This window comes from Scyliorhinus canicula, chromosome 12 (assembly GCF_902713615.1).
Source record: "Scyliorhinus canicula chromosome 12, sScyCan1.1, whole genome shotgun sequence".
In the NCBI taxonomy this organism is placed as follows: Eukaryota; Metazoa; Chordata; class Chondrichthyes; order Carcharhiniformes; family Scyliorhinidae; genus Scyliorhinus; species Scyliorhinus canicula.
In genome coordinates this window covers 148,766,935-149,823,693 of record NC_052157.1, presented here as the reverse complement: position 1 = coordinate 149,823,693, position 1,056,759 = coordinate 148,766,935, and the positions used below count along the sequence as shown (strand labels likewise).

The 1,056,759-nt window shown below is 46.5% G+C and overlaps 7 protein-coding genes and 1 long non-coding RNA gene across 18 annotated transcripts; 4 read left to right on the top strand and 4 right to left on the bottom strand.

Annotated features, from left to right (window-relative positions):
- The first annotated feature begins 150,799 nt into the window (after window positions 1-150,799).
- Window positions 150,800-333,514, top strand: nlk2 (nemo-like kinase, type 2). Of its 6 annotated transcripts, XM_038814483.1 has the most exons (13): window positions 150,804-151,352; window positions 151,392-151,703; window positions 217,099-217,228; window positions 249,082-249,137; window positions 275,067-275,173; window positions 291,009-291,094; window positions 293,994-294,098; window positions 302,261-302,470; window positions 311,331-311,432; window positions 326,296-326,382; window positions 326,819-327,017; window positions 329,624-329,720; window positions 331,764-333,514. In XM_038814483.1, exons 1-13 carry the CDS (start codon window positions 151,144-151,146, stop codon window positions 331,816-331,818), a joined length of 1,755 nt encoding a protein of 584 aa, XP_038670411.1. In that variant the 5' UTR covers window positions 150,804-151,143; the 3' UTR covers window positions 331,819-333,514. The 6 variants fall into 6 exon arrangements, 5 of the variants coding, with proteins under 5 accessions (XP_038670411.1, XP_038670409.1, XP_038670410.1 ...); XM_038814481.1 differs by having other exon boundaries at window positions 150,804-151,703; XM_038814482.1 differs by having other exon boundaries at window positions 150,805-151,703; window positions 329,627-329,720.
- Window positions 333,515-378,804: 45,290 nt separating this feature from the next.
- tmem97 (transmembrane protein 97) lies at window positions 378,805-387,663 on the top strand. The gene is made up of 3 exons (XM_038814479.1): window positions 378,805-379,054; window positions 385,073-385,217; window positions 387,280-387,663. Exons 1-3 carry the CDS (start codon window positions 378,935-378,937, stop codon window positions 387,528-387,530), a joined length of 516 nt encoding a protein of 171 aa, XP_038670407.1. The 5' UTR covers window positions 378,805-378,934; the 3' UTR covers window positions 387,531-387,663.
- A 236-nt stretch (window positions 387,664-387,899) lies between these two features.
- ift20 (intraflagellar transport 20 homolog (Chlamydomonas)) lies at window positions 387,900-416,079 on the bottom strand. Its single transcript, XM_038814480.1, has 4 exons — window positions 415,879-416,079; window positions 396,469-396,554; window positions 392,711-392,814; window positions 387,900-389,523 (listed from the first exon to the last, which is right to left on the bottom strand). Exons 1-4 carry the CDS (start codon window positions 416,003-416,005, stop codon window positions 389,442-389,444), a joined length of 399 nt encoding a protein of 132 aa, XP_038670408.1. The 5' UTR covers window positions 416,006-416,079; the 3' UTR covers window positions 387,900-389,441.
- Window positions 416,080-416,167: 88 nt separating this feature from the next.
- Window positions 416,168-432,696, top strand: tnfaip1 (tumor necrosis factor, alpha-induced protein 1 (endothelial)). Of its 2 annotated transcripts, XM_038814478.1 has the most exons (8): window positions 416,168-416,578; window positions 418,762-418,852; window positions 421,244-421,589; window positions 425,088-425,257; window positions 426,885-426,974; window positions 427,075-427,127; window positions 428,405-428,600; window positions 429,242-429,478. In XM_038814478.1, the coding sequence occupies exons 3-8, from the start codon at window positions 421,376-421,378 to the stop codon at window positions 429,476-429,478; spliced, it is 960 nt and encodes a 319-aa protein (XP_038670406.1). In that variant the 5' UTR covers window positions 416,168-416,578; window positions 418,762-418,852; window positions 421,244-421,375. The 2 variants fall into 2 exon arrangements, with proteins under 2 accessions (XP_038670406.1, XP_038670405.1); XM_038814477.1 differs by lacking the exon at window positions 418,762-418,852 and having other exon boundaries at window positions 416,169-416,578; window positions 429,242-432,696.
- LOC119975025 lies at window positions 424,358-454,215 on the bottom strand. Its single transcript, XR_005462636.1, has 3 exons — window positions 454,123-454,215; window positions 444,526-444,675; window positions 424,358-424,713 (listed from the first exon to the last, which is right to left on the bottom strand). It is a non-coding gene; the product is annotated as an uncharacterized LOC119975025 (long non-coding RNA).
- Window positions 453,660-736,891, top strand: sgsm2 (small G protein signaling modulator 2). Of its 5 annotated transcripts, XM_038814470.1 has the most exons (26): window positions 453,660-453,915; window positions 460,759-460,857; window positions 507,660-507,735; window positions 629,841-630,003; window positions 631,087-631,245; window positions 633,643-633,710; window positions 635,309-635,454; window positions 638,324-638,458; window positions 643,416-643,540; window positions 643,891-643,958; window positions 644,580-644,743; window positions 647,865-647,997; window positions 655,443-655,577; window positions 662,422-662,575; window positions 665,681-665,745; window positions 666,446-666,591; window positions 668,111-668,239; window positions 670,174-670,356; window positions 671,272-671,709; window positions 675,098-675,222; window positions 675,334-675,416; window positions 676,566-676,675; window positions 681,405-681,501; window positions 682,770-682,937; window positions 684,485-684,595; window positions 736,873-736,891. In XM_038814470.1, exons 1-25 carry the CDS (start codon window positions 453,889-453,891, stop codon window positions 684,571-684,573), a joined length of 3,285 nt encoding a protein of 1,094 aa, XP_038670398.1. In that variant the 5' UTR covers window positions 453,660-453,888; the 3' UTR covers window positions 684,574-684,595; window positions 736,873-736,891. The 5 variants fall into 5 exon arrangements, with proteins under 5 accessions (XP_038670398.1, XP_038670397.1, XP_038670401.1 ...); XM_038814469.1 differs by lacking the exon at window positions 736,873-736,891 and having other exon boundaries at window positions 684,485-685,260; XM_038814471.1 differs by lacking the exons at window positions 453,660-453,915; window positions 736,873-736,891 and adding an exon at window positions 454,370-454,443 and having other exon boundaries at window positions 684,485-685,260.
- A 221-nt stretch (window positions 736,892-737,112) lies between these two features.
- On the bottom strand, window positions 737,113-882,383 carry mnta (MAX network transcriptional repressor a). Its single transcript, XM_038814476.1, has 6 exons — window positions 882,102-882,383; window positions 863,673-864,186; window positions 858,491-858,532; window positions 858,267-858,378; window positions 746,238-746,430; window positions 737,113-742,689 (listed from the first exon to the last, which is right to left on the bottom strand). Exons 1-6 carry the CDS (start codon window positions 882,169-882,171, stop codon window positions 741,968-741,970), a joined length of 1,653 nt encoding a protein of 550 aa, XP_038670404.1. The 5' UTR covers window positions 882,172-882,383; the 3' UTR covers window positions 737,113-741,967.
- Window positions 882,384-934,275: 51,892 nt separating this feature from the next.
- Window positions 934,276-1,056,541, bottom strand: mettl16 (methyltransferase like 16). Its single transcript, XM_038814474.1, is given in 10 exon segments — window positions 934,276-934,991; window positions 942,368-942,541; window positions 960,196-960,285; window positions 961,223-961,292; window positions 980,287-980,429; window positions 984,982-985,097; window positions 990,940-991,080; window positions 996,727-996,923; window positions 1,056,414-1,056,486; window positions 1,056,489-1,056,541. Coding segments are annotated over 10 exon segments (1,692 nt in total). The 5' UTR covers window position 1,056,541; the 3' UTR covers window positions 934,276-934,355.
- Between the last annotated feature and the right edge of the window lie 218 nt (window positions 1,056,542-1,056,759).

The window sequence follows — 1,056,759 nt, the reverse complement described above, 5'->3', positions numbered from 1 at the left end:
CCCTGGATGGTGAGGAGCAGAGGCGTGACATCCTCTACCCGCAATCGTGTGGTCACCCATCAAGCAAGATGCCCCCCTCCACCTCCCCCCAGGAGGCAATGACTGCGATAGTGAGTGCCAGCTCACTCCATAAGAGCACAGGGCAACAGAGCCGGAAGAAGTTGAATGACCTTCCTTGTGTAGCCAGGATATGTCTGCCTCCAATTAACCGTTCTACTGCACCCATCTTTGCACACCCATCACACCTCCACAGCGACCTCTCACCCAGCCACCTCACAGATTGGCAACACTTGTCATGGCACCCCCTGAATTACCCACGGTCACCACCCCACCTCCCCCCATCACCCCCCCCCCCCCAAGCAAATAATCTGCTCCTCACATCCCCGCCCCATTCACAACCCACGCATGCCAGCCTTCGTCACCATCTGACCCAGCAGGACTCCCGCCTACTCTCCGTCCCAGGACAATTGCAGGACTAACTCAAGCACAACCAGCGTGAGCGGGTACAGCCTGCCGTGCCAAGGCTGGGTCGAGAAGCCTAATGTCCTCTGAGGGAGATCCCTCGAGGACCAGGCCCGCACCTGGGCTAAGATGGACTCAAATTGGTCCCAGTGTTTGCTTGATACTCCTCTGAAGGCTGGCTATCTTAACTAAGTCGAACTAAAATGGGAGGGTTGATCTCTGCTTTGGAACTCCCACCCTAAACCTCTCCACCTCCCTACCCATCTCTCTTTCTCCTCCTTTCAGATACTCCATACCTCCTTGACTAAGCTTTCAGGTCATCTGTTCTTACAAGTCCCTCGGTAGCTCAGTGTCAAATTTTGTTTGGCAATGCTCCTGGGAAGCACCTTGGAAAGTTTTACTGTGTTAAATCTGCTCTATAAACGCAAGTTGTTTTTGTCTGTGTGTCAATGTAAAATAAGTGACAGTGATTTGACAGCTGGCTTTATGTCGTTCCTCAACAGGTCAATGGGTCGCCATCTAATCGTCAAAGAAATGCTTGAACACTTTTCTGATCAAGATAAACATTCCTTTCTTTTTACCCTTTATCCTCTTCTTGGGTTTATTTAGACATTACCATACTGCTGTTTGTGGGATCGTGCTGTGCAAATGGCGGCTGCGTTTCTTAATTACAACCATTATCATCCTTCAAAAGTATGTCATTGGCTATAAAATGCTTTGAGACGTCTAGTGGGGTTGTGAAAGGTGCTATTTGAATCCAAACTTTTTCTTTTGCCTTTTTCTTCCTTGACTGTTGTCATAATATCCAGTCATGTATATAATGAGATGCAGATAGGCAGTGATTGAAAACATAGGATGACCAGTAAGCATACAACACAGTACAGCCAATCACCAGACAGGACACTACCACTATAAAGCCAGAGGGCACTAGGTTTCCCGTTCTCTCGGGACCCAGCTATTGAGACAGTCAGAGTCCACGAGCTAGTAAGTGCAAACACCATGAGGTAGCTAGTAAGTCTGCTCAGGCTACTACAAGGTCACCAATCAGATCAGTATGGTGTCAACCCACAGCTGAATATGTGTAGCAGATCTATAGTTGAATAAAACAGTGTTGGATTTTCTCCAGTGTTAGACGTCTGTTTCGAACTTCCCTGCATCGAGTGCAGTCCACATCAAACCAACCTGCCTAACACATCAACTGTATCTGCAGATCCCTTGCTAAAAAGCTTATCTATAACCTTGCTTTTCAGCGCCGGTACACATATGTTTTACATCAACAGAAGCACCTAATATAGAATGCGGAGTCTACTATTGAATCGCAATAAGTTTTCCTTCAGCCTTACCATCTACTGACTTTCCAATGCTGTGCAGATGGGTGATGCCTGAGCGATTGGTTCTGATTTCCTGAAGGAAACTCTGCAGCTGATGAGCATTATGGTAGGTGAAGTCCAGGGCAGTGTAGGAACCCAGGAACAAGGCAAAGACTGAATAGGAGCACAACATCCAAGAGAGAACCATGTTGGAACAGATCCTTCACACCATGCAACACTGGGGTCCTGCAAATAAATATTCATCATTAATACCACTTTTAAATTGTGATTTGGATATGCAACCATTTGGCCCACTCTCAGGTAAAGTCCGTAAAAGCCATTAATTCATAACTCCCCAAACTTAGGCGGCATTGATTGCGGCTATTACCTTGCTGACAGCATTGCACATGGACTGCAATGGTTCAATAAGGCAGCAATGCATCATCTGCTCAAAGGCATTTAGAGATGGGCAACAGGAATAATGGCCTTGATGGTGAGGCCCATGCCCCATGACGGAAACACATATAGAATGATGTGAGTTGAGAGAATAGAAAGTTCTTTTACCCGAGCGGAGCAGATGAGATCATTCATCCATTCCCTGCACTGCAGGGCAGTCCTCCTCTGGGCCCCACTGGTGACCTCCTTGCAGGCTGTCATGATTAGTCAGCTGACTCTCCTACTGCAATCCCTTGGAAACAGGTCCCCCTTTTCCTCAACAGCCTAGAAGAGATGCTCCAAGGAGGCATCGCTAAGCCTCGGGGCCAGAGTTTGCTGCCTTCTGCTGCTAAGCTTTGTTTCCAGGCACTGTTAATAATTGGCTGTCCAGGTGCCTTTTAGATATGGCGGTGGGTCAGCCCACTTCCTGCATGCTCCACTGTGAGACCCGCCATGAACAGCACATATATATAAATAATGAGGTGGAGGGGGTGGGGGGAGGGCGCAGGACTGGGAATAACAGTTCATCCACATTTCCGCATCAGGAATCACTCCGTCTTTCTGGTCCCACTATGGAATTTAAGGTAGAAGGGGTGATTCCGCCAGGATTAATGTCGCAGGTTGCGATGACCTTTTTTTATTATAAACGTAGAGTACCCAATTTGTTTTTTCCAATTAAGGGGCAATTTAGCGTGGCCAATCCACCTAACCTGCACATCTTTGGGTTGTGGAGGTGAAACCCATGCAAACACGGGGAGAATGTGCCAACTCCACACGGACAGTGACCCAGAGCCGGGATCGAACCTGAGACCTGAGCGCCGTGAGGCAGCAGAGCTAAGCACTGTGCCACCGTGCTGCCCTAGGTTGAGATGACCTTTTATGAAAACTTTCTCTCCATATGCTGCCCAACCTGGAGACAATTTTCAGTATTTATGTTTTCATTACAGTATTTCAGGGGGCAGCACGGTGGAGCAGTGGTTAGCACTGCTGCATCACAGTTCGATCCCAGCCCTGGATCACTTTCTGTGTGGAGTTTGCACATTCCCCTCATGTCTGCGTGGGTCTCACCCCGACAACCCAAAGATGTGCAGGGTAGGTGGATTGGCCTCGCTAAATTGCCCCTTAATCGGAAAAAAAGAAATGGGTACTCAAAATTGATTTTGTTTTAAACTACAGCAATTTTATGATTTTCTTTTGACTCAGTGACAATTTGGGCAGCACAGTAGCACAGTGGTTAGCACTATTGCTTCACAGCCTCAGGGACCCGGGTTCTATTCCCGGCTTGGGTCACTGCCTGGGTGGAGTCTGCACGTTCTTCCCGTGTCTGCGTGGGTTTCCTCTGGGTGCTCCGATTTCCTCCCACAAGTTCCAAAACTCCTGGTTGTTAGGTGAAATGGACATTCTGAATTCCCCCCGTGAATGGTTATTCATGAATGGACATTTAAAAGAAGCAATGACCAAATATTTTGGCCTTTAAAGGTCACTGGTTCATCTTCACTTCTTGTGTCTATTAGGTCAGCTGTCACTCCTAAAGTTCACTCATGGGCTACTGTGCATGTTAACCACAGGAAAACCTTTAATTTTCAGCAGGAGGTCTAAGCGCACACTCTCACATATTAGTACCCAACCAGATTCTGGCAGATTTCCAGGGGTGTTATTGTTGAATGACCTTGACTTTTATAGAGAAATTTGTTTTGTTGGTGTTGTGTTCCTGTTGAATTATGTATATCATAAATTAAATCAGCCTTGTATTTTCATTTAGTCTGGTGATTTAAATCATCTGTGAGTTGCATTCTCTTTTGACCTTTTCAAAATCAAATCATGCTGTTCATTACCAAGCATTTTCCCCCAAATAGTCTCCAGAATAAAACAAGCTAATTAGGAGAGAGGTCACATGGTGTGCTGATGGAGGAGCAGGCGGTGCTGTGGAGCTCCTGGGGCAATTTGGCTCTTTTACTGTTTCCGTGGAGTCAAGGCAAGATAAGAGCCGCATTCTTCTGCTGAAAGTGTTTAGCAACACATGCTGTGAGGATGGGGACTGTATCCTGCAGACCACGGGATAATTAATGGAAATCGGGAAAGCCTGAGCAAAGAAATATGACCTGCTGTCAGCCAGTTTTTACACGGGCTACAAAGCTGAGGACCCAGTTGAAAGAATGCAGTCAAAATTCTCCTATGCCTCGTGTGGTAGCGAGCGGAATTGCCGCGAGCTTCCCGGCGCTCGGCCCAGCGAGGCCGGCAACGCAATTCAACCTTAATTGGTCCACTTAATGAGGCCTCTCGGGCCTCTCACCGCAAAGGAGCGCTCACCCGCTGATTCGCCGCAACCGCGCTCATCAGCCCCCCCCCCCCCCCCCCCCCCCCGCTAACAAGGTCGAGCAACACTTAAGCTGCACTTGCTCGGCCGACCCCAGCCAGCTCACAACAGTGGCGCCGAGGAGACCAGCCCCAAGATTCGGGGATGCTGACCTGGGAAGGCTCCTTGATGCAGTGGAGGCCAGGAGGAATATCCTGTTCCCCCGAGGGTACCGGAGGGTCAGCCACAGGGCAGCCAGTGCTGTCTGGGATGAGGTAGCGGCAGCTGTGAGCTCGGGGAGTGTGACCACGAGGGCTGGCCTCCAGTGCAGGAGGTAGGTCAATGACCTGCACCGGGCAGCACAAGTGAATAGACACTTGTCTATTCCACACCCCAAGAGTGTATCCACCCCACAAATCCCCATGAGACTCCCAACCCTCCCTTCACACCCCTCCCCCTTCAACCCCCAACCTTCCCTCCACCGCCCCCTTCCCACCACTGTGAACCACGTGTGTGCCTAACGATGCCCCCTCTGTGTCTCCTCAGGAAAAGCTCTCCCATAATCATCGGGAGAGAGCCCAGACTGGTGGAGGGGTGCCAGATCCACCTCCTTCAAGGAGCGTACCCTGGAGGTGACTGGTGTGGCCAAGGACAGGGCGGTCACCCACGTGGGGGTTGGTGGAAGCCACAGAGGTGAGCAGCCAAAGAGAGTTAAGTGAATCCCAATCACCCCCTTCATGCTTAAATGACTTTGAAGTGCTGAGCTGGAAATTGAGAGCACTTAACTCTCTTTGAAGTGGTTGATGTTTGTAAACATTGAGGTCACAGCACTCAAGAGTTGCTCATCCATGAAGGAAGATGAATGAAGCAAGGCTTAGAGAAATGAATGGTTTGCAGCTGAAGGGTTTAAACACAGGTCAATGCTTTTCTCTTTCTAGGAATGGACAAATTATGCTTCCTCTGCCTGTGCCAGCAGGAGTACGCCCAGGTGAGTGTTAGAACTGTATTTTTTTTCACTGCCCCTGTATGGGCTGCTCTCTTGTTTTACATATAGGGGTCTCTTTTCTGGGGTAACTGTATTCGGGGGTCGCTGAAGGGTGGGCATGTCACCCCTGCAGATGGTGACAAGCTTTGGAGAGTAAAGAGGTGAATTACTCTCTGCAGGGCTCTCAGTCTCTGACCTGCTCTTGCAACCACAGTATTTACATGACAGGTCCAGTTCCTGATCAATGATAATCTTCAGGGTGTTGACAGTTGCGGATTCAGAAATGGTAATGCCATTGAAAGCAAGGGGTGATGGTTAGATTCTCTCTTGTTGGAGATGGCCATTGCGCGGCATTTATATGGTGTGAAAATTACTTGCCACTCAACAGCTCAAGCCTGGATATTGTCCAGGTTTTGCTACATAGAGATATGGTTCAGTGTCTGAGAAATCGGGCTAAGATTATGCAATCATCAGCGAAGGTCCCCACTTCTGACCTTCTGATGGAGAGAAGGTCATTGATGAAGAAGCTGTAGATAGTTGGGCCTAGAAGACTACCCTGAATGATGTTCTGGGGCTGAGATGATTGACCTTCAACCGCCATAACCGTCTTCCTTTGTGCAAGGCATGACTCCAACCGGCAGAGATTATCCCCACTGATTCTGGTCAAATGCCGCCTTGACGTCCAGGGAAGTCACTCTCACCTCACCTCTTGAGTTCAAATCTTTTGTCCATGTTTGGACCAAGGCTGCAATGAAGTCAGTAGCTGGCGGAACAAATCTGAGTGTCAGAGGAGCAGGTTACTGCTGAGCAGGTACCTCGTGATAGCACTGTGACTACAAGAGCAGGTCAGGGATTAGGAATCATGGAACATAGAACATACAGTGCAGAAGGAGGTCATTTGGCCCATCGAGTCTGCACTGACCCAGTTAAGCCCTTACTTCCACCCTATCCCCGTAACCCAATAACTCCTCCCAACCTTTTTGGTCACTAAGGGCATATCATGGCCAATCCACCTGCACGTCTTTGGATTATGGGAGGAAACCGGAGCACCCGGAGGAAACCCACGCAGACACGGGGAGAATGTGCAGACTCCGCACAGACAGTGACCCAGCCGGGAATCGAACCTGGGTTCCGGGAGCTGTGAAGCCACAGTGCTATCCACTTGTGCTACCGTGCTGCCTAATCCTGAAATGATTAACTCACCTGACTTCCCAAAGCCTGTTCACCGTCTGGAAGGCACAAGTCAGGATGGAAAACTCTCCACTTGCCTGAGTAAGTGCAAGAAGCTGACACCATCCCGGAAAAAGCAGCCTGCTTCATTGGTACCCCATCTACAAGCATTTACTCCTCCACCACCAACGTACAGTGGTAGCAGTATCCCATACCTAAGCCTGAGAGTAGAGCCAAGGACCCGGGTGCAAACCCAGCCCCAGGTCATTGTCCATGTGGAGTTTGCATGTTCTCCCCGTGCCTGCGTGGGTTTTACCTCCACAACCTAAAGATGCGCAGGATAGAGGGATTGGCCACGCTAAATTGCCCCTCAATTTAAAAAAAAAATGAATTGGGTACTTTCAATTTATTTAAAAAACTAAGCCTGAGAGTTAAGCCTGATGTCCTCGACCCAGAGTACATCCTGTGCATTTGCCGCCCTCAGTGTTTTCTCCAAATTGTGTTCAACATGAGGGAGTACCGATTCCTCAGCTGGAGAAGGGGGCCGGGGTACATGGTAACCAGCAGAGGGTTTCCTTGACCTAAAGTGATGAGACTTCATGTGGTCCAGAGTTGATATTGAGAATTCCCAGGGAAACTCCCTCCTGCCTGTCTGTATATCACAGTACCGCCTCCTCTGGGATGGCGATGTCTGTAATGTATGATTCCGGGTGTATGACTGTGTAAGGCTGATGTTGGTTTCATTCCTTTTTGTAGAATTCATAGCGGTTTGATACAACTGAGTGGCTTGTGAGGCCATTTCAGAGGGCAGTTAAGAGCCAACCACATTGCCGTGATATCTGGAGTCGCGTGTAGGCCAGACCTGGAAAAGACGGCAGATTTCCTTCCCTAAAGAGCATGAGTGAACCAGATGGGCTTTTACAATAATCAGCAATGGTTTCATAGTCATTATTTAGCTCACTGGGCTAAATCGCTGGCTTTTAAAGCAGACCAAGCAGGCCAGCAGCACGGTTCGATTCCCGTACCAGCCTCCCCGGACAGGCGCCGGAATGTGGCGACTAGGGGCTTTTCACAGTAACTTCATTGAAGCCTACTCCTGACAATAAGCTGTTTTCATTTCATTTCATTTTTCATTGCTGAGACAAATTTTTAAAAAATATTTAGTATATCCAATTTATTTTTTTTAATGAAGGGGCAATTTAGCATGGCCAATCCACCTACCCTGCACATCTTTGGGCTGTAGGGGCGAAACACACGCAAACACGGGGAGAATGTGCAAACTCCACACGGACAGTGACCCAGAGCCGGGATCGAACCTGGGACCTCAGCGCCGTGAGGCAACAGGGCTAACCCACTGCGCCACCGTGCTGCCCCCTGAGACTATTTTTTTTTAATTCCAGATTTATTGACCAGATTTAAATTCCACTAGCTGCCAAGGTGGGATTTGAAACCTGATCTGAATTACTAGTCAGGTGACATTGCCACTAAGACACTGCCTCACCTTGGGAGATGCAGACAAATTATACATCACTCTGAGGAGTGGGATAAATTTGGTAGTTCTTTCAAAGCACCAGCAGCGGTGTGATGGGCTGAATGGACACCTCTGTGCTGTGCAATTCAGGGCATTCTTCATCTCTCCTTAATAAGATATGCTATATAAGGTATACTAACAGGATAGAAAAGGTAAAACCAAAAGAACGTTTGCAGAAACGCCTAGCGGGCACAGGGCTCAGATTGTGAAAGGCAAATTTAGGGGAAATGAGAATGAATTTTTCGACATAAGCGAGGGAAGCATGCCCCAGGATGGCGGACGTACCTACAAACCAGCTAATGAAAAGATGAGGGTTAGTGTTCTGGAAGGCTGGGATCAAACTCGCTATCTGAGAGCTATATGTACAACTGGGCTCCAGCCAGAGTCAGCACCTTCAGGAGAGCAGGAAAGGACAGAATAATCCTGTTTTCAGACAAATCAATGCTCACATCATTAATGTCTTCATTGCTAGATAGTAACGGGAGGAAGGAAAATGGTGGGAGGGTATGGTGGGTGCGGACAGAGATTCTGCATTTACTCTTGGTCCCCTGTAGTTCCTACAACTGTTGCTATTTTTTGTGATGTGGAGATGCCGGCGTTGGACTGGGGTGAGCACAGTAAGAAGTCTTACAACACCAGGTTAAAGTCCAACAGGTTTGTTTCAAACACGAGCTTTCGGAGCACGGCTCCTTCTTCAGGTGAATGGAAAGGCTTGTTCCAGAAATGTTTATATAGACACAGTCAGAGATGCCCCGGAATGCGAGCACCTGCAGGCAATCAAATCATCAAAGATGCAGAGAGAGAGGTAACTCCAGGTTAAAGAGGTGTGAATTGTCCCAAGCCAGTTCAGTCGGTAGGCCTCTGCAAGTCCAGGCTTGTTGGTGGGGGCCGAATGTAATGCGACATGAATCCCAGATCCCGGTTGAGTCCGCATTCATGCGTGCGGAACTTAGCTATAAGTTTTTGCTCAGCAATTTTGCGTTGTCGCGTCTCCTGAAGGCCTCCTTGTAGAATGCTGACCCGGAGATCAGAGGCTGAATGTCCTTGACTGCTGAAGTGTTCCCCAACTGGAAGGGAACAGTCCTGCCTGTTGATAGTCGCACGATGCCCGTTTATTCGTTGTCGCAGTGTCTGCATGGTCTCGCCAATGTACCACGCTTCGGGACATCCTTTCCTGCAGCGTATGAGGTAGACTACATTGGTCGAGTCGCACGAGTATGCGCCGCGTACCTGGTGGGTGGTGTTTCCACGTGTAATGGTGGTGTCCATGTCGATGATCTGGCATGTCTTGCAGAGATTACCCTGGCAGGGTTTTGTGGTGTTGTGGTTGCTGTTCTGAAGGCTGGGTAATTTGCTGCAAACAATGGTTTGTTTGAGGTTGCGCGGTTGTTTGAAGGCCAGTAGTGGGGGTGTGGGGATGACCTTGGCAAGATGTCCATCCTCGCTGATGATGTGTTGGAGGCTGCGAAGAAGATGTCGTAGTTTCTCCGCCCCAGGAAAGTACTGGACGACGAAGGGTACTCTGTCAGTGGTGTCCCGTGTTTGTCTTCTGAGGAGGTCGGTGCGGTTTTTTGCTGTGGCGCGGTGGAACTGTCGATCAATGAGTCGAGCGCCATATCCCGTTCGTACGAGGGCATCTTTCAGCATCTGTAGGTGTCTGTTGCGCTCCTCCTTGTCTGAGCAGATCCTGTGTATACGGAGGGCTTGTCCATAGGGGATGGCTTCTTTAATGTGTTTCGGGTGAAAGCTGGAGAAGTGGAGCATCGTGAGATTATCTGTGGGCTTGCGGTAAAGTGAGGTGCTGAGGTGACCGTCCTTGATGGAGACGAGTGTGTCCAAGAATGGAACTGAATTTGGAGAATAGTCCATGGTGAGTTTGATGGTGGGATGGAACTTATTGATGTCATCGTGTAGTCGTTTCAGTGATGTCTCGCCGTGGGTCCAAAGGAAAAAAATGTCATCGATGTATCTGGTGTATAGCATCGGTTGAAAGTCCTGTGTGGTGAGGAAGTCCTGTTCAAACTTGTGCATGAAGATGTTGGCATATTGAGGTGCAAATTTGGTCCCCATGGCTGTTCCGTGCGTCTGGATGAAGAATTTGTTGTCGAAGGTGAAGACGTTGTGGTCTAGAATGAAACGGATGAGTTGCAGAATTGCGTCTGGAGATTGGCAGTTGTCGGTGTTGAGGACTGAGGCTGTTGCAGCAATGCCGTCGTCATGGGGGATGCTGGTGTAGAGTGCCGAGACATCCATTGTGACGAGGAATGTTCCTGGTTCAACTGGTCCATGGGTGCTGAGTTTCTGTAGGAAGTCCGTCGTGTCGCGACAGAAGCTGGGTGTACCTTGTACGATGGGTTTCAAGATGCCCTCGATGTGGCCAGAGAGGTTCTCACACAGGGTCCCATTGCCTGAAACGATAGGACGGCCTGGTGTGTTGGCCTTGTGTATTTTCGGGAGGCAGTAGAGATCTCCAATGCGGGGATTACGTGGGATGAGAGCACGTAGGGTGTTCTGAAGGTCTGGATCTAAGGTCTTGATCAGTCTGCTGAGTTGGCGGATGTGTTCCTTGGTTGGATCTGCGGGTAACTGCCTGTAGTGTTCCTGGTTGTCGAGTTGTCGGTATACTTCTTTGCAGTAGTCTGTTCTGTTCAGTATGACGGTGGCCCCTCCTTTGTCTGCTGGTTTGATGACGATGTTGCGGTTGGTCTTGAGAGTGCGGATGGCGTTGCGTTGTGCTTGGGTGACGTTTGAGGCTGCCTTGTGATTGCGAGTGATGAATCTGGCATTGACACGACTTCTGACGGCTTGAGCATACATGTCGAGTCTAGGGCAGCGGCCTTCCGGAGGGGTCCAATTTGACTCTTTCCTTTTCGGTTGCTGCACTGCAGATCTCGCAGTCTGCTGTTCCGGTTCATTGGTCGTGTCCCTGGGTTCGCTGTCGGCCTCTTGGGGTCTGTGGAAGAATTCCCGGAGCCTCATTCGCCTGATGATTCCTCCGTATCTGCCGCGAGACTGATGGGGTCCATTTTGGTGGTGGTGCAGAAATTGAGCCCTCTGCTGAGGACTTCGATTTCGTCTGGTTGAAGGGTGTAGTCTGACAAGTTGACAATGGATTTCCCTGTATTGTTTTCGACTGTTGTACCGGGAGAAGCTTGATTGCTGCTGGTGGTGATGCCAAGTTTCTCAAGCTTCCTGTTCTTGGTGTGCATGTAGGTGGCATAGTATTGCTGTCTCATCTGTTTGGCGGTGTTCCGCAGCTGGTCTGCTGTGTCCTGAGCGCAAGTTGAGAATATGGCCTCTCTCTTGGTTTCCAGGTTGCGTCGACTGCTGTAGAGTTGGTGTACGAGGTGTTTGAGGAGTGTGACAGAGGTGCGGTGGCAGAGTCTTTCAGCGTAGTCTGTGTTGTAAGTCGACTTGAGTGGGTTTTTGATCTGTAGTCCTTTCGGGATCTTGTCTGCTTTTTTGCATCTTTGTAGAAACTGAATGTCAGTGTCTATATGCGCGATCTTCCTGGAGATCCTCTCCACTTTGAGCCGGCAGTTTGCGGTGTCAATGGTAGCCATGATGTGGAGATGCCGGCGTTGGACTGGGGTGAGCACAGTAAGAAGTCTTACAACACCAGGTTAAAGTCCAACAGGTTTGTTTCAAACACGAGCTTTCGGAGCACGGCTCCTTCTTCAGGTGAATGGAAAGGCTTGTTCCAGAAATGTTTATATAGACACAGTCAGAGATGCCCCGGAATGCGAGCACCTGCAGGCAATCAAATCATCAAAGATGCAGAGAGAGAGGTAACTCCAGGTTAAAGAGGTGTGAATTGTCCCAAGCCAGTTCAGTCGGTAGGCCTCTGCAAGTCCAGGCTTGTTGGTGGGGCCGAATGTAATGCGACATGAATCCCAGATCCCGGTTGAGTCCGCATTCATGCGTGCGGAACTTAGCTATAAGTTTTTGCTCAGCAATTTTGCGTTGTCGCGTCTCCTGAAGGCCTCCTTGTAGAATGCTGACCCGGAGATCAGAGGCTGAATGTCCTTGACTGCTGAAGTGTTCCCCAACTGGAAGGGAACAGTCCTGCCTGTTGATAGTCGCACGATGCCCGTTTATTCGTTGTCGCAGTGTCTGCATGGTCTCGCCAATGTACCACGCTTCGGGACATCCTTTCCTGCAGCGTATGAGGTAGACTACATTGGTCGAGTCGCACGAGTATGCGCCGCGTACCTGGTGGGTGGTGTTTCCACGTGTAATGGTGGTGTCCATGTCGATGATCTGGCATGTCTTGCAGAGATTACCCTGGCAGGGTTTTGTGGTGTTGTGGTTGCTGTTCTGAAGGCTGGGTAATTTGCTGCAAACAATGGTTTGTTTGAGGTTGCGCGGTTGTTTGAAGGCCAGTAGTGGGGGTGTGAGGATGGCCTTGGCAAGATGTCCATCCTCGCTGATGATGTGTTGGAGGCTGCGAAGAAGATGTCGTAGTTTTCTCCGCCCCAGGAAAGTACTGGACGACGAAGGGTACTCTGTCAGTGGTGTCCCGTGTTTGTCTTCTGAGGAGGTCGGTGCGGTTTTTTGCTGTGGCGCGGTGGAACTGTCGATCAATGAGTCGAGCGCCATATCCCGTTCGTACGAGGGCATCTTTCAGCATCTGTAGGTGTCTGTTGCGCTCCTCCTTGTCTGAGCAGATCCTGTGTATACGGAGGGCTTGTCCATAGGGGATGGCTTCTTTAATGTGTTTCGGGTGAAAGCTGGAGAAGTGGAGCATCGTGAGATTATCTGTGGGCTTGCGGTAAAGTGAGGTGCTGAGGTGACCGTCCTTGATGGAGACGAGTGTGTCCAAGAATGGAACTGAATTTGGAGAATAGTCCATGGTGAGTTTGATGGTGGGATGGAACTTATTGATGTCATCGTGTAGTCGTTTCAGTGATGTCTCGCCGTGGGTCCAAAGGAAAAAAATGTCATCGATGTATCTGGTGTATAGCATCGGTTGAAAGTCCTGTGTGGTGAGGAAGTCCTGTTCAAACTTGTGCATGAAGATGTTGGCATATTGAGGTGCAAATTTGGTCCCCATGGCTGTTCCGTGCGTCTGGATGAAGAATTTGTTGTCGAAGGTGAAGACGTTGTGGTCTAGAATGAAACGGATGAGTTGCAGAATTGCGTCTGGAGATTGGCAGTTGTCGGTGTTGAGGACTGAGGCTGTTGCAGCAATGCCGTCGTCATGGGGGATGCTGGTGTAGAGTGCCGAGACATCCATTGTGACGAGGAATGTTCCTGGTTCAACTGGTCCATGGGTGCTGAGTTTCTGTAGGAAGTCCGTCGTGTCGCGACAGAAGCTGGGTGTACCTTGTACGATGGGTTTCAAGATGCCCTCGATGTGGCCAGAGAGGTTCTCACACAGGGTCCCATTGCCTGAAACGATAGGACGGCCTGGTGTGTTGGCCTTGTGTATTTTCGGGAGGCAGTAGAGATCTCCAATGCGGGGATTACGTGGGATGAGAGCACGTAGGGTGTTCTGAAGGTCTGGATCTAAGGTCTTGATCAGTCTGCTGAGTTGGCGGATGTGTTCCTTGGTTGGATCTGCGGGTAACTGCCTGTAGTGTTCCTGGTTGTCGAGTTGTCGGTATACTTCTTTGCAGTAGTCTGTTCTGTTCAGTATGACGGTGGCCCCTCCTTTGTCTGCTGGTTTGATGACGATGTTGCGGTTGGTCTTGAGAGTGCGGATGGCGTTGCGTTGTGCTTGGGTGACGTTTGAGGCTGCCTTGTGATTGCGAGTGATGAATCTGGCATTGACACGACTTCTGACGGCTTGAGCATACATGTCGAGTCTAGGGCAGCGGCCTTCCGGAGGGGTCCAATTTGACTCTTTCCTTTTCGGTTGCTGCACTGCAGATCTCGCAGTCTGCTGTTCCGGTTCATTGGTCGTGTCCCTGGGTTCGCTGTCGGCCTCTTGGGGTCTGTGGAAGAATTCCCGTATATGCCAGACATGCCAGATCATCGACATGGACACCACCATTACACGTGGAAACACCACCCACCAGGTACGCGGCGCATACTCGTGCGACTCGACCAATGTAGTCTACCTCATACGCTGCAGGAAAGGATGTCCCGAAGCGTGGTACATTGGCGAGACCATGCAGACACTGCGACAACGAATAAACGGGCATCGTGCGACTATCAACAGGCAGGACTGTTCCCTTCCAGTTGGGGAACACTTCAGCAGTCAAGGACATTCAGCCTCTGATCTCCGGTCAGCATTCTACAAGGAGGCCTTCAGGAGACGCGACAACGCAAAATTGCTGAGCAAAAACTTATAGCTAAGTTCCGCACAGCATGAATGCGGACTCAACCGGGATCTGGGATTCATGTCGCATTACATTCGGCCCCCACCAACAAGCCTGGACTTGCAGAGGCCTACCGACTGAACTGGCTTGGGACAATTCACACCTCTTTAACCTGGAGTTACCTCTCTCTCTGCATCTTTGATGATTTGATTGCCTGCAGGTGCTCGCATTCCGGGGCATCTCTGACTGTGTCTATATAAACATTTCTGGAACAAGCCTTTCCATTCACCTGAAGAAGGAGCCGTGCTCCGAAAGCTCGTGTTTGAAACAAACCTGTTGGACTTTAACCTGGTGTTGTAAGACTTCTTACTGTGCTCACCCCAGTCCAACGCCGGCATCTCCACATCATGGCTACCATTGACACCGCAAACTGCCGGCTCAAAGTGGAGAGGATCTCCAGGAAGATCGCGCATATAGACACTGACATTCAGTTTCTACAAGATGCAAAAAGCAGACAAGATCCCGAAAGGACTACAGATCAAAAACCCACTCAAGTCGACTTACAACACAGACTACGCTGAAAGACTCTGCCACCGCACCTCTGTCACACTCCTCAAACACCTCGTACACCAACTCTACAGCAGTCGACGCAACCTGGAAACCAAGAGAGAGGCCATATTCTCAACTTGCGCTCAGGACACAGCAGACCAGCTGCGGAACACCGCCAAACAGATGAGACAGCAATACTATGCCACCTACATGCACACCAAGAACAGGAAGCTTGAGAAACTTGGCATCACCACCAGCAGCAATCAAGCTTCTCCCGGTACAACAGTCGAAAACAATACAGGGAAATCCATTGTCAACTTGTCAGACTACACCCTTCAACCAGACGAAATCGAAGTCCTCAGCAGAGGGCTCAATTTCTGCACCACCACCAAAATGGACCCCATCAGTCTCGCGGCAGATACGGAGGAATTCATCAGGCGAATGAGGCTCCGGGAATTCTTCCACAGACCCCAAGAGGCCGACAGCGAACCCAGGGACACGACCAATGAACCGGAACAGCAGACTGCGAGATCTGCAGTGCAGCAACCGAAAAGGAAAGAGTCAAATTGGACCCCTCCGGAAGGCCGCTGCCCTAGACTCGACATGTATGCTCAAGCCGTCAGAAGTCGTGTCAATGCCAGATTCATCACTCGCAATCACAAGGCAGCCTCAAACGTCACCCAAGCACAACGCAACGCCATCCGCACTCTCAAGACCAACCGCAACATCGTCATCAAACCAGCAGACAAAGGAGGGGCCACCGTCATACTGAACAGAACAGACTACTGCAAAGAAGTATACCTACAACTCGACAACCAGGAACACTACAGGCAGTTACCCGCAGATCCAACCAAGGAACACATCCGCCAACTCAGCAGACTGATCAAGACCTTAGATCCAGACCTTCAGAACACCCTACGTGCTCTCATCCCACGTAATCCCCGCATTGGAGATCTCTACTGCCTCCCGAAAATACACAAGGCCAACACACCAGGCCGTCCTATCGTTTCAGGCAATGGGACCCTGTGTGAGAACCTCTCTGGCCACATCGAGGGCATCTTGAAACCCATCGTACAAGGTACACCCAGCTTCTGTCGCGACACGACGGACTTCCTACAGAAACTCAGCACCCATGGACCAGTTGAACCAGGAACATTCCTCGTCACAATGGATGTCTCGGCACTCTACACCAGCATCCCCCATGACGACGGCATTGCTGCAACAGCCTCAGTCCTCAACACCGACAACTGCCAATCTCCAGACGCAATTCTGCAACTCATCCGTTTCATTCTAGACCACAACGTCTTCACCTTCGACAACAAATTCTTCATCCAGACGCACGGAACAGCCATGGGGACCAAATTTGCACCTCAATATGCCAACATCTTCATGCACAAGTTTGAACAGGACTTCCTCACCACACAGGACTTTCAACCGATGCTATACACCAGATACATCGATGACATTTTTTTCCTTTGGACCCACGGCGAGACATCACTGAAACGACTACACGATGACATCAATAAGTTCCATCCCACCATCAAACTCACCATGGACTATTCTCCAAATTCAGTTCCATTCTTGGACACACTCGTCTCCATCAAGGACGGTCACCTCAGCACCTCACTTTACCGCAAGCCCACAGATAATCTCACGATGCTCCACTTCTCCAGCTTTCACCCGAAACACATTAAAGAAGCCATCCCCTATGGACAAGCCCTCCGTATACACAGGATCTGCTCAGACAAGGAGGAGCGCAACAGACACCTACAGATGCTGAAAGATGCCCTCGTACGAACGGGATATGGCGCTCGACTCATTGATCGACAGTTCCACCGCGCCACAGCAAAAAACCCGCACCGACCTCCTCAGAAGACAAACACGGGACACCACTGACAGAGTACCCTTCGTCGTCCAGTACTTTCCTGGGGCGGAGAAACTACGACATCTTCTTCGCAGCCTCCAACACATCTCAGCGAGGATGGACATCTTGCCAAGGTCATCCCCACACCCCCACTACTGGCCTTCAAACAACCGCGCAAACCTCAAACAAACCATTGTTTGCAGCAAATTACCCAGCCTTCAGAACAGCAACCACAACACCACAAAACCCTGCCAGGGTAATCTCTGCAAGACATGCCAGATCATCGACATGGACACCACCATTACACGTGGAAACACCACCCACCAGGTACGCGGCGCATACTCGTGCGACTCGACCAATGTAGTCTACCTCATACGCTGCAGGAAAGGATGTCCCGAAGCGTGGTACATTGGCGAGACCATGCAGACACTGCGACAACGAATAAACGGGCATCGTGCGACTATCAACAGGCAGGACTGTTCCCTTCCAGTTGGGGAACACTTCAGCAGTCAAGGACATTCAGCCTCTGATCTCCGGGTCAGCATTCTACAAGGAGGCCTTCAGGAGACGCGACAACGCAAAATTGCTGAGCAAAAACTTATAGCTAAGTTCCGCACGCATGAATGCGGACTCAACCGGGATCTGGGATTCATGTCGCATTACATTCGGCCCCCACCAACAAGCCTGGACTTGCAGAGGCCTACCGACTGAACTGGCTTGGGACAATTCACACCTCTTTAACCTGGAGTTACCTCTCTCTCTGCATCTTTGATGATTTGATTGCCTGCAGGTGCTCGCATTCCGGGGCATCTCTGACTGTGTCTATATAAACATTTCTGGAACAAGCCTTTCCATTCACCTGAAGAAGGAGCCGTGCTCCGAAAGCTCGTGTTTGAAACAAACCTGTTGGACTTTAACCTGGTGTTGTAAGACTTCTTACTGTGCTATTTTTTGTAAATTAAAATCAAAGTCAGAGCACGACAGAATGTCACCAGCTGGAAATCCAGACTGAACCCGTGGGTTTCAAGTACACGGTTCAGCAATTGAAGCAAGTGAAAAATCATTAGGGAGGAAGCTTCCAAATTGTATGAGGTGAAATCCTGAAGTTACTGCCTATCTCTCTGCAAAGCGACACAGGAATAAATCCTCCCTGTTTGCTGAGCATACAAAATCCCATCACAACCACCGCTGACAAATCCACTTAACATCAGCGTCCTCGCTGCTGTCCCAGGCTTGGGCCAAGAGCTGTTAAAATGATTTCGTTTCAGATCTTGCACTTGTCAGAATGTAATGGCTCATAATACAACTGGCAGATTTGAGCTTTATTGTAAGAGCGCTTTGTCAGTCTGGTTATTTTAATATGGCTTCATTCCTTGTCTTGTCAACTTAATAATACTTAGTCTTGGCAAAGAGAATATCCACTGCTATTTCAGATGACAGTCTTCAACATTTTACAATGTAAGTCTCTTTTATCGTACAAAATCCAGCCGTCAAAAAATCTGTAAGAAGTTAAACTTTAGTTTGAGATTTCCTGTAAGAATTACCTTTCAAAAGTAGAGGGCGTGAGATTCATAAATCTTTAATTTGTTGAGGTCTTCAATGTAGATGTGTCCCCTCGCATTACCCCCCCCCCCCCCCCCCCCCCCCCCCCCAACCACCACCACCAACCCCTGACCATCTTAAATGTTGTACAGCTCCTCAAAATATCCCTTTGAGCTCTGGAGTTTAATTTTATTCTTTCTGAGCAACGGTAAGCCCCCAAAAGCCCTAGTTGTCAAAGTACATTCAGAGCGATTCTTGAAGGTAGATGTTCTGCTAGATGCAGTGTGAACATCAAACTGAATGAAAGGCGAGGTTTAATTGAGGAGCTTCACTCCCAGGCGGTGTCTCCACAGACCCCTGAACAGGTACACAAGCCAGTGCCTTCAGGAAGGGAGGGAACAAAATCAGAGAGATTTTATATTGCTCCAGTGCAGGGCTGATCCAGCTAAACAGATTAAAATGCTGGATAGCCTTTAACTGTGTGGTGAAAGGGTTAATGGTGTGAAATAAAAGTCGTTGACTATCTGGGTGAGCATCTCTGGCAACTTACTCAAGACTCTAAGGTCAACATGACATATTCCCGCTGACAGAACCTGCAGACTCTTTCAAAGATTCACTTTCAAAGCTTGCTCCCAATGGCATTCTTTTCATATTCCACAATGTAGGCTTGTGATTGCTGGACTTTTCAATGCCAGGTGTACTACATTGGCTACACTTGGGGATAAATTGTCCAGCCTTTACTATCACAGGTGGTGCTGTCGCCTAAAACTACCAACTAGACCTTGAGTTCCACTTACAGCTTTTCCTCATGGAAGTTCTCCTCACCTCACCCCTCCTCAATTCCACACATTCCCAATGCCACTTCTTGCCCCCATGCCAACAATACACTGGTATGGCACTCCACCCACCAGCTATGGCCCCTCATCCCCTCTGTGCCAGGCTATGGCATCGATACCCCCAGAGTCTCTATGCTCAACAAGTGTAATTGATATAAGTGCATGAGGGGCAATGGGGGTTGGGTGAAGGGCATAGCATGACGTTGGGAGTATTAGGGGAAATTGGTGAGGATTTCTCCTTTCCCAGTCCACTCCAACCAACTCTGCCCTCATTCCTTTAAAATCACACTTATTTATGTGTAGCGCAGTTGTTACTGGCCCACGTTTCTCACTTTCAAATTAAATATTAAATTCTGGCATGTTATGGTCAGATAAAATATGACGGGTGCCTCGCCCACTACTAAAATCGCTGGCCCGCCCACAATGATTTAAAAATAATTTTAAATAATTTTAAATAATAATAATTGTTAACAAGCTAATTGGCCAAAACATTACATTGCCCTCGTCATAATACAACTGATGTGGGCAGGCAAACAGGGGTCAGAAGGCTGTTCATTGAACCACATTATTGAAACAGAGATAGAAGGAGGCAACATCATTCAGAGGGCAACCTGTGCACATCGTGGGGCACGCTCCATTAAGGATGTTACTTCCCCCTTTGGTCCTCTGCTCTTGGGCTCCAAAAGCCACCCTACACATGCCCCCTCTCCACCTCAAACCCACCCTCCCGAGGCACCCTGATCCCTCCCCGGCCAAAACCCAGTGTTTACCTGGGCCTAGATGCCATGGCTGTCTTAATTCCGAAGCCCTGGCAGCGTCCACTACTTGGCTCTGGCACTGTAGGGTCTGCTAGAGCTGTTGGCCCATCAGATTGTTGTCTGACCCTCGACTCTTCAAGGTAGCCCAGGTTTGTGTTATGACTGCGGAGCCACCTTGTTGAATACCGATCGGGGCGGCACCGACATTTCTTCACGGGAAACGAGCAAGATGCCCCTTGAGGCTCCTTGCAGATCGGGCTGCCGTTTTGTCTGCCTACTCTCATCTTTACCCCCCACTTTCAGGCCCCCCATTTTTGAGCCCCACCTCACCCCTCCCCCCCCCCCCCCCCCCAACCTTGGGGAGGCCCCTAAATACCCGCTCATTTTGCCTCTATCTGGTAAGGTCCCCCTGGGCCTCATGCCTGGCAGTGCCAACCTAGCACCCAGGCACCCTGGCAGTGCCATGCCCTGCCAGCCTGGCAATGCCACCTAGGCACTGCCAGGGTGCCAAGCTGGCAGTGTCAAGGTGCCTGGGTGCCAGAGGGAGAGCCAGGGTTCCACACTGCTCTGTCGTCAACCACCCAGAGGTCTCCTATGGCCCGGGAGAGCCTTCAGGTTTTGTTCCGACTGGTCCACGTTATTGGGCCCCATCAATGAAAATGAAAATGAAAATCGCTTATTGTCACGAGTAGGCTTCGATGAAGTTACTGTGAAAAGCCCCTAGTCGCCACATTCCAGCGCCTGTCCGGGGTCAAGGTCCGGGATCAAGGTCTCGCAGGCACGGTCATTGAGTGCCGGTGGACTAATGGCTCAATTAAATATGCTGATCTGGATCACGCCCAGTAAGGACAAGATCCAGAATGCAACATGTTGTGAAATCCCATTGAATTTCACAAGACGTTTTGAACTTGACGAATCTCACGAGAGGCCTATCGCGAGATTCAACTGCGTCATCCCAAGACCAATTCAGGCGTGCCAAGGCCTCTGAATCACACCTTACACTTCAAAAGTGCTTAATTAGCTGTAAGCTTGGTGATTGTGAAAATAACTTTTTAATTCAAGTTTTTCTTTTGTTCAACAGGTCTGTGCAAGTGTTTATGCCCCACATGAACCTCTTCCTATCTTAAATCTCACCGTATCAGTAATTACACTGATGCGGGAATACCATGAGGAGAAGGCACAAGAAGGTTGGAGGGCAAAAAAAAAATTCTTCGGCATAAAAAAGAAAGACTTGCACTTTTTACGCTAACAGAATGGTCCAAATGTTTACAGTCAATAAAGTACTTTTGAAGTGTAGTCACTGTTGACATGTAGGAAATATAGCAGTCAATTTGTGCACACAAGCTCCCACAAAACAGCAATCTGACAATGACCAGAGGATCTGTTTTTGTGATGTTGAGAGATAGAAATTGGCTAGGACACCAGGAATAACCATCCCCACCGTCCCCACACACCTCCTGCCACACCACACCCCTCCAGCCCACCCGTTCGCCAAACAGTGCTGTGAAGTTCCCTGTGTATGTAAACGGGGGAGCAAGGAGCCTCAGCTTACCATCTCAACCGAGACACAGCAACTCCGACAGTGTAGCACTCCCTCAGCACCAAACTGAAATGCCAGCCTTCATTTATTGCACTCAAATTCTGGAGTGGAACATTAATCTGGAATTTTCTGACTCAGAGGTGAGAGAGCTACCAATCAAGCCACAACTACCACACAGCCAAATAAAATTCAGTAGCACATTCCCAATACATTTCCAAAAAATAGAGGGCGAAATTCACCGACCCCCACGACGGGTCGGAGAATAGCGGGAGGGCCTTCCCGACATTTTTCCCGCCCTCCCGCTATTCTCCCCCACCCGCCCAACTCCCGACACGAATCGCTGCCGCCGTTTCTTTACGGCCAGCAGCGATTCACAGCTGTTCGATGGGCCGAAGTCCCAGCCCTTTACACTGTTTTTACGAACGGCAAACAGACCTGGTCTGGCCATTCGTAAAAACGGCGGGAACAACTCGCTTTTTATAACCATGGCACCGATTGGCACGGCAGTACCACGGCCGTGCCAAGGGTGCCATGGGCCCGCGATCGGTGGGCACCGATCGCGGGTAGCGGGCCCGATGCCCGCGCACTATTTGTCCTTCCGCCGCCCCGCAGTATCCATTCGCGGGGCGGCTGAGGGGCATCCCGGCCCGCGCATGCGCGGGTTTCGCGCAAATACGCGATGACGTCATCCGCGCATGCGCGGGTTGGAGTCTTCCAATCCGCGCATGCGCGGCTGACGTCATATGACGCGTCAGCCGGCGCTAACTCCGGCAAGCGGGCTTAACGAAATTCGTTAAGCCTGTGATGCCGGAGCTTGCGGCGTCGGGCTGCTAGCCCCGACCGGGGACCAGAATCGGTTCCCGGTCGGGAAGGGGCGCGCTGGCGTCAAACCCGCCCGGGTTTGACGCCAGCCTTACGATTTCTCCCGTTTTGGGAGAATCGCGCCCAGAGAATCTAAAATAGTCAAAATGTGGACGTACTCTCACACAGGAAGAACAGACGGTCGCCTAAATTCCCAATTCTCCGTCTTCAATATTCATCATTGCACTTTGTTCTTACACTGCACTTTCACAGAAAGACTGTTGATTTATGACTGAGGTAATAGTGCAGGAGAAATGCAAATAATCATCTTCTGAAACACAAGGTTAGAAAGTTTAATCAGTTACTTTTATCGCTTTAGACAAGGTGTATGTAAACAGGGGAGCAAGGAGTCTCATCATAGATATCATAGAATTTACAGTGCAGAAGGAGGCCATTCGGCCCATCGAGTCTGCACTGGCTCTTGGAAAGAGCACCCTACCCAAGGTCAACACCTCCACCTTATCCCCATAACCCAGTAACCCCACCCAACACTAAGGGCAATTTTGGACACTAAGGGCAATTTATCATGGCCAATCCACCTAACCTGCACATCTTTGGACTGTGGGAGGAAACCGGAGCACCTGGAGGAAACCCACGCACACACGGGGAGGATGTGCAGACTCCACACAGACGGTGACCCAAGTCGGAATCGAACCTGGGACCCTGGAGCTGTGAAGCAATTGTGCTATCCACAAGGCTACCGTGCTGCCCATAGGAGACTGTTAAATAAGTTGAGAGCCCATGGTGTTGAGGGTAAGATCCTGGCATGGATAGAGGATTGGCTGACTGGCATAAGGCAGAGAATGGGGATAAAGGGGTCTTTTTCAGGATGGCAGCTGGTGAATAGTGGAGTGCCTCAGGGGTCTGTAGATCTTTAGAGGGAAAGGTAGTATTGAGGAACGGGGGGGGGGGGGGGGGGGAGCTGCAGAAGGATTTGGGCAGGCTAGGAGAGTGGGCAAAGTAATGACAGATGGAATACAATGTGGAAAAGTGTGAGGTTATGCACTTTGGAAGGAGAAATGGAGACATAGGCTATTTTCTAAATGAGGAAATGCTTAGGAAATCAGAAGCTCAAAGAGACTTGGGAGTCCTTGTTCAATATCCTCTTAAGGTTAATGTGCAGATTCAGTTGGCAGTTAGGAAGGCAAATGCATTGCTAGCATTCATGTTGAGAGGGCTAGAATCCAACACCAGGGATGTTGTTCTGAGGCTGTATAAGGCTTTGGTCAGACCCCATTTGCAATATTGTGAGCAATTTTGGGCCCCGTATCTAAGGAAGGATGTGCTGGTCTTGGAAAGGGTCCAGAGGAGGTTCACAAGAATGATCGCTGGAATGAAGAGCTTGTCATTTGAGGAACGGTTAAGGGCTCTAGGTCTGTACCCGTTGGAGTTTAGAAGGATGAGGGGGGATCTTATTGAAACTTACAGGATACTGCGAGGCCTAGATAGAGTGGGAATGGAGAGGATGGTTCTACTTGTAGGAAGAACTAGAACCAGAGGACACCATCTCAGACTAAAGGTACGAGTAGGTCTTACGAGGAAAGGTTGAGGGTGCTAGGCCTTTTCTTATTAGAACGGAGAAGGATGAGGGGCGACTTGATAGAGGTTTATAAGATGATCAGGGGAATAGATAGAGTAGACAGTCAGAGACTTTTCCCCCGGGTGGAACAAACCATTACAAGGGGACATAAATTTAAGGTAAATGGTGGAAGATATAGGGGGATGTCAGAGGTAGGTTCTTTACCCAGAGTAGTGGAGGCATGGAATGCACCGCCTGTGGAAGTAGTTGAGTCGGAAACGCTAGGGACCTTCAAGCAGCTATTGGATAGGTACATGGATTAGGGTAGAATAATGGAGTGTAGATTAATTTCTTCTTAAGGGCATTGTGTAGCATTGTGGATAGCACAATTGCTTCACAGCTCCAGGGTCCCAAGTTCGATTTCGACTTGGGTCACTGTCTGTGTGGAGTCTGCACATCCTCCCCGTGTGTGCGTGGGTTTCCTCCGGGTGCTCCGATTTCCTCCCACAGTCCAAAGATGTGCAGGTTGGGTGGATTGGTCATGATAAATTGCCCTTAGTGTCCAAAATTCTATGATTAACCTAGGACAAAAGTTCGGCACAACATCGTGGGCCAAAGGGTCTGTTCTGTGCTGTATTTCTCTATCTATCTATCTCTTTAAAACAGAGATCAGGAGAATTTCTTCAGCCAGAGGGTGATGAATCTGTGGAATTCTTTGCCGCAGGAGGCTGTAGAGGCCAAATCACTGAGTGTTTAAGACAGATATAGATAGGTTCTTGATTAATAAGGGGATCGGGGTTAATGGGGAGAAGGCAGGAGAATGAGGATGAGAAAAATATCAGCCATGATTGAATGCGGAGCAGACTCGATCGGCCGAGTGGCCTAATTCTGCTCTTATGTCTTAAGATCTTATGGTTTTACTCCTCCAGGGGTATATGTTACATTTTCTAAGGGACTTTCGGTGTTTAATTTATAATTATAGATGAGGGCAATGAGACTAAATTGGCTCATGCTCTCGTGGGCAAAATGTGTTTTCTTCGCCTCAGGCTCCTGAACTCAACACTAGCTCACCATATTTGTGGTGATGTGCATCACTGTAAATACACAAGGGGTTAATGTAAATACATGTAGACTAACTAGACACTAGAGGGAGCATCAGAGACATCACACACACACACTCAATCAATAGATCAGTTAATAGGACACAACCAATGGGCATTCACGATACACACAGAGGTCACACGACCACAGGAGGGCATTACACCAACCCATATATAAAGGACACCACACACATGATCTGCCTCTTTCCAGTGGAGGCAGTCAGTGAGTACAGTCACAGGGTTGATTCAATATCACTCCCACCACGTGGATTGTAGCAGACTGGTTAGTCAGTCTGGGTAGCTATAGTAGGATTAACAGTAGTGTCAAACCTGAGTAATAGAAGTGTATATAGTTTAATAAACGTGTTGAAGTTATCTCCACGTCTGAACCTTCCTTTGTCAAGTGCACCACAAGGAAGCCGCTTATGCCACACTTAGAGCATAATGAGACAATATTGGGATAGAGATTTCTTCCTCCTTTCTGCTGTAAGGGCCCTATGTGCAATGATATTGAGTGGTACCGTGCAAAATGACTTCTAGTTAGGTACAAACTGACAGGAAATAGATGAGCTCATTGAAACAAGCCACAAAGATGGATGCTGTCAACATAACTCTTCCTAATAGAGTTCTCCCATTGAGAGCAAAGTTTAGGTACCAGTGCTTAGTGACTGTCATAATATACATCCATGTATATGATGGAGTGCAGACAGGCAGTAATTGACACACAGGATGACCAGTGAGCACACAGAACACAGCAGCCAATCGCCAGACAGGACACGACCACTATAAAGCCAGAGGGCACCAGTTTTCCCGCTCTCTTGGGATCCAGCCTCTGAGACAGTCAGAGCTCGTGAGCTAGCCAGTACAAACACCATGTGGTAGTCAGTTAGTCTGGTCAGGCTAGCCTCAGGTCTCCAGTCAAGTCAGCATAGTGTCAACCCACAGTTAAGCATGTAATATAGTTAGATGTTCAATAAAATCATGTTGCATCTCATCAAGTGTTGGAAGCCTGTCTCTCTCTACACTGCATCAAACGCAGTCCACATAGACCCAGCCTTCCCAACACATCAGTGACTGTGTTCATCAGCGAGGATGGACATCTTGCCAAGGTCATCCCCACACCCCCACTACTGGCCTTCAAACAACCGCGCAACCTCAAACAAACCATTGTTTGCAGCAAATTACCCAGCCTTCAGAACAGCAACCACAACACCACAAAACCCTGCCAGGGTAATCTCTGCAAGACATGCCAGATCATCGACATGGACACCACCATTACACGTGGAAACACCACCCACCAGGTACGCGGCGCATACTCGTGCGACTCGACCAATGTAGTCTACCTCATACGCTGCAGGAAAGGATGTCCCGAAGCGTGGTACATTGGCGAGACCATGCAGACACTGCGACAACGAATAAACGGGCATCGTGCGACTATCAACAGGCAGGACTGTTCCCTTCCAGTTGGGGAACACTTCAGCAGTCAAGGACATTCAGCCTCTGATCTCCGGGTCAGCATTCTACAAGGAGGCCTTCAGGAGACGCGACAACGCAAAATTGCTGAGCAAAAACTTATAGCTAAGTTCCGCACGCATGAATGCGGACTTAACCGGGATCTGGGATTCATGTCGCATTACATTCGGCCCCCACCAACAAGCCTGGACTTGCAGAGGCCTACCGACTGAACTGGCTTGGGACAATTCACACCTCTTTAACCTGGAGTTACCTCTCTCTCTGCATCTTTGATGATTTGATTGCCTGCAGGTGCTCGCATTCCGGGGCATCTCTGACTGTGTCTATATAAACATTTCTGGAACAAGCCTTTCCATTCACCTGAAGAAGGAGCCGTGCTCCGAAAGCTCGTGTTTGAAACAAACCTGTTGGACTTTAACCTGGTGTTGTAAAACTTCTTACTGTGCTCACCCCAGTCCAACGCCGGCATCTCCACATCATGTGTTCTATTTGTTAGACCATATTAACCTAGTTTTCTCTTAAGTAGGATTATGCTTTAGTGAAACAAAAGGTATTCCAACGGGTGTCCGGCCACTGAACTAGTCAGCAGAAATTTCCAGATTGTTACATTCAGCTGAATTTCCTAATTTAATTTCCAACTTTTCATAGCAATAATTTGCATTTATAGAGCAGATTTAATGCAGTAAAATGTCCAAAGGTACTTCCTGTCATTGTTATCAGGCAAAGTTTGACATTGAGCCACACAAGGAGGTATTAGGAAAGCATAAGAACATAAGAACTAGGATCAGGATTAGGCAATGCAGCCCCTCGAGCCTGCTCCGTAATTCATTATGATCATGGCTGATCTTGACTGGGCCTCAACTCCAACTTCCTGCCCGTTCTCCATAACCTTACAGCCCAGCACTAATTAAAAATCTGCCTATCTTCTCCTTAAATTTACTCAGTGTCCCAGCATCCACCACATTCTGGGGTAGTGAGTTCCACAGATTCACCCACCCTTTGAGAGAAGATTTCTCCTCATCTATGTTTTAAATCTGCTACCCCTTATTCTAAAGCTATAAGGCTAGATCCTCCGTTCCTGAGACTTAAGTGTTGATGCTGAGGCAGGGTCCGTGGACTTCCATGACAGCAAAACTGACACCACACCTGGACTGATTCCGCGACTGTTGAGCAGCGGCGCCACGGGGAAAACAATCGATTCCAATGAGTAACAGTGCGGGATTCGCCGGGTCCGTGATTGGCACTCGGGAGGCTGACAAGCTGCAGCCGCATATACACACTTAACTCCCCACACACTCATCCCAGCCAATAAGATGGCCCTGGTTGTGCTGGAGTGCGCCCATCCCACTGATGGGTCATCTGGGGCCAGAGGGCACCTCGGGGGGGTGGCCTGGAGGGACACCCAGACGACCTGTGGCCCTAAGTTCGCAGTGGGCAATCAGCGGCAAGCGCAGTTGCATGGCTGCCTTGCCGGCTGCGGCAATTATGTTCCATACCCGTCCACCCCGGCTCCACAGCCCACCTCCTGGGCACACCCCACTACTCCCCCCAGCCCTGGCAGAAGCCCATCCAGCCAGCGGCACAACTGTCGGCAAACTATGGCAATGTCGGACACTTTCCGTGCCCCCTCTCTCTCCCTCAACACCCACGGCGCCTGTTTCCCGATTTTTAAAACCCCAAGTGAACCGCACCATCGGGAACTCGGCCCATCGGAGGCGGAGAATCGTGGAGGCCCCGGAGAATACTGGGTCGGGTCCGCTAATGATGTGCCAAGGGTGTTTACTGTACATGCATTCTGGAATGCATTGACGCCGCTGTTGAGGTGATGAACTTCAATTTGACGTGAAACCGGCGGCCGCTACGATTTCGGCATCGGAACCAATTCTCTGCCTAATCGCATTTCCTGATTCCAGCGTCAGCCGACGGAGAATCCCAGCCATGACCACTTGTTCTAGATTGCCTCACAAGAGGAAACATCCTCTCGTCATCTACTTTGTCAATGCCTTTTATCATCTTATATACCTCAATTAAATCTCTCGTTCTTCTAAACCTGAGAGAGTATAGACTTAAACTATTCAATCTCTCTTCATAAGACAAGCCCCTCATCTCTGGAATCAATCTCCAGCATCTTCCTCACGTACGGGTCAGCTTCGGCTCCTTCGCACCCCTCCGGCAGACCCACGAATATTCTACCTGCGTGACCGGTTCTCCAAGTCCTTTATCTTCTCCTGCAACTGCCAGAACAGGTTAGGATGGCAGATGTCCTGAAGGACATTCATGGCTGAGAAAATGTCAAATGTAAGTTGTTACGTTCCCTGTAGAGACTGAAAAGAATCCCCATAAAGCCAAAGGAAAGAAACCACTGGACAGGATTTCACATCTTAAAACCTTTACTGTAACAAACCAACAAAAATCAGCACTATTCAAACATTAATGAACAGGGGAAGGATATTTCAAATACAAAAGGCAAGTTTCATGTTAAATAATCAATTCAACAAAAATATGCCTCAGATAGTTACAAGGAGTCACATAATTCCCTGTACAAACGTGGCATGCCACGCAATCTCACAGTCTTTCCAACTTGGCCTCCGCTATGTGGGATCACTCACTTCACAGCCAATAATTCCGACCCTTATTGTTTAGAGGCGGTGGGACTTGTGAGGGAGGGAGGTGGTCTTTGCACTATGTTTATATTTGTATTTGTACTGTCTACTGTTAATATTATAAAATTATAAATGCCTTAATGAAATGTTATTTTTTTTAAATAATAATTCCGACCCATGAGTCACATTCACCAGCAGTCATATTCCATCTGAAGTCTCTGGCATGGTTGCCATCAAAAAGGTACATGGCTAAAAAACCTCCTTCGACTCAGGTTATAGCAGTCCTGATGACAAAGGATCCTCAGAGACTCCTTTCGCCAAGTTTGTTAAATTGTCTGGTATGTTCTGACTGCAATGAAAGCATAGAAAAGGGTCTTGTCCAATCTACAATCCCTCTTCTGATCGTTCCTAGCATAACGCATATAGTAGAACAGTCTCTGCTCTATTCTCAGAATGGTACTTCAACACCAAGATCTGTTCTAAATCTGCTGTGCAATGTGTTCTGAACAGCCAAATAGAAAACTGTTCCATTTGCAGAGACCCTTGCTCTTTACACAAGTTCTCAGTGTGTTCTGAACTGTCTGTGGTGACTGTGATTCACACTATATATAGTTGCCAATATCACTCCATGCATATATGTTCGTTATCTAACCGTTGTAAGATCAATGCTGTATATAGTTGCCAATATAACTCCGTGTATATATGTTCACTATCCACCATTGTAAGTGCAGTTGCACTATCCGACCACCAGGGGGAGTTGCTCTGGGAGTACGTGAGAGTTTGTACTGGGCTCCTCCCTTGGCTCCGCCCAGGACTCCTCCCCCTGGGACCGATGTATAAAGATCAGTGCCTTAGAGCCAGCCTGCAGTCATCTGGAGTTCAAAGACGAATAGGCTGGCTCTGTTATAAGTGTATTAAAGCCTCTGTTCAGATCCAACTACACGTGTTCGATGAATTGATGGTTCCATCACTGTCAAACACAGGCTGATCCAACCTCACTGCCATTAGCCATTTATTTACCCTTTGCTTCTCAGCTGTTCAGCCCCATGGCAACTGCAAGTCACATGGAACACATTTCTTGGAACCTAATGATGTCATAATCTGGAAACCCTCTTCCCGGATACTCCCCAGCCCACTTTGGTCTTAAAGGGGCATCATGCAAAAAAAAAATGCCTGCTTCCGAAGACCATGAGTCATCGTAAGGTTCAGAACTCTAAGCGTTGAGCACTTGAATTTGATTTGGGGACCTGCTTGCTTTTCAGAATTTTGTTATTCTTGTTAGTTGGGGGTGAGAGGAGTTCATCAGTCAGTCGTGCTAAGGTGGAGCCACTTGCAAAATACTACAGCCGATTGTGAAAAGTGAAATGTGTTAATGTGTCAGGCAGCTGGCAGTTGCCACCTGGCTGAGAAAATCCTCAGCATCTCCAGAATTTCAGTCCCCGGAGCTGAACAGGATCCGGTGGCCACTTCTCACCTTCCAAAGCCATGATGTGGAGATGCCGGCGTTGGACTGGGGTGAGCACAGTAAGACATCTTACAACACCAGGTTCATTCTCAGCCAAGTAGCAGGTAACCTTTGTCCATTATCCATCCATTACAACTAACATTAATTCATCCGTCTTGCGCTTTAATTGTCCAAGCTACAGGAATTTCAGATTGCTGAAGAACTGTCTTCTGAAGGAATTCTTCCTTTTGTTCTGCGCTCTGTGGTGTCAGCTGTAGCTGATTTGGAAGCACTCTTGACTTGGTAGCAAAACATTGTGGACTAAATTCTGCACTGTATGATTCTATGAAATTGTATGAAATTCTCACTCCACCACACCCCAGTATAGGACTGAGGGAATGCTACACTGCTAAAGGTGCTGTCTTTTGAATGAGATATTGAAATGGAGGCCCTGATAGCTCTCTTAAGGTGGGTCTAAACAATTCCCTGGCACCATTTAAAGAAGAGTATGGGAGTTATCCACAATGACTTGGCCAATATTTACTTTGCAATCAATAAAGCAAAACCGATTATCCTGTCATCAGCACGTTGCTGTGTGTGGGAGCTTGCTGTGCGCAAATTGGCTGCCACATTTCCTACATTTACAGCAGTGACAGCACTTCACAAAGTGCTGCATTTGTTGTAAGGCACATTGAGACATTAGGAGGTACTGAATGGCACAATTTAAATGCAAGTGTTTTATTTTCATTTTGGCTTCAGGTGAGACTCCAGTTGTCTAATGGAGCTGTATTTGTCTCCCACTTTGAGATTCTGGGGGGGAAAAACTATTCATTTATCTAGTTTCTTTGAAATAAAAATGATAAGTGCTGGTGCTAATGGGTCTGTGAATGAAAGCATTTCACTGTCTCCTCTTGAACCTAGGCTGGTATTTAACCTAGATGAATGGGATGAAAGCGCTTCTCTGGCAGTGGATGAGGGCCTGCAGTGAAATTAATTGCTGGGGAATTACCGAACAAAATTGTTCATTTTGGAGCAATGTTTGACCCCAGTTAGGCGATGTCACACGGACAGATGACAGGATTGGCTGATTTGAACATAGAAACGATACAGTACAAAGTATAACACAATGTTAGGCCATCGACGGAGTAGATGTGAGAGGCTTGTGCTGCACTTAACTCCAATCAGTTTAATCCCACTTTAAGTTTATCCTTTAATTATCTGAAGTTTCAAAGCTAAAAAGAGATGTAGAATGCCTTGAATGATCTGCATCACTTCTATCAGTCATCAAACTAAATTAATTTACTATGAAGTCAGAGGAACCAGCATTCTGTAAGTGCGGGATTTGTGGGAAAAAAAGCATGCGGGAATTTTTTATTTTTGGTGCCAGACCATTTATTGTATCCGGCATACAGTAGATCTTTGCACCAATGTATTAGAATTTATACAATTCCAAATCTTGGGATTTGGTACAAACCAGTTGAAAGAGACAGTCAGCTTGTTGTAGTCCCTCTGATGATGAGCAATTTAATTTTAAAACTTTCCCCAGAATATTTCACTCTTCCAAACAGCAGGTTATTTTTTGGGTGATGACCATGCAAGCCTGTGGCCAGTCATACACAGTGAGGTTCTGTGCGTTCCCAAAAAAGATAGATAAAGCAGAACTCCAGTTCCATGTCTGTTGCACTCGATCTGCTTGACCAGTTGTCTTCTTAGTCATGAATAGCTCTTCTCTTTGGGAAATCAAAGTCTCAAACTTGTTTCTCTGAATCTTACATTCAGATAATTTCTTCATCTTTAGTGTTCCTCCATTAGAGTCAGATGTTGGGCAAGCACGGTTCTGGAGATTTAAGATGTCTACTTAGTATTGTCAATGTTCAAAAGACATGAGGAGGATTCTCCGTCCCGCCGTGCCCGTCTTCTGGTGTGACGCGCCCCCGCCGGCAGCAGGATACTCCATCCCAGCAGCCGGCCAATGGGGTTTCCCATTGCGGGCACCCCCACGCCGTCGGGAAATCCACGGGTGTGCACGTGCTGCCTCCAAAATGGAGTATCCCGCCGACGGAGAATCCAGCCAATGCTTTTACGCACTATCTTAGACACCAATCCAATAGGTGTTGCTCAACACCAAACTGCTGCTGCAAATAATGCAAGTGATAACAAGTTGAATGTTAATGGCCAATTCATTCCAATGTGTCACCTCAGATTTATGCCAACTGAGGAAAAGTGTACAGACAATCCTCGACTTTACAACGTTCGAGTAATGATAAATCAACACCGTTTCAAATTTACAACATCGGTTTTGACTTTACAACGTTGTGCTAGTGAACAAGTTCAAGCATTCATATGTGTACATTGATGTTGCCCATTGACATTCTGAAATGCCCATCTCCCTGACTCAAGACACTCAAGGCGTGATCTTCCCAGAAGGGAACAAAGTTGCCGAGCGAGTGCGTTTAGCCACGTGTTTCGCGGCACACGCAGTGTCGAGAGACACAAGGTTATTTAGCGCGACGCCATTTGAATAATGTGCGTCCGAGGCTGCGTATAGCCCTGTTTTTTACAATGGGGATCCCTGCTCACCGGAACTCCCCATTGTAGCGAGAGACCCATTAAAAATAATGCCCAACCTCCCCCAAGCCCAAATTCAACATCCACCCCCCGCGCACCCACCCCAACACCCACACTGGGCAAGCCAGGCCTGGTCGCAAGCACGCAACAAATGCCAGTTTGGCACCTTGGCAGTGCCAACCTGACACCCTAGTAGTGCCCCTGCCAGCTGGCAATGCCACTTTGGCACCTTGGCAGTGCCAGGCTGGCATCCAGATTGCACTGCCAGTGCCAGGCTGGCATCCAGATTGCACTGCCAGTGCCAGGGTGCCAGGCTGGCACTACCAGGGTGCCCAGGTAGCACCAGCAGTACCAGGGCACCACCCTGCCCTAAAGGCATGCAGCTGGAAACCTCCAATCAGCTGGGAGTCCCGCATGAGTGCCGTTCCGACTGGTCCCTGTGTGTTGAACCTCATTGTCATTTTCTTTAATGTACACCAGAGGTGGCAGGAGGAGGGTTCAATTGCAATGTCTAAGTAGAATGAAGGTCAGCAACTTCCCTTACTCTTCCCGCCTCTTCCACATGGTTCAGTAGTAGAGTCACAAGATTTATCTGTCTTATAGACTTAGAGAGAATACCATGAGCTCCCAGGCCCTTAAACAAAGACAATGAGGCAGTTGTACAGATAATTTCCATTTTCCTAACAACAGATCTTCTGACATAGCCTTTATACTTTAAGAGCTTTAGGAAATGTTATCTTAACACTGAAAGGGCCGAGAGCCTCTTTTATAGGAACTCTCAACCCTACTGAACTGCATAAGAATGCCAAAAATGCTTCACGAGTCTTGCAAATGTTTAGTGTCACCTTTCCATCCTTTCACATTTTACTCTTCACTCTATGGTTTTCTTGACTTCCTCCTGCCTCAGCTGGTTGTGAGCCACTTTACAACGTGACTGATCTCCTAGTTCCCTCGATCTTCTGTATATGTTTGAAAACTAAAGAATCTCGGAGTGTATCCTTTTCATCCCAAAGTCAACACATAAAGTCCTTTCTTTACTTTCATTATTAAGTTTTTGGCTGTCTGTACTATTTTGATGGCAGTTTGATTGATGCATCTGTTGGTGGGCGATGCCTGGGTACACTCCGTACCCAAATGTTAAGGTTTTATAATGTCTAATTAATCAAATGTCAACAATGCCAAATCCCACAGATGTGGAACAGAGTTCTGCAGAACCATCTCACCAGATATAAAAGCAGAAAAGCATGGGAGAAGGCATGGGAGGGATAGAATGGGCAATGGGATGACATAGGAAGAAGGGGTAGAATGGGGGAAGGGGTCAGGAAAATATGGAAAGATTGAAATGAGTAGGACACCGGAGGGATGATATGGAAAGGATGGAATGGCATGGGATGGAGATTTAAAGAAATACCGTTGCAATAAAGATATTCATCTCACCACAAGTATTTTGCAGGTTCAAAGATAAGGGGAGACCAACATTGCTTAGAGGAGGGGGTGTGGCATGGGAGAGGGGATGGGAGTGGCACGGGAGATGGAATGGAATGGAATGGGAATGGGTAATGCATAGGAGGTGTGGAACGACAGGAGGGGTGATGGGATGGGGATGATATAAGGGGGTTGGAATTCATGGATATGGCATGAGAGGGGTAGCTTGCAAAGTATGGAGATTTAAAGGAGTGAAGATATTGGGCACGATTTAATGGGACACAAACAGAGTCCCGTTTTGGGCGCGTTTAACAGGGTAGTTCCCGGCGCATGTAGAGCCGAGAGCAACACTGCTACTTCATGCACTTTGCTGGGCTTTATTGGCCTCAGTGAGGAACAGCCTGCCAACGCCACACTTTAGTAATTTGCTGCATTGGTGAGCTCAGTTTGCCAGGGCAGGAAGAGTATTTACGGAATGGGGCGCGTTTTTAAATGCCACCCTGATATTTCGACACCCTCAGCCACCATGTACCTGGCACCTTGGAACTGCCAGCCTGGCACCCTGACAGTGCTCCTGTTAGCTTGACAGTGCCACATACGCACCCTGACAGTGCTCCTGTTAGCTTGACAGTGCCACATGCGCACCCTGACAGTGGTAGGGTGGCACTGCCAGGATGGCTGGGTGGCACTGCAAAGATGCCAAACGGCGTCCTGGGTCTCCAGTGGCTTGGGAGACCTCCCAGGTGCATTGGGCAGGATTCTCTCGGCCCAAGCCGGGTCAGAGAATCGCGGGCCGAGTGCGAATTGTGTGACGCCGGTCCACCGATTCTCTGGTGACCGGAGACATTGGCGCCAGCGCAGACAGTGCAGTGGCGCTGGTCGGGGGGTGCTCAACACGCCCCCTCCCCCGGCGATTCTCCACCCAGGATGGGCCGAGTGGCCACCCAAGAAAGCCCAAGTCCCGCCGGTGCCATTCATATCTGGTCTTATCCGGTGGGACCTCGGCATCCATCCTGCTAGGGTGGCCTGGTGGGCAGGGGCGAGGGGGTCCGACCCCAGGGGGGGGCCACCACCATGGCCTGGCCCACGGTCAGGGCCTACCGATCGGCGGGCCGGCCTCTCATGGTGAGGGCCTCTTTTGCTCCACGCCGGCCCCTGTAGCCCTACGCCATGCTGCGTCGGGGCCGGTACAGCGAAGGATGCTACCGCGCATGCGCACATTTGTGCCGATCGCGATGCACATGTGCGCACATTTGCGCCAGTCGCAGTGCGCATACGCAGAACTGCGGTGCCCGTTTTATGCCGGTATCGGCAGCTGGAATGGTGTGGGTCGCTCCAGTGCCGTGCTGGCCTGTAGGATTGCTACACGTAACGGTCTGGTGACGCCGTTGTTAAACTCTCCAATTTTTACGGTGCCGTCAACACTCTGCCTTCAGATGGGAGAATCCCGCCCATTATGTCTGGTCCACATTTGTGGAAACCAGTATGAAAGGTTACCATGGTGAGGTCCCCCAATCTAATGGCTCATTTAAATATGTTAATCTGGATCTTGCCCGTCTCGCGGGAATGCTGTCGTGAATCCCATGAAACGCCACTCGCAAGATTCACGGACCTTGCTGCATCTCCAAGTCATTAATTATACCAAAAAGGTCTTTTAAGAGCATAAAGGCCCAATAGGAACCACATGTGTTCCTGAGTTACTGGGCAGAAATTGTGATTGGGGCCCATGCTTGGTCAGGGTACGAAAAGTCAAAATTCATGAGGAATTAAAATGATCAGATCTGCTGATCCGTAAGGCTAGTGAAAGAGATCAGCAGTCCTTCACAGAGAGACAGAATTGTGGAAGTCTTGGTTCCGGAATGGGAAACTGAGGAGAAACAAAGTGAATTGCTGAGAGCTGTGGCACACCATGATTGGTTCTCAGGAGATGTGAAAGGGCTCTCAAGAATCTGTAAAGAATGGTGTATCTCTTGGGTGGAATTAAAAACAGAATAGGAAGTCGCCTGTTAAGATGTTCAGGTTTATGGGTAAAAATTAAGAGTTTATGAAATACAGTGTTAAGTTACTTGCTTTGTTTCATTCTTGGACAGTAAAAATTTTGCTTAAAACATGAAACTTTGTGGCATAGTTCTTTCAGGTAATTACTGGTAGTTTAAAGTTAATTTTTAAAAGTTAATTACCTCCCTTGAGAGCATAAAACGATTTGATGAAATATCCTTGTCCATATGAACAAAATGCATCGGAAGGTGGGTGCTCCTCCATCTCTACCAGACTGGAGTGGATCCCTATCATTAACATGCTGATTTTAAGAATCCAATCACAGTCCTGGAAAATCTCCGAAACCAAATAAAATCAGGAGAATCTTGCTAATTTCAATTTTTTGTGTGTGAATTGAATTCTTTGAGTGTGCACGTGCTTTCTGAACCCGGAGGTACTTGTTAGCTGGAAAGTCATTCATTATAGCGCGGTGTTAACATGCAGGAAGAGCAATTTACTCGCAATCAATTTGTAATTGACCCTCATTAAATTCAGAGTATTACTCATGTCCTCTGCAATGTAAAGGTAAGTAAATGTAAACGTGAAGTAAATAGTGATGCCTGAACTCTGCACAGAGCTGTGTCTCGTAAAGACTCTGCAATACTCACTGCAGCTCCCGTTGCTGTGGAAACCACCACCCTTATTTTGTGGGGTGATTTCTACAGCATAGGCTTTACGTTCAAACAAACATGCATTGATTGCTATTTCAAATTTGTGACAGTGTCACCAGATCAGCAGCCTCCCAAGTGGCTGGAGAAGGTCTGCATGTGCAAGATAGCAGGGGTGAAAGCACTTCACTGGGTTGATTAGAGCAAGTATAAGCACAACAGCCACCACCTCCCACCATCCCTGACCATAAAAATAATAGTCGCCTTTGATAGCAATCTGCCTTATTTCTGTTGCACTGAAGCTATGGTCCACAAACCGCTGCTTGGTGTTGGCCATCACTTCTAACGCACTATGACTGCCTCGTTTATTTCAACTTTCGAGCTGTTTTTCGTGACAGATGTAAACATGTCATCATTTGCCCCATTAAAACTTGTTTAATGAACTGAAAATAAATTCCAGTTTTTCCATGAATACTGGATCTCAGTTGGGCTTGTTTTAAGTATAATCTAAAAGCATCAACTTTGCTTTTCACTTAGACCCTCTCCCGCACTTTCACATGGTCCATTGCCATTTTCCCTTCCCTTCCTCAATTTATCCGTCTCCGTTCCTGGGGATAGTCTGTCCATCAGTGTTTCCACAAACGCACCAACCTGAGTAGCTACCTTGATTAAATCTCACATACTGCTTCATGTAAGTACTGTATTCCATTTCCCAGTTTTTCCATCTCTATCATATCTGTTCCAGCGATGTCTCCTTCCACACCAGATATTTTGATATGTCTTGGCATGTCCTCAGTCAAGGATTTGTACTTACACCAGGTTTGACCAAGCCTTGGATCATGCCCATCCCATTTCCTGCATTGAACCATGATAGGCTTCCCCTTGCCCTTTCCTTCCATCCCACCAGTCTCTGCATTTAATGTATCTTCCTCCTCCATTTCTGCAATCTCCAGCACAATGTCACAACTAAATGCATCAACATTGTGAAGGGACCTTTCCCTCTGTAAAACCCTGGTTCACTCTTTAATCATCACCAAATCCTGTTCCCTTTCCTACACTCCATCCCACGCAAGGGCAGGAGATGCAACATGTGTCCTTCCAATTCCTCTATTCTCATTGTCCAGGATCCCAAACAGTGACTTAATTATCTTCTTCCAACTTAGTAGACTGTATGCTTTGCTCACAAAGTAGTATCCTTTATACCGGTGTAACCAAACACAAAATCCACCATAAGATCGGAAATGGGGTGTTCGCTAATGACTGCACAACAGATGGCAATATTCGCTACTCCTCAGTTACTGAAGCAGCCTGTGTCCAAAAATTCCAAAATCTGGACAAAATCCAGGCTTAAGCTGACAAGTGGCAAGTAACATTCATGCCACGTAAGTGTAGTCATTGACCATCTCCAACAAGAGAGAATCTAACCATCTCCCCTTGACATTCAATGGCACCACCATGGCTGAATTTGCCATAATCAACATCCTGGGGGTTACTATTAACCAGAAACTGAACTGGACAAGCCAGATAAATACTGTAGCAACAAGAGCAGGTCAGAGGCTGGGAACCCTACGCAGATTAACTCACCTCCTGACTCCCCAAAGTCTGTCCACCCTTGGTCTCTTTGTCTGCGTCAGTAATCCAACTGGTGAACAGCATAGATCCCAGAAGTGATCCTTGTGACACTCCATTAATCACAGTCTGCGAACTAGAAAATGCCTCAATTAGGATCATAGAATCACAGCGTTGACACATTTAGTGCATACACCAACACGCAGTGAAAAAATAAAGTTACGTGAGGCTACATCAGTACACGACAATTTCTCAATTCTGCCACAGTCCTTCTGCCTTTGCAAACTCCTCCCCCACTTTCGCCGTCCCAAAATAAAAGTCCTTGGATTTGTAGGTCACCCTCAACTTAGCTGGATACACTATGGTGCACTGCACCTTGCTGATGTACAGTGCCTTCTTCACCCGGCTGAAGGCAGCCCGCCTCCTCGCCAGCTCCACCGTAAAGTCCTGGTATATACATATACCAGCTCCAACCCACTGCACCACCCGCTTCTGCATTGCCCAGCACAGGACTTTCTCCTTCACGCTATACCTACGGAAACACAGAGTTACTACTCTTGGCTGCTCACTCGCCTTTGGTATAGGCCACGACCGATGAGCCCGATCCAGTTCATATCGGATGGGATCGTCCCCCTCCCCCAATTGCTTCGCCAACATCGTGGCAAAATACTCCGTCGGCCTCGGGCCTTCCACCCCTTCGGGCTGACCTACAATCCTCAGATTCTGTCGCCTGGATCTTTTTTCCAGGTCTTCCATTTTGGCATGCAGACCCTTGTTGATCTCTATCACCCTCCACAACCCCTTCCCCATCGAGGTGAGTTAATCACTGTGCTGCGGATAATGGCTCTTTCACTTCCTTCAGTGTCTCACCTTGCTCCCGCACCTCCGCCGCTGCGCTTGATACCGCCACCCTCACCGTGGCAATCGCCTCCTCCACTAGCACTTTCAATACCGCCCCCATCTCCTTCTTCATCGCTTCCATGTGTTTTGTGAACTGTTTTTCAAGTTCCACAGCCATCACCTTGGTCATTTCTTCTGCTGTGAGCAATGCGGCCTCCTCTGGTGCCCCAGCCTCCGCTGTCCTTATAGTTCCTGCGCTGACTTTTCCACTCACCGGCGGATTTTTATTAACCCCCTTTTTCACAGCCGTTTTTCTCCCAAAGTTGGACATTTCTCCTCCCTGTGCCTTCTTACAGCTTTTTCAGCCTCCGTTGACCCGGGACCGGGGGTTAAAACTCCGGAATTTCTATTCCCGAGCGGGAGCCCTCCAGTGTGCGGCTGCCTCCCGCCTGCCATCATCGGAAGTCCCAGGCCTCCAGTAATTAACCATATCTCCCCCTCAGCCCACGTGACAGCTGTGGCCTCCACCCTGTATCTTCCTTGGACAATTCAACGGAAATCAGGAACATGGATGGGTAGGATTCGCCCATCGAGCAGCTAAATGTTGACGCCGGCGTAAAAACGGGAGTGCTTTACTCCGGCATTGGCGCTCGTTTCAGGACCCCATTCTCACGGTGCTGGAACAGCCCATGCCACTTGAGCTGCTGATCCTGACGTGAACCAGGCGACTCGGGATCCGCGCATACGCAGTTGGGCCGGCGCCAACTAGCACATGCGCAGTGGTCTTCTTACCCATGCCAGCCCTGACGCCAAATGACGCAGGGCAACAGGAGCCGGCGCAGTGAAAGGGAGGCCCCAGCCAGAGAGGCTGGCCCACCAATCAGTGGGCCCCGGTCGTGGGCCAGGCCACTACGGGGGCCACCCCCCCTCCCCCCCGGGCTTCAGACCTCCTTCCACCCCCACAGACCGCCCCCGCACCCTTCATCGCCGAAGTCCCACCGGCTCAGAGGATGGACTCAGATTTTTTGTGATGCAGCGAGCAGGTTTGCACCGAGAAGCAAAGTTATATTTTGACACTCGTGTCACAATTAGTGGTTAGGATTCCAGATGGAATTCCAAATGCACCATGCACATCGAAACTTGCTGACAAATGAGCAGCATGCCATGAGGTAACAGCCTATGGCTTTCAGTTCTGTGTTTTTACAGTGGGTTGTCAGAGACTGAATCAGCTTCTTTCATATTAGACCAGAAAACACATGTCCACTTGGACAAGAGACCCTCTAAGTGACTACAGCCTTGATTAAAATAAGTTGGAAGTACACGCATCAAACATACACACAGTGAACCATAAGATTGTACAAGATTGGATCAATTTAATCTAATTTTACCTGAAATACTGAAGCCATGCTGGTTTTGAAGTCCGCTGGAGATTAATAAAGACTTCTTTGTGCTAAGAATTGCACCTGGTTTCAAGTTTACCCCACACAAACACTTCCCTGTTCAAGTGGCATCAGATTTGCAAGATTTCTTCCAGCAGCTGACGTTTTTGCCAGGGTGAGTTATATCAGCCCAAATTGCTGAAGTTTCAGCTCTTCGGAAATTGTCATTCGATCATAGAACATAGAACAGTACAACACAGAACAGGCCCTTCGGCCCCTGGTGTTGTGCCGAGCATTATCCGAAACCAAGATCAAGCTATCCCACTCCCTGTCATTCTGGTGTGCTCCATGTGCCTCTCCAATAACCGCTTGAAAGTTCCTAAAGGGTCCGACTCCACTATCACAGCAGGCAGTCCATTCCACACCCTAACCACTCTCTGAGTAAAGAACCTCCCTCGGACATCCCTCCTCTATCTCCCACCCTGAACCTTATAGTTGTGTCCCTTTGTAACAGCTACATCCACTCGAGGAAATAGTCTCCACAGAACGTCCATTCTATCTATCCACCTCATCATCTTATAAACCTCTATTAAGTCGCCTCCTATCCTCCTCCGCTCCAAAGAGAAAAGCCCTAGCTCCCTCAACCTTAGGGGCTGGTTTAGCACCGTGGGCTAAACAGCTGACTTGTAATGCAGAACCAGGCCAGCAGCGCAGGTTCAATTCCCGTACCAGCCGCCCCGAACAAGCCCAGGAATGTGGCGACTAGGGGCTTTTCACAGTAACTTCATTGAAGCCTACTTGTGACAATAAGCGATTATCATTATTAGGTGCTCATGCTCTTGGACATTTCAAGAATCAGCGCCTCTCACCACTATCCTTGCGGACGTCCACAGGCTTCTGAGCCCCTGACAAATTACATTTTCAATCCTTTTTTCCATCAACAATTTTTTACACTGTCTCAATTTTACTCACCTCTGCAACATGCTCCAGCTCCCATCTCCTTCCCAAGACCTCGAGTCCTATGAACAAGGCTTGCTGTGTGTTGCACCAACCCTCCGCTGCATGCTTAACGGCAGAACTTTTAATTGCTATTTGCCCTCCCTCAGAAGATTCTCAAAGCATCTTTCACAGTGGTTAGCATTGTTGCTTCACAGCTACCGGATTCCAGGTTTGATTCCCGGCTTGGGTCACTGCCTGTGCAGAGTCTGCATGTTCTCCCAGTGTCTGCATGGGTTTCCTCTGGGTGCTTCGGTTTCCTCCCACAGTCCAAAGATGTGCAGGTTAGGTGGATTGGCCATGCTAAATTGCCCTTAGTGACCAAAAAGGTTGGGGTTACGGGGTTACAGGGATAGGGTGGAGGTGTGGGCTTAAGTAGGTGCTCTTTCCAAGGACCGGTGCAGACTCGATGGGCCGAATGGCCTCCTTCTGCACTGTAAATTCCATGATTCTATGATTCAAGCTTTGCATCGCCTCCCCTAACTCCCCAGTAAAGGCTCAATGCCTACTCTGAGGAACACTTGGATTAATTTTGTCTGCATTAAACGTGTACAGATAGTCATTTGTTGGTACAGAACTATCGCTGAACAAAGGGACATATTGCCTAACCTTTTCATTTGACACTCATCAGGGTAGTTTGCAAGACAACCAATTGTCAAGGGAACAACAATTTATACTACAAGAGAAGAGTATTGATTGGTTGGCAAGTGAGCTCTGATTGGTAAAGGTATTGCCATGGAGAATGCACCACGGAACAATTAACTGCCAAGCTTCTGTTCAAAATCAAACGAGGTAGGCCAACTCTAATTGGCCAAGGCATTGCCATGGGAAATGAACAAGGGAATTGCTGTCCCCCAAGCTGAAAAAGGCACAATGCATGGACATGCTGCTTCTGTCTGCAAAGGACAGAATTGTTCCCTTTACTACTGGCTACCTTGCAAACTGTCCTGATGGGTGCAAGACAAAAAGCTTTGACAACATGCCCCTTTTTTTCAGAAATACATAAAAGATGGGACATAAATACAAGCTGTTGTGATTATATTTGTTTGGACTTTCAGCAGAGTATTGTTGATAATTCTTCCACTGGGTTTCCTTTTATAGATTACATATTATTTGGGGAATTACTGTCCTGATGTTGCTGACAGGCATATGCCCCTTCCACTGGTGCTAGCAATCATTCAGCACCTTACCCAAACAGCCACCAATGGATGTGAAGGTCAACAGACAATCCAAACATGGAGGACATCATCCCCAAGCCTAATCCTGTCTCCACTGAACATCCATACTTGCATTTCTGTGTGTGTGTGCGCGCTCGTGTGTGTGTGTGTGTGCGTATGCATGTGCGTGTGTGTGTGTGTGTGTGCATGTGTGTGCGTATGTGTGTGTGTCTGTGTTGGTGCGGAGGCAGGGGGGGTGAAACAGTACAGGGCGGGGTTGAGCTGGACAGACGGAAGGATAGTGAGAGATATCGCGGAATAATGATCAAGAACAGGAAACCTGGCCTTTTTCCTTTTTCAGTTCCCAGAGGCCCTGAAGAAAAGCGTTGATCCTCCTTAACCAGAGATTTACTAGAGATTTACTAGATTTAAGAAGCTTAGATTGAGGTTGTGAAAGGGTGCAAAGGTGATTCACCAGGATGACACCTCGGCCGGAGGGTTTCACCTCTGAAGGGAGGCTGGTTAGGTTGGGGTTGTTCTCCTTCGAGCAGAGAAGGCTGAGGGGGGACCTCATTGAGGTGGACAAAATTATGAAGGGCATAGCTAGAGTCAATAGCCAGGGGGCGTAGATTTAAGGGAAGGGCGGGAGATTGAGAGGGGTTTGAGGCATAACATTTTCACCCAGAGGGTGGTGGGAATGTGGAGCTCGCTGCCTGAAAGAGTGGTAGAGGTGGGAGACCTCACAACCTTTAAGAAGCATTCAGACGAGCATACCAGGCTACAGGCCAAGTGCTGGAAAATGGGATTAGAATAGATAGGTGCTTGATGACTGGCACAGACATGATGGACTGAAGGGCTCTGTGCTGTAAAGCTCTATGATTCTATACAGTATAATAACAACAATGTCCCTTTGTGTTTGCAGTGAGTCAGTTGGGGGCACTCTTACCTCTGAATCAGAAAGTTGTGAGCACATGCTTCACAACTGAGACTCCACTGCGGTACTGAGGGAGCGCTACACTGCCAGTTGTACTGTCTTTTGGGAGAGACCTTAAATCGAGAACTCATCTAACTCCTCCCCATATTTTCCACGGAGACGCGAACAATCCCATGGCACTATATCAAGAAGAGCCTCAGAATTCTCCTCATTAGGCAGCACGGTGGCGCAGTGGTTAGCACTGCTGTCACACGGCGCCGAGGTCCCTGGTTCGATCCCGGCTCTGGGTTACTGTCCGTGTTGAGTTTGCACGTTCTCCCCGTGTTTGCGTGGGTTTCACCCCCACAACCCAAAGATGTGCAGGGTAGGTGGATTGGCCATGCTAAATTGCCCCATTAATTGGAAAAATAAATTGGGTACTCTAAATTTAAAAAAAAAAAGAATTCTTCTCATTGCCCTCCCGAATATTTATTCCTCAGTCAGTGTCACTCAAGCAGATGATCTGGTCAACATCACTTTGCAGCTTGACGGAAGTTACTGTGTGAAACGTGGCCGCATAGTTTCCTCCATTACAAAAGTGGTCACACTTGAAAAGTACTTAATGGACTAAAAAGCATTTTGGGATGGTTTGAGGTTGTGAAAGTTGCAAGTCATTCTTTTTAAAATAGAGGCCGACTGAAAAAAAATGATCCCCCACCCAACAATACTAAATTCAATGCGACGCTGTGCCAATCAAGTACCACATCAGCTTCATAAGGGAAAGGATTATACAACTGGGCTCTCCACACAAGCTGTGGACAAATTCCAAGTGCTAACAGGGTGGTGGGACATGTTGAGCACATTAGGTAGAGGAGGCCATAGGGTTGCCAACCATCCAAATCTCTGAGAAAATAAAGATTTTTCTCCAGGACACTGCCGTGAGCGATCTGGGAGAAGAGTCATAAGGGCATTAGAAAAACCTTGCTTTCTTCACTTTCTTTGAATACACTGGAAGATGGGGGAAGGTGTGAGGTAGAACTGTCATTAAACAAATGTTGGCAACCACTAGGCCTGAGGCCTAGACCCAATGCACAGCAGCAGGAGTCATCGCATTATTGGTCCCAGAATCATTTTTTCAAATTATTCTGAGATCCAAAACAATGGGACAAAGCGAAGTAATTAAAGCACCATCTTAATGTCTCGGCTGAGCCTGGTTAAAAATTGGCAGGTTCACTGGTTAATATAAAGCTAATGACAACTGTTGAGATGCGTCAATCATTCACATGTTTTATCAGCTAAATTAACAATTCTTATTTCAGCCCAAGACAATTTACAGTGTTGTTATTGGTTTATGGATCCTCCAGTCCAGAACACTGCAATGATACAAAACGAGTTTAAGGCAAATGCTCCGAGGATTTCTCCAAGGATATTTGAACAGGACATATGCAAGTTAGGATATGGGCAGCAAAGTTTATGATGACCTCAGATGAGAATGCGGCAGGCAGCCGGAAGTGAGCTCGAATTGTCAAGTCCGGAGGAAACAAAGGCGTGAGCCGCTGAGCTGTGCAAGGGCGAAGTCAATCAATGAGGTGGAAATAAATTCCCCTTTCATTAGCTTTCGGCATAGCTCATTGAAGGACCCAAGATGCTGCACCATCCTGCAACCCATGGTCTAAACAATGTAATGGGCTGCGATTCTCTGGCCTCCCCATGGCGTGTTTCTCGGCAGCAGGATCAGGCCCACCATTGGCCACCGGTCCTGGTCCCGCCGCTGTCAATGGGATTTTCCATTGAATCCACCCCGCATCACCGGGAATCCCTCGTTGGGGATGTGCTGTCAGTGGCACCGGAAGATCCCGCCGGCGAGATCAGCCTGAGTCACTTATTTGTATTTTTCCTACTTCAATATTTTCTACCGTCATTTTGACTGAATTACTCAACAATTTTATGGTTCATTGCCCTGGACGGGGTTGGAAGGGTGCGGGCTCGGTTGTGCAGGAGGTCTGGGGGCATACTGCTGGTGTGTTAGGCAGTGCTGGGCTTGGCCAACCCAGGTACCGTGGCTGTTATCCTGTTGCCCCTTAGGATTTTGGATACCCCCTTTTTGTGGGTGGCCTCAGGGGTCTCGTGAGAGGTTGGGATCTGCTGGGGGACCTGAGGTTGGGCCGTGCTCCGTACCTCGGTGGATATCCTGCTATTCTCCTGGGTGATGGGATGCGTCCTGTTGATTGAGCTCCTTGCTCTCCTCTTTGTTGCCGGGTGCCTGGCAGATGCTGAGGAAGTATGGGATCGGGGTTGGGCCCTGATCCTCTCTTATCTGACGGGTCAGGTCTGGGTTTTCTTGTTCTCTTCTCCTTTTCTCTTTTGGAAGGCCCTGATGGTTAAATCCTCCACTGGGTCTCTCTTTCCTCTTTTCTTTTCCTCTTTGGGAGATCCTGTCGGTTTGATCGTAACCTGAACATGTTGCTGCCGATCCTTTCTTTACATTTTTGTGGAATGACTTGGGTTCTGCTTGGGGCCTGGATCAGGGTTTAGTTGCGTTGTGTGGCATGTATGTGCACTTCCTTTTATTTTGGTAGGATGAATGGCAATGTATTTACTGTAACTTTGTTGTACTATTTTGTTAAAAAATGTAAAATCTCAATAAATATACATAAAAAAATAAAAGGAGGGAAGGAAAAAACAGGAATCTGTGACACCTGGGGCGGGATTCTTCGGAAACCAGCGGGGCGGGCAACTCCGGCGGGAAGGAGTGGCGTGAACCACTCTGGTGTCGGGCCGCCCCAAAGGTGTGGAATCGTCCGCAACTTCAGGGGCTAGGCCGGCAGCGGAGTGGTTTGCACCGCATCAGCCGGCGTGGAAGGGGGTTGCTGCCACGGCAACCGGTGCCAAAGGGCCTCCACCGACCGGCGCGAGTTGGCGCATGCATGGGAGCGCCAGCGTGTGCTTCTCCGCACCGGCCATCGCGGACCGGTACACCAGCAGGCACGGAGGAATAGAGTACCCCCATGGCACAGGCCCACCCACAGATTGGGCCCCCCGGGGCCAGATCCCACCGCGCCCACCCCGAAGACCCCGTGGGCCGCCAGCGCAGCCAGGTCCCGCTGGTAAGTACCTGTCGTAACATACGGCGGCGGGACCAGACAAAGAACGGGCAGCCACTCGGCCCATCGCGCGCCGGAGAATCGCCGGGGGAGGGGGCAGCTACCAACGGCCGCCGACCAGCGCGGTGCGATTCCCGCCCCCACCATATCCCCGGTGCCAGAGAATTTGGCAGCCGGCGGGAGTGGGATTCACACCGCCCCCCGGCCATTCTCCGACCTGGTGGGGGGTCGGAGAATCCTGCCCCAGATCTGAGAGGAGATATCTATCAGGAAAGATTGAACAGACTGGGACTCTGTTCTCCAGATGAGGGAAGGCTGAGCAGCTAGCTGATATAGGTTATTAAAAAAGCATTGTCAGGTTAGACATAGAGAAGATAATTCCACTCAGGGGCAAAATATTCACCAATAAATCAAATGAGGAATTGAGGAGAAGCATCTTTACCCAAAGAATGGTCAGGATGTGGAACTTGACATAGAATCATTGAATCATCAACACGGTAGCACACTGGTTAGCACAGTTGCTTCACAGCTCCAGGGTCCCAGGTTCGATTCCCTGCTTGGGTCACTGTCTGTGCGGAGTCTGCACGTTCTCCCCATGTCTGCGTGGGTTTCCTCCGGGTGCTCCGGTTTCCTCCCACAGTCCAAAGATGTGCAGGTTAGGTGGATTGGCCATGCTACATTGCCCTTAGTGTCCAAAATAGGTTAGTTGGGGTTAAGGGGATAGGATGGAGGTGTGTGCTTGGCACGGGTGTGCTCTTTCCAAGGGTTGATGTAGACTCGATGGGCCGAATGGCTTCCTTCTGCACTGTAAATTCTATGATTCTGTACATTCTTTATAATTCTATGCAGAATGAGAGTGGCAAAACGGAAGACAGACACAAGCCTAGATTTTTGCAGAATTGGGAAGTTGAACTTATTTCTATTTTTGTGCCATTTATGCTCACCTAAGTGTGCCAGAAGTAACTTTTTCAGCTGTCTGTAGTGCCGAATTTGTGGCCAAATACACAAGTTCTGCAAGACACACCCAGATTTTATGGATGTCTGGCAGTTAACTATTAAAGATTGTGGCTCCCATTCCATGTGGGATAATACCCGCCTCCATGAGCTACCAGCAAATCAGAGCGTTGGCAGCTCCCCGGTCACAGCAGCTCACCCGGGACAGAGGGCTCCTGTTGGGGCTACAGTCACTTACCAGTGAGGAGCCATGGAGGTGGCTGGATCAGGGGTAAGTTGAGTTGCAGTAACTTTTCTGGTTTGAATCAGGCAGGTCCTGGGTCAGGGTGCTGTCTACCATCGGGAAGTCGTATGGATGGGACATGTGAGGTTGGGCAATTCCATTGGATGATGTCTTCATTGGGCACAGGTTGCCCAATAGCAGGAATACCCTCCCCAAACCACCCTCCGCCACCCTCCAACCATCCCTCCCCCCCACAACTAGTCCCCCCACCCTGAGCCAGAAGACACTGGCAATCTCGCCAGGCCACATGAGCACCACATGCCGCTGGGCAATATACGAGTGGATATGGGAGGAGGCCCTTAAGTGTCCATTAATTAGAAACCTAAGGGCTTCAATTGGTCCAATGTTCGAGTGGTAGGCTGGCTTCCTGCCACTTACCTCCCCACTGGTAAATTTCAAGTGGAAGCAGGTAGGTGTCAGGCACAGTGCCCCCACCATGCCAGCTGATTTAACATCTCCCTCTGCCTGCCAGCCCACTCCTGAGGAAGGTGGGACTGTAAAATTCTGGCTTGAGTACTTGCAATAATAACGACTTTAGTCTGTAGTGCTGGGTCTAAAAGCGAAGACTGCAACAGCATACCTTATGGAGGAGCAGGGCTTCTCGGATAGACATTTTCTGGATTTCCGTGTTTAACTGTGCATTTGCAGTTGCGAAAAGTTGCTGTCAAGTTTTCCCTATAATAATGGCTCATTGTAATTATTACAGCAAAATTAAGCTAATTAAATTTGTTAGGCTTGTCATACACTCCTTATTGGAACTGTGAATGTTTGACAACAATGAACTCCACAAGGCAACAAATGTCCTAGGGTACAGAGTTGACGCCACCACACTCCCCTACTGCAGTGAGGCCTGGACTGTGTATAGACCTGGACAGCAACACCAAAGAGCGCTCGAAGGTTCCACCGACAATGTCTCCACTACAGCCTTCAGATTCAATGGAAGGACCATCGAGCAAATGCTAGTACCCCAGCTCCACAAAGGCTTCAGGCAAAACTGTTACAAAGTCAAGTTTGATGGTTTCGGGCAGTGTGTCCAGATAGTCAAAAGCTGCCTCCCCTGCCAGATCCTGCTCTTAGCAATTCTCAAATGGCTGACATTCCAGGAGAGGACAAAAAAACACTTCAAAGACACTTTGTCGCTTCACCTGAAGTGCAGCAGCATTGACCACTGGAACGAGCTTGCTACCAATCGTTCACAATGGCAACAGCATACCCATGGAGCTGCATCACACTTCATATCCCTACGTCTTAATGATGAGACAGAATGGCGGCGGAGAACAAAAGAAAAGGAAAGTAAATCCTGCTCTCCGGATCCCACTACCCCGTGGGACATCCTGCCTCATGTGCCCAAAGATATGCAGGTCAGGAATCTGCCTGTTCAGTTACATGAAGACCTCTGGTAGAAACATGCAACCCTGAGTAGATGTCATCCTAGGATCGAGGGTTAAGCCAATGGTGATGATTTGAGTCTCGTCATCTTGTCACACAGTTATAAACAAAAACAAACACACGCAGACATATTATAGAAAACACACACATACCAGTGCATGCACATACAGGCACATACAAATGTGCACATGCCAGAAAGAGAAGCCTACATAGATAGGCATGCACAGAAATGCATAGACTGGTGGAATGCACACGCACAAACACACTTGCAAATGCTTAAATAAACATTTAAAAGTGCAGCCTCAGGGTGTGAATCACACTGGCAATGCAGCATTTGCTGCACATATCTCCTCGATTGCCTGAAGGAAGCTTTCTTGATCAAAAGTTGTGCGACAAAATAAATCACTTCAGAGGGCAGTAGGAATCAACACCATCGAGAGTCATACGTAAACCAGGAAGGGATAATGGTGGCATATACCCTTCCCTGGTGGATATTAATGAACTAGCCAGGATTTTAGGACAATCTGGTAACTTTCAAGGTCAGATTTATCGGTGTGATGCCATTTGCAGTCATGGGCGTGGCGGATTCTGGATTATCTTTTTATAAAATCGGCGACTGATTCACTATCGCCTGTTTTGTACCTCTGTAGAGATGTATTTCACCCCCATGACCTTAGGATTGTTGGCCTGGTGCCATAGCCAATACACTACCATCCCCAAAAAACAGCCACAGAAAACATCTGATGGACATTGCAATTAAAAATGAACAATAAAAATTGTGCAATGCAGCAGAAAGAATTATTACACTTAAAAGTGCCACTTCCTGGGACATTAAGATGTAGGATCAAATGGTTGTTGATATAAATGATCTTGAAATGTTTTGCTTCCCTTAATGTCGTCGCAAAATATTGAGGGTGTTCGACTGCTAACTTTCATCTTTCTGTACTGCAGTATTGCGGGATTACATTGATTTTGATTTTTCTGATGCACAAAACGAAAAGAGAAGCTTAGGCCGCCAACTAAGGAAAACTTATTTTCCTCATTGCCTTTCTGAACCGGAACTTTCTTGTTGTCTATGTTACTGGTCAGTTCATTCAGATGCAAGTCACCCTGACAAGTGGGGAAACAATTCCCTCAGCTACCCCAACATTTTCTCCATTCTCGGACTGCCACACTGAAGTTCTATCTGCATGTCAATTGGAGAGTTGCTGCTTGACACATCTCGAGGATTTGAGTTTGTATAGAGTAGACTCAGAGATGGTGTGCAGGAAGTATTCCCACTAGGATAATCCACTTGGGATACAGCAGGATTAGATGGAAATATTTGCACTTTGTCACTTCACTCTTTGTTTTGTCACTCAGCACTCTTTCTGCTTTGTGTTTTATACTGGTGGCCTTTCAGATTCCACACAATGCAAAGTTTTACATCAGAAAATCCCACACGGTGCAGTCATACACCCTACCGCAAGGATTAGCGTCAAAGTGCCATGGTCACACAAAACGTCAAGTGCAGAGGAAGACTAAATAAATAACAATTTATAAGAGTGAATATTTTTCTTTCAGTTTTTTTTTACAAAGGGCAAGATTAAACAAGAAAGGGCTTCTGTAAAATGCAGACCTGCACGATGGCAGCATCAAAGTGCAGGAGGCGTCACATCAGGTTTGGTCACAAGATCTGACACATTTCATAGATATATGCTATAGTTAGTCCTTGTATTTACTATAAATCTCATGCTTGTTTCGCTCCAGTAGTTACAATATTGTTAAGGGAGCCTGGCAGTGATTTCAAAGCTCACACTGCGCCAGTTATGACACAGAGGATAACAACTTGTGGATGGTGTTGAGATCGTGACTGTCGATGTATCCTCCACATAGGTGGGAGGCAATTTTTCAGGAGACTCAACAAGGAGCAAGTTAGTACTGATCTCTCATGTCACAAAAACATCTTTATTATCTTCGGGATGTGGAAATGCAAGGGTCCTATAATTTGCAGTCAATGTTAAAACTCCTATTGTCAACGTTTACTGAGGAACATAAAAACTAAATTTATACAGGAATTTTAAATTCCAGCTTTCATTGAAGTCTTATGCCCTATAGAATCATAGAATTTACAGTGCAGAAGAAGGCCATTCAGCCCATCGAGTCTGCACCAGCCCTTGGAAAGAGCATCCTACCCAAGGCCACACCTCCACCCTACTCCCGTAACCCAACCCAAACTTTTTGGTCACAAAGGGCAATTTAGCACGGCCAATCCACTTAACCTGCACATCTTTGGGCTGTTGAAGGAAACCGGAGCACCAGGAGGAAACCCTCGCAGACATGGGGAAAACGTGCAGACTCCGCACAGACATAATAATAATCTTTTTATTGTCACAAGTAGGCTTACATTAACATTGCAATACAGTTACTGTGAAAAGCCCCGAGACGCCACATTCCGGGGCCTGCATGGGACATTCAGGGGATACGGGAATTGAACCCGCGCTGCCGGCCTTGTTCTGCATTACAAACCTGCTGTCTAGCCCACTGAGCTAAACCAGCCCTCTGATGACCCAAGCCAGGAAACGAACCTGGAACCCTGGAGCTGTGAAGCAACTGTGCTAACCACTGTGCTACCATGCTGCCTTTGTATTTATTATAAATCTCACGTATAAGATCACATGGAATTGTAATACTTCTGACTAAATTACATAGGTTTTGATTAACAAGGAATATGTTGCCTGCACAGAAGCTGGCGTGGAGGAGGGATGTGGGGCTGCTGAGGATCTGGGTTTTTGTGTGAGGGTGGCAAAGGTGATTGACGATGATGTGGGATCAATAAAAACGGGGATGTCTCACCGTCGGTGGTATGGGAGGTGCTGAAGGCAGTGGTAAGAGGCGGGATAATCTCGTATAACACGCAGGTGGACAGGGAGGCAAGAGAGGAGCGGCAGTGGCTTGTAGACAAAATTTTGCAAGTTGATGTGGAAGATCCCACTCTGGAACTTTTGGCTGATTGCAGACGCAGTATGACCTTCTGTCCACAGGGAAAGCGGTATGCCAGTTGGGGCAGGCAAAGGGTGCGGTGTGTGAGTACGGGTAGAAGGCCAGTCGCCTGCTGGTGGGACAGTTCCAGCGGCAGGTGGCCTCCCGCTAGATTGTTCAGGTCTGGGATGGGGTGAGGGGGCTAATGACTGCAAGTAGCAGGTGAACAGGGCATTTGAAGAGTTTTATAAGAGTTTGTATAGGTCGGACCCCCAGGGGATCAGTGGGATATGAGGCAGATTCTGGAAGGGCTGGAGTGTCCCACAGTGGAATGTGATGGAGATCACACTCTCCGCAGAATTCGGTTTAGAATAAGGACAAGTATAAGCAGCAGAAATTATACATCAAGTATTTTAATTCAAAGTAGAATAAAATCACTTCAGCGAAAGGTCTTTCAAAAATCACCATTTGCTGCAGGAAACTTTAGCTCACCCCAAGGATCATTAAACCATTCCAGACAAATGCGGGATGAGGAAAATCCTTGAATTGACAGCCCATATTAAATTACCTTCCTGCAATTATAACCAAAAGCTAGACCACGGGAAGGACATCCTGAGATAGCAAAGAAAAATAAATTAACAAATTTCTTCCTTAGCTACATAACTTTTGACACTTAAGATAACACCATTCGGAATAGTGTCTATCTGAACATCTATATATCTAAGAAACTTGACACATTGAAAATAGACAGAAGTAGAAATATGTCTCAAACAACTCCCTGTCCAACCACATATCTTAGACACCCGACATTCAAGCAGACACTGAGATCATTGATGCACATATTGTTGATAAAACAACAAACCTGACCATTTGGCTATAGAAAATTAGCCAACACTAAGAGACAAGATAACAGGAAAGCCCTTCACTAAATAGGATAAATTATGTATAAAAAGAGAGGCATTTTCGCAGAACTAGTATCTCACTCTTTCCTGCTGGAGTGGGTCAAAATTCTGTTTTTGCAGCTTGCCTCGTCAAACATAGACCATCGTGGTTTTTGTAAGTATGTTTCTATAAAACTTCTTCTAAATGTATTAGAAATTGATATGAGATACTTTAGGATTTTCCATGTTTAGATATATTCTTTTCTCAGGAAGTTAGCTTGTTAGCAGATAACAAAGGACTGTTAACTGATTTATATTCTTAACAGATAACAAAGAACTGTTAACCAATTTGTATTTTTAACTCTGCAATTCGGTATGTATCAATTGAGAGTATTTTATAATAAAAATACTATTATTAGAAATTAAACTGTGGAGTCTTACTCTCTATACGTTTTAGATCCTTGACACTCATTTAGGAAGTCTTAAATGACAAGGATCCACGACCGGTACAGATAGGAGGCGGGATTCTGTGATCCTGAGTCCATGTGTTGACGCCGCCGGAAACGCCGTCGCATTTCTCGACGGCGTCGACACAGCCTCAGGATCAGCAATTCTGGCCCCTACAGGGGGCCAGCACGGCACTGGAGCGGTTCACACACCCCCCCTCCCCCAGGACCCCTGCGCCTGCCCGCGCCACCAATCCCACCGGTAAGAGAGGTGTTTTAATCCACGCCGGCGGGAGAGGCTAGTCAGCAGCGGGACTTCGGACCATCGCAGGCTGGAGAATCGCCGCGGGGGGCCCGCCGACTGGCGCGGCGCAATTCTCGCCCCCGCCGAATCTCAGGGGGCGGAGAATTTGGGACATGGCGGGGGCGGGATTGACGTCGGCCCCGGGCAATTCTCCGACCCGGCGGGGGATTGGAGAATCCCGCCCCAGGTATCTGGGGGTGCAGGTGGCTTGGGATTGGGTCCAGCTCTGTAAATTAAATTTTACAAGCCTGGTGGGCGGGGTCTACTTGTTGAGGTAGGACAACCTCCCCCTATCATTGGCAAGCCCGGTACAGGAGGTAAAGTTGAATATTTTGCCACGGTTTCTGTTTTTATTCCAGGGTTTACCAGTTTTCTTGCCGAAAGAATATTCATGGAGGTGGACCGGTTGATTTTGTCATTTGTCTGGGCAGATAAGGCAGTGAGGATTCAGAAACAGTGCTTCAGAGATGGCAACAGTCAGGGGGTTTGGCTCTGCCAAATCTGATACATTATTATGAGGCGTCGAAGTCCGAGAAGGTGAAAGGCTGGGGTATGGAGCTGGAGACAATGTGGGTGAGGGTGGAGGCAGACTCTTGTAGAGGGTCTGGGTTGTGGGCCAAGGCAACGACACCACTCCCGATTGCCCCAGGAAATATTCGATAGTCCGGTAGTGGTGGCCACACTAAAATATGGAGGCAATTTCGGCAGCATTGTAAGTTAGGGGCAGGGTCGAAGCTGATGCCTATCCGAGAGAATCATTCGTTTGAGCCGGCAAGATTGGACGCAAGGTTTCTGGGCTGGGAGGAGGGAGGGGGGACGGGGGAAATAAAGGACTTATTTCTGAAAAGGTGGTTTGCGAGCTTGGAGACGTTGGGGAGAAGTTTGAGATTCCACGGGGGCGGGGGAGCCCTTTAGGTATATGCAAGTGCGGGATTTTGGAAGAAAGCTTTTCTCGACGTTTCCGGTGCCACCACCCTCCTCGTTGTTGGGGGGGGGGGGTGTCGGTGATGGGGTGAGTTGGTGGGAGGAGGCCAACCCAGCGATTTCTGGGAGGATTCATGAGGAGGAAATGGCATCATTGGAGAAGGTTAAGGCCAAGTGTGAGGAGGAGCTGGGGGCGATGTTGGAGGCGGGGTTGTGGTGTGAGGTGTTGTGGAGGGTGGACGCCTCAGCCTTGTGCGCAAGACTAGAGTTAATACAATTAAACATGGTGCACAGGATATACCTGACAAGATCAAGGATGAGACGATTGTTTCAGGAGGTGGAGGACACTTGTGAGCGGTGTGGGAGGGGCCCAGCCAACCATGTACATATATTGTGGTCCTGGCCGAAGTTGGAGAAGTTTTGGGGTTTGTTCTTCAACAACGTGTCGGCGATCTTGCACTTGGACTTGGAGCCCAGTTCCCTGGGGGCCGTATTTGGAGTGTCAGACCAGCCGGAGCTGCTGATGGTGGCAGGGGCAGATGTTTTAGCCTTTGCCTCACTGATTGCTCACATGCGGAGGTCAGCTGGAAGTCAGCTTCGCCGCCCTGTGCCTCAGTGCAGCTGAGGGACCTGTATCTTGAGAAGGTTAAGTTCACCTCGAGGGGGGCGATTGAGGGGCTCCATAAGAGATGGGGTCTGTTTATTCTTCACTTTAAAGAATTGGTCACCGTCAGCTGCTAATGGGAAATTTGGGAGGGGGGCAGGGATGGGGGGGGGGTGTGGTTTGGAGTCATGCAAATATTAGTTGGTAGAGTGGAGGGGGCTTCTTCTGTTATTCTTTTTGCTTTTTGTTGTTTTGTTTTATATATAAAATGTTAAAAACCGAATAAAAATATGTTTTTAAAAAACAAGGAATATGTTGATCCAATGTGGTTCTGAATGGCAGATGGCAAATTCCATTAACTTTTTTTTAGTGGGGTAGGAGGCCTAGCAGTATTTATTGAGAGGCTTGTTTGACACATGACAGATCCCTTGCATCAAGATTGATTGGTGTAGATTGATAGCTTTTGATATCCTGATATAAAAAATGCAATAAAGAAATGCTTTTTGAAGATTTTCATTAGCACCTTAATTTGCACTTTCTGCTGATGCCATTTTTCCCAGCTTTTCAAGATTAATGAACTGTCAAAATGTTATGAAATATATAAAGCGTAATCAAATTATTCATCACACTCCCCATTGCCAAACGCAAGAGAAGATTATTTAGAAAGCAGTTTTGCTGAACTGGACGAGACCACATTTAAAATAAATAAAATGGAAATAATTATTTACAGGGGAGTATGTGGAGAGGAAAGTGGGATGTTCATTGTGGCATTTTTTACGTTGAAGAAGCAATTGAACCCAGAAACAGGTCAAGAGTAAAATCAATGATGACAAAGAATGTTATTGAAAGCAGAAGAGTGAAAATGTGTATATAAAATGCAAGAAGGGGACAAAATAATTAACTGTACTGTGAATCAAGGGAATGCCAAAAATCTAGTAAGAGACAAAGAATTAACATTAGTGAATAGCACAGAGGAATATTGGACAGTTTTCCATAGTTACGAAGGAAAGGAAGTAACTGAATTACTAACTCATTACTTTGTGACCATCTTTACTATTAAGAGGAGGAGTGTCTCAGTTGAGAGAGGTGTATAAGGGAAAGATTAAACTAGAACTTTGGTATCACAAGAAAATATAATGTAGACTTTACAAGAAGCTGAAGGTAAACAAGGCTCCTAGCACTAACAATTTCATCAAAAGGTGTTGATAGAGTTGTTGAAGAATAACACAGATCACCAATTAGGAAATAACCCACAGGGATCACTGTTGATTATAATTTACAAGGACAGAATCTTGTTCATGATCTCAAAATTTGCACGTGACAGTTTCCAAATGCAGACTATGTCCAAATGCAACAATATCCAGAGAAATGGCAAATGACATTCATGCCACACGAGTGCCAGGCAACAGGAGAAAATCTAACCATCGCCCCTTGATATTACCACCGCTGAATCACCCACTCCAATATTTTGGAGGTAGCTATTGACCAGAAGCTGAACAGGACCAGTCATATAAATACTGCAGATGCAAGAACAGGTCCGAGGCTAGGAATCCTGCAGCGAGTAACTCACCTCCTGACTCCTCAAAGCTGTCCACCATCAACAAGGCACAAGTCAGAAATGTGATGGAATATTCTCCACTTGTCTGGACGAGTGCAGCTCCAACAACATTCAAGAAGCTCAACACTATCCAGGACAAAGCAGCCCAATTAATTGGCACCCCATTCACCACCTTCCACATTCACTCCCTTCACCACTGATGCACAGCTGTGTGTATCATGAAAAAGTGACATCACAGGAAAATCAACAGAGCCAGGGAAAGAGCGCAGGAAAGCAAAAAGTGCAGAGGACACTGGAAGTCTGCAGAGGGATTTGGATAGTTTAAGTGAACGGGCTAGGGTTTGGCAGATGGAATACAATGTTGACAAATGTGAGGTTATCCATTTCGGTAAGAATAACGGCAAAAGGGATTATTATTTAAATGATAAAATATCAAAACATGCTGCTGTGCAGAGGGACCTGGGTGTCCTAGTGCATAAGTCGCAAAAAGTTGGTTTACAGGTGATTAAGGAAGCAAATGGAGTTTTGTCCTTCATTGCTATAGGGATGGAGTTTAAGACTAGGGAGGTTATGCTGCAACTATATAAGGTAGAACTTACAGTTCAGAGGAGGCCATACGGCCCATTGAATCTGCACCAACCCACTGAACGAACACCCTACTTAAGCCCGCACCTCCACTCTATCCCCATAACCCAGTAACCCCACCTAACCTTGGACACTAAGGGGCAATTTAGCACGGCCAATCCACCTAACCTGCACATCTTTAGACTGTGGGAGGAAACTGGAGCACCTGGAGGAAACCCAGGCAGACACGGGGAGAATGTACAAACTCTACACAGACAGTCACCCGAGGCCAGAATTGAACCCAGGTCCCTGGAGCTGTGAGAACATAGAGAACATAAAACATACAGTGCAGAAGGAGGCCATTCAGCCCATCGAGTCTGCACCAACCAACTTAAGCCCTCACTACCACCCTATCCCTGTCACCCAATAACCCCTCTTTTGTGAGGGCCATGAAAAATCCAGCACAAGTTGAAGGATAGAAAGAAATAACATTTATTTACAATAACATGTAGATACAACAGCTGCAGTAACTCCCTTGCTGCTCACTCCTCCCTAGCTGGTTCCAAACTGGCCAGCTTTATTTATGCAGGGAATCTGCTCATGATTTCTCCGCCCCCCTCATTGGGGAAGATCATACTCTCCAAGGATTGTGGGATCGCCATTAGTCCCCAGCCAGTGGTAAGCAGGCAGGTTATAACACCCTCCTAATCTTTTTGGACACTAAGGGCAATTTATCATGGCCAATCCACCTCACCTGCACATCTTTGGAATGTGGGAGGAAACCGGAGCACCCGGAGGAACCCCACACAAACACGGGGAGAACGTGCAGACTCCACACAGGCAGTGACCCAGCGGGGAATCGAACCTGGGACACTGACGCTGTGAATCCACAGTGCTATCCGCTGTGCTACCGTGCTGCCTACCATAAGGCAGCAGTGCTAACTACTGTGCCACCATGCCGCGCCATTGAGGAACCAACTAGAGAACAGGCCATCCTAGACTGGATATTGCGGAATGAGGAAGGTATGATTGGCAATATAGTTGTGTGAAGCTCCTGGGGATGAGCGATCAAAATATGATAGAATTCTTCATCAAGGTGGAGAGTGATGTCGTTGATTCTGAGACTAGGGTCCTGAATGGTAATGCAGGAACCTGCAATGGTATGAGTTGCGGACTGGCTATGATGGATCAGGGAATGCTACTTAAAGGAATGACGGTGGATAGACTATGGCAAACATTCAAGGAGCGCATGAATGAACTTCAACAATTGTTCATTTCTGTCTGGCGCAAAAATAAAATGGGCAAGCTAGCCAAGCCATGGCTTACAAGGCAAATTAGAGATAGTATTAGATCCGAGGCAGAGGCATACAAATTGGTCATAAAAAGCAGCATACCTGAGGATTGGGAGCAGGTTAGATTTCAGTAAAGGGGGAAAAAGGGATTGATTAAAAAAGGGAAATAGAGTTTGAGAGTAAGCGTTTGGGGAACATAAAAATTGTCTGTTAAAGCTTCTATAGGTATGTGAAGAGAAGAAATTTGGTGAAGGCAAATGTAATTTCCTTACAGTCAGAAACAGGGGAATTTATAATGGGGAACAGAGATGTGGCTGACCAACTAAATACAGTTTGGTTCTGTTTTCACTCAGGACACAAATATACCAGAAATGTTGGGAAGCACAGGATTTAGTTTTGGGAGGGAAATGTGTTGGGACAAATGATGGGATTGAAGGCTGATAAATCCACAGGTCTGATAATTGACAAACCAGAATATTAAGGAAATTACCCCAGAAATGTGGATGCATTGGTGCTTATATTGCAAGGTACTATAGACTCTGGAACAATTCCTACAGATTGGAGGGAAATCATGCTTGAGAAATTTACTGGAATTCTTCAAGATGTAACCAGTAGAGTTGATGAGGGGGAGTTAGTGGATGTAGATTTTTTGGACTTTCAGAAGGGTTTTGACAAAGTCCCACATAAGAGATTAGTGTGTAAAATTAAAGCACATGGTATTGAGATGGGTAGAAAACTGTTTGGCAGACAGGAAACAAAGATTGGGAATAAACTGGTCTTTTTCCAAATGGCAGACTAGTGGGGTACCTCAGTATTAGGACCACAGCTATTTACAATATATATTAATGATTTAGATGATGGAACTAAATGTAATATCTCTAAATTTGTAGATGACACAAAGCTGGGTGGGAGGGTGAGATATAAAGAGGATGCAGAAATGCTTCAGTGTAATTTGGACAAGGCAAGTGAGTGAGCAAATGCATGTCAGATGCCAGAAGGAGTATAATTTGGTAAAATGGAGATTATCCACTTTGGTAGCGCAAACAGAAAGGCCGATTATTATCTGAATGACTATAGGTTGAGAGAGGAGAGTGTGTAACAAGAACTGGTGTCCTTGTACACCAGTCACTGAAAGTAAGCGCGCAGGTACAGCACGCGGTAAAGAAGGCAAATGGTATGTTGGCCTTCATTGCAAAGGATTCGAGTACAGGAGTAGGGATGTCTGGCTGAAATTATACAGGACCTTGGTTCGGCCCCATCCGGAATATTGGACACGGTTTTATGGCCACGCTATGCCTGGAAAGCAGCTAGCCGCTGTGCAGTGTGGCCGATAGAAGCCGGGAGCCTCGCTCCTGGGATCTACCTGGCTCGCAACGCCTCGCAAGATGTAACGTGATCGCAAGAGATGTTGCGATGTAAATACCACTTTTAGCAAATCTGCATGTTAAAGCGAGACAGCTGGTCTCACTTTAATGTGCAGATTCCTGAGTTTGGCCGCTGCACCTTTTATCATGCCGCGGTCTTCGACGAAGACTCCAGGAAATTTTGATAGCATTCCTTTCGGGCTCTGGGGATACATGTGGCAGATGCGTTGCCAATTCAATTTTAAATGGCGTAGCCAGTCGCGGCCCAGTCTGATGTCCGGGGCTGGACGCATAGCCCAACTTATTGCCTGTGGCCACCATCTAGATGCTCTGGCTCAGGGGAATCGTCTCGGTTGCACTCAGGTGCGTCATGGCGACGACCTTAGGTCCCGCCGTCGGTCCTGCTTTGCAGAAGCTCGCGTCTATCGGGTCTGGCCACGATTGGTTGGTGGTCTCTTCACTGACTGAGGTTCAGGACCGCCAAGCCCTACAACTCTTGCCGCCCCACCACCCCACCCTCCCCCACCCCCGACCTCGTTCCAAGCACTCCCGGGAAATGGCGATGTCTAACGCCCGTTGGATAGTTAAGTGGGTCTCTGTAAAGGTTTCCCCAGGTGTCGGCATCTCGGAGTCCACAGACAAAATGGTCCCGTAAAGATTTGGACAATACGGCCCTGAACTGACATGAGGAGGCAAGTCATCGGACTGAAACGTTAGCTCTTTTCTCTCCCTACAGATGCTGCCAGACCTGCTGAGATTTTCCAGCATTTTCTCTTTCGGCTGTAATTATTGGGCAGCCAAAGGACAAAGACTTTGGGTATTTTTATAAGAATGAAAGAATGATTAGTTAATTCACCTGTGACTCCAGGTGAAGTGGGACTGGAATTGACCGAGCACTAGCCCAGGGTGTCATAACGCACGCCAAACTCTCACACAACCCCCCAACTCATCTCAACATTCCTTCCTTATTTCACATTCCACATACGTGACTTTACATTCACCTCCCAATCCTCATTCTATTTTGCTTCTTCTCCAACATTAAACACATGCATTCTATCCACAAGGCCAACAAAACTGCATTTACCTCTTCAACTACAACTCACCAACTCGCACCCTCTCTTGTGCTCTTGTGTTGTGCAGAAAAAGCAAAAGACAAAGAAGCGAGGCCAGGAGAGGAGTGCTTAACCCCCAACTAAATGGTGCATGAAGCCTTTGGCGATTAATGGCCAGGCCAAGCATCAGGGAAGGTACGGCTGGGCAGCTTTCTGATCCTGTTGTTGCATTTTCCGTGTAAACCTCAGCAAATATTGAACAAGCTTCACAACTTCAAGTTGTGCTCCTGAAATTGTCATGTGATTCTCAGTACCATCCTAACTCTTTTCTCTTTCCTCTAGATCTGTTTCCGCACCTGGACCTTGCAGAAGAAGACAGCTGAGAGGAATTCCACACCAGTCATCCTGCTCCACTCCTGAAAGGGGTGATTATTAGGTAGATATTACAGTGTTCCAGGATACATGCTGTCGTAATAATGAAGGAAAAACACCGAATTATGTCTGGAAATATTGAACTTTAATTAAGCCTGTGGGTTTTTAAAAATGGACACACAAGCCAAAGATGGCTGAGTATGTAAAGTCAGTCACTGGTTGAATTTCTGCTGGGTGATACTCTGAGAGACAATGGAACCACACCCTGTTTCCAGACAAAGATACTTCTAAACCTTGCATAAATTAATTGCCATCTCCGTTGGAGACAATGGAACATAATGGGAGATGAGCATCACCTTATCAGAAAAATTTTTGAAAATGTCCAGATGGATTTATGGATTTTGTCTTCCAGGAATATACAAAAACTAGGATGAAAAGATTGTGGAAACAATATAAGTCGGCAAAGACCACAGTCGCAAAGAAAGAAGGGAAACTTCTCAGTAAACTGCAGGACACTGGTATTTTGAAATCAACTGTTCGCTTGCTGAAATTAGCGCTAATGGTATTGAATTGCATTGGCCACAATACTCAATGATCTACTTTTAAAAATGAATCCCTGCTCTTGTTGTCCTTGAACTGAATAGGTTGCTGGGCCATTTCAGAGGGTGTTTAAGAGTCAACCACATTGCTGTGGGTCTGGAGTCACGTGTAGATCAGGTCAGGATGGCAGATTTCCTTCCCTACAAGACATTAGTGAACCAGAAGGGTTTTTACAATAATTGACAATGGTTTCATGATCATCGGGCAGCACGGTAGCATGGTGGTTAGCATAAATGCTTCACAGCTCCAGGGTCCCAGGTTCGATTCCCGGCTGGGTCACTGTCTGTGCGGAGTCTGCACGTCCTCTCAGTGTGTGCGTGGGTTTCCTCCGGGTGCTCCGGTTTCCTCCCACAGTCCAAAGATGTGCGGGTTAGGTGGATTGGCCATGCTAAATTGCCCGTAGTGTCCTAAAAAGTAAGGTTAAGGGGGGGTTGTTGGGTTACGGATATGGATACGTGGGTTTGAGTAGGGTGATCATGGCTCGGCACAACATCGAGGGCCGAAGGGCCTGTTCTGTGCTGTACTGTTCTATGTTCTATGTTCTATCATTAAACTTTTAATTCCGGAATTTTAATCCCGGTCCCCAGCACCTTACCCTGGATTTGCGGATTACAAGTCCAGTGGCAATACCATTGTGCCACTGCTTGCCCTGGTCCTCATCAGTCAAGGACCATTTCATATACTTTTCTTTTATTTACTTTGGACCCAATTCACACTTCTAATCTGTATGAATGTATATGCATGTGTTTTATCACTTTCTTGCCTTTAGTAGTTAGTTAATAAATTCACTCTATCTTTAACCCAAGAAAGCCTGGTTAAATTGGCTCCTTTTGAAACTGATTATTGGGACTGGGAAAAGGGATCTGCAAAGGGACCACTTGTTGTGACCACCAGTGAGGGTTGAATAAAGAAGGGGAGCCAGTTCATCCCTTCTCACCCAGGGCAAAACAATTTGGGGTATCTCAACTCGACGGTAACAAATTGAGGGAACCTCACCTGGGGATCAGTCATAACAATGTATCATGAAATCTACCTGGGTACCATAGAAGAATAGAATCCCTAGAATCCATTGAATCCCTGCAGTGAAGGGCAGCATGATGGCGCAGTGGGTTAGCCCTGCTGCCTCACACCGCCAAGGTCCCCGGTTCGATCCCGGCTCTGGATCACTGTCCGTGTGGAGTTTTCACATTCTCCCCATGTTTGCATGGGTTTTGCCCCCACAACCCAAGTGGATTAGCTACACTAAATTGCTCCTTAATTGGATAAAATGAATTGGATACTCTAAATTTAGTTTTAAAAAAATAATCCCTATAGTGCAGGAGGAGGCCATTCAGCCCATCAGATCTGCACCAACCCTCGGAAAGAGCTCCCTATCTGGGGCCACTCCCTTGCTATTCCCTGTAACCCCATCTGACCTGCACATCTTTGGACTGTGGGAGGAAACCAGAGCATCCGAAGGATCAAAGAACAAAGAAAAGTACAGCACAGTAACAGGCCCTTCGGCCCTCCAAGCTGACCATGCTGTCCATCTAAACTAAAATCTTCTAAAAGAACAAATAGAAACCCACGCAACCATGGGAAGAACGTGTAAACAGTCACCCAAAGCAGGAATCGATCCCAGTTCCCTGGCGCTCTAAGACAACAGTGCTAACAACCGTCCCACCGTACCTGCCATAATTCTGTTCCAGTCAACAGCTATTATCTAGATATTAACCAGAGGGTAGCCTTTTCTTTTGACTAAATCCGCTGGCTGGTGTTTTGGTGTCCTGGTGGCAACATGTGTACACGTTAAGATACCGTGAACATGGGGAACGTTAGCCACTGCTGCAAAATCTCTGAGCTCTTTCACATTGACTGCTGATGCCAAAGGAGAGGGTGATTTAATCATTAACCCAGGCAAAAAAAATTGGTGACTTCCCTCAGGAAGGTGTGTTCTGAAGCCCAGGAATTGCAGGTGATGTCCATGGTTGCAGATAAAAAATAGCCCATGACACAAAAGTTTTTTTTTCTTTTTTTATAAATTTAGATTAGCCAATTATTTTTTTCAATTAAGGGGCAATTTAGCGTGGCCAATCCACCTACTCTGCACATTTTTGGGTTGTGGGGTTGAAACCCACGCAGACACGGGGAGAATGTGCAAACTCCACACGGACAGTGACCCAGAGCCGGGATCGAACCTGGGACCTCAGCGCCGTGAGGCGGTTGTGCTAACCACTAGGCCACCGTGCTGCCCTCCATGACACAAAGGTTAAAGACTGTGGTGACTTTAATAGTCACTGGCCCAGCAGGCAATGGGTTCCACTGCAAGAGGGTGAAGAGGACGGCAAAAGACTATCTAGAGTAGCACAGCCTCCTAATGCGCTGCTCTTCAGCTAGACCAAATAAATGACTCTTGATCTGTCCACCCTATTTTCTGGGTATGGCCTCCTATGAGGAGCACCCCTCTCATCGGCTGCCCTCTAATAAACCCAGCTGCTGCAGCTGGTTTCTGAAACTGCTGCACTTCCCACATCCTCCATCCAAATGGAACTGATGAAAGTAGCATCCATTATAAGCAGATAAAACTCACCAAAGGGCCTGGATTCTCCGATTTTATGGCTATGTCCGGAGAATGTGTCTAGTTCTATGATTAAAAAATCGACGAGTCCCGAGCACCGATCCTCCGACCGGTGAGGAGCTAGCAGCCACGCCGCATAAAACACACGGCCTTCCCGAAATAAATGGCCGCAGAATTGCCGGGTCCGTGGCAGTGCATGCGCACGGTGACGACCTGCAGCAGTCGCGCCGTACAACATGGTGCCGGCCGCACGTGGACCCGACCTGCCAGATAGTGCCCCCCTGGACCCCCCCCCCCCCCAATTGCCACCACCGGGCCAACCTCCACCAGTCCCTCCTGCTCTCACCGAAGCCTCCCCAGCCTGCGGCACGGCTCCCCCTCCCACACTATGGCAGCGCTGGACACAGTCCGCAGCCGCCACGCCAGGTTCCCGAAAACTGAGAACGCAAGTGAACCCGGCCGTCATGAACCCGGGGCATCGGGGACCGAGCATCCAGGGAGGGCCTTCAGGTAATGTCCTGAAGCCATCCCAACGGCGTGCGGCGTACTCCACGCTGATGGGGAGGGGGCGCAGCCATCCAGAAACAGGCGCCGCCCCCGATACGGTCGTAAAAAGGGATTCTCCGCTCGATCGCCAATTAGGAAACCTGCATCCCGCCCTCAAAGTATCTGAAAGAAGTGATCTCAAAGCTAAGCACCTGGCAATCCAAACAGCACACAGGTGCGGTGATCCACTCGCCTACACAAGAGTGGCATTTAAATAGCGCCTGGTGGTCCTGACGTATCAGTAGCTCCAACTTACTGGGGAGTTCGGTTGAGGATGTTCACTGACAGAGCTCAAGTTACCAATTAGAAGGGAAGGGAAGGGGGGGGGGCAGGTGGCAGCAGGTTGGGACACTCAAGGCCAACTCAAGAATAGATAATACAATATTTTTTTTAAATATAAACAAAACCACCGATTAATCATAAATAAATGATTTTGGAAGATTGCAGTGTTGGGTTACAGATAGGTCAGTGAGTGTTTTGATTTTCCACATTTTGAATATTTTGAGGGCTTCAAGGGGATTGGACATTGAGATGTGTGCGGTTGGAGTCAAAAGCTGCAAACCTAAAACAAGTTTTTAGCACAGTGGTGTTTTTTAAAATGTTCCATCCCATAGCTTACTGGCAGTTGCTTCAATGCAATTAAATCAATCCACTGTAAAATCCTTTATAAAGGTGTTTTTTCTTTAAATTCAGGGAAGAAAGGAATGCATCTGTTTTACCAATGGAGATACTTAGCGATAGTGTTGTTCGATTAGACGGCCCTAATATGGTGCCTTCTTTACCATGGGACTGGATTCTCAGTCGACGGGTTCCTCCGTTTCGCCGGCAGGGCACTCACGCCCACGGATTTCCCGACGGCGTGGGGCTGCCCACAGTGGGGGGGGGGGGGGGGGGGGGGGGGGGGGGGGGGGAGGCCTCACCAGAAAACGGGTGCGGCGGAACGGAGAGACCCGCCCATGGCGTCTCACTGCAGTGGTATCTCATTGATGAGATCTCGAGACTTGCATGTTTAAACGTGAATGCTTTATTAGTAGTCTTTAACTATTTACAGTTCCAAGGTATGGTCATGCAGGGTGCTGCTCCACCAGGCAGGCTGGCTGCTTGCTTCACGTTCTGTTTCTCAACTGTTCTCGGAGCGTCTGTTAGTGTGTGATTATATACGTCATACTGTGGGTGGTGCTATTCTTCAATCCCACGATAACCCTTGCCGAGTACCTTTACATTACAATGACATGCAGGCACATATCACAACATGGACCATTCATAGGCTCCGGCAGCACTGACTGTCGCAGGTGAGAGGGGTACATGACAGGGAACAGACCAAATGAAAACCGGATGTATGGCCACCCAAGTTAGGCACTGGAAAGGCCTTCTCCAATTTAATGTTAAATGACATCAAGGCCTCAACTGCATCATTGTTCTCCAACTTATAGTTGTCTGTCTCTGACAGGAGCCTCAGCTGACTCAGAGATCGGTGTGGTTAATTTGGCAGTAGGGTGGATCGTATCAGAAACACAGTGTTAAGTATGATACTGTACATTTAACCACCTGCCCATAGATGTGATGGGTTAAAATTGGCTGTTTAGCATAGACAAATATAATTTGAAAATGTTATATCTAAAATCCAAACCACATGAAGGTTTGACCTGAAATTAATGAAGACTTTTCCCCTCCCTATATTACTGAATAAACAAGAACCCATTCAAGCTAGTGCTCCAACCAACAGGGTGGAGAACTATTTCCCTTTCTGCATTGTGTCAGCTTGACAACATTTCCCAGGTGTTTAGCTTCTGTTGTTCGCTACAAAGCCACCGTTTAAACAAATTGGGCAGTTATAAACCTGATCTGATGTTCCTTTAACTTTATTTATTTCCACTCACTGCTGCACCTGTTAAACCGCTGCGCCAGGAGCTGATCAAAAGTTTCTCAAAATCAGGGCAAGAATAAAGCAGGGATCACCACCCATGTCAGTTATTTTAATGAAAGCCAGCTGTATGGATTTTATTGCTGGAGCTCTGTGTATGTGCACTAATGTATATTGAAGGATCCATCTCTGACAGAAGTTGAAGGTTCAAGCGGTTTCAGTCATGAAAGTTCCCCCAAAAGTGGCAGGTTGCGAGGGCAAGCCTGTTTAGAGGAGGAGTTGTCACATATGAGTGCCACAGCCACTCAGTTGGAGCTGGGGTTCCCGGTTTCAATCGGAGTCGTTAGCAAAGTGCAGTCGTCCACAATGTTTCCCGAATGAGCATCTGCTGAATCTCTGTGGATAGATCACATATAAATCTGTGGTTTCGCAGAAATGCCTCCTGAGCTATTTTTCCCATGTCTCTGGAGGTTACTTGCTTCAATGGTAAAACTCTTGTCTGTGGGTCAGCTGGTTAGGGGTTCATGGCGTGCTTCAAGTTCGAGCACATTATCTGGGGCAGGGCATCAGTTCATAATAATAATAATCTATGTGGTCACAAGTAGGCTTATATTAACACTGCTATGAAGTTACTGTGAAAAGCCCCCAGTCGCCACACTCCGGCCCCTGTTCGGGTACACTGAGGGAGAATTCAGAACGTCCAATTCATCTAACGAGCCTGTCTTTCGCGACTTGTGAGAGGAAACCGGAGCACCCGGAGGAAACCCACGCAGACACGGGGACAACATGCACAGTGACCCAAGCCGGGAATTGAACCTGGGGCCCTAGCGCTATGAAGCAACAGTGCTAACGATTGTGCTACCGTGTTAAAAAGCAAGATTTTAATATTATATATTGAGGGGCTACTAAGGGAGTAGTATTGGGGGTACTGTCTTTCCATTGAGAAATTGCTGAATTTCTATAGCATCTTTAACAGAATAAAATGTCCCAAGGTCACAGGAGTCGGAAAAAGCAAATTTTGACACTGCTCTGCATAAGGTCATAATAGGGCAGATGGCTGTAAAACTCTGGATAAAAACACGCAGGACTACATTTTCGATTCCCTCTGTAACATGAGTATTTATTCCTGTATGATGCACTGGTACATTGTGTATGCTCCATCAAGCAAGTATAGCAGAGGGCAGCATGGTGGTGTAGTGCGTTAGCCCTGCTGCCTCACGGTGCTGAGGTTCCAGGTTTAATCCCGGCTCTGGGTCACTGTCCGTGTGGAGTTTGCACATTCTCCCCCTGTTAGCGTGGGTTTCACCCCACAACCCAAAGATGTGCCGGGTTGGTGGATTGGCCATGCTAAATTGCCCCTTAATTGGAAAAAATGAATTGGATACTCTAAATTTATTTAAAAAAACAAATATAACAGGCTCAAATGAATAATACGCTACAGCTGACAAAAGCTTAGTAGTATAAGGTCTATGTTTTAAGGAACATCTGAAACGAGGCAAAAGGGTTGGAGAGTTTGAAGGCAGGAATGATCTCGGGACCCAGGTACCTGAAGGCGCAGCCATCAAAGGTGATGCGATTAAAATCAGGGTGCTCAAGATGCCAGAGCGGAGCAACACAGATATCGCCAAAGTTTGTGGGGTACAGAGATATGGAGAGGTAAGGCCATGACAGGATTTGAATATAAGAATGAGAATTTTAACATCAAGGCACTGCTGAAGTGGGGGGCCATATAGCTCAGCAAACATTCTGGCGATGATTGAATGGAACTAGGTAGAAAGAAAGAAAGAAAATCGCTTATTGTCACGAGTAGGCTTCAATGAAGTTACTGTGAAAAGCCCCTAGTCGCCACATTCCGGCACCTGTTCGGGGAGGCTGGTACGGGAATCAAACCGTGCTGCTGGCCTGCTTGGTCTGCTTTAAAAGCCAGCGATTTAGCCAAGTGAGCTAAACCAGGTGAGAGCAAGAAACAGGCAGCAGAGTACAATTAGTTCCCGAGGCTGGAACTAGTAAAAGAAAAGACCAGGGGCTGGATTCTCTGCCCCGCCACGCCACATTTCTGCCTCAACCTGCCGGCAGGATTCTTCATGATGCCGGCCGGTCAATGGGGTTTCCCATTGTGGGGCAGCCCCACGCCATCGGGAAACCTCCAGGTGCCGGCAAAACGGAGAATCTCGCCGGCGAAGAATCCCAAAGCAGATATATGAGGAATAAGTGACAAGCCTGAGTAATATAACAACATATGAATAATTAAGTGACAACAGCCTTGTGTACTAAAGGTCTGAAGATTGCAGGAGGCAAAGAAAGACAGGGGTGATTAACGACTTGCATAGTTCGAAGTTGCTGAAGAAAAACAGATTCAATTGTAGATAATGCAATTGATCTTGATTTGAGCACAGACTGCATAGCAGAAAGACGAACAGTCATTAGCACAGCATACTTGCAACCTAGGAAGAGGAAGTTCAGAAGAGAGATTGCATATTTTTAAGTTTACAAGGGTAGACAGCTGAAAATAGCTAAGATATGCTCCTGCATTCATGCCTGGGAATTTAACTTAACTTATATTTTTGTGTTAACTTTTATTTACGTTAGGGAAGGGTGGTTTTGCAAATATTTCCTGTTTGGGTTCCGCTTGTTGAAGGCCTATCTGTAGCTTGCATTTACATTATCTATTTATTTCGGAAAATATAGTCAGAAATCTCAATGCACAATCTGTGCGATTGTCCTTTACATCTTATCTACTTTTGAGCTGTTGGCTTCAATAGTTTCTTCCCAAGCCATAATAAAATTGAGATCTAAAGCAAAGGTTGTTTGTGCACAGCATAAAGAATTATTTTCAGGCTTCATCATGTTTGAATTGAGTTCAGTGTTTTATTTGTTAACTTGGTTCTTTGACCTTCACATTCAGTGCAAATCTTTTCCTCCTCTCCCCCAATTAACAGCCAAAGTGTCACCCTGGAGAAGACTGTCAGTGGTGGCCATCTTGCCCCAGGCAGGAAAGGACAATGAACCCAACCAACTACTGGTGGGCAGGATGCTCCCTGCCCTTCAACAATAAACAAATTGCTTCACCACTTACGTGGCTTCAAACTTAAGAATGGACATACCATGTAACCAAAACATATAACAGCTTCTTTTCATAGAATTTACAGTGCAGAAGGAGGCCATTCGGCCCATCGAGTCTGCACTGGCTCTTGGAAAGAGCACCCGGCCCAAGCCCACACCCCCACCCTATCCCCATAACCCAGTAACCCCACCCAACACTAAGGGCAATTTTGGATACTAAGAGCAATTTAGCATGGCCAATCCACCTAACCTGCACATCTTTGGACTGTGGGAGGAAACCGGAGCACCCGGAGGAAACCCACGCAGACACTGGGAGGATGTGCAGACTCCGCACAGACAGTGACCCAAGCCGGGAATCGAACCTGGGACCCTGGAGCTGTGAAGCAATTGTGCTAACCACCATGTTACCGTGCTGCCTTTCTGTGTAAGATATAAATGTGGAATGAAGGAGGGGTGAATTATGCAATCTGTCCAGCTGACATGTTTTCTGAGATTCAGATAGTTCCAGCTTATTTGCAAAATGGTTCCAAATTTGTGGTCACCGTTGAAATGAATGGAGTTGTTCTCGGATAAAAGTAATTGCTCATCGTCAGTGACATCAGTAGAGCAGTAAAGATATTTGGAGTGGTAGTTCCCTTCACAAAGGAAGCCAGAAGATTTTTTTTTCAAATGGTGATTAATATTCTTATGATTATTCCCTGCTGGTTGATCTCCCATTGCATTGCAGATAGTCTAGCTTTAGAAGCACAATTGTGATGTTTAGTGTGCTCCTTTTCTGAGCTGGTGACAGCGGGGGTATAGCAGATAAGGAATGGAATGCACAGCCTGAGAGTATGGTGGGGGCAAGTTCAATTGAAACATTCAAAAGGGTGTTATCAGAAGAGGAAGACTGTGCAGGATCACGGGGAGAAGGCAAGGGAAAAGTGCCAAATTAATTCCCCTTTTGGAAATCAGGTAGAGACATGTGGGCTGCACGGTAGCACAGTGGTTGGCACTGTTGCTTCACAGCTCCAGAATCCCAGATTCGCTTCCCGCTTGGGTCACTGTCTGTACAGATCTGTGTCTCCGTTGGTTTCCTCCGGGTGCTCCGGTTTCCTCCCACAGTCTAAAGATGTGGATTGGCCGTGATCAATTGCCCCTCAATGTTCAAAAAGGTTTGGTCGACGGGCAGCACGGTGGCCTAGCGGTTAGCACAGCTGCCTCACGGCGCTGAGGTCCCAGGTTCGATCCCGGCTCTGGGTCACTGTCCGTGTGGAGTTTGCGCATTCTCCCCATGTTTGTGTGGGTTTCGCCCCCACAACCCAAAGATGTGCAGAGTAGGTGGATTGGCCACGCTAAATTGCCCCTTAATTGGAAAAAATAATTGGGTAATCTAAATTTTTAAAACAAGGTTTGCTGGGGTTACGGGGATAGGGTGGAGGTGTGGCTTTAAGTAGGGTGCTCTATCCAAGGGCCGAATGGCCTCTTTCTGCCCTGTAAATTCTATGATGGGCCAAATGCCCCCCTTCTGTGCTGTAATAAGTTTGTGATTCTGTGAGCAGATGGCTGGGTAGTGGACCAAGGTGCAAAGAGCAGAGAGGGAACAGAACAAAGCAGATAGAGGGAACAGAGAAGAAAGGGAACAGAGCAGAATGGAGGAGGTAGCTGAGTAGAAGAAGTGTGTTAATTTGGAGCAGATTTTTTTTTTAGATGATGCACCTGGAATCGAGTTTACGTGTTCAACAGCACCACGGATTCTGTTTACTGTGACTGCATCTATTTGGAGAGAATTTGCATGTCCAGTTTCAACCCATCCCTACCCTGGATACGTAAGGAAATAAATTGTTTGTCCAACGCAAAAATTGGGAGCATTCAAAGCATCATGATATCTGTCCAACAGAGTGACGCACACAATGATACGGGTGAAGACATGTGGAGAATGGTGCCTCTGTGTCACTGAGGTAACCAAATGAACAGTTTCACATTTGGAAACACAATGTACTAATACATAGTCACAACATTTAAAAAGAACATTTTCCGACAGTTTTATCACCTGTACAAGCAGTGTTTCAGATATGGCAAGATCATACCTGACTTTTAATGTAAACAATGTCATAGTCCTTTGATTGTGTCTGCTTTTGAGTTGCCAGTTTTATTTTTCATTCGGGACTGAAGTGGCCTTTTGATGTATTTCGTCAGGTTTTTCTAGGTTTGATCAGTATAATTCCAGACAGGCCCAAAGGCAAACATGGGGCGAAATTCTCCCCTACCCGGGGGGGCGGGGGGTCCCGGCGTTGCGGAGTGGCGCCGACCACTCCGGCGTCAGGCCTCCCCAAAGGTGCGGAATTCTCCGCACCTTTAGGGGCTAGGCCCGCGCCGGAGTGGCTGCCGCTCCGCCGACTGGCGCCAATGGCCTTTGGCGCTACGCCAGCCGGCGTCGGGGCTGGCCGAAAGGCCTTCGCCAGCCGGCATGAGTCTGCGCATGCGCCGGGGGGTCAGCGGCCTCTGACGTCACCACCAGCACATGCGCGATAGGGGGCGTCTCTTCCGCCTCCGCCATGGTGGAGGCCATGGCGGCGGTGGAAGAAAAAGATTGCCCCCACGGTGGGCCCCGATCGCGGGCCAGGCCACCGTGGGGGCAACCCCCCCGGGGTCCGATCGCCCCGCGCCCCCCCCCCCCCCCCCCAGGACCCGCTCGCACCGTCAATACCGCCGGCACAGAGGTGGTTTAAACCACATCGGCGGGATTGGCCTGTCAGCGGCGGGACATCGGCCCATTGTGGGCCAGAGAATCGCCGCGGGGGGCCCGCCGACTGGCGGGGCGTGATTCCCGCTCCCGCCGATTCCCGGGTGGTGGAGACTTCCGGCCACGGCGGGGGCGGGATTTACGCCAGCCCCGGGCGATTCCCCGACCCTGCCGGGGATCGGAGAATTCCACCCATAAATTTCCAATGCATAACGCATGGCCTCATGGAGAAGCTTAATATTTTTCAGAATTCTTTACTCTATGTCATAGCTGTTACTTATGAAGTAAGATCCTGAACTTGTCACCAATTCCACTTTCAAAAACTTGTAATGAGTGAATTTATTGACCAGATTTACAAATAATTAGCAATTCCTTTGAATAGAATATCCTTGCTGTTGACTGGAGGGAATAAAGTTACAATTTATACTGCGAGAGCACCTGTCACATCCTCAGGATGCTCTCCCTCCCTAAACCTCTCCACCTCTCTAGTATGGTGGGGGAATGACAAGCAGATGACAAGGGAAAGAGAAATAAGGGCAGTAATAAAAGAAAGAACAGTAAAATGCAAAAACGGTAGACAGGGCGGGAGGCAATCTGGGCCACAGTATGAAGAAAAGTTGGAATGACCAAGAATGGTAAAATGGCAAGCCTAAAGACTTTGTATCTTAATGCACAAAGTATTCAGAATGAGGTAGACGAACTGACGGCGCAAATCGCGATAAGTGGATATTTATCTCATAACCATTAGAGACATGGGCCTGGATTCTCCGATCCCACGCCGGTCAGAGAATCGCTGGGGGAGCGCGAGAATCGCGGCACGCCGCTCTGACGCTGGGCCGCCGATTTTCTAGCGACCGGAGAATCAGCGGCAATCGCGCCCGCGGGGTCGCCGCCGCGTCGGTCGGGGGCCGTTCAAAGCGCCCCCCCTCCCCCGGTGATTCTCTGCGCCGAGTACCCATCGAGTCCCGTCGGCGTGGTTTACGTATGGTACTACCTGGAGGGACCTCAGAGTTCTGGCTGCGGGGACTTCCTGGTAGGGGTGCGGGGGGATCCGACTCTGGGGGGGGGCCTCCACGGTGGCCAGGCCCGCGATCGGGGCCTACCGATCGGCGGGTGGGCTAAGTCCGGGCTATGTTCCTCCGTGCTCGGCTCCTGTAGGGCTCCACTATATTGCCCGGGAGCTGGCGTGGAGACGGCAATCCACGCGCATGCGCAGACCCGCGCAGGCTGTGGCGTGCATGCGCGGACCCACGCAGGCCGTGTCGTGCCGGTGTTTGAGCGCACTGCACTCCGGCGCCATACCAGCTCCCTTCGGAAGGGGTGCATGCCTTTGCCTGGAGGCCCGTTGACGCCGGCATTGCTCTTGCCGGTTTTGACGCCGGCGTCAACACTTGGCCGGGATTTCGGAGAATCCCAGCCATGGTTACAAGGTGATCAAAACTGGGAATTTAACATTCAAGGTTATTTAACTTTTCAAAAGGACATGGGTTGAAGGAAAAGGTGGTGGTATAATGGGGGCGACACGATAGCACAGTGGTTAGCACTGTTGCTTCTCAGCGCCAGGGTCCCAGGTTCGATTCCCGGCTTGGGTCACTGTCTGTGTGGAGTCTGCAAGTTCTCCCCGTTTCTGCGTGGGTTTCCTCCGGGCGTTCCGGTTTCCAACCACAAGTCCCGAAAGACATGCTGTTAGGTGAATTGGACATTCTGAATTCTCCCTCTGTGTACTTGAACAGGCGCCGGAGTGTGGCGACTAGGAGCTTTTCACAGTAACTTCATTGCAGTGTTAATGTAAGCCTCCTTGTGACAAAAGTAAAGATTATTATTATTATTATAACACTGTTAATAAGAGATGAAATGAGGACAGTTGTGAGAGATGATCTAGACTTGGATGATGTAGAGTCCATCTGGGTGGAGGTAAAAAACAGCAAGGGAAAGAAGACATTGTTCGGAGTATTGTACAGACCCCCAAACAGTAGCCACGCTGTAGGAAAGGATATAAATCAACAAATAATAGGAGCATGTAAAAAGAATAGAGAAATAATTATGGGTGACTTTAATCTTCATGTTGATTGGGTTAATCAAGTTGAAAAGGATAGCTATGCATTAGGGATAGATTCCTAGAGCAATATAACATGGAGCCAACAGGGAATAAGGTATCTTGGATCTGGTAATGGGTAATGAGGCAGTTTAATAAATGACCTCAGAATAAAAGATTCCCGAGCTAATAGTGATCATAACATGATCGAATTTAATATTCAGTTTGAGAGTGAGAAACTTGGATCGGAAACAACCGTGTTTCACTTAAATAAAGAGAATTACACTGAAATCAGCATAGAGTTAGCTAAAGTGGACTGGGCGGATATATTAGCAGGAAATTCAGTAAACAAGCAGTGGCAGACATTTAAGGAAGTAATTTGTGACTCTCAGCAAAAATATATCCTAGTAAGAAGGAAAGATTCTAAGAGAGGGATAAACCAACCGTAGCTAATCAAGGAAGTTAAAGAAAGTACTAATAGAAACATAGATTTCCTATAGTGTCGAAGGAGGACATTCGGCCCATCGAGTCTGCACCGAGCCTTTGAAAGAGCACCCTACCCAGGCCCACTCTCCAATTCACGTAACCCCATCTAACTTGCACACTAAGGGACACATTAGCATGACCAATCCACCTAACCTGCACACCTTTGAACTGTGGAGGAAAACTGGAGCACCCGGAAGAAACCCACGCAGACACGGGGAGAACGTGCAGACTCTGCACAGACAGTGTGGAGGCAGCAGTGCTAAGCACTGTGCTGCCGTGCTGACCATAAATTGAAAGAGAAAGCATATATGGAGGCAAAAGTCAGTGAGAGCCCCGAAGATTGGGATAAATTCAGAATCCAGCAAAGAAGGACTAAAGAGAGAGAAAATAAACTACGAAGGCAACCTAAAGAGGAATATAAAAACTGACAATAAGAGCTTCTTTAAATACATAAAAAGAAAGTGAACATAGGTCCCTTAAAAAATGAATCTGGAAGGTGATCTCATTGAAACATAAAAGGTTCTTCAGGGGCTTGACAGAGTAAATGCTGAAAGGATGTTTCCCTCTATGGGAGAGTCTCAGACCAGAGGGCGTAGTCTCAGAATAAAGAGATGCCCATTTAAGACTGAGATGAGGAGGAATGTCTTCTCTTAGAGGGTTGTGAGTCTTTGAAACTCCTTGTCACCGAGAGCTGTGGGGGCAGAGTCCTTTTGTATATTTAAGGCTGAGATAGATTCTTGATCAGTCAGGGAATCAAGGCATACAGGAAAAGGGCGGGAAAGTGGAAGTGAGGAATTTTGGATCAGCCATGATCCCATTGAATGCCGGGGCAGGCTCGAGGGGCCAAATGGCCTACTCCTGTTCCTCTTTCTTAAGCTCTTATGGTCTTTTGGCCTCACTTTCATTTGTTAACACAATTGTTAAAACGTACCTCTTTGACCAAATTTTCCAACACTGCCTTAAATCTCCTTATTTGGCCCAGTGTCATATCTTATGTTATAATTCCCCTGTAAACTCAGCTCTACTGCTAAAGCCCTCATTCAGACTTTTGGTTCATCGCAACTTGCCTATTTTAATGCACCCTTGGCATATCGCCCACTTGCTTCCCACTGTAAATGTGAGATCATTCAAAACTCTGCTACCCATGTCTTAACTCACACCAAGTCCCATTCAACCTCTTTGCCCGCTGACTTACATTGAAAAATGAAATGAAATGAAAATCGCTTATTGTCACGAGTAGGCTTCAATGAAGTTACTGTGAAAAGCCCCTAGTCGCCACATTCCGGCGCCTGTCCGGAGAGGCTGGTACGGGAATCGAACCGTGCTGCTGGCCTGCTCGGTCTGCTTTCAAAGCCAGCGATTTAGCTCAGTGAGCTAAACCAGTCCCATTGGCTCCTGGTCAAGCAACATCTTGATTTTGAAATTCTCATCATTGATTTCAAATTCTTCCATAGCCTTGCTCCCCCCCCTACCCCCATATTTTTGTAATCTCCTCCAACCCCACTCCAAGATTTCTGGGTTCCTCTAATTCCGGCCTCTTGTGCTGTAATAGCCCGAATGGGGCCTATAGGTTGGAAATGATTATCTTTCCCATGGTTCTTGCAGAGTACAAGCTCCCCCACAAGAGTTGGAGGATCTCTATTAACCTCTGTATAAGAGCGGCAAGGTGGCACAGTGGTTAGCACTGCTGTCTCACGGCGCCGAGGACCCGGGTTCGATCCCGGCCCCCGGTCATTGTCCGTGTGGAGTTTTCACATTCTCCCCATGTCTGCGTGGGTCTCACCCCCACAACCGAAAGATGTGCTGGGTAGGTATGTAGGCCACATTAAATTTCCCCTCAATTGGAAAACAAATTGGTCACCTGACCTATCATCTCCTTATCTGGCTCGGTGACATATGTTGCTTATAATGCTCCTTCGATGCAACATGGGGGGTTTATATAAACCCTGCAATGCAGAAGGAGGCCATTCGGCCCACCAGGTCTGCAGCAACCCTCTGAAAGAGCACCCTATCCAGGCCCACTCCCTCGCAATCCCCCTTAAGCTTTGGACACTAAGGGCAATTTAGCATGGCCAGTCCACCTAATCTGCACATCTTTGGACTGTGGAGGAAACCCACGCACACAGACACAGGGAGAATGTGTAAACTGCACACAGACAGTCACCTGAGGCCGGAATTGAACGGTGTCCCCGTGTCGCCCGTTAAGTTAAAGGTGTTAAATAAATACTGGTTGTTGAATCATTTGGGACATTTTGTTACATTAAAGGTGCTATATAAATAGAGGTTGTTGTTGGTGGTCTGAAGTACTTCACAGACAAACAATGACTTTTGGAGTGACTGTTATGTTGACAAATGTGGGAGTAATTTTCCCATATTGAGGTCCCAAAAAAATAACGACCAGTTACAATACAATACAAAATTTGTGTTTTTTATATTAGTTATGGAATAAACATTGGGCAGGATCCAACTGGTAGTTTTAGCTGTTCTTAGTTCTCTACCTACTTCAGTTAACTGAACCGATCCTAGTTATTCAAACCAATCAGTGAAGTATGACATTCAGACTGAAGCCTGAACTGTTTCCATCTCCGGGCAAAGTCCTCCACAGTCCCCCTCAAGGCGAACTTGATCTTTTCCCTGCTGAGGAATTCCACGAGGTCGCTCACCCACACCCCCGCTTTCGGCTGCCCCGAGTCCCTCCATTCCAGCAAGATCCGTCTCCGTGTTACCAGGGAGGAAATGGCCAGCACATCGGCCTCTCTCACCTCCTGGACTTCCGGGTCCTTCAACACTCCAAAGATTGCCACTTCTGGACTCGGGACCACCTTCACCCTCAACACCTCTGACATAACGTCAGCGAACCCCCACCAGAATCCCTCCAGCTTCGGACAGGCCCAAAACAAGTAGACATAGTTCGCAGGTTCACCCACACAGCGCCCACACCTATCCTCCACAACCTCAAAAAACCTACTCACCCTGATCACCGTCATATGTGCCCTGTGGACTACCTTGAATTGAATAAGGGACAGAATTCTCTGACCCCCCGCAGGGTCGGGAAATCGCCCGGGGCCGGCGTAAATCCCGCCCCCGCCGTGGCTGGAATTCTCTGCCACCCAGGAATCGGCGGGGGCGGGAATCGCCCCGCGCCGGTCAGCAAGCCCCCCGCGGCGATTCTCCGGCCTGCGAAAGGCCGAAGTCCCGCCGCTGTCAGGCCTCTCCCGCCGACGTGGTTTAAACCAACTCTGGTGCCGGCGGGAGCAGGCGGCGCGAGCGGGCCCCGGGGTCCTGGGTGGGGGCGGGGGGTGATCTGACCCTGGGGGGTGCCCCCACGATGGCCTGGCCCGCGATCGGGGCCCACCGATCGGGGGGCGGGCCTGTGCCGTGGGGGGAACTCTTTTTCTTCCGCCGTCATCACGGCCTCCACCATGGCGGAGGCGGAAGAGACCCTCTCCACCGCGCATACGCCGGGGTGATGTCAGCGGCCGCTGACGCTCCTGCGCATGCGCGGACTCACGCCGACCGGTGAAGGCCTTTCGGTCAGCCGTTCGCGCCGGCTGGCGGGGCGCCAAAGGCCATTTGCGTCGGTCGGCGGAGCGGGAGCCACTCCGCCGCGGGCCTAGCCCCTAAAGGTGCGGAGAATTCCGCACCTTTGGGGAGGCCCGACACCGGAGGGGTTCTCGCCACTCCGGTACGCCGGGACCCCCCGCCCCGCCGGGTAGGGGAGAATCCCGGCCAAGGTTCCCTCCCACAGCTCATCCACCAATTCCCTCCCCAGCTCTTCCTCCCACTTGCGCTTGACTTTTCCTATCTGAGGGAGTTCTGACTATATAATGCCCTCCTAGTCCACTGTTTTTGTAGATCTCCGGCACTCTGAAATGGCTATTTTCTAAGCAGTGCTTATTGGGTTTGCATCAGTAACATTTTTTACCTAGCTATAATGAATTCATTGGAAAATTTAAATGCTCTCCAAATTCATGTAGCAAGCTGCAATATGCTGAAAAATGTTCTGGCTCTTAAACAATTTGAACTCCCTAACTTTTTATAATTATCTCTAACTCCGACCACAGGGCAAGGAAGACTATATTTCATACTAATGAAGACATCATTACTGTTTAGCAAGAGGAAAACTGCTCTATAATTCATATGATAATTACAATTTAAGTATTTTTCAAAGTCATTTTTGTACAGCCCATGAACAGATTCCATAAAACGACCACTACCCTTGATATTAAAAGCTGCACAGTTCACTTTCTGCTGTTGCAGAGATGACACGTCTCAATTATTCTTTGCTAAAGGCATTTGCATGCTGGACTTAAGAGTTTCACTGCAGCTTTAGTCTAGCAGAGTTATAGAGTGAGAACTCGCTCAGAACTCCGGTTAAAAAAAAGGTGTGAATTTCCATGGGAGGTTTCTCCTCATCCCGTTCTGTAACTTGGAGAGCCAAGGAAATGCTGAGAAAATAGCAGGAACACTGGTTTCCATTGGGTTTTCAGATTTTTCTGTTCCCTATGGACCAAAGTTACAGTGGGTTAAAATAACACCATGGAAATAGAATAGAATGGAAAAGAAATAAGGTGCAGGGGTATGGAGAAAAGGCAGGGAAAGGGCACGAAGCCATGTTGTTTGTTTGGAGAGCTGGTGCAGACACAATGGGCCTCCTTCTGCCCCATAATAATTCTGTGATGCTGTGAATTCACCCTAATTGAAGAAACACTGAAAAGTGATACAGAACCCAGTCATCCTTTTACCAGTGAAACCCAACCCAAACTGGAGGAGCCGCACCTCATCTTCCAATTAAGCACATTACAGCCCTCAAGACTCAACGTGAGTTCAGCAACTTTAGACTGTGACCTTTCTTCCCCATCCTGACCCCTCCTTTGTTATATCCAAAGCATTTGTTGTTCCAATGCAGAACCCTCCTGATCCCCCCCCCTCCTCCCCCCCCCCCCCCCGCCATCTGTCACTTGTTCTATAGTTTTGTTTTCACTGAATACTGACCTTTATTCTCCCATCCACGCATTCTGATACTTTACCTTTATGCCACTACTAGCACCTTCTGTAGCCATTAATAATAATAATATAATAATAATCATCGCTTATTGTCACGAGTAGGCTTCAATTAAGTTACTGTGAAAGCCCCTAGTCGCCACATTCCGGCGCCTGTTCGGGGAGGCTGGTACGGGAATATTTTCTCTGTCATGTGCCCTACACATCTTTGTTGACATTTTGCTTAGCTCCCACCAGTCACTGCCCTTCAGCTCTGCTCCAGCCAACTTTGATATGAAAAAAATACACCTTTATTTGTTGAAAAAAATGCTATTTTACTATGCATTAAAAATAGAACGGAACATAAATGATATGATTTTCAACAATCATTAATGAGTTGGTCTCACTTTCACAAAGGAGCATAGACATGCTTCATTGTCATCCCCAAGATCGCATTTTTGAAGAGACTGGAATGGTCCTTCTGAGCAAATTCCCCTGGAAGCTCAAACTAAACCTTTACACTGTTTTCCTGGTTGATAGCAACTAACCCAACACCCACCACGAGTGAACTTCGGAAAGTCATGGACTGGATGGTTTAGTAGCAGACTACCAGATTTATTGATCCTTTGTCAAGACCGGGTGAGGGGGAATGAGCTGGTTCCCATTTTTTTCCAACCCCCTTGGTCGGTCGCAACAAAGGGTTTATTTAAAATTCTTTCCCCTATAGATATCTTTCCAAGTCTGCATGTATTTATTTTTTAATTAGGAGCCAATCAAACAAAGTATTTTTTCTTGAGACAAAGCAAGAAGAAGTTTATTGGTCACAAAAGCCCAAGAGAAAAAACTACGGAACACGCATTCACACTGATCAAAAACGAAAGTTAATAATCCAAATAAAAGTTAAAATGATATACAAATAAGTCCCTGACTTGTCAGTGAGGTGGCATGTTGTGACTATTAATTAGGAGGCTTCGTTAGTACTCTGAAGATAACTTTGACAGTTTCTCAGTCTGTTGGGGACACTTGTTACCTTGTTCCCAGAAGGAGAGATGCCCGCTTGTCTCTGAAGGAGTCACCATCCTTTTCTTGATGTTGTTGGTTTCAGGTTGGTAAAACACTAGCCTCCAGTGATAGAGAGAGAGAGATGGTCTAAGTTAGAAGACTGATGTGTCTTCTTATTTCTGTCTCTGCCACATTTAACGCTGGGCTTCATCCAGTTTTATCTCATTTCTGTGTATTCCCAGAAGGGAATTCAATTGGCAGGTCTTGCATCCAAAGTCCATTTTGCTTTCAACTCAGAAACTTTCCGACACATACTGAGATATAAATCTACATTTGCTCCCAGTCGAGCAACATCTTGATTTTAGAACTTGCATCCTTCATCCAGGAACTCACCCCATCCTACACCTTTAATGTTCTCTGTTTCCATGACCCTCCACGATATCTGTGCTACTCTAATTCTGGTCTTGTGAGCATCTCTGGCCTTCCGCGGCATGTTTCTTGGTGGCGGGATGTGGCCCGCCATTGGCCAGTGGTGGGAGCTTCTGGTCCCGCTGTTGTCAATGGGATTTCCCATTGAATCCACCCCACGCTGCCGGGAAACTTGCTGCGGGACTGAAAGATCCGGCCAGCGTGAGCAGCCAGAAGATCTCGCCCAATATCTCTTCCTCAATTTTGTTAGCTTCCATTCTCTGAGGAGGTGGTATTCTCAATAATTCCCCAATAATATATATGGGTGATATGACAAACATCCATTCCTGTGTAAAGTGTTACAATCCCAGACTAGACCCCAACAATTGCTAGGATACTGGACAGAAACCCTAATATCTCATTTTAATTTTGTGAGGAAAGGAAACCTCGTTCCAGAAGTGATTTCAAGCAAAATAGTGATATGGTATATTGAAACAAACTTTATTACTAATACAGTATTAAAATATCTTTAACAACACACAAGAAAATAGCTTACAATTTCCCCCTAAACAATGCGATATATCCAGTGACACAATAACCTTTAACTGCTATCTTTATTTCCACTCAAACAACAAAACCATCTCATGTCCCAATCCACTTTTAAATGCAGTTAGCACTCAGGAATACTTTCTGTATAGAGATGTCTGGAAAATCCACTTTTGGAAAGAAAAATCTTTTGAGAGTGCTTGAAAGAAAGAGACCAGACATCCTGTCAGAATAATGTAGAATCACCAGCTGTATCTCTTCAGAAAACTTCTCAACTCACCTTCCAGCCAAAAACTAAAACTCTGGACCCCAACACCTGCCTGCTTCAATCTCTGGCTCATTCCATTAGCTACATCATCTCATTCAACTGAACTCAATGCATCTAATTAACTATTCTGCAGGAAGGGAAGGGGAATAGAAGTTTTCGGAGATGGGAGGAGAAAGGAATTAGGGACTAAAAGATTTGTTTCTTGGGGGTCAGTTTGCAGGATTGAAGGAGCTGGGAGCAAAGTATGGGCTGGAGCAAGGGGAAATATTTAGATACATGCCAGTTCGAGTCTTTGCCAGAAAGGAGGTACAGAGCTTCCCAGAAGAGCCGGCTTCCACGTTGCTGGAAGAGGCGCTGATGACAAGGGGACTGGAGAAGGGGAAGTATCGGCGGTTTACGGGCTATTTTGGAAGAGGAAAAGGCACAACTGGAAGGGATCCAAGGCAAAGTGGAGGAAGAGTTGGGAGAGGATATGGAGGAGGGGTTCTGGTGTGAGGTGCTCCAGAGGGTGAACGCCTCCACCTTGTGTGCGAGATTGTGGCTGATACAGCTGAAGGTGGTATATGGAGCACACCTTACAAGGGCAAGGATGAGGCAGTTCTTTGAGGTGGTAAAAGATGTGTTTGAACGTTGCGGAGGGGGCCCCGCAAATCACGTTCATATGTATTGGTCCTGTCCAAAGCTGGAGGATTACCGGAAGGAGGTTTTTAGGGTAATCTCTAACGTGGTGCACATGAAACTGGACCCAGGCCCTCGGGAGGCAGTATTCGGGGTGTCGGACCAGCCGGGTTTGGAAATAGGTGCGTTGGCAGATGTTGTAGCCTTTGTCTCGTTGATCGCCCGAAGGCGGATCCTGTCAGGGTGGAGATCAACCTCTCCACCCTGTGCCCTGGCGTGGCGGGGGGATCTGCTGGAATTCTTGACTCTTGAGAAGGTCAAATTTGAACTGAGGGGAAGTATGGAGAGGTTCTACAATTCATGGCCATTATTCATTATCATTTTCGAGAATTGGATTACATTGAACACTGGGGGGGGAGGGGGGGGGGAGGTGGAGCTGGGAGGGTTGGGGGAGAAGGACTTAATGGTGACTATGGGTGAATCCTGATTTTTGTCATTTGTTTATGCTAACATGCGGACTAATGTCTGGGGGTTTGGCGGGAGGGTAGGATCGTTGTTATTGATATGGGGATTGACATTGCATTCCTAACTGATTGTTCTTTATTGTTGGGTGTAAATTTGGGAGAAAATGTGAAAAAGGAGGAGAACCAAAATATATATTTTTTTAAACTATTCTGCAGGAAACCTTAATATAAACAAAAATTTATTAGAACAAACTTTTGCAATGCTTTAATTGCACTCTAGCTCCCAAAAAGCCTAGCTGTCTTGCAACCCAGGATTTTAAAAAATACTACTGCAGCAGTTATACACACATTAACCTAGGCTTTGAACTCTTATTGCACCAAATACATATAATACAATAGATCTGAAATTCTTACATTCCTCACAAAGGGTCCTTCTTGTTTATTTCTTTTGTTTCAATTTATTTATTATTGTTTTTGGTCCATGGATCCATAATCAAAATGTGCCTTTAAGCAGAAGAGTGCTTGCCAGGACAGATTTGTTACTTTGGAGATGAGCAACCAGACTCGTCGGCACTGAGTGAATCTTAAGGACTGGTTTCGGAGGCAGTTAGTTCAATTGGCCAACATGTTGGTCATGTCCACTTTAAGGATGTGGAGACAAGTAAGGCACCCTCTTAACTGACCAGAATGTTGCTTGGGATGGAATATTTAAGTTACGAAGAGAGATTGGATAGGCTTGATTTGTTTTCGCTGGAGCGGAGACGACTGAGGGGCAACCTGATCGAGGTGTACAGGATTATGAGGGGCATGGACAGGGTGGATAGGGAGGAGCTGTTCCCCTTAGTTGAAGGGTCAGTTAGGAGGGGACATAAGTCCAAGGTGAGGGGCAGGAGGTTTAAGGTGAAGTTGAGGAAAAACCTTTTTACCTGGAGGGTGTTGACATTCTGGAATGCACTGCCTGGGAGGGTGGTAGAGGCAGGCTACCTCACATCCTATAAAAAGTATCTGGATGAACACTTGGCATGTCATAACATTCAAGGCTATTGGCCATGTGCTGGCAAATGGAATTAGGTAGACTGGTCAGGTGTTTTTTGTGCGTCGGTGCAGACTCGTTGGGCTGAATGGCCTCTTCTGCACTGCATTGTTCTGTGATTCTGTGAACTGGCAACCGGTGGGTTGGCCAGGGACAGTGTTCTGCTGACAAAAGTCAGCAATTGGTTCCTGCCAGGTATTTTTTTCAGAGAGAACCTGCAAAACGCCTCTAGATCCTTGAAGGAAGAAGCGCTATGTTTCTCCCTCTCGCTGCCTGGCGCCTGTTGTCTCTGTGAGTCTGCAGTGAAGATCATTGTAAACTGAAGGAAAACAAAGTACCCAACTGAAGGACTAACCTTGAGAAAGAAACTATCTGGAAGACATCCATCTGCATCAAAGAACCTTATCCTTTTAGTTTATTATATTTTCTTTCCCTCTTTTCCCTCTGTGTTGTTTGTAGTGTGTGTAGAGAGAGTAGAGGAGGGGGGGATGGAGTTAGAAAAGAGAGGGTTTGAGAATCAGATAGTAGATAGCCAGTTGTACTTTTTGCCTATTTGATTATAATTACTGTTATTAATAAAAGGTTATTTTTGTGTTTAAATTGACAAACCTGGGCCGGGATTCTCCCCTACCCGGCGGGGCGGGGGTCCCTGGGGTGATGGAGTGGGGTGAACCACTCCAGAGTCAGGCTGCCCCAAAGGTGCGGAGGTCGCCGCACCTTTAGGGGCCAAGCCCTCACCTTGAGGGGCTAGGCCCGCGCCGGAGTGGTTGGCGCTCCACCGGCTGGCGTGAACGGCCTTTGGCGCCACGCCAGCTGGGGCCGAAAGGACTTCGCCGGCCGACGTAAGTCCACGCATGCGCCGGAGCGTCAGCGGCTGCTGACATCATCCCAGCGCATGCGCAGGGGAGGGGGTCACTTCCGCCTCCGCCATGGTGAAGACCATGGTGAAGGCGGAAGGAAAAGAGTGCCCCCACGGCACAGGCCCGCCCGCCAATTGGTGGGCCCCGATTGCGGGTCAGGCCACCGTGGGGGCAACCCCCGGGGCCAGATCGCCCCGCGCCCCCCCAGGACCCCACCCGCGCGGCCAGTCCCGCCGGTCAGGTAGGTGTTTTGATTCCCGCCGGCAGGAGAGGCTTGACAGCGGCGGGACTTCGGCCCATTATGGGCCGGAGAATCGCCAGGGGGGGCCCGCCAACCGGCGCGGCGCGATTCCCGTCCCCGCCGAATCTCTGGTGGCGGAGTATTCGGGATACGGCGGGGGCGGGATTGACACCGGCCCTCGGTGATTCTCCGACCCGGCGGGGGGTCAGAGAATCCCGGCCCTGGTGTCTGTGGTCGATTTAACTCAACCAAAGCCACAGGTATTAATATAAAATGTAATTTCACCAGTGTTGCAACTCCAGGTGAAGTCGGGCTGGAATTGACCATGCACCAACCCAGGGTGGCATAACACTTGTGCATGGGTGATATTACATAACCGCTATTGTTGTAACTGCCCTGAAAATGCTTAGGGCCGAGCAAAGTAAAGCAATTTGGATAGGGCTCCTAAGTAAATAAGGAAATTGGGTCTTCTGGGATTGGTTGTATGCTTTCAATTAATACATCAAGCGTGACACTGGTTTAAATACATTTTTTCATTTACATGCACCTGGGGACAGCTGAAAAGCCCAGAACATCTGTCTCCTGTTCTGCAAGCAAACAGGTGATCTGCATATTAAAAATTATGGCACTTGGAAATGTGCTTAAAATAATTGAAACATAACTTAGCCAAAATGCTTGAGTACAGCCACTGTGGTTCCTGCATTTTATGATCATGCAAATTTTATCACTGCCCACCCCCTGGGGTCCTTTTTTGAAAATACAGATAACATCAAATCAAAGAAAGTTAAAACCAGGCTGCCAACACCCAATTTATGACTGGAGGAGTAGTGAAGTAGGGGAGGTGAAATATGATACAATTATGGAATTCTAGGTTCCCGGATTGCAACCATGAACCAGGGGTGAATCCTCACACCTCAATTCATGCAAGCACCTTGTTTTTGTTGCAGGAGGATAATCTTTAGGCTTTTCATAGCTCCCCGTGAAGCAGCGGATATCTAACATATCGTCCGGGATTTTACTGCCCTCTCCCACCATGGGTTTCCTAGCAGCAGAGGCAATGTAACATTGGCTGCTGGTGGCATTTTTCAGTCCCGCCCAAGTCAATGGCCATTTGGGATGCTCATCAGCTGTGCCACGGAAAACCTACCGCGGTGGGGGAGGGAGGCAAAACTACAAGGAGGGGGAAGAAGTGCGGGGAGCAGTAGTTCATGTCCTATTACCTTACACTCCAGTAACTTCCGACATGACTGTCCACCCATTTTAATTTAAACATCGCAGACACGACCATGCAACTCGTGTGATGCAACACCTGGTGTTGTGTTATGCTTCTTCATGTAGCATAAGCTGCTTCCTTGATGTATACTCTGACAAAGGAAGGTTCAGACTTGGAGATAGGTTTAACACATTTATTGAACAGTTAACAATTCTCCTACTTGAGTTTGACTCTCCTGCTAATCTACTATAGTAACTCAGTCTAACTAACCAGTCTGCTCTAATCCATGCGGTGGGTGTGATGCTTCCTGATCTGCCCCTGATTCTCTAAGTGTCACCTATGGAAAGAGAAAGAGCATGTGTGCCCTGTCCTTTTATATGGGTAGCCCCCTTGTGGTAGTGTCACCTCTGGGTGTGTCTTGACTGCCCATTGGTCGTGTCCTATCTTACTGGCCTATTGGTTGAATGTCTGTGTGTCATGATGTCTCTGGTGCTCCCTCTAGTGTTTATTTAGTCCCAGTATATCTACATTAACCCCTTGTGTTTTTACAGTGATGCATATCACCACACCTGGAAGACATTCTGCTTTGATTATAGCTCATTGATTAAGTTTAAAAAGAATTCCGACTCTTACTCAAGTTCTGGAAAGCGTTGTTGCAAAATCCCTAATTGAAATTTTTGCACTGCCATTCGAATGGCAACTTTTGACGCTGAGGAAGCATAAAACAAAAATGCCACAGATGCTTCCAGGCTAATGTCCTTGTGCAGTTAAATGACGGGAACAGAACCAATCTCCTGAGACTCAAAGCCTCTTGAGATTTCACAAAGTCGTGGAAGTTGGTAAGAATGTGGTTTCAGATCAGGTGTTAACTTGTAATACTATGAGCATGAGTATTAGCTACATAACTTCCATCGTTAAAAGGGATAAAACAGGGAGAGTAAATGGAGAAGAGGGATATCTCTGTGCTGAAATCATGGCAGTTAATGATGCATCTTTATAATAGTCAGTGTGAAAGAGAAGTCATCCATCTAATCTAAAGGAGAAAAAAATTGTCAATTAATATAATAGGGGCTAATTTACTTCTAAGATATCCCACTGAAAAATGACTTACATGCCAAATATGTATAATAGATATGCAACACTTTAAACTATTACAGAGTAACTCTAATCAATTTATATGAGAAAATACCAGTTTATTCATAAAACCATGTACCTCTTCATTGTGCTGAAATCATTTCGATAATATTGAATTCTTTCATCACTGAAAGGGTCATGATGCTGTTTCTTCTTGCACTACAGGGTTGTACCCTGTCAATGTGACGTACAAGGTTAGATTTATTTTCAAGATAATTTTTCTGCTGGAGGAAACTGAAGGTGGGACTTCCGCCCAGTTACCTGACCCCACCACGACCCTGGGTCATTTTCTTGGGGTGGAGGGTCAGTAAATTTGCAAGACAGGCTCGGAATTCGATCCCTGCCACACAGCAGAAGTCGTCAATACTGAAGGAAGAGGCGCATTTCAACAGGGCAGATGTTTCCTTTAGGCTTCTAATGAAATACAAGCCCGTTACAGCTAAACAGACCCAAAGTGATAGAGCCCATTAGAAGGCCCTCACCTTCCAACACTACAACCTCAAGGTGAACCAGCATTCCTCTCTTGGTAATCTCAAGGTCGTTCATGTGTGAAGCAGAGAGGTTACCTGGTTACCTGGGCCCTGCTCCCCAACAATCACTTCAATATGGCAGACCGGTCAAAAAAATGGCCTGGTTCCTATGCTGCATGAGAAAGGAGTGGGCGGGGGGTGGGGGGGGGGGGGGGGGGGGGGGGGGGGGGATGAAAATACTTGGTGGAGTCTGCTGGGGGTGGGGAATCAGTGGTAAACGTCACCTCATCATTTCCCATTGCTATACCTTCTATTTTCAGGCAGTACCCAGGGAAAATTCTAAAAATAATAAGAAATATTTTAACTATTTTTTTCAAAGAAAGGGGATCAAGGATAATAACATCAGTCACAGGAGTTGATCAAACATTTTGCAAGAAAAATCAATCTACGGTTATATGATTTTAAAAATTAGATTAGTTCCTGCAATGTATGCAATAAAGACAAGTCAGTACATATTGCCCATCCTTGGCTACTCAGGGAACATTAATAGTCAACCACAAGGTGTGGGACTGGAGTCACATGCAGGTTTGACCAGGTAAGAGTGGTGAGTCCTGATGTGAAGGACATTGCTTACCAAGTAGTTTTTTTTAACAAGCCAAAGGTTTTCACGGTCAATTTCTGGTGCCAACCCAAGGAGGACTGAATTCAGTTTCACACCATGCCACAGTGACCCGACCTGCAAAGTGCCCTGGAAGTTCAGTTTGGTGAGGTGAAAATGGGAATCATGGCGGGTCGCCCCGAAAAGAGTTTGCAGGCAGCCAGGTGCAGAGGCAGCTGGACAGAGTGGCAACCTTTCTCAAAGATATTAATTTCACAAAGAACATCATAAGACCATAAAATATAGCAGCAGAATTAGGCTATTCGGCCCATCAGGTCTGCTCCACCATTCGATCATGGCCGATATTTTTTTCATCCCCATTCTCCTGCATTATCCCCGTAACCCCTGATCCCTTCAATCAAGAACCTATCTATTTCTGTCTTATAGTCACTCAGTGACTTGGCCTCCACCGCCTTCTGTGTCAATGAGTTCCACTGATTAACTATCCTTTGGCTGAAGAATTCATTCTCATCGCAGTTTTAAAGAATCGTCTCTTCAGTCTGAGGCTGTGCCCTCGGGTTCTAGTCTCTCCTAATAATGGAAACATCTTCCCCACATTCACTCTATCCAGGCCTCTCAGTATTCTGTAAGTTTCAATGAGATCACCCTCATCCTTCTAAACCTAATTGAATACAGACACAGAATCCTCATCCGCTCCTCATATGACAAGCCCTTCATTCCCGGGATCATTCTTGTGAACCTCCTCTGGACCCCCTCCAAGTCCACACTCTTGGGTGTGGCACAGTGGAACAGTGGCTAGCACTGCTACCTCCCAGCGCATGTCTATGTGGAATTTGAACATTCTCCCCATGTCTGTGTGGGTTTCCTCCGGGTGCTCCAGTTTCCTCCCACAGTCCAAAGATGTGCAGGTTAGGTGGATTGGCCATGATCAATTACCCGTTAGTGTCCAAAGGTTAGGTGGGGTCATGGGGATAGGCCGGGAAATTGGGCCAAGGTGAGGTGCTCTTTTGGAGGGTCAGTGCAGACTCGATGGGCTGAATGACTCCTTCTGCACTCTAGGGATTCTATGCTTCTATGAGATACGGGGCCCAAAATTACTCACAATATTCCAAATGGGGTCTGACACAGTCTCAGCAGTACATCCCTGCTCTTGTATTCTAGCCCTCTTGAAATGAATGCTAACATTGTCCTCTGGCCTTCATCTCCCACTCTCCTACACGCACTTCCCATGTCCCATATATGCCTACCCATGCCACCTCATGCCTGCCCCATATCCTCCATGCCAACCTATGCCTCTCCACCCATCCCCATCACCCCTATACCCTCCATGCCAACATATGCCCTTCCATCCACCTCAACTGGTCTCTCACCCTCCATGTCAACCTATGCCCCCACCCACCTATGGTCCCTCATACCCTCTCCATGCTATGCTGCAGATCTCTACCTACTCTCATGGTTCTTTAGAGCCTACCTCACTTTGCTCTTACACTTACCATGCCAACACACCCAGTATCTTGAGGAAAGTCCAGAGTGAAATGCTCGCGTTTTGACGCTGGCGTGGAGACATAGCCCCATTATTGGAGAATCCCGCCCCCTACATTCCCAAATGAGCTCAGGTAGCATTAGACCTTTTCCTTCCTTCCAGGTTTAATGTGCCTAAGTCATCTTTTGGACATCGCACTAGCCAAAATTAGATCTGACTGAGTGATGTACCATCAATTGGACTCGAGTCGTGAAGAAGTTCCATATATCAGGCTTTAATCAACTAGTTGTGTGCCCGGCAGTCGGCTTACAGACAAAGGCCGACTGCCGGGTCCTACGGGTTCTTATACCCCGCCTCGTAGGCGGGACTACTTGCCTCTCGGCCAATGGGCGAGCAGTCACATGACTAGCCACAATGAATCAGCAGAGGCACATGACTGACCTGAGCCAATGGGCAGCGAGTGCTCTGCACCAATGGCAGATAGGTACCGTAAACCTCCTAGTTACACCACCACATTCACCCCTTGTGGAGAAAGAAGCTGGGGGGGGGGGGGGGGGGCAGGAGTAAGAAGGGGGGGACGTTGGACTGGTGGTATGACTAGAAAGAACGAGGTGTACCGTAGTAAATGGCGGCTGCCCACTGGCTCGCGACGACTGTGCAGATACAATGAACGGCAATGAACAGTACACAAATAGAAAAGAAACAAAAAAAATGTGCAACCTGTACATTGGAACTCTGAATGACACAAGGAGTCCGATAAAAGTCCAGTGGCACATCAGATCGACGCGATCAGTCTGTCGGGCGCCCTCTATGTTCTGCTGGACCGTCGCAGCGGTGCCGGTGACGTCGGGCCGGTGGCCGTCCTTGACTCCGGGAGCGGCGGTCATGATCCTGCGTCCGTACCCCTGGTCGGTGCTAGCGAAGCTCTGGCCGGGGGAGGGGGTTCCTGTGCGCTGGGTTGCGGGGGCGCCGGGGGGGTGGGACTGGGCGGAGGGGGTTGATGTGGGGGATTGGGGCCGCACGCCGGCGGGTGCCAGGTCTCGAAGGGAGATCGTGTCCTGCCGACCATAGGGATACTCCACGTACGCGTACTGCGTGTTAGCGTGGAGTAACTGGACTCGTTCCACCAACGGGTCGGACTTGTGCACCCGCACGCGCTTCCGGAGCAAGATGGGCCCGGGTGTGGCCAGCCAAGTCGGGAGTGGGGATCCGGAGGACGACTTCCTAGGGAAAACAAGAAGACGTTCATGAGGCGTTTGGTTTGTGGCAGTGCAGAGGAGAGACCGAATTGAATGGAGGGCGTCGGGGATGACCTCTTGCCAGTGGGAGATAGGGATATCTCTGGACCGTAAGGCCAGTAGGACGGTCTTCCAGACTGTGCCATTCTCCCGCTCGATCTGCCCGTTACCCCGAGGGTTATAACTGGTCGTCCTGCTAGAGGCGATGCCCCTGCTGAGCAGGAATTGACGCAGTTCGTCGCTCATAAAGGAGGACCCCCGGTCGCTGTGGATGTACGCGGGGTAACCGAACAGGGAGAAAATGGAGAGGAGGGCCTTGATGACGGTTGTCGTGGTCATGTCGGGGCAGGGGACGGCGAAAGGGAAGTGGGAGTACTCATCAATCACACTTAAGAAGTAGGTGTTGCGGTTGTTGGAGGGGAGGGGACCCTTGAAGTCCATACTAAGACGTTCAAAAGGGCGGGCCGCCTTTACCAGATGCGCTTGCTCGGGGCGGTAGAAGTGCAGTTCGCATTCTGTGCAAATATGGCAATCCCTGGTCATGGTCCTGACCTCCTCAATGGAGTAGGGCAGGTTGCGGGTCTTGATAAAGTGATAGAAGCGGGCTACCCCTGGATGGCAGAGGTCCGCGTGGAGTGTGCGGAGGCGGTCAATCTGCGCGCTGCCGCAGGTACCGTGGGACAGGGCATCAGGAGGCTCGTTGAGCTTCCCAGGACGATACAAGATATCGTAGTTGTACGTGGACAACTCGATCCGCCATTGCAAGATCTTGTCGTTCTTGATCTTGCCCCTCTGTGCATTGTCAAACATGAAGGCCACTGACCGCTGGTCTGTGAGGAGGGTGAACCTCCTGCCGGCCAGATAGTGCCTCCAGTATCGCACAGCTTCAACTATGGCCTGTGCCTCCTTTTCCACCGAGGAATGGCGGAGTTCGGAAGCTTGGAGGGTCCGGGAGAAGAAGGCCATGGGTCTGCCTGCTTGGTTGAGGGTGGCCTCCAGAGCTACGTCAGACGCATCGCTCTCGACCTGGAATGGGAGGGACTCGTCGATAGCACGCATCGTGGCCTTCACGATATCCGCTTTGATGCGGCTAAAGGCCTGGCGGGCCTCCATCGACAGTGGAAAAGTGTTGGATTGGATGAGGGGGTGGGCTTTGTCGGCGTAGTTCGGGACCCACTGGGCATAATAAGAGAAGAAGCCCAGACAGCGTTTAAGGGATTTGAGGGAGTTGGGGAGAGGGAGTTCCATCAGGGGGCGCATGCGTTCGGGATCCGGGCCGATCACTCCGTTACGCACTACGTAGCCGAGGATGGCTAGACGGTCATCTATTATATGTGAGGTTAAGGAGTTTTGCGGTACGGAGGAATTTTTGGAGGTTGATGTCATGGTCCTGCTGGTCGAAGGTGACGTTATCAAGATACGGGAAGGTCGCCCGTAAACCGTATTGGTCAACCATTCGGTCCATCTCCCGTTGGGAGACCAAGACCCCATTTGTGACACCGAATGGAACCCTTAGAAAGTGATAAGAATGGAATGGAACCGAATGGAACCCTTAGAAAGGCCCATCTGCCTCGAACACGGTGTACTTGCAGTCACCCACGCGAATGGGAAGCTGGTGATAGGCGGACTTAAGGTCCACCGTGGAGAAGACTTTGTACTTAGCGATCCTGTTAACCAGGTCGGAAATACGAGGAAGAGGGTATGCGTCCAGCTGCGTAAACCTGTTGATGGTCTGACTGTAGTCAATGACCATTCGGTTTTTCTCCCCAGTCCAAACTACCAGCACTTGGGCTCGCCAGGGACTGTTGTTGGCATCGATGACTCCTTCCTTTAGTAGCCTCTGGGCCTTGGACCTGATGAAGGTCCGGTCCTGGGCACTGTTTCGTCTGCTCCTAGTGGCGACGGGTTTGCAATCCGGGGTGAGGTTCGCAAACAAGGAAAGGGGGTCCACTTTGAGGGACGCGAGGCTGCAGATAGTAAGGGGTGGAATAGGGCTGCCGAATTTAAAGGTCAAGCTCTGCAGGTTGCACTGGAAATCCAGTCCTAAGAGTGCCGGTGCGCAGAGGCGGGGGAGGACGAGGAGTTTGTAATTTTAAAAAACCCTCCCCTGGACCGTGAGGTCCGCTACGCAGCACCTGGTGATGTGGACGGAGTGCGAACCTGAGTCTAGAGCTATCTTACGCTTGACCGGGTGAACGGGGAGCGCGCAGCATCTTACCGTATCGGGGTGGACAAAACTCTCTGTGCTCCCGGAGTCTAGTAGGCAGCTCATTTCGTGTCCATTGAGAAGGATCTGTGTCGTCGCCGTGGGAAGCGTGCGTGGTCGCAACTGGTCGAGAGTCACTGCAGCGAGTCGTGGCAGGAGATCTGGGTCGTCTTCGCTTGCGGAGTAGTCGCTGGTGGGGTCCACTGTATTGGTCCAAAATGGCGGCGCCCGTTGGCTGCACGTGGAGTCGGGGCCCCAAGATGGCGGCGTCCGGGACCCACACGTGGCATCCGGGACCCAAAATGGCAGCACCCGTGGGTCACTCGTGGTGGCTAGTGGCAGAGGCAAAGAGGTCCGTGGGTCGCTCGTGGTGGCCGGGAGCGGGGGCAGAGAGGCCTGTGTGCCGCGCAGGACCTTGGAGGAGCGCGGGGGGGGGGGGCGTGGAACAGCAGCGACCGACTTTGATTGGCAGGCCACTGAATAGTGACCTTTCTTACCGCAGCTCTCAAATACTGCGGAGCATATCGGGTTGCTGCTGGAATGGCCAGGAAGGAGCTGGCGTGGGCCGGGGGGGTGGAGGAGAGGCGTTATCGCCATGGGGAACGGGTCGGACAGGGCGAGCTAGCCTGGGACGAGCAGTCGATAAGCTATAGCTAGCCGGCGGGGGAGGGGGGGCGGATTGCCCTCTGATCCAGCTGATTACCTGGAACGTGAGGGGGCTGAATGGGCCGGTTAAGAGAACTAGGGTATTTTCTCATCTGAAGGGGTTGAAGGCGGAGGTGGCTATGCTCCAGGAGACCCACTTGAATGTGGCGGACCAGGTTCGTCTGAGGAAGGGGTGGGTGGGGCAGGTTTTTCACTCAGGATTGGACGCGAAGAACCGGTGGGTGGCGATTCTGGTGGGGAAGAGGGTGGCGTTCGAGGCGCCTGAGGTGGTGTCGGACAAGGAGGGCAGATATATTATGGTGAAGGGTAGGCTGCAGGGAGAGAAGGTGGTGCTGGTTAATGTATATGCCCCGAATTGGGATGATGCTGGCTTTATGAGGCGCTTGTTGGGCCGCATTCCGGACCTGGAGGCAGGGGGCCTGATCGTGGGGTGGAGACTGTAACACAGTGCTAGATCCTCCACTGGACCGGTCCAGTTCAAGGACGGGTAGGAGACCGGCGGCGGCCAAAGTACTGAGGGGATTCATGGACCAGATGGGAGGGGTGGATCCCTGGAGGTTTGGGAGACCGAGAGCGCGGGAGTATTCCTTTTTCTCTCATGTCCATAGGGTTTATTCCCGAATAGATTTTTTCGTCATGAGCAGGAGATTGATCCCGAGGGTGCAGGATGCCGAGTATTCGGCCACAGCGATTTCAGACCATGCTCCGCACTGGGTTGATCTGGAGATGGGGTAGGCGCGGGACCAGCGCCCGCTCTGGCGCCTGGATGTGGGGCTGCTGGCTGATGAGGAGGTGTGTAGGAGGGTCCGGGGAAGTATTGAGGAGTATCTTGATACCAACGACACGGGGGAGGTCCGGGTGGGGATGGTCTGGGAGGCTCTGAAAGCAGTGATCCGGGGGGAGGTGATCTCCATCCGGGCCCATAGGGAAAGGAGCGAGAGGAAGGAGGAGAGGCTGGTGGGGGAGCTCCTGGATGTGGACAGGAGATACGCGGAGGCACCGGAGGAGGGGTTGCTGGGGGAACGGCGTAGTTTGCAGGCCAAATTTGACTTGTTGACCACCAGAAAGGCGGAGACACAGTGGAGGAGGGCGCAGGGCGCGGTATATGAGTATGGGGAGAAGGCGAGCAGGATATTGGCGTATCAGCTCCGTAGGCGAGATGCGGCTAGGGAAATTGGTGGAGTGACGGATGGGGGTGGGAATGTAGTGCAGAAGGGGACAGAAGTAAATGGGGTCTTTAGGGACTTCTACGAGGAACTGTTCCGGTCGGAACCTCCGATGGGGAGAGGGGGGATGAAGAGCTTCATGAACAGGCTATGTTTCCCAAGGGTACAAGAGGAGCTTGTAGAGGGGCTGGGGGCGCTGATAGAGCTGGAGGAGCTAGTCAGGGGGATTGGACAAATGCAGTCAGGTAAGGCCCCGGGGCCGGACGGGTTCCCGGTGGAATTTTATAAAAAGTATGCGGATCTGGTGGGCCCCCTGTTGGTGCGAGCCTTCAATGAGGCATGGGAGGGGGGGCTTTGCCCCCGACGATGTCGCGGGCACTGATCTCTCTGATCCTAAAGCGGGATAAGGACCCCTTGCAGTGTGGATCATACAGGCCTATCTCGCTCCTCAACGTTGACGCCAAGTTGCTGGCGAAGATCCTGGCCACTAGGATAGAGGATTGTGTGCCAGGGGTGATACACGAAGATCAGACAGGATTTGTCAAGGGACAGCACCTCAACACGAATGTGCGGAGACTGCTAAATGTTATCATGATGCCGGCAGTGGAGGGGGAGGCGGAGATAGTGGTGGCGCTGGACGCAGAGAAAGCGTTTGATAGAGTTGAGTGGGGTACCTGTGGGAGGTGCTGGAGCGGTTCGGATTTGGGGAGGGATTCATCAAATGGGTGAGACTGCTCTACGCGGCTCCGATGGCGAGTGTAGTTACAATGGAAGGAGATCGGAGTACTTTAGGCTCTACCGTGGGACCAGGCAGGGGTGCCCCCTGTCCCCCTTGCTCTTTGCACTGGCGATTGAACCTCTGGCTATGGCGTTGAGGGAGTCAGGGAGATGGAGGGGCCTGGTGCGGGGTGGAGAGGAACATCGGGTATCTCTGTATGCGGACGACCTGCTGTTGTATGTGGCGGACCCAGAGGGGGGAATGCCGGGGGTGATGGAGCTGTTAGCGGAATTTGGGGGCTTCTCGGGCTATAAGTTAAATTTAGGCAAGAGCGAGGTATTTGTAGTACACCCGGGAGATCAGGAGGAGGGAACTGGGAGGCTCCCGTTTAAGAGGGCAGTGAAGAGTTTCAGATACCTGGGGGTGCAGGTGGCCAGGAGTTGGGGGACTCTCCATAAGCTTAATTTTACCAGGCTGGTGGAGCAGATGGAGGAGGAATTTAAAAGGTGCGACATGGTGCCGCTATCGCTGGCGGGTAGAGTGCAGTCCGTCAAAATGACGGTTCTCCCGAGGTTCTTGTTTCTCTTCCAGTGTTTGCCCATCTTTATCCCTAGGGCCTTTTTTAGAAGGGTGACCAGCAGCATCATGAGCTTTGTTTGGGCGCATGGGACCCCGAGGGTGAAGAGGGTCTTCTTGGAGCGGGGTAGAGATGGGGGGGGGCTGGCGTTACCCAATCTCTCGGGGTACTACTGGGCGGCCAATGTGTCGATGGTGCGCAAGTGGGTGATGGAGGGGGAGGGGGCAGCATGGAAACGGATGGAGAGGGCGTCCTGTGTAGATACAAGCCTGGGGGCCCTGGTAACGGCGCCATGGCCGCTCCCTCCTACGAGGTATACCACGAGTCCGGTGGTGACGGCTACCCTCAAGATTTGGGGGCAGTGGAGGCGACATAGGGGAGAAGTGGGGGGCTCGATGGAGGCTCCGTTAAGGGGGAACCATAGGTTCGTCCCGGGGAACATTGATGGGGGATTTCAGGGTTGGTACAGAGCGGGCATCAGACAGCTCAGGGACTGTTTATTGATGGGAGGTTTGCGAGCCTGGGGGAGTTGGAGGAGAAATTTGGGCTCCCCCCGGGAAACATGTTCAGGTATCTGCAGGTAAAGGCATTTGCTAGACGGCAGGTGGAGGGATTCCCTTCGCTTCCCGTGAGGGGGGTGAGTGACAGGGTGCTTTCGGGGGTTTGGGTCGGAGAGGGGAAGATATCTGATATCTACAAGGTTATGCAGGAGGTGGAGGAGGCGTCAGTAGAGGAGCTGAAAACTAAGTGGGAGGGGGAACTGGGGGAACAGATCGAAGACGGGACATGGGCTGATGCCCTGGAGAGGGTTAATTCTTCCTCCTCGTGTGCGCGGCTTAGCCTCATCCAATTCAAGGTGCTGCATCGGGCCCACATGACTGGGACGAGGATGAGTAGGTTCTTTGGGGGTGAAGACAGGTGTGTCAGGTGCTCGGGGAGTCCAGCGAACCATGCCCATATGTTCTGGGCATGCCCGGCACTGGAGGAGTTCTGGAAGGGGGTGGCGAGGACGGTGTCAAGGGTGGTGGGATCCAGGGTCAAGCCAGGCTGGGGACTAGCGATTTTTGGGGTTGGGGTGGAGCCAGGAGTGCAGGAGGCGAAAGACTCCGGTGTGCTGGCCTTTGCGTCCCTAGTAGCCCGGCGAAGGATTTTGCTACAGTGGAAGGACGCGAGGCCCCCAAGCGTGGCGACCTGGATCAATGGCATGGCGGGGTTTATTAAGCTAGAGAAGGTCAAATTCGCCCTGAGAGGATCGGTGCAAGGTTTCTTTAGGCGGTGGCAACCTTTCCTCGACTTTCTGGCTCAACGAGAGGGTACTGGGAAAGTAGCAGCAGCAACCCGGGGGGAGGGGGGGAAGGGGGAGGGGAAAGGGAGGGGAAAGGGAGGGGAAAGGGAGGGGAAAGGGAGGGGAAAGGGAGGGGAAAGGGAGGGGAAAGGGAGGGGGAGGGGAAAGGGAGGGGAAAGGGAGGGGGAGGGGAAAGGGAGGGGAAGGGGAGGGGGGAGGGGCAAGGGAGGGGAAAGGGAGGGGGAGGGGAAAGGGAGGGGGAAGGGGAGGGGAAAGGGAGGGGAAGGGGAGGGGAAAGGGAGGGGGAAGGGGAGGGGAAAGGGAGGGGGAAGGGGGAGGGGAAAGGGAGGGGGAAGGGGGGACGGGGGACGATGACTATGTTTGTTTATTTAATTTTAATTTATTTTTAAGTTCTTTTGTTGGGGTTGGGGGGGATGTGATACATGCGCTGATACGGTCTGGGGGGTGTTACAGTTGTTATGGGTTATTTTGTTGCAATTCATTGTTTGTTGTTATATTTTATATTTTCTGTAAAAAATTCCAATAAAAATTATTTTTTTAAAAATACTGCGGAGCGGGCCGGACAGCGCAGGCGGGGGTGCTTGGCCAGGCCACAGAAGTAACAGAGGGGCCCCATGAGCTTATCGGGGCACCCTGCAGCGCAGGCCTGGGGGGGTCGGAGTCGGCGGGGGACAGGGGGGTTGCATGCCATGTTGCCCAAGGGGCTGCCACGCAGCCGGGGGCATATGCGCGGGCGTTTTGGTCGGCAACCTCCACAGAGAATGCGAGGGTCCATGCCTCAGCGAGGCTTAAAGTGTCTTTTTCTAATAGTCGCTGGCGTATTGCAGAAGGTTGCATGCCTGCAACGAAGGCATCCCGAATTAACAGTTCCGTATGTTCTGCCGCAGTAACTTGCAGGCAGGCGCAATTTCTCCCCAAGACAACAAGGACCCGATAAAATTCATCAAGGGACTCACCGGGGAACTGCTGCCATGTAGCCAGGAGATGCCGTGCATAGACTTGGTGAACAGGCCTGAGAAAATGTCCTTTCAGAAGGTCCATGGCCGCGTCATAGTCTTGTTCATCCTCAATCATCGAGTAGACGGTGGTGCCCACGCACGAGTGGAGGATGTAGAGTTTCTGCTCCTTGGTGGGTTGGCTGCCTGTGGTGGAGAGGTAGTTGTTGAAGCACGCCAGCCAATGTTTAAAAGTTGCTGACGTGTTTGTAGCATGCGGGCTGATGCGGAGGCAGTCTGGTTTGATCCGAAGCTCCATCTTCGGATGTACCATCAATTGGACTCGAGTCGTGAAGAAGTTCCATATATCAGGCTTTAATCAACTAGTTGTGTGCCCGGCAGTCGGCTTACAGAGAAAGGCCGACTGCCGGGTCCTATGGGTTCTTATACCCTGCCTCGTAGGCGGGACTACTTGCCTCTTGGCCAATGGGTGAGCAGTCACATGACTAGCCTCAACGAATCAGCAGAGTGGCACATGACCGACCTGAGCCAATGGGCAGCGAGTGCTCTGCACCAATGGCAGATAGGTACCGTAAACCTCCTAGTTATACCACCACACTGAGGCAACTGCTCTTTAACATGTGTAGTTGCCTCTGTGAGCCATGGATATGCACATTAGAACCCATCCCCATTGACGCCTGCGAAACAACAGAAACCAGGTTCAGGAGCTAGACTTCTGGATCCGAGTAACCACCACCATTTTCGTTCAGAAGGACCTCCCTGTCTGTCTGCACAATGTCCTGGCCACAATTTCTAAGTTACAAGTCTCTTACCATAGAAACTAGGCCACCACACACTTCAGGCAAAGAACAATATATTCAGATGCTGTTTTTGAGGCCAGTCAGACGGACTAAAACAATGTTGGCCGATCCTAAATATTCACATGTTCACACATATTCTGGCACTATTGGACTTTATCAACCATAATATTCAGGAACTATTTATAACAGAGTCCTCAATTGTGTCACACTTCCCTATTCTCTGGATACACCATTTTTCAACAGATTTCATTGATTAATTATAATCAATATGTTCAACTCTCAAATATTGTAAAAATAAAAGCAAAATGATATGCAAATGTTGAACACTGTTGCTTCACAGTGCCAGAGTCCCAGGTTCGATTCCCGCTTGGGTCACTGCCTGTGCGGAGTTTGCATGTTCTCCCAGTGTCTGCGTGGGTTTCCTCCGGGCACTCCAGCTTCCTCCCATAAGTCCCGAAAGACGTGCTTGTTAGATGAATTGGACATTCTGAATTCTCCCTCCGTGTACTCGAACAGGCGCTGGAGTGTGGCGACGAGGGGATTTTAACAGTAACTTCATTGCAGTGTTAATGTAAGACCACTTGTGACAATAATAGCGATTATTATTATTAAGAGAAACAGAAATGCAGCAAATGACAATAAATGATGACCCTGACAATAGCGTGTCTCACAAAAAAAACAAGGTTATATTTCAGGTAAACTGCTTTCATCTGGTGTACAGAGGGTTCCTGGTCAATGAAGAATAATTCATTTTGAAAGTAAAAATAGGTATCATAATTGCAAAATTGTGAAACAGGAGAAAGAACTTTTTGGCTTTTTTTTTAAAGAGGGAATGGAATTCTCGAGGGGTAAGTGGTATGATTGGCAAGAATTCAAATTAGATTACTTTGAAGATTTTGTATTTATTCCTCTGTGGAAAAATTATGGTTTTCTAAATGATTCCAAATCACAGGGCTCCCCTGTTGCATTCTCCATTCATGCTTCTCAATGCTGTTAATGTGAGAAAAAAATATAAACCAAGGGATCATTTCTCAATATTTCCTTTCCTTATTATTGATAACGATAAATACAACATGTTTAGATATTTGCCATTTGCCATTTATATAAACAATAATCTTGGTTTGATTTTTTCTCTTTCCTTCTCTTACTCAATCCCTCCCCAGAGATACCCGGGCCGGGATTCTCCCCTACCCGGCGGGGCGGGGGGTCCCGGCGTACCGGAGTGGCGCCAACCACTCCGGAGTCGGGCCTCCTCAAAGGTGCGTAATTCTCCGCACCTTTAGGGGCTAGGCCTGCGCCGGAGTGGTTTCCGCCACGCCGATGGCGCCAAAACCGGCGGCAATGGTCTTTGGCCCGGCGTCGGGGCTGGCCGAAAGGCCTTCATCGGTCCGCACATGCGCCAGTGCGTCAGCGGCCGCTGACGTCACCACCGACGCATGCGCGGTAGGGGGGGGTCTCTTCCGCCTCCGCCATGGTGGAGGCCATGGTGGCGGTGGAAGAAAAAGAGTGCCCCCGTGGCACTGGCCCGCCCGCCGATCGGTTGGCCCTGATCGCGGCCTGGCCACCGTGGGGGCACCCCCCGGGATCCGATCGCCCCGCGCCCCCCCCAGGACCCCGGGGGCCCGCTCGCGCCGCCAATCCCGCCGGCACCAGAAGTGCTCCAATTCCCGCCGGCGGGATTGGCCTGTCAGCGGCGGGACTTCGGCCCATTGCGGGCCGAAGAATCGCCACGGCGGGCATGCCGATCGGCGGGGCGTGATTCCCGCTCCTGCGATTCCCGGGTGGCGGAGAATTCCGCCCCCGGGCGATTCCGCGACCCTTCGGGGGTCGGAGAATTCCGCCCCCAGTAACTAAAAAGGTCTAAAAAGCTCACTTACACAAGAGATATAATTGAACATGTACATTTTTGTTGCAATCTCGCCCAGCTCTCACTAATCACTGTTCCATCTGTTCCACCCCCTCTTATACATCATCACCTTCTTCCCTCTCTTCCGTTCTGAAGAAGGGCAATGCGGACTCAAAACATTACCTCCGTTTTCTCTCCATACGGATGCTGCCAGACCTGCTGGGTTTTTCCAGCTTCACCTGTTTTTGCTTCTGTTTTCCAGCATCCGCAATATTTTGCTATTTATTATTTCTTTGCCCAGGCCAGCACACTTGTCTCACTGATAAAGGTAATACTGAGGAATCTTTTTTTTTCTGCTAAATACGCCATTGGGCACGATTCTCCGCAAAGACTTCTAGGTGTAGTAACCATTGGTGTGGTAGTGAGCGGAAACCGTCGCAAGCTTCCCGGCGCTCGGCCCGGCAATGCTGGCAATGCAATACAATGTTAATTGGTTCACATAACGAGATCCCTCGGGCTTCACGCCGCAAATGAAGGCTCGCCAGCTGATTCGCAGGGACCACGCTCGCCAGCTCCCCCCCACACTAACAAAGTCGAGCAGCACTTAAACAGCACTTGCATAGCCAACCCCACTCAGCTCACAGCCATGGCACTGAGACATCCGGCCCCAAGGTTTAGCGACATGGACCTGGGAGGCTCCTCGATGCACTCAAGGCCAAAAGGGATGTCCTGTTCTCCCAAGGGTCCCAGAGGGTAAGCCATAGAGCAGCCAGTGCCGCATGGGTTGAAGTGGCAGTGGTCGACAGCTCAGGAAGCGTGACCACGAGGACTGGCTTCCAGTGCCGCAAGGAGGTCAACGACCTCCACCGGGCTGCATGGGTGAGTTGACATCACCCCCCCCCCCCCCCCCAGATCTTCCTGCCCCCATGTGAGCAACCCCCCCAACTCTCCCTTCACCTCCCCCTTCTCTTCAACCCCCAACTCTTCCTTCACCACAACTCCCTCCCACCACTGTGAACCACACATGCGGTTAACAATGCCCTCTCTGTGTCTTCGCAGGAGAAACTCTCCCACAATTGCCTGGCGAGGGCCCAGACTGGCGGACGGGTGAAACATAAGAATCCTCACGTTTCGAGGAACGGGCCCTGGAGGTTATGGGCATGGCCGAGGACAGAGCGGTCACCAATGCAGAGGTTGGCGCACGCTGCAGAGGTGAGGGCCCCACCCAGGAGACCTGTCAAATGTGAGTTGTTAATGACATACAGACTGACCCATCCTTCCCACTGACCGGGTGGGATTCTCCGACCCCCCCCCTCCCCCCGCCGGGTTGGAGAATCCCCGGGGGGCGGCATGAATCCCACCCCGCCACTCTGACGCCGGCTGCCGTATTCTCCGGCGCCGGTTTTCGGGCGGGGGTCACGGCATGCTGGTCGGGGGCCGCTGGCAGCGCCCCCCCCCTAGCAATTCTCTGGGCCCCGATGGGCCGAGCAGCCGTCAGTTTCTGACCAGTCCCGCCGGCGTGAATTGGACATGGTCCCACACGGCGGGACCTGGCAGGTAAGTTGGCTGGTGCGGTCCTCGGGGGGGCACGGGGGGATCCAACCCTTGGGGGGGGGCCCACACTGGCACTTCTTCCTTCTGCACCGGCCCCTGTAGGGCTCCACCATGGCCAGTGTGGAGAAGACACCCCCCTGCGCATGCGCCAGAATACGTCGGCCGGTCTGCGCATGTGCTAACTCGCGCCAACCCCTCCGGTGCTGGCCTAGAGAATTCTGCTACTTCCGGTCGGCCTGACGCCGGAGTGGTTCGTGCCAGTGTCGGGCCTTCGTGCCGATTCGGGAGAATCCCGCCTACCATGATTTTATTCTACTGCAGGGCCTCCAGCCGGCGGCGCGGGCCTATCTGGGATGGCCCCCTCCCCTGCCTCCCATGAGACCCCCTCAGAACATTAAAGACCCTTCACCACAACCAGCACAATGCCTCTGTCACTTTCTTCCGCAATGCGGGCCAACCTTTGAACCCTTGGCCCATCTCTCCAGGCATGCAAACCCCCCCATCCCCCCAGGCACACACCATATTCAGGTTATGGGTGTGAACGAGCATTCAGCAGCCATCCAGGGGGCAGAATATGGAATAGATTGAGGAGCACCAACGCTCAGCTCTCACCCCCCCCCCCCCCCCGCCACCCCCCCCCCCCCCCCCCCGCCACCCCCACCACCACCACCACCGCACCCCCCATCTTCCTCCTCCACCTCCAGAATGTTGCCCCTCTGCTGTGCCATGTTGTGGAGGACACAGCAGACCACCAAGAAGTGGACGGTCCTCCGGCGAGTGTACTGCTGGAACAGTCAAGGCATCGGAAGTGCATTTTAAACAGTCCGGTGCAACGCTCAATGGCAGACCCAGTGGCCATATGGGCCTTGTTGTATCAGTCCCGGCCTCCATACCTGCATCATTAGCCAGGTCCTCAAGAGAAAACCGGCCATCCTGGGGTGGTCCTTGAAGAGGCCGGGGATGTTGGACTGCCCCAGGATGTAGCTGTCGTGCGTACTTCCTGGGAAGCGTGCACACACGTACATGATCTGCATGTGGTGATCACACACAAGTTGGATGTTCAGGGTATGGAACCCCTTCCTGTTGGTGTAGCTGGCCTGTTGCGAGCAAGGCGACATGCGTGCAGTCTATCAGCCTCTGGACCTGGGGCATGCCGATGATTGGGGAGAATTCTGCTGGCCAGGCACCTTGTTGGGCTTGGTCTGTGTCAAAGTTTATATCGTTTTCTGCCTGAGCAAGCTGGGCATCCATGATCCGTCGGACGCACCTGTGGGCTGAAGCCTGCAAGGTGCCACACAGGTCCCTGCTCAAGCCCTGGAAGGATCCCGAGGGGTAAAAGTTCAGGGCTGCGGTGACCTTGACGGTCACAGAGAATGTCCTCCTTCTCCACATGGTGCCAAGTCCACTGTCTCTTTGTTGAGGTGGAGCCTCCTGCGGCATGTGCTGCCTGTCATCTGCTTGAATGCTTGTACACCCTGGGTCGTCACGGGCCTGCCCTCTGGGTCTCACCCTGACCTGATGGGTGGACGGGTCCTCAGGATGTGGGGTAGGGTCCGGCACATGGGCTGCTGCCTGGCGCCTCTGAAGACGCTGCTGCTGCCGCTGTCTGTGGCATCCGGCTGCTCGGCCTACCAGCAGCACTAGGGCCTGTTCTGCGGGGTCCAAAATACCGTCCGTACTGTTCAAGGTTTGTAAGGAATTGGGAGAGGGTGTTAGGTTGACAAACAGCAGTGGCCCCCGGGACCCTCCATTACCCATTGATCTCCTCTCCCCTTCCCACACCCAGAACATCCTGCACTCCCGGTTGCAGCAGCCCCCCCCCCCCCTCACCAGACCCCAGACCCTGTACCCCTGACACCCACACATAATGTTACCTGGACCGGCGCTGGTCCCCTTCTCTTGCACTCACCCACCCTTCGGCCATGGACATGTTCCCGGTGCTGGCGCCCATCCCCTGGGTGTTCAGATCTCGGCTGCTGCGTGTGTGGTGTTGCCTCCCTCAGTGTTCAGGCGGAGTGATCAGGCATTGCGGTCTGATTTGGATTCTAGGCAATGACTCCCACATGCTACATGGCCTGCCCACCCACAGGAATCCACTTGGGTTGTGTGAACTGCTCACTTAACTACGATAGCTAATTTAGCAGTAACCTTCGACGCAGTCTCTGGGATTTTGGGGTGGTCGGTGGGGCAGTCGGGCAGGGACAAGGGTTGGCCCCGGAATGGGTACGCATGTTCCAGGGGTTGGCATGGAGGAGCCGCGTGCGGTTGCCCCCCTAGTAGACCAACTCGCCCCCCCTCACCCCCCCTGCACAACTCCGACCCCCCCTTCCCATTGTGACCCAGCCCATCCAAGGGTGCCCCCCCCCCCCCCCCACCACCACCAGTATCCCCCCCACCCCACTCCAAGCACTGATGTGGCAAGCACAGTACCTCTGGGCTTTTGCCTGTGAGCAAAGATGATTACTCACCTTCTCAGCTCCCTGCAGAAGCCCTTCCTCCAGGTTCACGTTTTTCAAAGGGAGTACTAATCGGTGCCAGTGTGACCACTTGCTGGAGGTGGCTGGAGCACGGGAGGCCGTTGGATATGGGGTGGCTCCCGTTAATTGTATGGAGATGGGGCTTAAGTAAGTTTATTGGCTTCTCGCCACCCTAGGGCAGGATCCTGATTTTGCCTACGAGAGCCGGCCGGTTGCATCGCAAACGGTTTGGCGACCGGTACAGTTCTAATTTTTGGCCTCTCCCGCTAATCACCGGCCTTGTCGCGCTCTCGCTTGAGAGAAACGAGGGCAGAGAATTGCTACCATAATCTCTTTGAGACAATGTTTAAGTACAAAAAGGAAATATAGTAAACGCAAGTATCGTTTGAGGACTCTTTGGTCAGCGTGACACTTGCTTTGTGTGCTTGCCACATGTGAGATTGTACATCGTGTTAGCACAAAGCCATTTATTTTATGCAACCCTGGATTTAAAGATTGAGTGACTTTGTTCTATTTAAGAAGGTGAACAGTACTAACAAAAACATCTTTAAATGTATAGATGTGTGTGCTGTATGTGGGAAAGACATATCTCCTTGCGCATGTGTACATAAACCACAGAAAGCAATCATTATTTTTTTAAATGAAAGCTTCATGAAAGAATATTGACTGGGAGGGAAAGCTTATAAAATGGGAGACAACCTTCTTCAAAGTGACCAAATAAATACGAGAAATTGACACTGCAATTTCAACCTGAGCGCCTTTATATCCATTCTGCCTTTTATATTCCCCCAAACTCCAAGTGGGCCTTCTTGTAAAGATTCAAGATGGGTTTGTCGCCCTGCATGGTCCAGAGGGCCTAGCAGTTTAGTTCTGTTTGATGATACAAGATCTGTGATAACATTTTTTTTAATTGTTGAAAAGCACCGCAGACGGGTACGGGAGCAGAGAGCTGCAACAGACATTCAAAATGATTCAGCTGAACAGGATGCTGTAAGTGTATTGCTAATTTGGTTTTATATATTTTTTTAAAAATACCTTCCTGTTGACAGGCCCTCCCTCCACAAACCCCCATCCCCCCCATAACTGTATCCTTTATGCTTCTAATTTTTGTTATGGCATTTTATATTTGTGCATTTGTTCCAAAAAAATCTGTTTACTTCTTATTTTGATATTGCATATCCCATGCGATCAGAATATCAAAACTCTTGCAAATGCCTGATTTAAAAATAATGGCTGAGAAATACAGACAGCAACTGCACACTTGTCCTGACAGTGTCAATTCTGTCATCAACTGAATTCCCCCAGGACATAATTGCAAGTTGCTGTAATCACTCAGTCTCTTTCTCGCAATTCAGGCCTAACATGTCAAACTCTAACATAGGGAGGGGGCCTGACGTCACTCATATCATTTTTAAAATGCCATAAAACATGTTTGTAAGATGTTTAACAAACTTGTCTTTTAACAGAACATTAACAACTTATTTACAACTAAATGTTTCACTTTTTCCTCAAAATTTATAAATGCTCTGTTATATTAAGTGATCGTAATACGTCGTTACTCTTTCCTTTACTCCCAAAATGGTCTGATGGTTAGATTTCAATGAAACTAACAATCTTCAACTTAAAGCAAATAACATTTAATGAATAATGAATATAAATACTAATGAGTTTGTTCACTCTACAGAACTATAACTGATGATAAAGTAAATCAGAAGAAGTATTTACCATGTTTAACTACACGTGGCAACTAAGCTATATCTCTCTAACACTCTGCTGTCTACTCACTCCTGGTTCGAAGAGAGGGAGGATCTTCCAGGTTCAGGTTTATATACTTGAATCTAGTGCTGCCATCTGGAAGGTGTCTAACACTATGATGCAGTTGTTAATCCTTCATATATCATCAGATATACAGATCGCTACATGTTCTTGAAATTCTGCTGTTGCATATTCATTGTTAACCAGACAGATCATACAATGGCACATAGATATACACTTAAATTATAACACATCCAATCATATCTGGTGATTGGAACTCAAATACATTGGGCAGGATATCCTGCACCCGCCGCCGTGAGTTTCACAGTGACGCAGTCGGCCCTCTATTGGCCGGCGGCGGGATCTCCTGGTCCTGCCATTGGGGTTTCCCGTTCTATGCATGCCCCACCCCCACCCCCGCCACAGGGAATCCCAGTGGGAGCAGAAGATCCCGTCGGCGGTAACGGCCGTAAAATTCCCGCCATTATCTGAGCTCAGCACGGTAGCACAGGGCAGCACGGTAGCACAGTAGTTAGCACTGTTGCTTCACAGCTCCAGGGTCCCAGGTTCCATTCCCGGCTTGGGTCACTGTCTGTGTGGAGTCTGCACGTTCTCCCGATGCGTAGAATGTGCAGAATCCACACAGGCAGTGACCCAAGCGTTCCGTGTTTAAACTATAGTAGCTAATGGGTAATTTTACAATCCTTCCATTGATTGGGTTGGGTGAAGATATAAACATCTTGCTTTTCACTTTGTCGGCCTTCTTGTTTCTTACCCCTACTATGTGACAGAACATAAGAAATAGGAACAGGAGTAGGCCATATGGTCCATTAAGCCTGCTCCACCATTCAGTATGATCATGGCTGATCTTTGGTTTCAACTCCACTTTACTGCCCATATCCCTTAATTCCCTGAGAGACCAAAAGTCTGTCCGTCTCAATGATTTTTTTATACATTTAGAGTACCCAATTATTTTTTTTCCAATTAAGGGGCAATTTTAGCGTGATCAATCTACCTAACCTGCACATCTTTGGGTTGTGGGGGTGAAACTCTCCGACACGGGGAGAACGTGCAAACTCCACACGGACAGTGACCAGGATCGAACCTGGGTTCTCAGCGCATAGGCAGCAGTGCTAACCACTGCGCCACCGTGCCGCCCCCCATCTCAATCTTAAATATATTCATCAGAGGAGCACTCTCGGTCTTTGTGGAAACTTTTCTTCATCTCAGGCGTAAATGATCGGTTCTTTATTCTGTGACTGTGCCCTCATGTTCCAGATTCCCTAGCCAAGGGAAACAACCTTGCAGTGCTGACCCTATCAAGTCACCTCTGAACCTTATGGGTGGGATTCTCTGTTTCACCAGCTGGTCAATGGGGTTTCTAGGAGTACGCCGCGCCACGTATCGACGGCCTCAGGATATTGCCTGAGGCCTGTCCCGCGATGCTTCGCCCCCGACTGGCTGAGTTCCCAACAGCGTGGGTCTCTCATGGTCCCACCCGTCGGGAACTCGGCGTGGCGGCTGCGGACTCAGTCCAGTGGCGCCACAGTCGGGGGAGGGCCAATCCGCGGGCAAGGGGGACATTATTCGGGGTTGGGGGCACTATGTGGGGGTGGTCCGGGGGCACTCATGCCAGCCGATGGGGGCACAATTTAGCGGTCTGGGTCTGTGGGCGGCCTCAGTCATGTAGCACAGCATGGCCGCTGCAGGCCACCGCCATGCACATGCGTGGCCACGGACCCGCCAATTCTCCAGGGCGTGTCGGCAACTAGAATCGGGTGCTCTACACTGCCGTCTTGCTAGCCCCCATCAAAACGGGGAATCGGTGGCCGTTTTGCACCATTTTATCCGGGCGTAAAATGCCACAGTTCCCAGGCCGGCGTGGGGACATCGCCGCAGAATCGGAGAATCCAGCACATTGTGTCTTACTATTCCTACCACCAAAGTGCTTTCCTTGCTACTGATTGATTTTTACATTGGGATAATGAAATCCATACAACTGCTTATTTTGTTCTCTTATCAGAATTTCCTCTCCTCTTACATTCAATTGCTTTTCCACCATGAAACCTTTCATTCATGTATATATAATATACCTCTCAGCACGAGCTTATTCCCCATTTTACAAAAATCTTAATTTAAAAACTGAAAATGTTAAATCCAGATGTTTACCTTCTGTAGGACAGACTCTTTTCCATGTGCCCATGTTACTGACTACAATCTTCCTGAAAGTTGGAGGCCAGTGGTGCATTTCTAGCTAACTTCTGTCCGAACCCCATTTAAAAATGGCATCCTGATCTCTCACTGCAGGAACCTTTGTGGGGTCAAAAAGAGGAGAAATGTTCCTCCTTGCCTCATCGAAAGAGCACAACCCACTGCCAGCAACTGGATAGGCCCCACACAGTGAGACTCCGTTCTTTTCCTGTGCCAAATTCCAAAGCACCGCTACCGTCATGCACTATGTTTAAGATGCACCTCTTGTTTCTCTATTGCTCAGAGATGGAACTAGACTGGCATTTCTAACTTTGCTGCATTAACTTGATTCTAATGGAGTGAACCTTTGATTTAATAATAACCTTTATTAGTGTCACAAGTAGGCTTATATTAACACTGCAGTGAAGTTACTGTGAAAATCCCCTCGTTGCCACACTCCGGCGCCTCGTCGGGTACACAGAGGGAGAATTCAGAATGCCCAATTCACCTAACAAGCACGTCTTTCGGTACTTGTGGGGGAAACCGGAGCGCCCGGAGGAAACCCATGCAGACATGGGGAGAACGTGTAGACTCCGCACAGACAGTGACCCAAGCCTGGAATCAAACCTGGGACACTGGCGCTGTGCAGCAACAGTGCTAACCACAGTGCTACCATGTCGCCTAGTGATAGCAATCGCTAATTCAGAAAATCCAGGGTTCAAACTCTGGATTTCTGGATCTGAATTGTGGGTTACTGGCCAGCAGAGTACAGCACCTGGTGCATATGGGTGACCAGTCCCTCACAATATGGGTCGTGGAAGGTCATAAAACCCTCTGCTGTAGAGGAATAAGCACCCTATTGGCTGAGATAAAGATGGTTACAATCATGAAACTCTGGGTGTGATTCTCCCAAAAGGGAACAAAGTCCCCTAGCGAACGCAGTTAGTCACTGTTTCCTGGCACTTGCAGTGCTGAGAAACACATGGCTATCCAATGTGGCTCGCGTTGAATATGGGCGTGAATGGGGAATGTGCACCTAACCCCCATGACGAACAGCTCCTCAAACACGGTCACAAACATCCCCCACATTTTCTCAAACCCCTTAACTCATACTTTGTCTTCCCTATTCGCAGGTAGTCGTACAGGTCACCCAACCAAGCCGCTACCCCCGATGGCGATGCCGACCACCACTCCAATAAAATTTGCCACTGGGAAATCAGAGAGGCGAAGGCCAAGACATTGGCCTTCCTCCTCTCCATGAGCTCCGGCTTCTCTGAAACCCCAAATATCGCCATCAAAGGGTCCGGGTCCGCCTCCTCCTCCACTATCCTGGCTAAGACCGCAAACACTCTCGCCCAGAATCTTCCCAATTTTTCGCAACCCCAAAACATGTGCCCATGATTCGTTGGCCCCCGCCCACACTCATCTGCTACCCCCTGAAACAACCCACTTATTCTTGCCTGAGTCATATGCACCCTGTGCGCCACCTTAAACTGTATCAGACTTATCCTTGCACAGGAAGAGGTCCCGTTTACCCTACACAGTGCCTCACTCCATACTCTCCAACTGAGCTCCCCTCGCAACTCCCCTTCCCATTTCTCCTTGATCTTGAATACCCGTTGGTACACGATACCTTTGGTTAAAAAAATCCATGTAATGTTAGTGCTAAGTGGTGATTTCAATAAATATTTATCATTAATTTAAGAGTATATTTCAGAACTTCTATTAAGAGGCACACCAGCACATTTCCCTTTAAATAGTCTTCATGCAAAACCTGCAGAAAGTCCTTTCGATGCGAATCTTTAATGCATTTAGCTTGTTATTTGTTCTTACATTGTTTGACTTTGCCGTCACCAGGAATCCACAGGAGGAGATGAGATTTTCCCCCCATTATCCAAGTCACCAGACTCAAGGCTCATCTCCCTTGTAATATGCGGGTCTTATGTGTTAAACAGAAAGCATCCTCCAGTCCTGTGATTTTCTGTGATTCATGTGTCTCTTTTGGCTGATGCTGATTCTTTGTTCTCCACCGCAGCTAGAGAACTAAGTTTGTGCCCAAAGCTACATCTTTTGGCATTCCACATGGTTCTACAAATTCACTGCATTTTAATAACCCGTAGCAAACAGTGCACATTACTGACACTTGATTAATGCTTGCTGGGATTAGCCTGAAAACATGCATTTAGGATGATCTAAAAACAGAAAATGCTGGAAACATACAGCAGGTCACTCTGCATTTGAAAAGAGGAAATGCAGGTTAATGCTCAGGATGTAGATTATTGAGAGATCAACAGCCGAAAGATTGATTTGTCCTTTCGCTCTTTAAAGCTATGTTTGTGTATTTGCTGCTTGTATTTCAAATTCACAGCCTTTTCCTTTCCATCTTCACGTAGAAATAAGTCTCTCTTGTATATTTATCTCCTGTAAAGTTTCCCTTAAACAAATACCCCATCATAGTAGTTTCCCGACTTGTCTCCCTTTCTCCAACTCTTTCTGTCCTCCCCTCTCATTCAGTTTTTGTGGGGGGAAGGTAGCACAGTGTTTAGCACAGTTGCTTCACAGCTCCAGGGTCCCAGGTTCGATTCCTGGCTTGGGTCACTGTCTGTGCGGAGTTTGCGCTTTCTCTCCGTGTCTGCGTGGGTTTCCTCCGGTATCCTCCCGCAGTCCAAACATGTGCCGGTTAGGTGGATTGGCCATGCTAAATTGCCATTGGTGTTCAAAAAGGTTGGGTGGGTTACTGGGTTACGGGGATAGGGTGGAGGTGTGGGCTTAGGTAGGGTGCTCTTTCAAAGGGCCGGTGCAGACTCGATGGGCCGAATGGCCTCCTTCTGCACTGTAAATTCTGTGATTCTCTTTACTCTTTCACATTTTCTCTCGTGAGCATACCTCTGTTGCCTGCGACTGTGTTCCTCACTATTTTTCTCATTTTCTTCTCCTGAAACTGGGCAATGTCGGAGAAGGCCGTGAAAATATGTCGCTGAAGGTAGCTGGAGGCCGTTAGCTGCAGAGCAATTGCAGGAAGGTTGGCTAGGATAGGTATAAGTATGTTGTCCGGGTTTGTGGGGGAAAGGGCATATAATATGCTGAGTTTCTGGTGGGCTGGTCTTGCTCTTGCCAGTCCCAGAAATTTGTGGCATCAAGTTTGATTGCCAGGTTCGGAGATCAAAAACTGCCTAACTGCAGGCTGAAATCAGAAATCAAAGCCAATTAAACTCATTAGTTAACTAACCTCATGTCACAAATCATTCTACTCCCAGAACTACCCAGAAGTAAAATAATTTTAGAATGTTGTGCCACGGATCTTAGCTTTAGCAGTTCAGTCGCACAAAGTCAATCCTCTTCTGCATCAAGTACAATGATACAATTATTTTCTGAATCTGAATTAACCATTGGGATTACTGTAGTATCAGGCTGTGCATCTCTCTACACTTAAGAATCACTTGATAACTCTCATTACTATCAAATGCACATTCAAAGCAAGTAGTGGAACTTTGCATAACTAAAGGGCAATTTAAAGAAAATTATATCAGCATGAAAGAGCTATTAGTACTATGAAAATAGAATTTACTGGAAAAAGACAGATTCTTGCAAGCAGAATATTAAAAAGTTGAATGACTCACTCCACCAAAAGAAAAGACTTGCATTTATAAAAATCTCACCATGTCTCTCGGATGCAGCTCATAGCTTGACATGCATTGCACTATTTTGAAATGCAGTGACTATTAGGAAAACAAACACAGCAGGTCTTTTGTGTACAGCATGTTCCAACAAATAGCAACGAGCTGAATGACCAGATAATCTGTTTCTGATGCTGTTAGTTGCCAGGTGAATAGTGCAAAGGATCTAAATCACTGGATCAGGTAGGATTCAACCCCTGACAGTACAATGTAGCTCTTCCTCAGTTCTAGACTAGAGTTTGGCCTATGTGCTTGTATCCGTCAAGGAATCGTGAATCTGGGGATTTTATTTTACTGTGATTGTTTTACAACAGGGTATGTTGCTGGTCCACTTCAAAGAGTATTAAGAATAATCTTTATTGAAAACAAATTTAGAGTACCCATTTTTTTTCCCAATTAAGGGGCAATTTAGCATAGCCAATTTACCTACCCTGCACATCTTTTTGGGTTGTGGGGGTGAGACTCACACAGACACGGAGAGAATGTGAAAACTCCATACAGACAGTGACCCGGGGCTGGGATCGAACCCGGGTCCTCGGCACCATGAGGCAACAGTGCTAACCACTGTGCTGCCCCAAGAATAATCATATACTGTAGTGTGATACAGATCATGTGGAAATACCAGGTTCCCTTCCCTCAAGAACTAGCAATCCAGCAATTTTTACAGTCATTGCCCCCTGGTACCAGCTCAAAACATGACCAAATCTATTGAATTCAATTTCAAAATTTTTTACGGTAGGATTTTAACATATAACTACTGGCTTATTTGCCCGATTACTTGTTACACTATCTTACCCAGGCTGATGCCCCTCAGTTCAAAATACCCTGCCTTTTGAACGTCATGACAGATGGACTAATTGCCTACCTTTGTCACTCATTAGTGCTGTCAGACATACTTTATTATAAGCCAGTTGAGAAAAGCCTGTCACCATTAGCTGTAAATGTATCCTGGTAAAATTAATTTGTACTCTAATATTTTAAGCCAAGGCACTGGGATTTCGCACCAAGGAATTAAACTAGGTGCTTGGTCCTGTACCTGCCCATAATTTAAACTTTAATCCCTACTAATGAGATTTTCAAGCCAGCAGATATAATTTAATAGGGAGATGAAAGAAAGTCTCTTTACATAATACCACGGGACATAGCAAAGTGCCTTCTCCATTTACAATCGCACAGCCTGCATTATTTGGGAGCGGTGGTTTGGTTAAAGTTGTACAAATGTAGAAGACACCGCCCTAGAGGGTCAGAGGGCCAATTGAGGTGATTAAAAAAGATAAACATAAATATGGATAGTTAGAACTGCTGACAAAATGTCAAATCCAGCTCAATTAACTGATTGGCTTACTCCCATTCTTGTGTTAGTCATAGAGTCATCGAGGTCTACAGCACAAAAAAGGCCCTTCAGCCCATCATGTCTGAGTCATAAACAGCCACCTAAGAATTCCAATACATTCTCCAGCACTTGGCCCATAGCTTTGTCTGCCCTGGCATCACAAATGCATATCTAAATGCTTCTTAAATATTATGAGGGTCTCTGCCTCCACCACCTTTTCAGGCAGCAAGTTCCAGACTCCCATCACCCTCTGGGTTAAAACTTTTTTCCTCACATCCCCGCTAAGCTTCCAACCCTTTACCTTAAAACTATGCCCCCTGGTCATTGATCCTTCCACCGAAGGGAAAAGCTTCTTCCTGACTACTCTATCATTGCCCCATATAATTTAGTACATCTCAATCATGTCCCCCTTAGTCTCCTCTGCTCCAGGGAAAACAACCCCAATCTATCCAATCTCTCTTCATAGCTAAAACTCTCCAGCCCAGACAACATCCTGGCAAATCTCCTCTGCACCCTTTCCAGTGCTATCATGTCCCTCCTATAATGCGGATTCCAGAACTGCACACAATTCTTTAGCTGTGGCCTAATCAACAGTTTATACAGTTCCAGCATAACCTCCTGCTCTTAAACTCTGTGCCTCGGCTAATAAAGTCTTTTAGGAGGGAGTGTTGATTGGTTCTGAACTCTGCCTGTACATAGATTCATCCAGACTCTCTGCCAGTTAAAAAACTGGGATTCTCCGATGCCGCGGCCCAGCGTAGAGGAACTTAGGCCCCCCACGGAACTAGCCCGCCCGCCGATTGGTAGGACACGATCGCAGGCCAGGCCACCGTGGAGGCCCCCCCCAGAGTCGGATCCCCCTGCCCCCCCATCAGGTCAGCCCCCACAGCCAGAACTCCGAAGTCCCGCCAGGTGGGACCATACATAACCCTCGCCGGTGGGACTCGGCTAAACTCGGCGGGCACCTGGCCCATCGAAGCACGGAGAATCGGCGGGGTGGGGCACTTTCAACGGCCCCCAACCGGCACGGCGGTGATCCCGCGGGTGCCCGAGAATCGGCGCCGGAGAATTAGCGGGCCAACGTCGGAGCGGCGTGGCGTGATTCCCGCGCACCCCTGGCCGTTTCTCTGACCTGCCACTGGGTTGGAGAATCCCGGCCTTGGTGTTTGGACGGCACGGTGGCACAGTGGTTAGCACTGCTGCCTCACAGCGCCAGAGACCCAGGTTCAATTCCAGCCTTGGGTGATTGTGTGTAGAGTTTGCACTTTCCCCCTGTGTCTGCGTGGAACCAACCAACCCTCTCACCAGAAAGATCGAGGTCTGAATGCGAAGCTCGTCATGAAGTCCCAGGTTGATGAGAAATAAAATGTCTCTCCAGAAAGCGTGCTGCCTGGAAGTACCACATTTTTACAAATTACAGGGACCCTGAATGAATCACTCCACAAAGAAGATCATTACTGGCTGTAATCAAGAGACTTTAATCAGCAAGCTTGCTGTGAAGAAAGTGTGCAAAAGAACTACCATCTGAAGCAAAGACTCTTATCTTTTGACCTTCATCCTTATTTTAATCCCTTTCCATCCCTCTATGTTTGTCTGTCTTGTGTGTGTGGGTAGAGGGTGGGACAGTTAAAGTGGGTAGTAGGTATTAGCTTGTCATTAACAAGTTGTATTTACTGCATATTTCATGATATCCTTGTTATAAATAAACAGTAATTGTGTTTAACCTTATAAACCTGGTGATTGTAATTATTGGGCAGCCAAGGGCCAAACACTTTGGCCATTTTTATAAGAACTATTGGTTCAGGCAGTGGAGAAACGGCATTGAGGACCCGCCCTGTCTGAGGACCCCCCTTTGGTCAGCTAAGTTCGGGTACAGCACAGCACGCCCTACCCGGGGATCCCATACAAATCTTACCCGTAGCGGCCCACACGCAACCCATTCGGATATCTCATTTCTAAACTTTGGTTTCATTTTTGTTTAAGGTAGCCCTTCGGCAGCCATCCCATATGCTATTTACATCCAGGAACATTTGGATGGTAAATCGCAAAACCTGCGAGACGGCTCGCAGTGGCAAAGTTGTTAGGTGTATGTCTGATCCTAAATTCACTTTTGAAAAAAAAAATGAGGGGAATCACAGGGTGTGACTTGGCCATTCATTTAAGGGAATGAGAGGACAGATACACTAACATTACAGGTATTAAACAAATTATTGACAGATACTGTGCTTGATCCCATAGCTTTCGAACGGTCGAAGGAAGTATCAGAGCCAGATCAGCAATACAAAAGGACAGAAGGAAGAGAAGGAAGAAGACCACGAAGAAAAACTACATGCTTTTAGTTACTGTTTTTGTATTTTTGCGCGCGGACGCAAACCATTTCCCCCCTATGACCCCCGCCGTTAATGTTTCCCACACACCGACTTCTCAAAGCCCAGTAATGAACAGCAAGGACCAGACCTTGTGCACAAAATTCATGAACTGGTACTCACTTTCGTATGTCATTGAATCACTTTTGGTGATTGCAGTTCTCTGCATCATAGTGCAGACCCTCAGGATGAGGAAATGGAGAAGGAGGCTCCCGCTCTTGCGCCTCAACCATTTACAGAGTACAATCCCCTATTTTCGGATTCCACCAATCCCCCCAACCCCTTGATGTATAATAAAAGATTTAATTTAATACGATCTGTAAATAAAGATTATTGCGGATGTATTATAATGTTCTGCGCTCGACTGCCGAGTCAGAAAACGAAATGTAAAGACACTGTGGTATGAATGAGTAAGGTTTAGAATGTTATAGGATGTTTTAAATGTGAGATGAGAATAGTTTATTGCGATAGTTAGAGGTTCCCGATTCGAATTGGTAATGCATGTCCCCTTTGACATAGCGCCAATCAGAAAATGTTAGTTAAAATTTTTTGCCATAGTTGAGGAAAGAATAGAGGCCATGGAACTCGCTGAGGTCAGGGAACACAAAGACACTGAACTTGGGTGATCCTTCATGATTTCTCATGAGGATCACAAGGAAGGAGTGTAGCCACCTGGGGTGGCCACTGCCCAACACAAAATGGAAGATTGCAAGGAATGCAGGGAAAATGGACATGTTGTAAAGCAAACAGCTTGCAAAACGATTGTATATTGGGACGACTGCAGAAACCAGTTTTGACTGTTGCAGAAACCAGACAGCACTGTGAAAAGAAACCAGTTAACATACTAATGAGGCGATACCGGGCGATCCCCAGATACAATTGAAAAAAGTTAAACACAGATCGATACATTCTTTGGAGCCAGAGAAGCCCAAAACAATAAGTCCCAAGAACCGCCCCAGCGACCGAGGAACTGCCCCATGATTGGGGGGTTCAAACATAATCGATTGGGAAGAGACCCAATCGATTCCAAGCAGGTAAGGGAGTCCGCCCAAAGGGGCGCGGACCCCCTGGCACCTATAAAAGAAAGGTCCCACACATGGTTCACTCTCCTGTCTCCGGGCTCCTGTCTTCTACTCCAGCCGAGCAGCAGCCACCAACAAGTACGTGCCTAACGACGACCGCTACCAGAAATAGGCACTCCTGACACCCTTTGCAATTGATAACAATCCGAAGTCTGCAGACCAGAGCAGAGCAAGAGGCCTTGTTCCCTGACCTCGCAGTTCCTTCGAGATAAGTATTAGTTGTTTAGCGGTAGGAGTAAGTTTAATCCTTTAGCGTGTGCATGGGTAGTTATTATAATTGTATTATAATAAACTCTAGTTGTTTGGACTTACTAATTGGTGTACGGTTTTATTGCTTTGAACTTCACCTTGAAGCTTGTGGCGGTGTCTTAACGGCATCTGGCGACTCCAGAGCTTAGAACGAGAAACAGAGCCAAAGTGAGTGTTAAGCACACTCACCCAGAACGAGCAACAGGGGCGCCCCAATGATGCACTTGGGAATCCCTATTGGAAGTTCCCATATATGGGTTCACCTGGAAATTGTCCAGAAGGGCTAACATCCCCTGGATAATTGTGCTGGGCTGGAAACCATCTGACAAAGCGATGGTTCTGCCAGTTTTAACCTGATAGTTATTCTGAATGAGTTTGAAGGAAAGAATGCACTTCTAACTTCAGAGTATCAATTTTAAAGACTCAGACCAAGATCATTCATGGGAAACAACCCCACCTCGAACCTCACAAGGGACCTCCACATCACCCACACTCCTGACCCCCGCAGAGAACCCCCACACTGCACCCCCCCCCCCCATCCAACCCAAGGCTGGTTCGGGCCCGACCTTGACCCCCCTCCAAACCCCCAATTCTAAGTCCAGATCTGACCCCAACCGCTAGACCAAGTAAGAATCTGACCCCCTCCCAGCCCAATAACATTCTGATCTGGGTCCGACCCCAACCCACCCCCCAGGTCTGACACCTCCTCCTCCTCCACCCCCCTCAGGCCTGGTTCTGAATCTGATTGCTACTCCTCCTGGCCTGGTTGCATACTGCATACTGCCCCCCCCCCCCCCCCCCCCCGTCCCCACCTTTGAAACTTATCTTCACCCTTTCAATAGACCCTTTAAATGCCTGCTTAATGGCAGTGGGTGCTATAAAAAGGGGACATTTGCACCACGCCAATGCAGCCAGGGGTCCACTTTGCTGCTCCTGTTTCACCCGGCCTGGCTGAGGAAGGTCGGTTGAGACAGGGGCTTTGGAATTTCAACTAAGGTAAGTCCCTTCGGAGTGACAACCCGCCAGTGATGAGGGCGGGGTTGGAGCTGAGAAGCACGGACCTTGTTTTTCCCGCGTGAGAGCGGGAGGGGGAGGAGGAGAGCCTGCTAGTGGGCACTGGGGAGGAGGGGTAGCCCCACGCTGGGAGGGGTCGGAGGAGTGGCGGGAGTTGCCGGGGTCAGCAGGAGTCAGCTGGCTTACGGGAGTACTATGGAGGGAGTAACGCGGCTAGGAATTGTCCTAGCTTGTGGGGGGGGGGGTGTGTGTGGAGCGGGTGGGGCACCGGGTTGCTGCTGGAATGGCCAGGAAGGAGCTGGAGTATGCAGGGGGGTCAGGATGGGGGTTTTCCGCCGTGGGGAACTGGCCGAGCGGGGGGCGCTGGCCAGTGGCGGGCAGGGCAAGGGTTATGGCTAGTCGGCGGGGGAGGGGGACAGGGAGCCCCCTGATCCGGCTGATAACTTGGAATGTGAGGGGACTGAATGGGCCGGTCAAACGGGCTTGTGTGTGTACGCACCTGAAGGGGCTGAAGGCGGACGTGGCCATGCTTCAGGAGACGCACCTGAAGGTGGCGGACCAGGTTAGACTGAGGAAGGGATGGGTAGGCCAAGTGTTTCATTCGGGGCTGGATGCAAAAAATCGGGGGGTGGCAATCCTGGTGGGAAAGAGGGTGTCATTTGATGCGTCAAATATGGTGGCTGACAGTGGAGGGAGGTATGTGATGGTGAGCGGCAAGCTGCAGGGTGAGCAGGTGGTGCTGGTGAACGTATACGCCCCGAACTGGGATGATGCGGGTTTTATGCGGGGGGCCTGATAATGGGGGGCGACTTCAATACAGTGCTGGATCCCGCATTGGATCGATCCAAGTCCCGGACGGGTAGGAGGCCGGCGGCAGCTAAGGTTTTGAGGGGGTTTATGGACCAGATGGGAGGGGTGGATCCTTGGAGGTTTGCGAGGCAGAGGGCCAGGGAGTTTTCATTCTTCTCCCATGTGCATAAGGCCTATTCCCGGATCGATTTTTTAATTATGAGCAGGGGGCTGGTTTCGAGGGTGGAGGATGCCGAATATTCGGCGATAGTCATTTCGGATCATGCCCCGCACTGGGTGGACCTAGAGCTGGAGGAGGAGAGAGACCAGCGCGCGCTCTGGTGCTTGGAGGTGGGGCTGCTGGCAGATGAGGAGGTGGACGGGCGGGTTCGAGGATGTATCAAGAGGTACCTGGAGGCCAATGATAATGGGGAGGTTCGAGTGGGGACGGTCTGGGAGGCATTGAAGGCGGTGATTAGAGGGGAGTTGATCTCCATCCTAGCCCATAGGGGGAGGAGAGAGCAGAGAGAGAGAGGGAGAGGCTGGTGGGGGAGTTGGTGAAGGTGTATAGGAGACACGCGGAGGCTCCGGAGGAGGGATTGCTGGGGGAGCGGCGTAGTCTTCAGGCCAAGTTCGACTTACTGACCACCAGAAAGGCGGAAGCTCAGTGGAGGAAGGCACAGGGAGCGGTTTATGAATATGGGGAGAAGGTGAGTAGGATGCTGGCGCATCAGCTTCGTAAGCGGGATGCGGCCAGGGAGATTGGTGGAGTTAAGGATAGGGGAGGGAATGTGGTGCGAAGGGGGGCAGACATCAATGGGGTCTTCAGGGACTTTTACGGGGAATTGTATCGGTCTGAACCCCCAGCGGAGGGGGGGGAATGGGGCACTTCTTGGACCGGCTGAGATTCCCAAGGTGGAGGAGGGGCAGGTGGAGGGATTGGGGGTGCTGATTGAGCTGGAGGAGCTGGTCAAAGGGCTAGGGAGCATGCAGTCGGGGAAGGCGCCAGGGCCGGATGGGTTCCCGGTCGAATTCTATAAAATGTATGCAGACCTGCTGGGTCCCCTGTTGGTTAGGACCTTTAACGAGGCAAGGGAGGGGGGGCTTTGCCCCCGAATATGTCCCGGGCGCTGATTTCCTTGATCCTTAAACGGGACAAGGACCCCCTGCAGTGTGGATCATACAGGCCGATCTCGCTGTTAAATGTAGACGCCAAGCTGCTGCCGAAGATCTTGGCCACAAGGATAGAGGACTGTGTGCCGTGGGTCATCCAGGAGGACCAGACGGGGTTCGTGAAGGGAAGGCAGCTGAACACCAACATACGGAGGCTCTTGAATGTTATTATGATGCCGGCGGTAGCGGGGGAAGTGGAGATAGTGGTGGCGCTAGACGCGGAGAAGGCCTTTGATAGGGTTGAGTGGGGATACTTGTGGGAGGTGCTGGAAAGGTTTGGGTTTGGGGAGGGGTTTGTCAGGTGGGTGAGGTTGTTATATGAGGCCCCGATGGCGAGCGTGGCCACGAATAGGAGGAAATCGGAGTACTTTCGGTTATACCGAGGGACGAGACAGGGGTGTCCCTTGTCCCCCCTTGCTCTTTGCGTTGGCAAGGAGCTGGGGGGCCCTACACAAACGTAACCTTATAAGGCTGGTGGAGCAAATGGAGGAGTAGTTTAAAAGATGGGACATGTTGCCTCTGTCGCTGGCGGGCAGGGTGCAGTCAATCAAGATGATGGTGCTCCCGAGGTTTTTGTTCCTGTTCCAGTGCCTCCCCATCCTTATCCCGAAGGCCTTTTTTAGGAGGGTCAACAGGAGTATTGCAGGATTTGTATGGGCGCACGGGACCCCGATGGTGAGAAGGGTGTTTTTGGAGCAGGGCAGGGATGGGGGGGGGGGGGGGGGCTGGCGCTGCCCAACCTCTGTAGGTACTATTGGGCTGCCAACACAGCGATGGTGCGTAAGTGGGTAATGGACGGGGAAGGGGCAGCATGGAAGAGGATGGAGATGACGTCCTGTGTGGACACGAGCCTGGAGCCGCTTGTAACGGTGCCGTTGACGCTCCCTCCAATGAGGTATACCACGAGCCCGGTGGTGGCGGCTACCCTCAAAATTTGGGGGCAATCTGCTGTGTTGTGCATGGGGGTGGGGTGAATGTTTATGATTGTTAATATTATTGTTATTTTTGGTATTTTACTATGGTGCGTTATTGTTGTATAAATTCAAAATTTTTCAATAAAAATTATTTAAAAAAAAAAAATTTGGGGGCAATGGAGACGACACAGGGGGGAGGAGGGGGTCTCGATGGGGTCCCCGATACAGGGGAACCACTGGTTTGTTCCAGGGAGAATCGATAGCGGGTTCCATAGTTGGCACAGGGCAGGTGTTAGGAGGTTGAGGGACCTGTTTGTAGATGGGAAGTTTGCGAGCCTAGGTGAGTTAGAGGAGAATTTCGGGCTCCCCCCGGGGACCATTTTTAGGTATATGCAGGTAAGGGCTTTTGCCAGGCGGCAGGTGGCGGGGTTCCCTCCGCTGCCCCCACGTGGGGTCCAGGACAGGGTGCTCTCGGGGGTATGGGTTGGAGGGGGGAGGATTTCGGACATGTACCAAGTGATGCAGGAGATAGACGAGGCCTCGGTGGAGGAGCTGAAGGGTAAATGGGAAGAGGAGCTGGGTGAGGAGATTGAGGAGGGGACGTGGGCGGATGCTCTGGAAAGAGTGAACTCCTCCTCTTCATGTGCGAGGTTTAGCCTCATACAGTTCAAGGTGCTACATAGGGCTCATATGACCGGGGCGAGGATGAGTAGGTTCTTTGGGGGCGAAGACAGGTGTACTAGGTGCTCGGGTAGCCCAGCGAACCATGCCCATATGTTCTGGGCATGCCCAGCGCTGGGGCAATTTTGGAAGGGGGTAGCAAGCACGGTGTCGAGGGTGGTAGGATCCAGGGTCAAGCCAGGCTGGGGACTCGCAATATTTGGGGTTGCAGTGGAGCCGGGAGTGCAGGAGGCGAAAGAGGCTGGTGTTCTGGCCTAGTAGCCTGGCGGAGGATTCTTCTTCAGTGGAAGGATGCGAGGCCCCCAAGCGTGGAGGCCTGGATCAACGATATGGCGGGGTTCATCAAATTGGAGGGTGAAATTTGCCCTGAGGGGTTCAGTACAGGGGTTTTTCAGGCGGTGGCAGCCTTTCCGAGATTTCCTGGCAGAACGGTAGGGAAAAAAAGGCCAGCAGCAGCAGGGGCGGGGGGGGGGGGGGGGGGGGGGGGGGGGGGTCGTTTCAGTGGGTTGGGTTGAAGGGGCGTGTACACGTGTTCTTTGGTTATGGCGGGTGTTAATCTCTTTCTTCTTTTTGTATTTAATGTGGGGGGGGGAGGTTTGTTCTTATTTGTACTTCTTAGTTGTTAATATTTTTTTCTGTTAATATTTTCTGCTATTGATATTTTGTGAAAATCTGAATAAAAATTATTTTTTAATAAAAGATTTGGAATGCTGTAGCTGATGGGTTGTTGGACACAGATTCTATAGCAGCTTTCAAAAGGGAATTGAATGAATACATGAAGGACAAAAATGTATAGGGATATGACAAGCTGGGCTGTTTTGTGAAATTGCAAACAGACTCAAGGGGCTGAATGGCGTCTTTCTGTTCTGTATTATTCTTTGATTCCTATTAGCATTCACTTATGAAAGTGGGGACAAAAATAAATCTTTTCAGGAGGTTTAATCAGCTTTAGCTGCTAATGGCGTTAAAGACGCTCCCAGTCTCAATTTAATCTTCTCTACATTGATGGAGGTGAAACATTTATTCAGCATCTTTTGTTATTCCTTCACTCGAAAAAGTAAATTATGGTCTTTTTGCTTTGACTATTTCCTCCATCTTCTATTTATAAAAGTCTTTGCTATCTGCCTTCACTGTGTGCACGAGTTTTCATTCATATGTTTTATTTGCCTCCCTTCCATATCTTTTACATTCCTCTTTATTTTCTTCTGCAGTAATCCCCCTACGATTATCAGCATCTTTTCTGAACCTTAATTTTATTTTAACCTCGACTTCTCAATGGAATTTTAACCTTTGCTCCTAATCAGAAGGTATTTAAACATCTCCCACTGTTAAACCTGACATTTTTCTTATTGTTTTATCTGCATTAGATTCCCTTACAGCCCAGTTAAAATTTCTCCTTTCAAGTGCAAGAGTTTTGTTACGAATCCGACTGGCTTCTTTCTTTCTTGAGGCAGCGGTGGTTCCGTGTCCAACGTTTGCTGTTCAGTATCCTGTACATGTATAATTTTAAATCATTCCAAAATTTGCTTGGATCTACGACTGCATTCAAAGTTAATTCTTCCTGTGATAAGGCTAAGTAAGAAGCAGCATTTGAAGTGACTGTTGTCACTGCCGTTCAATAACTTCTTTTGTGGCCTATGCTTACCACCCACGCGGCAAAGCTGCTGTCAGCTGACAGGCACTGACCCTGCAATAGCCGCCAACAAAGGTTTGATGCTGTTGCCTCTTAAATTACTTGCCACTTATCTCAATACAGACAGCAGTGCAACCGAGGTGGTCCACGACCACGGACTAATAGGAAATCTACTATTATGATTGGCTTATCCAACTTCCTGGCGAGAGGTCAAATCCTATCACAGAATGAATGGGGGGAAAAGTTTGAAAGAAGTTTGCAGTTACAGTTCACTTAACATTTAATACATCTCCTGATCAACTTTTAGAAGCAAAGCATACATATAAAAATGACTGAACAAAAGCCATAATATGTCCCGAAATAAATAGCTGGAGAAATGTTGTGTGGTCCACCCACCTACATTAGACTCAGACAGAGGGAAAGGAAACAGAGACTGGCAGTGAAATCCAACCAAATACATGGATATTAACGGAAGCTAACTGGCCAACCAAATGAGGGATATCTTGGGTGCAGTTATACGATCAAATTAGTTTGGATGAGAAGTCGCCATTAATTCTGTATCAGCAGAAAAAAATAGATCTCAGATTTCAGGACATGAGTATGCTGAAGGCAATGTAGGCCACACTATGGGCGGCACGGTAGCATAGTGGTTAGAACTATGACTTCACAGGGCCAGGGTCCCAGGTTCGATTCCCAGCTTGGGTCACTGTCTGTGCGGAGTCTGCATGTTCTCCCCGTGTCTGCGTGGGTTTCCTCTCGTTTCTTCCCACAAGTCCCGAAAGACGTGCTGTTAGGTGAATTGGACATTCTGAATTCTCCCTCTGTGTCCGAGAACAGGCGCCGGAATGTGGCGACTAGGGGTTTTTCACAGTAACTTCATTGCAGTGTTAATGTTAGCCTACTTGTGACAATAAAGATTATTATGTAGCGCTAAACTCATCCAAAGGATTCTCTCATGCACTGACCTGAGTTCACATCGGCTGTCGACCACTGGGGCTATCTGCCGATTTTCAAAATGTATTTAGCGTTAGAAAAACAGTGAATGCTGCTGCTCTTTTCCAACATTAGAGATGTGCAGCAAATGGAGCTGAATCCCGTGTGCTGAAGCACATGTTTACAATTGCAAATGTAGCAACACAGCTGCCATCACAGCACCCAGGTTGCGTTATAGATAGGTGGCTGCAGGAGAACTGCAACAAGGCAATAAGTTGGAGTACCTGCTTCACTATTTAAGGAAATTAAACTAATGTGGGTACAATAGGAGTCTTTAGGCCACAATTACACTGTTGTGATGGATCTCGTTAACGTGGGTACACAGGTACCAGTAAGCACCCAACATTATAGAAGCTATAAAATCACCTTGATTCAGTGGTAGCACTCATGCTTCTGAATCAGAAAGATGCAGATTCAAGCTCCAGCACTTAATCTAAACTGATCTTTCAATGGCCTTGCCTTTTGGGTGAGATATTAAATGGAGGCCCCATCCACCCCTGTTCAGGGGCTACCAGATTCCAGGGTACTGTTTAAAGGAAAGCAGGGGAATTATTCTGATGTCCAAAACCGGTGAAAACAGGTTTATGGGTCAATTATTTACTGTTTGAGGTACCACGCTGTCTTTTGAAGGGTTGGTGCAGACTCGATGGCTGAATGGCCTCCTTCTACACTGTAGGGATTTTATGGTTCTGTGGAAGAGGGGCTGGCGGTGGAGATGGGTGATATTGCAGGAGTAGCCTTGGTGACAGTTTGGGTGGGGAGAAGGAGGCAGAGTTTGGTGTTGAAAAATATACCATGCTTCCATTCCTTTAGACAAACCCTGAGGTGCCAGTCACGGAAGGAGATGGAGCCTAGCCTGAAAGTGCTGAAGAGGATATCTGTGGTTTTGCTGACATTAATCAACAGAATATTTTGGTTTGTCCAGATCCCAATGTAATTGGAGATGTTAACATCAATTATGGGATTAAATGAGGAGCTGTTTGTCATTGTTCTACATGTGAATGCTGGTCTCTTACTTCATAATTATGTCCCAATTATCTACTTACATCCAACCTTCATCAGAATAGTCTTCTGTGTATATGCACAAAGAAAGATAACGTAATGTATTGTTAAGAATGTGTTGTGATGAAAAACATTTATAGATAAAGAACCAGTGAATATACTCCATCCATCACCCTCATTTGACCTTCCTAGTTTTGAGGTTCACTGATATAAGAATAACACAGTTGTATTAGTATTGAAAGAGCTCTATGTTTCTTCTGTGTTATTCGCAATGGACACCATTTTTCAAACTTACTGTGACCAGTATCCGTAGCTAGTGTAACACAAGAAACAGCCCTGAACTTCCATCGGATTTCTGCTGCAACCATATTATTCCGTGCCCCAACTCTGCTCTGCATTTCTGGCTGGGTCTTCTGAATGTGGCTTCTCCAGAAGTGTACAGTCCCACAAAGAAATCCATGGCGGTGGAGTAGCATCGGGAGAAGGCTGGAAACATCATTTTTTTACGGGATTAGCTGCTGTAAGTTTAAACGCCCAGTTTGCATGTTAGTGAATTGGTTGATAGTGAATCCAGAGATTGGAAGATTTGGGTTTACTAAGAGCTTTGCTGGAGCCAGCCCACAAAGATTTCAGAACAATTCAAATAGATCATAGATTAGGTTTTATAGTGCAGAAGGAGTCTATTCGGCCATCGAGTCTGCACTGGCCCTTGGAAAGAGCATCCTATCTAAGCCCACAGCTACACTCTATCCCCAATAACCCCACCTAACCCTTTGGGCACTAAGGGCAATTTATCATGGCCAATCCACCTAACCCGCACATCTTTGGACTGTGGGAGGAAACTGGAGCACCCGGAGGAAACCCAGGCAGACACGGGGAGAACATGCAGACTTCGCAGACAGTGACCCAAGCCGGGAATCAAACCTGGAACCCTGGAGCTGTGAAGCAACTGTGCTAACCACTGTGCTACCGTGGATAGTGTATGAAATGGGGATAATTAATTTTTCATGAAAGGTATTAATGATTTTATACATTTGGAAAAAGCAGACAAATTCAATAGCTAAGTTAAAATGCAAATTTATTTCTTGCAGTTGGGAGAAATGTGTAGCCAATCAAAAGTGAGTATGCCACAATTAACTATTTCCAATGTATAGGTACAAGATAATTATATCTAGCTGTTAAAGCTTTCTTCTGAATAATTTCATTTTGAAGCTATGAAAGCTTCTGCTCGGAATTCGCCTGAATTTTCACACAAACAGAAGTTTCTTTGTCTTGGCGAAATAGCGGCGGCAGCCTTGATCCGGAAGTATCGTCCTCGAATCTGCTCCCCCACCATTTTTGCAGGCGGGGGAATAGGAATAGGTTCTAATTTACACATTTGTGGTTCATGGAGGTATCTGCACATATTAAAGTGCAATGGCCTCATTCAGGCCAGTAGTATGTCTAAAACATGATGTGCGCGATCTTACTACCATGCTGCACCGGGAAAGCATCTCACCGCAGTGGAGCATGGCCATTGAAAGCCAGGAGACCTTGCTCCCGGGATCTACCCAGCTTACAATGCCTTGCGCGATTCAACGCAATCTCGCGAGACGTTGCAAGGGAAATCCTGTCCACAATGGGTGGGATAATTTTTTGGCAAATCTGCATACTATCGCGAAGCAATAAGCCTTGCTCTAATGTGCAGATTCCCAAGGTACCTGAGGATTTGAGATTCAATCTCTTCGCCTAGGAGTCCTCGGGCAAGCGCCATTTGGTACTGACCGAATGGTACTCGTGGGGGTCTCCAACAGGATCAGTTGCATGCCCTTTGGGGAGGGTGGTGCCCTGGCACTGCTGGTGCCACCTGTGTACCCTGGCAGTGAAACCCAGACACCTTGGCAAGTGCCGATAAACATGCAGCTAAATATGCTTGCTCGGGAACTTTGTTCCCTTTTAGGAAGATCGCGCCCGATGTGAGTACTTTAGACCAGGTAGTAGAAGATCTGAAACTGACAGAATTATTTAGGAATGTAGGGACCCTTTTAGAGAGGTAGGGATTTTGGATGTTGTCCTGGGACATATTTGAGAGGTAAAGTATTCTTCAAAAGTGGGACCGTTAAAGATAGACATGAGTGGGAAGAAAAAGTGCATGGGCCTTTTGGAACTGTTGATCTCATACTGGAAAGGAAGTACCAAGGTGTTTAAATCTCCTGCCCTTTAAATTTTCATAAAAGATCGGCGGGCGGGCCTGTGCCATGGGGGCACTCTTTTTCTTCTGCCTCCGCCACAGTCTCCACCATGGCGGAGGCAGAAGAGACCCCCTCCCCCGCGCATACGCCGAGATGACGTCAGCAGCCGCTGATGCTCCGGCGCATGCGCGGACTTCCACCAGCCGGCGAAGGCCTTTCGGCCCCGGCTGGCGGGGCGCCAAAGGCCATTCGCGCGAGCCGGCGGAGCGGAAACCACTCCGGCGCGGGCCTAGCCCCTCAATGTGAGGGCTTGGCCCCTAAAGGTGCGGAGACTTCCGCACCTTTGGGGAGGCCCGACGCCGGAGTGGTTCTCACCACTCCACAATGCCGGGACCCCACGCCCCGCCAGGTAGGGGAGAATCCCAGCCATGATTACAAATGCTGGTTTTCATTAGGGTTGAAAGGAATTTATTAATAAATCATTTTTGATCCATAATTATAGATTTTCATGAAATAGTGAATTCATCAACAGGCACTTAAGAATATTATTTACTCTCAGCATGGTGAATTCTGGGTGATGGCATAGGAGATGCACAGACAAAGGGTGGAGGGTGGGGGTCATGGGTTGGTACTAAGTTGGAATAGGGGCTACAAAGGGTCATTGTGGTGGGTAGTGAAGGTAGGTTAGCATAGAGGGTATGAGGCAACATGGGTTGGTATGAACAGGGCATGGGGAGTGGATGAGGGGGTGACAGGAGCGAGAGCTTGAGGGCTATTTTGTGTTTCAATGTTCCATTTCAGAGCTTTGGCAAATTACCAGTGCACCAAAACGGGCTTTTTGCCCAGTCTGCCTTCACACCCGGCAGACTCTTATCTCTTTCCAGGGTCACCCACTGCAACTCATTGATGGAACCATCAATTCACGAGACACGTGCTTTCAGATATGAACAATGGTTTTAATCTACTTACTTCAGAGCCAGCCTGTTACCCGTTGAACTCTCGAAGAACTCAGGCTGGCTCTGGACACGGTTATTTACAGCAGTCTAGGGGGAGGAGTCATGGGCAGAGCCAAGGGTGGAGCCCTGTACAAACTCCTGAGCATTCCCAGAGCTACTCCCCCTAGTGGTTGGATAACGCTACTGCGCTTACAATAGTATTGGTAAATACAGTGTGAATTACTTAGTGACATTCACCACATTCACCCCCTGCAAAAAATTCAAGTCAGGTGGGGGTGGCGGTCTACAAAGTAAGTCTGTCCGTTGGTCGAACTGTCCGCTGTGATCTGCGGAGCACCGGGGTTGCAGCCTCTTGCGGTGGCTGGATGGGTGTTGTGTGCTGTGGTATAATGGCGGACTCCAGGAAGGGTTGTGTCCGAGCTTCATATTCTTCTGGTTTGACCGGGGACGCTGGGGGCTGGCCGGCGCGGGTGCACGGAACTGGTGGAGCGAGCTCGTGGGCTCAGGAGCGCGAGGGGGCGGCAGCATGGGGTGAAGGGTGAGGGGTCCTTCTGTGGGGGTAGAGGGGGCGCTGGATCCGGCGGGTGCCAGATCCCAGAGGGATACTGTGTCCTGGCGGCCGTCAGGGAACTCGACGAAGGCGTACTGGGGGTTGGAGTGGAGCAGGCGCATCTTTTCAACAAGGGGGTCGGTTTTGTATGCCCTGACTTGTTTCCTCAGGAGTACAGGGCCCAGTGTCCTCAGCAATGCCGGAAGTGAGACCCCCATGGTAGTGCCCCTGGAAAAGATGAAGAGCCACTCGTGAGGGGTCTGATTGGTCGCTGTGCATAGGAGGGACCTAATAGCATGGAGCGCGTCTGGGAGGACTTCCTGCCACTGGGAGACTTGGAGCTTTCTAGACCGGAGGGTCAGTAGGACGGTCTTCCAGACCGTCGCGGTCTCCCTCTCCACCTGCCCGTTCCCCCTGGGGTTGTAGCTGGTAGTCCTGCTCGAGGCAATGCCCTTGTCGAGCAGGTACTGACGCAGCTCGTTGCTCATGAAGGATGAACCCCGGTCGCTGTGTACGTAGCTTGGGAAACCAAATAGGGTGAAGATACTATGCAGGGCCCTAATGACTCTGTGGGAGGTCATGTCGGGGCACTCATCTACGACGTTCAGAAAGTAAACTTTCTTGTTAGTTGAGGGGAGTGGCCTTTTGAAATCAGGCGTTCAAAGGGCCTAGAAGCCTTGACCAGGTGGGCCCTGTCTGGTCTATAGAAGTGCGGTTTGCACGCCGCACAGATTGGGCAGTCCCTGGTGACCGCTTTTACCTCCTCGTTGGAGAAAGACAGGTTTCGGGCTCTGATGTAGTGGGTGAGCCGGGTGACCCACGAGTGGCAGAGGTCGTTGTGGATGACTTTCAGTCGGTCAATCTGCGCGCTGGCGCATGTCCCGCGGGATAGGGCATCCGGAGGCTCATTGAGCTTCCCGGGTCGATACTTAATATCGTTAATTATAGGTGGAGAGTTTGATCCTCCACCGAAGAATTTTATCATTTTTTATTTTGCCCCTTAGCGAGTTATCAAACATAAAGGCAACCGATCGTTGGTCGGTGATGAGGGTGAACCTCCTACCTGCGAGGTAGTGCCTCCAGTAACGAATAGCCTCCACAATGGCTTGTGCTTCTTTCTCGACTGAGGAGTGTCGGAGTTCTGAAGCGGAGAGGGTACGGGAGAAAAATGCGACTGGTCTCCCTGCCTGATTTAGTGTGGCTGCTAGAGCTACCTCTGAGGCGTCGCTCTCAACCTGGAATGGAGTGGATTCATCCACCGCCCGCATGGCCGCTTTGGCGATGTCCTCCTTGATGTAGTTGAAGGCCTGGCGTGCCTCAGCTGACAGGGGAAATCGTGTGGCCTTAAAGAGTGGGCGGGCTTTGTCCGCATATCGAGGGACCCACTGGGCGTTGTAGGAGAAGAAGCCCAAGCACCGTTTGAGGGCATTGGGGCAATGGGGGACAGGGAGTTCTAAGCATACGGTCCGGGTCTGGGCCCAGGACTCCGTTTTCCACGACGTAGCCGAGGATGGCCAGTCTGTTTGTGCGGAAAACGCATTTCTCTTTGTTGTAGGTGATGTTTAATTTCTGTGCCGTCTGGAAAAAACGGTGGAGGTTGGCGTTGTGGTCCTGCTGGTCATAGCCGCAGATGGTGACATTGTCCAAGTACGGAAATGTGGCCCGCAGCCCGTACTGGTCCACCATTCGGTCCATTGCTCGTTGGAACACCGAGACCCCATTAGTGATGCCGAAGGGGACCCGGAGGAAATGGAAGAGGCGGCCATCGGCCTCGAATGCCGTGTAGTGGCGGTCCTCCGGGCGGATTGGAAGCTGGTGGTATGCAGACTTCAGATCTACCGTGGAAAAGAGTAGATACTGGGCGATCTGATTTACCACGTCTGCAATCCTGGGGAGGGGATACGTGTCGAGGAGCGTAAATCTATTTATGGTCTGACTAAAGTCGACAACCATGCGGAATTTTTCCCCGGTCTTAACGACCACCACCTGAGCTCTCCAGGGACTATTGCTGGCCTCTATAATCCCCTCACTGAGAAGCCTTCGGACCTCTGATCTGATAAATACCCTATCCTGCAGGCTGTATCGCCTGCTACGAGTGGCTACGGGTTTACAGTCCTTTGTGAGATTGGCGAAGAGAGGAGGGGGGGCAGATTCGCAGTGTAGCGAGGTTGCAGATAGTGAGTGGGGGCAGGGGCCCGCTGAAGCTGAGGGTGAGGCTCTTAAGATTACATTGAAAATCTAGGCGTAATAAGAGTGGCGCGCAGAGTTCGGGCAAGACGTAGAGTTGAAATTTTGCATAGCTAGCGCCTCGGATTGTGAGTGTCGCGGCGGTGCGTCCCTGGATCTGGACAGAGTGGGAGCCTGAAGCGAGAGAGATAGTTTGCCGCATGGGGAAAACGGGGAGCGAACAGCGTCTTACCAGATCTGGGTGTATGAAGCTCGCAGTACTCCCGGAGTCGAAAAGGCATGGCGTGCTGTACCCGTTGATTTGGACCTCTGCCATCGAGTTTCGCAGATGCTTCGGGCGCGATTGGTCCAGGGTGACTGCGCTCAGTTGCGGGTAGTTGGCGGCTCGGTCAGCTGTGCTGGAGTGGCCCCGTGATGACTGCCCTCTGAGTTCGTATTCGTACTCTTCCGATGAGTTGTCCGAGCGTGGAGATGCAGGTCGGGCCCGTGGCTCGCACGTGGCGGGCGGCGAGGAAGATGGTGTCCAAGATGCCGGCCCCAATGAGTCGCACGTGGCCGGCCGCATTGTGGAGGTTTTCCAAGATGGTTGTCCCCATGGATCGCACGTGGCGGGAGGGGGCGGGTTGGGGCATAGGCCGCAGCGTTTCGGGCCCTGCGGGTGTGGGGAGCGATTACTTTGTGCCGCTGGGGAGTTGGAAGCTGGAGCCCTTTTTGCGAGGCACACTCTCGCAGCTGCTGCAGGTCGCGTTGCGGGCCGGGCAGTGCTGCCGTGGGTGCTGATTCTGGCCGCAGAAATGGCAGGCTGGGGCAGCATAGTGGCTGGCTGGGGCAGCATGGTGGCTGGGCGGCCGCATGGCACAGGCCTGGGGGTGTCGCTGGTCGGGGGCCCATGATTGGGTCGCGGGGTCCGCGGGGAACGAGGTGAGGCTGCGGAAAGAGACCTCCATCGTGGTAGCAATTTCCGCAGTTGTTTCTAAGTCTTGGGCCCCCTTTTCCAGCAGTCTTTGGCGCACATAATTAGACCTGAGGCCCGCTACAAAAACGTCGTGTACAGCAAGTTCTCTATGTTCAGCCGCGGTAACTGCTTGATAGTTACAGTCATTTGATAAATTATTGAGCTCTCTTAGAAATTCGGCGAGTGATTCTGTAGGCCGCTGGCGGCGAGTCGTGAACACATGGTGTGCGTAAACTTCGTTAATGGGCCTTACATACATCTTATCGAGTATCGCTAGCGCTGCAGTATATGAACCGGCCGAGTTTAGTTGCGTTGAGATTCTGTGGCTCACCCTCGCGTGCAGTACACTTAACTTCTGTTCCTCTGTTGTTTTGGCTGTGCTCGCTTCTGCCATGTAGGTCTTAAAGCACCGCAGCCAGTGGGAGAAGATTTCTTTTGCCTCTGCATCCTGTGGGTCGAGTTCTAGGCGTCCAGGCTTGAGGGCTGATTCCATGATCGATCCTGACTGTTCTTAAGTAGATTAAATTGATGGAACCATCAATTCACGAGACACGTGCTTTCAGATATGAACAGTGGTTTTAATCTACTTACTTCAGAGCCAGCCTGTTACCCGTTGAACTCTTGAAGAACTCAGGCTGGCTCTGGACACGGTTATTTACACAGCAGTCTAGGGGGAGGAGTCGTGGGCGGAGCCCTGTACAAACTCCTGAGCATTCCCAGAGCTACTCCCCCTAGTGGTCGGATTACGCTACTGCGCTTACAATAGTATTGGTAAATACAGTGTGAATTACTAAGTGACATTCACCACACTCCCATTTTCACCCACATCCTGGACTGAAATCTGGCCGGGGTTGGGTTTTTAAAAAAATATTTTTATTCAAGGCATTTAACAAATATACATAGAATACAGCGAGAATGGCAAAGACGCCAACACAAAGCCCTGAAACCCGTTCCCCTACATGATACCGCCTTCACCCACCCCCAGACCGACCTCTCCTCAGCAGCCCATTTGCCGCCCAATAGTAATTTATCAAATTTGGCAATGCCAAACACCACCCCTGCCCCTATTCCAAAAAAGCCCGCTGAACTCGTGGGGCCTTCTGCACCCACACAAACCCCGAGATCAACCCATTGACTTTCTTAAAAAAAGACTTGGGACAAAGATAGAGAGGTTCTGAAACACGATGAGGAACCTAGGCAGCAGCTTCATTTTCACTATCTGCACCTGCCCAACAACCAGCAATAGCAGTAAAATGTCCCACCTCTTAAAATCCGCCTTCCTCCCCTCCACCAAATGATCCAAGTTCAATCTATGCAGCTGGACCCAGCTCTGCACCACTTGAATACTGAGGTACCTGAAGCTCGTCCCCACCACCCAAAACGGTAACTCCCCTAATTGACCCGGTTGGGTTTGCAGAGCCCGGAATTGTCCTGAGCCAAGAGGGATAACTCAGGCCTATGCCACAAATGTGGGATTCATGTAATTGCGTTACCAACAGCTGCGATCTACTTTGAATTCCTGCCAAGCACAGAGCAAGAGAACAGGTGAAGAGCAAAAGTCAATAACACGAACAAACAAAGTTTGAAGGGTTGAAATTGATCTCCATTGTGGAAGGAATGGTACATTTCCAAAAGGAATGATTCCCAGAAGAAGACATTTGCATTCATCCATTTTCCCGTGTCATAAAAACTTCATTGCAGCGCATTTCATTGAAAGGTAGTAATTAAGTTAATCTAATCAACAATTTATTATTTTAAAAGTAGTGAATGAACGCATGTGCCAAAGTCTTTAGGATCAAGGTTCAAGTTTTCAAGAAGAAAGCAATTTATTTCAGAGGGATAGAAAGGAAATAAAAGCTGACATTAACAGTGCTTGTCACAGCACATTATTAAAATATAGCGTGGGAGTAGGACTCAGCCTGCTTCCGACCTAAAAAGACTTGTTGAAAGTTAAGTACAAAACAAGAATTTTAAGTTATTGGTCAAAATAAAGCTCAAAGTCCATAAAAAGTCCCAACATGGAGATTGATCATCTCCCCACCTCAGATATTCCTGTACAGTAAATAGCATCAATACATGCTCAGGAAGAAGACATACATATTAGTGATTATTTGGAAAAAAAAACCTCAATTGCCAACCTCATCAGAGCTCAGTCCTTTATCATTCTTTGGTATGGGTTGCCACTTTCTGGCAAATTAACAGACAGGGCACTGAATAAAAGGGAGTAAGACATGTTTCTATGATTTGAGTTCTGACGTTTATTTTACAGATGATGAATTAGAACATAGAACATAGAACAGTACAGCACAGAACAGGCCTTTCGGCCCTTGATGTTGTGCCGAGCAATGATCACCCTACTCAAACCCACGTATCCACCCTATACCCGTAACCCAACAACCCCCCCCCCCCAACCTTACTTTTTAGGACACTACGGGCAATTTAGCATGGCCAATCCACCTAACCCGCACATCTTTGGACTGTGGGAGGAAACCGGAGCACCCGGAGGAAACCCACGCACACACGGGGAGGACGTGCAGACTCCGCACAGACAGTGACCCAGCCGGGAATCGAACCTGGGACCCTGGAGCTGTGAAGCATTTATGCTAACCACCATGCTACCGTGCTGCCCTTTCTTTAATTCTTTAATAAACATTTCCAATTTTGTAATTCTATTTCAAAAGAACTCAAAATAATGAAAATTGAAAAATGAAATTAGAGTTAGTGCCATTGTTACTGTGGCACCCCACTCAAAGAAACTGGCAGCCCCAGCAGGAATGGAGGTAAATCACAGAATCCTCCAGTGGAAAAGAGGATATTTGGTCCATCACGTCTGTACCAACGCATGAAAGGCCCTGAGCTGCCCATCCAATCCCACTTGCCAGCTCTTGGCCCAAAGTCTTGAATGTTATGGCATGTCAAGTACCATCCGGGTACATTTTGAAGGGTGTGATGCAACCCGCCTCTACCACCCTCCCAGGCAGTGCATTTCAGACTATCACCACTCTCTGGGTAAAACTTTTTTTCCTCAAATCCCCTCTAAACCTCCCACCCCTCACTTTGAACTTGAGTCCTCTCCTAACTGGCCCCTCAACTAAGGGGAACAGCTGCTCCCTATCCACCCTGTCCATGCCCCTCATAATCTTGTACACCTCAATCAGGCCACCCCTCAGTCTTCTCTGCTCCAGAGAAAACAACTCAAGCCTATTCAACCTCTCTTTATAGCTTAAATGTTCCATCCCAGGCAACATTCTGGTGAATTTTCTCTGCAACCCCTCCAGTGCAATTACATCCTTCCTATAATATTGCGACCCAGAATTGCATACAGTACTCTAGCTGTGGCCTCACCAAGGTTCTTATACACTTTTTGTAATCTATACCCCGGTTGATAAAAACGAGTGTCCCATATGCCTTTTTCACCACCTTATTAATCTGCCCTACTGCCTTCAGAGATCTATGGACAAATACGCCAAGGTCCCTTTGTTCTTCGGAACTTCCCAGTGTCAGACATTTCATAGTATACTTTCTTGTTAAATTATTCCTTCCAAAGTGCATGAACTCACACTTTTCAGGGTTAAATTCCATCTGCCACGTATTTGCCCATTTGACCATCCCGTCTATATCGTCCTGTAACCCGAGACACTCAACCTCATTGTTAACCATCCGGTCATCTGCAAACTTACTGATCCCACCCCCCACATAGTCATCTATGTAATTTATACAAATGACAAACCATAGGGGGCCCAGCACGGATCCATGTGGTACGTCACTGGTCACTGGCTTCCAGACACTAAAGCAGTGGTCTATCATCACCCTCAGCCTTACTGCTAAGCCACTTATGAATCCGCCTTATCAAATCACCCTGTATCCCATGTGTATTTGCCTTCTTAATAAGTCTCCCATGTGGGACCTTGCCAAAGGCTTTGCTGAAATCTGCGTAAACTACATCGACTGCACTACCCTCATCTATGCACTTGATTGCATGCTCAAAAAATTCAATCAAATTTGTTAGGCATGACCTCCCTCTGATGGAGCTATGCTGACTATCCCTGATCAAATCTTGCCTCTCCAAGTGGAGATAGATTCTCTCCGTCAGAATCTTCTCCCAACTACTGACGTGAGACTCACTGGCCTGGCTTTCTCTACAACCCTTCTTAAATAGTAGGACCACATTAGCTGCTCTCCATTCCTCTGGCACCTCCCCCGTGGCCAGAGAGGAATTAAAGGTTTGTGTCAGAGCCCCAGCAATCTCCTCCCATAGCAGCCTGGGACACAATTCATCCGGACCTGGAGATTTGTCCACTTTTAAGCGCGCCAATACCTCCAATACCTTGTCGCTCCCTATGACAATGTGCTTAAGATCCTCACAATCTCTCTCCCCGAGTTCCATAGCTACCTCCTCATTCTCTTGGATGAAGACAGATGTGAAATATTCGTTCAACACCCGACTCTAAATGTTTCATTTAAGTGTGATTCTCTGGAGGATTCTATACACATGGCTCAGAGTCTTGCTAGTGGCTTCAGCATGATGCACCTCTCCAAATCACGGACGATTTAGATCTTCGTAGCGTTTTGCAAATAAAATGCTTTTATTTTTGGAGCTGCAATGCAGCCAGAGAGTATCTGAGCATCGCTATTTTTGTCAGGTTTAATTACATCTTTCACTATGACAGGCAGTTCAGAAAGGTGAGATTTCTTGGAATTCAATCTAGTAAGCTACTTGATCAAAAGGTTTGAGAAAGCATTAACAAAATAATAAAATAAAAAAATCAATTTGCTATCTAACTTGTGAATGGTTAACATTAGTGTCTTCATTGTGCAATATTTCATTGGAAAAATATTCTTAAACTTGTGATGACAATCTGCAAATGGAGGATAGTTATAAATATAAACGTTTTAAAATAATCTTTATTGTCACAAGTAGGTTTACATTAACATTGCAATGAAGTTACTGTGAAAATCCCCTGGTCACCACATTCCGGCACCTGTTAAGGTACACTAAGAGAGAATTCAGAATGTCCAAATTACCTAACAGCACATCTTTCGGGACTTGTTTGGGGGAAATCGGAGCACGGGGAGAACATGCAGACTCCACACAGACAGTGACCCAAGCTGGGAATCGAACCTGGGACCCTGAAGCTGTGAAGCAACAGTGCTACCCACTGTGCTAGTGTGTGCCGCCCAGACTGAAAGCAGAAGCAAATTTAAACATGACAGTACTCTTATGTATTTTAATTGTTCTCAAAGTGAAGATGCTTTTCACAATTACATTTCTTTGTTTTTAACATTAAAGGCACGATGTAAATGTGAATTGTGGTTTCAAAGTTTATACTTCTGTATCAATGATCTAGCAGTAGTTTGTTTCAGTATTCCTTTATCACTTAGGATTTGAAAGTTGCATTTTTTCTATACTCTGTCCTCATAGGAATGTGAGCTGAAAGGCCAGCAATTAATTTGGTGACCCAGAATTTGTGTTCAATGGCAAAGTGTCAAAGAAGTGACAAAGTGGGCAGCACGGTAGCACAAGGGCAGCACGGGAGCACAAGTGGACAGCACTGTGGCTTCACATCGCCAGAATCCCAGGTTCGATTCCCCACTGGGTCACTGTCTGTGTGGAGTCTGCATGCTCTCCCCTTTTCTGCGTGGGTTTCCTCCGGATGCTCTGGTTTCCTCCCACAGTCCAAAGACGTGCAGGTTAGGTGGATTGGCCATGTTAAATTGCCCTTAGTGACCAAAAAGGTTAGGAGGGGTTAATGGGCTACGGGGATAGGGTGGAAGTGAGGGCTTAAGTGGGTTGGTGCAGACTCGATGGGCTGAATGGCCTCCTTCTGCACTGTATGTTCTATATGAAAAAACAGAACGTTTCCCTCAAAAATGTGCAGAAATCTCCATGGCCTGGATTCCTCCTTTCCCCGAGATCAGTGCAAATCTTCTGCAGGTCAGCTGCGCAGCAACAGTGAAGTCTACAGGCAGGATAAGCAGCCAAAGGTATTCTCAAAGGCAGCAAACCAGGAAGAAAAATGTACCGATTATCCTTTATTTTTCATTAATTTTTATGAAAATCAAAATAAATATGAGTCGAACATACTGATGAGATCAAGGGAGGAGCTGAAATATCTCAAACCAGCTTCTGGTTTAAAAAGTTAGTTTTTAAAAAATGGGGAAATATTTCTTATAAATGAAGATTCCGCAAATAGAAATGTAATTTTCCTGGGTCAGAGAGCTTTTTCAGGAGGAATTTTAAGTTCAGTATGCGAGTAAAATCCCAGTTACAGTTCAATTCAATAAGGCATAGCTTGTTCAAGCAGCAAGATTAAGAGTAAAATGGAAAGTCTCATCAGATCACTGATTTCCACTTGGTCGCAGTCTTAGGGGACTTTTAACAGTGTAGTCTATGGGAAAGCTTTGAATCACTGGTAGCAATTTCTGGATTTTCCTTTTTAACTGCGCTATGTGGGACTCGAGAGGATGCTGTCAATTTAAAGGAGTAATGACAGCAAATGCTGACAGTTTTGCTGTTATTACTGCCACAAAATCCTGCTCAACATATTTCCATACTATGCTACCAAACTCTCTTTGAATTGGCAGCTGTTACCTCACAGACCAGAGGTTGTAGTGAGAGACAATCTACAATACACACCAGGGATTTACAGACCAAAGCAAATGTTAACTAGCTTTAGAACCCAAACAGCAATATTAAGCACGCCAAATGGCAAATACTGAAAGTTAAATAAGAAAATACAAAGAGAATATCTCCAATAGGTTAGTTACCCTTAGTAACCAAAAACCTATAATTCATAGAAATCATAGAATGTTACAGTGCAGAAGGAGATCATTAGGCCCATCTTGTGAGTACTGACCCTTGGAAAGACCACCCGACCTAGGGCCATGCTCCCACCCTATCCCCTTAACGCCACCTAACCTTTTCATAGAATTTACAGTGCAGAAGGAGGCCATTCAGCCCATCGAGTCTGCACCGGCTCTTGGAAAGAGCACCCTACCGAAGGTCAACACCTCCACCCTATCCCCATAACCCAGTAACCCCACCCAACACTAAGGGCAATTTTGGACACTAAGGGCAATTTATCATGGCCAATCCACCTAAGCTGCACATCTTTGGACTGTGGGAGGAAACCGGAGCACCCGGAGGAAACCCACGCACACACGGGGAGGATGTGCAGACTCCGCACAGACAGAGACCCAAGCCGGAATCGAACCTGGGACCCTGGAGCTGTGAAGCGATTGTGCTATCCACAATGCTACCGTGCTGGAGATGTCGGCATTGGACTGGGGTAAGCACAGTAAAAAGTCTTACAACACCAGGTTAAAGTCCAACAGGTATGTTTCAAACACTAGCTTTCAGAGCACTGCTCCTTCCTCAGGTAAATGAAGAGGTATGTTCCAGAAACATAGACAAATTCAAAGATGCCAGATAATGCTTAGAATGCGAGCATTTGCAGGTAATTAAATCTTTACAGATCCAAAGATAGGGGTAACCCCAGGGTAAAGAGGTGTGAATTGTCTCTAGCCAGGACAGTTGGTAGGATTTTGCAAGCCCAGGCCAGATGGTGGGGGATGAATGTAATCCTATATGAATCCCAGGTCCTAGTTGAGGCCGCACTCATGTGTGCGGAACTTGGCTATAAGTTTCTGCTCGGCGATTCTGCGTTGTCGCGCGTCCTGAAGGCCGCCTTGGAGAACGCTTACCCGGAGATCAGAGGCTGAATGCCCTTGACTGCTGAAGTGTTCCCCGACTGGAAGGGAACATTCCTGCCTGGTGATTGTCGCACAATGTCCATTCATTCGTTGTCGCAGCGTCTGCATGGTCTCGCCAATGTACCACGCTTCGGGACATCCTTTCCTGCAGCGTATGAGGTCGACAACATTGGCCGAGTCGCACGAGTATGTACCGCGTACCTGGTGGGTGGTGTTCTCACGTGTAATGGTGGTATCTATGTCGATGATCTGGCACGTCTTGCTGCTGGATATGGGGAGGCTCTCGTTAATTGTATGGAAATGTGGCTTAAGTGGTGATAATTGGTTTCTCGCCATGTTATGGCGCGATCCTGATTTTGCCTAGGGCAGCGGCCCGGTTCATCGCAAACAGTTTGGCGCCTGTGCAGATCTCGCTTTTGGCCTCTTCTGCTGTTTACCGGCCTCATTACGCTTGAGCGAGTGCTCAACGAGGCCAGAGAATCACACCCTTAATTTTTTTGATATCAACAGAGTTTAAAAATTAACCCCACTTTCTTTCACAATCTTTTTTTAAACTATGTGTGAGATGAATATTTCCTAAAGATTTCAATAACATTTTCTAGATTAAAACATAATCAATTTCTCTGCTAAATCTCCAACTAACCTGAGAAACTACTTGTAGATTGCTTCCAAAACAAATTAAACAATATTCTATGCATAAAACTAAAGACATCTCATCATTTGCAAAGGTGAATATCCGTCGATGAGAGACAAACAAGTTTAATGTACAAATTAAATTTGTTTGTTAGATAACTAATCAAATATTTTTACTCATTTATGTCACAGGAAATCCTTGCTAATTAAATCATCGAGGCCATCTGCTATTTAGAAACAGGCACTGTTTGAATAATACAGACAAAGAGACAAACAATTCAAATTCTATCAATCATAGTAAAATTCATATCACATAAAAAGCAATCTTTCCTGACTCTAAAGATAGGAATAGATTAGGTAATCTGCATAGTTAATGTCAGCAGTTGAGGAAGATAGATCATCTTTAGACCTAGCTTTTCCTGCAACCTTTTCGTTGTCTTCATTTCCCCTGAACCCAAAGATATCTCACATCTAGTATCCTAAGCAGAAGCATGCAATACTGTCAATTCAAAGAAAGAATTCAGCTGACAGCCAAGACCGCTACTCACCTCCTTGCAAGTGAAATAAACTATAACAAGGAATATGGGGATAGTGTGTGAAGGTGACGTTAAGCAATCTGATTGAATGAGGGAGCAGGCTCGAAAGGCTATATGGCCTATTCCCGCTTCTATTTCCAAGATTCTTTATAACTCATTAAAATGGCCTTGGACTAGCCTAAAATGTTTGAATCTGGCATGCAAATGGAGGGAGGTTCAAAGTCTTATGTGGCTTCATATAAAATCCAACAATGTCGGTTTTGCAGAATTTGTGTTGCTGAGGAAAACGGTGGAGATGTGGTTAAAACACAAGTTATTTCTGTGGTGCTTCTCTTGCAGAGGACCTTGTGATGTCAGAGGCAGTAGATTATCCAATGGTTACAATCCTATTGAACCAAAATTCGTTATTTTCTCTGCAGTCTGAAAAAGCCCATATCTAGCAGGTGCAAAATTTGAGGAACACTGTCGCAGCATCCTTTTTTAAAAATGCTGAGACCTCTTGGGAAATCAAGGTGCACCAAATATTTCCAGCTGTTAATCCCAGCACAGCTAGATGTAATTATTAATGCGAGTGACTGCAGACCATTCTGTAGACATTAGAAGAAATGCAAGTTCCAGTACAGCTTCCTTGATTGTTAATGCCTTGGCATTCTTAGTACTGTTGCTACCACAGTGTGTCTTTAACTCATATGCGTTGGACAAATGATGCAAGTAGACTTGATTTCAATCAAATAGTATTTATTCACTCATACAATGTTATAGTTAAACAATCACACCATCAACACAAGTTCTTCTACAGAGTACTACAAGTTCAAACTAGCCCTTAACTTAACTTTAGAGTAACCAGCAAGTAACAGACAGATATTGCCCTTTATCTGTGTGCTGAATCCTGTAGTCCTCAATGTCTGGTCCTTGGTCTGGTCTGTCCCTGGCTCTGGCCTTCCTTCTATTGGTAGCATGATGGTCCTCCTTGTGGTGACCAGTGAAGATCACTGTTGTTTTGTTGCTGCTGCAGAGAGAGATTCCAAGGTGGTGCAGCACCTTTTAACCTGCTTGGATTTCAAGCTCCTTTTGGGCGGTCTCTGGGACATTGCCAATCATTGCTCGATCACCCTGATCGATCAAGTCCAATCAGGGGCTGCCACATCGATTTCGGGATGGACACTCAGCTGCCATGCCTGCAAGTGTTGGGGGCAGGTAGGGAACTTCCAAATAAGGAGTTTAGGTACCGCTGTATCTGGTAAACAAGTGTGATTGACAGGATAGTTCTATTTTTCCTGGGATGGCCTGGAGTTGTCCTTTTTCCTGTGTATTGTAAGGTCTAGACTGCAGCTTGCTCATCAATGTTTATTTAAACAGCCTGCTTGTCCTTAAACTTGGCTACATTTCCCAGCGTCCTTTGCAGGACACCATTTTAGGTGGCCGTTCGACCACAGTACTGAAGGCAACACAATTTGTTAAGTACATGTCAAGTTATTTTTAGTTTGTCAGCAGTGTGTCAGTTGCTGTTGACCATTCAGCAGCCATTTTGTATCTGCTATTATCTTGAGGAAATCAAACAAAACCTTTGTGGACATCCGTCACATAATAGCAGAGGAACAAAGTGGTCCCGACTATATTCCCCTCAAGTAATGCTGTGTAGACATTGCAATAGAAAATGCTCATTACCCACACACTTAAGAGTGCAGTGTCCAATTTACAAGGTCAGGAAAGAGGCAGCATCCTGGCTTCAAAATCTTATAGAAATGACGAAGCCCAGTTTTCCACCATGCTAGTTATACATGAGGATGCAGGTGGTGGGCATTAACTGGGAATTCACTCGAGTCCCTATAAATAAGCACAGATTTAATCCCAAAATAGTATAAATAGGCACAGATTAAAAACCGTGGTTTATCGGTTAGTTGTATAATCTGTAAATAAATTCAGATGTAAAGACTAGCCTCATTTCTATCCTTCACCAATTGAAATAGACCACACCGTGTCTCCCATTATTCTGATGACAGAAGAGTAATTCCAAATCATAATCTTCATATTCTGTGGAGTTGTTTTGTATTTGTGAACCAGGAGGATAAGATAAATAATTAGAACATACAGTACAGAAGGAGGCCATTCAGCTCATTGAGTCTGCACCGACCCACTTAAGCCCTCACTTCCACCTGATCCCTGTAACCCAATAACCCCTCCTAACCTTTTTTTGGACACTAAGGGCAATTTAGCATGGCCAATCCACCTAACCTGCACATCTTTGGACTGTGGGAGGAAACCGGAGCACCCGGAGGAAACCCACGCAGACGCAAAGAGAACGTGCAGACTCCGCACAGACAGTGACCCAGCGGGGAATCGAACCTTGGACCCTGGCGCTGTGAAGCCACAATGCTATCCACTGTGCTACCGTGCACAATTGTGAAATGGCAACAATAATCAACATTAACAATTGATTACAAAACCTTACATTTGCTGCTGCTAAAATTGTTTGAGGTTCTTACCTCACAGCTTTTAGTTTAATGGTAATATTCCCATGTTTCAGCCAGAAGAAGGTCTTCAGCCAGTGGACACTATAATGTTGTCTTGAAACGCTAGGTTGATGTGTCGTGGAATACATCAGTTCAGACTGAATGCCTACTGGTTCAGTGGTATTCTTCTCATCTGAGACAGGGTTGGGTTTGGGCCCAATATCAGACAATCCTGGCAAGCAAAGACCTAACCACATACCACCCCATATGATAAAGGGTAGGTAGGCCTCTTCAGTATTGGTTATAGCCCATATGACAGAAAGTACTCCCCAAAGATATTAAGGAAAACACTTCAGCAACCCTGTCTGGGTAAGTGAATCAAGAATCTCCAGTATGAGACTTAAATTTAGATATTCCCTGCAAATCATAATGGAGAAACTTGCTCTGTGGATCATAAACATCTTCCCATTTTCAATGTAATGTGATATGGAATGACAGGGTTCTAGCTCACACTGATGGTTCCTACCTTTTAGAATTCCAAGATTCAGCAGTGGCTTCCCAGGGTGACCATAGATTCTTTGATAATAAATGCAGCACACCTAGTTACCAAATTGAATGAGGTTGCTGCAAAATAAGTTAAATGAAACATATGAATGTAGGATATCAACTTGCCAATCAGAACTGGGAGAGGTTGGGAAAAATAAGAGAAATAAATGAAGATTTAACTCTGTGAATATGATTACAATTTAGAAGAATAATCAATATACTGTAATAAACTGCATTAGAAATGCTAAATGCTATCCTGAGAATTTGAGTAGGAGGCTAATTTTAGAATCTCTTCTGTTATATGGTATAACAGAGATGGTCCTTCACCAAGGTGTCTTGAACCAACAGGATAGCTTCCTTCCAATAGAACTCTAGCTTGTTCAGAATTGAGCAACTTAACATCCAATATGACAGTCAGGTATGGTAACCTGAGTGTGAAAAGCAAAAGCAAACTGGCCTGAATTGTCAACACTGCAGATAAATTAATTGGTGGACAGCAGACACAGCTTGATAACTTACTTAATAGTGGTTACGAGGAAAGATTAGACCATTATTAGTGATCCTCTCACTCTTTTATATTCTTAAATTGAAAGGCTTCCTTCGGGCTGGTGTTTCAGAATGCTGATTGTCAGGAAAAATCTGTTCCCAGTGCGATAAGCTTACTGAATAACATGTAAACTCAACCCATTGTTTTTTACTTATTCAACTGTAGGTAAGTGCTTTAATAGCAGAGTGCAATGCATTATGTTTGTATTGCATGGATGTATGTTATTCACTATTTTTAAACCAATGACTATGATTACATGATTTATTGGAGGTGAAGCCAAAGACGAATTTCCACTTAGCATGGACAATAAAGTTCTAATATTATTAATTCAGCTTACATTCTTTGTCCTAAAAATATTCCCTGCAAAGGTTAACTTCTTTTTAATGGTGGCACCTTTACAATATTTGAGCGCTAATGATTTTTTTGGAGGAATTATTTCCTTAATGGCTCTTCACTGAACTTGGTATGTTAACATATCTAATAATGTGGCTATCTTTTGGAACTAGGCAGCTCACTTAATAGTTAAGGTAACTGTCTATGATATTCTAGTTCTAATTTAATAGCTTAAGCAACACCCATAGATTTTCAGCAAGTTAAACATCAATAGCCTTCCTATTCAATGGTTTGATTCACTTTGACAAAGGGTTGCATGCATAAGTAACACTTATATTTTTCTGTCAACTCACTGACTTGGGAAATAACAGATTTCTTGTAGATTTAATATGTAGTCTGTCTCATTATTGTGTTGATCATTTTTAAAAGCCAAGTTTCTATCCTGAAATTATAGGTGCCACATCTTCAAAACCATTTTGTGCATTTCTTCAATAAATTGACAATTTTTTAATTCAAACCTACTTTTCCTCCCTTTTCAAAACTTAAGACCATGATGGGTCATTATCTCGTCTCCAAACAGAAGGAAAATGATACTGATCTGGAGGATCTCTTCAGTGGTTTTTCCCCTTTTGAAATCTTAAAGCCTATCTCCACCCTCTGAGCAAATCACTTGGTATAATCAGATCCACACATTCCTCTCTGCAATTAGGATGTACATTACGCTAAATGCCACCTTTCAAACTTCTCACATTTAGCAGATGCTTCATTCAAATGTTTTGTTGCCAAATTATTTTTGTGGTGTGTGTTCAGTTCTTAACCTCAGTGCTACCCTCTGAGCTTGGAAAGATGTTGATTTAGAAAGTACAATTTACAGCATTATTCCAAGTTAGAGCTTAAACTGCAAGCTGTTGCAGTTTTCATTTTCCATTTTTATAAGTATGGGCAGATATTATATCACATTGCACCCACTGCCTGACTCCAACTTAAAATCTAAAAGTTTATATCAAGGCATCTTTGAGAGAATGTTCTTATGTGTACATTTTCAAATACTGTATTATATTTAATAATAGTCTTTGAAAGTTGGAAATGGGATGGTGGTACACATTTAAAATTTAACAATTTGGCACAATAATTTTGGATGGCTGGGTGCCTTTTCAAAAATCAACAAAGCTAATATTCACTGATGACCTCCCCCAGCGTTCTGTTCCAGCTATGCACCTCAATGTTCTATTAGTGTAAATGTCTTCATCATCAAATGATTGGTCATTAATGTTTAATTTATGTGGGTCAAAGTAGTGATTAAAGGTGAAAAAACATAATTGGTCTCCAACCACATGTCTACACCTTGCCCTTTTAAAGGAAGGAAAGCAAATTTAAATTAGGTAGGAACTTCTTTAAAAACAAAACTTTAGGGAATCAGTTATCACTTATCATTAGGAGCTGCTGTACAAAAGTAGAGGCGATGTGGTGGCACGGTGGTTAGCACTGCTGCCTCACAGCACCAGGGACCTGGGTTTGATTCTGGCCTCTGTCTGTGTAAAGTTTGTACGTTCTCCCTGTCTCTGCATGGGTTTCCTCCTAAAGTTCAAAGATATGCCGGTTAGGTGGATTGGCAATGTTGAATTGCCCCTTAATGTCTAGGGATGTGCAGATTCGGAGTGTAAATCGGTAGAGTGCTCATTCGAAGGGTCGGTGCAGACTCGATGGGCTGAATGGCCTCCTTCTGCACTGTCGGGATTCTATGATATCATCATTCTATGAAAAGACAATTTAGTAGAAAAGACAAAGTACACTTGTGCAACATATTGTTTTCAGAAATTTCCATAGTGTTTTAACTCAATGGTGGGAGGAGGGGTGTGGGGGTGGTGGAAAACAGGTTTTGGTGGAGGGAAAGGAACCACATAGCTGTGCATCATTTTTATTATGACTATGTTGAATTCAAATGACATGAGGGTATTGCTTTGTACATTTTTAAAGGGGTGGAAAAAGGTGTGCCAAACATTTTAAATTGGATATTGTTGCCTTTTATGAGCTGACAATTAGTAACCCTACCACATTAATCATCTTTCTTATTTACTATGAATGCAAAGCATTATTTACTGAAGAATTATATTTCCATATGTCTTCAAACCATATCATGAGGTAATCCATTTTCTATTTCTATAAAATTTAATTGTATGAAAAAGTGAATTTTGCAGCCATTACAAAAGCATATTATGATAGTAACTGACCTGTTGTTACCGCCTTTTTGAAAAAATCTTAGTTTTTACCACCTTTTTCAAAATACAAATCTTTTTGAATGTGTATTTATTGAAAGTTTCCATGCCACTTAGTATCCGGCATAATTTGGATTGTGGCTGTATTCCTGTCTTCAACATTACATAGCAATTCTTCAATGATGAGGCTATAAAGTGGTAATGTCTGGATTCTGATCCCTTTTCCTAAATCCATAATTATGAAGATATATTTCAAACTTTCCCTGGTATCTGTGTATCATACACACAAGATTGTGACACAGTTCCTTTTATGGCATGAAATTAGGTATAATCCTTTTCATTTGACACTTTTTGGTACGCTCTCAAATGTGGTGATTAGTACAACTCACAGAAGAAAAAAAACTGTGATGTTGACACGGCTGTCATTTTACACAAAGACAATTCAAACACTATAAATGTGCATTTCTGCCCATCTGTATCCTGACCCACTTTCCCCAGACCCTATATATGGTACAGTAACAGGTGCAATAGGCAGCTGACCTGGATATGGATCTACTCATCTAATGTCTCTCTTTTTTTTAATGTAGAAAATGGGCTACGAAAAAACGTCCAGGTTCAACTTTCGGTTGATTGAGAAATTACGAGATACAGCATTGTTCCAGATTAGATCTTTGCAGCTTGCTGTAAAGATTGGACATGCTTAGTGAGGTGAGCTGAAGGCAATCTACCTGCACAGGTGCGACAATTAGATTACTTCATGGACAATATAAAAACTGTGCTTTCAGAAATGAACGTCTGTTTTTTAAATAAACGGTTTTTGGATCCCGCAAGAAGGAAAGCACGTTCACTGTTCAGATGAATGCCCTCTGTGGTGATTCCCTCCATTTGCCAGTTGGGGGGTCCCACTCCACACAGGAGGAGTTGACCTCTTTCTGGCACTGCCGGGGGTGTTTGTGGGAGAAGATCTGGATCACGTGCCCTTTTGTGCTCCCTCAACCGAACTTGCTGCTCTCCATCCGGCCCGAGCCCCCGCGCGACCCGCCCCTTGCGGCACGCTCGGCACCTGGGGCGCCGCAGGTGCGTGGAGCGGCGTGCATCCCGATTGGACGGAGGGCATGCCAATCAGGCCGGGGGGTGGGCGGGAACTGTCAGCGGAGGGGGCTGACCCGGCCCCGTTTGTCGACCATCGGGTTCGGATGCGCGCGGTCGGGCTGCCGAGCGAGAGGGGCGGGGGCAATCCGTGGTGGGGGGGACGGGGAGGGAGGGACTCTCGGGCTGAAGGGTTCCGCGTTGAGTTTCTCTCCCTCCTTTGGTGGCTTTTTTTTTGGGGGGGGAGGGGAACCGGGGGGGGGGGGGAATGTGAAGGAAGAAGAAAATGTTTTCCAAAAGATAAAATTAGGTTTTAAATTTGCTTTTGGTGATGGGAAACTGACGGGGTTTCCCGTCAGAGGGGGAAAAAATATGTACGAAGTGGAAGCCAAAGTCTTTTGAAGAATTTCTCCTCCCCGAGGAGTTACCCCGCCGGATTATTGAATTTCCTGAGGAAAACCGGGTGTGGAATTTGCTGGAAGATGGTTTAGGAAGGACGGAGCGAGGAGAGTGCGGCCGAGGCGGAGCTCGAGCGGCGAGGCGGCGGCGGCGGCCGGTGGAGTGCGGGCTGGGCGCGCGGCGCGGCCGTTGGTCATGGCGCTGTGCGGCACCACGGCGGCGGCGGGCCAGCAGCGCCAGAGCGTGGCCAAGCTGATGGCTTATAACGGCGCCGGGGCCGCCCATCACCATCACCACCACCACCATCATCACCATCACAACAACCACCATCACCAACAGCCGCCTCACCACCCGCCGCCTCCTCACCATCACCACCACCATCTCCACCCCGGTGCTGTTACTGCCGGCGGCGCCGCCGCCGCCGCTGGTGGTGGTGGAGGCGGCGGCGGCATCGGCACGGCAGTACACCCGGTCCAGCATCACCATCACCCCGCCGCCGCCGCCCCCCCGAGCTCGGCCGCCGTCTCGTCCTCCTCGTCTTCGTCGTCCTCCTCGTCCGCCGCCGCCTCGGCCGCCGCGGCGGCGGCAGCAGCGGCGGCGATGCTGAACCCGGGCCAGGCGCCGTACTTCCCGTCCCCGGCGCCGGCCGCCGCCGCCGCCTCGGTACAGATTCACGCCGCGGCCGCCACCAAGGCGCATCAGCTGGACATCGAACCGGACAGACCCATCGGATACGGAGCCTTCGGAGTTGTCTGGTAGGTCCCCGAGCAAGTGTCCGCCGAAATGTGTGGGCGAGAGTCCGAACAGGTTGAAAACTGTGCGATATCAATTTTTAAACAATCTTTATTGTCGTAAGTAGGCCTACATTAACACTGCAATGAAGTTACTGAGAGAAACCATCGCTTAAAAAAATATAAGATATTAATAGCCATAATATTTCCCATTAACTTTGTGCGGTTCAGGTGTCTCCTCAAAATGCGCTGACACTGCTGAACTTGCTGGGAGTTTGCAAATGTTTTGTTTGCCCCAAATGTGCCTTTTGTGGGTGAGGTGAGCTCAACATCTAACACAGGAAGCGCATTTGTAACGTCCGGAATCTAAATCATTTATAAAGTGGCATTGCTTGGCGGGTGGCGGAAATTAGCCATCATTAGTTTGTTGCATTTTCGCACGACACTGGAAGTTGGTGCTCTTGTCACGACACTAATGAGGGAGGAGAAAGAAACGCTGGGTGAGATTTCTTCCTGCCGTTTCGGGTCAACTATTACCGGGCGTATATTTTTTCTTTTTTGTCGCCTGAAATGAAGGGAAACAGACTATTCCAAAAGCAAAAGTTCACATTCTGTTCTCAATGTAAAATAATGCGAGCGTTTGGGCGCATGTACGCCTTTAACAGCAATAAAATCGTGCTTCATCTTGCTGTGCTGTATACTGCCAAAAACCGAGATCAGATTTAACTCTGAAATAAAAGCCAGAAAATGCCGGATAAACTTCGGTCTGGCGGTATCTGAGGAGAGAGAGACACACAGACCTGGTCGGTTCGACTCGAAACGTTAATTCTCTGCCTCCCCCACGGATGTTGCCAGACCTACTGAGTCTGTCCAATATTTTCTGTTATTCTATCCTACCTCCTGTTTTGAAGAACCGGAGGATGAAGAACGATGGGTTACCTGAAATTGGTTTTGAAATTTTGATGGTTTTGTTTTAAATTATGCAGTATTTTACGATTAACTTTGTTGCAGTGTTAATTAAAGCCTGCTTGTGTCACTAATAAAGATTATTATTACTTGTAAGCAAAAGTGGAGGTAGCAGCACTTGGTTGTTTTAAAGGACTTCATTTTTAGTGGTCTCAAATTATTGATTATAATACAATTTAGTGCACTATAATTGGTAGCAGCATATTTAACTTTGAAGGACCAGATCTCTCATTCTGCATGTGACTGCAACTGAGTTTACCTTAGTGAAGGTGAAATAACTAATGGCCTGATTTTCCCTACCTTCCTTTGATGACCATCCCAATTAATATTCATACTTTCTAGTCTTCTCTATATATTGTCACTCTGAGTTTCTAGAATTTCAAAAAGTTGGGGCTTATATAACATAGAATGGAAGATTATTTTATATTTGTTTTTTTTATAATGGTGGCTATGCTTGTTATAGGTAGTTAGCAAGTTCACGAGGAATGGTACTGACACTCGTGCTGCTTGGGATAATAGATATAGAGGTGTTAAAATACAGTAATTTGGTTGAGTGGCTCTGATAGCACAATTTGCCAGCTGTTGTATATTACGAATATCAATAGATTTCTGTACCTGGAATGATGCTTGAGTTCTTGTTCCTTTTTTTATATGCCCACTACATCATCTTGCTGTATTGAACACAACTAAGTGATCTGGGTGAAAGGATAATAGTTACGATTATGGAACTCTTTTGCTGTTTGCTTCCTAGGAAATTTGCATTATGTTTGTACATAGAATAAAAGCTGGGGTTGGCTTTGCTAGAAAGCTGTGTAAATTCCTTGATTTAATATTGTAGATATTTATAATCCAAATTGGTCAAATGTTAAATTCCTGACTAATTCGTAATTTATTGCAGTTTTGGGAAATTGATGTAAGATTGTGAGAATGGGTTGCATTTATAATTTTTTAAAATGGGGATGAAAAATAATTTCCTGGATTAGTAGAATCTATTACCAATGAATGAAGAGATGGCAGAACAAGTTAAAGGTGCGAAATAGCCTGTGTTCGTAAGATGCAAATACATTGGATCAAAAGACTTTTGCATTTTATTTAAACAAAATCGGAAAATTTTAGCAGAGTAGAAATGCAAAGGAAACGGAATAGAGAAAATGTTTTGGAAAAATGGGGGAGGGTAAGGAAGCTTCTAAAAGCATAGTGCGGGTGCATATTAGACACAATGAATTGCAGATTTTTTAATGAAAGATCCAAGTGCTATAACTGAGTTGTGGATGTGAAATATTTCACCTTGTACAGATATTGAATTTGAATGTTAAATGTAGAATCCTATTTTTTTCAATTCGGAGGTGCCAGTTAAAATAAAACATTTTTGGGATTATTTTCAATGTGCTTTAAAAAAAATTTAGAGTGTCCAATATTAATTTTTTCCAATAAAGGGGCAATTCAGCATTGCCAATCCACGTACCTGCTCATCTTGGGTTGTGGGGGTGAAACTCACAGACGGGGAGAATGCGCAAACACACACACTGACCTGGGGCCAGGATCGAACCCAGGTCCTCAGAGCAGTGCCACCGTGCCACCCTTTTTCAATGTGCTTTTGATGGCATAATATTGCCCATCATTTTGGAATTAAGTTCTTCACACCTTAATATTTAAGGCTCACTGATCGAGAGTCAATATGAAGTAAAATTAGACTTTCTTGCATCCAGTGGCAACAGTTTTGCTTTGCTTAATTCATAAATATATTAATCTTATTTTTGGGTGGACCTCCTGGCTTGTATGGTCGTATCACTTGTGATATTAAACTGCAGGAAGTCTTGAGTTAACTACTCTCAGCTGAGACAAATGTTGCACATTTAATGTTGTAATCTTGATCATTAATCTTGCTGGAAACTACTACTGTAGTGTTAACTTTGAGCAACAATAGGTTGTATTATCCCCATCTTTAAATGTCAGTATTTTTGGTCTCTAATTCAGTGACATAGCAGTGAATTGGGAACTGTGAGGACCCAGAATGAATCAGTCTCTTCAGCAAGAGAACAGAAATGTGATGTTGCAGCATAGAAATGGACTATTTAACTTTCCTTCATGTTCATTTTAATGTAATATTTTTCCATATTATCCAGCTACAAGTAGCTATCAACAGACTCTACGAATGTTTGGCAGAGAATTTCATTCTGAACACCCCATGAAATAATTTTTTTTCTAATCTCCCCTTTTAATCAGTTTTGTGATAATTAGATTGATGTGTCTCGTTTTTGTCCCATTGAATAATGGGAATTACTTATCACTGTATTTCATCATTATCATTTGTAATTTTCAACATTTATCTTGGGTCATGGTTTTAACTTCTCTTGGCGAGTTAAAACACTTCTGCATAACTGATATGTTCCTCTGAATCTATGGTGTATCTTTTTCTAGTCATATTTAGATTCACATGTACCCAAATCTTTTATAGTATATCCAAATGTATTGTAAGACTTCCAAGTTCAACATTGCTTCTTTGCTTTTTTATTCTACTTCTAGATGTATGACTAATTGTTCATTTAGTTGTGGTCTTGTACATTTGCTCTGTCTTTAATGACTTTTGCATCTATTGTTGCTCGTTCTGGGTGAGTGTGCTTGACACTCGATTTGGCTCTGTTTCGTTACTTAGCTTTGAAGTCGCCAGGTATCGTTAAGATACCGCCACAAGTTTCAAGGTCAAGTTCAAAGCACTAAAACCATACATCAATTAGTAAGTTCAAACAAATGAGTTTATTATAATACAATTATAAACTACTCATGCACACGCTAAGATGACTAAACTATTCCTACCACTAAATAGACCAATTCTTATCTGAATAAGGAACTGCCGGATCAGGGGGACAGTGGCCTCTTGCTCTGCACTGGGTCCGCAGACTTCAGGTTCGTACTGGTTAAAAGGGATCAGGAGTATCTATCTCTGGTAGCGATCGTTGTGAGACACTTACTTGATGGCGGCCGCTGTCCGAACCAAACCTCTCTCTCGGTCAAGGTCTTCTTCGGTAAAGGCTGGTCGAGAGGGCTGGTCAAGAGAGGAGGGCTGGTCAAGAAGAACAAACTGAGTTTGGGGCCTGGCTTTTATAGGTCCCAGGGCTTTGCGCCCTTTTGAGGCCCATCTATCTGCTGGGGATCGATTGGGTCTCTTCCCAATCGATTTGTTTGAATCCCCCCAATACTGAGGCTGTCCCTCGACTACTGGGCGGGCCTTCAGGTGCTTTGTCTTCGAACCTTCTGGTGCCGGAGTGTCTGGCTTCCCGTACAATGTTGCAATCACTTCCCTATTTGTGTCCTTTGTCCCTGGGATCGTTCCATCACTATGCTAACTGTCCCGGAGATTGCTTAATTAGTATGCGGAATGTTCGTTTCGGTGCTGTCTGCTCTCTTAGCAGACAGAATACACAGTGGCTTGTTGCAGCCTGCTTGTGCTGCAAACTTTGTCCATTTTACCCTGCAAGCTTTGCGTTCCTCCATTTTGTATTGAGGGGATGGCCAACTTCGGTGGCTACACTATTCATCAAGAACCCTCTGCTCCCCTGTTTGTTCACTTCAGGTGCATTATTTTCCCTATTCTTTCAAAACATGCTTGAGTGTTAGCTTGGTTCAGTGTTGGCACTCTGTCTCAGTCTCCACTCTTGGACAGAATATAAGCATGTAAGTGAGGCTGACATCCTTGTGAAGTACTGAGTGGCATATTGTTGGCAGTTCTGTTTTTCAGTTGAAACCGTAAACTGATAGTGTTCAAGTAGACCAAAAGATCCCATGATGCAACTTGAAGAGGACTTTGGCAGATATTTAACACGTAACCAACAACAGCAAAGCAAATGAACTGATTTGTGTTGTAGTTATTTGTGAGAATTGTTGTATGCTTTGGATAATAATCGCTTATTGTCACAAGTAGGCTTCAATGAAGTTACTGTGAAAAGCCCCTAGTTGCCACATTCCGGCGCCTGTTCAGGGAGGCTGGAACGGGAATTGAACCTGCGCTGCTGGCATTGTTCTGCATTACAAGCCAGCTGTCGTAGCCCATTGTGCTAAACCAGCCCCAGCTACATTTATCTATAAAAAGTCTACCATTGAATAAATGGTTTGAGGTTGCGGCCGACGCTATTATGCATACTTTTATATGTACGATCGTTGACTTTCTGGCTGCTCTCTTTCTCCGTTTGCTTTAGCTACTTTTCACACAAAGGGTTAATATGCAAAATAACGGCTCATGGAATTGGAGGTGATATATTAGCATGGATGGGGGATTAGGTAATAGACAGGAAGTAGAGTTAGCTGTCATTGTGGAACGCCGGAAGGATTAGTGCTGGGGCCTTTGATATCTGCAATCCATATCGCACTTGATCTTTTCATCCAATTCAGTAACATATTCAAGTTTGCTGACTATGCAAATCTAGGTAGGTGTGTAAACGGAATGGAAAGACTGCAGAGAGATAATGACAGGTGGGTGAGTTGGGCAGTAAGGTTGCAGATGGAGTATAATATGGGGAAGTGAGTAGAACACGAGAATATATATTAGAAGGTATGAAATTTCTAAATATTTTTTCTTAGAGAAACTTGCTTTTTGTCTAAGACCAATCTAGTCCTACCTAGATTTGCATAGTGCAATATCTGTTCTTGTCAGCTTTGATCCTGTATGTCCCTTTCAAAGGGACCATGAATTGGATTCCATTTGAATTTTTTTGGAGCAAGCAAGGAGATAGATTAAGAGCCTGCCCTATCCACTCGGCATTGGCTTTGCAGCAGAAAGGAATAAAATGTTACATTTAGAAATTTGTGCAAAAAACACTTGGTTAGCATTGTTGGTACAGCAAGCAATTAGTAAGGCAAATGGCATTGCAAGACCACTGGAGAACTGTGTGCAGTTTTGGTCTCCATATCCAAGGAAGGATATAGTACCTTGGAGATCATGCAGTGAAAGTTTGTTCCTAGGATGAGTGGGTTGTCTCATGATGAGAGGTTGAATAAATTGGGCCCAAACGCTCGAGTTAGAAGAATAGAAAAGCGATCTCATTGAAACAGTCGATATTATACCTCATGGTGCAGAGGACCCGGGTTCAATCCCAGCCCCGGGTCACTGTCCCTGTAGAGTTTGCACATTCTCCCGTTTCTGTGTGGGTCTTACCCCCATGACCTAAAGATGTGCCGGATAGGTGGATTGGCCATGCTAAATTGCCCCTTAATTGGAGAAAAAAAAATTGGGTACTCTAAATTTATATTTAAAAAGCAGTCAATATTATGACAGGGATGGACAGTGTAGATGGAAGTTGTTTCCTGTAGTTAGGGAACCTAGCACATAGAGGGTACAGCCTCGGGCAAAACACAGATGGAGACATTTTTTCACTCTTGAGCTGGGAATCTTTGGATTGTCTACCTCAAAGGGTAGCGAATGTTCCATGATTTAAGTATATTCCAGAATGGGTTATATAGATTTTTGATCTCTGGGAATTGGGGGATATGGTGAGCAGGCAGGAGAAAGTGGAGTCAAGTCAGAAAACCAACTATGATCATATTGCACGCAAAGTACTCCATTTGAAAATGCGTCTTAGCAGTCAAGTGTGCTCACTGCCCTCAAAGGATGGGTCATGTGTTTCATTTAGTGTTTAAAATATTGTCAACCTCCCATTCATCACATTTCTTCAAGCATTGCCGTTGTATTTCTCAATTTTCTCTACTCGAATTGGGAGTTGATAATTTGCATTCTACTGTGGATGTGTTGAGTAGAGTCAATGCGTCCACAACATGTGCCAGGCTCAGCCTGATAGTTTAAGGTCGTTCACCGGGCCCACATGACAGTGGCCCGGATGAGCAGGTTCTTTGGGGTAGATGATAGATGCGCAAGGTGTGGGGGGGGGGGACAGCAGTGAACCATGTCCACATGTTTTGGACATGCCCAAAGCTCAGGGGATTCTGGCAAGGGTTTGCAGACTTCATGTCCACGGTGTTAAAAGCAAGGGTGGCACCGAGTCCGGAGGTGGCGATTTTCAGGGTCTCGGAAGATCTGGGAATCCAGGAGGAGAAAGAGGCAGACGTTCTGGCCTTTGCTTCCCTGGTAGCCCAGAGACGGATATTTTTAGCTTGGAGGGACTCAAAACCCCCAAAGTCGGAGACCTGGCTATCTGACATGGCTAGTTTTCTCTGTTTGGAGAAAATCAAATTCGCCTTGAGAGGGTCACTGTTAGCGTTCGCCTGGAGGTGGCAACCGTTCGTCGACTTCTTTGCAGAAAATTAATCATCAGCAGAATGGGGGGGGGGGGGTTAGTTTAGCTGAGAGTAGGGGGTTAATAAAGGTGGGACCTATAAGGGAGGAAGCAGGCTTTTTGCACTATGTTTATAGACTCATGCACATTCTTTATCTTGTCGTTGTAAAACCAAAAATACCTCAGTAAAATATTCATTAAAAAAATTGCATTCTACTGTTGATTTTTGTAGTTTGAGAACACAGTATGAAATTTCCACATGCCCTTTTACTGAAATTCCAGTGAAGGCACAGGAATTGGTCATTTCTATTCCTGATAAATGGTGTACTGTTTTAAAAATAATTGCATTCCGTCTTTGTGCCAGAATGTACTGGAAATAATGGCATTTTCTCATCCTCTGACTTGATCTTAATTGCAAATTTGTGCACAGTTATTAAGCCATGTATACATCATCATAATGGATAAAAAAATTGTAAGTGCGTGATGTCTCTTAAGCAGGTGGATCAAAAAATTGTTTCGCCTATCTTTTCACAATGTTACCTTTTGTACATTTGCAATATGCCTGAAGGATTCTTAATACATTTTCTGGTTCTGAAATGTTATCTTAATCAGTCAAGTTGTTGCCAACTTGGAAATTGCTAGAAACTTTTAAAACTCCTTACACCTTCTAGGTTTCTTATTGAAAGTATCAGGTCATGTTGAAAGAAGAACTGATAAATATTTGTAAATCATTCTGATACCTTACTTTTCTTACTAATATGGGCGGCATTGTGGCTCAGTGGTTAGCACTGCTGCCTCTCAGCCTCCGAGACCGGGGTTCGTTCTGACCATGGGTGACTAATTGTGTGGAATTTGCACGTTTTACAGGTGTTCAGGTTTCCTCCCACAGTCCAAAGATATGCAGGTTAGATGCATTGGCCAAGCTAAATTGCCCCTTGGGTTATGGGGAAAGGGCCTGGGTGGGGCACTCCTTCGGAGGGTCAGTGCAGACCTGATGGTACAAACGGCCTCCTTTGCTCCTGTCGGGATTCTGGGTCGAGAAGATGTGTAAAGTAATTCAGTGAATTTTGTTCATAAATAATGTCTATACTGAATGCATACGTATTAACAGTTTGCGTACGTCTTGTATTAAATGCTCAGACTTCTAATTTACACCCCCTTTCATTTAGATTAATTTGGTGTACAGTCCAGGCAGATCATTCCATACATGAAAAACATAGGACATATGATAAATACACAATACAAAGACATTGAAGCCTACGGAGTATAGTGCTACAACAGTAGAGAAGATGCGTAGATAGATCAGTCCATAAGGGAGCCTTTCAGGAGTCTGGTATGTTCATGACTCTACGTACTGTATTATGATTTTTGGCTAAGCAGTTGCCGTACCAAGCTGTGGGATGCTTTCTATGGTGCATCTGTAAAAAAAAAAAAATTGGTAATAATCCATGTGGACATGCCGAATTTCTTTAGTCTCCTGAGGAAGTATAGGCGTTGTTGTGCTTTCTTTTTTTAAAATTTAGATTACCCAATTATTTTTTCCAATTAAGGGGCAATTTAGCATGGCCAATCCACCTACTCTGCACATTTTTGGGTTGTGGGGGCGAAACCTACGCAGACACGGGGAGAATGTGCAAACTCCACACGGGCAATGATCCAGAGCCAGGATCGAACCTGGGACCTCAGCGCCGTGAGGCAGCTGTGCTAACCACCAGGCCACCATTCCGCCCTTGTTGTGCTTTCTTGGTCGCAGCATCTACGATTGTTGATGTTTACACCTAGGAATTTGAAGCTGTCAACCATCTCCACCGCGTACCATTGATGCGGACAGGGATGTGTGCAACACTTTGTTCCCTGAAGTCGATGACCAGTTCCTCAGTTTTGCTGATATTGAGGGAGAGATCGTTGTTGTTGCACCATGCCACTAGGTTCTCTATCTTCCTCCTGTACTTTGACTCATCGTTGTTTGAGATCCGACCCACTACGGTCGTGTTATCAGCAAACCTGTTGATGGAGTTGGAGCCGAATTTTGCGTCTAACGAGTATAGTCGGGGGACTAAATACACAGCCATGTGGGGCCCCGATATCAAGGACTATCGTGGAGGAAGTGTTGTTTATCTTTACCGACTGTGGTCTATGGATCAGGAAGTTGAGGATCCAGTTGCAGAGGGAGGAGCCAAGTCCCTAGGTTTTGGAGTTTGGATACGAGCTTGGCTGGGAATATGGTGTTGAAGGCGGAGCCAGTAAATGAATAGGCATTTGACGTAGGAGTCCTTGTTGTCGAGATGCTCCAGGGGTGAGTGAAGGGCTAGGAGATGGCGTCTGCTGCGGACTGGTTGTGGCGATTTGCGAATTGCAGTGGATCAAAGCAGTCTAAGTATGGAGTAGATGTGTCTCGTGACCAACCTCTCAAAGCACTTCATATTGATGTTAGGTCCACCGGACGAACGGTAGTTGCTGAGGCACAGTTCTACATATTTTATTGCAGTGTAATTTGGATGTATGGTTTTCAGATGACATCACTGTCCTGTAGCCTCAATGCTCAAGCAATGCATGTTTTATATAAAACACAACACATGTGTTAAAGGCATGTATGTATACATTCTTTGAACATGATTCTGATTTATCTTTGTATTTTGGACATATTCAGATTATGAATGTTAATGTGAAGGCAATTGTTCCAATGATATCAGGCACTTGAGTTTTATGCATCTTAACTGAAAATTACCATTTCCTAATGCCCCCGTTGTATAATTTGTTCTTGTATTGCGTACAGTTTGAAAAAAATGAATAGACTCATTATCAAATATTTCTCATCCAGTAATTTACAAAAGGCATTGCTCAAAGAATCAGAAGTTTTCTTAGTTACTGTTTAGAATGACCTTGCTTTATGTTTGTCAGCCAGTATCCTTAACATTGAAAAGATTCCTCTGGCATGATTGCAATTAATTGTGAAGAATAAGAAACATTTAACTAAATTTGCATGCTTAATCCAGAAAAGGATAAAATAGACTTTTTAAAAATCAGCTGCATGTGCAAACATTATTTGGGTATTATTGTATCAATAAGTGTTATAGATATGACCTGTATTGTAGCTGTGTGAGATCCAAAAGTAACTACATTTTGTATTTATCATGCCATTGCTGTGGAGCAGCAATCAACAAAGTAAACAGGCGCTGAGCTGCATTATCTTCAGTTGAGGATACATGAGGCTGGCATGCTTGATCTGTGCAGTGCTTTGAATTGGTCCTGAAGCTCCACATTGCTTTGCAGAAGTGTGATGAAAAATTAATATGCAAGCTCCAGAAGTGATGCATGAAAGCATCGTGAACCTTCACCCCACCCCAATGCAGCCAAGGATTGGGTTATGGAGGAATTTAAAATGTGCACACTCTAATCTTGAAAGGAAATGCATATGAGCGGACCCAAACGTTAATGATGGATTGAATAGTTAATGAAATGAAAATCGCTTATTGTTACGAGTAGGCTTCAATGAAGTTACTGTGAAAAGCCCCTAGTCACCACATTCCGGCGCCTGTTCGGGGAGGCTGGTACGGGAATTGAACCGTGCTGCTGGCCTGCCTTGGTCTGCTTTAAAAGCCAGCGATTTAGCCCAGTGTGCTAAACCAGCCCCTGCATTGATCTCGAGCATTGTAAACTACCAGGCATAAACTTGTCTTTAATAGTTTGTACTTGACTGATGTCAAATTCAAGTGGTGGTTAAATTTGTGATAGTGAGATGTTCGCCGTTGACCTTAACTTTCCACTTTGCCTTATTCAAAGCTACTTCTGATGTTCAGAATAAAAGCACAATGGTTTGCTGAGAGCCAGTGAAGTACTTTGTCTCTTTTGATAAAGTATATTATTTAGAAACTTTGTTCTTTTGAGGTTTTAATTTACATGTAAAATTAAATGTTAGCAGGCAGACTCTGCTCCTGGTCCTTTCAAAGCAACAGGCTAAATAATCTCAAAAAATAACAAAGGATTGATGAAATTTTCCAGTATTTACAAAAAGTAGAATTAACATTGCAAGAATTCAGAAATAGTCAAAATATACGTTCAAACTTCAATTAGTATTTTTACCAACCTTGTACGCGTATCTGTTCTCGTGTGATATAAACAAGAGATTTTTTTTTATTCGTGCAACGTACAGTAAACACAATAGGATATTTGGTTTGCAGAAATTCCGATGTGAGTTTGATTTAAACAAATATTCCTATATTTGGGGCGGCACGGTAGCAGTGATTAGCACTGTGGCTTCACTGTAGGTTCGCTTCCCGGCTGGGTCACTGTGCAGAATCTGCACTTTCTCCTGTGTCTGCGTGAGTTTCATTCAGGTGCTCCGGTTTCCTCCCACTAGTCCTGAAAGACGTGCAATAAGGTAATTCTCCCTGTGTACCCGAACAGGCGCTGGAATGTGGCGACTAGGGGCTTTTCACAGTAACTTTATTGCAATGTAAATCTACTTGTGACAATAAAGATTATTATAATCCTGAAATTATAGTTTTTAATAGTTTGCCTCAATTTTAGCAGATTTTCATTAAAATAGGTGATTGTCTAGCTTGATATAAGTTTTATTTCGACAATAAGATGCAGAGAGCCACAAAGCAAAGGCTTTTATTTGTATTGTCTTTGTTTTCTTGCTTCAAATGTTTGGGTGCAATAACTGAAGTAAGTGATTTACAAATTACGAATTTCTGCTCGATAAAAATTTTAAGTAAGTGTACCAAAAATGGAGAAAATGTAACCATGTTAAGCACAAACATTCTCTAGAATCATGGCTATAAAGGTGAACAGTTTAGTTGTTGTGTTTTACATATTTTAATATGTTGAAATACATATGTTTGATGTTTGAAGGGCTTTTCTTCTGACAGAAAGGTTTAGAATTAGGGGGCATAATCTCAGGAAAGGATTAATTTAAGATTGAGATCAAGAATTATTTCATTCCGGGTTGTGAATCTTTGCAATTCTGTACTCTTGAAGGCTGTGGGTGCTCAGTCATTTAGTATAATCATGTCTGAGAGATTTCGAGATTATAGAGAGATTCAAGGGATTTAGGGGTTGGGTAGAAAAGTGGAGCTATGGTTGAAGATGAGCCATGTTTTAACTGAATGGTAGCACAAACTTGAACCAGATGGTCTCAACACTTTGGCACATCAATTGACCATAGGATGTTGTGTGCAAGGTGCTGTGCTTTTGGTTTTGCTTACCCTGCAATTTTTTTTGAGACTAGTAATCTGGCTTGACATTTTAGTGCAATAGTGGTATTGACAGTCTTGTGTTGGACATGATTTCTGCACCCCTATCCCCTCATTGTGTATTTGAATGGAATCATTTGAATAAAAGCTAGGGTTAGATGGATTGGCCATGCTAAATTGCCCGTAGTGTAAGGTTAATGGGGGGATTGTTGGGTTACGGGTATACGGGTTACGTGGGTTTAAGTAAGCTGATCATTGCTCGGCACAACATCGAGGGCCGAAGGGCCTGTTCTGTGCTGTACTGTTCTATGTTCTATAAGTTAGCCTGTCATGACTGACATCTATCCCTCAAAAAACACCAGGAGAATCATAACTGGTCGTTTTATTTCGGTGCAATTTGTAGGATCTTGTGTGCAAATTGATTATGGGGCATGCCTAATTTCAAAAATAACTTATTGGTTATAAAACTCTATAGAGGATTCCCCAAGGACATGAAGATTGCCATACACTAAAATAAATCTGGTTTTGCGAGAACTACAAATGAAAACTGCTTTGTATGACTACTTTCCTAGACCTGTGATGAGACCTTAATAAATTGCCTTGTGTATCATATTCGCCCATCTTGGTTCTAGCTTTTCATTTTATATTTTTACTGTGTTTCTTTATATTTGATAACCTACCCTCTACTTTTTTTGAGCAGACATTGGCCAATTTTAACAAATAGCTAAGGGGTTAGGTGATTTGAGCATGGGAGCAGCTGCATTTTTGCAGGTTCCGGCTGTGCTTCTCTTTTAATCTCTTTTCATCCTGTTGCACATTTCGCATTTGTCTTTTCTGGAGTGCATGGTTTGTGCTATGTCCTGAGAAGTGTTTGGTTCTTGTAAGAAAGAGCAAGATAAAATGCTAAAATCCTCACTTGTTCATGACAGCTGGCTGTGCTGGGCACTGCTTTCAGTGACGCACTTGCTATTGAGTGGGCTCCCGCCTTGACGGTGCTGTGTTCATCGGATGATGGCTGCCAACAGAGAAGTCCTGGCTGAAAGTCACGGCTCTGAGATGTTGGTAGTCAGGGTTCACTTACAATAATTGCAGGATACTTCTATGGATGTGCACAAGGAGGTTCTTGTACTTGAAAGAGTATTTTCCCTGGTGAAGGCCCACCACTGTACTGCTGCGATTCTGCTACATTGCTTGACCCCAATCCTGATTGTTCCTGGAGAGAGAGAGACAGATCGAGGGGTGGGTCACATCACTGAGCCCAGTCCCTAATGAGGGCTGTTCGAAGAGTTCCCGAGTGAGTTTGAAAATTGGTTGCCATATTTCAGCAATCTCGATTATTTGGAGTTACTGGCTGTTCTAGATTCAAAGGATACAATGTGCTCCAGTCTTCAAGGCCGAGGTCATTTTGGCCAACTGATCCCTGGTCTTGTATTGTCCTATTTATTCATGAAGGCCCAAATTCTCTACCTTGCCCCTCGCCTAAGGTGTGATGACCTTCCAGGTTAAAACATCACCAGTCAGCTCTGTCCCTCAAAGGGAAAAGCAGCCTGTGGTCACCTTGGACTAACTGGAGGTGGCTGTATTGGTTGGGTCATTATTTCTAAACCCCCCCCCGATGAGTGCTTGTCCCCCCTGTCTCGTTGGGAAGGTAAGTGGAGCCAGAGCTGGAAGAGGGTTGGTAGGATGAGTTTGGTCTGGTGAGTTCGTCCTGGCTGCATTTGAGGATGCCTCCCACACCACTTCCTTTTCTTTTTGATTTGCACCTAAGAATTCAAGCTTTTTGTTATCACGGGGAGGACTCTATTCTGTCTGACTTTTCCTTTTGGGTCAAGTTTCTTTTCTCCTTACATGGACCTCTCCCTCCAGCTGTTTCTAGGGGCTGGTTTAGCACAGTGGGCTAAACAGCTGGCTTGTAAAGCAGAACAATGCCATCAGCACGGGTTCAATTCCCGTAACAGTCTCCCCGAACAGGGGGCAGAATATGGCGACTAGGAGCTTTTCACAGTAACTTCATTTGAAGCCTTCTTGTGACAATAAGCGATTTTCATTTCATTTTCATTTTGGTACTATAAGCTCATAGCATCTTGTCTGTTATTAGAGCAGATTGTAAGTGAAGTTGGTATCTGTGATTGAGAATGGGGGGCGGGGGATGAGCGGGGATGGTTTCAGCAAATTAGCCTAGGTGTTCCCTCATTTTTTTCTCTCAGCTGGGTGAGCTGGTCCGGGAGGGGGACGAGTCAGCGGTTCCCTGGGCTAGGTGAGATGCCCCCTTGTTGACAGGGTGGCTGGCTTTCCTCATTGGCATAGGTTGGGCAGTTGCCCGAGAGATGTGGGGTTCGGGTTGAATGCTGTTTCCCTGTTACCCGTGTGATTTAGTTCTGATGGTTCTTGCTTCTCTTCCTCCTTTTTCTCTTCTGGGATGCTGCTGAGGCCTCTGCGTCTCTTACTTGCCTTTACCTCCAAGTAGTTCAGAGAAAAGGTAATGTTTAATCCTGGCTTTGTTTTAAAAAAAAATATATTTTTATTCTCCATTTTCTTCAAGATTTACACCCCACCAGTAAACGGTAACAGATACAATGTCAATCCCCTTATTAACTAACAACAACAATCCCATCCTCCCACCACCGCCCAAGCAACAGCCCGCATGATAATATAAGCCTCAAATAAAACAAAACCTCCCAAGGAGAAAAAAAGAAAAAGGAATCCGGAATCGCCTATGGTCACCATTGACATATATAGCCCCCCCCAATATAAAACGCCATCCAATCCCTGAAAGAGTACTGTGAATGACACCCATGAATTGTAGACCCCCCCCCACCACACACACATTCCTCCCCTCCACTTCCTCTTGTATGTAAACTCCTCCCCCAGCATTGGTTCCTTCCCCCAACTTTTCACCCCGGCTAGACTCATTGAAACCTGTTCTTCCAGGCTCCATTGGCCGCAGCCCCTCCCCACACCTTACTCCTGTTCCCTGGCCGTCTTAAACCGGCCAGCGTGGAGGCTCCAGCCCGGGTCTCCTTCCCCCTGGCCCGGTCCCAGGAAAGCCAAGAAATCCCCTTTAGCACACAACCCCCGCATACCCATCCAAGCCCCAAAGAACCATCATTACAAATGGAAGTCGCAACTCTTCCCTTGTCCAAATATACAGCTGTCGACTCATTTCGCACATACACCAAAATGCAGTGAAAAAATAAAGCCACATGAGGCTACATAGGTACAAGACTCGCTCTCAGTCCCAGTTCTCAATTCTGCCACAGTCCTTCTGCCTTCGCAAACCCCTCCGCTGCTTCCGCCGTCCCAAAATAAAAGTCCGTGGATTTGTAGATCACCCTCAACTTAGCTGGACACACTATGCTGCACTGTATCTTGCTGTTGTATATGCCTTCTTCACCCGGCTGAAGGCCGCCCGCCTCCTCGCCAGCTCCACCGTAAAGTACATACGTATACCAGATCCAGCCCACTGCACCTCCCGCTTCTGCTTTGCACAGCACAGGACCTTCTCTTTCATGCTGTACCTACGGAAACAAACAGTTACTACTCTTGGCGGCTCACTCACCTTTGGTATAGACCTCCACGACCTATGAGCCTGATCCAGTTCGCATCGAGAGGGTTCATCCCCCTTCCCAATAGCTCCGACAACATCGTGGCAGCACGGTAGCATTGTGGATAGCACAATTGCTTCACAGCTCCAGGGTCCCAGGTTCGATTCCGGCTTGGGTCTCTGTCTGTGCGGAGTCTGCACATCCTCCCCGTGTGTGCATGGGTTTCCTCCGGGTGCTCCGGTTTCCTCCCACAGTCCAAAGATGTGCAGGTTGGGTGGATTGGCCATGATAAATTGCCTTTAATGTCCAAAATTGCCCTTAGTGTTGGGTGGGGTTACTCTGTTATGGGGATAGGGTGGAGGTGTTACACCTTGGGTAGGGTGCTCTTTCCAAGAGCCGCTGCAGACTCGATGGGCCGAATGGCTTCCTTCTGCACCGTAAATTCTATGGTAAATACTCCGCCGGCCTCGGGCCTTCCACCCCTTCGGGCAGACCCACAACCCTCAGATTCTGCCGCTTGGATCTGTTTTCCAGGTCTTCCATTTTGGCTGGCAGACCCTTGTTGGTCTTTATCACCCTTCGCAGCTCCTTCCCCATCGAGGGGAGTTGATCACTGTGCTGCGATAATGCCTCTTCCACTTCCTTCAGTGTCTCACCTTGCTCACGCACCTCTGCCGCTGCGCTTGATACCACCACACTCACCAGGGCAATTGCCTCCTCCACCAGCACTTTCAATACCGCCCCCCCTCCTTCATCATTTCCTAGTGCTTTGTGAACTGTTTTTCAAGTTCCACGGCCATCACCTTGGTCATTTCTTCTGCTGTGAGCAATGCCGCCTTCCCTGGTGCCCTAGTCTCCGCTTTCCTTGCAGTCCCCGCGCTGCCTTTTCCACTCCCCAGCGGACTTTCATTAACCACTTTTTTCAAGGCCATTTTTTCCCCCAGCTTGGACATTTCTCCTCACTGTGCCTTCTTACAGCTTTTGCAGCCTCCGTTGCCCCTGGGACCGGGCGTTAAGACCCCGAAAATTCTGTCCCCGAACCAGAGCCCTCGAGTGTGCGGCTCCCTACGCCTGCTGTCACCGGACGTCCCCTAATCCTGGCTTTGTTGAGGCCAGTTGGGTTTTGGTGTTCAGGCTGTTTCGAAGTGGGTCCACTTTTGAGTGTTTGTTTACGGTGGTGTTGGCCTTTCTCCTGGGCGGTATTGTTGGCCGTGTTGGTTGTGCCTGGTGCTGGAGGGGTCAGTCCCTCCCAGTGTGTCCTTTCGTGGGGCGTATTGATGCCCTCCCTCCCTTGTTTGGGAATGATTATCCTTTCAAGCTTTGGTCGTTGCGTGTATTCTGTCGTATGGAGTCGTGTTGTGCTGTTTCCTTGTCGGTTGAGTGATCTATTACCCTTTGGTTTATGGACCCTCCATAAGTGTTATGATGAGTCAGGACCTGGGCTGCGTCCTGAGCTCTTATTGTCTGGAGGGTCCATTCTAGTAGCTTTGGGCTTTTCTCTCTTTGTCTTATGTCTTATTCAATGGAATGCTCTATGTCTGAGAACAACTTGGACTTGTTGCTGTTGGTCCTTTGTTCACTCTTTTTGGCTTTATGATCACTATTGGTTTTGTTTTGGGCTGGATGAGGGTTTGATTGCGTTTTAGGGTGCATATGAGGCATACAAAATGATCAGAGGGTTAGATAGGGTGGACAGCGAGAGCCTTCTCCCGCGGATGGAGGTGGCTAGCACGAGGGGACATAGCCTTAAATTGAGGGGTAATAGATAGAGGTCAGAGGTGGGTTTTTTACGCAAAGAGTGGTGAGGCCGTGGAATGCCCTACCTGCAACAGTAGTGAAGTCGCCAACATTGAGGGCATTTAAAAGTTTATTGGATAAGCATATGGATGATAAGGGCATAGTGTAGGTTAGATGGCCTTTAGTTTTTTTCCATGTCGGTGCAACATCGAGGGCCGAAGGGCCTGTACTGCGCTGTATTGTTCTATGTTCTATATGTAACTTCTGCATAGAGCTGGCATTTCTCTGGCTTTTTGTAGTGCTGCGTATGGTCTATCCATTTTTGGCTTTTGCATGGGTGCAGTTGGGTCTGATATTTGTAAGCGAAAGCTGTGTTGATGATTGCTGACAAGTGCCAGGCAATGACAAGGCAACGATAGAGAATCTAACCATCGCCCCATGACATACAATGACCATTACAATTTCCATCTCTGAATCCCCCACTATGAACATTCTGGAGGCTGCCATTGACCAGAAACTGATCTGGACTAGCCCCATAAATACCATAGATACAAGGGCAGATCAGAGGCTGGGGGTCCTGTGGCGCATAACAGTACTTCCTCAAAGCCTATCCACCCTCTACAAGGCGCAAGACAGGAGTGAGGTGATAGAATGCCCTTCCATTTGCCTGGATGAGTGCCGCTCCCAACAACTCGAGAAGCTTGACACCATCCAGGACAAAGCCCACTTGATGGGCACCCCATCCACAAACATTTACTCCACCACTGAAGCACAGCGTGTACCATCTGCAAGATGCACTATAGGAACTCACCAAGGCTCTTTCAGTAGCATCTTAGAAGTCCATGACCACTACCACGTAGAGCAGCATACACGTGGGAATGCCACCTCCTGGAAGTTCCCCTCCAAGCCACACACCGTCCTAACTTGGAACTATGTCACCGTTCCTTCACTCTTGCTGAGTAAAAATCCTGGAATTCCCTCCCTTACAGCACTATCGATGTATTTGCACCACATAGACGGCGGTTTAAGAAGGCACCTCACTACCATCTTTGAGGGCAATTTGGGACAGGCAATAAATGCTGGTTCAGCCAGCGATGCCCAACTCTATGAATTAAAAAAAATACTCTAGCTGCCATGTTTGCCAACATTATATTTTGAAGGATAGTCTCTGATGTCATTCATTGGCTGTAAAGTGTCTTGGGAGGCCGTGATGCTTGTAAATGCAAATTCATTCTTATTAGTTGCTTCATGACAAACAATCAGGCGTTCAAACTTTGATTTATTACGTTCACTGAAGGAGTCACAGTTGCTGGACTTTATCCATAGCTCATTACTACACGATGCGTAGAGGCCTAACTTTCTTCCTTTTTATCACATGGCTGATCAGTAATCTCTCATTGGCTTGCATGGAAGTATTTACAGTTTGATACTCAAACAGATTTGGCTGCATTTGAATGCACCTTCCTTGGCCATCAAGTCCTGGTATGGGACTCACGTCCAGAACTTATGGTTCGGAGTGCTACCCCACTGACATGCAACCTACTTTCCAATGTACTGATGATTATTCAAGGTATTAATATCTGTTTGAATAGGAATTGTGAATTAAAGAATGATTGATGTTTAAGGAAAAGCATTGTGCAGAGATGTTTGCTCTAGTTCTGGCTACTTTGATCTATCCATAGTTTAATTTGGTTGCAACATTCAAATGGAACACCTTTTGTGGCATTTTCAGTATGATCTGTCATTTTTTTTTCACACTCTTCTGCCATTTCTCTCTCTGGGTGCTCTTTTAAAAATAATTTAGAGTACGCAATTATTATTTTTTTCCAATTAAGGGGCAATTAATTTAGCGTGGGCAATCCACCTAGCTTGCACATTTTTGGGTTGTGGGGGAGAAACCCACGCAAACACAGGGAGAATGTGCAAACTCCACGCGGACAGTGACCCAGAGCCGGGATCGAACCTGGGACCTCGGCGCCGGGAGGCCTCAGTGTAACCTGCACATCTTTGGGTTGTGAGGGTGAAACCCATGCAGACATGGGGAGAGTGTGCAAACTCCACACAGACAGTGACCCAGGGCCGGGATTCAAACCTGGGTCCTCAGCCAGCGCCACAGCCCCAGTGCTAACCACTGCACAACATGCCACCCCCTCTGGTTGCCCTTCTACCTTGAATACTGCATTTGGGCATTGGTGAAGAAAATACTGGCTTCAAAATAAAGTATGGCAAATACTTGTTTGGAATTAGCTTCTTCAGATCGTGTGTTATTGTTAGCTATTTGTAATACAAATGTGAGAACTGAACTCGCATGCCATACAAATCGTTCATGTTTTGGGATAACAAACCTATGTAGGTTCTTGAAATACCTCTGAAATATTTATAGCTGTTTGACATATTACATATGCACGGTACCACAGTCGTTAGCACTGTTGTTTCGCAGCGCCAGGGTCACGGGTTCGATTCCCAGCTTGGGTCACTGCGGAGTCTGCACAGTCTCCCTGTATCTGCTTGGGTTTCCTCCGGGTGCTCCGGTTTCCTCCCGCAAGTCCCGAAAGATGTGCTGTTATGTGAATTGGACATTCTGAATTCCCCCTTATATTTGGTAAGTGATATATACTGATACTAGTTGCTGGTGTTGGAGCAATGAATATTTTAAGGTAGTGAGTGTTGTGCCTGTTAAGCAGGCTGCTTTTTTCCTAGTTGGTGTCGTGCTTCTTGAGTGCTGATAGAGCTGTACTCCTCCATGGACAGTATTCCATCATTCCATCACATTTCTGACGTGCCTGTGTGCTTGTCAATGGTGGGCAGGTTTGGGGAGTTGATGTGGGGGGTGGCTGCAAGTTACTTGCTGCAGAACTATCAGCCTCTGTGTCGCCACAGTATTTATTTGATTAATAACGGGCCAGCCAGTGGTAACCCTCAGTATCTTGATGGTGGAGCAATTCAGTGATTGGAATGCTTTTCAATGTCAAGTGGAGATGATTGATTCTTTCTTTTTCTTTAGAATTTACTGTGCAGAAGGAAGCCATTCGACCCTGCACCGGCCCTTAGAAAGAGCACCCTACCTAAGCCCATACCTCCACCCTGTGCCCACATTTCACCCTATCTCCGTAACCCCAACCTAAACATTTTTGGACACTAAGGGTCAATTTAGCACAGCCAATCCACCTAACCTGTACACCTTTGGGCTGTGGGAGGAAACTGGAGCACCTGGAGGAAACCCACACAAACACTGGGAGAACATGCAGGCTCTGCACAGACAGAGACCCAAGCCGGGAATCAAACCTGGGCCCCCTGGAGCTGTGAAGCAACTGTGCTAACCACTGTGCTACCATATGTGCTGGGTTGGTCATTGTCTGGCACTTGTCTGACACATCATTTGCCACCTGAACGTTGTCCTGGTCTTGCCACATGTGGGTACAAATTGTTTCATTATTTGAGTTTGCAAGTGGGACTGAGTACTGCAACCATTGGACACCCCCATATTTGATCTTAATATGATGATGGAAAGGCCATTGATGAAGCTGGGGATAGGACAGTGTCCTGAGGAACTCCTTCAAATACATGGATCGATTAAGTACAGCGGAATACGGCACTAGGAAGTGCTGAGGGTTTTGGCCAAGGGTGATATCATGGCCGGTACAGGCTTGGAGGGTCGCAGAGCCTGTTCCTTGCTGTATTGTTATTTGTTCTGCAAAAATGCCCTGTCACTGATGATCGGCCTCCAACAACCACTTTCCATTGTAATTGGTATAATACCAGCCATTGGGGTTTTTTTTCCTTCTGATTCCCATTGACTTCAATTCTGTCATGGCTTGTTGGTGTCAAGGGCAGTTACAGTCATCTAATTTCTCCAATTCTTCTCTTTTTGCCCATTTTTGGACCAAGGCTGAAATGAACAATGGAACCAAATGGTCCTGGCAGAACCTAAACTGTGCCAGTGGGGAAAGTGCCACAATACGTCTCTATCACTTTTCTGATGTAGATTGATGGGGCGGGATTGGATTTGTCCTGCTTTTTGTTGACAGGACATATCTGGCAAGGTTTCCACATTTTTGAGTAAAAATTATGTTACAGCTGTACTGGAACAAGAGGTACGGCCAATTCTGGAGCACAAATTTTCAGTTGTGCAGGCAGGATGTTATGGAGCCCAGAGCTCTTGCTATATCCAGTGTCCTCCAGCCATCATTTGGTTGGTCTGTGCTGCTGGTGATGCAGAACACACCCAAGGATGTTGATGGACTCCTGGCTTGTTAGAAAATCCTGTGTCAGGCTGTCACTTGACTAGTCTGTGGGGCAACTCCCCCAGTTTTTGGCATAAGTTTCCAAATATCAAAATGGAAGCCGTTGCAGGGGCAACAGGGTTGGATGTGCCTTTGTTGAATCCTGGGTCCAGTCCAAAGATGTGCGGGTTAGGTGGATTGGCCATGCTAAATTGCCCGTAGTGTCCTAATAAAAGTAAGGTAAGGGGGGGGTTGTTGGGTTACGGGTATAGGGTGGATGCGTGGGTTTGAGTAGGGTGATCATGGCTCGGCACAACATTGAGGGCCGAAGGGCCTGTTCTGTGCTGTACTGTTCTATGTTCTATGGGTTGATGCTGAGTGGTGTCCTTTTTATTCTTGTGAATTTCGTAGCAGTTTGATTCAATAACGTGGTTTTCTAGCCTATTTCAGAGGGCAGTTGAGAATCAAATACGTTGCTGTGTCTGAAGTGGCATATAGACCACACACAGGTTAAGGACAACCGATTTGCTTCCTAGATATTTATTATTTTGTTGTCAAACACTGCTGGTTTTCAGCTTCAAATAAAGCTCGATAGGAAGTTTCTACTGGAGTAAGTTGATTTAAAATTTCAGCAGTAGGCACCTTCATAAACTGAAAGACAAAAGTTGATTTTGATTTTAACATGTTTTAAACATATTAAAACCGCTTGAAAATAGCGTTGCATTTCGCAGCTGGATAAAGTAAAATGCACAAATATTTTTACTGGATCAGTTCAGTCAAACCCATCCTCAAGCTTTCAGGTCTTGAACATATGTCCTTGTGGGAAATCCTGCTTAATTGCTAATAGTGTCAGGTTGCCATATGGTTGTTGTCTTGATCCTATTTGAAAAAGTTCACCGTGGGAGTTGACACCTTGGGAGATTATTCCTTATTAACAACAAACTAATAATGCTCTACTGTCTTGAGTTTAAAGTGTAAAAATGATCATTTTAAATACAAAATATTCGGCGGGTTTTGGGGTCTGGCCTAAATGTAACAGTGCTGTGAAACATTTTAGAAACAGCTGTGAGATTTCAAGCAGAGCTTTGAAAACAGTCGTATGATTACCAGAGTTAACTATACTATCCTGTCATAATGTACCTTTCGCCGAGAAGATTGAAAAACTTCTGTTACAATTCCAAACTTTTAAAAAGAGAGGATTTTCCAAATTGCTAATGACCAAAGGGCGAGATTTGTCTTGAGCCTTTTGCTGAAACAAACCAACTGAATCAATGATTTAAAAATCGCATGTAACAAGTTTCACGTGCTAATACAGCTGTATATGTCTTGTGAAATGTTTCTGGCAGAAATATGTAGCTTCAAAGGAACTTTTTCAAAGTTACTCGCAGATCACCAGTGGGGGAGTGGTCATCTTTCCCTCGATCGAAACTTCCGGTGTTCTTTGGCAGCCGTTCCACTCTATCTGCTTTCCTGGATACAGTTATTGCCAGCAATGCACCTTGCACCATTAAATGCTCAACAGCTGTTCTGTTCCTTTTTTCTTTTGAGCAGGAATCAAAGAGTGATTGCAAAAACATTTTCTTCAGCTTAAAATATTCTTGTAGAGAGAGCATTTGATTCACGTAAATTACTTATCATAGATTTTTACTCTTAATTGTTTTTAGAAAATCTGCTATCTATCCAATTTGGGATGTTGAGTGATCCATTAATACTATGTTCAGAAAGAAGAATTCCCCATCCTGACAGAAGTGAAATAAATGTTGAAGCAAGAATGTTATAATCATGTTCGTTAGAATCATAGTTGAGAAGTTCGTAGAATCATAGAATTTATAGTGCAGAAGGAGGCCATTCTCGAATCTGCACGGTCTCTTGGAAAGAGCACCCCACTTAAGCCCACGCTTCCACCCTATCCGCGTAACCCAGTATACCACCTAACCTTTTTGGACACCATGACAATTTATCATAGTCAATCCACCTAACCTGCACATCTTTGGACCTCGCCTCCTTGAAGTAGTATTTCAGATCTTTATAATTGGAACAGTATACATGCGAGTTGTTTCACGAAGGTGGAGGAATTGTTCCAGGGCTGAAAAGGAGTACTATTTTAAATACTAATATTCAGGGAGACTGGGAGGGCATTCCATCTCTGTAGGACTTTTTATCTTCCTCCGCTACACCGGTCAGATTCCATTTGTGGATCCGTGTCCAGTCGTGGGCTATCTGAATCCCCAGGTAGTGGAATTTGCTTTGGGCTAATTTGAATGGTAGACCCTCCAGCTCCAACCCTCCCCATTTGGGTTCACCGGGAATACCTCGATCTTGCCCAGGTTGAATTTGTAGCCTGGGAAGGCCCCGAACTCTTCCAGGAGCCTCATGATTTCCTTCAAGCCGTTCCGCGGGTCCGAGATGTAAAGGAGCAGGTCATCTGCATAGAATATATGAAGGGAATAGATAGGATAGATGCGGGCAGGTTGTTTCCACTGGCGGGTGAAAGCAGAACTAGGGGACATAGCCTCAAAATAAGGGGAAGTAGATTTAGGACTGAGTTTAGGAGGAACTTCTTCACCCAAAGGGTTGTGAATCTATGGAATTCCTTGCCCAGTGAAGCAGTTGAGGCTCCTTCATTACATATTTTTAAGGTAAAGATAGATAGTTTTTTGAAGAATAAAGGAATTGAGGGTTATGGTGTTCGGGCCGGAAAGTGGAGCTGAGTCCACAAAAGATCAGCCATGATCTCATTGAATGGCGGAGCAGGCTCGAGGGGCCAGATGGCCTACTCCTGCTCCTAGTTCTTATGTTCTTATGAGTCAGACTCTGTTTTCTGCCTCCTCTTCAGATACCCTTCCAGCCTTTTGTGTCTCGCAGCATGATCACCAGGGGTTCAATTGCTAGGGTGAACAGGAGCGGGGATAGTGGGCATCCCCGCCTAGCACCTCTGTGCAACTGGAGGTATTCCGAGCTGGTGGTGTTGGACTGAATGCTCGCCTTGCGGGCATTGTACAGGTGTTTCACCGACGAGGTAACCCTGCCCCTAGCCCAAATCGTGCTCAGTACCTCTTGAGGTACTACCATTCGACTTTGTTCAAGGCCTTTTTTGCGTCCAGGGAAACAATCTCTCCCTAGATGGGGTTAATATCACATTCAGCAACCGTCTGGTGTTTGCAGTTAGCTGTCTACCCTTGACAAAGCCCGTTTGATCCCTTGCGACCACTTCTGATACGCAGTCTTCCAGTCTTTTGGCCAGGACTTTGAGTGTTTTGCATCTATGTTAAGCATCAAAATGGGTTTATATGATCCGCATTCCGTCGAGTCTTTGTCTTTCTTGGGTATCAGTGATATGGTGGCCTGTGTTAGCGTAGGAGGCAGGGAGCCCCGTGCTAGTGAGTCTGTGAACATCCCTCGTAGGTTCGGGGCCAGTGGTGGTGCGAATATTTTGTAGAAGTCCGCTGGGAACCCATCAGGTCCCAGCACCTTCCCTGCCTGTTTTCCAGGACCTCTCCCTGTCGTATTGGTGCTTTCAGCTCCCTCCACCTATTGTTCCCTGACTGGTATGTCCAGTCCATCGACGAACTGTTTCATCCCCTAGTCCCAATCAGGGGGCTCAGAGGTGTACATTTCTAGGTATAAGGCCTCAAATGCTTGGTTGGCCTTTTTGTGGTTCGGCTGCCAGTCCACCTCTGCTGTCATTTACCTCGTGGCTGCCTGCTTTCTCAGCTGGTGAGCCAACAGGCAGCTAGTCTTCACTCCATGTCTGGCGAAGTTGGTGCACTGCCTTCCTGGTGGATAGCAGGTTAAAATCCATTTGTGGTATTTTCCTCTCCGCCAAAAGCTCTATGCTCAGGGCTTCGGAGTACCTTCTGTCGACCTCCAGGATGGAGTCGATCACTGTTGCCTAGCCGCACTTTTTTTTTCCTGGCAGAAGACCTGGTCAGCCAAGAGGCCCGTGTAAAACCTCCATGCGGGGTGTTGGGCATGGCCCGTCTCCAACGTCAGATCCATATGGAGCGGGGTCGGAGATGACTATTGTGGAGTATTCTGTTCTTACTATTTCTGGAAACACTGATTTCACCACTGCAAAAAAGTCAATATAGGTATATACCTTGTGCACTGGTGACGAGAGCGAGAATTCCTTCTCACTGGGGTGTAGGAACTGCCATGGATCCACTGCCCCCATCTGTTCCATTAATCCTCTCAGTTCCCTAACCATGCCTGTTTTTTTCTCTGTTGTGGGGTTTGATTGGTCCGTCAATGGGTCCTGTACACAGTTAAAAGTTCCCTCCCATGATCAGTCGATGTCTCGATGTTGGGGACTTCCGCCATGGTCTTGTTTGTGTAATCCGTGTCACCCCAGTTGGATGAGTACATGTTTACCAGGAGTACCGGTGTCCAGTCCAAGCACCGCTGACCATGTCTACCTCCAGGGGCTGATTAAAAGCCCTCTTCCCCCATCAGTTTCTCCAGCATCCTTGCCACTCACATCGTGGCCTTTGCACCTTCAATGACTTCAGGCATCCCAACGATCCTTGGGTTTTGCCTTCTGGAGCGATTCTCCAAATCTTCCACCTTCTCCCTCAGATGTTTCTGGCTCTCCCACATCACTCCCATCTCAGTCACCAAGGAGGCCAACTGCTCCTCGTGCTCTCCCACTGCCTCCTCCACTTTCTCGGTTTCCAGCCTCTGCCCAACTCGCTTGATCCTAGAACTCAGCGGTTGCACCACCTAGGCTAGGTCTTCCAGGGCCTTTTTCCTCGGCTGCCGAAACAAATCATTCATGAACTTCTCCAACTGCTCCGTTGACCACTAGGCAGGCAACACAGTCCCCTTGCCCTCCGCCATCTTTTCCTGTGGCGCACCACGAAAACTCTCCTGCTCCAACTGCACTTTCTTTCTCGCGGCTCTCATCTGCTGATCCATGCGCTAGCTACACCAGAGGAGTATTGCCTTTCCCAGGCACTCCTGCTGTACCCTTTGCCCACAAATATTTTGCCCTTTGAGCGGGGAAAAGACCAAAAACATCCGCCTTGAGCTGGAGCCACGAAGTGTGAGACCACTCATTCCATGGCCACCACTGGAAATCTTCTGTGATATTAATGACCGTGGGTTCTGCACTCTTGGTTACCCTCTACCTTTAGTATGAAATTAGTGTCTTCTACAGTGTAGATACACAATAAATATTTGTTGAACATCTCTGCCATTTCCTCATTCCCCAATTCTCATGTCTTGAACTCTAAGGGATCTATTTACTTAAACTCCTACAATTGTTTTTATATTCCTGGCACAACTGTTTTTATATTCCTGGCTAAGCTTGCAGTCATTTTTTTCCCCTTTAACTTTTTGGCTGCCTTTTTGGTTTTAAAAAATCTCCCAATTCTGACACTTACTACTGTTCTTGGTAACTTTTATAAACCTCTTCTTTGAATAGATCTTTCTTGCTGGGTTTTTTAATAGAATGCATTTTTTTGAACATTTTGAATTATTTTTATTTATGGATCAGTATACTTTTTTTAAGTCTATTTACCCAATTAACTGTGGTCAACTTTACTGTGTAATTGACATGTTTAAATGCAGGATTCTTGGTTGGGACTGGAGTATGTCACGTTCAAATTTGATGCGGAACTCAATTGCATTATGATTACTTTTTCCCCCAGCAGATCTCTTACTATAAGATTGTTCATTAACCATGCCTTGTTGCACAATACTGGATTTAAAATAACTTCCACAGCATATATGTATTGTTTCCGGAAACTGGCAAGTATTCTACAAACTCCTCTCCAGACTACCTTTGCCAATTGGGTTGGTCCCACCTATATTAGGATTATATAATTATTACTGAAATAAAAGCAAAATACTGCGAATCTGAAATAAAAACAGAAAATGCTGGATAAACTCAGCAGGTCTGGGAGCATCTGTGGAGCGAAATAAGTTAAATTTTCAGATCTAATTGGCCCTTCTACTGAACTGTGTACTATGTTTAATTGTATGCCCACTGCTGGAGGGCCTATAAACTACTGCCTGCAGCGTTTTCTGACCCTTGTCATTTCTAATTTCCACTCATACTAATTATACTCACTTGACAAGCCAAGATTCCTTTCTCCTGATGGTCCTTATGTCATCCTTTCGTGGGGCTGCTGCTCATTTTCCTTTTGTCTTTTAAATGTGTTACAGGAATAATTATTTCTTGTTATCTTGTAACTGTGACTCTGTAATGCTGATTTGGTCCGCACTATTTATCTCTCTTTGTGCCGCTAGTTCATATTCAACTGTCTTATTAAGAATGCTTCATGCATTCGGATAGAAAGCCTTTCAATTATTTAACTATTTTTGATTTGACTTCATTTGCTATGTCATTCTATTCTCCTTTTTCCTTTGGATTTCTAAATCCCCTTCCACTTGGCTTGCTTGGGCATTTCAAAGTTTCGTTAAGAGTTAGCCCCATTGCTGTGATCTGGAGTCACCAGATAAAGATGGCAGATTTCCATCTTTTAAAAAAAATTTAGTGTACCCAATTCTTCTTTTTTCCCAATTAAGGGCAATTTAGTGTGGCCAATCCACCTACCTTGCACATCTTTGGGTTGTGGGGGTGAAACCCAAGCAGACCCAGGGAGAATGTGCAAACTCCACATGGACAGTGACCCAGAGCCGGGATCGAACCTGGGACCTCGGCGCCATGAGGCAGCAATGCTAACCCACTGCTCCACCGTGCTGCCCGTGATTTCCATCTCTAAAGCACATTAGTGAACCTGGTTGGTTTTTAAAACAATCGATGATAGTTGTCATGGTTACTATTACTGAGAATAGCTTTATATTCCAGATTCATTAATTGAATTTAAATTCCAGCCTTTGCTGCGGTAGGATTTGAACTCGTCCCCAGGGCATTTGCTTGAACCTCATACCAGTCCAGTAACATTGCCACCACATCACAGCCGCCACCAGCAGCATCCACTCTCTGCCCCATCCTCCATACAAAAATGAGCAACTGATGCTTCAGTTGTATAGAACAGTTACAATCACGGACCAGACCCCAACAGTGGCTAGGATACTGGCCAGTGCCCCAATATTTTATCTTAATTTTGTAAGGTTGTGAGGAAAGGATACCTTGCCCCAGGAGTGATTTTATGCAAAAATATATTTAAACAAAATTTATTACTTGCGTAGTATTAAAATCTTAACATCACATAAGCAAGTAGCTTACAATTACCCTTAAGCAATGCTAGGGGCTGGTTTAGCACAGTGGGCTAAACAGCTGGCTTGTAATGCAGAACAAGGCCGTTTCGATCAGAAATTGGCTAGCTGATAGAAGACAAAGAGTAGTGGTAGATGGGAAATGTTCTGACTGGTGTCCAGTTACTAGTGATGTGCCACAAGGATCTGTTTTGGGACCACCGTTGCTGTTTGTCATTTTTATAAATGACCTGGAGGAGGGCGTAGAAGGATGGGTGAGTAAATTTGCAGATGAGGACCGTGAGAGGATTGTTATCACTAAGGAGGGAGTGATGGGCAAGCTAATGGGGATAAAGGTAGACAAGTCTCCTGGCCCTGATGGAATGCATCCCAGAGTGCTAAAAGAGATGGCTAGGGAAATTGCAGATGCACTAGTGATAATTTACTGAAATTCACTAGACTCTGGGGTGGTCCCGGTGGATTGGAAATTAGCAAACGTGACGCCACTGTTTAAAAAAGGAGGTAGGCAGAAAGCAGGAAATTATAGGCCAGTGAGCTTAACTTCGGTAATAGGGAAGATGCTGGAATCTATCATCAAGGAAGAAATAGCGAGGCATCTGGATAGAAATTGTCCCATTGGGCAGACACAGCATGGGTTCGTAAAAGGCAGGTCATGCCTAACTAATTTAGTGGAATTTTTTGAGGACATTACCAGTGCAGTAGATAACGGGGAGCCGATGGATGTGGTATATCTGGATTTCCAGAAAGCCTTTGACAAGGTGCCACACAAAAGGTTGCTGCATAAGATAAAGATGCATGGCATTAAGGGTAAAGTAGTAGCATGGATAGAGGATTGGTTAATTAATAGAAAGCAAAGAGTTGGGATAAATGGGTGTTTCTCTGGTTGGCAATCAGTAGCTAGTGGTGTCCCTCAGGGATCCGTGTTGGGCCCACAATTGTTCACAATTTACATTGATGATTTGGAGTTGGGGACCAAGGGCAATGTGTCCAAGTTTGCAGATGACACTAAGATGAGTGGTAAAGCGAAAAGTGCAGAGGATACTGGAAGTCTGCAGAGGGATTTGGATAGGTTAAGTGAATGGGCTCGGGTCTGGCAGATGGAATACAATGTTGACAAATGTGAGGTTATCCATTTTGGTAGGAATAACAGCAAACGGGATTATTATTTAAACAATAAAATATTAAAGCATGCCGCTGTTCAGAGAGACTTGGGTGTGCTAGTGCATGAGTCACAGAAGGTTGGTTTACAAGTGCAACAGGTGATTAAGAAGGCAAATGGCATGTTGTCCTTCATTGCTAGAGGGATGGAGTTTAAGACTAGGGAGGTTATGTTGCAATTGTATAAGGTGTTAGTGCGGCCACACCTGGAGTATTGTGTTCAGTTTTGGTCTCCTTACTTGAGAAAGGATGTACTGGCGCTGGAGGGTGTGCAGAGGAGATTCACTAGGTTAATCCCAGAGCTGAAGGGATTGGATTATGAGGAGAGGTTGAGTAGACTGGGACTGTACTCGTTAGAATTTAGAAGGATGAGGGGGGATCTTATAGAAACATTTAAAATTATGAAGGGAATAGATAGGATAGATGCGGGCAGGTTGTTTCCACTGGCGGGTGACAGCAGAACTAGGGGACATAGCCTCAAAATAAGGGGAAGTAGATTTAGGACTGAGTTTAGGAGGAACTTCTTCACCCAAAGGGTTGTGCATCTATGGAATTTCTTGCCCAGTGAAGCAGTTGAGGCTCCTTCATTACATGTTTTTAAGGTAAAGATAGATAGTTGTTTGAAGAATAAAGGGATTAAGGGTTATAGTGTTCGGGCCGGAAAGTGGAGCTGAGTCCACAAAAGATCAGCCATGATCTAATTGAATGGCGGAGCAGGCTCGAGGGGCCAGATGGCCTACTCCTGCTCCTAGTTCTTATGTTCTTATGACACTAAAGTCGGTGGGGTTGTGGACAGTGCAGAAGGATGTTACAAGTTACAGAGGGACATAGATAAGCTGCAGAGCTGGGCTGACAGGTGGCAAATGGAGTTTAATGCAGAAAAGGGTGAGGTGATTAATTTTGGAAGGAATAACAGGAAGGCAGAGCACTGGGCTAATGGTAAGATTCTTGGTAGTGTGGACGAGCAGAGAGATCTCGGTGTCCATGTCCATAGATCCCTGAAAGTTGCCACCCAGGTTGAGAGGGTTGTTAAGAAGGCGTACGGCGTGTTAGCTTTTATTGGTAGAGGAATTGAGTGTCGGAGCCATGAGGTCATGTTGCAGTTGTACAAAACTCTGGTGCGGCCGCGTTTGGAGTATTGTGTGCAGTTCTGGTCGCCACATTATAGGAAGGATGTGGAAGCATTGGAAAGGGTACAGAGGAGATTTACAAGAATGTTGCCTGGTATGGAGCGAAGATCGTATGAGGAAAGGCTGAAGGACTTGAGGCTGTTTTCGTTAGAGAGAAGAAGGTTAAGAGGGGACTTAATTGAGGCATACAAGATGATCAGAGGATTAGATAGGGTGGACATCGAGAGTCTTTTTCCTCGGATGGTGATGTCCAGCACGAGGGGACATAGCTTTAAATTGAGGGGAGATAGATATAGGACAGATGTCAGAGGTAGGTTCTTTACTCAGAGAGTAGTAAGGGCGTGGAATGCCCTGCCTGCAACAGTAGTGGACTCGCCAACACTAAACGCATTCAAATGGTCATTGGATAGGCATATGGACGATAAGGGAATATTGTAGAGGGACTTTAGAAGGGTATCACAGGACGGTGCAACATTGTGGGCCGAAGGGCCTGTACTGCGCTGTAATGTTCTATGTTCTAAGGCCGGCAGTGCGGGTTCAATTCCCGTACCGGCCTCCCCGAACAGGTGCCAGAATGTGGCGACTAGCAGCTTTTCACAGTAAATTCATTGAAGCCTACTTGTGACAATAAGCGATTATTATAAAAATCACAGTGACACAATAACCCTTAACTGCTATCTTTACTTAAGCAACAGACCCATCTCGGATCCCAATCCACTTTTAAATACAATTAGCACTCAGAAATGGGTTACAACTAACGAGAGATCTTTTGAGAGTGCTTTTAAAAAGAGGTCTGACCCTGTCAGAACAATGCAGACCTCTCGCTGAAGTTTTCAGAAACTGCCTTCATTGCTTGACTTCCAGCTCCCAACTTAAAACTCTGAGCTGTTTGGAAAGTAACAGCCAGATCTTTAACTGAACTCTTAATTGAGAGTACATCAGCCCTTTGCTCTCCCGCTTCTTCCATTAACTACATTATCCTACTAACTGAACACTATGTGTCTAATTGAATACTCCACAGGGAACCCTCTTAATATAAACCAAAATCCATTAGCCCAATCTTTTATAATGCTTTAAGTGAACCTCTGGCTCTCAAAAAGCATAGATGTCATGCAAACCAGGATTTTAAACAACATTGCTGCAGCAGTCATACACAGAACAACCCAGGCTTTTAACCCTTACTGCACTAGATATGTATAATACAATATATTTGAAATTCCTACATACATCACAAGAACTGTGGCCAGACTTCATCTGAACTACTGTGTTTAGGGCATAGAATGCATTCCATGCTCGGTTTGAGCAGGAAACCAACGATCCGCTGTTGAGTGCCCCAACAGCCCAGAACACACCCATACCCACCATCACAGCTTCCGAAGTCAGATCAGCCTTCCTAAAAGTGAATCCTCGGAATGCGACAGGTCCGGACGGGATCCATGGTTGGGCACTCAGAGCCTGCGCGGACCTGCTGGCAGATGTGTTCACGGACATCTTTAACCTGTCCCTCCGCCGCTCCGAGGTCCCTACCTTTTTCAAGAAGACTACCATCATATCGGTGCCAAAGAAGAACTAGGCAACGTGGTTCAGTGACTACCATCCGGTGGCCTGACGTCAGTCGTAATGAAGTGCTTCGAGAGGTTGGTCAAGACTCCATACTCGCAGAACACCTTGATCTGCAATTTGCATACCGACGCAACCGGTCCACAGCAGATGCCATCTCCCTGGCCTACACTCATCCCGAGAGCATCTTGCCAACAAGGACTCCTACATCAGGCTCCTATTTATTGACTACAGCTCCACCTTCAACATCATAATCCCAGCCAAGCTCATATCAAAGCTCCAAAACCTAAGACTTGGCTCTTCCCTCTGCAACTGGATCTTTGACTTTCTGACCAACAGACCACAATCAGTAAGAATAAACAACACCACCTCCTCCACAGTAATCGTCAATACCTGTAAGGCTGCATACTTAGCCCCCTACTATACTCCCTATACATACACGACTGCGGGGCAAAATTTGGTTCCAACTCCATCTACAAGTTTGCTGAAGATATGGCCATACTGGGCTGGATCTTGAATAACGCGAGTCAGAATACAGGAGGGAGATAGAGAACCTAGTGGAGTGGTGCAGTGACAACAATCTCTCCCTCAATGCCAGCAAAACTAAAGAGCTGGCCATTGACTTCAGGAAGCAAAGTACTGTACACAACCCCTGTCAGCATCAACGGCGCCAAGGTGGAGATGGTTAGCAGCTTCAAATTCCTAGGAGTACACAACTCCAAAAATCTGTCCTGGTCCACCCACGTCGACACTACCACCAAGAAAACACAACAGCGCCTATACTTCCTCAGGAAACTAAGGAAATTCGGCATGTCCACATTAACAGGGCAGCACGGTAGCATAGTGGTTAGCACACTTGCTTCACAGCTCCAGGGTCCCAGGTTCAATTCCCGGCTTGGGTCACTGCATGTGTGCAGTGTGTGTATTCTCCCTGTGTGTGCGTGGCTTTCCTCTGGGTGCTCCGGTTTCCTCCCACAGTCCAAAGATGTGCAGGTTAGGTTAGGTTGATTGGCCACACTAAATTGCCCTTAGTGTTGGGTGGTGTTACTGGGTTATGGGAATGTGGTGGAGGTGTGGGCTTGGGTAGGCATGCTCTTTCCAAGAGCGGGTACAGACTCGATGGGCCGAATGGCCTTCTTCTGCACTGTAAATTCTATGAAAAAAACTCTGCCAACATTTACAGATGCACCATAGAAAGCATCCTATCTGGCTGCATCACAGCCTGGTATGGCAACTGCTCGGCCCAAGACTGCAAGAAAGTTCAGAGAGCCGTGAACACAGCCCAGTCCATCACACAAACCTGCCTTCCATCCATTGACTCCATCTACACCTCCCGCTGCCTGGGGAAAGCGGACAGCATAATCAAAGACCCCTCCCTGGCGACTAGGGGCTTATCACAGTAACTTCATACTTGTGACAATAAAAGATTATTATTATTACTCTTCCCACTTCTTCCATCGGACAGGAGATATAAAAGTCGGAGAACACGCATAAACAGACTCAAAAACTGCTTGATTGAATGACCCGATAGGCTGAATGGCCTAATTCGGCTCCTATGTCTCATGGTCTTAAGGACAACATTCCCTGCTGTTACCAGACTCCTAAACGACCCTCTTATGGACTGACCTGATTCACACTACACCTGTATGCGCCACCCGATGCCTGTGTTTATGTAGTTACATTGTGTACCTTGTGTTGCCCTATTATGTATTTTTTTTCTTCCCTTTTCTTCCCATGTACTTACTGATCTGTTGAACTGCTCGAAGAAAAATACTTTTCACTGTACTTCGGAACACGTGGCAATAAACAAAATCAATCAATCAGAAACATAGGAAAGAGATGCAGGGGATGTACCTTGGATTCACATGACTGATACTGACACTTAACATGTTTGAAGACAAATTGCATAATCCTGATTTTATTTCCTCCTCCTTTGAACAATCTAATCAAGGTCTTTAAAATGATAATGGTCGGGTTTCCACTTGACATAAAACAGAAGTGAGGGATATTAGGAGTGATGTCAGGAAGGACATTTCAGTTCAATGGTGGTAGAAATCTGTAATATTGTCCATAAGATCATGGGACATAAGAGCAGAATTAGACCATTCGGCCCATCGAGTGTGCTCCACCATTCAATCATGGCTGATATTTTTCTCGTCCCTTCAAAAGCCTATGGATGTTGGGCAAGTTTAAATTGTTGATTTCTGTCAATTTGTGTTGGGATGGGTATAGAGGGATATGAAGGTGGGTAAATAAAGTTGATACAGATCAGCCATGATTGAATTGAATGGTGAACATCTTGCTTGATGACCTATTTCTGTTTCTATCTTTCTATCCTGTCTTGCACGTCGCAGCGATAATTGAATTGTGTACCATTTTTTGAACCACTCTGACTTACCTTGATATAATACCCAGCTCTGTTGACTTGGTTTTTAGAGCTTTTATTTTGACTGTTACATTGAATGCGTTTATGACTGCTGATGACTACTGTAGGAGTTCAAATTATGAGTGTGTTTTTTTTTGGCAGAGTATCCTGTCATCTTTCAAAGTGAAAACATTCTGATGTAATGGCTTATAGCAGGCTGCCAAACCTTTTTGCTCTGGGCCCACAATTGCATAACTAAGAGATCAATAATAAAACTTCGGAAAAGTAAGGTTTTGAATTTGAATTTGAGGTTTTAAGGAAAGAAACAATTGCTGAACAAATGTTAAGCAACGTCATATCAAAGAACTGTTGAGTTAAAAAAAGAGTAAACCTGACCAGTGTTGGAGGGTCAGTGTGTGTGTTGGTGTGTGGTGGTGAGAGTGAGGGAGATTGGGCATAAGGCAGACTTACACTCACCACCCCCACACACCACCACAGTCATACATGCGCACACACTCTCTCGGTCTCTCTGCGTGCGCAGTCTTTCATTTGCATGCTCTGTCTGCCACGTTCTCGCTCTGGTGCATGCGCTCACTGTCTGACTAACTCCTCTTGCATGCACTCAAATCAGCCAATCAGCAGCAAATGGCCTCTGATGGAGAAGCAACTCCAAGCAGAATTTTTTTTAAATTTAGAGTACCCAATTAATTTTTTCCAATTAATGGGCAATTTAGCATGGTCAATCCACCTACCTTGCACATCTTTGGGTTGTTGGGGCGAAACCCGCGTAAACACGGGGAGAATGTGCAAACTCCACACGGACAGTGACCCAGAGCCGGGATCAAACCTGGGACCGTGGCGCCATGAGGCAGCAGTGCTGCTCACTGCGCCACCGTGCTGCCCCTCCAAGCAGAATCTTGCATTGAAACTCTCTGTGCATCCTCCGGATGCTGCATTTAGGGGCTTCATGGGCCGTACCGTGGACAAACCAGGTTTATAGGCTAGTTTGGAGTGAGAAAAATTCTTGATTAGCCATTAACTAACATTTATTTGTATATTGTGCCATAATGCTGACTTTAAAAAAAAAGTATTTTATTGCAAATATGTATCAAAACAGTTTACAGCAAATAAACACCCCAGGAAACATACTTCCCAGCAATCAACGCTAGTCTGTACAGATTCTCCCCGTCCCATGGCAAACACCTTAAACACGGTCACAAACATCCCCCATCTTTTCTCAAACCCCCCTGCAGAGCTCATCTTCTCCAACCGCAGGAAGTCGTACAGGTCACCCAACCGAGCCACTATCCCTGGCAGCAATGCCGACCGCCACTCCAGTAAAATTCGCCGCTGTGCAATCAGAGAGGCGGAGGCTATGACATCAGCCTTCCTCCTCTCCATGAGCTCCGTCTTCTCCAAAACCCCAAATATCGCCACCAAAGGGTCCGGGCCCACCTCCTCCCCCACTACCCTCACTAGACTGCGAACACCCCCGCCCAGAATCTTCCCAATTTTTTGCAGCCCCAAAAAATGTGTGCGTGTGTCGCTGGCTCCCGCCCACACCCCTCACACTCATCTGCTACCCCCTGAAAGAACCCACTCGGTCTTGCCCAAGTCATATGCACCCTGTGCACCACAATAATAATCTTTATTGTCACAAGTGGCTTACATTAACACTGCAAAGAAGTTACTGTGAAAATCCCCTAGTCGCCACATTCCAGCACCTATTCGGGTACATGGAGGGAGAATTCAGAATGTCCAAATTACCTAACAGCACGTCTTTCAGGACTTCTGGGAGGAAACCGGAGCACTCTGAGGAAACCCATGCAAACACGGGGAGAATGTGCAAACTCTGCACAGACAGTGACCCAAGTTGGGAATCAAAATCAATCCTGGAGCTCTGAACTGTGCCACTGTGCTGCCCCTTTAGACTCATACTTGCAGAAGAGGTCCCGTTTACCCTACGCAGTGCCTCACTCCATACTCCCCAATTGATCTCCCTTCCTAACTTCACTTCCCATTTCTCCTTGATCTTCACCACCCGCTCGCCTCCCTGCTCTCCCAGCCATTTGTATATATCCCCAATTCTTCCCTCCTCTCCCACATCGGGAAGCAGCAGTCGCTCCAGGGTGTATCCCGGCAACCTAAGGAACCCTCTCCAGATCTTTGGCGTAAAGTTCCTAACCTGCTGATACCTGAACTTACTCCCCCTTGGCAGCTTTACCCTCTCCTTAACTCCTCCAGACTGGCGAACCATTCCTACAAATACTGATCCCTCACCTTGACCAGCCCCACTTCTCTCCACCTCCTATATACACTAATCACCCCCCCCCCCCCTCCCAAACCCCCCGGTGGTGGGAAGGAGGGGGCAAAGTGGGTTAGGATGGAGGAGGAATCTTGTAAGGGGTCTAGTTTTGAGGGCTGTGGTGACGGCAGCGTTGCAATGGCTCCAAATAGATATTCAGGGAGCCCAGTGGTGCAATCCACGGTGAAGATATGAAATCAGTTGAGGCATTTTAGGGTAGAAGGGATGTTGCACCTTGTCCCCATTTGCTGCCCAATAATAATGAAGCAAAAGCAAGTTTGGCAACGCTAGTCTGTCTCCTCCCAGGCCTCCTCCACCAGCTTTGTTAAATTCCACTTACGGAGCCCCATTCCATTCCCTCACTACCTGAATCCCCAAATACCTAAACCTATCTGTTTCTACCATAAATTGCACCCCCTCCCCCTGAATTAGCCCGCTGTACCAGCTCATTCACCGGGAAAATCTCACTTTTCCCTACATTCAGCTTGTATCCCAAAAACCCTCCAAACCTCCACAGCAGGCCCCATAATCCTTCCCATATAATCCAACGGATCCGAAACATGCAGCGAGGCCATCGGCACAGAGCGACACCCAGCTCTCCCTCTCCCCTTATAATCCACCGCCACTCCGCCGACCTCCTATGAGCCATTGGCAACGACTCTATGGCCAGCGCAAACAAAAATGGCGACTGTGGGCACCCCTGCCTCGTACCCCTCTGTAAGTCAAAGCTTCATGAGCTTATATAATTCGTCCTCGCCCTTTGTGCCACATACCACACCCATGTCATAAATCACGGCCAACACCTCGAACAAGTACTGCCACTCCACCTGATCAAATGCCTTCTCCACGTCCATGGACGACACCACCTCTGGCGCCAGAGCCTCCGACGGATTCATCACCGCATTCAACAGACGTCTTATATTACTCGCGGGCTGCCTGGTCTTCACAAAGTCTGTTTGATCTTCTGCAACCACCCCTGGGGCACAATCCTCCATCCTCCCCGCCAACAACTTAACCAAACTTAAACAACTTTCTCATCCGTGTTCAATAGTGATATGGGCCAAATGACCCACATTCCACTGGGTCCTTCCCCTTTTCGGGATTAGTGTGTTTACTGCCTGCATCATTGTCTCCGGCAATTCCCCCTTCTCCAGTGTTTTATTAACCTCCCCTAATAGTTGTGGTGCCAAGTTCCTCGCAAATTCTATATAAAATTCCACCGGGGACCCATCCGGCCAGGGGCCTCCCCGACTTCCTACCCCTGATACTATCCAGCACATCCCTCAGTCCCAGGGGCTCCTCCAATAGCCTGCCTCTTTGCTTCCTCCACCTGGGGAAATTCCAGCTCGCCCAGAAACTGCCCCATGTTCCCCCCCCCCCCCCCGGTCTGCCTCGTAAAGTCCCTGGTATAACTCCCTAAACTCCTCGTTTATCTTCCCTGGCACCGACACCACATCCCCTGCCCCAGTCCGTAACTCCAATATTTCCCTGGACATGGCCTCCCTCCGCAAGCATCCGGCTTGCCTTCTCCCCATACTCGTATTGCACCCCTCTTCCCCTACACAGTTGCCCTACCGGCATCCCCGTTGTCAGTCTGTCAAACTGCCCCTGCAACATTTTCTTCCTCGCTAATCCTTCCGCGGAGGGCACCCTCGGATATTCCCTGTCCACCTCCATTATCTCGCTCATTAGACTGTTATGTCCTCCCTCCGTTCCCTATCCACACGAGCCTTAAACAAAATAATTACTCTCTGGATCACTGCATTCAGTGCTTCCCAAAAAATGGCTGCCGACACCTCCCCATTCTGATTCAACTCTACATATTCCTTAATCGCCACCCGGACTTTATCACAAAAACCTCCATCTGCCAACAACCCCGAGTCAAATCTCCACCCCAGCATCTGCTCTCGTCCTGACCTAGACCTAATCTCCAGCCAGTGGGGCACATGGCCTGAGATAACTATCCCTGCATACTCAGTCCCTTCCACTCCAACCAAAATCTCCCGACTCACTACAAAGTATTCAATCCTTGAATACACCTAATAGACGTGTGAAAAGGAATACACCCTCCCCCCTGTGTTCTGAGAGCGCTATGGATCCACCATACCCATTCTCTTGTTAGCTCCCCCAGCTCCCTACCCTCAGCCTTAAATATATTCAACAACATAGCATCGACAACCCCCTGGGATAGAGAATCAAAAAAAATAAACACACGCCTTTGAATTTCTCCTCGTCTCAGTCCTAAACAATCATCCCCTTATCCTGAGACTGTGTCCCAGTGTTCTAGATATCACGGCCAGGATGAACAACAGTAGTGTCTACCCTGTTGAGCTCCTTCAGAATCTTTAAAGTTTCAATTAGATCAATTCTTATTCTTCTAAAGAGTATAGACCCAGCTTACTCAGTCCCTCGCATCATTGGACCAACCTCCTCAAAGGACCAATCTATTGAAATTTGTTCCACCACCTTCAAGATACGTATATTGTAGCTCTGGTCTCTGCAAAGCTTCATACAACTATAGCAAGACTTATTTATTGTTTTGCTCCAATTGCCTTCAATAAACGGTAAGGGGCAGGAGATTTGGAGGGAATTTGAGGAAAATCTTTTTCGTCCAGAGGGCAGTGGGAATCTGGAACTCACTGCCTGAAAAGATATGAGAGACTGTAAACCTCAACATTTAAGAAGTATTTAGATGACCACGAAACGCCATAGCATACAAGTCAATGGACCAAGTTCTGGCAAATGGGATTAAAATAGATAGGTGCTTCGTGGTTGGTGCAGACATGATGGATTGAAGGGCGTCCTTGTATGCTGTCAACTCTGATATACCAAGTCAGGATGGTGAGTGACTTTGAGGCGAACCTCCAGGTGGTGGGGTCCCAAAGATCATCTGCTCTTGTCCTTCTAGATGGTAGTGGTCGTGGGTTTGAAAGATGTTGTCTAAGGCACCTTGAGTTACTGCAGTGCATTTTGTAGATGGTACACGGCTACCATTGTTCGTTGGTGGTGGAGGGTTTGAATATTTGTGGAAGGGGGAGCAATCAACTGGGTTGCTTTGTCCTGGTTGGTGTCGAGTTTCGAGTGTTGTTGGAGCTGCGCTAACCAGGCAAGTGGAGAGTATTCCATTACACATCTGACTTGGAGGGAATCTATGTATGGAACCAGAGGAAATGGGAGAGATACTAAATTAATATTTTCCCTCGGTATTCACCAAAGGGCAGGACTTGGTGGGTGAGGAGTGTAGGGTTCAGTGTGTAGATATTCTGAGTCATGTTGATATTCACAGGGGTGATAGAGCTCCTCTTCTGAAAAGCTCATTCATGCCATTTTCAAGATTGGAGGTACCGTTCAAACAGTCCTAGTTGATTTCTCACCAAACTGGTGTCATTCAAGATTTTAATGCCAATATCTTAATTTGCACCAAGTCTCGTTCACCTATCACCCCTGCACTTGCTAGCCTACCTGGCTCCCAGTTAAGCAATGTCTTGATTTTAAAATTCTCATCCTTGGTTTCAAATTCGTCCCTCTTCTCTAATTTTTCCAGCCCCACAACACTCCCAACATTTATGCACTCCTCCTAATTATGACCTCTTGTGCATCCCAGTAGTGGCAGTGCCTTCTGCTGCCTAGGCTCTCTGCACTGGAATTCCCTCCTTGCAATTCTCTAGTTTGCTTTCCTCTTTTAAGATGCTACTTAAAACCTGTGACCAATCTTGATCAAGATTTTGGTCATGACCTAATCTCGTTGTGGTTCTGTCATGTTTTATTTCATCATGTTCCTGAGAAGTGTGGTGGGACATTTTATGATAAAAATGCTACATATAATATGTTAGTAAACTGTTGTGATCTTCATGGAAACCAACAACACGAAAGAACCAAACTTCATAAATGACCCTAACAAGAGAACCAATGGACAAGATTTCACTTTTTTTTAGTAACCTTAAATGAACCAAAGTCAACATAAGTTAAACATGAATTAACAGACAACTTGTGGTGAATATAAGCAATAAATTACATGTTAAATAGCAGCTACAACAAAGATCAAGCTCTCCTATTCTGGGCAGTCCACTTCAGTAAAGTTCCTCAGAACTTTGAGTGGAATTCCAGCTCCTTTTTTCTGAAGATTTAGCATCTGCTCCCTAGCTGACAACCATACTCAACCAACTCAAGTTCCTCAATTCTGCTCAGTGGTCTTGATGGCATGAATCCACCAATGCAGCTTTCAATTAACAGAAAAAGCTTCAGCAATTAGTATTTCTCTATGCCCTACCTATATTTCAGGGAGGTATCTCTGAGCATGAATGACTGGCTGTCTTTTTAACTGGTTTCAACCAGTTTCTGTTTGTTTTTTAGTTTTCCAAAAACCGAAAGTTCTTTCCCTTTCAGCTGAAGTTTCTATTTCAGTTCCGTTTTAGAATCGCTTTCCAAAAATACAAACTTTGGAAATAGTCAGTGCAAACAACAGCTTGCAAACTGTAGATTTGATCAACATTCCTCAAGTGGAGTCTGTAAATACATGTTTTTCCTTTGTTTCAGTAACTGTATGTTGACTCCTTCCTGGTCTATTTAATTCTGTATGGCGTCTGACTCATGTAATTTTGAGTTATGCCAATATCTTTGTGCTTTGTCAGCATTGCTGGAAATATTGTTCACCGTGTTTAAATGTATTGGAATATGAAGTATAACAGCTTGGCAATGATATTTTAATATATTGCAGTTCATGTGTTCTTCTGACATTGTGAATGTTTTCTATTTATAAACAGTAAATTCGCTTTGGAGGTCCTATGATTTGAGCTCCAAAATGAACACAACTATTAGAGTTTAAATACCTGAACTCCATCCTAAACTCTATTATCGCGTAAAAGCCCCAGAGATGTTTTTTCAAAAGTTGCAGAAGAAATCTAAAATCCCAGTTATTTACTGAAAGAATGAAGCCACATGATTCTACGGTTTAAACAGAAGAATTTTACTCTACAAGTAGAGTCAAACAAAGCAAACACTTATACAATCTTGGATACTCTCCTATAATCTCAAGCCCAGAATCAATACACATCCTATACTCTCAAACCCAGAATCAACACACTTTAAACATGAAGTAATGGGTAGATTGTGGTCAGTTATAAATTGCACATTAAATGGCAGAAACAACAACTAAGGCAGATCCTGCAAATGAGCTCAGTAGTGTACTCAGCATAAAGTTTATCAAACTCGGCCACAAAGTGCTACAAAGCACTTGTCTTCCCACAAAGAATTTCAGCTCCTCTCCTAGGAACTAGCCTCCAGCCAACAGCTGTGCACAATAAACTCTAGTTCAGTTATGGTCTTAACCAAAATGGCGCACATCTGCAGATTCATCTCAGCTCTGATCTGAATGGCGTAGATCCATCAATGCTATTTTCAAGTAACAGCTGCACAACTGTGTATTTGCATATTTTCAGCTTCTGGATCTAACCTCTTGTCGTCTTCAGCTAACCTGTACTGCACCACTGGGCTCACCAACTTCTACTGAACTTTGATTGATCTGCGTCCTTTTTATATCTTTCAACCATGTTCAGTCTCGCTCGAAGCTTTGGTTTCCAATCACAGTTTCAGTTTTTGTTTATGTTTCAGTTATTGATGATCTCATTTGACCATTGGTTTCATCACACACAATCTATTCATTTTGGATGTTTTAATTTATCCCGTGTTGTGGTGATGAGCAGCTTTATAACTCTGGGTTAAACAACTGAATTGTGAAATGGTTTGTTTCTAGTTGTAGGTACTAACAGTTATTTATCTGATAAAGTTACCTTGCAGAAAGTTAAACTTAGGTTGGGGGGCGGGTGGGAGGAGAAATAAATTATTCCAGATTCACTGCCCAATAAAGATAATTTTTGAAAAATTAGCAGTAATTCTTCTGCAAAAATAACTTGTATTAAAATTTGGTCTCCTTTTGCAATGGGAAATTTGTTGCTCTCAGATTTTGAATTAGCTTAGCTATCATGTGAAATTTCTAACTCCAGCCAAATATAGTAGTTAAGCTGTAATTTGCAGCAAATCAGATTTTCACCTGCTGTGGCTATACAGTGGTTACTGTGGTTAAAAAAGTAGTCTACACCATTGATGGCCTTCTTGGGTGGGCCGCATGAGTGGCCCGTCATCTCCATGGGCTGCAAGACTGAAATCGGGTCAGTTCACTAACCATGATTGCATGAATAAGATTGAATACATTTACTACACGTCAATTATTTTGTAACCATTATAGAAAATGCTCCTCTGCACATGGGTACCAGTCAACAAAATGTTTAGTGGGAGCCACATTCAGAGCCCTGATGGGCCACTTGCGGCCCCCAAGCTACCGATTTGCCCACTAGTTTTCTACACTAAACTGGATACTAGAATAAAGTCCATATTTCTGAAATAGCCATCCTCAATTTGTCTTCTATATCCACATTTGAAATCTTTAGCTCAATCTTGAGACATCTATATATTTCACTAGTGAGAAAGATCAGAATTGAAACACTACAATTTGCTCAATCAATTGCGAGATGTTTACAGATTCCTTTTTTAAAATCTTAGTTTAATGCCTATTTAATAAACCTGGAACATTAATTTAGATTTGATTTTCTTCACTGGGTGGCAGGCTGTCCGTTCATCACAGTTCTTCTTTGAAATCTGGCACTCATGCAATTTCAGTAGGTGTGAACTCGTACAAGAAACAAATGGCCAGTTTTGCACCTTCTGTGACGAATTCTGATAAATGAAATGGAAGCATTTTTAGGACATAGTAATATTTGCTTGTACTGGGGTAAAAAGACTTGTGCTGTGTTCCATGGAAGGTAATCCTTAATGCAAAACTTTATTTGTGCGTAGAATTAAAGAAAAGTGATGTACAGGTAAAACACACATCTCACTGAAATGCAGCATATGCCAAATAGTACTATGGGTCAGTGGAAATCAAAAAGAACTATGTTAAATTTGCGTTTTTTATTAAATCCTCAAATCCATTTAGTGACATCTTTCCCCACTTCAAAATATTCTGATCTATCTTGTCAAACCCAATGAAGCATGGAAGTACATACTAATTTAGTAAGTCAGTGACAACTTAATGAACCGTCATATTTACAAGAGTTCATTCAGTGCAGTAATTAAATCTAGACAACAAATCTTTTTTTTTTACTCCGGATATATGTAACCCAACTTAATATGGCAAGCTTTCATTGGTCCATATGCTTCTGGGTTTTTTTCTGAGACTGTAGGTGCATGTACATTTGCTGATCTTGGCATTACAGCAATTCCATTTCGACTGCATGGAAGTATGTACTAATTTAATGACCATGCAACATAATTGGCAATTGAGATCAATAATTTGCATAATATTCAGATGGTCACTGTCAATTTTGTACTCCATGTTTAGTGAAGGAGATTATAAATAGAGTAAATAGGGTGGTCAATAGGACTTTAAACTAGAGATTGGGGGGGAAGGGAAAGTCAGGGAACCAAGAGGTGAAGGAATCAGTGGGAAGTGTAGCTGCTCAGGATTACAAAAAATCACGAAAAGACAGAGCTCAGGAGAGGTTACGATAGTCCCCATCTCACAAAATATGACAGTGTATGGAAAGGCTCAGTAAACCAAGGTCCACCACACTAAGAAAACAAAAAGGGACAGTCAATAGGGAATTAAAGGTGCTATATTTAAATGCCCGCAGTGTACGGAACAAGGTAGATGAGCTTGTGGCCCAGATTGTGACTGGCAGGTATGATGTGGTAGGCATCTCAGAGACGTGGTTGCAGGGGGTTCAGGACTGGCAGTTAAACATCCAGGGATTTACAACCTATCGAAAAGACAGAGAGGTGGGTAGAGGGGGCGGGGTTGCCTTGTTAATTAGAAATGAAATTAAATCAATAGCACTAAACGACATAGGGTCAGACGATGTGGAGTCTGTGTGGGTAGAGTTGAGGAACCACAAAGGCAAAAAAACCATAATGGGAGTTATGTACAGGCCTCCTGACAGTGGTCAGGACCAGGGGCACAAAATGCACCACGAAATAGAAAGGGCATGTCAGAAAGGCAAGGTCACAGTGATCATGGGGGACTTCAATATGCAGGTGGACTGGGTAAATAATGTTGCCAGTGGACCCAAAGAAAGGGAATTCATTGAATGTTTACAGGATGGCTTTTTGGAACAGCTTGTGATGGAGCCCACGAGGGAACAGGCTATTCTGGACTTAGTGTTATGTAATGAGCCAGAATTGATAAAAGATCTTAAAGTAAGGGAACACTTAGGAAGCAGTGATCATAATATGGTAGAATTCAGTCTGCAATTTGAAAGAAAGAAGGTAGAATCAGATGTAAAGGTTTTACAGTTAAATAAAGGTAATTACAGGCGCATGAGGGAGGAACTGACGAAAATCGACTGGAAGCAGAGCCTAGTGGGAAAGACAGTAGAACAGCAATGGCAGGAGTTTCTGGGAGTAATTGAGGACACAGTGCAGAGGTTCATCCCAAAGAAAAGAAAGGTTATCAGAGGGAGGATTAGGCAGCCATGGCTGACAAAGGAAGAGAGAGCCTATAATGTGGCAGAGAGATTGGGAAGGCTACAAAAACAAACAGAGGATAACAAAGAGAGAAATAAGGAAGGAGAGGATCAAATATGAAGGTAGGCTAGCCAGTAACATTAGGAATGATAGTAAAAGTTTCTTTAAATACATTAAAAACAAACGGGAGGCAAAAGTAGACATTGGGCCGCTCCAAAATGACGCTGGTAATCTAGTGATGGGAGACAAGGAAATAGCTGAGGAACTTAATAAGTACTTTGCGTCAGTCTTCACAGTAGAAGACATGAGTAATATCCCAACAATTCAGGAAAGTCAGGGGGCAGAGTTGAATATGGTTGCCATCACAAAGGAGAAGGTGCTAGAGAAACTAAAAGGTCTGAAAATTGATAAATCTCCGGGCCCAGATGGGCTACATCCTAGAGTTCTAAAGGAGATAGCTGAAGAAATAGTGGAGGCGTTAGTTATGATCTTTCAAAAGTCACTGGAATCAGGGAAAGTCCCAGAGGATTGGAAAATCGCTGTTGTAACCCCCCTGTTCAAGAAGGGAACAAGAAAAAAGATGGAAAATTATAGGCCAATTAGCCTAACCTCGGTTGTTGGCAAAATTCTAGAATCCATCGTTAAGGATGAGATTTCTAAATTCTTGGAAGTGCAGGGTCGGATTAGGACAAGTCAGCATGGATTTAGTAAGGGGAGGTCGTGCCTGACAAACCTGTTAGAGTTCTTTGAAGAGATAACAAATAGGTTAGACCAGGGGTGGGCAAACTACGGCCCGCGGGCCGCATGCGGCCCGCCAAAGGTATTTCTGCGGCCCACCAAGTCATTAAAAAAAAAAAAAATTAAAATTTTTTTTTTTTTTTTTTTTTAATTTTTTTTTAAGGTTAATGGGGGGGGGCTGTTGGGTTACTTACTGGTATAGGGTGGATACGTTGACTTGAGTAGGGTGATCATTGCTCGGCACAACATCGAGGGCCGAAGGGCCTGTTCTGTGCTGTACTGTTCTATGTTCTATATGAGGCGCCCAGAATCATAACCGGGTGAAGTAATTATTTTACTTAATATACTATGCGGCCCTTTGTGAATTGTGAATTTCTGAATGTGGCCCTTGCACGGAAAAGTTTGCCCACCCCTGGGTTAGACCAAGGAGAGCCAATGGATGTTATCTATCTTGACTTCCAAAAGGCCTTTGACAAGGTGCCTCACGGGAGACTGCTGAGTAAAATAAGGGCCCATGGTATTCGAGGCAAGGTACTAACATGGATTGACGATTGGCTGTCAGACAGAAGGCAGAGAGTTGGGATAAAAGGTTCTTTTTCGGAATGGCAACCGGTGACAAGTGGTGTCCCGCAGGGTTCAGTGTTGGGGCCACAGCGGTTCTCTTTATATATTAACGATCTAGATGACGGGACTGGGGGCATTCTGGCCAAGTTTGCCGATGATACAAAGATAGGTGGAGGGGCAGGTAGTATTGAGGAGGTGGGGAGGCTGCAGAAAGATTTAGACAGTTTAGGAGAATGGTCCAAGAAGTGGCTGATGAAATTCAACGTGGGCAAGTGCAAGGTCTTGCACTTTGGAAAAAAGAATAGAGGCATGGACTATTTTCAACGGTGATAAAATTCATAATGCTAAAGTGCAAAGGGACTTGGGAATCCTAGTCCAGGATTCTCTAAAGGTAAACTTGCAGGTTGAGTCCGTAATTAAGAAAGCAAATGTAATGTTGTCATTTATCTCAAGAGGCTTGGAATATAAAAGCAGGGATGTACTTCTGAGGCTTTATAAAGCACTAGTTAGGCCCCATTTAGAATACTGTGAGCAATTTTGGGCCCCATACCTCAGGAAGGACATACTGGCACTGGAGCGGGTCCAGCGGAGATTCACACGGATGATCCCAGGAATGGTAGGCCTAACATACGATGAACGTCTGAGGATCGTGGGATTATATTCATTGGAGTTTAGGAGGTTGAGGGGAGATCTAATAGAAACATACAAGATAATGAATGGCTTGGATAGGATGGACGTGGGGAAGTTGTTTCCATTAGCAGGGGAGACTAGGACGCGGGGGCACAGCCTTAGAATAAAAGGGAGTCACTTTAGAACAGAGATGAGGAGAAATTTCTTCAGCCAGAGAGTGGTAGGTCTGTGGAATTCATTGCCACAGAGGGCGGTGGAGGCCGGGACATTGAGTGTCTTTAAGACAGAAATTGATAAATTCTTGATTTCTCGAGGAATTAAGGGCTATGGGGAGAGAGCGGGTAAATGGAGTTGAAATCAACCATGATTGAATGGTGGAGTGGACTCAATGGGCCGAATGGCCTTACTTCCACTCCTATGTCTTATGGTCTTATAACTCAAAAGGCTGAATTTTTGAAGCTTGGATCTTTTAGATTCTAACATTTGTGCGAGATGCCTTTTAAATGTTAGAATTGTGTGCTGAATCGTACAATGCTGTTAGTGGGCCTTTTACTTTGAGACTTTCAAATTTTCAGTGCACAAAACCGGTGCAGACCTGAATGTGTGTTCTCCAAGATTCATTTACCTCTACAGCAGAGGTAATTAGTTGTCTTGGATTTGTCAATCTTTCACTCAAATTAATGGGCAACTACTTGGCATAGTTTGCCCCATTTCAGAACAGTCTATACTTGAATGTTACACAGGAGCTGAAGTTACTTTAACTTTGGTTAATTGCACAGTACTTTCTTAATTTAAACACCTATATTTAGTACCATGCAGACAATATAAGTTTACCCAGTACCTGAATCAAAACTTGTAGTCATCATGTTTGTAAATGATCAAAGGTCGAATTGAAACCCCCTCAAAGTTATATCAAGTAATGCAGGAAGTGCAGCCAGCTCCAGCTCCTACAAGACCGAGTTATGGTACTGGAGCTGGAGTTGGATGAACTTCGGATCATTCGGGAGGCAGAGGTGGTCATAGATAGGAGCTTCAGGGAAGTAGTTACACCAAAGACTGGAGATAGATGGGTAACTGTAAGAGGGACTGGGAAGAAGCAGTCAGTGCAGGGACCCCCTGCGGTCGTTCCTCTGAGTAACAAGTGTACCGTTTTGGATACTTGTGGGGGGGGGGGGGGGGGGGGGGGAGGACTTACCAGGGGTAAGCCATGGGGTGCGGGACTCTAGCACGGAGTCTGTCCCTGTTGCTCAGAAGGGAAGGGGGGAGAGGACCAGAGCATTAGTAATTGGGGACTCAATAGTCAGGGGCACAGATAGGAGATTTTGTGGGAGCGAGAGAGACTCACGTTTGGTATGTTGCCTCCCAGGTGCAAGGGTAAGTGATGTCTCGGATCGTGTTTTTCGGGTCCTTAAGGGGGAGGGGGAGCAGCCCCAAGTCGTAGTCCACATTGGCACTAACGACATAGGTAGGAAAGGGGACAAGGATGTCAGGCAGGCCTTTAGGGAGCTAGGATGGAAGCTCAGAGCGAGAACAAACAGAGTTGTTATCTCTGGGTTGTTGCCCGTGCCACGTGATAGTGAGACGAGGAATAGGGAGAGAGCAATTAAACACGTGGCTATAGGGATGGTGCAGGCGGGAGGGATTCAGATTTCTGGATAACTGGGGCTCTTTCTGGGGAAGGTGGGACCTCTATAGACAGGATGGTCTACATCTGAACCTAAGGGCACCAATATCCTGGGGGGGAGATTTGTTAGTACTCTTTGGGGGGGTTTAAACTAATTCAGCAGGGGCATGGGAACCTGGATTGTAGTTTTGGGGTGCGAGAGATTGAGAGTAGAGAGGTCAGGAACACAGATTTGACTTCGCAGGAGGGCGGCAGTGTTCAGGTCGGTGGTATGAAGTGTGTCTATTTCAATGCCAGGAGTATACGAAATAAGGTAGGGGAACTGGCAGCATGGGTTGGTACCTGGGACTTCGATGTTGTGGCCATTTCAGAGACATGGATAGAGCAGGGACAGGAATGGTTGTTGCAGGTTCCGGGGTTTAGGTGCTTTAGTAAGGTCAGAGAAGGGGGCAAAAGAGGGGGAGGTCTGGCGCTGCTAGTCAAGGACAGTATTACGGTGGCAGAAAGGATGCAAGATGGGGACTCTTCTTCCGAGGTAGTATGGGCTGAGGTTAGAAACAGGAAAGGAGAGGTCACACTGCTGGGAGTTTTCTATAGGCCACCTAATAGTTCTAGAGATGTAGAGGAAAGGATGGCGAAGATGATTCTGGAAAAGAGCGAAAGTAACAGGGTAGTTGTTATGGGAGACTTTAACTTTCGTAATATTGACTGGAAAAGATATAGTTCGAGTACATTGGATGGGTCGTTCTTTGTACAATGTGTGCAGGAGGGTTTTCTGACACAATATGTTGACAGGCCAACAAGAGGTGAGGCCACTTTGGATTTGGTTTTGGGTAATGAACCAGGCCAGGTGTTAGATCTGGAGGTAGGTGAACACTTTGGAGACAGTGACCACAATTCGGTGACCTTTACATTAGTGATGGAAAGGGATAAGAATACCCCGCAGGGCAAGAGTTATAGCTGGGGGAAGGGCAATTATGATGCCATTAGACATGACTTAGGATGTGTAGGTTGGAGAAGTAGGCTGCAAGGGTTGGGCACACTGGATATGTAGAGCTTGTTCAAGGAACAGCTATTGCGTGTTCTTGATCAGTACGTACCAGTCAGACAGGGAGGAAAGGGTAGAGCGAGGGAACCGTGGTTTACCAAAGAAGTGGAATCTCTTGTTAAGAGGAAAAAGGAGGCCTATGTGAAGATGAGGCGTGAAGTCTCAGTTGGGGCGCTTGATAGTTACAGGGAAGCGAGGAAGGATCTAAAGAAAGAGCTAAGACGAGCAAGGAGGGGACATGAGAAGTCTTTGGCAGGTAGGATCAAGGAAAACCTAAAAGCTTTCTATAGGTATGTCAGGAATAAAAGAATGACTAGGGTAAGAGTAGGGCCAGTCAAGGACAGTGGTGGGAAGTTGTGTGTGGAGGCTGAGGAGATAAGCGAGTTACTAAATGAATACTTTCCGTCAGTATTCACTCAGGAAAAAGATAATATTGTGGAGGAGAATGCTGAGACCCAGGCTATTAGAATAGATGGCATTGAGGTGCGTAGGGAAGAAGTGTTGGCAATTCTGGACAAGGTGAAAATAGATAAGTCCCCGGGGCCTGATGGGATTTATCCTAGGATTCTCTGGGAAGCCAGGGAAGAGATTGCTGAGCCTTTGGCTTTGATTTTTAGGTCATCATTGGCTACAGGAATAGTGCCAGAGGACTGGAGGATAGCAAATGTGGTCCCTTTGTTCAAGAAGGGGAGTAGAGATAACCCCGGTAACTATAGGCCGGTGAGCCTCACGTCTGTTGTGGGTAAAGTCTTGGAGAGGATTATAAGAGATACGATTTATAATCATCTAGATAGGAATAATATGATTAGGGATAGTCAGCATGGTTTTGTGAAGGGTAGGTCATGCCTCACAAACCTTATCGAGTTCTTTGAGAAGGTGACTGAACAGGTGGACGAGGGTAAAGCAGTTGATGTGGTGTATATGGATTTCAGTAAAGCGTTTGATAAGGTTCCCCACGGTCGGCTATTGCAGAAAATACGGAGGCTGGGGATTGAGGGTGATTTAGAGATGTGGATCAGAAATTGGCTAGTTGAAAGAAGACAGAGAGTGGTGGTTGATGGGAAATGTTCAGAATGGAGTTCAGTTACGAGTGGCGTACCACAAGGATCTGTTCTGGGGCCGTTGCTGTTTGTCATTTTTATAAATGACCTAGAGGAGGGCGCAGAAGGATGGGTAAGTAAATTTGCAGACGACACTAAAGTCGGTGGAGTTGTAGACAGTGCGGAAGGATGTTGCAGGTTACAGAGGGACATAGATAAGCTGCAGAGCTGGGCTGAGAGGTGGCAAATGGAGTTTAATGTGGAGAAGTGTGAGGTGGTTCACTTTGGAAAGAATAACAGGAATAAGGAATATTTGGCTAATGGTAAAATTCTTGGTAGTGTGGATGAGCAGAGGGATCTCGGTGTCCATGTACATAGATACCTGAAAGTTGCCACCCAGGTTGATAGGGTTGTGAAGAAGGCCTATGGCAGGGGTGGGCAAACTTTTCCGTGCAAGGGCCACATTCAGAAATTCACAATTCACAAAGGGCCGCATAGTATATTAAGTAAAATAATTACTTCACCCGGTTATGATTCTGGGCGCCTCATATAGAACATAGAACAGTACAGCACAGAACAGGCCCTTCGGCCCTCGATGTTCTGCCGAGCAATGATCACCCTACTCAAGTCAACGTATCCACCCTATACCAGTAAGTAACCCAACAGCCCCCCCCCATTAACCTTAAAAAAAATTAAAAAAAAAAAAAAAAAAAAATTTTTTTTTTCTTTTTTTTTTTTTTAATGACTTGGTGGGCCGCAGAAATACCTTTGGCGGGCCGCATGCGGCCCGCGGGCCGTAGTTTGCCCACCCCTGGCCTATGGTGTGATGGCCTTTATTGGTAGAGGGATTGAGTTCCGGAGCCATGAGGTCATGCTGCAGTTGTACAAAACTCTAGTACGGCCGCATTTGGAGTATTGCGTATAGTTCTGGTCGCCTCATTATAGGAAGGACATGGAAGCTTTGGAACCGGTGCAGAGGAGATTTACCAGGATGTTGCCTGGTATGGAGGGAAAATCTTATGAGGAAAGGCTGATGGACTTGAGGTTGTTTTCGTTAGAGAGAAGAAGGTTAAGAGGTGACCTAATAGAGGCATACAAAATGATCAGAGGGTTAGATAGGGTGGACAGCGAGAGCCTTCTCACGCGGATGGAGGTGGCTAGCACGAGGGGACATAGTCTTGAATTGAGGGGTAATAGATATAGGACAGAGGTCAGAGGTGGGTTTTTTACGCAAAGAGTGGTGAGGCCGTGGAATGCCCTACCTGCAACAGTAGTGAACTCGCCAACATTGAGGGCATTTAAAAGTTTATTGGATAAGCATATGGATGATAAGGGCATAGTGTAGGTTAGATGGCCTTTAGTTTTTTTTCCATGCGGTGCAACATTGAGGGCCGAAGGGCCTGTACTGCGCTGTATCGTTCTATGTTGTCATTAATTCCAAAATCCACCTTGCTGATGAGTTTTTGAATAAAATATTTTCCCATAGGCAGTCAGATTAAAGTAAAGGTTTAACTAACATGCCTTGAAAGAAATTAAATAACTTGTTAAATGGCTAAAAACACCCATTAATCTAGATGACACATTTTTCTTTAATTTTGAGGTAGAAAATCTTATTTTACTTGTTTAATAGTGGAGTTTTCTCACTGTGTTAGTGGAGCATTTGTTTGCAGATAAAGTCTGCCGTTATTGGGAAAATGCCAAGACACATCAAAGTCATTTCAATGTAGATAACAGCAGCTGTGTGTTATCAGCAAAGGCCTGAGATTCATTAGCTAGTGTAGATGAGATAACTAACTTGTCATGACAACAGGAGAGCTCAATACAATAAGCTTTTTAGCAACAAAGAAAATGAAAGCATTCCTGAATTCTTGGCATCGGCCCTTATCACTGGTCACTGGTACTGTTTTTGCAGAATTAAAGCAGCTGCTGCCATGAGTTATTGACAAATAAACTCTATAGACCATTAAATTACAGCCATGTTTTTACTGATATTGTACTAAAACATTGCAGAAGACAAGTGGATGTCAGTAATTGCTTCTATTTTAAATATCAAATGCAGGATGTAGTTCAGCTGTCAAGAAAATGGAATATAAAGTGAAGTGCAGATTTGCTTTTGAAAGTTTTTAATTTTTTTCTTCATTAAATTGCACAAAAAAAATTGTATTCATCATTTTAAATTTAGTTCATCTTTTTAAAGTAGTAGTACAGCTAACTGGCTGGTAACTTCATTTAGAAATGTAAGTCCAGGACAACACCAAATCAATAATCTTTATTGGCACAAGTAGACTTACATTAACACTGCACTGAAGTTACCCTAGTCGCCACATTCCGGCGTCTGTTCGGATAGAATTCAGAGGGAGAATTCAGAATGTCAAAATTACCTAACAGCACGTCTTTCGGGACTCGTGAGACGAAACCCATGCAGACATGGAGAATGTGCAGACTCCACACAGACAGTGACCTAAGCCGGGAATCGAACCTGGGACCCTGGAGCTGTGAAGCAACAGTGTTACCCACTGTGTTACTGTGCAGCTCCAGTCAGCATTGTATGGAGTGGATTCTCTATTGCCTGATGTCTGTAGCAGGATTCCCGATCAGGCACAGAATAGAACATCGAGGGAAAAACTGGTTCAAACTGAAATGTTTGCCTTTCAGATGTCTATCTATGCAAGTAAAATGATCCAATTAACCATCTTGGTTACAAATTGCATTTATGGCTTTGGCCAACTGACCAACATTCATTTAATGTTGTAACTTTATTGGTGTAGATGTTGTGGAACAAGGGTGATGTAACAGTATATAATTTCTATAACTTAAGTTTTGTATAGAGAGAAGAAAGTAAGAAAACTTGGTTTAAATTATAATTTCAACTAGTTCAGATAAGATGATCACCTTTGCAAACTGTTTAATTTTCTAATATAAATCATACTTTATCTGTAAGTATGAGGCAGGCTGGTGACCTGTTGCATGTCTTAAATTGCATCTAGATTTTAAACAAGCCTTTCATACTGGAAACAATATATCAATGATTAATGGAGCTGTATCTTAGTTATAGTTCTGATGTCTTAGATTAATATGCTGGTACAGAAAGCAATTAGGAAGGCAAATGGCATGTTGAGCCTTTATTGCAAGGAATTGGAATACAGCAATGAAGAGGTCTTGCTACAATTGTACAGGGTTTTGGTGAGACCACGTCTGGAATACTGTGTACAGTTTTGGTTGCCATATTTAAGGAAGGATATACTTGCATTGCATGTGGTACAGTGAAGGTTCATTAAATTGCTCCCTGGGCTGAGGGGGTTATTCTTGAATGAGAGGCTGAGAAAACTGGGGTTATATCATAGAATCCCTACAGTGCAAAAGGAGGCCATTCAGCCTATTGAATCTGCACTGACCCTTCAAAAGACCACCCTACCTAGGCCCAACCCCCCATCCTATTCCTGTAGCCCCACTTTAAGGGCAATTTAGCATGGCCAATCCACCTAACCTGCAAATCTTTGGACTGTGGGAGGAAACAGGAACACCCGGAGGCAACCCACGCAGACGCTGCGGGAATGTGCAAACTGTCACCTGGTCTTGATAGAGTGGGCGCTAAGATTATTTCTACTGGTTGGGCAATCTAAAACGCAAGCATAGCCTCTGGGTAAGGCGATAATCATTTAGGATGTAGATTGTCTTCCCCATACCTGTAACATTTTCTTCCTGAATACAAGTGTCAAGTAAACCCTGATTGGGGCCCACAGAAGGGGCTGGTTTAGCTCTAAGGGGCTGGTTTAGCTCACTGGGCTAAATCACTGGCTTTTAAAGCAGACCAAGCAGGCCAGCAGCACGGTTCGATTTCCGTACCAGCCTCCCTGGACAGGCGCCGGAATGTAACGACTAGGGGCTTTTCACAGTAACTTCATTGAAGCCTACTCGTGATAATAAGCGATTTTCATTTTGTTTCACATCTCTGCCCTGATCACACTAAACAACAACCTGTTGGAAGTAGTTGCCAAATTCTGCTACCTTGGGTACACTTACAGGCAGTCTGCCATTTGATGCAAACTCAGTGATGCATAGGGAAAGCAACTCCCATCTTTGGCTGACTCATAAAACATGGATCAAATAACATCATGCTGACTCTTGGGCTTCTGTTTGCAACATCTTGTTCTATGGCCATGAAGCATGGGCACCATACAGCTGTCAAGAAAGAAAGCTCAACAGTTTTATATTCACTGTTTGGGACACATTCTGGCATCTCATGGAAGGACAAAATCACACATGCAGCAGTCCTTTCAAAGGCAAAGCTCCTTAACTATATTGGAACTTGGGCAGAGAGGATTTTGCTAGCTTGGGCATGTTTGCACGACGGTAATCGCATATCTCAGGATTTTCTCTATGGTGACATTGCGGAACCGAATGACCAGTAGGTCGCAAGCATCTTTGAAGTGGAACTTTAGGTAAGGGTGACACAAAGGCCCTATACAATAGCCAATGACCGCACCATATGGGCTGCTGTGGCAACAGGCGCCAACACCGAAAGCATTAACTCACCATGCCACCTGATAAACCTCTTCATATGTGACACGTGACAGAATCTGCTTCTCATGTATTGGTCTCTTCAGCCATCACCAGTGTGCCATAGGAAATTATCCCATCCCCAATGGGTGTGTTACATGTCCATTATATGTAGATGAAATGCTGCAACAGGTCCTAACTTCCACCAAGTCTTGTTCACCCACCATCTTCCGTGTTTGCTGACTTGAATTGGCTCCTGGTTAAATAATATCACAATTTTAAAATTCTCATCTTTTTCAAATCCCTCCATAGCCTTGCCCATCCCTATTTCTTTCTACCAGCTGTACAACTTTTGTACATCCAATTTCCTCCAATTGTCGCCTCATGCACTCCACCATTGTGCCTTTGGTTGCCAGACACTAAACGTGGGAAATTCCTACCTAATCCCCTCTGCTTTTCCTACCTCTAAGATGTCTCTCAAAATCCTGGGCAGGGACTGCATCATTATTGGAGGAATTGAATACAGAATCTTCCCTGTTTCTGCCCTTATGATGGGGTTGAGACTAGAACACCGGCCTGAGGAACTTCTGCAGTCATGTCTTGGGACCGAGTTAATTAACCACCAGCAGCTACAATTCTTTCTACTAGGTGTATGACTTCAGTTAGTAGTAAAATTTTCCCAATTCCCTCTTGACTATGGGTCCTTTTGGCCATCTACTGCCTCACTCTTGCTTTTGATCCAGATATGGATCAATGCTGTAGTGAGATCTTGCTCCGACTGGTTCTGGCAGAACCCAAACTGAGCATATGTGAGGAAGTTACTGGGGAGTAGATGCTGAGGATGGGACAACACCTTCCATCAATTGCTGCTGATTGAGTAGACTATTGGGGTGGTAATTGCCAAATTGAATTTCTTTTTTTTTTGCAGATTGGACACAATTGAGCAATTATTGGGAAATTGCCCATTTTACTTTTGTACTAGAATATTTTAGCTAGAGGCATGACCAGTTTTAACACAAATTTTCACTACAGCCAGAATTGTCAAGGACTATAGCTTTGCAGTATCCAATGGGCACAGCCATTTCTTAGTATCATGTGGGATTAACTGGTAACTGTGATGCTGGGGAAATAAGAGGAGGTGGGTTGTATGCAAGCTGAAAATTGTTGCAAATGCCATGTCTTTTTTTTTGTTGCCCTGACATATTGACCTCTGCCATCATTTGAGGATGTGGATATTCCTGGGGCTGCCCTTCCCATTAATAATCTACCATCATTCACGAGTGCATGTGGCAGAGCTTTGAGCTGATCTGTTAGTTGTGAAATTACGTAGCTCTGTGCATAGAATACTACTTTGTTGTTCATCATGCACATCATTTTCTGGTATGCCTGTCGTGGCTCCTGGCATGCTCTTTTACACTTTGCCCCTTTGTTAACTGGCTGGCTCGATGGTAAAAGTGAAGGATGTGCTGCACCATGCAGTCATGGATAGTGTGGGATACAATTCTGTTACTGATGCCCAGTGTTGAGTTGCTAGATCTGTTATCAACATATCCCATTTAGCATGGTGGTAGTGTCTCATAACTTGCAGGAGGGTGTCCTCTGTGTGAAGTTTGGACTTTACCATCATAAAACTATAGAGTGATCACTCCTGTCGTGGACAAATGCATCTGCAGCAGGCAGGTTAGTGAGGACCTGTTTAGTGGGTTTTTCTCTCATGTTATCTCCATACCTGTTGCAGGCTCAAGTCTGGCAGTTGCATTCTTCAGGATTCGGCCAGCTAAGTCTATGGTGCTAGCATGCAACTGAAGTCCCCACCCAGAGTATGTTGTTTGCCCTCTGCTGCTTCTAAGCGTTCAACGTCGCTAGGTGGCAGTTGGCTGTTAGTTTCCTTGCCCAACTTTGACTTTGTATGGTCTACTGGATTTTGTGTGTGTGTTTTATTATTCAAAGTTGATGCTGGGTGGTCTATCCTGTTTAGTCTTGACACTTTTTTCCATAGCATTTAAAAAAAACTGGCTTGAAAGCACTTCAAGTCAACCGCTTTGGTTTGGTCTGAACTTTCATATAGTCAGACTTGGTCCCTTTATAGGCGTGGGCTCCACGGACTACATGACCGCTTCAGGGCAAATCGTGCGGGTGTGCAGACCCCAGCTAATGGAGAGTTTGTGTGGGGCCCTGGGCCCAGGACCCCAGGCAGTGTGACCCAGGGTGCTGCAGTGTAAAGATCTGATGTATAGTTCTGTGCCTGTAATCTAACTGCCTTTGCCTTTCATCAATAAACGTGTTTATTACTGGATGCCTCCAGTGTATGTCTCAAGCCACCACATTGGTGACGTGAATTTTTCGATTATGGCTTATAGTCGTCGTGAACCGGAGGCACCCAACTAGAAGACTTTTTACCAGATAGTGAAATTGATTATTAAAGAACATTACAACCCAAGGCCCTCGCTTATCCTCCACAGTTATGAGTCTGCCTCAGCCCTCGCAGTCAGGCTTGGGCAGCTTGCTGAGTACTCTAGTTCAGGGCCATGCTTAGCGACATGTTGTGCGACTGGCTGGTTTGTGGGATTAATAACCAGAAGAAACTTTTGGCGGAGACCACAATTACATTGGAAAAAGTGATTGTGATAGCTCAGGAGACGATGTACCGAAAAAGGTGCCACTGAGCTTCAAAGCATGGTGAAATGGGGAGGTTAACCAACTATGGGGTGGTAAGGCCACAAGATCTGTAGCAGGATCAACAGGCACAACTCTGATCCAGACACGGGCCTCGGTACTGGTCCAGAAGCCAAGGAGTGGGAAGGAATCGGGCGTCAACACAAATCTGAGGTGGACTGCTATCATTGCAGGGTGGACCATCCCCAGGAGACCTACCATGTTCATGTGCTTCAGTTGCAACCAAAGGGGGCACATTGAAACATGTTGCCACGCATGGCAAAGCGTGCCAGTGCAAAAGAAAAAGTCTACAACGTTACTGGACATAGTGGAGAAAAGCTCTCAAGAACAGCATGTAATGTAGGCTGATTGTAATCCAATTGAATAAGACGGCTCCAATTTGAAATAAAATTGTCTTGAGGGTAAATGGTAAACCCGTTAAAATGGAAGTTCACATTGGTGCTTCGATGACGTAGTGGGTGAGCAGACCTTCCAATATGATCATGCAGGAACTCAGTCTGTAAGTGTGAAGAATACTACAGCCAAGCTTTTGACATATACCGGGGAGATTTTGAAGATCCTCAGAACAGTTAAGACCTACAGATGGCGGGAGGTCAATCTGCTTGTGGTTGTCGTGGAAGGGCTGTTGGGAAGAGATTGGTTACAGAAGATTAGGCTCAACTGGCTGGAAATCTTCAAAATATCTAATGGCGCCCTCCAAGGTGTCTTAAGGAGGCATGACAACGTCTTCCAAAAGTAATTGGGCAATGTTAAGAGCATAAAAGCCAAGATGTATCTCAATCTGGATTCAACATCCAAGTTCTTCAGAGCCAGACCAGTGCCATATACATTGCATCAGAAGGTTGAAGAAGAGCTTACGAGATTGGAAGAGTTGGGTATAATCAAGCGGTTTCAGTTTGCAGAGTGGGTGTGCCGATAGTAATCAGTCAATAAGGATTTGTGGGTACTGTAAGCTGCCCAGTCGATCAGTATCCAATTCCCCAATTTGAAGATCCCTATGCCAGGCTGGCTGGGGGCCTCGCCTATTCAAAATTGGACCTCCAATCAAGTATGCCTACAAGTAAAGTCCGATGAAGAGTCTGGGCTACAACCAATACCCATAAAGGCCTCTTCCTCTGTACCAGACTGCCATTCAGCATCCCTTCAATCTGCGCTATCTTCAGCACACAGTGGAAAATCTCCTTCAGGGAAATTCCCATGGTGATGGCTTACCGTAACTATGTGCTAGTCACTGGCGCTACACCATAAGAACATATGGCCAGCCTAGAGGATGTTTTGAAGAGGTTTGATGATGCAGCGGTCTGCCTTAAACGCAGAAAAAGTACTTTTCAGGCATCTGAAGTGTTGTGTCTAGGATTTCGCATAGATACAACAGTGTTGCATCCATTGGAAGAAAAGATCAAGGACATACGAGATGTCACTGCACTCAAAAATGTCTTTCAGTCCTTCCTTGGTATGGTCAATCTTCTGCGGAAGATATATTTTAAATCTAACCAAAACATTGGCACCATTAAACCAGCTATTAAGGAATTAGTGGCAGTGAAAGGAGCCGCGAGGAAGCCTTCTGAGTTATGAAGCTAACATTACAATCTTCAAACCTCTTGGTGCATTTTGATCCGGCGAAACCAATTGTGCTGACGTGACGTGTCCCCTTGCAGGATAGGTGTCATTTTATCCCACAAAATGGGAGATGATTAGGAACACTATCACTTTTGCCGCAAGGATCTTTCTGAAGCAGAACAAACCTACACCCAGATAGAGAAGGAGGGCTTAGCAGTTATATTCAGTGTGAAGAAATTCCACCAGTATGAGTGCGGTCAATGGTTCTACATAGTAACTGAGGTAAGCCCATACTGCCCATAGCCTCGGCAGTGGGACAGCATTGGACCCTACTGTTAGCGGCTTACAGCCATGATTTTCAGCACAGGCCAGGAACGCAGATTGCTATTGCAGATGCATTAAGCCGCCCGCCCCTACCCAAGAGCATTGCGTCGCCAACACCAGCACCCCAGGAGATCATTCTGGCCCTAAACTTCATAGACTTGTTGGATCGGGGGATAATGTCCTAGCAGTCAGTGTCACAGCAAAGAAATCTGGAAATGGTGTTCACACTGTCAGTGAAGCAGTCTGGCAGTTGTATCCTCGCAGTCAGTGTAAAAGTGAAGCGGCCTGGAAAATGTCCTCGCAGTCCACATTGCAGTGAAGCGGTCTGGGAGCAGGGTTCTCACAGTCAGTGTCACCGAGAAGCAGCTGTGATTTTTTTTGGAAGAAGGGATTAACTGAAGAACAGCATACAAGTGAAAGTCAGGGTCATTATCATAAAGTAATATAAGCGCGGCGCCGCGGTCCCAGTTTCGATCCCAGCTCCGGGTCACTGTCCATGTGGATTTTGTACATTTTCCCCATGTCTGCGTGGGTCTCACCCCACAACACAGTTGTTCACGGTAGGTGAACTGGCCATGATAAATTGCCCCTTAATTGGAAAATGAAAAAAATTATAATAAAGTAATATAAGTTTACAAAGTAGTGTAATGGAAGTAAAATTAGCGTAAGGGGGGTAGGTTAATAGTATCTTTCTCCAAGCATAATTTTTTGTTAATAACAGGAGTAAATAAGGGACATAAGGGAGTGCTTGCATCCATGATATGCTGCTCCTGTGCTATGTGGCAAATCCTGGAAGCTTCAGTTGCCCCTGGTGACCAGTTGTGCAGGAAACGTGTCCAACTGCGGCTTCTGGCTAACCACATTTCAGCTGAGGGGTGAATCACTGAGGAGCATCCACGATGCTGAGCACATTGTGGATAGCACATTAAGTGGGGTGGTCACACCGCTGGTAAAGATTGAACAGGCAGAAAGGGCATGGGTGATCACCATGCAGAGGCGAAGAAGAAGGCAAGTAATGCAGAAGTCCGCTATGGCCATCCCCCTTTCTAACCCACACTGTTTTGGATACTGTTGGGGAGTTGACAGTACATGAAAAGCAGAGGCAGCCAACTTAGGGCACTGTGGGTGGGTCTGCTACTCAAGAGGGTAGGAGGAAGAACGTCAGGGCTATTGTGGTAGGACATTCAATTGTATGAGGAATATATGGCGTTTCTGCGGCCACAAAAGAGAATCGAGAATGGTATGTTGTCTCCCTGGTACCAGGGCCAGTCATTATTGATTGCTGGACATACTGAAGGAGGAGGGCAAACAGACAGATATCATGGTACGCATTGGTACTGTTACTGACACCTAAAGAGCTCTCGACAATGGCTAAGATACTAACCAGACATGTAACATTTTTAAGTTTTAAGACTGCAGAAAGATTGACTTGTTCCGGGAGTGATAATGTAAGAAATAGGACTTGGTTATTTTATAAACAAACGTAATTAAAACAAAATAAAAGAAAACATATTTAAACTTTTACTTCAGCTAACATTATTATTAACAGATTACATGCAGTTTCTTAACCAGTTTCCATTAAACAACACTGTACACGAAATTGCAGCTCTTGTTTAACTATCACAGACAGACAAATACTTGCACTTATGAAGCACTTTTCTTCTGTTAAGGACATTTGTTCAGAATCTGCTTTAGTGACAACTTTAATGACCACCCTGGCCGATTCCACAGCCTTCTCTGTTCTAAACCACATTTCATATCTGTCCTTCTAAGCTCCGCCCAGCTCCTCAAACAAAGATTCCCCCTGAGGTGGTCAGACTTGAATCTATTCTCATTATCTTGACAAATTGCCCACTGCGGTTTATATGAAAGAACAGAGCTATGCCATTTATATGCTTCTAACCTTCCATTGACTGACAAATAGGTCATCAGACTCAAGTGATGGGTTCATGGCAGGTCAAACAAACTATGCATCTTGAGTGGATCATCCTGGCTGAACGCCTCCTGTGTATTCCCACTAATGCGGTTAAGTCTAAATGGGACAGGGTAACTTGGGCTGTGGGCGCATCCCTCAAACTCTGCTGCTAGCCATCTTTTTAACCCCTACATTGCCCGCTACATCTTAGACCCCATTTCTGAACCCAAGTTCCTAATATCTCCTTATCATGACCGTACCAATGATATAGACAACGGGATAAGTTCTTGCAAGCAGAATTTAAGGAGCTAGGAACTAGAAAATTAACCCCAGAAGATAGTAATCTCTGGATTGCTTCTGGCCAGTGAGTATAGAAATAGGAGGTTAGTCCAGGTGAATGCAAGGCTGGAGAGATGATGCAGGAGGGAGGGCTGTAGATTTCTGGGCCATTGGGACCGTTTTTGGGGATGGTAGGACCTGTACGAGGCAGGCAGGTTATGCCTGAACCAAAATTTGATTCTTACAAGGATATTTGGGATTTGGTGCGGGAATTGACACGGGTCATAATGCTGTTTTGGTATAATTCCATGAATATTGGACACACTTTTTTAACTGGCAAAATGGGAAGTATTTACATTGTAGGGATCTTGATCCGGATCCTGTCTTCATTATCTATTCCTGATTCTCTCCACCGCTAACTAACACTGAAACCTGTTGTAACTGCTTGCCAACTACCCTGAAAATAAAATGAAATGAAAATCGCTTATTGTCACAAGTAGGCTTCAAATGAAGTTATTGTGAAAAGCCCCAAGTCGCCACAAAGCAATCAGGATGCGAGTTATATGAGCCATCGACGGGAATGGATTTCTGCTTCAATTATGAATATATTGTGGATTAATAGTATAAGAAATAAACCCTCATAGAGATCAACTAACTGGAGGCCAGGAATCTAACCATAACATTTGGCAAAAATCAGTAAATAGTTACGGACTGGAGGGGGTTTAATTTAAAGCAGTCCTGATTTCTCCCTTTCCCACCCATCCGTAAACGGAAGGTCTTTTTGATGGTGTGTATATCCCCAGTTTTGGAGTGATCCAATGCTTTGTTAATAACCTCTCAGCAAATTCCAGGTAGGATGAAATCAGAGGATTAGTTTATTTTAGACACTCAAAATGCAGGAAGTAAGTTTTTTTTTTTGCATTGATACAATAAAAGGGGATCAGGAAAAGAAAGAGGTAGAGGGCAAAAACCACAGACAAAATAAGAATTATTGTTTGACATGAGTTTGGAATCAAAGTCCAATGGTGTATTAATTCAGAGCAGTTGGCAGGTTGAAGCTGATGTGGGGTAATCTACTTTCCTCCACTTTCCCACGATGGAGGGGGAAGCCCCTTTGATCTGAGGGGGTTCATGTGACTCATCTGATGGAGGAGCTGTGCTCTGAAAGCTAGTGACTCTAAACAAACCTGTTGAATGTGTTGTAAAACTTCTTACTTTTTTAATACGATCGATAAAATGATCATGGCGTGTCTCTGTTTCTTGTTTGTTTATGCTTTGTTATTCCCGCTCCTTGATGGCTTTTGTTTGATATTATGTATGATTATGACACTTGTAAATTAATGTACAAACTGAAATGTGTAACATAAAAATGTGAAAAGCAATAAAAGCATTTATAAAGAAAGAAATCTAATGGGGCCACGCTGCATTTCTGTGGTATTTGCACATCTTTAAAGATAACAAGTTTGCTGTGATTTCCTGAAGGCTACAGATTCCTTTTTGTGAGTCATAGCCAGTCATTAAAGCAATCGGGATGCGAGATATATGAGCCATCGGCGGGAATGGATTTCTGTTTCCATTATGAATATGTTGTGGATTAATAGTATAAGAAATAAAGTGCAATTTGTTTACACTTATCTATATTCTTGATTTAGAAGAAAATTGGTTTTGTATTTACTCTCATTTAATGTAGTAAATCTTTACTTTTGACCAAAGATACTTGGTCCGTTAGAATGAGTTATCCTTGAGCTGTAAGTGCCAAAAGTAATCTTTTTTTAAAGATTTCAGTTTTGGAGTATAGTTGTTTTCTAGCTGAAGTTCGATAGGTGTGTTATTAAATTTCTTTGCCTCGAGTGCTGGAATATTTTCAGTGACCATATTTCATATCTGAAAGCTATAGCCAGATATATGTTGCAGTTATCAATAGATATAAGCATTCTGGAATAATTAATGTCTGCCTGAACTATTGTAGCAGATACATAGGGCCAATTGAGCCAGGTTCTATCCAATGGACCTGAGTAATCTGTATACGGCTATCTTAATGCTATTCTGTTGACTGTAGATAATGAATTGTTAAAATTTAATAATGGTAGAGCTAAAACATTATTTTAGCAGTTGGTGATCATCCTCAGACAGATACAAACCTGCAGAGAAAAGTTGGCAATTAGAGATCTTAGTTTGCAGAACAAGTGCAGAAAATTAAATCACGGTGATTGAAAAGATCAAGTATACAAAGCTGAATTCAAAATCTTTTTCATATGGAGGTAGTTTGGTACAATTAACATTTTGTTTAAGACAGTTTACATTAATCTGTCCTTGTTGGGTTAACAAACAATTTTGGTGTGCTTCTGAAATACTTACTATTTCTGTGCTTTCAGGATATTTATGTAGCTTGTACTTTTATAATGCAGGTCAGTAACGGATCCTAGGGATGGAAAGCGAGTTGCACTCAAAAAGATGCCCAACGTCTTCCAGAATCTAGTTTCCTGCAAGAGGGTCTTCCGTGAACTGAAGATGCTCTGCTTCTTCAAACATGACAATGTAAGTAAATTTAAAATTCAATAGTGGATGGGGAGGAAGGACAAAATCACAAACTATTTATTCCATGCATCTGATTAAACTAAATTATTCAGGAGCACTTAAGTAGCAAACTTTTTTGAGACCCATTCTCAAATGATCAAACTGCAAAATTCACTGAATTTAAAAAAAAAAATGGGGACAGTTCTGTCTAAGAATTTCAATTAATGTGTTTTCTGTCCTTTAGTGGTAAGGTGTGTCATTGGCTGTTGATGCAACCATTATTTAGTTATGTGGAAATCCACATCTGTTTTTCATTGCGTTTAGGGAATCCTTAATTCCATGATACATGCATTTTTGTTAATCCCCTAATCGCCACATTCCGGCCCCTGTTCGGATACACTCGGGAACAATTCAGAATGTCCAATTCACCTAACAAGCACGTCTTTTGCGACTTGTGGGAGGAAACCGGAGCACCCATAGGAAACCCATGCAGACACGGGGAAAACGTGCAGACCGCACAGACAGTGACCCAAGCCATGAATCGAACCCAAGTCCCTGGCACTGTGATTCAACTGTGCTAACCAATGTAATTATTGCTGACATGTCCATGTTTATAGTAAGAAGTCTTGCAACACAAGGTTAAAGTCCAATAGGTTTGTTTTAAATCACTAGCCTTCGGAGCGCAGTTCCAACCTCCGGTGGGAGGAGGGAGGAGCTGCGCTCTGAAAGCTAGTGATTCAAAACAAACTTGTTGGACTTTAACCTGGTGTTATAAGACTTCTTCCTGTGCCCACCCCAGTCCAATGCCAGCATAGTACATAGAACCGTACAGCACAGTACAGGCCCTTCGGCCCACGATGATGTGTCGAACTAGCCTGAAACTAAGATCAAATCAACCTACTCCTAATCATTCTAGTGCACTCCATATGCCTATCCAATAACCGCTTGAAAGTTCCTAAAGTGTCTGACTCCACTACCATAGCTGGGAGTGCATTCCACACCCCACCCACTCTGAGTAAACAACCTACCTCTGACATCCCTCCTATATCTTCCACCATGAACTTTATGGTTATGCCCCCTTGTAACAGCTACATCCACCCTGGAAAAAGTCGCTGAACGTCCATTCTATCTATCCCTCTCATCATCTTATACACCTCAATTAAGTCACCTCTCATCCTCCTTCGCTCCAATGAGAAAAGCCCTAGCCACCTCAACCTTTCCTCATAAGACCTACACTCCAATCCAGGCAGCATCCTGGTAAATTTCCTTTGCACCCGTTCCAATGATTCCACATCCTTCCTATAATGAGGTGACCAGAACTGCACACAATACTCCAAATGTGGTCTAACCAAGGTCTTGTACAGTTGCAGCATAACCTCACGGCTCTTAAACTCAATCCCCCTGTTAATAAATGCTAACACACTATAGCACCATGTTTATAGTGTAGTCACAAATAAAAATAGAAAATGCTGGAAGTAATTAGCAGTCCTGATAGCACCTGTGGAAAGAGAAGTGGTTAAATTGTCAAGGTCAATGATCTATCATCAGTGTTGAAAGTTTTCTTTGGAAGGTGTTGATTCTTTCTAAAGCAAATGACGGCTTGATAGGAATTAAAAATTGTTACATTAAGAATTATTTAGATGCAAGATTGCTCTACCATGCATGAATAAGGATCCTTAAGCCCAAATTGATCCTTACATGAAATTTTCCCTCTCTAGTGTCAGTTACCTTTGTGATCTGAGAGAAATACATCAGTGATGAACTATGAATAGGCTTTTACGCTGGAAGTGAGTTGACAGTGACGGATGTTGAAGACGATGTTTCCACAGCATTACTGCTGTTGTCTTTCAGTGATAGAGGGGCAAGCTCAACTGGCAGGGTTACGTCTGAAAGGCAGCACAACGTCACGCGACCAGTAGATGCTGGGTGATCCCTCTTCCGGGATCTAACCGGCTCTCCACGCCTCGCCAGGACAAAGCAGCCTGCTTGATTGCTCCCCCTTCCACAAACATTCAAACCCTCCACCACTGGCCAACTGTGGCAGCTGTGTGTACCATCTACGAGATGCACTGCAGCAATTCACCAAGGTTCCTTAGACAGCACCTTCCAAACCCTTGACCACTACCAAATAGAAGAACAAGAACAGAACCACACCATCTGAAGGTTCCCCTCCCAAGCCACTCACCACCCTGACTTGGAAATATAACGCCGTTCCTTCATTGTCGCTGGGGCAACATCCTGGAACACCCTCCCTAAGAACAGTGGATGTTCCTGCACCTCAAGGACTGCAGCGGTTCAAGAAGGCAGATCACCATCTTCTGAAGGGCAACTAGGATGGGCAATAAATGCTGGCCTAAGCAGCGATGCCCCTATCCTATAATTGATGTAACAAAAAAAATTCCCTAGTCACCTGAATCCCCAAATACCTGAACCTTTCCCTAGCCATCTTGAATGGCAACACCCCCAAATTGGCCCCGCCGCATTCACCAGAAACACCTCACTCTTCGTGACATTTAACTTGTACCCAGAGAAGGCCCCAAACCTCACCAACATTCCCATAATCCTACCCACACTCTCCAGTAGGTCCGACACAAACAACATCACATCGTCCGCACACAATGACACTTGGTGTTCCTTGCTCCCCCCCACAAACCCCTGCCACACCATTGACCCCGAAGGGCCATCGCCAAGGACTTAATTGCCAGAGCAGCAACAAAGATGGCAGCGGACATCCCTGTCTCGATCCCCTCTGCAGTCCAAAACTCCGTGAACTCATCTCGTTTGTACGTACACTTACCAGTGGAGCTACATACAGTTGAAGCATCCACCCCCCAACCTTTGGGCCAAACCCAAACCTACCCAGGATCTCAAATAAATTCCTCCAACCCACCCGATCAAAAGCCTTCCCTGCATCCACCGAGACAATAACCTCCAGCATACACGCCACTGACTGGGTCATTGCCACATTTAACAGTCGATGTGAATCTAGGTCTGGGATATTCTCCAATACCCGTCTAACAAACTCAACGTCATCCCAGTTCGGGGCATATATATTTACCAATACCGCAGCCATTCCCTCTAGCTTTCCACTAACCATAACATATCTACCCCCTGGGTCCGCTTCTATATTCCCCAACTCGAATGCCATGTGCTTATTAACCAAGATCGCCATCCCCCTCGTTTTAAAGTCTAACCCTGAATGGAACACTGTCCAACCCATCCCTTCTTTAACCTAACCTGCTCCCCCACCTTCAGATGTGTCGCCTGCAAAATGGCCACGTCCGCCTTCAGTTGCCTCAAGTGCGTGAACACAAGGGCCCTTTTGACTGGCACATTCAGTCCCCGAATGTTCCACATGACCAGCCTGGTCGGGGGGGGGCACCCCACCCTCCCTACCCTACCCTCCCTCCCCTTCCGATCAACCACCCCCTCCTTCGGCTTGTCTGTGGGTCATGTCCCGCACCTCCCCTGGCCCGCCCTCGGGCAACTACCATCAACCCCCCTCCCTCCTCCACTTTGAAAGTCCCCCCCCCGGTCAGCAGTATAAACCCACGCCCCTGCCGAACCCTCCCACTCCTTCCTCATCGATCTTCAGCTCACCCCCCACTTTGCTCCGTGAACTAACCCGTCCAGCTATTTGGCAACCCCCGCCCTTGGCGCCTAGCATCCTACCCCTACTGATTCCCCTCCCCCGGCTCTTGGTGAAAACAATCAAAACAAAAGGCGAGAAGTAAAAACAAAGGAACAATCCCTCCCAAGGTCCGAACATATAGGGCCACCCCTCACCCCTTAACAAAGCACAGTATACCAGCCGAACCCCAACCAGAACCGAAAAATGGAGAAAAAAAACTTTAAAATATCCAAACAACATAAACCCAAAGTTTTTCATAATATAGCTCAGATCTCCTCAATCAGAGTTCAAGGTCATCGTTATCCTGCCAATCCATTCTTGTTCATAAAGTTCACTGCCTCCTCCGCCGAACCAAAGTGCAACTCCCGACCCCCTTGGGTCCTCATAAGCAGGCTGGGTATAGTAGTCCAATCTTTACGCCCTTCTTGTGTGGCCGACTTGACCTTATTAAAGCTCGCCCTCCGCTTCACCAACTCTGACCCCAGGTCCTGGTGCAAGCAAATCTCGATGTCTTCCCAACTGCATCACCTCGTCTGCCTAGCCCACCTCATGATGCGTTCCTTGTCCAGGAACCGATACAATCACACCCCCATCATCCTCTGCAGCTCGCCTCCCTGGGTTTGCACATCAGCGCCCTGTGGGCCTGATCCACCTCCAAAGGTGGGTCGAACGGACCAGCCCCAAACAGCTTCTCCAGCCTCTTCCCGACGTACGTACCCGCATCCAATCCTTCAATTCCCTTCGGCAGACCCACGATCCGAATGTTCTGCATCCACGAACCATTCTCCAGGTCCTTCACCTTCTCCATCAGTCGCTTCTGCTGGACACTCATCAGCCCAATCTCTGCTGCCATCGAGGTGGACTGGTCCTCATTCTCCCCCCCCCCGCCTGTTCTTCCAGCCTCTGGATCGCCTGTCCCTGGGCCTCCAGTCTCGCGGTCAACCACCGCCTGATTGAGTCCGCCACCAGGAGCAGGTCCTCTGGACTTTCCTTCCGCAGTTGGGTGAACTTCTCATTCAGGAAGCTCACCAACTGGTCCATCGACCACTGAGCCGACAGGACCAGACCCTGCATATCCGCCATCTCCACGTGCACTGTAGGCTTCTCGTTCACCTCAACCAACAGGTTCGCTTTTTTCCGGGCACTTCTGGACCACAGCTCCATAAACTGGGGGTCATTCTCTTCTCTTCTCTACTGCACAGTTTCTTACAAAATTCCTGCACCCCCCTCGCCCTCCTTAGTTACCCCATTGTCCTTCCTGACGTCAACCTATTAAACCTATTAAACTGCCCCTGCAATCTCTTCCTCTCTGCCAAGAACTCCTTAGTGGGAGCCCCCGAGTATCTCCTATCCACCTTGACTATCGCGTCCAACAGCCATCCATGCTCCCCCCTTCTCCTATCTCTCTGCATTGAGTGAGATAATATCCCCTCGGACCACCGCCTTCAACCCCTCTCAGAATGTGGTCGCCGACACCTCCCCGTTCTGATTCAGCTCCACATAATCCCCAATCGCAAACCTCACCCTCTCTCAAAACTCCTTTACTGCCAAAAGACCCGAATCCAGTCTCCATCCCGGCCTCTGTATTTGCCCTGAGCTAAGTCTCATCTCCAGCCGAGTCACAGACATATGGGCCTGATGCAGCACCTTAAATTGGATGAGACTAAGCCTCGCACATGAAGAGGAAGAGTTAACACTCTCCAAGGCATCCGCCCAAGTCCCATCCTCTATCTGCTCCCCTAGTTCCCCCTCCCATTTAGCCTTCAGCTCCTCCACTGACGACTCTTCCACCTCCTGCATTACCGTATAAATGTCAGACACCTTCCCCTCTCCGACCCACACCCCCCGAAAGCACTCTGTCCATCGCCCCCCGCGAGGGCAGCAAAGGAAATTCCTCCACCTGTAGCCTAGCAAACCCCTTTACCTTCAAGTATCTGAACATGTTCCCTTGGGGGAGCCCAAATTTATCTTCCAATTCCCCCAGGCCCGCAAACCTCCCGTCAATAAACAGGTCCCTCAATTTACTGATGCCTACCCTATACCACCCCCTAAATCCCCCATCAGTGTTCCCCGGGATGAACCGATGATTTCCATCTAATGGAGCCTCCACCGAGCCCCCCGTTTCCCCCCTATGCCTTCTCCACTGTCCCCAGACTCTTCGGGTTGCCGCCACCACCGGGCTCGTGGTATACATCTTTGGAGAGCGCGGCAACGGCGCAGTTACCAAGGCACCCAGGTTTGTGCCTCTACAAGACGCCATCTCCATTCTTTTCCATACCCCCCCCCCCAATCACCCATTTACGCACCATTGACACATTGGCCGCCCAATAGTACCCCAAAAGGTTGGGCAGCGCCAGCCCGCCTCTATCCCTCCCTCGCTCCAGGAAAACCCTCTTCACTCTCGGAGTCCCATGCGCCCACACAAAGCTCAAAATACTGCTAGTCACCCTCCTAAAGAAGGCCCTGGGGATGAAGATGGGCAGGCACTGAAAGAGGAACAAGAACCTTGGAAGCACCGTCATTTTGACGGACTGCACCCTCCCCGCCAACGACAATGGCAACATATCCCACCTTTTGAACTCCTCCTCCATCTGATCCACAAGCCTGGTGAAATTACACTTGTGAAGAGTCCCCCGGTCCCTGGCCACTTGCACCCCCAGGTACCTAAAACTCTCCCCTGCCCTCTTAAGCGGGAGCCTACCAATTCCATCCTCCTGGTCCCCAGGGTGCACCACAAACACCTCACTCTTGCCTAGATTTAGTTTATAGCCTGAAAAGGTCCCAAACTCAACTAGCAGCACCATCACCCCCGGCATCCCTCCCACTGGGTCCGCCACATACAGTAGAAGGTCATCGGCATACAACGACACCCTATGTTCCTCCCCACCCCGCACCAAACCCCTCCACTTTCCTGAATCCCTCAACGCCATCGCCAACGGTTCGATTGCCAATGCAAACAACAAGGGGGACAGGGGGCACCCCTGCCTGGTCCCTCGGTAACACCTCCCATATGTACCCCCACTCCACTCTATCGAAGGCCTTCTCCGCATCCAGCGACACCACTATCTCAGCCTCCCCCTCAATCGCCGGCATCATGATGACATTCAACAACCTCCGCACATTCGTGTTCAGCTGCCTTCCCTTAACAAAACCTGTCTGGTCCTCGTGTACAACCCCTGGCACACAGTCCTCTATCCTGGTGGCCAGGATCTTTGCCAGCACCTTGGCATCCACATTAAGGAGAGATATGGGCCTGTACGAACCACACTGCTGGGGGTCCTTGTCCCTCTTTAAGATTAAAGAAATCAGCGCCCGCGACATCGTAGGGGGCAAAGTCCCCCCATCCCATGCCTCATTAAGTGTCCGCACCAACAGTGGGCCCACTAGGTCCACAAACATTTTATAAAACTCCGGCGGGAACCCATCTGGCCCCGGCACCTTCCCTGACTGCATCTGCCCAACCCCTCCACCTGCTCCTCCTGCACCTTCGTGAAAGATAGCCCGTCAAGAAAACTCTCCAATCCCCTCCTCTCCACCGTTGGCTCCGACCGGTACAGTTCCCCGTAAAAGTCCTTGAAGACCTCATTCACCTCTACCCCCTTCCGCACCACATTTCCACTCTTATCGCTCACTCCAGCAATTTCACTAGCCGCATCCCGCTTGCGGAGCTGATGAGCCAGCATCCTACTCGCCTTTTCACCATGTTCATACACTGTCCCTTGTGCCTTCCTCCACTGTGCCTCCGCCTTTCTAGTGGTCAACAAATCAAATTTAGCCTGTAGGCTGCGCCTCTCCCCCAACAATCCCTCCTCTGTTGCCTCCGCGTACCTCCTATCTACCTCCAGGATCTTCCCCTCCAGTCTATCCCTCTCACTCCTCTCCCTGTGTGCCCGGATGGATATTAGCTCCCCACGAAGCCTTCAGGGCTTCCCAGACCATCCCCACCCGGACCTCCCCCGTATCATTCGCCTCGAGGTACCCCCCAATACTTGCCCGGACCCTCCTACACACCTCCTCCGCCAACAACCCCACATCCAACCGCCACAACAGGCGCTGATCCCGCAGCTCCCCCATCTCCAAATCCATCCAATGCGGAGCGTGGTCGGAGATTACAATGGCCGAATACTCGACGACCTCCACTCTCGGAATCAGTCTCCTACTCACCACGAAGAAGTCTATCCGAGAATAAACCCTATGTACATGGGAGAAAAAGGAATACTCCCGTGCCCTCGGCCTCACAAACCACCATGGATCCACCCCTCCCATCTGGTCCATAAACCCCCTCAGCAGCTTGGCCGCCGCCGGCCTCCTACCCGTCCTTGAACTGGACCGATCCAGTGAAGGATCCAACACCGTATTGAAGTACCCCCCCCCATAATCAGACCTCCCACCTCTAGATCCGGGACACGTCCTAGCATACGCATCATAAAGCCCGCATCATCCCAATTTGGGGCATACACATTAACAAGTACCACCTTCTCTCCCTGTAGCCTGCCCCTTACCATAACAAACCTACCCCCCTTATCCGCCACCACCTCAGATGCCTCAAACGACACATTTTTCCCCCCCAGAATCGCCACCCCCCGGTTCTTCACATCCAACCCGGAGTGGAAAACCTGCCCCACCCACCCCTTCCTCAGACGGACCTGGTCCGCCACCTTCAGGTGGGTCTCCTGAAGCAGTGCCACATCTGCCTTTAGCCCCCTCAGATGAGCAAGTACCCTAGACCGCTTCACCGGCCCATTCAGTCCTCTCACATTCCAGGTGACCAACCGGATCAGAGGGAATCTCGCCCCCCCCCCCCCCCCGCCGACTAGCAATAGTCCGTCAACTGCCCGTCCCAGGCCAGCACCTCCCGCCCGACCCAGTCCCCACGGCGACAGCACCTCACCTAGGAACCCTCCTAGCCGCGACCCGTCCTCCATTGTACTTCCGTGGGTCAGCTAACTTCTGCTGACCCCAGAAACTCCTTCCAAAACCCGACCCCTCCCAAAGTGGGATCGTCCCCCCTCCTGTCACTCCTCAAGGCACCGCTCCAGCGCAGGAAGGAGCCAGTAAAGGCCCCCCCCCCCCCGCCATCTCCAGCCCCGCCAACGCGGGAAACCAGAGGAAAGCCCGCACTTTCTCACTGCCCCACCACACCCTACTGACGCAGCTCCCAAATACCAGCCCCACCCCATACCCCCAACCCCATACAGAATACAACAAACCCCCAACCCCCCCGCAAAATACAAAACTCAAACCACGTCCCCCAACAGAAAACAGAACAAAACCCAAATAAATAACCATATCACAATTACAAAAGTACAGAAAAAAAAACACAGCAACAGCAGAAACCAGCAATAAAACATTACAACCGACCCCCCAACCCCTAGTTCGAGTCCAGCTTCTCCGTCCGCACAAAGGCCCACGCCTTCTCCGGGGAATCAAAATAGTAATGCCGCTCCAAATAAGTTACCCACAAGCACGCAGGCTGCAACATTCCGAATTTTATTTTCTGCTTATGGAGCACCTCCTTCGTCCGATTAAACCCGGACCGCCGCTTAGCCACCTCTGCACTCCAAGCCTGGTAGATCCTTACTACCGCATTCTCCCAATTGCTGCTCTTTACCCTCTTCCCAATTGCTGCTCTTTACCCTCTTGTTTATGGTCCTTTATAAAGTCAATGGTCTCTTCTGGCGTCTCGAAATAATATTCCCGACCTTCAAATTTGATCCACAATTTCGCCGGGTACAAACCGAATAATTCTTTGAACAAGCGCTGCCTTGGACATGTTGAATCCAGCACACCTCTTTGCCAGCTCCGCTCCAACACTCTGGTATATCCGGACACGATTCCCCTCCCATTCACAGTCTCACTTCTCCCTGGCCCATCACAAGATCTTCTCCTTTTCCACAACCGTGCTATCACAGCCCACGGTGGTTCACCCGCTCTTTGCTTCTGCCTTAGAGACCTCTGGGCCCTGTTCATCTGTGAGGCCTTGTCCAGCATCCTCTCCTCCACAAACCCGGCCAGCATCCATGACATGTATTTCGTGGCACTTGTTTCTTCCACACACTCTGGCTGACCCACAATTCGAAGTTCTGCCGTCTGGACCTGTTCTTCTGCTCCTTGACCTTCACTCTCAACAACTTGCATAGGTCGTCCAAGATCCCCACCTCTGCCTCCAGGGCCACAATCTGATCACCCTGGTCGGAGACCACCGTCTCCAACTCGTGTATCGTCACCCTTGTGCCTCAAGGTATTTCTCTACCCTGTCCATTGGGCCTTGCCGAGGTGGTACTGCTCCCTTCGACCAGATACCATGCATCAGGGTACAAAATCTGCCCTTGAAGGCCATCAACTGCTCCATCTGGGGCTGTCCCACGAGCGATGACCCTTCCCCCTCCGCTATTCTCTCAATTGCTGCTGAGCAAACAGGTCCCCTCCAATCCCTTAGCCAGGTCTTGGGTCTGGTAGCCAGTAGACAGGACTATCTGTGGGGGGGGAACCTCTTCGACACCACTTTCCTGCCGGAGCTACCCTACTAACGAGTATGCAGTGCTTAAACCAACGCCTTTGAGCCGGAGATGCCCTGTGTGCAACCACTCACTTCCACGGAAGTCTCCGTTCCACTTTTAACAGCGAATCCAGACCAGGATTTCACACCAATCCCGTTAAGGTTTCTTTGTCTTAACTGCCGTGCAAATCACTCACAATTGCTTTAACTCACAAATCCTGTATTAAAATGGCATCTAACATTTGTTTTACTTTAGAAGGCTGTTACCCCACTTTAAATCTGGTCACTACAATTATAACTACAATGGGCAGCTCATAGCACAGTTGCTTCACAGCTTCAGGGTCTCTGGTTCGATTCCGGCTTGGGTCACTGTGTGGAGTCTGCATATTCTCTCTGTGCCTGCGTGGGTTTCCTCCGGGTGCTCCGGTTTCCTCCCACAGTCCAAAGATGTGCAAGTTGGGTGGATTGGCCATGATGAATTGCCCTTAGTGCTCAAAAGAAAAAGGTTGGGTGGGGTTACTGGGATATGGTAGAGTGCTCTTTCCAAGGGTTGGTGCAGACTTGATGGGCCGAATGGCCTCCTTCTGCACTGTAAATTCTATGATTTAACTCAAGAACATTTTGTTTCCTCTTCTTTGAATTCTTCTGAACAACACCTTGCTCTCTTCACTTAAATCCAGACTTATGAAAAATTGCTTCTTATTACCAGTAGGCTTCAATGAAGTTACTGTGAAAAGCCCCTAGTCGCTATATTCCAGCACCTGTTCGGGGAGGCTGGTACGGGAATTGAACTGTGCTGCTGGCCTGCCTGGGTCTGCTTTAAAAGCCAGTTATTTAGCCCAGTGTGCTAAACCAGCATCTTATTGAACACTTCTGTTCATTTCTCGAGTTTCCATGACTATCTGGACTTTAGATTTCCGGCATCTGTTTTCTTAACCATTACTCCATAGTATGATTTTAATTCTAGTGAGGCTGAGAGAGAGGTCCCCTCTTTAGCCTTCCAAAACTAACCGCTTCTGGCAGAGCTGTGAGAGCTGCCTTCTCTTAATTATCTATCTCTAAGTGCCCTCAAATTAGCTGAACTAAAACTTAAAAAGCTTCAGTACCGTAAAAGGTCCCAGTTGCAAAGAAACACTTCATACTCCTGATGGCCTATTTATTTACTCTTCATGCCATAGCCTAAGAACTTAACCAATCCCCACAGAAACAAACACTTTTCAAGCTTGAATTTAAGTATCGGTTTTACCGTTCCAGGCACAGAAACATTAAATTAAACCACTTAAAACTATACCGAATTTCCAATGTGTTTTTTTAAAAAAGTATTTTTATTCAAATTTTTTGTCAAAAACATAATTTTTGCATGACCGTGCGTAACCATTAACATAACAAAATGAAATAAAAGTTTTTTTTAATATAATTTTTATTGGAATTTTTTACAGAAAATATAAAACATAACGACAAACAATGAAATGCAACAAAATAACCCATAATAACTGTGACACCCCCAGACCGTATCGGCGCATGTATCACATCCCCCCACCCCCCCAACCCTAATGAACAACAAAAGAACTTAAAATATATTAAAATTAAATAAACAAACATAGTCATTGTCGGCCCCCTCCCCTTTTCCCTCCCCTTTTCCCTCCCCTTTTCCCTCCCCGGGTTGCTGCTGCTGCTGTCCCCGTACCCTATCGTTGAGCCAGAAAGTCGAGAAAAGGCTGCCACCGCCTAAAGAACCCTTGTACCGACCCTCTCAGGGCGAATTTGACCTTCTCTAGCTTAATGAAACCCGCCATGTCATTGATCCAGGTCTCCACGCTTGGGGGCCTCGCATCCTTCCATTGTAGCAAGATCCTTCGCCGGGCTACTAGGGACGCAAAGGCCAGCACACCGGCCTCTTTCGCCTCCTGCACTCCCGGCTCCACCCAACCCCAAAAATCGCGAGTCCCCATCCTGGCTTGACCCTGGATCCCACCACCCTCGACACCGTCCTCGCCACCCCCTTCCAGAACTCCTCCAGTGCCGGGCATGCCCAGAACATATGGGCATGGTTCGCTGGACTCCCCGAGCACCTGACACACCTGTCCTCACCCCCAAAGAACCTACTCATCCTCGTCCCAGTCATGTGGGCCCGGTGCAGCACCTTGAATTGGATGAGGCTAAGCCGCGCAAAAAAGAAATAAAAGTTAACCATATATACAAAGAAAAGGACAATACAATGTCCCCCGGATGCTGCCGCTGCTACTGAATATTACTGCTCTCCTAGAAAGTCGAGGAATGGCTGTCACCTCCGAGAGAACCCCGCCATGGACTCTCTCAAGGCAAACTTTATTTTCTCGAGACTGAGAAACCCAGCCATGTCACTAACCCAGGTCACTACACTCGGGGGCTTCGAGTCCCTCCACATTAAAAGGATCCGGCTCCAGGCTACCAGGGAGGCAAAGGCCAAGACGCGGCCTCTTTCGCTTCCTGAACTCCCGGATCATCTGACACACCAAAGATCTCTATCTCTGGACTCAGCACCACCCGCTTGGACAATGCCTCAGCAAACCCCTGCCAGAATCCCTTAAGAGCAAGGCATGCCCAGAACATATGGACATGGTCTGCCGGGCTTCCCGCACACCTCACACATTTATCCTCGACCACAAAGAATTTGTTCATCCTGGCTGCCATCATGTGTACCCAGTGGACCACCTTAAACTGGATTAAGCTAAGCCTGGCACATGATGAGGAGGAATTGATCCTGTTTCGGGCATCCGTCCACAGGCCCGCATCTAGCTCTCCGCCTAGCTCCTCCTCCCATTTGCCCTTAAGTTCCTCCACTGGGGCTTCCTCCCCCTCCTGAAATTCCTGGTAGATGTCCTAATTTACAGTGTTCACCAATACAAATATAAATCCCTTAAAACTAACATTGTCATTGCTTTTCTATCATCATGCTTTTTTAACCTAATTTCCCAGTCAAGTTTAGCCAACGCCGCCTTCATACCCTGGTAATTGCCTCTATTTCAGTTTAAGATGCTGTATTTTAGACCCACATTTATTCCCCTAAAACTGTACTGTGGCACAGTGGTTAGCACTGCTGCCTCACAGTGTCAGGGACCCAGCTTCGATTCAGACCTCGGATGTGAAGTTTGCGCATTCTCCATGTGTCTGCATGGCTTTTCTCCGGGTGCTCCAGTTTCCCCACACAGTCTGAAGATGTGCAGGTTAGTTGGATTGGCCATGATAAATTGCCCCTTTGTCCAACGGCTAAGTGGCATGCTCTTTTGGAGGGTTGGTATTACAAACCCCATTATTTCTTGATTTCTACTCTGTTCTACAGTGTCAATACTGTTAGGGAGTCTCATTTTAAAAATAAATTTAGAGTACCAATTCATTTTTTCCAAATAAGGGACAATTTAGTGTGGCCAATCCACCTACCCTGCACATCTTTGGGTTGTGGGGGCGAAACCCACGCAAACACGGAGAATGTGCATAACACAGACAGTTGCACAGGGCCGGGATCTAACCTGGGACCTTGTTGCCTTGAGGCAGCAGTGCTAACCACTGTGCTGCCCCTTGTTAGAGCGTCTCTAAACTACTACCAACAGTGACTTCCTTTCTTTGCTATTTCTCATCTCTAACCAAACTGATTCTACGTCATGGTCTTCCGAACAAAGGCCTTTTCTTGCTCCCGACCTCTTGCTTTATTAACAGAGCTAAACACCTCCCTTTCCTTTCTTCCTCATGAAATGTCTCTAATCTCTAACTCAGAATGGCTGAACGTGTCAGTGAAATTTTCTATTCTTCTCACTATCCTGTAACCTTGCATCTTAAGTTCTGATAAAGATCTGGGCTTGGAACGTGCCAAATTTCAGAGAAAATGCTGGACTTCTCTGAATATCAAGACTTTTTGTGCTGGAAGAGGTTGAAATAAATACGAGGCTCTACTTTTTCGGGTTATAAGCTACTACTGTTTGACATGTGAGCTCTTTAAAAGGTATTATCTCAAACTTGGCTTCATATTGATCAGTTTACCTTGTTTGCTCCACAATTGTTGTGAGTTAAGACATTTTGGTATCCTGCTGAGCCTGAGTGGCCACTAGTTGTATTGGTTGTTCAGCTTTAGTCTGTTCCTGACCTGGCAAACCAGGCAGCCTTCCATGATAGTTTGTGCTTGAGTGGTTATTACTTGTTGAATGTGGCTCAGGAACACTGACCTCATGGCAGTCTATCCTGCACTTGCTGGAAATAAAGATGTGAACTGAGATTTTGGGATTCATCAATCTGTTTTTCCTTTGCTCTCTTCACAACCAGCTGAACTTTCCATTTATTTGCATGCTTCCAATGCTCCTCCAAATAGTCAGCCTTCAGAGGTCCGTATCTCACATATGCATGTAGTGGAGGAATGGGCATCCAACAGGTTATATCCCAGTGTTCAATTTGCCATATAGTAGCTCATTGGCTGTCAGTCGGTCATTGATCCATTGATCATGGGTGAGTCATTGCAGGTGTTAGCTGAGTAATTAATGTCTGCTGATGGGATTAACATGCTCCATGAACAGTTTCCACCTCTGAGTGAACCCTTCTCCCGACCGCTGCAGAGTGAACTTGATCTTCTCTAACTGCAGGAATTCTGCCACGTCGCTCACCCCACAGTCCTACCTTCAGCGGCTCCAAGTCTCTCCAACATAACAAAATCTGTATCTGGGCTATCAGGGAGGCAAAGGCCAAAACATCCCAGAACCTCGGGCATCACATCTGAGAACCCCTGCCGGATGCCCATCAATCTTGGACATGCTCAAAAGGTATGGATGTGATTCGTGCCACCTGCCCCCCGGTGCGCACGCCGACACCTATCCACCACCCTCTCAAAAAAACCCGCTCCTCCTTGCGGTATTACAAACTGGCGCCCACAACAACACACCCTCTAAACTAAGTGCTGCCTACATTACCCCCACACCGTCAAAGCCGGCACCACCTACTGGACTAACGGAATACCTGGCCGACAAGAACGGCAGAAGTGTCAATAACAAAGTCCTCAAGCTCGTTCCCCTACATGGTGCCGCCTCACCCCGTCCCCAAACCAACCTTGCCGCCACGGCCCATTTTCTCACCATCAAAACGTTTGCAGCCCAATAATTTATCAAATTTCGCAACACAAGTCCCCCTCCTCGCACCCGCTCCAGAAAAGCCCGGCGGACCTGCGGCACCTTCCCCACCCACACAAACCCTGAGATCAACCCATTCACTTTCCTGCAAAACGACTTGGGGACAAAGGTACCCAAGTTCTGAAACACGAACAGAATAGGCAGCAGCGTCCTTTTTACTGCCTGCACCTGCCCAGCCAGCAACAACAGCAAAACATCCCACCTCATAAAATCTGCCTTCATCCCCTCCACCAATCGGGCCATGTTCAACCTATGCAGCTGGGCCCAGCTCCGCGCCACCTGATAGAGGTATCTAAAGCTTGTCCCAACCACCCTAAACAGCAACTCCCCTAACTGGTAACTGTCTTTCCATTTTTTAATTTAAAAATTATTTAATTATTTTCTTCAAATTAAGGGCCAATTTAGCATGGCCAATCCACCCACCTGCGCACCTTGGGTTGTGGGGTGAGGACCCATGCCGACATGGGAGAATGTGCAAACTTTACACGGACAGTGACCCGGGGCCGGGATTCCAACCCGGGTCCTCAGCGCCATAGACAACAGCGCTAACCACTGTTCGCCTTCCTAACCTCCTTTCCTGCCCCTTAGACGATAGAAGCTTGTGACAAAGTAGGGGGAGTGCCTCCTATAGAAGGGCTCAAATACCGCATTCGTCCTTTCCAGATCCATCACAACCATAGCCCCTTCATCCCTCACTCTACTAATCTCCTCTGCCTGCACCCTCAACTGATGGGCCAGCATCCTACTTGCCTTCTCCCCATGCTCATACACTGGCCCCTCCACAACCACCCCACTGCCTTCCCTTTCGACACTAACCCACTGCCTTCCCTGTCGACACTAACCCAAATTCATCTGGAGCCTCTATCTCTCCTCAACAACCCCTCCTCCCGCGCCACTGAGTACCTCTTCTGCCATCCTCAAATCTCTTCAACCAACCTTGCTCTCTCCTCCCACTCCACCCTCTCTCTTTTCGCCTGAATCGAGATACACTCCCCTCTAACTATAGCCTTGAGTGCCTCCCACAACATGGCAGCTGTGACCTCCCCCCTATCATTCACCTCCAAGTAGCCCCTAATGGCAGCCCTCGCCCGCTCGCGCACACCCTCATCCGCCAACAGCCCCACATCCACTGTGGTCGTTACACCTCCCCTCGAACCACTCAGTGTGTGTATAGGGAGTATAGTAGAGGGCTAAGTACGAGCCTTGCGGGGTCCCGGTATTGAGGACTATCGTGGAGGAGGTGTTGTTTATCCTTACAGATTCGTTGCCTATGGGTCAGGAAGTCGAGGATCCAGTTTCAGAGGGAGGAGCCAAATCCTAGGTTTTGGAGCTTTGTTATGAGCTTGGCTGGGATTATGATGTTGAAGGCAGAACTGTAGTCAATAAATAGGAGTCTGACGTATGAGTCCTTGTTGTCGAGATGATCCAAGAATGAGTATAAGGGCAGGAAGATGGCATCTGCTGTAGACCGGTTGTGGCAGTATGTGAATTGCAGTGGATCTAGGCATTCTGGGAATATGGAGTTGATGTGCCTCATTACCAACCTCTCAAAGAACTTATTACGATCAATGTCAAGGCTCCCAGATGATAGTTGTTGAGGCAAGTTGACTGGTTCTTCTTTGGCACCCGGTATGATGGTGGTCTTCTTGAAGCAGGTGGGGACCTCGGAACGGAGTAGGAAGAGGTTGAAGATCTCTGCGAACATATCTGCCAGCTGATCGTGCAGGATCTGAGTGCATGACCGGGGGCTCCGTCAGGACCTGTCGCTTTCCGAGGGTTGACTTTCAAGAAGGCTGATCTGACTTCGGGAGCTGTGATGGTGGGTATGGGTTGACAGCGGTTTGATGGTTTCCTGCTCGAACCCAACATAGATTGCATTGAGTACATCAGGGATGGGTGTGCTGCTGCCGGAGATTCTACTCTGCTTCGCTTTGTAGCCCGTTATGTGGTTTAAGCCTCTCCACAACTGACGAGATTCCGTGACAGTCTGTGACTCTAGCTTGATCTGATATTACCTCCTGATGACTATGCGGAGGTCGTACCTGGATTTCTTGTATAGTTCGGGGTCACCTGACTTAAATGCCTCAGACCTGGCCTTCAGTAGGGAGTCAATCTCATGATTGGGGAACGTATGTACAACTTACTTTGACACACAGTCTTCCACACACTTGCTGATAATGTCTGTGACAGTGATGGCATACTCGTTTAGGTTGGTCACTGAGTTCCTGAATATGGACCACTCCACTGACTCCAAGCAGTCACATAGGAGCTCTTCGGTTGCCTCGGACCAGCACTGCACAACCTTCTTTTTTTTTTTATATAAATGTTTTTTATTGAGTTTTCATATTTTATATATGACAAATTACAAATTATTAGAGAGAAAAAAAAAACACAAAAATTTAACATGAATATTTACAGGTAAGCATCTTCATAACAACAATTGTGGCCGCCCCCTTTAGCCAGCATACATATTTTACATTCCCCAATATGGCCGAGGCACATGTTTATAGGCATTTATTTATAGTTTGGTTTTGGGCCTTGGCTTGCCAGCAAACCCCCATAACGAGCTTGTAAACCCCCCCCCCCCCCCCCCCCGGCTACCCTCCCCCAATTCCCGTCCATTTTCCCCTGATTCTTGGCCACCCGATTATTCTTCCTCTTGTACGTTGGCCACAAACAGGTCCCGGAACAGTTGCAATGAATGGCTTCCCACGTTCTGTGGAAGCCGTCGTCCGACCCTCGGATGGCAAAATTGATTTTCTCCATTGGAGAGATTCCGAGAGGTACGGACAGCCAGTCTGCAGCTTTGGGCGGTGCTGCTGACCGCCAGCCAAACAGGATTCTACGGCGGGCGATCAGGGAGGCAAAGGCAAGGGCATCCGCCCTCCTCCCCAGGAATAGATCATGCTGGTCTGAAACCCCGAAGACCGCCACTATCGGGCATGGCTCTACCCTCGCCCCCACCACTTTGGACATAGCCTCGAAGAAGGCTGTCCAGTACTCCACTAGTCTGGGGCAAGACCAGAACATGTGGGCGTGGTTGGCCGGGCCTCTTTGGCACCGCTCACATCTGTCCTCCACCTCCGGGAAGAACCTACTCATACGGTTTCCTCGTTAAAGTGGGCTCTATGTACCACATTTAGTTGCGTCAGGCTGAGCCTTGCGCACGTGGAGGTGGAGTTGACCCTATGCAGTGCTTCGCTCCAGAGTCCCCACCCTATCTCCATCCCCAGGTCGTCCTCCCATTTCCTTCTTGTTGCGTCCAGTACGGTGTCGTCCCTATCTACCAGTCGGCCATACATGTCACTACAGTTCCCTTTCTCTAGGATACTTGCGTCCTAGGTCTGTCGTGGCGGTTGTGGGTACGTCCTTGTCTCCTTTCGTAGGAAGTTTTGAGGCTGCAGGTACCGTAGCTCGTTCCCCCCAGCTAGCTGAAATTTCTCTGTCAGTTCGTCCAGTGTTGCGATCCTGTCGTCCGTGTATAGGTCCCTGACTGTCAGTGTCCCCCGTCCTGTCCTCCACCTTTTGAAGGTGGCGTCAGTCAGTGCTGGTTGAAACCTATGGTTGTTGCAGATGAGAGCCTTGTCCGACATTTTGTACAGGCCAAATTGCTGCCGCAGTTGGTTCCAGGATTGGAGGGTGGCTGTCACCACTGGGCTGCTGGAGTGTTTTTTGGGTGGGGATGGGGAGTGCTGCCGTGGCGAGGGCCCGGAGGAGGTTCACCATGCAGGAGGCCTCCTCCGCACGCGCCCATCGGCTTCTGCTCCTGGATCCATCCCCTTACTCGCCTCGGCTGTTGCCGGCCCAGTGGTAGAATTGTAGATTCGGGAGGGCTAGCCCCCCCCTGGATTTTGTTTTTTGTAGGACCGTCGTTGGGATCCTAGCATTTTTAACCCCCCCCCCCCCCCCCCCCCCCCCCCCCATACGAACGCCATGATAAGTTGTCCAGCGCTTTGAAAAAGGCCTTGGGGATGTAGATCGGAATGGATTCTAAACAGGAAGAGGAACCTGGGCAGTACGTTCATTTTGATCGCTGGACTCTCCCCGCGAGGGAGAGCGGGAGTGTGTTCCATCTTTGCAGGTCCTTTTTAACTTCCTCCGTCAGGCTGGTGAGGTTCCATTTGTGGAGCCCTTTCCAGTCATGGGCTATTGGATCCCCAGGTAGCGGAATTTATGTCGGGCTTGTTGAACGGCAGCCCCTTTAGTGCTGCCCCCCCCCCCCATTTGCGGGTGTACTGGGAAGATCTCGCTTTTGCTCATGTTGAGTTTGTAGCCTGAAGAAGGCCTCCAAACTCTTTCAGGAGCGCAATGATTCCGTCCATGCTGCTTTGTGGGTCCGAGATATAGAGGAGGCAGATCATCGGCATAGAGTGAGACTCTGTGCTCTCTACCTCCCCTTCGGATCCCCCTCCAATTTTTTTTGCACAACCTTCTTAACCGGATACAAGTCTCTGCATGTTTGCCGGGAGAAGGAGCACCGTCTTCTGGTCCGATTTCCAGAACGCGGTCAGGCGATGGATCGGTAGGCGCCCTTGATTTTTGTGTAGCTGTAGTCAAAGAGTGTTGGCTCCCTGGTGGGACAGGAGATGTGTTGGTGGAATTATGGCAGCACACTCTTGAGGTTGGCCTGGTTCAAGTCCCCGGCCACGGGGCTATTGAGAACTTTTATAAAGCGGAAACAAGCAGGGTTCTGTCTGAATGGAACAGTTTTGTTTGGCAGTCTTTGAACAGATCTTGGTGTTGATGCAGGTCTCTTGAGAATAGAGCAGAGACTGTGTTATTGTGTATTATGCACTTGGAAAGAGCAGAATACTAAAGACGGAAGGGAAACATTGTGCATTGGGCAATACCCACAGGTGCTGTTTTGTGTTGCTAGAACTCAACAACTGTTTGAAGGGGGTCTCTGGACTGTTGACTTGAAGAGGGGGTTCTGGGACATGCGCCTTGTCAATGGTGATTGTTTCCACAGACTTTAGCAGGGCAGCATGGTAGCACAGTGGTTAGCACTGTTGCTTCACAACATCAGTGTCCCAGGTTCAATTCCCGGCTTGGGTCATTGTGCATGTTCTCCCTGTGCCTGGGTGGGTTTCCTCCGGGTGCTTTGGGCTCCTCAAACAAGTCCCAAAAGATGTGCTGTTAGGTAATTTGGATATTCTGAATTCTCCCTCGGTGTACCCGAACAGGCGCCGGAATGTGGGGACTAGGGGATTTTCAAAAGAACTTAATTGCAGTGTAATGTAAGCCTAGTAGTGACAATAATAAAGATTATATAAAGATGGGATACAGCTGCTGCTGAATGCAACTTCAGGATTCAAATTATTGATTGTGAGAAATGCTATATCCCGGAGACAGAGTTAGAAAGATTGAAATAACATGTGGCCTCACTGGTGCTGGGAGCAATGAGAGTATTGGTAGTCGTGAGATTTTTCTTTGTGGTATTGAAAGTGAAATTTACCTTCTTTGCATGTTCATTAATATTCAAATTGTTATTAGTTTGTTTGCTTTGTTAATATCATTCTTAAGAAAACGAAATCTTGTGCATGCTTTAAGGATTCTAAATGAATAGGTTCTCCTAGTCATGAAAGCTGACAGATACCTTGTATTCTCATGCAGGGTATATGAGGTGGGCCTGTCCCTAATTCAACTTAAAATTTAGCATTCTAACTTAATGCTACTCAAGTTAAAATAGAAGCTATATTTGGGGAGGTGGTGGCATTGTGGTATTGTCATTGGACTGGTAATCCAGAGACCCAGTGTAATGCTCTGGAGACCTGCGTTTGAATCCCACCATGGTAGATGGTGAAATTTACCTTCAATAAAAATCTAGAATAAAAAAAATGTAATGATGACCATGAAACCATTGTCAATTGTCATTAAGGTAGCACAGTAGTTAGCACTGTTGCTTCACAGCGCCCTGGTCCCAGATTCGATTCCCACTTGGGTCACTGTCTGTGCGGAGCCTGCACGTTCTCCCTGTGTCTGCGTGGGTTTCCTCCGGGCACTCCGGTTTCCTCCCACAATCCAAAGATGTGCAGGTTAGGGGGATTGGCCATGCTAAATTGCCCTTGGTGTCCAAAAAAAGGTTAGGTGGGGTTACAGGGAAAGGATGGAGGTGTGGGCTTATGTAGTGTGCCCCTGCCAAGGGCCAGTGCAGACTCGATGGGCTGAATGGCCTCTTTCTGCACTGTAAATTCTATGATCTATGATTTGGGAGAATGGATTTGATAATGCAGCTCAAAGCAGAAGCTTCCCTGTAGGTAACTATCCAGGGTAGTGATCCATGCAACCTTAGAAAATCTACCATTTTAACTGGGGACTCAATTAGCTCATTTCAGCTAGGGATGCAATGCATTGCTATAAATTGGGTTCAGTATCTTTGACTGAGGTGTAGTATGAACTAGGTTTCCTGCTCTTGATTTCTGTCCATAAAACCTGTCCATGGGCTCAATTTCATCTCTTTTACTCCCACTGTTTTTGAGTGCATTGGAGAGTCAGTGAGATCAAAATTGCTTTAAAAAGTCTTGACATTGTGTTGCTCTTAATGTCCATAGTGCGAAATGGGCATAATCGTGCAAGTGTTTCATTAATTTGAGAAATCTGGGATTTTATGATGTACGTAAGGAAGTTTGAGATTCCATTGGGTACTGCAGAAGCCCTGTCGGCCTTACTAGCAGTCCTTGAAGGGACTGCTGGAGGTCGCTCTGAAAGCATATTAAATGTAGGTTTATTTGTTTGTTTTTGTGGGGCCAACACCTATTGATTGTAGGCCCAGCTCCTGGTTTCTGCTCAAACCTATGGAACTGTGCTCGACTAAATAACCATCTTCAAGAAAACAAGGAAAGAAGAAAGTTACGGAGGAAGGCAGAATCTAGATTAAAAGAAAAATGTTTGCATCCTGACATTAAAAAGTTCGGTGTGTGCTTTTGAGAAATGAGAGTTTGAACCCTGGTCCCCTGGTCTGTCTGGTGCTAAAATAAACTGTAGTTTGTCCTTTCTGTGAATATAATGGCATGGAATTTTCATTCTTCTGCAGATTTTCTTTGGGTCTTTGCTCTTGAACTTACAGTAGTTTTGACAGCTAAAAGAGTACAGCACCCTCTAAAGGGGATCTATATGAACATGGCAAAGAATTGTGTACCTCCTTAGCTAGTTAGAATGAAGAATCTACGGAGGCCTGCAGAATCTGAACCAAGAAACAGAAGTTTGAGTAGCAAATTCACTGTTCGGAGGGAAACCGAAATTGGGATGGAGAGATTTAAAAAAACTAAGAAAAAGTTTGGAAAAAAAAAAAATTCTGAAATCTTCAATAGTTAAGATCTGAAGGAATGTGGCTCCACACTTTTAAATTAATTTTCATTGGCAGAAGAGTTGTTTGGCAGTCATTAAGGCTTGGGATGTGCTGTTAAAAAGTTTACTTACACTGGAATGGTTATCCCTAATTGTGACTGGGGAGGTTTGGACATCTACCACCATGCCCTTCCTTGTGTCGTGTCTTGATTTTAAATGTCTTTGTGTAATACAAGTATGACAAAGCAATCTAGAGGAGCAGGGCAACTCTGTCAGCATCTTTCTGATTTCTGAGTATGTGTGGTTTTCAAAAGTTGCTCCGTTGTATTCTAAACAGTCCGTGCTGATAACTTCACAGTTTATTTGTATTACAAAATCCAGGCCAATGTCTATATGAGTTAATTGGTTTGAACATGGGAAGCAAGTAGTTGTTGCAGTTGTGTTCATAAATTGCAGTGAACGTGTTTGGGGAAACTTTCCCAGCTAACTGCCAAAAGTACAAAAATTGAGAAAGTCAGACCTTTCTTTTAATTGTAGTTGGTTCAAACGATTCAACTCCTGTACTGATGAGAGCAAGAATTTTGGGTGTGAAAAGTAATTATGCTAATCTATAATAAAGAAATTCTGTGGCAAATATTTGCAATATTAAATGATGAATCGAAATTGCTGGAATGTATTAACCAAAAAAATGAGGCTTTTGTTGTCTTTGGTTGGAAAGCTGTTTTGCCTGTTATGGATTTTACAAAAATACATCTTTTGGAAGATGCAAAGAGCATTATATGACTAGTGGAATAAATGTACAATAGATGTATTTGCAGATTTAGACACAACCTACCAAACTTTTAAATCCACTTTGAAACAGGCTTTATTTTCCATTGTTTTAGGGTGTAACAGTTAATCTGGGGCTATTAAAACATGCATTTCAGTGATCATTAATTATTGCAAGCATTGTGGTCAGTGCCACGAATTTTAAACTTTGATCTGTGCAGCATTGAAAGCTACTGCTTCTACTTTTCCAAAAAGATGTTTTTAACCAATTGAAATAACTTGACTTGATATTTTTTTAAACTTTGTGTAGTTTAAACGTAATTTTAAGACTTTGACCTCAATTTTCTAGGTGTTTTAAAACCCTTTAAGCAGCACTGTTTGCCGCCAACAGGAGGCCAGCTAACTCTACCCAAAGGAGATGCGTCAGGTATAGCTGTGACATAAATTATAGTTGAGATCTAGAAAATTAAGCATTAGTCTTAGTTTCTTACAATTTTCCAGTTGTCTTTTGCTATCTTTATAGCACTAGTTGTATGTAAATTAAACTTGTAAAGTCCCAAACTGAGAAAATACTCATTTATCTTGACATTGCTTCGCCATATGAGAATTGTGTTGGATTTTCAAATTATTACTGAATGTCACACAGACTAATGTCTGCTCAAAACCACTAAATTCAGATTGTCCAAGTTCATGGCTTTTGCAACTAAGTGTGAACAAACTCTCATCTTGGTCTGAATCAGTCCCAAACCTGAAATTTGAGAGGACAATTTGAAACCCCCAAGTTCGGTACTTCAGGCAAAAATTATACAATGGAGACAGCGAGTTTCATTCAAGTCCAGTTTGAAAATGGATAAAAGAAACATCCTCATTTGTACTCGGGCAGTTTTGATTAATACTGTGTTAGGACAAGCCCTGGGTGAAACTCCACAAAGGTGAGACTCCCCAAACGTTGTTGGATCTGGATGAGATCCCTCAATTTGTCACTGTCCAGCTGGAATACACCAAATTGTACAAATCCGGTTGAGTCATAGAATCATAGAGTTTACAGCATGGAAACAGACCCTTCGACCCAACTTGTCCATGCAGCCCATTTTTTATCACTGAGTTGGTCCCAATTGCCCGCATTTGGCCCATATCCCACTGTATCCATCTTTTTAATTTTAAAATAATTTTTATTAAAATTTTCATAAAATATCAATAACAAAATACAAAAAGAAAAGACAAAACAAACCCCCCCCCCCACATATACAAAAAAGAAATAAATTAACACCTGTCATCAACAATGAACAAATATACACGCCCCTTCAACACAAAACAAAAAGACGAACCCAGGAAATCTAGGAATGGTTGCCACCTCCTGAAGAACCCCTGCACCGATCCCCTGCGGGCAAATTTCACCCTCTCCAATTTAATGAACCCCGCCATATCATTGATCCAGGCCTCCACGCCCAGGGGCCGCGCATCCTTCCACTGAAGAAGAATCCTCCGCCTGGCTACCAGGGACGCAAAGGCCAGAGTACCGGCCTCCTTCGCCTCCTGCACTCCTGGCTCCTCTGCAACCCCAAATATTGCGAGCCCCCAGCGCGGTTTGACCCTGGATCCGACCACCCTCGACACCATCCTCGCTACGCCCTTCCAAAATTCCTCCAGTGCTGGGCAGGCCCAGAACATACGGGCGTGGTTTGCTGGGCTCCCTGAGCACCTAACACACCTGTCCTCACTCCCAAAAAACCAGCTCATCCTTGTCCCGGTCATGTGAGCCCTATGCAGCACCTTAAATTGTATGAGGCTGAGCCTCGCGCAAGAAGAGGAGGAGTTCACCCTTCCTAGGGTGCCCGCCCACGTCCCCTCCTCGATCTCCTCACCAAGAGCCTCCTCCCACTTACCCTTCAGCTCCTCCACCGAGGCCTCGTCCTCCTCCTGCATCACTTGGTACTTTGCCGAGATCCTCCCCTCTCCAACCCACACCCCCGAGAGCACCCTGTCCTGGACCCCGCGCGGCGGCAACAGTGGGAACTCCGCCACTTGCCGCCTGACAAACGCCCTTGCCTGCATATCACTGAAGGTGTTCCCCGGGTGGAGCCCGAACTTCTCCTCCAAATCACCCAGGCTCGCGAACTTCCCATCCACAAACAGGTCCCCCATCCTCCTAATATCTGCCCTGTGCCAACTCAGGAACCCGCTGCCAATTCTCCCCAGGACAAACCGGTGGTTCCCCCGTATCGGGGACCCCACCGAGGCCCCCCCTCCCCCCTGTGCCGTCTCCATTGCCCCCAAATTTTGAGGGTAGCCGCCACCACCTCGTTGGAGGCAGCGGCGCCGTCACCAGCGCCTGCAGGCTTGTTCCCACACAGGACGCCATCTCCATCCTCTTCCATGCTGCCCCTTCCCCCTCCATCACCCACTTGCGCACCATCGCTGCGTTGGCAGCCCAGTAATACCCACAGAGGTTGGGCAGCGTCAGCCCCCCCCCCCCCCCCCCCCCCCCCCCCCCAAAATCCCTACCCCGCTCCAGGAACACCCTTCTCACCCTCAGGGTCTCCTGTGCCCACACAGAGCCCATAATGCTCCTATCAACCCGCCTGAAGAAGGCCATCGGGATAAGGATGGGGAAGCACTGTAACAGGAACAGAAATCTTGGGAGCACCGTCATCTTCACTGACTGCACCCTACCCGCCAAAGACAGCGGCAGCATGTCCCACCTCTTAAACTCCTCCTCCATTTGCTCCACCAGCCTCGGGAGGTTAAGCTTATGCAAGGCCCCCCAGCTCCTGGCCACCTGGACCCCCAAGTACCTGAAGCTCCTCTCCGCCCTTTTTAATGGGAGTTTACCAATCCCCCCCTCCTGGTCCCCTGGGTGAACAACGAACAGCTCGCTCTTCCCCATGTTGAGCTTGTACCCTGAGAAATCCCCAAACTCCCTGAGAATCCTCATTACCTCTGGCATCCCCCCCACCGGGTCCGCCACATACAACAACAAGTCATCCGCATAGAGCGACACTCGGTGTTCCTCCCCACCTCGCACCAGCCCCCTCCAGTTCCTCGACTCCCTCAGCGCCATGGCCAGGGGTTCAATTGCCAGCGCAAAAAGCAGGGGGGACGAGGGACACCCTTGCCTCGTCCCTCGTTATAGCCGAAAATACTCCGATCTCCTCCTATTCGTGGCCACACTCGCCACCGGGGCCTCATATAACAGCCTCACCCACCTGACAAAACCCTCCCCAAACCCGAACCTTTTCAGCACCTCTCACAAGTACCCCCACTCTACCCTATCGAAGGCCTTCTCCGCGTCCATCGCCACCACTATCTCCGCCTCCCCTTCTACCGCCGGCATCATTATAACATTCAAGAGCCTCCGTATGTTAGTATTCAACTGCCTCCCTTTCACGAACCCTGTTTGATCCTCGTGAATAACCTGCGGCACACAGTCCTCTATCCTCGTGGCTAAAATCTTCGCCAGCAACTTGACGTCTACATTTAAAAGTGAGATCGGCCTGTATGACCCACACTGCAGGGGATCCTTGTCCCGCTTAAGGATCAAGGAAATCAGCACCCGAGACATCGTCGGAGGCAAAGCCCCTCCTTCCCTTGCCTCGTTGAAGGTCCTAACCAACAGAGGGTCCAGCAGGTCTGCGTACGTCCTATAAAATTCGACCGGGAACCCATCCGGCCCGGCGCCTTCCCCGGCTGCATGCCCCCTATCCCTTTGACCAACTCCTCCAGCCCAACCGGCGTCCCCAGTCCCTCCACCTGTCCCTCCTCCACCCTCTGGAATCTCAGCCGGTCCAGAAAACGCCCCATCCCCCCCCTCCTCCAGTGGGGGTTCGGACCGACAGTTCCTCGTAGAAGTCCCTGAAGACCCCATTGATGCCTACCCACTTTGCACCACATTCCCTCCCCATCCTTAACTCCACCGATCTCGCTTCCGAAGCTGGTGCGCCAGCATCTGGCTCGCCTTTTCCCCATATTCTTACACCGTCCCCTGTGCCTTCCTCCACTGAACTTCCGCCTTCCTGGTGGTCAACAGGTCGAGTTCGGCCTGGAGACTACGCCGCTTCCTCAGCAATCCCTCCTCCGGAGCCTCCGCGTACCTCCTGTCCACCCTCACCATCTCCCCCACCAACCTCTCCCTCTCTCTCTGCTCTCTCCTCTCCTTGTGGGCCCGAATGGAGATCAACTCTCCCCTAACCACCGCCTTCAGCGCCTCCCAGACCGTCCCCACTCGGACCTCCCCATTGTCATTGGCCTCCAGGTACCTCTCAATACATCCTCGGACCCGCCCGCCCACCTCCTCGTTCGCCAGCAACCCTACCTCTAAGCGTGAAAGCGGGCGCTGGTCTCTCTCCTCCCCCAGCTCGAGGTCCACCCAATGCGGGGCATGATCAGAAATGGCTATCGCCGAGTACTCAGTATCCTCCACTCTCGCAATCAGCGCCCTACTCATAACAAAAAAATCAATCCGGGAATAGGCCTTATGCACATGGGAGAAGAATGAAAATTCCCTGGCCCTCGGTCTCGCAAACCTCCATGGGTCAACCCCTCCCATCTGGTCCATAAACCCCCTCAGCACCTCAGCTGGCCTCCTACCCGTCCTGGATCTGGATCGATCTAGTGCCGGATCCAGCACCGTGTTGAAATCACCCCCATTATCAGGCCCTCCACCTCCACAAGTCTGGAATCCGGCCCAATATGCGGCGCATGAAACCCGCATTGTCCCAATTCGGGGCGTATACATTGACCAGCACCACCCGCTCCCCCTGCAGCTTGCCACTTACCATTACATACCTCCCGCCACTGTCTGCCACAACGTTCGACGCCTCGAACAACACCCTCTTTCCCACCAGGATCGCCACCCCCCGATTTTTTGCACCCAGCCCCGAATGAAACACCTGGCCTACCCATCCCTTCCGCAATCTAACCTGATCCGCCACCTTCAGGTGCGTCTCCTGAAGAATGACCACATCCGCCTTAGCCCCTTCAGGTGCGCAAACACGCGGGCCCGTTTGACCGGCCCATTCAGTCCCCTCACATTCCAGGTTACCAGCCGGATCAGGGGGCTACCTGCCCCCCTCCCCCACCGACTAACCATTACCCTTCCTCAGCCCGCCACGTGCCCGCGCTCCCCACTCGGCCCGTTTCCTCCCCCCCCACAAGCTGCATTGTTCCCTCCATTGCACTCCCGTAAGTCAGCTGACTCCTGCTGACCACGGCCACTCCCGCCACTCCTTCGACCCCTCCCAGCGTGGGGCTTCCCCTCCTCCCCATTGCCCACCAACAGGTTCTCCTCCTCCCCTACCGCTCTCAGCGCGGGAATAAGCCTGCGCTTCCCAGATCCGGCCCCGCCCCCTTCAGCCCTCAGCGCGGGAAGAAGCCCGCGCTTTCCACCTGCCCGTCCCCGCCTCCTCTGACGCCGCTCCCTTTACCGGCCCGGTCCACTCGTGGGACCCCACCCCCCCCCTTCCCGCCATCAGCCCCCCACACTGCAGGTCTGCTCCCCTCCCCGAGCCCATCCGACAGACCCAAGCAAAAACAGTACCCCACCCACCTAAAAGCATAGAACATAGAACAGTACAGCACAGAACAGGCCCTTCGGCCCTCAATGTTGTGCCGAGCCATGATCACCCTACTCAAACCCACATATCCACCCTATACCCGTAACCCAACAACCCCCCCCTTAACCTTACATTTATTAGGACACTACGGGCAATTTAGCATGGCCAATCCACCTAACCCGCACATCTTTGGACTGTGGGAGGAAACCGGAGCACCCGGAGGAAACCCACGCACACGGGGAGGACGTGCAGACTCCACACAGACAGTGACCCAGCCGGGAATCGAACCTGGGACCCTGGAGCTGTGAAGCATTTATGCTAACCACCATGCTACCCTGCTGCCCCAACGCAACAAAGAACCAACAATAAACAGAGAACCCCCCCCCCCCCATCAAAATGTAACACAGCTACACGCAAACCCCCGTACCCAAATCTCAGTTTGAGTCCAATTTTTCGGCCTGTACGAAGGCCCACACCTCCTTCGGGGACTCGAAGTAAAAGTATCGGTCCTTGTAGGTGGCCCACAGACACGCCGGCTGCAGCATTCTGAACTTCACTCCCTTCCTGTGTAGCACCGCCTTTGTTCGGTTGTACCCGGCCCCCTTCTTTGCCACCTCCGCACTCCAGTCCTGGTAGATCTGACCTCCGCCTTCTCCCACCTGCTGCTCCGCTCCTTCTTGGCCCACCTGAGCACACACTCCCGGTCAACGAACCGGTGGAACCGCACCAGCACCGCCCGTGGCAACTCATTCGGCTTGGGCCTTCTCGCCAATACCCTGTGGGCCCCCTCCAGCTCCAGGGGCCCCTGAAAGGACCCAGCTCCCATCAGCGAATTTAGCATGGTGACCACATAGTCCCCCACGTCCGACCCCTCCGGAAGGCCCAGGATCAGCAGATTTTTACGCCTCGAACGGTTCTCCATCTCTTCGAACCTCTCCTGCCATTTTTTATGGAGCGCCTCGTGGGCCTCCACCTTCACCAGCCTAAGATCTTGTCCTCGTTTTCGGAGACCTTTTGTCGGACCTCTCGGATCGCCACCCCCTGGGCCGTCTGGGTCTCCAGCAGCTTATCAATTGAAGCCTTCATCGGCTCCAGCAGCTCCGCTTTAAGCTCCCTGAAGCAGCGCTGAAGAGCCTCCTGCTGCTCCTGCGCCCACTGCATCCATGCCGCCTGGCCACCGCCCGCCGCCATCTTGTGCTTCTTCCCTCGCACCTGCTTTGGCTTTGCTACCACTTTTTTTACTCGCCCCACTCCTGGTCCAGGCCATACACTGCTGGGGAAATGTTGCTGACTCCTTCCCATGTCGGGAAACGTCAAAAAAGTACCGCTGGGGGCGCTAAAAAGAGCCCAAAAGACCGTTCCTAGCAGGAGCTGCCGAACATGCGACTTAGCTCCGCATAGCCGCAACCGGAGGTCCCACTGTATCCGTCTTACCCATATAACTGTCTATAAATGCTATTTAAAAGAAAAAATTGTACCTGCCTCTCATTTGGGCAATGTGCTCACCAGCTGAACAATGGAACCACTTCTTTTAATTGGAAGATTTTCTGGTAGTCTAAACAGTACCAAACTGTTAACTGATTGCTGTTGAGATGCAACACAAGGAAGTGTCTTTTAACTGCTGTCACCTTCCTACTTGCAGCATCCAGCTGGTTCTTAAGTAATTCCAGCCTCTCGTTGGCAGCTCATTCCAGACACCCACCACCCATCTGTGTGAAAAAACTGCCCTTCTGGACTCTTGAGGAAGATGGCTGGCTCTGTGCCTTTTCTTCAACCCACCCTCTGCCAAGTGCAACAAAGAGTTAATCTAACAAGATTCCCTTTCCCTTGGGATAACTTTTCCAGACCCAGTGGTTATGTTAAAAAGGAGCTAATTTAACCAGGCTTTCTTGAGTTAAGATAGTAAGATTATTAACTACTAAAAAGGTAATGAGAAATGACAAAACAGATGCATATACATTAATACAGAAGTAAGAATTGAGTCCCATCATAAGTAAATATAAATAAAAGGTTATGCTGACAGTCCTTGCGTTGCGAGGAGTAGATGGAGTGTTGTGGCTGGTACAGTTTGATTGCATTAGTTGACTTTTGCTGACAGTTGATTCTTTGGTTCAGGTGTTCTGTGGTTTGGTAGAGAGATTTTTGTTCTTTATCCAGCTGCAGTCCTTCTACTGGCTGATCGACTTTCACAGTCAGAGTTTTAGATGTTTGTGCCAAAGCAGGCTTTTTCCAGGGGCCCTGTCTCAGTTATAGTATCTCTTTCAGCTTTTCACTCTGCATGCACACTCATTCTCAGCTAGCTTTTAAACCTCCATCTCTGTGTATTCGAACTGGAGACGCAGGATACGCCCTCTGGTCTAGGAAATTATACCCAAATTATTGAGATGAGAAAGCCGTTATGTTCCTTTGTCTTTACCGGAGACAGCAATCAACCTTTGGATGGTTTATAAAGTACTTTAGCTAGAAGCGCAGGTAGGGGTTCCTTGGAGAAACCCTTGTAGCCATTCCTGTCAGTGGCTGAGATCTGTATCCTTATCTATAAATATAAAACTCAGCTTGATTCTTAAAGTCCAATGTTTCCATGTGTAATTCTAGGTTTTGTTTCTCCACTGTGACAATTGGGGGAGACAAAAAGAAGTTCCATTGCAATCACAATCTGACAATTGCATGATTGACTCAAACGTATTTGTATCACTTAAGTGCTGGGTGAAAATATGTATTATGTTCTTATGCCATGATACACTTAAAACGTGGAGTAACCAAATTATTTGTATTTTTAATGCCAGATTTTAAAAAGTGAAGCCTGAGGACTTCAAACTATTAGAATCCTGTTCTGTTTAGATGTTTTTGATTACCAAATTTGTAGAAACCTATCATTTCAGTACCTGTTTGTAAAAGATCTTTTATTGTTTATTTTCAATCAATAACCTTTAAATTGGACATCCATGCAATAATAAACACCAATTTCCTTTTCTGTTTTGTTTCAGGTGCTCTCTGCGCTTGATATACTCCAACCTCCACACATTGACTATTTTGAGGAAATGTATCCTACCAGTCAAATTTTATATTTCTGAAATTACTGTAAGTCTCTTAGATGGTTGCCATTAATATACAGTTAGAATTTTGTTGGAAAACATTGCTAGAAAACTGATGCATCTATTTTGTAAGCCATAAAATTGGGAAAAGATGCATGCTCTATTCCGTGAGCTATAATATTGGGAAAGATATTTGGTACCAATCATTATTTCCCTGACCACTTGTTCATAACTAGAACATAGAACAGTACAGCACAGAACAGGCCCTTCGGCCCTCAATGTTGTGCCGAACAATGATCACCCTACTTAAACCCACGTAACCCGTATACCCGTAACCCAACAATCCCCCCATTAGCCTTACACTACGGGCAATTTATCATGGCCAATCCACCTAACCCGCACATCTTTGGACTGTGGGAGGAAACCGGAGCACCCGGAGGAAACCCACGCACACACAGGGAGGACGTGCAGACTCCACACAGACAGTGACCCAGCCGGGAATCGAACCTGGGACCCTGGAGCTGTGAAGCATTGATGCTAACCACCATGCTACCATGAGGCCTGGTATGTTGCTTCATAATTCTTACAAGCCATGAGACCCAAAAGACCATTGGCAAACTTATCAATTCCTACTGTGATCTTGAATTCAAGGTGAATTGTGACTAATAATTTTTTTATGCAGACAGCTAACCCAAACGTATTTTGCATGGGACAAGGTCGATGGTATGTTTTTATGCCCACATTTTACCGAATTTGGGAGGGAAGTCGTCAGTTACACAATCCCCCAGAATTGGGGACACAGATGTGAAAGGTTATAAATTGTGAAAGTTATAAAAATTATTCCACAGGTTTTGATTTTGATCATTGTAAAATATAAGACAGCTGCAAAATAGAAATGTCAAAGCATATAAACAGCATACACCGACTCCCTTAACATGGAATTAGATATAGCATGTTTCAATAAATACCAGTGTGCAAATGCCACATGGTGGTGCACCTGTTGAAGCTTTTTGTCTTGCACTCATCAGGACAGATTTACAAGAATACCAAATCTCAAAGGGGACAATAATTTATACTGCCATGAGAAGAAGGTGATTGGTTGGCAAATCTGATTACTAGTGTTGCCATGGGGAACGCAGCAGGCAATAGTTATCTGCCAAGCTTTTGTTTAAATCTATTTAGTTTAAATCAATGCTATACTTGTGACAATAAGCGATTTCCTTTTCATTTCATTTCATTTCATTTCTTGCGGGACAATGGTTACTCCAATTAGATCATTGTTCACTGTATCAGGTGTAAACTCATAGGCCTAAGGCTTCCACTTTCAGTCCTAAAAAGTTCCCAGTCAAATTATCCTGGGAAGCTAGGTGTCTTAAAAAATTGAACAACAAGTGAAGCTACTCAGTAGAAACACGCTGGCCTTTTCCACTAACAGGATGCTGCCATCAATCCAAAAAGACACTCTTCCTACCACGCAAACAAGTGATATGGTGTAAATGAGTTTTGACGTTGGTGTGACCATACGTTCCAATGACTGGGGGGATAGTTTATTGAACAGCATGTCCCTTTAGCTATTCTCAGCAGGCAAATTACTGATACTAAACCAGTTCTTGCAAAACTCAGAACATGATGTGATTCTGCAATTAGACAACACTTGCTATACAATCCTGACAGTGTAATTCTTAGCACAAACAACCAATTTCAAATTATCAGTTGAGCTCACAGTGTGGTACACATGTACATACTAGAAGCTTAACATTTTCATACACCGAGCCCTGTCCTTTGCAAATAGAACATGTCCATGCGTTGTAACTTATTGAATTAAATAAAAGCTTAGGAGACAACCATTCTGTGGTTCATTCCCTTTAGTAATGCCTTAACCAACCACAGTTAGCCTGCCTGGCTGAATTTGTTTAAGATTGGCAGTTAATTGTTCCTTAGTGCGTTCTCCACGGCAAGGCCTTGAACAAGCAGAATCCACTTCCAACCGCACCCTCTTCTCATAACAGTATCCTGATAGTGCAAGAATAAGTACTTGTGAAGAAAGTACCAGTTGTTCCCATGACCGCTTTGCTAGTACATTTAGCGCACAGGAACATTACAGCTATGCAACAATGTTAGAAATGTTGGTCCCTTTAAGAGTAAATAAGAATTAGATTCAGTGAATTGAGAGCAGGTGTTGCTCATTGCAGTCTGTGCTTAAGAGCTGGGATTTCCTCCAGTGGGGAATGCTTCTGGACAGGGAGAGGATCCAGAAGGGTAGAGTGCAAACCAGTACTGCCTAATTTGATAAAGGGATATTCGCCTATTTTTAAAAAAATAATATTTTATTAAGGTATTTGAAATTTTTTATAACAGTAACATAAACAATGACATCAACATGGTAACCCCCCCCCCCCCCCCCCCCCCCCCCCCCCCCGCCCGGAATACTGCATCTGCTGACATTTTAATTTTCCCCGAGAAAGTCGACGAAGGGCTGCCACCTCCGGGAGAACCCTAACATTAACCCTCTTAAGGCAAACTTTATTTTCTCGAGACTGAGAAACCCAGCCATGTCACTAACCCAGGTCTCTACACTCGGGGGCTTCGAGTCCCTCCACATCAACAAGATCCGTCTCCAGGCTACCAGGGAGGCAAAGGCCAGGACGTCTGCCTCTTTTGTCCCCTGAACTCCCAGATCTTCCGACACTCCAAAGATCGCTACCTCCGGACTCGGCACCATCCGTGTTTTTAGTACCGTGGACATTGCCTTAGCAAAATCCTGCCAAAACCCTCTAAGCTTCGGCCATGCCCAAAAATGTGGACATGATTTGCTGGACTTGATATTCACCTATTTAACATGGTAGCAGAAGATTGACCTCGATCTCTTCAGGTGTGAAGATAAAGAATCAGAAGGCAATCCCTGTTTCTGACAAAAGTAAACCTCCTGGCGGCTTTTAGGCGAAATTGCTGAGTTACGCTGCAAGATCACAAACTAAAATTACCCACCAGTCATTTCGAAATTGGAACCTTCTGAACAATGGAAAAATGAGGAAGCGATCTGGATTCGGGTTACTTCTCTAGTCAAGAGGAAGCAAGGTATGGCTTTGGCCTTGTCTTTACCCGGAAAAAGTAGTCGAGAGGAAGCAAGGTTTGACTTTGGCCTTGTCTTTAAAGACGAGATTGGAAATAAAGTATTTTCGGAACTGAATGTAACTGACTCCAATACCAAAAAGGAATTGCCATCTCTACTACAATTTATTGACAACATTTTTTTACAAAAATGATGACCTGTTAGAAGCCGATGAGACATGATTGACATTTGATAAATTTAAGGTGAACAATTGGTCCATGGAATTTTTTTTTTTTTAAAGTATTTTTATTGAAGTTCTAACACAATGTCAAACTTAACACAAGACAGAACAAGCAGAGAAAAAAAACAACATTCAAAATGGCACATCATTTACAGGTTGTCACAGTGTCTGACCCTACTCACCATGGTCGTGTTTCTTTATTTACAATGGTATGCGTACAAGGAATGTTGTATTTACATTTATAGAGATGGGAGAGTCATGCTGAACCCTACATTTTCAAGGGTGGGTTGGGTGCCGATTCTCTGGTTTCTTACATGGGTGAGGCATCTGTGTCCCTCCCAGCGTGGCCCCCCCATTACTACAAACAGGTCATTGACGAGGTTAACTAAATTTCACATTGTGTTGTGCAATCTCTTCCCAGCTTTCGCTGATCCCATAACGTGAAATTAAGCATTTTTATTGATGCCTTGCATGCAAATGGCAATGGACTTTCCAGTTCAGGAGGATTTGTGATATTTCTTCTGGGAGAGAATGAGAAATGTTGTTCCTTGGCATGGAAGAGTGGTGACGAGCACACTAGCTGTTGAAACTCTTGCTCTCGTTAATGGTGTTGATACATTCGGTCTAGAAGGGTGGGAACAGTCAAAACCCTTGAGTATAAAGAAAGTAGGAAGGTACTGAAGAGTGAAAAGCTAGGAGGGGTCATAAAAAGTCCTTGGCAAGTAGGATTAAGGTGAATCCCGAAGCTTTTTATTCATATGTAAAAAGCAAGAGGGTGGCTAGGGAAAGGATAGGACCACTTAAAGACAGTGGGGGGAATCCATGTGTTGAACCAGAGGAAATGGGCGAGATACTAAATGAATACTTTGCATCAGTGTTCACTAAAGAAAGGGACTTTGTGGAAGCTGATTCCTGGCTAGGGTGTGTGGATCATGTTAACATCAAAAAGGATGTATTGGGTCTTCTAAAAAATATTAAGGTCGATGAGTCTCCTGGGCCGGATGGGATTTATTCCAGAATACTGAGGGAAGCAAGGGAAGAAATTGCTGGGGCCTTGACTGACATCTTTGTATCCTCATTGGCTACAGGTGAGATCCCAGAGGACTGGAGAATAGCTAATGTGGTACTGCTGTTTAAGAAAGGTGGCAGGGATGCTCCTGGAAACTATAGGCCAGTGGGCCTCACGTCGGTAGTAGGTAAATTACTGGAGAGAATTCTCAGGGACAGGATTTATACACATTTGGAAACAAATGGACTCATAAGCGATAGACAGCATGGTTTTGGGAAGGGGAGGTCGTGCCTCACTAACTTGATCGTGTTTTCTGAGGAGATGACAAAGATGATTGATGAGGGGAGGGCAGTTGTTGTTTACATGACTTCAGTAAATCCTTTGACAAGGTGCCTCACGGCAGACTGGTACAAAAGGTGAAGTCACACGGGATGAAAGGTGAGGTGGTAAGATGGATACAGAACTGGCTCGGTCACAGAAGGCAAAGGGTAGCAGCAGAAGCGTGTTTTTCTGAATGGAAGATTGTTGACTCGTGGTGTTCCACAGGGATTGGTGCTGGGGCCTCTGTTGTTTGTGGTGCACATAAACGATTTGGAGGAAAATGTAGCCGGTCTGATTAGTAAGTTCGTGGATGACACCAACGTTGGTGGAGTGGCAGATAGTGTTGAGGATTGTCAGAAGATACAGCAGGACATAGGTCGGAGACTAGGGCAGAAAAATGGCAAATGGAGTTTAATCCGGAAAAATGTGAGGTAATGCATTTTGGTAGGTCTAACATAGAGGAGAAATATACCGGAAATGTTAAAACTGTTAAGAGTATAGAAAGTCGGAGAGATCTGGGTGTGCAGATCCACAGATCTTTGAAGGTGGCAACACAAGTGGACAAGTAGTCAATTGGACGGGGCATCGAGTATAAAAACCGGCAAGTCTCATGTTACAGTTGTATAGAACCTTGGTACAGCCGCACTTGGAATATTGCGCACAATTCTGGTCGCCACACTACCAGTAGGATGTGGAGGCTTTGGAGAGGGTGCAAAGGAGGTTTACTGGGATGTTGCCTAGTCTGGAGGGTGTTCGCTATGTGGAGAGGCTGCATAGACTGACTGTTTTCATTAAAAAGATGGAGGGTGAGGTGTGACCTGATAGAGGTCTACAAGATTGAGGGGTATGGATAGAGTGGATGGGCAGGCAGTCTTTCCCAGGGTGGAGGGGTCAGTCACCAGTGGACATAGGTTTAAGGTCCATGGGGCAAAGTTTAGAGGAGATGTGCGAGGCAGGTTTTTTTACGCGGAGGGTGGTCAGTGCCTGGAACACACGGGAGGGGAGATTGTGGAAGCAGATAAATTAACGGCGTTCATTAGGCATCTTGACAAAAACATGGATAGGATGGGTATAGAGGGATACGGCACAAGGAAGTGCTGAGGGTTTTGGCAAAGGTTGGTATCATGACCGGTACAGGCTTGGAGGGCCGAAGGGCCTGTTCCTGTGCTGTATTGTTCTTTGTATTCTATTTATCTCAAATTTAGCAAATGCTATATAAAAAAAGACTGAAATAAAATGCCAATAGAATGTTACATAGATATGCAATCTTTGTGAGATAATGTACATTCTGCAAAAAGTTTAAACAGAAAAAGTATGGGCATAGCCAGTTTAAAGCAGATGTTGAAAAGGAAATAAATCTCTAAGCGAAGGTAGATTGATACTGGTCATCAACTGTCGGATTGTTTCATTTAAGAGGAATGCCTCTACAGAAAAATTGCTGAAGGTTCTAAAAGCAGGAAGTTTTGCAATGTAATGGTATGAAATTATTAATTTTTTCTCTATCTTTGTCTAAAGATTATTGCTTTTTTTTCTTAAAAGAAAATGAATCTGACAATGTTAGAAATCTAAGAGTAAACCAGGAGTAGCCTGAGAATGAATTGAGAGCAGATGTTACTCACTGAAGCCTGTACTTAAGATTGGATTTTTTTTCCCAATGTGAGATGCTTCTCAACAGGGAGAGGATCCAGAAGGGAAGAGTGGAAATCCAGTATTTGTACTGAACTATATTATCACAATGAAACAATTGTGAATCATCAGAATGTCTTCTGCCTAATTTGGTAGATGGATATTGACCTATAAAAGAGTGTATTTGTTATTAAAATCAAGAAACGCCAGTACATAACAAAGAACAAAGAAAAGTACAGCACAGGAACAGGCCCTTCAGCCCTCCAAGCCTGGGCCGACCATGCTGCCCGTCTAAACTAAAATCTTCTACACTTCTTGGGTCCGTATCCCTCTATTCCCATCCTATTCATGTATTTTATAACTATTTGCGCACCCTTAGTGTAGCACACAACACATTGTTCAAATTAAATTGGATGATTGGAGGAGAGCTTTCAGTTTCTGTTTCAAATTCATACAACCATTTTTATATAAATGTTTCGAATTACAGAGCAAACCTTGTCGGACTTTAGAAAGCAAATAACTGAAGTTGGAACAGAGGACTTTTATACAAAAATACAAGTTACAACACCGCAAAAGGCCATTCAGCCACTCGGCAATGTTCGCCTTTGTGAGAAATTCATATTTATCCTCCCTGCTCCCATAGCACGATAGCACAGTGGTTAGTTGGCACAGTTGCTTCACAGGGCCAGCAACCCGGGTTTGATTCCCGGCTTGGGTCACTGTCTGTGCAGAGTCTGCACGTTTTCCCCGTGTCTGCGTTGGTTTTCTCCATGGCTCTGGTTTCCTCCCACAAGTCCTGAAAGATGTGCTTGTTAAGTGAATTAGACATGATTTCTCCCTCGGTGTACCCGAACAGGTGCCGGAATGTGGCAACTAGGAGATTTTCACAGTATCACGGTGTTAATGTAAGCCTACTTATGACACTAATAAAGATTATTATCTCCTTAACTCACTTTCTCCTTCTACCCCTAATTTAAGTCAAAAAGACTCAAAATTTTAAGTCTGTGTCTTCATGCTTGTATTTTCTTGTTACTTGCAGCATCCTAGTGAATCTGCTCTCTACAAAACCTCCAAATCCTCCTTGTATTCTAGAGGCCCAACTGGACAAATTACTTACTGTGGTTTTTAAGACTTTATCCAACTCATTATCTCTTGTCTTTTATATTCTGTACCTCCTGAGATATGTCACAACTTAGATAGACATGCAATGAAGAGGTGATAGTGGGGTGGTGGGGGCAATGTCCTTGAATTGTTTTGTCTAAGCACTTCAACCAATTTTTAGTGCAATCTGTTATCCTCCTTTAATCTTTTCAAATAATCTTCCATCGAACAGTCCATGTTACTTATGCACTACATCGACTGTACCCCCATCTTTGTTGTCAAGAATTTTGAAGTTTGTCGAGCATGATGCTGCTTTCAATCCATGCTACTTCCATTTCTCTTTATCTAGATTATAATGTTGTCCTCTAGATGAATGATAATTTTGTCCTTCAAGATTTTAAAATATTCCCTGCGACAGATGCTAAGCTAACTAGCTTTAATCAGATTAGTTCAATCTCCATTTTCCAAGTAGTGCAATTGCAGCTCTCCAGTCGTGCAGCACACACCCAATCGTGATATTGTGTACAATTTTTAGGGCATTTGCAGTTTCAATTTCCAGATCCGTAGAATGTAGAATGCCTATGGTACAGGAGGAGGCCATTTGGCCCATTGAGTTTGCACTAACCCTCCTAAAGGGCACTCTACATAGGCCCTATTCCCAGAACCTCATCTAACCGTTGGACACTAAGGGAAAATTTAGCATGGCTGATCCACCTAACCAGCAAATCTTTGAACTGTGGGAGGGAACCGGAGCACCCGGAACAAACCCACGCAGACACTGGGAGAACGTGCAAACTCCACACAGTCACCCAAGTCCGTAATAGTACTTGGGTCCCTGGCATTGAGGCTGTCTGATGCATCCATCATGATGCAAGGAGATCTTGTATCTTGTGTCTTCCCTTTCATTAATTTGCTTAATTTGTTACATTTTATCCATCACTGTATCCCTTCACCACTTCAGGAGTCAATTCCCCTCTGGTAAAGGCCAGTGCAAAGTACAAGAAGTCCACACTTAATGTTGTTGATTGTATCCTGGAAAATGTGGGGTTATGCAAAACAGTCTGCCTGAGGCTCATAATCCTCTCCCAAGATTGCTTGTTCCACACTTGAGGCACATGACTCAATTTTCCCAGGCTCAATGTGGAAGTTATGTCTAGATGTGTGGCGACATTATTGTAAAACATTCGCAACACCATGAGAGTGCAGGAGTCTGATTGAGAGCGATGTTCTTCTGGACTATGTTAAGCGAGGACCACCTTAGTACACATGAACTACTTTTTGATAAATCTGCAAGTTGGCAGTTCGGTAATGTTTGGGGGTCCTATCTCATTTTTAATTGTACAATTTTAGAATATATTTGAGAAACCTTAGTTCTTTTTGATTTCATTTTCGGTAGTTTTTAACTTTTCATATCACTGAACATGTTTTCTTTTAAATCTTCCTTTTTTAAAATTCCTTTGTACTGGACCCTCTTTTTATTTCAAGACATCTTAAAACTAATAGTTTTCTTTTCCAGAAAACCTTTGTTATCTACCTTTTGCAATCTCTTTTGAAAAACATTCTGGTACTGGTTCTGACTGTGTGCCATTTGTCCTAACACCTTACTTTTGCTGGCTTGCCCTTTATCTTTCAAAACTCTATCCCAATTCAATATAGTGTTTCAGTTTTTCAGCTGAACCTTTTGGTTGTAACCCTTGCCATATAAATGTGAACCTAGAAGTTTTAAATATGAAAATGTTGATGAGATGAATGTGAGATCCAGAATTATGTGCCGATAGAATCTTGTGTCCGGATATAACCCTGGACAACAATACCCTTGAGAAGCTGGGACTTTCTTGTAAAACCAAGATATTCATTCACTTGATACATTAATTTATCACGTTGAAATGTCATTATTTAAATTGTTTAAATCTTCGTTTTGAAAACGTCAAACTTTTGTAAATGGAAAACAAGTTTTGAAAAAGCGTTCTGAATGATGGAAATGCATTGACCAGATTAAATGATGTCCTGATAATGTATTACAATTGTAAAATAACTATTGACGTCTTTTTAGCATTGAAGATATATCATACTATGCCTGAAGGAATAGCAGGTATTGCAGGTGCTTGGGAGTATTCATTGAAACATGTGCTGATGTATCGCATTTTAACATGCAACAAATTGATATCCTGAAAAATTACAGATGGGTAGACAATATCAATTGGACTGTTTGGGATTAAGCAATATTGGAGAATGGAAGGGAGAACGATATTGTGGGGGAGCAACGATGAATGGGAAGAGTAAAGAAACACGAGGAAGAGGGAATTCAAGTCAGTAGGATTAATGCTTGCAATATAGCAGGAGAAAGTTTGGGTAGGGGTACCATGGATAGCAAGTGCAACTATAAGATATTCGGCATCACCTGGAGTAACGTGTCCTGTTTATGGTGCTGCATTTTGGGAAACATAAAGGCATTGGAGAAAGTACATCAGGCATGATGAACTTCAGTTATGAACATAAATTGCAGAAGTTAAGACTGTTTTCCTTGGAGAAAAGGCTGAGAAGAGACTTGAAGGAAGTATTAAAAATTATGAAGGGCCAGACAGAGTTCACTCATGAAAGGATCATGAACAAGAGGGCACAGATTTAAAGCTGGGCTAGCTGGTTTAGCACGTGGGCTAAACAGCTGGCTTGTAATGCAGCAGCGCGGGTTCCCGTATCGGCCTCCCCGAACAGGTGCTGGGGCTTTTCACAGTAACTTCATTGAAGCCTACTTGTGACAGTAAGCGATTATTATTATTGTTGCTAAAGCAATTGGCAACAGAAGCAAAAGTGATGCAAGAAAAAGCTTTTTCACTGATTTTGGAATGCACTGCCTGAGTGAAGTGGAGGCAAGTTCAATCGATGCATTCAAAAAAGGAATTTGACTCCTATCTGAAAAAGAAGGGTGCACGGGTTTATTGGGTAATGGCAGAAGAATTACACTAAGGGGATTACTCATTCGGAGAACCGGTACAGACGAGGTTTATCCTTTCATTGAATATACCATCACTAACAAAGCCAGCATTTGTTGCCCATTCCAAATTGCTCTCGAGGGTGGTAGTGGGCTGCTGCCATCTCACACAATCACAGAGCCCTTCACAGTGCAGAAGGGGACTTTGGCCCATCAGCTACCTAATGCCACTCCCCTGCTTTACCCTTGTAACCTTGCACATTCTTTCTTTTCCGATAACAATTAAAGTCTCTCTCTAATACCTCGATCAACCCTGTCTCCTCAACCCCCTTAAAAGTTTGTTCCAGATCCAGACTCCACCTACTCTCGAGTGAAACTGGTCACCAAAAACAATTCCTAAACTTTTGTTCAGTGGGGAGGAAAGTCCAAACTAAAAAGCCTTAACCATTGTTATGGACTGGAGAAGAGTTAATTTTAGGAGCACTAATTTTTCCTCTCACCACCTGTCTGTACACAAAGATGTTTTGATTTGTTTTCCTCTTTACAAGCGGTGTTGTATTTCTCAACCCTTCAGTTTTTGTGATCCGATTTCCTATTAATAGCCCACATAAACTTGATAAGATAAACTGAAACGGTTAGCTTAGTGTCCGCATTCAAAATATGAAAGGAGGGTTGCAATGTTGCCTCCACATTCAAATAGTAAAGACAGGGATAGAGAAAATAAGGTTTTGCAGAACAGAGCCCACATAGAAAATAAATACTGTTCATGTAGGTTCCAGGGTCCAGAATCAAAGTCCAATGTGGTATTACTTTACTGAGGTCGGAGGGTTGAAACTTAATGCTGGACAACTCGCATTTTTGGTGGTGACTTCACATGATGAGAAAAGCATGTACAGATGAATCAGTCTTGTAGGTGATGGAACTGAATTTCCAGCAAAAGCAATGTAGATGGGGCCAGATATTCCACCTGAGCAGATTTCCTCAGTTAGATGATAAACAGCCGGCTGAACTATTGCGTTCAGCAAGGCAGCATTACTTGTTCCAAAAGCCAGAGGCCCATGTCACATGACTCCCACTTCTCCACCAGATCTTTGACAAAGGATATGTATCCATTATCTGGATTCCAAAGACTGTTAAACGTCTCAGCCATTAGAAATTGAAAGGAAGGTTGCAGAGCCTTTGTTTTCACAGACAATGCATCTCCTTCTGGCCAGCCTGGGTTATCAAATGTAGATGGCCTTTGCAAGGCTCTTTTTTGAAGTTGGGCTGTACAATCCACAGATGGCCGTTGTCTCCATGAGACTATAAGACATAGGAGAAGAATTAGGCCACTCGCCCATTGAGTCTGCTCCACCATTCAATCATGGCTGATGTTTTTCTCATCCCCATTCTCCTGCCATCTCCTCATAAGCCCTGATCCCTTTATTAATTACGAATCTATCTATTTCTGTCTTAAAGACTCTCAGTGATTTGGCCTCCACAGCCTTCTGCAGCAAAGAGTTCCATAGATTCACCACTCTTTGGCTGAAGAAATTCCACCATCTCTGTTTTGAAGTTTTGTCCCTTTAGTCTGAGATTGTGTCCTCTGGTTCTAGTTTTTCCTACAAGTGGAAACATCCTCTCCACGTCCACTCTATCCAGGCCTCGCAGTATCCTGTAAGTTTCAATAAGATCCGCCCTCTTCCTTCTAAACTCCAAAGAGTACAGACTCAGACAAGCACTTCATTCCAGGGATCATTCTTGTGAATCTCCTCTGGACATTTTCCAAGGCCAGCACATCCTTCCTTTGATACGTTGCCTAAAACTGCTCACAATACTCCAAGTGGGGTCTGACCAGAGCCTTATACAGCCTCAGGAGTACATCCCTGGTCTTGTATTCTAGCCCTCTCGACATGAATGCTAACATTGCATTTGCCTTCCTAATTGCTGACTGAACCTGCACGTTAACCTTAAGAGAATATTGAACAAGACTCCCAAGTCCCTTTGTTCTTCTGATTTCCTAAGCAAATAGAAATGAATGATCTGATAGCTATTACAGAGACCTGCTACATGATGAAAAATATGGAAGTTGAATATTGAAGGGTTAGGGTTGGTCATGGCTGGTCTGATTTTAATCTCAAACACAGATTCTTGCCAACCCTCTAATCTTTCACCCCCTTGTTATCAAGAATTTATCTAGCTCAGCTTTAAAAATATTCGAAGATTCTGCTTCCACTGCCTTTTGAGGAAGAGTTCCAGAGACCCAGGGATTTGTCAGCCTGTTGTCCCAATAATTTTCTCAATACCACTTCTCTGGTGATTGCAATCACTCAGGTTATCCATTAAGCCTTTCTTACTGCACAATACCAATCTAGTCTAGCCTGCCTTCTTGTTGAACCCAGAACCTGCCAGTCAAAGAAACTATCTGAAATACATTCCATGAACTCATCTATGCGACAATGTGGAATGACAGGAAGTTGAGAAAAGATGGAGGGATGGCTCTGTTAATTAATGATATGCACACATTAGTGAGGGATGACCTAATTTCAGGAAGCAGAATGTGGAAGCAGTTTGGGTTGAAATGAGAAATGGCAAAGGCAGGAAGTCACTTCTGGGAATGGTATACGGGTCCCCTAATTGTAACTACATTATAGGACTAAGTATAAAAGAAGAGATAATGGGAACTTGTCAGAACATTACAACGATAATCGTGGGGAGCGAGAAGAGAGTGTTTAATTTACATGGACTTTATTAATAGGGACATAGAGTACAAAAGCAAGAAGGTTATGCTGAACGTGTACAAAACTCTAGTTAGACCCAATTGGGCGCTATACTAGAGAAAGGATGTGAATGCATTTGAGAGAGTGCAAAAGAGGTTGACAAGAATTGTTCCAGGGATGAGAAACTTCAGTTATGAGGATAGATTGGAAAGAAGAAGGCTAAGAGAAGATGTGATGGAGATGTTCAAAATCATGAAAGGGGATGGACAGATGAAGAGAAACTGTTTGCGCTCATAAAAGGATCAATGAGAGGATACAGATTCAAAGCAAATGTGAGCAAAAAACCTTTTCACACAAGTGGCTCAGCTTCATTTGAGGCATTCAAGAGGGCATTAGATGATTACTTGAATCAAAACAATATGCAGGTGTATGGGAAAAAGACAGGGAATGGCACTAACCAATAATGCTTGTTTAGAAACCTGGTGCAGTCACAATGGGCGGGGGTGGGGGGGCTCCTGCGCTGTAACAGTACTGTGATTAAGTCTGCAAAAGCCAATGGTAATGATTCCGTCAGAAAAATCCAATGGGAAAAGGTAGCATAGATGAGTTCATGGAATGTATTTCAGATAGTTTCTTTGACTGGCAGGTTCTGGGTTCAACAAGAAGGCAGGCTAGACTAGATTGGTATTGTGCAGTAAGAAAGGCTTAATGGATAACCTCAGTGATTGCAATCACCAGAGAAGTTGTATTGAGCAAATTATTGGGACAACAGGCTGACAAATCCCTGGGTCTCTGGAACTCTTCCTCAAAAGGCAGTGGAAGCAGAATCTTCGAATATTTTTAAGGCTGAGCTAGATAAATTTTTGATAACAAGGGGGTGAAAGATTAGAGGGTTGGCAAGAATCTGTGTTTGAGATTAAAATCAGACCAGCCATGATCTTATTGAATAGTGGAGCAAGCTTGAGGCGCTGAGTGGCCTCCTGCTCCTCATTTGTATGATCAGATGTTAATCTTCTAAATTGTATTAATACTCTCAACTAAAGCCTAAATTGCCCGTAGTGTCCTTAAAAGTAAGGTTAATGGGGGGGGGGGGGGGGGGGGGGGGGGTTGTTGGGTCACGGGTATAGGGTGGATACGTGGGGTTGAGTAGGGTGATCATTGCTCGGCACAACATCGAGGGCCGAAGGGCCTGTTCTGTGCTGTACTGTTCTATGTTCTAATGTTCCACATCGCTTCCTTGCTTTCTATATTGAGTGCCCCTCTTATAAAACCTAGAACCTCACCTTAGGTTTGAAAGATTTTAATTTAGTTCCCCATCAACAATCTTTAAAAGAACTGTATTTCATTTATGGTTATGCAGGAGCTGGCAATTTAGCCTCCCGAGCCTAACACCCTCAATGTGATCATGGCTGATCCCATCCTGGCCTTAACTCAGCTGTCCTGCTCGTTCTTCCATAACTCTTCAACCCACTACCCATTAAACATCTGTCTAACTCCTCAGATTTACTTACTGTCCCTGCACTCTGGGGTAGTGAATTCCACAGATTCACAACCCTTTGGGAGAAGTAGCTTTTCCTCAAATCTGTTTTTAATTTGCCAACTCTTATTCTAAGATTATGACCTCTCGTTTTAGAATGCCCCACAAGAGGAAGCATCAGCTCCGCGTCAACTTTATCCATACCTTTTAGCATCTTGTATATCTCAATTTGATCTCCCCTCATTCGTCTAAACTCTAGAGAGTATAGGCCTAAGCTGTTCAATCTCTCCTGATACGACAAACCCTTCATCTCTGGAATCAACCGAGTAAACCTCCAATGCCACTACATATTTCCTCAAATAAGGGGACCAAAACTGTGCACAATACACCAGATGCAGTCTTGCCAATGCCTTGTATAGTTGTAACAACACTTCCTTACCTTTATACTCATTTCCTTTTGCTATAAATGCCAACATTCCATTTGCTTTCCTTATCATCTGTTGCACCTTCATACTTGTTTTCTTTGACTCATGCATGAGTGCACCCAGATCCCTCTGCGTAGGAGCACCCTGACGTCTCTCCCCATTTAGATAAAAAGTTGCCTTTCCATTTTTTTCGACCAAATGTATGACCTCACACTTATCATCGTTAAACTCCATCTGCCACATTTTGGCCCACTCTCCTAACCTCCGAACCGTTGGCCGCATTCAGAAGCCTGCAGAGAAAATCCTTCCTAAAATGTCAATTTAGTCCTCCTCTTAAACAATTAGTGAGGACAGATTTGACAGTTAGGAATTCTGGCTTATTGCACCAGATTCATATTTATCAATATTTCTCCTTTGTTTTAAAGAAGTACAGTGCACTGTAATTGGTTTCAGGGACATAGGAGCTGATGGATGTACATTTATCAGGAAGATCATGATAGAATGAATGCAACTCAGAGTAAGTAACCGAGTGTGAACTGCTGTAGGTCAGATCAGAACTCTGCTCCATATCTTAAAATCCTTCCCTAATTTGTGCTCCGCATTTCTGCCTGAAAATGTGATAAAACCTTCCCTGATGAGTGAAGGGTGTTTAAGGTGACACTTGATTAACCTACCAAGCTGTTAAAGCACGGAGGCAACTTCTCTATTGAAGGGCAGGATTGGTAAAATCATAATATCGTAGTTAATCTGTTTATCTGTCTATTAAGGGAGGGAGTCATCTACTCTCATTAAATGATTGTGGTTAAATTACACATTGGTTCGAAGGCAAATTTATATGGCCCTATCGGAAGTTCCATTCTAATTGCTGAATATAATTGAACATTGGGCCCGCTTAGAAAGATCTGTAAATGGGATTCAGACTGTTTTGTGACTCTGAAAATATGTTTTTAACCTTTTTACACCACTGACCATGAAAACTGTTAGTCCATTCTCTCTCTATTTTAATTAAATGCCAGCTCACTTGTGCTGATTTTGCGTGTTGATTTCACGTGTCTGTGTGTGTATTCAATCCCACAACAAATCCAATTAACGTAAATCTCAGCGGAAGACACCATGCTGAGATAGGGAGACAGGATGTCTGAAAAAGGATACCTTCCCTTCCCCTTCATTTTAGCTTTAAGCTGAGTTTCAAAGTTCTGTGATTTAAAAACTAAATGGCTAAACGTTTCGGATCGATGGCTTTCCATCACAGCCATCAGGTGCTGCCTGATCTGACTATTTCCAGTATTATCTATTTTAAATTCCGGTACTTCACATTCTGGGAGTCAGTTGGTTCAATTATCCTGCCTTCACTGAATGTTGACACTATCCAGGGGCTACTGGATAATGATTAAGAACAGGAAAACTAGATTATTTTCTTTGTCTCCCTTGCCTTGGGCAAGAAAACTTTAATGTTCCAAACACTGCCTTGACTGAGGATGAACTGGGGAAGGTCGACCGACGAAGGTTGACCAGTTGGCAAAAGTTTGTCCCGGCAAAAAAAGTTTGAAAAACACTGGTATATTCTCTAACATTCACATCTCGTACTGTACATTTTTATTTCCATTGGCAGGTTTTCGGTTAATGGTCTTGAAGTGAAGTCTGTGATATTGAGCAAAACGCTATTGAAAAATTGAAACTCTTCTCCCAATTATGATAGCTATAGATAATAAAGCACATGGGAGCAGGAGTAGACCATTCATGATGGGATAAAAAACCATACATCGTTTGCTGATGCCAGGCAGGATCATAAACACTGTAGATAGAAACATAAAATACAAAGATATTAATAAATGAATGAGGTCTTCTGGTGGCGGCTATGAAGGAGTAAGTCGCACGTTTGGTGGCTCCTGCTCGGGTCGGACTTTTGGACCTTCCCCCCCCCCCCCCCCCCCAATTTTTTACCGGACTTGAACTTGGAAATCGATGATAGAGGCAATTGTGTACTGGATTCCCACATTGGTGCATGGAGAGGTGGATGAGAAGTGCTCGCAAAAGCAGAAACAGATGAACGGAGAAGGTTTGGGCTGAAGCTGCAGCGAGAGAGAGCATGACGGATGACCGGAGCTCTGGCTTGTCGACCCAGCGGTCAACAGAGCAGCTGATGCAAGTTATCCAGGAGGGCCTCGTCAAACAGAAGCAGGACTGCTTGGACCCGATTAAAGAGTCAATTGTGCGGCTGTAGCTTCGATTAGATGCCCAAGATTGGGTGATCCAGAAAGTAGAGAAGGTGCTGGCTGACCAGGAGGAACATCAAACTGTGGTGGAGCTGGAAGTGGGGCTGTTGAGAGACCAGCAGAAAAGGCTCCTGGAGAAGGTGGAGGACCTAGAGAATAGGTCCTGCCGGCAGAACTTGAGAATCGTTGGGCTCCCAGAGGGGTCCGAAGGAGCAGAAGCTGGGGCATACATAGTGGGTATGTTCGAGAAGCTGCTGGGGCATTCCCCGGACCCTTGGAGGTGGACAGGGCTCAGCACTAGCGAGGAAGCCGTGAATGGGAGACCCCCCCGAGGGCAATGGTGGTGAGATTCCACAGGTATTTGGACAAAGAGCGTATTTTACAATGGGCTAAGCAGACACGGAGTAAATGGGAGAACAATATCCTGCGGATCTATCAGAACCCGAGTGCGGAGGTGGCCAGAAGAGCGGGGTTCAACCAGATAAGGTCGACCCTTTTTAAGAAAGGTGAAGTTCGGACTGCTGTATCCGGCCCATTTCTGGGTCATCTACGAGGAGCAACATTTTTATTTTGAGTCGCCTGAGGAAGCGCTGGACTTCGCGAGAAGGAAAGGACTGGTGGCGGACTGAGAACTTTGCCGCAACGTTAAAAAAGTTTTTTGTTTTGTGGATGTTAATTTGTAATGCCTTCTGTATTGATTTGGGGCCAGTTGCAGAGCTGAGTGAGTTAAAGTTTACATTTGCACTGTTGGGGGATAGAACATAGAACTGGAGGTGTGTTAGATGCTGGATCTTTTGCCTGATCTTTTCTTTGTTAGCGTCTTTTTCTGTCGGGCAATTGTGTTGAGATTGTTTTTCATTTGAATGTGTGTGTATGAGTGGGGAGGGAACAATGGGGGGGGGGAAATGTTCTGCTGATGAGGGAGGGACTTTTGCTGAGGGACAGAGAGGAGGTCAGGGGCAGAGGCTGCGGAGGTGTGGGGCGCGGGCTGGAGACTGGCCCAAGAAAGTGGATGGCTGATCGGCGGGGGGGGGGGGGGGGGGGGTGATGATGATGAGCCCCCCAACTAGGCTGATCACCTGGAATGTACGAGGGATAAATGGGCCGATCAAGAGGGCACGAATGTTGGCGCATCTGAGAGGTCTGAAGGCGGGACGTGGTAATGCTACAGGAGACGCACCTTCGAGTAGCTGACCAGATTAGATTAAGAAGGGATGGGTCGGACAGGTTTTTCACTCGGGACTGGACTCAAAGACTAGAGGGGTCGCGATCGTGATCAACAAGCGAGTGGTGTTTGAGGTAGGAAGAATAGTTTCGGATGTGGGAGGCTGTTACATTACGGTCAGTGGGAAATTGGAGGGGGTGCAGGTGGTACTAGTAAATGTGAATGCATCAAATTGGGATGATGTGGAGTTTAAAGAGGATGCTGGGGAAGATACCGGACCTGGATTCTCATAAGTTGGTCATGGTGGAAACATCCTCTCCAAGTCCACTCTATCTGGACCTCGCAGTATTCTGTAAGTTTCAATAAGATACCCCCCCCTCTCATCCTTCTAAACTCCCAACGAGTACAGACCTAGAATCCTCAACTGTTCCTCATACGACAATCTCTTCATTCCAGGGATCATTCTTGTGTACCTCTGGACCCTTTCCAAGGCCAGCACATCCTTCAGTAGATACGGGGTCCAAAACTGCTCACAATACTCCAAATGGGGTCTGTCCAGAGCCTTATACAGCCTCAGAAGTACATCCCTGGACGTGTATTCTAGCCGGCTTGACGTAAATGTGAACATTGCATTTGCCTTCCTAACTGCCAACTGAACCTGCACGTTAACCGTAAGAGACTATTGAACAAGGACTCCCAAGTCCCTTTGTTCTTCTGATTTCCTAAGCATTTCCCCATTTAGAAAATAGTCTATGCCTCCATTCCTTCTTACAAAGTGCATAACCTCACAGGACCCTCTTTGTGAATATATGTACGGCTGGATTATGTGCTCCTCGATGCCGAAATCAAATTCAGCGACGGGGCGGAGAATCTGTTTTGACGCCAATATCGGGAGTGGCGCCGGTTTTTGTGTTCTCCATCCCCTGAAAAGCGCCGTGCTCTAGGAGTACGCCACGCTAATTGTCCACAACCTCAGGCCATTGCCTGAGGTCTGCCCGCGAAGTTCCGTCCCCAACTGGCTGAGTTCCTGATGGCGTGGGTTACGTGTGCTCACACCGTCCGGGATCCTCGCGTGGAGGCTGTGGACAGAGTTTGGTGCCACCACGGTCAGGGAGGGCTGATCCGCGGGCAGGGGAGCTTCATGCGGGGCTGGGGGCACTGTGGGCAGGCAGTCTGGGGCACGTGAGCAGCCAGAGGGGGCTGAGTCCGCCAAGGAGCACGGCACGGATGCTGCAGGTCGCCGCCGTGCCATGGAACCGGAAGTGCTCAGGGATCATATCGGCAGCTAGAGCTGTGGACTCTACGCTGCCTCCCTGCTAGCCGGCAGCAAAATTATGAATCGGTGGCCATTTTGCGCCGGTTTTCCTGGTGTAAAAGACCATCGTTTTCATGCTGGTGTGGAAACTTAGTCTCCAAAATGGAGAAACCAGCCCGTGGTTTCTAGCATGTGTAAGTGATCCACTCTGAGCCCGACTGCCAATCTTAAATTGATTCCACGCTATTAGATTGGCCTTATTGGCAACCTCATAAATAAGGCGTGAGCCATTTGTTTACCGTGCCTGATGCTAAAATAGGAAGCATCATAGCCACCCTGTGGGATAATGGCTTTCTGATCCGGTCATCACTCACTGTAAATCAGGCAAACTACTGAATGGGACGCCACGTTTGGTCCTGAAAAGTGCCCGTTCTACCTCCAATTTCTGTGAAAGGGTAAGGTGTCTCAAAGATTACAATGAAGCTAGATGTTCCACACTGTAACGATGCATGAATATGTAATATTCTCTACTGTCTGGCTGGTGCTATCAAGCCAAAAAGATATTCTGCCTATCCCACAAATAAGCACTATGGAGATAAATTTCAGTGCTGGTGAGATGCCAGGCATATAGGCCAATACTTCCCAACGATTGATGGATTACAGCATAAATGTATCTGCTTAAATAAATACAGAAGAGGACAGGAGAACAACAATAGTTGTTCAGTAAAAACCATCAAGCTTGGTGCCTGCCTCTGTATGTTCCAACAGATATACGACAACAAGGGAGAGGAGGAGAAATAAAAGACTCAAAGATGAGCAGCACTGGAACTCGTGATCATGTGACCCCATCTGAAAGTTTATTTAATGAGATGAACATGTGACCCCAGAGACTAGTACTGTAGCATTGTTTTATAATTCCTAAGCATAAGGGGGGTGGTAATGATTTGGAGAGTTTCTAAAAGCTCCGTAGATGAATTAGTACTGCAACAAATCCAACATGTGTGAGCATTTTGTTGTGGAAAGGGAGCTCACTGTGCAGAATGTAGTTGAAAAAACAATCTTCCTTGCTTTAGTTGCTACAAGAGGTGTTCGCTTTAGAAAGCTAGCTAATCTATATCAAGATCCTTACACTTGTAACCAGAATACAATGGTTTTTTTACTATAGTTTATTCTTAGGGCTATTGGTGTTTGCTTCCTGATTCTTCTTGCAAGTTTTTAATGCATTTTAATTTTTCTTGTACTATCTGCCTGCTAGTTTGTTTATTACTTCCTCTTTAGTACCTCTTTCCATATGCTACAGGTCTTGTGAGGTAGGCAGGCAACCTGCTCCAACACTCAGGTACCATTAAGTGATTAAAATACCGTACTTATCTGTTTCCTGCCCCCACCCTTGGATATTGAGAAAAAGGTTGCTACAAGTGCCCAAATTTATTAACAGGTGATGTCAAGTAAAGATTATGTTTGCGTTGGGATCAGTTTCTTGTTTGAAGAACAATGCTAAAATGGATTATTGGAACAAATCAGTCAGTGTTTGCAAAGACTTTCTTTGAGGTTGCTTTTTTCACAGTTTTGAACAGTTGGATATGTGAATTGTTGTATAGTACGGTATTTGTTTTGCAATTGGAGTTGCACACATGGAACACAACTTGAACTCCTCTTTACATAGTGGTAATGCAGCTGGCTTCTTGCACAGTTGATGATGAAACAATTTTAAAATAAAATGCCACATATGGTATGGTGGTGGAGTAATGGTATTGCCATTAGAATGATAATCCAGAAACCCAGGGTAATAATCTGGAGACCCGGACTCAAATCTCACCATGGCAGGTGGTGAAATTTAAATCCAATAAAAAATTGAAATTAAATATCTAACGATGCCCATAAAACCATTGTTGATCATTGCAAAAACCCATCAGATTCACTAATGTCCTTTTGGGAAGGAAATCAGACATCCTTGCCTGGTCTGGAACAGATCTTAAATGCCATCAGGAATAGACAATAAATGCTGGCCTAGCGCTGCCCACATCCAGTGATTTTAAAAACAAAAATCCTAGTAGGAGAATTATAAACAGATATTACACTTGTTTTGAAACTTGTTACAGAAATATTCAAATAAATGGTATAGAGTGGAATTCAAACAGGTGGTTAATGGCATCTAGAATTCAAACGGATGGTTGTTGATGCCTCGCTATCAGCATTAGTGTATGTATGAAAACCAGAAAAGGTTTAGGTTGTGACCTTAAACCTGTGTGGAATAAAAAAGCATAAGATGTGAGTAAGGGAAATATTTTTTAAGGAATTCTTAAAATCAAACATACACAAATATTAAGTCCATAACTTGCTAGCATTGTTACCAAAACAGAGGAGAATAAATTTACATTTGTGGAGTTATGTGGGTATTAATTAACAGCATAGCAACATTGTCATTGCAGCTGTATGTCATTTCAAATTCCTTTGTGTTGCCTCCAAGCCCAATCATGATGCAATCAGCTCTCGCTTTAACAAATCAATAAATAAGTAAAAATCTAAGACAATAATTAGTTTTGCATTAATTTTCTTTAAACATGTACTGATGCCGCTTATCTTCTGAATATACTCCAGCAATGTTTTGCTAAATCTGAAAAATATTCCATGTAGTAATGTGCAGTGACAGTTAGTGATGTGCCTACAGGGATGAAATTTAGTAACTGCATCATAGGGTTAGAAAACATTTACAATTTAATTTGCATCCATAGGAATATTAACAAAAAGTTGACTATCCAGCTGGAAACTACTCCCAAGATTACATTCAGTCTTTTTTGCCTATTGTTTCTGTTTTTAAACCAGCTTGATAAAAAGCAGGAGAGAGAAAATGCTGGAAAATCTCAGCAGGTCTGGCAGCATCTGTGGGGAGAGAAAAGAGCTAACGTTTTGAGTCTGATGACTCTTTGTCCCAGCTTTGAGGAAATTAATTTGAGGTTTTCTTTATGTTCACAAGGTGTGGTGATTCTGGTACTCGACTAGCAACCCAGAGTTTGAAAGTTCACATTTCCCCATATGAAATTCAATTACACAAATCTGGCAATTGTGGGCTAGCTGATTTTGAGCATGAACCCTGCCAGATTCAACTCAGCTTATTCACTAAGGTCCTTTGAGGAATGGGGCCTTTACCCCCAACCTTATCTGACCTGCAGGTTATTCCAATCCCACATAGTTGATATTTCATGCTCTTGGGGCTATATTGCCAGCATTATCCCACATTCCAAGAACAAAAAGCAGATTTGTGGTTAGTGTGACTAGTTGGCTGGAATAGTCAATTATAATATGATGACATTGATGCGTTAATGTTACAGATTTAAATGCTGCTGCTTGCATCCATTGCATCTTGAGTTTGTCTGCGTTCCATCTCTTGTCGATTTATGCTGATTGCTGGCAGGTGGTGATTTTTTCACTTAGGGAACCAATACATATTGCCATAAATGTTTCAATAACCTATTAATCAATGTTCATTTGAGAATATTTTATACTTGTATAGCTCAGCAAAAAGCACTAAACTGTTAGTTATAACACTAAACAATATGATCAACCTGTGTTTTTTGACCATATATTCAATCATATTTCCTATTTCGTGAAATTGTTTACTGAAGAGGTTGTTTGGTCTGATAAAAACGTTACTAAACACAAGTGTACTTTTTGGCTGATGAAGAGCTAACATTTATTTTTCAACTCTCAGATTAACGGTTCACGTGAAACAAAAAAAATAATAAAATATGCTTCTATGTAAAGTATTGCGAAGCATTTCTTATTTATGTTAGATTTTAATCTAAAAATGAGTTGCACGAAGTTTATGTTTTGAAGTCGGCTGAACCCCGATACAAAGCAGTTTGAAATTTTGGAAACCACTGAATCCAAGTCTAGTTGGTCTTATTAAACTATGTAGCACAAAAAAGGACCCTGTCAGCCACCATCTGTTCAAGGCTGGCAAATTCAAACACAGGGAAATTAGGAGGACTACACAAACACTGGCTCTTATTCCCTGCTCCAATCACTCATTAAATTATCTGGAGGCGTGAGCAGAAATCTGCTGTTCAAATTAATGGCATCTTAGAGCTCATGTCAAGAGTTTGTTAATGTGTAGCAGTTTCGTGATTAGGCCACAAGTACTGCAGGTGTCTTCCAGCTCTCAAAGTTAAGTAGCTTTGTTGTCATGACAATTAGTTGAGGCGCCGGGGATGGGAATGTTTAGAATTTTCAGCTATTGTTAAAGTAACAGCAAATTGACATTTTCATCAGTAAATTTTTTAAACAGGTAAAAATTCTAGATGAGTGACTTGGGGAATTTTGGAGTTGTGCCATTGTATAACTTCCAAAAATGTGATTTCAGTACAGACATCATCTGCAAAGATTTTGACTTTGTTCAAACATCAGTCTGACCCTTACAGATGAAATTTGTAGAATAGATGTGAACATGTGCAAATGGGCTCCTGTGCCCAGTGTGTCTCATAAACAATTTGCATATTTAGAATGTCACAGCCAATGTTCCCTCTAAACTGTACAGTAGCCTAAACGATACCATGTCGACCTTGTGCTGTGATAAATATTGCAAATGTACAGAGGTGCATATAATTTCAAAGAGCTGCGCACTGCTGCGATCATTAGACTTGGCTGTCTACAATTATAGTTTTTCAGCTGGCACAGTGTCAAGGTGACCGCCTTCGTTTGGAAGACCAAAAGTATTGTAGTTTTGTTTTTATTTATTTATTTAGAAATAATCCAGCACCATTGGCAATAATCAGATCATCCAGAATGACGAGAGCAATTCAAAACTGATGGAGCATTCAGACTGATCTGTTTTAATATTTTTTGAGTGTAAAAATTGTTTTTAATGATTATTTTCTATTCTCTCATGGACTTTCTATCTAAACCTGGATTATCATGTGACAAACTCCACAGCAGAATTAAGCTGATTTACTGCTGTGCCAGTTGGCTTCAATTATGAAGTAAAGCAAATGACCTTAATATCTGAAGTTTGCATCTAAATATCTAAAATATTTTAATGAAAATATACATTGGTATGGTTGAAAACTACCATAAGTTATGCAGCACAAATGGTTTTTAAGTTGTCAGTTACTTATAGCATTGCTGATAGTTTTCTTTTTGCCTGAAGCTGACCATTCAAACAAAATTCATCATACCTTGCTTAAACATTGAAACAAGCTCACATGTAATGAAGTAACTCACTATGTGCCACACACATTAGCTTGTTTATGTGAACACTTTTAAAAGTATGTTTCTTTATCTAAGCAGCTATCCAAAAACAATGAGCTTGTAGATCTGTTCCTTTTGACGCAAACAATATTTAGATTTTATTGGTATTGGTCAGAATTTGATCTTGTTCAGTGATACCAATTATCGACTGCTGCAGATCTGCTAAAAGTACACATTTCTCCAGATCATCATTTGCAGGAAAAAGTATCAGCTGTTTGCAAATAAACACAAGTTTGGGCATTGATCTATCTATTTGTCATATGGTTTGATTCAAAGGATTTTAATTATGCCCGAATTCCACTGAAGATTCTCCATCTAAGGGATTCCAGGTGAAATGACTTCCTAAATAATTTGATTTGTTTTATTAAATCTCGATGTGACCCTCTGTCATGGAATATATTGCATTTTAATTGTTGCATTTTCTAAGAGTGTCTTCTCACATTAAGGTACTGATTCATGCTTTCAGTTTACCCACATGACAATGCCAGCCTTAATATGAATAGTGATGTTTTTGACCTTGACCGATATCATTCCTATCCTTAGTTGACATCCATATGCACATCTTTCTGTAGGGAACGTGGTTGGTTATGTAGTTTTTGTATTGACTTAGCTAAATTGAGACTTCGTCAGAGATTGTGGATCAAACGTGGAACCTGTGCAAATCATTTTTTTTAGAGTCTTAAAAAAATAAAGATTAGAACATGTTATCTAAATGCATTTTCAGAGGAATTGTTGGAAAGCCCAAACTCATGTTCAAGTAAAACGAGGTTAATCAAGGGGTTGTTGATAAAGCTAAAGATAAGTTGCTTATTTAATTTTTTTCCAACATTTTTCTCTTTAATAGGTGACTTAAGTTAAATATTGATAAATATTTACATCAAAATGATAAATGTTCTGAAAGTCAGAATTCAAATGAAAGCAGACCATCATACCATCCTGGGAAATAATCTCATACCTTGTTAGCCGCAAAGCAGTTTTGAGCATTCTGAAGTTGTCAAAGGTACTGTGTAAGTCTTGACTTTCGATCTGTCCTTATTCCAATTTAGTCTGCTAACTTTCAGCTCGAATAACAGAAGTTAGAGTGTTCTAATGCTAATGGTTGCAACTAGTAAAACCTAGGGATTGATTTACAGAAATTGGTGTGTTTTCCTTGACTATTTCCCTTCCTCAGCTATGTCGTCACAGAGCTAATGCAAAGTGACCTTCACAAGATCATCGTGTCTCCACAACCATTGAGTTCAGACCATGTCAAGGTTTTCCTCTACCAGATTTTGAGAGGTGGGTAAATGGTCACTGTCATCTGAAATATATGCCAGCATTTATCCTCAATGTGACAGTTTAATTTTACCAATGTGGTAACCCCTGTAAAACTATATCAATTGTGGATCAGGGATAACATTCATACCCGAGTCTCAGATTGTGGGTTAAAGCCCTGTTCCAAGACTTGACTGCATAATCTAAGTTTATGTTCAAGTACAGAACTGAGGGAGTGCTATACTGTCAATCTATTACACAAGATGTTCAACTTGGGGATCCATCTGTTCTTGGGTGAGTGCAAAATATCTCATGGTATTTTTCGAACCAGAGGTATTCCGCCTGTGTCATGGCCACTAATTATCTGTTTAAAAAAAATAATCTGGTCATTATTTAATTGCTGTTTGTGGGACCTTGGATGCAAATTGGCTGCTATGTTACCCCACAATACATGTGACCACATTTCAAAAATACTTAATTGAATGTTATGTTTTCGGACATCTTGAGATCATGAAAGGGAATATATAAATGGTTGGTCTTTCTATATAGAATTTTCAGTGCTAGAATTAGGACAGTCACTAATAGCACAGATCAATCCGGTTCACCATAGGCAGCATATGCCTATGCCTACAATATATTTACTGAATGCTGGATATTAGTTGGTTTTTGAAGGGCTATTGAATGGCGCGTTATTGCTGCTTCTTGTGCATGTAACTTTAACAAAAGCCAGGGATGGCTTTCGCTTGTCTGGATGGTGATGGGAAGGAGGATTGGAAGACATGGAGCGGAAATAGCGAGTGAAGAGAAGGAATTATAAAAATCTCTGCTTTCTCCCTTTCTTTTTTCGACAAATCAGTCTATTCCGAAATTGCAGTCAAGGCCATCTCATGACTTGCAGATAGTTCTGTATATTTTCAGTTTCAATCTTGTATGTAGGAATAATTTGTATAAATATATCTGCAGTGTTGAAATTGTTCATTTTTCACCCTCTAAATTCTTATACTTTTTGCAGAGATCACACTGAAATTGCTTGATAATCTTTTTTTACCCAAAAGTTTGAGTAGGGTGATCATTGCTCGGCACAACATCGAGGGCCGAAGGGCCTGTTCTGTGCTGTACTGTTCTAAATTCTAAATTCTAAAGTATTTTTTTCTTTACAAAAAATTGCAATGATAGCTCTGTTATGGAGAAGAAAAAGATGCTAAATAAGAAGGAAAGGAAAAATTAAAGACTGAGCTAAACAGTCTCTCGGTTACTGCACGAGTCACCTCCCATGTAATTGTGACAACGGTATAATTTTGTTTTCCTTCTCAATCAGTCTGCAGGTCTTGACACATTTCACCACACCATCCTCCTCCCTTCTCTGTCATCCATCTGGGTGGCATTGCGCTAACTTGGTTCCATTCTTATCTAATTGTAGCGAGGCAATCACACGCAATGGCTTCTATTGCATACATAAACCGTTACCTCTGGTGCCCCTGAGGATCTATCCTTGACTTTCTCCTACTTCTCATCTATATGCTGCCTCTTGCTGACACCCCTCAAAGGCACAACATTAGTTTTAATTTGTACACTGATGATATCCAAGCTTTCCCTCACCAACTCCAGCGAAGATGGCCTGGATTCTCTATCCTCGGTATTGCTCAAACCTTTACCCCCACTGCTATTTATTCGGGACTTCCTTTTTTGGGAAATGGTCCACATTCACCTCTTCTATTGTAGGGTGAAAATCGCCCCACCTTTGCAAACCCTGCTTTATGGGTCATGAACTGAGACCAAGCTCTATCTCTTACTTTCTTAGACCCCAGAGGTTTATGTTTCATTACAAACCAATGGCACATATCATCCAACACAGAACAGGCACAAACTAAGTCATATTCTCTTGTCGACATATTTTAACCCAAGCCTCACACTAAAGATAGAAGATCAACAGTTGAGAACACTTCCTTTTCATAATATCAAAAATAAAGATTTTCTTCTGGTACAGATCAATTAAAGCAATGATTAGTTTATTTAAACACGATGTGTCATCCTAAATTGAAACTATTGAACTCAATGCCATTAATTTCAAAGCAGAATAATCCTTGAATTCTGATTTACCGGCACTATCAAAGTAATAACTTAATCATGTGTTGTTTCTCACAAACAATGGCCTTCCTGTTCTGCAATTACTTTGATTGTTTATTGTCCAACAGAAATTCAAACTGACCGCTTAGAAGTGGCCGACTTAAAAGTTTATAAACATTAGTCCATTTTATACAAAATCCCCAGGAATACAATACTATTATCAAAATCTTGCAACTGATGCACCTTTTGCACAACTAGATTTGTGCAATTCTCCAGGTGCAGTGTTACTTGAGTGCAACGTGTCTGTACGTTTCTTCAGGTGCAGCCGAGCCGGAGGTGTTACCTGAGTACAGCTTCCACAAAGTTGAATACTTGTCATTTCATTTCATGTTACCTAGAACTTTGTCTGTTTTGATGTTTCTTTAGTCTGGTGTTTTAACTTGGCCTTGAGTCCTGTTCCACCTAAGAGTGCAAATGTTTTATTTTTACTTCCAACATAAATATGGTGGAGAAAGATCATTTTGGACAGCTTGGGATATCCATACTACAGTATCTTGCAGCTTTCTGTTCACAACGTGGATTGTTTTCATCTCAAGAACACCACCATGCCATATGTTGTCCGACTTGGATTGACAAATCTTTTCAAATCAGGTCTTTATTTGTGTTTTACTGATTTGAACCCATGTCTTTAAGTACCCTGTGTAGTTTGAAGTAAATTTGTACATCTGCCTTTCCAAGCCATTCGTTATCTAAAGGTGGCACAGTGGTTAGCACTGCTGCCTCTCAGCTCCAGGGACCTGGGTTCAATTCCAGCTTCGGGTGACTGTCTGTGTGGATTTTGCATTTCCTTCTCGTGTTTGCCTGGGTTTCCGCTGGGTGCTCCAGTTTCCTCCCACAGTCGAGAGATGTGCAAGTTAGGTAGATTGGCCTTGATAAATTCCCCCTTAATGTCCAAAAAGTTAGGTGGGAATACTGGGTTATGGGTACAGGGTGGAGGCGTGGGTTTAAGTAGGATGCTCTTTCCAAGGACCAGTGCAGACACGATGGGCCGAATGGCCTCCTTCTGCTCTATGAATTCTATCTTCAAATACTTAAAACTCTTTTCAAGGTGAAATCAAGATTTTTTAACATTATCTATCAAGCAGATTACCCTTCGACTCACTGAAGAGCATCGAGGTCTTGAATCTGTCTGTTTCAACATCCAACTAAAAAGTAAAACTGCAGGTTATATTAGGATAAGCTTTATGGTACTATATCATAGGGAGGAATCCATCGGAGCTTATTAAAGTCTCTCATGCAACTCTTGCCGATTGTGCGCTCCCTATCTCTTGTGTGCAGTGATCCCATCCTACACAAGTACGGCAGTCTTCGCTCTGATATACATCAGTAGATGAAAGTGGCTACAACAAGGTGCACCCAGGAGGTTGAAGTGGACCTCAATTCACATGGTTTAACTGCCCAGTTACTCTCAATGAATGCAAACCGACAAAAATTGTAAATATAACCTTCCTACAACCGGATAAATAATTTGGATAATCAAACTATCTTGTTGAAAAGATCATGGAAAATTAATGGCAGCTAACTTTCTCGCGATTTCTTTCTTTCCCATTGTTATGGTCACGAGGGGTAGTTGATTCCATTAATTTGCCACTCTAGGTCTGGCTGTAAGTATTTAATTGTGAATTTAGTGAGGATGTACTTTGCCAATGCTACACGATTCCACTACTTACGCTTTCGTATTATATTGAATTAATCAGACAGATTTTCTCAGTTTAAATCAAAGATCTAGATAAGTTTATTGACTCGTACATCACACTTTCCTTATGTGCCACACACACACACACACACACACACACACCAGAACAGATGGTACAATATGCAGTCTGTGAAAAAGAAATATAGAGTTGTCCTGTAGCTGATCTCGATACAGTGATTCCACATTGCCCTTTTTGTTCAGCTGTCTTCCTGGGTGTAGCAGTACAGAGCAGATTTCCACATTTTATCCCCATAAAATCTATGTTTGCAGAAACCACATGATAGTTTCTCTTCAATATCAGTGCATAATACTTGTGCACAATACTTCCTCGTGAGACCTGGCTCTTGCAGTCTTTCGGTATATCCTTATGATCTCTGTTCTGACTGAGTAAAAACAATTTTTCAAAAGCCTTCCTGGCTGTATATTCTAGAGGAATTTGATTGCCATGCCTACTGTAGTCATTGTATTGTAGAACAGGTAATTACATATATTAATGTCTCATCTCAAACTTCTGAAGAGTAATAGTGTAAAAGTCAACAGGAAATGGGGTTTTTAAAGCTACACCTGGTGGGATGGGAGAGTTGAGAGTTTGTTCCTTTGCATCCCTCTCAGAGGTGCAATGCAAGTTGTACATAGTATTTGGCTGGCTGGCAGACGTTGCACTGTTTTTATGGGATCACAACAAAGTCCAGCCTGCAAAAAAGGCATTAGGAATTGTAACTTTTTCTTTAAAAAAAAATATAACACACCCTTGTAACACTTCCCAACAGTGACATTAAGTGGGGTTAGTGGGTTACAAGGATGGGGTGGAGGTGTGGGCTTAAGTAGGGAGCTCTGAGTTCTTTCTAAGGGCCGGTGCAGACTCGATGGGCCAAACGGCCTCCTTCTGCACTGCAAATTCTATGATTCAATTACAATCCCAGACCAGACCATAACAATTGCTAGATTACTGGACAGAAACCCTAATATTTCATTTAAGTTATAAGACTGAGAGGAACAGATACTCTGCTCCAGGAGTGATTCAATGCGCAGATAGGGAATTATCATGTAATTTATGGTACAGAAGGAGGCCATCGGGTAACATGTGCGCGGGAGTAGTTTTGTTTCACGAGTTCCAGTGCTGCTCATCTTTTAGTCTTTTTTTTTATTACTTCTCTCCCATGTTCTCTAGTATACACGTTGGTACGTGCAGAAGTAGGCACCAAGCTTGATGATTTTACTGAACAACTATTGTTGTTCTTCTGTCCTCTTCTGTATTTATGCATGAAGAGACAGTTATTGGTGTATGAAAACAAACTTTATTATTAACAGTCTTAAAAATAACTTTCAAATCATAAAGAAAATGGCTTATAATTACCAGTTTAAACTATGCTGAACAATGAAATTAAACACCTAATTCATAACTGCTATCTTTTATCTCCACTCAAGAAAAACCCATCTCGGGTCAAAATCCACTTTTAAATACAGTTGGTAGACCCAGGAATACTTGTTGGAAAAGAGATGTCTTGGATAAACTGTTTTGAGAGAGCAATCCTTCAGGAACCAGCTTGTAAATTCTTGCATGTGTCAAACTACTGTTCAACGTGCTAGCCTTTTCAGAAACTGCTGTTATGTTCGCAGGCAAAATCTTTACAACTAAACTGCTTTGAGAGAAACTGCTAGTTTGTTCAGAGTAAAACTGAACTCCACAACTCAACACCTGACAGCTTCATTCTCTGGCTCCTCCCATTAATTACATCATCTTGCTAAAGCTAAACATAATAATAATCGCTTATTGTCACAAGTAGGCTTCAATGAAGTTACTGTGAAAAGCCCATCATCGCTACATTCCGACGCCTGTTCGAGGAGGCCGGTACAGGAATTGAACCCGCGCTGCTGACATTTTTCTGCATTACAAGTCAGCTGATTAGCCTACTGTGCTAAACCAGCCCCTGGTTTACTAAAACGAAAGAGAAAATGCTGGAAATCTCAGCAAGTCTGGCAGCATCTGTAGGGAGAGAAAAGAGCTAACGTTTCGAGTCCGATTTGACAAAGAGTCATTGGACTCGTAACGTTAGCTCTTTCTCTCCCTTCAGATGCTGCCAGACTTGCTGAGATTTTCCAGCATTTTCTCTTTCGTTTCAGATTCCAGCATCCGCAGTGATTTGCTTTAACCCTGGTTTACTAATGTCACTAATTATCTATATCCCAGGGAACCAGCTTTCATACAAATACCCCTGACTGGGTGATCGCTTTGCTGAGCATCTTTGGTCTATGTGCATTCAGGACCCTGACCTTCCTGTTCCCTGCCACTTTCACAAAAGACCCTACTCCCATGCCCACATGTCTGTTCTTGGCCTGCTGCAATGTTCCAGTGAAGCGCAACACAAACTGGAGGAACAACATCTCATCTTCCAGTTAGGCACGCTACAGCCTTCCGGCCTGAACACGAATTCAACAACTTCAGATGATCAGCTCTACCCCACCTTGACCCATTTGTTTTCATTTCATTTTAACTGTCTTTTACCATTTCTTTCTTTCTTAATATATATTTAATTCCCCCCCCCCCCCCCAATCTTATCCACCTTTCTCCTTCACCTTTCTCCTCTTTGCTTCCCCTTCCCCTCCCCCCACATCTACAGTTCATCCTCTGATTTAACTTTCCCTGCTGTTTGACCTTTCACATTTTTTGTCCTCTCTGGGGACTGCCATTAACATTCTTTCCCCTTGGTTTCTGTGGCCATTAGCACCCGGTTACCCTGGGTTTCTGTGGCGATGACTCATCTTTCATTGTCTCTCCCTAATATTTCCCACTTTCTCTGTCAGCTTTGACAGAGTAAGAAGTCTTACAACACCAGGTTAAAGTCCAACAGGTTTGTTTCAAACACGAGCTTTCGGAGCACGGCTCCTTCTTCACCGAGTCATCGGACTCGAAACGTTAGCTCTTTTCTTTCCCTACAGATGCTGCCATTGCCAGACTTGCTGAGATTTTCCAGCATTTTCTCTTTCGTTTCAGGTTCCAGCATCCGCAGTAATTTGATTGATATAAACAAAATTCCATTAGCCCTCTTTCAGGTAAACAATATACGTGGTTGGGACGAATGATAATTTCATTTTTTAAGATGCTTTAATTGCACCTCCATAACCAAAGTGTCTGCTGGTCTTGCAAACCAGGATTTAGTAAAAAAAAGTCATACACGCATGATGCTCGATCAATGACTCCAGAAGCGAGATTGGATGACAATTGAAGGCTTTATTGGACTAGATGTTTCCCACAGCAGCGCAGGTACAGAATGCATCAGCTGGGGAGACACAGACTCTTATACTCCATCTTACTGGGCGGAACCAGCAGGCAGGCTTCACCAATGATCTTGCTGTCTCAGGTACCTCCCACACCAATGGTCTTACAGCCTCAACCTGGGTACCATAATACCCCTGATACCGACTACCACATTCACCCCCTGTTTAAAAACAAAGTCCGGCGGGGGTGGTGGTCTTGCGTTATACAGTGGTAGAGGTTGAGATTATGGTGGTACCCATCGGTGGTACAGTGTTTTTGCCTTGTTACATGTCACAACTATTTACAGTATTTATTTACATGTACAGATCAAAATTAAGCAATTAGTCGATCGGGGGCCCTGGTCGTCTTCTGTGAACGTCGCAGTTTCGGCGGTGATGCAGGCGCCGGCTCGGGCATCCGTGACTCCGGGAGCATGACTTTGGTTTCTTCGGTAGCTTCATCACCCCTAGATGGGACCAGTGGGAGAACTGATTCACCTGGGAAGGGGTCGGCCGTGGGGTGCGCTGGTGGGAGGGAGGGTGAGGGGAAGGGGGGGGGGGGGGGGGAATCCAGCGGGCACCAGGTCCCGCAGGGAGACCTATCCTGTCGGCCGTTGAGGTACGCCATGTAGGCGTTACTGAGGGTTAGCGTGAAGGAGGTGGACCCCTTCGACCAATAGGTCCGACTTGTGCTCCCGCACGTGCTTGCGGAGCAGGATGGGTCCAGGGGCTGCCAGCCAGGTTGGGAGTGAGGTCCAGGAGGAGGACTTCCTTGGGAAGACAAGGAAACGTTCATGAGGTGTTTCATTTGTCGTGGTACACAGCAGTGATCGGATGGAGTGGAGTGCATCGGGGAGGACCTCCTGCCAGCGGGTGACTGGGAGATTTCTGGACCGCAGGGCCAGTAGGGACGGTCTTCCAGACGGTTCCGTTCTCCCTCTCTACCTGCCCGTATCCCCGGGGGTTATAACTGGTCGTTCTGTTCGAGGCAATGCCCATGCTGAGCAGGAATTGACGCAGTTCGCCGCTCGGGAAGGAGGACCCCCGATCGCTCTGTATGCAGGCGGGGAAACCGAACAGTGTAAAGATACTGTGGAGGGCTTTTATGACGGTGGCTGCGGTCATGTCGGGGCAGGGGATGGCGAATGGGAGCCGGGAGTACTCGTCAATCATATTCAGGAAATACGTGTTGCGGTCGGTGGATGGGAGGGGCCCTTTGAAGTCCATACTGAGGCGTTCAAAGGGACGGGAAGCCTTTACCAAGTGCGCTTTCTCTGGCATGTAGAAGTTCAGCTTGCACTCCGCGCAGATTTGGCAGTTCCTGGTGGCGGTCCTGACCTCATCGATGGAGTAGGGCAGGTTGCGGGTCTTGATGAAATGGAAGAATCGAGTGACCCCCGGGTGGCAGAGGCCCTCATGGAGGACCCGGATTCGGTCCACTTGTGCGTTGGCACGTGCCGTGGGATAGGGCATCAGGAGGCTCGTTTAGCTTCCCGGTACGATACAAGATCTCATAGTTGTAGGTGGAGAGCTTGATCCTCCACCGTAAGATCTTATCGTTCTTTATCTTGCCCCGCTGTGCATTATCAAACATGAAAGCAACCGACCGTTGGTCAGTGAGGAGCGTGAATCGCCTGCCGGCCAGGTAATGCCTCCAGTGCCTCACAGCTTCTACTATGGCCTGGGTCTCCTTTTCAATGGAGGAATGACAGATTTCTGAAGCATGGAGGATGCGTGCGAAGAAAGCCACGGGACTGCCCGCTTGGTTGAGGCTGGCCGCCAGAGCTACGTCGAGCGCGTCGCTCTCAACTTGGAATGGAAGGGATTCGTTGATTGCGTGCATCGTGGCCTTTGCGATGTCCGCTTTTATGCGGCTGAAGGCCTGGCGGGCCTCTGCCGACAGGGAAAAAACTGTGGATTGGATTAGTGGGCGGGCCTTGTCCGCATAATTGGGGACCCACTAGGTGTAATATGAAAAAAATCCCAGGCAGCGTTTCAGGGCCTTGGAGCAATGGGGGGAGGGGAAACTCCACGAGGGGGCACATGCGTTCAGGATCTGGGCCTATACTCTTATCATGCACTACGTAGCCGAGGATGGCTAGATGGTCGGTGCTGAACACGCATTTGTCCTTGTTGTGGTGAGATTAAGGATTTTTGCGGTATGGAGGAGTTTTTGACGGTTGGTGTCGTGGTCCTGCTGGTCGTGGCCGCAGATGGTGACATTGTCGAGGTACGGAAACGTGGCCCGCAAACCGTACCGGTCAACCATTCGGTAAAGCTCCCGTTGGAAGACCGAAACTCCATTTGCAGCACCGAAGAGAACCCTCAGGAAGTGGTAGAGCTGCCCATCTGCTTTGAATGCAGTGTATTTGCGGTCGCCCGGGCGGATGGGGAGCTGGTGGTAGGCGGATTTGAGGTCCACTGTGGAAAAGACCTTGTATTGTGCAATCTGATTGACCAAATCAGATATGCGGGGTAGAGGGTACGTGTCGAGCTGCATATACCTGTTGATGGTCTGACTATAATCTATAACCATCCTGTGCTTCTCCCCGGTCTTTACAACCACTACTTGAGTTCTGCAGGGGCTGTTGCTAGTGTCGATAATAGCTTATTTCAGTAGCCGCTGGACTTCCGACCTAATGAAGGTCCGGTCCTGAGCACTGTACCGTCTGTTCCTGGTGGAGACGGGTTTGCAATCCGGGGTGAGGTTCGCAAAAAGGGAAGGTGGGTCGACCTTGAGGGTCGCGAGGCTGCAGACAGTGATGGGGGGGTTATAGGGCCCCCGAATTTAAAGGTTAAGCTCTGGAGGTTGTATTAGAAGTCTAACCCGAGGAACGTGGCAGCGCAGAGGTGAGGAAGGACATAGTCGGAAATTTTTTAATTCCCTTCCCTGGACCGTTAAGTTAGCTACGCAGAACACCTTGATCTCTACAGAGTGAGACCCGGAGGCCAGGGAGATTCTTTGGTTAACTGGATGTATGGGAAGAGAACAGCGCCTTACTGTGTTGGGGTGTATGAAGCTCTCTGTGCTCCCGGAGTCGATCAGGCAGGATGTTTTGCGCCCGTTGATGAGCACGGTCGTCGTCGCAGTCGAGAGCGTTCGGGGCCGAGACTGGTCCAGGGTCACCGAGGCAAGTAGTGGTAAAAGTTGAAGATTTTCCTCGGGCGGTGTGTGGTCATCTAAATCGGGGTCCTGAGACTCCAGCCAAGATGGCGGCGCCCACAGGTCGCACATGGCTGGGGGTGTGCAAGATGGCGGCGCCCACGCGTCGCACGTGGTCCCTGGGGAACGAGATGGCGGCGCCCAGGGCCCGCATGTGGCTTGGCAAAACAAAGATGGCGGCGCCCGCTGCCCGCACGTGGCCCATGGAGAGAGTTGTGGTGGCGGCCCCGGTTCATCCCCGGAGACAGCAGCGACCGCCCGGGCCTGGCATACCGCCACAAAATGGCCCTTTTTGCCGCACCCTTTGCAGGTGGAGGAGTGGGCCGGGCAGCACTTTCTCATCAATATCTGGTTTTAAAATAATGACACCCGGCACCTCCCTCTGCTTCAGCTTCCATTTATGAAGTCTGTGCTAACTTATTGGATCTGGGTTGGCATGTTAAGCTGCAACAAAGGAAGGTCTGTACATTATATCCTTAGGGTCTTCAATGAGGTTTTGGATAACCAAACAGGCAGGATCATCCATCTGCAATGCTGGTTTGGCCTCTTCTGAGGGATGTGTTTGGTCATAGACCAGGTTACCACACTCCAGGAAAAATGCTATGGTCTATCTCCAGCAGCTGCTCTCTCATAGAATAGAATCATAGAATTTACAGTGCAGAAAGAGGCTTGTCGGCTCATCGAACCGGCCCTTGGAAAGAGCACCCTACTTAAAGCCACGCCTCCACCCTATCCCATAACCTCTCCAACCTTTTGGACACTAAGGGGCAATTTAGCATGTCCAATCCACCTAACCTGCACATCTTTGGACTGTGGGAGAAAACCCACGCAGAAACGGGGAGAAAGTACAAACTCCACACAGTCGCCCCGAGACCGCAATTGAACCCAGGACCTTGGAGCTGTGAAACAGCAGTGCTAACCACTGAGCGGCCTTGCTGCCGACTGACTTTGTTCGGCTTTACTAAAACTGTGTAGGACGATGTCACCGTTTGATCCTGCCAGGTCATTTCCAAGGAGCAGATTAACTCCGTCCACAGATAAATTAAGGATGACTCTCATGGTCATTGACCCTGAAATAAGGCCACACTCCAAGTAAACCCTGTGTAAAGGTATGAGCAGTATCCTCCCTTGATAGCCTTTACCTGCACTTTGACCTGTACTGTACTCACCAGGGGATAGTCATGCCTCTCCCAACAGTAGAGCTTGCTGACCCTGGTATCCCTCAACGTGACTGCTGGCTTTGTTGCCTCAATCTGGAAAAATGGGCACATCTTTCCTTTTGACACACAATCCTTGTAACTCTCAGGGACTTTGCTAAATTCACCTGTAACCATGGGGGCGTGCTTACAAGGACTTGCTGCTAGTGGCCAGAGCCACAGCCTGGTCAGCTATGTTCTCCATCTGACATTCAGTACCTTTGTGCCCCAATAAATCGCTGGGGTTTACCTGTAGCTTCCAACAGTCAACACAAAGATGTCTGGCCTTGTGGCATTTGAAACTCGTGACCTTCAGAGTCTCGCTCCTTTTTTTCAGCCCCATCCTTTCTGGTCTGAGGTGGGGGGGAGGGAGTCCTGTGTTTCAGGCTGTCCCTTCTCTCCCATGAATGTTTAGTTTCCTATCACTCTTCCATCTAGTATCCTTTCCAAGTTGCTGGGGGTGACAGAGGAAGAGATTTCTTTGAGACTAGGGCTCTGGACAACCTCCTAGATCATCAGCCAGAATTGCTACCTGCCTGACCTTTGCCACCTTCTGTTCCTCTACGTGCACTTTTATAGGTAGAAGGAATGTTTGAACTCTTCAAAAGGCACTATTTTATTTGAAGGTTTTAATATGTGGCCTCAACCTTCAGCAGCCATATCCACCAATCAAACACAAACTGCTTAAGCTGTTCACATTTGATGTACGTCTGATCCTGTCATTTTCAAAGCGTGTGGACTTTTTGAAGGTGCATCTCTGGCAACAACTTATATGCACTTCAAATAGTCTTTGCCACATCATAGTTTGCTGAATTCTCATCAGGCAATAGGGAGTAAACTGCACGCCTTGCCTGCTGGCTTACTTTGCAGGAGCAGGGCCTAGCTTTCTGCTGGTTACCTCACTTGCTAAGCTCTCTCAAAACTCATCATCAAACTTGGGAATTAATTGCGCTCAGATCTGCTCTAGGGGTGCCTTCAGTAGCCATAGTTGGTTTAGCTCAGTGGGCTAGATAGCTGGTTTGTGATGCAAAACAAGGCCAGCAACACGGGTTTAATTCCCGTTCCAGCTTACCCGAACAGGTGCCAGAATGTGGCGACTAGGGGCTTTTCACAGTAACTTCATACTTATGACAATAAAAGGTTATTATTATTTGGGGTCCTGACCTGATGCAATTCACGTCTCCTTTTCTTACTGTGTTTCTCTCTCTCTCTCTCTCTCTCTCTCTCACCCTCTTTCCCCCCCTCCCTCTCTCTCCTCCCCCCTCTCTCTCTCTCCCTCTCTCTCTCTCCCTCTCTCTCGCCCCCCCTCCCCCTCTCTCTCCTCCTCTCTCTCTCCCCTCTCTCTCTCCCCCTCTCTCTCTCCCCTCTCTCTCTCCCTCTCCTCTCTCCCCTCTCCCTCTCTCCCCTCTCCCTCTCTCCCCTCTCCCCTCTCCCTCTCTCTCCCTCATCCCTCTCTCTCCCCACTCTATTCTCTATCCCTCTCTCTATCTCCCTCCCCTCCCCTCTCCCCCCCCCCCCCCCCGCTCTCTCCTCTTTCTCTATCCCCCCCCCTCTCTCTCTCCCCCCCTCGCCCTGATCACAATCTAATTCTCTAGACACTTTTTTTTTAATTTCAGATTTCCTGAATTTCAGAGAAAAGTCTAGCACAAACTCCTTTTCTACACTTTTTCAGCTCTTCAAGGGACCAAACTTTTCAATTAATAAAAGTAATTTACATCTGACCTAGAAAGATGCTGGCGTTAAATGTAGATATTTTTGCACTTCAGTATTGCAAACCCAAGAAACCTGTGGCAGTTTTTTCAAAACAAAATTGTGATTCCAGGGAATTCCCTTGTCTGTGTGTCCTAATCCAGGATGTTAGCGCAAATTTTTGTTATGATCACATGAGGAATGTTAAGAATCCCCCAATTTACCACTGCAGGTCTGGCTGTAACGGGATTTTGTTGTGAATTTAACAGGGTGGCACAGTGGTTATTAGCACTGCTGCCTCACTGCCAGGGACCCGAGTCTGATTCCAGCCTTGGGTGACTGTGTGGAGTTTCTCCGTGTTTATGTGGTGTTTTTAGTCTTCTGCCCACAGGTCCAGATATTTCCTTTTTCCCTATAGTTTAGTTTATGATTTGTTACATCAAACATTTAGTAGCAGAAAAAGTTATTGCAAAAATGTGTATCTCCTAACCATTGTGGTTGCCATTTTGTCCTCTTTTAAATGCTAGCTGAGCAGCAGATGCTAACTATTATTTCACTCCTGCTCCCCTGTAAACAACCACCAGAAGGCATGCAAGAGCAGACCAGGGTTATTTCTATTTGATGTAAGGAAGTTCAAGAGAATGGATTTTCTACTCTTTAGACCATGTTGGTACATTTATTATTAGGCCATTTTTAGTTAGATTTTATTGTGCCAATATTAAAACCTGTTTCTAACTGTAAATTAGGTTCAACGGTTTAGGCCAGGAGGAATGCAACATTCAAACAATCAAGAAGTAACAGATTCACAGAGACTAAGGAGGCCAATCAGTCTCTTTCTTTATAGCTTTGCCGAGTCCAGGCACCTAACTTGGTTACTGAAGGGAAAACTTGAAAACCTATTTGGACTCTTGTTTTATTGTACTCCATTCCCATCTTGGCAGAATTGCTTGGATTGTAATCAGGGTTTAATTAAAACTAAATATTCTTCATGTCTAAATTACACTTTAAGGCACACGGGAAATGTTTGAAGTAAGTTTTTATATATATGATATTGAAGCAATGAATAGTTTAAATCTTTTACTTGGCTCTTTTATTCGAGCTTACTCTTGTCACAAAGAAACCATGAACATTGGGTCTACAACAATGCTCCTCTAATTGTGAATTATATAAATTTTGATTTGCAAATTTTCTTAGTAGTCGTACTTGTTGGAAATTCATTCTAATTTTTATACAATAATTACTGATTATCTTAAATGTTAACTTGCAGGAACTTTTAAGTATGAATGCTAATAATTTGACCACGATCCTCCTTCTGTAAATATTATGTTATTGTCTATTACTTAGACTAATTCAGCTCTGTCTTTTATCGTCCCTTTCCTGTTCTTTCTCCCACCTCGTCCGTTCCCAGAGAAGGAAATTTTGTATGATGAAGCCTGGTTCATTATTTATTCATTTATTTTTTAAATTTAGAGTACCCAATTCATTTTTTTTTCAATTGAGGGGCAATTTAGCGTGGCCAATTCACCTACTCTGCCCATCTTTTGGGATGTGGGGGCGAAACCCACGCAAACACGGGGAAAATATGCAAACTCCACACATACAGTGACCCAGAGCCGGGATCGAACCTGGGACCTCGGCGCCGTGAGGCAACAGGGCTAATCCACTGTGCCACCGTGCTGCCCAAGCCTGGTTCATTATTGTCAGTTTTTCAAAAATTAGATAAGAAAATGCCTAGGGATTGCACGAGTGGAGTTTGTATCTATCCATAAAATCATGGCTTTAGCGGTAGTTCACTTATCTGAGTTATGTAATGAATTAAAAATTCATTTAGAGACTTGAACACAGTTCAGACTGACATGAGTAATGTTTTGAAGGAGTGTCCCACTGTCAGATGCTACCTTAAAGAGATGTTAAGCAGAGGCTCTCAGCTGTGCTCACAGGTAGATGTAAAAGATCCAGTGTTTATTCCTTAACCATCGTGCACGGTAGCACAGTGGTTAGCACTGTTGCTTCACAGTGCCAGGGTCCCAAGTTCAATTCCCGGCTTGGGTCACTGACTGTGCGGAGTCTGCACGTTCTCCCTGTGTCTGCGTGGGCTTCCTCCCACAAGTGCCAAAAGACGTGCTTGTTAGGTGAATTGGACGTTCTGAATTCTCCCTCAGGTGCCGGAATGTGGCGATTAGGGGATTTTCACAGTAACATCATTGCAGTGTTAACGTAAGCGTTCTTGTGACACTAATAAAGATTATTATAAATACAGAGTTTGTCCAGCTATTTATCTTGTTGCTGTGTGGGACCTTGCGATGCACAACTTGATGGCTGCATTTCTGTGCAATAGTGACCACAGAAATGTTCAATTAGTTTGTCAAATGCTTTGTAAAGTGCTTTGCAATGTTCTGAGGGCATTAAAGCTGCTCTAAATGCAATTTCATTTTGATCTCAACCATCCTGTTAAAAGATGTGTAGATACCAGGTAAAATGTCACAAGGAAGGAGGGAATTAGCACATGATGCAAGTGTATACAAATAGGAATTAGGATATATTTTAGTAAGTAGATGAAATGTTATAGATTTTTAATATAGCCCAATATGGCAAAATCCAATGAATTGGGGTACTTATTCACCAGAATATGGCGAGAGACCACTGGAAATGCTTTTGAGTGGATACTATTAGACAAACCAACAATGTTGTACTTAGCTGCTTTAAAAATGTAATTACTTTTAATTTTAGGACTGAAGTATCTACATTCAGCCGGCATATTACACAGAGACATTAAACCAGGGAACCTTCTTGTGAACAGCAACTGTGTCCTTAAGGTTAGTTTGGTCTATTTTTCTATAATAAATGAATTTGTGTACCAGTAAGAGGTAATTAAAATACGTATTGTTTTTCTGGTTTATTTAGCAAAGCTTATGCTCCTTCCAATGCATCCCAAATACACATGGTGTATTACTAGCTTTCAGTAATATCAAGCAAGGCCCAATTTTACGTTATGTTGTAGCATAGTTTATGCACAAAACAACAATGAACATTTTAAGTTCTAGAAAATCATTGCTAATACTGTTATGATCTCAGTTGATATATGGGAAGATCCCAAAATGGAAGCTTGGATCAAAAACCATAACTTTTGCTTTTTTAAATAAAACTTGGAAGAACAGAGTCACAGGACCGCTAATTAGTTTTAACAAGGAAAAATATTTATTAAATATGAAAAGTGCATTGTTATACATACTCCTTTGCTCCCTTCTTAGCTTAACAAATACACACATTTTAAGATTAACGCTGATTACAAAGTACATCTTAATCTACAATGGCCTCATTAACACAGTCCCTTTTAAGCACACAAGCTAACTATGGGCAAATACACTCTCCACTCTGAACTCCAAAGTGAATGTTTGTGGATGTCTCCTTTGAATTACCCCAGATGATTGTCACGTGTGAGGTTTCAAACTTCACATCCAAAAACGCACTTTTAAAATCTTCTCTCGTAAGTATGCTTTTCCTTAGTGGCTTGTATTCTGGTATTGAGATCAGATTTTCAAAATGGCACCTTTAAAGCTTCTGCTCCACTTTGAACAGTGAATCCAGTCTAGGATTTTACATCAACACCTTTAGGATTTCTTTAGCTGTACAAACTGTTCACAATTGCTTTAGCACTTAATTCCCAGACTGTATTAAAATGACATGAAATGTTTCATCTACCTCTGTAGCCTGCTGTCTCACTATAAATCTAGTTACTGCAATTGTCTCTCTAACTCAGAACACTTTGTTTACTCTTCCTTGAATTCTTCTGTACAATATCTTGGTCTCTATTCTTTTAACTTCAGTTGTCTTGAACGTTATTTCTGTTCAATTCCCTGGTTAAGTGGCGTGTATCCTGTTCCTTAGGCAGCTTGCACCTTTCCAGTTCCCTTGTCCTGTCCAGCTTCTCCTTCCTGACAGAGTTGAGAGCTGTTCACTCACCAATGTCCTGTCTCCAACTGCCCACAAATTCAGCTAAAACTTAATAACTTCTCTACCATACAAGGCCCCAGTTGTTAAGCAACATCCACATGCTTATGCCATGTATTTATTCATAAAGCTGTAGCCCTCTCTAAGCACAATAGAAACACAGTTGAACTTAAACAATCCCCACACATACAAAACACCTTTGTCCAGCATGAACTTAATTGTAGGTTTTATCCTTCCAGGCACAGAAACATTAAATTAAACCCACTTAAACTATACCTTAGTCTAACATTTACCAATACAAATATAAATTCCTTAAAACTACCTTTGTTTTCCTAACGATTCTAAATGTTTTGTTTTTAAAAGATGCTGCTTCTCGTCACTAGTTGTCCTTGATTTTTATGGACCAGCAGGATTCAAAACTTTGCAACTTCACATCTTTTGGTAGCAAGGTGTTTTTCTTGATTTGTGCAAGAAGTTATCCTCTCAGGCATTTATTTAACAGAAATTAAAGCAAACTCCTAAAACAATTGTTAGCTTGATTTTAATAACCTTTGGAATAAGCTACCTGATACTTCAGTGGATTTGGCTGAACCATTCAACTAGGAAGATCCCAGCCTTGATCCTCAAACTTGAGTCAGCCAATAACCTATCTAAGTTGATTTCAGTGCAGTTGATTTGAGAAGGTCAAAATTCGGGTTGCCTTGTTGCTTCTGCTCAACCAATGTTTTTACATAATCAGGCCATGCCATGTTATACAACGTGCATGCACACGCGTATATACACACATACACCCCAAGGCTTACCTGTGAATAATTGCTTGAAGATTCTGGAAGTTGCCTGCCTCAAAGAGGAGCTAAACCTGAAAGATTATAATTTCCCAAGAGGAATCAAAAATTTAAATGTAAACGGCTTTAAGTTAATTTTACCATTGTTGCCCTATTTGAACATAAATTTTCATCCATTTTTGTAGACGCTACTATAAATTACATTTTTATATAAACATGAGTTTATCTTTTAAGTGACACCCAGGCAGAATCTTTACATATAGCAGTGTAGATGGTAATTATATCCAAAATGCATGTGCCACTTACAACATTGATCTGGGTCTAGGTTCTGTCCACGTTTTTGAAACTCAATTCTGTCAATCAATTAAGCCAACTTTTAGAAAACTTCCTATGAAAAAGCAAACTTTTTTTGGTTAGTAAGGTTTGGATTGATACTGATAGTGGAATGTGAAACTCAACTGGCGCATGCCTATTTAGGTGAGTTTTATTTTCTCTGTACATAAAATATGTTTATTTCTGCAGTCGCATTCAACAGCATGGGTAAATGGCAGAAATAATCGACAATGAGGAATCTAATTATTTGTTTTAAAAACTTGACTGTAGCTTTCAGATCAAATGTACAGCACAATTACCTACAATAAACTTTATTGTAATTCCTATTCATTTGTTTTAAGTGTGATAGTGGTCAGCATAATTTATTAATTGAAAGCCACCTATCCACACAGTTTACATGAAATCCAATTGGAAAGTAGTTGTTCCTTTATCCCTACTTAAAAAAAAACGTCTTTTGTAATTAGTAGGTTTTGGTGTTTGAAATCACCAAATTATGTTAATCGCATGACCAATGAAATTAGTTTTTTATTTTAACAAAAATACCTGCTTTACATAGTAAAGTAAACATCTGTACAGCTGTTACTGGAAATTAAACATATGTTTAATGCAAAATAGATCTCAGATTGCATTTTTTATATATTCACAGCAATTTCTTCCAGTTCATTTACGTGAGTTGGGATTTGGTGGAATTGTTATAATGGACGTAAGCAGTCATAGATGTGGCTATGGGCTATTCTTTTCTGCTTTGAGGGTATGCAGCTTTGCATCATATCTACACAAGCTAGTTCTTTTTCGAATTGTGTACATTTCTTTAACTTGGGTTTGACCTTTGCTTTCATCCTCACGGCGATTTAGTTAGGGTTTGATAAAAATAAAATACTGCAGATTCTGGAAATCTGGTATAGAAAATGCTGGAAATACTTGGCAGATCAGGCAGCATCTTTGAAGCGAGAAACAGAGTTAATGTTTCAGGTCGGTGACCTTTCATCAGATTAGCTTTTTATTGCACCTTATCTAGACAGATCCTCTGTTTCTTTACTTGCCCTTTTTGACTTTTGTACCATAAAATCTTTTGTCCTTTTATCGCATCTTTCCTGCACTCCTCCATAACACAGACCTTCTTTCCCCATCCTCATCCGCCAATCCCTTCTCTTGCTCTCAACCAATCACGTTTCAACACCTCAGTTCTGATGAAAAGTCGCAGATATGAAACGTTAACTCTGTCTTTTCCCTCCACAGATGCTGCCTGTCCATCTGAGTATTTACAGGGTTTGATAAAATGCTTGTAACAAGATATTAAAATAAACACTGATCTACTGTGAAGTTCATGCTGCAAGTCTTTCTAATCTGTTGTCCCGTTTACATGTTGGAGGATGCTGTTTGATACAAAATTGGCATAATGCTAGGAAACTTGCTTCTGCCACTTGCAGTTTTAATACTCCAGGTCACTGCTTAAAGAATACTGGAGCTGCTTGTGCCCTTCTGGGAAATTATGAAAATGGATTATTTTCCAACCTCCCACCTCATTCGTTTCGCTCTACTTCATTCCCACTCCACCTTATGCCAATTTTACATATGCTGAGTAGCCCAATATATTACGTTATACGGGATGAAAGAGTACATCATACTGACACAATGAGTAGTATCACAGAATATCCTGTTTCTTAAAGCAATCCTCAACTACACAAGATGGCTCAATGCATTAACAAAATAGTAACAAACCATAATGTCTTAACATCTCGGTGAGAAACTTTATTTTGATGGGTTTCAAACTTGTAACTAGCTGCCAATCCAAACACATTCCCTTAAAGAAAACAACTTCAGGATGTAAATCTTAAGAGCACTTGATTGCATTGTACTGCCTCAAGACAGAACAAATAAAATGCAGCACTGCTGTAGCAATGGATGTTTTTTGAGGCCAATCCTGTAAACCTGCTAAAAGATGTCCATTTAGTTTATTTAATGTATAAAAATAAATATTGCATATGTGTCTAGGTCCTGTCTATATGTAACCTTATCTGTGCTATCATATTTTGATTGTACCTCTCAATTTCTCCACTAAACTGCTGTTGCCACACTACAATGCAACTGCCAAAGTATAATGGTCGTACTCTAATCACGACTTTCCACCATTGTAATCTTAGTTTTACCTCTTCCAGCTCCTTAAATTGTACTGCTGCGAAACACGTGTTCCAATGCTTGTGATTTCCCTATAATACAAAATCAAATCAAATATAGTAATGAGGGAATGTATGACCTAAAAAAGGATTGAATATGTCTGCATGCTTGGGTCCAATTATACTGTAACCCTGCTTCATGCAAAAATTATCCTTGGGCCGTGACAATTTGTGAGATGCCACAGGAAAGCAGCAAGTAATGCATTATATAATGCACAAAGTACTGCATAATACAATGGGAACCTTTACATTTTGATAGAACTTTTCTAATGAGTGTAAATGAACTGTCTTGTGAAAGCTAGTTGCAAGACATTGTATGCTCTAAGCAATGCCACAGGAGATAAAGTATTGAATATTATAGGAAATATCAGTGTAACCAGATTTGGGAGATATTTGGTCATCCTTTCAATCAATGGCCTATGTAATTCAATCAGAGAATATTTACTTTGGAAACAAAATGAGTGAGTAATGTAAATGGAGCAGAAGAGCAGCAGGTAAGTATAATGGATAAGTACAAATTATCAGCACAGCATGACCTGCAGTAAATGGTAAACAAGTTACTAAATTCCATCAGCAGAAGGATGAAGTAGAAATTATATTGTTGCTATATAAAGCATTGGTCAAACCTTACCTTTATGTTTGTGTACAGTTCTAGCTATCTAATATGTAAGGTATTACCCTAAAGAGGGTGCCCAATGAGCAACAAAGCCAAGTCTGGACATTTGGAATTTAGGTTGGAGATATTTCTTGACTTGTTTTAGAATTCAATTTTTCAATGATATCAAATAAATTTCAGGCAAGTATTTTGTAAGTAGTTCACAAGTTTAGAGTTTGGTGCAAGAAAGGACCACGGCAGTCCATAAAGCAGACTATCATGAGATAATTGGATGCAGTTCAGGAAAGAAAACACATTGATGAGTATAATATGTAGATATAGTTAATCATTTTTACCATAAGAAATATTTCCTTATTTTGTTTTGGTATTCTTCCCCATTCTGAAAGTTTTTTATGTTCTTAAAATTTAGGTACTGAATTAATGATAATGCTGCTAGCCAGTGATAAGTGACTTTTTTTAAGAAGTTCTACCTTTTGGCTACTCATTAGATTCACTATATTGGACTCGTAACCATGTTGTTTTTTTGCTCTTTTCCTACCTCCACTCCCAATCATTTTCTCATGGCGTGTAGTCTGACACAAAGGAAACGTCTTTGTGACCTAGAATAGCATAAAATGGCTCTTCTTCCTCTCCCTTTTGAGAAGGAATCTATCACTTCCTATTCTGGAGTGCCACTTTATTCTCTGCAGCTTGTTGCTCTAGTACATAATTTGGTAGAAAAAGTTGAAATATCATGAACTTACTGCACTCGGCGCATGATCCAATTTATAGTGCAGTTGTAGTGCAAGAGTTTCAGCTTCTATTGCAATTTTTTGAAAATCAGACTTGTATTTAAATATATATAGTAAAGCCCTTAAATCTTTTTTAAAAATTATTTTTATGAAAACTTTTTTCAACCAGGATTTTTACATAAAAAGAGAAACAGTAAACAAAAAATATTTAACAAAACAAGGTGGCTGCTATCATTATACAAAACGAAAATACATGTCATATCAACAAGTCCCCGCACCAAATTCGCTCCATGCTGAGAAACCCAGCCATATCGCTAACCCAGGTCTCCACGCTCGGGGGTTTCAAGTCCCTCCACATGAACAAGATCCACCTCCAGGCTACCACGGAGGCAAAGGCCAACACCTTGGCCTCTTTAGCTTCCTGCACTCCCAGATCTTCCGGCATCCCAAATATCGCTGGACTCTACTTCACCCGCGTGTCCAAAATTCTGGACATAGCCCTCACAAAGCCCTGCCAGAATTCTTTAAGCGCTGGGCATGCCCAGAACATTGGGACATGGTTCGTTGGACTCCCTGCACATCTCGCGCACCTGTCCTCTACCCCAAAAAACTTGCACATTCTTGCCGTCGTCATGTGAGCCCGATGCACCACCTTAAATTGAATCAAACTGAGCCTGACGCATGATGCGGACGAATTCACCCTGCACAGGGCATCAGCCCACAGGCCCTCATCCAGCTCCTCGCCCAGCTCCTCCTCCCACTTGCCCTTCATCTCCTCCACTGAGGCTCCCTCCACCTCCTGCAACTCCTGATATATCCGACACCTTCCCCTCTCCTACCCAGATGCCAGACACAACCCTGTCCTGTATCCTTTGAGGGATAAAAAAAAAAAGGTCCCCACCTGTTTCTTGAGAAAGTTCTGAACCTGGAGGTATCTGAAAGCATTTCCTGCGGGCAGGTCGAACTTGTGCTCCAGCTCCTGCACGCTGGGGAAAGTCCCATCTATAAACAGGTCCCCCATCCTTCTAATGCCTGCCCTATACCAGCCTTGAAACCCCCCATCTATCCTGCCCGGAGCAAATCTATGGTTGTTCTGTATCGAGGTCCAAACTGAGGCCTCCTCCTCCTTCCTGTCCGTCCTCCGCTGACCCCAGACCCTCAGTGCCGCCGTCACCACCGGGCTTGTGGTGTATCGTGCTGGTGAGAACGGCAGCGGTGCCGTTACTAGTGCCCCTAGGCTGGTGCCTTTGCATGACGCCGACCCCTCCTCCATTACCCACTTCCTAACCATGGCCACATTCGCCGCCCAATAGTAGCTGCAGACGTTCGGCAGTGCCAACACCCCCCCCCCCCCCCCAACCTTTTAAAGTCTCCATCCATCTGCTCTGCCAGCCGAGCTAGATTGAGCCTGTGTAGGGCATCCCAATTCATAGCCACCTGTATACCTAAATATCGAAAGCTCCTCTCCACTATCTTGAGCGGGGAGCTCCCCCAGTCGCTCCTCTGGTCCCTAGCGTTGATTAGAAACAGCTCACTTTTCCCCAATTTCAACTTGTACCCTGAGAAGCTCCCAAAGTCCCCCAGTATCCGCATGACCTCCCCATCCCCTCTAGTATGTCCGAGATATACAACAGCAGGTCATCCGCGTAGAGGGAAACCCGGTGCGTGGACATGCTCGCTACGGGGGCCTGATACAGTAGCTTGACCCACCCTATGAATCCCTCCCTGAATCCAAACCTACCTAACACTTCCCACAGGTACTCCCACACCACCCTGTCAAAGGCCTTCTCCGCATCCATTGCAGCCACTATTTCTACGTTCTCCTCTCCCCCCCCCCCCCCCCCCCCCCCCCCCCCCCGGAGGGTATCATAATAATATTCAGGAGCCTCCTCACATTTGTGTTCAGTTGCCTGCCCTTATCAAAACCCGTCTGGTCCTCCTCGATCACTCCCGGGACACAGTCCTCTATTCTGGTGGCCAGAATTCTTTGCCAACAATTTGGCATCTACATTCAGGAGCGATATCAGCCTGTAGGACCCACACTGGAGCGGATCCTCTGAGAACTTCTTATAAAATTCAACAGGGAAGCCATCCGGACCCGGGGCCTTGCCCGACTGCATGCTTGCCAGCCCCTTAACTACCTCCTCCAACTCAATCGGGACCCCCAGTCCCTCCACCCGCTCCTCATCCACCCTTGGGAACCTCAGTCAATCCATAAATTGCTTCATCCCTTCCCCTCCCCTTGGGGGTTCTGACTTCTATAGCTTCCCACAAAACTCCTTGAAGACTTCGTTGATCCTCTCTGGGCTCAACACCGTGTTACCTTCCTTATCCTGCACTCCCCCGATCTCCCTGGCCTCCTCCCTCCTGCGCAGTTGGTGCGCAAGCATCCTACTTGCCTTCTCCCCATACTTGTAGACTGCCCCTTTCACTTTCCTCAACTGTGCCTCCGCCTTCCCCGTGGTCAGCAAATCGAACTCTGCCTATAATCTCCGACGCTCCTATAGCAGCCCCTCCCTCGGGTGGCCTCCGTGTACTTCCTGTCCACCCTAAGTATCTCTCCCACCAGCCACTCCCTCTTCTCTCTGTGGGACCTAATAGAGATTAACTACCCCCTGATGACTGCCTTCATAGCCTCCCAAACCGCTACCGCTGATACCTCCCCTGTCATTCATTGTCACATAGTCCTGAATGCTCCTCCTTATCCGCCCACACACCTCTTCATCCGCCAGCAGCCTCATGAACTCCGCATCATCCCAGTTCGGGGCATACATGTTCACCAACACCACCCGGGCCCTCTGTAACTTGCCACTCACCATTATGTACCTACCCCCCTTGTCCATCACAATGCTTCCTGCTTCAGACGCCACCGTTTACTCACCAAAATTGCCACCACTCTGGTCTTTGAGTCTAGCCCCCAGTAGAACACCTGGCCCACCCATCCTCTCCTTAACCTCGTCTGGTCAGCGAATTTTAAGTGCGTCTCCTGCAGCATAGCCATGTCCGCCTTCAACCCCTTTAGATGCGAGAACATCGGAACCCCTTGACCGGCCCGTTCAGGCCCCTCACATTCCACGTGATCAGCCTGGATGGGGGGTTGACTCCTCCCTGCCGACTAGCCATCTCCCTTTTTCGGCCAGCCACGTGCCCGCGCCCCCGCTCGCTCCAGACCTCCCGCTGGAGGCCCCCCAACAACTGGCTCCCCTTCAGTCAGCAAAGCAGCACCCCTTCCTCCTCCCCCCTGCCAAGCACCCGCTCAGCACTGATTTCTCCCGTCCCCCATTGCGCTTCCGTAAGTTAGCTGACCCATGCTGACCTCGGCCGCTCAGACCTATATCTCCAAACTTACTATTGTCTCCTCTTTTGGGCCCCCCAATCCCCCCTCCCCCACAGGGTAAGAGGGCAAGTGCCATCCGGATGCTTCCCGAACACCGGGCAACACAACCCGGGCGGCACCGCGCCCCCTGAAACAAAAAACAAGAACAGAAAAGCAAACAACCTTAATTTCTACAAATAGTCTTACACCAGGCCAACCCCCGATTACACATCCCTGCCAACGTGTTTCACCCACGTGCAGCTGCCCCTTCGTTCAAGTCCAGCTTTTCCTGCCTGATGAATGTCCACGCCCCATCCGGCGTATCAAATTAATGATGCCTGTCCTGGTACGTTACCCAAAGTCTCGCCGGATGCAGTAGCCCGAACTTCACCCCTTTGCTGTGGAGGACCGCCTTGGCCCGGTTGAAACCCGCATGCCTCCTCGCCAGCTCAGCTCCGAAGTCCAGGTAAATTCGCCTTCGGCTTCCTGGCGCGGACCCTATGCACCCCATCCAGCTCCAAGGGCCGCGGGAAGGACCCCGTGCCCATCAGCATTGCAGTCACATTCGCGCCCGCCCCCTCCGCACCTTCAGGAAGGCCCAGGATCCGCAGATTGTGACTCCGAGACCTGCATTCGAGGTCATCCAGCCTCTCCTGCCATCTCTTGTGTAAGGCCTCGTGCGACTCCACCCTGACCGCCAGGCTCAGGATCTCGTCCTCGTTCTCAGGCACCTTCCTCTCCACCTCTTTGATCGCCTTCTCCTGTACCTTCTGGACCTCCACCATCTTTTCCATGGCGGCCTTCATAGGGGCCAGCATCTCCGATTTTAGTTCCGCAAAACAGCTCCTCAAGAAGTCCTGCTGCTCTCTGGCCCACTGGGCCCATGCTTCCCGATCCGCGCCGGACCCGTTCTGTCTTCCTCCCTGCAATTGATCGTTTGACGGCCCCGCTCCTGGTTCCCTCCATACAGCACCAGGGGGAACCTCTCCAGCATCCATTCCCACGCCGGTACCCGCCCTTCAAGTGCCGCCGCCACCCCATTTAACGGCCCAAAATCCCGATCCCGGCGGGAGCTGCCGTGTATGCGACCTAGCTGATCATGGCCGCTACCGGAAGTGTCGCCATTTAATGATCTTGAGGGTGGAAAACCAGATATGGTGCAGTTGAGCTAAATTACAGTGCAAAATGTAATTTTCTATTAATTTTGCTCCTCTGTTCTGAAGCAAGGCAGCATTGTTCCATAAGCATTCCCTCTTACCTTGTCCATTTGAACATTCCTGATGGGTGCACATAAGCAATGAGTCTTGGTGGGCTGCTCATCTAGAGGAAGCATCTCAACCTTGCTGAACCTGATTCTCTTTCTGCCTAACAAAAATACATCTTTAAGGCATGGCAATCGACAGGGGAAGCCTGCTCCAATTTTCTCTCTGTCCAAAGGGTGGGAAAAATAATTATAATGCTCCTTCCTTAAGATAATCCAACTTCTTTCAGATAATCCAATCAGTACTGATGAAGCATTGTACTTGGAATCTTTTGGGACTATGTAGCTCTTTGCCAGCTGAGTCAGTGAAGCAAAATGTCAGCATGTCACCACCCATGGTTGAGGGATGAGCAAACAATACTGACCTTGCCAGTAAAGCTCACATCCCATGAATGAATACAAAAGTCTTCTGAATGTGCATTTCAATTTTGCTCACCTGAAGTTCAATAATAATGTAATGTTTGCAATATATTCTGCAAAAATGTTGATTCCTATATCAGTAACTCTTAACCATTTTCTTTTACCTGTAGATTGTTTAAGTGGATGTGCCATTATTTTGTAATCTATAAAGTATTATTTTGGTCACCTTTGTTGCTCATCAGCAAGTTCCTTAAAGTACAGAGTAATTTTGTTTTTTAGACGTAAATATGCAAAGCTTGTTGCATTGTGAGGTCAGTTGCTGTTTTTTAATCCTCTTTAAGTTTGATGAGCATTACTCATATAGGAAGTAAGTATTTTAACCATTTTTGCTTTGAGATGGCAGATTTAAGAAATTTATTGCTGACATTTCAAACCATTTTGTTTTCTTCCAGATTTGTGACTTTGGTCTTGCCAGAGTGGAAGAACTTGATGAGTCCCGTCACATGACCCAGGAAGTTGTCACTCAGTATTACCGAGCACCAGAGATCCTGATGGGTAGTCGTCATTACACTAATGCCATCGATATCTGGTCCGTAGGGTGCATCTTTGCAGAACTTTTAGGCCGTAGAATATTATTTCAAGCTCAAAGTCCCATTCAACAGGTAATCCCACTGACTGAAGGGCATTTTTATCGCAAGATAAGGACATGAAATCCCTATGTACTGATTTGTTAGCCCTCGCTTAGAGATGCACTGAAAAACCTTAATCTACCATATCATCACAGAAACCCTAAGATCTAGCAGGCTTTCTAAATTTTATGTATAAGACATAGTACAGTAAATTCCCAGAGTCGAATCCCAGGCGATCCACTCAGAAATTGGAATGAAGTGGAGCTTTGTGATAGCTGAGGAGGCACCATTCCAAAATTAAGTAATCTCTATGTAACCTGATATGCCTACGAACATGGTCAATATCAAAAGCAGCAGACACAAATGCCAATTGAAAACACAGTAAAGCAGTAAATTTGAGAAAAAGTTATTCAATTTGTTCACATATTACAATGGTTGACCTTGTAAAAGACCAGAGTTTTACATCGCAAACTGTCGGGAGTTATCTTCGGAAAGCTCCATAGCGGCAGTTTTTTGATGATATCCATGTTGGCGCAGACCATAGCAGTGACACTTTCCTTGCTCCACTTTCCACCATTACATGTTTCACCTTCCGAATGCCTGTTTGTTGAACTGTTCCAAGTTTTCCATCATCTTTATCCGTTAGTGTGTGCTTGTTGGACATGCGCGACATAGTCGACCATGATGTCAATGCAATCAAACATGCTTTCGTGCTGCATTGTGAAATCCCAGGGCATCTCTACGGCCTTTGTGACATCAGCTAGGGACACGGGCTGGGCATTCATTGGACTCTTCTGGGTCATCTGGCACCTTAGTTGAAGAATGTACTGCATCTAGTGCATCAAGTCAATTCTGGCATGCAGCATTATCCATCGCACAAGTTTCCATGGTTATCTCTGCTGGAATTCCCATGCCAGCTTCCCGCAGACAAGCTAGGAGTGCCTTGTCATTGGCTTGTTTGGCTTCGCCCTCCTTCATTTTGAACATTCATGCAATCGTAACCCAAACCCAACTTGGTGGAAACAGTTACCAATTGTGGCTTCTGCCAACATCATTGACATTGCCTTCATTATGAACAGGGCCTCTAAAATATTGGATTGTACTCTTGTCAATGGCCTCAATAACCTGAAAGATTAGCTCCCTGCAGTAGTGGCTTTTCGGGTTCCTAATCACCCCGAACCACTGGCTGAAGCTTAGACATGGTGTTGAGAGGTAAAAATATCATCAGCTTGACAATTGAGGCCAGTGATGGTCGGTGTGTGGGATAGTTGTCTGAAATAATTGATAATCTTCCTTTCCTTTTGCTGATATGTTTTCTCCTCTTTGCTGATCCACATCTCAAAAATGTGTTTTCATTTGCCAAAATTCTTGGACTTTTACAAGAAGCGGCAGTTTTTTGGTGCTATCCATGTGGCGCAGATCGTAGCAGTGACATGTTCCTTGCTCCACTTTCCACCATTACATGTTTCACCTTCCGAATGCCTGTTTGTTGAACTGTTCCAAGATATTCATCTTGTGTTTCACAGTCATTGGAAAACAAAATGATGGGACTTCCCACTCTCTACTTTGTGCTGCGGTATTCCACTTGTTGCATCAGCTTCACCTCTCCAATCGACAACACTTTTCACTTTCTCACAAGTTTAGCCATACTTATCGGCTTTGTACGTCCATTCATGGAGATTTTTTAATGTATAAATTTAAAGTACCCAATCATTTTTATTTCCCAATTAAGGGGCAATTTAGCATTGCCAATCAACCTAACCTGTACATCTTTGGGTTGTAGGGGTGATACCCACGTAGACACGGGAGAATGCGCAAACTCCACACGGACCGTGACCAGGGCCGGGATTCGAACTCGGGTCCTCAGCGCTGTAGTCCCAGTGCTAACCACTGTGCCACGTGCCACCCTATTTCATGGAGATTTTGAAGTCATCTGTTGACTTGCCCAACGCTGCTCGATTTTGTGCTGTTGTCTAACTCTGCTTTGATTTGGTCAGTGCAGTCACATGGCGACCTTGGGCAAGTTCAATTAATCCGAGTTAACAGTGTGGAATTTTATCTTATCAATTCTAAGGACTGTTCTAGATTTTCATTACCCATTGAGTCAAAAGATGCTTCCTGATTTTACTCTTAAATGTCTGCTCTAATGTTATGATTATATCCCCTTGTTCTGGATCCTCCCATCAAAGATTTTCTGTCTACCCTTTGATTCCCTTTATCATTTGTTTCACCTGGAGCTTTGTGATAGCTGTGGAGGCACCATTCCAAAATTAAGTAATTAAGAGGGGCTGGTTTAGCTCATTGGGCGAAATCGCTGGCCAGCAGCACGGTTCAATTCCCGTACCAGCCTCCCCGGACAGGCACCGGAATGTGGCGACGAGGGGCGTTTCACAGTAACTTAATTGAAGCCGACTCGTGACAATCAGCGATTTACAATTACATTACATTTCAAAGGATGTAGATTGGATTATCTTTCAATCTCCTAAACTCGGAATTTAAATTGCATTTTTAAACCCTGTTCTAGCTTTGTGATTTGTGTCCATGGACATGGACCACCTCCTGGACGCCACCCCCCGCCAAAAATCCCCCAAAAGCCTGTCCACCATCTACAAGATACAAGTTAAGTGTGTAATGGAATATTCTCCACTTGCCTGGATGAGTGCAACTCCAACAGCACTCGAGAAGCCTGACACCATCCAGGACAAAGCCTGCTTGATTGCTCCCTCCCCTTCCTCAAACATTCAATCCCTCCATTACCAATGCACAGTAGCAGCAGTGTGTACCATCTGCAAAATGCACTGTAGGAACTCGCCACCATTCCTTAGGCAGTGCCTCCCAAACCAATGACCACTACCATCTAGAAGGACAAGAACAGCAGATACCTGGGAATGTCACCACATGGAGGCTCCACTCCCAAGTCGCTCCTGTCTTGGAAATAGATCACCTTTCCTTCAATGTTGCTGGGTCTAAATTTTGGAATTCCCTAGGGGTGTACCTGGGACTGCAATGGTTCAAGAAGGCAGCTCACCATCACCTTCTGAAGGGCAACTAGAGATGAGCAATAAATACTGGCCATCCAGTGATGCCCACATCCTGTAAATGAACAAAAAAACATTGCTTTGGTCCTCCACAGCTCTTAGTCTCTCACTACGATGAAAATATTCTGATAGAGCTTCCTCTAGTCCGGAGTGGATGACTTCACTTTTTGAACTGTTAGCTGCCAGAAGTTTTTCCCACTCGGCCTGCGCATGACCCTTTACAATTTCATGCTCAATCTATCTAATTTTCTGTGTTTCATTTATGATGCAATTATTGTACAAAACTGCTGACCCATGAGTTTTGTACTGACTTCAGCTGGCAAGTGTACATTGATGAGCAGCTCATATTGTTTTTGATATTGTAGCAGGCAGTGTGGTCCCAGGTTGCTACTTTTATAGAATCCTACCATATCTCAAATGGTGGTGTTCTAGAGCTAAAGGAGCACAAATTCATAAGTTATAGAACAGCTGTTAGTATTTGTGTTTCCACTTTTCTGAACAGATCATAAGATGGCTGCTGTCATAGTCACCTTACTACAATGTTCTAAAGTGCGTAATGTAAAATAAATATATAGGCAATCCCCAAAACATGTCTCCTTTATATTTTTTAAATTTACAGTACCCAATTCTTTTTTTTACCAATTAAGGGGCAATTTAGTGTGACCAATCCATCTATCCTGCCCATCTTTGGGTTTGTGGGGGTGGGACCCATGCAGACATGGGGAGAATGTAGAAACTTCACATGGACAGTGGCCCAGGCCGGGATCAAACCCAGGTCCTCAGCACAGTGAGGCAGCAGTGCTAACCACCTGTTCCGCCCATTTCTCTCCTATATTTAAAATAATTATTTATAGAGCTTAGCCATCATTTCTCAGCTCAGCAGTCCTGAATTTGCCTTCCACCCCAGCAACCCCCTCCGCCTGCACCAGATCCCCCGCCACCCCACCAAACATATCCCAGCCTGCACTATCTCTATCTGATCTGTCCCCTAAATAAGCTGATTCAAGGAAATAAACCAGTCCCGCTGTGTGCCAGAAATGTCATCAGATCAACTGGTCCTATGTCAGCTGATTTTGCCAGATGTCTCTTTGTTTTGAGGACTGAATTGGGTGCAAAATCAAAAGCTTTTTTAAAAAAAATTACCAGCATGAAATGAGTAACTGAATAAATATCAGGGATGTCTAGAATGTCATGGCTTATTTCTGAAAGACGGGATGGTTACATTGTGTGTAGATATGCACAATAATCAGCAACATCAAACAATACAAATTGAATGTGCAATGATAGCAAGAAATATAGACTAATGTAAAATGGGCTTGCATATAGTAAAGTGCAATTGTTACAGATTTCAGACAAAAAAAACATTGTATACCTGACGTTTGTTATACCAAATTAAATGTAATTAATATGACAATAATATATATGTCTTGCCATTGCAGGTATAACATTTGCACTCATGCAATTTTTAAAATTTCATTTATGAGATGTGTGCAACACTGGCTGGGCCAGTATTTATTGGCCATTCCTAATTGCCCTTGAGAAGGTGGTGTTGAGCTGCCTCCTTGAACCACTGCAGACTAGGTGGTGTAGGTACATTCACAGTACTGTTAGGGAGGGTGTTTCAGGATTTTGACCCAATGAGACTGGAGGAATGGCGATACATTTCCAAGTCCAGATGGTGAGTGGCTCTGAGGGGAACATGTGGATGATGGTGTTTCCACATGTGCCCTTGTCCTTCTAGGTGGTAATGGTCATGAGTTTAGATGGTGCTGTCTGAGGAACCTTAGTGAGTTCCTGCAGTACACCTTGTAGATGGTTCACACTGCTGTTGCTTTGCGTCTGTGGTGTAGAGAGTGAATATACAAAGATAATATACAAAGAAAAGTACAGCAGAGGAAACAGGCCCTTCGCCCCTCCAAGCCTGTGCCAATCATGATGCCCCAATTTAAAAAAAAACATCTGCCTGTACTTGGGCCTCTATTTTCTCCCTATTCATGTACCAATCTGCATGTCTCTTAAATGTTGCTAATGTGCATCCTTCCACCACATCCTCTGGCAGCACGTTCCAGGCACCCACCAGTGGATGGGGTGTCAGTCAAGCAGGCTGCTTTGTCCTGGGTGTTTTTTTATCTTCAGTGTTGTTGGAGCTGCATTCAGTCAGGCAAGTGGAGAGTATTCCAACACACTCTTGGCTTTTGCCTTGCAGTTACTGGACAGGTGTTTTAGAGTAGGTGGGTTACTTGCTGCAGGATTCCTAGCCTCTAACTTCTTGTAGCCACTATATTTATATGGGTTGTCCGATTCAGTTTCTGGTCAATGGTAACCCCCAGGATGTTGATAGTGAGAGATTGCATTATGGTAATGCTAAAGAATGTTGTTGCAATCCCAGATGAAAATCTAACTATTTTCAATTTGTAAAACTGAGAGGAAATGTTACTGCACCATAGGAGTGATAACACTGACTCATTGGTATCTTTTATGTTAAAATAAAATTTTATTTAAACAACCACATTCGTAACAAAAAAATAGCTTTACAGTTAACTGTTACATCAGCTCTTGAGTAATAGAGAACTTTTAACTAACTTCCTAAACCTGCCACTATACTCCAATTAAGCAAACCAATGTATTTCAAATACGACTCCTGAATATAGTTAACAACCAGGTTTTTACTTTTCTCTGTGCAAAATATCTGGAGAGAGAACCTTTCAGGACCAAACTGAAACACCTTTGTTCAGATGAGAGTTCTTGGACAAACTGCCTTTTCAGACAAACCTGGTTCCTCCATTAATACATCATCTGTACCCATAAAGCATAAGGCATTCTTTGTCTCTTCTTACGAGCTGTCCCTTGTTTAGCCAGGACCAAACACAATACCGCTCTACACCCCAGCAGCCCTTCAAGAGTAAACAATATTCCATTAGCTACCTATCTAAGCAAGTAAATGGTTCTCAAGATCTATTAGCAGAACACTTCACCTACCAGTCAATGATTATCTCACTTTTATGACACCTTAATCACAGCTCTAGCAGTCAAACTGTTTGTATGCATCTTAACCCAGGTTTTAATAACATTACGGCAAAAACAAAATCACCTTGTCATGGGTTGATAATTAGATTGCCTTGTTGGAGATGATCGTTGCTTAGTAGTTGTGTGTTGCCAATGTTACTTGCCATTTGCCATTCCAAGCCTGCTTATTGTCTGGGTCTTGCTGCTTTAATGTAGAAAAAGTAATTTAACTTGTAGTTACTGTTGTATTCTATATATTCTAACACTCAAGTAAACAATTGATTGATGTACATAGCTGGCAGGGGTAACAAAGAAGATTTATTTATGCAGCTGTTGTGAATAATTGGCATATTGTTTTGTAAGCACCTTGGCTGGTTTGCTACTTCTGTATCTATTGCTTCAAGATATCGGAGGAGACGGACAACTTTATTAACAAGCATGGACTTGGGTCTAACTGAATGGAATGTGTTGTGTGGCCGTTTTTTGTTTTGTTGTCTTTTTGGCTGTCACAAGCTGGGTGGGTGTGGGGGAAAGTCTGAATATAAGTGTTGGTATTTGGTGGATAAAAGTTTTTTTTTCTGTTTATTGGGGCTATGGGGAATTTTCTAAGATTTATGGCATGATTGGTGGGATATGAGGAATAGTTTATCCTCTGGCTGGGCAACATCGTCTTTTTCTTTGCCCTGATTGGGAACGGGGGGGGGGGGGGCTGCCTCGTTAGCAATACACAATTCGAAAGGATGGCAACTATTGGCAAATACACAGAGGGTTTTGAACGTCCTCTCCCCTTCTCCATCCCCTGAGCCAGAGGTGATTATTCCTATGGATGTGGAGAAAGCATTCAACAGGGTGGAGGGGGAATATCTCTGAGGTGCTGGGGAGATTTGGATTTAGGCAGAGGTTCATCTCATAGGTGTGGCTATTGTATAGGACCCCTACGGCTAGTGTACACACTAACGCGTTGAGCTTGGTGTTTTCGACTGAGTAGGGGTACAAGACAGCGGTGCCCATTGTCGCCGCTCCTGTTCGCCTTGGTGATAGAGCCTTTAGATGTACCACTCGGATCTTGAGGGTGATGGAGGGGGTTAAGTTGTGGGGGGGGGGGGGGGGGGAGAGAGAATAAGGTGTTGCTATATACTGAAGACTTGCTGTTATACGTTATGTACACAGTCTCCGCTATGGTTGAGATAATGAAACTGCTGAGGAGCTTTAGCTCCATTTTGGGCTATAAGTGAATATTTTCCAGTTCATCACCCAGGGAAGGGAGCCAATTTAGGAGTGCCTTGCCAGAGGTAGTTTCTGGTATTTGGGTATCCGAGTGGCCTCCATTGGCCTAGACTTCATAAGATAAACTATACAAGTCTGGTGATCAGGGTGAGGTCCGATTTGCAGAGGTGGGGTAGCCTTCCATTGTCGTTGATGGTGAGTCCAAACGATTAAAATGAATATTCTGCCAATGTTCTGTTCCAATGCCTCCCTAGTTTCCTTGCTAAATCGTTCTTTGGTAGCGTGAACAAGTTAGTGAATTATTTTATTTGGGCGGGTAAGTCACCAAGAATTCACAGGATGTAGCTTCAGAGGAACCTTGGGGCAGCACGGTAGCACACGTGGCTAGCACTGTGGCTTCACAGCAACAGGTTTGATTCCCTGCTGGGTCACTGTCTGTGCGGAGTCTGCTAGTTCTCCCTGTGTGTGCGTGGGTTTCCTCCAGGTGTTCCGGTTTACTCCCACAGTCCAAAGACGTGCAGGTTAGGTGGATTGGCCATGTTAGATTGCCCTTAGTGTCCAAAAAAGGTTAGGAGGGGTTATTGGGTTATGGGAATAGTGTGGAAGTGAGGACTTAAGTGGGTTGGTGCAGACTCGATGAGCCGAATGGCCTCCTTCTGCACTGTATGTTCTGTGTACACCGGCAGTCCAGTGGCTTGACGTTACCAATTTTCTCCTTGATAAGGTGCTGGAATGGTTGGGGGAGTCCGATTACCATATGGGGGAGGATAGAAGCAAGTTTGTGTAGGGGGTCGAGTTTACAACGCTCCTGTTCTCCCCAGCGAAATATATCTCGAAAGCAGTGATGATTTCTACTTTGAAGATATGTAATATATACCAGGGTAATTTATGTCGTTTCTCAGCAGCGAGTAAACTCCTGTAACTCAGTTTCTAGAAATCCTAGCATGGTACTTAGCACAATTTCAACTTTGCCAAAGCAGTCCAGTCTGCATATTTGCTACGATATGAATGTTGTGGATAAATTTCAGGACCCTTTTATAATAGATACATTTGCTATAATTGATGTCACTGATGTGCAGGAAAATACATCTTTAATTTCAATTATAAATCAGTAAAACAAAGTTTATTATTAAAATTCGATACATAGTTTAAAAATGGTGTAATTTGAATTTCTTTGCAAATGAAATGAATGAAATGAAATGAAAATCGCTTATTGTCACGAGTAGGCTTCAATGAAGTTACTGTGAAAAGGCCCTAGTCGCCACATTCCGGCGCCTGTTCGGGGAGGCTGTTACGGGAACAGCCTCCCCGAATGTGCAAACTCCACGAGGACTGTGACCCGGGGCTAGGATCGAACCGGGTCCTCGGCGCCGTGAGGCAGCAGTATGCCAGCGTGCCACTGTGCTGCCCCAAATCAAAAACATCTTAATCCCAACTAGCCTCGTGTACAAGTGAATTTGTTTCTCTCACTTGTAATAAAAGGCAAATTGTTACACCTATTAATAGCTCCTCTTGCAGTGATTTATGCACATTATTTTCTAATCAGAATTTTTCAATAGAAACTTAGATTTCAAAAGTGAAACTTTGACGATCTTAAACAGTTAATTATTTACCTCTGGCAGTTGGACTTGATCACAGACCTATTGGGAACTCCATCACTAGAAGCCATGAGGACAGCATGTGAAGGTGCCAAGGCTCACATACTCAGGGGTCCTCATAAACAGGTAAGATTTTGCAATCATTAAGCTGTTGGTTTGTCTGTAAGCAGGACTGCTTGGTGAAAGGAAATCATCAAAAATATCCTGTTTATGTATTTTTGTTGATGTACTTGACAAAAAAAACCTACAGTATTGTTGTTTGTATGTTGACTTTCTTATACAAAATTTCACAAAAGAATCCCAGTTTACCCGTGCGGGATGTAGGAGGAGATCATGCACTAGCTAGCTCCCGCCAGGGCACTTGTTTTTTTGTTTGGTTCCTGGAGTTTTTTGATGGATAAATTCTACCCATATGAAAGTCAAAAGGAGCCTATTGTTGAAGAATGTGAAAAAAGGCTGGAACTAAGAAGTCTGCGGGGGGGGGGGGAATTCTTCGACTGACTCTTGAGGTTTCACATGATGCCTCAGCAGAGAAGGTGGAGGCAGTGGTTGTCCGCTCCTATAATGGCAGACATGCTAATTGGGGTACTGACTATGCATTTGGCAAGTATTTCAAGAGGCAATGGAGAGTGATGTTTGCAACCCTCAGTAAATCGAATGGGGCACTTGGCCCTAGAAACGTTGGGGGAACTTACTGTGAAAAATCATGTTGAGGTTTGTTGAAGGGGCGGAGACGGCTCTGTCGAGGCACAGTGAGCAAATTGCCTCGCTGGAGGCTGAGATCTCGATGGCAGAGAAAAATAAGAATCCGAGGGCAAAGAATTGGATGAAGAATGGAGAATTGGTCGAGGAGACAACCTCAGTCGTTGGGTTGCTGGCGGGTGTGGAGGGCCCGAATCCTACTGTGTATTTCTAGCAGATGTTCAGTAACGTGATGGGGGAAGATGAACTGGTGTCTCCGCCAGAGTGGGACAGGGCACATTAGAACACTCCGGCAGCAGCCTTGTGTGAATGAGCCACCGCAAGCAGTTATCGGTAAGAATCCATAGCTTCCAGGAGAAGGAACAGGTCCCGCAGTGAGCCAAAGAGATCCATGATTCGACGTGGGAAGGGAGCCTCGTTTAAGATGTCAGAACGGAGCTTGCAAGGAGGCAGAGTGCAGTTTGGAGTGGTGTACCTGGCAAGGCTGCGGGTTACTTTTGAGTCCAAGGAGTACTACGTCAACACTCTGGAGGAGGCTGAGGCCTTTGTTAAAAAGCATGGACTGGGATCATATTGAATGGGCTCTGTGGGGACTTTTATGGTTGTTGAGGGGAAAGGATTCCGTTTTTTTTGTATATATTCATTGTCAGTTCTTTGGTTGCATAAGTTGTATGGTGGGAAATAGGGGGTTCTGTGGGGTATTGTTTACAGTAGTATTTTTGGAAATATATGTCTCCTGGTGAGATTTTACAGTTGCCCCTTCTCGAGCACAGTGCATAGCTGAAGATTATATTTAAATTATTAAATTATTTGTGAAAAACCACTACCCTCAGAGTAATCTTGTGAAAAAAATAATTATGGGTGAATTTAAATGAAAGAAATTGGATTGATATTGCAGACACTGATTTTTAGAAGTTAGTTGACAAGATTCATTTATTGAACATTTATGATCAAATTACAGGCTCATGGTAAAGTATGAAATTAGATTGAAATTGCATTGTGTAACTACTGGTTTTCTAATTGGTTATGTTATTAAAACAAGTTCACCTTGTTAAATCCCAAATGACTTGTTGATTCCCAATTTTAATTATGAAATACTAGCAGCATAACGTTTTCTGTGAAATAAAAATCATCTGGAGTAGTCATTGTATATGTGAGTTTGCTATTACACACAATTCAATGTTCCATATTTAGGTGTACTGTAACGTTATTAAGTACTGAGCTCCCACAAATGTTTAAGCAAGCAGTACATATATCTTCCCATTGGCAAGATAAAAGTTGCAAATCCATCCCCAGGTTTGTGATACCATTGGGAGAATCTGCATTACTCCAATAGCATTGGAGTCCACGTAATGGCTCCTCGGTGCTACTAAAACGTTGTCAAACATTGTGGTGTTTAAAGTCCCTGATCTTGCAGATTTGACTAGAATTTTTGCTGAAAGATTTTATTTTGCTCTTTTGCAAAAGTTGCACCATTCTAACTGGTGATTGGATGACTTTTTCATGGGTCTGTGTGGTAGATAGAGTTTTGCCCTGTTGGCACTACAATACAACAGAATCCCAACCAACCATTGTAATTAATGGTCCCAAAGCAGTTATATACTAAATGGTAGCATTAGAAACTATCAAAATAATTCCTGTTTTTATGTTAGGTTACTTTGCATATACTAATTTGCATTTTAAAGTTTATCTAGTTTTTTGATTTTAGATGCAGTTCTACCACAGTCATCAATACTTCATTATTGCACTCTAAATTGTTAAATTGAGCTAGCTGTAAACATATTCTAATCACCTTTTTTAAGGTAATTATTTTGTGCGTATATAGTTCCTCATTATATTGTGTGCAAAAAGTTTGTGTTTTGGTAGGTTCTTAATAAGAACATCCCCTTGGTAGAATGTTTTGTGCATACGAATTTGGTGCAATCAGGGAACGTGATCCATCCTCCACTTCTACCAGGCAAATATTTATTGTACAATTGTTTGGAAGCATTTGTATTTATTCAATATTTTTGTTTGTTTTGAAAAAGTGCATAGATATCTTGGAACATCCTGACACATGGCTTTCAGCTTCTTCCAGCTTCTGCATTCAACTTCTTGTGGGTGGCATAGTGGTTAGCACTGCTGCCTCATAGTGCCAGTGATCCAGGCTCGATTCCGACCTCGGGTGGCTACCTGTGTGGAGTTGCACATTCTCCCCGTATCTGCATGCAGGTTAGGTGGATTGGCCATGCTAAATTCCCCCTTAGGGTGGGGGATTGGGCCTAGGTAGGATGGTCTTTCGAAGGGTCGGTGCAGACTTGATGGACTCGATAGAATCTACAGTGTGGAAGGAGGACATTCGGCCCATCGAGTCTGCACCAGCCCTTGGAAAGATCACCCTATCCCGTAACCCAGTAACCCCACCTACCTTTGTGGGCACGTAGGGCAATTTATAGCCAATCCACCTAACCTGCACATCTTTGGAAACCGGAGCACCGGGAGGAAACCCACGCAGACACTGGGAGAACCTGCAGACTCTGCATAGATAGTGACCCAAGCTGGGAATCGAACCTGGGATCCTGGATCTGTGAAACAACTGTGCTAAACACTGTGCCACCATGCACTGTAGGATTCTATGATTCTAATTTTGTGATTCACATGTTTGAAACTTGGATAAATGATGGGGAAAATAATGCACAAGCTTAATGGCATCTTCACTGATCTAAATGGCAGGGTAGACCAATTATAAATCAATACTTGACAAGGTCTGCAAAGCTACGGCTGAGATTTTGGTTTTATTCAATCTAAAGAAATCTTTGCCCAGAGCTGATGGGAAATACTGTATTTAGAAAAAGCTGATCTAATGTATGAGAATCATATAATCATTTACAGCACAGAAGGAAATCATTTGGCTCATCGAGTATCTTTTATTTATATTAAGGGGGTTCGTTGTGGAGTAGTTAACTGGAGACTTTGGGTTCACCTTAGTACAATGGTGAAGTTAATGGGAGGAGCCAGGGGTTGAAGCAGTCAGGTATTGAGGGTTTCAGTTATTCTTTTGCTGGAAGATAAGCTGAGAAGGTTTCTGAGAAAATACAGGCAACGATTCTGAATTATTCTGACAGGATGTCAGGTCTCTTTCTTTCAAGCTGTCTCAAAAGATTTCTCTTTCTCAAAGTGGAGTATCCAAGACATCTCAATACGTAAGTATTCCTGAGTGCTAACTAACTATTTAAAAGTGAATGGGGACCTGAGATTGGTTTTGTTATTTGAGTGGAAATAAAGATAACAGTTAAGGGTTATTGTGTATTGAAAGCATTATTTAAGGGGTAATTGTAAGCTATTCTCTTGTGTGATGTTAAAGATATTTTAATACTGGGTTGTTAATAAAATTTGTTTTAATATACCGTTTCTCTATTTTGCACAAAATTACTCCTGGAGCGAGGTATCGTTTCCTCCCAGTCCTACAATATTAAAATAAACTATTGGGGTTTCTGTCCAGTATCCGAGCCACTGTTGTGATCTGGCCCAGGATCGTAATACACCTCCAACAGTACGGTAGTCCCTCAGTACTGCACTGGAACTTCAGCCTTAATTTTTAGCTGAAGTTCTAGATTGGAACACAAACTTGCAACCATGCTTTATTGACGTTTGTGCTTACTCAAGCCTCCTTTTTTCTCATCTAACTCTGTTGGCATACAACTCTATGCCCTTGTCCTTCTTATGATTATCTACCAGTACACCACTCTATTCCCTTCTTCCTCCTTGGTTATCTACCCTCCTTTAAATTAATGTATATGCAACTTACTTTGGGTGGCACAGTGGTTAGCACTGTTGCATCACAGTGCCAGGGACCCGGATTCAATTCCAACGTTGGGTGACAATGTGGAGTTTGTACAATCTCCCCATCTCTGCGTGGGTTTCCTCTGGGTGCACCGGTTTCCTCCCACAGTCCAAAGATGTGCAGGTTAGGTGGATTGACCATGCTAAAATTGCCCCTTGATATTCAAAGATGTGCAAGCTAGGTGGGGTTTTAGACATGGGGCGAGGGAAGTGGGCCTAGGTGAGTTGCTCTTTCGGAGGGCCCGTGCAGACCCAATGGGCTGAATGGCCTCCTTCTGCACTGTCGGGAGTCTATGGATTACCTGAAGTCATTGGCACTCTTTCGTCTGCATAAGATAGTGGTCATGCAGAAAATCTAATATATTGCGGAAGCGGTAGCTTCACATAAAATGTTGCTGATGATTGAAGAGACTAATCCTTGAGAAGCAGGTTGTGAGGTCATCAGGTATTATGGATTGTTTTCAGTAATGGCTCCTGTTGCCTAGCTGCTAAAGCTGATTATCATGGTGATAATCCACCAGCCCACAGCTGGTGTCTCCATTTTCTGCCAGTGTCTGCCAGAATCCATGTTTAGGGCTTCATGTCACACTTGCAGGCATTCTTGAAGCAATACTTTGTATGTCCTACTCATCGCCTGGCTCTGGTTTCCTCGCCAAACAGAATATGATTAGTTGTGCAACTATCTTCCATCCTGTGAATGTACCTTGCCATCAAAGTCCTCTCTGATTGTTAAGTGCCAACATTCTTGGATGCTTGTCTTTTAGAGTACTGCTTTTGTGGAAGAGATGAAGCTCAACAACTTTGCTTGGGGCTGTTTGTAATGCATTCTTGGCATCTTGTGGAAGGACAAAACCTTTCCCGGAAAACAAGATCTTGATTATGTTGTGGAAAGAAGTGCTTTCTGACCTAGTTCATAGATCATAGAATTTACAGTGCGGAAGGAGGCCATTTGGTCCATTGAGTCTGCAAAGCCCTTGGAAAGAGCACGCTACTTAAACCCACGCCTCCACCTTACCCCCATAACCCCACCCAACCTTTTGGACACTGGGGCAATTTAGCATGGCCAATCCACCTAACCTGGACTGTGGGAGGAAACTGGAGCACCCGGAGAAAACCCACGGGGGGAAAGTGCAAACCCGAGGCTGGAATTGAACCCAGTCCCTGGAGCTGTGAGGTAGCAGTGCTAACCACAGTGCCATCATGGCGCCCGACGCTTATTGACCAGCAATCATAGTCATAGTGCTCTGGATTACCCCTTGCTATTCCACTTGTATGGCTGCATAAAGTAAATTCACATTTGCCTTTCAAGACTGAATAACTTTTTCCAGCCTGTCCTCGTAACTTAGTCCCCCTGCATCAGGAACGAACCTTAAAAGGGACTATTTTGAGTGCTTGAATGTATCCTTTGTGCAATTTCAAGCTAACCTACCATGAACACTATGCAGCTTCAGTGCAGTGACCTCTGTTGCTAGTCCACTCGCAACAAGAATGAGAAATTTGGCTTTTAAGACCTGCTCAAGCTCATAATTTATGCTAAGTAAGGAACAACTTTCGATTGAAACATTGGTCTGGATTTTATAGTAATAATTGCGCAAATAATGGCATTCATAGTTGGAGCATGAATAGGCCATTTGAGCCTTCGAGCCTACTCCATCATTCAACACGATCATCTACCTCAACTCCACCTTCCTGCACTGTCCTCTTACCCCTTAATTCTCTTTAGTACCCAAAGATTTATCAACCTCTGTTTTGCATATACTGGATGACCGGGTACCTACATTTCATTGGGTTAGAAGGTTCCAAAGATTCTCAACCCCTTGAGTGAAGGAATACCTCCGTCCAAAATGACCAACCTCTTATTCTGATTCTGTGACTTTGTGTTCTAGATTCCCTCGCCAAGGAAACATTTTTTTCAGCATCTACCCTGTCAAACCCATAAGAATTTTTCAATCAGATCACTTCTCATTCTTTACTCAATTTCTCCTCTTAGAACAATCTCTTCATCCCAAGAATCAGCCTAGTAAACCTTTGTTCTACTTGGACAACTACACCCTTCCTTGGGTAAGGATACCGGAACTGCAAACAGGATTCCAGGTGTGACCTCATCAATTTCCTGTTAATCATAGTGCCATTTACTTAATCTTATAATCTAATCCCTTTGTAACAAAAGCTAATATATTATTTGACTTCCTAGTTGCTTGTATCTGCAAGTTAACTTGCTGTGATTCATGCACATGGACAGCCAGGTCCCTCTGCACCATTATCACCATTCAAAAAATATTCTGCTTTTAATTTCATACTTTTCTATATTGGACAAAAATGTGACAGGTGGAATATATTCCCAACTTGTCTGCAGCATCCTCCACACAGTTTGCTTTCCCATCTATCTTCAGCAAACTTTGATAAGCCTACTGATGTTAGGCTACCTGGCCTATTGTTCCCTACTTTCTCCTTTCTTAAATAGTGGAATTTATGTTACCTTCCAATCCTTGAACTGATCTAGAATCAGGAATTCTGGAAGATCAAAACCAATTCATCCTCTCGCTGCATCAACTTCTTTTTAAAACCCTGGGATGCCAGTTGCCAAGTCCAGGGGATTTGTTATAATTTAGTTCCATGAATAACCAGCATAATTTCTTTATTTTTACTGGTGTCTTTTGGTTCTTCATTCTTGCTGGGACCTTTGGATCCCCATTATTTCCAAAATGTGTTTGTGTTGTCCACCATGAAGGCAAACACAAAATGGCCCATGCGCTACTCGCATTACTAATTTCATTACTCCACTGAAACTGACAACAACTTTGAATCTGCACATATGCAGATAATGTGGAAATCCAGAAGTTCCTGTTGGCGATTCTACACTTCTTCAAAGGTGTGCCTTTGAGATTCTCCCCATCCCAAAGTACAATCCTAAGTAATCAGTGAATTGATGAAAACTTTCATTCTTAGGCTCTTAGTTACGTTGTAAAAACCCTTATAGTTTGAACCATCTTGAATGAAGTCTAACTTATTTTTAACGGTGTACTGTTTATTATTATTTCTAAACTCTCTCATTAGCCTTGAAAAGTAAATTCTGTCTGTGAATATAAAATTTCTCCATTATGATAAAAATACACTTTTTTGTTTTTAAATTATTTTTATTCTCTTCATTTTCCACTTTTTCATCAAATAAATACCCAACAAAAGATAACAACAACAACAGATACAACAGCAATCCCCCAACCAGCATATCCTTCAACATACAAACCCAAACCTCCCCCCTACATCCCAAATACAAAACAAGAAAGACCAAAAGAGAATCCCACACCCCGAATATGGCTTCTAGGAGTCCTGGTTCGAACCTCACATGCACCACCCCTGAGATGACCTTAAAGACCTCCCTCTAATACCCCTCCAGTTTCGGACAGAACCAAAACAAATGAACATGGTTTGAGGGGCTCCTCCCACTGCGCTCTCACACATCCTCCAAGTCCACAGAGTCTGCTCATCCTTGCTCTCGTTTGGTGTGCCCTGTATACCACCTTCAACTGTACCACGTTTACCCTCCGGAGCACCTCACACCACAGCCCACCCTTCATACCCTCTCCCAACTCTTCCTCCCACTTTGCTTTAATCCCCTCCAATGATACCTTGTCCTTCCCAGAATCTTCCCATAAATCGCCGACACCACTACCTTCTCCATTCCCCCTGTCGTCAAAAGCTCTGAACCACCTTCCTGGCAAAATCCCAGACCTGCAGATATCTAAATACCTCCCCCCTGCCCCAGTCCATATTTCTCCTCCAACTCCTCCAGCCTCGCAGAATGGCCCCCCAGAAACAAATATTTTAATATCCTAATCCCCTCTCCTCCCATCTCCGAAATACCCATCCCACTTCCCTGGCTCAAACCCATGGTTCCCCCCTAATCGGCATCTCTCTTGACCCCGCCCACAACTTAAAATGCTGACTCCAGATCTTCAACGTCGCCGCCACCACCGGACTCCCCAAATATTTACCTGGGGCCATTGGGAGCAGCGCTGTTGCCAACGCCCTCGGCCCTGACCCTCCCTGCACAGACTCTCCTCCATTCTAACCCACTGGAACTCTTTCTCTCTCTCTCTCTCTCTCTCTCTCTCTCTCTCTCTCTCTCTCTCTCTCTCTCGCTCTCGCTCTCGCTCTTCCCCCCCCCCCATCACCTTTTCAGCATTCGCCGCCCAGTAATAATACAATAGATTCGAGAGACCCAACCTCCCTGCCTACCGTCCTCTCTGCAGAAGTACCTTCCTAATCCTAGCTACCTTTTCCGCCCCCCAAATAAACAAGGTAATCATCATCTCCATCTCCTGAAAAAATGCCTTTGATAAAAAGATCGGCAGGCACTGAAATATAAAACAAAAACCGCAGCAACATATTAAATTTTAATCGCCTTCACCCAACCTGCCAGTGACAGAGGAAGACCATCTCACCTTGCCAAGACTGCCTTCACCCTCCCCACGAAACTAGTAAGATTGTACTTACGGAGCCACACCAGTCCCGCAACACCTGCACCCCCAGATATTTAAAGTTGGTCACCACCTATGGAATGGTAGCCCACCCCCCCCAACCCCCGGCCGGGACACCGCCAAGTATTTACTTTTGTCCAAATTTAACTTCTACCCCGAAAAGGACTCAAACGCTCGGAGCAGCTCCAGTATACCCCCCATCGACACATACGGCTCTGACACATGCAATAATAAATCATCCGCGTATAAAGACACCCTATGTTCCACCTTCCCTACACTATTCCCTTCTACTCCCCCGAACTCCTCCACTCAATGGCCAAAGGTCCCGCAACGCGATGGCCAAAGACTACTTTTTTTAAAGTTGATTTAAATATTTTCATTTCTACCCTGTGCTAATCATTTATTTTGCTCCCTGAAAATTTCAATAAAGAGCAGCATTCAATGCTTTTAATTTTCTGCTTTTCCAACTGTGAGAGTACTTCAATGTGTTTGCCTGCTTAATTGTTTGCTAACATCACTGCTGCTGGCTGCCTGGAGGATCCCTTTGGCTTGGCACCAGATTTTAACTGCTGTTGGGAAAGGGAAAATCCATGCCACAGAAGTTGCTAGATCTTTGTGGGCAGTTTTCTTTCAGTCAGTGGTGAGCTCTGTTGTTTCACAACTGACTGTAGAATCCAGTCTATTAAAGTCGTTCCAGACCATTGAAGTAGTTGTGGAAGTTTAAAAAATCCCATGGTGTTAATTTCATGTCCGTTTTCTCACCCAACATTCATTAACCAAAAAATAAAATTAGCCTTTCAACTCATTTGCAGTTTGTAAGCCGATTATCTGTTGTAATCTGTTGCTAATTTAACAGTTATTGGCTGCAAAGCATTTTGGAATAAAAAGCAAAATACTGGAAATTGTAAGCAAATCGGGCAGCATCTGTGAAGAAGAGCAAATGTTAATGAGTGCCATTTACTGGCCTAGTCACACCCGACTTGGTGGCGCAACGAGGGCGTTGAATCTCACAAGAGGCCTCTCATGAGATTCCTGATGCTTGAGACATCTCGCAAGATCAACCAAACCTCGTGAGACATCGCGATCCGGATTTCGCCCGCACTGGGTGAGATCCAAATCAGCATATTTAAATGAGGCATAGGTTTATTTAAATATGCATGCTCCGTATTCTCCCGGCACCCAAGAACTAATGGTCTGCCCCCCGCAAGGCTGGACCAGGCGCCGTTCAGTGCAGGTCCACACAAATGTGGACCAGGCATAATGGCACCTGGAGGGTTTCCCAGGCTATTGGAGACCCCTGGGTGGTCAAGGACAAGGCAGGATGGCTTCCTGACTCTCCCTATTGCACCTTGGCACTGGCACCCTTCAGAGGCATTGATAGGGTGCCTGTGTGGCAGTGCCAGCATAGCACTGCCAAGGGTCTGAGCTTGAGGGGCACCATGCCCTTGAAAGGGGGTTGATGTGGGTATGAAGGGTGGGGGGAGAGGGGTGAAAGGTGGGTACAAAGGGGTCTCAAAAAGGTTGGGGGAGTTTAAAGTTGGGGTCTGAAAAGGGGAGGACCAAAAGTGGGGTGGGCTGGCCTGAAAAGAGGAGGCCCTCAGCGCCCCAGCGGGGTGTCCTCAAAGCTCGCATAGAGATTGGGACACCCTTTCAAAATGACAGCCCAATCTTTTGAGGAGCCAGTCTTGCTGGAAAGTTCTGATCCCCAGTGATAAATGTTTTCAAAACTCGGTGAAATACCTAATCAAAAGATGAGATGCTGTTTCTTGAGATTGCATTGAGCTTCACTGGATCACTACAGCAGCCTGAGGATGGAGAAGTCAGTGTGAAAACGAGACGGGAATTAAAATTGGCAAGCCACTAAGTTCATACATAATCATGCTTGCGGACTGAGCGGAGGTGTCGCCAAAGTGGTCACCTAATCTGCATTTGGTCTCCACGATGTAGAGGTGACAGCATTGTGAGTGAGCAGCCCATTTTGTATACTAAATTGAAAGAAGCACATAAATCGCTACTTTGTCTGAAATAAATGTTTAGGGCCTTGGACAATGAGGCATGAGGAGCTAAAAAGGCAAATGTTTGCATGGAAAGGGGTTGGGGGTGACTGAAGAGAGGGCCAGGGTGTTGAGGAGGGAATGATCTGTTCGGAACAGGAGGGGAAGATGTACATGGTGGTGGCATCAATGGTGGTGGGAATGGCAGAGCATGATCTATTTTTGATTCTATGCACCAAATGAAAGTTGAAAATAATACTTGGATGTATTTTATAACTGAATTTGTCTTGCACTTATAATTTGTAGTTAATATCTTCTATGACTTAGACAAAACGTAATTAGACATAAGGTGATTCCAGTGCTGATTTGCAAGTTAGTTAATGTCCTCACTCATCCAATTATTTCAACTGAACATATAACAAAAAAAAACAATTTCAAGACTTGTTTGTGCTGTATATGTTCACCTGCTTTGTGCACCTGTCAAACCTATGGAACAGTTTGCAGTTATGATTTTTCAACTTATACAAATTAAACTCTTCAGTATAGTTATTTTGTGGACTTGATTAGGGTCATAGGACCTGTAAACTTGCATGTTATTAGTGCACGTCTTGAAATCTGTTAAATTTTCCCTGGTGGCATTGCCTGGTGTCTTATCAATGATTAAGCAGTCCTGGTCTGTGCTTTTCGCCATTGCCAATCTTCATTGGGCAACAGTGAGAAATAGCACAGTCACTGTAGGATTGGAAAGGTTTAAGATTGGCTAAGATTCTGGTTCTCTGTTGTGTATATTTCATGGAATTAAGCTTTGTGGCGCTGTCAGTTAAGTAGTATGAAGAACGGCTACTTGAATGAGTACAAAAATGATGCTCCATTTGTGGAATTGTGTCCCGACATGAGTTGAACTTAGCCTGCTTGCACCGTAGTTTCCAATTACAGATTTGATTAGATTTTAAGAGCAAGATATAAGACAAGATTAGCCACTTCCAAACTCCTGCACTTAGTTTCCTTGCTGCACTCCGTTTTCTTAGGCTGCACTAAATGAACTGGATTTAAAGAATGTGGTAATAATTTTAAATGCTGAAATGACTTGGAGAACAATTTGGTGAAATGACAAATCTTTTTTTAGTTGCATTGTGCCAGTAATTCCTGGCATAAAATGGATAAATTGATAAACAGCCACATACTCAGGATCTGTGGTTTACAGAGTGCTCTGCTCCTGTCTAAAATTACTAGCTATGATGTATTGAAATTATTACTGGCTTTACATGAGAATGAAGATGTTTTGCTAGTATTTTTCATAGCAACTCAGAGCCTAAAGAAGTGAAGACAGATTACCCTAATCAAAGGAATAGTGTGTCTGGCAAGGTTCATTTCTCTTTTACTGCCTCTGTTGTGTCCCTGGGCCTCATTTAATTATTCCCTGACAGAAGATGAGCGAAGCAGCTTTCCCTTGTCTCCACCAACCCTGAACAAGCATGGAATTATTAGAAGATTGCCTTACCTCTCAGCTAAGCAATTAGTCTGTGCATCTATTGCAGAGATACTCATGTTGAACTTACTGCATGAAAAAATGACCTAACTTGATTGGTGCAGGAATCTGAATTTATATTTTTCAAGCTAGACAAAAGCCTATTTGTACAAAGTAAGATGTCTTGCAACACCAGGTTAAAGTCCAACAGGTTTGTTTCAAATCACCAGCTTTCGGAGCACTGCTCCTTCCTCAGGTGAATGAAGTGGTAGGTTCTAGAAACATATATATAGACAAAGTCAAAGATGCAAGACAATGCTTTGAATGCGAGCATTTGCAGGTAATTAAGTCTTTACAGATCCAGAGAGAGGAGTAATCCCAGGTTAAAGAGGTGTGAATTGTCTCAAGACAGGACAGTTGGTAGGATTTCGCAAGCCCAGGCCAGATGGTGGAGGGTGAAAGTAATGCAGCATGAATCCAAGGTCCCGGTTGAGGTCGTACTCGTGTGGAACTTGGCTACAAGTTTCTGTTCGGTGATTCTGCGTTGTTGTGTGTCCTGGAGGCCGCCTTGGAGAATATTTACCCAGAGATCAGAGGCTGAATGCCCTTGACTGCTGAAGTGTCCCTGACTGGAACCACCCCCACTACTTGCCTTCAAACAACCGCGCAACCTCAAACAAACCATTGTTTGCAGCAAACTACCCAGCCTTCAGAATAGCGACCATGACACCACACAACCCTGCCATGGCAATCTCTGCAAAGCGTGCCAGATCACCGACAGGGGTACCACCATTACATGTGAGAACACCACCCACCAGGTATACTGTACATACACGTGCGACTTGGCCAACGTTGTATACCTCATACGCTGCAGGAAAGGATGTCCCGAAGCGTGGTACATTGGTGAGACCATGCAGACGCTGCGACAACGCATGAACGGACATCGCACAACAATAGCCAGGCAGGAATGTTCCCGTCCAGTCGGGGAACACTTCAGCAGTCAAGGGCATTCAGCTTCTGATCTCCAGGTAAGCGTTTTCCAAGGCGGTCTTCAGGACGCTCGACAACGCAGAATCGCCGAACAGAAACTTATACCAAGTTCTGCACACATGCGTATGGCCTCAACCGGGACCTTAGATTCATGTCACATTACATTCACGCGCATACACACACACACACACACACACACACACACACACCCCCCCCGCCCAACCACCATCTGGCCTGGGCTTGCGAAATCCTACCAAGTCTCCTGGCTTGAGACAATTCACACCTCTTTAACCTGGGATTACCCCTCTTTCTGGATCTGTAAAGACTTATTTACCTGCAAATGCTCGCATTCAAAGCATTATCTTGCATCTTTGACTTTGTCTGTATATAATATATATATATGTTTCTGGAACCTACCTCTTCATTCACCTGAGGAAGGAGCAGTGCTCCGAAAGCTAGTGATTTGAAACAAACCTGTTGGACTTTAACCTGGTGTTGTAAGACTTCTTACTGTGCTTACCCCAGTCCAACGGCGGTATCTCTACATCAATCTATCAATTCTACAAGCACATCCCTCTACAAAAATGTCTCGGCTAATGGACAGCACGGTAGAACGGTGGTTAGCACAGTTGCTTCACAGTTCCAGGCTCCCAGGTTCGATTTCCGGCTTGGGTCACTGTCTGTGCGGAGTCTGCACCACACTGCGGTGTCAGCGTGGGTTTCCTCTGGATGCTCCGGTTTCCTCCCACAGTCCAAAGATGTGCAGGTTAGGTGGATTGGCCATGCTAAATTGCCCTTGGTGTCCAAAAACGGTTAGGTGGATTACTGGGTTATCGGGATAGGGTGGAGGTGTGGGCTTAGGTAGGGTGCCCTTTCCAAGGGTCGGTGCAGACTCGCTGAGCCGAATGGCCGCCTTCTGCACTGTAAATTCTGTGATTCTATGAATATTTAAATTTGCACCAAAATTACCATTATTCAGTTCAACTAAGTTTCACACAATACAAGATCAACTGTGGGGCTTAAAATGCCGTGGCAGATTACCCTTACATAGTGTTACATTGGTTTATAAACATGGTTTCACTTGGGTTTTCTGTTTTGCAAATGGCAAGTCATCATATCTGCAAATTAAATGTCTATAAACTTGTGCTGCTTTCACACTCCAACTTTTGTATTGATAAGAAGCAATTTAACTTGGAATGTGAATTGGGTGTAAAGTCAAGAACTGACTCTTTTTCTACTTCAATCTGGTCTCGGGTCAGGCTCTGGCACCAGATTACGGTTACATATAAAGTAATAAACAAAACCATTTGGTACCAATGTTGGAGTTAAGACAAAATGCAGTTTTAGTTCTTTCACACACTGTTTTAAAAGCTGCTTCAGTTCTTCAGAGGACCATGGAAGTAGCCACATGACTTTTTAAATTAGACTTTTTTTGATTGATCAAATGATTAAAGCAGAAGACTAGACTAATTTGGGAATATTTTGATAAAGTTATTGTCCTGTTTTCAAAGTTTTATTTCCTCTCCCTACAGCCATCACTTCCTGTCCTTTACACATTATCCAGCCAGGCTACCCATGAAGCTGTCCATCTCCTTTGCAGGATGTTAGTTTTTGATCCTGTAAGTATGCTATTTTTCAAATTGTACTGTAAAGTCCCTCTTCATATGTGAAAATATAACAAGTCTGTATTCTCTATTACCCTACATTGATGATATAATCTCAATCAGAAAAAATTCTACAGTAGCTGTTAGTTCTTGAATAATGGCGTTCTGTTACTGAATTTTGAGATTACTGCCCGAGTCTCCTGTAAGCTTGCAATTAAATCTCTTCAGCAATTTTATTTCACTAATGAACCTGCTGTACAAAAAGCACTTGAGTACCTTTTCTTAAAAATCCCCTGTCCAAACCATTATTTTCTATAAGATAGTAAAGGTTTTAACTGAAATTAATGACATTTTCTTAGCTTCCTGAAAGCAATGTAATGTTTCACAAAATTCTCCGGACAAATCATTATAAAATTATCAAATTGTTGGATGATGTTCCTTTATACCATAGTCAAAAAGAATCTCTGCAAAGGATGCCCTGGCCCATCCGTACTTGGATGAAGGACGGCTCCGGTACCACACTTGTATGTGCAAATGCTGTTATACCACCTCTACAGGACGAGTTTACACCAATGATTTTGAGCCCATCACCAATCCCAAATTTGATGACAGCTTTGAAAAAAATCTAACATCTGTTCGGCAGGTTAAAGGTTAGTGCAATTTTGAATACTGTCTTATAGTTGCGGCTTTCTGATCTGAAGTTTAACAGTATACTAGCTATTTTTAACCAAAAACATTCTACAATTGATGGAAGACAATATATTGCTCTTGATGCCTTTGCTTTAGGACTGATAATCATAGAATTTACAGAGCCGAAGGAGGCTATTCGGTCCATCGGGTCTGCACCGGCTCTTGGAAAGAGCACCCTACCCAAGCCCACATCTCCACCCTACTCCCGTAACCCAGTAACCCACCCCCCCAACACTAAGGGCAATTTTCGACACTAAGGGCAATGCAGCATCGTCAATCCACCTAACCTGCACATCTTTAGACTGTGGGAGGAAACCGGAGCACCCGGAGGAAACGCACGGGGAGAACATGCAGACTCCGAACAGACAGTAACCCCGCACAGACAATGACCCAAGCCGGGAATCAAACCTGGGATCCTGGAGCTGTGAAGCAATTGTGCTGACCACCATGCTACCGTACTGCATCACTGAAGTAAACCATGTCATGCAAAGCAGGTCCCATGTTCAGCCTTAGTCTTTACTAAGTTAGATTCTTACTAGAATCTGCAATTGGTCAATGTTCCCATCCTAATTCTAACTAAGGGCGGATTCTCCCAACGGGAGTCTGTGCCGATGCCGGAGTAAAAACTGGAATGTTTTACTCCGGCGTCGGCGCCCGTTCCCAGACCCCTATTCTCCCCCCTCCGTGGGGCTAGTAGGGGCGTTGTGCGGTTTACGAGGGTGGGGCCTCGGTGTGGCATCAGAGACCCGGTGTCACATAAAAGACGCGACGCCTTGGGTCCCGCGCATGCGCAGTTGGGCCAGCGCCAACTAGCGCATGCGCGGTTACCTCGCAGAGCACTCCGGCCCATCACCAACATGGCGTCGGGGCTCTGGGGCCAGCCACGGAAGGAAGTAGGCCCTGAGGGAGAGAGACCGGCCCCCCAATCGGTGAGCCCCGACCACGGGCCAGACCCCATCAGAGGCCCCCCAAGCCTTCGTGCCGAGTACCTGCCGGCAGCGACCAGGTGTGGACGGCGCCGGCGGGACTTGGCCGTTTATGTGCCGTTGCTTGGCCCTTTTGGGCCGGAGAATCGTTGCTCGCCATTTGCGGCGATTATACGAGCAGCCCAGCGCGATTCGCACGCCGCTGGTTTCGGGGGTGTGGGAGAATCATGTGCGGGTGTCGGGGCGGCGTGGCGCAATTCGCGCAGCGCCCTGGCGATTCTCCCACCCGAGGGGGTAGTGAAGAGAGAATACCGCCCTAACTCTTGCTGGGACTGCTTACTGGGAAGTAACAATATTAGGGTCAGTCTTTGCCTCAGCATGCTGAATAGCATGCCAACTCTAACTGTCCAGATTTAACTGAAAATGACTGCACCCGCAAAGCACTAATGAGTATGTGAGGGGGATGTTGCCGTCACTACTTGTGTAACTGTATTGTGGCATTAGCACGAGTTGTCATCTTCATCAAGAGAAACGGTTAATGACTGAAACCTAGAGCTGGGTCAAGACTGTTGTCTTCCAGGTGAACATTGGGAAGAAAAAAACTTTTACTTTTGATCACCAACCCTAATTCTGCTCCCTGTTACTAACTCCATCTTCCTCCCTTGCCACTTAAAAGGCTGATCCAGTCCTTGCAAATCATTGGCATACTGCTTAATTAAGGCTAGCTTTCAAATACCCATCTTTCCATCACCAGAACCACATGCTTCCACCACTGCATTATTTTTCACTTCTTTCCCCAAACTCAGCTTCACACCATTGAATTTTCTTTGCTTTGTTAGCACCTCTTTTAAAAACTCATGTCATCCTTTCTATCCCCCTATTCTCCACCCTCCATAAAGTACATTTCCAAATTTGTACAGCCAATACCCAGTCCTGCAATCAATCTTTTCTTCTCCATCACCCCTACCCTAACCTGGATGATCTGGTTCCCTGTCCACTACTAGCACATTAAGTTTAAAATCATCGTCCTCATCTTCAAATCACCATGGCATTGCTGTACCCCGTGTCTGCACTATTCTCCAGTCTTCAGCTCCTCGTGAACCCTTCAGTCTTCTGACTCTGGCTTTTTGTGCACATCCCTTACCTTCGTCCCACGAGTATTGGCAGTCATTGACTGCCTCTGCTCAAATCTCTGAAAGCTCCCCTCAAGCCTCCACGCCTGACTGCTTCTCCCTCCCCCTTCAAAAAGCCCTCTTAAAAAGTCATCTTTGTAACTAAGCACCTCTTGATTTCTTTCTTCGTGGTTTGGCATGTGTTCCTTTTTAGCTATCTTCATTTCTCTCTTTGTAAAGTGGCCTGGAACATGCTCATTATTAAGATAATTGATATTGCAAGTTTGTGGGGAAATTGCAGGCATTATTCCATATCATTTGTTGACATTCCAGTGCACTGTTGCTATTTGAGTATTAAAATTGCTGAATTTTACACACAGCTATGTGGTTGTTATTCACATCTTCAACTGATTTCACTGCTCAAAATAAAACTTTTTAATGGGAGGAATTCTAAAAGAACAGATCAGAATTTAACAATAATTTAAACAGCTGTATTGTTATGACTGAATATAATTCATTTCTGTCTAGCAGAGCTCATTCATCAATTCATTCTGGAACAGCAGAAAGGGAACAGGGTTCCACTATGCATCAACCCACAGTCTGCTGCATTTAAAAGCTTTATCAGGTATATTGATGCCGATGTCTTGTCAACAACATTTTTCATTTTAAAGTATTAATAACAGCTTATATCAGCTTAGTGTAGAATAATCACTTGAAAAGGGTAGAAATACAAATAGGTATTGAATTCAAGTCGAGCCTGAAAGGTCTTGTATGCTTAAAGTTTATGCTTAAAGTTTAAGTGAATTAATCAGGAAGCTAGTATTCTTTTATTTAAAAGAAACATTGAATTATGTATTTATCTTTATCCTAAATAATAGAAATTGCATATCCTTGTGAAATTAAATAATTTGTAGAGGTTTTAATTTGTAAAACAAACCACAATCTTTTAGAAAGGATGATTAGACAAAATTGCAAACAAGATCTGAATCCATATTGTGTTCCAAATCTATTACCTAGACTTCTACTAGAAAACTGACTGTTTCAATTTGTTTCTGATTTTTAATTTTTGCAGTGTTTCAAAATGTTCAAAGTATGGATCAAGTATTGTTCATTTATAGAAATTCCACTCTTGGGAGGAGAAAAGTATTTTTTAACTTCTGTTATTGCATGAATATGTGTACCAAATATATTCTCTGAAAGCTGCCTCAGTGACTATAATTTATATCTGATCATGAATGTTAACTAGCTGTTTGGCTGTGGGAAGGCATCATACTTGAGCGCTGGCCTTTCCTTGCCCTGTCTTCACTATTGGACACTTCCAGTGGGGATCAGGGATCTGCGAATAGTGACCTGGAGAAGGAACCCTCCCCCAAAACCCACAGAACTATGGCATTTGTATACTTGCTACATAGCCCTCGCTGAGTTCAGTGCATAGTGAACGCTTATTCCGCTGTTTAATGTTCAGCATTGGAGTCTTGCAAACCAATTTCCAGCTTTGCATGTGGTATTAAATGATTTATTTTGAAATTTGACATCAGTACTTAAAGTTGACAACCAACCTGTACTGGATTTAAAATACTTATCCTTTGCAGAGTATAGGATATATTGCAAGTCTAGTTATGGATAAGTGTGTGTTTTCTTCAAACGGTTAGGTGATTGGACACGCTAAATTATCCCTTCGTGTCCAAAGATGTGCAGATTAGGTGGGGGTACGGGATTAGGACAGGGAAGTGGGCCTAGGAAGAGTGCTTTTCGAAGGATGGGCGCAGATTCAATGGGCCGAATGGCCGCCTTCTGCACTGTATGGATTCTAAAGTTGCATGATTGATGGGGCTAAAAGGCCTACCGTTCTTCAATTTGAAGGTTCAGCAAAATTCTGGGTATGCACCTCAATTTCATCAGACATTTTTATGGTTATTTTTCAGTTTTTAATACACTACTGCGTCCTTGGTACTGTTCATGATTCCATTAAATATATTTTCAATCAATCCAGTGATTACTGATTTTCCATTAAATATATTTTCAATCAATCCAGAGATAACTGATTTTCAATCAGCTTGATTTTCATTATTCAAATGAAGTAGAACATTTTGGAATGGGTTCAGTTATTGACTTGCTCATTAGCCACTGAAAATGCGATAAAACTGACGCTTGGAATTGATTGTCAATGTGAGACATTTTACAGCAATACTCTATTTGAATCAGTTTCAAACATTTTTGATTGAAGGACCTCTTTTCAAATGAATTAGTAATCACCATCCACCCATCGAGATTATACTATATATTGCTCAAAATAAGCATATGAAGTGTTTTAATGTTTTTAAGAAAACAGGTATTTACTTCAAAATATTGGTGAATTTGGTGGAATTGGTTTGATGTTTGCTGCGCTCTACTCTTGGCTCATACAAAGCTCGCCTCCAGCTACCACTTGGTCATCTAACCTTGGCCACTGCACCCAGCAGTAATTGTGTCATCCATCCATAAAGCTGATCGGCTCACTGAATCCTGAGGTGACTGCAGCCCCCTGTTTGAGAGCTATTCTGTTTGAAGGGAAGTTGGAAATGAGCAATTTGGAACACGTTTAAAATTTCTATAATGTTTAATTTTCATTGTAAAGCCTGAAATGGTTTATATTATTCTGATTATGTTTTTATTTTCCCTCTAACAGCTCCACAGTAGCTCAGCCCTCTGAGATGCCCCCATCTCCACTGGTATGGGAGTAAGTGGAAGAAACTACTGATGACAAACATTTTAGGTTCTCAGAGTCTAAAATTTGCAGTACCATTTATGTCGGGACAAGTGTGTAATTTTACTTATAAAATTTTTAAAAAGTTAAAATAAACCACTGATAATTGTAAAGTATATACTTTTAGGAATATGCTGGACTTGTATTTTTTAGGGATAAAATTGGTGGTTGTGCTTTGAAATAAAGCAGCTTTAGCAAGAGCTGCACAGTTTGTATGTATTTATGGAACCCCGTGCAGCCTTCGCTTTTTGGCTTTGGAAAAAACAAAAGCTGCACTAAAATGAACTAGGTGTCTTGACGTTGAAGTGGGACATGGAACAGGCATGTACAGGATCTCTAAGGAATCAACGCTGACCCATTACTGAAGACACTTGGAATGGAGGCTGGCTCAGAATACAACGTTTATGCCGACCAATCATGAAGTCATGTCAGTTGATAAGGCTATTTAATGAAATGGGCGTGTCACCTGACAGATCAATTCTTTAGCTTCTCTTCAGAGCTGTGACAGTGGTTTGCTGTTGTTTGTAAAACATTGTGATTAGAAAGAGATGGAGTGAGTGTGGATTTATCACTCAAAGTAATTTATGTTTTCCCAGTCCCTTAATTATATTTAACCAATTTTTAGAAACATTTTGTTTTATTTCTGCAGTCAAACCTTGAGCATGCATCACCCCACATCACTTGTGTATATAAGTCCAGTGTTGGGTAGATTTTAAAAGTCTTGACATTACTGTATAGAGGAATTAGCTTGCACATTTTAGGTCTGTGAAATATTCCGTGAAAGTTATTTTCTGCACTGGACAGTGTAACAGGGAAAAAAAGCAGCACATAGGCGATTATGTTAATTGTGTCTTGTGTCTTTAGGCAGAACTGTGTGGAAGTGTTGATCTGAAACGTCACAGTAGTGCAGTTTTAATATCCTTTCTGACAAATCCTTATCTACTGGAACACTGAACTATTCTGTGTATATGTATATATGAACAGAAATTGAAGGCTCTACCTCCAGGAGTATGCAACTTGGTTTGTTTACCTCCACGTTTTTTAAAAAACAATTCAGCGTGGGGATTTAAAACTTGAATGTCCCTTCCAGCTTTTATATTTAAGAAAAAAAGTTTTTCACATGTACGAAGGAACCTTTATGGATTGTCTTAAATACGCAATTGTGTTCAAAGCTGAGAATATGACCCCAGGCTCGGTCATTAGCACTTGACTGTTAAATAACTGTAGTTCATATCTGTATTTAGCATTGGACTCTTGCTGCTGCGAGTGACCCAGAGCAAAGGTGTGTACAGATTTCAGTTAGATCCCTAATATTGTTTTCCTTTTAAAATTTTAACTTAAATGAAGTAATAGCTTGCTGTGACAAGGACTGTCATGCTGGAAATTGCATTATTTACAATTAGGAACAATGAAGAGGTTTATGAATTTTAAAAATGCAATGTTAAGCCTCCAGAGCTTTAATAGCAAATGAAGATTTTAAAGGCTTGTATTTGAAGATTTCTGTTTTCAGTAAACTGGGGCACAGAAAAAGTCCTGGGAGCCTGCTGAGAAACCAGTTTCAAGACTTCACCTGAGGTTCATCGTCCTATGTGACACATTTGCCGGTCACTTTGTACAATGTAGATTTGAAGTACAGTGGTGGAAATTCATTAAATGTGACATTTAAAAGAAAATTGGTGTGGTATTAGTGAGTTTGTCATCACATATTTAGACACTAGTCTTAATTTATTAAGTTTCCGTTTCTGATTTGTGATTTCTGTACCCAGCCATTGATCCTCACATAACATCTTTGAGGGAATACATATTTCTTGAGCTTAGTTATCATATGTCATTAGTTATGTGGTGAAAGGGCACACATCATTTATCTTGATTTATTTTAATATTTTAAACGTTTTCTGTGAATAGGGACATTCCTGAATTAGATCTTTGTCCACAAAAGCATCATTGTATAACTTCTCTTTGTCTGGAAATCCAAGAACATCAGTTGTCAAGAAATATTTTGAACAGACCCAAGCAACATATGGTTTGCCACTCAACTGGTTGGGCCTTGCAACAGATCAAGGCAGCATGGGCTCACCAGATCTTGGGATCAAGGGTAGAAAATGGGTGATGGGGAGATGCAGACAGTGCATGACCACAGAAGCCTGATGTTCAAGCCGGCGCCAGGTGGTGACAGCCACTCTTCAGTCCTGGAACCAACCACGGCAGAAATTTGGCCTGACCAAAATGTCGGACAAAGCGCCCATCTGCAACAACCATAGGTCCACGCCAGCACTGACTGATGCCACCTTTAAAAAGTGGGGACAGGACGGAGGGACACTGTCAGTCAGGGACCTATACACGGACGGCAGGATCGCAACAATGGACGAACTGACAGAAATTCCAGCTAGCCAGGGGGAACGAGCTACGGTACCTGCAACTCAAAACTTCCTATGAAAGGAGACAAGGGCGTATCCACAACTGCCACGACAGACATTACCGGAAGAGTTACTGGACGCAAGTATCCTAGATAAAGGGAACTGCAGCGACATGCATGAACAACTGGTAGAAAGGGCTGACACCGTACTGGATGCAACAAGAAAGAAACGGGAGGAGGACCTGGGGATTGAAATAGGGTGGGGACTCTGGAGCGAAGCACTGCATAGGGTCAACTCCGCCTCCACATGTGCAAAACTCAGCCTGACAGAATTAAAAGTGGTACAAGAACTCGTATGAGTAGGTTCTTCCCGGAGGTGGAGGATAGATGTGAACGGTGCCAAGGAGGCCTGGCCAACCATGCCCACATGTTCTGGTCTTGCCCCAGACTTGCGGGATACTGGACAGACTTCTTCAAAGTAATGTCCAAAGTGGTGGGGATGAGGGTGGAGCCATGCCCAAAACTGGCGGTCTTCGGGGTATCAGACCAGCCAGACCTATTCCTGGGGAGGAGGGCGGACATCCTTGCCTTTGCCTCCCTGATCAACCGCCGTAGAATCCTGTTCGGCTGGCGGTCAGCAGCACCACCCAGAGCTGCAGACTGGCTGTCCAACCTCTCAGAATCTCTCCAAATGGAGAAAATCAAATTCGCCATCTGAGGATCAGACGACGGCTTTCACAGAACATGGGAGCCATTCACCCAATTGTTCCGGGACCTGTTTGTGGCCAACGAACAAGCAGAAGAATAGCCAGGTAGCCAAGAATCAGGTGAAAGTAGCCGAGGCGGGGGAGGGAGGGATAGACCGGGGGGGGGGGAGATAGCAGCTAAACCTAAGAGAAAGGAAAGGCGAATCACAGGAGAGGGGTCAGGGGGTGGAAGAGGGAGGAGACGGAGAACAGTAGAGGGGAACCAGTGAAGTGGGGGTGGCAAGGGAATGCCAGCCGGAAGGAGGGCACGGGAAACGATAACAAACTTGGCATCTACAGGAGCAGAGAACAAGGAAAATCCGGGCGAAAGACGGGATGAACGGCTGAAGCTGAGGTGATCATGAGGCGATAACGGCAGTGAAAACCGTCCGGGAGAAGCAAGTTAAAACACCACACCAGATCCATTCGCATATTGCCCTCTGTAATTGTTCTGTATTTGTTTCCTTAGCGCCCAGATGTATATGTACCACCCCCCCCCCCCCCCCCCCATCCCCACAAACAGACGCCTACTTATGTGCTAAAAACAATACTGCCAATTCCTCAGAGCTGCTGTTGTTGAGCTAGCACATAATACCCTACCAGTTATTTTATTCTAAGTTCTTTTGTTTGTTTTGTTTTTTGTGTGTTCCCTTCTCACATATATACATATATGTATTCTATTTTGTGTACATAACGGTACATATACTTAATTCAAAAACCCAATTAAAAACATTTATAAAAAAAAGTCTGCACTGACCCTCTGAAAGAGCACCCCACTCCCTTGCCCTATCCTTTGGACATTTTTAAAAATAAATTTAGAGTACCCAATTAATTTTTTTCAACTAAGGGGCAATTTAGCGTGGCCAGTCCACCTAGCCTGCACATCTTTGGGTTGAGGGGGTGAAACCCACGCAAACGCAGGGAGAATGTGCAAACTCCACACGGACAGTGACCCAGAACTGGGATCGCACCTGGGACCTCGGCGCCATGAGGCAGCAGAGCTAACCCACTGTGCCACCGTGCTGCCCATCCTTTGGACACTTAAGGGGCAATTTAGCATGGCCAATCCATATAACCTGCACATCTTTGGACTGTGGGGGGGAAACAGAGCACCCGGAGGCAACGCACGGAGAGAAAATACAAACTGCATACAGACAGTCATCCATGGGCAGAATTGAACTTAGGTCCCTGGCGCTGTGAGGCAACAGTGCTAGTCACGATGGTATCATGCCTCCCCTACAACTGAAGGGTTTAAAAGAAAAATAAATGATCTTTAAATTTATTTCCTGAAGTCACTTCTGCACAGAGTTAGTTTTCAGTAGTGTTTCATGCTCTTTTGCCAGGCTTGCATCTCCCATCCAAAACCAAATGATTTTTTACTGGAATATGTTTCAACAAGAACCTTAGTCAGCAACCCATAGCCAGAAGGCTCTCGTATGCCAGATTTAGCAGATAATTCCGGTCTATCATGTGGGGTTCTCCCTTTCAATTGGTCCATTTGTTACAAAGCTAATTCATGTTTGCCCCATTCTGAACTCGGCTCTGGGGGGGATGGGTATGGGTATTCTGTCCTTCCCAGTCAGGGCAAAAATGCATCTATGCAAGTACAGATCATAGGAGGTGCGGAGTCAACAATCTCACAGACCGACTTTAGGGTTAACGTTCTGAATCAGATGCATGTTTCATGTCCACCACTGTTAACACTGTCAGTGAATCTTGAATTTCTGTTACTATTAACATTGTCAGTGTTGGTTGAATTTTTGCTGCAGTTAATGTTGTGATGTCTGTTGAATTTCTGTTACTCTTAACTTTGTCAATCAGCTCTATCTTAAAAGTTATGCTACGCGTGTGTAAGGAGTTTGATGTATATTTAAAATGTGGAGCTACTCTGCTTATTTTGAGATCAGCGAGACTGACTTTGATCAATGGTGAGCTGCATTCATTCTCCATCAGCCCCAAATCCAGGTGTATTTCCAAGAATTCGCTCATTCCTCCTTAAAACAACAGGCATCTGCAATCAAAAGTCTCGCACACTGATCTGTTCAGAGATTTGTTTTGCAATTATTTAGATCTCCAAATAACGGCAAACAATAGAAAATATATTTTTATTTACAATTTTTATATTTAATACAGAAGTGCCTGTGGTGATCACAAGTTAACCAGATGCAACACAACTGAGCGACCACTAGAGGGAGCACGGGAGAGCCAGATAAATAGATCAGGACAGGAAGTGAGGACACACTCTTCACAGCAGGGGCTGGTAAGCAGGACACACAGCAAGCAAAGCTGGTAGTTAGCACTGGAAGGTAGTTCTAGGTCGAGCTCTGGAAACTGAACGAACCCACAATAAAGCATCTTCTCCACACTTGAGACTGCGAGCTTTATTAAGACACGAGGAACAACACATGGTACCAGCAGTGATTTCAGGACGCTTACGACAGGACAACTCAGCTGCAGATACAGAAAGCACAAAATGGCATGGAAATCTCCTACTGGACATTTGACTGGGGAAGACATCGCTAATTCGAGGATGTGGCATGGATACCCACCTCAGCTGGACACGACTGGTAATGTAAGAAATGTCTGGAAAAGGTTTAAACAAATGTTCGATTTTTATCTCATAGCTAATGATGTTGCAGAAGCCTCAGACAAAATTAAAATAGCAATTCTCATCGAAGGGCCTGTCAATAGGAAAGTGTATAATGGATTTAAACACTCAAAAGGTGAAGACAGGAACAGCTTACAAACGTTACTAAACAAATTTGAAGAGTACTGTGAGAAATTTGAACAGCAAGGCATGCTCACAGTCCAACCTGCACAGAGACTGAGTGATGCAAGACTTAAAAAATCACAAAAAGATCAGGAAATCGCGAATGCACAGTACAGATCAAAAAGAAGAAATAACATGAATTTTTCACAAAGCCAAAACGCTGAAATCCAGTCCAGATCGGAAAGAAAAGGTAACTTACAACTTTTAGAAAGAAAAAACGCTGAAATCCGCGATAAAATGGCGTCGGAGCACATTTTGCAGTCTCTGGTAAGCAAAGAACTACAAATCGCGTCTGCGCATGCGCCGGAACCGGAAGTTGCGCATGCGCCGGAACCGGAAGTCGCGCGTGCGCCGGAACCGGAAGTCGCGCATGCGCAGTTTACAAAAGATCGCGGCGCCAATCGTTATGCGCATGCGCAAGCCGCGCATGCGCAGTCAAAAAAAGTCTTCGTCGCGGACCGTCATGCGCATGCGCAAGCCGCGCATGCGCAATGGACACCGAACCGCACAAGGAAAGAAAGCCGATTTGCGCATGTGCAAGTCGTTCCTACGCGTGACGTCATGACGTCTTGAGAATCCTGACCACGCCCACTTAAAAGGGAAATGCCCGAAAATTGAAAACAAGACACTTAAAGTGGTAAAACCAAATTTTCTTGCCTCAGAACACAAAAAAACGCCTGAACTTAAACCAACAGTGAAAAACAACTTGCACAAAACCTTGGAAAAAGCTGCCTTCACCACACACAGTGAAGCGAACAAAAAGAATTCCGAAACAACAAAAGATGATTTGTTTTTCGACGATTACCTCTCAGACCTGACTGGGTCAGTCGGATATGCTTATCACAGCATCAGCGACACGGTCGCAAAGTACAACACGAACCAACTCGTGGTAGATGAATCCAACCAAAATGCTTTGGTTTTCGAAGAATACTACTCAGACATAGCTGAGTCAGTCGGATATGCTTATCACAGCATCAGCGACACGGTCGCAAAGCACAACACGAACCAACTCGTGGTAGAAGAATCCAACCAGGATGATTTGGTTTTTGGAGAATACTACTCAGACACAGCTGAGTCAGTCGGATATGCTTATCACAGCATCAGCGACACGGTCGCAAACTTCAACACGAATCAACTCGTGGTAGAAGAAGCCAACGAAGGTGAAATGGGTTTCAAAGAATACTACTCAGACGTGGAGTTATTTGGACATGCTGATCACAGCATCAGCGACACCGTTGCAAAGCTCAACACGACTCTACTCATGGTGGATGAATCCAACACCATGGTGCCATGGCAGCTCGTCGATACATTGGATGACAGCAATACCCAAGACGAAGACGACGCCACACAGAGAGCACAGGAAGACTCCACGGAGCGAGCGATGACAGGCTCCACAGTGCGAGTGATGAAAGACGCCAACAGGGATGCAAGCAAACACTCCCGGGCGGACACCAAGCATGAACAAGACCATGAAGGTAAACCCGCTGTACCTGAGCAACCGCAAGCAGACTATGAAAGTCTACCAAGCTCACAGGAACAAGAAGAAAGAGCGGACTATGAAAGTCCAACACGCTCACAGGAACAAGAAGAAAAAGCAGACTATGAAAGTCCAACACGCTCACAGGAACAAGAAGAAAGAGCGGACTATGAAAGTCCAACACGCTCACAGGAACAAGAAGAAGACAATGCACCTCTGCCCACTGCATGCGAAGACAGTGACAAGGTGATCACACTCAACGTACAGGATCACAGTGAGACTGACAGTTCTCAGCTTGTCTGTACCGAAGCACAGAGCGAAAACAGTGACAAGGTGCTCGCACTCGACGTACAGGATCAGTGAGACTGACAGTTCTCAGCTTGTCTGTACCGAAGCACAGAGCGAAAACAGTGACAAGGTGCTCGCACTCGACGTACAGGATCACAGTGAGACTGACAGTTCTCAGCTTGTCTGTACCGAAGCACAGAGTCGGGCCACCCAACAGTCCAGAGAGACAACGCCAAAAGAAAACATGCAGATTTTGACTCCAGAAGAGGAGCACCTGGAGTCCACAGAGACAATGCCGAAAGAAACCATGCAGATTCTGACTCCAGAAGAGGAGCACCTGGAGTCCAGAGACATCAAACAAAAAGAAACCATGCAGATTTTGACTCCAGAAGAGGAGCACCTGGAGTCCACAGAGACAATGCCGAAAGAAACCATGCAGATTCTGACTCCAGAAGAGGAGCACCTGGAGTCCAGAGACATCAAACAAAAAGAAAGCATGCAGATTTTAACTCCAGAAGCGGAGCACCAAGAGTCTAGAGAAACCACGTTAACTGAAATCATGCAGATTTGGACTCCAGAAGAGGAGCGCCGAGAGTCCACAGACACCGCGTCAAATGTGATCAAGAAGACTTTGACTCCGGAAGACGAGCACCAAGAAAGCAAAGATGCGGAATCCAATTCTCCACAACTGATTGATGTCACCTGCACCGATGCAACATCAGATCATTCGCACCACTCGCGAGACGGAATGCTCAATGACTCAAATTATCCACTCGGGACACTCATAGAGTATAACAAGAAAAACAAAAGTCAAAAGAAACACAGCAAGAACAAAAACAACATGAAGCGCGACAAGACCAACAACAATAGCAAGAAGCACAGCAGAAACGAGAACGACAACAGCAAGAAGAAAAGCAACATGAAGCGCGACAAGACAAACAACAATAGCAAGAAGCACAGCAGAAACGAGAACGACAACAGCAAGAATAAAAGCAACATGAAGCGCAACAAGACAAACAACAACGTCAGGCACAAAGATAGCGACAACGACAGAGGCAGAAACAACAAGAATGGCAACAAACACAACAAAGTCAGGAGCAAAGATAGCGACAACAACAAAGACGGAAACGACAACAACAGCGACAAGTACGGCAACGGAAACAACAAAAACAGGAACGACAGAAACAACAGCAATGAAACAACGACTTGTACACAATGGCACTACTTGGCACATGATGGACGATGCCACAGCACACTGCAAAACGATAACAAGACTACAAACATGTCATGGGATGACAACGAATCGCACAAACTCACGTCTGCTCCAGAACAAGCAAGCACACCAGCATCCAAGGCGGATGAGACAATAAATCAACACCACAAGCACAAAAAAAAAAGTCCATGCCAGTCAACATCAGTGATGTGACCATGCAAACACCTCGGGATGACGCATTGGGTACTTAAGATAACAAGGAACACCAACAACATTCACAGCGGACTTGCAATATCAATATCACCACGTCATCAACAACAAAAAGAAAAAAAAAAAAGCTCTGAACAAATTCATCAAGTTTGGACTCATAAATGTGTTTATTAAGTTTGGACATATAAATACATTGGCTTTGTTAACCAAGGCAATAGCATCATCACTTGTATAGATACGCATATCATAAGTTACTGTTTTGTATAATTTTCCTTAATGATGTACAGAAACTATGTAATGAGAAAGAGGGGGATGTGGTGATCGTAGATTGACCAGATACAAAAACAACAGAGCAAACACGAGCGGGAGAGCTATAAATACACTGGGACAGGATGTACAATTTTCTTTAACGATGTTCAGAAAATATGTTAAGAGAAAAAGGGGGATGTGGTGATCACAAGTTAACCAGATGCAACACAACTGAGCGACCACTAGAGGGAGCACGGGAGAGCCAGATAAATAGATCAGGACAGGAAGTGAGGACACACTCTTCACAGCAGGGGCTGGTAAGCAGGACACACAGCAAGCAAAGCTGGTAGTTAGCACTGGAAGGTAGTTCTAGGTCGAGCTCTGGAAACTGAACGAACCCACAATAAAGCATCTTCTCCACACTTGAGACTGCGAGCTTTATTAAGACACGAGGAACAACACAGTGCCAACAATGAATGTGGCATTTTTAAACGTAACTATGAAAAATCTATCATGAACGTGGCGTGGGCTACGAGAGTCAGCCATTTTGCAAATGTGAGATGCTGAAAAAAAAGTTTGAAAAAAACTTCCCTAATTTAGGCCCACTTCCCCGCCCTACCCCCATAACCCCACCTAACCTTTGGACTCTAAGGGGCAATTTAGCATGGCCAATCCACCTAACCTGCACATCTTTGGACTGTGAAAGGAAACCAACACAAACACTAGCAGAATGTGCAAACTCCACACACAGTCATCCAAGGTCAGAATTAAACCCGGACCTTTGGTGCTGTGAGGCAGCAGTGCTAACCACTGCACTAACCACAAGCATGGGAAAACGCAGTGTGTGTAGTTAGCCAGTCTACTTCTCCCTATATCTGTGTCTCTCAATCACTTCCTCCATCTAACCCTAACCCTACTACACAAATATCAAACATGCCTACTGCTCTATCGCCTGCCCACACTGTGGCAAACCTGACCACAAGGCTGTGCTGCTCCCCGCTTATAAGCAAAAACTGAAGCGGGAGAAACCGTCAAAGAAAGTCATGCATTGTTGGTCTGAGGAATCTGATGATCTCCTATGGGACTGCTTAGAGTCAGTGGACTGGTCAGTATTTTAAAACCTCTGCGACCAGCCTGAACGAATACGCCGCTACAGTAACTGACTTCATTAGTAAGTTTGTAGAAGACTGTCTGCCAAAGAAGCAAATCTGCATGTTTCCCAACCAGAAACCCTGGATGAACAGGGATATTCATTGCTTGCTGAAGTCTGTGCCTGAGGCATTCATGTCAGGCAACCCTGACCTCTACAAGAAAGCGAGGTATGATCTAAAGAAATCCATCAAAGATGCCAAAAGACAGTACTGGACGAAGCTCGAGTCCCAGGCTAGCCACACTAATCCCCGCCGTCTGTGGCAAAGTCTGCAAGACATAACAGGCTACAAGATGAAGGCATGTAAAATCATTGGCTCTAATGCACCCCTCCCTGATGAGCTCAATGCATTCTATGCCCGCTTTGAGCAAGAGGTCAGCGAGAGCAAGCCCTCCACCCCAGAAACCGCGGATGAACTTGTATCTGAGATCGCCACTGCAGACGTCAAAGCAGCCTTCTCGAAGGTCAACCCACGGAAAGCCACTGGCCCGGATGAATACTCGGGTCTTGCGCGGATCAGCTGCGGTTATTCGCAGACCTCTTCAACCTCTCTTTACAATCTGAAGTCCCTATCTGCTTCAAGAAGACGACCATCATCCCTTTTTTTTTAAACAAACAATTTTATTGCGGTAGTTTTTTGGCATTGTAAACAGTTACAAACATCATCAGAAAGAAAGCAAAAAAGTGCAAACATCCACGTACATTCAATACTTCAGTCATAACATACTGCACAAGCCCACTCCTCTCCCACTGGTATTACCTGCCAATTTATCCCTACTACTCTACTCCCCCCCCCCCCCCCCCCGCTGATGCTCACTCTCCCGCAAAGAAGTCAATGAATGGTTGCCACCTTCGGGCGAGCCCCTGTACAGATCCACTCAAGGCGAACTTAATTTTTTCCATACCCAGGAAACTTGACATGTCCATAAGCCACAACTCGGTCTTCGGGGGCTTTGAGTCTCTCCTTGCCAATAATATTCGTCGCCGGACTATCAGGGAAGCAAAGGCCAAAACATCGGCCTCTTTCTCACCCTGGACTCCCGGGTCTTCCGAAATCCCAAAAATTGCCACCCCTGGACCCATCGCCACCCTTGTTTTTAGCACCCGGGACATGATCCCCGCAAATCCCTCCCAGTATCCCCTAAGCATTGGGCATGCCCAAAACGTGTATGTGGTTCGCTGGTCCTCCTGCGCACCTAGCGCATTTGTCCTCTACCCTCAAAGAATTTGCTCATCTGAGCCACCGTCATGTGGGCCCGGTGAACAACCTTAAATTGAACAAGCCTGGCACATGTTGCGGTCGAATTTACCCTAGGCTTCTGCCCACGGCCCGTCCTCCATTTCCCCGCCTAGCTCCTCCTCCCATTTGAGTTTCAGTTCCTCTGTCAGGTACCCTTCCTCTTTCATGAGCACCTTATAAATATCAGAGACTCTACCCTCCCCTCCTTCCCCCCTAGAGACTATTCTGTCCTGGATCCCCAATGGTGGGAGGCGTGGGAAGGATGGGTAGGTACCTAAAATCATTTCCCCTTACCAGACCAAATTTCTCCTCCAAGCTCCTCAAACTCGCAAAGCTCCCTTCCAGGAACATATCGCCCACCCTCCCCACCCCCATGCCCGAAACCCCCCCATCCATACTCCTGGGGGCAAACTGATGGTTGTCGCAGATTGGCGCCCAGACACACGCCCCCATCTCCCCTACATGCCTCCTCCACTGGCCCCATATCTGCAGGGTCGCCACCTCTACCGGGCTGGTGGAGCGGTAGAGGAGCCGTGACCAGGGCTGCCAAGCTGGAGCCTCTGCACAAAGCCGCCTCCACCCGCTCCCAGATAAACCCCGTACCCACCATCCACTTCCTTATCATAGCGATATTGGCCGCCCAGTAATAATTAATCAGACTCGGCAAAGCCAGCCCTCCCTCACTGCGGTTCCTCTCAAGCATCGTTTCTTCACCCGCGGGGATTTTCCCGCCCAGACAAAGCTCATGATCATCTTGTTAACCCTTTTGAAAAAGGACTGTGGGATAAAGATCGGGAGGCACTGAAAAATAAACAGAAATCTAGGGAAGATTGTCATCTTTACAGTCTGCACCCTCCCTGACAGCGGGAGTGCATCCCATCTCCGAACTCTCCCTTCATTTACTCCACCACCCTGGCCAAATTTAACTTGTGCAGCCTGCCCCAGTCTCGCGCCACCTGGATCCCCAAGTAACGGAAATTTTCCTCAACCAGCCAAAATGGTAGCCCCCTCAATCTGTTCTCCTGGCCCCTTGCCTGTACCACAAACATTTCACTCTTTGCCATATTTAATTTGTATCCTGAGAACTGGCCGAACATCCTCAACATTTCCAGTATACTTCCCATCCCGGCCACTGGGTCCAACACGTACAGGAGCAGGTCGTCCGCATAAAGAGAGACCCTATGTTCTACCCCGCCCCTAACCATCCCCTTCCATCCCTTTGCGGCTCTCGGCGCAATCGCCAGCGGCTCTATGGCCAGCGCAAACTGCGGGGAGAGCGGGCAGCCCTGTCTGGTCCCACGGTACAGCTTAAAGTGCTCTGACACTTCTCTGTTTGTCCTGACGCTGGTCTTTGGGGCCTGATATAATAACTTGATCCAATTCACCTGTCGCTCCCCGAACCCAAACCGTCCCAGCACCTCCCATAGATAGCCCCACTCCACTCGGCGTCCATCGCCACTACTACCTCCACCTCCCTGCCCGCCAGGGGCATCATTATCACATTAAGTAATCTTCTCAAGTTGGCCGACAGCTGCCTACCTTTCACGAACCCAGTTTGGTCCTCCCCAATCACCTCCGGTACGCAGTCCTCAATTCTAATCGCCAGTACCTTTGCCAGGAGCTTGGCATCTACATTAATCAGGGAGATTGGCTTGTAGGACCCACACGCCTCCGGGTCTTTACCCCGCTTCACTATCAGTGATATAGTGGCTTGCGACATCGGCGGCGGCAGGGTCCCTCTGTCCCTAGCCTCATTAAAAACCCTCGCCAAGACCGGGCCCACCAACTCCGAGAACTTCCTATAAAACTCTACCGGGTATCCATCCGGCCCTGGGGCTTTCCCCGACTGCATGGCCTTTAGGCCCCCCAATACCTCCTCCACTCTAAGCGGGGCCCCCAGCTCATCCACTCGAGCCCCCCCACCTACTGTTGGGAATGTCAACCCGTCCAGAAACCTTTTCATCTCCTCCGGTTCTTCCGGAGGCTCCGAAGTGTACAGCTTGCGATAGAAGTCCTGGAATACCTTATTCAATCCTGCCGGGTCCTCCACTCTGCACCCCTCCCCATCCATCACTCTACTTATTTCCCTGGCCGCCTCCCTCTTCCTGAGTTGCTGCGCTAACAATCTGCTAGCCTTTTCCCCATGCTCGTACACCATGCCCCTCGCCTTCCTAAGCTGTTCCACGGCCCTACTCGTGGATAGCGCCGCCAGTTCCGTCTGTAGTCTATGCCTCTCCCTGAGTAAAACCTCCCCCGGGGACTCCGTGTGTTCCTCATCTATCCTACCCGTTTCCCTAACCAATCTGTCCATCTTTGCCCTGTCTGCCTTGGCTCTGTGGGCCCCAATTGAGATCAACTCTCCCCGCACTACTGCCTTTAGCGCCTCCCACAGGGTCGCCGCTGAGACCTCCCCCGTATCATTCACTTGAACGTAATTTTTCATACACTTCCAAAGCCTCTCACAGATCCCCTCCTCCGACAGCAGTCCCATGTCTAGCCTCCACTGCGGGCGTTAATAGTTCGCCCCCCCCCCCCCCCCCCCCCCCGACCTGCAGGTCTACCCAGTGCAGGGCATGGTCCGAGATAGTGATTGCTGAATATTCTGTGTTCTTTACCTCCCCTATACAATCCCTGCTTAGAACAAAGAAGTCTATCCTAGAATATACTTTATGGACGTGCGAGTAAAATGAGTAGCCGAGTAGCCCCTTCCTGTCGGCTGTCTGGCTCTCCAGGGGTCCACTGCCCCCATTTGCTCCATAAACCCTTTCAGCTCCAGCCTCTCGGATTGCCTTAATCCACGACAGTTCGCCTACCGCTGCAACAGAACCACAGCAGACACCATCTCCATGGCCCTGCACTCTACCCTGGAACACCTAGATAACAAAGACACCTATGTCAGACTCCTATTTATCGACTACAGCTCAGCCTTTAACACCATCATTCCTACGAAACCCGTCTCCAAACTCTGTGGCGTTGGCCTCGGCTCCTCCCTCTGCGACTGGATCCTGAACTTTCTAACCCACAGGCCAGAATCAGTAAAGATAGGCAACAGCACCTCCTCCACGATCATCCTCAACATCGGTGCCCCACAAGGCTGTGTCCTCAGCCCCCTACTATACTCACTTATACACCTATGACTGTGTGGCAAATTCCCCTCCAACTGGATTTCCAAATTTGCTGATGACACCACCATAGTGGGTCGGATTTCAAACAATGACGAGACACAGGAATGAGGTAGAGAATCTGGTGAACTGGTGCGACGACAATAATCTCTCCCTCAATGTCAACAAAATGAAGGAGATTGTCATCAACTTCAGGAAGCGTAGTGGAGAACATGCCCCTGTCTACATCATTGGGAACGAAGTAGAAAGGGTCGAGAGCTTCAAGTTTTTAGGTGTCCAGATCACCAACAACCTGTCCTTGTCCCAGCATGCCAACACTATAGTTAAGAAAGCCCACCAACGACTCTACTTTCTCAGACTACAGAAATTTGGCATGTCAGCTACGACCCTCACCAACTTCTACAGATGCACCATGGAAAGCATTCTTTCTGGTTGTATCACAGCTTGGTATGGAACCTGCTCTGCCCAAGACCGCAGGAAACTACAAAAGGCCGTGAATGTAGCCCAGTCCATTACACAAACCAGCCTCCCGTCCATTGACTCTATCTATAATTCCCCCTGCCTCCGAAAGGCAGCCAGCATAATTAAGGACCCCACTCACCCCGGACATACTCTCTTCCACCTTCCATCAGGAAAAATATACCAAAGTTTGAGGTCACGTACCAACCGACTCAAGAACAGCTTCTTCCCGACTGCCATCAGACTTTTGAATGGACCTACCTCGTATTAAGTTGATCTTTTCTCTACACCTTGCTATAACTGTAACATTATATTCAGAACTCTCTCCTTCCTTCCCTATGTACGGTATGCATTGTTTGTACAGCATGCAAGTAACAATACTTTTCACTGTATACTAATATATGTGACATTAATAAATCAAATCACAGCCCATCTGTCATTCTTTATCTCCATCTCTTGATTTCTCTCTCTGGTTCTTGGAGCAGAAACATAAAAGGTACAAAAGTTGGATAAGAACCATTTTTATTACTGCATTATGATGCTTTAGTACTGTTTTATGTTTCAGATAAATATTTATCTCTGTGTTTACCACTTCACACACTTGTGGTTAACATTCTAAAATACAGAAATTTGCGTGTTCCAGACTGGAGAGTCAAGATATACTAATATTTACTGAATGTTTTTCTCCACAGGTCTTTGAAAAAAATGTGATCTAAAAACTGCCTTTGCAATTCAGTCAGTTAACTGCATTTTCATTTAGTGATTGACATTAGAAGGGAAAATCCACTCAATGGCTAAAATTGTTTTAGGTACTGTGTTCAACTTGCTTTAGAATTGTATATTGGGCTTTAATTGGTATTGGTCGTTTTGCCTTGAATCTACACCATTCACAAACAAGACAAGTAATAAAGTGAAGATATTTTTAAAGAAAGATTGGACCTTAGTCCAGTAAATGAACATGGCCTGATGTGCTAAATGTAATCTGAGCATGAAGGTTACTACACAGTGCTATGGATTCAAGTATCAACAAATGCTGAGATGGGTATGAATATGTACGTAGAGCAGTGTGGATTGGTATTTCTGTACTTGGGCTTCATTTCTCTAAATAGATAATGATGTTAGTTACAGTGACTAACTTACAGTCTACTTGCATTGGACATGGCCACATTCTGTATGATGAGGCTGCTTGATTGGTGCATATCAAAGCATTTTGACTGTCACCAGAATTGGAATTCCCACTGTTGATAGTCACAAGCGCACTTATCCATAGAACTGTTACATATATTAAGTTTAGAGAGATGAAAAATAACTAGGTAGGAGAAGAAGTGTTCATGTAGTGAGATCTCTGTGCATTGATTTGCTAACAGAAGAAAAAACAATAGAGAGGAAAAGGCCGTTCAAACTGTCAATCTCCCTTCTTTCATTGGTCAATGGATTCTGCCCATATGGGGAAGGTTCTACAATTTTCTTTCCGATATCCAAGGTCATTGAGATCTGACCAGTGACTTTTCACAGATGAAAATTCCAAAGTGCTAAGATCTTATAGCTAAATACTATTCTCTATTGTATTTATCTCTATCATTGCTCATCATTGTTACCATCAATCAGTTCCTAATTGGATGTTAAATCGGGCAACAAAAGAGTTGACGATCACATTTACTACTTTTGAAAGCGATCAATTCCTTCACTATTTTGGGGGCAGGATTGAGAGTGATACTTTCTAAATCCTCAACATTTTGTACTTCTACCTCTTCCAAGATAAAACACATGTATCCACATAATGAATGTTTCTTGAGCACTAGTTCTTGTGAAACTACCCTGCCCTCAATTATTTCTCCAATTAAAATATATTAACTTTACATAATACTCCATTGGTGTGCTGGTAGGTGAAATGTTGCTTCTTTACCAGATTTGAAAATACCTGATCCCAATCATGGCCAACTACTTGGTGGATTTTATGAATGAACACTCGTATCTATCTTAAGCGTTCCTTTTTTCAAAGCCTCTCCAACCCCTCAAACCAATCATTTGCACATGAGCAACTGCTGATGTGAAAGAATTACTCATATTTCCCTTTCTTTTCCTGCAATTTTGTTTTTCATTCAAAAGCCTTGGCTAAGATAAGAGCTTGACATTAACATTTGTCGATCCTAATTAACCGTGGATCCTACCTAAAATAATTCAATTCCCATGCCAGCATATGTTGAATTCAGTAATTTCCCCCAAGCCAAATCTCAGAAGTCGCCCACTATTAAAACAAATAAAACAACATTTATTAATCTGAAATCTGTTTCAAATGGGCAATGCAGCCTCGCAAAGAGCTGCCACAAATTGTGCCAGATGATGGTGAGTGCACCACCCAAAAAGAATTGTCTTAATTATGTACCAGTTCTTTGGATCAGTTTGTAACAATGGAAAAGTAAAGTACTAATGATCTATTTGTTGGGGGGGATTGAAAATTCCAATTAAGGAATTTCTCCATTGGCTCTAAGTTTATTTGGTGATCACCTCAGCTAAATAATGCAAATGATTCTTGTGTTTGATCCTAATTTAGGTGCTGTTGGATGGCAGGGGTGTTGCAATTGAACAATGTACTCCTAGAGAGTGGAAAATTGCCTTTCCAGTATTCTTCATTCTGCTCTAGCCTTCATTAATTGTTTGGGTTTTTTGTTTTTGGCCAGGTTTGATAATGGAGCATGTCCTCGGACCTAGTACTGGATGATGATTAGAAGCCTAACCCCAAATCTGATCTAAAGGATTACCTTTACTGTGGCAAGTGGATGAATACAGATAAAAGTTAATTTGTGAAAATCTAGCCACTCAAGTTACATAATCCTTTTTTGATTTCATAAATATATGTCCATTTCAAACCTTAGCTTGCACCTTGGTGGGGAAAAAGTAGTAGTGGCAGCTTAATACATTTGATAAGATTTAATTTATTTTTCACTGAAAAGTCTGTCTTGTACTACTATAATGAGAACCTTGGTAATTTTGAACCATTGCTATTATTGTGTAATGAATGATGCATGAATGTATAATTAAATTTAGTGATGCATGTCACAGCTGGCCTGGTTCAGATGAATGGCCTGTGTTGGGTTTAACCGTGCACCTATCCTCCCAAAATTTGAAATGGCATTGAATCCTTAAGCCATTAATTTGTAAAAGTGTACCAAAGGTTTTTCTGTGGAAGTAAATTGTATGATGGGAAAGAATAGTGGTGTTGCTGAACCAGAGACCCAGAGTAATACTTTGGGGACCCAGGTTTGAATCCCACCACAGCAGATGGTGAAATTTAAATTCAATAAAAATCAGGATTGAAAGCCTAACGAGGTACCACTGCCCAACGGAAAGAAATCTGTCATCCTTACCTGCCCTGACCGACATGTGACCCCAGATCCACAGCAATGTGGTTGACATTCTTTAAAAACTTCCCTCTGAAATGCACTCCGTTCAAGGGCAATTAGCGATGGGCAATAAATGCTGGCCCAACCAGCGATGCTCACATGAATTATTTTTTTTAAAATACAGGCCATTCAGCCCCTAGAGACTTCTGTCTTTCCAAGGGTTGATGCAGATTCGATTGGCTGAATGGCCTGCTTCCGCACTGTAGGGATTCTATGATTCTGTAAGGGACAAGATCAACCAGACCCCAGCGCGAATTGAAGTCTCGGAAGTCAACACCTTCACTTCAACTTAATGTTGCACAGAAGGGTCTTGTTTATTTGTTCACATTCCAGAGTAGCACTCCATTCAGTCTTTCTCCTATGACTGCGTGGCAGGAGTGCGATTAACTGCAGAAGCAAACACAAACCCCAGCTGATGCTGGAAATATTCAGCAGGGAAGAGGGAGAATTGGAGTTTACATTTCAAGTCCAGGACTTTTCTTCAGGACTGACCTGTCGAACATTGTTGCGGTGCAGTTTTACCTTTTAAGGAATACAGAACACAATTTAAAATCGAAGTTATAAAACCAGCATTGCATATTTGAATAGATTATTCTTATCCTAGTCATTTTTTTTCTCTTTCAAAAAGTCTCCCAACAGTGATAGATGAATTCTGTCGTCCGGTTTTTAAGAATAATTTTATAGTGAAGCTGTTGAATTTAGTTATTTTCTGACTATCAATAATTTACATCAAGAAACCTGGGCTTGTTTTTGCTCATAGCATAGCTGGTCTATACTCTTGTGTCATTAGCTTTTACTTTTAAGATGTAATAGTGTGGGTAACACTAAGTCGTTTTGAACAATATCAGTTAAATGCAAGTGGGAACTGGCCATTTCTCTGCAACGTTTAAGCTAACGGTTCAAATAATTGCTTTTCAAATGCAGCACGTATGTCTGATTCTCCATCGCGCCAACTGTGTCTCCGATCTCAAGGGCACTGCAGAGAGGGCAGAGCAGAGATTGGTTGGTGTGAGGGTAACCGGTTCAGGGAAGGCCACACACCTCCAGCTACTGGTGCCCAGAGCCTTGGACAGGGAAAGTTTGTGCCCGAGAGCTGGAGCTGAGGGAAAAGGTAAAGGAAGAAACTGCAACCCCCAATCGGATATTTATATATTTTTTAAACGCACGGGCGAGGAGGGGGGTATTTTTCCAAAGACCACATTGATTCTGGTGCGCATTCGTAAGATACCACACGAGTCCAACACATGCCCAGTGAAACTAGGTGTGAAGAAATCCCAATTTCCAACCAGCGTTAGCTGCCATTGAATTTGTCCAAACTCAGCTGTGAACGATTCAGGCGAATAGACGAAGGTCTATCTGCACAGGAACAGTCTGCCAATCTGATATCTCGTGCTTAATTTAATTGTATGCTATTAGAAGGAGCGATTTACTTTGTGATCTGAGCGATTTCCGTTGAAATAAATGCCTGTCTGAGACTATTAATTTGTGGTTCTTGGCTTTCATTAGGACTAGAAAGCAGGATGTGGTAAATTATTAAAATGATGGCCTCTAGTTTGAAATCCGCCTTAACACATAGTGATGAGATTAGATTAATCAAACGGGAATTAATCTTGTGCCAATGGCGGAAACCAATCGAGCAAAATATGGAGAGAGAAAAAATGCACATGTGCAGATTGCATCCAGCATAGGAACGGGGCAGGAGAGAGGGATTCATGTCAAATACTCCCCTTTTGGGGGCGTGCTGGCAAACTGCTCTTTCTGCATTTACTGCTGGCTATTCGCACAGATCACCGCTGGAAATATTGTACCCTTCCCATCAGGGTCAGTATTGAGAAAACGCATGCGGACCCCTCCTGCCCCCCCATCCGGAATCCCGTCTTTTGATCCTGTTTATGCTGCAGAACCCCAAACCACTGTTGGGGAAGCACTCAGCAGCCCAGGATGTGTGTGAGAGAGACCCCGGAAGTACGACGGAGCTCTGACCTGCATTTCAGAAACATCAAGCAGCAGCCACCTTGTCTCTGTCACGTTTGACTCGATATTTTAACAATAATAAACTGTTACGTTTTTTTAAGGGGGGGGGGGGGGGGGGAGAAGAGAACCAGGAACAAAAACGATCCCAACCATCTTCCCCGTGTTCTAATTTTTCAACAAAGTAACATTTATCCTCAACCCAAAGGCAAAGGCAATGAATTAATAGTCGAGTCATTGAAGCTTGTGGAAAGTCCAACTAATTTCCCCGGATTCTTGAATTGTTAGTCCTTTGATACTGTAGAATAAACTCCCCTGCTGATGTGTTTATCTACAAGGTTGGCTCTTTAGTGCGCAGTTTTACTAATCAATCTTCCTGTGCCGTGCTGGAAGATTTCTTTAAATGGTTCGAGCCTCGGCTGTAGTTTGCATCACACCTGTAATTGCAGGCTTGAATTTTGTAAACGAGCAAGAATGAAAGGGTAGTTAATTATACCTGCCTGCGTGCTGGGACTATCTAGAACTGTTAAAACGGAGAACTAGGCACAGCCGCTTGACGTGTAACGAGTGCCCCCTATTGGAAACTTTGAATGAATTAGCCTTTGATTTCCTCTTAAATTGTGAATCGGAACTATCTGCCAAATCCCGTTTCCATTTGAAGTCATAAACGGGGCTGATAAAGCAATGCCTCTATCCCAGAATAAGCTAGAATTTGCATCTCTAATTGATCTGCAATCAGTTAACCTTACTTTCTCTCTCTCCCCCCCCCCCCCCCCCCCTCTCCCCACCCAGATCAAAATACTTTGAGTCTACAGAGGGGAGGCGGTGACAGAGACCCAGAATAATGCTCTGGGTTCAATTCCCGCTACTACAGGTGGAATTTGAATTCAAATTAGATTTGAAATCTGGAATTAAAATTCTAATGGTGAGTCCATTGTCATAAAAAAACATCTGGTTCACTTGGATTCCATGATGTGGAGATGCCGGCGTTGCACTGGGGTGAGCACAATAAGAAGTCTTACAACACCAGGTTAAAGTCCAACAGGTTTGTTTCAAATCACTAGCTTTCGGAGCACTGCTCCTTAGGTGAATGAAGAGGTAGATTCAAGACACATAGACAAAGTCAAAGATGCAAGATGATGCTTTGTGAGCATTCCAGACATAGGAATAGCGTCTTCCTCAAAGTTACTAGACTCCTCAATGACTCCCCCGCCGATGATTGGTTCCCTGCAAGGACACTATTCACAACGCCCTATGCTGCTCTTGCTCATGTATTTGCTTTATTTGGCCCCTTGCTCCGCACTGTAACCAATCACTGTCGATGTACCATTTGTCAATGTACTCTGTTGATTTTGTTTTGTCTACTATGTACGCACTGTGAACGTTCCCTTGGCCGCAGAAAAATACTTTTCACTGTACTTCGGTATATGTGACAATAAATCAAATCTAATAATCTAATAACCAATCTCTATAATCTTGGACTTGACCCCTCCCTGTGCAGCTGGATCCTTGAGGGCGATAAATCACTTGGTTGCGCGGTGTACCAAAAACAACCTCTCTCTTCTTTCTGATGATGTCTGTAACTGTTTATAAAGCCAAAAACTACCTCAATAAAATTGTTTATTAAAAAAAAACAAAAAAAAAACAACCTCTCTCTAAATATCAGAAAGACCAAGGAATCTTCGACTTCAGGAAGCGTAGCATGACACACACTCCCGTCTGCATCAATGGCTCCGAAGTGGAAATGGTCAATAGCTTTAAGTTCCTGGGGGTCACCATCACCAACAGTCTGCCCTAGTCCACTCACGTTGACGCAACAGTCAAGAAAACCCAATAACGTCTCTACTTCCTACAAAAGATTAAGAAATTTGGCATGTGTGCATCGACTCTCACACACTTCTACAGATGTGCGATAGAGAGCATACTATCCGGCTGCACCACAGCTTGGTATGGCAACTGCTCAGCCTATTATTGCAAGGAACTGCAGAGTGTGGTGAACTCAGCCCAGTGCATCACACAATCTTGCCACCCCCACATTAATTCTGTATACATCTCCTGCTGCCTCAGGAAGGCAGTCAGCATTATCAGAGACCCCTCCCACCCAGGCATTGCCTTCGTCCAGACCCTTTCATCAGGCAGAAGGTACAGTAGTCTGAAGACCCGCACATCCAGACATAGGAACAGCTTCTTCCCCACAGCTACAAGACTCCTCAATGACTCCTCCTCAGACTGATTGTTCCCTGTAAGGACACTATTCACAACGTCCTATGCTGCTCTTGCTCATGTATTTACTTTGTTTGGCCCCTTGTTCCGCACTATAACCAATCGCTGTTTACCGATGTACCATTTGTCACTGTTCTCTGTTGATTATTCCCTTTGTCTACTATGTACGTACTGTGTACATTCCCTCGGTTGCAGAAAAATACTTTTCACTGTACTTCAGTACATGTGACAATAAAACAAATAAAATTAAATGTCCTTTAGGGAAAGAAATCTGTTGTCCTTACCTGGTCTGGCCTTCATCAATGTGACTCTCAACTGCTCCCTCAAGGCCAATTAGGGATGGGCAATAAATGCTGGCACAGCCTGCGACGCCCATGTCCAATGAATTAAAAAAATGATGTTGCAAGTTTGAGCTGAACGTGTCAAAGCGAAGGAAATGGAGATCTTGGACATTCAGTGAACAGGACAACTTAAGTGACTTACGATAGCACAGAAATAAAGAAGTAGGGTGAAGTAAAAATAGGAACCAACTACAGAGAGCAATTGGGGGGGGAAGAGGCTAGATTAAGAGAGTGAAAAGGAAAGTCAAATTTGACATTTTTAAGTCTCCCTGAAAAATTCAAACCCTGGAGAAATGAGACTCCACCTTTATAATAACTAGATATTACATTAATCACATAATTAAAAGGGTATACTTGCACTTCTGATTACAATATTTAATCTTCTGTGACTAGTTAATGAATTTTTAAAAAGAGTTACCAAACATGATAGGGAGGCTAAGGGTGAAATGCCATTTTCATGAAACTCGCTGTTAAGTAAATGTATCTCTAAACAGCAGCTTTTGGATATTCTGAGTTAATCTCGCATCTGCTCATCTGTAGTCCTGTGTGTCATTGCAGTGTATTCCTAATGGCCCAGGCATTTGTTGTCCTTTGGTTTGGTGCCCAGTCATTGATCAAACTGGGACCAGGAACATGCGGCAGTCAACCTGGTTCAAAACGATAGCTGTAAACTCACTGATTTTATGTGCTTTTCTGATCAGAAAAAATGATCAATAAAATAAACAAATTGGAGTGGGTGACAGGCTCTGATGGGGCACTAACTAAACCAGAGTGTCAAGTCCCCAATGGAGGGGGGGGGGGGGGGGGGGGGGGGCATTTTATATGGCATTGAAACCAATATGGAAAGTGGAACATCCAGATACTAGGGTGATCTTGAAGACTTGGTCACTGCCCTGTGCTGTTTGACAATGGACATTGGAACATGAGGAGCAAAAGTAGGCCATTCAGCCCCTGGGGCCTCTGCCACCTCAATGGTTTAGATCTGCACCTCAATGGTTTTTTCCCTCAGCCCTCTATCGCTCTCAATCCTGAATGCTCAAATAGACCTGGGAGAATGGTTAAGGATGCAAATTTTTACCACCCTTTATGTGAAAAATTATTTCTTGTAAATAATTTTCAACAAAAGGGAACAGGTAATTTGTTCAAGATATTGCTGACTGACACTGTTAAGTCCATATTTATGGCACACCACTTGTTGCCTTTAGAAGGTGAGATTGGCCTCCTGGAATACTAAAGTCCTTGTAGTGACTGCTGATCATTGCAGGGTCAGGCATATGCTAATCAGTGATGTCAGTGTTCTGGGGGCCCCCCTTTTGCACATTATTTGTATAGTTTGTTCTGTTTTTTTTTGGTTTTGCAAGTCCAAGAAGCACAAGCCAGCAAGGAGTGGATGTAATGTTGCATATACATTGCAATGGCTGGCCTCCTGGGTGCATTGCAACCACAGAATGCTCTATGCCCTCTCCCTGACTGGGACTTGGATTTTTGAGCTTATGAAATATTTGGACAGTTAAATTACATGCATGTGTGTGGACTGCACTTCCGTGTTGTGTAAACATTTAAATTTCAGTAGGTAGATTTAGAAAGTGACCAGGTGGTCTCGGGGAACCCAGGGCACTTGTTACACTTCGCTGGGGTTAAGTTCTTGTACGGTGTTCTACCAGAGGGAATGACATTAATTGACCCCCAAACTAAGCCAAGGTTAAACTCTAAACTCAGGCATTACACTAATCCAAAACCAAACCAGCTGGCAAGTACGCAAAAGCTGCAGTGTTAAAGCCATTATAGAAATTGCCATCACACAGGGCTGCAACTTGCTAGCATCCCAGATCCTCACTTTGACTTTCAGTGCTAATAAAAATGATTATAACTGAAAGTAAGAGAATTACACCCAAGTCACACTCGAGATGAACAGCTTCATACCAGAAGATTATACAAGCAAGCCACTCAGTAACTATCCACTCGAGTCCTGCATTCGTTAGATAATTAGAATAATAATGCTTCTCAGCATTTTAAAGGACATTGCACTTCAATTGCAATACTTCATCTTCTGTCTTCATCTTCGCTTCAAGTGGGTTGCATGGTAGCACAGTGGTTAGCACTGCGGCTTCACAGTTCCCAGGTTCAATTCCCGGCTTGGGTGACTGTCTGTGCAGAGTCTGCACGTTCTCCCCGTGTCTGCGTGGGTTTTCTCCGGGTGCTTCAGTTTCCTCCCACAAGTGCCGAAAGACTTGCTGTTAGGACATACTGAATTCTGCCTCTGCGTACCCGAGCAGGTGCCGGAATGTGACCACTAGGGGCTTTTCACATAACTCCATTACAAGCCTACTTGTGACAATAACGATTATTATGGGGATAGGGTGGAGGGTAGGGTACTCTTTCCAAGGGCTGGTGCAGACACAAATGGCCTCCTGCACTTTAAAAGCCATGAGGTGGACACACCATACTGAAATAATCATCCTCCAATTTTTTTCCTGTAATTTTCTTTGCTTTTGCTTTGATTTAGGCTTGAATTCAAATCTTGCAAATATGTTAGGTTATGGAGACCAGTGCAATGAGCTATTATTTGTGTTAAAATGTTAAAACCCCTAAAAACGCCTGAGTGACTTATGAATGCCCAATCCTTTCCAGTTTCTCTCCCATCCCCTCCAAGTGTTGGTACCTCCTGCATTCACCTAATCATTGATTATGAGGGTAGGACGGTGCAACTTGTAAATGCTCCCATAAACTCACTCAATGTACTATAAAATGATCATATTTATATCTTCAGGAAGCTTGTCAAACCAGGGGAAGGCATTGTTGAATATTTTAGAAAGAAGAACATAGAACAGCACAGAACAGGCCCTTCGGCCCTCGATGTTGTGCAGAGCAATGATCACCCTACTCAAACCCACGTATCCACCCTATACCCGTAACCCAACCCCCCCCCCCCCCCCCCCCCCCAACCTTACTTTTAAGACACTATGGGCAATTTTAGCATGGCCAATCCACCTAACCCACACATCTTTGGACTGTGGGAGGAAACCGGAGCACCCAGAGGAAACCGACGCACACACGGGGAGGTCGTGCAGACTCCGCACAGACAGTGACCAAGCCGGGAACTGAACCTGGGACCCTGGAGCTGTGAAGCATTTATGCTAACCACCATGCTACCGTGCTGCCTTAAGGCAGAGATTTTGCTATTTTTGCTAATCCCAATTCTCTGGCAAAAGATTGATGAATTCTGCATTTTAAGGGACTGGACATTCACCTTGTCTCCAGTCTTGGAGGCAGGTGTTAGTTTTCTAGCATATTCTTTAATCTAATCTAATCATATGGGTATTTTGAGTACATTCAATATTCTGATACTTTTATTTGGTTCTACAATTAAAAATATATTGACAATAATTGTAAAATCAGCTGACTGTGAAGTGCCGCCCGTACTACCTTCCGTGGGAGTTCACTTCAGCCATTATCACAGCGGTCTATATCCCAGCCCAGATGGAAGGGAAGAAGGTGCTGGGCGAATTGTGCACAGTTATAAATAACAATGAAACAGAACACCCAGAGGTCTTGTTCATCGTGGCCGGGGACTTCAACCAGTCCAACCTTGCGTGTACTGCCAAAATTCCACCAACATTTTTTTTCTTTTTAAATTTAGAGTAGCCAATTCATTTTTTTCCAATTTAAGGGGCAATTTAGTGTAGCCAATCCACCTAGCCTGCACATCTTTGGGTTGTGGAACCCACGCAAACACGGGAAGAATGTGCAAACTCCACACGGACAGTGACCCAGAGCCGGGATCGAACCTGGGACCTCAGCGCCGTGAGGCTGCAGGGCTAACCCACTGCGCCACCGTGCTGCCCAAAATTCCACCAACATGTCTCCCAACAGGGGCGCCAACACCCTCAACCACTGCTACACAAAAATCAAGGGCGCCTACCGATCCATCCCCCAACTGCACTTCGGAAAATCAGAACATAAGACGGTGCTCCTTTTCCCGGCAAACAAGCAGAAACTTAATCCGGTTAAGAAGGTCGTGCAGTGCGGGACCTAGGCAACAGAAGAGCTCTTATGTGACTGTTTGGAGTCAGTGGACTGGTCCAGGGGCTGGTTTAGCACAGTGGGCTAAACAGCTGGCTTGTAAGGCAGAACAACGTCAGCAGTGCGGGTTCAATTCCCGGACCGGCCTCCCCGAACAGGCGCCGGAATGTGGCGACTAGGGGCTTTTCACAGTAACTTCATTTAAGCCTACTTGTAACAACAAGCGATTATTATTATTGTTGTTGTTAAATCCAGATACGACCTCCACAAAGTAATCAGGGATGCCAAGAAACAATATTAGACCACAATTCATCGGTTGTGGCAAGGCTTGAAGAACAACGGGCTACACAGTGAAGCCGAGCAGTATCTCTGGCAGCGCCGCACCCATTCCCGATGAACTTGATGCATTCAATGTTCGGTTCGAGCAGGAAACCATCAAACCGCTGTCGAGTGCCCCAGCAGCCCTGGACGCACCAATACCCATGTCACAGCTTCCAAAGGCAAATCAGCCTTCTTGAGTGAACCCTCGTAAGTCGACGGGTTCTGATAGGGTCCCTGATAATGCACTCAGATCCTGCATGGGCCAGCTGGCAGATGTGCTCGCGGACATCTTTGACCTCACCCTACTCCATTCCAAGGTCTCCACCTGCTTCAAGAGGACCACCATCATACCAGTGCCAAAGAAGAACCAGATAACTTGCCTCAACGACTATCCTCTGGGGGGCCTTGACATCGATCGAAATGAAGTGCTTTAAGAGGTTGATCATGAGGCACATCAACTCCATACTACCAGAATGCCTAGATCCACTGCAATTCGCATACTGACACAACCGGTCCACAGCAGATGCCATCTACCTGGCCCTACGCTCATCCCTGGAGCATCTCAACAACAAGGACTCCTACATCAGACTCCTGTTTATTGAGTACAGTTCCACTCTCAACACCATAATCCCAGCCAAGGTCACATCAAAGCTCCAAAACCTAAGACTTGGCTCTTCCCTCTGCAACTGGATCCTCGACTTTTTGACCAATAGGCCACAATCAATAAGGATAGACAACAACGCCTCCTCCATGATAGTCCTCAATACCAGGGCCCCGTAAGGCTGCGTACTTAGCCCCTACTATACTCCCTATACACACACGCCTGTGTGGCAAAATTTGGCTCCAACTCCATCTACAAGATGTTGACGACACGGCCATAGTGGGTTGGATCTCGAACAATAATGAGTCAGAATACAGGAGGGAGATAGAGAACCTAGTGGAGTGGGAACAAGAATAATCTCTCCCTCGGTGTCAGCAAAACTAAAGAGCTGGTCATTGACTTCAGGATGCAAAGTATCGTTCACACCCCTGTCTGCATCAATGGGGCCAAGGTGGAGATGGTTGACAGCATCAAATTCCTAACTGTGCACAGCACCAACAATCTGTCCTGGTCCACCCACGTCAGCGCTACAACCAAGAAAGCACAACAGCGTCAATGCTTTCTCAGGAAACTAAGGAAATTCAGCATGTCCACATTGACTTTTACAGATGCACTACAGAAAGCATCCTATCTGGCTGCATCACAGCCTGGTACGGCAACTGCTTGGCCCAAGACCGCAAGAAACTACAAAGAGTCGTGAACACAGCCCAGACCATCACACGAACCTGCCTCCCATCCATTGACTCTGTCTACACCTCCCGCCGCTTGGGAAAGTGGGCAGCACAATCAAAGACCCCTCCCACCCGGCTTATTCACTCTTCCAACTTCTTCCATCGGGAAGGAGATACAAAAGTCTGAGAGCACGCACTAACAGATTCAAAAACAGCTTCTTCCCCACTGTTACCAGACTCCTGAATGACCCTGTTTTATGGACTGAACTGACTTCTCCATGCATCTTCTCTACTGAGTAGTCCTACATTCCTGTATGCCTGTGTCTATGTATTTGCATTGCCTATTTATGTTTGCCCTATGCATTTTTCTCATGTATGGAATGATCTGTCCGAACTGTATGCAGAACAATTCTTTTCACTGTACCTCTATACACGTGACAATAAACAAATCCAATCCAATAATTTCATATGCGGCTGTGGTCTATTTATACCAGACATTTAACATATTATTCTAGTTAAAGAAAAGCATTAGGTCCCAAATGAACTTTCAAATTCACACTGCACTCCTTTGCTTTCTAGTTCCTGGTTCCCATTTTCATTTTGCTAACGAATTAAGCTACTTGCAACTCAGATGTAGGTTAAACTAACTACATTAGAGGTGCCAGTGATGAAAAGATTTTTGGAGCATTCATAGCCACGGGGGGAAATAAGTCCTCACAAAATGTTGGGTGGGTCTTGCCACCTGAGAAGAAGCTCAGGTTTTGGGACCGCACCCATGTCCTGACCCCACGGTCTGAGTTTCAAATGCCTGTGCAATCTTCCCACAGGTAACGAATTATGCACCCCATTCATTGGATTGGATTTGTTTATTGTCACGTGTACCGAGGTACAGTGAAAAGTATTTTTCTGCGAGCAGACATGGGAAGAAAAGGGAATAAAAGAAAATACATAATAGGGCAACACAAGATATACAATGTAATTACATAAGCACTGGCATTGGATGAAGCATACAGGGGTGTAGTGTTAATGAATTTGGAATAGTGGGCAGGCTCCACAGACAGGAGGGCCAATCAAAAGCACCCGAGGCCATGGATGGCTGGCAGATCCACTGTAGGAAATGGGATCTGCTGATACAGGAAGGTGATACAGCAGGGTGATGCACGATCAATTGCACAAAGACTCAGATTGGGTACAACTGTGGCTTTATTGCAGTCAGATGCATGGCCTCCTGCTGCAGCTGGTGAAATGGCAGATCAATGGAGAACACACATATTTATACTCCTCCTAGTGGGCGGAGCCAGCCAGCAGGGGCTACCGGCAAACCAGTAGTACAGGTCCTACCTTACATCCCCTAATACAGGTGTACACAGTGGTTCACCACATTCATCCCTTGTGTGTAACTATATAGTGTTGAGAATTATGTACAGTGTCTTAGAAAATGAGTGGGGGAGGAAACAAAATGTCCATTTTGATGGACCGGTGCCCGTTAGAGGTTCAGTCGATCCAGTGCTTTGACGATTCACTGGGAGCGACGTAACGGTGGTGGCGATGGCGGTGCTGGTGCTGGCCTGCTGTCAGATGACCCCGGGAGCGTGCCAAAATCTTCTTCGTCCTCTTGCGTGGGCAGCGGAAGGAGGGAAGGACTTGGTGAGGTTAATGTTGGGAGCGCCGGGGGAGGGGAGGGTGGGGCATGGGTGGGGAAGTGTGTTTGGTTGGAACCCGACGGGGCCAGGTCCCTGAGGGAGACAGTATCTTGGCAGCCGTCGGGGAACTCCACGTAGGCATACTGGGGGTTGGCGTGGAGTAAGTGTACCTGTTCACCAAGGGGTCCGCCTTGTGGAGTTGGACGTGCCTATGGAGCAGGACCAGTCCTGGTGCTGCGAGCCAAGTGGGGAGCGACACCGGACTTCCTGGGGAAGGTAAAAAGACGTTCATGGGGTGTGTTATTTGTAGCGGTGCACAGTAGGGACCGGATGGAGTGTAGTGCATCAGGGAGGACCTCCTGCCAGCGGGAGGCTGAGATGTTTCTGGACCGTAGGGCCAGCTGGACAGCCCTCCAAACCGTCCCGTTCTCCCTCTCTACCTGCCCGTTTCCCCGGGTGTTGTAGCTTGTCGTCCTGCTGGAGGCGATACCCCTGCTGAGCAGGAACTGACGCAGCTAATCGCTCATGAATGAGGATCCCTGTCACTGTGGATGTAGGCGGGGAAACCGAACCGAGCGAAGATTGTGTTGAGGGCCTTGATGACGGTGGCAGACGTCATATCGGCATGGGATGGCGAAGGGGAATCTGGAGTACTCATCGACCACACTGAGAATATACGTGTTGCGGTCGGTGGAGGGGAGGGGCCCTTTGAAATCCACGCTGAGGCGTTCAAAGGGGCGGGAGGCCTTCACCAGGCGCGCGCGGTCCGGCCGGTAGAAATGCGACTTGCACTCCGCACAGACCTGGCAGTCTCTGGTGACTGTCCATACTTCCTCGACAGAGTAGGGCAGGTTGCGAGCCTTGATGAGGTGGTACAGTCGTGTGACCCCCGGGTGACAAAGGCTGTCGTGCAGGGCCCGGAGTTGGTCTACTTGTGCCCTGACACATGTACCTCGGGAGAGGGCGTCTGGGGGCTCGTTGAGCTTGCCGGGGCGATACAAAATTTCGTAATTATAGGTGGACAGCTCGATTCTCCACTGCAATATTTTATTGGTTTTGATCTTGCCCCGCTGCGTGTTGTTAAACATGAAGGCTACCGACCGTTGGTCAGTGAGTAGAGTGAATCCCCTGCCGGCCAGGTAATGCCTCCAATGCCGCACCGCTTCAACGATGGCCTGGGCCTCTTTTTCGACGGATGAGTGCCGAATTTCAGAGGCATGAAGGGTGCGGGAAAAGAATTCCACGGGTCTGCCTGCCTGATTTAGAGTGGCCTTGGCTATGTCTGCTCTGATACGGGCGAAGGCCTGTTGTGCCTTGGCCGTGAGGGGAAATTGAGTGGACTGTATGAGTGGGCGGGCCTTGTCCGCATAGTTTGGGACCCACTGGGCGTAGTACGAAAAGAACCCCAGGCAGCATTTGAGGGCCTTGGGGCAGTGGGGAGGGGAAGCTCCATGAGGGGGCGCATGCGGTCGGGATCGGGCCCCAGAAGTCCGTTCTGGACTACATAGCCGAGGATGGCTAAGCGGGTCATGCTGAACACACACTTCTCTTTATTATACGTAAGGTTGAGAAGAGTGGCGGTGCGGAGGAATTTAGCGAGGTTGGCATCGTGGTCCTGCTGATCATGGCTTCAGATGGTGACATTATCTAAGTACGGAAACGTGGCCCGCAAACCGTACCGGTCGATCATTCGGTCCATCTCCCTTTGGAAGACCGAGACCCTGTTAGTGACGCCAAAGGGAACCCTAAAAAAGTGATAGAGCCGACCGTCCACCTCGAAGGCAGTGTATGGACGGTCCGATTTACGGATGGTGAGCTGGTGGTAGGCGGATTTCAGGTCAATTGTTGAGAAGACCCGGTACTGTGCAATCTGATTGACCATATCAGATATGCGAGGGAGGGGGTACGCGTCAAGCTGCGTGTACCGATCGATGGTCTGGCTGTAGTCCACGACCATTCTGTGTTTCTCCCCAGTTTTAACTACTACCACTTGGGCTCTCCAGGGGCTGTTGCTGGCCTCGATAATACCCTCCCGAAGCAGCCGCTAGACCTCGGACCTGATGAAGGCCTTGTCCTGGGCGCTGTACCATCTGGACCTGGTGGCAACGGGTTTGCAATCCAAAGTTAGATTGGTAAAGAGGGAGGGGGGGTCAACCTTGAGGGTCGCGAAGCCGCAAATGGTGAGTGGAGGTAGGGGCCCGCTGAATTTGAGGGTGAAGCTCTGGCGATTGCACTGGAAATCCAGGCCCAGCAAGTGCAGCACAGAGGTTAGGAAGGACGTAGAGATGGAAACCGCTGAATTCTACGCCCTGGACTGAGAGTGACCATGCAGAATCCTCGGATCGGGACAGAGTGGGATCCGGAGGTCAGGGAGATCGGTTGATTGGCGGGGTGGACTGCGAGGGAGCAGTGCCTTACCGTATCCGGGTGTATGAAGCTTTCAGTGCTCCCAGAGTCCAGCAGGCAAGAGGTCATGTGGCCGTTGATTTTCACCGTTGTCGAAGCGGTGGCCAGGTTGTGTGGACGAGACTGGTCCAGCGTATTCGAGGTGAGCTTCAGGTGATCGTCAGAGGTTTCAGACGGAGAGTGTTGGCGGCCCAGGTCGTGGGATGTCGTTGGCGTTCCTGCCCCGTGGGGAAGACAAGATGGCGGCATCCGGAGGTCCTGCAGGGAACAAAATGGTGGCACCCATGGGGTGCACATTGCGGGGGCGGGGCAAGATGGCGGCGCCCATGGGCCGCAATTGAACTGAGGGGTGAGGGAGATGGCGGCGCCCACTGGCCGCATGTGACCCCGGGAGGAGAAGATGGCAGTGCCCATTGTGCGTTTGGCAGGGGGAGGGGGCGATAGCGGCGACTGTGCGGACCTGGCACACTGCGTCGAAGTGGCCCTTTTTGCTACAAGACTTGCAAGTGGCGGCGCGGGCCGTGCCGCAGTGGCCGCAGAAGTAGCAGCGGGGACCCCCTGGGTGCGTGGATTGGCGTGGGGCACAGGCGTATTGGCTGGGCAGGGCCCCAGCTGGGGGGGGGGGGGTCGTTTGCGGGGTCTAGGAGGGGTGGGCCACGCGGCGAGGGGGTAGGCCTGAACATTACGGGAGGCGACCGTCATGGAGAGCGCTAAAGTGTTTGTCTCCGCTAGGTCGAGCATGGCCCCTTCCAGCAGTCGTCGGATGGGGTCCGACCCAATCCCCGTTACGAACGCATCGCACATGAGGAGATTAGAATGTTCGGTGGCCGTGACGGCCTGAGAGTCACAGTCCTGGACGAGTGGGATTAGCGCCCGCCAGAAGTCTTCGATGGACTCACAGGGAGTTGAGCGTGAGTGGCGAACACGTTCCTGGTGAAGAGCGTGTTCGCTTTCTGCAGGTAGTTCTCTTTTAGGAGTGTCATGGCTTCTGCGTAATTCGGGGCGTATGGATCAACAGGAACACGCTTGAGCTCAACCTGGAATACAAGACCTGTATCTTCTGAGCCTCCGTCGGCATGGGGGTCGCTGCGTTGATGTAAGCCTCGAAGCAAGCTAGCCAGTGATTAAAGTCCTTTCTGGCATCGGGCGAGTGCGGAACCAGCTGCAGGTGATCTGGTTTGATTCTGCCCGGCATCAGCCTCAATATGAGTTCAGTCCCAGTGGCGTCACCAATTTCCCCCCAAGTGGTCACTTGAGTGTCACTAATTGTCTATCCACTGCTGCTGGGCAGGCAGCCATAGTCAGTATGACCCTGCCTCCAGCAAAGATGGCTTGGTGACAGGATTATGTCATGTAAATGAGCCAATAGTAATAATCACTTATTGTCACAACTAGGCTTCAATGAAGTTACTGTGAAAAGCCGGCCCGAGTCACCACATTCCGCCGCCTGTTGGGGAGGCCGGTAGGGGAATTGAACCCGCGCTGCTGGCCTTGTTCTGCATTACAAGCCAGCTGTTCAGCCTGACTAATCCCACCACTTCTTACTGAAGTCCTCCTTGCCTCCAAAGCGACTTGCAGTTGGCTGATGGGATTCCACCCTTCGAGGATTGTGCACAAATTCAGTGAGCAGACCACGTTGCAGAAGTTACAGCAGAGAAGCAGGCCATTCAGCCCATCGAGTCTGTGCTAGCACCCTGAACAAGCAGTTCACTGAGTGCCACTCCTCCTGCCTTCTCCCCATAGCCCTGTACATTCTTCCTTTTCAGATAATAATCAAACTTCCTTTTGATTGTGTTCAATGAACCTGCCTCCACCACACCCTCAGGCCATGCATTCCAGATCCTAACCACTTGCTGTGTGAAAGTTCCTTGTCACCATTGATCTTTTGCCAATATCTTAAATGGTAAAGGTTTTTTCCCTGTTTATTCTGTCTAGGTGCCTCATACCACAATCAAATCTTCCCGTACCAGCCTCCCCGGACAGGCGCCGGAATGTGGCAACTAGGGGCTTTTCACAGTAACTTCATTGAAGCCTACTCGTGACAATAAGCGATTTTCATTTCATCTCCTTTTAACTTGCTCTTCTCTGGGGGGAAAAAAGCCCCAACTCCGTTCCATGAAACGGATGTTCCTGCTCCTTGGAACTGTTCTCATTCATCTTTTCCACATCCTCACTAATGGCTTCACTGTTGCTTCACAGCCAGGGTCCCAGGTTCGATTCCCGCTTGGGTCACTATCTGTGCGGAGTCTGAACGTTCTCCCCATGTCTAAGTTTCCTTCCGGGTGCTCCGGTTTCCTCCCACAAGTCCCAAAAGACGTGCTTGTTCGGTGAATTGGGCATTCTGAATTCTCCCTCTGTGTACCCGAATGTGGCGACTGGAGCTTTTCACAGTAACTTCATTGCCGTGTTAATGCAAGCCTACTTGTGACACTACCTGTATAAAGAATATTGTTATTATTCTCTGGTACTGTGTCCTGATTCTCACACCCCTGTCACGTGGGTTCAAATCCCACTAGGAAATTGGACCTGGCTCTAATTAGTTGCAACCCGTCCAACCTGTACAGATCCCATCTCGCCAAGAACTGGTCCCAACATCCCAGGAATCTAAAACCCCTCATCCTGCACCATCTTTCCAGCCAAGCATTCATGTGCTTTATTCTCCTATTTCTATATTCACTTGTATTCAGTATCACTATACTCACTTGCGTGTGGCATGTCTCTACTCACTTGCTTGTGGAGTCTCTTCCTGATGTGCCGAGGGACTGTTCCACTAATTCTATGCTTACACACATCCATTGGTTTTTGGAGCAAGTGGGGAGATGGATTAGGGACTCGCCCTGTCCGCTCTGCCTATTGGCTTTGTAACTCTGAGAAAGGAATAGCATTTTAAAAATAAATATAAATTCAAGGCGAGAAAGGCAGTGGCTCTGTATCAAGGTATCTTAATGCAGACATCTGCACAATTTCTCTTCTGCTTACGGTTTTTCAATTTTCATAGAATTGAATTGAATAAGAATCCATTTCCTAGCCTCTCCAAATCGGAAAGCATTCACCTTGAAATATATTTTTACTGTTCCTGTACAAAAGTGAATTGTTACTGGGAGTTGGAAGTTGACATGCTGTTCTGCAAACTAACAATTCAGAGTCTAAGGTTTACTTTATAGTAAAAGAAACAATGATTTTGTTAAGGTGGATATACTTTAATGTTCTTGGTCATATTGTGCATGAGATCCTTTCTTAATCGGTAAGTGCAGCTTTAAATGTTTAATTTGGGTCGCTCGCATGAATAGTGGGGGAAATGAAATGAAACATTTGGAGGGCTGCAGCCAAAGAACAGAGAAGTAGGACTAATTGGATAGTCCTTCATAGGATTGGAGCTGCATGGCCTCTGTCTGTGCTATATCACTCTAAAGAGAATCCCCACCTCCTCACCTGATACCTGCTGCGCTATTCGACCATGTGATGCAGGTGCTTTTCCGAAATATAGTTATCCACATTTGAAGGCTTAGCAAAAGCTTGAAAATGCCTGACGGTGCTGACTGGGATCGGTGGGTGCTGTGTGGGCGGTTTGCAATAATTTCCCCTGATTCCAGTTCCGTCATTTAGTTGGTAAACTTTTGATTTTAAACTAGTTTCAGTGGTTCAGGTCTCTTCTGAAAGAATATCTGAGGTGTTCCCTCACACCGTTAAGGGGAGATGCTTGATTCTGCTGTGACGCTGCAAAATTTACCTGGCTCAACTAGACTTTCTCCCTCCATATTGAGAATAAGGCCATCCTGCATTCAATGGGGCCTGTTTCTGTGCTATTAAAAATCTATCACTTGTTTCCCCTTCTGCTCTCCTCTGCCCCATCTCCCTCCACCATCCTCCCTTCCTCATCCATCCAACCCCCCCCCCCATGTTGATACCAATTGTGTCAACTCCACTGTTGCCCCAGTCACTGAGCTCAGCTAAGAAAAATGGAAACTATTTCACAGTCAGTGGCAGAACAATTGCGAATGTGGGCAGTATTACTCTCACACGATATGAATCAAGCTTTTATTCTCTGGAACCCACTGCTTGTAGCTTCCAGTCAATGTTTTCTGCATCTAAATTAACTAATGTACAATGTGATGTGGTGCTTAAGTCTTGGCTTAAGCATGTCTTCTATTAACCTTGACTCTGCCAATGGGCGGGTGTGACGAACAGGGCACCATCTACTTTCTAGAGAGTAGAGCTTAGTGTACGGTCATACGGGTGATGGGTCCTTGACGGACAAAATTGGTTCAACAAAGCAACCTTTTATTTGTAGCCAAATACATGTTTATAGGGAGTATTCATAAATTACAAAATGTAACCTGGAATAGTAGAGTCCACACAGAATCATAGAAGGAGACCATTCAGCCCATCGAGTCCATGTTGGCTCTCTGCAAAAGCAATTCAGGGTGGCAGGTTGCACAGTGGTTAGCACTGTTGCTTCACAGTGCCCGGTTTGGGTCGCTGTCTGTGCAGAGTCTGCATGCTCCCCTTGTGTCTGCATGGGTTTCCTCCGGGTGCTCCGGTTTCCTCCCACACGTCCTGAAAGACCTGTTTGTTAGGTGAATTGGACATTCTGAATTCTCCCTCTGTGTACCCGAACAGATGCCAGAGTATGGCGACTAGAGGCTTTACACAGTAACTCAATTGCAGTCTTAATGTAAGCCTACTTGTGACAATAATAAAGCTTATTGTTATTATTATTACTCCACTAGTTCCACTCCCTTCCCCTTTTCCCATGACCCTACACATTTTACTTCTACCTTAAGGCATTTATCCAATTTCCCTTTGAAAGCCCACAATTGTAATTGCCTTCAGCAACCTCTCTGGCAGTGCATCCCCGATCCTAAACAATTGCTGCGTCTTCGGTCCTTTTGCTAATCACCTTAAATGTGTGTCCTCTAGTTCTTGGCCAAGTTTCTATCTACACCATCAAGACCCCTCATGATGTTGAACACTTCTAACAAATCGATCAAAATAAAACATGGCAGTGGCCTTGTACCTCAGTGAAGAAAAACAGTCCCTTTATTAACCATTTTTAAAAGAGGGGACTTAATCATTTTAAAATGGACTCCGATTTCAAATAGATTTGTGTGGAATAATCTCAGGAAAGCCTATTTAAAAGAACAGTAAGAAATCTTACAATGCCAGGTTAAAGTTCAACATGTTTGTTTCAAACACTAGCTTTCGGAGCACTTGCTCCATCCTCAGGTGACCTGAGGACCTGAGGAAGGAGCAGTGCTCCGAAAGCTAGTGTTTGAAACAAACATGTTGGACTTTAACTTGGTGTTGTAAGACAGTCCAACGTCGGCACCTCCACATCATATTTAAAAGAGAGTAGATGTGCTGTGGAATACCAGCTCCACCTAGTGGCTAATGTTAGATTTTGAGGGGGCGATTTAACTAAATGGAAGTCCCGGCGTTCACAGTGCAGAGAAGCACATGGCTATAAAACGCCACTCGCGATAAATAAGTGGCCTCAGCAGGGAACGTGAAGCCGAGGCTCCTCTGCACCGAGGAGCTCCACTCGCCGGAACTCCTCAGTGTAGCAAGAGTTCGGGACGCCATTTGAAAGTGCCACCTGGATCTCCTAGGTCCCCGACATGACCCCCCAGCCCTTCCCCAACGCAGTAGAAGTGGGTCAACGCTCCCCCCCCAACACCCACACAGGGCACCCCCAGCCCATTCACCAGCATGTGAAAAATGCCAACCTGGTACCCTGGCAGTGCCTCTGCCAGTGTCACCTGAGAACATTGGCAGTGCCAGGGTACCACCTACCCATGGGCATGCATCTAGGGACATGCGACCCCCTGGGAGATGCCCAAGAGTGTCATTCTATCTGATCCCCATTTGTGACCAGCACTGAATGGCACTCGCCCGAGGTCTCTGAGGTAAAGGAGATTGATCCCAACGTCTCATGTAACCCGGCAATCTGCATATTAAAGTGAGACTAGCTGTGTGGTTTTAATATGCAGATTTGCCTAAAAGTGATCCTACCCACAATGGGCGGTCTCGCAAAGCATTGCGAGCTGGGTAGACCCGGGAGCGTGTTTACCTGGCTCCTATTGGCCACGCTGCACTGCGCGCCGCGAGCTGCTTTTTGGGCGCAGCGTGAACATTCAATCGTTGATCTATACGATGTATGTACTGGGCTGGATTCACCAGCGCCCGTCGCTGATAAGTGAGCTCCCAATGTGACGGAGAATCGTGCATCAGGGGAAATACGGGATCAGAGTTATTTCGGATGTTCCGCTCCCCTGTTGCCGGCGGCATCAAATATGTCCCAGCCGGCGGGAGGATGCAAATCGGCCAAAATGACCCATTTGCATCTTATTAACAGGCTGGACACCGGATTCTGCACACCTGTGATTCACCAGCACTATGGGCCTGGATTCACGCGGGCGAGGATTGGTGCGAGTATTTGCTGGCGTGGCCCTGACATTGTGGGCCTACATTGTGGACAAGGGGGGAAGTATTTAAGATAGGTGTCCCTAAAGGTCATCGGAGCCCCCCCCCCCCCCCCCCCCCCCCCCCCACAATGCTAATCCTGCCCCCGAGACCCAAAGCAGGCATGGGGGATCTCTGGTGGGGGGATGGGTCATTTGGTGTTTGGGGGGGGGGGGGATCGGGCCACACCTTAATGCATCTGTTCTGTAGGGGGTCTTGGTGACCCAGTGATTTCTGTGGTTGGAAGGGGTTGGGGGGGGTTAACCCCACTTGTCAGGGGAGGAAAGATTTGAGAGTCAGGGCCAGCTGCTGGACCTTGCTATCGGGCCACCTGCTCAAAATGGCAGCCCGACAGCGTGATTCACAACGGAATCTTTTATGATCCCCGCCATGCATAAATCTGCATGGCGAGGGATACTCAATCATTTCTGTGCACTGCTCCCGCTGCCAGCAGGAAACAGAAGCGATTCAGCTCCGGTGGGAGAACATAGTCTCCTGGACGGAGAATCCCACCCGCCGTCTCCTGGATGGAGAATCCCACCCGCCGTCTCCTGGACGGAGAATCCCACCCGCCGTCTCCTGGACGGAGAATCCCACCCGCCGTCTCCTGGACGGAGAATCCCACCCGCTGTCTCCTGGATGGAGAATCCCACCCGCTGTCTCCTGGATGGAGAATCCCGCCCGCCGTATCCTGGACGGAGAATGGAGAATCCCGCCCGCCGTCTCCTGGACGGAGAATCCCGCCCGCCGTCTCCTGGACGGAGAATCCCGCCCACCGTCTCCTGGACGGAGAATCCCGCCCGCCGTCTCCTGGACGGAGAATCCCACCCGCCGTCTCCTGGACGGAGAATCCCGCCCGCCGTCTCCTGGATGGAGAATCCCACCCGCCGTTTCCTGGGCGGAGAATCCCGGCCACCGTCTCCTGGACGGAGAATCCCGCCCGCCGTCTCCTGGCGGAGAATCCCGCCCGCTGTCTCCTGGACGGAGAATCCCGCCCGCCGTCTCCTGGACGGAGAATCCCGCCCGCCGTCTCCTGGCGGAGAATCCCGCCCGCCGTCTCTGGATGGAAAATCCCGCCCGCCGTCTCCTGGCGGAGAATCCCGCCCGCCGTCTCCTGGATGGAAAATCACGTCCGCTATGTTTTGTAACAAAGCTGTGAAAGACTATCGGGATTTCACATGTGTCCATGATGTCGCAACCTGGGAGAGGGGAACAATAAACTTGAAGCTTGTTCAGAAGGCCTGTCAAGCAAATCTGCTCCAATTCCTCACAGGCATTCTGTTAATATATAAACGACACAGAGCGATTCAGAATGTGTATTTTAAAACCTAGTTTTTTAAAAATGCAGTAAGAAGTCTTACAACACCAGGTTAAAGTCCAACAGGTTTGTTTGAAACACGAGCTTTCGGAGCGCAGCTCCTTCCTCAGGTGAATGAGGTTTAAAAAATGCAAATTCTTTAATTATGTGCAGGAAGATCGAGCACATTCATATGTTCACCTGAATCCTGAATGTAAATCACAGCCTCCTGATTCTGTATTAATGTCTTACACGTATTGTAGGAATATCAGCCGAGGTGAGTGTTTACAGGACTGAGACTCAGGAAAGTGAAATGACTCAAGCCTTTGTTGGAATTGCAACTTTTCGGAATTGCGACTTTTCGAAATACACTGCTTTTAATAATAATAATAATCATTATTGTCACCAGTAAGCTTACATTATCACAGCAATGAGGTTACTGTGAAAAGCCCCTAGACACGCCAACTGGGCGACATATCCTGCGATTGCAAATTACGTTATAGAACATAGAACATAGAACAGTACAGCACAGAACAGGCCCTTCAGCCCTCGATGTTGTGCCGAGCAATGTTCACCCTACTTAAACCCACGTAACCCGTATCCCAACAATCCCCCCATTAACCTTACACTACGGGAAATTTAGCATGGCCAATCCACCTAACCTGCACATCTTTGGACTGTGGGAGGAAACCGGAGCACCCGGAGGAAACCCACGCACACACGGGGAGGACGTGCAGACTCCACACAGACAGTGACCCAGCCGGGAATTGAACCTGGGACCCTGGAGCTGTGAAGCATTGATGCTAACCACCATGCTACCGTGAGGCCCCAAAGTTATATTTACATTATTATATTTTACGCCTACTCTCTGACTGATGTACAGCATAAACTCTTGTTATTAGCTGAAATATCATCTTCTACTACTTTTCAGTATTAAACTTATTGCAGCTTGATGTTAGGTTTGAGGTCAAGGTTCGCACCCTGTGCCAGCACGAGTATGCAAATTAGTCGTAATGACCGGCCCTTTACGGGTCTGGCACCGTATTCTCCGGGGCCGCATGATCTTCCGGCTCCTCTGGGCTGGGAATCACATGGGCGAGAATCACTACCGATCCTGACAAACATGGCTCTGGTGGGGTGGACCTCATGGTGGACCAAGGGGGGGTAACTCTTTAAGGGAGTTGCCCCCAAAGTCTATCCAAGGCCCAGGTGGCACTGCCAGGGTTCCCTGGTGGCAGTGCCAGGCTGCCAGTGCCAAGATGCCCAGGAGGCATTATTCCTGCTCTGGGGAGCGGGCCTTAGGGGTGCCCTGTCCGTAAGAGGTGGGGTGTGGGTGGCTCAAGGGTCCCCCAACAGCTGCGTTGGGAAACCCTCCAGAATATACTTTATGGATTATTATAAATCAAACATATCTGTGCTCACATGAGGTGGTTTGCTTTATCACAACGTGTGCTGTGCTGGAACATACTTCTACCTGTCGTCACTCGGTGTTCATGTTACTGGCATCCACCCATCTCTGGAGATCTCTGGATTGAACATGTGTTGAGGCCGATTTGTGACCTGATCAAGGTGTACAGAATCATGAGGGGCACGGAAAGAGTAGATAGGAAGGAATGTTTCCCCTTAGTAGAGGAGTCAATAATCAGGGGGCATAGATTTAAGGTAAGGGGCCGGAGATTTAAAGAGGATTTAAGGAAAAACCTTTTCACCCAGAGGGTGGTGGGAGTCTGGAACTCACTGCCTGAAAGGGTGGTGTAGGCAGTGACCCTCACAACATTGAAGAAGCATTTAGATGAGTTGAAATGCCATAGCACACAAGGCTAAGTGCTGGAAAATGGTATTAGAATAGATAGGGGTTTGATGGCACAGACCTGATGAGCTGAAGGGTTTTAAAACTATGGCTCTATGTCAGTCCCTTCTGCACCTACACAGGTGAATAGGTTTGGCCTGAGGTCAGTTGATGTTTTTTTTTCCTTCCAGCAAAATCTCTTCCAGCAGCTGGTCATTTCTGTTGTCTTCTGCTTTTTCCACTTCCTTCCTGACTGCTTGTCTCTAGGCGCTCCGGGTCAGCAGCGAGGACTCCATACACATCGACTCCAATCCCGCTCACAGACATCCTAGCATGGCGGACGTGGGCGAGCTGTTGGTCTCGTGCCGATAGCCTGCTCCTCGTGGTCTTTGCGGTCGGGGGCCGTCATCCATTTGGCTGACGCGAGACGGCCAATTGACTCAAGACGGCAAACAAGCTGTGGACCCCTTGGTAACGGTGTACTTCCATATTCATACTCTGTCCTGCAGGCAATGGCCAATATTCTGAGACGGCAGATGTGGAAAATTTCAGCTGCTTTTCTTGGTTTTCTTCATCAACTTGCATTGTCTGTGCCTTGTTACTGTAAAGGAGGGTGCTGAGTCTGCTACACACAGACCTTTCGGTTAGTTTGCTGTTGGAGTAGTAAGTGGACAAACGTAGCGTTGTTCATTTTGGAAGGGAGAACAAAAGAACAGTGTTACTTAAATGGAGAAATACTGCAGAAAGCGCAGCACAAAGGGACTTGGGGGTGGGGGGGGGGGCTTGTGCAAGAAGCACAGAAAGCTAGCACACAGGGGCAGCAGGTAATCAGGAATGTTGGACCTTATTTCAAGGGGGTTAGAGTATACGAGTCGGGAAGTCTGGCTGCAACGGTACAGGGTACAGGTGAAACTGCATCAATTTTGGTCCCCTTATTAAAGAAAGATAATTCATTGGATTGGAGTATACGAGTCGGGAAGTCTGGCTGCAACGGTACAGGGTACAGGTGAAACTGCATCAATTTTGGTCCCCTTATTAAAGAAAGATAATTCATTGGAGATGGTTCAGAGACGGTTTACTAGGATGATCCCGGTATGGAGTATTTGTTTTATGAGCAAAGGTTAAACAGGTTGGAACTCTACTCATTGGAATTTAGACGAATGAGAGATGATCTTATTGAAACGTATCGGATTCTACAGGTGCTTGACAGGGTAAATTCTGAGAGGATGTTTCCCCCTCATGGGAGAGTCTCGGACCGGAGGGCACAGTCTCAGAATAAAGAATTGCCAATTTAGCACTGAGATGAGGAGGAATGTCTTCTCTCAGAGGGTTGTGAGATTTTGGAGCTCCTTGTCACCGAGAGCTGTGGGGGAAGAGTCCTTTTGTATATTTAAGGCAGAGATAGATTATTGATGAGTCAGGGAATCAAGCGTTATGGGGCAAGGGCAGGGGCAGGAAAGTGCACACGAGAAATGTCAGATCAGCCATCCTCGTATTGAATGGCAGAACAGGCTCGAGGGGCCAAACGGCCTACTCCTGTTCCTATTTCTTATGGTTCACACTTGACTTCTCAACTTTGACCTGACAGTTAAGGCTTTGGAAATCCTGGTGCCGATTTTGGTAACAAGAGGCAGGTTTCTGGTAATTGTTGATCCAGGGACTGTGAAAGCTGTCAACAAACTCCAGAGTGAGGTTGTCAGTGCTGATGGAATTTCTGCGCCCTGGCCTGTAACTTTGGGCTTCCTGACGCTCGTCCTCAGTCCAAACCCCTTGACGGCCCAAAAGAACCAAGCTCCAAGTGGCCTTCAGTATGAGATGCCAATGAGGCGTCAGCAGCAAGCAGCAACCTATCGACCAGGACATTATGCACTTTAGACTTGGCATGCAGTTGAACAACTTAACAAATTAATTACTCCTTACCAAATGATTCCTGCAGTCTATTTTCAAAGGCTTTTTGTTGCTCCTTTATAACAGAGCCTTGTACACGGCCAATTTCTCCTCTAAAACAGCAACAACATTCTACTAATTTTCTGATGTAACCTTTAACAAGAACGTATTATAAATTCCAATTTAATATAGCAAACCATATAATTTTAACAGTAATGAACATTTCAGAGATTGTCCTTGAAATTCTTTGGGAGGTTTGACAGGAATCTCAGGATGGCAGCTGACAATGTCGATTGACAGGAGGGGGCAAAATAGAGCCAGCAGCTCATACTGACAGGAGGGGGCAATGTAGAGCTAGCAGCTCATACTGACAGGAGGGGGCAATGTAGAGCCAGCAGCTCATACTGACAGGAGGGGGCAATGTAGAGCCAGTACCTCATACTGATAGGAGGGGGCAATGTAGAGCTAGCAGCTCAAACTGACAGGAGGGGGCCAAATAGAGCCAGCAGCTCATACTGACAGGAGGGGGCAATGTAGCTCTAGCAGCTCATACTGACAGGAGGGGGCAAAATAGAGCCAGCAGCTCATACTGACAGGAGGGGGCAAAGTAGAGCCAGCAGCTCATACTGACAGGAGGGGGCAAAATAGAGCCAGCAGCTCATACTGACAGGAGGGGGCAATGTAGAGCTAGCAGCTCATACTGACAGGAGGGGGCAATGTAGAGCCAGCAGCTCATACTGACAGGAGGGGGCAATGTAGAGCCAGCAGCTCATACTGACAGGAGGGGGCAATGTAGAGCCAGTACCTCAAACTGACAGGAGGGGGCAATGTAGAGCCAGTACCTCATACTGACAGGAGGGGGCAATGTAGAGCCAATACCTCATACTGACAGGAGGGGGCAATGTAGAGCCAGCAGCTTCAGTGTAACAGACACACTGGTACTTGTGCTTTCAGTTCACATTTGTGTTTTAATGGCAGGGGAAAGCATTGTGGAGGTTTACAAATGTTAATGATGTCTAGATCCTCAAAGATTCTTAATCTGTTTCCCAGAGTGTGAGGTGTGAAGTTTGTGTTTGGAGGCTCCCTCCCGGAGGCAGACGGAGTGGGCTGTGGCCAATTCTGTTTTATGTTGATTGGGCGGCGCTGAGCAACATTGCCATGTATTTAGTAATTGTAGGGTCTTTAAAGCTAAGATTGAGTATAGTCTGGTTCAGTTTGAAGAGTGAGCAAAATAATAGGCTTGTGGTGGGGGTCAAAGGCCAATGTTCAACTGGAGAGAATTGTCATTTGCCCAGAAATTGATCCGGAGAATGTAAATATGGAAAATAACCCTGTGCCTGTGGATTATGTCGCCAAGATCACCCACCCATGGGTCAAATACGGTGGGGGAAACTGTCCCTCAGCACATCGTCTCCTCAGCTTGGGGCTAGAATAGGTCTGTTCTGATGAAAGATGATCAACCTGAAACAGTAACTCGGCTTCTCTCTCCACAGATGCTGCCAGACCTGTTGAGGATTTCCAGCATTTTGTGTTTTGATTTCAGATTTCTATCAGTGTTTTGCTATTGTAAGAAGGTCAGGGCCATCAACTCTGGCTGAATGTAGGGCAGCGCAGTGGGTTAGCCCTGCTGCCTCACAGTGCGGAGGTCCCAGGTTCAATCCCGGCTCGAGGTCACTGTCCATGTGGAATTTGCAACATTCTCTCCATGTTTTGCATGGGTTTCGCCCCCACAACCCAGAGATGTACAGGCCAGGTGGATTGTCCAAGCTAAATTGCCCCTTCATTGGAAAAAAATGAATTAGGTACACTAAAAATTAAAAAAGGAAAAGAAAAACTCTGGCTGAATGTGCCGGTTAGGTGGATTGGCCACCCTAAATTGCCCCTTCGTGTCCAAAGATGTGCAGGTTAGGTGGGTTTAGGGGGAGGGGGCAGGGGGGCGCGAGGTAGGGTCGGTGCAGACTCTGGCAAAATGAGAGCTGAGGGTCGGTGCAGACTCAGTGGGTCGAATGGCTTCTTCTGCACTGTTGGGATTCTATGAACAGTCTGAGCAATTTCATCGCATGCTCCCAGCAGCCTGGCCCAGTCAAATAGCTTCAATTTTGCTAACTGTCATGTTGGGTGGAAGCTGAGACTTCATGTTCACTTTTAAACAGAGTTCTGCAAAGGGCTCATTTGGACTCTTAACCTTAACTCTTGTCTTCTCTCTGCCGGACCTGCTGGGCGTATCCAGCATTTTCTGTTATTTATTAAAGAGTCACAAGGTTTACCGATCAAGTGAAAGCGGATCACTGCATTTCCCCGCCTGCATTACCGGAACCAATCACTTGCCCAGGCTGCGAGGAGCCGCTGGTGAGGAGACATTTGCTACACCAATCACAGGATCATAGAGGGAGGGAGAGAGAGAGGAGGGAAAGAGGGAAGAGGGAGGGAGAGAGAGAGGAGGGAAAGAGGGAGGGAGAGAGAGAGGAGGGAAAGAGGGAGGGAGAGAGGGAAGGAGAGAGAGAGGAGGGAAAGAGGGAGAAGAGGGGAAGGGAGAGAGGAGGGAAAGTGTGAGTGAGGGAGAGATAGGAGGGTGTGAGTGGGAGGGAGAAAAGGGGAGTGAGGCAGGGACAGAAGAGGAATGAGTGAGGAGAGGGAGAGATAGTGAGAAGGAAAGAGGGAGTGTGTGTGTGTGAGGGAGAAGAGGGAGTGAGTGTGTGAGGGAGAAGAGGGAGTGAGTGTGTGAGGGAGAAGAGGGAGTGAGTGAAGAAGGAGTGAGGAGGGAGTGAGTGACTATGGCTTCCTGCAGCCGTCTGCTGGAGTGGATTTTCTGCTTCTATTTCCTCTCGCACATTCCCATCACTTTAGGCATCGACCTGCAGGCCGTGTTACCCAGGGACTGGTACCCGGGCGCGGTGAGTGTTTACCCATTGACCCAGGGGTCTGTCTGTCTATCTGCTGCCAGCCGGGGGTCTGTCTGCTCCCAGCCCGGAGTCTGTCTGTCTGCTCCCAGCCCGGAGTCTGTCTGCTCCCAGTCCGGAGTCTGTCTGCTGCCAGCCGGGGGGGTCTGTCTGTCTGTCTGCTCCCAGTCCGGGGGTCTCTCTGCTCCCAGCCCGGAGTCTGTCTGCTCCCAGTCCGGGGGTCTGTCTGCTCCCAGTCCGGGGGTCTGTCTGCTCCCAGTCCGGGGGTCTGTCTGCTGCCAGCCCGGAGTCTGTCTGCTCCCAGCCCGGAGTCTGTCTGCTCCCAGTCCGGGGGTCTGTCTGCTGCCAGTCCGGGGGTCTCTCTGCTCCCAGCCCGGAGTCTGTCTGCTCCCAGTCCGGGGGTCTGTCTGCTCCCAGTCCGGGGGTCTGTCTGCTGCCAGCCCGGAGTCTGTCTGCTCCCAGTCCGGGGGTCTGTCTGCTCCCAGTCCGGGGGTCTCTCTGCTCCCAGTCCGGGGGTCTGTCTGCTCCCAGTCCGGAGTCTGTCTGCTCCCAGTCCGGGGGTCTCTCTGCTCCCAGTCCGGGGGTCTGTCTGCTCCCAGTCCGGGGGTCTGTCTGTCTGCTCCCAGCCCGGAGTCTGTCTGCTCCCAGTCCGGGGGTCTCTCTGCTCCCAGCCTGGAGTCTTTCTGCTCCCAGTCCGGGGGTCTATCTGTCTGCTCCCAGCCCGGAGTCTGTCTGCTCCCAGCCCGGAGTCTGTCTGCTCCCAGCCCGGAGTCTGTCTGCTCCCAGTCCGGGGGTCTGTCTGCTCCCCGCCCGGAGTCTGTCTGCTCCCAGTCCGGGGGTCTATCTGTCTGCTCCCAGCCCGGAGTCTGTCTGCTCCCAGGCCGGGTGTCTCTCTGCTCCCAGCCCGGAGTCTGTCTGCTCCCAGTCCGGGGGTCTGTCTGCTCCCAGTCCGGGGGTCTGTCTGCTCCCAGTCCGGGGGTCTGTCTGCTCCCAGTCCGGGGGTCTGTCTGCTGCCAGCCTGGGGGTCTGTCTGCTCCCAGTCCGGGTGTCTATCTGTCTGCTCCCAGCCCGGAGTCTGTCTGCTCCCAGCCCGGAGTCTGTCTGCTCCCAGCCCGGAGTCTGTCTGCTCCCAGCCCGGAGTCTGTCTGCTCCCAGCCCGGAGTCTGTCTGCTCCCAGCCCGGAGTCTGTCTGCTCCCAGTCCGGGGGTCTGTCTGCTCCCCGCCCGGAGTCTGTCTGCTCCCAGTCCGGGGGTCTATCTGTCTGCTCCCAGCCCGGAGTCTGTCTGCTCCCAGGCCGGGTGTCTCTCTGCTCCCAGCCCGGAGTCTGTCTGCTCCCAGTCCGGGGGTCTGTCTGCTCCCAGTCCGGGGGTCTGTCTGCTCCCAGTCCGGGGGTCTGTCTGCTCCCAGTCCGGGGGTCTGTCTGCTCCCAGTCCGGGGGTCTGTCTGCTGCCAGCCTGGGGGTCTGTCTGCTCCCAGTCCGGGGGTCTCTCTGCTCCCAGTCCGGGGGTCTCTCTGCTCCCAGTCCGGAGTCTGCCTGTTCCCAGTCCGGGGGTCTCTCTGCTCCCAGTCCGGGGGTCTGTCTGCTCCCAGTCCGGGGGTCTGTCTGTCTGCTCCCAGCCCGGAGTCTGTCTGCTCCCAGTCCGGGGGTCTCTCTGCTCCCAGCCTGGAGTCTGTCTGCTCCCAGTCCGGGGGTCTATCTGTCTGCTCCCAGCCCGGAGTCTGTCTGCTCCCAGCCCGGAGTCTGTCTGCTCCCAGTCCGGGGGTCTGTCTGCTCCCCGCCCGGAGTCTGTCTGCTCCCAGTCCGGGGGTCTATCTGTCTGCTCCCAGCCCGGAGTCTGTCTGCTCCCAGGCCGGGTGTCTGTCTGCTCCCAACCCGGGGGTCTGTCTGCTCACAGCCCGGGGGTCTGTCTGCTCCCAGCCCGGGGGTCTGTCTGCTCCCAGCCCGGAGTCTGTCTGCTCCCAGTCCGGGGGTCTATCTGTCTGCTCCCAGCCCGGAGTCTGTCTGCTCCCAGCCTGGGGGTCTGTCTGCTCCCAGTCCGGGGGTCTGTCTGTCTGCTCCCAGTCCGGGGGTCTGTCTGCTCCCAGCCCGGGGGTCTGTCTGCTCCCAGCCCGGAGTCTGTCTGCTCCCAGTCCGGGGGTCTGTCTGCTCCCAGTCCGGGGGTCTGTCTGCTCCCAGCCCGGAGTCTGTCTGCTCCCAGTCCGGGGGTCTGTCTGCTCCCAGCCCGGAGTCTGTCTGCTCCCAGTCCGGGGGTCTATCTGTCTGCTCCCAGCCCGGGGGTCTGTCTGCTCCCAGCCGGGGGTCTGTCTGTCTGCTCCCAGCCCGGAGTCTGTCTGCTCCCAGCCCGGGGGTCTGTCTGCTCCCAGTCCGGGGGTCTGTCTGTCTGCTCCCAGTCCGGGGGTCTGTCTGCTCCCAGCCCGGGGGTCTGTCTGCTCCCAGCCCGAGGGTCTGTCTGTCTGCTCCCAGCCTGGAGTCTGTCTGTCTGCTCCCAGCCCGGAGTCTGTCTGCTCCCAGCCCGGGGGTCTGTCTGCTCCCAGTCCGGGGGTCTGTCTGTCTGCTCCCAGTCCGGGGGTCTGTCTGCTCCCAGCCCGGGGGTCTGTCTGCTCCCAGCCCGAGGGTCTGTCTGTCTGCTCCCAGCCTGGAGTCTGTCTGTCTGCTCCCAGCCCGGAGTCTGTCTGCTCCCAGCCCGGAGTCTGTCTGCTCCCAGCCCTTGGGTCTGTCTGTTCCCAGCCCGGGGTCCGTCTGCTGCCAGCCCGGGGGTCTGTCTGCTCCCAACCCGGAGTCTGTCTGCTCCCAACCCGGAGTCTGTATGCTCCCAGCCCTTGGGTCTGTCTGCTCCCAGCCTGGGGGTCTGTCTGTCTGCTCCCAGCCCGGGGGTCTGTCTGTCTGTCTGGCTGCTCCCAGCTCGGAGGTCTGTCTGCTCCCAGCCCGGGGGTCTATCTGTCTGTCTGCTCCTAGCCCGGGGGTCTGTCTGTCTGTCTGCTCCCAGCCCGGGGGTCTGTCTGCCCCCAGCCCGGGTGTCTGCTCCCAGCCCAGAGTCTGTCTGCTCCCAGCCCGGGGGGTCTGCTCCTAGCCCGGGGGTCTGCTCCCAGCCCGGGGGTCTGTCTGCTCCCAGCTCGGAGTTCTGTCTGGTCCCAGCCCGGGGGTCTGTCTGTCTGTCTGCTCCTAGCCCAGGGGTCTGTCTGTCTGTCTGCTCCCAGCCCGGAGTCTGTCTGCTCCCAAAACGGAGTCTGTCTGCTCCCAGCCCGGAGTCTGTCTGCTCCCAGCCCGGGGGTCTGTCTGTCTGCTCCCAGCCTGGGGGTCTGTCTGCTCCCAGCCCGGAGTCTGTCTGCTCCCAGCCTGGTGTCTGTCTGTCTGCTCCCAGCCCGGGGGTCTGCTCCCAGTCCGGGGTCTGCTCCCAGCCCGGAGTCTGTCTGCTCCCAGCCCGGGGGTCTGTCTGCTCCCAGCCCGGGGGTCTGCTCCCAGTCCGGGGTCTGCTCCCAACCCGGAGTCTGTCTGCTCCCAGCCCGGGGGTCTGTCTGTCTTTCTGCTCCCAGCCCGGGGGTCTGTCTGTCTGGCTGCTCCCAGCCCGGAGTCTGTCTGCTCCCAGCCCGGAGTCTGTCTGCTCCCAGCCCGGGGGTCTGTCTGCTCCCAGCCCGGGGGTCTGCTCCCAGTCCGGGGTCTGCCTGCTCTGTGCTGCTGGGAAGCAGCAGGGTGAGGAGGCAGGATTTGTGTCTCGATACGAGCTTGTTGTCCTCAACAATAACTTGATGAATATGCATTTTTCAATCTCTAGGCGTCAATAATTTTGGGCAATAATAAAAAGAACGGACGGGTTAATGTTTTTAGTCCAATATGACCTTTCTACAGAAGTACCTAACTTTGGGGCTCTTCATGAAGTTATATTGGTCTCAGTGTTTAACTGCTTCGCTCTCCACAGAATCTGACGGACTTGCTGAGCTTTCTTTCAGCACATCATGTTTTTATCGCAGATTTCCAGCATCCTGAGTATTTTGATTTTATTAACCACAGGGGTACAATATTGGGTGGCACATTGGTTAGCACTGCTGCCTCTCAGCACCAGCGACCCTAGCTCGTTTCTGGCCTTGGGCGACCACGTGGAGTGTGCACGTTGTCCCCGTGTCTGCTTGGGGTTCCCTCCGGGTGCTCGGGTTCACTCCCAGTCCAAAGACATGCAGGTTAGGTGGATTGGCCACGCTAAGTTCCCCTTCGTGTCCAAAGATGTGTAGGTTAGGTTGAGGGGCCGTTGGGGTAGGACAGTGGAGTGCTCTTTTAAAGGATCATTGCAGTCTGGATTGGCTGAATGGCCTCCTTCTGCACAGTAGGGATTCTATGATAGAAAGACATGAAGTACAGGTGGGCCAGTTCCTATTGAACCTGTTTCTATTGCCTCCTCCACCCTTCCAGGCAGCTAGTTTCAGGCTCCCACCACCCTTTGGGTGTTGAAGCTTTTCCTCACATCCCCTCTAAACCTCCCGCCCCTTACCTTAAATCTCTGCCCCTGGTCATTGATCCCTCCACCAAGGGAAAAGGTTTCTTCCTGGCTATTCTATCTATGCCCCTCATAATTTTATACATCTCAATATTGGCCTCCCTGACTCTCCTCTGCTCCAAGGTAAATAATCCCAGTCTATCCAACCTCTCCACAACTAAAACTCTCCAGCCCAGGCAACATCTTGGTAAATCTCCTCTGCACCCTTTCCAGAGCTATCACATCTCTCTGCAGGCCTACCTCCAGAACTAAAACACCCCCCCAATGACTTTAAATGTACTGAGTCTGAGTTGGTTCAGGGGCGGCGTTGACCTGTGTCTATTGTGTTCCCCAGTGCGGGCTCAGGTAACCTTCGAGGACGATTGTGGTGACCACTGGATTTTCACATCGTGGCCAGTGGGCAGCAATGTTGAATACACAGACATTTTTTAGTTTGGCTGAGCCACTTATTTTTCCCTTCTGCGTCTAAAGAAGTTTCTTCATAGTCACATAGCTCATTATCTAAGATAACGTCTTCACAGTCAGACCGCACAATCTCCAAGGAAAGTCGAAAGATATGTGGATTAGGTGGGTTGGCCAGGATAAATTGCCCCTTAGTGGAGGTTAGGGGGTTATTGGGAAAGAGTACGGGAGTGGGCTTGGGTGGCACGCTCTTTCAGAGGGTCAGTGCAGACACGATGGGCCGAATGGCCTTCTTCTGCACTGTTGGATTCTATGAAACTCCATTACACTCTCACTGCACACAGTATCCAAGGAAACCCCACTACACCCTCACAGCCCAGTTTCTAAGGGAACTCCACTACACACAGTATCCAAGGAAACATCTCACTTTTTCACTACATTGTATTTAAGAAAACATCCAAATGCACACTAGACTCCACCAGTGTGCAGTAATGAAACTCCTTCACACTGCATGCTATCTAATGAAAATCTTTAACACGTTCACTGCTCAGTATCTAAGGAAATCTCAGTGAGATTTAATATGAACGGTTTAACATATGCCGGTGCTCAAGTTGGTGCAATTCTGAAACCCTAATTATGTACTGATCTTATCCGGTGGGCTAATTAGAGCTTTAGTTGTCACTCCGAAGACCGGGAGCTCATTGCATGATGTTTGGTCGCCAGGTTGATGGCATTTGTCATGATTTCCCCCATAATGGATAGAACCACATGAAGGCTGCCATCTTCCACTCTTATCCTGGCTTGGCCCCCTTGACGTAAAACTAGTTATTGCTCTATACCTAGCCATACGAAAGAAGATTAAGAGCCAGACCCTGCTTTTGGGAATCTTCAGGGCGTTGTTGCATTATTCTGATGCTTTTCCTAGCAGAATTGTGACTGAATGAAATGTGGAATTTATGCAGTACTCGGGTAGTGTGTAACAGTGACAATCATTGTACTATGGCACATTCATGGCTGATATGGACTCTGAACACATGGAATGCATAAGAAAGGCTTTAATTGCAGTTGAACAACTTCTAAAGATGTTAAATTTAGTTCTCAACACTATTTCTTTCCTCAGCTGCAAGGGTTATTAAAATGGTACGCAGCTCGATTCAAAGACCCAATGATTATAGACCCTCCATCGTGGTTCAAAGCATTAATTCTTTGTGAAGCTTTGTTGCAGCTGCCTTTCTTTCCTATCGCAGCTTTTGCTTTCTACAAAGGTCAGTAAGATAATATTTATGCTTGTAAGTGGTCTTGGTACTCCCCATTCCCCATCTACATCTGCACCATGAATGCAATGTTATGAGGATTGTGCCTTTATCATGGATTATATCCTGAATCCAAAACGTGTAAGGATTGTTTTGTTTTATTGTGGAATATTAATACCAGATGAAAAATATGGAACAATAAACAGGGTTTTCTTTCAGTGACACATTTATGGGGACCTTTCTATTGCAAGTTGTGATGTGTTTCTGTGTCCCATTACACATGTCCTTAATTTTAGATAGAAATTTCAATATTGATGGAGATCATAATGGCTAACCACCAGTTTTTTAAATATTTCAATTTAATTTCCCTCTCAAATGTTAAGATTGGCTTGTCTTTGTCAGGCACCTGTGGTCAAGAGTTCTGTATTAACATTCAACATGAAAAATCTTTCCCCGTGTTTGATTTTGAATTTGTGCATCCTTCCAATTCGCTGAACAGAACAAATACTTTTCCTATCTCAAACCCTTTCATAATTTTGAACTTTGATCTTGCCCTTCAGTGTCTCACTCCGATGAACAAGTCTCTCATCATAACTGTATTTTCTCATCTTTGGAAAGATCCAAGTGATTATGTTTTATCTGGGCTGTAAAATGCTTTCTTCACTATAATGTCTAAAACTGCACCTGTGCTCCCATCAAAGCCAGGTCTTGTATTGGTTCCCCCCTCCCTGTTTTTTCATTCCATGATCCTGTATTTGGGGGAAAAAAAGACACTTCATAGACTAATGTTTGAGGTTCAGCAACGTGAAAACCAAGAATCTGACTCCACTGTAAAATAGGAGTGAAATGTCAGTTTATAACCACAATGGGCAACCTAGGCTGGTGAGTGGGCCGCATGAGTGACTCTCCTTCATCTCAAAGATTAAATACATTTAATTTGCGCCAAATATTTTTTATAGGTTCTAGGAAATACTTAGTCATTCATATGTCATCAACTTCAAGAAATATCTGCTTGATTGACGCAGAGATAGCGCTCGCCACAGGGAGCGCTCTCTTGGGCAATGTTGCGGGCAATCCGCACGCACCTCACTTCACTTGCCCTTGCTTTACATGCAAATCACTTCAGTCACGGTAGCATTGTGGATAGAACAATTGCTTCACAGCTCCAGGGTCCCAGGTTCGATTCCAGCTTGGGTCACTGTCTGTCCGGTGTCTGCACATCCTCCCTGTGTGTGCGTGGGTTTCCTCCGGGTGCTCCGGTTTCCTCCCACAGTCCAAAGATGTGCAGGTTAGGTGGATTGGCTATGCTAAATTGCCCTTTGTGTCCAAAATTGCTCTTAGTGTTGGGTGGGGTTACTGGGTTATGGGGATAGGGTGGAGGTGTTGACCTTGGGTAGGGTGCTCTTTCCAAGAGCTGGTGCAGACTTGATGGGCCGAATGGCCTCCTTCTACACTGTTAATTCCATGATATTAATTCTATAATACCGGTAGGATTTCAGATTTTCCAGAGAATGAGGTTTTAATTTATGTGGAGATAGTTTACCAACCAATTAAATAAAGTTGGTGGGGGGCAGGAATGGTGAAGGGGGGCAGAATCCAGGCTGCTAGTTGTCCAGAGGGAGAGAGTTTGCCAAAGCCTGTCACTACACTATATGCAAGCACAATGTCACGGGGGAAGCTAAAGAACTGGCACCCATGAGGGAGAGGAGGTCAGTCCAACTTCCAGGAGAAGGACATCTCACCATCCAGCAGGGGTGCTATTGGAGGTTTGTAATATATGGGGCACAGAAGGGGTGGATTGGAAGGCACTTTTTCCAGAAGTCAATTACCAGGGGGAAGGTTTAAGGTAAGAGGTAGAAGGCTAAGAGGGGAGTTGAGGGGAAACTTTCATCCAGAGGGTGCTGAGAATCTGGAACTCACTGCCTTAAGCCCCTGTAAATCTTTGAAACAAATTCCAAAGAACTACTGTTTATAAAATTACATTTTGTTTTGCATCTTAACGGTTGTGCCTGGAATAATCTACAAAGTGAAGTATGAACAATAATATAACGCTTTGTATTACCTTTATATACAGGCAGTTGCTCGTGGATAAGGACACCTGCTATCATATACTCAACACATGTGGCAACAACAGTTATTTCCATCCTCGCACATATTCTGTTTAACGACTTTGCTGAATCAACATACCCAGGACCAAAATCCATGTCGGAACGTTTATCTCTCTTGGCCATTTACGCTCCCTATTTACTAATCCCAGTTATGATCCTGCTAACCATGCTTTTCAGCAAGAGGTACAATCCTGACGAGGGAAAGAAGAGACGTTGACCGCAGCCGCTTGAGAATCATTTCATTTTTCCCCCAGTCTCCATTTGGATTTAGTGTCTTATGATTTGACTACAATTTTATAATAAAATGCTGCATTTTAATGAAATAAAATGTTTAAAGATTACTATCACAAGAGGGCTGCTCTTTTTATTACAGGCGTATTGTCAGTTAAAATTGACAGGATCACAAAATTCAAGCTTTTGGCTTTGTGAGATAAGCAAGTGTGTACCTTGGAACCTCGGGAGTCACAGAGTTTAAATCCGTGTTCCCATTAATTTACATGTAACTTGTATTGCTAATTTCACGGTACAATTATACTCAACTACTCTTTATTTAATTTTTAAAAACATGAACATAGTAAGTGAAAAATTATACACAGATATTTTAATGGGCTGCAAGCTGTTGAACCACAAGTAAAGCTTCAGTGTGTAATACAATTGGTGAAATACTGAAAAATATAAATGTTGGTATTCATATTTATATCAAATATTATTGTAGTGTATAATCACAGCTAAATTAAATTCTGCTGAAATACTTTGGTCCCTAGATGAGGATTGTGTTGAGCTTTGGAGACCGCAGTATACCACCTTATTGGATTTATATAAATATCAATTGAAATGGTCACTTGGACTGTGTTTCCACGGAGTTAAACAGAAATAAATTTATTCAGTATTTTTTAGGTAGAGCAGCATTATAGTGTAATAAATATGCATTAGTGTAACGGTAATAAAAAGTGAACTTCGAGATCGCCATGAAATAGTTATCCTAATAACTTACAGCGGTAAAAGAGACTGAATTTTCATTCAGATTAACAATATGATCCTCGAACCTACATAGCTGTAATAATTGACAGAGGAGTTGATCAGATTCACTCGTGTTCTTTGTAAGTGTAACAGGGGCTGGTTTAGCACACTGAATTAAATCGCTGGCTTTTAAAGCGGGCCAGAAGCATGGTTCAATTCCCGTACAAGCCTCCCCGAACAGGCACCGGAATGTTCACTGAAGCCTACTTGTGACAAGTGATTTTCATTTAATTTCAAGTGGGATGTTTCCAAGAATTTGCCACACAGAGGCAGATCCAACACTTGGAGTCTACTACTTTGAATGGTTCAATAAAAAGGGGAAAGATGAGCAATGCTGGATTTCACGGTACCAAATCTGCTCTGTTTATACTGAGGATTCAGTAACAAGAGGCAGAACATGTGCATGCCTCACACATATGTGAAGTTATTGTAAAAATCACTTTCCCCACTTTGTGGATAAATTCACAAAACATTTGCAGTACTGAGGAATTGGGGGGGTTGCGGTGGGAAAAGGTAGCTTCAGATAAGCTAGCAATACTGAAACCGCATTACTCATTTAAACAGAGGCTATGGGACACAGCCCAGTGCCAAATGTTGTCTATTTCCTGTTAGGGGTAGCAGATCAAGCCACCATATTGGCTAGTTTGCTTTCCACTGCTTTCCTTATATCTAAGGCAACCACATAGTGCACAGTGACACCAGAATCAGCTGTAATGGGTAAGGCACAGCTTCAAATATCAATTTTATTAATGCTGACAAAAGGACACTCTGAAAAATGTATAGACCACGATCTCACAAGTTAAACAAACTATGAACGATAACAAAATATATAAAATAATTTGGGATAACAAAATATTTACATGTGAAATGATCGTGTTCTAATGCTTGTGGAAATGTCATCATTAAAATTGTGCACTGCAAATTGCTTATGTAGGTCAAGAAACACATAGAAACCTGCAATATAGAAATAACTGATTGATATATATTAAATAATTACACTTATGTGAAACCACTGTTTTGGTGGAATGTGTCACAATGGAATAATCACTGCAAACTTCACTGCATCCTTACAGCCAAAGCATTTTCATTCGTGTCTCTCCTTCCCATTTCATTTCTGGAGAATGAACTGATCAATGAACTCATTTTGTTCAGCTTCTACTTTTGACAGTGCATCATACTCTATCCGGTACCTACAGAGAGAACCATCATGTTACACATTGCACCCATTTTAGCATTTAGTGATTCTACATTTGTTATTATTCTATTCTGAAAGAAAAGTTGCACTCTTTACGCATTTCTGCAAGTTGATCCTTGCAATGAAAGACTGCGCAAATCATTGGCTGTGATAATCGAGGCAAAAATTAAGTGTAACAAACTCAAATCAGAATGTCTTTTTTAAAACCAAAACACGAGTTTATTTCTTTGAAGAATAAGAATGGAGAAAGTCTGAGTGAGAAAACATTGTGCATCAAATCAAAGAGCTTACAGGGCGGTTTGTAAATGAAGTGGCAACACAGCTGGCCCGAGATTTTCCCACTGTGGCAAGATAGATTTTAAAAAGGGCAGGGTGGTTACTGTGCCTGGCTCTTGTCCAGCTTAACAATCACTTGGCGTACTTGGAGTATCATTCAGGTCCTTTTTAAGAACTATTCTCAGGCTGATGACTTTTTAACCATTTGTTTATTGCACAGCCCTGGCACCTAGTCTAACAGACTAAACACAACAGTTCCACCTGTCTTAGAATTACCTTACAAAATGGGCAACTTGTTTAAAAATTCATATAAATATTGCTGGAAAGGCTAAAATTTAGTGTACATCCTTAATTGCCCTGGAGACAGTGATGGTGAGCCATCTTTAAAGTTGTGCAAAAGTATACACACACAGCTGTGGGTTCACACAAAAAAATCTGAAACAATAGTTTCATTTTTAAAACCACAGCCTCAAAGTGGCACACTGAAATTGATCTTAAAACAGTTTAGTCCGGTCAACTAAACTCTATATTCCATATATTCTATATTCCAGACACACCTCTTTGTACATTACCACCATTTTCTGTCCACAATGAAATTAATTCTCATCTTCAGGTTCAAATTTCTCAAACCTCTCCCTCCTATCTGTAAACTCCTCCACCCCGACAACCTCCAAGAACTTCAAGTGCCTGCAACTCTGGCATGCAGTGCACCTCCATCTCCTTCACGTCACCATTTCCTTCTGCTTTCTGGTACTAAACACTGGTATTCCCCTGTCAAACCTCTTTACATCTCCAGCTCCTTAAAACCCACCTCTGCGACCACCTCTGCCCTGCCATCAGTAGTGGGAAAGATTCTAGAGACTATTATAAATAACGTGATAACAGAACATTTGGGAAGCATTAACGGGATTCTAGAGACTATTATAAATAACGTGATAACAGAACATTTGGGAAGCATTAACGGGATTGGATAAAGCCAGTATAGGTTTATAAACCTAACAAATCTACAAGAGTTTTTTAAGGGTGTAAGTATTAGAATATAGAGAGGGAGAACCAGGTGCTGTGTATTTGGACTTTCAGAAAGCTTTTGATAAGGTCCCTCATAAAAGGCTAGTGGGCAAAATTAAAGCGCATGGGATAGGGAGTAATATATTGGCACGAATCAAGAATTGGTTGACAAATAGGACACCGAGGGTGGGAATCAATGGGTCTTTGAGTGTCGAGCAGTGGCTAGTGGGGTACTGCATGGATCAGTGCTTGGGCTAAATGACCTGGATAAGGGAACCAAATGTAACATTTCCAAGTTTACTGACAACACAAAACTGGGCGGCGTTATGAGGAGGATGCAAGGAGGCTTCAAGGTGATTTTGACAAGTTGCGCGAGTGGGCAAACACAGGGCAGATGCAAACAACACGGCTGAATGTGAAGTTTTACACTTTGACGTGAAAAACAGAAAGGAAGCGTTTTCTTTAAATGGTATTATATTAGGAAGTGTGGATGTACAAAGGTTTCCAGGTGTCCTTGTACACCAGTCAGTGAAAGTGGAGAGGCGGGTGCAGTAAGCAGTTAGGAAGGCAACTGGTATGTTGGCCTTCATTGCAAGAGGATTGGAGTTCAGAAATAGGGATGTCTCACTGCAGTTACACAGGGCTTTGGTGAGACTACACCTGGAACACTACATGAAGTTTTGGTCTTTCTACCGGAGAAAGGATATACTTGTCACAGAGGGAGTGCAGCAGAAGCTGATACCGGGGTTGGCGGGACTGCCTGTAAAGAGAGATTGGTTCAACTGGGCCCGTATTCAGAGTTTAGAAGAATGAGAGGAGATCTGATTGAAACACATAAAATTCTAACATGGCTGGAGAGACTAGATTCAGGGAGGATGTTTTCCCCGGGCTGGGGAATCTAGTCTCAGGACACAGGGTAGATCATTTAGGACTGAGGAGGAAGAAAACTCTTTTCACTCAAAGGGTAGTGAACCTGAGGAATTCTCTATGACAGGAGGCTGTAGAGGCCAAATCACAATGTGTTCAAAAAAGAGATTTAAAAAAAAGATATTAATGGCATCAAGGGTAAGGAGAGAAAGTGGGATTATGGCATTGAAGTAGAGGACCAGCCATGAGCATAATGAATGATTGAGCAGGCTCAACAGGCTGAATGACCTACTGCTGATCCTTGCTCATATGCCCTTGTGTTTCCTTTAGCTCTGTGGCAATTCTTATCTATCAACTCTGCTCTGAAGCACCTTGGAATGGTTTACCATGTTAATGGACTGTGTCATTTGCAAGTAGTTGTTGGGGATCTATTTATTATCACCTCTGTTGTTCGTTGCAAAAACTCGAATTTGAATCTAAAATGTTACATTTAGTCCTAAATTAGACAAAAGCTGAGAAAAGCCATTCAGCTTTGCTGTCTCCTCACAGCCTTTCAGACTGAAGGCAGCAAAAGAAAATTAGTCACATCCCAACTTCTGCTGGCACTTCATTGCAATCTGTTTGACAGGTGGCCAGAAACCGAGGAACGGCCACCCCACTAGTCCCGGAATTGTTTAGCAATTCTAAAAGGAAGGCGATTTTGATTTTAAAAAATACTATGGCCAGCCGCACATCTTTTGCTATCTTTGGCCCTGCAAGAGTACAAGAGTACCTGATGCAGATGCAGCTTTTTAGGCCAAGTCGAATATTGTTTGCACATGGCTTATGGTACAATGAACATTTTAACCTTATTCTCCTTAGTTGAACAATAATGTTACAAAATATAAAGTAGTAAGAATTAATGATAGTCAACAGCAAAATGATCTACCAGCAGAAAAATGGTTGCATTTAACAGTACCATTACAGTGGATTAATCCAAAGCACTTGCTCAATTCTCCTTTAGTATTATGAGATATAAGACTCTTACAGACCTTTCGAGCTGCATTTTCTTTTCAGCTATTAAAGCTTGGAGCTGCTGCTGTTGGGCTTCTCTTTGCTTAGCAACAGATTTCAGAAGATTTCGAGCACCTATGGCCTGCAAATGGTGAAATAATTAATTAACGACCCTATGAGACATTTAATAACCCACCAAGCCAGTTATTCTCTCTTACTCCATTAGATTCCTCCATGATGGAGAGCATTCGTATTTCCCACTACGTGGCACAAATTCTTTATATTTTTTGCTCAATTCCATTAGATTATTTAGAGGAATTTTATATCTTCATAGGATACTTCCATAGGACAAATTAGAATGAGACAAGGAGACTAAGTTAAGGTAAGAGGATTATCTTTTAAGACTAAATAATCTGAAAAGTTAGCATGTAACATTATGTGCATTTAAGACATGGCAGATGAGGTCAGCGGAGTGGAATGTGTGACCTGTCACATGTGGGATGTCATGGGCCATACCGCCATCCTGGATGACCACATGTTTCAGAACTCGAGCACCAGCTAGAGACACTAGCGCATCCACGAGGCAGGGTTATGTGGATAGCACATTTAGAAAGGTGGTCACTCCGCAGCTCAAGGGACTGGAGGAAAGAAGGGTGACCGCCAGGCAGTCCAGGAGAAATAGGCAGGTAGTGCAGGAGTCCCTCGGGGTCTCGCTCTCAAATTGGTTTTCTATTTTGGAAGCCGGCTCCTCAAGTCACAGCCAAGCTTCCTGCTCCACAAGCAGCTTGACTATACAGGAGGGGAAGAAGGAGGAGCATTAATAATAATAATCTTTATTGTCACAAGTAGGCTTACATTAATACTGCAATGAAGTTACTGTGAAAAGCCCCTAGTCGCCACATTCCGGCGCCTGTTCGGGTACACTGAGGGAGAATTCAGAATGTCCAATTCAACCAACAAGCACGTCTTTCGGGGCTTGTGGGAGGAAACCCACGCAGACACGGGGAGAATGTGAAGACTCCACACAGACAGTGATTAGTGTAATTGATTCATTAATTATGGGAACAGGCCGGTGTTTCTGCAGCTGCAGACATGACTCCAGTGTGATGTGATGTCTCCCTGGGTCAGTGATATCGCTGAATGGCTGCAGGACGTACTAAAGTGGGAGGATGACAAGTCAAAGAACGTGGTACACAGTGGTACAAACAATGTAGGCAGAATGAATTTTAAGGTGAGGGACAGGAGTTTTAGAGGGGATTTGAGGAAAAGCATTTCACCCAGAGGATAGTGGGAGTCTGGAATGTACGTTTTGGGGAATAGGTGAGGCAGGATATCTCATAACCTTTAAAAGGTGCGTAGATGAGCATTTGAAATGTCAGAACATTCAAGGCTATGGGCCAAGTGCTGGGAAGTAGGGTTAGTGTGGATTTAATGTTGTTTTATGCAGGCTCAATGGACAGGAGGGCCTCTTCTGTACTGTATGACTATGACTTGTAATTAGTGCAATTAATCAAAAGCACCACCTGGTCCCAGTTCCATTGTGTTTTGTTTAGCGTATGCATAGTGCACAGGCTTGTGCACTCCTAAAAGGGATATAGTTACCATAAGACATAGGAGCAGAAATAGACCACTTGTCCCATCAAGTCTGCACCACCATTCAATGAGATCATGGCTGATCTGATATAATCCTTAACTCTACTTTCCAGCATTATTCCCAAACCCATAACCCTCGATTCCCTTACTGATTAAATATCTGTCTATCTCAGCCTTGAACATACTTAACGAACTAGCCTCTACAGCTCTCTGCAGTAAAGAATTTCACAGATTCACTACCATAGAATCTATACAGTGCAGAAGGACACCATTCAGCTCACTAAGTCTTCACAAACCCTCTGAAAGAGCACACTACCTAGGCCCACTCCCCCACTATAAGCTCACCCAACCTGCACAACTGTGGATGTAGAGGTAATTTAGCATGTACATTCCACCTAATTTCTACATTTTTGGACTGTGGGAGGAAACCAGAACACCTGGAGGAAACCCACACAGACACGGGGACAACGTGCAGACTCCACACGGACCCAAGACCGGAATTGTATCCAGATCCCTGGCGCTGTGGGGCAGCAGTGCTAACCACCGTAATGTTGTTGAAATGGGAAAGATGGCCACACCATGGCTTACAAGGGAAATTAGAGATAGTATTAGATCCAAGGAAGAAGTTGAAATTTTTTTACATTGTTTAGAATAAAATATATTTTTTAAAATAATGGATTCTAGAATTTTCCCCACGTCCAACGTTTGGCTGACTGGTCTATAATTCCCTGTTATTTCTCTACTTCCCTCCATAAATGGTGGGGTTACATTCTAGAATCCATTATTTTTTTAAATATATTTTATTCCGAACAATGTAAAAAATTTCACAAACATATGAAAAATATTCAAGTCTATTACAGTTTGTAATTTTCTGTTTATACAAATTAACTATTATAACCCCAGAGCCCCAAGTCCCCCCCAATCTCTCCCCCTCGCCACCTTAATAGCTGGCCACAAACTGATCTTTAAAGAAAGCAATGAACAGCTTCCATCCTGAGTAAACTTTTCCCCTGTAGAATCCATTATCAAAGATTCTACAGCAGAGCACTTGGAAAACGGTGACAGGATTGAACAGAGTCAGCACGGATTTATGAAAGGGAAATCATGCTCAACAAATCTACTGGAATTCTTAGAGAATGCAAGTGGTAGAGCTGACGAGCTATAAAATTCTAACAGGACTAGATACAAGAAGGATGTTCCTGATGGTGGGGTGTCCAGAACCAGGGGTCACAGTCTGAGGATACGGGCTAGATTGTTTAATACAGAGATGAGGCAGAATTCCTTCACCCAGAGAGTGGTCAGCCCGTGAAATTTGCTGCCTGCCACATAAAGTAGCTGAGGCCAAAACATTGGGCAGCACGGTTGCACAGTGGCTAGCACAGGTGCCTCACAGCACCTGTGACCCTTGTTCAGTTCCGGCCTTAGATCGACTGTCTGTGTTGAGTTTGCAAGCTCTCCCCCGTCTGCATAGGTTTCCTCCTACAGTCCAAAGATGTGCAAGTTAGGACGATTGGCCATGCCAAATTGCCCCTTAGTATCCAAAAGCTTAGATCGGATCACTCATTTGCGACGATAGGGTGGGGCGTGGGCCTAGGTAGGGTACTCTTTCCAAGGGTCAGTGCAGACTCAATGGGCCGAATGGCTTACTTCTGCATTGTAGAGATTCTGTGACTCTATGTTTTCAAGAAACAGTTAGATATATCACTTGGGACGAAGGGGATCAAAACATATGGGGCAGCGACAAGGTAGGATCTGGCTATTGAGTTGGATGATCAGCCATGATCATGGTGAATGGCAGAGCAGGACTGAAAGATCAAATGTCCTCCTCTTACTCCTATTTTCTGTTTCTATGAAACATCCTCTCCACATCCATCCTGTCGAATATGTATCAATGAGGTCACATCTCATTCTTCTAAACTCCAATATATACAGGTCCAATCTACTCAACCTCTCCTCATAAGAAAATCCCTCCATATCTGGGATCAACCTCGTGAACCTTCGCTGTACTGCCTCCAATACCAGAATATCTTTCCTTTTGTAAGAGGACCGAAACTGTTCACATTATGTGATCACTTCCGCTGTCGGACTGTTCAAAGCTTCATATTAACGGTTTGAATTAATAGTGAAAAGCAGATATCACTGCCGCTTCTTTGCTGCAATGCAATATATTTAAATTTCAGTATTATATCCTGAGGAACATTACCTTCATCTTTTCATTCTCAGCTTCTTTGGCAAGTTGATCGACTATTTCAATTAAACCACCAACAATTTTCTGGAACTGGCCTATTTCTGAAGAAAAGATTAAAAATTGTTTTTAAAAATTGCATATTATAACCATACCACAATATAACTAGCTACAACATGCCAATACACAAACTGTTCTGGTAGATGTTTGGTTTCAGAGCTCAGTATACCTTATTGGCACTGGTAGAAACTTAAAGAGTGAGAATTCAACTTTTGCTTCTACAAGACAAACCTTTTTCGTTATCGTCTAAAAGTACATCTGACCTCCCCACCTTCCATGACACGTGCATTATCAAAGTCTAACACTGCTGTCCCAACCCTTATACTGCCTTCAGCATTCCTTTACATGCCCCACCTACCCACAGCATGATCTGGGCAGGTTGGGCAAATAAATGGCAGATTTAGTATAATTTGGATAAGTATGAGGTTATTCATTTTGGAAGCAAAAAACAGGAAGGCAGATTACTACCTGAATGGTTGTAAATTGGGAGAGGGGAGTGTGCAGCGGGACCTGGGTGTCCTCGTGCACTAGTCACTGAAGGTAAGCATGCAGGTGCAACAGGTGTAAAGAAGGCTAATGGTATGTTGGCCTTCATTGCGAGAAGGTTCGAGTACAGGAGCAGGGATATGTTGTTGCAATTATACAGGGCCTTGGTGAGGCCACACCTAGAATATTGTGTGCAGTTTTGGTCTCCTCTTCTGAGGAAGGATGTTCTTGCTCCCAAGGGATTGCAGTGAAGGTTTACCAGATTGATGCCAGTGATGGCGGGACTGTCATATGAGGAGAGATTGACTAGGTGATGTGACCATCAATTCACACGACACGTAGTTGGAAGTGAAAAGTGGTTTTAATGATCTTACAACGGAGCTTGCCTGCGACGAGATGAACTGGCAGGCAGGTTCTGACTGCCAGGCTTTATACTTCCGGTTAGTGGGAGGAGTCAAGGGCGGAGCCCAGTACAAACTCCTCATCTCCCCCTAGGGACAGAGCCGCGCAACTGCTCGTATACCGAGCTTACACAGACACAGTACATCATATATAAGTGTGAATAACACGGACTGTGATTCACCCCCTGTAAAAATTGAGTCCAGCGGGGGTGATGTGTCTACCAATTCCCAATTGCGAATTACAAGTTACAATTTACAGGTTATAAATTACAGGTTAAGTCGATCTGGCGGCCGAGTCGTCCTCTGGGATCGACAAAGCACTGGGGTTGCAGCCTCTTCTGGTGGCGGTCGGCGAGGGAATCATGCCGGACTCCGGGGGTGATTCGGCCAGAGCTTCGTGTCCGACTGGTTCGACTGGTGACAGGGAGCGCCGGAAACCCAATGGCGCGGGGCCGCAGAGCACGGGCAGCGGAACTGCAGGCGTGGGGGCGCCGGGGGTTGAGAGGGGTACCTCGGCGGTGGTGGTGTCGGAGTTGGATCCTGCAGGAGCCAGGTCCCGGAGGGAAACAGTGTCCTGACGGCCGTCAGGGTACTCTATAAATGCGTAGTGTGGGTTTGAATGGAGCAGGGGCACTCTCTCTACGAGTGGGTCAGTCTGAGTCCGGAAGTGCTTCCGGAGGAGAACCGGGCCCGGTGTCTTTAACCATGCTGGGAGCGAAACCCCCGTGGTAGTGCCCCTGGAAAAAACAAATAGCCGCTCGTGAGGGATCTGGTTGGTGGCAGTACATAGGAGGGACCTAATAGCATGGAGCGCGTCGGGGAGGACTTCCTGCCAATGGGAGGTCGGGAGCTTCCTGGACCGGAGGGTCAGTAGGACGGTCTTCCAGACCGTCACGTTCTCCCTCTCCACCTGCCCGTTCCCCCTGGGGTTGTAGCTGGTAGTCCTGCTCGAGGTAATGCCCTTTTCGAGCAGGTACTGACGCAGCTCGTCGCTCATAAAGGACGAACCCCTGTTGCTGTGTACGTAGCTGGGGAAACCAAACAGGGTGAAGATACTATGCAGGGCCCTAATGACTGTGTGGGAGGTCATATCGGGGCACGGGATAGCAAAGGGAAAAGGAGAGAACTCGTCGATGATGTTCAGGAAGTACACATTCCTATTGGTCGAGGGGAGTGGCCCTTTGAAATCGATAGCGAGGTGTTCAAAGGACCGAGAAGCCTTGACCAGATGGCCCTGTCTGGTCTATAGAAGTGCGGTTTGCACTCCGCACAGATCGGGCAGTCCCTGGTGATGGCTTTCACTTCCTCTGTGGAGAAAGGCAGATTTCGGGCTTTGACGTAGTGGGCGAGCCGGGTGACCCCCGGGTGGCAGAAGTCATCGTGAATAGCTTTCAGGCGGTCGTCTTGCGTGCTGGCGCACGTGCCGCGGGACAGGGCATCTGGGGGCTCGTTGAGCTTCCCCGGTCGGTACATAATATCGTACTTGTAGGTGGAGAGTTCGATCCTCCACCGTAAGATCTTATCATTTTTGATCTTGCCCCTTTGAGAGTTGTCGAACATAAAGGCAACCGATCTTTGGTCGGTGATGAGGGTGAACCTCTTACCTGCGAGGTAGTGCCTCCAGTGACGTATCGCTTTCACAATGGCTTGTGCTTTCTTTTCGACTGAGGAGTGTCAAAGTTCCGAAGCGGAGAGCGTTCGGGAGAAAAAGGCGACTGGTCTCCCTGCCTGGTTTAGTGTGGCTGCAAGAGCTACCTCTGAGGCATCGCTCTCTACCTGGAAAGGGACGGATTCATCCACCGCCCACATGGCCGCTTTGGCGATGTCCTCCTTGATACGAGTGAAGGCCTGACGAGCCTCATCTGATAGAGGGAAGAGTGTAGCCTTAAATAGTGGGCGGGCTTTGTCCGCATATTGAGGGACCCACTGGGCATAATACGAGAAGAATCCCAGGCACCTTTTGAGGGCCCTGGGACAATGAGGGAGAGGGAGTTCTAAGAGGGGGTGCAGGACTCCGTTCTCCATGACATAGCCGAGGATGGCTAGCCTGGTCGTGCGGAAAACGCATTTCTCCGTGTTATACGTGAGGTTAAGTTTCTGGGCAGTCTGGAGAAATCGATCGAGGTTAGCGTCGTGGTCCTGCTGATCGTGGCCGCAGATGGTGACGTTATCCAGGTACGGAAACGTGGCCCGCAGCCCGTACTAGTCCACCATTCGGTCCATTGCTCGTTGGAACACCGAGACCCCATTAGTGACGCCAAAGGGAACCCGGAGGAAGTGGAAGAGGCGGCCGTCAGCCTCAAACGCCGTGAAGTGGCGGTCCTCCGGGCGGATTGGGAGCTGATGGTATGCAGACTTCAGATCCACCGTGGAAAAGACTTTATAGTGGGCAATCTGATTCACCATGTCTGCAATTCTGGGGAGGGGATACGCATCAAGGAGCGTGAACCGATTAATGGTCTGGCTATAGTCCACTACCATTCGGAATTTTTCCCCGGTCTTGACGACCACCACCTGAGCTCTCCAGGGACTGTTACTGGCCTCTATGATCCCCTCACGTAGGAGCCTATAGACCTCGGTTCTGATAAATACCCTGTCCTGCAGGCTGTATCGCCTGCTGCGAGTGGATACGGGTTTGCAGTCCGGCGTTAGATTGGCAAAGAGTGGAGGGGGGGTCGATTTTTAGGGTGGCGAGGCTGCGAATAGTGAGTGGGGGCAAGTGCCCGCCCAAGCTGAGGGTGAGGCTTTTGAGGTTGCACTGGAAATCGAGTCCCAGTAGGAGTGGGGCGCAGAGTTCAGGGAGCACGTACAGCTGGAAGTTTGAGTAGCTAGTGCCCTGGATCGTTAGGGTCGTGACGGTGCGCCCTTGGAGGTGAACAGGGTGGGAGCCCGAAGCGAGGGAGATTGTTTGCCGTGCATGGAAAATAGGGAGTGAACAGCGTCTTACCAGTTCTGGGTGTACGAAGGTCTCGGCGTCCTGTATCCGTTGATTTCAACGGTCATCATGGAGTTGCGGAGGTGCTTTGGATGCGACTGGTCCAGTGTCACTGCGCTGAGTTGCGGGTAGTTGGCGGCTCGATCAGCTGTGCTGGAGTGGCCCCGTGATGACTGCCCTTGGAGTTTGTAATCTTCTAGTCGAATTTGGAAGAAGATGGCCGCCCCCGTGGATCGCACGTGGTGGGCGGCGAGGAAGATGGCACCCAAGATGGCGGCCCCCATGAGTCGCACGTGACCGGCCGCGTGGAGGGGGGTTGCCAAGATGGCGGCCCCCATGAGTCGCACGTGTCATTTGGGGGCGGAGTCGGAGTACAGGCCGCAGCATTTCGGGGCCTGCGGATTCTGGAAACGGGTGCTCTGGGCTGCGGGGGAGTTAGAAGAGGAGGCCTGTTTCGGCAGGCAGACACGGGCGTAGTGTCCCTTGCGACCGCAGTTGCTGCAGGTCGCGTTACGGGCCAGGTAGTACTGCCGTGGGTGCTGGGGCTGCCCGCAAAAGTGGCGCACTGGGGCTGCGTGATGGCTGGGTGGCCGCGTGGCGCAGGCCTGGGGCAGTCGCTGGCCGGGGGTCCAAGATGGGGTCGCTTGGTCTGCGGGGAACGAGGTGAGGCTGCGGAATGAGACCTCCATAGTGGTAGCTAGTTCTACTATGTCCTCTTAAGTTCTGGGCCCCTTTTTCTAACAACCGCTGGCGCACATAATTCGATCTGAGACCTGCCACGTACACATCCCTAAAGGCAAGTTCTATGTGCTGTTTGGCTGATACAGCCTGATAATTACAGTCCCGAGCTAAAATCTTTAACTCCCACAGGAATTCTTCTAACGACTCCGCGGGGCGCTGGCAGCGGGTCGTAAAAATATGGCGCGCGTAGACCTCTTTGATGGGCCTCACGTACATTCGATCTAGCATGGCTAGGGCCCCCGTATACGAGTTGGTACTATTTAGTTGAGAAGATATACGGTGGCTCACCCTTGCGTGCAGTAGACTGAGTTTCTGCTCCTCTGTAGTTTCTGGAGTACTTGATTCAGCCAGGTAGGCCTTAAAACATCTGAGCCAGTGCTGGAAGATTTCTCTTGCCTCTGCAGCCTGCGGGTCGAGTTCTAGTCGGTCAGGTTTGAGGGCTGATTCCATAGTTGTTTCTTGAGTTGTTTCTTCGATTTCTTATCGATTTCTTCTTGTTTCCTAAGATCATTAAATTGATGTGACCATCAATTCACACGACACGTAGTTGGAAGTGAACAATGGTTTTAATGATCTTACAACGGATTCTGCCTGCGACGAGATGAACTGGCAGGCAGGCTCAGACTGCCAGGCTTTATACTTCCGGTTAGTGGGAGGAGCCATGGGCGGAGCCAAGGGTGGAGCCCAGTAGAAACTCCTCATCTCCCCCTAGGGGCAGAGCCGCGCAACTGCTCGTATACCGAGTTTACACAGAAACAGTACATCATATATAATAAGTGTGAATAACACGGATTGTGATTCACCACACTAGGTTAGGATCGTTATCACTGGAGTTCAGAAGAATGAGGGGGAGGATCTCATAGAGACTTATAAAATTCTAACAGGACTAGACATGCAGGGAAGATGGTCCAGATGGTGGGTGTGTCCAGAACCATGGGCCACAGTCTGAGGATTCAGGGTAAACCATTTCGGACAGAAATGAGGAGACAGTTCTTCACCCAAAGAGTGGTGAGCCTGTGGAATTCATTACCACAGGAAGTAGTTAATGCTAAAACATTGAATATATTCAAGAGGTGGCTAGATCTAGCACTTGGGGCAAATGGGATCAAAGGTTTTGGGGATAAAGCAGGATTAGGCTACTGAGTTGGATGATCAGCCATGATGGGGATAAACAGCGGAGCAGGCTCGAAGGGCCAAAAGGCCTCCTCCTGCTCCTATCTTCTATGTATCCAAATCTCTGGATGCTATGCTGTGCCCAAAATATACTGCACCTGCAAAACATGATGATTTGGTACAGTATTACACAGTGGTTTCATCAATTCTCTTTAAGTTTGGGTCTTTTGCACTATGTTTCTGTTTTGGGTTGATATTTACACATTACTGTATACTGTAACTGTTTACAATGCTAAAAATACCTCAATAAAATTGTTTATTAAAAAAATTCTCTTTAAGTTGGAATCGAAGATGACAATAATCCATAATCTTGTGTTAAACAACTATTTTATGCTGTCACACTCAATGAAATGGAAGCACCGCCACTCCACAATCCAAATTGTGTGCCCTATTTCCCAATCAGCAATATGAATCTTAACATTGAACCAGGGCGAGGCATTTTCTTTGGGAACTGGGCTGACCGATTCCGTGTAGCCTTTACCCTGTTGGTCACACAGCCTGAAGGTGCTTGGGAATATGGTTTGGAGAGACTAGGGCAAGAGACAGAAACCAGAAGGAGCGAGTAGGTTTTAGGAAACAAAAACTGGGTATATTGGAGCGATGCTCCCTCCAAATTGCAGGTAAGAATGTGGTCATCAGGTGTGAAGCACTCTTGATGTTACTGTATATCTGGCCCACTCCTCCCTCCTGCACTTTGACTATCACCTGAGCCATTTTCCGCTTCATCTGGAGGCCAAAAATGGACTGTGTTCAGAGACACAATGCGCGAACCTCTAGATAAAGTGGAAACAATTTGCCCAACATCGTCCTAATCCTGATGAGCACCTTTGTATGTAGCTGCATCAAGCGGTGCACAGATCCTCAGTACGTCACGTGTCACTTCGTGCTGAGGTTGTACCTGTCTCCGGTGTTGCAAGAGAGAAAAAGGAGGTGGTTTTTATCAAGGCTAATCCCAAGCAGCTCCGTGACGCAGGACTCGGTGCTTCACAGGTTTTTCCCAGGGACAGACACCGAGACAAACATCAGCTGTTCCGGGAGGTTCATCGGTGAAAGGCACTCTTTCGTCTGCCCAAAACTTGTTAGTTTTCCAGTACAAGTTGTCCCCGACCGAGTGTTGCAGATTGGCACATTCCGATGTCCAGGACTACGTGTTGAGGGATGCACCAAAGTTTGGGGCAGTCACCACAGTCACAATGGGGGAATGTCGCTGTCCAAGACCTTTCAGCCATAGTGAACTGAGAGATGGAGAATTGTACAGAACCCTCTCGGGCTCAATGAGTCACATTGAATGTATATGGTGACTATTACATGTATCACAATTGTATGGAAGGATTTCAGTGCATCTTCATCCATGTAGACAACTTAAATACCATTGCATCATTTGCATCAGGCAGCATGGTAGCACAGTGGTTAGCACTGTTGCTTCACAGTGCCAGGGTCCCAGGTTCGATTCCCACTTGGGTCATTGTCTGTGCAGAGTCTGCACGTTCTCCCCGTGTCTGCGTGGGTTTCCTCCGGGTGCTCCGGTTTCCTCCCACAAGTCCCAAAAGACATGCTGTCAGGTGAATTGGACATTGAATTCTCCCTCTGTGTACCCGAACAGGCGCTAGAGTGTGGCAACTAGGGGATTTTCACAGTAACTTCATTGCAGTGTTAATGTAAGCCTACGTGTGACAATAATAAAAAAAGATTCTTTTAATGACCATTTTGAAATGTCTGTAATTTTCTTTGACTGCATTGAAGCACCTCAGAGCGCAGCATGATCTATGTAGACAACCGGAATATTATTGCACTCCCTGTGATGGTCATTTTTAAATATTTGTAATCTTCTTTATACATTTTATTAATAAAGTATATTTCTGCAAAAAAAATGGTATTCAATTCACCATGCATCTTCTTCATAATTCCAAAACTCGAGCTCTTACTGAAATTATTTCACAATTTTAAACAAGGTGCATTATTAAATGTTCTTCACTAATTAATACCTTGAATTCCCGATGAGTTACAGCAGGAAATAAATTACAATATTTCCACAGTATGGCAACATGGACATTTTGAATTCAGCTTCCCGGAGGTTCTGGTGGCATTCTTACCAGCTTGGTTTATGGTTCATAAATTCAACAGATTACAAAAGGTGTTTGTTTTTCACACACTGTTGGGAAATGAAGCGACTCTCAAGAGATGTTTATCTTGGGCCAATCACCTGCTAATGAGTGACAAGGTTTTCACCTAAACTGTCTAGACGACATTTAAATTCAGCCAAAACAATCAAACCACATCCTTCCTGTATTCAATCCCATCACAGATGGGAAACACAGGAAGGATGTGGTTTGAATGTCAATCTGCAATTGATCTTACTGTTAACATTAAGTGGTGTATAACACCTAATTTAGGTTACCAATTTACAATGTATTTTTCCTAATACACGAGGAGGACTGTTTAAAGCAAATAACCGTTATATGATATCCATGTTAGTTCTAATACGGCAAGCAAGAAAAGCTTTACAGAACATCATTTTCAACACTTTTAGGGAAGTCTACTTTGTTAGCTATTATTGTACATTTAATCCTTCTGTTAATAATCATTCATTCAATTATATTGCTTACATAGTAAACTTTTCTACAATTGTATTAGAAATTGTATTAGGGCGGCATGGTGGCACAGTGGTTAGCACTGTTAACCAGGTTCAATTCCTGCCTTGGGCTGTGTGGAGTGGCCTGATAAATTGCCCATTAAGTGTCCAAAAGATGAGGTAGGGCTACTAGGTCACGATTATAGGATGGGGGCCTGACCCTCGATAGGGTGCTCTTTCAGAGGGTCAGTGCTGACCCAATGGGCCGAATGGCCTCCTTCTGCACTGTAGGGGTTCTATGAAACCACAAGCCATATTGCAGTTTGATTTTTGTCTGTTTTCCCAGTTAATCCAATTATGGTTTATAGTTAACTATATTAGCATTGACTGGTATCTCTTCTCTCTCTGTTTAAAATAATTCAAGAAAGTTAACAGTTCAGATGCTGCATGAAAGCTGTCTGATTTAAATCCAGGAGTGGTTTTGTTTATTTTACACCAACAGCATTAGCTTGGACCAAAAGTTACAAAAGCAGTTTGTTTGCTTTTTAGTTTTATTAAGGCGATGAAACAGTGCTGGAAATATTAAGTGAAGGTAACTGGATCAATATCCTTGGTGAGGCTGAATCAAAGGAAAGGATCTCCCAGTTAGCCACTCAACCTGCACCCTAACAGACACCAACTTATTTTGAAACTCTACCACCTGTGTGTTATCCCATGCAGAGTCGTGCTCTTCTATTTCTCTCACCGATCTCCAGTTCCCAATGTACTGACTTCAAAAACATCAGCTCCATTTAAAAAAGCCCCAATGGTCTCATCCCATCTGTGACCTTCCCAAGCTTGATTTCCCAGCTCAAGAGTTCTAATGTTCCATCTTCCAAATCAGGATCTTTGTAAATTCGCCTTCCCTCCACTTCCAAACTTTAGCAACTCTTCAAGAATTCTGTGCTCCCCCAACTTTAGCCTCTTATGCATTTCCGACTCTCGCCATCCACCATTCGCTGAACCTGCAGTCACCTAGGCTCAGGAATTCTTGTCCTAAACCCCTCTACCGCTCTTGCAGCCCTTCTTAAAATATATTGCCAATCAAGTTTTAGAAACCCCTTCAAATCCTTCTTTGGTTCAGTTTTCTTTTATTCATTCATGAGCTGTGGGCATCATTTATTTTTAGAAATATTTTTATTCAAGGCTTTTTACAGATACGCACAACAATATCAGAAGACTAAAATCATCAACCTGAACAACCATAAATCCCCAACCTCCCCCGATGCTGTCGGCGTCATTGACAAGGCCAGCACTTATTACCAATCCCCAAATGCCCTCAAGAAGGTAGGGTGAACCGTCTCCTTGAACTGCTGCAGTTCAGTGGCGTAAGGAAGATTGCTGTTAGGAAGGGAGTTCCAAGGTTTTGACACAACAATGCAGGAACAATGGTGATACATTTCCAAGTCAGGAGTGTGACTTGGAGGGGAATTTGCATGTGGTGGTTAACATTAAAGAGAACCCAAAAATCTTCTACCAGCATGTAAATAGTATGAGGGCAATATATGCTTAGAGGCACAGGGCAGGCAAGATTAGAATACTTAATGCGTACTTTATATCTGTGTTTACTAAGGAAGAGGATGCTAACAAAATATTGGTGGAAGGAAATATGGCAGAGGTAACAGATGGGGTAAAAACTGAGAGGCAGGATGTACTGTAATGGCATGAGATGGATGATTCACTTGGACCGATGCCTTGCATTCCAGGTTACTGAGGGAAGTGGGACTGGAGATAGCAGAAGGGTTTGTTATAATCTTCCAATCTTCCCAATGGTGTCCAAGGATTGCCAGCAAATACGATGCCCTTGTTCAAGAAAGGGTGTAAAGACATTCCTAATAACTACAGGCTGGTCAGTTTAATATCAGTGGTGGGGAAGTTGTTAAAAACAATAAACAGGTTAAAAAGAATTAATAGGCACGTAGAGGTTTGCATTAATTAAGGACAGCCAATATGGATTTGTACCAGGTAGATCATTTTTGGCTAATCAAATTGAATTCTTTGAAGAAATGCAATGGATGGTGTCTGTCTGGATTTAAGAAAACTGTTGACCAAGTGTCATGTAAAAGGTTGGCTGTCGGGGGGGATCATGGCTAACAAATTTGATTGAATTTTTCAAGGAGGTGATGAGGTGTGTAAATGAGGGCAATGCAGTCTACATGGATTTAGTATGGCTTTGACAAGGGCCCACATTGAAGACTAAACAAGAAGGTAAGAGCCCATGGGATCCAGGGGAATTTGGCAAATTAGATCCCAAATTGGCTTAATGGCAGGAGACAGAGGGGTATTGGTCGAAGTTTGTTTTTGTGACTGGAAGCCTGTCCAGTGTCCAGTGGTGAACTGCAGGGATCAATGCTGGGTCCCTTGCTGTTTTTAGTGTACATTTATGATCTGGACGGGAATGTGGGCGGTATAATCAACAAGTTCACAGAAAATTGGTAGTGTGGCAAAAAGTGAGGCGGAAAGCCTTAGATTACAGGATGATATAGATGGGCTGATTAGATGGACTGAACAGTGGCAAATGGAATCTAATCCTGAAAAATGTGAGGTGTTGCAGTTTGGGAGGACTAACAAGGCAAGGGAATACACAACAAACAGTAGGATGCTAGGAAGTACAGAGGACCAGAAGGACCTTGAGGTGAGGTCCAAAGATTGCTGAAGTAGCAGGACGGGTAGATAAGATGGTTAAGAAGGCATATGGGACAGAACATACAGTGCAGGAGGCCATTCGACCCATCGAGTCTGCACCGACCGAGTCAAGCCCTCACTTCCACCTTATCCCCACAACCCAATAACCCCTCCTAACCTTTTGGGTCAGTAAGGGCAATTTATCATGGCCAATCCACCTAAGCTGCACGTCTTTGGACTGTGGGAGGAAACCGGAGCACCCGGACTGTAGCCACCTGGGGTGGCCACGTCCAGATTCCAAAATGGACACTCGCAAAGAGTGCAGGGAAAAATTGACAGCACTAGAAAAACAAGCAGGTGCAAGGTTTTCTGTGGATTAGGACTTGCAGAACCCAGACAGAACTGAAACTACTAGCCATTAGCACAGTAATGAGCTATCTCCGGGGACAAAAAGAAACATTGAAACAATCGGTACCAGGACAGACTTCCCGGCGCCAGTGGAAGCTAAAACAAAGGCAGACCAACGGTTACATAGGGCCCGCCCAACGATCAGGGAACAACTCCGTTATTGGAGAAAATCAATTCGAACGATTGGGACATGGTCCAATTAATTGGGACCAAGACCAGGGTCCGCCCAGAAGGGCACGAAACCCCTGGGGGCTATAAAACAGAGTCCCCAAGTTCAGTTCGCTCTCTTGGAAGATCTCTTACTCCGCTTCGTCACCTTCACCTTGGCATTTGACTCTCAGTGACGAGAGGCCGCCAAGCACCAGCCAAGTAAATCTAAGGTCAACGCACGCTACGAGATAGGCGCTCCTAGCTACTATTTTATACCAGTTCGAAGCCAGCAGTATCAGAACCGGACAACGGTCATTGTTCCTCTGACTGAGTGGGCCACTCGAAGCTAAGTATAGGCTTTTAGTAGTAGTTGTAGTTTAGCGAGTAGAGTTATTGCATGAGTAATAATTGACTGTGTGTGTAAATAAATGTGTATTGATTTCAAACTTACTAACTGGTGTATCGAGTCATTGATCAGTATTCGGCTTTGAACCCTGTGGTGGTATCAGAAAGATACCTGGCGACTCTTGAGCAAAGGTAATTAAAACAGAGCAAATTAAGGGAAAGCATAACGAGCAACAGGACGAAACACGCAGACACAGGGAGAACGTGCAGAGTCCGCACCGACAGTGACCCAAGCCGGGAATCGACCATGGAGCTGTGAAGCAACTGTGCTAACCACTGTGCTACCGTGCTGCCCATAGATAGGGTATTTAGAATCATTCTCAGCTTGAATAAAAATTGGCTCATGGACAGAAAATAAAATGAATTTACTTAGACATTGAAATATAGAATAAACTTCCAAAATTTGCCAATGATACCAAACTTGGAGGTATGGCAAACAGTGAAGATACCAGTCAACTACAACAGGACATAGAATGTTAAAAAAATGGGTAGACATGACAGACTAAATTTAATAGAGGAACAGCGAGGGGCAATGATAGTTCTAAAGAGTGTGCTGGGACAAAGGGTCTGTGATGGTTGGGGGGGGGGGGGGGGGGGGGATTTAAAAAGAATTGATCTTTCAAGGGGAAAGGACAGATCGAAAGGATAGTTATCGGAGCATATGGGATCATGGGCTTAATAAATAAAACTATTGGGTACAGAGACAGGGATGTTATGTTGAATCTTTCTTAAGCTCTGGTTAGGTCACCATTGGAATATCACATGCAGATCTGGTAAACAGACTTTGGGAAGAGTGTGACGGTCCTTGAGAATGCAGAGGAGATTTACCAGAATAGTTCCTGGGATGAGGGAATTTAGAACATAGAACATTACAGCGCAGTACAGGCCCTTCGGCCCTCGATGTTGCGCCGACCTGTGAAACCACTCTGAAGCCCATCTACACTATTCCCTTATCATCCATATGTTTATCTAATGACCATTTAAATGCCCGTAATGTCGGCGAGTCCACTACTGTTGCAGGCAGGGCGTTCCACACCCTTACTACTCTCGGAGTAAAGAAACTACCTCTGACATCTGTCCTATATCTATCCCCCTTCAATTTAAAGCTATGCCCCTTCGTGCTGGACATCACCATCCGAGGAAAAAGGCTCTCACTGTCCACCCTATCTAATCCTCTGATCATCTTGTATGCCTCAATTAAGTCACCTCTTAACCTTCTTCTCTCTAACGAAAAAAGCCTCAAGTCCCTCAGCCTTTCTTCAAAGGATCTTCCCTTCATACCAGGCAACATCCTGGTAAATCTTCTCTCCACCCTTTCCAATGCTTCCACGTCCTTCTTATTAATGCGGCGACCAGAACTGCATGCAATACTCCAAATGCAGCCACACCAGAGTTTTGTACAGCTGCAACATGACCTCATGGCTCCGAAACTCAATCACTCTGCCAATAAAAGCTAACACACCGTATGCCTTCTTAACAACCTTATGAACCTGGGTGGCAACTTTCAGGGATCTATGTACATGGACACCGAGATCTCTCTGCTTATCCACACTACCAAGAATCTTACCATTAGCCCAGTACTCTGTCTTCCTGTTACTCCTTCCAAAATTAATCACCTCCCACTTTTCTGCATTAAACTCCATTTGCCACCTCTCAGCTCAGCTCTGCAGCTTATTTATGTCCCTCTGTAACCTGCAACATCCTTCCGCACTGTCCACAACTCCACCGACTTTAGTGTCATCTGCAAATTTACTCACCCATCCTTCTACGCCCTCCTCCAGGTCATTTATAAAAATGACAAACAGCAGTGGCCCCAAAACAGATCCTTGTGGTACACCACTAGTAACTGAACTCCAGGCTGAACATTTCCCATCAGCCACCACCCTCTGGCTTCTTACAGCGAGCCAATTTCTGATCCAAACTGCTAAATCACCCTGAATCCCATGCCTCCGTATTTTCTGCAATAGCCTAACGTGGGGAACCTTATCAAACGCTTTACTGAAATCCATATACACCACATCAACTGCTTTACCCTCGTCCACCTGTTTGGTCACCTTCTCAAAGAACTCAATAAGGTTTGTGAGGCATGACCTACCATTCACAAAACAGTGTTAACTATCCATAATCAAATTATTCCTTACTAAATGATTATAAATTCTATCTCTTATAAACCTTTCCAAGACATTGCCCACAACAGAAGTTAAGGCTCACTGGTCTATAGTTACCGGGGTCGTCTCTACTCCCCTTCTTGAACAAGGGGACAACATTTGCTATCCTCCAGTCTTCTGGCACTATTCCTGTAGACAATGACAACATGAAGATCAAAGCCAAAGGCTCAGCAATCTCCTCCCTAGCTTCCCAGAGAATCCTAGGATAAATCCCATCCAGCCCAGGGGACTTATCTATTTTCACACTTTCCAGAATTGCTAACACCTCCTCCTTATGACCCTCAAGCCCTACTAGTCTAGTAGCCTGTATCTCAGTATTCTCCTCGACAACATTGTCTTTTTCCTGCGTGAATATAGACAAAAAATATTCATTTAGCACCTCTCCTATCTCCTCGGACTCCTCGCACAACTTCCCACTACTGTCCTTGACTGGCCCTACTCTTACCCTATTCATTCTTTTATTCCTGACATACCTATAGAAAGCTTTAGGGTTATCCTTGATCCTACCTGCCAAAGACTTCTCATGTTCCCTCCTGGCTCTTCTTGGCTCTCTCTTTAGGTCCTTCCTAGCTAACTTGTAACTCTCGAGCGCCCTAACTGAACCTTCACGTCTCATCTTTACATAAGCCTCCTTCTTCCTCTTGACAAGTGATTCAACTACTTTAGTAAACCACGGTTCTCTCGCTCGACAACTTCCTCCCTGCCTGACAGGTACATACTTATCAAGGACACGCAGTAGCTGTTCCTTGAACGAGCTCCACGCTTCAATTGTGCCCATCCCCTGCAGTTTCCTTCCCCATCTTATGCATCCTAAGTCTTGCTTCATCGCAACATAATTGTATTTCCCACAGCTATAACTCTTGCCCTGCAGTATATACCTATCCCTTTCCATCGCTAAAGTAAATGTAACTGAATTGTGGTCACTATCACCAAAGTGCTCACCTACATCCAAATCTAACACCTGTCCTGGTTCATTACCCAGTACCAAATCCAATGTGGCCTCGCCTCTTGTTGGCCTATCTACATACTGTGTCAGGAAACCCTCCTGCACACATTGGACAAAAAGGGACCCATCTAAAGTACTCAAACTATAGCGTTTCCAGTGAACATTTGGAAAGTTAGAAGTCCCCTATAACAACTACCCTGTTACTTTCTCTCCTATCCAGAATCACCTTTGCAAACCTTTCCTCTACATCTCTGGAACTTTTCGGAGGCCTATAGAAAACTCCCAACAGGATGACCTCTCCTTTCCTGTTTCTAACCTCAGCCCATAATACCTCAGTAGACGAGTCCTCATCAAACGTCCTTTCTGCCAACATAATGCTGTCCTTGACTAACAATGGTACCCCTCCCCCTCTTTTACCACCTTCTCTGAACTTACTGAAATATCTAAACCCAGGAACCTGCAACAACCATTCCTGTCCCTGCTCTATCCATGTCTCCCAAATGGCCACAACATCGAAGTCCCATGCTGCAAGTTCACCCACCTTATTCCGGATGCTCCTGGCGTTGAAGTAGATACACTTTAAACCACCTTCCTGCCTGCTGGTACACTCCTGCAACCTTGAAACCTTACTCATGACCTCTCTACTCTCAACCTCCTGTATACTGGAACTACAATTCAGTCTCCCTGCTGAATTAGTTGAAACCTTCCCAAAGAGCATTGGCAAATCCCCCCCCCCCCCCCCCAGGATATTGGTACCCCTCTGGTCCAGGTGTAGACCATCCCGTTTGTAGAGGTCCCTCCTACCCCAGAATGAGCCCCAATTATGCAGGTATCTGAAACTCTCCCTCCTGCACCATCCCTGTAGCCACGTGTTCAACTGCTCTCTCTCCCTATTCCTCATCTCACTAGCAAGTGGTACGGGTAACAACCCAGAGATAATATGTTTGTTCTAGCTCTAAGTTTCCACCCTAGCTCCCTGAATTCCTGCCTTACATCCCTATCCCTTTTCCTACCTATGTCGTTGGTGCCTATGTGGATCACAACTTGGGGCTGCTTCCCCTCCCCCTTAAGGATCCCGAAAACATGATCCGAGACATTACGGACCATAAGACCATAAGACCATAAGACATAGGAGTGGAAGTAAGGCCATTCGGCCCATCGAGTCCACTCCGCCATTCAATCATGGCTGATGGGCATTTCAACTCCACCTCCCAGCATTCTCCCCATAGCCCTTAATTCCTCGCGACATCAAGAATTTATCTATTTCTGCCTTGAAGCCATTTAGCGTCCCGGCCTCCACTGCACTCTGCGGCAATGAATTCCACAGGCCCACCACTCTCTGGCTGAAGAAATGTCTCCGCATTTCTGTTTTGAATTTACCCCCTCTAATTCTAAGGCTGTGCCCACGGGTCCTCGACTCCTCGCCTAACGGAAACAGTTTCTTTGCGTCCATCCTTTCTAAGCCATGTATTATCTTGTAAGTTTCTATTAGATCTCCCCTTAACCTTCTGAACTCCAATGAATACAATCCCAGGAACGCCAGCCGTTCCTCATATGCTAGACCCGCCATTCCAGGGATCATCCGTGTGAATCTCCGCTGGACACGCTCCAGTGCCAGTATGTCCTTCCTGAGATGTGGGGCCCAAAACTGGACACAGTACTCCAAATGGGGCCTAACCAGAGCCTTATAAAGGCTCAGTAGCACATCGCTGCTTTTATATTCCAACCCTCTTGAGATAAATGACAACATAGCATTCGCTTTCTTAATCACGGATTCAACCACGGACCCTGGCACCTGGGAGGCAACACACCAAACGCGAGTCTCTCTCGTTTCCACAGAATCTCCTATCTATCCCCCTAACTATGGAGTCTCCAATGACTAATGCTCTACTCCTCTCCCCCCTTCCCTTCTGAGCAACAGGGACAGACTCTGTGCCAGAGACCTGTACCCCATGGCTGACCCCTGGTAAGTCCCCCCCCCCAACAGTATCCAAAGCGGTATACCTGTTACTAAGGGGAATGACCACAGGGGATCCCTGTACTGACTGCTTCCTCCCAGCCCCTCTCACCGTCACCCAAAGTTTTAACTACAAAGTTCAGAAGTTGTGAATGTTCTATTATGCACAAAGGTGATTGAGGGGAAGTCTGATAGAGGTGTACAAGATTATGAAGGTTTAGAAAAGATGGACAAGAAAAACTATTCTCATTCAAGGACTAAGAAACACTGATCTCATGTTTTGAGCAAAAGATGCGAGAGGAGGACTGTTTAAATGTAAGGAACGGTAATGACCTGGAACTAGCTGCCAAGAGGGCAGTGGAGCAGAGGTGAATAATGATTTCAAAAGGAAATTAAATAGACACTTGAAGATAATATCAATGCCGGACAAATGGGTGGCTTGATCTACAGAGATCCAGCATGGGCCGAATGGCCTCATTCCATGCCATAATAACTATGACTCAATGATGGTGTTTCCATGCACCTGCTGCCTTGTTCTAGATGGAAGAAGTCACAGATTTGGGCGGTGCTGACGAAGGACTCTTGGGTGTGGCTGCTACGCATCTTGTAGGCAGCACACACGACAGTGTACCAATGGTGGAGGAAATGAATGTTTACGGTGGTAAATGATGTGAGAACAAAGCAGCCTTCTTTGTTCTGGATTGTTTCGAACTTCTTGGGTGTTGTTCAAGCTGCACTCATCCAAGCAACTGAGGAGTATTCCATCACACTTCGAACTGGTACTTCATAGATGGTGGACAAGCTTTGAGGGGCTGGGAGACAAGTTCCTTGCCACAGTGTTGATTTTAGTCAGAGTAAATTTTTCAAGTGCCTTGGGATATCTTACTGCGTTAAAGGACTATCAATCCTATAGATTTTTTTTTGGGCAGATAATAGAAGACAAGAGGGTGGAAACTCCATTCCAAATTTCTCAAACAGTGACACTGCATTTAATTAAATGAGAAGTCCACATTTGTACAGGTGGTTCAAAGAGATTCAGTGACTGAGGTGATCAGGACCTCATTCGCACAGGTGTAGTCCCAGGATCTGATTTCCTTTCTCCCGATCTGATAGATGGTTAGAGTTCTTTCAACCTAAGAAAAATCTTGAACTCCACAGAATACCTCATTATGTCTCTCAGAAGCATCTCAAAGTACTTTATATAGTGAATTATTTAAAAATATCTACATTCATAGGTAAACTGTCAATAAGATTCAGCAGCAAACATATTTACTGAGGTTTCAGCTGACTGCATTGGGCTTCCAGAAATCTTTAATCTATTCTGTTTAGCACAAAATGCACCAGCAAACCATGATACGAAATGTGAGAAGTTGTTCAAAAATGAAAAAAAAATTTTTTTAAATGAAGCTATGTCGGCAGAACTGGGGTATGTGATAAGTGAAGAAAATACATAGAGTCCATTTAGCCCAAGCTGTGTGCGACTATTGTAATGTAGGAAACGTAGAGCTAACTTGCACGCAGCAAACTGCCACAAAGAGCAAAGTGAAAATCGTCAGGTAATCTGTCTAGATGTCGGTTGAGGGTATCATTCTTAAATTTATCTTTGGTCTCAAGTTTTCATACTAGCGTCCCAAAATAAAAATTCTAGATATACCTATTTCGTTTGTACTTTAGCAAGATCACCTCAGAAAGGCTGATTTCTTCTGCGATCTGACCCACTAGTGCCCAGAGCAATGTATACTCTTAAGTATCAGCTCTGTGATGAACACACATCTCCAAATCAGAAAGTAATGATCCATGTCCCAGACACCTGAGCACATACTTCAGACCGACACTCCAGTGCAGTACATGAGGGAGAGCTGCACTGTCCGAGGTAGGGTCTTTTGAATGAGACCTTAAACGCAAGTTGGCAGCCCTCTGGGTTGTATGTAAAACATCCCATGGCAGTATTCCGAAGATGTGGAGATGCCGGCCTGGGGTGAGCACAGTATGCCTTCCTCATCTCTTGAAGGAGCTATGGTCCGAAAGCTAGTGATCCCAAATAAACCTGTTGGACTTTAACCTGCTATTGTAAGACTTCTCATGGTATTCCGAAGGTTAGGGAAAATCTCCCCAGTATTCTTGCCAATATTTATCCCTCACCCCAAACCCGTGCTGCTTGTGGGATCTTGCTGTGCACACACTTGATTGCCTCGTTTCCTACAAGCGACTTAACTTCGAAAAGAATACCACGGGCCGCGGAACGGGACATCTTGCGGTGGTGGACGGCGCTATACAAATGCCGTTTTTTCTCCGTTCCATTGAAGCTTGACCCTCTCCCCCCCCCCCCGGGGCGATGCCCGAGCTCCCTCCTGGTACCTACTTTCCACAAAGTCCTTGCACTCCTCCTTCAGCTCGGTCGTGTTTTGAGCCACTTCAGGATCCAGGACCCTCAGTTTGTTGAGATCGTCAAAGTGCAAACCGGCCTCCCCCAGGGCCTCCATTGCCATCCCAGCCCACAGGCCCGTCCGCCTCCCGCTGCCACGGCGACGGCTCTTCGCCGCGCATGCGCGAACAGAGGGGGCGGGCAGCGCGGCTGCTCTAACTGCGCATGCGGGACCAGAGTGGGTTCGGGGCAACTCTAACTGCGCATGCTTAGTGACACATTAGGTCGTTGCCTAAGGAACGTGCGCAATGTTTTTTTTGTCCCCCAGTCAGGAGCTTCAGTTCACCCGTCTGTCAAAAGTGTAAGACGAATAAAAAGAAATCGAAACTTACTCCTCGCTCTATTAAATTATAATTTATTGACGGCTCTTAATAATTTCCTACGCGGCACGTGTGCTTTTGTTTTGCATTTGCGGAGCACCATGTAATGGGAGAGACTTCGGGATATATCGCAAGTAAACAGGCGAGAGATGGACGCGCGTGCGCAGCAAGCCGGCCAGGGAAGGTGACGGAATCACGCGCACGTGCATGGGCTGGTGGGAGCCGTTGGGCGGAGCTGGCGGCGACGTGATGTAACTTCCGGAGGACCGGAAGGGGAGGAGCGGTGGTGTGGCTGGTCGGCACGGCAACTTAGGCAGGTACTGGACCCGTTGGACTAGATTTAAATTTTTAAAAAAGACTGTAGCTGCCCCATTCGGGCGAGGGGAGAGTGAGCAAAGTTTAGCAAACTGGGGTGGCAAAGCGAAGGGGAAAGTAAAGGTCAGGGGCCAGGCATCTCCTCAATAGAAGCAAGTTAGCGTTCTCCATGGGAGCTGGGAGGAATGGTTGGGGATGGTCAAACTCCCTTAAACCCTTCCTTCCAGAGCTGTAATTCAATTGGGAAAGGATAGTGGTCAGTATGGTATGGGTGGGTTTCTACCTCACTATTTCTGAGTTACCACACTGTGTACTCCATTAAAGGAAATGCCCTCGAGTTGTTGAGAAAACCGAAGCTATTTATTGTCTTCAGGCCCCTGTACCCTCTGCCCCTGATTCCATCCCTCTCCTCAGCAACTGTGTGTGTCTCTCTGAGGTTGGACCACACACACTTTGTAACTTTGATGTTGCATTTGTCTCCCCAGGTTTTAGATTCCCCACCACACATCCGTGCCACCGCCAGGATTGGCAATTTTCACCTCCTGTAACATCACCTGACTGCCTCTGGCTGAGCTCAATTGCTGAAACATGTCCATGACTTTGTTAGTTCTCGGCACGGCAATTTCAACGCACTCCTGGCCAGCCTTCCATGTTTTATTCATTTGCAAACCTGGAATCATGCAAAACTCTGCCTGCCTCCAAACTTGTGCCAAGTTGTATTCATTGTCAACCCTGCTCTCCTACCAACGTTAGCTCCTGGTTAAACCGTGCCTCTATTTTGAAATGTTCATCCTTCTTGCATCATTGCATGCCTGCAGTTTCCTTCACCCTCACAACCCTCCATGGTATCAGTGGTCCTCAAACCCTATGCTCCTTCTGTTCCTGAACCTTTCTGCCTCACTTTGTCTTTTTTTTCTTTTTCTAAATTTAAAGTGCCCAATTCTTTTTTTTTCAATTAGGGGGCAATGTAGTGTGGCCAATCCACCTACCATGCATATCTTTGTGTTGTCGGGGTGAGACCCACACAGACAAGGGGAGAATGTTTAAACTCCTTGAGCTTTGACAAAGAGTCATCGGACTCAAAACGTTAACTCTTTTCTCTCCTTACAGATGCTGCCAGACTTGCTGAGATTTTCCAGCATTTTCTCTTTCGTTTCAGATTCCAGCATCCGCAGTAATTTGCTTTTATCCAATGTTTAAACTCCACATGGACACTGACCCGGGGCCGGGATTGAACCCAGGTCCTCCGTGCCATGAGGCAGCAGTGCTAGTTATTGTAGCTTCATGCCCTGTGTTCCCTCTTTTAAGCTACTTAAAACCTACTGCTTTGTTTTGGTTATCTGCCCCCAAATCCTAATGTGGCTTTATGCCAAATTCTGTTAATTCTCTAGGGCATGGCCTTGAGACATCTTGCTATGTTAAAAGTGTGATATAAATGTAAATAAAGCAGGTATGTAAACTTTGGTCTGAGTTGACTTTAAATAGATAAATGGTTATTAATTTGAGTAGAATAGTGCCTGTTTGGGAATGGGAAATTATCAAATGGTGAGATGGCTGGAGTGAAATACTTGGCATTTCTTTTTTGTCTTTGCTTTATTTCCACCCGCTACAGAACAGATTCCACACATCAGCTGAATTTACAATAGTTTTAGATGTGTTATCAACAATGAACAGGTTCGTCATCAGATAACTTTTAAGAAAATTAAATCCTGTTGAGATTGATCAACCAATGTTGGAATATATTCCTGCAATTATTTTTTAATAATCCTTCTATTTCTCTTCAGTACTGACATAGAATTTTAAGAGTCCATTTGGCTTATACCTCTGCTGACTCATCCCACACCCCTGCCCTTTGTTTTCTCTCTCAATGCATTGACTCACCAAAGTAGTTCTTTGTAAACCAAAAGAGGAAATGCTGGAAAATCTCAGCCGGTCTGGCAGCATCTGTAAGGAGAGAAAAGAGCTAACGTTTTAGGTGACCCTTTGTCAAAGTTCTTTGTAAAGCATGACTGCAAGTGCTAGTATTTAGATGTACATTATGTGCTCATTTTCTCGCATTTTGGATTGAAATTTGAGACTAGTTATAACCTGTGCTATGGTGATCATTGAAAGTTTGCAGAGTGTTAATTCTATTTCAAATTGCACAGTTCTTTCAGTGAGCAGATTAATGTTTTAATACATACAGGAATAATATTTGAGTGTATGAGCCTGTGAATCTCAAATTTGAAAAGGACCTTCTGGACAATGAACATACTGAAACTTAATGTGGTGGACAGGTGTGGTGGTTTCTATTTACTCTTGCATGATTCATTCCAAGAGTGTTTCAACTCTTATTTATACGGCGTCTTTAGCATAGAGACCTGTCCTGAGATGCTGCACAGATGCATAATCCTACAAAGGTTAACACGCAGCCCACAGGAAGATGTTAGATGAGGTGGCCAAAAGCTTGGCCAAGAATGTGGGTCGTAAGAATTGGAGGAAGTTGGGAGATGAATAGCTTTGGGAGCATGGAGATGGGTTACTGCAAGCACGGTGTCAGGGAGGGAGTGGGGGGGGTCAACAAAAGGCAAAATCAGAAGAATGAAGAGTTCCAAGAGTGGAGGTTGGAGTCTAGAGGTGGAAAATGGAAAGGCCATAAATTCATGCAACTTTGATGTAGTTTTATCTGCATGACCATAAGGTGTCAGGCAAGAACATAAAATGTTGGACAGGAGTATTTAACCCTCTGCATCTGCTGCACTATTCAATACCATCTTAGATTGTCAACTTCAAATCCAGATTTCCACACTATCCCCAGAATCCTCAATTCCTTTAGAGTCCAAATCTACCCTTTTGATGGAATCTGCCCTTTTCTGTCTGAATGTACTCAACAACTGTAATTTGTCACCCTCTGGGTAGACAATTCAAAACCTTCACAACCTTGTGGGTGAAGACATTTTCTCATCTGCCATAAGTGGCTAACATCTGATTCTGAGACTATGCTCCCTTGTTCCAGACTCCCCATCCAGGGGAAACATCTGCCCAGCATCCACCCTATCAAGTCTGTTAATTTTATATGTTTCAATGAGATCGCCTATCATTCTTAATCCTAGAAGCTGTGTTGTAGGAGCTGAAATGCCTAGGGCTCCTTTGACAAAAGTGACTGCTGATCTAAACTGAGAAAACATTTATTTGTAGTATCTCTTCTGAAGTCTCTTGGACCTTGCCTTGAGCTTTAATCCAATGTTACATTATATCTTATAAAATTCAGCAAGTTCCCTTGTTTCTGCCAAATGCTGTTAACCGAGCCGAATAAAGTCTGAGCCGTTATATAATCTGTTTACTTCCAGTTTACAGAGCTGAGCTAAGAAGAGGTGTAATATTTTGCTGTACAATTGCTAATGTGAAAAGTGCATTTGTTTGTGTGAAGGAGCACATGCAGGGTTTCAAACTGTTCAAACCATTTGGGAATGTGATATGTTTGATCAGTGAACATTATCTTATTATGCCACATAATTTTTTTTAATCCACTCGTCTACTTGCATCTTTTTCAGACTTCTGATGCGTGGGTGTAATTGAACATTCATTTTTCAAAGTGTATGAGATAGTCATCAGCATAATTAAATATGTGTTCCAACCTTGAGAAACCTTGCTGAGCCGTCAGTCTGACTCACCCATTCATTTAACATTCATTATTCATTATGTAGTTTAAGAAGTTCACAAAAAAAATCTGTTTCTTCCCTTTATCCCCTTCACTTAACTCTTGCTGGGTTTTTTTCCTCCATGAGTAAGGCGGAGCCCTCTCGTATCCATATACAGATTCTGTTCCTCATACAAATGTTCACATTGTCAGACTTTGACTGTGGAGAGCATTACTGACCAGCCAAAATCTGTCCTCCACCCAAGAGACCATTCAACACTACACAGAATTAGTAATCCTACTTGCTTGTTCCATAGCCTAGAGATGCTTAGACCATTTGCACCACCTTGTGAAGAATTGAGATTAATTTGCTAACAAGATCTCAATCATTAGAAAGAACAAAAAGCTTGTATTAATGTGGTACCTTTCAAAACCTCCAATAATCCAAAGCACTTTATTGATCATGAAACACTTTTCAATTATAGGCACTGTTGTAGAGGTGACTGGTTTGGAAGCTGCTGTCAATGACATTTTGTTGAGATGGTGCTGTACATTTTGTAGATAGACGTGCATTGGCAGCAGTGTGTACTACGTTGGAAGGAGTAGATGATGAAGGGGTGCCAATCAATCAGACTGCTTTGTTCTGGATTTCTGTTTGCCCCGTGTCTTTATGTTGAAGAAGGTATTTTCTATACAAGAAGCCAATACTTAATTATTGAATGTCATCATGCGCAAAAAGAGAACTGAAATTCCAGGCTTAATATTAAAGAATAAATAAATCTAACCTAAGAAATCTGAAAGGCTTGTTTGGGAGCAAAATTGAACACCAAAAATGTTTCATAATCACTTGTGGGCTGAATTACCCACTTCCTCCCTTGGTTTATGGTTAGATTGTGGGTGTTTCATAAAGCACATTGACCAGACTAGGATTTTCCATATCCCTTGTATCTGTGGAGAAGATAAAATGTTAAATATCCGCTCATGGGTGGAAAGTGCCGTTTGTTTCTGCTTTCTTCATGTACAACTAATCAGTTTTCCTTGTTTTTAGTGGTGCAGATGTTATGAACATTTGTGAACGCAACCTGATCTTCGTTCATTTTTGTCCGGCTTGCACACACCAACCACGGCGGAACAGCTTAAGCCAACTGTGTGCAGAGTCACCATTTACCTGCAGAGAGACATGTCTGGAGACACCTGCTTAACATCACTGTACCAGTCTTCTGGAGCTAAACCTAAGGCAATCAGCTTTAAAAGAGGGAGCATGGGGAACAAGTACATCCGATTAAATGTTGGCGGATCTCTGTATTACACCACTGTTCAAATTTTAACCAGACATGATACTATGCTAAAGGCTATGTTTAGTGGAAGAATGGAAGTGCTCACTGACAAGGAAGGTGAATATAATCTAACTACTTGCACCAGAAGTAAACAAAACAGTTATTTTAGCTTTTCTAATAATCTTTATTGTCACAAGTAGGCTTACGTTAACATTGCAATTAAGTTACTATGAAAAGCCCCTAGTCACCACATTCCGGCCTTGTTCGGACACATTGAGGGAGAATTCAGAATGTCCAAAATACGTTTTTTAGAACTTGTGTGAGGAAACTGTAGCATCCGGAGGAAACCCACGCAGACACGGGGAGAACATGCAGACTCCACACAGACAGTGACCCGAGCCGGGAATTGAACTTGGGACTCTGGAGCTGTGAAACAACAGTGCTACCCACTGTGCTATCGTGCCGCCCACGGCATATGCGTATCCCAAACATGCATATCCCAAAAGATGTCCTGGCTGGACAATGTTGTGAATTAATGGAAAAGTGGCAATTTGGGCTTTTCTCCCCGAGCGCTTGCAATTGTTTCCAGTCTCAGATCATTGAAAAGAAAAAGTAAGTTTGTGTGGCAAACAAAAGTTCTTTAGAAATGATTGATGTAGGTGAAGAGTCCAGCCAGGGCCGTTTAACACCAGTGATATAGATATTGACCACTGATTTTATTGGGTGACACGATAACATAGTGATTAGCATTGTTGCTTTACAGCGCCAGGGTCCCAGGTTCGATTCCCGGTTTGGGTCACTGTGCAGAGTCTGCACGTGTCTGTGGGTTTCCTCCGGGTGTTCTGGTTTCCTCCCACAAGTCCCAAAAAGACGTGCGTGTTAAGTGACTTGGACATTCTGAATTCTCCCTCCGTGTACAAGAACAGGCGCCAGAATGTGGCGAAGAGGGGATTTTCACAGTAACTTCATTGCAGTGTTAATGTAAGCCTACTGGTGACAATAATAAAAATCAATAATAACGATTATTATTATATGCTATAAGGTAAATGCAGGATTTCCAGTTTAATTGTAAAGTAGTTTCTCAAATCAAATTGGATGGCCAGTGTAACCTGCAGTCATTTCAATTACTGAATTTTGATATTGATCTATTTTAAAAACTGGCCAGCACATGTGGGTGTGATGACAATCATGTCTTAAGTTTGATACGAGTAAACACAGCAAGATAAATGCACTGAATTTTGCATGTTTGTGTTTTAATAATCACAGGGATTAGCAGGTTACATACTTCAAATTAGTACCATGATGTTTTAATGAAATAATTTTTGCCTGTGTTTGACTCTGGAAAAATTATGCTTTGGCAATGAGCTCCGTAGAGAGCATTGCAGGCAAGAAAAGTTACAAAGTGAAGTTGTTAAATCATTGGTATATTAACCTACTGATATGCTGTGCCTGCAAGTGTACCAGTTACAGTGTTGCACTCTCCTGTTGTTATTTGAGGTCTGCAAAGTTGCATTATGACATACAAATATTAAATTCTTCAGTCTGCCTTGCACACCGGATTAGAACTTTCTGATCTATGATAGAGCATGGGAACAAAATAACATTTTGTTAAGTTGCAAAATCCAGCTCCACTACCAAAGTCCAAAGTATAGAACACCACCAAGTTTGAAGAAAAGATATCCCAAATGGTATTTAATGTTGGAAGTTTTAATTCTTGGAGGAAGGAGAGACTAATTTGAATTTTGTAAAAGACTAGAATACGAAATAGTTTCACCTTCCAGTTTTAGGATTGAATCTGCTGATTTTCTCCCCCACCCCCAAAAAGAAAATTGTAAATTAACCGAAAGCCAGGCCAGTATTGTTTTGCAGTTGCTTTTTTTAAAGGATGCCACACTGGATCAGTCAGATGGTGCAGCAAGTTTATTTACTTGCAGATGGTATGGTTACAAATTATTGGCACGAGCATAAAAAGGTTATTTCAAATTTCTTCATTTTGTCTAGTTAGCTGATTCGTAATGCGGAACGACGCCAACAGCACAGTTCCATTCCTGTACCTACTGAGGTTATTCATGGAGCAACATGGTGGCATAATGGTTATTTGGTTGTGCTGATTAACTTCAATGAAAAGTCCGTCAGTCTAACTGTATCAAGTTAGCTAAATTTGCATTGGGTTACATCTTGCGAATATGCAGTGACAACTGTATATTCAAATATCGCAGCTGTTTGCTGCGGAAATTTTACCTATACTCTGGAGTTTAAAAGAATGAGAGGTGATCGCCATTGAAATATAAATGATTCTGAAGGGACTTGACGATGCAGACACAGATTGTTTTCTCAAACTGCGAATGTAGAATAATACGGGGGAACAATCTGAAGAGGAGGGTCCAGTTTAGGGCTACAATTAGGTGAAATTTCTTCACTCAAAGACTTGACAATCTTTGGAATTGTATCTGTCTCTCTCTCTCTCTCTCTCTTTCCTCCCCCCCCCCCCCCCCCCCACCACACACACACACACACATTGGCCTTTGGATACTCCATGTTGAATATACTTAAGATTAAGGTAGACAGATTTTTGGTGTGTCAAAGAATTAAGAGGTAGGCTGAATAGTCAGGAAATATAGTTGAGATTGAGGATCAGTTAGGATTGTATTGAATAGCAGAGCAGGCTTGAGGGGCCACATGGTCTACTTCAGCTCCTATTTCTACTATTTTTGTGTTTTGCATACATTTATATTTCAATGGAGATCACGTCTCATTCTTTTAAACTCCAGAGAATTTAGGTCAAGTTTCCACAGCGAACAGCTGCACTATTTGACTATACAGTTGTCACTGCATATTCACAAAGATGCAGCCCAAATTTAACTAACTTGGTACAGTCACACTGACTGGACTTTTTAATCAAAGTTAATCAGCATGACCAAATTATTTTCTACTTCTCCGCAGTAACAAGATGAATAATCAACAAATAGGTTTTTGATGTAGCTTGAAGGAGGAATGTTTGCTATGGTACTCTAGAAATATTTGCTCTTCTTTGAATAGTTCCAGATGATCTTTTGATGTTTATCCAAACCACTGAGGTCTCTGTTCAACGGCTGATCCCAAGGATAACACATCCAGTCTTGGGAGTTTTCACTCAGCGATGCACTGGAGTGTCAACCTAGGTTGAGTCCTGAGATTGTGGAGTATGGGTTGAACCAGAACCTTCTGAACTGAGAGTACCACTAACTGAGCCAGGTTGTTTCTGTGAGGAACAAAGATAAATAAGTGATTGGAGGAACCATCCATAGAAATATCTTCTCTCTAAAGAGAGAGAAATAATTTTGTTTCTAAGCTTTGATATGCTGGAATCTTCCTCGTTGTGATTGAGGGATCCAAAGAAACCTTGGAGAACTTTTCTCCTGTTAAATAGTGAATTGATCGTGTATGACAAAGCAGATTCTATACCGAGATGGGCCAAATGGCCGGCTTATCCTGTATTCACTTAAGTAATTTAGGGGGTAGGGTGCTGAGAGTCCTTGGTTTTTACCTTTTGTATGGAATTAGGTTCTGGTTGTTGGTATCCTTGCCTTGAATCATACTCCTCTCCTGTAAAATATTTCATATTTTTCCAAACAGGTTGGATTCTTATTGACCGTTGTGGCAAACATTTTGGCACTGTTTTGAACTACCTGCGGGATGACTTGATTAACCTTCCAAAGAGTAGACGGGAAATAAAGGAGCTGTTGGCAGAGGCTAAATATTACCTCATTCAGGGCCTAGTAGATGTCTGTCAGACTGCTTTGCAGGTAATTTACAGCAGGTGCTGTCTTTCTGTTTTACGCAACAATAGTTTTTCTAAATAAAATGTAATTGTGTGTTAATTTGATTGTGGAAGATGGGTATAAAATGTAGTGCTAGGAGTTTACTCTCAATATCGTGGGGACATACTCTCCAGCCTCAGCACAAGCATCAAGCCCCAGTAACTATTGTGAAGCAAAACTACTCCTAACTCTGTCAGGATGCTACCACATACTTCCAATCATATGTACAATCACTATCAGTAGGAATATTTCTGCTCCACACTCCCACCATCCTAAAGCCTTATATAGATCACTAATTTAGTGATAGAACTGGGTTAATAGGTTGAAAGTAGCTGCACGCATAGGAACATACAAAATAGGAGCAGGAGTTGGCCATTCACTCCATCGAGCCTGCTCTGCCGTTCAAAAAGATCATGACTGATTTCTGAATTTCCAGTTCCACGGTCCCTTCTGGCCCGGTAATGTTTGATTCTCTTGACTAACAAGAATCTGTCTACCTCCACTTTAAAGATATTCAATGAAAATCGCTTATTGTCACAAGTAGGTTTCAAATGAAGTTACTTTGAAAAGCTCCTAGTCTCCACATTCCGGCGCCTGTTCGGGGAGGCTGGTATAGGAATTGAACCCGCGCTGCTGGCCTTCTGCTTTACAGGCCAGCTGTTTAGCCCTCAGTGCTAAACCAGCCCCTTCTAAATGAGTGATGAGTTCTAAAGTCTCAACACCTGAGAGAAAAAAATTTCTCCTCATCTCTGTCGTATCAGGGTGACCCCTAATTTTGAAACTCTGCACTGAATTTACTCATCACTTCGAGAGCTGATAGCAATGATTGGAGGTTTTCACACCATCAGTCTGGGTTGCATTCGACCTCGGGCCCACAGAATGCTAACTCGTGATAGCTAGTTGCCTTGTTATGGGATGCCACGGCGATGTATTTAAAATATATATTTTCAAATTGCTGTTGTAGATTTTTGTTCAGGAAACACAGAATACAAAATTATTCTAATTCATTCATTCAGCTTTGGGGAAGCTGCCCAAAACCCGATTCTATCTACTTTTGAAATTCAGAAACTTTACTGCAGGGGTGGAAATTCCACAGTGTGGGACGCAATCAAGGTTAGAAAAGTAACTTTAAAGAGGTGAGACCGCGAGTAGTGACCGCATACTTGGATACGCAAGCCTGTAGATTCTAGCAGTAAGTGTCTGATAGGAATTTTTAAAAGTTGTTCATAGACTTTCACTGGGAACAAAGAAAAGGATTGCTTTTGCTAAAAAATCTCCAGTAACATGATTAAAATTCTCCTCAGTGGTGGATGCGGAAGTAGCGAGTTGATGAGGCTATGCAGCTGGCATACCCTGCTGGTAGTGAAAGACTGAGCAATGCACCACACATGATCTAGGAATAAAACACAACAGTTCCCTCCACTGTCTCTTTTGTGCGGCCGAAATATTTTCCACATTTGCAATACTCGGCGCAAATTTGAATTGCGGTCACCGTAGCAACTGCATGTCATTCTCCTTAGCTGTTCCTAAAATACAGTTGTGTGAAGAAAAGTTTGTGTTTGTTTCCATTCATTGGTGACTTTTCATCTCTGCATTTTATAATCTGATTTAGGAAAAGAATGAATGCTGTCAAGTTGCGTGCACAATCCCCATGATCACCTCGCCTAAGGAGGAAGAACGACTAATTGAAACATGCGCTAAGGTCACAAGATTCTCTTTTTTTTGTAATGAAAAAACGTTTCTCTGTCTTCATACTCCATACCACTTAATACAAGCTAACTGCCTTTGTTCTTTACCAACAGCCAGTTGTGAAGCTGCTACATAACAGAAGTAACAACAAATATTCCTATACTAGGTATGATGCAGCTTCTAATTCGTGTGGCCTCTTATGTTTGATTCGTGTAGCATTACCAGCTTATGGAGATTTTTTTCATTATTGCTTTGAATCAGATCTAGCACACATGCATTGTAGTTTTCAGGAATGCTTCATGAAGAAAGTTGGGGGGGGGTAGTTGTTGTGGGGAGGGGTTTGAATGAACACGTATGCTCAATAAGGTTTACTGCTTTGAAACATTAAATTCTAACAACTTGGAAAGCGAGCAGAAAAGCTTTTCAATCGGCAGCTAACTTGTGCTTCTCTGGCACCCTGCTCTCCAGTGACTAGTTGTGATGCACTTTACCAGCCAACATGGGCCACATGGCAATGGGCTTTGATATTTGGTTCCAAATTAAATATTTAGAAATTGTTTCTTCTCTTATGTGGACACAAATATCCGAATGAATTCAAATATGACTTGGTAAAATACTTTGGAACATACACTATTGCTGAAGTCACAGAACTGCACCACAGTCATGATATTTTCCACAATTCCCTTTTCTCGTGTGTGAATGAAACATAAGTAAGATAAAAAATAGGCCATCTCCTTTAATAGAAGGGTGTCCAAACAAATTTATCTGTAAGCCACAAAAGCCTGTTGCCCTGACAATTGCATTTCCTTCATTTTCTGTTTGAATCTTACCGGGGGGGGGGGGGGGGGGGGGGGCTAGCAGGTTTGAGGACTATTCTTAGTGCCGTTCCCTTGTTGGTGTGTAAATCCTAAATCAGAACAAGTCTGTTTGTATTCACAGCTTGAGATGTGTCCACGCTGATTGAAATATTGATTTAAACTTTATACGTGGCCCGAGAGACACTGTGGTATGCATCTAAGCAACCCAAAAATAAAAGTCTTGCACAGCCTGCTGTTGTATTTGAACGCACGCAGCACACAATTTGAAAAGTCCTAATGTTCCTGTCCCTAAAACCGAATGCAGATAAGTTTAGGTAAATTATAATCAGGTGCATGGTGAATGTACAACAGTTTCTCCATTTGAACAAAACCAAATTTCAAGATTTAAACTAATCCCTAAGAGATGATGTTTAGCATCGGAAATGGCTGCAAAAATACTCACTTTGGCTTTTGTAACCTAATAAATAAACCACCTTCAAAAACCTTTAAAACCTAATAAATAAACCACCTTCAAAAACCTTTAAAACCTAATAAATAAACCACCTTCAAATTGCTATTGTAACAAAATCTTTCACTGCATCAGTGTTTCTGCACTGCTAACAGCAGATATTTTCTGTTTTCTCAGCAACTCTGATGACAATTTGTTGAAGAACATTGAACTATTCGACAAGCTATCCCTGCGATTTAACGGAAGAGTGCTTTTTATGAAGGACGTCTTGGGAGATGAGATCTGTTGCTGGTCATTTTATGGACAGGGCCGCAAGCTTGCTGAGGTTTGCTGTACTTCAATTGTGTATGCAACAGAAAAGAAACAAACTAAGGTATATAAAAGATGATCTCTGTATAAACAAACTGATACAGTAGTATAATACCCTCCGCAATACTTTGATGTAAAACAAAATAGATTTTTGTGTCTGGTCTCCTGGTAGTTATTTTTAAGCTGTGTTCAATGATACTTCCAACATGCTATACTGGAATTTGGCAAGTCCTTTCTCTTGTTCACAATCGGGATCAAAGGATTTCTTTCCATTGAGTTGCTGTGAGCAAGCTTATAAAAGGGAAAAGGTAATTAGCAGCAAATTACCTTGGAGATGTCCAAGTGTGTCCCCCTATGTGACTAGCCTAACCAGTAGTATTTTGCGGCTTGGTAGCAGAATCTTAGTCTTTCTCCTCATAAAAATTAGCTTTGGTTTGGCATATGATGGGAGATACATTAAAAGGATCTAGTAGCCACAAAGCATTTGGGTACTGTCCTTTTACCTCAACCTGGGTTCAGCTTGAGAATTGGCAACTAAGATAAAGGTCTCCTTGCCACTGACTGAGCATTCTGATTGCGATTGATTTGGGATGTCTCACCTCGTTACTCCTGAGCATGGAAGCAAATGTATGCAGGTGAAAATGTGCCAAATCCACCAGCTGGCACTTGCAACTTTATTGTCTTAATTTTCTTTTAATTTTAAAGGTTGAATTTCCAGAAGCACGAATTTATGAAGAGACGTTAAATGTCTTGCTTTATGAAACGCCACGTGTACCTGATAACTTGTTGTTGGAGGCTACTAGTCGATCATCCGGTCAGGCATCGCACAGCGAAGATGAAGAGGCTTTGGAAGTTAGAGATCGCGTGCGCAGAATACATGTGAAAAGATACAGCTCTTATGATGACAGACCTCTTGCACACCAGGCTGCCTACAGAGACTAAAACTATACACAGATTGTTAGGTGTGAACAATATTTACATTTTAAAACACTTTTTTTTTATGTACTAATGATCATCAGCATATGCATTATCGTGGAATATGAAGACAACTGACTAGAAAGAAAACCTGTCTGCCCTTTGAGGTTACTTTTCTTTAATTTGTTATAACGTTGATTCTCCGTTCCTTAGAGAAAAAGCCTTACGAATGGAGCTAAAATACTTGTCACGTTGTGAGTGATTTGCCTTAACTCCATTATAGGTTATCTTTCTACTTAAGCGTGGCTTTAGAAATTCAAAATCCAATTTGAGGTGGCTAGCCTGTGGCAGTGGAGCTGAAGTTTGATGACAGTGCAACTGGATTGACATTATGCCGTGACCATGCACAGAGGGAGTGAGGAATCACAGCAAGTCATTCCCACGTCATTGCTGTGAGTTTTCTAGCTCAGACTGCAGAAGTTTGGAATCAAGTGCCCCTTACTCTTTTTGCCACTGTTGCTTTACAACTTGAGGTTAATAGAGACATTCTCCCCTCAAATATCAAAGAAGTATAAGTCCGTGACTAAGCCTGAGCAACCACTAATTTCATAATTGTTTTGTCTATTTTTGTTTCATATGGATCAATATCATATTACAGTACAATTACTTCCTGAACAATTGAGGGTGCTTTAGTTTACACCCATCAGTTTGTCAGAGTATTTTTAGTCGTGCATTCAGTGTTTTGGGGATGCAGGAGAAGATAACAATAAGGGCAAATTTAATTTCATTTAATTTCACCCCTCCCCTCAAAAGTATTCTTCCAAGTCAATTACATTTCAGACACCTCGCGTGGTAATTGTAAATTGTGTATTATATGTTAGGGACCGAGATTCGTTCATAATCCATCCAAAATTCTAGTGCTTTAATATCTCACCTTTGTTATGAGTATTAATGAACCATGATTCCCAGCTCCTTCCTACAATATGTGACACTGGGTTCTTATTGTGCATGGTGGGATATATTTTATACATAGTGTTTTAATGAAACGTCCCACGGGAAGTTTTTAATGTGCAGCAGTGGCAGTGTGGGATGATCTTTTTATTTCTTTAAAATAATGGAATCAAATTTGCAGGTTAAAATTATGTTGACTGGACCAAAACATGAAATTTCTATTTTTGTATGTGTCCTGATCACTCTTTGTCTTCGTCTGAACCTGGGATAGTATATTTGACACTATTGTGCACTGTTTAGATAAGAATAATGATACATTGGCTGAAACTGACCGTAAGTTGTGTTTGTGCAACAGTTGAGCATAATTCATGTTTTATTACGATGTATATAAATAACACGAGTTTGACTTTCATTCAGAGAGCTTTTGTGACTGGAAGTGTCATCCTGACCTGCACCATGGCTGTTTTCAGGTCAGGGATGAAAAATCTAGTGTCATTCATCATCCTTTTTCCCCTGCCCTGGATAACGCCAGCTGCTGGAAAACCATAGACTGAATTGGACCAGAATTGAATAAGGTCCTAGCTGATGACTAGTTAAGAAGAAAGCCTGCACACTAAGTCTGGTCTCAAGCTCCTTTTCAAGTGGCGTGGGCAACTTTTCTTGCTTGAGTGTGACTTTCTGCTTCACCACGGACTGTTTGTAGGATGCACTTTCTCTTTTCAATGTGATGCTTTATGATGCACACATTGTGTCAGAAGAAAATATACCCACTCGGGGAATATCCTTCATATCACTAAGACATATAATGGCCTAGAAATTGGGTCACAACCGAATCAGGGAAGATGCAGGATGGATGGATCACTCTTGTTCCACAAGGCAGGTGACAACCTGCAGTGATCCCTCTTAAGGGTCGCTGGTTTGCCAGTTCATCACCTGAAATGCTGCTGTCAGTCACAAACCTGACTATCACCAGTTGGATGTGTGTGTGCACCTTGGATGTATACTGACCACCCCTAACGTTGTAGGTGGTGCAATTTGGCAGAGAAAGCGCCTGCCATTTTGAACTATTAGGCACACGCCTTGCAGCTTTTGAATGTCTCGGCCAGTGACATCTGTATCATCTCAATACTGTTTGAACAGCTACACTTTTAAAGCTGAGAGTGGGCTTTCCTGCCAGCCATTGTATCTGATGGATAATGCTGACTTTTAGTCCATAAGCTCAGTAAATCACCCCTATTAGCAAAATATCCAAAGTTGTAAGTGTTTCACTATAAAGAAAATTGCTTGTGTGAGAAGTGAAGAGATAAAGGCATAATCTCAATGACACAAATGGCACATGTGCCAAAGCATCTAATCTAAACAGTTTGACCACCAATCTTTTACCACCTCCAATGTAAATAAATCTTGAGTGCAGATCAGAGGTTGGGTGTTTCCATGGTATAAACGTTTGCTTCGAGGTGATTTTCCTCCGCTTCAACCATGAGTGGCTTAGCATTTTTTTTTTAAGAATTGGTTTTATAAATTTACATTTTGGTCCTCTGCTAATCAGACTATAGAAGGTTAGATGTGCCACCATCCAATAAACGAGTCCTGATTCTTTCGATGTAATTGATCTCTAACCTTTGTAGTTCACTGCTCCAAGACAGGAAATGTCCCAGAGCTTCACAGTTGCAGCCTAACACCAATTCTGCAGTAATTAATTAAGGAGGCTACACCAAAGATTGACATGAAGGATAAAATATAAGTAATTGAGGATGAGGGAAATCTTTTTTTTTGTTTAAACAATCCTAATATTAAATTCCTTTTGTTTCACCAAATATCACTTCTGGAAGTGTCTACTTACAATCAGAGCCTGTATGAATTTCTAAATCCATTTTTATTCATGAACTAATTTGCAAAAGCTATAAAAGCCTCATAAGTACTGCGGTGATTGAGGTGCTGCTTGCAACTGTTGACACTGTTGTACTGTTGAATATTGTAATTTAAGCTGTGAAATGGTTGGTTTAATTCTGGTTGTTGAAAAGCTTACCAGTGAGCCCAGTTGGTAAACTAACACTGGAATACTCGCTTGCGAAACCACTATCTGTAAACAAAACTGCTCAGAAATTTTTGACACTGTGATGGATTTTTCCCCCACAAAGTTGCTGTATCGCACATATTTAAATAAACTGTAGTAGTACTACCTGTAATGAATGACTTTCTAGATGTGTAACCTGTTTAGCATTGCTCCTTTTTAAATACAATACTAAAATTATGGATTATTTACTAGCTTCAAAATAAAATGTGTTCTTTGACTTGTCTGCCTTTTAATCACAAGTGTGATGGAAATTATATATTTACTGAATTTCAACAATCGGCACAATAAAGTTATATGCTTTATTTGGGGTTAAGTGAAATAAAAACATCAAGGTTATCTTTGATCTGTAGGAATGTGGCAATAATGTGTTATATTCATTTACAGCAGGGAATCTAATCTAAGCCTTTCAGACATTGGATGTTTCTCAATTCTGTTTTTCAACATGTGCTAGCCACCTCTGATGAGCTTTGTGTACCATTGTAAATATTTTCAAAATGGCGTTGTGGTTTCTGACCTTCAGGAGAGTAGGAGTTTAACCATCAGTGTTGGGAGCCTGCGAACACTTGGAACAAGACCAAAATGCTGGAATTATTCAGCAGGCCAAGCAGCAACTGAGGAGGGAGGAAGTAAAGTTCAATGTTTTCGACCCATGCCTTTGGACAAGACCTCCAGATCTTGGGAGCAGTTCTGACAAAGGCCACTAACCTGAAACATTGGGCTGGATTCCCCCACCACATCTGCCGCAGGAACGCCACGGACAAGCCACATACAGTGGAGGACTCTATTGACCTTGGGTGGGATTCTCTGGTCGCGGTGGTATTTTTGCTTTTGTGGGACTACATTGAGACAGTTTAACCTCATTTCGTTAAGAACACTTTTTTTCCACCCACCATTCCAAGATCTTTAGTGGAGGTAGATTTGAATTGTGGAAACTATTTTCTCTATTGACAATGAGATCATACATTTATGTAGCCCATTTAAAGTAGTAAAATGTTTCAAGCGTCTCCCAAGAGCGATTATTTTTTTAAAAACCAGGAGGAAATATTGGGACAGACGATCCAAGAGGAGAGCAAGATTGAGACGGAAAAGTTAGGGAGACAGTGATGAACAGATTAAAATTGGGGATGCTTAATGGGAAGAGTGCAGAGATTATTATTTTTCTAATAAATGGTGTGTGAGCTTTGCAGGCTAGGCCAGCATTGCCCATCCCCAATTGCCTTTGAGAAGGTGGTGATAAGCTGCCTTCTGAAATTGTTAGAGTCTGTGTGGTGTGGGCACACCCACAGATCTCAAAGGCTGGTCGTGCTTGAGGAGGTGAGTCCATGGAGGGATTTGAAAACCAGGGTGAGGATTTTAAAATTGATGTCGAACTGGCGAAGCACAACAAAATCGTGCATGAGATTTAGAGTGGATGATATGGCAAAAGCACAAGCTTTTGCAGGATGTTTATTTAAAATGGAAGACTGAACTAGCCAATGGCAAAAACCATAAAAGTAGGGCAAGAACATGAGATTCCTAGGTTTTATTATTTCTGTGCTACATTAGCCTTCCTTGAAATGTTTTGTTTTTACTCCAGGGTTGTGATAGCTGAAAATTTGGCCATTCCCTCCACTGATCACAAAGATTGTGCAATCTGTTAGGAAAGGCTTTAGTTACTTTGTACTGCATTAGCTTGAGAAAGGGCAAGATAATTTGAGAGAGAGAAACTGGGGAGCCCTTTTGAGTTGGATTAGTATTTCTTTTAAAGCTGCTCAATTAATACTTGAGGTGTGAGAATAAAATACTACACCATTTGAGTAGATGCAATGGTACATGGTTACAAGTAATTGTATGCCATTATTTATCCGAGAATCTTATATGTCTCAGTAAGGTCACCTCATACTAATTTAGAGGCCGATCATTTGAATATATTTTCTGCTCCACCCTTGGCATTCAGCAGATAAAAAATAATTAAAACAAATCCGGTAGATTAAGCAAACCTTTTTAAATTTATTCTGAAAATCTTGCATCTGAGAAGAGATCATTTCTTAGTAGTCTGCAAATATTTGTCCAATAATTTCAATATCTTTAAAACATTTGAGCAAATTATTTTAGCAAATCCAAGGCAACTTAAATGCATTTGGTATTTGTTTCAAGTTTGATGCTATTCAGTACTTAACCAGTAGAAGGTGTACTTTAACTGGTTGATCTGACTTTCCTCCAAATTTCCTTTGTTCTTGACTACCCACCCCTTGCCCCCTCACCACCAATGAATGCCCTCAGCACACTTTCGATGATACAGCACACCAAGGTTTACACCGTGTGGAGACTTAAAGCGTGAAACCGCATTTACCATGAGTTGCTTGTCATTTTACTGGAGAAGGCAACAGGAGTGTTGTTGTTCCCTTCCGAAATAATTTTTTTGGTCGTTTTGTAAGCGCTCTGCTGTTCGAGACATTGGGAGAAACAGACATTTAACATAACCAACTGACGAAAGATGATTGCCCTGACAAGCATAAAAGCTAGCTTTTAAAGCAGGCCAGCAGCACGGTTCGATTCCCTTACCAGCCTCCCCGGACAGGCGCTGGAATGTGGCGACTAGGGGCTTTTCACAGTAACTTCATTGAAGCCTACTCGTGACAAGCCATTTTCATTTCATTTCATTAGTGTAATCGATGATACAATTATGCAGATAATTCAGCAACAGCTAAGCTAATGAGGGATTTCGGGGGCCTCATGGATAAATCACAAAAAGCTAGCATGCACTTTCGGTGGGTAATAGCAGAAAAAATGGAATGCTGGCCTTTATTTCAAAGGGAATGGAGCATAAAAATTGAGAAGTCTGACTAAAGTTACACAAGGCACTAGTTAGACCACACCTGGAATATTATGAACAGTTCTGGTTCCCTTATCGAAGGAAAAATATATCTGCATTGCAGGCAGTCTTCCAATGAGATAGGTTGATCCTGGGTACGGAGGGATTTTCTTACAAAGGGAGGTTGAGTAGGTTGGGAATGAACTCATTGGGAGTTTAGAGAAATGAGAGGTGACCTTATTGAGACATAAGATTCTCGGATAACCTGACAGGGTAGAGAAATTGTCAGAGAAATTAGGAGGAATTTCTTCTCTTGGAGGGTAGGAATCTGGAATTATTTGCTGCAAGGCGCTGTGGGGGCTGGGTTGTTAAGTATGTTCAAGGTGGAGATAGGTCTTTGATCAGTAAGGGAATCAGAGGTTATGGGGATAAGGTAGGAAAGTGGAGTTGAGGATTATTATATCAGATCAGTCATGATCTCTTTGATTGGTGGAGCAGGCCGAATGGCCTACTTCTGCTCCTACGTCTTATGGTCTTGAATTGTTTTTCAATTTCAAGTTTTTGGAATGTGTACATTCTTGATTCAAGTATCCATAGGCTCCAAATTACAATTTTAAGAGTATGAGGTGGACTGGAACAGGATGCCTCAGAAGTAATTATTACTTGAAAGAACATAGAATATACAGTGCAGAAGGAGGCCATTCATAGATCATAGAATTTACAGTGCAGAAGGAGGCCATTTGGCCCATCGAGTCTGCACCGGCTCTTGGAAAGAGCACCCTACCCAAGGTCAACACCTCCACCCTATCCCCATAACCCAGTAACCCCACCCAACACTAAGGGCAATTTTGGACACTAAGGGCAATTTATCATGGCCAATCCACCTAACCTGCACATCTTTGGACTGTGGGAGGAAACCGGAGCACCCGGAGGAAACCCACGCAGACACGGGGAGAACGTGCAGACTGCGCACAGACAATGACCCAGCGGGGAATTGAACCTGGTACCCTGGCGCTGTGAAGCAACAGTGCTAGCCATTGTGCTGCCTTAGATTGTAAGATGTGACCATCACATCAGAAGACATAATATTAGCCACATAAAACACTGCTGGTTGTTAAATCTAACCTAATTTTCGTATACGCAGAAGAAGCAAGCAATATTGGTGAGATATTAAACATCACAATGTGGTATTAGAGGTTTGGAAACCGTTTGCAAGAGTTAAACAAACAAGAAAACCAACTAGTTGAACCAGTTTTTCTAACTAACTTCTTACTAACCCTGTCATAAAAGGGTTCTTAGGAAGGAGAATGCCATCTTACTCTTCAAAGGAATATTGGAAACGTTATTTTGAGAAGTTTGGTACACCTGTATGCTTCATTGGCAGGTTACTGAACTATTCAAGACATAAATTGTTCTATTTTGTTATACTAATAATTCTTTAGACTTAACATTCTCCCCATGTCTGTGTGGGTTTTGCCCCCACAACCCAGGGATGTGCAAGTTAGGTGGATTGGCCACATTAAATTGCCCCTGAATTGGGAAAAAAATAATTGGGCACTCTAAATTTATAAGAAAAAAAAAGAACCTTACTTGGGCCACACTTGGAGTACAGTGTTCAATTCTGGTCACCACACTACCAAAAGGATGTGGAGGCTTTAGAGAGGGTTCAGAAGAGATTTACCAGGATGTTGCCTGGTATGGAGGGCATTAGCTATGAAGAGCGGTTGAATAGAACATAGAACATAGAACAGTACAGCACAGAACAGGCCCTTCGGCCCTCAATGTTGTGCCGAGCCATGATCACCCTACTCAAACCCACGTATGCACCCTATACCCGTAATCCAACAACTCCCCCCCCTTAACCTTACTATTAGGACACTACGGGCAATTTAGCATGGCCAATCCACCTAACCCGCACATCTTTGGACTGGAATAAACTCGGTTTGTTCTCACTGGAACGACAAAGGTTGAGGGGCGACCTGTTAGAGATCTACAAAATTATGAGGGGCATAGACAGAGTGGATAGTCAGAGGCTTTTGTCCCAGGGTAGAGGGATCAATTACTAGGGGGCATAGGATTAAGGTGCGAGGGGCAAGGTTTAGAGGAGCTGTATGAGGCAAGTTTTTTTTACAACGAGGGTAGTGGGTGCCTGGAACTAGCAGCCGGAGGAGGTGGTGGAAGCAGGGACGATAGTGACATTTAAGGGGCATCTTGACAAATACATGAATAGGATGGGAATAGAGGGATACAGACCCCAGAAGTGTAGAAGATTTTAGTGTCGACGGGCAGCATGGTCGGCACAAGCTAGGAGGGCCGAAGGGCCTGTTCCTGTGCTGCACTTTTCTTTGTTCTTTTGTTCTTTAATTAACTTTAAAATTTGCCCTGTCAAGCAGGTGCTTGTCTGAACAATATATTATTACTTCTAACCTTTCAACACTACCATGCAGAAGGGCCCGTACTGCGCTGTAATGTTCTATGTTCTATGACCGCATAAGATGTTGATGAGGATTGTAAATATACAGAACATAGGTTGGGCATTTCAAAATTCTCAATTCCAACCTTTGATTTCTAATCAAATCCTTGTCCCTAAGGCTGAATCAACACCAAAAGCCATGATGCTGTGCCTCAGAACATCTTACTAGGGAGCATGGTGGCGCAGTGGTTAGCACCGCTGTCTCCAGGCGCCGAGGTCCCAGGTTCGATCCCAGCTCTGGGTCACTGTCCGTGTGGAGTTTGCATTCTCCCAGTGTTTGCATGGGTTCCGCCCCCCACAACCCAAAAATGTGCAGGTTAGGTGGATTGGCCACGCTAAATTGCCCCTTAATTGGAAAAAATGAATTGGGTACTCTAAATTTAAAAAAAAAAAGAACATCTTACTACCTTAAAGCCACTTTATAAATGCCAGTTGTTGTTCTTGCTGAAGGCTTTAAAAAGAGTGAATTCCTCTTCCCAATGTCTCTTTCCCATTTACACTCCCACCCTCTCCTGCCCCCTACCGTGTTGTCTCTTCTTTACATTCCCTTTGATGGGCCTGTCCATTAAACAATAGCTTAAAAACTCAGAAACTAATAGTACGACTCAGAAAAGAGGCTTTGAAAGAAAGCCATTTTGATTGGGAATAACTAGGGAAATGCTATCTCAGACACTTGCAAAAAAAAAAAAATTCACCCATTAGGAAGTTAGAATGTCCATTTCTGTTGAGGTTTACACGCAGTTTTTTTCCAAGCGGAGGAAAGCACATCCCCTTGACAATCCAGAACTTCTGTGGGACAGGAAATAAGTGGATGTTGGGTTATGTATGGAGAGAGAAACAATTTACATTTCATATTGATTGCATTTGTTTTGTTTTGCATTGGCTGTGTTTAATTAAATGCTATTTGAACAACTTTATGTGGAAATTGCATCACATGCTTATGTAAAGCCAAAACTACTCTTCATTGACACGAAAAATTAACTTTAACTGATATATTGGATGACAACTGAACTTCCCCAATGCTTACAAACGTACAAAGAAAGGACAGGAAAGGGCCATTCAGTCCATCCATGCTCCAACCGGCCTGTCTCATCCAATGTTTACCTATATGTGGTATCCCCACCTCATAACCTCCATCATGCAAACACTTAAAAAGAGGCAAAATGGAGGTCACGTGTCGTGAGTGTAGGAACTGCTGTGTTTTTACGAGCTCCAGCTCTACTCATTTTTTAATCCATCTTTTAATCCTTGTGCACATTTCTTTTTTGCCTTTTCTTGGTTTACGTATGTTCAGGGAATTGTTGGGTGGTGTTTCTGCATGATGGAGCTAAGTTAGAATGTTTAAACCCTCGCTTCTTCGCGGTGGCTGGAAGGAGTTGGGATGGGACCTTATCTTTAGTTGCGCAGTTGCTTTTGAGTGGGCTCCTGCCCTGACGGTGCTGTGTGCATCGACGGACAATGGCAGCCAATGAAGATGCTGTTCTGCCTGAAGATCTCAGCTCTGAGGTACAGGTCATCAAGGCCCAATTGCAAGAGTTGCGAGGTGTTTTTATGGAGGCAATGGAGGGGCACTAGGGGGTCCTTGCAATAGAGAGAGCATTGTCATTGGTGGGAGCCCACCTCCATATGGTCGAGTTCCTGCTGTATGGTCTGTCGTCCATCCTGGTTGGAGTTGGGAGAGGGAGGGGAAGAGGAGAGGAATGCTGCTGAGTCCGGTCTCTGAGGCGAAGAATTGGAGAAGCTCCCAGTTGAGTTTGAGAATTGGGCGCTATGTTTTTGGAATCTTCATCTTGAGGATGGGCAAATTTAATTTGATGGAGCACGTTTAATCCTGTCTTCTAGGCCTGGGGCTGGTATGGCCTTTCAACAACTGCTCCTGTGTTGGCCTGTTCGGATGTCAGTCATGAGGAATTGGGGGTGGCCAGACTGGATGTGGGGCTGCTGGCAGACAAAGAGGTTTGCGGGCGGATTAGCAGGAACATCCAGGATTACCTGGAAACAAACGATATGGGTGAGGTAGCAGCGGCAACGGTCTGGGAGGCTCTGAAGGCAGCTGTCAGAGGGGAACTCATCTCAATTTGATCCCATAGGGAAAAGAGAGAACGAGCGGAGAGGGAGAGACTGGTGGAGGACATACTCCGAGTGGACAGGGGATATGTGGAGGCCCGCAAGGCGGGGCTGCTGAGGGAGCGGGGAGTGAACGGAGTCTTTAAGGAGTTCTATGGTAAGCTATACGAGTCGGAGCCCCCGACGGGAGCGGAAGTGATGAGGCAATTTTTGGACCAGTTGAGGTTTCCAAAGATGGAAGAGGACCTGGTGGAGGGGCTGGGGGCCCCGATTGAAATGGAGGAGATTGTCAAGGGTATAGAGGACATGCAATTGGGTAAAGCCCCGGGGTAGGACGGTTACCAGGTAGAATTCTATAAGAAAGTTTTGGAAATATTGAGCCCACTCCTGATGAGGACCTTCAATGAGACTAGAGAGAAAGGAACCTCCCCCCAACAATGTCACAGACCTTGATCTCACTCATTCTTAAATGAGAGAAGATTGTAACATTGTGGGTCATACAGGCCGATTTTGCTTTTAAACATGGATGCCAAATTGCTAGCTAAGATTCTGGCCACAAGAATTGAGGATTGCGTCCCAGGGGTGATAGAGGAAGACCAGACTGGGTTTGTTAAAGGCAGGCAACTCAATGCCAATGTCCGGAGACTTTTGAATATTATTATGATCCCCTCAGAGGGAGGGGAGGCAGAGGTGGTAACAGCGATGGACGCTGATAAAGCCTTTGACCGGGTGGAGTCGGAGTACCTGTGGGAAACGCTCGGGAGGTTCAGGTTTGGTGAGGGCTTTATTGGTTGGGTGAAATTGCTGTACTTGGCGCCTGTAGCAAGTGTATGTACAAACCGGCTGAGGTCGGGGTACTTTGAGCTTCACCGGGGAACGAGGCAGGGGTGTCCCCTCTCCCCGTTACTATTTGCCCTAGCTATAGAACCACTAGCTATGGCGCTGAGAGCCTCGAGGAACTGGCGGGGACTGGTTCGGGGGCGGGGTGGAACATCGGGTCTCACTATATGCGGATGATTTGCTCCTGTACATTTCGCACCCCGTGGAGGGGATGGGGACGGTTCTGCGGATCCTGAGGGATTTTGGTAGTTTTTCAGGGTACAAACTAAACATGGGAAAGAGTGAGTTGTTTGTGATCCAGGCCAAGGGGCAGGAGGAGAGACTGAAAGAGCTGCTGCTCAGGACGTTAGAGGAAAGTTTTTGTTACCTGGGTATACAGGCGGCCAGGAAATGGGATGCCCTGCACAGGCTCAACCTGACCCGGTTGGTGGAGCAAATGGAAGGGGACTTTAAAAGGTGGGACATGCTCCCGCTGTCACTGGCAGGGAGGGTGCAGACTGTGAAAATTACGGTCCTCCCCAGATTTTTGTTTGTCTTTCAGCGCCTCCCCATCTTCATCCCGAAGACCTTTTTTAAGCGGGTGAGTAGGATCATTACGGGCTTTATGTGGGCGAATAAGAACCCACGGGTAAGGAGATCGCTGTTGGAGCGGGTGCGATTGGGGGAGGGGGGGCGGCGGGGGGAGCAGCTGGAGGCGGCATCATGTAAAGGTACTAGTCTGTGAGCTTTGATAACGGCTCCTTTGCCGTTCTCGCTGACCCGTTACTCCAAAAGCCCGGTGGTGGTGGCGACACTGTGGATCTGGGGACAGTGGAGGAGGTATAAGAAGGTGGAGGGAGCCTCGGTCTGGACCCCGATATGCAACAACCACAGGTTTGTCCCGGGTAGGATGGACGGATGGTTCCAGAGCTGGCAGAGGGCAGGCATCAGAAGGATGGGAGGTTTATAGACGGAAGCTTTCCCAGTTTGAAGGCGCTAGAGGACAAATTTAATCTGCTGCCAGGAAAAGTCTTTAAATATCTGCAAGTACGAGCCTTCCTGAAAAAACAGGTAGTGGCCTTTCCGACGCTGCCGCCACTGAGGATACAGGACAGGGTGGTCTCCGCCACCTGGGTGGGGGCAGCAGCGGCCCTAGGGTTGCTGGCGCCCCCGGCAAGCTGAACTTCGGCGCCCTTGGGGGAGGGGGGGGGGGCCGAGGGGGGGGGGGCCGAGGGGGGGGGCCCGAGGGTGGGGGGCCGAGGGGGGGGGGCGAGGGGGGGCCGAGGGGAGGAGCCGAGGGGAGGGGTCGAGGGGAGGGGCGGGGCCGAGGGGGGGGCGGACCCGAGGGGGGGAGGACCCGAGTGGGGGGAGGGGGGGGCGGACCCGAGGGGGGGTGGACCCGAGGGGGGGAGGGGGGGGCGGACCCGAGGGGGGGGAGGGGGGGGGGACCCGATGGGGGGGAGGGGGGGGCGGACCCGAGGGGGGGGTCGGACCCGAGAGGGGGGGCGGACCCGAGAGGGGGGGGCGGGGGGGCGGACCCGAGAGGGGGGGCGGACCCGAGAGGGGGGGCGGACCCGAGGGGGGGAGGGGGGGGCGGACCTGAGGGGGGGAGGGGGGCGGACCCGAGGGGGGAGGGGGGGCGGACCCACGGGGGGGGCGGACCCGAGGTGGGGGCGGACCCGAGGGGGGGGCGGGGGGGACCGAGGGGGGTGGGCAGGGGGAGCGGACCGAGCGGGGGGGCGGACCCCGGGGGGGCCGCCCTGGGGGAGGGCGGCCACCGCGCATGCACTGGTTGGCACCGGCCCAACTGCGCATGCGCGGGACCCAAGTCTCTGGCGCCCCCTAGCACATGGCGCCCCGGGCGACTGCCCGAGTTGCCGGTGCCTTGAGCCGGCCCTGGGTGGGGGAGGGGAGGGTGTCGGATATCTACCAGGAACTACAGGAGGTGGAGGAAACCCCGGTGGAGGAGCTCAAGGGCAAGTGGGAGGAGGAGCTAGGTGAGGTGTTGGAAGCGGGTCTGTGGGCAGAGGTCCTGGGCAGGGTTAATTCCTCCTCATCATGTGCCAGGCTCAGTCTAATTCAATTTAAGGTGGTCCACCGGGCACACATGACGGCAGCAAGAATGAGCAAGTTTTTTGGACAACTGTTTGAAGACAGTTGTATGAGGTGCAAGGACAGCCCTGTGAGGCACTCTCAATTACAACGCGAAAGTTAGGTCAGTAATCAAAGGCTTTAATAAGCATTGAACAATGGCAGCATCCAAAAGAAGTGTGCTCACAAAATGGAGTCTCATCTTAAATACTGTTTCCCAGGGGGCGTAGCCAGAGGCGGAGTCCCCCAGGGTTCCAAGCCTCTTAAAGGGGCAATGCCAAGCCTCTTAAAGGGGCACGGTATTCCGATCATCACACCCTGCAAACCATGTCCACATGTTTTGGGCATGCCCGGAGCTGAGAGTGTTCTGGCAAGGGTTCGCAAGGGCAATGTCCAAGGTGCTTAACACACGGGTGGTGCCGAGTCCAGAGACAGCGATCTTTGGAGTGTCGGCAGATCCGGGAGTGCAGGAAGCGAAAGCGGCTGACGTCTTGGCCTTTGCCTCCCTAGTAGCCCGGAGACGGGTTTTATTAATGTGGAGGGACTCGAAGCCCCCGAGTGTAGAGACTTGGGTTAACGACATGGCTGGGTTTCTCAGCCTCGAGAAAATAAAGTTTGCCTTAAGAGGGTCTACGCTAGGGTTCTCTCGGAGGTAGCAGCTGTTCTCGGGGAAAATTAAAATGTCAGCAGCAGCAGCAATCAGTGGGGGGTTAATGTTCACTCTAGTTTGTTTTGTTATTATGGTTACTACTGTTTTATTATGAAAAATTCTGCAAAACCTTAATAAAAATACTTTTATAAAAAAAAGGAATTGGGGGCGGCCGAACCATTCGAGTTATTTCCCCCTCCCCCCGGCCAGAGCCTTGATTCATCCTTGATAATTGGCCTTCTTCTGGTCGCCTCATTAGGAAAGATGTGGATGCTTTGGAGAGGGTACAGAGGAGATTTACCAGGATGCTGCCTCGACTGGAGGGCATGTCTTATGAAGAAAGGTTAAGGGAGCTGGGGCTTTTCTCACTGGAGCAGAGAAGGCAGAGAGGTGACTTGATAGAGGTGTACAAGGTGAGGAGAGGCATGGATAGAGTGGATAGCCAGAGACTTTTCCCCAGGGTGGAAATGGCTGTCACGAGGTGACATAATTTTAAGGTGATTGGAGAGAGGTATAGGGGAGATGTCAGAGGTAGGTTCTTTACACAGAGAGTGGTGGGTGTGTGGAATGCACTGCCAGCAGAGGTCGTGGAGTCAGAGTCATTAGGGACATTTAAGCAACTCTTAGACAAGCACATGGCCAGCAGTAAATTGAAGGGGTGTAGGATAGGCTGATGTTAGATTAGGATAAATGGTCAGCACAGCATCGTGGGCTGAAGGGCCTGTACAATGCTGTACTGTTCTATGTTCATGCGTCAGTAAAGACGTGTTTATCATGAGCATTGCATTGCATTTCTGAATCTCGGTTATTATTACCCTCGAATTTGATCCCTATTGATCATGTTCTGCTTAATGTTGTCAATTTTGTCTGTTTCGAGGCAATTGAATAATCTGGATGTGTTAGCCTGTACCGTTGATTATCCGGATTTAACAAGTTTATATCATGTTCAGCTGAATGTTGAATATGGGATTTGTGCACAGTCTTTATTCATCCTAAATGTATTTGGGTCTTGTATGGTCTGACAATCCTTGTGATGGAGGGATGGAGCCCCCCCCCCCCCCCCCCCCCCCCCCCCCCACCCCAGTTGAGCAAACCTGTTTCAGGGTATTATTCTATGAAAAGAAAATCAGTTTCAGGGCATCCGCACTTGTACCTTTCAGGCCCAGACAGACTGCTTGTTATCCAGAGGACTGGGTTATATTTGTCTCTTCCTTTGAGTTGAGTCAGTCTTTTCTTCTGATACGGGTCTCCCTCTCTGGCTGTTTTCGTTCCTGTAGAAGCTTTACTGAGGATGAGGGTGGTCCTTTAAGGGATTCAAAAGAACAAAGAAAATTAAAGCACAGGAACAGGCCCTTTGGCCCTCCCAGCCTGCGCCGATCCAGATCCTTTATCTAAACCTGTCGCCTATTTTCCAAGGATCTACTTCCCTCTGTTCCCCGCCCATTCATATATCTGTCTAGATGCATCTTAAATGATTCTATCGTGCCCGCCTCTACCACCTCCACTGGCAAAGCGTTCCTTTAAGTATTCCTTTAAGGGATGGTATTTCTGTGATCCAGCTTGGTGTCCTTCCCCTCTCCCATCTGGCAGGTTGTGGTGTTGGTTCTGGTGCTGGCTTGGCCTGGTGGTGGGGCCCCAAGATGCCGCCCTCCCAAGGCACCCGCAATATGGACATCCTGATGGTTCTTCTTCCTTGGTGCTGGGGTTCCCATTGGCTAGGACCAATTTGTATGTCCTTTGCCGCAGGGTGACTTGTCCTTGTTAGGTCTGGGCTGGTACAACCTCGGCCGGGTGTAAGGGTTGGGGTTGTGTGGAGGCTCCTGAGTCTTTTGTGATGGCACTGGGCTAGGCCAGGCCCGCTGCCATGGTCGATATCCTGCTGTCCCCAAGGAATGGGGGTGGCCTATCTCAGGGTGCTCGTGGGGAGCCCAGTGTGGCAGGGCCTAGCACCCAGGTGAGCAAAGACTTTGGGATGGACCGAGCGTTGTACCTAAGAGTTATCTTTTTGTTTCTGTTTCCCCAGGATAGGAGTGAGGTTCCCTTATGGTTCAGTTGGCAGGCCCTCCTCCATATTTGAAAGTGTTGAGCAGCAGCCCGGGCGGTTATGTTATCTGAACGGTTAGTTCTCAGTGCTCTTGCTCATTCTCTTTATCCTTTTCTTCCTTCTGAGAGACTCTGGGGGCATGGGCTCAGCTGAGTCCTTTGTTCTGGTCTTCTCCTGAGCCACTGTGGTGATGTTAAGATAGCTAGTCTCAGTGCTACGATTTAACGAGTGGGCCTTTTTGATAAGCGCTCGTGTGGTAGACCTTTCCTTTTTTCCGGAGTGGTCCTGGCAGTCGGGGTTTATTGACCCTCCCTCCGATGGTGCCCTCCCTGCTTTTACAGAGTACCCTGTCAGCCCCCTTTTCTCTGAGGTTGAGGCCCCCCTTTCTGGCTGGGCTCCAATGATAACCTTTGTGGCCTCGAGCCTCATGGCTAGCCTGATGTCCGCAGAGGGGATGTTATATGGTCCGGCCTGTTCCTCCCTTGGATCTGAGCCCCACTTGGTGGGGTTTGGTAACTAGGGTCTTGCTTGCTTGTTGCTGCTTGTTCCTTACTCTTTATTTAATTTTCCATGGGCACCCTGGGTTTAAGGGCTGAGGCCTGAGGTTCCTTTGGACTTGTGGTACCTGGGTCCTCTGTTTTTGAAGCTATGCGTATGATGCAAGTAACTGTGCTGTTGACTCGATCTTATTTGTTCCTATGTTGGCAACGACTTTTGGAATCTGCTGTTTTGCATTGATACCTACAGCTTTTTTTCCCTTTCTCTTCTGTTTTGATGCAATCACTGTAAAGAAAAACTTGAAAACTTCAATTTAAAAAATCATTTTTTAATAAAGAAGAGGCAAAATGAAAGAAAATAGGCAGTTTAGAAAAAGTCTTGGAAATTCCTCTCTGATCCTCAAAGACATTCTTTGCAAACTCCAGGAGACCGCAGTAATTCATATCAATAATTACAGCCACACGTCGCCTGCTTTCACAGCCTAGATGTTGCTGACTCTCAGGAACTCGTCCAGCTCCCTTTCGGAGGGTTGTGCGTAATCCATAGTTAGCGCATCTATCCTGGAGTTTGCTGATTCATCGTAAAACAATACACTCCCTAGCTTTGAACCTAATTTCCCATTTTGTTATTCCACGTGACTGCCCATTAATTCTCCATCGGCTATTGAGCTCAAAACGTACATCCTCCAAACCCCAATTATCTCGGTTTGAAGTCCCCCCCATTCCTCCGAAGTTCCTTTGAACCAGGCGGAAGCAGGGCAGGAAGTTATCATGCTGGTGGCCTTCCTCTGGACTTCATCCAGGGTTTATATCCGTCACTGAGCTGGTTTGTAATTATTGTTTTCCATGCACTGGGCCTGGGTTTTATACTCACTGTATCGAAGGTTGCTGTGATGCCATCTGCCTGGCGTCACCGGCAGCTGCAGCAAGGAGCCACAGGCTTTAACAGCCTGAAGCAGTGCCAAGAAAACAGTAAAAACAATAATTTGGAAGCGGGTCCGTCTTGGCTCCCAGACAGTGTGTTGTGTTTGGACCATGAATTAAATGTAATGGGGAATAATTGACAAATGATATGGTGCTTTGGAGGGTTGACTTGAATCTGGATAAATGGCATGCCAGTCATGTCAACCAAAGCCTTTTTGGTGAAGCCTTGTCCTTTTACTGCAGTGAACTTGCCACGTATGTGACCTTCATTGGAAGAGGATGAGAGGGGCCATTGAATAAGGAAATGTGCCTCAAGGAGCTGGGTCTCTGTGCCATTTCCTCCTCCACAATACATGCACAGTTTGAAATGCAGTTTACTTGTCCAGCTCCCCTTTTATAAGCACCCAAGGCATCAGGCATAGGTGGTGTCAACTGGGCCCCAAGTAATAAATGATCCATACCGAAATGATTGTTAGATTCACTATATCTATCGGACTATCCTTTATTTGTTGCACTCGAGGCTGGGGCATCAGCGTCACCCAGTGTGAAAATAAAATAGGAGTTAGTATTTTGAGCTGAGCCACCTCCCGCAAAATTAGGCCATTTGACGCTCATTGGTGTTATTCTTGCATTACTCACCCAGAAAGAGACTGTGTTAAAGACACATCAGTCAACAACTGGCTGATGAATTATTGTGCACCAGCTGCTGCTGCTTCGGGCAAATGTGATCGGCCAGATTAATCTATCCATTGGGAATGGAAGACACAGACTTATGAAAATGTTCTTAGGTCTCTTTAAAATCGAGGTTGGAAACCCGTGTAGACTCACGTCCAGGTGGCCCTGGGACTCCGATTCAGTGAACAATTTTTCTATTCGGGTTGTCAGAATTAATGGACCCTACTCAAAAAGGTTGTGGTAGTCACCACTGTTGTATATATCACATATGAGATGTAATACGGTCAGGCTCCTGTACTACAGGTACGGGGGTAGATCCCTGCCTGCTGGCTCCGCCCAGTAGGCGGAGTATAAATGTGTGTGCTCACCGAGCTGCAGCCATTTCGGCAGCAGATGCGGGAGGCTGCACATCTCTGCTTAATGAAGCCTCGATTACACTCTACTCTCGTCTCGTCGTAATTGATAGTGCATCAAAGGTTTAGACGGTTGTGTTTACTTTTGATCAAGAGCCCACCCCTTCCCCTCCCCCTCCAGATCTCCCTCCAGCTCAGCCTCTCCCAGTATTTTCTGGTTCAGATTCCCAGCAGCTGGAGGATTTTGTTTTTGTTTGTTTTGCTTTCCAACAACAATTTATATACCACCTTTCACGTAATAATCATCCTAAATTATCAGACAAAATCCCAGAGGGAGCCACATTAGGACAGATTGTTAGGTCCCAAAGGTAACACTGCAATAAGAACTAGAAAGTGAGTCTTGACCTCTTTGACTTCAGGTTTATTACATCCAACAGTCACTTCTCCATTTCACCACCACAGTGTCACTTGTATCCCCTATATATATACATATGTGTGCAGTCTTTCACATAATAAATGTGGTCTATTAAACAATTAAAGCTCCAATTTTAAATCAAGCACTGGGGAACATTAACTCTTACCTAACACAGATGGCACAAAGCTTGGTCAAGGGGGCACTGTGTGTTTCAGCAAATGTCTTAAAAGGGTGGTGCCTCGGAGACCAGAACAGTCTGAGCCACGTGGGTCTTTCCACTCCCAAAATTATATAATGCTAATTTCCCACATTTTCATGGAATCGTAGAAGGTTACAGCACGGAAGGAGGCCCTTTCGGGCTGTCAAACGTGTACAAGCTCTCCACAAGAACAATCCCCTGCCCTTTCATTCTGATTGCATTTTCTCTTCTCTTCAAGTGCTTATCCAATTCCCTTTTGAAAGATGGGTGCTGGATTCACCACCATATTGGGAGCTCTGTAACCGGCGGCGGGTGGTGGAGAATCCAGCATTGGGCAGAAAACAGGATGGGCACCTGTTCCGATGCTCTGTTCTCCCACTGGTGTCAGGATCAAGGTTCGCACCCCGTTCCAGCGGCCGACACCATAATCTCCGTGCCCTTGAGATTCTCCAGCCCTCTGGGCCGGGAATCATGTGGCAAGAATTAGAGCAGGTCTTAAAGGGTGTTGCCCCCAAAGTCCATCAGAGCGCCACCCTTCCCCCGACAAAGCAAGACCTGCCCACCCACCCCCACTAGACGCCCCACCAGAAAACCCTAATTAAGGAGACCCCCATTTGAGATCCACTAATTAAAGAGATTTCCCCCCAAAGATCCCCCTTATGAAAGAGACCCACCCCAGATACATCCCCCAAAGAGAGACCCCTGTTTAGAAGCCCCCCAGAACAGAAACTAAAAGAAAGTACTTAACTCTCTTTGATGTGGTCCAGGTGCTGTGAATCAAAGCTTGATGTTTATAAACATTGAGGTTAGTTTCCCAGTGGACTACTTCAAAGTCACTCAAGCCTTCAAATTCTTCCTGAAGTATGGTGGCCAGAATTGGACACAATATTCCCGCTGAGACTGAACCGTGTTTTATAAAGGCTTAGAGTGATATTATCTACTAGCAATCCACAGGCCCAGGCTACTGCTCTGAAACAGGTTTAAATCCCACCATGCAGCTGGCAGAATTTAAATTCAATTAATCAACCTGGTATTATAAAGTTAATTTCAGTAATGGTGATTGTAATGGCAGCATGGTAGCATAGCGGTTAGCACAACTGCTTCACAGCTCCAGGGTCCCAGGTTCGATTTCCGGCTTGGGTCACTGTCTGTGCGGAGTCTGCACATTCTCCCCGTGTCTGCGTGGGTTTCCTCCGGGTGCTCTGGTTTCCTCCCACAGTCCAAAGAGTGCAGGATGGGTGGATTGGCAATGCCAAATTGCCCTTAGTGTCCAAAATTGCCCTTAGTGTTGGGTGGGGTTACTGGGTTATGGGGATAGGGTGGAGGTGTGGGCTTGGGTAGGGTGCTCTTTCCAAGAGCCGGTACAGACTCGATGGGCCAAATGGCCTTCTTCTGCACTGTAAACTCTTTGAACTCTATGTGACAATGATCATTGATTGTTGCAAAAACCCATCTGATTCACGAATGCCCTTTAGGGAAGGAAATCTGCCATCCCTGTCTGGTCTGGCTGACATGTGACTACAGACCCACAGTAATGTGGTTGACTCTTAATTGCTATCTGAACTGGCCTAGCAAGCCACTTAAATCAAGGGAAATTAGAGATGGACAACAAATGTTGGCCCTGGCAATGACACAGACATTCCATAAAAGATATTTTTAAAAATCAACATATCCTTGTTTCTGTCCTTAATGCCTCAATATATAAAGTCCAGGATCCCCAGGATATTGATCCTGGCCTTTATATTTTCAAGAAGCTAACTGTTTAGATGTCTAGGGTACGTCTTAGTGAGTTGCTATGCACCTGCAGTGACATGATCTGATAAACCTTTCTACTTCAAGCCCCCCCCCCCCCAAAACAGTTGGTTATTCGTGGGAAGGAGAGTGGGGTGGGGGGTCATGGGTGGCTGAATGGAAGGTTTCCACTGTGAAAGCACTGGAAAATCTCAACAGGTTCGGAAGAAGAATCATATTGAACTTAAACGGTAATCAAAACGGTGTTCAACCAATTTAAGACAGAGACAATTGACGGTGACCATATTAATATGTAAATGAATTAACCTCGATTTACGCCGTTTATTCATCTTTTTTGTGCCAAACGCTACGTTTAGGTAAAGAGCCATTAATTTCAGATATAGGCCATCCCAATGGTACAGCCCCCCACTTTAACCAGGACTGATGCCAGTGCCCCACAAACCGATGCCCACACCAGTCTTTGAGCCACGTATTCATCTCTTTCATTTGATGTACCCCATGTTAATTTGCACATGGCTCAGGCAATAACCCAAAGATTATAACCTTGGAGGTTCTGTTTAATTTAGTGCCTAGCTCTTCAAACTCTCGATGCAGAACCTCTTTCCTCATTCTACCTATTACGTTGATACCTACATGGACTGCAACATCTCCCTCTGCCTCCCACTGCAAGTTCCTCTCCAACCTGGAGATGATGCCCTGAACCCTGGCAGCAAGCAGGCCACATAGCCGTCTGGACTCAGGTCCTTTGCTGCAGAGAAAAGTGTCAATCCCCCTTAGTGTACTGTACCCTGCAACCACCACATTCTTTTCCTCCCACTTGAACGGCTACCTGCACCACGGTGCCGTGGCCCGTCAACCCATCCACCATGCAGCCCCCTCTCATCCAAACAAGCTGAGAGAACTTCAAACCTGCAGTTTAATTGCAGAGGCTGATACTCTTGTGCTCTGGGTCCCCTTCCGTGTCTCAGCTGCAGTCACCCCGCCCCTGACCACTTTCCAAACCAGAAGGCACTATTTTAGGGTGTGAGACTGCTTCCTGAAACAAAGCATCCAGGTAATTCTCTCCCCCCCCCCCCCAGGGGTGGCTCTTGGCACAGTGGTCAACGCTGCTACCTATGACGCTGAGGACCCGGGTTCGAGTCCCGGCCCCGGGTCACTGTCCGTGTGGAATTTGTATGTTCTCCTCGTGTCTGTGTGGGTTTCACCCCCACAACCCAAAGATGTGCCGGGTAGGTGGATTGGCCACGCTAAATTGCCCCTTAATTGGATAAAAAAATAATTGGGTACTCTAAATTTATATTTTTTTTAAAAAACAACAGCACCACTCTTGTCGACAGGTTTGATCACAATTTCAAGATTGGACGTGGGGGAACAGAGTGCAGCAAGTTCAGAGGGAGACAGGTTGGAGTGGTTGAGAAGAGCAGAGAAATTGAGATGGCCGATGACTTGCCGATAATTCTCGAGCAGGTAGGAAGCCAGAGGGTGGGGTCCAGGTAGAGGGACAATATTGGAGGTGGGTGGAAGGATCAGTTGAATGGGGGGGGGGGGGGGGAAGAAGAGTTCAGTATCCTATCAAACCCAGAATTTATTGTGGTGGGGACATCAGGGGATGAAACTGGGTACTTTGCTGAGTACAGAACAGTTAGCATTAGAGAGGGGCAGGTCAGAGGGTATGGTGATTACATGGTAAGGGAGAGGATGGGAAGAAAGACGGTAGGTCAGAGAGACAGGAAGGTGTGGAGGGTCTTGAATGGGTGTTGGTGACCCCGACCCTGTTGCATGCCATTTCAACTCAGAATCTTGCTCTCATGTTTCATCTCATCTTCTGATTAGGCACATTACAGCCTTCAGGACTCGACATTGAGTTTAGTAACTTTAAACTGTGATTTTTCTCCTCCACCTTAATAATTTTTTCATATCCCAAACAATTTTTATATCCATGCAGAAACCCTCCCTCCCCCACTGGACCAGCTGTCACTTGTTCTTGCGTTTTGCTACTTCTTTGTTGCAATATCTCCTGACTGCCTCTGATCACTGACCTTCTACTCTGTTCAACCAGTTCTACAGTCTCTTACACAGTATGTAGCCCAACACACTTCTCCCTCTCTTCAACTCTGAAGAAGGGCCAAAAGGACACAAAACGTTAACTGTTTTCTCTCCCTATTGATGCTGCCAGACTAGCTGAGATTTTCCAGGGCTCTCTGTTCTTGTTTCAGATTCCAGTATCTACAGTATTTATTAACATGGTAAATGTGTTTCTTCTCGCTGCCCTGTCTTAGCAACATGGAAAACAGATGACCTCTTGTGGCTGAACAAACATTATCAGGCATGTATTTTCTCTGGTCGTTAGTTCCAGCGAGTTTGCAACAGTTGACGATTTTATCTCCAAACACGGAATAAGGGAAATGCAGCCAGGCCGAGAGATCAGAGGAATTTTTATCAAATGTTTTGTTTAAATGGGGCAGTCCTTCGCTGTCACGATTTTGCTCTGTAACATGTGCAGCCGTTTTGAAATAATTCACAGGGCGGTTTACAGGGAACAGATCATTTAAACAGGAGGGTGAGAAACGGCAGTGTGGTTTTGTAAGAGTGTACTCTATTTTTAAAATAAATTTAGAGTACCCAATTCGTTTTTTCCAATTAAGGGGCAATTTAGCGTGGCCAATCCACCTACCCTGCACATTTTTGGGTTGTGGGGGCGAAACCCACGCAAACCTGGGGAGAATGTGCAAACGCCACACAGACAGTGACCCGGAGCCGGGATCGAACCTGGGACCTCAGCGCCGTGAGGCAGCAGTGCTGCCCGTAAGAGTGTGCTCTTAATAATTGAATTCCTTCCATCAGCAAGCCAGACACATCCCCAGATAACAGCTCACAGCCTTTCTGTCCCCTTCTGCACTCTCTTCATCTCCAAGCTCACTGTATTGTTAGAGTCATTTCGACCCAAATCGTTTACTCTAGTTTCTCTCAGGGTCAGCACGGTGGCGCAGTGGTTAGTGCTGCTGCCTCACGGTGCTGAGCTCCCAGGTTCGATCCCAGCTCTGGATCACTGTCTGTGTGGAATTTGCACATTCTCCCTGTGTTTGTGTGGGTTTCGCCCCCCCCCCCCCCCCCCACAACCCAAAGATGTGCAGGGTAGGTGGATTGGCCACGCTAAATTGCCCCTTGATTGGAAAAAATGAATTGGGTACTCTACGTTTTTTTTTAAACCTTTAGTTTCTAGATAGTGCCAGACCTGCTGAGTTTATCCAACATTTTCTGTTTTCTTTTTAAAAAGTCAGATTTACAGAGCATGGGACAGTGTTTTGATTTTGAGTGTTTTGGTTGTTGTTGTCTTACACCACACACACACACATACCTCATGTCAACTGTGACGAGACCAAACAGCCTCCAGTTAACTCCAATTTGCCCCCCACCGCCCTGTTGATAGCTCCCCGGCAGGGAGCAGACAAACCACCGACCCTGCCCACTGCCACCTCGCTGAGATGCCCTGCTTCCGCAGACTGCCCACCCTCACCGGAGCCACTCTGTACCCTCCGGCATGGCGCAACCCCCAGCCAGCCCTGGGCAAGGTGGACCTCACTTTGGCTGCTGCTCCGGGCCGCTCTCGCTACACTTGACGGTGGGGCTCGGTTTGACGGTGGGAAGGAAGTGACCATGTTCCGGGTGGAACAGTTGCTGACGGTAATCGATGCAAGGGCTTCTTTAAACCCACCCCCTAGAAACTCTGCTGGATATTAATGTGTGTGTAAAGTGTGCTGCTGGGTGACGATGGAGGATAAACTCTTGATTCAATCATTAATCCCTCAGGAATGTGGCCCAGCCTGAGTATAAATGAGCTCCTTTCAATGGTGCCTGACGATGCGGGTGTTGGCCAATCTCGCCACAAACCTTCTGTTTGCCGCCTGTTGCTAGGCGCGTCAGCGCTGCCCATTCTTGCTCTCCCGCCGGGGTCTGTGCTGCTTCTGTGTGGTGTCCTCTCTCTCTTGTCTCTCTCTGTCTCACTGGTGGTCCCAGTGTTTGCCAGCTTCACATCCAGGGCTGATCCCTGATGCCTAGGGTTGGCTTGGGGGGGTTACCCAGTCTTTGAACTGTCCCAGTTTCAAGGTCCAGTTTTCCTCTCTCTCCCCCAGTTATGGGGCCCAATCTTTCTGTTCCTGTTGAAACATCAGTCTCGAGATCTTATTTGCACGGGTGTCCCCTCACTTTAAGGTGTTTTGTTGTTCTTCTTCTTAGCTGTTTCAGTAGAGCAAGCTCCCCTGTTTTAACGTTCTGATTTGTCTGCCTGTGGGAGTGTCAAACTGCCCTCCAGTTCTTGAACGATTCCTGCCGCCTCCTCTAAGTTGAAGCTGCTGCCCTCTTGCCTTGACCCTTAGGCCTCTCTCAATGTTCTTGGCTTCGAGGGTTTGGGCATCCAGAGTGAGGAGGAGGCGGTTAGGGTCAGGGAAGTGGAAATTGTTGATGTGAGGTAGAGCATCAGAGGAATCATGGATTTATTGGGAAGGGACAAGACAAGGGGAGAGAGGATGGAGTCAAGATAGGAGGAAATTAGTTCCCTGGGGCAGGAACAGGCCGATACAATGGGTCTACCAGGGCAGTCCAGTTTGTGGATCTTGGGAAGGAGGTAGAAGCGGGTTGTGAGGGCTTGAGGGACTATGAGCTTGAAAGCTGCGGAGGGAAGATCTCCAGAGGCAATGAGGTGACAGCCCTGGAAACGATGGCTTGATGTTTTGTGGTGGGGGTCATGGTCCAGGGGGAGGGAGGAGGAAGCATCTGAGAGCTGGGGCTTAACCTCTATGAAGTAGAGGTAACTACAGACAACAAAGGCACCCTCATCAGCAAGTTGGACCGAAAAGAACTGAATCCAGCATTTCCAGATTGGGGTGGGTGGGAGGAGCAGGGAAATTAAGACAGTTGATGCCACGCCGAGGGTTCTCCCTCAGAGTTGCCGCTCTGTGAGGTAGAGGCTGACAATAAGTGGCCACTTACAAGTGAACCACTTTGCCGTGGATCTGGAGTCACATGTAGGCCAGGTAAGGATGGCAGACTTCCATCCCTAAAGGGGATTAGGGAACCAGATGGGTTTTTAATGATGACAATTAACAATGTTGTCTGTAGCTGCCTCACTTCATAGAGATTGAGCCCCAACTCTCAGGCACTTCGTCCTACCTCCCCTGGACCATGACCCCGCCACCAAACAATGGTCATCATTAAACTTTTAATTCCAGATTTTATTGATTTCAAATTTGCTATGGTGAGATTCGATCCCGGGTCCACAGAGAAGTACCCTGAGGCCAGTGATAATACCACCACACCACCTCAACAGAGAGAAATCACTAGAGCCACATAGGCCTCCTTCTCCCTAGCATCACTCTTTTGGGCAGACTATAGGGATATATTTATCACAATCACTGACAAAGTATTTTAAATGACCTCTTTTTTGGAAACCTCTACATTATTGATGGTCTGGTGGCTTCTTGATTCCTCTCTTGGAGTATATATATAATTTCAAGGACTTGCCTGTTCCTTTCTCAAGTGATTTGTTTCTGGGAAGGTCAATGATTTCCCTTTGGGCATCATTGTGTCAATGTCCCTGGGAACCCCCTCCCCCACCTCTATTTCACAGAAGGTTACCCCTTTTGGACTCTGCCTCTCTCCCAGAGAATCTCCTCTTTCTCTGGCGATCTCTCAAAGGTTATCCCCTTCCTGGGGTATCCCGAAGGGTCACAGACTGGGATCTGGGAGAGTCTCTTGTTTATTTTTCAGAGGGCCAACACAGGTGGTGCTCTGTAAGATTTTTACTTCTCTCTGTGACATCCCCTCCGAGGCCCCTGCCCATTAGTTGATCTCTCTGAGAGTTCTCCTCTGTTTTTTTGCATCTCTTTTTCTTGACTTCCTCTGGAAATCTTTGGTTCTTTCTCACTCCAGAGGAGTTTATTCTCTCTCTCTCTCTCTCTGTCTTTCTCTCTCAAAAGAACCTCCTCTTTCCCACTTTCTGTCTCCGGGGAATCCTTCCCCCCATCACTCTGGGTAATCCTTTACCCTCTCTGAGAATTCAACCCTTTCTTACTGGGGTATCCTGATCTGGTTTTCTGTCTGAGTGCAGGGTGGGGGGGGGGGGGGGGGGGGATTGCAGTCTGTCTGGGGAGTCCCGCCTGTCTGTCTGAGCAGGAATCACTGGCTGTATGTTATCCCCATCTGTCTCTCTGGCAGGAATCCATATCTGTCTGCATGTTTATCTGGATGGGGAATCTCTGTCTGCCTGGGTGGGGGGAATCGCTGGCTTTCCGGATTGCAGAATCCCTTACTGACTCCAAGTGCGTGGGGTGGTGTCCCATTAGACCACAAGATATAGAAGCAGAATTAGGCCATTCGGCCTATCGAATCTGTTCTGCCATTCAACCATGCCTGATATGTTTCTCATCCCCATTCTCCTGCCTTCTCCCCATAACCCTTGATACCCTTATTAATCAAGAACCTATCTATCTCTTTCTTAAAGATACTCAGTGACTTGACCTCTACAGCCTTCTGCGACAATGAGTTGCATAGAGTCACCACCCTCTGGCTGAAGAAATTCCTCCTCATCTCAATTTTAAAGGATTGTCCCTTCAGTCTGAGACTGTGCCATCAGGTTCTAGTTTGTCCTAGTGGTCGAAACATTCTCTCTACGTCCACTCTGTATAGGCCCTTTTATACTCTATAAGTTTCAATTGGATCCCCCCTCATCCTTCTAAAGTCCATTGAGTACAGACCCAGAGTTCTCAACCGCTCCTCATATGGCATTCTTCTGAACCTCCTCTGGACCCTTTCCAAGGCCAGCGCATCCTTCCTTAGATACGGGGACCAAAACTGCTCACAATACTCCAAATGGGGTCTGACCAGAGTCTTGTACAGCCCCAACAGCACATCCTGCTCTTATATTCTGCGAACATTACTTTTGCCTTCCTAATTGCCACGTTAACCTTAACAGGATCCTGAACTAGGACTCCTAAGTCCCTTTGTGCTTCAGATTTCTGAAGCCTTTTACCATTTAGAAAATAGTCTATGCCCCTATTCCTCCTAACAAAGTACATAACCTCACACCTTTCCACTTTGTACTCCATCTGCAGTTTATTTGCTCACTCTCCTAGCCTGTCCAAGTCCTTCTGCAGCCTCCCTGCTTCCTCAACACAACCTAACCTGTCCCTCTACTTGCCTTTGTATCATCTGCAAACTTAGCAACAATGCCCTCAGTTCCTTTTCTAGATTGTTAATGTATATCATGAATAGTTATGGTCACAACACTGCCCCTGCGGAACACTAGTCACCGGCTGCCATCCTGAAAAGGACCCCTTTATTCCCATTCCCAGCCTTCTGGGAGGAGCTGGTTTAGCACAGTGGGCTAAAGAGCTGGCTTGTAATGCAGAACAAGGCAGCAGCTCCGGTTCAATTCCCGTACCGGCCTCCCTGAACAGGCTTCGGAATGTGGTGACTAAGGGCTTCTCACAGTAACTTCACTGAAGCCTACTTGTGACAATAAGCTATTATTACTATTATTATTTCTGCCAGTCAGCCAATCCTCTATCCATGCCAGTACCTTGCCCCTAACACCATGGGCTATTATCTCATTTAGCAGTCTCCTGTACGGCCCCCTTGTCAAAGGCCTTCTGGAAATTCAAATAGCTCACGTCCTTTGTCTAACTTCATTGTTCCCACTTCAATGAATTCTAACAGATTTATCAGGCATGGCCTCCCCTTGTCGAATCCGTGCTGACTCAGTCCTATTTTACCATGCACAATCTCATCCTTAATAATAGACTCTAAAATCTTACCAACAACCAAAGTCAGGCTAACCGGCCTATAATTTGCTGTCTTCTGGTCTCTCTTCCTTCTTATACAGCAGTATTACATTAGCCATTTTCCAATCCTCTGGGACCGTCCATGCCCCCAGTAATGCCTGAAAGATCACCATCAATGCCTCCACAATCTAATCAGCTATCTCTTTTAGAACCATGGGGTGTAGTCCATCCGGTCCAGGTGACTTACCACCTTCAGGCCTTTCAATTTCCCCAGAACCTTCTCCTTAGTGATTGCCATGACACTTACCTCTGCCCCTTGACTCTCTTGAAGTTCTGGTATGCCACTGGTGTCTTCCACTGTGAAGACTGATGCAAAGTACCTATTCCGTTCCTCTGCCATTTCTTTATTCCCTATTACTACTTCTCCAGCCTCATTTTCCAGTGGTCTAATGTCCATTCTTGCCTTTCTCTTACCTTTCATATATCGAAAAAACTCTTGCAATCTTATTTTATATTACTAGCTAGTTTGCACTCAAAGTTCATCTTCTTCCCCCTTATTACTTTTTTAGTTAACTTCTGCTTGCTTTTAAAGGCTTCCCAATCATTTGGCTTGCCACTAATCCTCACCACATTGTACGCTTTTTCCTTAGCCTTTATGCTGTCCTTGACTTCCTTTGTCAGCCATGGATGCCTCGTCCTCCCCTTAACATGTTTCCTCCCCCTTAGGATGAATTTCTGCAGTGCCTCCCGAATAACCCCCAAAACCTCATGCCATTGCTGTTCCACTGTCTTCCCTCCTAGGCGCCTCTTCCAATCAACTCTCACCAGCTCCTCCCTCCTGTCTTTGTAATTACATTTGCTTAATTGTAAAATCGTTACATCTGATTTCATCTCTCTCTCAAACTCAGGGTGAATTCTATTATATCGTGGTCACTGCCCCCTGAGAGTTCCTTCACCTTAAATTACCTAATCATGTTTGCCTCTTTCACATCTGTTTGTCCCTATGTCTGTCAGTGTGTGTGTGGGTGGGGGGTTTCCTGTCTGTCTGTGTGTGTGTGTGGGTGGGGGTTTCCTGTCTGTCTGTGTGTGTGGGGCGGGTGGGGGGCGAGGGGGTGGGTTCCCTGTCTATTTGTTTGAGGGATCCCTGTCCATCCGGTTGGGGGTGGATCCCTGTCTGGGGTTGGATCCCTGTCTGGGTGTGGGGAGGGGGACCCCTGTCTGTTGGGGGGATCTGTCTGTCTGGGTGGGGAAATCCCTGTCTGTCTGTCTGGGTGGGAGGGGAGAAACCCCTATCGGGGGGAATCTGTCTGGGTGGGGGGAAATTTCTGCCTGTCTGTCTCTCTGGGTGTGTGGGGGGGGGATCCTGTCTGTTGTCTGTCTGGATGGGTGGGAATCCCTGTCTGTTGGGGTGATCTGTCTGTCTGGGTGGGAGAATCCCCGTCTGTCTGTCACTGTGTGGGGGAATCCCTGTTTGCCTGTGTCTGGATGGGGTGGGATCCCAGTCTGCCTGTCTGGGTGGGGGGAAATCCCCATTTGTCTGCCTGTCTGTCTCTATCTGTCTGGGTGGGGGATCCCAGGCTGCCTGTCTGTCTGGGTGGGGGGAATTCCCGTCTATCTGTCCGTCTGGGTGGGGGGGAATCTCTGTTTGCCTATTTGCCTGTCTGTCTGGGTGGGGGGGGGGGGGGGGTCCCTATTTGCCTGTCTGTCTGGATGAGGGGAATCCTTTTCTGTCTGGGTGGGGGGTATCCCAGTCTGCCTGTCTGTCTGGGTGGGGGGATCTCTGTTGCCTGTGTCTGCCTGGGTGGGTGGTATCTTGGTCTGCCTGCCTGTCTGGGTGGGGGTATCCCAGTCTGCTGCCTGTCTGGGTGGGGGGGGGATCTCTCTCTGTCTGTCTGGGTGGGGGGGGGGGGGGGGGAGAGAGAATCCGAGTCTGTCTGGGTAGGGCGGGAATCCCAGTCTGTCTGTCTGGGTGGGGGGGAATCCCTGTTTGCCTTCCTGTATCTGTCTGGGTGGGGGGGATCCCAGTCTGCCTGTCTGGGTGGGGGGGGGGGGAGAATCCCAGTCTCTGTCTGGGTGGGGGGGTGGGGAATCTCTGCCTGTTTGTCTGGGTGGGGGGAAATCCCTGTCTGTCTGTCTGGGTTGGGGGAATCCCAGTCTGTCTGTTTGGGTGGGGGAATCCCTGTCTGTCTGTTTGGGTGGGGGAATCCCTGTCTGTCTGTTTGGGTGGGGGGGGGGGGATCTCTGTCTGACTGTCTGGGTGGGGGGAATCTGTCTGTCTGGGTTGGGGGAATCCCTGTCTGTCTGTTTGGGTGTGGGAAATCCCTGTCTGTCTGTCTGGGTGTGGGGAATCCCTGTCTGTCTGTCTGGGTGGGGGAATCCCTGTCTGTCTGTTTGGGTGGGGGAAATCCCTGTCTGTCTGTCTGGGTGTGGGGAATCCCTGTCTGTCTGTTTGGGTGGGGGAAATCCCTGTCTGTCTGGGTGTGGGGAATCCCTGTCTGGCTGTCTGGGTGGGGGAAATCCCTGTCTGTCTGTGTGTGTGTGTGGGGGGGGGGGGGGGGGGGGTGTCCCTGCTCCAGGTGAGCGCGCGAGTTGTCCCTGGCTTGCCGGTGACGTCAGGCGCGCTCGGCTCTGGCGCTCTGGGCGGCGGCGCGAGCTGGATCTGCAGGGGGAGCAGTGGCTGCAGAGAACCGGCACCGGCAGCGGCCTCTCATCCTCCCTCCTGCTCTCTCCGTCTCTGTCTCTATTGCAGTTGCTCATCTCAACCAGCGCCGAAATGTCAAGCTCCAAACCGCCGGGCTGCTCGGAGGAAGAAGCGAAGCAGAAGCTGCTGTGGAACGTCAAGAGAGAGGTAAGTGAACAGAGGCTGACATGATTGTGTTACAGGAAGGAACATGTTTCTAAAGAGCAGCTCCTGCTGCTAACAATTATTTTTCCCTGCTGGACGAACATTGTTCAAATCACCTCCTTGTAATTGCATGTGTTCAGATCGCGATATTCCCTTTATTGTAACTGTGATGCACTCTGATGCACGCCTTTGCTTTCAGGATGTGTTATGGTCACTGAAACAGCAGCAAAGCTCCCTGTCCAGCTGCACAGTGTTGCAAAAAAGCGCCCGGCTGGATGTGATGTGCTCAGTGACAGTGGAGGGTGGGTGGGTTGGTTTGGGGGGGGGGGGGGGGGGGGGTAGACATGCCCCCAACTGCAGCAGCCCTGGACAGGGTTAATGTTGCAACAAAAGAAAAAACAAGAGGTGCAGGTAGCTCCTGGCATTGAGTTCCAATTCTGGCTTCCCCCCTCCGGCATGTGCTGGGAAAAGGGGGCAATGGGCAAGTTCCTTCCCCATCGCTTCTCTCATTCCCAGCAAGGGTTTTATACCCTCCCTCTCTATCCACAGTCAGCCCGGCGAGAGGTTTCGGTTGTGGGAAAGGAATGTCACAATCTCCTTACCTGACAGGTTTCTGTCTGGGTGTGGGTGGGAGGGAGGGAGGGAGTGGCGTCTTCAGGTTACAAACACAAGAGAGTTGGTGTGTGGGTGGGGTGGAGGGAGGGAGGGTATCAAGCAGAGCCCTCAGCTTACCCTCGGCCACCTCACACAGAACACAGCGGCCCTTCCTCTCCCGTCTCATCTAATCTTTCTATTCTGGGGCTATTATTTATGATGTAACTATTGACGTTGTGAGAACGACGAAGTGATCAACTGGATTCGGTCACATGATTTCGGATATAAAAAGACCATTTTCAGGATGAGGTGCTTGCATCTTAATCAGTCCTGTGCAAACCGAACCAGCTACTCCCAGAGAATGTGCAATGTGGCCCTAATTTAGTGTTTTTTTTTCTTTGCACACCACCCACCCAACGCAGCGTTTCTGTCGGTTTATTTAACACCCCACACTCCCAACTTTGGCCAAGTAAGGGTGGACGCCGAGAACCGTGTGTGTGGTGCAGCTCTCTCTCTCTCTCTCTGACCCTCTGTGGGATTTGTGTGGTGAGGCAATGCACCGGAGGGCAGGATGAATGAACCAACGTGAGTCACACGATTACGTGGTGACAGATCCCAGCAGGCTGCAGGCACGGGTTTATGAATGAACATTTGTGATTGCATGTCTGCTGTAGTCGTGCTTTGCAACATGAACATTCTCCAAGGTTTCCAGCTGGCGTTGGGAACGGCTCCACGAATATGCCACGAATATGCTCCTAATTTCTACCTTGCCAGTGGGCAGTGCCAGCCCCGGTGCCAGTCCCGGTGAATTCGACATGTGTTGTTTTGCTCCTTTGTATTATTCGCCTGCCTGCTTCCTTTTTCATTTACCTCCCATTTATTCAGTTTGTTTTGTTTTATTTATACACACACACACACATATTTGAACAAAGCGACTTTGTATTAACAGAAGCTGACCGTAACCACTTCAAACACCCACTTTTAAACAAATAATTTTAAAGGTGAAGTAACTCCCCTCAGAAGGTTTTAACGGTTAAGCAGGGCCACCTGTGACCAAACCACCAGTCACTAGGCAACAATAGTGCTGGAGGCTAACTCACCAAATTTTCTTTAGTGGCACCTTCCAAATCTGCAACCTCTACCACCTAGAGGCACAAGGGCACGACACACCACCAGTTGAAAGTTCCCATCCAAGGTCTATTTCGCTCTATTTGCACCATTTTAAAAAATTTGTTCATGAGATGTGGGCGTCGTTGGCTGGGTCAGCATTTATTGCCCACCCGTGAAGGCATTTAAGAGTCAACCACACTGCTGTGTGTCTGGAGTCACATTTAGGCCAGACCTGGTAAGAATGGCAGATTTCCTTCCCTACAGGACACCATATGGGTTTTTACGACAATCGACAATGCTTTCATGGCCATCATCAGACTTCTAAGTCCAGATTTTTATTGAATTCAAATTCCACCCTAGTGGGATTTGAACCCGGGTCAACAGAGCAGTACCCTCGGTCTCTGGCTTACTAGTCCAGTGACAATACCACTACCTATGTCTGCATCAAAATCCTAGAACATCCTTCGTAATAGCACTGTGGTTATACCTATGTCACTCTGTTACAATTATGAGCTTTATCAGGCTTATGATTTGGAACTTTCTTTAAGTTAAAATGGAAGGAGTTATATGACATATTCTGAGATCTGCTTGACAACAGGCTTGGGGCAGTTAAAAAAAAATCAGAGAGAGACCCAGATTGTGGTTCTGAGGTGATGTTGTACGTTGTTCATGGTTTCAGACATGGAAGCAGTCTGAGTTCACAACGGATAGGCTCAAAAGTCACCAAAAGTTTCAGAAAGCTGCTGAACGTGTTGGGTTTTGAGCAGCTGTGTCGTAAACTGTCCATTTACTTCTAAGGTGAAATAGAGTTGAGGCCAAGAATAGCTAATCAGCATTTCCACCTGGTCGAAAGGGCAATGTGCTTCATGTTGCCAAAGAGGAAGGCGGTAAAGGAAGCCATTTCTGAGATCAGGTTACAGGCTTCCCTATGAATATCGCAGACAGCTGTTTTGAGGGAGAAGAGGCTGCTTGGTTTTGTGAACCACGGCAGCCAGATGTGGGAGGGAGAGAGTCTAGAGTTGAAGAGATGCAACCTGCATACATCTAAAGATGCTGGAAGATTCGTCCTGGTTTTGCCAATGAGGAAGAGGCTTTACTGCTGGTAGTGGATTTATGAAATTCTCTGACGCCTGAAGGAAGCGCTTGAATGTGGTCACTCAATTTCTAGATGAAACAGGAAATGGCAATAAATGCCAATTTTGCCAGTGACATCCATATTCCATGAACAAATAGAAGGAAAGCCAAAAAAAAAACACTCATCCTGTCATATCGCCGGAGCTGGAGATTGATTAGTCTGGCAGGATAGAGGCACTAGATACATTTCAGTTGGATAAATGAGGATATACTCATGTACCTTAAAAGAAATGGGCCTTTTTCAGAACCTGATTTAAAAAAAAAAAAATTTAGAGCATCCAATTAAGGGGCAATTTAACGTGGCCAATCCATCTACCCTGCACATCTTTGGATTGTGGGGGCGAAACCCACGTAAACACAGGGCGAATGTGCAAACTCCACATGGACAGTGACCCAGAGCCGGGATCGAACCTGGGAACTCGGTGCTGTGAGGCAGCAGTGCTAACCACTGCGCCACCGTGCTGCCGCGAACCTGATATTTTATACAACCTATAAGTTGCTTCTTTATGTTCATAAATGATGGGGTATATTAATCATTCTTCTCCCATTATGAAGAATTTGATTAATAATGGAACAGGTGAGACTTCCCAAGTGTTAAGCTGTTTGGAAATAATATTTTTTGCTGTTGCTGCATTTGTTAATGATAGATTAAAATAGCGAGCAAACCTGGGCAACTAAAACCACAGCCCATATCAATTTTAGGGTGAGTGAACAGAAAGTGGTAGTAATACCGTTACAATTTAGACTTACTTTGAGGTGTTACCCATTGGCATGGAAGTGTGGAACTAAACATGGCAAACCGGAAGGCTCAAGAAATCTATATACACAGAAGGGAGCCATTAACGTCCGGTGGCGGCTATGAAGGAATAAGTTGCACGTTTGGTGGCTCCCGCTTGGGTTGGACTTTTGGAACTTTCCCCCTGAATTTTTACCGGACTTGATCTGGAAAATCAATGATAGAGGCAATTGTGTACTGGATTCCCACATCGGTGCATGGAGAGGCGGACTAGAAGTGCTCGCAAAGGCTGAAACAGACGGACAGAGAAGGTGTGGGCTGAAGCTTCAGCGGGAGACAGCATGGGGGATGACCGGAGCTCTGGCTTGTCGACCCAGCGGTCAACGGAGTAGCTGATGCAAGTTATCCAGGAGGGCTTCGCCAAACAGAAGCAGGACTCCTTGGACCCCATGAGTCAATTGCGCGGCTGGTGCTTAAATTGGATGCCCAAGATCGGGCGATCCAGAAAGTAGAGAAGGCGCTGGCTGACCAGGAGGAACATCAAACTGCGGTGGAGTTGGAGGTGGGGATGCTGAGAGACCAGCAGAAAAGGCTCCTGGCCAAGGTGGAGGACCTTGAGGATCCGCTGGCAGAACTTGAGGATCGTTGGGCTCCCGGAGGGATCCGAAGGAGCGGACGCTGGGGCATACACAGCAGGCATGTTTGAGAAGCTGCTGGGGGATGGAGCATTCCCCCGACCCTTGGAGGTGGACAGGGCTTACAGAGCACTCGTGAAGAAGCTGCGAATGGGTGACCCCCCCCCCCCCCCCCCCCCGAGGGCAATGGTGGTGAGATTCCACAAGTATTTCCAGAGTGTGGGTGGGAGAAGGGAAGGTCTCCGACATCTACAGGGAACTCATGGGGTCAGAGGGGATGCAGACGAAGGAGCTGAAGCGCAAGTGGGAAGAGGGGTTGGGCGGAGAGATAGAGGATGGTCTCCGGGTGGAGGCGTTGAGTAGAGTCAATGCGTCCACGTCATGCGCCAGGCTCAGCCTGATACAGTTTAAGGTCGTTCATCAGGCTCACATGACAGTGGCCCGGATGGGCAGGTTCTTTGATGTAGAAGATAGGTGTGCAAGGTGAGCGGGAGGATCAGCGGAGACAGATTTTATTAGCTTGGAGGGACTCAAAACCCCGGAAGTCAGAGACCTGGCTATCGGACATGGCTAGCTTTCTCTGTTTGGAGAAAATCAAGTTCACCTTGAGAGGGTCACTGTTAGGGTTCGCCTGAAGGTGGCAACCGTTCGTCGACTTATTTGCTGAAAATTAATTGTCAGCAGAAGGGGGGGGGGGGGTTTAGTTTAGTGTAGGGGTTAATCAAGGTGGGACCTGTAAGGAAGGAAGCAGAATTTTTTGCAATATGTTTATAAACTCATGTACATTGTTTATTTTGTTGTTGTAAAACCTAAAATACCTCAATAAAATGTTTATTAAAAAAAAAGAAGGGAGCTATTAGACTACCTGACATGGATAGAGATTTGGCTGACTGGCAGAAGGCAGAGTGGGCATACAGGGGTCCTTTACAGAGTGGCAGCTGGTGGCTAGAGGTGTTCCACAGGGGTCAGTGTTGGGACCACAACTATTCACAATATACATTAACGATCTGGAAGAAGGAACTGAAAGCATTGTTGCTAAGTTTGCAGATGATACAAAGATCTGTAAAGGGAGAGGTTGTGTTGAGGAAGCAGAGAGGCTGCAGAAGGACTTGGACAGGCTAGGAGAGTGGGCAAAGAAGTGGCAGATGGAATACAATGTGGAAAGTGTGAGGTTATGCACTTTGGCAGGGAAAATAGAGGCATAGACTATTTTCGAAATGGTAAAAGGCTTCTGAAATCAGAAGCACAAAGGAACTTAGGAGTCCTAGTTCAGGATTCTCTTAAGGTTGACATGCGGGTTCAGTAGGCAGTTGGAAAGGAAAATTCAGTGCTGAGAAGATTAGAATACAAGAGCAGGGATGTACTGTTGAGGCTGTATAAGGCTCTGGGCAGACCCAATTTGGAGCATTGTGAGCCGTTTTGTGCCCCATATCTAAGGAAGGATGTGCTGGCCTTGGAGAGGGTCCAGAGGAGGTTCATTAGAATGATCCCTGGAATGAAGGAATTGTAATATGAGGAGTGGTTGAGATCTCTGGATCTGTATTCGATGGAGTTTAGAAGGATGAGGGGGTATGTAATTGAAACTTACAGAATACTGAGGCCTAGATGTGGAGTGGACATGGAGGGGCTGTTTCCACTAGTAGGAAAAACTAGAACCCAAGGGCACAGCTTCACATTGAAGGGACGATCATTTAAAACAGAAAGGAGGAGGAATTTCTTCAGCCAGAGTGTGGTGAATCTATAGAACTCATTGCCGCAGAAGGCGGTGGAGGCCAAGTCACTGAGTGTCTTTAAGTCAGAGATAGGTTCTTGATTAATATGGGATCAGGGGTTATGGGGAGAAGGCATTTGAATGGGGATGTGAAACATATCAGCCATGATTGAATGGCGGAGCAGACAGGCTGGGCCCAATGGTCTAATTCTGCTCCTATATCTTACAGTCGTACGGTGAAAGACACTGACGTGTTCTTGATGTTCTGTGCCATTGCTGTACAATTCTGTCATTTTTTTGCAAGCTGAACTGTATAAATTATTTACGTCTATCTTTCTTTGTGAAAACGCAGTCTGCAAAGTGAAACATTTCTGACACAATTTTGGATAAAATCATGTTGCACCTTATGATGGAACCATCAATTCACCAGACACGTGCTTTCAGATATGAACAGTGGTTTTAATCTACTTACTACAGAGCCAGCCTGTTACCCGTTGATGAACTCTCGATGAACTGCAGGCTGACTCTGGACAAGGGTATTTATACAGCAGCACAGGGGGGAGGAGGAGTGGGCGGAGCCAAGGGTGGAGCCCTGTACAAACCCCTGAGCATTCCCAGAGCTACTCCCCCTAGTGGTCGGATAACGCTACTTCGCTTACAAAGGTATTGGTAAATACAGTGTGAATTACCAAGTTACATTCACCACACCTTATAAAAGATACACTGAATAAACTACAGTGCTGGAAATCATCCTTTTTTAGAAAAATAAATCCCAATTAAGGGGCAATTTAGCATTGCCAATCCACCTACCCTGCACATTTTTGGGCTGTGGGGGTCAGACCCACGCAGACACGGGGATAATGTGCAAACTCCTCACGGACAGTGACCCAGAGCTGGGATCGAACCCGGGTCGCCTGGAAATCATCTTCGACTTACAAAACCGCTGAGTGAAGTATTAGGTGGATGTTTGCAATATGCTGAATGAAACCACATTCATCAGATTAAGTTTGAAAGTTGTAATTTGGCAGAGGCTAGAATTTAAGGGCAAAGTATCTTCTCCTGTCTCACCCTTTATAGACTCTGCAAAACAGCAACTCCAGGTGCTGATTAATTAAAAAAAACAAATCCTCTTCATTGTTGCATTGCCTACTTTCTGGGCAGCAATACGTGTTCTTGCAGCTCATTCATGTGTTGTGGTTACAGTTTCCATTCACTTGATTCTTGCTGGCAACTCATTGCAACACAAAACTGATTCATCAGCAACCCTACCCCTGCTTAGCCAGTGTATTTTATTTGAGCCTCCAGCCTGAACCCTGTATCTCATGTACTGGAGACAATGCTTTGCAGTCATGAGCTCAGGGAGGAGGATTCACGTTTGTGCTGACTGATCTTTTCTCTAGGCCATTCTTTCTATCTATTACAGTGAATCTACAGTACAATTGTTCCAGATATAAAGCTGCGTTCAGCCAAGGACTTAACACTATCAGTCAGAGCAGAATGTGTAGCGTTTTCCTACAGAAATGCGTCAACAGATGTTATCTTTGTGCACATTAAGTATTCTGTGGAACATACAATCATGCTCATTAGATTAAAAAATCTTTCCAGTTTTACATCATGGAAAAGCACATCAGGATAGATTAAGGAGTGCAATAATTCTAACAGCAATAAAATTTAAATATCTATTGTTCTTAAAGGCCAAGTAAAGTGCTTTGTAATCTTTTTGTTGATCAGGGAGGGAATCAAGGGTTATGGAGATAAGGCAGGAAAGTGGAATTGAGGATTATCCTATCGGACCAGTCGATGATCACATTGATTGTTGCCATTAGGGGCCCGATGGGCCGTATGGCTCACTTCTCCTACGTTTTGGTCTCCTATGTTCAAGGCTGAGATGGACAGATTTTTAAAAAATCATGTGATGTCTTTGTACTTTGTTGTAGTTTTTAGAGGATGTTAAAATTGCCTTGCGAGGAGTATTATCCAGGGTTTAATAAATAAACTAATTTAGCTACCTCTCTCAGCACAAAGATACAGTTCAAGCTTTGTCTCCTCCAAAGCACTGTTAATGAATCTAAAGATTGCTGATGACCGAGGTTTAAACTCTCTGACCAACCATTCAAGCCAGATATGTGACTTCAGCATTGCTGAATGAATGTTCCAGAACTTTCATGGGGAGGTCCCACTCCCAGAACAATATAGACGCAGTTACATTTTTTTTGGAAAATCTTTTTATTGGCTTTTCTCATATTTATAAACAGCTGTTACTTATATACATTACATTTTTCTTGCCCGCGCTAATTTGCTTTATTTTACAGAGGAGGTTTGTTTTGTCCTTCATTTGACTAACTGTAAAAAAGATTTGCTGGGCTACGGGCAAAAAGGCAGGGGAGTTAAAACTAGATGAATTGCCCCTTACGAAGACCAACACAGCCGAATGGCCCCCAGCCCGCCATAACCCCTCTACTATTCTAGTTTCAAATTATGTTGAGATTATTGCCACTTATTTCAAATAATAACTGGGTTGGAACTGCCTGAATCACACAGGATATTGTGACCAGTGTAAAAAAGTTGCATCCTATCACTCTGAACCAGAAGCCAGCCGTGAAATTTGAATCCATCAATCACCATCTAATGCCCTTACCGTAATTATATAATTGGTGATCCTTTCCCTTTATAATGTGTGTACAAAAGATGCAGGAGGAGGTCACCCGGCTTTATGCAATCAGCTACATCCAATTTGTATTGTACTCCACAATTTTAAATATTGTTGATGTGATCAAAAAAAGGAAGAGACGTGAACATGCAGCTCTGTTAAAAATATAACTGCGCCCAAACCCGTCTGACCCAGTGAGAAGGAGGAGGGGGGGGGGGAAGTAGAAGTAAATAAATAAATAAAGAGACAAGGAAAGAGAAAAAGGGAGGAAGGTAACCAACCACAACCCCCCCCCCCCCCACCCCCCCACCCCAAAAAAAAGGGAAACCCAAAGCCCGAGACAGACCCAGGGAGAGCAGAGGAGTGGGGGAAGTGAGAGCAACCCCAGGGGAAGGAACAGCAGCGGGGAAAGAAAGAGAGACAGGCAGATGGCTGGAGAAAGAAAAACACCAAGGTGAAGGGACAGCGAGACGCAAGCAGCAGCAGCGAGGGTAAGGCGCATGAGCGGCGGCCCCAGGAGACGAGATGGAGGTACAGGCGAGCCTGAAAGGGAAAACAATGGCCGACCATGCTGTGGAGCGTGAGCAGGACGCAGTGACCAGCATAAAGGAGGCCCTCTGGTCGGAGCTCCAAGCAATGATGAAGGAGGCGACGCACAAAATGCAGCAGACCATCGAAGGCCAGGAAAGGGAAGATTAGATGCAGAAAAAAAAAATTCTGGAGTTGGAGAGGGCCGCCTCGGACCAGAGCGACAGGGTGATAACCCTAGAAGCCGAGGTCAAAAGGTTAGTAACGGCCCAGGGGAGCCTAAGAGGGAAAGTGGAGGGCCAGGAAAGCAGGTGCAGATGGCAGACATTAAAATAGTGGGTCTGCCAGAGGGGATAGAGGGCAGAGACCTAAGAGGCTACATCACCCAAATGATGGGCAAGCGAGTGGGAAAGGAGGTATTCCCAAACCCACCGGAAATAGACAGGGTGCACAGGTCGCTCCGACCCAAGCCCAAATCCAGGGAGCAGCCCAGAGCAATTATTGCGAAGCTTCACCGGTTCCAAGACCTGGAGAGAATCCTAAAGTGGGCCCGGCAAACGAAACAGCACGTGGGAAGGGAAGACCATAAGGGTGTATCAGGACATTGGGGCGGACCTGGCCAAACAAAGGGCTGAATTCAACAACGCAAAATCAGCACTGCACAAAAGCAAGGTAAAATTTGGGATGTTATTCCCGGCCAAATTCTGGGTAACATTTGAAGGGAAAGAGCTGTATCTTAACACCCCAGCGGCGGCTGATGAGTTTGTTAGAGCGAACAAGCTGGGAAAGGAGCACACGCAACCGCAATGAAAGACATGAGGATGGAAAAGGAAGAGAAAAACAGAACAAAGAGCGGAGGACAGATCGCAAACAAGGACAATGGACTCATGGGGCGGCATTCTCCCCTACCCGGCGTGACGGAGGGTCCCGGAGTAGGGGAGTGGCGCCAACCACTCAGGGGTCGCGCCTCCCTAAAGGTGGGGAATTCTGCCACCTTTGGGGGCCAGCCCCGCGCCGGAGCGGTTGCCACCAGAAGACCGGCGCCCCCGGCAGCGGGGCTGGCCGAAAGGCTTTCGCCGGTCGGCGCATGCGCCGGCAGTGACGTCAGCGGCCAGGTGCCGCTGACGTCTCTGCCGGCGCATGCACGATGTGGGGTTCTCCTCCGCTTCCGCCATGGCGAAGGCCGTGGCGGGTGCGGAGGAAAATAGTGCAGCCAGGGCACTGGCCCGGAGTCTGAGTGGGGGGTCCCGATCGCGGGCCAGGCCACCGTGGGGGCACCCCCCGGGGTTCGATCGCCCCCCCCAGGACCCCGGGGCCCGCTCGCGCCGCTGATCCCGCCGTTCCAGAGGTGGTTTAAACCTCGGCGGCGGGAGAGGCCTCCCAGCGGCGGGACTTCGGCCCATCCGGGCCGGAGAATCAACGCAGGGGCCTCTCCGATCGGAGTGGCGAGATTCCGCCGCCGCCACTTCCCGGGTGACGGAGAATCTCTGCCACGGCAGGGGCGGGATTTTAGGCGCCGCCAGGCGATTCTCCGACCCTGCTGGGGGTCGGAGAATTTCGCCCCTGAACTGTGCACATGCCTTGCGCGGGACTGTGCTGTCTTGTCTCAGAGCTTGTCTCCTCTCTCAATGCAATGGGGGGGGGGGGGGGGGGGGGGAGTGGAGTGAGGGAAATGAGGCTGAGGAAAGCTAACAGGAGGGCGAGACAAGGGCCAGTAGGAGAAAGGTTAAACAGGGCCAGAACTGGGTGAATACTGGGAGGAAAGCCACCGTACTAGTGAGGAGGGCCAGCATGGGAGGGCAGGAAGGAGGGAGGGCCGCGGTGCCCTCTCACCTCAGGGGAGGGGGAGCACCTGGCACAAGGACGGGAGGGGGGTGGGAGACAAAGGAACAAGGGCTGGGGGGGCGGGGGGGGGGCGGAGAGGAGTCTAGGGGAGAATGCAGAAAAAAAGAGAAGCAAAGAGAAGGGTGGGATACTGAAGCAGTACAGACATAGGCCTCGGCGGACATGGAGCAGGGCGAGGAACCAAGAGGGCGTCGCAAACAGCCACGCAAGGGGGCCTCAGGACAGAGGGAGACCGCGGAGCGCAGGGGCACACCCGTGTGGCGTACACACAGCTGGTGGCTGCATTGGGTGCCCCCTGGGCAAAGGGAAACCCCTGAGCACTGGGGCCCGACCCCATGGTGAGGGTGGTGACCCTGGCCATTTTGGACGGCCCCCTAGCAAAGGGAAACCCCGGAGTGCAGGGGCGCGTCCACCAGGTAAGTATGGGTGATCCCACAGGAACCCCCACTAGGATTGTTACTGGAATGTAAGGGGACTCAATGGCCCAGTGAAAAGATCCAGAGTCTTTGCCCACCTAAGAAGCCTAAAAGCCAACATAATCTACCTATAAGAGATGCACCTGAGGGAGAAGGACTGACTGCTGGTAAGGAAGGGCTGGGTGGGAGAAACGTACCACGCATGCTGCGGGACAAGGGCACTGGGGGGGGGGGGGGGGGGGGGGCAGGGGGCAGCAATATTAATTGGCAAAAGGACGAGGTTTACGGGAACCAAGACAGTTACAGACCCAGGAGAAGGTACGTCATGGTCAGCGGTGTCCTGGAAGGGGCACCTGTCGTACTGGTAAATGTGTGCGCTCCCAACTGGGACGACTCAGAATTCATAAAGAAGACCATGGCGGAAATCCCCGACCTTGAGACACACCGACTGATCATGGGGAGCGACTTTAACTGCATGCTGGAGCCACTGTCCAACCGATCAAACCCCAGAACGGGCAAAATGTCTGGCATGGCTGGGGAGTTAGGGGCCTTCATGGAACAGATGGGGGCGGTGGACCCATGGAGGTTCCTGCACCCGGGAGAAAAGGAGTTCTCGTTCTTTTTGCAGGTGCACAAGGTATACACCCGTATCAACTTCTTTGCAATGGGGAAATCGGTGCTTCCAGGGATCACAGGAACAGACTACTCCGCGATCGTTACCTCTGACCACGCTCCACACTATATGGACGTGCAGTTTGAGTCAGGCCGGGCCCAGCGCCCCACGTGGAGGCTGGACACTGACCTCCTGGCCGATAAGGCTTTCTGCCAGAAAATATCGCAGGCCATGGCGATTACGTTAGTAACAACCAAAACGGAACGGTCTCACCCTCCATGTTTTGGGAGGTACTGAAGGCCGTGATCAGAGGAGAGATCATATCCTACAAGGCAAGTAGATATAGGGAAGAGAGGGCGGCCAGGCAACAACTAGTGGACTCCATTCTGGAAGTCGATGGAAAGTACTCCGAGGCTGCTGGCTGGGAGGAAAAAGCTGCAAATGGACTTTAACATCCACGGGGAAAGCAGTGTAGCAACTCCGCCAGACACGGGGGACCTTCTACGAACACGGAGACAAGGCTGGCCGCCTATTGGCTCACCAGCTGAGAAAGCAGGCAGCCACAAGGGAAATAGCGCAGGTTAAGGACAGCAAAGGCAGACTGGTAACAGAGCCAAAGGAGGTCAATCGGGCATTCGAGACCTTCTACCAGGGACTGTACGCCTCCGAGCCCCCCAACGGGGATGCAGAATGAAACAGTTCCTACACAGACTGGAACTACCAGTGTTGGGAGAAGACAGACAGGGGGAGCTGGAAGCACCAATAGACCTGGGAGAAATCATGGAGAGCATCAGCTCCATGCAGGCGGGGAAGGCACCGGGACCCGACGGGTTCCCGGCGAACGTCTACAGAAAATGCGCACCAGTCCTAGTCCTACACCGAAGGAACATGTTCGCGGACTCACTGGCAGAGGGCACCCTGCCCCCCATGCTAGCGCAGGCCACAATTTCACTGATACCCAAAAAAGATAAAGACCTGACGGAATGTGGATCATACAGATCCATTTCACTGCTGAACTTGGATGCGAAAATACTCGCCAAGGTCCTGGCCAAAAGTCTGGAGGGCTGCGTACCAGAGGTGGTCGCAGAGGACCAAACGGGCTTTGTCAAGGGTAGGCAGCTCACAGCGAACATCAGGCGGCTGCTGAATGTGATAATGACCCCCCTAAGTCCTAACTTCTCCGGAAGTTCTTTGTCCCTGGAACTATTTTCATGAATCATTTCAGCACCCTCTCGGACATTTGCCTTCACATTCTTCCTAAAGTGCGATGCCTTGAACTGGACGTAATACTCCTGTTGAGACTGAGCCAGTGTTTATACAGGTTTAACATAATTTCCAGGGGCAGCACGGTGACGAAGTGGTTAGCACTGCTGCCTCAAGGTGCTGAGGTCCCAGGTTCGATCCCGGCCCTGGGTAACTGACCGTGTGAAGTTTCCACATTCTCCCCGTGTCTGTGTAGGTTCCACCCCCATAACCCAAAGATGTGCAGGGTAGGTGGATTGGCCACGCTAAATTGCCCCGTAATTGGAAAAAATGAATTGGGTAATCTAAATTTTTTTTTTAAAAATTCATTTCCTTGCTTTGGCACTCTATGCCTCACTATTATTTCTTAATTTGCCCACATTTTCTCAAACAGCTTTTTTGTCCTGATTTATTGTTTCTAAAAGCTGTCCCACTATTGAGGTTAAACTGACTGGCTTGTAATTGCTGGATTATCTTTTCACTCCATTTTGAACAAGGGTGTAACATTTGCAATTTCCCCAGTCTTCTGTAGCTCCGGAGTCGAAGGAAGATTGGAAAATTATGGCCAATAATGCCTCCAATAACTTCCATTCCATTTCCCTCAGTATCCTTGGATGCAGCTCACCCATCCCTTGTGCCTTATCAACCGTTAGGTTGCTGACCGCCTATACAGTAAATCCTCTTTACCAATTGTTAAAACCTTTCAAGTGTCTGAGCTAGCTCCTCTTTCACTATGACCTGGGAAGCATCAATCGTCCTTGGTAAAGACCATGCAAGATATGAATGTATTACCTCAGGCATGCCTCCTACCGCCCTGTGCAAGTCCCCTTTTTGGTCCCAACTCAGCCTTGTTCCTCCTTTCCAAGATGGCGCCAGAGAGAGGCGACTCTCTGAGAGCTCTCCCCAACAGATCCACTTTTTACTTAACTTATACTCGTTCTAATCTTTTAATAATGAATTCTGAAACTAACATTATTACTATGTAGTTACCCTATTATGCCCTATTATATAGTTTATTTTATTCCCTTTTCTTCCCATGTACTTAATGATCTGCTGAGCTGCTTGCAGAAAAATACTTTTCACTGTACCACGGTACACGTGACAATAAACAAATCCAATCCAATCCAATCCTTTTGCCACCATTTTATTAGTCACATACCTATGGAAGACTTTGGGATTCCCTTTTATGTTCGCTGCCTGTCTCTTCTCTTATGCCCGCTTTGTTTCTCTTTGATTTTTTGAATTTCCTGTATTCAGCCTGGTTCTCAATTGTGTCACAAACACACTTTTTCTTCTTCACCGTAATTTCTATCTCTTTTGCCACCCAGGGAGCTCCGGATTTGCTTGCCTTACCATTTCCTTTTGTGGGAATGTGCCTTGACTGCACTTGGAGCTCTCCTTTAAAGGCAGCTCGTTGTTCAGTTTGAGTTTTGCCTGCTAATCATTGATTCCAATTTACCTGGATCAAATCCATTCTGACCCCATTTAAGTTGGCTTCCCCCCCCAGTTAATGGTTCCTACTCTTGATTTCTCCGTGTCCTTTTCCATAGCCATCCTAACTCACCAGTTATGATACAATGATTGCTATTCCCTAAATGTTCCGCTACTGACACTTGATCCACCTCATTCCCGAGAAACAGCTCCAGCAGTGCCTCCTTGCTCGTTGGACTGGAAACAGACCTACGTGGAAAATCCTCCTTGGCACACTCGAGGTACTCATGCTCCTCTCTTCCCTTTACACTGCTATAGCCCAGTCAATATTTGGATCATTAACGTCTCTGTTAACAGGGCAGATGGCGGGCGGCATGGTGGCGCAGTGTTAGCATTGTTGCCTCACAACGCCGAGGACCCAGGTTCGATTCCTTGCCCTGGGTCACTGTCCATATGGAGTTTGCACATTCTCTCCGTGTCTGTGTGGCTCTCACCCCCACAACCCAAAATGTGCAGCGTAGGTAGATTGGTCACACTAAATTGCCCCTTAATTGGGGAAAAAAGGAATTGGGTGCTCTATATGTATTTCTTTTTAAATCAGGGCAGATGATGGTTTAGTGGTAATGTTACTGGACTAGTAATACAGAGACTCAAGCCACTGCTCTGGAGACATGGGTTCAAGTTGAACCATAGCAGCTTGGTGGAATTTAGATTCATTTAATAAATTCGGAATATAACTGCTAGTCTCAATAATAATGACCATGACAACTATCATCGATTGTTGCAAAAACTCATCCGGTTCACGAATGTCCTTTAGGGAAGGAAATCTGCCGTCCTTACCTGGTCGGGTTTTACATATGACTCCAGATCCAGAGTAATGTTGTTGACTATTAACTGCCCTCTGAAATGGCCCAGCAAGCCTCTCTGTTCAAGGGAAATTAGGGATGGGCAACAAATGTTGGCCGTGCCAGCGATGTCCACGCTGGAGTAAAAACGGGAGTGTTTTACTCCGGCGTCGGTGCCCGTTCCGGGACCCCTTTCTGCGGCCCACAGGGGGCTAGGACAGCGCTGGAGTGGCCTCCGCTGCCCCAGCTGCCGATCCCGGCCTGAACCCGGCGCCACAGGGTCCGCACATGCGCAGTTGAGCCGGCACCAGTAGGAAGGGCCATAAACCTCTGCCCATAGAAATACATCAGAAACTGTAACACACCAACACATGCTATTCAACCCAACAACTGAATGTTTAAACTTCACACAAATAAATAATCCCAAACACATTTTTCCCTCCTTGTGTCCCATACTCCTCCTCCCTTTATTCACCTAGTTAATATAATTTTGAATGATAAGCATAGTTCTGCCTCAATCACTGCCCCTGGAAGTGATTTTCACAGCTTCATAATTCTGTGCTCTAAATCTAGCATGTATAATTTTATATATAAAGGAGATCTCATTCCAAACTCCTCAGTTACTGGAAAAGGCCTGCTCTTATCAACCATGTACATCCTTTCATAATGTTAAACTCTTCCCTCATCTGCATTGTTCCCACAAAATTAGCTCTAATGTTTTCAAGTCTGTCTTTGTCACCCTATAATGCCATGGTAAGTAGCATTGTAGTGAATGAAATTTGTGCTCTCTCCTTAGCAGTAATATCCTTCCTAAAGTGCGAAACTCAATCCTGCGTGTTAACACCCTTTACTAAAGTTGTTTTAGGTTTTATGTAGGCTCGACATTATCTCTTGGCTTTTACATTTGTAATGTGGCGTGAAAACTCCCAAGGGTAGTAAAATGTCAATTTCCGAGCGATTTTCAACGATGGGAAATTATTTGCCTAAAGAACTTAAACTGTGGAAGTCGCAGCATTTGCATCAGATGCTTGAAGAAAAACACTTAACATTTGTCACTGGTGCAGCTCTCATTGCAAGGCGAGTTGCAACAAATACCAAAATGATAAGAAATGGATTTGGCACCAAGTTTATTGCACTTTGTCAGAGCCTGAATTTGATCCATATGTGAATTAAAATGAGCTCAGTGGTTGATGTTGAAGATTTTGCTTTTGGATTCTGTGAAAATTGGATGCTCTTGTAATGCAAATTAACATTTGTTCCTAATTATACAGCAGCTCATCTGTTTCTAATTAAATCATTGCTTATCCGCCTTGACACCCTGACAGTTCACGACATTTGATTTTATGCATAATTAAGTATGTGGATAGACACTTGTGTGGCACTACAGCAGAAACAATCTCATAGATATTCAGTATTCTTTTCAGTTATTGTACTTTATTTGCAAAGTTGCAGCTCACAGTCAGTTCAAATGTACTTTCTAATTTTAAGAGGGCTGGTTGGAATTAGTTTTGTTTGAAGGCGGGTTGGTTTTGCTTATAAATGTGCTTGCTTTGATCTTGGTTTTAATGGATATCAAAGCCCTGATAACCGTACACTGAATTAAAGACCGACAACTGGAAGACCTATTTTTCTTTAACATTAGATGAAAAGGAAATTGAACTTAGCTAAAGTTTTGAAGGAGTTGCATTTCTCCTCTCAAGCCTCATAATGTCAAAGGAACAGGAGTAGGCCATTCAGCCCCTCAAGCCTGTTTTGTCATTCATTAAGATCAAAGCTGGTTAGGATGCAATTCCATTCATCCATCTTGACCCCATGTCCCTTCGAGTTTTGCTAGCCAAGAGTACTATCAGTCTCGGTTTTAAAATTATTAATTGAGCTAGTGTTGTGGGTCAGGTGAACTCCATTATAAACTTTGGGGTTCTCTAAACCCTGGCCCACAACACTAGCTCAATTAATAATTTTAAAACCGAGACTGATAGTACTCTTCGCTAGCAAAACTCGAAGGGACGTGGGGTCAAGATGGATGAATGGGTTTAGAGAACCCCAAAGTGTATAATAGAGTTCACCTGACCCACAACCTTTAATAGATTGTGGTATGGGGAGCACACGGCCCACTCTACAGGTGTGGTACAGCAGAAATGGAAAAGTATTTTTAAAAGCAAAACAGTGTTTATTCTATGAACTCAAGTTAACCTTTTTAAAACATACAGTGAACATCTTAGCAACCATTAATTCAAATACAACCCCCAAAGAGTACAACACCAAGCAATCCTTTAAGCTTTCCTTTTAACATCCATACGACTTAAAACACCTCTTACCAGAAGCACATCAGGTTAAAGTCACTACTGTTATTAGTTTTAAATCACTAGGATCGATTTACAGTCTTTAGATTACAGAGCGATTCATACACCTTCTGGCTGTGACTGCAGCTATCCAGCTCTGAAAACGAAACTAAAACACCCTGCAGCCTGCTCAAAAATGAAAGTAAAAAGCTGACAGACAGTCCAGCTCCACTGACTCTCTGACATCATTGCAGTAGTAAACACCCATTTCTTAAAGGTACTCTCACTACAGATTTTTATATACACACCCATTTATAAACACCAATTTCTTCACGGTACTCTCCCTACAGATTTTTATATACACACCCATTTCTTAAAGGTGCTCTCACATGACACCAGAACTTTGCTTTTTGTGGGATAAAATTCCACATATTTACTAACAAAAAACAGAAAATACTGGACAATCTCAGCAGGCCTGACAGCATCTGTGGAGAGAAAAGGGGGCTGACCTTTCGAGTCTGGATGACTCTTTGTCAAACCACATATTTACCACTCTTTGCATGAAGAAGTCATTTTGAACTCTCTCCTACTGGATAGTGATCAAGAACAGGAAAACTAGATGATTTTCTTTCCCTCCTTTTCCTGGGGCAAGAAAACTTTAGTGTCCCAAACACTGCCTGGATGCAGGATAGACTGGGTAAGTGAAAACCATGGTCCTGAAGGTTAGCCATTTGGTAAAAGTGGGTCCTTGGGGAAACAAAATTGAAAAACATTGTCCGAGATGGCCTGGCTCATCATGAACCATTTTCCCGGAGGACATTTGTTTTTCACCGTGATGGGGAAAAAAATTTGCTAATACAGGATCATTTGTGATCTTAGGATTAGTGTCTTTGCCCTTCTGTGAGTCTCTCCAAGCCTAGGTAAGGTCCCATGTTCAGGGTTACTGTTCATGGCCAATGGTGGAACCAGAGAATGATCAGTGGTGATGGCTAAAAGGCTAACCTGGGCTCCATATGCTGCCTTTCTATTAGCATTGTGCTGGTTTAATTACAGAAGACCAATATTTATGGACCTTCACCTCGCATGTGCACTATTAAATCCAACTTCTGTACCTCACGAAGGGCAGAACCGTTGACCCACAAATGACCACCCAGTGCCCCTTGATGGAATTGTGCAGAGGTAAGGAGAGCATTGTCAAGGGTAAAGACTTCCAAAGTCAGATTGTATACCGATGACTATTGATTGTGTTCACGTAGAAGGAAATACTGCTTGAGCAAGGTAGGAAGCTGTGACATGAATTTTCTCCTGTAGGCAGGAGGAGGGCAGAATAAATAGGAGGTGCATGTTGAAGGGAAGACTTTTATTTGCTGCTGGCTTTATTCATTTAATGGCTCCTTGTAGTTGCACCACAGAAAACTCCACCTCCCTCCACTAGCAAGCAGTAGAGTGACCCCCGGAGTGTGACAGTCCAGCTGGTTTTCAGTGCTGGATACTGCTGAGGTTGATGGTTTAAGTAGTCAGGAGGGCAGACGGGCGTTTTTGCAGCTATCTGGGGTACATTGCCACTCTAGTGCCCAGGTAAAGAACATCGCTCAGAGGGTACAGAACATTTTGAGGCGGGGGGGAAGGGGAACTGCCAGAAGTATTGGTCCAAATGGAAACCAATGACATTAGAAGGAAAAGCTCCTGCAGTCGGAGTTTCAGGAGCAAGTTAAAAGGCAGTACCTCCAAAGTAGTAACGCCTGCATTACTCCCAGTGCTAATGGTTGCGGGCACAGCAGAATACACCAGGTTAACGAGTGGCTGGAGGAATGGTGCAGGAGGGAGGGCTGCAGGTGCCTGGAGTACTGGACCAGTTCTAGGGCAAGACGTGGATGGGTTGCACCGCAACAGAGCTAGGACCAATCTCCTTGCGGGACAGATCACCAGTGCTATGTGATAAGGTTGAAACAAATTTGGCAGGGAGATGGGCACTAGATTGAAACTTTAGAGAGGAGAATTAATGTGCATTGGGAGAGACAAATAGCAATAGAGTTAAAATAGATCAGAATAGAAGGGATCGAACAGGAGGCAAATGTGAAACAGTGTAAGATGGTTTTGGAGTGAATGTAGATAAATGCAGGGAGTGTAGTCAATAAAGTTGGTCAGCTGCAGGCACAAAGTGCCACATGGGACTATGATATCGTGACAATAACAAAATCCTCACTCAAGAAGGAGAGGACAGTGCCGGTTATACGTTATCGTGACAATAACAAAATCCTCACTCAAGAAGGAGAGGACAGTGCCGGTTATACGTTATACAGGAAAGAAAGGGAAGGAAAAATGAGGTTGGTGGCAATATTGATCAAATAAACGATTATAGCATAAAGAGGGTTGATGTAGTTGGGAAATCAGGACAAAGTCTGTTTGGTTGGAACTAAACAATAGAGGAGCTGTTACACTATTGGGTGTATACTACCAATTAGTGAGAAGGACAGAGAGGAGCAAATTAGCAGGCAAGTTGCAGAAATTGCATGCAAGAGCTGCAGCGTGATGATAGTGGGGAACTTCAATGATCCTACTAGAGACTGAGACAGTAACCGGTGGGAGGAATTCCTGTCTGTCTCAATGTGTTACAGCCCAACAAGGAAGGAAGAAATGCTGGACCAGGTTATGAGGAATGGAATAGGGCAAGTGTAGCATGTTTCAAGGGGAGAGAATTTTGGCAACAGTGATCATAATATTATCAGGTTTAGGATTGTTATGGAAAAGGGGAAGGTACAACAAAACCTAAAAATACTTAACTGGAGGAGGGCAAACTTCAGGGAATTGTAAAGGAATCAGAAGACTGATTGGAATTAAAAATTGGGAGGCAAAACGGTAATTAAGAAATGTATTGCCTTCAAAGCAATGATGGTGTGGCACAGAGTAAGCACATTCCTATAAGGGGAAAAGGGAGGCTAGACATGGGTAAGACTGGATAGCTAAAGTTATGGAGGTTAAAATGAGACTGAAAAGGGAGGCACATAAAAATTTTTAGGTTCACAATATAGTAGAAAAGCAAGCAGAATATAGAAAGTACAGAAGTGTTCTATAAAAAAGAATATGATGAGTGGGAAAAGAGAGAGCTAGCATAAAATGGAACCCCAAAAGATTTTATAAACAGATGAACAGTGATGTGTTATCTGTGTTGGTCTAACATCGACTGCAATTGGATGCAGTAAAACGAGAAACAGGCTTCCGACACAGGAGATGGTCCAACACTGTTTTATTGAACCTGTTGATTGCTGGACATAATCTGCTGTGGGTTGACACTCTATTAACCTAACTAATAACCTCCTACTGGCTTGACCAGACTAGCTCTCTACCACATGGTGATGATGTTCATTGGCCTGTGCACCGTGACTATCTCCCTAGCCGTGTCCTGTGAGAGAGGGAGAGCCTTAATGCCCTGTCGGCTTTATAGTGGTGGTGTCCTGTCTGGTGATTGGTTGTTCTGTATCGTGTGTGTTCATTGGTTATCCTGTGTGTCAATCACTGCCTGTCTGCATCTCATGATATACATGAGTGGATATTATGACAAACAGTAAAAAAGGTGGGGTCAATTAGGGACCTTAAAGGAGGTGGTCTAGTGAAGGTAGAGGGCAGGGTTAAAGCAATAAATGAAACTCCAGCCGGAGAGTATTCTCTGTCCTGTCAATCCTAGCATTCTAGAATGTTGAGGGAAGTAAGGATGTAAACTGAGCCACTGACCACAATATTCTAATTCCCTTTGGATTTCAGGGTGGTTCCAGGGGACTGTAAAGTCTACACTCCCTTTTCAAGAACAGGGAGAGGATAAACAGTGGTTGGAACTGTTGCTTCACAGCGCCAGGGTCCCAGGTTCGATTCCCGGCTTGGCTCACTGTGCTGAGTCTGCACGTTCTCCCTGTGTCTGTGTGGGTTTTCTCCAGATGCTTCGGTTTCCTCCCACAAGTCCCGAAAGACGTGCTTGTTAGGTGAATTGGACATCCTGAATTCCCCCCTTAATATATCCGAACAGGCGCCGGAGTGTGGCGACTCGAGGATTTTCACGGTATCTTCATTGTGGTGTAAATGTAAGCCTACTTGTGACAATAATAAAGATTATTATTATTATAAACCCAGCAACAATAGGCCAGTCAGTCGACAGAGACCGGGAAACATTTTTAAGAGACCATAAACCGGGATAAAATGAGTTGCCGTGTGAAACTGCTTAGATTAATAAATGAAAATCACTATATGGATTTGTTCACGGCAAATTGCATTTCAGTACCTCGATTGAGTTATTTTGATGAAGTAATGGAGAGGTTTGATGGGGGTAATACAATTGATATTGTGAATATGGACATTAAAAAGGTGTTTGACAAATCACCGCATAATAGGCAAATTAGCTAAACTCAAGACAGAAATGTTAATGTTTTGCCGAAAAACTGATATGTATGGGAAGGGTAGTAGTACCAGATCTCGGGGTAGTTTCGGCAGGCAGGAGGCAAATTTAATTCAATACAAAAGAAGTAAGAAGTGATCTATTTTGGTCGGAAGATTAAGGAGATGCAAATGGGACCTTTGGCTTTACGTGGAAAGGAACATTGTAGAACAGAAAGGAAACGATGCTAAACGTGTATGAAGCACTCGGCACCAGCTAACGTGTAGTGTCTAATTCTGGGCATCTCGCTGTAGGAAGGAAGTCAAGGCCTCGGAGGAGGTGCAGAAGAGGAGTTACTAGAATGGTACCAACTACCAGGGTGAGAGACTTCACTTATGAGGACAGACTGGAGAAGCTGGAGTTGCTTTTCTCTGGGTAGTGTAAACAAGGTGAATCTATTTCCAATGACAAAGTGATCAGGAACCAAATGCCAGATTTAATGTGATTGGTAACGACCAGAGGTAACATGAAAAAACATTTACTTGTACAGTGAGTGAATTGTGATCTGGGGTGTAACTGTTCCAAAATGGTAGCAGATTTGAGAGTAACTTTCAGAAGTGAATTGGATAATTACTTCAATGGGCAAAATATTTGCGGGGCTATGGGGAAAGAGGAAGGGATTGAAATTAATTGGATAGCTCTACAGGTGTGTACAGTTGTGGGCGCCATTCTGCAGGAAGGATGGGAACTCACTGGAGAGAGTGCGGAAGATTTGTTGTGGTGTTGAAAATTCTGAGGGGGTGTACAGGGGGTAGAGAGTGATAAACTGTTCCCGCTTGTCCAAGGACAAGAGGGCGCAGATTTAAAGTGATTTGCAAAAGAAGCAAATGTGATGCGAGGAGAAACGTTTTCACCCAGTGAGTGGTTCGGTTGGAAACCACTGGAAGTGTGGTGGAGGCAGGTTCAATCGAGGCCTGCGAGAGGGCATTAGATGGTTATTTGAACCCAGCGAGTGGTTCGATTGGAATCCACTGGAAGTGTGGTGGAGGCAGGTTCAGTCGAGGAATTTGAGAGGGTGTTAGATGGTTATTTGAATAGAAACAATGTGCAGGGTTCCACGAAAAAAGCAGGAGAATGACAGCAGGAGAACGAGAGCTGGTGCAGACACGATGGGCCAAACGACTTCCTTCTGCACCGCTATGATTCTACGATTTTACCAAAATCTGGCAAAAGCACAGTGGGCCGAATGGTCTCCGTCTCTTCTGTTCTCAATAATATCAGGCGCATTGACGGTGATGATGGAGTACAGCTGGCTAAGTGACACCTGCATTGTGCGTGGATCACTGCAACACTTTTAGATTGAAGCAGTTAACTGGTATCAGGTGGGTTGAAACGAGTAGATTTGCATTATGGAATCAATCACTCTGTCACATCCAACGTGAAATGCATGCAAAACATCCAGAAATGTGCACCTTGTGGTCAAACTGCATTGAAAGGCTTCCGGTGATGACGGGCGAGAGACAGCCGGACACTGAAGGTCTCCCGCTCGGGAATAGAAATTTTGGGGTTTTAAAGTCCGGTCCCGGGGGCAACTGAGGCTGAAAAAGCTGTAAGAAGGCACAGGGAGGATAAATGTCCAAGTTTGGAAACAAAACAGCCGTGAAAAAGGGGGTTAGTGAAAGTCCACCGGTGAGTGGAAAAGTCAGTGCAGGAACTGTAAGGAAAGCGGAGGCTGGAGTACCAGGGGGAGGCCGTATTGCTCATGGCTGCAGAAATGACCAAGGTGATGACCGTGGAACCTGAAAAACAATTCACAAAGCACATGGAAGCGATGAAGAAGGAGATGGGGGCGGTATTGAAAGTGCTGGTGGAGGAGGCGATTGCCCCGGTGAGGGTGGCGGTATTGAGCGCAGTGGTGGAGGTGTGGGAGCAATGTGAGACACTGAATGTCAATGGTGACCATAGGCGATTCCTGATTCCTTTTTCTTTTTTACTTTTTTTCCACCTTGGGAGGTTTTGTTTTATTTGATGCTTATATTGTCAGGTGGGCCGTTGTTTGGGGGTTGGTGGGATGATGGGATCGTTGTTGTTAGTAAGGGGATTGACTTTGTATTCGTTACCATTTGCTGTTTGTTGGGGTGTAAATTCTGAAGAAAATGTGAAAATGGAGAATAAAAATATTTTTTAAAAAACTGCATTGAAAGGTCTAGAAACTAGACAGCATGAAACCAGTCATAAAAGCTCTCCGCAACTGATTGCTGGGTCATGGCCCTTGGTTTTTCTGAATATTGTGAGTGTGGCATTTTGTTCTAGCGCACTGTGCTGAGCTAATTCATCCAAGAGATCTGCTCCGAAGGGGCTTCCCAATGACTCACTGGTTAAAGATAATACGTAGCTGAGTTGTACAGATATACAGGTGCCAGGTTAAATCCCTCCAGTCTGTGTTCAGCTCGTTGACCGCACCCAGCATGGACATGGGTGTGCTGCAGTTGGCTTTAGAAAAGAAGAGATTGGGAAGGACATTCCTGATCCCTATCTAGTTGTCCCAGCAAGAAAATATAGGCAGCAGGTGAGGAGGGGAGCAGGTTTGGCTCGGGCATATAGCAGCTGCTACTGACAACCTGGGCCACTGGGAACTCGCTTTCCTCCAAGTCAAAAGGTTGAAGATTCAAGTCCCACTCTAGGGATTGAGCACATATCCTAGGGTGATACTTCAGCTACTACTGGGGACAGCTCTATTGTTGGAGATGACCTTTTCAGTTGAAAAATTAAACCAGGGTCCTCCGTCTGTTCATAGGGGACGTAAGAGATATCCCACTGTGTAGAATTTGGAGATGAGCAGATAGAGATGAATATAACATTGGTGGTATTACATAGTGGTTAGTAGCATTCGTGGTTTGACATTCAGTTCCGACGAAGACTCGCATGTGACTCAAAACATTAACTCTGCCATATATCTGTTGAGATATTCCAGCACTTCCTGTTTTGAAAACATTCAGACTTTTCCTTGCACATTGCACGCACAAAATGTTGACCTGTTGGAGTGAAGCATGCAGTACATATGCATTGCCAAGAGCAGAAATGCTATTGCACTGTTTACTTCCACATGTTGCTGCTTGTGGAGTAAATAAGGTTGATCCCAATTGAGAGGATTTGTATGAAATAGCATTTTTAGTGCACAGGGCAAGCTTAGTTCATTGTGGCCTGGAATGAGCAGAGGTCAACACACCACAGAGTAGATCTTTGGCTTTGATGGAATACTGAATCACAGATACATTGATTATCTCGCCCCATTTAAGTAAGATTTTTATAGTGCCACATTTGCTCTTTCTGCTTCTTGTAAACCGCACGGTGGCACCGTGGTTAGCACGGTGAATTGCCCTTAGTGTCCAAGGATGTGTAGGTTAGTTTAAGGGTTTATTGGGATAGGGTGCGGAAGTGGGCTTGGGTGGTGCTCTCTCAGAAGCTGGGTGCAGGTTTGATGGGCCGAATGGCCTCCTTCTGCACTGTAGGAATTCCATAAACCCTAGTTATGTTGCACAATGATCAAATTGGTATTTTGGTCTTCTGCTAATTATAAAATTATGAGTAGTACAATGCTGACTATTCTTGCCCCATTGACCAGTATTATTGCCTTGAAGTAACTCTAGAATCATAGAATTTATATAGAATCATAGAATTTGCAGTGCAGAAGGAGGCCATTCGGCCCATCGAGTCTGCACCGGCCCTTGCAAAGAGCACCCTACCTAAGCCCACACCTCTACTCTACTCCCCCATAACCCAATAACCCCACCCATCCTTTTTGGACTCTTAAGGGCAATTTAGCACGGCCAATCCTCCTAACCTGTACATATTTGGACTGTGGGCAGAAACAGGAGCACCCGGAGGAAACCCACGCACACACGGGGAGAACGAGCAGATTCCGTACAGACAGTGACCCAAGCCGAGAATTGAACCTAGGACCCTGGCGCTATGAAGCAGTTGTGCTAACCACTGTGCTACCGTGCTTCCACATGTTTCCACTTGTGGGGAAGGGCATAACTAGAGGCGTCAATAGAAGATAGTTACTGAGAAATCCTATTGGGAATTCGGAATAAATGTCTTTACCCAAAGAATGGTGAAAATGTGGAACTCGCTCCCACCGGGAGAGGTTGAAGTGAATAGTGTGGATTGATTGACGGGAAAGTATATCAGGAGGAAGGGAACAGAGGGTTACTGTGGTAGCACGGCCCATTTAAGGAGCAAGCCCTCATGATCCACGTGACTGCCTTGGGGCCAATCGCGCGGGAGCACGCTAACCCTGACCAATGGGTAAAACATGTGGCGCCCTGGGAGCAGGGGGGCGAGCAGAGTGGATCCAGGAGTCAGAGTGAAGACCTGTTTAGTGACTCTGTGCAGGGTTTAACGCTGAATGTTATCAATAAACCCTCGTTCGGTTATACTTGGAAATTTCACAGGATTTTCTGAAGCTGCTACAGTTACGATGGTAGATTGAGAGGAGGAAAAATAGGAGGAGGTTCGTGTGGAGCATATCACCAACACGGATTGGTTTCTATTCCATCTATCCTGCGTTAATCCGATATCAAAGTCTTATTTATACAGCACATTTGAAACATCCTTAGGTTCTGTACAGACCATAATCGACAGAAAGGAGACATGAGAGAAAGTGGCCAAAGATTTAGTCAAGGAACGAGACAGGAAGTGGATCCTAAAGGGGAGCGAGCAGTGAAGAGGCGTGGGAAGGTATTGTAGAGCATAGGGGCCTTGGCAGGTAAAGGCACAGCCACCAACTACGGGGAGAAGATAGTAGGAGATGCACAAGAGGGGTGTACAGTTGGAGGCAGTTATGGAAAAAGGAGTGGGGCCATGAAGGGATTTGGACACTAGGACGAGTATTTTAAAAGCAAGTTATTGAACTGGAAGTCAAGAGTCTGTGATCATGGGTGTTGGGTGACTGAGATGGTTCAAGTTGGGATAGAGGCAGTAGAATTTTGGATGAGCACAAGTTGAAGGAATGTGTGAGATGTGCTGCCTGGGAGAGAATTAGAATACTCGCAATCATAGCGCAGATGTAGCACAATGAGGCATTAAAGGTGGAGAACCGTGTACCTTACTATTGTCCTTTTTATGTTTGGAGGAAAATAAAATACAGGCTGATTGCGAGTCTTGAAGAGTTGAAAAGAAAATTGCCGGTAAACTGTGAAGGTCTGAGTAAATCATTAACAAATACAGATGCAGTACCAGAATATCATGAACGTTTATTTTGTTCATTCTTGGAATGTAAGCATTCCTGGCGAGGCCAGCGGTCATTCCTCATCCCTGGTTGCCCTGAACTGGGTGCGTTGCCAAGCCACTTCAAAGGGCAATTCAGTGTCAATCACGTTACCGTGTGTCGGGGGTCACATATGGGTCACACCAGGTATGGCCTCCTTCCCTAATTAGTGAACCATTTGTGCTTTCACAAAATCCAACAGCTTCATAAACACATTGTTAATTCCAACTTTTTGTTCCCAGACTATTTTGAACTGAATACAAAATGCTATGCTAGGATCTCATAGAATCATAGAATTTACAGTGCAGAAGGAGGCCATTCAGCCCATCTCGTCTGCACTGGCTCTTGGAAAGAGCACCCCCACTTACGCCCACATCTCCACCCTATCCCCATAACCCAGTAACCCCACCCAACCTTTTTGGACGCTGAGGGCAATTTATCATGGCCAATCCACCTTCACCTGCACATCTTTGGACTGTGGGAGGAAACCGGAGCACCCGGAGGAAACCCACGCAGACACTAGGAGAATGTGCAGGCTCCGCACAGGCAGTGAGCCAAGCCGGGAATCGAACCTGGGACCCTGGAGCTGTGAAGTAACTGCTAACTATTTTGCTACCGTGCTGCCCATTTGAACTCCCCTTCACTGGATTTTAGTCCAGGTCTCTGGGTTGACATACCTGCACATCTTTGGGTTGTGGGGGTGAAACCCACACAGACACGGGGAGAATGTGCAAACTCCACATGGACAGTGGACCCAGAGCCGGGATCGAACCCGGGTCCTCAGCTAACCACTGCACCACCCAATTACTGTTACTCATAACCCTTGGGGGGAGAGGTTAAATACCTTTCCTAGAAATAATTTTACAGTGATTGAGAAGCAACTGATGTACTTAATGAATGTCGATCTTAATTAAATGGCTTAAAACTGTAATCCGTGGAGTTCAGATGTGTAGATTGATCTAAAGATTACAGGAGGCATGCTCAGCTCTGGGTCTCCAAAGACGATACTGTCAATCATAAGAACATAAGAACATAAGAACAAGGAGCAGGAGTAGGCCATCTGGCCCCTCGAGCCTGCTCCGCCATTCAATTAGATCATGGCTGATCTTTTGTGGACTCAGCTCCACTTTCCGGCCTGGACACCATAAACCTTAATCCCTTTATTCTTCAAAAAACTATCTATCTTTACCTTAAAAACATGTAATGAAGGAGCCTCAACTGCTTCACTGGGCAAGGAATTCCATAGATTCACAACCCTTTGGGTGAAGAAGTTCCTCCTAAACTCAGTCCTAAATCTACTTCCCCTTATTTTGAGGCTATGTCCCCTATCGCCCAATATTAAAGACTAAATGATATTGTACAAAATATTATTGAGAAATTTGTTACACATCTCCCAGTCCCAAACTTGCCAAAGTTTAAAAAGATGTCTACTTTTGAATTACTTCAGTAACAAAGACCATTAATTTCCAGATGTTTTACAACGTTGACCTTGACTCTGAAATTTGGTAAGGAAAGACAGCTTTCATTTTAGCAAAAGTTGGAAAATTCCTCTGAAACGCCCCACTAAATTTGGTGCCACTGTGTTGGAAACTCCAGGTGCACATGAGCAACTCCAGTAAAGGGGTGGACGGGAGCATCTAGAATCATCGAATCCCTACAGTGCAGAAGGAGGCTATTTGGCCCATCGAGTCTGCACCGACCCTCTGCAATGCATCCTACTTAGGCCGACTCTTCCCCCCCCCCCCCCGGTCTTTTACCTGTAACCCCACCAAACCTTTGGACACTAAGGGGCAATTTAGCATGGGCAATCCACCTAACTTGCACATCTTTGGACTGTGGGAGGAAACCAGAGCACCCAGAGGAAACCCACGCAGACACGGGGAGAACGTGCAAACTATACACAAGGCTGGAATTGAAGCTGGGTCCCTGGTGTTGTGAGGCAACAGTGCCAATCACAGTGCCACCCCATGAGGAATTTCTTTGCCAAACTATTTTAAAACCAGATGAAAGAAAGACTGGCTCCTTCCCTGTTTGAGGCGGGTTGGATTTTAATTCGGGCTGCCTCCCTGTAAGCGGGGCAGTTGTGGTCCCGAAATCTCAAAGCGCCCCATTTTTGTCTGTACTCCAGTCCATGTCCTCATCACAGGAAACCTACCCCAGCCAGCTGTAGCATCCAGTCTGTTTTAAGCAGCAGACTCTTTCAACGTGCCAATGGGCAGAGGATACGCCATGCATGTGCTGTCCAGTTTTACTGAATAGAAAGAAATACATGCATTTATATAGCGCCATTCGCAGGATGTCTCAAAACACTTTACAGCCAGTCAATTTCTTTTGAAGTGCTGTAATTGTTATAATGTAGGGTTATACAGCAGCAGAGACACTAAAGGTTTTTTGCAGGGCCATGAGGCTTAATGAGCATAATCTGAGCTGCTTCCGTCACGGGTACCCACCCTCCGCAGACCTACTCCTCCTTCCTTAGGGACATGAAGGCTGGGAGATTTCACCAGCCTGGTAAGCTGCCTGTTTGCAGTTTGCAACTCAGTCGCATCATGGTGATGGGGTCTGACTCTTCAAAACGGACCTAGCCTCCCACTGACAGGATGGGAAAGGCAGGCACCTGACAGTTTAAATTTGCCGCACTGTTGAGAAGACAACAAAAGAAGGAGCTTGCATTTATATAGGGCCTTTCACATCCTCAGGATGTCCAAAAGCACTTTGCAGCCAATGGCGTACTTTTGAAATGTCACTATGTAAATTGAACGTAGAATATGGAATTTACAGTGCAGAATTAGGCCATTCGGGCCATCGAGTCTGCACTGTCCCTTTGGAAAGAGCACCCCACTTAAGCCCCTAATCTCCACCCTATCCCCTATAACCCAGTAACCCGACATAATCCTTTTGGACACTAAGGGGCAATTTATCATGGCCAATCCACCTAATCTGCACACCTTTGGACTGTGGGAGGAAACCGGAGCACCCGGAGGAAACCCACACAGACACGGGGAGAACGTGCCAACTCCGCACAGACAGTGACCCAAGCCGGGAACCGAACCTGGGACCCTGGAGCTGTGAAGCAACCATGCTAACCACTGTGTTGCCGTTCTGCATCCAGAATGTAGAGATGTGTCTTCGCTGTCGATTTGATTTTGATTTTCTTTCCTCATGTCCCACTGGCCACATATCTTCCTTTAACCAGCAGATGGTAGAATTACTCTCATAGTCCCACATAGATTCGGGAGTGACAAATCCAAATCCTCACTTCAGTCGCTCCTGCTGGAACGATATGGATGCCAGAGGGTTTGGCTGCGACTTCCCCCTAATTCCTGCAGCAGAATGGCCTCCGGCATTTAAGTCTCGAATGTTGAGCATGTTGGCATTTAATTCCTCCTTCCTCGACTTTGATGGACACATTTACCTGTTTAACTGAGATTGCAACTTCTATAATAAAATAGTAGACGAGGGAATTTGATATGATCGCATTAAGCATTTGTACTTAAATCATGCGATGCTGTGATTTCAACACCTTGCTTAGATTCACGCTTGAACATCCTATTCATGGGAAGCTTTGGAGTGCTGCACATGCCCTGAATCACACCCAGATCTCAGTGCTTACAAGAGCAGAGAAAATTGCACAGAGTTCAGCTCTGAGCTAATCCTTTCTCCTTGAATGCAACTTCACAACCATGCCAGAAAATGGTGCCTGATCTTGAGCACTCGGAAAATACCTTTTGTACCATATAAATACTGTGTCTGCAAGAGCAGGTATAAGGCTGGGTATTGAGGCTGTGGATGACTTGCCACCCGACGCTCCAGGGCTATTCTATTGTCTACAATAGCACAAATTGTGTGATGAAATTCTCTCATCCTGTCCTGGTGTGCCAAAGCTGGCCTGCAGGATAATGGCCACCCTGATCAGATCATCGCTCACTGTGTATCAGACATACTCCTCATGGATGGGCCTAAGACCACCATTTGTAGACTTGAAAAGTGCCCCGTCTACCTCAAATTACCCTGGAAGGGTTAAGTATCTGAAACATTTGGGCAACAGGTGTAACTAGCCATATCATGCTGTGGCAACATGGGCGGTGTTTTCCACTAACAGAATGTTGCCGTCAAACAAAAAGAGACATTCTGCCGAACACACACATGAGTGATGTGGTGCGTGAATTTCAATGACCGTGTGATGCCAGGTACCATGGGCCGCACTTTCTAACAACTGGCGTTTTGGATCAAACAGCACGTCCCTTTAGCTGTTCGCAATAGGCAGAGTACTGACTGCACTCAACCAACCGGTACTTGTAAAACTCAGAACATAATGTGTAATGTCAGATGTGATTCCACGAGTGGAAAGCACTTTCTGAACAATCCTGAAAATGCTAAGAATTATGCAAATTTACGCTTGCTAGAAGCTACACATATTCATTTACTTTTTATTCTTTTTATTTTAAAGTACCCAATTCATTTTTTCCAATTAAGGGGCAATTTAGCGTGGCCAATCCACCTAGCCTCCACATCTTTTTGGGTTGTGGGGGCGAAACCCGCGCAAACACGGGGAGAATGTGTCAACTCCACATGGACAGTGACCCAGAGCCGGGATCGAACCTGGCACCTCGGCGCCGTGAGGCAGCAGTGCTAACCACTGCGCCACCGTGCTGTCCCTTGAAATTACATATATTCATATACAGGAGCTTGTCCTCTGCAGGGAAAAGAAATATGATCAGCTAGTCCACCTTAAAAGCATAGGAGCCAATAGCTGCCTGGTGAATTTACCATAGTAATGTCTTGACCAATCAGAGCCAACTTGCCGACCAATCGGTATCCCCTGTTTTACGTGCAGTATAAATTGTTGTTCCCTTTGGAATTTGGCATTCTTACATCAGTCCTGATGGGTGCAAGATTAAAAGATTCAACAGCGTACCTCTTTTTTTCAGCAACACTCAAGTGATTTCGACAAATTGAGTGAGTGGGCGGTGGGCGGGAGGGGGTGGCACGGTGGTGCAGTGATTAGCACAGCTGGCCCATGCCGCCGAGGGCCTGAGTTCAATCCCGGCCCTGGGACACTGTCCGTGTGGAGTTTGCACATTCTCCCTGTATCTGTGTGGGCCTCACCCCCACAACCCAAAGATGTGCAGGGAAGGTGGATTGGCCACGCTAAATTGCCCCTTAATTGGGAAAAAAAATGAATTGGGTACTCTAAATTTTAGAAAAAAAATTAAATAAAGTTGAGTGAGTGGGCAAACACATGAAAAATGCAGCTCAATGTAAAAATATACACTTCGGTGTAAAGAACCGATAGAGAGGGTTTTATTTAAATGGTATTATATTGGGAAGTGTGGATGTACAAAGGTTTCCAGGTGTCCTTGTACACCAGTCAGTGAAAGTGGAGAGGCGGGTGCAGCAAGCAGTTAGGAAGGCGACTGGTATGTTGGCCTTCATTGCCAGAGGATTGGAGTTCGAAAATAGGGATGTCTCACTGCAGTTACACAAGGCCTTGGTGAGACTACACCTGGGCCGGGATTCTCCGAGCCTCCTCGCCGGGGCGGAGAATGGGGCGACTGGAGAATTGGCGCCAGTCGCGCGTGGTCGATGTGGCGCTGGTTGGGGGCCTTTGAAAGAGGCCCCCGCGTGATTCTGCGTCGGCAACTGGCCGAGTTCCCACCGGCGGGAGCTCGGAGCCGCGGCTGCGGTGGCTGTCCTGGTGCGTGGGGGGGGGGGGGGGGGTTGGCGGGGGGGATCCATCACCGGAGGGGCCTCCACGACGGCCAGGCCCGCGATCGGCGACGGGCGCGACCTGGTCAGGGGGGCCCTACTTCTTTGGCGCCGACCCGCTGTGCGGATCGACCATGTCGCGCGGACCCATGGCCGGCAGCGCAGGACCTCGTGTTGGCAGCTGGAGCTGCATGGAGCACTCTGGGGCCCTGCAAACCCCCTTAAAAACGGAGAATCACCCCGGACTTTCAAGAAAAAAAGACCGGAGTGATTCGCGCCCGTTTTCTCGCAGGCGTGGGAACATAGCCCCATTATTGGAGAATGCCGGCCCTGGAGTATTGAGTGCAGTTTTGGTCTCCTTAGAAAGGATACACCTGTCATAGAGAGAGTGCAGCGGAGGTCCACCAGGCTGATACTGGGGTTGGCGGGTCCGTCCTGTGAGGAGAGATTGGCTCGACTGGGCCTGTTTCACGAAGGATGGGAGGAGATCTGATTAAAATGTCTAAAATTCTAACAGGGCGGAACAGATTAGCTGCAGGGAGGATGTTTCCCCTGGTTGGGGAATATAGAACCGGAGGACACAGTCCCAGGATATGGCGTAGACCACTTAGGACTGAGATGAGGAAAATTATCTTCGCTAAAAGGGTAGTGAACCTGTGGAATTCTCTACCACAGGACGATGTCGAGGCAAAGTCACTGAATGTATTCAAGAAAGAGAGAGAGAATTTTTTTAAACAATTATTGGGATCAAGGGGTGTGGGGAGAAAGTGGGAATATGGCATTGAGATAGAGGGCCAGCCTTGGTCATATTGAATGGCCATAATCGAAGGGCCGAATGGCCTACTCCTGCTCCGAGTTTCAAAACTACCAAAAATTAGTTGCCAAACCGGTTTTTGTATCGGCAAATCAGTGGTGTAATAAGACATCTAAAGATGTCATTATTTTTCCCTTGAGGGAGATGAGTAAAGAACCACCTGATTCAGTCAGCCAGAGATGTCGGATTCATTCAACTAAATTGCCCTTGATGAGGACTTTTACGTAGCAGTTGAGTGGGAAACCATTTCAGCGCATCCATCCTGTTATGCTGCAGTTCTGGTCACACTTACTGAGCACGCAGATCTTTACAAGAATAATGATGTTTGTAGAAAAAGATTATGAAAACAGATATGAAAGACGGAAATTTGATTTGATTTCAGGTTGCAAATGTGTTTATCAAAGTAGATACAACCGCTGCTTCAAGAAAAACAGGTCGGATTATTAAACATTGAAAGCTCTGCACCCCATAACCAGTGATTTGCTGTAATTAATCTTTGTGTTTTTGACATCTGTATAATCGCAAAGACGTATGAACTGGCAGAAATGAGCTTGGTTCAGTGATTCAGATGGATCATCAAGCACCCGGGGCAGCATTCGGAGGAGAGCAGTGAGCTTTGCTGGAATCCTAGCCATTATTTCTCTTTGAACGAATATCATTAAAAGCCAGGTACTGGCCATCCATTTCCTTACTGTACATGGGGCCTATGTCTGCAAAAATGGATGCTGTATTTGCCCTGACTTGCACTTCAAGCTAATGTACTCTATGTTCAGCTCTTTAGACTCCCTTTTGAGATGCAATATGTAAGTTTTTCTTCTATGCTCTCCATTCTAGGCACATGCCTACCTAATGGGTTGGATTCTCCGCTGTCGGGATTCTCCGCTACTACTTCGTCCGTGGCAGCGCACCCACACCTGGGGATTTCCTGGCGGCATGAGGCTGCCCACATTGGGAAATCCCATTGGCCGGCTGGTGGGACGGAGAATCCCGCCCAATATATGGTGCGCGATTGAACGGCCACCCTGCACCCGAAAAGCAGCTCGCCGCGGAGCAGCATGACCGATGGAAGCCTGGAGACCCCTCTCCCGGGATCTGACGCGATCTCGCGAGACCTTGCGATGCAAATCCCGCACATTGTGGGTGGGGTCACTTTCAGGCAAGTCTACAGCGAGTCTCACTTCAATGTGCAGTTTCCTGAGGAACCCGAGGCACGGGATCTATCCCCCTTTGCCATGGAGATCTTGGGTGAGTGCCATCTAGTATTGGTCTTCACAAATGGGGACCAGATGAAATGGCACTTGTGGGGGTTCCAGGGGATTGGAGGCCCTCGGGTGCTTGCCCTCTGGTGTGGATTCCCTGCCTTTGAGATGGTCCACGTGCTTTTATATATTCCGTTCTCTATTTTTGACTGCATAGGAGACTCATCCTGTCTTCTCCACTATGGGCCCTGCTATCCACTGGGCGCGGTCTCCAAAATTCTGGACATGTACTGTGTCTCCTGGCTTGTACCATCTGTCCTGCCTCCGATGGTCATGATACCTCTCCTGGAGACATTGATTCTTCTCCAACTTCCTGCCAAGGTTGGAAAATGTCAAGCTTAAACAGGTCCAGAGCTGTCAACCCATCAGTAGCTCTGCCAGCACTACCCTAGTCGTAATATACGAGCACGATGCATTCGACCCTCTACGCCAGGCACAATCTGGATCATGGCCAGTGAGATCATCATATTTAAGGCTCATTTAAAATGCACAGCCTGTTTCAGGCCGCATTCATCCGGCTCCCAGTGGTCTCCGGCGACACCGGCCGGGACTCATGTTGGCACAAATTAAATCTAGTCTCCAAAAACAGACACAGGTGATGGCTGATGGAAAAGCAGTTTCAATACCTGTGTATTGAGTCAGCTTCCATGTGGGGTTATTCCCTGTGGCTCAGCTCAGTACACAGAGGAACAAACTCGACAACCTGGACAAGATGGCTATTTAATCAAGCTTGTTATGTGTACACGGAGAACAGACTGGATATCTGCCAAGATCTGTTCTGCTGAACAAAGACCAGAACACAATACTTGTACAACGTTCAAAAATCAATAGCCCACCCCAGTTGGACGCGATCCAATCCCTGAAGCTGCTATTTTTGAACTTGTCCAATAGAATTGCAAGCAGCGCATGATTGATCCTCATCCTGACAGCTGTGTACAGTCCCAGCAGCCTGTGCTGACTGTGAGAAACAGACCAACAGAACTAGCACCCTGAATTGTTTCAGAAAGACAAGGGCCGGGATTCTCCGGTATCCGGCAGGTGGGCCGCACCGGCGCCAAAGAGTGGCGTGAACCATTCCGGCGTTGGGCCGCACAGAAGATGCGGATTTCTCGGCACCTTCGAGGGCTAGGCCGGCGCTGGAATGATTGGCGGCGTGCCAACCGGCGGCGAAGGGCCTCCGCCGGCCGGCGTGAGTTGGCCCATGCACAGGAGCGCCAGCGGGTTCCCAGAATGCTGGCGTGATTCCTGCGCATGTGCAGGCGGTTTCTTCTCCGCGCCGGCCATGGCGGAGCTTTACACGGGCCGGCGCGGAGGGAAAAAGTGCCCCCACGGCACAGGCCCGCCCGCAGATCGGTGGGCCCCGATTGCGGGCCAGGCCACTGATTCCCCCCACGCCACCCCAAGGACTCTGCAGGCCGCCATCCGAGCCAGGTCCCGCCAGTACAGACCTTGTGTAATTCACACCGGCGGGAGTGGCCGAAAACAGGCGGCCGCTCGGCCCATCGGGGACTGGAGAAGTGCCCGGGGGGGGGGGGGGGGGCACTGCCAACGGCCCCCGACCGGCGCGGCGCGATCCCCACCCCCACCCCCCACCAAAAAACAGGCGCCGGCGTCGGAGCGGCGGGGCCGGATACCCCCCCCCCCCCCCCCCCCCAGTTGATTCTCCGACCCGGCAGCGGGAGTCAGAGAATCCCGCCCCAGATGTCAGAAGTAACGTCCTTTTGGTCAAGTTAGCTATCCTAAATCCCATTTGATTACTTATTACTGCTAGGTCCTAAAAATACACGTTTAATGGTTAATAATGATTACTCACTCCTATAATTCATCTCAATCCTTAACAAAATAACTTGCGTAAACCTACTTTCGTGGCATGCTAATTATTCAGTTTCAAGAGGTATCATCACTGAACCGCCCCCCCCCCCCCCCCCTTCAATGGCCACACAGGGGGCACATAGGCCATTTGAGACCTTTGGTGGTTGGGAACAGAGCCTGGCCCTGACCTGGCACTGCCAGGATGCTGGGGTAGCCTGGATGCCAGGGTGCCAGGTTGGCACAACCAAGGGTTGGGGCCTGTTTGGGGGGGGGGCGCATGCCCATGAAAGAGTGAAGGGGGGGGGTTATGAAAGGCGGAAGGGTGAAGAGGGGTGATCTGAAAGGCGGGGCAAAAAGTTGGGGGGGGGGCCTTCAGTGACCCCATAGTGGAGTATGCTCACTCGGGGCGGGAGGGTGATGCCTCGGTGCCCACGAGGATGGATGTATATGCGGCTGGGTCACCCTCATGCCTGGGGGTGGCTGCAGGGCGGGGGGGGGGGGGGAGGTCACGCGGACCGGAGGCCGGGGAAAGGTTGCCCTCCACGGTTGAGAGATGGGACTGTTGCCCGTCTCTGCAGGGAGGAGGGGTTTGTGATGTCCGTGGAGAGGGGGTATGGGGCACCCTCATCCTCACCTTGAGATTGGCGCCCTTTCAAAGCATCCCGATCTCTCAGGACCCGCCCGATCTCTCAGGACCCGCCCGATCTCTCAGGACCCGCTCTTGTCGGCGACTTTAGTTCCCCACTGTAGAAAAAAAATTCTAAGGGTGGCATTCCCGGCCGGGCTCACACGGCACCCATTTAATTCCCGCCCGAGGTCAATGAACCTTTACATGGTTTGCGGTCCGCCCCTTGCGATCTTGAAGCGGGCGAGGTGGAAGAATCCGGCCCTCAGTGTGACATGTTCCCGTGATGAGATGAGGACATTTTTCAGTTAACCCAATTAAATGATACTTTGACCATATTCACAAACTCGCTGCCTGTCCAAACATTTTCTCTTCTAATTGTTAGAAATATATTTTCTTTGTAAAACCTCAGTTTGTGATAATTCATCTGGAATAATTACATTCAGGCCTTTTCATTCATCACTGCAAAACATAAATAGAACTTGGATTGTAAAAAAATCTTCAATGCGGAGCAAAGTGGCACCTTCCCTGCACAGGCACATTAATGCCCAAAGCGAATATTTGCACAGCCTTATAAGTTTATTTCTATTTGAAGCTGCAGTGTGTTGTGTTCACCTTGCCTTTATTAAACCAAGATGTGGAGCGGTGCAGCCTTCTTTATAGATAGCAATAGTGTGTAATATTCAGGGAAGCACCTTCAAACTCTTCCTCTTCTCCAGACAGTACCCACAAATTCTCTTTATTCAGTATATGTATTTGGAAGTTATGCTTATTTGCGGGGGGGGGGGGGGGGGGGGATGTAAAATTGTATGGACGGGATTCCCCCATGGATCCTGCCCGCCCAATCCAGACGCAATTTCACAGTTGGACAGGCAGTGCTTCAGGTGGGAGACCCACCCTTTCACCTATTATGGCCCATAAATGGCCACTTACCAGACACTTACTGTCCTTTTCCCGCCCGGCCTCAATTTTTAGGCTGGTGGCACTGGATGCGAGGAGGGAAGGACACAGAGGAATAAACTTTTCTCCATCTCTCAGAGAGGAAAGGTGAAGGGGGTCGTCTCAATCTGAAGGCCTGGGTGACACTGCCAGGGTGCCAGGTTGGCAGTGCCAGGGTGCCCAGATGCTGGGGGAATGCCAGAGTACCACCCTGCCCTGTCCCCAAACGCGCAGGGGTCGCCAATGGTCTGTGGGACACCCCAATGTGCCGTTATGCTGTTAGTCTTACATTTGCGTGAACCAGTACTAAAAGGCGCCCTGGCGAGGTCCCGGGCGCCGGGTGAATGCGACGTCCGGGTATTTAAATGATTCATTCAGCTGATTTAAATACGCAGATCTGGATCTTGCCCAATGAGGGCGAGACCCAGATCACACCAGGCGGACCGAGTCAGGTGACTCGTGATCATCCCGGCGCAGAGCCCAATTTGGGGCTCTCCTGCGATTTACCCGTAGGTCCACGCCGGGCACAACGGGGTTGCTGAATCCCACCCATTATTTCATTGGAGGCAGTTCGGAGAGGTCACCAGGATGATCCCGGTATGGAGAGATTGTCTTATAAGCAGAGGTTAAACAGTTCGGAACTCTATTTATTGGAATTTAGACGAATGAGAGGTGATCTTATTGAAACGTATCGGATTCTAAAGGGGCTTGACAGAGGAATAGTGAGAGGATGTTTCCCCTTATGAGAGAGCCTAGGACCAGAGGACACAGTCTCAGAATAAAGGGGAGCCAATATAAGACTGAAGTGAGGAGGAATGTCTTCTCTCAGAGGGTTGAGAGTCTTTGGAACTCCTGTCACAGAGCGCTATAGGGACCTTGTGTGTATTTAAGACTGGGATAGATTCTTGATCAGTAAGGGAATCGAGGGCAGGAAAGTGGCCGCGAGGAATATCGGATCAGCCATGATCCTATTGCGTGGCAGAGTAGGCTTGAGGGGCCGAACGGCCTACTCCTGTTGCTAATTCTTACCGTCTTATGACTCTCCGTACGGTGAGCCCCCACCCCCCAGTGGGAGACAGGTTCGGAGGGGGAGGGTACAGGCAGGCCTGGTGCTGCATTTTCAAACCCTCCGCCTTCACACACACCTCTGTTGATCTGGAGTGGGAAACGCTGGCACAGCTGGCTCTGAATTGCCACATATACTCGTCTAGCAGAGACGCTTCTGTGGTCAGCTGCTGAGTTATAGTTCTCACCGAGCCAAAAGAAAAATACAGATTTTTCATGAATTATTCATCCAACACCACACACTGTGCAGCGATGTATTGTCTGAACACGCCAGTGGAGGGCTGTAAAATCCAGCCCGTGACTTCCGTGTTCTATCGTGCAGCACCTGGCCATCCAAGTGTTCGATGCTTGCTAATGACCCCTCCCCTTCTTGCCTAATTCTGCAACTTCCTGTTCACAATCAAATGAATGAGCCAACACTTTCTCCAGCTTGTTGTCGGCAAAATCGAAGCCACCCTCTTCATCGTCCATCAACCCCCCCCCCCCCCCCCCCCAAGCGCAGCCCCAGCTTTGAATCTGTCAATTTTCCCAGCTGACACCATGACAGACACAGATTCACCTGAGGAAGGAGCAGTGCTCCGAAAGCTAGTGTTTGAAACAAACCTGTTGGACTTTAACCTGGTGTTGTAAGACTTCTTACTGTGCCCACCCCAGTCCAACGCCGGCATTTGGGGCCTCACGGTAGCATGGTGGTTAGCATCAATGCTTCACAGCTCCAGGGTCCCAGGTTCGATTCCCGGCTGGGTCACTGTCTGTGTGGAGTCTGCACGTCCTCCCCGTGTGTGCGTGGGTTTCCTCCGGGTGCTCCGGTTTCCTCCCACAGTCCAAAGATGTGCGGGTTAGGTGGATTGGCCATGCTAAATTGCCCGTAGTGTAAGGTTAATTGTTGGGTTACGGGTATACGGGTTACGTGGGTTTAAGTAGGGTGATCATTGCTCGGCACAACATCGAGGGCCGAAGGGCCTGTTCTGTGCTGTACTGTTCTATGTTCTATGTTCTATCTCCACATCATGTCAGACACAGCACTGGGTGTACTGCTCAACTCACTCCCACTTGCTCCTTCACCTGATCAATGACTGCTTTCTTCATCTTCCTGACATTGATCCCTCCTTACCTAACTTTGCCCCACAGTAGCCTTACACCACGTGCTCTTCATCCAAAAGGGCAGCACGGTAGCACACGTGGGTAGCACTGTGGCTTCACAACGATAGGGTCCCAGGTTCGATTCCTGGCTTGGGATCACTGTCTGTGCGGAGTCTGCGCGCTCCCCCCCCGTGTCTGCGTGGGTTTCCTCCGGGTGCTCCGGTTTCCTCCCATGGTCCAAAGATGTGCAGGTTAGGTGGATTGGCCACACTAAATTGCCCTTGGTGTCCAAAAAGGTTAGGAGGGGTTATTGGGTTATGGGGATAGGGTGGAAGCGAGGGCTTACGTGGGTCCGTGCAGATGGCCTCCTTCTGCACTGCATGTTCTATGTTCTAAAAGTTAGATCCCTCTAATGGTCCTAGTCAGCCACACCACTCTCTCTGACAAGTCTATTAAAATACCATTGCCGCCGTCCCATCAGCCCATTCCCTTAACCGCTCCAAATCCCACTGTCCATTATTAAGGATGAGATTGCGGAGTACTTGGAAGAGCATGGTAAAATAGGGCTGAGTCAGCACGGATTCGTCAAGGGGAGGTCATGCCTGACAAATCTGTTAGAATCCCTCGAGGAGGTAACGAGGAAGTTAGACAAAGGAGAACCAGTGGACGTGATCTATTTGGATTTCCAGAAGGCCTTTGACAAGGTGCCATACAGGAGGCTGCTAAATACGATGAGAGGACATGGTGTTAGGGGCAAGGTACGGGCATGGATAAAGGATTGGCTGACTGGCAGAAGGCAGAGCGGGGATAAAGGGGTCCTTTTCAGGATGGCAGCCGGTGACTGGTGATATTCCGCAGGGGTCAGTGTTGGGACCACAACTATTCACGACAGACATTAACAACCCATAAGAAGGAACTGGGGGCATTGTTGCTAAGTTTGCAGATGATACGAAGATATGTAGAGGGGCAGGTGGTGTTGAGGAAGTAGGGAGGCTGCAGAGGACTCGGACAGGCTAGGAGAGTGGGCAAAGAATTGACAGATGGAATACAATGTGGAAAGTGTGAGGTTATACACTTTTATAGGAAGAATAGAGGCATAGATAATTTTCTAAATGGGAAATGCCTTTGTTAATCTGAAGCACATAGGGATTCAGGAGTCCTAGTTCAGGATTCTCTCAGGGTTAACATGTAGGAACCGTTGGTAGTTAAGGCAAATGCATTCATTTTGAGAAGGCTAGAATACAAGAGCAGGGATGTACTGCTGAGGCTTTGGTCAGACCCCATTTAGAATATTGTGAGCAGTTTTGGGCCCCATATCTAAGGAATGATGCACTGGCCTTGCAGAGGGTCGAGAGGAGGTTCAGAAGAATGATCCCTGGAATGAAAAGCTTGTCGTATGAGGATCGATGACAGATGGAGTTCAGAAGGATGAGGGGGGGATCTTATTGAAACTTATAGAATACTGAGAGACCTGGATAGAGTGGACGTGGAGGAGATGTTTCCACTAGTAAGAGGATCTAGAACCAGAGGGCTCAGCCTCAGACTAACGGGACGATCCTTTAAAACAGAGATGAGGAGGAATTTCTTCAGCCAGAGGGTGGTGAATCTGTGGAACTCTTTGCCGCAGAAGGCTGTGGAGGCCAAATCACTGAGTGTCTTTAAGACAGAGACAGATAGGTTCTTGATTAATTCGGGGATCAGGGGTTATGGGGAGAAGGCAGGAGAATGGGGATGAGAAAAATATCAGCCATGATTGAATGGCAGAGCAGACTCGATGGGCCGAGTGGCCTAATTCAGCTCCTATGTCTTATGGTCTCTCCGTGCTGCCCAGTCAGTTGCAACCAAAGTTCTTGCCCTCCGTTTAAGTATTTTTGTAGCCTTGCCCCACCCAACTTCCTTTTGTCCTCATGTGTGCTCTTAAATCCTTTGGCACTGCAATACAATTTATTCCAAATCCATTATTGAACTTCCGTCTTTGGAAATCCATCCCTGGCTTTCTCCACTTAGCCAAATCCCTCCCTGCTTTTGAAATTTAATTTTGAACCTTTCTGCTCAATCCTGCCTTTGGCTGCCCATTTCAATCACCCCCCCCCCCCCCCCCCCTCCTCCCCATCCACCTATTTCCCCTCTTTCGCTTCTGCTCATGGCCACTGATTTTTCATTCAGCCCCTCCCCCAAACTAAAGCACGTTGGGGCCACTTTCTGCAGCAAAGGACGGTGTTGCAATACGAGCCAATCGAATTGAACAGTTACTGAGAAGAGAAGCAAAATGCTGTGTGTTCTCCAAAGATTGCCTGGGATTTATCCCACGCTACCTGTGGAATACCTGAGTGAAAGTCCAGAGTGTAGTGTTGCGTTTATTGAACTTGTAGGTGCACATGGAAGCTGTGTTTTTCCTTTGTCGATGGGGATGAGTGTGGAGCTGCTTTCATCGTCAGGCATTGTCCACTCCTTCAGTAACAGGGCTGAAAATGCACAGTCTGCAAGCAGCAGAGTTGTATTTATCTCTTATTTTAATAGAGGAGCAAGAAATGCTAGAATGAGGGGGAGGGGAGGGGCGGGGAACACATGAAATTTCACATGAACGTATTAACATGATTGTTACTAATAACACACAATGAAATTTCAATCCCATGTCTTAAAAAACTGAAAGAAGGGTGGCACGATGGCGTAGTGGTTAGCACTACTGCCTCATGGTGCCGAGGATCCCGGCCCCGGGTTACTGTCCGTGTGGAGTTTGCACATTCTCCCCGTGTCTGCATGGATCTCACCCCCATAACCCAAAGATGTGCAGAGTAGGTGGATTGGCCACGCTAAATTGTACCTTAATTGGAATTTTGTTTTAAAAAAGAAAGAAAAGACATTTTAACTTTTGTTATTTTTGCAAATAAATGAAAAAGCACTTTTAAAAAACATAACCACCAACGTAAGTGAGAAAGAGTAAGCAATTCCTAATCGCTTGACAGTAGCTGGGTTTTACCTCTCTCCTTTGTGGGTCCCACCTACCTCTCTTTCAAACGATGCTGTTGGTTACCACAGAGAATTTTTTTAAATTTAGAGTACCCAATTCATTTTTTCCAATTAAGGGGCAATTTAGCGTGGCCAATCCACCTATCATGCACATCTTTGGGTTGTGGGGGCGAAACTTACGCAAACACAGGGAGAATGTGCAAATTCCACAAGGACAGTGACCCAGGGCTGGGATCGAACCTGGGACCTCGGCGCCGTGAGGCAGCAGTGCTAACCATTGCGCCACCATGCTGCCCAGGTTACCACAGAAATTATTTTAATTTTCTGTGTTTTCAGTTAACAATGCTATCTGGGGGCAGCACGGTGGCGCAGTGGATAACACTGCTGCCTCACGGCGCTGAGGACAGAGGTTCGATCCCGGCTCTGGGTCACTGTCCGTGTGGAGTTTGCACATTCTCCCCGTCTTTGCGTGGGTTTCGCCCCCACAACCCAAAGATGTGCAGGGTAAGTGGATTGAACAAGTTAAATTGCCCCTTAATTGGAAAAAATAAATTGGGTACTCTAAATTTATATTTTAAAAAAAACAATGCTATCTTGGACAGTGGCTGAAACATTCATTACATTGACAGACAGTCAGGGTAGAGGCCCCTCTTACATTGACTGGTCGTTTTATTTTGTATCGAGGTAGTACGGAGCGCCACGTACATCTACAGTTATGGACGATTTTAAGATGGAGTTTAAGGCATAATGCAGTGGTTCCTACTTTGTTGCGACATAGAAATGGCATTGCAGCAGTGGAGCCGGGTATCTATCAATGCTGAAAGAACTCCTGACGGGAGGCATTCTTGCACCCACCCCTTGAACCTGGCACAGCTTGTGGTACACCCTGGGGTTGAAAGGCGGGCATATGTGGACCTCTACCCTGACTGTCAGAATGTGACTCACAGCCGCAGTAAAATGGGTGCCTCTGGCTGTGAAACACACTGTAGTGTAGCCAGTGACTTCGCTACACCTGCAGTGAGAAAGTCAGATGTGACAACTGTACTTAAACTCACTTTCTCTACTCATTGGATGGTTTACATGAGCTTCATATTTTACTCCATGCGAATGTGCAGCCTGAACTATCCTGAACAACACAGTTCAAGGTCTATTGCAAGAGGATCAGAACAAACGACACCACTCATTCGAACCACAATTTAAAATAGGTGTCTAGCTATTTTGAAGAAGTGTTCTTATTGTTCCAAATTTGAAGGGGAAGAGAAGACGAGGAGAGGAATTTTCTGTTCAAAGAATTTCCACTCCATCCTTGGATGGCAAATCTTTGGAATTCTCTGCCCCAGAGGGCAATAGGGGGCTCAGCCATTGAATGGGTTCACGGTGGAGTTTGATAGTTTTCTACATATTAAAAACATCGAGGGATACAGGGGTAGTTCAGGGAAATGGTGTTGAAGTATTGAATCATTGAATCCTTACAGTGTAGAGGGAGGCCATTCAGCCCATTCACTGACCCTTGGAAAGAGCACCTACCTAGGTCCATGGCCCCACCCTTTCCCCGTTATCCCACCTAACCTTTGGGCATTAACGGACAATTTAGCATGGCCAATCCACCTAAACTGCACATCTTTGCATTGTAGGAGGAAACTGGAGCATCCAAAAGAAACCCTCACAGACACTGGGAGAATGTGTGGACTCCACGTAGACAGTCAGCTAAGGCTGGAATGTAACCCGGGGGATCCCTAGCGTTGGGATACAGCAGTGCTAACCACTGTCCCAACGTGCCATCCCCTCAGAAGATCAGCAATGATCTCATTGAATGGCAGGGCTGATTTGAAGGGCTGAATGGCCTGCTGCTCCTATTTTTTGGGCTGGATTCTCCATTTCGCGATGCCGGAAGGAGAATTTGGCTTCAGGCAGAAAATGGGATCGGGGTCTGATGCTCCGATCCCCAGCAGGCGTTGGGATCAAAGATCGCACCCCGTGCCACATGGGAGGATTCAAATGGGCCATTAAGACCCACTTGCATCCTATTAACGGACTGGACGCCATACTTTCCAGGCACACATGATTCTATGGTCTTTTGGGCCGGGAATCATGTGGGTGAGAATTGGTGCTGGTCTAGATAAGCATGGTCCTGATGCGGTGGGCCAAATGGGTAACCCTTTTTTAAAGGAGTTGCCCCCCAAATTTCATTGGAGGGCCACCATCCCCCCCCCCCCCACAATGCAAGACCTTCCCACCAGACCCCCCCCCCCCCACTAGTGACCCCCTAATTAGGGAGACCCCCAACTAACACCAGAGGCCCCATAAGAGAGACTCCTGCCTGGAAGCCCCCCCATTAGAGAGACCCCTGCCCAGATGATGCTAGAGAGACGTCTAGACAGAGGCAGTGAAAAAGATCTGCTTTAAAACTCACCTGGACAGTACACCTGTTGGCTCAGGCAGAGGAAGCAGCACCTGTCAATTTCTGGAAAGAGTAAAACCAATCAGCTGGATTTAAACTCCTCAAATCTTTAATCTGCAAGTCTTTCATTCGTATCTCTGTGAAACTGCTTTGACTAGGCTGTGATTGACAGCTTCCACTCACACCCAACTATCTGCATTGATTCATTCATCCCCCTTCAGGCTTGAGTGGCTTTGAAGTACCCAACTGTGAAACAAACGCAATCTTTACAAACATCTCGCTATGATTGACAGCACCTGGACCACATCAAAGATAGTTAAGTGCTTTCTACAGAGAAAAAGAGGAAGTGAGAGCACTTAAAGCACTAACTACTATCCTCCCACTTTCCCACTTCTGTGATGTATATTGTATGGATATGTTGCTCATGTTCTGACTCCATTCCCTGCATAGGAGAGCTTTTACTGGCCTCTGTTTATATGGACTGGGATGATGCCAGAAATGCAGAGACTTTTCTGTAGTCAGCTGCTCTGGGCCTGGTTAAGGGTAGCCTGATTTATAGTTCCTACTGCCGCAGGGCTTCCTCTCACGTTGTCCCTGAGCTGAAAGAAAAATACTGATTATTTCACAATTTTTTAATATAACACCACAAGTTTGTTCTCAAAAATGCTCTGCTGGGAAGTATTGACTGATGTTTTTCCTTTGCAATTTTGTGCTACAGGTGAAACAAATCATGGAAGAAGCCGTCACCAGGAAGTTTGTGCATGAGGACAGCAGCCATATCATTGCCTTGTGCAGTAAGTAGCACTAAACACAACTTGCTTGTGACCGGAAAGTGCAAGATAAACGTGGACAACAAAATATGTTGAGATGTATTACTAAGACATATACATGGTCCCATACATGTACACAAACACGCTTGTGTTATTTTATTTTCATTTGGATACAATTTATTTCCTTTTGAATCTAGTTATATTGGGTACGCAGTCAATTATTGTGTTGAAAAGAGAAATTGACACTTGAGAAGTGAGGATTGGAGATTAGGTGGATATAACCTCCATGGTTAACAAATTTGTGGAGTGGTTTTGCTGGGTCCAATGGCCGACTCTTGTACCCATGATTCTAACGTTCGAGAGTGGAGGTCCAGCAAGCATTTGGATGACATTTGTTCATTTCCCTATGTTACAACAGCAGCAGATCTCAGAGGGAAACCTGCCTTACTGATCATTATCCTTTGATTTGATTTGATTTATTATTGTCACAGGTATTAGTATGCAGTGAAAAGTATTGTTTCTTGCATGCTGTACAAACAATGCATACCGTACATAGGGAAGGAAGGAGAGACTGCAGAATATAATGTTACAGTTATAGCAAGATGTAGAGAAAAGATCAACTTAATACGTTGTAGGTCCATTCAAAAGTCTGATGGCAGCAGGGAAGAAGCTGTTCTTGAGTCGGTTGGTACATGACCTCAAACTTTGGTATCTTTTTCCTGACGGAAGGAGGTGGAAGAGAGTATGTCCAGGGTGCGTGGGGTCCTTAATTATGCAGGCTGCCTTTCTGAGGCAGCGGGAATTGTAGACAGAGTCAATGGATGGGAGGCTGGTTTGTGTAATGGACTGGGCTACATTCACGGCCTTTTGTAGTTTCCTGCGGTCTTGGGTAGAGCAGGCTCCATACCAAGCTGTGATACAACCAGAAAGAATGCTTTCTATGGTGCATCTGTAGAAATTGGTGAGGGTAGTAGCTGACATGCCAAATTTCCTTAGTCTTCTGAGAAAGTAGAGTAGTTGGTGGGCTTTCTTAACTATAGTGTTGGCATGGGGGGACCAGGACAGGCTGTTGGTGATCTGTACACCTAAAAACTTGAAGCTCTCGACCCTTTCTACTTCATTCCCATTGATGTAGACAGAGGCATGTTCTCCACTATGCTTCCTGAAGTCGATGACAATCTCCTTCGTTTTGTTGACATTGAGGGAGAGATTATTGTCGTCGCACCAGTTCACCAGATTCTCTATCTCATTCCTGTGTCTTGTCATTGTTTGAAATCCGACCTACTACGGCGGTGTCATCAGCAAATTGGAAAATCGAGTTGGAGGGGAATTTGGCCACACAGTCATAGGTATATAAGGAGTATAGTAGGGGGCTGATGACACAGCCTTGTGGGGCACCGATGTTGAGGCTGATCGATGAACCTTTTTGTATTTCAAAAACAAGAGGGGGAAAGCTAGCGACCCCAAGAGCATAGAACTCCAATAATTTTAGGATTTTAAATATTAAAAGATTCATTAGCAAGAAAATAATTAAGCACACAAGTTACACAGTTTAAACAGTCCGACAGAAAAATCCCCCAAAAACATCCTGCAAATTTTACATCCAACCACACCACGTTTCATTACAAATGCATGAACGTTAGACCGTTACCCCTTTTTATCTCTCAGCCCTTACAGACAAACTGTCTCTCTTAATCGTCCCCCCAGGTTAATTAATCATGGACACACACACACACATGGCTTTCTTTACACAATGCACCATAATCCCAAAATGTTTTTATAAATTACATCCATCATCATACCTAATAGTGTTATTTTATGTGAACTGCCTTTTTTCTTGAGGGGGCAGAATGACTGAATCTGAATCATGAGACTCAATTAGTAGTTATGAAACATATCACTTCTGGCCACTCAATGTGGCAGTACTTTACACTTTCAGCTTAATCCACTCGATTCGAACCCCAATTAAAATCTAGACAGTTCTTAAAAGTTTGCATTACAAATTCCCCTTTCTAACAGAATTGTTTAATGCGTCCGGTCGCAGCAGATCATGCTGGGCTTGAGGTTCCTATTTTTCTTCACTGTTGGTGTTTTGCTGATCAACTGGAAATGCACAACTCCAGAGAAAATAATTTTAGGTTACTTTGTTACTTTACGGAAAAGCAGTTTATAGTATTTCCCAGCCTCCAAGGCACTGCCATTGTGGTGTGTGCTCCACACCAAGAACCTGGCACATTTCTCAGCAGAAAGATATAGCACTCCCCTGGGTGTCCAGCTACTTACAAACACTGACGGTGAACGTTGCGTGCAAACCTGGTTTCCTGCAAGCGGTCATGATGCTTTCATCCCACACCGGTCCTCTGGGCTGTCTTTATTGCAACTGCAACCCATCCTACAACTGGCCAATGGTCTTTCCTTTCAGTCAAACCTTACCAACCTTGCCCTCACGTCACCACAAATAGAAACATCACCCCCAGGCCCAGAACAAAAAGACAAATGTATCCAACAGCTTAATTCCAATTAACAGTGCAATTTACTGAAATAATTATGAATCACCCGTATACAAGCCCTAGGTGTCTATATTTAACGCTATATAAACTATCCTCGTTCTCCTGCCAAGTGTTTCGCCATTGGCTGAAGTTCGGGTAAGGGGAAGGGTGCGGAAAGCTGCTGATATTCTATTGAGGACACTTTGGTTGGCCATGTTGGATTGGACATCCATGAGCTGAGATGGGTCTTGAAGGCTTTACTGTGGACTGCAGCATCTCTTAAGACCATAAGATATAGGAGCAGAATTTAGGCCACTCGGCCCATCGAGTCTGCTCCACCATTCAATCATGGCTGATATTTTTCTCATCCCCATCCTCCTGCCTTCTCCCCATTAACCCCTGATCCCCTTATTAATCACGAACCTATCTATCGCTGTCTTAAAGACACTCAATGATTTGGCCTCCACAGCCTTCTGCGATAAAGAGTTCCACAGATTCACCACCCTCTGGCTGAAGAAATTCCTCATCTCTGTTTTAAAGGAGCGGCTTTTTTGTCTGAGATTGTGCCCTCTGGTTCTAGTTTTTCCCACAAGTGGAGACATCCTCTCCACGTCCACTCTATCCAGGCCTCGCAGTATCCTGCAAGTTTCAATTAGATCCCCCCTCATCCTTCTAAACTCCAACGAGTACAGACCCAGAGTCCTCAACCATTCCTCATACGAGAAGCTCTTCATTCCAGGGATCATTCTTGAGCACCTCCAATGGCGGTCTGGCCCAGCTGGCTGCTTGCCAGCAGCAAGGGCACGGTTGGAGTCAGTGGAAGTTTTAATTTGATTAATACAATGCACCAGAATTATTGCAAAAACAGACATGGTTGCTGAATTATTTTCTCAGGGGTGGGTTGGGAAGAGTTCAATCTCCAATGATTGTTGAAGAATTTTCCAACTTACCCCGAACCGGCTTTCTTTTAATATTGGAGAAGACAGACGTACACAACGTGTGTCAGCTTTTCTACTGAAGACCAAGTTGTCTTTTTAATAATTCGCACTGTACGCAGGACACCTCCAGAGGTTGCCCGCATCTCGCTGGGGCTGCAGACTGCCATGTACACTAATACATTGTTATTGTGGAGCTGTCTCCAGTGCACTCAGAACTAATTAGATGGAAACTGCTGTACCGTGGCCAACTGTCCCCATGTAAAACAAAATGTATTAAAGATGATTAAAGGAGTTGATAAGGTAGACAGAGAGAAATTATTTCTCCTGGTGAGAGAGCACTGAACAAGGGGCTTGGAATATAAAGAGGTAGAAGCTTTGTTGCAGATGCACTGTTCGAGCTCTGGTTACACCCATTCAGTTCCAAGTGCCCCTCCCTAGGAAGGATATGTCGGCCCTTGGTGGGAGCGCAGGGGCAGATTCACCAGAATGATGATGGGGCTAAAGGTTAAGTCATGGAGGAGAGGTTGCATAGACTAGCTTTGTGTTCTCTTGAACATAGAATTTGAGGTCTTTAAGCTAATGAAACAATTTGAAAGGGTAGATATTAAAGAGAAACTATTTCCCCTGAATAATGGGAGCATTAACTTAAAATTAAAGGTAGGCTGCTCGGGGGTCATGTCAGGAAGCACTTCTGCACACACGGATTGTGAAATTCTGGAACTCTGTTCCCCCACCGCTCCGGCCCCTCCCTGCCAAAAACAAAAGGCTGTTGAGGCTTGAGGGTATCAATTGAATATTTCAGAACTGAGATTTATTTATTTTAGTTAGCCGAGGTTGTGAAAGTGAAAAAGTCAAAATCGCTTATTGTCACGAGTAGGCTTCAAATGAAGTTACTGTGAAAAGCCCCTAGTCGCCACATTCCGGCGCCTGTTCGGGGAGGCTGTTACGGGAATCGAACCGTGCTGCTGGCCTGCTTGGTCTGCTTTCAAAGCCAGCGATTTAGCCCAGTGTGCTAAACAGCCCCTTGATCGGATTGACTGCTGGACTCAGGGAAGAATGGGCGTGAGGCCACTGTAAAGCACATTTTATGGAACTGCAGAGATTAGAAGAGAAATCCAGCGCTGGCAGAGAGGAGAGGCTTTGCGGGCAGGGGGTGGGGAAGTAACAGTTAAGAGACTGTATCAGGAATGATCAGTAATTTGTTTGGAATTATATCTTAATACAACAATAATTAAGATAATAGATAGTTGACACCAGGATAGAAGGTTGCAGTTCAGTTCTTACTTCTAATGCTATCCTAAGCTAAGCAATGTTAAATCGCAGTGGCAGGTTAATAATGTGGAGGATTTATTTCTCAAGGGCTAGGAACAAAGTTTACAGTATTTTCTTGAAAGCTCACTCCTTCAGCCTGGAATAAGCAGGGGAAAGGCAACCGATGAGATGGAGAAAGAGCACCATAATGGAAGGAGTGAGCTTGATGATCCAAGTGGCCTTCACTTGCGCCTTTTCGCTTTATTTTCATCTTCTGGGAATTTCTGAATGTTATCAGGATTCAGGAACACCGCTTTTCCAAGCAAATAGATTTGAATGAAGTCCACTGTCTCACTCCAATTAAGTGGTTCATGTCCTTGTCAAAACGATTGGCAGAGGAATGTCTAAAGACATTATCTGATGGTACAAGGACTAAGGGGCATCAATTTGAGGTTTTTGGGCAAGAGATGTGGGGGGGGGGGGGGTGGAATGTGAGGACTAGCCTTTTTTGCACTGAGAGTTGTAATGGCTTATACGTTGCTGCCAACGAGGGTGGTAGAATGGAGACGAGCAATGATTTTCAAAGCAATTTAGGTTGGCATTTGAAGGAATTAAATTTGCAAGGCTATTGGAATGGTGCAAAGGACTGGGACTAACCGGATTGCCCAACAGTGAGCCAGGTCAAATGGCTGCTTCGGTGCTGCAATGACTCGATTAAATAGTATATTTTAGAGTGAGTGAAGTTTTTGTATGAAGCCGAAGTTTGCTTTTTAATTGTTACGTGTGGAAACTTTCAGCCCAAATTACAGGGCGAATTCTCCATTTGGGAGACTGTTCTCCCGTCGGAGAATTGCACCCGTTTTATGATCCCCTGGGAGTGCAAAGTGGGATGCAATCCCGTGACCCACAAATTTATGTATGGTGAGGAATACGATGATTCCCGAGGGAATCACTATCGGGTGCCCTTTCGAGCGGGCAACCCAATAGCGAAGTCCTGTGACCCCTCCCTCCACCCCCACGCACCATAAATCAGCCCCGAATCCCCCCCCCTCCACATTGTGAAGCAGCCCCCCCACCCCTGGATTGCCTGTTTGCCACCCTCTTCCACCAAGTATGGGGCTGACCGAACTCCTCCCCCCCCCCCCCCACCCCCCCACTCCCGGGACCCCCAAGAGGGAACCCCCCCCCCCCCGAGGACCCCGTGAACAGAACAGAACATACAGTGCAGAAGGAGGCCATTCAGCCCATCGTGTCTGCACCGACCCATTAAGCCCTCACTTCCACCCTATCCCCCTAACCCAATAACCCCACCTAGCCTTTTTGGTCAGGAAGACATCCCTGGGACCCCATGAATAAGGAGACCCTTCCAGGGGCCCGTAACTAAAGAAACCACTCCACAGGGACTTCTTGGCTAAAGAGACCAGCGCCCCCCCCCCCCCCCCCCCCCCCCCACCCCAGAAATGATACCCCTGGCTGGAAGCTCGAGAGCAGTTCTGACGGGGACAGTGAAAACAATTACAGCTGTAACACTTACCTGCAGGCTCCACGGCCGGGTTCTCCGCCACGCCACGTTTCCGCCCTGACCGTCCGGCGGGATTCTCCGTTACGCCAGCCGGACAATGGGCTTTCCCATTGTGGGCAGCCCCACGCCGTCGGGAAACCCCCGGGCGCCGGCATAGCGGCGAATCATGCCGGCATGCCGGTGGAGAATCCCGGCCCACGTGTCATTCCTCGAAGGAGAAAAGCTGTGTTTCAACCCCGCAGATCCATCAGCTGCTAGACATTCATAACTTTCTAGTAGTGGGCTGAGTTTGACAGCTTCCTTAAACCAGCTGCAGCCTTCATTCATTCATCTCCCTTCATGGATCAGTGACTCTAAATGGTGAAACCCCAATTTTTACAAACATTGAACACATCAAAGAGAGGTAGGTGCCGTCCAAGCACCAAGTGCATTCCAATCACTCAAGTGTGAGTGGAATTCCTCCCCTTAAAACCTCTTTTCCCCTCGCCCTTCCTTCTCTCTGCCTTTAAGGTGGTCCTTGAAGCCTACACCTTTGACCAAGCTTTGATCACCAACCTAATTCCCGATAATAATCTTGTGAAGCAATGATGTTTTACATTAAAGGTGCTAGTCGCTGTTCTTCGCACAGTGAACTCCTGATCACAACCATGTGCGAAGTTGCAGAATTTGTAGTTGGAAAGCTACATTGGCGGAGATCTTGGAGAAGATCATCTACCCACCTTGCTGAGTGGCAATAGTGTGTGGAACGGGAGACCGGTACGTGAGGGTGTTAATGGTGTGTTTATGCATGTGTGGGTGGTGTGTGAGGCTGTGTGTGATGGCATGAGAGTGTGTATGTGGGGGGGGGGGGGGGGGGTGTGAGGGTGTGTGTGTGAGGAGAGGGAAAAGGAGCTTCAAGTGTTTCCCTGTTTAATGCAGCAAGTAACTCAGCAAACAGAATAGGAAGGTTGTGGGTTCAATACTTCACCTCTCCCAATTCCAGCTTGAGTTGCTGCAATTGATCTCACTGCCCCCGGACTCTGGAAAAATGACCAGCTTCCTCCCCTGTTAGCTCTGTGCTGGAAATGGATTGTCCGTGATTGCACATGAGGAATGGAGAGGTACTGGAAGACAATTGATACCCTTGCAACTGTACACCAGCAGGAATCAATGCAATCAGGAAAGGAAAAGGGAGAAATTGACAATTAAAATTCCCGTACCAGCCTCCCCGAACAGGTGCCAGAATGTAGCCCTTTCACAGTAACTTCATTTGAAGCCTACTTGTGACAATAAGCAATTTTCATTTCATTTCATGATATATACACACACATAAAAACTGCAAATTGTATGGATTTTTTGAATTGGCGTTTGCCATGTGTGGTACAGTTGACATAGTACATTTGATCGTGGTTGATGAGTTAAGCATTGTCCAAAGGTCAGTCAAACCTACTGCAGTCAAATGTGGAATTGATTTCAGAGCAGCACACATACACTGAGAATTTGACAAGCCAGTGAGTTGGAAGCTTCCAGGCCTGTTGACTGAGATCCAGTATTCACTTTAATCCCCTACAATCCATGGATTTTTCTCATTTTAGCCCATCCACAGCTTAGTAATTTACCTTTCTTCTCTGATGCACATTTTACCCAAGGCGACTCTGGGCGTGCTACTCAATTTCTAAAAATGCACAAGAGGATGAGGGTAAGTCAAGAAGGTGTAGGTGGGGGAAGCCAAGTTTGTAATGTAAAAAAAACTGTAGACTGTAAGGATTAAAGTTAACATGGCATCTCATTCAAAATGTATACTGTGTGTGTGTGTGTGTCCACATTTATAATGAATTTTTAATGTAAATTTTGTGAGGGCCACAAAGAATCCAGCATGAGTTGAAGGATAGAAAGAAATAACATTTATTTACAATAACATATATATATACAACAGCAGCAGCAGCAACCTCCCTTGCTGCTCACTCTCCTCTAGCTGGTTCCAAACTGGCCAGCTCTATTTATGCAGGGAATCTGCTAATGATTTCTCCCCCCCCCCCCCCCCCCCCCACCCCCCCCCCCCCCACCACAATTGGGGAAGCTCATACTCCCAAAGGATTGTGGGATTGCCATTAGTCCCCAACCAATGGTAAGTAGGCAGGTTTTAACAGTAAATTAACCCTGATGGAACTAACCCCACTCTTTTGTCAGTAGAGATTTCTTAACCTCCTGTGGTATTGTGCACATTAAATTGGAGAATATATCCTTGCTGATTTTTTTTTGTCTTTTTGTTTCACTCCCACTTTTCTCATCCTCCTTCTCTCTATTTCGTTGCTTCTTTCTCTGCCCTTTTCTACACTGTACCCCCTTTTTCTTATTTCCTTTCAAATGGAAAGGGGTGGCTGACGTGACATGGTGTGATGGTGAAAGCAGCCATCAGTGACTGCAGGCTGTGTTTAGAGTGAGGGTTGCCACAATAATCTAGCCTTCAGTGCCTTTTTCTTGTTGTTCTCATCAGCAGCTACTTGTGATTTCGCTCACTGCGCTCATGTAGCCTTCACAGTTCCACCAGGCACTCCCTTGCCTATAGCTCCCATCACCACCCCAGCTACCTCACCAATGAGCTGGCTGCTGGTGTCCTTGCCCACACCCTTGCCTTGCTCCATTGTCACTTACCTCCGCTCTTCACACACTTCAAGGTGATAATTATTGGGGATGGGTTGGGCCTCGTTTGTATTGGAAATATTCCGGATCTGACAGGCCAGCTGACCATCCTGGGATCACAGCAACACCTTAAAGGGAACTGGGAGGAGAGACACATGGAACGGAGCAGGGCAACAGAGTTCAACAGCAGGGAAACGCTTATCTCACCCACATCAAGAAGCTCTTGTCTCGCCCGCATCAAGAAGGGATGGAACAATAGTGGCAGCCTTGAAGTCTCGAAACGTACACGAGACAAGTGAGTTCTCCCAGCCTTACCTGAGTGATGCAAATAATTCCTTGACAAGCCAATAGAAATGGCCTCCACTCACATGTACCATTTGTGGCAGGTTGAGGAAGTAGTGGTATGATGTAGGTAGAAACCTGATCATGTAATTTGACCTCTTTCCACATGCAATTACTGAGACACCAGGAGTGCTGGCTGCCTAAATATAAGTCGGACCGAGGATTGAACTGAGCGGCTTCCCAATGGTAAATCAGTGGGGGAAGGGGACCTGAAGTGAACCCTAGTTTTGTCCTGTTTTTAGGCACAACCGGGGCAATGACAAGATTGCTGAAACTTTCAGCACCATGGATAGCTCACAATGTGAGTTAATTCTCCCCTTCAGATGAACACATTCTGCAGGATTCTCCGTCGGCGATGCCTGGGATGGCCATAATGGGAAATACTGCCCTCCCCCCTCTCACCCCTGTGTTATTTATTTATTTTCCCTTTACAAGAAGGGTCCTGCCAATGGCTATAACCACCCCCCACTCCCGCCGCCATCATAAATGTCATGTCACCCTGGCACCAGTCTGCCCTTCCTGTCGCTGGTCAGTTAGCTTCCTTAGCCCTTCGAAGTTTCTGCCTATCTATTCCACCCTCTCCTGGGCTTCATTGTTCCTCTCCCCACTGCTTTGTCAAACCGCAGACTCTCCATATTCCCCAGCCCCTTGCCTCCTCCTGACAGGTTTGCCCACTATGGTTTGCCAATACATTCTGAAGGGAAGAGAACGGAACTGCCCGTTTGCCAGCAACTACTTTGAGTTTAATTCCGGGAAATAGCACACTCTGTCTCTATTATACTGTGTGACTTTTTATTTGGTATATTTTTCAGCAAAACAAGCTGTCTGTCACCATACAGCTGAACGTGTGTGATTTTGACTGTAAACATGGCAGAATGTGCAAAGAAGCGGAATTAACAGCTGAAGTGAAGCAGTTAACAGCAGTGAATACAGTTGCTGCTAATAGAAAGTGTTTCTTGCTATATTTGTGAATGCAGCAGCTTACAGTTCTGTAGGCCTTGACTACAGAAGGACGCCTTTAGAACACTTTACAAGGTTGAGGGAAATAGGTGGCGATAGGAGGTGAGAAAGGAAATGCAAACATGGTGGGATAGAGTATGGCGGGGAAAGATTGGTCACTAATCACAGGCTCAAAGGAGCAGGATAATCCAGAGGGGTGGAGTTTACATGTGACGTTGGTTAGAAATGATCAATTGATGATTAATGATGGCCGGCATCGAAGAACGTTGCCTTGGCTGAGAAGGGGGCCTGCCGGGGTGTACTCCTGAGACCGGTCACTGGGACATGGGAGATGAATGCTTTAGCGAGGTTGAGAATTGGCTGCCATTCTTTGGAGGCTGAGCGTATCAAATTCAATGTATCACAACATATCCTGGTCTTATTTCGTCTTGTTCTAAATGCTCGTCTTGAGGGGCTGGAGGTGGCTGAGTGGGTCGAGTCGTTGCCCCTGGCCGGGGCCTAGGTTGTGGACTGTCTGTGCATCGGAGACACGGCATGGTGGAAGTGATGGTGTCTTGTGCTTTGATTAATGGAATCTTTGAGCAATCCTGTAGCGACCTTGTTCATCCCTGCTTCAGGGGATGTTTAGCACACTGGGCTAAATTGCTGGCTCTGAAAGCAGATCAAGGCAGGCCAGCAGCACGGTTCGATTCCCGTAACAGCCTTCCCGAACAGGCGCCAGAATGTGGCGACTAGGGGCTTTTCACAGTAACTTCAGTGAAGCCTACTCGTGACAATAAGCGATTTTCTTTCTTTTCATCCTTTGCCTTCTCATGCCACATGGAGGACGTCTTTATCCTGCAATTTACCCGCCAGTTCTTTGATAATCCTGATCGTCACTCCCTGTTGGTCATCTTGTTGACTTGTTTATTGCTGCCTTTGTTCCTGCAGAGGATTGTGGAATGTGAGCATGATTATCCTGTGCCGTTGATTATCCTTATCCTGCCGTAGCAAAATCATTTCTGAGTCAATGATGGGAAGTGTGATTTTTGGGCCTCCAGCAATGGCCCCAGGTAGGTCCTCGTCGGTGCAGTGCACTCTCCGAATACGCCGCTTTTCGGGGCCCGCAGGATCGGGGAACTGGTCCTGATTCCGTGCGGGAAATGGATTCTCTGCCCCGGCCGCGATTTCGTTGTCGCGATGCAGAGAATCCAGCCCTATGTAGTTCATATCTAGACCCCCCAGACGTTGTTGATATATTTGCCAAGCACTTGCCCAATGACCCAGTTGGTAACTGCAAAATCTAGTATGAACCATCAAGACTAGAAAGGCCATCCATTAGATCCCTGAATTTTGCAAAATTAGCCGACCAGGCTTCAGGTAGTAATAGGTCTGCTGGAATTGCATTCAACCAGGGTGCTCTCGGGGGTCTGGGTCGGGGAGGGGAAGATATCCGATATCTACAAGCTTATGCAGGAGAAGGAAGAGGCGTCAGTAGAGGAGCTGAAAACGAAGTGGGAGGGGGAACTGGGGGAACAGATCGAAGACGGGACATGGGCTGATGCCCTGGAGAGGGTAAATTCTTCCTCCTCGTGTGCGCGGCTTAGCCTCATCCAATTCAAGGTGCTGCATAGGGCCCACATGACTGGGACGAGGATGAATAGGTTCTTTGGGGGTGAAGATAGGTGTGCCAGGTGCTCGGGGAGTCCAGCGAACCATGCCCATATGTTCTGGGCATGCCCGGCATTGGAGGAGTTCTGGAAGGGGGTGGCGAGGACGGTGTCAAGGGTGGTGGGATCCAGGGTCAAGCCAGGATGGGGACTCGCGATCTTTGGGGTTGGGGTAGAGCCGGGAGTGCAGGAGGTGAAAGAGGCCGGTGTGCTGGCCTTTGCGTCCCTAGTAGCCCGGCGAAGGATTTTGCTACAGTGGAAGGACGCGAGGCCCCCAAGCGTGGAGACCTGGATCAATGACATGGCGGGCTTTATTAAGCTTGAGAAGGTTAAATTCGCCCTGAGAGGATCGGTGCAAGGGTTCTTTAAACGGTGGCAACCTTTCCTCGACTTTCTGGCTCAACGATAGGGTACTGGGACAGTAGCAGCAGCAACCCGGGGGGGGGGGGGGGGGGGGGGGGGGGGCGTTGATTATGTTAGCTTATTTTATTTAAATTTGATTTATCTAATTTTAATTTATGGTTAAGTTCTCTTGTTTGGGGGGGGGGGTGGGGGAATGTGATACATGTGATGTTACGGTATGGGGAATTGTGGGTGTTATGGGGCTGTTAGTTGCATATTACTGCTTTTTGCTATACTTTTTGTTATATTTTCTGCAAAAAATTCCAATAAAAAAGAAAAAAAAAAGGAATTGCATTCAACGCCCAGGAGGGGACATTTTCTGAATCTGATCAGTATCTAGCGATTCTTGCTGGAATGTTTTGTGCTCGCTGGTGACATGAGTGGGCTTGACCATCAAACAATGCCACCCTCCATGTTTACTAATCTCTGGCCAATGCCGGAAAATGGGCGGCACGGTAGCACAGTGGTTAGCACTGTTGCTTCACAGCTCCAGGGACCCGGGTTCGATTCCCCGCTTGGGTCACTGTCTGTGCGGAGTCTGCACGTTCTCCCCGTGTCTGCGTGGGTTTCCTCCGGGCGCTCCGGTTTCCTCCCATAAGTCCTGAAAGACGTGCTGTTGGGTAATTTGGACTTTCTGAATTCTCTCCCTGTGTACCCGAACAGGCGCTCGAATGTGGTGACTAGGGGATTTCCACAGCACCTTCATTGCAGTGTTAATGTAAACCTCCTTGTGATACTCATGAAGATTATTATTATTAAATGCAGTTAACTGCCACACATGCAGAATGTACTAGGCAATATGCTGAAGGGGAGCCAGAATGCATGCAAAAAGACCAATTAAAAGGTTAATGATGCGTTGGTGTCAATTTTCCAAAATTCCCTGGATTCTGGAAAGGTTCCATCAGACTGGAAAGTACCAAATATGCCCCCCTATTCAGGAAAGGAAGGAGGCAGAAAACAAACTGTAGGCCAGTTACATTGACATCTGTCGTGGGAAAGGTGGTAGAATTGATCATTAGAGAGGTGAGAGCTGGGCACTTAGGAAAACTCAAGGCAATCGGGAAGGATCAGCATGGTTTTGTGCAAGGGAAATCGTGCTTAACCAATTTCTTAGAGTTCTTTGAAGGAGTAATATGTGACGTGCATGAGGGGAACCTGTAGATGTACTGTACTTCAGTTTCCAGAAGGTGTTTGATAAGGTGCCGCAACAAAGGTGATTGCAGAAAATAAAAGCTTGTGGTGTAGAGGTAACATATTAGTATGGATAGAAGATTGGCCAGCTGGCAGAAAACAGAGGGAATGCATAATGGGTCTTTTCTGATTGGCAGCATGTGACCAGTGTAGTCCCGCAGGGGTCTATACTGGGGCCTTGACTTTTTACAATTTACATCAATGACTTAGATGAGGGGAGCGAAGGCATGATAGCTAAATTTGTAGTCGACACAAAGATAGATGGTATGTTGTGAAGAAAACATAAGGGCAGGATTTTCCATGTGCATGCTTCGTGGTGGCAGAGGCAGCCCGCCATTTGCCGGTGGCGGAATTTTCTGGTCCTGCCGCTGTCAACGGGGTTTCCCGTTCTTTGCACCCCCACCGCTGGGGAACCGGTGGGACCGGCTGGACAATTCCTGGCAAGGAGTTTGCAAAGAGATACAGATAGGTTGAAGAGGATCTCCAAGAAGATCGCGCATATAAACACTGACATTAAGTTTCTACAAAGATGCAAGAAAGCAGACAAGATCATTCCAAGTATCGTCTTGCATCTTTAACTTTGTCTATATATATATGTTTCTGGAACCGACCTCTTCATTCACCTGAGGAAGGAGCTGCGCTCCGAAAGCTTGTGTTTGAAACAAACCTGTTGGACTTTAACCTGGTGCTGTAAGACTTCTTACTGTGCTCACCCCAGTCTAATGCCGGCATCTCCACATCCTGAATAGTCTTGACAAGGTGGATGCAGAAAAGATGTTTCCTCTTGAATCCAGAACTAGGGGCCGCTTCTTTAAAATTAGGGGTCACTCTTACAAACAGCGATGAGGAGAATGTCTTTCTCTCAGGAGGTTTGTGCGACTTTGGAAATCTGCCTCAGAAGGTGGTGGAAGAGCGTGTCACTGAATATTTTCAAGACAGAAGTAGATAGATTCTCGTTGGGCAAGGGGATCAAGAGTTATTGGAGATTGATGCGAATGTGAAACTCGAAACACCGAGAGATAAACACACCTTTAATGAAGCAAAACACCCTGCTCCTTCACAAGAGCGATTGATTATTTGCCAAAATGTGACATTGAACTACGCAAGATACTGGGGCAGATGACCAAAAGCTTGGCGAAAGATGTATGTTTTAAGCAGCAACTTAAAAGAGGGTAGAGAGTTAGAGAGGTTTAAAGAGAGAAATCCAGAGTTCTTGGTCGAGGCAGCTGAAGGCACAACCATGAGCGGTGGAATGATGAAAATAGGTTGTTGAGCATGTGACCAGAATTCAAGGAGTGGAGAGAATTCAAAGAGTTGTCGGACTGGAGGAGATCTTGGAGATGAGGAGGGCTGAGGCCTTGGGAGGGATTTGAAAAGAAAGAGGAGTGATTTAAAATTGAGGCATTGATTGCCAGAGTGGGAACCATTGTTAATCAGCGAGTGTGGGAATGATCGATAAACAGGAATCGTTGCCAGTACAGACAAGACGGGTATGGATGAGGCCACGGTTATGGACGATGCACGGTGGGCGGCTGATCAAGAGAGCTTTGGAAAAGTTGAGTCTATTTTCGTGTTATTTTGTCCGGATATACAACAGCTATTTCAGATTGGCTGCCCATGATACCAGCTACCAAATGTTCTTCCTTTCCCTTGGTCGCCTGGGTATTGAGTGCGACCAGGGATGTGCGTGAAAGGAAAGTTCTGGAGATTTGCAAGGAGATTTGCATGCCCTTTACAGAAGCTGCCTGATTATCCTTCCATTAATTTCAATGCTTAATGTCCAGATGGTAAAAGACAAAAATCATTTTCATATTTTGCTTGATCTCAAAAGCCAACCTCAGGCTATATTTATGATGGACATGAGGCACTTAATTATGAAAATGTGCAGTTGGTAGTTTTGGAGGGCACTGCAAAGAATGCATTTGATACTCAGTGGAAAGAACATGACAGCTTATAACATTGGAACACATCCCTTATACATCCTGTGAAAACAATGTCCTGGGTTCTCTGCAGCCCATTGCCAGTATTCGCATTCCCGATGCGGTGAAGAATTTGGCGTCGTTTCCGATTCTCCCGCCTCCCACTGGCATAGGGACAGAGGTTCACGCCCCGCGCCAGTGGAAGGATGCAGTAGGCCATTGAGATCCATTTGTATCCAATTACCGGGCCAGGCTCCATATTCTCCGATCCTCTGGGCCGGGAATCACGTGGGCGATATTTGGTGCTGGTCCTGACGAGTGTATATTTGATACGGTGTGCATCATGGTGATCTAAGAGGGCCTTAAAGTCCTTTGGAGGACCACCCTCACCCCCTACCCCTCCCCCCATAATGCAATGGGCAGCACGGTAGCATGGTGGTTAGCATCAATGCTTCACAGCTCCAGGGTCCCAGGTTCGATTCCCGGCTGGGTCACTGTCTGTGCGGAGTCTGCACGTCCTCCCCGTGTGTGCGTGGGTTTCCTCCGGGTGCTCCGGTTTCCTCCCACAGTCCAAAGATGTGCGGGTTAGGTGGATTGGCCAGGCTAAATTGCCCTTAGTGTCCTAAAAAAATAATGTTAATGGGGGTTGTTGGGTTACTGGTATAGGGTGGATACGTGGGCTTGAGTAGGGTGATCATTGCTCGGCACAACATTGAGGGCCGAAGGGCCTGTTCTGTGCTGTACTGTTCTAAAAAAAAAGACCTGCATCCCAACCAGACCGCACCCCTGACTGGAGTCCACTTAATTAAAGAGACCCCCCCCCCACAGGTCACCCAAGTAAAGAGACACCCAGATCGACCCCCTAAATAAAGACACTCCCCCACAGACTCCCTAAATAAAGCCCCCCCCCTCCCCCCACAGACCTCCCAGAAGCTAGAGAGCAGCCCAGACAGAGGCAGTGAAAACAAATCGCTGCTTTAAAATTCACCTCTGCAATACACCTGCTGGCTCACGCCGAGGAAACAGCACCTGTCAATTCCTGGAAATCGAAGACCAGCCAGCTCTGTTTAAATCCCCTCAGATCTTTGATCGACAAGCTGTTCATTCATTTCTGTTTGATATTGATATTGACCGTTCTCAAGCTTCTGGACAAGGGTCTCTCTACTGGGGTCTTCCAGATAGGGCTCCCTCTTCCGGGGGAGGGGGGGGGGGGGTCTGTGTGTGCATCTATATTTAGGGGGTCTCGTGGGGACCTCCTTATTTAGGGGGTCTCGGGAGGGGAGGAGGTTTTATTTAGGGCGTGTCTGGTGGGGGAGGGATTGGGTCACCCTGTATTGTGGGGAGGGGTGACCCAGGTGGGGTGGTGGGGCTCAAAATGTGTTCCCGTCCGCGGGATAACCTTTCCATGCAAGAATCTGCATGGCTAAGGATTGGGAATCACTTCCTGATTTGTGCTCCCAGCAACAGTGCAAATCAGGTATAATTCAGCTCCAGCGGGAAAACAGTCTCCCAAGTGAAGAACCATGCCCAATATATCTCCTGCAACATCGTAACTGGGGTCCCTAAAATAAAATTTAAGTTTGCCCCTTTGGCAGTATTAAGCCACATATATCCCACAGGGGCTTTTTACAGTAACTGCATTGCAGTGTTAATGTAAGCCTACTTGTGATAATAAAGAATATTATCATCATCCAGTGGCTTGTTTAGCACAGTGGGCTAAACAGCTGGCTTGTAATGTGGAACAAGGCCAGCAGCATGGGTTCAATTCCCGTACCAGCCGCCCCGAACAGGCGGCGGAATGAGGCGACTAGGGGCTTTTCACAGTAACTTCATTGAAGCCTACTTGTGACAATAAGCGATTATTATTATCATCATTGCAATACCCGGTCAGCAGTCCATTTTATTGTTTTTTTCTAAACAGAAGCTGCTATTTAAGCAGCTGCTATTTTACTTTGTTTGATTGAAAGGAAATGGAATTCACCGGCAACAGCTTTGTGTAGCGTGAGCTATTATAATCCTTTTAATCTGATATATAAGGTGAAAGTAGTCCAAGCCAAAGAAACTTTCAGCGGATTTATTTTCTTGATTATCTAACGTCCCCTTTTGATCTCCCTGTGCAAGATCTTGTGCAGGCTGACCGTCATCACTCTGTATGTTCTGCTAACTTGGTGCCAAAGCAGCCCGTGTAATCAAAGGCTCAATCCAGCCTAATGCCATTAATGGAGAATCGGAGAGCGAAGAACACTCTGATTAGTTAGGCCAGAAATGGCTTTGAGCTGACAATAATTGTGCAATACCTTTCTCTGACTGCAGCCTTTAATCTTTGGTACAAACAGGAGCCTTGCATTGGATGCAGATCAAATGAGATTATCAAAACCATCTGCTTTGTGGAAGAATTCATTGATATATTTCTGTACCATGTAGATATGGCTTAAGGTGCCAGAATTGAACCCTCTTGTGATTTTGATAGTTTAATTGTTAATGCTCAAGCACCTTTTTCTGAGGTTGCCGAGATGGGGAATGTCGGCACTGTTTGCTTGCGCACTTGTTATGACCTGGTCGGCTTATCCAGATTCATAATTATCTTAATTTGTGTTTGTTTTTTAAGTGGCGTTGGTTGAAGGATAAGCGTGGACCCGGGCACCGGGCAACAGCCTTACGCCTCTTTGAATGGCGCCATGGGCCTTTCGCATCCATCCGAGAGAAGAGACAAGGCATCAGTTCATCATTTTGTTCAAAGATAGCATCTCTGATAAAGCAGCAATCCCTCAGTGCTGGAATAAAGTACCACGCTAGATTTAATGTGGAGGGCGCAATCTAACAAAAGATAAATAAACAAGGGCCGGGAACGACCCTGCTATCTAACGGCACCTTTGTGTTTAGTGCCCCGGCGGGGACTGTCACCCCTCCCCCAACCCCGACCTGTACTCAGCATCATTTCCTGCATTGAGGAGCTCCAGCGAGCGGAACCCCTCCGTGTATGAAGAGATCGGGACGCCATTTATAAATGACAAACCAATCTCTCAAGTCCCCCCCACCCCACACCCCACCTCAAATGGGCAGGGCACCCCTGGGCCCGATCCTGCCTTGGGCAAAATCCCAGCCTGGCACCTTGGTGCTGCCAACCTGGGCACCCCGGCAGTGACCCCATCTGTGGGCACCAGTAACGAATGGCGCCTGGCTGGGGTCTCCTCAGCGAGGCCGGTCGATGCCGGGTGGCCAATAGATCAGGCGTGAGCACGGCTAAGTGGGCTTTTAAACTCGCTTAGCTGTGCAATCGCGACATCTCATCAGATCTGGTTAGATCTTGCAAGACGCAACGGGCATCGGGAATCCCGGGGGCAGCCTCTCCCGGGATCTACCGGCCGCACCGTGCTCAGGTCTCAGCGGGACGTGGCTGGTAGATTGCGCCCCTGGTCTCCAGAGTGGAGTTTGAACCGACAAACCTATGAGAGATGAGTGCTACCACTGAGCCAATGCTGCTGCTACCTGAAGCCAGAACTGAAAGAATATTATGTTAATCCATATCCCAACTTCATTCCTCTATTAATGAAGTTCTGTCTCAAAACTGCAGTCATTATGCAGTGCAACAATATTTTGTTGCTTTCACTGCTCATTGATAGATGGTGTGATACTGGTGCATTAATATTTCATGCTTGTTGTTAGCCTTTGAGCAATGCATGTTGATTAGGCGAAAGAAGCAACCACATCTGAGGAATGTATATGTTCAGAGTCAGTAGGACGTTACAAAATGGGACTGTCAGGTGTCATCACTCATAATCCTTGTGGCTTTCCTTATGTCAGGAATGTTAGAAATAATAGCATTGAGGTGGATGCCCTAAGCAGGATTAACACATCCTCATCATGTGCCAGGCTTAGCCTGATACAATTTAAGGTAGTCCACCAGGCACACGTGACAGTGGCCCGGATGGTTAAGTTTTTCAGAGAAGAGGACAGGTGTGCGAGGTGCGCGTGAAGTCCAGCAAATCATGTCCACATGTTTTGGGCATGCCCGGAGCTCAGAGGGTTTTGGCAGGATTTCGCTAAGGCGATGTCCACGGTACTCAAAACACGGGTGGTGCCACGTCCGGAGGTGGCAATCTTTGGAGTGTCAGAAGAGCCGGGAGTTCAAGGGGTGAAAAAGGCTGATATCTTGGTATTTGCCTCCCTGATCGCCCAGAGACGAATCTTATTAATGTGGAGGGACTCAAAGCCCCCGAGTGTAGAGACTTGGATTAGTGACATTGCTGGGTTTCTTAGTCTTGAGAAAATAAAGTTTGCATTAAGAGGGTCAATGCTCGGGTTCACCCGGAGGTGGCAGCCGTTTGGCGACTTTCTCGGGACAATTAAAATGTCAGCAGAAGAAAAGGGGAGGGCCAGACTGTTGTTTTATTGTTGGGTGGTGTGAAGATTGTGATGGGGGTGGAAATGTTTATTGTGCCATTTTTATGTTGCTATTATTATTATAAAAATTGAAAATACCCTAATAAAAATATTTAAAAAAAAGAAATAATAGCATTGAGCTGAAGTTGCACCATTTTAACCTAAAGTCGTAGAATCGCTACAGATCAGAAGGAGACCCTTTGACCCATTGAGTCTGCTCTGAAAGAGCACTCCACCCAAGCCCACTCCCCCAGTCTATCCTAATAACCTAACCTACATGTCCCTGGACATGAAGGGGAGAATTGAATCATGGCCAATCCACCTAACCTGCACATCTTTAGACTATGGGAGGAAACCGAAGCACCCAGAGGAAACCCACGCAGACAACGGGGACAACTTGCAAACTCTTCACAATCACCCAAGGCCTGAATTGAACCCGGATCCCTGGCGCGGTGAAGTAGCAGGGCTAATCACTGTGCCACCGTGCTGCCAAACACGATTTCGGCGCGGGGAATCCAGCCCTAGGTCATTGCTGGGTGGAGCCAATCAAGGCAGTGAAAAATATTTTGTAAAACTGTGGAGAGAGGCAGTTGTTTTTGAGAAAGCCTCGGAGAGAGGAGTTGAATTCTGATCTGCCTGACGCTGAGTCCACAATTCTCCCACAGTAAGATAGATTGAGATCTGTATGTTTATTTTCTTAATGTTTAATGGGAAATTGAATAGTAGTGTTTAAGATGTAAATTGTAAGCTATTCTCTTTGGGTGTGAAGTTAACAAGTTTAATAGTGTAGTTATAATAAATTTTTATTTTGGAAATATCAATGCTCTATTTCTTCATGTAATCACTCCTGGAGGAATCATTCTTTCCACTCAACCTTTCAAATAAACTAAAATATTGGTGGTTTCAGTCCAATCCTTGCCACTGTTGGGGTCTGCTCTGGGATTGTAACACACAGGCAATTGTTATGATCTGAAGTGCATACTTTCCAAAAAGGGAGCTAAGGGAAGGGAGTGAGATGAATTTGGATATCTCTTCGAAGAGCCACCAGGGGCAATAATGAACAGATGTTTGTGGTATATGATTCCCCAATCAGAATCCCAGTCTTCGTGATTGTCATTTGAAGCAGGAATGTTGTCACGATGAAAATCTTCTGTGGGGGGGCCTTATTGCCTCTTGGAGAGTGTTCAAGCAATATTTATTCATGAAGCAGACGTGAGCTTGCACTGGCAAACTTCGCAAACCCTGCCAGATGGAACAGTTATTTTGAATGTATGCAGTACAATCAATCAGTGGTGCAGATTGCACTGCGTTTGTCCTTTATTTGTAACTGTTCATTTGTACACACCACAAAAAGCAAGCCTTTGATCCACAAAGATACCACACTCACTCCAGTGTTGTCCTCAGATTGATTTTGACGAAAGGCTGGATTGTAAATAACACCAGTCTCCAACCCTTCACCTGGAGATTTCCTAACTGGACATAGTAACTCATGCCCATTGCCTGGTACAATCTAAGTGGCCACAGAAGAAATTCAGGTGAGATAAAATGGATGTAGAAATGCCCAGAAAATTGACTAATGAATCATCTTATTCAGCCCTTTGAAGTTATTTCTGTTTCCCGCGTCTGCATGGGTCTCACCCTCACAACCCAAAGGTGTGGATTGGCCATGCTAAATTGGCCCTTAATTGGGAAAACAGAAGTTATTTCTGTTTGCGGTTCATTCAGTTGCTGAGCCGGTCACCTTTTATATAAGGGTTGGGAAAATTTCAGAGAGTAATTCAGGTTGTAACATCGGGAAACTAGGTGCATGTTGGGGATGATGTTGTGCAACCTTCATTTAAACGTTACAATGTATGTGGCAGCACGGTAGCACAGTGGTTAGCACAGTCGCTTACCAGCTCCAGGATCCCAGGTTCAAGTCCTGGCTTGGGTCACTGCTTGTGGGTTGTCTGCACGTTCTCCCCGTGTCTGCGTGGGTTTCCTCTGGGTGCTCCGGTTTCCTGCCATAACCCAAAGATGTGCAGGTTAGGTGGATTGGCCATGCTAAATTGCCCCTTAGTCCCCAAAAAGATTATGTGGGGTTACTGGGTTACGGGGGATAGGGTCGAGGTGTGGGCTTGAGTAGGGTGCTCTTTCCAAGGGCCGGTGCAGACTTGATGGGCCGAATGGCCTCCTTCTGCACTGTAAATTCTATGATTCTATGAAGGCAGCTCCCGGGGCAACCTCTTGCCACCTTTTTTAAGTGCTAAGCCTGATCCGCAAATCGGGGAGAAAATCAGAAAATAAAGCAAGTGGTGTGAGGGGAACGTTCTGCCAGTGAGTGACGAAAGCTCTCTTGATGACACTGTGCGTTGTAATGCATTTCAGCCATCTTATCTGCTGGAAAAGGTAAATTATAAGGTTGCAGTTTGCGGGGCTTCCGATGAGACAGGAAACCATGTGTTCTGGTGATGAGTAGTTGAGTACTAGGATCTCACAGCAATACTCGTAGAGGAGCAAGGAGTTGCCCTGATACCCGAGTCTAAAATCCTCCCCCAGCCAATTCCTCCAAAAATCAAATCAGCTGGTTAGTCATCTCATTGGCGTTTTTGGAATTACGTGCAAAATTGCTGCCATATCTGTCTCAGACACCCATCACTGTAAAGTTCAAAGTAATTCACTGTAAGTGAAGTGCTTTGAGACGCCCTGAGAGGTGATAAAATGCTGTACAATACCAATGAGCCTTCAATAACCTTACAGTTTAGTCAGCATGGGTACTCTAAAGATAGATACAAGAAACTAGCTTTGTTGCCGTGACATTTTTAAAACTTGCATTATAACACCTGTCGAATGGTGAATTGTGTTGTACTTGAGCCGTGCTATGCAAGTGAGAATATTTAAACAGTAACAAATGCAATTGTGGGATAAAAGGTGATAGATAATTCATTACATCTATAAGTTCAACTCTAAACAGCATGGTTGAGGAGTGTCAGTGAGAGCTTTTTGCAGACTAATTAGTCTAATATTTCTGAGCATTTATACACGAGTAAACAATTCAAGGTCAATAGATACCCACATTCTGTGCTCTAATTTGGCAATTACTGTCATCCTTTCCTTATTAATATGGTTACAGTACTCCGATGTTTTGAAACATAGCCATCTATTAAATAAAGATGAGATATTTAGAGGAGAATTCTGTCACTCGAACACGTGCATTAATAGACTATTTCAATAGGGGCAGATGGTGCTGCCATATTTTGTTTCTGTTGTGTGCTCATCAAAGTATTGAGGAATTAAACATTTTCCCAATTAAATCTTCAAGTATCACAACATTGCTGAATGAAAATAAAACTCTATCCTAATAATGTGTCTCAAACCCAACGTTGGAAAAGTACCCAATCATAAATAGAAATGGAACAACGCTGACACTTTTGCTACAACCTGAAATACAGAGAATGATACTGCAACATCAGCTTGAGATCAACAAGCTTACCTCAGACCAATGTTAAAAGGTGGGGATTTTTCCTTGTCTGTCAAGCTCGGTACTTATTACACACTGTAATTATCCACTAAACTACGCCAACTTACATTTATGTAGAGCTTTTAACGTCACAAAACATCCCAAAGTGTTCCACAGGAGCATTGGCAAACAAGAGCCATAATGGGGTTCCAAAGCTTCGTGTCTCGGAAGGTAAAGCTTTGGCCATCAATGATGAAGTGATGAAAACTGGCGATGCACAGGAAGGCAGATTAGTGGAGTATAGCGATCTTGGTGAGCTGCAAGGCAATGAGTGAGGCAGCAAAGGGATTTGAAAACAAGGACGAAAATTTTGAAGTTGAGCCTTAACAGAGCAGGAACCAACATAGGTCGAAAAGCACAGGGACGATGGCGAATGGAATTTGGGGGGAGTTGGGATGTGAGCAGCAGAGATTTGGGTGTGTTGAAGTTTATGGAATACAGCAGATTGGAATATGGGAAATCAGCCAGGAGAGAGGTGGAATAGTCGGTCAAGAAGTAACTAGAAAACAGATGAGAGGGTCAGAATCAGAAGGCTTGTATCTTCATTCTATAGCCATCGGGGAAAGCGTGTTCTAATACTCCCGTGCCATCAACTGTTGAATGTCTTGCACATGGCACTATCACCCAAACAAACTTTTACAAATTATTTCATGTAATGTGGGCATCGCCAGCTATGCAATTTTTGTTGCCCATTGTTAATTGCTCTTCTAAAGGTAATGGTGACCTGCTTTCTTGAACTGTTACAGGCATCTGGTACAGTAAAACCAGCAGAACTGCTGGGGAGGGAGTTGCAGAATTTTGATATTGCAACAGTGAAAGAACGGTGATACAGTTTCATGTCAGGATGGTGTGTGACTTGGAGGCGAACCTGTGGGTGATGGCGTTCCTATGCATCTTCTGCCCTTGTCCTTCTGGGTGGTAGTGGTCAGATGTTTGGATGGGGCTGTCACAGGGGCCTTGGTGAGCTGCTGAAGTGCATCTTTGATAGTACCACTGTGCTTTGGTGGTGGAGGTTTTGAATGAAAGGGGGAGCAATCAAGTTTTGTCCTGGATGGTGTCGAGCTTCTTGAGTGTTGTTGGAGCTGCAGTCATCCAGGCAAGTGGCGAGTATTCCCTTACACTCCTGACTTGTGCCTTGTAGGCGGAGAACAGGATTTAGGGGGGGGTCAGGAGATGAATTACTTTCCACAGGATTCCTAGCCTCTGTCCTGCTCTTGTAGCCACAGTATTCATATGGCTGGTCCAGTACATTTTTGGTCAATTGTTACCCCCAGGATGTTGCTAGTGGGGGACTCAGCGATGGTATTGCCTTTGAATATCAAGGGGCGATGGTTAGATTCTCACTTGGAAATGGTTATTGCCTAGCATTTTTGTGGCATGAATGTTAGTTGCCAGATTTGCCATAGTCGCAGGGAACCAGAATTTTGATTTGCCAGTCACAGGGTGGCACGGTAGCAAATTGGTTAGCACTGTCGCTTTACAGCGCCAGGATCCCGGGTTCGATTCCCAGCTTGGGTCACTGTGTGGAATCTGCATGTTCTTCCCGTGCCTCCTCCGGGTGCTCTGGATTCCCCCCACAGTCCTGGGGGGGGGGCTTCCGATGGGGACTGGCATGCGATCGGGGCCCACCAATTGGCGGAACCGCCTGTCCCCCCCCCCCCCCCCCGTCCAACCTGGACTACTTACCGGCGCGGCCGGCCCCTGAACACCGACCCCCATGTTAGGTCGGGGCCGGCGCGCATAAGACGTTCCCCGCGCATGCGCATGATGGCGCGGCCCAACTGCGCATGTGCAGGATTGAGCTGGCCCCTACAAATCGCACCACACCCCTGCCAACCCCACGGAGGCCCCAGAATAGGGGTCTGGGAATGGGCGCCAACGCCGGAGTAAAACACTCCGGTTTTTACTCCGGCGTCGGCACTTAGACTCCCGCCCATGTTGTTGGATAATTTGCACATTCTGAATTCTCCCTCTGTGTACCCGAACAGGCGCCGGAATGTGGCGACTAGGGGCTTTTCACAGTAACTTCATTGTAGTGTTAATGTAAGCCGACTTGTGACAATAAAAGATTATTATTATATGCAGTGAGAAAAAGGTACGATTAGAAAAATATAAAAAGCACCTTTCTAAAGGGTGAGCATCACATTAGGTTTATTCTAGTTCAGGTTGCGATATTTACAAAATACACTTTTAAAAAGTGCTTGATATGTGTGAATGATTATTGGTTCATCATGTGCCTCTTAATAATGGGTTTTCTAATTGATTAGCCACAGTTCCCATGGTGACGAGAGACTCCTTCTGTGGCTGGTTGTCACAATAGCAATTGTGGTTCATTAATGGGAAATGCATTGATATCATATACTTAACATCTGATATGGGATAAGTGGCACCGCAGTAATGATTCTTCATTTCAATGGGCGCGAATCTCCATTTGGGAGACTGTGGGCTGGAATCGCCGCCCCTGAGACTGAGGGCTGGATTCTACAATCGCCGATGCTGAAATCACGATCGGCCGGAGAGTCCATTTTTCCACTGGAATGAAATGAAATGAAATGAAAATCGCTTATTGTCACGAGTAGGCTTCAATGAAGTTACTGTGAAAAGCCCCTATCAGGGCATCACCAGGAACCCTCCCCCAAGCTCCCCCCCCGATGTGCCGAGTCCCTAATGACATGGGACACGTGTCTAACGTTTGGGCACCTTGCAGGGGGGGAGGGCGTTCTGCCGGCGGGGGGGGGGGGGGGGGGGCTTCGGAGGGGGCTGGGGCACTGGTGGGGGTTTACACGGGGGGGGGTGGTGATGGCACGGGGGGTTTACAGGCCGGGTCTGCGCGCGGCCGGCGCCATGTTGTTCGGCATGGCCACCACAGGCCGCCGCCTGCCAGCCTGCCCACCAGGTGGAGGATCGGTGCGGAGGCGCCGCCGACTTTTTGGTCGGAAGACTCGACGGATCCTGAGGACATAGCCACAGAATCAGAGAATCCAGCCCACGTGTTGACGTCGGGGCAGGATTCGTGGTCTTTGACGACAGCATAACTGCTGCCAAGCGTAGACTGATTCAGCGACTGTGGAGAGGCGAGGACCAGCGCCACGTGGAACACAGTCGATTCCAATGAAAAACGGTGCGGGATTCGCCGAGTCCGTGATTTACGCTCGGGAGGCTGACAAGCTGCAGCCGCACATACACACTTCACTCCCCCCACACACACTGATCCCAGTCAACAAGGTGGGCACTGGGGTGCGCCCTACCGCTGATGGGTCAGCTGGGGCCAGAGGGCACCTAGGCGAGTTTATGATTAGTGGCCCTAAGTTCACAGTGGGCTGTCAGCGGTGTGCGCAGCTGCATGGCTGCCTTTCTGGCTGCGGCAATGGTGTTTGTGCCCGTCCATCCCTGACCCCACAGCTACCTCATGGCCACCCCCAGCTACTCCCCCCAGCCCTGGCAGAAGCCCTCCCCCTCCCCCCCCGGCCAATGACACAGCTGTCAGTAAATTATGCCAAATCCGGACACTTTCCGTACCCCCTCTCTCTCCCTCAGCAGCCATGACACCGGTATCACTATTTTTAAAAGCACAAGTGAACCGCGGCATTGGGAACTCAGTCCATCGGAGGTGGAGAATAGCGGGTCAGGCCCACTAATGATATGCAAACGGTGTTCCTGATTGCGCTGACGCCGCTGTGGAGGTGACGGAGAATTGCAATTTGGTGTCAAATCTGTGCCCGCCGCGATTTTGGTGTCAGAACCTATTCTCTGCCCAATCGCGTTTCCTTAATTCGCGCGTCAGCCAATGGCAAATCCCACCCTATGTTCTCCCACTGGAGCTGAATTGAACCTGATTTGCACTCCCGCAAATGAGGAAGCAATTCCCATCCTGAGCCATGCAAATTATATATGGCAAAGATTGCAAGGGATTCCCTAGAAAATTCCAGTATTCCAAATGACCCTCCCCGTGCTCCGCCCCCATGGGCCGAGTTCCCGACCGCGTGTGGGGGGGGGGGAACGTGTGGTCTCAGCGGTCGAGAACCCGGCGTGGCGGCTGCAGACTGCGTCCACGGAGTGGCTGGCCAGAGGGGCTTCCGTGAGGGTTGGAATGACTTGTGGGGCTGGCCTGTGGGATTGCGGATGGTGGCCTGGCCAATATCCTGATCAGCTGGCTCCTTAATCCTAATTATAACTCCGCTGTTTTCCCCAGTCATGTTGCTGCCCAGTCGCTTGTGATTCCTCTGAAAATTAACCCAGTCGAACTTTCCAATCACATAACTATTCAACAATTCAAAGATCAGTGCACCAGTCATGCTGGTTGGCAATGTCAAGCAGCACCACAATTCTGCAACAAATTCATTGTGCCAAACAATTCCATACAATTGCATTGAGAACGCCTGTGCTAACTTTAAACGAGAAATAAGCTGAACCTCTGAATTCTCAGCAATATCACAATTTCGATGAGTGGGTTAAAGTTCTCACTAAGCGGGATGCATTCCAGCTTTTCAGCTGACCTCTCATCTAGGACAGTGCAAGCCATGCCTAATGTTGCAGGCAGAATTAATCTCTACGACAGTTTGGGGCATTTTCTCTTTAGCCACAGTAGCTACCATGCAAGAGGCTAATTGTGCTTTGTCATTCAGTGTTAAATTCTGCTAAGACAGCTGATGATTTCAGTTCTCGCAGCATCCTTTGAAAGAAAATCAAGAGGTTTGTTCACGAGCTTGCCATGTTTCATCTGCAGATGCCTTTGCAGTTTCATGGATTTTAACCTCTCATTTGCCAATATTTCCCTGCATATAACACACATAGGCTTGTATCCTGATTTGCATTGGCACAATTAACAAAACCATGGGCTGGATTCTCCGCCCCGCCGTGCCACATTTCTGTTTCACCCCACCGGCAGGATGCTCCGTCACGGCGGCCGGTCAATGGGGTTTCCAGTTTGGGGCAGCCCCACGCCGTCAGGAAACCCCCGGGTTGCCGGCAAAATGGAGAAATCCAACCCCATATCTCAAGAAATCATCTTTATATTGCTTTGTTCCCGATTTAAGTTTCTTCTTTGTAGGCTGTTCACCAGAGGCCCTGGAGCTCTGTACAGAGCTAACACTAGCACTGCTCTGTCCTCTCCTCAGCAACTCTCTCCAGGAGATTCCGATGTGAGACCCTGGGCAGTAGGTACAATGCCTATTTGTGTCTCTGGCCGTCTCTGTCTTGTGACATAATTATCCATCTTCACAGTCCTCTTGTTTTGCTCGAGAGTGAAAGGAGCTCGCCACCAAGTGAATTTGCGCCAAAAGCACATATGTGCTTGCCGTCAAGTGTATGTGCAGGGTGCGCTGACCTGCCCACAGTTACCTCTTGTGGTTGAAAGGCTGCACTGATGATTATGCAGTGGTTCCCATTTTAAATGCCATTAGCACAAATAAATTTCCCTGTACCTCGCAGTGCTGTCCAAGAGCTATTTGCCGTCCATGTGTCAATTGGATTAGGATTTAAACTCTTATTGAGAAGACTAGACCTCCCAGCCTTACACAGATGCCAGCAGCAATTAGCGCAAATCTCTGCAACCCTAATGAGAAAGTCTATGAACTTCACAATAACAGGACAAAGGATATTTCGCAGGCAGTTTCATGACACAGCATTTCTAATTCTCTGTAAATAACCTTTGTTTCCTCTGACGTATGGGGAACCGTGGCCACTTTTTCCTTCCACTCCCTGTAAGGTTTGTGCAATTTGATAGAAATTGGCACGTGTTTAGGTGCCTCTGACAGTTGTGTGCGGATTATACAGAGTTCAGGGGTAGGAGACCAAAGCAAATCAACTTCGATTTTTTTTTTTTGTCCTTTTCCATCAGTATCAATGAAGATCTGCCACACTCCCGGTACCTCCTCTCTCCTCTCGTTCTCCTCACTGCCACACTCTCTGGACCCCCTCCCCAAGCTCCCCTCACCTCCACACACCCACTACTACCCACCCCCCCACCCTCTCCCTGCTGTCCTCAGCGCCACATTCCCAGGTCCCAGTTCTGGGTTTTTCCAAGATCCGTCTCAGGCTCCTGCGGCTCTCACTGTTTACAACCCGCTCCAGTGCGCCGTGCCACACCCGGCGGGAAATTCCGCATTCCATCTTTCAGGAACACTGCGACCCGGATCTCCCTGACCCGCACTTTGGAAAAACCCTGGCCGGCAGACTGATGAACCGGAGCTGTTGGGGGTTACAAGCAATGCGCCCTAAAAGCTGCACATTCATCCATTAATCTGAAATGTACTGCTCGATGAAACGGTTGGCGCACAGCCAACCTTCTCTTTAACAGGCGCAGAAATGTGACTGTGCAGCTATCTTAAAGGAACCATCTCGTCACTTGGGATCGCGGCTTGGTCGCCACCGACGGTAGCAGAATGGTTGGGCGACCTGTACAACTTCCTGCGATTAGAGAGGATAAAGTATGAGTTAGGGGCTCTTCAGGGGGGTTTGAGGAAAGGTGGGGGATGTTTGTGACCGTGTTTGAGGGGCTGTTCGTTGCGGGGGAGGGGGGATGAAAAAGGGGGAAAATCTGTATAGACTGTATAGTTGATGGCTGGGAAGTATGTTTCCCGGGGTGTTTATTCGCTGTAACCTGTTTTGATACATGTTTGTAATAAAATACATCTTTTTTTTAAAAAGGCACCATCATCGAGTGCAACAAACACACTGCACAAAAACACACAAAAATTGGAGGGATCATTGGTTCCAAGAGTTCTAGCTATGCCTGCTTATCATATGCAGGGATCAGAGGATCCAGGAGTAAGGCTATTCAGGTTCTTGAGCTTGTTCTGCCAATATTCAATTTTCTCATGGCTGAGCTACATCTGAACTCCATCTGCTCATCGTAGTTCTATAACCATTAATATCCTTGCCTACCAAAAATCTGTAATTTCCATTTTGAAATGTTCACTTGACCCCCCCCCCCCCCCCCCCCCCCCCCCACATCATCACCCTGGGTCCCTCACAAGACTTAGGTTTCCCCCACCCCCCAGCAAGCTCCACCCTTCGCCCTCCCCCCAACAACTCTATGTCTCCCAAATAAAGGAAAACGTTTCTCTCTCCTCTATCAACTCCTTTAAATATCTTAGTAAGAAGTCTTACAACACCAGGTTAAAGTCCAACATGTTTGTTTCAAACACTAGCTTTCGGAGCACTGCTCCTACCTCAGGTGAATGAGGAACATTCACCTGAAGAAGGAGCAGTGCTCCGAAATCTAGTGCTTGAAACAAACATGTTGGACTTTAACCTGGTGTTGTTAGACTTCTTACTGTGCTCACCCCAGTCCAACGCCGGCACCTCCACATCTTAATTATCTTCGGCATCTTAAGTATATCATTTTTGGTATATGCAGAATACATGCCAATGGCACAAGTGGTCAATCCATCCACTTGGCAACACTTCTGGCCACAAACCTGAAACTTGCCTCTTGGAGCGGTAACTTTATGCCAAGACAGCTGGGAAATGAACAAAATTCACACCATTGACATCCACTGATGAGGAGTGCAGTGTAAACACAATGCAAAGCTGTGAATACGATATCTGGCAGTGACTTCCTTCAAGTTGTTTGCGTTTCTATCTTTGCAAACCTCAGCAGCCCTCTAACCCTTTGAGATCTCTATGTTCCTCCTTATGTGGTCGGGTGTTTGATAACGTGGGTCCCTTAACACTTCCCAGGTTGTGAGGAAAATACTACTGTGCTCCTGGGAGAGTAATGAGCCCGACTTACAAAAGATACAAGTCATGGCGGGCGCTGCATTAGATCAAGAATGAAATGAGAAATGGAATTTTCATTTCCAGCTTATGCCCAATCAAATGAGTCTCAAGTTGTGGCCCTAACATTGACCTTTGTATCCCAGGGGTTTAGGAGGATATACTGCTACATCTGGGCTCCTTGGTTTCGCCTGAGCCTGACCCATAGCCAACACTAAGTATCCACGGCACCTAACAGTGGACAGGAGGTGACTGCTCTTCCAATTTGGCATGAAATAAAAATCTGTAGATGTCGGAAATCTGAAATGAAAATGGAAAATGTTAGAAACATTCTGAGTCACTGATGAAGGACTTTGAGGCATTAACATTGTTCCTTTCTCCACAGATAATAATAACCTTTATTGTCACAAGTAGGCTGACATTAACACTGTGATGAAGTTACTGTGAAAAGACCCGAGTGGCCACATTCCGGCGCCTGTTCGGGTACACTGAGGGAGAATTCAGAATGTCCAAATTACCCAACCGCACGTCTTTCGGGACTTGTGGGAGGAAACTGGAGCACCCGGATGAAACCCACGCAGACACGGGGAGAACATTAAGACTCCGCACAGACAGTGACCCGAGCCGGGAATTGAACCTGGGACCGTGGTGCTTGGTGAAGCCATAGTGCTAACCACTATGCTACCGTGCTGCCCATGATGTTGCCTGAGTCTCTTTCTCTTTACCCCCCCCCCCCAACCACCACCACCATGGCAACAACTGCCCTCTGCTGAGCATCTCCCTATTGGAGTGTAATTGCCACCAAGAAATGATGGCCAGATAACGGGGAGACTTGCAGTGGTATATCGGCTGTCTTTCTGTCATTTTTGAAATGATTGGCAGGCATTGTGGGTTCTGGGGCTGAAAGAGTTAAATTATTGAGGACAGGTTGCATCATGGTGGATCGTATTCCCACTAATTCTGATGGTTGCTGAACAGCTGTGCATGGCTTTAAGCGAATAACGGGCATCCAAGGATCCTGAAGGAGATAATTGCAGAGACTCTGACACAAGTCTTCCAGAAATCACCGAATGCTTTGTCCCTACAAAACCAAAATGTGCGGCTCGATGTGGAAAGAGCAGGGGAGGGGGGACCGAGTGGATTGTTGTGTCAAAGTGCCAGCACAGAGCCCAATGCCTGCGATGGCTGCTGTTTGCTGGCGCTTCAGTAAGGACTCCGATACAATGTGCAGGTGTCCCTTTTTATTTCACAAACCAATGCAGGATGATTACCTTGCCGCAGATGGGCTGGGGTAGTTGTAAAATTAAGAGTAACTGCTCTGTCATGAAAAACCAATAGGATAATTCGCCACCACATGTTGTTCCTACCACCCCAGAGAACTGGGTTGGAGGCCAGCCAAGCGTTCAGCCTCTCATTGGTGGTTTAGAGGCTATAAATGAAAGGAGGTCTGTGTCTGTGAGATACACTCATTGCATCAAGATCAGATCACATTACATTGTAATTGCTGGAGCTGTGTTTTTTTTTAAAAAATGCATTTGAAGAGAATGTATAAACATTCAAAGCCCACATGACAAAATTAGCAATCTAATTGGCACCCCAGCTGCACTGGAACTTTACCACAAAGGAATAGCGAGCAATATTAAGTCCATCTTTTGCTAATTAACTTGTTGCATGATCTTAATAAATGTTATCATTTTTTAAGGATGTTTATATACTGTGAAGACTGTAGGATATGCTACATATCCACATGTCGATGACCCACAAGTGAGTTTGCAATTTAGTTTACTCATGGGATATAACTTGTATCCCTCTGAGGTGTCCGAGATCATAGAATTTACAGTGCAGAAGGAGGCCATTCGACCCATCGAGTCTGCACCGGCCCTTGGAAAGAGCACCCTACTGAAGCCCACACCTCCACCCTATCCCTGTAACCCAGTAACCCCACCTAACCTTTTTGGACACTAAGGACAATTTAGCATAGCCAATCCACCTAACCGGCACATCTTTGGCCTGTGGGAGGAAACCGGAGCACCCGGAGGAAACCCTCGCAGACACGGGGAAAACGTGCAGACTCCGCACAGACAGTGACCCAAACTGTGAATCGAACCCGGGACCCTGGAGCTGTGAAGCAACTGTGCTAACCACTATGCTACCGTGCTGTCCTCCATTTACTAGGATTTAAGTAGGTCCCCGATGAACAGAATATGCAGCAGAAACTGGTTCGGAATGTTTAAGAAAGATTTGCATTAATGTAGCCTCTTTCATAATTGCAAGATTTCCCAAAGAGCTTCACAGCCAACTAAGTACTTTTCGAAATGCGGCCACTGTTGTGACTTGGGAACCACAGCAGCCCGTTTGTGCAAACGAACTCGCGCAGCAATGAGATCATTGACCAGATAATCTGTTCAGGTGGTTGAAGGATAAATGTTTGCCAAAACTCCAGGAGAATTCCTTTGGTCTTCTTAGAATAATGCCTTTGGATCGTTTACATCCACTTGACCCGGCAGATGGTGATCTGAAAGACCATGGCCGGGTTCGGAGAATCACTGGGGGGGGGGGGGGGGGGGGGGGGGGTGCAAGAATCGCATCACGCCGTCCCAGCGCCGGCTCGCCGATTCTCTGGCGCCGATTGGAGAATCCATGCCCCAGGATTGGAGAATCCTGGCCCATATCTCCTAGGGGGAGGTGGTGGCATAGTGGTTTCATCGCTGGGCTGGTAATGTGGGCTTTAAGTGGGGTGCTCTTTCCATGGGCCAGTGCAGATTCATTGGGCCGAATGGCCTCCTTCTGCACTGTAAATTCTATGATTCTATGACCTCCAAACAGTTCAGCACTCCTTCAGTAATGCACCTTGCTGGCGCGGGGGCTTAAATTTAATAACTTTCTTGATCAGAAGCCAGAGTGCTACCAAAGGAGTAATGTCTGATTCTATTGCTGTGTCATGGTGGTATGTAAACAGATGTTTTCCCTTCTAGTGCCAGAACATGAGATTGGAGAGGCAGAAACACTTATTTAAGCAGCTGTTCACTGCTTTCAATCCATTAATCATGGCCATGTTCTTCACACCTGTGTACTGAAAAGATGATATCGCCATGGGCGACACTGTCCATTCTGCTGCCCCTAATGTACCTGATAAAGGCTTTTCCGCTTTTTAGAAATAATGGTGGCAGCAAACTTAATCCTTGCATTGATTAATGAAATATGGATGGTGCAACAAAGGTCATGGTAAATACTTGGAAGTAATGAGCAGCAAAAGCAAATCTGCTTGTTGCAGCGTCAATAGTGATGCTATCATTGGTATCACATCAACAAACTCCAGGTTTATCAAACATAGCATGAAGGTTATACTATCAGGAAAGAATGAACAGGCTGTATCTTGAAAGGGAGAAAACTACTAAGTTGTGGTTGGGGGGGGGGGGGATTTCTAAGGTTTTGATGGATTAAATAAATAGAGAGAGTGCATTTCTTCAGGTGGAAAGCACAAGGTTAGAGGTTGTTAGTATGCAATGGTCAGCAAGCAATCCAATGCAGAATTCAGAAGAAACCTCTTTTATCTAGAAAGTGGTGAGGATATGGAACTCGTTACCACAGGGCGCAGTCGAAATGAATTATTTAGATGAATTTAAAGGGCTACCAGGTGAGGGAGAAAGGAACAGAATGTTTGCCAGGTAACGATGGGAAGAGGCTCAGGTGGAGCATTAAGGCCAACTTGTGTTATAAAGATTAGGCTGGGACTTTTTTCCCTGGAGCGTAGGAGGCTTTAGGGGTGAACTTATAGAGGTCTATAAAATAATGAGGGGCATAGATAAGGTAGATAGTCGACATCTTTTCCCAAAGGTAGAGGAGCCTAAAGCTAGAGAGCATAGGTTTAAGGTGAGAGGGGAGAGATACAAAAGAGACCAGAGGGGAAATGTTTCCACACAGGGTGGTGAGCATCTGGAACAGGCTGCCTGAGGCAGTGGTACAGGCGGATACAATCTTTTCCTTTAATAAACAGTTAGACAGTTACACGGGCAGGGTGGGGATAGAGGGATATTGGCCAAATGCGGGCAAGTAGGACTAGTTTAGTGATAGAAACTGGGCGACATGGACAAGTTGAGCCGAAGGGTCTGTTTCCATGCTGTAAACATCCATGAATCTATGACTATGTGCTGGCTGGACCAAATGGGCAGCTTTTATGCTGTACTTGTATGTAACCCACCCAATCTTAAATTTGAGCTACTTCCCTTCCCTTTTCACCACTGATGCAAAGCACATTTAAAGCCTCATTCTCTTAACTCCACTATGTTGATTTATTTGATTACAACTTGACACGCCTTCTCAGTAATGAAATGGTTCATCGGACTGTGAAGAGGTGATCATCTGGTTCATTGGCAATGGTAAACATCAAGCTATGAATATGCTCTATGTTTGTACCACATCAATGGTTTGTTTCAGCACAAATGAAAATAAATATATGAAAGTTTTGCCCTGCCCCAGAAATCTATCAGTTAAATATCCATTAATGAATAAAAGCTTTTGATCAGTGTGCTAATTTTTGGGGGCTGATTTTGCACTCCGATGAAACGGTTAAAATTTCTGAGAGATATTGGGCGCGATTCTCCGAGCCCCGCGCCGGGACGGAGAATCGTCGCGACTGTGCCACGCCGCCCCGACGCCAGCGCCCGATTCTCCGAGGTGCGGAGAATCGGCATCATTTGCGCCGACGTGTTTGGTGCGGCGCTGGCTGGGGGCCGCTGGAATAGGCGGGGCCGCCGATTCACCGGCTCGGACGGGCCGAGCGGAAACGGCAGAGTCCTGCCGACGCTGTTCACCCCTGGTCGCTGCCGGCGGGAACTCTGCGCGAACGGTCGGGGGCGGCCTGTGGGGCGGGGAAAAGCGCCCCTTCACCAGGGGAGGGCCTCCGATGGGGTCTGGCCCGCGATCGAGGCTCACCGATCGGCGGGCCGGCCTCTCCCCCTCGGGCATATCTTCTTCCGCTTCCGGCCCCAGAACCCCCCGTGCCATGTTCCGTCGGGACCGGAGCATTGAAGAAGTCCCCCGCGTATGCGCAGGTCACACGGCCCAACTGCACCTGCCCGGGTGGCGCGGCGCCCAGGGGGGCTGGAGCGGCATGAACCGCTCCAGTGCCGTGCTGGCCCGTTGTGCGGGACAGAATCAGTCGTCCCCGTGCCCGACGGCGCGAACACTCGGTCTCCATTTTGGAGAATCGCCCCCATTAAGTGTGTAGTTTAACCAAAGCCTCACCAACATTGGTCACGTTTGGGTGTTACGTGTGAGACATTTGCTTTTATAGATTCCCATGGAGTCTGACAATGCCTTTTAAGATTTAAATGTTACTGAGAGCAGTTGAGAATATTCCCTGTGCTTGGGCAGCAGCTAGCAGAGTCTGTGCACCTTTTTGTGTGTGTCCAGCTTATCTCCTGCAGGTGCATAAACCGCTTTCTTTATGGGGAGGGTCGGGGGAGTGAATTGAACTCCAGTATATGACACTAGACTTTCCTCCTCTTTTTTAAAGTTTTTTTTTTTAGCATGAGACCTAATCTGGGAGAGTTTTTCCGAGTCGGAGCTTACTCCAGTTTCCGAATTAAATGTAGATGCCTGGCAGTGTTTCGCTATGACTAAACCTGTGGGTTTAGTTCGTGATTTGAGGTGGCTCGATGTCAGGGGAAGCTGCCTTAGGAAGCAGTCAGGAGAATGTCTACAGAGGGTCGAGCAGGCAGCAGAAATAGCGGCCGTTGTCATGGAAATCGCTGGCTAATCGGCACAACATACTCTGTTGCATTACTCCCTGATGTCTACCTGAATTCTAAATGGGTTGTACTTAATCTGATCAGAAATTAAGCAGTTTTCTGATGTCAGGAGAACACTCCCATAATTCAGGGAGTCATTAAGATTTAACAGCGAAGGTCACTCGTCCTCAGAGTTTGTGAATGTCTGGAGGATGCGGAGGTAGTTTAACACTGATAAATTACTCTCGGGTTCCTCCTCATGTGACGAATGTAAAAATTGTTATATATTACATTTTATATTCTGTTGCAGTAATGTTATTAAAAACCCTGGTTTAAAATACATACAGGCAGTATGTCTGTTAAAACTGTAATGAAATAGTCACAGAAGGTGAGGTAATGATTGATTGCAACCACTTGCTCACAAATAAAGGCCCATGTAATTGTGTTTTGATCAATGGAGATTCCCTGGAGTATAGATAATTTAAGAGGTGAGTGGTGTTTAGTCTTAGCTAAGCAGATCGTGGAACTTAATGGGATACAGATGCAATTAATGGGAGGAGCCAGGTCAGTCTGTAGTTCTGCAGTTTGATATAGGATTTTAAGTTGAACAGCAGATTTGCCAGACGCTGTTAGGTTGAACAGAAATGTACTGGATCTGCTCTTGAAAGGAACTCTCCAAAAGTCTCCACACAGCTAAGCAAGTAACCTGTTTTGTTAACTTTATTTATAAGGGGCATTTGAACTGTATTGGGTTGTTAAATTGGAATTAGTTGCGGGTATAAATAGGAAGTTCAACTTTTTCCTTTCATTTAAGAACTGTTTAACTGATTGTAAAGCTATTTCATTGGTGTTAATTTGGTTAATTATGTGTTTTAAATTAAAGTTTGTTTTAACATAAAAGGTCATGGATTCAAGTGTCACCCCAGAGACCTGCTGGCTGACACTCCAGTACGGTGCCAAGGGAGTGCTACACTGTCAGTGGAGCTGTTTTTCAGATGAGGCATTAAACCGAGGCTCTGACTGCCCTCAGGTGGATGTCAAAGATTCCATTGGAGGGACACGAGAGTTAAAATGGGTAACAAATACAAAGACAACCACAGCACCAGTAAATTTAAATAATCTTTATTTTTCAGTGGGGCAGGACCAGGGGAGGTTCCCTAGTATAAATGTCTATTTACAGCAGTGTCATGTGGATGGTACATGAAACCCCAAGGCTTCATAATTTACTGCTGTGGAGATCTTGTCAGTCACTGGATCAATTCTTAAATGGATTAATGACGGCCAGAATAAACCTTTGCCTAAGCAGCTTCTGCCCTCGGGGCATGAATTATTGAAGAATTCATATGGGCGAATAACCAGCTCTGAACATTGCTTTGCAAAATCACTTGAGAATTCATGCGTTGGCTTGAAAGGTTAAACAGTTGTATGTCAGAGGGAGGCACTTGTGTGCTCGGAGGTGCTCATTCTTCCTTCTTTGATGTATTACATTGACGAGGGAAGGATGACACATTCCTCCTGAAAACAGGAGATAGGTTGTCGGAACGATAGGTCATTCATGCAGTTGCTCCCCATGACTGAGCTTCCCTTCCTGGCCTCCATGTTAGCTGATATTGTCACCAATTCCCTCTCCTCGGGTTCTGTGCCCCTCTCCTTCAAGCCTGCTGTCATCAACCCTCTCCCACCCCACTCCTTCCTCTCCAAAAAAATCAACCCTTGACCTCCTCCTGCAGAGGGCACGGTAGCATAGTGGTTATCACAGTTGCTTCATCGCTCCAGAGTCCCAGCTTCGATTCAGTGTGAAATCACCTTTTTGGACCGATCACGGCCTGAAGGGTATCTCGCGTTTGCTTCCACGTTTGTCAAGTACCCGCACTTGATGTATGCAAAGTTCAGACCATGCTTGAAACCCTCCAACAGGTTTCCGTACCTACCCCCAGTGCTGAAACGCCCCCTACCAAAGTACAAACGATAACCCATGTGACTGTGACAGATTGAGATGGACGAGGATGGTGCCATGTAGGGTGCTATATGTGACTTCAATAAAATCTGTTATTGTGGTGTGGCAGTGACATAAACATGGGGCGGAATTCTCCAACCCCCTGCAGGGGGCGGGAATCACGCCGCGCCGGTCGGCGGGCCCCCCACGCCGATTCTCCGGCCCGCGATGGGCCGAAGTCCCGCCGTTGTCTGGCCTCTTCCGCCGACGTGGTTTAAACCACCTCTGGTGCCAGTAGGGGCAGGCGGCGTGAGCGGGGTCCGGGGGGGGCGCAGGGCGATCTGACCCCAGGGGGTGCCCCCACGGTGGCCTGGCCGGCGATCGGGGCCCACCGATCGGCAGGTGTGCCTGTGCTGTGGGGGCACTCTTTCTTCCGCTGCCTCCATGGCCTCCACCATGGCGGAGGCGGAAGAGACTCTCTCCACCATGCATGCGCCGAGGTGACGTCAGCGGCCGCTGACGCTCCGGCGCATGCGCGGACTCACGCCGGCCGGCGAAGGCCTTTCGGCCCTGGCTGGCGCCGGTCGGTGGGGCGCCAAAGGCCGTTCGCGCCAGTCGGCGGAGCGGGAGCCACTCAGGCGCGGGCCTAGCCCCTAAAAGTGCAGAGAATTCCACACCTTTGGGGAGGCCCGACGCCGGAGTGGTTCTTGCCACTCCAGTATGCCAGGACCCCCCGCCCCGCCAGGTAGGGGAGAATCCCGGCCATGATTCCGAGTTCCAGAAAAGATGCCATTGGATTTGAGAGATGATGACATCACATCCAAGAATCATACAATCACTGCAGTGCAGAAGAAGACCATTCAGTCCATCAAATCTTCGAGTCTGCACTGACCCTCGGAAAGAGTGCCCTACCTAGGCCCACGCCCCCCCACCCCATATCCGCAACCCCACCTAACCTTTTGGACACCAAGGGGCAATTTAGCATGGCCAACCCACCTAACCTGCGCATCTTTGGACTGCAGGAGGAGACCGCTGCACCTGATGATCGATGGATTTGTTCCTCGCTCCGCCAATGCTGCCACACTTGTCGAGTAGTTCCCCTATTTCCTGGAATTGAAGTTCAGCTCTGAGGGATTCCCTCGATAGCTCATTGCCAGTATGGCCAGTCCGAGTGGACATCTTTCATTTGTCATCTCAGGTTGTGAACATCATGTTGGATTCTGCGCGGCATCACATTGAAAGTAAGAAAGATGTTTAGCAATATAATGTCTTCCAACAACTGGACATCCTAATGCACTTTGCAAGCAATCAACTACCTTGTTTGAAGTTTTGCCACCATTGTAATATAGGAAATATTCATGTAGGAAACATGTCAGCCAACATGCAAACACAGCAAACTCCCCCACACAACAATGCGATAACGACCAGATTATCTGTTCTGTGATATTGGTTGAGGAATAAGTATTGGCCGGGACACGGGGGAGAATTCATAAGAACATAAGAACTAGGAGCAGGAGTAGGCCATCTGGCCCCTCGGGCCTGCTCCGCCACTCAATGAGATCATGGCTGATCTTTTGTGGACTCAGCTCCACTTTCCGGCCCGAACACCATAACCCTTAATCCCTTTATTCTTCAAAAAACTATCTATCTTTATCTTAAAAAACATTTAATGAAGGAGCCTCAACTGCTTCAATGGGCAAGGAATTCCATAGATTCACAAACATTTGGGTGAAGAAGTTCCTCCTAAACTCAGTCTTAAATCTACTTCCCCTTATTTTGAGGATATGCCCCCAAGTTCTGCTTTCACCCACCAGTGGAAACAACCTGCCTGCATCTATCCTATCTATCCCCTTCATAATTTTATATGTTTCTATAAGATCCTCCCTCATCCTTCTAAATTCCAACGAGTACAGTCCCAGTCTACTCAACCTCTCCTCGTTATCCAACCCCTTCAGCTCTGGGATTAACCTAGTGAATCTCCTCTGCACACCCTCCAGCGCCAGTATGTCCTTTCTCAAGTAAGGAGACCAAAACTGAACACAATACTCCAGGTGTGGCCTCACTAACACCGTATACATTTGCAGCATAACCTCCCTAGTCTTAAACTCCATCCCTCTGGCAATTAAGGACAAAATTCCATTTGCCTTCTTAATCACCTGTTGCACCTGTAAACCAACTTTTTGCGACTCATGCACTAGCACACCCAGGTCTCTCTGCACAGCAGCCTGTTTTAATATTTTATCATTTAAATAATAATCCCTTTTGCTGTTATTCCTACCAAAATGGATAACGTCACATTTGTCAACATTGTGTTCCATCTGCCAGACCCTAGCCCATTCCCTGCTCTTCTGCAGAATAGTGCCATGGGATCTTTCACATCCACTCGAGCAGGCAGATGGGGCTGGAGTTTAACACCGCGTCCACGGGAAGGGCATTTCCAACAGTGCAGGTCTCCCTCAGCACTGCCTGGAGCGTCAACCGTGATTTGTGTACCCGAGCCCTGGGGATTTGAATCCAGTACGCCGTGTTTCCGAGGCGGAAATGTTACGCACTGAGCTATGGCTGACACCTTACCCTGATCTATCCCCGCCCAACACCTTACACACAGTCATTCCAAAAACGGACAACAACATCGATTCTTACACCAATGACATCCAGGGCATCAAAGCCTGTGCGATTTCCCCGGATTGAGGGGAATCTTTGAATTTGGCATCTTCCCGACCTGTTTGGGACAGTAAGGGCTCATTTATATTCGTGCACTTTGAATAGCGATAGAAACTATTGTGGGCAGCATGGTAGCATAGTGGTCAGCACTATGGCTTCACCAGCGCCACGGTCCCAGGTTCGATTCCCGACTTCGGTCACTGTCTGTGTGGAGTCTGCACATTCTCCCTGTCTGCATGGGTGTTCTCCGGGTGTTCTCCGGTTTCCTCCCACAAGTCCCGAAAGACGGCCGGGAGTCTCCCTTCCGGGGACTAAGTTCCCACACCGCCGGGAAAACCGGCGCCAACGACGTCAACGGGCCCCCAAGGTGAGGAATTCTCACCTGTCTCGGGGGCTAGATGGACGGCGAAGTGGTTGGCGCCGTTCCAGCCAGCGCTGAAGGCACGCCACGAGTTTGCGCATGTGCGGAACCGCTGGCGTGTTTTGGCGCATGCGTGGGGGGGGGGGGTTCTCTCTTCTCCGCGCCAGCCATGGCGGAGCCCTACAGGGGATGGCGCAGAAGGAAGGAGTGCCCCCACGGCACAGGCCTGCCCGCAGATTGGTGGGCCCCGATCGCAGGCCAGGCCACCGTTGGGGTTCTTTGGGGGGTCGGATCTCCCATTCACCCCCCCCCCCCCCAAGGACTGCCCCAGCTGACTTATCTGTCAGGTCCCACTGTGTGGGACCATGCGGAACCCACGCTGACAGGACTGGCTAAAAACGGAACCGGAGAATCGCCAGGGGGGCAGCTGCCAATGGCCCCCGACCGGCGTGGTGTGAAACCCGCCCCTGCCCGTAAAACAGTACCGGATAATACAGCAGCCGACAGGTGGGATTCACTCTGCCCCCCGGGTATTCTCCGACCCGGCGGGGGGTTGAAGAATCCCGCCGGGCTGTTAGGTAATTCGGACATTCTGAATTCTCCCTCAATGTACCTGAACAGGCACCGTAATGTGGCGACCAGGGGCTTTTCACAGTAACTTCATTGCAGTGTTAATGTAAGCCTACTTGTGACACTAATAAAGATTATTATTATTATTAACTATACCTCATGCCACACGTGGTTTTTGTGTTGATTCTTGTGAACATGGTTTTCTTTAATCATGAGAGTCGCTTTTTGATATCTGCTTGAGCAGAAACAGTGTTGGCAGCCCATGTAGTCTATCAGTGCACAATATTAATCAGACTGTAAGGCTGTGTACCAGATGTCAGAAGCAGCACTGGGATCTAATGTTGTGCTGCTTTGTTAAAGTTCTTCCCCAGTGTGAGGCTTTTGGCTAACAGAAAAATAGCACCAGGCAAGATGCTGCTATTGCTTGACCTACAATGAAGCAGCATTGTGCCAGGGTGGCTCGATTACTGATTAATCATAGTAGCTGTCTGAAGTTAAATGTCATGAGTTTATAAATTGACAAAATAATAGTAGACGGGGCGGATTTTAATTTGCATTGGGGTTTCTGGTGGGAAACTGCGCTGGCGTGTTAATTCCCTACCTTTTGTTATTCATTCTTGAGATGTAGGCATCTCTAATTGCCTTTGAGAAGGTAATGGTGAACCTCCTTCTTAAACTGCTCCAGTCCATGTGGTGTAGGTGCACCCACAGACTGTAATGTAACAGTTTGCTGGGCTATCTCACAGGACAGCTCAGACCACATTGATGTGGGCCTGGAGTCCCACGTAGGCCAGGCTGGGTAAAGATCACAGCGTTCACGTCCCTCTCGAGGTCAATAGTGAACCAAATGGTTTTTTGATGACAACCTGATGTGAATAACATTTTATTCCAGATTTAATTAATTCAGTTAAGATTGCTCCATCTGCAGTCGACATTGGTGGTGCAGTGGTTAGCACTGCTGCTTACGGCGCTGAGGACCCAGGTTTGATCCTGGCCCTGGGTCACTGTCTGTGCGGAGTTTGCAAATTCTCCCTGTGTCTCCGTGGGTTTCACCCCCACAACCCAAAGATGTGCAGGTTAGGTGGATTGGTCACGCTAAGTTGCCCCTTCATTGGAAAAAAAATAATTGGGTACTCAAACTTTTTTTGTTAATTGTTCCATCTGCAATAATGGGATTTGAACTAATGTCCTTGAAGGATTAATCTTGTCTTTTGGATTACTAGTGGTGTAACATTACCCGTGCACGGGGGAGCCGATGGAGTGGTGGTATTTGCCATACTCTGGGGACCCAGGTTCAAATCCCACCACAGCAGCTGGGGAAACTTGAATCCCATAAAAATCTGGAGTGACCATGAAAGCATCGTCGTAAAAACCCATCTGGTTCACTGATATCCTTCAGGGAAGGAAGTCTGCCGCCCTTACCTGGTCTGGCCTACATGTGACTTCAGATCTACAGCAACGTGGTTGCCTCTGAAATGCCCTCTGTGGGTGCGCCTGCACCACATAGACTGCAGCAGGCCAGAAAGGTGGCTCACCAACACCTTCTCAAAGGCCCACATCTCAAGAAGGAATCACAAAAGTTGGGAAATAAGCACAACAGCGTGGTTTCCCACATGCCCAGAAGTCAAAATGAACCGTCTTCAATTTTAAAAGAACTGTGGGAAATTCTGATGCCAATTGGAACTGAGCTAAATCAGAAAGGTTACACCAGGGCAACACGGCGCAGTGGTTAGCACTACTGCCTCACGGCGCCGAGGACGTGGGTTCAATCCCGGCCCCCGGGGCACTCCATGTGGAGTTTGCACATTCTCCCCGTGTGTGTTTGTGTGTGTGTGGGTCTCACCCCCACAACCCAAAGATGTGCAGGGTAGGTGGATTGGCCACGCTAAATTGCCCATTCATTGGAAAAAAAAAATTGGGTACTCTAAATTTTTTTTTAAAGGTTCCACCTTCTCCCTTCCCAGTAACTATATCCAACTGTTCATTAAATAATTAGAACCATAGGATACCTACAGTGTAGAAGGAGGCCATTCGGCCCATCATGTCTGCACCGACTATCCAAAAGAGGACCCTACCTAGACCCACTCCTCCATCCTATCCCCGTAACCCCACCGAACTTGCACATCTTTGGACACAAGGAGCAATTTTAGCATTGCTAAACCATCTAAACAATTTAAGATAATGAGCCGAATCATAACATGGCTCATTTATACCTGCTCGAATGACATACATTGATACACAGGGACCCCTTCTCTGCAAAACAAGAGGAATATATTCAAGCCTTTGTTGAATTACCCGGCCTATAGTTCTTCATAGCAATGCCTCAGCCAATCAGAATCAATTTGCCAACTAATCACCTTTCCCTAATTGAGATTGTTTTGAAATTTGGTATTCTTGTGTTTGTCCTGATGTGTGCAAGCCAGAAAGCTTCAGCAATCTGTCTCTTTTCAGCATGATTCAATCTAGGATTTTTAGCTCCTCTGCCTTACTTACCCAATGCTGCCAAGTGTTGAGCACTTTATGCAAAGAACATAACAATATCCATTCTAAAATTGCCTTTCCACTATCCTGAACTTGGTGCCTCATTGTACTGCTGTCAATGTTTAGTTTGAAGTAGCATCTTAGGCTGACCTTTATGGTTTTCTAGCTTGTTCACCTCCCCTATGTACACTGTCTTATCCTATTTGCTGTTGTTACTGAGCTAACCTACTCTATTTTACTGTTCCAAGTTTTATCATTGGAAAGCTCAGCAGGTGAAGGCAGGTATACAAGTTGAGACAGCACGAAGGTTAATATAAGAATTCATTACTATCTTGGGTCAGATACTGAGAGAACGGCGGCATGTTGCAAGGCTGAGGGATCCTTATCTCAAACAGTAAGTCTGAAGGTTGAGTGAATTATAAACATCAACCTCAAGAATGTGTAATAGCTGTGAAATTCCTCAAAGGCCTTTTCTGTTTGTTACTATTCATAATAAGTGCATTCCAGATTTTTACAATTTATAAAGATATTCCATTTTGACTTTTGCCCCAGGCCCTTGGCCCGTCAGTACCTCCTGGTGATTGTTTTTCTATCTCCATCCTGGTGACCTGATGTGGCACTTGTCCCGTGTTGGGAAGGCAAAGTTTTTACTAGATTGTAGCATTAGTCCAGAGCCGTGATATGCTCATCGGAATTATTGTAAAACAAGGGTGTACTAAGGCAGACTTTCATCTGTTTCCATAGCCAAGTAATTACTGGAACAGGTCGCTACTCTGTCGCCAGGGGCTTATAACTCTACATCGAGCGCGGCTGCCCAGGAGACTCTCCCACTCTTGCTGCTAGCCATTAGCGTGTTTGGATGATGTGTGCAGATTGACGCACTCGACCTGTTTGGCAATGTTATGAATGCACCGTCCTTGGTCGTCAATCAAGTACCCGGATGGGATTAGAACCTGGTTCCTCTGGCTCAGAGGCACGGACACTACCCACTGCACCATAATACCTCCCTGGACGTTGTATCAAGTACTGGTTAGGCCACAACTAGAGCATTGCGTCCAGTTCTGGTCACCGCACTTTAGGAAGCATGTGAAGGTCCTTCCGAGGAGATTTACCGGAATATCTCCAGAGATGAGGGAATTTAGCCACAAGGTTAGGTCGAAGAAGTTGGTGTTTCTCCATATGGGGAAGGACATTTACAGAGATCTGATAGACAGGTATAAGATTATGACAGGTGTAGATAAAGTAGACAAAGAAGAGCTGTTTCCATTCGTTGATGGTACAAGGAGTAAAGGACTCAGATTTAAGGTTGTGGGCAGGAGATACAGGGGGGATATGAGGAAGAATTCTTCTACGATTGGTGGCCTAACAAAACATTCCCGGCAGTTCATTTGATGCTGAAATATAATAGTGAATAAAAGAGGACTTTTCTCTTTTCGATTCTGATAGAAGCTCTTCCGTTTTCTTGCGGTCCCTGCCCCTGCAATCCTGGTAGTATTTGTGATATAGCAAGTCACAGGCCGAAGATGCCATTGGCTGCACATAGGGAGCAGCCTACACCTGCTCTGATAACAACAGTATTAAGTTACAGGCAGGAACACAGTTTCAGGATTCAGCTGAACAAACTATTTTGGCAATAGTCTCTGAAGTGAGCTGTGCTTTTGGGTGCAAAATGGGAAAACCAATTACTACCTGGATTCATCAGTTTCTCTAGGGGCAGGAACTGGAGTAGCCAATGAATCTCAGGTGTCCAAGGCTGCATATTAGAAATTTGAGAAGGGATGTTTATTCCAAGAATAGGCTTATCTTGCATATCTACGTAGATAGTCTACCTCAGTGGGTTAAGTAACTGGCCTAGTGTTCATGATAGGACAGATTCTGCCCCGTCTGGGTGGCTGCTACCATTTTCACATGAGGCGAAGCTTCCGAGACAGGTTAAGGAGTGACTATTGTTGCACTGGATAACATTACCGGTGCGTCAGCATTTAGTAGTGTTATTGCAAGGCGCTAAAGAAAAACTCAATCAAATTTTTTTTATTGTAGACTTCTAGAATCATAGGATGAGGCCAATTGGCCCATCAGGTCCATGCCTTTTCCCTGTCCTATCCCTGTAACCCTGCATGTTTATTTCCTACAAGTGCTCATCGATTTCCTTTTGAAATCACTGCTCCCACTACCCTCGCCTGCGGCAGTCACCAGGCCGTTTCTACTTGCTGCGTAAAAGAGTTCTGTGCGTCGGTGGCAGAGGGAGTGAATGTTTGTGGAAGCTGCTCTGGGATTGGAGAATTCCAAAGATTTGCCACTCTGAAGAGGTTGGAAAAATGTTTTTAGGCTATACATGCCAAATGGTGAACTTTTCTTGATACAGATTAGCATTCTTTCAGCTCGAATAATTCTTAAATTGATGATATGAAGGAATTCTATACCTGCACTGCCCAGGTTTTGAACATCGGCTGAGCAGAACGTAGAAAGGAGCATCGCACAAGCTGAACCAAACCCATAGCTTTTCCTCCATTAAATTCAACAGAAGGAAAATTCTGTGAGTTTTGCTGTTAACCAAGATTCATTCCCCTCCTTTTCCTTTCTTCATCCTGTCCAAGCGATGCTTAGATAGTGCCTGGAAATCATATCCCTCAGTCCATTGCCCAAGTGATTTGATCTGGTTTTCCCCTTCCTCTCCTGAAGGCACTGATTCCTGCTGGGGGCCATCGCTGCTGCTCTCTTGCTTAAGCAGATGTTAGCGAGGGAGAGTGTGCAGTGCGGGTGTGTCAACTGGCCAGTTGGCTGATATAACACGTTATCTTGCCCCCATGAACATTGATGAACATTACAAGCCACTTCACAATAAGGTGAATACGGCAAACATTTAGATAAAAGCTAAATCCCGCAGATGCTGGAAATCTGGAATGAAGACAGGGAATGCTGGATAGACACAACAGGTGTGGCGGAATCTGTGGAGGGGAACAGAGTTAACGTAGCTTTTCTAAATCATCCTTCTGCAGAATGGACCTGCAGCATTAGCTCTTGCTTCTCTCTCCACAGACGCTGATGGACGTGCTGAGTTTGTCCAGCATTTTCTGTTTTTAATTAAGGCCAACATTTATATTGGGGTAATAGTACTGGAGAAGACCGGGGTGGCACGGCGGCACAGTGGTTAGCACTGCTGCCTCACAGCGCCAGGGACCCGTTTTCAATTCCGGCCTGGAGTCACTGTCTGTGGGGAGTTTGGACTTCCTCCCCGTGTGTGCGTGGGTTTCCTCCCACAGTCCAAAGATGTGCAGGTTAGGTGGATTGGCCACACTAAATTGTCCAGGGATGTATGGGTGTAGGGCGGGACGGATGGGGGAAGTGGACCTGGGTAGAGTGTTCTTTCAGAGGATTGGTGCAGGCTCGATGGGCTGAATGACTTCCTTCTGCACTGTAGGGGGTTTTATGATCGTTGATCAAATTCAGTAGTGATCTTCAGTGCAGGAAACGTGCAGATCCTACCTGGTCTGGCCTACACGTGACTCCGAACTGCCTTCTGTTCAAGGGCAATTAGGGATGGGCAATGTGTTACGCCCACACCCCAAGAAAGAATAAGAAATGGAGAGCTGGTTGGAGCATAGACAGTCTCAGTGTTGCAGGTGGAGAAACTCGGAGGCAAATAAACTGCGATGCGACAATATCCAACTCTGGTAGAAGGGAGCAATTACCACATGATTAGTTTACAGCAGCAATTTCCACGAGAAACACAGGCATAAAAATTTGTAACGGGGTTGGGGAGAGTGATGGCAAAGTTTACATGAATATTATTGTGGCAGCAGCAATTGGGGTAATCAATACAGTGAGCATCAAATATTGCCGATAGGGTTGTGGGAATCAGCCAATATGATCATAAAACTACAGTTGAGGGACGACATTCAGCCCACCTAGAACGTGAAAAGTGGCCATTGGAATGGGACGGGGGGGGGGGGGGGGGGGGGGATGGGGTGCAGTTAATGCCTGGGGGGCGGGAATCCAAGCTCAAGCCATTCCTTTCAGGGGCGATAAATGGGAACAGGATGATTTAAGATGTTGATTCCCAACTCGACAGCCTTATATAACAACTTAAGGGGTTTACAGCTTAATCAATTTTAACCGATATTTGAAAACGTTAGACTGTACACCCAGCCTCCACTGTAATTTATGTAAATATGAGTGATTATTTAAATTGGAAAAAAGATTCCTTGCCCAAAATGAACTTTCTGTCGAGTGAATTTAATTAGGGTTTAATCATGGTTGAAGAACTGCCACAACTGTACAACTTTAGCCATTAGCTATGCAGCATGAAACATTATAAACTGGATTAACGCCCGGCCTCGGTGCACTCTGCTTTTGCAATCTCCCTTTCCCTGGTTGGCTGCCAGGTGCACCACAATCAGCAGCCCACAACCCCTCTTACTCAAATATCACCATACTTGACAGCCTGTGCATAATGTGCTCGTCTCCTAACATACAAATTACTGTGCATGGCTGCATCTTAATAGAATATTACAGCACAGACGAAAAGCATTGTGCCTGGGCTGGATCTTTGAAAGAGCTGTCCAATTAGTCCCAATTACTCTGCCTTCTCCCCCCGTGAATTTCCTCTGCACCTCTCTCCGACCTTGACAGCCATCTTCGAGTGTGATGCCCAGAATTGGATACAAAAACTCCAGCTGGAACCCAAACAATGCCCCCTCCCCATTGGCCGCTAGTGGGATCTCCCAGTCCTGCGCTTTTGCGTCACTCGCCCACCCCAGCAGTGGGGAACACGCCACGAGGGGTTAACATCAGCGTGACCGGAAGATGCTGTTGGTGACAGCGGCTGGATACTCTCACTCAGTGGTTTATTGAAAACTTAGCAAACATCCTTACTTTTCATTCATGCCTCTGGTTATAAATGCCATCTGCCTCCTCACAGCCTCTTCAATTTGCCCTGTCACCTTGAAAGATTTGTCTATGTACTGCTCTCTTTAGCCTGAAAAACAATGGGCTGGATTCTCCCATTTTGAGGCTATGTCTGGAGCATGTGTCGAATCTTATGACCAAAAGGTCAGCGCTGCTTCCTCACCGATGCTCCACCCAATGGGGGGCCAGCAGCCGCGCCATGTAAAACCCTTGGTGTTCCCGACAGAAACGGCCAGAGAATTGCTAGATATTGCCTCCCAGTAACCACCATTCCCCTCAACAGAACTTCCTTCAGTTATGGGGCTGGTTTAGCACAGGGCTAAATCGCTGGCTTTGAAAGCAGACCCAGGCAGGCCAGAAGCGCGGGTTCAATTCCCGGTCCAGCCTCCCCAAACAGGCTCCGGAATTGGCGGCTTTTTACGGTAAGTTCATTTGAAGCCGACTTGTGACAAGCGATTTTCATTTTCATTTTTTCATTTTCTGTTACTTCATTAAAGAGTGAAGCTCGTCGAACATGATTTGTCTTTAACAAATCTGTGCGAGCTGTCCTTTATTAGGCCATGTTTGTTTTCCAAGTGATGCTTCATTTTGTCTCAGGTTATTGTCTCGTCAAACTTTCCTTGCCACTGACAATAAGCTGATTTGCTTGTATTACGATGCCAGACCAGAACCTAACAGTGGCCAGGTACTGAACCAAAGCCTTAATATTTTAGTTCACTTGAAAGACTGTGCAGAAAGAAATGAAAATCGCTTATTGTCACGAGTAGGTTTCAAATGAAGTTACTGTGAAAAGCCCCTAGTCGCCACATTCCGGCGCCTGTTCGGGGAGGCTATTACGGGAATCAAACCGTGCTGCTGGCTTGCCTTGGTCTGCTTTCAAAGCCAGCGATTTAGCCCAGTGAGCTAAACAGTCCCAATGATTCGCTCCAGGAGTGATTGCATGAATAAATAGGGCCTGGTTATTTTTAAAACAAAACTTTATTATAAATACAATATTAAACCTTTTAACTTCACACACAAAGAGAACAGCTTACAATTTACACCTTAAACACTCCTACTCAATTTCCCATTAAACAACAAGAAAAGAAGCAGACAAGTCTCAGTCTATCTTACTGTGGGAGAATTGTGGACTTGGCATCAGGCAGATCAGAATTCAACTCATCTCTCCAAAGTTTCTCCACCAACATCTTCTCTAATGCTTTTCAAATGCATTCCGTGGCTCCACCCAGCAATGACCTCATCTCCCCAAGCTGAAAAACAAATGATCTCTGCAGGCTGCAAAGCACATTCACTCCCCAGGGACTTCCCCAGTCAATCCACAGTCCATTAGCCTAGACTGAAAAACATAATCCTTTGCCAATTTCACAATTTGGCTGTTAAAAGCACCCAGACCCTGCAAGAGAGATTTAATAATTTTTTTTAATGACCATTGCAGTCAAACACACTCTCACCCCATGCTTTTAACCCTTAAATTGCCCAATGCTTAGAGTCCAATGTTCCTAAAGTTTTAAAGTCATCATACCTGTATTTACTGAGATTACCCCTTCCCAACCCCGTTTTTGATCAGGGCCACAGCCTTGGGGAGAAATAGATACATAAGCCGGACAGGAGGGATTTAAACGGTTTTTGAGTAATGCAATCCAAAACCTCTACACCAATATATCGAGCAGAGTGCATGCTCCGATATGTACAACTTTTATTTTTTTCAATTTGAAGGATTTACGGATTATGTCAGATGATCTCCAATGGATATACGTGCAGTTAAATAGAAAGCAGATGCAATTGGCCTGTACAGCTGGAGAGCTACATGCCGGTTTTCAGTCTCGGGCTGACATAGAACAGTACAGCACAGAACAGGCCCTTCGGCCCTCAATGTTGTGCCGATCCTTGTCCAAAACCAAGATCAAGCTATCCCACTCCCTGTCATTCTGGTGTGCTCCATGTGCCTATCCAATAACCGCTTGAAAGTTCCTAAAGTGTCCGACTCCACATCACAGCTGGCAGTCCATTCCACACCCTAACCACTCTCTGAGTAAAGAACCTACCTCGGACATCCCTCCTATATCTCCCACCCTGAATCTTATAGTTATGCCCCCTTGTAACAGCTACATCTACCCGAGGAAATAGTCTCTGAACGTCCACTCTTTCTATCCCCCTCATCATCTTATAAACCTCTATTAAGTCGCCTCTCATCATCCTTCTCCGCTCCAAAGAGAAAAGCCCTAGCTCCCTCAACCTTTCCTCATAAGACCTATCCTGCAAACCAGGCAGCATCCTGGTAAATCTCCTTTGCACCCTATCCAATGCTTCCACATCCTTCCAATAATGAGGTGACCAGAACTGCACACAATACTCCAAATGTGGTCTCACCAGGGTCATGTACAGTTGCAGCATAACCCCACGGCTCTTAAACTCAAGCCCCCTGTTAATAAACACTAACACACTATAGGCCTTCTTCACGGCTCTATCCACTTGAGTGGCAACCTTCGGAGATCTGTGGACATGAACCCCAAGATCTCTCTGTTCCTCCGCATTCCTCAGAACCCTGCCTTTGACCTGTAATCCTCATTCAGATTTTTCCTACTAAAATGAATCACCTCGCACTTATCATGGTTAAACTCCATCTGCCATTTTTCGGCCGAGCTCTGCATCCTATCAATGTCTCTTTGCAGCCTACAACAGCCCTCCACCTCATCCACTACTCCACCAATCTTGGTGTCATCAGCAAATTTACTGACCCACCCTTCAGCCCTCTCCTCCAAGTCATTGATAAAAATCACAAATAGCAGAGGAACCAGCACTAATTCCTGTGGTACACCACTGGTAACTGGTCTCCAGTCTGAAAAAATTCCATCCACCACCACCCTCTGTCTTCTATGTGATAGCCAGTTACTTATCCAATTGGCCAAATTTCCCTCTATCCCACACCTCCTTACTTTCTTCATGAGCCAACCATGGGGGAACATTATCAAACGCCTTACTAAAATCCATGTATACAACATCAACTGCTCTACCTTCATCAACATACTTAGTTACCTCCTCAAAGAATTCAGTCAAATTTGTGAGGCAAGACTTGCCCTTCATGAATCCGTGTTGACTATCCCGGATTAAGCTGCATCTTTCCAAATGGTCATAAATCCTAACCTTCAGGACCTTTTCCATTAATTTACTGACCACCGGCCTGTAATACCAGGGTCATTCCTATTCCCTTTCTTGAACAGAGGAACAACATTCGCCACTCTCCAGTCCTCTGGCACTTCCTCACCTGAAGAAGGGGCAGTGCTCCAAAAGCTAGTGTTTGAAACAAACATGTTGGACTTTAACCTGGTGTTGTAAGACTTCTTACTATTCCCGAGGACAGTGAGGACACAAAGATCAAGGCCAAAGGCTCTGCAATCTCATCCCTTGCCTCCCAAAGAATCCTAGGATATATCCCATCTGGCCCAGGGGACATGTCGACCCTAAGGTTTTTCAAAATTGCTAATACATCCTTCCTCAGACCATCTACCTCCTCCAGCCTACCCGCCTGTATCACACTCTCATCCTCAAAAACATGGCCCCTCTCCTTGGTGAACACTGAAGAAAAGTATTCATTCAACGTCTCTCCTATCTCTTCTGACTCCATGCACAAGTTCCCACTACTGTCCTTGACCAGCCCTAATTCAGCCCTGTATCTTTTTTCTCTGCTACTATTTGTCCTGCCTCCTCCCTCCCTTCACCATATCAACATCACACACTCTCCATTTAGCCACACCACACACCTGATTATGCTACTTGTACAAATGTGCCTTAACTCACACCTTCAGATGAGCAAAGGGAATTTTGAAGTTTCCCCATTGCCAACTATCTTGGTAGCCGCTCGGAATGAGACAACTCACTTCATTAAAATTAGTCCTGAGCAATGTTTTGTGCTAACGCTGGCTGAAAATTGGTTGGAACCATTCCAAGCATATTGCACAAGACCCTTCCAACTAAAAATCCCACTCTTTTATCATCTCTAATCTCCTAGTCCTCTCTCTATTTATTTTGATATATCTCATTTATCTGCTGATTTTGATCATCGACAGACCTTCCAATGCTTTGTATTTATTACCTGGCTTCTTTTGCATCCATTTTCTGAAAAGCAAAATGTGAAGGTTCAAACCCAGTCTCTTCCAAGATGCATTGCTTTTTGTATCTTTTACCCAGTATCTGTGGTGGGGGGGAAAACCCCCCAGCATTTTGTGCGTATCGTGGAAAGCTTAACTTTCTCTCCTCACCAAAAATAGTTCCTGGAACTATTATAAAAACAGCAATTTATAGACCTCCCCTTGTGAATCGATGACACTTGGTAAATGGCTGTTAACATACACTTGTACCTAATCAACACATGCTTGACGTCAGTCCTGTCATTCTTCATCCTCCTCGAGTACAAAGTACTCCCACCCACACCCACGCATGCACAGAAACCCAGCCTAATTTTGAGTTAAATGGTATTCTGGAAAGTAAGACTTAATCACTGATGGGAAGTTATTTTTTGCTCAAGTTCTCAGTTAGCACTCTGTACGTTTTGTCCCCGGGTCAGAGCTTCCCATGTGCCCAGCGATCTATCGCTGACTATAAACAGCTAACCTTACGTGACTGTTTAGCTTTCTCACTATTCTAATTGGGGCTGACTCAGGTGAGTTCACTTGATGAAATCATGCGCACATTGTCAATTGAAGCCACAATAAACCTTTGGAAGACGAGATACTTCTAGGATCGCAGATAATAATACTTAAGATAAGTGGTATATTGAACTGTGTGCTTATTGTGAAGGAGAGAGGTGAACATGGACATAGATTATGTGATTGGGTTACCTACAAACTTGTAGAGGATATTCAGACCATTCATTCCCAGTGAATATTTGAGTATCAGTAAGCCGTGTCAATATATGAAAGGCACCAAATACTGATTATATTTTAGGGTAACAGAAAACCCTGCAAATATATGAGGCAGAAAGATCTGTGGGTGGAATTATCCCGGGCACCCGCCGGGAAGGGGGAGACATGGGGGGGGGGGGAATATGGCGCAAGGCTACACATCAGTTTCATACCGGTGTGTATTTATGGCAGGTCTTCTGTTGGTACCCATCAGCGGCCTGTGTGGATCTAATTTCAGGATCCAAATAAAGACCCCACCCCCCAACCATATTCTCCGCGGTGCTGGGGGGGGAAAGCTCGCCGGTGTGAAACATCAAGGCGGCATGGTGGCACAATGGGTAGCACTGTTGCTTCATAGCGCCAGGGTCCCAGGTTCGATTCCTGACCTGAGTCACTGTCTGTGCCGAGTCTGCAAGTTCTCCCCATGTCTGTGTGGGTTTCCTCCGGGTGCTCCGGTTTCCTCCCACAAGTTCCGAAAGACATGGGGCGAGATTCTCCGCAAATGCGGAGAGTCGTAAAGGCTGCCGTGAAACTGGCCGTGTTTCACGGCAGCCTTCACGCCCGTTCCCGGGACCCGATTCTCTCCCCCCCCCCCCCCATAATCGGGGCTAGGAGCGAGACCCCGGGAATCACGGCGTCGCGGCCTTTACGACCGTCGTTAAGGCCGCGCGCCAAGATGACGCGCGGCTGGCGTCTGTATGATGTCAGCCGTGCATGCGCAGGTTGGAGCCGGCTCCAACCCGCACATGCGCGGGTGACGTCATCACGCCATGCGCGAGTTCCACATTTCTCCACCGCCACCCGACAAGATGTGGCGGCTTGATCTTGTCGGGCGGCGGAGGGGAAATAGTGCGTCCCTTCTGGACGCAGGCCCGACGATCGGTGGGCACCGATCGCGGTCCTGTCCCCTCCCGAGCACAATGGTGGTGCTCCCGCCCCAAACGGGCCTCTGGATGGCCAAACGGGCATCCAGCGCCCGTGTTTACGACGGCAGCGAGCAGGTGTGTTTGCTGCCGTGAAAAAACGGGCGTAAAGGCCCGGCCGCTCGGCCCATCGGCCGCGGAGAATCGCCACTCACCGTAAAAAAAGGGCGAGCGGCGATTCGTGACGTGGGTCGGGCGAGGGGGGGGGGAGAATTGCGGAAGGGCTCAAAAAATGTCGGGAGGCCCACCCGCTATTCTCTCAACCGGCGTGGGCAGCGGAGAATCGCGCCCATGCTGTTAGGTAATTTGGACATTCTGAATTCTCCCTATGTACCCGAACAGGCGCTGGAGTGTGGCGACTAGGGGATTTTCACAGTAACTTCACTGCAGTGTTAATGTAAAGGTTTTTATTATTATTACATGTTCGGAACATCATGGCGTGTAGGTGTTGAGATTCGTGTAAACAATGTCTGGGGCTGCCTCCAGAGTTCAAGATGGAGGTCGCCTGCAACCCTGGACACTGGAACGCCACAGCAGTGAGTGAGGAGTCCATCTGCCGGTGGTTGGGGTGGGGGGGGTGGGGGGGGGGGGGGGGGGGGGGGGGGAGAAGGTCCATCTCCCAAATCTCAGAATGTTACTGGAGATCCATCTTCGTTCTCAGGAGATCCATCTTCCGGTCTCCAGAGTGCTTCCGGAGATGTGTCTTCACTTTCAGGAGGTCCATCTACCGGGTCTCCAGAGAGCACCCGGAGATCTATCTTCATTATCAGGCACTCCACCTCCTTTCTTCAACGTTTTCTTTACAGACACAATGGCGGACTACACGCCATCCAGGGGCCTCCCGGGTGTGGCGTAAAACACCTGATTGAATAATTAATGAGGTAAGGGGTGGAAGATTTGGCATGTTTTCCCACCTACCTCCACAGCGAGGAACACAGCACATCCTCCACTATCTCCCCCCCCCCCCCCTCCCCCCCAAATAATAACAGTAAGATGTCTTACAACACCAGGTTAAAGTCCAACATGTTCGTTTCAAACACTAGCTTTCGGAGCACTGCTCCTTCATCAGGTGAATGTAGAGATATGTTCCAGAAACATATATATAGACAAAGTTAAAGATTCAAGACGACACACTCAATGCGAGCATTTGCAGGTAATTAAGTCTTTACAGATCCAGAGCTAGGGGTGACCCCAGGTTAAAGAGGTGTGAATTGTCTCCTCTTTAACCTAGGGTTACCCCTATCTCTGGATCTGTAAAGACTGAATTACCTGCAAATGCTCGCATTCTAAGCATTGTCTGGCATCTTTGACTTTGTCTATATATATGTTTCTGGAACATACCTCTTCATTCACCTGAGGAAGGAGCAGTGCTCTGAAAGCTAGTGTTTGAAACAAACCTGTTGGACTTTAACCTGGTGCTGTAAGACTTCTTACTGTGCCCACCCCAGTCCAACGCCGGCATCTCCACATCCCAAATAATAAAACGGCCCAAGTCAGAGTCAATGGGAAAATGATTCAATAAGTAAATCCGCACATTTATTGCACAATATGTTGGAAATGATTTTCGTGCTGCCATTTGTAACACTGAGTCCAGCTTCTGCGACAATGTGCTGAAATCTGTTGTGACGGTGTGCATTTCAGATGGGCTCCTTTTAACAAATACACAGAATACGGATCCACATTAGACTAGGGGTGGAATTTAACACAAAACAAAGTCCCGTTTTGGGGCATTTGGCAGGGTGCTTCTTGGTGCCAGCATCGCCGAGAACTACCCAACTATCTAATGGGACTCGGTCATTTATTTTGGCTTCGGTGAGGAACCCCTCGCTGAGGCTTCACTTACTCGTTTCCTGGACTGATGAGCTGAACTCGCCAGTGGAGGAAGATTATTCGCGGATCGTGGTGCCATTTTTAAATGCCACCCCGATCTTTCGATCGCCGTCTGCTCTCCAACTGACCCTCCGGCTCCCCCCCGTCCCCTACTGCCCAACTTACATCTTAGGGTGTGCTTGTGTGCCCCCTTACTCTACCTCTTAAGGGCAGGGAACCCCTGGGCACGATCCCTGGCACAGGCATCCTGGCACCCGGGTACATTGGCACTGCCAGCCTGGCACCCTTGCCAAGGTGCCTGGGTGCCAGCAGGAGTGCCAGGGTACCACCCCGCCCAGAGCCCAACCACCCACAAGCCTCCAATGGCCTGGGGGACCCCCCCCCCACCCACAAGCCTCCAATGGCCTGGGGGACCCCCCCCCCGGGGACCCCCCCCCCCACCCTCCGCTCCTAGCTGCTGTTACACCTGGTCCACGTTTGCGCACAAGATCTCTTTAAATCTCGTGAGGCATTGCTTCTTGGCCTTTTGGCTAAGATGAGCGTGAGGTCAGGTGTAATGACTGGATCTGGTATGTCTCTCTTGTGGGGGCCATGAATTGGATTCAATTTTAATTGGATTTTGGAGCCGGCAAGGAGCTGGATTAGGGGTTTGCCCCTGTCCACACTCTGACCTCTGGCTTTGTAACTCTGATAAAGTAATAAAAATATCTTTTCTTCAAATCTCGCGAGTCATTCTGATATCACGAATCTCGCGAGTTAAGCGGCCTCGTTGCGTCACCAAGTCAGGTATGAAGAGGCCATTAAATTGTGGCCTAGATATTTACTCTTCATTTATTTTTTAAAAAACAAACTGCTTGGAGTACAATTATCATTAGGAGCATCTTTTCTACAATATCCAGCAGCATTTGCCTCTTGTAGTAATACTATTCCACTGTCTTGATATTTCTGCAATAGTGAATGCAAGGATAGAACCAATGGATACTGAAGTTTTGAATATAACTGGCTAGTTTACTGGCAGTGCCATAAAAGCTTGGTGGCACTGGAAGGGGGTTCTGTAGGATTTCCACTGTAAAGACCCAGGTTGCAAATTGAATATGTTATTAAGCAGTGAGCTCATGTTATAAAGTCACAGACATTAGAGCAAAATGGGAACAGGAGTAGGCCATTCTGCCCATTGAGCCTGTTCCGCCATTCAGTACAATTATAGCTGATTATCCACTCCAATCCTCTGTCAATAGGGTGCAGGCAGGTTACAACACTTCTACAATCCTAAATTTCCTTTGTTAACCACGATTAACTGACTTTCCTGTTTGGGTTTATGTGCCTTGATGGAATGTATAGTTGCTGTAAACTATGTAATAATTCTTCAAAGACTATCCATTTCCTATGTACCGACATACTGTTTAATGAATGTTCCCAATCCACCTCCGGCAATTTGCTCCTTATACTTTCATATTCTCCTTTGTTCAAATTTAACACCCGAGCTTCCGATCGAACTTGCCCACTTTCAAACATAATTTAAAATTCAACATGTTATGATCACTCATCCCTAAAGGTTCTCTTAAAACAAGAATATTAATTAGCCCTTTCCCATTACACGATACCAGATCTAAAGTAGCCTGTTCTCCAGTCAGTTCCTCAACATACAGCTCCAGAAAACCATCCCCAACAATTAGTCCTCTACAGAATCAGTGCTAATTAAATTTACCCAGACAATGTGAAAATTGAAGTCACCCATGATTACTGTATTACCTATGCCACGTGCTTCTATAATTCCCTGATGAAAACCATGCTCCATACTCCCACTACTGTTTGGTAGCCTATAAACAAGTCCTCCCAATGTTTACTGTCCTTTACTGTTTCTTAGCTCCACCCAAACAGATTCCAGATTCCGATCTGAGACCCTTTCTTACAATGTGACACTATCTCCTTTCCCTTTTTGCCTATCCTTACTCAATGTTGAATATCCTTGCACATTAGCTGCCATTACAGGGGGCAATTTTAACCAAAGAAATCTACTGTTAAAACAATAATGTTGCACCCTGCCCAATATTACTCTCAATTGACCAGATGGATGTACAAGAACTGATGCATTGGATTCTGCAGTTTCACAATGGAAAGTTCAGGTTAAAGTTCCCCTCTATTTTTCGCTTAAGCTGGCCAATCAAAATGACTTGGGTTGGTGGAAGTCCAGACTATATTCATCCGTATAAAAATAACAGAGGCAGCATTTAACTATGGATGATGAAGCACCATAAATGCCTGAATCATCTCTCCTGTAGGCTGACGTCAGTGTTACGGGGTCCAAATTAGGTCTTTACAGCTGCCAAATCTCCCATCCTATTGGAGGAGAAAAACATGTTGGCAGCCATGACATCTGAATTGGCAGTAAGTGTTTTGACTTTAGAAAGACTTTTTAAATAGTCACTGGGGACTTGCTGCGTGAGTAAATTGAGCCCATTTTAGCCTAATAATTTCACTGTCTCCTTTCCTATTTACTGTCAGTACACGTTTTTTTTATAACACATTTTTCACCTGTGTACTCTGTAATTTCTTCATCTCTGTAAACAGAGCCAAATGTCAGGAGATATTTGTAGATTTTCTCTTTCAGTCTTCAACGTTTTAGGCTCTACACTCTTGGCTTTCTCAAAGAAATTAAGATGAAAGGTCAAAGCCGAAGGAAACTCCCCCCCCCCCCACCCCGCACGCACCCGATATCTTTTCCCCATCAAGCTTGATACAGTAGAAAAACTTTTTAAAATATATATATATTTTTATTAAGGCATTTATAAATTTTAACAACTATTTTCAAGAAGAAAAACAAAGTAAATAACACCCACCCAGCCAACGTGGTTCACATTCACAGTTCCCCAGCACCCCCCCCCCCCCCCCCCCCCCCCCCTTCGGATCTGCTGACAGCTTAATTTTCCCCAAAGAAGTCGATAAATGGCTGCCACCTCCTGGCGAACCCTAACATCGATCCTCTCAGGGCGAACTTAGTCTTCTCAAGCCCGAGAAACCCAGCCAAGCCACTAACCCATACCCCCGATACCCTCCACGCCAATAAGTTCCAGGGAGGCAAAGGCCAAAACATCAGCCTCTCTCGCCCCCTGGACTCCCGGGTCTTCCGACACTCCAGAAATCGCCACCTATGGACTCGGAACCACCCGTACCTTCAGTACCCTGGACGTGACATGGCAAATCCTTGCCAGAATCCCCTAAGCTTTGGACATGCCCAAAACATGTGGACCTGATTCGCGAGCCCTCCCGCACAACGCCCACACCTATCCTCCACCCCTTCAAAGAGCTTGCTCATTCGGGTCACAGTCATATGCGCCCTGTGGACCACCTTGAATTGTATCAGGCTGAGCCTGGCACATGGCGAGGGAGCGTTAACCCTACTCGGGGCATCCTCCCACAACCCCGCCTCTAATTCCTTGCCCAACTCTTCCTCCCATTTTCGCTTTACCTCCCCTATCGGGGTTACCTCCCATTCCATGAGTTCTTTATACATTTCTGAGACCTTCCCCTCCCCCACTCCCATTTTCAGCACTACCTTGTCCTGTATTTCCTGAGGCGGTAGGTGCGGAAAGGTCGCAAACTGCCTCCGTGCAAAGTCCCTCACCTGTCGGTAGCGGAACCCATTCTCACCAAGCAGCTCAAACCCCTCCTCCAAGCACGGAATGCTGCCGTCAACAAACAGGTCCCCAAACCGCTCGATCCCAGCTCGCTGCCACCTCCGAAACCCCCCATCCAGGCCCCCCCCCCCCCCCCCCCCCCCCCCCCCCCCCGGTGCAAACCGGTGATTGCCACAAGTTGGTGCCCATACCGACGCCCCCTCCACTCCCATGTGTTTTCGCCACTGTCCCCACACCCTCAAAGCCACTACTGCAACTGGGCTTGTGGAGTACCGAGAATGGCAGAGGTGCCGTTACCAGTGCCCCTAAACTTGTGCCCCTACATGACCCCCCCCCCACTGACCCCGCCGGGGTTTTACCTGGGTAGGATACTCTTTCCAAGGGCCGGTGCAGACTCGATGGGCTGAATAGCCTCCTTCTGCACTGTAAATTCTATGAGTCTTTGATCCTGGGCTCTGGCATCCCTCCGAGTGTCGGATCCCTGGGATGTCCCTGCCTCCACCTACCTGCAGCTATGAGGTGCTCACCAGTCAGTGACCCAGAAGCCTGCCGGCTAGGGAATCGCACCGAGGTGCGAGTATCTACGCTGGAGGTGGAGGGTGCGGGTGACAGATGTGACGCCTCCTCTATGGTGATATCTGGGAATTCTTCCTCTGAGCTGCTCGAGTCAGTGGTTCCGGGGGGCGTGAGGATGGTCCGGGCTGCTTGTCTGATTGCCCTTCAAGGGAAAGGAGATGACATTAGAACATCAGGAGGTTAAATGACGTGATATGTTTACTCAGGTGAAGGTGGATGAATGACTGCTTGTCCTTCTTTTGCTCGTCGCCCCCCCACTTCGCCATCAGCGTAGGTGCGGTCCTGCTCCTGCCCGGCCTGCTCAAGTGCTCTTTCCTCAGGTGGGGTGAGGGTGCTGAGCTCTCACATGACTCCGGGTGGCTATGTCCTCTCAAGCCGGTTGATTTTGTCCTGTGGAGATATGGATGGGGAGAGTGTAGGCCCGAACCCTCCAGTTCAGATGGTTCAGGATTGGCATGCGTGGGACTGGAATGGGAGCGGGGATGTGAGGAGTTGGGTAGAGACTGGGGGGGTGGGTGCACCATGGGGATGGCGGGCGGGGAGGAAGAGGGCCTTGTAACAGGAGGGCAACATGCGAGGTGGCTGGGTGAGAGATCACCTTGGAGATGCGAGGGATGGGCGAGGGGGTGCAGCGAGGGACTGCAGATGGCAGACTTACCCTGGCAGCACGAAGAAGGTCACTCATTTTGTTCTGACACAGCTGCCCCGTCCTCCTCGGCAGGGAGCTGGCACTGACTACAGCAGCAATACCCTCCCAGGCGGGGGGCTGGTCATCTTGCTGGAGGGTCGCCTTCTGGAATCCAGGAGATCCTGCCTCTGCTGGACCATTCAGGAGTTTGGTGAGGGCTCCCTCCGAGAATCCTGGAGCAGACTTTCCGGCTGCCATCCCCTTGGTTAGATCTGGAACAAGTGCTGGGGAGGCGCTTAAATGGAGCTCCCCACGGATTGCAGTGATTAGGTTTCCCTGGGGTGAGAGAATCAGCAGGAGGCTGCCAAGAGCGCAGCGTGATTCATGTGAAGAAAAGAACTTTTGCTCGAGAGGATCAAAATTCCGTGAGGTTTCAGTGGGATTCGCACCATTCTTTTCACTGGAACTGATACTTTGCCATTCCTTGGTAAGGTTCTGCCCCAGAGTCTCGCCTTTCTGTGTATCCTGGGCCTTCAATACAATTTTAAAATTAAGTGAAGGAAGGTATTACGTAGAACATAGAACATACAGTGCAGAAGGAGGCCATTCGGCCCATCGAGTCTGCACTGACCCACTTAAGCTCTCACTTCCACCCTATCCCTGTAACCCAATAACCCCTTCTAACTTTTTTTGGTCACTAAGGGCAATTTATCATGGCCAATCCACGTAACCTGCACATCTTTGGACTGTGGGAGGAAACCGGAGCACCCGGAGGAAACCCACGCAGACACGGGGAGAACGTGCAGACTCCGCACAGTGACCCAGCGGGGAATCGAACCTGGGACCCTGGCGCTGTGAAGCCACAGTGCTATCCACCTGTGCTACCGTGCTGCCCATAAAAATCCTAATCCAAGGTTCTTATTTCTAGTTGTCGGGAATAATGGACAGCCATGGAATTGGATTTCCAAACCCCTGTAATAAAAGCAGAGATGAACTTATTTGCCATAACTCTGGCATTATTCTCTATAATGACAGCACTCCTGTTATTAAACCCAATTCACCATGGGTGGTGTCACACTTCCTGCACCATACTTGTTTGATTCAAATTTTGTAATTATGAGGGAACAAATCGGGACGCTAAACTGGAAGGACTTTAGGAAAATGTACTGACCAAATTGTCACAATGTTCTTCTAGTCGGCCATCTTTTCTCTACCCACGGCCTCTGAAATATGTGATGTTGGAAATAGGATTTGTAAAATAAAGACTGCATTTTACAATAACATTAAACACGTTTGTAATGTTTGCCTTTCCTGCCTGCTGCTGCAGTACAGTGTCAACCCTGACACCAGGTACCATCATTGCCAATGACCCCTTGTGGAAGCAGATATGTTAACGGCATTCAAAAGGCATCTTGACAAACACATGGATAGGATGGGTATAGTGTGGTATGGCACAAGGAAGTTCTGAGGGTTTTGGCAAAGGTCAGTATGACCGGTACAGGCTTGGAGGGCTGAAGGGCCTGTTCCTGTGCTGTATTGTTCTTTCTCTGATCCAGGCATCACCAGTGCCTGTAGCTGCTGCTGTACCAGTTACCTTTTGCAGGTGGGAATACTGAAAGTAGGACTTCAAATGTTCCCCTTGAGAGAGGCTACTATTCATTTTTTTTTTTTAAAACACCTTATTGCTCCCAGACATTTTTTTTTCAGAATATTGGTTGGCAAATTAAAAGTAATGAGAATGACAATCAACCTTTCAAGGTTTCTCAGAGGGGGATTGAATGACTAAGTGAGATCCATTATGGCCCATCTTTCTTGCCTAATCCCAGCTAAGCGTTGTGATGTCTCCACAAAGGCTGTAATAAGGCACAGCATAAAGAGCTTATTCTGAGCAGCTGCAATTTCCTGTGACGTTTTGCCTGTCATCTAATTGGTGACCTGTTGCTGGAGCTGCCAGCAGTATGCTAATTCAATAACCAATTGGTTGATTTTCTACAGGTGACATTTAAACAATGACAAATAAGAACCTTTCAGGCTAACACGCCAGGGTCAGCTCCTCCCATTACTGCGGCTCTCTCAAAGGTGCCATCAAAAATAAAAGGGAATATTATTTTTAAGTAATTACCTGAACAATGTTACAGCTCTTGTGTAATTTGTAAAATGGAACATATTTTGGATGAGTACAGTGTCTCCTTTCTGACTCGTTCTCCATACGTTTACTCTTTAAATGGACACGAATGGAGAAGTGAAGATGCCAACTTCACGTTGCTATTGTTGCTGCCGAGGCCAGGCCTGAATTTTCACTTTGGAGTCGGGAGCACAGTTGGGGGGAAATCCGACTGGGGAGGAAGTGCCTCAGATTGTCTGATTTTGGTTCTGGGAAGAGGGTAGGTGATGCCTGGAATAGGCCTTTTGCCACCATGATGAGTTTGGAGGCAGCTGTTAGGTGCGGATGTGGGCTATAGAAAGCCCGCCTTCAGTGCTGTGGGCATTTGTTCAAACAGATTCTTTAAAAAGAAACAATCCCTCCAAACCCCCACCCCCCCAATCCCAGTACCCCATCCATGCCTTTGCATGCAACCTCATACAACCCACCCACTCCTGTGGCTCCTCCCTGCCCACCTATGCTCCTCCCCCCCTCCCTCCATAACCCCTCATGCCCTCCAAACCAACTATGGTCAACCCAGCCCCATGACCCTTTATAGCACCTATGCCATCTTAGTGCCAACTCATGCCACACCTGTTCCCCCACATAATACCCTTTGCCCTGACACCCTCCATGATAACTCACCCAGTATCCACCCAGATTCAGGGTCCTTGCTGAGAGATGAAATGAAATAAAGTTCTAAGAACTGAAAAAAACAAACCACTCATTGTTTTAAAAAGCCCATGAACTACATTTAACTTCCTTCAACTGCATAATCCCTTATTAAAATCAAGCATTTGTATTCAAAGCCCCACTACAAAGACTTTATAAGCACTTGGTGCTGCCAATCACACTGGGAACTGACTGACACCCCACTGTGATAATTATAGATTATGAAATCAATCATGCAGCACAAATTGTATAATGAAAGCCCTCGGGTTAATGTTAACAGCCAGAGTGAAACAGCAAGTACTGATTTTTTAAAAACTGTAGAATGTTTTCAAAGGCCAGGAGATTTAAAATTCTTGACAGTTTAACCGTTCCAATTCGTTTGATCGTTCCAATAGGATTTAAAAGTCTTGACAATGTGCTTTATAGGATAGGATTTAAAAGTCTTGACAACTTGATATGTCCATTGAGTTTATCACTTTTTACATACATTCATGCCTCCTTTTGGCCCAAAAGGTGCCTTACCTCTCCCCATGGTGTCGCTGGGCCTATCCAAAAGAGTACTCTACCTCTTCGAAAAGGTACCCTACCTCACCGCCAGCTTGAAAGGCCTAAAGCCCACAGGTTGTGCTTTGGACATCCCACTGGCATAACTTGGATCTGACTGAAGGCAGCTGAATGTTAACATGTGCAACTGGCTCCGTGAGCCTTGGGTATGCAAACTACAGCCTGTTCCCCAACCCCATCCCAGGCTACAATAGTGACTGCTGGGTTCAGGGGTGCGGATTCCTGATTTGGGTCTCTGACACCATTTTGGATAGGTCGGAGACCCTCTTCGTCACAGGCCTAAGAGTCCAACCCACGGACCATGAATGCGAGTTGCTCGTGTGACAGAGGTGGAAAGACCTGTTTGGAGTTGTGAGAAATGGCGGGGATTTGGGAGATGCTCACACGTTCAAGGACACGCAAACAAAATACTGCAGATGCTGGAAATCTGAAATAAAAACAGAAATTCCTGGAAATATCAGGTCAGGCGGCACCTACGACCAGAAAAGCAGGGTTCAGTTCTGTGACCCTTCATCTGAACATTTTAACATGAAACATTAACTGCTGCTTCCTCTGTAGATGCTGCTTGACCCTGCTGAGCATTTCCAGCATTTCCTGTTTTTTTATAACGGATTCAAGAACTTTGGAGTGCTGATAGGGCGGTAGTTTTCCCTTATGAGGAAAGCGGTGTTCTAAACGGAATGGCACATTCCCTGAAAAGTGGCAACCATTTACAATGTTAGCCAGTAAGGGAGCAGGGAAGGAAAGCGGGGTGGTCTGCAGCCTAGTGGAAGTGGCGCCAAAGGAGGTGGGTCTCGAGGACAAGACGAGGGAGAGATAGGTGAGGGACTACAGAAAGCTGCAGGTTCGGGTCAGGACCGAGACTGTGCGGGCGGTGTGGAAAGACATCCTTGCATGTCGTGTTTGTCAAACAAGAAATATTTGCCCGATACTTTGTGAGAAGCCTGTACCTTTTTAATGTCACGGTGGTTTTTGATGTGTGGTGTTTTCATCGATATGCACGAGATTTCATAATTAATGGTTTGAATTACAGGTTTCTAGTGCAAATGAAAAGTTTGAACTCCCTTTGGCTGTGGGATTAAATGGAAACTCCACTCCTTTTATCTTCCCCCGCTCCAATCCCACGCTTACTGGGGAACGACTCGTACGAAATCTTAAATCAAGCTCCACTAAAGCACAAATGAATTCAAACAGGGATCCATAGTGTTTCTATGGCAAATGTGCTTTATCAGAATTAGGGATGAGGTACACTTTAATGTATCAAGTGTACACTTTTTCTGTAAATGCCTCCAGTTTGATATTTGACCATTACTTAGCTGCACCTTGCCGAAAAGTACAAATATGACGTACAGGTGATGAATTGCTAGCGATGCTCGAATCCCAACCATGAGCAAGTTTTGTAAATGAAGAACATGATCAATTTATCACAGTGCCCTCTGCATTCTGCAGATATCATCAATTTAGTTACATTGGTTTCTAAGTCTGATGGCTATCAGAGAGTATAAAGTAATCAGCAAAAGCTTCTCCCTCCTGAGACTTAATCCACGACCTACTCCTGATACTTTGCTGTCCATTTAGCCTGCACTGATTGTTTTCCATCAAGGCAATAAGTGGCTCCACTCTATAAGTGGGGAGGCTCTTTTTTGGAACTGTAACATGACACCGGACCATTGATTTTTTTTATTATCTTACTCAAGTTTGACAAGTTTCTAAGCAGAAAATACAGTTCATAAGATGAATTGAATCCTGTCTGTTTCGCCTGTGTATGAGGACTGCTTGCAAACTGTTAGCATCCTGTTCGTGAACAATTCCCGAGGCTTGCTTGGCGTTTTTCCTTGGTTGAATGTTTCAAATATGCTCAATTCTCAGACAGCTTAAACTAAGATCAACCCCCCCCTCAGCTAGTTTGCAACATGTTGTGTCCAAATAACAATGAATTTGTATCCAATCTCCTAGCAGTCTAACAAGGATCATATTGTGACTGACAAGCTAATGGGCTTTTGGGCCCAATCTTTTGGTAAACTCTCAGTGGATCTGGGTCCCAGGCATTGGAACAGCTGGCCTATACCCCATTCACTGACGTTTTGAGAACCGATTTGTGTTCAATTCCTCCGTAATCCAGTTAGTGTAGACCCCATTCCCAAGTGCTCTAGTGGAAAGCTCCACGTACCTGGTGGCCATGAGACATTTGAATACCTGAATTGGAGGATCCAGATTTTGAGCACAGGTATAGTTGCTTCCCAGAGCAATACAGACAAGCCAACGATGAACAATACGGCCAATTGTGTGGCTCTCTAATCAATTTGGTCGCGTACAATCATTTATCCAGAAACCCATGTTCGTCTGCAGTATGCACCTCTCCACAATCTACTGTCAGTCTAATAACTTCAGAATATTTGTACCATTCTCTCCAAATCTGATTTATTTTCATATAATGCTCATGTTCTATTTCACCTGTGTTCAGTGATCCTACTGGGAATCATGATGTTAGATGCTGGCGTTGGACTGGGGTGAGCACAGTAATAAGTCTTATAACACCAGGTTAAAGTCCAACAGGTTTGTTTCAAACACGAGCTTTCAGAGCACTGCTCCTTCCTCAGGTGAGGAAGGAGCAGTGCTCTGAAAGCTCGTGTTTGAAACAAACCTGTTGGCCTTTAACCTGGTGTTGTAAGACTTCTTACTCTACTGGGAATCATACATGAGGAAACCTAATCAATTTTACCAGGAGGTGCAAGTAGGCAAACAGGTGACGATTAGCAGACCTATTTTCCTTGATTGTCATTGTTTTGAGGCTTCTCAACAAGCAACGCCAACCAATCCTCTCATCAGGCTGGATGAATGGCATCTGAAGCCCCAGCATTGCCGTGCAGAGTCAATGCCAGCAAAACGTCTGTTATTGAAGGTGGGCTGTTTCTACGAGATGAATCTTACATGTAATCCATCAGTTTGACCCCAGGGTTGAGTGCACTGTCTCTTGCTGCAGGAGTGGCAGATGTGGTTTTGTTTAAATTAATTTCTCTCTTGGGAAAGGTGAAGGTGCAGCATTCATTTGTGCTGGACTGAGAGTTGCAATTTGCTGGCGGTGAACAATATATGAAGAGAAGGCCAAGCCGGGGGGGGGGCTGATCTTAGTTTAAGCTGTCTGAGAATTGAGCATATTTGAAACATTCAACCAAGGAAAAACGGCAAGCAAGCCTGTTACGTTTTAACCTTAAAAACGTAAAGATGATCATTGCAAATGTATTTTTCAGGCCAAGTAATAGTTCTTTAAATGCTGGACCCTAAATATTGATATTTTGTTCTTTGTGATGATCCATCACTTCCCCTACAATGGCATTATGTCAAACTATGTTGGAATCTATTGGCAGTTATTCAGCTGAAGTACCAGATTTACACTGAACTTTAGAACAGACTTGTTGTATTCCAGTACTGGTGTCCTGTCAGCCACGTTTGGAGGTTGGGGGGTGGGGGGGCTAGAGATTGGATTAGGTCAGATTCAGGTGCTAACGATACTGCAGCAAATTGGTCTGCCCACTTTATTCATCGATTACTGGTGAACGCCTGGAGCTGGCCATGGTCCTGAACAGAGTTTGGGAGGGTGGGGTGTGGGGCTGCGATGGGAGTGAGAGGTGGAAGCTTGAATACCAGAATTGGAGGATTCAGATTTTGAGCACAGGTATAGTTGCTTCCCAGAGCAAGACAGACAAGCCATCGATGAACAATATGGCCAATTTTGTGCTTCTGTAATCAATCTGGTCACGTACAATTATTTGTCCAGAAACCCATATTCCTCTGCAGTATGCACTTCTCCACAATCTATTGTCAGCCTAATAACTTCAAAATCCCCCCCCCCCCCCCATGGTCCAGTTACTGTGGGAACCATGCTATTGGATGTCTCACAGGAGGGGAGGGTTGAGGGGTCAGTAGTATATGTTTCAGTGGTTGGTCCTCAATAAGATAAAGTGAGTCAAAAAACTTGAGACTTGCTACATGTCAGAATTGTGAACACTGCGGTCAGTTACAAGCAAATTTCCCAAAGAGGATCCGAAATGGGCCGCAGGGGGGAGGTTGGCTAATGCAAGGGGCCTAGCTGAAGTTTCAAGAGCAGAACATTGGTCAGCCTCTTAAAACCGCTCGCCAATATTCACACACCTGCATATTGTGCCACCTGTCATATTACACCCTGAGGTGTCCACTTTGTGCCCCTAAAATGTGCACAAGCGCGTACCAAACTGGGAAAACCCTGGTAAAGGATATGGCTTTATCAAGATAGGAGCAATAGTTCGACAAAAGGCTGTAGGTTGTGGGAGGAAGGGTGGCTCGGAGTAGCTAGCAGTGTCACAGGCACGATCCATCAGAAAAAAAAGAGTTAAGTGCAGGAGCCCCTGCATTGATTACAACATCGGGTCAAGCAGAAAGTTCAGACGACCAAATAAGCATTTAATTCTGATAAAATGGAGGCTGCAGTGGAACAAAGACAGGCCGGAGGCTATGAGTGTGAGAATCAATATCAGTAGAGCAGCCTTTTCCCTTGCATCTCGTAAAGGAAGATGTAGAGGACTTGGAATGAAACTTCAGCAGTTTAAGAAGAAATAAATTGCTAAATGGTGTCAGGCCCAAATCCCATTCTGTTGCTCCAGGCTACATTGCATCGTGCAATGAAAGCACAGTAAATTATTTTAACTCTGTTAGTCCATTAATTTTTCAAGGAAACATTGCCCAGCTTCATGAAACATTTGTCTTGCTCCCGCTGCTCCCTCGATCAGTCCTGCTCCCTCGATCAGTCCTGCTCCCTCGATCAGTCCTGCTCCCTCGATCAGTCCTGCTCCCTCGATCAGTCCTGCTCCCTCGATCAGTCCTGTTCCCTCCATCAGTCCTGCTCCCTCCATCAGTCCTGCTCCCTCGATCAGTCCTGCTCCCTCGATCAGTCCTGCTCCCTCCATCAGTCCTGCCTTACATGGTTCACCCTGTTGTTCATGATCAAAAAAATTCTCAGAACAGTTTCTGTTTTAAAAATCAATCTCCTATTTTCTCCTCTCCTCTTCCTAAAGGCATTGAAGGTAGAGTTTCACCAGCTCGTCAGTCCAATTGCGGTTCTTTATTTCTTTAGACAGTAAAAGGAAAGATTTAGTCCCGTATCCTCTTTGTAATAAAATTGTGAGTCACTTCTTAAGGTTTGTGGATTTATGATTTTGCAGTAAATAATGAGGACGAAAAAATCATTCCCCACCCCCAATATCACCGCCACCCCTCGAAACAATCCTAAGGTGTGCGAGCAGGCCATTGATCATGAATCTCGCCTTGTCCATAGTCTCAGTCTTGAAACCACCAACAGCCCCAACGTCCAGCAACTTATGGGCAGCTAGGTGTCCATGTTTGTCCCCTAGATAGTCCAGCTGATTTCTTGACATACATCCAGAGGAAATCATTTCTACGTATCTCCCCTATCAAACGCTTTCACATTCTAAGCACGTGGGATAGTGATGAGGTTTGGGAGGGTCTTTGGAATTGGATTTATTTTATTATCACGTGTACTGAGGTGCAGTGAAAAGTATTGTTCTGCATACAGTCCATAGCATTCCATACATGAAAATAAACATAGGACATACATAAATATCTCCCTTCAGTACTCTGACTCATCGTTGTTCGAGATCCGACCCACTCCGGTCATGTCATCAGCAAACCTGTGGATGAAGTTGGAGCCACATTTCGCCATACAGTCGTGTGTGTATAGGGAGTATAGTAGGGGGCTAAGTATGCAGCCTTGTGGGGCCCCAGTACTGAGGACTATCATGGGGGAGGTGTTGTTCTTTATCCTTACTGATTGTGGTCTGTGGGTCAGGATGTCGAGGATCCAGTTGCAGAGTGAGGAGCCGGAGGCAGAGCGGTAGTCAATGACTGCCACCTAGTATGCTTTATTTTCTTTCCCTTCCTAATGCAATGGGGGCCTCTTCGCACTTGCAATTTGCCATGCAAGTGGGAGGGAAATAAAGCAACCTGGCTGTATTGTCGCATGTGACATTTAGATGCACTGTGGGCTCCTGCACTGCCTTCCCCCAATTCAACCTGTATATGGGCGCAGAGGAACTTTATTGGGATGGGAGCAGGGTTGAAGGACTTTAGTTATATGGAGAGACTAGAGAAGTTGGGATTGTTCACAAAGCAGCGAAGGCTAAGGGGAGATTTAACAGAGGTTTTCAAAATTATCAAGGGTTTTGGTAGAGTAAATAAAGAAAAAGGCCCAGGTTTTTGTCCCCCGCTCTGGTTCGCTGAGTCGGGAGATTTCCTGACTTGACAAACTTGACCTTTGAAAATGCCCACCCATGGGTGAAACAGAAGTCGGTGAGCGAGCCCGTAACGAAGGTGCAGGCTGCTGCCTGTAGCGGTAGGCTGGGGTGCAAGGCCTGCTTATGTGCCCTGGTGCTAGGTTGAAATAAAACAAAAAAAAAGTCCTTCAGCCCTCACCACCCACACACATCCTGTGCTCCAGCTATGCCAACCTTTGATAATCCATAGCCCCCATACCTCTATGCAAACGTACTGTCCCTCTACCCACTCCCATGACCTGTGTGCCAATTTAGTGCCAACCCATGCCCCCCGCCCACCATTCTTTGTCCTTATGTTGTCTGTGCCAACTCACCTAATATCCTTGAACAGTTCCTTGACATCTTTGACACTTCCTTAATAGTTTTGATAGCTAGACAGCTCCTTAACATTTCCTTGGCAGCTGGACGGCTCTGTGACATTTCCTTGACAGCAGGGCAGCTCTTTGGCAGTGCACAATCATTTTCACTTTTAACAATCACAAAAACTTCCTTTCCTCTTCCAAAGGGGTCCTTACCTCTCCCAGGATCTTATTCAAAGGGGTACTCTGGTTACCCAAATGCTCTGGTTATCCAACCAAGGTTGGATCTTCTCCTACGTGTTCTAATCTGCACACTCCAGATTCCACGCTACTGTTCTTCCAAAACCCCACTTCAGTGGAGGCAACTGGTGATTTAAGTGGCCACCTGCCTCTGTGAACTGCACATATGTAAACCCCAGCCCAAGTCCAGCCCCGCCCCATAAAGATGGGAAATGCGTGGTTTGGGGACAGGTCTTAGAATTTTCGGCCATTTCCGGGGTTTTTGACACAGTGGAGAGCCTCTCTCATGGCAAAAGCCTGGACCAACTGTTTGAAAGGAAGAGTTTTATTTAAATGGTGTTATATTGGGAAGTGTGGATGTACAAATGAATCAGGGTGTCCTTGTACACCAGTCAGTGAAAGTGGAGAGGCAGGTGCAGTAAGCAGTTAGGAAGGCGACTGGTATATTGGCCTTCATTGCCAGAGGATTGGAGTTCAGAAGTAGGGATGCCTCACTGCAGTTACACAGGGCCTTGGTGAGACCACACCTGGACTATTGTGTGCAAGTTGGCTCTCCCTACCTAAGAAAGGATATACCTGCCACAGAGGTAGTGCAGCGGAGGTTCACAAGGCTGATACCGGGGTAAGCGGCACTGTCCTGCGAGGAGAGATTGGTTCGACAGGGCCTGTATTCACTCGAGTTTAGAATCTTGAGATGAAATCCGATTGAAACGCAGAAAATTCTAACCGGGCGGAACAGACTAGGTGCAGGGAGGATGTTTCCCCTGGTTGGGGAATCTAGAACCAGAGGACACGGTCCCAGGATACGACGTAGACAATTTGGGACTGAGATGAGGAAGGATTTCTTCACTCAAAGGGTAGTGAACCTGTGGAATTCTCTACCACAGCAGGATGTGGACGCCAAATCTCTGAATGTATTCAAGAGAGAAATGATGTTTTAGATTTTAATGGCATCAAGGGATATGGGGAGAAAGTGGGAATATAGAATTTAGATAGAATCATATTGAATGGCAGAGCAGGCTCGAAGGGCCGAATGGCCTACTCCTGTTCCTGGTTTCTATGTTTCCACTGACGGTAAGTTCAGTAAGCAGAGGACACAAAATTAAAGTTATTGGTAAAAGAGCCAGAGGCGGACATATTGTACACAGCTTGTTGTTCTGACCTGAAATGCATGGACAGTAGAAGCAGTTTCAGCCGTAACTTTCAACAGGATATTGGATAAAGACTTGAAGGGGAGTAAAGAGTAGATCAGTACAGAAAGAGCAGGGGTGTGAGATATCTGCCAAAGGGCTGGCAGACACTACGGACTGAATGGCCTTCTGTGAAAGCGCTGGTGCTGCTGTGAAACAACTGATTCCAGAAAAAACGCTTTTTATTTAAATGTGGAATCTTAAGTGCATCAAATCTGTCTACGAGTAGAGCTTTTGATTTCAACATAAGATTGAAACACAAAATGCTGATCCATGCTGTTTTATTTTAATACTCGGTATAATAAACCCCAGTACATTACTGCAGTCTTCACTCATAGCAGCAGAGTTTTAGATATATGGCATATAGACTCTTTAAAATGCAAATATTGTGCCAAAGTATTTGCTTTTGATGTGATTGACTTGCTGATTAAATGATGAGATGGAGAGCAATGCAATCATTTCCAAGTTTGAACATTCAGTCCTTTTGGCAGATGTGCATGGATGGGATGAAACTATTAAAAATTCTAAACCCTGATATAATTGAACAACGGGGTTGGTAAAATGTGGCATTAATCAAAGCAGGCGCTAAGAAGACATGGTTACCTTGGCAACAGGAAAGCCGTCGAACCTCGCATAGTAACAGCAGCTCATAAAATATTCTGGCAGCTTCTAAGCCCAAGGATTTTGGGGCTCTTTTGCAGGTTGTTTGCTCGCTTTGTGTTACGTCCACACCTAGACACAGAGGGGGAAACGCTCCGTTTTTAAACGCTCGACTCGGATGGTGCAGCATGACCACCCGACAGTTTGACCTCTTGCCGAATAAGCTGCGCGACGCCAACATTTAATGCCTCCGCGCAATTATATTGCCGTTGCTTCATGCACAACGCCGCACTTTTACATCAGGCTCCTGATGAATTGTATTCATTCCTTAGTGCACAACATGCATGAGTCACTGAGTGAATGTCAAGATTCTTTGACTGTAAAAGGAGTTAGGTCGTCAATAATCCTGCAGGACAATGGAACCAGACCCCCAAGTCCACCTCAATTTTACTAGCAGGCACTTTTGATTTCTGTTCCAAATTACTTTAAAACTGCAACCTATGGAAAGATTTGCAGGACGGTGATAGTCTGAAACGTATTTGAAGAAAAAGCCGCATTTATATAGCACCTTCCATGGCCACAGGATGTCCCATAGTACTTTATGGGCCAGTGAGGCGCTTTTGATATGCTGCCATTGTTGTAATATAGGAAGGGTGGAATTCAATTTGCACACAGTAAACTCGCACAGGCAACAATGCGGAAATGACCAGATAATTGTTTGATATTAATTGATGGATAAAGATTGGCCGGGACATCAGAGATACCTTCTCCCTTGCTAATCTTCACAATAGTGCCATGGGATCATTTATGTCCACTTGCAAGGGCCTTGGTTTAACATCTTATCTGAAAGACGGTATCTTTGACAGTGTAGCACTCGCTCAGTATTGCACTGGAGGGATATTTGATTTTTGTGTCCAAGCCCTAGAGGGGGACTTGAACCATCAACGACCTGCCACAGAGGCAAGTGTGATTCTATCTGAGCTGCCTGGCATTTGTTACTTTCCCCTTCAGCCGATATCTGTCTGGAATTCCCCTGTTCTTTTACTGTATTCGTGAGCTAGTTTATTTTATTCAAGTCAGCTATGCTCCGAAAGCTAGTGATTCCAAATAAACCTGTTGGACTTTAACCTGGTGTTGTAAGACCTCTTACTCTGCCAACCCCAGTCCAATGCTGGCATCTCCACATCATGCATAGAGAAAAAGCTATTACCGTGGTAAAGGCTACCCACCTTCCTCTTGGCATCTGCCTTGTTATCAACTTGTTTTGTATCCATAGCCTACCTCTCCACCTCAAGCAAAATTGTCAGGAAGGAGAATCTGCTGGAGTTGCCATTTAAATAATGTTTCCATGTTACTGTAATATACCTCCATCAATTCATTATGGGCAGACAACTCCGAATTAGGGATTGTGTCATTTATTGGGCCACAGAATAATTCTACAGTTCTGGAAGGCAGAATGTACCAAATTAAATTTCAAGCCACCCTCTCTTTTCTAAACCACCCCTCTACCCCTTCCAAAATCATCTGTGGAGCTCCTCCGGCAGAGTAATCATCTATTGGGCATCACAGACAGACGTTAAGTGTGTGTCAGAGCATCCAAGGATTTCTCTCTCGATAACTCTCTCTCGCTCTCTCTCTCGCACTCTTTCTCTACAAAAAGACGTTAATTTCTGTGGTGTCTTTCATGACCACAGGATGTGCCAGTGGTTTGTGGTCAATGCAGGAAACACGACGGGCCCATTTGCCCACAGCAAGCTCCCACAAACAGCAATGTGATAATAACCGGATAGTCTGTTTATGTGAATGAAAATGAAAATCACTTATTGTCACAAGTCAGCTTCAAATGAAGTTACTGTGAAAAGCCCCTAGTCACCACATTCCAGCGCCTGTTCGGGGAGGCTGGTACGGGAATTGAACCGTGCTGCTGGCCTGCCTTGGTCTGCTTTAAAAGCCAACGATTTACCCCAGTGTGCTAAACCAACCCTAATGTTGATGGAGAGACAAATATTGGCCAGGGATAGCTTCCCTGCACGACTTTGAAACAGTGCAATGGGATCTTTTACAATTAGCAGAGAGGGCAAATTTAATTTAATGCCCCATCCAAAAATCCAAAAGACGGTACCTGCGATGGTGCGGCACACCCTCAGTCTGCACTGGAAAGTCAGGCTGGACTTTTGTGTCTAAATCCTGGAGTTCGACTTGAACCCCCAACCTCCTGACTTGGAGGTAGGGGTGGCTATAACTTCTTGTTTTTCCTCTTTTTCACTCTCCACCCTTGATCACCAATTCCGGCGTTGTCACGTCACTGGCGCATGATGTATTGGCATTTGTGTGATTTGATCATTGCCTCATTGTGTCGCAGAGTTTAGCAAACTGTCGGAAGATTATTTTTATTTTACCGATGATGATTCACTCAGATCAGAAAGAATCAAAGTCTGAGCCCAGCAGCGAATTTCACTTGCGGCAAAAAACGGGCCGAAGCACTCGGGGGTTCTGGAGGAGTAAAACATGTTTTGCTCTCAGCTCCTGCTTATTAATCAGTATTCCGTGCTGCACATGTTGGCGGAGATTGAAGGTAAAGCTGTCGCATCCGCATCGGATATAAAAAAACTTTTTTGGTGGTGCTTCAAGTCAATCTTGTTCTCTTTATATTATTCATACAGAAAATGTGGGATAAGGTGAGGAAAATGGATTACTGTAAATTAAGCAAGGGTGGCACAATGGTTAGCACTACTGCACAGTGCCAGGGACCCGGGTTCAATTCTGGCCTCGAGTGACTGTGGAATTTGCAACTTCTACCCGTGTCTGTGTAGGTTTCCTCCGGGTTCTCCGCTTTCCTCCCGCAGTCTAAAGATGTGCATCAGGTCAGGTGATTGGCCGTGATAAATTGCCCCTTAGTGTCCAAAAGGTGGGGTAACTGGGTACCGGGATAGGAAGGGAGCCTGACCCTTGGTAGAGTGCTCTTTCAGATGGTTGGTGCAGACTGGATGGGTCGAATGGCCCCATACTACAGTGTAAGGACTCTATGACTCCACCAGTCCTGGACAATTTGGGAGGTAGAAATATAAATTGATTGGATTGATCTGAACAAGAGTTTGCACATCTGGGGCAGCACAGTAGCACAGTGGTTAGCACTGTTGCTTCACGGGTCCGGGGTTCAATTCCGGCCTCGGGTCACTGTCTGTGTGGAGTTTGCACTTTCTCCCCGTATCTACGTGGGTTTCCTCCGGGTGCTCCGGTTTCCTCCCACGGTCCAAAGATGTGCAGGTTAGGTGGATTGGCCAGGCTAAATTGCCCTTTGTGGCCAAAAACATTCAGTGGGGATACAGGGATGGGGTGGAGTTGTGGGCATAAGCAGGGTGCTCTTTACAAGGGCCGGTGTAGACTCGATGGGCTGAATGGCCTCCTTCTGCACTGTAAATTCTGTGAAGGGTTTGCACATCTGAAAGCCTTAGCTCCATTCTGCATATTTATTTTACAGAAGAGAAATTGCTGCCCGTGTATATTAGGGGCAGGAGCTAATCACTATTATGGCAACCCTGCTGGTTTAAATCATTAAAAGAGTTTTCCTTTATGCATAAGACGTTTGGTGCTTAATGAAGGGCAGTGCAGTTCTGCAATTCCCTATAGTTGTTGATCGCATAAACTTCAGAAGTGTTCTGGGAGAAGGGAGCTGGTGTCATTTGAGGTGACCGTCTGTTGCATCGAATAAAGCAATAAATAATTGGCTGCAAATTAAGCTTATCGCTTGATCAAATCATACCGAGGGGACAGCTGAGTTAGTTGACAAGGGCAACCCATTGGATTTAATAGACCTAGAATTTAGCAAACCCTTGGTAATGTACTATCAAGGAAAACTACAAACGAGGAAGTGGTGGTTGGGGGAAGAAGCTTTGGAAACTTTGAACTAACTGGTTGAGTTAAAGTAATCAAGGTGACTAGTGGATGGACAATTCCAGTCATTGGTTCTGGGAGATGTTAATTGATCTACGGCAAGAAAGGGATAAAAATAGAACTTTAGGTTCCAAATTGGGGTGGGTGGTTGATAGGGAACAGCTGGACCAGTTGAAGGTGGATTGGAGACCGGCTGCCATTCTTTGGTCGCCTTCTGTCTCGTGAGACAATGGATTGTGTCTTGGTGGCCAACTCTGGTCAGCATCGCTTGATTTATCTCAGGAGCCCCCTCTGGCATGGCAGTCTCTGTCACAGTTCATAGAATCAACAGTGCAGAAGGAGGCCATTCGGCCCATCGGGTCTGCACCAGCCCCCTGGAAAGAGCACCCTACTTAAGCCCATGCCCCCACCACATCCCAGTAACCCCACCTAACCTTTTGGACACTAAGGGGCAATTTTATCACGGCCAATCCACCTAACCCGCACATCTTTGTACGGTGGGAGGAAACCGGAGCACCCGGAGGAAACCCACGCAGACACGGGGAGGAAGTGCAAACTCCACACAGACAGTGACCCGAGGCCGGAATTGAACCTGGGATCCTGGAGCTGTGAGGCAGCAGTGCTAACCACTGTGCCGTCCAAGGTGGTCCAGATGAAGACAGTGGGCTGAGAAGGTATACAATGCGCAGGCCTCTCTTTTTTTTTCTTTTCCTCTCCGGACCCTTCATGACCAGCTCGGCTTTCTGTTCCTCTCCCCTCTTTTCCGATGCTCCTTCGAGCAGTCAACCTGCAGGGGTCACAATCACGGCAACCTGGTTGTCTGTATCAATGTCCGCCCCTTGATATCCCACTTGCAGACGTCCTTGTTGCGGAGGAATGATAGTCCAGCAGGTTGTGTCAGGGCCATTTCACCAAACAGAAGTTCTTTGGCTTTACAGCTGTCATCTACCCGATTAACATGGTCGAGGCGGTGCAAATATCATTGATTTAATAATGAATGTGTGCTGATGTTATTAGCATGCTCCTGGACCTCTGATGGTGACCTCATCCTGCCAAGAGGTGCCGGGGACATACATGAGACAGTCAAGGTGGAAACCGTTCAACCTCTTCTCCTGGTCTGACAAATGTTGGGTCAGGTCTTGCTCCTGAGTACGCTGGCTTGGTAGAAAACACTTTGTTGTTCTCGGTCACGATGCTATCGTTCCTCACTAATCTCGCAGGTGACAGCTGCAGGTTTTCCAATCCGCATGTTGACTGTAGCATTATGCCACATTACCGATGATTGTTGAGCTATCAACCATCGCCAGTGTCACATTGTCAATGCTGAATGACAGAACCATAGAACATCCTGGACTGTGGCATTTGTCTTCCTGGTGCTGCTGGTCAAACCAATCGCTTTCCAGGCGTGAGAGAGTCTGTCCATTTGCCACCGAGGGCGTTCTGCGGTATACTAGCGCAGGCGTCCTCGGAGTAGACAGAGCAACTCCCTGAGGACCTGCCGTCCGTTTATCTTGGATCTCAGACGGTCAAGGCTGAACAGAATTATTTTAGTTTGAGTGTGTAAGTTGGCACCCTCTGTCGATGAACTGAGGTAATATGAAGCAGCAAAGAGAAGAATGTCGGTGGCAGAATGCCACCCTGTTTGACCCCACTGCAGATGTCAAAGGGTTCCAATGTTGCCCCATCATGGCTGATCTCACCCTCTGTGTTGTGGTTGGAAAGACAGTCACACTGAGAGCTTCAGGTGGCAACTGATTGTCTTCAGCAGCACAAATAGGCTGCCTCTGCCTTAGCGAGATCGACTAAGGCAAGATAGTGGCCTACTTTGTTCATGTCATTTTTCTTACCGTTGCCGGGCGCTGAAGATCATGTCGATTGTTGATATTCCGCCTCTGAAACCACACTGGGAATCGGGCAAATGTGTCCAGCCAGAATCTGGAGGTCTGACGAGGGTAAGGACCTTTCCCCCAATGCTCAGCAGGGAGGTGCCTCGATTGCTGATGCAAATGCTGCGGACGCCCTTGCCCATGTATAGGGTCATAACCCCTGCATCACATAAACGCTGAGAACCTGCCTCTCCCCTCAGCAGTGAGAAAGAGAGAGAGGTTCATACTGATGCTGCAGGATGCTGGCTTCCCAGGTAGAATAGCGCCATTGAGACAAGCCACCAGGAAAGATGAAAGTACAGGGGACATGTGCGCAGAAATGCCCCTATTTTTGTGGACCCAAGCGATCCCATGGTATTCTGTCAAGTAGAAGGAGGGTGGACCTCTGATGTCCTGGTCAAACCTCACCAAGCAGCAGCTCCGAAATGGATTATGCATCTGATTGCCGTTTGCGGGCCTCACCAACAAACAGCAAATGGAAAAATAATCCATTGGAAACAGCCTCTACTCCCTGCCTTGACTCTTAATCCTTTCCAATTGAATGCCCTGAACCATGTGCTGCCAGCCAGGTCAACAAAATTGCCGTGTCATTCCCACTAATATCACATGGAGTTGATCTCTGCGCTAGTAAACGCTTCCATTAGGGTGCCTGCCTATTCATTGTAATTACTTTCACCTTGTAGTTATATTGAAGGAGGTTACATAAACCAGAAGAATGAGCATGCAGCAAAATAGTTTCTCTTTCGAATGCAGCTTCACGAAGGACAAGCGAACTGATCTGTATTTGGTGGGATGTAATAAAGGAGCGGACTGTCTAACTCCATAAAGAAGATTAATACAAGCATGAATCAACAAGTAAGGCCGAATCCAGCAAAACAACAGTGAAATGATGCATGAATACAGCTGCTGGAGAAGCTAATGAAACCCATGTATCAATAGACATCACCCGGCGCTGAGAAGTAATGATATCAATGATAGAAAATAGCCTGGTGGCAGAGCAATAAAAATTGCCTCAACGTCCGTAGTGAGGCAGGGCAAATTAAACTGTTAATCAGCATTGGACGGGTAAGACAGGAGATGACAACTGAACTGAGTGCTTAGCTGGCAGCTCAGCAAGTTAATGCTGCTGAGAATCGGCTGCGACAGACAATTGTGACAAGTGAGAAAAAGTTGCTTTACCTGTCACCGAGAAGCCAAGCAGAAAAAAATGTATAGGTGTGTATATGGACGAAGGATATGTGTTGCTTGCTTCACAGTGGCAGAGAAGAGGAGTAACGTGTCAGAACCTAGGAAATAGGAGGGGTGGGTCTCACAGCTTACTGATTCGGCTCCACCATTCAACAAGACCACGAGTGATTTTCTATCTCACCTGCACTCTGTTCCCATATTCTTTGATGCTCTGTCTTAAATATGCTCAGTGGTTGAGCATCCACAGCCCTCTGCGGTGAAGAACTCCAAGGATTAGCAGCCCCTCTATGTGGTGAAACTTCTCCGCATCTTAGTTCTAAATGGCCTTAGCCTGAGGCCTATTTGTAGACCCTGCAGGCTGGAGAGATAGCCCCTCTGCATCTACCCTGTCAAGCCCTTTAAGAATGTGACACTTTTCAATGAGATAACTGTGATGTTCTCTGTTGGGACTATCAGGATGCTGAGAGAATGTAGTGTTAACAAAGAAGATCAAGCTGAGTTATTGAACAAAGCTGATTTATTTTGCACTGCTTAATTAAAGATTCTAACCAGTCAACAAGAAATAAATTATTAAATAAAACAATACGATGTCTCTTACAACAGAACTCTATGCTATACACCAGGGCCGGGATTCTCCGAAATCCCAGCCAAGTGTTGACGCCGGCGTCAAAACCGGCTCGAGCGACGGCAGCGTCAAGGGGCCTTCAGGCCCAGTTATTCTCCCCGTCCTCGGGGGTTAGCACGGCGCCAGAGTGCTGTGCGCTGCTCCGGCGCCAAAAGCCGGCCGCCGCAGGTCTGCACATGAGCGTCACGGCTGGCGCGGGTCCACGCAAGAGCGTCACGGCCGTCTCAGCGCCGGCCCGTGGGCAACATGGCGGAGCCCTACAGGGGCCCGGCACGGAAGGACATAGCCCCACCCCCAGAATTAGCGCACCTGCCAATCGGTTGCTCCAGATTGCAGGCCTGGCCACCGTGGAGGCCCCCCCCCCAAAGTCGGCTCCGGCTCCCCCTAACCCCCCCCCCCCCCAACAGGGTGGCCCCCACAGCCAGAACGCCGAGGTCCCGCCGGGTAGGACCATTCGCCCCCGACTGGCGCCGCGCCAGCGAGATTGGCACCGATTCTCCGGTCGCCGGATGCAGCATGGCGGGATTCGCGCGCGCCCTCGGTGATTCTCCGATGGTGCAGGCTTGGCGAATCCTGGCCCTGATCTCCCTAATGCCTTACAACCTTCTCCCAGAATTCCAGAAGTCACATGATATTTATACCACTGCTCCTGATCACCATATGGTGGTGAGAAGTAAAATTTCCTTATTGTTAACCCCTTGTATTCCTTACAATACACATATTGTTCAATAATCTCTCATTCTTCTAAATTCCAGAGAGTATAATACCATTCTGCTCAGTCTCGTCGTTTTGAACGACGTTCTAATCCTAAAATCAGATGGGGGGGGGGACACGCTATGCCCCCCAGCATTATATTTATGACTGAATATCAGGGCAAGTAGTAACCTTTGCTGCCTGATTTATCTTTGGGCATGAGCTCATTGGCCAAAGGGACTGACTCCCAATAATGCGGAAGTGGCTTTTCCAACTGATGTGAAATATATACTATCACATGCTGCTGCTGAACTTTGAACAGCTCTGAGACCGTGGCCACACGAGCATGATTAACTTTCAGCTTCCACGCTAGTTAGAACCACTGGTTAGATATGTACTTCAAATTAATTGTACATTGCATTTAGCCCGTTATATATTTATAAATCACAAAGGTGCACCTGAATGTGCTTTGTGCCTGCCACTGTCAGAAATCATGCACGGACTTGAGCAGCAATAAATCTTCATCCAACAGGGAGAATCTTTGGAGACAAAACAAAAGTACATTTTGTTAATTAACCATTCTGAAACATCCATTTCGTACGTGATTGATGTCAGCTCGCCATATCCTCGGAAAAGCTGGGCAATTAATTGTGAAACCGCGTCCTTTGAAATAATCACCATGTGCTATTTGTAATCCGCATGTAGTGAGATTTGCTCGCAATATAAATCTATTAAAGAGCTCAAAATTCACTTGCACGCACATTAATTTTGCATCTGTCAAGGCAATCAATGGGAAAGATTGTGGCGTAGTGGTAATGTCACTGGATTAGTAATCCAAAGGCCCCAGGCTAATGTACTGCGGGCATGGGTTCAAATCACAACACGGCAGCTGGGGCAACTTAAATTCAAGTAATGAAATATGACATTCAAAGCCAGTCATTAGTAATCGTGTTGATTCAATTATCATCAACAGTTGCAGCCATCCATACTGGTTCACTAATGCTCTTCAGTGAAGGAAATCTGCCATCCTTACCCGGTCTGGCCTACACGTGACTCCAGACCCACACAGCAATGTGGTTAACTTAACTGAGCCTCAAAGGCAATTGGGGATGGGCAGCCGATGCTGGTCTTGCCAGCAGTACCCACATCCGCTGAATGAATAAAAGGGCTATCTATGGTGTCACTGCATGATAATGGATATACGGGAGTAATTAAATGGAAATCTAATCATAGGGATGTTACTGATACCCATGAGTGAAACAGTAGCAGTCTGCAATCATTATACTAATCCAGAGATTACATTTCATTCTTCCTATTTTTCTTTCAAATATCGATACAGGGCAGAATTTTCCATTTTTGTTGGGGGGGGGGGGGGGGGGGGGGGGCACGTTCCACAGCTGCTTGGAATGGCGGGAAGTCGGATGCAATTCCCTGCTTGGAAGCTCATCAATTATACATCGGCTGGTCAGGAGCTGATTTGTCCACCCCGCGTTTACCTGGCGGGGTCGTAGGTCCGGGCGCCCTATCTAAGAACTACTCGAGCGCTCACATCTCCCCCTCGCCAGTCTCCCGGGGAACGCTCGAGATGTCTGGCAACCAGGAGACGAAGGTTGCTCCTCTCTTCAGCTAAGACACCCTCCAGGCCTTGGTAAGAGGAGTGCGTGCGCATCGGGATGCGCTTTACCCCAGGGACAGCTCCAGAAAGCACAGCAGCCTCCCCTCCCTCGCCTGCCAGGCCTTCACAGAGGAGATGGCCGCCGCACCCAAAACACCAACTAGAGCAGGAAGAGGGTGAATGATCTCATCCACTCTGCCAGGGTAAGTCATCCTTCAACTCCGTCCAGTATCAAACTCTCATCATGGCATCATGTACTCAAAACAGCCTACTTTCTTCAGGGATCTCGCACAACCATTAGCGGGGCAGACATACCACCGCAGATGGTCATAATGGAAACTTTCACATCGCCACCATGCCATTTATCATGGTGCTCACACTCCATCCTCAGTCCCTTCTGGGGAGGGCTCACCACACACACAAGGTGGATACATGTTTCCCAATCTCTGCTTTATCCCTTCTCCTCACTTTCCTTTCTTTTGTCTTCACTCAGGGCAAGCTTGCCCACAAGAGGCGGGATGAAACGCAGACTGGGGCGAGGGGCAGCCTGACACCATTGTCCTCAGAAAGAGCTCCTTAGTGCAGCAGTCTGCTCCCCCCGCCTCTGAATACTCCCATGCAGATTCGCTTGTACTTACAATTTAGAACTGCACCAGCCTTTCGTTATGCAAATGGTTGCTCTGCGCTATTAATTCAAGAGGAGCTTTGCCACTCCTCTCTCTGACCGCCTACCTTCCAGACGACTACATGGAACCTCACGATGTGTCGGTAGCTCCTGTTCTCCAGCCTCCCCAGTAATGCTGGATCCCATTGTTGTTGTGGCAACATCCCAACCTTTCCTTTGAACCCCTCACTAGCCCATGCCCCAGTGGACCTCTACCCTTCCCACTTAAAGGCTGTGTGGCACTTAGAGAAGAGAACTCCCCCCCGCCAACTCTTTATTATGTGTTGCCCATTTACACATGGGATGCCTCCCATCATCATTCCCATCCCCTGCAGCCCAGTACAGAGACGGGACCAGCCCATGAACCGTGACTGTGAAAACGGTCGCTGCACCAAGCAGTGCTTCATTCCAATTGGGTGCACTCCCTTGCTGGAGTGAGAGTACAATTAGGGTACCACGAGTAACCCCATAGCATGATTGATGCTCCCCCACCCTCCCCCTCTCCATGTCTGTCCTAGTTCCCTTGCTCATGACTGCGAGCTCCACAGAAGCTCCAGGCCTGCCTCTCTCCTGACTGTGAGCTCCACCCGAGGAGCTGATGGCCGTGGGAAGCTCTTCTGCTTCGTCTCAGGCAGTCTCTCGGGGGTCGAGGATGACTTGCTTCCACACTAAAAATGAGTCGTCAGTGACTGAGAGTCCAGTGGGCGACCCACAGTCTCTGTCACAGGCGGTGCAGACAGTGGCGGGGGTGGGTGTTGTCCGGGTTACCATGCGCTCCCTTCACTGTCGACACGGCTTCAGTTTGCTCTGGAGGTGTGCAGCTCCTTCCCGGATACGTTTGACTCCATATCGGGAAGTCTGGGACCGGGCATTCCCAGGTGCCAGTGGGAATGTTACACTTTTTCAACAAGGCTTTGCCGATGTCCTTGAAGAGTTTCCTCTCCCCCCCCCCCCCCCCCCCCTGGGGCTCGCTTGCTGTGTTGAAGCTCCGAGTAGAGAGCTTGTTTCAGGATTCTCGTGTCAGGCATGCGGATGATGTTTCCCACCCAGCGGAGCTGATCCATCGCGGTCAATGCTTCGATGTCGAGGATGTTGGCCTGAGTGAAAACGCTGACACGTGCGCCTATCCTGGCACTGGATTTGCAGGATCCTGCAGAGGCAGAGCTGGTGGCCACTTCCCCAGGGTTTTGAGGTCCCTATACATTGTCCACGATCCTGAGCCATATAGGAGGGTGGGTACCACTACTGCTCTGTGGGCCATGAGCTTGGTGCAGAGTGTGAGGTCCTGGTCTTCAAACACTCTCTTCCTCAGGCCACTGAAGGCTGCACTGACACACTAAAGGGTGTTGAACCTCGTTTTCGATGTCTGCCCTTGTTGACAGAAGACTCCCAAGGTACGGAAAGTGGTCTAGATTATCCAAGGCCTCATTGTGGATTTTGATAACTGGGGGGGAGGGGGGGTCAGTGCTGTGTTGCGTTGACAGGTTGGTAGAGGATCTGCGTGTTAATAATATTTTGTGTCAGTCCAATGTTCTGGTACGCCTAAGTGAAGGTATTGATGATGACTTGGAGCTCGGCCTCCGAGTGTGCAGGAGCATCACCTGCATCCTGTAGTTCAGTGACAGAGGATGACACAAACTTGGATCTGGCCTGCAGGCGGTGGAGGTGGAACAGATTCCTGTTTGTTCTGTAGTTTAGCTCCACTCCAGGAGGGAACTTGCTGAGGGGGAGATGGAGCATTGCAGCAAGGAAAATCGAGGAGGGTTTAAGTGCGATGGCACAGCCTTCCTTGACCCCAGTCCAAACGGGAATTGGGTCCGTGGTGGATCCGTTGGTCAGGATTACGGCTTGCACGTCCTCGCGGAGCAGGTGGAGGAGGATGGTGACAAACCTTGGGGGGGGGGGGGGGGGGCAGCTGTGACAATTCCATTCAACCTGCACATTTTGGGACTGCTGGAGGAAACCGGAGCACCCGGAGGAAACCCACGCAGACACGGGGAGAACGTGCAGACTCCGCACAGTCACCCAAGGCCGGAATTTAACCTGGGTCCCTGCCGCCGTGAGGCAGCAGTGCCAACCACTGTGCCACCGTGATGCTACTCGACTACAATTCTTCAGATTGCAGTTGAGAAGTAACATATATTTCATTTAGTTCCGTGAGCAATGGACCTGTTCAGCTTCGATCATGTTACTGATTTGTTTGTTTTCTTGTCTGGAGTTTAGTTTGATCTTTTCTGCGCCATCGCGTTCTCCATTCACTCTCATCATTTTTTTAAAACCTCATTAGTTGTTTTCGATTTATTTTGTGCAGGCTGTACAGCCCTTTAATGCTTTAAATATTCAATCATTCTGAGTCATAAGTTAATTCTTATCGGTAAGATAAAAGTATATTAAAAGCATCATTGTAATATATGTTGGCTGGTGACTGGGAGCTGCCAGAGTCAGCCAGTGTCAGCGGGGTCTCTGCCAGTGTCAGCGGGGTCTCTGCCAGTGTCAGCAGGGTCTCTGCCAGTGTCAGCGGGGTCTCTGCCAGTGTCAGCGGGGTCTCTGCCAGTGTCAGCGGGGTCTCTGCCAGTGTCAGCGGGGTCTCTGCCAGTGTCAGAGGGGTCTCTGCCAGAGCAGCCAGTGTTAGCGGGGTCTCTGCCAGAGCAGCCAGTGTTAGCGGGGTCTCTGCCAGAGCAGCCAGTGTCAGTGGGGTCTCTGGCTGTGCCAGCGGGGTCTCTGCCAGTGTCAGCGGGGTCTCTGCCAGAGCAGCCAGTGTTAGCGGGGTCTCTGCCAGAGCAGCCAGTGCCAGCGGGGTCTCTCGCTGTGCCAGCGGGGTATCTGGCAGTGTTAGCAGGGTCTCTGCCAGAGCAGCCAGTGTCAGTGGGGTCTCTGGCTGTGCCAGTGGGGTCTCTGCCAGTGTCAGTGGGTTCTCTACCTGAGCAGCCAGTGTCAGTGGGGTCTCTGCCTGAGCAGCCAGTGCCAACGGGGTCTCTGCCAGTGTTAGCGGGGTCTCTGCCAGAGCAGCCAGTGTCAGTGGGGTCTCTGCCTGAGCAGCCAGTGTCAGTGGGGTCTCTGCCTGAGCAGCCAGTGTCAGTGGGGTCTCTGCCTGAGCAGCCAGTGCCAACGGGGTCTCTGCCAGTGTTAGCGAGGTCTCTGCCAGAGCAGCCAGTGTCAGCGGGGTCTCTGGCTGAGCAGCCAGTTCCAACGGGGTCTCTGCCAGTGTTAGCGGGGTCTCTGCCAGAGCAGCCAGTGTCAGTGGGGTCTCTGCCTGAGCAGCCAGTGCCAACGGGGTCTCTGCCAGTGTTAGCGGGGTCTCTGCCAGAGCAGCCAGTGTCAGTGGGGTCTCTGGCTGTGTCAGCGGGGTCTCTGCCAGTGTTAGCGGGGTCTCTGCCAGAGCAGCCAGTGTTAGCGGGGTCTCTGCCAGAGCAGCCAGTGTCAGCGGGGTCTCTGCCAGTGTCAGCGGGGTCTCTGCCAGAGCAGCCAGTGTCAGTGGGGTCTCTGGCTGTGCACACATCAATGCGGCAAATTGGGCCGGACAAAAGAAACTGCTGCCTGCAGGGACTCAATCAAAGAAAGCAAAATGCTTCAAGCAAACAACAGGTCGATAAAGGTCTGAAAGAGAGAGGAGTTGTTAATGTTTTGGGTGCGACCTTTCATCATAATTAGCATGCGTGTGTTGATTTGGAACTTAGATGTTGACTGGTCTCCAGTGAAATGCTTGGCAGTTTTGAAGGCATTAAAACCTGAGTACTTGTGCGGATAACACCAATCCCAATCATTCACAGGACCCCATAAACTACCGCGGGTTATGGATTTTTTTTCTTCCTCCAGACTGGCAGATATCCAATATATTTCTGCTGCTGGGCCAGGAATTGATCAACCTCAAGGCAATCTGTGCCAGACATTATAGAAGGCTATTTCAAAGTTCTTGACTTGCCAGCCTCACGTATTGTATCCTGTAGAAACTTGATCCAAACATCAGCTGCTCATTCTCACCAACACCTGCTTCCCACCCCCCCCCCCCCCCCCCCCCCCCCCCCCCCCACCCCACCTTGCCTGAACCCGCTGGCCCACCTTGGCTCTTTGTGAGGCAATGTCATCATTTTAGAATGATCATTGCTTGCTTCCATGGCCTTGCCCCTCCCCATCACTGTTATTCCGATTCCACACCAGACCCCAACAGTGGCTAGGATACTGAACCGCAACCCCAATGGTTTAGACTGTGCGGAAATAGGACAGCACAGTGGCGCAGTGGTTAGCACTGCTGTCTCAGGGCGTCGAGGTCCCAGGTTCGATCCCGGCTCTGGGTCACTGTCCGTGTGGAGTTTGCACATTCTCCCCGTGTTTGCGTGGGTTTTGCCCCCACCACCCAAAGATGTGCAGGGTAGGTGGATTGGCCTTGCTAAATTGCTCCTTAATTGGAAAAAATGAATTGGGTACTCTAAATTTATTTTTTAAAAGACTGTGCGGGAAGAATGATTCGCTCCAGGAGTGAGTGTATGGGAAAAAAAAACATGTGCAGTCCATGGTGAAGAAATGGAAGCAGTTGAGGAGGCATTTTAGGGTGGAAGGGATGTTGGTGTTAACGCCGCTGTGCGAGAATCATGGGTTTGAACTGGGGGAGATGGATAGTGTATACAGGAGGTGGAGGGAAGTGGAGTTGGTCAAGGGGAGGGATCTGTATTTGGAGGAAGGGTTTGCCAGTCTGGAGGAGCTAAGGGAGAGGGTAGAGCTGCCGAGGGGTAGTGAGTTCAGGTATCTACAGGTTAGGGACTTTACACAAAAAGTCTGGAGGGGGTTGCCGGGTTGCACCCTGCTGGAGCGACTGCTGCTTCCGGATGTGGAAGGGGAGGGAAGAATTGGGGATATATATAAGTGACTGGGGGAGCAGGGAGGTGAGCGGGTGGTGAAGATCAAGGAGAAATGGGAAGGGGAGTTGGGAGGGGAGATCAATTGGGGAGTATGGAGTGAGGCACTGCGTAGGGTAAACGGGACCTCCTCCTGTGCAAGGATGAGCCTGAATATGATAAATTATTAGGCAGCAAATATTGCGATGGTGAGGAAATGGGCTGTGCACGAGACGTTGGTCTCGGAGCGGGTGGAGGCGGCGTCATGTAAGGGAATGAGTGTGATTTTACCTCTTCTCTCTCCCAAAGATTCTCCAAAACGCAACTGCCTCTCCGCATTACTGGGCTTCACTCAGCAATGACCTCATCTCCCCAAGCTGAAAAACAAATGATCTGTGCAGGCTACAAAACACATTAACTCCCCAGGGACCTCCCCAGTCAAACCACATTTCTCTGGTCAATTCCACCTGCGGTTTCCTAGAAGCAAAAAAAATCTTTTTTTTTAAATTCATGACCACTACAGTCTAACACGCATTAACCCCAGGTTTTTTTTTAAAATAATTTTTATTGAAAAATTTTGAATTTATACAAAACAACGAACCATAATAAAATACCAAAAATAACAATGATAATAGCAATCATAAACATTCACCCCACCTAACCCCAGGTTTTTAACCCTTAAATTGTCCTAATATTTAGAAGCCAAATTCCTAAAATCCTCCATTTGTCGTACTGTGACCAACTCCAGCCCCACAATCCTCCAAGGCCCCTGCGTTCCTCCGATTCTGTCCTTTTGGTCCTCCCTGCCTTTTCTTCTCCCGCCATTACTATCTATACTTCCTACTGTCCTAAGACCTGGAATTTCTTCCCTAAACCTCTATGCCCCGTTACCCTGCTCTCCTCCATTAAAATCATTCCTCAGAAACCTATCTCATTGGCCGAGCTTTTATCCATCATCCTGACTCTCCAAGGGTCAACAACACAGAAACAGGCCGTTTAAAACAAAACACTAATGTCAACATTTATACTCTACTTGAACCTCCTGCCATCCTTCATCATCTGACACTGTCTGCATAGCCCTCTGTTTCCAGCTTCCCCCAAAGGCATCTATCCTCTTCGTATCAACTACCCCCCGTGATAACACACTGTCACCACTCTCTGGGCAAAGAGGTTTCTCCTGAATATTAATTGTATAATAGAATCATAGAATTTGTAGTGCAGAAGGAGGCCATTTGGCCCATCGAGTCTGTACCGGCTCTTGGAAAGAGCAGCCTACTTCAGCCCACGCCTCCACCCTATCCCTGTAACCCAACCTAACATTTTGGACACTTAAGGGGGAATTTAGCATGGCTAATCTACCTAACCTGCACATCTTTCGACTCTGGGAGGCACCCGGAGGAAACCCACGCAGACACGGGGAGAAAGTACAAACTCCACACTGACAGTCACCAAGGCTGGAATTGAACCCGAGGTGCTGGAGCTGTGTAGCAGCAATGCTAACCACTGTGCCACCATGCTGCGCTGACTAACTGAGTGTTTAATTGTATCCATGTGGTGGGCATTAACTGGGGATTCCTATGTTCCAATCTACAGGAACAGATTGTAACTGTGCTGGGTTGGAAGATTTTGTTTTTGTAATCTGCGTCTCTGTAAATAAAAGCTTATAAAGCCGCCTGGCTGTCTGGATTAGAGTATGGAATTCCCTATTTGATTTCTTGGTGACTAATTTATATTGATGACCTCTGCTTTCCAATCCCCCACAGGTGGAAACAGTGGATGGGATCTTCTGCCTCTTCACATTGCATGTTTTCAGGCACGGAGGGTATTTAATCGGGCGGGAGGGTGGTAGGTAGGGACCCTGCCGTCCTCCCATCCCGATTTACTCCCTGGACAGGAAGACCTGCCCAATAGACAATTAATGACCAATTTTGGAGTTTTTATGTTGGAATTCAGGCTATATGTCCCAAAGACTGGCCGATCATATTGAACAGCATGTATGTCCCTTCATGTATGGGCAAGGCACAGACTGTACCCAACCAGCCCTTAAAAGTTACATATATTTAAATATTAAATGGCTTTACGTGTGGTGTGTGGCGTCTGGCCCCATGGAATCTCCCCCCCCGGACCCCCGGGTTGAAGGCCATTGCTCCTTGATACCCTGGCATCGTCCCCTGCCAGTGCCTGGCTATTGCTGCTTGCTATCTGGCACGGTAGCCTCTGTTCTTTTGTTTGGTAGTCTGCCCTCTGTAATGATATGTATATTGACCGGGATGTAAAGACTGGGATCAAGCTAATGATAATGCTTCTTCCCACTAGAGGGAACCACAGAACAGTCATGTATATCCTGTGACTTTGGGAATTCTGGGATTAGAAGATGATTAGGTGGTAAGGGTTAGGAGAGAGCTGGAACAGTGTCAGGCAGAGAGTTCTGTAAGTTAGAGATGTTATAGTTTTATACAATAGCCTTCTACTTTAGGAATGTGAACGAATCTTAGTTAGCAGTGTAAAAAATTTATAGTTTGGTTTGTTAACAAAGCTTTACGTTCTTTATTCAACACCACGCATCCAAACCATCCAGGTAAAGCAGAATAGAGAATGCAACACCCTCCATTGCACCCCCCCCCCCCCCCCCCCCCCCCTCCTCCCCCCATTGGCCTCGGCCCTGCACTGCAGAACTGTGTGTTTCATTGAAAGTCCACCTCTGGCCACAGTATGTAGTTTCAGGGATTAATATAACACAGAAAATAATTGTGTTAATGAGGAGTAGTATGCTACATACGAGCTACTGGTTATTTTTTCTCCACAGGCATATTTTCTTCACAGACCTTTTTTTTTCTTCAAAGGTCACACTGACCACCTGCAGTACTCTTGAGGACCACCAGGTGGGGGACCACTGAGCAAAACAAAATAAGTGACAGCCACTCATCGGTTCATTCCTCCAGGCAATGTCTTGACCAATTAGAGTTAAGGTAGCTGGTTTAAATTTCAAACAATGATTGGCAGTTAACTGTCAGTCACCATCAGCTGGTGCATTCTCCATGACAATGTCTCTATCAATCCGAGTTCACTTGCCAACCATTCAGCACTCTCTTCTCACATGGCATACATTTGTTGTGTCCTCTGCGTTGGTATTCCTGCAAATTGTCCTCATGAGCTCCAAACGAAAGACTAAAGTGGGCGCGATTCTCTGGCCTCCCTGTGGCTTCTCGGTGGGATGAGGCGGCCTGCCATTGGTGGCGGGTGGGGGGGGGGGGGGTGGATCTTCTGGTCCTGCTGCTGTCAATGGGATTTCCCATTGAATCGACCCTACGCCACCGGGAATCCCACGGTGGGGATGGACCGTCAGAGGAACTGGAAAATCCCGTCGGTGGAACAGCCAGCAGATCTCGTCCAGTACCTTTTCTTTCACAATACTGAAATTCTGTTCTACCAAAATGCTATCAGTAGGCCACTGGGTATTTAGATCTCTCTTTAAACATCAGACATCTTTACTCAATTTCTATAGCAATCTCTTTTTCTGTGGCGATATCAGCTAGTCAAGCTTGTCCCACTGGCACTGTGATGCTTAACAACTTAAAACAGGTTATGAAATGTTTTATTTCCTGTCATTGGGCAAGGCACAGATAAACTGCAATGGACTAAGTTCAACTAAGTCTCTGCATAAACACATGTATACCGATTAGTGGAATAATCGGCCATAGTCCCAGATGACCATAGGCTGCTTTTCCCCTTTGAGGGGGAGAGCTGACTGGTGGTGATTTAACCTGAGGATCACCACACCTCAGGCGAGGGGCAAGGTTGAGAAGACAGGGCGTCCATGAATAACCACAGCCGGTACAGGGATTGAACCCTCGCTCTGCATCACAAACCAGCTGTCCAGCCAACTGAGCTAAACAGGCCCCCCCTGATGTGTTATGTACTCTGGGATAACACAGGCTGCAACTCGATGCAGCTTTGACCAAAAGATACTCCAGACTTTGAAGTAAGTTCAATGTGATCTATTGAACCATTAGCGCAGTTCTCTATGAGTTTGACTCTCCTGCTAATCTTGCTATAGTAACTCAGTCTAAATAACCAGTCTGCTCTAAGCCACGTGGTGGGTGTGATGCTTCTGATCTGCCCCTGTCCTTCTCTCTAAGTGTTGCCTGTAGAAAGAGATAGAGCATGTGTGCCCTGTCGTTATATATGAGTTGCCCCCTTGTGGTAGTGTCACCTCTGGGTATCTTGACTGCCCATTGGTCACGTCCTATTCTATGTGTTCATTAGCTGTAAGTCTGCATGTCATGACGTTTCTGGTGCTCCCTCTAGTGTTAACTTAGTTGTAGTGTATTTACATTAACCCCTTGTGTTTTTACAGTGATGCATATCACCACACCCCCCATCAGCCATAGTGGCATGCCAACTAACCAATCAGATCACCAAGGTCGGGAAATAGTTGCCGCCATTCAAAACCATTCGTCAGCGCCATTTTCCTTTTTCTTTGACTTTATTTCTGTGATCAAGCACTTAGCAATTATATGGTAGCTTTTGGATCAGAGCATCGTAAATTAATGGCTTGTTGCTGTGCAGTGGCTATTGGTATATCGCTAAAAGAGATCCAGAAGTTTAATTGTCCCATCTGTGCTCCCCAGGCATGCGAATACTCTTGTGTTGGCTGAAAAGTGGTCTTAACCATTTGCCTGTACTAATGAGAGTCCGCTTCTTCACAGCCGGAGCTAAATAAATGTTAGGAGATTTGAAAGGCCTGGAAACTGGGTCAGAAAAATAATTGTCCTTCCTTTACCATGCTGTTATTTTACTGTCGCCGAGGGGGAGCATGGTGGTGCAGTGGGTAGCGCTGCTACCTCACGGTGCCGAGGACCCAGGTTCGATCCCAACCCTGGGTCACTGTTCGTGTGGAGTTTGCACATTCTCCCGCTGTCTGCCTGGGTCTCACCCCCCCCCCCCCCCCCCCCCCCCCCCCCCGCCCCATAGCCCCAAAAAGATGTGCAGGGCAGGTGGACTGGCTGCGCTAAATCGCTCCTGAATTGGAAATGTCTTTTAAATTTATTGTTGCCAAGGTTTTTAATACATGAAATGCTTTTCAAAGATCAGCTTACAGCGCGAGCTTCTGGATTTAAGTCAGTGATTCAATAAACTGACACACTCTCGAGATTAAAATAGCTGCTCTGGGTTCAACAAAACCCAGGGTTCGGGCCTCACGGTAGCATGGTGGTTAGCATCAATGCTTCACAGCTCCAGGGTCCCAGGTTCGATTCCCGGCTGGGTCACTGTCTGTGTGGAGTCTGCACGTCCTCCCCGTGTGTGCGTGGGTTTCCTCCGGGTGCTCCGGTTTCCTCCCACAGTCCAAAGATGTGCGGGTTAGGTGGATTGGCCATGCTAAATTGCCCGTAGTGTAAGGTTAATGGGGGGATTACGGGGTTACGTGGGTTTAAGTGGGGTGATCATGGCTCGGCACAACATTGAGGGCCGAAGGGCCTGTTCTGTGCTGTACTGTTCTATAAAAAAAACCTTTGACAAAATATGAAAATGCCGTAGCTTATTAAAATACTGTTACCTAGCAACAGTTCTATTCACTAACAATGCCTTTTATTTTACAGAGAGTAGGTTCCCTTTTCAGAGCTACCTTAGTGCCTGTTGAGTTGCATCTGCCGGCTGATAGCCAATTGAACACGATTCAATTTGCATTTCTGTCTCGCCTCTTCCCAATACTCCACCAGTTTCGTATCTCCTCTTCCGAAGGACTTGATATATATTTTTTATGAGTCCAGCTCAATACTCGCTGGCAACACTCGGGTACCTCAACTGGATTGATCGCTCGTCATTTCTGATCTCCGATTAAAAGTATTTTATATTGGTCTTCTAGGTAGCCAGCTCCATCTTTTTGCCCTGATCACAGCCAGCTGTGCATCTCCCGCATGTGAGGAACCCAGAGCACTTGCCCAAGTCTACATAAGTGTTTTTGACAACGGTCAGCCAGAGCACACTGACTCAGAAGGTTGTGGGTTCAACTCCCCCTTCCAGACACTTGAGCGCTTGACACTCCAATAGGGTGCTGCAGTGTCAGTGTTTTCTTTCGAAAGCAGAGAAAAACAGGAGATTTCTCTTGGATCCTGGCCGATATTTATCCCTCATTCATCATCAGTCCAAAGATGTGCAGGTTAGGTGGTTTGGCCCTGTTAAAACTCCCCCTTACTCGCCAAGGATGTGGGGTTGTGAGTTGGGGTGGCGGGGAATGGAACGGGGGGACATGGGCGTGGGTGGGGGTGCTCTTTCAGAGGGTTGGTGCAGACGCGATGGGCCAAATGGACTCCTTCTGCACTGTAGGGATTCTATGGATAAAAACAAATGATCACCTAGCAGCGGGAACTTGCTGCGTGCAAATTGGCTGCCACATTTTCTTCATTACAACAGGTACTCCATTAAATAAATATTTCATTGGCTATAAAGAGGATATCCTCAAGTTCTAAAAGGTGGTGTATAAATGTAGGTCTTTCTTTGCTGACTTCTGTAACTGGATCTACAAATGTAACGTCAACAGTTTGAGGGCTAGTTCACAGAATCTGAGGGGATGGGGGGAGAGAGGGGAGGTGCAGTGTTAAGCCAGCTGATGAATGCTGACATTGGAGCTCAGTTGCGTAGCAGACCCAAGAAGGTTAGTAGCTCAGTGACCAAGCTGTGTTGGGGTAACACAATGTAGACGTAAAGACAGTATTGGAAGAAACCTGTGGAACAGATTACCAGACCCACCTGAGTAATACACTGAACAACGCCCTTACCCACTAAGCCAGGGGTTTCCATCCAGTTGAGGTCACATACAGCTATCGAACCCTGCCGATATGGCCCTCAAATCCCAACGACTCACTCCTTTTTTAAAAAAAAATTCCAATTAAGGGACAATTTAGCGTGGCCAATCCACCCAACCTGCTCATCTTTGGGTTGTTGGAGCTGCACGGTGGCACAGTGGGTTAGCCCTGCTGTCTCATGGCGCCGAGGTCCCAGGTTCGATCCCGGCTCTGGGTCACTGTCCGTGTGGAGTTTGCACATTCACCCCGTGTCTGCGTGGGTTTCACTCCCACAACCCAAATATGTGCAGGGCTAGGTAGATTGGCCACCCTAAATTGCCCCTTAATTGGAAAAAATGAATTGGGTACACTAAATTTTTTTTTTAATCTTTGGGCTGTGGAGGTGAGACCCACCCAAACACGGAGAGAATGTGCAAACTCCACACAGACAGTGACTCAGAGCCGGGATCGAACCTGGGACCTCAGCCCCGTGAGGCAGCAGTGCTGCACAATGTTCAGGAGTTATATCTCTTAAACATTCTTTGATGCGACCATCAATTCACCCTGAGACACGAATTTGAGTAAACTGTGGCTTTAATCGGCTTACAACTGAGCCTGCCTGTGACTATGCCGAACTGAGGGCGGACTCGCAGGACCGCAGCACTTGTACTTCCTGGCCCTGTACATGCTCCTCATCTCCCCCTGTGGGCAGAGCCGCGCAACGGCTCACAGATGGAGCCCACAGGGACACAGTAATGTACAGTGAATTTTAGTGGTTACACATTCACCACACTCTTGTAACTCCCTGGATCTCCAGGACCTGTCCACATCGTTCAGCGATCCGGCTGTGTAGCTGGACTGTTAACCCTCATTATTTTTCCTAACTCTTTTTTTAAAAAAACAGCTGCGATACTGGACATTAACATCACCTCTAAGATCAGTAATTCTCATCCAACTTCACTCAAAAACGATTGGATTCCAATCCCTCAAACGCATTCATTGTTTGGCGACAGGAAGATACATGACTTTTACATTAGTCTGTTAAAAGAATTTTATTCTCATTACCTTCCTAAAAATTTCATTTTCCCAATGCTATTTTTGGCAACATGCTTGAGTTTAATTGATAACTCTGCCATTACAATGTTGCAGTTTAGTTAATGTAGGTAAGGATTTAATCAAATATATTAACCGGTGTCGTAAAAATAGTACCCCGAGGAAATTAAATCTTCTGACGCTTGCAGATGTGAAGAATGGGGATGCTTCATTTAACCTATTCTAGAGGAGATTGATGAACTTCAATGCTAATCAGATGGCAATTTTAGAATTGTGCTGACTGTTTGCAACTGATGGAATCATAGAATCATAAAATTTAGAATTTACAGTGCCATTCGGCCCATCGGGTCTGCACTGGTCCTTGGAAAGAGCACCCTACTTAAGCCTCCACCCATCCCCATAACCCAGTAACCCCACCTAACCTTTTTGAACACTAAGGGCAATTTAGCATGGCCAATCCACCTAACCTGCACGTCTTTGGACTGTGGGAGAAAACCGGAGCACCCGGAGGAAACCCACGCAGTCACAGGGAGAACGTGTAGACTCCGCAAAGACAGTGACCCAAGGGGGAATCGAACCTGGGACCCTGGAGCTGTGAAGAAACAGTGCTAACCACTGTGCTCACCTGCATTGGAAATTCTCCTGACATCAAACCCAGTGTGCAACTAGCCCTGGTCTGAGCTGGAGTATCACTGTGGGGCCATAGAGAGGTGCTCCTGCAATAGAGTAGCAAGAGTTGAAATCAGCCAAGAGTCATGGTGCTGATGATGAACTAGTTACTCCCTTTGCACCTAAGTGGGCATCCAGCAGGGATCAGTTCTCGCTGAGCTTTGGTACATCTCATGTTGACACTCTGTTCACACGTGAATAATGAGTGCTTTGAAAGAACTGGTAAACTCCTGTACATTGCACTCGAACAAGAATTGGTGCTTTCAACAACAACAACAGCTTTCAACAATAGCATTTATATACCATCTTTTAAACAGTAAGATGTCCATAAAAACTTCACGAGAGCTTTATCAGGCAGGACTTGGCACAGGGCAGCAAAAGATGACTAAATCATAGAGTCAGAGATGTTTACAGCTTGGAAATAGGCCCTTGGGCCCAGCTTGTCCATGCTGCCCAGTTTCTATCACTAAGCTAGTCCTACTTGGCCCCTTTTGGCCCATATCCTTCTATACCCACCCTGCCTATGTAACTGTGGAACTGCTTTTTAAAGGACAAAATTGTACCCGCCTCTACCACTGCCTCTGGCAGCCCGTTCCAGATGCCCACCACCCTCTGTGTGAAGAAATTTCCCCTCTGGTCTCTTTTCTATCTCTCTCCTCTCACCTTAAACCTATGCCCTCTAGTTCTAGACTCCTCTACCTTTGGGAAAAGATGTTGATTATCTACCTTATCTATGCTCCTCAGTATTTTATAAACCTCTATAAGATCACACCTAAGCCTCCCACGCTCCAGGGAAAAATGTCCCAGCCTATCCAGCCTCTCCTTATAGCTCAGACCATCAAGTCCTGGTAGCATCCTCGTAAATCTCTTCTGCAATCTTTCTAGTTTAACAATATCCTTTGTATAATAGGGTGACCAGAACTGAACACAGTATTCCATGTGTGGTCTTAGCAGCGTCTTGTGCAACTTCAGAAAATCCTGGGTTTTAAGGAGGCACCTCAAAGGAGACCGAGAAGGAAGGGTTCAGGGAATGAAATCCAGAGTTTGGGGCCACGTCTGCCAATGGTGGCGGGGCCAAAACTAAGGATGTGCAAAAGGCCCATATTGGAGGAGGAAGCTCTCTCAGAAGGTTGTAGGGCCAGAGGAGGTTACTTGGGTGAGCGAGGACGAGACCAAGGGGGGACTTGAATACAAGGATAAGACTTTTATATTTGAGGCATTTCTTAAACAGGTGAGAATGGAAAACCAGTGAGCGCAGGAGAGGGAAGTAAAACAAAAAGTGATCCAGGGCGGATCTTTAATCTGAAACTAGACTATTTACGATTCCGTGAGAATTGAGTTTCCAGCATAAAGGCAGAATTTCTGGAATATTGCAATGAGAAACTATGATATTTTTCCAAACACAATTACACATCCTCTAAGCACTGGTCAATTTTCATTTTCCATTTCCGTCAATCTGCCAATTTGGTATGACCCCATTACGCTCTTCTGAAACAGTCCAGCGAACATAGAACAGTACAGCACAGAACAGGCCCTTCAGCCCTCGATGTTGTGCCGAGCAATGATCACCCTACTCAAACCCACGTATCCACCCTATACCCGTAACCCAACAACCCCCTCCTTTTAACCTTACTTTTTTTAGGACACTAAGGGCAATTTATCATGGCCAATCCACCTAACCCGCACATCTTTGGACTGTGGGAGGAAACCGGAGCACCCGGAGGAAACCCACGCACACACGGGGAGGACGTGCAGACTCCGCACAGACAGCGACCCAGCCGGGAATCGAACCTGGGACCCTGGAGCTGTGAAGCATTTATGCTAACCACCATGCTACCGTGCTGCCCCTGCTGGAAGATGACTTTCTTCCACACTAAAAATGAGTTCTCACGTGACTGAGACTGTTTGTCACAGTTGCGGTTTCCCCCCTCCGGGTTGCACAGTCCTTTGGTTCTTCATCTTTTTTTTTTCCCTGGCTTACCCCTCGTTGCTGGCCTTGAACAAGTTTTGGAACAGGCCGACAAACTGCCCGCAAGTATCCAGGAAGCCTTCCTCTGAACCTCGGATGGCGTACTTAATCTTCTCCAGGTGGAGAAATTCCGAGAGGTCAGCGCGCTAGTCTGCAGCTTTGGGCAGTGCTGCCGATCGCCAGCCGAGCAGGATTCTCCGCCGTGCGATTAGGGAAGTGAAAGCAAGGGCGTTGGCCCCCTTCCCCATGTGTAGCTCTGGCTGCTCCGATACCCCGAAGATTGCCACTATTGGGCATGGCTTCACCCTCACCCCCACCCTCACCCTCAACCCTGGACATTGCCTCGGCAAAGGCTGTCCAGAACCCAGCAAGCTTGGGGCAAGCCCAAAACATGTGGGTGTGGTTGGCCGGGCCCCTCTGGCACCGCTCACATTTGTCCTCCACCTCAGGGAAGAACCTGCTCATTCAGGTTCTGGTCAGGTGCGCTCTGTGCACCACTTTGAGCTGCTTAGGCTTAGCCTTGTGCAGGAGGAGGTGGAGCTCACCCTGCTCAATGCTTCGCTCCAGAGTCCCCATCCTACCTCTGTCCCCAGTCCGTCCTCCCATTTTTGTCTGGTCCCGTCCAGTGGTGTTCGGGCTCTGTCCAGTAGCTGTCCGTATATTTTCCCACTTAGCCCCCCCCTTCTCGCTGCTTGTGCCTATCAGGTCCTCCAGTAGTGCGGTTTCTAGGGCCCCGGGGTACCCTACTGTCTCTTTGCGGAGGAAGTGCTTTATTTGGAGGTGTCTCAATTCCTGTCTTCTTGCTGGTTTCCACTTCCTCGTCAGTTTATCCAGTGTCGCCAGTCTGCGCCCCACGTAGAAGTCCCCGACCGTCAGTGTGCCCCCGCCCGCCTCAATCTTTTGAAGGTGGTATCTAGCATGGCTGGGGGGAATCTGTAATTGCCGCAGATGGGGGCCAGAAGGGACATTTTGGTTATCCCAAAGTGCTGTCTCAACTGGGTCCACGTTCTCAGCGTGGCCGCTACCACTGGGCTCGTTGTGTACCTTGTTGAGGAGGCTGGGAGTGCTGCTGTGGCCAGGTGAATGAATTAATTTAACGTGCGGTGGCGGTTGTACACCAGTTACCACACGGGCTTGACGCAGCAAAGCTTTGATCCTGCTGCAAGGGCGCCCAACATGATAGGAGACCAGGCTCTGCTGTCTGGGTTTAGGACATACAGGCACACATACTCCTACTGTCCTCCATTCTCTTTCCCACGGGACCTCTCTCCCTGGGATTTAGTAATGACGCCTGCTCGCCTCGATGAATTCCCGATCTTTATACCCCACTCTCCTCACTGAAACCTCACTCTTTATACGCCGCTCTCCACACTGAAATCTCACTCTTTTTACCCCACTCTCCTCACTGAGGTTTCACTCTTTATACTCCGCTCTCCTCACTGAAATCTCACTCTTCATACGCCGCTCTCCTCACTGAAACCTCACTCTTTATACTCCGCTCTCTTCACTGAAATCTCACTCTTTATACCCCACTCTCCTCACTGAAATCTCACTCTTTATACTCCGCTCTCCTCACTGAAATCTCACTCTTTATACTCCGCTCTCCTCACTGAAATCTCACTCTTTATACTCCGCTCTCCTCACTGAAATCTCACTCTTTATACCCCACTCTCCTCACTGAAATCTCACTCTTTATACTCCGCTCTCCTCACTGAAATCTCACTCTTTATATCCCACGCCCCGCACTGAAATCTCACTCTTTATATCCCACGCCCCGCACTGAAATCTCACTCTTTATGCCTCACTCTCTTCACTCAAGTCTCGCTCTTTGCAGAGCTGCCCTCCTCGCTGAAATCTCACTCTTTATATCCCGCACTTCTCACTGAAGTCATGCTCTTTATGCCCTGCTGACTGAGTGCCACCTGATAGCAGAGTCAGTGACACCTTCCATCACTTTGCTGATGATCGAGCAGAGACTGGTGGGGGGCAGATTGAATTGTCCTGCTCCTGTGGACAGAACATAGTTGGGCAATTTTGCACATCTACCTGACCCCATTTCACTGTACTAGTGTGGGCCAATTCACCCCCAACATGATTCCTAACTCAGATAATCATGATGACTACTGGGAGGGCATTACACACTGACCCAAAGTTGGTGTACCGCAGGGCAGTCAGCAGGAACGGCAGTGGCTGAACAAGTGCACTATTAAATTAGCTGGAATCTGACCATAACATACATCAGTGCATGGCCCATAAATCAGTGTTATCTTGTAAAATAATGTTTTTTTCACAGCAAAACTGTGGATTGGCATGTCCATTGATTTGGTACCACATCACAAAATGTTTTTACATTAGAGGAACAGAAGGATGTGAATAATGTTTCCCTGGCATCAACGTTACTCCTCTCAGAATTTTTTAAAAAATAAATATTTTTATTGGCAATTTGCCTTTACAAACAGAGCTTTGTAGAAAAAAATACAGGAACAACAATAGTAACAGTCAGCACAATAGTAATGACAACACACGAATCCCAAGCTATCACCGTGTCTGTGACTGAGGTCCCCCAGTTTTACCTTGCGTTATTTACAATAGTGTTCGTGCGTATTATACAGTTTTTTTTGACCGGTTCTTACTGGGCGTCTAACCGATTAGTGACAAGAGTTACCCCCAGCTTTACCCACATATTTACATTCATTGTCAGGACCCTTCACCTCATTTGCAGATTGTATTTGTGCTGCTGGGGGTGGGGGGGGGGGGGGGGGAGTCTAGTTCCCCCTTTGAGTTCTCAAGGGAGGTCAGGCCGATGCGTCTTCCCGCTTTGGCCCATATGGGAGGGGCTTGTGTCCCCTCCTGCGAGTGACCCTCTCTATTCCTTCTCTGCTGTTTACAGTCTCCCTTTCATCCAGGTGGCGTTCCCTGCCCCCCCCCCCCCCCCCCTTTACCCTCTTCTTCCTATCCACCCCCCTTCCCTAGCTATTCCCCCATTCCCCCCTCCCAGTTAGCTGCTGGTTGCACCTCTCAGAATTGATTGGGATTGGAGATAGCTGTGATACAGACTGCTTCTGACTTCGTGAGGACAAAGTCACCTGAAATCTAATGTAAAGAAATGTCCTAGATTTTCATGGGTAGAATAAGGAAAAGACTTGTACACTTAGGCGCTGCAACTTTGATAAAGAAGAACAGAGAGATTACGAGGTCAAATGTTACTCCTGCCCCAAGCCTGGTGGCGTATATGCCATTAACATCAAATACATAAATCTTTAACAGCGGGAGAACGTGTTGTTAAGTTTGTTTCTAAAAACTTTTATAAATCGAGCTGTAAAATGATAGACGTGTGCAGATCACTGATTGGCTGTAGTTCCTATACTGGGGTTGAAGTTGCACCTCCTTGCAGTGGCTTTGCGAACATAACACAAACTGAACTCTGAACCAACTTCTGGGACCAATGCTTTACGCTGCCTTCAAGCTGACGTTGGATCAGGCAATTTTTTAGGTGTCCCGGATCCCTGCTCAAACTGGCATTAAGCCATTTTGTGGTGGTTAATCAGGGCGCCCTCAATGCCAGTGGTGATATATCACAGATGGATGGTGTGCGACCTCCAACCAGTAGGTGGTGGTGCAGGCACACCATGCGGTCTCCAGACCTTGGTCACGTGACCAGGGACTCCCATATAAGTGAAGACACATCCGACCATTATCAAGAGATGAATAGAGGAGATGGTAGGAAGGCATACAGGTGAATAATTGTGCTAGGTGTAGCTCCAGAGGAGTACAAAGAAACTCCATGATAACTTGCTCTGAAAAAGATCGCCACCTTACCACGTGTGATTCAATAAAGATCCTGGTTTGGACAAGTCTACGTGTTTGTTGTATTTGGTGCAAGGCAAGGTATTGATGACCAAACACAATGCCTGCTGTAAGAGTCAAATTGGACTACCCTGAGTATGAGGAATTGAACAAATGAATGTGATATAAAATAGGATTATTAGTTAGAATAGTATAGATAATAGGGCCTAGGAATTGCACTGTCACTTTTCCAAGCAAATTTCCTCTGCACACACGCCTCAGGCACCCTCATTTCCCCCGTACGTTTTGCACAAGACAACATAGAGTGTGACACTCTCACAGCAATCACCTAACAATCACAGGCTGAAATACTTAGCTTTGTTTTATTAGAGCCTGGCGTGTATGGGGAAGGGCAAGATCTCTGGTGCTTAGGTGTACACAGGTTCCACCTGAAGGGTTACCACTGTGCTTATAAAGATCACATTGCCAAAAAGAGCATTACATGGTCCAAATGCCTGGTCAGGCACGAGCCTTTGAGTAAATTTCCACTGTGTACGAGCCAACTGATGTTTCACAAGCATAACAATTGTCTGTTGCCATTGGGAGGCACATACAAGTCAACTGTACATAGCGCGTGTGGCTCCCATGATAGAAAACGGTCAGCAAGTGTCACATATGTCTGAGACATCTAGATGAAAAGATCGTGCATCTGCCAACAAGTTTCTGCGCTGTAAATTCCAATGTCCACAAACTACTTATGTAAATTGTTCCCGCTGTAATTACCTCTTGCTGCTTGTGGAAGCATTGTCGTATAGCTAACTCCCCCCGGACCAAGGTAATTTTGAACGGATTGTGCAAGTGAGCAGATGAGAATCCTTTGTTCCATCCCTCTTTAATGTTGCAGTTTTAATCCCTGCTCTGCCTTTTGGGGATTTTTAATGGCGCCCTGTGTCATCAAAACGTTCAGTTTTATCTTTCAATGGAATCCTGGTGGGCCAGGAAGAGTGGGTGTGTTTCTTCACCTCCGCCACGTACTGATCAGCCTCCCTAGACATGGACCCGTCTCTCCCAGCACCCGCCCCTGATAGAAACATCTTCTCCGCAGCAAAAATCACGTCCATTCCTTTAAGCACCTTTAACGCGGCCGCAGATGAGCGAGGGTGGAATGGATGATATTACAGAGGTGGAATCATAGAATCTATAGAAACCCTACCATGCAGAAGGAGGGCATTCGGCCCATCATGTGTATACCGACCCTCTGAAAGAGCACTCGACTTGGGCCCACTCCTGCACCCTGTCCCCATAACCTGTCCTAACCGGCACATCTTTGGACTGTGGGAGGAAACCCAGGCAGACATGGGGAGAAAGTGCAAACTCCACACAGTCACCCGAGGCCAGAAAACAGACTGTTGCTTTACCTAAGCTGCAGCCCGTAGGTAGTAGGTACATAGTCACTGCCCTGGGCCCTCTCAGATCCCTGGAAACCAAGGTTTCCCAATAATTAGCCCCCCCCCCCCCCCCCCCCCCCCCCCCAAATGGCGTGGCCAATGTTTATCACTCAACGAGGAACTTGTGAAACATTTCAAAAATACTTCACCGGCTGCAAAGCACTTGGAGACTTCTTGAGGCCATGAAAACTTCTGTGCAAATATTTTCTTTTCTTTCCCGCCCCTCCCCCTGCTCATTTTGTCTTCGCTTTCTGACATAGCGTGCTCCCTAAGTGAGACTCAGGGCTGTGAAACGGTTACCGCCCCTTGCTGAGCTTTTCGACGGGCTTCCCTCCTGCCCCAGTCTCGCTTCCTGCTTAGATCAAGGTGCCAAACACCCCAGTGAGCCAATCAAAGGAAAATTCACAACCATCCCCGAGCATGCAGCTCAAGTCAATTATTTTTAGCAGCCGCGAACATTTTACCAGCAGTCGTCTGACTCACCATCAGTGTCGCCACGAAGATTCGCCAATCCCTGACTAAAGCATCATGCAATAACTGCCTTGGCACAAGGAAACAGACAGTTGCTTTGCTTTTAGCTGTTGACCTGGCGCTGAAAATGTAATTTGTTTTTTGACAGCTTTTATGAAGCGGATGCCAATCAAGCCTTGTTTGTGTAACTGCTGTTATCCACATTCTGGCACGTGTTGGGCTACTTTCTGAACTGAAGGAGAAATTTAAAATTGTTTTGAGACCAGTATGCTTTCAAACACTGTAGGATGGTGATGATACATGCCTATTTAGCCTGCTCCCTTCTCCTATCCATTCAACCCTGTTGAATTTGACTAGCACTGGGCCCAAATCCTGGAACCTCTCTTCCTAACAGCACCACGGGAGTGCCTGCACCACACCAATGGTTTAAATAGGCCTCTCACAACCACCTCAAGGGCAATTAGCGACCAGCAACAAATGCTGAACTTGTCAGCGATTCTCACATCCCATGAAAGAAACAGAATCAAACTGTGATATCCTTCTGAATGTGTCAATTGCCTTTTTCACAGCATTTTTAACGCGGTCTTTACACTGGGTTCTGATGGACTCGATGGGCCGGATGGCCACCTTCGGCACTGTAAATTCTATGATGATCTATGATGCCATGAAATCAATACGTGAATCTTTCAGACGGATCGGAGTTTGTAACGCTATGGTTTTCCAATGGCTCTGTAGTCCTATCCATCCAACGTACCTTTGTAAAAGGTGCGGCACGGTGGTGCAGTGGTTAGCACTGCTGCCTCACGGCGCTGAGGACCCAGGTTTGATCCCGGTCCCGGGTCACTGTCCGTGTGGAGTTTGCACATTCTCCCCGTGTCTGTCTGGGTTTCACCCCCACAACCCAAAGATGTGCAGGGTAGGTGGATTGGCCACGCTAAATTGCCCCTTAATTGGAAACAAAAAGAATTTGGCACTTTAAATTTTTTTTTAACTTTGCTTTGTAATAAAAACAGAAAATGTTGGGTAAACTCAGAAGGTCTGGCAATATCTGTGGAGAGAGAAACAGTGTTAACATTTCGAGTCTGCCTGACTCTTCCACAGGGCTAAGGAGTGGGATAGAAATGTGAAGAATTATAAACTTGCAGAGGGAGTGGGGCAAAATGGGAAGTCAGTGATAGGTCGGAGCTAAGGAGAGGTTGACAAAGATGTCATGGACATAAGACGAAAGGGCTATTAATTAGAGACTGAAGATGTTAATAGTGGCAAAGGTAGGGTAGCAGAATGCGTTAATAGGGGAACAAAGGTCAGTGCTGACTTTCCTTTGTGCCTCTGTCAGCCTGGTGACCTCTCAGAAACAACCCCAACTACGAGGAAATGATTGACTTTCTTTCATTAGAATATGGTGGGCAGAATGGGGCCATTGGTGGCCATTAATCTGGTAAATGGCAATTTAAAATGTCCATTCTTAGGATCAAATCCATTCACAACCAAACAGCAGAAAACATTTTCATTAGACTGCAGGTCTAAAATACTTATTTTTAATGTAAACAAAGAAAAAAAACCTATTGTAATTATCATAGACATTAGGCGTGACGTATGATTAAGGTCGCCCTCAAATATGTCGCATATTAGAAAACGAAGTTGGTCAATCTAAATATTTTGATTTCTTCCCTGGTCGTTCGTTCATCCTGCCAGCCATTTAAAGAGTGGTTTTGAAGATGAATAGCGAGCACACGGTTTGCTGCAGTGCATTCTGCAAATATCGTCACATTCACATTCCCAAAAAACAGTACAAAACTAATGTCGGTTCCACAAATTAATTATGGACACTCGCGCTCTCTCTATGTTACATATAGAATCTTGATTATTTTAATCCTTCGGTATCTTCATACATATTGCACACAACATCGGTGATCATTGTGAACCATATATATGTATTGTCGCTGATTGTCAAACTACATACAAAATTCTGGAGGTAGGTGATGTGTTATACTCTGGGGTAACACAGGGTGCAACTCGATGCAGCTTTGACCAAAAGATACTCCAGACTTTGAAGTAAGTTCAGTATGATTTATTGAACCATTAGCGCAGTTCTCTATGAGTTCGACTTTCCTGCTAATCTCTATAGTAACTCAGTCTAACTAACCAGTCTGCTCTAAGCCACGTGGTGGGTGTGATGCTTCTGATCTGCCCCTGTCCTTCTCTCTTAAGTGTCGCCTGTGGAAAGAGAAAGAGCATGTGTGCCCTATCCTTTTATATATGGGTTTTGTAATGCCCCCTTGTGGTAGTGTCACCTCTGGGTATCTTGACTGCCCATTGGTTGTGTCCTATTCTCTGTGTTCATTGGCTGTATGTCTGCATGTCATGACATCTCCGATGCTCCCTCTAGTGTTTACTTAGGTGTAGTGTATTTACATTAACCCCTTGTGTATTTACAGTGATGCATATCACCACAGTAGGTTTTGTTAAAAATTGTAGACGTCTGTGGTCACGTTATTGGCCGTGCTCATTGCCTGTTCCTTTGTTTCTTGATCTTTGATCCTGTTAAGGAAGCTCTGCTTCCCATTGATTGAATACCTGAGAGAGCAACGGCTATGGAAATTCTGCCTTTTTTTTATCTATAAGCTTTCATCCATAAACACATTTTTAAACCGTGTATTTGCATTTTCTTCCCTGATTGGTTGTGTGGGCAAAAGCCACTGTTGACTGTACATGAACCCGCAGATCAGTAAAACAATCTGGGACAGCAGCAGTCAGATATAGAGCACACACCCCTAACTTCTGCATAATTAGCCATTTATTTAAGCACTTCCATGCAAATTTAAATGTGCCACTTGCATAATGATTGCCTGTTTCTGTTTGTCGAAAACACATTCGTGATTCAGCACCAGAACTGCGAGTTACGGGATCTCTCACATTTCAGCTCTATTTGCTCGCTGACATCAGCGGTTACTTTGAGAAGCATTTGAAGCAATTAAAATCTAGCTCAGTGGGCTAGACAGCTGGTTTGTGATGCAGAACGAGGCCAGCAGCGTGGGTTCAATTCCCGTACCAGCCTCCCTGAACAGGCGCCGGAATGTGGCGACTAGGGGCTTTTCACAGTAATTTCATACTTGTGACAATAACAGATTATTATTATTATCTTCCGAAATCCTGTCCATTTCGATTAGCTCTCAATCAGGTTTGCAGAATGAAGGAGCATTTCATTGAATGAAGCACTGATCAATTTGTGTGTTTTCTTGTCTTTGGCCATTGGCTCCCTTTGTGTGGGTGGGGGTGGGGGGGGGGGGGGGGGGGGGGGGGGGCTGTGTGTGAGGGTCGTGGAGCGGGTGGATCTGGGGGGGGGGGGGTTTGGGATCCTGCTTGTGGGGGGGGGTGCGCAAATGAAGCTGAGCATAGGACCCACTAGAGTTGCAAATGAAAAATACTTGAAATGGAGGGGGAAAAAAGAGGAAAAGGGAAAAAAAAGGAGAGCACGTTTTGAAGAGAAATATAAACGAAGACATTTGAAATGGAAGAAAAAGACAGGAAAGGGTTTTGGAAATGGAGAGATTGGAAAAAGAAGAAAGAGAAAAGGAGAAAGACAGAGAATTAAAATGCTGGCAGTTAAAAGACAGACACCAAAAGAACATGGGGGAGAACCTATTTCCAGTCAGGAATCCAGTGGGGAGATCTAGCGCAAACTCGCGAGACGTCACATCTGCATATTTGAGAGAGGCAGCTAGTCTCACTATAATATGCATTCCCAAGATCTAACCAAGGTGTGGGATCTAGCCCCCCTCACCTTGGAGACCTCAGGTTAGCGCTGTTCAATTCCGATCTCCGCAAACGGGGACGAGACAGAGCGGCATTCGCAGGGGGTCTCCCAGGGGGTCTCCCAGGGGATCGGAGGCCCCCAGGTGCTTGCCCTCTTGGCAGGGTGGCACCCTGGTGCTACTGGTGTCACCTAGCCACTCTGGCTGTGCAGACCTGGCACTGCCCAGATGCCTATGTGGCACTGCCAGCTGTTAGAGGCACTGCTAGGGTGCCAGGCTGGCACTGCCAAGATGCCATGCTGCCACTCTGAAACATTTCATGCAACAGGGATCAGGCCTAGCGCTGGTGGGGAAGGGGCCGAGGACCCCTGATGGGTGAGTTGGGGCCTCGGGGGTGGGGTTCGTGGGTTGCACCGGGGGAGAGGCGCGAGATTGGGACATCATCGATTCCTCTCTGCACTGAGGAGTTTTGGCGAGCGGAGCAGTGCAGAAAACAGGGCTAAGTGCGGCCTTGGTCGCGCATTCCCCACTCAGGCCCCCAAGCTACGTGAATGGCCGTTCAACAGCGTGGTTTTCTCGGCTCTCCGAGCACCGGGAAACACCCGGCTAATTGCGCGTACGATGAGACTCTCTTCCCATTTGGGTAGATTGCGGCCGTGGACTTAAATGAAACATTCTTTACTGTGTTATAAACTGGAAACCAGAAGAAAAAGAAACACAAGACTTGAATTGTGATAATACTATGATGTACAATTTCTGTTGATATTGTTACATTCATTGACTTTATTTTGGTTAGAACTTTGTAATTGGTTGCGAAATAAGATGAAAAGTTTACTTATATGAAGTGGGCCGCGAATATGAAGTTTCCTTTCTTTCAAAGGGGAGATGTCAGGAAACAGGTATTAGGAATAAGATATAGCGTAAGCTTAATTTGTGTTTCTGTAATTATGTGCTGAAAAAGTGTTGAAACTTTAGTACGCTCATGTTAAACAAATGTGCCTGCATCTCGGTTACATTTCAAATTGTGCCTGCACTGTAATTAAAGGGTCTATGATGCAAAAATAAACTGGGTTTAAAGAAAGACAAGGCTGTTGCTTAGCAACTAGGGGCCTCACACTGAAAAGCATAAGTACTTGTGGTTCATTTGGAACCAGGGGCGGAATTCTCCGACCCCCCGGGGTTCGGAGAATCGCCCGGGGCCGGTGTCAATCCCGCCCCCGCCGTGGCCCGAATTCTCTGCGACCCGGGAATTGGCGGGGGCGGGAATCGCGCCGGTTGGCGGGTCCCCTGCGGTGATTCTCCGGCCTGCTATGGGCCGAAGTCCCGCCGCTGACAGGTCTTTCCCGCCAGCGGGAATTAAAGCACGCCTGGTGCCGGCGGGAATGGCGGCGTGGGCGGGCGCAAGGGGTCCTGGGGGGGCGCCATTTGGCTTCAGAGTGTGGTGTGTCTGACCACAGTTGTCCTGTTGGTTTCCATGCACTGTACGCTTACTAAGAACATTAAAGGATAATATATATTTTGTAACTTGTGTCGTCCATAGAAATCTGTGGACATCTGTGAAGAGGCAGGTGGAGTGTAAGAGTATTTGTATTATAGTTAATTTTTTCATGTTTAAAAATATTTTATTCTTTTTGTTGAAAGTTAATCGGTAATCCTGTGACTGTTCATCCACGTCACTAAACGAAAAATAGAAGTTACGACCTAATGAGCTAGGGTTCCATATTGGGACCCGACCGTCCAATAGCAACAACAACTGGCACCGTAACATTTGTGCTCTCTTTCGTTTTGATCCTGTTCCAAAGAAACCATTAAAAAATAAAGTGAAGGTGTAAGAAATCAGAAGAAATAAGACAATTGGAGGAAAGGAATACATTATGAGAAAACCAAGCAGTGGGTAAAAAAGGAGAAGGGATGGGAAATAGAATTTAACAAAGAAAAGGAGAGCATTGATAAGAGATGGCGAGAACGCAGGTGACTAACCCACTGATGCCCTCCCTCCCTGTTGTGAAAGGGCCTGTGCACCCTGCGGATGCTTTGTCCAAAGACGGACACAATTGGGAACTTGCCAGATGGTGGATTTTAAGCATGTACTGACATCCATCTACACAAGCTGCATTAATGCCACCTCTTTGTCTTCCCGCTGTTCGTTTTCTATTTAAATGGCATCAGTCTTTCCAGCAGCAATTTAACTCCCACGTTACCCCTCATGATGCAATCTGTCATCTTCACTGCACGACACAGGGAACATTTGATGGAGGAATTCATTTGGTCCTGTAATTCGACTCTTTTTAATATTAAATGTGTGATTATCTCAGCTTCTCAAAGTCTGACTCTCCAGGAGATGGCGTCTGGATTGGATTTGAAGAAAGGCCACACCTTCCGCACCTCCATTTCGTGCCTTCTTTCGAACCCTAAAGTCCGTGAGTGCAGGGCACCCAGGTTGGGAAGAACACAGGGGATTTGCTGGATCAGGAACAGCTGGTTAGGTGATGCCAATTTTGGGTTTTGGTTTGGCTGGAGATTTTAAGAAGGTGGGGGGGGGGGGATTAAGGACGAGAAGAGGCGGCTTAAAGAAGGACGCTGCACAAGAACTTGCCGGAATTTTACCTGCCCTTGACGACGGGCTGGGGGGGGCACGAAGGCTGGCAAAACGTTTGGGAAAGGTGTTGTGCATGTGCCCAACACCACCCCTCCAACTGGCACCCTGACCTTTGGGCCCTTTGCAGGGGGTCCTGCTGCTCTAACAGAACTGCAGATCGCTGTGTGATAAAGATGCTTTTGGCAGCGCTGAGCTTGGATCACAACATCGGCATGAAGTACACGTTTGCTGTGAGACCCAATCGACGCTGTGACCTGCTCAAGGCCAGTGATGTCTGAAGTGGGGACAAGTATACTCCAGCTCTCGAGCCCCAAATTAATGGCCATCACTGAAAAGACACAATGCACATGATAAGAAGTAGTTCTGCCACAGCGCATTACACAATGGCAAAATCATTTCCCCTCATTTTCACTTATATATTCTGGCCCCATGATTACTTTCTACAACTTAAGAAGCAGACATTCGCTGATTTCCTGTTGTCTGCTAATATGCTATGTATTGGAAATGGACCCATGGTACCAACATTGGCTTTGCAGAATATAAGAAGTAAGACAGGATTAGGCCTCCCAACCCCTTGAGCTGGCTTTACCATACAGTAAGATCATGGCTGCGTTGCTGCATCATCACCACTTTTCCACCATACCCTTGGTTGCACCCCCCCCTCCAGGCCAAGACAGACCTCCCCTAGGGTGGGAGCAGCAGGAAATCTGGCTAATTGGCTGCCTGCCGGGAGGCTAATTGAGCCACTTTAGTGGCCAATCAGGGGTCACTTCCTGCCCCCATTGAGGCTCAACAATGTGTGGGGAGACAGTAGAGTGAAACCTGACGGCCTCCCAGCAGGGTATGTGGGGGGAGAAGGGGCTCCATTCTGGCACTATTAGACCCACAGAGGGACAGCCTGTGGCAACATACTGCCCTCGCCCAAATCACCGGGGCCTGCTTACCTGGCCATTAGGAAGACAAGTGATATGTTGGCCTTAATTGCAAGGGGTTGGAATACAAGTGTAAGATTGCCTTGCTCCAATATAAAGGGATTTGCTGAACCCACACCTGCAGTTCTGTGCAGTTTTCTTCTCCTTACCCAAGGAACGATATACTTGCCTTGGTGGGTGTTCAACCAAGGTTCACCAAATGGACACCTGGGATGAGGGTGTGGTTCTTTGATTGTATTGCTGTTAATTGTATATCATTTGAATATTAATTGTATTCCAGTGGAGGGCGGCATGGTGGTGCAGTGGTTAGCACTGCTGCCTACAGAGCTGAGGACCCGGGTTCGATTTCGGCCCCGGGTCACTGTCTGTGTGGAGTTCGCACATTCTCCCTGTGTCTGTGTGGGTCTCACCCCCACAACCGAAAGATATGCAGGATAGGTGTATTGGCCACGCTAATTTGCCCCTTAACTGGGGAAAAAAAAGAATTGGGTACTCCAAATTTTTAAAAATGTATTCCAGTGGTGAAACGTATTAGGGACTCACCCGTGCTCATAGGAGAAGTGCCCCTTTAAGGGGCATTTAATTAGTTAATTCAATTAATTAATTAGTTTCATTGGTAAAAAGGCACCTTTTGTTTTCAGTTACACTGATCTTTGTGGGGCAGTTCATTAGTTAATTAGGTTAATTGTTTTAACTTTGTTCAGGAGAGTATATCGAGCAGATTGAAAGAAGGATTGAAGGTTGGAGGTTGACAATATGCATTTCTGTAAAGAAAGCTGGTTAATGAAGCTGAGCCACACATGTCCCTCACTGCTTGGTTACAACGGGGATCTGGTGGGAAGGTGATGATGTAGAAGCTCAATCATGGACCTATTGAAAGGCAGAGCCAGCTGAAGGAGCTGTATTCGTCACAGAAGAATATAAGACACTGCCAGTACCATGGGCCCATGTCCAATATACCATTAGATGACAGGAAAACAGCCAATGTCTGGTTCTTAAATTGGGCTAGGATTTATAAGAGAAAATGAGGGGAAATTATTTTGCCATTTTGTAACACGCTGTGACAGAACTACTTCTTACCACGTGCATTGTCTCTTTTCAGTTACCGCCATTAAGTTGGGGTTCTAGAGCTGGAGTATATTTGTCTCTACTTCAGACATTACTGACCTTGAGGCCCGAGCAATACTGGAGTTAATGAGAATCAGGAGAAAACGTACCATTGGTTGGAGTCCTACCGAGCACAAAGGAAGATGGTGTGGTGGTTGGAGGGCAGCCATCTCAGTCCTGAGATATCACTGCAGGGCCCAGGACACTCCCTCAGGGGAGGGTCCTAGGCCCACCCACCTTCAGCTGCTTCATCAATGACCTTCCCTCCATCAGAATATCAGAAGTGGGGATGTTCGCTGATGATTGCTCAAAGTTCAACACCTTTCCCAACTCCTTAGATACTGAAGCAGTCCATGTCCAAATGCAGCAAGACTTGGACAATATCCAGGCTTGGCTGATAAGTGGCTAGTAACTTTATGCCTCAAAAGTGTCAATCAATCACCATCTTCAATAAGAGGGAATTTAACCATTTCCCCATGACATTCAATGACATTGTCACCACTGAATCTCCCACAATCAACAACCTGGGGATTACCACTGACCAGAAACTGAACTGGAACAGCCATATATAAATACAATGACTACAAGAGCAGGTCAGAGGCTGGGAATTCTGTGGCAAGTCACCACCTGACCCCCCCCCCCCCCCCCCCCCCCCCCCAAAAGACTGTCAACCATCTATAAGGCAGAGGTCAGGAGTGTAATGGAAGACTCTCCATTTGCCTGGAGCAGTAGAGCTCCAGCAACACTCAAGAAGCTCGGCACCATCCAGGATAAAGTAGCCCGCTTGATCGACACCCCATCTACCACCATAAACATTCCCTCCCTCCACCGCCGACGAGCAATGGCAGCCGTGTATACCATCTACAAGATTCACTGCAGCAACTCACCAAGGCTCCTTCAACAGCATCTTCTAAATCTGTGACCTTTACCAATGCACGGGGATACCATCACCTGCAAGTCGTCCCCCCCCCCCCCCCCCCCCCCCAACCACACACTATCCTAACTTGGAAACATATCACCGTGCCTTCAATGTCGCTGGGTCGCAAATCCTGGAACACCTTTCCTGACAGCGCTGTGGGTGCAGCTACACCACATTGCCAGCAGTGGTTCAAGAAGGCGGTTCACTCCCACCTTCTCGAGCAATTGAGGATGGGCGATAAATGCTGGCACAGCCAACGATGCTCACATCCTGTGAAACAGTAAAAATAAAATTGACCTCTGTTTGAAACCATCTTGGGAGACCACCAGTACACTCTTAATGGTTGCCTGATGAAATTCCCCAAAAGTAATCATTATGAATTGTGTGCCAAGTTTTCTCAACCAGCTTTACCCATAATGATCGAACAGAGAGATGTTTCAAACGTGCATTGAAATAATATTGGCAGCATTAACCAGTAATTGCCTGCAACTTCAAACCTCGGAGATTATACTGTCAAGTATTAGAGGTAATGGAACATTGCTGTTCATTTAAATTATTGCACACAAAAAGCTCGATCGATATTCTGTGCATCCAGAGTTAATTATAAGTCAATTAGAAGAGTCCTTTTAATATTAAATCAAATTATCTTTCCAGATGGAACTTTTTGAGAACAGCTCCGAAATAATACAGCACGATGATCTTGGTTTCCAGGAAGTGTGGAACATTTCTCAATCACTCCTTTGATATTCCGAACAACAAACAATAATTCTAAATGTTTGTTTCAATACAGAATCATTCTGGAGTGTGAGCAGCACAGGGAGGAGGCTTGGCAATGTTTCAAATGCAATATCATTAAGATAATTGCAGAGTGTTTTCTACAACCCACGTTTCTTAATGATGCTCAGTGACACGTTGAAAAGTGAGCAGAATACCAGAACATGCTCTAATTGTATGTACTGCAGAGTTCCTTCCTGCGTTCTTTCACGGGAAAGGCCGGGTTTATTAGGAATGCGAGTATTAGCCTTGCCTTGGATAGGCGTGCAAGCTTTTTTTTCAATGAAGATGCATCTTCCATTGTGTTACGCAAGAAAAATAAAATGAAAGGAAAATCCGAAATTGGCTCTGTACTGTTTTGCGGGAAGAGCAGATGGAGTCCTGTTGAGGAACATTGTCCAGTCCAAAGATACCCGATTGGGTATTTTTTCAGGCAGCTGTACAAAACAGGCCCTCATTTTTTATACATATATCACTCGTACTTTAAGTACCTTCAAAGGAATTGGTCGGCAATGAGGAACACCGGTTAGATTTCTGCAAGTCAGGATTCCATAGAAACCCCACAGTACAGAAAGAGGCCATTCGGCCCATCGATTCTGCACCGAAAGAGAACGCTACCTGGGCCCACTCCCCTGCCCTTTCCCCATAAACCCGTGCGTTGATCATGGCCAATCCACCTAACCTGCACATCTTTGGACTGTGGGAGGAAACCGGAGCACCCGGAGGAAACCCACGCAGACACGGGGAGAACGTGCAGACTCCGCACCGACAGTTTGCAGGTTCTCCCTGTTTTCACTGTGGCAGTTCCAGCCTCGGCAATGGCCACCAGTGGACCAAGGCGCGGTCAATTCCAGTCCCCTTGACCCGGAGTCACAAATAATTCTTCGAAAATTACCTTTGGCCCTTGGCAGCCCAATAATTACAGTCACCATGTTTGTACATTTAAACACAATTACTTTTTGATTAAAATAACTACAATGAAATATGCAGCAAATATAACTGGTTAACTATTATCTAATTCCTAACCCCCCCACTTTAACTTGCCCCCACCCTCTATGTACATATATACGTATATATATCTATATAGATATGTACACACACACACACACACAATACAAACAAACACAGAGGGGAAGAAAGGAGTGAAAATAATAAGTATGAGTAAAATATAAGAGTCTTTGTTTCAGATGGTTGTTTCGAGCACACGGTTTTTCAAATCAGGCTTTCAGGTCGAGATTTCTGCTTTCCAGTTTGTAATGGTTTGCACTGTAGATTCATTCAGGTCTCTGCAGTTACAGGAGTCCAGCAGCTCAGAGCAGTTCTGCAGAAAACGTGAGGGAGAGAGAAAAGGTCTTTTGGTCTGTGTGACCAGGTCTCAATTCTGCTTTCCTTAGGTCTGGGGAAATCATCTGACTCAGGCAGGATCCAATCACCACCCATTACTGGGCAGAAGGCAGCCTTTTGGTCAATTCACTGGCCACCAGCCAGCCAATCGAACCGGGTGCCACAAAGTCTGACTTCTCCTGTTCGAAAACTAGCAGCACCATACACTATGTAATCTAGGACAAAAGTTCAGCACAACATCGTGGGTCAAAGGGCCTGTTCTGTGCTGTATTTTCTATATGTTCTATGTTGCAACTTCTTGAATTCCTCCGTCTCTCTGCTACTTGACTTAAAGATACATGTCCATTAAGCATCCATGGATCAAAAATAAGTAAAGAGGAAATAAGGGAATCATCAGGAAGATCCTTACAAATGAAAGATTATTTTTTCACCAAAACTGGTATCAGAAAGTGTAGGGGTGCTCAGTCGGCATGATAGTCCTAGAAATTGTGTGCCCCATGGGTTAAAATTCATAATGGCCTGGATTTTTCATTAGTAATGACAGTAATACTATCAGCATCACCATCTTTGCTCTCCTGAAAGTGACTACATGTTGGACTTCACACAAGCGCAGTTAAAGCCAGAAATCCAGACGTTACAGTTAGTGATTCTACCATTCCCTCTTGGGAATTGATGAGAACTTTCCCTTTGACAAACCCTAAAACTGTTTCCCCCTGTTGAATGAAGTGTCATTTGTTTTTCAGTGATGCACTAAGTTTGTAATTTCTGCTAGATTTCGGCCAAATATTCTCAGTGGCCCTGAAAAACTGCGGGAATGTCTGTGTAACTATGTGGAATGTCAAGCTTCTTAAGAAATTTATAATTTTTTTAAAGACTGTTTATTTTTGCCCTCTATAAAGTTTTATTTGAAAGTGAAAGCTTAACATTAGCAGCTTGCAACATTTGCTGTCTTCATATGTTCATAATAAGATATAGGAGTAGAATTAAACCTTTCATTTTATTAGTTCATGGGACGTGGGTGTCGCAGTCATTTATTGCCCATCCCTGTGGGTCTGGAGTCACGTGTAGGCCAGACCAGGTAAGGACAGCAGATTTCCTTCCCTAAAGGACATTAGTGAAGCAGATGGGATTTTACACTAATCGGCAATGGTTTCATGGTTATTACTAGACTGTTAATTCCAGATTTCAATATTGAATTCAAATTTCACCATCTGCGGTAGTGGGATTTGAACCTGGGGCCCCAGAGCAGTACTCTGGGTCTCTGGATTACTAGCCCAGTGACAATACCACTATGCCACCGCCTCCCCCCCATCAGGTCTGCTCCACCACTTGATCATGGCTGATCTCATCCTGGCCTTAACTCCACCATCCTGCCCACTCTTCGTAACCCTTCAACCTGTTACCAATTTAAAATCTGTCTAACTCCTCCTTAAATTTACTCATTGTCCCAGCATGCACCACAACCTGGAGTAGCAAATTCCAAAGATTCACAGACCTTTGGAAGAAATAGTTTCTCCTGAACTCTGTTTTAAATTTGCTCCCTCTTATCCTAAGTCTATGACCTCTTGTTCTAGAATGCTCCACAAGAGGAAGCATCCGCTCCACGTCTCCTTTTATCATCTTGTATACCTCCATTTGATCTCCCATTTTTTTAACTCGGCCTAAACTGTTCAATCTCTCTTCATACGACAAACCCCTTGTTCCCTCGTCTCTGGAAATGACCTAGTGAACCTCCTCTGAACTGCATCCAATGCCACTACATCTTTCCTTAAATAAGGGGACCAAAACTGTGCACAATATTCCGCACAAGATGCGTTCTCACTAACGCCTTGTATAGTTGCAACGACACTTCTTTACCTTTATACTCTATTCCTTTAGCTATAAATACCAACATTCCAGATGCTTTCTTTATTATCTGCTGCAACTGCATGCTAGTTTTCTGTGACTCATGAAGGAGAACCCCCAGACCCCTCTGCTTCGGAGCACCCCGAAGCCCCTGCCCAATTAGATAAAAAGTTGCCTTCCCATTTTTCCAACCAAAATGCATGACCTCACACTTATCCATCTGCCACATTTTGGTCCACCTAACTGAGGTATGGGAGAGCAGGCAGATGCAAGGAAGGAAGGAGCTATGTGTCAAGCAAGGTTGATTAGCAGCTTGCAACATTTTTGATGAATCCCCCAACAACTCCTTGTTCATTGCCTGGTACAAATGGCTACAGTGAATCTGACGCATGCTCCACGCTTTGTACCTGAAATTTGCAACATCTTCCAAGTGGGATAGGACCCTAATTTGGATATTTTAGCAACCTCCTACAGGTCCACCCCAGAACTTCCATTAGATGGACCTTGAGCGCCAATAGGATGACCAACATGGACTCCAAACCCCATCCCTCCTCAACCCAATTTTGATCTGTTGTTCAGATAAGAAACTGTTAGCCAACGATTGAAACTACTCCCCGTATTTACCGGCTTAGCTTATGCAATCCCGCAAGAGATCAACCAGTCACCTATTAGTTTGTGTCTTGGGTCCACACCATCCATTTACCTGGTATTTTTTTTTTTTTAATTTAGATTACCCAATTTTTTTTTCCAATTAAGGGGCAATTTAGCGTGGCCAATCCACCTACTCTGCACATTTTTTGGGTTGTGTGGGCGAAACCCACGCAGACACGGGGAGAACGTGCAAACTCCACACGGACAGTGACCCGGGGCCGGGATCGAACCTGGGACCTCAGCGCCGTGAGGCGGTTGTGCTAACCACTAGGCCACCGTGCTGCCCTCATTTACCTGGTATTGACATGCAACTGGGGGAGATGGTGGCATGCTGGTGATGCCACTGTGCTTGTAATCCTGAGACCCAGGCTAATGCCCTGACGTCAAGGGTTCAAATCCCGCCATGGCAGCTGGAATTTCAATAAAATTCTGGAATTGAAAGGTAGGCCAGGATTCTCCGTGGCCGCCCGCCAGCGGTGGGAATTCCAGTGGCCCAGCGAATCAGGCGTCGGGCAAAACACTGCTTTCATGTTGGTCATGAAACCTGTTACGAGTCTCCCAGCCAGCCCCAAACAGCTTTCAGGTGTACTCGATGAGGTTTCCGCCCATGCCTGGCGGGAACATGACCTCCAGGGTGCTGGGATTCTGAGATCGGGATACTGCTGCAGCACCCTTCAAAAAGGTTGCCCCAATCTCCGAAGAATGGGACCAGTCAAAGAGATTAGGTCCCGGCCGCCTCAGATCCAGCGAGAACTCCGATTTGCCGTTGAATGGCACACGGAGTTCGGTCCGCCTGCCGGCAGGAATCACTCAAGTTTTCACACCGGCAGAAGTACACAGTCCACGATCGAGAGAATCGTGTTTCGAGTCACAGTAATGGTGACCATGAAACTTTCATCAGTTGTCATCAAAACCCATCTGGTTCACTGTTCCCATTAAGGGAAGGAAATCTGCCATCCTTAGCTGGTCTGGCCTACGTGTGACTCCAGACCCACAGCGATGTGATTGACTCTTCACTCAGTTCAGGAGCAAACAGGGATGGGCAACAAATGTTAGCGATGCCTACAGCTCATGAAAGAATAAATTAAACTAAACTCTCATCTCCTTGTCTTACTATGAGCAATGCTATAAGAGTCCGCTAATCAAAAGGCATGTCTAAAGGGATACAGGGTCTGTTTACATTGTAGGCTCACACTTGCAAGTCACATAGCTGCGATCACACATGGAAAGTACAGTCACGTCACACGCAAAATCGTTTTTTTTTAGATACAAAGAATGCAGGCTTGTCCTCGGGAATATAAACTGATGTGAATCAATGGGCAGCCTGTGGCGCAATGGTATTTTCACTGGACTAGTAATCCAGACACCCAGAGGTAATACTCTCGGGTCCCAAGTTCGAATCCCACCATGGCAGATGGAGAAATTTGAATTCAATAAAAATCTGGAATGAATCACCGAGGTCCCAGGTTCGATCCCGGCTCTGGGTCACTGTCCGTGTGGAGTTTGCACATTCTCCCCGTGTTGGCGTGGGTTTCGCCCCCACAACCCAAAAAGATGTGCAGGGTAGTTGGATTGGCCACACTACAATTGCCCCTTAATTGGAAAAAATGAATTGGATACTCTAAGTTTAAAATTAAAAAACAAAAATCTGGAATGAAAAGTCTAATTATGACCATGAAACCGTTGCCGGTTGTCGCAAAGACCCATCTGGTTCGCTAATGTCCTTTAGGGAAGGAAATCTGCCATCTTAACCTGGGATGGCCTACATGTGACTCCAGGCTCACTCAGACTGTCTCCAGCTTCTGATTAACCTGAGACTTTGGTTTTCTGTTCTTTCATCCAGTGAGGGGCAACAACTTGAACAGCAATCAAGCCATTCAGTTAGAGTTTGTAGATCACAGCTACACCTTAGCAGCAGAACTGTACTTTACATACAGTGCAGCACAGTAGCACAGTGGTTAACACTGATGCTTCACAGCTCCAGGGTCTCGGGTTCGATTCCCGGCTTGGGTCACTGTCTGTGTGGAGTCTGCACATTCTCCCCGTGTGTGCGTGGGTTTCCTCAGGGTGCTCCGATTTCCTCCCACAAATCCCGAAAGACGTGCTTGTTAGGTGAATTGGATATTCTGAATTCTCCCTCTGTGTACCCCAACAGGCGCCGGAATGTTGGGACCAGGGGATTTTCACTGTAACTTCATTGCAGTGTTAATGTAAGCCTACTTGTGACAATAGAGATTATTATAAAATATTACATAGTATCTTATCCATACACAACACTAAGACCTTAGCAGTGTACAGACCTGGATGTGTCTATTTGAAGCAATGGCCTTAACAGTAACAGTCCGGATTATGCATTAAATTGAATAACGGCATTCCAGGTTCAAGGTTGCCTGTGCGAAATGGAAACCTCGCAAATTTCAGGGAAAACTTCAAACTTGTTGTAAATAACATTTTTAAAGTGCCCTTTACTTCCTCGGAGAAGTGATCTCCTTTAACTGGTTGCGAATTGAAAAAAAAAACACTGCAGTCTGAAATGTCCCCTTTCTTCTTGTCCTAGCTGTTGTGGAGGCCTGTCTGCTGTACATGCTGAAGCGCCGGGCTGCTGGCTTCCTCCGGAGTGACAAAGTTGCCGCGCTTTTTACAAAAGTTGGGAAAACCTATCAAATAGCGGGGGATCTGTGCAAGAAAGTTCAAGAATTACAGCAACAGGTGGATAACAAGTAAGTGGGACATTAAAGGTTACCTGTGAACACGGAGCCAGACGCCCCCCCACCCTCAGTTTGAATTTCAAGGACAGACTGCAGGAAGGACATCCTGCTCAAGTCCGATTTCGCATAGGTCTGTCTGGAAAGCTTGAATATTTATGTACTTTGTAATGTTCTTTCAGATAGGTTATGAATAAAGTATATTTTTGTGAAAAAGAAATTTAGCTTCACTAACGGCGCTGAGTGTATCAGGAGTGGGAGAGAGGAGAAGGATATGTTATAGTGGTTTACATTGCTGCTAAGCTGGGAATAAAGGCCATCTGTGCTATTACAAATGATCCTAGTGAGAGATCAGTGTTCAAAGAACGGTGCCACTTAGAATGGACATTGGTGGGGCAGCACGGTGGCGCAGTGGGTTAGCCCTGTTGCCTCATGGCGCCGAGGTCCCAGGTTCGAATCCCGGCTCTGGGTCACTGTCTGTGTGGAGTTTGCACATTCTCCCCGTGTTTGCGTGGGTTTCGCCCCCACAACCCAAAGATGTGCAGAGTAGGTGGATTGGCCGCACTAAATTGCCCCTTAATTGGAAAAATGAATTGGGTATTCTAAATTTATTTAAAAAAAGAATGGACATTGGTCAGGGTCACTTTGACTATAGCCTTGGTTCTCTCCATCTTATCGCAATGTGCTCACAGATTTTCCCTCTCTTTATTTAATTTGTTGCCTAATTATGACTTAATGCTTGATCCAATTTTAATTGACTTGCTAATTGCAGAATTGGCATCTTAATCACCAAAAGGTTAAGTCAGAAAATTAAGGATCTATATGATAGATTACGGTGGTTGAATCTTCCCTCCACATTTCACCACCAACTCACCCCCTCCGTCCCCCAAACCGCCGTCCCCCTCCACCACCACCCACCCCTCCCCTCCCCAAAGGGATAAACAGTGTGTGTGAAAATACACAAAAGAAAACTGATCATATCAAGCTACATAAACATCACAATATATTCAAAAGCTGTGGTAGCAATTGGTTTTTGATGAGGACACTGTTTGATTTCTTTTAAGTTTGACCATCTTGTATACCTATATGTGTTGACAGGAAAAACCAGTCAAATGGACAGGAATCTCTGAAGAGGCAGGGATCGATATCCAAGAGCCCGACTCTCACACCTCAAGCTATCAAACACATTTGGGTGCGCACAGCCTTGTTTGAGAAGGTCCTGGATAAAATCATACAGTACATAGTCGATAACTCCAGGTAGGATTCCAATGTGTAGGTAGCAATGCAAGCATCCAAGGTATTACTTCAGCAACTCTGGGTAACCGTTACTGTAGCCATCGCACTGGAACTGGTGCAGGAAAACTGGCCCCTGTACAGCAATCATATAGGAACAGGAAGAGGCCATTCATCTGCATGATGAATCCACCTTTCAATTGGATCATCCCAGATCTGTAGCTCAATCCCATTTGCCCAACTCTGGCCCAATTAAAACGACAGAGATAATGGCAGAACTCAACACACATACCTGATAATTGATTAGGTACAATTTTGATTGGGCATTGATTTTTCACGGCATTCTAGATGCAGTGGATTAAATTGCTACTTGGGTTTGACTATCCATGCAACCGTTATATTTAACTTCGGACTGCTGGAGAGAGATCACGTTGTGCCCGTCAACATTTTAATTCAAGGATGTATTATTTTTTAAATGGAACAAATCGATTGTATTTTTCACAGACTGAAGTCACAATCTATACAGACCAACCAGAAGCTGGATACTCCAAGTATCCAGGGAAACCCTTCATTATGGTCCAAAATTACGGTTCTGCGTGAATTCGTTTTGGATTACCGCCAAATAATTGATTCTTATTTTGAGGATTCTGAAGCCAAATGATTACGGAGGCCAAAGTTAATTAAAACTTATTGAAAATGAAATTGTTCTTCTGAATTAATATTTTCTTTTTTTAAAGAAAAAGTGTCACCGTTAAAAGAACCAGAACTTGCCAAAGGTTAATCAAATTGGAATGAATCTAGAAGTATTTAATTAACAGAAATGTGAATATTATGTATTTTGCTTTATAAGTGTGTCAAGTGCTTTTTGCGTCTTCATGTGTATTAGGTGAAAGTGTACTTTTGTGATTTTTTTCAGGTTGTTCCTCCTCGTTAATTTCTCTCCTTTTGGGGAGTAATGTAGCATTCACCAATTCTGGTTGAGTGAAAGGTCAGGGTGTATCTTGTGTTTGGCATGAGGCGTATCCATATTGATATTCCTTACCTGCCTGAAGGAAAACATTGTGTGTTCAACTTGGTGCCTCTTCACAGTAGCACAGGAAGCCAATATGGAGATAATGATGGACAGGAACCCAGTTCCTTTCCATGCCCCATATTGGCGATGGAAGGCATGCAAGAATTGCCAAAGCGAGTGTTGCCCATTCAGCAGACTTCGAACATCAAACTGGGAGTTATGAGGAGTAAGTTTACCGACCAAACTGAAAGTCAGTGGAGCAATCGCCCTGCCCAGTCTGCCGTACGCATGTGAGACTTGGGTTGTGCACGAGCATCATGCCAAGAGGTTCAACCACTTTCCTTTCAGCTACCTTCAGAACCTTCTGAAGATCAGATGGCAGGGCAAAATACCAGACACCGAGGTGCCCACCCGAGTTGGCATTGCCAAGCACCCACACCACATTGAGACAGTCACAACCAAGTTGGGCTGGTCATGCGGAGAGAATGCTCAACATTCGCTGACCAAAGCAATTCTTCGATACCAGTTTGAATCTGGGTTACACCTCAAAGCCATTGAATTTGAAGCCAGAAACTCGCATATCGTACAATGTGCCCGTACAACAAGATGCTGCACCATCAACCAACCTTAACGTTGATAATTCAGATTCCAGCGTGGGGGTCAGCATTAATATTTCCATTGATGCTATTATTCTTTACCTGATTTACTTATCCAACTTCAAGACTTTTGACTTGGAAATTTCATTGCACACATCCTATTATACAGGCAGAAAATAGGATCCTCAGTGTCCATATGGTTAATAGGGCGCACAGTACCTGTGTCGGAAATGCACCACATACCATATTGAATAGAGCACTCTGTGATAATCCAGCATGCCTGCACAAAACTGCACTGAGCCCATTGCTTATACAGATTGCCGCCCCAATGCCTGCCTTGGTGAGCGGGCTGAGGATGGGGGATGCTTTGCAAAATTTGTTTTTGCTGACTGTGCAGCAGTCAAACAGCTGTCCTCGCTGGGACCCCTGGAGACTGCCATGCCAAAAGCTAAGTTTAAAGATTTTTGCTTGACTGAATATGGAGTCCGGGGCGGGGGGGTGGGGGGAAACATGTCTCACTCCTGAACTCGGCACCTCGACTGTCATCTCAACTAATCTACTGAGCTCTTACCACCACCACTCCTCCCCCACCCACCCTGTGCAGCCAATCAACTGGCTCTGGTGCCACGAGTTGCGCCTGCAGCTCACCAATGCTTCCCAGGTTGCCATGGTCCTGCCAATAGCATCATTAGACGCTTACGGCAGGTGCTGGCGATTATGGCCCCATTCAATTTCTCGGCCTCTCTCTCTTGAACGTGGTGCTGCCTGTATTTCCTGAATGTAAATAACATTATATCATTTGATCCCTTCCAGTAAATATTATGAAAAGCAAGCCCTGATGTCAGACCCAGTGTGTGGACCAATTCTAGCTTCGCTGCTTGGTAAGGTTTCTGAACTAATATCCTTCTTAACACCTGATCATAATGCAAAAATGGGCGAGAGTTTTATTTGGGCAAATCATACATTTTGGGTACAAAATTTGAAGATTCTTACCGGCTGCTTCCTCAATCTCCCAGTGGGTAGGTGTGTCCCCTTGAGCAGTACCAGGCAAGGCAGGGTGGAAGATGTGGTTAGCTGATCTGACTGGGGTGGAAAGCTTCATACGTCAGGCGAAGAACAGTCAAGGTGTTTTAGAAATAAGAGACACCTTCACTACTGCCTGACTGATTGAGATCAGTGAACTCTGTAATAGCCCACCTGGGCCTTTCCACTGTGTACAGCTCGGTGAATTTTAATAATAATAATCTTTATTATTGTCACAAGTAGGCTTACACTAACGCTGCAATGAAGTTGCTGTAAGAAGCCCCTAGTCGCCACATTCTGGCGCCTGTTCGGGTACATGGAGGGAGAATTCAGAATGTCCAATTCAACTAACAGCACATCTTTCGGGACTTGTGGGAGGAAACCGGAGCACCCGGAGGAAACCCACGCAGACACGGGGAGAACGTGCAGACTCCGCACAGACAGTGACCCAAGCGGGAATCGAACCTGGGACCCTGGTGCTGTGGAGCAACAGTGCTAACCACTGTGCTACCGTGTTGCCCCTTTTCGGGATAATCTCACCAGGCCACTAAAGAAGAAGCTGTTTCAAATTGACCTGTGTGTGCCACCTGCTGCTGTGTTCCCAAGGGAACAGAATAATGGGGTAGTGTAAGACCGAACACACAGCTGTGGAGTTACTCCCTGCGAGTGAATTGCAGCAGTCGTGTTGGGAAGAGAAGCTGTTGAACTCTGTTGGTGGGAGTGCCCTGCCTGCGAGCATCATTTTCACAAGTCAACCAATGTACCAGAGACATCCTGCCGGCTGAGTGCTGTGCACACAGTGAGTGAACGACACCTTTGGAATGTGATGCTGACCCTCGGCTGTGCTCCCAAATTAGCAAATCATTGTTGTTTTAACATGCTTAGGTTCTTTTATTTTGCACTTTGAGATATTTGCTATTTTTTTTAAACAGTTCCCTTGCCCACACACTGTTACATTCTCAACCAAACCGATACACAATGATCAAACATCCAGTGCCAATCTAATGCCAGCGCTGGAAGATCGCCAAAGCTTTGTTGAACTACCATCAGATTTTTCACCCTGATTGCCTTTATGGCAGCGATGTGAGCTCGCCTCTGTGCACAAAGCCAGGTTAATTTTTCCCGTTTTAAAAACTGGGCCAAAGCAACAAAGAATGTTGCAATGTCGCAGCACCTTGAATCCTGGGCGAAGGTGTGAACAGAAACCCTAACTTGTGGGTTAGAGGAAGTGAGACTCAATCACAACCTGGAGCAGGTCTGGGTCAGGCTAAGGGGGGGGGGGGGGGGGGGGGGGGGACACAATTCAAATGGGGCAGCATTAAAACCTTAAGCAAATGTGCCAAACACCAGAATTTATAGCGGTATCATTAACTTATGCTTGTATTCTGATTTTATTGCATCAATCTTGTTCTGCCTTAGTGGAAATGAAATGTTAATGTTATGCTTCCTGTTACAGTTGGTCCCTGTGCGTTAGAGTACACGAAGCTCAAAACTGCTGACCATTACTGGACTGACCCATCGGCAGATGAATTGGTGCAAAGACACCGTATTCACGGAGCACACGGACACCAGGATTCCCCATCCAAACGGCCCGCCCTTGGTGTAAGAGTCAATATAACACACGTCTACATTAGTGGAATCATGGCCAGTCTAATAAACAAAATATTACAAACATGGAAATAAAAATGACTTTGCTGGTTACTCAAGTTGGAACCATGGAATAGAATTCCTACAGTGTAAGAGGAGGCCATTCGGCCTATCAAGTCTGCACCGACCCTCTGAAAGAGCACCCAACCTGGGCCCACTCCCCCACCCTATCCCTGTAACCCCACCCAACCTGCATGTCTTGGATACCAAGGGGGTATTTATGGTGGCCAATCCACCTACCCCGCACATGTTTGTACTGTGGGAGGAAACCCACGCAGACACGGGGAGAAAGTGCAAACTCCGCACAGTCACCCAAGATCAGAATTGGACCCAGGTCCCTGACGCTATGAGGCAGCAGTGCTAACCACTGTGCCACCCAGGATTTTATTTTTCAATTTATTACAACTTGTGCTGGTGGATAAAATGGTGTCAGCTGAGCAGGCTGATTCCTCGCACATAAGAAAGATAAATTGCGAGGAGCACCGTGGTAAACCACAGCCTTTACCAATAAAAGAAATCTCAGAGGAGCTCTCCAGAGATGCGCACAATAGCTAATTGGGAAGGCTCCCAGAACTACACTTTGGATGCACTTTTGCTCAATCATGGAATGGGAGCACCTCTGGCAAGGCGAATCTTTATTGCCCATTCCCTCACTGCCCTTGAGATGGTGGTGCTGAGTCACCTTGTGAATACAGCTGAATGGTTTGCTCAGCCATTTCAGAGAGCAGCTAGAAGTCGGCGTTGCATTAAGACCAGACTTAGGACTGATGGCAGATTGCCCTCCTTATAAGATCATGGGTGATCCAGAAGGGATTTGATACAATTCAGTCGTTTTGTGGCCACCATAACTTTTTTGTGTGTGTGTGTGTGTGTATATATATTTTGTAATTAAGGGGCAATTTAGCGTGGCCAATTCACCTACCCTGCACATCCTTTGGGTTGTGGGTGAGACCCATGCAGACACGGGGACAATGTGCAAACTCCACACGGACAGTGACCCAGGGCAGGGATCGAACCCGGGTCCTCAGCGTCATATCGCCACCGTGCCATGGTCACTATTGCTGATATTAACTTTTTATCCCAGGTTTATTTAATTAATTAAATTGAACCTTCAATTGCTTCTCTCCCTGCTCCTCCCTGCGTCATTACCATTGTTAACCCCCAAGAGTTTTTGTAGGTCGTCTTCTATTATTTCTCATCTACATGCTGCCCCTCGGTGACATCATTTGGAAGCCCAGCGTTTTGTTATCACATGTATGCCCATCGTCACCTGTCTCGCCTCCTCCATTGTTACTCAATTATCAGACTGCCCATCTGTCATCCAGTACTGAATGAACAGAGATTTCCTCCAATTAAGTACGGGGAGGAATGAAGCCATTGTTTCTCAGTCCCTGCTCCAATCTGGCCACTGACTCCATCCCGTTCCTTAAAACAGACTGTTTGTAACCTCCGTGTTATATTTGACCCCAGAATGAGCCTCCGAACACACATTCGTGGCATCACTAAGAATGTCCATTTCCACCTCCAGAACATCGTCTGACACCCCCCCCCTCTGACACACACCCCCCCCCCCCCCCCCCCCCCCCCCCACATCCGCTGCCGAAACCCTAATTCATGCCTTTGTTACCTCTGGACTTGACTATTCCAGCACATTCCTGGCTGGTCTCCCACGTTCTACCCTCTGTAAACCTGACGACTTCCAAAGCTCTGCTCCGCCCCATTGACCTTTCACCCCTGTGCTCGCTGGCTGACATTAGCTCCCAGTCAGGCAGCAGCTTGATCTGAAAATTGTCATCCTTGTTTTCAAATCCCTGGCTGGCCGCACCTCTCCCGGTCCCTCCAACTGCACTCCATCTGCACTCCTCCAGTTCTGGCCCCTTGACCATCCCCAGTTGTAATCACTCCGCCATTAGTGGCCATGCCTTCATTGCCCGAGTCCTAACTTCTGGAATCCTCTCTCCCTGCACCTCACATTCCTCTCTCGGGACACTCCTCAAATCCTTTCCCTTTGGCCAAACTTTTGACCATCTGACCTCGTATCTGGCAAGGTGTTATCTTCCTGTGAAGCACGTTGGGATGCTTTATTATGTCGACCATGCTATATCAATAAACTGCAGTTGTCTTCTTGTTTCAATTCCATATCTGCCCAAGTCGAACTTGAACTCCTGTCTCTGGGCTCCTAGTCCTGTAACATAAGCACTATCCCGCTGATTGTAGAAGAAAAGCTTACAGCAGGTCCCGTGAATAATCGCTTCACACAAGAGTGTGATCAACAGCTGGAATGGGTTTGTTAGGCATGGAAACTGCTGGCCAGTCTAAAAGGGGAGGCTGTGAGGCGGTTGATCCGGGAGAATTAAATCAAATAGTCCAAACGACCTACATCCAAATTTATGTTATGCGATTGCTTAATAGTGTTAGCTTAATAATTGCTAAATGAGTGTCGCCTGAAAGGTCCCGTTCCCATTGGCTCAGTGAATAGCTGGACTGTGTAAATGAAACAGTCGCAGGTTCAGTGTCTGGTTTTTGTGTTGTTTGCTGATCTCAGCCAGTGTAACAATGGCACGACAATAGTCTGAGTTAAAGATGGGCAAGTCGTCGTGTTGACCACTGCAATTGGACATGTTTGGATATTGGGTAAAGAATTGGACTCCATTGAAGTTACCCTCACAGCCCGATCTAACCTTTGCTAATCCTCAAGGTGAAGCCTCACAAATGTGTAATGCTGACATGGCTGAATGACCAGAGATTGGGTTGATAAATGAACAGGGCGGCAGCAACCTTGTGCTCTGCTGTTTGTGAAGCTGGTGAATTTTGTCTTTTACAGATACGAAAGCGTCACTCGAGTGGAAGCATGTCAGAAGATAAATTTGCTGCTTCAGCAAGGGAATATGTGGAGTCATTGCATCAAAATTCCAGAACACATCTGCTGTACGGAAAAAATAATGTACTTGTCCAGCCAGTAAGTGGTACAAAACAAGAAACATCTTTATCTCTGGGGATAGGGTGAACAGAATCAGTACCAACATGACAAACAGCGAGATAGTGCTGTACACTATGTATTATTGTGTTGTTGGGTTACATTAGTTCCAATAGCACCCAAAAATCTCCAATTGCAAACATTAACTTTATTGTAACATTTTACAATTAAAGAGAACTCTCTCTTACATTTGCTTCTTTCCATGCTACTTTTTCGGACTCTCCAATCATATTAGTAAATATAATTTATTTCTATGATGTCACAGATATTAGAGTTAATGCTTTATGGGACTTATTTTACATATTCCATTACACTACACCTCCTCCCAAGTCACTGATCACACTTCAACCAGTCATTTTGAAGGCTTCCATGTTTTGAAATGTAGCTTCACTTTGTCTCTTGGGTAAGTGTTGTTTTGCTTTCCCCTGCCTTAGAACATAGAACAGTACAGCACAGAACAGGCCCTTCGGCCCTCAATGTTGTGCCGAGCCATGATCACCCTACTCAAACTCACGTATCCACCCTATACCCGTAACCCAACAACCCCCCCCCCCCTTAACCTTACTTTTATTAGGACACTACGGGCAATTTAGCATGGCCAATCCACCTAACCCGCACATCTTTGGACAGTGGGAGGAAACCGGAGCACCCGAAGGAAACCCACGCACACAGGGGGAGGACGTGCAGACTCCACACAGACAGTGACCCAGCCGGGAATCGAACCTGGGACCCTGGAGCTGTGAAGCATTTATGCTAACCACCATGCTACCCTGCTGCCCTAACTTTGCCCTAACTGCCTTACTTTGTTATTTTTTAGGTTCTCATCTTCTCTTACATACAAGTATTGCCGTGCCTTCACTAGACTGCTACACCTCATGCTTCTCTCATTTGTAGGTTATAAATCTTCTCATTCTGCTACTGGCCCTCTGGACGCTGTTGGAACAGAATTTGAACAAGTTGATGTTTTAGGATCGCCTGCTTCCGGATCTTCTTTCATTTCTGATAGAAGTCAGGTTAAAGTCCAACAGACTTGTTTCGAATCACTAGCTTTCGGAGCGCATCTCCTTCATTCACCTGCGGAAGGAGCAGTGCTCCGAAAGCTAGTTATTCGAAACAAACCTGTTGGACTTTAACATGGTGTTGTAAGGCTTCTTACTGTGTTCACTCGAGCCCAACGCCGGCATCTCCACATCATGGCTTCATTTCTGATGACTGTGATCTCTCTAGTTTCTGATATTTCACTCTGTTGCTCAATTGCAATCAACCCTCTTCTGCTTCGTCTTAATGTGCCCTCTTCTGTCTCGATGGTGTAAGATCTCCAGTGTGGTAATTTCTCCAAATCTCAATTGATGCCTGATCCAGACCTGTTCTCCCTGTCTAAGATATGGTTATGTTCCTGCCCTGTGATGACTATTGTAGAGTTTCAACGGTTTGCCTCAGGAAGTATCTCGTACTTTCTCCCTGTTGTGTCTTTGATCTGTTGTATCAATGTATTTGGAAGGGCAGGAATTTGTGTCCACAACCTTCTTCCCATGAACCTTTCTAACATCATGATGTTCCTTAGAGCTGGGAATTCTTTCTGACTCTGGTCTTTGGTGGATTACCTTTCATTCCTGATTCACTCACCAGGTCACCAAGAAACTGGATTGGTAGGGGTGAAAACCTTACTGTTGAGTGTCAATCCTACCTCTTGTAGTCTTGCCAGCACTGCCCTGACTCCGGTGTCATGCTCAGCTTGAGTGGACCCATGTATCAACATGCCATTCATGTGGCAGCAAACCCTTTAATAGATTTGACATTGTTCTTTGAAATATCTCTGGCGCTGATGTTATTCCAAAGGTTAGCCAGTTAAAACAGAATCTTCCAAATGGTGCTGTGAAAGTTGTGAAAAGTTTGGACTCCTCCTCCAGTGGTATTGGCTAGAGTCTGCTATTAGTGTCTTATTTAGAGAATATTCAGCTCTCGCCCGACTTTTGCTAAACTCTCATCTGCTGATACCGTTGGATGGACCTCTCTCTTCACAGCTTTATGGTGGCGTGAGATCAACACGTATTCTTATGGAACTGTTTGGCTTCAGTTGGCTACCATCCTTGAGCACCAAAGCATTGGCTCTATTGTTGGTGAAATGACTCCTTGTTTTACAATTGAGTCGATCTCTTTCTTTACCTTTGGAAGTAAAGGGTGTGGGACCTTTCTGGGTGTATAAAAGCATATTGGTTTCACTTTTGCCGATTAGTGTCATACGATACCCTGTTTTTACCTCTCAGAATCCGGTAAATGACTTCAGGAATGCTGCTCCGAAATTTCCTGATTGGCCTCAGCATTTTTTATTTCTTCTATCCTGCAGGTTAGATTAAATTCCGTACATGTCTTTCTGCTTCAAAGTGAACAACTCTGATCTTGAATTACATACAGCGCTTCCGTAATTACTTTCCCTCTTCCTTAAGGTAACTTCTCCCAGAACGTCTAGCTCTGTTCCTCCTGGTCAACATAGACTTTTACACGATAGCCGGAGAACTCTTTCAGTCGACCATTCTTCAGCATCTGAAAGAACTGAAACTGCTCCTCCCAGCAACACAATAATATCATTATCTCTCATCTGTTTGTGTGGATCTTGCTGTGTATCAGTTGGCTGCCGTGTTTCTTACATTACAACAGTGATGCCCTTCAGAACTGCTTCATTGACTGTGAATTTTTAAAAATTCATTCATGGGATGTGGGCATTTGTTGGCCATCCCTAATGCCCTTGAACTGAATGACTTGCCGGGCAGTTCAGAGTCAACCCTATAACTATGGGTTTTGGAGTTACGTGTAGGCCAGACCAGGAAAAGATGGCAGATTTCCGTCACTGAAGGACATTAGTGAACTAGTTGGATTTTTACGACAATCAGCAATGATTTTCCGGTCATCATTAGACTTTTGATTCCAGATTTTTGTTGAATTCATACTTCTCCGTCTGTAGTGGTGGGATTCGAAGACATATCAGTCCAGGGACAATGCCATTGCGCCATCGCCTTGCTGATGGGAGTGCTTTGCGATGTTCTGCGATCGTGACTCAGCTCCTGCATTTCTGCCCCAGCACCGCAAACACTTTTCTACTTGCCATTCCCTCAGAAGATAGCAAGCCGAGGAATTTTGCACAAATCCATTAGCCAGTGCCCATCACCCCTCGGGTGAAATTAACCCTGCTCGCGTGAAACTAACAGGGTTGCATTACCAGCGCAAAGTTTTGGACCCCAGGCATTACTGGTTGCGCACTCTACCACTGGCCATCGGCATTCCAGAGCTCCGCAATCATTCCCTCAAGGTTATGGTGGCGTTAAGCCCCATCAGGAAGCAAGGATGCAGCCTTGTCAGTCAGTTATGGATCAGAATTTTAATAAACCAAAAAAGCAGTCTAGCTTTTAATCGCCTGTATCTATTGAGTGAATCTTGTGATCTGACGGTCTGATCTATTTTTATTTGCTTTAGCAGAGAGACCTTTCCTTATTTAAAAAGAAAAATCAATATCCAGTTGAATACTGTTGGCCTGATCAATCGAGTAGATTACCAGTCATTCAGAAAGACTGAAACAGGTGACTTGACGTTAGTCAGATCAGCGTGAGTCACTTGCGGAACTGGTATGAAATAATGCCCTTGCCAACCCCATCCTGAATTTTTCTTCTCCTCTTGCCTAAAGGTATCAACTCCCTGCTGGGGTGCCAGCCAGCCACGTCCTGTTATCTCATCCAAGTTCCACCACGCAGCCTGTACGATTATAGTCAGTGTGGAGAGGGGGATTGATTCTTGCTCTCACGCACTTGCTGGATAATGAGTTAAATCTATCTGTTTTTTTCGCCCTCTCCTCTCCCACACACCCTCCCTACCACGGTTGGCACTAACCAGGGGCCCCGTCTCCAGCCTCAAAATCAGCGCCATCCAAAAATATGGCTAGAAAAATGATACAGTATAGTGCAGGTGGGAAATTCTGACACTTTTCTTTTGGTGCTTTCTAGTCGTTTTGTTCCAGTGTAATGTTGTTTGGACGTATTGTCACGTAGATGGAAGAATTATTGCTTTTTTTAAACCCTGAGACAGGGTGGGTAATTAATTCCTTTGACACAAACTGAGGCAGGACGGAAATGTGACGCATGGAATGAAGTTGCCTCAACTTAACCTGAATATATGAGCCAAGAACTCATCTCTCTCGTTTGGCAGAATGATTTGAATTTTTAAAATTTCTTTCCTCCTTGCTGTCTGTGTGCATTTCAGAGAAGGGAGTTCAGGTGATGGATACGAGGATTGCTTTTTCAGTTTTAACCTTTTAGTGATGGAATTGAGCGATATCCAGGTCAGATGTGCAGCAGCCAGATTCACCAGGGAAGCTCCCTCTCCTTCACCACTGCCTTCCTGCCATGGTGTTGCTCCATCTGGTGGCCAGGCTGAGAACTGACGACAGAAAGGAAGACTTGCATTTTTATAGCTCCTTTCACAACCTCCAGATTTCCCCCAAAGTGCTTTTTCAGCCAACGCAGTGCTGTTGAAGTTTCGTCTCTGTCATGATGCAAGAACCCAGCCGCCATATAAAGGCTCTGAATTGGCAGCATGGTGGCGCAGTGGTTAGCATTGCTGCCTCACGGCGCCGAGGTCCCAGGTTCGATCCCGGCTCTGGGTCACTGTCCGTGTGGACTTTGCACATTCTCCCCGTGTCTGCGTGGGTTTCGCCCCCACAACCTAAAGATGTGCAGGGTAGGCGGATTGGCCACGCTAAATTGCTCTTTAATTGGAAAAAATTAATTGGGAACTCTAAATTTTTTTAAAAATAGAAATAAAAGCTCTGAGTGCAAATGCCACTGACTCGGCAATTCCGCCCTCGGATCTTTGCCGGATTCTACCAACTGGGCAACCTGAGCATCTTAAAAACAGCTGTCAGGTCAATGTTTCCTATTTTCTTTGGCAGAAGGAGGATGTGGAGACTGTTCCGGGCTACCTATCGCTTCATCAGTCGACAGAACACTTAACTCTGAAGTGGACCCCAAACCAACTCATGAATGGAACCTTGGGAGATTCTGAGCTCGAAAAGAGGTAAAATGCGATTACGGGAATCTGCAGGGGCACAACTTTGCTGCAATTAATCGCATAAATAAGATGTCATTATTGAAGACAAATCTTTGGTTGATTATAAAGGAATTCTGAATGAAATAGGGCTAAACAGCTGACTTGTAATGCAGAACAAGGCCAGCAGCGCGGGTTCAATTCCCGTACCGGCCTCCCCGAACAGGCGCCGGAATGTGGTGACTAGGGGCTTTTCACAGTAACTTCATTGAAACCTATTTGTAACAATAAGCGATTTATTATTCCAAATTGTCTTCAAAATTGCAAAGGATCGAAAAAGCATTTTTAAAATATTCATTGTTTTACCCGCTCATTTTTAGTGTCTACTGGGATTACGCCTTAACTGTGCCGTTAAGTCAGATAGTGTGCATCCATTGCCACCAACAACGTAAGTATTTGTTCACTTCATACGTTTCTTGATTGCTAGTGTTCTAATGGTCGGGATAGAAATATTCTGTGACTTTGGTTCGTTCCTTAAGCAGGCGGGCAACAAGTATGACACCAACTCTAACCAAAACAACTTTTCTCAGCACCTGTAAAACCAGGCGTTAACCCACAATCCAAGGGTTAGCACTGCTGCCTCACGGCGCCGAAGACACGGGTTCGACCCCAGCCCCGGGTCACTGTCCGTGTGGAGTTTGCACATTCTCCCTGTCTGCGTGGGTCTCGCCCCCACAACCCAAAGATGCGTAGGGGAGGCGGATTGGCCACGCTAAATTGCCCCTTAATTGGAAAAAAAATAATTGGGTACTCTAAATTTATTTTTTAAAAGCCCAAACTGCAGGGGAATTCTATTTCTGAATAACTTTAGAGACAGGGCAATTTGTTATCTCACCTCCATATGTACGCTGCATGTTGTATGCAGAAAGTCAATTGCTGACTTATAAATATGTATTTTTATTCTTTAATTTCTTCTTAAGATGTAACGGTTAAAGGGGTAATTGCTCAGTGACTGATGCTGATATATTGTTACAGCTGGTTGATACTGTTACCTTGTTTTTTTCCCCAGCTAACAGCGGAGGCACCTTGGTGTTGGTGAGTCAGGATGGAATCCAAAGGCCTCCACTCCACTTCCCCCAGGGTGGCCACTTATTAGCCTTCCTCTCCTGCCTTGAAAACGGGCTACTTCCACGCGGGCAGCTTGATCCTCCACTTTGGTCACAGCGAGGAAAGGTAGGTCAATAAGGTAACAGGCGGGGAAGTATGAAGCTGCACACAGATCCTTTCCTTGATTGTAGGTTTATTCACAGATTGCAGCATCTCACATCTCAGCCTTCGGCCTACTGACCCAGTGTCCCAGAAGGCTCCCTTTGTACTCTTCTTCGTAAACAAAAAATACACTAACGTGAAGGGGTGACAGCCCCTAGTGGAGCACTGTGGCTGAAACAAAACATCAAAGGAAACTTGACTAACTAAACCAAAATATCATTCTGAGGGTGATGGTGCACCCCAGCCCCCATGGCGCCCACTGGTCGCGGAAGACCTGAAGCGTACCGGTGGACACCCTGTGCTCCCTCTCCGAGGCTACCCGGCCACGATTGTAGCCAGGGTAGAGGGGCAGACAGTCGGGTCAGGCAACTCCCTTGGTCACCCGCTGCCTGGACCTCGGGCTCTCTTTATATGTGCTCTTAGTGCTAAATTATCCAATGCCCTTTACCTGCGTATCTTTCACAACATTACTAACCTACAATTAACAAAACTCGAGGAACGGTTACAGTTTAAAGAGAGAGTCTCAGCATCATTTTGAAAATGCAAATGGCTGGAGAGGACCATGATCAACTTTGATCCTCGTCTACTATAATACATTATACACTCTGTAAAGCCCATGGACAAAGATTGAGGTGCTGGTGGCCCAACAGTGACCCCGGATGAATCGGCACCTGAAGGAAAGGTGGGATGAAAACGAGGATAGATTTGCAGGAGTCTCCTGGAACAGGATCTGGGGGAATAAGAGTGAGAGAGATTGGTGCAAAATCAAATGCACATTATAATACTTTAAGGATTCGGGAAGAAGGGCAGAATTGCTCCAGAGGAAGCAAAACCGTAAACAGGTTCTTTATACCTTTGAGAGCTATTGCCTGATGAGACTGTACACAGAGCACCGAGGGAACCTTCCCTGCACAGGTTCAGAGGATCTAACTGTGCCGTTCCTGAGGAAAGGCTACAGGAGCTATTGCTGTGCAATGAGGGTAGCAGGTCTGCTGGCATTGAGTCTGTGTGAGTGTCAGCTGTGGGTCAGTTGGTAGCACCCTCCTATGTGAGTTGGTCTGAAGGTTGTTGGTTCAGATCCCACTCCAGGACTTGAGTTCAACAATGTGGGGCGGAATTCTCCGACCCCCCTCCGCCGGGTCGGAGAATCGCTGGGGGGGGGGGGTGAATCCCGCCCCCGCCGGCTGCCGAATACTCCGACGCCGGGGTTTTGGCAGGGGCGGGAATCGCGCCGGTCGGGGGCTGTTGGCAGTGCCCCCACCCCGCCGATTCTCCATCCCCGATGGGCCGAGTGGCCGCCCGTTTTCAGCGTGTCCCACCAGCGTAAATCACAACACTCTTTCCCTCCGCACCGGCCGCTGTCAACCTCCGCCATGGCTGGTGCGGAGAACCCCCCCTGTGCATGCGCTGGGATGAACAACAAGCATGTGCCAACTTGCGCCGGCCAGCGGAGGCCCTTCGGCGACAGTTGGCCTGGCGCCAAACACTGCGCCGCCGGCCTAGCCCCTGAAAGTGTGGTGGGTTCCGCACCTTCGGGGCGCCCGACGCCGGAGTGGTTCACGCCATTCCTTGGCGCCGGAGTGGCCCGCCCCGCCAGTTCGCGGGGAAACCCGCCCTAGACTGTCACATCAGGGCAGTCCTGAGGGGGCGCTGCACTGTCAGAGGTGCTGTCTTTCAGGTGAGGCATGAAACGGAGGCTCTGTCTGCCCCCTCAGGTGGATGTAAAGGATCTCATGGCACTGTTTCGAAGAAAATTAAGGGAGTTCGCCCCAGTGTCCTGGCCAATATTTATCCTTTAGTCAGCATCACAGAAACATATCGTAGAATTTGCAGTGCAGAAGGAGGCCATTTGGCCCATCGAGCCTGCACCAGCCCTTGGAAAGAGCACCCTATTTAAGCCCACACCTTTTTGGACCTATGGGCACGATTCTCCGCACCCCACGCCGGGGTGGAGAATCGCGGGAGGGCCGGGCAAATCACGACATGCCACCCTGGCACCCCCTGCGATTCTCCCACACTCCCCAAAATGGAGTGTCGTGTTTTTCGACAGGCCGCTCGGAGAATCGCCGCTCGCCGTTTCTCACGGCGAGCGGCGATTCTCCGGCCCGGATGGGCCGAGCGGCCTGCTGAACCCAACCGGTTCACGCCGGCGCCAACCACACCTGGTCTCTGCCAGCGTGAACAGCGCGCGACAGGTGTGTGTGGGGCCTGTGGGTGGGCGGAGGGAGGATCGCGCACCAGGGGGGTGCTCAGCAGATGTCTGGCCCGCGATCGGTGCCCACCGATCGTCGGGCTGGCGTCTCTAAAAGACGCACTCTTTTCCCTCCGCCGCCCCGTTAGATCAAGCTGCCATGTCTTGCAGGGCAGCCGGGGGGAAGACAGTAATCGTGCATGCGCGGGTTGGCGCCGGCCAACCTGCGCATGCGCGGCTGATGTCACTTAGGCGCCGCCGGCCGCGTCATTCCCGGCACGCCGCTTTCACGCAAGCGTCAAGGCCCGGCGCCCGGGATTCACGCGCCGCCGCTCCTAGCCCCCCTGGGGGGGGGGGGGGGGGGGGATAGGGGGCGAGGAGCGGCCTCCGACGCCGGAGTGAAACACTCCGGGTTTCACTCCGGCGTCAGGGGTTTTATCTCCGTTTGGGAGAATCGCGGCCTAAGGGTCAATTTATCACGGCCAATCCACCTAACCTGCACATCTTTGGACTGTGGGAGGAAATCTGAGCACCCGGAGGAAACCCACGCTGACACGGGGAGAAAGTAAAAGCTCCACACAGACAGCGACCCGAGGCCGGAATTGAAGCTGGGTCCCTGGAGCTGTGAGGCAGCAGTGCTAACCACAATGGGTCACTATCACATTGCTGATTCTGGGAGCTTACTGCGAGCAAATTGTTTGTCACTTTTCCACCATTATAACGGTGACTACACTTCTAATGTGTTTTGTTGGCTTTAAAACACTTTTCTTTGGATGGCCAAGGTGCTATATAAATGCAAGTCTTTCTCATTTATTTCCCATTGTCCCACGAGTGCTTAAGCAAAGTTAATAACGGACAACACAACCAACTGCTGATTTTTCCCCAAACATTCAGGGCAAAGTATTTCCAAAATTCCGGAAAAGAAACAGCAGAGCCAGATCCATGGACCAAGAGGAACAGATAGAGGAAGAAGTAGCTACAGATTATGTATTCAGAATCATCTATCCTGGACAGAAGAATGATTATGGTGAGTTTATCTTCACTGATTGTTTGCTCTCCTGCCACCTACTGATTCTCCGATGACTTCTGAAGTTTAATCTCATTGCTTTTTTTTTTACATTCCTGGTTCACTGAAGTGATTTTGATTTTGGTACACATTCATTTGTCTTTCTGTTGTTCCCTTATCTGAAATCACTGGGCTGTAAGGGATATGGGACCTCCATCTGTCAGGTTCCTCTTTGATTTGGATGGGAATGTGAAGCAGGTGAAATCTCCCAGGAGCTCTGGTGATTAGGTTCCTGTAGCAGGCATTATTAAATCACCCTTGTCTTCGCACAGCCACTGAGATTTCTCAGCCTGCAGCAGCAAGGCAGGCAATTTGAACTGGCTTTATCAGCTGCTTGCAAATCTTCTTTGTGGTCAAGAAACACGAGATTTCCTTTATAGATTTTACATTGTGAGTGACTGTCTGTCTGCGTGTCACTGTCTGTGAATGTCTTTCTGCGTGTCACTGCCTGCATGTGTATGTCTGCGTGTCACTGTCTGCATGTGTATGTCTGCGTGTCACTGTGTGCGTCTGTATGTCTGCGTGTCACTGTCTGCGTGTCACTGTCTGCGTGTCACTGCCTGCATGTCACTGTCTGCGTGTCACTGTCTGCATCTGTATGCCTGCGTGTCCCTGTCTGCGTGTCACTGTCTGCATGTGTATGTCTGAGTGTCCCTGTCAGCGTCTGCATGTCTGCGTGTCACTGCCTGCATCTGTATGTCTGCGTGTCCCTGTCTGCGTGTCCCTGTCTGCGTGTCACTGTCTGCGTGTCACTGCCTGCATCTGTATGTCTGCGTGTCCCTGTCTGCGTGTCACTGTCTGCGTGTCACTGCCTGCATCTGTATGTCTGCGTGTCACTGTCTGCATGTCCCTGTCTGCATCTGTATGTCTGCGTGTCACTGTCTGCATCTGTATGTCTGCGTGTCACTGTCTGCGTGTGTATGTCGGCGTGTCACTGTCTGCGTGTGTATGTCTGCGTGTCATTGTCTGCATCTGTATGTCTGCGTGTCACTCTCTGCATGTGTATGTCTGCGTGTCACTGTCTGCGTGTGTATGTCTGCGTGTCACTGTCTGCATCTGTATGTCTGCGTGTCACTGTCTGCATCTGTATGTCTGCGTGTCACTGTCTGCATCTGTATGTCTGCGTGTCACTGTCTGCGTGTCACTGTCTGCGTGTCACTGTCTGCGTGTCACTGTCGGCGTGTCACTGTCTGCGTGTCACTGTCTGCGTGTGTATGTCTGCGTGTCACTGTCTGCGTGTCACTGTCTGCATCTGTATGTCTGCGTGTCACTGTCTGCATGTGTATGCCTGCGTGTCACTGTCTGCATCTGTATGTCTGCGTGTCCCTGTCTGTGTGTCACTGTCTGCATCTGTATGTCTGCGTGTCACTGTCTGTGTGTGTATGTCGGCGTGTCACTGTCTGCGTCTGTATGTCTGCGTGTCACTGTCTGCGTCTGTATGTCTGCGTGTCACTGTCTGCATGTCACTGTCTGCGTGTCACTGCCTGCGTGTCACTGTCTGCATCTGTATGTCTGCGTGTCACTGTCTGCGTGTCACTGTCTGTGTGTCACTGTCTGCATCTGTATGTCTGCGTGTCACTATCTGCGTGTCACTATCTGCATCTGTATGTCTGCGTGTCACTGTCTGCGTGTCACTGTCTGTGTGTCACTGTCTGCATCTGTATGTCTGCGTGTCACTATCTGCGTGTCACTGTCTGCGTGTCACTGTCTGCGTGTCACTGTCTGCGTGTCACTGTCTGCGTGTGTATGTCTGCGTGTCACTGTCTGCTTCTGTATGTCTGCGTGTCACTGTCTGCATCTGTATGTCTGCGTGTCACTGTCTGCGTGTCACTGTCTGCGTCTGTATGTCTGCGTGTCCCTGTCTGCATCTGTATGTCTGCGTGTCACTGTCTGCGTGTCACTGTCTGCGTCTGTATGTCTGCGTGTCACTGTCTGCGTGTCACTGTCTGCGTCTGTATGTCTGCGTGTCACTGTCTGCGTGTCACTGTCTGCGTCTATGTCTGCGTGTCACTGTCTGCGTGTCACTGTCTGCGTGTCACTGTCTGCGTCTGTATGTCTGCGTGTCCCTGTCTGCATGTGTATGTCTGCGTGTCACTGTCTGCATCTGTATGTCTGCGTGTCACTGTCTGCATCTGTATGTCTGCGTGTCACTGTCTGCGTGTCACTGTGCATCTGTATGTCTGCGTGTCACTGTCTGCGTCTGTATGTCTGCGTGTCACTGTCTGCGTGTCACTGTCTGCGTCTGTATGTCTGCGTGTCCCTGTCTGCATGTGTATGTCTGCGTGTCACTGTCTGCGTGTGTATGTCTGCGTGTCACTGTCTGCATCTGTATGTCTGCGTGTCCCTGTCTGCATGTGTATGTCTGCGTGTCACTGTCTGCGTGTGTATGTCTGCGTGTCACTGTCTGCGTCTGTATGTCTGCGTGTCCCTGTCTGCATGTGTATGTCTGCGTGTCACTGTCTGCGTGTGTATGTCTGTGTGTCACTGTCTGCATCTGTATGTCTGCGTGTCACTGTCTGCATCTGTATGTCTGCGTGTCACTGTCTGCGTGTGTATGTCTGCGTGTCACTGTCTGCATGTCACTGTCTGCGTGTCACTGTCTGCGTGTCACTGTCTGCGTGTCACTGTCTGCGTGTGTATGTCTGCGTGTCACTGTCTGCGTGTCACTGTCTGCATCTGTATGTCTGCGTGTCACTGTCTGCGTGTCACTGTCTGCATCTGTATGTCTGCGTGTCACTGTCTGCATGTGTATGTCTGCGTGTCACTGTCTGCATGTGTATGTCTGCGTGTCCCTGTCTGTGTGTCACTGTCTGCGTCTGTATGTCTGCGTGTCCCTGTCTGTGTGTCACTGTCTGCGTCTGTATGTCTGCGTGTCACTGTCTGCGTGTCACTGCCTGCGTGTCACTGTCTGCGTGTCACTGTCTGCATCTGTATGCCTGCGTGTCACTGTCTGCGTGTCACTGTCTGCGTGTCACTGTCTGCATGTGTATGTCTGCGTGTCACTGTCTGCGTGTCACTGTCTGCGTGTCACTGTCTGCATGTGTATGTCTGCGTGTCCCTGTCTGCGTGTCCCTGTCTGCGTGTCCCTGTCTGCATCTGTATGCCTGCGTGTCACTGTCTGCGTGTGTATGTCTGCGTGTCACTGTCTGCGTGTGTATGTCTGCGTGTCACTGTCTGCATGTGTATGTCTGCGTGTCACTGTCTGCATCTGTATGTCTGCGTGTCACTGTCTGCGTGTCACTGTGCATCTGTATGTCTGCGTGTCACTGTCTGCGTGTCACTGTCTGCGTCTGTATGTCTGCGTGTCACTGTCTGCGTGTCACTGTCTGCGTATCACTGTCTGCGTGTCACTGTCTGCGTCTGTATGTCTGCGTGTCACTGTCTGCGTGTCACTGTCTGCGTGTCACTGTCTGCATCTGTATGTCTGCGTGTCACTGTCTGCATCTGTATGTCTGCGTGTCACTGTCTGCGTGTGACTGCCTGCGTGTGACTGCCTGCGTGTGACTGCCTGCGTGTGACTGCCTGCGTGTGACTGCCTGCGTGTGTCTGCCTGCGCGTGTCTGCCTGCGCGTGTCACTGTCTGCGTGTCACTGCCTGCGTGTGTCCTTCTGCGAGTGCGTGTCATTCTCTGCATGTCTGTCTACGTATATCTGTCTGCATGTGTCTCTGCAAGTCTGTCTGCGAGTGACTGTCTGGATGTCACTGTCTGGATGTCACTGTCTGCATGTGTCTGCGAGTTTCTGAAGGTCACTATCTGCATGTGTGTGTCTGCGAGTGTGTGATTTTGTGTCATTGTCTGCATGTATCTGTGCAAGTGTCTCTGCTAGTGTCTGTGAGTCTCTGCATGTGTCTATCTGCAAATAGCTGTCTGCATATATGTCTGTCTGGTATGTGATTGTCGCTGCGTGTGTCTGCCTGCATGTGTCTGCCTGCGTGTGTCTGCCTGCGTGTGTCTGCCTGCGTGTGTCTGCCTGCGTGTGTCTGCCTGAGTGTGTCTGCCTGTGTGTGTCTGCCTGCGTGTGTCTGCCTGCGCGTGTCTGCCTGCGCGTGTCTGCCTGCGCGTGTCTGCCTGCGTGTGTCTGCCTGCGTGTGTCTGCCTGCGTGTGTCTGCCTGCGTGTGTCTGCCTGCGTGTGTCCGTCTGTGTCTATGTGGCTGCGTGTGTTACTGTCTGCGAGTTTCTGCGTGTGACTGTTTGTGACTGTCTGCATATGTCAGTCTGTGTCTGTGCACATGTGCGTATGTCTGTCTGTCCGTCTGTGCCATCTGTGTGTCAGAGAGATCAGAGGAAACAGAGAAGCTGCAGCCAGAATCTGTATTGAACAATGTCTCCTGTTAAATTGAGCTCAGTCACTTTACTCCAGAATATTGAGCTGATGGTTTGAAATCAAAGAAAAAGGACAACACAAATGGAGGTGATTCCGCTCATCAGGACCCTGTCCGTCCACAGAGCTGCCCAGGATAATCTCACCTTCCTGAACGGGGTCCATAGCCTTGCAGGCTTATGGTGTGATTGGAATTAATATATCCTCGTCAGCCATAATTTTACCCCACAAAACGTTGACACCACAAGTCTCAAACTCTGAAAAGCAATAGTCTGTGCAGATTCCTGTGGTTATGGTTGGACCAGAGGAGTTACAGTAGACAGAAGGGGGAGTTCAGCACTCGGATACCAGTCTTATGTCAGTTTTTCCTTGGGGATCTGTGCCCCAGAGGTCGCTGCGCAAACCTCCTCCCGTGACATGGGTACGCTGCTGGGTCTGCCATTGTGACGGGAGCACGAGTCAGGGTGAAGAGAAAACCAGGAGAAGGATGGGAGCAAACACCCTCCTTTACACCGTGTGTGTTTCCAGGACCACCGCATCTTGCCACCACTGAATTCAGGAAATGTTTCTAGTCGTTGTGTTTCATTAGGGACGGGCCACCAGGGATATGCCACCTGTTCCCACTTCAACCACAGCCGAGCGCCCGATCTCACACTCTGTGTGGTTCTGAATCCCTGTGCCTCAGGGTCATGCCGGACTCCGACAGAAACCTAAGCACGGGGTCCTCAGTTGGCCATGCATCCCCACTCCAAGAGAGTCAGAGATTCACTCCTTCCCCAAGACAAATGGGCTGACCCGTGATTCGTGAATCGGATGCCTGGTACCAAATTGGGCGCGTCACTATGCCGAGGGAGGGCAGTGTGAGCCCCTCCCCTGGCAGCACTGTGGCGCACATAGTTTTGTGGAAGGAGAACTGAGTGACGGGGGGGGGGGGGGGGGGTTAGCCGTAATGGATGACAGGTGGCCAGACCGAGTGTGTAAGGGACAATTCCGTGAGGAAGAGGGTAAAGCTGCAGAGCATATCCCTCCGACCTCACCACTCGTGACACTTCTCGCTTGTCCCCTCATCCAAATTGGGTCTTTACCTGTGTCTAGGTGATGGACGTTACCGAGTGATTTGGTCAGGCTTCTGTACCTGGTAACAGACTGAAACTATGTTTGATTGGCTAGTGTATTGTCGGAAATGTGCATCACTGTAAATAAAAGTTTGGACAGCACGGTAGCATTGTGGTTAGCACAGTTGCTTCACAGCTCCAGGGTCTCAGGTTCGATTCCGGCTTGGGTCACTGTCTGTGCGGAGTCTGCACATCCTCCCCGTGTGTGCGTGGGTTTCCTCCGGGTGCTCCGGTTTCCTCCCACAGTCCAAAGATGTGCAGGTTAGGTGGATTGGTCATGACAAATTGCCCTTAGTGTCCAAAATTGCCCTTAGTGTTGGGTGGGGTTATGGGGATAGGGTGGAGGTGTTGGCCTTGGGTAGGGTGCTCTTTCCAAGAACCGGTGCAGACTCGATGGGCCGAATGGCCTCCTTCTGCACTGTAAATTCCATGATAATCTATTGTGTAAAGGTGAGGCCCCAGTTCTATCCTTCACTTCCTGGCTTTCTGGTGGAGAATATACGACATCACTTCCAAGAGAGAAATCCCTTGAAATGATGGTGCATTTTCTCCCTCTTGCTGTGTGCTAGCTGGTCCTGCAAGAAGGGAGAGAGGTTATTAATGTGTAGCTCACTGAGAGACTGTGGAGTAGAAGAGCATGGGTGGTGTGTGAAAGTTATCTTGGGGTGTGAGCGAGTGAGGGGTGTAATTGAAGCGCAGTAACAGCTGGAGTGCAGTAGGTGGCTCACTGGAGCATTGCCACTGTGTTTGGAGGAGAGTGGGGGTGTAAGCTTTGAGGGTGGCGATGTAACTCCAGGAAGCACAGGGCTACACAAGACAAGTAAGAGAGGTGTAAGTAGGGCTCTGACCTTAGCCGCTCTGAACAGATCATTGACTTTTTTCAGCCTAGCACATGGCACAATGCAATTTCATTCAGCTGCTGAGCCACCCCTGAGCATTATTATTGGGTGTTTAAACTTGATCCCTTTTTTGACAGGTCGGAACAGGGGCCTAATTTCCCATTGCTGATCTCCCCTGCAAAGACTTCTGAGAATTATGGAACCCTTGTAGCATTGAGGGGATTATTTCTGTTTCGAGCTTCATGATTAAAGCATGCAGCATCGGCAGGGCACATCTCCTCCCATTTAAGAGGCACTGATTCCCTTTAAATGGCACCAAGTCTCTGCCACGTTGCATGAACCACCCATAACCAGGGCAAGAAGCTCAACCACTACGTGAAAATGAGACAGAAACCCTAATTTGTGACTTCGCAACAGCAGCTGCTGCAGTAAATTCCACTTTTGGGTGTAAGTCTCATTTCCAGCCAAAAAGGAAATGCTTTGTCCAGTCCCGGAAAGATACATTTTCCCCAGTCTTCCTTTAATTGTGACGATAGATCTTTCTCAACAAATGCCTTAAACTAGAGGCCCTGAGTCCCCTCAGTCCCACTTCATGGCCTTGTGGTGTAAGGCTTGACAGTGAGGTGCTGTCCAACTGTGGAGGGCATCACAGCCAAACCTGATGCTCTCGCCCAGTGGGGATTGGTAATCGGGGGAACTATTTTAGCTTACTTCAGTGCCTGAGCTGCTGCCGCGGGTGAGACAGGCTGCGAGGAAACGGATGGTGTATTGATACGTGATTGTGAAGTGAAATATTGGTGGAAAATTTTAAATTCCAGTTTGGGAAGGAAGGATGAAAAAGTGGATAATTTGTGAATGTGTTGGTATTTGTGAGTGTGTCCCTTTTGACTCGATATCTCCAGTCAAAATCGGATAGAAATGCATTATCGAACGGCAATGCATTTTGTGGTAAAAGAATATGCGAATAAAAGCAGATAAATGCAAAATTGATGCTGGTTATGTAAGTTACGGCACAATTGTCATCCTGTTAATGGTTGCCCTTAATGTCACTGCCAGGGGGCGGTGTATAAGTGAACTGTGCATTGAAGGCTTGCTCCTCATCCGCCCTTTCAATCTTTTCTTTGAGCAGTAACTATTAACTACCACCACTTAGCTGCCAGCCGATCGGTCTCTGTCGAGGATGATGAGGAAGACGAGGATAGGCTACATGAAATGATTTCTATGATCTGCTCACGGAACCTCACAGCTCCTAAAATGATGAAAGGTTTTTATGCAGATTGGCCTAATCACACCTGAAGTGATATGCAAGATATGCAGTGCACCGTACAGACTCTCATCTCATGGTTCAACAGTGTTGGCATTACCGATGTTCAAGATATTGAAATTCATTTGACCCGTTCGAACTTTCAGCACCCTGGTCGTTCTTTTTCTCTTTCAAAGCTCATCTTCTCTGTCAATTAATTAAAAAAAAAAATTTGGAGTACCCAATTTAGCATGGCCAATTTAGCAACCCCCCCCCCCCCCCCCTTAACCTTACTTTTAAGGACACTATGGGCAATTTAGCATGGCCAATCTACCTAACCCGCATATCTTTGGACTGTGGGAGGAAACCGGAGCACCCGGAGGAAACCCACGCACACACGGGGAGGACGTGCAGACTCCACACAGACAGTGACCCAGCCGGGAATCGAACCCGGGACCCTGGAGCTGTGAAGCATTTATGCTAACCCCCATGCTACCGTGCTGCCCATCTTTTGGGTTGTGGGGGCGAAACCCACGCAGACACGGGGAGAATGTGCAAACTCCACACGGACAGTGACCCAGAGCCGGGATCGAACCTGGGACCTCAGCGCCGTGAGGCAGCAGTGCTAACCACTGCGCCACCGTGCTGCCCTTTCTCTGCAGATTAATAACCTGTGGGCCCCCTACGAATGACTCAGCAAGTTTAACCAGTTTGACCGAAAGAAGCAGACTGACCGAGGGAATGCCCAACCTGTTCCGGGGCAACGAAGCAGCAGCAAAGTTGCTGCTATTGGCCACGCAACCCTCTTTGCTTCTGCCCCTAGTTACTGTCCACTGACCCTTGCTGGAATTGTGCAACTATGGACAACAACAGGAGGAGGCAGTGGCGTAGCGGTATTGTCACTGGACTAGCAATCCAGAGAGCCCGGGTAATGCTCTGGGAACCCGGGTTCGATGGTGAAACCCAATAAAAACCTGGGGCGCGATCTACCAGCCGTGTCCCGCCCCGAATGTAGATGCCAGGAGAAGCCTCCCACAGGCTTCCCAGCAGCAAGTACGCCTCGGGAGATCTATCCTGACCCCGAGAGGCGTTTCGATCAGGACCCCGCCCACAATGGGCGTGATCAAGCCTCGCGTGCGGAGTCAGATTTAAACCCACTGAGGCGTGCTCATCCAGGACTAACAGCCTCCCCAGGGAGTACCCAAGCTGGGCGGCGTTCGGTACTGGTCCACTCAAACGTGGACCAGGCAGAATGGCACCCGGGGGGGGGTCTCAGCTCATCAGAGCCCAGGGGAGTGTCCCAGCTCATCGGGGCCCCTGGGTAGTCAGGGGCAGGGCAGGGTGGCCCCCTGGCTCTCCCCCTTGAACGTGCGCACATCGGCATTGCCAGACTGACACTGCAAAACCAGCAGGAGCACTTCCAGGGTGGCAGTACCGGTGGAGGGTGGGTATGAAGGGTGGGGAGGTGCAGGGGCGAATGGAGGGGCCTCTGGAAGGTTGGGGGGGGTGGAGTTTGGGGTCCTGGAAGGGGGGCCTGAAAGGAGGGAATGGGAAATCCTGAAAAAGGGGGCACCTCAATGACCCCCATCGTGGGGTGTCATCATTGGGGGGGGGGGGGGGGGGGCGTGTGGCAAAATGCCCACGTGTGTGGAGGGTTGACATTGCCCATAGATGTGGAATGTGGGGGAACCCACAAGCCCTCTGAAAGATTGGGGCTCGATCTCTGAGGAGCCTGTCTGGCCAGCGTTCAGCTCTCGGTGATGAAAATAATTCCAAGTGTGGGCTTGACCAGGGAGAAACTCCCCAGGGCCCAAAAAAGTGACTAAGTGTGGTTAGAGAGTGGTGGGAACACGCCGACAGAGCCAGTGGGAAACCCCCAGCAAAGACCCACCACAAATGACACTTAGTAACGTTTCCGCTAGATTGCATCCCTGGAATTAATGACCATTATATCAATGTCGATTGTTATTAAAAAAAACTATCTGATCCTTCAGGGAAGGAAATCTAGCCTGGTCTGGCCTGTATGTTGAAATAAGGACACGGGGAATCCACTATGAGTAAAATAAGAATAAAGTTTTATTTATACAAACAGCATATCCAATACCCGGTATACCCCCACCGGACTCCTTCTTTGAGAATTGTCGAGGGAAAGTTAAATTAATTTTTGCATTAAGCTTGACTGAGATATTACACTTTAATCTTAAAGAAACAGAAAGGCGGAAAGTAAGCCAAAGGCTAGTGAGAAAGAATGACCATATTCCACAGCCAGCAACTTAACCCCAGAATAGTTCGACTTTTTGTGTTATTTTGCTCCTAATGCCACTCACCAGTGCCACCTATGAGCACCTTTGAGCACTGCATTTACTTTCCGATGCAAGTAAACAGTTGGGAGGTTCCATGCCATCATACTTACAAAAAAAAGTGGATGTGAATTCAATTGTTAATATTCCTGAGTCCCCCCCCCCCCCCCCACCCCCTCCATCACAAATGCCAGATTGACATCAGCAAACCTTAATTTGATCACAGCCCGATATTTGTAGCAAAAATGCAGGAAACCACCTGACGTAACATCCTCTCTCATCGACAGGCCAGGTGAATTGTATACAAACACCAACATGCAATGTGACTGTATTTTGTCGATTTTCCAATTAAATCGTTTTTTTGTTGGGAGGGGGGGGGTTCATGTACGAGCACCGCTGTACTCCGAGCTCCTCCAAACCTGTTCCTTAGGCACACTGTTGATGGTCTGAAGGTAATGACAACACTGTTGTTTCCCATTTACTCACTGTTGCTTTTAATTCTTTTGCAACATGCTTGAACTGTGCATGGGGGCCACAAAAACTAAAAATCCTCGGAGTAACTCAGATGCTGTTCACTGTTAATTCTTCACCGAGTTTTATTTTCCTCCCATTCTGGTTTATCGGGCAACCTGTCATCGGGGTTTTACTTTTTGTCTTTAGGTTCTGTGAGGTTCTGATTTCACCAGGTTCTTCTCACACTTGCCACAAACCAAAACAAAATAAATATTCAAATTCTTTAAATTCTGGTGCAATACACACTCAAACCTTTTTTCTGTAACTCGACCAATACGAAGCTGCAGTAAAATGACACGCCAGCCAACTGCTTCCTGAAGAATTAAGGTGAAGAGCATTTTTTTAGTTATGATTTTTAAAAAATATATGTTTTTTTTAATGTTAATCTCTTAAACTCCCCGTTTGCCTGCTTTGCCTTGATTCGAGGATCTGTGCTGCTTTTAGTTGTGTAGTTGTGTGATGCGATTGCAATCATAGCTGGCGTTGCATTGGCCCTCCTCCCCTCCATTGTACTCGTTTCAACCCCATCCCCTCTGCCCTGTTTGCCCTTCTTGCTGCTAGATTTAGCCCGCTGGCTGCATGTGGAATTTTACGATTGTGTGCACCCCCCCACTTGAAACATAGAGAAAAATAGCAGATTAATTGGGAGTGGTCCCAAGGCACCCATCGAATGAAGAGCTCAGATGGCACCCCCCCGTTAGAGCGAAAAACCGGCATGTTCTCACTGCCCTCTGAACTCCTGAAATTTGAAAATTCCCTTGTAATCACTCCAAGATGTTTGTTTCTTTTCAACAAGTGTGACCAGATGGTTTGAATTCAAATTCTGCTTTGTATGTTTTTTACCTGTCCACCATGCTCAACACTATTGATGCCTGATGAAGTCCTCCCGAAATAATCCATGGTGTTGTCGATACAAGTTTAATCATATTGGAGTTGATTACCAGAACATTCTATGTCCACTAGCTATTATGGACAAAAATATGGAAGGCTTCCAATTTTACATTGTGCCAATGATGAATACAGCTGCTTTAAATTAGTGTCACTAACGTATGTCCTGCGTACAACAATTTAAAAGCTTTATGCTTTACAAATGCAGCAAAAACACATCATTGCCATAATTCTTTTTAACCTTTTTGTTTGGTTTCAGCATCACAAATAATTGCATCTGTAAAATGCCTGCAGAAATGTGGTTAGTACAGGCTCTTAACCCCTCAAGGCCCATTTAGAAAAAAAATAGGATTTCATTGGCAATTCTAAAATATGGAGCTTATCCCAGCGCAGAGCGTCATGCGAATCTCTGCAACGTAGGCATTTCTGGCTCATTTTCATAGTCTGCAAGGGTCAGGATTGTTAAATACCAGCCATCTCCTTTATAAAAATAGGTTTTCCGAACACACTCTGCCACACACTCCCACACTTGCTGACTCATGTTGGCCTACTTTTCCACCCTTGCAGACTAACCTACGGTGCAAGTGACACCGCGACATTTGACAATGACCAGCTATTCAACACTGGAGGCCATCACCTGGGCCAGATTCTCTCCTTATCCAATGGCCTCCCAACCAATCTCTAGCAGTGTTACCTGGACAGTAATCAGGGGAGGACATCTTTTTCATATTCCATCACAACCAGCAGAATGGCAACAGACCTGCAGTAAGGATTTGCCATCCCAGTGAGGTGTGATAGGATGTCACCTGATAGGGCGGCACGGTAGCACAGTGGTTAGCACTGTTGCTTCACAACGGCAGGATCCCAGGTTCGATTCCTGGCTTGGGTCACTGTCTGTGCGGAGTCTGCACGTTCTCCCCGTGTCTGTGTGGGTTTCCTTCGGGTGCCCCAGTTTCCTCCCACAGGTCGCCAAAAGACGTGCTTGTTGGGTGAATTGGACATTCTGAATTCTCCCTCAGTGTACTCGAACAGGTGCCAGAATGTGGCAACTAGGTGCTGTTCAAAGTAACTTCATTGCAGCGTTAATGTAAGCCTACCTATGACAATAATTTTTTAAAATAAATTTAGAGTATCCACTTCATTTTTCCAATTAAGGGGCAATTTAACGTGGCAATTCCACCTAGCCTGCGCATCTTTAGGTTGTGGGAGTGAAACCCACGCAAACATGGGGAGAATGTGCAAATTCCACACGGACAGTGACCCAGAGCCGGAATCGAACCTGGGACCTCGGCGCCATGAGGCAGCAATGCTAACCACTGCGCCACCGTGCTGCCCCCCATGACAAGAATAAAGATTATTATTATTATACCCACAGGATTTAAATTGCAGCAGGTGCAACAGTCAATGACTCCGTTTTATGTTAGAAAGAGCAAAGCAATATCGAATCATAGAATTCCTGCAATGCAGAAGAAGGCCATTCGGCCCATCGAGTCTGCAACGATCCTCTAAAAGAGTACTTCACCCAAGCTCACTCCCCCGCCCTATCCCATTAACCCAACCTGCTCATTGCTTTGGACACTAAGGGGTAATTTAGGGAGGAAAGCAGAGCACCCAGAGGAAACCCACGCAGACACGGGGGGAACATGCAAACTCCACACAGTCACCCATGGCCGGAATTGAACCCGGGTCCCTGGCGCTGTGAGGCAGCAGTGCTAACCACTGTGCCACGCCCCATTTCCAGGAAGGAAGGCACATTCAGTTATATAGACATTGGAAGATGGTTAGCAAAATAAATCAGAACCAAATGATCCCCAGTATAAATGCAGCAGAATTTTAATTTTAATTATCCGGGGGCCCAAACATGATGAGGCAAAGGCCTTTTTCTGCTAAGCTGTTACACAGAGTCCTGTATCGAATGAGTTCAGGCCAATATCTAATGGACTATGGTGATTCAATTGATTTCACCTCGGGTGGCTACAGCTAAGCTATGGCTTTAGCCCCTTTTGGATAGGTATAGGAAAAATCAGGCAGGACTCCCGATCACTATTGAGCGACCCCTGCTGGTGAATGTATGTATAGCAGATTTGTTTGTGTTTTCCCTCCCCGAGTGTGAATAGCTTGCCAGCTTTCGCTGTTTATGCTTTGGCAATATGGTATAAGGGTGTTGGCACCCACACAATTATACCCTCACTCCAACGTGGACAATACTGTCAGCACGAACAGAGGAATTCAACAAGGCAAGGGTACGAGCAACACCACCAAACTCAAAAATGTCCCAGTAGCATTGGCATCTGGAAGTGGTTACTCGATTGGAATCGGGACCAGATTAGAGTGCCTCTTCCAATCCAGTCCAGGGCCACTGAGATCGGCTTTCTCATTAACATTGATGCCCTGGCGCAGACCAACTATTGAACTTGACTTGCCTGACCCTCTTGTCCTGCAGTTACCCTTGGGGCAACCAGGCAAGAGGTCCCCACTTGGAGCAGCTTGGAGATTCAATTCTAGCGGAACAGAAATCTGACACTAATCCCTCTCTGGCACCACATTAAGCCTACAGTTCATCAGCTGATTATAATGGGATGATAACTGGAAAATTAATTGGCTGGGCCATGTCCTCCCCGTCTGACGTAGGACAAAAGGAAGGGGGGAAATCTAGGTGGCGCATGAGGACAATATTGGGTCCAGAAAGGAAAGTCTTGGTAGTGTAGCTCATCACTGAGACACTGCCTGATACGTTACCAACTCCAAAAGAACATTCATATAAACCTCACAAATACCCTGCCTAACAAGCCCTACATAAACTGACTCCTGCCTTTCTCCCAAAATCACACTTTAGAGGAAAACGTGAAACTGTTAGATTTGGTTTTTTACAAGAAAGATTCGGAGGGTGGTGAAAGAGGAGATGGATCAGAGAGGTGGAGGCAAAGATCGATAGATCAGACAGCCAAAAGCGAGAAGTACTTGGTTGAATTTGAAATTGTATCCCCATTAGTTATACCTTTAAACTAAAGCACATCCTGGAAATAATTTGTTGTGGAACCCCTAATCCCTCATTCAACATTACACATAGTCACCTGATCCAAAACAGCCAGTAATACGTTACAATGTGTTCGGGGGGGAAAGTACCTCTAAAATGCAGGCCCAATTTCATTTTTTTTTTCCAGATCCTAACGAATTGTTGGAAATGCATGGATACGGCGTGACTCAGTTTCCTTGGCAACTGGGAGATCTGTGCAGTCAAGGCTCCTCTTGTTTATCCTGCTCCACTAGTGGTTCCCCGTATGACATGCCCAACTGCTGCAGCTGTGGAAATGACAGGTAAATAGAACAGCGCTGTATTTCATTAGTGTGTAACTGAGTACGGAACAATTACACGTGGCGGCCCTACAAAGATAAGATAGTATTTACCTTTAACTACAATAGCAGCTGGCTGGTTCACATAAAGAAAGGGAGGATTTGCACTCACAAGCAAGTATATTAGTCATCAGCAAAATACAAACTGTCGAGCTAATTAATTACTTTTTGGCTAATGATGGCTTATCATTATGTTGGTAAATGCATCCATTAAATGGAGGCAGTGGCGAAGTGGTCTTATCAGTGGATGAATAATTGAGAGTCCCTCGGTAATGCTCTGGGAACCTGGATTCGAATCCCACTATGACACATGATGAAATGTGAATTCAATAAAAATCTGGAGTTAAAAGTCTAATGATGACACATTAGTTGGTCATTATTGATTGTTGTTAAAATCCCCATCTGGTTCACCAATGCCCTTTAGGGAAGGAAATCTGCCATCCTTACCTGGTCTGGCCTACATGTGACTCCAGACTCACAACAATGTGTCCCCTCAAGGGCAATCAGGGACAGGCAATAAATGCTCGCCCACATACAATGAATAAACTTGCACACACACAGTGTGGTCTCCCAAATAGTAATGGATTTTTTTGTGGTATTGGCTGATGGCAGGACGTTGGGGAATTTCCTTGAAAAATGTCCTGTGATCATTTTATTGAATGTAACTAGTTGTGTCTCGATCGGTTGTTTTGAATTCTCTGGCTCCATCAGAGTAGAATCTGACATCCATGTTGGCGACGAGTTCTTGTACTCCAACCAACGAAGATGACTCTGCGTAACGCCAGCTTACTGTGAGCATCTTACCTTTGGAAGGGCACAGGGAAAACTTTAGAATTGACTTTTTCCGGGCATGCTATTCCTGTGCCTCCAAACAGGCACATAGAGGTCAGAGCTCAGGAAATGGAAAAGGCAAGGAGACGTGATTCCAATTCTTTCCCAAAGTCTCTGACTCCGATTGGGAAATGTATCATGGGTATTAGTGGCCCCCAATCCGTTGCCCATTTTTCAAACCTAACTCCGAATGGTGACTGTCAGCAAACAATTGAACAAGGAGGAACCCTATCCATTGCTCACTCTCAACATTCGAGTGTGTGCGTTTTCCAGCAAGAGTCGCCAGGCAGTGATTGAGAGCCGGACCCGGTAGCTGCCGGACAAAAAAGGCAAATATCCGTCTAGTTTGCCTTCTACATCCTCGTAGCCGAGACATGGGGGCTGGTTTAGCTCAGTTGGCTGGACGGCTGGTTTGTGATGCAGAGCGAGGCCTACATCGTGGGTTCAATTCCCGTACCGGCTGAGGTTATTCATGAAGGCCTCACCTTCTCAACCTTGCCCTTTGCTTGAGGTGAGGTAATCCTGAGGTCAAATCCCCACCAGTCAGCTCTCCCCCTCAAAGGGAGAGGTGCCTATGGTCATCTGGAGCTATGGCAACTTTCCTAACTAGTTATGTCACACAGAAAGTGGAGCTGTAGTGGACTACTCAACAGCCCTGGCTTTGGGTCCCTCCTCCAGCCCCCAGTGACACTAAGGCAAATTGTAACACCACTTCATTGTTGTTCTGAGATCAGTTAACCCACCGCATACCAGCCTCCCCGAACAGGCGCCGGAATGTGGCGACTAGGGGCTTTTCACAGTAACTTCATTGAAGCCTACTCGTGACAATAAGTGATTTTCATTTCATATCAGCAATTGAAATAAATTGTTGACTAGACTTACTGATGATGATGTTGACTCAAGGGCAGGGGGAATAGTCTGTATTTTTTTTTAAATTTAGAGTACCCAATTAATTTTTTCCAATTAAGGGGCAATTTAGCGTGGCCAATCCACCTGCCCTGCACATCTTTGGGTTGTGGGGGAGAAACCCACACAAACACGGGGAGAAGGTGCAAACTCCACACACAGACAGTGACCCGGGGCCGGGATCGAACCTGGGACCTCGGCTCCGTGAGGCAGTAGTGCTAACCACTGTGCCACCGTGCTGCCCCGGAATAGTCAGCATTAGCCCAGTTTACAGAAAAAATACTGATCGCCAATATCGGGGGAAACTGGGTGGGATAGGTTAAATATTACATCAATGTCAAGGAAGTGAATTAAGATCAGTTATTAACAGTGAGGTTAGTCGGAAGGTGATTTCTGTGCCTCTGCTGTTGTGTCCAGGGTTTTATTTTATTCATTCACAAGATTCGGGCATTGCTGGCAAGGCGGACATTTATTGCCTATCCATAATTCTCCTTCAGAAGGTGATGGTTAGGTTCCCGATTTAAGATTCTCATTCTTTGCATTGAAGCTCCCCATATTGTAATGTGAGGTTGTGTTTACTTAGCGTGAGGATTTCACCAAGACGTTTAAAACTGATTGTGTAATTTTAATCTAATTCAAGATGAATCTGACCATCAGAGATCTTTTGCCAATGTTGAATTTTGAGCAGATGCACAGCCTATTGGTTAATAGGGTACTATTTTCTCTGGGTGTTGCTCACTCCTCTTCTGAATCAATAAAGAATCAACCATATTAGGCCTTGGGTTTAATAGTGTGTTTGTTGTATTGTTAAGGTTAAGGATATGTAGGTGGAGTGCATTAATTGATTATGTACTTTGAGCACATATAAAGAGAGACTGTGGTCCTTTCGTTAATTTTGTTCATTGATACTCGAAAGGTTATGAAGAAAGATTTCTCGTGGCTCAGTTGGTAGCACTCTTGTCTCTGAGTCCAAATACTGTGGGTTCAAGTCCCACTCCAGGATTTGAGCACAAAAAAAATAAGGCTGATGCTCCAATGCAGTATTGAGGGTATGCTGCAATGTTGGGGAGGTGCTGGCTTTCAGGGAAGTGCCTGTGACGCAGTGGGTAGCGGCCCTGCCTCATGGCCAGTAGCTCCAGCTTCAAGTCCCACTCAAGACCTAGGCCACAAAATGTGCTGTGAAAAATTATTCTAAAGAAAGAGAAATCCCAGGTAGTTTGTGACTAGAATGTGGAGAATAAACATTCATAGACTGTGACATTAAAAGATGGAGGGGTAAATAGGTCCACATATACAGACTGCCTTGTAAATCTCTTGGTTCTTCTTCTGCAGGACTCCATTAAAGATGCTGTGTGAGAGTATGAAGAGGCAGATTGTTTCAAGAGCATTTTACGGATGTAAGTACGGTAGAACTATCAGGGAGTGAATGATGGATGCTGTGGCGGGTGGTGAAAGATATTTAGAAATCATTTTTAATCCATATTTCTTTGATGAATTGGCTAAATGTAGATGTATCTGCTAATGCCATCATGTGATTGGTTAATTGATGTCCCTGTTGATAACATTAACCAAATTGTAAATCTAGATTATACACAGTAAGAAGTCTTACAACACCAGTTTAAAGTCCAACAGGTTTGCTTCGAATCACTAGCTTTCGGAGCACAGCTCCTTCCTCAGGTGAATGGAGGATGCCGTTCCACACAAGGAGCTGTGCTCTGAAAGCTAGTGATTCGAAGCAAACCTGTTGGACTTTAACCTGGTGTTGTAAGACTTCTTACTGTGCTCACCCCAGTCCAATGCCGGCATCTCCACATCATAGATTATACGTGGCTAACATTGAGTACCAATCTGTAAATTTAACACTCATAACCTTGAATTCATTGAAAGTCTCATATATTAACAGCTCCGATTGAATACAATATGGGCAGGTTTAAGAATCAATCGCCTGGTGCTTCTGAACATTTGCTTTAGTTGAAGCAGTTTGACAGTCCAGCCTTTGTGTGCATGTGGTAGTTTATAACTATTAGCGATGAACGTCTATATTTGTTCGAAAGAATTGAAAAGTTGTTCTGAAAGGGTTTGCGTTTCCACACACAGGGTTGGCGTACTGCCGTCACCTCTCTACAGTCCGCACACATCTATCAGCTCTCGTGAATCACACCATCGTCCCGCCGGACAAGCCATGTGAAGCCTCCGGTGGACTGACTGGAGAGGTCTGGAATAAATATGAGAAAGATAGAAAGGTAGGGCAGGACTCTGGGATGCCTGTTTTTTGGTGCTGTGTGCGATAAGTGAAGTGCCAAGTGCCTACTGCCAAGTGAAGAGCTCACCCAGGGAAGCAGTTCAGTCACGGCAGACAGCCGAGGAAGCAAAGAATCAACGAGGATTCCTGCTTCTGACCTGTAAATGACAATCACTCCTGAAACATCTGCAGGGCAGGATCGAACGGAGTTGATTAAATAACATGATAGGGCAGCAGGGTGGTGCAGTGGTTAGCACTGCTGCCTCACGGCGCCGAGGTCCCAGGTTCAATCCCGGCTCTGGGTCACTGTCTGTGTGGAGTTTGCACGCTCTCCCCGTGTCTGGGTGGGATTCGCCCCCACAACCCAAAGGGGCAGCACGGTAGCATGGTGGTTGGCATAAATGCTTCACAGCTCCAGGGTCCCAGGTTCGATTCCCGGCTGGGTCACTGTCTGTGCGGAGTCTGCACGTCCTCCCCGTGTGTGCGTGGGTTTCCTCCGGGTGCTCCAGGTTTCCTCCCACAGTCCAAAGATGTGCGGGTTAGGTGGATTGGCCATGATAAATTGCCCTTAGTGTCCTAAAAAGTAAGGTTGGGGGGGGGGGGGGGGGGGGGGGTTGTTGGGTTACGGGTATGGGGTGGATATGTGGGTTGAGTAGGGTGAGTAGAGTAGGGGCCGGGGCCGGGGGCGGGGGCGGGGCCGGGGGGGGGGCGAGGAGGGGGGGCGGACCCGAGGGGGGGGGGCGGGGGGGCGGACACGCGGGGGGGCGGACGCGGGGGGCGGGCGGACCCGAGGGCGGGGCGGGGGGGGGGGACCGAGCGGGGGGGGCGGACCGAGCCGGGGGGCCGCCCTGGGGGCGGGCGGCCACCGCGCATGCGCTGGTTGGCACCGGCCCAACTGCGCATGCGCGGGACCCGAGTCTCTGGCGCCCCCGAGCACATGGCACCCCGGGCGACAGCCCGAGTTGCCGGTGCCTTGAGCCGGCCCTGCCTGGGACCTTTTAGTTGTTATGTCTGTGGGCCAGTAACTATCCTAACCACTATGCCCAGGAGGAACGTATTTTCCCCTTCATATTCAAACACAGTTTCTGCAAGAAAACCACCTTACTCGTAGTTACCCTGGGTTTGACCAAATATTATAAGCAATTTTACAGTGGGAACAGCTCAGAAGTTCACCTGCTGACATGCCTGAGGAATGGTGAAAGATATGGTTTAGTCTAAAGGAAGAGAAAGAAAAAACAGTTTAATAAATGTGACTTTGTCTTCTGACTTCTGAAAATTGACTTGAAAGCACGACAAATAACAAAGAACAATAGAGCACAGGAACAGGCCCTTCGGCCCTCCAAGCCCGTACCGGTCATAATACCACCCTTGGCCAAAACCCTCAGCATTTCCTAGTGCCGTATCCCTCTACACCCATCCCTATCCATGAAATTGTCGAGATGCCTTTGGAATGCATTACAATAACATTTATAGAATCATAAAGTGATAGAATCATCATGGTTTGATACTTTTGTTTTTAGAATTACAAGAAATTGGAGCTGCTCAGACTGGTTTACTATGGAGGAGTCCAGCACGAGATAAGGAAAGATGTCTGGCCCTTCCTCCTAGGACACTACAAGTTTGGCATGAGCAAACAGGACATGGACCAGGTATGTGGTCAACACCTTCACTGGATCCCTTTTCTCCACTCTGTGCCAACCGGCCTTGAATGGGTTAAAACGATGGCAGATGGGAGAATTACAATCTCGCACCTCTGAGGGGTTCTCTTCTCAAAGTTGGGAATTACGCCAGGAGACTGAGGAAAAGGAACTTTTGCATTGTATCTAATCTGTGATGTACCTGGTGTAGTAATCTTTGTGTGTAGCTAAAATGGGCGAGAGCTCCATGTCCAGCATTGGAATTCCTCCAATGATGAATAGGACAAGTGGTTTGCTGCATTGTTACCCTTTGCTATTTCCTGTACAATTACAGAAAGTAGGAATCTACAGTCAGCCTAACATCTATCGTCGGGAAAATTATTTGATTTGATTTATTGTCCCATGTACCGAAGTACAGTGAAAAGTATTTTTCTGCAGTTGAGGGAATGTGCACAGTACTGCTGGAATCTATTATAAAAGAGGTTATAACAGGGCGCTTAGAAAATCTCTATGCGATCAGGCAAGTCAACCTGGTTTTGTGAAAGGGAAATTGTGTTTGCTAATTGATTAGAGTCCTTTTAGGAGGTTGCAAGCAACATGGATAATGGGGAACCTGTAGATGTGCTGTATTTGGATTTCCAGACGAGGTCACATCAATGGTTACTACACAAAGTAAGTGTTCATGACATAGAGGATAACATATCAGCATGGATAGAGGACTGGTTAGTTAACAGGAAGCAGAGAGTATGCATAAATGGATCATTTTTGGATCGATAAGATGTAACGAGTGGAGTGCCACAGGAATCAATGTTAGGGCCTCAACTATTTACAATTGTTATCAATGACTTAGATTTTGCTAAGTGTCCTAATGGTACAAAAACAGATAGGAGAGTAAGTTGTGAAGAGGACATAAGGAATCTGCAAATGGATATGTGGTTAAGTGAGTGGGCAAAAAGTTGGCAAATGAAGTAAAATGGGAAGAAATGTGAACTTGTCCATTTTGGCAGAAAGAATTGAAGATCAGCATATTATCTAAATGGGGAGAGATTTCAAAATTCTGTGGTATAGAGGGATCTGGGTGTCCTGGTCCATGAATCACAAAGTTAGTACGCAGATACAGCAAGTGGTAAGGAAGGCAAATGGAATATGGTTATTTATTGCAAGGGGAATGGGATATAAAATGGGGAAAGCTTTGCTATTGTACAGGACAATGGGTCAGGCTACATCTGGAGTACTGTGTACAGTTTTGGTCTATTAGTTTAAGAAAGGACATATTTGCATTGGAAGCAATTCAGAGAAGGTTCACTCACTCGTTCCTGGGATTTAAAGATTATTTTATGAGCAGAGATTGGACCTGTATCCATTAGAGTTTGGAAGGATGAGAGGTGATCTTATTGAAACATAAGATCCTGAGGGGTCTTGACAGGGTGGATGCTGTAAGGACTAGAGTTAGGGGACAAAATTTAGAAATAAGGGATCTCCCATCTAATACAGAGATGAGGAATATTTTTCCTCTCAGAGGGTCGTGAGCCTGTGGAATTCTCTTTCCCAGAAAGCAGTGGAGAACGGGTCATTGAATATTTGTAAATAAAAGTTAAATAGCTTCTTGACTGAGAGTGTCAAAGCGTATTGGGAGTAGGCAAGAAAGTGAGGTTAAGGCCACAATCCGATCAGCACGACCTTATCAAATCATGGAACAGGCTCAAGAGGCCAAATGGCCTATTCCCGCTCCTAACTATGTACCGTTGTAGTAGAAATAAAGTTTAAAATGGACATTTCCGAATTTGTAGCATTTGCACATCGTGCTGTGCAGTCCTTACCATTAATGGTGACAGAACGCCACGTGTGATTAACACCATGCGGTAGTTACAAGAACATTCACACTCACATCAGAAAAGTAGCTTGGCCTGTGGTCCATTGGATTGACCCCTATGCTTGACCTGCAGGTGGATGAAAATATCGCTGCCAAGTACAAAAGTGTGATGGCGGAATGGAAGTCCTGCGAGTTGATCGTCAAGCAGAGAGACCGGGAAACACACTCGGCAATCCTGGCCAAATTCTCGTCCGGTAGCAGCATAGACAGCCACGTGCAGCGCCTGATTCATCAAGATTCCAGCATCAGCAACGACGTAAAGTATCTCGTGTGTCACGTTTCCTGATTGTGTCAGTGATTAGTCCTTCAGATATCAGACATTTTGTCGCCGTTTCTGGTGGCTGGGTCACACTTGGAAAAGCCGCATTCACTCTCCTCCACCTGTGGTTGCCCTGAGAATCCGGCAGGCGCCCTCCCTCGTAGCGACTGTTTTGGTGACTGAGTCGTTTCAGAGGGAAGTAAGACTCAGTCATGTAGTATGGGACTAGAGTCACATGCATTGTAGTTAGAGAGGGAAAGGTTGGCAGGCTCCCCTACCAGAGGGCATTAGGCAGCCGGCTGGATTTTCAGACACTCTGGCAGATCTAGGTTGTATATTGTTCTGAGCCTACAAATGACCAGCGGCACAGTGGTTAGCAATGCTAATACAGAATATAGCTGCCCTGTGGACCAACTGGAACCCGCCCTCCGACTCTGCTCCCAGTCAGCTGTACTCTGTAAACTCCCAGCTCCCTTCTCGCTCTTTGAGGAAATTAAATGAAAAGGAGCACCTTACTCCCTCCTCACCTACCTCCCTCAGTCACCAAACTCTCACTATAGCACTCAAATGCACCCAAATTCAGCACTCAGTGCGTTCAGGTTTTTTTTGATGTGGAGTTGCCGGCGTTGGACTGGGGTGAGCACAGTGAGAAGTCTTACAACGCCAGGTTAAAGTCCAACATGTTTGTTTCAAACACTAGCTTTCGGAGCACTGCTCCTTCCTCAGGTAGGAGCAGTGCTCCGAAAGCTAGTGTTTGAAACAAACATGTTGGACTTTAACCTGGTGTTGTAAGACTTCTTACTGACTTTTTTTTGTCACACCTGCTGCCAGAGGGATTTCCCTGCTTCACTGTATTCACATGCAAACTCTTGGTTCATTTAACAATGCCACTCCCTTTAATATCTTGTTTAGGTCTTCATCTCTGTTGATGAAGTGGACCAGGCGGACAAAGTCTTTAAAATGGTGAACGACGCAACGACAACGATGGTTAACATTGACACCCCAACCGCAGCAGCGGAAGAGAGACCATCAATAGAGTTTGACTCCCCAGATTCTGGACTGCCCTCTTCGAGGAATTATTCTGTCGCCTCGGGACACTCGCGAATCCTTTCGAGCACCGATGACCAAAGCTTGTGCCTGGAGGATGGTGTACTGGAGGAAGAAGATAGCATGGAGGCACACGGGGTTGACGGACAGACCGCCGATGTTGGTGACCCTGCTCCTAGGAAGAAACATGTCCTGCAAAAGGTGGAAGCTCAGGACTCGTTGTCGGAAGACCAGCTTTGTACTCAGTTAGACTTGATAATGTCCGAGGAAAGCAGCTCGTCTTTACCATCGATGACATACACGGTGAGTGGGCTTCAACTCTATTCTGAAGAGACAATAAGTTAAGCATAAAGGGGACAGGCAGTGAAATCTCATCCAACATAAGGGAACAAGTTTCTTCCTTTTTGGTGTCAAAGTGCATCACTGAAATGAGTGGGTGGCTTTAATTTACATTTCATTGGACGTGAGCTGTTTGCATCAAAGTGCCCTCGTGCATTCTGGTAGGATTTAGTGGGCTGAACATCTTGAAGTGCATTTGGGGTCTTCCAAACTCCCTTATTCCTTGTTAGAGCTTTCAGAGGAGGCAATGGGATGGAGTATATTTCTGGCATTTGTTCTATGCGTCCTTGAGATGTGAGCATTGCTGCCAATATTATTGCCCATCCCTAATTGCCCTCACTAAGTGGCATGGCTGGTCCATTTCTAAGGGCAATTGCTGTGGTTCTGGAGTCATGCGTGGGCCAGTCCAAGTGAGAAAGGCCGATTCCCTTCCCTGAAGGTCAAGAGTTGAACCAGATGAGTTTTTGCACCAATCCAGTAGTTTCAAGATCCGCATTAATGAAGGTCACCTTTTATTAAGGTTCCAGGGATTAATATGGACTGATGATGAAATATCAAAAAATATTATAATTTCTGAGCTCTGAGGGCCGTTCCAAAGACGGTTGGGATAAAGTACCATCACGGCATTGCATGTATAAAGGACAACCAACCTGGGATTGATAATAGAATTGTGGAGTGAACAGATATTCTGGAATTATGTTTTATACCTTATGAATCACAGAAGGCTGGTGTGCAGCTATAGCAAGTAATTGGGAAAACTAATAGAATTTATTGTGAGGGGATTTGATCACAAAAGTAGTGAGGTTATGCTTCATTTGGACAGGGCACAGGTGAGACCACATCTGGAGTGCTCTGTACCCTTTGGGGCAGCACGGTAGCATGGTGGTTAGCATAAATGCTTCACAGCTCCAGGGTCCCAGGTTCGATTCCCGGCTGGGTCACTGTCTGTGTGGAGTCTGCACGTCCTCCCCGTGTGTGCGTGGGTTTCCTCCGGGTGCTCCGGTTTCCTCCCACAGTCCAAAGATGTGCGGGTTAGGTGGATTGGCCATGATAAATTGCCTGTAGTGTCCTAAAAAGTAAGGTTAAGGGGGGGGGTTGTTGGGTTACGGGTATAGGGTGGATACGTGGGTTTGAGTAGGGTGATCATTGCTCGGCACAACATCGAGGGCTGAAGGGCCTGTTCTGTGCTGTACTGTTCTATGTTCTATGTTCTACTGTATTGGTCACCTTATTTAAGGACAGGTGTAAATGCATTAGAAGCAGTTCAGAGAATGTTTACCAGACTAATACCAGGAATGGGTGGGTTGTTTTATGAGGAAAGGTTGGGGAGGTTAGATTTGTATCCACTACAGTTTAGAGATTGAAACCTTTAAGATCCTGAGGGGTCTTGACAAGTTGGAAGTGGAGAGGATGTTTCCTCTTGTCGGAGAATCTAGAACATGGGGTCACTGTTTAAAAATAAGGGGGTCGCTCATTTAAGACTGAGATTAGGAGAAATTTTTCTCTCAGAGGATCGTAAGTCTCTGGAACTCTCTTCCTCAAGAGGCAGTGGAAGAAGAATCTTTGAATATTTTTAAGGCATATCTAGATAGATTCTTAATTAACAAGGGGGTTATCAGGGGTAGGGTGGAATGTGGGGTTGAAGTTCTAAACAAATCAACCATGATCTTATGAATATCAGAGCAGACGGGAGTGGCCTCCTCCTCCTGATTCATATGTTCATATGTAAGGTAACATTAGGGGCTGGTTTAGCTCACTTGGCTAAATCACTGGCTTTTAAAGCAGACCAAGCAGGCCAGCAGCACGGTTCGATTCCCGTACCAGCCTCCCCGGACAGGCGCCGGAATGTGGCGACTAGGGGCTTTTCACAGTAACTTCATTGAAGCCTACTCGTGACAATAAGCGATTTTCATTTAATCTGAAATGGAATCTGTAGAATTCTCTACCCCAAAGGGTGAAGAATGCTCCGTTGTTGAGTATATTCTGGGCAGATTGATAGAAGGGAATTACGAACATGGGGGTAGCGCAGAAATGTGGGATTGAGATCGAGGAGTACTCCTCATCTTACTGAATGACAAAGCAGCAGACTCGAAGGGCGAGATGGTCTACTCTAGCTGCCATTTCCGATGATCCGATCTCAGCTACCCTTTCTTGACTCCTCCCACTTTCTACCTGAGATCTTAGCTGTGTTGTTCATGGTTTAATTAAATAATGAACCGTCACATTCACACTCTTGCCCTGCAGTCATTTATCCAGTCCCTCTCCCAGTTGCTGACTATTTACCATGCTTTCCTCTAACCCCTCCAAGCAATTCGGCACCTCATCTTAAATATGTTAAATTTTGTGTTACCTCCGTCCACATTTCTTCATGGCGCCGGAACGCTTTTGAGACATTGATTAATTCTGTTGCTCCTGATAAGTTGGCTTGTCCAGCAAAGTGACAACATTGAGGAAACAGAGGTTACGTTGTTCACAAGGGAGTGTTTCAGCCATTCGGGATTTGCAATTTTAAATACCTACAACCATTTGAACCACCGTTTGACCTGTTTTTGCAGCTATTCCTGGAATGGGAGCACCACTGCATTTCTGAATGGCTGGCATGGCCCAATTTGGGGCAGCAGGGTAGCATGGTGGTTAGCATAAATGCTTCACAGCTCCAGGGTCCCAGGTTCGATTCACTGACTGTGTGGAGTCTGCACGTCCTCCCCCTGTGTGCGTGGGTTTCCTCCGGGTGCTCCGGTTTCCTCCCACAGTCCAAAGATGTGCGGGTTAGGTGGATTGGCCATGCTAAATTGCCCGTAGTGTCCTAATAAAAGTAAGGTTAAGGGGGGGGGTTGTTGGGTTACGGGTATAGGGTGGATACGTGGGTTTGAGTAGGGTGATCATGGCTCGGCACAACATTGAGGGCCGAAGGGCCTGTTCTGTGCTGTACTGTTCTATGTTCTATGTTCTAATTCACAAGTTTGATACCGGAGTCACGTGTAAGCCAGATCAGGTAGTGGTGCCAGGTACCCTGAGGGCAGTAATGAACCAGTTAGTGTTTTATGAGAATCTAGTAGCTTTTATAGCTGTTTTTCCCTGTTGCCTTTCCCACGTCCCATGATTTGAACTCCTGACCTCTGGGTGAATGGTCTTGTACTCGCCACCCAATCCACCAGAGGATCATAACTGGAGCAAAGCAGCTGATGTACTGTCGTATAGCCAAACCGATAAAACAAAAGTGGTGTGCTGGGATCAGGGGCAAGACAACAGACAATGGTGCATTGGAATTCTACATTTGAATTGAGCATGTATTTATTAAAACTCTTACCTATAATTACTGAACACCATTTGAATATTCCTCATCTCTTAGACAGAACTGATGGATGCTGTATCATTAAACTGGCATCGGATTGATAAGGATGTACAGCGCTGCGATAGAAATTACTGGTATTTTACCACAATCAACCTAGAAAGATTGAAGACTGTAATGTGCAGGTATGGCTCCGAATCTGTTGCTTTACTGCCTGTTAGATACGCATCACATATGTTCCGATTCCGTGATTCAATTACGTTCCTGCACATTTTTGTTTTCTCGTTGACTTGCAGTTATGTGTGGGAACACTTGGACGTGGGCTATGTCCAGGGAATGTGTGACCTCTTGGCACCCCTAATGGTTATTCTGGACAATGGTAAGAAATTAATTTAACAGGACTTGACTAAATGTTCTAGTTGTTCACTCCGATCTTAAAATGTAATTTAACATGATGCAATGGTCAGAACATCTTCTTTGAAGTGGTGGTCTAAGCTCTTGAACATCTTGTGGGGAACAGAATTGAAGGTACCAAGGATTCGTATGAACTGATAACGAAATGTCACAAAATAGTATGGTTTCTGAGCTCTTCTCAATGTAGGCCTTTACAAAGTTGCTTGCAATAAAGTACAGACAATGTACTACAGAAGGAAGGACAGCCAATCTGGAGTTGATGCTGATACCTATAATATTCTGGAGGAGTTTGATTACTTTAAGGAAGCATTTATACCAAATTTGAGCAAATGATACTTCCAGGGCAGTACTGAGGGGTTGCTGCACTGTCAGAGGCTCAGGTGAGATGCCAAACTAAGGCCCTGTCTGGCTTCTTGAGTTGACATAAAAGATCACATGCATTATTCAAATAAGAGCCAGGGGGAGTTCTGCTGATGCATTGACCAATAGTTATCCTTAAACCAACATCACTAAGGAGCATTTAGATGAGCGCTTAAATGCAAACAAGTCTACAGGTCAAGTGCTGGAAAATGGGATTAGAACGGATAGGTGCTTGATGGCTGGCGCATGCATGATTGGCCGAAGGGCCTCTTTCTACGCTGTGAAGCCCAATCAGTCTGACTCGACGACTAAAACAAATTATCCAACCATCTTTCTCAGTGGTATTTGTGGGATCTTGCTGTGTGGAATGTAGCTGCCGCATTTCCTCCACTGCAACATTGGATATACTCCAAAAAATTACCCCATTGGCTGTCGAGTACTTTGGGATGTCCTAGGTGATAAAAGTGACTATATAAATGGAAGGTTATTTTTTTCTTTAACCCTTTGAGTGATATCAAAGCTGGGAGCTCTGCTCCACGCGGGACTCGGATCCCTGGAACACCAAAGTGTTTCAGTTTTGGCATCTTGAAGAAATATTATTGGAAACTGAATTGGAAACATTGCATGCAGCTCCCAGTCTCCGCATATCTGCCCTATGAAACCAAAGGACAACGCTGGCCCCCAGTAGAATTAGTTCAAGTGCTTAAATCTCCACCTGCGTTTTGACAGGATTGTTTTTTTGTTTCCTGCTAAGAGCCCCTGGCGTACAGCTGCTTTACTCAGTTAATGAAGAGGATGAATCAGAATTTTCCAAATGGAGGTGCCATGGACACTCACTTTGCCAACATGAGATCCTTAATACAGGTAATGGGGCATGGGAATGGGATTCAACAAGGGTATTTAGAACGGATTGGTACATTGGCAAACCCCACTTGAGGAATTTAAATTCAGTTGATTAACTTGGAATGAAAAAGCCAGCACGCTGGGTCCACAGCCGACAATGGTGTGCGTGTAACTATCAGATTGTTACATAAATCTATCCAGTTCACGAATGCCCTTTAGGGTAGGAAATCTGCCTCCCCATCCTGGTCTGACCTACGCATGGCTCCAGATCCATGGCAATATGGTTGACTCTTAACTGCCCTCTGAAATGGCCTTGCAACTCATTTGGTTGTAAAGAAGACAGCTCACCACCTACTCCTCAAAGGAAATTAGGGATAGGCAATGACTGCCTGCAATGTCAGTGACACCCAGGTCCCACGAATTAATGAATATTCACCCCCCCGCCCCCTACTGCTAATCACCCTTGAACGGAGTGGCTTGTTCAGCCATTTGAGGGGCAGTTAAGCATCAACCACAGGTAGGTCAGACCAGGTCAGAATGGAGCATTAGCAAATCAGATGGGTTTTGCCAATTGAAGATAATTATCATGGTGACCATTACTGAGATTATCTTTAACCAGATTTATTAATGTCCGGGGGGGGGGGGGGGGGGGCGGTGGGGGGGAATTTGAACCTGTGTCCCCTGAGAATTAACCTGGGATACTTGTCCAGTGATGTTACCTTTGCAACACCGTCTCTCCATTTCCATGGTACCTTGAAGAACACCTAATACCCTTCGCGCTCTTCTGTTAGGAGGTAAGATTTTAATTAGTGACTAGGTCCACAATTAATGAGACATCAGGGCCAGGATTCTCCCCTACCCGGCGGGGCGGGGGGTCCCGACGTTTTGGAGTGGTTCCCGCTCCGCCAGCTGGCGTGAATGGCCTTTGGTGCTACGCCAGCTGGGGCCGAAAGAACTTCGGCGGCCGGCGTAAGTCCGCGCATGCGCCGGAGCATCAGCAGCTGCTGACGTCATCCCGGCGTGTCCCCCCCCCCCCCCCGAGTAACCTCAATAATAATAAAAATCTTTATTGTCACAAGTAGACTCACATTAACACTGCAATGAAGGTCCTGCGAAAAGCCCCTAGTCGCCACATTCTGCCGCCTGTTCGGGTACACAGAGGGAGAATTCAGAATGTCCAAATTACCTAACAGCACGTCTTTCGGGACTTGTGGGAGGAAACCGGAGCACCCGGGGGAAGCCCACGTAGATACGGGAAGAATGTGCAGACTCCGCACAGACAGTACCCAAGCCGGGAATCGAACCTGGGATCCTGGAGCTGTGAAGCAACAGCGCTAACCACTGTGCTACCCTGCTGCCCTATGGATGGGCACCGTGGTCAGTCACTCCATTCCTGGCCCTTCCTGCTGTCGTCTGTGGTTGACGATTCCACCTGACTGCAGCCCAGAGTCTCCAAAGCAACGTCCAATCCAGTCCGTCAATGCTGGTGACAGATTCTTTCCCAAAGCAAATCTCAGCTCCTATCAGTTCTTCTCGCAGGGGCCACAAGGCTAAACGGACTGTGTAATATCCAGATTGTTTACATTGCCATCAATCAGGTGTTATGTCCAACAGTTAAACTTCATCTTCTGATGCTTTAGGTGACCACACCAGATAGGATTGCTCAGCAACTTAGTCTGTAGTCCAGCGTCACAGAATGCTGTGGAACAGCACCTCTGAATATGTACAATTAAAAACTTATTTTTGTTTTCTATTTTGAGCAAGTGAAAACAAAAACTTGAACAACAAATGTGCTGGCCAGTATGGAGACGAACCAGATCTAGGGAAACATGTCAACTGCTGATTAATAATAATAATACTGTTATTAATAATAATCTTTATTATTGTCACAAGTAGGCTTACATTAACACTGCAATGAAGTTACTGTGAAAAACCTCTAGTCGCCACCTTCCAGCGCCTGTTTGGGTACATAGAGGGAGAATTCAGAATGTCCAATTCAACTAACAGCACATCTTTCGGGACTTGTGGGAGGAAACCGGAGTACCCGGAGGAAACCCACGCAGACACGGGAGAACGTGCAGACTCCGCACAGACAGTGATCCAAGCCGGGAATTGAACCTGGGACCCTGGCGCTGTGAAGCAACAGTGTCAATCACTGTGCTACTATTTATTTCTCCAGTACAACTTTGTTTACAAATGTTAATTTATTTTAGTAGCTCATTCCCGCTAGTAGCTTGGTCCTCCAGTATTCCAAGAAGGTTCTTTATATCTCCCTTCATGAAGACAGACAAAATATTTGTTTAGTTACTCTGCCATTTCCTTATTCTCCGTTATAAATTTTCCTGTCTCTGCCTGTAGTGGGCCCACATTTGTCTTTGCTACATTGTCCGTGTGTGCAGCACAGTGGTTAGCACTGCTGCCTCACAGCTCCAGGAACCCTGGTTCAATTCCAGCCTCGGGTGACTGTCTGTATGGAGTTTGCACTTTCTCCTCGTGTCTGCGTGGGTTTCCTCCGGGTGCTCCAGTTTCCTCCCACAGTCCAAAGATATGCAGGTTAGGTGGATTGAACACGCTAAATTGCCTCTTAGTATCCAAAAGGTTAAGTGGGTAATGGTGATAGGGTGGAAGTGTGGACATATGTTAGACTGCTCTTTCCAAGGGCCAGTGTAGACTCGATGGGCCGAATGGCCTCCTTCTGCACTGTAAATTCTATGATTCCTCTTTACATATCTATAGAAACTTTTGCAATCAGTTTTTTGCTAGATTAATATTCTACTTTCTCTTTATCGGTTTCTTAGTCCTCCTTTACTGAATTCTAAAATTCTTACTACCTTTTTGGCAACTTCATATGCCTCTTCCTTTGATCTAACACAATCTTTAACTTCTCTTGTTAGCCATGGTTGGATCACCTTTCCTGCTGTGTTTCGTACCTCAAAATAATGTAAATTTGTCGTAAACCATATATTAATTATTTTTAATGCTAGCCATTGTCTTTCTGCCATCATACCTATTAATGTAGTTTCCCAATCAGTCTCAGCCAATTTTCCCTCCCACACCTTTGTTGTTTCCTTCATTTAGATTTACAACCCTAGTTTCAGATTGAACTGCACCACTTTCAAACTTGATGTAAAATTCCATCATATTATGGTCACTCTTGCCTAGCAGCTCCTTTACAGCGAGATTATTAATCAGCCCATTCTCATTGCATATTGCTTTGCTGTCCATTCTAGTCGAATGTAAGTTGTTTTGCTTTTCAAACATGTTTATACTACAACGGTAAGTAGGGAGTCGACTTCTGGTTGGCGAGCGGAGCGGTCGCAAAAAAAGGGGCTCCCGCAAGTCAACGAGGTCGGGGCTTTTTTTCAGGGGGTCTCCGCAATGGGAGGAGGGGGGAAAAAATTCAAAGCCCCACGAAATTGGTGGTAGGGGAACCGTGCCCTCGGCAGCAGAGCGATCTGGCGGCAGCAGCAGCGGCAACAAAACCACCCCCCCCCCCCCCCCCCCCAAGGCACCAGAGCGCAGGCCAGGATCGGAGCAGCAGCGGCCCGGACCAAAGCGGGGCCGAACCTGCAGAGAGGAGGGAACGGAGGAGCGACCAACGACCCAGCCGCCCCCACCAGGAGAGCGCAGGGTGCGACGAGCGGCGGCCCAGACCAAGCAGTGACCACCACGAGGCAAGAACAAAGAGGCCTCTCTCTCTCTCTCTCTCTCGACCCTGGGAGCGGGAAACGAGGAAAATAAAGACGGAGGAAGACGGGAGGAGCAGCAGAAGTGGAGGCAAGCGCGAGACGGCAGCGAGATCCGTCCGGGAGAAGCAGGCGACAACAACACAAAACACGGCCAAGCATCGCACACTGTAATTATCTCCCTGGCACCCAAATGTATATTTGCCTCCGTCCCCCCCCCCCAAACAGTCGCCTACTTACGTGGTGTAAATAATTTTGCCAGGTGTACAGAGCTGCCGCTGTCGAGCTGGTGCACAATACCCTACCAGTTATTCTATTTCATTTTTTATTTTATTTTTACTATGCACTATTTTCTTTTTGGTATGTTGGGGTGTGCCCTTCTCTTATATGTATATATATATATGTTTCTTATCCTGTGTACATAACGGTAATTATACCTTGTTCAAAACCCAATAAAAAAACATTTATTTTGTAAAAAAAATTATACTACAACGCGCCCAGTGATCTAACACCGCCCTCTCTTTGTATTCCAGTCTTGCATCTACCCAGAAAGTACTGGGCTTGATAATGCATCAACTGCGCTGTGTATTAAATAGCCGCAGTGGATAAAACCGCCTGGGCACATTCAGCTGTTTAAAAATCCTAATTGTGACTTTGCTCGTGCAGTGATGTCAGGGAGGTTGTGTACAGTACCTGGTGTGAACATTGTTGAATCCCAATGGGTCCACAGCCAGCAGAAATTGTAACTTCACCTGCAGAAATGAGATTTTCACTTTGAACGTTGCTGTTGCCCGGGGCGGGGGGTGGGAGGGGGGGGGGGGGGTCACTGCCTGCTCTATACCCACCTCTTCAGCTGGTCCTCCAGAACCCTGGTGATAGCATTGACACTCCCTCTGTATTACAGTACTGCTGACATGATGGAAATGCTGTAGCACAAAGTGAAAAGTGACAAGAGTTTCCATGGCTTCATTTTTTCAATTCGTACATGGGATTTGTTACCGGATGCACAAAGTTAATTCTCATCATCAGACTGAGTTGTGACATTATCTTCAATTCCCTTTCAGATTTTGGACTCTGAGCTCTTTGAGCTAATGCACCAGAATGGAGATTACACCCACTTTTACTTCTGCTATCGCTGGTTCCTGCTGGATTTCAAAAGAGGTAAGCGAGAGGGTTCTCGTTGATTTATAACGGGTAGTTTCATAGTCACTTTGCTTTTCCCATCTTTTTTTAAGCAGTTTACCTACCTCTGAGCCAAAAGCTCCGGATTCAGGTCCAACCCCAGGACTTTATTAGGAGAACAAAGGTAGTTTTAAAGGATTTATGTTTGTGTTGGTAAACGTTAGAAATAAGTTATAGTTTTAAGTGGGTTTAATTTAATGTTTCTGTGTCTGGAAAGGTAACCTATAGTTAGATTCACGCTGGACAAAGGTGTTTATATGTGTGGGGGTTGGTTGAGTTCCAACTGTGTTTCTATTGTGCTTAAGAGAGGTTCTGCGCATGCGCACCGATGAGTGGGCACGCACGCGCAGTGCGCCCGCATTTTTTTATATGGTCGCCATTTTGAGGGTCGCTCAGAGCCGGCGTTTGTAAAAGCTGGTCGCTGCGGTTGATGTGTGCGACTTTGCGCAATCGGGAGCGCCACGATGGACGGCTCCCGCGACCCACCCGCGGGTGGGTCGCGACCCCCACTTTGAACATGCCTGCTCTATACCCATCGGGCGCGACTCTCTGCCCCCCCACGCCGGGTGGGAGAATCGCGGGAGGGCTGGGTGAATAACGCCACGCCGCCCTGGCACCCCCCGCGATTCTCCTCCCCCCCCCCCCCCCCCCAAAATGGTGTGTCGCGTTTTGCGACAGGCCGCTCGGAGAATTGCCGCTCGCCGTTTCTAACGGCGACCAGCGATTCTCCGGCCCGGGCGGGCCCTCCGCCGCCCCGTAAGATCAAGCCGCCATGTCTTGCGGGGCAGCGGAGGGGAAGATGGCAACCGTGCATGCGCGGGTTGGCACCGGCCAACCTGCGCATGCGTGGCTGACGCCACTGCCGAAATTCACACGCCGCCGCTCCTAGCCCCCTGGGGGGGAAGAGAATATGGGGCGAGGTGCGGCCTCCGACGCCGGAGTGAAACACTCCGGGTTTCACTCCGGCGTCGGCTGCTTGTCTCCCTTTGGGAGAATTGCGCCCATCTTTCCCATATAACTGTTTAAATGCTTTTTAAAAGACAAAATTGTACCTGCCTCTACTATCATGTCTACTTCTGCCTCTGGCAGCTCGTTCCTGACACTCACCACCCTCTGTGTGGAAACAATTTCCCCTCTGGACGCCATGTGTATCATTTATGATTCGTGCTTGTGTTTCGAATGAATGTTACCGTCAAAATAAGCGTGCCGTGAAACATGTCACTTAAAATGACTATTTTTTGGCACAGAACTCTTGTACGAGGATGTGTTCGCCGTGTGGGAGGTCATCTGGGCAGCAAAATATATCTCCTCTGAGCACTTTGTCCTTTTCATTGCCTTAGCTCTGGTGGAAGTTTACCGTGAGATCATTCGTGATAACAACATGGATTTCACGGACATTATAAAATTTTTCAATGGTGAGTTCGCCCTCCTGCAGCCTCACATTTGCCTCTTTGTGTTTCTCTTAGTATGTATGAAAGTTTCGCTGTCTTTTTTTTCTGCTTCATCTGTCTGACTCTGAATGTCCAGCTGGTAATCCCAGGGCATTCTGTTGGCATTCGTAGGCACTGACCCAAAAAAGCTGAAGTGGCAATGTCCTCATTTGCTTGGCCAAGGAATGGTTATTAGCACAGGAAGACTTACAGAGGAAAGAAAGGACATTTAAATCCCAAAACAAGCTGTCTGCATAACTTGGAAGACGACAGCAGTATTATCTGCTATCTCACCCCGTTTACCATTCTTGAGTCAGCCTTGATGCTCTCAACAGATCATGAGCTGTGGGGGTGCCATCACTGCCAGCCCCAGTCCTATCGTTGATTTTTCAGCACTGAATAGCAATGACTGAGTTTCTTTATGGCAAACCAGCCTGGGATGAGGCCCAGTTATAATGCCCCTATTGGCTGAAATCGGCTACTTCGGGATAGACTGAGGATCACATCTTCCTATTTAGTTATGGTCCAGCAGCACACCAGTTCTACATTCACTGCCTCCATTCGTGAGTCTAGGAGATGGCGTGCCATTCTTCTCCAGTCAGATTTAGAACTGTAACTTCTGGTGGAGTGACAATTGATTCGGCCTGGGGTTGTGGGGATAGGGAGGGGGAGTGGGCCTGGGTAGGGTGCTCTTTCGGAGGGTTGGTGCAGACACGATGGGCCAAATGGCCTCCCTCTGCACTGTAGGGATTCTATGGTAACACTAGCTGCCATAAAACAGATAAACTTAAAGGTTCAGCCACTGAGAAGCCAGGGGTGTAAGTGTCTTTTGGAGGTAGGTTGGAGGAGGTGTGTGTGTGTGTTTGGGGGGGGGGGTGGTGTCCAAGGGGAGACAGCGGGTGTTGTTTGGAGAATGGGAGCAGCCATGGTGGGTAGGATCAGTACTACAGTTATCCAGAAGTTGGAAGTGGTTTTAAGTTTTCTAACGTTTTCTGGGTAACCACTGATGTAAGACAGTCAGAACCATCAAAGTTTGTAATTTAAATCCCACTGTCGGGAGGTTCCCTTTGAAGGGTAATTGGCCATCGGAAGTTTGAACTTCCCGGGCGATTGCCATGCAATCCTTACCTGGGAACCTCTGGGGGGGGGGGGGGGCATGTTGGGGTACCTCCAGTCCAACACACTGCCCTGGAGCTTCAGATGTTCTGGGCCATCATTTGTTGTTAACACAGAATGTTTCCAGGGATGGGAACATGCAGTTTTGTGAAGGTTTTAGATCAAGTAAATAATGGGGAACTGTTTCCATAGTCTGAAAGCTGAAAGGTTGATGACCAGATTTAAAGCGATTGGCCGAAGTACCAGAGGGGGGTGGGGGACACACGAGGAAAGGCTTTATCGTGCAATGAGTGTTTCACGGTTTGGAATGTACTGGCTGAAAGGATGGAGAAACCGATCCAGTAGCAGCTTGCAAAATGGAATCGGATAAACTGCTTGAAGGGGAAATAATGCCAATGATGAATTTTCTGCTTCAGAAATGGCGGAGCATCACGACGCCCAGCAGATCCTGAGGATTGCACGCGAGCTGGTCTACAAGGTGCAGACACTGATAGAGAACAAGTGATGGAACTGAGGGAGCAGGAAAGGTATGCAGATACTCGGCTTCCAGCTCGCAAAGCTTGAGTGGGGGACCTCCCTCGTCTCTCCCCAGCTCTCTCTTTCTCTCTCTCCTTGCACCGGCTCCTGTTGCCCTCCACTTGGGAAACGATGACTCCAGGAGATTGAGTTGATCACTTCTTCCATACTTCAGAGGACGCTGCGCGCTGAATGGAAAATGCAAGGCAGAAAAAGAGTTGCGTACACTTTTTTTCCCCCTCCTGATAAGGTTCAACAGTCACATTTTAGAGATGCTTTAACGTAGTTTATAAAACCACATTTTCCTTTATGTTCCTTCCCCGTCTCTGCCCACCTTTCGCTGTGTGTGTGTTTTATTTTATTTTTTTAAAATCTCAATGAGTGCCTAAATATTAAATGTGCGGCAAAACAAACACCTTTCACCATCCACCATTCACCATTCCTGTACCCCCAAACTGACAGACGGGTACATCCTAAACACTAAACTAAGAAAAACTGGGGATCTCCCCCCACACACACACCCCCCCCGATCTTTGCATTTGTGAAGTCGTGTTTTTAAAAAAAAAAAAAATTTAGTGTACCCAATTCATTTTTTTCCAATTAAGGGGCAATTTAGTGTGTTCAATCAACCTACCCTGCACATCTTTGGGTTGTGGGGGCGAGACCCACGCAAACACTGGGAGAATGTGCAAACTCCACACGGACAGTGACCCAGAGCCGGGATCGAACCTGGGACCTCGGCGCCGTGAGGCAACAGGGCTAACCCACTGAGCCACCATGCTGCCCCAAGTCCGGTGTTTTTTTAACTTCTGCTGACCGATTGATTGGATGTGAATGGTCCAGTGTATATTTGGAATACCTTTCAGCTTAGATTGATCCAATTTTCTGGACTATTTTAGCATGTTTACATCGAAATATGATATTTTAGTTTTATTGAAGAATGTTGCCAATGACTAGATGTTCTACAATTCTCTATGTCTCTGTAATTCAAAAGACTCCCAAAGCGTTGGGAATACATTTCTACGTGTTCTGCAGTATTTGCTATCTTTAAAAAGATTAATGGTTGAATCTTGTGGTATGTCCATCATGTAAATCTGGATTGAGTGGAATCTGTTTGGGTGTTTGCAGGTAACCAAACTGATTCAGATCCAGGAAGCCAGTGCTGGCCTGTAACGTGCTATTGGTTCGCCCAATGCCCCACTAATTATTTGCGTCTCTTGTAGTTTGGCCCCAATGGTTTGGGTCATTGTAAGTCTAAACTCTGGACTTCCCCCAGCAACAGTCGCCAACACTGTTCTTTGGGGTTAGTCGCTGGGATTTAAGCAAGAGCCGGGGCAAGGGGGACAAGGCTTTGATGTTAATTTGCCTCCTGCTCCTTCTCCCCGCGTTAAAATTCCTCATCTCTGCATGAAGCTTTTTTCCAGTGACCCAACCAGTTGAAGAGACAGGAAGCCCTGAGACCTAAACTTTTTCTGATCTAATCATCAAAAACTCAACTTCTCAGCCCTGTATGTTACTAGAGTATAAGACTCGATTGAAGCAGTATGTATCAGAAATGTGTTGTGTATAGTTTTATTTCTGCACTGATTTGTATTTTCCTCTGCCATTTTGTTCTCCTTTGTACCTTATTCCTGAAGACACTGACTCGTTATTGACAAGGATTCAAAGACGCTACGCACTTTGTTTTGTACTCCTGTGTCCATTAGTCAAACGCATGCCCTAAAAAGACACCAGATTATTTAACTATAGGTTGAGTGGGCACCATCATAGCAAAGCCCATTCTTGCTCATGTGATGTCCACTCCTGACTGCAATGTATCACAGGAGGTGGCAGGAATGGCCATTTTCTCTCTCCTATTCCTAATCCAGGGGTGCTGAGGTCAACTGTTGCATCCTTTTCCTCCCGCCCTGGCTGTGATAGCCTCATGGAACATAGATTGGGAATAGCGTGGGACGTTCCAGATCTCTGTAGCCAACCCACTCCCTGGGCGAACTAGCTGAACCAGCGGTTACGTTCCCACCCTCCCTGCAACACAGTTTGAAATCTCTTGTACCGAGCGTGAAGAAGACCATTTCCTGACATTTGCCCCTCCCTAACTCTCAACGGCAAAGGCAAGTGTCCTGTTCTGACTCTAGCTGGCTAGTTTGGTGACGTCACACTAGTCGGGTTCTGAAACTGGGACCACGCAACCAAACAGAACTGTCACCAATTGCCGTGCAGGCTGATGTGCTCGTGTGGCCATTATTCAGCATTGATCAGAATTAGATTGGCAAAGCGTGTGGCTATCAAAACAAAATCACTGATGTGTGGATGCATTAGCTTGAATAAGCCTGCCATTACGATCTAACCGCAGTGATGCACCATCAATTGGACTCGAGTCGTGAAGAAGTTCCAAATATCAGGCTTTAATGAACTAGTTGTGTGCCCGGCAGTCGACTTACAGAGAAAAGCCGACTGCCGGCTGCTACTGGTTCTTATACCCCGCCTCGTAGGAGCTGACTGACCTCAGCCAATTGGCAGAGAGACACATGACCTGCCTGAGCCAATGGGCAGCGAGTCCTCTGCACCAATGGCAGCACTACTCTGAGGTACCCTAAACCTCCTAGTCATACCACCACATGCAGTAAAGCTACAATTGGAGTGCATTAAAAGAATGGTCAGTGCGTGCAGTTTTTCTTCTCTCTAAATTCCTTTTTGTCCCTTACGGTTCGTTCCAGCCAATTTATTGTGGCATGCATACCCACTTTTCCACACTGCGCACTCCTGCTGGGTAATGCCAATATTGACACTCGGAAGCATCAGTGTTACTGATCACGCTGAAATGGCAAGGATCGGAGGTGGCATATAGATAACCTACTTCAGTAAGTTACAGCTCCCCGTCACACAAATGTTAGGCCTTTCAATTTTTTAAAAATTTACAGTCGTCCGGGGGCGTTGCTAACTATGAGGTTGAGGCTACATCCCAGCAGGGGGAAATGGATGCAACATGACCACTTACAGACGTTTGAGAGTCTACCCAGAGACAATGAACAAAGTGTTTATTAATTGGGTCAAATTTGCCAAGGATTTTCTGTGTGGCTATGTGACTTTTATATAGATAAATTTGAGAGGGGGCGTAAATCTCTTTTATTTTAGCAAAACTAAATGTCAGATTTAACTTTTTTATCACCGTCATTTAGGCACTTCAGCTTGAATTAGCCTCTGACCCACACTGTCTAAAATCTACCTCAGATAGCCGAGTTGTGTGATGAATTCCTAAGTGTAAATAAAACACTTTTACAAGCAGTCAGCATTCACACACTTAGAGAATCTGTATTCTTTTTCTCCTTAATTTACTTAAAACATTCCCTTTCTTGGCCATTCTTGGTTGTATTTGAAAAGAGATACAAGGGTATCTTATTTACGTTTCTACTTGGCCTCTGAAGCGTGGTGGGGGGGGGTGGGGGGGGGATTTTTTGCCCCCTGTGTCTTTCTATTCCTAAAGAAGTTTCTTGATTTCCCACTATAACTTGTGCAGAAAATCAGCCTCAGCAAAGAAATGTAAATGGCCATTTCTGCATGTTCATTGCAGAATATTTCTGCAGGACTTCTGACAATATTCTGAAGTGAGATTAATTGAAACTTCACTGTACACCCATTGTCTTGTACCTCATTGCCGGCTTCAAGGCCACAAGGCCACACCCAGCGGGTAATTGGCATCCCGTGAGTGAGAACTGTCATTGAGAGACAATCCCCCAGGCCTCTAACAGAATTCAGCTACAGGGCAGAAACTGGATAAAGGTGGTGTTTTTTAAATAATTGCAAAGGGACTAAATTCTTGGAATGAGGGGAGGGTTGAAGGACCAAAGTTGTCTTTTTGTTCCACTCTCCCTGTGAGGAGGAGAATCCAATTGATGCTCGGACAAAGCAACAGAGGCAGAAACTCTTTGAAAGGTGCTGTTGAATGTTCCTATCCCACTGGTACAGATTAATCTGTTGCGAAATCTGGGTGAAGGGTACCCCATCGTGATTAAAAGGACTAGGCGAGAAGACCAATCCATGATGGACGATGCAACGCTAGGTTTTAAGAGCCCATTCATTGTAGGTCAAATGGCAGCATCGAAGTAGGCCAGGGAGCGTTAAGGTCTGGGAAAGATTGAGTTAGACTACGAGGCAATAAATACATATTCCTTTGTCCTTTATCCACCAGCATTTTTATGCTTCATAATTAAGCGTTCCAGGTGACGTAGAAAGAAATTTTAAAATTGACAAGCTATCTCGTGGAGTTTCCCCAAGAGTTTTGGATAATATGACCATTGATCTGATGATATCCAACAAATAGTATTGGTAGGTAAAGGGTTAGGTACAGGTACAAAGCCAGGTAAATGGAGTTTAGGTGGTGATCAGCCAGGAGTCGGACTAAAGTGAACGGTTGAGCGGCCTGGAGGGTGTAGATGGTCCACTCCTGTTCCTCAGAATCGCAGCACTGTTACGGTGCAGAAGGAGGCCATTCGGCCCATTGTGTCTGCACCGGCCCTCCAAAAGAGCATCATGAATTGGTGCCATTCCCCTGCCCCCCCCCCCCCCCAAACCGTACCCCTGCACCGTTTCTAATCAACATTCCGATCGTAATATGGCGCACCTTTTAAAAAGCAGGTTTAGCAGGATGCTAAATGTTTTAACCGTGATTGTAATTTTAAAAAAATTACTGTGTAACAATTGGGAAATATCCTCTCTCGAAATACACCACACATTGGGGTTATGTTGCTCCTTCAATGAGCAATAGGAGAGCACCTTTTTTCCTTTGTAATCAGATCCAGAAATTAAAATGTGGGATCCTGAAACTTGGAAGCACGCAATTTCTGAAAACGATTTTGTTTTTCATTAGCAAGTTGCTTAGCCCAACAACTTAGATTTCTAGCACCTTTCGAATAGGAAGGCCCCCCCCCCCCCCCCAGGTCCTCCATTAGAGAAGAAAGCACAAGTGTCTTCTTGCTCAAAATTTCCCCCTGTACCTCTTAGACTTTTATTGCTTATGAAATATATAAATGTTTGGCTTCTGCTTTAACCCTTGTTGAGGCGATGATTGTGTTCTATAATTGGACTTTGTGTAATATTCTGTTTGTAAGTACTGTACATATTTAACTTGTAAATTGTCAGTGTTAACCTGCTGTATTTCTTGTATTCTGTTTGTGTTCTGCTGAAAACAGCTGACTTTGTTCCAAATTTATGGAGCATTTCTTTCAACTTGTGGCCATCAACGAGGCCGGGTTAAATCTCCCACTCGTGTTTTCCCCCTCCCAAACAGTCTTTTCATTTCAAGTTGACTCGCGTGCTCTGAAGCATATTTCAGCAGTTCATTGCATTCCGAGTGGAGCGATTGTTTCAAAGTTTTGCAAATTGCGTTACATTGGGTAATCCTTTCAGACAATAAGCTTCACTCTGCAGAGTCCCCGCACAAAGAGGGGGAGTAAAGTATTGGGAATGCAACTGCTACTGGGAAAGGCTGGCGGACGGTTTGGCCTTGTGGCATGGTTAACCTCAGTCAGCACCCTGGGGCCCCGCGGGGGGAAAAAGCTCAGAAGAGGGGGCTTTGAATTTCTAGTGAGTCCCACTCGTCCCCTCCAGGAGTTAACTGAAAATTCAGTGATGGGGACGTATCACCGATCATAACATCTTCAGGATTGAAATGCCTGACAACAGTTCACTCCAGGGCTGTACACTGTCTGACGCTGCGGCTTGACCACAGCACAGCTGTCTGTGATTTTGTCTGATAACTATTACATCAGCATTGCGAAAATGATAGGAGCATTTTGCAGAGCCCTCACCTGTCTGTACAATCAAACTACTAATACAAAACGGTCAGCAAAATCCTCAATCAACTTGCCCCTATGAAAGAGCAGATTGGAACTGGATTGGAATTTATTTTAGTAATAGTATTTATTTTCTTTAAACTAGATCATAATTACCCCACTATTTGTAGCTGCTTAACTACACTGCTTATTATTTAATCAGAAATATTCTGCACTGCAGGAGTTGGGGAGGGGGAAGAACAAAATCTATACTCCACAGCACCAGTCATTCGGCAAAGGGCATAATTTGCCTCAGGTTTCTGACCTGTTCAATGAGCCTGGGAATGGCCATGTGTAACATTGCTGTATGAACCCCAAATACCACTGTATCAAAGTTCACGGTCTGCTCTTTCGATGGAGGCCTCAAACAGGTGAACACTTGTATTAAAAGGCTGGGTTTGTGCCCTGATGTACACACACTGTTATTTCTGAGTGGTTATTTCTTTCCCCAACCTTGACCGGAACGTGAATGTTACAAATAAATCTGAAGCTTGCACTGCCTTTGAGATGTGGTCGGGTTGATAAGCTCTTACAGCTGTGAATCAATGTGTGCAACTCTCGTTTACTCAGTACCTTTGTTATGTTGTACATGTGAGACTGCACCTTAAAAACTTTGTGTCACGCATTACTTATTTATTTTGGGATTTTCTTTTCTCTCTCTGTTGAAGGATGTACCTTGAATGTAATGTTGTATCAATAAAATATTGTCTCTGCATTATTTTGTTGTCTGTTGTGCAGTCGTGTCTGACATCCGAAAAGGTGGCGCTGGAGAAAGAATAATGAACTATTCAGCAGTCTCTCCCCAAGGCAGCCAATTGTTGAATTGTAGTCAGTGTTGTTACTTGAGTTAATGGGGGCTGCCAATTTGTACACCGTAAGCTCCCGCCATCTGATTTTTTATTAAGTGGAAGACTACCCAATCATTTAATTTATTTCACGTTCATGGGACCTTGCTGTTGGCTGTACAAGATTTGTTATCTTACCGCAGCTGTATAGGGCCTTGGTAAGAACACACCTGGGGTACTGTGGGCAGTTTTGGGCTGGCAACGATTGTCACATGAGGAGAGATTGGGTCGCCTGGGCCTGTATTCGCCGGAATTTACCAGAATGGGAGGGAATCTGATTGAAATGTATGAAATTCTGAGGTGGCTGGACAGACTTGTTTCCTCTGGCTGGGTCAAGTCACACAAGGAGTCACAGTCTCAGAATGTGGGGTAGGCCATTTAGGACTGAGCTGAGGATTTATGTCTTCACTGGAGGGGGGTGAACCTGCGGAATTCTCTGCCACAGGAGGCTGTGGAGGATACGTCACTGAATATATTTAAGAAGGAAATAGATTTCTAAACTCTAACGGCGCCAAAGGGTATGGGGAGAGTGTGGGAATATGGTGTTGAGATAGAGGATCAGCCGTCATCATCATATTCATAGAATTGACAATGCATTCGGCCCATCGAGTCTGCACCGGCCCTTGGAAAGAGCACCCTACTTAAGCCCACAACTCCACCCGATCCCAGTAACCCCACCTAAACTTTTTGGACACTTAAGCGCAATTCAGCATGGCCAATCCACCTAACCTGCACATCTTTAGACTGTGGGAGGAAACCAGAGCACCCGGAGGAAACCCACGCAGACACGGGGAGAAAGTGCAAACTCCATACATACAGTCAACAAAGGTCGGAATTGGACCTGGGCCCCTGGAGCTGTGAGGCAGCAGTGTTAACCGCTGTGCCACCGTGCCGCCCACTATTGAATGGTGAAGCAGGCTCAAAGGGCCAAATGGCCTACTCCTGCTCCCAGTGGCGGACTGGGTCTAAAAATATTGGTTGCCACTGGACAAAGGGGGCCCACCCACAACTACAATGCTATCATTTAATTTTCATAACGAATAAATAAAATTTTCAAAAAGTACATATGGAAAAAAGGGTACAATTAAAATTTTTGTGGAAAAAATGTGTATTTCTTAGTAATTACAGTGTACATGTACTGTACATATTACTGGCAGTAGATACCAAATGTAAATACAGAATGTTATAATTGAATTTTTTATTTATTTATTTTTAATTTTAAGTAATTGGTTGATATTTTTAAATAGTTTACTGCACAATTTACACATTAACAGATAGTTCAAAAGCACAATAGAGCATTACATGCAGTCCACTATATTAAGAGCAATCGTTTGTGTTCGCTAGATGATTGTGCGAATCTGCCAATAATTGCTTCTGCATCCAATTCATCTAACAATTCCTTTTCAATGGATAGCAACATGTATGATTCCAAATTCTCCTCAGACAGCAAATTTCTTAACCTTGTCTTTATGATCTTTAGCTTTGAAAATGTCCTCTCACATTGGACTTGAGTAACTGATGACTTTATAAAGTTCATAAAGGTTATCATATGCCTTGTCATGAAGTCTGTTGGATGCCAGGATTTTTAGTACACACGATGGGCAAGTGCTGCGAATTTTACAATTGTTGCAACTGGAATCCATATTCTCACCATCATTAAGCAATAGCTTTAAAACATCAAAGTTTGAAGCAAAAGAAAACAATTCCAATATTACTTGATCTTTGCTGATTTGTGGAAGCAGCTTAATAATACCTTCCAATGCTTCATCTTCAAGGCCCTTTTCTGCAATAGTGTTAAACTTTGCTGGGTCCAAGCAGGACAAATCTTTATACAACTGTTTGTGTTGTACAAAGCGTGATTCTAGTGACTGGACAATGCAATCCATTATTAGGTTAAACACATTTACTCAAATCAGCTAGAGAATCTGAGGAATTTCTTTCATCATCAATAAGCTCATCTGCCATTCTTTTCTTCTTCCTCTGCCTCTTAACTGGCAATGGTGTTTCCAACGCATCAATTTCCAATGTTTGATTTTCATCCATATTCATCTGTGAAATCCTGTCATTACATTTATTTACAAATTCTAAAGCCTTGCTGTGAACGTTATCAAATGTTCTTGTCTGTTCCTTCAACTTTGTTGTAGCTGAATCTACCAAACTCCATGCAGTAAACATATCTAAACCACTTGTCTGTAGATAACTTGATAACGGGGTTGTAGTTTCAAATATATACAAGTAAGTAAATGCTGTCAATATGGTTTCAAACTTTAGAAGACTTTGAAGTAAAACATTTGCTTTTCTGAATCTTGTATCATTGATAAGCATGTCAATAGATTTACGAAAGTACTGGCAGCGACATCATCAAAACATCCAAATATAGTTGTTGCTGCATTGGATTTTCCTGACCATCTGGTCTCACCAATTAGCTTTAATCGTTTCATTTTTTCTTGTCCTAGATGTTTTCCAACATCTTCTATCCATACAGCCATTCTCTTGTATGATGCTTTCACAAAAGTTGCTATATTCTGGAGCAAATTGAAAAAATAAACTGCAGGCACACAACATTTTGTTGTTTCAGTTATCACCAAATTCAAGACATGGGCATAGCACCATATATGAACATGTTGATCAGCCACATCAGCAATTTTACTTTGTAAACCATTATACTGGCAGCGCCATCTGTGCTATCAGATAAACATTTTTGGGGGTCAATTTTAAGATGCTGTAATGTTTCAATCCATAGATCAAAAAGTCCCTGTCCTGTACCATCATTACTTGGCACAACTGAAAGTAGTCGCTCACAGATAATACCTTTAAACACATACCGAATAATAATGCTAAACTGATCGATGGATGAATTATCTTGTGTTGAATCAACCTGAATAGAATAATATTTTGCTTGAGAAACTTCATGACTAATTCTTTCTTGTATCATATTCTTCATAATTTTGATTAACATGTTTATAGTTGTTTTACTCAGGTATGTAACAAGTCCACCACGGCCTTTACTTTGAGCCTTTCCTCGTTGCTCTAATCGTTTGATTCTTTCTTTAGACTTGTTTTGCACTGCAGAAACGTGAGCTACCATAATGGGGTCATATTTTGCCATCAACTGCACTGTAGCTAAAGAATTGCCATGATTCAGAACCTCATTATCTAGCGTGTAGGCCGATTCATTTCTGTGACCTCGAAAAGGAAGTGCTTGCTTGCCTGACATCTTTATGATGTCTATAATCCTCATGACAATACTTCTCTGCTTCAATACTTCTTCTTTCCTTTTAATTAGTGATGCTGCAAAAAATTTATCTAAGGTGCCATCATTAACTTTTTTTTAAAATAATTTTTATTGAAAACTTTTATATTTATATAACAACAACGAACCGCAATAAAATACCAACAATAACAATAATGATAACAGTCATAAACATTCGCCTATCCTCAATGAACAACAAAACATATTAACAACAACTTAAATTAACACAGTATTAAGTTAATAACCATAGAAAGAAGGAAAAAGAAAATAGAAACAATAAAGAACAACCTCCATTCCCCCCCCCCCCCCCCCCCCCCCGGGTTGCTGCTGCTATTAACTAAGATACCTATCTTTGAGCCAGAAAGTCCAGAAAAGGCTGCCACCATTTATAGAACCCTTGTACTGATTCTCTCAGGGCAAATTTGACCCTCTCCAATTTTATACATCCCGCCATGTCACTGATCCAGGTCTCCACGCTTGGGGGCCTCGCATCTTTCCACTGCATCAAGATCCTCCGCCAGGCTACTAGGGACGCAAAGGCCAGGACACCGGCCTCTTTCGCCTCCTGTACTCCCGGCTCCGCCGCAACTCCAAAAATCGCGAGTCCCCAACCTGGTTTGACCCTGGATCCAACCACCCTCGACACCGTCCCCGCCACCCCCTTCCAGAATTCTTCCACTGCCGGGCATGCCCAGAACATATGGGCGTGGTTCGCTGGACTCCCCGAACACCTGGTGCACCTGTCCTCACCCCCAAAGAACCTACTCATCCTAGTCCCGGACATATGGGCCCGATGCAGCACCTTAAATTGGATGAGACTAAGCCTCGCACATGAAGAGGAAGAGTTGACTCTCTCCAAGGCATCCGCCCAAGTCCCGTCCTCTATCTGCTCCCCGAGTTCCTCCTCCCATTTAGCCTTCAGCTCCTCCACTGACGACTCCTCCACCTCCTGCATTACCTTATAAATGTCAGACACCTTCCCCTCTCCGACCCACACCCCCGAAAGCACTCTGTCCATCGCCCCCCGCGAGGGCAGCAAAGGGAATTCCTCCACCTGTCGCCTAGCAAACGCCTTTACCTGCAAGTATCTGAACATGTTCCCTTGAGGGAGCCCAAATTTATCTTCCAGTTCCCCCAGGCCCGCATATCTCCCGCCAATAAACAGGTCCCTCAATTTACTGATGCCCACCCTAAGCCACTCCCTAAATCCCCCATCAGTGTTCCCCGGGATGAACCGATGATTTCCTCCTAATGGAGCCTCCATCGAGCCCCCTGTTTCCCCCTATGCCGTCTCCACTGTCCCCAGATTCTCGGGGTCGCCGCCACCACCGGGCTCGTGGTAAACCTCTTAGGAGAGAGCGGCAACAGCGCCGTTACCATGGCACCCAGGCTCGTACCTCGACAAGACGCCATCTCCATTCTTTTCCACGCCCCCCCCCCCCCCCCACCACCCTCTCCATCACCCATTTATGCACCATTGACACATTGGCCGCCCAATAGTACCCCAAAAGGTTGGGCAGCGCCAGCCCGCCTCTATCCCTCCCTCGCTCCAGGAAAACCCTCTTCACTCTCGGAGTCCCATGTGCCCACACAAAGCTCAAAATACTGCTAGTCACCTTCCTAAAGAAGGCCCTGGGGATGAAGATGGGCAGGCACTGAAAGAGGAACAAGAACCTCGGAAGCACCGTCATTTTGACGGACTGCACCCGCCCCGCCAACGACAATGGCAGCATGTCCCACCTCTTGAACTCCTCCTCCATCTGATCTACAAGTCTGGTGAAATTATGTTTGTGAAGAGTCCCCCAGTCCCTGGCCACCTGCACCCCCAGGTACCTAAACCTCTCCCCTGCCCTAAGCGGGAGCCTACCAATTCCCTCCTCCTGTTCCCCAGGGTTTACCACAAACACCTCACTCTTGCCTAGATTTAGTTTATAGCCTGAAAAGGTACCAAACTCAGCTAGCAGCTCCATCACCCCCAGAATCCCTCCCACCGGGTCCGCCACATACAGTAGCAGGTCATCGGCATACAACGACACCCTATGTTCCTCCCCATCCCGCACCAAACCCCTCCACCTCTCTGAATCCCTCAACGCCTTCGCCAGTGGCTCGATTGCCAGTGCAAACAACAAGGGGGACAGGGGGCAACCCTGCCTGGTCCCTCGGTAAAGCCAGAAGTACTCCGACCTCCTCCTATTCGTGGCCACACACGCCATCGGGGCCTCATATAGCAGCCTCACCCATCTAATAAACCCTTCACCAAATCCAAACCTCCCCAACACCTCCCATAAGTACCCCCACTCCACTCTATCGAAGGTCTTCTCCGCATCCAGCGCCACCATTATCTCTGCCTCCCCCTCAATCGCCGGCATCATGATGACATTCAACAACCTCCGCACATTCATGTTCAGCTGCCTTCCCTTCACAAACCCTGTCTGGTCCTCGTGTACAACCCCTGGCACACAGTCCTCTATCCTGGTGGCCAGGATCTTTGCCAGCACCTTGGCATCCACATTAAGGAGAGATATGGGCCTGTATGAACCACACTGCTGGGGGTCCTTGTCCCTCTTTAAGATTAAAGAAATCAGCGCCCGCGACATCGTCAGGGGCAAAGTCCCCCCTTCCCACGCCTCATTAAGTGTCCGCACCAGCAAGGGGCCCACTATGTCCACAAACTTTTTATAAAACTCCACCGGGAACACATCCGGCCCCGGCGCCTTCCCTGACTGCATCTGCCCGATCCCGTTAACTAGCTCCTCCAGCTCAATCGGCGCCCCCAACCCGTCCTCCTGCTCCTCCTGCACCTTCGGGAAAGATAGCCCGTCGAGAAAACGCTCCATTCCCCTCCTCTCCACCGTTGGCTCCGACCGGTACAGTTCCCCGTAAAAGTCCTTGAAAACCTCATTCACCTCTACCCCCTTCCGCACCACATTCCCACTCTTGTCTCTCACCGCAGCAATTTCCTTAGCCGCATCCCGCTTGCAGAGCTGATGAGCCAACATCCTACTCGCCTTTTCACCATGTTCATACACTGCCCCTGGTGCCTTCCTCCACTGTGCCTCCACCTTTCTAGTGGTCAATAAATCAAATTTAGCCTGCAGGCTGCGCCTCTCCCCCAACAGTCCCTCCTCTGGTGCCTCCGCGTACCTCCTATCTACCTCCAGCATCTTTCCCACCAATCTATCCCTCTTACTCCTCTCGCTCCTCTCCCTGTGTGCCCGGATGGATATCAGCTCCCCATGAATCACTGCCTTCAGGGCTTCCCAGACCACCCCCACCCGGACCTCCCCCGTATCATTCACCTCGAGGTACCCCTCAATACTTGCCCGGACCCTCCTGCACACCTCCTCCTCCGCCAACAACCCCACATCCAACCGCCACAACGGGCGCTGGTCCCGCACCTCCCCCATCTCCAATTCCATCCAATGCGGAGCGTGGTCGGAGATTGCAATGGCCGAATATTCGGCCTCCTCCACTCTCGGAATCAGTCCCCTAGGTGCCATCATTAACCACACTGATATATTGCTGAGCATTTCTGACATGTGTTGTTGTCGATTCATGTAAAGTCAAGCTCTAGCTAATACGCCTGTAGTCACTAAAGCCACGTACAAAGGGTGATGGATTACAAGTGTTGGGAAACTCAAAGGCTAAGCAGTATGAACAATATAAGCATCTATTTTCTTTGTTATATGTTAGCCATTTTCTTGGGACTGAGTCATTCATAATTTTCCTCTCATACAAACGAGCATCAAATGGCAGATCATCAAGTGGCTGAACTGGATGTTCAGCAAAAAACTGTTTTAGCTTTGCTTGTGATGGATATTGGAAGATTCCAGTAATTGATCTTTCATTTTCTTTTAGGTTCATTTACAGGATGTGCTTCAGAAACCAAGTCATTTATGCTTGAAGGAATATCTGATTCACTGTCACTAGTTGAAGCTATGTGTTCAGATGCTGCAACTACAGGCAGTACAGATACCGGAACAAGGAAGCCAGAAGAAATATTGGGCCTGGGTTGATTAGTAATGGATGCACTTGTATTTGTCTCTACATTCAAAGTAGCTCTTCTCTGTTCTTATAACTCGCATGTCATTGCATCATCACCATGAGCATTGTTTCTTGCTTCTTGATTATTTGTTGCAGAACTGGATATTGATGTGGATTGTGCTTGTGGTATTAGAAACTCTGTAATAGGCCTGCATCGCTTGGCTGATTCCTTCCTTTCTGCTTCTTTTTGTTCTTTGCGTTTTAGTGACCCAGATTTATGCTTTTTCTTTTCCATGCTGGTAGGGGTAATATTCCTGAAATAAAAACTTAATTAAAAATAGCCCACATTGGGAAAAATGAATATTGATGATTGCAAGAATAACTTGAAGGAACGCCAGATAAACCCCTACTTGATAAAAAATATTAAATAACTTACTTACACTTCAATAGGCTATGTTCATTAGTCAATACTACTGTGGCCTATGCAGCTTCAGAAGAGGAGACAATCCACTGTCCAGTGTTCACACCAGCAAGCAACTGAGACAACTGTTGAAACTTAGAAGTTTGGTCCGACTATAGTAAGACATTAAGAATGGTCCAACGACCAAAGTTAACATGTCCAGTTTGATACCAGTGTAGTTTTACAAGTCGCAACCCTTTGAGTTTACCGATCATGGCTTATCACTTCAATATCTTTGACCTCATGATTCAAGGTCAAAGGTACTGCTTCTCCTTTTCGGTGACCTCACGACCCAATGTACTGCTTGATATCCTTTCAAGTTGCCGACCATCTCAAATCACGAACTGTAACTTTATCTTTAAATTCACACACTCTTGCTGAAAACGTGGATTTCCAACTATGTCCGACCCGGGTGAACCAGCCCCCACCCCCACCCACTCCTTTTCACATCCGTTTAACACTGCTTCGTTCCTTCATACACTGTGATTATTTGTTTGTTTCTTTATTGCATTTTTATTTGGTATTGCTCTTTTTAAAAACAATTATATTTTATTAAGTTAGAATACAAATCTCAGGAAAGAAGTTGGAGATATATTTATCTAATTAATTATAATTTTTAAGGGCCCTTCAGAGATTCACGGGCCCCTTCTTGGCTCTCCGGGCCCCGGACCGATGTACCGGCTGAACCAAGACTACTGCTTGATATCCTTTGAAGTTGCCGACCATCTCAAATCACAAATTGTAAATTTATCTTTAAATTCACACACGCTTGCTGAAAACATGGAATTTCCTTAATTATGCCCCACCCGGGCCCCCCTATTCCACATCCTTCCACTACCTCCCCTGCTTCATTCCTTTTCATGCACTGCTTATTTGTGTCCTGTTCTCTTTTTTTTTCTTATTCATTTTTATTACTAAAACAGTTGTCTGTGTTTGTTTCTTTATTGCATTTTTATTTGATATAGGGGGCCCTCTTGCCATTGGGCAAGCTGACACCCTGGCCAGTCCGCCACTGCCTGCTCCAATTTCTATGTCTAAAACCAGGGTTTTTACTATTCACTGCTCTTCAAGCAATACCATGGAACCTTTAGTATCCCCTTGACTGAGGATGCAGAGTCTTAATATGTCACCTTCTCCAAGAATGTGGCACACTCTCAACACTGGACAATCAGCCTATGATGAAGGCTGAAATCACAACCATCTAAATTAGTTAAAGGAGTGCTACCTCTGAGCCAATAAGAACAGAGAGTTTTGCATGGATTGTGCACCAACACTCATTGCGTAACCATAGGGATAAAGAGGACACTTGGATGTAACACTAGATGATGAAGGGTGAGTGTAGAGCTGACCATCAGCAAAATCACTGCCTCCAGAAAAAGAGGAGGAAACAGATACTAGAAATATTTGACGTGGAGTTGCCAAAAAGTTGTATACTGTGCCTGCAATGTTCATAGTCTGTCAATAGCACAATGCAGGAGTTCCCTCACAAAGAAGCACACCCATTGGCTGGATTTCACATGGGGCGATGACTCTGCCTACTGACAGGGTGACCCCCCTCTCTACCCAGCTCGCAGGCCCACCCCTCTCTACCCAGCTCGCAGGCCCACCCCTCTCTACCCAGCCTGTAGGCCGAGCCCTCTCTACCCAGCCTGCAGGCCCACCCCTCTCTACCCAGCCTGCAGGCCCACCCCTCTCTACCCAACCTGCAGGCCCACCCCTCTCTACCCAGCCTGCAGGCCCACCCCTCTCTACCCAGCCTGCAGGCCCACCCCTCTCTACCCAGCCTGCAGGCCCACCCCTCTCTACCCAGCCTGCAGGCCCACCCCTCTCTACCCAGCCTGCAGGCCCACCCCTCTCTACCCAGCCTGCAGGCCCACCCCTCTCTACCCAGCCTGCAGGCCCACCCATCACTACCCAGCCTGCAGGCCCACCCCTCACTACCCAGCCTGCAGGCCCATCCCTCACTACCCAGCCTGCAGGCCCACCCCTCTCTACCCAGCCTGAAGGCCGAGCCCTCTCTACCCAGCCTGAAGGCCCACCCCTCACTACCCAGCCTGCAGGCCCACCCCTCTCTACCCAGCCTGCAGGCCCACCCCTCTGTACCCAGCCTGCAGGCCCACCCCTCTGTACCCAGCCTGCAGGCCCACCCCTCTCTACCCAGCCTGCAGGCCCACCCCTCTGTACCCAGCCTGCAGGCCCACCCCTCTCTACCCAGCCTGCAGGCCCACCCCTCACTACCCAGCCTGCAGGCCCACCCCTCACTACCCAGCCTGCAGGCCCACCCCTCTCTACCCAGCCTGCAGGCCGAGCCCTCTCTACCCAGCCTGCAGGCCCACCCCTCACTACCCAGCCTGCAGGCCCACCCCTCTCTACCCAGCCTGCAGGCCAACCCCTCTGTACCCAGCCTGCAGGCCCACCCCTCTCTACCCAGCCTGCAGGCCCACCCCTCTCTACCCAGCCTGCAGGCCCACCCCTCTCTACCCAGTCTGCAGGCCCACCCCTCTCTACCCAGCCTGCAGGCCCACCCCTCTCTACCCAGCCTGCAGGCCCACCCCTCTCTACCCAGCCTGCAGGCCCACCCCTCTCTACCCAGCCTGCAGGCCCACCCCTCTCTACCCAGCCTGCAGGCCCACCCCTCACTACCCAGCCTGCAGGCCCACCCATCACTACCCAGCCTGCAGGCCCACCCCTCACTACCCAGCCTACAGGCCCACCCCTCACTACCCAGCCTGCAGGCCCACCCCTCTCTACCCAGCCCACAAGCCCACCCCTCACTACCCAGCCTGCAGGCCCACTCCTCACTACCCAGCCTGCAGGCCCACTCCTCTCTACCCAGCCTGCAGGCCCACCCCTCACTACCCAGCCCTCAAGCCCACCCCTCACTACCCAGCCCGCAGGCCCACCCCTCACTACCCAGCCCGCAGGCCCACCCCTCTCTACCCAGCCTGCAGGCCCACCCCTCTCTACCCAGCCTGCAGGCCCACCCATCACTACCCAGCCTGCAGGCCCACCCCTCTCTACCCAGCCCACAGGCCCACCCCTCTCTACCCAGCCTGCAGGCCCACCCCTCTCTACCCAGCCCACAGGCCCACCCCTCTCTACCCAGCCTGCAGGTCCACTCCTCTCTACCCAGCCTGCAGGCCGAGCCCTCTCTACCCAGCCTGCAGGCCCACCCCTCACTACCCAGCCTGCAGGCCCACCCCTCACTACCCAGCCTGCAGGCCCACCCCTCACTACCCAGCCTGCAGGCCCACCCCTCACTACCCAGCCTGCAGGCCCACCCATCACTACCCAGCCTGCAGGCCCACTCCTCTCTACCCAGCCCTCAAGCCCACCCCTCACTACCCAGCCTGCAGGCCCACCCCTCTCTACCCAGCCTGCAGGCCCACCCCTCTCTAACCAGTCCACAGGCCCACCCCTCTCTACCCAGCCTGCAGGCCCACTCCTCTCTACCCAGCCTGCAGGCCCACTCCTCTCTACCCAGCCCAGAGACTGACCCCTCTCCACCCAGTCCTGCCAGTCCACCCCTTTCTACCCAGCCCGCAGGCCCACCCCTCTCTACCCAGCTCGCAGGCCCACCCCTCTCTACCCAGCCTGCAGGCCCACCCCTCTCTACCCAGCCTGAGGCCCAGCCTTCTTTACCAAGTCAGCAGGCCCACCCCTCTCTACCCAGGTTTTCAAGGTGGATCCCAGAGCCCAGAGGAATGAGGAGCCAGAGGGGCTAAGCAGGCCTTCAAAACGAGAGTGGGGCTGGTTCCTGGAGGAGGGCAAGAGCAAGGGTGGTGCCCACTGCAGTGAGTGTATGTCAGAGAAGAGTGAGCGGAGATAGTGTGAGAGAGACAGGAGAGTGAGAGGAGATAGATAGTGTGAGAGAGACAGGAGAGTGAGAGGAGATAGATAATGTGAGAGAGACAAGAGAGTGAGAGGAGATAGATAATGTGAGAGAGACGAGAGAGTGAGAGGAGATAAATAGAGAGAGACAGGAGAGTGAGAGGAGATAAATAGCGTGAGAACGAGAGGGAGGAGATAGCGTGAGAACGAGAGAGAGGAGATAGCGTGAGAACGAGAGAGAGGAGATAGCGTGAGAACGAGAGAGAGGAGATAGCGTGAGAACGAGAGAGAGGAGATAGCGTGAGAACGAGAGAGAGGAGATAGCGTGAGAACGAGAGAGAGGAGATAGCGTGTGAACGAGAGAGAGGAGATAGTTTGAGAACGAGAGAGAGGAGATAGTGTGAGAATGAGAGAGAGGAAATAGTGTGAGAATGAGAGAGAGGAAATAGTGTGAGAATGAGAGAGAGGAGATAGTGTGAGAATGAGAGAGAGGAGATAGTGTGAGAAAGAGAGGAGATAGTGTGAGAATGAGAGAGAGGAGATAGAGCGTCAGAGAATGAGAGAGAGGAGATAGATCGTCAGAGAATGAGAGAGAGGAGATAGATCGTCAGAGAATGAGAGAGAGGAGATAGATCGTCAGAGAATGAGAGAGAGGAGATAGATCGTCAGAGAATGAGAGAGAGGAGATAGATCGTCAGAGAATGAGAGAGAGGAGATAGATCGTCAGAGAATGAGAGGCGAGAGAGATGGTAAGAGAGAGAGAGTGGCGTGTATCTGGCTCACTCCCAGTTCCATGGTTCTTATTCACCTCCACCAGCAAGCAGCCACACACTCTCACCCAGGGTGAGTGAATGAGCACCATGAGATTGAGTAAGCCAGACACACACACACACACACACTCACCCTCCAATTGTCATCCTTGTATATTACAAATTTTTTTAAAGTATCAATTTATTGTCTTGACAGTGTTTTGTTTCCTCAGTAAATTGTTTCTTTTCATACTCCAGTCTTTTTAAAATCCTGCTCAATGATATGCCAAACCTCAACTTTTTGGAAATTCACTCATCGACCCATTGATTGCAAAAAAAAAAATTAACATCTACACCCGCCCATCCCACGCGATAAGGTTGGTCAAGCCTGAGGTATTGAGAGCACAGAAACAAGAGGAGACCATTCATCCCCTCACATCGGTTTAATTAAACCTGTGCCTCAACTCCAATGACCTAACTTTACTCCATGTCCTTTGGTTCCTTCGTAATTCTGCAGAGATTAAATAGCTCGTTCGGTGTGTTTTTTCTTGGATGTGACCAACAACTGTGTAACAATCAATTTGAACGCGAATAGCAGTTCTTGAAGTATTCTGTAGATGGCGACCACATACTGCATTATATGTACTGCAGTTTTCCCAGACGGTTGCACTTTAATAATATAAATCTCTGAATATAACAGTACAGCCATTCTGGATCACATAGAATATGGAAGACCATTAATATCTCAGTCCTCTTCAAAGGGCTTAATCGATAAATCACTTGCAGTTTGGTGCTGTTTTTCCTCACGTAATGGGTGAGGATTTTTCTTTCAATTACAGGGTGTGGGTGTCGCTGGCCAAGCCAGCGTTTATTGCCCATCTCCATTTGTCCTGGAGATAGGTGGTGCTGAGCCGCGGCAGTCCATGTGATGTAGGTACACCCATAGTGCTGTTAGGGAGGGAGCTCCAGGACTTTGCCCCGGTGGCAGTGAAGGAACAGCAAAATAGTTCCAAGTCAGGATGGTGGGTGGTTTGGATGGGAACTTGCAGGTGGTGTCCACTGCTATTTGCCTTCTAGGTGGCAGTGGTCATGGGTTTGGAAGGAGCTGCCTTGGAAGCCTTGGAGAGGATGATTATGTACATACCCGGATTACAGGGCTTGAGTTATGAAGAGAGATTACTCAAATTAGGTCTGTTTTTTGCTGGAATTTAGAAGATTAAGGGGTGATCTGATCAAAGTAGTCACGATATTAACATGAAAAGACAGGAAAGATAAAGATAAACTATTTCCACTGGTTGGAGATTCTAAAACTAGGGTGCATAGTTCTAAACTTTAGGGCTAGACCGTGCAGGAGAGATGTTAGGAAGCACTTCTTCACTCAAAGGGTGGTAGAGGTTTGTAACTCTCTCCCACAAACAGGAGTTGAGGCTAGAACAGTTGTTAATTTTAAATCTGAGATAGATTTTTGTTGAGCAAAGATATAATAATCTTTATTAGTGTCACAAGGGCAGCACGGTAGCCTTGTGGATAGCACAATCGCTTCACAGCTCCAGGGTCCCAGGTTCGATTCCGGCTTCAGTCACTGTCTGTGTGGAGTCTGCACATCCTCCCCGTGTGTGCGTGGGTTTCCTCCGGGTGCTCTGGTTTCCTCCCACAGTCCAAAGATGTGCAGGTTAGGTGGATTGGCCATGCTAAATTGCCCTTAGTGTCCAAAATTGCCCTTAGTGTTGGGTGGGGTTACTGGGTTATGGGGATAGGGTGGAGGTGTTGACCTTGGGTAGGGTGCTCTTTCCAAGAGCCAGTGCAGACTCGATGGGCTGAATGGTCTCCTTCTGCACTGTAAATTCTATGATAATCTACGATAAGTAGGCTTACATTAACACTGCAATGAAGTTACTGTGAAAATCCCCTAGTTGCCACACTCCGGCGCCTGTTCGGATACACTGAGGCAGAATTCAGAATGTCCAATTCACCTAACAAGCATGTATTTCTGGACTTGTGGGAGGAAACCGGAGCACCCGGAGGAAACCCACGCAGACACAGAGAAAACATGCAGACTCTGCACAGATGGTGACCCCCAAGCCGGGAATCGAACCTGGGTCCCTGGTGCTGTGAAGCAACTGTGATATCTACTGTGCTATTGTGCTGCCCATTGTGCTACTGTGCCATTAGGGACATGGGTCAAAGGCCCATGCGGTTGGGCCACCAATCGGCCATGATCTCAGTCAATGGCGGGACAGGTTCAAGGGGCTGATTGGCCTACTCCAGTTCCTATGTATATGTCTAGACTACGGAATGGTAATCAGTGGAGTGGAGCAATAGGCCAACCCAAGGGGCTGTTTAGCACAGGACTAAATCGCTGGCTTTGAATGCACACCAGGCAGGCCAACAGCACAGTTTAATTCCCGTGCCAGCCTCCCCAAACAGGTGCCGGAATGTGGCAACTAGGGGCTTTTCACAGTAACTTCATTTGAAGCCTACTTGTGACAATAAGCAATTTTCATTCATTTTCATTTCAAGTGAACAACTTCATTATAGAAGAGAAGAAAATATATTTCTTGACAAATTTAGAGTACCCGATTCTATCTTTAAAAATCTAATTAAGGGGCAATTTTGCATGAACAATTCACCTACCCAGCACATCTTTGGGTTGTGGGGGTGAGACCCACACAGACACGGGAGAATGTGCAAACTCTATACGGACAGTGATCTGGGGCCAAGACCGAACCCAGGTCCTCGACACCATGAGGCAGCACTGTTAACCACTGCCCCACTGTGCTGCCCAAGAAAATATTTTAAACTCAATTTTTTTGAGAACATTTCAGCCCTTAGTCAGGTCCTAAAAAGTAAGACAGAACGAGTATTTATAGAGCGTCTTCCACAACCTCAGTCACTGAAGTACTTTTGTAGCCTTGTTGCTGTTTTAACGTGGGGATATACAGCAACTGACTTGCAAACACAAGCATCCTACAAACAACCATTCAATAAATGGTCAGCTGTTGGTTATAGAATCGATCCCAGCTGGAATCATAGAATTTACAGTGCAGAAGGAGGCCATTCGGGCCATCGAGTCTGCACTGGCCCTTGGAAGCAGCACCCTACCCCAGTAACCCATCTAACCTTTTTGGACATTCAAGGCAATTTAGCATGGCCAATCCACCTAACCTGCACATCTTTGGACTGTGGGAGGAAACCGGAGCACCCGGAGGAAACCCACGCAGACACGGGAAGAGCGTGTAGATTCCGCACAGACGGTGACCCAAGCCGGGAATCGAACCTGGGGCCCTGGAGCTGTGTAGCAACAGTGCTATTCATTGTGCTACTGTGCCACCCAATAATAAGTCCCCTGTTCTTCTTCAGAGGTGCATCCAACTAGTGATGACACGACGAAGCCTCAGGTGATCTCCCGTCCGCCCACTGACCCTAGCCTGCCTCTACCTATTTTCCCAAGTCGTCTTGGAACAGTGTGGCCACATCCTAGTTATCCAAATCTACCGTAGCCATGTGGAGGTTGCTCATGTGCTAATGCCAGCTGAACGCTGGTGATTGTTTAATCACATTCCCAGCCAGTGACAAACACACTGCATTGCAGAGAACCTCTGGCTGCCCTTCACACACAGCACTTTCCCCAAGGCCTGGAGTGACAGATTAGGTTAATGCGTTAACAAGCGCAGAACTGAGCTGAAGCCCGGGTTACCAAGCAATGAGAGCTGGGTGGCGGTGGGGGGGCATACCTATCTGGCTTATTGACAGACGGCAGTAAGACATCCTGGCTTATTGACAGACGGCAGTAAGATATCCTGGCTTATTGACAGACGGCAGTAAGATATCCTGGCTTATTGACAGACGGCAGTAAGATATCTCCCCTCCATTATCCAGCAGGTCCTGACCAACACAGTACTGGAAGCATTAGAACAGAAAAGTGGAGGGATTGTGTGGAAAGAAAAATCTAAACCTCCTGTCATCGCTACTTCCAGAAGGCAGGTGGCGATAGAGAACTCAAACAAACATCTCAGAATGAATTCAATCTAATCATTGGAGAAAAAAGCTCAGTCATGTACCCAGCACAAAAGGTGACCATTCATCCCACCATGGCCCGTTTCAGCCCCATACCCCATAACCCTACAAAATTTATATTTACACCCATTTCCTATTTGGAAGTTACAATCTAATCTGCTTCCAGCCAATGCATTCTCCATCATCATAACCCAACGCCTAAATGAATTTCTCAGCCCCCCTCGGATCCTTTTGCCCAATTGTCTTAAATCCGTGCCCCCCCCCCCCTAATTTTTCCAATCCACCTGTCAGTGAAATCCGGTTATCCTTGTTTACTCTATCGAAACCAAACGCTTCCCAAACTTTCCCAATGTGACTCCATTTGAAGCTTGAAAATTAATGTGGGCCCACCAAAAACAAAACAAAAAGCCATAAAGCAGCAGAGTGACCTTCAGGATATAATTGTCAAAGTTTTAAAAACTTTTTTTTTTTTTAAATGAATCTAGTGTACCCAATTATTTTATTTTTTATTCCAATTGAGGGGCAATTTAGCCGCGGCCAGGGAGATTGGGGGAGTGACGGATAAGGCTGGGAAGGTGGTGCGGAGGGGAGTAGATGTTAATGGGGTCTTCAGAGACTTCTATGGGGAACTGTACCGGTCGGAGCCCCCGGTGGAGGGGGGTGGAATGGGGCGCTTCTTGGACAAGCTGCGATTCCCGAGGGTGGAGGAGGAGCAGGTGGAGGGACTGGGGGCGCCGATCGAGCTGGAGGAGGTGGTCAAAGGGATAGGGAGCATGCAGTCGGGGAAGGCGCCGGGGCCGGACGGGTTTCCGGCGGAATTTTATAAAAGGTATTTGGACCTGTTGGGCCCCCTGTTGGTCCGGACCTTTAACGAGGCAAGGGAGGGGGGGGCTCTGCCCCCAACTATGTCACGGGCGCTGATTTCCTTGATCCTGAAGCGGGACAAGGACCCTCGGCAGTGCGGGTCATATAGGCCGATTTCGCTGCTGAACGCCGACGCTAAGCTGCTGGCAAAGATCCTGGCCACTAGAATAGAGGATTGCGTGCCCGGGGTCATTCATGAGGACCAGACGGGGTTTGTGAAGGGAAGGCAGTTGAGCGCGAACATGCGAAGGATCCTCAATGTCATTATGATGCCGGCCATGGAAGGGGAGGCGGAGATAGTGGTGGCATTGGATGCGGAGAAGGCCTTTGATAGGGTTGAGTGGGAGTATTTGTGGGAGGTGTTGGAGAGGTTTGGGTTTGGGGAGGGATTTATCCGGTGGGTGAGGCTGCTCTACGAGGCCCCGATGGCGAGTGTAGCCACAAATAGGAGGAGGTCGGAGTACTTTCGGCTGGACCGGGGGACGAGACAGGGGTGCCCCCTGTCCCCCTTGCTCTTCGCATTGGCGATTGAGCCCCTGGCCATGGCATTGAGGGAGTCAGGGAACTGGAGGGGCCTGGTGCGGGGTGGGGAGGAGCATCGAGTGTCGCTGTACGCGGACGACCTGTTGCTGTATGTGGCGAACCCGGTGGGGAGGATGCCGGAGGTGATCAGGATTCTTAGTGAATTCGGGGGTTTCTCAGGGTATAAGTTGAACCTGGGCAAGAGTGAGTTGTTTGTGGTGCATCCAGGGGATCAAGAGGAGGGGATTGATAGGCTCCCACTGAAGCAGGCAGGGAAGAGCTTCAGGTACCTAGGGGTCCAGGTGGCTGGGAGCTGGGGGGCCCTGCACAAGCTCAACCTCACAAGGTTGGTGGAGCAGATGGAGGAGTAGTTTAAGAGGTGGGACATGTTGCCGCTGTCACTGGCGGGTAGGGTGCAGTCCGTAAGATGACGGTGCTCCCGAGGTTTTTGTTCCTGTTCCAATGCCTCCCCATCCTTATCCCGAAGGCCTTTTTTAGGAGGGTCAACAGGAGTATCACGGGATTTGTGTGGGCGCATGGGACTCCGAGGGTGAGAAGAGTGTTCCTGGAACGAGGCAGGGATGGGGGGAGCTGGCGTTGCCCAACCTCTGTGGGTACTATTGGGCGGCCAACGCAGCGATGGTGCGTAAGTGGGTAATGGACGAGGAAGGGGCAGCATGGAAGAGGATGGAGGCGACGTCATGTGTGGGCACGAGCCTGGAGGCGCTGGTAACGGCGCCGTTGCCGCTCCCTCCAATGAGGTATACCATGAGCCCGGTGGTGGCGGCTACCCTCAAAATTTGGGGGCAATGGAGACGACATGGGGAGAAGTGGGGGGCCCGACGGAGGCCCCGATACGGGTGAACCATCGGTTTGTCCCAGGGAGCATTGATGGCGGATTCCTGGGCTGGCACACGGCAGGAGTTAGGAGGTTGAGGGACCTGTTTGTGGAGGGGAGGTTCGCGAGCTTAGGGGTGTTAGAGGGGAAGTTTGGGCTCCCCCCGAGGAACATGTTTAGGTTCATGCAGGTGAGGGCGTTTGCCAGGCAGCAGGTGGAGGGGTTCACCTCGCTGCCCCCACGAGTGGTGCGGGATCGGTTGCTCTCGGGGGTGTGGGTTGGAGGAGGGAGGATTTCGGACACATACCGGGTAATGCAGGAGGTTGACGAGGCCTCGGTGGAGGAACTGAAGGGTAAATGGGAAGAGGAGCTGGGTGAGGAGATTGAGGAGGGGACGTGGGCGGATGCCCTGGAGAGAGTGAATTCCTTCTCTTCCTGTGCGAGGCTTAGCCTCATACAGTTCAAGGTGCTGCATAGGGCCCACATGACTGGGACGAGGATGAGTAGGTTTTTCGGGGGCGAGGACAGGTGTGCTAGGTGCTCGGGGAGCCCAGCGAACCACGCCCATATGTTTTGGGCTTGCCCAGCGTTGGGGGAGTTTTGGAAGGGGGTAGCAAGGACGGTGTCGAAGGTGGTGGGATCCAGGATTAAGCCAGGCTGGGGACTCGCAATTTTTGGGGTTGCAGTGGAGCCGGGAGTGCAGGAGGCGGAAGAGGCCGGTGTTCTGGCCTTTGCGTCCCTAGTAGCCCGGCGGAAGATTCTTCTTCTGTGGAAGGATGCGAGGCCCCCAAGCGTGGAGGCCTGGATCAATGATATGGTGGGGTTCATTAAATTGGAGAAGGTGAAATTTGCCCTGAGGGGATCAGTACAAGGGTTCTTTAGGCGGTGGCAGCCTTTCCTGGACTTCCTGGCGGAACGGTAGGGAAATAGGCCGGCAGCAGCAGCAACCGGGGAGGGGGGTTTGGATCGGGGGGAGGGAGAACTGTGTACATGGGTTTGTGGGATGTGGCGGGTGTTATCTCTTTCCCTTTTGTTGTTTGGGTGTTCTTTTGTTTTTTCTTTTGTTTGTAGTTGCTTTTGAAGTTGGGTGGGTATTGTTCTTGGGGTGTTACCGCGGTTGTTTTGTTAATAGAGTTGAGTTGTTTATATTCTGTAAAAATTTCAATAAAATTTTTTTTTTTTTTAATTTAGCATGGCCAATCCACCTACCCTGCACATCTTTGGGTTGTGGGGGTGAGACCCACGCAGGCACAGAGAGAATGTGCAAACTCCACACGGACTGTGACCCGGGGCCGGGATCAGACCCAGGTCCTCGGCGCCATGAGGCAGCAGTGCTATAGAATTATTCAATATATGAATTATTCATAAAACAAACAGGCTTCAGCATTGGGAATGAAAGGTCTAGATCTACTGATATACATCCACATCTCCTGACATGCATATAGATTTCCATGTATTTACATTGCAGTCTTTCCCAAAAAAATGTATTAGATTCCTTATTCTGATTACACCACAGTTTGACCAATTTGTACACGTACAGGATTATTTTAAAACTGCAAACCAGTAAATAATTTCAAAGAAAGAAATATAATCAAGCCCACTCTTAGTAATGATTATTGATTGTGTAAATTGCACTCAACATCATCTAGTTGCTGTTGTAGGAACACAGCATTACATCATGTGAGCCATATTACATTTTGCAATGTGCCTTTCCTCTGTTACATGTCTTGTGCCATCAATCTAACAATGTTCTGGATGATTGACACTTTTATTAGCTTGCTGTGGAATGAGTTTTTCCAACATGCGAGAAAATTATTTAATTGCTTTTTTCAAAAAAGCTTTTTTCATATATCCTACTGTCACTGCAAAGTTCATTGGTTCTACACAGCGTCTTGTGGGTCATTAGGCATGGAAACACCATAGCTTGGCACAGGGGACATGAGGGATGGGTGGAAGGGCAGAGCTTGGCATGGCGACGTGAGGGGCCATGGGGTGGGTTGAGGGGCAGAGATTGGCATGGGGCAGATCTTGGCATAGGGACACTAGAGGCCATAAAGGGTAGGTGGAAGGGCAGAGCGTGGCATAGGGGCATGAGGGGGTCATAGGAGGTGGGTGTGTGGAAGGGCAGAGTAAGGAGCATGAGGTGGCATAGATGGGGTGTGGGGAAGTGATGGGGGTGAGGGCTGGAGAGTCTGTGTGTTTTTATTTTAACTGGGACCAGGTCCAACAGCACTAAGGCAGGCTTTTTAGACAGTCCCTGTGGCTACCTCCAAACTTCTTTCAAAGTCAGCTGACCCGACTCCAGCCCATACAAGCCCTCACAATGGAGATCCTGCCTTTGTGGGCGCTTCCCCCCCCCCCCCCCCCCCCCCCCGAGGTGGACGGGCCTAGCCGTCAATTTTACCCAACTCGCCTCGAGGTTGAAAATCCAGGGCAAAATTTCCAAAAATGTGCCAACGATACCAGTCTCGGAGGAGTGGCTGGGAGTGAAGATGACACCGAACTGGACAGAAATATAGGGTAGTGGAGTGAGCAGACAAATGATCGATGGAATTAAATTCAGAGAAGTCTGAAGTGATACAATATGGCAGAAGATATAGGGAGAGGCAACATAGACTAAGTGACAGAAGAGTGTACAGGAACTGAGGGACCTGTGGGTGCAAAGAACAGTACAGCACAGGAACAAGCCCTTCGGCCCTCCAAGCCTGTGCCGATCACGCGTCCTATCTAGACCAACCACCTGTATCCTTCTATACCCTGTCTGTTCATGTGTCTATCTAGATAAGTCTTAAAGGTCGCTAACATATCTGCCTCAACCACCTCATTTGGCAGTGCATTCCAGGCCACCACCACCCTCTGTTTAAAAAACCTCCCCCGCACATCTCCACTGAAGCTGTTTCCCCCCTCACCTTGAACTTGCCCCCTTGTAATTGTCACTTTCCACTCTGGGAAAAAGCCTCCAACTGTTCACCCTATCTATACCCCTCATAATTTTATAAACTTCTATCAGGTCGCCCCTCAGCCTCCATCTCTCCAGGGAGAACAATCCCAGTTTATTCAACCTCTCCTCATAGTTAATACCCTCCATACCAGGCAGCATCCTGGTAAACCTTTTATGTACTCTCTCCAAAGCCTCCATGTCCTTCTGGTAGTGTGGTGACCAGAATTGGACACATTACTCCAAATGTGGCCGAACCAACCTTCTATATAATATGTGCATAGATCTTTAAAGATAGTGCAACATATTGAAAGAGTCATCATAAAGCATAAGGAATTGTAGGCTTCATAAATAGAGGTGTTGAATACAAACTAGAGAAGTAATTCTGAACCTTTATGATATCCTGGTCAGGACACAATGAGAGTATTTTGTCCAGTTTTGGTCACCACATTTTAGAAAGGATGCGAGGGTTCTTCCGCTCACGGCTGCAGGGGAGATTGACCAGAATAGTTCTGGGGATGAGGAATTTTACCTACAATGTCAGGTTGAAGAAGCTGAGGTTGTTCTACTTGAAGCAAAGGAGAGGGAGAGATGATTTAATAGTGGGGAATAAGATTATCAGAGAGCTCAAGGTATACATAAAGTATTCGAGGAAAAGTTGTTCCCCATGGCTGATGGTACAAGGAGGTCACAATTCAACGTTTTGGGCAAGAGATGCAAGGGGAATGTGAGGACGACTGTTCTTTAAAATACAGCACATGTGAATGATCTAGAACTTTCTACCTGCGAGGGCAATGGAAGCAGAGACGATAAGGTGATCCCTCACTGGAGGGAAATACATTTACAGGGCTCATGGGGATAGGATGGGACTGATTGGATTGCTCTACAGAGCCAGTAGGGTCTCAATGGGGTGAATGGCCTCGTTCTGTGCCTCTGTGACAATTAGAGGTTGATGCGATTCACTCTCAAAAGAAATCGCTTAACATTCCTGGCCCAGGGCAGCACGGTGACCAAGTGGTTAGCATAACCGCCTCACGGCGCTGAGGTCCCAGGTTCGATCCCGGCTCTGGGTCACTGTCTGTGTGGAGTTTGCACATTCTCCCCGTGTCTGCGTGGGTTTCGCCCCCACAACCCAAAAATATGCAGAGTAGGTGGATTGGCCACGCTAAATTGACCCCTTAATTGGAAAAAATAATTGGGTAATCTAAAAAATTAAAAAAAAAAAAAAAAAACATTCCTGGCCCCACATAAATGAATGATATTCCTCGAGGTCTGCCATCAATAGAAATACAACTGGTGATAGAGATAAACCTTCAAGATCAATGGAAAACACAAAGGTCTGACAAGGCACCTTACAACGGAAGGAGATAATCGGTTATCTCATCAGTCGATTTGTCCCAGTCACTGTTCTCAGCTGGGGCAGTGGAATGTAATTGGCCTCAACACCCCGACTTTGGGAATTGAGGGAACGGTAAACACAAAGGAGATCCCGGATTTCCAAACAGCAGTGTGACAAATGACCAGTTAATGACTCAATACTGAGGTGAGATTGATTGTGGGTTAGAATGATGGACAGCGCTCCAGGGGAAAAAAAAACCCTCTTTTGCTGTTTTAAAATTGGGATTATTTTCTGATACCTGTACAAGTGTCAGCCTGTAGTATTTGCTCAAGGCTCCAGAATGGGATTGAACCCACAGCAGTGCCCACCAAAACAAAAGGTTCCACTGATTGACCTGTTTCTTCAGTCAAAAAGGAGGCTGCGTATCCCCTGCATCTCCCTGTAGAGGGTGCTGTAGTAAGGCACTGTGCATTACTAGACGGGAGATGTGGAAAATCCATTCACCACAACATATTCACATGGCCTAGAAATTCCCCATTGCCACATCTGTGGAAATCCAAATGGCTTACAAACGTGGCATAACCTTCCATCTAGTTCCGATCTGCCAGATCAACATTTCGAGTCATGCAATACGAGTTGGATCAAAGAGCAAAAATCAGGGGTTATCAGAAGTGCTGGTCATGATCCACAGATACTGCTGCAAATTATTGTTACTATTAAAAAGATTGGGCACATACAGCAACACAATACATTGAGTAGCAGCTACAAAACAGGCCTACAAGATCAATCAGGGAGTCCATAGTTTCAGGATTTAAGCATGTTTATGTGCATATGAGAATCTTTCAGTTTTGGATTACATTTGAAATATAATGAGGTAATCGCCTAAGGTGATGTACAAGGTGAGTCAGACATTACATTCTTTTGTAATCGGGGTATTACTGTATCAACAAAGGAGGAATTGTGACACAGAGTGTGACACTAACAGGAAAATGTTAGCCATAATGGGCAGCACGGTAGCACAGTGGTTAGCACTGTTACTTCACAGCGCCAGGGACCTAGGTTCAATTCCCGGCTTGGGTCACCATCTGTGCGGAGTCTACACATTCTCTCTGTGTCTGCGTGGGTTTCCTCCGGGTGCTCCGGTTTCCTCCCACAAGTCCCGAAAGGTGATTAGGTGAATTGGACATTCTGAATTCTCCCTCTGTTTACCCAAACAGGCACTGGAGTGTGACAACTAGAGGCTTTTCACAATAACTTCATTGCAGTGTTAATGTAAGCCTACTTGTGACACTAATAAAGATTATGTATTATTAGGTAAGATTTTTTCTATTTTATCAACATATTTATCTCCTCCAGTGGCTCAGTGGGTCAATCAATCACATAGAACATACAGTGCAGAAGGAGGCCATTCGGCCCATCGAGTCTGCACCGACCCACTTAAGCCCTCACTTCCACTCTATCCCCGTAACCCAATAACCCCTCCTAACCTTTTTGGTCACTATGGGCAATTTATCATGGCCAATTCACCTAACCTGCACGTCTTTGGACTGTGGGAGGAAACCGGAGCACCCGGAGGAAACCCACGCAGACACAAGGAGAACATGCAGACAATGACCCAGCGCAGAATCGAACCTGGGACCCAGGCGCTGTGAAGCCACAGTGCTAGCCACTGTGCTACCCTTGTGGAAGTAGTGCAGCTTGATCTATTGTAGCCAACTTAAATACCATTAGGGCAGCACGGTGGCGCAGTGGGTTAGCCCTGCGGTCTCACGGCGCCGAGATCCCAGGTTTGATCCCGGCTCTGGGTCACTGTCCGTGTGGAATTTGCACATTCTCCCCGTGTTTGCGTGGGTTTCGCCCCCACAACCCAAAGATGTGCAGGGTAGGTTGATTGGCCACGCTAAATTGCCCCTAAATTGTAAAAAATGAATTGGGTATTCTAAATTTATAATAAAAAAATTTAAAAAACGTAATAACCATTTTGAAATGCTGCAATGTTTTGACTGTATTTAAGCATCTCAAAGGGCAACACGATCTCTGTAGAACACCTGAATATTACTGCAGTTTGTGTGATGGTCATTTTGCAATGTTTACCATGCTCATTCAGATATTTAATTAATAAAGTATAATTTTGCAACAACAAAAAAAATCACATCTTGTGGGACTGAGGCAGGTAATTCTCAAATTCAAACCAAAGTTTTCTGATTGCAATCAGCAAGCCAGACATAAATTGGATTTGAGAATGCACTAGTTCCACAAAGGTTTGACTCGTTTGCATATTATCAAACATAAAATCTTCCAGGAACCAACCAATGCAATCAGACAGTGTTTCAGAATGTTATTTTTAAGTTTGCATTGAAAATTATTCCTTGATATATTTTAGATATCTGCTACAGCCTGTATTGATACACCTGAAAATGGGGTTTATCACAAGTAATAAACATTTTTTTGAAGCGTCCTGGGAGTAATTGGATTTTAAATGGGCAGCACGGTAGCATTGTGGTTAGCACTATTGCTTCACAGCGCCAGGGTCCCAGGTTCGATTCCCGGCTTGGGTGACTGTCTGTGTGGAGTTTGCACGTTCTCCCCGTGTCTGCGTGGGTTTCCTCTGGTTTCCTCCCACAGTCCAAATATGTGCTAGGTGGATTGGCTATGGTAAATTGCCCTGCGTGTCCAAAAAAGGTTAGGTGGGGTTAAGGGGATAAGATGGAGGTGTGGGGATAGGGTCGGGGTGTGGGGATAGGGTGGAGTGCTCTTTGCAGGGGCCGGTGCAGACTCGATGGGCTGAATGGCCTCCTTCTGCATTGTAAATTCTATGATTCTATGAAATAACTTTTTTTTTAAAACAATAGACAACCATTTACTACTTACATTGATGCAGTTTCTCGGTCAATTAAAAATGTTCTATATGAAAGATTTTTAAAAGTGGCCTTGAAACCTAAACAAAACCACTTACTGTACTCAACTTCTTTGAAGGCCAGCAACGGACTATATTTGGCAGAAGCTCACCGTAGAGACTGAATCTTTTTTTTTTAAAACGCATTTTATTCAAACTTGTATCAAAGTAGGTTACGGCAAATAAACACCCCGGGAAACATTCTTCCCAACAATCAACTATACAGTTTGTACAGATTTTCCTCCTTTTTCACCCCCCCTCCCCATCACACACCCCCCTGCGACAAACAGCCCCTCAAACACGGTCACAAACATCCCCCATCTTTTCTCAAACTCCCCTGCTGAGCCCCTTAACTCATACTTTATCTTCTCTAACCGCAGGAAGTCGTACAGGTCACCCAACCAAGCCCCTACCCCCGGTGGCGATGCCGACCGCCACTCCAGCAAAATTCATCGCCGTGCAATCAGAGGTGAAGGCCACGACATCGGTCTTCCTCCTCTCCATGAGTTCCGGCTTCTCTGAAACCCCAAATATCGCCACCAAAGGGTCCGGGTCCACTCCCTCCTCCACTATCCTGGCTAAGACCGCAAACACTCCCGCCCAGAATCTTCCCAATTTTTCACAACCCCAAAACTCTCCCCCCCCCACGCCTCTCCCCCCCTGCGCCTCTCCCCCCCTGCGCCTCTCTCTCCCCCCCGCCTCTCTCTCCCCCCCGCCTCTCTCTCCCCCCCGCCTCTCTCCCCCCCGCCTCTCTCCCCCCGCCTCTCTCTCCCCCCGCCTCTCTCTCCCCCCGGCCTCTCTCCCCCCCCCCCGCTTCTCTCCCCCCCCGCCTCTCTCCCCCCCGCCTCTCTCCCCCCCGCCTCTCTCCCCCCCGCCTCTCTCCCCCCCGCCTCTCTCCCCCCCGCCTCTCTCTCCCCCCGCCTCTCTCCCCCCCGCCTCTCTCCCCCCCGCCTCTCTCCCCCCCGCCTCTCTCCCCCCCGCCTCTCTCCCCCCCGCCTCTCTCTCCCCCCGCCTCTCTCTCCCCCCGCCTCTCTCTCCCCCCGCCTCTCTCTCCCCCCCGCCTCTCTCCCCCCCGCCTCTCTCCCCCCCGCCTCTCTCCCCCCCGCCTCTCTCCCCCCCCCCGCCTCTCTCCCCCCCCCGCCTCTCTCCCCCCCCGCCTCTCGCCTCCTCCCCCCCGCCTCCTCCCCCCCCCGCCTCTCCCTCTCTCCCCCGCCTCCTCTCCCTCTCCCCCCCGCCTCCCCCCCCCCACCACCACCGCTGCCTCTGCCTCTGTAGCAGGGTCCTCTCCTCCCTCGGCACCTTCCCCGCCCATACAAAGTATGATGATGTCAACTTTCTGAAAAAAGGCCTTTGGTATAAAGATTGAGGGAGCCTGAAAGATAAACAAGAACCTCGGCAGAATATTCATTTTCACCACTTGGACCCTCCCCGCCAACGTTAAGTGCAGCGTATCCCACCTCTTAAGATCCTCCCTGGCCTCCTCTACCAGCTTTGTTAAGTTCCACTTATGGAGCCCCGTCCATTCCCTCGCTACCTGAATCCCCAAATACCTAAACCTATCCCTCACTACTGTAAATGTCATCCCCCCCTAAATTAGCCCGCTGTGCCAAGCTCATTCACCGGGAATACCTTGCTTTTCCCCACATTCAGCTTGTATCCCGAGAACCCTCCAAACCTCTCCAACAGGCCCATAATCCTTCCCATACTCTCCAACGGATCTGAAACATACAGCAAGAGGTCATCGGCATAGAGCGACACCCGATGCTCCCTCTGTCCCCTCATTATCCCCTGCCACTCTGCCGACCCCCAGAGAGCCATCGCCAATGGCTCTATGGCCAGCGCAAATAACAGCGGCGACAGTGGGCACCCCTGCCTCGTACCACTGTGTAAGTCAAAGCTTTGTGAGCTCATATCATACGTCCTCACCCTCGCTCTTGGCGCCACATACAGCAACCGCACCCATGCCACAAATCTCGCCCCAAACCTTCCCAAAGCTTCGAACAAGTACCACCACTCCACCTGATCAAATGCTTTCTCCGCGCCCATGGGCACCACCACCTCCAGTACCAGAGCTCTCGACGGATTCATCACCATATTTAACAGCCGTCTTATATTACTCGTGAGCTGCCTGCCCTTCACGAAGCCTGTTTGATCTTCTGCAACCACCCCCGGGACACAATCCTCCAGCCTGTCCCCGGCAACAACTTAGCCAATACTTTCACATCCATGTTCAATAGTGATATGGGTCTATACGACCCACATTCCACCGGATCCTTCCTTTTTTGGGGGGTATTAGTGTGATTACTGCCTGCTTCATCGTCTCTGGCAACGCCCCCTTCGCCAGTGCTTCATTAAACGCCTCCAACAGATGTGGTGCCAGGTCCGCTGCAAATTCCTTATAAAATTCTGCCGGGTACCCATCCAGCCCAGGGGCCTTCCCTGACTTCATACCCCTGATACTATCCAGCATTTCCCTCAGCCCCAGGGGCTCCTCCAACGCCTGCCTCTTCGCTTCCTCCACCTGAGGAAATTCCAGCTCGTCCAGAAACTGCCCCATGTCCCCCTCCTCTCCTCCTGGGTCTGCCTCATAAAGTCCCTGGTAATACTCTCTACATGCCTCATTTATCTTCCCTGGCTCTGATACCACATCCCCAGTCCGGATCTTCAATATTTCCCTGGACGTAGCCTGCGGAGGGCAGCTGGTGCGCCAGCATGCGGCTCGCCTTCTCCCCATACTCACATTGCACCCCTCTTGCCCTACGCAGTTGCCCTACCGCCCTCGCCATTGTCAGCCTGTCAAATTGCCCCTGCAACTTTTTCCTCTTCGCCAATCCCCCCACGGTGGGCACCCTTGAATATTCCCTGTCCACCTCCACTATCTCGCTCACTAGATGGCCATGTCCCGCCCTCCTTTCCTTGTTCGCATGAACCGTAAATGAGAGAATTTCTCCCCGGATCACTGCCTTCAGTACTTCCCAAAGAATGCCCGTCGACATCTCCCCATTCTGATTGAACTCCACATAATCCCTAAACGCCAACCGCACCTTATCACAAAAACCTCCATCCGTCAACAACCCGAGTCAAACCTCCAGCCCGGCCTCTGCTCTCGTCCCGTACTGAACCGAATATCCAGCCAGTGGGGTGCATGGTCCGATATAACTATCCTCACATACTCTGTCCCCTCCACCCCAACCAAAATCTCCCGACTCACTACAAAGTATTCAATCCTCATATACACCTTATAGACGTGTGAAAAGAAGAAATACTCCCTTACCCGGGTTCTGAAAGCACCATGGATCCACCTTACCCATCCTCTCCATAAACCCCGCTAGCTCCCTTGCCATTCGTACCCTACCCATCGACCTGGGGCTCGATCTATCCACCCTCGGCTCCAGGACAGTTAAAATCTCCTCCCATGATCAACTGGTACGTGGCCAACTCCGGGTTTGCTGCCAGCAACCCCCTCATAAAACCCACATCATCCCAATTTGGGGCATACACATTTTCCAACACTACCGGTGCCCCTTCCAATACCCCACTCACAATCACATATCTCACACCTGGATCCCTCACCTCCTTCGCACTCACAAATCCCATTTTTTTGCTCATTAAAATCACCACACCCCTCGATTTCAAATCAAACCCCGAGTGAAAAACCTGCCCAACCCACCCCTTCCTTAACCTAACCTGGTCCTTCACACGGAGGTGTGTCTCTAGCAGAAAGTCCACCCATGATTTCAAGCTCCTGAGGTGCATGAACACCCGCGACCTTTTAACCGGCCCATTCAGTCCCCGGATGTTCCATGTTACCAACCTTACCGGAGGCTTGTGCCTCCAATCCCCTCTACCGTCTGTCATCTTCCCCACTTAGTTCCTGCCCCTTTAATTCCACTCTGTACCTTGCCAATCCCAGATGGCCCCTTTCTTCGCCCTTGACCATGTCATCTCTCACCCCCTGCCGCGTCGCAAATCCCACCCCCCCCCCTCGCTTTCACCCTTCCCCCCCCCCCCCCACTTCCGCTTTCCCCCCTCTCCCCGGCCACCCCTCTTGGCCTTCTCCCCCCCCCCCACTTCCCCTTTCCCCCCTCTCCCCGGCCACCCCTCTTGGCCTTCTCCCCCCCCCCCCCCCACTTCCCCTTTCCCCCCTCTCCCCGGCCACCCCTCTTGGCCTTCTCCCCCATCACCTCACGTCCGTTCACCAGCATAACCTGCTAGCGCGGCTGCCCCTGCCGAAAGGCACATCCTAATGACCCCCCCCCCCCTCCCTCTCTTCCCCCCCCCCCCCCCCCCACTCCTCAGCTCAAAGAAGACGGCCTCCTGCTGGCCTTACCCTTCCCCACCCAAACAAGGACTTCTCCTGAACTCCAGGTAGCCTTCTCCAAAAGCAAACAAACAGATGTTAACCACAAACAGGAGGGGGGATGGGAACATCCATCCCCACATAAACTTATCACCCCTACAACTTTTTATAATCTCAACATTGAACAGAAACCCCCTCCCCCACAAAAAAAGGGCGAAAATGCCCCAATCCCTACCCCCCACTTCAAACATGCTCCCTACCATTACATAGCGCCAGCACCCCGCTTCCCAAGCATTGTCCACTCCGTTCACCCCCAGTTTATGCTCCTTAACGAAGTTTTCGGCCCTTCTGGGGTCTCGAAATAATACTCCCGGCCTCCGATCATTACCCATAATGTCGCCGGGTAGGGCACCCCAAACCTGATCTGCCGCCAGTACAGCACCACCGTGGCCTTGTTGAAACTTGCCCGCCGTTTTGCCAACTCCGCTCCGATGTCCGGACGTTATTTCCCTCCCAGTAGCAGCTACGCTTCTCCCTGGCCCACCGTAGAATTTTTCTCTTTCTCCACAAATTTATGGAGTCTCACGATCACCGCCAGCGGCGGCTCCCCAGCTCTAGGCTTCTGCCTCAGAGACCTATGTGCTCGGTCCACTTCAGGTGCCTTATCTAGCACCCCTTCTGCCACCAGTCCCGCCAGCATCCTCGAGACGTACCTCGTGGCACTCACACCTTTCACTCCTTCAGGCAGGCCCACTATTCGCAGATTCTGCCTTCTCGAGGCATTCTCCTGCTCCTCCACCTTCAGCGTTTTACAAAGGTCTCCTAGGAGCCTCACCTCCGCTTCCAACGCCACCACACAATCCGTGTGGTCCGAGATCACTCCTTCAATCTCCCGAATCTGTGACCCCTGCACCTCCAAACGCCTGTCCATCCGCTCCAAAGTACTCTTCAGGGGTGCCACAGCTTCTGCAATGGCCTTTGCATGATCCTCATCCATTTAATTCCTATGTTTATGGAATTCCTCCTTGGTAAACATCATCAGTTCCTGTATCTGGGGCCTTACTGCTTGCCCTCCCCCGCCTGCATGCTGGAAGAGACTGTCTGTGAAGCACAAGACTGTTTCAACTTTCCAGCCAAATTTCTCACTGTTTTCTGCCAGATCTGGTGATCAGGAGACATACCATTCCATAGGTAAACTACTCCTCTAACATTCGCCTGCACCTTTTCATCAAAATTCCACCTGAATCTGTGTGTAAAGAACCCTTTCCCGTGACTTTAAGCAGGAACAGCTCTGTACGTGACCAATTACTCCATGGTCACAACCGGAAGTCGAGGCTGATTCAATCAGTGATGGGGTTTTGAAAACCCTTTGCTGCTGCATACCCTCACTACCTTTTGCAATCGCCTCCAATCCCACAACCCTCCCAAATACCTGCACTCCTCCAATTTGGACATTCCCAGTCGTTCCACCATTGTTGGGTGAGCCTTCAGTTACCCCTCTCTATGTCACCCCATTTTGCCTCTAGTTTTGCCTCCTTTCTATCACTCCTGATTTTGGTCATTTGGTCTAACAACTCCTTTGGTGACTGGGAGTCATTTTGTTTTAGAATATTCCTGCAAAATGCCTTGGGCCGTTTCACGGCGTTGGAGGTGCTATATAAATGGAAGTTGCTGTTGGAGCCGGTTATCGCTGTTCATTTGTTCTTGCTTCTTCTAGCTAGAAGGCAGAGAGTAGCAATGGAAGGGTGCCTTTCTGATTGGAGGGCTGTGACTAGTGGTGTTCCGCAGGGATCAGTGCAGGGACCTTTGCTGTTCGCAGTACATATAAATGATTTGGAGGAAAATGTAACTGGTCTGATTAGTAAATTTGCAGACGACACAAAGGTAGGTGGAATTGCGGATAGCGATGAGGACTGTCAGAGGATACAGCAGGATTTAGATCGTATGGAGACTTGGGCGGAGAGATGGCAGATGGAGTTTAATCCATAGAAATGTGCGGTAATGCATTTTGGAAGGTCTAATGCAGGTAGGGAATATACAGGGAATGGTAGAACCCTCAAGAGTATTGAAAGTCAGAGAGATCTAGGTGTACAGGTCCACAGGTCACTGAAAGGGGCAACACAGGTGGAGAAGGTAGTCAAGAAGGCATATGGCATGCTTGCCTTCATTGGCCAGGGCATTGAGTATAAGAATTGGCAAGTCATGTTGCAGCTCTATAGAACCTTAGTTAGGCCACACTTGGAGTATAGTGTTCAATTCTGGTCGCCACACTACCAGAAGGATGTGGAGGCTTTAGAGAGGGTGCAGAAGAGATTTACCAGGATGTTGCCTGGTATGGAGGGCATTAGCTATGAGGAGCAGTTGAATAAACTCGGTTTGTTCTCACTGGAACGATGGAGGTTGAGGGGCGACCTGATAGAGGTCTACAAAATTATGAGAGGCATAGACAGAGTGGATAGTCAGAGGCTTTTCCCCAGGGTAGTGGGGTCAATTACTAGGAGGCATAGGTTTAAGGTGGGAGGGGCAAGGTTTAGAGGAGATGTACGAGGCATTTTTTTTTACACAGAGGGTAGTGGGTGCCTGGAACTCGCTGCCGGAGGAGGTGGTGGAAGCAGGGACGATAGTGACGTTTAAGGGGCATCTTGACAAATACATGAATAGGATGGGAATAGAGGGATACTGACCCAGGAAGTGTAGAAGATTTTAGTTTAGATGGGCAGCATGGTCGGCACAGGCTTGGAGGGCCGAAGGGCCTGTTCCTGTGCTGTACTTTTCTTTGTTCTTTGGGGTGGGGGGTGAAGAGCGCCTTGCATCGTGGTATTTTTTTTTCAGTAATCAGTGCAAAAGGTCAGGGAAATTCTGGCTCAAATGCTCCATCCGTTGGGATTCACTTTTCCCGCACCACTGCCACCCCCGGTGGCGTGGGGGTGGATTCAATGGGAAATCCCATCGACAAGTGACGGGAGGATAGAATCCCACCTCCAGCGAATGGACCGCTGCCGAGAAACTCATGGATAGGGATTCGGAGAATCCCGCCCAAGTTTGCAACTGGGCGTAATTTGCACTTGGAAGTTCCTTGATCGTTTACGCCAGTTTGATGACTTGCCGGCGAATGTGCAAACTAGCATAAATCTCCAGGTCTAACTCAGTGCTAAATGAGTGGAATTTCACAAGAACAGCAACGAGGGTGTTGCAAGTCACCGCTGGGCCCCTGGCTGGGGGGGGGGGGGGGGGGGGGGGGGAGGCGGTCCTGCTCCTGGTGACTATACAGTGGCACCTGCTAGAGAGCGAGTGTTCCTGAGCATTACTCAACCATAGCGTAGGGTCCAGTTACCATTCCCTCACAGCCTGTCAATCCTCACCGTCTAGACTCACAGATGTGAAATGGCTGCTCATGCAAGGTTATATAGCACCTGGGAGGGAAACAAGAGCCCAACGTCAACCTACTCCTTCCAAACAACAGGCAGAGAGAAGAGGTGGTGGTGGGGCAGGGGGGGGGGGGGGGGCTGCAAAGGATTGTTTAAAAAAAAAATTAGTCTTCACTTAGGGAAACCCTCTCTGTCTCTGCCTTCTCCTTAAACCTGCTCCGGATTCAGTCAAGAGATAGGGCAGGAGATTTTGTGATAAACAGCCAAGCGGACAGGGGGTGGGGGGGGGGGCGGGGCGGGGCAGGGCCACTCGCTGCCAAAGGAAACACGGATGAAGAGCCAGGAGTATTCCAGTTCAGCAGCCTCCTCCATATGGAGCTGGCGTGATCCCTTCCACTCAGGCACACAGTTTATTCTCAATCGCTTGCACCGTGCCAACAGTTCGTCATCTCACTGGGATAAAAGCCAATGTCTCTGCCTGTGAGAGCACCGCCCCTGACAGTTCCCATTTTGCTCTGCACTGAATAATAGCAATGGGGCCAGCGCAGGCTGCTCCTGGCAATGGGGCCAGCGCAGGCTGCTCCTGGCAATGGGGCCAGCTCAGGCTGCTCCTGGCAGTGGGGCCAGCTCAGGCTGCTCCTGGCAATGGGGCCAGCTCAGGCTGCTCCTGGCAATGGGGCCAGCTCAGGCTGCTCCTGGCAGTGGGGCCAGCTCAGGCTGCTCCTGGCAATGGGGCCAGCGCAGGCTGCTCCTGGCAGTGGGGCCAGCTCAGGCTGCTCCTGGCAGTGGGGCCAGCTCAGGCTGCTGTTGGCAATGGGGCCAGCTCAGGCTGCTCCTGGCAATGGGGCCAGCTCAGGCTGCTCCTGGCAATGGGGCCAGCTCAGGCTGCTCCTGGCAGTGGGGCCAGCTCAGGCTGCTCCTGGCAGTGGGGCCAGCTCAGGCTGCTCCTGGCAATGGGGCCAGCTCAGGCTGCTCCTGGCAGTGGGGCCAGCTCAGGCTGCTCCTGGCAGTGGGGCCAGCTCAGGCTGCCCCTGGCAGTGGGGCCAGCTCAGGCTGCCCCTGGCACTGGGGCCAGCTCAGGCTGCTCCTGGCAGTGGGGCCAGCTCAGGCTGCTGTTGGCAATGGGGCCAGCTCAGGCTGCTCCTGGCAGTGGGGCCAGCTCAGGCTGCTCCTGGCAGTGGGGCCAGCTCAGGCTGCTCCTGGCAGTGGGGCCAGCTCAGGCTGCTCCTGGCAGTGGGGCCAGCTCAGGCTGCTCCTGGCAATGGGGCCAGCTCAGGCTGCTCCTGGCAATGGGGCCAGCTCAGGCTGCTCCTGGCAGTGGGGCCAGCTCAGGCTGCTCCTGGCAGTGGGGCCAGCTCAGGCTGCTCCTGGCAGTGGGGCCAGCTCAGGCTGCTCCTGGCAATGGGGCCAGCTCAGGCTGCTCCTGGCAATGGGGCCAGCTCAGGCTGCTCCTGGCAGTGGCTCAGCTCAGGATTCTCCTGGCAATGGGGCCAGCTCAGGCTGCTCCTTGGCAGTGGGGCCAGCTCAGGCTGCTCCTGGCAATGGGGCCAGCTCAGGCTGCTCCTGGCAATGGGGCCAGCTCAGGCTGCTCCTGGCAGTGGGGCCAGCTCAGGCTGCTCCTGGCAATGGGGCCAGCTCAGGCTGCTCCTGGCAGTGGGGCCAGCTCAGGCTGCTCCTGGCAATGGGGCCAGCTCAGGCTGCTCCTGGCAGTGGGGCCAGCTCAGGCTGCGGTTGGCAATGGGGCCAGCTCAGGCTGCCGTTGGCAATGGGGCCAGCTCAGGCTGCTCCTGGCAGTGGGGCCAGCTCAGACTGCTCCTGGCAGTGGGGCCAGCTCAGGCTGCTCCTGGCAGTGGGGCCAGCTCAGGCTGCTCCTGGCAGTGGGGCCAGCTCAGGCTGCTCCTGGCAGTGGGGCCAGCTCAGGCTGCTCCTGGCAGTGGGGCCAGCTCAGGCTGCTCCTGGCAATGGGGCCAGCTCAGGCTGCTCCTGGCAATGGGGCCAGCTCAGGCTGCTCCTGGCAGTGGGGCCAGCTCAGGCTGCTCCTGGCAATGGGGCCAGCTCAGGCTGCTCCTGGAAGTGGGGCCAGCTCAGGCTGCTCCTGGCAGTGGGGCCAGCTCAGGCTGCTCCTGGCAGTGGGGCCAGCTCAGGCTGCTCCTGGCAATGGGGCCAGCTCAGGCTGCTCCTGGCAGTGGGGCCAGCTCAGGCTGCTGTTCGCAATGGGGCCAGCTCAGGCTGCTCCTGGCAATGGGGCCAGCGCAGGCTGCTGTTGGCAATGGGGCCAGCTCAGGCTGCTCCTGGCAATGGGGCCAGCTCAGGCTGCTCCTGGCAGTGGGGCCAGCTCAGGCTGCTCCTGGCAGTGGGGCCAGCTCAGGCTGCTCCTGGCAGTGGGGCCAGCTCAGGCTGCTGTTGGCAATGGGGCCAGCTCAGGCTGCTCCTGGCAGTGGGGCCAGCTCAGGCTGCTCCTGGCAGTGGGGCCAGCTCAGGCTGCTCCTGGCAATGGGGCCAGCTCAGGCTGCTCCTGGCAGTGGGGCCAGCTCAGGCTGCTCCTGGCAGTGGGGCCAGCTCAGGCTGCTCCTGGCAGTGGGGCCAGCTCAGGCTGCTCCTGGCAGTGGGGCCAGCTCAGGCTGCTCCTGGCAATGGGGCCAGCTCAGGCTGCTCCTGGCAGTGGGGCCAGCTCAGGCGGCTGCTCCTGGCAGTGGGGCCAGCTCAGGCTGCTGTTGGCAATGGGGCCAGCTCAGGCTGCTCCTGGCAGTGGGGCCAGCTCAGGCTGCTCCTGGCAGTGGGGCCAGCTCAGGCTGCTCCTGGCAATGGGGCCAGCGCAGGCTGCTGTTGGCAATGGGGCCAGCTCAGGCTGCTCCTGGCAATGGGGCCAGCTCAGGCTGCTCCTGGAAGTGGGGCCAGCTCAGGCTGCTCCTGGCAGTGGGGCCAGCTCAGGCTGCTCCTGGCAGTGGGGCCAGCTCAGGCTGCTCCTGGCAATGGGGCCAGCTCAGGCTGCTCCTGGCAGTGGGGCCAGCTCAGGCTGCTCCTGGCAGTGGGGCCAGCTCAGGCTGCTCCTGGCAGTGGGGCCAGCTCAGGCTGCTCCGGGCAGTGGGGCCAGCTCAGGCAGCTCCTGGCAGTGGGGCCAGCTCAGGCTGCTCCTGGCAGTGGGGCCAGCTCAGGCTGCTCCTGGCAGTGGGGCCAGCTCAGGCTGCTCCTGGCAGTGGGGCCAGCTCAGGCTGCTCCTGGCAGTGGGGCCAGCTCAGGCTGCTCCTGGCAGTGGGGCCAGCTCAGGCTGCTCCTGGCAGTGGGGCCAGCTCAGGCTGCTCCTGGCAATGGGGCCAGCTCAGGCTGCTCCTGGCAGTGGGGCCAGCTCAGGCTGCTCCTGGCAGTGGGGCCAGCTCAGGCTGCTCCTGGCAGTGGGGCCAGCTCAGGCTGCTCCTGGCAGTGGGGCCAGCTCAGGCTGCTGTTGGCAATGGGGCCAGCTCAGGCTGCTCCTGGCAATGGGGCCAGCTCAGGCTGCTCCTGGCAGTGTGAGCTCCCTCCCCAGTCCCACCTTTACTACACTCTGTCCAGAGAACCCTCCAGCTCACACAGCCTGCTCCTGGGCAGGAATTGTGTGTGTGGATGGATCAGCCTCCGATTGGAAGGCTGATGTTAGATAATGTGCATTCCCCGTGACTGCTGATTGCTTCGCTGTGTGCACCGGTTTAACCCTTTCAAAGACACTTCAGAAGCACATTTTACATCCTCGGACACTTTGATCAACAGGACGATTTTCCTAAAGGTGTGGAGAGTTGCATCGCTGTGTAATCACCTTTCATGACCGCGGAACATCCCTGCAGTTTATTGCTTTCATTTTGTGACGTTTACTCGCTGGTGTGATGTGGGGGAAAAACGTGCAGCCATTAAAGTGCACAGCAAGATCCCACAATGTGACACAAGACCAGATCATCTTTTTAAAAGAAAATTGCAATTAAGGGGCAATTTACCGTGGCCAATCCACCTGACCTGCACATCCTTTGGGCTTGTGGGGGTGAGACCCACGCAGACACGGGGAGAATGTGAAAACTCCACACGGACAGTGACCAGAGGTCGGCAGCGAACCCGGGTCCTCGGCGCCGTGAGGCAGCAGTGCTAGCCACTGCGCCACCGTGCCACAACTCGAGTCATTTTCTTTTTAGTGATTAGTGGTTGAGGGACGAATGTTAGTCAACAGTAATGTGCAGGGTGGCAGATTGGTTAGCACTGCTGCCTCACAGCGGCAGGGAAGGGGTTCAATTCCAGCCTTTGGTGACTGTGTCGTGTTTGTACATTCTCCCCATGTCTGCGTGGGTTTCCTCCGGGTGCTCTGGTTTCCTCCCACAGTCCAAAGATGGGCAGGTTAGGTGGGCTGGCCATGCTAAATTGCCCTTTTGGCCCAAACAGTTAGGTGGGGTTGTGGGGATAGGATGGGGGTGTGGGCCTGGGCAGTGTGCTCTTTCAGAGGGTCGTTGCAGACGTGAGGGGCCGAATGGCCTCCTTCTGCACTGCAGGGATTCTCTTTCTTTAAATAGCGCCTTGGGATCACTGATGTCCATCCGCAAGAGCAGACACAGGCATGGTTTGACATATCACCCAAAAGACAACACCTAGAACATAGAACATAGAACAGTACAGCACAGAACAGGACCTTCGGCCCTCGATGTTGTGCCGAGCAATGATCACCCTACTTAAACCCACGTAACCCGTATACCCGTAACCCAACAATCTCTCCATTAACCTTACACTACGGGCAATTTAGCATGGCCAATCCACCTAACCCGCACATCTTTGGACTGTGGGAGGAAACCGGAGCACCCGGAGGAAACCCACGCACACACAGGGAGGACGTGCAGACTCCACACAGACAGTGACCCAGCCGGGAATCGAACCTGGGACCCTGGAGCTGTGAAGCACTGATGCTAACCACCATGCTACCGTGAGGCCCAAACCTCTGAGAGAGAGATTGGGTTCTGCTCTCGAATTCGATCTACTGACCCCCAAGAGACAGTTTTTGGAGTGTTCGAAGAGGACAGAAGTGAATTGAAGCCTCTTTGTGCTTCAGTAACATATCAGCACTCGGTCACTAAGCCACAACAATAACTTAGTGCCTTTAATGTAATAACACATCGCAAGGTCAGCTAGTGAGGTTGGGTTGGTTGCCCTCCCTTCCATCAATCAAACAGGGGGCGGCACTTGGTGGGTAGCTTCTGGTGGAAAGAAGTCAACAGTTTTTGAACATTACAATATCTATTCTCAATAAAAATTACCTGCACCAAACCTGTTCCTCCCTCACGTTATTACATATAGTAAGTTAGTACTCATGGGTCTGTCTGCAATCAACAATCAGAAGAGAGATTTAAACATTGGTAATGATTACCCGTCTAATCATTTTACTTGGAGCCTAATAATAATAATCTTCATTTGTGTCACAAGTAGGCTTACATTAACACTTCAATGAAGTTACTGTGAAAGGGTCAGTGACATGGTGAGAGGTTTCTTAGGCTAGAGAAGATTAAGTTTGCCTTAAGGGATTCATTACAGGGATTCCCTTGGAGGTGGCAGCCGTTCATTGACTTCTTAAAGGAAAACGGTCGGGGGGGGGGCATGGAAGTGAAGAATAAGGGCAGGGAATCTAATATACGGGTAGCTCGGAGTAAGGGCGGGGGGGCGGGGGGGAGTTGGGTATGTTATTGTGGGATTTTGCGTGTGCTAAAATTATAAATGCCTCAATAAAGTATTTTCTAAAAAAAAAGTAACTGTGAAAACCTCCTAAGTTGCCACATTCTGACGCATGTTCGGATACACCGAGGGAGAATTCAGAATGTCCAATTCACCTAACACGCACGCCTTTCGGGACTTTGTGGGAGGAAACCGGAGCACCCGGAGGAAACCCACGCAGATACGGGGAGAACATGCAGACTCCACACAGACAGCAACCCAAGCCAGGAATCGAACCTGGGACACTGTCGCTGTGAAGCAACAGTGCTAACCACTGTGCAGCCGAGGTCATTCAGCCCAACTGGTCCATGCCAGTTTATTCTCCACACGTACACCCTTTCACGCCTCTTCAACTAACCCTATCAGCCTATCCTTCACTTCCTCTCCCCCCCCCCCACATGTTTATCTAGTTTCCTCTTAAATGCGTCGATGTAATTGTTTCAGCAACTCCTCTGGTAGCAAGTTCCACGTTCTCACCACTCTCCGCGTTTCACCTGAATTCCCGACTGGATTTATCAATGACTCTTGTATTTCTAGTCCCTGAATTTTGGGCTCCTACAGATGCAAATAATTTATAAACAATATAATTGTAAAGAAATAAGACTTTTTTAAAAAACTTGAGTTAAAGTGCCCAAAACGTGACATGGTTTTATCACATGCCTTTTGACACCAAGGGTTAGACAAGAATGTGCTTTAAACAATACCGTATATGCTTAATTAGGATGGTTTCCTGCTTTTGTACTCATAGGCAAATCCAGTGGTTGCAGTTCAAAGCTTTCACTGTGTTGCCACAAAACGGGGGGGGGGGGGGGGGGGGGGGGGCTTCTCAGACTGCTTTGTGTGTGGAATTGCTAATGGCTTTTCTGCAGGTGGGGACTTTGTCGTGTTTCTCTAATTAAAACTTCTAATATTGTCATCCTCCCGTACTTTGTTCTCATAATTGCTAAATAAAACAGACAAAACAAATTAGCACAGCAGGAGACCTTCTGTGTGCTAACAAAAAAGATGCAGCTGGTCCCGACACAAATAAACAGGGAAAGGGCAAATACGCCTAATGCAATATGGATGCGCTTAGCACACAGGTAATCTTGTTCAACAGTAATCACGACAAACTTCGAACTTCTGCAGCAACTCTAGCCCAATTATTCCAATCAGACGGATGGGGCCTCTATCAGGTTTAAAATGCTGTTCTGTTAAAGTATGGAAACTCTCTCCACAATCTAGCAAGAACGACCACTCCCACCAATTGGCACTTACATTTCTTATGAAATGAAAAAGAAAATAGCTTACTGTCACAAGTAGGCTTCAAATGAAGTTACTGTGAAAAGCCCCTAGTCGCCTGTTCGGAGAGGCTGGTGCGGGAATTGAACCCTGCTGCTGGCCTGCCTTGGTCTGCTTTCAAAGCCAGCAATTTAGCCCTGTGCTAAACAGCCCCTTCTTATTTGTCAATTGCGATTTTGAAGATATATGCAAAATTATGTGGAACATATTGGTCCCCTGAAGGCAGTTTTCATATCCCCTGCTTTAATGTTTTTGTTATAACGCTGGCACCAATCTGATATTTGTCGTGAACGATATTAATTTGTTGCATTATAAAGTACCTGGATGAGCACTTGGCACGTCTTAACATTCCAGACAATTGATTGTCACCCATAGACAATCACCCATGATTTAACTGAATGGCAGAGCAGGCTCAAGGGGCTGAATGGCCTACTCCAGCGCCAATGCATCTTCAGTGACCCCCCAACATGGAACTGTATACCTGTGGAAATCTATTGAGGAGAGAATCGGGCCTTGATTGTCCACATGATCAAATCAAGCCGCTCATCATCAAGTGGCCACATAGGGAAAGAACAAACTTCATTTTGCATCTTTCATGATCTCTGAATATCGTCAATTAAAGAGTTTTGGAAATACTGTCACTCTTGTGATACAGTAAAATGTGATAGCCAATTCATATGCAGCAAATGCCTGCAAAAACTGAGCATTGAGATTAACAACCTGATGATCAGTTTCATCTGGATTGAAGGATAAATGTTGGCTTGGACAACAGGAGAGGCTCCACCCCACCTCCTCCCATCCCCAACCACCTTCTCCCCACCCCACCCCCACCTTCCTCCAGCAACCCCCCCCCCCCCCCCCTCCCAGCCCCTTCCTTTCTCTTTCAGTGGCACCATGGAATGTTTTGTGTCGATTCAAGAGGGCCAATCAAGGATTTAAATGCCTCACCTGAAAGATGGCAACTCTGACAGCACCACAATCCCTCAGGGCTGGTAGTAAAGTGTCGGCCTAGGATGGGCCTAGAGTGAGACTTGAGCCCACCAACCTCCACCGCAGGAGTAGGGCTGTTACGGCAGAACCAATTGCAGGGAACGGCAGTCTCTTCACAAAATCATGAACAAGGTCTCATAGATTGCTAACTTCACAGAAGAGATCGTGAAATCAGAGAATGTGATCTGCATGACGCTGATAAAAATTGGGGGCTACTTAAGAACAAATTTTATCCTAGCCACTCAGTTAGTAAACCAGGCCACTGTCTCATTCGGTTTGATTTGGCTCAAATGTATCTCCCAGGGCGACAGTTGACATCAATTTACTTCAACAAGAACTTTTATGTGAAAGAAAGCAATGAATTTGGACAGCAGCTTTTCACAGCTTCAAATCCATCTCAATGCAATTCGCATACCGCATGAATCATTCTAAAACTTAATGACGCCCACACGGAAATGCCAGTTTAGTTACAGAATGCTATAATATTATGGGTTGTCTGAAGGAATCGTAGAATCCCCTACAGTGCAGAAGGAGCCTATTCGGCCCATCGAGTCTGCACCAGCCTTCTGGAAGAGCACTCTACCTAGGTCCACCCCCCCCCGAAGCAATTACATTTAAAATGTTTCACCTGAAATAATATGGGTTTTCCAAATATTTCCTCCCCTTCCGTATAGTTTGTCAACAGATGGTTGGTGACAGTCAAAAAATCTCAGTCGAATGATTGATTTGATGGCTGGCTCATTGGCAACCAACAGCAGCGACCCCAGTCACTACGGCAACATCTATCTTTAGTTCACATCACAAACCCCCCTCTGCGTCTGACAGAAATGGATGTCAAAACTGCTTCTCAACTGTTTGCAATGACTTACTACATCAATAGTTTATGACAAAAAACCTTATTATTTCCCTTCCCTGGCCCCCAAAGTAATTTATTCATGGGGGGGTGGCTGAATACCACCGGATACTTCACCCATGTGTTGATGCTTCACATGCAACCCCTGACATGGTATTCAACTGTGGGAGAGCGTCGTAGTCAAGCTTGACCATTTAGTACGACTCAAATCCCACTCCAGACTTGACGCTGAATACCTGCACTGCTGCTGAAGCACAGAAGTAGTGCTGTATTATGAGGTGCTGCCTTTTCAATGAGGCACTAAACTGAGGTCACGTCTCTCTATTTAGTTAGGCATGAAAGATCCTATAGCATTAGGAAGAATTGTCCTGGCCAGTATTTATTCCTCCACCAACCCCACCAAAAACAGATTATTGGTTACTCATTACATTACTGTCCACAAACACCAACAGGATCCCCTCCACCTAACACACCATCCTGACTTGGAACTATGTCGCCGTTCCTTCACTGTTGGTGGGTCAAAGCCCTGGACTCCCTCCCTAACAGAACTCTATGGAACAGGGACTCAGCAGTTCAAGAAGGCAGCTCAACGCCAATGCACGGGTAATTAGGGATGGGTAACAGATGCTAGCCTTGCCAGCAACATCCACATCCTGTGGATAAATAAAACAAACTACTGTATTTACATGCATAACAATAACTATACATTGAAGAGCACTTCACTTGCTGCAATGCATTGTGGGATCTGCCAAGAACATGGAGGGCGTTATCTCATTGGCTGCCTCATGTGAGATCACAGACCAAGAATCAAACCAGCTCAATCCGGAGTTGTACGGTAGATACACACTGGGCAGTGCATCAGCTGTACCGGCTGAGGTTATTCATGAAGGCCCCGCCTTCTCAACCTTGCCCCTCGCTTGAGGTGTGGTGACCCTCAGGTTAAATCACCACCGGTCAGCCCTCCCCCCTCAAAAGGGGAAAGCAGCCCACGGTCATCTGGGACTTTGGTGACTTTACCGTACTAGTGCATCTTACAACCAAGCCATTTTGGGGCAAACATTGTGCATTGATTTTAGTTCAGAAGGGATTCTGTAATGAAGGCAGTTCGTTAGAGGGACACACACTTACCGGTACCTCTGCATGACGACAAATCAGGCATGCATCGTTAGTAGGGTTTCCAACCGTCCAACAGTATTGGGTTTGCCATAAATCTCCGGGCAGTTATTAATAGCAATCTGGGAGGTGTTAAAATGATATTTTAAGCAAATAATACTCACAGTTCATTCAGAATCTCTGGCCAGTCATTGAAAAGGGTGGTCTCATTGCGTTCACAGCGTCATGATATAAAATGTAAACCAACGCCACATGTCTTGTGCTCACGTACATCGCTGCACTGCCCAAATTCCTGCCAGTACTGAGCCTCAACCTCAAGGACAGGAGGAGGGAAAACTTGGAATGATCGCTGGGACAACCAGCCGAAGAGTATTGGTGTTGTTGGCTGGACCAGCAATTATTGCCCAGCCCAAATTGCCCTTTGAACTGAGTGGGTTGCTAGGCCACTTCAGAGGGCAGTTAAAGGGTCAACCACATTGCTGTGGGTCTGGAGTGACATATTGACCAGACAAAATGACGATATCAGATTTCAAAATCAGAACCAGATGTGAATATGACAATCACAATGGTCTCGTCATTCGACTTTAACTCCAGATTTTTTGTTGAATTAAGATTTCACGATCGACCATGGTGGGATTCAATTCCAGTGCTTTATCCAGGGCCTCTGGATTACTAATCCACTGACAATTCCGCTACGCCATCACCCCATTGATTTAACTATTGGGTGTCCCGGGACAGAGAGCACTGTGGGGCGTCTCCGATTGTCTCAATGGGTGCCTGTGCCCAGAGAATCAATGTTACACCAGTGTCGCAGGTTCTCGCTCTTTATATTTTGGGTGGAGGGGGATCCTAATGGGATTTTATTTTGATGGTGGGAATGTCGATTTTCATTGAATTTTAATCCAGGATTTGATTTTTAAATTTCCGCTTCAGAAGGGGCTGGTCCTTAAAATCCTTAATTTACACAAAGCTGCAGGGATTGGAGAGTATTGAATTCTCAATGCTGCGTTATATAAAAGGGATATACTTCCTATATGTGCAAACAGGGGTGTTGACAATAGGAACCTTTCTCCAGGGAATGGTTTTCCTCTGTTAGAACCTACCCACTCCAGGTTGCCGGCTTTCCATTACATGATTTACTCCCACATCTCCCAGAGCACGCCCAGCTAGAGTTGGCAATCTGGAGGAGTTTTGTAGATCAGCACTATTACACTTGTGAAAGGGACAGAAGAATTGGCAGCAGCTACCTTTTCCCAATCAAAAAAGGATAAACAACTGATGGAGACAGTCTTAAACTTGGTGGTGAGATTATTGTGAATATAACGCCAGCAAAAATAGGCTACAATTAAAATATATTTCCATGTTTATAAAAGTGGTTAGGATATTGTTTCACTGCTCATACTCAAGATGAAAGGCTATTTTCTCACCCAACTGTCAAGTGTTTAAACCAAAGTGATTTTGTGGGCAGTGAACGACAGACATGTGTTGGAGCGTTATAAATGGGAACGAGTCATGCAAGTGTCACGGAAACAGACTTACATTCAATAGTTAGGGCTCCCAACCATAGGTTCTGGTTACCGTGGGGCAGACTGTGCAACGCCAAAAGCTGTATGCACCAGAAATGCCCACCAGGATGTCCCGATTAGCCATTGTGGCAGCTTTGCAAGCCTCTCAATTTTGCCTCTATCATGTTCAACGAACAGAAAGATCAGCCAATGTGAAACAGGCATGGTAAATTTCCAGTCAGCCCACCTGGCATATAAAGTTCGCCCCAGTCCGTGGAATACGTTACACCATAAAATCAAATGGGGTCCAGCAGCAGCGTGGGTCTAGATCTTGAATTTCTGCCCTAAATTTCTCCACCTCACGTTCCTCCTATAAAGATGCTCCTTAAAACCCATCTTATATGCCCATATATCCGACGTTTCTGTTAAGCTGCGGAGGTCATGCAGCAAAGTAACAGGTACTGGGAAAGCCTTGCTCTGGAATAAAGAACATATGTGCACGGCAGTGCAAACATTATTAAAGGGACCACACACACACACAAAGAAATACCAGGCCCATGCCCAGCAGTTAAATTTTAACGGCAACATTGCTAATAGTGCCCTTGTGTATCTTGGTGTCAAATTTGGTGTGCGTTACCGTGTCAAAGACAATAGTTGGTGTTGCTGAAAATGCAGTTCTTGGGTTTTACCCCCACAACCCAAAGATGTGCAAAGTAGGTGGACTGAACACGCTAAATTGCCCCTTAATTGGAAAAAATGAATTGAGTACTCTAAATTTTTTTTTTTTTAAATGCAGTTCTGACGATTTCCTCTGGCATCTCTACCCACGCTCATCTCCGCCATCTCCCTCACAACCTCGCTAGATTTAGCGACCAGAACAATTTTCCTCTCCAACCCAGCAAGTTAGTGTTGGCAAGGATGAGGGGAAAACTGAAAACAGGGAAGGTGGAGGAAAAAAAAATCCAAAGCCCAATCTTGAACACAGATTCGGAGGTGCGTTAACACAGAAAGATTAAAGCAGACAAACAGATGGAAGGTCAGTGCAGGTGTATCTTTATTTTTTTTTAATAGTATCTGAAGCAAGTGCATCTTGCTTGATAGATGGATATGGGAATATTATACACATTGATACTGAAATTTTTTGAATGAAAGCCATTATATTACAGCTAAATAGTAAAAATACATTATATACAAAAATCCACTGATAATTTTTCACACACCTGGTCCATTCAAACACTTCAAAAATCTTCACAGAAAAGATTTTTTTAAACAATTTTCCCCGCAATATTTTAAACAAAGGCTTGTTTGCACAGTGAAGGCATTCACCATAAACATTAATAATTAAAAAAAAGTAATGTCTCTCTCATGGGGAAAATTAATCTGCTTTCTTTCAATTCAGATGTAGTTCCAGTCAAGATTTTGTTTTATTTTTGAAAATTTTTGGTTAGCCTGGTATCGGATGCACTTGCAACCCCAGTCACGCGCGCTCGACAGTCTGCGAATCAGAGAAACCCGGCACAGGTGGAAGCTGCTTTTATAACAGTGTGAAACCTGCCCGATCATAGCTAGCTGCTGCCTGGTTTCAAACAAGAGGATCATCCTGGCCACCATTCGTAGTAATTTTACTCGCAGGCTGAAGCAGATTGGGAGCTGGCACCACCAATCTGGTTCTTAGTGCAAAATAGAAGCAGCTAGTGCTTCTTGTTTGCTGGACATTAAGTGCATTCTCTTTCTCTATAAAGGATGTAAGCCACTTACCCAAAGGTAGAGAACGTAGGCACAGGTCACATGAATGGGGAAAGCACCATGTTGGTAAAGTGATCAATAGGTGGAAACAAGGACTCATTTTACACCTTACCATAAGTTTTACAGCTACAGCCCAATTCACAATTTTGGGATGAAGCTGTTATTAAACAGTCTCCTCACTACCCTCCTTTAATGAAGTGCCAAAATTAATCTTTCGTTTTAATTTAGGTGTCTCTGCAAGCGAATACACTTTTCATTGGATCCCCCCCCCCCAACCCCATTGCAATCAGGACAATTTGGATTCAAACGTTCCATTTGTCCCTCAGGTGATCGGGTGAAGAGAGATGCCCATTGGCTTCTATTAACTTTCCTTTTGAGGTCAAGAAGTGTAACAAGATCATAAATGCATTTGTGAAGCAAGTATCTGTAATTTCACTAAAAATATCAATTTGAGGAGATCTTCACCAGCCGATTGGAATTTACTGCGTCGTTTGGAATTCTTAATGTTTGCGTTTGGTAAAATTCATTTCTTTCACTCTCTCCAATCTTGATCTCCTTTCTCAGCAGGTGCCATGTCTTGTTGGATTGGATTTGGGGGCCCTTCAGTACCTTGGTCAAGGAGTCCTTCTTCATGTGAGAGTGCCTCCATAGCAAGGATCAACGACATGCTAGGCCACGGAACCAAAACTGAATTGGATCCTATGCGTGCACACAGACTACAGTATGAGTTTCTGGATGGAGACTCTAGTGCATTCTCATCCGTCCCCTAGTGCAGCCTGTGGCTGAGATCTATCAAGTCTGGGCAGAATTAAAAAAAAAATCAATTGAAAGGGAGGGTTGGAAATATTAACAGCCCTGAAAATAATAATAGAACTTCAGTCCCTGAAGGGTTAATCTTTAATGCCCTGGAAACCGGCAGAGAGCTAACCACACAAGTGCCTTTCAACATTAACGACATGGACATACAATAATAAATTTATATCACATACACTATATCACATACACAACTTACCAAATATGGAGAACTTAAGCACAGGACACATGAACAGGGAGAACACCAAGAAGTCCTGATTTGGTAAAATGATAAATGGAAACAGCGCATTTCTCACTTAGCCACAAGTTTTGCCTCTATTATGTCCTTGTATTAAACAGTCAAAAATATATATCGTTACATTTAACTGTTCTATCAGACTGCGTCCCTCACAACCAGCCACAGGTAGAATCTCAAGGGCAGATGATCAATTGAGAAATTCATAAATATCTCCTCATTTTCTTATAGAAATATTTGGAAAACAGTGGCACAGTTGCAACCCATCAAACACAGGTAACAGCCAGCGGGCACAGCACCAAGTCCATTCCCAGGAATCGGGGCCAAATGCCTCATGATAATAATGTAATACGTGGATTATTTCAGTGGGTTGTCACTCAAGGACAATTGCATTGTGATAAAGAAACGTTCACCAACACGTAGCGAGATTAGCGTCTGCATAAATGTCAGCACTTAATTATTGATTCAAAAAAATTAATAAAGTGATGGTTAGCTCCACCAAAGGTTTAGTGGGTTAGTACAATCCCTGGTCCGGTAAAGAGCTGTCAGACAACAGAAGATCCCAGGTTTAGGCCCTAGACTGTATCGAGACTTCTGGACTAGGGTGACAAAAAGAGAGGAAGAGAAACAGCCAGGATTCTCTCTCCTGATTGCAGTCCAGAGACTCCGAAAGTGGGTGGTCATTAAGCCGAGGGAAGATTTAGGCTGGGCTCTGATTCCTTCATGGTTGAATAGCCAACCGCGGATGTTATGTGCATCAAAAGGGTGTGTTGGGGTGAGGGGGGTGCGGGAAGAGAACTAAAAGGGAGGAAAGGATGCAGAAAAATAAATGGAGCTATCTGAACTGAACACTGTTGCTGGAGTAGAACACTCAGGATCACATGATCTAAAATACTGCGCACACGAGTAAGCAGAAATAAGTACTTTTAATTTAACTGGGTGATACAGGAAAACAATACAGCTATTATATATTACAATGCACTGCCACAGAAAGAGGTTCAGAGAACACAAACAAACCACTAGGTTTCTCGCCCTGGCTCATAACTTAATTTGAACCCCTTACTGCATCACCACCTTGTAACATACCACTTAAGTTATTAACCTGTGGTTAATATTAAAGGCATTAAATCTTGAAAACCATTTTTCACAAATCAAGTGGTGTTAATGTGAATGGAGGCGCCCTGGAATTAAAAGACAGGTACACATAATATTAAAAATCACCATTTCAAGCAAGCTACGAGTGGAACTGTGAGACGACATGAGGTAACAATAACCATCTCCGTAAGTTTAGAATTCCACTCTTACTTTTAACATTTCTAACTAGTCAGTCAGTGGCTGACTGGAACAAATGCTGCGCTCAAAGGTGAAATTGAAGCATCTGGTACGTGTCGCTCCACTCGCACGAATGCAGCCGGACACCAGCAACTGGGCCAGAGTTAGCATTTGAAAAGCCGATTAGGGGTATCAAGGCAGTCACAGTACTAACCCTTCAACTTGAACTTTACTCAGCAATATCATGATCCCATTCCGAGAGTTTACAACTGACCTCAGCAACATGGATCTAATGGAATGCACTCGGCTCATGATTCAGGTTCCTTGAAGAACGTTCAAGGAAGCCGGTTCCAACTTTAAACTTTTATGTCCTATTTTTAGACTAGGTTAAGAGTAACATTTCCGAGTAGTCCCACCATGATTTTTGTTTTAAACTAATCTAAGAAACTCATGATTGGAACCACACTGAAAATACCTGAGACATTATTTGTGTTTCATGAAAAAAAAAGTAAGGAGTACACTTTGCAGTTTGAGTAAGGTAGGTAATGGAAGCTTCATTATAAACTGCTCCAGCTGCGTTATAGAATTTTTCTTTAACTGTACGTACAACGTACACCCTATGATACTCAAGCATGGGAGACTTCATCAAGGCTGAACCTTCAAAAGGAGCCTCTGGTGAGGATGCAACCTCAGCCTGGACCTCATCGTTTAGCAATCAGATCCATTTATATAGTTTATCAATCAGACCCATCCTGAGCCTAAATCAAAGAAAGCAGAAAATTTTATTGCAAAATTTCCTCTTTTTGTTTTTAAAAAAAAGGTCCCCATACGACAGACACTGCCTTTATAGCACACACAGTAATGTCAGTCTTAGACAATTCATACATTTAAACTTACTTTAAGCTCAGAAAGCCACTCAGTCCAACAGACACAGCTACAAACAGGACTGCAGCACATTGTTAAGTTCTCCTCTCCTCCCCTCCCCTAGCCAACATCTATTCACCTTAGCCGGGACTGCTAGAACATGTGTGGGCCTTTTTGTTGTTTCCGCAGCCAATTAACGACCTATCCAAAAGGTGCACTTAAAATAAAGACCACAACAATTAGTTAATTGTTAATTCCCCCCCCCCCCTCTTCATATTGGTCCTCACAAAATAAACTTTAAAAACCCAACGGTCGACAAGCTGGGGGCAGACACGTTGGTTCTTTCTTGGGCCTCCTGCAGGGCTCTCCGGCCTGGTCCAGCAGACCGTTGCGTTTCAATTCACATACACGCACGCAAACACGGGGGCACGATTAACGTCTCGTCTTTGTTCATTTTTCTTGGTTACGTCAACATGATCCGGGTGAAGCTCAACTCCACCGAGCTCTTCGTGTGCAAGACTTTGCTCTTTTTTCTTTTTTAAAAACCCTCAGTCCGGAATCTGACATCCACCCAGCCATTACTTCCTGGAGCAATGCAAGGGCCAGGGGAGGGAGGAAAAAATAAAATTAAAGCCTTGCTAACACCATTTTAAACTCACCAATTACAAAACACGCACACACACACACACACACACAAAGGTCACTAAGGACAGTTGTCATTCCAAACTGCTCTGAGTAGCGGTTTGTTTTCTGCAGTGTGTATTCCTTTCCCACTGCCAGCTTGGTGACATGTTGGATGTTTTTTTTCTTTCAAACTCTGCCAATCCTCTCTGCTTGCCGCCTTCCGAAGCCACCTCCTCCTTCCCTCGCCTGTGACTCGCTGCCAGGAATGTATTGGAGAACCAAGGAAACCCGGTCTTTTAAAATGACTGCGCTCTCTGGGCTCGGAGTCCCTCAAGTTTTAGGCCAGCTTCAGAGTGCTCACAGGGAACGATGGCATGGTCACCATAGTGACAGGGTTCAGGACCGTCTGGCCCACTATCTGCTGGTGCACGACTTGTGGGCCCACCGCTTGCTTTGTCACAACGGCCTGTTGGCCAACAGGGACGGTGCCGTTTACTTGCTGGTGGGTGATGGTGTGCGTGAGGTGGCTCATGACTGGCTGGTTCACCGTCATTGGCTGTGGATAGATAGCGGGCAGCTGTTGACCAAGGTGTGCCATATGGCTTAAGGTGGCTGGGTGCACAGTGATGTGGCCAATAGGTTGAGCGGCAGTGGCCAGCTGGACCGAGCTGGAGGTCGCGGGTGCAATATGAGCAATGTGTTTTCCTGGCGAAGCTTGAATCACATGATTGACGGCCGTGTGAATCACGGACGTGTGGGAAGCAGGTGCAGCGTGGGCAATAACTGTTGGCTGTAGCGTCGATGCCGTCACAATGTGAGTCTGAGCTGGCACTACCCTCTGTGACGGAATTAAAGCCTGGGGCTGGATTTGCCCTTGTGCCTGGGGTTGAGACGGCTTCTGTTGGGCAGACAAATGTTGAGGCAGCAACGATGACTGGTGAGTGATAGCAGGAGAAGAAACGGCCTTAAGCAGCTCATGGTGCGAGCGGAGAGGCGTTGGTGGTAGAGTGTTTATGGGTCTCATATCTTCAATATCATCATCGATATTGTCTTCGCCTTCTGAAATTAAAAATTTAAAAAAAGAGACACATGGTTAATGTGGCACATTTCCATCAGGAGCAACGCTCGTTTTCATCCATCACTACTCCAATTTTCAACCGTTCTGCCCTGAAGGCTTTGGTCATTGCTGGAGTGCGGCAGTCATTGGCTGGGGCCTCAGACAAGTGGTCATTCCTCAGGCGAGAAGCCCACAATGAGCGTCATGAAACTATGCCATACTGCATGCGGCACACATTGCCCTGGCCAATGCTATCCTATCCCCCCTGGCATGCACCTTTTGAGTAATAGTTAAGTGAGTCGCGATCAGAAACAGCAGCCGTTTCCACCTCTCTAATCCAAGACTTTGCAAATGCAGGATGTCAACTCAAAACAGCTAACCAGTCTGAAATCTAAATGCAAGGAGGGCGGAATGTGGGGGGGTTAAAGGTCACTGCCAGCTCTTATCGCTGGACCAGAAGCAGCAAGACTCCAGTTGCGTGGAGAGATCAGAACAGCAGAACTGTTTCCCTCAGACCGGGGGGAGGTTTAAAAGGAAATTTGATACATGCATTGAAAATCATGATTGAGGATTTTGATAGAGCAAATTATTTTTTCTTTCCGGTTATAGATTAGGCAGTAACCAGAGGACATGGATTTAAATTTGGGGCAGCACGGTAGCATGGTGGTTAGCATAAATGCTTCACAACTCCAGAGTCACAGGTTCGGTTCCCGGCTGGGTCACTGTCTGTGCGGAGTCTGCACGTCCTCCCCGTGTGCGTGGGTTTCCTCCGGGTGCTCCGGTTTCCTCCCACAGTCCAAAGATGTGCGGGTTAGGTGGATTGGCCATGCTAAATTTCCCTTAGTGTCCTAAAGATCGGTTAATGGGGGGATCGGTTAATTGGGGGGGGGGGGGGTTCTGGTATAGGGTGGATACGTTGGCTTGAGTAGGGTGATCATTGCTCGGCACAACACCGAGGGCCGAAGGGCCTGTTCTGTGCTGTACTGTTCTATGTTCTATGTTCTATAAAATTATTGCCATTTTTCTCACCCAGAGTTGTTCTTCCTTTTTATAAATTTAGAGTACATTGGAAATATTTGTTTCCCAATTAAGGGGCAATTTAGCATTGTTGTTCTTTAGACTGGAATTGGATGAATATTGAAGAGAATGGAGCATTGGGATAGGAGAGTGGAGTAATTGGAAAGCTCCACCATGGATAGGCCAAATGGCCTCCATGGCCATATGATTTGGTGGTATCCTGCTCACCAAACTGCCTGTGGAAACCAGGCCCCATCACCCTGAGTTAGAAGCTTCAAGGAGAGGAGGTGATAAAATATCCAATACAATTACCCATTAATTAAAACTTGAGGAATAATAATTCAAGATTTTACAATGAACAGGGAGACACTCTGCTGAAAAGAGACAGATGGGGCACAATTGGGTTATGTAATAAAATAGGCAATACTTAAACAAATCTCAGTGCCATGCTTTTAATTTTAATGGGAGTGAAAATCTTTTTCGACCCTACCTTTCACCTTCGACTCTAATCTTTTCGAGCACAACTGCACCTTATATTAATAACCTTTCAGAAAACTCATTTACAAATCTTCTGTTGCTTCCAATTCATCCAAGCCGGTTGTCATGACAATTTCCACAAAAGGCACAACGTGCCATTAAGTAGGAAGAATCCTGCTGTGCTATATTTACAGAACCAGGACGTTTATCTTTCCGCACCTCCTCTTGAATTGTCCACTCATGGTTCCCCTCCCCCCCGCTGTCCCTTCACGCTATTTCAAAGATCCACCCTGGAATTTTTTTTAAAAAATCAAATAATCTTTGATCCTCGTCAGGGACAGCACGGTGGCGCAGTGGTGAGCACTGCTGCCTCACGGTGCCAAGGAAGCAGGTTCGATCCCGGCCCTGGGTCACTGTCCATGTGGAGATTACACATCCATCCTGTATCTGTGTGTGTCTCACACCCACAACCCAACGATGTGCAGAGCAGGTAGATTTAGTCCCTTCATTGGAAAAGAATAACTGGCTAAATTTATATATATTTTTTAAAAAGTCAACAAGGACACAAATCTAATCAATGCATCGGGTCACGTATTGGAAAACTGGATTCGCAACCAATTCCCCCTGCAATTTTCAGTTTTTGGGAAATAGTTACAAGAGAACTATGCGTGTCTCCATCTCCCAGCAATCAATGTACAGGAGCCACCAGTGATCGGTCTCCCCTTCAACTGTGGCTCTCAATACTCTTTTGCTGCTCCACCTGCCACTTGCCTTCCCTTTGTGGTCTGTTCAAGAATGGAACTCAGAAAACATCAAACAGGATGGGAATGTCATTGGAAACCAAGGCCAGGAGGAATGCAGATAGGGCTGGATCACAGAGTAGGGAGCCGTGTGAAGTATCTAACCCTGCATATGAAATGAAATGAAAATCGCTTATTGTCACGAGTAGGCTTCAAATGAAGTTACTGTGAAAAGCCCCTAGTCGCCACATTCCGGCGCCTGTTTGGGGAGGCTGTTACGGGAATCGAACCGTGCTACTGGCCTGCTCTCAAAGCCAGCGATTTAGCCCTGTGCTAAACAACCCCTGATTCACCCACAATTGGCGGGATGGCCCGGCGCCAAGAACAGCGTGAACCACTCCGGTGTCGGGCCAACCGGAATCCTCCGCACTTCCGGGGGCGGCGAAGTGCCTGCGCGAGTTGGTGCATACGCTGAACCGCCGCCGTGGTTCCGCGCATGCGCAGACCGGCTGGCATGTTCCTGCGCATGCCCAGGGGAGTTCTTCTCCACGCCAGCCATGGCGAAGCCCTAAAGAGGCTGGCGCGGAAGGGAGTGGTGCCCCCATGGTACAGGCCTGCCCGCACATCGGTGGGCCCCAATCGCGGGCCAGGCCACTGTGGGGCTGCATACCCCGTGCCCCCCTGAGGACTCCACTATACGGCCTACTAGCCAGGTCCCGCCATGTGGGTCCATGTACATTTCAAGCCGGCAGGACTGATGGCCACTCGGCCCATTGGGGCTCGAAGAATTGCTGATGGGGGGGGGTCGCTGCCAACGGGCCCCGACCGGCATGGCGTAAACCCCGCCCCCGCCCGAAGACCAGCGCCGGAGAATAAGGCAGCTGGCATCGGAACAGCGGGGCGGGATTAACCCCCCACCCCCGGGGGATTCACCGATCTGGTGGGGGGCGGAGAATTCCGCCCCTCATCGTCCATACAGCAAGTGAAAGTATTTTGTCAAAAGGGAACCGATTGGTTACTTTTCTTCTTCCTAGGAAGAAGTTCCTAACTTCTACGGCTACTTGGCTGCCCACAGCAACCTGGTTCCTTTCGGAAGGTAAATTCTTGGCTCCTACGATCAGGAAGAATATTTGGAGAATTGGGCCTATAATATTGGAGCCATTCTGGCAACAGGGCTGGTGATGATCACATTACTCAGTCAAGCTACTTGGGAAAGGAGGCAAACTTTCTTTGAACTGCTTTGCAATCCCAACACAGAGGTGATGGGCTGAGTGGCCTCCCCCTGTACCGTATTATTCTTTGATTCTAACTCTTACCGGATGCAGTTGAGGTAGAAGCCTGGTCGTCCTCCGGTTGCACGGTTTGGCGGAGGATGCGATCCACTTCAAGAATGTCCATCCATTGGCTCAGTTCGTTCTTCAGATCTGCTAAACGTTGCTGGGTGGCGATTTTCTCTCTTGCGAGGCGCTCCATTTCATGCTCGTATTCCTTCTCTTTCCTTTTTAAAGTCTGGGGGGGGGGGAATAAATGATAAAGAAGGTAAGAGGTGGCTTATGCCAGAAGGAATAAGCAATAAATTGTGTGTCGGATGAAAGAGAACATCCAACCCATTGGTCTCATCCATCAAGAATATCAACTCCACGACATTTAATGTTTCCATGAACCAATGTTTCTGTAGGACCTCTCTTTAGCTTCTCACCTTAAAGATAACATTGTGGCCACCCATCAGAACAGCGCTGGCCCATCAGCCTAGATTACATCTGAACCTAGGGCAGCATGGTGGCGCAGTGGTTAGCACTGTTGCCTCATGGCGCCGAGGTCCCAGGTTCAATGACGGCTCTGGGTCACTGTCCGTGTGAAGTTTGTACATTCTCCCCGTGTTTGCGTGGGTTTCAACCCCACAACCCAAAGATGTGCAGGGTAGGTGGATTGGCCATGCTAAATTGCCCCTTAATTGGAAAAAATGAATTGGGTACTCTAAATTTATTTTAAAAAAGAAGAACAAAAAAGATTACATGTGAGCCTTAGGTGAGAGAGGTACCAACTGAGCCGGGCGTTAACGTTGCAATCCTGTTACAATGACGTGCATGCTTCAGTTGTAAGTGAGAACAGCTGTTACTAACTGGGGGAAGGGAGTTTGTGTCTCTGTTCTCTGGGTTTTGTGAATAAACCTACGTTATGCAAAAGACTGGCTCCAGATTCTTCCTTCACTTCGTGAGTCAGAAGCGTTTGGGCAGCACGGCGGCACAGTGTTTAGCACTGCTGCCTCATAGCGCCGAGGACCCAGGTTCAATCCCTGTCCCGGGTCACTGTCCATGTTGTGATTTGCATATTCTCCCCGTGCCTATGTGGATCTCACCCCCACAACCCAAAGATGTGAGGGTAGGTGGGTTGGCCACGCTAAATTACCCCATAATTGGTGGTGGTGGTGGTGGTGGGGGGGGGGGGGGGGGGGGGGGAATTAAAAAGTAAGTGAGCAGTGTTTAGAAAACCGAGGGACTTTCATTAACAAAGGATGCATCATAGGACCATAGTGACGGTGCAATTGCACTATGGACTAGTGCGAAGCACTTAATTCCTCACATTTCACAATTTATGTTTCCATCTTCATGACATTGCAAGCGGGGTTAAGGGCAGGGGGGGGTTGGTGGTTTCAGCCAGTCGCTCCCTCCTAACTAAGGAGGAAAGAATGATAAGCTTTGGGGAAAGAGTCACTCCCACCTGTTCCCCTCTGTGTTTTAGCTGTTAGCAACTAACATTTGGTGTCGCTGACCACGAACCGGATAAACTGAATGTGTCATGTGAAACCAACTGTTTGTGACACAACGGTGAATAGCTGTTGATGCCAGGGCGCACACAAAACCAAATAACTACCAATATACAATACAGTTCCTTCCTTTGCTAGTCAACACGAATAGTTTCTTTTCACGAGGCAAACCCAAGCTCTTCTTGAAAAATAAATCATTTGATGGAGGACACATTTTGCAATGCGTATCGTAGGAATTATTACCCATGGAAGTTGTCTATTCACAACCCAATGACCAGAACTTCCCGGACACTGAAAGTACTCCTCAATATGGCAAGCAACAGTAGGTTCACATTAACCTGCTAACAGGTCAGCAAGCTGTTTCATGGTCTCACCAAGAAACAGCGCCCATCTCGCCCCCCCCACCCGTCCACGGCCCCTCCCCACCTCCAGGCTCTATAAAAAAAATACAACCTTTAATCAAATCAAGATATCCTTAACAGAATGAAAGACGGCTTCTACAGCAGCTGATCTTAGCATGGGGCAGTCTAGTGGGTACAATTAAAACCGACTGCTTCACCAGCAAGCTGAAGACAATCTGAAGGGCAGGGATAACAGGGTTACATTTATCCAGTGGCTGAGAGAGAGAAAGAACGTGAGAGAGAGAGAAAAAGAGTGTGAGAAAGAAATGAATAAGCAGGAGGAATCTCTCCTGTTGTTAATTTTAGCAGAAAGTGCTGTGGAAGTCCAAATCGAGAAACTGGCCTTCTGGGTTGCAATCTTTCCTTTCACGGAATGCAAGAAACACACAGCCCATTGTTATTATTCTTCTGTATTCATTCAAAATTGAATTCACTCCTTTGCATTTCACAAAAAAAACCTTTCACCTCCCTTCCCCCTTCATTATTGCAGTGGTTTTAAACCTTTCCTGCAAGGGAGCCTTTGCAATAATGGCACCCTGATGACAGGCCTTTGAAGATGCTGCCAGGTTCCCAGAGGAAAGTAACACGATTATCGAGATATTCCTTATCAGTGAAAGTCAAAGGATGTGGAATGCCAGTGAGCCAATAATGGGGGAAACAAAAATCAAAACATGGAATTCTTTCGATGTTGCAGGAGGACATACTGTAATCACAAAGGCCTGAGGGATTGCTGACTGATGTCAAAAGCCAAACCTTATCACAAATCAATCAGCCAGGACCAAACGTGTTCGCGGGCGGGATTTTCCGGTCCATCCCAAACCAGAAATTCTCGCCCGAGGTCAAAGGGCATTTACCTCTTCATTCACCTGAGGAAGGAGCAGTGCTCCGAAATCTAGTGTTTGAAACAAACCTGTTTGACTTTAACCTGGTGCTGTGAGACCTCTTACTGTGCTCACCCCAGTCCAATGCCGGCACCTCCACATCATGGCATTTAAATGGTCTGGGAAAATCTTCCGTACGGCCCGCGACTATTCCTGCGGCCAGCAGGACCAGAAGACTCACCCCGTCATCTCTCACTGTCACTGTCAACGTAGCTGCAGTGTAGCGATTATCACATTCGCCACACGCCCGTGGGGTCCTCATTTTAAACTGGGCAGAAACATTTCCAAATGTGTGTGGTGGGCGGGGTGGGGCGGGGGGGTGGTCATTGGAGCCTGGTCGAACAGGTTTCGACAGGCCTGGGAGGTATGAAAGATAGGGGGTTGGGATTAATACTGGAAGAGGTGTTTTTAAGAAGACGTGGATGGGGAAGATTATTGGGGGGTGGGGGGGCGGAGAAGACCCCCCGGTCAGAATAGTAATGTGGAACATGAGGGGGTTGGGAGGACTGGTGAAGAGGCCGAGGGTGTTTACGCACCCAAAAAGCTTAAAGGCCGATGCAGCGATGCTTCAGGAGACCCACCTGAGGGTGAAGGACCAGGTGAGGCTCAGGATGGGTTGGACGAGTTGGGTATCCCACTCTGGATTCGACAGTAGGGCTCGGGGTGTGGAGTGGTGTTGGTGGGCAAGAGGGTGAGGTTCCAGATGAAGATGGTGGTAGCGGACCACGGGGGCAGGTATGTGATTGCAAAGGGGCGTTGGAGGGGAGGATGGTGGCATGCGAGTGTCTTTGGACCCAACTGGGACGAAGCAGGGTTTGCGAAGAAGGTGCTGGGGGATTGGAATATGGTGCAAGAGCGGAGGGACAAGTCGCAGTGCCCTCGTTTACCCAGCCCGGTGGGTGTTGGGGGGGGGGGGGTGAAAAGGCACTGACTGGTCTTATGAGAGATGAGAGGAGGGGGACCCATGGAGGTTTTTGCACCTGAGAGAGCGGGAGTATTCGTTATTTTCCCCAGTGCACAAAATGTTTTCGAGAATAGACTATTTTGTAGTAAGGAAGACGTTACTGGCTGGAGTCAAGGGATCGGAGTATTCTGTGACAGAGATTGGGGTACTTTGCTCGGCACTGGGGTACTTGGCATGGGTGTCCTATGCTCCCCCTGCATTAGCGATAGAGCCACTAGCCATTGCTCCCAGGAGTTCTGGGTTGTGAAAGGGGATAGTGAGAGGGAGGATGGAACATAGGGTATCCTTTTATGCAGATGGTTTACTGCTGTATACCTCAGAGCCGAGTATGTCGGTGGGGAATATAATGGGGATACTTCAAAGATTCGGGTCGTCCACAGGGTAGAAATGAAATTTAGAGGAGAGTGAGTATTTTATGGTGTCCCAGCCCGGAATGGGGGGGGCTGGCATTTCGCAGGACGGTAACCACTTGAGGTATTTGGGGGTGCAGGTGGCGCGGGGTGCGGGAGGGGGGTGGATCCGCAGGCACTATTTTACCAGCTTGGTGGGGTGAGTGGAGGCAGACTTGGCAAGGTGGAACAACCTCCCTCTGTCATTGGCGATCCGGGTGCTACCGCACTTTGTTTTTCTTTCAGTGCCTGCCTGTCATCTTTTTACCCAAGCCATTTTTTAAGGATGTGGACAAGGTGGTCACCTTGTTCATTTTGAGGGGGGGTGGGGGGGGTTTGAAAGAGTAGCTAGGGTTAGGAAGGTGGTCCTGCAGACAGGACTTCCCAAATTCTGGGCCTCTCAAAAGTGGACAAGGGGTGAGGTTGGGTCCCGGTGGGTCAAGGTGGAGTAAGACACATGCTGGGGGTCAGGGTTGAGGACACAGGTGACGGCGCTGCTCCTCATTGCGCCGGGCAAGTACTCTGGGAGTCCGGTGGTGGTGGCAACGTTTGAAGATCTGGAGGCAGTTGAGACATCATTTTAAGTTGGGGGCTGGGTCAGGGGAGATTAGGGGGAAATCATATGTTCAAGCCGGGGAGGTTGGGTGGGAGGTTTCGGAGATGGGAGGAGAGGGGAATCAAGGTAATAAACGATCTGATCCTGGGGGGACATTTTGCAAGGTTGGAGGAGTTGGGGGAGAAATACAGATTGGCACAAGAGGAAGGCTTTAGGTACCTGCAAGTCTGAAGGAGTTCCCGAGCTTCCCAATAGCGCCCCCACTCGTTGTTGGAGGAGGTACTGTTGGCCGGACGGTTGGAGAAGGGAGCAGATTTACGGGAAGATTTTTGAGGAGGACAGGGTGTCCATGGAAGGGATTAAGGCCAAGTGGGAAGAAGAGTTGGGGGAGATAATGGAAGAAGGTCTGTGGTGTGAGGTGCTACAAACGGTGAATGCCTCAGCATCATGTGCGAGGTTGGGGCTGAAATAATTGAAAGTCATGTACAGGGTGCCCCTCACAAAAGCGAGGATGAGCCGGCTCTTTGAAGAGGTGGAGGTTGTCTGTGAGCGGTGTGGGAGGGGCCCCGCAAACCATGTACATCTGTTTCGGTCCTGCCCGAAGCTGGGAAAGTATTGGAGGGAAGTTTTTAAACATCATCTCAGGAGTGTTACATGTGGACCTGGAACCGGGTCCCTGAGAGGCCATTTGCGGGGTGTCGGACTGGCCCAAGCTGCAGGCAGGTGAGGGGGCAGATGTCGTAGCCTTCGCCTCGCTGATTGCTCGGAGACAGGTCCTGTTGGGAGTGGAGGTCAGCTTCTCCGCCCTGTGCCTCGGTGTGGCACTGGGATTCTTGATCCTGGAGAAGGTGAAATTTGAGCTGGGGGGGGGGGGGCACAGGAGAGGTTCATCAATTCATAGGATTTATCTTGCACTTTCGGGAACGTGTTGCCATTGAAAACTAGGGGCTGGTTTATTTCTTCCAGGGTTCCAGGGATAGGGTGAGGGTGTTGGTCTCGGTAGAGTGCATTTTCAGAGGTTCGGTGCAGACACGATGGGCTGAATGGCCTCCTTCTGCACTGTAGGGATTCTATGATTCACTGGTACAAAACGGGGTCTCACCCCATCCTCGGATCAAGCCTGAATATAACCAATCACAGCACTGGTCCCCCACTTCAGGTCTAATCAAAGGCCAGCAGCTTAATTATAGGCAGAGGCTGGAGGTGGAGTATTTCAACCAGCCGCAGTCCTTTAATATAACCCAACGCACAGGTTCATTAAATGCAATTAGATTTTCTACTTAATGTTAGAATCATTTTTTATGCTATTATTGATCGCCAACTTCTGCATCATCTCTGTGTACTCGTTCTGCATGATGGAAGCTGGCACTATCATAAAGGAGCTCTGACTTCATTAAAAAAAAAATCACACTCTGCATCTCAGCACGCAACTATCACTTCATTACCAGTGTCTCGAGCTGTCTCATTTTTTATTTACACTGTTCATGTCCTGACTGCTCTTCACGTCCCCAGGAAAGATCAAATCTAGTCCCTCTCCCCAGCAAACTCCACTGCCCATACCATTCCATCCCACAATCAATGCAGCCACAGTAATGATAAGCACAATTTTCAGAGGTAGCACAATAAAAAGCGTCCCGAATCACAAGGCCACTGGATCACGAAACTCCCCAGATCTCTACTCCCAACCGCAAACACACACAACATTTTCAGTGTGGGATCAAAGTATCAATGTGTTTTTGTTTCAAAATGAAGTTTTATCTAATACCTCAGACCATGGGCGAAATTCTCCGACCCCCAGCAGGGTCGGAGAATCACCTGGGGCCGCCGAAAATCCCACCCCCGCCGTGGCAGAGATTCTCCGCCACCCGGGAATTGGCGGGGGCGGGAAACATACCCTGCCGATCGGCGTGACGTCCGCACCGATCGGCGAGGCCCCTGCGGCGATTCTCCAGCCCGCGATGGGCCGAAGACCCGCCGCTGGGAGGCCTCTCCCGCCACCGAGGTTTGAACCACCTCTGGTGGCGGCGGGACCAGGCCCCCGGGGGGGGGCACAGGGCAATCGGACCCCGGGGGTGCCCCCACGGTGGCCAGACCCGCGATCGGGGCCCCCCGATCGGCGAGCGGGCCAGTGCCTTGGGGGCACTCTTTCTCCTCCGCCGCCACGGCCTCCGCCATGGCGGAAGCGGAAGAGAATCCCCCAGCGCGCATGCGCCGGTGGTGACGTCACCGGCGGCGCATGCGCGAACCGGCGAAGGCCTTTCGGCCAGCCCTGGGGCCGGGCCTGAAAGGCCGCTGGTGCCGGTTTTGGCGCCAGTCGGCGTGGTGCCAACTGCTCCGGAGCGGGCCTAGCCCCCAAAGGTGCGGAGAATTCCGCACCTTTGGGGAGGCCCGACGCCGGAGTGGTTGGCGCCACTCCCCTACGCTGGGACCCCCCAGTCCCGCCGGGTAGGGGAGAATGCCACCCCATGATGCCGTTCAATCACCCTCTGATACATAATAATGTAATAATAATCTTCATTGTCACCAGTAGGCTTACATTAACACTGCACTAAAATTACTGTGAAAATCCCCTAATCGCCACACTCCAGCGCCTGTTCGGGTACACAGAGGGAGAATTCCGAATGTCCAATTCACCTAACAAGCATGTCTCTCGCGACTTGTGGAAGAAACCGGAGCGCCCGGAGGAAACCCACACAGACACGGGGAGAACATGCAGACTCCGCACAGACAGTGACCCAAGGCTGGAATCGAACCTGGGAATCTGGCGCTGTGACACACCAGTGCTAGACACTGCTACTGTGCCGCCCTTATGTTATTCAACAGCAAGCCAGGAGAGCGAATGGGAGTAGAATGTGGGGTCATTTGGAAATAATTCAACTAAACCGTACTTTGTCTCCATTTAACTTCCATGCATACACACTTGCAGCAGAGATCATTAGATAGAGGACAAGTGTGCGAATCCTCACCGATTTTTCTTCCTGCCCCTCAGCCAGGGATGCGGCCTCCTATTACACCCCTACCATTGCCCACTAGATGAATTTGTAGAATCATAGAATTCCTACAGTGCAGGAGGAGGGCATTGGGCCTAGCGAGTCTCCACCGACCCATCGAAAGACCACCCTACCCAAGGCTAAAACTCGCACCTTTTTCCTGCAATCCCACCCCAAGAAGCAATTCAGCAGGGTCAATCCCACCTCACCTGCACATTGGACTGTGGGAGGAAACCGGAGCACTTGATGGAAACCCACGCTGACACGGGGAGAACGTGCAAACTCCACACAGTCACCCGAGGTTGGAATTGAACACAGGTCCCTGCCGCTGTGTGTGCTAACCACCATGCCGCCTGTAGTCTACCGATAGAGCTAAATGATCAAAACACTGGCCCTTGTACTTATAACTGGGAAGAGAAAACAAAATTCCAAATTCCAGTGACAAAAACAAAATGCACCACAATTGTGGGGCTTTTCACAGTAACTTCATTGAAGCCTACTCGTGACAATAAGCGATTTTAATTTCATTCAATTTAGAAGCTGAAGAGAATTATTGCATTACGTCTTCATCAATGCTAAAGCAAGCTCTCTCATCTTTTGTGGTAAAATGTAGGACAGCAAAAGGTAATTAGACCGATTCAGAAATTCCAGCAGCACTAGCCAAAAGTCAAATTAAAATAAATAAAATGCACCTTGCCTTATTTGCAAGTAACAAACCAATCACAGCTCCCACCAAAGAGTTAAACTTTGCATCAGCGGGCCTTGTCCCATCCTGTCACACAAGTCAGTCAAGTTAGGTCATGGATTCGAAACAGAAAAATAATTTCTTCAAAAAGCAACCTTCTTTTGAAGCTGCTAACTGATTTGTAAAGTCAGAAAGCGTTCTGCAACCAGTCACTTACCTTTTGAAGTGTAATCGCTGTTGTCATTTGGGCAAACATGATAAACACAACAGCAAAATCCTGCAAACGCCAAGCGATTAATAACCAGATAATCTGCTCTCAGCGAGTTTGGTTGTGTGAGGAATGTGCTCGGACTCTCTGCTCCCCTTTCCGTGAGACATTTTATGTTTACCCGAGCGAAAGATAGCCCTGGAAAGGCAGTGGCTGTTCTTTGAATGACACCCAAATGATCCTCCTTCATATGGGAGCTTAGACGGAGAGTGTCGGCAAAATATTCAGCCAGTTAGGGGAGGGAAACACAATCACACATTCACCCAACATCCAAACACATGGACCTTCTGGCAGGAATCACTAGATCATAAATCTTGGCCAATTTTCCCTTCCTTTTTTAAAATTTTATATAAATTTAGAATACCCAATTTTTTTTTCCAATTAAGGGGCAATTTAACGTGGCCAATCCACCTATCCAGCACATAGAACATAGAACAGTACAGCACAGAACAGGCCCTTCGGCCCTCGATGTTGTGCCGAGCCATGATCACCCTACTCAAACCCACCCTATACCCGTAACCCAATAACCCCCCCCATTAACCTTACTTTTTAGGACACTACGGGCAATTTAGCATGGCCAATCCACCTAACCCGCACATCTTTGGACTGTGGGAGGAAACCGGAGCACCCGGAGGAAACCCACGCACACACGGGGAGGACGTGCAGACTCCGCACAGACAGTGACCCAGCCGGGAATCGAACCTGGGACCCTGGAGCTGTGAAGCATTTATGCTAACCACCATGCTACTGTGCTGCCCCAAACGAGAGTCATTTGATATTTCTACCCGATTCCGAACCGGGGACCTTATCGCGTGTTAGGCGAATGCGATAACCATTACACTACAGAAACCGCTACATCTTTTGGGTTGTGGGGGTGAAACTCATGCAGACACGGGGAGAATGTGCAAGCTCCTCACGGACAGTGACCCAGGGCCGGGATTCGAACCCAGGTCCTCGGCGCCATAGGCAGCAATGCTAACCACTGCGCCACCGTGCCGCCCAATTTTCCCTTCCTTAATTCATGACAAGGTCCCAACAATCACCATTTGTGATGCCCAAGAATGGGGCCGTGACCCTTTCTGGCTTTTTTGGCATAACTTATTGAGCCAGTGGGCAAAGTAATGCTCTCGTTCAGAACAGGGTTTTTCAAAGTCCGGGTCGTGACCTTCAGGCGGGTGTCAGGTGGGTCGTGGAGGGATTGGCCATGTTCTTTCCATGGTGATCCTGATCACGGGATAAACGCCTTTCAAATGGAAATAAATGAGGCGGTGTGGAGTCTTTTGCCCAGAAGGGGCAGCAGAGCAGGTCACGTGCCCTGCATGCAAACGTGACGTCGAGCACCCTCCAGGTATATGCTTTAGGCGCCAAATGACGGAGCAGTGTTACTTCCATTATCCAGCTGCTGGCAAGTGAACTGTGAAGATGAATGGTTTTCTAAGACGGCCAGGGACTCAAATAGGCAGTTTACCTATTGGACAGGATCTCACAACAAAACCTGCTGGAGAGAGCTGCTCAGGAGAGTTCAGGGCAGGACAGAACAGTGCTGGTGTTAGCTCTATACAGAGTTCCAGAGCCTCTGGTTCACAGCCTACAAAGAAACAACTTAACTCAGGAACAAAGCAGTATAAAGATGATTATTTGAGGTATGGTTTTGACAATTGTGCCAATACAAATAAGGATGCAAAGCTATGTGTGCAGGGAAGTACTGGCAAATGAGAGAAGTTTCAGATCGTGAAAGAGAAGTGGTGGGTGAAAAATTCCTTCTGAGTTTGAGACCCCAGGGTCAGTTATTAACTTACAGCGGACTCCAAAAAGGAAAAGACAACGCTGCTGCAGCGGACCTGTGATACCACATCAAAATCATGGCAAAAGCCCATGAGGCTGTCAGCATTCTGGAGTAGCTTCTCCCAGGAGTATCCAGATCTGAGTAAAACAAGCATTTTGTTGCTGTTGCCCTTCATGACAATATACACATGCGAGGTTGGTCTTTCCATTTTTATAAAGGTGAAGAGGACACAAAGGAACTGGCTGAAGTCTGCACCAATATGTGCGTTGCCCCCTACTCCTGTGAACCCCATTCAAGTGGGATTGTGAGAACCAAGCAAGCTCACCTCTCGCATTAAAGGTAAGCAAACTTTGCATGTGTCACGAAGGTCGGTCGGTGTGGGCCACGAAGGTCGGCCAGATGGCAAAAGTGAGACCCGGGAAATAAAGTTTGAAAAACACTGGTTTTGCACTTTCTACAGCTTGGCAGCGCAGACATAGGTAACATTTCTGGTTTAAAAAAGTCTTTCAAAGTCAAAACAGACGCAAAGCTTCACGTTCAATCAAAGGCACAGTGATGCCGATCATGAAAGGTTGAAACTAGAATCTCAAAAATGGAGCTCTCCCTGCACTTCAGTAAGCTGTGAATGGAGACAGTGCTCAATATTGTCAAGGGTTGAGGAAAAAAAAACTGAATTAATCTTGAAATTTAGGAAATTCCAAGGAATCACAGCTGACAAGCGGTAGAAGTGTGCATCCATCTCCCCAAATTTTGTGAAAGGTTCCCAAACGTCCATTATATTCAGTCGAAGGTTTTACAAAAACACCTGGCCTCAGCATCTATCTCATGGTCTGGAGAGATTACAGCTCGCAGTAGTGGAATCAGTGATCGAAGCTGTTAAATGTTACGTGTGCGGCTGAACCAGTCCTACAAAAATACAAAACACCACATGGCTACCTGTTAATTTAAGGAGAGACGAAACTGAGTCATGAAATTATAATCCGAGGAACCTCCATCTGTCGTTCTAACAGATGGGCTCTTTGATGGCTTCACGTTGCATGTTTACTCCTGCTGTCTTGGCATAATCACAATTTTCAATAAAGCTAATTATTGGTATAAGTCACATCTCAAACCCAAGGCTTCGCCTCTTAGATATGTAGCTGCAAGGACATCTGTCCTTACATCTTGAGCTGCCCAGGTCAGTTTTCTTCCTTTCACCTTGAGCAAACTTTGGGTCATCTGCCCGAATATCTCCTTATGTGGCTCAGTATGCAGGTTTTGTTTGGTCATCGCTGCTGTGAAGTGCCTTGGGGCATCTTAATACATGAAAGGCGCTATATAAATACACTTTGTTGCACCATTCTGTGATTCTCAGCTTTACTTATTACAGAGTAACGTTAAAGTGCGATTCAACATTTCTACGGTGAGGAGTCGGAATGCAGATCTGACGCAAAAGCTTTCCCAAGGATCTGCTTCATGTCATTTATAAATAAACCATGCTGCAGTGATGCCACCATCCTGAGTGGGTGTCAGTGTGCATCAAGAACAGGAGTGCGGTAGCAGCAGCTGCTGCAGTCACTGAAACCAAGTAAAATCCCTCATCAAATTAAACCAGTCTGCATCTCCCAAAAAACAGATATTACGGGGCAATTTCAAGGCGGTGTCTAATCGTTAAAAAGGGGCAGCAGGGTGACACAGTGGTTAGCAGCGTTGCTTCATAGATCCTGGGTCCCAGGTTCAATTCCAGGCTTGGGTCACCGTCTGTGTGGAGTCTGCACGTTCTCCCCGTGTCTGCGTGGGTTTCCTCCGGGTGCTCCGGTTTCCTCCCACAAGTCCAAAGATGTGCAGGTTAGGTGGATTGGCCAAGCTAACTTGCCCAGAGTGACCAAAAAAAGGTTAGGTGGGGTTACGGGGATAGGGTGGAGTTGTGGGCTTACTACTCTTTCCAGGGGCCGGTGCAGACTCGATGGGCCGAATGGCCTCCTTCTGCACTATAAATTCTATGATGAAAATAAGTGGGATGGAGGGTGGCGGAAACTGGGACTGTGTGAGCTTGGCCCACTGTTGAACCTTGCACCGTCCAATATTGGCCTTATCCAAACTCCTTGGATTGCGATAAAAGCAAATTACTGCGGATGCTGGAATCTGAAACAAAAACGGAAAACACTGGACAATCGCAACAGGATGACAAAGAATCATCTAGACTCGAAACGTTAGCTCCTATCTCTCTCCACAGATGCTGTCGGACCTGTTGCGACTGTCCAGCAACTTCTGGTTTTGGTCCTTGGGTTAAGATACTGTATTGCAGTCGTGTCCGTATTCTCCCTCCCTGCCTTTCTCCAGCTTACATATTAACAACATCAGCAACACAGATATCCTACATATCCAGGAGATGCCCAAAGTCTGACATAGTTTCAAGCATTGTTATTAAAGTGCATCATCCTGTGCGAACCTAACCATTTAATATGCCCCCTCATCCATCTCCCAGACATAATTAACCAAAGTTCAGAGCCTGCTAGAACTAGACAAGAATAAACTTCTTCAAAGCAGGTGTTCCCCGCCACTTTCGCACCAATTTTGACTCACGTAAACGGGATAATTCTCAGAAGACTGGTGAAAGAATTTGCTGTGGTTACAAATTCTTCAAAACAGCACTTGGCAGAAAACCCATATTCAGACTTTAAGGACCCTTAGAAAATTCCTTCATCTCTTCAATGCCTCACTCTCAAATGTTGATGCCCCACCTTAAGGCAAACTCATTTCCTCACCGACCTTCCCTGAGAAAACAAATTGAAGGGTATTGTTAAATATTTGGGGGATCTTGAGTCCCGTTCTCAACAGATATCAAATCTGCTTTTAAAAGTTGCTGCTTGGGCCAGGACAAAGAATGCTCCTTTTCGGGGCATTGGTCCACATTTCCACTATCTTTCAGGGTGGTAGAGGGGGGGGGGGGGGGGGGGGGGGGGGGGGGGGGGGGGGAGGGGGGGGAGCAGAGTCGAGCCATTTTGTCCTATGTTAATTGTCCAAAATACACCATTTATTTTCTTCCCAGTTTTTTCTCCACATGTTCAGCTGCTTCACAACTCTCCTCGAGGCACAAAATCCTCTTCACCACTTTGAACCCTTTCAAAGTCTTTTGGGGGTTTAAGAGGCTATCAAAGCCACTTGTTTGAACACTGGGCATGGTCTTCAAAACATACATCTTTGTCAGCCTTGGCTAAGTGGTCAGAGTCAGAGACAGAGAGCCATGGGTTCAAGTCCCCCTCCTGAGGTGGACTATACAATCCAGGCTGGCATTTCAGTAGCATACTCAGAGGAGTGCAGCATTGCTGGAGGTACAAGGCATGTTGAGCTGAGGCATTCTTAGCCTGCTCAAACGTAAAAGATCCCTTAGCACGATCAGAAGATAAGCTGGTACCCTGGTCAAAAGGTACCCCTCAAATATCACCAAAAACAAATAGAACTGCTAAATTGCCCGCTTGCCGTTTGTAAGAGCTTGCTCTGCTGTCATGTTAACTAGTGATCATAATTCAAAAGTCTTTCATGGAATGTGGGCATTGCTGGCAAGACCAGCATTTGCTGCCCATCCCTAACTGCCCTTGAATGCAGGGGCTTGCTTGGCCATTCCAAAGGGCACATTGCTGCAGGTCTGGAGTCACCTGTAGGCCAGTCCAGGATGGCAGAGTAACTCCCCTACGAGGACAGTAGAGACACCAGATACGTTTTTACAATGATCAAATTCAACTTCCATCATCTGGCGTGGTGGGATTTGAACCTGGGTCCCAAGAGCATTACCGTAGGTCTTTGGATTACGAGTTCAGTGACAATGCCACTGGGCCACCGTCTCTCCCTATGTAAATATAATTCCTTTCTCAGTCTTCTTCTCCCGAGAGGAAAATCAGCACCAACGTCCCTCAGGTATTTGACCTGACTGACCATTCTTCACACACACCACTCATCAACAGAGTCATCGGTGCCAAGTCTGCCTCGTCCTGTTCTCAACAGCGAGTAGTATCAGATAGCAACTGCAGTTTTTCCCACTCGCCAGTTGGGTAAATAACTGCAACGCCTATTTAGAAATAACTACAATGCAGAGGCTTGCAGCCTCGTGGCTGCAGGTCAGCTTCCAGGATCAAACTGATACAGAAACCCGCATTGGCTAGGGTGATCCCTCCACCCTGGTCCCCGATTGGCTATGGGCCATGTGTCGCTTGCAGCATTTTAGCGTACCCAAGTCCTTTTTTTTCCAATTAAGGGGAAATTCAGCTTGGCCAATTCATCTTTTTGGGTTGTGGGGGTGAGGCCACGCAGACACGGGGAGAATGTCCAAACGCCTCACGGACGGTGACCCGGGGCCGGGATCGAACCAGGTCCTCGGCACTGTGAGGCAGTAGTGCTAACCGTTGCGCCGCCCTTATACAAATTGATAATAATTAGATTCTGAGTCCCCATAATTAGAACATTGAAGACAAGCAATCAGTCGATCATAAATGGAGTCTTTCAGGCGGTTTCCGATTTCCAGTGGAGCGACGTTAACTCCTCGGTCGGAGGTGCTTTCTGCAGAAACCACCATATCTCTTCGGGCACCGGTAACCCAGCTTCATCCGTTTCCATGGGAACGACAGACTTGCCTGTCACAGACTTTACTGCTTAGATAGTCAACAATCTTTCTTGTTGGCTACATGGTTTCAGGTGGCGATACCGGTTACTAGGACAACTCCCTTCCTCGTGAACGGTCTACATGCCTCCGGGCGATTCTTTCTTGTACATCCTTTCATATACAGCATGGTTTCATCTCTTCAGAAACTGGCTCAGTGGCCCAACATCTGAGAATCCTGTGCCTCATTTTGGACAACAGCGGATCCCTGCTTGATTTGCTGCTCCAAAACTGGCAATGTATCCAATCCTCCACAGAGGCATCAAAAGGATCTATCTTCCTAAATAAGGGCATATATGCAAACACTCTCTTTTATTCTCGTCACCAATGTAATATTTCCCGTTCTCCAATTAAGTAAAATAACAACACCTAAGTTTATTTACATATAACTAGAGTGCAGAGGCCTGGTGGTTGCTAGGATCAAATTGATTCAGAAACCCGCGCTTGCTAAGGTGATCTCCCACCCTGGTCCCCGATTGGATACCCAGGCCATGTGACCCTCGCGGCAGTGAGCGCCTTAAAGAGGACAAACACCGCAGCAACCTAAATCAGGACCACCTGTCAGTGTTTTGACTATTGATTACTGAAAGGGCTTTGATCCAGACATTGCCATTGTTGTGTACGCCTGGTCAGCTCTCAATAGTGGCTAAGAGACTGGACCAGATGCCATAACAAAGTTTTAAGACGGTGCAAAAAGATCGATTCATTTCAGGAGTGATAATATAAGAAATAGGATTTGGTTATTTCATAAACAAACTTCATTAAAAAAGAAAACAATATTTAACTTTTACTCTTACACCAACAGATTACATGCAGTTTCTTAATCTTTTACTCTTACACCAACAGATTACATGCAGTTTCTTAACCTTAACACATTAGTTCCCATAAAACATGACTTTAAATAACCATGTCACTTACACAGACAAGCCAAAGCAATTTTTCTTCTGTTAGGGACAGTTTTCAGAACCTTTTTCCAAAGCCTGGCTAGGTGGCAACTTTCATGACACCTCTGGTCGATTTCCACAACCTTCTGCCCTGTAACTTTTCATAACAACCTTTCTTCTCTCTCTCTCTCTCTAAGCTCTACCCAGCACATCAAACAAAGGTATTCACCTAGGGGGGACCAGACTTGAATCCATTATCATTATCTTGGCTGACTGATTTCCCACTCCAGTTTCCACAAAAGAACAAGAGCTATGCCATTTATATGCTACTACCCTTCCATTGACAGACAAATAGGTCATCAGACTCTGTGAGGGGCTAATGGCTGGTCAAACAAGGTTGCCCAAATGACAATGGATCTTGAGTGGATCATGCTGGCTGAACCGGGGCATCCTGTGTATTTCCACTAATGAGGCTAAGTTTGAATGGGATGGTAACTCAGAATGTGGGCATATCCCTCTGACTCTGCTGCTAGTAGTCTTTTTCTTTTTTTCTTTCTTTTTATATATAAATTTAGAGTACCCAATTCATTTTTTCCAATTAAGGGGCAATTTAGCGTGGCCAATCTACCTAACCTGTACATTATTTTTTGGGTTGTGGGGATGAAACCCACGCAAACACAGGGAGAATGTGCAAACTCCACACGGACAGTGACCCAGAGCCAGGATCGAACCTGGGACCTCGGCGCCGTGAGGCCGCAGTGCTAACCCACTGCACCAAGCAATCTTTTTTCTTGGTCTGTTTAACCCCTAAATTGCCTGCTACATCTTGGACCCCATTTCGGAGCCAAGTTCCTAATATCTCCCTATCATGACACCATATTGCATTGTGCTATTATCTACTGCCTCATTTGGAGAAGTTGAATAAAACATATTGAATACTGAAGACACCATTGTTCAGGAAAATAAAAATTGCAGAAACCAGAAATCAGACCCTCGTTAGAGCTGGCTCTAAATCATCTTGATATCTGAGGGCAGCACAGTGACGCAGTGCTTAGCAATGCTACCTCATTGCGCCGAGGACCTGGGTCCGGGCCCGTATGGAGTTTGCACATTCTTCACGTGTCTGCGTGGGTCTCACCCCCACAACCCAAAGATGTGCGGGTAGGTGGATTGGCCACACTAAATTGCCCCTCAATTGAGAAAAAGAACTGTGTATTCTAAATTTACTGTTTAGAAAATCATCTTAATTTCTAACATTTTATTTGACAAGAGAAAAACTTGAACATCGCCAGTCCACACCCCCACCCCAACTTGTTTCATCCAACATAATAATAATAATAATCTTTATTGTCAAAAGAAGGCTTACATTAACACTGCAATGAAGTTACTGTGAAAAGCCCCTAGTCGCCACATTCCGCCGCCTGTTCGGGTACATTGAGGGAGAATTCAGAATGTCCAATTCACCTAACAAGCACGTCTTTTGAGACTTGTGGGAGGAAACCGGAGCACCTGGGAAACCCACGCAGACACGGAGGGAGGGAGGGGTGACCCAAGCCGGGAATTGAACCTCGCTCGGACCCTGGCGCTGTGAAGCAACAGTGCTAATCACTGTGCTACCGCGCCGCCCTACTTGGGACTTGGACCTGATGACAATTCCATTTGGGCTGTATAATGCGGTTTATTTATATCAATTTAAAACGCAATCTCTGAATCAGAAATACGAGAGAATCCTGCTGCCATGTCAGCCGTGGAGGAGACGCCCGAGCTACTTTGCAAGCAAGGCCTAAGTTTGAAGAGCAAGTGGCATTGTGTGGTCATAATGCTGAGCCAGGCTGACCAATGATCTAGAACAATAATAATAATAATCTTTATTGTCACAAGAAGGCTTACATTAACACTGCAATGAAGTTACTGTGAAAATCCCCTAGTCACCACATTCCGGTGTCTGTTCGGGTATACAGAGAGAGAGTTCAGAATCTTAGTCGCTTCTGGCTGGGATTCTTTACTATACTTGGCTTCGCAAGAGAGAGAAAGGGGCCTCAAGATGCAGTTACCTGCTTTAAAATCTACATCAGGCCACACAGCACAATATCGAAGGTCAGGAGACTGACACTTAAATACCCAGCACCCAGGAGACGGCTACTTTGAGACAGGCCAAGCACAAATATCAGCAAATTCACCATCGACAACTTACAATGGGACTGGTGGAAAAGGCCAGTGGAGGTGGGGAGTTTAGGGTTTTGCTACAAAGGACAGGCCCTGCCCGCTCGTAAAGGTTAAAGAAAATTTAGCAGTCAGAGAAGTCACAATGAAACTCTAAGACTGCATTTCCTTTTTAAATAGCTCCGGCTCCTCGCCCTGGTTCACGTGACAGCAGGAATCCCTTGTACTTTCAGTTTGACAAGTACAGTGGATCACTTGGAGCCTGCCTCCGCCCTCCCCCGGCCTGCTGGAGTACACAGCAGACATGTCAGCAGTTCAAACCTCCTCTTCCAGGAAGCCACTTGGTCCGGTGCCAACACACAATGACTCTACATTCTCACAACCACTACGAGCACATTATTCAAACATCTTCCATTGCTCTGGCAGAAAAGAAAAACATGTAGAATCTGCAAACTGTATCTGGGTTTGCCAACTGTAATATTTTTTTTTTCTTAAGAGCGACACCCTGGCCTTTCCCTTTTAGTACGTCGACTATTTTTCCATTTCTTTTGAGGGGAGAGGTTCTCTCTCCCCTTCGTGGCTCTGAGGTTTATGGTCATGAGGGCTGCCAACCCTCCAGGATTATCCAGGACATTTCTGCCTGCAATTTGGCAAAAAATCATTTGGACATTAAAAAAAACCGAACTTTTCTCCTCCCATTTTCTTTGAACGTTTCGCTTTACCAGATATAAAAGTATTGAGAATGGGAAGGGGGGGGGGGGGGGGGGGGGTTGCTGTTTAGCTCACAGTCAATCATCATCCACTGGGGTAACAGTTTTATTTTTGTTTTCCAATCTACATAGGAAAGCAGTGCGTCAGAAGGATGGATGTGTTTACCGACTAATGGCTGGGAGTGTGGGGACAAGTCATGTAATCACACCTCCAGGAATACATTTAAAAAAAATAAATTTAGAGTACCCAATTCATTTTTTCTAATTAAGGGGCAATTTAGTGTGGCCAATCCACCTAGCCGGCACATCTTTGGGTTGTGGGGGCGAGACCCACGCAAACACGGGGAGAACGTGCAAACTCCACACGGAGAGTGACCCAGAGCCGGGATCGAACCTGGGACCTCGGCGCCGTGAGGCAGCAGGGCTAATCCACTCTGCCCTCAGGAATACATTTAACCGCAGTTGGCAACCCTGGTGCCTGTTTTTTTTTAAACAAACAATTTTATTGAGGTATTTTTCGGCATTGTAAACAGTTACAGATAACAAACAAAAAAAAAGACGAAAGTGTGCAAACACCAACGTAAAACCAGTGCCCCAATCAAACCGTACTGCACAAGCCCGCTCCTCTCCCATAGACACTACCCTCCTATTTATCCCTCCTACTCTACTCTAACCCTGGTGCCTGTTGCCTAGGCTTCCCAATCCTACAGGATTGACCTGGTCTCTCCAGGATTTATAGATATATCTCCAGGTCAAAGCGAAAAGACCTGGAGAAAAACCATTGGGGCATTCAGATAATGATGTAGCCATTTTTTTCCCCATTATCTTTCAACACTCTAATTTATTAGTTATCAGAATATTGGAGATGGGATAGAAATTTGATTAATCGACAGTAATAATGATCCAATTGGATTACCAAGGTATTCCGATGGGTGTGGGACGGCCTTCCAGGGCAATCAATGATGGGTATGCAGCAGTTGGAAGTAACCTCCAGGAATATGCCCAACCAGAGTTGGCAACCCTACGAGATGGCCATGTTTCACTCGTAGGCTCCGCTAGATCGGGAGCATCATCTGACTTCTTAAATCACAATCACCACCCACCTTCATCGCCCTCCACACAATAATGTCATGAGAAACAGATGGAACAAAGAAAACAACTAAACAATTTTGCCCCTCTGCCCCAGAAATATTGCAGTCCATCTTAGAGCCACAGTTGAAATCATACCACGACTGATTTGTGAACTGAACTTGGAACCCTCTGGTCTGGTTGCCTTCATCCACTAAACCATCAGCGGGGAGCTTTATTCAACAAACGCTTGACACAACTTTGCATCCATCTCATGTGCCCCCTCCTCACCAAGTTACTACTTCTATTTGGCCAATATGCAGATGGGGGAACACCAGTAGGGCGAGGGCAGTTTGTTTCCTGTTTCCTCATGGTAGCAAAGCCTGGCCTTCTGCACCATCAGCAGCTGAGAGAAGGGACAGTTTCACCAATGCCGATGCAAACTGTGCAATAAGAAGCACATGCTAACACCATTACCACACATCCTCCCGCCATTATCACACAACTCTCTGTCCCTGTTTGGGTGCAAAATAATTGAAGGTATCTTTCCATTGCCCTTTAACTTTAGGAAGGTGGTTTTTCAGCCAGCGTTAGATTGTTGAATCCAGAGTGAGGAAAGGGTCTTTGGACCATCATGTCAGCTCATCCTGAAATCCAGAACAGTATTGTAGGAATTCTCACAGGTAAAACGTTCAACCCGAGGCCCTATCTGCCCTCTCAGCCAGATGCAAAAGATCCCCATGTAACTATTTTGTAGGGGAACAGGAGAGAGTCATCCCTGGTGTCCTGATCTAAATGTGCCAAAGAGAGATTACTAGTAATAACAATAATCGCTTATTGTCACAAGTAAGCTTCAATGAAGTTCCTGTGAAAAGCCCCTAGTCGCCACATTCCGGCGCCTGTTCGAGGAGGCCGGTTCGGGAATTGAACCCGCGCTGCTGGCATTGTTCTGCATTGCAAGCCAGCTATTTAGCCCACTGTGCTAAACCAGCCCTTATCTGGCCATTATCGTGTTTCTGTTTGTGGGAGTTTGCTGTGTGAAAATCGGCAGCCGTGTTTCCCACATTACAAGAGTGATTGCGCTTCATGGCTATACACGTGCCGTGAACGACATCCTAATGTTGTGAGGCGGAGTATATAAAATGCAAATCTTCCCTTCTTTTCACATCACTTTCTCCTGCTATTTCTCACCAACTCCAACACCAATCCCCAGCCCCGCGCGCCCTGAAAATAAAATCAATAGTTGTTGGGAGGCAGAATCGGGCCAGCGGTGGCTATAAAACATTCCTTCCAGTGCAGCTCCTAATCAAAATCTATGGTGCAGTGCTCCTGGGATAGGCAGAACACAGTACCGCACTTTAACTAAATTAGATTCACCAGCAAGGAGTATTTTTCTTTTCCTGAACTGCTGGGTTAGAATTTCAGCTGTGATTGAGTAGCAATTAAAATAAAGCTTGAAATAAATCAGATTTTTACTTTTAATACCAGTACTTTTAAGAGCCGAGGGTAGAATTCTCTGGTCCATGCTCAGGTACTCTCAAATGAATCCGAGGAGCAAGCCACCAATAAAGCGGCTCAATTATATATTTCTTAATCAAAAGTTACAGCTGGTTTTTCTTTCACTCTTTCACAGGATGTGGGATCGCTGGCTAGGCCAGCATTTATCATCCATCTTTAATGGCCCTTGGGGAAGGTGGTGGTGAGCTGCCTTCCTGAGCCGCTGCAGTCCACGTGGTGTACGTACACCTACCGTGCTGTTAGGGAGGGTTCCAGGATTTTGACCCAGTGACAGTGAAGGAACGGCAATTTAATTCCAAGTCAGGATGGCGTTCGGCTGGGAGGGAAGCTTGAAATTGGTCGTGTTCCCATGTACCTGCAGCCCTTGTCATTCTACCCACGTGGAGATTTGGAAGGTGCTGTCAAAGGAGCCTTGGTGAGTTGATGCAGTGCATCCTGCAAATGGTACACACGGCTGCCAATGTATATCGATGGTGGAGGAAATGTAAATTTAAGGAGCCAATCAAGTGGGCTGCTTTGTACTGGATGGTGTCAAACTCCTTGAGTGTTGTTGGAGCTGCACCCATCCAGGCAAGCAGAGAGCATTGAATCACACTCCTGATTTGTGCATTGTAGGTGGAGGACAGGCTTTGGGAAGTCAGGAGACTTGCCGCAAAATTTCCAGCCTCTGACCTATTCTTGTAGTCACAGTACTTACATGGATGGCAAGTTCAGTTGCTGCTCAATGGTAACTCCTTGATGTTGACAGTGGGGAATTCACCGATGGAAATGGCATTGAACCAGAGGGGTGATGGTTAGATTCTCGTTGGAGAGGGTCATTGCCTGGCATCTTGTGTGGCACAATTGTTATTTGCCACTTATCAGCCGAAGCCTGAAAGTTGTAACATTCCTGCTACATATAGAATAGAATAGAATAGAACAGTACAGCACAGAACAGGCCCTTCGGCCCTCGATGTTGTGCCGAGCAATGATCACCCTACTTAAACCCACGTAACCCGTATACCCGTAACCCAACAATCCCCCCCATTAACCTTACACTACGGGCAATTTAGCATGGCCAATCCACCTAACCCGCACATCTTTGGACTGTGGGAGGAAACCGGAGCACCCGGAGGAAACCCACGCACACACGGGGAGGACGTGCAGACTCCACACAGACAGTGACCCAGCCGGGAATCGAACCTGGGACCCTGGAGCTGTGAAGCATTGATGCTAACCACCATGCTACCGTGAGGCCCCTGGACTATTATGGACTATTATTACATTTATTTAACATCAGAAACATTACAGATCTAGGATTACTAAGTTGCGATTGTTGGATGCAATCACTAGCTTCAAAATCTTCTCAGATATCGTTCAGAACATACGCACTCCTAAATCACCCATGACCCTGCTCACAGTTGGGTCACAGTACGTCTCTTGGCTGTGATCACATTGACAGACCAATGTGGCGGATGGACCTGGATGATTCAAGCCATAGTGCCATCAGTAGTGGGAAGCCTAAATAGAAATGAGTGTTACTTCAGATGTTATCAATGTCACAAAGGAAAAAATGGGAAATAGGTGCAGATAGGAAATTAAGAATTTTATACACTTCATATTTGCACAGAGTAGATTGTGCTCAAGTGTCATCCTTAATATGACAGTCAAGGTTGAAAAATCAAGGTTCTCAAGATGGATGGCTTTGATTATATATTTCAACGTTCCCAGTAGCCAGAAGAAATATCTTTCCCTTCCATATATTTCCTTTCCTGATTTTAAAATCAGCTTACATTAAGCTCACTTTGAGATGTTTATCATGTTACACAGCAGCAGAGTAGACATTTCTTTTTCATTCTCAATGGGTCGAAGGGCCTCTTCTGCATTGTAATATTCTGTGATTCTGAGGATGTGGGTGATCCCAAGTTGTCATAAGTACATCAAGAGTCAACGGCAGATGGAAGGCATGTGTAATGACTGAGCTGGGATTATGGGATCTTCCTGGAATGAAATTAGCAAGGCAATTGGATTTTAAGGAGATCTTGAGGTGTAGTAGCCTTGCCCCTGAGCTCCAGGTTCGATTCCCACTTGATGGCCAAGGAAAGTGCATTCGTAACGCGGCCAAAAGGTTTGATCGTCAACGTGTAAATGCTTCAAACACGCCGATGGCGAGCGTCAAGAGCGGGAGAGACTCCTGGTCAGCCATGCTTGAGGCGTGGTGCCTCTCAAGCCATAGCCTCTAGTTTCAGGCTAGCGATCTGTTCTAGGTATAACAAGCTATTAAAACAGACGTAAGCGTGCGCATTCTCTGCCTTGTGCATCTCTATATGCAGGAAGCTTTTGAACCTCTAAGATTCATGGGCCGGCATTCTCCAATAACGGGGCTGTGTCCCCACGCCCGCCAGAAAACGGGCTCGAATCACTCCGGACTTTTTTCTAAAAAGTCCAGGGCGATTCTCGGTTTTTAAGAGGGCTTGCAGGGCCCTGGCGTGCGCCGGGCAGCTCCGGCTGCCGATACGGGGCTCTGCACTTCCGGCCGCAGATCCGCGCATGCTCATTCTATGAATTAGGGATGGGCAATAAATGCTAGTTCAGCCAGCAACACCCACCTGTGAATTTTCTTTTTTAAAGTCTATTCCTGAAGACAGAATCAAATTCTGTTGAAGGTGTCAGCCTAGATTTTTCTACTCCAGTCCCTGGAGTGGCTGTCGCTATGCCTGTCGATACAGCTTTGAAGTGGTACCCTCCAGCTTTTGACCTGCTACGAACACCAATCACCACAATGTTTTAGATACCGCCTGCTTCATTAAGACTCATTTCCCCTATCCATCTGGTTTGTTTGTTTTCAAGATCAAGATCTAAGCTTGGAAAACAAAAATGTTGCCAGGGTGCTGATCAATAAACACCGACACCCTTTGACTTTGTAGCTTCCAGTAGCACAACGTGACCCAGTTCCCTTCTCCGTTGCCATACCCTCTTGTCAGAAATGCAACACCGAACACCAAATGCCAAAACCTTTTCTGATAAGGGTTGATTTATGCTGTCTGGAATCACTACACTGTACAGATGTTTCAGATAGGACAGCTGCCCTTTGCAGATGTGCTGAGGTTTCTCAAACACTCACTGGAAGACCGAGAATCAAAATTAAGGCAGAAGCCAACGGTTTAGCCTTACGCGAGGTCGAGCAAAAATGTAAGCTTCTGTGCAAACTAATCCCTTAAAACACTTTTGTGTACAGAAGGTAAACATCCTTTCAAAGAATGATTGCTCCTCTCCTGCCTCTTCTCTTCCAGCTGAAGAATTCCAGGTGCCCGGGTCAGCTTCCATCCCAAACTGGAAAATCCAAATATAAACCATGCAATAATTTATTTTAAAACATGGCCTGTCTAAAATACCAAGAACATCTTTTGAATTGACCGTAATCATATTGAAGATCATCTTCAATTAGACTACAGGCAAGGGGAAGGACCGAAAATGAAGGGCAGAGTTTACGCACCAGTTTGCGGGCAAGAGCGTCCAATCCTGCTGTGTGCAGTTGAGTTCCAATTTCAATTCTCTTGCAGTGGTGCATTAAGGCAGACTTTTATTTGTTTCCATAGCTACATCTGGAACAGGTCACTAGTCTGTCACCAGGGGCTGATAGATTGAGGGGGAGCCACTCCACATCAAGCATCTTGGGAGAATTTTGCAGGTTGACATTCAACCGGTTTGACTGTGTTATGAGCTCCTCTTCCTTGGCCCTCAGGTCCTGCGGTGGGTCTCGAACCCAGAACACAGAGTTTCTGACTCAGAGACAGGAAAGGTAGCCAGTTCGCTGCAAGACCTCCAGGAGCAGTGAGTCATGTCACGTCCCATCATGAAATTTGAGAAATTAAACCAACAATAAAAGCTTTGGCACAGGAATCTCACCAGCTCACTAATATACTTTGGGGAACTTGCCGTCCTTACCTGGTCTGGACTCAATGTGGTTAGCGCTTAACCACTATCCTGTTTCTCAATAAGGTCAATAAAAAGCAATCTTACAAATGCACCCACATTGTGACAAGTATTTACAAAGGTGTACTCATGGGGACCTAGATACGCAGCTTCAAAGCAGGAGGAAGAAATTCCTTTTTGTGCAATGAAATCCGTGGAATGGACAGCCAGGCGGAGTAGTGGAAGGAAAACTCTGGACTCAGCGCAATAATAATTGGTTCATTGCATTTTCGGATCTCTCTCGCGAACGAGGGTAGGCAGTCTCAGAATAAGGGGCAGACCATTTAAGACCGAGATAAGGAGGAATTCCTTCATTCAGAGGGTTCTCAATCTTTGGAACCTCCTACCCAAGAGGACTGTGGAAGCTCAATCACGGAGCATGTTCACGGCTGAAGTGGATAGGCTCCTGGATAGTAATGACATCGAGGGACAGCAAGGAAAAAAAGGCGCAGAGATAGATATCAGCCATGATCAGTTTGAATGTCAGAGCAGACTTGATGGGCTGAATGGCCTACTCCTGCTCCCATGTTGCCGGAGAGATGAATTAAGATGTGTCGTAGGGTCCCCTCAATTGTAATTATCTTAAGCCCAAGTAAATTAATTCACTTGTTTCTCATTTAACTGCAAGGTGCAATATCTTCCCATCTCAATTTATTCTCAGGGAAGGAGAGAGAGAGGGAGGAAAAGGTCTTCAATTCTTTGAGGTTTTGCAACACAGAGTGCCTCCAGTCTGAGTGCTTCTACTTTGTGAAGGAACATTGCAAGTTGAGGTGTAACATGGAGGGAAATGGGAGCATCGTGTCCAAGTGGAGACCCCACTTGGGCTGAAGAATGACATGTGGTGACAGGTAATGTACAGGGAGAGAGAAAAGTGGTATATTTGCAACATTGCACAATGTCTCAGCAAAAATTGCCCTCTCGGCTGGACGTCTGCTAATTACCAGTAAAAGCCTTTGCCGAAAGTCGTTCCTTTCAAGGTTCTGCTAATGGGCATTCACCCCTGTTATAGGATGTTAATGGGCATTTACTCCTGTTATAGGATGTTAATGGGCATTTACCCCTGTTATGGGTTGTTAATGGGCATTTATCCCTGTCATGGGATGTTAATGGGCATTTACCCCTGTTATAGGATGTTAATGGGCATTTACTCCTGTTATAGGATGTTAATGGGCATTTACCCCTGTTATGGGTTGTTAATGGGCATTTATCCCTGTTATGGGATGTTAATGGGCATTTACCCCTGTTATGGGATGTTAATGGGCATTTACCCCTGTTATAGGATGTTAATGGGCATTTACCCCTGTTATGGGATGTTAATGGGCATTTACCCCTGTTATGGGATGTTAATGGGCATTTACCCCTGTTATGGGATGTTAATGGGCATTTACCCCTGTTATGGGATGTTAATGGGCATTTACCCCTGTTATGGGATGTTAATGGGCATTTACCCCTGTTATGGGATGTTAATGGGCATTTACCCCTGTTATGGGATGTTAATGGGCATTTACCCCTGTTATGGGATGTTAATGGGCATTTACCCCTGTTATGGGATGTTAATGGGCATTTACCCCTGTTATGGGATGTTAATGGGCATTTACCCATGTTATGGGATGTTAATGGGCATTTACCCCTGTTATGGGATATTAATGGGCATTTACCCCTGTTATGGGATGTTAATGGGCATTTACTCCTGTTATGGGATGTTAATGGGCATTTACTCCTGTTATGGGATGTTCCAAGCCAAACAGCAGCAGAAAGAACACTAATCTGCTGCAGTAATAAACCATATTCATCAATGTAGCCAAGTGATAATGCTCAGCGAACCCCTTCATCTGCTCCCGTTTGCATATTTGAAACCTGCCACCTGTCTCCTGCGGGCAGATTAGCTCCACTGTCCCCAGGATTAAGCAGGTCAAGCAACGGAGGGGAATTGTGATTAGACTGCAGGAGGTCCACAGGTCCATCTGCACCAAAGCAATAAAAATCCAAAAAAAATAAAGGATCAGGAAGTTAAAAGCCTTAACCACCAGCTGAACAGGAATTTCAAGCCGTGTTCATCAACCCATCGCACTCCTAGCGGTTGCCCAACTTGCGTAATTATTTACACTTTGCCTCCTCCCAGTCATACAAAGTTGACTAGGTTTTGTTCAGTTCATCAGCATGGCAACCTGTGACTCACAGCGGAGGAGCTGCCGCACCCACGTCCAGTAGTTTGCATAGGGAGTTTGCTGAAATTAAACACCCAGTCGCTTTGCTCAGCTGTGTTTTCCCTCCTGGCCCCTGGAGCTGGCACAGGTCCGATCGTTGTGGGCGTTCCTTCATCACGCACAGCACTTGTCCGGGAGTTTCCACTCATTTGGACATTGCAACGTTGGCATTTCTGGCCTCCAGTCACAAGTTTCGCAGAGGCATGACTCAAGACTCTGCACTGTGTTAATGCGGTTCTTGTGCAAGGCTGACAGCTGCTATTTGTACCCAGTTAGAAGAAACAATAAATGATTGGTCTCCGGGCCTACAGTGAATCCTGCACATTTCAAATCAAGCATCATCACAGAATTTGCAGTGCAGAAGGAGGCTATTCAGCCCATCGAGTCTGCACCGGCCCTTGGAAAGAGCACCCCACATAAGCCCACACTGCCACTCTATCCCCGTAACCCACTTAACCTTCTTTGAACTCTAAGGGCAATTTTGCATGGCCAATCCACCTAACCTGCACATCTTTGAACTGTGGGGGGAAACCGGAGCACCCGGAGGAAACCCACGCAGACACGGGGAGAACGTGCAGACTCCACACAGACAGTGACCCAAGCCGGGAATCGAACCCAGGACCCTGGAGCTGTGAAGCAACAGTGCTAACCCACGTACAAAAGGGAAATGTGAAGTGACACAATAAGACGTGCATTTTCTTTTTTTTTCAATAAATTTAGAGTACCCAATTATTTTTTTTCTGTTTTTAACATTTTTTTCCCAATTAAAGGGCAATTTAGCATGGCCAATCCACCTACCCAGCACATCTTTGGGTTGTGGGGGTGAAACCCACGCAGACACGGGGAGAACGTACAAACTCCACGTGGACAGTGACCCAGGGCCGGGATTCGAACCTGGGTCCCAGTGCTAACCACTGCGCCACATGCTGCCCGACGTGCATTCTCAATGAGACGAGGTAAGCTATCCATTTCCAGAATAGGAGAATTGCAATCCCAAAGTTATTTCACCCAATGTGTCTGGCAGAGAAAATGATCCAGTTCCCAAAGGCAAACTTCCCAATATAATTGCATTAGCAGATAGGTGTTCATGGCGACAAAGTAGTTGACAGTTCTAGTTATCCAGCTTTGATTCCAGGTACAGAGGGGGCAATGCATCAACCCTTAAGGCTATTTATCACTTTGATGATAGAGGCTCCGTGCCCTTTATGTTTTTTTTTTAAATCTTACATTCCTGAACACTGGTCGAATTGCAGACTGTTGCTCAGTAAACAAACGCTTTGAAGTGCATTTTGAACTAGCCTGCAAGTGAAGACAGAACTCTGAGTCATTGCTGCAAAACAATTTTTTTCCCTCCTTTCAGAGAATGTGTGTCTGCCTGCGCTTATCTGATCTCCCCAGTTCCAGGGCTAATTATAGTGCAATAAATAAGCCTGATTACTTTGCACGGTGCGGGCGCAGGACCTGCAGAAAAGATTGCAGATACTTGCTTTTATCATGATGGGAATTTTAATTACAGTGGCATAAATATTCTTGCATTGCGTGATCTGAAATTCATTGGCACTGCAGTTCTTGTTTGGTGCGAAATTTATATCTCTTCTGGCAACTACGATTTTTCACCATCACCTCCTTCAGGTCCCCCGATTTCATTCCCAATAGAGGATGGCAGGCAGAAGCCTATCCCGGAGTATCCTGCAATGGTACATTGCATTCGAAGAAGAGGCGTACAGACTCAAAAACATTAATTCTGTTTCTCTCTCTCCCCAGGTGCTGCCAGACCTGTTGGGTTTTCCCAGCATTTTCTGCTTTTATTTCAAAATTTGCGTCTCGGGCAAAAAAGTTGGTCTCCGTTTTTATTTTGCTAATGATTTTTAAATAAAATGTAACATTCATTCACCAGTCTATCAAAGTAACAGTATTCGCCACCGAAATGTGTATCGGTCCAATAAAAAAAAATATGCCTGGCCTCACTCAATAGGAATAACGTCAGTTCATTCATTCTAGTTGCACAGGACCTCATCTGGATTCAGGTCAATTCAAAAAATTACACCAGCTCTCAATGAATAACTGCATGGGTACTCACCCTAATGAAATGAAAAATGAAATGAAAATCGCTTATGAAAAATGAAATGAAAAAATTAAACATTGTCACAAGTAGGCTTCAAATGAAGTTACTGTGAAATGCCCCTAGTCGCCACAGCACGGTAGCATGGTGGTTAGCATAAATGCTTCACAGCTCCAGGGTCCCAGGTTCAATTCCCGGCTTGGGTCGCTGTCTGTGCGGAGTCTGCACGTCCTCCCCGTGTGTGCGTGGGTTTCCTCCGGGTGCTCCGGTTTCCTCCCACAGTCCAAAGATGTGCAGGTTAGGTGGATTGGCCATGCTAAATTGTCCTTAGTGTTAAAGTAAGGTTAATTTGGGGGGGGGGGGGGGGGGTACTGGTATAGGGTGGATGCGTTAGGCTTGAGTAGGGGGTGATCATTGCACGGCACAACATCGAGGGCCGAAGGGCCTGTTCTGTGCTGTACTGTTCTATGTTCTATTCCGGCGCCTGTTCGGGGAGGCTGTTACGGGAATTGAACCTTGCTGCTGGCCTGCCTTGGTCTGCTTTCAAAGCCAGCGATTTGGCCCAGTGTGCTAACCAGCCCCTGTTGGTCATGGGGTAATGGGGGGGGGGGGGGGGGTCATTTCACCATCAGTGATAACCTTTTGGGAAATATTTCATTAGCATCCAGAGGTACCTTGGTGGGGAGCAACTGTATCGGCACCCACAGGTGCGATATGGAATATTTGGATGGACAGTCTCGGGTGCTTTGAAGAAGGGACTATTATTCATTCACGTGTGAAGCCGACCCTCAATGAACAAAGGTTTAGCAGGGTATTTGACCACAAGGAAGCTGATGCCACTTTTTAACCTGACCTCTGCTCATGCACACTCCTAGTCGGCTTATTGGATAGCGTACAGGAGGCTCCCTAACCCAGGGACGCCCAAGGCCAATAAATAACCGTCACCACTGACAATCAGTACCTCAAGATGGGAGCGATGACATAAGGCTACAGATGGGAGATCAGACTTCAGCCAGATGCATTCTCTAAAGAGAAAAATTATTTGAGACAATTGGGTGGGATTTTCCATACCCACCCACACACCATTAGCGGGGTCTTCCAGTCCCGGTGAAGTGAAATGAAATGAATGAAAATCGCTTACTGTATCAAGTAGGCTTCAATGAAGTTACTGTGAAAAGCCCCTAGTCGCCACATTCCTGCGCCTGTTCGTGAGGCCAGTACGGGAAGTGAACCGTACTGCTGGCCTGCCTTGGTCTGCTTTAAAAGCCAGCAATTTAGTCCAGTGTGCTAAACCAGCCCTGAAGTCAATGGTTATTGGAGTTTATCACTGCCATGTTGTGTATGTGTGTGTGTGTGTGTGTGGTTGCCTTTGGCCAGATCGGTAGATCCTGTCTAGCGGGAAAGGCCAGAAAGCCTCGGAAACCTTTGCCTGCAGTCTGGTTAAAACACACTTCTAATCTGCAAACAACTTGCATTTATGCTGTGCCTTTAATGTAGTAAAAGGCGTCCTTGGCCAACCACAAATCAAACCCTCAATATTCACACCTTCACTATCTCTCCCTCTTCTAGCATTTAGCTGCGTTTCAAATGTTCCTACTTGGGAACGTCCCTAATTATCCAGCTGACTGGTCTGGACCTCCGCCTGGGCCGGGCGAGAAAGGTGGTCTTCCTGCTGTCTCTATCGTCAAGTTTGCTTCATGATTATAAGCCTGGCAAACAAGTTGAGTCTCTGCAGCAGACTCAATAGCATCACAAGGCAATCCTAACGATTCATTAGCAGCCCAATTTACTAACTGGACCGGAAATAGGAACATTAGCTTTCCAGGCCCACTCTGCTCCAGATAATATCCCGCCAACCCGAAAGGTTAATGGTCCCAAATGGGTAAAAGGTTATTAGTATTCTGAGTACACTTTGGCATTCTCAAATAATGGCTCGTGCCAAACACAACTACATTCTCCGAAATTACTTAACTGGAATGTGGTTTTATGGCAGAGAATGCACTGAATGGAAACTCTGCAGATGCAGCTTCTCCCTTGATGGTTTGGAATCTCTTGTGCTCAACTTTGAACTTCCACATCAGGCAGGTAGCCGATCGAATATAACGTCCAAAATGTTGATTATCCTCAAGTTACAAAGAGTTTTTTAGGCCGGAATCCTTTGGGCGGTGAGCTTGGGGGGGTGGGAAGGGCATTTTATTAGGGAGGGTGGTGGCATACTGGAACAGTGTCAGTTTCCCACCTCCACCAGAATTAGGTTATGGGCAGGAAAGCCCATGCCTAATCTTCCTGCCTGCTGCCAATTGAGGCCCTTCAATGGTCAATTAATGACCATTTATAGGCCTCACCTCTCCACTGCTGGGATTAACCCAGCTGCAGGTGGGACTGTTACCATCCAGTGTCACCTCCCTTTGGGGGGGGGGGCCCTCGATCAAAGGCACTCAGTACCTGATTGAGGGATTTAATATCGGGAAGGGGGCGGTCCACTAAAAGCCAACCCGTAACCCTTGCATCCACCTCCCTGTGACCCCGCCACCACGCAAACCTACCCGGCATAGAATTTACAGTGCAGAAGGAGGCCATTCAGCCCATCGAGTCTGCACCAGCCCTTAGAAAGAGCACCCTACTTAAGCCCATGTCTCCACCCTATTCCCGTAACCCCATCTAACCTTTTGGACACTAAGGGGCAATTTAGCATGGCCAATCCACCTAACCTGCACATCTGTGGGAGGAAACCGGAGTATCCGGAGGAAACGCATTCAGACGCAGGGAGAAAGTGCAAACTCCACACAGACAGTCACCCAAGGCTGGAATTGAACCTGGGACCCTGAAGCTGTGAGGCAGCAGTGCTAACCACTGTGCTACTGTGTTGCCCTTAACGTTTTGATTCATTTCATTTGTACCATTTAATCGACCGATAACATTAAAAAAATTTCACGTCTGTGCACACCTGCTAACCTTTCCCAAATAATTTAAAGATAAATAAGATAAATAATCTTTATTGTCACAAGTAGGCTTACATTAACACTGCAATGAAGTTACTGTGAGAAGGCCCTAGTCGCCACATTCCGGCTCCTGTTCGGGTACACAGAGGGAGAATTCAGAATGCTCAGCTGATACGGGAATTGAACCCGCGCTGCTGGCATTGTTCTGCATCACAAACCAGCTGTCTAGCCTATTGAGCTAAACCAGCCCCAGCTTTGCACTTTAATGGAAATTACCCATGTTCCTTTGCCATGCTAAAGTTATGGAGGCATTACTGCACTCACAGGAGGGTGTGATTAGCATGACCAATTTATTCGATGATGGCAGACATAAGAACCCCTGTGTGTGTGTGTGTGTGGGGGGGGGGGGGGGGCAGAAAGTATGGCTGCAAATTGAGTCTGAAGTATGTCTGCCTATCCAGGGCCAACTTTCCCAATCCTCTCACCCCACACTCTTCACCACGGGAGATTAACGCTTTATTTCAATGATCTTGAACTTTGTTACCCTTTCCACATAGTTAAAAGCTTTTTGCGTTTATGGCCAGTCTCTTTAGTATTCCTTGTGCCATCTCTGGCGCTGGGCACCAGTTTGTGTGCCACGCTGACCAGAACGGAATACAATATTCCAATTGTGTACTGGTCAGCTGACTGCACAACCCAACATAAGACTCTGGAGAACCACATTCAATTTGCCAAATTGGCTTCACTGCCACACTGGGACTCCCCAGTCCCTTCTCAAGTCTCCGTCCACCAGCACAATGCCAATCATTATGTACTTGTGGTGCCCACTATTTTAACCAACATGCAATATTTTACATTTATCAGTTTCCAAATGTCACTGTCTATCCAAAATAGGGAGTTCAAATTCTTTTATACATTCCAGAACACCATTGCACATTAGCCTGACACATTCTGTCACCAAATCAGTTTGGAGCTATAGCACAGTGGGAGTTTGAGGCAGATCCAAAAGGAAGCAACCCACTATTCTGGTTCCTCCAGCGTTAGCTTTAACCAGTTTGTTGCAAATGTGCTGTGGTTAGGTTGTGTGGAAACTACGGACTTCAGCACCATTTTCCCACGGTGCAGTGTAACCAGGGTAGAAGTGGCTGCATCTTGAAGTACACATTTATACATCCTTTAAATACAGAGGTACAACTTAAAACCAGAATTGAAAATCACTTCAATAAGAACTTTTTTGGGAAAATGGGCAGCACGGTAGCACAGTGGTTAGCACGGTTGCTTCACAGCGCCAGGGTCCCAGGTTCGATTCCCGGCTTGGGTCACTGTCTGTGCGGAGTCTGCACGTTCTCCCGTGTCTGCGTGGGTTTCCACCGGGTGCTCCGGTTTCCTCCCACAGTCCAAAGATGTGCGGGTTAGGTGGATTGGCCATGCTAAAGTGTCCCGAGTGTCCAAAAAAAGATTAGATTGGGTTACGGGGATAGGGTGGAGGTGCGGGCTTAGGTAGGGTGCTCTTTCCATGGGCCGGTGCAGACACGATGGGCCAAATGGCCTCCTTCTGCACTGTAAATTCTATGATATTCTATGAACTCCCCTGAACCTCACTGGGAGTGAAATTTGTTTCCAGGGAAAGTGAAAAACAGGCAAGTAAATTTGCAGCATGTTTTATAGTATACTTGTAGTCAGTGGAACACAAGATTATACTGCCATTTCGCCGAAGACAATTTTCACCAAGTGAATAGCAGGGTGTGTAGACTCAATCCACGAACTGAGCAGTCAGCTGATCTTGTCTTGCGTACTTTGGGGATGCAGGCATCGTGTGATGTGAGCATGGGAGAGAATGCATTTGCACTTGCTCAGCTTGTTTTTTTAAACCCTTTTCTTAAAAAATCGGTTTTATGTCTTTTCCTGGCATACATATGTCCAGAGATTTGTTGGTCAATATTTCAGCAGAGGCAGCACGGTGGCGCGGTGGGTTAGCCCTGCTGCCTCACGGTGCTGAGGTCCCGGTTTCGATCCCGGGTCTGGGTCACTGTCCGTGTGGAGTTTGCTCATTCTCCCCGTGTCTGCGTGGGTTTCGCCCCCACAACCCAAAGATGTGCAGGGTAGGTGGATTGGCCACGCTAAATTGCCCCTTAATTGGAAAAATGAATTGGGTACTCTAAATTTATATTTTTAAAAATATTTCGGCAGCATCGAGTTGAGACAAAATGCTTGAATCCTCGTTGATTGGCGGCAGCTGGAAGGAGGTGGACCTTCTCATTAGTGGCGCAGCTGCTTTTGGGGGGGCCTCCCGCCCCGATGGTGCGGTGTATTCCGACGGATGCCGCTGATCCGTCCAAATGTCTCAGCTCTGTGGTGCAAGCCATCAGGGTCCAGTTTCAAGAGTTGCAATGCGTTTTTGTGGAAGCGTTGGAGGCGCACAAGGAGGTTCTTGTGAAGGAGAGAGCAATGACCCTGGTGGATCGAGGCAGCACATTTAATCCCGCCTCCAATTCCTGTGGTTGGGTTGGCCTTCCGACCCCCTGGTCCTGCATTTGCCTGTTCCTGATGTTAGTCGAGAGTGGATGGGGATGGCTGAGCCCGCCGGGTCACCCCTCCCCCGTGCCGCCGTGGTTGTTGACCACCTGGGTTCAGGCGAGACGGCATGTTGCAAACAACAAGGTTTTATGCTTCAATCGCGCTGGAATCCATGGAAGATCCTGAAGTGCGCTTGCCGTCTTTGATTCTGCTTTATCCTTTCTTCACGCGCCACTGTAGGAGTCTTTATCCTGATAACCGCTTTCCATCTCAGTTGTTATCCTGGACTTTGCTTCCTGATAACTATATTATTATAATAATAATCGCTTATTGCCACAAAGTAGGCTTCAATGAAGTTACTGTGAAAAGCCCCTAGCCGCCACATTCTGGCGCCTGTTCGGGGAGGCCGGTACGGGAATTGAACCCGCGCTGCTGGCCTTGTTCCGCATTACAAGCCAGCTGTTTAGCCCACTGTGCTAATTATTGTCTCTTGATGCTCTCAACTTACTCGCTTTCAGGGAAGTGAATTTAGTCAGGTGTGAAATTTTGCATCGCTGGTTATCCTGATTTAATAAGGCCATACCATATTTTGGGGGGAGGGGGTGTTGGTTGTTTCTCCTGATAAGTGTTTCTTTTTGTGACTGTTCTCACTGCTGTCAGAGCTTTGATGAGTGACACTGGTCTGAGGGCTTGGTTCTGACAGTTTTGTGGTTCTTCTTCTGACTTTGAAAGGTTTTGGGGGCGTTACTTCCGCTTCTCTTTGTACTGGTGCCTGTGAGGGCTGGCTGTGGTGGTGCTGGATGGCGGGCCTTTGTGTCATGGACACTCAGACATGAACCTCCATTGGTTATCGGGTGACCTCATCATTTCTTCTTTTGAGTGGTCTGGTTGTAGGAAGGAGGTGAGGAGGTCCCTCCCCTCCCTCTCTCCCAGGGCACTCCACTGTATGGGGGTCACACTGACAGCCCTCCCGTCGTGGACTGGTTTCTCCCTGCCCCCTGGTTCTACCATCGGGACCAGTTTATATTCCTTCTGGTTCTTGGCCCCACAATATCCTGTCGCCCCCTTGAGGACGATACTGGTGTTGGCGGTCCGGTGACCTGCTTTGTCCTTTGACTAGGGGCTGGGAGTTGAGATTATTAAAGTTCGGATTTTTGCTTTGGGCTCTTGTTCTCTTTTTATTCTTCAGTCCGAGACCCGGGGCTGAGTATTAATGTTTGGTTGTGCCCTGTCCTCTCTTTGTCTTTTGCCATCTCGAAGGTGTCGGATGGCTCCCTGCTCCCATCTGGATCTGGAGGAAAGTTTAAATTACTGCAAGAATCAGCCGTTTCCCCTCAACACCGGGGTTCTTGGAGTATTGTTTTATTCTGTCACTTTGTTTTGTAGCTATGGGTGTGGTGTAGGTCTATAAAGTTGCCTGTATCCTGTTTGGGTGCGGACAGATCATTTACCTGGGGAAGGAATTTGTTGGGGATTTTGTCCCTGAATCATTTGTTCTCAATTATGTAATGACCATTGTTCTCTACCTTGTCATGATATGCTGACATGCAGATAATGATATACAGACAGGCAGCTAATGGACACAGAGAACAGGACATGAGCAGGCAGGACACTCAGGGGTGGTATCTCACTATAAAAGGCACGACACACTCACACTCCGCCTCTTTCCACTGATGAACATCTACAGAGTGACTCAGGGTGTATGTACAGTATCACACCTCCAGCACGTGGCTAAGAGCTAGTCTGGTTCAGTCAGACAGAGTAACCACACTTGGGCTAGCAGAGAGTCAAACTCATAGAGACCTGTGCTAACTGTGCTACTGGTTCAATAAATCAGATTGAACTAACTTCAAGGTCTGGAGTATCTTTTGGTTAAAGCTGCATCCAGTTGCAGCCTGTGTTATCCCAGAGTACATAACACAACATACCTGTCGTACATTGATAGCTATCGATATCTACCCGCTTTTGTTTGTTTCAGGTGAATATTTTGTTAAAAAAATGAAAATTCCAATAAATAGACATTTTTAAAAAAACTTTGGAGATTAATGCAGGAAAGGAAAGTGAGAAAAAAACTCCACAGAGGCTGACAGCAAATAGTGGCAGACTGCAGGGGACCCCAATAGACAGTGGCGCACTGCAGGGGATCCAAATAGATAGTGGCTCACTGCAGGGGAGGCACAGTTCTGGGGACCTCCAATATACAATGACGCACTGCAGGGGACCCTAATAGATAGTGGCACACTGCAGGGGGCCCTAATAGACAGTGGCACACTGCAGGGGACCCAAATAGATAGTGGCACACTGCAGGGGACCCCAATAGACAGTGGCACACTGCAGGGGACCCCAATAGACAGTGGCACACTGCAGAGGACCCTAATAGACAGTGGCACACTGCAGGGGACCCCAATAGACAGTGGCACACTGCAGGGGACCCCAATAGACAGTGGCACACTGCAGGGGACCCCAATAGACAGTGGCACACTGCAGGGGACCCTAATAGACAGTGGCACACTGCAGGGGACCCCAATAGACAGTGGCACACTGCAGGGGACCCCAATAGACAGTGGCACACTGCAGAGGACCCTAATAGACAGTGGCACACTGCAGGGGACCCCAATAGACAGTGGCACACTGCAGGGGACCCCAATAGACAGTGGCACACTGCAGGGGACCCCAATAGACAGTGGCACACTGCAGGGGACCCCAATAGACAGTGGCACACTCCAGGGACTCCCAACAAATAGTGGCACACTCCAGAGGACCCCAGAAGAGTGGCACACTGCAGGGGGCATGTTGCCTATCACTTCTTTTACTATATATAATCATTTATATATAGTAACCCCCAAATATTTGCCCGTCGTGCCCAAGAGTGTGTCAGCTCAGGGTTCAGTTTGAAAATTCACACTGATAAATTTATTGCGCCAATGCGTGACTTGTGAACGAGAGTTCAGGTTATGCACCGCAAAACCTAAAATAGGCCTCACTACTCTCCATGAACTCTCCCAAAAATTGAGAGAGAAACTCCAAATACTGAATTCAGGATAAAGCAATCAAGTCGTTGCCGGGGAGACTTCGGAAGCTCTGCTAACGCATTTCCCATTTTAAAAGTGCGCTAAACTATTGTTAATTATATTCCTAACATGAATCATCTGTGCCAAGCCCATTTTTGAAGGTGCGTGTTGGTTTTATTCACACACAGTCTGGATTTCGCAATCAACAGCCAAATAAATCGCTCAGCCTTTCCTTTGAAGTTAGATTCAATTTTTTTACACCTACCATCCACAATTTTTAGTTCCCACCTCATCGCCCCTCCATGACTAACTTAAGGGTCAGCATTCAGAGGCAAATCAGGAAATACAAATTAAACACCCCTGCTCCCACAAATGGGTTTGAAAATCCTGTCGGGACCTGGGATTACTGGGACCTCGAGGAGCAATAACAACCCAGCAGTAAATACAGACATTGCCGTTGTGGGTGACAGTGTTATGTTTCTGGGTCCACAGGCAAGTGGAGTAGCTCAGTCCAACAACAGATGTCAATTTTTTCTAGAGATGATTCTCAATATAAATGTACTACATTTCAGAAATCATGGCGTGGTACCAAGGTGGCACGATAGCACAGTGGTTAGCACTGTTGCTTCACAGCGCCAGGGTCCCGGGTTCGACTCCCGGCTTGGGTCACTGTCTGTGCGGAGTCATCACGCTCCCCCTGTGTCTGCGTGGGTTTCCAACGGGTGCTCCAGTTTCCTCCCACCAGTCCAAAGATGTGCTGTTAGGTGGATTGGGCATTCTAAATTCTCCCTCCGTGTACCCGAACAGGCGCCGTGATGTGGCGACTAGGGGATTTTCACAGTAACTTCATTGCAGTGTCAATGCAAGTCTACGTGTGACACTAATAAAGATTATTATTAAATCAGATTTCCCTTCCGACTAGTCTTGCCGAGATTCCTAATTTGATCCTTTGGGCACGGCCCGCCAGCGATGCCCTGAGGTACCGAAAGCTAGTCCCTGCCTGTGGAAATCATAACCCCCTCAACCCAGTTCTCTGTCCTGGTGTCCGTATCACAAAGTATCTGCTCTTCCCTATGTTCAAATTATAGCCTGCGAAAGCCCGAAAGTGCCGCAAAATCCCCATAATCCACCCACAAACATCTCCATGTCCCTTTCTGCCGAATCCCCAAACACCTTGCACCCCCTTGATAATCAAGAATCTATTTAGCTCAGCTTTGAAAACACTCACAGACTCTGCTTCCACTGCCTGTTCAGAAGAGAGTTGAAGAGACTGACAACCCTCAGAGCAAAGATTTTTCCTCATTTCCCTCTTAAATGAGTGACCCCTTATTTTTAAACAGTGACTCCTAGTTCTAGATTTTCCGACGTGAGGAAACATCAGCCGCAATTTTCTGGCCGCTCCCATCGGCGGGATCGTCCGGTCTCACCGATGGCGCACCCCTGCCATGGCTTCCTGGCGGCGAGTGGTACATTCACCAGGAAACCCAGTTGACAACGACGGGACCAGGAGATCCCGCTGCCGGCCAATGGTGGGTGAAACACGTGACGAGATGCGCGGAAAATCCTGGCTCTCCACATCCACCATGTAAATACCCCTCAGTATCTTTCAAGTTGTCCCTTACTTTTCCAAACTCTAATGGATACAAGCCTAACCCCGCCAATTTTCCCTCATAAGACAACCTGCTCATTCCTGGTATTAGTCCAGTAAACATTCTCTGAATCACTTCTAACACATAGAACATAGAACATAGAACAGTACAGCACAGAACAGGCCCTTCGGCCCTCAATGTTGTGCCGAGCCATGATCACCCCACTCAAACCCACGTATCCACCCTATACCCGTAACCCAACAACCTCCCCCCCCTTAACCTTACTTTTATTAGGACACTACGGGCAATTTAGCATGGCCAATCCACCTAACCTGCACATCTTTGGACTGTGGGAGGAAACCGGAGCACCCGGAGGAAACCCACGCACACAGGGGGAGGACGTGCAGACTCCACACAGACAGTGACCCAGCCGGGAATCGAACCTGGGACCCTGGAGCTGTGAAGCATTTATGCTAACCACCATGCTACCCTGCTGCCCCAACACTTTAACGTCTTTCCTTAAATAAGGACAGTAAGAGGTCTTACAACACCAGGTTAAAGTCCAACAGGTTTGTTTCAAATCAGTAGCTTTTGGTGCACTGCTCCTTAAGACAAAGTCAAAGATGCAAGACGACACTCTCAATGGGACCATTTGCAGGTAATTAAGTTTTTACAGATCCAGAGAGAGGGGTAACCCCAGGTTAAAGTGGTGTGAATTGTCTCAAGCCAGGACAGTTAGTAGGATTTCGCAAGCCCAGGCCAGATGGTGGGGGGGTGAATGTAATGCGACATGAATCCCAGGTCCCGGTTGAGGCCGTACTCATGTGTGCGGAATCTGGCTATAAGTTTCTGCTCGGCGATTCTGCGTTGTCGTGGGTCCTGAAGGCTGCCTTGGAGAATGCTTACCCGGAGATGAGAGGCTGAATGCCCTTGACTGCTGAAGTGTTCCCCGACTGGAAGGGAACATTCCTGCCTGGCGATTGTCGCGCGATGTCCGTTCATCCGTTGTCGCAGCGTCTGCATGGTCTCGCCAATGAACCACGCTTCGGGACATCCTTTCCTGCAGCGCATGAGGTAGACAACATTGGCCGAGTCGCACGAGTATGTATCGTGTACCTGTACCTGGTGGGTGGTGTTCACACGTGTAATGGTGGTACCCATGTCGGTGATCTGGCAAGTCTTGCAGAGATTGCCATGGCAAGGTTGTGTGGTGTTGTGGTCGCTGTTCTGAAGGCTGCCTGTGGCAGGGACTTTATCAGCAATTTGTCATACCTCTGCACGGTTTGTCACACTTGCAGAGAATAACGTGCAAACTACCCAGCAAACCACCATTACATTCATCCCCCACCATCTGGCCTGGGCTTGCAAAATCCTACCAACTGTCCTGGCTTGAGACAATTCACATCTCTTTAACCTGGGGTTACCACTCACTCTGCTTCTGTAAAGACTTATTTACCTGCAAATGCTCGCATTTATTATCGTCTTGCATCTTTGAATTTGTCTATATATATGTTTCTGGAACATACCTCTTCATTCTGAGGAAGGAGCTGCGCTCCGAAAGCTAGTGATTTGAAACAAACCTGTTGGATTTTAACCTGGTGTTGGGAGACTTCTTACTGTGCTCACCCCAGTCCAACGCTGTCACCTCCACATCTTAAATTTTTTTTTTTTTTTTTTTTATAAATTTAGAGTACCCAATTATTTTTTCCAATTAAGGGGCAATTTAGAATGGCCAATCTACCTATCCTGCACATCTTTGGGTTGTGGGGGTGAAACCCACGCAGACACGGGGAGAATGTGCAAACTCCACACGGACAGTGACCCAGAGCCGGGATTCGAACCCGGGTCCTCAGCGCCGTAGGCAGCAATGCTAACCACTGTGCCACCGTGCTGCCCTTCCACATCTTAAATAAGGAGACCAATACTGTGCACAGTGCTCCTGTCGCAATCTCACCAGTGCCCTCTATCCCACGTTCGATTCCCGGCTTGAGTCACTATCTGTACAAAGTCTGCACTTTTCCCAGTGTCTGCGTGGGTTTCCTCTGGGTGCTCCGGTTTCCTCTCACAAGTCCCCAAAGATGTACTTGTTAGGTGAATTGGACATTCCGAATTCTCCCTCCGTGTACCCGAACAGGCGCCGGAATGTGGCGACTAGGGGATTTTCACAGTAACTTCAGTGCAGTGTTAATGTAAACCTGCTTGTGACAATAAAAGATTATTAATTATTCATAAAACTGAAGGACAACTTTCCGACGATAATAGTGAGGTTATTTTAAAACAATAATGAGAAAGAAACACCAACAGACTGATTAAAAAACCCATGAAATTTCTATGAAGGGACAGGAAAGACGAGTGATATGAAAGTTTCTAATTTCTTGACCTGTATTTGAACCCTTCAAAGATATCAATGTGACCAAATCAGGCTTTGGAACCCTCCGCGTAATCTTGAAAACTCCAAGCCTGAACGCGCCAACGAGTGGGTTAGTATCAGCCCCTCTAACATCTATCTCCCATCATTCTGGAGCATTCAGCTGGCAAGCAGCAGATTTAGTAATCAACTTTCACTTCTACATTATTCTCTGCAAGTGTGACAAACCGTGCAGAGGTATGACAAGTGACCGATAAAGTCCACAATTCTGGCAGTGAAACGGAAACTCTCTAAGCTTTGAATCCGATTCCTTTTGTAGAGCGGCTTCCCTGCCACAGGCCGCAAGACCCTCTGAATCATAACTGTTAACAAGGCATGACTCTGCGAGTGACTCTTGCGTTAACAGGCCTGTTTAGCAATATTTAGTGATTTCTATTAATCTTTTAATACCAAACCGTGCAATTTAATATACAGCTCATCCATGAGGTGCTGTGTCAGCAGCAGCAGAATTGTATTCAACTACAATCTGTAACCTCATGGCCCGGCATATCCCCCAGTCTACCATTGTCACCAAGTCAGGGGATCAACCCTGGTTCAATGAAGAGTGCAGAAGGGCATGTCAGGAGCAACACCAGGCATACCTAAGAATGAGGTGTCAGCCTGGTGATCTTTAACAGAACAACCTGCGTGAAAAACAACAGAAGCAGCAAGTAAGAGACGGAGCTACGCAATTCCACAACCAATGGATCGGAACTAAGCTCTGCCGTATCAGACCCAAGCTCTGCAGTCCTGCCAAATCAAGTTGTGAATGGGGTTGGGCAATTCAACAATTTACTGGAGGAGGAGGATCCACAAATATCCTCATCCTCAAACAATGGAGGAGCCCAGCACATCTGAGCAAAAGACAAGGCTGTAGGAATCACAACAATCTTCAGCCAGGAATACCGAGTGGATGATCCATCTTGGCCTCCTCCAACGCCCCCAGCATCACAGATAGCTATCTTCAGCCAATTTGATTCACTCCATGCGATATCAAGAAATGGCTGACGGCGGTAGGACGTGACAATATTCTGGCAATAGTACTGAAGACTTCGGCTCCAGAACTTGCTGCGTCTCTAGCCAAGCTGTTCCAGCACAGTTACAACACTGGCATCTACCCAGCAATGGTGCGCAAGAAACCAATCCAACCCAGTCAATCTTTGCCCTATCCGTCTCAATCATCAGCGAAGTGATGGAAAGAGTCGTCAACAGTGCTATCAGGTGGCAATTGCTCAGCAATAACCTGCTCATGGATGTTCAGTTTCCGTCGGGGTCACTCAGCTCCCGATCTCATTACAGCCTGGGTTCAAACATAGACAAAAGAGCAGAATGCCAGGGGTGAGGTGAGAGTGACTGCCCTTGACATCAAGGCAGCATTTGACTGAGTATGGCATCATGGAGGCCTTGCAAAATAGGGTTCAATGGGAATTAGGGGGGAAATCCTTCACTGGTTGGAGTCATACCGGACGCAAAAGAAGATGGTTGTGATGGTTGGACGTCAATCATCTCAACTCCTGTACAGGAGTTTCTCAGGGTAGGGTCCTAGGCCCAACCATCTTCAGCTGCTTCATCAATGGCCTTCCTTCCATCATCAGATCAGAAATGGGGATGTTTGCACAATGTTCAGCACCATTTGCCATTCTTCAGATAATGAAGCAGTCCATGCCCAAACACAGCAAGACCCAGACAATATCCAGGTTGGGCTGACAAGTGGCAAGTAACATTCGCGCCACACAAGTGCCCGGCAATGATCTCCTCTAACAAAAGACGACAGTCACCCTATGACATCAGGTTATCGTGGAATCGCCCACTATCAACATCCTGGGAGTTACCATTGACCAGAAACTCAACTGGAATAGCCATATAAGCACTTTGGCTACTAGAGCAGGTCAAAGGCTAAAGAATCCTGCAGCAAGTAACACAGCTCATGACCCCCCCCCCCCCCCCCCCCCCCCCACAAATCCTATCCATCACCTACAAGGAACAAATCAGGAGTGTAATGGAATACTCTCCAACAACACTCAAGATAAAGCAGCCCATGTGATTGCTCCTCCTTCCACAAACATTCAGTCCTTCCACCGACAAACAGTGGCAGCCGTGTGTACCATCTACAAAGATGCACTGCAGGAAGTCACCAAGGTTCCTTAGGCAGCACCTTCCAAACCCACGACCGCTACCATCTAGAAGGTCAAGGGCAGCAGATACCTGGGAACACCACCACCTGGACGTGCCCCTCCAAGTCACTCACCACCCTGACTTGGAAATACATCGCCATTCCTTCCGTCACTGTCAAAATCCTGGAACTCCCTCCCTAACAGCACCGTGGGCGTACCTACACCTCAGGGACTGCAGCACTTCAAGAAGGCAGCTCGCCACCCCCTTCACAAGGGCAACGATGGATGGGCAATAAATGCTGGCCTAACCAGCAATGCCCACATCCCGCAAACAATTTTTTTTTTTTAAAAGACGGGAAAATGATTTGCAAAACACGTTCAGACCAATAAGCACAAATTTGGGTAAAAGGAGCAATTTGTTCTGACCAAAGAAAATAGGCCTGAAACATTAACTGTTTCATTCCCCCCCCCCCCCCCCCCCCCCCCCCCCTCCACAGATGCTGCCTGACCGGTTGAGTTTTTCCAGCACTTTCCGTTTTCATTCCAGATTGCCAGAATCCTCAGTATTTCATTTGTGTAGCAACCTGCTCTTATTTCTCATCAAGTGAAGCTAGTAACTTGAAGCAAGTGAGAGCAGTTGGTAATATTTTCCATTAATTGGCATCAGAGCACATCGGTTTTCCAGGAAGTGCTGCTTCCAACTGTCACGCACTGCAGTCCGGCGCAGGTAAACTATGTCCCCCATTTACAGCACCCAACCTGACCATAAAACGTCAAAATACAAACAGGGTTCATGCAGCAAGTCACACAGGGTCATTTTCAGGTATGTCAGCAACAACGCCACTGGCAAAGACTGCAAACAGCGTAGGCTAGTGTCAATGTGTCACTGAATTTGCAAGTGTATGCTTTTAGACAACAACATGGTTAAGCTATTAAAGACAGGCAATGCTTATTTTTTTAAAATATAAATTTAGAGCACCCAATTCTGTGTCCAATTAAGGGACAATTTAGCGTGGCCAATCCATCTACCCAGCACATCTTTGGGTTGTGGGGGTGAAACCCATGCAAACACGGAGAGAATGTGCAAACTCCACACGGGCAGTGACCCGGAGCTGGGATCGAACTCGGGCCCACGGCGCCATGGAGCAGCAGTGCTAACCACTGCTGCCACGGTGCTGCCCGCCAGATAATGGTCACTGGTTCAACCTCCAAAGAGTGTAAATGAACGCTGTGGTGAAATTACATGGAGCTTAGTTCTCTATCGGGTTAGATGTAGAATAAACACGAAGGTAAAAGACAAGCTGCTGTATTATTCCTCCATCATGTGTTAATAGTTAATATTAACATGGTTTGCTTACACAATGTATAAAATCATTATTTTTTTAAATTAATTTTTAAATAAATTTAGAGTACCCAATTAATTTGTTTTTCCAATTAAGGGGCAATTTAGCGTGGCCAATCTACCTACCCTGTACATCTTTGGGTTGTGGGGGCGAAACCCACGCTAACACGGGGAGAATGTGCAAACTCCACACAGACAGTGACCCAGAGCCGGGATCGAACCTGGGACCTCGGCGCTGTGAGGCATCAGGGCTAACCCACTGCGCCACTGTGCTGCCCCTATAAAATCATTATTATCGACAAGTCACAACTGTATGCTGGCTCCCATTTATCAGCTGATAAACAGTACAACACCATTTAACATCTCTGTAATTGAAGATGATAATAGGCTAGATAAGAGGGAGAAATTTCTGTGATGTACTTGCAAACCCCATTTTGAAAACAGTGCAAAAAGGAAAACAACTCTGCAGTAATTGGTGGGAGTGCAGAAATTTGAAAATTCACAAAGATATCAGAATCTTATGATTTTTAAAAATACATTTAGAGCATCCAGTTCTTATTTTCAAATTGTGAGGGCGGAACCCACGCAGACACAGGGAGAATGTGCAAACTCCGCACGGACAGTGACCCAGGACCGGGATCGAACCCGGGTCCTCAGCGCCGTGAGGCAGCAGCGCTAACCCACTGGGTCACCGTGCCGCCCACATCTTATGATTTTAATACTAATATTTCTCAATGGGGTGTTAGCTCCCCTGGAAGTCAAGATGGTGTATGGCTCGGAGGGGACTTACAGATGGTGGTCCACCCATCTATCTGCTGTCCTTGCCCGAAGGATCCTTGGCGAGTTGCTGCAGTGTATTTTGTGGATGGAACATACTGCTGCCAATGTGCATCAATGATGGAGGGAGGGTGCCGATCATTCGAGCTGCTTTGTCCTGGGCAGCGTCAAACGTCATAAGCGTTGAAAAGGAGATGCCGGCACTGGACTGGGGTGGGCACAGTAAGAAGTCTTATAACACCAGGTTAAAGTCCAACAGGTTTTTTTCGAATCACTAGCTTTCGGAGCACTGCTCCTTCATCAGGTGTTGTAAGACTTCTCAGAGTGTTGTTGGAGCTGCACTCATCCAGACAAATGGAGGGGAGTTCTATCACGTTTCTGGGCCGGGATTCTCCCATACCCGGTGGGGCGGGGGGTCCCGGCGTTGCGGAGTGGCGCCAACCACTCCGGCGTCGGGCCTCCCCAAAGGTGTGGAATTCTCCAACATCAACGGCCTTTGACGCCCGCCGCCCGGCGTCGGGGCTGGCCGAAAGGCCTTCGCCGGTTCGTGCATGCGCCGGTGGTGACGTCAGCAGCCGCTGATGCACCGGGGGGTCTCTTCCGCCTCCGCCATGGTGGAGGCGGTGGCGGGCCAGGCAACCGTCGGGGCACGCCCCTGGGGTCCGAACGCCTCGCGCGCCCCCCCCCCCCCCCCAGGACCTCAGGGGCCCGCTCGCGCCGCCAATCCCGCCGGCTCCAGAGGTGCTCCAATTCCCACCGGCGGGATTGGCCTGTCAGCAGCGGGACTTTAGCCCATCGCGGGCCGGAGAATCGCTGCGGGGGGGCCCGCCGATCGGCGCAGCGTGATTCTCACTCCCGCCGATTCCCGGGTGGCGGAGAATTCCGGCCACGGCGGGGGCGGGATTTACGCCGGCCCCGGGCGATTCTCCGACCCTGCGGGGGGGGGGTCAGAGAATTCCGCCCCCGATGTCTGACTTGTAGACGAAGGACAGGCTTTGGGAAACACGAGGCGAGTTACTGTCCACACAATTCCTAGCCTCTGACCTAACCACAGTATTTCTATGGTTTGTTCAGTTCAGTTACTGGTCAATGGTAACCCCCAGGATGACCGATAGTAGTGCCACTGAATGTCAAGGGAGATAGTTAGGTTTGCTCTTGTCGGAGATGATCATTGCCTGGTGCTTGTGAATGTTACCCGATGTGCGACAGCCTCAAGTATTAAGATGATACTTTAAGGGCATTTAAGTGGTCACTGGATAGACATATGGATGAAAATGGAATAGTGTAGGTCAGATAGGCTTCAGATGGTTTCACAGGTCGGCGCAACATCGAGGGCCGAAGGGCCCGTACTGCGCTGTAGTGTTCTATTCTATTCTATGATAGTTTATATCTGTCCAAGATTTCCTGTACACATTCATGACAGCAGCTTTCAGAAAAACAAACCCGGCACTGTGACTCAAAATATTGTGTTTCCTTTGATCACATCCCTTGAGCCGTAGCATCCTTACACCGATCGTCTAATATAAAAAGTCTATGCATAATCCTTTTATATTCCGATCATAATCCGATCATTAGCAGGAATGTGGGAGAAGGGAGGTGGGGTTATTAACAACTTCTGTCAAGGCCGCATTAAAAGGAAAGCTTAACAAGGGCTTCCTCTCATCTTCACTAAGCGGTGACCCCTGTTGAAAATGCCTTTTTGTGTAATCACCATGCATGGATGGGATTGGGTTTGGCTATAATGCCCCATGTGGTCAAGACACACCATCAACCGTCACGTGTTAATAATGGTCATTTGTTAGAGGCGACAAAGGACCTCCAGTACCTATTGGACCACATCCAACTATGAATCATGGCTTTCTAAGGGAGGCAACAAGGCTGAAAAGAAAATAAATTAATTGAGATGGCGGGGGGGGGGGCACAGTGGTTAGCACTGCTGCCTCACGGCGCCGAGGACGCGGGTTCGATCCCGGCCCCGGGTCACGGTCCGTGTGGGGTTTGCACATTCTCCCTGCATCTGCGTAGGCCTCACCCCCACAAACTCAAAGATGTGCAGGGTAGGTAAATTGCCCCTTATTGGGAAAATAAATGAATTAGGTACTCCAAATTTATATTTTTAACAATAAAATGAGATGGCAGGAGTGCCTTCAGTGGCACGGGGCTCCACCTCGAGATGCATTTCCTCTTTGAAATCACTTTGGAGGAGGTGTTGCGCCAGGCAGATGCCATCATTCCGTGGTTGCAAGGTAGGGGCCCAGTTTACCCGGTGCAAGCCTATGCAACTCTTCCCAGCACTGGGCAAGATTCACAGGCAGAAAATTGGTGTCCCCTGCCCTGCAACATAAAAGGATCAGATTCAAGAGCAAGAGGACCCTCTATACCAGGGGTGGGCAAACTACGGCCCGCGGGCCGCAGGTCTTTATGCGGCCCACCAAGATCAAGTCATTAAAAAAAAAAATTTTTTTTTAATTTTTTTTTAAAAATAAGGTTAATGGGGGGGGGGGGGGGGGCTGTTGGGTTACTGGTATAGGGTGGATACGTTGACTTGAGTAGGGTGATCATTGCTCGGCACAACATCGAGGGCTGAAGGGCCTGTTCTGTGCTGTACTGTTCTATGTTCTATATGAGGCGCCCAGAATCATAATCCGGGCCTCACGGTAGCATGGTGGTTAGCATCAATGCTTCACAGCTCCAGGGTCCCAGGTTCGATTCCCGGCTGGGTCACTGTCTGTGTGGAGTCTGCACGTCCTCCCCGTGTGTGCGTGGGTTTCCTCCGGGTGCTCCGGTTTCCTCCCACAGTCCAAAGATGTGCGGGTTAGGTGGATTGGCCATGCTAAATTGCCCGTAGTGTAAGGTTAATGGGGGGATTGTTGGGTTACGGGTATACGGGTTAAGTAGGGTGATCATTGCTCGGCACAACATCGAGGGCCGAAGGGCCTGTTCTGTGCTGTACTGTTCTATGTTCTATGTTCTATAACCGGGTGAAGTGCCATTTTTGAAAAGTAGAGAAAAAGAGGGCTAAAGGCAGGATGCCGCCGGGGGAAGCGCTGAGGTATATGCCACACGCTAATTGGTTACAACCGGGACTATTAATTAATATACTATGCGGCCCTTTAAAATTGTGAATTTCGGAATGTGGCCCTTGCACGGAAAAGTTTGCCCACCCCTGCTCTATACTTTAGTCATCTTTTACAATCACGTGATGCCTTTCGTCAGGTTAACTTCTGGTTGTGGAAAGAGCAACCCAAAACAGAGCTGTTTTCAACTTCTCTTCGGTTTTATATCATTCTTCGTCTTCTATGGATCTGATAGAAGTCAAATCAGAAAAATTGAACCAAATTGGGCGGCACGGTAGCACAGTGGTTAGGACTGTTGCTTCACGGTGCCAGGGTCCCACGATCGATTCCCGGTTTGGGTCACTGTCTGTATGGAGTCTGTACGCTCTCCCAGTGTCTGCTTGGGTTTCCTCCGGGTGCTCCAGTTTCTTCCCACAGTCCAAAGTTGTGCAGGTTAGGTGGGTTGGCCACGCTAAATTGCCCTTAGTGTCCAAAAAAAACAAAGATTAGGTGGGGTTACTGGGTACCGGGGATAGGGTGGAAGTGTGGGCTTAAGTAGCGTGCTCTTTCCAAGGGCCGGTGCAAACTCGATGGGCAGAATGGCCTCCTTCTGCACTGTAAATTCTATAATAATCTATGAAACTGATACCTGATAAATGCGTCGGCATACCAATGTCACAACAGTATTTGGCAGCACAACACAAGCACACTGGCATGCACAACCAGATCAACGTGCTCAGCAGGCCAGAGGACAAGATCTTTGTTCGATAAATGGGTTCAGGGGCTCATCAGAAATTGGGATGGAAAACAAATTAGATCAGGACCTTGACATACAGAAGCCACTAACAGAAGAACTTACAGTGTGGCTTCAGTCCTGGGGCATGCAAGGACTGAGAAATTTGAAACGGTGGTTGATGTGTTAGGCAGGTTGGTTCGATGTGGACTTCAATCGATGCAGGGAAGTTAGAAACACACCGGAGAAGATCCAACACTGTTTTATTCAACTATAGAACTGCTACACATATTCAGCTGTGGGTCGACACTATACTGATCTGACTGACCTTGTAGTAGTCTGACCAGACTTACTAGCTACCGTATGGTGTTTGCACTTGCTAGCTCGTGGACTCTGACTGTCTCAGTAGCTGGGACCCGAGAGAGCGAGCAGGAAACCTAGTGCCCTCTGGCTTTATAGTGGTAGTGTCCTGTCTGGTGATTGGCTGTACTGTGTTGTATGCTTACTGGTCATCCTATGTGTCAATCACTGCCTGTCTGCATCTCATTATATACATGAGTGGATATTATGACAGTGGTCTGATAGAGGTTCCTCGATTATGAATGGTTATGATATGGTAAATAGCAATTTAATTTTTCCACTGATTAGTGTGATGCCAAAGCTTGTGTTGACATTAGAATAAATAAAATCGCAGCATGGAGAATAGCTAGACTGCAGGATTTCGGTACGAATGTCATTGATTTTTTAAAGAAGAGAGAACTTGATAGTTTCTTTAAAGAGAGCAACGTTAAAAGGATCATGGGAAGTGAACAGGGTCGTGCAATTAAATTAGCTCTTCTGGTGTATAACACATGCAAAGATGTCATGGACTGTTTCTCTGTTGTGACATTCTGTGATTCTACAGATGTGCCGAGGGAAGCCCTGCTATTTGACGAATTGATTCGGGTGTGCTACAAACCAATCAGTAAGCAAAACAGAAAATCATTAAAGTCTGGAATATTTGTACAGCACATTCTCAGGTGTCAAAATGTTTAAGCTTTGCTGTTGGTTCTGCATGTCATCAGATTCCACAACACTTATTACGACCTCACAGCTCCCAACCAGCCGGCTGCTTTTCGAAACCTGAATCTAACCTCTCTCTCTTCTCCCCACCGCCTTCTGATCGAGATCAAACTTGTATGGAATTAATAAGCAACAAGTTCCTCTCCTTTGAGGCGGGGAGGGGGTGGGGGGGGGGGGGGGGGGGGGGGGGGGGGGGGGGGAAAGAAACAATTTTCAAGATGTTCAAATGTGCGTTGGTTTGATCTTCGGCTTGTTCAGCAAGCATTAGCCTGTGAAAAGATTTATGAGAAAAGTGGCAGGTACTTGCTTAGGCTTCGCTGAATAAATCTTGAAAAGTTTAATGGGTTCCTTAATTTCATATAAACGGCCTATCCTCTTCCACTTAGTCAGCAGTGTCGAGAGGAGGGCAAACGCTGCTGAGGTTTCTGAAAAGGAACTTTTCCTCTGGTCTATGGCTTGATATATCTGAAGTAATTAGATTCTTCAAAAAGGAGAGGGCAGCACCCATCTTGTTTTATTCTTATTACTGTCACAAGTAGGCTTACATTAACACTGCAATGAAGTTACTGTGAAAATCCCCTCGTTGCCACATTCCGGCGCCTGTTCGGGGACACGGAGGGAGAATTCAGAACGTCCGAATCACCTAACAAGCACGTCTTTCGGGACTCGTGGGAGGAAACCGGAGAAAACCCTCGCAGACGACGTGCAGACTCTGCACAGACAGTGACCCAAGTGGGAATTGAACCCAGGAACCTGGCGATGTGAAGCAACAGTGCTAACCACTGTGCTACCGTGCCGCCCTTCCGCGCCTCCCAAGAGTAATTTCATACAGGCTCTCTATAGCAAACCTCTGTTGTGTTTAACATTCAAGGGCTGCCTCCAATTTACATAATGGTTTAGCCTTATCGACCACAACGAGCGACGGAGGAGCTTGTATCCTGTGTCAATTTACAGAGTATCCTAGCTTCTGTTCACTTAATCAGTTCACTGCTGCACAAATCCAAGCAATAATTTTTTGCCAAAGCCACAGTTTAGTGTGTTTTTTTAAAAAAAAACTTTCTGAAGTACCAGATGATGACGTAAAAGCAAATTCCAACTAGTTGCCAAAATACAGGAACAAGGGTTTTCTGTGCGATCCCTGGACACATCACAAATTACACCGACACAGGACAAAAGTGAGGGCACAGGCTGGGTCATCTATTATACCCCTTTTAAAAAAAAACTTAACAACCCTATTTTAATTAAATATATAATCAACAGTTGTGTTTCACTGAACTGCACCCAGTGCATTTGTAAAAGCAAAACACTGCGGCGCTGGCAATCTGAAATTAAGTGCTGGAAAAGGCCAGCCTGTGTGGAGAGAGAGAAGCAGCGATAACGGCTCGAGTCCAATGTGGCTCCTCTCCGGAACGGAGTTTTTAAAAAAAATACTTTCCGTTTTCATCTCATTACATATGTATTTTTACCAATGAAATAAAATCAGAGAATGGATTTTTTTTTAAATGCATTCTTTAAAAGATTAAAAAGCAAGTTCACCATCAGGAGCCGATAGAGTGCAGGGTCAAAGAACAGGGGCGGGATTTTCCGACCCCCCCGCCAGGTCGGAGAATTGCCGGGGGCCGACGTCAATCCCGCCCCCGCCATGTCCCAAGTCTCCGGCACCAGAGATTCGGCGGGGGCGGGAATCACGCAGTGCCGGTCGGCGGGACCCCTGGGCGATTCTCCGGCCTGCGATGGGCCGAAGTCCCGCCGCTGTCATGCCTCTCCCGCCGGCGTGGGTCAAACCACCTACCTTACCGGCGGGACATGGCGGCGCGGGCGAGCTCCGGGGTCCTGGGGTGGGGGGGGGGGGGGGGGGGGGATCTGGCTCCAGGGGGGGGTGCCCTCACGGTGGCCTGGCCAGTGATCGGGGCCCACCGATCGGCAGGCGGGCCTGTGCCATGGGGGCACTCTTTTCCTTCTGCCTTCGCCATAGTCTTCACCATGGCGGAGGCGGAAGTGACCCCCTCCCCTGCGCATGCGCGGGGATGACGTCAGCAGCCGCTGACGCTCTGGCACATGCGCGGACTTCCGCAGGCCAGCAAAGTCCCTTTGGCCCCGGTTGCCGTGGCGCCAAAGGCCCTTCCCGCAAGCCGACGGGGCGCCAATCTCTCCAGCGCGGGCCTAGCCCCTCAATGTTAGGGCTTGGCCCCTAAAGGAGCGGAGACTTCCGCACATTTGGGGCGGCCCGATGCCGGAGTGGTTCACGCCACTCCGACACGCCGGGACCCCCCCGCCCCGCCGGGTAGGGGAGAATCCCAGCCAGGTATCTATAGTCCTCTGGCATGACCTCCAATCTCAGCATGGTTCCTGTTGGAAACTTGGGATGGGTATAGTTAGCCTCTAGAGCTTACCCGAATATTGAATTTCAGAACCCAGATTAATACAGAACTCGGTGTCAGCTTTATTCATTCCTACATTCTACATTCCTAAGTCAGATAACCTTCCACACTGTTCGGCAACAATATAGATTTATTGTGTTAAACATCTTGAGGGTTACTACTGGCCAGGAACTGAACTGGACTAGCCATATACATTGCTGCTACCAGAGCAGGTCAGAGGCAAGGAATCCTACGGTGATTAACTCACCTCCTGACATCCCAAGCCTGTCCACCATCTACAAGGCACAAGTCAAGAGTGTAATGGAATACTCTCTACTTGCCTGGATGAGTGCAGCTCCAACAACACTCCAGAAGCTCAACACCACCCTGGACAAAGCAGCCCGCTTGATGGGCACCCGATCCACAAACACTCAGTCCCTCCACCACTGTTCAACAGTCGCAGCCGTGTGTACCATCTACAAGATGCACTGCAGGAACTCACCCAAGGCTCCTTTGATAGTATCTTCCAAACCCTCAACCACTACCATCTAGGAAAGACAAGGGCAGCAAATACGTGGGAATCCCAGCACCTGGAGGTTCCCCTCCAAGTCACTCACTATCCTGATTTGGAAATATATCGTTGTTCCTTTACTGTTGCTGGGTCAAAATCGTGGAAATCCCTCCCTAACAGCACAGTGGCTGTTACTACACCACAGGGACTGCAGCGGCCCAAGAAGGCACCTCACCACCACCTTCTCAAGGGCAACTAGGGATGGGCAATAAATGCTGGCCTAGTCATTGACGCCCATATGGCGTGAATTAATTTTTAATAAAGGTGCTTTATAACACATTTCAAGTCATTATAAAGCCAAATTAGACACCAAGTCACACAAGGCGCTATTAGAGAAGTTGCCAAAAGTTTGGTCGGTTGTGAGGGCAAGGGGTTGGCCTTGCCTGAAACACTCTCATCACACTTGCTACCCCAGGGAGCGATTAAAGCAAACGGCAGATGCATTTAAGGGGAATCTAGAAAGCATATGTGGTGGAAGTCTGTCCTGAATTCGTACTTTACAGCCCTGAAAACTTTCACATCGAGTCTTGATGTATCTGGTGTTCTGGGTTTACATTCTCAATCCTATTGAGAATCAGGTAACTCTGTGAAGATCCCATTGGCACCTGTCCCATTTGAATCATGATGTGCAGTCATAAAGCTAGCTTTCTTTTGCTGGGTTTCTGCACCGGAGCCAAAACATAGCAACGTCTGCATTCTTGGTCAAGCCTGTTCTGCTGCTCCTGTTAATGAGATCTCCTTCTACTCCACTTGTCTATCTGACCTGCCTCAGAATTGATGCAATTTAAAAAAAAAAAAATTTTTTTTTTTTTAAAAATTTAGATTAGCCAATTATTTTTTACAATTAAGGGGCAATTTTAGCGTGGCCAATCCACCTACTCTGCACATTTTTGGGTTGTGGGGGCGAAACCCACGCAGACACGGGGAGAATGTGCAAACTCCACACGGACAGTGACCCAGAGCCGGGATCGAACCTGGGACCTCAGCGCCGTGAGGCGGTTGTGCTAACCACTAGGCCACCGTGCTGCCCTGAATTGATGCAATTTTGACCATTTCCATTTATCTTGCTCCAGGTTCAGGTTTTCATTCACGTTTGTGCCCGAGTTTCATTTTTGTTGCAGTATCATTACTGTTAACAAAGGGTTTCCCAATGGAAAACCCCAGACGTTGTGAAAAAAAGAAAGATAAGGGCAGGGATAGCAGATTGGTTCGTGTGCACAAAAGAGACAGTCTGTGCCCACCCACAATATCTACACACCCCACACTTACAGACAGAATGGAGCAGATTTGGCACAATGATTAGTGCGCGGGCACAGTGGACTAGCAACCCAGAAAGCTAACTCATCTGGAATGTGCAAGTTCAAATCCCACCCTTGCAGCTCACAACTTTAATTCAGTTAACCGAATAAACCTGGAATAAAATGCTTGCTTCAGTAACGGTGACCGAGAAACGATTGCATTGTCAATATTAAACAAAAATTCTGGTTCCCCAATATCCTTTAGGGTAGATAACCTACCACCCTTATTCAGTAAGGCCGATGTATGAATCCAGATCCACTGGGCTGGAAACCATTTTGGGAAGACCCGAGAACACTACAGAAAATATGAATTCTTTCAACCGATGTGGTTTCTCAAAAGCACCTCAATCGCAGCATCTTATGCTTTACATGGCACTGCTTGATAAAAGGCATGCCAGGCAATCATTAGCTAACTAGGTCTGTTTAGCTGCACCCAGTAAGATCACACAGCCCACATGTGCAGACGCTGTTACATTTGGCGACTCGCTCTGGGCGATTGTCCTCTCGCACAAAAGGTTACTGCTGTAACTGTTGGTTACTTGCTTGCTCTTCAGAAGCTTTTACGTATCGTACTTACTCAGTGGTGGCATTCCAGCCTCTCCCGAGTCAGAAGATCGTAGGTTCAAACCCCCCACAATGGAGATTCGAATAACATTGGCTGACACCTTGCTGCATTACTGAAGGAGTGCCGAATTGTCAAGAGTTGCTGTCAATCGACTAAGATGTTGACCTGAGATCATATCCACATTCCCGGGTGGATGCAAAAGATTCCATATCATTCGATAACGAGGGGAGCTATCCTGGCAAATACTTATCCCTCAACCAATATCATTCAAACAGATTTTCTGGACATTCAGCTGATTGCTGTTTACTGGAGGCTGTGTGTTGCTGTACATTACAATAATGACAACACAATTAGCAGGTCAGATAGCATTTGTGGAGGGAAGAACTAAGATAACATTTCAGGCCCATGACTTCTCACCATGTCCATCAGTTTCTGGTTTTATTTCAGGTTTTCAGCATCTGCGGTATTTTGCTTTTCAGAAGATCATAAGACCACAATAAGATAATGGTAGTAGGCCATTCAACCCTTCAAACCTGCTCCATCATTCAATAAGAACATGGCTGACCCGATTGTGGCCGTAACTCCATGTTCCTGTCAGCACCCCCCCCCCCCCCCCCCCCCCCCCACTCCCCAAAACTCTTGACTCCCTTGCCGAACAAAAATCTGTCGAACCCAGCTTTGAATACATGGAATGATCTTGTCTCCGCTACTCTCTGGGGCAGAGAATTCCACAGACTAATGAACCTCTTCTCCTCCTCATCTCTGTGTTAAATGGGGTACTTGTGGGAGGTGCTGGAAAGGTTTGGGTTCGGGGAGGGGTTTGTTAGTTGGGTGAGGCTGCTATATGAGGCCCCGATGGCGAGCGTAGCCACGAATAGGAGGAGATCGGAGTACTTTCGGTTGTACCGGGGGACGAGGCAGGGGTGTCCCCTGTCCCTGTTGCTCTTTGTGTTGGCAATTGGGCCCCTGGCCATGGCGTTGAGGGAGTCGAGGAATTGGAGGGGTCTGGTGCAGGGTGGGGAGGAACACCGAGTGTCATTATACGCAGATGACTTGTTGCTTTGTGTGGCGGACCCAGTGGGGGAAAAGCCGGAGGTGATGAAGATCCTTAGGGAATTTGGGGGCTTTTCTGGGTACAAGCTCAACCTGGGTAAGAGTGAGCTGTTCGTCGTGCACCCGGGGGATCAAGAGGAGGGGATTGGTAGGCTCCCACTGAAAAGGGCGGGGAAGAGCTTTCGGTACCTGGGAGTCCAGGAGCTGGGGGGCCCTTCACAAGCTTAACCTCACTAGGCTGGTGGAGCAAATGGAGGAGGAGTTCAAAAGATGGGACATGTTGCCGCTGTCGCTGGCGGGCAGGGTGCAGTCCGTCAAGATGACGGTGCTCCCAAGGGTTTTGTTCCTGTTCCAGTGCCTCCCCATCCTTATCCCGAAAGCCGTTTTTAGGAGGGTCAACAGGAGTATTACGGGATTTGTGTGGGTGCATGGGACTCCGAGGGTGAGAAGGGTGTTTTTGGAGCGGGGCAGGGATAGGGGGGGCTGGCGTTGCCCAACCTCTGTGGGTACTATTGGGCTGCCAACGCAGCGATGGTGCGTAAGTGGGTAACGGACGGGGCAGGGGCAGCATGGAAGAGGATGGAGATGGTGTCCTGCGTGGACACGAGCCTGGAGGCGCTGGTAACGGCGCCGTTGCCGCTCCCTCCAACGAGGTATACCACGAGCCCGGTGGTGGTGGCCACTCTCAAAATCTGGGGGAAATGGAGACGGCATAGGGGGGAGGTAGGGGGCTCGATGGAGTCCCCAATACGGGGGAACCACCGGTTTGTACCAGGGAGCATCGATGGCGGATTTCTGGGCTGGCACAGGGTAGGTATTAGGAGGTTGAGGGACCTGTTTGTGGATGGGAGGTTTGCGAGCCTGGGTAAGTTAGAGGGGAAGTTTGGGCTCCCCCGGGGAACATGTTTAGGTACATGCAGGTTAGGGCGTTTGCCAGGCGGCAGGTGGAGGGGTTCCCTCTTTTGCCCCCATGTGGGGTACGGGATAGGGTGCTCTCGGGGGTGTGGGTTGGAGGGGGGAGGATTTTGGACATGTACCACGTCATGCAGGAGGTAGATGAGGCCTCGGTGGAGGAGCTGACGGGTAAATGGGAGGAGGAGCTGGGTGAGGAGATTGAGGAGGGGACGTGGGCGGATGCCCTGGAAAGAGTGAATTCCTCCTCTTCCCGTGCGAGGCTCAGCCTCATACAGTTCAAGGTGCTGCACAGGGCCCACATGACTGGGATGAGGATGAAGCTCAGAGAAACACGCCCATATGTTCTGGGTATGCCCAGCGCTGGGGGAGTTTTGGAAGGGGGTAGCAAGGACGGTGTCGAGGGTGGTAGGATCCAGGGTCAAGCCAGGCTGGGTACTCGCAATTTTTGGGGTTGCAGTGGAGCCGGGAGTGCAGGAGGCGAAAGAGGCCGGGGTTCTGGCCTTTGCGTCCCTAGTAGCCCGGCGGAGGATCTTGCTCCAATGGAAGGATGCAAAGCCCCCAAGCGTGGAGGCCTGGATCAATGATATGGCGGGGTTCATCAAATTGGAGACGGTGAAATTTGCCCTGAGGGTTTCAGCACAAGGGTTCTTTAGGCGGTGGCAGCCTTTCCTGGACTTCCTGGAAGAACGGTAGGGAAATAGGCCGGCAGCAGCAGCAACCGGGGGGGGGGGGGGGGGGAGAGAGAGAGGAGGGAGAGAGAGAGAGGAGGGAGGGAGGGGAGGGGATGGGGGGGTTTGTTTCAGGGAAGGGAGAAATGTGTATATGTGTTTATTGAATATGCCAGGTGTCTATCTATGTCTTCTTGTTGTAGTTACTGGGGGGGGGGGTTTGGTTTTGGGGGTTAGTGTGTTTTTCTTTTTGTTGTTGTTAATATTGTTTTCTTGTTGTTATTTTCTGTTTTTGAAAATCTCAATTAAAATTAGTTTTTTAAAAAATCTGTGTTAAATGAGTGGCCCTTTATTTTCAAACTGTGCACCCCCCCCCCCCCCCCCCCCCACACCCCACCCCCGCCCTCCCCAGTTCTGGTTTCTCCATCACAAAAGGAAACATCATCTCAGCATCCATCATCTCAAACCCACTCAGAATCTTATACGTTTCAATAGGATCACCTCCCATTCTTCTGGGCTCCAGTGAGCAGAGGCCCAATTCCTCACAAGACAATCCCTTCATTCCCGGCACTCAGAACTGAATGCAAGTCTATCCCTCCTGAAGGAAGGCAACTAAAACTGTACGCGGTACTCTACATACAGTATCCCCCGAAGCCCTGCACAGTTGTAGCGAGGCTTTCCTAACTTTATAATCCATTCTCTTCGCCACATCTGTTTCATGAGTACTTCATTGGCTGCGAAGCACCTTGGGACACCCAAGACAATGAAAGCTGCTGTAAATATGTACGTTTTTCTTGTAATTAATCCCAAATCAGAAACAGCCATTCACAAATATTCAGCAGCTGCAAAATCCACTCATTAAGGCAAGGGTTTCAGCCATTCATGTCCAACGGTGGCCATGACACATTCTCCTCTTAGTTAATTCAGCAATAATTAATTAACAGTTAATTTAACACACGTCAACAGCTGAAATTGATTTTCCGTTGATCGTTCTTAGCTCAGAACAGACCAGGAATAAAATGGACGCCTTTAGTATTCTTATGTGCCAGTGTCGGACATGAGGTGCATCAACCCAGTGAGCCAGCCATTGGAGGTGACAACCTTCCCACTCACATTTCTCAAATGAGAAAAACAATATCGTGCTGTTTGGGCAAGCCCAATAAATTTGCACGATAACTATTTTAATCTGAGAAATAGCTGTTGTGTTATAACAAAGACTGGGGGTGGGCAGGGTCAAGGGAAATGCCGATTTGTGGGAAAACATAGATTTGAGCCAGGGAAATTTTCGGAGATGGGAGGAGAAAGGAATTAGGACACCAAAAGAGCAGGGGTTGTGGTGTGAGGTGCTCCAGAGGGTGAACACCTCCACCTTGTGTGTGAGATTGGGGCTGATACAGCTGAAGGTGGTATATAGAACACACCTCACAAGGGCGAGGATGAGCCCGCTCTATGAGGCGGTAGAAGATGTGTGTGAAGATTGCGGGGGTGGGGGGCCCTGCAAACCATGTTCATATGTTTTGGTCCTGTCCAAAGCTAGAGGAATACTGGAAGGAGGTTTTTAGGGTAATCTCTAAAGTGGTGCACGTGAAACTGGACCCGGGCCCTCGGGAGGCCATGGGCGCGATTCTCCGCAAATGCGGCGAATCGTAAAGGCTGCCGTGAAACTGGCCGTGTTTCACGGCAGCCTCCGCGCCCCCTCCCGGGACCCGATTCTCCCCCCCCCGGGCGGGGCTAGCAGCGAGGCCCCGTGAAGCACGGCATCGCGGCCTTAGCGACCGTCGCTAAGTCCGCGCGCCAAGCGTCACGCCGGCTGACGTGCACGATGACGTCAGCCGCGCATGCGCGGGTTGGACGGCTCCAATCCGCGCATACGCGGGGCCGTCATCTCCCTCGGCCGCCCCCGCGGACTGATCCTGCGGGGCGGCGGAGGGAGAAAGAGTGCGTCCGTTACGGCACCGATCGCGGGTCCATGCCCCCCACGTACCACGGCCGTGCCAATCGGGGCCCTGGAAGCCCAGAACGGGCATGTTGCGGCCGTTTTTACGACAGCAGCAAGCAGGTGTGTTTGCTGCCAGCAGGCTGCACCTAGCAGGTGTGGATTCTGTCGGCTAAGAAAGCAGACAGCACCGAAACGAATGTTCCGCATACTAATGAGGCAATCACCGGGATAATTAGCATGTTAATGGAACAATTCCAGAGACAATGGACACAATTGGGGAAGCAACTGCAACATTGTAAAGGATACCAGACACTCAGGCACCAGCAAGGTTCGAAAACAAAGAGCCTGAAAGCCCGCCCAGTAGCTAAGGAACAGCCTCAGTATAGGGGGGATTCAAACATATCGATTGGGAAGAGACCCAATCGATTCCAAGCAGGTAAGGGAGTCGGCCCAAAGGGGCGCGGATCCCTGGGACCTATAAAAGACAGGTCCCACACATGGTTCAGTCTTCTCGTCCAGCCCTCCTCTCTCTTTGACCAGCACTCCTCCGTGGACCAGCACCTCGACCAGCTTTTGCCAAGAAGACCTTGAACGAGAGAGAGGAGAGGGTTCGGACAGCAGCTGCCAGCAAGTAAGTGCCTCACAACGATCGCTACCAGAGATAGACACTCCTGACCCCTTTTAACTTATACCAACCTGAAGTCTGCAGACCAGAGCAGAGCAAGAGGCCTTGTTCCCTGACCCGGCAGTTCCTTTGAGATAAGTATTAGTTTATTTAGCGGTAGGAATAAGTTTAATCCTTTTAGCATGTGCATGGGTAGTTATTATAATTGTATTATAATAAACTCAGTTGTTTGGACTTACTAATTGGTGTATGGTTTTATTGCTTTGAACTTCACCTTGAACTTGTGGCGGTGTCTTAACGATACCTGGCGACTCCAGAGCTAAGTAAAGAAACAGAGCCAAATTGAGTGTTCAGCACACTCACCCAGAACGACCAACATTTGGGGTGTCGGACCAGTCAGGGTTGGAAACGGGCGCAGAGGCAGGTGTTGTAGCCTTCGCCTCGTTTGTCGCCCGTAAGTGGATCCTGTCAGGGTGGAGATCAACCTCTCCACCCTGTGCCCTGGCGTGGCGGGGGGATTTGCTGGAATTCTTAACGCTTGAAAAGGTCAAATTTGAACTGAGGGGAAGGATGGAGGGGTTGTACAATTCATGGGCATTATTCACTATGCACTTTCGAAAATTGGATTATATCAAACATTAGGGGGATGTTGGGAGAGTTGGGAGGAGGAGTACTGTATGTGTTAATGGTGACTATGGGTGATTCCTGATTCCTTTTTGTTACTTGTTTATGTGAACATGCGGGCTAATGTTTGGAGGTTTGGTGGGAGGGTGGGATTGTTAGATAGAGATAGAGAAATACAGCACAGAACAGGCCCTTCGGCCCACGATGTTGCGCCGAACTTTTGTCCTAGGTTAATCATAGAATTTTGGACAATTTTTCATGGCCAATCCACCCAACCTGCACATCTTTGGACTGTGGGAGGAAACCGGAGTACCCGGAGGAAACCCACGCAGTCACGGGGAGGATGTGCAGACTCCACACAGACAGCGACCCAAGTCGAAATCGAACTTGGGACCCTGGAGCTGTGAAGCAATTGTGCTATCCACAATGCTACCTTGCTGCCCTTAAGAAGTTAATCTACACTCCATTATTCTACCCTAATCCATGTACCTATCCAATAGTCGCTTGAAGGTCCCTAACTTTTCCGACTCAACTACTTCCACAGGCAGTGCATTCCATGCCCCCACTACTCTCTGGGTAAAGAACCTACCTCTGACATCCCCTCTATATCTTCCACCATTTATCTTAAATTTATGTCCCCTTGTAATGGTGTGTTCCACCCGGGGAAAAAGTCTCTGACTGTCTACTCTATCTATTCCCCTAATCATCTTATAAACCTCTTTCAAGTCGCCCCTCATCCTTCTCCGTTCTAATGAGAAAAGGCCTAGCACCCTCAACCTTTCCTCGTATGACCTACTCTCCATTCCAGGCAACATCCTGGTAAATCTCCTTTGCACCTTTTCCAAAGCTTCCGATTGTTGTTATTGATATGGGATTGACATTGTATTCATTACTGATTATTGTTGGGTGTAAATTTGGGAGAAAAATGTGAAAAAGGAGACTAAAAATATTTTTTTAAAAGAAAACACAGACTGGGGCACCTCCTTGCAAACAGCTGAAGTTAAAATGGCTAGAACATACTTTTTTTTAAAAAAAGCTTTAAGTGCAGCATGTAGCCTTGGCTCATTGAACAACTGCCAACACAAAGCCTTAGCTTCCTGCTAATAATTCAGGACCTGGCGCCTAGCTATGCAACAGCCTCGTTGTGCAACAGAATCAATCGGCCCACAATATTTTTCGAACATCAGCGACCATTCGTTCCCCCCCCCACCCCCATTTGAGCAGATACGTTTTCACCCAATCACCAACCCCATTCCTTACCCCTCTAATAAATTCCGACTCATGTTGGATTAGGGAGCATCCACCATTCTTCAAATACCAGCCTAGGTGGTGAGTATAGGCAGACCATTCAACCATCCCAACCCTGCTCCATCTACCTACACACATATAAACAGTCAAGCAGAGTCGACTGTAATCAGGAGGTTAAAACCCTGAAATCATTTAAACAGATTTGAAGTCTACCTGTGAATGCTGTGACAGACGTGGAACAGGCTCTTTCTGACTGAATGAGCAAAGGTGGGCCAGAGGGGCTTTATCCACCATCGCTCGTCACCATGTTGAATCTTATCAAAATTTGAAGCAAAACTTTCCGTCTGTTTAAATGTCGCCACAAGACTCCCATGGCGTCTTTGTGAACTGTGGGTGGTCCAAAGTGAATCGTGAGTTGTTTTAGGCTGTTTGGAGAATGATACTGAGAGAGGCCTGAGGGAGGCCTAGGAGCGAGTCTGGCCCAGGTAATCCAGCACCCCTTTGCCTTATTTACGAAAGGAAGAATTTACACCTACAAGACATTTTTCACGTCTTCAGCCTGTCTAAAAACACTTCAGAGCACACTAATTACTTTCAAAACACGGTCATTCCTGTTATACATGCAGTCAACGTGTGCACAGACACGGCCTACCAGCAGCAGTGAGAAACAACTCGTTGATCTGGTTTGGGGATACCATTTGAAATCTGAATTGGAGCAAAGGCACGAGAAGAACTCCTTGCAGTCTTTCGAGATGGTGCCGGGGGGGATTTTTAGGGCCACCCAAAGAGGAAGATGGGACCTCAGGTCGAGGTCGCATCTAAAGTACGGTCCCTCCAACAATGTCGCACTCCCTCAGTACGGCGCTGGATTGCCAGCCCAGGTTACCCTGAAATGGAGCTCAGACACACCCATCGGAGGCAGCAGTGCTACCAACAGGCTGAGTAATTGCAGAACGACAAAAAGCCGCCACTGTGTTTCGCAGTTTAATTTCACAAACCCGGGCAGCACGGTGGCACAGTGGTTAGCATTGCTGCCTACGGCGCTGAGGACCCGGGTTCGAATCCCGGCCCTGGGTCACTGTCTGTGTGGAGTTTGCGCATTCTCCCCGTGTCTGCGTGGGTTTCACCCCACGACCCAAAGATGTGCAGGTTGGGTGAATTGGCCACGTTAAATTGCCCTTTAATTGGAAAAAATAATTGGGTACTCTAAATTTATTTTTATTTTTTTTAAATTCACAAACCCACCACTAAATGGTGTACTAAAATACTCAAGGATCACACTAACATTAACAGGTCTTCCAAATATTCCTCTAGGTTTGGTATTATGGTGTTTTTTTGAAAATATATGTGGGCTTGTGTGTGTATGTGTTGGGGGGGGGGGGGGCAGCGATGAGATGGATGGGATGGGAGAGGTGGCAGCAACCATAGGATAGCTTTTTGCACAACCACGGGCCATAAATAAGGAACACTATTAAAACCAACAGCATCACACAAACCATGTGGCCCACCTGGTCTGTGCTGGTGTTTATGTTCCACACAAAAGACTACTCTTATTTATTCATGGGGATGTGGGACCCTCAGAAAAATACCCCATATAGCAACACCCCTAAATTAGCTCCCATCTGCCTCGTTCACTGGGAACACCTTATATTTTCCCACATTCAACTTATAACCCGAGAAAGACCCAAACCGCCTAATAAGCCCATAATTCTACCCATACGCTTAAGGCGGCACAGTAGGGCCAGGGAGCCTGGTTCGATTCCTGGCTTGGGTCACTGCCTGTGCGGAGTCTGCACATTCTCCCCGTGTCTGCGTGGGTTTCCTCCGGATGCTCCGGTTACCTCCCACAAGTCCCGAAAGACGTGCTTGTTAGGTGAATTGGACACTCAGAATGAAGTGCACGGTAGTGCAGTGGTTAGCACTGCTTCCTCATGGCACCAAGGTTCAGGTTCGATCCCGGCTGTCCATGTGGAGTTTGCACATTCTCCCCATGTCTGCGTGGGTTTGGCCCCCACAACCCAAAGATGTGCACATTAGGTGGATTGGCCAACGCTAAATTGCCCCTTAATTGGAAAAAAATGAATTGGGTACTCAAACTTTATTTATTTATTTATTTAAATTGGACATTCCCAATTCTACCTCAGTGTACCCGGACAGGTGCTGGAGTGTGGCCACTAGGGGATTTTCACAGTAACGTCATTGCAGTGTTAATGTAAGCCTACTTGTGACAATAATAAAGATTATTATTATAATTAAGACTCAACCATATTGCTGTGGATCCGGAATCACATACCAGGCCAGACCAGGTAAGGCCATTATTGAAAAGTATGTTGCTTTTTAAAAAACAACAATGGTTATCATCAGACTTTTAATTTCAGATTTTTATTGTATTCCAATTTCACCATCTGCCACAGTGGGATTTGAACCCCAGTCCCCAGAGCGGGTTTCTGGATGACTAGTCCAGTGGCAATACTGGACTATCAAGGGTCTGGTTTAGCTCACTCAGCTAAATCGCTGGCTTTTAAAGCAGACCAAGCAGGCCAGCAGCACGGTTCGAGTCCCGTACCAGCCTCCCCGGACAGGCGCCGGAATGTGGCGACTAGGGGCTTTTCACAGTAACTTCATTGAAGCCTACTCGTGACAATAAGCGATTTTCATTTCATTTTTCATACCACTTTGTCACTGCCTCTCCTTATCTAAGTATCAGTAAAGCCTCCTACGCGTTTCTCCTTCCAAATTTCCCTTAAATACACCTCCGCTAATCACCTCATTCCTTGCGGAGGCAAGTTTCACATTCTAAACAGAACAAAGATGTTCCTCCTTAATTCCCTATTGGATTTATGGCGACTATCGTATATTTATGGCCCCTAGTTTTGGATCATGCAACAGATGGTGATCTACAAGACTGAACCGAAAAGAAGCCGGCGTCAGCAAGAGGAATTTAATGCATTGCCCTCGGTCACATACGGTAAACTCAGGAGATTTATAAACTTCCAAAGTTCTTCCCAAAAACACAATAACATGCTTTTTTGAAAAAAAAGATACACAATGGGATCAAATGGCTAGTTCACAATTAACCATTTGGAAAGAGATTAAATGCAATGACAGGATTGATTTATGATGGAACAAAGTACTACCCCACAGCTTGTGGGAGTCAAATAATTGGGTAGTGAACAGCTTAAAGCAAAATATTGAAAGTGCATTCTGCTTGTTGTTGGGAAACAGAAAGTGATGCAGATTCTTTGAAAAACAGGAAGTGCATTCTCTCACGGTGACTCAAACCTTCTCTCAATGGCCCAGCAGTTGAGACCAAGACTGTTCCACGTTGTTTGTGGGTAGCTGTTGATCTCAAATGGGACCCATGGAAACTCTGCCATGGTTTCCAGCTCTTTGTTGCCATCCTTTGCTGGAAGAGTAATATGGGATGTTACGGCCGAGTTTATTCCGGTCTTCATTCTGCGTGTTGCAGCCGGGGTTAAATCTATAGTGAACAGGGTGTGAACCTGATTGAGTTTCCCTTTTCTAGCACACAGGCTTGGGGACCAATTGAAGAGCTCTTAATGCCATCCTGGCTAAGATCAGCTAACTTGCATTTATATAGCACCTTTTAGGACATTGCTACAAAGCACCTTACAACCAATGAAGCACTTTTGAAGTGTGGCCACTGCTGTAATGAAGGCTCCACCTTCTCAACCTTGCCCCTCGCCTGAGGTGTGGTGATCATCAGGTTAAATCAGCACCAGTCAGCTCCCCCCCTCAAAGGGGAAAGCAGCATATGGTCATCTGGGACTATGGTGACTTTATACTCAAACTGCTGTAATGTAGGAAGCACGCCAGCAAAACTACTGCACAGCAAGTATCGCAAACAGCAATTTTTAAAAATAATAATAATTTACAGGATGTGGGCATCGCTGGCTAGGCCAGCATTTATTGCCAATCCCTAGTTGCTCTTCAGAAGGAGGTGGTGAGCTGCCTTGAGCCCCTGCAGTCCCTGAGGTGTAGGTACACCCACAGTGCTGTTAGGGAGGGAATGCCAGGATTTTGACCCAGCAACAGTGAAGGAACGGCGATATATTTCCCAGTCAGGCTGGTGAGTGACTTGGAGGGGAACCTCCAGGTCGTGGGGTTCCCAGGTATCTGCTGCTATTGTCCTTCTAGACGGTAGCGGTCATGGATTTTGAAGGTGCTGCCTCAGGAACTTTGTCCCTGTGATGCATCTTGTAGATAGTACACATGGCTGCTACTGTTCATGGATGGTGGAGCGATTGAATGTTTGCGGAAGGCGTGTCAATCAAGCGGGCTGCTTTGTCCTGGATGGTGTTGAGGTGCTCGAGTGTTGTTTGAGGCAAGTGGAGAGTATTCCATCACACTCCTGACTTGTGCCTTGCAGATGGTGGACAGGCTTTGGGGAGTGAGGAGGTGAGTTACTTGCCACAGGATTCCTTGCCTTTGACTTGTTCTTGGCTAGTTTAGTTCAGTTTCTGATCAATGGTAACCCCCAGGGTGTTGATAGAGGGGGATTTAATGTTGGTCATGCCATAGAATATCATGGGGTGATGATTAAATCCACTTTTTTTGGAGATGATCATTGCCTAGAACATGTGTGGCAGGAATGTTACTAGCCACCTGTCAGCCCAAGCCTGGAAATTGTTCAGGTTTTGCTGCATTTGGACATGGACTGCTTCGGTATCTGAGGAGTGGGCAATGATGCTGAACATTGTGAAAATATCCCCACTTCTGACCTCATGGTGGAAGGATGGTCATTGATGAAGCAGCTGAAGATGGTTGGGCCTAGCCCTGAGGAACTACTGCAGTGATGTCCTGAGATGGAGATGACTAACTTTCAACCATCACAACCATCTTCCTTTGTGCCAGGTATGACTCCAACAAGCGGAGAGTCTCCCCCCCCCCCCCCCCCCCCCCCCCGATTCCCACTGACGCCAATCTTTCTGGGGCTCCTTGATGCCACACTCAGTCAACCGTGGCTTTGGTGTCAAGGGCAGTCATCTCACCTTACCTCTGGAATTCAGCTCTTTTGTCCATATTTGAACCAAGGCTGTAATGAGCTGAGGGACCCCGGCGGAACCCATACTGAGGAGGTTAGTGTTGAGGAAGTGACGATTTAGAATGGTAATGCGATGTCGGTTGAGGGATAAATATTGGCCAGCACAATAGGGAGAACTCTCTGCTCGATATGGGACATTTTATCTCCAACTGAGAGGACAAGCAGGGCTGCAGTTTCGACTCAGTGAAGCGTCAGCCTCAATTTTTGTACCAGGGTGGCATTTGAACCCACAACCTTCAGGCTCAGAGTTAACAGTGTTGCCATGGAGCCATGAACGCAAGGTTGGCACAATTCAGGAATTGAAGCCTCTGGTTTACGCAACCTGAATGGGGATGTGGTTGGAAACCGCTTAAGCACACACACATCACTGTGGCATCATCAAATTAAATTGCTGTGTACCCACTCCTGTTTATTTATGCCATCAGGCAAAGACAACAAGGACATGTTTAAGCGAGAGAAGTACTCCTTTTCTTACACTTTCCTTCTCCTTTACGTACTTGCAGACATTTCCATCTGGTGCCATGGCAACAATAAAATGATGTTATGATGTTTCTACAGTAACGGAACCACACACTAGGGTTTCACTGATGGAATCTGACAATAGCAGAGTTGGATAATTCTACCTTTCAATGCAATCCACTACAAGTGAGAGTCTCCTGTTTTGCATTCACAGGATGTGAAAAATCAATTGCCTGGGAAATTGCAGGAGGATTTTTGTCAGCACAGTATGACACAAAGGCAAGTAGAAGGATTTTGTTCCGTCGAAAATAAACACAATGCCATTCAGATAAAAAAGCAACTCAACACATCGCCAAAAACTCATATGCAGAAGTAGCCTGGAAATTTATGACGAGCTTTTGTCAAAGTTCTGGAAGGTCGGAAACTGGAGAAATGCAGATGCACGTGAATGCCCCATTTAAAGCCCCTTATCAAAGAAAACCAGAGCGAAAATACATTTAATGGAAAATATATAACACAAATACAGTTGTGGCCTTAATCTATAACGAAGCAGGTTCAGAATAAGGCCACATGCAATCAACAATTAAACTTGTAACTGGGGTAGGCACACAATCTGAACACAGTCAGCACTGAAGGCTCTACACTAGCCTGGAAAGTTCCAGGCCATTGAGCATTTTCTTTCCTGAGGGGGTGTGGAAACTACAGTAGAACAGGAGGCCCTCGCTGGGGTGACAGAACTGATATAATACAGCTCTGCAAAAAGGTACAAAACAATTGTAATGCTGCTGGGTAGCAAATAATCACCAAGTAATCAGCAGCCAATTACAGTAAAGAAAATGCCTGCCTGTGGGTTGTTTGCAGATAAGGTTAATGATGTACATCATGGGAGAGAGAGAGAGAGAGAGAAATACACCCTATGCCAGAGAAGTGTGTTGCCTCACATGGCACTACAGTATAGTACTTAAGTCAATTCCACATACTGCTGAGTATTAAATCATAGGTGCAATGCTGAGGGGTCGGAGGTGTACAACGAGATGTAGAGTGAATGTCATTCCGTGGCCACTGCCATGCATCTCCTGAGACTGGTGCAGAGAAGCATCGACAGAAGCTACTACTGCAAGATAGCTACAGCCAGCCACAGTTAGCCAAAAAGCTCAAATAAAAAGGTCAAAGAGCCACACAGAACAGGCCTTTATAAATTCTTTGATGGCCTTGAGCGAGTAAGATAACAACCTATCGTAATGGTAAACCATAAGCAAATCAGCAGGTCCAGGTTTAAACTCCCCTCTTCCCTACTGAGTTAGCCGAGTTAGCCATGGCAACAGTTAGGGTGGTACAACTGACCTAATATTCCCTGGTTTCAGGATTGGGCGCGGGGGGGGGGGGGGGGGGGGGGGGGGAACAGAATCAATCAGGTTTCTGGCAAGTGACCCCAGTCACCATGCGGATAAGGATTGGGCTGTACCGCAATGACTTCCAGCCCACATTCAGACTGGCTGTTGACATTTCTTGTCTGGGCTCATACTTGGTAAAATGGCCACTTGGGCAGGGAGCTGGGAGGCCCACCTAGGTCAATACCATATACCTCAACTACGAATTGGCCCCTTTTGGGGGGGAAAAAAAAAAAGAGGAAAAATTGGCTTTATATTTTTAAAAAAGGAATTATGAGGCCCAAACGAGTCCATTTACTTTAAGACTAAATTGTTACGAATGTAACTATGACAAACTACTTTTTGCAGGGATCGCACTTCCAGTTGCAGCAACATCGCTTTTTAAACAAAAGTTCAATCGGACATGAAACACAAAATGTCGGCTAAAGATCTGCATTCAATAATTTATTAACAGAACTATCAACTTCAAATGGTAAAAACAAAATAAATATTTACACTTTGGAAGCGGGGGAGTGTACAGCTCTCATAGTCAGTGTTGTGAGCAATCAGCACGTTCCTCACTTCACCCGCCTTCGCTTTACGTGCGAATCACTTCAGTCATACCGGCAGGAAAAAACCTACAGGGACAGAAATCAGTGGGATGTGGCAACCCTGCACGTGGGCAATAAAGTCTCTCGTGGACTACACTCAGAACCCAGACGGGCCGCACGTGGCCCTCGGGCTGCAGGTTGTCCACTGCCAGGCTAAAGTAAAATTAAAGTCGCCATAATCCCAGATGACCATAGGCTGCTTTCCTCTTTGACGGAGAAGAGCTGACTGGTGGTGATTTAACCCGAGGATCACCACACCTCAGGCGCAGGGCAAGGTCAAGACGGTCATGAATAACCTCAGCCGGGACCGGGATTGAACCCGTGCTGCTGGCATCACTACATCACCACTGGACTATCACAAGGCTTGATCTCATAATCAAGGCAAACGCACCACTAGCATGGACTAGATTCTAATCTTCAGGTGAGATGATAAACGGAGGTCCTGTCTTCCCATTCCAGTGGTTTGGATGGAGGTCAAAGGTCTCATGGCACTATCTGAAAAAACAGCAATCAGCTCTTTTGGAGTATCAACCAGTATTTCTGTCTCAACCAAAGAAAAAAAGACTGCAAATTTGCTCATATTTTCCTACATAATTACCACTGCACTCCAAAGGTGACACAGTGTGTGAAGTGTTTGCACGTTTTGCAAAGGTACGTTCAGCTTAAATTGATAGAGATTTGGGGTAAATAGAAGAACAGATAAGAAACTGAACCACAGTTAGGAAGCAAGTAATTTCAGACAGCAGTGATGTCAAGCGGGTGACCCAACGATCCATGGTTGAATATCTACTAATCCCAATAAACAGATGACTTGTGGCATAGCGGGTAACCGTCCTACCTCTGAGCCAGTAGCTCCAGGTTCGAGTCCCGCTCCAAGAGTTGATGGCTACATGAGGTGTGTTCATAACATGGCCAAACAGGTTGATTTTCAACCTGTAAATCTTTTCGATACATTATGACAGGCTCTTAGCCAACCAAACTTAATGTGAAGTGGCACCCCTCAAGCCTCTGGCAATAAGCTAGCATCTCGTTCCAGGAAAATCTAGCTACGAAGTCCTAAGCATTTGCCTTTCCTGCCTCGTACATGTCTCGGTGCAGGAATAGAATCAAGAAGAAAAAGAATCCCACTATACATGTACAATTCAAATGCTCACTCAAAGTACTGTACACACCCCTGTCAGCATCAACGGGGCCGAGGTGGAGATGGTTAGCAGTTTCAAATTCCTAGGGGTGCTCATCACCAAAAATCTGTCCTGGTCCACTCACGTCGACGCTATCACCAAGAAAGCACAACAGCGCCTATACTTCCTCAGGAAACTAAGGAAATTCGGCATGTTCACATTAACCCTTACCAACTTTTACAGATGCACTATAGAGAGCATCCTATCGGGCTGCATCACAGCCTGGTATGGCAACTGCTCGGCCCAGGACCGCAAGGAACTTCAGAGAGTCGTGAATACCGCCCAGTCCATCATACAAACCTGCCTCCCATCCATTGATTCCATCTACACCTCCCGCTGCCTGGGGAAAGCAGGCAGCATAATCAAGGATCCCTCCCACCCGGCTTACTCACTTTTCCAACTTCTTCCATCGGGCAGGAGATACAGAAGTCTGAGAACACGCACGAACAGACTCAAAAACAGCTTCTTCTCCACTGTCACCAGACTCCTAAATGACCCTCTTATTGACTGACCTCATTAACACTACACCCTGTATGCTTCAACCGATGCCAATGCTTATGTAGTTGCATTGTATATCTTGTGTTGCCCTATTATGTATTCTCATGTACTTTCTTGAATTTTGTTTAATTCCCTTTTCGTCCATGTACTGAATGATCTGTTGAGCTGCTTGCAGAAAAATACTTTTCACTGTACCTCGGTACACGTGACAATAAACAAATCCAATCCAATCCAATCCAATCCAATCCAATCTGGTCAAATTCACAGTCTGCAGCAGGAGGGCAGCTCAATCTAGGGAGGCAGCTTCAGAGTGAGTCAGACAAATTGGGTAAGCAAGCAGAACCATTGCAGATGAAATTTGATGCAGGGTTAAAAATGGCACATATGAGGAAAGATTGTTTGAACCATGTAACCCAAGGCTGCAGGGTAGAAGTCAGAGGAAATCGTACTCAAACTTTGCAGCCTTCCCAGAATAAATCTTGAACCCTGTGTCCATTGCTGATCACCAAAACAGAAGACAGTCACTCGCGTCCTGGAGGCAGTGCAGTCAAGAGCTACACTGGAAAGCTTGGAGGAAACTGAGGAAACTGCTCTGGTTTTAAATGACACAGAAATGGCCCAGTTGCAATCTTTTTCCAATCTAAAGGTGTGATAGGAGATTTGGTTCAAAGAAGAAAGAAACATTTTCTGAATGATGTTGGAAGTTATTCTTTGCACAAAGCATTACTACTGGCTAAGATAATAGAGATACATGTCTCGGGCATCATTTAAGAAATGCTGTGCCTGGAAAGCCTAATGAAAAGATGAGCTAAGGTGAACTGAATGGCGATTCTCTTTTATACCTCGAGATCTTCCAACACGATAACGTGCTATAAAAATCTAAGTTATAATTTACCAGATAGACCTTCCTCTGTGCAAATCTTTAGGCTACTTGACTTCATTCTTCCAAAATGCTCAGCACGCCATGTTTTCAATATGCTACTCAGTCAGTGGAACTGAATATCAAACAGCCAATCGGATATTAAACAAGTGTAGCATCCTCCACCATCATTCCTGTCAACATGTTGTTCAAGAATAGGATCGCCGGAGACTTCCGGTGGCGGCGATGACGTAGGAAGCCGCACATTTGGGAGCTCCCGTTTCAAACGGACTTTTCGGCTCTTTTTAAGAGCCCAAAACGGAAAATTTTCGACATCTCCCGGTGGGAGAAGGTGTGCTGATCGACTTTCTCCGCAGTTCATGACTCGAACTCGGAGTGGAAAGGGGGAGAAAACGGCAGCAGCTCCCCAGAAAAAACGAGGGAAGGAATCCAAGATGGCGGCCGGCGGAGCTCCAGAGGAGTGGAAGCAGTGGGCCCAGGAGCAGCAAGCTGCTCTCCTGCGCTGCTTCACAGACTTCAAGGCTGAGGTACTGAGCTCTCTGCAGGAAACGGACAAAAGGCTCTCGGAGATTCAGACAACCCAGGGTGCTGCCATCAAGGCGTTGCAGACGCAGGCCACTGAACGAGAGGAGTAGGCCGTGGTTCTCGTGAGTAAGGTGGAGGGGCACGAGGCACACCACAAGAAGTGGCAGGAACGCTTCGAGGAGCTTGATCACCGCATGAGGCAGAAAAATCTGTGGATCTTGGGCCTTGTGGAAGGGCTGGAGGGGTTGGACCTGACAACCTACGTGGCTACGATGCTGAACTCGCTAGTGGGGGCCGGGTCTTTCCATCTGCCCCTGGAGCTGGAGGGAGCCCACAGGGTACTCGCCAGGAGGCCTAAGGAGAATGAACCCCCGCGTGTGGTGCTGGTGAGGTTCCACCGGTTCAGTGATCGGGAATGTGTGCTGCGCTGGGCCAAGAAGGTGAAGAGCAGTAACTGGGTTGGATGTGAAGAACCGGGGAGTGGCGATTCTGGTATGGAAAAATGTGTCGTTTGAGGCATCGGAGGTGGTGGCGGATAAGGGGGGTAGGTATGTTATGGTTAGGGGCAGGCTACAAGGAGAGAAGGTGATACTTGCTAGTGTGTATGCCCCAAATTGGGATGATGCTGGCTTTATGAGGCGTATGTTGGGACGGGTCCCGGATTAAGAGGCGGGAGGTCTGATCATGGGGGGGGGACTTCAATACGGTGTTGGATCCTTCACTGGATCGGTCCAGCTCTAGGACGGGTAGGAGGCCGGCGGCGGCCAAGGTACTGAGAGGGTTTATGGACCAGATGGGTGGGGTGGATCCATGGAGGTTTGTGAAGCCGAGGGCACGCGAGTACTCTTTCTTCTCCCACGTACATAGGGTCTACTCTCGGATAGACTTCTTCGTGGTGAGTAGGGGACTGATTCTGAGAGTGGAGGAGGCCGAGTATTCAGCCATTGCAATCTCCGCCCACGCTCCGCATTGGATAGAGTTGGAGATGGGGAGGTGCGGGACCAGCGCCCGTTGTGGCGGTTGGATGTGGGGTTGTTGGCGGAGGAGGAGGTGTGTAGGAGAGTCCGGGCAAGTATTGAGGGGTACCTCGAGGTGAATGATACGGGGGAGGTTCAGGTGGGGTGGTCTGGGAAGCCCTGAAGGCAGTGATTCGTGGGGAGCTGATATCCATCCGGGCACACAGGGAGAGGAGTGAGAGGGATATACTGGTGGGAAAGATGCTGGAGGTGGACAGGAGGTACGCGGAGGCACCAGAGGAGGGACTGTTGGGGGAGAGGTGCAGCCTGCAGGCTAAATTTGATTTGCTGACCACTAGAAAGGCGGAGGTACAGTGGAGGAAGGCACAAGGGGCAGTGTACGACCATGGTGAAAAGGCGAGTAGGATGCTGGCTCATCAGCTCTGTAAGCGGGATGCGGCTAAGGAAATTGCTGCAGTGTGAGACAAGAGTGGGAATGTGATGCGGAAGGGGGTAGAGGTGAATGAGGTCCTCAAGGACTTTTACGGGAAACTGTACCGGTCGGAGCCAATGGGGGAGAGGAGGGGAATGAAGAGGTTCCTCGACGGGCTTTCTTTCCCGAAGGTGCAGGAGGAGCAGGTGGAGGGGTTGGGGGCGCCGATTGAGCTGGAGGAGCTAGTTAAGGGGATCGGGCAGATGCAGTCAGGGAAGGCACTGGGGCCGGATGGGTTCCCGGTGGCATTTTATAAATAGTTTGTGGACCTAGTGGTGCGGACACTTAATGAAGCGTGGGAAGGGGGGACTTTGCCCCCGACGATGTCGCGGGCGCTGATCTCGTTAATCTTAAAAAGGGACAAGGACTCCCAGCAGTGTGGTTCATATCTCTCCTCAACGTAGATGCCAAGGTGCTGGCAAAAATCCTGGCCACCAGGATAGAAGACTGTGTGCCAGGGGTTGTACACGAGGACCAGACAGGATTTGTGAAGGGAAGGCAGCTGAACACGAATGTGCGGAGATTGTTGAATGTCATCATGATGCCGGCGATTGAGGGGGAGGCAGAGATAGTGGTGGCGCTGGATGCGGAGAAGGCCTTCGATAGAGTGGAGTGGGGGTACTTATGGGAGGTGTTGGGGAGGTTTGGATTTGGTGAAGGGTTTATTAGATGGGTGAGGCTGCTATATGAGGCCCCGATGGCGTGCGTGGCCACGAATGGGAGGAGGTCGGAGTACTTCCGGCTTTACCGAAGGACCAGGCAGGGTTGCCCCCTGTCCCCCTTGTTGTTTGCACTGGCAATCGAGCCGCTGGCGATGGCGTTGAGGGATTCAGATAGGTGGAGAGGTTTGGTGCGAGGTGGGGAGGAACATAGGGTGTCGTTGTATGCCGACGACCTGTTACTGTATGTGGCGGACCCGGTGGGAGGGATGCCGGGGGTGATGGAGCTGCTAGCTGAGTTTGGGACCTTTTCAGGTTATAAACTAAATTCAGGCAAGAGTGAGGTGTTTGTGGTGCACCCTGGAGACCAGGAGGAAGGAATTGGTAGGCTCCCGCTTAGGCGGGCAGGGGAGAGATTTAGGTACCTGGGGGTGCAGGTGGCCAGGGACTGGGGGACTCTTCACAAACATAATTTCACCAGGTTTGTAGATCAGATGGAGGAGTTCAAGACAATGGACATGCTGCCATTGTCGTTGGCGGGGAGGGTGCAGTCAGTCAAAATGACACTGCTTCCGAGGTTCTTGTTCCTCTTTCAGTGCCTGCCCATCTTCATCCCCAGGGCCTTCTTTAGGAAAGTGACTAGCAGTATCTTGAGCTTTGTGTGGGCACATGGGACTCCGAGAGTGAAGAGGGTTTTCCTGGAGCGAGGGAGGGATAGAGGCGGGCTGGCGCTGCCCAACCTTTTGGGGTACTATTGGGCGGCCAATGTGTCAATGGTGCGTAAATGGGTGATGGAGGGGGGAGGGGCGGCGTGGAAAAGAATGGAGATGGTGTCATGTAGAGGTACGAGCCTGGGTGCCATGGTAACGGCGCCGTTGCCGCTCTCCCCTAAGAGGTTTACCACGAGCCCGGTGGTGGCGGCGACCCTAAGAATCTGGGGACAGTGGAGACGGCATAGGGGGGAAACAGGGGGCTCGATGGAGGCTCCATTGGGTGGCAATCATCGGTTCATCCCGGGGAATAAGGATGGGGGATTTAGGGGGTGGTAAAGGGTGGGCATCAGTAAATTGAGGGACCTGTTTATTGGCGGGAGGTTTGCGGGCCTGGCGGAACTGGAAGATAAATTTGGGCTTCCCCAAGGGAACATGTTCAGATACTTGCAGGTAAAGGCGTTTGCTAGGCGACAGGTAGAGGGATTCCCTTTGCTGCCCTCGCGGGGGACGATGGACAGAGTGCTTTCGGGGGTGTGGGTCGGAGATGGGAAGGTGTCTGACATCTATAAGGTAATGCAGGAGCTGGAAGCTAAATGGGAGGGGGAACTCGGGGAGCAGATAGAGGACGGGACTTGGGCGGATGCCTTGGAGAGAGTCAACTCTTCCTCTTCATACGCGAGGCTTAGTCTCATCCAATTTAAGGTGCTGCACCGGGCCCACATGTCCGGGACTAGGATGAGTAGGTTCTTTGGGGGTGAGGACAGGTGCGCCAGATGTTCGGGGAGTCCAGCGAATCATGCCCATATGTTCTGGGCATGCCCAGCACTGGAAGAATTCTGGAAGGGGGTGGCGGGGACGGTGTCGAGGGTGGTTGGATCCAGGGTCAAACCAGGGCAGGGACTCGCGATTTTCGGAGTTGCGGTGGAGCCGGGAGTGCAGGAGGCGAAAGAGGCCGGTGTCCTGGCCTTTGCGTCCCTAGTAGCCCGGCGGAGGATCTTGCTGCAGTGGAAGGATGCGAGGCCCCCAAGTGTGGAGACCTGGGTCAATGACATGGCGGGAGGGGGGGTTGTTCCTTATTATAGTTTCTATTTTTTTTCCTGCTACGGTTATGTTACTTAACATTGTGTTAATTTAAGTTGTTGTTAATATGCTGGGTTGTTCATTGAGATGGGGGCGAAGGTTCATGATTGTTGTCATTATTGTTATTGTTGGTATTTTAGTATGGTTTGATGTTGTTGTATAAATTCAAAATTTTTCAATAAAAATTATTTTTTAAAAAAAGAATAGGATCGCCAGCTTAATTCAATGCTTCAAATTGCTACTGGAGTATCTGTAATTTGCAACACTGTACCCTCATGTTATAGAGCTCAAAATGTTCGGGACATAACTCAACATTTGGAAGGGACATGGGGAAAATTGTACCGCTTATCCTTTTTTCCCCATAAGGTCACCTCCTAAGCCCAATACAAGAGCGGCAACATCATCATCTCCAAGTTTTCATTCAAATCAAACACAATTCTTACTTGGATATGTATTACCATTGTTGGCCTAACAACATTCTGGAATGACTACGGCAACCACACTCCGAGTCAGTCCATTACCACCTCGCAGGATAACTAAATGTTAGCAATAAATGCATCCCCCGCCAGTCCTACCCAGATCCCAAGGGCAAAGATCCGTGCACAATTTTGTTGGGCAATTCAGTGCAGCATCGAGGGAGTGCAGCATTGTCAGAGGTGCCGGTTTTCAAATTAAACAGTCCACCAAGCCCTTGTTTGCTTGTTCAGGTGTCGGCAAAGGATTTAATGGCACTGCTCAATAAGCAGGGGAGCTCTGTGGTTTTCTGGCCAACATTCATTACCCAAGCAGCTCCACCAGAAAGGATCAACCGATCATTTATCTGTGTCTGAGGAACCTTGCTCTGTGCAAATTGCCTCCGCTTTCTGGCTACATAACAACAGTTATTGCACTTTGAGAAATAATTAATTCGCTGTGAAGCAACTTGGGATGTCCCGAGGAGGCGACAGGGTTATATAAATACAAAAAATGAACTACGAACTTTACACACCACTATTACGACACTTTATTGAAGCCTGGGTGACAAGCATTCTAGCACTGCAAGTCATCAAAGCGCGTCTGTGAAGGTACTCATCCCTGAAACAGGAGCGCTGTGAGGAGGGTGCTTGCACTCATACTGTTACACAGATGTTCTATCATGCCATACCTCTCAGTCACAAAGAGAGAAGGATTGTGCCCAGCCGAGGGAGGAAATCAGCATTGTGGAAGGGGATGACAGGGGGAAGCCTGCTTGTGAAATATTCTGCGCACCTGATCAATATTTTACTTGCTTTTGCTGTTTAGAATTAGTTATAGGCCACATCCTCTTAGCTCAGATGTGATTTTGCAGAATATTTCCAAAATGAGAGTTTGAACTGGTCAATGCAAAGCGGTATTCATTGGCCTAATGCACATTTGAGACTGGTCCTCATACTTTTCTTTTTTGAGGACATAGGGTATCATAGAATTTACAGTGCGGAAGGAGGCCATTCGATCCATCGAGTCTGCACCGGGCCTTTGGAAAGAGCTCCCTACCTAAGCCCACACCCCCACCCTATCCCCTTAACCCAGTAACCACACCCAAACTTTTTCAGACACTAAGGGCAATTTAGCGTGGCCAATCCACCTAACCTTCACATCTTTGGACTGTGGGAGGAAACCGGAGCACCCGGAGGAAACCCACGCAGACACGGGGAGAATGTGCAGACTTCGCGCAGACAGTGACCCAAGCCAGGAATCGAACCTGGGACCCTGGAGCTGTGAAGCAACTGTGCTAACCAATATCCCCCCCCCGGTGACATATGCTATACCACGTGCTTGGTACTGATTGAATTTCTAGTCTCACCAGGCAATGTTTCACCAGTTTCTGTTCTTCATTAACAAATAGCATTTCAGACTGCATGACTACTATGGTTTTGGTTTTAATATATACTGTACTAAAAGTGTTTTTCTGCACTCAAATATCACAGCTGATTGTGGAGACACTTATTGCCTTGCTTGATTAAAAAAGGAGCCTGCCAGATGATTGCAAGTGTAACATAAAGACTGAGAATGTGTTTTAGCCTTCATTGCGAGTAAAATGGAATTATTTTTAGTATAGCAGTTCTCCATTCCAATACTCCCACCTGTCTCATTCGGTCTACACTCCCAAATATCACAATCTGTCTGGGAGACACACTTACAACATGATAAATTGACGATCTTAGTGGTATCTTTCTTTCTTTCAAAGATGGCATCATATCTCGCCATTTAGAGGCTTCAAGTAAAATGGCAACATCAATTCAATGGTCATTTGAAACAGGAAGCTTTAATGTAGATCGTTAAAAAAAAATGATATTCAGCTAAGTTCCTCACGGGAACTAAAAGCGTGGCTACACTTCCTGCCCCTCCAAGCCATCTGTAGTGCATTGGCATTCCTGTAGTGATTCATTAACTCAGTGACACCCCTACCTATAGTGCACTTGCGGACTCAATCAAACCAGATAACATGTCAGTAATGTTTTGTTCATCAGGTCTGTAAATCACCCTGAAGCCATTTGCAAAACCTACCACCCAATCCCAGCTGATGGTGTTGACGTTTCAGAATAAATGTACTCCAAAATAGCCGAGAATCTGTTTCTAATACAAACTTCAAGCCAAATATGTAAAGAATTAAGCAACTGCATGCCAGCACCACCACTCACGTCTCCTCTCCTATCTGTAAGTAGCATAATTCCTTGTTTGCCATATGTGTCCATCTTAACCTAAAGTCCATATGGTGCCCTCCTCAGATGTGTACCAGTCGTAGTTCTTCAGCTCACCAATGCTAGTGTAACACTTCCCGAATCTCTCACGAATATCAGCAACAGTACTCTCCATAGTCACACTGTTGGCTCCCAATGGCCCAACCTATAATATGTTTAATTCCTCCTCCACCTTCTTCCAAATTAGAAGTGACCATCCCTCAAAAGTACTTAATTGGCTGTAAAGCACTTTGGGACACCTAGAGGTCTTTTTTTTTTAAATGCAATATAATTGTCAGCCTTTCCTTCAGACCCTCAAAAAGCCTTTACCACCAATCACGGCAAATTCAGCCTCCACGTGTAAAATATTCGAGGACTCCTAATGGCCTGAACGTACAAGCTGCTTTCATTGTGCACTCATCATTCCTGTGATTAATCCTGCTCGCCTTTAAAAGGTTTCCCATGTGGGTTTGTGAACGAGGTTACATGAAGCATTGCGACTACTCAATGTGAGAAACACCATGGAGGAGGTTACCCAGACCTGTATCAACACACACACATTGCCCTTTGGCTCTGCTTCCAAAATGAAAAATGGGTGGGCTGTTATCACTTCAGGAACACTACTAGCCCCATTTCTCCTTTTTCACCACCAGGTAAGGCTTTAGATCACAGCCTCCTGGACCACTGCCACCTGCTGGTCGCTCTGACTGCTCGCTTCTCTCCTGCAGCCTTGGAGAAAGAGCACGTTTGTGTCTTCCGAAACCAGAAGGACCTGCAAAGACTCGAGTGTAATATTATTATTCAAGTCTCCTTTGTTTCAATATCTGTTTCCCCCCTATTAGTAGTATCCCTTTAAAAGAGGGCACTCCCCTTGTTGCTTTAGTAACCGGTAAGAAAAAGCATCACAACCTTTGACCTTACGGCCATGCAGTAAACAGCAATGTAGCCAGAGTTCCCACAATTTCGGAATTGCTTTCCACTCCTGGGAAATTCAGGACTTGCCCAACACAAAGACAACAAGCCTCTTTTTAGACCACCACCCAATTTACCTCAGGCCCCATTCAATCCCTTTCACTCCTGCTTCCTGTATCTATTATTTCCATTTCTCATGTCACTTGCTCCTGAACTCCCAAGCAGTCCATTCAGCCTCAACTCAATCCCTTTTCTCCAAGATGGTTTCTGTATCTGCATGGAGGACTTTAGCTTTGATCAGTGACTTATTCCCAGATTTGATCATTTAACTGAGATTACAATCACAATGAGAAGTATCCATAGACCCAGGCTGCAAACCCTCTCATCCCCTCAGTATTGGTGCAAAGTGTGCCTCGCAAATGATACATTTACCATAGGTGCCAAGATAACCAGCCAAGATTGTTAAGGATGTGCTCATACCATACAGCATTGTAAAGATTAAATCTTGGGTTTTCAAGCTTGCACAATGCAATGTATATTGCTCATGCTTGGTGATCATTTTTGCCTCAGGCAACTAAACACACCTTGAACAGTAACCCACTGCATCCATCAATGTTCGTGTGGGGTGCTCCATTCATATTGAAACGTGGGAGCTTTCCCAATTTGGCAGACACCATGACCCCTTCATTATGGCTTTGATTGCCTTTGCTGTTTGTTGCCAATTGCAGTGGGTTAGCACTGCCTGCGTATTCAAACTGTGCTCCGAGCATTTTATTTCATAACTTCAGCATGCAACAACTGCACATGCAATACGATAGCGGAAATGAACTTTGTACGTCATTCATTTTTAAGGGGCATGGAGCCCTAAAGGACATTAGTGAACCAGATGGTTTTTTGCAACAATGTTTTCATGGTGATCATTAGACTTTCAATTCCAGATTTTTGTTGGATTTAAATTTTGCCATCTGCAGTGGCGGGATTTGAACGTAGGTCCCCAGAGCATTGCTGTGGATCTCCGAGTTACTAGTCCAGTGATAATACCGCTATGTCACCCACCTCTCCTGTAACCAGTCTCAAAGAGATTCAAAAAAAGTTCTCAGTCGTGGCCCCAGTTGAGTACCTCCCCACACTGGGAAACTTTTTTTTTTTTAAATGTTTTTATTAAGGCATTTATAATTTTAACAAGCTATCAAAAGAGCAAAATGAAAAACACACACCCAACCAGCAACAAAACCAAGCCAACATGGCTTACATAAATAACTCCCCAATCCCAATTTTGCACTAATCTTCCCACCTTACCCAACCCCCCATGCCTCCCCTTTTAACCCCCCCCCCCCCCCCCGCCCACACACACACACAGACACACACACCACCACCACCACTGCTGACAGCTAAATTTTTCCCAAAGAATTTGATAAACAAATGCCACCTTGGGCAAACCTCAGGGCGAATTTAATCTTCTCGAGCCAGAGAAACCCAGCCATGTCACTGACCCACACCCCAGACTTTGGGGTCTCTGGGTCCCTCCACGTCAATAAAATCTGTCTCTGGGCTACCAGGGAGGCAAAGGCCCAAGACATCGGCTTCTCTCACCCCCTGGACTCCCGGGTCTTCCGACACACCAAAAATCATCATTTTAATATTTTAAAATCCAACCTTGAAAATGATGTCCATAATTAGTGATAAATGAGGTGACCAACTCACAATTGCGGTGCGACCAGTGCTTATATTCATGACATTTTTAAAAACCATTTCAGGACATAGAGTATGCAAAACACAACGGAAGAAGTGGAGATACATTTTTCCAACTATGCATTGTTCCACAACAGAGATTACGTGTGTTTGAACTAAGTCTCGCTGCACAATAACACCTGCATTAAAAACCTATTCGTGCAGAAAATTTGACGCAGGTATTTCACGAAGATCCACACCATGCATCTTAAAAACCTAGTCCTCAAGTCAACCATTTCAGAGTTACACAGGATATTAAAAATATCCCAAACTTCAGAACTAAATTACAGTAATTACAGTCAGAACTAAACAGCAGGTTTGGCTCACACACCATGGACTCTTATCCTTAAATTCTTGCATGATGTGAATGGATGAAATATAGAAGCTCCTCTCTGGAAGGGGGGGGGGGACTCTGAAAAATGAGTTCCAAGCACTCGGTCTTTGCTTTAAGAATATACATGATCTCATAGAGCTTCAAGCTGAACAAGGGGTTAATGGTTCAAAGATGAAAGGAAAATATGAATCTGGGTAGCACAGGTGGCTAGCACTGTGGCTTCACAGCGCCAGGGCCCCAGGTTTGATTCCCGCTGAGTGACTGTGCGGAGTCTCTGCACGTTCTCCCCGTGTCTGCGTGGGTTTCCTCCGGGTGCTCCAGTTTCCTCCCACAGTCCAAAGATGTGCCGGTTAGGTGGACTGGCGATGCTAAGTTGCCCTTAGTGTCCAAAAAGGTTAGGAGGGGTGATTGGGTTACGGGGATAGGGTGGAACTGAGGGCTTAATGTGGGTCGGTGCAGACTCGAAGGGCCGAATGGCCTCCTTCTGCACTGTATGTTCTATGTTCTATGGTGCCTGGAAACTCTTCCTCTTGCAAAGAATAATTATGGAATGGACTTCCAACTGGAGTAGTGAAGTGAAGCACAGGGAGCAGGTGAACATAAAACACAGAATCTGTTTAAACTACTAGGCCCTCAATTCTCTCACTGTCAGCTCCAACCATCCCATGCCATAACAGCAACCATGAGTATGTAGCCTTTATGCACTAAACTGCAATCTATGTCAATGGAGAAAGCTTCCAAATCAAAAATAACAAACTCAATAAGAAAACTACATCGAAATCTTATGATTTAGGTCAATCTTATGGGTGGCACAGTAGTTAGCACTGCTGCCTCATCAAGCCAGGGACCCGGGTTCAATTCCAGCCTTGGGTGACTGTGTGGAGTTTGCACGTTCCCCCGGTGCCTGCGTGGGTTTCCTCCAGGTGCTCCGGTTTCCTCCCACAGTCCAAAGATGTGTAGGTTAGGTGGGATTATGGGGATAGGGTGGTGCAGTGGGCCCGGTAGGGTGCTCTCTCAGAGGGTCGGTGCAGACTCGATGGGCCGAATGGCCTCCTTCTGCACCATAGGGATTCTATGATACTGACCTTATTTTAAATGCAATGATTAAATGAGGGTGAAAACAATCTCAACAATATCCATATGTTGGCATGTTTATAATTAATAACATCCAAGTTTTATCCTCATTTAGGGGATGGGGAAAGTTTGAACCTAAGTTTCCAGATTTACCAGTCCAAAGATGTGCAGGTTGGGTGGATTGGCCATGATAAATTGCCCTTAGTGTCCAAAATTCTATGATTAACCTAGGACAAAAGTTTGGCCCAATATCGTGGGCCGAAGGGCCTGTTCTGTGCTGTATTTCTCTATAAATATAAATATTATCTACCGCTATAAGCAGCTCAAGATCTCACAATCAATCATAAAAAGCAACTTCAAGAGCCATGTCAAATTTCTTTTCAAGGCCAGTTACGAGTTCTCTCAAAGACATCCCAAAGACTCCAAAAGGAAAAACAGGAAAAACGGTCCACGTCGAATCCGCACTTTGTTCTGAATCGGGGCCACATCCCTGGTGAGGATAGTTGAAGGAACATGACCACGTTTTTCTTCTGATTCCTATGAAGTGGCGGTTGCTGAAAGCATGAACCCTCTGGGTGAATACTGTATCGAGCTCAGCTGTGGAGTATGCTTCCCTCAGACAATCTGCTGGCTCAAAATTAAATCTTACTTAGGTAACATCCAGAGGCTGATCACTGCTCAGCCAACCATAACGCTACAAGACTCTTGAAAAGGTTGAAGGAAATAGGTGGGTTTTTTAATGGTTTCTTGGGAAGACAGGGCCTTTTTAAACATATAGGGCGAGATTCTCCCATATGGGGAGAAATCGTAAGGCTGGCGTCAAACCCGGGCGGGTTTGACGCCAGCCCCCCCCTTCCCGACCGGGAACCGATTCTGGTCCCCGGTCGGGGCTAGCAGCCCGACGCCGTAAGCTCCGGCATCACGGGCCCGCTTGCCGGAGTTAGCGCCGGCTGACGCGTCATATGACGTCAGCCGCGCATGCGCGGATTGGAAGACTCCAACCCGCGCATGCGCGGGTGACGTCATCGCGCATTTGCGCGAAACCCGCGCATGCGCGGGCCAGGTTGCCCCTCAGCCGCCCCGCGAATGGATACTGCGGGGCGGCGGAAGGAGAAATAGTGCGCGGGCATCGGGCCCGCTGGTACTGCCGTGCCAATCGGTGCCATGGTTATAAAATGCGAGTGTTTACGGCCGTTTTTACGAACGGCCAGACCAGGTGTGTTTGCCGTTCGTAAAAACAGCCGTAAAGGGCTGGGAACTCGGCCCATCTATCAGCTGTGAATCGCTGCCGGCCGTAAAAAAACGGCGGCAGCGATTCGTGTCGGGAGTTGGGCGTGGGGGGGGGGGGTGGAGAATAGCGGGAGGGCGTCGGAACAGCGTGGCCGTAAAATTTTACGAGCCACGCTATTCTCCGCACCGTCGGGAGTGCGGAGAATCTCGCCCATAATATTTGCATTAATGTGGCACCTTATAATTTCAAACATCTTAGTGATTTACACAAGTCCAGTAATTGATATTATGAAGGCAAATATTTTGCAATATCAACTTTCCCCAAAGTTTCTTGCTAGTATGGATTAAAAGGACATCAGGTAAACTCTCTCTTCCTTTTTGTAAAGTCCAATTTAATGCCCAGGTGAACCAACTTAAGAGGCAAGGCCTTGCCTTTTCACATAATCTGTTGGATGGCACTCAGACCATGCTGCACTCCTCCAGCGCTGCAACCGGTCAGCACGGCAATAGATTAGCAGAACAAATTACGCTCATAAACCCTGGTGTGAACCCATAATCTTCTGACCCAGACTGCAGAGCACAGCCAACTGAGCCTCCTTCCGGCTCCACTGACTAATTAAGAATCTGAGGCTTTCATAGAAATCACAATACAAAGTTCTCCCGCGACTAAAGATAAAACATTTTAAAAATAAGACTGCAACAGTTAATGTCACCTATTTGTTAAATAGCTATGAAAAACATAAAAAAGAATCATAACTGGCCTCCCCCATCTCAAATATGATCAAAGATTTCTGTGTGGGATGACCTCAGGTGGGTATTGACACGCCCTCCTGTGATGCAGAGGAAAACCAGTCACATCATTTCAGAAATCATTTTTGCATGTACACCCGCTAATGCACACCCACTAGTATATATGCAACAAAACAAAACTCCTGCACAGACCTCTCTAGTCTATGAGCAGCTGGAGATCTCACAATTAACCATAAAAAAAACAACTTCAGGAACCATGTCAAATTTCTTTTCAAGGCATACAAATTGCATTTTCAAATTGCATACAAAATGATCAGAGGGTTAGATAGGGTGGACAGCGAGAGCCTTCTCCCGCGGATGGAGGTGGCTAGCACGAGGGGACATAGCCTAAATTGAGGGGTAATAGATATAGGACAGAGGTCAGAGGTGGGTTTTTTACGCAAAGAGTGGTGAGGCCGTGGAATGCCCTACCTGCAACAGTAGTGAACACGCCAACATTGAGGACATTTAAAAATTTATTGGATAAGCATATGGATGATAAGGGCATAGTGTAGGTTAGATGGCCTTTAGATTTTTTCCATGTCGGTGCAACATCGAGGGCCGAAGGGCCTGTACTGCGCTGTATCGTTCTATGTAAGGCCAATTATTCCTCTCAAGATAATCAAGGTAGGGGCTGGTTTAGCACACAGGGCTAAATCGCTGGTTTTGAAAGCAGACCAAGACGGGCTAGCAGCACGGTTCAATTCCCGTACCAGCCTCCCTGAACAGGCGCCGGAATGTGGCGACTAGGGGCTTTTCACAGTAACTTCATTGAAGCCTACTCGTGACAATAAGCAATTTTCTTTTCATTCATTTCATCACAAAGGCTCTTTTTTAAAAAAAAAGAAATGGCCCAAGTTGAATCTCCACTCTTCTGAATCGGTGTCCAGCAACCTGCGTTTCAGCCGTGCTCTCCAGATACAGCCTCAATGGGCGCCTTTTTCAAAAAAAACAAACTCCAGATCCTCAGTTCAGATTGACCAGAAACTCTCCTTCCCTCTCCATGGCTGCTGCCTGACCGGTTGAGCCTTTCATGACTTTATTTCCAATTTCCAGCATCCGGAGGATTATTTTGCTTTATTTCTAACTTTGGGACTTTTCCATTAAAGCAGAAAATGACTTGGCGCACAGTGTTCTCAAATGGCTAATCATAGAATAGAATCCCTGATCCTCGCAGCCTTCCTGCTGCTTCAGGAGTTGGATCAAGGCACAGGCACAGCAGTCACTGCACAATTATCCTCCAAAGTAACGGTCAGCCTTTTCAGCGGTGAAAGGTGTGGTGAAAAGTTAAGGACATCACCCTGGCTTGCCCTGACTACTCTCACAACCCAATGGTAAGAATTAATTTTGCATATGAAATGAAATGAAATGAAAATCGCTTATTGTCACGAGTAGGCTTCAATGAAGTTACTGTGAAAAGCCCCTAGTCGCCACATTCTGGCGCCTGTTCGGGGACGCTGGTACGGGAAACGAACCGTGCTGCTGGCCTGCTTGGCCTGCTTTAAAAGCCAGCGATTTAGCTCAGTGAGCTAAACCAGCCCCTAAACCAGCATATACGTATGTAAGAAAAAAAAAAGGAGCTTGGGAGTGTTTTCCAAACAGAAATCGCGCCTGAGCATTCAATCTGTGACTCACATGAGTGGTTAATTGCATCGCTTGCATCCCTCCAGATTACTGCTGGGTAATCATATCTGTATTCTTGCTGCAACACACATTTTTGGCCTTGGGCAGACAGAGCAGACTTCGGTCATACCTTCATAGCCACTCGCACTCTCATCCCATTCCCCACCCCAAACCAAGTTTCTTCAGTCTTTCTCCAGGAGCTATTATAATTTTGTACAAATGTAATAAAGACAGGCAGTAGCACAGGCAATTTACAACATATTTAAAAGCTTGCAGACTTCCTGTTAACATCACATTTATTTCCTGTGGCATGATTTGGCTGTCCTAGATGTTGCGCTTGGGCAATTTTATGTTGCATTTTAGGCTGTGCCGAGCCGTACTCATCTTTGTGCTTCACATTCTTCCCGAGTCTGCGTGGGTCTCACCCCCACAAGCCAAAAAGATGTGCAGGGTACGTGGATTGGCCATGCTAAAATTGCCCCGGGAATGGAAAAAAAAAAGAATTGGGCACTCTAATTTCTTTTTAAAAATCATTGGACTTGCCGTTCTACAATACTGCGTGGTGTACCATGTTGCTTGTGGTTCTTGCTAGTACCCCCATTGCCCTCGCCAGCAACCTACTACACCTGATTACTGGGGCCCTGGTCAACCCTGGGCTAACATCCAGTTGAGATGGTCTGGCTTAAATTAAATAAATCTAGAAGTAGTGAAGGCAGCAAAAGCAGATGTGAAGGAGGAGAAAAAAGTCTAAAAGCAAGAAAAACCGGCGTGGGAACCATGGTGTTTCACAATTGGTGTGAACCCCTCACCGATTCCAATATCAGTGAGGGGCTAGCACCGGCACCAACTGCAACTCCCGCCTCGAAAATGGCTGGAGAATGACTGGGTCCCAGGCCGCGTATGGCTGATGACGGTTGCGCCGTACAACATGGCGCCGGCCGTGAGCGGACCCAACCCGCCATCCGCGACCCCACAGCCCACCCCCTGGCCACCCCCCCACCAGCCCTCGCAGAAGACCACTCCCCTGGCCAGTGGCACGGATCCCGGCCGAGTGTGGTGGCGTTGGACACAGTCCGCAGCCGCATGTGGTCCCCGCCGTCGGGGATTCGGCCCATCGGGGGTGGAGCATCGCTACTGGGCTGGCCGATGAGCCGCCAATTGTATTGCAACTGCACGGGGCACGCATCATGATGAAGCCATTTCGGAGAGGGCAGAGCATGGCTGACCGGCGTCAAACCGACGCGAGTTTCGGCGTCCGAGCCCATTCTCCACCCAATCGCCGAACACGATTTTGGCGCCGGACAACGAACAATCCCACCCAGTATATGTGGGAGAAAAGAGAGAGAGAGGGTCCTCAAAAGGAGATGACCAAACTGAAAAGTGGGACAGAAGAATAAGAGTAAGCTCCAGGAATAGAAAGAAACAGAGGATAGCTAAACAGGAGAAGATATAGAAAGGCTGAGAGAAGCAGCAACACGAAAATAAAACCCAACATGGGAAAAGGAATTATATGATAGAATGGTTACAGCGCCAGAGGCCATTTGGCCTGTCATGTCTGTGCTGGCCCTTTGCAGGGGGGAGTTCACTTGGTGCCACCTCCTGCCATATCCTCATAGCATTGCACATTCGTCCTCCTCAGAAAGTAATCCAATTCCCTTTTGAATGCCTTGATTGATCCTGCCACACCCTCAAAAGGTGCACTCCAGATCCTAACCACTTGCTGTAAAAGTATGTTTGTCTTCACACCGGCATTTTTTTCTTTATTCCCTTGAGCTCGTCCTGCAATTCAATAGCATCATGACTGATCTGCGACCGAACTCCATATACCCACCTTTGGCCCATACCCCTTAAAACCAAAAATCCATCAGGCTCAAGAGAGAGTGCTAAATTTTGACCACTTTTAGCACGTAATTTCACTCCTGTAAAGGTCTGGCTCTAATTTTGAAATTATGCCTTCAAGAGAGGGGAATATAATGGGGTTAATATGTGAGGGGAGGGAGGGGGAATGGAATGGGGTTAATTGTGTGAGGGGGGAATGGAATGGGGTTAACACGTGAGGGGGGGAGGGGGGAATGGAATGGGGTTAACACGTGAGGGGGAGGGAGGGGGAATGGAATGGGGTTAATTGTGTGAAGGGGGAATGGAATGGGGTTAACACGTGAGGGGAGGGAGGGGGAATGGAATGGGGTTAATTGTGTGAGGGGGAATGGAATGGGGTTAACACGTGAGGGGAGGGAGGGGGAATGGAATGGGGTTAACACGTGAGGGGAGGGAGGGAGAATGGAATGGGGTTAACACGTGAGGGGAGGGGAATGGAATAGGGTTAATATGCGAGGGGAGGGGAATGGAATGGCGTTAATATGCGAGGGGAGGGGAATGGAATAGGGTTAATATGCGAGGGGAGGGGAATGGAATAGGGTTAATATGCAAGGGGAGGGGCAGGGAATGGAATGGGGTTAATATGCGAGGGGTGGGAGAAATGGAATTAATGTGTGAGGGGAGGGGGGAATGGAATGGGGTTAATGTGAGGGGAGGGAGAGGAGAATGGAATGGGGTTAATATACCATGGGCTGCACAGTAGCATAGTGGTTAGTACAATTGCTTCACAGCTCCAGGGTCCCAGATTCGATTCCCGGCTTGGGTCACTGCCTGTGTGGAGTCTGCACGTTCTCCCCGTGTCTGCGTGGGTTTCCTCCGGTTTCCTTCCACAGTCCAAAGATGTGCAGGTTAGGTGGATTGGCCATGATAAATTGCCCTTAGTGTCTAAAATTGCCCTTTGTGTTGGGTGGGGTTATGAGGATAGGGTGGATTGGGTCGGGTGCTCTTTCCAAGAGCCGGTGCAGACTCAATGGGCCGAATGGCTTCCTTCTGCATTGTAAATTCTATGATTCGTATGGGGAGGGGGGAAATGGGAGGGGGGAAATGGAATGGGGTTAATGTGTGAGGGGAGGGGGTTAATATGAGGGGAGGGGGAATGGAATGGGGTTAATATGTGAGGGGAGGGGGAATGGAATGGGGTTAATAGGGGAGGGGGAATGGAATGGGGTTAATATGTGAGGGGGAGGGGGGAATGGAATAGAATTAAATGTCTCCAGGATACAAGGGGGTGGGGAATTAGGAAAGGTACTGAACAACACTGCGCCACATGCTGTGTGCAGCCTGGCGGGCAGGACTCCCCCTGTAGCTGTGTGTGTGAGACAGACAGACACAGGCTTGTCAGCAGAGACGACTGGTGCGGCGCGGCCACGTGGGCTGAGGGCGGGGCAGGTGACGTCAGCCGGAGTAGCCATGTGCTCGCTGCTCACGTGGCCGCGGCTCCAGCTGCGGCTCGCGCCGCACACGTGGGCTCGTGTATCAAATACACACAGATTGCAACAGCGGGGGGCTGGCAACTACTCAGCGCGGATACTTTGTTGCTTCGCTTTTTCCTCAGAGATACACTTAAAATCCACGCACGGTCACATATATATATGTATGATCAACAACTAAATTAAAACTTTACAGCATTGCTTAAATCGAGGAGAAACAAACGAGACCTCCCCTGACAAAGAAAAAGAAAGCGGTTTTATCGCGGGCGCTCGTCTCCACTGCAACTAGTCAGACCACTTTGGAGAGGAAAGCATTTGTGAAGAATATTAATAGCACAGCACCAGGGCTGGCATTCCTGCAACAAAATGGCCGTCGGCAGCCCTGGGACTGTGTGTTGGCGGTGACTGGGAAGCAGAGGCGGGCTCGGGAGCGGCGGAAAGCTGCTGCCGGCGGGGCGGCGCGAGGGGAGGAACACGGCAACCTTTCTCCTCACGGTGAACCGTCCTCGCGTTTGAGGCACGCTAGTAAATCCAATTTTCTTTTTAAAATACATTTTGTGGGGAAAATGGTTCCTCGGTGACAAAAGAGCAAAGTAAAAATCCGCAATTCTACCATTTCTGGCTTCACTGGCGGTTTGATGCGAGGAATTGTGCAAGTGAATCCCCCCCCACATCTTTAACTATTTCTCATCAGAATTCACGAGCCGGCTGCACTTTAGGGACCATTTTAAAAATAAATACGCTGCATTTATCAACAGGGCAACTTGACAAACCCAACATTTGCAAGTCACAATCCAGCAATTCGCCTATTTTCCCACTCCTGTTCAAATTGAGTTTGGTTATTCGGGTACATTTAATGTTACCCTAGTTTGACGCATTAGAACAGATATCAGGAATTCCATAAATGTCAGATCTCAACGTGTCCTACATTTATCGATGTGCGGCAGTTTTCCATCATCAACAATGCCACGGTTACAAGACTGGAAATGGCTAAGCCTTTGGGGAGAAAGGATCCACTGGAGCACAGAAACTATAACAGGTCTATGCTGGTGAACCAGAGTCGACAGCACTCTTGCTATTAGAACATAGAACAGCACAGAACAGGCCCTTCGGCCCTCGATGTTGTGCCGAGCAATGATCACCCTACTTAAACCCACGTAACCCGTATACCCGTAACCCAACAATCCCCCCATTAACCTTACACTACGGGCAATTTAGCATGGCCAATCCACCTAACCCGCACATCTTTGGACTGTGGGAGGAAACCGGAGCACCCGGAGGAAACCCACGCACACACAGGGAGGACGTGCAGACTCCACACAAACAGTGACCCAGCCGGGAATCGACCCTGGAGCTGTGAAGCATTGATGCTAACCACCGTGAGGCCCCTATTAGTGTAACAAAATTAAGGAAATCTTTTTTCAGCAGACTATATGAAGCGGTGATTTCAATTAACACCATTCTTTTTAGTAAGTCTTACAACACCAGGTTAAAGTCCAACAGGTTGGGCCTGTACTGTGCTGTATCGTTCTATGTTTGTTTCGAATCACTAGCTTTTTAAAAAATAAGTTTAAAATACCCAATTATTTTTTTTCCCCAATTAAGGGGCAATTTAGTGTGGCCAATCCACCTAACCTGCACATCTTTGGCTTGTGGGGGTGAAACCCACACAGACATGGGGAGAATGTGCAAACTCCACACGGACAGTGACCTGGGACGGGATTCAAACCTGGGTCCTCAGTGCCATAGGCTGCAGTGCTGCCCCAATTAGCACCATCTTTAAGGAGGGGAGGAGAATAGTATGTTTTATAGGGCTAGGCTGCCTTTGTATCAGTTCACTGCAGTTTCATTGTGGCATTTGGCAACTCTCGGGGTAATTAGCCATCGACCTATTCCATACAGTGACATACATGGTCCAACTGAGCCAGGTTTCACTTTACTGGAAATTACCAATGTGTCATTTTGCTGCTGCTGGTCAACATTGCAGCAGGTCGATAGGGGGACTGGAGAAGGGGGTAGTGTCAGCCATTTACAGAGCTATTTTGGAAGAGGAGAAGGCACCACTGGAAGGAATCAAAGCAAAGTGGGAGGAAGAGTTGGGAGAGGATATGGAGGAGGGGTTCTGGTGTGAGGTGCTCCGGAGGGTGAATGCCTCCACCTCGTGCACAAAGTTGGGGCTAATACAGCTGAAGGTGGTAAACAGAGCACACCTCACGAGGGCGAGGATGAGCCGATTCTTTGAAGGAGTAGAAGATGTGTGTGAACGTTCATATGTTTTAGTCCTGTCAAAGCTAGAGGATTACTGGAAGGAGGTTTTTAGGGTAATTTCTAAAGTGGTGCACGTGAAACTGGACCCAGGCCCCCGGGAGGCCATATTCACGGTGTCGGACCAGCCAGGGTTGGGAACGGGTGTGGAGGCAGATATTGTAGCCTTCGCCTCGTTGATCGCCCGAAGGCGGATCCTGACAGATTGGAGAGCAACCTCTCCACCCTGTGCCCTGGCGTGGCGGGGGGACCTGTTGGAATTCTTGACTCTTGAGAGGATTAAGTTTGAACTGAGGGGAAGGATGGAGGGGTTCTACAATTCATGGGCAGTATGCACTTTCAAAAACTGGATAACATCGAACATTGGTTGGGGTGGGTGTGTTAATGTCAACTGTAGGTGATCCCTAATTCCTTTTTGTCATTTGTTTGTGTGAACATGCGGGCTAATGTTTGGGGTTTGGTGGGAGGATGGGATTGTTGGTATTGTTATGGAGATTGACATATTTGTTACTGATTATTGTTTATTGTTGGTGGGTGTAAATTTGGGAGAAAATGTGAAAAGGGAGGAGAATAAAAAATATTAAAAAATCATTGCAGCATTCAGAAGTACTGGCAATTGGCATTCCAAATCCAGTACAGGTGTTTAAAGCTTCCTACACCTGACAGCAATCATACACTACAAAAACAACTTTACACGGTGGATAATCATTCTAAACATGGGTTTCAAACAGGAAGCACAAACCTTGGGCTAATTATGAATACTTGACTTTACCCCTGCAGGGAAATGGGTGTCAGGTGGTGCAAACAAAAACAAAGACTTTCATTAAACTATCTTTTCTCAACTGCAGCCAGTCTCTTTCAGCTGCTCCCCCCTCTTTCCTGCACGCTCAGCTCTAACAATAAGTGCGAGGAATTCATCCACTTCTTTGTCACTAAGGTCAAGACCAGCCAATGTTTTTTCTCTGTCACATTCTTCCCTTCCATTAATCCACCAGGCTAAATTTCCTGTAATGTTTGCTCAGCCAAGCCCTGAACTTGCACCTTTCTCTGGTTTTTCTTATTTTCCTTCAGAGCTTCTCCAAGCCCATCTTGTCCATGAAACCAGTCACCTTCTCGTCAAACTCTATTCCCCCTGAACTACTGACCACCCAACTTCCCCTCAAGGTCCCCATGTTAGCCAACATTGTTTACAGTTCTCTCCATTAAATCTGCCATAATCACCCCTCCCAAAAAACAACCTCACTGGCCTTTCAAACTACTGTCCCAGCTTCAGCGTCCTAAAGGGTCATATTCGACTCAAAATGTTAACTTTGTTTCTCTCTCCACAGATGCTGCGTTTTTCCAGCACTTTTATTTCAGCCTCCACTTTTCTCTCTCTCCATTTCGTCTGAAGTCTTTGAAGGCATTTCACCTCCCAAATCCACGTCCATCTTTCCTGGAATTCCATGCTCCGATTTCAGTCCTATGGCTGGGCCAGAAACCGAACTGGATTTGAAGTCATAAATGACATCCGATGTAACTGACAAAGATAGACTATCCCTTCTGGTCCTTCTCAATCAGTCTGTAGCATTTGATAAGCTTGACCATACTACCCTCCTCCATCCTCTCCCTGTGCTCACCTGATTCCATTCTTCCATATCTAATCATAGTGCAGCATGACTTGAAATGGCTTCACTTCCTGCTCCTGGAACGTTACCTCTACAGTTCCTCAATGGTCAACCTCTGGCTCTCTCCTAATTCTTATCTACAGGGGCAGCACAGTAGCATTGTGGATAGCACAATTGCTTCACAGCTCCAGGGTCCCAGGTTTGATTCCGGCTTGGGTCACTGTCTGTGCAGAGTCTGCACATCCTCCCCGTGTGTGCGTGGGTTTCCTCCGGGTGCTCCGGTTTCCTCCCACAGTCCAAAGATGTGCAGGTTAGGTGGATTGGCCATGATAAATTGCCCTTAGTGTCCAAAATTGCCCTTAGTGTTGGGTGGGGTTACCGGGTTATGGGGATAAGGTGGAGGTGTTGACCTTGGGTAGGGTGCTCTTTCCAAGAGCAGGTGCAGACTCGATGGGCCGAATAGCCTCCTGCACTGTAAATTCTATGATATCTATGATGTCATTATGTGGCAACATTATCTGAAAGTACACCATTGGTTTTATGTGTACAGTGACAACATGCAGCCCTACTTCACCACCACCTCTCGACTCCTCCATTGTTGTTAACTTATCAGATTACTTATTTGACAACCATTGCTGAATGAGCAGAAATGATCTCCATTATGGGAAGACTGAAGCCATTGCCGTCAGAATTTTAGATTTCAGGTTTCACCATCTACAGTGGCAGGATTTGAACCTGGGACCTCAGAGTGCTCTGGAACCCTGGGTTATTATCCATGAGAATACCACTATGCCACCGCCTCCCCAAGTCATTGCTTTCACTCCACTCCAAACTCAATTTACGAGTTAACAACTCCACCCCCTCAACCTTTAAGTTTAATCAGACCATTAGCAACCTTGGATGCCATATTTGACCCCAAGGTGAGCTTCCAATCGCGTAGTCGTGTCATCACCAAGACCGTCTCTTTCCACGTCCACAGAGCCCAACTTTGTCCCTGCCTTAGCTCATCTGCTGCTAAAACCCTCATTCTCGCCTTTGTTACCTTTAGACCTGACTAATCCAATGTAATGCTGGCTGCTCTCCCAAATTGTACTTCCAATAAACCCTAGATTATCCAAATCTCTGCTGCTCGTGTCCAAACTTGCACCAAGTCCAATTGGTACGTGGTCAGGCAGTATGTTGATTTTAAAATTCACATCCTGGTTTTCAAATCCCTCCCTCCCTGGTGTCTCGCCTCCACATCTCTAATCTCCTCCAGCTCCACAATCCTACAGATACTTGCACTCCTCTAATTCTGGCCTATTGACCAATCCGTATTTTAATTGCTCTACTACTGGTGACTATGCTTTCAGCTGCATAGGCCCTAAAGCTCTGGAATCCCCTCCCTTTACCCCTCTGCGTCACCTTCCACTTTAAGGATGCTCCTAAAAACCTACCTCTTTGACCGATTTTTCTGTTATCTGACCTAAGTGCCTTGTTACATTTAATTATGATAAAAGGTACTCTGTAAGTAAGCTGTTTCATGAACTTTTACATCCTCAATGGTTAACGTCAGTTAATTACTTTTGAAGTGTACTTACTATTGTAATGTAGACCAATGAGAGATGTGTGTTGCCCAGCCTATTGTAAACACTCTTGGAGACCTCTACAAATAGTGCAATGGTATCTTTTATGAACAGTTCATCCTTAAGGTGGCACCTCCACCAATATGACACCCCCTCAGTACCACACAGAAGCATCAGCCTTGATTATGCGCTCAAGTTTGAGGTTGGAATTGAACCGACAACCTTTCGACCCAGAGGAAAGAATACTACCAACTGAGCTACAGCGGAGACCTACATGACTGGTACAGAGAGCTTTCTTAATACCAGCACTAAATTGTAAGGGGGCATGATAATCATGACTGTTTCCCAACAGTTTCTTCATCTGACTGTGAACACTCATTGTGACAACACATTGTAACAAAATGTGCAACAGTCACTTCTGATCACTGGAGCGTGTATAATAACTTTGAGAAACAATAAACCTCTCTCAACGAAATTTCAGCAAAAATAATGTGCATAAAAACATTGATTTAACAGCTGGGTCCCCTTCAGAAACAGGATACAGGGCACACTTTTAAAAACATGTGGGCAATGAAGTTATTTTTGCAGGCACTGGTTAATCAGTAAAAGCAGAAAACCCATTTCCAGTTTTTGTGTGTGTGTATGTTTGAGGGAGTAGGGAGGGGAGAATATCTGCCACTTAATATTCCTGCTTCAGTACATTAGATCTTATTAACTTTTACATCATTAATCTAGGAGCTGGTTTTTCACAGAATTGCTGATGGTGAGTCAGAGGGTAGAACATTTCTTAACAGTGTGATGGGAGGCAACTGTGAGAATTAAAGGAAGTATGCACTATATAAAAGACTTTTAATATATTATGGAAACATGATTCAGATTGAGAAATTTAAAACAGAAACAATAGATACATTTGTGGTCTTCCATCTGGCCAACATCCTGTCTCTTTTGTCTTGCTTGAGTTAAAGTGAAAATCTTTATGTTTGACTTCAAGCTATTAAATTGCGAGCTTTGGTACCATTGGAAGAATTCCTCTCCATCAATCTGCTTGACACAATTAAAGCACATTCAGGGCTGAAAGCACAGTGAAACAAAAGGCAGTCCCAAAGGCTGCACCAACAACCAACAATCAATAATGTACTTTCACTATATTCTGGAACTTGTGTCTGCAGCCAAATGCCCATCCCCCATGCTGCCGACTGTCAAGGTTAGCCCTAAATCCAGCAAAATATAATGGATCACTCGTCTTAATTAATGCTCGTGTACCTCAATGTATGAAGCAGGCACGCTGGGAGTCTGCGTACTGGAGATAAAATGGTGATTTCCTGCATCCTATCTATACTTGCAATATAACAATATCATGCAACTTCATGTCTTACTCCAAATGATAAAGTTACAAAATGTGCACGATTGCTTGCATGCAGCAATTGTGCAGCAATAGGGCAGCACGGTAGCATTGTGGATAGCATAATTGCTTCACAGCTCCAGGGTCCCAGGTTTGATTCCGGCTTGGGTCACTGTCTGTGCGGAGTCTGCACATCCTCCCAGTGTGCGCGTGGGTTTCCTCCGGGTGCTCCGGTTTCCCCACACAGTCCAAAGATGTGCAGGTTAGGTGGATTGGCCATGATAAATTGCCCTTAGTGTCTAAAATTGCCCTTAGTGTTGGGTGGGGTTACTGGGTTATGGGGATAGGGTGGAGGTGTTGACCTTGGGTAGGGTGCTCTTTCCAGGAGCCGGTGCAGACTCGATGGGCCGAATGGCCTCCTTCTGCACTGTAAATTCTATGAAGTCTGCAGTCCCTGCACTGACGTATGATTCTTGCACCAAACATATGTCATTTTAGTGACTGTAACCCAATCTGAATCAAAACTACATGTATTCCAAACTAGAATCCTGAGTTTCAAAGATTACTCAATAGCTTTGTTCATGCGTGAAAGCTGCAGAGCCCACAATAGGTGCCAATTTTGGGCTATCGATCGTTAAGGATGAGATTTCTAATTTCTTGGAAGAGCAGGGTCGGATTAGAACAAGTCAACATGGATTTAGTAAGGGGAGGTCGTGCCTGACGAACCTGTTAGAATTCTTTGAGGAGGTGACAAGTAGGTTAGACCAGGGAAACCCAGTGGATGTGGTCTATCTGGATTTCCAAAAGGCCTTTGATAAGGTGCCACACAGGAGGCTGCTGAGTAAGGTGAGGGCCCATGGTGTTCGAGGTGAGCTACTGGCATGGGTTGAGGATTGGCTGTCTGACAGAAGGCAGAGAGTTGGGATAAAAGGTTCTTTTTCGGAATGGCAGCCGGTGACCAGCGGTGTCCCACAGGGTTCAGTGTTGGGGCCGCAGCTGTTCACCATATATATTAATGATCTGGATGAAGGGACTGGGGGCATTCTAGCGAAGTTTGCTGATGATACGAAGTTAGGTGGTCAGGCAGGTAGTGCTGAGGAAGTGGGGAGGCTGCAGAAGGATCTAGACAGTTTGGGAGAGTGGTGCAGGAAATGGCTGATGCATTTCAACGTGAGAAAATGTGAGGTCTTGCACTTTGGAAAAAAGAATCCAAGCATAGACTACTTTCTAAACGGTGAGAAAATTCATAATGCCAAAGTACAAAGGGATCTGGGAGTGCTAGTCGAGGATTCCCTAAAGGTAAACATGCAGGTTGAATCCGTGATTAAGAAAGCGAATGCTATGTTGTCATTTATCTCAAGAGGGTTGGAATATAAAAGCAGCGATGTGCTACTGAGCCTTTATAAGGCTCTGGTTAGGCCCCATTTGGAGTACTGTGTCCAGTTTTGGGCCCCACATCTCAGGAAGGACATACTGGCACTGGAGCGTGTCCAGCGGAGATTCACACGGATGATCCCTGGAATGGCGGGTCTAGCATATGAGGAACGGCTGGCGTTCCTGGGATTGTATTCATTGGAGTTCAGAAGGTTAAGGGGAGATCTAATAGAAACTTACAAGATAATACATGGCTTAGAAAGGATGGACGCAAAGAAACTGTTTCCGTTAGGCGAGGAGTCGAGGACCCGTGGGCACAGCCTTAGAATTAGAGGGGGTAAATTCAAAACAGAAATGCGGAGACATTTCTTCAGCCAGAGAGTGGTGGGCCTGTGGAATTCATTGCCGCAGAGTGCAGTGGAGGCCGGGACGCTAAATGGCTTCAAGGCAGAGATAGATAAATTCTTGATGTCGCGAGGAATTAAGGGCTATGGGGAGAATGCTGGGAGGTGGAGTTGAAATGCCCATCAGCCATGATTGAATGGCGGAGTGGACTCGATGGGCCGAATGGCCTTACTTCCACTCCTATGTCTTATGGTCTTATGGTCTATCTAACTGACCTCAGTTGGGGCAGTGGGAACGGGTGCAACAATCAGTTCAGTGTCATTGGAACAAGAGGGGCACAACATTAGCAAGTGTTTCTGTACCTTACCCTGCGATACTTGCATCTGTGGACCTTGGGGGAAGGCGGGATAAGGTGGCGGCGGCCTCTATATTAGAAGTGCCTGCCAACACTCTCCAGCATCATAAATGAAGACTGTCCACTTGGGCGAGGTACTAGGGGTACATTGGTGCCCATAAAACTGTACCACACAAGCAGTCAGGACATTCAGGAAAGGGTGAAATACAGTTTGTTCCTAGTCATGTCAGTTAGTGCTGGGTTCTGACACTGTGGTTTTGATGTGTGGAACATGGACTTCACAGAAGAGGCACAGTGGATAGCACTGCTGCTTCACAGCGCCAGGGTCCCGGGTTCGATTCCGACCTCAGGTGACTATCTGTGTGGAGTTTACACTTTCTCCCCATGTCTGAGTGGGTTTCCTCCGGGTGCTCCGGATTCCTCCCACATGATAAAGATGTGCATGTTAGGTGGATTGGCCATATTTTTTTATTAAAACAGTAGAAAATATATACAAGGCCAAACGGTTCAAACACTGATTTTGTGTTGGAGAAACAGGGGGGGGGGGGGGGGGGGGGGTAGTAGGATACTCTGATTATTAAAACAGTTCCCAACACAGTTGTACAAAAAAACAAATAGTACAAGCACTAAGCTATGCGCTGGAGAGACCAGATACCCTCGCCTCTGTACTAACAGAAGGGAAAGGAAGGGGGTGTGGTGGGAAGAGAGGGAAAAGGTGGGTGATGGGGAGGGTAGCCCAATAGGCCACTGCCTGAACTATCTACGGAGGCAGAAAAACAAAAGAACCTTCAATTATGAAGTGCCAAATTACGAGAGTCCCCCAGAGGGGGTGAATTGCCCCTTAGTGTCCAACGGTTGGGTGGGGATACAGGGCTAGAACGGGAACAAAAGGGAAAATGCTGGAAAATCTCAGCAAGTCTGGCAGCATCTGTAGGGAGAGAAAAGAGCTAACGTTTCGAGTCCGATGACTCTTTGTCAAAGCTAACAGACAGAGAAAGTGGGAAATATTTATACTGTGGAGTGAGAATGAAAGATGAGTCATAGCCACAGAAACCCAGGGAAACCGGGTGCTAATGGCCACAGAAACCAAGGTGAAAGAGTGTTAATGGCAGTCCCCAGAGAGGACAAAAGATGTGAATGGTCAAACAGCAGGGAAACTAACATCAGAGGATGAACTGTAGGTGTGGGGGGAGGGGAAGGGGGAAGCAAACAGGAGAAAGGTGCAGGAAAGGTGGATAAGATTGGGGGGGGGGGGGGGAATAAATGTATATTAAGAAAGAAAGAAATGGTAAAAGACAGTTAAAATAAAATGAAAACAAATGCGTCAAGGTGGGGCTGATCATCTGAAGTTGTTGAATTCAATGTTCAGTGCCTAACCGGAAGAGGAGATGTTCCTCCAGTTTGCGTTGCGCTTCACTAAAACATTGCAGCAGGCCAAGGACAGACATATGGGCATGGGAGCAGGGTCTTTTGTTAAAATGGCAGGCAACAGGAAGGTCACGATCCTGAATGCGCACAGACCGAAGATGCTCAGCAAAACGATCACCCAGTCTGCGTTTGGACTCTCCGATATAGAGGAGACCACATTGGGAGCAGCGAATGCAGTAGACCAAATTGGAAGAGATGCAAGTGAAACGCTGCTTAACCTGGAATGTGTGTTTTGGGCCTGGGATGTTAAGCATGGAAGAGGTAAAGGGGCAGGTGTTACACCTTCTGCGATTGCATGGGAAGGTGCCATGGGTGATAGGAGAGGTACTGGGTATGGTGGAGGAGTGGACTAGATTGTCTCGGAGGGAACGGTCTCTGCAAAATGCTGACAGAGGGCTAGAACGGGGATTGGGCCTAGGTAGGGTGCTCTTTCAAAGGGTCAATGCAGACTCAATGGGCCGAATGGCTTCCTTCTGCACTGTAGGGATTCTATATGAAGCGATGGGGTATTCTCTGAGGGAAATGGTGTGGTCTTGATCATTGTTTTTGTTTCTGGCGAGCCTGACAAAGGATAGGTTATATTTTCATCACCAAGCATTGCTCAATTCTAATTTCACTTTTTTCTAAAATGGTGGGTTCACTTATTTTGTTTTGCGCAAGTTAGTATATGTATTCTGACCTGGTATGCTGCCTACTAGAAATTAATTACTCAGTCATTTAACAGAGCCAGAAACATTTGTTTGTCTAATTCAAAAGGAAAATGAGCATGTTATTTTAGACGCTGACAGTGTTTTTGTGTGCTGCAGGCAGTGTGGGTGCAAAACCTTTTGAAAATTAATTTACAACTGGTGCTGAAAACTGCAAAATGCAGTGGCATCCTAGCTATAAGATAAGATGTAATTTTCCAACACATACTAATTTCTATGTATGGTGCAATTGCATAAATGATTCAGCAGCAACCATATAGACCACGAAGGTTGCAGATTTGATTCCCAGTCAGTAGGTGCTGAATTTGTTCATATCAGCCATCTCTGCGCATGTTTGGATTGCCCAGGAATCCCAATTGCTGCCTAGCAACTCCTATCAAAAGTGGGGAAGTTGGGCAAGGGTTGAACTGGGCTGAGCTGCAATTGCTCACAGTCAAGGCTCACACATAAATAATAACCTCTCAGGCCTGTACTCGAGGGCAAGAGGCACCTCTGAAACCTTAACCCAAGGGAGGAGAAATATCTTCCGAAGAGTATTCTGAATTTATAGATCAGTGTAATAGAGATTGCGGCTACTCTTATTCAAAGTTACTGCCTCACAGAAGTGCTGTTAGCATTGTTCTACAAAGTACTGACTCAGTATGCTAGCAGGCAGCCCTGCAATTTGCGCTACTGCATTCAGAGCTCTGAATAGATACTCTCCTCCTGAAAAGCCAGAAGCGTTCACATTACGACAACTACACCTGGAATTCAGGCAGCTTCTTTAACACAGAAATACATCCCCAAGATGTTTTCACGGAGTTATGGGGAAAGCAGACCTTCAAGGGTCAAAGGAGGAGATGTTGGAAGGGGTGAAAGCTTTGGGTTTTGACAGACGAGGGAGGCGGACAAGTGAAGAGGTTCACAAAGGAATTCCAGGAACTAAAATCACAACTGCAATGGTACAGGACTGACTTACAATGGCTGAAGTCAGAGGAAAGGAGGTTATGAGGCAGGGTGAAGCCGTGACGAGAGAGAGGGGGGCAGAGCCCACCCTATCAACGTTAGATCGTAGGACCCGCCGTTGACATTTATTTTGTCCATTTGTTTAAAAATGCGTTGAGAAATTCAGCCAATACTCTCGGCAGGCTACTCCCACTTCTCCCAGCCGAGATGCCAGAAAAATGGCAAAATTCCGCCCTTGCTTATTTCTGCAGTGTTAATACCATGTCATACTTTGTAATAATCGATAGGCTAACTTGTTATCAAGCTCCACTTTAACCTAACCCTTGCACAATTTACAAATGCCACTGAAGCCCCCAAGGCTACATAACCATGGGTATGATCTGGAATATATTCTTAAAGGAATATAAAGAAAATTAGAGAGCCGAATTGTATTTATTTTTTAGAACATAGAACATACAGTGCAGAAGGAGTCCATTCAGCCCATCGAGCCTGCACCGACCCACTTAAGACCTCACATCCACCCTATCCCTGTAACCCAATAACCCCTCCTAAACTTTTTGGTCACAGATATTGCATCGCCAGCAATATGGATTCTTGCTTTTAGTGTGAGACTCCACATTATGTGATCAGGAGCATGAAGGCACCAAGAGGTCGGTGATTAGATTTGGATTAGATTTCTGAGAAATAACAGCATAAATTATAGAGTTACTGCACTTCTCTTTAAATAGATGGTAGCCTTGGTTCAATGGGTTGCACTCTCACCTCAAAAGCCTGTGGGCTCAGAGACTTGAGTGAAATAACAGTAAAGCTGCCATTGACGCAGATGACCATAGGCTACTTTCCCCTTTGAGGGGGGGGGGGGGGGGGGGGAGAGAGAGAGAGCTGACTGGTGTGGATTTAACCTGAGGATCATCATACCTCAGGCAAGGTTGAGAAGGCGGGGCCTCCATGAATAACCTCAGCCAGTACGGGGATTGAACTTGTGCTGCTGACCTTGCTCTGCATCACAAACCAGCTGTCTAGCCAAGTGAGCTAGCCCCCACCCGGGTACAGAGCCCTGGCTGACGTTTCAGTACATTTCTTAACAAGCACTGTCAGAAATACTGTCTTCTGATGGCCTTGTGTTCCATATAAGGTGGATACAAAAGGTCCCGCCGCTCTATTTTTAGTATCCTGACCACTAGTTACCGGTCAACCAATCATCACCAAAACAATTATCTGGTCATGTATCTAGTTACTGTATGTGGGATCTTGTTGTGTACAAACTATCTGTCATGTTTTCCTACATTACAGCAGAGACTACACTTTCAATTAGCTATTAAGTAGTGTAGGACACCCTAAAGGCATTGTACAATGCAAGTTATTTCTTGTGTGCATCCATTATCTTAAAGATTTCACATTTCAAACATACCAAATGTTAGATATCAAGAAAAAAATGACAAAAAGCTAGTTGTTTCCTGGTGGTTTTTCGGATCTTGATAACTGGCTTCTCGACCCCCGGCAGAAGCTGGGGATTTATAAGTAGCACCAAATGCATCGAAAACTTCCTACAACAGTTAAGACTCAGGATGTTTCAATTCTCTGCAGGGTCTGAGGAGTGGCTTTAAAGCAACCAGCTCGATCAAAGAAACTCCATTTTATCAGCCAAGTGTCACACGATCATTGATGTCACAGGATATCAGCTAGTGTAATATAAATTGACATGAATAATCCCATCAATCAAAAACCAATTTTTCAAAAAGATGCTAAAGAAATCTTTCACTGGGATAAGCTGAGATTTCAACATTATGGCTGCAGGATCCATTAATCTATATAGAAGATTTGATAGGCTTTATTTCGTCATTAACTAGAATGCTGCAGGTAACAATCTGTACTCATGTATTCAAGTCATTATTGAATCCCAGTTTTCTCCTCCTTTTCTATATTGAACAAAAGAGTTAAAGTTTGCACCAATAAGTCACCCTGATTGCCGAACATTAATATGGTGTTTAGAACTATAGCATTAACTCTACAATGGCACCCACACAGGGGCTGTTTAGCACAGGGCTAATTCGCTGGCTTTGAGAGCAGACCAAGGCAGGCCAGCAGCACGGTTCGATTCCCGTATCAGCCTCCCCGAACAGGCGCCGGAATGTGGCGACTAGGGGCTTTTCACAGTAACTTCATTTGAATTCTACTTGTGACAATAAGTGACTTTCTTTCATTTCATTTTCACATACATTAAAAAAAGAAATGGGCCATCAGAGGAAATATTTGATTTTGACAACAATTATTGAGATTACTAAAGCATGCAGAGATTCCTCTAGCACTACACTGCTTTCAAATTTCAGTAGATTCCTTTGCTCACAACTTAATTAAAAGTAATTCACCAAAAACAAAAGGGCATTCTGTGGAGGTGTTAAAGCTTTGTATATCCAGCGGTTCCCTGGTACACTTTCTCCTTTAATATTTCAAAGAGTCCATAAGTCCAAAGTGTATAAAAGCATCGAGAAAACCCAACTTCTCCCAACCATTTTACAAAATGACAATACAAATGGCACCAAAATATATCAATGGATCACTCATTGGGAATAAAAATGAACAGCTATTTTCTTTCAAAAGAATCACCATTTTTTCCACAAATATGCACAGAATCCTGTTGAAACTACAAGCAAAGCACCAAGCCACTATGCAAGACCAGGAACCGGATGGAGGAAATGAAATGAAATGAAATGAAAATCGCTTATTGTCACAAGTAGGCTTCAAATGAAGTTACTGTGAAAAGCCCTTAGTCGCCACATTCCGGCGCCTGTTCGGGGAGGCTGGTACGGGAATTGAACCGTGCAGCTGGCCTGCCTGGGTCTGCTTTCAAAGTCAGCGATTTAGCCCTGTGCTAAACAGCCCCTAATGGAGGAACAATCTACTCTTCTTCCTTTCTAGTTGCTCAATTCAAATAATGCAATAATCCAATTATCACACAACTCTGATATTAACACAATACACTTTTGAACTAGGAGTGGGGGGTGGGTGGGGGGGGGGGGGGGAGTGGGGGGTGGGGGGGGGGAAAGAAAAAACCGTGCATTATGCCTTCCACAATTTGAAGATATCTCAATGTGCTTTAGAGCCAATCAAATATTTTGAAGTGTTTTAATGCAAGAAATGGAGGAACTAATTTACAAACAGCAAGGTCTCACAACAGCAATGTGGTAATGATCACATTTTATCGATGTTGATGATAACTCCCCTTCACTTCTTTGAAATGGGATATTTTTTACTTCCACTCGATCAGGCAGATAGGCTTCGATTCAATGTCTCACCCAAAAGTGCCGGACTCTCAGTGCACCAGAGCGTCAGCCTGGATTTTTGTGCCCAAGTCCCGGAATGGGACTTGAACCCACAATCTTCTGACTCAGAAGCTCGAGTCCTACCAGTAGAGCCATGGCTGGCAACTGTGGTTTGTAGTACTGACGGTATTTAGGAAGTGAGAACATGGTGGTACCCATTTCTCGACTACCCAACCAAACGATAACAAGACAAAAACACACCATTTTGTTTAGTAGCAAATGGAAAATCTTCGCAAAGGGTATTCAAAATCAGGATTTTGGGGTAAGCAGGAAAGAACAAAGAACAGTACAGCACAGGAACAGGCCCTTCAGCTCACCAAGCCTGCACCAATCATGATGCCTGTCTAAATTAAAACATTCTGCACCTCCGGGGTCCATAATCCCTCTATTCATGTATTCGTCAAGATGCCTCTTAAACGCCGCTATAGTATCTGCTTCCACCACCTCCCCTAGCAGCACATTCCAGGCACTCACCACCCTCTGTGTAAAGGATTTGCCTTGAAAATCTTTTCTAAACTTTCCCCCTCGCACCTTAAACCCAAGTCCCCTAGTAATTGATTTTTCCACCCTGGGAAAATGCATCTGACTATCCACTCTGTCTATGCCACTTATAATTTTGTAAACCTCTATCAGGTTGCCCCTCAACTTCCGTCATTTCAGCGAAAACGGAGTTTATCCAACCTCTCCTCATAGCTAATACGCTCCAGACCAGGCAACATCCTGGTAAACCTCTTCCGTACCCTCTCCAAAGCCTCCACATCCTTCTGGTAGTGTGGCGACCAGAATTATGCAATATTCCAAATGTGACCTAACTAAGGTTCTGTACAGCTGCATCATGACTAGCCAATTTTTATGCTTAATCTTCACTACACTAACAGCTGCCCACAGAGTTTATGCAGGCTTGTGAGCGCAGACATGCTGTGATCTAGCGTGGAGTCCGCACAGTGAATCAGTGGCAAAACTGAGCAAGGCAGGAAGCACAAGACCCTTCAACAAATCAGATTTAAGAATTCTCACAAACAGGAAGCGGGGGGGGGGGTCGTTTAATCATGTGGGAACAGGTGGGATTGGTTCAGGTAGGGGGTTATGTTCCCAGTAATTGGAAATACGTTGGGAAGCCAGGGGCGGCACGGTGGCACAGTGGTTAGCACTGCTGCCTCACAGCACCAGAGGCTCGGGTTCGATTCCCGGTTGACAGAGTTTGCATATGTGGAGCTTGCACATATTCTTCCCGTGTCTGCGTGGGTTTCCGTCGGGTGCTCTGGCTTCCTGCCATAGTCCAAACATGAGCAGGTTAGGTGGCTTGATCATGCTAAATTGCCCCTAGGTGGAGTTATGGGAAATAGGGTGGGGGAGTGGGCCTAGGTAGGGTGCTCTTTCAGAGGGTCAGTGCAGAACTCGATGGGCTGAATGGCCTCCTTCTGCGCTGAAGGATTCTATGGTTCCAATCCACCAACTTCCAGCTTTTACTAAGGTGGAATGGGTGAGGTGGTAAACAATCTGTTCCCAAGAGGCAGGCTGACATTTTAAAACCTTGGGTTTAAACTGCTTTTATTTGTGATCTGAGTGAATTATTATTTTTGTTACTTTTTAAAATTACTCTCCAATTCTTTTTTTTTCCCAATTAAAGGGCACTGTAGCATGGCCAATCCACCCACCCTGCACATCCTATGGGTTGTGGGGAGTGAGACCCCGGTGTTTTGAGTGAATTAGATTTAAAATAATTCAAGGCCACATTTTTGCAGTTCTGGACTTCTCCAATTTTTTTTGTTTCTGGACAATTGAGGAGTGGGGGGGGGGGGGGGGAGGAGTGAGAAAATCGATTCATTGCTTGATTGAAAAAAATAAGTTCTACTCCGAACAGCACAGCTGACATATGGCTAAGAGGAAACAGTGCCAAGCCCCAATCAAATGAGAGACTGCAGAAATCCTATAGTAAGCAGTAATACAGTTAGGAAGGTGCCAGTTGTTTATGCAATCACTTTGCTGCTTGGAATCTAATAGGCCCTCTCATTCCAATAGGCTCCAGATAAGAGACACAGTTCTACTGTATTTGATGAGTAAGTTCAGTACTTACAACAGGGTCAGAGTTTTGCTTATTTGTCTTTTGTGTAAAGAGAAACATTTGATTCCTTCTGAACCTTGAGAGGCTAGGATTTTGTTTAAACCTTTGGATTGATATAAGTTTCTGTCCTCCAAAACATCCCACTGTGGTATGAAACAATAGGTAACCAGATAGCAATGTTTTGCCAACTAATGTAAACTTTCTTTTATTGCAAGCTATACCAAACAAACGTTATTAATCCGGTTCAGTTTTCCCATGGGTGAAGACCCATCCAACCCAAAGCTCAATTTGTCCGACGACTTCCTACCATTGCATTATGGAGAGCAGACAAAAAAGCGAATCGACGATTTATCAACATCTAGTTCCAGCCGAGGCGACAATGCTCCTGATTAGTACGCCATAATCAGTGTGATCAGGAAGAGGTTTTGTGGCACAGTGGGTAGCGTCACTACCTCTGGGCCACAAGTCCTAGGTTCAAGTCCCACTTCAGGACTTGTTAGCCATGGAAGGTGCGTTCATAAGACGGCCAAACAGGTTGATTATCAGCCTGTAATCCCTTTCAATGTGCGTGATGACAGGTGGCAGCAGTGCTAACCACTGTGCCTCCGTGCCGCCCCGAGTGTTTCTTTCTCGGCCATACTGCAGAAGGCAACAGAAGATCACCGCTGCATTTTGCCAAGCATTGTCATGCACCAATCCAATGGCAGTCCATGGTAGCCAATGCCCTCTTAGAGGCATGGTACCCAAGGGCAAGGTATCAGTATGGTCACATCTTTGACCCTTGGAACTCTGTTTGGAAATAATTGCACCAAATGGCAATTCTTAATGTAACTGGCATGCACCTCACTGATAATATGTCAGAAAACGGAGATTTGATGATCAGATATTGAACAATAATTTCCCACAATTACATCAAGGATTATACCAGTTACAAAAACATATGTAGGAAAGAAGCACTTGTACTTATTTTTGCACATTTCCACATGACTAATTTGCACAGAATAAGATCCTGCAATAGTAAATTAAATAAATAAGCGGTTAATCAGTTTTTGGCACATTATTCTTCATGAAAAGCCAAGATACTGAAAGAACTCTTCTGCAAACAGTGTCATGGGATCTTAAGACTGTCAGGCAGCTTCATAAAAATGGCACCTTCAACAATGCAGCACTCTCTCACTGACACGTCAGGCTAGATTACTCGAACACACACCCTTCTGACAGAAGTTAAAATTCCTGTCTATTACTACTATTTTAAAGTGGATGATACCTGTACAAAGGGGATCATACTATTGTTAATATAGCAAACAAAGAAATTTCACACCAAGATGATAAAAATGTCACACAGCTCGATTTCACCCCGTAACACTCCAATTGTTTTGAACGCAATCTGGCTATAAAGAGGGTTAAAAATAAAGTGCCCTAAAACAAGTCTCCTCTGAAGAAAACACAACCACTTTCAACACAGCAAGGTCCGGTGTGGTACTGATGTAATACATGAATACATTATATTGCATTTCCTACATTACAACACTTCAAAAGATACTTCATTGTCTGTGAAGCACTGTAAGATTTTGAGGTTGTGAAAGACACTAGACAAATACAAATTATTTTATTTAACAATAGGCAATGGGCTCTTCAATCCCATGCAATGCACTCGAGGACATCCGCATAAGCAAACTGAGTACGGCCCTGGCCACCACAACCTGTTTGAGGCTGCAATTCCCTTGAGAAAAGGACTTTTTTTGAAGCCCTTCAATGAAGTGATGCACAGTTGTAAATGATCTCTCCCTCTCCATCTCTGTGTTACTTCCACTCAATAAGCAACGGTCTTGCGAGTTAATTCCCTTGGCCAGAATATTATTTAACTAGTACGAGACCGCAGAATATTACAGTACAGAGGGATCTGGGTGTGTTGAATGACAAAAAGTTAGCATGGAGGCACAGTAGGTTATTTCGAAAGGCAAATCGAACATTCACCTTTATCGCAAGGGTGCTGGAGTAAGTGTACAGGGCATTGGTGAGACCATACCTGGAGCACTGCAAAAAGTTTTGGTCTCCTTATTGGAGGCAGTTCAGAGAGGATTCACTGGGTTGTTTCTTGAAATGAAAAGGTTGCCTTTTAAAGGAACGTGTACCCTCATCGGGGAATCTAGAACTATGGGGTACAGTTCCAAAATTAGGGGACTCTCATTTAAGATGGAGGTGAAGAAGAATTTTGTCTCTCAAAAGGGTTGTTAATCTTTGGAATTCTCTACCAGAGAGCGCAATCGAGACTGGATCATTGAGTGCCTTCACAGTTGAGATATGAAGATTTTTGATCTACAAGGGGGACCGGGAGGAAAGTGGAATCAAGGCCACAATCAGATCAGCCATAAACTAGTGGGAGACCAGACTAGAGTAGGCCAAATGGCCGAGGCCTGCTTCTGTTGCTGATTTTCTTATGTTCCAATGTTAAGAATATGCTTTGACCCCACGTAATCTATCTTGCGACCTGCTCTCATGAAGACTGCCAACTCTACCAAATTATGGTCAGTTCTGGTGTTTGTCGTTAGGCCTCTGGGAACTGACTAGACTGGCCAAACCGATTTAAAGTGAACTCATTGCAGGTAGAAGTAAGGGACGTGAGACTTCCACTCTCCCTGACTAAGGTGATCTCTGGAAATGAAAGGCCAGTGTGCTAATCCACAGTAACACTTGGCATTTGATTTTTTTTAAAATCACTATTATTGGGCCTTCCACACAGGAAACGACAAGTCAGTAAATGTTGGAAAGGATTCAGCACTTTTTTTTTTTAAGTAGTATGAGGACTCGATGTTGGGCTGTGCAAGGGAGATAAATTGGTTCCTGTTAACTTTACCAAAAATAAGTCAGCACAAGAACAAAACAGGAAATCTCAGGAGTGGAAGTAAACACAGGACATGAAGGAGGATCATCACCCTGATCCAGGCCTTCTCAACAGGAACATTGCTGAGACGCCCTACATCTTAAAAGCATCAATTACTTCACTGTTCCAGACACTAAGAATACATTTCTGTAACTCAACTCTTTAAAAGGTTATATTTAAGTAATAGATTCATTACTTTAAGTGACATGGTGTTAAAAGATCTGCAAATATCCACACACTTCTGTCACACTTCCGATATGGTTGTGTTGAGCACTGGAAGAATTTTATGTGTTTTTAAAAAACTTTGCTTGGAATTGCTTCTTGGAAAGTTTCATAATCATAGAATATTGATCACAAACACTGGGATTGAGTGTGAGGACAAAAAAAGGATTGATGCATTTCTACAAAGTCGAATCCATAAAACAAACCTTCTCAGCTCAACCTCCACCCAAGGCCAAGTCACAAACTCTTCAAAAGGAACCACTCCAAAGAAAAAGCGACACAGCCACAAATTTGACTGCGTATCTAATACGACATGATGATGCGTAGCAATTGCTCAAAAATGAATCTTCCAAAAAAGAACATGGCTCCGTAACCATTTAGCATCTTAAAATAGTGCAGTACACAATCCTATATTACTCATACCTGAATATATCGCAAGGCACTCCGCAAAACACTTAGGTTTGATGTTTTCTTGTCATCCAGATTGGGGATGTTCTTTTTCAATGTTTCAAAACATTCCTTTAAATGAGCACGTCTGCAAACCAATAAACGTAAAAAGAAAAAAAAAGCCCGTTAATCTACAGTAATTTAGGAAAAGATTCCTTCCCCACCATTCAAACAGAGAGTTGGTATCAGTGAGTACATACCTGTTCTTCTCCAATTTATTGTGCACTTCCCGTGTCCCTGCCCTGAAATAAAAAGATGGCAACATTGTTGGCAGGTTATTCTGGTCAACCAACCCCAAATACACAAAGCTAATGTGAGAAATAATCTAATGAATGAAAGAGCGAAGCAAGAGTGCCACTTTCACGTTTATTCACAACAGTTCCAAGTGCTCCTCAAGAGAACTGTGGCATCATAATCCTGGAGTCAAATCGCCATGCAAGATCCCCTCCCTGAAGGAAAGCTGTCTCATGTTGCTTAGGTCCGACGACGCAAGAGGTCTCATTGCAGCACAGTGGGTGAATCGCCCGGGATCAATTTTACGTTAACAAAAACTATTTTACATTCAGTGACCTTCACATAACGAAACACTCCAAGGTACTTCACTAGGTGTGCAATCCGCCAACGTGAACACCAAGCTAGACATGCTCACGGAAGTGACACCTTAAGAGGACACCGTCCCACCTTCTTGTCTCAACTTTTAAATTTACTGCGTGGAAGTGATACCCTGTTGCTGCACAAGCCAATTTACAAGAACCCTTCTTGCAGGCGGTGTGAACCACCGTGAGGTAACACTGCAAAGTATCTCATTGGCAGCTTCCTCATCTTTCCTCCAACAATATTTTTTACTCTTGCAGTTTCTTCATTCTTTCCTACACTCTACAAGGTCTGCTCTGGACTGAGAATTGGCTGGTGTTCCTTCCTGCAACAGCCATTTCATTCAGAATAGCTTGGCACATAAACATTCTGGAGCTCTCCTGAAATAGATTTCCAGTGTTTGTAAGACAATTGCTCCCAGAGCAGACTGATAGCAGTATGTTTAGACGTAATCTTACCTTTATCTTCTAAAGACAATGCTTTATACTAAGGTCGGGTTCCATTGGTAACAGCAATCCCCCAGAATCTGATTCTCAGCAGCAATGAGACACAGGGGCCTGTTATTTCCCCTCTCCTGGCCTTATGAGGCCAATTTTAGCTTATCCATCATAACCTGTGGATGAGGATTTTCTAACTCCATTCAGACACAGGATCACACCCAGAGCCTTCCTTGTCCCTCCAGCTCACTACAAAAATAGGCAGCCCATTTTCTCAATGAGCCATTGAAGCAGCTTTCACCCCACAACCTACAGGCTTTCCCCTTCTCTATAGCCCTGCAATTGTTTTTCCTTTGCAAGTACTTAACCTGTTAATAACCCTGAACACTATAAAGAGAGGGAACTGCCCAAGGCATACAACATTAAAAGACCTCAGCGATGACAATGCCTGCAGTTGTTACAATCCCTTCCCAATGACAGTAACAAGAGTCCTGGTGTTAGAAGTAAATGTTAAAAGCTATCGTGGTTTAGGTGGTGGTGGTGGTGCAAAGTTAATAATTTGTCAAGTTTACTCCTAGAGCACCTCGTGAACTTTTAGTTTTGAGGCGAGAAGGAAAAAAGGAAGAATCCATTAAATTCTCTAACTCAAGGGAAAGAGCTTGCAGTCACCAAAAACAAAAAGTTTGATGGCTGGTGTTGTGGGGAAAATTGCATTTCATCTATTTGCAATTTACAGCCAAATAATATCCATGCTCTTTATTGTGATCATAAAGAATGTTTCCCCCTAATTTTATTTGGGAATGGGATGGCGTTAAGAGTAGAGAGGGAAATGGCAGAGTCAAAAGGAGAGAGAAATAAAAGAAAGATGCAAGAAAAGGAAAGCGAGAAAAAAAGGAAAGAAAAGTCACAGGGTGGGATTCTCCCGTACCCGGCGGGGCGGGGGGTCCGGCGGGACGGAGTGGCGCCAACCACTCCGGCGTCAGGCCGCCCAAAAGGTGCAGAATTCTCTGCACCTTCAGGGGCTAGACCCGCCCCGGAGTGGTTGATGCCCCGCCGGCCAGCGGGATAGGGGCTTGGTGCCATGCCAACCGGCGTCGAAGGGCCTCCGTCGGCCGGCGCGAGTTGGCGCATGCGTGGGAGCACCAGCGCATGCTGGCATCATCCCCGCGCATGCACAGAAGGGTTCGTGCGGAGGACCACAACGGCCGATGCGGGGTAATAGAGTGCCGCCCGCGGATTGGTGGGCCCTGACCATGGGCCAGGCCACCAGGGGGGCACCTCCTGAGGCAAGATCCCCCCGCTTCCCCCCAGGAACCCTGGAGCCCGCCCGTGCCGTCAGGTCTCGCCGGTAAGGGACCAACTCTAATTTACGCCGGCGGGACCGGCATAGAATGGGCGGGTCTTCGGCCCATCGCGGGCCGGAGAATCCGGACAGCCCCGGGGCCCATTGAGTCGCGCTGGACCCCGCCATTCTCCGAGGTGGACGGTGCGACTCACGCCAGGCCGGTTTTGGGGGGGGGGGGGGAGGGAGAGAATTGGGAGGACGGCGGGGGCGGGATTCACACCGACCCCTGGCGATCTCCCACTCGGAGAATCCTGCCCACAGAATGGAACACAATTGGGTGAAGGCATCAGCTTAAATCACAGAATTACCATTAACTGCTCAAGGCTGCCTGTTAGAACAAGAACTTAGGGAAACAGAATGCTTTTAGAAGAGGGACTTCCCACTAAGACGCCAAGAACAGTTCCACGCATCAGCCAGCCAGTACACTGCAGCCAAGTTAACCGACGTTTAAGCTATCTTATTCTTCTCAAGTGTAACTGGAGATGAATTCCCATAGTAGAAAATCAGAGGTCAAAGACTAAAGCTGAGCCTGAATTGATTTGGTGAATTTAACTTGTGTCAATGTAGTGTTGGCACCTCTTTTCACACTGGAAGAATGGGAGGTTTCAACATCTCCATCAATAGAACAAGAGGTTCAATGTTTATAGGATTCATTTCTGGATTCTGGTCACCTGAGTGGTTCATAGAATTGTTGCCTTGTTTTCAGCGCGGCCCAAATAGAAATTCAAGATCAGACTGCAGGAACTGTTCGAACCAAAAAGTATAATTTGGAATGACTGGTATTTCTTGCCAATGAGCTGTCGGAACGGGAGGAAAGCTTCCAGGCTGGATTTGAACCTTTTGAGACAACTTCGTTCAAAGTATTTAGTCATTAACAGCACCATGCAGTGCACAATCGTGGTTAAATTTAGAGTCAACTACAAATTGGTCACGGGCAGCAGGGTGGTGCAGTGGCGCACTGCCTGACGGCGCTGTGGATCCGGGTTTGATCCCATCCCCAGTTCACTGTCCGTGTAGAGTTTGCACATTCTACCAGTGTCAGCTTTGATCCTCCAAAGCAATCAAGAGGCTAAACTTTTAATTGATCTTCGGAGTGCTTTACAAGTTCCAACCTAACATAAAATTCTCTATGCATTTTGGATATCCATCCTAGCCTTTACTCTTCATACTCACGCCGATTTGGAAGCCTTGGGAATTTTCACATCAGAAAGTATGGGGAGGGGGGTGGTGTAGTGGTATTGCCACTGGACTAGTAATCCTGAGTCCCGGGTTCAAATCCCACCACAGCAGACAAATTCAACAAATAACCGTGGAATTGAAAGTCTATAGACAGCCAGGAAACCATTGTCGATTGTCGTAAAAACCCATGTGGTTCACAAAGGGAAAGGAATCTGCCGTCCTTACATGGTCTAAGACTCCAGGCCTACCAACAATATGGTTGACTTTTAACTCTGAAGTAGGCAAGCCACTCCTTTCAAGGGCAACAAATGATGGCCCAGTCCACAGCCATCCCATGAACGAATAGAAAAAAAAACCCACTCACAAAACACTGAAATACAACACAATGAGATTTGCTGTATTTAAAACGGATTGAGAAATTCTGCAATAATTCAGCGCATGTGCCATTTGAGAGGGCATTGGCACAACATTAAATGCTTTCTAAAACCTTTTTATTTATTAAGATGCACCATTAAAGTGCCCTTTGGCTATTTATCTTTAATGCTGCCAATCAGAGAGGTGATTGTGACCAAGACCACAAAACAATAACACATACATTTTTCTTTTCAATTTTCCCACTTGAAGGGTCTTGGTTCTTGACACCGCTAAGATTTATTTGCATTACCCAGCCAAAGATCTGCTTGGAGTGTGGCCGTTAAGACTTTTTAAAAATTCATTTACGGGATGTGGGCGTCGCTGGTTAGGCCAACATTTATTGCCCATCTGTAGTTGCCCTTCATTTGGTACCAACACAGCATAGTTTAAAAAAAACAACTCATGCGCAGTGACACTTTAACATTGAACCAATATATTTCTTGTGCACCTCAACTGTTCCTATTGCTATCACTGTAGCCTCCAAAATTTGATCCCTTTGACACACGTCACAGAATCCTCCCTCCGGTTTGAAAGGACAAAATCTAGAACTGCTGGCTGTTTTTTCCATAGTTCAGTGGAACACTGAATCCTAGATTTCCTGCGTGAACCATCCCCATGACCAGCTGTGACGACTTAGACCAGGTCTTTGAGATTGGCCAATTGGAATACGGGTTCCCTGATTCGTGGGCCAATCAGGGAACCTCTTCTTTGTATATAACAGGGAGTGTCAGATCTTCTGCACTCCCAGTGTAGACAGCAAGCTAAATGCATATGGTTGCACTGCTGTTGGTTTTGTTAATAAAAAGGGATTCTGGTGAAGGGACTTCTGCTTCTGTGGAGTTATTACACCAGAAAGTCACGAGCACCACCTGCAATTCTCTGGCACCAATCGGACGAGGTGTCCGATCAACGGCTCGTACTTGCAAAGTAATCCTCGGTTTAAAAGTCCATGCGCTTATTTCAATAAATGCTATCAAAGCTGCTAGTTATATACATTTCTTTTCAAAATGTGCTTCAAATGTATTTGCTCAAACCAATCCATGGACTTATCTTCACCAGAGCAATAGAGAGAAGCAGGAAGGTACACCGAGGAAATGCTTCCTCCTGTATCTAATTCCTGAAACTATATATTCATCATGAACAACTAAAACTAGTGCAAATCAAGGGGTTCTGATGACTGTTACCACAAAACCTGAAAACAGGCAATCTGATTTACAGCTCAAAAAACCTGCTACGTGCACAGACTCACTCATCAGCCTTGCGTTTAAACTTTTAGGTTTCATGTATCGCAAACCAAATATTTCAAGTTTGATGAAGGTTAAACATAAAGACCAGTTAGAAATGCAAATAATTATTTCCGTTATGCGACCAAAGACAACTTGAGGAATGGTAATTAGCATTGTTGGCACACACCCTCCTGGCCTTCTCTTTTGATCCTGGGGCTTTCCTTCGTCCACTGGGCTTGGCTTAAGGCCACTCGGCTGCTGCGGTAGGGGCGACTGCTGGATGACGTGATGTGGCGGGATTGCCAACACTGAACTTGTAAACTGCTGGGGCGAGCTGCTCATCAACGGCAGGCCAGGCTGTGGGTCAGTGAGTGTAGAGATTGGAGGTCGATGAAGCACAGGCGGGGACCGGGAGATTTCTCTGTTGCTGTTGGCGGGGCTCAGGACCGGCTGGTGACGCTGTACGATTTGGGGAGGAAGCGGGGACAGAGCCAGGGAAGGACTGACCAAGTGAGGCACGACGATTGTGGCAGCAGCAGCAGGAGGAGGAGGCAATGGTTTTGGGATCGGAAGTGCAGGAACAGCGTGGAGTTCAGCTTTAACCTCTTCTATGTGGAGTACATTGTTGACTCTTTCCAAATCTGTTTTTCTACGTTCTGGTTCCCTTTCCAAAAGGTGCTTGTCTCTTTTCTCATGTTCTTCTGAAAGTGAAAGGTACACAGAAAAAAATTAGAAGACCTATACGAAACTAACAATTACTGCTCTCTCTTTGTTTTTTATGTTTATTATCTGCCTGACCACCAGAAGTAAGTGCATAGTTGTTGCATACTAAGAAAAGTAATTATGCACAGCAAAATTTCAACCCAAAATTCTTTAAGACACCTTTGTAGGTTATTTCACTCAGTATGGGTATTCCAGCAGGATAAGAATTAGGATGGTAAAACTCTCCCCATTTGTCCGTGGCCCCTGTACACTGATTCATAATGGATATGCTTCCACAGATGCTCTCCAGTACAGTCTGGTTCCATGGCTTCCATTCTTCATGCGGACAGAGTGTTGGCAAGCTATTCAACCTTGCCACGCTGCACCTTTCCTCATTCTTGCCTCAGTTGAGAAAGGGAGTAGGTAAATGAGCAATAAAGTCCACGATGACCCCAACCAAGGTGTAAAAGATTACTAAAATTGCCCTCGGTACCCTGGAGAAGGGGAAAAATCAGCAGTGCTTTCTCACTGTACTACAAGCACTGTCTGTGCGGAAACTGCACGTTCTCCCCCGTGTCTGCGTAGGTTTCCTCCGGTTTCCTCCCACATGTCCCGAAAGATGTGTTGTTAGGTGAACTGGACATTCTGAATTCTCCCTCCGTGTACCTGAACAGGCGCCAGAGTGTGGCGACTAGGGGATTTTCACAGTAACTTCATTGCAGTGTTAATGTAAGCCTACTTTTGGCAATAAAGATTATTTTAAAAAACAAGTAAGAAGTCTTACAACACTAGGTTGACTTTAACCTGGAGTTGTAAGACTGCTTACTATGCTCACCCCAGTCCAACGCCTGCATCTCCACATCTTAAAAAAAACAAGCCCACCTCTGTCATTTCGTACTTGGTGTTACAACACTGGAGGAAGGGGGGAGGAAAATGACGCTGTACACAATGCTTCAACTTAGGCCTAACTCAGCTCTTGACTAAATTTTCTATTAACGCCATACTTCTTTATTCTGTAGTGGCCAGAGAGGAGAAGCAGCGAGGCTTAGGCAGGGAATTTAAAACCTAGTGCCCAGGGAGCTTATGTGATTAAAATCAGGGATGCTGAAGAGGCCAGAATTGTAGGAGAACAAGCATCCCAGAGGATTGTCGGGCTGGAGGAGATTGCAGGGAGGGGCCAGGCCATGGAGGGATTTGAAACCAAGGCCTAGAACCTTAAAATTGAGGTGTTGTCCGCACCACAGCCTAGGTAGATCAACAAGTGATACAAAGGAAGACATACATTGCTTCTACACCATCTGCAGACAAACATTTAACATTGTAATATAGTAACTTCTTAATGCATATATCAGACAGCAACTGAAAGCTCTTCTACCACCATATACTTAAGGTAAGGTTGGAAACACAAGCAATAAATACGGTTGCTTGGAACTTCTAGTCCTTGATATCAATGTTGTCCCATTCAATTACCCTATTCAAATTAATTGGAAAAAATTAGACACAGATCACATTAGCTCTAATTAGGTGTACTGTTAAGTGGTAAGGTCAATGTAAAGTTGCCAGAGGCTGCTTTCCCCATTGAGGTTGAGAGCTGACTGGAGGTGATTCAACCTGAGGATCTCCGCACTTTTAGGTGAGGGGCAAGGTTGAGAAGGTGAGGCCTTCATGAATAACCTTAGCCGGTACGGGAATTGAACCCGCGCTGCTGACCTTGCTCTGCAACACAACCCAGCTGTGTAGATAAGTGAGCTAAACTGCGGATTGGCCTGGTATTAGACAACTACTCTGACATCATTGTATCTTCATTCGAACTCTATTGTAACTGAAGATAGTCGTCGCCTAACAGCTTTCAGAAGACTACAGAATGTTTGATAATAAAAGTTGAACTCAAGACTCATTGAATTGTCTCTTAACTCATTGTTTCCCTGGGTTTACAAATGTTGGCACTGCTTCTATTTCCTACCCCACCTCGCACCCCTGGCTCAATTGGCGGCAATTGAATCTCCAAATCAGATCAGATGGCCATGGGTTCAATCCTCAATGTTGGACTTCAGTACATAATCTAGGCTGACACTTCACTGCCATACTGAAAAAGGAGCGCTGTCTCATCAGAGGTGCCGTCATTCGATGCAGCATTAAACCAAGGCCACATCTGCCTGTTCAGTTTGATGATAAAAATCCAATGGTGCTACTTGAAGGAGTGCAAAGTTCTCTCAGTGTCCGAGAATCATAGAACGCCTACAGGCAGCAGGAGGCTATTCACTCCATCATGTCCGTGCTGGCTCGCTGCAAGAGCAACTCAGGCAATTCCACTCCCCTGCCCTTTCCCCGTTACCCTGTTGTTATTTTTTCCCTTCAGACAATTATCCAACTGCCTTTTGAAAGCCACAATTAAGTCTGCCTTCACTGCACTCTCAAGCACTGCATTCCAGATGCCAACCGCCTGCTGCGTGGCAAAGGTTTTCCCTCCCACGTCACTGTTGGACCTTTTGTTATTCATCTTAAATTGGGTGTCCTCCAGTTCTTGGCCTTTCTGCAAATGGGAACAGTTTCTGTCTACTCTTGTCGAGTCGAGACCTCGCGTGATTTTGAACACCTTTAGCAAATCTCCTCTCAACTTTCCTCTGGCCAACATTCTTCTCTCGATCACCCCACCCAGAAAGGAAGACTAATCCATCGCGTGTGTGTCCTCGGCAGTTTGTGGGACCTTCCACGTGCAGATCAGCTTCGACGATTGTCGACGTAACAGTGACCAAACTTTAAAGGTAATTCATAGGATGTGAAGACCGTTACCATGTCTGGAAGAAACAATGTGCTACACAAGTGCAATTTCTGTCCCACAACTTGCAACTTAAACCCAAGCTCACAGCTTGTTGATCTAACTTATCTTTGCAACCTCGCTGGTGTCCTGCATGAAGAGATTAGTCCCTCACTAGGATTCTCAATTTAAAATAAAACCGAACATAAGAATATGTAAGCCATGGTTGAGGCATTTATTGCCAAAACAGTAGCTCTTTTACATTTTATCTTTGCAATTACCGTTCAAGGTCCAGGACGTTGGAACCGAATGGGCAGGGCATAAAATGTGTCATCAAAACTCATGGGTTGATATGCGTTTTGCTCCCAACAGGGAAGGTAAAGCAAGAGTGAAACTGAAAGGCAATGTGGTTCAGATCTGGCAGTCGTATAATTTGTCACATCAAGGAAACGCTGGACTTTTATTCTGACATTTAGCCAATTGGAAGAACGTCCCCTTTTTCTAATCAATTGACACATTTCACTTAATAAATTTTGAACAGATATAGCAAACTATGGGCTCACGCTACTGAGGATAAAGGAAATAACTGGCATTTGCATAGCCCCTTTCATGACCTCAAGACACTCCCTTCCATTTTACAGCCCACTCCAGGACAGCAAGATAATAATCAAGGCTGACACTGTGCAGATCGGAGGGTGTGCTTCACTGACTGAGGTGCAATCTTTAAACCAAGACCAATCTGTCTGATTGGGTGGGTGTTAAAAGATCCCATGACACTATTTTGAAGAAAAATGGGAGAGTTCTCCCTTGTTTCCTGGCCCACAATTAGGTCCCACGCAACATCACAAAGACAGATTGTCTGATCATTATCAGATTGCTGTCTGTGGGAGCTTGCTGTGGGCAAATTGGCTGCCTACGTTTCCTACATTACAACAGTGACAAAACTTCCAATGTACTTCATTGTGTCTGGAGATGTCCTGTGGTTGTGAAAAGCAGTGTGTAAATGCAATTTTTCCTTCTTTATTATAAAAGAACCAGGATTTCCACAATACCCTTCATGATTTCAGGACTCCCCAAAGCACCTTATAGCCCATTAAAGTACTTTTTGAAGTGTCATTTTCATCTATTCACCCCTGCTTTGATTATTGTTCCCAGTTTTCCCATTTTAAAAAAAAAACCACGATCGCGTCGAAGGATAATGGCTATAATTTGGGATATGTTCCTCTGCTCATTAACTTTCCGAGATCCCTGTGGTATGTGCCTTAACCCTTCACAGCAATTTCTTGGCAAAACAGGCAGTGTCTGCCCTCCACAAGAGGAAGTGTTTCTTCAGGCCTTGGTCAATGCTAACAGGTGGGCTACTTCAGAGCAATGGGACCATTCTTTTTGAAGCTTAGATAGGAAGATCAATGGTAACTGATTGCACACTACAGGAATTGCAGCTTATGACCGATAAGCAGGTCCGTAGTCTTCGGATTTGGACATTTGCTGCAGAAAAAAGAAAGAAAATCCCAACATAAAGCTGGCAAATTCAAGCTACTTTCATTGCAAACACCCCTTTGGGTTGTGGGGCGAGACCCAAGCAGACGCGGGGAGAGTGTGCGGGCTCCGCATGGACGGTGACCCAGAGCCGGGATTCGAACCTGGGACCTCGGCGCCGTGAGGCAACAGGGCTAACCCACTGTGCCACCGTGCTGCCTGAGTGAAACAAAGTTAGCATTTCAAGTCTGTGAACTTTCATCATTGCAGGTTTTACCACCATGTCTGTAGACCTGGGCAGCACGGTAGCGCAGTGTTGGCACAGTTGCTTAACAGCTCGAGGTTCGATTCCCGGCTTGGGTCTCTGTCTGTGTCTGCACGTTCTCCCTGTTTCTGCGCGAGTTTCCTCCGGGTGCTCCGGTTTCCTCCCACTGTCCAAATGGTTGGGTGAATTGGCCATGATAAATTGCCCAAAACAAACAGGTGAGGTGGGGTTACGGGGATAGGGCGGAGGTGTAGGGTGCTCTTTCCAAGAGCCGGTGCAGACTCGATGGGCCGAATGGCCTCCTGTTGCACTGTAGATTCTATGATTCACTGTGGTAGTCAGAATGTGGTGCAACCGTTGTACCAGTTCAATTACTGCCTTCCCATCTGAAAGAGGTTGTGTGGAGATGGCAGCACTTTGGAAACAGAGCAAAGTTAGATTAAGGGTGGCATTAATGAAGCGCAAAACTAATTCGGTATCGGATGCTGTATAAAGGACAAGTCACAAACATATTCTATAACACCTACTGATCTCCTGTGGCAATGGTCATAGCAAGTCAGAAGATATCATGCTTGATAGTAACAGGTGATTAGTGCCATTGGGTGCACAATGTATTACTGGAGAGTGTCTACTGACGCCTTTGTGTTGGCCAATGATTTGGAGGTGGGGAGGGATTTCTGGCAGGGCTCACAGCAAATAGTCCGTTTTACAGCAAAGTATCTTACTGAAGTAAACAAAGAATGTTTACACAGCGCACTTAAATAAACAAGTCTACAAGTCCACTTAAAAAGAGTCCCAGAAACTACAGCAAACAGAACACATGATTGAAACTGCAGCAACATCTCCCAATAAAAGTAGGATTATTTCTCCTGTACTGGATGGACAGGAGTTAACATAATACAAATTATACATATGGAATCAATCCCTGTCACTTACAGCAGTGTGGTCTCCAGCTGTAGTTGATAGTTGAGACAGGGGTGGAAGGAAGGGAGGGGGGGGTGTAATTTACCCAATCATGTCCATTCTGGCTGGGAACTGTAGTGTCATTATAGGTAGACACGTCATTGTAGACGTATCATTGAGCTGCTATGATAAAGCTGTGTTTAAATGTGGCCTGTCTGCTTCAGGCCACAAGAGAATTTAATTATTGAAAGTAGCACAAGCTGGGGTGTTTAAGAGGTCAGCTGCTGTCAGTGAGGAAAGTTTGCATTTTGGTAGGTGCTCGTAAATTCCCAGATCCATGTCAATGTGAAATGATTGCCTTTCTCCTTTATACATACCCCTGGCACTTTCAAATGTCGGTGAAATCTGGTGGTTGTACACGGGATACAAGAAATGCGTAATATAAATCAGCATTTCAGACAGACCCAGCCTTACACCCACTGTCATTAGTCACGTTCTATCTCTGAAGAAAACATTTGCACAAAGCTAACTGGAATGGCTCTATTTTTCCATGTGGCAGAACTACTGACATTCCACAGAACATCCATCACACATACAGGTCACATAGCAATAGGCTGCTGAAAGGGGGGGGGGGGGGAAGAATCAGAAAGTCTCTCAAACAACTTACATTAGTTAGTTGTTTTAGTCACATTTTTGATGTTTGTCATTTATTCAGACAGGTGAAACAAGAGCATCACAGTCTCCATTACCAATATCCATCCAGGTGTTGGTGATAGGATCAGTCTATTTATATATTTTGGCCAATCAGGACGAGTGGAATCTCTATGGAGAAGAGGAATCCCTTTCACATTTCTGCTTTGTGAACTGGCAGCTGCCCCTTCCTGTTCCCAGGGTAAATATCGAGTAAAATTCCCTCTACAATGCACCAACCATGGCCCTGAAACCCAATCCCCGATGACCTCCCCCCTTCACTGGAAATAGGAATATTGGAGCAGGCGTAGACCATTCAGCCCTTTGAGCCTGCTCTGCCAATCAACTAGATCAGGCATTTTCAAAGTGGGGGTCGCGACCCGCAGTGGGTCAGGGGCGGGTGTCAGGAGGGTCGTGGAGCCATCCATCCCGATCACGGGAACTCGGGCATAACGGCCGCAGCAGTCGGCTTCTAAAAATGCTTGTTGCGAGAGGCCGCAGGGCAGCATGTGGCGCAGTGGATAGCACTTGGACTGCGGCGCTGAGGACCCGGGGTTCAAATCCCGGCCCTGAGACACTGTCCATATGGAGTTTGCACATTCTCCCCGTGTCTGCGTGGGTTTCACCCCCACAACCCAAAGGTGTGCAGGTTAGCTGGATTGGGCACGCTAAATTGCCCCATAATTGGGGGGAAAAAAATAATGGGGTACTCTTAAAAAAAATTTTTTAATGACGGCCGTGACCAACTTCAAAAATACAGGTGCGCTGCACATGGGTGCCCGCTTATCAATGCACATGCCCAGAGCCCAGAGAGAAACACCATCTCCTCCTGACGTCAGCGCGCTGACCCAGGAGAAGGTTTTTTAAAATTCAGCTCAGTCTTCCTGCATCTGTCTTGAATATGCTCAATGGCTGAGCCAGCAGAACTCTCTTTGCTAGTGAATTTTAGAGTTTAAAAAGATTCACAATACTTTGAGTTAAGTAATTCCTCCTCATCGATGTCTAAAATCGTCGCATTGTAATTTTGCAGACTACATCCCCAGGCTGTAAACCACCCATCTGAGGAAACCATACATTCTGCATCTGCTCTGCAGAGCCCCGAGAGAATAATGCCTGTTTCAATGAAGTCATTTCTCATTCTTCACTACTCTAGACTACAGACTATAAGCCCAGGTTCATCTCTCGCATTAAAGGTAAGAGAAAATGGTGGGCCACGAAGGTCGGCCGGCGTGGATCGCGAAGTAGGCCGGTTGGTAAAAATGGGTCCCAGGCGAAAAACACTGAACTAGATCATGGGTGATCTTCCACCTCAACATCCTTTCCCACACGATCCAGATATCCCTTCATGTCTTTACTAACTAGAAATATATCAATCTCTGACTTGAACGTGCTCAGAAACTGCAAGCCTCCACAACCCTCTGGGGTAGACGATTCCATCGGCTCTCAACCCGCAGAGAAGAAATCCACCCTCATCTCAGTCCTAAATTGCCTGCCTCTTTAGGCCCTCTGCCCAGCCAGGGCAAACACCCTACTTTCATTTATCCGGTCAAGCCCGGTAAGAATTTTGTTCAAAGCTTTCCGGTTCTCACTCCAACCATTTATCCACACTTCCAGCACTTCTCCAAGCGAGGCCCAATCTTCTCTTGCGTATCCACAGCTACCAGTCGAGACCACCTACAACTCCTATACAAGCCTCAAAACTTATCGCAGAGAAACAAAGTAAAAAATGCTAATTACAGCTGTTCAGTCAACAGCAGGAAAGTGAAAAGGCAGATTAATGTATCAGTCTTTCTCTCTGAAGGTGCACTGTTTGAAAATTAGGGGTCCCCCTAATAGGACGGGGGTGGGCGGAAGAGAGAGGGAGATTGAGTGTGAATGAATGAGTGTGAGTGAGAGAGAGAGAGAACGGAGGTAACATTTTGAGTCTGGATGATTCTTTGTCAAAGCTAGAGATAATTGGAAGTAGGATGGTTTCTATACTGTGTGTGGGGGGCGGGTGGGGGGGGGAGCAGTGGGGCTGAGAGGGCCAGCGATAGGTGGAAATTACTGCATCCTCAGTAATTTGCTATTACAGATGAACCTGGTCCTTTCACATATAGGCACATAGATTTTCCCAGTAGGGGTAGGTGGATAGCCAAAATGATCAGGAATCATAGCTAATCTATCATATCCCAGTGAAGCCAAGACGAGCATCCCTATTATCCCCGATTGCGACCAGCTTTCTCAACACCAGGTGACAAGATTTGTTCACTGTGTTTTTTTAGCATTCTTCCCTCCAGAAAGCACTGAGCTGTGTGAAATGTGTTTCATTGCAATGTCTCATGTAGATGGCCACCACAGACAGCGAGCAGGACAGTCAACTGTGGAGACACAGACACACGCTTTCCATCACCAGATAGTAATCAGGAGCATGGTCCCTGGGTCATTTTTCCCCTGCCTGGATCCTCTTTGATTCAAATGGCTGGGTTCCATGACATACATTGCATTTTTCCCCCAAGTGGGCCACACTCGCCACATGGTCTAACTCGGAAAACATCTGACTTCAATGCAAAGTGTGATGATAGCCAAACAATTGCAGGTCCAAGACTTGCCTTTGATGGTTTCACAGAATAAAAATGTCACCATCAAAACAACTCCAACTGCGCTATAAAGCAGAGCATTGTCATCTTTTTATACGGTCTTATCTTTGTTCAGCAATGCTTTGGCTAAATGTTACTCGCAGCCCAAGATACAAGAAATATGCTTCCCAATAGCCTGTAAATGCACCAAATATATGACAAGTAATGATAGATTAAAACTGCATTCTACAAGGAATTTCAACTCAGTTGTAACCTCCCAGGCTGCGCTCCCAGTAAACTTTGTTCAATAAAGGACTCAAAACCACGAAAAGACCATGAGGAATGAGGTCATAGATACTTTCTGCTAGTTAATACACTCCTAGCTAAATTAAGTTTAGGAACAAATCATTTCTAGGGTGGCACGGTGGCTAGCACTGCTGCCTCAAGGCACCGAGGACCTGAGTTCGAACCAGTCTCTGGGTCACTGTCTGTGTGGAGTTTGCACATTCTCCCTGAGTCTGCATGGGTCCCACCCCCACAATCCAAAACAATGTGGTTTGGTGGATTGGCCAGGCTAAATTGCCCCTTAATTAAAAAATAACTTATTCTTTCTGGAAAACATTCCCAACTCTACTCCATAGTTATCAGAATTTGGGGGGGGGGGGGGGGGGGGGTCGGAAGTCGCCTTTTCTCGTTGCTGATATAAAATATAAATGTTGGTTCCCTCCATCCCTCTTTAAATCATAATAATCTTTATTATTGTCACAAGTAGGCTTACATTAACACTGCAATGTAGTTACGGAGGAAAATCCCCTAGTTGCCACGCACTGGCACCTGTTCGGGTAGCCCTACAGAGCTGCAACACCATTATCTCTGTACCCTCCTCCAGCCCCCTAATCCCCATCCTCCTTCTGAATAAACTTTCTGCTCCTCGGACCCCAGCACCTGGTCAAGTGCCCGTCCCTTCATTCTGCCACTGGCAACTGTGCGTGCCATCTCCCGCCTAGGCCTTGGAAGTTTTCGGTCATTCCTTCCGGTATCCCCTTGGATTCGGCATTCATTTTCCTCAAACTTCTGGGTTTCTACAAAGGCCCTATGCAACTCCTAGTTTTCCCTGAAACATATAAATTAATTCAATAAACAGATTGCAAAGAGGTACACATTGAGCTGACCCTAAAGCCTTAATATTTCCCCCCCCCCCCCCACCAGAAATGCAGCTGGGGGTTGGGGGGGGGGGGGGGGGGGGGGGAATAGGGGAACAGATTCCTACCCAACCATGCTTTTGCTCCAAGCAATGTGTACCTAAACGAGGGGAAAAAGGGAATGTGGAAGAGAGGATTTTTTTTTAAAACACTTTTTAAAAAATAATTGAACGATTAAATATTAACATGTTTTATCGAGGAAAAATACAGGAAGTAAAACTCCTGAGCTATCTTCCTATACAATATTTCAACACAAACACACTGGAAGGTATAATCACAAACACTAACAACATTACAACCAGCTGCGCTACCATTTCCAGCTTATTCTTCATGAGTGTTGTCAACAATAGCACTGCATTCAAAAGTAAGAGATTCATAGACTGCTGCACTGTACAGCATTTTAGAATGAAGAACAGGCTATGGACTGAGGCTCTGCAATACAGAACGTCATGCAGTGCAGGACATTTTAAATCACATCATGTACACTACACGCAAAGTACAATTCCTTTTTCTAACATTAAAAATATACAATAAGGGCAGCACGGTGGCACAGTGGGTTAGCCCTGCTGCCTCACGGCGCCGAGGTCCCAGGTTCGATCCCGGCTCTGGATCACTGTTCGTGCGGAGTTTGCACATTCTCCCCGTGTCTGCGTGGGTTTCACCCCCACAACCCAAAGATGTGCAGGGTAGGTGGATTGGCCATGCTAAATTGCCCCTTAATTGGGGGAAAAAAATTAATTGGGTACTCTAAATTTATTTTTAAAATTAAAAAATATATAAACAATACACTGGGTTTTTATTTTAATGAAAAGTAATTTTGACTTCAAAACAATGCCTCAAGCCTATATATTTTTTCCCTTTCAATGTCTGGTCAGCATAGCTAAAGCTAATCGCTTTCCTTTCAAACTGCATTCTTGCAGGTCTTTTGTCAGAGAAAATATTTTCTCCACTCTTGCTTCACGCCACACAGGATTCCCCTGTGCAAATCACGCTCAGGTAAAAGGATTTTGCTACAGGCCGTGCCGACATTGCTTTGTAACCAGACACAAAAGAGGTGAATAATAACGCCTTTGGGTTGAGAGTGAGAGGAAAATAGGCAAGTGAATTCTCTATTCCCTATTTTCCTGTTTCACTCTTGCCTTCATATATATTCTCTCCACCAAAACGGCACACAAAACACAGAGAATTACAGGCACAAACGTATGTTTTACTGCTTAGTAAAGGCAGCTTGCTGAACACCTACAACACGCACACGACACACGCTGTTTGTTTCTTCAATGGGAGCACAGGCATAGGCAACCTTAGCATTCATCAATTACTGATCCGACAGACCAAAATCACAAAGTGCTGTCAAACCATCGACCCGAACCGTTAATTTTGTCTTTCCCTCTCCGCAGATGCTGCTCGACGTGCTAAGTACGATCAGCATTTTCTGTCCCTTGACTATTTGAATATTACTGCCCCAAATACTCAAGCAATTGATGCATACGTGTTGGACCGTGCTCTGCATCTCAGTAACTGAGAGCATAGCAAATCTCCCCAGAATATGTTGGTAACACTGCAAGTTGGAATTCTTACAGAACTTAATTCACAAATTAGTCTGGCAATATTTTATGGAAGTGAATGAGTAACTTTGTTTCTGGCACAGTCATCACCCACTCAACAGGAGGCAAGTGTAGTATTTCAAGGATTTTGTGCTTTATATCCGTGACGTTGTGCCTATATCCAGTGCCAGGGAAGGGTCCTTAATCTGCTGACACTACTCCGTCTATAATGGTGCCTCGCCATTATAACTTTGAGCAGTTTTCTACATTCTCTTCAGGTTAGCCTTGGCAGTCACAGCATACACACCGACACTGGGTACCTGACGTGCTTCAGGAGCACTGAAGAAAAAATTCTGTTCCTTTCCCTCCCCTCATAATTTTTTCCCCCCTTAGCCTTTTGGTCCCCAAGTCTGACCTGGTTTACGATTCAGCAAATGCCAGAGAAACCTTTGGGTATTGTAATAATCTTTATTGGTGTCGCAAGTAGGCTTACATTAACAGTGCAAATAAGTTACTGTGAAAATCCCCTGGTCGCCACACTCCAGCGCCTGTTCGGGTACACAGAGGGAGGATTCAGAATGTCCAATTCACCCAACAAGCACGTCTTTCAGGACTTGTGGGAGGAAACCGGAGCACCCGGAGGAAACCCACGCAGACACGGGGAGATCGTGCAGACTCCACACAGACAGTGACCCAAGCCGGAAATTGAACCCAGGAACCAGGCGCTGTGAAGCAACAGTGCTAACCACTGTGCCACCCCAAATAGCTGTCATTCAGACCGCAAATTGCACAGACTGCTTCATTGAGGTTGTGAAGGAAATCAGATCCAAGCCCCATCCTATTCCCAATGAACATCTACACTTCCCAGCAGAGGTGGCTGGACAATGAGGAGAGCAGGATTGATTCTTCCCCTCTGCCTAAGTGAAAGGTAAAAGCTATTTGTCTCCAGGCAGCTGAGATTATAAACTGTTGGAATAGAATGAGAGGATTTCCCAGTCTGCTTTCCTGTAAGGTAAATTTATCCATCAAGTACTGTCGTCTGTAATATATATATATATATAAATGATCTGGAGGAAAATGTGGATGGTCTGATTAGCAAGTTTGCAGATGACACTAAGATAGGTGGAGTTGCAAATAGTGAAGGGGACTGTCAGAGAATACAGCAGAATATAGATAGATTGGAGAGTTGGGCAGAGAAATGGCAGATGGAGTTCTATCCGGACAAACGCGACAGATGCATTTTGGTAAATCAAACTCAGGTGTGAATTATACAATAAATGGCAGAACCCTTAGGAGCATTGAGATACAGAGGGATCTGGGTGTTCAGGTCCATAGTTCCATGATAGTGGCAATGCAGGTGGATAAGGTGGTCAAGAAGGCATGCGGCATGCTGCCTTCATCAGCCACGGTACTGAGTACAAGAGTTGGCAGGTTATGTTACAGTTGTATAAAACTTTAATTAGGCCACATTTGGAATATTGCGTGCAGTTCTGGTCGCCACACTACCAGAAGGACATGGACGCTTTGGAGAGGGTACTGAAGAGGTTTACCAGGATGTTGCCTGGTCTGGAGCATATTAGCTATGAGGAGAGGTTGGATAAACTCTGATTGTTTTCATTGGAAAGACGGGAGCTGAGGGGAGACCTGATTGAGATCTACAAAATTACGAGAGGTGTAGACAGGGTGAATAGTCAGAAGCTTTCTCCTCCCCCAGAGTGGAAGACTCAATGACAAGGGGGCACATGTTCAAGATGAGAAGGGGAAAGTTTAGAGGAGATGTGCGGGGAAAGTTTTTCATGCAGAGGGTAGTGGGTGCCTGGAATGCACTGCCAGTGGAGGCAGACATGATAACAATGTTTAAGATGCATCTTGATAAATACATGAACAGGCGGGGAATGGAGGGATACAGATTATTTGGGCAATAAGTAGTAGGTCTAAATAAGGAATCTGGATCGGCACAGGCTTGGTGGGCACAGGTTTGGTGGGCTAAAGGGTCTGTTCCCGTACTGTAATGTTCTCTGTCCTCTTTATGCAAAAACCTTGTTTTTTTGGTTGAGCGTTTGTTTTTAATTTGTACGCGGCAAGGATATTATTGCAGGAAGGATACTTTGAAGGTGCACGCCGCAAAATGTGAAATCAGTACAAGGTGCCTTTACAACCAGAGCAATGCAGTCAAACATGGCACATATTTCTTTCTTCTGCTCCCAAAGAATAATGAAACCTCTTTTTAAAAAAAATTCTCAATTTCTTTTTATAAATTTAGAGTATCTAATTTTCTTTTTCCAATTAAGGAGCAATTTAGCGTGGCCAATTTACCTACCCTGCACGTCCTTTTAGGTTGTGGGGGCTGAGACCCATGCAGACACCGGGTGAATGTGCAAGTTCCACACGGACAGTGATCCAGGGCCAGGACTGAACCCGGGTCCCCAGTGCCGTGAAGCAGCAGTGCTAACCGCTGTGCCACCATGCTGGCCTAAAGTTTTTCCCAATTGAGGAGCTAAACTGCTCCTTAATTGGGAAATATTTTAGGACGGCACGGCCAATCCACCTACCCTGCACATCTTTGGGTTGTGGGGGTGAGACACAGGGAGAACGTGGAAACTCCACATGGACAGTGGCCCGTGCCATGAGGCAGCAGTGCTAACCACTGCACTACCGTGCGCCCCTGAAAAATTAAAATTTCTACAGTGAATCAACCGACAGAAACGTGCATCCGAGGATCAACTCCCAGATTAGGGCCCCCATTGCAGCAAATGTGCGCTGACCAGTTGCATTCCTCTGACAATCAGGAGACAAAATAATAGTAAATGTACAGAGGTCATGGTCCCTGGAAAGACCGTGTATTCAAAGTGTTTTTAAACTTGCTTAAAATATGCGTTGTGGGAAGAAAGATTTCTATGAGGATCCTGGAAGGTATCACTTCGATAGAAATTGAATTTTAATTGGTGAAGTACTATTAAATGTCAGTGTTGAGAGAGGTTAAAGTGTCCTTGCACAAGAATCTAAGAAAGTTAAATACAGATACGGCAAGCTAATATACAAAGCAAATGGCATTGGGGGGCTGGAGTACAAGAAAAAGGAAGTCTTGTTGCAACTGTACTCCGGTATTGGTGAGTTCACACCTGCCGTACTGTGCACAGTCTTCATACCTCAGGAATGGTACACTTGCCTGGGGAGGGGGTACAGTGAAAGTTCACGAGATTAATCCCTGCAATCAGAGAGTTGTCCTGTGAGACATTGAGGGGAATGAGCCAAATCCTCCAGGACTTAAGAATGCAAGATGATTTAATTGCAGCATATAACATTTTTTAAATATAAATTTAGAGTACCCAATTATTATTTCCCAATGATGGGGCAATTTAGCATGGCCAATCCACCTATCCGGCACCTCTTTGGGTTGTGGAGGCGAAACCCACACAGACACAGGGAGAATGTGCAAACTCCACGCGGACAGTGACCCTGGGCCGGAATCGAACCTGGGTCCTTGGCACCATGGGGCAGCAGTGCTAACCACTGTGCCACCGTGCCACCCCAGCATATAACATTTTGAAAGGAATTGACAGGGTAGAAGCTGACAGGCTGTTTCTTGATTGGACAGTCCAGAACTCGGAGACATAGTCGCAGGATAAGCGGTCAACCATTTGCAACTGTGATGAGGAAAAGTTTCTATGACTGTGAATCTTTGGCTTCTCCACTCCAGAGGGCTGGAGAGGATCAGTTGTTGAGTATTCACAGCTGAGATCTATGGATATTTGAACTCGGAGGACACGAAAGGGGAGGACAGAGTGGGCAAGTGTAGTTGTCAAGATTGCATGATCTTATTGCATCGATGTGTATAATCTCCTCATATTTATCTCACTGACAGCCTTAGTTTCCAAAAGACATCCATTGGCCCAGGTTTTGATGGGTCTTTAATGTTGTCAGCTCTCTGATCTACAATTTGTTTACATCAATGAGTGCAGCTGACAGAAAAAGGGAGAGCCACAAGGCTGCTCTGGCTGTTCTCCTGTAGTCTAAAGGTGCATATCATTAACGGCAGTGTCTGTTTGATCAACTCCCTTATAATGGACTCAATAAATCCCACCTGGCCAGTTCTTCCAGCTGTCACCAGTATCCAATCATAGAATTTACAGTGCAGAATAATAATCGTTGAATAATAATAATTATTGTCACAAGTAGGCTTCAATGATGTACTGTGAAAAGCCCCTAGTCGCCATATTCCAGCGCCTGTTCGGGGAGACCGGTACGTTAATTGAACCCGCGCTGCTGCCTTGTTCTGCATTACAAGTCAGCTATTTAGCCCACTGTGCTAAACCACCTCTTCGGCCCATCGAGCCTGCACTGGAAAGAGCACCCATCTTAAGCACATACCTCCTCCATCCCATCCCCCTTAACCCAGTAACCTCAATTAACCTTTTTGGGCACTAAGGGCAATTTAGCATTGCCAGTCCACCTAACCCGCACATCTTTGGACTGTGGGAGGAAACCAGACCACCCGGAGGAAACCCACGCAGACACAGGGAGAACGTGCAGACTCCACACAGACAGTGACCCAAGCCAGGAATCGAACTTGGGACCCTGGAGCTGTGAAGCAACGGTGCTAACCACTATGCTACCGTGCTGCCCCCAACGTTTAGAACCAAAATTTGTAACAATATAAACCAGTGTCAAACACGTCCATATTATGTAAAAGAAAAGGACGACAGGTTGGTACATTGGCTAGCACTGCTGCCTCACAGCACCAGGGAACCAGATACAATTCCGGCCTTGGGTGTGTGAAGTTTGTACATTCTCCCTGTCTGCGTGGGTTTCCTCCGGGTGCTTCGGTTTCCTCCCACAGTCCAAAGAAGTGGGGGATTGGTCACGCTAAATTGCCACTTTGTGTCTAACGGTTAGATAGGGTTACACAGATAGGGTGGGGAGTGGGTCTAGGTAGGGTGCTCTTTCAGAGGATTGGTGTAGACCCAATGGGCCGAATGGTCTCCTTCTGTACTCTAGGAATTCTATGATTCTTAACCAGCAAGACGAGGCTGCCAAACTCAAGTTGTGAATTTGGTGTCTGAAGAAGAGGGAAATCCTCTATTCCCTAGGGGTGTGGCAAAACCATAAACCAGTTTAGAAACACAAAACTGGGCTCAAGATCTCACTGCAGCGGAGGTGGAGATAAAATCCGAGTCCACGATAAGTCAAATAAATGTGTGGTTTGACTCTTCCCTTTAAAAAAGGGAATGTTTAATCCCCCCCCCCCCCTTAAAAAAGGGAATGTTTAATCCCCCCTTAAAAAAGGGAAAGTATCAATGATCTTTCAGCATTTTTGAAAAGGTATTTTAAGTACCACCCACACTCTCGTCCAAGTTGATTTCAGCGGCCAGGTTGATTTCACGGCGGGGCGGGTAATTACATCGCCAGGCTGCCCAACACGGCCGCGTCCCATCATCGCCCCATGGCCAGCAGGAATGTGACCGTGTGACAGCGGAATTTAAAAGGAAAAGCAAAATAGGGACATTTGAATACTGTAAATTAGCAGGAGAGAGAGAGAGTGCTCCAAGCAATCGACAACTGAGCAGTGGAAACACATCTATCTCCCCCTCTAACATAACTGGGGCAGTTTCCCAACAACAAGTGGGTCTGAAATGTACAAGAGGCAGGCTTGTCCCGGCGCACGTGGTGGTGGTGAGGGAGGAGCCAGCACGTCACCCACAGCAAAATACACTGATACTATTATTAACAATAGCTCGTGGGGAAGGAGCTGGGGAGATGCCAGCAGCCCGGCACAACTCCCTGCCTCCTCCGTCACTTGACGGTGTTCCAGCCATCAAAAAGCTGTGGGATTCACAAAAATCGCGGCGACGGATAAACATTTGGGGGAAAGGGGGTGGGAAGGAGAGGAGAGAGAAAAAGCGGAACCACCGGGTATCATATGACACCTCGACCCCATGCCACGACACGTCATGATGCAAACAGACTACAGTATTTTGCACGTCTGCCTCCGCCCTGCCCATGGAAAAATTCCTTAAATCACACACACACACCAGTGCACTCGGCGGTTTTGTTTTTGCTGCACTGTAATCTGATGGCGTTATCCAACACTGGATCGTCTCCACGTGTCAACTTTTATTACAAATGTGTGGTTTCCAACAGAAAAGGAAAAAAAAATAACCCCCCCGTCAGTTACATCCGAACCCTTGGTGCCAACTGGGAAATGATCCCAACCTCTTTGACCCTATTTTACCGGGAGGAAAAACTGCATTTCGTGCAAAATTATCTTTTAAGAAATCGGGATGAAATAATCACGTTCCTGCCACAAACATTATTGCAATGTCTAGTGCTACCATCACATTGTAACAATACAATGTAACATTCAAAAGTGCAACACTCTAAAAGAGGATCATGTGAATAAATGAAAGGCTACACGGATTTTCTGCAAAGCCCAGCCGGCCACAGCAAGGAAAAGGCAGGCAGGCATCCGCATTGGTCACAGAGAGACAGAATGTTACATCCATGCGTTCTCTTACCACGTGTTTTCTGTTGTTGCGCTTGCAATTCCAAAAACATTGCAGCTTCCAGCAGTGTTTCGATACTCATGCTCGATCCTATCAATCACTTGGAAAAAACTGGGCGATTTTCTTTTTTGTGTGTGGTTGGGGAGCAGAGAGGAGATGGGAAGGGGGGGTTAAGTTTTAATTTGGTCGCCTTGTACAGGCCCAGGAGACCGGATCGAAGAGCAAGCGAAATATCCTTTAGACCCCCCCGGATCTTCCAGATGAGGGAGGGAGGGAAAAGGGGGAGGGGAGGAGGAGAAGGGGGGGGGGGGGGGAATGTCTCAAGATGGCGCAGTATACAGCCCCCAAAAAAAATCCAGTAATCACAACAAGCGGTAACACTGCCCACTAGCAGTCCGCCGCAAACTGCGTCCCAGATCTCGGCAGTGAAGCGGAAAGATGCCTTTTCAAAAAAAGCCACTTGTGTGGATGGCCGGAGTCTGCTCTTCCTTCACTGGGTCGGGCTGGGTCCCATTGCGGAAGCGCCGCGTTCCAATATGGAACGTTAAGTAACAATCCGGAGGCTGCAATGTATCCGATTGACACACTGGGAAATTCACCAGTGTTTCCAAACAACCAGCACGGCACGCACCGTGCTGCTCATTTACATCTCATCTGGTCCGCCCCGACACACACACCAATCGCGCCGGAGTAAGCTGAACGGTAGTATTTTCACATGGACCTTAAGCCGTGGCAGGTTTCATTAAAATAAAGCAACGGCCGAGGTTATTGGAAACTGTATTTGTGTGTATGTGTGTGCTACAGCCGATCCTGTTGAGGATCACTTGCTTGTCGGTTGCTCACCGTAGGAGAGCCCTTGACGACTGGTAGCGCTTGCCTTTTGAATCGTGTTCTGTCTGTAACGTGGACACGTTACTTGACTGGTAATCAACAGCAGTGGATTCCTGCCAGGGCTGCTTTGCGCCCCCCCCCCCCTTTGTTTTTTTTTGGGGGGGGTGTTTAGTAAAGTACAAAATGGTGGAGGTTCGGGCTTGGCAGGGTGTGGTATCGAGAGGCAAAGGATGCGGAAGAGTGCAAAGTCGTGTTTGACAAAACAGCCGAGGAACAACGTGGTGAAGGCGGAGCTTGGATCAAACTCAACGCGTGATATTTAAAGGCGGGGTCTCACCCTGGAATCGAGCCATGGTCAATTACAGGTCGACTTGTGGAATGACTGTGCCAGTTTCCACCCGGTCCCGAACGACCCCCTGATCCAGTGATAAAGATCACCATTTATTCATCAGAATGAGCATCAGATACATTATCGGCACGGGGAGGGGAGGGGAGGGGGGCTGGTTTTTAAACCTCGACAACTAGACGTCACAAACTTCATATCCTTAACCCCTTGGGCGCAGAAGGAGGTCTAGAAAGAGGATTAACGGAATCAGCTGAAAGGCACGTTCGCACTAAAGTTATGCTTGATCCATTTATTATAAACTTCATTGTCAGCTCTGGTGGTGTATTAAAATTTTGGATACATATTTATAGATTTCACACAGCGGATATTGTTCGTCTCGAGGAAATCCAAATACATTTGGGGGATTATTTTTTTCTCCTTTCACAAATAAATCCAGAATTACCAAATCTGAAAATGTCCCCCCCCCCCCCGCGGCCGAGTGAAATGCTGACAACAGTAATCTTTAATCGCAACTAACAGTTCTGCAACAAAAAAACACACAATCCCGCCTTCCCCTTTTAAATCTAAACCTTACAACTGAAACTTCATCTCAGCCCCATGATTCACTGCTGCCCCCTGGTTCTGCTCATTCATTTGTCAATGATGTGCCAGAGTTGAGCTGAAGGTGTTGGGTCATGTTTAGGGTAGGGTTACACAGCAGCCAGCGGATGACTGAGTCATCCTGAATTCGTAAGTAGGCCTACTGGGCAATGGGGAATGAGCACGCTGAAATGTGATTCATGGATAACTACATTCATAAAGCCAGCATGCGCGTTTGGCCAAATCATCTCCAGTTGTTGTATGATTCTTTTTTTAAATATTTTTACTGAAAATTTTCATTTATAACAAACAAGACATCAATATCAATAACACAGCTGATGTTGCACAGTTTAATATGACAAGCACACAGAAAATAACAAGACTAATATAACCTATCGCATAATCTTTCCACAACAGTACTAACTACACCCTTCCAAACAGCTGATGATGACTGGTTCCTTAAAGTAGGAAATGAATGGCTGGCCTCTCAGGTACAATCCCTACACCCACCCTCTAACGGTGCATTTGACCTTTTCCTGATGTAGAAACTCCACAAGGTCACACAACCATGCTGAGGCACTGGGCAGAGTCGAGAATCTCCACCCCAGCAGAACCGGCCTCCGGGCTATCAGCGAGGCAAAGGCCAGAATATCCACCTTCACCCAGGTCTGCAAGCCCGACACCCAGAAAATGGCCACCAAATGGATCTGGACAAGGCTCCAGATCCACACTGAGAATCGCTGACATGGTGTCAAAGAAAGGAGACCCAAAAGATTACAGTTTAAACTGCTTCCAGTTTCCACTCCTCCATCACTTTCACGTGGACAATCTCAGACACTTCCCTTCCTTTCCTTGATCTTTCTGTCTCCATTTCCGGCAATAGACTATCCACTAATATCCACTACAAGCCCACTGACTCCCACAGCTATCTGGACGACAGCTCTTCACACCCTACACCCTGTAAGGACTCCATCCCTTCCTCTCAACTCCTTCGCCACCCTCGCATTTGCTCCGACGATGCCACTTATGTTAGTTTCCGTGCTGTTTGACCTTTCACATATTTTGTCCTCTCTGGGGACTGCCATTAGCACTCTTTCCCCTTGGTATCTGTGGCCATTAGCACCTGGGTTTCTGTGGCTATGACTCATCTTTCATTCTCACTCCACAGTATAAATATTTCCCACTCTCTCTGTCTGTTAGCTTTGACAAAGAGTAATTGAACTCGAAACGTTAGCTCTTTTCTCTCCCTACAGATGCTGCCAGACTTACTGAGATTTTCCAGCATTTCCCCTTTCATCGCAAAAGATTACAATCCAAGGACATGCCCAGAACATGGTGTGGTGAGCGGGCCCCCGAGATCACTGCTCACATTTGTCCTCCACTCCCGTGAAAAACCCACTCGCCCTTGCCTTGGTTGGGTGAGCTCTATGTACAACCTTGAGCTGAGGCAGGCTAAGCCATGTGCAGGAGAGGACCAAGCCCATCTTCTCTCTTCCCCCCCTCCCCCCCCCAACCAACTTTACTCTCACCCGGTTCAGCAAAGCTTCCTCCATTGACAAGATCTGCCCATAGATATTTGAAATGTTCCCCCCTCAGACCCTGCCAGCATTAGGAATCGGCTAGGCAGGGTAGGTTGCAGGGCAAAAGGAAATGTCAGACAGGCCTTCTGGATACAATTGCGCAGCTGGAAGTAGCGGAATGGGTGCGTCCCTGACAGTTGAAATGCAGACGTGACAGCACGGTAGCACAAGTGGCTAGCACTGTGGCTTCACAGCACCAGGGTCCCAGGTTCGATTCCCCGTTGGGTCACTGTCTGTGTGGAGTCTGCAAATTCTCCTCGTGTCTGCGTGGGTTTCCTCCGGGTGCTCTGGTTTCCTCCCACAGTCCAAAGACGTGGTTAGGTGGATTGGCCATGATAAATTGCCCTTAGTAACCAAAGAAGATTAGGTGGGATATTGGGTTACAGAGATAGGGTGGAGGTTATAGCTTAAGTGGGTCGGTGCAGACTCAATGGGCTGAATGGCCTCCTTCTGCACTGTATGTTCTATGGTCTATGACAGTGTTAGCTAACTTAGTGGCAGGGAGGATGGAAGGATGCGTTCCGGGAATGGTTGCAGAGGATCAAACGGGCTTCGTGAAGGGCAGGCAACTCTCGAGTACTATAAGGTGGCTATTGAATGTGATCATGACCTCGTTGTGAGGATGTGTACTGGAGGTAGTGATGACCATTGACGCGGAGATGGCTTTTGACCATGTGGAGTGGCGGCACGTGTTTGAGGTCCTGGGAAGGTTTGGGTTTGGGCCGAAGCTTGTGCCATGGGTGCGTCTGCTGTACGTCGCTCTGATGGTGAGTGTACAGACAAACAAGATGAGCTCACAGAGTTTCGGGTTGCATAGTGGAACGAGGCAGCGGTGTCCGCTGTCGCTGCTGCTGTTTGCGCTAGCCATAGAGCCCTTGGCGATGGCCCTTAGGGGTCAGCAGAGTGGCAGGGGATTAGGAGGGAGCACCGGATGTCGCTCATCTTAAAAGTTGCAAGGGTTCCCGATTCTACCAACTAGTGAGTTCCGGATTTTCACCACCCTCTGGGTGAAAAAGGCTTTCCCTTCTGGAAAACAGCCTCTATTTTTGCGAGAAGTAGTTCCTCCTCATCTCAGTTCTAAATCTATCACCTCTCCAGCAAAAATCCCTGTGGAACAACACCTCCCATCTTCTGCCTGTCTGAGTAACTTTGCTTTTTGAAGCATTTTTAAAACAATAAGTTTTCAGCCCATCTTAGTAGTTCATGAATCTTGTAAATAGCTGAGCATTCTGGTCTCATGAGGATAGCTTATTGTTTACAGAATGGAACAGATTATACATGCAGTCGAAAGCATCTGGTAGAGCAGTTACTGCGTCGTCTACACTTAATCCACCACTCGCCAATCTTTCTGCTTTCATTTACAAAGTTATCCAAATGTAAACATTAGTTGTTTCGGAAATGTCAAGAGATTTTCCCCTACGTAATCAAAAATAAAGTTGAGCATCAAAATTGCTTCAAAGTGTAATGCTTCCAAAACAAATAGAATCCGTCTTCTTTAACATTTTGTCAACAAAGAATGGGATGGGAAAAGATAAGGAAATTGATACCGAGCAAAACCCCTACCAACTAGAACTGTGCTTCTTAAACATTTTCATCCATGGATCATTTAACACAGTGTTTTTCAAACTTTTTTCCCTGGGATCCACTTTTACCAACTAGCTAACCTTCGGGACCCACGCCGGCCAACCTTCGTGGCCCACCATTATTTCTTACCTTTAATGCAACAGATGAGCCTGCTTGATCCTCACAATCTCACTTGCTTCGTTATTCAATGTGACATTTCAGCTAAGGACTTCAGCTGACGATTTAAATTCTTGCTGCAAAATCAAGAGGTTTGTCCTTGAACTCGCCATGCCTTTGAAGTTTTGAGGGTTTTAAACTTTCATTTGCTAATAACTCCCTGCATATAACACACATGGGCTTTACATCCTGATTTGCATTGGCACAATTTAGAGAGCCAAATCTCAATAAATCATTTTTTATACTGCTTCGTTCCTGACTGTGGTGAAATGAATGAAATGAAAATCGCTTATTGTCACGAGTAGGCTTCAATGAAGTTACTGTGAAAAGTCCCTAGTCGCCACATTCCGGCGCCTGTCCGGGGAGGCTGGTACGGGAATCGAACCGTGCTGCTGGCCTGCTTGGTCTGCTTTATAAGCCAGCGATTTAGCCTTGTGAGCTAAACCAGCCCCGTATTATGGTAACCATTCACCACTGTACTACATTGTACAATGCTGTTGCCCATGTGGGCTCCACCTATGGACTATTGTACTGTACTACACTGATTGCATCATATTGGTGCCCTTGTGGGCTCTGCCCCTGGCTCCGCCCCTTTGAGGGGAGGTATTAAGAGCAGCTGCCCTGTAGGCAGCTCTCATTGCAGAGCAGTCACAGGCAGGCACTGTTCCAGTTGATTAAAGCCACTGTTCACTTCAACTCTCTGTCTCGTGCGAATTGATGGTCGCATCAATTTAATCAACTACAACATTGCGATGGAAGCAGCCCTCAAACCTGATTGACTGGAACTCAACCCACAGGCCGCGGAAGCCAAAGCGATTTTTTCACACTGGCTCCGATGTTTCAAGGCCTACCTAGCCACCTCCTCCTCGCCCTCCGTCACCGATAACAGAAGCGGAGCCTCCTCCACGCCCGGGTGAGCCATTGAATCTCCGTACAACTCGAGGAAGCAAAAACATATGCAGACGCTCTCGCGATGCTGAAGCGCCTATACGTGAGGCCGGTGAACAAAGTGTACGCACAGCATCTCCTCACCACCCGCCACCAACGCCCCAGGGAATCGCTGGAGGAATACCTACGCGACCTCAAAGTCCTAGCGCGAAGCTGCAACTACAAGGCCGTCACGGCCTCACAACACATGGAAGACGCCGTCCGGGATGCCTACGTGGCAGAGGTCCGGTCCAACTACGTCAGACAGCCCCTGCTCGAGAAGGGTGCCCTCGACCTAGAAGAGACGGTAAAACTAGCCACCTCCCCAGAAATAGCGTTTCAAAGCCTCAACGTTTTCCCTTCCAATCACACGATCCCCTCGTGGACCCCCCACCAGAGAGTACCCCAGGCCTGTGCCACGCGGCCAACCCGGGGGGCTACCCTGCTATTTCTGCGACCAGCACCAGCACCCCAGGCAGCGCTGCCCGGCTCGGAGTGCGAACTGCAGCGACTGCGACAAGAAAGGACACTTTGCCAAAGTTTGCCTAGCCAGGTCCAAGTCCTCCAAATCACAGGCCCGACTCTTGGACTCACAGGCCCACAGACGCCACAGCGTGGCTGTGTGCCTGCCGGCTCCGCCCCCTCCGCACATGTCACCCTCCTCGTGTTGTCCGTGGGGGCAGCCATCTTCAACTCCGCACAACACGTACCAAGAGGAAATTAGAGGAATTAAAACCTCTTCTAACTTCTGGGTCGCTATTGTAAAGACCTAGACTGATTCCCCCCAACAACCCTGATTCCCTCCGTCCCCACATCTCCCAGAGGTCCGACCACCCCCCAATCACCGACGCTCTGCCCCCTCTGAGGTCTGACCACCCCCCAACAAAGTCCAACACCCCCTCCCCAAACTCCGGCCCCCGCCACCCCTCTGAGGTCTGACCAGCCCCCAAGCTTCCACCCGCCTCCCCCCAACATCCATTCTCTGAACCCACCCCCAACTGTATGGAGAGTCCAAGGCTTCTGGTGAACAGCCAACAAAGAAAAAGCTGAAGTCAGTGATGCGACACACAAGACAGAGAGTTGAAGTGAACAGTGGCTTTAATCAACTAGAACAGTGCCGGGCTGCGATTGCTCTGCAATGAGAGCTGCCTACAATGTAGTACAGTGGTGAATGGTGACCATAATACATTCACCACATTCACCCCCTGTCACCTCCGAACCACCCCACCCCAGCTCCAGTCCGCTCTATCCCCCAAATCCTATCTACTTACTTTAGAGACCAACTTTCTGCCTGGCCTGTCCATTTGAATGGGATCTTTAACTGACCCGGTTTCCGGTAGTTTGTGGTGTACAAGCGGGCCTGACCTTCAGTACGACAGAGCTGGACTTCACGGCTGGGCCTCCTGGATTGCTGCTCTGCCTGGATCTCACCCGCCCTGAGTGAGAGCAGTCTTTCCCCTCATATGTAGGTTGATATATGAGTTGTGTTGTGACAACATTTATGCACAGGCTGAGTTTATTGTACGCAGCATTGAAGAGATCGAGGGGCAAGAGAAAATAGGTGCGGGAGGACCAGTAGCTGTTCCCGGCTCTGTTGCCTTTTTAAAATATGGGTTTTCCAAACTCAGGGTCGCGACCCGTGGCTGGGTCACGGGTGGGTGTCGGGAGGGCCGTGGAGCGATCAGTCGCGGCATTCCCGATCGCAGGAAATGCGTCCAATGGCCATGATTGGCTTTTATGAACGTTGGCCATGACGGGCACTTAAATACAAATGATGGAGTCTTCCCGCCAGATAGAGGCAGAGTGCAAGTCACGAGCGCGGCACGTACACTGACGCCACGCGCCCTGTACGTCTGTGCTTTGGGCGCAAAATCATGGAGGAGAGATTCCTTCATTTGCAGCTGCCAGTAAGTAGGCAACAAGAGTGTGTGAAGATGGCCCATTTTGTAATAAGGAAGAGATGGTCAGAGACACAAACAGGTCAGGATATCATAACTGAATCTGCTGGAGAGAGCTGCGCAGGAGAGTCCAGGGAAGGACAAAGCAGCATTGGTGTGAGCTGTATGGAGAGTCCAAGGCTTCTGGTGAACAGCCAACAAAGAAAAAGCTGAAGTCAGTGATGCGACCATCAATTCACACAAGACAGAGAGTTGAAGTGAACAGTGGTTTTAATCAACTAGAACAGTGCCGGGCTGCGACTGCTCTGCAATGAGAGCTGCCTACAGGGCAGCTGCTCTTTATACCTCCCCTCAAGGGGACGGAGCCCACAAGGGCACCAACATGATACAATCAGTGTAGTACAGTACTATGGTCCATAGGTGGAGCCCACATGGGCAACAGCGTGGTACAATGTAGTACAGTGGTGAATGGTGACCATAATACATTCACCACATTCACCCCCTGTTAATAAAATTGAAGTCCGGCAGGGGTGATGGGCTCACAGGTTCAGTCTGTCCGGCGCCCTTATCGTGTGCTGCGATCGCCGGAGCTCTGGTTTCGCAGCGGGCACGGGTGTCAAACTCGTCGATGCAGCCATGGGCGATTACCTCGTTGATGCGGGCACAGGTGTGGACTCTGGGAGTGTGTCGTCAGGAGCTTCATTCCTGTAGGTCGGCGAAGGGGGGAGGGAGTATAGGAGGGGGTGTGGAGGCCATGTAGGGGCAGTGGCGCTGTTCGGTGTAGGGTGGGGGAGGTGGGTTGGGGTGATGGTAGGGGATCCTGTGGGTGCCAGGTCCCAGAGGGAGACCGTATCCCGTTGGCCGTCGGGGTGCTCTATGTATGCGCACTGTGGGTTAGTGTGAAGGAGCTGGACCCTCTCGACCAGGGAGTCAGACTTATGGCTCCTTAGGTGTTTGCGGAGTAGGATGGGCCCTGGTGGCTTCAGCCAGGATGAAAGCGAGACCCCAGAGGTGGATTTCCTAGGGAAAACAAACAGGCGGTCATGAGGGGTCTCGTTCGTGGCTGTGCAAAGGAGTGACCTAATAGAGTGGAGCACGTCGGGGAGGACCTCCTGCCAGTGGGAAACTGGGAGATTCCAGGACTGTAGGGCCAGGAGGACGGCCTTCCAGACCGTCGCATTCTCCCTCTCCACTTGCCCGATTCCCCGGGGGTTATAACAGGTAGTCCTGCTCGAGGCGATGCCCTTGCCGAGCAAGTACTGACGCAGTTCGTCACTCACGAACGACGAGCCCCGATCACTGTGGACGTAAGTGAGGAAACCAAACAGGGTGAAGACACTATGTCGGGCCTTAATGACGGTGGCCGCGGTCATGTAGGGCAAGGGATTTGAAAGGGGAAGTGGGAGAACTCGTCAACGACGTTGAGGAAAAAAGTGTTGCGGTTGGTAGAGGGGAGGGGCCCTTTGAAGTCGATACTGAAGCGCTCAAAGAGCTGGGATGCCTTGAGGTAGTTGGTATTAGGGGTATTACGGTACCCAGGTTGATTCTGTAAGACCATTGGTGTGGGAGGTACCTGAGACAGCAAGATCATCGGTGAAGCCTGCCTGCTGGTTCCGCCCAGTAAGGCGGAGTATAAAAGCCTGTGTCTCCCCAGCTGCTGCATTCTATACCTGCGCTGCTGGGGGAAACATCTAGTCCAATAAAGCCTTCAATTGTCATCCAATCTCGCTTCTGGAATCATTGATCGAGCATCATGCCTTCACCAGGTGGGCCTTACCTGGTCGATAGAAGTACGGCTTACACTCCGTGCAGATTTGGCAGTCCATGGTCATGGCCCTGACCTCCTCGGTGGAGTAGGGCAGGTTGCGGGCCTTGATGTAGTGGAGAAGCTGGGTGACCCCCGGGTGGCAGAGGTCATCGTGGATGGCCCGGAGTCAGTCATCTTGCGCGCTGACGCATGTGCCGTGGGACAGGGCATCTGGGGGCTCGTTGGGCTTCCCAGGACGATACACGATATCGTAATTATAGGTGGAGAGTTCGATCCTCCACCTCAAGATCTTATCATTCTTGATCTTGCACGCTGTGTATTGTCGAGCATGAAGGCTACCGACCGTTGGTCGGTGACGAGGGTAAACCTCCTACCAGCGAGGTAGTGCCTCCAGTGCCGTACAGCTTCCACGATGGCTTGAGCTTCTTTTTTGACTGAAGAGTGTCGAATTTCGGTGACGTTGAGGGTACGGGAGAAAAATGCTACGGGCCTGCCCGTCTGATTGAGGGTGGTGGAGGGGGCGACCTTTGATGCATCGCTCTCCACCTGGAAGGGGACGGACTCGTCCACTGCGCGCATCGCAGCCTTGGCAATATCTGCCTTGAAGTGGCTGAAGGCCTGGCGGGCCTCAGCCGTCAGTGGGAAGATGGCAGCTTTGATTAGTGGGCGGGCTTTGTCCACATAGTTGGGGACCCACTGGGCATAATAGGAAAAGAACCCGAGGCATTTTTTCAGGGCCTTGGGGCAGTGGGGAAGGGGGAGTTGCAGGAGGGGGCACATGCGGTTGGGGTCAGGCCCTAGAACTCCGTTTTCCACGACATAGCCGAGAATGGCTAATCTGGCTGTGAGGAAAATGCATTTCTCCTTGTTGTAAGTGAGGTTGGGGGCTTGGGTGGTTTGGAGAAACTTCTGGAGGTTGGCATCGTGGTCCTGCTGGTCGTGGCCGCAGATGCTGACGTTGTACAGGTACTGAAATGTGGCCCGCAGCCTGTACTGGTCCACCATTCAGTCCATCGTTCTTTGGAAGACCGAGACCTCGTTGGTGACGCCGAAGGGGACCCGGAGGAAGTGGAAGAGACGGCCGTCTGCCTCAAAGGCCGTGGAGTGCCGGTCCTCCGGACGGATTGGGAGCTGGTGGTATGCGGACTTCAGATCCACCGTGGAGAACACTCGGTAGTGTGCAATCTGATTCACCATGTCCGCCATCCGGGGGAGGGGGTACGCATCGAGGTGCGTGTACCGGTTTATGGTTTGGCTGTAGTCTACAACCATCTGGTTCTTTTCCCCGGTCCTGACAACCACCACCTGGGCTCTCCAGGGGCTATTACTGGCCTCGATGATCCCTTTCCACAAGAGCCGCTGGACCTCGGACCTGATAAAAGTCCTGTCCTGGATACTGTACTGCCTGCTCCTGGTGGCAACAGGTTTACAGTTGGCGGTGAAGTTTCTGAAGAGCGGGGGAGGGTTGACCTTCAGGGTCGCGAGGCTACATACAGTGAGAGGGGGTAGGGGCCCGCCGAACTTCAGGGTCAGGCACCTGAGGTTGCACTGGAAGTCCAGTCCCAACAGAAGAGGAGCGCAGAGATTGGGGAGCACGTATAGCTTAAAGTTTGCGTATTCGACGCCTTGTATCGCGAGGTTCGCGACAGTGTACCCCCGGATCTGCACCGAGTGCGATCCGGAAGCGAGGGAGATTATTTGAAGTGCGGGGGAGATTTGGAGCGAACAGCTAGCATGTCTGGGTGAATTAAGCTCTCCGTGCTCCCGGAGTCAAACAGGCAAGGCTTTCCATGTCCATTGATCTGGGCGGTCATCATGGAGTTCCGGAGGTGTTTTCGGCGTGACTGGTCGAGAGTGATCGCGCCAATAGGGTAGCCGGCGTGGTCAGAGGTGGTGGGGTGGCCCCAAGATGTCTGCCCCCATCAGTCGCACGTGTCGGGCGGCGTTGCAGATGGTGGCCAAGATGGCAGCGCACATGGCGTCCAAGATGGCGGCCCCCATGAGTCGCACATGGCGGGCCGCATGGGAGACGGAGGCCAATATGGCATCCCCCCTGTGAGTCGCACGTGTTGGGGGGTGGTCAGACCTCAGAGGGGGCAGAGCGTCGGTGATTGGGGGGTGGTCGGACCTCTGGGAGATGTGGGGACGGAGGGAATCAGGGTTGTTGGGGGGAATCAGTCTAGGTCTTTACAATAGCGACCCAGAAGTTAGAAGAGGTTTTAATTCCTCTAATTTCCTCTTGGTAACTATTTGTGTAAGACAGAAAGAACCATCCAAAATTTGTGATCTAAATCATATTTTCAATTGGTCCTTAGTGCAGGGAAATTGCCCAGAGGAAGTTTGCACTTTTGGGCAATTTCCATGGAAACCCTCTTCTGGGAAGTTCTGAGAGGGAGTCCTCAGTGCATCTTGGGGTACTTGACACCGTCAAATGCTTAAAAGAACGGTGCTGGGCCCTTAACACCACCGACATATAGGGGTGATTTGGAACTCGCAGCTTTCACACATAATTACCAATTATCTACAATAAAAACACATTTGTGTCCCTCATTACATAGTGGCATATTTCATATAAACAATTCAAAACCTACTGCTGGGAATAAAAAGGAAAAAGGAGGCACTGGAGATCGGGTGGGATCTGTAAAACCTGCAGCCACCTGGGCCTCAAGCTTTGAAAATTGCTTCTCTGACCCACTGTCTCCACTTTCCTTCAAACCGTTCTCGTTTCGCTCAACTGAACTAATATCTCCTCCAATGTCATACTTTTTTTGTTTCAAAATGTGAAGAGTTTGGGTCGCTTCATTGCATTGAAGGTGCAATATAAATGTACGTTACCATTATAGCAAAACAAGCCTTGTTTCTTTCCCAGCCAAAGAGCTCAAAATGTCACAACTTTTCCTTTCATTGGTATGACGGGCCTGTCACATTTATTATACCACCTACCGATTGCTGATTTTCGGTATTTGCAGCCTTTCCTTTTTTGTTTTAATGCCAGGAACTAATTTGCAGAATCACATCCTGTTAAGAAGCACCTGCAAAAGCACAGCAGCGAACTCTTGCACTTAACACATTCACGTAATTAGCAAAGCTGGTCTGCCAAAACAAAGTCAAAAAATGGCCTTTGAAGCAGAGCAAATATTCACACTTTTCACTCTTGTTTAGGTAGGACAGAGAAGGCTGTTTGTCAAATCCATTTGTGTTGTTTTAACAGTTTGTGACAGTGAGTCTCATTGTGAAGCTCCAGCGGGAGCTCCTACAATCCTGCCTCAGAGCTCCAGTGTTAAAGAGAGGAAAATCAACCTTGGTTCGCACTCCTGTTAGTACCGTGTGTTTGTTTGCTTGTTAAGTGGAGGATCAGACTCCTTTCCATAGCCTACTGCAGTGGAATAGCCGGCTGATACACACTACCTAGGCTCAAACCAAATTCATTCTTTCACATTTTCAATGAGGGTGTGTTCGCTAAGTTACAAAGACATGTTACTGGACTGTTCACCATGAGGCCTGAAATAATATATTTGGAGACTTGAGTTCAAGTCCCACCATGGCACCTGGGGGTTTTAATTCGGCTAATTAAATAAATCTAGAATAAAAAGCTTGTATCAATAATGGTGACCATGAAACTACCAACTATTTGAAAAACCCACCTGGTTCACTAAAGTTCTTTATGGTTGGTATCTGCCATCCTTACCTGGTTTGGCTCATAAATGAATTCAGATCCAGTGCAATGTGGTTGACACTTAACTGCCCTCTGAAATGGCTGAGTGCTTTGATGCACTTTCACAGGCTTCATCGGCAAGCACAAAAAGTATTTCTTAATAAGAATTGTACAGCAGCCTCATGACAGTAGCTAGATCCCCAAACCCTTCTCACCATGGGGTGATTCCACATTCTGAGTTCCGATTGGTCACAGAGGCCATGTGACCCTTACTCCGCTGTGTTTCCCTTAACGGTCAATCACCATACTGAGCAAGTAACTCAGTTAGTATGTGGCACTCTGAATGAATAAGAACAAAAGTTTAATTGGGAGAACGATTCAGCGATTGCTGCTGCAAAGTTAGAGCATACCAAGGCGCCACAGACTTCAGGAGGCAACAGGATGGGATGCAATAGGTGAGGGAAGAAAGAAAAATGTCTGAAATGTCAAGTGAGCACATTCATTTTTCTGTGGGTGAAAGCAGACTTCAAAAAAATAATAATTTAGAGTACCCAATTAATTTTTTTCCAATTAAGTGGCAATTTTGCGTGGCCAATCCACATACCCTGCGCATCTTTGGGTTGTGGGGGTGAAACCCACGCAAACATGAGGAGAATGTATCAACTTCACACGGACAGTGACCCAGAGCCGGGATCGAACCTGGGACCTCAGCGCAATGAGGCAGCAGGGCTAACCCACTGCGCCACCGTGCTGCTCTGAAAGCAGACAACTTAAGCCTCAGTTGGTCAAATTAGTTCCCAATCACAGAAAAGTAAGACAATTTGTTTCTATATCACGTTTTTCATAATGGCGGGATGTCCCAAAATGCTTTACAACCAATTAAGTAGTTTTGAAGTGTAATTGCTGTTACAATGAAGGAAACACAACAGCCAATTTTCATACTGCCAGGTATTGCAAACGGCATTAAAATATCAGACACTCTCTTTTGGTTGAGGGATAAATATTGTTAGGATACTGGACTGGGGTGGCACAGTGGCGCAGTGGTTATCACTGCTGTCTCACGGCGCTGGAGACCTGGGTTCCATCCTGGCCCTGGGTCACTGTCTGTGTGGAGTTTGTACATTCTCCCGGTGTCTGCATGGGTCTCAGCTCCACAAAATGATGGGCAGGTAGGTGAATTGGCCATGCTAAATTGCCCCATAATTGGGAAAAAAGATACTGGACCAGACCCCAGCATTTGTTCGGATACCGGACAAGACCCCCAAACAACTATATTTAAATTTGTAAAACTGTGAAGGAAGGACACTTCACCCCAGGAGCGTTGAGTCTGACCAATATGTAGCTTTTATGTTAAAACCTTAATTTAAAAACGGAATTAAGCACATTAACATCAAAGAAATAGCTTTACAAATATCAGTTCTCAAACAAAAGGAAAAAACTTGAACTTACTATCTATCTCTGCCACTAATTCCAATTAAGCAACCCAATACAGTTCAAATGCCACTTATAAATAAAGTTAACAAACAGATAAGAACATAAGAACATAAGAACTAGGAGCAGTAGTAGGCCATCTGGCCTCTCAAGCCTGCTCCGCCATTCAATGAGATCATGGCTGATCTTTTGTGGACTCAGCTCCACTTTCCGGCCCGAACACCATAACCCGTAATCCCTTTATTCTTCAAAAAACTATCTATCTTTATCTTAAAAAACATTTAATGAAGGAGCCTCAACTGCTTCACTGGGCAAGGAATTCCATAGATTCACAACCCTTTGGGTGAAGAAGTTCCTCCTAAACTCAGTCCTAAATCTACTTCCCCTTATTTTGAGGCTATGCCCCCTAGTTCTGCTTTCACCCGCCAGTGGAAACAACCTGCCCGCAGCTATCCTATCTATTCCCTTCATAATTTTAAATGTTTCGATAAGATCTCCCATCATCCTTCTAAATTCCAACGAGTACAGTCCCAGTCTACTCAACCTCTCCTCGTAATCCAACCCCTTCAGCTCTGGGATTAACCTCGTGAATCTCCTCTGCACACCCTCCAGTGCCAGTACGTCCTTTCTCAAGTAAGGAGACCAAAACTGAACATAATACTCCAGGTGTGGCCTCACTAACACCTTATACAATTGCAGCATAACCTCCCTAGTCTTAAACTCCATCCCTCTAGCAATGAAGGACAAAATTCCATTTGCCTTCTTAATCACCTGTTGCACCTGTAAACCAACTTTCTGTGATTCATGCACTAGCACACCCAGGTCTCTCTGCACAGCAGCATGCTTTAATATTTTATTGTTTAAATAATAATCCCGTTTGCTGTTATTCCTACCAAAATGGATAACCTCACATTTGTCAACATTGTATTCAATTTGCCAGACCCTAGCCCATTCACTTAACCTAGCCAAATCCCTCTGCAGACTTCCAGTATCCTCTGCACTTTTCGCTTTACCACTCATCTTAGTGTCATCTGCAAACTTGGACACATTGCCCTTGGTCCCCAACTCCAAATCATCTATGTAAATTGTGAACAATTGTGGGCCCAACACGGATCCCTGAGGGACACCACTAGCTACTGATTGCCAACCAGAGAAACACCCATTAATCCCCACGCTTTGCTTTCTATTAATTAACCAATCCTCTATCCATGCTACTACTTTACCCTTAATGCCATGCATCTTTATCTTATGCAGCAGCCTTTTGTGTGGCACCTTGTCAAAAGCTTTCTGGAAATCCAGATATACCACATCCATTGGCTCCCCGTTATCCACTGCACTGGTAATGTCTTCAAAAAATTCCACTAAATTAGTTAGGCACGACCTGCCCTTTATGAACCCAAGCTGCGTCTGCCCAATGGGACAATTTCTATCCAGATGCCTCGCTATTTCTTCTTTGATGATAGATTCCAGCATCTTCCCTACTACCGACGTTAAGCTCACTGGCCTATAATTTCCTGCTCTCTGCCTACCTCCTTTTTTAAACAGTGGTGTCACGTTTGCTAATTTCCAATCCACCGGGACCACCCCAGAGTCTAGTGAATTTTGGTAAATCATCACTAGTGCATCTGCAATTTCCCTAGCCATCTCTTTTAGCACTCTGGGATGCATTCCATCAGGGCCAGGAGACTTGTCTACCTTTAGCCCCATTAGCTTACCCATCACTACCTCCTTAGTGATAGCAATCCTCTCAAGGTCATCACCTGTCATAGCCTCATTTCTATCAGTTACTGGCATGTTATTTGTGTCTTCCACTGTGAAGACCGACCCAAAAAACCTGTTCAGTTCCTCAGCCATTTCCTCATCTCCCATTATTAAAACTCCCTTCTCATCCTCTAAAGGACCAATATTTACCTTAGCCACTCTTTTTTGCTTTATATATTTGTAAAAACTTTTGCTGTCTGCTTTTATATTCTGAGCAATTTTACTCTCATACTCTATCTTACTCTTCTTTATAGCTTTTTTAGTAGCTTTCTGTTGCCCCTTAAATATTTCCCAGTCCTCTAGTCTCCCACCAATCTTTGCCACTTTGTATGCTCTTTCCTTCAATTTGATACTCTCCCTTATTTCCTTAGATATCCACGGTCGATTTTCACTCTTTCTACCATCCTTTCTTTTTGTGGGTATAAACCTTTGCTGAGCACTGTGAAAAATCGCTTGGAAGGTTCTCCACTGTTCCTCAACTGTTCCACCATAAAGTCTTTGCTCCCAGTCTACCTTAGCTAGTTCTTCTCTCATCCCATTGTAATCTCCTTTGTTTAAACACAAAACACTAGTATTTGATTTTACCTTCTCACCCTCCATCTGTATTTTAAATTCCACCATATTGTGATCGCTCCTTCCGAGAAGATCCCTAACTATGAGATCATGAATCAATCCTGTCTCATTACACAGGACAAGATCTAGGACCGCTTGTTCCCTCGTAGGTTCCATTACATACTGTTCTAGGAAACTATCACGGATACATTCTATAAACTCCTCCTCAAGGTTGCCTTTACCGACCTGGTTAAACCAATCGACATGTAGATTAAAATCCCCCATGATAACTGCTGGACCATTTCTACATGCATCAGTTATCTCTTTGTTTATTGCCTGCCCCACCATAACGTTACTATTTGGTGGCCGATAGACTATTCCTATCAGTGACTTTTTCACCTTACTATTCCTGATTTCCACCCAAATGGATTCAACCTTATCCTCCATAGCACCGATATCATCCCTAACTATTGCCCGGATGTCATCCTTAAATAACAGAGCTACACCACCTCCCTTACCATCCACTCTGTCCTTCCGACTTGCTTAGTTTTGCGGTGACCTTTGGAGAGAGAGAGACCCTTTCAGGACCAGATCCCGGACACTTCAGCTGAACCTAGCAGCAGTTGGCAAAACCACTGTTCATCTCCAAATCATAGATCAAACTGCAAAACTGCAGAGAGGCCTGGCTCCTCTCATTAATTGCATCACCTGTATCGCACTAGGTTCCATGACCTGTTGCGCTAGGACTAAACACCATTCCCCGTACATTATCTACACTCCAGGGAATCTCCAGCAATCAAACATGATTCCAATAGCCCTTTTATGTGTAACCAAGTAAGTGATTGGAATCAATCACAACCTCACCTTTTATGACTCTTTAATTACAGCTTTAGAGACAGATTGCCTGTATGGATTTTAAACCAGGGCCTTTTATTTTTTGTAAAATATTTTTATTCCCCATTTTCACATTTTCTTCAGAATTTATACTCCACCAACGAACAGTAAACGGTAATGAATACATTACCGTATGTCAATCCCCTTTTTAACAACAATGATCCCATCCTCCCACCAACCCCCAAACAACGGCCCACCTGACAATATAAGCATCAAATAAAACAAAACCTCCCAAGGAGGAAAAAAGAAAAAAAGAAAAAGGAATCAGGAATCGCCTATGATCACCGTTGACATATATAGTCCACTCCCCCACCCTAATATTCGATGCCATCCAATCCCCGAAAGAGTACCGTGAATGACACCCATGAATTGTAGACATCCGCCCCACCCCCCCTCCCAGACTCCTCCCCTCCACTTCCTCTTATAAACTGCTCCCCCCAATCTCGGTTCCTTCCCCCAACCTTTCACCCCAGCTAGACTCACCGAAACCTGTTCCCCCAGGCTCCGATGGCCGCAGCCCCTCCCTCCACCTCACTCCCGTTCACTGGCCGACTTAAACCAGTATTGCAACTAACCTTTCCAGCACAAAACGCAGTTAAATTGAAAACAGAAAATCTCCCTAGTCTTCAATTACCTCTGTTGTGACATCACCTGGTCTGGGATGTTCTCAAACAGATTTTTAGCTTAATTATCCCTCATTTATCTTATTAATTATCCCAGGGGAGATGGTGGTGTAGTAGTGATGTCATTAGACTAGTAATTCAGAGGCTCAGCTGAATTCTCTGGGAAGTGGGGCCAAATCCCACTACAGGTGAAATTTAAATTCAATAAATCTAGAATTGAAAACCAGTTTCGGTAATGGTGGGTATGAAACCACCATTTAATGTTGTTAAAGCCCAACTGGATCACTAATTCCCCATTAGGGAAGGAAATCTAGCCAAGGACACGCAGGCCTCATGAATTAAATTCTTTTTGAATTTCAATTTCTTCCTTGACCCGATGAAGCAAATTTTTTATCAGCTTTTAGAGTTCACTGAATGTTTCTAAGCTAATTTAGCTTTAACTCCCAAACTAAAGCATTCCCCAAAACTGCAAGGATAGAAAACACCACAACTCCAGCTCTTTAGCTAATTAAGCCCACTTGCTGCTTTATGATCTTCCCTTTCTTACTGTGAACCTCTCAAAGTAACATTTTAAGTGCAATAGACTCCAAGCCTGCTTCAGTTGCATATATCCCATTTTCTACAGTTATAACTTTCATTCTCAAAACTAAAAGGTATAGTCGAAAACACGCAAACCACAAGCTAGATATTCTAGATATTCGCAATAGGCATCGGACAAGATGAATCAAGGAAAAAAGAAAAATGACAGAAAAAGGAATGATTGTTCAGAAAATAGTTTCATGAAAAGAAGTAAAAATAATTACTTATTTTAATAAAAATCAGTTTTAGCAATCTCATATTTTTTCTAGATATCACCAAGATCGGCATTTTAACTCCTGAACTTCAAGCAGCAAAGTATCCCCCATGCATTTGACAATGCATCAAAATAATGTCAAAGTTAATAAAGCTGCTCATAATGAAACTCAAATTGGTCTTCAGCTGTTTTTCTGTTGCCCAGCACTTCAAACAACACGCTCCCACGAATAATAGGTGATGGCTATTTTGCAATACTACTTTCTTTGTAAGATTAAAAACAAAATACCTAGAACTGGATTAGAATGACCTTCGCTGGTTTTACCTGTACCCGTATCAAGTGTCACATCACTGAGACTAGAACAGGCAATCTGAATACTCTCTGTATTCAGAAGGTAATGTGCTGCTTGCATGTGATTCCTTGATGCACATGGACTTGTATCAGTTTCGCAAGTGGAACTGGAACTGGGAATGTTCATGGAACAGATGGGTATGGTGAACCGGTGCCGCTTGAAGAACCCAGGGGGAGGGGAGTACTCAGGGTACACTCCAGAATCGACTTTTTCGTAGGTGTTGGTAGGGGTGGAGGGGGCAGAGTAGGCGGGGATACTACGTTCGGACCACGCGCCTCAGTGGCTGGAAATTCGGCTTAGATCGGGACGTGAGCAGAGGCCCGGGTGGAGGCTTGATTCAGGGTTGTTGGCACACACAGGGTTTTGTGATAAGATGCAGTCGGTGATTAAAGACTGTGTAGGGTTGAACCAGAATGGGGAGGTGTTGGCGGCCACATTTTGGGCAGCACTGAAGGCGGTGGTCCGAGGGCAGGTTATCTCGTTCAAGGCACATTAGGATAGGAAAAGGAGGGAGGAGTATGGGCGTTTAATGAATGAGATAGTTAAAATAGACAGGGATTATTTGAGGGTGCCCACCATGGAGGGATTGGCGATAAGGAAAACATTGCGGGGCAATTTGATAGGTTGAAAATGGGGAGGGCCATAGGACAGCTGTGTAGGGTAAGGGGGGTGCAGTGCAAGTACGGGGAGAAGGCGAGTCAAACACTGGCACACCAACTACAGAGGCAGGCTGCATCCAGGGAAATATTGAGGATAGGGACAGAGACAGAGGAAGTAGTGACGGGAAGATAAATGAGATGTTTAGGGAATACTATAAGGAACCGTACATGGCGGACCAAGGGGGTGAAGAAGGGGGCTTGGATGGGCTGGAGTGCCCACAGTTGGAGTAAGAGAAGAGGCAGGTGCTAGAGGAGCCTTTGGGGCTGAGGGAGATATTGGAAAGTATAAGGGGTATGAAGTTGGGGAAGGACCCAGGGCCGGATGGCTAGCTGGTGGAATTTTATAAGGAGTTTGCAACGGAATTGGCACCGATCTGTTGGAGGCGTTTAGTGAAGCGTTGGAGAAGGAGGAGCTGCCGGAGACGATGACACAGGCAACGGTCACATCGATACCAAGAAGGGGAAGGATCCGTAGAATGTGGGTCGCGTAGGCCCGTATTGCTGTTAAATACAAATGTAAAAGTGCTGGCCAAGCTGGTGGCGGGGAGGATGGAAGGCTGTTTCCTGGGCGTGGTCGCTGAGGACCAAACAGGCTTCGTGAAGGGCAGGCAACTCTCCAGTAATATAAGGAGGCTGTTAAATGTGATTATGCCCCTAACGAGAGGACAGGTACTGGAGGTAGTGGTGTCCGTGGATGCAGAAAAGGCATTTGATCGAGTGGAGTGGTGGCAGCTGTCGGAGGTTTGGACCGAAGTTTGTGGCATGGGTGCACCTGTTATAGGTGGCACTGGTGTCGATTGTACAGACCAACGATATGGGCTCACAAAGCTTTAGGTTACACAGAGGAACAAGGCAGGGGTGCCCACTGTTGCTGCTGCTGTTCGCGCTAACAATAGAGCCTCTGACAATGGCCCTTAGGGGGTCTGCAGAGTGGCAAGGGATTACGAGGGGGATCAGGGAGCATCGGGTGTCGCTGTATGCGGATGACCTGTTACTGTATGTGTCGGACCTGCTGGAGAGCATGAAGAGGATTATGGGCCTATTCGGGAAGTTTGGGGTATTCTCAGGATACAAGCTGAATGTAGGGAAAAGAGAGGTGTTCCCGGTGAACGAATTGGGTCGGAGAACTAATGTGGGGGAGCTACCATTCAAAGTAGCAGGAGATAGGTTCAGATACCTGGGGATTCGGAAACGGGAGCATAGGCAAAGGTGCATAAATGGAATCTAACAAAGCTGGTGGAGGAGGTTAGGGAAGATTTCAAGAGGTGGGACATGCAGCATCTGACTCTGGCAGTGAGGGTCCAAGTGGTGAAGATAAATGTCCTGCTTATGTTCCTATTCATATTCTAAATGCTTCCGATTTTTGTACCAAAGGCCTTTTTGCAGAAGCTGTATATGATTATCTCAGAGTTTGTGTTGGCAGAGAAGGTGCCAAGGGTAAAGAGGGCCCTGTTACAGAGACAGAAGGAGGGGCTAGTGTTGCCAAACTTCTTACATTATTAGTGGGCAGCGAACGTGGAGAAGGTGAGGCAGTGGTGGGAAGGAGAGGAGGCAGAATGGGTTAGGATGGAGGACGAATGTTGTAGAGGGTAGAGCCTGAGCACTCTGGCAAAGGCGACGTTGCCAATTGTTCCAAGGAAATATACGGAGAGCCCAAAGGTGCAATCCACAGTGAAGGTGTGGAACCAGCTGAGGAGGCACTTTAGGATAGAAGGGATGTCGATGTTAACGCCGCTGTGCAAAAACCACAGTTTCGAGCTGGGGAGAGGACAGAGGACAGACGGTATGTATAGAAGTGGAGAGAAGTGGGGCTGGTTAGGGTGACAGATCTGTACCTGGAAGAGAGGTTTTCTAGTATAGAGGAACTGAAGGAGAGGGTAGAACTCCCAAAGGAAGTGAGTTTAGATACTTGCAGTAAAGGGACTTTGCGTGGAAGGGCTGGAAAGAGTTCCCCAAGCTACTGAAGTATGCCCTGCTGGAGCGACTGCTGCTTCCGGATGTGGAAGGGGAGGGCAGTATTGGAGACAGATATGGATGGCTGGGAGAGCAGGGAGGTGAGCAGGGAAGTGAGCAGGCTAAACAGCTGGCTTGTAATGCAGAACAAGGCAGCAGCGCGGGTTCAATTCCCGTAGCGGCCTCTCCAAACAGACGCCGGAATGTGGTGACTTTTCACAGTAACTTCATTGAAGCCTACTCGTGACAATAAGTGATTATTAGGTGGTGACGATTAAGGAGAAGTGGGAGAGGGAGCTAGGAGAGGAGATGAACTGGGGAGTGTGAAGCGAGACGCTACGCAGGTTGAACATGATTTCCTCATGCGCGAGGATGAGCCTCATACAATTCAAGGTGGTACACAGGGTGCATATGACTTGGGCGAGAATGAGTGGGTTCTTCCAGGGAGTGGGAGACGAGTGCGAGAAGTGTGGGCGAGGACCAGCAAACCACGTGCACATGTTCTGAGGCTGCGAGAAGCCAGTGAGATACTGGGCGGGAGTGTTCGCAGCGTTAACAAGGATCGTGGGGGAGGAGGTTGGGCCGGATCTTTTGGTGCCGATATTCGGGATATCAAAGAAGCCGGAGCCGATGGAGGGGAGGAAGGTCGATGTCTTGGCCTTCGCCTCTCTGGTTGCCCGGTAAAGGATCTTACTGGAATAGCGGTCTGCAACGCAGCCAGGGATGCCAGACTGGCTGGTAGACTTATACCACTTTCTCCGTTTGGAAAAGATTAAATACGAATTGAGGGGTTCAGTGGAAGGCTTTGAGGCAGGTTAGGGGGGGGGGGTTTGTGGCCATGTTTGAGGAGTTGTTCATCGCACGGGGGGGGGGGGGGGGGGGGGGGGGATGGGTGAAAATTGGTACAAACTGTATAATTGTGTGGAGCGGAGTATGTTTATATTTTGTAACCGTTTAAATAAGTTTGGAATAAAATACATATTTTAAAAAAAGTTTCACAAGTGGAACATACAAAACATCCACTTGCTTCTGTTTAAGGTTTGTCGACTGATGACTATCACATTTTACAACAATCGTTTAGATTTATACAGCGCCTTTAATGTAATGAAATATCCCAAGGTGTAGATCCTACTTATGCGTGGAAAGATAACTTAGGCTTGAATTTTCTGGGCAGCACGGTGGCGCAGTGGGTTAGCACTGCTGCCTTACGCCGCCGATGTCCCAGCTTCGATCCCGGCTCTGGTTGTCTACTTTGGCAGGAATAGAAAAGCAGAGCATTATTAAAATGGAGTACGCCTGCAGAATGCTGAGTACAGAAGGATCTGGGTTTCCTTGTACATGGATTGATTGATTTGATTTATTGTCACATATTCCGAAGTACAGTGAAAAGTATTTTTCTGCGGCAAAGGGGACATACACAGTGTGGTAGTCACCACTGATGTATATATTAGGTGATTTGTGGTAAGGCCCTGTACTACAGGTACAGGGGTAGTTGCCTGCCTGCTGGCTCCGCCCAGTAGGCGGAGTATAAATATGTGTGCTCCTTGTACAGCAGCCATTTTGCCAGCTGCTGTAGGAGGCCACACGTCTTAGTTTATTAAAGCCTCGATTGTATCCAACTCTCGTCTCTGTACAATTGATCGTGCATCAATTTATTACACTAAAGTTTTCAGAAGATGGACCTCCGCATCAAGCCGGATCGCCTGCAGCTGGATCCGCAGTCAGACAACTCCAAAAAGGACATTCAACATTGGCTAGCCTGTTTCGGAGCTTACATCAGGTCTGTGCCAGACCCAATTCCTGAAGCTCAGAAGATTCAGATCCTCTACACGTGGCTGAGCTCCAACGTCTTTCCGCTTATCCAGGACGCACTGACCTACACAGAAGCCATGGCGCTACTGAAAGAAAACTACGCCCAGCGGACTAACACGCTCTACGCCAGGCACATCCTCTCCACTCGTCGCAGCTTCCTGGTGAGTCAGTGGAAGATTTCTGGCGTGCCCTGATTCCCCTAGTTAGAGACTGTGACTGCCAAGCCGTCACGGCCACGGAACACTCGAACCTGCTCACGTGAGATGCTTTTGTCACAGGGATAGGGTCCGATTACATCCGACAGCGCCTCTTAGAAGGGGCCACACTCGACCTAGCTGAGACTAAAAAGCTAGCGCTCTCGCATCCGGTCGTTTCGCGTAACATCCACCCCTCCTGCGCATCGTGGATTCCGCAGACGGCCGCCCCATCGTGGACCTCACCAGCGACCCCCCTCAGCCAACCCCACGCCTGTGCCGCGTGGCAGCCAACCAACCCCGGGGAACCCAAATGTTACTTCTGTGGGCAGCCTAAACACCCCCGACCGTGCCCGGCCCGGTGCGCCCTTTGAAAGGCCTGCGGCCGAAAGGGACACTTTGCTGCGGTGTGCCAGGCCCGCGCAGTCGCCGCTTTTGTTCCGACTTCCCCCACATGCGACCAGTGGGCGCTGCTATCTTCCCCTCCTCGGACCACGTGCGATCGGTGGGCGCCACCATCTTCCCCTACTCGGACCACGTGCGGCCCGGGGCGCCGTTATCTTGTTCTCCCCAGGATCATCTGGCGCTGCCATCTTTTTTTTTATAAATTTAGATTACCCAATTATTTTTTCCAATTAAGGGGCAATTTAGCATGGCCAATCCGCCTACTCTGCACATTTTTGGGTTGTGGGGGCGAAACCCACGCAGACACGGGGAGAATGTGCAAACTCCACATGGACAGTGACCCAGAGCCAGGATCGAACCTGGGACCTCAGCGCCATGAGGCGGTTGTGCTAACCACTAGGCCACCGTGCTGCCCTGGCGCTGCCATCTTGTCTCCCTCGCAACACGTGTGGCCGTGGGCGCCGGCATCTTACCAGGACCCATTCTCCCCAGGCACCTCATCGCCTGCCACCATCAACGACCAGCCGCGTCTCGCCTCGGTCATGATTGACCAGTCTCGCCCACACAACCTGTCAACTGCTTCCACCAACGTGAAGATCGATGGCCACAAGATCTCCTGCCTGCTGGACTCCGGGAGCACTGAGTGCTTCATTCATCCCGATACGGTAAGGCGCTGCTCCCTCGCGATACACCCCGCCATCCAGAGAATCTCCCTGGCCTCCGGGTCCCACTCCATGGCGATCCAGGGGTACTGCACGGCCACCCTCACCATCCAGGGCATGGAGTTCAGCGGCTTCTGCCTCTATGCCCTCCCCAACCTCTGCGGTGCCTTGCTACTCGGCCTGTACTTCCAGTGCAACCTCCGAAGCCTAACACTGAAATTCGGCGGGCCCTACCACCCCTTACTGTGTCTGGCCTCGCGACCCTAAAGGTTGACCCACCTTCCCTATTTGCAAACTTAACTCATCGCCACCAGGAGCAGATGGTACAGCGTCCAGGATGACTTTCATCAGGTCCGAAGTCCAGCGACTGCTTCGGGGAGGCATTATCGGGGCCAGCAACAGCCCCTGGAGAGCCCAAGTGGTACTGGTGAAAACTGGGGAGAAACGCAGGATGGTCATTGACTACAGCCAGACTATCAACAGGTACACACAGCTCAACACGTACCCCCTCCCACGCATATCTGATATGGTCAATCAGATTGCACAGTACCGGGTCTTCTCAACTGTGGACCTGAAATCCGCCTACCACCAGCTCCCCATCCGTAAGGCGGACCGCCCATACACTGCCTTCAAAGCAGATGGCCGCCTTTACCACTTTCTCAGGGTTCCCTTTTCGTCACCAACGGGGTCTCGGTTTTCCAACGGGAAATGGATCAAATGGTTGACCGGTACGGACTGCGGGCCACCTTCCCATTCCTGGATTAGTCACCATCTGCGGCCACGATCAGCAGGGCTATGACGCCAACCTTGCCAAATTTCTCCACACCGACACTCTCCTCAACCTAACTTATAACAAAAAGAAATGCGTATTCAGCACAAACTGCTTAGCCATCCTTGGCTATGTGGTCCAGAATGGAGTTCTGGGGCCCGATCCTGATCGCATGCGCCCCCTCATGGAACTTCCCCTCCCCCACTGCCCCAAGGCCCTCAAACGATGCCTGGGGTTCTATTCTTACTATGCCCAGTGGGTCCTAAACTATGCGGACAAGGCCCGTCCACTCATTCAATCCACTCTGTTTCCCCTGATGGCCGAGCATCACCAGGCCTTCAACCATATCAAGGCCGACATCGCCAAGGCCGCGATGCATGCAGTCGACAAGACGTTACCGTTTCAAGTGGAGAGCGACACATCAGAAATCGCTCTAGCCGTCATACTCAACCAGGCAGCCAGGCCGTGGCATTCTTTTCATGAACACTTCATGCCTCCGAAATACGGCACTCCTCTGTCGAAAAAGAGGCTCAAGCTATCGTTGAAGCTGTGCGGCATTGGAGGCATTACCTGGCCGGCAGGAGATTCACTCTCGTCAATGACCAATGGTCGGTAGCCTTCATGTTTAACAACACACAGCGGGGCAAGATCAAAAACGATAAAATCTTGAGGTGGAGGGTCGAGCTCTCCACCTACAACTACGAGATTTTGTGTCTCAAAGATCCTCCCCGATGCCCTATCTCGAGGTACATGTGCCAGCGCACAGGTGGACCGACTCCGGACTCTGCACGACAATCTTTGTCACCCAGGAGTCACACATTTTTACCATTTCATCAAGGCCCGCAATCTGCCCTACTCCACCGAGGAAGTCAGGGCAATCACCAGAGACTGCCAGGTCTGTGTGGAGTGCAAACCGCACTTCTACCGGCCAGACCTGGCGCGTCAGATGAAGGCCTCCCACCCCTTTGAACGCCTCAGCGTGGACTTCAAAGGGCCCCTCCCCTCCACCGACAGTAACACGTACTTCCTCAGTGTGGTCGATGAGTACTCCAGATTCCCCTTCGCCATCCCATGCCCTGATATGACATCTGCCACGGTCATCAAAGCCCTCAACAACATCTTCGCTCTGTTTGGTTTCCCCGCCTATGTCCACAGCGACAGGGATCCTCATTCATGAGCGACGAGCTGCGTCAGTTCCTGTTCAACCAGGGTATCGCTTCGAGCAGGGTGACGAGCTGTAACCCCCGGGGAAACGGGCAGGTGGAGAGGGAGAATTGGACGGTCTGGAGGGCCGTCCAACTGGCCCTACGGTCAAGAAATCCCCTGACTTCCCGCTGGCAGGATGTCCTCCCTGACGCACTGCACACCATTCGGTCGCTCCTATGCACTGTGACTAATGACACACCCCATGAACGTCTCTTTGCCTTCCCCAGGAAGTCCACCTCTGGGGTGTCGCTCCCGACTTGGCTCGCAGCTCTAGGACCCGTACTCCTCCATAAGCACGTACGACTCCACAAGGTGGACCTGTTGGTTGAAAGGGTACAGCTACTCCACGCCAACCCACAGTACGCCTACGTAGCGTACCCCGACGGTCACCAAGATCCTGTCTCCCTCAGGGACCTGGCACCAGCAGGTTCCCCACACACACACACCCGTCCGGCCCAGCGCCACCCTCCCCTTCCCCGGCGCACCCAGCCACAACTCCCGCTCCAGGACAATCCGTCCTCCCCCTGCTCACGCCCGAGGATGACTAGGATTTCGGCACGCTCCCGGAGTCACCGAGGACCAGACCAACACCAGAATCGCTGCCACCGCTGCGGCACTCCCAGCGGCAGATCAAGGCTCCGGACCGACTGAACCTGTAACTTTTTTTTTTTATAAATTTAGATTAGCCAATTATTTTTTCTAATTAAGGGGCAATTTAGCGTGTCCAATCCACCTACTCTGCACATTTTTGGGTTGTGGGGGCGAAACCCACGCAGACACGGGGAGAATGTGCAAACTCCACACGGACAGTGACCCAGAGCCGGGATCGAACCTGGGACCTCAGCGCCGTGAGGCGATTGTGCTAACCACTAGGCCACCGTGCTGCCCTCTGAACCTGTAACTTGATCGAGATTCTTGAAACCTCATCCTTCTGTATAATTCTCCTCCACCCCACTGGACTCAATTTTTTCTCTCTGTATTTTAAATCATGTACTTGTATATAGTTCTCCACCACCCCCCGCCGGACTTGATTTTAACAGGGGGTGAATGTGGTAGTCACCACTGATGTATATATTAGGTGATTTGTGGTGAGGCCCTGTACTACAGGTACAGGGGTAGCTCCCTGCCTGCTGGCTCCGCCCTGTAGGGGGAGTATAAATATGTGTGCTCCTTGTACTGCAGCCATTTCGCCAGTTGCTGTAGGAGGCCACACATCTTAGTGTAATAAAGCCTCAATTGTATCCAACTCTCGTCTTTGTGCAATTGATTGTGCATCATACAGTAGACAGAAAGAATAATCAACAAAGTACATCGACAAATAAGTAATTGCTTACAGTGCGGAACAAGGACCAAACAAAGCAAATACATGAGCAAGAGCAGCATAGGGCGTTGTGAATAGTGTCTTACAGGGAATAGATCAGGGAGAGTTGTTGAGGAGTCTAGTAGCTGTGGGGAAGAAGCTGTTTCTATCTCTGGATGTGCAGGTCTTCAGACTTCTGTACCTTCTGCCTGATGGAAGGGTCTGGAAGAGGGCAAAGCCTGGGTGGGAGGGGTCTCTGATAATGCTGTCTGCCTTCCTGAGGCAGCGGGAGGTGTAGACAGAATCAATGGGAGAATGGCAAGCTTGTGTGATACGTTGGGCTGAGTTCACCACACTGCAGTTTCCTGCGATCTTGGGCCAAGCAGTTGCCATACCAGGCTGTGATGCAGCCGGATAGGATGCGTTCTCTGGCACATTAATAATCATTATTGTCACAAGTAGGCGTACATTAACACTGCAATGAAGTTACTGTGAAAAGCCCCTAGTCGCCACATTCCGCCACCTCTTCGGGTTTACAGAGGGAGAATTCCGAATGTCCAAATTACCTAAAGGCACGTCTTTCGGGACTCGTGGGAGGAAACCGGAGCGCTTGGAGGAAACTCACACAAATACGGAGAGAACATGCAGTCTCCGTACAGACAGTGACCCAAGCTGGGAATCGAACTTGGGACCATGGCGCTATGACGCAACAGTGCTAACCACTGTGCTACCGTGCCGCTCTGTAGAAGTTTGTGAGAGTCGATGCAGACATACCGAATTTCTTTAACTTCCGTAGGAAGTAGAGAAGCTGTTGGGCTTTCTTGACTGTTGCATCAAGACAGGACAGACTGTTGGTGATGGTGACCCCCCAGAAACTTAAAACTGTCGACCATTTCCACTTCAGAGCCATTGATGTAGATGGGGGTGTGTGTGGCAGACTTTCATCGTCTGCTGCTGGTTGCTCAGATACGGTGGATAGACCTTTATGGCCTTGTTCATGCATGGACTGCGCTTTGGAGTCTTGAGTTGCTCCCATTGTGGAGTCTGTCAACGAGCTCACTGTGAAGGCTTGTATCGCTCTCTCTGGGGAGTCTGGCATCGTTCCCTGTGTGTAGTCGTGCAGTGGTCTCGCTGTGGAGCCTTTCATCACTTTCTGTGTGGAGTCGGGGACTGTTCGTGGTGCGTGGACCACTTTTCGTGTGGCACCAGGCCGTTCTCTGTGGGCTTCGTCTTCTTCGTGAGTATTTGACAGGTTGCTGTCATCCAATGTATCGACGATCTGCCATGGCATCATGGTATTGGATTCATCTACCATGAGTAGAGTCGTGTTGAGCTTTGCAACCGTGTTGCTGATGCTTGTATGATCATCATATCTGAATAACTCAGCCATGTCTGAGTAGTATTCTTCGATAAACCAATTACCTTCTTTTGTTTCGGTATTGTCATTGCGCTCTCTGTGCCAAGGAAGAAATCATCGTCTGAGCAGTAGTCTTCAAGCACCAAATCATCTCTTTGGGCGGTGCTAACTGCTTGTTGCAGGGTTCTGTTCTGTCTTTCGAGGTGAAAGAATGGTGTTTTACGGCTTTAAAACTCTTCTTTTTAATTTTCAGGCATTTCCCTTTTAAGTGGGCGTGGTCCGGGGCCTCTGATGTCATGATGCTCGTGACGCAAAGCATAGGAATGGATTGCTCATGCGCAGATCCCTTTTCCTTTACTGTGCGCTCTTTTCGCAACTGCGCATGCGCGGCTTCTCGGGAACTGCGCATGTGCGGACTGGGCTGGTTGGATACACGCAAGGTGGCTGCCAATCAAAATTGCCGTTTGCTTCTGTTGCAAACCTCCCTCTTTCTCGTGGTGAGTATTGCCGCCAGTTTTACCGACTTCTTTTGTGTTTACCTCGCAGTAGCTTTCAAATTTGTCCAGGACTGTCTGGAATCGCGCTCTGTCCTGCCGTTTGGAGTATTTAAAGGAGTGGAAGATCTCTGTTGCATGTTCACCTGCAATGGTGAGTAGAAGAGCAATCTTCTCAGCATCGGCCACACCAGTTAGGTCGGACGCTTCCATGTAAAGCTGAAATCGTTGCTTAAATGCACGCCAGTTGGCACTGAGATTGCCGTGGTACCTGAGTGGATTAGGAACCGGAATCTGATCAACGTGCCTGGGTTGGATTGCTGGTTATCACGGAACTTGCTGAGTTGAACTAAATAGATTGAACAGGCACTCCTGGTATCATGTTGTGTTATGCTGCTTCATGTAGCATAAGCTGCTTCCTTGATGTATGCTTTGACAAAGGAAGCTCCAGACTTTGTAATGAGTTCAACTTATTTATTGAACTATTAACACAGTTCTTAAATGAGTTCAACTCTCTGGTAATCTAACTAGTAACTCAGTCCAACTTTACCAGCCTGCTTTAAGCCGCGTGCTGGGTGTGATGCTGCTGATCAACCCTGATGTACTCTCTAGATGCCTGTCTGTGGAAAGAGACAGAGCATGTGTGCCCTGTCCTTTTATGTGGGTTGTGTAATGCCCCCTTGTGGTAGTGTCAACTCTAGGTGTCTTGACTGCTCATTGGTTGTGTCCTGTTCCCTCTAGTCAAGTGTTTACTTAGTTGGAGTGGATTAACATTAACTCCTTGTGTATATATGGTGATGCACATCGCCACATTGCTGAAGCTTTTGCTCCTCTTTCATTAATTTGGAATGCTGAGGCTAATGGTCACGCTCACACCATTGCCCTGCCCAAGATAAGCTAATGCAACACAAAATCAGGAATTGAGGTCATGACGTTCCTGGCTCAGTCTGTACATTAAATTGTTTAACAAAAGTGAAGAATGTTGTTAAGAATGATCTGATCTACTCTGTAGGTCGGCACTGCCATAATATCAGCAGATGCTGGACAAGTACTCTAATGTGTTTTCCTGAACAATAACTCCAGCAATCATAACCTGCTTGTGATTGTGACGAACATTCACAGGCTGTAGGTTCAGGTCATCACTGTAACAATGTCTTTTGCTGTGTGTCTAATGATTTTCCCTGAGCTCTGGATTTCATTCTCCGACTGGACTTTATCAAATGTTCCAGATTATTATCTAAACACGTCACTGAGCTATCACTGACTGAAGACACATGGGAAGGAACGTCTGGCAGGAATGGTTTATTCAGCACACTGTACTGATTTGCAGCCAGGGTTTGAGGATTTGGCTATAATGTCGAATACTCTTGACCACCTGTTGTTCATCCTGCTAGTCTGCATAAGCAATGTAGTGAAGGGGATCTCAAACTGAATTAAATTTGGTTGCAATTCTGAAATTCTACACTTTAATATAAAAATTATTTGCACATTTTCCCTCAAGTCTCCACGGGCTGCATTTAATATTGTAACCCAACGGTTGCAAAGCCTCTGCCAAGGTTGTGTTTTTTTAAATAAACCACTCATTTGACGATTTTGAGATAGAACATAGAACATAGAACAGTAGAGCACAGAACAGGCCCTTCGGCCCTCGATGTTGCACCGAGCAATGATCACCCTACTCAAACCCACGTATCCACCCTATACCTGTAACCCAACAACCCCCCCTTAACCTTACTTTTTAGGACACTACGGGCAATTTAGCATGGCCAACCCACCTAACCCGCACATCTTTGGACTGTGGGAGGAAACCGGAGCACCCGGAGGAAACCCACGCACACATGGGGAGGACGTACAGACTCCACACAGACAGTGACCCAGCCGGGAATCGAACCTGGGACCCTGGAGCTGTGAAGCATTTATGCTAACCACCATGCTACCGTGATGCCCCCGAGAGATGGCTCGTGAACATGTGTTGAGTAGAAACCATTCGGCTCATGTTATAGCCCGAGGGGGTCCTGGCCCATGTTATAGCCCGAGGGGGTATTGGCCCATGTTATAGCCCAGCGGGTCCTGGCCCATGTTATAGCCCGAGGGGGTCCTGGCCCATGTTATAGCCCAAGGGGGCCTGGCCCATGTTATAGCCCGAGGGGGTCCTGGCCCATGTTATAGCCCAAGGGGGCCTGGCCCATGTTATAGCCCGAGGGGGTCCTGGCCCATGTTATAGCCCAAGGGGGCCTGGCCCATGTTATAGCCCGAGGGGGTCCTGGTCCATGTTATAGCCCGAGGGGGTCCTGGCCCATGTTATAGCCCGAGGGGGTCCTGGCCCATGTTATAGCCCAAGGGGGCCTGGCCCATGTTATAGCCCGAGGGGGTCCTGGTCCATGTTATAGCCCGAGGGGGTCCTGGCCCATGTTATAGCCCGAGGGGGTCCTGGCCCATGTTATAGCCCGAGGGGGTCCTGGCCCATGTTATAGCCCAAGCGGGTCCTGGCCCATGTTATAGCCCGAGGGGGTCCTGGCCCATGTTATAGCCCGAGGGGGTCCTGGCCCATGTTATAGCCCGAGGGGGTCCTGGCCCATGTTATAGCCCGAGGGGGTCCTGGCCCATGTTATAGCCCGAGGGGGTCCTGGCCCATGTTATAGCCCGAGGGGGTCCTGGCCCATGTTATAGCCCGAGGGGGTCCTGGCCCATGTTATAGCCCGAGGGGGTCCTGGCCCATGTTATAGCCCGAGGGGGTCCTGGCCCATGTTATAGCCCAGCGGGTATTGGCCCATGTTATAGCCCAAGCAGGTCCTGGCCCATGTTATAGCCCGAGCGAGTCTTACAGTGCAGGGATGATTAACTACCCATGGATCTTGCGGAATATGAGCTCCCCAAGAAGGGGGTGGGGGACCTTTAACAATGTTTGTTTTGCATAAATAGAGTTGGCCAGTAAGGCACCAACTAGAGAAGATCCAGTGGCGAACTACTGGAGCTGTACATAACAGTAATTGTAAACTAAAGTAAATTTTGACTCTTCATTATCCTCACAAAAGCCCACCAAAGTTTAGGCCTCAAAACATGGCCTCCCGTTTTGCTGTCTAGTTGTATGTTGAATTACCCCAAATATCTTTGCTTCTATTTCTTCTAAAAACTTGTCACTTTTTGCGTAAAGGTGATTCTTCCAGATATCTTCAGCACATAATCTAAGGTGACAATTGTCTGCCATTGAAAGATTGATAGCACTTCCAAAGCGATCCATTAAATACAGAGCACTTTAGGATGCTATGAAGACATGGTAAGGTGCTATAGAAATGGACGCTCTTTCTGGCTGACTGTTCTCAATTTACTTCCTCTGCTTCTATTTTCTTGCTTACTGTTATACCATATTATGCAGGACTTAAAACTTACTTACTGGCTCAGATAGCAGGGGCGCAATGGATCAGACAGGTAGGGTGTTAAATGAGTAGATCGGGAGGAGGAGGATGTTGGTTCAGAATTTGGGAAGAGGGACTGTGAGGTTCTTGAACATTTTGACATTGGGAGTGAAGAAGTTTTGGAGGTTTGGGCAGACTTAAAAGTGGACAAATCCCCAGGTCCGGATGAGTTGTACCCCAGGCTGCATGGGAGGCAAGGGAGGAAAATTACAGGGGCTCGGACCAAACTGTTGAATTCCTCTATGGCCACAGGGGAGGTGCCAGAGGATTGGAGAACAGCTAATATTGTTCCGTTTTTCAAGAAGACTGGTAGAGATAAACCAGGGAATTATAGACCAGTGAGTCTCACATTAGCGGTGGGTAAACCATTGGAGAAAATTAATCTCTACTTGGAGAGGTGATGTTTGATCAGGAACAGTCAGCATGGCTTTGCCAGAAGGAGGTCACGCCCAACGAATTTGATTGAATTTTTCAAGGTGATGGTCGGGAGTGTAGATGAGGGCAGTGCAGTTGATGTAGTTTATATGGATTTCAACAAAGTTTTGACAAGGCCCCACATGGGAGACTGATAAAGAAGGTAAAAGCACATGGCATCAAGGGTAACTTGGTAAGTTGGATCCAAAACTGCTTAGTGATAGGACACCAGTATTGATGAGAATGTGGGAGGGGGGGAATGATAAGTAAGTTTGCAGTTGACACAAAGATTGGCAGGGTGGTTATGTGGTCATCTACCACTGTATATATGTGTGTGCTTGCATTAGGGGATGTACGACAGTACCTGTATTACAGGTTTTCCGGTAAGCCCCTGCTGGCCAGCCCCGCCCACAGGGAGCAGTATAAATATTCATAAGTTTCCCTGAGATGCCATTCTACAGCTGCAGCCGAAGGAATAGCATCTCACTGTAATAAAGCCTCTCTTGTACCGATTCGAGTCTTTGTGTGCAATTGTTAGCGCCACAGGTTAATAGTGAGGAAGAAGATCTGAGGTTGCAGGAAGATATAGACGGGCTGGTCAGATAAGTGGCAAATAGAATTGAGCCCTGGAAAGTGTGAGGTGATGCTGTTTGGATGGGAGTAACAGGACCAGGGAGCACTCAATGAATGGAAGGACACGAGGAAGCTCAGAGGAACAGAGCGATCTTGGGGTGTTTGTCCACAGATACCCAAAGGTGGCAGGTCAGGTTAATAAGGTAGTTAAGGGGGGGGCAGCACGGTGGTGCAGTGGTTAGCACTGCTGCCTCACGGCGCCGAGGTCCCAGGTTTGATCCCAGCTCTGGGTCACTGTCCGTGTGGAGTTTGCACATTCTCCCCGTGTTCACGTGGGTTTCGCCCCCACAACCCAAAGATGTGCAGGGTAGGTGGATTGGCCACGCTAAATTGACCCTTAATGGGAAAAAAATTAATTGGGTACTCTAAATTTAAAAAAAAAGGTAGTTAAGGCGGCATTTGAGACACTTACCGATATCAGTCATGGCATAGATTATAAAAACAGGGCAGTTATGTTGGAGCTGTACAAAACTTTGGTTAGGTCACAGCTGATTACTGTGTGCAGTTCTGAAACCTCATTATACGAAGGAAATGAAAAAATGAAAATCGCTTATTGTCACAAGTAGGCTTCAAATGAAGTTACTGTGAAAAGCCCCTAGTCGCCACATTCCGGCGCCTGTTCGGGGAGACTGGTACGGGAATTGAACCGTGCTGCTGGCCTGCCTTGGTCTGTTTTAAAAGCCAGTGATTTAGCCCTGTGCTAATCCAGCCCCTTTGATGTCCAGGATGTGATTGCGCTGAAGGGGGCACAGAGGAGATTCACCAAGATGCAACCTGGGATGGAGCATTTGAGCTATGAAGAAAGGCTGGGAGTTGGGGTTGTTTTCTTTAGATCAGAGAAGGCTGAGGGGTGACCTGATTGAGGTGTATAAGATTATGAGGGATACGGACAGGGTAGATAAGAAGCAGCTGTTCCCCTTGGCTGAAGGGTCAATAATGAGGGGGCATAATTTTAATATGAAGGGCAAGTTTAGAGGGGATTTGAGGAAAATAATTTTCATCCGGTAGCTGGTGTGAGTCCAGAATGCAGTGTCTGGGAGGGTAGTAGAGGTCACTGTTCGGGCAGTGAGCTGAAGCGTTAGAGGGCAGCGGATAGTTGCATAATTTTTATCAGCATTTTAGACTGGGGTTGATACCTGATTCGTTTTGGTTTCTATAGTTCAGAAATGGCTTAATGGATGGAGCACCATCAATATGCTCTCCCAGTACCTTCCAGGTGCTCCATCGGGTGAGAGGTTGGCTATTGGGCGACAAGGATTACCCGCTGAGGTCCTGGCTAATGACGCCTGTCCGGAGGCCCCAGACCGATGCAGAGAACCACTACAATGCCCATGCAGTGACTAGGAGCGTAACGGATGGGCACATTGGTGTCCTAAAGGATAATGGAGATAAGAACATAAGAACATAAGAACTAGGAGCAGGAGTAGGCCATCTGGCCCCTCGAGCCTGCTCCGCCATTCAATGAGATCATGGCTGATCTTTTGTGGACTCAGCTCCACTTTCCGGCCCGAACACCATAACCCTTAATCCTTCAAAAAACTATCTATCTTTACCTTAAAAACATGTAATGAAGGAGCCTCAACTGCTTCACTGGGCAAGGAATTCCATAGATTCACAACCCTTTGGGTGAAGAAGTTCCTCCTAAACTCAGTCCTAAATCTACTTCCCCTTATTTTGAGGCTATGCCCCCTAGTTCTGCTGTCACCCGCCAGTGGAAACAACCTGCCCGCATCTATCCTATCTATTCCCTTCATAATTTTAAATGTTTCTATAAGATCCCCCCTCATCCTTCTAAATTCCAACGAGTACAGTCCCAGTCTACTCAACCTCTCCTCATAATCCAACCCCTTCAACTCTGGGATTAACCTAGTGAATCTCCTCTGCACACCCTCCAGCGCCAGTACGTCCGTTCTCAAGTAAGGAGACCAAAACTGAACACAATACTCCAGGTGTGGCCGCACTAACACCTTATACAATTGCAGCATAACCTCCCTAGTCTTAAACTCCATCCCTCTAGCAATGAAGGACAAAATTCCATTTGCCTTCTTAATCACCTGTTGCACTTGTAAACCAACCTTCTGTGACTCATGCACTAGCACACCCAAGTCTCTCTGAACAGCGGCATGCTTTAATATTTTATTGTTTAAATAATAATCCCGTTTGCTGTTATTCCTACCAAAATGGATAACCTCACATTTGTCAACATTGTATTCCATCTGCCAGACCCGAGCCCATTCACTTAACCTATCCAAATCCCTCTGCAGACTTCCAGTATCCTCTGCACTTTTCGCTTTACCACTCATCTTAGTGTCATCTGCAAACTTGGACACATTGCCCTTGGTCCCCAACTCCAAATCATCAATGTAAATTGTGAACAATTGTGGGCCCAACACGGATCCCTGAGGGACACCACTAGCTACTGATTGCCAACCAGAGAAACACCCATTTATCCCAACTCTTTGCTTTCTATTAATTAACCAATCCTCTATCCATGCTACTACTTTACCCTTAATGCCATGCATCTTTATCTTATGCAGCAACCTTTTGTGTGGCACCTTGTCAAAGGCTTTCTGGAAATCCAGATATACCACATCCATCGGCTCCCCGTTATCTACTGCACTGGTAATGTCCTCAAAAAATTCCACTAAATTAGTTAGGCACGACCTGCCTTTTACGAACCCATGCTGCGTCTGCCCAATGGGACAATTTCTATCCAGATGCCTCGCAATTTCTTCCTTGATGATAGATTCCAGCATCTTCCCTATTACCGAAGTTAAACTCACTGGCCTATAATTTCCTGCTTTCTGCCTACCTCCTTTTTTAAACAGTGGCGTCACGTTTGCTAATTTCCAATCCACCGGGACCACACCAGAGTCTAGTGAATTTCGGTAAATTATCACTAGTGCATCTGCAATTTCCCTAGCCATCTCTTTTAGCACTCTGGGATGCATTCCATCAGGGCCAGGAGACTTGTCTACCTTTAGCCCCATTAGCTTGCCCATCACTCCCTCCTTAGTGATAACAATCCTCTCAAGGTCCTCACCTGTCATAGCCTCATTTCTATCAGTCACTGGCATGTTATTTGTGTCTTCCACTGTGAAGACCGACCCAAAAAACCTGTTCAGTTCCTCAGCCATTTCCTCATTTCCCATTATTAAAACTCCCTTCTCATCCTCTAAAGGACCAATATTTACCTTAGCCACTCTTTTTTGTCTTATATATTTGTAAAAACTTTTACTGTCTGTTTTTATATTCTGAGCAAGTTTGCTCTCATACTCTATCTTACTCTTCTTTATAGCTTTTTTAGTAGCTTTCTGTTGCCCCCTAAAGATGTCCCAGTCCTCTAATCTCCCAGCAATCTTTGCCACTTTATATGCTTTTTCCTTTAATTTGATACTCTCCCTTATTTCCTTAGATATCCACGGTCGATTTTCCCTCTTTCTTCCGTCCTTCCTTTTTGTTGGTATAAACCTTTGCTGAGCACTGTGAAAAATCGCTTGGAAGGTTCTCCACTGTTCCTCAACTGTTCCACCATAAAGTCTTAGCTCCCAGTCTACCTTAGCTAGTTCTTCTCTCATCCCCTTGTAATCTCCTTTGTTTAAACACAAAACACGAGTATTTGATTTTACTTTCTCACCCTCCATCTGTATTTTAAATTCCACCATATTGTGATCGCTCCTTCCGAGAGGATCCCTAACTATGAGATCATGAATCAATCCTGTCTCATTACACAGGACAAGATCTAGGACCGCTTGTTCCCTCGTAGGTTCCATTACATACTGTTCTAGGAAACTATCGCGGATACATTCTATAAACTCCTCCTCACGGTTGCCTTGACCGACCTGGTTAAACCAATCGACATGTAGATTAAAATCCCCCATGATAACTGCTGTACCATTTCTACATGCATCAGTTATTTCTTTGTTTATTGCCTGCCCCACCATCTCGTTACTATTTGGTGGCCGATAGACTACTCCTATCAGTGACTTTTTCGCCTTACTATTCCTGATTTCCACCCAAATGGATTCAACCTTATCCTCCATAGCACCGATGTCATCCCTTACTATTGCCCGGATGTCATCCTTAAATAACAGAGCAACACCACCTCCCTTACCATCCACTCTGTCCTTCCGAATAGTTTGATACCCTCGGATATTTAACTCCCAGTCGTGACCATCCTTTAACCATGTTTCAGTAATGGCCACTAAATCATAGTCATTTACGATGATTTGTGCCACCAACTCATTTACTTTATTCCGAATACTACGAGCATTCAGGTAAAGTACACTTATGTTGGTTTTTTTACCTCTGTTTTGAATCTTAACATCTCCAGTTTTATTCCTTTTGTTATTACTGGGCCTATTCACTGTGCTCCCCTCAGTCACTGTACCTTGTACTGTCGCCCTTATGGATTTCTGACTATGTCTTCTCTGCCTTGCACTTTTCCCCTTACTTCCTTTTGTTTCTGTCCCTGTTTTACTACCTTCCAACTTCCAGCATTGGTTCCCATCCCCCTGCCACATTACTTTAAACCCTCCCCAACAGCTCTAGAAAACACCCCCCCTAGGACATCGGTTCCAGTCCTGCCCAAGTGCAGACCGTCCGGTTTGTACTGGTCCCACCTCCCCCAGAACCGGTCCCAATGCCCCAGGAATTTGAATCCCTCCCTCTTGCACCATCTCTCGAGCCACGCATTCATCCTATCTATCCTGACATTCCTACTCTGACTAGCTCGTGGCACTGGTAGCAATCCTGAGATTACTACCTTTGAGGTCCTACTTTTTAGTTTAACTCCTAACTCCCTTCCGCTTGTAGGACCTCATCCCGTTTTTTACCTATATCGTTGGTGCCTATGTGCACCACGACAGCTGGCTGTTCACCCTCCCCCCCCAGAATGTCCTGCAGCCGCTCCGAGACATCCTTGACCCTTGCACCAGGGAGGCAACATACCATCCTGGAGTCTCGATTGCGCCCACAGAACCGCCTGTCTATTCCCCTTACGATCGAGTCCCCTATCACTATAGCCCTGCCATTTTTCTTCCTGCCCTGCTGTGCAGCAGAGCCAGCCACGGTGCCATGAACCTGGCTGCTGCTGCCTTCCCCTGGTGAGCCATCTCCCTCAACAGTATCCAAAGCGGTATATCTGTTTTGCAGGGAGATGACCGCAGGGGACACCTGCACTGCCTTCCTACTCTTGCTCTTTCTTTGGTCACCCATTTTCTATCTCCCTCAGTAACCTTCACCTGCGGTGTGACCAACTCGCTAAACGTGCTATCCACGACCTCCTCAGCATCGCGGATGCTCCAAAGTGAGTCCATCCGCAGCTCCAGAGCCGTCAAGCGGTCTAACAAGAGCTGCAACTGAACACACTTCTTGCACGTGAAGGAGCCAGGGACAGTGGACGTGTCCCTGAGCTCCCACATCGCACACGAGGAGCATGACACGGGTCTGGGATCTCCTGCCATGTCTTAAACCCTTGGTAAACTTAAAACAACTACAAGATGGTGAGTTGTCACTCAATGGTAAGCTGTCCTACAAGGCGGCCTCACACTTGTGGCCCCGTTCCCTGCCGCCTCGGAAGGTGACCCCAGGTGGACTATCCAATCGACCCAGGGGCCCTGCCCCGTTCCATGAGAATTAGGCTATTCAGCCCATCGAGTCTGCTCTGCCATTCAATCATGGCTGATATTTTTTCATCCTTGTTCTCCTGCCTTCTCCCCATAACCCCCGATTCCCTTATTAATCAAGACCCTATCTATCTCTGTCTTAAAGACTCAGTGATTTGGTCTCCTCAGCCTTCAGTGGCAATGAGTTCCACAGATTCCCCACCCTCTGGCTCTCCTCATCTCAGGTTTAAGGGATCGTCCCTTCAGTCTAAGGCTGTGTCCTTGAGTTCTAGTTTTTCCTACCAGTGGAAACATCCTCTCCAAGTCCACTCTATCCAGGCCTCTCATCCTTCTAAACGCCAACGAGTACAGACCCAGAGTCCTCAACTGCTCCTCATGTCACAAGCTCTTCATTCCTGGGATCATTCTTGTGATACTCGTCTGCACCCTTTCCAAGGCCAGCACATCCTTCCTTAGATACGGAACACAAAACTGCTCACAATACTCCAAATTGGGGTGACCAGAGCCTTATACAGCCTCAGCCTCCACAAGGGGCAGAAAGGGTTAAAAATACCACCGGAGTCACATGCACGCCATGGGACCTAATTTGTATTTGATTTTAGCCCGGGAGTTTTATACACTGATATAACCAGCAGCAGTAAAGTGGTGGATATTGGTGGGAACGTTGCCTCCATTTTAACTCATTTCCATTATTTTCTTGATGATCTGGGAGTTAAAATTCACTACGTTCTGTGACAAGTTGACAGCAACTGAAGTTAGAATGGCTGTCCATATTCCAAAAATGGGTATCTATATATATATTTATATATTAATTGAGTGACTGTTTTGACAACTGTTGGCCATAGTCTCACCATTATATAGCTCAATCTATAGATTACTGTTAAAGTGAATACTCTGGAGTAACATGTATGCCAGACCAGGTAAGGGCAGCAGATTTCCTTCCCTGGAAACCAGGTGGTTTTCACAACACATCAGCAATGGTCCCATGGTCATCATTAGATTTTTTAAAAATTTAATTCAAATTTCACCATCTGCCACGGAGGGATTCGAACCTGGCATCCCAGAGTGTTGCACTGGGTGACTGGATTTGAGCTCAGTGACAATGCCACTATGCCAACGCCTTCCCTCAATTTAAAACCCACTGGTAGCTACTTCGAAACCAAAGGTGGCCAGGCATCATGGTTTGGTGACCTCCTCTGCAGAAATTTCAACAATTCGACAAAAACAGAAGCAGCCAGTGGAAGGTGACTGTTTTCCCACCTCAAACCAATGGTGCAAAACTTAGACAATTTTTGGGAGTGTCTAACGTAACATTTGGAAACTGCTCTTTTTTAAAGTAAATTTAGAGTGCCCAATTATTATTTTTTCAATTAAGGAGCAATTTCACACGGCCAATTCACCTACCCTGCATATTTTTTTGGGTTGTGGGGGTGAGACCCACGCAGACACGGGGAGAATGTGCAAACTCCACATGGACAGTGACCCGAGGCTGGGATCGGACCCGGGTCCTCGGTGCCATGAGGCAGCAGTGCTAACCACTGTGCTGCCCTGGAAACTGCTCTTTACTGTAAGTTAGGTATGCTAATACTACTGTCTGGTTTACTTACCTTTCAGAGCTTTGTTGCTGTCTGGTTTAATTTCTCATGTACAGTATCAATTTAATTTAAACCACTGTGCTCTGGAAGCTTGAAACCCGAGTTCAGAGCTCCACCTGCTGGACATTGGCATAACTGACTGCTTGTAGGTGTACCTTTCAAAGTAATGCTTAATGTTTAGTGGCATCGGATGGGGCGCCAGTTACATTTCTCCCAAATTCCCTTTCCATTGAAGTTATGTTCGGAAAACAAAGGTAGTTTTATTTGTATTGATAAACATTAGAAATAAGGTAGGTTTTTAAGTGATTTAATGTTTCTGTGGAAGGTTAAAACCTATAGTTAGATTTATGCTGGACAAAGGTGTTTGTATGTGTGGGGGTTAGATCAGTTCCAATGGTTCCTATTGTGTTTGGAGAGAGCTATGGCATGAAGACTAAATACGCCAACAGAAGTATGCAGGTATTGCTTAGCAACTGGAGGCCCTTTTAAGGTAAAAAGTTTTTTTGTTCTTATTTTAGCTGAATTTGTGGGCAGGGAGTCTTTCAACTCTGCCAGAAGAAAAACTGGACAGTACGGGAGTTGAAAAAAGGCAGGCTTCCCAAACAAAAACAGTTGCAGTCCAGATAACCAGGGAATTTGAACAGAAAGAATGTCTTAAGATGGCTGAAGTTGAGAATAATACCCAAGTTATTTTTCAGACAAATTCAAGGGAGAGTAAACAAAGGGTTCTGAATTAAAGATACAATTGCTGTAACTGGACTTAAAGTAGGAAAGCAGACTTCAGTGGTAAAGCAGAAGCTTGATGCCAATTTTAAAGAGTCTGGGAAGTGAGAGTTAAAGCAGGTGTGAATAGTTTGTACAGCAGTCAAGACAAATTAATCCTGAAGAGGGTAATGTGAAACATGGATACTGTGTCCGCTGTTAGAAGGTGGAGCAGAAACTTTGTTTAAAAGGGTCATTTAGAAAACCTGGACTGGATTTTGGAGTGCAAACCAGTAACAGAAAGTATTATTGTGAAACCACGTTTTGTTTGTGGAGTTTGAAAACGCTCATGTGACAATTACCTTGGGGAATTCGGAGAAATCCAGACACTAACTTGGGTTCAGAGCAGAGTGTATTTCTGACCATAGCCAATCTGCGGCTTAAGAGGACTTTGTGTTGTTGAGACCATTGTATCTTAAGATATGTTTTGCAATCCATGTTAACCTTAAATTGTGTGCATAGATGTGAAGCTAAAGCGGGAGTGAAGGAGTATTGGATCAAAATTCAAAGTTTCATGTTTAATAAACATTTTTCATTCTTGTTGTTGAAACTGATTAGCAGTCCTGTGATTCTGTTCCTCCAAGTTTAAAAAAAAAGTAAAAGTGACTGTCTTCTGAGCCTGGGTTCCAAACTGTTGTTGCTCTGTTTATTTGCTATAAATATAGTAGTCAATATGGTCGCCTTTCTTAATCCTAATTATGTGTATACTTTCAGAGTCGCTAGGTATCTCTCGATACTGCCACAAGGTTCAAACCCAAATACCGATCAAAGAGTCAGTACACCAGTTAGTTAGTTCAAAGTCAATACTATTTATTTACACACACGGTAAGATCTACTCATGCACAACAGTACTACAAACTAAACTATCTCTAACGCTAATGCCAATACTTAACTTCGGGTGCCCACTTAGTCAGAGGAACAATGGCCGTTGATCGGATCTGAGGCTGTTGGGTTCGAAGAGATAACAGGAGTACAGCTAACTCCGTCCGTCTGGTAGCAAGTGTTGATCTTGAAACTTACTTGCTTCTGGTGATGCTGGTGGACGGGTCTCTCCGCTTGAGAGCCAAATCCAAGAGGGTGAATCTCTCATGGGGGGTTCCTTCTTATACTTGGAGGGGCTTTGCGCGCTTTTAGGCGGGCCTTAAACTTGGCCCCAATTAATTGGGCAGCTTCTTGATCATTGTTATCGATCTTAACCAATAAAGGGGTGGGTGCCCTGATGGCTGGGTGTGTCTTAGGTGGCCGTTGGCCTTGCTTTGTTTGTGTCTTTCAGTTGGGGTACTGGCGCAGGGATGTCTGCAACAGTATCAACTACCTGAGTGTTAGTCCTTTGTTCCTCGGAGATGGGCCATCAATATGCAAATCCACCCTGAGTTTCGATTCCGTCTGGTAACTGCTTCCCAAATATACATTCAGGCTCTGTGCCTGCTTGTTGTTTAGTATTGTCAACTTTCCCCAGAGTCTCTGTGAGCGTCCATTTTATGTTGTGAAAGTAGCCATCCCAGATGGCTACACTGGGATCAGTTATAGCATCAACTGGGATCATAACAGTAGCTATATCATCGTCAAAAGTTAAAATGACATCCTGCGCCTCTCCAGGTTTCTAGGCATGCCACATTTCAAATCGCCTGAAGTTTATAAAGAGAATCACTGTTATGCTGGAAATTTACAAACACATTTCAAACGGAAACCTTCCCTTGCTAACAAACAATCTTTCATGACCTCAAGATTTACCTCAGACTTTAAACTTGGCAGACTCAAAGCGGTAGGCCAGGATAAACCACAGAACTACAAGAAGAATATGTACAATATTTCACATGATAGAATAGTCATTGTAAAATAACAGATCATTTGTCTCACCATTATGAAAGGTACTTGTATCTACATAAATATTTATTGTTAAGAATTAAAACTTGTCCTTGCACCTTTAGGCCCCCATAATCAAATCTAAATGGGGGGAAAAAAACTCCCCTTAGTTTGAGCCTTTTCAACTCAGTTCCTAGTTGTCATTGCCCACAGTATTAAGGTATTCAGTATGCATGGGCCTAAATGATACTCAGAAAATAGCAAGTGTGAAAAGAACATTTTGAAAGGATTTAGTATACATCCCTTCTTTTAAAGCTTCGATACTTGACACAGTGGATGGGAGCTTTCATCTGTACCTGATCCATGCTGTATTGGAAACAGGAGTGATTTGCTGAGTCGGGTTGGCATCAATGGAGAACAAGGGGAAACGCATTCACTGGCTCAAGTTATAGCGAACACAACCATGAAGGTCAATGATCGAAGACATTGTTGCAGGCATTTCACAGGACAGTGTCCAACCATTTCAGCTTCTTCATCAATGATCTTTATTCCATCATAAGGTCAGTTATATTAATAACACCTCCAATGTCAAGCTACTCATTGCAGTCTACAAAGCGGAGCTAGACACAGGCCGAGACACCATAGTACAGTAAGAGGCTGGAAAATTGGTAGAACCCCACAGACTGCACATCTAACACTAAATCCGATTATAAAAGTACTGACATTGTATTAAGGCACCTCAGTAAGAACACGTTGTATTAAGAAAAAATGGAATTTCTATATTTTTCAATTTGAAATGTTTTGCCGCCAGGCTGTATGCCTGACATAGAGGGCACGATCGACCTGCCACAGCGCGCCTGACCAGGAGCATGGTGTGGCCAGTAGGTACCAGGTGAAGCCTCCCGGCAGCCCCTACATCTCGTGGGATCTACCCAAGACCCGCGGGTCGGCACAACCAGAAACCCACCCACAATGGGCGGTGCTACATTGTGCCCGCTTAGGTAGGACTTAAACCTACTAAGTCCTACTCATCTGGGATCTACTGGCATCTAACAGACTCTTCAGGGAGTCCTCAGCCGGGCGCTGAACAATACCGTCCGCAAAAACGTGGATCAGGCAGAATGGCACTCGGCTGAGGACTCCCAGGCCACCAAAGGCCCCTGGGTAGTCAGGGACAGTGCAAGGTGGCTCCTTGGAATGTGGGCACCTTGGCACTGCCATTGCAATGGTGCCTGGTGCCACTGCCCAGGGCCCAAGGGGGGCTAGGCCCATGAGGGTAGCACAGTGGCACATTGGGTGGCACAGTGGTTAGCACTGCTGCATCACAGCCCCAGGTTCAATTCCAGCCTCGGGTGACTGTGTGGAGTTTGTACGTTCTCCCCAAGTCTGCATGGGTTTCCTCTGGGTGCTCCGGTTTCCCCTCCCTGTACAAAGATGTGCAGGTGAGGTGGATTGGCCATGTTAAATTGTCCCTTAGTGTCCAACGGTTAGGTGGGGTTGCTGGATTATGGGGATAGAGTGGAGGTGTGGGTTTAAGTAGGGTGCTCTTTTCAAGGGCCGGTGCAGACTCGATGGGCCAAATAGCCTCCTTCTGCACTGTAAATTCTATGATCAATAAGGGGACGGTATGAAGGGTGGGGATGATGCAGGACAGGTAAGAAGGGGCCTCTGGGAAGTTGGATGGGGGTGACGGGTCAGGTCCTGGAAAGGGGGTCCTGAAGAGGGGGGCCCCACAGCGGGGGTTGGGTGTGAGGAAATGCCATGTTTGGGGGGAGGGACCCAGAAGCTCACCGAGAGATCAGGGCACCCTTTCCAAATGGTGGCCCGATCTCTGAGTTTAGCTCCCCAGTGATGAAAATAATGCTAAGTATGGGCTAAACCGGTGAGAAACTCCCCATGGGCCAATAAAGTATTGTTAGATAGCGCTGGGCAACTTGCAGGCAGGAAACTCCTTGCAAAACTCTCCACAAATGACATTTCGAAAACTTTCCATTAGCTCACACCCAGAATATTTATTGTAAATATCAAATGAATAATCGCTGAATAGAGGTTCCTAAGAATGGAATACATTGTAATGAGACAAGTCAAGTTTCATGGCATTTTCTGTTACTTGAATTGAAAGATTTTCTCATGTACTTTTACAAATTTTATGAATAAAGTATATTGTTGGGAAAAAAGCAACAGGCGTAGACTGATGGTGACGCTGGTGCAATATAAATGCTGGACAATGATCCTCTCCAACCAACCCCAAATTTCATAATGCAGAACTCCAAATGCAGAGTGCAGATAGACTCTGCCTTTGGCTTGAGCCCAAAAGAATTGTGTCGACCCTCCAGTGTATTTAATTATATACAAAACACTTCTGAACTGTAAATGGATGCCTTTTAACGTTTGCAGTCAAAGATGCAAGACAATGCTTAGAATGCGAGCATTTGCAGGTAATTAAGTCTTTACACATCCAGAGATAGGGGTAACCCCAGGTTAAAGAGGTGTGAATTGTCTCAAACCAGGACAGTTGGTAGGATTTTACAAGCCCAGGCCAGATGGTGGGGGGGGGGGGTGAATGTGATGCGACATGAATCCCAGGTCCTGGTTGAGGCCTTACTCATGTGTGCGGAACTTGGCTATAAGTTTCTGTTCGACGATTCTGCGTTGTCGCGCGTCCTGAAGGCCGCCTTGGAGAATGCTTACATGGAGATCAGAGGCTGAATGCCCTTGACTGCTGAAGTGTTCCCCGACTGGAAGCGAACATTCCTGCCTGGCGAATGCCGCGCGATGTCCGTTCATCCGTTGTCGCAATGTCTGCATGGTCTCGCCAATGTACCACGCTTCGGGACATCCTTTCCTTCAGCATATGAGGTAGACAACGTTGGCCGAGTCGCACGTGTATGTACCGCGTATTTGGTGGGTGGTGTTCTCACGTGTAATGGTGGTACGCATGCCGATGATCTGACACGTCTTGCAGCAATTACCATGGCAGGGTTGTGTGGTGTCATGGTCATTGTTCTGAAGTCTGGGTAGTTTGCTGCAAACAATGGTTTGTTTGAGTTTGCGCGGTTGTTTGAAAGCAAGTAGTGGGGGTGTGGGGATGACCTTGGCAAGATTTTCGTCTTCATCAATGATGTGTTGAAATTTCCCCATAGCGGAGAAACTACAACAACTTCTTTGCAACCTTCAGTTCTTCACACACTTCTGTTGTTTGCTTGCTGGCAGCTACAAAATGGAGGAATCTCTCCTCCGTGATTTCATGACCAAAGCACGAATTGCATAACGTCAGTGTACGTGCAGGTGCGTGACCTGCTCTCTACTGCCACTTCTGGTGGGAAGACTGCTGTTTTTAAAAATAAATTTGGTCCTGGGACAGTGCGCTGACGTCAGGTGGTGGCAGTCTGCCCGCTGGGCACCGGGCCTGTGCACTGCCAGATGTGCCCAAGAGGGCATGCATGCGGATGGCATTATCTATATATTTGTAAAACAGCACATGGCGTCGCATGAGTTTTATTTGTGAAGACTGATAACTTATAATACACCATTATAGTGATACAATTGCAGAGGTTTCAAACATTCGCAAAGATTTTGCGTGCTGGTCTTTAAATTCCAATTGCCCTGCCCCAGAGGGGAACCACACATCATTTATTTTCTGTGATTGCTGCTGATTCCTTCTTATCGGATCTGTTTGAAGAACAAGCCAATTGTTGCAATCCCTGTTTACGCAGCTATTACATCCTCCCTGTGATGGTGCAGGCATTGCAGAAGCCAGTTAACTGGTGCTGGGTGCCTGCATCGTGACCCGCCATTCTCACCCCTCACACAAACTTCACTCGGCTGCTCTCAGTGTCCTTCACAGGCCCCGAGCTCCAACACTCCTACCGCCAGGAGTACTGCCCCTGCCTCCTCCTGTTGGTCAGCGGTACAATGAGGTGCCAGATGTGACATTAGGGAAGCTACTCACCCACTGAATAATCTGGGTACCAATCGAATGGAGCAAGGCAAAACGCTGCGGTTGCTGGCAGTCGTGGCTGGCATTCTCTTCTTTAAAAATATTTTATTTGCCATATTTTCATAATTTTCACCATACAAAAGAGAAACAAAAACAGCCCCAGCAATATATGAGACAATGCCCCCCCCCCCCCCCCCCCCCCCCCCCCCCCCCCGCCACCCAACAGTCAACCAACTCCCAAGAGTGCATAATGAACAAACCCTAACAATTGTAGAACCCCCTCCTTCGTCCCCCTCAGCTTACACTTCACCTCCTCCAGGGTTAAAACTCCAGCAGGACCCTGGCCACACCGAGGCACAGGGTGGAAAGACTGACTACCCTAACAGGACTCATCTAGGGGCAATCAGAGAGGCGAAGGCTAAAACATTCATCCCCGCCCCTGCCTATAACTCAGGCCGGTCCGACAACCCAAATATGGCTTCGAGGGGACCGGGCTGCACATTCATATGCAGGACCCCAGGGATTGTGCTCAATACCAACCTCGAAAACCTTTCCCCCTTTGGGCAAAACATATGAACATGGTTCATTGGGACCCTCCCTCATTGTCCACAGACATCCTCCACCCCCTTTAACAGCCAGCTCATCCTTAGTTTTGTGAAGTGCACCCTATGCATCAGCCCCAGCCTCGCACAAGGCTGAGGTATTCACCCTCCCTAGCAACTCACACCACAATCCCTCTTCCATCACCCCCCATTGAGCTCCTCCTCCCACTTTGCCTTAATCTCCTCCACAGATACCCTGTCCTCCTCCGGGATACCATGTCCTCCTCCAGGATCCCCCCATAGATCGCCAAAACAAACCCCCTCTCCAGTCCTCCCGCTGACAGCGCTGGCCTCTTCGTTGCTGGAGGTGGTGCTATCGAGAAGGTCGGGTACACCTTTCTTGCAAAATCTCGAATCAGCAGGTACCGCAACGCTTCCCCTTGCGCCAACCCACACTTCTCTCTCAACTCCTCCAGGCTCGTGAATCACCCTCGGCTGGCATTCTCAACCTAAAAACCAGTTGCAGCTGTTTAGCGCCATGACCGATCGCTCCGTGACCTTCCCCTACCCGTGGGTCGCGACCCTGGGTTTGAAAAACACTGCAACACGTTGTCCTAATTCTTCTGAAAAAGAAAACACACGCACACACAAGGGTGGTGGAAATTGCTAGAAGGCATTATTGGATGAGCAAAGAATACATTAAAATGAGCAGCACAAGCATAACCAAATGCATTGTTGGAACTACAATTATACGTACACTTAAGATGATGCCTGGATTATAATATGGATTTTTCATGGTCTATCTGGCTGATATTGCAGAAACTTTATGGCTTTTGTTTCCACGCCTGACTTTAAAGGACACTGTCCTCATAAAATAATTATAACAATTATGTTCTATTTGACAAATCAAAAGACCAGAAATAAAATTAACAGTATCGAACATCACTGTGATGACAACGGCTTACAGCTTTGCAGGCTCTATCTCCCCTCTTAAATTTCCGATGTGGGAGCGTTCGTACCTCCAGTCAGAAGATTGTGTTTGATCGTCCCAATTCAGATGGGGCTTTAAACCGAGATCTCACCTTCTCAGGTGGATGTAAAAGATCCCATGCACCATTCTGAAGAGGACCAGGGGAGCTATTTTGGATGTCCTGGCCAATATTTACTCCTTGATCAACATTATAAAAAAAGTTATCTGGCCATTACCACATTGTTGTTTATGGGCTCTTGTTATGCATAAACCAGCTGCTGTATTTCCTACATTACAATAGTGACTAGATCTCTGAGGTCATGAAATGTGCTGTAAAGTCTTCTAAAAGGTTTGCCAAATATGAATTTGTGAAGGCAGGACAAATGTTCAATTTTAGTCAAAAGGTTGTACCGTAAGTCGCATTTCACAGTACGCAGATAACCGGCGGGATTCTCCATTACACCGGCCGGTCAATAGGGTTTCCCATTGTGGGGCAGCCCCACGCCGTTGGGTAACCCCCGGGCGCCGGCAAAACGGAGAATCTCGCCCAACAACTTTACAACTGCTGTGTTGATAACTTGCTGCATTTTCAGTTTGCAAAGAAATTCCCAGAAACTGCTTTCTTAAAAAAAAATTAAACCTGCTGAAAATTAGACAGGAGGGTGGATATTAAATTCACTGTGGGGTGGGGTATAAGAGTTACAAAAAACACTGCAAAACTGTTCCTTTTAAAAATAAATTTAGAGTACCCAATTATTTTTTTCCAATTAAGGGGCAATTTAGAATGACCAATCCCACTTAACCTTCACATCTTTGGGTTGTGAGCCGGGATCGAAACTGGGTCCTCAGCATTGTAGGCAACAGTGCACCACCATGCCGCCCACAAAACTGTTCCATGTATAAACTTCTTGCTCTTAAATAAACCTGGAAGACAGCAAATAGAGTACCTCAACAAATGGCCATTCTTCATGTGTGAGACAACATAATGAGTGTTTCCGAACATGGACAAGACAACAACTAAATCCAACGCTGGCCTCATGAAACACAAAACATTTTGCAAGAATTGTCTTTTCAATTCCAGTCCAAATTTTTTCCTGCTTTCCATACTCTCCCTTGCTCCAACTTTATTAAATGCCTCAAGATGTCATTCTATTTGAGGCAATTGAGATGTGTAGGGGTATACAGGAAATAGAAAACTTAATGAGAAAGGAAAGAAAATTTATAGATTTATAGAGAAATACAGCACAGAACAGGCCCTTCGGCCCACGATGTTGTGCCGAACTTTTGTGCTAGGTTAATCATAGAATTTTGGACACTAAGGGCAATTTATCATGGCCAATCCACCCAATCTGCACATCTTTGGACTGGTAAATCTGGAAACTTAGGTTCAAACTTTTAAAAAGCAAAAGGTGATCACGAACAGTGAGACCTTTATGGAACGGAATAAAACATAGAGTAGAAGCAGAGAGAAACAGAAAGGGAATAATTTAAGAACAAATTGCATGCTGCAATGAGGACAATTTTTACAGTAATTTGGATGGATTAACTAAATGGGCCAAATTGCCTCCCAAAAGTACAATTATTTTGTGCTCTTTTGACACTATAATGTAAACAGTAGTTATTCCTTTAAGTGTCACTGGGATATCTGGTTGTTTTTTTGACAGCAAACCCCTCTCATCAAAGCAACACCACGTTCAATTGTAACTCCTTGACTAGTATTCAGATAATTAAACATATTTATGCAATTTAGCCTTTTGGAGGATTAGCACTAAACTACAGGGGTTTATTTGCTCATTTAATGTGATCAGAGGAGATGAGAATTTCTTTTTCACATTTTTGATAATATACTGAATGAGATGTGTAGCTCACAAAAAGGCACACACGACACTATTCTTGAAATTCTGGAAAATCAGATGTAAACCAGTAAAGAAGCGTACAAATAATTTTGAAACCTGGGAATTTATCGGTGTAAAACTGGCAAAAAAATACAGTTTGCATGCTGACAATAAGAAAGTATTCTTCAACTAACCGCCAGCTTGAAAATCTGGTTTCGCAGATAGGTAGACAGCTGGTTCATCAAATCCCTATTCTGTCCCTCAACCCAGTGCATTTCTACATGGGCATTCTTTCCATCCTTCTTCACATTCATTAGACACTTGAATAAAAAACTTCCACTCTCTTCTGTAGTATCTTCCCCCTCTGGGTTTGCCATGGTTGAGCTGCATATTTCCTGCTCCACTGCATCATCAGTTTTACAGTCAGTAAAACTAGTTTTGCACTGGTTATATTTTTCTTCAATTTCCATATTATTTTCCTGATCGACATGGAGCTTATTCAACAAATTATTACCCCCATTGACTGGGAACTCCTCTTTGGCTCCGACTGTTGCTTTTCCTGTTTTAGCATTGCTTTCTGCAGAGCTGCTAAGATCAGACTCTTCCTCAGCCCTGACAGAACCAGTATTAGCATTGCATTGCTTTTCAGTTGTCTGGTCTGCTTCTGTGGATTTCAGCATATCTGATGTGGCTCTGGGGAGCTCTCGAAGTTGCCTCATTCTATCCCGTTTCTTTCGCCGAACATGGACCCACGAATTCTGTATTGCTGTTAGAAATAAACTTACTTCACCTTTCCCACAAGGCACACGCTTATAAAGTACCTGGGGAGACAAAGGAAAATTACTGTGCAATAAAAGTTGACAGTAAAAATTACTGTGCAATAAACAGTTGCAATAACTGTTTCCCAGTTATCTTGTCACTTTTCTATGTGGCTACTTGTTTCTGGTTGTGAAAACGGCCCTCTAAACTTATCGGAAACCCAAGGTAAATGAGGCAGTCAAGGTCTGGCATGGATAATTGAAGTACATGTCATATTAAGGGGCAATCTTTTGCACCTCACCAATCCAAACACTGATGAAATTTATTGATTTGCTTTGAAAAAGTTTTGAATTTCAAATAATTTGAATCAAGTAATGGAAGTAACAAATTAAAGTGGGAAATAAGTGCTAGGCACATTTGAATTAGCAGGTAATTTGAATTAAAGGGATTTCTAATTAAGAGTTGACTGTACACAAGTTTATTATCCAGAATGTTGTTGACTGCATTTTCAACCTGGAGTGATGTTGAGGTGTTCAACTGCTTATCTGGTCTGTCCCTAAAAGATCATTGCCCAGGTACTCACTGAGGAAGTGGCCTATATAGGCCCTAAAGCTATTGTTGTTAAGGAGGTAAATTTGCAGATGCTAAGTGCTTGGGAATTTCCAGTTCCAGCTTTATCTGCTTCTTCCCTAGTCTTAGCAATTAACCTCAGTATGAATAGATTGCCTAGGACACCTGCTATATGATAAATGATAAATAAATTGGGGTCTGCTGTTCCTGCATTTGGATGAGTGTGTTGTGCACATTCGGCCACTTGGGGTCCCTTTATAGGCTTACTATAACTGAACAAGAGACACAGTAATGTTTCCGCAAGATTTTTTATTAAACAGTGACCCAGCTATCTTCTAACAAAGGCCAGCAGATTTTAGCTTTCACAGAAAAGTGGATGCAGTTTGAAATTAGATCTGCAAAACACTGTTAACCCCCTCCCCCCGCTCCACAAAACTGGAACTTAGAAGGAGAGTCCTGCATTGGATCAATAGTTGCAGGAACTCTATTACTGAAAGAAGTTTGAAAATAATTGGATTAGAGTAAGATACCAAGACTTGTCGACTTTTGGCTGATTGATTACTTCACAAACAGCTGGACAAGTTTATGATTAAATATTCAAAGCCAGGGGGAGGCAATGGCGTAGTGGTATTGTCACTGGACTAGTAATCTAGACACCCGGGGTAATAATGCTCTGGGCTTGAATCTCACCATGGTAGATGGCAGAATATGAATTCAATAAGTCCATTATTGATTGTCATAAAAACCCATCTGATTCACTAATGTTCTTCAGGGAAGGAAATCTGCCATCCTCACTTGGTCTGGCCTACATGTGACGCCAGATCCACAGCAATGTGATTAACTCTTAATCCCCCTCTGAAATGGCCTAGAAAACCACTCAGTTGTATCAAACCGTTACAAAGTCATTAAAAAGGAATGAATGGGGCGGCAATGTGGCACAGTGGTTAGCACTGCTGCCTGATGGCACCGAGGACTCGGTTTTGATCTTGGCCCCAGGTCACTGTCCGTGTGGAGTTTGTACATTCTTCACGTGCCTGCATGGGTCTCATCCACAAAACCCAAAGGTGTGCAGGGTAGGTGGATTGCACATGTTAAATTGCCCTTTAATTGGAACAAAATATGAATTGGGTACTTTCAAAGCCCTCCTTACTAACATCTGGGGACTTCTGCTGGAGAGCTGTCTCACAGACAAGTCAAGCAGAGTCGTACTCACGGAATTGTACTTAATAGATAATGTCCCAGACACCATCACCATATCCTGTCGCACTGGTAGGACAGACCCAGCAGAGATGGCGGCAGTGGTGTACAGTTGTCCTAGGAGCCCTCAATATCAAATTGGGACACAATGAAGTCTCATGGCATCTACTCAAACCTGGGAAACCAACCTACTTGCCGCAGTTGCACCTGTCCATGACAAATCGGTAGGAGTGACATAGTCCTTGTGGAGATCAAGTCCCGCGTTCACTTTGAGGATACCCTTTCATCGTGTTGTGTGGCACTACCATCGTGCTAAATGGGGTAGACTTTGAATAGATCTAGAAACTCAAACTGTGCCTCCATGAGGCGCAGTGGGCCATCAGCAGCAGAGCTTTACTCAATCGTAATCTGTAACCTCGTGGCCCAGCATATGCACCCCCCTTCCAACCATAACCACCAAGCCAGGGATGAACCCAGGTTCAATGAAGAGGAGCATACCAGGCACAGCTGAAAACAAGATGTCAACCTGGCGAAGCTACTACACAGGACTACTTGCGTGCCAAACAACATCAAATAATATACGGAGCTGTGGATCAGATTCAAGCTCTGCAGTCCTGCCACATCCAGTTGTGAATAGTGGTAGTGGTGGACTCACTGGAGGAGGACACTTCACAATTATCCTCATTCTTAATGATGGAGGAACTTAGCACTTCAATGCAAATGACAAGGTTGAATCATTTGCAAGAATCTTCAGCCAAAGGTCCAACTGGATAATGCTTCCTCCAGAGGTCTTTAGCATCACAGATGCCAATCTTCAGCCAACTTGATCCACTTCACGCGATTTCAAGAAACGGCTGAAAGCACTGGATATTGCAAGGACTATAGACCCCTGACTATATTCCAGCAATACTTGTGCTCCAGAACTCTCTGCATCCCTAGACAAGCTGTTCCAGTACAGTTACAACACTGTCATCTGTTAAGAAAATAAAAGTAGTTTTAATGGATTTATATTTGTGTTGGTAAACATTAGAAATAAGGTATAGTTTTTAAATTGGTTTAATATGTTTCTGTGCCTACAAAGATTAAGCATGTAGCTAGATTCATGCTGAACAAAGATGTTTGTATGTGTGGGGGGTTAGTTCAGTTTCAATTGTGTTTCGATTATGCTTAGAGAGGGCTACAGCTTGAAGAATAAATAAAAGACATAAGCATGTGAGTGTTTCTTAGCAAATGGGGCTTGTAAGGTAAGCTTTTAAGTGTTAGTTCAGCTAATTTGATTTCAGTTGGAGATAGGTAGTGATAGAGAAGGCAGCTCTACTAGAAGCAGTTGGTTTAGATAGCAAGAGAGGGAACATCTTTCTCAGCTTTGCTGGAAGAATCATGGACTAATGGTTAAGAAAACAAGTGCAGAGATCTGAAGAGCAGCCAGTCAAATAAACTAGAGAAATGAAGATAAGTTTCCAAGAAGCGTGAGGTTAAACGTACTGGACCAGAGCACTGTTCAGTAAAGACCAACAGATCTGAGAAGAAGATTAGAAAGATATCGAAAGTGATTTTCGGGGTTGAGATTTTACCACAGCCTGTGGATTAAGTGTGTGCAAAAATAGTTAGGAGAACTTAAAAGGGGTAGTGCAAAATCCTGGACTGGATTCGCAGTTGAAAGTAGAGCTGAAGCTTTATTTAAAGTGTCATTTAGAAAACTTGGTCTGGAGTTTGGAATACAAATCACTAAGAGAAAGCATCATTATGAGAGAAGATTTTAAAGGTGTTTTGGGAGTGGGGCTTGGAAATTCTCACGTGACAATCATTTGGAGGGATCCTGAGGAGACATCCGCAAATAATCACTTGGGGTTCAGAGAGTTTACTTGCCGCAGTCATCTTGAGTGCTGAAAAGGGACTGTGTGTTAATGAGACCATTGTAGGTAATGGTGTACTTTGTGATCCACATTAATCCTAAAACCTGTGCGTAATTGTTAAGCTAAAGGGGGAAGTAAAAGGTGTGTTGTATCATAATCCAATTTTTTCATGTTTAATAAATGTTTTTTCTTGTAAAAAAAAGAATTAGCGGTCCAAAGTCTCTGTTCCTCCACATTATATATTTTTTAAAGTAAAAGTTATGGTCTGTTGAGCTGGGATTCTATTCTGGGAACTTCCCATCCAGTTATAACATCAACTGGGACCGTAACAGCATCTACCCGGCAATGTGGAAAGTTGCCCAGGTATGGCCTGTATACAAAGTAGGACAAATGCACCCATGCCAATTAGCATTCCATCAGTCTACTTTTGATCATCAGTAAAGTGATGGAAAGGGTCATCAACAGTGCCATCAAAGGGCACTTGCTTAGCAATAACTTGCTTATTGATGCTCAATTTGGGTTCTGCCAGGGCCAATCCGCTCCTGATCTCATTACAGCTTGGGTTGAACATGGACAAAAGAGCTGAATTCCAGTTGTGATCAAGGTAGCATTTGACCGAGTGTGATATCAAGGAACCGTAGCAAAACTGGAGTCAATGGGAATCAGGGAGAAAGCCTTCCTCTGGTTGAAGTCATACCTAGTACAAATTAAGATGGTTGTGGTGGTCAATCATCTCAGTTCCAGGACAACACTGCAGGGGTATTGCCCTAGACCTAACCATCTTCAGCTGCTTCATCAATTACCTTCCTTCCATCATAAGGTCAGAAGTTTTCTGATGATGGCACAATGTTCAGCACCATTTGCGACTCCTCAGATAATGAAACAGTCCATGTCCAATGCAGCACGGCCTGGACAATATCCAGGCTTGGACTAACACGGCCAAATAATATTGACGGCGCACAACTGCCAGGTAATGACCATGTCCAACAAGGGAGGATCTAAACATTACCCCATGAAATTCAATGGCTGAATCCCCCACTATCAATATCCTGCGGGGGTTACCACTGGCCAGAAACTGAACTAGACTAGCCATATAAATACTGTGGCTATAAGTGCAGGTCAGAAGCTAGGAATCTTTTTAAAACATTTTTTAAAATATAAATTTAGTGTATCCAATTCATTTTTTTCAATTAAGGGCTAATTTAGCATGGCCAATCCACCTAGCCTGCACATCTTTGGGTTGTGGGGGCGAAACCCACGCAGACACGGGGAGAATGTGCAAGCTCCACACGGACAGTGACCCAGAGCCGGGATCGAACCTGGGACCTCGGCGCCGTGAAGCTGCAATGCTAACCACTGCGCCACCGTGCTGCCAGAAGCTAGGAATCTTGTGGAGACTAACTCACCTCCTGATTCCCAAAGCAAGATGCATTGTAGTAACACACTAAGGCTCCTTAGACAGCATCTTTCATAAGGGCAGCAGACAAATAAGATACCGCCACTTGGAATCATAGTATCCCTACAGTGCAGAAGGAGACAATTCAGCCCATTGAGTCTGCACCAACCCTTGGAAAGAGCACCCTACGTAGGCCCACGCCTCCATCCTATCCCTGTAACCCAGTAACCCCTACCTAACCTTTTGAATACTAAGGGGCAATTTAGCATGGCCAGCCCACCTAACCTGCACATCTTTGGACTGTGGAAGGAAACCCGAGCACCCGGAGGAAACCCACGCAGACACAGGGAGAAAGTGAAAACTCCACACAATCACTCAAGGCCGGAATTGAATCCAGGTCCCCGGCGCTGTGAGGCAGCAGTGCTAACCACTGTGCCACTTGTGGAAGTTACCCTCCGTGTCACTCACCATTTTGACTTCGAAATATATCCGCATTGCTTCACTGTTGCAGGGTCAAAATCCTGCAACTCCCTCCCTAACAGCACTGTGGGTGTATCTACACCACAGGGACTACAACAGTTCAAGAAGGCAGTTCACCACTACCCTATTAAGGGTAACTAGGGATGGGCAATAAATTCTGGCCTGGCCAATGACATCCATATCCGTAAATTAATTTAAAAAAAACTTCTTCTGATAGTTTTGTAAGCTGGTGAGCACTCACCCACTATCTACCCCAGTCGTTAAGCATTGTGCATCAGAAATCTGTGGATTGTGACAATGTTTTGTAAAACATTACTTACAGCTGCATGCTTGCCCTGCTGATACTGTAGTTTACAGTTCAAATCCAATCTACCTAACATTTTGAATTATCATTTCACTAACAGTTTGTTGGATATATACATGGTTGATGAGGTATAAAATCGTATAATTCTAGGTCGGCTATAATATACTAAAGCAAATATCGAGTGTCAGGAAACATGCAGTCTTTCTTCCTAATTGGTTGACTGGAGTGGCTATACAGGGAAGAAGATCCAAATGGTGAGTTAGTGATGAACGCAAATTAGCATTTTTAAAAGTAGGTAATCCCTGTTTTATGTAATGACATTTGGGAGTGTTAATACAGAAAGTAATACTTCCCTTTTACACTTCCCTCTATAAACTAGCTGCCCATGTGGTGGAAGTAGAGACAAACAATGTTTTCAAAAGGAACCCATATAAAAAGGACAACCCATATAAAAAGGACACAGCACACATGATCTTCCTCTTTCCAGTGGAGACACTCAGTGAGTACACAGGGTTGATTTGAAACATCACACCCACCACGTGGATTGTAGCAGACTGGTTCGTCAGTCTGAGTGGCTACAGCAGGATTAACGGGAGAGTCGAATCCAAGTAGGAGAATTGTTAACAGTTTAATAAATGTGTTAAAGCTGTCTCCAAGTCTGAACCTTCCTTTGTCAGAGTGCACATTAAGGAAGCAGCTTATGCTATGTAAAGAGCATAACAAAACAGTACTGTCTGGATTTCTCCAGAGAGCTGGCCTGGATGCAATGGGCCAAATAGTCTCCTTCTATATTGTAATAACTATAAATTTGGAAGATCTTGGTGGCGGGGGGGGGGGGGGGGGGGGGGGGGGGGCATGTGTTGAGTGATCTGATCTTAATCAAGGCATCTGCAGAGCCAATACAGACTTCAGGATCTCCTAGATTCTGGCAAGATAGTAAGGGAAAGGAATTAGCGAGGGTTCATGATCTTGTGATATCTCTATGTTTAACAGACCACCAACAATCACCACAGTGCAAAACTGAAGGCTTGTCATAACCTGTAGCATAATACTTTGCCATTTCTTTTACTTTCATTGTGGTTTTTTCATTAATGACAGCTGAAAAGGAATATATCTGCACACTGTAGTTTCTTGTATGCTTATGGGGTCTGGTTAGCTCAGTTGGCTGAACGGCTGGAATGTATTGCAGAGTGATGCCAATAACAAGGGTTCAATTCCCGTACCGGCTGAGGTTACCATGAAGGCCCTGCCTTCTCAACTGTGACTATAAATGAGTCTATGGGACTATGGCGACTTTCACTTTTTACAACACAGGTACTAATTAGGTAGTAATTCTGTGGTTTGTTTAATGTGAAACTAGATGTTAATCCATGTAAAAATAATATTTCAAAAATGAAATCCGTACATAACCCTTGGTGATAAGGGCAAGTTATAGCATGTTTCCAAGTGCCAGTGTTGCACTATCACTGATCAAAAGTGGCTTTTCCTTTGAGTTTACCTCTTTTCTTTTAAGAAATATACGTTTCCTGCAGAGCAGGACTCCAAAGCTCCACACAGAGAATCCCACACCTAAACTCTCTGTGCCAACACACAAGTATTTCTTGTTAATAAATCAAGAGAAAATCTGAGATTTACCTTCAGTTCAGCAAGAATTTTCTCTATTGCTGTGGTTGCTACCTCGATGTCCTCTGTAGGCACAGGGTCTAAACTTGCAACTTTATTCTTCAGTTCCTTGATTGTAGATTCCAAAATTGTGAAGGTAATGGGTTTCCGGGGTTTCTCCAGCTTTCTTTTCTTGGAAGGGGGAGACTGAAGCAATAAAGAGAGCTTGGTTATGAAATACACAGCAATGCCTCCTTATCATAGAATCCCTACAGTGCAGAATTAGGCCGTTCCTCCAATCAAGTCAGCACCGACCCACTGAAAGAGAACCCAACCCAGGCCCCTCCCTATCCCCATAACCCAAACTAAATTTTTTTTGGACACAAAGGGGCAATTTAGCACGGCCAATCCACCTAACCTGCACATCTGTAGATTGTGGAAGGAAATTGGAGCACCTGGAGGAAACCCACTCAGCACACTGGGAGTAAGTGCAAACGCCACACAGTCACCCAAGGTTGGAATATAACCCAAGTCCCTGGCACTGTGAGGCAGTATTGCTAACCACTGTGCTACCATGCCACCCATATGAAGCCCTTACAGTACAAAGTTGCCAAAAGTTTCCAAAAAGATTCTGCAATTCTAACCAGTCAAGTAGAATGGAAGAAAATCGCAGAATATTTCACAATTCAGAACACTTGACTCATCAAACAGAAATTATACAGGTTATTATTAAGTATATTCAAGACAGAGATAGACAGATTTCTAATCTGCAAGGGAATCAAGGGTTTTGGGGATATGGCGGGAAAGTGGAGTTAAGGATTATCACATCAGATAAACCATAATCTAGTTGAATGGCGGAGCTGACTCAATGGGCCGAATGGCCCCCTTCTGCTCCTATTTCGTATGGGCCAGATTTTGGTGTAGCAGGTTGTTTAATTACATTTGGCAATAGTCAGACATGTTCCTGGACATTAACGTTTTCAACATTTTTAAAACCGTAAACAATTAATACCAGAAGGAAAGGGATTTCCACAGCTATAATAGCTAAACTTTGGTAGTAATTTTCACATCACATTAATCAGGGCATTTACACTTGAAATTACAGAACTCAACTTTGTGGTAAACCGCTATGCAAATGCAGCAACTGTTTTTTCATTCATTCTTTTGCGTGAAGTGGGCAACGCTGGCAAGATCAGCATTTGTTGCCAATCCCCAATTGCCCTTGGATTGAGTGGCTTGCTTGGCCATTTCCTTCTTTTTAAAAAAATTTAAAGTACCAAATTCTTTTTTTTCCCCCCGAATTCAGGGGCAATTTAGCATGGCCATTCGCTTATCCTGCAGATCTTTGGGTTGTGGGGACCCACGCAGACCAGGGGAGAATGTGCAAACTCCACACAGACAGTGACCCAGGGCCGGGATCGAACCCGGGTCCTGAGCGCCATGAGGCAGCAGTGCTAACTACTGCACCACCATGTTGCCCTGCTAGGCCATTTCCAAGGGCAGTTAAGAGTCAACCACATTTCTGTGGGTGTGGAGTCACAAGTAGGCCAGGCCAGGTAAGGATGGCAGATTTCTTTCCCTAAAGGACAGGAGGGAACCAGTTGGGGTTTTTACGACAATCCATGATAGATTTGTGGTCATTATTACTGAGACTAGCTTTCAATTCCCGATTTATTAACTGAATTTAAATTCCACCAGCTGCCATGGTGAGAAATGAACCAATACCCCAGAGCATTTTCCTGGGCCTTTTGATTACTAAACATTATCACAATGCTTATTTCCCCTAAATTTCTGCTTTCAATGCACTTCAACGTCGAGGCAGAAAATGAGATGTTGTTTAGCAAAGCTAATGTTGGCATGCAACTCGGATAGCAATTTTTGGGTATTCATGTTTAACTATGCATCTGCTGCTTGCCTGAAGTTACTGTTCCATTTACCAATGCCTCCCTGATATTTTGACAGTAAAATCTGGCCCACATACAAATTAAGCTCTGTTATCAAATTTCCCAAGCAAATAAAAAGTAAACTGAATTGAAAAGTCTATATACTGAGAATAAAAAAATACACCTTTCGCATCTCTGGATGCCCAAAGTGCTTTACAGTTAATTAAGTTATTTTTCAAGTTTTGCAACTATAATGTTTCAAATGGGGCTGGTTTAGCACAGGTCTAAATCGCTGGCTTTTAAAGCAGACCAAGGCAGGCCAGCAGCGCGGGTTCAATTCCCGTACCAGCCTCCCTGAACAGGCGCCAGAACGTGACGACTAGGGGTTTTTCACAGTAACTTCATTTCAAGCCAATAAACGACTTTCATTTCATTTTTTCATTTTTCAAATGTGACAGACAATTTGTAACCAATGTCCCACAAACCGCAATAAAATATTGACCAGATAGTACATTGGTTGCAGAATAAATATGGGCCCAGGCACAATAGATACACATGTAACAATGTTGCTATTGATCAATAAATTTAAAAGACATTTATCCAGCTGCTGTTCAGTGAATTAAATAATCCGAACACAACAGCATATCTGAAAATACTACTTGAAATGTCAACAATATCTCACATCCTTCTCTGAAAAGCAACCAGGAATAAGAACCTTGATTGAATTTTCTCGGAGTCAGTACATTACATACATATATAGGCACACTTTTAATTATGCCCACTTTTTTCTGCAAATCTTCTGTCCTCTCAAACCAAGAACAAAGAAAACTACAGCACAGGAACAGGCCCTTCGGCCCTCCCAGTATCCGAACAAGTGTCGGAATGTGGCGTTTTTCAGAGTAATTTCATTGCAGCGTTAATGTAAACCTACTTGTGACAATAATAAAGATTATTATTATTAACTGAGGGTTGTCACCATGTAGACCCTTTTCCTATCTCCTATTCTATTTTACCTATTATTGGGGTACTGGTAGCCTCCTCCAAAAGATGTTACTCTTCTTGGGTGATCCTAGACAGTGAGTGTCAAGTTATTCAGTAAAAACATAAGAAATAGGAGAAGGAGTAGACCATTCAGCGTTTCAAGCCCACTCTGCCATTCAATGAGATCATGGCCGATCTTCTACTTAAACACTATTTTCTGCATTATCCCCATATCCCTTAATGTTTTTGATACGTAGAAATCCATCAATCTCAGTATTGGACACAGACAACGATCAAGTCACCACAGCCCTCTGGGTAGAGAATTCCAAAGATTCACCATCCTGTGTGAAGAAATTCCTCCTCACCGTAGTTCTAAATGGCCTGGCCCTTATTCGGCGACTGTGTCCCCTGGTTCTAGACTCCCCATCCTTCATACATCTATTACGTCAAGCTCTGTAAAGATTTTTGTACATTTGAATGAGACTGCCTCCCATTCTTCTAAATTTCAGAGAATAAATGCCCAGCTATTTAATGGCAGAGTGCCAGAACCAGGTCTGGTGCAGTCCTCACTCAATATCTATAGATCTATATTTATTATTATTACTTTTTCATGAAGGGGGAATTTAGCGTGGCCAATTCACCTACCCTGTACATCTTAGGGTTGTGGGGTGAGACCCATGCAGACATTGGAGAATGTGTAAACTCCACACGGACAGTTACTCACGGGTTGAAAGGTAATGATTTCCAAATATTTAGTAGCCAGATTCACAAAGAACAATACAGCACAGGAACGTGCCCTTCAGCCCTCCCAAGCCTGTAATGGTCATGATACCACCCTTGGCCAAAACCTTCAGCACTTCTTTGTGCCATATCCCTCTATACCCATCCTAGCTATGTATTTGTCGAGATGCCTTTTGAACGCCGTTAATGTATCTGCTTCTGCAACCTCCCCTGGTAACACTCACCACCCTGTGTGTAAAAAAACCTGCCTCGCACATCTCCTCTAAACTTTGCCCCATGGACCTTAAACCTATGCCCCCATAGTGAATGACCCCCCCCCCCCCCCCCACCTTGGGAAAGAGTGCCTGCCCATCCACTCTCTTCATGTAGTCAAAATGCTCTTAATATGGTCCTGCAAGATTTCTGCAGTCTTCTTGATTTTTGTTAACTGGTTAGTCATGTGTTTTTGTTTACCACTTTCTCTTTTGTCCTCCTTCTTGTTTCATTCATCAGTGTTTCTGTGAGGTGGTTTCCTCGGCCTTACCGCTCGGTCAACAGTAAAACTAGTTTATATTCTTTAGCAATCTGTGTGAGAGTTATTGTTAACCATGATTACCTCTACCTAAAAATACTTTGAGGATTAACTTCCAATGATTGTTCCTTTGGTGGCTACCAGACTAATGACAGAATCAGAGAAAAACAAATAGATTGTCACTGGGGGTGGCAGATTTTAGTACTTTATTGAATTCTTTTTTTTTAAATGCTGTAGCTTCTGGTCTGAAAATTGCTACAACCACTGGATCTGTCTGATTTTTTCTTTTCCTTATGAAAGAATGCTACTAATTCCAACAATACCTGTTTTTCACAGAAAAGCTCTAAATTCAGAATGACCACCAGGGGGCCTCATTCTCATGTTTTTATTCTTGACATTTCTGATGGACAAAACAAAACACCTACAGTATCAGAAGCAGTGATAGTGAATAATTGTGCCTTCTATTCGAATTACAGACAGCATTTTAAAAATTCATTGTAAAAATTAATCCATGATAGCTTCTGTCAGTACAGCAACAGGACCAAGTCAACAAGCACAATTCAATAGCAATGAGTCTTTAAAGTGGACATTAGTGCCAAGAAGGGTAAATGCGATCTCGTGTGCAAGAATGAGCCTGATACAGTTCAAGGTGGTACACAGGGAACACATGACTCGGGAAAGAATGAGTGGATTCTTCCAAGGAGTGACAGACGAGTGTGATTAGTGTGGGCGAGGACCAGCGAATCATATTCATATGTTCTGGGGCTGCGAATAGTTGGGGTGATTTTGAGAGGGACTGTTCGCGGCGCTAATAAGGATAGTGGGGGTGGTGGGCGGCATGTGGCGCAGTGGATAGCACTGGGACTGCGGCGTTGAGGACCCAGGCTCGAATCCCGGCCCTGGCTCACTGTCCCTATGGAGTTTGCACATTCCCCCATGTCTGCGTGGGTTTCACCCCCACAACCCAAAGATGTGCAGGTTAGGAGGATTGGCCATGCTAAATTGCCCCTTAATTCAAAATAAAATAATTGGGTATGCTAAATTTATTTTAAAAAAGGATAGTGGGGGTGGAGGTTGAGCCGGATCCATAGGTGCCGATATTTGGGATATTGGAGAAGTCGGAGATGTTGGAGGGGAGGAGGGCCGATGTTGTGGCCTTCACCCCTCCCGTTGCCCGGCGAAGAATTCTGCTACAGTGGCGGTCAGCAACGCCACCAGGAGTGGCCGCTTGGCTGGGGACTTATGACTTTCTTTGTTTGTAAAATATTAAGTACGAATTAATGGGTTCAGCAGAGGGCTTCGAGGCAAGGTGGGGAAGTCCATCGCCATGTTTGAGGAGCTCTTCATCGGGGGAGGGGACGGGAAAATTCGCACAAACTGTATAGTTGGGGAGATTGTTCCCCAAATTGTTTGTTTTGTAACCTTTATATACGTTTGGATTAAAATACAGTTTTTAAAAAAGTGCACATTAAACATAGTAACGGGAATCATGCCATCTACCATTTCTTCATCCTAGCTGTGTGTACAAATTTATCAGTGCAAACGAACGCTCAGTACATTTACAAGAAAAAAATGTAACTTTTACCTCTGCATTGAAGGTGCTGAAAAATGTGAATTGGAAAAATATTCTATTTAACTTCTTGTTTAAAATGGTAACTGAGATATTATTCTGCCTTGTGACATCTTAACTTTCTTGTGAGGGAGAAAAACACAGGATGATACTGCTGCCCAGATATTGCTGTCATAAAGTTTTTAAGTTAGATCACGTTTCTCTAACTATTGCTATACTTGCTTTTAGAACTTATTTATTTTGAGACTACTGATGGTAATTGTGACAAAAGTGGCAGCTCAGTAAACTAAGCATTGTTCTGACCTTCAGGCACTATGCCCATCACTCCCATCAGGCTCTATGCCCATCATCAGCATCAGGCACTGTGCCCCATCACCACCATCAGGCACTATGTCCATCATCAGCATCAGGCACGATGTCCATCATCAGCATCAGGCACTATGCCCATCACCACCATCAGGCTCTATACCCATCATCAGCATCAGGCTCTATGCCCATCATCAGCATCAGGCACTATGCCCATCACTCCCATCAGGCTCTATGCCCATCATCAGCATCAGGCTCTATGCCCATCATCAGCATCAGGCACTATGCCCATCACTCCCATCAGGCACTATGTCCATCATCAGCATCAGGCTCTGTGCCCCATCACCACCATCAGGCACGATGCCCATCACCACCATCAGGGACGATGTCCATCATCAGCATCAGGCTCTATGCCCCATCACCACCATCAGGCACTATGTCCATCACCACCATCAGGCACTATGTCCATCACCACCATCAGGCTCTATGCCCATCACCACCATCAGGCACTATGTCCATCACCACCATCAGGCACTATGTCCATCATCAGCATCAGGCTCTATGCCCATCACCACCATCAGGCTCTATAGCCATCATCAGCATCAGGCACTATGCCCATCACTCCCATCAGGCACTATGCCCATCACCACCATCAGGCACGATGCCCATCACCAGCATCAGGCTCTATGCCCATCACTCCCATCAGGCACTATGTCCATCATCAGCATCAGGCTCTATGCCCATCACTCCCATCAGGCACTATGCCCATCACCACCATCAGGCACGATGCCCATCACCAGCATCAGGCTCTATGCCCATCACTCCCATCAGGCACTATGTCCATCATCAGAATCAGGCTCTGTGCCCATCACCACCATCAGGCACTATGTCCATCATCAGCATCAGGCACTATGTCCATCACCACCATCAGGCACTGTGCCCATCACCACCATCAGGCACTATGTCCATCATCAGCATCAGGCACTATGTCCATCACCACCATCAGGCACTATGTCCATCATCAGCATCAGGCACTATGTCCATCACCAGCATCAGGCTCTATGCCCATCACTCCCATCAGGCACTATGCCCATCACCACCATCAGGCACGATGCCCATCACCAGCATCAGGCTCTATGTCCATCATCAGCATCAGGCTCTATGTCCATCATCAGCATCAGGCTCTATGCCCATCATCAGCATCAGGCTCTATGTCCATCACTCCCATCAGGCACGATGCCCATCATCAGCATCAGGCACTATGTCCATCATCAGCATCAGGCTCTATGCCCATCACTCCCATCAGGCACTATGTCCATCATCAGAATCAGGCTCTGTGCCCATCACCACCATCAGGCACTATGTCCATCATCAGCATCAGGCACTATGTCCATCACCACCATCAGGCACTATGTCCATCATCAGCATCAGGCACTATGTCCATCATCAGAATCAGGCACTGTGCCCCATCACCACCATCAGGCACTATGTCCATCATCAGCATCAGGCACTATGTCCATCACCACCATCAGGCACTATGTCCATCATCAGCATCAGGCACTATGTCCATCATCAGAATCAGGCACTGTGCCCCATCACCACCATCAGGCACTATGTCCATCATCAGCATCAGGCACTATGTCCATCACCACCATCAGGCACTATGCCCATCATCAGCATCAGGCTCTATGCCCATCACTCCCATCAGGCACTATGTCCATCACTAGCATCAGGCACGATGCATATTACCAAAAAAAGGCACCTGGTACAAACAGAGGCGAAAGGATTTTCTGACTGTGGAGTACTGAATGGCTCATCTCACCTGCACAAATTAGCAAAGTGCTTTTTGCATTTACTGGGCTATTTACATTCACAAGGATCTTCCCAAGCTACAGGAATGTACAATGGGAACAGTTGTGAAGTAGCACAGAGATATTGACAGAATAGGCAAGGCTGTGGCAAATGGTTTTCAATCTTGGCGAATGTGAGCCAATCCACTTTGGACCCAAAAGGAAAGAACAAGGTACTTTCTGAATGGTGGAAAGACAGTGGGAGGTCCAAAGAGGCTCACCAGTTCATGTACAAAGATCCTTAAATTGCCATTAACAGAAGATATTAAACAAGACAAATGGAATATTGGATTTTTAGCTGGATGAGTTGAATACAAGAAGACCGAGGTCATAATGCAGCTATACAAAACCCTGGTCAGATCATACCTGGAGCACGAAGCGTGATTCCGCCTTGGAAGGAGTGCAGTGTAGATTTACCAGAATAATACTTGGATTCTAAAGGTTAAATTACAAGGAGCAAATGTACATACTAAGGTTGTATTATTTGGGATTTAAAAGGTTATGGGGTGATTTAAATGAATTAAGAGGAACAGATTAGAAAGAGAGAAATCATTTTTGCTCAATGGAGAGTTTACGACTGGTCTCTTGGTCAAAGCATTAGAGCCAGACCTTTCAGGAGGAAATTAGAAAACACCTATTCACACAATTGCTGGCAGAAAATTGGAATTTTCTTCCACAAATGTTAACTGATGCTAGATCAAGTGGTAATTTAAAAACTAAGATTGATGTTATTGTTCATTATTGTCAACATGAAGGGCAGCACGGTGGCACAGTGGTTAGCACTGCTGCCTCACGGCGCCAAGGTCCCAGGTTCCATCCCGGCTCTGGGTCACTGTCTGTGTGGAGTTTGCACATTCTCCCCGTGCTTGTGTGGGTTTCGCCCCACAACCCAATGATGTGCAGGCTAGGTGGATTGGCAACACTAAATTACCCCTTAATTGGAAAAATTTAATTGGGTACTCTAAATTTATATTTAAAAAAATTATTGTCAACATGCATGGTTTACTACAGGAGTCAATACATCAATCAGATTTGCACCAAATCTGTTCAAGTAGCTGTTCAATTGGATTCACTCTCGGTTTTTGTTCGAATTTTCAGGATATATCGAATAGATTCCATATCCTCTCGAAAGGTAGTCAGTCCACTTGTTTACAATACCGTTCAGGTGCTTTGGAATTTACTCAATATAAATAGAGCACCTGGGACCAGAGACGTGCATAGAACTGCTTCCTGATGCAATATAAATATATAAGAGAATAAAAAAGGGAATATCAACATCCTACTGGTGAGGTCCTTTCACTATCTTCCGTGCAATATTCTGAGGCTTTGTTTGGGATGCATTAGAATAAAGATACAACAGCTATAAGCATGTCAAAATCCCCCCTTTAAAAATACAAGTTATTCATTAGTGAATAAGGTATAAGCAATAGATGTTATGTGAGTATTGTTTATTTATTAGTCAGGGGCCAGTTAATATATCACAGAATATATCAGAATTATGTAGTATCTTAGCAGCTGAAAAATATCCTTGGAGCTAACTGCTCCTTCCTGTTATATGACAATACACGAGGGAATATTCACCACATCTGCTGCGTTATATGCATTCCTAACATTCAACACAATCAGCAATATTTTCAGACAATAACATTAAAGGCTTACAGAAAATGATGGATTTGAAAGATATAAAGGAGCACCACTTGTGAAAAATGTGTAGGTGTAAAATAGCCAAAGCATTGTGTGCTGTACAATGAATGGCTTCTCAACTCTAACCAAATGAATTCTGTCCATGCACCCTCAATGATGTTCTCCTTTGACAACATTATAATGTCTAGATTGAGAGGGCAAGTGAAGGGGAATATAAGACTTACAAAGGCAGAACATGAGAATAGCATGGGAATTGGCATAAAAGGGATCGTGAAAATCTTCCACTGGTATTAAAATAGTAAGTGGGTAGTAAGATGCGGACTGAGTCCTGTTAGGGACAAAGAGTGTGATATATGCTGAGAGATGCAAGTCAAGGCGAGAATACTTTATGAGTATTTACTATAGGAAGCTGACAAGTACTGCTACATAACCTTCTTTCTTTCCTTCCCCATCTTTTTTGAACACTTTATATCCTTGAATATTAACACCCAGCCGTCAGAAATCTAAGCCACACGACTGTAAATGCACCAGTTTGTGCATTTAGATATCTGTATTGCAAACCTGTCTTTGTATTTCTCATAGTGTTTCTTTCTCCGCTCTTATCTAATATATTACTCCCTTCTCTAGTACTGTCCAACATTCTCACTTTATGTACCTTGCCTTTCTTTTCTACTTCTAAATGTCAGTGCCCAATTCCTTGTCAATTTAGTTTAAACTCATTTCACCCACACTAGATAACCACCCAACGAGGACACTAGACCCAATCTTTTCGAGGTGCCACTCATCCCTTTTGAATTGGTGTCCCCTGCCCCACAACTGGCCCCAATGTCCAAAGGATCTGAAGCTCTCCCTCCCACACAACGCTTCAAGTCACACATTGATATTTCCTCTCTTCACTTCCTCTATTGCACGGCACTGAGTAATCCAGAGATTACTTACTACCTTTGAGCTCCTACATTTTTAAAACTTCCTCCCTAACTCCCGAAAATCTGACCATAGCACCTCCATACCTGTTCTTTCTATGTCGCACCTTCTTTCTCTATGAGTGCTGCCAATCTTTTAAGTACCTGCACTTTATTTTTATCAATATCAAATTTCCCTACTTCCTCCTTTACTGTAAAATTGGCAGCATTATTGTTTTGAATTAAATCAGAAGCAAAGTATTAATTCAGTACCTCAGCCATAGGATCTCTATTTTTGTGCTTAATTGATCCGATCCAGTTCTTCCTTGAAAGTTTTGTATCTGGATTGGTTTACTACTGGATTATAAATGTGACATTTATCTAATCTTCCTTTTTGTGTTTCATTTTGGTCTCCATATCTTCAGTCATCCAGGGAGTTCTAACTTTAGATGCCCTTCCTTTTTCCCTTTGGGAATATGTCCAGTCTGTACCCAAACTATCTCTTCTTTGAAGCCCTCCTATTGTTCATTTAACGTATCACTTACCAGATTCTTTTCAGCTCACTGAAATTAGACCTGTTCACATTCCAGGGCTTAGGGCAAAGAGCAGAAGGATGGTATAATTGGATAGGTCTCTCAAAGAGCCAACACAGGAGCAATGAGCTAAAAGGCCTCCTTCTATGCTGTAAACTGGTTAAAATGGCACCATTAGTACAGGTATGATGCTCTGAATAGCCTCATTCTATGCTGTATTTTCCATTATTGTAATAATAATAAAATATGAAGTTTAACATATAGTTGTGAAAATGATGTGAGTGGTATGTGATGAAAGGACATACATTTAATCTCCATGCCACCAAAATCCTGATTTTGACCATTTTGTTGTTGGAAGGTTCTGAGGGTAGGCCAGATGCTTAAAACAATTGAAGGAAAAGTCATACATACCCAGTGAAACGTATATGTATCACATTACATTACCAAAATAACTCGTACTTCACTCAATTAAACATTTTTTAATTAAAAGGACTATTACGTCAAATGAGCCTGCCTTTCTGCACCTACAAAGCCTCACAAAAGTCACCAAGATCAGTTGATGCAGAATGACACAAAGATGTGTTGGGTGGTTTTAGATCATGCTGAAAAGCTAGCCAGGACACAGACACTTTGAATAGTGCCTTTCTTTAACATTAACCTGAACAGCCAAACATTTGACCTGAAGCCTTTCTGTTGGTTTGGGTGAAGACTGTTTGCTTGCTGTTGGTGCAAGGCCCAGGCGGGTGAAAAAGAAAAACAGAGATTTTCCAAAACAGAAAATGAAACAAACACCAGGCTGCTGTTGTTCCTTCAGCACTTGTGCATCTTCTTTTATCTTTTAAGAGACTGAAAAAAAAAGTGTCAGGAGATTTCATCTACTGACCACGTGAAGGGGAGGAAACTAGGCCAATTTTTCTGCCTAACTTGCTCTTGTTTCTTTCTTTTTTCTTGGCAGCCTATCCTGATTCTGGGTCTTTAGGAGGTGAGTGTGTCAAAGAGAAGAAAAAAATCCCCCTGAGAAGATTACTAATCGCTGTGCACATCAACTGCACTGCATGGAACTGTTGCTGGGTTACTGCGAATCAGAAACCACCAGCATTCTGGTAGCAGGTTAAGTGCATCTAATGGAAGGCTAGGGAATGCATTATTAACAACATGCTGCTACCCAGACTGACAAATGTCAGCCTCTTCTCTGTTTTGATGTGTTTATTAATGATAAAAATGCAACCGTGCTCAATGTCCAGCGATGGAACAGATGGCACACTTCTTTTAATAAGTTAAATATGCAAAAAGCATTTTTAAAATAATTTTTTAATTATATCAACGTTTGCCTAATTTTTCAGTCTTCTAATTTGAGAGCAAATTCACACTGGGTACTCTCAATCATACTGAAAAATCATTTATGTTGTTCTTTCTCTCTCCTTTATGTGCTGCTAAATGCATGCTTTGAGTATCAAAATACTGTAGGACCCATTTCAGGCTTAGGTAATTTGTTCTTTAATGCCCCGAGAAAAGCTTAATGCCGCATGTCCTGACCCAAGAGAAATAAGATGTTGCAACTGAAGTTTTTACTGTAGACATGACTAGTAGATGTTGCGATGTCAAGGTCATTTAGCAACCACCTAATTCATTTTAAACCTGGTGTCATGCTTAGATATCAATCAGAGTCCAAACTAACAAGGACTCATGTCCCCAGACGGCAGGTGGAGTACCTAATTTTCAAGCATTACATGTCCAAACTACCCCATTAGAAGAGGATCTATGATGATAAGGTCCTAGCAATGGCATACATAATCTTTATCTTTAAAAATCAAGAAGCAGAGGGAAAAGTAGTACTAAACGAAAACCTCATTAATTTGCAAAACAGCTAACATGCATCAGCTGGTGTGCCACTGCAGCTCCAGACTGTGTAACACAAACACTAACAAGCCTGGGAATCCCACACTGTGCCCGAGGGGAATACAGTAACAGGCAGAAGTACCACAGGAGGCTTCTCTCTATAACTGATGGCTGCTGAAAAACAACACTTGCCAAGCAACACAAGTACTGCTGCGAGTCTTAATATGCCAGTAAAATTGAGGAAACAAAAAGTGCAATGACAAAAATGTTTGTGAAATTTAACAATACTTCTTATTATCTTATATTGGGGTGCAGAGCACACTATAAAAAGAAAGATAATAGCTATCAAAACTTAACTCTCCCAAGGTAAACCTAAAATCTATGTCGCATTTTGCCATTAATATAGGGCAAGCCTACGTTCAGAAAACGTCTGTGAAATTATTTATTACTTGAGATTGTTCCATTAAGGGCAACACAGGCCATGTGACTTACTTTGCCGTGTTGCCCTTAAAGGGACAATCACCACATCACTTCAAGGTATAATAGTAGGTTTGTGTTTGAACATTTGTAGGGCATTACCATTGCTTTATAGCAGCAATGTCGGAAAGGTAAACAAAGTGCTGTTTGTAGGCAGGGGATGGGTGAGTGTGCTTGTACATGTACACATGGGGTTGGGTGAGGGGTGGTACAGTAGCACAGTGGTTAACACTGTTGCTTCACAACTCCAGGGTCCCAAGATTCGATTCCCGGCTTGGGTCACTGTCTGTGCGGAGTCTCCACGTTCTCCCCATGTCTGTGTGGGTTTCCTCCTGGTGCTCCGGTTTCCTCCCACAGTCCAAAGATGTGCAGGTTAGGTGAAGGTTGGGTGGGGTTACTGGGTTACGGGGATGGGGTGGAGGTGTGGACTTAAGTAGGGTAATCTTTCCAAGGGCCAGTGCAGACCCAATGGGCCGAATGGCCTCTTTCTGCACTGTAAATTCTATGATTCTATGAATACAAAATAATAAGATTAAATTGACAGCTCCACTCCAAGCTTAGTTGCTAAATTATACTGTACCATACAGACCAGAAAGATTCCAATCTGCTTCAAGATAGCTGAATGAAGCTCAGGTATCATTTTAAATAGTGGCACTATCCCCAGTCAAAGTTATCCAATGACCCTTGTTGTGGACAGAACTGGACGGGATTGTAGACTGAACTGGACGGGTTGTGAGGCCCCTTTATGATCTAGCCTGGGAGAATATCTCTTTTTGACTCAAGAACTGGGATCACACAGCAAGGACGGGAACTTGTGAAGCTAACTGGAGGGTCCTTGTTATTTTTGGAATCATATCATAGTTTTGGGATTAATGCTTTTTCAGGAGGAATGAGCAATAATATGAAGAGGGAAATTTGTGCAACTTAATTAAACGGTTCTTTGATAACATGGACATTCAGCAAATTAGTGACAAATAAGTTAGTCAGGAGAGAGCACTTCCATCAGAGTTCTCTCACATTATATAAGGAATTACAATTTGATTTGTTTCTTCCCATGTTCAAAATTCCCCAAAATGGTTCATTAAAAAAAACATAAAACACTGGCAAACCTTAATATTTCTTTAAAACAAGATGGCCAGTTATGATACTGAACTCCTTCTGGGACAGATGCCATGTGTCATGGCGACAGTAATGGAATCTGCATGCAATATTTTTTTCTTTTAAACTTAATTTTCTAGGTGAAGTGATCATCTGCATTACTTGATAATGGACCAATCTTTAATACTCTTACAAAACTGAATGGGCTTTTCAGTAAGGCCTTTGAGATCAAGGCTACCTATATGACTCATGCAATCATCCTATTTTGTGCTGTTAATCTTCAAAAAGTTTACAAGCAAGTGCGATTTTGATCATGCTAATATTCAGTTATTATTATGAATGGCTGGAAGCAACAAAATGTTAAGAGATTCTTAAACAGTATATTCCTCGGCTAAATAAAAATAAGTGCTTTATTAATATCCCTATTTGTCCCTTCCCAATAGCCTAAGGACCCACAGAGGATAATGAAGTTGTGTGATTAATTGGTCACTGAGAGGTAGGAGCTTTCAAAAATGATAAAGTCAGCGCAAGGTGTCTTTAATCAATGTGTGGTCACCTTTTGTCTTTAAATTTAAATGAGCACAAAAATTAAAAAGTTATTGAGTCTTTGGAGAAAATACTTTATTGGATTGGGAATGCACCCAAAGATTTATTATTTTGGTTACTGTAAATTCCCCCTCCCAACCTTCCATTAATATCATCTAATAGCTGAGCGGGCAAAAAAGGGAAATAGAATTGGGAGAAATAGTGGCAAACTTCAAAAACAAAGCAACATCAAAATACTCTGCAGTGGCCCAATCTAATATTTGTTGTACAATCAGTAACCATGAATGCAATCTACAGCAAAATCAGATACAATAATGATCATGGCAGCCATGTGTTCATCATATAATAATGAACACTGAATTAAAATGATTGCTTTCCAACACCTCCATGAGTGTATACTTCTTTGCTACTTCAGAGCTCAAATAACAGGAAGATTTTCCATGAAAAAAGAGCAGTTATTTCTGGAAGTAGCTGAGTTAGGACTTGGGTAGTTTATTCCAAATATTAGTGATTGGAATATCCACTTCGAGCAAAAATCATAACCACAATAGTGAGAAAATGTACCTTCCAAGAAGCAGCTGGACTGTGGGAGAATCAATTGGAAAAAAGTGGTTTTAAATTGTCAATTCTCCTTATGGGTGTTTAAAAATTTATGCACATTATATATTAAAAGTGGTATGTAATATAAAGTGTACTCAAACGTTCAATTTTTTTAAAGAATGTGCATGTTTCAGCAAACATTCTGGCACATGGAGGAGTGATTCTGTAAAGAAGTGAGACGGAAGAAACTAAAAGCCTGATTTGAACTCTCTCAAAAAGATGAAACAGAGAATTTTACATAATAGAAAGATCATTTGGCTTTTTCCTCCTGAGCCATCTAACTGAAGGAGCATCCCGTTGTCCAATTTCAGTGCCATTCTCTATTCTCTTTCTAAATTTGTTTTCAAATAGTTATCTATTTCCCTTTTGAAAGCCATTATTCATCCACCATAATTTGCAGTAAAGCATTTAAAAAAAAAAAATTTTTTATTCAAATTTTCACATTTTCACAAGAAAGAAAATAATAACAGAAAATTCTAAGAACAAAAAGAACAGCCCCCCCAATATACAAAAGAGAAACAACGGTCATTAAGGCCGCGACGCCGTGATTCCCGGGGTCCCACTCCTAGCCCCGATGGGGGGGGGGGGGGGGGGGGGGGGGGGGGGGACGGGTCCCGGGAACAGGCGTGAAGGCTGCCGTGAAACACGGCCAGTTTTACGGCAGCCTTTATGACTCTCCGCATTTGAGGAGAATCTCGCCCACCATTCCTGGGAGAAAGTACTTCTCCAACATTCACCTATGCTTTTTCATCAAAATTCCACCCCATATTGCTTTAAAAAGAGCTCTTTTCTGTAACCTTAGGCAGGAGCTGCCTTTTGTGTGACCACTTACTCCATGGTGCACATCGGAAGTCGCAGTAAAGCATTTTAAGATATAAATTACACATGTAAAAAAAAAAAAATCCCAAATCTCACTCTAAATTATACTGGCAATGACTTACACGTACAATGTCCTGGTATCAACTCAATGATAAATGAAATTTATTTTCCCAAATGTACTTATCAGAACCAATCATAAATTTCGATACTGTGTCAGGTTTGGGAATTTTTTTATTCTTTTACTTTAGAAGGATCTTGATATGATTCATATTAAAATGCTATCAAGTTGAAACCCCAAGGGGCTAAATGTATCGAACAGAAATACTGGAAGATGCATATTAAGGTCAAACTAATCAATTCACTAAATTGTGCCTTAGTGCCTTATCACTGCAATCATCATGCATCCTCTTTTCTTTGAGAAAAACAAAATGGTTTTATTTCATCTCAGCGGCATAATCCTTAATTTGAAAGTCAAATGGGAACTCTGGGCAGGGTGAGTGACTTCTGTGGATATTGACATCATTGTTTCTGTTAGTTAAATGGTGTACTGATATAGGTACAATTGCTTATTACGATCCAGCAGTCAATCTCACTGTTTGGAAAGTTGGATGAGATATTCAACCTATTGTTATTCTAGGTATTTGGGCAAGCATTTCAGAAGAGGCTGGGATTCAAATCTATTTTCTTCCCCTTGTAGGCAGCGAATAAATGCTTATTCTACACAGATCTGTGAAGTGCAGCAGGATATTTTTCTATATTACAGGTATTATGTAAACACCAGAAAACATTGTACATAGAAGGCCCTGCATAGCTTACTGCCTAAAATGGCAAACATGTAGGATTCAGTGTTAATAAAATATGAAAACAAAATTATCTTAAGGATAACATTAGTATGCCTAGAAGATAAATTATATATTCTTCAATGTCTTACTAAACATTTCTGTAATCCTTAATAAATATAAATTTTGATGAATAATTAATAGATCAACGTCCCATTACTCCGAAACTTCGCAGTTTCCATAAATTTAATAATGTTATATTATTCAGTCTCCCACTTCAACTGGATCAGGACCTCCAGGAGTACTGTTCCGTCTGGTCCACGTTTGTGGAGACCAGTACCAAACGGCACTCGTCCAAGGTCTCTGAGGCGAAGGGGATAGATCCCAACATCTGAGGTACCTCGGGAATCTGCACATTAAAGTGAGACAAGCTGTCTCACTTTAATATGCAAATTTGCCAGAAAGTGAGGGTGGGTTTACATCGCAACGTCTCGCAAGATTGCGTTAGATCTCGCAAGGTGTTGTGAACCATGTAGATCCCAGGAGCGGGGTCTCCTGGCTTTTATTGGTTATGCTGCACTGTGGCGAGCTGACTTTCATGCACAGCGTGGCAATTGGATCGCCCACTGTATTCTCTTCTGCACAGTACATGTTTAAACTCCACATAATAAATGAGGTATGATCATTTCAATCATTTTATCCTGGCTTTGATCTTCCATTGTGTTTTAAATTGGAATAGAAGATCAAGGATGGATTAATGACTCACCGAATGCAATACTTACAGGCATAATTACATCCTCATAAAAACTCCATGCCAAAGCCCACCTCATGGTTCGTCCTTGACAGAATTCAGTGTGGGTGACTTTAGGGACCTGGATGACATATAACAGGTGCTTAGACACAGAAACAAAAGCTTGACTGATTGCAAATTAACTGGTGCATTTAGCCCAGGGCTGCCAATTTTTGTTATGTCAATCAATGACAGATTCAGTGAAAAAAATGCAAATTAAATTCCAAAGTGAAGTGTTATTTAACATAAGATAACCAATAATTAGTTTCAAAAAAGTTTACATCCTCATGCATATAAAAAGCATATAATTCAAAGGAAGTAGTATGCTTTCAACTTGTCAATTTAAATTATTCACAATTACATCCTGGGATAGATACTGGCATTTTTGTTTACATGTCCGTAGAATGGGTCATAAAGGATGCACATTCTGCAAAACCCTCGAGACTTTATTATTTTTTAAATTGTCCCCTATTAAAAATTGGATTATCTTATATCAACCCCAAGCCAATTAAGAAGTCAAGTTAAGAGACCTTTACCCCAAGTTCTTCCATAATCTGACAGCAGGTAAGGTAAGGTGGTGCCAATTAACTTCTCATTTTGTACATTGCTTTACTTTCACTCCATGTTACTTCTTATTGCCCAAAAGTTACAAAATTTATCATTTGGGGAAATCATAAGCACTAATCAGTGTCCTATTAAATCAGATCTAAATGGACACCGTCAATGAGTGGTGCAGTACATTTTTCATAAGTACAACATAGCCATTCAATTTTTTTTCTATTCAAGCTGTTATTTGGGAAACTCAGAACTACAAGTTAAATCATTAAAAATAAGCCAAAGATGCTCAATGCATCTTGAATCTTAGAACTTGCATTCCAGACCTGTCAAATTTTCCAATGGGTCGGAAACTTTTAAAACATAATTTCAATTGCTTGCCAGAATGGCAGGTAGAATTATTTTAGAAAGTGTACCCCAACCTCTTTTTTTCTTTCCCTGCTCCGACAAATCTCAATTCTTACCTCTTGTTGTCGAAGTTCTTCTTTCAAAGGAGCCAAGCTGCATTTCTTTCCCAACATGCAGCTATACCATCTACAGAGAAATCAGATCAACAAATAAATACTATCCGACATGTCCTATCTTAAGGAACTGAAGTATTAAACTGTGTAGTAAAGAGAGATAAATTTCCAAGTCAATTTCCAGCGATTCCTCAGAGTTAACCGTATATTCTTACACACCAACAATATGGTGTTTGTTATTTATACATCTTCAATCGATTGAAAAATTAAGCCTGAATGTGCGTTTTCCTTTATCAAGATCTGTATTCATATTTTTAATGGGAACTACCTGTGTAAACCATCTTGTAATTATACCTTTATTACAATGGAGGTGATGGAACATTACTTACTGAAGGCAGCAAGATGGTAGTTTCCATTAAAAATGTGGACACAGACCAGCCAGATCTATTCCTGGGGAGGAGGGCGGACGCCCTTGCCTTTGCAACCCTGATTGCCCGCGTAGAATCCTGTTTGGCTGGTGGTCAGCAGCACCACCTAAAGCTGCAGACTGGCTGTCTGACCTCTCGGAATCTCTCCAAATGGAGAAAATCAAATTCGCCATTCCAGGGTCAGACGACGGCTTCCACAAAATGTGGGAGCCGTTCACCCAATTGGTCCGGGACCTGTTCGTGGCCAACAAACAAGCAGAAGAGCAGCCAGGTAGCCAAGAAACGGGAAAGTAGCCAAAGCATGAGAGGGAGAGATAGACTGGGAGAGGGGGGGGAGGGACAGCTAAATCTAAGAGGAAGGAAAGGCGAACCACAGGGCTGGGGGGAGGGAGGTGGGGCAGAAGCGGGAAGAGGGGAGGGGGTAGAGGGAAGAGACAGGGAACAATAGAGGAGAGCCAGGGAAGGGGAGGGGGGAGGCAGGGAAACGTCAACAAACTTGACATCCACAGGATCAGAGAAACTGGGGAAGACAGGAGGGCCGCAGAAGCAGAAGTGCGCACGAGATGACAAGGTCAGCGAACTCCGTCCGGGAGAAGCAAGGGACAACACCACGAACGGATGCCTACATATGTGTGTAAATAACTTTGCCAAGGGTACAGAGCTGCCGCTGTTGAGCGGGGGCACAATACCGTCTGCTGACTTCGCGGGGAAAATTAACACTTCAGCAGCAGCAGCGACCCGGGGAGGGGGGGGGGGTTTATTTTCCTTTCTGTAAGGGGCGCATACTCTATCCTGTTTTGAATTGGGTGTTAATTTGCTAAACTGTTTATCGTTTAGAGGGTTAAGTTGTTCTGTTCTGTTGGCCTGTTGCCCTTCTTTCTTTGTATTATTTTCCTTTTTGGAGGGTTTTGTAAACTTATTGAAAAACTTTGAATAAATACATTTTTTTTTAAAAATGTGGACACAGGAACTTGCAATGGAAATGGTTCCGACACGGAAGATTTAAAACTATTTATACGACAGTATCATTGGGTTGACCAATCAAATCACAGAATCAGACTTAAGTCTGATTGAAGCAATTAGAATGGTCAACTGTATTCTGTGGCATATACCTGGTTAAGAAAACAAAGATAGTTTTAAGAGATTTATATTTATATTGGTAAACATTAAAAATAAGGTATAGTTTTAAATGGGTTTAATTTAATGTTTCTGTGCCTGGAAGGGTAAAACCTATAGTTCGATTCATGCTGGACAAAGGTATTTGTATGTGTGGGAGTTAGACAAGTTCCAACTGCGTTTCTATTGTTTTAGAGAGGGTTACGGCGTGAAGAATAAATACAAGGCACAATAAGCATGTGGGGGTTGCTTAGCAAATAGGACCTTGTAAGGTGGAGGAGCTTTTAAGTTTTAATTTAGCTAATTTGATTGCTGTTGGAGATAGGTAGTGAGAGAGAAGGCAGCTCTCACAACTCGGCTAAAAGCAGTTGGTTTAGAAAGCTAGAGAGGGAACATCTCTCAGCTTTTCGACAAGAAAAGCCGTATCATGGAGCAATGGTTAAGAAAACAAGTGCAGAGATCTGAATAGCAGCTAATTAAGGAAACCAGAGAGATGAAGAGACATTTCCAAGAAGTCCGAAGTTAAAGGTACTAGATCAAAGAACTCTTCAGTCAAGGCAGACGGATCTGAAAGGAAGACGGAGATGCCAGAAAGATATCTGAAGTGTTTTTCAGGTTTGAAAGATTCCACTATAGCCTGTGGAACACGAGCTGAAATAACTATAGAAATAGGTAGTTGGATCTTGGAGTTTGTGTAAAAGCAGTTAAGACAAAGGAAACCTAAAAGGGGGTGGTGAAAACTCCTGGCCTGGATTTGCTGTTAAGAGTGGAGCGGAAGCTTTGATTAAAAGTATAATTTGGGAAATCTGGTCTGTATTTCAGAATGCAACCCACTAAGGGAAAGCATAATTATGAGAAAAGATTTTAAAGCCTGTTTTTGGGAATGGAGTTTGGAAACTCTCACGTGACAATTACCTGTGAGGATTCTGAGCAGGCAAACATTCACTTAGGGTTCAGAGTGGAGAGTGTATTTGCCCAGTCATCCTGCGTGCTTAAAAGGGACTTTGTCTCAATGAAACCATTGTAGATTACGATGTACTTTGTAATTCGTGTTAATCATAAAACCTGTGTGTAATTGTTAAATCAAGTGGGAACTAAAGGCGGATTGTATCATAATCCAATTTTTTCATGGTTGGTAAATTATTTTTTCTTGTTGTTAAAACTAATTAGTGGTCCTGTGATTCTGTTCTTTGACATTTTATTTAAAAATAAATAAAAGTAATGTTTTTTGACCCAGGTTCCATTGTGGAATCTTCTCATCCAGTTATAACCTCAACTGGGATCATAAAAAACCTGCCATGACAGTTACTCATTGAAGAACAAAAGTTCTCTCCATATATTCCTAAAGTTTTAAATAAACCAGCTGTAATGAACTCTAATTAGCATTATTGGTTGGCCAATTGGAGTATCAGCTCCCTCAATGATAGCTCATTGAGGGGGCCCATATAATCACCTGTGTAGGCTTTGTGAGCCAGTCTTAAGTTGGCTGGACTGCTAGCAGCACTGTTTGGAGCTGTTCCTGTAATATCGTTATTGTAAATAAATATTGGTGTGGTGACGGAACTCCTGCCTCCTGTAGATTACTACACCAGCATAATATGCAACTCATCCTTCATAACCAAACAAAGAGAAATTGGGGCCCCCAAAATTAGGTTGGGAAGAGTCAGGGGCGGGAACTCTCACCCATCGAATATACAAACATTTTTAAAATGCAGTTACATAGCAATGTTGTTTCTGAACTTTCCACAATGCACGTACACAAAAATAAGTCAGGATTTAAATGAAGAAACAATTTCATTTTACACCTCATATTTTGTTTTTGCAATAGAGCAGCATCAAACACTGAACTCCAACCTGGAAATTTTATTTAAAATCATTCAGGGGAGCACTTTCAGACTGTTGCTACCCTTTTTTTGGGAAGAGTCAATGTTATACACACACACACTCTCAAAGACCTTACCATCACTAAAGCACATGTTATAACCCCCACAATGGCCCTGGGATCAGGATTATACGGTTTCCCATGACCTCCCTGGAATATGAACTGCCTCTTTAAGGGGGTGGGGGTTCCCCTCAACAGGGAGAGCCCCACCTCTCATAAAAACCCTGGCCTGGGTGCAAGTCAGGGAAGGAACCCCTGAGGGGAGTGGAGGAGTTTGAATTAGTATCGTTATCAACCTTGTTTGTTTATAGAATCATAGAATTTACAGTGCAGAAGGCCATTTGGCCCATCGAGTCTGCACCGGCTCTTGGAAAGAGCACCCTACCCAAGGTCCGCACCTCCACCCGACCCCATAACCCAGTAACCCCTCCCAACACTAAGGGCAATTTTGGACACTAAGGGCAATTTAGCATGGCCAATCCACCTAACCTGCACATCTTTGGACTGTGGGAGGAAACCGGAGCACCTGAAGGAAACCCACGCACACTCGGGGAGAACGTGCAGACTCCGCACAGACAGTGACCCAAGCCGGGAATCGAACCTGGGACCCTGGAGCTGTGAAGCAACTGTGTTAACCACAATGCTACCGTGCTGCTCCAAATTATTAATTTCTACCTATTGTCTAGGCTTCCTGCTTACCGTGAATTCAACAGCACCGTAACCATAAAGGACAGTAGAGCAAATGTGCAGAGGAGTCTCAAAGAATTTCAAGCAATAGGAAAGTGAATGGGGGAGAAATGAAGAAAGGAAGGATGGGACCAGGACTCCACAGCAAATCGGTATCTTTGTTTACTGTTGCCACTCAACAGTTCAAAGATTCAAATCACTGACTGTCAGCATCTGTTCTTGTGCCATGCACATCTCTTAACAATTCCAAGTGAATGTCTCATGTCTTAACTGCCCAATAGTAACGACTCCTCTGGTACCCCAAGCCAACATTCCATCTCAAAAATATTTTCTCAAATAATGAAGAACATGTACAAGTGAAGTTCCACTGGGTGTACATAAAATAATTATGTTGCATTTTTCTGCAGCTGTACATTGCTTTCATGCATTTCCTATCTATGGTATTTACATAATAGGCTTTAAAATAAACTATCTACAAATCCTTCCATTGCCTTTGTACGGGTCCGTCCTGTTTAGTCCCTAATTTATCCCTTGCTTTATTTTGTCGTTACATTTTTGATCCATGGAGGATTAATGGACATGTCTTTTTAAGCCTGTATCTTTAATTCAAGCAGAAGAATCCAGAAGTTACAGGAGAGATCACTTTGCTAGTCGGGCCAGCAGCCTGCATCTTTAATGCAAGCAGAAGAATCCAGAAGTTATCATAGAACCATGGAATTCCTACAGTGGAGGAGGCCATTTGGCTTATTGGGTCTGCACCGACCCTCTGAAAGAGCATCCTGCCTCCCAAGCTCTTACGATGCTTTAATTGCACCCCTGGCTTACAAAACCTTTCAAACCAGGATTCTTTAAAAATACTACACTAACTCAGGTGTTTAACCCTTTCTGTACCAAATACATAATATACCTGAATTTCCTACATTGATCACAAAGCTGACAACTGCAGCACGTTTCTAGGTGTGTCCTTTTCCCCTGCTGCAGGACACACAGTCCCGCACAAACACACCGATGAACTGAAACTGGAGAACTTTCTTAAACTCCACCCATCTCCATGACGACATAGCCTTCCAGGGCTCACTGAATGCTTTTCAATTAATTGTAGCATTAACTCCCAAAACAAAACAACTCTCTGGCTGCATGACCTTGCAAGCAGTGGAGACTCCTCTTCTCCAGCTAAGTAAGCCCACCTGGGCATCACAGCGGCGCAGTGGTTAGCACTGCTGTCTACGACGCTGAGGACCCGGGTTCGATCACGGCCCCGGGTCACTGTCTGTGTGGAGTTTGCACATTCTCCCCGTGTCTACGTGAATCTCACCCCCACAACCCAAAGATGTGCAGGTTAGGTGGATTGGCCACACTAAATTGTCCCTAAATTGGAAAAAAAAATGGAAAAAGTCAGCCCACCTGCTGAATTATGATCTTACCTTTGCAGCAATAACCTCTTGAGTCAACATGGTCCCAACCTTTCAAGTGCAATAGTCTTCAAGCTGCTTGAGATACATTTATCCCATTTTCTACAGTTAAACTTTATTCTTCCCACAACTAAAAATTTACCTCTAATATATTACTTTGAACCATGAACGAGGTATTTATAAGTGGTTAAAAAGACATACAGGATCCTGAGCTTTATAAATAGAGGTATAGAGTACAAAAACATGGATTTATGAAGAACCTTGATAAAACACTGGTTCAGCCTCAATTGGAATAACAAATTAAATTCTGGGCACTGCACTTTCTGAATGATGTAAAGGCTTCAGAGAGTGTGCAGAAAAGATTAACATAGGAACATAAGACTCAGGAGCAGGATAGGCCATTTGGCCCTTCACAAGAATAGTTCCATGGATGAGAGGCTTCAGTTGGGTAGATTAGAGAAGCTGGGTTTGTTGAAGATGGAGAGATCAATTTGCTGCTCTGTGCTGGTTTAAACAAGAGCTACAGACTTGTCTGCACCAGAGAGGTAGATGGTGTGGGACTCGGTTTGACTGATTGACTGGTAGTCAATGAATTGGCCCAAAAGGCCATACCCTGCCTGGTAACAGGTGGTGATTGGATCCTAATCCGGTGGAATGCTTTTCAGAGTCCCAAGGTTTGAGTTTTGATTCTGGCAGCACAGAGGCAAGAGCCTACCATAACACTGTCCAGAAACATTGCTGCAAGCTCTGTATTTCTAAACTTACAGAAAATTATTACAGGCTGTGAAAATGAAGACAAGGTTCTGCTATCTCTCTTCAGAAAAGCCATGTGAGTACTGCATTCAGACCTGAATGAATGAATCTACAGAGAAGACCATTACAGGCTGCAAACAGAGACTTTAACCTGCAGCTTGCCATGAAGAAAGGTGTTCTAAAAATCATCATCTGAAACAAAGACTCTTTTTCCTTTTACTTATGATTTTACCCATTTCCATCCCTCGGTGTTTGTCTGTTTTGTGTAGAGAGGGGGTAAGTTAAAGTGGGAATTAAGCATTAATTAATAGTTAACCCGTTACATTTTCTGCATATTTTATTATAGTTCTTGTTGTAAATAAACAGTAATTGTGTTTACATTTACAAACATGACTATAATTATTGGGCAGGCAAGGGCCAAAGACCTGGAGTTATTTTCCAAGAATTATTGGTAGCGCAGTGGTCCCAAGTTCAATTCCCAGCTTGGATCACAGTCTGTGCGGAGTCTGCATGTTCTCCCCTTGTCTGCGTGGGTTTCCTCTGGGTGCTCCGATTTCCTCACATAGTCCAAAGACGTATAGGTTAGGTGGATTGGCTATCCTAAATTGCCCTTAGTATCCAAAAGGTGAGATGGGGTTATTGGGTTAGGGTGGGCCTAAGTATGGTGCTCTTTCCAAGGGCCAGTGCAGACTCGATGGTCCGAATGGCCTCCTCCTCCACTGTAAATTATATGACTCTGATTAATTCACTTGTATTCAGACTCCAGGGCACGTGGGGCTGGAATTGACACGCACTGTCTCAGGGTGTTGTAACACCTTGCGCCACCTACCTCCACAACCTCCTCTAGTCTTACATCATCACTTGAAACCATTTATCCTCCTTCTCTGGCCTTCAGTACCTTATCCTCTCTTCATTCTTCCCCCTGACTTGGTCCTACTTACTGGAATTCACTCCCTAAACTCTTGTGCTCTCCACTTTGCTGTCCACCTTTTAAAAAGAACTTCTCAAACCGCATTATCATTGACCAACCTTTTGCTCACTCCTACCTCTTGCACCCTGGCTCAGAATCTGTTCCTTTATTCTTTTATGTATTTAGTTTTCTCCATCCACAAATAAAGTATACCGTGAGGCATTTTCTTCAATTAATAATGCATGTTTCTGGATGGATCCGTTAAGCTGTAATAAACCAGGCTATAAATGACCAATTAGATAATTGTAATAACAACATCCTTGATCCCCAATCCGCAGGGTAAATTTGCACCATCTGTACCTAATGTTCCACTGGTTATGACTTTGAAAGACATTATTGAATCATTTTAATTGTTTAACGTACTGAAAGCTTTAAACAAACATTGTCAAATCCAATTCACAATTCCACCTTTGGTTTGGTCTCCTATAACTTTTTCATTAGCATGTACAGCACTGGTTCCAATGGTACTGATCCAGACTTTTATTTCACAGATTACACCAATGTTTTCTTTACTAATCCCTTCTCCATGAATCCAGTCAATTCAGAACTGGGCAAGATAAATCCTCTGCTGCAAAAAAACTTAAATTCCAAATAAAATTTGTTCTTCTAATAATAAGAATCTTTATTAAAGTCACAAGTAGGCTTACATTAACACTGTAATGAAGTTACTGTGAAAATCCTCCAATCGCCACACTCCGGCACCTGTTTGGGTACACCGAGGGAGAATTCACAATGCCCAATTCACCTAACAAGCACGTCATTCGGGATTTGTGGGAGGAAACCAGAACGCCTGGAGGAAACCCAGAGACACAGGGAGAATATGACTCTGCACAGACAGTGACCCAAGTGGGAAGTGAACCCAGGATCCTGATGCTGTGAAGCAACAGTGCTAACCCCACTGTGCTACTGACTCACGATTCGTTGGTTCCCTGTTGCTCATTTCATCTACTTCAAGATCTTAGTTCTCATTTCTAAACTCCGACCGTTTAAGATGGAAATGAAGAGATTTTTTTCGCTCAGAAGGTTGTTAGCATGCTGGATTCTCTTCCTCAGAAAGCAGAGGAGGCTGGGTCATTGAATTTATTCAAAGCAGAGTTAGACATATTTTTGATAGACGAGGGGGTTGAGGGTTATGGGAGGCAGGGGAGCAAAGTGGAGTTAAGATCACCAGACCAGCCAATATTCTTGTTGAATGGCAGAGCAAGATGGAAGGGCTGAAAAGTCTACACCCAAGGGCAGCACGGTGGCGCAATGGGTTAGCACTGTGGCCTCAAGGTGCCGAGGTCCCAGGTTCGATCCCATCCCGGCTCAGGGTCACTGTCCGTGTGGATTTTGCACATTTTTCCCGTGTTTGCGTGGGTTTCGCCCCCACAACCCAAAAATGTGCAAGCTAAGTGGATTGGCCACGCTAAATTGCCCTTAATTGGAAAAATGAATTGGGTACTCCAAATTTATTTATTTTTTAAAGTCTACACCTGCTCATGAGTCCCATGTTCCTATGTTCCAAGATCACGAACCATGCCAAATGTACACCCACATCATCTTAGCCAGGGTTACTGCGTAGTCTTCCTTTCCTTCTGGCAATGATCTGTCAGTTACTTTGGCCCTGTTGTCCTGAATGCTTTCCTCTAACTACTTTGACTTGCTGCCTGTATGTTCCCTTCGAATGCCTCTTTTTACCCTCTATTAACCCATCCATTTTTTATTCTGCACCCTCCAGTAAAGTATTCTTAGATAATCCTCTATGAAAGGGTCATTAGAAATACACAAGCTGTTTACAAAAAATAAAATTATTTTAATACCATCTGATGAGCCATTAAAATTGTTGATGAACATTCTCAATATATCTGTCCATCTGTCTTACATTCCTAGTAATTGGACTGTTAACATAATGCTCTGAAAACATTCCTCACTTCGGTGATTCAGTGTTTTGCTATGTCCAGTTTCATGCATCATACAATTCTTTGCCTGGTCTGATAAACAAAGATAGGATGAATGTATGGCTCGAGAGATGGTGCAAGAGGGAGGGATTCAAATTCCTGGGGCATTGGGACCGGCTCTGGGGGAGGTGGGACAAACCGGACGGTCTGCACCTGGGCAGGACTGGAACCGATGTCCTGGGGGGGGGGGGGTTGTTTGCTAGCGCTGTTGGGGAGGGTTTAAACTAATGTGGCAGGGGGATGGGAACCGATGCAGGAAGTTGGAAGGTAGTAAAACAGGGACAGAAGCAAAAGGAAGTAAGGGGAAAAGTGCAAGGCAGAGAAGACATAGTCAAAAATCAAAAAGGGCGACAGTACAAGGTACAGTGACTGAGGGGAGCTCAGTGAATAGGCCCAGTAATACTAAAAGGAATAAAACTGGAAATGTTAAGATTCAAAACAGAGGTAAAAAAAACCCCAACATAAGTGTACTTTACCTGAATGCTCGTAGTATTCGTAATAAAGTAAATGAGTTGATGGCACAAATCATCGTGAATGACTATGATTTAGTGGCCATTACAGAAACATGGTTAAAGGATGGTCACGACTGGGAGTTAAATATCCGAGGGTATCAAACCATCACTGTGTGTCGACACTCTCTGGAAATCAGGAAGTCAGAGCTTTTGGTGAGAATGGAACAGGAAGTGACTTGGATGTTTGGATAGTGCAATGCAGTGGAACCAGTAAGACATATTGTGACATTGTGTGTGTTTGACAAGTTACTTCATCTCTCTTAAAGTCGGAGTTTGTAAAGTAAAAGCAATACTGTACTTTTTTCTATAATTGGTTACATTTCTAAAGAAATGGGAATATATTTAAAACAAAGTTTGTGTGTAAATGTAAGAACATAAGAACATAAGAACTAGGAGCAGGAGTAGGCCATCTGGCCCCTCGAGCCTGCTCCGCCATTCAATTAGATCATGGCTGATCTTTTGTGGACTCAGCTCCACTTTCCGGCCCGAACACCATAACCCTTAATCCCTTTATTCTTCAAAAAACTATCTATCTTTACCTTAAAAACATGTAATGAAGGAGCCTCAACTGCTTCACTGGGCAAGGAATTCCATAGATTCACAACCCTTTGGGTGAAGAAGTTCCTCCTAAACTCAGTCCTAAATCTACTTCCCCTTATTTTGAGGCTATGCCCCCTAGTTCTGCTGTCACCCGCCAGTGGAAACAACCTGCCCGCATCTATCCTATCTATTCCCTTCATAATTTTAAATGTTTCTATAAGATCCCCCCTCATCCTTCTAAATTCCAACGAGTACAGTCCCAGTCTACTCAAGGATGCAGGGGGAGTGACGGATAAGACTGGGAAGGTGGTGCGGAGGGGAGTAGATGTTAATGGGGTCTTCAGAGACTTCTATGGGGAACTGTACCGGTCGGAGCCCCCGGTGGAGGGGGGTGGAATGGGGCACTTCTTGGACAAGCTGCGATTCCCGAGGGTGGAGGAGGAGCAGGTGGAGGGACTGGGGGCGCCGATCGAGCTGGAGGAGGTGGTCAAAGGGATAGGGAGCATGCAGTCGGGGAAGGCGCCGGGGCCGGACGGGTTTCGGTGGAATTGTATAAAAGGTATTTGGACCTGTTGGGCCCCCTGTTGGTCCGGACCTTTAACGAGGCAAGGGAGGGGGGGGGGGGGGGGGGGGGGGGGGGGGGGGGGGGGGGGCTTTGCCCCCAACTATGTCACGGGCGCTGATTTCCTTGATCCTGAAGCGGGACAAGGACCCTCTGCAGTGCGGGTCATATAGGCCGATTTCGCTGCTGAACGCCGATGCTAAGCTGCTGGCAAAGATCCTGGCCACCAGAATAGAGGATTGCGTGCCCGGGGTCATTCATGAGGACCAGACGGGGTTTGTGAAGAGAAGGCAGTTGAATACGAACGTGCGAAGGCTCCTCAATGTCATTATGATGCCGGCCATGGAAGGGGAAGCGGAGATAGTGGTGGCATTGGATGCGGAGAAGGCCTTCGATAGGGTTGAGTGAGAGTATTTGTGGGAGGTGTTGGAGAGGTTTGGGTTTGGGGAGGGGTTTATCCGGTGGGTGAGGCTGCTTTACGAGGTCCCGATGGCGTGTATAGCCACAAATAGGAGGAGGTCGGAGCACTTTCGGCTGTACCGGGGGACGAGACAGGGGTGCCCCCTGTCCCCCTTGCTCTTCGCGTTGGCGATTGAGCCCCTGGCCATGGCATTTGGGGGCAATGGAGACGGCATAGGGGAGAAGTGGGGGGCTCGATGGAGGCCCCGATACGGGGGAACCATCGGTTTGTCCCAGGGAGCATTAATGGCGGATTTCTGGGCTGGCACAGGGCAGGGGTTAGGAGGTTGAGGGACCGGTTTGTGGAGGGGAGGTTCGCGAGCTTGGGGGAGTTAGAGGGGAAGTTTGGGCTCCCCCGGGGAACATGTTTAGGTACGTGCAGGTGAGGGCGTTTGCCAGGCAGCAGGTGGAGGGGTTCCCCTCGCTGCCCCCACGAGTGGTGCGGGATCGGTTGCTCTCGGGGGTGTGGGTTGGAGGGAGGATTTCTGACATATACCGGGTAATGCAGGAGGGAGACGAGGCCCCGGTGGAGGAACTGAAGGGTAAATGGAAAGAGGAGCTGGGTGAGGAGATTGAGGGGACGTGGGCGGATGCCCTGGAGAGAGTGAATTCCTCCTCTTCCTGTGCGAGGCTTAGCCTCATACAGTTCAAGGTGCTGCATAGGGCCCACATGACTGGGACGAGGATGAGTAGGTTTTTCGGGGGCGAGGAGAGGTGTGCTAGGTGCTCAGGGAGCCCAGCGAACCACGCCCATATGTTTTGGGCTTGCCCAGCGCTGGGGGAGTTTTGGAAGGGGGTAGCAAGGACGGTGTCGAGGGTGGTGGGATCCAGGGTCAAGCCAGGCTGGGGACTCGCAATTTTTGGGGTTGCAGTGGAGCCGGGAGTGCACGAGGCGGAAGAGGCCAGTGTTCTGGCCTTTGCGTCCCTAGTAGCCCGGCGGAGGATCTTGCTCCAATGGAAGGATGCGAGGCCCCCAAGCGTGGAGGCCTGGATCAATGATATGGCGGGGGTCATTAAATTGGAGAAGGTGAAATTTGCCCTGAGGGGATCAGTACAAGGGTTCTTTAGGCGGTGGCAGCCTTTCCTGGACTTCCTGGTGGAACGGTAGGGAAATAGGCAGGCGGCAGCAGCAACCCGGGGGGGGGGGGGGGGGGGGGGGGGCGGGGGGTGTTTGGATCGGGGAGAGGGAGAACTGTGTACATGGGTTTGTGGGATGTGGCGGGTGTTATCTCTTTCCCTTTTGTTGTTGGGTGTTCTTTTGTTGTTTTTTTTTCTTCTTTCTTTTGTTTGTAGTTTCTTTTGAAGTTGGGTGGGAATTGTTCTTGGGGTGTTACCGCGGTTGGTTTGTTAACAGAGCTGAGTTGTTTATATGTTGTAAAAATTTCAATCAAAATTATTTTTTTTTTTAAATGTAAGGATGCAGATGATCAATTGAAGTTAATTTAATTGTTAGCAAATAAAAAAAGGAATGCTGGCTGTGACCGGCCTTTAAATATGAACAATGAGTTTTTCTGCCAGAGGCAGCGGCAGAGAGAAAGTCACATGTCCGACACGTCAATGCTTTGGGTGCAAAATCATAGGTGAGATTACTCCATTTTAGCTGCCAGTAAGCAAGAAACAGGACTGTGTGAAGAACAGAATAGGATCTCACAACTAAATCAGCTGGAGAGCGCTTTCCTGGAGAGTCCACAGTAGGGCAAGGCAGTGCTGGTGTGAGCTGTATGCCGAGCTCCAGGGCCTCTGGTGAACAAACAATTAAGAAGAAACTCAAATCAGAACATAGCAGTATAAAGATGATTTCTTGAGGTATGGCGCTATTTATGCCAATGCAAGTCAGGATGCAAAGTCCATGTGTGTTAGCATTGAGTTCAAGTGGACGCCAATCAACCCATCCTCACCCAATACTCTGCACGCAGTGACCAGCACACAGCCCAGCCTCGCACCGCAACTAATCGGGGACTGCAGTTGGGAACCTTTTTCCCCCGATTGGGAACACCACAACCGATCACTCCACGACCCTCCCGACACCCACCCATGACCCACCTGCGGGTCGCAACCCTGAGTTTGAAAATCCCTGCCATAGCAGATAAAATGTTAATTTCCCTTAATTTAAAAAAAAATACCTCAATTTGATTACCCCTTAACCTTCTCTTTTCCAGGAAATATAAACAAATGAAGACAACTTCTCAATCCTTGTTTCTTCAACCCAGGTACTTGCAGTGTGAATCATTAGACTAATTCTAAGGCCAATATATTCTTCCTTCAATAGAATGGTCAAAATTGAACACAATGAAGTCTGAACACAGTCGTGTTTTCTGTTTTTCTATTCTAAACTCCTGCGATGAAGGTCAATATCCTGTTAACCCTTCTGGTTGCTTTCTGCATCTGCGAGGTAGCTATTAATGATTTATGCACTTAGATCTCAAAATCCTTTTGTTCATCAAATCCCCATCCCAGCACTTCCCAATTTACATTATATTCTCATCTGCCATTCTTGCATCTATAATATTCCACGTGCTATTTGTGTTAATGAAACAACCCAAGGACTGTATTGTGAGATGGAGAAAAACACAACTGGAGACTCACTAGAACAGTACCACAAAAAAGATACATAGAACCAAAGAGAGATGTAAATATACAGTAATAAACAGAAAGGCAAGATGAAAGCAAAGTAAATATAAAAGTCTAAGAAAACAGAAAACACAAAAAAAACAAGGAAGATAGTATTGCGAATAAAAGACTATATAGACAGGAAGAAAGGTTTTGTTCATAATTAGCAAAAAATGTTTTCTTAAGGCAAATGTGCTGAAAAAGGATGATGCCTGGAACAGGCATCACCAGGAAGTGGCAATAGTTCAATTTCTTATTTTTTATTCTTTACTCATTACACAAAATATGTGCTTTTGAGGCACACGATGTAACCAGTTAGTGTCAATTAAGTTTCCTGAACAACCACAGCACTGGTTTACATTTGAAGCTAAACTTGACAGGCAACAAAAAAAAGCACATACATATATTCTGCTGGGTTCTCCAGGGTTAGAAGATGTTGAAATTATGCAGCGTGAGGCATTTGAGTACTTTCCCCCAGATTTCATTTTGCAGCCTTGAGGTTAAACAAATAGCACAGCCTCTGTGCAAGGTGCAATGGAAGATTATTCTTTTTGTCTATTATGTACGTTCCCTCGGCCACAGAAAAATACTTTTCACTGTACTTTGGTACATGTGACAATAAATCAAATCAAAAAAGCTAATCCAAAAGGAGTGCACGGGAATACGCATGTAAGAGCAAATAGGTGTGTAGTAACTGTGAACTCAGTTGATATTTGATTTAAACTAAATTTATATCAAAAGGTATTTTTCTTTCAGTTTTGCATTTCAAGCAGCTTGACACCATCCGGGACATAGCAGCCTGCTTGATTGGCACCCCATCCACAAGCATTCACTCCCTCCACCACTGACGCACAGCAGCAATTCTGTGTACCAAATGCAAGATTCACTGCAGGTACTGATCAAGGCTCCTTAGAATGCATCTTCCAAACCCATGACCGCTACTATCTAGAAGGACAAGGGTAGTAGATGCATAGGAATAGAACCACGTGAAAGCTCCCCTCCAGGGCAGCACGGTGGCGCAGTGGTTAGCATTGCAGCCTCGCGGCGCTGAGGTCCCGGGTTCGATCCCGGATCTGGGTCACTGTCCGCGTGTAGTTTGTACATTCTCCCCATGTTTGCGTGGGTTTCGCCCCCACAACCCAAAGATGTGCAGGGTAGTTGGATTGGCCACGCTAAATTGGTCCTTAATTGGAAAAAATGAATTGGGTACTCTAAATTTATTTTTAAAAAAGAAAGCATCCTTCCAAGCCAGCCACAATCCTGACTTGGAAATATATCACCATTCCTTCACTGTCACTGGGAACTCCTTCCCCAACAGCACAGTGTGTGTACCTACACCACTTGGACTAAGAAGGCAGCTCACCACCACTTTCGGTAGGGCAATTAGGGATGGGAAATAAATGTTGGCCTAGCCAGTTGTGCCCATATCCCATGAAAGAATTTTAAAAATAAACAATCAGTATTGTTTCATGAATCCTAAATCTTTTACAAGTTATGTTTTACATAGAGCGAGAGACTTGCTGTACAAAAGGCCATTTCACCAACCATGTCCTTGCAGCTCTTTGCTCCAGCAATTCATAACTATTCCTATTAGCCAGTGCTCTCCACATGGCCCTCTTATCTTCCAAGGCTCCATATATTTATTATCTTTATATAAACTTATGAATTTATTCAATGTGTACTGAGGCATGCAGATGTGGAATACTCATATTTGTTGTGTGTTGAGTTAAGTGAACCTAAATCACCTCAGTTAGGGTGTGAAAATAATGGTCATAGTTGCCACTCTTGATCTTTAGCTACTGCCACTATTGGACATCCACAATGTGGATGCCAAGTCGGGGTGGTGGTGTTGGACTTTTCTATGACATAGCTAGGCTGCCAACATTTAGTATTAATTCTTACATGAGACAAATGGCCATTTGGATGAGGTACCAGAAAGAACCAACCAAATGTACAACGTGAAGAGTCAAAACATTAATTCGATCAGGGAGGATAAATAGGGGCAAAATTAGAAAGCTAAGAATAGTAGATGATCAAGTCAGATAAGAATTTACAGCTTTCCAGCAGGAATCAATGAGTGGAAGCTACATGTTTATTGCTATATTTTTAAAGAAAATGGTTATAATTGGAATTGTACAGCTATACTTTTTTTAAACTGTAGAAGTGGGGCAGCAGGGTAGCATGGTGGTTAGCATAAATGCTTCACAGCTCCAGGGTCCCAGGTTCGATTCCCGGCTGGGTCACTGTCTGTGTGGAGTCTGCACGTCCTCCCCCTGTGTGCGTGGGTTTCCACCGGGTGCTCCGGTTTCCTCCCACAGTCCAAAGATGTGCGGGTTAGGTGGATTGGCCATGCTAAATTGCCCGTAGTGTCCTAAAAAGTAAGGTTAAGGGGGGGTTGTTGGGTTACGGGTATAGGGTGGATACGTGGGTTTGAGTAGGGTGATCATGGCTCGGCACAACATTGAGGGCCGAAGGGCCTGTTCTGTGCTGTACTGTTCTATGTCTATGTTAAGTTCACTTATTAGATTATTTCTACTTGTCAGCTTTAAGCTGCAAACTGCTAATATGACCTGAACAGACAACTTCTCAGCAACAAATGACTGAGACAGATAAATATCTTCACAACAGATCTGTGTCACACAAATTGATTGGAATAGAAGGCATGAAGGAGTCTGACATCTGACAATTCTGTCACAACTCATTGCTCTCCATCTGTTTGTTTGCAAATTTTAGCTACAGTTATGTTGCTTGACTGTTCATCTCAAAACGCTAGTATGGGTTTGAGTCTGCCCTTACACAACCATCTCTTTGCACTGTACTTAATAGTGCAAATTCTCATTATCTCATTATCATTATCTTGCACCTAAAATTAAAATTTGCCTTCAAGAACAGCCAGAGACTTCAGTTGAAACCCCAAACTGCTATGGAGTTGCTGAAAAATAACTGACTTCTTAATGACAGCATCCAAACAAGTGTTTAATGACATACTTTAACATGTACCATATTAAATAACTGAAATGGTTAACAAATATATAAGCTGTTGAATCAGTATGTTGCTAAAATATCCAGGAACCAAAGTTAGGTCTGAGGGGTGTTCAGTTATGCAAAGTAAGATATACAGTAAGGCAAAGTTGGAATCAATAGTGTTTCGAGTACCAATTCACTGTGCACCTCATTTGTATTTGAACAAAATCATGTTTGTGGCTGTCATGTCAGTCTAGCATTTTGCATTAAAAATAGAAAGTTCTAGAAATACTCAGCAGAACTTTCAGCAACTTTGGAGAGAGAAACAGAGTTAATACTTTGAGTCAAAAACCACTTCTTCAGAATATCATATTCCACTCAAAATGTTAACTCTGTTTTTCTATCCAGACCCATTGAGCATATCCAGCACTTTCTGTTTATATTTCAGATTTCCAGCATCGTAGAATTTTGCTTTTATTCCATTGTTTTGTATGATAGATTGACAAGCAAATAGATTATTATATGATGGATTAGCGTAAAGAATTTGTGAGCATGTAGCATACAGTTCATTTGACCTAAATTCATTAATGTTTAGTCACACAAATGTAATAATAAGGGAAGTTTTCAAATTTCCTTTAACGGTGTTTTCACATTTCTGCCACTTAGAGCATGTCAGTGTATGAAAGGTACTAAGCATGACATAAAACCAGAACATGCTTTAAATACACACCAAATTCAACAGCATTTGAAAATAGAAAATAACGGTTAACATTTTGGTGACAGCCTCTGTTAGAATAGTGTAATATCTGTGGTCACTGGTTTTATTAGAGATTCCAGAATTTTACAGTTTTGAATCTTTCATAATGGTAAACAGCCCTGGTCTAATCACAATGAGACTAACTGATATTTTCCATTGAGTTCTAACTGAAAAAGTGCCCATCTGGAGATTATTACCATGATATATTAAAATTTTAATGTTTTATTTTAATGAACATGTGTCACAATCATAATTTTCCCATTAGCATTTATCAGGATAAAAAGGAAAGGCGCTATCTAATGAACTGGGGAACAAATTATTTGCTTGATAATGGATATTTGTCGCTTCACAGTGATGTACGATGTATAAAATGATTCATAAAATTCCTCCTCTCACAGCTCAACAAATAAATGAAAACAAAGGCTGCTGTTAGCATCTGGAAGTTATGGTTAAAACCATCAGGATAACTACATCCCATTCAACTGGCCCTCCTATTTGCAAGAGAAAATATTTAACTGTCCACTCAACTCCATCTGAAGTGAAAACTTTAACACCTTTTGCAACAATGCATCAACTTCTACAGGTTTATTAGGCTCGGTTAAATATCTTACTGGACAGCTGATGCTTATATATATTTTTTAAGCACTATGTTTCCAGATCCAAATCCATTTGAGCTCAGTTGATTTAGTGCATTTAGTGTACATTTTACATTATGTGACAAAGAATTAATTTAATTGCAGTTTCAAAGCTACAGCAAATAAACCTTCTGTGAAGTCCTCGAGGATATTTTCATTATATAAATTAAAGTTACTTATCTATAAGTACCTTAATAAAAACATTTTTAAAAATGCAAGTTACTGTTTTGTTATTATTGGTGTAATGACCAAGAACAAGTTATGTCGAAAGCGGAGGTGAAGTGCATGACTGCACAATGCGATACCAATTTTACAATCCAAATGCTATTCAGATTATATTTCCTAACAAAATCCAGAAATTGTTTTATTGGGACTCTGGATAAACATTTTAAAAATAGTTGACAATAATTTACAATATCAGGAGCATCAAACAAGTTGTGACATGTTTTCTATCTTTTAAAAAATTGGTATTTTTGTTTGCTCCACTGGAATGTGCAGTAGGTCAGCAACGTTCTGGTAAGGTGGCTCTCCAGTGTTTAAAACTTATAGAAATTCCACTGTCAAGGTAGAATGGCAGAGTTCTTGCTCTTAGGAAATATCAATGTCTCGGTCAAATCATTCAAATCAGTCTCACAACTAGATGCACATAAATGGAGTTTGTGCCAGCAAAATTCAGATCCAACAGGACCAAAGATGTAAATCCTAACCTTATGGATGTTGCAGTAAATAATGTGTTTCCTTAAGTTGTAACAGCTTGAAACACACTGAAGGAACTCAGGATATGTCCTAATATCTCAGTAAAACGGTAATTGAAAGGAATGACTTTCCTACATCACTTGCCTCAGTCTCTTTTTCAGCTGCAGGCTATCATGGATAATTCTTTTTACAAATTCCAACTCTCCACCCTCAGCCATAATTTCAGTAATTCCACCTGTGTTTACAGAACTGGGAGGTGGACGACTCGGATTCCTGGAGTTTACACCCTGTTAATAAAAACACCAGTTAGAATCAAGGTACAATAGAATGTTTAATAACACTCGCTCCCTCTTGCTTAATATAGTCGTCAGCTAGAGTTGAAAATGAAATTGATAATGCAACCTCTTATTCATCACCTTACACACAATGGGCATTTGTGTAAATAACATTAAAACGTCAACGATAAGAAAATATCACTAATCCAATTGAGGCTAGTGCTCTAGCAGCACTTTCACTTGCTCTTCAGCTGACAGCTCAAGAAGTATAAATTTCCTGCAGCTGATGACCAAATCAAGGCAAATCAGAAAGAACTAATATCTATAGGCTAGTAACCATTCTGCAACACGTTGAAGATATCCGCCGTGACTGCTTGGAGACTGTGGACTGGTCCATATTCAAGGCCGCAGCAGCTAACCTGGACGAGTACGCAACCACCGTCACAGATTTCATCAGTAAATGTGTTGAGGACTGTACCAAAGAAGACAATACGGGTATTCCCCAATCGGAAACCCTGGCTCAACCGAAAGGTTCACTCCCAGCTGAAGTTCCGGACGGAGGCGTTCAAGTCTGACGACCCTGACCTATATAAGAAATCCAGGTACGACGTACCGAAAGCCATCAGGGATGCAAAAAGACATCACCGCATCAAACTAGAGTCCCAGACCAACGCACTAACCCACGACGACTATGGCAGGGCCTACACAAGATCACAGGTTACAAAGCAAGGCCAGGTGGAATATCTGGGGCTGGAGCATCTCTACCCGATGATCTGATCATGTTCTATGCCCGCTTTGAGCAGTCAACCATCTATCAGTGCCACGCGCCCCAATAGCCCTGGACACACCCATACCCACTTTACAGCCTCAGAAGTAAGAACTGCCTTCTTGAAAGTGAATTCGCGGAAAGCGACAGCCCCGATGGAGTCTCTGGGCGAGGACTCAGAGCCTGCGCAGACCAGCTGGCGAGTGTATTCGCAGATATCTTCACCACCTCATTCCTCCGCTCTGAGGACCCCACCTCCTTCAAGAAGACCACCATAATACCAGTGCCAAAGAAGAACAAGGTAGCCTGCCTCAACGACTATCGACCGGTGGCCCTGACGTCTGTTATCAGGAAATGCTTTAAGCGGCTACTCATGAGACGGATCACTGCCAGCCTCCCAGATGGTCTCGATCCACTGCAGTTTGCCCATCACCGCAACCGGTCCACAACAGACGCTATCTCACTGGCTCTGCAATCAACACTCGAACACCTCGACAACAAGGACTCCTCTGGAAGACTGCTTTTCATCGACTACAGCTCCACCTTCAACACCATTATCCCAACAAGAGTAATAACCAAACTCCGCAATCTTGGACTCAACTCCTCCGTGCAGCTGGATCCTCAACTTCCTCACCAACAGACTGCAATCTGTCAGGATAGGCAACAGCACCTCCTCCACAATAGTCCTAAACACCGGAGCCCCGCAAAAATGTGTGCTCAGTCCTCTACTGTACTCCCTATACACACATGACTGTGTGGCAAGATTTAACTCCAACTCAATCTAGAAGTTTGCAGATGATACGACTGTGGCGGGCCACATCTCAAATAACAATGAATCAGACTACAGGACGGAGATAAATCACTTGGTTGCACGGTGTACCGAAAACAACCTCTCTCTAAATGTTGGAAAGACCAAGGAACTGATCATCGACTTCAGGAAGCGTAGCACGACACACACTCCCATCTGCATCAATGGCTCCGAAGTGGAGATGGTCGACAGTTTTAAGTTCCTGGGGGTCACCATCACCATCAGTCTGTCCTGGTCCACTCACGTTGATGCAACAGTGGGCAGCACGGTAGCATTGTGGATAGCGCAATTGCCTCACAGTTCCAGGGTCCCAGGTTCGATTCCGGCTTGGGTTACTGTCTGTGCGGAGTCTGCACATCCTACCCGTGTGTGCGTGGGTTTCCTCCGGGTACTCCGGTTTCCTCCCACAGTCCAAAGATGTGCAGGTTAGGTAGATTGGCCATGATAAATTGCCCTTAGTGTTGGGTGGGGTTACTGGGTTATGAGGATAGGGTGGAGGTGTTGACCTTGGGTGGGGTGCTCTTTCCAAGAGCTGGTGCAGACTCGATGGGCCGAATGGCCTCCTCTGCACTGTAAATTCTATAATTCTATAACAGTCAAGAAAGCCCAACAACGTCTCTACTTCCTACGGAAGCTAAAGAAATTTGGCATGTGTGCATCGACTCTCACACACTCCTAAAGATGTGTGATACAGAACATCCTATCCGGCTGCATCACAGCCTGGTATGGCAACTGCTCGGTCCAAGATCGCAAGAAACTGCAGACTGTGGTGAACTCAGCCCAACGCATCACACAAACTTGCCACCCCCACATTGATTCTGTATACACCTCTTGCTGCCTCAGGAAGGCAGACAGCATTATCAGATACCCTTCCCACCCAGCATTGCCTTCTTCCAGACCCTTCCATCAGGCAGAAGATACAGAAGTCTGAAGACTCGCACATCCAGACATAGGAACAGCTTCTTCCCCACAGCTACAAGACTCCTCAATGACTCCCCCTCGGACTGATCTGTTCCCTGTAAGAACACTATTCACGATGCCCTATGCTGCTCTTGCTCATGTATTTGCTTTGTTTGCTTGTTTGGCCCCTTGCTCCGCACTGTAACCAATCACTGTCGATGTACCATTTGTCAATGTTCTCTGTTATTCTTGTGTCTACTATGTACGTACTGCGTACGTTCCTCAGCCGCAGCAAAATACTTTTCACTGTACTTCGGTACATGTGACAATAAATCAAATCAAAAATATTAAATTACTTGTGAACTAGGAGTAAAGTAAGTGTCTGTGGTCTAACTTCAAAACTTTTGTCAGTGTGTATTTGCAGAGTTCTTCATTGTCCCTTGGCCATATGCACATTAATGATGCCAAATATTTACTACTTTAAGGTTAGCTTACACTATGTGTGAGAGATTCAGTCACAAATGGTGTGAACAACCATGCAAGAGATGGCTCCAGGAACATCTGAATTGTGAACCATAGTGAGCCCCACCCTAATGAGCATAAGGCTCATAAGGTTAAAGTGTTTTCAAGTACTTGAAAAAAGTAGCAAGGGAGAGGGTTTACCCAGTCTCCTATTAAGGTCCTGACCATCACAAATTCCAGAGTCTGAGTAATTCAGTTTATTCCTCAGGGCATTAAGAAGTGGCTGACTGCTTTGGACATAGTAAAAGTGATGACCCCAGCAACATCCTGAGAGTTCAGCTAAAGATTTGTGCACCAGAGCTACTTACCCCTCGAGCCAACCTGTTTCAGTAAAGTTGTGACACTTGCATCTACCTGGCAATGTAGATGATTCTTCATTTATGTCTTCTTCGCAAAACAAATGGTAAATCTAGCATTTACCCATCAGCCTCCTCTCAATTATTAGTAAAGTAACAGAAGTGCCATTAAGTGGGAATTACCCATTAATAACCTGTTCATTGAAGCTCAGTTTGAGTTCCACCAGCACCATGCAGCTTCAGAAAACAGAGCTCGAATCAAGATAATTCTAACTTCCTGTCTCACTACTCTTTCAGTTATGATTCTGAAAGAATATTATGCTAACATTTCTCATGTTTTTTTATTTTGTCTTTATTTGGCTCTAATACAAACACACACATTAATTTTATCAAATAATATGTGCATATTACTTTGTTCACTAGTTCCCCTCATTTCTCCCTCATTAGGATTTCTCCTTGTTAACCATTTTCCATGTAAACAAAAGTGTGGTAGGCAAGCAGGTGAACTATTGTTTCCTTCGAGGTTTAACATATGGAGATACTGAGTGAAAAGAGCATGGATTCCAATGTCCATGTACAAAATGTAAGAAATGTTTTGCAATCTGGCTCCTTGCTTATTGTCCTAAGTTCGCCCCACTACTCCAATAACCCTGTAATTATCTCTGCAGCAGATCGACTATCGTCCTCACATCAGTCGAGTCTTCAGATACGTTTACAGATGCAACCAACTGCTGCTATCGGACGTGCACTATTTACTTTTTAGGCAATATAGCTCACGTTTCAGCTAAATTGGATACTAAGTGGCATAAGTTTTCAAAAAGATGATCAACTATTATCAAGCAGGAAATAGCTGAGTGAATGCAGAGTCTCATGTAGAAAACTGGAGAACCATTCATATGAGGTGGCTGACAATAGAATATCTGAAACATCATTTATAAAAAATGATCACTGTAATTATTCGATCATGGGTGTTGAGGTCAACTTTTAGTGGGAATGTTGCATGGTCCAAATAGCTTGGACTATTGAATGTAAAAGGAGAAGAAAAGGGACAATATGAATTAAAATATTTTTTGTAGACCCGGGTCACTGTCCGTGTGGAGTTTGCACATTCTCCCAGTGCCTGCGTGGGTTTCGCCCCACAACCCAAAGATGCGTACGGTAGATCGATTGGCCACGCTAAATTGCCCCTTCATTGGTAAAAAGTAATTGGGTACTCTAAATTTAAAAATATATATATATTTTTTATAGACAAATAATTTGCAGAAGGTTTACCTTTGCTTCCAATTGATTTGCAAAGAAAGGTGGATTACACATACAGAAATCATAGACAATCTCGGATTCTTCTTTCAGAGCATCCATCAACAGTGTCTTCTGAGGAACCTTCACCACTAGAAAGAGACAGACAAATGATTCAGAAGTGCAAGCTGGGAGGCCTTTGTAAGACTTTAGACCCTTCTTTCTTTTTGGCTTCATCTACAAGGCCTTTGTGTGTGAAATATGTCTATTTTCCTTCTTTAGAATTGGCACCGAGAAAAAGCTCATGAGGCTACATAAAATAAATACTTAATCAACCTTACTGTGATGAAAAATGCATGCAGGAAATGCTCTGTCCTGCTCATAAGACATTTAAATTACCTAATTGTAATGCACTTTTTGTTGTTGCAGGAGGTGAACAAATTAGTACATCACTAAAGTTTATTTAGCAATTCAACATTTTAAAATGAATTGTAAGATTTGGCAATATTCTATCACAAAGAATTCATTTAAAATTAAATCTAATATTTTATCTACTTTTGAGTTAATTTTGGCACAAACCCTTTGTAATGCCTCATATTGCAAAACTAATTAGTAGTAAAAGCCCAAAAGCATCTATGGAAGAAATACAATACTATAGGGTCTTAGTGTATTAAAATCTTCCAGTTCCAAGGTTGGTTGATGCAAAACGTTTGATTAGGCGATGTTAATTTCAAAGCAGTCGTCACAACATTTATTGTGCCAGCTGTACATTGTTCCTGTTTATTCCACAAGGCATTATGTTCAAATACAAAATGCTAATAGCGTTTAAATTTTTAAAATTCACATTCTTACTCATTCTTACAATAAATGTATTTTTTGGTCATGACTTTGCAAAACAATACTCAACTGGATATATGTACTTAAAACGTATGCTCAGCAAATGATTAAAATTATAATAATTATTATTTTTGATTTTTCTGAAACCGTGTCTGGTGATTACTGGAAGTGCTTAGAAGCTAAAGAGAGTGGGCAGAATTTTCCTGTGGGCTTCAGGTCTCCGACATCAGGACCAAATGGGGGTCCTGAGCCTACACTTGCCGGCACCAAAGCTAGCATCATAATCTTTCAGGAGGCAGCCTCCAAATTGGCCATCTCTGGGCTTGCTACTTCAACCAGGATCTTTTAAGTTGTATTGTTGCTGCACTACACTATCGCAACCTCGTTCAACCCTGGATGCCTTGCTTATACACTTGCAATTTTGTCAATGGTGAATTATGTGCTTTTCCTTCCCCACATTCTGCTATCAGTGACAGGCATATCTCAGAATTCTCTGCCTAAATTCTTGTTTCACCTGCCTCTTTATAAACAAATGCATTAAGCATGGTTCACGCTCCTACCAGATTCATCTTTGGGTCTTCCTAATGTTTTGCTATGTCAAAAACTCCATATAAATTCAAGTTGTTGTTCATATGCCTCTTTTCTATTCTTGGAGCTAACCTTGGAACTGGAACAGCATTTCCCTGAGTTAAGTAGTGGCTGGAGTTCATAACATGCTTGTGGAACATGGATTAACTGACAGACTGAAACTGACTGTTTCTGATTTGCTGACATCCTAGTTTATCATAAAATCTTACAGCTGTCGACCCTTTTCATGTCCCACACTCTGCACATCATGATTGTGTTAACCAACTCATTTCTGCCGTGCCGAATATTCCAGCAGTTACAGAAATCAATTAAATGAATATTTGCATACATTAAATGATTATAAGAATAGTACCATATTGCAATCAATGTCACACACACTATGTCATCATCACACAAAATGAGCTCTGTCTTTTCTTCTTTCCATTTCTTTTTTCAGTCAATACATCAATTACAGAACAAATACTATAAGTCAGTTTTTTTTGTGCGGTTTTCTACACATCTGAATAACTATCATGCATGGCCACTAATGTCCATGTCCTAATGTCTGTTATAATTGGCTGGATAACAGGATGATCATTTGACTAAATTTTGTCAATAATTATTTAATTGATCATATTCAATAATTCAACACAAATCCATTGTATCACAACAAAATCTCACAGTAAATTAAATTTAATTCAAAAGTCATTTTGTATGAATACAGTAAAAGAAACGAGTACAACAGAGGAAGACAATTCCCGATATTAGTTTCTGGAGTAGAGCTGCATTTGAGCATGTTTGGAAAATGCTTCTTCCAGCAACGTCTTGTGAAGAGTGTGGGAGTGGGGGAAAAATGGTAAAATCCATATTTGTCCCGATGAAAATACCAAGGTGTTTTTTTGGATGTTTGCATCATTTAAGATCATTTTATTAGATGTTTTGATTTTTAAGGATTTTAGCTTTCCAAAATACACAAAGTCAGAAGCAGGTAAGTCAAAAATTAAACAAAACAGAATCAGGAAATGTTGGATTTAATTATGAAGTCAAAAGAGGAAAATGTACTCAATGTGACAGTGAAATCAATGACTACAAATCTACTTTTCAGAAAGAGGGGCATGCTATTTATTACCTAACTTGTAGTCCTCCTACTCTCTGTATAGCTGGAGGGATAGTCTTTTTAATTTATGATTTCATGAGGGATCTTAAGATTTTAACACTTTTATCTGCAATTTTGCAAATCAGCTGCTCTTTAATGATGTCTATGGGCATTGAGGGGAAGGTGGTGGGAGAAAAATGAAAAGATACTTTAAAAAAAGGGTCATCTGCTCAAAATATTAAATTAATTTCTTCAAAGGTGACTGTTTTAAAAAAAAAAATCATGGCACTGTTAAAAATGATGCAAGTTAATATTATTTATGTGAAACTGTTGTGCAAATACATTTAAATTTAACCAGGAGAATATTAGACTCATCATGAAAACAAATGACTTCCACCTATGTTTCACATGCGCTATGTTACAGACAAGAAGGGGCTAAGTGAAACAGTCCTGATTTCACCTCTTACCCCCATCTATGAACAAAAAGGTGTTTGATTTGCTTTCCCCCCACACATTATAAATGTTGGCATACTTCTTTGGTGAGATTCCATTTCTATTAATAACCCCAACAGCAAACCCATGATAAGGTGACCTCAAAGTGTTTGTTTATTTGCACACACTCAAAACACACGAGGGAGTTTGCCACGTAGTCTCCATGCACCCATACAGTAAAGTAAGGATAGAGAAAAGACTTACAGGGCACAGAAAAATAATTGTTTCACATGTGTCCAGAGTCCAGAATCAAAATTAAAATGAGCAATTCTTTCACAAAGGTCAGTAGGCTTAAAACCGTGCTGGAAAATTCACTTTTCCAGTGGATGATTCTCAACCTTGCCTCTCCTCTGAGGTGTGGTGAATCTCAGGTTAAATCACCACCTGTCTACTCTCTCACTCAAAATGGGACAGCAGCCTATGGTCCTCTAGGGCTATGGCGACTTTCATTTCCTTCAAACAATTCTGTCCCTCAAAAGTGTCACATGCAGCTGGATTCTTTCGCTCCATCCACTGTGAAATCGCCACGGGTGGGAACCAGACCATGTAAAGGTCTATTGACCTCAGGCAGGAATTTCTGATCATCGGGCAGGCACGGCCGCAGACTATCATCCAATGCCTTTGCTTGAGTCATTAATTTTCTCTCCAAAATGCTCCAAAGCTCTCACCATACTGAGAGAAAGTAGAGCTAATGGAACAAGTCCCATACTGTCATAGTACAATAAATGTGGCTGGGGGTACTTTGTCACATAGTTACAGCCAGTACTAGGGCAGCACAGCGACACAGTAGTTAGCACTGCTGCCTCACGGCGCCGAGGACCCGAATTCGATCTGGGCCCCGGATCACTGTCCGCGTGGAGTTTGCACATTCTTCCCATGATTGCATGGATCTCACCCCAACAACCCAAAAAGATGTGCAGGGTAGGTTAATTGGCCACGCTAAATTGCCCCTTAATTGGGAAAAAAAATAATTGGGTACTCTAAATTAAAAACAAATAGATATAGCCAATGCTCTAAAATCATACTAAGTTTCTAACTATGGGGTAAAGCTGACTGAAAAACGAACTGAAAATTTTGATTCAAAGGATGCATGATTGGGATCCCTACCCTCAAACTATGAGTCTAGCCTGTTCATCACATCTTTAGTAATGGTCATCCAGGATTGAAGGCTAGTCTCGGAGGAAACTTGGTAAACAAGATGCAAGCAAATCTAAGCTTAAGTATAAAAAAGACTATCTAATTTACATAATCCCTTTGAAATTAGTTACAGTGCAGCATGGTGGCACTGTGGTTATCACTGCTGCCTCACAGTGCAGAGGACCCGGGTTCGATCCCAGCCCCGGGTCACTGTCTGTGTGGAGTTTGCACATTCTCCCCGTGTCTGCGTGGGTCTCACCCCCATCCCCACAACCCAAAGTAAATATTTGCAGTAATTCTCACAGGCATTAAGAACTAAAAGTAACAGCAATTAGTGTAATTTCTGAACCAGTTTGATTTATTTTCAATTATTATTTATTTTCATTTATTCAATCAATTATTAGATTAGCTAACATGAAAATATAATTTTGGGTGTGACACTTGTCTACCAACATATGGATATCTGATCCTGGCTTTTTGTCTTTTCCATGTTCCCTCCACTCTACTAGCAACAATTACTAGCAAAAAGATCGTTCTATCAATATTACGCTCTCTTGAGGAAATCACTCACTTAACCATGATGCCGCATCACTCCTTTAGTCCAATTGTGCCTTCAATTCCCTCACTTTCATTTCGCTCATCCTCAGTGAGCTTCTTAATACTCTCATTCTTGCTTATCTAAAGACATTCTCCTACATGATGCTGTATCTCTCTATAAATAATTTGATCTTGTGGGGCATCGACTTATAAGTAGTGTTATAATTTTGATGCAGTTTAATGTCTAGAAAGATACAAGGAACATATTATACTTGATTGTATTATTACAATTCAATGAAGAATTTGCAACCATTTAAACAAACTTTAAGCCAAGTTCCAACGTAGGAATGCTTGGGCTAGTGATTCAATGTGCAAGAAAAACTGAAAATCATGGGACCACTTCCTGTACCTGGCTGGGCCACTATGTGTTGGAGCTCTCTCCCCTTCCAGTTAATACTTCCTTTCTCCTGTTTGGTCTGCTGCTCAGGCAGATGTGGTTGACTAATGCTATGCTCGCTCTAAATTGACTGGCTACTTGTTACCTCCTTGACTTTTGTCAGTAATTGCCCTCTGCAACGGAAAATGAGGAAATTCATTTTTTTTGTGGGTGAGGTCTGCATTAAGTGTGATGAGTTTTCAAGCTTGCATAAAAATTATGATCCTTTGCGCCGGTTCCACTCACTGCGTCCTAATTGTGTCAAGAAAAACAGTGCAACTGAGTGGAAACTTCAATAGGTCAATATATTGTGCTCTTAACAGGCAGAATGTTCAGTGCCATGGATTGGGAGACTGGGTTTAAATCCCAGTCTCCAATGGCATTTGCATCCCCACAGGAAGCAAATTGCCACTCATTGTCAAGGAAAGCACCAAGGATGCTGCCTGCATGTGAATCAGACCAGACTAAATTAGCCTGCATTTAGAATGACAGAAGTTATAGCATAGACATAAATTATAGCATAGATAATTTAATTTGCCCTCTGGTCCAAGGTAAAAAAAATACAACTGAGGGAAGAACATGAATGGCAAAGAGAAACTAGCCTCCTGTGACAAGATTAGGAATAGGAGTCGACTATTTACTTCCTCAAAACTGTATCCCCATTCAATGAGATCACGGCTGCTGGGTGACCTAACCCTATAGACCTGCCTTTGCTCCATAATCCCTTAATACCTCTGGTTAACAAAAGTCTATCAATCTCAGATTTAAATTATATAAGGGGTTTGGGGAGAGAAAGTAGGATCTCTAGAATGCTATATTTTATAATAACTTGATGATAAGTCAGAAAGTCATTTCCCACGGATCCGAGAAAATAAATTCCTTTTTAACCAACCTTTAATGAGGTCAGAAAGATTGTTCTGCTCCACATTTTTCTTTGCATAGTTAAAGCACATATCATCCACTTCAGTCGCAAGAAAGAACCAACCATTCATAGTAGCTCCAAGCAAAGGGTAAATGCAGGAGGCCCCAGTTCCTGTAATGTTAAAAACAGTATTAGTTATTAGAGTAAAATTTCTATAAATACATACACATTAGTCCTACATATGGTAGAATCCATTGAATAGTAGGTGAACTTTCAGTGAGTGATAAGTAATGGACTGGGTTAACTCAAATTGTCAGTGGTCACATACATCTTTCTGATACTAGCAATTCCTTGTAGCTTGACCTAATGTAAATAAAGCAATTTTAATAAACCTCTAGCACATTTGGAGAGCAGCATGTTGTTGCTTCAAGTGCAAGGAACAAAGCTGCCACTGGGTGCATTGGATGCCTCTTGGTAAGTCAAGTGATCAAAACGGCCTGAAGCAAAGTGAGAAAAGTCAAGTTTTCACTCAGTCTTCTGTTTTTTTGAGGTACTAATCATCCTCATTTGTTCAATCGTACCAAATTATGCAGAGAAGGCTAGCTACTGTTGAAGGCTAGCTACAACAGTAGCACAGTGATCACATTGCTGAACTTGTAATCCGGAAGCCTGGGCTAATGATCCAGAGACGGGAATTTAAATTCCACCATGGTAGCTGGAAATTTGAATTTAGTTAACTAAATTAATTTGTAATTAAAATCTAGTATCAGTAATGGTGGCCATGAATCTACTGGATTGTTCTTCTGCTTCAATTATGGCCCTAAGGGAAGGAAATTTGCTGTCCGCACGTCCCGTCTAGACTGGATATATAGACCCACAGCAATCTGATTGACTTGTACCAGCCCTGTGAAATAGCTTAGCAGTTACTCAGTTAAGGGCAATTTGGGATGGACAATAAACACTGGATTTGCCAGTGACACTCACATCCTGTGAATTAATTTTTTTAAATCCTCAATCAGCGACAATATATGCAAAAATAGCTTGTTTTATGTTTCCTTCCTCTCCTCCCCACTCCACTTCCCATAAACCTTTGGTATCCCAGCTGTTGACAGACTTGCCATGTGAGGAACTGACAACATGAATGAATGCATTAGTACCTTCTAATGCATTACAATAGTACATAGTGAGCATCTCGAGTAGGGCTCTAAGTGGTCGGTATTGCTCCATGGCCCCCTAATAACTGTCAAATTAGATTAATTTATTTTTGGGACCAAGATTAGACAGTGACCACGGTGACTTCATTGTAAATTACATAATGTGGTTCTGGTATTCCACAAAGTTGGATAATTCAACAATGAAAAATAACACAAAATTGCATGGTCTGAACACTCCTGAGGAAAGACCTGTAAAACCTATCCTTTCAGTAATCGACAAGCATAGCATCCTTCTAATTAGGCTACCAATCTCATGCATATGCAGAGACCAAGTAAGCTACAGAGCTTCCTGGTAATGGAGTTCAACATTTTAGCATTTTTTCCCCACGTACGTTTACTCAAAGTGTAAAGTACTTCTCAATGAAAGTATTTTACTTTTATTTATCGGACAGAAGAGAAGAAAAATAGATAGGACATAAAAATGTATTTGTTATTTACATCTAAAAATATGATTAAATGCACGGAAAATAGGGCTAGTGTTAGAATTCTACATATGTCGATACATTTGTCACACGTCAATAAGATTACATCACCATAATTCTTGCAAGGAAAGCCATGAGCAATACTCTAGAACATAGAACATAGAACAGTACAGCACAGAACAGGCCCTTCGGCCCTCAATGTTGTGCCGAGCCATGATCACCCTACTCAAACCCACGTATCCACCCTATACCCGTAACCCAACAACCCCCCCTTAACCTTACTTTTATTAGGACACTACGGGCAATTTAGCATGGCCAATCCACCTAACCCGCACATCTTTGGACTGTGGGAGGAAACCGGAGGACCCGGAGGAAACCCACGCACACAGGGGGAGGACGTGCAGACTCCACACAGACAGTGACCCAGCCGGGAATCGAACCTGGGACCCTGGAGCTGTGAAGCATTTATGCTAACCACCATGCTACCCTACTCAGGGTTCTTCTGGAAAAATAGCCAAAGAACAATAAGAATGCCATGTCCAGTTTAAAACATTTTGATAAATGTAATTTGTGGCATTTGATAGCAACCATTAGTTCATATGGTATTTTAGTCCAAGCATTAGTGCCATTTTGTTCAGCATTGAAATATGTGTTTTTTCATTGAGTATGGTGAAACTGATTTCCATTTTATTCTTTATTTGATTTGTCACCCCTCTCTACTTCTAAAAGGTACTGATACCACCTGAACAACTGCACAAGAGGCAAGAACAAGTCTGCACATTCTCCCTGTGTCTGCATGGGTTTCCACCGGGTCCTCCGGTTTCCTCCCACAAGTCCCTAAAGACGTGCTTGTTCGGTGAATAGGACATTCCGAATTCTCCCTCCGTGTTCGCAAACATTCCTGCCCCTGATGGAAATGGATTATTCATTTGTGTTTTCATAGTGAGCACATGCTGACTATTTTATCAAGCAAGACATCACATCTGAACTGGATTCTGATATTCCTGTAAGCACACTTTTATCAATCAGAAATGAAAACCCAACGTGGCTTGTTTTACTGTCTTAGACCAAGTTGTCTAAAGCCATATTGTAGTGCTCCTCTGCTACCTCAGCTGATAACAGTTAATTGAGTACACACCAGCAAGCAAAGTTGGAATATTTTGGTCTCCAATAATTATTACCAAATATATATAGAACATCTTCCACTCAGCAGACAAGGAACCATGTTTGGTTGACTGAGTAGCTTGATTAACATTTGATTATTCCAAAACAAAATGAAAGCTGTTGCCTTGTTCCCAAGACATGAAAGAGATCGTAAACTGTTTAAATTAAACCATACCTTTTCATTTGTTTAAAAAGTGGACTTTACTGAACCAATAAACGGCTGCTACAGGATACATGATTCACAAGTTGGCTACAGTTTCTGGAAATTTTCAACCGTATTTACAGGACAAAAATGTAACCCTACATCCTAGTGGAATCACACACCACTCAATGTGAGTGCACATTGTAATCAACTAAACCAGGAACTAGCAGAGGACTTGTCTCCCCATCCTGTCTTATAATAAAAGGAGAGCCAACAAAATAAATTATACCTGCAGTGAGGCAAATAGCTACCATCTATCCCCGAAGGTGAACAATGGATTTTGACCAGAGGCATAGAAATTGCTTGTTAGTCTGCAATTGAGTCAATAAAGGGCAACATTACACGACTTAAGCTTCTGGCCTTTGGCAAGTTTTAATATTACATTTCTGGACTCGCATCTCAGTCTTCTCTTTAATCTCCAGCCTGCAAATACCACAGCAGGACACCACACTGATCAATGGCCTGCATCAAGTCTAAACCTCCTCAAAACCTGCTTCTCTGGAAGATTCCTGCTATCGCCAGCTAAGCAGACCAAATCACTGTATACCAACCTAATTTTGCTGAGTCGTGATTAGCTTTAAAGGAATTCTGCAACTCCTGCTTCAGATAACTGAACCAGCCTAAACTGTGAAGAAACATTCTCTGAACTCTGACTTTCTGGATTCTGGCAATCACGTGAACCAATATCCATATTTGTGGTTCTTTTCCTTGCAGTTATTCTTAGCTGTAAAATCTTCTCCTTCCTATCTTCTTATTGTGTGCATGTGTATGACGTTGCGACCATCCCCCCAGATTTGAATGTATGAATAAACAACACATCTGATTTAACAATGAAGAGTTTGCTGTGTGTTACTTTAAAAATTTACCCCACAAACTGAGTTTGGGGAAATATGCCACAGCCTATTTCAAAAATTGAAACACCTCTCCTTGTGGAATGACAGCAAGAAAATTGAGTTTAGGCTTGCCTCTCTCCCCTGTATGTAACACTGTCTGTTCATATGTAAAATTATAGTGTTTAATTATGACAGCTAGTAAATTGGGAAGACTTAATAAGGAAGAGAGTAGTGGAGGTTATTTGAGTTAGTTGACAATTTGTGCCATTTAGTGATTGAATTGACCTGGTTTAATGGCAATTTAAGGTGGGTATCATGTAAAACATTAAGATTTGGAACAAGTAACTTGGATCACTTTACATCAGCAAATGAAGGTCATGATTTGGATTGCATTGGATTTTTGACTACCAAACATTTTTGACTACCAAAAATTTTCTATCCTATTCATTTCCTTCTAAAAAAAACCCCTCAATTCTCATACATGCAGACAATATATTTACATGTTTATTTACAGCACTGCTATCAAAAAGACTGATGGTCCGTCTTCATAAAGAAATATCGTGGGAGTTGTAATCAGCTGTATGTCTGCCTTGGTTAGCAGTAATGTCAAGGTTTGTGTGTGGAAGTAAAAGTACAAACCCCAGATTCCCACAATTTAGGCATCGACTTTGTGTAAGGTATCACAGAGCCCAATGGCAAGTTGAAAAAACAATGAGCTGACACAGGCAGATTAAGAACTGTGGCTGGGAGTTCACTGGCAGGACTAATTATTGTACTTATGTCAGAATTGAACAGTATTAGTGGATGACGATTTAGTGCAAGATAACTTTCTGCTACTATAGGATTTAAGGTTTGCTACAGCACTGAGATTTCCAAATTATTCACACTCTTGCAGCTCTTGTAGGCTGAATATAGCACCAGTATCAACTAAGTATCACAATGCATCAACTAGGTCTTTTGTCAAAAAGATTACACAAGTTTATTTTATATAAGAAACATCAGTAGCATAATGTCTTAAAATGAAAACACAATGCACCACAAAGGGTCAGAATACTGACACATCCTTGTGATTTGTCATGTGGCAAGTTACCAACCTGAAAACTCGGTCAACTCAGAAGTCAGAGGTCCAAAGCAAACCCCAAGCAGAAAGAAAAAACAGACAGAAACTCATCCTCGTCAACAAAAAGAAACAAGTCCACTTTACACTGGGCTCCTTCCAGGCAATAGTGTAAAAGTGGGCACAGAACCAGCAACCCCTTCTTTGGTTTCACACAATATCTTTCCATAAAAATAGCATTGTCACAAGGCTTACCAATCCATTAATATGGAAAACAACCTGGAACCAAAGTGCTTTAGTTTTGTAATACTAATACTCCCGCACAATATTCTTTTTCACCTCAAATTGTCATTGATATTGCAAAGCTCAAAATGTTTTCAAAGTTTCACAGGACAATATCTATTAATTGTGTTGCCCAATGTTTTCTGTCTTAAGTAATGCACTGTGAAAATTTCACATTCCTGACATTATATCCTGGCCAGCATGGTAGCACAGTGGTTAGCACTGTTTCTTCACAGCTCCAGGGTCCCAGGTTCGATTCCTGGCTTGGGTCACTGTCTGTGCGGAGTCTGCATGTTCTCCCCGTGTCTGCGTGGGTTTCCTCCGGGTGCTCCGGTTTCCTCCCACAGTCCGAAGATGTGCAGGTTAGGTGGATTGGCCATGATAAACTGCTCTTGGTGTCCAAAAAGGTTAGGTGGGGTTTCTGGGTTACGGGGTGCTCTTTCCAAAGGCCGGTGCAGACTCGATGGGGCAAATGGCCTCCTTCTGCACTGTAAATTCTGTTATTCTATATCTCATTGAAATCCTGGTGATACTGAACTAAAAATGTGGTCATTGGGGTCCAACATGAGATAATCATTTTAAACTAATCAGCAATCCTTAGCTAGACTTTGATGAAAAAGAGAATGAAAACTCGGCTTTATACCAATGTCAATTCCTCGGATGAGTTTACTTTTAACAGTGTCACTGCCAATCAGGTCTTCAACCCAATGTATGTAGTTGAGCCGCAAAGGAACAGTTGGAATCAATCTCTCCAATGGGATGTCAATCATCAGTCCAAAGTCCTCCTTCAACAGTGTACATGTAAGGGCTCTGACTGCCTCAGGATCTTTAAAATTTAAACTGAAAATGAAAGAAACAAATGTTAATATTTAAAAGCAGATTTCTGCCAAATGAGAGCAGAATGGCAATTTGATCTGCAGCAAGACACACTAGAAGACACAATAGAAATAACACACTCCATTATGATGCCTGCCAGAATCCAATACAGTAGTTTGCATTTCCCATCTCGGTTCTCATATGAAGAAGACTACTTAAATAAAGACCTGGAGAACTCGATATGCCTGTGAATGCCTACTTCAAGAAAGGATGGGTAAATGTCAAAACAGTAAAAGCAGGAAACATGCCTCCCTCTTTCTGGAAGGGTGTGATTTAAAAAAATTGGTCTGGTGCATCACCTAACCAACCCATTAAGTTCCACAGGACTGCACGGTGGCCCAGTGGTTCACTGATGCCTAACAGCACCAAGGATTCGGGTTCATTTCCAGCCTTGCGTCATTACCTGTGTGGAGTCTGCACGTTCGCCCAGTGTCTGCATGGGCTTCCTCTGGATACTCCTGTTTTCTCCCACAGTCCAAAGATGTGAAGGTTAGGTGGATTGGCCTTGCTAAATTACCCCTTAGGGTCCAAAAGGTTTGGTGGGGATATTGGGTTACTAGTACAGGGTGGGATTAGTGGAGTGCTCTTTTTTTTAATTTAGCGTACCCAATTATTTTTTCCAATTAAGGGGCAATTTTAGTGTGGCCAATCCACCTATCCTGCACATCTTTTGGGTTGTGGGGGTGAAACCCACGCAGACACGGGGAGAATGTGCAAACTTCACACAGACAGTGACCCAGGGCCGGGATTCGAACCCGGGTCCTCAGTGCCGTAGGCAACAATGCTAACCACTGTGCCACCGTGCTGCCCGTGGAGTGCTCTTTTGGAGGATCCATGCGGACTCGGTGGCCGAGTGGCTCCTTCTGTACTGTAGTAATTCTATGATCCCTCAGATGAGCTGAAATGACAGACAAAATATTGAACAATTGCATTCATCACTATTCCAAGTATAGTCAGAATCATTGAATTTAGAGTGCAGAAGGAGGCCATTTGGCCCATTGGGCTCTTGGAAAGAGCACCCCGCTTAAGCCTAAGCCTCCACTCTATCCCCGTAACCCAGTAACCCCACCTAATATTTTTTTGGATACTAAGGGCAATTTAGCATGGCCAATCCACCTAACCTGCACATCTTTGGACCGTGGGAGGAAACCGGAGCATCCGGGGGAAACCCACACAGACAAAGGGAGAACGTATAGAGTCCACACAGACAGTGACCCAAGCCGGCAATCGAACGTGGGACCCTGGAGCTGTGAAGCAACAGTGCTAACCACTGTGCTACTGTGCCGAGCGACAAATGCAGATAATTCGAGCTGCCAGAATGGAAAATGCCAGTTCTGACAGTGCAACAAAAACAAAACTCTTCTAAAAACTGTTAATACATTTTTATTGGCAGATTGGTGGCAATAAAGTCACGATATCAGTGATTACCAACAGCGATAACAATTGAGGATTCTGTTCCCTTAAACGGAATAGGGCTTCTTCATTACTCAAATCAGCATAAACAATTGAAGCAAAGCATCACAGGTACAAGTTTTGTTTCCAGAAATGAATGGAATAAAGAATCCAATTCCCATCAATGGGGTTTTAAGTGCACGCTTAATAAAATGACCCCATTATCCAAGTGAAGATATATGATGACAAGAAAAAGAATGCTGAATAACTCTGCTAACACTGCAGATATTACAAGATTTTTATGTATCCCATTCAAAATATAAGGCTGCATTTCGTTAAAGTAGTTGGCATGCCCATTGCATATTGGAGTACATAAAGTGCATTCCATCCACATGAAAAGGCAAAATGTGTCTAGCAATCATAAAATGTTTTCAAAAACCAGAAACCATTTTTTAAACATTAGTTCATGCAATGTGGGTGTCACTGGCTAGAGTAGCATTTAATGCCCATGCCAAATTGCCCTTGAAAAGGGCACAACAACAGTATCTTTACACAGAACCTCCAGTTGCAGCCCTCCACCTTCTAGACTGCACAAATATGCACTTTTCATTCGATTACCAAAAATAATTTGAGGTTTAAACAAATGCATTCTTCATTCAACCATTTTATTTTGTTGATGGACAATTTCAATCAAATTGAAGTTACTGTAGATATTGTTCCTATAGCAACCAAGACATGTTTATCAACAATGGTTATTTCAAATGAGTAGAACAGTATACTGGAAAAATATCTTCAACTCTTCAAATAGCTGGTGTACATTAGGGCCAGAATCTCAGATGGCAGCACGGTGGCGCAGTGGTTAGCGTTGCTGCCTCACGGTGCCAAGGTCCCAGGTTCGATCCCGGCCCTGGGTCACTGCCCGTGTGGAGTTTGCACATTCTCCCCATGTTTGCGTGGGTCTCACCCCCATAACCCAAAGATGTGCAGGGTAGGTTGATTGGCCACTCTAAATTGACCCTCAATTGGAAGAAATGAATTGGGTAATCTTTTTTAAAAAGGGAGAAAAAAGAATCTCAAGCTAATTTGCTATCTAATATGTGCAAATCCAAAATTTCCATGTTTAGTCATAATACAAATTATGCATTCAGAAAAATGACTAAAGTATACCAAAATTATTTTCTATTGCTACCTTTATAATTATTATTAAAAATTTTCCCTTCCAACCAAAAAAGTCCTTGGTCAAAAGTTAGAAGTACAGCACCATCAATCAAGAATGTTCTTAGGAAAAACTTCATAAAGCATTAATTTTAATGTCTGCTCACCGTTGCCCTTCATGATAAATATAACATTAATTAAAACATTATAAATATTCTCAAGATTCAAGAGTTTGCAACTAATCCACAAAAATTAGGTCAGAATTGTTTTGATATGCAAAGGCAGTCTGCATACCACTTTTGGGTTATATCTGCAGAGCTGCATTTAAGTATTAAGGAAAAGAAATTAACGTATGTCAAATTAAATAGGAAAGTATACAGCAATGAGCTCACTTTCACTTTTCTGAGGGGGTGGGGTTGATTTCCTGCTCATGCTAATGCTGAGAGGGTACAATATGGCTGGGTCCTTAAAGAATATATAAAACTCAAATATACAAGCTGTACAATTGTCATACATTTATAATTAGCTATAGTCCACTTTTATGTTCTTTTACCGACATGTACGGCATGAGGAAATCAAATATTTGACATCACTCATTAAGACTTGTACACTGCTAGTGATTGAAAATAGCGAAATGGAGTACATCTTTGAAATAATTTGTTGAACTAGAACTGTTGAGAGTGCAACATTAATTTAAATGTAATAGTTTTCCAATAAGAAGCTAGTCTTGATCATTAATTACATTTTCCTCTCTCCAAAATTCTCCTTGCTGGGACAAGGTTTCACAAATGGTGGGCACCTTACAATACTTCAGAAATGTGACAATTGAATTAGTCACGCTTTGTTTTTATTACATTGAACTTCAGGATTCTCTAGACCCTTAGACTGTTTTGGTGACTGGGGAGAAATGGATGAAATTGCAAAATGCAATCAGTGGCCACGGTTATTATCCATATGCGAATGGCAGCAAAAAGGCCAGCAGGCAACTCAAGTTGAGAAAATTGAGCAAAGCCTAATATTGCTTTCACCCAGTCACTATGCATCCACATTTGCAGTCAGAGTTGAGGATCAAGAAGACTGTCCGATTTTCCCTACCCTAGCTCAGGGGCCAAAATTAGTTGCTCCAGCTCTATCCAACGTCAGGTAACACAACAATTGTTACAAAATTGAACCGAGGACACTCTGCTCTGCAAGACCAAAGGGATAGGTGACTGTGTGGAGTTTGCACATTCTCCCAGTGTCTGCGTGAGTTACCTCTGGGTGCTAAGGTTTCCTCCCATAGTCCACAGATGTGCAGGTAAGGTGGGGTTATGGGGATAGGCCATAGCTAGGGAGCTCTTTCAGAGGGCTGGTGCAGATCTGATGGGGCCGAGCGGCCTCCTTCAGCACTGTATGAATACAGATTTTGTCATCCGTAAACTGATTTTTAGAATTAAAAGTAATGAATTTTGTTGTCATTACATTCCAGTCTTTCCATTATTGTGTCTAAAGCTCCAAATTTCACTTGGTCACCTGCCTCCTCTTCAAAAAAAAATACGCTTTGCAGGGTACTCTTGCTGAAAATAGATGAGAATCAAATGTAGGACTAATGAGTCATGAAATGTGCACAGCAGCGCAGTGGTTAGCACTGCTGCCTCACACCTCCAGGAACCTGGGTTCAATGCCTTGGGTGACTGTCTGTGTGGAGTTTACACATTCTCCTTGTGTCTGTATGGGTTTCCTCTAGGTGCTCCGGTTTCCTCTCATAGTCCAAAGATGTGCAGGTTAGGTGGGGTAAGGGATTACGGGGATGGGACGGGGGAGTGAGTCTAGGTAAGGTGCACTTTCAGAGGATCGGTGCAGACTCGATGAGCCGAATGGCCTCCCTGCACTGTAGGGATTCAATGATTTTATGATCACTACAAAATCAAATCTACCTGGTTAAGTTCATCTTCTTGATTTTTCTTTTTGCAATGAATGACCTTGTCAGAAAGCACCTTTTATTAATTCAGTAAAGAAATAACTGCTAGCCTGAAGGTTATTAATATATGATTAGATGCAGATTATGATTCCAATTATCTATCTGTTAAGAATATTTTGCACTCTGTACTAGCTATCCATCATTAGCTGCAGAAATTATTGGTCAATACAGAAATGTTTAATGCATTTCTCAACGATAAGTTGGAATTTTATTCTTGGCACTTTACTGTCATAAAGGTAATGATCCCAAATACATTCTGCAAAACATTTTGACAACTTTTGCATGTAACCATAATGCTTCTGCAATGTCAGACCATCCTGATATATGACAATACAAGACAAGAGAAAGCTCTCTTCCACTATGTGAAAACGGCAAGGATTAACGAGCCAAAAAATAAACATGGCAAGGTGGAACGTGCATGTGTGCATGCACACGCTTAACAATATCAGAAAATGAAATCTGTGCAATTTAGGTGAACTTTGAATCAGAACTGGACTATGATCAGAATCATAAATCAGTGGCAATAAGAGCATAATGATTTATATAAAGACAAAATGATGACCAATTAAGATCCCAATACATTATTAACAAGCCAAAAGAACTCAATTATCAAGTATTAAAGACACACAACTGAAAAAAAGATACAGAGAACGCTAGCAGGACTATTCTATGCAATGGAACGTTTCTGAACCTTTCAGCCTTCTCAATACTGGTGATAAGCAGCTTCCAATAGATTTTTGGTTAGTGGGTGGGGGGGGGGGGTATTAGGGGATAAAACATACATCAAAATAAAATACAAGTCTGTTCCTAGATCCAGTCTCAGATATTATTTTCCTTGTGGGGTAAAAAGCACTGGCTGGCAAAAATAAGTTATTGAAAAATACTCGTCTAAATGGTTCTGAAACCCTGGGCTAGTGCACGGTTAAGTCCAGCCCCACTTGACCCGAAGTCACAACACATGTGAATTAACCAATAACTCTTAGAAAAATATCCAAAGTATTTGGTCCTTGGCTGCCCAACAATTACAGCCACTGGGTTTGTAAATGTAAACACAATTACTGTCTATTTATAACAAAAACTATAATAAGATATGCAACAAACACAACTGGTTAACCGTCATCTAAATTCCTAACCCCCACTTCAAATTCTACACACACACACACACACACAAGACAGATAAACACAGAGAGGTGGAAAGGGGTAAAGAAAGTAATTAAAAGGAAAAAGAGTCTTTGTTTCAGATGGTGGTTTTCAGCATCTTCACTGGGTTGCACATGATTCCTCACATTATTCCACACAAAAACACACCACAAAGAGCCAGTGTTTCAAGTTATCCTTCGGGGTTTTGAGACACTCTCACAGGTAACATCAGCAGGGTCCTTAACACTGTTTTGAATATACTCAGTGACTGAACTGCCATAGCCCTCCGAGCTACAGAATTCCAAAGATTGACCACCCTCTGAATGAGGAAAGTCTCCTCATCTCTGTCTTAAATGGCCTGCCTCTTATTTGAGACTGGTTCTAGACCACAACCCCTGTCGCCCAACTGCGGGAAACATTCTTCCTGAATCTACCCTGTCAAGCTCTGTGAGAATTCTGTATGCTTCAATGAGATCATCTCTCATTCTTTTCAACTGGAGAGAATAGTCTCCTCAACATTTCCTCATAGGACAATCCCTTTGTCAACCTTTGTTGCATACCCTCTTATGTCAAGTAAATTCTTCCTTACACAAGGAGACCAAAACTGTACACCAGACTCCAGGTGCGCTCTCACCAAGGCGCTATACAATTGTAGCAAGACTTCTTTACTCCTGTACTCAAATCATTGTGCAATAAATGCCAACATTCTTACCCAACTTACTTTTGGGAACGGAGAGCAGCTAGACCTGCGAGAGACAGCCTGTACCCAGGAGGGGAGAGATACAGCGCAAGGTTTGGGAGCAGAGAGCAGCCGGACCTGCGAGGGACAGCCTTCTCGAGGTTCAGGAGCTGTTCAGGCAGGGCAGTAAGCTGATTGGTTGGTGAGTAACTGACATTAGGAAATGTCTTTAAATAGTGAAACTTAAATAACTGAACAAGATAACAGTTAGGGAACAAAGCAGGAAGGATAAAGGAATAAAGAAAAAGTGAATCTGAGAGCAGAGCCAGGTGGCTGAAAAGACTGTGTGAAAGCATGCCGCGGGACGGCATGATGGCGCAGTGATTATCATGTGCAGGGCATGTGACCTGCTGCCACTTATGGTTGGAAGATTGCACACAGCCTCATTTCACTCTCATTTAAAAGCCGACAGCGGCCGCCATTCCCAATTTAAATGCTGGAATGCTGCGACCCATCGCTCAGTGACCCTCCCGACACACGCCAGCAACCCACCCATGGGTTGTGATCCGCACTTTGAAAAACCTTGAGCTAAAGCATGAGGGAGAAGAGGATAAAGCCATGAAAACATGGTAATATGATGCACATCATCGCATGTAGTGAGTTCAAAATGGTGTTATATAACTTAATGAAAACCTATAACCGCTCATAAGAATTGCCGCCAGAGAGCTTTTATAAAGCACTTGTATCCACAACATACTCTCCTCTCAACTCAAACTGCTGCAGCATCTAAAATAAATAATTCTATTCCACCCGGTTCAAAGCTTTCTCTGCGTCTGTGGAGATCACCAACTCAAGTATGGTCCGTTTTTGAAAGACCTAAATGACGTTTAATAATCTCCTGACATTATTACACGAATTTTGTCCTGGATGATCATAGGGCCAACTCCCTCCAGGCACCAAGCTACTACTTTAACTATTTTAAATCTACATTCCGGAGGGAAATTGGCCGAAAGGATGCATACTCTTCAGGATTCTTGCCTGCGTTAAGAATTGAGGAAATATTCGCCTCTCGGAGCGTCTGCGGCAGCAGACCTGCTTCAAATAAGTGACTATACATGGCATTTAGAGGGTCCATTAGTGAACCTTTAAATTTCTTATAAAATTCACATCCAAAACCTCGGGTCCAGGGGTCTTACCAGGTTGAAGCTCCTGCAAGGCAAGACCCACTTTCCCTTTAGAAATGGGAGGATTCAGGACCAATCTTTGGAAGTTGGAAGTTTAAGGGAAGAGAAGAAATGCTCCATAAGTGTGAATGCATCCCCAGACTGGTCTGCTTTTTATAGATCAACAAGGAATCCTGCACTGTTCAAATTGCATTAATTTCTTTCAGCAGTGAACGGTTAGGATTCCTGTCATACTCCCTCTCTGTTTCAGCCAACTTAACTTTGAACCGGCGCTGCCGCTCCAGCATTTTACGCCTTTTGTCAGCTGTATATGAAATGACTAGCCCCCCAGCATAAGGTAGGGAGCAGGAAAGAAAAGTGAATTCTTCATCCCTAGGATGCAGTGTTCTCCACACATCCAAATACCTCACCCCCTTGCAAACCGATGTTAGTGCCTTGCCTATTGGGTGAGGGGATTTTTGATTACTGGGAGTTTGTCCACCAAGGAGTTTACGGCGACAATTGAAGTTCCCATCTATAAAGGAATTAGCCAACACCAAATCAGTAACGAAATAAGGGGAATAATTTGGTAGGCCTTACACATTCATTATCGAGACAAATTAGAGGTTCCATTAGCAAGCGAGGCAAATTCCCCATATAAAAGACCCATGGCAATCACATGCCTATCCCTCTTGTCCTTCACTGATTATTGTTGTACCCCATTAGTCACAGTCTCCCATCTGAGAATGACCCATTTATTCCTACTCTGTTTTCTGTCTGGTAACCAATTCTCACTTCATGGCAGTATATCACCCCCAATCCCATATCTTCTAATTTTGCTTACTAACCTCCTGTCTGGGACTTTATCGAAAGCCTTCTGAAAATCTAAATGCACCACGTTCACTGGTTCCTCCTCATCTATTCTGTCTAGTTACATCCTCAAAAAACTTGTCAAGCATGATTTTCTGTTCATAATTCAATGTTGACTTTGCCCAATCCTACCATTATTTTCTTAGTGTCCAGTTATCCTTTATTATATATTCTAGTGGGCATCATGGTGGCGCAGTAGTTAGCACAGCTGCCTCATGACGCCGAGATCTGGGTTCGATCCCGGCCCCTGGAGTTTGCACATTCTCCCTATGTCTGCGTGGATTTCACCCCCACAACCTAAAAAGATGTATAGGTAAGTCAATTGGCCATGCTAAATTGCCCCTTCATTGGAAAAAGAGAATCGGATACTCTAAATTTTTTTTAAAATGATAGATTCTAGCATTTTCCCTACTACTGATGTCAGTCTAACAGATCTGCCTGTAGTTCTCCATTTTCTCAATCCCTCTTTTCTTAAATAGTGGAGTTACATTTGCTACCTTCCAACCTGCAGGAATTGTTCCACTATCTACAGAATGTTGGAAGATGACCACCAATGCATCCACTTTCTCTACAGCCATCTCTTTCAACACTCTGGGATGTAGATCATGAGGTCCAAGGAATTTATCAGCTTTCAGTTCTTCTTCCCCCCCCTACTGCGCCACCGTGCTTCCCCAGTCCTACTTTTTTAACTAATACTAATTTATTTCAGTGTCTCATCCTTGGTTTTCCAGTATTCCTGGGAGGTTTGTTTTGTATGGTCCTATATGAAGACTGACATAGTATTGCTTAATTACTCACCAATTTCCTTTTCTACATTATAAATTCTCCCGTCTCTGCCTGTAGTAGGCCCACGTTTGCTTTATCTGTTCCTTTTTACAAACCTATAGAAGTTTTCACAATCAGCTTTTATGTTTATTGCTGGCTCACTTTCTTGGTCCTCCTTTGCTGAATTCCAAAATACTTTGAATCTTACTACTTTTCTTGGCAACTTCATAAGCCTCAAAAGGAATGTAAATTTTTTGTAAACCATGCATTAATTATTTAAATGCTAGCCATCTCCTATCTACTATCCTGCTGTTTAATGCAGTTTCCCAAACTACCACTCCCAATTTTCCCCATATACCGTAATAGTTTCCTTTGTTTGGATTTAAGTCCCTTGTTTGGGTTGAACTACATCACTTTTAAACTTAATGTAAAATTCCTACATTTTATGGTCACTTTTTCCTTATGGCTCCTTTACAACGGATTATTAATTAGCCCTTTCTCATTACACGCCCTTTCTCATTTCACAATACTAGACCTAAAATAGCCCATTCTATAGTTGGTTCCTCAACATACTGATCGAGTAAACCATCTTGTATATTCCAGGAATTAGTCCTCCGCACATTAGTTAGGTTTATCCAGTCACCAGGTAGATTGAAATCCTCCATGCATTACCCTTGTTACGTGCACTTCTAGCGTCCTGATTTATACCACAGCCTACATTACCACTACTATTTGGTGGCCAATAGACAACTCCTACCAAAGTTTGCTGCCCCTTGCTGTTTCTTAGTTCCATCCAAATTGATTCCATATTTTGATCTTCTGATCTATGATCCTCTCTCCCTAATTCACTGATCTCATCGTCCTTTTCATTCTGCCTCTTCCTTTTTGCCCATCCTTCTTAAATGTCGAATACCATTCAACATTCAGTTTGCAGATTTATTACCAATCAATAGTTAAGTTCTAAGAATTTGGCAAGAGGAATGAATAAAGCAAATAAGTTTTTCTTTGGCTTTACTTCACAAAAAAAGATGAACTTACCCAACAGTACTCCCGTATTAACAGCATGGTGGGTATACCTACACCACATGGACTGCAGCGGTTCAAGAAGGTGGCTCACCACCACCTTCTCAAATGCAATTAGGGATGAGCAATAAATGCTGGCCTAGACAGCAACGCACACATCCCGTGAAAGAATAAATACAATAAGAAGATAGCAAGTCAAGAGAGCTTCAGGTTAGCCCCATTTGTGGATCAATAAATTTATATTTTTGTATTTCAGCTCAAAATTCTGTTTCCAAGCAGTTAAATCAGGAATTCCTGCCATTCTATATATGGTTTGGCACTAATTTTGTTTTTGCACCCTGAAGATACAAGCATAACTAAATAGAAAATATAGTAGGGTCCATTGACATGACATCTATCTCATTGAAATGAATCACTCAAAACACCAGTTCAATGCACATTTATGATGGTGGATCAACTCAACAGCAATTCATCTTTATACAGAAATAAATACTTGCATTCATGTCATGCTTTTCACAACTTCCACACAATGACCTGTTTTTTGTGATGCTGGTTATGGGCTAAATATTGGCCAAGTCAACTGGGATAATATCCCTGTTCTTCTTCAAAATAGTGCCATGGGATCTTTCACATCCACCTCTAGACAGATGGGGCCTTCATTAAATATCTGATTGAAAAATTGCATCTCTGACATTGCAGCACTCCCTTAGTGCTGCTTTGTTTTTTGTGCTCAAAGGTGAAGTAGGTCTTGAACCTGGAATCTTTCGACTCATAGGTATACTACCAACGTTGCAGGGGCAATATAAACAATAATTAGAGTCACATAAGGAGATATTAGATCAGATGACCAAAAGCTTGATCGGGGGTAAAGTGAGATAGAGGTGTAGGGAGGGAATTCCAGAGCTTAAGGCCTGGAATAATTAAATTGGGATGCACAAGAGACCAGAATTAGATGAGCACTGATATATCAGAGGATTGAGGGGTTAGAGGTGTTTACAGAAATAGGGAGGGGAGAGTTCATGAAGGGATTTGAAAATAAGGTGGAAATTCTGAAATCAAGACAGTGGGCAGGATTTTCTGGCTGTTAATGCTTGCTGGATTTTATGGTTCCAGTGACCGCACACCCTGGCTGTGGATTTTGTGGCTGTGAGCGGTGCATTCACCGGGAAACCTCATTGACAACGGCGGGACCAGAAAATCCCGCCACTGGCAAGCCGCCCTCCGCCGCTGGAGAACATGCCACGGAGCGGGGAGGAAAATTCCGCTTATTGTCTGACTGGGAACCAATGTAGGCCATCCAAAACAGAGATGATAAGTGAGCAGGATTTGATATGAGTTAAGACATGGGCAGTTGCGCTTTGGATCACCTCAAGTTAACAAAAGGTAGATTGCAAGAAACCAGCCAATGGTGCAATGAAAGCACCAAGTCTTGAGGTAACAAAAGCATGAGTGAAGGTTTCAGAAGCAGAAAGCCGGGACAGAAGTAGTTAGGCAATAAGACCAAAAATATAGGAGCAGAATTAGGCCATTCAGCCCATCGTGTCTGCTCTGCCATTTGATCATGGCTGACATGTTTCTCTTCCCCATCCTCCTGCCTTTTCCCCGTAACCCCAGATCCCCTCATTAATCAAGAACCTATCTAACTCTGTCGTAAAGACTCTCAGTGACTTGGCCTCCAGAGCCTGATGTTACAGAGGTGGGTATAGGCAGTCTCAGTGATGGTGTGATCATGTGACTGGAAGATTGTGATCATCTCAGGGGCAAATATGACACCAAGGTTGCAAACATACAGGTTTAGTTTTGAACTGTTGCCAGGGAGAGGGATGGATTGGTAACTAGAGGAAGAAGTTTGGCATGGAAACCAAAAACAGTGGCTTCAGTCTTCCCAATATTCAATTGGAGAAAGTTTCTGCTCATCCAGTATTGGATGAAAAGGGAATAATAGCATTCATCCAACATCTCTCCAGTAATGCCAAGAAGTAGGTGCAATAAATCTCAATATCACATTAATTACTAGAGAAGGAACGTCCAAGGATGTGAACTTCTGATGAAAGTATATCTTTCAAGCATTCCTCGGTAGACTTTTTCTCCGAGCCACAAATGCCAATCAGGAAAGAAGCCAAGATTTGCTGACCATCCTGGAATCTTAAATGCTGGAAAGTGGAATAGAGGCCCCTTAATCAGAGGTGGATGTGCTGGCAGATAGTCTGTGAACTATCGTTAATTGCCACAAAAAGCTAAACTGCATCTCTCAAGGAATTTAGGAGGTGTATAGCATTGGAGCTGTCTCAGCATCCCTCAATGCCTTAGTATGAGAGCTGGAAAAAAGGTACCAGATTATAAAAGAGTCTGATCCTTTTCCTTTCAATTCTGGAGATATCTAAAACAATACTCTTATAACAACTAACATCAATGCCAAGTTGTGCAGGATAGCGTTTTGACCCATAATATTCATTTATTTCTTTAACATTGGACTGCAGATTCAATTCTAACGATTGATTCCTGGTAAATGCAATGAATAATCGTACTCAACTAAGATGAGGAAGCATGGTTATGGATGATTCAATTTGTAAATGGGAGACTTTTTTTTAAACTGGAAAAGAACCCTCTACTGAATGAGAAAGAACCTATATTGAATGTCTCCAGCTGAATAAAGTTAAAGGGTATGTAAATACCATGTTCTGAATGTCCATATGTGAATCAAACCACCAATTTCAAAACACAGGCAACAACATAGAGGCACTGATGGCTCTTCTTCAGTTGTTCTTGACAAGAGGAATCAGCAGCTAGAGATTTTATGCTGAATGGAACCAAGAATGGCTGCAGTACTTGCCTACACAATAATCATTGCACTTGAAAGTAATTTGTAATAGCTTTGACTTATCTTGCCATAATAAATAGCTTTTTTTCGGTATTATCTAACATTCTCCTCCACTGCATGAGGGGCAGACCATATGCAGAAATTTAAAACAATCTACATTTATTTTCCCCACAAGACAGTCCATGTAATCAAACTTCACTGCACATTTCCTGCATATTAAAATAGTCCATTTCATGGGCATGCCCATTTTTCAGTTGACAGTTTAAAGAAAACAAATAAAAATGCAAAGAAAATTCATTTAACAGGGACTTCCGGTGGCAGCCATGGAGTGAGTGGTCACACATCTGGTGGCTCCCGCTCATGCTGTTTTTTCGGACCGTTTCCCCGGTAACCGGTGGATGCGAGGAGGAAAAAAGGTGCGGGAGAATGAGTGGAAGAGATTGACCCTCTTGTGTCTGGCGCGGAGGGCCAGAAGCGGTCGAAAAAGAGGCAATCAGTCGGTTGGAGCTGGTGCGTCGCCTGCGACGCACATGGAGATGGCGGAGGGGTAGGGAACGGCCCTGTCCGCTCAGTGTTCGACGGGCCAGCTCGTGAGCTTCTTGAACAAGAAGTTCACCCAGCAATGTAAGGGGAGTCTGGAGGGCCTTGCCAGGTCGGTGGATTCGATCAGGGAGATGGTCGATCGCGTTGAAACGAAGCTGGTGGCCCAGGGTCAGGCAATCCAGAAGATGGAGGAGGTGGCGGGGGAACACGAGGAGCAGTTTGCTTCGATGTCAACGGAGATGGGGCAGATGCGCAACCATCAGAGGCTGCTCCAGGGCAAGGCTGAAGACCTGGAGAACCGGTTATGCAGGCAGAACATAAGGATTGTGAGCCTGCTGGAGGGGAGTGAAGAATCCGATGCTGGCGCGTACGTGGGGAGGATGCTGGAGAAGCTGCTAGGAGAGGGTGCATTTGCACGGCCTTTGAGGTGGATCGAGCGCACGGGGTGCTAATGAGGAAGCCCCAGGGGAACATGCCGCCGAGGGCGATGGCGGTGCGGTTGCACCGTTTCCTGGACAAGGAGCAAATTATGAGGTAGGTCAGACAGACGAGGCACTGCACCTGGGAGGACAGTGAAATCCGAGTGTACCAGGACCTGGGTGCAGAGCTGGCAAAGAGGAGAGCGAGTTATAACAAGGTCGAGGGGGCCCGCTACAAGAAGAGTGTAAAGTCTGGGCTACTGTACCCGGCACATCTGTGGGTGACCTACTAAGGCCGGGAATTATACTTTGGATAGGCAGAGGAGGCAGTAGAATTTGGCAGAAACAATGGACTGGCTGGAGAAGGTGGACTGAACTTTGGTGGAGATGCTGTGATGCTGCTGTTAACTTGTGTTTGGGGCAATTTCTTTATTTTTCAGCTTCAAGTTTGCTTTTTGTTAGAGAATGGGAGGTTGGTCTCTTTGTTTGGGCTTGGGGAAGAGTTGTTTTGGTTTGTTTAAGCGGGAGGTGGAGGGGAATCAGTGGGGGATAGGATGCTAGGCGCCATGGGTGGGGCTTCCAGGCTAGCTGAGCGGGCTAGTTCACGGGTGCAGTGGGGAGTGAGTGAAGGTTAGTGGGGATATGGAGGCAAGTACTGCTGACAGGGGTTGAGCTTTTAAAGTGTAAGAGGAGGAGGATCGATGACAGTGTGCGCCCGGGGGCAGACCTGGGGAGGTGCGGGACATGGGCTGGAGGCTGACCCAAGAGGGACTATGGTTGATCGGCAGGGGGGGTGGTCAGGGTGCCCCCCGGCCAGGCTGATCACATGGAACGTGCGAGGATTGAATGGGCTAGTCAAGAGGGCCCGTGTGTTCGCACACTTAAAGCGATTGAAGGCAGATGTGACATGCTACAAGAGACTCACCTGAAGGTGGGAACCAGATTAGGCCGAGGAAGGGGTGGGTTGGGCAAGTATTTCATTCGAGATTGGACTTTAAAACGAAGGTAGTGGCGATTTTGGTCAATAAGCGGGTGGCGTTCAAGTTGGGAAAGATAGTGGCTGACTCTGGGGGAAGGTACATTATGGTAAGTGGGAAATTGAAGGGGGTGCAGGTGGTGTTAATAAACATCTATGCCCTGGCAAGGGTGGTGGATGTCGAGTATTCGGCGATAGTGGTGTCGGACCATGCCCCGCACTGGGTGGATTTAGGAGTGAACAAAGGGGGGGTCCAGTGGTCGCAATAGAGGCTGTATATGGGACTATTAGCAGAGGAAGAGGTCTGTGAGTGGGTGAGGAAGGCCATCCGGAGATATGTAGAGATTAATGATGCGGGGGAGGTTTCGGCAGGTACGGTTTGGGAATCACTGAAAGCAGTGGTCAGGAGGGAGTTTATTTCGATTTGGGCGCATAGGGAGAAGGCGGAGCGGGTGGAGATAGAAAGGCTAGTTGAAGAAATCCTGCAGGTGGACAGGAGATATGCAGAGGCCCCGGAGGAAGGGCTGCTAAAGGAACAGCAGAGGTTGCAAATGGAATTCGGGCTGTTATCCACGGGTAAGGCGGTAGGGCAATTGAGAAGGGTGATAGGGGTGGTATCTGAGTATGGGGAGAAAGCGAGCAGGATGTTAGGGCGCCAGTTGAGGAAGCAAGTGGCGGAAAGAGAGATTGGGAAAGTGAAGGACACAGGTGGGAATACGGTCCTGGACCCGGCGGGGGTGAATGGGGTGTTTAGGGAGTTTTGTAGCAAATTGTATGAGTCGGAACCCCCAGCTGGGGAAGAGGGGATGAGTCTGTTTCTGGGAGGGTTGGAGTTCCCGAAGGTTGATGAGGAGCTGGTGGAGGGCCTGGGGGCCCCAACTGGGCTAATAGAAATTGTAGAGGGGCTGGAGGCGATACAATCAAGCAAGGCCTCGGGATCGGACGGGTACCCGGTGGAATCTTTACAAGAATTTCTCAGGAGTGCTGGGACTGCTGTTGGTAAGGGCCTTCAAAGAGACAAAGGAGTTGGGAGTGTTCCCCCGACATTGTCACAGGCGTCGATCTCCCTCATTTTAAAGCTGGATATGGACCCAGAAAACTGTGGGTCATACAGACCAATCTCCCTGTTAAATGTAGATGCCAAACTACTGGCGAAGATCCTAGCCACAAGGATCGAAGACTGCATCCCAGGGGTAATAGGAAGAACCAGACGGGTTTGTTAAGGAGCAGCATTTGGTGACCAACATTAGGAGGTTACTTCCTGTTAATGCATGAGGTTGAGGTGGTGGTGGCCATGGATGCAGAGAAGGCTTTTGATCGGGTGGAGTGGGAATACTTATGGGAGGTCCTGGGGCGTTTGGGTTTGGGCAGGGCTTTGTGGACTGGGTCTGGTTGCTATACCAGGCTGGTGGCGAGTGTGCGGACGGTTCGGGTGAGATCAGACTATTTCAGGTTACACCGGCGGACGAGGAAGGGATGTCCACTTTCCCCACTGTTGTTTGCCTTGGCTATAGAGCCGTTGGCAATCGCATTAAGAACATTGAGTTTCTTGGGGGCCGGTTTGCGGGACTGAAGGAGCTGGAGGCGAAATATGGGTTGGGGAAGTGGGAAATGTTTAGGTCTATGCAGGTCCAGGATTTCGCTAAGAAGGAGATACAGAGCCGATATGGCGCCGGCCTCCGCACTGTTAGAGGAGGTGCTGATGACAGGGGGAATGGAAAAGGTGGCGGTGCTGGCGAATCTGGGAGAACAGAAGGCAACACTGGAGGGGATTAAGACAAAGTGAAAGGAGGAGTTGGGAGAAGGTATGTAGGAGGGGTTGTGGTGTGAGCTGCTCCAGAGGGTGAATGCCTCAACTTTGTGCGCGAGGTTGGTGCTGACACAACTGAAGGTGGTGTATAGGTGAGGGTGAGCCGACTCTTTGAGAGGATGGAGGGTGGTTGTGAGCGTTGTTTGGGGGGGGGGGGGGGGGGGGCACAAACCACAGGGGTCCTGTCCAAAGCTGGAAGGGTATTGGAGAGAGGTTTTTCGAAGGTGGTACATGTGAGACTTGACTCCGGTCCCCTGGAGGCCATATTCGACATATCGGATCAGCTGGGGTTGGAAGCGGGTGCGGAGGCAGATGTTTTAGCCTTCGCCTTGCTGATCGCCTGAAGGCGGATCCTGTTGGGGTGAAGGTTAGTCGCTCCACCCTGTGCCCTGGCATGGCGGGGGGGGATCTGTTGGAGTTGTTAACACTGGAGAAGCTGAAGTTTGAGTTGATGGGAAGGATTCGACAAATCATGGGCTTCGTTCATTATGCACTTTCGAGAATTGGATGACATCGAACATTATTGGGGGGGGGGGGGTTGGACTGTGTATGTTGTTGATGACTACGTATGGGTGGATTCCTGATTCTTTTTCTTTGACGTTTGTATTTAAAATGTTGGGGGCTAGTGGGAGGAAGGGATTGTTGACCAGGGGATCGACATTGTATTTGTTATTGTTGATTGCTTGTTGGTGGATTTAAATTTGGATGAAAATGTGAAGAAGGAGAATAAAAATATATATTTTTTTAAAACAATGTCAAGAGTCTGGCAGGGGGTGGGGGTGTGGAGCACAGGGTCTCGCTTTATGCAGACAATCTACTTTTGTACATATCTGACCCGCTTTTGGGGGGGGGGGGGGGGGGGGTGGATTGGTGGGATTACGCGGATATTGGAGGAATTCGGCCGGTTCTCAGGATACAAATTGAATAGGGATAAGAGCGAGGTCTTTGCAATCCAGACGAGAGGCAGGAAGAGAGATTGGGTGAGATGCGGTTCAAAGTGGTGTGGGGAGCTTTCGATATTTGGGTATCCAGGTGGCGCGGAAGTGGGAGCAGCTGCATAAGCTGAATTTGGGTCGGTTGGTAGACCAGATGAGATGGGACGCGCTCCCGTTGTCATTGGCGGGGCAGGTTCAGACAATTAAAATGACGGTCCTCCCAAGGTTTTTGTTTGTTTTCCAGAGCCTTCCAATTTTTATCCCCAAGGCGTTCTTCAGAAAAGTGAATGCGGTGATCTTGGGATTTGTTTGGGCGGGTAAAAAGCCTGCGGGTGAAGAAGGTATTGCTGGAGCGGGGGCTTTGAGGGGGGAGGGGGGGGTCTGGCTCTTCCGAATTTCCTTAATTACTATTGGGCAGCGAATATTGCGATGGTCAGGAAGTGGGTGGTGGGGGAGGGGTCGGTATGGGAGCGGGTGGAGGTGGCCTCATCTAAGGGCACGAGTTTGGGGGCATTGTTAACGGCACCTCTGCCGTTCTCACCGGCTCGGTACTCCACAAGCCCGGTAGTCGTGACAGTCCCGAGGGCGTGGGGACAGTGGAGGCAGGATTATGGGAGGGGGCCCTGAGGAGAGTTAGCACATCCTCGTCGTGCATCAGGTTCAGCCTGATACAATTCAAGGTGGTTCTCAGGGCACACATGACTGGCTCTTTGAGCAGGTTCTTGGAGGGGATGGAGGATAGGTGTGGACGCTGTACAGGGCGTCCTGCGAACCATGTCCATATGTTTTGAGCGTGTCCGAGGCAGAGCGGTTTCTAGCAGGGATTTGCTGACGCCATGTCAGAGGTCTTACAAGTGAGGGCTGTGCTGAGTCCAGAGGTGGCGATCTTTGGTGTGTCGGAAGACCTGGGAGCCCAGGGGGTGAGAGAGGCCGACGTCCTGGCCTTTGCCTCCCTGGTGGCCCGGAGATGGATCTTACTAGGATGGAGGGACTCGGAGCCCCTGAAGTCGGGGCTGTGGGTTAGCAACATGTCGGGGCTTCTCAGACATGAGAAAATTTAATTCGCCTTGAGGAGTTTGTTGCAGAGGTTTGCTCGGAGGTGGCAGCCGTGCATCGATTTCTTCAAGAAAAATTAAGCTGTCAGCAGGGGGTGGGGGAGAAGTGGGGGAGAAAGGGGAGGCATGGGACAGACGAGTGAGGGCAGGAGAACCTATGGAGGGGGAGGGCTGGAGAAGGTGGCACTGTTCATGTAAGCCATGTTGGCTGGGGTCTGTGCTCGGGGGATTTGTTGGTTACATTGTTTTATTTTTGTTTTTGTTGAAATTTGATGTCTAAAATTGTAAAATTATAAATGCCTCAATAATATATCTTCTAAAAAAAAAAAAAATGAATTCAACAGAAGCCTGATGATTAAATGGCAAGATTAATAACTTCTGTGAAAAGATACATACTGATGAATACTGAATGGATCTGAATGAATCAAAGGTAAATGTACCAATCTGTTGAAAATAATCAATTTCTACACCAAAATAAAACGATGAATGTATCCATTTAGTGTGGAAAATTAGAATTTAGTGGCTCCATAGTTTTGCCAATTAACTAAAGTTGAGTGTTAAATTTGCATATCAACAAGATTTAAAAATGTGTGCAATGAAGAATGTATAGAGGGGATTCACTACTAAAAAATAGTCAAGAAATGCAGATGCTGCAGCTTTTATGAGGTCAGTTTGAGTTGTGATGTACCATCAATTGAACGCGAGACGAGTTGCTGAACAAAAGTATGGCTTTAATCTACTAGATGTTAGCCCTGCGGTCGATTACAGTAGAAGGACGACCGCCGGGAGTACTGGGTATTTATACCCCGCCTCGGGGTTAATTCAGCCTCTCGACCAATCGGGGAGCCGTCACATGACTGGTCTCAACCAACCGGTCGAGAGGCACATGACCGACCAGGGCCAATGGTAAGCCGGTGTTCTGCACCAATGGCAGGCAGCTATGCTAATCATACCACCACAAGTTGTAATTGGTTTAACTGAATTCACAATGCCCCTGCCTGCCTTCCACTGCCACATTTCTTCTTCCTAACAAATTGTGCTCTGTAATTGCTTAACAGAAAGCATTATGGAGTAGGGTGTAATTGATCTGATCAGTTCCCTCTGCTCTCCCCCCACCCCCCCCCCTTACTGGGAGTGCCAACATCGTATGCACTGCTGACTGACCCTTTTTCACCCATGTCTAATCTTCTGTGCATCTTTTAATTAGGGCTTTCATTAACAGGCATTACTAATACTATGCAAAGCAGCCTAAATTCCACAGCTTTTGGATATTTAATTATTGTTTTCTTAGGAATTACCAAAAAGGGCAAATTAGGCTTGATTAATGAGTCCTCTATGGCTAAGTGTTTATTAATTTTCTTTTAAATTCAACAATTTGCCTTTTTATCATGATAACTCATTAATGTAAACAGCATCAGATCATTGGGTTACACTGATAAATTACAGTAATTATAGAGGTCTGGACTAATGCTTATCTATGAACAATTAGCTGTGTAAATATTGTACTCACTAATATTACTAACACTGCTTAATATCAGTTTCTCTTCCCTCACTTTTACACTGTCCTCCATTTCAGTAGGTAAAATAATGGGTTAAAAAAACTTCACAGAAGACGTTTTTGTAATGCTGCCCTTTTCAACAGTTGGAAGTTAATTTTATTTTTCCATGTCAGTTTGTGCCCCTTGAAATTCAAGTGTGGCCACTAGTTATTCTCTGGCAACTTATCGAAGTGATCATTATTTAAGTCAAAGCGTGGGCGGCATGGTGGCACAGTGGTTAGCACTGCTGCCTCACAGCGCTGAGGACGCGGGTTCGATCCCAGCCCCGGGACGCCGTCCGTGTGGAGTTTGCACATTCTCCCCATGTCTGCGTGGGTCTCACACCCACAACACAAAGATATGCAAAGTAGATGGATTGGCCATGCAAAATTGCCCCTTAATTGGGGAAAAAAAGAATTGGGTACTTTAAATTTTTTTTAAAATGCAAGTCAAAGCCTTGCTATGAATTTCAGGAGGTTATCCAAGTATTGGGAAGGGGCATTATAACTAAGTCTGATTTTGTTTCCACCCCCAGTATCCATACCTACATGCTGCAAGCCAAATAGGCACAATAATTGTGACTAATTTTCTTCTCAACCCAGGGGCATTCAAGGCAATTGCAGTATTCTAACTGAAATTAGCTACTTAGCACTGATGAGAGATCAAACCTAGGACCTTGCTGGTGTATATGGCTCAGCTATTCACGGGAAGTTCCATTTCCTTAGGGATTGAACCTAATGCATACTCTTCAACCGCACATTAAGACAACTGTTTGTATGACGGATAAACACCATAGGTTGCTAAGAGTTAGCAGCTGTGACAATGTTGTAATTTCTATGCAAGGACAACAAGAATAGGCTATTTCTATTTACTTTAGTTGACAGTGACCTGATACTTACAAAGATCACAGGTTTGCAAGATAAACAATCTTGAGGTCACTGAAAGCTTTTGGTTTTCAACCATAATTGACCCAAGGCTAAAAATACAAGGCAGTATCTATTTTACTTTTAAGATGGGGCTGGAGTAACCAGATTAGTACAGAGAATCAGGCACTTCAGTTACAAAACAATTTAATCAGTTTTTAATCAATAATATAATAAATTCTTAGCTACAACATAGCTTTGTCTTTAGGTTCTCATTGATCACACCATATTCTGTATCTGAGGAAGAAGAATGTCAACCTGTTTCCAATCCTCTCCCTGGCTTGAGTGCCGAGTCTGGTAGGGACCAATGTATTGAGCTTAAAGTAGACCACGTTTGAGATACAAGACAGTGACTAAGAGAATAAGTGCTGAAGTCCAATTGTTGCTCAGGACAGCGGTGATTCCAATTTACTCTCATCTTTAGTGGTGACATTTGCATGGCTGTCCTTGGAACGGGCTAAGACGAACAATTCAGCGTTGGCAAAACAATAAACACAAATGTGGGTCCTGCTATTCTGTGATGTGAATATACCTCAATTTAATATTAATGAATTCAAGATTGAGCCACCAATCAGGCAACTAAAATAAGAACAACTATCTCCAAAACCCTAAACCAAGCAATTTCAAGCTGGACAATGTAGTAAAACTGTAAAATATAACTGGTGTGTTTGATGGGCTGTAATGCCAGGCCTTGCATGCAAACAGGAAGGTATTCAATGGTTTTTTCTGGGGCCACTCCTGTTCTTGACATATACATTAAAGCTTAGACCCAAGTGTACAGGGTACAATTTATGAATTTGCAGATTACACAAAGCTCAGATGGAATTTAAGTGAAAAATGTGTTGTGCTGCATATTGTAGGAAGAGCAAGGCGAAACAATATAAACTTAAGAGTATAATTCTAAGAGGGTGAGATGTGCAGAAACATAAAGACCTGAGGATGCAAGTGCACAAATTGTTGGGGGTGGATGGATAGATTGTGAAAAGTATATTGTGAGACTAGCCAGGGGCTGGTTTAGCTCACTGGGCTAAATCGCTGGCTTTTAAAGCAGACCAAGCAAGCCAGCAGCATGGTTCGATTCCCATACCAGCCTCCCTGGACAGGCGCCGGAATGTGGCGACTAGGGGCTTTTCACAGTAACTTCATTGAAGCCTACCCATGACAATAAGCGATTTTCATTTTCATTTTTCATAGACTACACCCCAAGTTTTTGGTAAGATCCGGTAGGGACCAACATCTCTAGCTTAAAGTAGACAAAGTTTGAAATTCAAGACACTGGCTAAGAGAATAAGTGCAGAAGGAGGCCATTTGGCCTATCAAGTCTGAACCGACATCCTGAAAGAGCACCCTACCTAGCCCAAGCTCTTATGATGCTTTAATTTGACCTCTAGATCACAAAACCTTTCAAACCAGGATTTTTAAAAAACACTACTACAGCAGTCGCACACTAACCCAGGCGTTTTTTCCTTACACCAAATACGTATAATACAATATATCTGAAACTCCTACATTGATCACAAAGCTGACAACTGCAGCACTTTTCTAGGTGTGTCCTTTTCTCCTGCTGCAGGACACACAGTCCCGCACAAACACACCGATGAACTGAAACCAGAGAACTTTCTTAAACTCCACCCATCTCCATGACAACACAGCCTTCCAGGGCTCACTGAATGTTTTTCAATTAATTGCAGCATTAACTCCCAAAACACAACTCTCTGGCTGCATGACCTTGCAAGCAGTGGAGACACCTCTTCTCCAACCTGCTGTCTTATGATCTTACCTTTGTAGCTATAACCTCTTTAGTCAACATAGTCCCACCATTTAAGTGCAATCGTCTTCAAGCTGCTTTAGTTACATTTATCCCATGTTTTACAGTTAAACTGTAATCTTCCAACTAAAAATTTACCTCTAAAATATTACTACAAACTATGAACGAGGTATTTTTAAGTGGTCAAAAAGAAAAACGGGATCCTATGCTTTATAAATAGAGGTATAGAGTACAAAAACATGGATTTATGAAGAACCTTGATAAAACACTGGTTCAGCCTCAATTGGATCAACAAATTAAATTCTGGGCACTGCACTTTCTGAATCAGAGAGGGTGCAGAAAAGATTAACATAGGAACAGAAGACTCAGGAGCATGGTAGGCCATTTGACCCTTGACAAGAATAGTTCCAAGGATGAGAGGCTACAGTTCGACAGATTCGAGAAGCTGGGGTTGTTGAAGCTGGAGAGGAGATTTGGTAGAGGTGTTCACAATCACTGGGGTTTAGACAGAGAGAAAGTGTACCCAATGGCAGAACTGTGGAGAACCAGACAACACAGATTGAAAATTATTGGCAGAAGAACCAAAGGCGACAGGAAAAACATTTTCATGCAGTGAGTGGTTACAATCTGGAATGCATTGCCAGAAACGTTGGTGGAGGCAGATTCAATCGTGATTTTCAAAGGGGAATTAGACAAGCACCTGAAGGGAAACAAATAGTAGAGTTACAGCTAAAGAACAGAGGAAAGGAACCCCAAATTTCTCAGCATGGGTTCAAAGGTCCGAAGAGTCTTCTACTGTGTTCTAACATTTCTATGATTCTATGTGGCTAACCCAACATAGTTTTGACATCCTTACTCTAAAACATACAGGTGCCAGTAACAACACAAATCAATACACAATTGACATTTCATAACTGGCTTGAAACAACAATTAAAAATAAATTACTGAAAGCACATGGTGTTTTACACTAAAAACATATAAAGAGCAATCTGTCTAGAAATACTGGATGTTTATTGATTTCCTAACAATGCGTTTTAAATGATACAAGTGGGTGAAAAAAATTTATATTTGACATGAGATATATATTGCTGGGATTCATACAATGATGCAGCAACTGTCTCCATACATCTATATAGTTCAACAAATAGATTCTGGAATCCCAACAGCATTTCTCGTACATTAATGAGCATCAAATCATGTATCAGGAGGTGTACCACAGTACTAATTGCTTTGCCATGTGGGAAGACTGCAATGGTAATTCAATAATTTGCAAAGTCATAAAAATCACCCATGCCTCTGTTCATTATTACAATAACATAACATCTCTTAAAATATCATATTACTGAGCAACAATAAAATAAATGTTAAAATTAACTTTAAACTCAAGTGTGTCATTCTCAAATGGATTCACTGCTCAGATTAGCAACAAATTATAATGGATAGCTGGTACTAGGGCAATGGGATTTCAAACAGACATTATAGGATGTAAATACAGGCAGAATAACAACTGTATGCTAGCCAAGCAAAGTCTTAATTTCAGTCTCTGATCAGATGCACACTTTTTCCTTGACCCATTATGAGCGAATAACTATTTTTAATATGGTTAGTACTTGTGTCAATGATTTTACAATTGAATCTCATCACAATGGAAAATAAAACATTTGTTTTTCAGCCCACAGTGTGTCCGACATTATCCTTTGGTTGGCAACTTAAACCTGGCAGCAGCAGGGAGGAAATATCAAGTGGAGGCATTTCAAATACAATTGGTGATATTGTGCATTTGTTCTCTGACAAATGTTATCCTGCTACGAACTGAGCCAAGTCAGAAATAAAAATGGTGGTTGGAACCAGCAACACCATTGGTTGAAATTGCAGTTTTTCAAGTAGTTGCATTATAGTTTTTGTTGTTCGGCTAGCACGTTTAGAAGAAAAATTATGATTCTCAATGATTTCAATGTTATTTATTACAATGAAAGTAACATTGCACAATTTTACTAAATCACTGGGAACATTCAAAATATATATTTTTTAAAGCTTTGACTAATAATAAACAATGCAAATAATGTGGAATCTTAAGATTTGTCATCCTGTTTATGAGAAAAACACATTACAGTGCATTTTATGAAATTATGTTTAACACAAATGAATAAAATGACGTATTAATGTTTGCTTGGCTCAGTTGGGAGCATTCTCACCAGTCAGAGTTCATAGGTTCAAGCCTCTCTACAGGACTTGAGCATCTTGTGCAAAAATAAGATTCCTTGTAGCCTGTCTTGCCTAAAATGCACTCGCTTCAGCACTCCCCTTCACCGCAAATGCATGAAGTATAGAATTCTCATGCTCCCTCCCCCCCCCAAATTCTCACACCTTAATTGTTCTCCCTTAAAACATTTTTAAAACCTAACTTTTTAACCCAAGCCCTTATCGCCTCTCCAAAACTCTCTCCCCTGGCTAAGTGTTCCAGTTCTCTTCATGTAACTCTGAAATGTTTTGGGATATTTTGTATGCGAATGGTACTTTGACAAGAATACAACCAAAATGTTTGGATGAAGTACTGGGAATGTTCTTTCTAAAACCGTTTGCATGACAGAAACTCTTATGGGAGGGAGGCTCGAAAAAGTAAGTTACTGGCAATCCTGAAAAGGATGAAGTATGTATTAATTTACTCACATTGGATATTTCATCAACATTTGCAATTTGTCTAAACAGCTTTATCTATTTTGCACATGTTCCATAATGATGTCACTTAAATTTAATTTAAAGTAAGAAACAATTAGGATTGAGATAGAACGCCAAATGATTTGAAGCATATTTGTTGTCCAGAAAAATCTCCATGCCATTTCAAATATGAATCCCTTCTTTTGAGATCTTCACAAAGCACATGTCAACCCATGAGCAAGCAAACTGTAACCCATCTATCAACTAGTAAGTGCCATAAAGGTGCCCTCCAACATCCATTCTCCGAGAGACATCCTAGTTTTTCCTCTAATCCTCAGTGAAGTGTTGGGAAATAATGGAGACTCACTCATATTCTACCACTTTCTAAGGTAATGTGTTTATATGCCACCCTTCTATTGGAAATATTTTCAATACTTAATAAAACATTATGTCCAACTTTCCAAGAATAGCAAGATGCCAGTCTAACTATTAAAATAGTTGCTAAGATGTGGTGCCCTGCTGCCTCACGGCGTCGAGGTCCCAGGTTCGATCCTGGCTCTGGGTCACTGGCCGTGTGGAGTTTTCACATTCTCCCTGTGTTTGCGTGGGTTTCGCCCCCACAGCCCAAAGATGTGTAGGGTAGATGGGATTGGCCACGCTAAATTGCCCCTTAATGGGAAAAATAAAATGAATTGGGTTCTCTAAATTTATATTTTTAAAAATAGTTGCAAAGTGTACTTTAAGTACCAAGAAATAGTCGATGTCTGTAAATTTACTTCTTCACTCTTTAGTGATAAACAAAATAAAAGCTAGGATCTATTTAGCTATCTCTTTGAAATTAGTTTTAGAAAATCTGAATGAAATCATGGATAGCTCCATAAAGATTCTAAAATCGTACAAATTATTTTAATCACTTATGTTTGTAAAACCTATTTTTCATATTAAAACTCAAGACATACTGTTTTCAGCATGAAGGATGTGCACCATTAAAAGCTCCTGCACAATGTACATAATATCCATAAAACCTCAAACTCAGCAATAAGAACACTTACAATAACCTTAAATTGAATCGACTCCCACTGATTTAGCTTCAAGTAGATAGGTTCAAATTCACCCTCTTTCTAATCAAGACCATTGCCTAAGCTTCAGGAAGTAGCTGGTGAAGGCTGAAATTACTCCTCTTCTGCAGTCAAGCTCACTTAATAGATAATTGAAACACACATTTTGCCCTATCCTGCTAATGGTGGAAGGAATATCCAGTCACCGAATCACGTGTATGTATGCCCACGATATATATACAAGGGGAGGTTTTTAGTGATATGTATTATGTACCATTAGTTATATTGCTCATTTAAATTTTGTGCACCTCTGGGTGTCTCAATGCTTGCATGCTGTGGCTACAGAAACACTGAACAGTAGGCAGTCCAGTCAGACGAGAAAGTGCAGGAACAGTTAAACCTAATATGTGCAGAAGTTGCCTTACTTGCTTATGACACAGTGCTGTGTATTTATTATGCGTTTCCAAATGGGATCAACAACAATTTACAGATTTGGGCAACTGCAATCCTACATCAGGATATATCTCTCGAATGAGCAACAGATTGATGATGGACTGGAGCAGAGTCAATAATAATCTTTATTAGTGTCACTGCAATTAAGTTACTGTGAAAAGCCCCTAGTCGCCACACTCCGGTGCCTGTTCGGGTAGACAGAGAGAGAAATAACAATGTCCAATTCACCTAACAAGTACAAGCATGTCTTTCGGGACTTGTGGGAGGAAACCGGAGCACCCGGAGGAAACCCACACAGACACAGAGAATGTGCAGACTCTGCACAGTGACCCAAGCCGGGAATTGAACCCAGGACCCTGGTGCTGTAAAGCAACAGTGCTAACCACTGTGCTACCATGATAGAGGTCTACAAAATTATAAGGGGCATAGACAGAATGGATAGCCAGAGGCTTTTTCCCAGGGTAGAGGGGTCAATTACTACGGGGCATAGATTTAAGGTGCAAGGTTTAGGAGAGATGTACGAGGTAAGTTTTTTTTACACAGAGGGTAGTGGGTGCATGGAACTCGCTGCCGAAGGAGGTGGTGGAAGCAGGGATAATAGTGACATTTAAGGGGCATCTTGACAAATACATGAATAGGATGGGAATAGAGGGATATGGACCAAGGAAGTGTAGAAGACTTTAGTTTAGACGGGCAGCATGGTAAGCACAGGCTTGGAGGGCCGAAGGGCCTGTTCCTGTGCTGTACTTTTCTTTGTTCTTTGTTTGAGTCAAACTTTATAGGGAGACTGGAATTGATGAGTTCAAGAGTTACACAGAACAGCAGAACAAAAGTTATGATTGCAGAAAAAGCCCAAAAAGCTCATTTGCCCCATCAGTTTTCGCACAATTATCAGACTTGAATAATTTTACAGACTAGTACTTTGCACATTACAGTCTAAAACAGTAACTGCCTTTTGAATTGTGGTTCCTTTACAACAGAATCTGATAATGTCTTTGCACTCCTAAGTACCACTGGAATGCAAGCCAATTTCTTCCCTCAAAGTCTAGCTATGTAACCCCCACCGTTCAGGTGAAATTGGCACATTCAAAGCTGACAACACAGCACGGTTCCCATTATCCTTTAACCGACAGTCTGGTACCCAATCAGACACCAACTTCTGCCAAAAACGAAGGAAACCTACTTCCAGCTGCTCTCCATTAGCTGCCAGGTGGTGCATGAGGGGTCTCAGATATTAACCTCCAACCTCATTCAAAAAGGAGAGAAAATTTCATTTATATAGCACCTTAATAAGTTTCTCTAAGACTTTCCATCCAAAGTATCGTGGGCAGCACAAGTGGATGGCACTGTCGTTTCACAGCGCCAGGGTCCCAGGTTCGATTCCCCGCTGGGTCACTGACTGTGCAGAGTCTGCACGTTCTCCCAGTGTCTGCTTGGGTTTCCTCCGGATGTTCTGGTTTCCTCCCACAGTCCAAAGACGTGCAGGTTAGGTGGATTGACCATGCTAAATTGCCCTTGGTGTCCAAAAAGGTTAGGAGGGGTTATTGGGTTATGGGGATAGGGTGGAAGTGAGGGCTTAAGTGGGTCGGTGCAGACTTGATGGGCCGAATGGCCTCCTTCTGCACTGTATGTTCTATGTTCTTCATTCACAATGAATTGATGTTGGTCATGTAAGCAAACAATGCAGCCTTCAGAAAAGGCACAGCCAGCAATCAAGTGAACGAACAGTTAAAGTAGCAAGCCTCTCTTAGCACAGCAACATGATTGTGATTGGTAAATGAGAATATGGAGGACTTTGAACAACACAATATTGGCATGAGAATAGAATTTTGTTTGGAGCACAAATTATAAAACAGATGTTTCCTAATGCTGGAACCATTGCTGTGCATCACTTAAATTTATAAAATGGACTTTGGAATTAAAAATACCAGTCCTAAATTTGCGCATGGCACAAAATTGCAGGGGGAGGCAGAATTGCCAATACTGAAGAGGTCTGAAAAAAATTACAGAAATACATTACTAAATTTGCAGAATGTTCAAATAATTGGCAAAGGAAGTTCAACACCAAAAAATGTGAGGTAGGACATTTTGGTGGGAAGAATAGCATGGTCACATATGACTTGGTAGGTATATGTTTAAGTGGAGTACAAGTACAAAGGGTTGTGCCAATGGTTACCAAGGTCATTAAAAATTAGCCAAGCAAGATGGCATGGTGAAGCAATGGTTAGCACTGCTGCCTACGGTCCTGAAGGCCTGGGTTCGATCCCGTCCCAGATCACTGTCTGTGTAGAGTTTTCACATTCTCCCAGTGTCTGCGCGGGTTTCACCCGAAACCCAAAGATGTGCAGGTTAGGTGGACTGGCCACGCTAAATTGCCCCTTAATTGGAAAGAAAAGAATTGGGTACTCCAACTTATTTTTAAAAATGAGACAAGCAATAGGTTTTTTTTTAAAGGAGTTTAATAAAAAAGTCGAGAAGTTATATTCAATTATATTAAATCCATAGTGAACCTTGGTTAGACCACACTTAAGAGTATGGCATGCAGCTCTGGCTTGCATGTTACGAAAAGATATAAAGGCACTTGAAAGGGTGCAGAGAACAGGCACAAGGATGATACCAGAAATGTGTGGGTATACTAGGAAATGATTGAGAGGCTGGATTTCTCTTGAAAAAAGAAGTCTGAGGAGTCACTACTAGGTCTGCAAAATGATTAAAGGTTTTAATAGAGTCGTTACTGAAAGAATGTTTCCTCTTGTGGAAAGAGGATAACTGGAGGCCATCAATATAAGATAATCACTAAGAAATCCAATATGGAGTTCAAAAGAAACACAAGAAACATTTTTACCCAAAGGGTGGCGAGAATGTGGTTGTGGGAAATAATGTAGATGTATTTAAGGGGGAGCTAGACATAGGTGGCACAGTGGTTAGCATTGCTGCCTCACAGCGCCAGAGACCCGGGTTCAATTCCCACCGTGGTCACTATCTGTGTGGAGTTTGTATGTTCTACCCATGCTCCGGTTTCCTCCCACAGTCCAAAGATGCAGGTTAGGTGGATTAGCCAGGATAAATTATAGTGTTCAAAAGGTTAGGTGGGGTTATTGGGTTTGGGATATAGGGTGGGTTGTGGACCGAGGTAGGATCGGTGCAGACTCGATGGCTGAATGTAGTGATTCTAAGAACATTCCATCTATGAACATGTATTTGAGGGAGCAGTGAATAGATGGTCACAATGGTGTATTTAGATGAGGAAAGATGGGAATAATTTAAAGTGAAGTAGGGCGGCAGGGTGGCGCAGTGATTAGCACTGCTGCCTCATGGCGCTGAGGACCCGGGATCGAACCCAGGTCACTGTCCGTGTGGAGTTTTTACATTCTCCCAGTGTCTGCGTGGATATCACCCCCACAACCCAAAGATGTGCAGGTTAGGTGAACTGGCCTCGCTAAATTGCCCCTTAATTGGGAAAAAAAGAATTAGGCACTTTAAATTCTTTTTTTTAATAAATTAAAAGTGAAGCATAAACACCAATGTGGACTGGTGGGGCCAAATAGTTCAGGGAGGCATGAAAATAAATGAACTGCTAAACAGTGATATTCTTCATTCAAACACACATCTTAGAGTTACTATTAATGTTAGGTTACAAGGTTTGTATTGAAATTATTTGTCTAATAAAAATGTTATGCTCCGCAACTGGGATAAAATCTATAAGTAGGGGTTGCATTAACAGTCTGCCACAAAATCACAGAAATATACAATGCAGAAGAGACCCTTCGGCCCATCGAGTCTGCACCAGCACATGAAAAGCATCAGCACATGAAAAGCCTACCGTATCCCATTTGCCAGCACTTCGCCCATAGCCTTGAATGTTATAACATATCAAGTGCTCAGCCAGGTACTTTGTAAAGGCAGCCTATCACTACCACCCTCCCAGACATTGCATTCCTGACCGTCACCATCCTCTGGGTAAAAAAGGTTTTTTCTCATATCCCGCCCCTCACCTTGAACTTGTGTCCTCTTGTGACTGACCCTTCAACTAGGAGAACAACAGCTTCCTATCCACCCTGCCCATGCCCCTCATAATCTTGTACACCTTGATCAGGACGCCCTTTAATCTTCCCTGCTTCAACCAAACTAGCCCAAGTCTATCCAAACTCTCTTCATAACTTAAATGTTCCCTCCCAGGCAACATCCTGATGAATCTCCTCCAGTGCAATCACATCCTTCCTATAATGTGGCGACCAGACTGTACACAGTACTCCAGCTGTGGCCTCACCAAAGTTCTATACAAATACAACGTGACCTCCCTGCTTCTGTAAGTGGGCAGCACGGTAGCATTGTGGATAGCACAATCGCTTCACAGCTCCAGGGTCCCAGGTTCGATTCCGGCTTGGGTCACTGTCTGTGCGGAGTCTGCACATCCTCACCGTGTGTGCGTGGGTTTCCTCCGGGTGCTCCGGTTTCCTCCCACAGTCCAAAGATGTGCAGGTTAGGTGGATTGGCCATGATAAATTGCCCTTAGTGTCCAAAATTGCCCTTAGTGTTGGGTGGGGTTACTGGGTTATGGGGATAGGGTGGAGGTGTTAACCTTGGGTAGGGTGCTCTTTCCAGGAGCCGGTGCAGACTCGATGGGCCGAATGGCCTCCTTCTGCACTGTAAATTCTATGTAAATTCTATGTAATCTATGCTCTTATTGCATATGCCTTTTTCACCACCCTATTAACCTGCCCTTTTTGCCTTCTATGTTTTGAGATCTATGGACAAACACGTCAAAGTCCCTTTGTTCCTCAGAACTTCCCAGTGTCACGTCATGCATCGAATACTTCAAAATACATACAAAATATTTTACCAGTTGCCCATTATTTCTAACACTTAATGTTTCACTGTAATACAATACACAGCAATTTCAAAACTGAACATATTCTAAATTCACAAAGGCATCAAGTCTCTCACTGAACCCTTATATGCCCATGATAGTCAGCTTGATGGGTTGAATTTTGTGTGAACAGCACAGTTAACATTAGCCATGCTGTGTTCTTTAATTATGCCAGATCAATCTGATGAAAGCTTAGTGACAAGAACAGTCAATTGCAGTAGGGCTTTATGCAAAGGAAGCAGAGGTCATATAAGGTTAACATGTTGTAGGGTATAACTCCCAATTATTTATAAAAGGTTTGGAGATCACCATTGTTTCTTAGGTATGGACTCAGCTTTCATACAGTAGCACACTTCAGCAAACTGTTCGAAGCCCCACGTCCGAACTTTTCCGAATAGTTCAATTATGTTTTACAGTTATTAATGAACTATGAAGGGTGATAGCTAATCTCACTGGTAACTTTATGCACATATTAATATTAAATCATGCTTTTTGGGGCAGCACGGTGGCACAGTGGTTAGCATTGTTGCCCACGGCGCTGAGGACCCGGGTTTGAATCCCGGCTCTGGGTCACTGTCCGTGAGGAGTTTGCACATTCTCCCCGTGTCTGCGTGGGTTTCACCCCCACAACCCAAAGATGTGCAAGATAGGTGGATTGGCCACACTAAATTGCCCCTTAATTGGAAAAAAATAATTGGGTACTCTAAATTTAAAAAAAAAAAAATCATGCTTTTTGACAAAAAAATAGGTGTTGCACTATATATGAAAATCACTGCACAGGAACTATTTTGTGCCATTGCTTAAAATTTAACATTTGTCGTGCTATGCAGATAATACATAGCTATCACAATCAGAAGCCATCAATAATAAACAATCTAAAAACAGAAGCAATGACATAAAGAAGTGTTTTTGCCGTGATCTCCATATGTAGTGTAATGCTTTGGGTTTAAACATTTTTTAATAGTAACATGTGCACTTGGTTACCAGTGACATTATCTGTGACTCTACAAAGACCATTAATAACTCATGAGCATATGTACAGCACCTAGTTACTTGAGTATTTTAAAATACAACTGTCTTGTCTGCACCTATGAAGCAATGTTCTTTGAAAGAAAACACAGATGTCATGTATGTTGGAGCTGTTCTAAAAGGCCGTCCATATTTGCCATCACTAAACAAAAATATAAATCAGGTAAGGAGGGGGTGTGGTTGATGCTCTGCACAAAAGGACAATAAACTAAAAGGCACACTATTAGTACACCAATAGTGTTCTCAGACTCCCAACTATTGCAGAATTTCCACAAAACACCTGGGAAGCAAAGTAGAGATGAGACCCTGGTGGTGGCAGTAGGAGCCAGTCACAAAAAAAAGGCTGCTAATGCAGAACTTCCTATCATTCTATTATTGTTAGTTAGAGTTCAGATAAAGGAGGTGGGAACCATATACCAGGTTATTTAACCTTTGTTTAGTGTGGAACTTTAATGGAGAGAACTACAGATGTTTCAGATACATTATTATGAGATGACCATTACCCAAACTCAGATTTGAAAAGATGGCAGTTGATAACTCACCGACCCTCAAATGGACATTGCTATATCAAAACAAATTAATTGTATAATTTCATCCTGTCAAAAGATGCCTTCTGCATTCCTATCTGCTAGCGAACAGGGTGGGGTTGACATTTTAGAAGGACGAGGTGAAATAGACCATAGGCCCACATCTAAACTTATCGTTTGAACTTAATGGCAAAACAATGTTCAACATTTACTTCGCGGTCAGACTCACAGACTGGTTTAGCTCACTGAGCTAAATCGCTGGCTTTTAAAGCAGACCAAGCAGGCCAGCAGCATGGTTCGATTCCCGTACCAGCCTCCCCGGACAGGCGCCGGAATGTGGCGACTAGGGGCTTTTCACAGTAACTTCATTGAAGCCTACTCGTGACAATAAGCGATTTTCATTTTCGCAATGTTACTCAATTTTGTCCTTTATCCACCCCCAAATCCAGACAAATGGGGCTTTTATCCAATTTGTAAGATTTAGAGGTTAAACTTGTGCCACAACAGCTGCAATAATGACAATCGAATTGTCTGTAGATATTGAAAGTACAACCCAACAGATCACTGTTCAGAAAATGCAAATCACTTCCCAACTTATGTACAACAAAGGACAAACTTGCTTTTTATTTACATACTTTTGTCATCTCTTTTATATGTTTATCATATATTTATATTCATTAGGAATAATGAATTCATATTTTCAGTCAACTGAGAAATGTGTGTGGAATAGGTTCTTCAAATCTTAAGTGCCTTATTAATTATGCATAAACCAGTTCTGCAGCAAGGTAGGAAGATATATGTATGTAAATAAATACAAATGTTGAAATGAGCTGAATTGATCAGTTACATACAAAACAAAATGCTTGAAGGCAGAGAACGAGTTGGTGCTCAAACAAATTGTCTTATGGAGTGGCAGCGTTTGAATTTATCATCCATATTCTGAATGCCTAACCTAGTCTTGGTTATGTTACTAGGGGATTCAAAGCTCTTCATAAAAATCAAAACAAGGGCAGCACGGTGGCGCAGTGGGTTAGCCCAGCAGCCTCACGGCGCTGAGGTCCCAGGTTCGATCCCGGCTCTGGGTCACTGTCTGTGTGGAGTTTGCACATTCTCCCGAGTTTGCGTGGGTTTCGCCCCCCACAACCCAAGATGTGCAGGTTAGGTGGATTGGCCACACTAAATTCCCCTTCATTGGAAAAAATTGGGTACTCAAATTTTTTTAAAAATCAAAACAAAAAACAGCCACACTTATCCCCTCTCACATTTCCTTGTACCTGGTTTTAGCATGGTAGAGACCAAAGCATAAGGAATGCGAACTGGAGAAGGCTATCTAGCCACTCAGGCCTACTCCGCCATAATGGTACATAGCTGATCTACTACCTCACCATATCCCTCAATTCCCTTTGAATCAATAAATGTATCACTCTCAACCTTGAATATGGTCAACAACTGGGTGACATGGTGGCGCAGTGATTAGCATGACTGCCTCACAGCGCTGAGGGCCCGGGTTCGATCCGGCGCCGGGTCACTGTCCGTGTGGAGTTTGCATAATTCTCCCAGTGTAGGTCTCCCCCCACAGCCCAAGATGTGCAGGGTAGGTGGATTGGCCACGCAAAATTGCCCCTTAATTGGAAAAAAGAATTGGCTACTCTAACTTTATATAAAATAATAACATGCTCAATGACTGAGCGTCCACAGTTCTTTGGGGTAGAAAATCTATTGAGGGGGAAAGAAATTTCTCCTGATCTTGGTCCAAAATGGCAGGCAATGACATCCACAAGAGTGAATCTAACCAGCGCCCCATGACATTCTACGGCATTACCATCTCTGAATCCCCCGCTATCAACATCTTGGTGTCGGTAACCAGTGGCTAGAAACTGAAATGGATGAGCCATATTGTGGCTACAAGCGAAAGTCAAGAGGCTCGGAATCCAGTGACGGGTAATTCACCACCTGACTCCCCAAAACTGTCCACCATCTACAAAGCACAAGTCAGGAGTGTGATAGAATACCCTCCATTTGCCTTGTTGAGTGCAGCTCCAACAACACTCATCCAGGACAAAATATCCCACTTGATTGGCACCCCATCCTCAAATATTCACTTTTTCCACTGTAATGTTCTTTGATTATGCTGATGTTGAATCTTGAAGTGGTAGTTTTAACAAAGAACATTAGACTTTGTTTTACAACAAAACTATTTAATACTAACACTATTCTACAGGATTACTATAATGTCTAAGATTAATACAGTTGGAAATAATGGTCTCACCCTAACTATTCTAACATGCGACTGCTATCAACTCCTTACTAACACCTTGTCCCCAGAACACGTTGTCTTCCGGTCATGTTCCTGCATACTCGCAACTGCTGGTCGGATGCTTGAACTACAACAGTAAAATATATAACTTATAATATAAATACAGATCTAGTAATATTATACACAAATGATAGTTTACCTATCATCACATCCACCACTGACACAGCAGCAACGGTGTGTACAATCTACAAGATGCACTGCAGGAACTCACAAAGGCTCCTGAGACAGCACCTGCCAAACCCACGACTGCTATCATCCAGATGGACAAGAGCAGGGTATGCATTGGAACAACATGACTGGAAACTCCCCTGAAAGTCACTTACCATCCTGAGTTGGAAATAATTCACGGTTGCTGGGTCAAAAACTTGGAACTCCCTCCCTCCACATAGACTGTAGCAGTTCAAAAAGGCAGCTCACCACCACCTTCTCAACGGCAATAAACATGCTGGCCTAGCCAGTGACGCCCAGATTCTGCCAGAATCCATCTTGCCAAGTCACCTTAAGAATTTTACACATTTTGATGAAATCACCTTATTCCTCTGAACTTCAGAGAATACAGGCCCATTCTAAACAATTTCTCCTCATGGGATGAGCACTCCCTCTGTTGAACTCCCTCCACCCACACCCCCGCTATGACAAGCATACTGTTCCTTAGGTAAATTGGCAGATCTTTCAGCCAGGTTATCGTACATGCAGGGAAAAACCTAAAATTAATGAAGAGGAGAGAATGCCTTATAGAGTAAAAAGGGGGTCACATTAAAAAAAACAATGCTTCAAGAATGCACATGAGGCAGTGTTTCAATCCAATATTAAAGCTACACATTTTCAACAGGGTTTCTTTGGCCAAACGTCATATTCTTTCCATATTAATTTTCATAAGCTATGCATTACCTTTTGAATAAACATACTACCTATAAAATACAACGTCATCTTTTTTCTACATGTTACTTTCATCAATAAACGGTTGAAGAACAGCAAGATAAGAGTCCAGAAGGAGTTGAAATGTTTGCCATTTAAATTAACAATTAAAGGGCAGCATGGTGGCGCAGTGGTTAGCAATGCTGCCTCACGGCACCGAGGTCCCAGGTTCGGTCCCGGCTCTGGGACACGGTCTCTGTGTTTGTGTGGGTTTCGCCCCCACAACCCAAAGATGTGTAGGGTAGGTGGATTGGCCACGCTAAATTGGCCCTTAATTGGAAAATATAAATTAGATACTCTGAATTTTTATTTTTTATTTTAAATAAACAATTAATGACACATAGGGTCAGGTGTTCATTCCCACATTTGTGAAAAGTTCTTTGCAGGCCTGGGGTTCTGTGTTGATCGTTTGCACCAGGAATTAAGAGCCACAGGCAAGGAACAGATCGGATTACTTGCCTCTCTCAAAGTCACCTGCAAGATGCAGGGTCCCTGAACTCCCAACTGCAGAAGCCTTCATCTTCTCCCTCTCTCGGGACTGGTTTGTGAACCCGATTAGGAACAAAATTAATCCTTCATCTAAAGGTGAGTCATGTCCAGAACATTGTACGGGTTCTTCCTGATGATTCCCTTAGGACGGCACAGTAGCACAGTGGTTAGCAGCTCCAGGGTCCCAGGCTCGATTCCTGGCTTGGGTCACTGTCTGTGCGAAGTGTGCATGTTCTCCCAGTGTCTGTGTGGGTTTCCTCCGGGTGCTCCGGTTTCCTCTCACAGTCCAAACATGTGCAGGTTAGGTGGATTGGCCATGATAAATTGCCCTTCGTGTCCAAAAAAAAGATTAGGTGGGGTTACTGGGATAGCTTAAGTGTGGGCTTAAGCAGGGTGCTTTTTCCAAAGGCCGATGCTGACTTGATGGGCTGAATGGTCTCCTTCTGCACTGTAAATTCTATGATTCACAGCACCAGGGTCCCAGGTTCGATTCCCGGCTTCGGTCACTGTGTCTGTGTAGGTTTCCTCCGGGTGCTCAGATTTCCTCCCACAAGTCCCGAAATACGTGTTCGGTAATTTGGACATTCTGAATTGCCCCTCTGTGTACCCGAACAGGTGCCAAATTGTGGCGACTAGGGGATTGTCACTGTAACTTCATTGCAGTGTTAATCTAAGCCTACTGTGACAATAATAAAGATCATTAAATATCTCCTTGCTTTATTTTTGCTGCTATCATTTTGATCTCTGGATGCTTAATGCACATGTCTCTACGTCAAGCAGCAGAGAGGAGGAGGAATTCAAGAAGTTCGAACATAGTATATGGTGCAGCTGGCTCTGGACAGCAAGACCCAGGCTTTTTGTCACCCGAGAGATGGGGTTGGACTCGGTTTGATTGATTGGGTGGTGACCAATGAATTGGTCAAAAGGCTGTATTCTGCCCAATAACAGTGGCAATTGGATACTGCTCGAGTGGAATGATTTTCAGAAACATAAGCTCAGTTTGAATCAGTTTGAATCCTGGACACTCAGAGGAAGGACCTGCTCTTCTTATCTCTCTGTCTCCAGAAAGGCTGTAAGTTTCTGTATTTCTGAGATTGCAGAGACCTGAATGAACCTACAGTGTAAATCCTGAACTGAAAGCAAAGTCTGAAGAGGGGAAAGGTGCGAGAAATAACCATCTGAAACAAAGACTCTTATTTTGACTTTTATCCTCATGATTTTCACCCATCTCCTCCCCTCTGTATTTGTCTGTCTTTTGTGTGTGAATAGCAAGTGGGGGCAAGTTAAAACGGGGGATTAGTAATAAGATAGTTAACCAGCTGTATTTTATGCATATTTCATTAGAGGTCTTGTTACGAATAAAAAGTAATGGTGTTTAAATTTACAAACCTGGTGGCTGTAATTATCGGGCAACCAATGGCCAAAGACTTCAGGTATTTTTCTAAGAATTATTGGTTAATCTAATCGTGATGCGACTCTGGGTCAAGTGGAGCTGGAATTGACCACACACTTGCCCGGGGGGGGTCATAACAACATTTTGATTACAAGGCTTTAAATGAGTCAGAGCAACATAAATCAGTAATTTACAGGCCCAAGAGGAATATGAGCGTTAAAACTGATGAGGCTATAATAGCAGGGTCAGGACTTGATTTCACCAACTCACCAAAGCAAAATTCCTGCTGTGCCCCGGTTCTCCTTGTACAAGGAGCATCGCTTCATCAAGTCCCCAATATCCCAGTTGAGCACAGGCCACCAAGTGTAGTTCCTCGTGAATATCTTCACATTGGAAATCCCAGGTGACCATTATGCAACTACATAAGGAGGCAAGAGAGGAAATGAATACTGAAGGAGGCAAGAGAGGAAATTGCTGAGGCCTTGACAGAAATCTTTGGATCCTCACTGTCTTCAGGTGATGTCCCGGAGGACTGGAGAATAGCCAATGTTGTTCCTTTGTTCAAGAAGGGTAGCAAGGATAATCCAGGGAACTACAGGCCTTACGTCAGTGGTAGGGGAATTACTGGAAAGAATTCTTCGAGACAGGATCTACTCTCATTTGGAAGCAAGGGATCGTATTAGCGAGAGGCAGCACGGTTTTGTGAAGGGGAGGCCGTGTCTCACTAATAGATAGTTTTTCGAGGAGATCAAAGATTTTTTTTAAAAAAGTATTTTTATTGGAATTTTAACACAATATCAAAATTTACATAACACATAAATTTATAAAACAGAACAAGAACAACAAGCACATCATGGTGTACATAGTTACAAAGGGAACCTTTTATTTACATTCAAAGGTTACTAATGCAGGACTTCTTACCACTAAATTATTTTCTTTTATAAATCTTTTTATTGGCATTTCACATATTTATAAGCAGTTGTATATATACACATCACATTTTTCTCACCCGTGCTAATTTCCTTTATTATACAGAGAGGTTTAGTTTGTCTTTCGTTTAACTGACCCTATGTGCAATTCGTTGCCCTCTGGATCGGCCTATGGTTCCTCTGCCTCCTCCTCCTGCGCCCCCCCCCCCCCCCCCCCCCCAAGCCCCAGCTGTGCTTTTATTTTCCAGACAGAGTGTGTAACTCTGGCTGCTCCGATATACCGAAGATTGCCACTATTGGGCATGGCTTCACCCTCACCCCCAAAATCCTGGACATTGCCTCGGAGAAGGCTGCCCAGAATCCAGCAGTCTTGGGGCAAGCCCAAAACATCTGGGTGTGGTTGGCTGGGCCCCTTTGGCACCGCTCACATTTGTCCTCCACCTCAGGGAAGAACCTGCTCATTCGGGTTCTGGTCAGGTGTGCTCTGTGCACCACTTTGAGCTGCATTAGGCATAGCCTTGTGCAGGAGGTGGAGTTCACCCTGCTCAGTGCTTTACTCCAGAGTCCCCATCCTACCTCTATCCCCAGTTCGTCCTCCCATTTTCGTCTGGTCTCGTCCAGTGGAGTCCGGGTTCTGTCCAGTAGCTGTCTGTATATTTTCCCACATAGCTCCCCCCTTATTGTTACTTGTGCCTATCAGGTCCTCTAGTCGTGTGGTTTCTGGGGTCCCGGGGTACCCTACCGCCTCTTTGCGGAGGAAGTGTTTTATTTGGAGGTGTCTCATTTCCTGTCCTTTTGCTAGCCTCGTCAGTTTGTCTAGTGTTGCCAGTCTGTGCCCTATGTAGAAGACCCCGACCGTCAATGTGCCCCTGTCCCGCCTCCATCTTTTGAAGGTGGGATCCAGCATGGCTGGGGGGAATCTGTGATTGCCGCATATGGGAGCCATGGGGGACATTTTGGCTATCCCGAAGTGTTGTCCACGTTCTCAGCGTGGCCGCTACCACTTGGCTCGTTATGTACTTTGTTGAGGACGATGGGAGTGCTGCTGTGGCCAGAGCCCAGAGGATCGTTCCTTTACAAGATGCCTCCTTCATTTGTACCCAATCTGTGTCGGGTTCTTGTACCCATCCCCTCACTCTTTCTGCCGTTGCTGCCGAGTGGTAGAATTGAAGGTGTGGTAAGGCCAAAACACGCGCGCACGCACACACACACACACACACACACACACACACAGAGGAATGGATCTAAACAGGAATAGGAACCGTGGCAGTACATTCATCTTGATCGTCTGCACTCTCCCCGCCAGGGAGAGTGGGAGTGAGCCCCACCTTTGAACGTCTCCTCATACTTCCTCCACGAGGAGGTCACAAAGATGATTGATGCAGGTAGGGCAGTGGATGTTGTCTATATGGACTTCAGTAAGGCCTTTGACAAGGTCCCTCATGGCAGACTGGTAAAAAAGGTGAAGTCACACGGGATCAGAGGTGAGCTGGCAAGATGGATACAGAACTGGCTAGGTCATAGAAGGCAGAGAGTAGCAATGGAAGGGTGGTTTTCTAATTGGAGGGCTGTGACTAGTGGTGTTCCGCAGGGATCAGTGCTGTGACCGTTGCTGTTCGTAGTACTTCTCAATGATTTGGAGGAAAATGTAACTGGTCAGATTAGTAAGTTTGCGGACGACACAAAGGTTGGTGGAATTGCACGGTGGCACAGTGGTTAGCATTGCTGCCTACGGCGCTGAGGACCCGGGTTCGAATCCCGGCCCTGGGTCACTGTCCGTGAGGAGTTTGCACATTCTCCCTGTGTCTGCGTGGGTTTCACCCCCACAACCCAAAGATGTGCAGGATAGGTGGATTGGCTACGCTAAATTGCCCCTTAATTGGAAAAAAATAATTGGATACTCTAAATTTAAAAAAAAAAGGTTGGTGGAATTGCAGATAGCGATGAGGACTGTCAGAGGATACAGCAGGATTTAGATTGCTTGGAGACTTGGGCAGCGAGATGACAGATGGAGTTTAATCAGACAAATGTGAGGTGATGCATTTTGGAAGGTCTAATGCAGGTAGGGAATATACAGTGAATGGTAGAACCCTCAAGAGTATTGAAAGTCAGAGAGATCTTGGTGTACAGGTCCACAGGTCACTGAAAGGGGCAACACAGGTGGAGAAGGTAGTCAAGAAGGCATATGGCATGCTTGCCTTCATTGGCCGGGGCATTGAGTATAGAAATTGGCAAGTCGTGTTGCAGCTGTATAGAACCCTAGTTAGGCCACACTTGGGAGTGTAGCGTTCAATTCTGGTCGCCACACTACCAAAAGGATATTTTCTATGCTTTAAAGGCTGCTTAGAATCCCGTGCTTGATCCTTATCGCCAATGTAATAATTGCAACAGAGGCCAGGCTAAATTAAATTAAGATTCATTCTTGAACTAAAATAAAACCGCAAACATGTCGCATCGTGGCCCAGGACCATCGGGAATGCTGGTCCGGGTCTGAGTCACAAAATTTAAAGTCCCACTAGCAAACCTCTTTTTAGCTTTAGAGAGGGTGCAGAAGAGATTTACCAGGATGTTGCCTGGTATGGAGGGCATTAGCTATGAGGAGAGGTTGAATAAACTTGGTTTGATCTCACTGGAACGAAGAAGGTTGAGGGGCGACTGATAGAGGTCTAAAAAATTATGAGGGGCATAGACAGAGTGAATAGTCAGAGACTTTTTTCCCAGGGTATAGGGGTCAATTAGTAGGGGACATAGGTTTAAGGTGCGAGGGGTAGGGTTTAGAGAAGATGTGCGAGGCAAGTTTTTTTACACAGAAGGTAGTGGGTGCCTGGAACTCGCTGCCGGAGGTGGAGGTGGTGGTGAAAGCAGGGACAATAGTGACGTTTAAGGGGCATTTTTACGAATACATGAATAGGATGGGAATAGAGGGATACGGACCACGGAAGTGTAGAAGATTTTAGTTTAGACGGGTAGCATGGTTGCCGTAATCTTGGAGGGCCGAAGGACCTGTTCCTTTGCTGTACTTTTCTTTGTTCTCTGTACATCAGGATCGTGTGCCAACCTGGATGGGGACGACTATTCACGATCCCCACAGGATAATACCATCCTCGACACCCAGTTCTTCTCTCTGTGAGGTAGGGCTTCATGTCATCAGTGGGGTGACTTTGGCTTCCGGTTATGGTTCTGCATCAGGTCCACAAGCTTGCCGAAGGTTTTAGTGTCAGGGGCCACTGGTTTTTTTATTCGTTCATGAGACGTGGGCATCATTGGCTTTGCCAGCATTTATTGCCCATCCCCAATTGCCTCTGAAGGGCAGTTAAGAGTCAACCACATTGCTGTGGGTTCTGGAGTCACATGTAGGCCAGACCAGGTAAGGATGGCAGATTCCTTCCTAAAGGACATTAGTGAACCAGATGTTTTTCTTTCGCGACACTCGGCAATAGTTTCATCATTAGACTTTTAATTCCAGATTTTTATTGAATTCAAATTTCACCATCTTTAGAGGTGGGATTCGAACTCGAGCCCCCAGAGCATTACCCTGCATTTCTGGATTACTAGTTCAATGACAATACCACTGCCTCTCCATACGAGGCATTTTGTGATGCAAAACATCAGAGCCCCTCCATGCAGCAGGGAGGATTCCTTTCTGCTTCTCATCCCCTTCAGTGCTGTTGGCACAAAATAAATAGCGGATGTGCTCAGCATACTGGGCCCAGTCTTCAAAGTTTGTGCAGTATGGCTCGAATTTGCAAAAGAAGGGCATTTCCGGGTTTTATTTTCGGATCAGAATTGTTTTCTATGCTTTAAAAGGCTGCTTAGAATCCCGTGCTTGATCCTTATCGCCAACGTAATAATTGCAACAGAGGCCAGGCTAAATTAAATTAAGATTCATTCTTGAACTGAAATAAAACCGCAAACACGGCACACAAAGCTAGCATCCCGGCCCGGGACCATCGGGAATGCTGGTCCAGGTCTGGATCACAGAATTTAAAGTTCCATTAGCAAACCCCTTTTTGGCGTGCCTTCGCCTGCTCAATATGGGAACTTGTACTCCACAAAGCCCATGTGGAGATCAATCAACGATCCCCCCTGGTCTTCGTGGAGGCTGTAACAGAAGGGAAGTTCCAGGTGGTGTTCGCATATGTCTGCTGCTCTTGTTCTTCTAGGCAATAGAAGTCAAGAGTTTGGAAGATACTGGCAAAGGAGCCTTGAGAGATCTTGCAGTGCATCTTGTAGGTCGGACATATTGCTGACTGTGCATTGGAAGAGGGAGTAAATGTTTTAGGTGGTGAATAGCATGTCAATCAAGTAGGCTACTTTGTCCTGGATGGTGCTGAGCTTGAGTGTTGCTGGAGCTGCTTTCAGAGGCAGAGTATTCTATCACAAAACTTGTAGTGTGATTCATTGGATAGGCAAAGGAGAAATCCTACTTGTTCCTTATATCTAGTGGAAAGGCTTTAGGTACTCAAGGAGGTGAGTTTCTCATCTCAGAATACCCAGCCTCCGACCTTCTTTTGTAGCCATATATTTACGTGGCATATCCAGTAATGTTCTAGTCAATGGTAACCCTCAGAATGTTAATGGTGCAGAGTGCAGCGATGGTAATGCCATTGAATGTCAAAGGGTTGTGGTTAGACTTCACAAAAGACCAATCCATTTTTGTTATGGTATCTAACAATATGGAGTGACGACATGTAAATAAGACATTGAAATACAGATGAACCATATATCAGCTATTATCGAACGGCAGGACAGCTGGAGGGACTGAATGACTTATTCCCGTTACCATGACTTCAACCCTCCCAAACCTAGTCAAATCACTGGCCCATTCTTGGGCAAGTGATCTACTGAGGTTAAATAGCACTTGTGCAACTTTATCCCAGCAACTGACCAAAGTAGGAAGAAGTTGGTCATGATACTCCAGACATCATGAATGAATGGGTAGGCAGGCTTGATGGAGCAGCCCATCATTTCCAGGTTTTTCTGATTGTATTTAAACATGACATTTCTGTCATGAGCTAAACTTACATCACTCTCTATCGCAGCAATGCCTTGATTATCACTTCACAATATTATCAGTAAATATTACGAACTCTGAAATTAAAATTTCCCTTATCCATTAAATTTCTGCTTTTCAATAATTTGTTGGAAGGCTGCGTTTCAAAAGCCCCACTTTCCTGTGCATTGAAATGATACCCTCGCTATAAACATTTATAATGCAGGATGCTTCATGGCTTAAACACACAGATTGTGATGGGAAGTAATTTCCTTTGTTTCAAGGATAGTCATATTAACTTGCCAAATATCAGGCATTGGAGCTCCTTTGCCTATCTAATGACCCACACTACAAATTTGTGTCTTGATATTAGCAAGATTAAGATGATGTTCTTCTATTTCACCTCCCATCCCCCTAAATCAAGTATTATTATCAATCATGAGGAACAGAGACTTGGGCGAGATCAGGCAGATTTCTGAACTATGGTCCTTTTGTTTGCATGTTTACATCTTATTTTGAAACACTTGCCTTTCTTTCAGCAGCTCTAGGCTGTTCTCCATATCATGAGGGAAAAAGGCTGTTGTTTACTAGGCCTAATTTTTTTTCAGGCAAGATAAACAACTATTTGATTTTTCAAATAGTTGGTTCAATGAAAGTTGATGTTCAAATTCTATCTTTTATAGCCAGGATGGACAGAACCATCTTTCAGTATATAATCTAGATATTTCTAAGTTTAACATTTGTGGGCAGGAAAATAGCTTAATATTTCTACAATGAACACCTTGTTGTTTATTTTTAGTGAGCAGAGGCAGCAGTTACTGAAACAAATGCTGCGGCTTCCTGGATCAAATTGATAGCCACTATCAGTAAGAAAGGGTTGAGATTTCAACTAAAATAAGAAAATATCCTGATCAGTGAGTATCTGAAAGTGGATGTCTCCCGAAATACGAACACATCCTTCCCTTGGGGAAGATGCCCAGATTACTTTCAGTATTCTTGGGCGGGATTCTCCGGCACGGGGGCAGAGAATAGCTGTACACGTCGGAAATCCGGCACTTCCGCGATTCTCCGTGGACCCGCCTGTCGCGCGGCGCCAGTCGGGGGCCGTTCGAACAAACCCCCGCGGCCATTATCCGCGGGGACCCACTTTACTCCTCGCGAGCCCGCGGTGTGGCTCCGCCTTGTCGCCGGCCCCCGCGCCAAGGTGGGCCGCCGCGCGCATGCGCGGACCTGCTTGTGGCCGCCAAGCGCACGCGTGGCCTGGACAGCAGGGCCCCGCTGGCATCTGTGATCCGGTTGGCACGGTAGCACTGTTGCTTCACAGCACCAGGATCCCAGGTTTGATTCCCGGCTTTGGTCACTGTCTGTGCGGAGACTGCACGTTTGTCCCCGTGTCCTGCGTGGGTTTCCTCCCACAAGTCCGAATGACGTGCTTGTTAGGTGAATAGGACATCTGGGGCGGAATTCTCTGACCCCCCAGCAGGGTCGGGGAATCGCCCGGGGCCGGCGTAAATCCCGCCCCCGCCATGGCCGGAATTCTCCGCCACCCAGGAATCAGCGGGAGTGGACATCACGCCGCGCCGATCGGCGTGCCCCCCGTGCCGATCGGCAGGCCCCCGCGGCGATTCTCCAGCCCGCGATGGGCCGAAGTCCCTCCGCTGACAGGCCCTCTCCCGCCGGTGGGAATTGGAGCACCTCTGGTGCTGGCGGGATTGGTGGCGGCGAGCGGGCCTCCCAGGGTCCTGGCTCGCAATCGGGGCCCACCGATCGGCGGGTGGGGCCAGTGCCGTGGAGGCACTCTTTTTCCTTCCGCCGCCGCCACGGCCTCCACCATGGCAGAGGCGGAAGAGACCCCCCTACCGCGCATGCACCGGTGGTGCCGTCAGCGGCCGCTGACGCACCAGCGCATGCGCAATCCGGCGAAGGCCTTTCCGGCCAGCCCGACGCCGGGCGTCAAAGGCCGTAGGCGCCGGTTTTGGCGCCAGTCGGCGTGGCGTCAACCACTCTGGCGCGGGCCTAGCCCCTAAAGGTGCTTCCCCAAAGGTGCAGAATTGTCCGCACCTTTAGGGGCTAGGCCCGTGCCGGAGTGGTTGGCGCCACTCCGCTACGCCGGGACTCCCTGCCCCGCCAGGTAGGGGAGAATCCCAGCCCTGGATTCTCCCTCTGTGTACCCGAACAGGTGCCGCAGTGTGGCGACTAATGGATTTTCACAGTAACTTCATTGCAGTGTTAATGTAAGCCTACTTGCGACAATAATAAAGTTTATTATTATTACTACAATTCACGCAGCGGGCAGGACCAGAATATTACCCCATGTGTCGTGAAGTGATAGAACTGACCCATGGTGGTGGGTTAGAACTTGGGTAGACTAGTTGGAAGTCAGCAGCACCAGCAGGGCCTTGCAATGGCTCTCTGATCTGACAGAGTTCCTGAGACTAGAAAAAAATTTTTTCCAATAAGATCCGAGGAGCGATTGATTCCACAACGCATGGAAAAGGTTCACAAGCCCCTTCACAGGTCTGTTCGCAAACAGCAGCTAACTTGGGGTGGGGGTGCAGGGGAGACTGAGGGAAGGGGGCTCACAAATAGTGGAGAAGGAACGAGAAGCAGAACCACACACGGGAGGGAACAAAAACCCCTCCCACATGAGATAAGCTGGGGAAATGGACCACCCACCCTCCCTGAAAAACTCTAGGGGAAACAGGACTCCCCTCCCCCAACCCCCCAGCCCACTCCACCAGCAAAACCATGACAAACGAGGGGAATAGTCCCAGCAACGTATGTAGATATATGAGCAAAGCAGGGTGCAACTTCTACTGCTGAGAGATTGGAACCCCAGGAAGAACCCTTCAAATACTGTATAAATTAACGCTTTTGTAAGTAATATAAATAGTGCTGGGACTTCAAGTCACGGACATGATGACAGCGTGGGGCTCATGTTTGTCAGTTTATTGTGTTAACTTCTATTACTGTGGTTCTTGTATTATTCTTTGTCTGCAAGCTCTTTTAAAAATTTTATTAGAGTTCCCCAATTCATTTTTTCCAAAAAGGGGCAATTGAGTGTGCAGGAGTTTTGGGTTGTGGGGGCAAAACTCACACAAACACGGGGAGAATGCGCAATTCCGCATGGTTAGTGACCCAGAACCGGAATTGAACCGGGGACCTCAGTGCCGTGATGCAGCAGTGCTAACCATTGTGCCACTATGCTGCCCATGCGAAGCTCTGTTTTCAAATACAAATGCCAGTAAAAATATATTTTTTTTAAAGAACTTGGGTAGAACAACATTACATAGATTTACATAGAATTTACAGTGCAGAAGGAGGCCATTTGGCCCATCGAGGTCTGCACCGGCTCTTGGAAGAGCACCCCTACCCAGGTCAACACCTCCACCCTATCCCCATAACTCAGTAACCCCACCCAACACTAAGGGCAATTTTGGACACTAAGGGCAATTTATCATGGCCAATCCACCTAACCCGCACATCTTTGGACTGTGGGAGGAAACGGAGCACCCGGAGGAAACCCACGCACACACGGGGAGGATGTGCAGACTCCGCACAGACAGTGACCAAGCCGGAATCGAACCTGGGGACCCTGGAGCTGTGAAGCGATTGTGCTATCCACAATGCTACCGTGCTGCCTTAGTCAATACCCGGTAGAATTGAAGGCACCAACCTATACAATGCAGCATATAGGTTTGAGATAAAGTAATCTGATGTGTATGTGCTGACATTGACACTAATTGGCGATACATGTAATGGCAAATAATGCATCCTTTGGGCAATTTGATTCTTCACTTATGAAGAAGATAGTCTCCATTTTAGAGTCCCTCTGGTTCTAGGCAAAAAACTCTACATCAGTCTTATGTAGCTTAAAATTACTACATGACTAGAAAGATCCAAGGCATTTGTCACAGATACCAGTCACAGGAATGAAGTGTTTACTAAAATGTTTGAAATCAATACAGTGAGAAGCCATCATAATTCAATGCCAGATAGCAATTTTGACAACAGTCAGTCCCTCTCGGCTGGAGATGAAGACAGAATCGATCATGGCTTTGTTGTTTCCTCACTCGTTCAAGAGCAAGCTGTCATTGACCAGGCTTACACTCAAAGAATAGCTACTTGGATAAAGTATCCATGGGCAATCAAGTCCATAGCTTCTCAACCCAACACATGACAGATATAACTGAATTCTTATAGTATAGTTTATTTGGATTTTCTTTTTTTTTATTATAAATTTAGAGTACCCAATTCATTTTCTCCAATTAAGGGGCAATTTAGCATGGCCAATCCACCTACCCTGCACATCTTTGGGTTGTAGGGCGAAACCCACGCAAACACGGGGAGAATATGCAAACTGCACATGGACAGTGACCCAGAGCTGGGATCGAACCTGGGACCTAGTTGCCATGAGGCAGCAGTGCTAACCACTGCGCCACCGTGCTGCCCCTATTTGGATTTCCATTCACTCTTGATAAGTTCCATCTAAAATGCCCCTGAATGAATAAGCACAGAAATTCCAGAGTAAATATAAAATGCTTGAAGCAAAATAATTTGTAGGACTCGAAGGACTAAAAGCAGGGAAATGGGACTAATTGGATAGCTCTTTCAAAGAACTGGCACAGGAGTGATGGGCTGAATAGCCTTGTCTTTTGCTGTATTGTTCGATGACTCTACGATCAGAAAAATAAATAAGGACGACAGCAAAAGTGTACGAGGTAATTTGGACTCGAGGGTGGCTGACAGAAAAGACTAATAATGGAGACATACATGTGATCAGCACATGAATTTTGTTTTTTATATGTGGACCATTTGACCATTTATTTTTTTTAAAATAATTTTTATTCAAATTTTTACAAAATATCAATAACAAAAAATACTAAAAGAACAACCCCCCCCCCCGTGTATACAAAAAGGAAGAAATAAATTAACGTCTATCATTAGAAAATAACAAATATACACGGCCCTTCAGCCCAAAACAAAGAGACGCCCCCGCCCCCCCCCGCCGCGCCCCCCCCCCCCCCCCCGCCGCCCCCCCCCCCCCCCGTATCAGGGACCCCATCGAGGCCCCACCTCCCCCCTGTGCCGTCTCCATTGCCCCAAATGTTGAGGTTAGCCGCCACCACCGGCTCATGGTGTACCTCGTTGGAGGGCGTGGCAGCAGCGCCGTTACCAGTGCATCCAGGCTCGTGCCCACACAGGACGCCATCTCCATCCTCTTCCATGCTGCCCCTTCCCCGTCCATCACCCACTTACGCACCATCGCTGCATTGGCAGCCCAATAATACCCACAGAGGTTGGGCAGTGCCAGCCCCCCCTATCCCTGTCCCCGCTCCAGAAGAAACACCCTTCTCACCCTCGGGGTCCCCGTGCGCCCAAACAAACTCCGTAATGCTCCTGTAACCCGCCCTGAATCACCTCCGGCATTCCCCCACCGGGTCCGCCACATACAACAATAGGTCATCCGCATTAAAGCGACACTCAGTGTTCCTCCCCACCCCGCACCAGCCCCCTCCAGTTTCTCGACTCCCTCAGCGCCATGGCCAGGGTTCAATTGCCAGTGCAAAAAGCAGGGGGGACAAGGGACAGCCCTGCCTCGTCCTTCGGTATAACCGAAATACTCCGACCTCCTCCCATTCGTGGCCACGCTCGCCATCGGGACCTCATATAAACAGCCTCACCCACCTGACAAACCCCTCCCCCAAACCCGAACCTTTCCAGCACCTCCCACAAGTACCCCCACTCAACCCTATCAAAGGCCTTCTTCCGCGTCCAACGCCACCACTATCTCCGCCTCCCCTTCTACCGCCGGCATCATTATAACATTCAAGAGCCTCCGTATGTTAGTATTCAGCTGCCTCCCTTTCATGAACCACGTTTGATCCTCGTGGATAACCTGCGGCACACAGTCCTCTATCCTCGTGGCTAAATTCTTCGCCAACAGCTTGGCGTCCACTTTAAGAGTGAAATCGGCTTGTATGACCCACACTGCAGGGGATCTTTGTCCCGCTTAAGGATCAAGGAAATCAGCGCCCGAGACATCGTCGGAGGCAGAGCCCCCCCTTCTCTTGCCTCGTTGAAGGTCCTAACCAACAGGGGGCCCAACAGCTCTGCATACATCTTATAGAATTCAACCGGGAAACCCATCGGCCCGGCTCCTTCCCCGATTGCATGCTCCCTATCCCTTTGACCAGCTCAACCGGCGCCCCCAGTCCCTCCACCTGTCCCTCCTCCACCCTCGGGAATCTCAGCCGGTCCAAAAGCGCCCCATCCCACCCCTCCTCCGCTGAGGGTTCGGACCGATACAGTTCCTCATAAAAGTCCCTGAAGACCCCATTACTGTCTACCCCCCTTCGCACCACATTCCCTCCCCCTATCCTCAACTCCACCAATCTCCCTGGCCGCATCCCGCTTACGGAGCTGGTGCGCCAACAACCTGCTCGCCTTCTCCCCATATTCAAACACGGCTCCCTGTACCTTCCTCCAATGACCTTCCGCCTTTCTGGTGGTCAACAAGTCGAATTCAGCCTGGAGACTACGCCGCTCCCTCTGCAATCCCTCCTCCGGAGCCTCCGCATATCTCCTGTCCACCCTCACCATCTCCCCCACCAGTCTCTCCCTCTCTCTCCTCTCCCTGTGGGCTCGAATGGAGATCAACTCCCCCCTGACCACCGCCTTCAGCGCCTCCCAGACCGTTCCCACTCGGACCTCCCCATTGTCATTGGCCTCCAGGTACCTCTCGATACATCCTCGAACCCGCCCGCCCACCTCCTCGTCCGCCAGCAGCCCCACCTCCAAGCGCCAAAGCGGGCGCTGGTCTCTCTCCTCCCCAGCTCGAGGTCCACCCAGTGCGGGGCATGGTCAGAAATGGCTATCGCCGAATACTCAGCATCCTCCACCCTTGCAATCAGCGCCCTACTCATAACGAAAAAATCAATCCGGGAATAGGCCTTATGCACATGGGAGAAGTATGAAAATTCCCTGGGCCTCGGCCTCGCAAACCTCCCTGGATCCACCCCTCCCATCTGGTCCATAAACTCCCTCAACACCTTAGCTGCCGCTGGTCTCCTACCCATCCTGGATCTGGATCGATCCAGTGCCGGATCCAGCACAGTGTTAAAATCCCCCCCCCCCATTATCAGGCCCCCCGCCTCCAAATCTACATTGACCAGCACCACCCACTCTCCCTGCAGCTTGCCGTTTACCATCACATACCTCCCGCCGCTGTCTGCCACCACATTCGACGCCCTCAAACAACACCCTCTTCCCCACCAGGATCGCCACCCCCCCCGATTTTTTGCATCCAGCCCCGAATGAAACACCTGGCCTACCCATCCCTTCCTCAATCTAACCTGATCCGCCACCTTCAGGTGCGTCTCCTGAAGCATGTCCACATCCACCTTCAGCCCCTTCAGGTGCGCAAACACACGGGCCCGTTTGAACCGGCCCATTCAGTCCCCTCACATTCCAGGTTATCAGCCGGATCAGGGGGCTACCTGCCCCCCTCCCCCGCCGACTAGCCATTACCCTTCCTCAGCCTGTCACGTGCTCGCGCCCCCCCCCCCCCCCCCCCCCCCCCCCCGTCTCGGCCCGTTCCCCACGGCGGCAAACCCGCATCCCAACCCCCTCTACATACTCCAGCTCCTACTTCGCCATTCCAGCAGCAACCCGGTAACCCCCCCCCCAGCTAGGACCCCCCTAGCTGCGTTGCTCCCTCAAGTCAGCTGACTCCTGCTGACCACGGCTACTCCCGCCATTCCTCCGACCCCTCCCAGCGTGGGGCTTCCCCTCCTCCCCAGTGTCCACCGGAAGGCTTTCCTCCTCCCCCTCTCCTTCTTGGCCCACCTGAGCACACACACCCGGTCAGCAAACCGGTGGAACCGCACCAGCACCGCCCATGGCGGCTCATTCGGCTTGGGTCTTCTTGCCAATATTCTGTGGGCGTCCTCCAGCTCCAGGAGCCCCTGAAAGGACCCAGCTCCCATCAGCGAATTTAGCATGATGACCATGTAGGCCCCCATGTCTGACCCCTCTAGCCCTTCCGGAAGGCCCAGGATCCACAGATTTTTCCGCCTCGACCGGTTCTCCATCTGCTCGAACCTCTCCTGCCATTTTTTATGGAGCGCCTCGTGCATCTCCACCTTCACCGCGAGGCCCAAGGTCTCGTCCTCTCTTTCGGAGGCCTTTTGTAGGATCTCTCGGATCGCCACACCCGGGCCGTCTGGGTCGCCAGAAGCTTGTCAATTGAAGCCTTCAACGGCTCCAGCAGCTCCGCTTTAAGCTCCCTGAAGCAGCGCTGGAGAGTCTCCTGCTGCTCCTGCGCCCACTGCCTCCTGGTCTCCGCCCGCCGCCATCTTGTGCTTCTTCCCTCACTTCTGCTTTGGCGCTGCAATCACTTTCTTACTTGCCCCACTCCTGGTCCAGGCCATATACTACTGGGGAAATGTTGCTGACTCCTTCCCACGTTGGGAAACGTCGAAAAAGTACCGCTGGGAGCCCTAAAAAGAGCCCAAAAGTCCGTTCTGGCGGGAGCTGCCGAACGTGCGGCTTAGCTCCGCATAGCTGCAACCGGAAGTCCATTTGACCATTTCTGAGGCTGTCACAACACAGTCCATGTACAAGGAATAAGAGCTGAACTGTTCAAAGGAAAGACCGTGTCAAATCATTGGGAGGCATTCGAAGGTAAGATCGTAAGGGCACGGTGTAGACATATCTCCACAAAGAAAAAGGGACTACTGCCAAATCTAGGTTATCCAGAAGTTTACATGCCAGATAAAGCATAAAAAGAAAGCTTCCGACTGTGACAAAACACTGAATACTGTAGAAAGCTTGGAAGAGTATAGAAAGTACAGACATGAAGTAAAATGAATACTGGAAAAGCAAAGAGATATGAAGAAACTATTGGAAGGTAAAATCAAAGAAAATCAGAAAGATATTTAACAAGTACATTAAGAGCAAGAGAATAACTAAGAGATGTACATGATATGTTGTGGGTAGATGCAGAAGTTGTGGGCAGAGTTCTCAATGAGTACTTCATCTCTGTCTTCACAAAGGAAAAGGATGATGCAGACATCATAATTAAGGAGGTGGAGTGTGATATATTAGATACAATAAGCATAGAGCGACAGGAAATCTGGAGGGACTGGCATACTTGAAGATGGATAAAATGCCAGGGCCAAATGGATTGTATCCCAGGCTGTTGAAGGAAGCCATGGAAGAAATGCCCTGAGGATCATTTTCTAATCCTCATTACTACAGGCGAGGTACGAAAGGATTGGAGATCATCGAACAATTTACCATTATTTAAAAAAGGGTTGCAAGGGATAAGCCAGAAAATCATAGGCTGGTCAATTTGACTTCGGTGGTCAAATTTTTGGAATCAATTCAGAGAATCAGGATATACAGTCCACTTCGAAAGGCACGGATTGATCAGAGATAATCAGCTTTGCTTTGATAGGGGAAGATCATGTCTTACTAGCTTAAAGACATTTTTGAGGAAGTACCAAGGAAGATGAATTGATGAGTGTAGTGCAGTGGATTTTATCTACGTGGATTTCATTAAGACATTTGACAAGGTCCCATATGACAGACTGGTCAGAAAAGTGAGATCTCCTGGGATACAGGGGAAGGTGGAAGGTTGGATTCAAAATTGGCTCAGTGACAGTAAACCAAGGGTAATTGGTTGATGGATGTTTTTGTGACTGGAAAACAGTTTCCAGTGGTGTTCCACAGTGGTGTTGGGGCTCTTGCTGTTCTTGTATATATTAATGGTTTAGACTTAAATGTGGGCGATTTGAGAGGGGATGAGGAAGTGTGAGACCTTGGAATGCATGTCCTTGGTCCTCGGGTGGCAGGACAGGAGGACAAGGAAGCATGTGCTTTCCTTATTGGATGAGGTGTTGAATACAAAACAAGGATGGAATGCTGGGACTGTATAAACGCTGGTTAGGCTACAGCTGGAATTTTGTGTACAGTCCTGGTCACCACATTACAAGAAGGACATAGTTGTTCTGGAGCATGAAGAGGAGATTTACATGATGTTGCCAGGGCTTGAAAGTTGCAGCTGTGAAGAGAGATTGAATAGCCCAGGGTTATTTTCCTTAGATCTGAGGATGCCAAGGGGTTACCTAATTAAGGTGTATAAAATAGGGGCCAAGAAAGGGTAAACAGAAGACTTGTTTCCATAGTGGAGGGGTCAATTATTAGGGGGCATAAATTTAAGGTGATTGGTAAATGGATTAGAGGGGACATGAGGAAAACCTTTCACCAAGAGAGAGAATGGTGGGTATCTCACATTCACTTCCTGTGTGGTTGAGGCTGAAATCCTCAAGCCATTTAAAGGTATATAGATCTGCATCTGAAGTGCTGTAAGTTAGAAGGCTATAGGTCAGGTGCTGGAAAGTGGGAATTAAAATGAGCAGCTAGTTTATTTTTATTTTTTGGTTGGCACAGATGCAATGGGCTGAATGATCTTTCTGCAGTGTAACTTTTCAATTCAATTATTTTAAATTGGTCAAGCTTTGCTGTATAAACAAATCCAGTAATCTTTTGCACTCAGCATGACCCCACAGACTGTAATGAGATGAATTCCTGGTTTTGTTGATGCTGGATGAAGGGTTGATCAGAAGCACACTCTGGTCTTCAGTAAATATATCCACACAATCTTTAACATCCACTTAAGCCACTAAACAGGGAGACAAAGCAGTTGCCACCCCTGCCACAGCATTGAAATATCATTTACAAATATTATAAATTACATCTTCTATGACAGTATCAATGGTGCACTATTCCTCGTTCTTCTCAATGACTTTGACGCAGAATGCTTTGTGACATCCTTCTTTCTCTAACACCTCTCCTCCATTGGCCTACTCTGTAGGATTACCCTCACTGGGTTCCCCTATCATCTGTTCAACCGGAGCTGGAGAATCTCCACACCTTTCTTTTTCTGCGCACATTGTTACCTCTGGAGATTCTCTCCCCCCTCACTTCTTCCTCATATACAGGTCTACCCTTGGTAACATTATCTAAAGATAGGGAAAAATTGCATATGTATGTTGATGACCTAATCATATTTAGCTGTTTTTAACAAAATAAGTTTTACAGTTTGCCTTGCCAGGTATGGGAGCACCACCTCTTTCGGCATTTTAAGACACCTAGTCATCTGAGGACTATCTGACCCCAAAGTGAGTTTCCAACCTATAAGTTCTCCATTACAAACACCAAGCATTTCTACCTCTGCCACATTGGTCATTTCTGTCCCTAACTCAGAAAAGGTGGTGGGTTGGGAGATCTGAAGAGAGAGTCGATTTAAAAGCATCTTCAACTGAGAAAAAAATTGTAACACGTATTGCAGTTTAGAGGTGGATCAAAACATGAGTAAGTGTGAAGTCAGCCAAAGGCAAAAGGCATGTTTTAAGGGGGCTTTATAATTGGGGAGGATGACACAAAATAGGAAGGCTTTGGAAAGTGAATTATTGAGTATGGCACCGGGATTGCAAATGGAAACTAGGGAGAAGAGAAATAGCGAAGATGTTTAATAAACTAGAGGACAAATGAGTAGATTATGAGCAGGGCAGCAGGACTGAAAGGATTTTTGAAATTACTGAGACATTGAATGAAAATTTAGAAGCTGCTGCCATAAGGCCTAGAGCCAGTAGATGTTGGCAAGAATACTTCTGAGCATTTGAAGTGCAGGTGGCAAAGTGGTTGATGATTTCAGTTCCCGTATGGCGGAACCTAAGAGGCTCCAAAATTGAAAACAATATTAAGCTACAAATTGATCAGATATTGCCCAGTTAGGTTTCCCAAGCAAACTATCCACAGCAACAGAGGGAAATGAATTACAGTTAAATCACCGGTCTGATATGCTGCGGTTTTTACAACCAGCCAGAAATGGCATAGGCAGACATACTGGGATTGATTTTCTGTTAACACACTTCAATAAGGAAGAGTCTTAATCCATGCAATATCCATTAATTCAGAGTTGTAGGAACACATTTGCAGGTTGTAATCTAATACAATTTTGATTCTGGGAAAGAAATGCTACTGCAATGTCCAATCATTTGTTCCCACAAATCAGAAAAAAAACACAAATTTGGATGGGTAAGAAAGGCATTATCAGAACTATGAAAAGCATTTAAACAGAAGAAAATCCAATTTTTGTTTATTTTTTTTACAAGGTGTCAAGGATCTGCATTTTGTCAATTTTAGCGGAAACAAATGAGACAAATGCTAATTTGTAGAATCTGGCATCTTGACAGTTTTGTGAAGCCAAAAGTGAGAGACCTTATTTTACAATATTGCAGAATTATCCTTTCAATCATGTCCCAAATGGAAATTGTTTGGTGCCCATACAGACAGCATACGCCATTCCTAAACCAGCTGCATATTTACAAAAAGAAAGGGCAGCACAGTGGCGCAGTGGTTAGCACTGCTGCCTCACGGCGCCAAAGTCCCAGGTTCGATCCCGGCTCTGGGTCCCTGTCCATGTGAAGATTGCACATTCTCCCTGTGTTTTTGTGGGTTTCACCCCCACAACCCAAAGATGTGCAGGCGAGGTGGATTGGCCACACTAAAATTGCCCCTTAATTGGAAAAAATGAATTGGGTACTCTAAATTTTTTTTTAATATTTACAAAACTTTAAAAAAATAAATTTAGAGTACCCAATTAATTTTTTTCCAATTAAGGGGCAATTTAGTGTGGCTAATCCACCTACCCTGCACATCTTTGGGTTGTGGGGACGAAACCCACGCAAACACAGGGAGAATGTGCAAACTCCACACAGACAGTAACACAGAGCCAGGATCGAACCTGGGATTTCGACGCTATGAGGCACAGGGCTAACCCACTGAGCCACTGTGCTGTCCAATATTTACAAAACTGACTGACTAATCATCGAATCCCTACAGTGCAGGAGGCCATTTGGCCCACTCAATCAGCACCGACCCTCCTAAAGAGCATCCTACCTCGGCCCAATCTCCGCCCCATCGCACCTAACCTTTGGACACTAAAGGGCAATTTAGCATGTTCAATCCACCTAACCTGCACATCTTCGGACTGAGAGGAAACGCATGCAGACAGGGGGAGAATGTGCAAATTCAACAGACAGTCACTCGAGGTCGGAATCAAACCCGGGTCCCGGGCGCTGTGAGGCAGGTGTCCTAACCATTCTGGCGCCGATGACTAACATTTAATGCAGTACTGATATCAGTTAACTTATTTTATCTCTTGGAAATATTGTGTTAAATTCACTAAGATTTTTCTTTTGCTGAGAGATAGGATTAATCTCAATGTTTGGCAAAGTTTTTTAATAATGACTTTATTATTCCATATATTGTTTTTAAACATTACTGGGAAATCTTGGTAAAGAGCCAGGCTCACAATATAAGATACCATCCTAGACTGAAAAGGAATAAGGTAAATGAGGATGTAATGATTAGAGTGATATTACACTTATTTGAATATTTGAAAAGAAAGGAAGATTTTGAAACCCTGAAAAGAATTACTTGGAAAAGAATATTGTAGTATGTGTCTATTTCACACAGTGTGTGTCTATTTCAATGTGCTAAAGATGGGGACAGCAATTAAGATGGCATATTTAGAGCTTAGACGTTACGAGAAAGGAAAACATGCTGGAACCAAGATGGTGATTGAAGAGTTAAGACATGATCATGAATGGACTACATCAGGCTGCTCTCTTGACAAGTCTCTCCCAACACAATGGTAATGAGGAGACTTTTACAAGGTCAACTGAGGTGAGACTGTCCATATATGGATTTTGCCAATATCTGAAAAACTGAAAGGCTGGCTGATCACTTCAGAAGGGCTAATAGTTTTTAAAAAATCAATGTCATTAAATATGATAATTTTAGTGAACAGTAGATTAACAAGTTCCTGAAAAGTAAGAAGACTAGAATTTGATTTGTACTGGGATAAACTTCAATGGGCAATACCTCATTGCTGGCCATTTTATACACATAACTTCAGCCAGGTTACTGGGCGATTCCAACATGAGTGTTATTACAGTAAAAGCTGAATCTTACATCAGCAGATATTAATGAATGTATTTGAGCAGAGATCATTGCATGTGACGGAAAGTGACAATACTGAACGTTTTTTCCCACTCCCATACCTGGCAAGGCAAACTGTAAAACTTATTTTGTTAAAAACAGCTAAATATGATTGGGAACTACTTCCATAGGGTGTTTTCTTCCACTTTGGCCATGGGAAAATCTCAGCAATTTAATAAAACCTGAAGTATCCAAAACACAATATAGTCACACCCACTCCCACCACCGTGATCAAATAGTGTTCTAGTAGTCACTGTCACGTGAAGAATGGTTATTTAGAATGGAGACCAGTGCACATGAAACTGCTAGACAAAAATATTGGTGGCCAGAATTCTCCAACTGTTGGGATTCTCTGTTCCTGCTAGCAGCGCATCCCCGCCCACGGGTTTCCCGTCAGCGTGGGGTGGCTTCAATAGGAAAATCCCATTGACATGCGGCAGGAGTAGAAAATCCCACCGCCAGTGAACAGTGTGCTGCCATGAAACATGCTCGCGTTCCAGAGAATCCAGCCCCGGTGTCTTCAGGAGTCAGTAAAAACGAAAAAGCAGGTGCCACCATCACAACACCTCCCTATAATGCTATTCTATAAATAGTAGACAATTTCCAGAGCACGTCTAAAAAGTTGTATTGCTACTATAGAAATGATGAGCCACGCAGAAGAAAGCAACTCTCTGAGGAATAAAACAATTCGATAATACAGCATTCAGGACAGCAGCAAATCTTACATAGCATGGACCAAACAGATTTTGTCAGACAGTGAAACAAGTGTCAGTTGATACCAGTGGGACACTTTCCCTTCTCCATTAAATACCTCACTTTGCCAGTCAAGCTTGTATGTACGTGTTGCTGGAATTCTGTGTATTTTGATGCCAAATATGTAAATCTGGGGCCTTGTCTTTATATCGGTTCCTTGGATGCATTGATTTATTTAGGGCCATCCTAAACAAAGAAAAGAAAGATGCCATCTTAAATTGCAAACAGGATACATGAAGAACAATTTAATCGGCACAAAACTAGCTGCTGCTGTTATCCAAGACTAATCAATGACTTGCAATCAATTTATTGGGACCTTGAAAAATAACAATTTCTCTGTTATCTCTACTTCTGCCTCAAAGTCTTAACTTATTATAGTTAAGCACAATATTAATGTCATCAGT

What these genes read in the sequence shown, in the direction of transcription:
- nlk2 (XM_038814481.1), top strand. Translation starts at nt 151,144, where the DNA reads ATGGCGCTGTGCGGCACCACGGCGGCGGCGGGCCAGCAGCGCCAGAGC. An exon ending in GGAGCCTTCGGAGTTGTCTG is followed by an intron (nt 151,704 to 217,098) that starts GTAGGTCCCCGA and finishes TTTATAATGCAG; the next exon opens with GTCAGTAACGGATCCTAGGG. An exon ending in CCTCTACCAGATTTTGAGAG is followed by an intron (nt 275,174 to 291,008) that starts GTGGGTAAATGG and finishes TTTTAATTTTAG; the next exon opens with GACTGAAGTATCTACATTCA.
- tmem97 (XM_038814479.1), top strand. Translation starts at nt 378,935, where the DNA reads ATGGCTTCCTGCAGCCGTCTGCTGGAGTGGATTTTCTGCTTCTATTTC. An exon ending in GGGACTGGTACCCGGGCGCG is followed by an intron (nt 379,055 to 385,072) that starts GTGAGTGTTTAC and finishes TTCTTTCCTCAG; the next exon opens with CTGCAAGGGTTATTAAAATG. An exon ending in AGCTTTTGCTTTCTACAAAG is followed by an intron (nt 385,218 to 387,279) that starts GTCAGTAAGATA and finishes CTTTATATACAG; the next exon opens with GCAGTTGCTCGTGGATAAGG.
- ift20 (XM_038814480.1), bottom strand. Translation starts at nt 416,005, where the DNA reads ATGGCAATGGAGGCCCTGGGGGAGGCCGGTTTGCACTTTGACGATCTC. An exon ending in GTGCAAGGACTTTGTGGAAA is followed by an intron (nt 396,555 to 415,878) that starts GTAGGTACCAGG and finishes TCTTTTCTTCAG; the next exon opens with AAATAGGCCAGTTCCAGAAA. An exon ending in AAGAAAATGCAGCTCGAAAG is followed by an intron (nt 389,524 to 392,710) that starts GTCTGTAAGAGT and finishes TTCTCTCTGTAG; the next exon opens with GTACCGGATAGAGTATGATG.
- tnfaip1 (XM_038814477.1), top strand. Translation starts at nt 421,376, where the DNA reads ATGTCTGGAGACACCTGCTTAACATCACTGTACCAGTCTTCTGGAGCT. An exon ending in TCTGTCAGACTGCTTTGCAG is followed by an intron (nt 425,258 to 426,884) that starts GTAATTTACAGC and finishes AATCTGATTTAG; the next exon opens with GAAAAGAATGAATGCTGTCA. An exon ending in AACAAATATTCCTATACTAG is followed by an intron (nt 427,128 to 428,404) that starts GTATGATGCAGC and finishes CTGTTTTCTCAG; the next exon opens with CAACTCTGATGACAATTTGT.
- sgsm2 (XM_038814470.1), top strand. Translation starts at nt 453,889, where the DNA reads ATGTTCCGGGTGGAACAGTTGCTGACG. An exon ending in ATAATGTACTTGTCCAGCCA is followed by an intron (nt 638,459 to 643,415) that starts GTAAGTGGTACA and finishes TTTCTTTGGCAG; the next exon opens with AAGGAGGATGTGGAGACTGT. An exon ending in ATTCCAGCATCAGCAACGAC is followed by an intron (nt 670,357 to 671,271) that starts GTAAAGTATCTC and finishes TATCTTGTTTAG; the next exon opens with GTCTTCATCTCTGTTGATGA.
- mnta (XM_038814476.1), bottom strand. Translation starts at nt 882,171, where the DNA reads ATGAGTATCGAAACACTGCTGGAAGCTGCAATGTTTTTGGAATTGCAA. An exon ending in CAAAAGAGAAGGCCAGGAGG is followed by an intron (nt 858,533 to 863,672) that starts GTGTGTGCCAAC and finishes TTTTTATTTCAG; the next exon opens with GGCAGGGACACGGGAAGTGC. An exon ending in TTCTACCTCAACTGCATCCG is followed by an intron (nt 742,690 to 746,237) that starts GTAAGAGTTAGA and finishes TTTTAATTTCAG; the next exon opens with AAGGCGAAGACAATATCGAT.